This window comes from Syngnathoides biaculeatus, chromosome 5, assembly GCF_019802595.1.
Source record: "Syngnathoides biaculeatus isolate LvHL_M chromosome 5, ASM1980259v1, whole genome shotgun sequence".
NCBI lineage: Eukaryota > Metazoa > Chordata > Actinopteri > Syngnathiformes > Syngnathidae > Syngnathoides > Syngnathoides biaculeatus.
Window position 1 is genome coordinate 17,078,576 of NC_084644.1, and position 1,153,433 is coordinate 18,232,008.

General features: G+C 41.6%; 15 protein-coding genes, 4 long non-coding RNA genes, 3 other non-coding genes and 2 pseudogenes across 55 annotated transcripts in view; 12 read left to right on the forward strand and 12 right to left on the reverse strand.

Annotated features, from left to right (window-relative positions):
• Positions 1 to 29,467: 29,467 nt before the first annotated feature.
• trnat-ggu (transfer RNA threonine (anticodon GGU)) lies at positions 29,468 to 29,540 on the reverse strand. Its single transcript has one exon. It is a non-coding gene; the product is annotated as a tRNA-Thr (tRNA).
• A 53,651-nt stretch (positions 29,541 to 83,191) lies between these two features.
• LOC133500553 (uncharacterized) lies at positions 83,192 to 100,789 on the reverse strand. 5 transcript variants are annotated; one of them, XM_061819369.1, is made up of 3 exons: positions 85,552 to 88,741; positions 84,503 to 84,663; positions 83,192 to 84,273 (listed from the first exon to the last, which is right to left on the reverse strand). In XM_061819369.1, the coding sequence occupies exons 1-3, from the start codon at positions 85,745 to 85,747 to the stop codon at positions 83,929 to 83,931; spliced, it is 702 nt and encodes a 233-aa protein (XP_061675353.1). In that variant the 5' UTR covers positions 85,748 to 88,741; the 3' UTR covers positions 83,192 to 83,928. The 5 variants fall into 5 exon arrangements, 3 of the variants coding, with proteins under 3 accessions (XP_061675353.1, XP_061675352.1, XP_061675351.1); XM_061819368.1 differs by having other exon boundaries at positions 83,192 to 83,825; positions 83,904 to 84,273; positions 84,503 to 88,741; XR_009794941.1 differs by lacking the exon at positions 85,552 to 88,741 and adding an exon at positions 90,309 to 90,671 and having other exon boundaries at positions 83,192 to 84,663.
• Positions 99,502 to 220,776, forward strand: LOC133500554 (neurocalcin-delta). Of its 5 annotated transcripts, XM_061819374.1 has the most exons (8): positions 132,527 to 132,799; positions 185,099 to 185,217; positions 185,405 to 185,498; positions 192,835 to 193,244; positions 208,604 to 208,699; positions 210,326 to 210,431; positions 218,355 to 218,478; positions 219,354 to 220,776. In XM_061819374.1, exons 4-7 carry the CDS (start codon positions 192,867 to 192,869, stop codon positions 218,450 to 218,452), a joined length of 678 nt encoding a protein of 225 aa, XP_061675358.1. In that variant the 5' UTR covers positions 132,527 to 132,799; positions 185,099 to 185,217; positions 185,405 to 185,498; positions 192,835 to 192,866; the 3' UTR covers positions 218,453 to 218,478; positions 219,354 to 220,776. The 5 variants fall into 5 exon arrangements, with proteins under 5 accessions (XP_061675354.1, XP_061675358.1, XP_061675359.1 ...); XM_061819375.1 differs by lacking the exon at positions 185,405 to 185,498; XM_061819371.1 differs by lacking the exons at positions 185,099 to 185,217; positions 185,405 to 185,498 and adding an exon at positions 192,543 to 192,726.
• Positions 220,777 to 239,783: 19,007 nt separating this feature from the next.
• Positions 239,784 to 259,144, forward strand: LOC133500244 (14-3-3 protein zeta-like). Its single transcript, XM_061818681.1, has 6 exons — positions 239,784 to 239,948; positions 242,834 to 243,145; positions 250,283 to 250,406; positions 250,909 to 251,072; positions 257,758 to 257,853; positions 258,551 to 259,144. Exons 2-6 carry the CDS (start codon positions 242,843 to 242,845, stop codon positions 258,584 to 258,586), a joined length of 723 nt encoding a protein of 240 aa, XP_061674665.1. The 5' UTR covers positions 239,784 to 239,948; positions 242,834 to 242,842; the 3' UTR covers positions 258,587 to 259,144.
• Positions 259,145 to 264,324: 5,180 nt separating this feature from the next.
• On the forward strand, positions 264,325 to 280,160 carry LOC133500243 (polyadenylate-binding protein 1A). Its single transcript, XM_061818680.1, has 15 exons — positions 264,325 to 265,139; positions 267,592 to 267,785; positions 267,956 to 268,071; positions 271,225 to 271,364; positions 277,549 to 277,643; positions 277,716 to 277,853; positions 277,931 to 278,026; positions 278,123 to 278,395; positions 278,500 to 278,590; positions 278,659 to 278,781; positions 278,884 to 279,026; positions 279,188 to 279,272; positions 279,359 to 279,489; positions 279,605 to 279,695; positions 279,793 to 280,160. The coding sequence occupies exons 1-14, from the start codon at positions 264,947 to 264,949 to the stop codon at positions 279,692 to 279,694; spliced, it is 1,908 nt and encodes a 635-aa protein (XP_061674664.1). The 5' UTR covers positions 264,325 to 264,946; the 3' UTR covers position 279,695; positions 279,793 to 280,160.
• A 1,565-nt stretch (positions 280,161 to 281,725) lies between these two features.
• On the forward strand, positions 281,726 to 288,826 carry LOC133501488 (histone-lysine N-methyltransferase 2D-like). 2 transcript variants are annotated; one of them, XM_061821300.1, is made up of 3 exons: positions 286,116 to 286,128; positions 286,292 to 286,446; positions 286,532 to 288,826. In XM_061821300.1, the coding sequence occupies exons 2-3, from the start codon at positions 286,417 to 286,419 to the stop codon at positions 287,213 to 287,215; spliced, it is 714 nt and encodes a 237-aa protein (XP_061677284.1). In that variant the 5' UTR covers positions 286,116 to 286,128; positions 286,292 to 286,416; the 3' UTR covers positions 287,216 to 288,826. The 2 variants fall into 2 exon arrangements, with proteins under 2 accessions (XP_061677283.1, XP_061677284.1); XM_061821299.1 differs by having other exon boundaries at positions 281,726 to 286,128; positions 286,288 to 288,826.
• Positions 288,827 to 288,974: 148 nt separating this feature from the next.
• On the reverse strand, positions 288,975 to 290,964 carry LOC133501489 (uncharacterized). The gene is made up of 3 exons (XR_009795197.1): positions 290,497 to 290,964; positions 290,112 to 290,224; positions 288,975 to 289,090 (listed from the first exon to the last, which is right to left on the reverse strand). It is a non-coding gene; the product is annotated as an uncharacterized LOC133501489 (long non-coding RNA).
• Positions 290,965 to 301,914: 10,950 nt separating this feature from the next.
• Positions 301,915 to 334,695, forward strand: LOC133500354 (E3 ubiquitin-protein ligase RNF19A-like; annotated as a pseudogene).
• A 1,036-nt stretch (positions 334,696 to 335,731) lies between these two features.
• LOC133500317 (sperm-associated antigen 1-like) lies at positions 335,732 to 366,814 on the reverse strand. 2 transcript variants are annotated; one of them, XM_061818857.1, is made up of 18 exons: positions 365,796 to 366,080; positions 363,872 to 364,031; positions 363,671 to 363,793; positions 363,507 to 363,562; positions 363,297 to 363,400; positions 363,073 to 363,178; positions 362,871 to 363,001; positions 360,657 to 360,763; positions 357,275 to 357,398; positions 355,858 to 356,319; positions 352,424 to 352,523; positions 351,728 to 351,880; positions 351,314 to 351,471; positions 349,722 to 349,863; positions 349,077 to 349,203; positions 348,703 to 348,861; positions 338,495 to 338,815; positions 335,732 to 337,186 (listed from the first exon to the last, which is right to left on the reverse strand). In XM_061818857.1, exons 1-18 carry the CDS (start codon positions 365,936 to 365,938, stop codon positions 337,058 to 337,060), a joined length of 2,805 nt encoding a protein of 934 aa, XP_061674841.1. In that variant the 5' UTR covers positions 365,939 to 366,080; the 3' UTR covers positions 335,732 to 337,057. The 2 variants fall into 2 exon arrangements, with proteins under 2 accessions (XP_061674841.1, XP_061674842.1); XM_061818858.1 differs by lacking the exon at positions 365,796 to 366,080 and adding an exon at positions 366,669 to 366,814 and having other exon boundaries at positions 335,733 to 337,186.
• Positions 366,815 to 366,907: 93 nt separating this feature from the next.
• On the forward strand, positions 366,908 to 373,827 carry fbxo43 (F-box protein 43). 3 transcript variants are annotated; one of them, XR_009794862.1, is made up of 9 exons: positions 366,908 to 367,057; positions 367,401 to 367,532; positions 368,982 to 369,786; positions 369,883 to 370,373; positions 370,491 to 370,611; positions 370,954 to 371,056; positions 371,441 to 371,632; positions 371,764 to 373,264; positions 373,685 to 373,827. XR_009794862.1 is itself a non-coding variant. In XM_061818859.1 (7 exons), the coding sequence occupies exons 3-7, from the start codon at positions 369,026 to 369,028 to the stop codon at positions 372,010 to 372,012; spliced, it is 2,034 nt and encodes a 677-aa protein (XP_061674843.1). In that variant the 5' UTR covers positions 366,908 to 367,057; positions 367,401 to 367,532; positions 368,982 to 369,025; the 3' UTR covers positions 372,013 to 373,480. The 3 variants fall into 3 exon arrangements, 2 of the variants coding, with proteins under 2 accessions (XP_061674843.1, XP_061674844.1); XM_061818859.1 differs by lacking the exon at positions 373,685 to 373,827 and having other exon boundaries at positions 369,883 to 370,611; positions 371,764 to 373,480; XM_061818860.1 differs by lacking the exon at positions 373,685 to 373,827 and having other exon boundaries at positions 367,401 to 367,507; positions 369,883 to 370,611.
• Positions 373,828 to 382,916: 9,089 nt separating this feature from the next.
• On the forward strand, positions 382,917 to 388,586 carry LOC133500319 (regulator of G-protein signaling 22). Its single transcript, XM_061818861.1, has 4 exons — positions 382,917 to 383,378; positions 385,958 to 386,130; positions 386,510 to 386,657; positions 387,832 to 388,586. The coding sequence occupies exons 1-4, from the start codon at positions 383,190 to 383,192 to the stop codon at positions 388,060 to 388,062; spliced, it is 741 nt and encodes a 246-aa protein (XP_061674845.1). The 5' UTR covers positions 382,917 to 383,189; the 3' UTR covers positions 388,063 to 388,586.
• Positions 388,587 to 388,663: 77 nt separating this feature from the next.
• Positions 388,664 to 403,119, forward strand: LOC133500320 (uncharacterized). Its single transcript, XR_009794863.1, has 6 exons — positions 388,664 to 390,256; positions 391,929 to 392,101; positions 398,678 to 398,827; positions 398,911 to 399,046; positions 399,173 to 399,250; positions 399,576 to 403,119. It is a non-coding gene; the product is annotated as an uncharacterized LOC133500320 (long non-coding RNA).
• Positions 403,120 to 404,932: 1,813 nt separating this feature from the next.
• LOC133500420 (intermembrane lipid transfer protein VPS13B-like) lies at positions 404,933 to 910,991 on the reverse strand. 12 transcript variants are annotated; one of them, XM_061819054.1, is made up of 68 exons: positions 910,733 to 910,991; positions 909,929 to 910,098; positions 901,706 to 901,849; positions 879,521 to 879,638; positions 869,044 to 869,211; positions 864,871 to 865,052; positions 859,503 to 859,674; positions 848,736 to 849,007; positions 840,262 to 840,357; positions 839,381 to 839,503; positions 836,038 to 836,175; positions 831,826 to 831,913; positions 828,903 to 829,088; positions 823,845 to 824,014; positions 822,587 to 822,781; positions 818,106 to 818,230; positions 794,156 to 794,340; positions 767,956 to 768,090; positions 767,250 to 767,429; positions 713,908 to 714,017; positions 712,521 to 712,653; positions 696,380 to 696,513; positions 670,286 to 670,520; positions 668,639 to 668,856; positions 663,056 to 663,259; positions 650,646 to 650,817; positions 645,199 to 645,313; positions 641,591 to 641,726; positions 638,917 to 639,186; positions 638,671 to 638,824; positions 638,478 to 638,589; positions 614,130 to 614,333; positions 598,339 to 598,465; positions 597,595 to 597,738; positions 567,115 to 567,447; positions 565,753 to 566,161; positions 565,502 to 565,639; positions 555,213 to 555,575; positions 533,799 to 534,001; positions 530,822 to 531,038; positions 523,817 to 524,001; positions 498,418 to 498,614; positions 493,404 to 493,585; positions 493,091 to 493,311; positions 492,856 to 492,987; positions 481,736 to 481,897; positions 442,490 to 442,645; positions 440,887 to 441,153; positions 439,024 to 439,107; positions 436,831 to 437,006; positions 434,963 to 435,133; positions 428,745 to 428,994; positions 428,467 to 428,655; positions 427,565 to 427,711; positions 426,452 to 426,738; positions 425,982 to 426,109; positions 425,687 to 425,883; positions 424,837 to 424,955; positions 423,947 to 424,397; positions 421,218 to 421,376; positions 420,901 to 421,129; positions 413,818 to 413,994; positions 413,570 to 413,740; positions 411,282 to 411,458; positions 408,614 to 408,716; positions 406,861 to 407,029; positions 406,715 to 406,795; positions 404,933 to 405,555 (listed from the first exon to the last, which is right to left on the reverse strand). In XM_061819054.1, exons 2-68 carry the CDS (start codon positions 910,073 to 910,075, stop codon positions 405,307 to 405,309), a joined length of 12,171 nt encoding a protein of 4,056 aa, XP_061675038.1. In that variant the 5' UTR covers positions 910,076 to 910,098; positions 910,733 to 910,991; the 3' UTR covers positions 404,933 to 405,306. The 12 variants fall into 12 exon arrangements, 10 of the variants coding, with proteins under 10 accessions (XP_061675038.1, XP_061675039.1, XP_061675040.1 ...); XM_061819055.1 differs by having other exon boundaries at positions 404,934 to 405,555; positions 428,745 to 428,952; XM_061819056.1 differs by lacking the exons at positions 404,933 to 405,555; positions 406,715 to 406,795; positions 406,861 to 407,029; ... (17 more) ...; positions 440,887 to 441,153; positions 442,490 to 442,645 and adding an exon at positions 449,708 to 450,064.
• Positions 447,597 to 447,669, forward strand: trnan-guu (transfer RNA asparagine (anticodon GUU)). The gene has a single exon. It is a non-coding gene; the product is annotated as a tRNA-Asn (tRNA).
• On the forward strand, positions 771,841 to 771,959 carry LOC133501534 (5S ribosomal RNA; annotated as a pseudogene).
• Positions 910,992 to 914,117: 3,126 nt separating the features above from the next.
• osr2 (odd-skipped related transciption factor 2) lies at positions 914,118 to 917,439 on the reverse strand. 2 transcript variants are annotated; one of them, XM_061820103.1, is made up of 4 exons: positions 917,236 to 917,439; positions 915,083 to 915,776; positions 914,764 to 914,863; positions 914,118 to 914,540 (listed from the first exon to the last, which is right to left on the reverse strand). In XM_061820103.1, the coding sequence occupies exons 2-4, from the start codon at positions 915,736 to 915,738 to the stop codon at positions 914,358 to 914,360; spliced, it is 939 nt and encodes a 312-aa protein (XP_061676087.1). In that variant the 5' UTR covers positions 915,739 to 915,776; positions 917,236 to 917,439; the 3' UTR covers positions 914,118 to 914,357. The 2 variants fall into 2 exon arrangements, with proteins under 2 accessions (XP_061676087.1, XP_061676089.1); XM_061820105.1 differs by having other exon boundaries at positions 914,120 to 914,458.
• Positions 917,440 to 1,038,932: 121,493 nt separating this feature from the next.
• Positions 1,038,933 to 1,041,907, reverse strand: LOC133500996 (potassium voltage-gated channel subfamily S member 2-like). Its single transcript, XM_061820342.1, has 2 exons — positions 1,041,653 to 1,041,907; positions 1,038,933 to 1,041,408 (listed from the first exon to the last, which is right to left on the reverse strand). The coding sequence occupies exon 2, from the start codon at positions 1,041,404 to 1,041,406 to the stop codon at positions 1,039,967 to 1,039,969; it is 1,440 nt and encodes a 479-aa protein (XP_061676326.1). The 5' UTR covers positions 1,041,407 to 1,041,408; positions 1,041,653 to 1,041,907; the 3' UTR covers positions 1,038,933 to 1,039,966.
• A 12,581-nt stretch (positions 1,041,908 to 1,054,488) lies between these two features.
• Positions 1,054,489 to 1,056,783, reverse strand: LOC133500621 (uncharacterized). Its single transcript, XR_009794987.1, has 4 exons — positions 1,056,593 to 1,056,783; positions 1,055,325 to 1,055,396; positions 1,054,951 to 1,055,049; positions 1,054,489 to 1,054,875 (listed from the first exon to the last, which is right to left on the reverse strand). It is a non-coding gene; the product is annotated as an uncharacterized LOC133500621 (long non-coding RNA).
• A 664-nt stretch (positions 1,056,784 to 1,057,447) lies between these two features.
• Positions 1,057,448 to 1,092,907, forward strand: LOC133500620 (NIPA-like protein 2). 6 transcript variants are annotated; one of them, XM_061819544.1, is made up of 11 exons: positions 1,057,448 to 1,057,637; positions 1,065,155 to 1,065,223; positions 1,066,171 to 1,066,339; positions 1,084,931 to 1,084,990; positions 1,085,695 to 1,085,816; positions 1,087,043 to 1,087,139; positions 1,087,386 to 1,087,521; positions 1,087,609 to 1,087,697; positions 1,090,555 to 1,090,618; positions 1,090,703 to 1,090,797; positions 1,090,961 to 1,092,907. In XM_061819544.1, exons 1-11 carry the CDS (start codon positions 1,057,551 to 1,057,553, stop codon positions 1,091,203 to 1,091,205), a joined length of 1,233 nt encoding a protein of 410 aa, XP_061675528.1. In that variant the 5' UTR covers positions 1,057,448 to 1,057,550; the 3' UTR covers positions 1,091,206 to 1,092,907. The 6 variants fall into 6 exon arrangements, with proteins under 6 accessions (XP_061675528.1, XP_061675531.1, XP_061675533.1 ...); XM_061819547.1 differs by having other exon boundaries at positions 1,090,703 to 1,090,816; positions 1,090,961 to 1,091,140; XM_061819549.1 differs by having other exon boundaries at positions 1,090,703 to 1,090,827; positions 1,090,961 to 1,091,053.
• Positions 1,083,190 to 1,085,378, reverse strand: LOC133500622 (uncharacterized). The gene is made up of 3 exons (XR_009794988.1): positions 1,085,337 to 1,085,378; positions 1,084,381 to 1,084,567; positions 1,083,190 to 1,084,250 (listed from the first exon to the last, which is right to left on the reverse strand). It is a non-coding gene; the product is annotated as an uncharacterized LOC133500622 (long non-coding RNA).
• Positions 1,092,908 to 1,093,221: 314 nt separating the features above from the next.
• Positions 1,093,222 to 1,124,120, reverse strand: pop1 (POP1 homolog, ribonuclease P/MRP subunit). Of its 3 annotated transcripts, none has more exons than XM_061819543.1 (16): positions 1,123,769 to 1,124,120; positions 1,123,473 to 1,123,584; positions 1,117,077 to 1,117,208; positions 1,115,638 to 1,115,813; positions 1,115,346 to 1,115,510; positions 1,111,493 to 1,111,580; positions 1,111,222 to 1,111,400; positions 1,110,901 to 1,111,157; positions 1,110,730 to 1,110,823; positions 1,110,545 to 1,110,653; positions 1,110,350 to 1,110,469; positions 1,104,941 to 1,105,062; positions 1,104,668 to 1,104,859; positions 1,104,324 to 1,104,478; positions 1,098,329 to 1,098,562; positions 1,093,222 to 1,094,108 (listed from the first exon to the last, which is right to left on the reverse strand). In XM_061819543.1, the coding sequence occupies exons 2-16, from the start codon at positions 1,123,579 to 1,123,581 to the stop codon at positions 1,093,466 to 1,093,468; spliced, it is 2,775 nt and encodes a 924-aa protein (XP_061675527.1). In that variant the 5' UTR covers positions 1,123,582 to 1,123,584; positions 1,123,769 to 1,124,120; the 3' UTR covers positions 1,093,222 to 1,093,465. The 3 variants fall into 3 exon arrangements, with proteins under 3 accessions (XP_061675527.1, XP_061675526.1, XP_061675523.1); XM_061819542.1 differs by having other exon boundaries at positions 1,093,224 to 1,094,102; positions 1,115,253 to 1,115,510; positions 1,123,769 to 1,124,116; XM_061819539.1 differs by having other exon boundaries at positions 1,093,226 to 1,094,108; positions 1,115,253 to 1,115,510; positions 1,123,769 to 1,124,113.
• Positions 1,124,121 to 1,127,033: 2,913 nt separating this feature from the next.
• Positions 1,127,034 to 1,127,106, forward strand: trnat-cgu (transfer RNA threonine (anticodon CGU)). Its single transcript has one exon. It is a non-coding gene; the product is annotated as a tRNA-Thr (tRNA).
• Positions 1,127,107 to 1,138,067: 10,961 nt separating this feature from the next.
• Positions 1,138,068 to 1,151,399, reverse strand: LOC133500998 (uncharacterized). Of its 2 annotated transcripts, none has more exons than XM_061820345.1 (6): positions 1,151,302 to 1,151,399; positions 1,150,577 to 1,150,637; positions 1,144,523 to 1,144,669; positions 1,143,464 to 1,144,402; positions 1,139,120 to 1,139,185; positions 1,138,068 to 1,138,492 (listed from the first exon to the last, which is right to left on the reverse strand). In XM_061820345.1, the coding sequence occupies exons 2-5, from the start codon at positions 1,150,635 to 1,150,637 to the stop codon at positions 1,139,124 to 1,139,126; spliced, it is 1,209 nt and encodes a 402-aa protein (XP_061676329.1). In that variant the 5' UTR covers positions 1,151,302 to 1,151,399; the 3' UTR covers positions 1,138,068 to 1,138,492; positions 1,139,120 to 1,139,123. The 2 variants fall into 2 exon arrangements, with proteins under 2 accessions (XP_061676329.1, XP_061676328.1); XM_061820344.1 differs by having other exon boundaries at positions 1,150,577 to 1,150,644; positions 1,151,302 to 1,151,393.
• A 1,523-nt stretch (positions 1,151,400 to 1,152,922) lies between these two features.
• LOC133500808 (lysosomal-associated transmembrane protein 4B-like) overlaps positions 1,152,923 to 1,153,433 on the reverse strand; it is a 15,142-nt gene continuing 14,631 nt past the window's right edge. For both annotated transcript variants that reach the window (XM_061819957.1, XM_061819956.1), the window contains exon 7: positions 1,152,923 to 1,153,433. This exon is cut by the window's right edge and continues 1,708 nt beyond it. The gene's annotated coding sequence lies outside the window, so the exon portion shown is untranslated.

Genomic DNA, 1,153,433 nt, shown 5'->3' on the forward strand with positions numbered 1-1,153,433 from the left:
TTGAAATGTTTTGTATGTTTTTGTGTAATGTACAAATATGAGACCAAGAGCGTTCCGCAGAGCAGGTGCTGTGACGCTGAAGGCTCTGTCCCCAAAGGTTAGTCGGAGCATGTCAGGGACAATGAGGACATTTCTGGCTCACCTCTAGCTGAGTGGATGCTTACCTTACATGTCACAACTGTGAACCTACGTGGTATGTTAACATAACATATTAAGAGTTATTCTGATACCTATAGCATAAATAACATACTAAGAAGTTTATCAAAACCATCAGTGTCACTCCAAATACCCGGTAACTACAATCCAATGAAATCTTCATCCTCTGTGTCACTTTTAAACAAGTCCGCTAACTCCAGAGGTAGACGACGTGCCGCTTCCTCTTCTACGTCGTTTACGTCAGACTCATCGTCTGTTGCAGTTACAACAAGCCTATTCCAGCCTTTCTGAATTCCGACAGGATGATTTTGGTTGACATGGAAGCCTATACGTTGTCAAGGCATGCAATGACTTCCCAGAAAGTTGCACTGTGGATTCACCCAGAAGCTCTCCATCTGTCATCCACTGCACATCCACTGTAGGGGTCGGGAACCTATGGCTCGCAAGCCATACCTGGCTCTTTTGATGGTTGCATAATGGCTCGCTGAGCCCTCATAACGACATACAGTACATGTGATTTCTGTCGTGCGGGCAACACAAAGGACACAGACAAGGTTTGTCCTCGTGAGGTTGCCGTAGTTTGGGCCGGCAGGCAACGCAAGTGACGCAGAGACAGTTTGTCCTGGTGGTTCACAGATTTCGGGTCACACGCACATTGTGTCAGAACAACAACGTAATTATGGAAATGGTTTTGACAAAGGTCGCTCAAAGAAAAAAATATGAGGAGTACTGAAGTTTTCAACAAGACTCTTTTCACCTCCAAGACATTCTTACTCAGCTCTTCCTTTAAAATCACCCCTACTCCATTTCTCTTCCCATCTACTCCGTGGTAGAATAATTTCAACCCTGCTCCTAAACTTCTAGCCTTACTACCTTTCCCCCTGCTCTCTTGGATGCACAGAATATCAACCTTTCTCCTAATCACCATGTCAACCAACTCCTGAGCTTTTCCTGTCATAATCTCAACATTCAAAGGCCCTACACTCAGTTGTAGGCTCTGTGCATTCCTCTTTTTCTTCTGACGATGGATCCGGTTTCCTCCTCTTCTTTGTCTTCGACCCACAGTAGCTGAATTTCCACCGACGCCCTGCAGGGCGGGCGTTGTTAACCCGGGCCACGACCGATCCAGTATGGGATTGTTTAGATGAACGCTCATATTTGTTTGGCACAGTTTTTACGCCGGATGCCCTTCCTGACGCAACCCTCTGCATTTATCAGGGCTTGGGACCGGCCTACAAATTGCACTGGTTTGTGCCCCCATAGGGCTGCATTTGTGGAAACTACAGAGGAATAAAGATTATGAACCACACAATGAAGTTTTGGGAAAGAGTAGTGGAGTGTAGACTCAGGATGGAAGTATCTGCGAGCAACAGTATGGTTTTATGCCTAGAAAGAGCACCACAGATGCATTATTTGCCTTGAGGATGCTCGTGGAAAAGTACAGAGAAGGTCAGAAGGAGCTACATTCTATCTTTGTAGACTTTGAGAAAGCCTATGACAGAGTACCAAGAGAGGAACTGTAGTACTGCGTGCGCAAATCTGGTGTGGCGGAGAAATATGTTGGAATAGTACAGGACATGTATGTCAGTAAAACATAATATATGTGCATGAATGAGATGGGCGGAGGAGGAAAAGAGATAGCAAAGGTGGACGACTTAAAATACTTGTGGTCAACAATACAGAGCAATGGTAAGTGTGGTAAGGAAATGAAGAAACGGGTCCAAGCGGGATGGAACAGTTGGCGGAAGGTGTCTGGTTTTCTATGTGACAGAAGAGTATCCACTGGGATGAAGGGCAAAGTTAATAAAACAGTGGTGAGGCCAGCCATGATATACGGATGAGAGATGGTAGCTCTGAAGAAACAATAAGAAGCAGAACTTGAGGTAGCAGAAATGAAGATGCTGAGGTTCTTGTGAACAGGTTGGATAGGATTAGAAATGAGCTCATTAGAGGGACAGCCAAAGTTGGATGTTTTGGACACAAGGTTAGACAGAGCAAACTTTGATGGTTTGGACATGTTCAGAGACGAGACAGTGAGTATAGAAGGGTGCTGAGGATGGAGCTGCCAGACAAAAGACCGAGAGGAAGACCAAAGAAAAGGTTGATGGGTGTCATGATTGAGGATATGAGGACAGTGGGTGTTAGAGAGGAGGATGCACCAGACAGGCTTAGATGGAAAAAGATGACACGCTGTGGTGACCCCTAATTGGACAAGCCGAAAGAAAAAGAAGAACAAAGTCAGTCTATATTAATCAGTCAAATTCATTTTTCCCGTTATTATTTGTTTTCATTGGAGCACACACATTGCTGAGGTGCAACAGAAAATAACTGAAAAGAAATTGGATCCAAATGAAATGGAACAAACTGTGCGTCTGATCCCTCCATATGCTTCCATATAGATTTCAAGCCATTGATTATGAGACTGTTGTCATGTAGTTGGCACCTATTAGACTGCTGGCTTTGACACACATTCAACAACTAATTTACATGCTAATCTTTTCCAGATTTGGTCTCATTTGAAGTGCCAGAATCCCATTCCTCCCAAAATGGGTCATTTTATTGGATTGATTTTCTGATTGGACAGATGGCCACTTCTCAATATCACATATGTCCGTTTGTCTGAGGCTCAGGGTACTCTTGGCAAGGCCGCGTTTGAGGAAGGGTGGAGGATTTCCTGAGTTTATGAAGACACAAAAATAATTATCAAGATAAACAACACCATTATCTAGTTTCTGAACGTTGACGACGATCAATTATCGTCATTACTTTCACATCATATGCTACAGTTTGCTTTTAATTTCTGTTGGAGGCTGTTGAGAAAGGGCAAAAGTTTAGACACAGGATCAGTCACTGGTTTTAATTGTTTTGTTCTTGCGCTTGCCAAGATAGCAATCATTACAGACAAATGGGCTGAAATCTATCAACTGAAGCAAAGACTGATGCAGAAACATATACAACTGGAGAGAAAAAGCCCAATAAGAGAGCATTTCCCTTTTTGACTCCCTCTTTTCCTTCGACCATAAATCACTCCCTCACCTATTTCTCGGCTCTTAATTCCTTCTTTCTGCTCGTTCTATTAGCTTGAAGCAGTTTTTCTCAGGAGGATTTCCCCTGCTTTTCTGTGAATGTAGTGTTAATTAGTACTTTTGTTGCAAGTGTGCATGTCTACATGCTGTAAATGTCCACAGCAAAACATTAATTTAACTGGTTAGCACAGGTCATTATTTTAGGTCTACTGTATGTTTTCTCACACGAAGGGCCTGCAGTGTTTTTTTTTTTTTTTGTGTGTGTGTGTTTTGTTTTTACCTTAAAATTGTTATAACAAAGAAACTAACTTTTTCTCATTCCCATAGGTTTGCCACATTATTTCTGTCCTTTTTCTTAATACATTCCATAATGTTGGAAAGCCTATTTCCCCTTTCACTTCTCCAAAATTCAATGGAATGAAGCATTGTTAGAACAGAGAAATAATCTATAAAACACAAATTTACAAACTCTATTTTACGTTTATGTGCTGATATATAAGTAACTGGCGGGGTAGTGTACACTTAGATGTGAATATGAGTGAGAATGTTCTATCTGACTTGCCCTGTGGTTACAGTGACTTGTGAAAGTATTCATCCCTCTTGAACTTTTCAACCTTTCGCCATATTCCAGGCTTTAAACATAAAGATATATATATATATGTATATATATAATTTTTTTTTTTTCTTTGTCAAAAATCAACAACAAGTGGGACACAATCGTGAAGTGGAACAAAATTTAGAGGATATTTTAAACTTTTTTTAACAAATAAAAACCTGAAAAGTGGGGCATCCAATATTACTCGGCCCTCTTGCATTAAAACTTTGTAGCTTTTCCTTTTGCTGCAATTACAGCTGCAAGTTGCTTGGTGTATGTCTCTTTCAGTTTTGGACATTGAGAGACTAAAATTCTTTCCCATTCTTCCTTGCAAAACAGCTCGAGCTCAATGAGTTTAGATGGAGAGCGTTTGTGAACAGCAGTCTCATCACGGACATCATCACTTGGACTGTAAATACCACTGCCGTGGTGAAAAAGGCCCAGCAGCGACTCCACTTCCCGAGAGTGCTCAGGAAGAATAACTTAGAAGCTAAGCTGCTGCAGGCCTTCCACAGAACCACCGTGGAGAACATCCTACATACTGCATCACAGTGTGGTATGCTGGATGCACACCTTCGGACAGGAAAGCTCTGCAAAGAGTGGTCAACAGTGCCCAGAAGATCACTGGCTGCTCTCTGCCCTCCCTAGAGGACATTGCCAACTCCTGCTATCACAGCAGAGCGACTAGTATTGTAAAGGGCTCTTCACATCCTGGTCATCACCTGTTTAACCTGTTGCCCTCTGGCAGGCGGTACAGGTCCCACAAAACATGGACAACCAGATTCAAGGACAGATTTTCCCCAGAGCCATCAACTACTTGAACTCAAACCTCTGAAATAACAGTACTGTAATGGAATATTATGCAACGGCACTTTTGTGCATCCATTTATTTATTTATTTATTTATTTATTTATTTTACAGTAATTGTGCCTTGATGTTTAATCTATTGTTTTTTTTTTTTTTTTTTACCTAAGATGTTCTTTGATTTTTATTCTATCTTATTGCACCTTGCACCTTGTGGAGAAGCACTCATTATTACGTTGTATGCACAGCATATAATGACATTAAAGGCTTTTGATTGATTTTGATTGTTGTTCTATGGTGAAACTCTCCCACCTCAGCTGTAGATCTCTGCACTTCATCCAGAGTGATCATGGGCCTCTTGGCTGCATCTTTGGTCAGTCTTCTCCTTGTTCGAGGTGAAAGTTTAGAGGGACAGCAGGGTCTTGGTAGAGTTGGAGTGGTCTGATACTCCTTCCATTTCAATATGCTTGCTTGCACAGTGCTCCTTGAGATGTTTAAAGCTTGGGAAATCTTCTTGTATCCAGGTTTAAACTTCTCCACAGCAGTATCTCGGACCTGCCTGGTGTGTACTTTGGTCTTCATGATGCTCTCTCTACTTTATACAGAACCCTGAGACTATCACAGAGCAGGTACATTTATAACATATATTTTTTAATGATTTATTTGTGTAATACAGCTGCAAATAAGTATTTGAAGACCTGAGAAAACCAATGTTAATATTTGGTACAGAAGCCTTTGTATGCAATTACAAGGGTCAAACGTTTCCTGTAGTTGTTCACCAGGTTTGCACACACTGTAGAAGGGATCTTGGCCCACTACTCCACACAGATCTTCTCTAGATCAGAGAGGTTTCTGGGCTGTCGCTGAGAAACACAAAGTTTCAGTTCCCTCCAAAGATTTTCTATTTAGTTTAGGTCTGGAGACTGGCTAGACCACGGCAGAAACTTGATATGCTTCTTACGGAGCCATTCCTTGGTTTTCCGGGCTGTGTGCTTTGGGTCATTGTCATGTTGAAAGACCTAGCCACAACCCATCTTCAATGCTCTCAATGAGGAAAAGAGGTTTTTCCCCAAAATCTCACAAATACATGGCCGCAGTCATCCTCTCCTTAATACAGTGCAATCGTCCTGTCCCATGTGCAGAAAAACAACCCCAAAGCATGATGCTACCACCCCCATGCTTCACAGTAGGGATGGTGTTCTTGGGATGGAACTCATCATTCGTCTTCCTCCGAACACGGTTAGTGTAATTATGACCAAAGAGTTCCATTTTGGTCTCATCTGACCACAAAACCTTCTCCCATGACTCTTATGAATCATCCAAATGGTCATTGGCAAACTTAAGACAGTCCTTGACATGTGCTGGTTTAAGCAGGGAACCTTCCGTGCCATGCATGATTTCAAACCATGACGTCTGAGTGTATGACCAACAGTCACCTTGGAAACAGTAGTCCCAGCTCTTTTCAGGTCATTGACCAAGTCCTGTCGTGTAGTTCTGGGCTGATTCCTCACCTTTCAAAGGGTCATTGAGACTCACGAGGTGATATCTTGCATGGGGCTCCACTCCGATTGAGATTGACCGTCATGTTAACTTCTTCCATTTTCTAATGATTGCTCCAAGAGTGGACCTTTTTTCACCAAACTGCTTGGCAATTTCTCTGTCGCCCTTTCCAGCCATGTGAAGTTGTACAATTTTGTCTCTGTCTTTGGACAGCTCTTTGGTCTTGGCCATGTTACAAGTTTGAGTTTTACTGATTGTATAAGGTGGAGAGGTGTCTTTATGGAGCTAACGACCTCACACCGGTCATCTGAATCAGGATAATACATGGAATGGAGGTGGACTTTTCAAGACAGAGTAACAGGTCTTTGAGGGTCAGAATTCTAGCTGATAGACAGGTGTTCAGATACTTATTTGCAGCTACCCTGGTTCTTTTTAGTTTTTGTCGGTCAATTGTTCATGTCAGTGTCCACGTCAATGACATTGTCCATGTCTCTGCCGTTGTCTCTATGTGCCACTTCTTAATCTCCAGTCATGTTTTGTTTCTAGTTTTATATTTAGCTTAATCTTTCTTGGTTACTTTGGTTAGCTTGCTTTTTTCCATGCCTTGTTTGCCCTGTTTGGACGTAAAATATTTTTTGAGACTCCCGGACTCCTTCCCTGCTTCTCTGCACTTGTGCCTTCCATGTATTTGCCCAAACCCAAACTTTGACAGAATGGACCGACCAAAACAGGACCCAACAGGCCCGTTACCTGGCATACCACCAGTCTGCCTCCCAGCACCCTCAGGCTGCCAATCATACATACTTTCATCCAATAAGTGTACTTTGTCCTTTTCACCTGTTACCCCCACCTTTTTTAGTTACAGTATTTACCATGTCCTAACTTTTTACCTCCATATTTGTTGAGATTCAGATCTTTCCAATTTTTCCACCGCATGGTGGCCAATGGAGTTGCCCAAGTATAGGTCAAATTTTGTCCTCATGTTCTACTCCCTCTGTTTCCAAGTCACTTAATTTCTCTCCAGTTTCCACACCTTTTTCCACGCATGAGTCAGGTCTATCCAAATTAGCCCTCGAGTCTCCTCGTTCTGTGTCATTTTTGTCACCTCATTCCGTAGCTCCTGCTGCCTGGTAGATGTGGCAGCAACATTGAGGTAGCGTGAGCCTCCTCTCACCACAAGGCCAAGTCAATGAGCCCGTCCAGCAGGGAACCCAAGGAAGGAGACGCCACAGCCCAGGGAGGTCCCAAGCCTGACCAAAGCACCCCACCAGTCCCAAAGGGAGGCACATGGGAAACACCACTGCTCCCACACTGGCGCACCCAGCAAGGTCTTGGGCTAAAGGGCTCTTTATACTTGTACAAGTGGCAACTTGTGCTGACATCACTGTGGCTATCCTGTCTATAGTTTGCTTTTATCGTCAAACACAACTCATGCACGCAGTTTTGAATATTTGCTGCAGTTCTTGAGGACAGAGGTGTCACGAGGGAGGGTTTTGGCTAGGACGCCACAGGCTGGAGTTTCCTCAGCAGGTTTTGTCATTTCCAGTATCAGTTTTTAACAACAATGGCGACCATGGAGCAGTATCTGCTTGAAGAAATGGGCTTAAATTAACAGATGACACATTTAATTATGCTGAAAAATCAAACAAGTAGGCGGCGACATAGGTGATATGTGTAGCATGGATGAACTGTGCATGCATCATCACGGCATGTGAGTGAAATGGACCAATCACGAGAGATAATCTTCATCGCTTTCTCTGCGCAACTGTTTTTCACGTGTGCTTGACAAGTTTACGCAGAGGTCCTGCACGGAGCAATACTTAGGTCAAGTGATGCAATGTGGTCGTTGTCAACAGCCTGACAGCGGGAGCATGAAGAGGCCTTAAGACGAAGGGAAACGGATAAAGGGGAGAATAAGAATTGGTCTCAAGTCTTAACTTTCAGATTTCAAGCAGGTCCTACAGTACTGTGGCAAAAATCAAAACAACTCAAAACTCGTCCCCCTTTGGGTTCAGTAAATCATAAGTTGAGTCATACAGTATTCTTTTCTCACATTATAAATTGTATTGGAGTGATAATTAAATGTTTCTTCAATGATCATAACATAAACAAAGTCCATATTGGGAACTACACCTCATAAAATTCAATCAAAAAAGAAATAAGAGCATGAAATATTATTTGTGAACAGTGGAAATGAAAAAAACTCTACACACAAATGCCTGTTTTATGTGAATAAAAAACATAAGCAAATCATTTCAATATTTTTGTAAACATCATTGTGAACTATGACCTATGTAAGATGCTTTGTTTTTTTACATTATTTTTTTTTAGGAAAAAATAAAAAATTAAATTAAATAACCTCCTGGCTGTGGCTCAGTTGCTAGAGCGAGTCCACCATTGATCGAAGGGATGGTGGTTATTGTCTTTGGACAGGACAGTGAACTTGAAATTGCTTCCAGTGGGCTTGGCCACACCTTGCAAGGCAGCAGCCACCCATTAGTGTCGAAATGTGTGTCTGAATGGGCGAATGTGAGCCTCTGTAGAGCACTCTGGGCATCATCATGGTATAGTAAAAGAACTCAATTTACCATTGAATACTTCCATCCATCCATCTATACATTTTCTGAGCCGCCTAACCCTCACAAGGGTCACGGGAGTGCTGGACCCTATCGCACCTGTCATCAGACGAGAGGCGGGGTACATCCTGGACTGGTTGCCAGAAAAATCGCAGGCCACATAGAGACAGACAACAGTCACACTCACATTTACACCAAGGTGCAATTTAGAGACTCCAATTAATGCATGTTGTTGGGGATGTGGGTGGAAACCCAAGAGACCGGAGAAAACCCACACAGGCACGGGGAAAACATGCAAACTCCAAACAGGTGGGGCTGTGATTTAAATCCCGGTCCTCAGAAATGTGAGAGTGGCTCTCAAACTAGTCCACCATCCCCCTGAATACATACAGTATATTCTCATACTAATACTAATACTAATACTAATACTAATACTAATACTAATACTAATACTAGCAGTCAGTTTCATTTAGTGGGTGTATAACCGTATGACACATCTTGATGTGGTAAAAATTGCCCAATCTTTGTTGCAATAATGCTTCAAATTGATTCTGCATTGTGAGGGTGTCTCTTGTGCACAGCTGTCTTATAATAACACCGTAGTTGTTCATTGGAACTGTTCATAACTCCCTTCATCTTGACTGAGGCCCCAGTTCCAGCTCAGGAAAAACATCCCAATGATGATGTTACCACCACCATGCTTCTCTGCGGGGATGGTTTTGTGAGTCCAACCTTGGGTTCATTCAACGTGTGTTTTCGTGATTTCATGTGGGGTTTTATTCTTTGGAAGATAAGGATTGCATCCACTTCATAGCATACACACGAAGATGTATTAATCAGCCAGTATATGCGAGAAATTCTGGCATCTGCTTCAGTGATGCTGTCTGCCATTTGGCAACCTCCCTGGTCAGTTTTCTTACCATCTTTCTGAGAGTAAGAGAGATAGAGAAAGAGAGAAACCGAAAGCAACCAATAATATAGCTGATCAAAAGTAATCAGCACATGGCCACAAACACTGCAATATATGTGGTAAACTGAGTAGAACAGGTGCATAGGTGAACAAAGATAAATATAGCTTGGCTTGATTAAGTATTTTTTCTCCCTGTCCTGGATGATAACTCAATATCTTTAATTCCAAGCCTTATTAACCACTTTCTCATTTGAGGTGTCAAGAAATGATTGTTATTTGAGAAGTTTGGCCGTGGGAAGCAATGAGAAAAGTTTGGCCTTTTGCCAGTCATCGAAGCGGGGAAAAAAATTCATGCATTGGAATTAAAGTCATCAAGCTTAACACTGGATATTTATGCAGCACAATAACAAAAGGCAAGCAATAATAATTGAAATATCAATTAAAGCACTAAAATTGGAGGGGAAAAAATGACACATCCATATCTTGTAACATTATCTTGATGGTACTATAATACTATATAATACAAAACTATAAGAGTACCTAAAGAGTCGAGACCAACACCTATAACACATTTGATGAATGACGTCATTATGCAATGTTGAAAGCTGAGAAAAAGAGTCAGAATTTCTCTTGTATCTAAAGCGGGCAAGTCCAAAGTCTTGCCCACTGCCCCTTTGTGTTTGTGTGTGTTTGTGTTTGTGTGTGTGTGTGTGCGTGCGTGTGTGTGTGTGTGTGTGTGTGTGTGTGTGTGTGTGTGATAATACAACAAAATCAACATTGATCTGACTAAAGTATATTTTAATCATTTTGATTTTTACTCCATCATTTGTAACGCAAGATGGCATTATTATTATTTTTATTTATTTATTTTTTGTCTGTGGGACTTTAATGTAATTTTTTGCACTAGGGGAAAAATGACTGATCTGTGTCATCTGAACAAAAACAGTGGATGAGTTTTTATTTAGGTGTACAGGTAATCAATTTTTAGCATTTAACAATTGTTGACCATCTAAGATCATTGTTATTGTTTTTTATTTTAAACCCATTTACAAGAAATAATGCCCTGTTGAATGAATACAAATAAAGCAGCAAATAGTGTGAATCACACCCGCCCCCATTTGCCTTATCACTTGTCAATGTCAATGTCAAAGATGTACTGTACACTTAAAGGGCCATTGACAGCCCAATATACATTTTTAAATAGATATTGTTATGAAAACTATACATAATATTATTCATTTCAATGTCTATAAAAAAAACAAACAAAAAAAAAAGAGCGGAGAGCATGTCATTGATGTGGAAAGTTGTGGAAGTCTCACTGGACATCCTAGTGGCAGCCAAATTGCCTGCAACGTCATTTGCAGATGTTACACTGGGACAGTCCTCATAGAAAACACGTAGTGGCACCTGCTAAGGGAGAGGAACAACAGAGATTTTTGGATTTTTCCAACACCCCTTCTGACATGGAAGCTCTTTTTGAAGAAGAGAATATCTCACAATTGAGTGAAGTGAACGGGGCAATATTACCCTATCATTTCAAGCCATATTTAGATGATATGCGGATCACTTCTACTTAACAACAGACTCCCCGACAGTATGTATGGCAGCATGTAGCGTACTCAGGAGGACCCATGCCGGGTAACTACTTCAGGGGTTCCCAGAAATTGGTGGCCGGTGGGGGGTAGAGCACCTTTCTTCTCCCGCACGTGGCCAAAACACCTCCCCGCCTGATCCACCTCTGCAGCAGCGACCGACGCCATGCCCGGCTGCGATGAATGATGCCCGGGCCGCCAGTGATGAACGACGCCGGCCCGCACACATCGACACATTTAGCACCCCTGACTTACGTACGCAGATCTTTTGTTATGATCTGAGAGAAGGATTACGTCCCCCCCCCACTATCATTTTTTTAATAGCTCTATACACACCTACCTGTCATTTAGAACACACATCTCTCGTCCTTTGCACCTGTGCAATCCATCTTTTACGACGAACCAGGTCTTTTGGAGACGTATGAAGAGTGAATCCATCCTCTCGAGTGTTCGAGCAAAACCCAGCAATACAACGAGGCGGCATTTTGGCTAACGCAGAAAAATCAGATAATCTCTCGCAGGTACAATATGTGAAAATATGCGACCCCGTCACTGAAGGCATCTACAAAATATGTCACTTCCTGGTTTTTCTTCAACACAAAGTCCGAGAGAGATTTTCCCTGGCAGGAGATTAAAAAAAAACCCCGATATACACCAACATTCAGACTTGCCGTGAAAAAACGGATTGGACCATTTCGGATGATTTTTTTCGGTTAAAAACATACAATTTTTTATGTTTTAGGTGTCAGTGGTTGTTTAAATAGCTTAGCATATATTGGGTAATTTACGAATTTATTCGTTGACCGAGCTTGTAACTCAATTTAGTAATCTTTTCCCCATTTAAATGTATTTAAAATCCCAATCAATTCCAGCAGAAAGAAACGCCATGATTTTTTTTTGTTTGTTTTTGTTTTTTTAAACATTTTAATTAAGAGAAATAGCACTGAGGTGGAACAGTGGGGACAGTTTTGAGGAACGGGGTTCAAATCCCAGCCCCACCTGTGTGAAGTTTGTCTCGACAATGAACCTTCTTCCTCTTCAACTGCTTCTACATCCTCCTCTTGTCTCTTGTCAGCTTGTCCATTGCTTGTAACATTATCTTGATGGTACTCTAATACAGCACAATAGATAACCAATAAGAGTCGGCACAATCCTCGCAGTGTCTCATTCTTTTCTACGCAAGCCTGTCTCCTGCATGCGCCCCTCAAACACCAACTGTCCTCATGTCTTCCCTCATGACATCCATTAATCTTCTTTTTGGTCTTCCTCTCGCTCTCTTGGCTGGGTGCTCCCTCCTCATCACCCTTCTCCCACTATGCTCACTCTCATCTGGACATGTCCAAACCATCGAATTGTACTTTCTCTAACTTTCTCTAAAACATCTAACCTTGGCCATCCTTCTGGTGATCTGATTTCTAATCCTATCCATTCTGCTCAACGCAGTGCTGCCACCTCCAGCACTGCTTCTTGTTGTCTCTTCAGTGCCACCGTCTCTCATCTGTACATCCTGGCTGGCCTCACCACTGTTTTATAAACATTGCCCTTCATCCTAGCAGAGACTCTTTGGTCACAAAACACACCAGACACCTTCCACCAGCTGTTCTAACCTGCTTGGACCTGTTTCTTCACTTCACTTCAACCACACCCTCAAGGCAAATAATGCATTGTGGTACTCTTTTTCTAGGCATGAACTATACTGCTGTTCAGAAATACTCCCATCTCTCCCAAGTCTAGCCTCCACTACTCTTTCCCATAACCTGTCTTTGTAGCTCACCAGAATTAGTCCTCTATAGTTCTCACAGCTCTGCACATCACTCTTGTTCTTAAAAATAGGCACAAGCTGTCACGAGCTTGCGACAAGGATTTGGACCCAAATGCAAGACTCAGAGGCAGTGACATAATTAGGGTGTTTTTATTCCAGCCAAAGGTCAGCAGTCTTCAAAGGCAGTGGCACAAAAACACGTGGCAACAAGCAAGGTCCCAAAAATATGAAAACAAGGTCAGATTGCTTCAAGGCAAAATACAAGACTTGACTTAGTTGTGGTGACACAGGAACACTGGCTGCGACAACGAGGGGAATCCATAACAAGAGGCTCGTATACTCATGCAGACTAATGCAGTGTCAAGCGCAACAAACTAGCAACTGAGAATGAAAAACACTAGGCTTATATGCCTGGCCTAATTAGCATCAATAAGGTACAGGTGTGGAGCTGGTAGGGGCAATAACACCAAGATACAGGATGTGCGTCATCGTTAAAGATTGATATCCCTCCTTGCCAATCTGATACCAGGAAGATGCTCTAGTGGTAGTCAAATCGGAGAGCAGCTCTATCGCGCCACTTTCAAACCACGATTTAGTACAGGATGTCTAGATTCGGTAGAATCCAGCGCCTTTTTTTTTCCTTTTGTATCCTGAATTGCTTTCGGAACTAAAGACAAAAATTTTCTGGGTAGGCTTTTCGTAACCTGAATCTTTCATTAGTAGAGACTTTTGTTAGTAGAGGTATAACTGTATTTATAAAATAAAACAAAAAACAAAAAAATAACATTTCACAAATTCTTCCAGGTTATGTGAACTGATGAGCATAACTATACGTAAATGCAGCCATATGTACCCCTGTCATGTTGGCTTAAAAGTGGAGGGTCCACCTCTCTCATAACATCAGCTTTTATATAACCTCTAGATGGCGGCATACTGTTATAAAATGTTAAAGTTTGTTTTAATTTTACCCTATATCTATGTATAATGCATACTATTGACTTTTGATCATTTTTGAGATGTAAAAAAAATGCAATATTCATGAGAAATTAAAGTAATTGCATTTCCATTCATTTCAAAGGGAAACATTACCTCACTTTTAATTACTGGTTACAAATAGGATCATAGAACAAATTAAATCTTGAACACAAGGATCTACTGTATATTCTGTGCAAAAGTTGGACCCCAATGAGTGAGGGAACACTGTGTACTGTATATCAAAACTGTGTCTTGGAAAGCTGTTGTGGTGCAAAATTACAGTTTTAATTAGCAGCAGACACACAGTACTACTTCCACAGAAACACCGGCATACCACACATGTTGTACCCTTGCAAAACCAGACTCGCACATCATGTAATGGAAAATGGCCAAAGGACACTCACACAACCATATGTCCACAGTCACACATCTGATACAAAGATACAAAGAACAGCAACGGCAGGCTGGTGGAGACGCTATCGTTCCATATCTGTGCTTGGAGCCACACAAGTCTCCAAGGCTCCTATCAGCTCCCCCATTATCTCTGAGAGAGTGGTGGAGAAAAGAACTCACAGAACCCACCCCCACCCTGCCACCATCCTTCCTCATCTCTTTCTCCCATTCCTCCACCATACACACATACAGTAGCAACTTGTTAAAAGTGTGAAAATGAAATGCCTGTCCCTCTGGATAGCCCAAGTTACAGAGCTTTTCAGCTGAAGCAGGTTTTGTGCCGGCACCAGAACTCTAATAAGAAACAAAGCTGCTACCCCCCCCCCCCCAAAAAAAAAGAGAAACTGAAGAGCCACAATGATAAAGAAAAGCAAGCATTAGAAACAAAAGGCTAGGGTTATTTCTTATGAATATAATGAACACTGTCCATTCATCCATTTTCTTAGCCGCCTATCGTCACAAGGGTCGCAGGAGTGCTGGAGCCAATCCCAGCTGTTAACAGGCAGGAAATGGAGTACATCCTGAACTGGTCGCCAGCCAATTGCAGGTAATGAACAATGTGGATCAGTTAAAAAAAAAATAACACCGGAGAACATTTTTTGAGTTAGGTCTGACAGGTGTTTCTAACACCTGATCTGTTTGTCTCTATCACATTAAATTTTCCTCCTTTTCAATTTTTTTTAAATACTGTAGCAATAGGTGCTTGTTTAATAAAACTTGACACAATGAAATATGAAATTAGAATATGGGACAAATCCTCTTAATTCCTACTATGTTAGCTTTGTGTTTGCAGATATTGATAATACTAACCCATTGGGAGCTGGACAAACCTTTGACCGCACCACCTCAATTGCGACTGTACAAGTTGCCACATAGCTGGAGATGAGTCTAATCAGATGCCAAGTCTTACTACAGCTATTCAATGGAATTTTGGAGGGCAAGTTGTGAGAAAAAAAATGGAGGTGCTCGAAAAATTTTTTTTAGAATAAGCATACAAATTTTAGTTTTAATCAGTGAAAAGATCTAACTGAACAGAATTTATTTTTTCAAATTGTTCCCCATTGTAATCTAGTCTTATCTAATCAAAATTTCTGGTTAACTTTTGAAACTATCTAGCTTGCGTGTAACATATTTCCTTAGCCATGAATGTCTTTATTTATTTTACTGCAGTGATGAGCAGATGTCTATTTTGGGAAAGCTATATAGTTATGGCAGGCGGACTTTTAGCTGTACAACAAAAAAGGGAACTATAAATTAAAATAAAATACCACAATTATAAAGAAAATGCAAATAAGTTGCAAGAAGAAGTGAAACAAACTCCAAAACACTGCACTGACTGATATTTTGTAAACTTCCGGCCATTCTGAAACATCCCCATCCATGCTTCAACATGTGCCATTCGACAACTTGTTGCCAGGTGTTCACGTTCGCTATGGACGTCTCAGAAAGACGAACACAGCAAACGTACATGTATAGGTATATCTTTTATCAACTTTTGTTTTAAGGTTAGGTTAGGGTTAGAGTCGGGATATAACAAATTTTAGCTCCCTCTATGTAGAAGAAGGGGAACTATGAGACCAGGGGATTTCCCAGTAACCGTCTGCTACATACCCAGAGTTCCCCTGTTAGTAACGCATGTGCATTAATCAAAAAGGAGACTTTTCAGCACGGGGGAGCGTTCAGACCAGCCCCGCCTGTATGGAGTTTGCATGTTTGCACCGTGACTGCTTGCCTTTTCTCTGGACAGTCCAGTGTCTTCCCGCATCACGCCCGCCCCCAAAAAACATGCACTAATTGGGGACTCTAAATTGCCCTTAAGTGTGGTTGTGAGTGTGGCTGTCTTCATGTGCCCTGTGATTGGCTGGCAACCAGTTGAGGGTATTCCCTGCCTCCTGCCCATTGATAAGTGCGATTGGCTCCAGCACTCCTGTGACCCTCGTGAGGAAAGTGGCTCAGAAAATCGATAGATGGATAAATTTGGTCGTGCAAATAAAGTGTAAACTATAATTGGTTCTCTTTCTTAACTTTTGGCTCTCTGTTAGCAAAGCCCTTCAAGGAAGAATCCTTTGAAGTGCCGTTTTGGCTCTGTTCCCATATTGACAATAGAATTATTGATTTCTGTTTCAGGAAAAGTAACATGGTTACATTCTTCACTTTTATTATACTTCTCTCAGTTACAAACGGTTCGACCTTGGAAAAAAAAAAAAAACTTTTTGGAGGTACTGATTTTGCCAGCTGTTTCTTTGCAATCTTGCCCGGACAGGGAATTGTTAGGTCATTCAATTTCCACAGGAAATGTGAGTAAATTCCTGGTGGACAGAAGAGAAACTGCAGTACCAATCTCATCCAACTGGTATCGATCCGATTCCAATACTTACCTGAGTATTGATAGTTGTTATATTTAGCTCGATACGCCCACCCCTAGGTATCACATGACCATCCACACGGCTGCTCGCAACCAGGAGCTCCTTCCTTCATTTACGTTACTTTTAATCGTTGTTTGCATTTACACAGCAATTATTGTGTGAGAAACGCAAAATAGTTTTTGCCACCATTTTACAATTAGGTGGAACGGTGGAACGACTGGTCAGGGCGCCTGCCTCACAGTTCTGAGGACCAGGGTTAAGTTCCCAGCCCTTCCTGTGTGGAGTTTGAATGTTCTCGCTGTGGCTGCGCGGGTTGTCTCCGGGCACTCTTAATTCCTCCCACAGCCCAAAAACATGCATTAATTGAAAGTCTAAATTGCCCTTAGGTGTAAATGTGATTGCGGATGGTTGTTTGTTACTATATGCCCTGCGACTGACTGGCAACCAGTTCAGGGTCTACCCTGCCTTCTGCCCGAAGACAGCTGGGATAGGCTAGTGTAGTCCTGGGCTGATTCCGGTTTCAGCAGGGGACCCTTCCATTCCATGCATGATTTCAAACCATGACATCTGAGTGTATTACCAACAGTCACCTTGGAAACAGTAGTCCCAGCTCTTTTCAGGTCATTGACCATGTCCTGTCGTGTAGTCCTGGGCTGATTCCTCACCTTTCTAAGGATCATGGAGACCCCATGAGGCGATATCTTGCATGGGGCTCTAGTCCGATTGAGATTGACCATAATGTATAACTTCTTCCATTTTCCATTGATTGCTCCAACAGTGGACCTTTTTTCACCAAGCTGCTTGGCAATTTCTCTGTAGCCATTTTCAGCCGTGTAGAATTGTACAATTTTGTCTCGGGTGTCTTTGGACACCTCTTTGATCTTGGCAATGTTCCAACTTTTAGTCTTCCTGATTGTATGAGGTGTACAGGTGTCTTTATGTAGCGAACAACCTCACACAGGTGCATCTGATTCAGGATACTACATGGAGTGGAGGTGGACTTTTGAAGGCGGACTAACAGGTCTTTGAGGGTCAGAGTTCAAGCTGATAGACAGGTGTTCAAATACTTATTTGCAGCTGTATCACACAAATACATCATTAAAAAATCATACATTGTGATTTCTGGATTTTTCTTCTTAGATTATCTCTCTCACAGTGGACATGCACCCTTTGAGGAAAATTTCAAACCCCTCCATGATTCCTAAGTGGGAGAACTTGCAATATAGCAGGGTGTTTAAATACTTATTTTCTTCAATGCATTTTCAAGCGAGAGGTGAGGTACATCCTGAACTGATCATGAGCCAGTCACAAGGCACATTTGAACAATCATATTGGCTCTCAGAGTAAAACCTACAGGCAATTTAGAGTCTTCAATTGACCTACAATGCATATTTTGGGGAAGAAGCAGAGGACTTGTCACAACCTGGCCGGGTGCCAGAACCTCTCCCCACCTTAGTAAACTGAATTCTTCCAAGCGACCCTGCTGTGAGATTACCACTCTTCTTTTTCTTTTGGCTTGTCCCGTTAGGGGTCGCCACAGCGTGTCATGTCTTTAAACCTATCTCCTGCATCTTCCTCTCGAACACCAACTGCCTCATGTGTTCCCTCACAACATCCATCAATCTTCTCTTTGGTCTTCCTCTCGCTCTTTTGCCTGGCAGCTCCATCCTCAGCACCCTTCTACGAATATACACACTCTCTCGCCTATGTCCAAACCATTGAACTCCTGTCTCGAACCTGGTCTCCAAATCATCCAACGTTGGCTATCCCTCGAAGGAGCTCATTTTGAATCCTATCAAACCTGCTTACTCCGAGCGAGAACCTCAACATCTTTATTTCTGCCACCTCCACCTCTGCTTCCTGTTGTCTCTTCAGTCCCACCATCTCAAACCCGTACATCATGGCCAGCTGCACCACTGATTTATAAACTTTTCCCTTCATTCTAGCAGAAACTCTTCTGTCACATAACACACCAGACACCCTCCGCCAGCTATTCCAACCTGCTTGGACCTGTTTCTTCACTTCTTTACCACACCACCATTGCTCTGTATTGTTGACCCCAAGTATTTGAAGTCGTCCACCCTCGCTATCTCTTCTCCCTGTAGCCTCACTCTTCCCCCTCCACTTTTGTCATTCACGCACAGATATTCTGTTTTACTTCGGCTAATCTTCATTCCTCTCCTTTCCAGTGCATGTCTTCATCTTTCTAATTGTTCCTCCGCATGCTCCCTGCTTTCACTGTATATCTCAATATCATCTGCGAACATCATGGTCCAAGGGGATTCCAGTCTAACTTCATCTGTCAGCCTATCCATTCCCACTGCAAACAGGAAAGGGCTCAGAGCTGATCCCTGATGCAGTCCCACCTCCACCTTAAATGCTTCTGACACACCTACGGCACGTCACCACTGTTCTGCTGGCCTCATATATGTCCTGTACTATTCTAATATATTTCTCCGCCACACCAGACTTGTGCATGCAGTACCACAGTTGCTCTCTTGATACTCTGTCATAGGCTTTTTCTCGATCCACAAAGACCCAATGTCGCGTCTTCTGACCTTCTCTGTACTTTTTAATTGGCATCCTCAAGGCAAATAATGTATCTGTGGTTTTCTTTCTAGGCATGAAACCATACTGTTGCTCACAGATGCTGACTTCTAACCTGTGTCTACCCTCCACTACTTTTTCCCATAATTTCATTGTGTGGCTCATCTACTTTATTCCTCTATAGTTCCCACAGCTCTGCAAATCGCCTTTGATCTTAAAAATTGGAACTAGAACACTTTTCCTCCATTCTTCAGGCATCTTTTCGCCCGCTAGTATTCTGTTGAATAAGTTGGTCAAAAACTTCACAGCCATCTCTCCAAATTGCTTCCATACCTCTACCGGTATGTCATCAGGACCAACTGCCTTTCCATTTTTCATCCTTTGTAGTGCCTTTCTGACTTCCCCCTTAGTAATCATTGCCACTTCCTGGTCCTTCACTCTTGCCTCTTCAACTCTTCCTTCTCTCTCATTTTCTTCATTCATCAACTTCTCAAAGTATTCGTTCCATCTATTTAGCACACTACTGGCACCAGTCAACACATTTCCATCTCTATCCTTAATCACCCTTACCTGCTGCACATCCTTCCCATCTCTATCCCTCTGTCTGGTCAACCTGTAGACCATTTCTCCTTCTTTCATGTGCAACCTTGTGTAGATATCATCACATGCCTCATTTAGCCTTCACCACCTTTACCTTTGTCCTACGTCACATCCCAATGTATTCCTTTCGCCTCTCCTCAGTCCTCTCAGTGTCCCACTTGTTTTTCGCGAACCTCTTTCCTTGAATGATTTCCTTTAATTTGGGATTCCACCACCAAGTCTCCTTCTCTCCTTTCCTTCCAGAAGACACACCAAGTACTCTCCTGCCTGTCTCTCTGATCACCTTGGCTGTAGTAGTCCAGTCTTCCGGGAGTTCCTCCTGTCTATCGAGAGCCTGTCTCACCTCTTACCAAAAGGCCCCACAACATTCTTCCTTTTTCAGCTTCCATCACCTGATTCTCTGCTCTACCTGTGTCTTCTTAATCTTCCTACCCGCTATCAGTCATCCTAAAGCCCACCATCCTATGCTGTCAAGCTACACTTTCACCTTCCACTAGCATACAGTCCGTCACTTGCCTCATCTGCACAAAACATAATCCACCTGTGTGCTTATACCTCCACTCTTCTAGGTCACTCTTCTTCTGGAAAAAAAAAGTGTTCACTCCTGCCATTTCCATCCTGTTTGCAAAGTCCACCACCATCTGTCCCTCAAAGTTCCTTTAGTGAATGCCATACTCACCCATCACTTCTTCTTCGCCCCTGTTTCCTTCACCAACATGTCCATTACAATCTGCACCAACCACAACTCTCTCTCTCTGGTTTAGATGCTAGGAACCACTTCATCTAGTTCCTTCCAGAATTTATCTTTCAACTCTAGGTCACATCCTACCTGTGAGTCATTGATGCTAATCACATTATACATAACACAATCAATTTCAAATTTCAGTCTCATCACTCGATCTGATACTCTTTTCATCTCCAAGACATTCTTAGCCAGTGATTCCTTGGATGCACAATATATCAACTTTTGTCCTAATCATGTCAACCAACTCCTGAGCTTTTTCCTGTCATAGTCCCAACAAAGTCCATATACTCAGTTGGAGGCTCTGTGCATTCCTCTTCTTCTGCCGACAAATCCAGTTTCCTCCTCTTCTTTATCTTTGACCCACAGTAGCTCAATTTCCACTGAATTTGGCCATTATTAACCCGAGCCACAAACAATCCGGAATGGTATTGTTTAGATAAACGCTCATATTTGTTTTACGTCGGATGCCCTTCCTTCTGCAACCCTTGACATTTAGTGGCTTGGGACTGGCCTACAGATCGCACTGGCTTGTGCCCCCATAGGGCTGCATTAACAAGAGTACTGCTACCGGACCCTGAAGTAATTAGGAGGCCCCTCGAAATTTTGGTTAATAGTCATTAAAGAGTCCATTCTTCTTTCGAACTGGCAGGAGGCCAAGGTGTTCGCTACGTTCTCCAGAAGACGAAATGTGCACACAAGCCGCCACTCACTGGAATTTGAGAGTACTGCAACCCATGGACCTCCAATCTGTTATTTGCTCACCACGGATAAATGTCAAGCACCATGCAGTGTGATTTGAAACATGAACAGTTAATTTGTGAAGAGTAAAGTATAAACAGACATCAAATATGCTTCGCCTAGGTGTAAAGAGAGCACAAAGTCAGAGATATTGTTTATTACTGTATGATTTTTAAACCCATTTCATGGGTCTAAATTGTTGATTAGAATGAAGCTGATGGGTGTGGCTTCTGCGTCCCTCTTGCACCCTAACCCACATGGGTCTTGAGGATGGAGAGCATGCTCCCTACCTGCCCGCAAGCCTCCGGAACAGTCACTAATGAGCTACACAGATACACTCCAAGTCAAACGTGAGTTTTCTGAGGACGATACCAGACCCCAGACCAAGACACAGAAATAGATGGTCATATTCTCCTGAGGAGGTGTGATGAACATCAATTTTTCATCGTACACCTCTTTTGTTTTTGTTCACCTTTTTGACAATTTTTCCTCTGTGACCAAACTCTCCGTGCTTGAGACGCGCCCAGAGAAAGAACACTCCCAGAGACCAGTTGATCTACCTTTTTGAGTAGTACTGCAAATGTTTCCTAGACTGTACAATATTAGTAGTGAATGCTCTTTCCTCAAATGTTCGTTCTTGAAAAAATTGGTTTTTGAATGAAAATTTTGCGATTTTTTTTTTTTACTTCTGTTTTTGAACGAATATCCAGAACTCGAACGCCCCCAAAAAAAACAGAGATAACATAATGCGCGCGGTCAGACAAGCTGACCCATCACACTCTTTGTTATTGTGAATTGGAACGCACAGGAAAAAACACAGAAATAGAATAACGCGCGGCCCAATCAGCTGACCCACAACGCCCTTTCTTATTGTGAATTCCAATGCCCCGGAAATAACATAACACGCACGACCTGACCAACTGACCCATGACGCGCTTTGCTAATATGAATTGGACTGCCCCGAAAAAACCCAGATATAACATAACACGCACGCCGCAACCAGATGAACAATGACGCGCTTCATCACGCGCATGGTCCGACCAGCTAACCCATGACACGCTTTGTTATTGTGTAAAATGCAGCCTCTGTACGATAGCTACATTTCCTGACTGTTGATTTCTTCCTATTGAGGACTATTAACCTCCAATCATGGCTCCATAAGATCTTTAGTAAAAGAAAAAAACTTGCAGGGGGCGAGTCACCCCCGCCGAAGAGATTTGCCAGTTAATAGTTTTGCATTGCTTTTTTCTTGTGAACTTTAATAATGCTCTGTTCCATTAGCATTTCTGTATTTTTTTTTTAGTTTCAAATATTTTGTTAACTCGGGTTATGAGTTAATGTTTTTATGTTACTTTTTGTAAAGAAAAAAAATTTAAAATTCCTTGCTTTTTACCCCCATCATTATTGCTTGTTTAAAGTTATTCTGCATTTTTCTTAATAAAAAAACAAAAATTCCAAGCTGGGGGCCGAGTCGCTACAGATACGGCACTGCACTCCGAACCTCGGCTACTCTACTACTAAAGCATACATTTTAAGCAAAAAATAAATACATTTCTTAATTTATTTCATTATATAAAGTATTGAAACTGTACATGTATTTCTGCTATAGAGTTTATTATCAGAAAAGCTAATCATTTCTTTTTCCATTATTTGTAATGGGAAATAGTGATTCAGATTTCAAACAAATCCCTTCTCAAACTGCCTTCTGTAATGGATCGTCATCGAGAACCGAGGTTGTATCCACCTATCCATTTTCTGAGCTGCTAATTCACACAACGGTCGCAGGATTGCTGGAGCCTATCCCAGCTGTCAACGGGCAGGAGGCAGGGTACACCCTGAACTGGTTGCCAGCCAATCGCAGGGCACATGGCGACAGACAACAATCGCACTGACAATCATACCTAGGGGCAATTTAGACTCTCCAATTAATGCATGTTTTTAGGCTGTGGGAGGAAACCAGAGTACTCGGAGGACATCTACACAGGCACAAGGAGAACACACAAACTCTACACAGGTGGGGCTGGGATTTGAACCCCAGTCCTCAGACCTGTAAGGCTCACACTTTAACGAGTTGCTCCACCGTCCAGTCTCGGATCTAATAATTTTGGGTAAATTAGTAGCTCCAGACAAAATCTCAACTTTGTTCTCTCTCACCCGTCCACACTGGACATATTAAATGCTTACATTTTCCATTTTAGTCTAACAAACAATGTTCTATTTCCCTTTGTATGCATATTTTTTGTGTTTTACTATTATTTGTGTTATTTTCTTTTAGTTAAACAACTTTTTGTATTTCTTCTAGATCCCATGTAGATGTAATTAAATATTCTATAAAATTCCACTCTTGGTTGTATTTTGTGTGTGTTCTGATTTTAGGTGTGCTGCTGTCATCTGGAGCTCAAAATTTAAAAAAAAATGCAGCTAGCAACCTTCAGGTGATGAGGCAGATAAAAAGGTTTCTCATTACTTTCTCTAGATTTTGAAAAGTGATATGGTGCCCCTTTAAAAAGTTAGTTTAACAATGGGTTGGGTTTAACAATTGAAGTGTAAATCGGCCTGCACTCGGGAGTGAACTCGGGTATTTACCTTCCTTCGTACCTTTTCCCAATTTAATTAAATTTTTAGTTCGCACTAACATGCACGAGAGCACTATACTCTCCTATATGTTTGTCATAAAAGGAATACCCTATGGAGCTTTTTTTTCTCTGTGCCCATTCTTTCATTCACTTACTTCGATCACTCACATGTCTTCTGACTGTGAGCACTTTGAGTGGAGTAACCTGAAAGTGTGGGAGTCCCCTCCCATATCTGGCCTTGCACGCTTTCTGCCAAAGACTTAAACACATTTCCTCTAGGACGCTCCAGAAGCTGCGGTAGGGGTCGTGCTCGAATAAGGGGAATTGAACTTTTTTGATTCACTCCCGTGCTCTGAGCACCCAACAGCTGGTGGCGGCCGAGCAACTCACACAGCTCGTGGACCAATCCTTAGCTGGCCCATTACCGCTGCTCAACAGGCGTTATGTGTCCTGAACATATTACGTCAATCAAAAGTGGAACGTCAACATATGTCATGATTAATTATTTTTCATGTATTTTCCTTTCAAATATGCTGCATGGTGGCTTGGGAGTGCTGCACAAGTGCAGTCATCCTCATGGCAGTGCGTCCAGAATTAATGTCATTGACGGTCATAAAATCCGTTTAAGTAACATGCTGGCTGTTATAGTATCTAGGAAATGCTTAACAACAACAGACAACTCACTATATTAATGTCCTTCTAAAACTGGATAAATTACATACTGTAAACAGTACAGCATTTATCTAATAGACAATAGCGCGAGTATATAAAAACTGTAAGATGTCTCCTTTCAGACCCCTTGTTTAAGTGCCTTTCTAAACTACTAAAGAGCACTTTATTTTTGTATTGTGTTTTACTTATTTCTCACTTTTAGATTTTTTCATTATTCTTTTGTACTGATGGACTATATCGTTGCCACTTTAGTCTTCTTCTTCTTCTTCTTCTTTTCCTTTCGGCTTGTCCCGTTAGGGGTCGCCACAGCGTGTCATCTTTTGCCATCTTAGCCTATCTCCTGCATCTTCCTCTCTAACCCCAACTGCCCTCATGTCTTCCCTCACCACATCCATAAACCTTCTCTTTGGTCTTCCTCTCGCTCTTTTGCCTGGGAGCTCCATCCTCAGCATCCTTCTACCAATATACTCACTCTCTCGCCTCTGAACATGTCCAAACCATCGAAGTCTGCTCTCTCGAATCTTGTCTCCAAAACATCCAGCTTTGGCCGTCCCTCGAATGAGATCATTTCTAATCCTATCCAACCTGGTCACTCCGAGCGAGAACCTCAACATCTTCATTTCTGCCACCTCCAGTTCAGCTTCCTGTTGTTTCTTCAGTGCCACCGTCTCAAATCCGTACATCATGGCCGGCCTCACCACTGTTTTGTAAACTTTGCCCTTCATCCTAGCAGACACTCTTCTGTCACATAACACACCAGACACCTTTCGCCAGCTGTTCCAACCTGCTTGGACCCGTTTCTTCACTTCCTGACCACACTCTCCATTGCTCTGTATTGTTGACCCCAAGTATTTGAAGTCGTCCACCCTCGCTATCTCTTCTCCCTGTAGCCTCACTCTTCCCCCTCTACTTTTCTCATTCACGCACATATATTCTGTTTTACTTCTGCTAATCTTCATTCCTCTCCTTTCCAGTGCATGTCTCCATCTTTCCAATTGTTCCTCTGCATGCTCCCTGCTTTCACTGCATATGACAATATCATCTGCGAACATCATGGTCCAAGGGGATTCCAGTCTAACCTCATCTGTCAGCCTATCCATTACCACTGCAAACAGGAAGGGGCTCAGAGCTGATCCCTGATGCAGTCCCACCTCCACCTTAAATTCCTCTGTCACACCTAAGGCACACCTCACCATTGTTCTGCTACCATCATACATGTCCTGTACTATTTTAACATACTTCTCTGCCACACCAGACTTACGCATGCAGTACCACAGTTCCTCTCTTGGTACTCTGTCATAGGCTTTCTCTAGATCCACAAAGACACAATGTAGCTCCTTCTGACTTCTCTGTACTTTTCCACGAGCATCCTCAAGGCAAATAATGCATCTGTGGTACTCTTTCTAGGCATGAAACCATACTGTTGCTCGCAGATACTTACTTCTGTCCTGAGTCTAGCCTCCACTACTCTTTCCCATAACTTCATTGTGTGGCTCATCAACTTTATTCCTCTATAGTTCCCACAGCTCTGAACATCCCCTTGTTCTTAAAAATGGGAACTAGAACACTTTTCCTCCATTCTTCAGGCATCTTTTCGCCCGCTAGTACTCTGTTGAATAAGTTGGTCAAAAACTCCACAGCCATCTCTCCAAATTGCTTCCATACCTCTACCGGTATGTCATCAGGACCAACTGCCTTTCCATTTTTCATCCTTTGTAGTGCCTTTCTGACTTCCCCCTTAGTAATCATTTCCACTTCCTGGTCCTTCACTCTTGCCTCTTCAACTCTTCCTTCTCTCTCATTTTCTTCATTCATCAACTTCTCAAAGTATTCTTTCCATCTATTTAGTACACTACCGGCACCAGTCAACACATTTCCATCTCTATCCTTAATCACCCTTACCTTACCTGCTGCACATCCTTCCCATCTCTATCCCTCTGTCTGGCCAACCTGTAGAGATCCTTTTCTCCTTCTTTCGTGTCCAACCTGGTGTACATGTCTTCATATGCCTCTTGTTTAGCCTTTGCCACCTCTACCTTTGCCCTACGTCGCATCTCGATGTACTCCTTTCGCCTCTCCTCAGTCCTCTCAGTATCCCACTTCTTCTTCGCTAATCTCTTTCCTTGTATGGCTCCCTGTATTTTGGGGTTCCACCACCAAGTCTCCTTCTCCCCTTTCCTACCAGATGACACACCAAGTACTCTCCTGCCTGTCTCTCTGATCACCTTGGCTGTCGTCGTCCAGTCTTCCGGGAGCTTCGGTTGTCCATCGAGAGCCTGTCTCACCTCTTTCCGGAAGGACGCACAACATTCTTCCTTTCTCAGCTTCCACCACATGGTTCTCTGCTCTACCTTTGTCTTCTTAATCTTCCTACCCACCACCAGAATCATCCTACATACTACCATCCTATGCTGTCGAGCTACACTCTCCCCTACCACTACTTTACAGTCAGTAACCTCCTTCAGATTACATCGTCTGCACAAAAATAATCTACCTGCGTGGTTCTACCTCCGCTCTTGTAGGTCACTATATGTTCCTCCCTCTTCTGGAAATAAGTGTTCACTACAGCCATCTCCATCCTTTTTGCAAAGTCCACCACCATCTGCCCTTCAAAGTTCCTTTCATGGATGCCGTACTTACCCATCACTTCTTCATCGCCCCTGTTTCCTTTACCAATATGTCCATTACAATCTGCACCAATCACAACTCTCTCGCTGTCTGGGATGCTCAGAACTACTTCATCTAGTTCCTTCCAGAATTTCTCTTTCAACTCTAGGTCACATCCTACCTGTGGTGCATAGCCGCTAACCACATTATACATAACACCCTCAATTTCAAATTTTAGTCTCATCACTCGATCTGATACTCTTTTCACCTCCAAGACATTCTTAGCCAGTGATTCCTTGGATGCACAATATATCAACTTTTGTCCTAATCATGTCAACCAACTCCTGAGCTTTTTCCTGTCATAGTCCCAACAAAGTCCATATACTCAGTTGGAGGCTCTGTGCATTCCTCTTCTTCTGCCGACAAATCCAGTTTCCTCCTCTTCTTTATCTTTGACCCACAGTAGCTCAATTTCCACTGAATTTGGCCATTATTAACCCGAGCCACAAACAATCCGGAATGGTATTGTTTAGATAAACGCTCATATTTGTTTTACGTCGGATGCCCTTCCTTCTAACCCTAACCCTATGTCCATTACAATCTGCACCAATCACAACTCTCTCGCTGTCTGGGATGCTCAGAACTACTTCATCTAGTTCCTTCCAGAATTTCTCTTTCAACTCTAGGTCACATCCTACCTGTGGTGCATAGCCGCTAACCACATTATACATAACACCCTCAATTTCAAATTTTAGTCTCATCACTCGATCTGATACTCTTTTCACCTCCAAGACATTCTTAGCCAGCTCTTCCTTTAAAATAACCCCTACTCCATTTCTCTTCCCATCTACTCCGTGGTAGAATAATTTAAACCCTGCTCCCAAACTTCTAGCCTTACTACCTTTCCACCTGCTCTCTTGGATGCACAGAATATCAACCTTTCTCCTAATCATCATGTCAACCAACTCCTGTGCTTTTCCTGTCATAGTCCCAACATTCAAAGTCCCTACACTCAGTTGTAGGCTCTGTGCATTCCTCTTTTTCTTCTGACGCTGGATCCGGTTTCCTCCTCTTCTTTGTCTTTGACCCACAGTAGCTGAATTTCCACCGACGCCCTGCAGGTTAGCAGTGCCGGGGGCGGGCGTTGTTAACCCGGGCCATGACCGATCCGGTATGGGATTCTTTAGATGAACGCTCATATTTGTTTGGCACAGTTTTTACGCCGGATGCCCTTCCTGACGCAACCCTCTGCATTTATCCGGGCTTGGGACCGGCCTACAGATTGCACTGGTTTGTGCCCCCATAGGGCTGCATTTCGTTGCCACTTTAGTGGACCCCTCATATTCAGTCTGTATATGCTCACCTTGAGTCAAATTTCTCAAAACTTGAATTTTGACTGCCATAGCTATGCAGAGGAAACACAGTTATATTTAGCAGTGTCTCCAGATGACTACAGCTCAATTGAGGTGTTGTGCCACTGTCTGAAGTAGATAAATAACTGGGTGAGCTGAAATGTCTTTCAGCTAAGCCACAACAAAACTGAGACAATTGGTTTCGGCAATAAAGAAAGGAAAATTGCTCTTAGTAAACACCTGGACTCTCTATCTTTAAAATCCAAAGACCAAGTCCAAAACCTTGGTGTTGAATGATTGATTCTGACCTCACTTTCAACAGTCATATCATTCAATCATAAAAACTGCCTTTTACCATCTGAATAACATATATAAAGTGAAGGCTTGTGTGTGTGTCATGCAGACCAGGCAAAGCTTATCCATGCTTTTATCTCAAGTAGAGTTGACTACTCTAATGGTCTTCGGACTGGACTCCCCAAAAAATAGCATTAAACAGCTGCATCTTATCCAGAATACTGCAGCTCGGGTTCTGACCAGAACAAAGAGGTTAAAGCATATAACTCCAATTCTAAAGTCCTTGCACTGGCTTTCAGTCAGCTTTAGAATAGCTTTTAAAGTTATGCTACTGGTCTATAAATCACGAAATGGTTTAGGCCCTGAATACATGAAAGAAATGCTCATGTAATACAAATCCATCAGAGCTCTGATATCGACAGACTCAGATAAAATAGTGGATGGAGTGCAGAGTCCAAAGCAAACATTCTGAAGCAGCATTAAGCTATCGTGTGTGTGTTTCTTTCGGCTTGTCCCTTTCGGGGTCGCCACAGCGTGTCATCTCAGATGAACTGCACATATATGTTTGGCACAATTTTTACACCGGATGCCCTTCCTGACGCAACCCTTCTCAGGGAGTGGAGGCCCCAGTGGGATACGAACCCACAACCTCTGGTTTACCAAACCAGTGCTCTAACCACTGAGCTACGGGGCCTCCCAGCATTAAGCTATCGTGCTGCACAATAATTGATTTAGTTGCCAACACTTTGTTTCTTTAGAGTACAGTATTTACAATTTTAATGATATTTCTTGCACTGTACATTTTTTTTAATTGTACTTTTATTTTTCTTGTTTATATGTAATATAAACAACTATAATATAATATATGTAGATTTTAGAGAATCACGGAAAAAGCTTAATTTCATTGACTGTATCAAAAAGATTATTCTAAGTTCAAGGTTAAGATAAGGGCGGCACGGTGCTTCAGCTGGTAAAGCGTTGGCCTCACAGTTCTGAAGTCCCGGGTTCAATGCTGGAACCGCCTGTGTGGAGTTTGCATGTTCTCCCTGTGCCTGCGTGGGTTTTCTCCGGGCACTCCAGTTTCCTCCCAATTCCAAAAACATACAACATTAATTGGCCAATCTAAAATTGCCCCTAGGTGTGATTGTCAGTGCGGCTGTTTGTCTCGATGTGCCCTGCAATTGGCTGGCAACCAGTTCCGGCTGTACCCCGCCTCCTGCCCGTTGACAGCTGGGATAGGCTCCAGCACTCCCCATGACCCTCGTGAGGAAAACCGGCCAAGAAAATGGATGGATGTAGATTTTTTTTTGTCATTTTGGTTTTTTCCCATTTCAAATGTTTTATCTCTTTGTATTCAAATGATTTTAATCATGTAAAGCACATTGAGTTACCTTGTGTATTAAATGCATTAAATAATTAAATTAAAAGGAAACCGGTCCACCGAGGACGCTATCACACTAGCTCTCCACACTGCACTGAGCCACCTGGAATGCCAAGGGAACTACGCCAGGATGCTTTTCATAGACTTTAGTTCAGCCTTTAATACCATCATCCCAGGTATTTTGGTTGACAAACTCTCCCTCCTTGGACTATCTCCTTCCATCTGTTGCTGGATTAAAGACTTCCTCACAAACTCTCCACAGTCTGTCAGATTTGGCCCACACCTCTCTTCCTCAATCGCCGTCAGTACCAGGTCCCCACAAGGCTGTGTACTGAGCCCTCTGCTATACTCTCTGTACATATGTGAGTGCATACCAGCCCATCCCAGCAACTCCATTATCAAGTTTGCTGATGACAACACTGTGATCGGGCTCATCTCAGAAGGAGATGAGTTTGCCAACAGAGACAAGATTGGTAAATTGTCAAAATGGTACACCGGCGTCGACCTGGTCCCACTGTTCAGCAATAGGGAGTGTGTGTAGAGGGTCCACTCCTTGAAATTTCTGGAAGTCTACATCACGGACAAACTCACTTGGACTGTAAATACCCCTGCAGTGGTGAAAAAGGCCCAGCAGCGACTCCACTTCCTGAGAGTGCTCAGGAAGAACAACTTGGAAGCTAAGCTGCTGCAGGCCTTCCACAGAACCACCGTGGAGAGCATCCTACATACTGCATCACAGTGTGGTATGCTGGATGCACAGCTTCGGATTGGAAAGCTCTGCAAAGAGTGGTCAACAGTGCCCAGAAGATCATTGACTGCTCTCTGCCCGCCCTAGAGGACATTGCCAACTCCCGCTATCACAGCAAAGCCACTAATATTGTAAAGGACTCTTCACATCCTGGTCATCACCTGTTTAACCTGTTGCCCTCTGGCTGGTGGTACAGGTTCCACAAAACACGGACAACCAGATTCAAGGACAGCTTTTCCCCAGAGCCATCAAGTCCTTGAACTCAAACCACTGAATTAACAGTACTGTATTGGAATATTATGCAATGGCACTTTATTGCATTTATTTATTTATTTATTTATTTATTTTAGCAATAACTGTGCCTTGATGTTTTATCTATTGTTTTTTTTTTTTTTTACCTAAGATGTTCTTTGATTTTTATTCTATTTTATTGCACCTTGCACCTTGTGGAGCAGCGCTCATCATTTCATTGGATGCACAGCATATAATGACATTAAAGGCTTTTGATTTGGTTTGATGATTAAATTTGCCCTGCTTTACTTTGCTTTGGTGTGATGCAGCTGCCTTGGGGTTTCCATTCCGCTGGTGACAAGTCTATTTGTGTGGAATGGGTATCAGCCACTAAAGTCCCACATAGGCAACAATGTGGGACTACACAGATTTGGCTCTGCTTCGTGTGATAATACGGAGCCATTTAGACACACAAGAAAGATCTGGCAGTGGAATGTACAAACCAAATTCCAATGAAGTTGGGACATTTCATTAAAAACATAAAAAAACATAAAAATAAAAACAGAATACAATGTTTTACACATAAAAAAAACACTAAAAACACCAGATATTAAATGCTCAAACTGAAAAACTTAATGTTTTTAGCAAATAATCAGTGACTTAGAATTTAATGAAAAGGTGAATCTCATTCCAACTTTGCTTGTGAATGACTGAGCAATTCAGGCAAGGTCCTTTTATTCACAGTCATGGCAGCCACCTCTTCTCAATTAACCAATTACCAGCTGTGGGATGTTCCAAACAGGTGTTTGAAGAGTATTCCTCAAATGACTCAGTCTTTTTTGCCACCTGTCCCAGCTCTTTTGTAATGTGTTGCTCCCATAAAATTATATTTTAATGATATGTTAAGTCTCATGAGAGTCAGTGGCTCAGAAAATGAATGGATGGATGGATATGTTAAGTTCCTTTTGGGATTCAATGTCAGTAGTCATTATGTGTCTCAAATCAGTTGTGCAAAGACCACCACAATCCTTTCCAGGCTTTCAAGAAGGCTTTACATTCCTTACCACTGCGCAAAATGCAAAAATCTGAAAATAATTGACGCTGTATTAAATCACCTATGTATGATATTGTTAGGTTTATCACCTAACTTGCTGGAGTAATTGCACAAATAACGTTCAAGAAGTCGTCTTTCTTCTAATCACGAGTACATGAGAGACAGGCCAGTTACAGTCTCCAAACATGTTCTGAACCAGCTTCTCATGTACTCTTTTTTTTTTTTTTTTTTTTTGTGAGACACAAGGTCAAAAGGAGGGCTGAGCAGATGAAATGAACAAAGGTAATTTTTTTGACGATGATGTGGCACATCCTTTGGTTATGATGGAGTTTCCATTGGCCACTTCTAGGAAGATACTGTTGCATCTGTGTGTAGGAGCTCATCTTGTGAATAAGACGCTTCGAAGCAAGGATGACACTTTGCTTTGTTGCAAGTCCATAATAAATATATTAATGATAATTCTAACATTTCCCTCCTGTTTATTATGTATTTGCACAAATTCTTACATCGTCTAGCAACTTCTTCAAGCGAATAAATTTTTATGAAAACAAATACACGCACACAGACGATAGAAAATCTTTGTGGTCCTCAATGTCATTCTTCATCATAAAAGGATACTTATCCGCCACCTGTTCATTGGTGGGTGACATAACAGTGTTAACAAGTTTCACGATGAGAGCACGCAGACAAGGAATCCAACATCCACACAAGGTCAAAATTGCTGGAAAAAACAGCAATTAATACAAAATTTGAGGACAACAGGGCTGCGCATCTTCCAAAGACATTCATCCAGGTCTCTCACACGGAGGTATCCATACCGGAATGAGCCGTTCAGGGTTCGGAGCCCCTCAGTGGCATGACTCTGTAGCTGTGTGTTGGCTTCACTGTGCTGCATTGTTCTCCGGACCAAGCACAGATTTCTCCTCTCTCGGCCAACCTGTCAACAGCAACTCCGCTTCGGAATGCCATAAATGAGCAGATAACAGTCCACACACAGTTACAAACCCTCTCTGTGTCCAATTGCCCAATTCTTGTACGTTGTGATGAATGGAGTTGATTCTGTCTATGTTTTTGATGGTTGTACGCCAACAACCTGAGGACTCAAATCCTGCTGCCAAATTGATCAGCCAATTTATACTTATTGGAACATCAGTGGCGTCAATGTACGTTAAAACACTTGTCGTTCCCATACCGCTTCTCTTTCGACCGAGGGTAAAACTGCATGTACATTAGATGTTAATTCATAAACAGATATAGGATGAACAGACAAATGGCAATAATCAAGTTATTGAAGCACATTAACCTGTTACATTTTTTTTTTATCAAAGACTGTTATCTCCGCATCACCATCAGATGTCAGTATGTAACAATAACTTAAATAAATTATCAATCACAAAAATTGTTTTACACATCAATGCTTATAAATTTCCCAATTTGTTTGCGGTCCTAATAAATTTGATGTACATCATTAGAAAACAATGTTTTTTGTTTTTCAAAAGAAGTTAGTATATACACAGAAACCCATTTTTTTTTCTTCATTATTAGGTATCGTTCCTCTCAAAAATCCAATTTTCTTAGCTGCTTATCCTCACAAGGGCCGTGGGAGTCTGTCATCAGGCAGAAGGCAGGCCACATCCTGAAATGGCCGCCAGAACAATCGCAGGGCACATTGTGACGGACGACAGTCGCACTCACAATCACACGTAGGGAGACTTCAGAGTCTCCAATCAATGTTGCACGATCCTGGGACAAGGGAGGGAACTGGAGCGCTCGAAGGAAACCTACACAGGCATTGGGGGAACATGCAATTCCATACAGGAGGAGCTGAGAGTAAATCCCAGTGCTCAGAACTGTGAGGCCAAAGCCCTACAGCTGTGCCACTGTGACGCCCCTTCTCTACCATGAGAACCCAATTATTATCTTGATATGCCTGTTGCAATTTGACACCAATTTTCTACATCTAATTTAGTGTTTAAACAAACAGTCACTTGCTTTTAACCTCAAAACTGTAACAAAGGCAGGTTATGGTAGTTTGGGACCGACACAAATATACACAAGGAATTGAGGATTGTTTGGAAAACACGTAAGCCCTAGTCCATTCGCAAGCACACATTTTGTAACACTGGCAACTCTCATGGCATGATTATTGTCACAAGAATGTGGTTTTACATTTTCAGATCTACCATGTTATTTTAATGAACTCATTTTTTTTTTCTTTTCTATGCAGTTATCCAATTTGTTTTCTAGGATCTTGGGTGGGTTCCCACATGTACCACTCGAGCAGAAAAAATAAAATCCAACACCCAACAGCAAATTTTAACTGTTTAGTTGCCATCATGAAAGCAGACTCACTCCCCTAAATGCCTTGGTCAGGGTGTTTTCTTCACCGGAGTGAGACGGAAGGGTTCTAAATACCACTACCCTCTGTGTAACCGGACTACAGCGACCTTGGCAGTTGGAATGAGAACAGCTATCTTACAAATAGCCAATAAAACAGATTAGTATTAACAATGGTTTCAAAATCAATAACCTTTATTATTTTATTCTTTCTCTCTGCTCTCTGCTAAGCTGTTGGCATGTATGGTTGGAAAGAGTTCTATCCTTTTTGAAAAGGCATCTATAATGACCAAACCTTTTTTTTTCCTTCACTTTGCTGTCCTCTACATTGGCTGAAATTACCTTGTGGATTATGTCTTGCAGATGCCAAACATGTCCTACAATTTTTTTTAATAAAAATTGAAGCCATAAATTGTGTAATGTTGATTGTAGAGACTCATATACCTCCTATTTGAGAAATGTGACAAAATCATGGCTCAAAATGGCCACCTATTTATAGGATAGGTTTGTTGTTTGGTCATATATACATCTAAATTTGTCATTTATCATATATTTTTTTCTCAATGCAGCTTCCTTTAATATTCTATCAGTGAAAGCAAATTTTCCATATCGTCTACATATTAATTCATGTCGGCTTTGTGTGAAGTGCTATCTTCCACAACAACAACCATAGTCCAAGTTCTTTACACTAAAATAGTCAGGTCGGTGCCATTTTGTGTGTCAGGGTTGATTACATGGATCCTTGGTTACAAGTCGCCTAACTTGGTGATAAGTTAGTCATTTGTGCAGCAGTCTGTGTGGGAGATAGTAGTCCTCCCAGTCTTTTGTACCATTTCAAATCAGTTCCGTCTGATCAAGTCATTCTGTGTGGTGGTCTAAGTCAGGGTCGGGGGTGTGGTTGGTTTTCTTTATTCATTATCTTGTTCTTTCCTTTTTCTGACTCCTTCCTTTCTTCTAACCACCGTTCGCTATTGTCATACCCATCTTAGGCCATTATCTTAAGGTCACGTTTACTTCTACAATCTATGTAAATTTTCAGCTGAATTATTTTTTGCGAATTAAGGTGGACAGTGTAGATGTATTTTTTTTATTCCATTTATCTAAATATTTTTAGCTTATCTGGGCTTTGTGTTTCAGCAATTTTCCAAACCTTGCAAGTTAAGTTGTCCCTTTCCTTTTGTTTAGTAATATTTTTCCCCATTTTGCGAATTTGGAGCCAACACACACACCTAGTGTGTACTACGGTTGGCGTTTACGTATTAGACAGGGTGACTGTTAAATTCTCTTGCTTGCTTATTCCTCAGGCTTCTACCCAGAAGGGTGGAGGAATCTTGCCTTTGCTTCCAAACAAGTCGTCACTTCACATCCTGTCTCTCAAACACTCATTTACACACTCACACACAGTTTATACTGCAGATTTATTAGATGTTATTTTATACAGACTGTATTTTATTTTAAATACCTACGCGAGTCCAACCTCGTTTATTTCCACGGAATTTAAGTGGGCAACACGAGTCCATCCTCGTTACTTTTCACGGAATTTAACTTTACAGACGAGTCCGGCCTCGTTACGGTCCACGGAATTTAAATGCACATGAGTCTTCCCTCGTTTATTACCTTTTAAAGTACAGACAAGTCCGGCCTCGTTACCTTCCATGGAATTTAACTGTAACCTATACAGACGAGTCCGCCCTCGTTACACTTATAACTGACAATAGACTCCCCAACAGACAGATGAGGAGGACGAGGAACCTGATAAAATATTCAAAATGACTGGCCCATAATTGTTTGATTTCCTAACCCTTTTACAAATCTTCTGGATGGAGCGTACTCAGAAGAACCCATGCCGGGCAAAGTAAGTTCATCAGGGGTGTCCAGACACTGGTGGTCAGTGGTGGGGAGAGCTCCTCCCTCCTCCCCACACGTGGCCGCCCACCTTCCTATCGACCCATCTCCACGCCAGGCCCACCAGCTAACGGCCGCACTGCCTTCCTGGAACATTCACTGGAAATAGCATTTGTTTGAGTTTGGTGACTATACGTTGTTTGGCTAGTTAGCTTGTGTTACACGCTACTAAACTGTATTTGTACTTCTATTTTCTTATTGTTTTGTCTTGTATTGTATTGACCTTCCATCCATTTTCTTAACCACTTATCCTCACAAGAGTGCTGCAGCCTATCTCAGCTGTCACATGTGTATGATTAAATTATCTTAAACGCAATACAAGCGCTTTGTTATATTTTGCTGGTTTGACCAAGGGGATTTATTCTAAATTCACATCTAATATATGCTATAAACTGTGGGACAAATTAGTTCCCCCCAACTGTTATTTTTTTTAATAGCTCTATTCACACCTACCTGTAATTTTGAAAAACACAAAGCTCTTGTCCTTTCCACCTGCGTAATCCATTTTTCACGATGAACCGAGTCTTTTAGAAACATATGAAGAGTCAATCCATCCTCCTGAGCGTCCGAGCAAAATCCAGCAATACAACGAACCGGCATTTTGGCTAACATGCAGAAAAAAACAGCTAATTTCTCACCATAAAACAGGCATAAATGCTTGAACACGCCACTGTAGGGATCTTCAAAACATGTCACTTCCTGGTTCTTCTACAACACAAATGCCTTTAAAGAATTTTCTCAGCAGAAAATTAAAAAATCCTTATACGGCAACATTCTGAGGTGCTGTGAACAAACGGATGGGTCCATTCTGGCTGATTTTTTTGGGGGGTTAACAACAAACTAAAAATTATGTTTTAGGTGTCAGTGGCCCTTTAAGTGCATCTTATGGCTGTGAAAATGTGGTACATTATGAAAAAAAACTGAGCAAAATCTATGAAAGTGCATGACCCCGAATGGTGAACCGTGAATGTGCAAGGGCCCACTGTACTCTAAATCTATGTTAATGCCAATAATAATCAATGTGATGGTATTATCTTCCATTATTCCTTTCTGCAGTGGTCTAAAAATAATAACTGCTGATTATGAGCATCACAAGACACAGAGCACTGCCATAAAGAGAGCCCAAGAGAGAAAGAAAGAAAGAGAGAGGGGGGGGAGAAAGAGAGAGGGTGAAAGTCAAGGAGAGAGGATGAAAGTCAAGGAGAGAGAGAGAGAGAGAGAGACAGAGAGAGAGAGAGAGCGAGAGAGACAGAGATGCTGAATAGTAAAGATGGCATAAGTTACGATTGTCCTTAGAGATAAAAAGGAGTTCAACACTTCACATTGTGGGCTCAAATGTAGTGAGAAAAAAAATAATTAACGGGAAATGAAATGTGGAATAATTTGTCACTTCTGGTAGAAGCAGATTTGCAGCTGTGTTTGTCTTCAGGGACACGGATCTTCTGGGAACTGGTGTTCTGTTTTGCAATCTGCAGCAATGGTGTGTCAAGACGGCTGGAAGTTTGTTTTTTTTGGGGGGTTTGCAGTCTTGACATTATAGAATTTTGTTTCAACACCTTCGGTCTGATGGTGGTAGCATGGTGGATCAACTGGTTAGAGGGTTGGCCTCACAGTTCTGAGGTCTAGGGTTCAATTCCAACCCCGCCTGTGTGGAGTTTGTATGTTCTACCCCATTTTCTCCGGGCACTCCGGTTTCCTCTCACATACCAAAAACATGCATTGAAGATTATAAATTGCCCTTAAGTGTGAATCTGACTGCGACTTTTGCCTCCTGCCAGAAGATAACTGGGATAGGCTCCAGCACTCCCACAACCATTGTAAGGATAAGCAGATAGAAATTGAAGGGGTAGAGGGTCTGATGATTGTTTATGTGTGTGAGCATGAGCTTTGTTTTACACTACCAGAATTACAATTATTAAACGATTATGGCATTGGTCATGTAGTTATTTTGTTGTGAAACTCGAGTCATCTTTGTCTGACATTTACATTTGTTTGATGAGTCTCAGGTGGGGAAACTATACAAAAAACAACAACAACAAAAATAATATGATGGAAAAAAATGACTGAAAAGTTTTTATGTTTTATGTATTTTAAGCACATGGACTTACTGTAATTTCTGTGAAAAATGGAGGGGACACGTTACATTTTCTTTTGTTTTGTTGTGTTTGTCACAGAGTGCTTTGAATCTGAAAGTGCAATCATTGAATACTAAGGCTATCAGAATCAGAATCCTCTTTATTTGTCATGTATGTCAAAAACACACAAGGAATCTGTCTCTGGTTGATTGAACAGTGCTAGTATGACAATAGCCATTTTGACATGAAATACTTTTGAGACATTAAAAAAAATAAAAACACACGATGGAGAGTCACTTTGCCTCAAGTAATTTAATGGCAAGAGGAAAGAAGCTGTTGGAATGACTGGTTTTCTCCAGGCACTCCAGTTTCCTCCCACATTCCAAAAACATGCAACATTAATTGGACACTCTAAATTGCCCCAAGGTGTGATCGTGAGTGTGGCTGTTTGTCTCGATGTGCCCTGCGATTGGCTGGCAACCAGTTCAGAGTGTACCCTGCCTCCTGCCCCTTGACAGCTGGGATAGGCTCGAGTATCCTTGTGAGGATAAGCGGCAAAAGAAAATGGATGGATGGATGGTTAAGTTAAGTCACGTTAAGTTAAAGGTTAAAGTTAAGTTAAAGGTACCATTATTTTCAAATACAGTGAAAACTTGATAAAACGGACACTGATATAATAGATATCAAATAAAACGGACAGTAGGGAGTGAACAATGTATACAAATCAGATTTCTATTTGTCACTCATAATGCTGCTGACAAAGTCTTGTAGTTCCACAAATGCCTGCTCTTTTTAACTGGCCATGTGGTGCAATGTAGGCAGAGAAATTGACTGAACTGTGTCCATCCATCCATTATCCAAGCCGCTTATCCTCACAAGGGTCACGGGACAGCTGGAGCGTGTCCCAGCTGGCTTCGGGCGAAAGGCGGACTACACCCTGAACTGGTCGCCAGTCAGTTGTAGGGCAGATATCGACACCACCTGAGTGGGAATCGATCCCACGCTGCCCGCACCAATGGAAGGCGTGAGTACCACTTCACCATTAGTGACTCGGACTCCTGAGTGGTAGTTAGAAATGCAGTATATTTACTCAGATTTACTCAAAATTTTGGAACAGTTGCACTCGTCAGGGTACATGTAATGAAGCATACGTTTTACTTTTACTTGAGTATTTATGTTAAAAAGAAACTATATGTATTCTCCATTACAGTAATCTCCATGCCTTCGCTAGTTTCATTTATCAATAGTTGCATATGTAGTGTCACTGATGGTGTTGTGTTACAAACACCTGACTTTCGTGTGGGAACCGTGGCATCAATTTCCGCTCAGGTGTGGTGTCGATTTGTGCCCTGCGACTGACTGACGACCAGTTCAAGGAGTATTCAACCTTTCGCCTGAAGGTGGCTGGGATAGTCCCCAGCACTCCCGCCACTCTTGTGAGAATAAGCAGGTTGGAAAATGGATGCACAGATGCATGTGTCGTGATTATGAGCCAGTTATCAATGCAAATTTCCTCCCCCCAACAACTCTATCCTCCCAAGCTGCCCCGCTGCACAAGACAGCCACCAAAGGACTCCTCATGTATGTCACTTGGTGTTATAACCAGAACTCTAGTGTGGACCCAAATGCACGACTCGGTATGGAGGGAGGCAGTCAAAAGATGGTCTTTATTTGTTCCAAGGTCGTAAGCCGGGAGGTCAGTCAGAGGGAGCAGCAGCATCAAAGACGTTACGCTTACTGGGTTCGTCGGACGACAGGCAACAGAAGCAAGGAAGTGCTGGAAAGAGGCATGGATGGCAACAATTTAGGAAAGCCAGATCGTCCGTTGGGTCCTATAAGTACTGCAGGTATTTACTGGGGACAGCAGGTGTGTCAGGGGACCTCCACAGCCAGAGCTGTGACAGTCCCCCCCATACCCCCTAAACAGCCAGGGCTGTGACATCCAAACGGCTGTATGGACGAGTTGGCCGGAGCCAGCTCACATGGAACGTGGGATGAACCCTCATCGATCTGGGAAGCTTCAAAGATACAGTGACAGGGTTAATGATCGTGGTGATGGGAAAAAGACCCATGAAACTGTGAACTATGTTGCATCACTCCATGCGCAGCGGAAGATACTTTGTGGACAACCATACAGATTGTCCCACCTTGAACGTTGGTGCCCTTCTTCTCTTGAGATCTGCCGCGGACTATCGGAGTGTGGAGTAGCGTCTTTAGTTACACTCGGAGGAAAATATAGTACTAATTACTTGTAATCTTCTGGATCAGAGAACAGGTCTGTAAGAGAAGTCGTAACATCATCATCGTGGTCAACAACATCACTGTCATTACCCTGTTGTGCCAATAGTCGTGCGGTTTTGAGTGCAGACAGCATGGCATTGATTCCCTCTCAGTGATGTTGTCTGCACTGTGACTGGCTGGTTACCAGTACGGGGTGTTTCATGGTTCTGCCGGTCCAGCTCGGGGTGTGTGGGTTCCTGTCCGGTATACATAGGACCCAAGGGACGGGGAGAGAGAAGAGGTACTGTCTCGTGGAATTCATCACTGCACTCTCTGATTATCCTCTCCTCAGCACCTATATTTATTTAGTTTTAAGATGCCCCTTATTTACATGGATGTTACAAAAAGGAGACAGCAAGCAAAACAGTTGGACCTCTTTATCTTATGTGTAGTAGGCATAGTTGTAGGCATAATTATTGGTTCTGTGTTTTTGTCAGCTGTACCTGTGCCCAAAGGTACCATATGAAGAAAAATATCATAATTGATGTCGCAGTTGCAGCGCAACATGCGATGATTTTATTTAGTCATCTTGAAGTCATGTCGACCAAGTCACCCCTAAATGAATCAGGTGTTCTTTTAAATCTTCACCAGCCTTTGGGTATTTTCAGATACTATAAATCTGCACCCACCTTATCCTTGACTTTGCTCACCTTTCCCTTCGGGTGACTCAGCTGTGATGACCTTTTTACAGTGTGTAAGATGTATCCACATGTTTCTTTCTGCTATTTTCACTGCTGTCGGTGTAGTCAGCAATACTTGGAACGGGCCTTCCCACGTTGGATTGTGCCAGTGCTTCTTCTTTATGCTGCGTGTCAGGACCTAGTCGCCTGGCACCACCTGTTGTTGATCCTGTTGTGAAGTAATATCACATTCTGGTGATTTAAGTTCACTTCTTAATCTAATGTTTTTCTCATGTCGTCTGCTAAATTTGCCTCATCATCTATCTCCCATTGTGTCGAAAATATCAGTAATTTGTATGGTTTCCCAAACAGTGTTTCAAATTGAGTGAGACCTGTTATGTTTGTTATGTTGATGTATAGTTTGACTAGATCTATACATTGTGTCCATGGTCTGTGTGTTTCTTCCATGCATTTCTTCAGTCTATTCTTAATTGTGCCGTTCATTCTTTCTCCCAATCCTGCACTTTGTGGATGATAAGAACAGTAGTGTTTCAAGTTAATGTGGAACAAGTGTCCGATTATGTCGAGCACTTTGTTTACAAAGTGTGTTCCATTATCACTCTATATGGTCTCTGGGATACCATATCGTGGTATGATATCTTTCTATAATGCTTTAGCTACTGCTAGCGCATCAGGTTGTTTAGCCGGGAATACTTCTACCCATTTTTAAAAAGCATCAATGATGACTAAACAGTATTGTTTTCCCTCACTTTTGTTTAGTTCAATGAAATCCATGTGTATTCTCTGAAATGGATATGTAGCCTGAGGAAACTGACCACGTTTTGGACGCACATTCCCTTGTGGATTATGCCGAGCACAGGTCAACCAAGCCCTGCAAAAAAAAAAATTTTGCATACAAGTTAAATCCATAGGTCGTATAATGCCTTTGGACCAAGGCTACCATTCCCCCTGTTGAGACATGAGAGTTCCCATGGCTCAATATTGCTCCCCACTTAAAAAGATTTTTTGGTAGAATGGGTTTTGTATCTGGGCTGACATAAATCCCATTTTGTAATGTGGCACCTTTATTTTTCCACATTTTTAGTTCTGCTGGTAAGCTTTGTTGTTGCATTTTGTTTAACATTTGAAAGTATGTCTTCATTTGTTGCATGGTCAGCTAATCCCATAGAGGTTTTGGCTGCTACTTCTTTTGCTGTTTTATCTTCAAGTGCATTTCCTAATGATACTTTGTCTGTATTTGATGTGTGTGCTTCACATTTACATATGTCTATTTCTTTTGGTAATTGAACTGCTATGAGCAAATTTTGTAGTAGCTCTGCGTGTGTCACTGGTTTTCCTGTAGATGTCAACATTCCTCTGTTTTTCCAGTACTTTGCAAATATATGACATGTAGCAAAAGCATATTGGCTGTCTGTGTAGATTGTAACACATTTTTCTTTCATTAATTTACATGCCTCAGTTTGTGCCACTAATTCTGCAGCTTGTGATGAATAGTGTGATGGTAACGGTTCAGCTTTTAAGATAGGTGTTTTTGTTACTACAGCATATCCCGTTTGTGTTTTTCCAAAATTATTCTTTTTTGATTATCCATCTACAAAAAGGATTTCTCCTGTTTCTAATGGTTGGTCTTTTAAATCTGGTCTGCATTTAGTAGTTCAGATAATTCTTGGCAGTCATGTTGTTCCCCTCGTCAGGGAGTGGTAGAAGGGTAGCTGGGTTTAAGACAGTACATCTTTCCAGTGTGAGGTGTGGCTGAGAGAGCAATATGGCCATGCATGATAGATGTCTAGCTGGGGACAAAAGGGTCATATTGGTCTGTAGCAGTAGGGCTGACACGGCATGTGGCACCCTTAGTGTTAGTGGGTGAAAAAGCACGATGGAGGAACTACTCTCAACAGCCATTGAGGCTGCAACCACAGCCCTGACACAATGAGAAAGTGCACTTGCTTCTTCTTCTTTTCCTTTCAGCTTGTCCCGCTAGGGGTCGCCACAGCGTGTCATCTTTTTCCATCTTAGCCTATCTCCTGCATCTTCCTCTCTAACCCCAACTGCCCTCGTGTCTTCCCTCAACACATCCATAAACCTTCTCTTTGGTCTTCCTCTCGGTCTTTTGCCTGGAAGCTCCATCCTCAGCACCCTTCCACCAATATACTCACTCTCTCGCCTCTGAACATGTCCCAACCAAGTCTGCTGTCTCGAATCTTATCTCCAAAACATCCAACTTTGGCTGTCCCTCTAATGAGCTCATTTCTAATCCTATCCAACCTGCTCACTCTGAGCGAGAACCTCAACATCTTCATTTCTGCTACCTCCACACTTTCCAATTTGGATGAGAAATATGCCACTAATCACATTTTTTATCCAAAGGTTTGAGTCAGTAGTGATGTCATATATTCTCCTTTGCAATCTACCATTTGAACAAAAGGTTTTGAATAGTCAGGCAATGCTAAGGCTGTACTTGACACCAAAACTTGCTTTATCTCACAAAAGGCCCGCTCTGCCCCAGCTGTCCATTTTATTTGGAATGTCATTAAATTTTCCCCATGCATTATTTTTGATAACGGTGCCGTTATTTCAGCAAAATTCGGTATCCGGGCTCAGCAGTAATTTGTAAGGCCTAAAAATGACATCATTTGCTTTTTTATAAATGGTCTGGGAGCTTGTAGAATGGTTGTCTTCCTATCTTCCAAAATTGTTCATCCCCCCTTACTCAAACTGTGACAAAGATACTTAACTTGTTCCCTACACATTTGCAGTTTCCTCTTGTTTATTTTGTGATCTTCTTCTGCCAAATGCTTGAGTAATGCTATCGTATCATGTCTACAGGTTTCCAGATCAGGTGAAGCTACAAGCACATCATTCACGTAGACTATAATTTTAGTGCCCCCTGGGGGTTGAAACTTGGAAATGCTTGCTGTCATTACTTGCGAATAGATTGTCGGACTTTCACAATATCTTTGGGACAATCTTGTGAATGTATATTTTTTTCCCTCCGAACGTGAATGCAAACCAAAACTGGCTGTCTTTGTCTACTGGGACTGATAAAATGCATTACTTCAGAATACATACACCACTGTGAATACAGCACCGTCTGGTCTCGAATTGTTTAATAATGTGTGTGGGTTAGGGACACAAAGAGCTCTTTGTATTAGTGCTGAATTTATTGCTTATAAATCCTAGACCATCCTCCATCCCACTGAAGGAGGGGCCTTTTTTACAGGAAATATGGGTGTGTTGCATGGTGAATCATTACACTCCAATATCATTCATCCCTTCAGCAAGTCATCGAGTACTGGTTTTACTCCCTCTAGTGCATCTGGTTTCAATGGGTATTGTCGCACACAGGGCCTGTACTCAGTGTTGGGTCTGATTTGTATCGGTAATGCTCCTTTTATGAGTCCTACATCTGATGGTCCTTGTGACCATAATTTATCAGGCACACCTTTTAACAAATCCTCCTCATCCTCAGTGAGGCCTTAAAGGGTTAAATTTGTCTCATCTCGTCAGTATGAGTGTATCCCCATTTGTATTTGTACTATCGAATGAAGTGGTTTTCTGTACAGTTCAGTCTCCTCACTATTATCCAAGCCTGGTTCTATTTCTGTCCAATCAGAAACATTTCGTGCTACCTGTTCAAATTGTCCCAAAATCTTCCATTCCTGCATAGTTTGTTTGTATAATGATATATGTTGGGGTGTCAATTCCTTGTATAATGCAATTATTTTGTCAGTCAGTCTTGCTCCTGCCACCACTACTGAGATACCATCTGAGTACAGATAATCAATTATGATTTTGTCTGGTGTGGGCTTTTATAAGTCACGATCAGTTTCACGTCAGGTCTAGCCACGTCTAGTGCAAGAATTCCCTGTAAATTTGACTCAATATTTGCTTCTTGAGCATCGGTGGTGACATTTTGATGGGAAGATGGCTGCTCTAGTCATGTGGTGGTGGGCATTTTGTTTTTAGGGCAGTCACGTGAAATGTGACCTTTTTCCCCACTACACCAGCAAATAATTTCTTTTTGATCAAATCCGCACCTCCTCCCCATTACTCCTCCCCTGCCTCTTCCTCGTCTGTAGCCACAATTATTAATGTTCCGCATAAAGCTCCAAAAATGTTTCCTTCTTCTGTCAGAAAGGTGTCAACTTTTTTTTTTAAATTTTGTAGCACTCTTTTTGCGTGTAGTGCTTGGTTAATGTATTGTTCCAGGGTTCCAGTTGGTTTGTCAAGCCCATGTTTTTCAATCCATTATTTTATAGAATTATTTGAATTAGCATGGAGAGCATTTTTTAATTGCTCTTGATACACACTCACTGAAGTGTGATCTTCAGGAATGCCGCTGTTTGCTTTAAAACATGCAGTCATTCTGATTCTATATTCTTCAAATGTTTCATTACATACATGTGTCTTTTTGTTTTGATCTTTGCCTAAATCTAGCAGAAGTGCATTCTATTAACCCTTTAATGCAATGATTAAGTTCCCTGCTGTGGTGAGAAAGTAATTTGTAAATCTTTTGGGTTCCAATCTCCTCTGATACTGTGCCAATCTCCCTTCATTGCTGTCATCCAAATTTGTTGTACTGCCACACCATTTAAGTGGTAAGACTTTCTTAAGTCTTCCATTCCCTGGTCGAATTCTGTTACATCAACTTTATGAGATGTGATACCTTCTATGGCCTTTTTCACATCATCTTGAGTCCAGGTTCTATGTACCAAAATGGTGGGTAGTTGATCGTCTTGAATATTAGGATTTGCCACTTCTATCATAGGATATGTTTCTTCAATGCTTTCATCGGACTGACCTATTTCTGGCATGGAGGAGAAAGTCTTTCCCCATGTTTTTGACCATTCCATTTCTGCTCCTCCTGATCTAGTTACTCTTTTATTTGTTCCTCCATAGTGTGGGGGAGGTGAAGGGGGTAAAGGCGGATACGGCACTGGATACCCGGGAGCAGTTGGCGTTATAACTGGGGTGGTGGTGTGTGGGTGTGTAACTCCCTGCCTCTCTTCCTGTCTTACTCCTACTGGTCCTGTCTCATCATCTTCCTTTCTATGAAACATAATTGATTCCTCTTTCTTACCATCTTTGCCTGTTCCTGCTTTTCTATCCTTTTAAATTTCCCCTCTTTTCTTTTTATGGCTATTAACATCCAAAACTTTGTATCATCATAGCCATCTTTATTCTTTTTTATTATTATTTTTGTGTGTGTTTCTTATTTTATCCTGCAGGTTAACTATTTTTTACGTATTGAGCTGGCCAGCAAAGCCATATTTTATTATCCAAAAATTTAGAAGGACATTGGCTTTCTACAAACTTCCAGTCTTTACATGATAATTTTTGTCTAAGATCCTCTGTGTCAACGATTTTGCTGGATGATTTTCCCATGTTGAAGTCAGTGGTTCACCTAGGGTGACTAAACTGACTTCCCCTGAACAGGGTGACAATTACGTTCCGTTTGAGGTAATTCTCAAGCTTCTACCACAAGTGGAGGAGAATTCTTACCTCTCTATCCTCAAACAGTTGCCACTCAATTTCCTGTTCAAATGAGGTAGGGAACCTCCACTCACACCTTTACACATGCACACATTTCACGGAGCTCACCAGAGATGTTTTCACTTCCTTCAGCTTCTCGTCAACCCTCTCAGCCAAAGTTAGTTTACCTCTTTTTAATTACTTTGATGTTCTCATGCTTATCACCAATCATTCTGACAATTACCCTCCCATCTTATTTATGTTATAAAGCATTCTCTCACATATCACCTGTTTTAACAACTGCAGTACAATTAAGGAACCCTTATCTGCTGTGTGTTATCTTTAAGCCAGGCCCCTAAGGCTTGAATATTGACCAAACAAGGCTTCTCGGAGGGGCCTTTCAAAGTTCAACCTGTTCCAAAAGCGGGCTATATACTGGGCATTTAGATATTAAGAACACCATTAAAGAATAGTTTCTAATAATTGGTTACATTATTTATTGACTACGAGATTGTTCTTCCAAACAAGCCATCCTCATCTTACCTCATCTGGCTCTGTCTCACCACCAGTGGGTCCAACAATACCCATAGAAGTGGGAGTGATGAAGATCTCTCAAAAAGGATGTCTATGGAGACAAAACGATGGCCACCATTTCTTTTGAGGTCAAGTGGACCACCAAGTATCCTGCTGCGATGTCAGTGGTTTTAAGTAAGGTAACAACAAGACAAGGAAGGTGAGAAAAAGCATAATTTTCAATAACCCTGCCCATTTCAAACACTGTACTACGTTTAAAACAGACACGACTTTACTTACCCCTGTACTCATTTACTTTGGCTCTGAAGCTAATTTAATCAATGTCTCGTTTGCTAGGAGCTTAGTCCTGAGACAGTATTATCTTACCTGGTCTCTGGAAGTTAATGATGTCAATGGTAGCTCTTTGGACAGTATTACATACTGCACCCAGTCTGTTTCAGTTATTTTCACAGATAACCATACTGAATGGGTTAGTATTCCATTTTTTCCTTACATGAGTCACCAAGCCATCTTGGGTCATCCCGAGTTAAAGAAACATCACCCTCATATTGATTGTGTGTCCAGGAAGATCCTTGCTTGGATTTGAGGAAAAATAGTGATCAAAAATTATTTGCTATTAAACTGGGACTGGAAGAATGGATGTATTGGTTGGAGGGAGCTCCACACATGTTTCAGGTGTGGGCAGACCTTAAGAACCATAAATATTTCAATCAGCCAATAGGTTAAACTCTCATCAAGTCTTTATTCAAAGCAAGATGGCCCTTATTCTTCAACATTGTCCTCTCCTATCTCCCAGTCTCAAAGAATGGTAAACCTGACGCGTTATATCATGTTTAACACTGATAATTCGAACCATGATCCCAAATTCATGTTGCTGGATTCATGTTTTCTTTCTGCCTTACATGGGCAATAGAGGACAAGGTGACGGCTGCCATGAAAGGGGCTAAGTTTCCACACCGATGACCTGACAACCCGCTATTGCAAGACTAGAGGAGAGAGAGAGAGAGTGAGAGAGAGAGAGAGAGAGATGAGAGAGAGAGAGAGACGAGGACGAGAGAGAGAGAAGAGAGAGAGAGACTGAGCAGATAGAGAGAGATAGAGAGACGAGAGAGAGAGATGAGAGAGAGAGAGAGTAGAGAGAGAGGCCATGAGATGAGATGAGAGGAGAGAGAGAGAAGACGACGAGAGTAGAGAGAGATGAGAGACCGAGAGAGAGAGAGAGAGAGACTGAGAGAGAGAGAGAGAAGAGAGAGAGAGAGAGAGAGAGAGAGACGAGGAGAGATGAGAGTGAGAGAGAGAGAGAGAGAGAGAGAGAGAGAGAGAGAGGAGAGAGAGAGAGAGAGAGGAGAGAGAGAGAGAGAGAGAGAGAGAGAGAGAGAGAGAGGAGAGAGAGGAGAGACGAGAGAGAGAGAGAGAGAGGACAGAGGACAGAGATGCATTAGATGAGGATTGTATCATGGGAGGATTTAGATGAACGCTCATATTGGTTTAGCACGGTTTTACGCCGGATGCCTTGGGACCGGCCTACAGACTGTACTGGCTTGTGCCCCCATAGGACTGCATTAAAAATTCACTTTATACAGCTTTTTATTTCATGCAAACAATACTATATAGTCAAGATATAAACCACAGGTAGCTGCTTTCAATGATTTCATTGATACGAGGAGTCCTAGTACATTGAAGAATATCCAACCAAACAAGGGAATGGTGGTATGTGTTTTCCATTTAATAACTAACTCCTGCTCTCCTTTTCCCCCAAACACACACAGACACACACGCACGTATGCACGTGTTTGGTGAAAGACAGAATTTGAAGAAAAATGCTGGGATGCAATAAATTTCCCATTGTAAGTACCCAAGTTAAAGATTAATAGGGACACTCCCTGTAATTTATCTTTTCTTAACAATGAAAGCCAAAAGAAATCTAACAGTTAAGACAGCCCTGAAACAAACAGGAGACTCATATTTGTTTTTACTTCTACAGTATTTTATTTAAATTGGTGCCTGTGTGTCATCTGAATTACTTTGCAATATCAATGACACTAAATATAATGTATTCAGTCTACCAAGACACAAGGCTACATTGACATCAGGTTATCAACAACTTTAAAGTGAATGTGTAAATGTCTATTGGGCTCAGATTGCTGCATAACTTAACAGTTTCATTTTTTACATAGTTAATTCTTCTAACAGAGTGACCTTTGTCCACATATTTATAATTTAATGCCTTTATTCTTCTTCAGTGATTGTGTAGTGGGAGCATGGGTGTCATCTTTTCTTTCAACAATGAAACGAATGGCATACTATGTATCTACATTCTATTGAGATTTTGAAATATAAACAGACAAGAATTGTCAAGGGGCTGGGCTTCCTGCCCAGACCTGCCCACCCCCTGAGCTCACTGGCCCTTCATATTTTCAATGCACCACACTACCCAGGTGTGTGTTAGGTGTGGGTGGTGTCACTTATACACACGGTAGGGCCAACGACAGCCAGGCAGCAACCTGGCAGTCACAGTAACAGAGGAACTTAATCGCATCGCGGTGCTCCTGAGCCCTGGTGACGGGGCCCAGGCTCAGGAGCACCGCTTGATCATTTCTTGACACTGGGACTCCCCTCTTGGGGCCTGCGGCTGCTCCCTGGTCCCCCCCCCCCTTATCATTCTCCTATCATTTGCCCAAATGTCCTCTCCTTTCCAGCAAATAATCAATGAGGGTGGGGTTTGGGGGGTGCTATGCCTTGCAGACCCCACTGAGTGGCCAGTTGGATGTGCGCTTCGGTGGGGCCAGCAGCCCCCCCTTTGTCCATCAGTGTGGGATGTGGCCGTCCATGGGTTGCTTTCGGGGAGACCCCAAAGCCCAATGCTGTCCTCCATTGATTGAGTGGGGTCCTCGCCCTCCATGGTGTAGGACCCCAATTACAGGACACCTCTGTCAGTCCTTGTGCATGTAAAAGGATGTCAGTTCATTTGCATGTGCCCGTAGGCACAGACCCCTGGGACTATTTCACTGGGTCTGGAGCCACTCAATGATTGTGAAAAATAGCCTATCCCAGCTGACTTTGGGCCAAAGCCAAACTGCATTTTGAACTGGTCACCAGCCAGTCGAAGAGTACATCTAGACATGGAGAACAATTCATACTTACAGTGAAGAAAATACTGTATTTGAACACCCTGCTATATTGCATGTTCTCCCACTTAGAAGTCATGGAGGGGTCTGAAATTTTCGTCGTAGGTACATGTCCACTGTGAGAGAGATCATCTGAAAAGAAAAATCCAGAAATCACGATGTATGATTTTTTTAACGATATATTTACATGATACAGCTGCAAATAAGTATTTGAATGCCTGAGAAAACCAGTGTTAATATTTGGTACAGTAGCCTTTATTTGCAATTACAGAGGTCAAACGTTTACTGTAGTTGTTCACCAGGTTTGCACACACTGCAGGAGGGATTTTGGCCCACTCCTCCACACAGATCTTCTCTAGATCAGACAGGTTTCTGGGCTGTCACTGAAAAACACAGAGTTTAAGCTCCCTCCAAAGATTTTATATTGGGTTTAGGTCTGGAGACTGGCTAGGCCACGGCAAAACTTTGATATGCTTCTTACGGAGCCATTCCTTGGTTTTCCGGGCTGTGTGCTTCGGGTCATTGTCATGTTGAAAGACATAGCCACAACCCATCTTCAATGCTCTGACTGAGGAAAAGAGGTTTTCCCCAAAATATCACGATACATGACCGTGGTCATCCTCTCCTTAATACAGTGCAGTCATCCTGTTCCATGTGAAGAAAAACACCCCCAAAGCATGACGCTACCACCCCCATGCTTTGCAGTAGGGATGGTGTTCTTGGGATGGAACTTATCATTCGTCTTCCTCCGAACACGGTTAGTGGAGTTATGACCAAAAAGTTCCATTTTGGTCTCATCTGACATCATCCAAATGGTCATTGGCAAATTTAAGATGGGCCTTGACATGTGCTGGATTAAGCAGGGGAACCTACCGTCCCATGCTTGATTTCAAACCGTGACGTTTGAGTGTATTACCAACAGTCATCTTGGAAATGGTGGTCACAGCTCTATTCAGGTCATTGACCAAGTCCTGTCGTGTTGTCCTGGGCTGATTCCTCACCTTTCTAAGGATCATTGAGACCGCACGAGGTGATATCTTGCACGGGGCTCCACTCTGATTGAGATTGACCGTCATGTCTAGCTTCTTCCATTTTCTAATGATTGCTCCAACAGTGGACCTTGTTTTACCAAGCTGCTTGGCAATTTCCCCATAGCCTTTTCCAGCTGAGTGGAATTGTACTAATTTTGTCTCTGGTGTCTTTAGACAGCTCTTTGGTCTTGGCCATGTTACAAGTTTGAGTCCTACTGATTGTATGGGATGGACAGGTGTCTTTATGCAGCTAACTACTTCACACAGGTGCATCTGATTCAGGATAATACATGGAGTGGAGGTGGACTTTTAAAGGCGGACTTACACGTCTTTGAGGGTCAGAATTCTAGCTGATAGACAAGTGTTCAAATACTTATTTGTAGCTGTATCACACAAACAAATCATTAAAAAAAGCATGCATTGAGATTTCGTTGATTTTTCTTTTTAGATTATCTCTCTCACAGTGGACATGCACCTATGATGAAAATTTCAGACCCCTCCATGATTTCTAAGTGGGAGAACTTGCAATATAGCAGGGTGTTCAAATACTTATTTTCTTCACTGTACATGCATATGGCCTTCCTCATTGTTAATGGGCATGTCAACCAATTGAAGCTAACAGCTGTCGAAAAAAAGCTTCAGAATACAAGATAAATGGAGGTTCTGTGTGTTTGCAAAAAAAAAAAGATGCATATTTCAGTACATCTAGGCATGGGTCACGGAGTACATGTGTTTGTGTGCTGTTGTGTTTTCACATGCGAGCATGCTGTGTATGCGTGTGTGGATGTGCAAGAGAAAGTGTGCTGCAACAAGACAAAAGTTAATGAGCTTTGAAGGCTGCGGTGGCAGCGGCAGCCTCATCTTTTTTATCCCCCCCTCTGTCCTTTACCTCTCTGCTTCCTGCCTGGGCTTTTATTATAAGGATAATACAGCAAGGGTCTTTAAGTGTGCAGCTGCAACGTGAAAGACAAGGGTAAGGGAGGAGTCGAGGGAGGAAGAAGAAATTTTTTATGATGAGAAAAAAGCAGCAACAAGGATGGCATGAGTATATTGTCAGAAAAAAGATAGATAGATAGATAGATAGATAGATAGATAGATAGATAGATAGATAGATAGATAGATAGATAGATAGATAGATAGATAGATAGATAGATAGATAGATAGATAGATAGATAGATAGATAGATAGATAGATATAGATAGATAGATAGATATAGATAGATAGATAGATAGATAGATAGATAGATAGATAGATAGATAGATAGATAGATAGATAGTTTGTTTTGATTTTTTGTGTGATACAGCTTTAAATAACAACTTGAATACTTGAGAAAACCAATGTTAATATTTAGTATAGTAGCCTTTGTTTGCCGTTACAGAGGTCAAACCTTTCCTGTAGTTGTTCGCAAGGTTTGCACACACTGCAGGAGGGATTTTGGCCCACTCCTCCACACAGATCTTCTCTAGATCAGACAGGTTTCTAGGCTGTCGCCGAGAAACACGGAGTTTCAGCTCCCTTCAAAGATTTTCTATTGTGTTTAGGTCTGGAGACTGGCTACACCACGCCAGAACCTTGATATGCTTCTTACAGAGCCACTCCTTGGTTTTCCTGGCTGTGTGCTTTGGGGCATTGTCATGTTGAAAGACCCAGCCATGATATATCTCCACTGCTATGTTTGAGAGAAAGAAGTTGTTCCCCAAAATCTCACAATTCTATCCATATTACAGTGTAGTCATCCTGTCCCATTTTCAGAAAAACACCCCCAAAGCATGATGCTACCACCCCCATGCTTCACAGTAGAGATGGTGTTCTTGGGATGGAACTCATCATTTGTCTTCCTCCAAACATGGTGAGTGGAATTATGACCAAAAACTTCCATTTTGGTCTCATCTGACTACAAAACCTTCTCCCATGACTCCTCTGTATCATCCAAATGGTCTTTGGCAAACTCAAGATGGGCCTTGACATGTGCTAGTTTAAGCAGGGGAACTTTCCGTACCATGGATGATTTCAAACCATTACATCTGAGTATATTACCAACAGTCACCTTGGGTGTTCCAAGCTCTTTTTAGGTCATTGACCAAGTCCTGTCGTGTAGTCCTGGGCTGATTCCTTACCTTTCTGACAATCATTGAGACCCCACGAGGTGATATCTTGCATGGGTTCTAATGATTGCGCCAACAGTGGACCTTTTTTTCACCAAGCTGCTTGGCAAGTTCTCCATAGCCCTTTCAAGCCATGTGGGGTTGTAGAATTAAGTCAGGTGTTCAAATATTTATTTTCTTCACTGTACGTAGTAGATTCTGTCAATGTTTTTATTCGGGGTTATCCATAATAAGATGGATTCCCATCGTATAGCAATGTGGTTAGCCAACATATACTTATCTGGTCCACCTCTCGAGATTCCAATTGCCTCAATTCATTTCGGATCTCCATCTTTCCAAGAAGACCTTCACCCTCGGGAGAAACTGAGGGGAGGTCAAAAGATGGATGCGCCCAATTGTATATTCTCTGCTGTGGATGGAAACACAGTCACATGGGAGCAGTGGGGCATTTTGGCAATGAATATCATGACACCATGTTTTGTTAAGAATTCCCACCTTAACGCCTCTCCCTGTAAATATAAGAGGGGAGAAATTAGCCAATGCAATATTAGTAAACAGTATCAGTTTATCATTTACTGTCTTAGTTGTTGGATAAACACTATTCCATTCCTGACAAGTGGTGTTAGGAGTTGTTTTCGTCATTACTTCCAGTGTGCACTGTGGTGGCATTGCTGCTGGAATGACACATAGTAGTGGACTGGGGCCCATGCATGTAATATAACTATGTTTTACCCTGTGAGCTGCATTCTACATCAATAACAACCAGTTGTTTCCTATTTGTCAAAAAAAAAAAAAAAAAGTTCCTCACATTTTTACGGTTAAAATCCAACTCCCGCCATAATATACGGACTCTTTTGTATGGCATTCGGGTTTAAGGTAGCATTAAATTGGCAAATGATGAGAAGAAAATGGGGGTTTCCTTTCAGATAAGCCCATAGATGGAATCCCCAGCAATTAGACTCTGCCAAGGAATTGAAAAAGTCCTGAACTGATTCACTGGGAGGCACACATGGAGTCCTCCCCTCATGCCTCGGTGACTCCCGCATAGTTGTTTACCAATGTTATTTGAAATGAGGTTGCGCCTCTTTATCTTATGTGTGGTAGGCATAGTTGACTGAGTATCATTATTGATTCTGTTGTTATGTATTTTTGTCAGCTTTACATGTGTCCAAATGTAGCATATGAATAAAAATTTCATTATGGCTGTCAATGTTGCAGCCCAACATGCTATCATATTATTTCGCCATTTTGAAGTCATGTCAACCAAGTCACCCCTAAATGAGTCTAGTGTCTTTTAAATCTTCACCAATCTTCAGGTATTTTCAGATACTATAAATCTGCACCCACCGTATGCTGGACTTTGCTCACCTTTCCCTTGGGTGACTCAGCTGAGATGACCTTTGACAGTGTGTAAGGTGTATCCACGTGTTTCTTTCTGCTATTTTGTCCATGCCATTCAGCTCTTGCTCAGTCTTTGCCAGTGTTCGGGTATAACTGCATATCCAGTAGATGTTAATTCATAAACAGACATAGGATGAATAAACAAATGGCAGTAATAAGGTCATTAAAACAAAGTAACTTGTTACATTTTTTTTTTGTTTGTTTTTCTGATGGTGTAGTGCAGGGATGTCAAACTAATTTCTATTGCGGGCCACGTTGTAGTTTGGGTTTCCCTCAGAGGGACATTTTGAGTGAAGGCAGTGTGGGATCTATTCCCGCTCAGTGATAATGTCGACATCTGCACTGTGACTGGCTGGTGACCAGTTCGGGTGTAGTCTGCCACTGCCCAAAGTTAGCTAGGATTGGCTCCAGCTCTCTCTCCGAATAAATCCAGAAGGGTTACGTCAGGAAAGGCATCCGGCGTGAAAAAAAAAAATAAAAAAGACAGTTTCTGCCGCACCACCATGACAATGGCACAAAAATGGTTTTACAAATCAATGCTGATCAATTTCCCAATTTGTTTCCAGTTCTATCAAATTGATTTCCTAGTAACACGGCATTAGAAAACAATGTTTTTTGTTTTTCAAAAGAAGTTAATCGATACACAGAATGCCCGATTTATTTATTTATTTATTTATTTTGTATTCGTTTCAATTAATAGCACTGCTATTATCTCTGGATCCGTGCAAACAACACAATCCTTTGGACAGGTTTTTTTTTGCATGTAGTTATCCAATTTGTTTTGTTTTGTTTTTATTTTATTTTATTTATCTATTTATTTTGGGGTGGGACCTTGAGTGGTTCCCGCAGGTACCACTCAAACAAAAAAATCAAAATAACGGATGGTGTTTTCATCCAACACCCAACAGCAAAATTTAACTGTTTCGTCACCATTATGACAGCAGTCTCACTCCCATGCGTAACCGGACTACTACTGACCTCTGACCTTGGCAGTGAGAATGAGAACAGCTATCTTACAAGTGGCCAATAAAAACAAATTAGTTTTGTTTGTGTGGTTGTGTGGTTTCAAACCATCAACAAATGAACTCAAGTACCCCTTTTTCCAATTTTTTAAGCTGTCTGGGGTTGTTAATAATTCCTGAAAGGGACCCACTTGTGTGAGTTTTTTTATTCTTCATCATTCGTCTATCTCTCCTTGTGTGGAAAATATTGATAATTTGTATGGTCTCCCAAACAGTGTTTTGAATGGAATTAGACCCTTACGTGCTTGTAATGTATATATAGTTAGACTTAATCTATCATTGTGTCCAAATTGCCCCTATGTGTGATTGTGAGTGTGGCTGTTTATCTCAATGTGCCCTGTGATTGGATGGCAACCAGGTCAGGGTGTACCTTGCCTCCTGCCCGTTGACAGCTGGGATAGGCTCCACGACCCTTGTGAGGATAACCAGCTAATAAAATGGATGGAGAGATGGATGAATGTGTAGCTTGAGGAGACTGACCACGTTTTGGATGCACATTCCCTTGTGGATTATCTTGCGTACAGGTCAAACAAGCCCTACAATTTTTTATTTTTTTTTGCATACATGTTAAATCCATGGATCATGTAATGCCTTTGTACCAGGCCTACCATTCCCCCTGTTGAGAAGTGAGACTTCCCATGGCTCAAAATTGCCGCCCACTTAAGAAATGTTTTTGGTGGAATTTTTTTTTTTTTGTATCTGTGGTGATATAATTTTGTAATGTAGCACCTTTATTTTTCCACATTTTTAGTTCTGCTGGTAAGCTTTGTTGTTAAATTTTGTTTAACACATCATCTGAAAGTATGTCTTCATTTGTTGCATGGTCACTAATCCCATAAAGATTTTAGCTGGTACTTCTTTTGTTATTTTATCTGTAAATCCTTTTCCTAATGATACTTTGTCTGTATTTGATGTGTGCACTGCACATTTACATCAGGCTATTTCTTTTGGTAATTGAACTGCTATGAGCAAATTTAGTCATATCTCTGCATGTGTCACTGTGTTCCCTGTCGTTGTCTCTATTCCTCTATTTTTCCAGTATTGTTTGTGTAGATTGATATACCACCGTGAATACAGCAGCATCTGGTCTCAGATTGTTTAAGACTGTCCAACAAGATATTGTCTCTACAGTTAAATCATCCCAATCCAAATCTGGTTCTTTTTCTGTCCAATCCGGAACATTTCGTGCTACCAATACAAATTGTCCCAAACTCTTCCACTCCTGTTAAGTTTGTTTGTGCAATGACGCGTGTGGTGGTGTTGTGTAATGCATTTAGTTTGTCAGTATCGTATACTCCCAACTCACGTGCAATGAGTCACTTCCTACGTCATTTTGTGGTTGTTCAATCATGTCTCGAGCTTTTTGCAGCAAAAAATCTCCTGTTCTTGTGGGAGGTTTGTTTGGAATATCTCAGATGTAATAATAGAGTCCTCCCAGTAATTCGTTTTTTTCTTTTTACTTTTATCTTTCCTGTTAGAGAGGGAATCAAGCCAAGTCCTAGTTTCAGCAAGCCATCTCTTCCCAACAAACGTATGGGGCAAATTAAAAAGTTGCATTTTGGGAGCATTAGTTTTGTGTGTGTGTGTGTGTGTGTGTGTGTGTGTGTGTGTGTGTGTGTGTGTGTGTGTGTGTGTTTCTCTAATTTTATCCTGCATTTTCACAATGTATATTTTTTGTGTGTATGTTGAGCTGGCCAGCAAAGTCATCTTGTGTTATCCACAAATTTAGATGTTTTGTTTTAGTTGGACATTGCTTTCTACAAACTTCTAGACTTTACACAGTAATTTTTTTTCCAGATGTTGTGTTTCAACTATTTTGTTATTTATAAACTATTTTGGTATTTGTTTTTCCCCTGTTGGAGTCAGTGGTTCACTTAGGGTGACTATACTGACTTCCCCTGAACAGGGTGACAATTATATTCTGTTTGAGGTAATTCTCAAGGTTCTACCACAAGTGGCAGAGAATTCTTACCTCTGCATCCTTACTCTTTCCTGCATCTTCCTCATCTGCGACCACAATTATAAAATGTTTCGCATAAAGCTCCATAAATTTCTCCTTCCTCTATCAGAAAGGTGTCAACTTTCTATTTTTTTTTATTTTGTGGCACTCTTTCTGCGTGTAGTGCTTGGTTGACATATTGTTACAGGCTGCCAGTCGGTTTGTCATCCCAATGTTTTTCCAATCCATTGTTTTGTAGGATTATTGAATTTGCATGAAGAGCATTTATTATTTTCTCTTGATACACACTCCCTGGAGTGTGATCTTCAGGAATGCCACTGTTTGCTTTAAAATTTGCAGTCATTCCGAATCTATATTCTTCAAATGTTTCATTGTTGTTTTATTTTGCTTTTCCAATGGCAGAAAAATTTACTTTTTGTCTAAATCTAGCAGAAGTGTGCTATATTAACCCTTGAACTCCCTGTTGCTGTGAGAAAGTACTTTGCTTTCATCCATAATATGTTGTACTTCCACAACATTTTTGTGGTAAGATTTTCTCAAGTCTTCCATTCCCTGGACGAATTATGTTACATCAACTTCATGAGATGTGATACCTTTTTATGGCTGCTTTCACATCATCTTGAGTCTAGTTTTATTTTCTTTTTTAATCATTTTCGTGTGTTTCTTATTTTATTCTGCAGGTTAACTATATATATTTTTGTATGTGTGTTGAGCTGGCCAGCAAAGCCATATTGTGTTATCTACAAATTGAGATGTTTTATTTTAGTAGGACATTGGCTTTCTACAAACTTCTAGTCCTTACACATTAATATTTTTCAGATGTTCTGTTTCAACTATTTTGCTATTTGTTTTCCCCCTGTTGGAGTCAGTGATTCACCTATGGTGACTATACTGACTTTTTTCCCCTGAACAGGGTGACAATTACTTTCTGTTTGAGGTCATTCACAAGCTTCTACCACAAGTGGTGGAAAATTCTTACCTCTGTATCCTCAAAAAGTGGTCACTCAATTTCCTGTTCAAACGAGGTAGTGAACCTCCACTCACACATTTACACGTACACACATTTCACTAAGCTCAAGTACGTACAGGACACATGTAGCCCTTTTCTCAGTTGTATAGACTAATTTGTCTACTTGATAGGGACTAGTATTCTCGAGGTTTGGTTCTGCTGCAGTCACCCAGACGCACATTCACTCATTCCTCATGAGTGCGTGAGTTTCCTACTCATCAGAGATGCCTTTACTTCCTTCGGCTTCTCGTCAACCCTCAGCCTCCAGATGAAAAGTCGAGGCCTAGTCCTGGAAAGGGTCTCAAGTGTCGTGGCCACGGTCTTTGCCTGGACGTCGACTTGGCCTGGGGAAAACTCAGGTATCTGGAGATCCGGCTCGAAGGACCAAGTAAATGTGAGGTTCACCAGTGAGACATTCATTAAACTGGACAAAAAGGAAGAAAAGAAACCAGTTCAAGTTTGACAGCTCACAATGAGAGAGGAGAGGAACTGTCTTGTGCAATTCACCACTGCACTCTCTGATTTTCCTCTCCTCAGCACCTCTATTTATTTAGTTTCAAAACGCCCCTTATTTACATGAATGTTTCAAAAAGGAGACGGGCGAGCAAAACATACTTGACAACAAAGTGTACTTGTTTGTTTGTGTGTGTGTGTGTGTGTGTGTGTGTGTGTGTGTGTGTGTGTGTGTGTGTGTGCGTGTGTGTGTAAGATTGCTGGGTTCATGTGTGGTCATTATTTCTTTAACAGACAACAGATGCTCCTGGTTCTAACAGTTCTGATGATGAGATGTTTTTGTTCCTGTGCTATCTCTTGCTAGGCGGCTGCCACATTATCTCGAGCAGAGCATTTCACACGTTCACATTTCTTTATTGGAAGCAGATGTATGATAATTATATTCACAGTTCTTCCTACAGCAGACTTTAAAAAGTCCACCTCCACTCCATGTATTATCATGAATTATATACACCTGTGTGAGGTTGTTAGCTGCATAAAGACACCTGTCCACCCCATACAATCAGTAAGACTCAAACTTATAACATGGCCAAGACCAAATAACTGTCCAAAGACACCAGAGACAAAATTGTACAACTCCACATGGCTGGAAAGAGTTATGGAGAATTTGCCAAGCAGTTTGGTGAAAAAAGGTCCACTGTTGGAGCAATTATTAGAAAATAGAAGAAGCTAAACATGATGGTCAATCTCAATTGGAGTGGAGCCCCACGCAAGATATCACCTTGTGGGGTCTCAATGAGCCTCAGAAAGGTGAGGAATCAGCCCAGGACTACACGACAAGACTTGGTCAATGACCTGAAAAGAGCTGGGACCACCGTGTCCAAAGTGACTGTTGGTAATACACTAAGGCGTCATGGTTTGAAATCATGCAGGGCACGGAAATTGCCCTGCTTAAACCAGCACATGTCAAGGCCCGTCTTAAGTTTTCCAATGACCATTTTGATGATACAGAGGAGTCATGAGAGAAAGTTTTGCGGTCAGATGAGACCAAAATGGAACTTTTTGGTCATAACTCCAATAACCGTGTTCAGAGGAAGACGAATGATAAGTCCCATCCCAAGAACACCATCCCTATTGCGAAGCATGGGGGTGGTAGCGTCATGCTTTGCGGGTGTTTTTCTGCATATGGAACAGGACGACTGCACTGTATTAAGGAGAGGATGACCACGGTCATGTATCGTGAGATTTTGGGGGAAACCTCTTTCCCTCAGTCAGAGCATTGAAGATGGGTCATGGCTAGGTCTTTCAAGATGACAATCACCCGAAACACACAGCCAGGAAAACCAAGAAATGAAAAGAAGAAAAAAGAAAATATCAAGGTTCTGGCGTGGCCTTGCCAGTCTCCAGACCGAAACCAAATGGAAAATCTTTGGAGGGAGTTGAAACTCGGTGTTTCTCAGCAACAGCCCAGAAACTTGTCTGATCTAGAGAAGATATGTGTGGAGGAGTGGGCCAAAATCCCTCCTACAGTGTCTGCAAACCTGGTGAAGAACTACAGGAAACGTGTGACCCCTGTAATTGTAAACAAAGGCGACTGTACCAATTATTAACATTGTTTTTCTCAGGTGTTCAAATACTTATTTGCAGCTGTATCACACAAATAAATCATTAAAAAATTCATACATTGTGATTTCTGGGTTTTCCTTTTTAGATTATCACTCTCATACTGAACATGCATTTACGATGAAAATTTCAGACCCCTTTATGATTTCTAAGTGGGAGAACTTGCAATATAGCAGGGTGTTCAAATACTTATTTTCTTTTCTGTAGATAGATGGGAATGAGCAAAAAAATGCTGAAATGAGTAAGCAGGTCAATTAGTAACTTCTAATTGGAGCAGGAGCACATCTGAGACAAGGGGCATTGTTATGTATTAAATGATCCCTGCAGACCCCCCAGTGGTTCAAATTAGCCCACTTTTTTTAAATTTGCATGTCTGAGGTGTGGTTGTTGTGAGCAAGACATGCCTTTTCGTATTGTAGTGTTGTGATGTAGTGAGTGCATTGTAATTAGGATGTGGTAGCTATAAACCTTTCTGTGTCTGATTGGCCGCTCCCCCCTGCTGTCCCTCTGTCTGGATGCTTTACCCAACTGCCTTGTCCAGTTTTCTCACCTGTGCGCTCTCCATCTGGTTGAGATACTGTATATACAATGTAGTTTTAATAGTTCACTTTCATTTCTGCTTTGTCATTCTCCATTTAATCTGACTCAGACTATAATGTGCAATGTATCATTACACTCAAATATTCAATCCAAATGAGCTGGTTTCATTCATACTTGCCGTGCCAGTGTTTCCATCAACCCCACCAAGTAAACACATCCATATTTACTTCTCATTATTCTTGGGGACTTTATCAAAGTAAAACTAAGAAGGACATTGATGGTCCCACCACCATCCTGTACAGACTGAACAGGAGAGCATGATAAAATGTGCTGCTAACCCTACAAAAACAATTTATTGCCTATGCCATCATCACTTGGCACATGCCTGGGTCACATGTCCGCTGATGTCACCACTTGGGACGCGTGCCAGCTGATGTCACATTCGTTGACCGTAAAAGGAGTTGCATTCGCAGAAACAAAATGGTGTCATATCTGGTGAAAACAAAATGCCGCTGTTTCCATTGACCATAAAAGGAGTGACAGCCGGTGAAAAGAAAGCGTGCTCATGCTTGCTGGCTTTGTTTGGGGATGACGTCATGTTCGGGGATGTCTGTATGAACAAAGCAAATCATGGGGTTGTCTATAGTCAAGAAAAAAGGTCATTTGCGGTCATACCTGTGACCTGCTTTCCGGTGCTGTCCTTCGTCAATGGGGGTTATAAGGGTCTCCTGTGGGCTTCGCTGAGATGTTAGGAGGTCTTGTCCAGAGGTCACAAAGGAATGGCAGTGAATGAGCACACTTACGTGGTTTTGAGTATTTACAGCTGTAAATGAGGGTACGTACGTGATTTGTGCAGGTAAAGTCGATTGTTTGAGATGATAGAAGACCTGGAAAAAAAATGTATTCATCCAAAACAATATATTTTCTCTGATCATGGGTGTTGTGATAAAGGGGGCCAATCCATGAGTCTTGTTCTTGTTCTCAAGGCTTTGTTAGGGGAGTGGCCAGGCCAGCAGCAGCTCCTCACCCGCGCCTCATTGTCGGTAATTATGCTATGTATTTACGCCTTGTGTGTTGTATTGCTAGTGGCCAGTTTGTTGTTTGAGACTGCATTTGTCTGCGTGAGTATACAAGCTTCAAGCTCTTCTTGTGTATTTTCCTCCTTATCATGGCCACCGTTCCTGTGCCACAACAGCCAAGTTTAATTATGTCTTGTTTTTGCCTAGTAGTTATCTGTTAACAGTTATCTTATTTTCATGTTTTTGGACCTTGCCTTTTGTCACGTGATTTTGTGCCTCTGCCTTTCTTGGACTGCCTACTTGAATATGACCTATGGCTAGAATAAAACCACCCTCAAAACCATGTCACTGCCTCAGAGTCCTGCATTTGGGTCCAACCCCTTGTTCCATGCTCGTGACAGGCTTTTATCAAAACAAGTGCATGTGCACTGATATTTCCAACAAAATCCGAAATATATCAGTTTTACATTTCTTGAGCATTTCTGAAGGAAAGATGTCTTCTTTTTCAAACGTGTAGGTTACATTCCCAAGTATGAATTATAGTTTCTTCTCACTCCCCGTGACCCTTGTGATGATAAGCAGCTAAGAAAATGGATGGATGGATGTTATTACGTGGCACACGCGTTAGTATAGGTTGTCTCCCTTGTCGAAAATTTAAATCCAACGGCCAAGCTTTTCTTTTAACCCTGAACACAAAAGCCAGACATCTCAGTAATTTGCCCTACCAGGTTCTTCAGGTCAAATGCAGATGACTTGTAAGCTTGAAGAAAAATACAGTGATTCCTGTACTTACGAAATTAATCCGTTCCGAAAGTCGTTTCATAATTTCAATCTCTCTAAAGAGAAACACATTTTACATGTAAATAGCCTAATCGGTTCCAAACTCCCTGAACTTCGCCCACCCCTGCCACCAAAAATAAGTATTCAAAGTGTATATAACGTAAAGAAAAAAATTCCACAAACTATGAATTCGAAAAAAAACTTTTAAGTCCAAGTGATATGCCGATAAACATTCTAAAATAGATATTGTACAGAAAAATACATATAACATTATTCACTTCAATGTCTGTACGAAAAAATAAATATGAGCGGAGAGCGTGTCGTCCATGCTCAAAGTTGCAGAAGTCTCACTCGACATCGAAGTGGTAACCATATTGCCTGCAATGTCATCAGCAGATGTCACACTGGGACATTTGCCGTTGAAAACACATAGGGGCACCTTCTATGGGAGAGGAAAACAGAGATTTTCAGATTTTTCAAATGCCCCTTCTCACACAGAAGCTCTTTCCGAAGAAAAGGACATCTCACAATCGTGTGAAGTGTCCAGGGCAATATTACCCTATCGTTTGAAGCCATATTTAGGGAGGGGCCCCGTAGCTCAGTGGTGAGAGCACTGGTTTGGTAAACCAGGGGTTGTGGGTTCGTATCCCACTGGGGCCTCCACTCCCTGAGAAGGGTTGCGTCAGGAAGGGCATCCGGCGTAAAAATTGGGCCAAACATATATGTGCGTTCATCTGAGATGACACGCTGTGGCAACCCCGAAAGGGACAAGCCGAAAGTAACCTCCTCGTTTGAAGCCATATTTAGATTATATGGGGATCACTTCTAACAAAAGACTTCCCGACAGTATGAGCGACGACGATGCCGTAAACCCCACCCCAGCTCGGCACCGCGATAACCCACCTTGGTGCCGCCATGAGCCACACAGCCGAAGCCATGATCGGCGGACGCGGCGCCGAAGTCGTGATCGACAGACGCTGTGCCGACATGCACATCAACACATTTAGCACCCCTGACTTACATATGCAGATCTTTTCTTATGTTCTGAGAGGATTACAAACTATTGTTTTTTTACTAGCTCTATACCCACCTTACTGTCATTTGGAACCCATGAATCTCTCGTCCTTTGCACCTATGCAATCCATTTTTCACAACGAATCGGGTCTTTTGGAAACATATGAAGAGTAAATCCATTCTCCCGAGTGTTCGGACAATATCCAGCATTACAACGAGCCAGCATTTTGGCTAACATAAAGGAACAAAGAACTACCTTCCTCCTGGTAAAACCGGTATAAACACACGATGCCGCTTGACTGGTTTCCTGCCGATAACGTCACTTCCTGCTTCTTCTCCAAAACAAATCCCTGGAGAGGATTTTCATGGCGAGAGTTACAAAAAGCCATATACGTCAAAATCATGTTTAGTGGTGAATAAATGGATGGGTCCATTCTGGCTGGCTTTTTTTTTTTTAACTGAAAACATACTAAAAATAGTGTTTTTCATGTCAGTGGACATTTAACTTTCAATGTTTCGTGAAGTACCAATCCAAGGATATTTCCCTTTGACTTCTTTTAATAATCATGCTGAAATGTGCAAGGCAAATGTCATTGAAGTGAGCGATAGCCCGATTAGTTAACACATTTTCCAGATGATTCATTTGAATAAATTCGGAAATGTCATGGAAATTTGTCAACGCAGCTTTTATTCTGGTTGACAGAATAGTGGCTGCCTCCCCCTCTAAACCACAAACTGCTCCTGCATTGCCTTGCTGCATCGCCTCCAGCTCCTTTAGCTCCTGAACATCGAAAGATCCTCATTGGTGCTCTTGAACCAACTCATCGATGTCCTCCTTAGCCTTTCTGAGCGAAACAATTTCCTCAATTTCAGGTTGAACCTCCACTTCAGTCCTCTCAAAATCCCGTGTAGTAACAGCTTGAGGACACATGAAAGCAAGCCTTTTTCATATTTCTCAATGATTTCTTTTGTTTTGATGGACAAAACAACTCTCATCTTCTTTTCACTGGCACTGGTGGTCATGGTGAAAAAGGATAAAGAAATCCATGAAGAAATTGTACAGTAGGAGTGTGCGCGAGTATATGACAATGGACGACGAAGATCCAGGAATTTTATCACAGGTAAAGATTTACGTTGCTCCTAGCCAAGGGAGGGATAAGATGCCAGGAAGAGACTACATGATGGCCAATGGTAGAGCAGATCTATTGCGGTACTTTCAAACCAAGATACAGGATGTGCGTCATGGGTAAAGATTGACGTCCCTCCTAGCCAAAGTGATGCCAGGAAGATGCTCCGCTGATAGCCTATGGGAGAGCCGTTCTATTGTGCCACTTTAAAACCAAGATACAGTTCAGGATGTTAAAGTTAGGGTTTGTATCCTATTTTTCTAAGGAGGCTTTTCGTCACCTGAATTTTTTGTTAGTAGAGGTATGACTGTAAATAATTTTACCTTCCACTGGGATGTCTCTTGAGAGACATTTTGTGACATGTTCTTGAGAACGAAAATATAGATAGGGCAGATGATTATGAAGATTTTTTAGTTTTATGATAATATTCAAGACTTTTCCATGGTCTAACTTGCATGTTAAGAATATGGACAGTGCTGTTTCAACTGGTTTTCACGAAGGCCATATTTCAGCCTGCTCTGTTTAATTATGCTATATACAGTACTTACTGGATACCAATTTTCTACACCACTTACATTCGCAGAAGCACATTCTACCTTGAAAAATAAAGAGGAGGCAGATTAAAATTAAAAGTTCATCAAAAAACTATGAGGAATGCTTACATGTACAGTACTCACCTCACGCCATGCTCATGTCTTCCCTCACCAGATCTTTCAAACGTCTCTTCGGTCTTCCCCTACTTTTCTTGCTTCCTTCTCATCCTCTTTCTACCAGTATACTCACTGTCGCTCCTCCAGTTGTTCCCAAACCATCCAAGTCTCCTAACTAACGTTTGTCTCCAAAATTACTAATGTGAGACCCTGAATATGTTTGACCAAATTTGTTGCTCTTGAGAATTGCCAAAATGCTCTATGTGATAACATCAAATTTGTGAGTCACCAAGGCATATTTTGACCTCACATTTGATTAAAAGGTTATTCAATTGAACACAACAGTTGTACTATATTTACTTGCCATCACTTTTTTTAATCACTATATACAAGTAGATCACTGTTTTTTCTGTTTAAATTAGCTAGAACGAATGTTCTGTAATGCTAAGCACCGGTGATGTCAGGGGCGGAGTCAAGGATGTTTCTTCCGCGTTTGGCTCTGAAAGCTGGCACATATCCAGATTTTGCTTGGATTTCAAATACGTTCTTTATTTTCAATTTTTATTTTCAATTAATGTCCAAAATATATGTAATAATAATATTACTTCACATTGGAGGGTTATTGTACATATGAATTTTGGGGAGAGTCTTCCTTTAAACCTGGCCCAATTTGCGTCAATAAGATACAGGTATGGAGCTGCTGCTGGAGGCAACTGCTCCCAGGGCAGTGACCCGGCCACACCCCTGACAAAATAATGCCTGAATTCTTCTGAGGTAAATTCAGACAAAGGGACAATCGGAATCAGACTGACTTTGTGACCAAACCAGACTTTTTTTTCAATTTGTGTTTTCAGGATTTAACTTTCACGGTGTTGTATGATGAGACGGCTGCTGCCAGACAGTAAAAGTCTACCATTTGGATATTAAAGAAAAAAATGGAACTGTCTTAAGTTGACTTTTATCCTAGGCACCCTGTTTATTTTCAGGACAGAGTGGATGTGGAAAAATCCAGCCCTATGTGGGCACAAGCCAGTGCACTATGTAAGCCAGTCCCAAGCCTGGATAAATGGAGAGGGTTGCGTCAGGAAGTGCAACCGGCGTAAAACTGTGCTAAACAAATAGGAGCGTTCATCTGAAGAATACTATACCAGATTGGTCGTGGCCCAGGTTAGCAACGCCTTGTCCCCGGGACAGTTAACCTGTGGTGAACCGGTGGAAATTCACCGACCCTGGGTCGAAGAGAAAGAAAAGGAGGAAAGCGGATTCGTTGGCAGAAGAAGAAGAGAAATGCACAGAGCCTTCAACTGAGTGTGGGGACTTTGAATGTTGGGAGTATGAGAGGAAAATCTCAGGGGTTGGTTGTCATGATGATTAGGAGAAGGGTTGATGTATTGTGCATTTAAGGGAGCAGGTGGAAAGGTAGTAAGGCAAATAGTTTAGAGCTTGGTTTAAATTATTTTACCAGAAGAGAAACGGAGGAGGGGTTATTTTAAGAGAAGAGCTGGCTAAGAATGTCTTGGAGGTGAAAGGAGTATCAGATCGAGTGATGATGCTGAAATTTGAAATTGAGGGTATTTATAACGTGATCAGTGGCTTTGCCTCACAGGAAGGCTGTGACCTAGAGTTGAAAGAGAAATTTTGAAAGGAACTAGATGAAGTAGTTCTGAGCATCCCAGACAGCGAGAGAGTTGTGATTGGTGCAGATTGTAATGGACATATTGGTAAAGGAAACAGGGGCGATGAAGAAGTGATGGGTAAGTACGGCATCCATGAAAGGAACTTTGAAGGGCAGATGGTGGTGGACTTTGCAAAAAGGATGGAGATGGCTGTAGTGAACACTTATTTCCAGAAGAGGGAGGAACATATAGTGACCTACAAGAGCGGAGGTAGAACCACGCAGGTAGATTATATTTTGTGCAGACGATGTAATCTGAAGGAGGTTACTGACTGTAAAGTAGTGGTAGGGGAGAGTGTAGCTCGACAGCATAGGATGGTAGTATGTAGGATGATTCTGGTGGTGGGTAGGAAGATTAAGAAGACAAAGGTAGAGCAGAGAACCATGTGGTGGAAGCTGAGAAAGGAAGAATGTTGTGCGGCCTTCCGGAAAGAGGTGAGACAGGCTCTCGATGGACAACCGAAGCTCCCGGAAGACTGGACGACGACAGCCAAGGTGATCAGAGAGACAGCCAGGAGAGTACTTGGTGTGTCATCTGGTAGGAAAGGGGAGAAGGAGACTTGGTGGTGGAACCCCAAAATACAGGGAGCCATACAAGGAAAGAGGTTGAAATGGGACACTGAGAGGACTGAGGAGAGGCAAAAGGAATACATTGAGATTTGACGTAGGGCAAGGTAGAGGTGGCAAGGGCTAAACAAGAGTCATATGACAACATGTACACCAGGTTGGACACGAAAGAAGGAGAAAATTATGTTTATAGGTTGGCTTGACAGAGGGATAGAGATGGCAATGATGTGCAGCAGGTGATTAAGAACAGAGATGGAAATGTGTTGACTAGTGCCAGTAGTGTGCTAAATAGATGGAAAGAACACTTTGAAAATTTGATGAATGAAGAAAATGAAAAATCAGTAAATAATGCAACTAGCTTTTAGTATTCTTTTCTTTCTTGTAACACAATAATGTGGTTGTGACATCTAGGAGTTGTTCCAACACAGACTTTATTTCTGTTTTTTTTTTTCATTCATGTAGAATGTCAAATGTTCAAATGAAAAATGTAGTTCAGATAATGTGTTAAATTATTTCCGAAGTAGTAATGTGGTGAAAGAAGTGTTGAATGTTGGCCCCTAAAATGAATGTTATTATGTTGGCTGTGAACTTGTTTTGCACCAAACCAACAAAGTACGGTAGTCATGTATGTGCTACAAAACCAATATTGTTTGGACATGAATTGCATGTATGTAAAAGTTGGTTCTTTCTCAATAAACTTCAGTCAAAACTGTATGAGTGTACAAACAGATCTATCAGGGTATTGGTCTTCATGTTAATACATTACCAATATATGGCTTCGTGATATCCTTTGTAAACACCATCCTCTTCAGGGAACCTTTTTTGAATGCTATTCACCACACAAGATGGGATATACACTGTATATTTGCTACATCTAAACCAACTCCTCAGAAAAGCATCAAACACATCGGAACCTCATCAACATCAAATGTCATTAGCTTTAACTTCTTAGCCATTAGCTGTAGCGTCTTGATGGTTTGTCTTTGTGTGTTTTTCCTCCTAGTACGTCTTTCAGCCTTGTTTCACCTTTCTTTTGACATCACATACGATTTCATTTACTCCTCGTCACCAATGTAATGTTCATGTTCTAAGGAATTCAGACTGAGAGATGTTTAGCTGCTGATCCATAATCACTCACTGCCGAATGCTCCTCATACACATCAAACGTCATGTCATGATCATTACAATAAGAAAAGTGTCTTTCAAAACAAGCCCGTCTGGAAAATCTCCACGGTCCATATATTGCGACTGTCGTTATTGTTCGTCGGTAGCGCCATGCCCCATCTCTAACATGTCAAGTTCCGCCTATGTGTATTCTGGCTCAAACGCATAGAACATTGTCCATTATGTTATCTTTGTTTTGTTTTGTTTGTAATTATTTTTCACAAAAATCAGTCACAAAATGCCAGATGGTGGATGTTCTCTGTTCAATGAAACGTATCCACAAGCGGTGGGGGGTCAGAACAGGAAGCACTGCAGACATGGCAAACGCTGATTGGCTGTCAATTTTCCAGCTGGGCTCATTGGAATGTATGAGCGAGAGAAAGTAATTTCAATAATACTTTCCCAATTTAGAGATGTTTCTGGGTGAAATCTGTGGATATTTTTTGTAATAAAAGAAACACTGAATCCTCATTACAACAAATTGCTGTTTTGGTTTCACAATTATATTGAGCTAAGAACTACTGTGATGGGGGGCAGAGTCAATAGTTGACCGGGATTGGTCCGCGGCAATGCATAAAGGGGGCAGGAATCTTCCTTCTTACTCCAAAATATGCTTTCCAGAGAAGAGGTAACAACTAGCTCTCTCGTTCTCATCATTAGCTGCTGCATTCCAGGGTTCCAAGAGGAGAGGTAAGGGAGGTCAGTTCAAAGCAACAAAAAAATATTCAACTTTGTGACACCGGCCTCAAAACTTGAGGCCCGTAACAAATTGTGGGGCTCGTCTGGGATTTGAAGCTGGCTCTCCAATGTGGGCAGAGGAAATGTTCTCTGAACATCATCAGGTTGAAAGTTCAAAGAGAACATCTCAGAGTAGTCAGATTTTGCGCCGCTAGGGTTCTGGTTCATCTCCTTCATGTCAGAATCGCTGCCATCAAAACCCTCATCTCTACATAGAGATTTCCCAGGTGAGCAACTTGAGGAGAGTCCAGAGTCTAAGTCGGGCACTTCTGTGGATGCATTATGTCTGTCTCGTTCAAATGTATCAACGGGTGAGAGGTTGTACAGTTTCTGCACATCAGACATGATATTGCATTCTTCTTCCTCAAAGTCCTGCTAACTGCTGCTCTCCTCCAAAGTGGTCTCTGGGTAAAATGTGTTGCAAAAGCAATCAAGGTTGAAATGAGTGTTTAACTGGGGAACTTGTTGACTTCAATCGGTTCACGTTGTTATCTGATTTCACGCTGAGAACTGAGCTCTCAAAAGTGTTGAAAAAAAAAACTGTAGTAAAATGTCATACTCTTCTACTGGACTAGACATTGGGAAAGAGTAGTTTCCCAAACGTTAGATCTCACGTTCAATCAGATAGTAAGCCAATCCTGGCTGGTCTCTGGATAATAGACACGTAAGTTTCGCTAATCATGGTGGTTCTCAAAAATCTTGGTTGTGAAAGGCAGATTTGAGTTGGTTCTATAGCTAACTAGCATGGAAGTGTCCAATGTTCTAATTTTTGAAGAGGCTTGATGACAGCTAATTTAAGAGCTTTAGGAAAGTCACCTGACTGTCGTGAGCAATTGATCATTTGCTGCAAATCAGCTAGCATAGACTTCGCAATAGCTTTGAAATTTGTCAAATGTATCAAATTCTGACATGATAATTGAGTTTCTCCTGGGTGCCTTCAGATGTAGTATTATTTTATAATTTAGCTGATTTGTGCTGATATTTAACCTGATGGATTGTATTTTTTTGACCAATATGAGCAGATTCATTGCATTTATCAGTTAGGAGTTCTGGAGTTATCTGATTTGGGGCTAATTTTTCAACTACTGCAAACAGAGTGCTCATATTGTTGATCTGACTGATGATTCCAGAAAAACTATGCTGTCTCGCCCTGACTAACTCTTGGTTAAAATTACAAGGGCTTTGTCTGTCGAGGTCGTTGTCAATTTCAAGTTTAGTTTTTATCATCTTTCATTCTAGTTTTGTATACTTTGATCAAGAAATCTTTACCATCATAGTGATCCTCTACAGTGTTCTAGGTTGCCTCAATATTCTCTTATTTTTAATTGGAGTGACGAGATTCAAGACTTTTGAGATTTTACTGGTTAAATTATCCAAAGGTTAATGAATTATGTTATCATTCACAGTTTGTGATACAGCTATGTTCTCCATAAATTTAGTGGTGGTCCTCTCATTTTGTTCCTTTTCTTAGTAGACACGGATGTCTTAATTTTTGGAAAAATTTGTAATTCAAATGAATGAGAGAGTTTGGTGTGAATGAACTTGAGTGACCTCAGAGTTCTGACCTTAACCTAAGAGTACAACTTTGGGATGAATAAGAGCTGACACTGAGAACCAGTCCTTCTCACCCAACATTCCAAAAATGTTTCTGGAAAAATGGTAAAAAAAATTCTCATGAATACACAGCCTTCCCAGAAGAATTTGAGATGATTTAGTTGTAAAGGGTTTCTGATGTAATATTGAACCCTATGGATTGGGAATGGGTCTCTTAAATTCATATGAGTCCAGGCAGGTAAGTGAATACATTTCCAATATCGTGTATCGAATACATTTGCAATATAGGGTATCTACATATCCACATTAGTGATACACTTCAGTGCTCAATGGCTCTCTATCCTTTTCTATCCTATCCTATGTCCTACATGTACAGTATATTTTGTCATTGTGGATGTTTGTTGTCATGCTAGAGTGGTTCCAACTACTGACAAACACAAATTCCATGTGTCTCGTAACATCCATCCATCCATTTTCTGTACCTCACTAACGGCGCGGGGATACTAGAGCCTTTTCCAGCTATCTTTATGTGAGAGGCGGGGTACACCCTTAACTAGTTACCAGCCAATTCCTGGGGAGCTATAAACAAACAACCATTCACACTCACATTCAATTTCACAGGGCAATTTGCAATGATACATTTGATATTTTTAAGGATTATGGTTTTCCTTGCACAAAAGGTGTCCAACAATATGCTTTGAACACATGCACAAGGTTTAACTGTAACATATTGGTATGCTTTTGCGAGCTTGCTAAAAAAAAAAAAAATCACATTATGCAATAAGTATGAGGCCTAGTTAATTATGCTAGTAAGGTGAGTCATTTTATTAATTTGTTATCCTGGTTATGTTTGTATAGATATTGCTTGATGCATTTTACTCTACTTTACAGGAACAGCGTTGTTCCATGTGCGATGTCGTGGTGGTTGGTTAAGTACGTGTCCTCCTTTCTGCTGCACCCGCTATCACTAATGCAACAGATATTAACATGGTGTTTGATGTCGAGTTAGGACACATTTAGACGCTCTCTGTTTAACAACTGTGTCAAGTGTTTGCATTGTCAATTTACCTCTATAACAACATCAAACAATCCTCACATGTGCCCATTGACACACTGTGGGGGGTGCTGAGATGAGGGAAGGGACAGATGAAGGGTAAAAGATGCATTTGAGCAAGGAAGAAATGAGACAAGAGCCCTCACTCGTGTCAAAGTGGAAATGCTGAATTAGTGTTAAGTTGTAGGTCATTATAGCTCAACAATGATGGGAAATTCAATTTTGTAGAGTTTGGATCTTCTACTCCAGTTTCCTCTCCAAACTATAGACATTTGAGGTCAATATTTGTACTTATATTTATTTTGATTCATTTAAATCTTGAAAACTAATTTAATAATGGAGTTATACCAGGGCGGCATGGTGAAGCAGCTGTCACACGTTGGATTCACAGTTCTGAGGAATGGGGTTCAAATCCCTTTGTGGAGTTTGCATGTTCTCCCCGTGCCTGCGTGGGTTTTCTCCAGGCAAACATGCATTAATTGGAGACTCTACATTGCCCCTAGGTGTGATTGTGAGTATGACTGTTGTCTGTCTCCGTGTGCCCTGCAATTGGCTGGCAACCAGTTCAAGGTGTATCTTGCTCGTGCCTGACGACAACTGAGATAGGCCCCAGCATTGACGCGACTCTCGTGAGGATAAGTGGCTCAAGAAATATATCGATGAATGATTATTAACGGGTAATTTACTTATTCCTTTTCAGTATTGTTTGGTTTGACTGCTTTTGACTTCTCACATTCCTCCTGTGACTTTCAATTGTTGCTTATGCTGTTTTCACAGAGCCACAACGCTCTCAAACAGCAGACCCTTTTGCTCCTCTTAAATTAAGTGTTGTTAACTCAGGCCACGATCAATTCGGTTTGGAATTCTTTGAATGAACACTCACATTTGTTTGGTCAATTTTTAAAGCTGGATCCTCTTTCTGATGCATTGGGCCTGGGACCGGCTTACAGTTTGCACTGGGTTCTTCTCCCCTTTGAGTACCATCTGAAATTTATTGCATTAATCATTGAGAAATACTGCTGAGCTGTCTTTTGGTGAAACACAAGTATCTGTGAGGCTTAGTGAGGATAAAAAATCAATCAGAGATTCTTTTTGGCCATAGGCTAGCTAAATCAACCATTTTAAATGTTCTAAAGTAACAAATATATAAACCAGTAAGTTACTATCCAACAAATATAGAAACATCCAACCTTCTACTACATGTAGACGAATACACGCATCTGGGACTCAGTGTTGTGATATAGTCATGATTTAGTCTAGAATGGATTCCAGTGTGTCATGATCACGTGTCAGTTTCGACTGACTCTCTGCCGACTCTCGTTCACGTTGCCCTGTAAACGGATTCGCCACCGCGCCACGCCCACGTTGCTGTTTCATCGGATGCACTGCAACCTCACGTGGCAGTGGGGACCGACCCGATGCTGCCTCACGTTGCTGTCCAGGAGATGGCGAAGGCGATGGGGTCGCCGCCTTCTCACGTTGCTGTCCAGGAGGTGGCGATGGCGATGGGGTCGCCGCCTTCTCACGTTGCTGTCCAGGAGGTGGCGATGGCGATGGGGTCGCCGCCTTCTCACGTTGCTGTCCAGGAGGTGGCGATGGCGATGGGGTCGCCACCTTCTCACGTTGCTGTCCAGGAGGTGGCGATGGGGTCGCCGCCTTCTCACGTTGCTGTCCAGGAGGTGGCGATGGCGATGGGGTCGCCGCCTTCTCACGTTGCTGTCCAGGAGGTGGCGATGGGGTCGTCGCCTTCTCACATTGCTGTCCAGGAGGGGGCGGTACTGGCGCCGCCTTCTCACGTTGCTGTCCAGGAGGGGGCGGTACTGGTGCCGCCTTCTCACGTTGCTGTCCAGGAGGGGGCGGTACTGGCGCCGCCTTCTCACAATGCTGTCCAGGAGGGGGCGATGGTGTCGCCGCCTTCTCACGTTGCTGTCCAGGAGGTGGCGCTAGCGATGGCATCGCCGCCTTCTCACGTTCCTGTCCGACAAGAGCTGGGGAGTTCTGATGAGCCACCCCAGAGCTGGAGAGACTTCGGGATGGTAATGGTGGCGGTCATGGCTCTGGTCCTTCTCTCCATCATCCTATTCGCTCCAGATGGCTCCCAGCCGCTTCATGACTTGGCCTCATTGGTGACCAATCCACGGCTGCCTACTGACCAAGCCTCAGTGGCGACCAATCCCTGGTTGTTTGGCAACTACGGCGTGGGAGGTTCTCGTCCGGAGCAGTGGCCTGCCTCGTTCTGGTGCCTGCTTCTTCGTTTGGTTCCTCACAGAGGTCGTCCGCCCGAATCGCCCCTTGGGGACCCTGGTGCTTGGCGTCCGGGTCGTCCTCCTGACCTGTCCACCCAGACGCCTCGTGTTTGGTGGCCTGGATGGCCACCAGTCTGGGGTTCAGGGGGGTGCGTGCCCTCCTCCGGACCCCCTTCCGCCCACCCCTGCCTGTGTTAATTATTGTCTGTTTTTTCGTTTAGGCACGTCTGGGAGCCGTGCCTTTGGGGGGGGGTACTGTCATGATCCTGCCGCTTCAGCATGAACTGTGCGGGTGTCCGCGCAGGTGCGCTGATTGGAAGGTGCACACCTGCGCCTCATGCAGCCTGATTATGCTATGGATTTATATGACCGCGATGACAACTGGCCGGGGCCAGTTCGAATGATCTTCATGTCCCATTCGTGTGCTCCGGTATCCCTGATTGAACCTGTGTGTACCGACCTTCGTCCGTTCTCCCACCAACCTTGTAAGCCTGACTCCTTTGATACTTCTGCCTGCGTTGATTGTTCTCCCGTGTACCGACTCCTGCCTGTCCGCTCATCTGCTCTCTTCGCCCGACGTCCGAACTACCGCTGCTGCACCGGACTTCCTGCTCGATCCCCTCCCTCTGCATACAATAAACGTGTCTCTTCTTGAACTACCTTGCGTCTTCCGAGTTCCTCCATTTGGGTCCTACTCTCGTTCCGATGGGACGTGACACTGTGCTGCGGCCTCACTTACCTTGATTGATTAACATCTCCTATCTAATTGCAACAACTGTATCCGTTTCACACTAACTTTTTGCAGGCACAAAGAAGCTTTGGTATTCATATCCTTTGTTTCACTGACTCTAATGACTTGAATCGTTGACATAATTGTCCAACCTTCCATCCAGACCAAGCCTTATTGTCTTGTGTAACCATTTGTAAATTAGCACTGACCTTTACTGATTTCTGTACACAGAAAAGCTGATGGAACTTGTTGAATCATGTGCAAAACTAGCAAACTCAAATCATTGACATTATTGTCAAACTATTCAATCTAATGGAGGTGTGGGAGAGGGAAATCAGGAAACTTGCATCAGTTTATCCATAACAAACCTCATCGTATTGGCTTCAATATCTACAGATGGGTCAGTACCCCTGGAATCATCCATTACCTGCTACTCTACCAAGGAACCTTCACGTTCTTCAATGTCATGCTAAGTGAGGAAGAAGTGATGCTTCTGCTGGAGCCAAAGTGGTGCGGACCCTCTGCAAGACCATTCCTGAGCCAAGACTGTCTGTTGTCTTTTGTGACAACTTCTTCACCAGCTACAGCCTATTCAAGGATCCGGACTCAAGTCTTGCCATAAAATGTATTGGCACAGCTTGTGAAAACTGCACTGGTGGACCTCCCTTGATTGCAGAAAATGAGATGAACAAGAAAGGATGAGGAGCATTTGACTTCAAATTTTTCCAGGGGATTGTCACTGTCAAATTGAAAGACAATTGTGTGACCCTTCTGAGCAATGCAGTGGGAGTTCAACCTCTAATGATGGTCAAGTGCTGGGAAAAGGAGGCCAAGATATGCTTGTCCACCTCTACAAAACTCCTGCAAAATCAAAATGGTGGTACTGGGCACTCTCCGGATACACCTTCCACCTGTTTGTCTCAAACGCATGGCTGGTGTACAAGAGAGACTGCAGCCTGCTGAAAGAAAAGCCAATGTCTCTGAAAAAGTTCATGCTCCAGGATTGCTAACCGTTTCCTGTATGTTGGGAAAACAGTAAAGGTTGGATGATCTTCATCTCTCTCACAACCACCACTGAAGAGAAGATGTCTGAACACAGTTGCTCGTCCACTGCAGGATGTACGTTATGACAACACTGAACATTTGCAAGTTCACAGTGATGCCAGATGTTGGTGTATGCTCTGTGCAAAGGGTCAGAGCAGATGGAAGTGTGAGAAATGCAAGATGTTCTTGTCTGAAGGCAAACAATCAATGTGTTGCATTTTATCACAAGAAGGGCATCTGATGTTGTTACAAACCTGATGCAGTGTTCATATTTTTGATATTTCATGACAATTTTTTTCCTATTAATTATTTGAGACCAACTGAACATGCTTGCTGTGAAAATTCCTTTTGAAATTCCCAAGGGAGGTTTATAAAAGCAAATGTTTTTACATTATATATATATACATATATATATATATATATATATATATATATATATATATATGAATATATATGAGAAGGGTTGCGTCAGGAAGGGCATCCGGCGTAAAAATTGTGCCAAACATACATGTGCGTTCATCTGAGGTGACACGCTATGGCGACCCGGAAAGGGACAAGGCGAAAGAAAACATATTTATATATATATATATATATATATATATATATATATATATATTTTTTTTTTTTTTTTTTTCAAATCATGTGGGGTTTTTTTTGGGTTATAAGTGTCCCTAATAACCAGGAAATATATAAAAAGAAGATTTCAATTAGAAATAGGTGTCAATGTATATTTGTGGTTATGTAATAATTATTTGTAATGACCCAATTATCTCCCTTTCTGGAAAAACTGGAAGTGTGCACACAGTTGAAAACAAATCCTCAAAATGATGTTGTACATAGCAACCCAAACCGGGGTACTCAAAGCTAAATCTTAGTGACCTGTACCACTGATGTCTGTAGTCATGAAGTCTTTTGAGTGTTTGGTCCTGCCCTATCTCAGATGAATACCTCTCCCCTCCTGGACCCCTTAAAGTTCACCTACACAGCTAACAGGTCTTTAGACCACACAGTAAAGCCAGCCCTCCATTCTGCACCACTTAAGTAGGCTTTAACCTACGCCAGGATCCTGATTTTAGACATCAGCTCTGCCTTCAATTCCATCCTGTCAGCTGTACTCCAGGACAAGCTCAACCGGCTCAAATACTCAACTCCCTCTGAAGGAGGATGGAGTGGAATGTGCATAGCATAGCATAGCATGTGCGGCAAGGGATTACTGTTATGGAGATTCAGCTCATCGACACCTAATATCCTCATGACTATTTACCTCTTTCCTGTACACCAGGTGTTGCAACTCCACCCATCAATTTATAAAACTGATCAAGATTGCAGACATATAGTGTACTGTGCATGCTCCTGAGGAGGCATCCATCCATTCATCCATCCAGGATTTGTACATATGCAGGACATAGGGGCATGCTTCTTATACAGAGTGTTCTCGGGTTAAAACGGTCTCAACCTAAAACATTTCGATTTTACGACACCCGAGTCTTGTCCGCCATTATGGCCCCAGCACCATAGTGTTTCTGCTTAGTTCATGGATGTTGCTTATCTGTGTTTGTGGGCTGAGAGTTTATTTACCCTTTTCGCCCACCTTTTTACATATTATGCCCCAAAAGAAAAAAGCTGTTTTTTTTTTTTTTTTTTTTTTTAAGCAATGCTGGTTCAGCCGAAAGAAAAGCAATGACCATGGAGATGAAGCTTAATATATATATATTTTTTTTTTTTTAAATCGGAGAAAGGATTAACACCTACAGACATGACAGACATAAAGACTTGGGCTTCAGTTGGATGACCGTGGCGATTATTATTAAAGACAAAGCCCGTATTTTAGCGCAAGTGAAGGGTTTTACCGCATGAGGGATACAGTGATCACGGACCAACTTTGTTTGTGAAGAAAAAAAACAAAGCAATGTTCTTCGATCATTGAAGAGATGAAAAGAATACTTACGTTATGGATCGAGGATCAGAATCAATGTTGACTTAATATCAGCCTAATGTTCATTAAAGGAAAAGGCACAATGTATTTTCCTAACTTTGAAAGAGCAGAAAGGTGAGGATGCTGAGGAGGAATTTACCGCTAGCAAGGCCTACCTGCACTTGCTTCGTTCGCAATAGCTCAGTGCAGCCTACCTTCATTCTTCACTATCCCAGCCAATCTTCCCTAATGGTAAGGGAAGCATCTTGTATTTTGTATCTGAATGTATTTTAATATGAAGTACCAACACCCATTTTCTGAGCCACTTATCCTCACGAGGGTCACGGGAATGCTGAAGCCAATCCCAGCAGTCATCATAAATTTTGACTTTAACGGTGTTATCCGACTTAAGACGAAATTTGAGTTAAGTCGCTACTGAAGGAACGGATCTCATTCATAGACCAATGACTCCCTGTAAAGAGCTCATGCACCTACGTCACCAAAATCACGTGACTGGCCATATTGCCGGTCAAACAAAGCATTCTTCAATGCTATGTCCTTTGAGACAAAACGAAAATGTCTTATAGTACGAGGCCCAGAGTTTTGTCCGATACCGTTAAACATTTAGAAGGTGATAATAAATGAAGGTACGTTGAAAAATTTGAGACTTTTGGCAGAGAAGACCCATATTTAATGCCGAAGTCAACGTTTTCGCCGATAAGAAAGTGGACTGTTAACCCGCTTCCGCTTGTCTTGGACAACTGGATCTACACATGCATCTTGTGAGTAAGTCGTTGAGATCTACACAGAAGAATTTGAAAGCATAGAAAAGTCTGGACGCATAGAAATACTTGCTGGATCTGTTCTCAATGAAGAATAAATCCCACATAGTGATGGAGTTACTCGGATTTTTTCAATACAAATACCAACATTTAAATAAATGACCACAGGTTTTACACAAACTCACATTCATTCACTATGATTGGGAAAAAAAAACACAGCAAGTTGGCTCTCCATACATGGAAGCGTGTTGCGGCCACACATTAAACTTTGGTAAACCTCTCCAGGACGCACATTTTTTTTTAAATATGCATTGTTCTCAAATGAGTCCAATGCGTATTTAAATTTTTTCTGCCGTATAAACTGTACCAAACAAATATGAGCGTTCATCTGAGATGTTACGCTGTGCCGACCCCTAATGGGACAAGCTGAAAGAAACGTACTTACTTTTTTTAGTGTCCCTCACACTGTTGAGCAGCTCTTTTTCACCGGCAATATGGCATCGTGAAAATAGTGACGTCACGTGCACGAGCTCTATTACAGCTGACCCTACATACACTTTGGCAGAGGCTACAGTCCACCCAGACCAGAACCTCCCGCCACATGAACGGTTTCTTCCCCTCAGCCATCAGACTCTATATATCCATCCATCCATAAATCCATTCATACATCCATGCATATATACATACATACATTTCCATTTTGCTTATTGGAAATAGTCTCTTTATATTTGAATGAATATTTTTATCTTTTTTGTTCGTACCAGGGTCAAGCAATAATACTTATTGTGAAAGCACCTTCTGCTGACAATAAATCAATTCTGACTTTGATTGTGTCCATCACTTCAGTCATGCATTATTTCATGTTTATGTGAAAATGATCTCTTGTGTTTACCCAAAATCCACACCACAAAATGAGCACTGAGATGCTTAGATGCATAGCTGTGACAATAATCCCACTTGCAGCTGGATATGACTTCTTGTGATATGATTTGAGTTCTTACGTCAAAATTTTCTTGGAATGTCTTTTTTAAAAGTCCCGCGCTTTGTTCATCTGATAATCATCATAGTTATTTTCTCTCAGCATAGTAAACATGTCTTACTCTGGTTTGAAGGACAAAAAATGCATATTTTTCACATCATACTTTTTCATTATTCATTTTTGTTTTAACTGCAAACTTGAAACCTGACATTTTTGTAAAATACGGTTTGGGCTCTTGCAGTCAACAGTTGTCAACAGTATCTTTCAATAACATGCAGAGTTTGCACACTGCTTCAATCACGCGACATGCTGACCCAACCTAAACACATACAACATGTGGTTTTTGGCAGCTCCAAGGTCATGTGCTACCGTTCTCTTTGGCGTGGGGCTGCACTATTGTGCCATTACAGCACATACACAATGAGTGGCTTTGTCAACAGCACATTGTGCAGTGTTAATTGTGGTCGTCTAGCGTTTGGTGGTCCAAAAATAGGTGGCCCTCATTTGAGGCCAACTGGTTTAGTGGTTTACTCATCTGATTACGACGTGATTGAAATAAATAAACTTGACTTGACAGGCATATTGTCACCTATCTTCATCTTTATTCTTTATCATACGATCTTTGCCATGGGTAGAATTTTAAATGTGGGCTGTCAAGGACAAAGGGGGTTCAGTGGTGAGTGACAGGCAGCAATCAGGAAAGCTCGTCTGCTCAATTCAGCTCCAGCAACCACAGACCATGCAGCAGTAAGGCTTTTGAAGTATTGATGCATTTCATTTGGATTTGTCTATGCACATTACTACAGACAGTATTTAATTGTTAGCATTTCATAGTTTGTGTGTGTGTTTGCAGTGTTGCCATGTCATAATCCAGACAAGGATTTCTGTGACCAGGGGTCTCTTTTCATTTGATATGTAGAGACATCTAAAGCAGTGATTCCCAAACAGTGTGCCAGGGTACATTAGTGTGCCGTGAGCGCTCTTCAGGTGTGCCGTGGGAAGTTATCCAGTGATATGTAATTGCTAAAAAAACATTTATTCCAAGAAATAATATATATTTATTCATTTATTTATGCCAGTGAGGAACAATGACAGAACAAAAAAATCCTCTTCTAATAGATGGCAGGAAGTACATACAATAATTAATCGATCCATATTTGGTGACATTTACTTTTGTTGGTGTGCCGTGGGATTTTTCAATTGTAAAATATGTGCCTTGGCTCTGTAAAGGTTAGAAATCACTGATCTAAAGATCAATTGCTGGACATTGATATACATCAATCAGGGTTTTGGTTTTTTTTTCCACCCTGACACTGCAGCCTCAGCAAGAGCCATACTGTCCATCTTTCTCACCTACAGCAAATCCTTTCCCTGCACTGATAAAACTTCAAATATCAGGTGAGTGACTGCTGGCAGAAGAGAGATTGCCTGACCTTATTGTTTACTGTCGCTGCCTTTTTGTTCTTCACAAATAAAGGCTTTTTTTTTTAATAAACTCAAAGGTCCTCTACCGTGGCCCATGGAGAAAATGAAAGGGGGCAGTGAAGTATGGTACAATGTGACGGGGTGGAAAAAGAGCAGCTCATCAGAAAATAACAAAGGTGCAAGTTAAAGATAAGGTGCTTGTCAGAGATTAATCCAGTCCTGCTTGATTGTTTTCTTTAATACCAGACCTGCTACAGCAAGCGATAAGTTTGCTGAGTAATTTGGTTTTCTAGGGGACAGGCAGGGACCAGAGTGGCTGGCTCTGTGCTTGAAATAATATTCAGGTGTGCACCATAATTGATTTCTTTTTTTATCCTGTAGTTCTGAAAGAAAAGTGAGATGAAGCTCAAAACTGCTTTGACAGGCTGTTTTCAATCATTCGGCTACACTCCGCTTTTCTTTCTTGCTCACTTTCTCTCTCTGTTTCTTTTACCTCACTTTCCCATTTGGATTATAAACTGGCTTTGTTGAATACATAAAAGAGTGCTAGAAGAAACTTTTTTTCTTGTTACTAGCACCTCTTTGGGGTAGTTTCACAATTAAAGGATGACTATAGCCCGCATTGTGTGTGTATGTGTGTGTCACATTCTCATAAGTCTTGGGAAAATGAATGCAGAGAACAATAGATTAAAATCTATTACAGTAGACTTGTAATGAAATGCAGATACATCCACCCAGTGGTAATTGGGTTGCTGAAATAAATATGCAAATGTGGTATGTGAGAAAAAACTAGTTAAAAAGACATATTCAAAATGCATTATTTCCATTTTCTGTAGAAATTATGCGTTCCTCCCTTTTTTTTCAATTTTCTTGACTTCAATCAATCTCGTCCATGCTTTCTTGTAAAGTACATAATATGTTCAGTTGGCCCAATTATTTGATGCTACCAGAATCAGAATCAGAATCAGCTTTAATGGCCAAGTATGAAACAACACACTAGGAATTTATGATATGGATATTCAATTTTTAGGGAACTATTTCTGAAAAGAGTCACAGTTGTGCAAAGATGCAGTCTTCTGGCATTTAGAACAGTTAGAGTGCATCAATGCTCCGCATTATGTTAAGCTTATACAGAATGCACTTCACCCATTCTCAGTTTACCGTTATAGACCAGTACAATGACAAATGTGCAAAAGGAGCAGTTTAAAGTGACAAATCCTGAGGGGCAGCTGTGGTGAAGGATGCCTCCTGAAGTCCACATTCATTTCTACAATTTTTAGAGTGTTCAACACCAGGTTGTGTTACCCACATCAAAGCTCCAGGCTCCCCACATCCAGTGGATACATAGACTGGTCACCGTCTTTAATGAGGCCGATGACTGTAGTGTCATCTGCGAACTTCAGGAGTTTGACAGTCGGATGCCTTTAGATGCAGTCATTTGTGTAGAGCGAGAAGAGCAGAGGGGAGAGGACACAACTTTGGTGCTGATAATGCGGGTGGGTGATGGTGTCCCCCAGCTTCACCTGCTGTGTCCTGCCCGTCGGGAAGTTGTAGGTCCACTGACAGATGGCAGGCGAGACGCTGAGCTGGAGACGTTTAGAGGAGAGGAGTTCAGGCATGATGGTGTTATCGGCAGAGCTGAAGTTCACAAAGAAGATCCTCACATATGTTCCTTCGCTGTCAAGATGTTCAAGGATGAAGTACAAATCTGTTAGCTTGAAAGGCAAACTCCAGTGGGTCCAGTTGGGGAACCATGACGCTTTTGAGGTGGTCCAGCACAAGGCGTTCAAAGGACTTTATGACCACAAATGTTAAGGCAACAGGCCTGTAGTCATTAAGACCTGAGACTGCTGCCTTTTTTGGGATGGGTATGATGGTGGTGAGTTTGAAGCAGGTTGGTACTTCACTCAGTTCTAGAGATCTGTTGAAGATCTTTGTGAAGACAGGCACTAGTTGATCACCACAGACTTTGAGGCAGGATGGGGACACCAGGTCTGGGCCCAGTGGTTTCTTGATCTTTTGTTGTTTGAAGATCTGCCTCAGGCCCCGTTCATGGATGGTAAACAGTAGAATTGGAGACGGTGAAGTTGAAAGCCATAATAGATGTAGCCTTAAGTTGCTCATATACAGCTTCAAATCCTTCAAGGGTGAAATTGCCCAAACATTGGACATTATGTATGTAATTGATACGGTTGACATTTACGCTAGGAGTAACGGGGAAAAGAGTGGAAACTACAGGTATGTTTTCCAAACCAGCAACTACCTGATCAGCCAGTTTATACTCATCTAGGACACCACGGGGGACGCCAATAGCGTCAATGTAGGTGGGCTCGTCAGCACCGAGCCAGGTAGGCTTGGACCTACGTGAACAGTGTAATAGCCCAAGAGCGTCCTTGAAGTGTTCAGGAGCAACCGCCAGATCATCTAGGGTGACAGGAACAACGGAAATGGGGAAAAGTAAAGTTACTAATGCACATTTTCCCGTACTGTCGAAGATACGGTCCCCTCCACACCACCACCACACATCAGCACGGCTGACAGGTTGGAAGAAAGGTGCTTGTAGGGTCTCTGCACACTGACCATCAGAGATATTGCCAATTGGGGCATCATTACCTTTAAGGAAAATGCAGGTGAAGTTTTGGCGTGCCATAGCACGATTAAACACAGGTTTGTTCTTTTGAGCCGGTGTTACCGGGTGGGCAGTATCCCAAATTTTGCATTCATTTTTCATATAATTTTTCATAAGATCTAGAACACAGATGGAGTTGACTGAAGAAGAACCAACACGTAACAAAGGTCTAGATCCCATACATACAACACAGTCACTCGGGATTTTATTAGCCGCTTGTTCTGCCATTAGTATCCAATTATTGTTTATTGCGCTAACACCTGTCAAAACCGTAAACCACTCATCAACAGATAGGGCTTTGTTTATAATACGACTCTTCTCTGTAATAAATATTTTCCGGGTGGGTTGTGCTAACAGCTGGCACTGATTTGGGTGTGGGTATGGAGTATTTTTGAGCGATTTCCCAGATCAAAATAACCAAGAACAACAATAACACCAATAATAAAAATGCCATGGATTCCTGCTCTCCCTCTCTTGGTCCGAAAAGCAATTGGACCATCTGTAGGAGTCATAGTTAACAATAAAACAACAACAAACAATAAAATAAAAGTGCAATTAAAAGTCTGTAGAAGGGGGAAGCATAGAATAATGAAACCACTTAGTTCCTTTTCCCTCCAAGCCAACAGCTTTGGAGGTACAAGTCACCTTGTGTGGTCCAGACCAATGGGATTCTGACCACTTACGAGAGAGTCGTTTAAGGTAGACAGATGACCACTCAGGAAGATCAAGTGCAGGAGGTGGTGTTGGAAGAGTGTCCTGGATCTGTGAAGGGAAATTAGAAGCAAAAGAATGCAGTTGTGTCCAAAACAGTTTATGAGAAAACTTGGGGGACACAACGCCCTCCTCCAGTGGTTGGAGTGAGGAGGAAGGGCCAGGCATCAGACGACCTGAAAGAAGTTCGTAAGGAGAGAAACCAGTAGAGCGAGACAGTTTGTCTCACAGACATTAGAGCAAGAGGAAGAGCCTGAACCCAGTTTATGCCGGAAGAGGTACATATTTTAGCCAGTTTTTCTGTCAACGTGCAATTCATACGTTCAACTGAACCTTGACTGGCGGGGTGATAAACACAACCAAATTTATGAGTTAACCCTAACCACTTCTCTACAGTAGCTAGGTGTGTGGATGTGAAATGTGTACCGTTGTCTAGAGGATGAGAGCGGGAAAACCATGCGTTGGAATCCAGTGGTTCACCAAAGCTTTCATTACCAACATGACACTTTCGCGAGTGTAGGGGTAGGCTTCAGGCCAACCGGAAAAGGTGTCAACAAAAACAAGAAGGTAGTGCGTACCTTGAACAGGAGGGATCATGTCTGTGAAAACCATGACCAGTTCCGCACCAGGCCAGGTGGGTGGGTCAAATGAACCTGGTAACGGTCTAAGTGTGGGGCAAACATTGTGCAGCTGGCAAATATTGTCACGACAGTGGGTGTGACACAAGTCAGACATTTAAGGATGCCACCACATGGAAACTTCAGTTAGCATAGCTCTGGGGCCAATATGAGCCATACAGTGAGTTTTGGTCAGAGTAGTCACGTCCGTGTTCTAATATGATCATATTAGTTGTCAGAGGTGCGTCAATTACAACAATTATGCGGCATGGATCTGCAGATTTGGAGATTTGTACGTTTGGGAGTGGTGTGTCCTCCCAGTTAGTCATTTGAGTCAGTCGTTTCACCATTGGTCCCAGCTGTCGGGCCTCGTGTCCTGGAGACGGAGCGTGTGAAATGTGGGGTACTGACTCTTCCTCCATTTTGAACCGTGTCATTTGATCTGGTGCAAGAGAGCAGGATGCCGCTACACCCTCTCTTGCTGTATATATATGTGTGGCTGTAATGTCCCAAGCATCACCTTGTATGCATGCAAAGTTTTCCTCATATACTAGATCGTGGTTGCAGTCATAATATAGTGTGCAATGGTAAGGATCAAGTGGAGGCAGATAAGCCCTAAGAATGTTTAACCAGGGCTTCCACAACAGAAATTTATCTATGAGACCAGGTTTGAGTGGTGTTTCTGGTTCAAGTCGGGCCCAATAAATGTCCACAGTTGGAGTTGGTTCACTCACAGGTGTCATAGACCATTGTCCAGAGTGGCAGACGGTGTCAGCTGCCGGCATTATAAACGAATGGTGGAAGGTCTGTCCTGCCAAGATTGTCGGTAGGGGTTGAGTCCATTGCAGGGCTTGTTGAGTGACAAGCCCATCAATTGCACAGTGTGTTGTGAAAATTAAGTGTCCGGGAGCGAGATGTTGAGTGAGGAATGTGTTGCCTCTGTGTCAACAAGAGTGTTCACTTTTCGCAATGCAACAGAGTTGGGGATCATGGCACTGCATCGCTGGACCCCTGGCTTTCCGGGTACCCATAGTGGCACTGTCCAACCTGCTGTTGTCCATCCTGCTGCTAGGGTGGGCCGCCAAAGCTGTTAATTCTGCCTCTGTCTTGGCCTCCTCGGTTATTGGACCAGCCACCACGCCCTTGCATTGGACCTTGAGGTGGAGGAGCTATAAGATAGTCTTTAAGCCAGTGATCGAGAGAACCACAACCAAAACATCCTTGATCACGTTGATGTTGTTACACTCTCCCCCGGCTCCTCCACGCCTTCCTGCGTATCCATCCCAGCTATTACCTCGGAACCCACCTGCCTGTCTAGATGGTTGTGCCTGCCAAAAAATTACGTCTGGTGTGGTTTTGGACCTTAACGTCTTGCCTGTGCTACTTGTAATTTAATAAGTTGTTTTGGAGTTTAATAATTTCATTATCCTCACCCTGTTAGTGTCGTCTAAATCTAGGCTCATCACCGTACAGGTCAGGGTCAGCTTTAAGAGTGGTCTGTACTGATTCAGGGAGACCTGCCAGGATCGCAGTCCTGAACAAAGCCTAACCTAATCAGACTGTCCAGGGTGACGTCCAGTCGATTCAGTCCAAAGTTTAGTACAGTTAGTCAAGTGCTCAAGTGGGTCGTTTAACATAGGAGAAAGAAATGGGTGTGGCTGTAACAAGAGTGGGGTACCTCTCTCTGATAGCTGCGGCCAGATGCTTGAAGTGTGCTCTCAATAGGGTTAGGGTACATTAAGCATACCTGCAATTGTCTCGATTTCTGTTCAATACTAGTGCACGATCTAGATGCTGCTTGTCTCCAGTCTCCAATGCAGAGTGTATACCCCTGTAAAGTTTCCACAAAACTAGACAGCTATGCATTACCACCAGAAGAGAGACGAGACAAGTTATCAGCAAGACAATCAACATCTTTAAGATTAAACAGCTTGTATATTGGACCTGCCGGAGCCTCTATCATAGGCATCATTGGAAATCAAAGCAAAGCAAATTTATTTGTATAGCGCATTTCATATACGAGGTAACTTTACATGACTAAAGGCGTTTGAAAAGAAAGAGATAAAACATTTAAAACGGGATAAAAACAATAAAAACCAACCACAATATTGAAAAAAAAGCAATTAAAACCGCATACAGTCCAAGTAATATGATCAAAAAGTGGATATATTTTAAAAAGCATGAAAAAAAAAGAAGTTTTCAACCTTGGAGTGTTTCGTTTGCTTGTTATATAATATAATATCCATTCATTTTCTTTAATGCTTATCCTCACAAGGGTCACGGGGAGTGCTGGAGCCAATCCCAGCTGTCAATGAGCAGGAGGCGGGGTACACCCTGAACTGGTTGCGAGCCAATCGCAGTGCACATAGAGACAGACGACAGTCACACTCACAATCACACCTCAGCGCAACCTTGAGTGTCCAACTAATGTTGCGTGTTTTTGGGACGTGGGAGAAAACCCACGGAGGCACGTAGAGGACATGCAAACTCCACACAGGCAGGTCCGGGATTGAACCCGGGAACTGTGAGGCCAACGCTTTACCAGCTACACCAGAGTGCTGCCATGATATAAAATATAATAATAATAATAATAATTATTATTATTATTATTATTATTATATAGTCATTGCGCTATGCGAGAGGATGCTTCACGTCAAATCAACAAGACAGTTTTAACTAACCCCCCCTTCAGCGCCTCTCGCTTCCTCTGTGTGTGTGTGTTTGTGTGTGTGTGTGTGTGTGTGTGTGTGTGTGTGTGTGTGTGTGTGTGGTATACTTACGTGTGATTCAGGGCGCGTGCATGTGTGTGTGTTCGACGTGCCTCCTTCCTCATTTTTGCAGTCCTTCACTCGTGTCCACAAATCAAATACACCTTTTTTTTCCACTTACTTTACCTTCGTTCGATTTACCATTACCATTTTTCTTCAATGTTGGCTTCGCCGTCACCGACACCATTATTAAATGTGCAGTGCGCCTTTCTCTGTTCACCTCTTTAAAATCCATGAGCCCTTATCTAATGTGTCTCTTACATCTTTCATAGTCTTTTACAGTCATATTTTTATTTTATTTACATAGTCTCTGTCAATTTCCTATAACTTCATCGTCAGTTTGTCCCGTTTGCGAATTTTACCCAAGTTGTGCTCTTGCCATTATTTTAATGCACGCTTCCTTTCTTGTTTCTTTTTGTCAACATTAGCCTTCATTTGCCGCTCAGTTTCAATGTACATTTCATGTTTAATCCGATTATATTCAGCACATTCATGATCAAATTCACCATCCATGATTATTTATTTAATTTAGTGGTCAATCTTCTTCGATAGATCCCAACCGAATTCCTATCGCGCAACAAATTAGCCTATACTATTCGTTTTTTTTTTTTGTACGCCACCTAGCGATGTCCCAGATTCAAACCGACGGCAAACCCTCTGTTTTTAAGGGATGCCATCCCCCTGAGGTGTAACAGGTAAATCTCACAGTGCAATTGTACGTCTACAATATATGTCAGCTACAACAGGATACAAAACTTGTCTTATTCTCTTTATCTCTTATTCTTTTTATCTCTTACTCTCTGTAGGAATAATTGTGATCATAATTATCATACATTTGCTTCCAATAAAGAAATGCTTTGCTCTGCCCAAGATAACGTGGCAGTCTCCTAGCAGGAGATAGCAAGAACAAAAACATCTAATCATCAGAACTGTTAGAACTGCTGCCTGTTAAAGAAATGATGACCACACAGGTATTCAGCAATCTTCCAGACATGCACACGCACTTGAACATTTACACCTTGTTTCAAACTGTTTTGCTTGTCGTCTCCTTTTTGTAACATCCATGTAAATAAGGGGCGTCTCAAAACTAAATAAATAGAGGTGCCGAGGAGAGGATAATCAGAGAGTGCAGTGGTGAATTGTACGAGACAGTTCCTCTCCTCTCTCCTCGCGAGACTTGAACTGGTGTCTTTGCGTCCTTTTTTGTCCTGTTTAATGAATGTCTGATTGGTGAACCTGACACTCTCAATAACTCATATGAGGCATGAACAATTTGATGAGAATGACTTCTCAAATTTAAGCAGTTCAATATGCAGAATTCAACAGTAACAGGTTTCTGCTTACCTTTTGGTTTTGTTCACGACCTGGAGAAGTCAGAAGTACAGACAGCCATCCTCGACTTGTCCGTATAACACTCCTGTGTTTCTCATATGTCACTTCTTTATCTCATCTGCCGACAGCTAACGCTCGTCTACCTCCCTCGACTTACGGTCGGGGTCACCAAATTGTAGGGATTTGCGAGTTTGGACCCAACGCGTGTTTGCTGATCAAGGAACGGATGACCAGTGATCAGAAAAAGTTAACAGCAAATGTATTTATTACAAAGAAATGTGCAATACAGATGTCCGGGTCTTATCTAGGTATCTGCTGCACACGAGAGATGTGTCTTCTGGCAGGATCGCCAAAGAAGAAGACAAAAGCTTTTTATGTATGGGTCCATGGTAAAAGTGGCTCCCCCCCCCCCCCCCCCCACAGTCTGGTCCTGGGCTGGGATGGTAACTTTCCGCTCCTTATCTGGTGTCGTTCATCTCCACGGCAACGCCTGGGAGAGGAGGCTGCCACCAGCCGGTTTTCTGCGTACAAAGATCAAGGACAGCCACGGCGCTCCACAACACATCCTTGTCTGATTAGCAAATGACAACACTTTATCTGTTGATTAAATATATAAGGTCATACTTGAGCAAATAATGAAAGTACAATAAAAGTAAAATAGTCTTCACTCTTTTTTCCACTTTTAACTGATTTTAACAAAAGGCTTCGCGCGGTTAAGTAATTGCCTGTCTGTAGGAATGAAGTCGATTAGGCAGTGATCAGAGGAGCCTCAGGGAGTGTGGGGAATTGTGTGATATAGGTGTTTAATTGTGGTACAGCAGTGGCCTAAAGTGTTATTTGATGTGCTACATATATTTAAGGATTTCATGGTTAAATTTAGCTGTGTTTAAATCATCTAGGATAGGATGGTGATTCTGGGTGTTTTTTCCAAATCTCGTTTACCTGCCGCCCAGTGTTAGCAATGTTGTGTTCATGCTAGCTTGGTGATGAATTTAAACACCTATGAGAATGAAAGAGGCAAACTCATGCAGCGAGTAGAATAGCCTACACTTCAGGAACAATTACTTCAAAAGTGGGCTACAACGTTTGTCGAGTTGTGTAGCATCAGTGCAGCATTTCTCATTGATATTGAAGCACTGCCTTTTGATTTCTGTGCGAGCTCTGCAATGTGGTCCGCCCAAATGAAAGCCGGGTAGTGTAAGGTCTCTTTTGGCAACGCATCCACAAATCCAAGTCTCTGTGAAGCATAGGGCAGCACAACGTCAAAAGTCTTTGCAGGTCTTGATCAGAATCAAAGTTCATTCATTTTGTTTGCTAGGGAATGTAGATTCGCGAGAGGACTCAACAGAAGCATCAGTCTGTGTCCGCTCCTGCGGAGGTGAACTTGTGTAACGGATCGCAAGCCTCTGCGCCCTCTTCAACACGACGCTCAGTCAAAGCACGAATTAGTAACACCAGGAAAAGCTTCAGTGAACGTGAGAGATGTTGAAAAAAAGTCCCGAGAAGACTCTCTGATGGTGTGCAAGTCATTTCTTCTGTACTTGAGTCCCGAGATGACCGAAAAACACAAAAGCGTAAACAATAGAGGCCTGCGACATGACGTCACAATCAGGTGATTTTTAGGCTTTTTTTTCTCTCCCTCTCTCTCTCCAGCCTCTTCAACACATCACTTCCTGTCCTTCTTAAACAATGGTTACAACAATAAAATGACAAAAGTATTTCTTTTTCACAAATGCATCAAACACATTTAAATGCAAATCCCTCCAAAAGAAAATAAAGTCAGCACATACAATTGAACAGATATTCCACCACATTGCATAAAGAAAACCTATAACCTAAATGCTACTCTATTATACTGAACTTTTACCTGTACCAACTTTTAACCAGGTTACAGTAGGGATGTTTTTTTTTTATTTTGGATTTTTTTTTTTTTGTATTGACTACTTTTGAGGAGGTTTTGGCAGCTTCCAGTATGCTTCCTCTTGTGTAACAGTCTTTGAGTCCCGTATCTTGATGTTGGCTTCAACCCAAAACAGCTGCAACATGTGAACAAGCTTCTCCCAGGCCAGCCTTGCAGTCACAATTTGCAACGACAATTTTCCCTCTTTGTTTAGCAATAACCCAAGTCAAAGGGGCTTTTCTCACAATTCTTGGGAATGCAGAACCTGTTAAGGTAATTTTAGAGTTTTTAACACACATGCATACATGTATTAAGTATCATGAACATTTAAATAATATTACTGAATATTTTCACCCATTATTGTGGCAAATGAAATTTTCACAAAAGAATGTAGGCTAGAGAAATATATATATTGAATTGGAAAAAAAATTGTCTATTTCAAATATTTTGATTTTGAAAATAAATGGAGTACAATATGATGGAAACCTAACAAAAATAAATTTATTATACTCTTTCTTACATGGTGTTTCTTAACTGTCAAATGATAAGTTGCAAATGATCATTAAATTACTCCTGGCCTCACAAAAATTATACACATTTAAATGTACATGAATTAAATAATTGTATTTGCTGAAAAGCTGTAGTGGGAACATTTACATTGAACTGAGAAAAGTCACAGTGTAATGAAATATAGATCATATGAAATGTAAACACTGACCTTTCCACTGACTAGTTGGTATCCATTTCTGACAACAGCTCCCACATGGCGAACCCAGCTACACACAAACTGATTGTATGCATCCACACTCTTGTAAACTTTCAGGTCATGGTATAAACACTTGGCGTGAAGATAAAATAGTTCCCAATGTCATGGTCATGTCAGGATAGTATGTCACATCTGTTGTCCATTCCTATTTGGGTAACTCGAAATGGTCAACTCCATTAACCAGAGCAAGTTTTTCCTTGTAACGATTCCTTTCAACAGTTGTCAGGGTGTCACCATGTTTACACTTGGTTGAAGGGCCTGCCATGCCTTGCTAGATCATGGAGATCAAATTCCAAGCGAAGAAACAGAGACGAAACTATATAAAAACTGACTACACCAACAGCACTCGAACTTCCCGAGGGTTTGTTTGTCCTCCAATATGGCAAAATATTAATGCGCATGTTCGGTATGACGTCAGTCGCAGCCCTCTATACCAGGGATCACGTACTGAAGGAAGCCACACTGGTAGGTGCTATCTTCCGGACAGTATTGAGAAGAGTTGAGAAAGACAGGGAGGAGAGACTAACTCTTGATTGCTCAGGTGCGCTCGTTTGACAGTGTGGTTCAGGGGCCGCCGCGATCGCACAACCTAAGTATGGGGACCGCTGCCACGGTATATATACATATATCAATCCATCCATTTTCCTAGCCACTTATCCTCACGAGGGTTGCAGGCGTGCTGGAGCCTATCCTAGCTATCAACGGGCAGGAAGGAGGGTACACCCTGAATTGGTTGCCAGCCAATCCCGGGACACATAGAGACAAACAGCCGCACTCACAATCACACCCAGGTGCACTTTAGAGTGTCGAATAAATGCTGCATGATTTTAGGATGTGGAAGGAAACTGGAGTGCCCGGAGAAAACCCACACAGGCACGGGGAGAACATGCAAACAAAACCTGGGTCCTCAGAACTGTATATATACAGTGAAGAAAATAAGTATTTGAACAAGTTCTTGGAAGTTATTGCAAGTTCTCCCAATTAGAGGGGTCTGAAATTCTCATTGTGGGTGCATGTCCACTGTGAGAGAGATAGACTAAAAAGAAAAATCCAGAAATTACAATGTATGATTTTTTTAACAATTTATTTGCGTGATACAGCTGCAAATAACTCTTTGAACACCTGTCTATCAGCATGAATTCTGACCCTCAAAGACCTGTTAATCCACTTTTAAAAGTCCATCTCCACTCCAAGTATTATCCTGAATCCAATGCACTTGTGTGAGGTCGTTGGCTGCATAAAGACACCTGTCCACCCCATACAATCAGTAAGACTCAAAATTGTAACATGGCCAAGACCAAAGAGCTGTCCAAGGACACCAAAGACAAAATTGTACAGCTCCACACAGCTGGAAAGAGCGACGGAAAATTTGCCAACCAGCTTGGTGAAAAAAGGTCCTCTGTTGGAGCAGTCATTAGAAAATGGAAGAAGCTAAACATGACGGTCAATCTCAATCGGAGTGGAGCCCCACGCAAGATATCACCTTATAGGGTCTCAATGATCCTTAGAAAGGTGCGGAATCAGCCCAGGACTACACGACGGACTTGAAAAAGAGCTGGGGCCACCGTTTCCAAGGTGACTGTTGGTAATACACTAACTAAGACATCATTGTTTGAAATCATGCATGGTACGGAAGGTTCCCCTGCTTAAACCAGCACATATCAAGGCCTGTCTTAAGTTTGCCAGTGAGCATTTGGATGATGCAGAGAAGTCATGGGAGAAGGTTTTGTGGTCAGATGAGACCAAAATGTAACTTTTTGGTCATAATTCCACTAACCGTATTTGGAGGAAGACGAATGATGAGTTCCATCCCAAGAACACCAAGCATGGGGGTGGTAGCATCATGCTTTGGGGGTGTTTTTCTGCACATGAAACAGGACGACTGCACTGTATTAAGGAGAGGATGACCACGGCCATGTATTGTGAGATTTTGGGGAACAACCTCTTTCCCTCAGTCAGAGCATAGAAGATGGGTCGTGGCTGGGTCTTTCAACATGACAATGACCCCAAGCACACAGCCAGGAAAACAAAGCAGTGGCTCCGTAAGAACCATATCATGGTTCTGGCATGGTCTAGCCAGTCTCCAGACATAAACCCAATAGAAAATCTTTGGAGGGAGCTAAAACGCCGTGTTTCCCAGAAACACCCAGCCCAGAAACCTGATCTCGTCTGAAAGTCTGATCTAGAAAAGATCTGTGTGGAGGAGTGGGCCAAAATCCCTCCTGCAGTGTGTGCAAACCTGGTGAACAACTACAGGAAACGTTTCAACTCTGTAATTGCAAACAAAGGCCACTGTACCAAATATGAACATTGGTCTTCTCAGGTGTTCAAATAAATCATTAAAAAATCATACATTGTGATTTCTGGATTTTTCTTTTTAAATTATCTCTCTCACAGTGGACATGCACCTACAAGGAAAATTTCAGATCCCTCCATTCTTCACTGTGTGTGTGTGTGTGTGTGTGTGTGTGTGTGTGTGTGTGTGTGTGTGTGTGTGTGTGTGTGTGTGTGTGTGTGTGTGTGTGGTGTGTGTGTGTGGCACCGTGGATCAGCTGGTAAAGCGCTGGCCTCACAGTTCTGAGGACCCGACTTCAATCCCAGCACTACCAGTGTGGAGTTTTCATCTTCTCCTCATGCCTCTGTGGGTTTTCTCCGGGGACTCAGGTTTCCTTCCACGTGACAAAAACATGCAACATTAATTGGACACTCTAAATTGCCCCTTGGTGTGATTGCAAGTGCAACTGTTTGTCTCTATGTGCCCTGCCATTCAGGGTGTACCCCGCCTCCTGCCCGTTGACAGGGATAGGCTCCAACACACCCTGTGACCCTCGTGAGGATAAGTGGCAAAGAAAATTTATGGATATATATATATATATATATATATATATATATATATATATATATATATCCATCCATTTTCTTTCATTTCATATGACTGGAGATAATCACCCTAGTAGGGAAGAAACTAATTAATTGGTCTGAGGGAAATCAATATGGTCCCAGCAAACAAACTCTCCCTACCATTCAGAATCCATGTGTGTTGCTCTGCAATTACATTTATTGACCAGTGCTAAATGCAAGTGTGTTTACTACAGGTTTGAGCCTGTCACTCGCACTCTCGCTGAGTTCAGAGACAATCAGTGAGGATTATCCCTATGAATACAGACGATATAACAATTATCTAATCCATGGGAAATGGACTATAGTTAATTCTTATTCATGATAACCGTCCACAAAATGCACTTCTGATCTAAAATAAAAACGAGATCACCTTGGAAAATAGCTGGGTAGATGGATGGATACATATCTTATATGCTTTAAAGCAAAGGGAGTTCACAGATCAGGTAAGTCTAAAAACAAACACCCTTTACTCGTTATGGAATAAAACAATTTCCTTTCTAATTAGTCGTGCATGTAATTAAAAATGAATGATACATTGCAAGTGCAGATTACATTATTTCAGTCTTATGCATTAAAAAAATGGTAAAAATGGTCATCTTCCATCGTAGTACAAATAGAATGTACAGTATTACGTATTAGATAAATCCTGAAACAAAATACCCACTATTCACTTTCTTCTCCTTCTAAACAACTCAGTAAATTTAAATCAAATGAGCAATCACACTTTCTAGTGAAAGTATGGGTACCCTGTCTCAACACAACTAGACAATAAAACTCATTTATTCATAATGGTCTTAAGAAGCACAGAGAGTGCAGAGAAGTAGCATTGGCACACATGCACAGACACTAATATACACAAGCATGTGTACACACACACACTTCTCCTTGTCCTGTTTGCTCCCAAGGGTCTCTGTTAAAATTGACCTTCTCTGCCTTTCATCACGGGAAAATATCAGCCTCAAAGAATAATAAGTCTGCCAGACACATTAATTAGAGGGTGTCTATTTAGATAAATGCCCGAGGGGAAGAAAGAAAAGGAAAGAGAGGGGGGGTGAGATGTGTGTATTTTGGGAAATATGAAATATGAAAACAAATTCAATTCATCTATGAAATAAATGCCAGAGGTGTGGACTCAAGTCACATGACTTGGAATTGAGTCATGAATTGGATGACTTTAGACTTGATTTGACAGTATGTATATATATTTTTTTCCCTTCTAACAGGACAAACTTGTCTTTCTCCTTTTTAATGATCAATATCTTATATGCTTTTTGTACAAGAAATGCCAAGTTTAAATTGAAATGTTTTTATATGTGTTTGAAATTTGCTTGCTACAAATGTTTGCAGACAAAGAAAACACACTTTGCAGCTTATATGCACATGAATTTGTATCAATAGGAATTTAGGAAAAATACTATCGGTTATCTGAAAGAGGAAACTAATTGATCCTTCTTTCTTAAATGAAATGTTATTTTTTTTCTTGTGTATTCATAATTATTCATCTAACAAGCAAAAATATATTTTATTGTTATACTTGATTATTCCAGTACAATTGTCAGTAAAACACGAAATACTAATTTTATATACTATATGTAGAAGCTTTTTCACCAAAATTCTTCTTGACACAAGAAAAACAGTTTAAACTTTTGTACAATAATGTCCAGACTGGTTAGAGCATCTGCCTCACAGTTCTATGGACTTCAAATCCCCGCCTGTGTGGAGTTTGCATGTTCTCCCCGTGCCTCCATGGATTTTTTTCCGGGCAGTCCAGTGTCCTCCCACATCCCATGAACATGCGGTAATTGTATACTCGTAAAAGTTCAGGGTGTACCCATTCTCTCGCCCAGAGACAGCTGAGATAAGCTCCAGCACACCTGCAACCTGGGTGAGGATAAGCGGTGCAGAAAATGACTGGTTGGATAGGTATTTACATTCAATACTGTCAATTAATTAAATATTAGTTAGAACATGTATTTTCATGTTTTCCAGTTTAACCCATTCATGGGCAGGGTAGCAATTTTTTCCTTTATTGAGATAAAAGTCTCCTAACAGGCCACAATCAAGGAAATAACACTTATTTTTCGTTTATAGTCAAGTTATATGATAACTTTACTAATTGATAATCTTGTCCCAAAAATGGGACGCTGCCTGCGAGAGGGTACTTGGGTTGTTTTAGTAGATCATCCCAAAAACAAGAATCAGAATCAGAATAAAAGATTTAAATATTTTGATATACTGAATGAAGGATATAATGCATGAAAATCATGATGTCCCAAAAAAGGGATGCTGCCCATGAATGGTTATTAAAATGTGGCAACACAAGAATTAATCTTTTTTTTCCCACTTGTAACCGGCACACTAGGTTACATTGGAGGCCGAATCACCCCACAGCTCTCAGCTAGATTGTCACTGTTACAACTAGTGTACAGTAGAGTGTACACTTGCTCTCATCGCCTTTTCTTCGCCCTCTCTTCAATTTGAGAGTGTCCCTTCATTGTCTGTTTGCGAGTGTTTAATTCCATGCAGGTATGTAATAGAATACCTCAAGACGGAATTTCTCACAGCTGTTTTATTGGCTCCATTCACAGTTTGGTTGATCATAATGTGCACTTAGTGTATGTCATGTATGTCATTGCTGAATAAAAATGTTAAATATACCTAGATTTAGAAGCAAATATGACTTATGCTTGGGCCAGCGAATATGGGGGACCATTAAAATGGTGACCCAAATTAAAGTAGAAGAAAGAAAGAAGAAAGAAAGAAAGAAAGAAAGAAAGAAAGAAAGAAAGAAAAACTACTGACAGCTCCTCTGATAAAAACAGAGAAACACTCCCAAATCTGACAGAATGACCTGATGGATTTGTCTTGTTTATTTCAAGATCTTTCATACGGCAGCAGTATTCTGCTTTTCGGCCATCGCTTGATGAAATACGACAAGATGTGAGCTGTAAATGTCAGATCAGTTTGACAAACAGAAAGTGAAATTTGAGATATAATGGTTCAGTGGCCTGGGTTTATACTGTATGTATTAATTACACTGGTGCTCATAACGATCCATGAAAATGTAAAATGTGTTTTATTTCATTTTAATTCATGTGTGCTCACCGACTTCTTTTTTCAGAAATCAGCTTTTTGTCTTTTGGGTGCAATTTGATTTAGTGCAATACAAGCAGTGATTACTGTGATCGCCTAATTAATTAATTTTAAAAAAGCTTCATGCCATAAGAGCCTCCAGTAAACCTTTAGGAGCGATAACAATTTAGCAGACTCGCACTAGCATGTTCCAAAATAAAAATCCAGCTAAAACAATGTATTATTTCTGTATAATTAATTTTATTTAATGCATTTCTTTGTCACTGTTCAAAATCCATCCCACTTCACTAAGTGTGCTTTCTGCTAGTTATCCCTCTCTGATTGCTTGACTGTCTGGGCCTTGATAATTGTAACTCCACCCCACCCCGCACCCGCGGACACGTTCTTTGATTTTGAGACCATTTATAGGCTTTGCTTTCATCCCTAAGATTCACTTATTTTCACGACCCATCGGAACGGGAGTAGGATCCAAATGGAGGACTCGGACGATGCAAGGTAGTTCGGGGAGAAACGTTTATGATTTCGTGGTCGGGGATCGGGCAGGCTGTCAGGTTCAGCAGCGGAAGTTGGGACGTCGGGCGAAGAGAGCAGGCAGGAGTCGGTACACGGGAGAACGATCAAAGCAGGCAGAAGTGTCGAGGGAGTCAGGCTTACGGGGTGAGTCGGAGAACAGGCGAAGGTCAGTACACACAGGTTGTCGATCAGGTATACGAGAGTGCTGGAACGGGACATGAAGCTCAACGAACTGCCTGGGCCCAGTCGTAGTCGGGGTCATATAAATACACAGAATAATCAGCCCGCATGAGGCGCAGGTGTGCGCTTCCCAATCAGCGCAACCGCGCGGCTACCCGCACAGCCTGGGCTGGAGCGGCAGGATCATCACACTTATAATTATTTTCTTCATTCTATGCGTGTTTCTGAAGCTACAGTTGTTCATTCGGTCTTAAACTAAGCATTCAGAATTTTATTTTTTTTTTACTGGTCAGTTAATTTTTGTTTTCAGCAGATAAGATTTCTACCCAGAATTAGACTGATTATGGCTTTAGACAATACATTGTTCCCAACTGAAGTTAATCAAAACTATTCCCCAAACCAATAAGAAAAGGGTTGTTGTTGTGGTTGTCATTTAAAGGGCAAAGCTCTCTGGTTTGCAAATGGGTTTGTTCTTCTTGTAGTTGTTAATAAATGCTGATAAATGATGTACATATTTTGGTTAAAATATATACTTATTAAATAAGCGTGTTTTACGGTGATGGTTGGGAGGTCAGCATATACAGTATACGACAATTTTTTTCCATATGTTTTACATCAATTATTTTTGAAAGCCTCACGTAGATTTAAAGACACAAGAGAGTTGTGGTTCAGTTGTATAAACACACTCTATCATCTATCCCCACCTAGTGGTCTTTTGTCCATTATAGAACTCCTATGAATACCTCACTATAAACGCAAACAGAACATCGACAGATTTTTTTTTCAATTAAAACACTTAAAAATGCAAATGAGACTTACCTAGCACCTTCACGACCCCTGTGCGGAAAATCAGTACGGAACATGGTTTGATGATTAGATGGATTGGTAGGTGGGCGGATAAGCACATCTGCCTCACAGTTCTGAGTACCCTAGGTCGAAATGCGTCATTCCCTGTGTGGAGTTTGCACGTTCTCCCCGTGCCTGCGTGAGTTTTCTCTGGTGTTTCCTCCCCCATTCCCCAAAAAAATCCATTGAAGGTTATTTGAAGACTAACTGCTCCAAGTGTGAATGTGAGTCTGAATGATTGATTGTTTATATGTGCCTTGCGATTGGTTGGCGACCAGTTCAAGGTGTGCCCTTTCGGCCAGATTCAGATGGAATTACTACATTTTGAGGGATTGGATATAATGTTTGGAGACTGATCCTAAAAGTAGAAAAACGACTGGTTATTTGTTTTGTGTATTGAAAGAGAATAAAAAAAAAAAAACAATATTCATACAAAGATTGATTTTCTTCTTTGTTGTCTCGATCAAGTTTGATTTTCATTTCTAAAATGAAAATAGATACCACCCATTTTGTGACGGGATTTTTTATTTGTATTTATTTTATGAATATTTCCATGTTAGGTAATGGATAATTTCTGCTGCCTCTTAGCTTTTCAAAAAGAAATTGTATCTTTGATTAAGCTTTTACCTGTTTGATAACATGATAAATAAACTAAGACTCACACTGGAGATGTTTGACTGTGATGTGAGACATAGACATGCATACTTTGTACTTTTTCTTAACCAACTGGAAACTTCATACTAGTGTATATTGGCTGTTAAGGCATTAATGTGTGTAGTGTGTGAGTCCGTACAAAATATGGGGAAGTCCGGTCGTTTGGATTAACAATGTATCCAGGTCATGTCATATGTATTGTACCTTTAAAATTTGAGGTTAATCCTCTATCATTTTATGTTGTTTTGAGAAGATTTTTATCGGCAATTACGAATATTCGCGGGCGCCACCATTTTGGCATGTCACATGACCCACGTGCGCAGATGTGACGTATTACATCCGTAAACAAAGAAATAATCGCCAGTTTATAGTGTCTTCACATGCAGTCCCACTACAGTCGAATACGGTAAAATACCTTGCCGTATCGCAAAATTTTGCCATAATTCAGAGAGAAATAATCCACAGAATGTTCGGTGGGATGCTCTCCCCAGTAAGAAAAAGAATCATTTAAGGACTGGAAACCGGAGTGCCCGGAGAAAACCTGCGCAGGCACAGGGAGAACATGCAAACGCCACAATTCTACACACACACACCCCTCCACACACACACACACACAAAACACACACACAAAACACTCCACAAAAAAAAAAAAAACTAAAAACCTCTACAAAAATCAAACCAAGGATCTCAGAACTGTAAGGCCAACGCTTTACCAGCTGAGCTATTGTGCCGCTGTTGAGGAGGCAGTATTAACTTCCACCAAGCCAAAGATCATTTCATTATCACCTGGACCCCAGCCACCCTGTTGCCTAAGCAACCTTTCCCACAATATAAGGCCTACCTTTCACTGATGGGTTGTACCATCCTTCATGGACACAAGTGCTGTCCTCAATGCACTCCTCGGCTGGATGGCCTAAACGGACTCCAAAAATCGATAGGACGGATGAATGGTGTGTCTCGCGCGTCGGCCTCCGCGTAATCAGACTCACGTCATTCCCGTCCAAAGAACCATCAGAATATTCAACATTATCTACAACTTCTTCTTCTTCTTCTTCTTTTCCTTTCGGCTTGTCCCGTTAGGGGTCGCCACAGCGTGTCATCTTTTGCCATCTTAGCCTATCTCCTGCATCTTCCTCTCTAACCCCAACTGCCCTCATGTCTTCCCTCACCACATCCATAAACCTTCTCTTTGGTCTTCCTCTCGCTCTTTTGCCTGGGAGCTCCATCCTCAGCATCCTTCTACCAATATACTCACTCTCTCGCCTCTGAACATGTCCAAACTATCGAAGTCTGCTCTCTCGAACCTTGTCAGCAAAACATCCAACTTTGGCTGTCCCTCTAATGAGCTCATTTCTAATCCTATCCAACCTGCTCACTCCGAGCGAGAACCTCAACATCTTCATTTCTGCCACCTCCAGTTCAGCTTCCTGTTGTTTCTTCAGTGCCACCGTCTCTAATCCGTACATCATGGCCGGCCTCACCACTGAAGGTAAAAATCTGTATGGACGTATTCCTCCGTCTTCCCAAGCAACCGATACTGCTATTTCTTCATCAAATGAGGAGCAATCCAAGAAATCAGCGGTAGCCATAATGGACCTTTCCGACCTGTCAATCCCTCCTACAATAATAGCCAATCAGATAGCCGCATTCTCTTAACCCCTGGCTTGACACGCCCCTCTCGCCGTATTGTCCCACAAGCAATGCTGGTTGTCAGTAGCGTCCGCTTGGAAAAGTTAATGTTATGAAAAAAATGGTCCTCAGGTGCGCTTGGGGAACGTGCAATTCTGATGAAAGATATCCTGCTAGGTTACACGGGGCCCGGTTGATTCATTTTCCAAAGCCTAAAACACAGTTGACCAAGTGTCTACGATGGATTAAGGCTTGCAGAAGAGCGCATCTACAAATAATGGTGAACAATCTCAACAAACACAAGGCTGTATGTTCGAAGGTAAGTGAGGGAGAAGTATCTTCTCTGAGTTTGATTTCATTATTATCAGTGCTTCATACATTGCAGGAGAACAACTTTCACTTTTTGTTAGTGTATCACTGATCTGCTGAGTGAAGTGTGTATTGTTTTATGCCGAAGAGTCGGGTTAGCGATACGTAAATGTGCGATGTCGTGCAAGAGAAATGTCTATTTGCCTATTTGTATCACATCAGACTATAAAGACAGAGCACTGGGTTCGATTACGAGCCAAGTAAAATGAATACACCCACTCACTTATAAAGACTGCAATGATAATACTCGTTATCTTTCCAAGTAAAAAGTACTCACCCTGCTTTCGATGTGGAGTACGATTCCACTATTTTATCCTGTTGGCTTTCAATATGAAGGTTGTGAGGTGTCAAACTTTTTTGCATCAATCGCCAACATTTCGCTGCAACTCTGACATTGCGTCCTGCTCCGTCCAAAATCTTAATTCCGTGTACATATCATTGCGTGAAATAGTTGAGACCTGTCTGTAGAACTCTCTTGGACAAGTCTGACGCAGTTGGCAAAAAACATACCCCAATATTATCTGTGATACGCGATAGAGAATCGACTTCAAACATAAGCGAGCCTTTGTTGGGGCACGTAATACGTCACATCTTCGCATGTAGGTCATGTGACTCGCCCAAATGGCAGCGCCCTTGAAAATTCGTAATTGCCGATAAAAATATTCTCAAAACACCACTAAATGACATCGGAATAACCTCAAATTTTCAAGGTACAGTACATATAACATGACCTATCAGATACATTGTTCATTCAAACAACCGGATTTCTTTTTTAATATTAGTTCAAGTACATTTTTTTGTGAACAGAGCCTAAATATGTTTTACCTATAATTTTGTTTTCCATCCATCCTTTTTCTGAGCCACTTATCCTCACAGGGGTCACGGGAGTGCTGGAGACAATCCCAGCATTCATCAGGTAGGAGGCGCAGTGTACCCTCAACTGGTTTCCAGCCAAATCGCAGGGCACATGGAGACAGACAACAGTCGCACTCACAATCACACCTAGGGGCAATTTAGACTCTCCAATAATGCATGTTTTCATTTCAGTGACAACACCAAGGCATTTTTTAATAAATTGTCCTTCATGGTATGGCTTTTTGGCCCTTGCAATGCTGCAAGCCTGTTGATACGATGCAAGTGTTCCAATTAATGCATGGTTTTGGGATGTGGGAGAAAACCGCAGTGCCGGGAGAAAACCCAGGCAGGCACAGGGAGAACATGCAAACTACACACAGGAGGTGCCAGGATATGAGTCTTCAGAACTGTGAAGCCAATGCTCTACAGCTGCTCTACAGCTGTGCCACTGTGCTGCCTAATTTTGTTTTTATCCATTATTATCATTATATTTGTAATTGTTCTACTATACAGCAGCAAGGTTAGAGCATCTGCCTCACAGTTCTGACAATAGCGACGTTCAAGTTAATTATCCTTAAAAAGGATGTACAATGAAGAAAATAAGTATTTGAACACTCTGCTATATTGCAAGTTATCCCACTTCGAAATCACGGAGTGGTCTGAAATTTTCATCGTAGGTGCGTGTCCACTGTGACAGAGATGATCTAAAAAGAAAAATCCAGAAATCACAATGTATTTTAAAAATTTATTTTTGTGATACAGCTGCAAATAAGTATTTGAACATCTGTCTATCAGCTGGAATTCTGACCCTCAAAGACCTGTTAATCCGCCTTTAAGAGGCCACCTCCACTCCATGTGTTATCCTGAATCAGATGCACCTGTGTAAGGTCGTTAGCTGCATAAAGACACCTGTCCACTCCATACAATCAGTAAGACCCAAACTTGTACCATGGCCAAGACCAAAGAGCTGTCTGATGGCTGGAAAGGGCTACGGAGAATTGCCAAGCAGCTTGGTGAAAAAAGGTCCTCTGTTGGAGCAGTCATTACAAAATGGAAGAAGCTCAACGTGACGGTCAATCTCAATCGGTGTAGAGCCCCATGCAAGATATCACCTTGTGGGGTCTCAATGATCCTTAGAAAGGTGAGGAATCAGCCCAGGACTACACGACTGGACTTGGTCAATGACCTGAAAAGACCTGGGACCACCGTTTCCAAGGTGACTGTTGGTAATACATTAAGACGTCAGGACTTGAAATCATGCATGGCACGGAAGGTTCCCCTGCTTGCGAATGACCATTTGGAAGATACAGGGGAGTCATGGGAGAAAGTTTTGTGGTCGAATGAGACCAAAATGGAACTTTTCGGTCATAATTCCACTAACCGTGTTTGGAGGAAGACGAATGATGAGTTCCATCCCAAGAACAGCATCCCTAAGGTGAAACAGGACAACTGCACTGTATTAAGGAGAGGATGACCACAGCCATGTATTGTGAGATTTTGGGGAACAACCTCTTTCCTTCAGTCAGAACATTGAAGATGGGTTGTGGCTGGGTCTTTCAACATGACAATGACCCGAACCACTCAGCCAGGAAAACCAAGGAGTGGCTCCGTAAGAAGCATATCAAGGTTCTGACGTGGCCTAGCCAGTCTCTATACCTAAACCCACTCGAAAATTTTGGGAGGAAACTGAAATTCCATGTTACTCAGCGACAGCCCAGAATTATTATTATTTGCTCTAGAGAAGATCTGTGTGGAGGAGTGAGCCAAAATCCCTCCTGCAGTGTGTCCAAACCTGGTGAAAAACCACGGGAAACGTTTGACCTCTGTAATTACAAACAAAGGCTACTGTACCAAATATTAATATTGGTTTTCTCAGGCGTTCAAATACTTATTTGCAGCTGTATCACACAAATAAATAATTTAAAAAAAATCCTACATTGTGATTTTTGGATTTTTCTTTTTAGATTATCCCTCTCGCAGTGGACATGCACCTCCCATGATTTGTAAGTGGGAGAACTTGCAATATATCAGGGTTTTCAAATGCTTATTTTCTTCACTGTATTTGCATTACTGTACTCTATCATGATAGTGATATTGACGAGACTATTGTTTGTCGTAGAATGAAACAAACACGCACACACGCATAGTGTATATGCGCAGATGTATCTGTAGTAATGTGATCAATTATCAGTTTATTTAAACTTTCTAATAATTGGTGCTTGGCCCCAATCGTTCTGATCAACTTTTTTGCGTGTGAAGACGGGGCTTGTGTTGTGTTGTGTTGTGTTGTGTTGTCATTCACAAATCACTTGTGGTTCCGAGGTTAATAGTCGTCACTTTAAAATCTGTGCCAAATTAGCTGAAAGTGCATCCCATACTTCTTTTAAGTTCATCCAGTGAAGTTGGGGAAAAAATGAATACAAAGCAACAACCTCGGGTGCTCCTTTGACAACCAGACCAATTCTGTGCACCTCTTATTATGTGGCATATCATCTTTCTGTATACAGTACTTTAATCCACATTTGTTTTTTTAATCATCATCATCTTAAATTTGATCATCCTCACTTTGAGTATTTTTCCCTTCCTGCCCCAGTCAGCTGCACACTCCAGCTGGTTGATATGTTTCAGCTCTCGAATATGCTTGTGGAGATCTGTCTGTATCATTCTGTAACCATCTGCTTGATTGGAATGAATTCAGTTTCTAAAAACTTTCGTTGGGATTGTCCCATTAGGGGTCGCCAAAACTTGTCTTCTCAGATGAAGGCTCATATTTGTTTGGCACAGTTTTTACGCAGATGCCCTTCCTGACGCAACCCCTCTTGGGGAGTGGTGGCCCCAGTGAGAAACGACCTCACGACCCCAGATTTACCAAACCAATGCCCTAACCATTGAGCTAAAATTGCAACTTTGATGAGGTTTTTAAATTATTAGTTGTTTTTTTCAAGCAATTGGTGTGACTATAATTCCAGCGTGTCCCTGCATGCTAAAAACAAACAACAGGTGGCACCACAGACAGACTAGACCCAAAATTCAGCCCAGGAATTTAGACAGAGAGGCCCCAGCTTGCACAACCGCAGACTGAATGTACATATTTATTTAGAGTATTTATTTTTCCTCCTGCCATTCATTGAAGCCTTCAATACTAACCAATGAGCAGTGACCGTGATGTGAGGTCTCATCATTTTTCTGTACATACTGTATGCATAATACACACGACTACATACTACACAGTAAAGCAGCTTACACACGGCAATCTTTACCTGAGTGGTTGTTGCTGCTTCCTGTTCCATTCTCATCCTTCTCCCCCAATAAGACCACAACATATTCTCATCGTCCAAGACTAGCACTACCTCCTCACTCCCACTATGGGTTTACCCAGTGCCTCAATAATCCCTCAGCTAGTGACCTTCATTCTTGTTGCTGCAAATGTTGCTGCTCCTGCTGCTAATAATAATAATAAACAGAACAAGAGTTATGTTCTTCATACACAAAAAGCGATCCACTTAAGAAAATGCCATAAATCACATGCAATCATGTTCACACACAGACACACGCTGTTTTTTTTTTTTTTTTACATATATATATCAGTGTAATCCTGGTCTTTTGTCCACAAATGAAATGATATGTAAGTATCACTTCATTGCTTAAAGTGCAAATCATAAAGTCAGGTCACAGAGAATAATTTTTTGATCATGAGCAACACACCAACAAACAATGATTGCAATACATGAGGATTAAAGCAAGAGTGTCAAACTCACCTTGTTTGTTTGGTAACAACAAACAACATGGTTACAGTTTCCCTAAAGGGGGTGTTATGACTGAAACCACATAAATTGTTATTCTCCTCATCACATTAATACTTAATATAGACACAGAAAAGAACAAATCACAAGTCGAGCATAATACCTTGTATAATGTTCATCCACCCATTTTCTTTGCCACTTATCCTCACAAGGGTTGCGGGAGTGCTGGAGCTTATCCCAACTGTCATCGGGCAGGAGCCAGTGTACACCCTGAATTGGTTGCCAGTCAATCGCAGGGCGCATGGAGACAGACAGTCACCCTCATAGTCACACCTCGGGGCAATTTAGAGTGTCAAATTAATGAAGCATCTTTTTGGGATGTGGGAGGAAATCAGAATGCTCGGAGAAAACCCATGCAGGCACGGGGAGAACATGCAAAGTCCAGACAGGCGGGGCCAATTCATTAAATATGAAGATTTTTACAATTAATTTGTGCTTTTTTTTAACTAAAACAAAGGGAAAAGACTAATTTCTTGTTACTTCTATGTAATTAAGCTGTTAGTTGGTGGTCTGGCCCTTTTGAGATCAGATCAGGCCATATGCGGACCCCAGACAAAATGAGTTTGATACCCCTGACTTACAGCACAGTTTACATCCCAGGCCTGCCTCTGTGGAGTTTCATGTTCTCCCTGTGCCTGCCTGGGTTTTCTCTGTCACGACGCATCGAGACGGAGGGAGGACCCAAATGAAGGACTTGGGAGACGCAGAGGTAATTCGGGAAAAACGTTTATTGTTCCAAGGCTCGGGGATCAGGCAGACAGTCAGCTGCAGCAGCGGTAGTCAGGACCTCTGGCGTAGAGAGCAGGTCCGCGGGTCCAGAAGTCGGTACATGGGAGATCGATCAAAGAAGGCAGGAGTGTCAAAGGAGTCAGGCTTACGGGGTCGGTCGGAGAACAGGTGGAGGTCGGTACACACGGGTTCACGATCAGAGATACGGGAGTGCAGGGACGGGGCATGAGCCGCAACGATCTGGCGAAGGACCAGTTGTCCCCAGGGTCCTATATACACAGGGGCCAATCAGCAGGTGTGCGACTCCCAATCAGCGCGGCCGCACGGGAACCCGCACAGCCAGGGTTGGACCGGCCGAACCATGACAGAACCCCCCCTCTAAGGCACGGCTCCCAGACGTGCCTAAACGAAAGAAACACAGACAAAAATTAACAAATCCAGGGGCGGGTGGAAGAGGGTCCGGGGGGGGGGGGTCACGGACACAGACAAGAGGCGGCTGCAGCGCCGTCGCCACCTCCTGGACAGCAACGTGAGCCAGCTGCGGAGCCATCGCCACCTCCTGGACGGGAACGTGAGGCGGCGGCAGCGCCACCTCCTGGACGGGTATGTGAGGCGCTGCCATCGCCACCTCCTCAACAGCAACGTGAGGCGGCGGCGGCGCCATCGCCACCTCCTGGACAGGAACGTGAGGCAGCGGTGACGCGGTGACGGCATCACCACCTCCTGGACAGCAACGTGAGGCGGCGGCGACGGCACCATCACCACCTCCTGGACAGCAACGTGGGGCGACTGCGGAGCCATCGCCACCTCCCGGACAGGAACGTGAGACGGCGGCGCCACCACCTGGACAGCAACGTGAGGCGGCTGCGGAGCCATCGCCACCTCCTGGACGGCAACGTGGGGCTTGGAAAGTGGCTCCTGAACCCCCACAGGCGGCACAGCGCTGCATTGTTGCTCGTTCGGTGTCCGCCTTGGCACTACTGAACTGGGCGCTTGTTCACGAACGGGCATGTACAGATCATAATTGGGAACAGCTTGGAGCGACAGGGATGATAAGGTCCTCACCCTCTTAGCTGGAGGAAAATAGTTCATTTCATCTTGATCTGAATTCCCTCTATCATCAGAACTTAAGCCCTCTGCAACACGTTTCTGAATCCTGTTCTTTGGGAAAACACACGTTGCAGATGCTCTGGCAGGCCCATCTTCGATAGCAAATTCCATCCTTCTCCTACAACTGTCGCCCGGAAGCCTGTCACCACCGCGACATGGGTGTGACGCAGTAGTGAATCTGCTGCCCGCCGCGACGTGGGCTTGACTGGGGAAGGAGTCGATGGGTGCCGTGACGTGAGAATGGTGAGGTGGCGGATCTGTTTCCCCTGCCATGTGAGCTTGCAGTGAATTCGTTGATACAGCAATGTGGGAATGGCGCGGCAGTGGATCCATTGCCACAACGACATGCAACTTGCTCGGTAGTAGGTCCGTTGCCACTGCAGCGTGAACGAGAGTAAGCAGAGAGTCAGTTGAAACCGCAACATGGGCGTGTCTTCGGAGTGGGTCAGTTGCCACTGCCGCGTGAGCATGAGTCAGCAACAAGTCCGTTGAAACCATGACGTGGACCTTGCTCGGTAGCAGATCCCTAGCCACTGCAGCGTGAATTTGAGTCAGCAGCAAGTCTGCAGCAACCGCGACGTCAGCGTTGCTCGGCTGGTTCTCTAATCCTTGCCGGACCTGGGCCGTGAGGACCGCCAGTTCGGTGCTCTGCCGTTCTATTTCCGCCCGCACTTCACAATAGAAGACCTCGTGGTTAAGCGACCCCTCCTCTCCCTGTGCTGGAAGCTTCGCCACCAGCTGCGGGTCTGCTGGTTTAACCGTTGCCGGTGAGGAGTGGGTGGACTAGGATGGCGTCTTTGTTGCCGCGCAGCGGGAGGCACAAGGGAGCGCCCTGCCTGAGCATCTCCTCTGGCCGCCACGCGGAGGACCCGGGTAGAAGTCCAAGCGTGTTCCCACAAACGGATTGGAGGACTCGGACCTACCGGGTGAAGACACTCGGGAGCTGGAAATGCGTGAAGGTGAAACAAACTGACCAGGATTAAAGATCGGGCGAAGAGATTCATAGTCTAAATAATCTGGTCATATAAATCAAGGTCCTCACAGTCCGAAAAATCAAGAGTCCAAAAGAATATGAGGTGCTGGACGGGCCGTAGTCGGGACGTATTCATAGCTCGCAGAAGGTGAGGACATCCTGGAGCCTACCCAGATCGAACAGGCTTGGTCCTCTGACAGTCAGTCTACCTAGCATCGGTCCCGGCAACGCTTGTAAAGGCTTGTTAAACTCTGTAGTGTAATTTGTGTCATATGTGTGAAATGATTTTGGATTACTGCAAGCCTCAGCCTATGCATATTTTTAGAAAAGTGTGTGTGTGTGTGTGTGTGTGTGTGTGTGTGTGTGTGTGTGGTGTGTGTGTGTGTGTGTGTGTGTGTGTGTGTGTGTGCGTGTGTGCGTGCACGTGTGTGTGTGTGTGTGTCTGTCTCCAAAAGCGGTGAGGTGCAAAAAAAGTTTGGGAACAACTGAACTAAGTACTACAGATAGGTATCGTTAAAATGCCCAAAAATATAAATATTTTTTTGTTTCAAATTACATTAAATGTTTGAAGTATTGAAAACATGTGCAACGACTGAGAATAATGCAGTATTGAATTGTTAAGATTAAGAGTAGTTTACTCTTTTCACCTGCTATTTTTTTCTGATCTTGTGGTTAGGGCTAAAAACTATCCTTGTGATTTCAAGAAATGTGGGTTTATATTTTTCATTGCCCACTTTTTACAGTAAACACCAAGTGCCCTTATTGCACGCAGTGGCCACTTCCTCATTCATAATGGACCCACTTTTACCAGTAGGATGCAGTTCACCAAATATGCCCACGCCTAAAATAACGCATCTTCCCTGAACTGTAATGTCCATCCAGCCATCTCGGTGTGGCCATCGAAGGGTGCCTCTCAGTGGCCACAGGCCCACAGCATTGCACAACGGATAATTCACCCCCCACTGTCCTCCCCCTCTCCTCCTCGCGATGTGTCACAGTTTACAACAAACGGCCTGCTGAATTTCAATGGAAACAAAGGCTCAGAGTGATTCTTCTTGCAATGTGGAAGCGTGTGCTGTATATCTCTCCTCTCTTTCCACTACTTACAGGCAGAAGCATTAGCGGTTCAAGACGAGGCCAGCGCCCCCCTAACATTGGGCTTGGCACCCCTCTCAATCCCCCCTCCTATTAACAAAATGACATGATGTGACCCTAATAAAATAAGTTGTCTTACAAAAACAATGTCAAAGAAAGGAATACAAACAAATGATTTTCTGTAAAAGAAGTGAACAGATGAATAAATTAATTATTTAATGCAAATGAAAACAGTGATGTAAAATGCTGCATTTCTCCACTTGAATGTGCTACACTTTTGTTAAATGTTTTTTTTACGTTGCTTGCTTGGAAGCAATGTAGATTATATTTAAATGACTGAAATCCTTTTTGGCAATGTTCATTCTCACCGTCAACTTTTGTCTGATGCAACCACACTTTTGACTCCTCCATGATTGTCACTCAGATCACTGACTGTGTGGTCAGCCGTGGTTTGTTAAATGGAAGCTTTGCATGTGAGGTACAGTACTTGTTGATTCGTTGATACAATGAAAACTCTTGAGGTCGCTTTCTTTTGTGGCAAAAAGTGCCTGTCAGGCTGGGAGGTAAAACTCATAATGTCACGCACCCTTTGCTCTCCAGGCATGACCGGTCAAACCATCCATTTTCCATGCCGGTTATCCTCACAAGGGTCACGGGATTGTCATAGCCTATCCCAGCTCACTTTGGGTGGAATCATGGTTAACCAAACTTTTATATTACTTTAACATTTGGACTGAATGTAAATCGACTATGCATGCTTGGAGAGTGAGCATAGTGAATTTTGGGGATAAGCATAGTGAATTTTGGGATGCTATGTTAGCAACAGAGCTGGCAGGGACTTAAATTCTATGTCTTTATGTTTGAAATCTGAAAAGTGGTGAAAGGTTGAAACTTTCAAGGGGGCCAAATACTTTCACAAGGCACCGTATATGGCACAAAAGAAGTTTATATAACACCATGAGTCACATCTTAATATAAACACAGCACTACTCATCGACATGAACAACTTCCCATGCATGATTGGCACGGCTGGTTTGGACCAGTGAGCCCTTTCGTGGCTGTAGTGGGTGATGCTCCCAATGTTATGTTATTAATCTTATGTGATATATTATATTATAAATAAATATATATGTATATTTAAAATACAGAATTAGCTTTTTGTGCACTGTATTCTCTGTAATGCAGCCCTATGGGGGCACAAACCAGTGCAATCTGTAGGCCGGTCCCAAGCCCGGATAAATGCAGAGGGTTGCGTCAGGAAGGGCATCCGGCGTAAAAACTGTGCCAAACAAATATGACCGTTCATCTAAAGAATCCCATACCGGATCGGTCGTGGCCCGGGTTAACAACGCCCGGCCCCGGCACTGCTAACCTGCAGGGCGTCGGTGGAAATTCAGCTACTGTGGGTCGAAGACAAAGAAGAGGAGGAAACCGGATCCAGCGTCAGAAGAAAAAGAGGAATGCACAGAGCCTACAACTGAGTGTAGGGACTTTGAATGTTGGGACTATGACAGGAAAAGCTCAGGAGTTGGTTGACATGATGATTAGGAGAAAGGTTTATATTCTGTGCATCCAAGAGAGCAGGTGGAAAGGTAGTAAGGCTAGAAGTTTGGGAGCAGGGTTTAAATTATTCTACCACGGAGTAGATGGGAAGAGAAATGGAGTAGGGGTTATTTTAAAGGAAGAGCTGGCTAAGAATGTCTTGGAGGTGAAAAGAGTATCAGATCGAGTGATGAGACTAAAATTTGAAATTGAGGGTGTTATGTACAATGTGGTTAGCGGCTATGCACCACAGGTAGGATGTGACCTAGAGTTGAAAGAGAAATTCTGGAAGGAACTAGATGAAGTAGTTCTGAGCATCCCAGACAGCGAGAGAGTTGTGATTGGTGCAGATTGTAATGGACATATTGGTAAAGGAAACAGGGGCGATGAAGAAGTGATGGGTAAGTACGGCATCCAGGAAAGGAACTTTGAAGGGCAGATGGTGGTGGACTTTGCAAAAAGGATGGAGATGGCTGTAGTGAACACTTATTCCCAAAAGAGGGAGGAACATATAGTGACCTACAAGAGCGGCGGTAGAACCACGCAGGTAGATTATATTTTGTGCAGACGATGTAATCTGAAGGAGGTTACTGACTGTAAAGTAGTGGTAGGGGAGAGTGTAGCTCGACAGCATAGGATGGTAGTATGTAGGATGATTCTGGTGGTGGGTAGGAAGATTAAGAAGACAAAGGTAGAGCAGAGAACCAGGTGGTGGAAGCTGAGAAAGGAAGAATGTTGTGCGGCCTTCCGGAAAGAGGTGAGACAGGCTCTCGATGGACAACTGAAGCTCCCGGAAGACTGGACGACGACAGCCAAGGTGATCAGAGAGACAGGCAGGAGAGTACTTGGTGTGTCATCTGGTAGGAAAGGGGAGAAGGAGACTTGGTGGTGGAACCCCATAATACAGGGAGTCATACAAGGAAAGAGATTAGCGAAGAAGAAGTGGGATACTGAGAGGACTGAGGAGAGGCGAAAGGAGTACATCGAGATGCGACGTAGGGCAAAGGTAGAGGTGGCAAAGGCTAAACAAGAGGCATATGAAGACATGTACACCAGGTTGGACACAAAAGAAGGAGAAAAGGATCTCTACAGGTTGGCCAGACAGAGGGATAGAGATGGGAAGGATGTGCAGAAGGTTGGGGTGATTAAGGATAGAGATGGAAATGTGTTGACTGGTGCCGGTAGTGTGCTAAATAGATGGAAAGAATACTTTGAGAAGTTGATGAATGAAGAAAATGAGAGAGAAGGAAGAGTTGAAGAGGCAAGAGTGAAGGACCAGGAAGTGGAAATGATTACTAAGGGGGAAGTCAGAAAGGCATTACAAAGGATGAAAAATGGGAAGGCAGTTGGTCCTGATGACATACCGGTAGAGGTATGGAAGCAATTTGGAGAGATGGCTGTGGAGATTTTGACCAACTTATTCAACAGAATACTAGCGGGCGAAAAGATGCCTGAAGAATGAAGGAAAAGTGTTCTAGTTCCCATTTTTAAGAACAAAGGGGATGTTCAGAGGTGTGGGAACTATAGAGGAATAAAGTTGATGAGCCACACAATGAAGTTATGGGAAAGAGTAGTGGAGGCTAGACTCAGGACAGAAGTAAGTATCTGCGAGCAACAGTATGGTTTCATGCCTAGAAAGAGTACCACAGATGCATTATTTGCCTTGAGGATGCTCGTGGAAAAGTACAGAGAAGGTCAGAAGGAGCTACATTGTGTCTTTGTGGATCTAGAGAAAGCCTATGACAGAGTACCAAGAGAGGAACTGTGGTACTGCATGCGTAAGTCTGGTGTGGCAGAGAAGTATGTTAAAATAGTACAGGACATGTATGATGGCAGCAGAACAATGGTGAGGTGTGCCTTAGGTGTGACAGAGGAATTTAAGGTGGAGGTGGGACTGCATCAGGGATCAGCTCTGAGCCCTTTCCTGTTCGCAGTGGTAATGGATAGGCTGACAGATGAGGTTAGACTGGAATCCCCTTGGACCATGATGTTCGCAGATGATATTGTCATATGCAGTGAAAGCAGGGAGCATGCAGAGGAACAATTGGAAAGATGGAGACATGCACTGGAAAGGAGAGGAATGAAGATTAGCCGAAGTAAAACAGAATATATGTGCGTGAATGAGAAAAGTAGAGGGGGAAGAGTGAGGCTACAGGGAGAAGAGATAGCGAGGGTGGACGACTTCAAATACCTTGGGGTCAACAATACAGAGCAATGGAGAGTGTGGTCAGGAAGTGAAGAAACGGGTCCAAGCAGGTTGGAACAGCTGGCGAAAGGTGTCTGGTGTGTTATGTGACAGAAGAGTGTCTGCTAGGATGAAGGGCAAAGTTTACAAAACAGTGGTGAGGCCGGCCATGATGTACGGATTAGAGACGGTGGCACTGAAGAAACAACAGGAAGCTGAACTGGAGGTGGCAGAAATGAAGATGTTGAGGTTCTCGCTCGGAGTGACCAGGTTGGATAGGATTAGAAATGAGCTCATTAGAGGGACAGCCAAAGCTGGATGTTTTGGAGACAAGATTCGAGAGAACAGACTTCGATGGTTTGGACATGTTCAGAGGCGAGAGAGTGAGTATATTGGTAAAAGGATGCTGAAGATGGAGCTGCCAGGCAAAAGAGCGAGAGGAAGACCAAGAGAAGGTTTATGGATGTGGTGAGGAAGACATGAGGGCAGTTGGGGTTAGAGAGGAAGATGCAGGAGATAGGCTAAGATGGCAAAAGATGACACGCTGTGGCGACCCCTAACGGGACAAGCCGAAAGGAAAAGAAGAAGAAGAAGAAGATTCTCTGTGTTTTCATCCTGGATCAGGCTGTGCCAAGGTGGGATTTTAAAATTACACACCATCTCAACCTGCACTTTCTATTTTGGCTGGCTTCAGACCAGACCTTTCCCACACGAAAAGAGAACATCTCATCCAGTTTAACCACTTTTTCTTCAATTTTTCACATACTCCAACAGTTATTGCATCTTAAAACAACAGCATTTGTTTTTTAACTTACTCCACTAATGTCGAAAATAAGCATAACATACATAAGCAGCATGTCTAGCTCATCTTTGCTCTATGTTTCCCAGACTGTGTTGCGAACTAGAGCAGCGGTGGTGAACGCTGTCATTATAAAACACATTGATGGGCTGCGTAAGTACTGTAACGTTTGTAATTATGAGTGTACGTCTTTAAGAGTGGGGATGGGGGGGCAGGTGTAAGGTAAACTAGGAAAAAGAAAGTGTGGTGGAGCAGCGGTTGTTGTTAGGGAAAGCTCCGTGTGCTGCCTAAAAAAAACCAGTGGCTTCGTTTCATTTTTTTATGATGACGTATGTGAATTGTGCCATTGGATGTAACAACCAGTCATCCCTCAGTCATTGAATCACATTGCAAAATGCCACAAACTGAACAGCTGTATGTTATACTTTCAATTTACATTGGATTTTTTTTTTTTTTTTTGCTCGCAACGCAGAATATCTGCGAATAGACTGCATCAGTGGTGCACAATTGCACACACGCGCAGTTAAGAAGGAACATTGGCTGACGTTTTTTTGTCTTTTTTTTTTTTTTTTTTTTTTGGCACGCCGTCTCGCGATCGACCAAGAATGCCTCGCGATCAACCGGTCGATCGCGAATGAAGCATTGAGTACCCCTGATGTAAGACATCATCGGGTGAAATGACCTGATATGGGTCTTTTCCCATACAAAACATTCATCCATCCACTTTTTGTGACGCTTATCCTCACAAGGGTTGCAGGGAGTGCTGGAGCCTATCCCAGCTGTCAACGGGCAGTAGGTGGTGTACACCCTGAACTGGTTGCCAGCCAATCGCAGGGCACATGGAGACAAACAGCCGCACCCACAACCACACCTAGGGGCAATTTAGAGTGTCCAATTAATGTTGCATGTTTTTGGGATATGAGAGGAAACCAGAGTGCCCGGAGAAAACCCACATAGGCACAGGGAGAACATGCAAACTCCGCGCCGGGCCATACAAAACATTTTATATCAATAAATGTTGGAACCAATGAAGTTCTTTGTTTGATTGCATTGGGCCACGTAGACTTGGGTGGATGAACTTAAATACACGGGTCTTAATTTTGCGTCCCAAACTGAAGGTGCATGACAATAGTTGAAACCTACTAGAGCCAGTCAATGCTTTAAGAAACAGTACATAACTAGTGTCTATATTTTCTTGATCTAATATTTTGTTTTAGACCCAGATTGTATTATTGTATTGAGAGCTTGTTGGAGGTATGGTTTTTGAGGGAGAATCACAAATGAGTGGGAGGGTATAACTGATTATTATTTTGCTGCAAGTGAGTAAGCGAGTGACTAAGTGAAAGGAGTTATATGTGGGAGTATACCAATGTGGATATGGTAGCAAGACAAAACACTATAGCCGCTGTCTAGATTTATTTTGTGTATGAGCCAGTGAACTAGCAAGCATATTTGGTCCAAACACCCACACTGCATGGGCTAGTGTTGTAGAGATGAGCAAAATATTGTTTTGTCCTGATCTGCAGCACACTCTTGGCATTGTGTTCTTATATATGACTTATATTGTCTTGAGTAAAATCTCAAGTGCTGCTACGGGTTAAATTATAGGTTGCCTTAATTCCTTTAATTCAATAAATAAAAACAGAACAAAGTAAAATATCCACATTTTTTTCCACATCAACCATGAGCACTGTTAGAATTGTGATCAGATGATTGAGGATCTGAAGGCATTTCTTATGCTTAGAAATAGATTTCCACCTTACGCCGAAGAGCAGGCATCTAGTTTTGCATCAGAATCAGCTTTATTGGCCAAGTGTGTCACAACACACAAACAATATGTCTCCAGCAGTCCGTGCCACCCTGGTACGATATTCAGAACGAAGAAAAAACAAACTAACAAGAACAAGAGACCTTATAAGATTCACAGATGTCCAAGATGCAGAGTCTTCTTCATTTAGAGTTAAGAGTGCGTCAACGCCCCACATTAAGAAGCTTGTACAGAGTGCCTTTACTTGTTTGCAGTGCCCATTATAGACCAGTGCAATGACAATTGTGCAAAGGGAGCAGTGTAAAGTGACAAATTGTGCCATAGTCTATGGAATATACAACTAATATTTATACTAATTGGACCAGCAGGATATGAGGGTGTGTCCTAACAATGGCACAAGGCAGAAAAATAGTAGGTTCGCTGATCACGAATTTAATGACTTGATTTCCAGAGGGAAAAAAACAGTTTGAATGCCTGCTAGTTTTGACTTGCATTGATTGGTAGCACTTACGGAAGGAGCTGGAAGAGCTGGTGACCAGCATGTAGAAGATTAAAAAGGATCCTGTCTGCTCTGGGCCTACCGGTGTGCAAGTCTTCAAAAGTGGGTAGGGTAGTGTCGACAATCTGTTCAGTCAGCGGTTTTGATTGTCCGTTGTAGTTGGAGTTTGCCCTTTTTTGTGGCAGCCCAAAACTTTTTTGTGGCAGCCCAGACTGTGATTGAGGTACACAGTACTGATTGGATGACCACTCAGTAGAACTGTCTCAGCAACTCTTTTGACAGGCCGTGCTTCCTCAGAAGTCGCAAGGAGTTGATCCTTTGCTGGGGTTTTATGATGATAGAGTTGATGTTCATCTCCCACTTTAGGTCCTGTGAGACTGCAATTCCCAAGAACTTGAAGGTCTAGACAATTGACCACAGACGTCAAGGCAACAGGCCTGTAGTCATTAATTCCTGAGACTGCTGATTTTTTGGCGGATGATGGTGGAGCATTTGAAGCAGGTTGGTACTTCACACAGTTCTAGAGACTTGTTGAAGATCTTTGTGAAGACACGAGCAAGTTGGTCTGCACAGACTTTGAGGCAGGATGGGGACACAAGGTCTGGGGCCAGTGCTTTCTTGCTCTTTTGTTATTTGAAAATCTTCCTAACGTCCCAGTTCATGGATTTTTAATAGTGGAGTGGAAGGTGGTGCAGTTTGGGGTGTGTGTTGTGTAAAAGTGTCTTTTTTGAATCTGCAGTAAAAGCTATTGAGGTTGTCGGCTAGCCCGCTCTTGTTTTCTACTGGGGGGGAGTGTCGCTTGTAATTGGTGAGCGATTGTAATCCGTGCCAGATTGATTTGGAGTCATTAGCACCAAAATGTTTTACCAGTTTAGCTGCTTAGTCCCTCTTTGCAATGTTAATTTCTTTACTCAGCTGGTTTCTAGTGCGATTGTTGAGGGCCCTATCCCCACTGCGTTATGCAACCTCTTTAGCCTGGCAGAGTTGCCTAAGTCTGGCTGTAAACCACGGCTTGTTGTTATTGAACGTGCAAAAAGTTTTTACGGAACACACACCTCCTCACAGAAACTTACATACACAGTAACAATGTCCATGTATTCATCTTCTTTTCCTTTCGGCTTGCCCCGTTAGGGGTCGCCACCGCATGTCATCTTAGATGAACGCATATTTGTTTGGCACAATTTTACGCATCATAATAGCTAAATGCTGCTTCACCATGTCTGCTTTGGACTCTGTGATCTATCATTTGACCTGAGTCCATATGAAGATCTAAGACCCCAAATAGGTTTATTATATCCAATGACCATTCCTTTCATATACTTGGCTACTAAACCATTCAGTGACTTATAGACCAGTAGCAGAAGTTTAAAATCTTTTCTAAAGCTAGAACAAGTGTAAACTTTAATAGCATGTTTTCTATGTTTTGGGTTTTTTTTTTTTTTCTGGCCAGAACATGAATGTTTTAGCATTCTGAATGAGCTTCAGCTGTTTAATGCTCTTGTGAGAGAGTCCAGTCAGAAGGCCATTTATGTAGTTAAGTCAACTTGGGATAAAAACGTGAATGACCTTCTCCTGGTCTGCTTGGCACAGGGAAGCCGTCATCCTGGATATGATCCTCAGCTGGTAAGAGCTTGTTTTAGTTACTGATTAAACATGACTGTTGAAAGTCAAGTTGGGATTTATCAATATACCAAGGTTTTTGACTGGGTCTTTGGTTTTTATCGTGAGTGATCCCAGGCATCTACTAACAGCACTTCTCTTTTACCTTCTACCCTAAACAATTAGCTCAATTATTTTGTGGTTTAAGTGAAGAAAGTTTTGGCTCAACCAGGTGTTTATGTTGTGACAAATGTGTTTTAGACAGTAACACCACACTTCAATTGAACAGGAGTCATCTGGAGACAATGCTAGATATAACCGTGTGTCATCTACATAGCTATGATAGTCAACATATAGGGTCTGAAGAATACCGCCCAAGGGTAGCATATACAGGCTGTACAGGAGGGGTCCAACACCTGACCTTTTTAGGACACCTCGGGTCGATTGCCATTTTATAAGATGGAGGACTTCTAATGATTACAAACGAACTCCTTCCCTCCAGCTAGGATCTGAATCCTTTAGAGTGCCACTGACTGCCAAATATACATTTTAAAATTGATATTGTTATGAAAACTACATGTAATATTATTCATTTCAATGTCCATACGACAAAAAATGAGTGGAGAGTGTGTCATTATTGCACAAAGTTACTGAAACCTTGCCATACTGCCTGCAACGTCATTTGCAGATGTCACACTGGGACAGTCGCCATTGAAAACAAGCAGTGCCACCTGCTATGGGAGATGAACAAGAGAGATTTTCGGATTTTTCTGACGCCTCTTTTGAGACTGAAGCTCATTTCAAAGAAGAGAACATCTCAGAATTGAGTGAAATGACCAGGGCAATATTACCCTATTGTTTTGAGCCATCTTTAGATGATATGCGTATCACTTCTAACAAAAAACAGACTCCCCGACAGACGGACAAGGAGCCCAATGAAATATTCAAAGTGACTGGCCAATAAGTTTTCAATTTCCCAACTCTTTTACAAGTCTTGTGTATATACTACTCAGGAAGACCCATGCCCAGCAAAGTAACTACTTCAGGGGTGCCCAGACACCGGTGGCCGGTGGGGCGAGAGCTCCTTTCTTCTCCCCGTACGAGGGCATAACCATGTCCCCTGGCCAATCCACCTCCGCGTCGGAGCTAACAGTGGCCGCCGGCAAGCAACAATAATGCCGGGTGCCAGCGGGCGACAATAACGCGGCATATTTATCTCCTCCGACTCACGTAGCTCAGTGGTTAGAGCACTGGTTTGGTAAACCAGGCGTTGTGGGTTCTTATACCACTGGGGCTTCCACTCCCTGAGAAGGGTTGTGTCAGGAAGGGCATCCGGTGTAAAAAAATTGTGCCAAACATATATATGCGTTCATCTGAGATGATACGCTGTGGCGACCCTGAAAGGGACAAGCCGAAAGGAAAACAACAACTTACGTACTTTATGAAGTTATTATCATGTGGGTCTTTTGTTACGTTCTGAGAGAAGGATTACGTTGTCGGACGCGCACGGAGCTTTTGATTATTGCTGCTTTTGGACAGGTTGTTCAAGTGTGGTGACTAAACATTGTTTGGCTCGTTAGCTCGTGTTACATGCTACTAAACTGTCTTTGTACTTCTATTTTGTTTTTGTTTTGTGTTGCATTGTATTGTGTGTGATTAAATTGTCTTAAACCCAATCAAGTGCTTTGTCATATGTTGTCGGTTTGACCAAGGGGATCGGAGAAATATGTTAGAATAGTAGATGCATGAAGGCAGCAGAACAGTGGTGAGATGTGCCGTAGGCGTAACAGAAGAATTTAAGGTGAAGGTGGGATTGCATCAGGGATCAGCTCCGAGCCCCTTCCTTTTCGCTCTGGTAATGGATATGCTAACAGATGAGGTTAGACTGGAATCCCCTTGGACCATGATCTTCACATATGATATTGTGATATGCAGTGAAAGCAGGGAACAGGTGAAGGAACAATTAGAAAGATGGAGGCATGCACTGGAAAGGAGAGGAATGAAGATTAGCCGAAGTAAATCAGAATATATGTGCGTGAATGAGAGAGTTGGAGGGGGAAGAGCGAGGGTGGGCAACTTAAAATACTTGGGGTCAACAATCCAGAGCTCTGGTGAGTGTGGTAAGGAAGTGAAGAAACAGGTCCAAGCACACTGGAACAGCTGCTGGAAGCTGTACGGTGTGTTATGTGACTGAAGAGTCTCTGCTAGGGTGAAGGGCAAAATTTATAAAACAGTGGTGAGGCCGGCCATGATCTACGGATTAGAGACGGTGGCACTGAAGAAAAAACAGGAAGCAGAACTGGAGGAGGCAAAAATGAAGATGTTGACTTTCTTGCTCAGAGTGAGCAGCAGGATGGATAGGATTAGAATTGAGCTCATTAGTGTGTGTTTCTTTCAGGGTCACCACAGCGTATCATCTCAGATGAATGCATGAATATGCTTGGCACAGTTTTTTTTTTTTTTAAACACCAGATGCTCTTCCTGACACAACCCTTCTCAGGGAGTGGAGGCCCCAGTGGGATACAAACCCACAACCCCTGGTTTACCTAACCAGTGCTCTAACCACTGAGCTACGAGGTCTCAGAAATTAGCTCATTAGAAGGACAGCAAAACTTGGATGTTTTGAAGACAAGGTTTAAGAGAAGACTTTGATGGTTTTGACATGTTCAGATGCGAGAAAGTGAGTATATTGGTAGAAGGGTGCTGAGGATGGAGCTGCCAGGCAAAAGAGCGAGAGGAAGACCAGAGAAAAACTTGATGGATGTTGTGAGGGAGGACATGAGGACAGTGGGTGTTAGAGAGGAGGATGCACGAGATAGCCTTAGATGGATAAAGACGACACGCTGTGGCAACTCCTAACGGGACAAGCTGAAAGAAAAAGAAGAAGACGTATTGTGATAAAGTCATTTCTGAGACGTGACACAAGCTCCATGTTTTGACGTCCACCATGAGACATCTGGGGAAGCACCTCTCAGTCCTCATCCTCTGATCATGGATTGGTGTCTGTCATAACTGCAGACACATGTCAAAACTCATTGACACAATCTTGAACACGGTAGTTTTAGGCAGAGCCAGGCGAATTAAATCAGGCAGATGAAAAAGCAGTAAAACTACAAGTTTAGGGGCTGGGTTTAAATTACTTTGCCATGGTGTAGATGGGAAGAGAACTGGAGTCGGTATTATTTTGAGGGATGTATTAGCTAAGAATGCATTGGAGGTGAAAAGAGTTCCAGTTTGAGTTATGAGACCGAAACTTCAAATTGAGTGTATGTATTAAGTATGTGATTAATGGCTATCCTCCACAGGTAGGATGTGACTTAGAGGTGAAAATAATTCTGGAAGGAGTGAGATAAAGTAGTTCTGAGCATCCCACATAGAGAGAAAGTTGTGATTGGTGCAGATTGTAATGGACGTTGGTGATGAACATCAGGGGTGATAAAGAAGTGATGGGTAAATATGGGATCCAGTAAATGAACCTAGAGGGACAGGTGGTGGTAGACTTTGAAAAAAGGATGGAACTGGCTGCAGTGAACACATTCTTCCAGAAAATGTAGAAACTTAGGGTGACTGCGCAGATAGAAGCACACAAGTTGATTACATCTTGTAATCTGAAGGTTTCTGACTGAAAAGAATGGGAGAGGAGTGTGTGGATAGACAGCACAGGATGGTGGTGTGAAAAATGACTCTGTTGGTGGGAAGGAAGATTTATAAGACAAATGTAGAGCAGAGAACCATATAGTGAATTCTGAGAAATGAATCATGTGCATCTTTTAGAGAATTGGTGAGACGGGGTGTTGCTGGACAGGTGAAGTTTCAAAATACTGGATCACTACAAACAAGATCGTCAGATCAGGGAGACAGGCAAGGGAGTACTTGGTGTATCTTATGTTGGAAAGGAGGGAATGATACTAGGTGGAAAGAGGTTAGCTACGAAGAAGTGGGACACTGAGAAGACCAAACAGAGGAAACAGGTATACATTGAGATGTGATGTAGGGCAAAAGTAGAGGCCAAGCAAGAGAAACATGATGAAATGTATGCCAGCTTGTGTCGTGTACAGAGAGGAGCTGGACCCAAGAGCAGGTGGAAGCAGATGTAAGATGATGAAAAGTTTATTGAGGGAATGGTAATGGATGTAATCCTGGACATGTTGCAGCGAGGAGTTTCCAGGCTCTGATCACCGGACTGATCAGGTGGCTGGCTTGGTGGCAGAAATGATGTGGGACCAGAACACAGGCGAGTACTAGGAGGAAATAAGACACAAGGGTTACCAAGGGAATGAGGAGTGGTGAAACTTACAGAATGGAGTGTCACTGGAGTGTCTTTGAAAATTCAGCCTGCAGTCCATGAATATATGGACATTGTTACAGCATATGTTTCTGTGAGGAAGTGTGTGTTCCAACAAAATCCTTTCGTATATTCAATAAAAATAAGACCTGGTTTTCAGCCAGACTTGGGCAACTCCGTCAGGCTAAAGAGATTGCATATCGCAGAGGGGACAGGGCCCACTGCAATCACACTAGAAATCAGCTGACTAAAGAAATTAATATTGCAGTTAAACTGGAAAAACATCTCGGCGCTAATGACTCCAAATCAGTTTGGTATGGTCTACAACCACTCACTAACTATAAGCGACGTTCACCCGGTAGAAAACAAGAGCAGGCTAACCGACAACCTAAATAGCTTTTACTGCAGATTCGAAATAGACACTTCCACTCTACACACCCACCAAGTTGCATCACAAGCCGCACCACCTTCCACTCCACCATTTAGCATCCTTGAAGGTTACATTAGACAGATCTTCAAACAACAAAAGATCAACAAAGCACCGGGCACACACCTTGTGTCCCCATCCTGTCTCAAGTATTTTTTTATATTTTTATATTTTGTAGACCGCAGGATTTGTCACTTTATGTCATGATCCTGCCGCTTCAGCACGAGCTGTGCGGGTGTCCGCGCAGGTGCGCTGATTGGAAGGTGCACACCTGCGCCTCATGCAGCCTGATCATGCTATGGATTTGTATGACCGCGATGACAACTGGCCGGCGCCAGTTCGTATGATCTTCATGTCCCATTCGTGTGCTCCGGTGTCCCTGATTGAACCTGTGTGTACCGACCTTCGTCCGTTCTCCGACCAACCTTGTAAGCCTGACTCCTTTGATACATCTGCCTGCGTTGATTGTTCCCCCGTGTACCGACTCCTGCCTGTCCGCTCATCTGCTCTATTTGCCCGACGTCACAACTACCGCTGCTGCACCGGACTGCCTGCTCGATCCCCGACCTCTGCATACAATAAACGTGTCTCTTCTTGAACTACCTTGCGTCTTCCGAGTTCCTGCATTTGGGTCCTACTCTCGTTCCGATGGGACGTGACACTTTAAACTGTCTCTTTGCACAATTGACATTGTTAACACACTTATCTATGTAGGTTTTACATCTCGCACGTCTTATAAGGAATAGTTCCTATAAACACAAATGTCTCTTGTTCTTTGTTGTTGTTGCTATGTTGTTCCTTGTTCTTTGTTCTGAATGTCGTATCATGGCAGCACTGACTGCCTGAGAAAAATTCCTTGTGTGTTTTTACACACTTGACTGTTAGAGCTGTTTCTGATTCTGAATATCTTGGTACAGCTAGGAGGATCTGCAATACTTTGGGGAGCATCTCAGAAAACAGGGAGAGGTAATGAGGTAGTTGTGAACAGAGAAGGCCGAGGGGAGTGAGAGAGGACGCAGACGCACCCTCCAAGCATCACACGGGGTTCTTCATGGCAGAACATGAAAGGTTTGACACGAAAGAAGGAGAATAGTATCTACAGTTTGGCCAGTAGGAGGGATAGAGATGGATATGCTAGGGTCATTAAGGATATAGATGGAAATTTGTTTACTGGCGCCAGTAGTGTGCTGTATAGATGGAAAGAATCCTTGAGGACTTGATAAATAATGAAAATAAGAGAGAAGGAACAGCAGAACAGGCAAGTGTGATTTACCAGGAAGTGGCAATGATGAGTAAGGGGGAAATTATAAAAAAAGAAAGGTAGTTGGTTCTGATGACATTACTGTCCATTTAAGCATTTAAGAGAGGTGGCTGCGGAGTTTTGACTGTTATTCAACAGAATTCTAGCTTGTGAGAACATGTCCGATGAATGAAGTTTTAAGAACAATGATAATATCCAGAGGTGTGGGAAAAATAGTAGTTTTTCTACTTTATCCTTTGTTAACTTGGCCAGGCTCTGTAAACTCACTATATCCCAGCATACCTGTTTGCCATCAATGCCTGGGAAAGACTCTCTCTGAAAGTTCTGAACTTCTGTTTTCCTTTTTGTATTAAGCACCATAATGCTTCCCAGAGGAGTTCTGTCATAGCAGAGGGCTGTGTGAATCTTGCTCTAAAATGGCGTAATTTATGAATTGCCGGTGCCTCCACTGACGGCAGTCATGTAGTGTACTTCATTTTGTTCACAACGACCAATTCCAAACAATTAGTATTCTTAATGAGAATCTTTTTTTTTTTAATTGGTTGCCAGCCTCATCTCTAGTACACAGTAGGAAACACCCGTGGATGATAACTAACCCCTGATCATCCACACACTGAGCTCAATCATTAATGTTAACACTGTACAACCTGTTGAGCAATTTTCAAAACTTTTAGCCATTTACACAGTGTGCAGTTAGCAGTGCCTTCATGTAGGGATGCTACTCTTGTACATTTGTTTAAATTGTTCAACAGTTGAGAGCCTGGCAACCAAAATAACATTGTTGAAAACTTCATACAGTGGTCAGAGGCAACAGTGCAAGACAATACACACATCTCTAGTTTAAAAAAAATCACATTTGTGATATTCCAGGTTTTACTTTTGACTATGCAACTTTAAGTCAAGGTTTCACACTTGCTCAATTTTACTTAACTGATTTCAGTTGCATCCAGACGATGTTTTTAATTAGGCCTGTGTTTAAAAAAAAAAGAAACTGTGTGGGATTGTTTTGTTTTTCAAAGGAACCTTTGACTAATTTCATTTGGGAGTGAAGTTGTTTTCTCCTCCACCCAGGCTGTTGCGTCCTGCATCTTCAACAGGGAGGAATTCCATCTTGTGACTGTTGCCCACTCTCCTGCCACAGACACACACACACACCACACACACACACACACACACATGCACACACACACACGCGCGCACACACAGACAAACTCACACTACGCACACAAACACACACGCACACAGGTGGGGACACGTGAGTTCTATATTCCATTAATTATTGCCATGTTTATTGTCATGTTCTCAGTTTTGGTTGGGTGGGTTGGTTTTGTTTCTCCAGCATTCAATGTCTCCTGTGCTCCTTTTGTTGGTTGTTTTCACCTGTTCTCGTTTATCCTCCTCCCTTGTGTTGACCAATCAGCTCCCTCCAGCCACTCGTGTCGCATTTTACGTATTTCCTAGTTTACCTTCCCTTGTCCCTGTGCACTCTGCCCTTTTCGTATCCACTCCTATCAAGCATCACCGGTGGCAGGCTGAGGAGGCAGCTACATCAGGCCACCTCAAGCTCCTGTTCCGGCGACGCTCAACATGTGCGGCAGCTGCCGGTTTCTGTTCTGGCATCCCCCGATAACCAGCTTCCACCTGGCCCTTTTGCCTGGCTCCTGCTTTTCCATTGTCATCAAGGACGTCCACCAGAAAAACCATGTAAAGATACAGGTGCTTCGATCCTGGCCAACCTCCGGAACTGCCAAGCCAAGCATCTCCCTTTGAGTGGAAGGCCACCAGACTGACCCTGATGGGTGACTCCGTGCCCTTTTCCGTGCCCTCCTCTGGGCCGACTTCTGAAGGTGGTGGTGTGGGGCTGTGTGTATGTGTACTGTTATGTTCTCAGTTTTTGTTTGGGTTGTTTTTGTTTTTCCTGTGTTCCATATCTCGTGTGCTCATTTCGTTGGTTGTATCCACCTATTCACGTTTACCCTCCTTCTTTGTGTTGACCAATCAGCTCCTATCAGCCACTTTTCTTTCTTTTTGTTAAACTCCAGTGATCATTAAAGAGGGGTATGGTGAATAAATGTGTGGTGTTGCCATTGTCTGCCAGTGATATGGCAACATTTTATAGCATTAATCTGACATTGCCATGACCCAAATTGTCTTGTAGTCTGATTCTGTCACGGGCCATTGGAACGGAGGTAGGACCCAAATGCAGGACTCGGGAGATGCAAGGTAGTTTGAGGAAAAACGTTTATTATTAAATGGTCGGGGATCAGGCAGGCAGTCAGGTGCAGCAGTGGTAGTTGGGATGTCGGGCGTAGAGAGCAGGTCAGCGGGCAGGCAGGAGTCGGTGCACGGGAGAACAAGCAAAGTATGCAAGAGCGTCAAAGGAGTCAGGCTTACGGGGTTGGTCGGAGAACAGGCGAAGGTCGGTACACACGGGTGGTCGATCAGGGATACCGGAGTGCTGGAACGGGACATGAACCTCAATGATCTGGCGGAGAACCAGTCATCATCGGGGTCCTATATATACACGGGATAATCAGCCCGCATGAGGCGCAGCTGTGTGCCTCCCAATTACCGCGGCCGCACGGGCACCCACACAGCCCGGGCTGGAGCGGCAGGATCATGAGAGATTCAGGTATTAGATGAAGGCACACTGGAAACAGAGAGGTCAAAGGGTGCAAAGTACATTTATACCGAACTGCAAGCAAATCTCCAAGGGTGAACTTTGCCAAACAAATATGAACATTCATTCTAAGAATTTCATATCAGAGGGTTGTGGCTCGGGTTAACAATATACACCTTGTTCCATTATCTTGCATGCTTCTTCTGTTGTTGTCCCGGTTCTGTCTAGTCCTCTCCTATATTGTCCTCCCCATCCCTCAGAGGTTGTAGCATGACTGCTCCATACATTATTTGATGTAATAATATAGCATTTCTTGACATCAGAATCTATGTCTATAGTTTACACGTTAGGTGTCAAATTGATTCAGTGACAGAAGATTTCATCTGGATTTTACACAATGACCAAGCCAAATTTTCCCTTTTGTCCCATTTTACTTTACCATTCAGTTTGAGAAATCATCAAGAAGTTTCATTCCTTGCCTCTAGCGATGAGATGCTTTAAGGGATTTGGGATCTGCATTTGAATTGTATTTATGATTTTTAGAAATAGCTACAAAAATAACAAGAGAAAATATGTTATTCTTAATAAATGTAAATAAAGATGTACAACAAACATGTTATTTTTATAACATCAACCTCCAGGCTTAGATTGATTCATTTTTTTAAATTTTATCCACAACAAATAAGTCTGTCAAAGTCTCTTTAACTTTTTAGTTTGACATGAAATAATATATTGGTATGTTTTTATTCCTATTTAATATTCTGACAAATGTGTATTTACTGTCATGTGTCACTATTGGAAGGGTGATGAGAGCAAGAAGAGCACTTAACCGCAACATAAGGCAACATAATCTCTCAAAGTATTGTGATGTATGGAATCAGATCCATGATACCTGGTATGCGAGTTCAGTGTTTCCTGATCATCTGACAAACCAACTCTAGCCCTTGGAACCCAAAAAAAGATCTATTTTACTTTAATCAGTCTAGAAAATATTTCTGCATTTGTCTTTTGGCCAGTGGACATGTACTAAGGCACATTGTAACTTCTTCAGCATAACAAAGGGACTTTACAGGTGCTTTTTGTGGATTGATTAGCGTCACCTAAACGTCTTCTAATTGTCAAAGTATTCACCAGTAACTCCAGATCATTTTTGATCATAGGCTCGACTTTTGGCTGTTTTTAATTGCCTCACAAGGAGAAATGAATTGTTGAAAATCTGAATATTTGATCCATTCAAGGGGTTTCATTCTTTTACTCGTGTCGAGTTTTACTTTCCATTTTAATGCATTTGAGATTTTAGCCATACATCCCATCATTTTCTGCACTTCTCTAAATGTTTAAATCAAAGTATGCCATTCTTCTAAATGATGTCTAGAATGAATGACCATTATTCAGATTTTTTTTTTCAGAGCAAATTAGTATTTGTGAGTTTCAGCCACCTCATTGACACTTGTTTTTTTTTTTTTTTTTTTTTTCACAGAATGAATTACCACACTAATTGAGCCCCACTCTGCTTTACTTTCAACACGGCCCTTTCAAATATGTATTCAGTTAGACGCAGGGGCATGCAAATCATAAATGTTGGGTTTTTTTAGTTTTCGAGAATGTTTTGATTGTAGTAATGTCTTTTTTTTTGCAAAAACAATGACTGATCTGGTTAGTCATGGTAGCTATTATTTAATTAGTATTAGTATTTTGTACAAATCATAAAAAAGACTTTGCAGTCAATGACCAAAGAACTGTGGATGGAACACATTAGTATATCAAAAGAACTGTGGATGGAACACATTGGTAAATAGTTGCCTGTCACATTTTATAGTAACTTATTTGTACACATGTATAACTTGGGAATTTTATACAAATTTAAATTTAGCAGATTTTCCAATGCCAGAAATTTATGCTGTCAAAAATGTATTGAATTTTCCATGATTTGTTACAAAATACAAACATTTTAGAGGTCAATTTGAAATTTTCTGCTACTTATGATTATTATCTCTGCAAATTCCCACAGAAGTAGAATATCCTCACACGACATACGCTATCAGTCATTTTAGATCCCAGAATTTATTTGAAATAATTCAGCCACTTACTCTTCAGTCACAGAACCTGTTGTGCACTGTATCATGATGGCTTTAATTCTTGACTCTATTTTAGCTCTGGGCAGGACACATTTGATTCTCTCTGTTCTCCGTGGCATTCCATGGCATTCATGTCTCTTTGCATGACCCAAATTGTGACTGATTCTGTCACGGGCCATTGGAACGGAGGTAGGACCCAAATGCAAGGCTCGGAAGATGCAAGGTAGTTTGGGGAGAAACGTTTATTATTCAATGGTCGCAGATCGGGAAGGCAGTCAGGTGCAGCAGCGGTTTTTGGGACGTCGGGCGTAGAGAGCAGGTCAGCGGGCAGGCAGGAGTCGGTACACGGGAGAACAATCAAAGCAGGCAGATGTGTCAAAGGAGTCAGGCTTACGGGGTTGGTCGGAGAACTGTCGGAGGTCGGTACACACGATCAGGGATACAGGAGTACTCGAACAGGACATGAACCTCAAAGATCTGGCGTGGACCAGTCGTCATCGGGGTCATATAAATAGACAGGATAATCAGCCCGCATGAGGCGCAGGTGTGCGCCTACCAATCAGCGCAACCGCGCGGGCACCCGCACAGCCCACGCTGGAGCGGCAGGATCATGACAGAGGGTAGCAGAACAGCGGTGAGATGTGCCGTAGGTGTGGCAGAAGAATTTAAGGTGGAGGTGGAACTGCATCAGAGATCCGCATTGAGCCCCCTCCTGTTCTCTGTGGTAATGGATAGGCTGATTGATCAGGTTAGACTGGAATTCCCTTGGACCATAATGTTCGCAGATGATATTGTGATCTGCAGTGAAAGCAGGGAGCAGGTGGAGGAACAATTAAAAAGATGGAGGCACGCACTGGAAAGGAGAGGAATGAAGATTAACCGAAGTAAAACCGAATATATGTGCATGAATGTGAGGGACAGAAGAGGAAGAGTGAAGCTCCAGCGAGAAGAGATAACGAAGGTGGACAACTTCAAATACTTGGGGTCAACGATACAGAGCAATGGAGAGTGTGGTAAGGAAGTGAAGGAATTGGTCCAAGCGGGGTGGAACAGTTGGCAGAACGTGTCTGGTGTTCTATTTGACAGAAGAATCTCCGCTAGTCTGAAGGGCAAAATTTATAAAACAGTGGTGAGGCCGGCCAAGATGTACAGATGAGAGACAGTGGCACTGAAGAAATAACAGGAAGCAGAACTGGGGGTAGCAGAAATGAAGATGCTGAGGGTCTCGCTTGGAGTGAACAGATTGGATAGGATTAGAAATGAGCTCATTAGAGGGACAGCCAAAATTGGATGTTTTGGAGACAAGGTTAGAGAGAGCAGACTTAGATGGTTTGGACATGTTCAGAGGCGAGAAAGTGAGTATAGAAGGGTGCTGAGGATGGAGCTGCCAGGCAAAAGACCGAGAGGAAGACCAAAGAAAAGGTTGATGGATGCTGTGAGAGAGGACATGAAGACAGTGTGTGTTAGAGAGGAAGCGGCACAAGGTAGGCTTAGATGGAAAAAGATGACAAATGTGGCGACCCCGAACAGGACTACCCGAAATGAAAATAATTAGAACAGTTTTCCCTTAACAGGTTGTATAAAGGAGTCTGTCATTTTGCCAGCTCTCCTCAGTGTGTTCGTTTGTGTGTGTAAGTTGACCTATTGAAATAATTGAAGAGCAGTGTCCCTGTTGCTATGGTAATGCAGGCTTGTGTCATTTTTCTCTCAGCCTTTCCCCTCCCTTTTGCATTTCCCCTCCACTCCAGCGTGAGGTCACGTGACGGAGTGACGTCAAGCTGGAGAGGAAGGCAAGGGAGAGTTAGCTTGCGTATGTGTGTGTGAGTGTTTTTTTAACAGACCCTCTTGCTCAAACGAGGAGTCTCTGCAAGTCCGTGTCACTCAGTCTTTCTTTTTTTTTCCTCCCAATTTTCGTCCGCATTGTTTCCCCGTTATTATTGTTGCCTGTTGCGTCATCTTCTCCCTCACAAAACTTAGTTTTGCATGATGGACTTCTAAACAACTTATACACCGCCACAAGGGAGGTAAGATTCATGTGTTTTTGCTCGGAATCTATTTTTGTAGTGACTAGTGGTTGCATTGGGAAGCACAGCTGAACACTGAAAAGGTTTTTGCTTTTGGTAGCACAAGAAGAAGATTCCTATACTTATTCAAGGGGGGACATTCAATGTATGAGCCGACTGTACCCCTTCGTGCTAGTTTGCCTTTAGCAAATTGGAGTCAAGGATGTTATGAAACCTTGATGATTAAACATCGAAAACCGATCCATGATGAATGTCTTTCGACCTCAGCAAACACAGCCGACTCTTGTCTTTCATAGGCGCTGGAGGAAGTGATGTGTGTGTGTGTGTGGGGGGGGGGGGGGGGACGAGAGGGTGATGTGTGCGAAGGCGTGATCATTATGGGGGCTGAGAGTGTTATGTGCTCTTGCCACGAGTGATGAGCTGCACCACATGGCTTTTCCTCTCAAACCATTCTAATGTTCGTGACAGTCGTGGGCTGCTGCTTCTGCCTGCCAGAGATTAAGAAGACGGGTGGTGGGCTGAGAAGCTGCCACCGGCGCCCCCCCACCCAAAGAATGGGAAAACACGTGTGGCATGCAGTGCATATCTCAGTCGTCGTGTTAATTTGAATATTTATTGTTTCAGAAGTAATAGAGTTCCCCTGAATTTCTCTGGATGAGGGTCATGCTGAAGAATCCCTCCTCCCTCCTTTACACACCCGTCTTTCGCGCACCTCAGACAAAAGCTTGCTAGCCCAAATTCAGCCCGGAGAAGGTGGAAAGAAAGGGAAAAAGCTAAGCGTTTGTATATTAGTGTATAGGGTATATTAGTGTGCCGTGAGGGCTCTTCAGGTGTGCTGTGGGAAGTTATCCAATTTTATGTAATTGCTAAAAAAAATATTTATTCCAAGAAATAATATATCTTTATTAATGTATTTATGCCAGTGAGGCACAATGACAGATGTAACAAAAAAGTCTTCTATTAGATGGCAGGAAGTACATACAGTAATTAATTGATCCATTTTTGGTGACATTTACTTTTGTTGGTGTGCCGTGGGATTTTTCAATTGTAAAATATGTGCCTTGGCTCTATAAAGGTTGGAAATGCAACACTAGACTACTAACATGATTGGAGGTCTGAGTGCAACTGTGACTCAGTACTCATGCAAATGTCTGATATTCTCTGTTCAGTGTGGCGGGACAGTTGAAGCTCTGATACCATTTGTTTAGGATTTTTGTTTTCAGGACACAAGATTTCAGCGACGTCACCGAGGCATTTTATAATAACTTGCCCTGAATTGTATGGCTTTTTGGCCCGTGCAATGTTCCGAGCTAGTTGATATGATGCAAGCGTTCCAAATAATGCATGGTTTTGGGACGTGGGAGGAAACATGAGTTCCTGGAGAAAACCCACACAGGCATGGGGAGAACATGCAAACTCCACACAGGCGGGGCTGGGATTTGAACCCCGGACCTCAGAACTGTGATGGCACCGATCTAACCAGTTGCCCCACCGTGCCGCCAAATAAGTAATTAATTAATGAGTATTATATAGTCAGCCTGCGAGGAATGCAACATGAAGAGTGTCCTTTCACCATCGTTCCTGTCATACAGTGTTGTGATTTTTGCCTATCATGGACAAAAATCCTGTGTTTGTTTACATTTCTCATTTAAAATAATCAGATTCAGACATGTTTTTCCTGATGTTTTTTAGATTGTAAGGACAAAGCTGCAGCTAGCTTGTAGTGTAAACTGAATGGGTGACAGCAATGCCACTATTTGGAGGGTAATTGCCCATCAGCAACATCCATCTATTTTCTGAACTGCTTATCCTCACAAGGGTCGCATGAGTGCTGGAGCCGATCTCAGCTATCTTTGAGCAGGAGGCAGTGAACACCCTGAACCAGTTACTAGCCAATTTAGAATCTCCAATTAATACATGTTTTTGCGATGTGGGAGGAAACCGAAGTGCCTGGAGAAAACCCAAGCAGGCATGGGAGAACATGCAAACTCCGCACAGCGGAGGCCGGGATTTAAACCCTGGTCCTCAGAACTCTGAGGCAGATACTCTAACCAGTCACACCACTGTTTACAATTTTGGAATGAACTGAACTTTGATCTTGTTTGCAGAGAAAATGAACTTCCCCAACACTGATCCCATGTTATTTCACATGGAAATATACACTACATTGCCAAAAGTATTCACTCAATCATCCAAATAATCAGTCAGGTGTTTTAGACCCTTCCATGGGAGAATGAAAATGAATGAGAGAGCGAGAGGGAGAGAAAGAGAGGGAAAGGACATTCCTCTCTAAAAGTATTGGAATGACAAGAAGTTCAAAATTCCATCTTTTATTTCAGGGTATTTACATCTAGATGTATTAAACAACAAAGGACACCGCACTTTTTGTTTGAAGCCATCAACCTTTCAAGTGAGCAAAAATGCTAGAACACATGAGTGACAGGTGTTTCAAGTAGACTTTACACTACTCTGATTGAGTTGATCGGTATCAGATGATAATTGGTATTTTATTGCTGATCAGCTAATCGGCATTCATTGCATAATTTGCCAATCCAATCAATGACGTCATTGATCGGCTCCTCAAAAGACATTTACTCCGTGTCGCTGTGACATATTAATCCAACACCTGGCTTATTTTTTGCCTTGTCATGTGTCTTGTGGCGTAGTCCTGTAACTGATGACCAATGAAGGTTTTTTTCAAGCTTGTTAGTGAAAAAAAGATGTCATCAGCCTGGGACTATTTTTCGGTGTCACACAAAAAAAAACATGTAAGTTATTTACAATCTTTGCACAACTGAAGTACATCGTGGGGAACGTCATCTACATGTATTAACAACAAATTTGATTGAGCACCTGAAGAGTGTACACAAGGAGCACACCACGTTCAAGCATCACAATTTGGGGGGAAGGGAAAGGGAGGGAAAAAGCAAGAAAAGCCAAACCGATGCATACTCTGGACAACAATTATCCATACAGCAAGGACAGTGAAAAAGTGAGCGTAACCATGTCATTACCAGTATTTGGGAAAGTATTTTTTTGGACAATAAATTAGCACCCATTATTTATGTCAGGGTTATGTTTTAATGTTGATTTGACTGAAGCTTATGCTAGTAGCCAATCCTTGAATTTAGTCTAAAATGCGAGAGAATTTTTAAAGTGCCACTTTCATGAAATGGAGGATTTTTAGTATGTTATTAATGAAAAGACAGCAACTGGTATGGACCCATCCATATTTTCACCACAAAACATGATTTTGATGTATATGGCTTTTTCTAACTCCCGCCATGAAAATCCTCTTGAGGGATTTGTTTTTGACAAGAAGCAGGAAGTGATGTTAAGGGCAGAAGCGCACTCAAGCGTTCTCGTATGTTTATACCAGTTTTACCAGCTGGAAGGTAGCTCGTTGTTCCTTCGTGTTTGCCAAAATTCCGGCTCGTTGCATTGCTCGAACACTCGAGAAGATGGATTTACCCTTCATAAGTTTCCGAGAGACCCGGTTCGTCTTGAAAAATGGATTGCATGGGTGCAAAGGACGTGAGTTTTGTGGGTTCCAAATGACAGGTAGGTGTGTATAGAGGTACTAAAATAAACAATAGTTGGAGGGGAGGATGTAATCCTTTCAGAACGTAACAAAAGATCCACGTCTGTAAGTCATAAGTGCTAAATGTGTCGATGTGCCCGTCAGCGCCATGTCCGCTGATCACGGCTTTGGCCAAGCTTCTGTGTCCTTCAAGCCGCTTCGGCCGGGCTGGCTCATACATACTCTCTGGGTGTCTGTTGTTATTTAGAAGTGATCCGCATATCATCTAAATATAGCTCGAAACTATAGGGTAATATTGCCCCGGTCACTTCAGTCGGTTGTGAGATGTTCTCTTCTTCGAAAAGAGCTTGTGTATAAAGGGGCGTGTCCCATAGCAGGGGCGACAGCGTGTTTTCAATGGTGAATGTCCGGGGTGACGTCACGGGGAGTAGATGCAGCCATTATGGCGACCACTTGCATGTTGAATGACACTTCCGCAACGCGCATGGATGACACGCGCTCCGTTCATATTTATTTTTTCGTATAGACATTGAAGTGAATAATGTAAAATGTATTTTTCATTTCAATATCTATTTTAGAATGTTTATAGGGATGACACTTGGGCTCTAAGATACGTACTGATATACAGTAGAGAAGTATATAAAATAAATGAACACGTAATGTAAATAGACACGTCTATCTTTTAATCAGATCAGTGATTGGTTATGTGTTTTTGTTGTTGTTTTTTTTTTTTTTACTGTAAACATTTTTGGGCTTTGGGTTTCACAAGTGACAACTGCAATTGCTGTTAGGCATACATGAAGACCAGAGACCTGTCTATGGAAGAAAAGCAAACTATGTTGTAAGCTAAGTGAAGATGGAAAATTGATCAGAGCTGTTGCACAAACATTGGATATAGCCAAACGAACCATTTGGAATGACCTGAGTAAGAAAAACTAATAGTGTACTGAGCAACAGATCAAACAGGTCGACCAAGGCTATAAACAGCAGTTGATGACAGAAACATTGTGAGAGCCAAAGACAGCAGTCAGTGACATCACTGCCAACCTCCACAGGGCAGGGGTGAAAGTGTCACTCATCAGCAAAAAGAATCAAAAGGGCAGATTGGATTTTTTTAAAAGTATAGAGATGAGTCACAAAACGTTTTGCAAAAAATGTTTTTGGGCTCTTGAGACTAAGATTAACCTCTAGCAAAGTGCCGGAAAGGCCAAAGTATGGAGAAAGAAAGGATGTGCATATGATCTAATACACACAATGTCATCTCTGAAACACGGTATAAGTAACATAATGGGTTGGGCTTTTATGCCTGCTTGTGGCACAGGCTCACCAGTCTTTATTTATGATACAACTCATGATGGTAGCAGGTAAAAGAACCATGTTGTCTGGAGGAGGTTGTCAGGAGAGAGTTCATCATGTAAAAACATAATAACCCAGAACACTATGTCAACACAGGATTTAATAATGGCAGAAAAGTCACACCCTGCTGGACCAATCAATATTAGTATTATATTCGATGGACTCTCGCACGACTCGTCATTTTAAAATGCATACGCTCCTTGAAGTCTTGACGCCTTTTACACAATGGTCATTCCACTCGAATATCGCTCTAATGGGCCCTCTAACTGCTAGAAGACTGCATCCTTGCACAACTTTGCACAACTGTGATTTCTTATTGATCTTATTTTGTGTCGTATTAGGCCGGCTCCAACTACTAGAGACAAACTCCTTGTGTATTGTTACATACTTGGCCAATAAAGCTGAATCTGATTCTCATTATCTTACAAGACCCAGGGTCACACCAGCCAATATGTACAGTGAAAAAATTAAGTATTTGAACATCCTGCTATACTGCATGTTCTCCCACTTAGAAATCATGGAGGGGTCTGAAGTTTTCATTGTTAGTGCATGTCCGCTGTGAGAGAGATAATCTAAAAAGAAAAATCCAGAAATCACAATGTATGATTTTTTTTTTCAGCGATTTATTTGTGTGATCCAGCTGCAAAGTATTTGAACAACTGAGAAAACCAATGTTAATATTTAGTACAGTAGCCTTTGTTTGCAATTACAGAGGTCAAATGTTTCCTGTAGAGGTTCACCAGGTTTGCACACACTGCAGGAGGGATTTTGGCCCACTCCTCCACACATCTTCTCTAGATCAGACAGGTTTATGGGCTGTCTCTAAGAAACACGGAGTTTCAGCTCCCTCCAAAGATTTTCTATTGGGTTTAGGTCTGGAGATTGGCTGTGCCACTCCAGAACCTTGATATGCTTCTTACGTAGCCAACCCTTGGTTTTCCTGGCTATCTGCTTCAGGTCATTGTCACAGGAAGAGGGGGTATAAAAATAGTGACTTTTCCGTTATGGTTGAGTCATTTTACGGCTGTGTTATGGTCACTATTTGGAAACAAGGTATGAAAATAAACTTATACAAAGTGTTTCGGTGTGAATATCTAATTTCGGTACGTACGGTATATATCAGTGGAATTTGGTCAGGCATGCCAAGTGTATGGAACAAACGCTTCACAGAGTGGCCACGGCTTATTAACCGGTCTGCTTTGTCATCCCGAACATATGGTATCTGTGTGTCTATCTATATACAATATATGGTTTGGGTGGAAAATAAAACAATATATTGTGTCAAGAATATTGTATAAGAGCAGTTGGTCTCCTAAATGAACCACCACCAGTGCCACAGACAGATATACTAGTAGCTTTATCAGACATCCTCCAGCCTTCTCCAGTGTTTGTGTGTTGTGTGTGTGTGCGCGTGTGTGTTGTGTGTATGTGTGTGCACTTGGATGCGTGCAAATGTGATGTAGTTTGTGTTATTAATGTATGAAAATGCAAAATCCAGGTGCCTACTTCAGAAGAAAAAGTAAACCAAAGCAATGCCAATTTATTTGTATAGCGCATTTCAGACACAAGGTAACGCAATGTGCTTTACTTGATTAAAAGCATTTGAAAACAAAGAGATAAAACATTTTAAAATGGGATAAAAAGAATACAAATGACAACAAAATCTATAAAAAAAAATTACAACCGCATACAGTGCAAGTGATATGATGAAAAAGTTAAAATACTCTAAAAAGCATGACAAAAAAGAAGTTTTCAACCTGAATTTAAAAACATTTACACTTCAGGCTGACCTCACCTCTGTTGGCAACTTATTCCATTTGTGTGCAGCATAATTGCAGTCACTCACATTTGAAAAATGTACAGGTGTGGTCAGTCATGCTCGCAGATAAAGTTGCGGGTGTGATTAGGGATGGAATCTCAAGACCTTAAAATAACTTACAGGATTAATATAACAACTGTAAATTAAAAATAAAATGAACAAATACATAACTAACATAGAAAACAAAAATTTCAAACTCAGAAATGATAATTTCCAATTTCAACTGATATTAGTAGAACCTGATATAAAACGGTATTTAAAATTTTTCATCAATAAAAATTCTTGATGTGACAAACTTTATCTGAAGAAAAGTTAAATGCACTGGCCTGTCACGGAATAAACACGAACGGTCTATACGCGCAATGTTTTGAATATGCTGAAAGTTTAGTTCAACATAATCGGCATGAGTGGCAACAAGCTGGATACATTGTAACAAACATTCCTGTCAGCAATCGTGACGTATTGTTGTGGGGTGGGGGTTGGGGGGTACGCATTGCGGGACTGCCATGCTAGTGCGCGCCTTTATGTGCATGCACTCGACGTATTGGCCACACCTGACAGTGTGCCGGGGTACATTCGTGTGCCATTAGCACTCTTCAGGTGTGCCGTGGGAAGTTAACCAATTTTCTGTAATTGCTAAAAAAAATTATTCCAAGAAATAAAGTATCTTTATTCATCTATTTATGCCTGTGAGGCACATTGACAGACAACAAAAAAAATCCTGTTCTATTAGATGGCAGGAAGTACATTCAGTAATTAAGCGATCCGTTTTTGGTGACAATTATTTTTGTTTGTGTGGCGTTAGATTTTTCAATTGTAAAATATGTGCCTTGGCTCTATAAAGGTTGGAAATCACTGGTCTAACGTCAAACTGCCTCGTGATCGACGCGATGAACCCCCCCGGTGTAACTGAATTTCCTTTGACATGGCTCATTATGTCGATGACGTAAATGCGCTCACAGTACGTGAAGGAGCTCTGAACATGTGCTTTCGGCCTAACTTCCGGACATGCTCAGTACGGTAAACTTGCATTTCCTGTTTCCGGCTGAAAACTGGCTCTTTTGGAGCAACCTTGTTTCGTTAACAATGTTTATGAAATAAACACATAAATTAATGTCAAAACTACATAAAATAAGCGATGTCTTTCAGTATCTATTTTTTGTATTGGTAACAAATTTTATGCGCGTGATTTTTCGTGCTCGACTGTGCAGATTTGCGAGCACGGAGGCGCGTGGGCGCAGTCGCGCTCGTCAAATGTGAGTTACTGTAATAGTGTACCCTGCCTCCTGCCCGATGACAGCTGGGATAGGCTCCAGGACTCCTGCAACCCTTATGAGGTTAAGCGGCTAAGAAAATGGATGGATGGATAAATTAGTTTAATCTAGAGATTCCCAACCAGTGTGCTGATGTACACTAGTGTGCTGGGAGAGATCCTCAGCATTTGGAAATTATCCGTTGTTATCTAATTTGTTTGGAAATATGATTAATTACAAATACATCTTCGTTCGTTCATCTAATCTACAAACATAGTGACAGGTAGTATGTAATGAAATACACGTCTCTTCACCTGTTTTCCAACTAAGTCAGCTCTTCTGCAAGTGTGTCAGCTTTTGTTAAGGCTTTGAGTTTGTGGAGGACCCGTATTGCAGAAATAAAGTTGAAGTGGCAGATGTAACGATGGGTTTATTCATTGAAGGTAATGAAGATATGGTGGTGGTTACTGGTGAAAAGTGGTTTGCAAGTTAATCAAGTGCATGGTGCAAGGGAGGCATGCAGGGAGCAGAATTGTGGATTTGTAAATTTATAAAAACAGGTAACAAGACAGTCAATATCAGAATGATACAATAGTAAAGAAAGTGGCTGAATGTACTATTTAAGAATTGAGAATGAGAAAGAATGGAGTTATGGACCATATTAAATATGCTACTGATGAGATTACTTGCACATGGTCCATCACTGCTCATCTTGCTACTACTGCACAATGACAAACACAAACACACACACACGGACAGGATAAGACTCAAGTTGGTCCAAAGACCTGTATCTCGCCACCCATGGGTACCAACCAACGTTTCCTCTCTTTTTTTTACCTGTCTGAGCCAACACACTAAGCCCGTGAGCGCTCCCTTTGACCACTGTGAGCAACATCAGACGTATGCACTGTGGTCAGATCAGTGTCATCCATTGAAGTTACATGGCTCATTAAAAGATTCAGATTACAGCATTTACATTCCCATCAGAACATTTTTAAGAACAATTTTGTGTTTATGCAAACTTACAATGAAAATGTCAACAAACAAGAAAATACATTGCAAACCAAGCCACTTTGTTTCATTTATTTTTTTTAATCTACAATGATATCCCCGTCTGTTTTTGTTGGTGTAAAACCAAATTATTTCTTGCACAATATATTTAGCAATGCATGTTGAAATCTGAATGATGCTCCCAAACAGTTTTAAGGTTAATGTTATGTTGCCTCCAATATTAAAATAGAATAAATATAATAATATTAAAATAGAGAATTAGCTTTTTTTTGCACTGTATTGTCTGTGCTTTGATCCTCGATCAGGCTGTGCCATGGTGTAATTTTAACATTACACACCATTTCATCGTGCACTTTCCAATTTCACCTCTTTTTCTTCCATTATTCACATAGTCTGACATTCATGGCATCTTAAAGCAACAGTATTTCTTTTTTTTCCTTTTCCCATTATGATTGAGATTAAAAACAAGCATGTCTAGCTCATCTTTGCTCTATGTTGCCCAGATTGTGTTGCTATATAAAGCACCAGTGGTGCGCAGTGCATAAGGACGCTGTCATTATAAACCACATTGATAGGCTGCGTAAGTGTAACATTTGTAACTGTGAGTGTCCCCCTTTAAGAGCGGAGGGGGCCGGTGTAAGGTAAATTAGGCAGGAGAGTGTGTGGCTGAGCACCAGGTCGTTGTTAGAGAGAGTTCTATGTGCTGCCGAAATGTTCATTAAACATAAAAAAACGGGGGTCAGCAACCCGTGGCTCTAGAGCCGCATGCAGCTCTTTAGCGCTGTCCTCATGTTTGAAAATGGAAAAAGATGGTGAAGACAAATAGATTTTGCGTCATACCCTGTGACACACATTTTGATCAGCAGGACGGGATGCTAGGCAGGTGGCTGTTGTAAACAAACCGGCGGCTGTGTGATGGGCCATTGCTCCCAAGCGGAAAAAGAGAAAAATAACTGAGGAGAACACATTCAACGTTTCTTGGACCGAATCATTTGCATTCATTGCCAATGCGCAAGGATTGCCTGAATGTTCGTTTTGTAGTGAGAAGTTGTCATATAACAAAATGAGTAATGTGGAAAGACCTTTCCAGGGAAGCCATGCTACATTTACAGCTGAGTACCCAGTTGGAAAAGAGAGAAAAAGTGCGATTGCATTACTTCTGGAGAAATTAGAGGAGCGCAAAAATAAGTTGAAATAGTGGATTGCATCTCCAAATTTCACTTCTGCCACAAGTTTTGTAGCAACCCAGGAGATAACAAAGCATGGAAAACCATTCACAGATGGAAGGAGAGTGATCAGTGATGTCCGAAACAGAAGTCACATTAAACAGGTAAGAACACAATCCTGTCATAGGCATGTATTCAGTACCAAAGTAGCTGTTTTCAAAAGGCTGTACTTTTATTTCTATAAACGCAGGCTGTGTTTTATTGCACTCTGTTTAGTGCTCAGATAATGGGCACGTTATGCACATTCCATTCTGTTGTTGTTTTTTTGAATCCTCGAAATAAAAATGACACAAAAAATGGGATTTCTTTATTTCATTTCTGTAATTTCATCAAAGCAAGGAAACTTAATTTGTTAATTTTGTAATGAAGTTTAATATGAGGTGGCATCGTACAACAGCAGTACAACGTGGTGCATTGTTCTTTACAGATTGCACTGCAGGGAAAATAAACATTTAATCATGAATGCTCATTATGTATTTGTGGCCATCTTAACACGGCTCATTCAACCCATAACCTTAACCTGGAGACAACAGACTCGAAGAGAATGATTTAACTTGTGAAACATGGAAAGATGGATTAACCTGAAGACATCTGAGGAGTTTAAAGCCCAACTGAAGTATACATTTTAAAATAGATATTGTTCTGAAAACTACATATAATATTATTCACTTCAATGTCTACACGGAAAAAGAATGAGCGGAGAGCGTGTCATTCATCCGCAAATTTTCCCAGTGTTAGCTGTATTGCCTACTACGTCAATTACAGCTGTGACAGTGGGACAGTCTCCATAGAAACAGGTTGAGCCACCTGCTATGGCAGATGAACAAGAGAGATTTTCAGATTTTTCTGACGCCGCTTCTAAGACGGAAGCTCTTTTTGAAGAAGAGAACATCTCAGAAGCAAATGGAGTGACCGGGGCCATTTTACCTTATAATTTTGAGCCATATTAGACGATAGGCGGATCACTTCTAAATGACAACAGACTCCCCGACAGACGGACCAGGAGGATGAGGAACCCAATCAAATATTCAAAATGACTTGTGTATGTGGCGTACTCAGGAGGACCCATGCTGGGCGAAGTAACTAGTGCCCAGACACTGGTGGCCTATAAACTGTGAGAACCCACAAAGCTCTCGTCCTTTGCACACATGTAATCCATTTTTCACAATGAACCGGATGTTTTGGAAAAGTGTGAAGACTGAATCCATCCTCCCGAGTGTTTGAGAAAAATCCAGCAATACGACAAGCCGGCATTTTGGCTAAGATGATGAAAAAAACAATTTTTCGCTGGTACAATAGGTATAAACCAATATAAACACTCAACCCCACTACTGTAAAAAACTTCCTGGTTCTTCTCCAACACAAATGCCTCGAGAGGATTTTCATGGCGGGAGATGCAAAAATCTATATAAAACAACATCATGACATGTGGTGAAAAACCAGATGAGTCCATTCCAGCTGCCTTGTTTTTGTTGTTGTTGTTAAAAACATACTAAAAATCATGCTTTACATGTGGGTAGACCTTTCAGGCAGACTGTACAGTGCTTAACGACGGCTGTAATTTTGTAGGTTCTAATTAATCGGTTTGAAAGGTTCTTGGAAACCACCTTAAGCAGACTGTTCCATGTGCAAAGCCATACTTTTTGTCCAACTGTGTAGGGGGCAGCTGGAGTGTGATGACGATTAGACTGTACCTGAGATCTAGAAATGGCACAAAGCAGGTCAGAACGGGATGACCTCCAGACTTTGTGTCAGAGATGTTCCTAGAAAAACAGCTAAGACAAGCTTGAGGACTGTAGAACTCAAACCAACCAAGATTGTCTTTTCGTGCACGGGACAGACGGAGGACACACTGTGAGAGTGCGCTACCCCAGACTCCCAAAGTGGTAGTCCCGTTCTGCTCCCCCCTATTGCATTCTCAGGTCAAAGGGTTACATGGTTACACAGTGAAAATGCTGACACAGATGGCTACACCAACAGCACACAAACACTAAGGTACATGTTTCTTCAAGGTAGCAAGAGTGTCCTGATAAACCCACAAGAGAAAAAGCAGGGCATTGTTTAAAGACATGTTTATGGCATTTGGGGGGTATCCTCCTGCGGTAGAAGGGCGTTATCTCCTCCTAGTGTTGAGGAGTATCTGCTTAAGATCAGAAGGGAAACATGCTGAGGCCAGGATGGAGATATCGCTTCCCAGTGTTCAGGGGCATCGCCTCCCAGGTGTCACTGCGTCACACTTCAAGACATGCACGCAGCTCACAAAGAGAACAATTCAGACTAAGACTAACAGAAACAAACGCATGATAAAACAATCCTAACAGCAACTATAGTAGTAATGATATACTTTTATCATGATAACTAACATAGTAATAACTTCTTTATCACTTTGGCACACCACCGCATGTAGACCTCGAGAGAAGGAACGCCTCACTTCTTCTCCTGTGAAGGCACCAGTGGGGTCTGATAGCCCAAGGAGTATTGAAAAGGCGACATATCAAGCACTCAGCAGCATATTGTCTGCGTGTTTGACCCATGAGAGCTCAAGGTTTGAGTCAGTCATGCAGTGTAGTTTAGACTCCAGGTGCTGGTTGGTATGGTCAGTCTGCTCATTGACCCAGACCAGCATAAAAGAACTTCCAGACTTGTGAGGTGAACAGGGAAACTCTGTCGCACAGACGAAATACCAAGTACACAGAACAGGTGTACCATTGTAAGCATGACAGTATTACTTCTTAAGGGGGAGAGGCCATTGATAAAGGGTGACAGATTCCAGGATAACAAGTCACTGGTTAAGAGTGAGCTCACTCCAGCTCATGGGAATGGACTGAAACAGGAACAAGTCGACGGTTCCTGCGACATCTGGATCTGAGTTCTTTTCATGATACTTAATCTACCAGGTAAGAGACACAAGAAAACAATTAGGAGACAGAATATGTTCATGTTCTTCATTAAACTGACGAGATGTGGGTTGGACTAGTACTTTGAGAACCTGGGTGGTAGGACAGTGTAAAAATTAACCACTTGAAAAATAGTGCCTACCTTGGTCATCAGGAGTACTTGGCTGATCCAATACAGTATATTCCAGATTGTCTTGGTCAATCCAAAGGATGAAAGAACATTCCCCTCCTTCAAACACGTTTCACCATTCCTCCAGCTTTCACACACAATCCTCCATTCTAAGTTTTTGGTGCAGTCAAGTCAGATTTTATGACCTCAAACACAGGAAGAATCAGAATCATCTTTATTGACTAAGTATGTAACAACACAAAAGGAATTTGTCTCCAGTAGTTGATTCCGCCCTAGTACAAAGTGTTGAGTACAAAGAACAGACCAAATGAATGAACAGGAAGAATGAACAATAGTCAATTGACAGGGACCTTTTTCCCCTATAAGAACTCACAGTTTTGCAAAGTTGTGCAAGGATGCAGTTTCTCGCATGCCCATTAGAGTGATAGTCCAGTGCAATGGCAATTATTCAAAGCGTCTCAAAGTTTAAGGAGTGTATGCAGTTTAAAGTGACAAGTCGTGCAATAGTCTATCGTAGATAATATTAATCCAGATTGGCCCAGCAGTATGTGGCAACAACTCAAGGCAGAAAACTGACAGCATGTTGCAGTGGAATTGTAGATTGAAACATGGAGAGCAGGGGCCGCGGGGCTGGAAGGCCAGATTAGAGCCCACCTACATAACCAGACAAGGAGAAAATGTCCTCCAGGGAATGTTTGCTTGCTACAAATCCTTCCCATCTCTATCCCTGTCTTGCCAACCTGTAGAGATCCTTTTCTTCTTCTTTCATATCCAATCTGGTGTACAAGTCGTCATATGCCTCTTCTTTAGCTTTCGCCAACTCTACCTTTTCCCTACGACGCATTTCAATGTATTCCTTTCGCCTCTCCTCAGTCCTCTCCGTGTCCCACTTCTTCGCTAATCTCTTTCCTTGAAGGACTTCCTGTATTTTGGGGTTCCAACACCGAGTTTCCTTCTCCCCTTTCCTACCAGAAGACACCCCAAGTACTCTCCTGGCTGCCTCTCTGAATACCTTGGTAGTAGTAGTCCAGCCTTTTGGGAGCTCTTCCTGTCCAGCTCAAGTCTCTCTCACCTCTTTCTGAAAAGCCCCTCAACATTCTTCCTTTCTCAACTTCCACCACCTGATTCTCTGCTCTATCTTTGCCTGTTTCCTTCGCCAACATGTCCATTGAAATCTGCACCATTCACAACTCTCTCTCTGACTAGGATGCACAGGACTCCTTCGTCTAGTTCCTTCCAGAATTTCTCTTTCAACTCAAGGTCATATCCAACCTGTGGGGCATAGCAACTAATGACATTATACACAATCCCCTCGATTACAAATTTCATCCTCATCACTTGATCTGATACTCTTTTCACCGCCAATACATTCTTCGCCAGCTCTTCCTTTAGAATAACACCATTTCTCTTTCCACCTACTCCTTGGTAAAAAAATTTAAACCCTGCTACTAAACCTCTAGCATTTCCACTTGCTCCCTTGGATGCACAACATATCAACCTTTCTCCTAATCATCATGTCAACTAACTCCTGATCTTTTCCTGCCCCAACATTCAAAGTCCCTACACATAGCTGTATGGTCTGCGCATTTCTCTTCTTCTTCTGGTGGCTAAGTCGGTTTCCTCCTGTTTTTTGCCTTCGACCTAAGTTATCTAAATTTTTATCTACATCTTGCAGATTAACAGTGCGGGGGGCGGGTGTGCTTAGCCCGTGCCACGACCTATCCGTTATGGAGTTCGTTTGATGAACGTTCATATATGTTTGGCACAGTTTTACGCCGGATGCCCTTCCTGACGCAACCCTCTGCATTTATCCGGGCTTTTAACGGGAACCGCAAACAGGTAAAGGCACTCTGTACAAGCTTAACACAATGTGGGACGTTAACACACTTATCTCTTATCTATTCTAAATGAAGATTTTACGTCTTGCACGACTCTTATAAGGAATAGTTCAGAAATGTTTTGTTCTTTGTTCTTGTTGCTTTGTGGTTCTTTGTTTTGAATGTCCAACTGCAGGAGAAAAATTCCTTGTGTGTTTTTACACACTTGGCCAATAGTGCTGATTCTGATTCTGAGAATGTCATCCAGACAAACGCTCAATCATGTCTCAAAGGAAATCATTGACCAAGCCCCTGGAAGACAGCAGGCACATTCGTTAATCCAAATGACATGACCTGATACGCATAGTTTCTCTGGTGAATATTGAATGGTGTGTTCCATTTGTCCCCCTCCTGAAATCAGACCAGCATGGTGCAGGTCTAGTTTGGTGAAAACAGTGGGGGTTGAAAGTAGAATCAATGAGAGCTAATAGGCACCTGTTTATAACAGTTATGCTGTTAAGTCCTCTGTAGTCAACAAATGGTCTAAAAGCATTGTTTTTTTGTCCACAAAGAAGCCTGCACCCATAGGCAAAGATGAGAGTCAAATAATGCCTGCCGCCATTGAGATGTACTACTTCATGACCTACCACTCCCGACACAAGATGTTACAACTGCCAACCACTGGGGAGGGGTGCACATGGCTTTAGATCAGTGGCACAATCATATTGTCTTTGTAGCACCAAGGACATGGCATGGTGTTCTCTAAAAACAGGAGCAAAGACATGTAAACAAGCAGGGATGAGAGAACATGTGGCTGGTCTGGTTGGTGGAGGGCCCACTACCGATTTCAAGCAGGTCTCGTGGCTAAATTCGCTCCATGCAGTGAATTTGTCTTCCCCTCTTCCCGACAAGTCTCTGTCCCGATTATTAATCATTACCAAAGGTAAGCCCAGTACTAACAGAACTTGCAGTCAGGCAAAAAATGATTACCTCCTAGCTTCCTAACTGCAGATTGGATGGTTAAAGAGCTTCCTCATCTCATTCACAACTGACAAATTGGGGACTGCCTTTCCTATTCCACAGTGGGTCAAGACATTGCAAAGCCTGAGAAACAGCAAATGAGTTAGGATATTTTGGCTTGGTCAGTTGAATAAGACAGTGGCTGGAAAAATTTAAATTCTCTTTGCATAGCCAAGGCTTGGGAGAATTCACACATGTGACCCATCATCATGTTCACTGCCTGTTTAAGCTGGTCCAATAGCGATTCTTGTCCATTAAATCTCTGATGAACTGGGTCAATCTCAGTGGGGTTCATCCTATTCAGGCTCAGAGCATGTGGAAGACTCCAATTTCAGAAATAAAAGCAAAGCAGCAGATGCAATGAGGATGAGTTTATTTAACAAAGGTAATGGCGGTGGTGGTAGTCTTAGCTGCGAGGTTCTGGGAGGTGGGATGAGTCCGTGATAGGTTTGCGAGTTGATCAAGTGCTGCATGTAAGGCAGGCAAGAAAAGAGCAGAATCATGGATTTGTCTATAAAAACAGGTAATGAGACGGGATCAATATCAGAGTGATACTCCAGTAAACAAAATGGCTGGATGCATCAACTCAGGCTCACAAGTTGTTGATCTGGCATTGAGATGGAGTTGTGGGCTGGCTGAAGTATGTCACTGATGAGATTTCTTGCACCTGGTTCAGCACCACTTGTCTTATCAGGGCTGCTAACCAAAACACACACACACCAAAAATGGAGGGGCTCAAGGAGGAGAATCTGGAGACCTGACAGCTTTGTGCTTTAGTTAAACAGGCCAGCGTTCATCATGAGTAAGTCACTTAGTTTGTAAATTGAGACATGACCATTCTTATTTTAATAGATATACCTTTGTGACATTTTTATTTGTGAGGATGTGATCAGATTAATAAAAGTTCCTAAACACCGTTTCAATCAATCACTGTAAATATTTGAATGAGCCCTGGCCCTGACAGGAAAAGTTTAACCAAAAGGTCCAAAAGATTAAGAATCCCTCATGTAAACCAATGAGTCATTTTCAGGAAATGTCACTTGTGAAATCAAGATTTAAGTATCCAATGAGATGTTGCAAGAATAATGAAGATATTGCTAGACTCGATGCACTAGTTAAAAAAAAAAAATCCCTGGAAAAGGTATGGTACTGAAAACATACAGTGTGTGTTTCTTTCGGCATCGCCACATATATATATGTTTGACAACAATTTTTATGCCAGATGCCCTTCCTGACACAACCCTTCTCTGGGAGTGGAGGCCCTAGTGGGATACGAACCCACAACCCCTGGTTTACCAAACCAGTCCTCTAACCATTGAGCTACGGGGCTCTGAAAACATACAGTATTGAGCAAAATGCTATTCTTCTCGTGTATGACTATTTTCAGAATAATGCAGGAAATTTGGGTAACATACAAAACATTTTTACAAAATGTTTTCACTTGCCAACCTGTTGTAGTGCAGCTGGAATGTTTGTATTTTATTTATTTAGAGCAACAGAATAGTAAGCCTGTTTAGAATTTGTATGACATAGTTTACTGTAATTTATACAATATTGTCAAAGTTTGTGTTCTTCTTGCGGTCCTTTTACGCTATGAACTAAACCTATATTTTATTTACTTTCTTGAATTTAACTTAGCATCTTCCATTCATCCATTTTCTGAGCCGTTTATCCTAACAAGAGTCATGGATTGCTCTAACTCGTCATCCACTGTTCAACCCTGCCCAAACCAGCATGTCCCAAAAATGATACACATATCTCAGCAATTGTATTTAAAAAAATAATTCATCCATCCACTATCTGAGCCGCTTATCCTCACAAGGTTCGTGGGAGTGTTGAAGCGTAGCCCAGTTATCTTCAGGAAGTAGGCGGGGTACACCCTCCTGCCAGCAAATCGCAGGGCACATAAAAACAACTATTCACACACACATTCACATCGACAGGCAATTTAGAGTCTTCAATTGATGCATGTTTTTGGGATTAGGAAGGAAACCAGAGTGCCCAGACAAAACCCATGCAGGCACAGAGAGAATATGCAAACTCCACTCAGCATCTTATATTACTATAGTTTTGTGAAAAGTGTTGGAAATGGGCAGCACAGTCAAAGACTGGTTAGTCACAGTTCTGAGGACCTGGGTTCAAATTCGGCCTAACCTGTGTGGAGATTAAACCCATGCAGGGATGGACACCATTTTTTAAACCAAAATTTCTGGCTTCCAGTGCATTTTTGGGCATCTGTTCTTGAATTTAATGTCGCTAAATTAAACTGGATTCCAGGTTTACTTTGCAACAGATGCTATGAGTCAGTGTTTCATGTACATGACTGAAGAGTATGTAAATAGCATTTAAAGTGCATGTTTTGTGTCAATTATTCCCATCCATCCATCCATTGTCTGAGCCGCTTATCCTCACAAGGGTCGCGGGAATGCTGGAGACAATCCCAGCTCTCAACGGGTTAGGGTTACGTTGAACTTGTTGCCAGCCAATTGCAAGGAACAGAGACAAACAGCCGGACTCACAATCACACCTAGGGGTAAATTAGAGTGTCCCATTAATGTTGCAATGATTTTGGGATGTGGGAGGAAACCGAAGTGCCCGGGGAAAAGCCACCCAGGCATGTGGAGAACCTACAAACTCCACAAAAGCAGGTCCGGATTGAACACCCGTCCTCAGAACTGTGAAGCTAACGCTTTCCAGCTGTTCCACGGTGCCGTCAGTTTTTTGTTTATCATTACGAAAGAATTTAAGACTTCTAAGTGCACCATTATGGTCGTGAAAATACGGTACAAAAGGGAAAAAAACCTTCCTTCTTATTGTGGTGGAGGGGTTTGTGTGTCCCGATGAGCCTAGAAGCTAAGTTGTCTGGGGCTTCATGCCCCTGGTAGGGTCACCCACGGCAAACATGTCCTAGGTAAGGGTCCAGACAAAGTACGACTCCAAAACCCCTATGATGACTACAAAAATTGGTTTCCCTGCTCTGGCACCACTCCTCTTGAAAGGGGTTGGACTCTGTTCCACTCTGGAGTTGACCCCGGGGGAAAATGCCAAGCAGGTGTGGGTATACATATTGCTACCCGGCTCGGGGCCTGTACGTTGGATGAGAGGGTAGCTTCCCTCCGCCTGCAGGTAGGGGGACGGGCCCTAACAGTTGTTTGTGCTTATGCACCAAACCGCAGTGCAGAGTACCCACCCTTTCTGTAGTCCTTAGAAGGACTGCTGGTGACCGCCCCCTCTGGCGACTCCATCATTCTACTGGGGGACTTCAATACCCACGTGGGCAATGACAGTGAAACCTGGAAGGGCATGGTTGGGATGAACTGCCCCCCCGATTAGAACTCGAGTGGTGTTCTGTTACTGGACTTCTGTGCTCATCATGGATTGTCCATAACAAACACAATGTTCAGGGGTAAGGGTGTTCACATGTCCACCTGGCACCAGAACACCCTCTGCCGCAGTTCAATGATCTACTTTGTGGTCGTGTCAACGGACTTGTGACCGCATGTTTTGGACATTTGGGTGAAGAGAGGGGCGGAGCTGTGAACTGATCACCACCTGGTGGTGAGTTGACGCCGATACTGGGGGAAGATGCCAGTCCGACGTGGCAGGCCCAAACGTATTGTGAGGTTCTGCTGGGAATGGTTGGCAGATTCCCCTGATAGAAGAACTTTCAACTCCCACCTCTGAAAGAACTTTGCCCATGTTATGGGGAGGCGGGGGACATTGAGTCTGAGTGGACGATGTTTCACACCTCCATTGCTGAGGCCGCTGACCGGAGCTGTGGCTGTAAGGTGGTCAGTGCCTGTCATGACGGCAACCCCCGAACACGTTGGTGGACACCAACAGTGAGGGATAGTGTCAACCTGAACAAGTCCTATTGGGTATTTTTGGCCTGTAGGACTCCCAAGGCAACTGATGGGTACCGGCTGGCCAACCAGAATGCAGCTTCGGTGATTGCTGAGGCAAAAACCTGGCATGTGAGGAGTTCAGTGAGGCCATGGAGACCGACTTCAAGACTGCTTCGAGGAAATTCTGGTCCACTGTCCGGCGTCTCAGGAGAGGGAAGCAGTGGACGATCGACACTGAGGGATGAGGCGCTGCTGACCTCAACTCCGGATGTTGTGAATCGGTGGGGAGAATACTTCGAAGACCTCCTCACTTCCACCAGCATGCCTTCCCATGAGGGAGCTGAGTCTGGGTTCTCTGAGGCGGGCTCTTCAATCTCTGGGATTTAGGTCACTGAGGTGGTTAAAAGCTCCTTGGTGGTAGGGCCCAGGGGTGGATGAGATTCTAACAAAATTCCTAAAGCCTCTGTATGTTGTGGAGCTGTCCTGGTTGACACCCCTCTGCAACATTGCATGGACATCAGGGGCAGTGCCTCTGGATTGGCAGACTGGGGTGGCGGTCCCCCTTTTTAAGAAGGGGGACCGAAGGGTGTGTTCCAACTATAGGGGGATCACTGATTATTAATATCAGTCATAAAAAAGGTTATTTGTGCTTGTTTGCACTATTTTGTACCATACTGTGCTCCTTAGCCTTTCAGGCTATCTCCAAATGTTGCACGATACAGTTTCAGTTACTTGGGCTTTAAAAAAAAACAAAAACAAAAAAAAAAAAACCAAAAAATAATAATCCAATCTCTCGTAACTTTGGTCTTTGATATGGTGTTTCACCCATTTCCGTCCAAATTGCAAATGAATAGGAGTTATACTGTGCCACAACAGTGTTTTTTTTAACCATACACAGCCCCATCCCGTATTGCAAACCATTAAACTGTAGTCTTCAAAATGTATGTCAGGTTGATTATTGACTCAAGATTACTCTGAATATGGAGAAAATGGATTATGTGCTGTTCTGCATGTACCCTGTGGCCCACCTGATATATTATAATGCATCCAAAAAAATGAAATTAGGCAATATTGATTCACAGTACCACAATTTTAATGACTTTATTATTAATAATATTAGCACTAGTTGTAGTAGTCGTCGTAGTAGTAGTAATTTACGTCTAACTTTCCTGCTTCCATAAACCATTAAAATGTTAATCGTCAAGGGATTAGCATACTAAAGCTCAGAACGCTAAGTAAAGCTGTCCAGCAGTATGTATTTTTTTTAACTTTCAAACACATCCTAGTTCTCTGGAGTCTTCCTGTCTCCTGACCTCCCCTGATCTGACATCCGTTCTATTGGTTATTTTCCGTGATGCTATATCGGCTTTCTGTATTCTTCTGCACAGGAAGTAAACTAAGCTTCAGTCCATCCCTGGAGGCATACTCAATGAGAATCATCTCTAGGCTCAGACTTTGCCTCCAGACTGCTCTCTCTTTCTCCCATAATTCATACAGTACTGTTAGTCTGGACTGGCCTGGACAGCTTCAAGTCTATGTACTTCCTCTGGTAGTTGTAGTTAAAAGTTTAACTGTAACTTGGCACATTTTGGCATCACCGTTCCACTGCACACTACATAGTGATTGTTATCTGTATGAATAGGTATTATTAAGGGTACATTTAAACAACATAAAAATAACAAGGATTCTCAACATCTTAAATCATGTTCCTTTCACAAGCGCCTCCCTAACATCAACACAATTTGCATAGGCACCCAACATGTATGTGTTGTTGAATCAATGCAGTCATTCCTTCTACCACATATCAATGCAAACTGCACAATATAAATTAAGAATAAATAAAGGGTGGCATGGTGGGGCAGCTGGAAAGCATTAGCCTCACAGTCCAGAGGTCCTGGGTTCGATCTCACCCCTCCCTGTGTGGAGTTTGCATGTTCTCCCAGTGGCACTTCTCTGGGCACTCAAGTTTTCTCCCACATCCCAAAAATATCCAACATTAATTGGATAATCTAAATTGCCTCTAGATGTGATTGTGAGTACAGCTGTTTATCTCTATGTGCCCTGCAATTGGCTGGCAACCAGTTCAGCGTGTACCCTGCATCCTGCCCGTTGACAGCTGGGATAGGCTCCAGCACTCCCGCGACCCTTGTGAGGATAAGCAGCAAAGAAAATGGATGGATGCACCAAAATTCTCGACCACATCGCATTCAACATCGTAGTCTTATTGGGTCACCTTGGGGAAAAAAAATAAATAGTTGCATGTGTTCTTCGGCAGTATTTTGGCATTAGAGATGTTTTTTTCTTCGAAAAGAGCTTCCGTGTCAGAAGTGCCATCTGCAAAATCCAAAAATTTCTCTTGTTCCTCTCCTATAGCAGGTGTCACTGTGTTTTCTATGGCAACCTTTGTCACCTTTGTTCTTAAAAATGGGAACTAGCACACTTTTCCTCCATTTTTCAGGCATCTTCTCACTCAGTAGTATTCTGTTGAGTAAGTTGGTCAAAAACTCCACAGCCACCTCCAAATTGCTTCCATACCTCTACTGGTATGTCATCAGGACCAACTGCCTTTCCATTTTTCATCCTTTGTAGTGCCTTTTGACCTTCCCCCTTGCTAATCATTGCCACTTCCTGGTCCTTCACACTTGCCTCTTCTACTCTTCCTTCTTCCTCATTTTTCATCAACTTCTCAAAGTATTTTTTCCATCTATTCAGCACACTACTGGCACCGGTCAACACATTTCCATCACTATCCTTAATCACCCTCACCTGCTGCACATCCTTCCCATTTCTATTCCTCTGTCTGGTCAACCTGTAGAGATCCTTTTTGTCCTTCTTTCGTGTTCAACCTGGTGTACATGTTGTCGTATGCCTCTTGTTTAGCCTTCGCCACCTCTACGTTTGCCCGACGTCATATCTCAATGTATTCCTTTCGCCTCTCCTCTGTCCTATACTGTCCCACTACTTCTTCGCAAATCTCTTTCCTTGCATGACTGCCACCACCAGTTTTCCTTCACCCCTTTCCTACCAGAAGACACACCAAGTACTCTCCTGCCTGTCGCTCTGATCACCTTGGCTGTAGTCATCCAGTCTTTCGGGAGCTTCCCCTGTCTATCGAGAGCCTGTCTCACCCCTTTCCAGAAGGCCGCACAGCATTCTTCCTTTCTCAGCTTTCACTACCTGGTTCTCTGCTCTATTTTAGTCTTGATAATTTTCCTATCCACCAACAGTCGTCCTACACACCACCATCCTGTGTTGTCGAGCTACACTCTCCCCTACCACTACTTTACAGTCAGTAATCTCCTTCAGATTACATCATCTGCACAGAATATAATCCACCTGCGTGGTTTTACCTCCGCTCTTGTAGGTCACGATATGTTTCTGCCTCTTCTGGAAAAAATGTGTTCACTACTGCCATTTCCATCCTTTTTGCAAAGTCCACCACCATCTGTCCCTCAAAGTTCCTTTCCTGGATGGCATACTTACACATCACTTCCTCTCTCTGTCTGGGAAGCTCAGAACTACTTCATCTAGTTCCTTCCAGAATTTCTCTTTCAACTCTCGGTCACACCCTACCAGTTGGGCATAGTCGCTCATAACATTATACATAACACCCTCAATTCCAAATTTCAGCCTCATCACTTGATCTGATACTCTTTTCACCTCCAAGACGTTCATAGCCAGCTCTTCATTTAAAATGACCCGACTCCATTTCTCTTCCCATCTCCTCCATGGTAAAATTATTTAAACCCTGCTCCCAAACTTCGAGCCTTACTACCTTTCCACCTGGTCTCTTGGATGCAGAATATATTAACCTTTCTCCTAATTATCATGTCAACCAACTCCTGACCCTTTCCGGTCATAGTCCCAACATTCAAAGTCCCTATATTTAGTTATAGGCTCTGTGCCTTCCTCTTCTTCTGCCCAGTAAGCCTCTTCCCTACTTTTCTTTGTCTTTGACCCACAGTAGCTGAATTTCCACCAATGCCCTGCAGGTTAACGGTGCCGGAGGCGGGCGTTGTTAACTCGGGCCACCACCGATCCGGTATGGGATACGTATGATGGACACTCGTATGCGTTTGGCACAGTTTTACGCCGGATGCCCTTCCTTACACAACCCTCTGCATTTATCCGGGCTTGGGACCGGTTTACAGATTGCACTGGCTTGTGCCCCCGACAGACAGATAGCCAAATAAAGACAATCAAATAAACAAAGTCAACACACAAGGTACACGGTTCACATACTACCAGGGCTAAGTTAAAGTAAGGGGCCGAACACATACAGTATGTAAATAGAAGAAAAATATAGATTAAAAAGATTCAAACCACAATGTCCCTGTACTGTTTCACATGGCAGGAGTGAAGAAAGTTCAAGTTGAGGGTTGTGTCCACTTGGCCAGCATCCTCTGAGTCCTCACGGTCCTCGTTGTGGTCTTCCTCCTTGTGGTCCAATGTAGGCCTCGCTAGCGCTTGCTCGTCACTAGCCTGAGCTAGTCGTTGGTTATTAAATTTCACAAACTGAAGCGAAACAGTTTATGAAATAATGATCTATTTTCCATTTTCCAAGCTGCTTACCCTCACAAGAATTGCAGGATTCCTGGAGCACATAACACCTAACTTCAGACAAAAGAACGCATCAACTGGCCTCAAGAGAAATGGCGGAACATTTTGTGGACTGATGAGAATAAAATTGTTCTTTTTGGATCAAGGGGCCACATGCACTTTGTGAGATGACCCCAAAACTCTGAATTTAAGCCACAGTACACAGTGAAAATAGTGAATCATAGTGGTACAAGCATCTTGATATGGGTATGTTTCTCCTACTATGGTCTTGGTCCTATTTATCGCATACCAGGGACTATGGATCAGTTTGCATATTTCAAAATACTTGAAGAATTCATGCTGACCAATGCCGAAGAGGACATGCACTTGAAATGGGTGCTTCAACAATACAATGACCCCACACCCACGAGTAAACGTGCAAATTCTTGGTTCCAAACCAAGAAAGTTAATGTCATGGAGTGGCCAGACCAATCCTCGGACCTTAATCAGATCGAGAAGTTGTGGGGTGACAAAAAATGCTGTTTCTGAAGCAAAACCAAGAAATGTAAATGGATTGTGAAATGTCATTAAGGAATCTTGGAGTGGAACAACAGCTGAATGGACAGATGTGAAGCAATTATTTTAAAAAAACTGTGGTCATACAACTACGTTTAGTAATTCAAAGTATTGGTAAATCCGAGGAACAAAACAGTATATACAATACAGTTTTGAAAGTCAACAGCAGACTGCTATTTTTTTAACACTCCCCTTTAAAAAAAATTGTCCAATTGCACAGCCTTATGAGTGTGTATATCACGAATGCTTGGTCAACTGCACCTACTGGTAACTTGTTTGACATGTAGCAGTAAAAAATATCCAGAAAATGTGGATTAATCAGGATAGCAACATTGGACTGGTATTATTTTGAACACTTCTGTTAACCCAATTCCATCGAAGTCAGGATGTCGTGTTGAACATAAATAAAAGAATACAATGATTTTGTAATCATGCCCAAATGATCCTTTTTTTTTTGGAGGGGGGGGGAATAATCATGAACTTGGAGTTTTATGGTTGCAACATGTTCCAAAAATGCTGGGAAGCCGGGTTACCCTGTTTCGTTTAACAACATTCAAAAAATGTTTGGGAGGTGAGGACAGTAATCGTTGAACCTTTGTAGGTGGAATTCTTTGCCATTCCTGCTTGACGTACAGCTTCTGCTATTCAACAGTCTGGGGTCTCCGTTGAAGTATTTTACACCTCATTATGCGGCATGTATTTTAAATTTGAAACGGGTCTGGACTGCAGGCAGGCAAGTCGATAACCTAGTTTTCACACAAAAAAAGAGAATCTCATCTAGTTTCACCAGAACATCTCTAGAAGATGCTAGCACCACTCTGAAGTATGATTTTTCATGAGCAGTTATTAGTATATTCACACTCTTTTGCCCATTTTTCTGTAACACTTCAGCCCATGGGAATGTCAAACGTGAGGGGGACCTCGTCCATGTTAATAATATGATCCGGTGTCACGTTGTCCTAAATTACATGCTTTTCAAAGAACTCACGGAAAAATATCGACCTTGGCTTGAAAGTCAGCTGCAGTTTTTAGGACATCGTTATCCCTCTTCTGATAAAGAGGCAATTGCCTGACATGAAGTGGTAACAGCAAGACGACATTTATATCAATCTCCTTGGCAACTACCTGGGCGTAGAGATGCAACTGCACTGTTGGCAAGCCTCTCCCGGCAGCAGGTTGTTTGAGCACCCATGTACGAACTTGTTCCTCTAGCTGTAGCCCCCTGGCTTTTAGCCTGCGATTACCATTTTTTTTGTTTTCTTCATATCAGTTAGAGTGGGCTCCATTTTTTTGCCAGTCTCTTCCAAGTTTCTTGCTCACTCCAATGTTTTTTTCTGCCGCTCAATTACCATTTTCAGGAGCATATTTCACTACTTGCATCTTGTAATCTGTATATAATCTGTAAGCATTTTGGCATGAAGAACAAATTCGCACGGCACCAGTAAAAACTAATTTAAAAAGAATGGGGAGAAAAAGAAGAGAAGTGGATGGAACCAAATGCTTTGTAAAATGTTGATTCCATTGATGAGACGCAAGGTTAGTCTTTTTAATACTAGACATTTTGGTGAATTTTGTCTCAGTTCAATGTGATGTAAAGTTGCGAGTTTCACATTTCGTGAAGTTTTTGCTCTATGTTAAGATTGTAATCAGTCTTTCTACTTTCTGTCCAGTATAGTAAATCCTTCCATTTTCTTAACCGCTTATCCTCACAAGGGTTGCTGGGAGTGCTGAAGCCTATCCCAGCTTTCAACGGACAGGAGCCATGGTACACGATGAATTGGTTAGCAGCCAATCGCTGGTCACATCGAGACAAACAGACACACTCACAATCACACCTAGGAGCAATTTAGGTGTCCAATTAATGTTGCATGTTTTTGGGATCCGGGAGGAAACGGGAGTGCCCGGAGAAAACCCACACAGGCACGGGGAGAACATGCAAACTCCACACAGGTTGGTCCGGGATTGAACCCGGGACCTCAGAACTGTGAGAACGACGCTTTCCATCTGAACCACCATTCCACCAGTAAAGTAATTATTTTATTTTTGTGTCTGTCACCAGATCTCTGACTGGTCATTTATTGTAACATAGTCTACACTCTTATTCTACACTGCCATTTGGCACAAGCACGTCTTCCTGCGCATTATTTTTCATTAGGTTTCACCACTTGGTTGGTTTTTGCCACTTTCTGTTTAATTTTTAATGGTCATGGACGAAAGACATCAAAATTGGGGACTGAATTTTTTTAATTTGAACAATTCCAGGAGAACTGGCATGTTAGTCCCAGCTCTAATTACTTCTTGATTTTCAATGCCTTACCATAGCTGTTACTATTCTTGGCCATGTAAACTTCGGACCACTATTGTATAAATGATTTTAAATGGATGAAACAACTATACTTAAAGGTAGGCTCTCCCCAAAATTATAGCAATGGGAGCACACATTAAAAGTTACTAGATGAGGGTTCAGTGTTTCTTTTAATGCTAGTGTTATCCACAGATTTCACCAAGAAACATCATAATTCGGAAAGTATTAGCGAAATTCCTCTCTCGCTCAGACATTCCAATGAGCCCGGCTGGAAAACTGACAGCCAATCAGCGTTTGCCACGCCTGCAGTGCTTGCTGTTCTGACCCCCATTGCTCGTGGATACGTTTCACTGTACAGAGAACGTCCACTATCTGGAATTTTGTGGCCGATTTTTGTGAAAAATAATTACAAACAAACGAACAGGTATAACAGAGCATTCTTCAATCCTAAATCGGTTGGAGACGGCATGAAAATATGTCTTATAGCAGAACGAATTTTGTCCAATACCGTTAAACATTTAGAAGATGATAATAAACGCAGGGATGAGAATTTTCCGCCGATCTAACTTGCTTGGTAGTGTAAATATTTGCATTTTGCGACATAAACATTAAAATTCGTTTGCGGCAATTAGGGTTTTAATCATGTCCTCTGGTGTGTCTAAAGGTCAAACCCCTTGAAACATTCTGACAGATATCTGGTGACAAACCAGTAACTGGAAGGATGGTGAACATTCATTTACATTGTCTCCCTTCATCCTTAAATTGCCATAGTAACAGACCTCACAAAAGAAATGGGTGAAAAATCCTCATTGATTCAGGAAAACATAAGAAACCAACATTGGTCATTTTTACTAAAACATTTATAATACAAGTATTTTATCTGGGTTAAAGATGATAGAATATATACATGAAATAATACTCTAAAAGCTGTTTCCCCCCCGCCCCCCACATGATGTAATGTGGGAAAAAAAACTGGTGCGAAGGAAGCAGTGAACCAGTGAATTCAGCTCCTACTCAACTGAGTCACACTTGACAACTATTTTGGAATGTTACAGGAATTAGCTCAGTTTACTCGTTGGTTTATTCTCCCAATATTGGTAGTGGTGAGTTTACTGTCCATGTCTTTGTGTCACTGGCCAGCCAGACATGACAGGCCGGCCTGGAAAACACTTGTGGCATTGCTTGGAATGCATACTAGATTTACTGTGAAGATGAGTGTGAGCATTAGTTTGAACTGCTAAAATTCACAAAACAATCAATAATTTATAGTTTTCTTGATAGCAACGGGGAAAAACAAAAGTCGAAGTTGAACATCAACCAACGGTGAGGCATTCATTAAAGGAAGACTCTCCCCAAAATGTACAATAAACCTTCCAATGTGAAGTAATATTATGACATATATCATCAATGTTTTTGCGATGTGGGAGGGGACCGGAGTGCCCGCTGGAAACCCATGCAGGCACGGGGTGAACATGCAACCTCCACACAGGCGGGTCCAGGATTGAACCCGGTACCTCAGAACTGTGAGGCCAATGCTTTACCAGCTGCCCAACTGTGCCGCCCCTGGATCTTATCCCAAAAAGATGGCTGCGTTCTCTCCGGTCATTGTACCTGTAAGGCCGGTCTTGGAGAAGTGTGTTCACACATGGCTGCCCTTCTTTTTGCAGTCGAGGCTTTAGTAAAATTACGGGATAGCAAGACAGTTATAGAAGAGTGGTTACTGGTTAATGCCCTTTGCAGTTAAAAATGTAAGTTGATTTTTTTCTCTGAAAGATTTCTCTGTCATACCTTTGTGTAGAACACAATTTATTAATTCCTTGTTGCCTCAAGTATTTAATTGAAAACGTTACCTGTTACGAAATTATCCGAGCAAACTTTATCATGACTCTTTGTTGGATCAGAAAGAAATCCAGCTCGGTTGATCCTCGACAACCATACGTTCCGTCTTTCGGTCGACAGTCGCTTAGTTTTACTTCCCTCGTTAACAACGACCTTTGGAATATCAAAATACTACCTCTTTGCCCAGATTTAGCGCGGTTAGTACAGCCCCAAACTACGCATGTGTGGCGCAACGAGCTTGCTTGCTTTGTTGACATAGATGCTTCCCTTGCTTCAGACAAACAAAATGGCGGACAAGGGACTCCGGGACTATGGTGACGTCATCGGAAACCTATCCTTTGTCGAACTTGAAAAAATGTCAGCTGTTTATTTTTTGTTGGTCATGTTGGTGCTCAAGATGTCAAGGATGAAAATCCAGTTGATTGAGTGGTTTTCACAACCCGCATCTTTGAAACGATGGAATAATTGTTCAAATTCGTATTTGGTCAGATGTCTTCTCCTTGGTCTGTTTGGCCATTTGGTTGATATTGATTGAATGTTTGTGAACGTAGTGCCCTCTTCAACACACTGACAGCTGGTTTCCTATTTTTCAAGATGTCGGCTTTAGAATAGTGGCTTGTCTTACATGACTATTTTTCAAGTTGTCGGCTTTAGAATAGTGGCTTGTCTTACATGAACTTGCCTTATTTTGAAATCTTTTTATCTTTCCCAGTAAAAATGTGAATTGTGCCATTAGATGAAACAACCAATCATCCCTCACTCATTGAATCACATTGCAAAACGCCACAAACTGTATAGCTGTATGTTATACTTTCAATTTGCATTGGATTTTTTTTTTTTGCGCACAACGGAGAATATCTACAAGACTGCATCACCGGTGCACAATTGCGCCTGTGCGCGTTTTAGAGCGACCATTGGCTGACGTCTTTTTTTTTTTTCCGGCACGCCGTACCGCAATCAGCCAAGACTGCCGGTCGATCACAATCGACGCATTGAAGACCCTTGGTGTACTGGTACACTTGCCTGACTGCAGTGCAGTCAGCATGGGTTCAGTTTCCACTCCATGACGGTGTAAATCTGAGTCTGAATGGTTTTCCATGTCCATGTGTTCCCTGTGGCTGACTGGCAACCAGTTCAGGGTGTAGCCCGCCTTATCCTGGTTCCCTGCTGGATTGACTCCAGCGCCCCATGAACCTAACCAGGATAAGCGGTGTTGAAAACAGATGGATGGATTCTGTTATTTAATTCCTCCAAGAAGGTGTAAATATACTAGTCAATGCTTCTAATGTCTGAATATTGAATGGAACAAATGAACTATAGTCATAGGTCTGTGAGTTAGTCAGAATTTGCATGTTTCTTATATTAATTAATGGAAAGATTCTTTGTTCTTTAATTCTTGTCAAGAAATGGGAGATTATTGTGGAACATCCTTTTGAGGAAAAAGAAGACAGTCTCCAAACAAGAAGTACGGCGTGGTTCTTTCAGGCTATTTATTTGTCAATTCAGGTTGAATTTTCCTATAAAATGGACACAAAAACCAAAAGTGAATGAAGCATTGCAGATTTAAACACCAAGATCATCAACCCAACCATATAATTATGAAAATCTGTTTTTAATGCTTACATTTATTACATCTATTCATTTATTTTCTGAACCGCTTATCCTCACAAAGTTTGCAAGACTCACAATACAGACATTACCGGCAAGATTTTATGCAATGCACATGAACAGAAATTGACTTTGTGAACACTTGGAACACATACTTCTTCACATAAACTGCTTAAAGTGCTTGAATTTCCTCTTTTCTCTTCAAGATGCCAAATTTTGGCATAACACAGTAAAGTCTCGAAAATTTTACATTTTAATTTAACAAATCCTACAGTTGGCTGGCAACCAGTTCAGGGGTTACCCTGCCTTTTGCTCGAAGATAACTGAGATAGGTGCATAAAGGCACCTGTCTACCCCATACAATCAGCAAGACTCAAACCTGTAACATGGCCAAGACCAAAGAGCTATCCAAAGAGACCAGAGACAAAATTTTACAACTCCAGACAGCTGGAAAGGGCTACGGAGAAATTCCCAAGCAGCTTGGTGAAAAAAGGTCCACTGTTGGAGCAATCAATAGAAAATGGAAGAAGCTAAACATGACGGTCAATCTCAATCAGAGTGGATCCCCATGCAAGATATCACCTCGTGGGGTCTCAGTGATCCTTAGAAAGGTGAGGAATCAGTCCAGGACTACACCACAGGACCTGGTCAATGCCCCGAAAAGAGCTGGGACCACCGTTTCCAAGGTGGCTGTTGGAAATACACTAAGACGTCATGGTTTGAAATCATGCATGGGACGGACGGTTCCCCTGCTTAAACCAGCACATGTCAAGGCCCATCTTGAGTTTGCCAATGACCATTTGGATGATACAGAGGAGTCATGGGAGAAGGTTTTGTGGTCAGATGAGACCAAAATTGAACTTTTTGGTCATAATTCCACTAACCGTGTTTGGAGGAAGACGAATGATGAGTTCCATCCCAAGAACACCATCCCTACTGTGAAGCATGGGGGTGGTAGCATCATGCTTTGGGGGTGTTTTTCTGCACATGTGACAGGATGACTGCACTGTATTCAGGAGAGGATGACCGCGGCCATGTATTGTCAGATTTTGGGGAACAACCTCTTTCCCACAGTCAGAGAATTGAAGATGGGTTGTGGCTGGGTCTTTCAACAGGACAATGACCCAAAGCAGACAGCCAGGAAAACCAAGGAGTGGCTCTGTAAGAAGCATATAAAGGTCCTGGAGTGGCCTAGCCAGTTTCCTGACCTAAACCCAATAGAAAATCTTTGGAAGGAGCTGAAACTCCGTGTTTCTCAATGACAGCCCAGAAACCTGTCTGATCTAGAGAAGATCTGTGTGGAGGAGTGGCCCAAAATCCCTCCTGGAGTGTGTGCAAACCTGGTGAACAACTACAGGAAACGTGTGACCCCTGTAATTGCAAACAAAGGCATGTGTACCAAATATTAACTTTGGTTTTCTCAGGTGTTCAAATACTTATTTGCAGCTGTATCACACAAATATATTGTTTAAAAAAAAATCATACATTGGGATTTCTGGATTTTTGTTTTTAGATTATCTCTCTCAGAGTGAACATGCATCTACGATGAACATTTCAGACCCTTTCATGATTTCTAAGTGGGAGAACTTGCAATATAGCAGGGTGTTCAAATACTTGTTTTATTAACTTTATAACATCGTCCATTTCTTAATTGTTGTTAAAGTAGCTTTGTAAACAAAAAAAAAACAAATTATAAGGCATTATTTCAGCCTTATCTTGGCGAGCAAAAGATAGTAATGAAATACAACTTTGTGCTTAAAACAAACCAAATAACATTATTTTGGCTGATTAGATTTTTTTACCCAGGTGTAAATGTGGAAATTGCCAGCCAAAGCCTTCCCAGAGAGAATGCCGCTGCTGTCTGGAAATTACAGAAACCACCCAGAAGTTGGATGGAACCACGAAGGCTTTCACCCAGTTCGCCTAAACCCAATTGTTTTGGAGAGAGCCTGGGAATGGTGTTGGGGCCTCTCAGCAAGAGCAACAGGGTTGTTATACCATCATGTGCTGTGCAGAGAATCCGAGCAGAATTTCCACCCCAGGACTTGGAAGATGATCTGATGATCTAATCACGGGATTTATGCCCATCTGATGAACATTACCCTTTTCTTTGCATGCAAGTAAAAGCGTGGGTGTTGATCCTGGAATAAGAATTTACGGACATTGCTGGCATTATGGACACTTTCGACTCCAAAATGTCTTTTGTTGTTCTGGTGCAAAATTTGCCTTTCAAGTTGACTCTAATTAGAGTGAGCGAAATGGTTGAAGAATTTGTGATATCATCTGTAAGTATCACAGGACTGAAAAAGTTTCAAAACCAAGTTATTTTTTTACAAACCACTGAAGGTGAAACTATCATTTGTTCAGGACAATTTTGTCAAGACTGACTTAATACAGTAACATGTTAAACAATAAACATTTGTTTATGCACATGCAAAATATGATATTGTTTCATTCCATAAAATGTCATTAGGAGCTGGAGAGTTCAAAGTATGCCACTTCACCTTGCTTTCAACATGGAGGTCATATTTACAGAGGTTCACACAAGTTGAGAAAATGACTATTGAACAGACCAGACTAATGCATTACTTTTTTGCGTCGCGCAACATGACTGGTTAATCAGCATGCGTCAGAGGTTTGTAACATAAAACTTCTGCTGCTGAAGTTCCATCAGGATAGAGTTTAGTTTCACTTTAACAAACCGGACAAAGTTTTTAAATCAGCTTCTTCAAAGTCGTATTTTTTTTTTCCCACAACATTTCATTTAAACAGCTTTGATTTGAAAATCTTGAAAAATTATCCCGAATAGCTAAGTCTTTGCTTGGTTTTGTTTACGGGCTGCTGAGAGGTTGTGGTGCTTGGGGGTCAGCAGAGGAAGTTGTTAGGTCCGTATCCACAGTGGGTCCGGAGCTCTTTTAACAGCCGTTCCAAATACACTGAAACATGGAAATTACATTACTTCATACCTATGAAGATACTATTGTCCTGGTTTACTCCTTCATCCTGTAGGTTAAATGTGCAAGTGGCAAGCCTCATAGTGAAAGTCTTTCTGAAAACTAGGTTACCTCCCTTGTTGGCCTTAAAAGTTATTCTACTTCCGTGGACGAATCATTTGACAACGCCAAATTTTCATCATGTCATGCTCTTGGCTTCCTGCCCAGGCTGGGTGTGGCCAGCCAATTAGTCAGAGCACACCTGCACCTTGTTACAGCTGATGACGCCCAGTATATATAGGACTTGGGGGACGACTTGTCCTCCGCTAGATCGTCGTCCTTGATGCCTCGTTCCCGCACTCCTGTTTGCCTGACTTCTGCTCTCTGTGTACCGACCCACGCCTGTCTATTGACCACCCTCGTAAGCCTGCCGTACTATTACTTATGCCTGGTTTGGACTGCCTACCTGAACACTGACCTTGGACTGAATAAAGGTTTCCTCTGCACCGTCTGCGTGTCTCTGGAGTCGTGCATTTGGGTCCGCCCTCGTGCCCCGTTCATGACACATCAAGCTGTTCGAGTGGCCCTGCCATAAACTTTACGTCATAAATGTTTTTATTTTACATTTTGACTGTCTTTGTGACATCACCAACTGGGTTTTCGCCTGACTTTAACAGGTTTAATATTATTGCAGAGTAATTATACTTACAATATTATAATTTGATGGAGTTTTTCTTAGTGTCATTCTTTTTTTTTTTGTTTGTTTGTTTGTGGGGTGGGGGTTGCCTCATCAAATGTACAATCCTGCCTTGTCTTCTTCACTGTGTGATGCCCTTGTTTTGGCTTTGTAAAGGTTACGTTTGTTGAACATCAAACTGCCAAATTTGTCTTTTGCTTGAGCCTGTTGAGCATTCTCGGATATTTGGACATGACCATGGCAGTAAGCAAGTGAATTATACATAAACAGTTTTTTTATTCTGGAAAAACGAGCAAATAATCTAAACTTCAGGCAACTTGCTACTCCTAACATTTCAACATTTAGTTTTTCACAAGCTTTTCTTTTAGGTTTAGGGTTACAATTTTCATTGTCTGGTGAAAGGTACGAGTGGATAGTTGGACAGGCACACAGTAGTAACCTTGGCTTTCTGCAAGATAAAACAAAAAATTCATTTATTCATATTTTCAATTTTGAATATTTTATCAGATCAGAGTTATGTCCATTGTTTATAGCACATTCTTCGCGTTATTTACATGCATTTTGTCTGTATTATAATGCACTAAACACTTGAGAGCACACACTGCTGTTGTCCAATTTGAGGAAGATCTCAGCCTCAGCATCAACAGTACACTAACTTTATACAGTGTCCAAATTTTGTCACCTCCTAGACATCATATTGTACTTACATTTAAAATGAGATAGATACTTGTCAATACTAAACAGTTGAACACGGACCTAATTGAACACAGACATACTTACTTGCTAGTGAAGCCAAGCGAACGCTGTACAGGGTTTTCAAAGCAGTCCTCCATGAAATGCTTGGAACATAATACTGTCGGCTTTGACTTGTAATCCCAATGAGCCCGCTTTGTCTTCACAAACCTGGGTCCATATCTTGCCTATCCGTTAGTTTTTGGCCATTCATGTAAGATGATTGTCAGCGTTTGTCACAGAACAGCTGTATGCAACATACTTCCTCACCATCTTTGCTACCTTTTGCACTCTCTGACTATATCTTGCCTGTACGCGATGTTAGATTCCGGGAAGAACCGGAACTTGCTGAATCTAAGCAACATTTCGAAACAAAATCTTGAGACTGACTTTGATGCTGATTTATTTCATTTCTGTGGTGTTTTTAGAAATTTCAAAATATTTTTTTTAGGAAATTTTAGCCTAATTTGTATGATAGACAAATCAAATACATTTCATCTGAATTAGAACTTTAAATTTGGCTATAAATTCAGCAATGTGATAATTTGCTTTAAGGCTTTCCTGTTTATCTTTGTGTTTTTTCTTCTCAATGTTGCCTGTTCCTCCATGTGTGCCCAAAGGTGAGCAAAATAGTTTGTATTCTTGTTCTGAAGTGAAGGACGTTTGAAGATTCAATTTAAGCTTATTTGGAACCGTTGGACTGTTAGGTAGCTTTTCACCACACAACAAGCACAACAGAGTCATATTCGTTAGATCCCTGTTGAGAGTAAATCCAAATCAAAGCAAGACTTTGCTATATTGCCTCACACAAGAGATTTTCTGTAAATGAACTGTCTGGTTTCTTTTGACCTGCATTCATACTTGGACGTTCATCTGAGTCAGAGTTCAATTCTGAGTTAGTATCTTTATTTTTCAAAAACCTCTCCATCACGCTGTCACTGTATAGCTTTGGTAGCAACAATGCCACTGTCACCACCACCTGACGCATCACTCATCATATAGAAGCATTTTACATGATTACTCTGCCCATTGTTGGACAGCACGGAGAGTCAGCGACAGCACATTTTATGCAGATTAATTTTGAATCGGATGATTTCCCAGGGCACATGTGACACTATGCCATGGCACAGTAGTGTGCCACAAAACAGTGTTTGACAAACACTGCCCTAACCCACCCTAATCCTAATTGAAACCCATCCTAAATGACATTCAGCTCCAACCCTAGGCCTTAACTTAACCAGAACAAATTTCTTTATTTTTATTTCGTACAAATGTGATACATGTTTGGGATGGTCATGTCGTTCCATCTGCATCCCACCATGCTGCAGCCTATCATGTTGCAATAGAGCATGTCCTACCTTGAAACTGTCGCAAATTTGGAATCAGATTTGTGCCAAAAAGATTCACACGAAAATGTTCTTCATTTGTACATGTGAAAAAAAAGATTTATACAAAACGTTTTAATTCCGACACATGAAAAAAAAACATTCATGCAAAACTTTTTATATCATTGCGCTTATTTTTTTTTGTATGCCTTCCTGTTTTTTTCGATGACTTTTGATCCAAACCTCTCGGGTGGGTGGAGCTTCTTGATGATGTCTGAGTGCTATTTTTTTTTCATAAGCCCTCCTGTTTTTCCAATAGCCTTTTTTTACGATTACTTTTGGCACAAATCTCATGGGTGGGTGGGCTTTGAGATATTAAATATTTTCATGTGAATCTTTTTGGCACAAGCCTAATTCCATAGGGGATCTTCATAACACTTTGTTGAAGTGTTTTATTCTATTTTATTACACCTTGTGGAGAAGCATTCATCATTTCGTTGTATGCACAGCATATAATGATATTAAAGGCTTTTCGTTTGATTGATTGAAGCACTTTAGCAACGCAGACAAACGCATACACACACATACATACTACGCATCTCTATATCCAAATAAACCATCTTTTTGCATGGGTCCCTCATCATTTTTGCTCGTCTCAAATGCGGGCCACACATCAAAGGAGATCACTGAATCCTGTCTTTGTTCCTCCCTCTCTCTGTTGTCAAACAGGAGTTATGAGTTCTTAAGTTGCACCTTGGTTCTAATATCAAAACAATCACATGAGACAATAGCTTCCTTCTCTAATTCCAATTCAAACAGAGGACAATGACGACTTTCCGACCACTTGAATTTTTCCCAACTAGAAAAAAAGCATCAGCTAAAACCTACCTAACAGTGTAAACATTGAGCTATTATTATCCATCCATGCATTTTCTTAGTCGCTTATATTCACAAGGGTCGCAGGAGTGCTGGAGCCTATCCCAGCTATCAACGGGCAGGAGGCAGGGTACACCCTGAACTGGTTGCCAGCCAATCGCAGGGCACATGGAGACAGGCAACAGTTGCACTCACAATCAGACCTAGGGGCAATTTAGAATCTCCAATTAATGCATGTTTTTGGGATGCAGGAGGAAACCAGAGTACCCGGAGAAAACCCAAGCAGGCACGGGGAGAATATATAAATTACACTGAGGCGGGGCCGGGATTGAACCCCGGTCCTCAGAACTGTGAGGCCAACGCTTCACAGCTGATCCACCGAGCTATTAATAATTTATATATATATATATATATATATATATATATATATATATATAATATATATATATATAGAGAGAGAGAGAGAGAGAGAGAGAGAGAGAGAGAGAGAGAGAGAGAATTTTACGAGTGCTGATGCTAATACTGAACCTATATCCTATATTAAAGCATGTGTTACTTTTTTTCATTTAAACATTTTGTTTTGCTCTTTCTCACACTGTGGACTCTTCTTTCAATTCCGTTGTCACAAGGACTGCATTTATTACAATAGACTGTGTGCTACTCACCTCCCAAAACTTCACCCACACATAACCTACACACCCACACATGTAGGCACACAAACAACACAGTCCAAGTCTGTTTTAACTGAGAGAAAGCGTGTATCCATGTATAAGTGGATGCCAGAAATCTCAAAGCTTATGTGATGTGAACAGTATGTTGCCATGGTAACTGCTGTAAAAAAAAAATGCTCCAGAAGATAGTGTAGGTTGCAGCAAAGGGGCTGAAGTTTATGGAAATTGGGTATGAGAGAGACACAAGTGTAACAATTACATTTTGGAAAGAATAAACAATTCATGTTCAAGAGGCCTCAATATGCTCCTTTCAATTGTAAATTTGTAACTCAGGTTCTTATTAATCAATTTTTGTCATTGTATTACAATTGGGTTTTTAAGTCAACAAATTCTTTGAGATGGACTTTTTTTTCTTATGTCCACATTGTGGAAATACCATGATGCAGCACCCAATGGGGAATACTAAGGTTCCAATATAATCTTTGGTGGGATGCTGGTAGTCCAATACTCAAATTTCTTTGGAATTAAAACTATAAATAAAAGTCAGTGTTGAATATGTAATTCTACTTTGTGATTGAAACATCAGCAATCAACACTGCTGTCTGAACTTAAACATTTCTTCAACTTTTTGGTGCACTAAATGACACAGACACAGGAGTCAGTTCCCCTATTGATGCTATCATGCAGTCTGACATGAGCTTTAGTGAGGTGAAGTCTTTTATAACAATGCGCATGTTTAAAATTCAACTTCCATGTTTTTTTATTATTATTACTGTTCTGGGAATTGAACTACAATTTTCCAATTATGCATTGTGTTGTAATACTGAAACAATAAATAGAACTAAATTTTATCTGCCACCATAATTTGTTAATCCTCCAATTATAATCTGAGATAAATGTGCGAATCTAAATGGTTAGGTCATGTTATCATAAGAATATAAAACTGAGTCAATCTAGTTTTGAACGATAATCAATTTGTTGAAGTTTTGAAGCATCATGATTTATTTAGCAGATGTATTTGTCAAAGAAATAAAAGTGTCCTGTACTGATCTATTGCCCATACTTTATCAGCACTGCGATTACATTACATTTTCCCTTGTTACATAGAAAGCTACAGCACCAACAAAAACATTACCATGTTTGGCTGCTTAGCATGCACGTCTCCAAACACTAAATTTCACTTTTGATCTTGCTTTAGAGAAGGACTAACAGATCTGTTTGGCAACTATACAACTAAACCTCTGAGAGTATTGACTGGTATTTTACAGTTTTTCTAGATTAAGAGCACAACTGAGCTTCATGCAACTCTTTTAATGCAACTTGTTACGATTCAAGCCAAGGTGACACCTTGGGAGAAACGCAGTACAACAGTATTTATGAAAGTGAGAATCATATCGTACACTAGGTGGCAATATTGCTCATCTGAAAACGTTAACATTTCAATGTTCTTTGACAGGTCTTCTATCCACACATCTATCTATCTATCTATCTATCTATCTATCTATCTATCTATCTATCTATCTATCTATCTATCTATCTATCTATCTGTTATTGTCTGCTGATATTGGTGAACGCTCAGCCACCCCTTTTAACAAACAAGAAGACTGTCCAGCATTGTTCTTCAAACAATCTCCCATTGGCCTTCAACAAATGTGTGTCTCTTACTGTGAGTCAACGTCATGATCAGGGTAGCAACCACAAAGAGCCAGCTGAACTGCACAGGAATCCTAACTTTTCACATTTGTGATTACCCCTTGTAGTGGGTGATTATATGTGAAAAACGGGAAAATCGTGTGAAACTATTCTGCAGACTCGCACGAACTTTACACTGTCCTATTGCTTCCCCAAGACCGCAACTACTGAGTAGCCAAGAATTTGGTTCAACTCACTGCACTGTGACTTGGAAATTATATGACTCAAGTTATACTATAAGTAGGCTCACCAGGCAGAGATTACGTATTATATGTCACTTGTATTTCTAATTTAGATTTTGCGATGGGTATTTTTTGGTTTTGTTTTTACTTGTGCTGTGCATACATTGGAGATTGCTTTGTGTCTGCTCTTTTTGAATGCGACCCTTTGTATAGCAAGGGACAAAGCTCAAACACGTCACAGAGCAATACATTCAGCAAAATTCAACCGAGACAGCCTCTAGCATGATTTTCATGTTCCAAATGGAGGCTTGTAGGCTGAAATGGTGACATTTTTAGGCAGACACAAATGACAGCACATAACAGCGAACTGTACTTTTTCGTAGTCCATCCATTTTCCCATACCGCATATTCAGCACGTGAGTGAAATGCAGCCTATTGTATCTGTAAGGTTAAAAAATACACACCACTTCCATGAGCATGTATCTAAACTTTGCTCGACAAACTGAAAGATTTGGTCCACCATTGTTTTGGAGGTAGTAGAGCATGACCGTGGCATACCATAATTTTGTATGAAGATCCTGAATGTTTTACTCTGAACAAGCAGTAATAGGCATAAGTGGTTACATTTGAAAAACTCATAAAAAGCACAGTCTCTACATGTGTTTGATCATTTTTGAATGCACAGGGGACAGTTTTTATAGTGAGGCGTCCTGACCTTCTTGCCCTGCGAAAACCACTTAATTTTGACCATTGCCTCAACCATGTGATCTATGTACTGTATATTTACAAATGATTGGATAAGTGTATCACCACCATATAAAAATTGTGTCAATGATTATTTATACTCTTTTGCAAATTATTTATGAGAAAAACAAGCCCATCCATTCATCCATTTTCTGAGCTGCTTATCCTCACAAGAGTCACAGCTGTGTTGGAAACAATCCTAGCTGTCATCAGGCAAGAGGCAGGGTACACACTGAACTGGTTGCCAGCCAATCGCAAAACAAACCAATTTACTTATTTGAAATTAGTCTCAAACAGATCATTTAGAAATAATTACTACTGTGCCATTGCACTTTATTTTAAGGATTTTTTTTCCTTATACAATCCTCTTTAAAGGAGTTTGTACTTTTCAACTACACTTGAATAGCCTCATATAGAGCAAGTACGGTATAAACAGGGGTTAGATAGATTTTGTACCTTTTTGCTAGCTTCATAATAAAATTTTTTCAACCTTTGCACATGGCTGTGTAAGGTATATTGGTTTCTCGGTGTGCGTGCACTGCAGAGAGCAAATTTAAGCCATTAAAACATGCATTCGTGCAAGTGTAACATGATGAAGGTTTTAATCGCACAAACTGGAAAAAAAAGGTTGCTTTTGCAACCAATTTGCTTGCAGTCCTGAGCCCAGAACGAAGTTGGAACATTCTGTAAAAGGAAATACAATGATATTAAAAAACCTTTCAACCTATATTTAATTGAGTACAAATATAAGATGTTTAATGTTCAGACGAATAAACCCAGAGAAGCTGGCTGTTTCTGGGTGTTGTTGATCTAACTTTCATTTTGCATGGTAAAGTTTTAATGTAGATCTGTACATGTAGTGGTTTTCTGTTCCAGATCCCAAATGGCAATATATTTATGCAATGATGCCGGTTTTAAATGCAATGACCCATCAGCAATCGAATTTTCATGGGCATTTATAGTTGGCTTTCACCCTCTTATGTGTAAGGATTTCTCCAGATTTTATGAATATTTAAATAATACAGTCTTATGACTCAATCGTCCCCCTTACTCATCATTTACACTTGACTCTTCTACTCTTCATTCTCTCTTATTTTGCTCACTAATGAACTCCTTAAAGTATTCTTTTCATCTACCCAGCATACGTTTGGCACCAGTCAGCAAATTTCCATTTCTACCCTTGGTAACCCCAGGTTTCTGTACATCCTTCCAATTTCTATCCATCTGGCCAACCTGTACAGATCCATCCATCCATTTTCTTAGGTGCTTCTCCTCACAAGGGTCGCAGGAGTGCTGGAGACTATCCCAGCTGTCAGTGGGCAGGAGGCGAGGTACATTTGTACGTAGGTATGTTTTCTCTCAGCTATCAAAGTTGGCCTCCTCCTCCCTCCCCCATGATTTGTTTTGGTTGTCACTCACCCTTCTATTTACTTAGTCACCCAACGCCAAAGGTAAATAAACATTTTTTTTTTTTAGATTATGTATGTATGCCGGGGGAATGGATTACGCTAATTACATGTAAAATGAGCTTCCACTTACAAAAAATTCCCGTTACGAAACGACTTTCGGAACGAATAATTTTGTAACTAGAGGTACTGTACGGCCATTAGTTTGTGACATCAAGCTGAAGCCCCCTTGAATTGTGCAGGAGGACAATGGTTCCAGACACACCAGCCATTCATTCCACTATTAAGTGACCTAAAAAAAAAAAAAATTAAAGGTTTTGGAGTGGCCCGGTCAATGTCTGGAGTTGATTTTATTTGAAATGCTGTGACATGACCTTAAAAAGGATGTTCATCCTCAAAAAGTTAGCGTATTCAAACAATTCTGCAAGATGAGTTGGCCAAAATCTCTTTAGAGATGTGAAATGTTCATCATTTGCAGTTACAGAAATTAATTTTTCATACAGGACCAGATACCGTTGAAATGTTTCTGTTGCTTTAAATCACTATTTAAAAAATTAACTAAACATTGTGTTTATAGGCAGCATGGTGACGCAGCTGTAGAGAATTGGCCTGACAGTTTGGTGGTCCAGGGTCCCGGCCCTACCTGTGTACGGTTTGCATGTTCTCTCCATGCCTGCATGGGTTTTCTCCAAGCACTCCAGTTTCATCCCACATCCCAAAAACCTACATTAATTGGAGACTCTAAATTGCGTCTAGGTGTGATTGTGTGTGCGACTTTTTCCATGTACCCTGCAATTGGCTGGAAACCAGTTCAGGGTGTACCCTGCTTCCTGCCCGATGACAGCTGTGATTGACTCCAGCACTCCTGTGACCCTCGTGAGGATAAGCGGCTCAGAAAATGGATAGATGGATGGATGGATGGATGGATGGATGGATGAATAGATAGATGGTTGTTTTTTACCGTAATTTCTTGTGTATAATGCTTCCTGAAGTAAAAATGCACACCTCCAAGTTGACCCAAAAAACAGTAAACCCTTATACCAATGTACAACGCGCATCACCCATATGCTCAAAATATTGGGAATTATCAGTATTTATATTTTTTCTAGGTTTGTACTTGTATTGTTTTTCGAAAAATTGTCTGTACAACAATCAATAATTTTTGTGCATGTGCTGATGTAGCGGTAATGTATATTTCGGGAGAGGCCACAGGACACACTTGTCCTGGTGCCTGTAATTGTCAGAACAGAATCCCTCAACCAACTAAAATAAATGCATAACACCTAACCCTACTACTGTTGATGACACATATTACAGTCTTCAATAAATAAACTATTTTATAGTGTTTAATGTAAATGTTTTTTTGCATTAAATATTTGTGCATAAATCATTTGTGCATACTGCGGTTTATGCACTACATTACCCATCCTTGGCCAAGACTTCAAACAAAGCATCTGACTCGTCGCCAATCTGAAAAATATTCATCGTAGCTACCTTTGGTGCATCACTGTCGAACTTCTTGATGACTTGGTCCAACTCGGTGCTTGCTCCATTGAATCATAATAATAATAATATTTTGCTCCCATAGCATGAGCGTGACAAGATGGCAACCTGTGGTAACCCCTAACGGGACAAGCCGAAAGAAAGTACGAGCATGTCATCCTCTGTGCCATCCATGGCGTTTGTGAGGAAACATTTTTTTAATCCCAAGTGTTTTGGCTGCAGCACAGCCTCTCACCCTCCATTCAGCTGCAATCTGTACCATATTTCTTATGGCCTTAGGTCAGTATAAAAACCACGAGAGCTCAAATTACATAGAAACGAATGCAATGGGCACATTTAAAAAAAAAAAGCGAGCATTTCAATTGTGTGCGCCCTCTTATTTTTTTTAAATGCCACGGTGCTTCCTGGTTGGTTGTGTCATTGGCAGAAGTGATGACACATTTCTTTTACAAGGTGCTGCACAACTAGCCATTGTAGTTGACATTTTCTGTCTTAGTTTAAGTTGAAACAAACTCACAGACAGTCGTTTCTGATGTTTAGTGCGGTAGCAACAAATACGCTACGCTAACGATCGTAAAATGGCAAGCTCCCGTGAGGAGGTCAGAGTTCAGGTTGGTTGTGCACATTACCGTAACATATATGAAGGTTTAACATAGGGCATCGACTATCAAATCAAGTCTTTAATGTGATTATATGCTGTGCATACAATAAAATGGTGAGTGCTTCTCCACGAGGTGCAAGGTGCAATAAAATGGAATATAAATCGAAAAACATCTTAGTTACAAAAAAAAAACAATAGATTAAATATCAAGCCACAGTTATTGCTAAAACAAATAAATAAATGCACAAAAGTGCCCTTGTGTAATATTCCTTTACAGTACTGATATTTCTGTGTTTTGAGTTCAAGGAGTTTAGGTCTTTGGGTAAAAAGCTGTCCTTGAATCTGGTTGTCTGCGTTTTGTGGGACCTGTACCGCCTGCCAGTGGGCAACAGGTCAAACCGGTGATGACCAGGATGTGAAGAGTCCTTTACAATATTAGTGGCTCTGCTGTGATAGCGGGAGTTGGCAATGTCCTCAAGGGAGAGCAGAGATCAGTCACTGATCTTCTGGGAACTGTTGACCACTCTTTGCAGAGCTTTCCTGTCCAAAGCTGTGCATTCAGCACACCACACAGAGATGCAGTATGTGAGGATGCTCTCCATGGTGGTTCTGTTGAAGGCTTGCAGTAGCTTAGCTTCCAAGTTGTTCTTCCTGAGCACTCTCAGGAAGCGGAGTCACTGTTCGGCCTTTTTCACCATGGCAGTGGTATTTATAGTCCAAGTGAGTTTGTGTGTGATGTAGACTTCCAGAAATTTGAAGGATGATTTCCTTTCAGTTTGTGGTGTTCACTGTAAGGTTGCAGAACACCACTTTGACAATTTACCAATCTCGTCTCTGTAGGCAGACTCATCTCCTTCTGAGATGAGCCTGATCACAGTGTTGTCATCAGCAAACTTCATATTGGAGTTGCTGGGATGGACTGGTATGCAGTCATATGTGCACAGAGTATAGCAGAGGGCTCAGTACACAGCCTTGGGGAGACCCGGTACTGAGGGTGATTGAGGAAGAGAGGTGTGGGCCAAATCTGACAGTTTTTGAGGAAGTCTTTAATCCAGCAGCAAATGGAAGGAGATAGTCCTTGGAGGGAGAGTTTGTCAACCAAAATACCTGGGATGATGGTATTAAAGGCTGAACTAAAGTCTATGAAAAGCATCCTGTCATAGTTCCCTTGGCGTTCCAGGTGGCTCAGTGCAGTGTGGAGAGCTATTGTGATAGTATCCTCGGTGGACCGGTTTCCTCTGTAGGCAAACTGGTAGAGGTCAAGTGAGGGAGTAAGTGAGCCCCTTATGTGGCGTTTAACCAGCCTCTCAAAGCACTTCATGATCACAAGTGTGAGTACAACAGGCCTGTAATCATTTAGACTGTCAATGGCTTCTTTCTATGGGATGGGGATGATTGTTGCAGATTTCAGGCAGGAGGGAATGTCTGATTGTTGCAGGGATCTGTTGAATTTTTTTGTGAAAACACCCGTCAGCTGATCAGCACAGGCCTTAAGTACCTTCCCCGGCACTCCGTCTGGGCCAGCAGCCTGCTTGGTCTTGACAGTCCTGAGCACACCTCTCACTTCATGTTCTTTAAGTGTCAGTGAGCTGCTAATGTTGTGATGAGCAAAACAGGCAAAGAAATGGTTCAGTTTGTCTGCCAGCGAGGCGTCTGTGTTTCCGGCATACATCTTGTTCTGACTGTTGCAGTTTGTGATGCGTTGTAATTCCTTCCACGTTTTTTTTAAATGTTTTCTGTGAAGCACTCCTCTATATTTCTTTTGTAGGCCCCCTTGCCACTCTGATGCCCCTCTTTAGGTCGGCTCTAGCGGCACTGTACTGTGCCTTGTCACCTGACCTGGAGGCGGCCTTGCGGTGTCTCAGGAGTACCTTAGTCTCTCGGGTCATCCAAGGTTTTTGATTGGGAAAAACCCCGATCCGTCTATTTACAGTCACAATGTCTATACAGTTTTTGATGTAAGACAGAACAGTATCTGTGTGTTCCTGGAAGTTCTGGTGTTCAAATAATTCCCAAACAGTGCATGAAAAACAGTCCTGTAGTTGAGATTGTGCATTCTCAGGCCATGTTGTAATGGTCTTTATTTGAAGCCTTATTTAGTTTTGTAGGGGGATGTATGTGGGTGTGAGGGTGACACAGACATGGTCGGATCCAGCAAGATGGGGGAGGGGGGAAGCCCTGTATGCATGTTGAATGTTAGAGTAAACATGGTCCAGGATTTTGTCTCCTCTGGCGGGACACGTCACACACTGGACGAATTTGGGTAAGATTGGGTCTTTAAACACGCTTGGTTGAAGTCACTGGCAACAATCAATACTCCGTCGGTGTGGGCGAGCTTCTGTTTGTTTACAGTCATGAGCAGATGGTTAAGTTAGCGTCCGGTGGGATATAGACAGCTACCTCAATGACTAGCTTTAGCTCACTCAGTAGATAAAATGGTCTGCACGAGACTGAAAGGACCTCTAAATCAGCAGAACAGTGGGTGTTGATGATTCTGCTGTTAGAACACCATTCGTTGTTCACATAGACACACAGCCCCCCACGGTCTTACCAGAGTCTTTGGTTTTGTCTTGTTGATGCAGTGTGTGGCCTGCTAGGAAAACTGCAGCGTCGGGGATTCGTGGGTATCATCGATATCCACTCCCTGAGGAGGGTTGCGTCAGGAAGGGCATCCGGCGTAAAAATTGTGCCAAACATATATATGCGTTCATCTGAGATGATACGCTGTGGCGACCCCGAAAGGGACAAGCCGAAAGGAAAACAACAACAACATCGATATCATATCGAAATGTATATGTATACCTTTTTTTAACCACTCAGTTTTTTACCACCTGTATACGACTGTACAATGTCCATCCATCCATTTTCTTAGCCGCTTATCCTCACGAGGGTCTTGGGAGTGCTGGAGCCTATCCCAGCTGTCATCGGGCAGGAGGCAGGGTACACCTTGAACTAATTGCCTGCCAATCGCAGCGCACATCGAGATAAACAGCCGCACTGACAATTACACCTAGCGTTAATTTGGAGTGTCCAATTAATTCATGTTTTTGGGATGAGGGAGGAAAGCGGAGTGCCCGGAGAAAACCCACGCAGGCATGGGGACCACAGGCAGGTCCAACGCTTTCCAGCTGCTCCGCTGTGCCGCCCTATACAATGTGATTGTATTTTTTATTTTTCATCTATATCTAAATATTTGACTTTGACTTTTTTATTGGATTGATTTTTTTTTTTTTTTTACCATCTGTAGCCCGATGGGGAGCACAATATTATGCAACCTGTAGGCTGGTCCCAAGCCCGGATAAATGCATTGTTCCGTCAGGAAGGGCATCCGGGGTAAAACTGTGCCAAACATATATGAGCGTTCGTCAAACAAATTCCATTACGGATAGGTCATGGCTCAGGCTAAATATAAATATAATAGAAATAAGGAATACATTGAGATGTGTCATAGGGTAAATGTAGAGATGACGAAGGCTAAACAAGAGGCATGTGACAACATGTACTCCAGGTTGGATATGAAAGAAGGAGAAAAGGATCTCTCCAGGTTGGCCAGACAGAGGGATAGAGATGGGAAGGATGTGGAGCAAGTATAGGTCATTAAGGATAGAGATTGAAAATATGTTGACTGGTGCCAGTAGTGTACTAAGTAGATGGAAAGAGTACTTTGAGAAGTTGATGAATGAAGAAAATGGGAGAGAAGGAAGAGTAGAAGAGACAAGCATGAATGACCAGGTAGTGGCAATGATTTGTAAGGAGGAAGTTAGAAAGGCACTGAACAGGATGAAAAATGGAAAAACAGTTGGTCCTGATGACATACCTGTGGAGGTATGGAAGCAATTTGGAGAGGTGGCTGTGGAGTTTTTGACCAATTTATTCAGTGGAATACAAGCAGGAGTGAAGATGCCTGAAGAATGAAGGAAAAGTGTGCTAGTTCCCATTTTTAAGAACAAAGGCAATGTTCAGAACTGTGGAAACCACAGAAGAATAAAGATGTTGAGCCACACAATGAAGGTATGGGAAAGAGTAGTGGAGGCTAGACTCGGGACAGAAGTAAGTAAGTGTGAGCAACAGTATGGTTTCATGCCCAGAGAGAGTACCACAGATGTATTACTTGCCTTAAGGATGCTCGTGGAAAAGTAAAGAGAAGGTCAGAAAGAGCTACATTTTGTGTTTGTGGATCAAGCGAAAGCCTATGACAGAGTACCAAGAGAGGAACTGTGGTACTGCATGCATAAATCTGGTCTGGCGGAGAAATATGTTAGAATAGAACGGGCCTTGTATAAGGGCAGCAGAACAGTGGTGAGGTGTGCCATAGGTGTGACAGAAGAATTTAAGGTGGAGGTGGGACATCAGGAATCAGCTCCGAGCCCCTTCCTGTTTGCAGTGGTAATGGATAGGCTGACAGATGATGTTAGACTGGAATCCCCTTGGACCATGATGTTCGCAGATGATATTGTGATCTCCACTGAAAGCAGGGAGCAGGCGGAGGAACAATTAGAAAGATGGAGGTACGAATTGGAAAGAAAAGGAATGAAGATTAGCTGAAGTAAAATAGAGTATATGTGCGTGAATGAGAGAAGTTGAGGGGGAAGAGTAAGGCTACAGGGAGAAGTGATAGTGAGGGTGGATGACTTGAAATACTTGGGGTCAACAATCCAGAGCAATGGTGAGTGTGGTAAGGAAGTGAAGAAACGGGTCCAAGCATGGTGAAACAGTTGGCAGAAGGTGTCTGGTGTTCTCTGCTAGGATGAAGGACAACAGTGTAACAGTTATAAAACAGTGGTAAGGCTGGCCATGATGTACAGATTAGAGACAATGACACTGAAGAAACAACAGGAAGCAGAACTTGAGGGATCAGAAATGAAGATGTTGAGGTTCTCGCTCTGAGTGAGCAAGTTGGATAGGATTAGAAATGAGCTCATTAGAGGGTCAGTCAAAGTTGGATGTTTTGGACAAGGTTAGAGAGAGCAGACTTCGATGGTTTAAACATGTCCAGAGGCGAGAGAGTGGGTATATTGGTAGAAGAGTACTGAGGATGGAGCTGCCAGGCAAAAGAGCGAGAGGTAGAAGACCAAAGAAAAGTTTGATGGATGTTGTGAGGGAAGACAGGAAGACTGTGGGTGTTAGAGAGGAAGATGGACGAGATAGGCTTAGAAAGTAATAAGACGACACGCTGTGGCGACCCCTAACGGGATAAGCCGAAAGGAAAAGAAGAAGACCTAAATATAATGCGCTCTATTGACTTTTCGAAAATATTTTGGAAAAAATTTGCGCATCGAGAAATTACGGTATTTGGGTTATCTTTGTCTGATATTTCCATTTGTTTGATGATCTTAAAGTAGGGAAACTATCCAAAGAGAAAGAATAAGAATATGAGAAGGGGGCACATCCTAATTCAAGCCAGTGTATATAAATCTCTAAGTCGCTTGAGGCTTATCGAAAGCAGATGAAATCAACTGGACTGTCTTGCAGAGTGCCTTGTTTGGCAACTGTTTTGAAGGAATAACTGATAATTCTGCTACTGATTTTTGCGATCACCAACGTTGTTGATTACAGCCAATCAAAATGCACTTTTCCACTAATGCTGAAAATACAGTTTCACTTTCAAACAAGAAATCCCAAAGCTATCGAGCTCGTGCAGATACGTCACAAAATCACGTTATTTTTGTTTATGCCTCAATATTGCCAGTCAAACAAAGCATAGTTTTAAGTTAATTCCATTGAGACGAAACGAAAATATATAGCACGACACCGAGAGTTTTGTCCAATACCGTTAAACATTTAGAAGGTGATAATAAACGAAAGTATGTGGAAAAATTAGAGACACTTGGCATAGAGGATCCATATTTAATGCCGAAGTCGATGTTTTTGCCGATTAAAAAATTGGACTGTTAATTCACTTCCGCTTGTCCTGGACAACTGGATATACGCATGCATCTGGTGAATAAGTCGAGATTTACACAGAAGTGTTTGAAAGTGTATAAAAGTCTGAACGCATACAAATACTTTGTTACTGGATCTGTTCTCAATCAAGAATAAATCCCACATCGTGATGAACCCACCCAGATTTTTTCAATACAAATACCAATATTTAAATGACCTCTGGTTTTACACAAACTCTCATTCATTACCTATGATTGGGGAAAAAAAACTTAGGATAGGCAGTTATCTCCTCCGTACACAGAAGCGTTTTGCTGAGACAGGTTTACAGAGGTAAACCTCTCTGTGACAGACGTTTTTTTTTTTTTTTTTAAAATACGCATTGTTCTCAAATGAGTCAACTTGGCATTATAAATACTTCTTGATAATTTGAGATCGAGAAGAATAATTTATAACTGTAATGAAATGATCGCTACACAGGCGTGTGTATTTCGTGGTCACCATCCATCCGATGTAATTGCCAAAATCCAGCGATCTTTTCTCGTCTTTTCAGCTGGTATTCCATAGAATGATCTATTTGAAGAACTGTCTCGTCTGTTGTGACAACCAACAGCAAAACAAGTCTCGGTCATTGTGAATATTCTGCTCCGGTTCAACGACTCCTGTACTGCCAAACAGCTTTGTTTGACCGGCAATCCAACGATCTTTTCTCGTCTTTTCAACTGGTATTCTTAGAATTATATCTTTGAAGAACTGTCTCGTCTTTTGTGACAACCAACAGCACAAGAGGTCTCTGGCATTGTGAAAAATCTCCTACATTTCAACAATTCCCGCACTGCCGAGCAGCTTTGTTTGACTGGCAATATGGCGCAGTGAAAATGGTGAGGTTACTTGCATGATCTCTATATAAGTAGAGTATATAAAAGGCATCAATATTCATAATGACTCATGTGCCTGTGGATGAAAAAACAAATCTCGTGACCAGCGTATGCAAGCAATACGTACAAGCTGTGTATGTTTCAAAGAATGGAGTCAGCATCAGTAAATGTAATAAAGTACAATACACCATATACAAAGCATCAAATGACTATAAAGGCTCATTTTTCAGGCTGTCCATATTTCCAGTCGGACATCACACACTGTGTGGCAGGCCTTAGTAACCTGTCAATGAAGACAAGCACTTTACTCTCTGACTACTTAGACAGCAAAGGCTTTCTCAATAAATGCCAATGAACCTACTCTAAATAGCATGTCTGCCTGGCACTTTACAAAAGAAGTTGATCTATGTTTATTTATTTTGAGAAAATAAAAAGATAGCTTTTAATATCATCAAGTAAGATCATTGTCATTGGTCATCGCAAATGCATATACAGTACACTACAGTTGCTCTTTTGAGTATATTTAATATTCATCACAGATTATCCTGAGAACATCACTGCAAACTGCGTGACTAAATGTAAACTATTAATGAAGTTTGGCATGACAAGCACTTCTGTTGCATTTTCTGAAAGATTACAAGTTTGACCCACAAATTATTGTAAATTTGCCTTGTTGCATTTGAATACATCTACATTTTCTCTTCCTGTGTTGCTAATATAAGCTAAACTAAATTCTAAGACTGAGTTTAGTGTGTGACTGGATCTTTTATAGACTCCTTAAACTCATGTTGAGCATATGGTGTTTAGTGTACTCTGTACACAGAACTGTTTTCCATGTAATGTTCCATTGGTTTGTAAAAAAAGGGAGTGATTTTGTCTGCCATATGTAAACTATAAAAAAAAGCATGTGGTTTGAATCCTTGGATAGTACTTCAATAAAGCATTTTAAGGATACACGTTTGAATCCTTTGTGACTGAAAGACAGCGGTTGTGTAAGTTGCTAATAGCTCTTATTAGTTCTTATGACTTTCAGTCTGTTATTCTATTGAAAAATATCTTTTATACAGTAACTTTTATGCAGTCACAGTACATTTACCTTGTTAAAAAAAAATCAAATGGCATAAAACCCAGAACATTATTATATCATACCTGGAGTTACCACATTATTCATGTGATTTTGCTTGCATACAATGAATGTGATTGATTTAGTTCTTTTACATATACTTTACATATACTATAATTTTTTTATGTTGTAAAACAAATAGTGTAGCCTGTGGAAACTCACTTTATTTGTTTTCTATCAGTGTGTTGAGTTGCAATCCATATCTCTCTGAATATTCTGAACTCCTGTTTCCATGCTTGTGTCATATTCCATCCATCCATTTTCCTCTTCTTAGCCGAGGTCGAGTTGCGGGGACAGCACCTTGAGCAGCGAAGGCCAGGCTTCCCTCTCCCGAGTCACTTCGTCAACCTGTTCCAGGGGGATCCTGAAGTGTTTTCAGACCAGCCAAGAGAGGTAGTCTCTCCAGCATGTCCTGGTTCATCCCCGGGGGCTCTGCCTGAAACATCTCATCATGGAGGTGTCCAAAAGCCATCCTAACCAGATGCCCGACCCACCTCATCGCAATACTCTCAATGCGGAGGAGCACTGGCTCAACTTTTTGCCACTCTCAGATGACCAAACCTCTCATCCTTTCTCTAAGGGAGCGCCCACACACGCTGCAAAGGAAAGTTCTTTCGGCAGCTTGTAGCTGCGATCTCATTCTTTCAGTCACGACCCACATCTCGTAACCATAGGTGAGGATAGAAACATTAGAGCGATGATAGATATGAAAACTGATTGATGATATAGAGATGATAGAAAGGTGTGGCTTTTGGCTCAGCTCTTTCTGCACCACCACTGAGTCTGTATCACTTGAGACATTGCACTTATGTATTGCACTTAACTCACTTGTGAACCCAAGATACTCAAACTCCTCCACTTGGGGGAGGATCTCCCCCTAACCTGGAGAGTTTACTTTACCAATTTTGAACTGAGAAACATGGTCTCTGATTTGCAATTTCTGATTTTCGTCCCAGCCACTTCATACTGTGAAATGTTCCAGCGAGATTTGGAGATCATGGGTTGATAAAGCCATCAGATCCAGATCATCTGGAAAAAGCAGCAATGTAATACTGTTGTCACCAGACTGGACCCTAACCCTAACTGGAAACAAACCCAACTTTGCGGGCAGTGCAGACCAAACTCTGACACCGCTTACACTCGGACCGAACAGGTACTCCGTAGGGAGCCGTGTACCTCCACTGTCAGAGCACCCTCCACCACCACCACCACAAAACACATGCAGATTAATTGGGTAAACTCCCATGCACCCTTGAGAACCATGCTGAGGTTGTAGAGATGGTCCATTGTTCCACAGCCAGGACAAAAAGCACACTACTCCTCCTGAATCTGTGATTTGACATCCTGACAGAGCCACCCCTGAATAAACCTTACCAGGGAGGCTGAGGAGTGTGATTCCCCCTATAATTGGAACAAAACCCTCCAGTCCACTTTCTTAAAAAGGGGGGGTACCACTCCAGTCTGCCAATCCAGAGCCACTGTCAACGATGTCCAAGCGATATTGTAGAGGCGTGTCAAGTGGGATACACCCACAACATCCAGAGGAGCTCTTTGATGTATTAGTACTCACAACATCCTGAATTGAAATCAGAAGTGCACCATCCCCACTACACACAGTGTCGACAGTGCATGGTTTCCCTGATTTGAGACACGAAATTGTGGGCTAGAATTTCGTCGAAGCCATCTGGAATTCATTCTCCATGGCCTCACCAAACCTCCCCTTTGGCCAAGTTTTTAACCTCAGCAATCACCAAAGCTGCGCTTCGGTTAGCCAGCCTGTACCCATCAGCAGCCTCTCGAGTCCTATAGGCCAAAGGACTCCTTCTTCAGCTTGATGCCATCCCTTAATTTTTGATTTTGATTGGGAGGGTTGTTAGCTTGTCAACCACAGCAAACAGAGTGCAAGTATTGTTAAGGTTCTTCATGATGATTTTAGAAAAGTGTTGCTGTCTCTCCCTTACTAACTCTTGGTTAAAATTACAATGACACTGTCTGTAGAGGTCATTGACAATTTGGAGTTTAGTTTTTCATCACTTATGTTCTGCTTTCCTACACTTTGATTAGTTACAAGGGAATTTGAAAAGCACTAAAGAGGATGAAAAATGTAAAGCCAGTTGGTTCTGATGACATACCTGTGGAGGTATGGAAGCAATTTGGAGAGGTGGCTGTGGATTTTTTGACCATGTTCAAAAGAATACTAGCGGGCAAGAAGAATGGAGGAAAAGTATGCTGGGATGAAGGGCAAAGTTTATAAAACAGTGGTGAGGCCAGCCATGATTTGCAGACCTTGAGTGGAAGTTGGACTCTTAATATGTTGACAGAGGTCAAATGTGTCTAGTTTGGCAGAAAGTCTTTTGATGTTTTTTCCATGTTATTGTCAACATCAATGTTAGTTTCCCGTTATGACAAAATAGTTTTGGTCAGCACAAATAACTAACAACAGTTCTAAAAATCCTCCATAAATTTTCTATTGTATCTTGGAGGTCTTTAAATTATTAAAACAATAAATATAATATAATAACCTTTGAGTCAACTTTAACTTAAAAACACATATTCAAAAGAACTAAAATCAGCCAGTATAATGTACTTTACACTGAAATAATGACTTCAAAATAAGAGCAAGACCACTGCCTTTTTGCTGTTTGACATGTTCATAAAATTGAAATTTGCTCGTGTTGCCTTATTTAAAATGCTGTTACAGCTACTTTCTGTTAACCACGTTTCATTTAATAAGAAAAAATGCAGATCATAGGTTACAATGTTGTCATTGTCATAGTTATACTTTTTTTGTTGTCGGTTCGTATCCCACTGGAGCCTCCACTCCCTGAGAAGGGCATCTGGCGTAAAAATTGTGCCAAATGTATATATGCGTTCATCTGAGATGACACGCTGTGGCGACCCCGAAAGGGACAAGCCGAAAGAAACACACAATGGGTGGAGGAGGGCCTTTCGCATCTTAGTGGATGGTAGTTTCATGCGAGGGGTGATGGGTGGAAGATCTTAGTGTGGTATGAATTAGACTCCAACAATTATATTATATTCTTCACCTTATCCATCAGACCTAACATTCAGGCTAGTAGAGGGGGGGCAACATCTCCTGCAGATGGTTTGTTTGTCTTAGTTGTAGAGGGGGAATTCTGCATTATGGTTTGCTCCAAAGGTCCAGGAAGAGGTGTGGGAGATTTAAAGTACTGACTCATTCCACTAGTCATTTGCTCTTTTGATTGTTTGAATGACCCAAATGAGTGTCTGCACCTTGAGGCAGCCCGCAACGCAGGCCAGCCGAATTCCGTGGTAATCTGCTGGTGATGTCCCGTATGGTTGGGCTTTGCTCCCAATAAATTCCAGGGAGAACTGATGAAGAATACGTTATTTTTACCAGAGTCCACATCTGTCCTCGATGTTGAGTGAAGTGGTTGTATGTTAGCACAGTTTTGCTCGCCATTTTGAGACATCAGTAGAGTGGTTTAATTTCCCGACTGTCCATTTACATCCACATACACTTCAATACAGTGGATTTTCGATTTCAGATTTGACATCCTCTGCAGTAGTCCGTGATAGTCCTCAGTCGAGAAGGGAGGCATCTTGATGGATAGTCTTGTTGGTTATACCAGGGTTGTGCTAATTAGCAGGCCACACTCACGCAATGAAACAATTGATTATCCACAAAAAAGAAAATACAGTAGCACAGGTTTAAAAGTATGTAGGAGTTGCTACTTCAAAATTCTTTCAGAAGAAAAACAAGCTTACCAGCAAGAAAAAAGTCAGCAGAGGCAAAGCAAGCAGAGCAAGGAAAAAAAAACCTCTACGCTGTACGAGAAGCAAGAGGTAATCAGCCCATTTTTTTTTTTTTTAATATCACCACACTGGACAACACAGAGCTAAGGGGTGGATGGGGCATACATTAACAATCGTTCATAGGTGGGGATGGATTCATAAGGTTCACAGGGCATATTTAAGTCACCTGCGGTTATGATCAGCTCATACTGTTATATAATCACGTTATCTTTTGCCACACTGGCTAAGTGACAATGCTCTGTCGCAGCAGCCTGTGTGGCAAGGTGCGTTGAGGGACACTGCGTAAATGGGAAATAATGTGTTCTTTGGTTGTTTTGTAAAAATGGATTACTTATGATTACTAATTATTTTTTCTTTTAACTAATGCATTAGTTAAAACTGTGTCGCTGTCATAATATGGAATGGGTTTTGTTTTGTAATAATTACAAGAATAGATTAGATCAAACAAATCAAGATAGTCGGGCAGGTCTGCATGGAATGGAAAGTTATAGTCCTTTCACCTTCATTTCTATCAGACTGTGTTGCATGTTTTTGTTTGCACATTAAACATTTTTTTTTGTTTTAATCCCTCATTTCAAATAGACTATTAAACATTTCAAATAGACTATTAAAGCAACAATCTCGTGTTTTTGAGATTGCAGTGAAAGCTGCAGCTGTTTGTTAGTGTGATCTGAATGAGTGGCCCGTCAGCAACATTTTTTTTTAACTATGAATTAGTTCATTTTTGGACCCTGAACCTGAGTTCAAAATTTGCAATTATGTACTATGACCTGAAGTAGTTCATTATTGGAATAGTCAGTTGAACTTTGAACTAGTTTGTGTAGAAAATTAATTTACATCTGCTGGATTAATTTATTTTTTTTTCAAGGAAATTTAACATGAAAAAAAAAGTCATAATTTTCAGTAGTCAATCGCATTCGGCGTCCTGCAAGTACCCTGGTGCCTTCTTTATTGATTTTGCAGCATAATTAAATGTATTATCTGGTCTTTTAGGTCCATTGTTGTTGCTTTGTTCCTTGTTACGGAAAGGAAAGTAAAAACGGCTACCAGCAATGAACAAAATGTGCTGAGGAAACACCACCCTGTGGCGTCCTAGCCAATACCTGCCGTAGTGACTGTCATGCCTCTGTTCTCTGATATTACTTTTGTGGTTTCAGTACTTGGCTGACTGCTTGTGGGCGTATCCCCCTGTTGCACACCTGACAGCGATGATTATCAGATGGGCATTTAATGGGAACAGAAGCAGAAGGAAGAAGCCAGATTATTCCATAGCATAATCTTGCTCATGCTCATTGCTGTTCCGACTGTGTTTGGAGCTCATATTGTTGGCTTGAGTATGGTAATATTGTGAGTTTGATCCTCCAAGCTTTGGATTGACCCCCGGATGTCCTCCTTCCCCTGTAGCTTCTCCTGCGTAACATAGAAGGAAGAAAGAACCCAAAAAGGCAGACGTGTTCTTCTTTTCCTTTCGGCTTCTCCCATAAGGGGTCGCCACAGTGCATCATCTTTTCCATCTAAGCCTATCTCGTGCATTTTAGGCTGCAGGTCGCATACAAAGACAAAGGAAACAAAAGGCGCACATAAGTCTCGAGCAGAAGCCGTAACAGTACAAACAAATAGACACTGCTAAAATGGTCCACGTAAGAACAAGGACCAAAAAAAGGGAAACTCAAGGTGCGCTCAACACGTGAGTAGTAGACGTAACAGTTCAAACGAAAGTAGATGCGGAATAAGCGGTCCGCATAAAAATAAGCATTACTTAAATAGCTTATTAAACCGAAGGATGGACCCACAGCAGAAGGAGGGTGGCCGGGGGTAAGCACGAAGCTAGGAGGAGCAAACTCGGAATATTACCATACTCGAGCCAACAATATGATACACACAGAGTTGGAACCACAATGACCATGAGCAAGAGCAGGGTGACGCAATGCAATAATCAGGCGTCCTGCTTCTGTTCCCTTTAAATGCCCATCTGATCATCATCGCCGTCAAGTGTGCAACAGGGGGACCCACCCATCAGCACTCAGCCAAGTAGTGAAACCACAAAAGCGTTATCAGATAACAGAGGCATGACAATGACATTTCTGACTTGGAGAAGAACTGCATCTCATTTTCAAAATTTCACGCATGTTGTTGTGTCAACCTAGGTGCAGGATAGCCACAGGGACGTCAGTGTCGTTGCCAGACTCATGAATATAAAGCGGCTTTTAGTCACATGCTGTGACTCTGTATTCACCTTTCCTCCTGCTCCCTTTACCATGTACATTGCCGCCTTCTTGATCAATTTTGCTGCATAATTGGACGTATTATCTGGTCATTTAGGTAAATTTTTTCAAGCGAACACTTTTCCAGGGTCGCCATTGTTATTGCTTTGTTCCTTGTTCCGTAAAGGAAAGTAAACTTGGGTACAGGAAATAACCAAAAAGTGCTGAGGAAACTCCACCCTGTGGAGTAACATTTTAAAACTGCATGCGTGAATTGTGTTAGAGCAGGAGTCGGGAACCTATGGCTCGCGAGCCACACCTGGCTCTTTTGGTGGTTGCGTATGCTTGCAGAGCCCTCATAGCGACATACTGTATACAGCAGGGGTGCTTAATGTGTCCAAAGAAGTTCTGGTCGATCGCGTGACTGGGTGACTGCATGGCCAAAAAAAAAAAGACATCAGCTTTTCAGCTTGACGTCTTTTTTTATTTATTTTTTTTTACATTTTGGCAGCACACATAACTTTCTCTAACAACAACCTGCTGCACGGCCACCAATGACGGACCCACACTATTCTTCCGAGTTTACGTTGCATTGTCCCCCACTCCGCTCTTAAAGGGGTACACTCATAATTACAAATGTTACAGTCCTTACGCAGCCTATCAATGTGGTTTATAATGACAGAGTGCTTATGTGCTGCCCACCGCCGATTTTTTTTTTTTTTTTTTTTTTTTTTTTTTTTTTAACCACAAAGACATGCCTCTGTCGGCAAGCATTGTTGGCGAGGGCACATAATTTGGGACAAATGAAAAAAATTCAACCTGAATACCAGCTGATTATGAAAACTTGGAATGCACTTCCCGTCACATAGCACACACTGTGAATATTGCTGTGCTAACAATGTTTGGTTAAACCTATGCACATGAAAAGTCTTTCTCACATTTAAAAAAAACATTAAGATCAACCTACGTTCATGAATAACGGATGGAAGTCTCAAAGTCTGTATGAAGTTTAATGACGTATGAAACAGACGAGTAAGCCATCAGCAAAGAATGGTAAAAAGTACTTTTGTCATCATTGGTTAGCAACAGTAAAATGTTATTTAAATGAATTTAGAGACTTATTGTACTCTTAAAGTGTTGGTCTTTCATAAAATGCACAAATATACTTATGTACACGTATTTAGTTTGAAAAATGTTGGATGGCTTTTTTGGAATTACATTTTAAAATATTTGCCGTTTATGGCTCTCTCAGCCTAAAAGGATCCCGACTCTGGCATATAAAGGTAAACTACACAAAGGATAACCACAATGACATCAGCGCGGCCAACACATCCGCAACTATGAAGAGGCCTATAGACAGCCCCTATAAGAGAGTTGGATGCTTCTACAAGATTACAAACACCCGGCCTAACCTGACCACTCAGGGTTACGCCATGGGCCGTGCTGGATTTGCACTTATCATGAAAATATCGCCTCTTGTCTTTGAAAGATGTTCGTATTTGATTATGTGTATATATGATAATTTATTCAAAGTGACTCTTGTTGGCGGCATGGTGGCGCTCATAGTTCTGAGGTCCTGGGTTCAATCCCGGACCTGCCTGTGTGGAGTTTCCATGTTCTCCCCCGTGCCTGTATATAAAAATGAACTAATTCATAGTTTCTCTGGGCACTCCGGTATTCATACAATATTAATTGCACACTCTACATTGGCTCTAGGTGTCACTGTGAATGCGACTGTTTATCTTGATGTGTCCTGCGATTGGCTGGCAACAGTCCAGGGTGTAACCCCACCTCCTGCTCGTTGACAGCTGGGATAAGCTCCAGCACTCCCGCGACCCCCGTGATGATAAGCGGCTAAGAAAATTGATGGATGAATGGATGACGTCAATCTGCTTACATGGTTGTACAAAACAAGAATGCAAAATAACCTTTTGATTGACATTTCTAAACTCTTATTGATATCCTTTGCATCTGAAAGTCAAAGCTCTTCATTTTCTGTGTTCTACAGCAGTGAGCCTACAAATTAAAGGACTGTCAGACATGGGGAAGCAGAACAGCAAGCTCCGTCCGGAGGTGATGCAAGACCTGCTGGAGAGCACTGACTTCACTGAGCATGAGATCCAGGAATGGTACAAAGGCTTCTTGCGGGATTGCCCCAGTGGAAACTTGTCCATGGAGGAGTTTAAGAATATCTATGGCAATTTTTTCCCTTATGGAGATGCTTCGAAGTTTGCAGAGCATGTCTTTCGTACATTTGATGCAAATGGTGATGGGACAATAGACTTTCGGGAGTTCATTATTGCTCTAAGTGTGACATCACGTGGTAAGCTGGAGCAGAAGCTAAAATGGGCCTTTAGTATGTATGACCTGGATGGAAATGGGTACATCAGTAAATCTGAAATGCTGGAGATTGTACAGGTGAGTTAGTCATCTCTATGCTGTTTTCAAGGGCTAAAATACTGAATTTAGTGTTTCAATTTAATATCCAACTCCTATTTTATCATAATCACTAAGAGGTAATTCAGCTATTCACTAAATGCTGGATTAGCCACAGCAATGTTTGTAAGAACAGCAAACCACAATATTTATAATAAGCCCTTTATGAGTTCTTCTTTGTTTCCTTTCGGCTTGTCCCGTTAGGGGTTGCTACAGCGTGTCATCTTTTTCCATCTAAGAATATCTCATGCATCTTCCTCTCTAACACCCACAGTCGTCATGTCCTCCCTCAACACAACCTTTTCTTTGGTCTTCCTCTCGCTCTTTTCCCTGGCAGCCCCATCCTCAGCACCCTTTTACCAATATACTCATTCTCTCACCTCTGGACATGTCCAAACCATCGAAGTCTGCTCTCTCTAACCTTGTCTCCAAAACATCCAAATTTGTCTGTCCCTCTAATGAGCCCATCATCCAACCAGAGACTCTTTTGTCTCAGAACACACCAGACACCAGCTGTTCCAACCTGCTTGGACCCGTTTCTTCACTTCCTTACCACACTCACCATTGCTCTGGATTGTTGACCCCAAGTATTTCAAGTCATCCACCCTCACTATCACTTCTCCCTGTAGCCTTACTCTTCCCCCTCAACTTCTCTCATTCACGCACATATACTCTATTTTACTTCAGCTAATCTTCATTCCTTTTCTTTCCAATTCGTACCATGTATCACTGTAATCTTGAAAAATTTGGATGTGTTTTTTTCAAGTGATGGTATGTTTTCTGTGGATAAGAAGAATGAGCAAGTGGCATTTGCCTCTAAGGTGAAACAAAAAATTGCAGTTGTTCACAAACCTGTTTGTCCAGTTATACAAATCTAGTTCCAATGAGGTTGGGACTTTTTGTTAAACAAATAAAACCAGAATACATCCATCCATTTTCTGAGCTGCTTATCCTCACAAGGGTTGCGGGAGTGCTGGAGTCAATCCCAGATGTCATCGGGCAGGCGGCAGGGTACACCCTGAACTGGTTTCCAGCCAATTGCAAGGCACAAGGAGACAGACAACAGTCGCACTCACAACCACACCTATGGGCAATTTAGAGTCTCGAATTTCTGCATGTTTTTGGAATGTGTGAGGAAACTGGAGTATTCGAAGAAAACCCATGCAGGCATAGGGAGAACATGAAACCTCCACACAGATGGAACCGGGATTTGAACCCCGGTCCACAAAACAGTGAGGCCAACACTCTACAGCTGCCCCACCGTACTACCAAAAAGAGAATACAATAACTTGCAAATCAGGGCCAACCTATATTTATTCAGTACACTACAAAGACAAGATATTTAATGTTCAAACAGATAAATGTGATTGTTTTTAGCAAATAATCATCAACTTGGAATTTTATGGCTGCAACACATTCCAAAAAGCTGGGACTGTCATGATCCTGGATTCCAGCCAGGGCTGGGCGTGGCCGTCTAATCGGAAGGGTCACACCTGCGCCTCATGACCTCCGATTAGACCCAGTACATATAGGACCCGGGGGACGACAGAGACTCTGCTAGATCGTTGCCTCTCATGCCTCGTTCCCGCACTACCGTACTCCTGACGTCTACCTCCCGTGTACCGACCAACGCCTGTCTCCCGACCTACCCCGTAAGCCTGCCGTTACTGATCTTGCTGCTTGTTTGGACTGACTCCCTGGTAACCGACATTGGAACGAATAAAGGCTTATTCCGCACTGCTTACCTCTCACCTGAGTCGTGCACTTGGGTCCACCCCCGAGTCTCGTTCGTGACAGGGACAGCATCATGTTTACCACTGTGTTACATCACCTTTTTTTTTTTTTAACATTCAATAAACATTTGGAAACTGAGGAACTTTATTGTTGAAGCTTTTGTAACATGTACAGGTTGAATGAAAATAAAGGCAAAGTTCTCAGTAAACATCATGCATAAAAATAAAAAGAGAAAGCAAAAAAACAAAAGGAGAAACAAGTATGTATGATTTTTAGTGTTATTTATGAAAAAACGACAGTTGACATGGACCCATCCGTTTTTTCACCACAAAACATGATTTTGACGTAAACAGCTTTTTGTAACTCCCGCCATGAAAATCCTCTCAAGGGATTTGTTTTAAAAAAGAAACAGGAAGTAACGCACAGGACAGGACCGCCCTCAAGTGGACTTGTTTGTTTTTATTAGTTTTACCTCCGGGAAGGTAGCTCATTGTTCCTTCGTGTTAGCCAAAATGCCGGCTCGTTGCACTGGTGGACATTGCTTGAACACTCGGGAGGATGGATTTACCCTTCATAAGTTTGCAAGAGACCTGGTTCGTCGTGAAAAATGGATTGCACGGGTGCAGAGGACGAGAGGTTTGTGAGTTCCAAATGATAGATAGGTGTGTATACAGTTACTAAAAAAAATGGTAATTTGGGGTGGACCACGTAACCGGTCTCTCATAACGGAACAAAAGATCCGCGTATGTATGACAAGCGTGCTAAATGTGTCGATTTGCGCGTCGGACGGCGTTGGGCTGCTGCGTCGCTTCGCCAGTGAAGGCTGAGCGTCAGGCTCGTGCACGGCGGCGGCTCTGAACAATGCTGCAGACAATGCTGAACTCAGCCGCGTGCGACGACAACACCGTAAAGCGCCCTAGCTCGACGGTGTTGTTCATTGCGGACGGCGGCGACTATGAACAATGCCCTAAAGCAGCGCAGCTCAGCTCCATGATAAGCCACCTCGGCGCCAAAAATGAGCCACACTGGCTGAGGCGGTGCATTCGCCAGTCACGGCTTCGGCGAAGGCTGTGCGTCGGGCTTGCGGACGGCGGCAGCTCTGAAGAACGCAGCCGACAATGCCTCACTCAGCCGTGTGCGACGACAACGGAGTAAAGCGCCCTGGCTCGACAGTGTTGTTCGTTGCATACTGCGGCGGCTATGAACAACCCCCAAAAGCAGCATGGCTCGGCTCCGTGATAAGCCACCTCGTCGCCGAAAAAGAGCCACACCGGCCGGCTGCGATGAGTCGTGATGGCTCATCTCTGCCGCAGAAGGAGATCGGACGGGGAGGCGGTTTGCCCGTGATCACATGTCATCTGAATATGGCTCAAAACAATAGGGTAATATTGCCATGGTAACTTAACTCGGTTGTGTGATTTTCTCCTATTCGAAAAGCACTTCCGTGTCAGAAGGGGGTGTTCGTCTCCCATAGTAGGGTCCACCGTGTGTTTTCATTGGCGAATGTCCGGGTGACGTCACGGAAAGGGGATGCAGCCAATATGGCGACCACTTGGATGTCGTAGAATGACACTTCTGCAACTTTGCGCATGGATGACGCGCTCTCTGCTCACATTTATTTTTTCGTATAGACATTGAAGTGAATAATGTTATATGTATTTTTCATTACAATATCTATTTTAGATTGTTTATAGGGATGACACTTGACCTTTAAGGTGGTTTTTTTTTTACTGCAGACCGGAAGTGCAAGAGCAGGAGCTCGGGTATTCTGGCCTCAGTCCTGGTAGCGCATAGGATGTTGTCAACCTTGGTGATGTCAATTGCCTGAGTTCCTTCAAACTGAATCTGCTTAAGGATCTTGGGATTAACTACCGGTTTCCAGTGTCTGAAAAAATTAGAAGTCTCAATTTTTCTCATAATTTTCAGATGGCAGGTGGGAGAAGGTAATGTCCTTAATATGCAAACTGGCACCTTTGGTGAGGTTGGGCCTTATGGTTTGATTTGGGAGTGTGAGTTTTGTCATGGTGGTTGTAACTTACCGTTGCACTGTGGGCTACCGTGTTTACTAGCCATTTAGACCCAAAATGTGCCGCCTGAGTTGTAAATATTTAGCTGATTGGAAAGAATGGCCACCCCGATCAGGACCCGAGTCGTGTTCTGGTACTGGACTTCTGTGCTCATCATGGATTGTCCATAACGAACACCATGTTCTGGCATCAGGGTGTCCACAAGTGCACTTGGCACCAGAACACCCTAGGTCGCAGTTCGATGATCGACTTTGTGGTCGTGTCATCGGACATGCGACTGCATGTCTTGGACACTTGGGTGAAGAGAGGGACTGAACTGATCACCGTCTGGTGCTGGTGGTGAGTTGGCTCCGATGGTGGGGGAAGATGCCGGTCTGACGTGGCAGGCCCAGACATATTGTGAGGGTCTGCTGGGAACGGCTGGCAGATTCCCATGTTAGAAGGAATTTCAACTCCCACCTCCGAAAGAACTTTGCTCATGTTTCGGGGGAGGCGCGGTACATTGAGTTTGAGTGGACGATGTTCCGCGCCTCCAGTCCTGAGGCGGCTGAGCGGAGCTGTGGCTGTAGGGTGGCGGCAACCCCTGAATATGCTGGTTCACGCCAAGAGTGTGGGATGCTGTCAAGCTGAAAAGGAGTCCTATCGGGCATTTTGGGCCTGGGGGACTCCCAAAGCAGTTGATAGGTACTGGCTGGCCAGGGAGAATGCAGCTTCGGTGGTCACTGAGGGAAAAACCCGGGCATGAGAGGAGTTTGGTGAGGCCATGGAGGACAACCTCAAGATGGCTTAGAGAAACCCTGGTCAATCGTCCAGCATCTCAGGAGGTGTGAAGCAATGCACCGTCAACAACTGCTGAACTCAACTCGGGATATTGTGAGTCGGGGGGAGAATACTTCAAAGACCTCCTAAATTCCACCAATACCCTTCCCATGAGGAAGCTGAGTCTGGGTTCTCTGAGGTGGGCTCTGCTATCTCTGGGGTTGACACCACCGAGGTGGTTAAAAAGCTCCTTGGTGGCAGGGCCCTGGGGGTGGATAAGATTCACCCGGTGTTCCTAAAGGTTCTGGATGGTGTGGGGCTGTTCGAGTGGACATGCCTCTACAACATCGCATGGACATTGGGGACAGTGCCTGAGGATTGGCAGACTGGGGTGGTGGTCCCCTTTTTAAGAAGGGGTGTTCCAACTATCGGGGCATCACACTCCTCATCCTCCCTGTTAAGGTCTATGCAGGGGTGCTGGAGAGGAGGTTGCGCCGGGAAATCAAATCTCAGATTTAGGAGTAACAATGTGGTTTTCTTCCTGGCTGTGGAACAGTGAACCAGCTCTACACTCTCAGCAGGATCCTCGAGTGAGCATGGAAGTTCACCCAACCAGTCTAGGTGTTTTGTGGACTTGGAGAAATCTTTTGAGTTTGTTCCTCGGGGAGTCCTGTAGGGGTTCCTCTGGGAGTATGGGGTACCGAACCCCCTGATATACGCTGTTTGTCCCAATACGACAGATATCAGCGTTTGGTCCACATTGCCGGCAGTCAGTCGGACTCATTTCTGGTGAGAGTTGGTCTCTGCCAAGGGTGCCTTTTGTCACCGATTATGTTCATATCTTTTATGAACAGAGTCTCTAGGTGCAGTCAAGGCGTAGAGGGGGTCCAGTTAGGTGGCCTGAGTATTACCTCTCCACTTCCTGCAGATGATGTGGTTGTATTGGCTTCGTCAAGCCATGATTTCCAATGCTCACTGGAGTGGTTTACAGCTGAGTGTGAAGTGGCTTGGATGAAAATCAGCACCTCCAAATCTGAGTCCATCGTCCTCAATCAGAAAATGGTGGCATACCCTCTCCAGGTCGGGGATGAGATCCTGCCTCAAGTGGTGGTGTTCAAGGATCTTGGGTTTCCTCCACATGGTGTCCGGGCTCTCTCTTGGAGAAATGATGAGCAGCTCCTTTATCCGGGAGAGGATTCGTGTTGAGCCACTGGTCCCCCGCATTGAGAGGAACCAGATGAAGTGGCTGGGGCTTTTGATTCTGATATCCTGCACACCTCCCTCGTGAGGTGCTCTGGGCACGTCTTACCAGAAAGAGACCCTGGGAAAGCCCCAAGACACACTGGCCTGGAAATGCCTCAGGATCTCCCTGGAAGAGCTGGATGAAGTGGCTGGGGAGAGGAAAGCCAGGGTTGACATACCTGAGAGAAAATACCAAGTGTGTTTGGACAGGGCTAATGGTGTTTGGTAGCTCTTTAGAAAGGATGCTTTCAACCAAGCTCAGGGGTACTAATCATGGAGGAATTCTTGTGGCTAAATTGTCCATTGATGAAGAGATTTCGCGTTGCATGTCATTCATCACTGTGGTAACAATCTGTGTGTGAGCATAATCCATTAGGAACTGTCACAACAACTTATGATCTGCCTATTTTGGTTCAGGGTTGCACTGCAAATGTTGAATGAATGAATAAATGAATGATTTCATTATACAACTGTACTATGAAATTGGAGAGCTTCTCCTGAATCAGTGCATATATAAAATCAATATAAAAATAAGAATGAAAAATAAATACAAATACATGTATAAAAGGGAGTGTGTCTTTGCATTAATACCCTGGCTATAGGAAAGATGCGAGTTCATGGTGGAAATGACTCGGAAAAAACACTGTTCCTTAGTCTGTTGGTCCTTGCTTTTGCGCATCTGTTCCACCTTCCCGATGCCAGGAGCTCAAACAATTGATAACCTTGGTGTATAGTGTCCTTTATAATATTCTGAGCTCTGGTGTGGCATTGAGATAAGTAAATGGAGGGTTTAAATGCAAAAGCAGACATATCAATTTTCATGGAACAGAGTAAAATTTTAAAAAAAATGTGGTTTCCTGGTCAGACAAACTTTTTCTCAACTTAGGTATTCTGAATTAATGTCTTCTTTGTCTTTCAGTTTGTCCCGTTAGTGGTAGTCACAGCATGTCATCTTTTTCCATCCAGGGCTATCTCCTGCATCTTCCTCTCTAACACCCACTGCCCTCATGTCTTCCCTCACAACATCCATCAACATTCTCTTTGGTCTTCCTCTTGCTCTTTTGCCTGGCAGCTCCATCCTCAGCACCCTTCTACGAATATACTCACTCTCTTGCCTCTGGACATGTCCAAACCATTGGAGTCTGTTCTCTCAAACCTTGTCTCCAAAACATCCAATTTTGGCTCTCCCTCTAAAGAGGTCCTTTCTAATCTTATCCAACCGGCTCACTCCTAGAAAGAACCACAACATCTTGATTACTGCCACCTCCGGCTCTGGTTCCTATTGTTTCTTCGGAGCACCGTCTCTAATTGGTATATGCCTGGCCTCATCACTGTTTTATAAACTTTTCCCTTCATCCTAGCAGAGACTCTTCTGTCACACAACACACAAGACACCTTCCGCCAGCTGTTCCAACCTGCTTGGACCCGTTTCTCCAATTCCTTATCACACTCACCATTTCTCTGGCTTAATGACCCCAAGTATTTGAAGTTGTCCACCCTCGCTATCTATTCTCCCTGTAGCCTCACACTTCCCCCTCCAACCCTCTCATATATATATTCTGTTTTACTTCAGCTAATCTTCATTCCTTTTCTTTCCAATGCGTACCTCCATCTTTCTAATTGTTCCTCCGCCTGCTCCCTGCTTTCACTGCAGCTCACAATATCATCTGCGAACATCATGGTCCAAGGGGATTCCAGTCTAACATCATCTGTCAGCCTATCCATTATCACAGCAAACACGAAGGGGCTCAGAGCTGATCCCTGATGCAGTCCCACCTCCACCTTAAATTCTTCTGTCACATCTACGGCACATCTCACCACCGTTCTGCTACCCTCATACATGTCCTATATTATCCATCCATCCATCCATTTATCCTCACTAGGGTCGTGGGGAGTGCTGGAGCCTAACCCAGCTGTCAACGAGCAAGAGGCGGGGTACACCCTTAACTAGTTGGCAGCCAATCGCAGGGCACATCGTGAGAAACAGCTGCACTCACAATCACACCTAGGGGCAATTTAGAGTGTCCAATTAATGCTGCATGTTTTTGGAATGTGGAGAAGAAACTGGAGTCCACGAAGAAAACCGACGCAGGCACGGGAAGAACATGCAAACTTCACACAGGCGGGGCCGGGGTTGAACCCGGGACCTCAGAACTGTGAGGCCAACACTTTCTAGCTGATTCACCATGCCGCCCTGTCCTGTACTATTCTAATTATATTATATTACATAATTATATCATTTTTCTCTGCCACACCAGATTTACGCATGCAGTAAAACAGTTCTTATCTTGGTACTCTGTCATAGGCTTTCGCTTGATCCACAAACACAAAATGTAGCTCTTTCTGACCTTCTCTTTACTTTTCCACGAGCATCCTTAAGGCAAGTAATACATCTGTGGTACTCTCTCTGGGCATGAAACCATACTGTTGCTCACACATACTTACTTCTGTCCTTAGTCTAGCCTCCACTACTCTATCCCATACCTTCATTTTGTGGCTCATTATCTTTATTCTTCTGTACTTTCCACAATTCTGAAAATCACCTTTGTTCTTAAAAATGGGAACTAGCACACCTTTCCTCCATTCTTCTGGTATCTTCTCTCCCGCTAGTATTCTATTGAATAAGTTGCTCAAAAACTCCACAGCCACCTCCCCAAATTGCTTCCATACCTCCAAAGGTTTTTCATCAGGACCAAATGTCTTTCCATTTTTCATTCTTTTTAGTGCCTTTCTAACTTTCCCCTGACTAATCATTGCCACTTCCTGGTCATTCACACTTGCCTCTTCTACTCTTCCTTCTCTCCCGTTTTCTTCATTCATTAACTTCTCAAAGTACTCTTTCCATCTACTTAGCACACTACTGGCACCAGTCAACATGTTTCCATCGCTATCCGTAATCACATTTATTTGCTGCACATCCTTCCCATCTCCATCCCTCTGTTTGGCCAACCTGTAGAGATCCTTTTCTCCTTCTTTAGTATCCGACTTGGTGTACATGTCGTCATACACCTCTTGTTTAGCCTGCGCCACCTCTACCTTTGCTCTACGTCACATCTCAATGTATTCCTTTCGCCTCTCCTCAGTCCTCTCCATGTTCCACTTCTTCTTCACTCATCTCTTTCCTTGTATGACTTCATGTATTTTGGGGTTCCACTACCAAGTCTCCTTCTCCCTTTTTCTACCAGAAGACACCCCAAGTACTCTCCTACCTGCCTCTCTTAATACGTTGGCATTAGTATTCCAGTCTTCTGGGAGCTTTTCCTGTCCATCTGGAGTCCGTCTCATCTCTTTCCAAAAGGCCACACAACATTATTCCTTTCTCAACTTCGACCACCTGATACTCTGTTCTACCTTTTGTCTTCTTAATCTTCCAACCTGCTACCAGAATCATCCAACACACCACCATCCTATGCTGCCGAGTTCTCCCCCACCACTACCTTACAGTCAGTAACCTCCTTTAAATTACATTGTCGACACAAAATATAATCCGCCTGCATGCTTCTATCTCCGCTTTTCTAGGTCACTCTATGTTCCTGTCTCTTCTGGAAATAATTGTTCACCACTGCCAATTCCATCCTTTTTTCAAAGTCCACCACCATCTGACCCTCAAAGTGCCTTTGCTGGATGCCGTGCTTACCCATCATCTCTTCATCGCCCCTGTTTCCTTCACCAACATGTCCATTACAATCTGCACCAATCACAATTCTCTCTTTGTCTGGGATTCTCAGACTTGTCTACTTCCTTCCAGAATTTCTCTTTCAACTCGAGGTCACATCCTACCTGTGGAGCATAGCCGCTAATCACATTATACATAATACCCTCAATTTCAAATTTCATCCTCATCACTCAATCTGATACTCTTTTCACCTCCAAGACATTCTTAACCAGCTCTTCCTTTAAAATAAACCATACTGCATTTCTCTTACCATTTACTACATGGTAAAATAATATAAACCCTGCTCCTAAGCCTCGAGCCTTATTCCTTTTCCACTTGCTCTCTTGGATGCACAATATATCAACCTTTCTCCTAAGCATCATGTAAATTAACTCCTGAGCTTTTCCTGTCATAGTCGCAACATTCAAAGTCCCTACACACAGCTGTAGGGTCTGTGCATTCCTCTTCTTCTTCTGCTGCATAAGATGCTTTCCCCCTTTTTGTCTTCGACTTACATTATCTGAATTTCTCCCTACGCCTTGCAGATTAACAGTGCCGGGGGTGGGCGTAGTTAGCCCGGGCCACGATTTAGCCGTTATGGAATTCGTTTGATGAACACTCATTTACAGTGAAGAAAATAAGTATTTAAACACCGTGCTATATTGCAAGTTTTCCAACTTAGAAATCATGGAGGGGTCTCAAATTTTCATCGTAGGTGCATGTCCATTGTGAGTGAGATAACCCAAAAAGAAAAATCCAGAGATCACAATTTATGATTTTTTTAACGATTTGTGTGACACAGCTGCAAATAAGTATTTGAACACCTGTCTATCAGCTCGAATTCTGACCCTCAAAAACTGTTAGTCCACCTTTAAAAGTCCACCTCCACTCCATGTATTATCCTGAATCAGATGCACCTGTGTGAGGTAATTAGCTGCATGAAGACACCTGTCCACCCCATACAATCAGTAAGATTGTAACATGGCCAATACCAAAGAGTTGTCCAAAGACACCAGAGACAAAATTGTACAACTCCATATGGGTGGAAAGGGCTACAGAGAAATTGCTAACCAGCTTGGTGAAAAAAGGTCCACTGTTGGAGCAATCATTAGAAAATGGAAGAAGCTAAACATGACAGTCAATCACAATCGGAGTGAAGCCCCATGCAAGATATCACCTTGTGGGGTCTCATTGATCCTAAGAAAGGTGAGGAATCAGCCCAGGACTACACGACAAGACTTGGTTATTGACCTGAAAAGAGCTGGGACCACTATTTCAAAGGTGACTGTTGGTAATACACTAAGACTTCATGGTTTGAATTCATGCATGGCACGGAAGATTCCCCTGCTTAAACCAGCACATGTCAAGGACTGTCTTAAGTTTGCCAATGACTATTTGGATGATACAGAGGAGTCATGGGAGAAAGTTTTGTGGTCAGATGAGACTAAAATTGAACTTTTTCATCAAAATTCCACTAACCGTGTTTGGAAGGAGTTCTGCACCCACATTGGGGCCAAAGTAAGCCTTACGTGAGGCGAACACCCGGAGTCCAATGGTTAAACTGAAAGAATAAATTGGCATCTGGAGACAGGTCTACGCTGTCTGGCATCACATGATCACAGCACTTGGAGCCAGCTCGTCGGATGGGTGGAATATGCCCACAACTCACTGTCTTCCACTTCCAGAGGTATGGCTTCGTTCCACATCGTTCATGGGTACCCCCCCTCTCTGTTTCCATCAGTGGGTGCCGACTCTGCGGTGCCATCCACGTTGGCAGTAATAAGACGCTGCAAGCGGAGCTGGGAGCTAGCCAGGACGACGCTACTACGCATGGGCAGCTCCTACAAGTCCGCAGCAGATCTCAAGGGAAGAAGGGCACCAACGTTCAAAGTGGGACAACGTGTATGCTTGTCCACAAAGGATCTTCCGCTGTGGACGGAGTCATGCAAGCTAGATCCCAGGTTCATGGATCCTTTTCCTATCACCAAGATCATTAACAGTGTCGCTGTATCCTTGAAGCTTCCCAGATAGATGAGGGTTCATGCCACTTTCCATGTGAGCCGGCTCCGGCCAACTCGTCCATCACTATTAGTCCTTTTCCACCAAGCACCCACCACCCCTCTGCATGATCAATGGAGGTCCGGTGTTCTCGGTACATCGGCTTCTATCATCCCGCTGTAGAGGGAGAGGGGTCCAATACTTGGTGGACTGGGAGGGATATGGTCCAGAAGAATGTTCCTGGGTCCCGTCCCGTTTTAATGTGGACCCCGGACTTATCAGAGACTTCCACGCATCCCATCCTGGGGCTCCTGGGCTGCCTGGAGCCAGCCGTGGATGTGGGGGGTACTGTCATGATCCTGCTGGTACTAGCCCTGGCTGTGTAAGTCCCCCAACACACCGGCAGTCATCAGGAGGCGCACACCTGCGCCTCATCCCCAGTAATTACCGGCTGTACTTATAGGACCCAGCAGACGGTCTGGCTTTGCCAGATCGTTGCCATCCATGACTCGTCCCATTACTTCCTTGCTTCGGATCCCAATTCCCGGCGTATCGACCTCTGCCTGTCCTCCCACCAACCCAGTAAGCTTAACCTCCTTGATACTGCTGCTCTCTCTGACTAACCTCCCAGCTTACGACCTTGGAACAAATAAAGACCTTCTTTTAACTGCCTCCCTGCGTACCGAGTCGTGCATTTGGGTCCACACTGGAGTTCTGGTTATGACAAGGGCCATTTTAAAACTGCTGGACATGTGGAAAATGTTGTGAAAAGCAAATCACACGTCTTATTGACCAAGCACTTCGTCTCTACTGTTGATCCAGTGGCATCCCACAAAGTTACAAATTTAGAAATTCTCTTGAGCCATTTCCTTGCAGAGCACAATATCCCGTTTATGGGTGCTGACCACTTCTCTGACTTAGATATATCTATGTTCCTGGATTCACAGACAGCTAAGGTAAAGATTTTCATATGTATTCTAATTTCTCACCAACATTCATGGTGTAAAGTCAATAATGGCCTGATTGCCATTGCCATAACAATTATTTGAATTATTTTATTATTCAATTAAATTTTTTCTTATTTTATTTTATTAAAATTATTTTCTTTTCATTTAATGTAAATATTTGCTCCTAGTAATAAAAGAAAAATATTTTTGATTTCAAGTCCTGGATATTGCAGTCTGTTTAATTGTAAAAAAAAAAAAGGGAAAAAAATAGAATTGTTCACTGTGGTGATATATATATAGATAGATAAAATTTATAGATAGAATAATATATGACTATGCCAGTACTTATAATGTGGTTCAACTTATTGTTATTATTATCATAACAGTATGGTCTGTATTTTTTTCAGGAGTTTGCTTGTCAGAGCACAAAAGCAACGATGATCATAAAGCAGAGCCTAGCATACGACGACACACACCATGTCATTGAACACTGCAGAACTCAGCCCTTTACCCTCATGATTGACAAAAGCAATGACTGTAGCACCAAAAAGAGACTGGTTATATTGGCTCACTGTTTTGATGGGGATAACACGAAAACCCGACTCCTTGATTTACCGGAGTTGCTATCGTCAGCAATCTTTGCCGTTATTGATGGACTATTCCAAGATAAAGATGTCACAGGATTTGCTAGTGACAATTGTAACACTATGGTTGTAAAGAAAAACTGTTCTCTCAAGAATCACAGAAAACAATGAGGCTGTGTTTAGCATTGGATACATTTGCCACCTCAGCAATCTCTGTGTAAAAAGTGGACTGAAGACACTGACAGTGAATGTGGATGACTTGTTGGTGGATAACTTTTTTTTTTTTTTAAGAACAGCCCAAAACGAATGGAAGATTTTAAGGCATTTCAGGCCTTTACAAACATTGAGCATGAACAAATCCTATAGCATTGCCCAACACAATGGCTATCTCTTCAAAAAGTGGAAGAAAAAACTCTGACACAATTTGAGGCTCTCAACAGCCACTTTGCCAGTTACGCAGATGTTGAAAGGCCAGGAAAAGTCAAATCAATCAATGATAGGTTACAGGACCCTCTCACTCTCCTCACACGCCACTTCCTCAGCTTCATCTTACCTCACATCAATTTATTCAACGTACTTTTCCAAACAGAAGAATGCGTGATTGGTGATGTAATGCCAGAAATGGAATGGCTGCTAAAGAAATTGTTGGTAATATTTGTACACATGGAGCATGTAAAATCTGCTGACACCTTGACAGAAGTGGAATTTACCAACAGATGCCTACAGCATGAAGATAGCAGACCTGCAGTTGGCTTGAGTATTAAGGCTCTCTTCAAAGATGATGATGATGAAAGCAACCTAAGCATCACACCAGCAAAGGAAGTGATCTTCTTTTCTTCCGTGCGTTCTTTCTGTGAGGCTGTTGTGACCAAAAGGATCAGCAAATTCCCCTTTCAAAATGCTGTTCTCAGTGATTTATAGGTGTTGGACTCAAGAAAGGATGTAGATTACAGCCACATTGTGAGGTTGGCTTAGAGGTTTGCACCACGCCTGTATCAGGAGGAATTAAAGGATGAATGGGAAGATTACTAGCTGCTACCTGATACTCTCATCCCTCAGAAAAGCCTAGATGGAAGACCAATTAACCCAGAGTCTTTTTGGCCACACATATTGAAATTAAAAAGTGTATTTGGACTAGATCACTTTCCATTGATGAAAGAGATTTACAAAGTTCTGCTCTGCCTTTCTTACTCTAATGCCGACAGTGAGAGTTTTCAGCCATGTGAGGAAAATACATACAGAGTATAGGAAGACAATGGGAACTGATACTCTGACATCTTTGTTGCAAATTAAACTAAATAGTAACGGTTTCTGTTAGAGTAAAATCATCTTTAGAACAGATGAACTCTGCGAAATCCTGCACTGCTACTTATAATAAGCAACACTAAATTTACTGCAACTGGGGAAAGAACTAAGAAAGAAACTGAAAGAATTGTTTGTGTTGTTTATTTGATAAATAAAATAACATATTTACACAAATTATCTTTGTTCTTATTCTACGTAGTCAGTCTTGCTGTGAGTAAATATGTGGCGCATTGTGTTTATAAGGTTTATTATAGCTTAATAAGGGGAATTGCAATCATTAATAAGGGGAGCAATTGGCCGAGGTTGACAGGTATGAATTTTTGACATATCAGTCCACAGAATGTTTCTCCAAAAGTCTTGAGGATCATCAAGATGTTTATTGGCAAATGTAAGATGAGTCTTTGTATTCTTTGCTGACAGCAAGATTTTTCACTTCGGAACTCTCCCGTGGATGCCATTTTTGAAAAATGTCGTTCCTATGGTAGACTCTACCACCAGGGCTCCTGAGCCACATCCAGCTCTTTGCCGTCTTTTGTGGGGCTCTTGTGAAGGCACAAAATCTTATTAAAGTTCTGTTTATGTGTGTGCACATGCACCTATGCGCTTTGCTTGAGTTCATTGCGGTAGTTGCGAGTGGCAGTTAAAATCAGAAGGGGGCAAATACTTTTTATGTCTTACTAAATAAGATGCAAAATAATGGTTTATAACAGATGACGACAACTTGCTATCGATCAGCTTTTTTGTGACCTGATGATGAGCTGTCCTGACAGTTTGTAATAGGAAACATCATCATCAACTATTAAAAGGTTTGACTGCACTGGAATCACAATGGACCTTTCCGACCTGTCAATCACTCATACAATAATAGCCAATCAGATAGCCGCATTGTCTTAACCCCTGGCTTGACACACCCCTCTCGCCGTATTTTCCCACAAGCAATGCTGGCTGTCAGTAGCGTGCGCTTGGAAAAGTTAATGTTCCGAACAAAATGATCGTCAGATGCGCTTGGGGAACGTGCATTTCTGATGAAAGTTATCCTGCTAGGTTACACGGGGCCCGGTTGATTCATTTTCCAAATCCTAAAACACAGTTGACGACGTGTCTACGATGGATTGAGGCTCACGGGAGACCGCACGTACAACTAAATGTGGACAATATCAACAAACACAAGGCTGTATGTTCGAAGGTAAGTGAGGGAGAAGTATCTTCTCTGAGTTTGATTGAATTATTATCAGTGCTTTATACATTGCAGGAGAACAACTTTCACTTTGTTAGTGTATCACTGACCTGCTGAATGAAGTGTGTCATGTTTTATGCCGAAGAGTCAGATGAGGGATACATAAATGCACGATGTCATACAAGAGAAATGTCTATTTGCCTATTTGTATCACATCAGACTTTTAAGACAGAGCACTGGGTTTGATTACGAGCCAGGTCAAATGAATACACCCACTCACTTATAAAGACTATATTTACTATATCTGTATACTTATATTACTTGTAATCTTTCCAAGTAAAAAGTACTCACCCTGCTTTACATGCGCAGTACGATTCCACTATTTTATCCTGTTGGGTTTCAATCTGAAGTGTCTGAGGTGTGAAACGTTTTTGCAGCGATCGCAAACATTTCACTGTAACTCTGACATTGCATCTTAATTCTGTGTACATGTCCTTGTGATAAATAGTTGAAACCTCTCTGTAGAACTCTTTTGGACAAGTCTGACGCATTTGGCAAAAAAACATACCCCAATATTATTTGAAATATGCGACAGATAATCGTCTTCAAACATGTTCTGTTCAGTCGACATTTTCGAAGCGTGTGGGACATGGCTAAGGGGGCAGAGCTTAAGATCACCATCGGAAAGGTCCATTATCCCTCTTCTCTTCATTTCTGCTGACATTCTCCTCAAAGCCGCCTCCTTATTAGCTAGAGTGGGCTATGATGTGCGTTTACCATCGAGCCTGCAAAAACAGCTGATGATTCAGTGTTGGTGCACGTGTACATTGTGTGTGTGTCCGTGTTCTGTGTGTGTGTGTGCGCGGGTGAGAGAGAGAGAGAAAGAGAGAGAGAGAGACATAAGTGATGATCTCGGGGTAAAAGAAAACATATTTTGAGTATTCTGCGTACAAATTGTTTTCCAGACACAGAGTAGCAGTCAAAAAAAATCATGGTACTTCAATAACACCTCAGCCATTTTATGTAAGATACTTGCACTTATCATAAAAATACCCCCTCTTGTCTTTGGATGATGTGCATATTTGATATATGTGTAAATACAATATTTATCCAAAGTGACTCTTGTTGGCGGCATGGTGGAGAGCTGGAAAGCATTGGCCTCACATTTCTGAGGACCCGGGTTCAATCCCGGACCCGCCTGTGTGAAATTTGTTTGCTGCGGTTTCCTCCCACATTACACAAACATGCAACATTAATTGGACTATCTAAATTGCCCCTGGGTGGGATTGTGATTGTGAGTGCTACTGTTGCCTGTCTCTATGTGCCCTGCGATTGGCTGGCAACCAGTTCAGGGTATACCCTGCCCCCTGCCCGTTGACAGCTGGGAAAGGCTTAGCACTCTCCGCAACCCTTGTGAGGAGAAGCAGCTGAGAAAATAGATGGATGGATGAAAACCTTATTTATTTTAATAGTTATATTAAAAAAGATTATATCATCAAACTACAATTCCGTTCGTTTAAACAAGTTTCATTTGTGTTGTAAATTGCACATTTAAAAATAAATTACTACACTGACCACTAATATTGAAGTGATTTTGAAAGATTTGTGAGCAAACATTTATTTGTCTTCATGCAGGCTATTTATAAGATGGTGTCCTCTGTGATGAAGATGCCTGAGGATGAGTCAACGCCTGAGAAGAGGACAGAGAAGATTTTCAGGCAAATGGACACCAATAGAGACGGTAGACTCACTTTATTTCCTGCTTTTTTTAAAGGCGACTAAGTCCCAGGTGTATGTGATATGCCATAGAAAAACTACACTCCAGATCAACAATTTTAAAATACTTTACAAAGCCTATTTTTTGTCCTGCATCTTGTTTTTTTACAACACTACAGTAGGTAGCAAAAACAAACACACAAGCCAGAATTTATCATTCAAATGTAGTGTAAATCCAGCCAAAATGTTTAATTTAAGGTGCCATGACAAGCATTTCTTGAAGTGCATGTGTGTCAAAACGTGTCACTGTCTGACGGTTTTCTGGCCGTCAAATATTATCTTACAAAACTACCTGCATTTCAAAGCGGTACTTCAATTTGAAGCATTAAAAAAATAATTCACACAGACGAGATATTCATGTGGCGGCATGGTGACTAAGGTGGAAAGTGTTGGTCCCGGGTTCAATCCCAGACCCGCCTGTGTGGAGTTTGCATGTTCTCCCAGTGCCTGCGTGTTTTTTTTGTTCCGGCACTTCGGTTTCCTCCCACATCCCAAAACATGCATTAATTGGAGACTCTAGATTGCCCCAAGGTGTGATAGTGAGTGTGACTGTTGTCTGTCTTTCTGTGACCTGCGATTGGCTGGCAACCAGTTCAGGGTGTACCATGCCTCTGACAGCTGGGATAATCTCCAGCACACCTGCGACCCTCTTGAGGAGAAACTGCTAAGAAAATGGATGGATGGCTGGAGCTAAAATGCCAGATTTCTTAATGCAGTCGTCTTAACGGATGGTCCCCGACAAATTTTGTTGGGAACGACAAAACTCGGTTTTCATTGCCAGGTGCTGACACTTGTGTATTCATTATGATTGCCCTGTTGAGTGAATGTAAATAATCAAAAATGTATCATTTGAAATGTGCATATCAACGGGGGACAGGGGATTCTGCTATGTGTGAATTTAGACTAAAATCCCCTTGCTCAAACCAGCAAAATATGACAAAGCAGTTGTATTGCGTTGAAGACAATTTAATCACACATACAACAATACAACACAAAAAGGATAATACAACTAACACAAAAATAGAAGTTCAAAGACCAAGTAGTCGAGCCAAGCTATGAATAGTCACAAAAGTTGAACAACCAGGCAAATATTCTTTCCGGTGATTATTCCAAGTCAACAAATGTTCCAGAAATTTCCAAGGACGAAAGGCAGAATGCAGTGTGGCGTGTACTTGTCTAAAGCAGCAGTGGTAAGAAGCTCCATTAATGGTCCTTCTTGTCCTTATATAGCAGAGATAATCCTGGAGCAGTTTACCAATGAAAGAAAATCTTACTACGTTAAAAACCAATGGGAATGAGATTTTTATCGAGAACAATGAGATTACTTTTCATATATACTTTTTATTGCACTTATACATGTTGCAGTAAATTTATGCATGTGAAAAAGAAATAAAAAGGTAATACTTTAACTCTCACTGTGTTTGTCTTCCATGTGTTGAAATAATTTCACGGAGCAGTAACATTTTACTGAGACCTTTAGCCTTTGGGTCAGATGCACTGTTTGCTTTAAACAGTGTCAGAAGGGAATTGAGTGTAGAGATTCTCGGGGCTGATAGAAGCTCAGCCAACGGATTGGTGAACTTCTCTGCAGTTTAGAGTTGGCTCATCTAACAACTTTTGGACTTCTACTAAGTTGTCGTTCCTCTTGGGGGATGTTTTGAAGTAATACTACACAGGCTCTAGAACACATTGGTAATATTTCATGGCTGTGAAAAAAAAATAATACAAAAGGGATCAAATGGGACAGAAGATACAATTTCATAGGTTAAAATATTTATTTTTATCCTGATCAATCATCATTTTGATTAAAAGACTGTTGATTGCTTCATTGCCTATCTAGTTTTAACTTTATATAATTCTTTTTATTATAGTTATTTTGGATTCTCATCCATTTACGAAAACATATGAAAAACATTTAAATAAAGCAGAGCAAAATTATAAAAAGGTATGAATTACTTGGAAAATACTGACCTGGAATTTTTTTCTGCAGCCTGCTATGAACACTGAGCAACATGGTGGGCAGCACAGTTTTTATTTATAAGATATGGATTCTTTCGAAGGAACTGTGCAGTTAGACCCTCTTTTCTGCCCGTCATTTTAATTTCATTTTCATTGTTCTGTGGACTTGCGCTGCCTGTACCAGTGAAAAAACTGTTTGGAATGGTAGTGTCCACCTCCTACTCAATGAGTTGTTCCAGCAGCGTATGCGAAAGGGCGCCGTTGTTATGTGCAGAGCTGTGACCGAATACAAGCACTACTGAGCTTTCAAAGCTATCTCGCGCCGTTATTGTTGACACAAACAAAAACATTTAATGCCTTTGTCGTCCTGCTTAGGCGCGGGGGGGGTGGGTGGGGGGTGGATTTTGTAGGGTTAAAAGCGAGAGCACCACTAGCACTCAGTAGCAGACTGCACGCACGAATCACGAGATACCTTGCTGCCAAAAGTAGGTTGATCTATGGGTTTACGACATTGAGTCGGAAGTCACTTTGGGGGCGGGATTTCCGAGTGTTTGGACAAGCACACATGGCGGTTGTTATCAACTTTCCTGTCGCTCGGGCAGTCTATTTTTTTCAGATTATTTTAACTTCTCTATTAAATGTGATATGTCAATTACATAATTTATCATGTAAATCAAATTTTTAGGCGACTTTCTGAATTTTAATGCGCGACTATCGCGTAATCGCGCCCTGGGCTTATCCCTGTGTAGGCACTCCTCGGAACATTCCAGAATTCCCCATCATAAATTACCCGCATTATAATAACTTAAAAGTATGAAAGAAAAATAAAGAGAATAAAGAATAAAAATACACACGCATATAACACTTTCCCCCTTAAGGCAAAGAAAGTTCCAGAGAAAATTTCTGTTGAAATATCACTAAGCAACACTTAAAACACATTAAAACAGAAAATACAGAAACAAAAACAGAACATGAGTAAGTTTGACCTTCTGAAGGACTTCTCGCAGGTGCTGCTCACATCTGAGTTAGCTGTATATCTATCACACCTCAACCTTCTTGCCAGATGGTTCTGAGGAGAGCTTTGTTTCTGACAATGAACTTTCAGATTATGACGTTCCGGAGAAGCATTTCCTTTTATTCAGACTGGTTCGGTTTCACTTTTGGGAGATAATTCTACCCCCAGGCCTGTTACTATTCTGAGGGACACTGGAGCTCTTTAATCTCTGATTTTGAAGAATGTTTTGCCTTTTTCTGCAGAGTCTTCAGCTAACTCAGGTGTTATTCTTAACGGTATAAGTGGCAGTTCTCTTGCTCCTTTACATTTCGTGAAATTGACTTCAGATCTGGTTTCTGACACCATCGAGATTGGTGTTCGTGACTCTGTTCTACTTCTGGCAACAATCTTATGGAGGCTTGAGTTGGCGCTGATCCTATTGTCACTGTTCCTCTGCAGTGTTCACCCAGTACAAAGAAGTTGGATTGTGACTTTCCGGGTATTTTACCATCTTATGCAGTGACTCATTCGATGTCAAAAGACATTTCTTCCAAGACGTCTTTGCCAAATATTCCATTTGTGATTTTTCAGATACATTTATGGTTCCGTCTTTAGCCTCAGAGGCTGATGACTTATCTTCGAACTCTTCAGGTTCTACTGATAAGTCTGACAATTTGTTGAGGGGTGATCACATTTTGTCAAGAACACAATTTATTTGTGCACAGAGGGATTATGTTGAGAGGCAGAAGTTAGCAACCAATGCTGTTTATTTTGAAGAGGCTAGTAAGGTTCCAGTTTGTTATTACTTCAAGGATGGTGTTTTGATGAGGAAGTATAGGTCGCTGGAAATTCCTGCAGAGGATGAATGGAAATTACATCATCAAATTGTGGTTCCAAAACTTTTTCGAGAGCATGTACTTTCATTGGGACATCAAAGTCCCTTGGCATGTCATCTGGGGGTAAACAAAACTTGTGAGAAAATTTTTGCAGATTTCTTTTGGCCTAGCATAAGGAAAGATGTTGCTAAATTTTGTAAGACCTGTCATGCATTTCAAGTTGTTGGTAAACCAAATCAGAAAATTCCTCCTGCTCCTTTAAGACCTATACCAGCTTCCGAGAAACCTTTCAATCGCGTTATGATTGATTGTGTTGGAGCATTGCCAAACACCAGATCCAGTAATCAATATCTTCTCACTGTCATGTGTGCTTCCAGAGGCGATTTCTAGCCATGGGATTGTTGCTCCTGTGATCAGCAAGGCTTTGATCAAATATTTCACCTTAGATGGGTTCCCAAAAGTTGTTCAGTCTGATCAGGGCACAAAATTTATTTCCAAGGTGTTTCAACAAGCAATGTATCAGTTGACCATAGAACAGGTTAAGTCCAGTGCTTATTATCCAGAGTTGCAGGGAGCATTAGAAAGGTTTCATCAAACTTTGAAGAATATTTATTGTTTTGAGACAGAGAAGGATTGGGATGAAAGTGTGCATTTGTTGTTGTCTGCTGTCAGGGAATCAGTTCAGGAAAGTTTAGGGTTCAGTCCCTTTGAGCTTGTTTTTGGTCAGAATGTACACGGGCCACTACAGCATCTGGAAGAGCAATGGCTCAGTCGCAATCCTGACATAAACATTTCAGACTATGCTTCTACCTTTCGTAACAGGCATTTGAAAGCTTGTGATTTGGCCCGACAAAACCTAAAAACTTCTCAAGCCAAAATGAAACAAAATTATGAAAAAAAGTCAAAAGAAATAAGTTTCATTCCTGATGAAAAAGTGTTAGTCTTACTTTCCTTTCCTGGCTAACCACTAAGAGCTAGATATCAGGGTCCATATCTAATAAACCAAAAGGTTAGCGGCCGACGTGATTAATGCAATCCTCCATTCTCGGCAGAAGGAATGAGTCAGTTAGTGATTGTGCATTGACAGTTTTCATGTAAGCGCAGCAGCACCAACCACCACCACCACTTTTAGGTACAAGTACACTAGGTGAACTCCACGGACTGTCACTGGGTTCAATAATGTCATTGTCCAGCATGTACTGCACCTCCTTCCACAGAATCTCACTCCTAGCAGGATTCATTCAATATGGGTGTTTCACAGGCAAGGGCTAAATTTTTGTAATTGAGCTTTTTCCAAGCAGAAATTAAGCGAGCAGGCTTCTTACAATAACCACAGACAGGACCAGAGTCACAAGAGTCTAGAAGACTTGGGTTTGGAAGAAGAATGTGACTGCTAGAATTTGAAGAAGCCTTATCACCACTTGACCCTGTATAATAAGTAGTCTTTTGGCAAAAAAAAACTTGGAATTGCCAGAAGACTGAAAAGAACTCTTGTGAGTCAAAAAACAATTATCTGCCAACACCGCTGCATCATGTAAGGCTTTAACATTCTATTCATCCAAATAAGTCCTGAGGTCAGAATGAGCACACTGCTTAAATTTCTCCATCAAAACTAACTGCCTCAAACTCTACCAATCTGAAACCCCTTTTGAACTACACCCCCTATCAGACAAAGTTTCCTTTGCCCAAGCAAACGCCAGAAAGCTGTCAATGTCCCTATTTTGAGTATTTCTAAATTTCTGACGGTACACTTCAGGCATTAACTCATAAGTTTCCAGTAGGGTCTTTTTGACAAAATCATAATCAGAACTTTGCTCAACAGAAAGGGCCAAATGTGCATCCTGAGCTCTTCCCTTTAAGATTATTTGCAATAGCATAGTCCATGACTCTTTAGGCCACTTAAGGTTTTCAGCAACTTTCTCAAGGAAGAGGAAGCAATCATCTTCTTTCACATTGAAAGGAGGGACCACTTTGGCATACCATGTAATTACAAAAACACTGTAATTAGCAAATGCTTTTAAACAGATGTCTCAAATGTAAAATGAATTCATTCCAAGATGACCCCCACTTTTGTTACGTGTGAATTTAGATGAAAATCCCCTTGCTCAAACCAAAATACAGTATGACAAAGCAGTTGTATAGCATTTAAGACAATTTAATCACACACCCAACAATAAAACACAAAAACGATAAAACAACTTAACACAAAATAAAAGTTCAAAGACCGAGTAGTCTTGCCAAGCTACGAATAGTCACCAAAGTTGCACAATCAGGCAAATATTCTTTCCGGGGAATATTCCAAGTCAACAATCGTTCCAAAAATGTCTAAGGACGAAAGACAGAATGCAGTGTGGACTGTACTTGTGTAGGGCTCACAGTTCTGAGGTCTCAAGTTCAATTCCAGACCCACCTGTGTGGAGTTTGCATGTTCTCCCCGTGCCTGCGCTAGTTTTCTCCGGGCACACCACTTTCCTCCCACATCCCAAAAACATGCAACATTAATTGGACACTCGAAATTGCCCCTAGGTGTGATTGTGAGTGCGGCTGTTTGTCTTGGTGTGCCCTGCAATTGGCTGGCAACCAGTTCAGGGTGTACCCTGCCTCCTGCCCGTTGACAGCTGGGATAGGCTCCAGCACTCCCCACGATGGATGGATGGATGGATGATGGATGGATGGATGGATGGATGGATGGATGGATGATGGATGGATGGATGGATGGATTTTTCTGTACCCCCCATTTTCTTAACTCAACTGCTTTCTTTCTTCTTAACATTCTCACCTCGCTACCTTGCAATAGTTAATTACTGACAGTTGAAAAATCAGGCCAAAAATAAGCATTGAAAGTACAAAATGTAAAAAACAAAAATTATATTCATTTAACTTTGGCAATGGGTGACTATGCGAAGAGAAGGGTGAGTGTGAGAAGCGAAAGCCAAAGGTCTGACAGCTCATTGAAAACATACATACGTATTGTAGGGATTTGCGAGTTTGGACCCTACGCGTGTTCACGAGTCGAGGAAGATATGACCAATGATTAGAAAAAGTTAACAGCAAATGGATTTATTACAAAGGAATGTGCAGTACAGACGTCCAGGTCTTATCTAGGTATCTGCCGCACACGAGACTTGTGTCTTCTGGCAGGATAGCCAAAAAAGAAGACAAAAGCTGCCCAGTAACACAAGGTTTTTATATGTATGGGTCCATGTTAGAAGTGGCTGCAGGGCCGGGTTGGTAACTTTCTGTTCCTTAATCTGGTGTCGTTCGTCTCCACGGCAACGCCTGGGATAGGAGGATAGCGCCAGCCGGTTTTCTGCGTGCAAAGATCAAGGACAACCACCGGCTCCACAACACATCCTTGTCTGATTAGCAAATGGACAACACTTTATCCATTGATTAAATGTATAAGGTCATATTTAAGCAAATAATGAAAGTGCAATAAAAGTAAAATAGTCTTCAGTATGAACATACGCACACACGCACACAAATTAATTCCACTAAAGTGTCCTGGGGCACATACTGAAGAAAGACGAATAAACTTACAAAAACAACAAACAAACGAAAGACTCACCAAAAAGTTGAAAAAAAATTACCTATATGCACTAGAGTGTGACAGCATGTGCAAGCGCCAGCATGTGAGTTGGTGACAGAGTGTCCAAGGGAAACGAAAAGCATCATGGGTAAAGATTGAGCTCCCTCCTAGCCAATGGGGTCTCAGGAAGATGCTACGGCAATAGCCAATGGGAGAGCAGCTCTATTGCACTACACAAACCAAGATACCGGATGTTTACGTTCGGTGGAATTTGGGGACTGTGAATCCAGCGCCTATTTTTTCCTTACATATGTTGAATTTCCTTCGCAACTAGAAAATGTTTTTCCAAGCAGTCGTTTCGTAACCTGAATTTTTCATGATTAAAGACGTTTGTAAACAGAAGTAACACTGTATTTGAAGCTGAAATGTTTGTCTTCATCAAAAATTTTAAAAAAGAAACAGGAAGATCTAGCTAAGAATGTCCTGGAAGTGAAGAGTATTAGATCGAGTGATGAGGCTGAAACTTCAAGCTAGTCATGTGTTTACTGTTGCAACACTACTGTTTTTTAGGAAAGCTGTCTCTGGAGGAGTTCATCAGGGGGGCGAAGAGTGACCCCTCCATCGTACGCTTGTTGCAATGTGACCCCAGCAGTGCTGGACAGTTTTAAAGATCATCAAGGCATCGACTTGACTTGTAAGCATCAACATTAATATTGTAACACTGGGGAACAATTTGGAGGAAAAATTCCATTGATTCAGATTGTTATGATGATTAAAACTAAAATTGCCGTGTTGGTTCCAAAATTGTAATCGTTTATTTTTTCTAGCACGTCAAGATTTTTCTCCACAGCTTACCCTTCCACATATGCAAAATGCCACTGATTGGCTGTAGTAAGACTTTCCGGCTGATTACAATTGGACTTATCTCCAGCTACGTCCCAACTTGTTTGTACAGACACTATTGAGAATGCAGTGAGAAGTGTGGGCACCTCCCAACAAGCCAATTCTATCAAGAGCTGCAAACAGATAGTGAGCCAGTAGGAATTAAGAGGATTTATGCTGGCGTTTCTCGTTACCATGGGTATACTGTTGAACGTTCTAGTTCGTTCTATGGAGGTGTTTTGGGGGGCCGGGGTAGTTTTCAAAGCTTGTAACTATTCCATCTTAGTGTTTTATTTAAAGTACATTTCCTCTATTGCACTTTGTTTAAACAGACCTGATGGACAAAAAAAACATGGGATCAGTTTTGGATTCTGTATGGAAAAAAATTAAAAACAGCTGTCAGGCCTAACTCAACCAAAATTTTGTTCCCCGGTGTAATCAATAAATGACACCAGACTTTCAAATGGATTTCAATAGATAGTGATGTGCATTTGTGACCTTTTTTGCCTCCTGGTGGCAACTTACCTTGTAAAAATTCTAAAAAGACACCTCAATCTTAACAAATTTCTTTGAAAGCACTGTCCAACTAATGTATGTCCTGACTTTCAATTGTTGCATCTGATTAAAAAAAAAAAAAACAACTTTCCACTACCCATTCTGAGCAAGTATTTTTGTCTCTTTTTGAAGTTTTCTGGGTGATCCATAATGCCCTCCACCCTCCGCTTTGGAGAAGACTGATGATGAAGAATGTCAAGCATTTGACAATGAAGACAACAGGTTTCAGTATACACTGAAGACGTCACAGATGTGCACAACTCCTGACCCGCTAGCAGTTTTTCTAAATCCAGCCAAACTCCAACTGCCAGACGTTCTATCGGTTTTGATTGTCGTCAAGAGGCTCACGGAGAAGTTTCCACTAGGGTGTATGTACACTGTTGTTTCTGTATCAGTGTCCTTGCTTGGCTCTTTTCGCACCGTGCAGTGGCCCTAATGTGTATCGAGATGAATGAGAAGCAGGACAATAAAAATGATCTCATGTAAGCAAGAGAATTTCATACGCAGAGCAGACTTGACAGGAACTATTACATTTGATTTCTTCTTTGCTACATTTATGTGAGACTCTATACTAATGTTTTGTTTTCATTTACAGCACTTGCAAGGTCTCACAAAGTTAAAGATGGTTTGAATGTTAGTGAGTGTCTCTTGAGGATTGGCACGGGATTTCTTTTCTTTTTTTTTCAATTAAGTTTTTGAATTCTTTGTTGAGATGTATGACCAAAAAAAGCAATTTGTAAATCAGATCCAGCTTGGGATGATTTTACAGTCTTTGTATTCATGCTTCAGCAGGCTTTCCAAAAAAAAACAACAACAAAAAAAAAAAGCTTTGTATTAGAAGATAAAAGGCACCACTTTTAAATTTAGATGTTTTTGAATGCCGCATGTCCGTTGGGATCAGTACTACTCCTAACACATATGCATGGGCTAATGCTTATACGTTTACAGTGAGTGGCTGAATGGCTTGTCACACATGCAGCTCTGTTTGTTCTCTTCCCAAGTACTGTACTTCAAGGATCAGTACTACCAGTTGTCAGTATTATTGAGACCACTGTTGGATTTCTTTTTTAAAAAGTAGAAAGAATGTGACTCCGAGTAGCAGCTTGCCCACTTCGCAACGGAGGAGCCATTTCAGTTAAGCTTGGCTTTGAGTCTTATATTGAAATACTGCTGTTTTTTATTTTATACCAAAACACATAATCACTCCAGAAACTACTGCAATGATACCCTGAATGGGTTGCTTTTACTGTATTGTGGGATTTTTTTTTTTTTTTTATCTTTTGCAGAACTCTGTCAGGTGTTAACTCTGTAAAACGCAAAAAAAAAAAAAAAAAAAGCATATTGTGGTTAAATGCCAAATAAGCAACAGTATTGTATAAATGTATACTGTATATTTGTGGTTTGTTCGATGGAATGTTTGTAATTGTTGCATTTTTGTAAGGCTTGTATGGTATCCTGTTTGGTTACCCTTTAAGAAATAGAGAATAGAAATAGAGGATTCTGATTTTGGTCAGCCTTAAAAGTAAAAAAATTAAATTAAATGTAGTATTTCGTGTCTTGTGTTAATATCTTTTTATTTGCAGACTCATCTCAGTTTTCCAGTTTCAGTCCAGGAAAGCAGCTTAGATTAGAAAGACCCCACGCCACAAAAACATACAAATACTGAAATAATCCTGACCTCATCTCAGTATATTCAAATTGTGTTAAATCTTGTTCTGAAATGTGGTCCGTGCCCATCATGGCAGCAATCCCCGAACGTATTGGAGGAAACCAGGATAATGAGATGGCGTCAAACTGAAGAAGGAATCCAATTGAGGAATCCAATTCTGGTCTATCCTAAAGCATACTACCATCCTTTGTAATTGAGTCTTGTCTATCATGAGTGGTTCTTTTGGTGACTGATAATGCTTGACATCCAATCTGAGGCAATGGAACAAGGCTTATTTCACTGCTATCTAACTAAGGCATGGTACACGTACAGTGTATGTTTGTTTCTTTTTCTGTTCCACCACCTTAGTCCTCCAAGGACAAGAAATCTCACACAATCACGCACAATCCAACAAAACTGAAGAAAAAGAAGAACAAACAGTTCTGGGTCTGTCAATGTTAAAGTGTTTCTGAAGGTTGCCGGAAGCAGGACCATTGTTAAATTACAAGGATGTCTCAAAAAACTTGCTTTGGAAGAAGAAAAAATAATTCATCTGTTTCTCTTTTTTTTTTTTTTTTTTTTTAAATACAAGTCAACAAAGTCACAGATGGTGTATTGGTACACATGCCTGACTTTGGTGTGAGCAATGTGGGATTGATTCCCGCTCAGTGCCCTGCAACTGACTGGCAACCAGTTCAGGATGTAATCTGCCTTTCGTCCAAAGATGGTTGGGTTTGGGCTTGTGAGGATAAGTGGCTTGGATAATGGATGGATGCGTATAAGTCAACTTTTAATTGTAGGTCTTTTTAGAGCTTTATTGAGTGAGGCAAGGTACATGTCAGACGGTGGTTCCTGACAAGAATCAATTCTAAACCTGTGAGTTTTCGAGTGGTCAGTGCAGATTTAGTCTTCAACTATAATATTGTCTAGTTAATTTGACTACACATGGTGGACAACTCATTAGCACATCTGCCTCACAGTTCTGAGGACCAGGGTTCAAATCTGACCCGTTCCTGCATGGATTTTGCATGTTCTCCCTGTACATGTGTGGGGTTTCGCCAGACACCCCAGTTTCCTTCCACATCCCAAAAACATGCAGAGGAGGTTAATTGAAGACTCTAAATTGCTTGTAGGTGTGAATGGAAGTGTGAATGGTTCTTAGTTTATATGTGCCATGTGATTGGCTGGCGACCAGTACCCTGCCTTTATCAGGGAGCAAGAAGAAATCCGCAACTGCAGTGCAGATACACTATACTTTGAATGGTAATGAAGTAATGAATATCTCCACTCCCGATGATAAGATTACAGTAAAAATAACATTGTGATTATAATGAAGTTGTTGAACAGAATGCTGGAACCATGCTGCCCTTGTTACAGTTAAAACATTTGATCTGAAACAGGGAAGCAAAGTAGTTAATGAATTCTTTTGGACATGTCAGTCGAGATGGACGAAGGTGGCATAAAGCAGTCACTCACATTTGATGAGCACGACCACGCTCGCAAATCTGCAGTCGAGCACGACAAATCCCGCACGTAAAATTTGTTTCGAGTCGAATTACATAGACATTGTCATCGCCTGGGCTGGGGTAGGAACCTTGGCGGCCACCGTCGGCGTGGCGGTAGCGGCGCTAGCCTGGGAAGCTAGCCATGGCTCCAGTCGGGCACAGATCTCGTGAAGTCTCTGGTTAGTCACCTGAAAAGCAGTCTCCTGCTCGGCCAGGCATCTACCTTGGATCTGTAATAAGCGACGGATGGCTTCTGAGTCGGCTGGGACCATGTCTTAGCCAGATCGTTCTGTCATAACCAGAACACTAGGGCGGACCCAAATGCACGACTCGGTGGATAGGAAGGCAGTGGAAAGAGAGTCTTTATTCGTTCCGATGTCGAAAGCCGGGGAGTCAGTCAGAGCGAGCAGTAGAATCAGAAGCGACAGGGTTACGGGGTTGGTCAGGGATCAGGCAGAGGTCGGTACACAGGAGTTCGGAGTCAGGAATGCAGAAGTGCGGGAACAAAGCAGTCTGTGTCACCCTACAGAGAGAAGGTCCAGAAGCTCACAACCTGTTGCACAGACAACAATCTGGCATTGAACACTATAAAAACAAAGGAGATTATAGCGGACTTCTAGAGGAACAGACGTGAACCGGCTCCGTTTTTCATCATTGGTGAGTGTGTGGAGAGAGTCTGCACATTCAGGTTCCTGGGTGTCTTGATTTCTGAGGGACTCTCATGGGCAGACAAGATCACAGCGGCCATTAAAAAGGTTCAACAGCGTCTCCACTCCCTATGAGTGCTCAGGAAGAATAACCTGGACACAAGATTGCGGCTTGCCTTCCACCACTCATCTATTGAGAGCTTGGTGACATACTGTGTCTCCGTTTAGTACGGGGATCTGCTCTGAGGAAGACAGACCAAGGCTTCAGAGGAGAATTAAACCAGTCCAGAAGATCGTTGCCTGCCCTCTATCCTCCATGGCAGACATTAGAAGAGTTCAAGCGCAAAAGCCGACAAGTGCCATTCAGATATATACTGTATTGAACTATGCATACTGATACACAGGTTGCAGTGCCACCTATCAACTCTGCATATTCATTAATTTGTGAAAGCCAACAACTCCAAAGCAAATACAATCCCAAAAAATAGCTTTAGCGCAAAAAACAACAACTGCAGGTACCATTTTACTGCAGACAGCGGCAACTTCATTTCAGCCATTCACATGCCAGCTAGAGTGATCGCGTTATCACAACATGGCTGCACTCATGGTTGCTTGGTTCAAGTGACACAATCAAACAAAATTAACCCTGTTTTGTGTTGTACTGACAAAATAATTATGGAAACTTTTGATGAATTAGACCAGGGGTGCTCAATGCGTCGATTGAGTGACGGCGTGCCCCCCCCCCCCCCAAAAAAAAAAAAAGACGTTAGCCTATCATCCACCTCGTCGCTTGATTTAGGTGTGGCCAATATGTCGACCACACGCACAGAGAGGCACGTTCTAGCAAGCTGGCCTGCTATTTCCGGCAGTTGCGGCGACCCTATCCCCCCATCCGGCATAAAACTGTGCCAAACAAATATGAGCGCTCATCTAAAAAAATCCCATATTGGATCGGTCGTGGCCCGGGTTAACAAAGCCCGCCCCCAGGACCGCTAATCTGCAGGGTGTCGGTGGAAATTCAGCTACTGTGGGTCGAAGACAAAGTAGAGGAGGAAAGCAGATTCGTCAGCAGAAGAAGAAGAGGAATGCACAGAGCCTACAACTAAATGTAGGGAGTTTGAATGTTGGGACTATGACAGGAAAAGCTCAGGAGTCGGTTGACATGAAGGTGAGGAGAAAGGTTAATATATTGTGAATCAAAGAGAACAGGTGGAAAGGTAGTAAGGCTAGAGGTTTCGGAGCAGGGTTTAAATTGTTTTACCATGGCGGAGATGAGAAGAGAAATGAAATAGGGGTTATTTTAACGGAAGAGCTGGCTAAGAATGTCTTGGAGGTGAAAAGAGTATCAGATCGAGTGATGTGGCTGAAATTTGAAATTGAGGGTGTTATGTATAATGTGATTAGCAGCTGTGCCCCACAGGAAGGATGTGACCTAGAGATGAAAGAGAAATTCTGGAAGGAACTAGATGAAGTAGTTCTGAGCATCCCAGACAGTGAGAGAGTTGTGATTGGTGCAGATTGTAATGGACATATTGGTAAAGGAAACAGGGGCGATGAAGAGATGATGGGTAAGTACGGTATCCAGCAAAGGAACTTTGAGGGACAGATGGTGGTGGATTTTGCAAAAATGATTGAAATGGCTGTAGTGAACACATTTTTCCAGAAGAGGCAGGAACACAGAGTGACCCACAAGAGTGGAGGTAGAAGCACGCAGGTGGGTTATATTTTGTGCAGACGATGTAAAGAGGAAGAAGGTTATTGACTGTATGGTAGTGGTAGGGGAGAGTGTAGCTCGACAGCATAGGATGATGGTGTGTAGGATAACTCTGGTGGTGGAGAGGAAGATTAAGAAGACAAAGGTAGAGCAGAGAACAATGCGGTGGAAGCTGAGAAAGGAAGAATGTTGTGTGACCTTTTGGAAAGAGGTGAGATAGGCTGGAGGAACTCCTGGAATACTGGAATACTGCAGCCAAGCTGATCAGAGAGACAGGCAGGAGAGTACTTGGTGTGTCTTCTGGTAGAAAAGGGTAGAATGATTCTTGGTGCTGGAACGCCAAAATACAGGAAGTCATACAAGGAACGAGGTTAGCGAAGAAGTGGGACTTTATGAGGACTGAGGAGAGGTGAAACGAATACATTGAAATGTGACGTAGGGCAAAGATACAGCTGGCGAAGGCTAAACAAGAGGCAAATGATGACAAGTACATCCAAGTTTGACACGAAAGAAGGAAAAAAGGATCTCTACAGGTTGGCCAGACAGAGGGATAGAGATGGGGAGGATGTGCAGCAGGTAAGGTAAGGGTGATTAAGGATAGGGATGGAAATGTGTTAACTGGTGCCAGTAGTGTGCTAAATAGATGAAAAGAATACTTTGAGAAGTTGATGAATGAAAAAATGAGAGGGAAGGAAGAATAGAAGAGGCAAGTGTGAAGGAACAGTATGTGGCTATGACTAGTCTGGGGGACGTGAGAATGGCACTCCAAACGATGAAAAACGGAAAGGCAGTTGGTCCTAATGATATACCTGTGGGGTTATGGAAGCAATTTTGAGAGGTGGCTGTAGAGTTTCTGAGCAACTTATTCAATAGAATACTAGCGGGAGAGAAGATACCAGAAGAATGGAGGGAAGGTGTGCTAGTCCCCATTTTTAAGAACAAAGGTGATGTTCAAAACTGTGGAAAATACAGAAGAATAAAGATAATGGGCCACACAATGAAGGTATGGTAAAGAGTAGTGGAGGCTAGACTAAGGACAGAAGTAAGTATGTGTGAGCAACAGTATTTTTTCATACCAAGAAAGATACCACGGATGCATTATTTACTTTGAGGATGCTCATGGAAAAGTACAGAGTAGGTCAGAAGGAGCTACATTGTGTCTTGGTGGATCAAGAAAAAGCCCATGACAGAGTACCAAGATAAGAACTGTTTTACTGCATGCGTAAATCTGGTTTGGCAGAGAAATATGATATAATTATATAATTTCATATAATTAGAATAGTACAGGACAGGGCGGCATGGTGAATCAGCTAGAAAGTGTTGGCCTCACAGTTCTGAGGTCCCGGGTTCAACCCCGGCCCCGCCTGTGTGGAGTTTGCATGTTCTTCCCGTGCCTGCGTCGGTTTTCTTCGTGGACTCCAGTTTCTTCTCCACATTCCAAAAACATGCAGCATTTATTGCACACTCTAAATTGCCCCTAGGTGTGATTGTGAGTGCAGCTGTTTGTCACGATGTGCCCTGCGATTGGCTGCCAACTAGTTAAGGGTGTACCCCGCCTCTTGCTCGTTGACAGGTGGGTTAGGCTCCAGCACTCTCCACGACCCTAGTGAGGATGAATGGATGGATGGATGGATGGATGGATGGATGGATGGATGGATGGATGGATGGATGGATAATATAGGACATGTATGAGGGTAGCAGAACGGTGGTGAGATGTGCCGTTGTTTAATGTTTAAGGTGGAGGTGGGACTGCATCAGGGATCAGCTCTGAGCCCCTTCGTGTTTGCTGTGATAATGGATAGGCTGACAGATGATGTTAGACTGGAATCCCCTTGGACCATGATGTTCGCAGATGATATTGTGAGCTGCAGTGAAAGCAGGGAGCAGGCGGAGGAACAATTAGAAAGATGGAGGTACGCATTGGAAAGAAAAGGAATGAAGATTAGCTGAAGTAAAACAGAATATATATATGAGAGGGTTGGAGGGGGAAGTGTGAGGCTACAGGGAGAATAGATAGCGAGGGTGGACAACTTCAAATACTTGGGGTCATTAAGCCAGAGAAATGGTGAGTGTGATAAGGAATTGGAGAAACGGGTCCAAGCAGGTTGGAACAGCTGGCGGAAGGTGTCTTGTGTGTTGTGTGACAGAAGAGTCTCTGCTAGGATGAAGGGAAAAGTTTATAAAACAGTGATGAGGCCAGGCATATACCAATTAGAGACGGTGCTCCGAAGAAACAATAGGAACCAGAGCCGGAGGTGGCAGTAATCAAGATGTTGTGGTTCTTTCTAGGAGTGAGCCGGTTGGATAAGATTAGAAAGGACCTCTTTAGAGGGAGAGCCAAAATTGGATGTTTTGGAGACAAGGTTTGAGAGAACAGACTCCAATGGTTTGGACATGTCCAGAGGCAAGAGAGTGAGTATATTCGTAGAAGGGTGCTGAGGATGGAGCTGCCAGGCAAAAGAGCAAGAGGAAGACCAAAGAGAATGTTGATGGATGTTGTGAGGGAAGACATGAGGGCAGTGGGTGTTAGAGAGGAAGATGCAGGAGATAGCCCTGGATGGAAAAAGATGACATGCTGTGACTACCACTAACGGGACAAACTGAAAGACAAAGAAGACATTAATTCAGAATACCTAAGTTGAGAAAAAGTTTGTCTGACCAGGAAACCACATTTTTTTTTAAATTTTACTCTGTTCCATGAAAATTGATATGTCTGCTTTTGCATTTAAACCCTTCATTTACTTATCTCAATGCCACACCAGAGCTCAGAATATTATAAAGGACACTATACACCAAGGTTATCAATTGTTTGAGCTCCTGGCATCGGGAAGGTGGAACAGATGCGCAAAAGCAAGGACCAACAGACTAAGGAACAGTGTTTTTTCCGAGTCATTTCCACCATGAACTCGCATCTTTCCTATAGCCAGGGTATTAATGCAAAGACACACTCCCTTTTATACATGTATTTGTATTTATTTTTCATTCTTATTTTTATATTGATTTTATATATGCACTGATTCAGGAGAAGCTCTCCAATTTCATAGTACAGTTGTATAATGAAATCATTCATTTATTCATTCATTCAACATTTGCAGTGCAACCCTGAACCAAAATAGGCAGATCATAAGTTGTTGTGACAGTTCCTAATGGATTATGCTCACACACAGATTGTTACCACAGTGATGAATGACATGCAACGCGAAATCTCTTCATCAATGGACAATTTAGCCACAAGAATTCCTCCATGATTAGTACCCCTGAGCTTGGTTGAAAGCATCCTTTCTAAAGAGCTACCAAACACCATTAGCCCTGTCCAAACACACTTGGTATTTTCTCTCAGGTATGTCAACCCTGGCTTTCCTCTCCCCAGCCACTTCATCCAGCTCTTCCAGGGAGATCCTGAGGCATTTCCAGGCCAGTGTGTCTTGGGGCTTTCCCAGGGTCTCTTTCTGGTAAGACGTGCCCAGAGCACCTCACGAGGGAGGTGTGCAGGATATCAGAATCAAAAGCCCCAGCCACTTCATCTGGTTCCTCTCAATGCGGGGGACCAGTGGCTCAACACGAATCCTCTCCCGGATAAAGGAGCTGCTCATCATTTCTCCAAGAGAGAGCCCGGACACCATGTGGAGGAAACCCAAGATCCTTGAACACCACCACTTGAGGCAGGATCTCATCCCCGACCTGGAGAGGGTATGCCACCATTTTCTGATTGAGGACGATGGACTCAGATTTGGAGGTGCTGATTTTCATCCAAGCCACTTCACACTCAGCTGTAAACCACTCCAGTGAGCATTGGAAATCATGGCTTGACGAAGCCAATACAACCACATCATCTGCAGGAAGTGGAGAGGTAATACTCAGGCCACCTAACTGGACCCCCTCTACGCCTTGACTGCACCTAGAGACTCTGTTCATAAAAGATATGAACATAATCGGTGACAAAAGGCACCCTTGGCAGAGACCAACTCTCACCAGAAATGAGTCCGACTGACTGCCGGCAATGTGGACCAAACGCTGATATCTGTCGTATTGGGACAAACAGCGTATATCAGGGGGTTCGGTACCCCATACTCCCAGAGGAACCCCTACAGGACTCCCCGAGGAACAAACTCAAAAGATTTCTCCAAGTCCACAAAACACCTAGACTGGTTGGGTGAACTTCCATGCTCACTCGAGGATCCTGCTGAGAGTGTAGAGCTGGTTCACTGTTCCACAGCCAGGAAGAAAACCACATTGTTACTCCTAAATCTGAGATTTGATTTCCCGGCGCAACCTCCTCTCCAGCACCCCTGCATAGACCTTAACAGGGAGGATGAGGAGTGTGATGCCCCGATAGTTGGAACACCCCTTCTTAAAAAGGGGACCACCACCCCAGTCTGCCAATCCTCAGGCACTGTCCCCAATGTCCATGCGATGTTGTAGAGGCATGTCCACTCGAACAGCCCCACACCATCCAGAACCTTTAGGAACACCGGGTGAATCTTATCCACCCCCAGGGCCCTGCCACCAAGGAGCTTTTTAACCACCTCGGTGGTGTCAACCCCAGAGATAGCAGAGCCCACCTCAGAGAACCCAGACTCAGCTTCCTCATGGGAAGGGTATTGGTGGAATTTAGGAGGTCTTTGAAGTATTCTCCCCCCGACTCACAATATCCCGAGTTGAGTTCAGCAGTTGTTGACGGTGCATTGCTTCACACCTCCTGAGATGCTGGACGATTGACCAGGGTTTCTCTAAGCCATCTTGAGGTTGTCCTCCATGGCCTCACCAAACTCCTCTCATGCCCGGGTTTTTCCCTCAGTGACCACCGAAGCTGCATTCTCCCTGGCCAGCCAGTACCTATCAACTGCTTTGGGAGTCCCCCAGGCCCAAAATGCCCGATAGGACTCCTTTTCAGCTTGACAGCATCCCACACTCTTGGCGTGAACCAGCATATTCAGGGGTTGCCGCCACCCTACAGCCACAGCTCCGCTCAGCCGCCTCAGGACTGGAGGCGCGGAACATCGTCCACTCAAACTCAATGTACCGCGCCTCCCCCGAAACATGAGCAAAGTTCTTTCGGAGGTGGGAGTTGAAATTCCTTCTAACATGGGAATCTGCCAGCCGTTCCCAGCAGACCCTCACAATATGTCTGGGCCTGCCACGTCAGACCGGCATCTTCCCCCACCATCGGAGCCAACTCACCACCAGCACCAGACGGTGATCAGTTCAGTCCCTCTCTTCACCCAAGTGTCCAAGACATGCAGTCGCATGTCCGATGACACGACCACAAAGTCGATCATCGAACTGCGACCTAGGGTGTTCTGGTGCCAAGTGCACTTGTGGACACCCTGATGCCAGAACATGGTGTTCGTTATGGACAATCCATGATGAGCACAGAAGTCCAGTACCAGAACACGACTCGGGTCCTGATCGGGGTGGCCATTCTTTCCAATCAGCTAAATATTTACAACTCAGGCGGCACATTTTGGGTCTAAATGGCTAGTAAACACGGTAGCCCACAGTGCAACGGTAAGTTACAACCACCATGACAAAACTCACACTCCCAAATCAAACCATAAGGCCCAACCTCACCAAAGGTGCCAGTTTGCATATTAAGGACATTACCTTCTCCCACCTGCCATCTGAAAATTATGAGAAAAATTGAGACTTCTAATTTTTTCAGACACTGGAAACCGGTAGTTAATCCCAAGATCCTTAAGCAGATTCAGTTTGAAGGAACTCAGGCAATTGACATCACCAAGGTTGACAACATCCTATGCGCTACCAGGACTGAGGCCAGAATACCCGAGCTCCTGCTCTTGCACTTCCGGTCTGCAGTAAAAAAAAACCCACCTTAAAGGTCAAGTGTCATCCCTATAAACAATCTAAAATAGATATTGTAATGAAAAATACATATAACATTATTCACTTCAATGTCTATACGAAAAAATAAATGTGAGCAGAGAGCGCGTCATCCATGCGCAAAGTTGCAGAAGTGTCATTCTACGACATCCAAGTGGTCGCCATATTGGCTGCATCCCCTTTCCGTGACGTCACCCGGACATTCGCCAATGAAAACACACGGTGGACCCTACTATGGGAGACGAACACCCCCTTCTGACACGGAAGTGCTTTTCGAATAGGAGAAAATCACACAACCGAGTTAAGTTACCATGGCAATATTACCCTATTGTTTTGAGCCATATTCAGATGACATGTGATCACGGGCAAACCGCCTCCCCGTCCGATCTCCTTCTGCGGCAGAGATGAGCCATCACGACTCATCGCAGCCGGCCGGTGTGGCTCTTTTTCGGCGACGAGGTGGCTTATCACGGAGCCGAGCCATGCTGCTTTTGGGGGTTGTTCATAGCCGCCGCAGTATGCAACGAACAACACTGTCGAGCCAGGGCGCTTTACTCCGTTGTCGTCGCACACGGCTGAGTGAGGCATTGTCGGCTGCGTTCTTCAGAGCTGCCGCCGTCCGCAAGCCCGACGCACAGCCTTCGCCGAAGCCGTGACTGGCGAATGCACCGCCTCAGCCAGTGTGGCTCATTTTTGGCGCCGAGGTGGCTTATCATGGAGCTGAGCTGCGCTGCTTTAGGGCATTGTTCATAGTCGCCGCCGTCCGCAATGAACAACACCGTCGAGCTAGGGCGCTTTACGGTGTTGTCGTCGCACGCGGCTGAGTTCAGCATTGTCTGCAGCATTGTTCAGAGCCGCCGCCGTGCACGAGCCTGACGCTCAGCCTTCACTGGCGAAGCGACGCAGCAGCCCAACGCCGTCCGACGCGCAAATCGACACATTTAGCACGCTTGTCATACATACGCGGATCTTTTGTTCCGTTATGAGAGACCGGTTACGTGGTCCACCCCAAATTACCATTTTTTTTAGTAACTGTATACACACCTATCTATCATTTGGAACTCACAAACCTCTCGTCCTCTGCACCCGTGCAATCCATTTTTCACGACGAACCAGGTCTCTTGCAAACTTATGAAGGGTAAATCCATCCTCCCGAGTGTTCAAGCAATGTCCACCAGTGCAACGAGCCGGCATTTTGGCTAACACGAAGGAACAATGAGCTACCTTCCCGGAGGTAAAACTAATAAAAACAAACAAGTCCACTTGAGGGCGGTCCTGTCCTGTGCGTTACTTCCTGTTTCTTTTTTAAAACAAATCCCTTGAGAGGATTTTCATGGCGGGAGTTACAAAAAGCTGTTTACGTCAAAATCATGTTTTGTGGTGAAAAAACGGATGGGTCCATGTCAACTGTCGTTTTTTCATAAATAACACTAAAAATCATACATACTTGTTTCTCCTTTTGTTTTTTTGCTTTCTCTTTTTATTTTTATGCATGATGTTTACTGAGAACTTTGCCTTTATTTTCATTCAACCTGTACATGTTACAAAAGCTTCAACAATAAAGTTCCTCAGTTTCCAAATGTTTATTGAATGTTAAAAAAAAAAAAAGGTGATGTAACACAGTGGTAAACATGATGCTGTCCCTGTCACGAACGAGACTCGGGGGTGGACCCAAGTGCACGACTCAGGTGAGAGGTAAGCAGTGCGGAATAAGCCTTTATTCGTTCCAATGTCGGTTACCAGGGAGTCAGTCCAAACAAGCAGCAAGATCAGTAACGGCAGGCTTACGGGGTAGGTCGGGAGACAGGCGTTGGTCGGTACACGGGAGGTAGACGTCAGGAGTACGGTAGTGCGGGAACGAGGCATGAGAGGCAACGATCTAGCAGAGTCTCTGTCGTCCCCCGGGTCCTATATGTACTGGGTCTAATCGGAGGTCATGAGGCGCAGGTGTGACCCTTCCGATTAGACGGCCACGCCCAGCCCTGGCTGGAATCCAGGATCATGACAGTCCCAGCTTTTTGGAATGTGTTGCAGCCATAAAATTCCAAGTTGATGATTATTTGCTAAAAACAATCACATTTATCTGTTTGAACATTAAATATCTTGTCTTTGTAGTGTACTGAATAAATATAGGTTGGCCCTGATTTGCAAGTTATTGTATTCTCTTTTTGGTAGTACGGTGGGGCAGCTGTAGAGTGTTGGCCTCACTGTTTTGTGGACCGGGGTTCAAATCCCGGTTCCATCTGTGTGGAGGTTTCATGTTCTCCCTATGCCTGCATGGGTTTTCTTCGAATACTCCAGTTTCCTCACACATTCCAAAAACATGCAGAAATTCGAGACTCTAAATTGCCCATAGGTGTGGTTGTGAGTGCGACTGTTGTCTGTCTCCTTGTGCCTTGCAATTGGCTGGAAACCAGTTCAGGGTGTACCCTGCCGCCTGCCCGATGACATCTGGGATTGACTCCAGCACTCCCGCAACCCTTGTGAGGATAAGCAGCTCAGAAAATGGATGGATGTATTCTGGTTTTATTTGTTTAACAAAAAGTCCCAACCTCATTGGAACTAGATTTGTATAACTGGACAAACAGGTTTGTGAACAACTGCAATTTTTTGTTTCACCCTAGAGGCAAATGCCACTTGCTCATTCTTCTTATCCACAGAAAACATACCATCACTTGAAAAAAACACATCCAAATTTTTCAAGATTACAGTGATACATTACAGATCGTTGGCGTGTTCAATACTTTTTCCCTGTCTCAGTTCATAAAATGGTACCTAACTTAATTTCGGATCTTATTTATTCAACTTTTTTTGTATGCATGGATTACATTGGTTGTTGCCAACATCTGCTGCAATTTTCATGGCAATATGATTGGAAATATATTTACTGAGAAAAATTTTAATATTTTAACTAATTGTGAATTATTTCAGTTATGTGTGTGTGCATGTGTATTAACATACACTGTTTCCTGATAAAAAGGCTTGAGCTCATCTAGTGACTTTGGCATTGTTATTCCTGAGGTCAATCTACTTGCAGATTCATTACTGGACCAACAGGTTTGTGAGCAACTGCAATTTTCTGTTTCACCCTGAAGGCAAATGCCACTTGCTCACACCTCTTTACCACAGCAAACGGAACATAACTTGAAAAAAAACACAAGAGAATTTTCCAAGATTACCTATTTGCTGCTCGTAAACTCCATCTCTTTCCCTTTTTTCCCTGAGTCACCCTACAATATACGCATTACTTGTTAATACACTGCCACGTATCATAGCATGTGAGCAACATACAAGATACCAGGAAATAATGTATGAAGGTGCGTGAATATGTCCGTTTAACTTCCTAAAACAATGGGAAGACGGAGGAATACTTCCATACACAGACGTGAACGGCACGGCTCCAGGGATCGGGGGAGCCGTGAGCTCGCTCCACGGTGAGCGAGCTCCGGGGCTCAGGGAGCAAGCTCACGGCTCCGCCACTCGGTTGATGGGGAAGACGGAGGAATACTTCCATCCAAAGCCATGAGCGCATGCAACTGCTGTGCCACTCACGGCTGTGTATGGAAGTATTCCTCCATCTTCGCGATCAAACGATACTGCTATTTCTTCATCTGATGAGGATAAATCCGAAAAATCAGCGCTGCGCATAATGGTGTCCCATGGAATCGAGCGTTTGGAACCCCACGTAACAAGTCACATCCGCGCAAGTAGGTCATGTGACTCCCAAAAATGGCAGCGCCCCTGAAAATTCGTAATTGTCGGTAAAATCTTCTCAAAACACTATTGAATGAGAGGATTTAACATCACATTGTCAAAATAGACTAGACATTACATGACATTGGATACATTGTTAATGCAAACCAATTGAATTCCCCTTTAAAAATAATAGCCAGCAAACGTTTTCTCATTCTTCAGGCATCACCTCGCCTGCTAGTATTCTGTTTAATAAATTGGTCAAAAACTCCACAGCCACCTCTCCAAATTGCTTCCATACCTCCATAGGTATGTCATCGGGACTAACTCCATCCATCCATTATCTACCGCTTTTCCAGGTCTGGTCGCGGGGGAAGTAGCTTCAGCAGCGATACCCAGACTTCCCTTTCCCCAGCCACTTTTTCCAGCTCTTCTGGGGGGATCCCGGGGCATTCCCAAGCCAGCCGAGAGCCATAGTCTCTCCAGCGTGTCCTGGGTTGTCCTCGGGGTCTCTTTCCGGTGGGACGTGCCCGGAATACCTCACCAGGGAGGTGTCCGGGAGGCATCCAAATTAGATGCCCCATCCACCTCATCTAGCTCCTCTCAATGCAGAGAAGTAGCGGCTCGACACTGATTCCCTCCCGGATGACCGAGCTTCTCACCCTGTCTCTAAGGGAGAGCCCGGACACTCTGCGGCGGAAACTCATTTCGGCCGCTTGTAGCTGGAATGTTGTTCTTTTGGTCATGACCCAGAGCTCATGCCCATAGGTGAGGGTAGGAATGTAGACTGACGTAAATTGAGAGCTTTGTCTTTCGACTTAGCTCCCTCTTTACAAAGTCCGCATCACTGCAGATGCTGCACCAATCCGTCTGTCGAGCTCCTGCTCCATTCTTCCCTCACTCGTGAATAAGATACTTGAACTCCTCCACTTGGGGAAGGATCTCATCCCCAACCTGGTTGGGGCATGCCATCCCTTTCCGAATGAGGACCATAGTTTCAGATTTGGAGGTGCTGATTCTCATGCCAGCTGCTTCACACTCGGCTGCGAATCGCTCCGGTGAGAGCTGGAGATCACGGCTTGATGAAGCCAACAGAAGCACATCATCTGCAAAGAGCAGAGATGCGATGGTGAGGGCACCAAACCGGACACCCTCTACGCCTTGGCTACGCCTAGAAATTCTGTCCAATAAAAATTATGAAGAAAATCCGTGACAAAGGGCAGCCTTGGCGGAGTCCAACTCTCACCGTAAATGAGTCCGACTTAATGCCAGCAATGCGGACAAAACTCTGACAGCGGTCATACAGGGACCGAACAGATCGTATCAGGGCATTCGGTACCCCATACTCCTGAAGAACCCCCCACAGGAATCCCCGAGGAACATGGTCGAATGCCTTCTCCAAGGCCACAAAACACACGTAGACTGGTTGGGCGAACTCCCATGCACTCTCGAGGACCCTGCCGAGGGTGAAGAGCTGGTCCAGTGTTTCACGGCCAGGACAAAAACCACATTGCTCCTTCTGAATCTGAGACTCGACTTCCTGATGTATCCCCCTCTCCTGCACCCCTGAGTAGACCTTACCAGGGAGGCTGAGGAGTGTGATCCCTCTATAGTTGGAACACACCCTCTGGTCACCCTTCTTGAAAAGGGGGACCAACATCACAGTCTGCCAATCTAGAGGCACTGTACCCGATGTGCACGCAATGTTGCAGAGGTGTGTCAACCAGGACAGCCCCACAACATCCAGAGCCTTTAGGAACTCCAGGCGAATCTCATCCACCCCTGGGGCCCCGCCACCAAGGAGCTTTTTAACCACCTCCGTGACCTCAACCCCAGAGATAGAAGAGCCCGCCTCAGAGCACCCAGACTCAGTTTCCTCGTGGGAAGGCATGTTGGTGGAATTGAGGAGGTCTTCGAAGTATTCTCCCCACCGACTCACAACGTCCCAAGTTGAGGTCACTAGCGCCCCGTCCCTACTATACACAGTGTTGACGGTGCACTGCTTCCCCCTCCTGAGACGCCGGATGGTGGACCAGAATTTCCTCGAAGCTGTCCTGAAGTCATTCTCCACGGCCTCACCAAACTCCTCCCACGCTCGGGTTTTTGTCTCAGTGACCACCAAAGCTGCATTCCGCTTGGCTAGCCAATACCTATCAACTGCCTCTGCAGTCCCACAGGCCAGAAATGCCCGATACAACTCCTTCTTCAGCTTGACAGCATCATTCACTGTTGGTGTTCACCAACGTCTTCGTGGGTTGCCGCCACAACAGGCACTGACTACCTTACGGCCACAGCTCCGGTTGGCTGCCTCAGCAATGTAGGTGCGGAACATTGTCCACTCGTATTCAATGTCCCCCGCATCCTCTGGGACCTGAGCAAAATTCTTTCGGAGGTGGGAGTTGAAATTCATTCTGACAGGGGATTCTGCCAGCCGTTGTCATCAGACCCTCACAATACCTTTGGGCCTGCCACGACGGACTGGCATCTTCCCCCACCATCAGAGCCAACTCACCACCAGGTGCTGATCAGTTGACAGCTCCGCCCCTCTCTTCACCCGAGTGTCCAAGAGATGCTGTCGCAAGTCCGATGACACGACCACAAAGTTGATCATCGACCTGCGACTGAGGGTGTCCTGGTGCCAAGTGTTATGGACAATCCGTGATGAGCACAGAAGTCCAGTAACAGAACACCAATCGAGTTGTGATTGAGGGAGGACTGGGGGGGGGGGGGGCGTTCTTCGCAATCACGCCCTTCCAGGTTTCACTGTCATTGCCCACGTGCAGCAGAATAATGGAGTGGGTGGAGGGGGCGCTTTCCAGCACTCCCTCTAAGGACTCCAAAAAGGGTGGGTACTCTGCACTGGTGCTTGGTGCATAAGCACAAACAACAGTCAGGACCCGTCCCCCTACCTACAGGCGGAGGGAGGCTACCCTCTCATCAACTGGGGTAAACCCCAACATACAGGCCCCGAGCTAGTGGGCAAAAAGTATATTCACACCTGCTCGGCATCTCTCCCCGTGGGCAACTCCAGAGTTGAACAGAGATCAGGACCAACTGCCTTTCTATTTTTCAACCTCTTTAGTGACTTTCTAACTTCCCCCTTACTCATCATTACCAGTTCTTGGTCCTTCACACTTACCTCTTTTACTCTTCCTTCTCTCTCATTATCTTCATTCATCAACTTCTCAAAGTATTCTTTCCATCTATTTAGCACACCACTGGCACCAGTTAACACACATCCATCTCTATCCTTAATCACCCTTACCTGCTCCACATCTTTACCATCTCTTCCCCTATGTATGGCCAATCTGGAGAGATCCTTTTTGGCTTTGTTTGTGTCCAATCTCATGTACATGTTGTCATATGCCTCTTGTTTAGCCTTTGCCACCTCTACCTTTGCCCTACGTCACATTTCAATGTATTTGTTTCACCTCACCTCAGTACTCATAAAGTCCCACTTCTTCGCTAGCCTCGTTCCTTGTATGACTTCCTGTATTTTGGCGTTCCAGCACCAAGAATCATTCTACCCTTTTCTACCAGAAGACACACCAAGTACTCTCCTGCCTGTCTCTCTGATCAGCTTGGCTGCAGTATTCCAGTATTCCAGGAGTTCCTCCAGTCCATTGAGAGCCTATCTCACCTCTTTCCAAAAGGTCACACAACATTCTTCCTTTCTCAGCATCCACCACACAGTTCTCTGTTCTACCTTTGTCTTCTTAATCTTCCTCTCCACCACCAGAGTCATCCTACACACCATCATCCTATGCTGTGGGACTACACTCTCCCCTACCACTACCTTACAGTCAGTAACCACCTTCAGATTACATCGTCTGCACAAAATATAATCCACCTGCGTGCTTCTACCTCCACTCTTGTAGGTCACCCTAAGTTCCTGCCTCTTCTGGAAAAAAAGTGTTCACTACTGCCATCTCCATCCTTTTTGCAAAGTCCACATCATTTGTCCCTCAAAGTTCCTTTCCTGGATGCCGTACATACCCATCACTTCTTCTTTCACCTGCATGTCCATTACAATCTGCACCAGTCACAACTCTCTGTGTGTCTGGGATGCTAAGAAGTATTTTATTTCGTTCCTTCCAGAGTTTCTCTTTCAAGTCTAGGTACATCCCATCTGTGGAGCATAGCCACTAATCACATTATACATGAATTTTCAATTTCGAGTTTCAGCCTCATCACTCAATCTGATATTCTTTTCACCTCCAAGACATTCTTAGCCAGCTCTTCCTTTGAAATAACCTCTACTCCATTTTCTTTCCATCTACTCCATGGTAAAATAATTTAAACCCTGCTCCTAAACTTCTCGCCTGACTATCTTTTTACCTGGTCTCTTGGATGTACAATATATCAACCTTTCTCTGAATCATCAGGTCAACCAAGTTCTGATCTTTTCCTGTCATAGTCCCAACATCCAAAGTCCCTACATTCAATTGTAGGCTCTGTGCATTCCTCTTCTTCTTCTGCCGATGAATCTGCTTTCCTCATCTTCTTTGTCTTCGACCCACAGTAGCTGAAATTCCAGCGACGCCCTGCAGGTTAACCGTACCAGGGGGTGAGCGTTCTTAACCTGGGCCACGACCAATCCGGTATGGTATTCTTTAGATGAACGCTCATATTAGTTTGGCACAGTTTTACGCCGGATGGCGTTCTTGACGCAACCCTCTGCATGTGTCCCGGCTTAGAATCGGCCTCAAGATTGCACCGCCTTGTGCCCCCATAGGCATGCATTAAATAATATCAACTTGAGAATGGCAAAACGACCCTTGGAGAAAAATTTGTTCCCCTCTCATTGAACATGTTTCCATCCATTCAAGTAAAGTCCAAAGTCTCCCCCGAGGGACATTTGTCGTCGACTGCACATTTTTTAATGGTCATCCACATTTGTCACTAAATGAACACAGTCCGCATGAAAAGCTAGTGAAAAAGTTTTTTTTTTGAAGATTAGAATGTAGGCGGCATGGTGGATCAGCTGGTAAAGCGTTGTCCTCACAGATCTGAGGCCCTGGGTTCAATCCTGGACCCACCTGTGTGGAGTTTGCATGTTCTCCCTGTGCCTGCGTGGGTTTTCTCTGAGCACTCCGGTTTCTTCCCACATCCCAAAAACATCCAACATTAATTAGACATTCTAAATTTCCCCTTGGTGTGATTGTGAGTGTGGCTGTTTGTCTCGATGTGCCCTGCAATTGGCTGGCAACCAGTTGAAGGTGTACTCCGCCTCCTGCCCGTTGATAGCTGGGATAGGCTCCAGCACTCCCCGCGACCCTCGTGAGGATAAGCGGCAAGAAAATTGATGTAATGTAACAAAAGGTAAGAAATTTTATGTTTTTATTATTTTTCTAAATTCAAAAAAGGTTCAATTGGAGTCTTTCAAAAAAGTTTATCTTGAATTGTGAATATGCTTAAATGTCTCAAAGTACCACACTTTGTTCATTCACAAATATTTCATCAAAAAATTCAAGCGGGAGCCCCTTGATGATATTGCTATTGAAGCTTCAACTCCCAAGATGCTTGGTTGACTTGGCAATGTGACGTCACCCACCCTTGTACCGCAGCGCCTTTCGCTAGTGGAATTGAAAGGAAAAGGAAACCCCGTCGACGATTCGCACTGTCAGAGAAGAAGCTGCAAGTTGAAAGGCAAATCTCCTCCTAACCAACATTACACAGGTAGGAATAGACAGAAAACCTACTGCAATTGAATTGTTGCCTGAGAACAGGCGACTGCTTGACTTTTGCCGTGTAACAAGCAGTGCGGCAAAATTGTCCTCGCTTTTCGTCACTGACCTTTGGTTTACTGGAACAAACCGGGGAAAATGGGTCCGATACTATTGAGATGACGATTACCCCCTTGCAGAGAGAATCTAGGACCCGAGAAAGGTGTATCATGGCGAAGCGTTTCGCTGATAGTGTCCATACTAACACTGGAAACCTGTTGGGCTGTGTATGCTAACTCAAAAGCAGTTAGCCACACTACGAAGAAAACAAATTTGGGTTTGGTGGGCATCTGTTGCTGTTCATTTGCAACTCCTTATATTGACCTCTTCGATAGTCTATGTTTTGAGATCTTGAACTTTTCTGCAAAGATTCTAACGTCATTTTGAAGAAGATAGTACAACGCTTTGAGAGAACAGACAATAACGCTTCGATCAACCCTTGCAAGGCTTTGCTTCGGCGATAATTTAGTTGTGTGTGAGTTTGCTTCCGATTCATGTGTAAGAAAAGCCATTTATAGTATCTGCAACCTTACGGCCCAATGTTAAACGTTGTCAACTTGGTGATGTATCTTTCAGGAAATAGCTGATACCAATCTGGTAAAGGGTTAAGAGGTCTCATGCTCTCGCTTACATGAAACTGTTGTCGATGATTATTTCCTTTCATAGATTGCTTTAGAATGGGAGGTATTTTGTGTCATTAGAATCGTTGGTTGGCATTCCAGCCTAGTCCTCAAACTTTTTATTATTGCACGTAGCTCGTTGGGGGCAGGTGTGGGAATGGGTGTGGTGTCTGGAAAAATGTGGGGTGTGTGTGTGTGTGTGTGTGGGGGGGGGGTGTTAGTAAGTATGTGAATAAATTTCCAGTACCTCATTGATCTAAACAGCCACGTTACATACTTTATATTTTACATGTGATAGCCTTTAGTGTAACTCAGGGGTCGGGAACCTTTTCGACTGAGAGTAGGGACTGCCAAGGTTTTTTTAAAAACATTGTTCAAATAATGTATTTTAGGTACCACATTCCTTGGACTGCGGGTAATGAGAAAATGACACTTTTTTTTTAGTACCTATTAATGTTGTTGGTCTACATGTTCAAAAGAGAAAACCACATGGGAAAAATGATTTTTGCAAAAATATGAAAAAATTGGTCCCAGCTTGTTTAATGCTATAAAGTAAATATTCCGTCAGTTTCTGTGTTTTAACTTTTCATTTAGGTTATATATTAATACATCAGATGATAAATTATCCCATCCTTTTATGAAATATCCAAAACCCAACAAGAAATGGGTTACATCCGTAATTTCCCCTAAAGGAAGACTCTCCCCAAAATTATAGGAATGGGAGCACACAAAAGTTAGTAGATGAGGCTTTAGTGTTTCTTTTAATGCTAGAGTTATCCACAGATTTCACCAAGAAACATCTCTAAATTGGGAAAGTATTATCAAAATTCCTCTCTCACTCCGACATTCCAATGACCGTCAAGAAAACTGACAGCCAATAAGCGTTTGCCACACCTGCTGTGCTTGCTATTCCAACCCCCCCATTGCTTGTGGATACGTTTCACCGAACAGAGAACCTCCACTATCTGGCAGTTTGTTTGTCCGATTTTTGTGAAAAATAATTCCAAACAAACAAAACAAATAGAGCATAATGTACAATGTTCAAGCTTGTTTGAGCCAGAATACACACAGGCGGAACGTAACGTGTTGGAGAGGGGGCGTGGCACTGACAACATATAATCTCCTTATATGGACCGCTGAGATTTGTTTGATGCCTTTCTGAGGAGTTGGTTTACATGTAGAGAATGTATACAAGGGATGGCCAGACGTTTTTACCCCAAGATCTACTTTTCAAGCAGCCAGCCTCTCACGATCACCAGCGGCGGGGGGTGGACATGCGCATCGCAGGAAATATGAACCAGGAAGTGTTGTGTGCTAAGAGGCAATAAAGCGAGTATAACAGTGAGTCGAGTGTTATTACTACTCCCGCCATTGAGCATACAAAACAAAAATAACAAAGTAAAATATTCAAGCGTTTGAGCCAGAATGCACACAGGCGGAACTTGGCGTGTTGGAGAGGGGGCGTGACGCTGACGGAGCGCATAACATGGACCTCGGAGATGTTCCAGACAGGCTCGTTTCGAAAGACTGGTGTTTGTGTTCGCTTTGTGACCTAATGCCAACTGTGGCGGAATGACAGTGTCATCATGAGTTTGAAAAGGTTGAACAAAAAATGGAGCATACCGGAATGAACTTGGAACATGATCAACTTGTCTGCATAACATAGATACTAGATACAAAGTTGTTTGTTTGGATGAAGACGTGTAACATATCAATTTACTTATGATCCATGACAGTTTGATGAAAGGTCTTGTACATCCAGTGGAAAATGAGTGAGTACACATTTTTAACGGTCTTGCAATCAATCCTATGTGATTGCTACGTGAATGCTATGTGACCTATATGAATGCTCTGGTCTATGCCCTAAGTTTATCAAAAGTGCGATCTTATTTTCAGAGTACGGCGTAGGACAATCTAATGGTTTATATTTATATCTGGAATATAAAATGATGCAGATGTTATAACCAGTTGTCCACTACGCCACTCCCTACACTTTGATACAAAAACAAAATAACACGCACAACAAAATAAAATCCGGTAACTGGCCCACGCATTGTTCAGCACAGATAATTCCATCTATAGTTACTGGGAATATGAAGTGTGAAAGTAGGGGCTGGAATTTTGGCATACATTACCTTTCATAGGTGTTTGTATTCTGGTTCAATATTTCCTCGAGTGGTTTTTGATGTCCTGTTTCCTTTTGCATTTGTTTTTACAGTGAGCCATCATGAGTGGGGAATCCAGTGAGAACTATATCCACAAGGCCAAAGTGGCCGAGCAAGCGGAGCGATATGATGACATGGCTGCGGTGATGAAGTCTGCAACAGAAAATGCTGATGTAGAACTGACCAGCGAGCAGCGCAACCTGCTTTCTGTGGCCTACAAAAATGTAGTTGGGGCCCGTCGTTCGTCTTGGCGTGTTTTGGCCAGCATTGAGGGGAAGGCAGAGAACGACAGAAGAAAGGAATTGGCCAAAGAGTACCGGGAGAAAATTGAGGCTGAGCTCAAGGGAATCTGCCAGGAGGTTCTGGTGAGTGTTTTTTTTTTTTCTCCCCCCCATGTAAATCATTAAGTTTCTTTGAGACCTGTGAAACTAGTCATGGGTCACTTTGTTAGCCAGGACTCTTTTTAAACCAGGAAAAAAAAAAATCAAGGTTATAAATACTACACTAGTGATGACAATCTTTCTTTGGTTGATTTGAAAATGGAGCTTTGTCCCACCTCTCGCCATCATGCCAAGCACGAACTATACATTAACAATGATTTAAAAAAAAAAAAAAAAAAAAAAAAAAACGTGGTCAGGAGTGAAGTACTGTATATTCATTAGAGCAGTGGTCCCCAACCTTTATCACTGTGGACCAGTCAAAGCTTGACAATTTTTACCGCGGACTGGTTGGGCATGGGGTGTGGTCATTATGTGCATTGTTTGTATAGAATATTGTTAGTTTTGAATATTGAATATAATAAACATGATGATGATAATAATAATTATGAAATAAAATAATAAAAAAAATACACGTGGAAGAATAAAACAAGAACCAGCAATTCCACATTTATTTCTCCTATCTAAATATACCTACACAACAGTTCCATTTAAACACTCCATGAATGTTATTTTTCAACAGCTGAAATAAATTTGTCAGTTTGAACAATCTCCTCACCTCTGCCTCATCTCCCTCTGTTGGTGATGCTAAACCTCTCTGACTCTGGTGCGCTATAGTAAAGTTTAAACATGCCTTCAAAATAAGATGGATACGGCACAAAAATGAATTTTAAATGCATGAGAATGTATCTCACCATAACGATAACGCCTGAGCTTGGTTTTCTGCAACGAGATCGTCCCATCTACAGGTAGTGCCAGATAATGACACCCGAAGTGTGTTGCTTATGTCCAGTCTATTCTGTTGTTTTGTTTTTTGTTTGCTGTCACAGCAGAAAACCCCGCTTCACATAGATAGGATGTTGGAAATGGCAACAAGGTTTTCAGTGCTTTGGTGGGTATCTCCGGGTACTCTGTCATGACTTTAATCCAAAACATCGGCAGGGTTGTTGTCTCAAAAATGCTTTTAAAGGCAAGGCACTGTTGCTTGCGATCTCCAGCAGTTGACCTTCTTGCAAAGACATTCTGAAATTCACCTGGTTTGTTGATAAATGTGTCACGGATCCATCCCTTGGCAGTTCGTGGGTCCTTTTTGGTAGGGATGTAGCGTTGGAACTCTTAATAGCATAGACAGGTGAATGAAGGCTCAGTCTCACACAAAATCCCCACTAATTTTTAAACATGTCAAATATGCCTCTGTTTACGCGCCATCCCCAATAATTCAGTTTGGCTTTAAATCCAGCTACTTTATCTGCCAACTTGAAGACCATTGTCATCTTGCCCTGAAGTGACAGATTTTAATTCATTGAGTGGGCTGAATATGTCGCACAAGTAAGCCAGGTTTGCAACTCATTTCTCTTCGCTGAAATGTGTGCCAGTATCGACTTATTTTTGGAGATAAATCTTTGCAGAGGCTCTCGGAATGCAAACACACTTGTGAGCGATTTCCCTCTGGATAACCGTCTTATTTCCATGTACAAGAGAACCAGTGTGTGCTCCGCGTCCATCTCTTCGCAAAGCATTAAGTTAAGTTAAGGCCCTGCGCTTTGATGTGGTTACTTTCTTTTTCTTGGGAACTGTAGCTTATTCTTCTGTCTCATCACTGGCCTTTTTCCCCTTCAAAAAGAAACTTTCCAAAGACGTCAGTTTTTTTACTTATTTTGCTAGCTTGTGGGCGTAAATTTTTCGCTCAAGTGATCGAGATGAAACCAAAAGAATCCGGTCATTTTTCAAAATAAAAGATTGTTCAGACACTAATGAATACAACGGAAGTAATTATTCGACGTCGGCCGCAGTGATCTTTGGGTCTTGGATCTTTCCCTCTTTCACCAAGGTGCTTCTCCCCAATTACTCAGTTTGGCCAGATGGACAGCTCTAGGAAAGGTTCTAGTCATCCCCAAAGTCTTCCATTTAAAGCCCAAGTGACATGCCTATAAACATTCTAACATAGATATTGTAATGAAAGATACATATATAATTTTTCACTTCAATATCTATATGAAAAAAAATATATAAGCGGAGAGAGTGTCATCCTTGTGCAAAGTTGGGAAGTCTCACTCGACAACGAAGTGGTCGCCATAATGCCTGCAACGTCATCAGCAGATGTCACATTGGGACATTAGCCATTGAAAACACCTAGTGGCACCTGCTGTAGGAGAGGAACAACAGAGCTTTTCGGATTTTTCGGACGCCCCTTATGATACGGAAGCTCTTTTCGAAGAAGAGAACATCTCACAATTGAATGAAGTGACCGCGTAAATCTTACCCTATCGTTTCGAGCCATATTTAGATGATATGTGGATCACTTCTAACTAACAACAGACACCCCGACAGTATGACAGTATGCCACGTACTCTGCTGCGAGCGACGACAGCGCCGCGATGAGCCACTGTGGCCCGGCCGCGATGAGCCGGGGCGCTTTACAGCATTCTTGTTGCTTGCGGCTGAGTGCGCCATCATGGTGCTACCGTCGGTGACGACCAACGCGGCTGACGATGGCACACTTAGCTGTGAGCGACGACAACCCCATAAAGCAGCCCGGCTCGGCGCCGCGATGAGCCACCCCAGCCATAGCCGTGATCAGTGGACGCGGTGTCGACGCGCACATTCACATATTTAGCACCCCTGACTTGCGTACGTGGATATTTTGTTACGTTCTGAGATTATGTGCACCCACCTCACTTATTTTTTTTTTAGTAGCTCTATACACACACCTACCTGTCATTTGGAAGCCACAAAGCTCTTGTCCTTTGCACCTATGCAATCCCTTTTTCACGATGAACCTGGTCGTTTGGAAACATATGAAGAGTAAATCCATCCTCCCAAGTGTTCAAACAATATCCAGCAATACAACAAGCCGGCATTTTAGCTATCACGAAGGAACAAAGAGATCAGAAATATTGTAAATTTAAATTGAGCAAAAAGACAAAAATAGCAATTTTTTTAATTCAGTTGGCGTCAATAACGAGCAACATCACCCTCATTTATCTAAGATACCCTTAATTGATAAGTGCATTGGAAATAAACATCATGGGCCACATTGCCCTTTTACTACCAGGTACTCCAGCTATCAGAAAATCAAAGTTTCTGAGCTGGTTGGTAGGAAATCCCCTCTTTGGGGGGTGGGGTGGGGGTGTCACAAAAATAATTTCCATTTTCAAAACCACTTGTCCTTTTAAGGGTCGCCGGGTGCTGGGGCCTATTCCAGCTGACTTTGGTTGAAAGCCGGACTAAACTGGTCGGCAGTCTGTCACACAATGACAGTCAAAGGGCAACTATAGACATGGACAATCATTTGTACTCACAATCACATCATCACTGAGTGGGAACTGAATCCACGCTGGCAGCACCAAAGTCAGGCGAGTGTACCACAACACCATCAGTGACTTCAGAAATACTGTAACTTTAAATTGGAAAAACTAATAAAACAGACGTGTGCAATATTGATGGTACCCTTAAAAAGAATGCAAATAATTTCATCATACGGATATGTTACGTGAAAGTGTGTTTGAGTTCATTTGACTATACGGACAAGTTAAACTCAGGTGTGTCTCCAAATTAACATTGCAGATGTCTTCCAACTTTGAGTATGTCTACCTATTTAACCCCTAGAAAACCCATGGGGTCAGTTAGTAGATAGAATTTTAAGAGGATTTGGATGTCTTGGGTTCTCTAGGGTTAAGGTAGATACAGGTAGTCATTATGCTGTTTGGTGGCATGGTGTGTAACACACTGTACATGGACCACAGAAATCGGAGAGTGGTTTTAGGAGATTAGAAAGAAAATTCTAAACAAGCATGTTAAAGGTAAAGTCCAACTCCAAGCAGCCTGATATTCCTGTGATTTGAGTCACAAATTATTCAAAGGTTTAGCCTTGGGACTGTACCAAACCTACCTGGACATGGCCAAAAAAGGAAACCTGATGACAAATTGAAGAGATGATAACCAAAGATCCTAAAACAATGTTCAAAGTAATTAAAGGTGAAATTAACTGTCAAAGTGTCAGATTGCACCATCTTTTGTGTTTTGAACCAAACTGGACTTTATGGATCATGACATATCTACATAAAAACAATGTGAAAAAGACGGCACTGGTATTTGCTAAAATTTAAATTGAAAAACCAACAAAACTTCTCTTAGAAAATGTCCTTTGGAAAGATGAGACAAAATGTGCTTTTTAGGAAAGCATGTCAACTTGTGTTCTTGGATGCAAAAATGAAGCATACAAAGAAAGGAACACACTCCTGTTCAACATGTAGGAGGCTCAGTTATGTTCGAGGGCTGTTTTTCCACATCTGGCATAGGGTTTCTTGAATGTGCTGGATACAATAAAATCGCAAGACTCTCAAGGTATTATGCTGCCTAGTTTCAGAAGGCTTGGTCTTGATGGCAGGTTCATAATGTAATGATTCAAATAAAAAAAGGTAGGAACAACATCGGTCAGTGCAAATCTGGACTGTTTTGATTTAGGTGTTGCATAAGTACTGCAGGCAACCAATATGCTCTCACATGTACAGCATACGCATACAGTAGTCTTCAAAATAATGTGACTAACCAGATTAATCCACAGTATATTTTTTTATCGCGACATGTCAAAAAAGTTACCAGTAGTGCAGAAGATTCAGAAAACCAACAAGACCCAGCATTCATGATATACATACTCTTCAGGTTTTGGTAATTTGTTGATAGGGTGGGTTAAAAAAAATAACAGTCTGCCATCGATTTTCCAAACTCAAAACTATTTCGTACCAACTTTTTGTTTCTAGTTTTTACCAATCCTTTGAATCATCCATCCATCCATTTTCTTCACCGCTTAGACTCACGAGGGTCGCGCGGAGTGCTGGAGCCTATCCCAGCTGTCAACGGGCAGGAGGCCGGGTACACCCTGAACTGGTTGCCAACCAATCACAGGGCACATAGAGACCAACAGCTGCACTCACAATCACACCTAAGGGAAATTCAGAGTGTCGAATTAATGTTGCATGTTTTTTTTTTTTTTTTGGAATGCGGGAGGAAACCGGAGTGCCGGGAGAAAACCCACGCCGGCACGGGGAGAACATGCAAACTCAACACAGGCAAGTCCGGGATTGAAATCAGGACCTCAGAACTTTGAGGCCACCGCTTTTTACCAGCTGATCCACCGTGCCGCCCCTTTGAATCACTAAACTAATATTTAGTTGTATGACCACAGTATTTTGTAACTGCTTCACATCTGTGTGAGGTAGTCAACCAACTTGAGGCACATTTCAGCTGTTATTCCACTCCAATATTCCTTAATAACATTCCACAATTCATTTACGTTTTTTGGTTTTGCTTCAGAAACAACAATTTTTGTGTCACCTCACAACATCTCGATCTGATTTAGGTCCGGGTATTGATCTGGCCACTCCATGACATTAACTTTCTTGGTTTGGAACCAAAACTTTGTATGTTTACTAGGCTGTTTTGGGTTATTGTCTTGTTAAAACACCCATTTCAAGGGCATGTCAACATCTCCAACTCCACCATTTAACATCCATGAAAGGGACGTGAGGCAGAGGTTCAAACACAAAAGATCAACAAAGCGTCGGGCCCAGACCTTGTGTCAACCTTTTAATCAATCAATCTTCTGAACAATATGATGAATGACCTATTATCGTTAGGCTTTAAAGAGGAAATGCATGTTCAACAGGTGCTGGCTTCATCCTTAAATAGGGGCCATCATATTCACACCTGTTTTTCACGATATTGATGACCTCACTGATTGAATGCCACACTGCTATTTTTTCAACACACCCCTTTCAACAACCGTAATTTATGGACTATGGAGAGCACCTGATTATAAGCCTCACCCAGTACATTTTCAAAGGAAAAAAACATTTTGTACTACATTAGCTGCACCTATCTATAAGATGCATGTGCCCACATTGAAACGAGATATTTGCAAAGAAAGACTGTATACAGAGTTTTCAAAGTTTTAATAATATACCTTAGCTTTTTTTTCCAAACAGTGCCTGTGATGTGGCAGTAACAGAATAGCAATACGGTAGTAACACAGCATTAACAGGGCTGATTAAAATAAAAAACATACCAGTAAAAGTCACTGAGATGCAGCAATAACACAGCAGCAACACGGTAGCACAGCACTAACAGGGCTGGTAAAAAAAAAACATACTGGTAAAAGTCACGAGAGCCGTCTTCATCTTCTTCCTGTGCACTGAAACCATGGACGTCTTCTTTCTCAGTGTCTGATTGGAATAGCGCCAGATAGTCTTGTCCACACACTCTCTGTCTCTCTTTCGTTGTCGCTGTCAGTGTCACTCTCATCCTGATGCAAATTCACTCCTGAGCTTGTGCTGTCCTCTCAGTCACGCAGCAGACCGGCTTTTCGAAACCCGTTGGTGGTGATTGATTTTTTTTCACACTGCTCCACGCTGCCAGGATCCACTTCATTAGCCAGCTTGATTGCTTTTAACTTGAAAGCTGCGTCATTCACAATTTTTGCATTTCCCATAATGAGGGTCTGTTCATACTAATTTTATGCATGCACAAAGCATGAATGTACATTAAACTTGCGTCTTCTCGACACATATATTCCACCTGTCTCCCTTACCCTTTTTGCTTGAGCGCCCCTGCCGGCCGTTAGAAAAAAATGCATACATTAACCACATCATTGGATAAGCCGCAGGGTTTATAGCGTGTGGAAAAAGTTGTTTTATAGTCCAGAAATTACGGAAATTGCGCAAATGCACAGCTTTAAGAGTGTGTTTATCATGAATTCTGAGTCTTGTTGGTTTTCTGAGAACCTGCTGCACCTACTGGTAACTTGAAATGTAGCAATAAATACTCAAAACGTGGATTAATTTGGTTAGTCACATTGGACTGCCATTATTTTGAACACTACTGCACGATACTGGACATGGCTGGCCTTTTTGGCAATGCACTATCAAACTAGGAATGATTCTTTTGGATATAAAAGCACCACAGTATTCATTTTGTACAAAGAATTTTTTTTTGGTGTTCATTGCTGAAATGTATAGACCCTTTTTTATTTAAAAAATTGTTTTTCTACATTTTTACTCTGTGCAGGATCTCTTGAAAAATTACCTCATTCCAAAAGCCACTTCGCCGGAGAGCAAAGTCTTTTATTTGAAAATGAAAGGTGACTACCATCGCTACCAGGCCGAAGTGGCAACAGGGGATGACAAGCAGAGTATGTGACATTTAAACAATATGTGGATGTGGTTGTTTCAATGTTCATATTTCTTATTTGTGTCACTCAATGTGAAAACTAGGTTGTGTACAATGATGCACTAGTTAAAATATTTCAGGGGCACTCAACAGTTTACTGTGCTCAAGCAACTAACCAATGTTCAAGTTTTTATTTGTTTAGGTTGGTACTGGATACAGTAGTTATTGATGGAGGGTTATAGTTTGATATAGTTTTTAGTTTGTATTTCACATTGTTGTTTCCATTACCACATTTCAGTGCATATCAATGGTTGAAAGGAAAATCAACATTATCTCCTTTCTCACTGTTCGCCTATTTCGCAGCAAGTGACTGTAGACATTAAAAGCCAAACACTTCTTGTACGCCGCTTACTGACTTATTTCGTGTAATGTGTTCATGATAAACGGAATATTGTAGCTGATGATATGATATATTTGGGTTCTTCAATGTTTCATAATGTATGTCGTGTTTATTTCAACTCCAGTAATCATCAACGACTCCGAAAAAGCCTACAATGAAGCTTTTGACACCAGCACAAAACACATGAAGCCCACAAACCCAATCCGGCTTGGTCTAGCACTCAATTTCTCTGTGTTTTACTATGAGATTCACAATTCGCCTGAAGAGGCCTGCAAACTCGCTAAAAAGGTAAGAATTCGTGTTAAATGTTTTCTTGGCGGTTCACTGTTTTGTTGTATATAATTCAACAGGCATGAGGATTTCGGCAAGTATGGTAACCGATTTTTTGGTTCCGTTGATTTTTGTCCTGGGAAACGGTGGGAAACGATTTTTCGGTTCCCATTGATAATGCTCATGGGAACCGGTTTTTACATGTACTTCAGAATAAAGCCTTAGCAGGCATGAGCATTTTGTCTTTTACGCTTAGCAACCGACATGTTTGACTAGCGTTTGAGTGACCCGGATAGGAATAACGCGACCTTGCGCATGCGTAGCGCAGAAGCGGAAACCGGTGCTGTTTGTAAACCACACTGACAAAGCTGGGCGTTTTAATCATTAAAAATAAAGGGGTTCATGTAGGTTCGTTTTATACAGATTGTTGTATTTCGTTGAGAAATTGTTTTACATTCCACACATGGGCGAATTTTATTAAAAGTAAGCCCTGAGATCTGGGAAACGGACTTTCAGTTCTATGTTTTCTCAGGCTGGGTAACAACACGGTAACGGAACGATCGTTTCCGTGAAATGCTCATGATTCAAGGTGGCATGGTGGACCACTGGTTATAGAGTCTGTGTCACAGTCCGAAGGGTTGGGTTTCCGCCTATGTGGAGTTTGCATGGTCTCCCTGTGCTTGAGTGGGTTTTCTCATGGGCATTCTGATTTCTACTCACATCCCCAAAACACCCATGGTGTAGGTTAATTGAAGACTCTAAATTGCCTGTAGGTATGAATGTGAGTGTGAATATATGTTTATTTGCATTGTAATTGGCTGGCAATCCCGTTCAGGGTGGACCCCGCCTTCTGCCCGAAGATAGCTGGGATCAGCTCTTGCACTCACACGACCCTTTTGAGGATATGCGGCTATGAAAATGGATGGATGGATGTACAGTGAAGAAAATAAGTATTTGAGCACCCTGCTATATTGAAAGTTCTCTCAAGAAATCATGGAGGGGTCTGAAATTTTCATCGTAGGTGCGTGTCCACTGTGAGAGAGATACCATAATTTGTCCAGTGTAATGCGTCCTGAAGTATAATGCGCACCCCCAAATGTGAACTAAAAAAAATCATGAAAACCCTGTTTGCTGCAATCCATATGCTCATATTATTGGGAATTATCTGTATTTCTATTTTGCTAGGTTTGTACTTTTATTGTTTGTACTTGTATTTTTTTTTTCAAAAAATTATCTGTACATCAATCATTGATAATAATCTTTGTGCAAGTACTGATGCAGTGGTAATATATACTGTATCTCGGGACAGGCCACAGGACATGTTTGTCCTGGTCCCTGCAATTGTTAGAACGGAAACCCTCAACCAACTAAAAAAAATGCTGAACGATGGCATAACATTTTATTAATACTGTTAACACAATAAAATAAATAATTAAGCTATTTTACACTTTTTAACTTGGAAAAATAATTCCATTACACATTTGTGCATAAAACATTTGTGCATAGTGAAGTTATCCCACAACATTACACATCCTTGGCCAAGACTTCAAAAGTAGTATCTGACTCATCTCCAACCTGAAAAATAGCCATTGTAGCTAACTTTGTGCATCACTCTAACACTCATGATTGATGTCTTCGTCCAGTTCTGATGCCTCCTCCACTCATGAACAGTGATCCCATCTTCCTGCCACAGCATGTCATCCTATGTGCCATCCATGGCGTTTGTGAGGAAACATGTTTTGAATCCCAAGAGTCTCGGTTCCCTTTATTCCTCATTATTGTCAACGCAATGAGAGGAAGGTCCACCCGTGCTAACAGTGCAGCCCTCTTGCCCCCGTTCGGCTACAATCTTCATAGTATCAGGTTGCTATCAAAATGAGAGGTCTAACTACGTAGAAATGAGTGTAAAGGGCACTTTTAAAAACACGAGCACTTCAATTGTGTGTGCTATTTTTTTAAATGGACGTACTATGTAGTTTCAGCTCACGTTGTTTTGCTTCCGTTTTGATCGTGTCATCGGCCGCAGTAATGGCACATTTCTTTTAAAAGCAGCTGCACAACTATCCCTTGTAGTCGACATTTTTTTTGTCTTCCTTTAAGTTAAAATAAACTCACTGGGAGTCGTTTCTGATGTTTGGTGCAGTAGCAAGAAATATGCTACGCTAATGATCATAAATTGCAATGCCCCCCCCCCACCTGCGGATGTCAGTTCAGGTCGGTGGCGCACAATACCGTAATATATAAAAATGTGTAACATAAGACATTGAATATCATATCGTACCTGTATGCGACTATACAATGCGATTGTATTTTAATCCATACCCATCTATCATCTATGCCTTACATAATGCGTGCTCTTGAATTTTTTAAAATATTTTGTGGAAAAAATTTCACATCATTTTCAAGAAATTGCGGTAATCTAAAAAGAAAAATCCAGAAATCACATCATGTATGTATGTATCATGTATGATTTTTTTTTTTTTTCCAACATTTTATTTGAGTGATAATGCTGCAAATAAGTATCAGCTCGAATTCTGACCCTCAAAGACCTTTAGTCCGCTTTTTAAAGTCCACCTCCACTCCATGTATTATCCTGAATCAGATGCACCTCTGTGAGGTCATTAGCTGCATAAAGATACCTGTCCACCCCATACAATCAGTAAGACTCAAACTTGTAACATGGCATGACCAAAGAGCTGTCCAAAGACACCACAGACAAAATTGTACAACTCCACACAGCTGGAAAGGGCTATGGAGAAATTGCAAAGGTCGGTGAAAAAAGTCCACTGTTGGAGCAATCATTAGAAAATTGACGAAGCTAAAGATATGACTGTCAATCTCAATTGGAGTGGAGCCCCATGCAAGATAGCACCTCGTGGGGTCTCAATGATCCTTAGAAAGGTGAGGAATCAGCCCTGGACTACATGACAGGACTTGGTCAATGACCTGAAAAGAGCTGGGACCACCGTTTCCAAGGTGACTGTTGGTAATACACTAAGACATCATGGTTTGAAATCATGCATGGCACGGAAGGTTCCTCTCCTTAAACCAGCACATGTCAAGGCCCGTCTTAAGTTTGCCAATGACCATTTGGATGATACAGAGGAGTCATGGGAGAAGGTTTTGTGGTCAGATGAGCCCAAAATTTAACTTTTTGGTCGTAATTCCACTAACCGTGTTTGGAGGAAGATGAATGATGAGTTCCATCCCAAGAACACCATCCCTACTGTGAAGCATGAGGGTGGTAGCATCATGCAGGGTTCGCACGCAGCCCTAAAAGTCCCTAAAAAACCCTAAATTTCCGAGGGTGCATTTAGGGCCCCCTAAAAGTCCTTAAAATTCACCGAAAACTGGTCAAGCCCTTAAAAAAGCCTTAAATAAAAAAAAATTAAAGGGAGGACCTCTTCCGCCAAAATTCTCCCTGGAAAAAAAAGTAATCTTTTATTTAAAAAAAAAAAATAGCCATCTGTCTGGAGTCCAAAACAGCCGGAAATTGTCAACGGAAGTCACTCTGTGTTCACAACTAGTTGCCATCTTGTCATTGACATTCCATTGTTCGTTTCCTTGAGCAGGCATTTCACTTCGTCTTCGTTACAATGTAGCGTAGTTCTTTGATCGAACCAACTTGTATCATGGGGAAGCGCATTTTGCAAGATGCTCGCATCGAAAGTAAGGAGTTTCGGAGCTGGGTTCGTCGAGATCCAAAAGATCGGCACATGTTCTACTGTTATTCTTTGCAAACAGAGTTACCACCTTGGAAAGATGGGCATCAAAGCACTGGAGTTGCACTGGAAAAACAGGAGACACGCTGATTTGGCGAAGACTGTCTCATCTTCCGTTAGTATGAATCTGTTTCTGTCAAAATATCAAGATAGGGAAGCATCAACTTCAGGCAGTGGTACTGGCAGTGCACGCGCACCTACAGTTGTCCAGTCATCAACGACTTCAACCAGCCAGAAGTCAGGCTTTATGAACGTAGTTTAATACACGAAAACGGACTCGTTAAAGGCAGAGATCGTGCAGACTTTAAAAGTGATCTGCAGCCATTACAGTTACAAATCTTGTGAAAATAATTTGAAAGTGTTTGCAGTCATGTTTCCAGTCAGTGACATTGCTAAAAACTACCACTGTGGGGAAAGGAAGACTTCGTACCTGGCTACATTTGGCATCACTGCCCATTTTTTATCTCTACTGAGGCAGAAAGTGAAGGCTGAATCAAGAGTATGTCCTAGAAGAGGAAGGCAGCTAAGGCAGAGATAGACAGCCTCAAAGCCAAAAAAGCCAGAATAGAGACTGACATATCTACGCTTATTGAGAAGGCTGACAGGCTGTGTGAAGAGGCAGAAGAACAGAGGAATCTGAGGTTTATCACAAGAGGCCAATGCACTCAGAGGCAGAGCAAAGTACAGGAGAGCCACTTTGGCACCTCTGAAGCAACAAATAGAGGAGGCACTGGGTAGGCTCAAGGAGTTCGAGTAGGGGTGCTGAGACAGACATCAGTAGAAGACATTTGTAAATATGTGTATATAGTTGCAATTGTAGTTAGAATCATTTTTCTGTAGACTGTGTAAAGCCATTGAAAATGGTCATATCAGTGAGAACTACCACAAGGGGTGACAGGTGATCACTGTCACAGGTACTTAGGTACTGGAACCTTTGATGAACCAAGAACAGTTGATGGCACCATTGGGTGAGTCTTTTTTTCCTTACTCCTGATTTCCCAAGATGGCCTTAAATTGTTCGTGTCGGCCCCTAAGAATCTCCTTCAAAAGGCCTTAAATTTTTTGCATCAGACTGAGTATGAACCCTGGGGTGTTTTTCTGCACATGGGACAGGACGACTGCAATGTATTAAGGAGAGGATTACCGTGGCCATGTATTGTGAGATTTGGGGGAACAACCTCTTTCCCTCAGTCAGAGCATTGAAGATGGGTTGTGGCTGGGTCTTTCAACATGACAATGACCTGAAGCACACAGCTGGGAAAACCAAGGAGTGGCTCCGTAAGAAGCATATCAAGGTTCTGACGTGGCCTAGCCAGTCTCCAGACCTAAACTTAATACAAAATCTTTGCAGGGGGCTGAAACTCCATGTTTCTCAGTGACAGCCCAGAAACCTGTCTGATCTATAGAACATCTATGCGCAGGAGTGGGCCAATATCTCTCCTGCAATGTGTGCAAACCTGATGAACTACAGGAAATCTCTCTGTAGTTGCAAACAAAGGCTACTGTACCAAATATTAACATTGGTTTTCTCAGGTGTTCAAATACTTAATTGCAGCTGTATCACACAAATAAATTGTTAAAAAAAATCATACATTGTGATTCATGGATTTTTCTTTTTAGATTATCTCTCTCTCACAGTAGACATGGACCTATGATGAAAATATCTGAACTTGCAATATAGCCGGGTGATCAAATACTTATTTTCTTCTTTTTTCTTCTTCTTTTCCTTTCGGCTTGTCCCGGTAGGGGTTGCCACAGCGTGTCATTTTTTGCCATCTTAGCCTATCTCCTGCATCTTCCTCTCTAACCCCAACTGCCCTCATGTCTTCCCTCACCACATCCATAAACCTTCTCTTTGGTCTTCCTCTCGCCCTTTTGCCTGGCAGCTCCATGCTCAGCACCCTACCACCAATATACACTCTCTCGCCTCTGAACATGTCCAAACCATCGAAGTCTGCTCTCTCGAACCTTGTCAGCAAAACATCCAACTTTGGCTGTCCCTCGAATGAGCTCATTTCTAATCCTATCCAACCTGATCACTCCTAGAGTGAACCTTAACATCTTCATTTCTGCCACTTCTAGCTCTGCTTCCTGTTGTCTCTTCAGTGCCACCGTCTCTAATTCGTACATCATGGCCGGCCTCACCACTGTTTTGTAAACTTTGCCCTTCATCCTAGCAGAGACTCTTCTGTCACATGACACACCAGACACCTTTCGCCAGCTGTTCCAACCTGCTTGGACCCGTTTCTGCACTTCTTTACCACAGTCACCATTGCTCTGGATTGTTGACCCTAAATATTTGAAGTCGTCCACCCTCGCTATCTCTTCTCCCTGAAGCTTCACTCCTCCTGCTCCTCCCCTCACATTCATACACATATATTCTGTTTTACTTCAGCTAATCTTCATTCCTCTCCTTTCCAGTGCATGTCTCCATCTTTTTAATTGTTCCTCTGCATGCTCCCTGCTTTCACTGCATATCACAATATCATCTGCGAACATCATGGTCCAAGGGGATTCCAGTATCACCTCATCTGTCAGCCGTCTTATTTTCTTCACTGTGTAATTCAAACTAAGGCTAAAACTCATGATTATTTTAAGTTTGTAAATATGTTGATTTTTGTTCAATGAATTATTCAATTGGACAAAGAACTTAATTTCCCCTTTTTTTTTAAAAAAAAAAAAAAAGATAAATAATTAAAAAAAAAGAACAGAAAACACAAAAACGATTGTTTGGTTTGGAATGTCAAAAAATAAGGATAAATGTTGATCCTTTTCTAAAATGCAGCTATTTGCATTTCTTTTAATTAAACAATGATAATCACTTTGCTTTCATGGAGGACTGCATAAATCTTACTATGATGTAATGTTATGATAATTCACACAATGCATGCATGTGCAAAATTCTGGCCTTAAATAGACGGGTAGTCTACTGTTGAATGACAGAGGAAGCCAACCTTTAAAACTTTCATTCAATCTTGCAGGCTTTTGATGATGCTATTGCAGAGCTGGAAACACTGAGTGAAGATTCATACAAAGACAGTACACTTATCATGCAGCTACTCAGAGACAACTTGACAGTAAGTTGAATTTGCTATGTTGACCCACATGCATTTCTTATTTATTAAATCCATGTTATTGTGTTCCATTAACACTAAACATGTTTGCTGTGGATTGTATTGGTTTCAGTGTTTTGTTTTATATTTACCGAGTTACAATAATGCAAGGCTAAAAAAGTGACTGTTTTGGCTATTTTTCTCTGGCGTTGTATTACCATTGTGGTCACTGAGGAAAACTCCAAATGTGAGGTTCTAAGACATACGGCAGTAAATCCAATTACATGACCACAAAGTTGATTATCAAGCTGGAATAGGATGCTCAGTGCACATGTGGGATACCCTTATGCTTGAACATGTTTATGGACAGACGATGGCAATCACAGTCCAATAAGTAAGAACTACTCAAGTCAAGATGGGGGGTCCTCATCTCCCCTCCCAGTCATACCCTGTCTGGTCCAATCCTCTCAACTTTGTGCACCAGCTCCGGCATTCTACTGCCCTCGAGCCGGCTTCTGTAACTATGAATGAGATACCCAAGGTCCCCCCCTTCAGGTCCTTCCCGTCTAACAATGTACTTGAATCACTTCCACAGTTGCATGGAAAGGGTGACTAAAAATAAATTAATAAATAGAAATGCTTTGCAATTAATTTTCTCTGTCTCCCTCTCCCCCCGTCTTTGCCCTCTCCTCTTTTCTATTTTCTGCACCTCTTTTCTCAGTTGTGGAATTCTGACAACCAATCTGAGGATGTATAGAAGCACAGAGCCCAAAACCTTTTCTCCTTTGTCCACTGGCGATAACCCTGACTCATCTTCAAGACCTTAAAACACTGAGACCACCATAATGTCATTGTTGTTCAGATCTCTCCAAAATTATTTTTTCTGTTAAAACTTGTTACTCATATGGGTTTACTTTTTTTATTTCATAGAATGATGGGGGTACATTATAGAGTATGTTTGGAATTTAATGGGTGTGTATTTTTGGCTGGTAATCTGACTTTTTTTTTTTTTTTTTTTCGTCTGATGCAAGTAAGTTTTATACTTTAATGGTGGTGGGTTAGATGGCAAGCTTTCGATCCATAAAAGTAAGAGTGCAGTAATACAATCTATAGAGAATCTCATTCATGTCATGGATCTTAGTTTGCTTATCTTGTGATTAAGTTGAATATCACAATTCTATCTTCATGAGAGGAGGCATAAGGTACTCTAATAAGAGGAATGACAGCAGTCAACAAAAGACAAAAAGGACGGCCAGGTCGGAACTCACAGGTTACATTCCATCACGGTCAAATGCTTGAATTTCCACTATTTGAATGACTTGTTTTTTAATTGATTTTCTATATTTTATTGTATATGTTGAAAATTTTGGAGTCCACGCCTTTATACAGGTTTGCTTTTAGGCACAGAGGAAAAAAATGCTTGTTCCTGTTTTCTACTTTCCTTCTGACTATCCTTTTGTCAATATAAACTGCATATATTGGTCAAATAGATTGTGTTGTGTGATATGTTTTCCTCAGGTTGGATACCTTTCTCCGCTTGATTTGGAATCATTCAGAAATTTTTTTTTTTTTTTTTTTTTTTTGTTAACTTGAATAAAGATTTGTGTCCCCAAAGTTACCAATTTTGGCTGACTGGAGCATTGTGTTTAATTGCACAGTATTCAGTCCATGTGACTAATTAATTGTATTCAAAGCGATAGAGTATTTTCAATTTTACATGGCATCTTTAGTCTATATTTGTAGAGTTACTGGTATGATTAAAGATACTGAGAAAACAACAAAACTTAATATCACATCAGTGGAATGTAGAACACTGCTTCGCTGTTGAAAGACTGTTTGTGCAAAATGTAGATGGCAACTACCGAAACTGCGACAAGCCTAAAAACTTGTGCATGGGTTTCATGTTTTTCAAATTGGGACAAAAAGCTACGAAAGGTAAATGTCCTTTGGGTGGATGTTAGTTCTCATCTCTGTAAAGTGAACATAAATATGCACCCATCAATTTTCTGTACAGCTTTAGCTTCACTAGGGATGTGGGTATGCTGGAGCTTATCCCAGCTGTCTTTTGGGTGAGAGGCGGGGTACGCCCTGAATTGGTCTGAATCGGAGGGCACTAAAAGGCAACTGCATTCACGTTGTCATTTACGGGCAATTTAGTCTTCAATTAAGATCCCTGGGATGTTTTGGGATGTGGGAAGAACCCGAACTAAATGGAAGAAAAAAAACACCCAGGCAAGAGAACATACAATTTCTCCACAGAGGAGGTCAGATTTTAACCCAGGTTGCAAGAACTGTAAGGCAGATCTGCTAACCACTCCATAACATGCCACCCGTCAACAGAAATACACTCCCCCAAAAGTATTGGAATGGCACGGCTCTCAGTTGTCGTATTTTACATTCCATAATGCACCACACATTTTCAATGGGATACAGGTGTGGACTACAGGCAGGCTACTCTAGTACCCACACTCTTACAATATGAAGCCATGCTGTTGTAACACGTGGGGAATGTGGAATGTCTTGCTGAAAATAAGGAGGGTACGTAACATGAAATCCACAGTTTCCAAAAACAATTTGAAATGGGGACTTGTTGGCCTACAAAACACTTCTACACTTTGCATCAGTCCATTTTAGAGGAGCTCAGACTCAGAGAAGCTGGTAGCATTTGTGTTGTCGATAAATGGCTTTTGCTTTGCATTGTAGAGTTTTAGGTTGGACTTATGGATGTAGCCCTGAACTGTATTTACTAACATTGATTTTTCTGAAGTGTTCCTGAGCACATTTGCTGATATTATTTACACATTGTCAGTTTTTGATGCAGTGCCCCTATGGGATCTAAGGTCACCAGGCATTCAGTGTTAGTTTTAGGCCTTGCCGCTTTCATGTAATGATTTCTCCAGATTCTGTGAACCTTTTGATATTATGGACCGCAGCTTTGGAAATCCCAAAACTCTTTGCAATTCTATGTTAAGGAACATTGTCCTTAAATTGTTCAAATATTTTTCTCATGTGGATGTTCACAAAAGGTGAACCTTGCTCCAGTTTTGTTGTGAATGACATCAGTTCAGGGAAGCTCCTTTTATACCTAATCATGGCACCCACCTGTTCACTTGTGGGATTTTCCAAACGTGTTTGATGAGCATTCCTCAACTTTCTTACTTTTTGCCACCTATCCCATCTTTTTTAAAACCTAAAATTCCAATTTAATGATTTGCTAAAAACAGTAAACTGAACATTAAATAGCTTGTTTTTGTAGTGTATTCAATTAAATATAGGTTGAACTCTGACATTGCGTCTTGCTCTGTCCAAAATCCTAATTCTGTGTACATATCCATCCATTTTCTTTGCTGCTTATACTCACGAGGGTCGCAGGGGAGTGCTGGAGCCTATCCTAGCTGTCAACCGTCAGGAAGTGGGGTACACCCTTAACTGGTTGCCAGCCAAATGCAGGACACAGACACAAACAACCGTACTCACACTGACACTTAGGGGCAATTTAGAGTGTCCAATTAATCTTGCATGTTTTTTGCGGGGGGTTTGTGGGAGGAAACCGAAGTACCCGGAGGAAACCCCGCAGGCACAGGGAGAACATTCAAACTCCACACAGGCGGATGCGGGATTGAACCTGGGACCTCAGAACTGTGAGGGCAATGCTTTACCAGCTGATTCACCGTGCCGCCCCATGTACATATCATTGCGTGAAATAGTTGAGACCTCTCCATAGAACTCTCTTGGAGAAGTCTGACGCATTTGGCAAAATAGATACCCCAATCTTATTTGGGATACGCGATAGAGAATCGGCTTCAAACATGTTATGTTCAATCACCATTTTGGAAGCTTGTGGGACATCGCTAAGGAGGCGGAGCTTAAGGGCGCCATCGGAAAGGAACATTGGGCTGCCTTACGCTGATTCAGAACCCCTGGAAACCTCATAAATTCTCCCGAAATGGAGACTTTTGGACATTGAAAGTATTGTGAAAACAGTAGATCACAATCATATTCTACATACAAACCAGGGAGGAGGAGGAATATATACATGACAACCACATTTGTAGTTATACAGGCAGTAAGATGATGGTGTAGCGCCGGAGAAAAGGAGTCTGAGGCGGAGTGGCGGACACAGGAACAGAACTTGCTTTATTGTTCGACATCAAAACACTACTCGCATAACGGCGGGAACTCTGTTAACCTTTTACGGTTTTATGAGACGTCAGAGTCGCTTTGCAACATTTCCCTTCTGAAGAACACGATGATAATGATTGGCAACTATGTATTGATTCAAAACGGAAACTGAATTTTTACTGAGTGATTTAATTTGTTCAGTGGATCCCTTAAAATACAATACGTTGGTTTTAGCCAGCAGATGACGCTATTTTTCAAGTGTGCCAAATGTTTTGACAAAATGTCAAGGGATTTATTGTGTCAGAAAGCTTCGGTTCCTGGAGTCCTCGTTTCCAGTGGGATTAGGGTAATCGTCGTCTTTTTTTGCATCAAAACTCATCTTTGAAATACCCAAGAACAACATTTATTAGGGATTAGGGACTTTGATTACCCAATTAGATCCCTCAGGATCACATATTAAGTTTCTTTCGGCTTGTCCCGTTAGTGGTTGCCACAGCGTGACATCTCAGATGAATGCTCATATTTCTTTGGCACAGTTTTTACACCGGATGCCCTTCCTGACGCAAACCTTCTTGAGGACGAGAGGTTCCAGAGAGATACAAACTCATGACTCCTGGTTTACCAAACCAATGTTATAACCACTGAGCTATGAGGGCTCTCTCAGGATCACATATCATGGTGTGAAATTTTGGGAATGTGGAAGGCAAACCCACTCAGACACGGGGAGAACATGCAAACTCCACACACCCGAGGCTAGATTTGAACCTGGGTCTTCAGAACTGTGTGCCAGATGTGCTAACCAGTCACCACTGTTCCACCTTAAAACGCTGTGTAGTAACAAAATGCTTTCAATATGCCGAGGTTATTTTTACATAATTTGAAATCCATGGTTCTTGCTCATGATTTGCTTTCACGAGCCACAAAAAATTATGTGGTGGACCACGTGTACCCACAGGCACTGTTGAACACTTGTGGAACAAGTCATCCATCCATTTTCTTCACCGCTTATCCTCACAAGGGTCGTGGGGAGTGCTGGAGCCTATCCCAGCAGTCAACGGGCAGGAGGCAGGGTACACCCTAAACTGGTTGCTAGCCAATCGTAGGGCACATCGAGACAAACAGCCCCACTCACAATCACACCTAGGGGCAATTTAGAGTGTCCAATTAATGTTGCATGTTTTTGGGATGTGGGAGGAAACCGGAGTGCCCGGAGGAAACCCACACAGGCACGGGGAGAACATGCAAACTCCACACAGGCGGGTCTGGGATTAACCCAGGACCTCAGAACTGTGAGGCCAACGCTTTACCAGCTGATCCACCGTGCTGCATGTAAAAGTGCTACTGTCGATAGTGTACAGCAGTTGAACTGAAAGTAACTATATACCCACCGCTATTGCGACTCACAATTTCAAAATATATATTTTTTTAAACATTTCTTGCCTCAACCACCTTGGAATCATCCTTCCATCCATTTTCTGAGGCTATTATCCTCGCAAGAGCCGCAGGAGTGCTGGAGCCAATCCCACCAGTCATCGGGCAGGAGGCAGGGTTCACTCTGAAATGATTGACAGGGCACATGAAGACAACAGTTGGACTCACAATCACACCTCAGGGCAATTTAGTGTCCAATTTAATCTTGCATGTTTTTGGGATGTGGGTGGAAACCAGAGTGCCTGGAGACAACCCACGCAGGCACAGGGAGAACATGCAAATTCACACAGATGGGCTGGGATTTGAAACCCGGTCTTCAGAAGTGTGAGGTCAATACTCTAAACCTGCGCCACCATGCCACCCACTTTGGAATCAGAATCAGCTTTCTAAGCCAAGTATGTAAAAAAAAAAAAAAAAAAAAAGAGAGAAATGTGTCTCTGGTAGTTGGAGCTTCCCTTGTACGACATACATGTTGAGTACGAAGAACCATAGACAAAGTAAATTGATGGAACATTTTTTTTTAACTTCTAGGATTTGCAGCAGTTTAAATTCCCATTAGAGAAATAGTCCAGTGCAATGAGCATTGCGCAAAGAGTGCCAAGACTTCAAGAAGTGTATGTAGTTGGTCACTTGATTGTCGTGCGATAGTCTACCGCCTCTGCCATGAAATCGGTCAAAATTATTTTATATAAATTAGAAGACATTAAATTAACATCATTCCAAATTGTGATATTTTTGCCATCTATTTCTTATTTGCAAAGATAAAAATAACCAGAAACCATGACAGATAGTGAAAGTATTAGCCGCAACCAATTTTGGCAAAAAGTAACTGAATTGAGGTGGGTTCGAACGGATGGACTTCCCTTGAAGCAGCTGGAAATTATGAAAACTCCGAAAAATATCGCGAGATTTGTGACGCCACTGCCGGTGTTGGATTGGTATTGAGAAACAACCTCCACCGACCTTCCTTTCATGCCTGTAATCTGTCTGCGTTGGGTGTGCTCCGTAGCTAGCCACGGCACACATTTTATTATTATGAAACAAACCAAAAGCTAGAGCGCACACGCAGACATATTTTTATAAGAAAAAAAATCGGTGAAGCAGGATTTGATTTGCAACTCAAGCAACGCGAAGAGGAAGAAGAAACAAGACGTAGCGAGACGGATGCTAGAGTGCTAACGAAGATAAAACCGCCATTACTGAAAGCGTGGGTGGTAATTTCATCGCGGTGCCAAGCACGTTTCTGCAACGGTGTTTTTCCTTTTTTTTGTTAATTGTAACAAATAGCTTAGCGCGTTCACCAATCGTTTTGTTCTGCCTGTGAACGGTACAGACGGGCATTTGTTCCACGAGCCGCATCGTTAGGCCACGCTCGCTACGATAGCTTGCTAATCAGGGAAGCTAGCCCACGTTGCCACCTTTGGAGGTAACGCAAGGAACAAGTCATCTGGGCGCCCTGTCGTTTACGACGGGACAAAGAACATCACCGCTTCACATTGAAGACTGGTGTATTTCAACATTAGTTGTTATTACGTCTCCTTTTGTCTGAACACACGTCGTCATCATGAACCCCAGCGCTCCGAGCTACCCCATGGCCTCCCTCTATGTGGGGGACCTACATCCAGACGTAACTGAGGCCATGCTCTACGAAAAATTTAGCCCGGCTGGGCCTATCTTGTCTATCAGGGTATGCAGGGACATGATCACCCGTCGCTCCCTCGGTTACGCCTATGTTAACTTCCAGCAGCCCGCTGATGGTAAGTCTTGTGGTTGTCGGAGAGTTCTGCTTGACTCCAATAAGAAATGTTGAACTCAGCTGCACTTCATTGTTCTGTTCGTTTCACAGTCACCAATATGAGTCAGTTTCATTTAATTTCAATAATTGTAAAGACAATGGCCCACTCAACGTTTTATTACGATTACTGTATTTGAATTATTTGTAGTTTGGCTTAACCGCAAACTTTTAATGCCATCACATACTTAGCTATAATTTAAAGTTTTTAAGAGTTGCAGTCTGATATATGAAGTTATGTTTTTCCCCAATGGTATTTGTTTTATAGTACTAAATGGGTATTCCATGGAAAGTAAGTTGCATATTAGTGTCTTCAGACTTTTTTTTTTCCACAAACTGTCCTTAGGGCTCCACACATTTGCACTAGTAGTACTGGTGTGACAGCCTGAAAAGGTTAGGACATATTTGCACGCTGTACTGTGAACAAAAAGTTTGTTCGCAACAAGCAGTAACAAAACAAGTGCATGCGTTTCCAGTGATGGGTGGCGTGAATTTCAATCATTAAAACATGCCCTTGTGTAAGTGTGACAAGATGAAAAATAGACAACCTAAAAAGTTTCATATGACCGATATGGTGCACTCTTGAGTCCTGGTGTTCCTTTCACTAAATCTGTCTTTACCATTAATTTCACTTGAGAGAGCCTCGTTGTTGTTACAATAGTAACCCAGTTTGCATTTACACAATATCAGATGGCAAAATTAATGTAATTTCTGAGATTTGAATTTATCTGTGTGTTTTTGTGAAGGTTCCAAAACCTGAATTTCTTAACCTTTATTGCAATAGTGTCATGGGTTTGGGTTTGCGTGAGATGTACCCACAGCGTTTTAAAGGGCAAGATGGGTTGTGCATCTCAGGATTTTTATGAAGCTGTTTTTCTTGACTGCTTACTGCACCTTTATGGACATCTGTTTGTGGCATTATAAAACGGAGTGTATTTCAATAGGCCACTACCATTTGCTCTGTTAGTGAGGATTGTCTTTATTATGGACACTTAAGGTTTGAAATCTTTTTGAAAAATGTCTTTTCGCTTTGTAACAATGGGAGATGTTCACTCATGTATAACCAAGTGGGCATCAAAAAAGACAAAAGTGGAATTAAAGTGGTGCCTCTGTTCTCGAACTCAATCCGTTCCAGAAGGCTGGTTGAGAACCGAAGCGTGTTTTCTCATTACAATGAATGGAAAATGAAATACTGCGTTCCAAGTCTAAAAAAGATTTCATGTTTTTTTTTTTTAAGCATTTCCTCATAGTAAACTGTATAGTAGAAATGCATGTATAGTTTAAATACTTTTTATTATTAAATCATTTAAGAAATATTTATTTTTTGCTTAAAACATTTTTTTAACAAAAATGCAGAATTACAAACAAATAATAATGAGCACACAAAGTACGTGATGTACAAAATATTTAACTTTCAATTAGAGGTCGGGTTAATGGAACAAAAGAAAAAAAGCAATGCAAAACAATTGTTTCAAATGTCTTGGGGGGGGTGAATGGCCCCTTTTTGACAAAGAAAGAATCTAATATAGACTTTTTCTGCTGTCTTGAGCACCTTCCTGAAGTGGCTCATAACGTCATTGAAATTTTGCAGTGCTCTGCAACATTCTATTTTCTTAGGGTGATGGAGTTGTACAAAATTATGAATGTCGTTCCACTTGGCACAGATAGCTTTTAAATCGGCACTTGAGACATCCTTCCTCCCTTCAGCCTCATCACACCACATCTCCCTTCTTTGCCAACACTACACCCAGCTAACTGCTGCTCGTTTACGAAAATAAGAAGCAACTTTTCTTTTTATCTGTGGCCTCTGCTTGGTCAACATGGTTGCTCCTTTAGCAACATCACTCACTTTGAGGGCGTCCTTGTGTTTAAGAATGATGCTGATCGTCAATTTTGCCATGCCATACTTCTTCGATAGCTCAGAATTACTGACACCAGATTTGTATTCAGCTATCAAATCCTTCTTGAAGTCGGCAGTTTTACGCACACGTTTCCTTTTTTTCCAGAACCAGCAGTTCCACTTGCCTTCTTTGAAGTTATGATCGGGGTTTAATATTGCTCAATTGAAAGAAAAAAAGTCACTACCAAACACATCCGCTTGCAGAGGAGTGTGTGTGGGTCAAGTGGTTGCGTCACGTGTATTATGTCATTCCCGGGTTTTTCGGGGTGCGTCCGAAAGCGCAATAAAACATCGTTGTGGGTCAGCTGGTCGGGGTGTTAGAATACTGATTTTTGTTCAAAAACCAAAGCAAAAAAAATCTCTGAATTTTCATTCGAAAACCGATTTGTACGAAAACAGACGTTCGTTATTTTCTTTCCAAGTGTATTTACCATCATTGATAAAAATTTGAAAATGACCCTTGTACTGCCGCGTGCCTTGTATCATGATTGTACTCGTCACTGTGCTATATTTTCAGCTGAGAGAGCCCTGGATACCATGAATTTTGATGTGATCAAAGGCAGGCCACTTCGCATCATGTGGTCTCAGCGGGACCCCTCGCTGAGGAAGAGTGGAGTGGGCAACATTTTCATCAAGAACCTGGACAAGTCCATAGATAACAAGGCCCTCTATGATACATTTTCAGCATTTGGAAATATCCTGTCCTGTAAGGTAGGCGGAGCACCGCTTGCCTCATGAGCCTTTTGGCCTGTCTCTTGAGGGTTTTGCATACTCACCACTACTTAGCATGACAGAATGTCAACGGAATCTCATTGTTTGTCAAATTGCAATGCATGGTGTTTGTGAATTTTACTGAAGTGCGCAAATGTTCCCTTTTCAAGGTGGTTTGTGATGAAAATGGCTCAAAGGGTTACGGCTTTGTGCACTTTGAGACCCACGAGGCTGCTGAGCGGGCCATTGAGAAAATGAATGGCATGTTGCTCAATGACAGAAAAGTGTAAGTGGGATTATGCTACCTCAAAAAGTCTAATGCAGTTTGAGTGTATTTAATAGAAATTGTAATGACATTTATTTTGTGTGCATTTCATGGGTTAAAATGGCTAAAGCAAAAGATCCATTATACAAAACTTGAAACAGCAAAAACCTTTGGACATACATAAGATATATAAAAACTTATTCATCTTTGTATTCTCTTACTACGTAATTATTAATAATTTAGCTATCAGGGAATTGTTCAAAAAAGTACAGTAAATAATGGTGGTTGTTGCCTGTTCTAAAACTAGAATTAGAGCCAAATAGTAATTACAATAAAGTAGTTGGAATTTTCACATATAGACCAGTTTCGACTATGTGACAAAATCCGGGGCACCTGGCCGTGTTGGATGGGTTCACTCTATGCTTTTGCATATAGACCAGAGTTACTCAAATGTTCGTACGACTGTTAAAAGTAACAGACACATGATGGCTAAAAAGACTTTGGAAAGTTATCGGTGCTCATTAGATGTTTCAAGAATTGTGCTTTGATTGACAATATCGACCCATATGCCTTGGAGCAACACAAATAGAGCACACAACTGTGGGCATCGGTAACCTATCCAGACATCATCCACTATCTCCTCTTCTCGGCAAGCGCTTATACCGTGGACCAACTAAAGAATTACAAATGTCTGGAGGCCTACAACCAATTCATCAATGGCTGGATTCATCATGCAACGCTATCCATTGTCTCTCCATACTGCTAAGATTAGTGTACCGCGCAATGCAATCTGAATATATACAATGTGATTATAGTCAGCGTGGTTGAATTATGTTGATTATACCAACGAAAGAGGTGTAACTTATTTCAGTTTGTTACCGGGAGAGTAAGAGGTTCGACCGGAACAATTGGAGCCCGCGCCATTTTTCCACTTCCACAGCAACATTTTAAACTCAACGCACAAAACAGCTAGCAGTGCGGTAACTCGTTTTTGCAAAATAAAACAGAAAATACAGATTTTGGAGCACTATAATTTCACATATGTGCTTCCTCCCCATTTTTTTCCAGTGGTGTACATTATTTGTAGGAATAGAAGGAAATGGTAAAAACTAACATTTTATAAATATACGGTGGCATCTAGATGTTATAAAGAAGCTGCACACTTTAATTCCAATATTGCACTGCCACATAGAGGTTATGAAAAACGTATTTCCTACACTTTTATTAGAATATGACAAGGGTAAGTATAACTGCATGTATGTTCAATTGTGGCCGTAAATTTACCTACCGTGGCAGGATTTGTTGAATGCTGTTTTTAAATATGACTGGCTGAACAACAAGTACTAATTTTTTTTTAATGATAAAATGCTTGAGAATTTCTGAATCCCATGAAATTAAAACGTCTTGCCTGGCTTACGTTTTCTTGAAAGAACTACCTATCTTGGAAATTCTTCCGAGGTAACGGAACCGATGAATGAATGATTCATTGTCAAAATTTACTACACACAAGGGGTTTTTCAGAATTTATATAGATGAGAAATTACGGTGTTTGAACCCTTTGTTAGCCGGTCCTGGTATGTGATATTTCTTGTTGTTGATTATCAGGTTTGCATACACGGGGCAGAATTATAGGCCATACGTCTCCAGATTGTTCATGTTTCAAAGGCTGTGCCTTGGCAACTCAAAGCTTCAGTACCTTCACAGGTTTTCCTCGAGGATTCAGCTCTGAGGACTGGCTACACAACTCCATTAATTACCTAAATCTGCTTCTTTAGCAGTCTTTCATTTCATTGCCTGTGTGCTTTGGGTCATTGTCATGCTGTTAGACTCATCCACTACCAATTTTAAATTATCGGGCTAAGAAGAAGTTGTCATCCACGACTTCACAGTACATGCATATATTTCCTTGAATTCGGTAATATTGACCTGTCCCCTTTGAGGAGAACCCCCCAAACCATAATGCTTCCACCTCCATGCCTGACAGTGGTGATGGTGTTCTAGGGTCCATCCATTTTCCAAGCCACATATCTTCACAAGGGTGCTGCAGCCTATCCAAGCTATTGTCTGAATTTCTCTTTCTCCGAACACTTTGAGTCAAGTTAATTCAAAACGGCTCGATTTTGCTCTCATCTGACCACATCACCTTCTCCAAATCATTCGGGTGTTCATTGGCAAGCTTCGGACATATGCCTTCTTGAGCAAAGGGACTTTACAGGCGCTGCAAGATTTTAATCCATTGTGGCGTCGTGTTGCCAATGTTTTTCTTAGTGAGTGTAGTCCCTTCTGCCTTGATTGTTTACAACCTCTCCCCATGTAGTTGTGGGCTGGTGCCCAATTTTTCTAATTACCATTGAGACACCCTACGAGGTCAAGTCTTTCAGGGAGCCACAGACTGGCAGTTTGTCATTTTATGTTTGTTTCATTTTCCAACTATTGCCTCAACAGTTAACACCTCCTCACCCAGACTCGTGCCATTGGTCTTTAAATTCATTCCCGCCCTCTGCAAGTCGACGATCTAGTCCTTGATGTCATTACAAAACTCTTGGGTCTTGCCCATGATGGAGTCTGTTGGTTTATTCTTTTGACAGTTGTCTTTACTGGTAACAAATTGAGATGAAAGCTGAGTTGTTGTTTTTTTTTTTTTTTTTTTATTTCTTCACCATGGGCCCCAAGAAACTTTAGTGGAATTAAGTTGTGCGTGCGTACATTCGTACGTATGTTTTCTCTGAGCTGTCAAATGTTTGCCGCCTCCTCCGTCCCCCCACACTCACCCTTCTCTTTGCATAGTCGTCCAGTGCCAAAGGTAAATGGACATAATTTTTATTATTCTTTACGTTATATACTTTGCATTTTTTTTTGGGGGGGGGGGTAGTACAGATTAGGCAATTTACATGTGAAAAGCGCTTCTACTTATGAAAAATTCATGTTGGGAAAGGACTTCCGGGACAAATTAATTTCGTAACTAGAGGTACCAGTGTATATATATCTAAACTGCTGAACCTATGTTAAGCTACATTTTCTGAGTTTTGTCCTGCCTCTTTCAAATTTTCGATATCCAACTAACCCTCTGTGTCATGGTATCGCAGTTCTGAGCGGGAAATTTGAACATAAAATTATTTTTTGATTTAGGTCAACCTATAATCTGGATGCTTGATTTTATTTATTTTCTGATAGATTTGTTGGGCGATTCAAGTCTCGGAAAGAGAGGGAAGCTGAGCTCGGAGCCCGTGCAAGAGAATTCACCAATGTTTATATTAAGAACTTTGGGGAGGATATGGATGATGAAAAGCTCAAGGAGTTGTTTGGAAAATATGGTAAGTATACAATATTGGATTAGCATGTTTAATAAGGTTCCATGCTTCTCTTCCACGCATCTTCCTTGAGGGTTTTGTGTCCAATTAGCAGATGATCATTCATGACTGGGGCCATGCCTTTAACTCGGAGAATGTTTTTATTTTTGATGGTGGGGACACAGTGACACTCAAGGTAGCTAGGTACATAGGACGGTCATTGCAGTATATTATGTAGAATTTACACAGATCTGATCTGTATTGGTGTCACTTTATACTGATAAGCTTTGTAATAATTCGCCAATCTGATAATTACATCATTGTCCGGCTCTCCAAAAGACAAGTCTGTTGCTGTTGTGTACCAATCCAGTTTATTTTTAGCCTTGTCATGTCATGTAATGCTGAAATTATCCCTATGGCAAATACTTTAATTTCAGTGAGAAAGCATTGCGGTGGGACTTCAGTGGTGTCTCAGACTGACAACAGGTAATGCCTGGATGAGACTAAACAAACAAACGAACAAATTTGGGCTTTCGCTATTGCGAAGAAGTACTTTTGTCATCATTGGTGCGCAACAGTGAAACAATGTTATTTAAAATAATGGACTTATTATACTCTAAAAGTCTTGGTCTTACATAAATACGCCTGTACTTAATTTTTAAACTACTGTATGGCTCTTTTGAAATTATATTTTAAAATCCATCCATTTTCTCTGCCCCTCATCTTCATGAGGGACGCGGGGAGTGCTGGAGCTTATCCCAGCTATGAACAGGCAGGAGTCGCGGTACACTGGTTGCCGGGCGATTGCAGGGGACATGGAGACAAACAGTCACAATCACACCTACGGGCAATTTAGGGTGTCCAATTAATGTTGCATGTTTGGGGATGTGGAAGAAAACCGTAGTACCCGGAGGAAACCCATGCAACCACAGGGAGAACATGTAAACTCCACACAGGTGGGTCCGGGATTGAACCCGGGACCTTAAAACTGTAAGGCCAATGCTTTAGCACCTGAGCGACTGTGGCGCATTTTAAAATATTTGGCCTTTGTCTCGTTCTGTCTTCTTTTTCTTCTTCCTTTCCTTTCGGCTTGTCTCGTTAGAGGTCGCCACACCGTGCCATCTTTTTCCATCTTAGCCTATCTCCTGCATCTTCCTCTCTAACCCCAACTGCCCTCATGTCTTCCCTCACCACATCCATAAACCTTCTCTTTGGTCTTCCTCTCGCCCTTTTGCCTGGCAGTTCCATCCTCAGCACCCTACCACCAATATACTCTCTTTCGCCTCTGAACATATCCAAACCACTGAAGTCTGCTCTCTCGAATCTTGTCTCAAAGACATCCAACTTTGGCTGTCCCTCTCATGAGCTCATTTCTAATCCTATCCAACCTGTTCACTCTGAGCAAGAACCTCAACATCCTCATTTTTGCAACCTCTAGTTCTGCTTCCTGTCGTTTCTTCAGTGCCACTGTCTCTAATCCGTACATCATGGCTGGCCTCACCACTGTTTTGTAAACTTTGCTCTTTATCCTAGCAGAGACTCTTCTGTCACATAATACACCAGACACCTTCCGACAGCTGTTCCACCCTGCTTGGACCAGTTTCTTCTCTTCTCCCTGTAGCCTCACTCTTCCCCCTCCACCTTTCTCTTTCACGCGCATATATTCTGTTTTACTTTGGCTAATCTTCATTCCTCTGCTTTCCAGTGCATGTCTCCATCTTTCTAATTGTTCCTCTGCATGCTCCCTGCTTTCACTGCATATCACAATATCATCTGCGAACATCATGGTCCAAGGGGATTCCAGTCTAACCTCATCTGTCAGCCTATCCATTAGTACTGCAAACGGGAAGGGGCTCAGAGTTGATCCCTGATGCAGACTCACCTCCACCTTAAATTCTTCTGTCACACCAAAGGCACACCTCACCATTGTTCTGCTACCATCATACATGTCCTATACTATTTTAACATACTTCTCTGTCACACCAGACTTACGCATGCAGTACCACAGTTCCTCTCTTGGTACTCTGTCATAGGCTTTCTCGAAATCCACAAAGACACAATGTAGCTCCTTCTGACCTTCTCTCTACTTTTCCACTAGCATCCTCAAGGCAAATAATGCATCTGTGGTACTCTTTCTAGGCATGAAACCATACTGTTGCTCGCAGATACTTCTGTCCCGAGTCGAGCCTCCACTACTCTTTCCCATAACTTCATTGTGGTTCTCATCAACTTTATTCCTCTATAATTCCCACAGCTCTGAACATCGCCTTTGTTCTTAAAAATGGGAACTAGAATACTTTTCCTCCATTCTTCAGGCGTCTTCACTCGCTAGTATTCTGTTGAGTAAGTTGGTCAAAAACTCAACAGCCACCTCCAAATTGCCTCCATACCTCCACCGGTATGTCATCAAGACCAACTGCCTTTCCATTTTTCATCCTTTGTAGTGCCTTTCTGACATCTCCCTTACTAATCATTGCCACTTCCTGGTCCTTCACACTTGCCTCTTCAACTCTTCCTTCTCTCATTTTCTTCATTCATCAACTTCTCAATGTATTCTTTCCATCTATTTAGCACACTACTGGCAACAGTCATCACATTTGCATCTCTATCCTTAATCACCCTTACCTTCTGCACATCCTTCCCATCTCAGGGATGAGAATTTTCCGTCGATCGGCAGATTTCCGACTTTTTCAGACCAAAATGACCATTCTCGAGATAAGCGCAAATCCGTTGAGAAAATTTCAGGGGGGAGGGGGTATCGTGCGCCTGCTTCTCGGTGGTGGGGCCCGAGCTGCAAGTTCAGCTTACTGCTAGCACAAGCACAACTATCATATGCCGTTCTAACTTGCTCGGTAGTGTAAATATTTGCATTTTGCGACATAAACATTAAAACTTTGCGGCAGATTACTCGATTGGACAACAAAGTTATACAGTATAACGATCCAATCGTGGGAGAACTTGCAATATGGCAACGTATTCAAATACTTATTTTCTTCGCTGTTCGTGAAAGTGATTGCAGCCACACTTCGCCGTAAACCTCTACGACGGTTTTCTTTAAATACACATTGTTCTTAAATGAGCCAACTTGGCATTACAAATACTTTTTGGTAATTTGAGATTGAGAAGAATAATTCCTACCTGAAATTAAGCGATCGCTGCACAGGTGTGTGTATATTTTGGTTGGACACCATTCATCGTGTTTAATTGCCAAAATCCATTACTTTCTGGTCTTTTCAGCTGGTATTCCATAGAATTATCTCTTGGACTATCTGTCTCATCTGTTGTGACAACCAACAGCACAACAGGTCTTGGGTATTGTACATATTCTCCCAGGGTTCGCACGCGGCCCTTAAAATCCGCGAAAAACGGTCAAGCCCCTAAAAAGGCCTTAACTTAAAAAAAATCAAAGGGGGGACCTCTACTGCCAAAATTCTCCCTAAAAAATAAATTAATCTTTTATTTAAAAAAAAATAGCAATCCGTCTGGCGTCCAAATCAGCCGGAAATTGTCAACGGAAGTCAACGTGTTGACTAGTCGCCATCTTGTCGATATTCCATTGTTTCCGTGAGTAGGCATTTCACTTCGTCTTCGTTACGACGTAGCGTAGTTCTTTCATCGATCCAACTTGTATCACGGGGAAGTGCATTTTTCAAGAAGCTTGGGTTGAAAGTAAGGAGTTTGGGAGCTTTGTTCGTTGAGATCCAAAAGATCGGCACATGTTTTACTGCCATCTGTGCAAGGACAGTTACCAGCTTGAAAAGATGGGCGTCAAAGCGCTGGAGTCGCACTGGAAAAACAGAAGACACGCTGATTTAGCAAAGACTCTCTCATCTTCGTTGGTATGAATCTGTTTCTAAAATATCAAGATAGTGAAGCATCAACTTCAGGCAGTGATACTAGCAGTGCATGCGCACTAGGATCGCAAAAAAACGCTTACTTTCATAACCGGTTTTAACCGATCAGCTGTAGCAAAAAAACCGTATCATAGTGGTGTTTACATAATTCACCCGCGGGACCTCGAGTTGGGGTGTGGGGTTCCGCACAGACTGTTTTTGTTGTTGCTCTTCCGGAGTGACGTGTTCACAGAGCCCCCCCCCCATGCGAGTAGTATTTTGATGTCTGCCAATAAAACAAGTTTACTCCCATACTTTGGAGCGTTTCCTCGATGCCATGTTTGATGCTTCTTTGATTTAACTGAATGTTCTTTTGAGTCCAACTTTACTCTAACAGCGAAACTTGAAAAAAGTGGAAATGATGTTGAAAAAAATAGCGCAATGTGGAGTACCGGAACCGGAAGAAATGATTGGACATTTTAACCAATCTCGAAAGCCCGATTACGGTTTCGGTTTAAAAAAAAAAAAAAAAAAACTATAACCGGTTGCGATCCTTAATGCGCACCTACAGTTGTCCAGCCAGAAGTCAGGCTTTATGAACGTAGTTCAATACACGAAGATGGACTCGTTAAAGGCAGAGATCGTGTGGACTTTAAAAGTGATCTGCAGCCATTACAGTTACAAATCTTGTGAAAATAATTCGAAAGTGTTTGCAGTCATGTTCCCAGACAGTGACATTGCTAAAAACTACCACTGTGGGGAAAGGAAGACTTCGTACCTGGCTACATTTGGCATCGCTGCCCACTTTTCATCTCTACTGCCTCAAAGCCAAAAAAGGCAGAATAGAGACTGACATATCTACGCTTATTGAGAAGGCTGACAGGCTGTGTGAGGAGGCAGAAGAAAAGAGGAATCTGAGGTTTATCACCAAGGCCAATGCACTCAGAGGCAGAGCAAAGGACAAGAGAGCCACTTTGGCACATCTGCAGCAACAAATAGAGGAGGCACTGGGTAGGCTCAAGGAGCTAGAGTAGGGGTGCTGAAACAGACATCAATAGAAGACATTTGTGTATATAGTTGCAATTGTAGTTAGAATTTGTTTTTCTGTATACTGTTATGTGAAGATGTTGAAATTGGTCATATCAATGAGAACTACCAAAAGGTGCGACAGGTGATCACTGTCACAGGTACTGAGGAACAGGAATATTTGATGAACCAAGAACGGTTGATGGCACCATTGGTTGAGTCTTTTTTCCTTACTCTTGATTTCCCACGATGGCCCTAAATTTTCCGTGTCGGCCCTAAATTTTTTCCGTGTCAGCCCTAAATTTTTCGTGTCAGCCCCTAAGAATGCCCCTAAAAAGCCCTAAAATTTTTTTGGTCAGACCGAGTGTGAACCCTGTCTCCTCCTTTTCAATGCCTCCCACAGTGTCGAGCATCTCTGTTTGACCGGCAATATGGCGCGGTGAAAATGGTGACGTCACATGCATTTGATTGATACTTATACTTAGCTGGGATTGTTGCCCCCACCAACATGGTTGCTATGTAGGCATGCTATTTACCTGAGCTGGTACAATGTACTGACATCTATTTTTCTCTTCATGTCCATGTATTATTGTTTGTAATCTAAAATCACACAACCACTTTCCAGTTGATGTCACAGTGATGCTGATCAAGCTAATTGATTTGTTGACAGATTATTGAATAGGTGTACCTCTACTTAGGAAGTTAATTTGTTGTGGAAGTTTTTTCATCATGTTATTTATTTTTATTCCCCCACCCCCACCCGTAAATAAATTTACTTAGATCAGGCAGTGATGAAATTCCTCTGGATCGTGTTTATTCCTTGATAGGCCAGTGCATTTAACTTTTGTTCAGCTAGTTTGTCAGATCAAAAATTTTTATTGATGAAAAATTTTGAATACCATCTTATATCATGTTCTACTTATATCAGTTGAAATTGGAAATTATCATTTCTGAGTTTGAAATTTTTGTTTTCTATTTATGTATTTAATTTTAAATTTATGTTCATGTTATTAATCCAGTAAGTTATTTTAAGGCCACCTCTATAATCACGCCCGCAACTTTATCTGCGTTGCGCCGCAACTACCATGGAGAAAGCGAAAGGGAGACCTTAAATAGGAGACCAGGTTGCTAGAAAGCACTTTTGTGTGCGTGCAATCGACGTATTGGCCACACCTGAAACGAATGACAAGATGGATGATGGGCGGTGTTTTCTTTTTATTTTGTCACAGCGGTCGAGATTGACACATTGAGCACCCCTGACCTCGATGAATGAAAATATTGACTGGCATATGTCACGTTGGCTGGTTGGGTAAAAGGTCTTTAATTTGGGCTATTTTCATTTTATGTAGGGCCTGCACTAAGTATCCGCGTTATGACTGACGAGAGTGGCAAATCTAAAGGATTTGGTTTCGTCAGTTTTGAAAGACATGAAGATGCTCAAAAGGTAGGTAATTTGGCAGTGTTGTTGAATGCCATTATGGGTAACTTTAAGTGATTTTCATTTATATCTTTGTAGGCTGTAGATGATATGAATGGTAAGGAATTGAATGGCAGACAAGTTTACGTGGGTCGTGCCCAGAAAAAGGGTGAGCGTCAGAATGAGCTGAAGCGCAAATTTGAGCAGATGAAACAGGATCGCATGACTAGATACCAGGTTTGTTTAAAAGGAAAATGTTCATGTTTCTTTCCCCTCAAATGTGTGACTCAAGAGCAATTTATCTTGCATTCTAGGGTGTCAATCTGTATGTGAAAAATCTGGATGATGGCCTTGATGATGAGCGACTGCGGAAGGAATTTTCTCCTTTTGGGACAATAACAAGTGCTAAGGTAAGGATTTCCAGGGCTTTTTTTTTTTTTTTTTTTTTTTTTTTTTAAATGAATTGATGCTTTGGCAGCACTCATCTTGAGTTTCTCCCTCTGCAGGTTATGATGGAGGGTGGCCGCAGCAAAGGCTTTGGCTTTGTGTGTTTTTCTTCTCCAGAAGAGGCCACTAAAGCAGTAACGGAGATGAATGGGCGTATCGTTGCCACCAAGCCATTGTACGTGGCCCTTGCTCAGCGCAAAGAAGAGCGTCAGGCCCATCTAACCAATCAGTACATGCAGAGGATGGCCACTGTCAGAGCTGTTCCTAACCCTGTCCTCAACCCTTATCAACCAGCTCCACCTTCTGGCTACTTTATGGCAGCTATACCTCAGGTGAGTACCCTAAAAACAAGTGTATTAGGATGATAATGTCTCTATTTCTGGTAATCTCTTCAATAGTTGAGAATTTAAATATCAATATTGGTGTTTGTTCTTAGGCCCAAAACCGTGCTGCATATTACTCTGCCAACCAACTGGCTCAGCTGCGTCCCAGCCCACGATGGGCCACTCAGGCAGTGCGTCCACAGCGTAAGTCGAAACATTTTTGCTGATACATTTTGATTGGTGTTAAAATCTAAAATATATTCTTCCTCTAGACTTCCAGAACATGCCCAATGCAATGCGGCCTTCAGCTCCCAGGCCCCAGACTTTCAGCACCATCCGTCCCGCCACCACCACCAACACCCAGGTCCCACGCATGATGGCCTCTCAACGTATGCGTGAGTAAATCTATCATTCTCATTTTAGTGTTTGCTTTTATGATAGTAACATTAAGAGGTTCTACCTTTTGTTTTTTTCTCTCATTTTTTTCTGCACCACAGCCACCCAGGCCCTCAGCCAGCGTCCTGCCAGTGCTTCAGCCACTGCCGCCCCAGTGCGTGCAATGCCTCACTACAAATATGCCGCAGGTGTCCGCAATCCTCAGCAGCACATGGCCTCCCAGCCACAAGTCACCATGCAGCAGGTTAGGTTTTTGTTTTTAAATCTTTTTACATAAATACAGCTTTAGGCTTTACATGAAAAGGGTATTTTTTCCCCTCTCATGATGGTTAGTTTGACATGACGAATAAATCTTCTTTCTATAAAGTTTGGATAACAGGTTGTTTTTTTTTTTTTTTTTTTAAGCCTGCTGTCCATGTCCAAGGACAGGAGCCTCTGACTGCTTCCATGCTGGCTGCTGCCCCTCCTCAGGAACAGAAGCAGATGCTGGGTCTGTAATGTATCTACTTGTTTTGGGATAAACTAACATTCTGAGTGGCTCCACTGACTCAAGATAACACTTGGATTTTTCCTCAGGTGAGCGACTGTTCCCCCTGATTCAGAACATGCACCCAAGTCTGGCGGGCAAGATCACCGGCATGCTGCTGGAAATCGACAATTCTGAGCTTCTTCACATGCTTGAATCACCTGAATCCCTGCGCTCAAAGGTCAGTAAAAGGCTGTCAAACAAAAGTGATTTTCTCTTTTCCTCCCACGTACGTGCGTCTTTGTCTTACTGTACGTACACCACTTCGCGTGAAGTTCATTTAGCAATGTTTTTAGGTGGATGAGGCAGTTGCTGTGCTCCAGGCCCACCAGGCCAAAGAGGCTGCTCAGAAGTCCACTACTCCTGCTGGTGTTCCCAGTGTCTAAGGTGTGTAAGGAGTCTTACTTTGTTTAATCACAATATCCAAGTGTTACGTCTTATTACAATGAATTTGTAACCATCAATTTATTATTCCTATCTACAGATTGAGCATTTTGAAACCTGCTTCACCGATGGAAAAAGAGAAAAAAAATTAAACATTGAAAAACCTAAAACACTGAAAACATTGCAAAATGATAAATTCTTTCTTAAAAAAAAAAAGAAAACCATTTACTCTGCCAGGTCTAGGGTTGGTTTGACTAGACCTTGATCATATACAAAAAAAAAACGTTTGTGGAAAAAAAAAAAAGCAAAATGGGTAAAATCTAATTAAATTTGAATGCATTCCTCTGTTTTATGGCATTTTACTGTGTTCTATGCTCATAGCCATGGTGTGGAATGGAGGTACCAGAGCATTTTTGAAAGTTTATAGTTAACTACTGGCTGGCTAATAAAATCTCATTCAAATCCTTGTATTTTTGTCCAAACTTATGCACTGATATGTTCACATTTAAGACAGCTTAAACATAATTGCGTTTCATGTAAAGCAGGGGTCTCAAACTCAATTTTACCTTGGGACCGCTGGAGGCGAAGTCTTGGCTGTGGGTGGGCTGCGGCCTCGGCGCACATGTACGTATTTCGAGTTTAAATTAGAAATTAAAAACAATCATCTTCTCAAACATCTTTTTTGTAACATTATAGATGAAGGAAAACGCCAGTGTTTAGAACTTCTGTGCAAAACTACTTAAAAAAAAAAAAAAACTCCTTGGCAACAATGCTGCTGTAACTTTGTCTCATTGAAAATGTGTTTCTCTGCTTGCAACAAGTCCGGTTAATGTCACACACTCGATAGCCATCTACCCCACTGTGATTGGTCGACTCGTCAGCTTCACACTCTAGGCTTGAGAGCTCCATATGAAGAAAAGATCTGGTGTGAAGCCAAAGTAGAAGGGATAATGTTAAAATTCCACCTTGGCACAGCCTGATCAAGGATGAAAGCACAATACAGTGCATAGAAGCTAATTCTCTATTTTAAATAAAGGAGGTAACAACATTAACCTTAGAACTGTTTGGGATTATCATTCAGCTTTCAACATGCACTGCTAAAGATATTCTGCAAGCATCCATCCATCCATTTGAGGTGGGGTTTACCCTGAACTGGTTGCCAGCCACTCGCATGTCACATGGAGACAAACAGCCGCACTCAGAATCACCTCGGGGCAATTTAGAGTGTCCAATTAGTGTTGCGTGTTTTCAGGATGTGGTGGGGAAACTAGAGTGCCTGGAGAAAACTCATGCAGGCACAGGGAGAACATGAAAACTCCACACAGGCAGGGCCGGGATCTAACCAAGGTCCTCAGAACTGTTAGGCCATTGCTTTACCAGCTGAGACACCGTGCTGCCATTCTGCAAGCAATAATTCAGTTTTACGCCAAGAAAAACAGACTGGGATATCATGGGTTAAAAAAAAGTAAATGAATGAAACAAAGTTGGAAGCAACCTTTCAAACTTATAGTTCATAGTTTGCTTGGTTTGGTTAGCTATGTATTTCTTTGACATTTGACAAGTTTTCAAAAACACAAAATAGTTCTTTAAAACATTCTGATGGGAATGGAAATAGATGTAATCTGAATATTTGAGCCATGAAGCTTCAATGGATGACACTGATCTGACCACAGTGCATACCTCTTGCTCAAAGTGGTCAAAGGGAGCGCTCGCGGGCGTAGTGTTTGCTCAGACATGAGGTGAGAGTTCAGAAGCAATTACTAAGCATTTATTTATAGATGTACTAGATATATTTCATTCATAATACAACTTTTAAAACTTTGTGTACATTAAAAATGATCATCTTTTGATCATGCTTCCAGCCCGCAGATCCCTGACTATTTTTCAGTCTTTTTTCATTCAGTCAAATCACATGCCTAACGTATCCACAGCATTGAAGCAGGTAAAAGAAAGGAAGTCATACTGTACTTGTACTGATTTTTCGAAGGCTGTAAATGGAACACTTTGGATTTCAAACTCAAATGACCATTTTCTATTCCTTTCAGCTTGTCCCGTGAGAGGTTGCCACAGTGTGTCATCTTTTTTCCATCTAAACTTATCTCGTGCACCTTCCTCTTAACGCCCACTGTCCTCATGTCCTCCCTCACAACATCCGTCAACCTTTTCTGTGGTCTTCCTCTCGCTCTTTTGTCTGGCAGATCTATCCTCAGCACCCTTCTACCAATATACTTCCACCACCTGATTCTCTGCTCTACCTCTGTCTTCTTAATCTTCCTACCCAGTACCAGAGTCATTTTACACATGCTATGCTGTCGAGCCACACTCTCCCCCACTACTACTGTACAGTCTGTAACCTTCAGATTACATCGTCTGCGCAAAATATAATCCAACTGCATGCTTCTACCTCCACTCTTAAATCACTCCATGTTCCTGTCTCTTCTGGAATTAAGTGTTCACCACTGCCAATTTCATCCTTTTTGTGAAGTCCACCACCATCTCGCCCTCAAAGTTCTTTTGCTGAATGCCGTACTTACCCATTTCTTCTTCATTGCCCCTGTTTCCTTCGCCAACATGTCCATTGAAAACTGCGGCAATCACAACTCTCTCTCTGGGGTGGTCAGGACTACTACCTCTAGTTCCTTGCAGAATTTCTCTTTCAACTCGAGGTCACATCCTACCTGTGGGGCATAGCTGCTAATCACAATTTATACAATACCCTCAATTTCAAATTTCAGCCTCATCACTCTGACTCTTTTAACCTCCAAGACATTCCTAGCCAGTTATACCTTTAAAATAACCCCTACTCCATTTCTCTTCCCATCTACTCCATGGTAAAATAATTTAAACCCTCCTCTTAAGTTTCTAGACTTACTCCCTTTCACTTGCTCTCTTGGATGCACAACATATTAACCTCTGAATTATCATGTCAACAGACTCCTGAGCTTTTCCTGTCATAGTCCCAACATTCAAAGTCCCTAACACAGCTGTAGGGTCTTTGCATGCCTCTTCTTTGTCTGCCAACTAAGCTGCTTTCCTTCTCTTTTTTGTCTTTGACCTACATTATCAGAATTTCTCCCTACGCCTTTCAGATTAACAGTGCCGGGGGCGTGCGTAGTTAGCCTGGCCCACTACCTATCCATTATGGAATTCGTTTGATGAACGCTCCTATATGTTTGGTATAGAATTACGCCAGATGCCCTTCCTGTCGCAACCCCTCCACATTTATCCGGACTTTGGACAGGCCTACAGGACGCCCAGGAATTGTGGCCCCCTGCGGGCTGCAGATAGTCAAAACAAGCAATCAAATAAAGCCAGCACAAGATACACAATTCACATATTACCATATCTATGTTAAAGTTAAAGACAGATAAAAGCAATCAAACACAGTCAGCACATAAGATACACAAATCACACCTGCGTAAAAATATAAAGGATATGGTGATTTAAAGCATATGTGGATGGAAGGGATTCAAACCACAATGGCCCTCACTCTAGTAGTTGAAGGTTGAGTCCTGTAGGGATTTGCGAGTTTGGACCTAACGCGTGTTCACGAATCAAGGAAGATATGACCAATGATTAGGAAAAGTTAACAGCAAATGGATTTATTACAAAGGACTGTTCAGTAGAGACATCCGAGTCTTATCTAGGTATCTGCCGCACACAAGACCTGTGTCTTCTGGCAGGGTAGCCACAGAAGAAGAGCTGCCCAGTAACACAAGGTTTTTATATGTATGGGTACATAGTAAGAGGCTGATCCCCCGCCCCCCCAAAGCATGTCTGGTCCTGGCACCAGCCAGTTTTCTGTGTACAAAGATCAAGGACAACCACCGGCTCCACAACACATCCTTGTCTGATTAGCAAATGGGCAACACTTTATCCGTTGATTAAATGTATAAGGTCATAATTAAGCAAATAATGAAAGTGCAATAAAAGTAAAATAGTCTTCAGTCCGCGTTCGATATTTGGTCCTAGTTGTATATTCCCTGTAGGTAATGTTGTTAGCGCGCTAGGCTAACTTGGGCCAAGCAGCTTCCAACACGAACGATACAGCAGCAATTTGTGTCCTAAGATGTACTAAGATAAGACTTGTTAAATTTCCTATAAGACCTCACGGCTCTTATTGAACAAGTGATGAAGTTACTTACTTTTGATGTTTCTTCAACAGCACGGTTTGATCACAAATGCGTGTCGTTAGTCAGTTAAGCTAAGGTGGTCTGGGCCTATAAGCAAGTTTAAGTTGTTTCTACTTGCCCAACTTCCCTTGCCCTACATACATAAGTACTCACGATCCTTGTAAACGAAACATGTTTTGCCGCTCGTGTAAGTACTAACATTTGATGATTACTTCCTCAGCAAATAATGATTACATACATTTTTTGATATAGAGCTAGGCTAGGCTGGGCCGCTCAGCTTCAACGTGAATAAATAGGCCTCTAATTTGGGTACTAAGAGTACACAGATGATGGTTTTAGTCCACTGAAGCCGCCACCAGGGGCATCCCACGTTGGGTATTAACAACTTTCAGTCCAAATTCAGCAGGATTTATTTTTTGTATGGTCTTGCAGGTCGGAGCCTCCTCAATTTCTTGTCACCAGTTCGGGAATAATGTGTTACATTTGTGCAGAGAAATAAACAGAAATGGGCAACCAACCTCAGAATGCATTTGAAATGTAACCATCCCACTCTGCTCCTTCAGTCAAGAGTAAAGGACATGGAAGGACATGCGTGGCCTTCCTAACAACTTCCAATTAGCCTGACTTTGTGCAAAAGTGCATGGGACAAAAATGGGAAACGGGACAGAGTTTTTGTTGTAAATTTACTGTTTGTAATTTTTGTGGCTGCTTTATAAACCAACTGGAAACTTGATTGGCAGTTAAGGTATTAGGACTCACATTTTTGTCAAATGTGATTGAAATCATTCAAGACTCCATATTAACAATTTGAATTTAAACTGCATACAGTGCAAGTAATATTTAAAAGGGAAAGTGCTCTAATAGCACAACAGTTTTTAACCTGGACCTAAAAACATTCACACTTTGGGCTGACATCACTTCTGTTTGTAATTTATTGTTTGTGCAGCATAATAGCAAAATGCACCTGCACCATGTTTGCTTCTGCAGTCCACTATTTGGCCTGAGTCAATTGATCTCAGAGTGACTGGGTTTATATCCCATTAGCATTTATTTCATGTAGTGAGCACCGAAACTATTTAGTGATTATATAGATAAGGAGCAGAACTTTGAAATCTATTCTAAAGCTCATGGAAGCCGGTGAAAAGACTAAAGTGGAGTTTAAACTAGAATAGAAGTTCTGAATGCGCTTTACAAATAAATTTGCTTTGCTTTGGAGTACTATGCTCTGACCACTTCTAGTCAGAACCTGAACCAAAGCATGCTGAGGAAGCTGCAGCTGATAAAATGCTCTTTCGGGAGTCCAGACAGAAGGGAATTTGAGTAGTAAAATCTACTTGAAATAGAAGCATGGATGTGGTTCTCCTGGTCTCCTTGACACAAGCTTTCACTGTGGAGATCTTCTTCAAATGATAGAAGGCAGTTTTAGTAATTTGAGATGGCTGTTAAAAGTCGGGTGGGAATCTATCGGAATAACGAGGTTTTGGACTTGGTCTTTGGTTCTTAAAGGGAAAATATAATGTAATAGCTGGCATATTGGTTAGAAAGTTCACGACCATAGTGTCAAAAACTTAATTTAGTTAATTCGGTTGAGAGTCAAATGTACCATTTTTTTTTTTTTAATAATTTTGAGGATGGTAGTTTTAATGAAAAGCCCAGGTGGACCATCTTTACAAACGAGAATATTACATAATCAATCTCATGATCCTGCCGCTCCAGCCCGGGCGGTGCGGGTGCCCGCGCGGTTCCGCTGATTAGGAGGCGCACACCTGCGCCTCATGCGGGCTGATTATCCTGTGTATTTATATGACTCCGGTGACGACTGGTCCCCGGCAGATCGTTGAGCTTCATGTCCCGTTTGAGTACTCCTGTGTCCCTGATCGACAACCCGTGTGTACTGACCTTTCCCTGTTCTCCAACCAACCCCGTAAGCCTGACTCCTTTGATACTTCTGCTTGCTTTGATCGTTCTGCCATGTACCGACTCCTGCCTGCCCGCTCACCTGCTCTCTTCGCCCGACGTCCCAACTACCGCTGCTGCACCTGACTGCCTGCCCAATCCCCGACCACGAAATAATAAACGTTTCTCCCCGAACTACCTTGCATCGTCCGAGTCCTGCATTTGGGTCCTACTCCCGTTCCGATGGGTTGTGACAGAACGAACTGGCCAAAACAGGACCGAGCAGGAAAGACCCGGCGTCGCCGGGACCGAAGCAAGGTAGACCGTTTGTGGGAGGACCAAGCCTGTCCGATCCGGGTAGGCTCCTTGACGTCCTCCGCTTCCGTGTCTTACGCTCCCCCACCGAGGTATGAATACGTCCCGAACACGACCTGTCCGGCTCCTCATATTCTTCGAGACTCTGACTTTTCGGAATATGAGGAGAACCTTGATTTGTATGACCGGCTGCCTGAGTATGACTCCGATGATTTTGATTACGAATCTCTTTGGCCGGTCTTTCATCCCAGTCAGTTTGTTCCACTTCCCCGCGTTTCCAGCACCCGAGCGTCTTCGCCCGGTAGGTCCAAGTACACCAATCCGTATGAGGGAACCCGCTTGGCCATCTACTCGGGACCTCCGCGTGGCAGCCAGAGAAGATGCCTTCTCGCGTTCCTGTCCAGGAGGAGGTGGGCGATGTCGCCGCCACCTTCTCGCGTTCCTGTCCAGGAGGAGGTGGCGATGTCGCCGCCGCCTTCTTGTGTTCCTGTCCAGGAGGAGATGGCGGTGTCCCCGCCGCCTTCTCGCGTTCCTGTCCAGGAGGAGGAGGCGATTCCGCCGCCGCCTTCTCGCGTTCCTGTCCAGGAGGAGGTGGCAATGTCGCCGCCGCCTTCTTGCGTTCCTGTCCAGGAGTACCAGCAGCGACCGGTCCGTGGCCGTCCCACGCCCTTGTCTCAACAGCGACAGGAGCTGGGGAGTTCTGTGGAGCCACCCCGGAGCTGGAGAGACTTCGGGATGGCTGTGATGGTGGCGGTCATGGCTCTGGTCCTTCTCTCCATCATCCTCTTCGCTCCTGAGGGCTCCCAGCCGCTTCAGGACTTGGCCTCGTTGGAGCAGTTGCCTGCCTCGGCCTGGTTCCTGCTTCAGCATTTGGTTCCTCACAGAGGTCGTCTGCCCAAATCGCCCCGTGTGGACCCTGGTGCTTGGCGTCCGGGTCGTCCTCCTGACCTGTCCACCCGGACGCCTTGCGTTTGGTGGCCTGGATGGGGTTTGGGGGATTACCGACTCCTGCCTGCCCGCTCGCTCACCTGCTCTCTTCGCCCGATGTCCCAACTACCGCTGCTGCACCTGACTGCCTGCCCGATCCCCAACCACGAAATAATAAACGTTTCTCCCCGAACTACCTTGCATCGTCTGAGCCCTGCATTTGGGTCCTACCCCCGTTCCGATGGGACGTGACAATCAATAAACTTTTTGATGTAGAAATTTGGGAGGAATTTGCCCACAAAGTATTTACCCAAGTATTTAATGAACGTATGAGTATTGAAATATTTGAACATTTATGTCTATAATTTCTTGAGCTGTATCTGTATGTGGGGCCCGCGCAGTATCCTGGGAGTGCCCGATCCTGGAAGTAAAGGAGGGTTAGTCCTGCTTAGTGGTTGGATCAGAGACCAGGTAGCAATTAGCATCTAGGTGCTTAGATTAGGCAGTGGGTTAATCACCTTCTATAAAAGTTTAAAGATTACAGAAATTGGAATTGCAGCCTGTGTGTGCCTCATGTCACTGGCACTGAGCCCACTAATTTACTGACCTGTATATAGTCAGTGACGCAGTTGCTGTTCAACCACAGTCACTGGGTCAGCACGAGCGGTAACAATGCACACTCATACAGTAGCTGCTTTTGGCTACAAAGGGGAAGTGACAACTACACAGACTGAGTTACTTGAGCCAATGTTCAACTTTAAATATTTCTTCACCTGTCTCTATTTAAAAATGTCCCGCTGCCAATCGCCAGGCAAGTCCACACTTTGAAGTTTGTGACAGATATTATTGTATGTTTGCAGTATTCAGTTGTGCAATGGGTCAAACCAAAAATAACAGATTTTGGGAATATGGATGTAGAGCGCAGTGAACAGGTTTTTGCCCCCTCCCATCCCTGTTCTTATTTTTTTGCGTACCTATCACATGCAAAGGTTTCATATCATCTAGCCAGTTTTAATATCCCTCAGAGACAATGCAAGGAAACACAAAATTGAGTTTTCAGTGGACAATTTCATTTATCAAGGCACACACACAAATAAAATCAAAATCTTTCTGACACTCTGTGAAAAAGTAATTACCCCGATAACCTAATTGGTTTTGCCACCCTTGGCAGCAATAACTAAAATCAAGCATTTGCTATAACTGATGAGTCTTTTACATTGCTCTGGAGGAATTTTGTCCCACTCTTTGTATAATTGTTTCAATGCCACTATATTGGCATGACGGTTTAGAGCAATGTTTTCCAACCTTTACAGAGTCAAGGCACATATTTTACAATTGAAAAATCCCACGGCACACCACCAAAAGTAAATGTCACCAAAAATGGATCGATTAATTACTGTATTTCCTGCCATCTAATAGAAGAGGATTTTTTGTTCGGTCTGTCTATGTGCCTCACTGACATAAATAGATGAATAAAGATACATTATTTCTTGGAATAATTTTTTTTTTTTTTTAGCAATTACATAAAATTGGATAACTTCCCATGGCACACCTAAAGAGCCCTCAAGGCACACTAATGTACCCCAGCACACTGTTTGGGAATCACTGGTTTAGAGCGTTGGCCTGACATGTGCTCCTCGTACCTGCGTGGGTTTTCTCCGGACACTCCGATTACCTCCCACATCACATAAACATGTATTAACTGGATTTTTAAAAATCACCTTAGGTGTGATTTTGAGTGTGACTGGTTGTCTGTCTGTATGTGCCCTGCGATTGGCTGGCAAGTAGTTCAGGGTGTACCCTCCCTCCTGCCCGATGACAGCTGGGATTGGCTCCAGCACTCCCGTGACCATTGTGAGGATAAACTGGATGGATGTTATTTTTAGGTCAAAACAAATAAGATAAATCCTGATCAAATATAGGTAAATACATCACAAAAATAAAGACTTTATTACAACTAGAATCGTTATTGCTCAAAATTTTCAATTGCTTTACTTTTGCAATGCAGGTGGCCCTGGGTAATAAGGTCCATTCATTCATTTTCTGAGCTGCTTATCCTCACTAGGATCGCGGGAGTGATGGAGCCTGACGGGATGTCATCAAGCAGGAGGCAGGGTACACTCTGAACTAGTTGCCAGCCAATCACAGGGCACACAGAGAGAGACAACATTCACACTCACAATCAACCCAAGGACAATTTAAAGAATCCAATGAATACATGTTTTTGCAATGTGGGAGAAAATCGGAATGCCTGGGGAAAATCCACGAGAACATGTAAACACCACAAAGGTGGGGCCAGGATTTGAACCCCGGTCCTCAAAATTGCAAGGCCAATGCTTTAACTGGTTGCCTCAACATGCTGCCAGGGAAATATGGTGTTCTCTATAAATACTGCATTTTTTATTTTTAAAAAAATATCTTATAGTGTTGCTTCTACTATTCTGTCGTCACAATCTAGTGAAGTCACAAACTATAGTTTTATCAAAAACTCTTGTCTTTACATAGAGCATATAGACAGCTTTAATGCACACAAATGTGATTTTTCGCGTCATTCTCATTTGGGGCATTAAGGTATGCAAGATGCAGTGCGGTTCTCCAACTCCAAATAGGTCTCTCCGTGTTCGATATTATAGTCTGAGCATATTATTAGTGTTCATTTTACAAAGATCACTTGTTTTGCATTCACTGGATCATGCTGGTTACTGTACTTTCCAAGAAATTCCTGGGTGGCCCATGCTTTTATCTGTACTTCACTCAAGATGTCGCGATATGATTTGTGTTAGTGAGTTTGAGGCCCAACAGTGTGTTACTGCTCGGTCCCCATCGGTGATGTGAGGCAATTCTGCGACAGGGTTATGGGTTTTGGAAATTTATTTTTCATTGCTTTCAGAAGAATGGTTTATATCTAGTCGTCAATGTCCTGAAGAAAAGCAAATGGCAAGAGCACAAGACGGTATGTTCTCTAAGATAACTTGCTAGCTTGATGCTTGATGTATCCAGTTGTATGAGTTAACAGAGGTAAAATTTAATCTGTGTATAAAACCCTGCAGCAGTGTGTTTTGTTCATCAGCTGCGCCCATTAAAACTATTGCCAGATTGGTGACAAATCATGAAATCGGAGACACGTTTAGATTTCTGGTAGTAATACCTCAATGGCTGGGTTTCACGTGACGTCACGGCTGTTCATCCGGGTACTTGACCGCCATTGTTGCAGACAAGCAGTCAGCTGTTCATCATCATCAGGCCAGATTTTTGTTGCGTCTACGGTTGAAGAAATCCGTGGAAACAGAGACATTGGGAAGCGATTTTTCTGTGTTTCAAAGATTAGATTGCATGAAGGAGAAGGTACAATGGAGTTCATTTCTAGTGTATATTCTACTTCAGGGAAGTCTTTCAGATCCTTTGAAAGAACATCGTTGTGGAGAGTATACGGATTGATATCTTAACAGAGTTTGATTCTGTACATATCTGGCTTTGGTGACATGATCGAGTGAATTAAAGCAGGCAGAAAACATCTGCCGCTCGCCGCTTACACATGGGTCTGTGGATATTGCCATGGGGATGTTGTCTGCAACTCCTAGCTTGTGTCACGTCCCATCGGAACGAGAGTAGGACCCAAATGCAGGACTCGGACGATGCCAGGTAGTTCAAGGAGAAGCGTTTATTATATGCCGAGGTCAGGGATCGAGCAGGCAGTCCGGTGCAGCAGCGGTAGTTGGGACGTCGGGCGAAGAGAGCATGTGAGCGGGTAGGCAGGAGTCGGTACACAGGAGAACAATCAAATCAGGCAGAAGTATCAAAGGAGTCAGGCTTACAAGGTTGGTCGGAGAACAGGCGAAGGTCGGTACACATGGGTTGTCGATCAGGGATACGAGAGTGCTGGAACGGGACATGAAGCTCAACGAACTGCTGGGACCAAACGTCATCGGGGTGATATAAATACACAGACTAATCAGCCCGCATGAGACGCAGGTGTGCGCCTCAATCAGCGCACCCGCGCAGCTCGTGCTGGAGCGGCAGGATCATGACAGTACCCCTCCTCAAAGGCACGGCTCCCAGACGTGCCTAAATGAAAAAACACAGACAATAATTAACACAGGCAGGGGTGGGCCGAAGGGGGGTCCGGAGGAGGGCAACCCCCCCCCTCGAACCCCAGTCTGGTGGCCATCCAGGCCACCAAACGCAATGCATCCGGGTGGACAGGTCAGGAGGATGACCTAAACGCCAAGCACCAGGGTCCCCATGGAGTGATTCGGGCGGACGACCTCTGTGAGGAACCAAACGACAAAGCAGAAACCAGGCTGAGGCAGGCCACTGCTCTGGACGAGAACCTCCCACGCCGTGGTTGCGAGACGACCAGGGACTGGTCGCCACCGAGGCTTGGTCAGGAGGCAGCCGTGGATTGGTCACCAACGAGGCCAGGTCCTGAAGCGGCTGGGCGGCCTCAGTAGCAAAGAGGATGATGGAGCGCAGGACCAGAGCCATGACCGCCACCATCACAGCCATCCCGAAGTCTCTCCAGCTCCAGGGTGGCTCCACAGAACTCCCCAGCTCCTCTTGGACAGGAACGTGAGAAGGCGGCGACACCATCGCCATTGCCACCTCCTGGACAGCAACGTGAGAAGGCGGCGACACCATCGCCATCGCCACCTCCTGGACAGCAACGTGAGAAGGCGGCGACACCATCGCCACCTCCTGGATAGCAACGTGAGAAGGCGGCGACACCATCGCCATCGCTACCTCCTGGACAGCAACGTGAGAAGGCGGCATCGGGTCGGTCCCCACTGCCACGTGAACTTGCAGTGCATTCGTTGAAACAGCAACGTGGGCGTGGGGCGGTGGCGAATCAGTTTCCAGGGCAACGTTAACGAGAGTCAGTCGAAACTGACACGTGGGCGTGTCTCGGGAGCGCGTCAGTTCCAACTGCCGTGTGAACTCTGCTCGGATCAGCCAAAACCTCGACGTGGGAATGGCGAGGAGGCGGGTCAGTTTCCATTGCGACGTGCACTTGGCAAGGTGGCGAGTCCGTTCCCACTGCAGCGTGCGCTTGGCGAGGGGGCGGGTCGGTTTCCAGGGCAACGTGAACGAGAGTAGGCAGAGAGTCAGTCGAAACTGACGCGTGGGCGTGTCTCGGGAGCGGGTCAGTTCCAACTGCCACGTGAACCTGCGTCAGCAGCGAGTCCGTCGCCGTTGCGACGTCAGCAAAGCTCGGCTGGTTCGCCAATCCATGCCGGACTTGGGCCGTGGCGGCTCCTCCTCCTTCTGGGCTGGAAGCTTCGCCACCAGCGGCGGGTCTGCCGGTTTCGCCGTTGCCGGTAAAGAGTGGGAGGACGATGTCTTCGTTGCCGCGCAGCGAGAGACACCAGGGAGCGCCCGCCCGGGGCGTCTCCTCTGGCCGCCACGCGGAGGTCCCGGGTAGATGGCCAAGCGGGTTCCCTCAAACGGATTGGCGTATTTGTATCCACCGGGCAAAGACGTTCGGGTGCTGGGAATGCGGGGAGGTGGAGCAAACTGACTGGGATGAAAAGCTGGGCAAAGAGATTCAAAATCAAAGTCATCGAAGTCGTACTCAGGCAGCCGGTCATACAAATCACGGTCCTCCTCATATTCCGAAAAGTCAGAGTCCAGAAGAATATGAAGAGCCGGACGGGTCGTGGTCGGGACGTATTCATACCTCGCTGGCGGAGCGTAAGACACGGAAGCGGGGGACGTCAAGGCGCCTACCCGGATCGGACAGGCTTGATCCTCCGGCAGACGGTCTACCTTGCGTCGGTCCCGGCTACGCTGGGACTTTCCTTTTGGGTCCTGTGTTGGCCAGTTCGTTCTGTCACGTAGCATCGGAACGAGAGTAGGACCCAAATGCAGGACTCGGACGATGCAGGTAGTTCAAGGAGAAACGTTTATTATATGCCGACGTCGGGGTTCGAGCAGGCAGTCTGGTCCAGCAGCGGTAGTTGGGACGTCGGGCGAAGAGAGCAGGTGAGCGGGCAGGCAGGAGTCGGTACACAGGGGAACAATCAAAGCAGGCAGAAGTATCAAAGGAGTCAGGCTTACAAGGTTGGTCGGAGAACAGGCGAAGGTCGGTACACACGGGTTGTCGATCAGGGATACGAGAGTGCTGGAACGGGACATGAAGCGCAACGAACTGCCGGGGACCAATCGTCATTGGGGTGATATAAATACACAGACTAATCAGCCCGCATGAGACGCAGGTGTGCGCCTCAATCAGCGCACCCGCGCAGCTTGTGCTGGAGCGGCAGGATCATGACAGCTTGTCTATAGAAATGGCGGCGATTATCACGAAATTGCAACCCAAGTATAAGTATTTGCCCCTTGAGGATTATAGGGTAACATGGCCTATTGTAACCCATGATTATGTCCTGCCTCCTCACAGACCAGAAAACTGGAAAAGTTGCAGTAACAATATCCATTTGCATACTATGTTGAAAGGAAAACTGTAAGCAACCAAGTGACTCCTTGTTCAACAATTATGAGCTGAAATATATGCAACCATGAATTGAATTTAAAACATTTTTGTTTGAATTTCTACACTTTATTTATCCTCTTCTGATGAAGAAATAGCAGTATCGGTTGATCAGGAAGACGGAGGAATACTTCCATAAAGATTTGAACCTGTGCCTGTAAATAATGCCGCCGAGTGGCGGACCCGTGAGCTGAGCGAGCTTGTCAGATTCCGGATCATTCCACCCGAAGAACTATCCAAATATTCAACATTATTTACAGCCAAGCGGCATTATTTACAGCCACAGGTAGAAGCAAAAAAAAAAAAACCCCAAACAAACAAACAAAAACCAACACCACCAGCATACATTAGTACAGTACTGTAGTAGGAAGCCACATTGATTGGGTATAATGCGGCATCACCAGTAAGACGACATGGACCAATGAAGCAAAAACAAACAAACAAACAGAAAGTAAAATAAAGGCGGCAAGCTGGATCAGCTGGAAAGCGTTGACCTCACAGTTTTGAGATCCCGGGTTCAATCAAGGACCCGCCTGTGTGGACTTTGCATGTTCTCCCTGTGCCTGCATGGGTTTTCTCTGGGCACTCCAGTTTCTTCCCACATCCCAAAAACATGCAACATTAATTGGACACTCTAAATTGTCCCTAGGTGTGATTGTGAGTGCGGCTGTTTGTCTCGATGTGCCCTGTTGATTGGCTGGCAACCAGTTCAGGGTGTACCCCGCCTCCTGCCCGTTGACAGCTGGGATAGGCTCCACGACATCCCGCGACCCTTGTGAGGATAACCGGCTAAGGAAATGGAGGATGGAAGGAAATAATAAAAAAAAAACCAACACCAGCATACATTAGTACAGTACTGTACTGTACATTATGGGGGAAGGCAATGTGCCATCCCCAGCGCGATGACATGGACCAATGAAGCAAAAAAAATAAATAAATAATGCCAGCATACATTAGTACAGTACTGTAGCGGGAAGCTGCATTGAAAGGGTATAATGCGGCATCCCCAGCAAGACGACAAGGACAAAAAAAAAAAAAATGCCATTTACCCCTACTTTGCAGTTTTTCACTTTTCGTAGGTGGGTCTAGTACCAATTAACCGCGAAAAACGAGGCATTACTGTAATCGGGATCGTGATTTTGGCTTCTCACAATCATAAAATTGTTATAATCAAAGAAAAATGATTCATGTGCTGCAGTGTCAGTTGTGTATGCAAGTTCCTGTGTTGGAAACGCACTCTGAATGCACCATGTGTTGCTTGCCTCAAGCGTGACACATGTTATTCAGCCTTCCTGGAGCATGGTTTAAGCTGTTGAAATCCCTATTGAAGTTTACTGTAAAACAAAATGCACAACAAAAAGAATTACATTAAATATTTAAATACAAGACACATCATTTTAGAAATTGCTAGTTTCTGCTATCTGTCAACGGAAAACCCAACTGAAGGGCTAGCAAACATTAGCACTAGAACACGGAAGAAATTTACTTTCAAATAAATATTTACACACAAACACCAAAGTTACTCACGCGAATATATTCTTGCTATCTGTTAAAACATAGGTTTAGTTGTTTTATTGTTACTTTCTTCTATTATTATTATTATTTTTTGCTGTAATATGTAGCTCCATGCATGCGTCTACCTATCGTGCGCCAAGAGCCCAAGGCCCATATAACGGGTACAGCACATACAGTCATGGCTTTACATAAAGAGACACAAATGCTTTTTCCCGACCGTCCGGTATGAAATCAGACTGAAATTTTCTGTTTTTCGTATAATTAGGATCACCAACATTATTTCCATTTGCTAAATGCCAGGGGCAGCACGGTGGAACAACTGGTTAGAACATTGGCATCACAGTTGTCTTTGTCAGTGGTTGTCTGGTTTGATGGGCCTGAGCTGCAGGAGCCATCCCCCACAATCACTCACCTAGCACACACTTATCCTATTCACTGTACATACTTTCTCACTTATCACGTCTGGGAACACATCCATGTCAAATGGTTCCTGGGTGCTGACGCGGGTTTGGGGGGTGCGGTGTCGACCTGGGTTCCAGCATGTAGGTGCAATTTTAAATGCACGACACACACTCCTCCCCTTTCCCTTTTCATGCACCACATACATCCATCTCTGGCGGTACATTGTGGGTGGCGGGGTTTGGCTGATAGGTAGTTGTGCCTGGCTGCCCTGCCTTCCCCACCTCTTGGCTCACTGGTCCTCCAGATTTTAAATGCACCACACCACTCGGGGGAAGGGCCAATGACTTCCAATTGGGGACTGGGCAGTCATAGTAACAGGGAGTAGGTGGGTTTTTACTTAGCTACATGGCGGTGCTCTTGAGCCTGGGCCCCCTGTTTTGGCTGCTTGGCATGGAGGTTCCCCTCTCATGGCCCGTGGCTGCTCCCTGGGTTCCCACCCTCATTGTTCTTTTATCAGGTGCCCCTATCCGTCCCCCTTTCCCAACAAATAAGGGAATTTCTCCTGTCCTTGGGCTAGGTGGGTTGTGGAGCACAGTGCCGATTGTAGTGGTGGTGGTGGGTCGGGGAGGCCTAGGGCCCTACAGCCTCTCCTGAGTGGCCAGTTGACGTAGTGCTACAGAGGGCAGAGTACCCTGTGTCCCTCTGTGTGGGACATGTCCTTATCATCGGGTTGCTGGTGGATCTTTGCTCTTACTTGTGTCCATCCAAATTCATAATAATCGTCTAGAAAAACTGAAAAGTGTAGTTAAGGTTTTCTGAAAAGTCTAGATCCAGGCGAGGCCAATGTGTCGATCGCCAAGGCAGTTTTGGTTGATTTATTTTTATTTTTTGGTTTGTTTTGTGTCCCCAAAAAAAAGACATTCACCTATCATCCATCTCGTCGCTTAATTCAGGTGTGGCCAATACATTGATTGCGCGGGTGAAGTGATTAATATTAGGTTTGACCAATCCTGGTCTCTTCTGATGTGTTGTGCTTAAGTACATAAAGGCGGGTTCAAGCATGCTGACTTCCTATTTAGGCAGTTGCTGTAGAAGAAGAAGTAGAACTTGGGGCAAAAAAGTGTGCACACCCCTGGTCTAAATCAAGAGCCCTTTGATTGTGTTGATCCCCATGACTGTGATAGCAGTCACTCACATTTGAAAAATGTACGGGTTAGTCAAGCCTGCAGATATAACGTTGGCGGTGTGGTCCACTAGTCATGCCTGCAGATATACATTTGCGGGTGTGTGTTCTGTTTGTAATTATAAGTGTTCCCCAGTCACTCACATTTGAAAAATGTACAGGTGTTGTCAATCATGCCATATAAAGTTACGGGTGTGGTCCACCAGTCATACCTGCAGATATAAAGTTGTGGGTGTGTGTTGTTTGTAATTATGAGCGTACCCCTTTAAAAGCGGAGAGGAGCGGTGTCAGGTAAACTAGGAGGTAGTAATAGGCTGAGGAGCAGACATTATGTGCTTCTGTGTTTAAAAAAAAAAAAAAAATGTCAAGCTGTGGTTCACTGCGCTGTGCGCTGAGAGTGTGCAACAAGTGTACAGTGAAGCTTAGAGAGAACACTGGTCAAGACTACACAAAATGAGCGACGTCTTTCAATATCTATGTATTTCGACACAAATTTTACGCGCGTGATTTTTCGTGCTCGACTGTGCAGATTTGCAAGTGTGATGGTGTGCGGGCATATACGTGCCTGTCAAATCACAGTGACTGTGATAGTGATGTCCATTTCTGCTTCCTCAGTTAAATTGTGAAAGAAACAAAACAAATACATTTAATAAATACTTTTAAATAAATAAATACTGAAATACGTCCCCCGCGAACCGACTTGGAAAAGCAGTAGAAAATAGAGGGATGGATGGAAATAAAAGGAGACATAAACAGAAAATCATGTGCAAAACTACATACAGCAGTTTAGAGCAACAGCTTGTCAGTTGTATTGGTCAATAAACAGGTGCCATTTGTAAGATGGCTATAGCCTTCAACACTTAGATCAATGGATGGTGATGGTGGTTTGTCAGGTTTTCATATAATCCTGTGATATACATCAATGTTGCTTCCTTGTTTCATAAATTTTCACATTTAGTCAATCTCAGCCATCCAACCATCCATTTTCTTCCATTTCCTCACAAGGGTCGCAGGGAGTGCTGGAAGCTATCCCAGCTGTCAACAGGCAGAAAGTGGGGTACACCCTGAACTGGTTGCCAGCCAATCGCAGGGCACATAGAGACTAACAGCCACACTCAGAATCACAACTAGAGGCCATTTAGTGTCCAATTGATGTTGCACGTTTTTAGGATATAGGAGGAAACCGGAGTGTCCGGAGAAAACCCACGCAGGCACGGGGAGAACATGCAAACTCCACACACGGAGGGCTGGGATTGAACCCGGGTCCTCAGAACTGTGAGGCCAACACTTTCCAGGTGATCCACCGTACCGGCCAATCTCAGCCACTTTTCAAAAAAGAACCTCCTCATGCTCAGCCATTTTAGATTATTTTGACCCATCTTCCAAGGCACAAATAATATTGTGTTCTATTGTTACATCAACATGGCACACACCAAATGAAAGTTTAGACTTAGATTAGACTACATCTTTGCAACGACAAAAAAGTGTTTCTACCTTTTTCCGTTCTGGAGTAATTGGTAGTAGAACAGAGGGACGTTTTACTAAAATTCATCTCTGGTGACAAGACGTTGGAGAAAATTACCTTTTTGTGAAAAGATGCATTTCATGTATAACTTGAACTGTGACACGGGTAATTTTTGTTTTGTGACAGCTCAAATGTCTAAACTTCTTTACCACAACGTAACCAACAAAAAAAGGGGGGTTTTGGACATCAAAATCACAGTTTATTTCAAATACAACATGCACTACAGTATTTAATATTTGAAGAGTTTGTTTTCAAAACGCGACATAGGCATTTTTTCCAGATTTACGAAACTCGCGCCAAAATTATCCAGCTCCGAATGGTAGTTATCGGGATACTCTGATTTTTGTTAAAGGTGCGACATATCGTTCTATATCAGCCAAGGAAGATCGCGTTTTATTTCAAAATGCGACATATCTTATTTAGAGCAAAATGCGACATAATTTCATTCAATCAGCGTGCGCTGCTGAAGCAAGCAGAATCCAATCAGAATTCGTCTAGAGGGAAGTTCCGGTATCTTCCACATCATCATCCAAAATGGCTGCGCCCACGTTTGAGAGAGATGCTAATGCTGAGTTTGATTTTACAGCTATAAATAAAATCAAAAGAAAGCAGACTCAATGAGTCAGATTTCAAACAGTGAATTTGTGAGTTTGAAACTGATTTCATTTTGGAGATGTGTGTATGAGATCGACTACCTATTTTTTTCTGCTGGTATCCCTCGCAACCCATATTAACCTTGGTAGACTGGTATGAAGCAGTTTACTTTCTTAATGATCTCACATCAACTTATAAACAAAATTAATCAACTGAGTGACACAATGCCTGCAGATGTCGGATTGCAGAATCGCATACAGATACACAAAATTACAATGATGTAAACTTAGCCTTTCCAAGACCTCATACTGAACAAACAAACAGTTTCTAAATAACTAAAAAACACATTTTTAAAAGAAATTCCCATTTTTTTCATCTCCTTTTTCAACATCTGACATTAGTGAGCTACTTGTGAAAATTGTGACTGGTGACTGACCCTTATTTCTGATACCTAACTCTCTAAATGTGGTGGTCATGGTCTTAAATATTATTTTAAAATGCTTGAAATGTTGAAAGGCAAATAGTTTTCATGATTGCATATCAAAAGCAACTGATTTTTTAAAAAAAATACAGCTGCTCCTGAAGGTTTAAGTCGAAATTTGGATATGTCTCACTTTGCCAAGAATAGAATGTTTGGATATGTCTCAATTTGGAGAAAAAAATGAAATTTGTCATCAAAAAAACTCGGTGAATATTAAAGCCAATATTTTTTTGTAGTATGGTGTTTAGTTACTTTTTAGCATCGCTTTCCATCCCCCAATAGTTAGAAACATTAATTGAGTTTATTGTTTTCACTTCAATACCAAGCCCTTTTCTCAAAATGAAAAAAAACAGATATGTCTCATTTTGAAAACAAACTCTTAATTTTCACAAGTGGAACTCAAATCTGCAATCGGAACTAACCTAGAAGAAAACAACCCAACCCAACCAAAACTGAGACAAGACAGCTCCTCTTTTCTTTTGTCAATCAGTTGATCATGTAAGAGGAGGTAATATGTGTTCTTTTGGTTTTGATTCATTCATGAACAAAAGCGTACTGTACAACCTGTTTTAATAGGGGGCAGTCTAAATAAAGGAGACTATATAGGGCCCTGGCGGTGATAAAACAACGCCACCCCTGAGCGACGACGACGCCGCAACCAAACCGCCTCCCCGTCCGATCCACTTTCACGGCGGAGATGAGCCACCGCGGCCCAGCGCTGCAACTCACCACCCCGGCCGAAGCCGTGTTGACAAGGCCGGAGGCCGGTTCGGCCGTGTCGACAAGACAAGAGACATGTGCCCTGTGATTGGCTCCCAACCAGTTCAGGCTGTACATCACTTCCTGCCAGATGACAGCTCAGATAGGCTCCAGAAACTCCTGTGACCCTTGTGAGGATAAGTGGCTAAGAAAATGGACGGATGAATGGGATTAGGTCCTTAATACATGAAAGAAATGCTAATGGAATACAAACTGATCAACTGACTCAGATCAAATAGTGGATTGTCCAAAGCAAACATAGTCAAGCAGAATTTAGCTTTGATGCTGCTCAAAAATGTAATAAATTACCAACAGAGGTGACATCAGTCATAAGTGTGAATGTTTTCAAATCCAGGTTAAAAACTTCTGTTTTCCTATGTGTTTTAGTACTTCCACGTTTCAATATTTCTGTCACTGTAAGCTTGTTTTAATTGCACTTTTTACTTTTAAATGTTTTTAGTTCCTTGTATTTTAATGCAAGGAAATAAACACTTTTAGGTCTAGGGACATGGAATATTACCTCTCTGGCAAGGAAGAAGCCTGAGCTGGTGCGTGAGGTCGAGAAGTTCCGACTAGATATAGTTGAACTCTCCTCAACGCACCGCTTGGGGTCTGGTACCAGTCCTCTTGAGAGGGGTTGGACTCTGTTCCACTCTGAATTTGCCCACGATGAGAAGCGCCAAGCAGGGGTGGATAGACTTATACGCCCCGGCTCGGCACCTCTATGTTAGGGTTCACCCTGGTGGATGAGAAGGTAGCCTGCCTCCGCTTTTGGGTTGGGGGAAGGGTCCTGACTGTTGTTTGTCTATGCACCAAACAACAGTTCAGATTACCCACACTTTTTGGAGTCCTTAGAGGGAGTGCTGGAGTGTGCTCTGGGGAATTCACCATTCTGCTGGGGGACTTCAATTCCCACGTGGGCAATGACAGTGAGACCTGGAAAGGCGTGATTTGGAAGAACGCGCACCCCCCTGCCGATCAAAACCCGACGAGAGTTCTGTTACTGGACTTCTGCGCTCATCACGGATTGTCCATAATGAACACCATGTCCAGGCAAAGGGTGTCAACATGTGCACTAAGCACCAGGACACCCTAGGTCGCAGTTCGATGATTGACATTTTGTTCGCGTCATTGGACTTGTATTCACTTGTCTTGGACACTCTGATGAAGAGAGGACCAGAGCTGTCAACTGATCACCACCTTGTCAGAGGCGTGGCCAGGCCATTGCCCTGGACACAGTTGCCTCTGACACCAGCTTCACACCTGAACCTTGTTGACGCCAATTAAGACAGGTCAAGCCAGTTGGTTGTGCTCGAGACTGCATTAGTCTGTGGAGTATACAAGCCTCTTTTGTATTCACCTTGTTGTCACGCCCAGGGTTCCTATGTCACCACAGCTAAGTTAAGTCTTGTTTTTGCCTAGAAGCAATCCTCCTTTTCATGTTTTTGGACCTTCCCTGCTGCCCCGTGTTTTTGCTTACAGGTGTATGACCTCTGCCCGGAATAAATACCCCCTCAACATCATGTCACTGCCTCTGAGTCCAACCCCTTGTCGCATGCCCATGACACACCTGGTGGTGAGTTGGCTCCGATAGATCCCGCTTCATCCTGGCAGGCCCAAACTTATTGTGATGGTCTGCTGGGAAAGGCTGGCAGATTCCCCTGTCAGAGGGAATTTCAACTTGCATCTCCAAAACAACGTTGCTAATGTTCCGGGGAGGTGGGGGGCATTGAGTCCGAGTGGACAACGTTCCGTGCCTTCATTGCTGAGGCGGCCGACCGGTGCTGTGGCCGTAAAGTGGTCAGTGCCTTTCAGCACCCTTCAAACACATTGGCTGCCACCAACAGTGAAGGATTCTGTCAAGACGAAGAAGGAGTCATCTTAGGAATATCTGGCCTGTGGGACTCCCAAGGCAGCTGATTGGTACTGGCTTGGCTGGCCAAGCGGAAAGCAGCTTCGGTGGTTGCTGAGTCAAAAACCCCGGGCATGCGAGGAGTTCAGTGAGACCATGGAAACCGTCCAGCGTCTCAGGAGGGGGAAGCAGCACACCGTCAACACTGAGTATACTGAGGATATGGCACTGCTGACCTCAACTCGGGACGTTGTGAGTCACTTGGAAGAATACTACGAAGCCCTCCTTAAATCCACTGACACGCCTTCCCATGAGGAAGTAGAGTTTGGGTTCTCTGAGCTGGGCTCTTGTATCTCTGGGGTTTAGGTCACTGAGGTGGTTAAAAGCTCAGTGTCGGGGCCCTGGTGGTGGACAATCTATCCTGGTTGATACACCTCTGCAACATCGCATGGACATCGGGGACAGTGCCTCTGGATTGGTAGACTAAGGTGGTGGTCCCCCTTTTTAAGAAGGGGGACCGGAGGGTGTGTTTCAACTAGAAGGGGATCACACTCCCTGGTAAGGTCTATTCAGGGGTGCTGGAAAGCAGGGTCTGTCAGTAAATCGAATCTCAGATTCAGGAGGAGCAATGTGGTTTTCATCCTGGCCGTCGAATAGTGGACCACCTCAACACGCTGCCAGGATCCTTGAGGGTGCATGGGAGTTCGCCCAATCAATCTACATGTGTTTTGTGGACTTGGAGAAAGCATTCAACTGTGTCTCTCGGGGGAGTCCTGTGGAGGGTTCTTTGGGAGTATGGGGTACTGAACCCCGTGATACTGGCTCTACGGTCCCTGTACGACTGGTTTCAGTGTCTGTATTGCCGTCAATAAGTCTGACTCGTTTCCGGTTAGAGTTGGACACTGTCAAGGCTGTCCTTGCACACCGATTTTGTTCATAACTCTTATGGACAGAATTTCTAGACGTAGCCGAGGCATAGAGTATGTCCAGTTTGGTTTCCTTCGCATTCCATCTCTGCTCTTTGCAGATGATGTCGTTCTCTCGGTTTCACCAAGCCGCGCTCTCCAATGCTCTCTGGAGCGGTTCACAGCCGAGTGTGAAGCGGCTGGGTGAGAATCAGCATCTCCAAAACATGAGACCATGGTCCTCAGTCGGAAAAGAGTAGCCTGCCCTCTCCAGGTCACGGATGATATCCTGCCCCAAATGGAGGAGTTCCAGTATCTTGGGGTCTTGTTCATGAGTGAGGGAAGAATGGAGCGGGAGTTAGGAGGATTGGTGCAGCGTCTGCAGTGATGGGGACTTTGTATTGGTCCGCTGTGGTCAAGAGGGTACTATGTCGAAAGGCAAAGCTCTCAATTTACCAGTCGATCTACATTCCTACCCTCACCCATGGTCACGAGCTGTGGGTGGTGACCGAAAGAACAAGATCCGGGATACAAGTGGCCGAAATGAGTTTCTTCTGCAGGGAGACCGGGCTTTCCCTTAGAGATAGGGTGAGAAGCTCGGTCATCTGGGAGGGTTTCAGTGTCGATCTTTTGAGCCTGGAGAACATTCTTCAACTGCTGTTGAAAAGGCCCATTTGCATCTTTATCTTCCTGCCACCTGCTGTTAGCCTTGAGTATAGTTGTAATTTTCACTCTGTATTCCTCAAAAGGCTCATCATCTTTTTGTTTTACACTTCTTGTTTTATTTGCTTAGTTTGCTCTGTCTAAAACGTTTGGTTGCTCTCTGAATTTTCAAATTTACTACGCATTGATTTATGTCAGCTTTGTGTGAAGTAATAAGTTCCACACCTTTTTAAACATCATCCATAGTCCAAGTCCTACACACTAAAATAGTCCAGTTGGCGCCGTTTCAAGTCAGTCCCGTCTGATCTAGTTATTCTGTGTGGCGTTGTCTCATAATATGAATGTAGTAGTAAGTCAATGTAAAGGGGTGTCGTTTATTTGTATGCCCTTTTTATTCTTATTATTTTTCTTTTTCTTCTGCCTCTTGTCTCTTTGTGTCTATTGTCCTTTATACTGGTCCTGTCTCATCATATTCCTTTCTATGGAACAACAGATCTTTCTGCCTAACTGTTTGTTCTTACTGTCCACTTTCTTGCTCTTTCTTTTTTCTGACTCCTTCATAAACATTTTGTTATCTCGCTGGTCTGTACTGCTACGTGGCTCAAGTCTCTCCTGAGGTCAAAAGGAGTGTTTGCGAGGGCAGCAGCCCCTGCCCCACATGCTGAGAGAGCTTTTTGTCGTTTATATTTCCCTAGTATCCTCTCTCCCCTGGACACTTTTTTTCCAATTCAAATTATTAATGTTCTTTTCACCAATCACATTTTATCCCTTTAACACATTACGTGTTTGGGAACCTTTTTAATCCATTTGCCAAGTTCAAGACCACAGTGAACCACATACAATACTACTTTAAAATCTCTCTCTTTTTTTCTCGCTTTTGTAACCACCACTGGGTATCGTCATGCACATTTTAGGCCATTTTATTAAGTTCACCTTTATTTCTACAAGTTATGTCATCTCTCAACTGGATTATTATTATTATCATATGTTATGTCTTTTATTTATTTGATTATTTATATATATTTATTTTCAAAATTAGGCTGCCCAGCAAAATTGTATTTTTCTAATCCATTTATCTAAATATTTTGTCTTATCTGGGATTTGTGCCCAATCCTTGCAAGTTAAATTGTTTCTTTCCTTTTGTTTTCCTAATACATTTCCCCATTTTGTCAATTTGGAGCCAACACACCGCATATATAGGGTGTACTAAGGTTGGCGTTTTTTATTACACAGGGTGACTGCTCAATATTTTTGTTTGGTATTTCTCAAGCTTCTACCCAGCAGGGTGGATAAGTCTTGCCTGTGCTTCCAAACAAGCTGTCACTTGCGATCCTGTTTCTCACTTTTGTCTGCACGTTTGCACAGACACACACGCACCTCCCTTTTTTTTTAATTATACGGCAGTTTTATTTGATGTTATCATATTGTATCGATTTGTGATTAACGTATTGAAATATTGTTTAACACGGAATTTAAGTGCACAAGACGAGCCCGCCTTCGTCTATTTCCACGGAATTTGTCAGACTTCGCCATCCCTCAGCTTGCCATTAACTAGTATTCACAAGGCTTCTCCTACACAGTACCTTCATGTAGACTGCAACAGTACCTTTGCGCAGATTTTATGTTGACATTCACTCATTCATACCCCGTAAGAAAAATTATTCTTACCAAGACGTCTTCTTGTCCCTCGGATTTCCGTCAACCTTCAGATCCCAGTTTGAGAGACCAGTTCCTTAATGGGTCTGTGTTGCCGTAACCACGGTCTTTTCTGGAGGTCGACTCTGTAGCTGGGATCCTCAGGTATGTTGGAATCCGGCTTATAGGACCAAATAAATGTCAGCCTGGATAAATGCAGAGGGTTGCGTCAGGAAGGGCATCCGGCATAAAAACTGTGCCAAACAAATATGAGCGTTCATCTAAAGAATCCCATACCGGATCCGTCGTGGCCCGGGTTAACAACGCCCGCCCCCGGCACTGCTAACCTGCAGGGCGTCGGTGGAAATTGAGCTACTGTGGGTCGAAGACAAAGAAGAGGAGGAAACCGGATCCAGCGTGAGAAGAAAAAGAGGAATGCACAGAGCCTATAACTGAGTGTAGGGACTTTGAATGTTGGGACTATGACAGGAAAAACTCAGGAGTTGGTTGACATGATGATTAGGAGAAAGGTTGATATTCTGTGCATCCAAGAGAGCAGGTGGAAAGGTAGTAAGGCTAGAGGTTTCGGAGCAGGGTTTAAATTATTCTACCACGGAGTAGATGGGAAGAGAAATGGAGTAGGGGTTATTTTAAAGGAAGAGCTGGCTAAGAATGTCTTGGAGGTGAAAAGAGTTTCAGATCGAGTGATGAGACTAAAATTTGAAATTGAGGGTGTTCTGTTTATTGTGGTTAGCGGCTATGCACCACAGGTAGGATGTGACCTAGAGTTGAAAGAGAAATTCTGGAAGGAACTAGATGAAGTAGTTCTGAGCATCCCAGACAGCGAGAGAGTTGTGATTGGTGCAGATTGTAATGGACATATTGGTAAAGGAAACAGGGGCGATGAAGAAGTGATGGGTAAGTACGGCATCCAGGAAAGGAACTTTGAAGGGCAGATGGTGGTGGACTTTGCAAAAAGGATGGAGATGGCTGTAGTGAACACTTATTTCTAGAAGAGGGAGGAACATATAGTGACCTACAAGAGCGGAGGTAGAACCACGCAGGTAGATTATATTTTGTGCAGACGATGTAATCTGAAGGAGGTTACTGACTGTAAAGTAGTGGTAGGGGAGAGTGTAGCTCGACAGCATAGGATGGTAGTATGTAGGATGATTCTGGTGGTGGGTAGGAAGATTAAGAAGACAAAGGTAGAGCAGAGAACCATGTGGTGGAAGGTGAGAAAGGAAGAATGTTGTGCGGCCTTCCGGAAAGAGGTGAGACAGGCTCTCGATGGACAACCGAAGCTCCCGGAAGACTGGACGACGACAGCCAAGGTGATCAGAGAGACAGGCAGGAGAGTACTTGGTGTGTCATCTGGTAGGAAAGGGGAGAAGGAGACTTGGTGGTGGAACCCCAAAATACAGGGAGTCATACAAGGAAAGAGATTAGCGAAGAAGAAGTGGGATACTGAGAGGACTGAGGAGAGGCGAAAGGAGTACATTGAGATGCGACGTAGGGCAAAGGTAGAGGTGGCAAAGGCTAAACAAGAGGCATATGAAGACATGTACACCAGGTTGGACACGAAAGAAGGAGAAAAGGATCTCTACAGGTTGGCCAGACAGAGGGAAAGAGATGGGAAGGATGTCCAGAAGGTAAGGGTGATTAAGGATAGAGATGGAAATGTGTTGACTGGTGCCGGTAGTGTGCTAAATAGATGGAAAGAATACTTTGAGAAGTTGATGAATGAAGAAAATGAGAGAGAAGGAAGAGTTGAAGAGGCAAGAGTGAAGGACCAGGAAGTGGGAATGATTACTAAGGGGGAAGTCAGAAAGGCACTACAAAGGATGAAAAATGGAAAGGCAGTTGGTCCTGATGACATACTGGTAGAGGTATGGAAGCAATTTGGAGAGATGGCTGTGGAGTTTTTGACCAACTTATTCAACAGAATACTAGCGGGCGAAAAGATGCCTGAAGAATGGAGGAAAAGTGTTCTAGTTCCCATTTTTAAGAACAAAGGGGATGTTCAGAGCTGTGGGAACTACCGAGGAATAAAGTTGATGAGCCACACAATGAAGTTATGGGAAAGAGTAGTGGAGGCTAGACTCAGGACAGAAGTAAGTATCTGCGAGCAACAGTATGGTTTCATGCCTAGAAAGAGTACCACAGATGCATTGTTTGCCTTGAGGATGCTCGTGGAAAAGTACAGAGAAGGTCAGAAGGAGCTACATTGTGTCTTTGTGGATCTAGAAAAAGCCTATGACAGAGTACCAAGAGAGGAACTGTGGTACTGCATGCGTAAGTCTGGTGTGGCAGAGAAGTATGTTAAAATAGTACAGGACATGTATGATGGCAGCAGAACAATGGTGAGGTGTGCCTTAGGTGTGACAGAGGAATTTAAGGTGGAGGTGGGACTGCATCAGGGATCAGCTCTGAGCCCCTTCCTGTTTGCAGTGGTAATGGATAGGCTGACAGATGAGGTTAGACTGGAATCCCCTTGGACCATGATGTTCGCAGATGATATTGTGATATGCAGTGAAAGCAGGGAGCATGCAGAGGAACAATTAGAAAGATGGAGACATGCACTGGAAAGGAGAGGAATGAAGATTAGCCGAAGTAAAACAGAATATCTGTGCGTGAATGACAAAAGTGGAGGGGGAAGAGTGAGGCTACAGGGAGAAGAGATAGCGAGGGTGGACAACTTCAAATACTTGGGGTCAACAATACAGAGCAATGGAGAGTGTGGTCAGGAAGTGAAGAAACGGGTCCAAGCAGGTTGGAACAGCTGGCGAAAGGTGTCTGGTGTGTTATGTGACAGAAGAGTCTCTGCTAGGATGAAGGGCAAAGTTTACAAAACAGTGGTGAGGCCGGCCATGATGTACGGATTAGAGATGGTGGCCCCGAAGAAACAACAGGAAGCTGAACTGGAGGTGGCAGAAATGAAGATGTTGAGGTTCTCGCTCGGAGTGACCAGGTTGGATAGGATTAGAAATGAGCTCATTAGAGGGACAGCCAAAGATGGATGTTTTGGAGACAAGATTCGAGAGAGCAGACTTCGATGGTTTGGACATGTTCAGAGGCGAGAGAGTGAGTATATTGGTAGAAGGATGCTGAGGATGGAGCTCCCAGGCAAAAGAGCGAGAGGAAGACCAAAGATAAGGTTTATGGATGTGGTGAGGGAAGACATGAGGGCAGTTGGGGTTAGAGAGGAAGATGCAGGAGATAGGCTAAGATGGCAAAAGATGACACGCTGTGCCGACCCCTAACGGGACAAGCCGAAAGGAAAAGAAGAAGAAGAGAAATGTCAGATACATCACCTAACCGCTGGACGAATATGCACATAATTAGGGACAAGAGAGATGTTTAATTTTCTCATGAAGAGGACGGGTTCGACTGGATGCGGGCATCGCCGTAAATACTAACCGGGAAGTGTTGTGTGCTTACACGTATATATCCATCCATCCATTTTCTTAGCTGCACGATTGTCGCAAGAATGCTGGAGCCTATCCCAGCTGTCAATAGGCAGGAGGCACGTTTACACACATCCAGACACGGGGAGAACATGCAAACCCCACACTCGGAAGTCCGGGACTGAACAGCTGCGCCACTGTGCCGCCTCATAAAATATGTTGTTGTTTACACAGTATTAGCACAAGAGGCTATAACTAAGCAGCTAATAACTAGTAATGATTAGAAGTGTCCAAATTTCCCCTGCTGGTGAACGAGTCTCAACTGTGACAGCCACAGCTTTATCCCGTCAGGTTAACTTCATGGGAGGTTAAAGAAGGAGAAATTTGAGTGCGTTTTCTCAGTTTTGTTGCACAACACGTCAGCATCTTGGCTTAGCTAGAATGAATGCTCTGTAATGCTAAGCACCGGCGACGTCAGGGGCGAAGTCAAGGATGTTTCTTCCGTGTTTGGCTGTGAAAGCTGGCACATATCCAGATTTAGATTGGATTTCAAAAATATTCTTTATTTTCAATGTTTTTTTTCAATTAATGTCCACAATATATGTAATAATAATATTACTTCACATTGGAGATTTTATTGTACATATGAATTTTGGGGAGAGTCTTCCTTTAAGACACGTTTATGGTGTTCAGGTGTAGCCACTTGAGGTTAGAAGGGAGACATCGCCTCCCAGTGTTCGGGAGTATCTGCTTGAGGTCAGCAGTGGGCATAGTCTTCCAGGCGTTGCTGGGTCACACTCTGGGTCAACTCACCACTCGCAAAGAGAATAATTCAGAGCAAGTCTAATAGAAATAAATCCATGATAAAACAATAATTCTACTACAACAGGTTTGCTCATGCTCAAACTGGTGCCAACCGTATTAGTCACGCCAAACAGATGTGAAAACGGATCTACTAATGGAGTCCACTGAGGATTCCAGCTGCCAACCAGGCAATATTGCCGCCCGTGTTCTGGCAGTAGTATATGCAAATATATACCACTGATATATATGTACCAATACATTGTGAAATTAGAGATACACAGAGAATGACTGTAAATGCGTATTTACATACCTTGTTTCCAAGGGTGACTAACATGGCAGTAAAAAGGCTCAAACACATCAGAAAAGTCATTGTTTTTATTTATTCTGCTCCTGTTCACTAAAACCACTAAAGTCATCGTCAATATCGGAGTTGAAGAGCCTCAGAAAGTCTGCCACACAGCATTTCAGTCTCTCTGTTGCTGTCAGTCATTTCCATCTCGAGTTACCGCTGAAGTTGCGCTGTTCTCCTCATGTAGCAGTCCAGAAATATGAAATCCGTTGGTGATAGTAGATTCTTTCAAACTGCTTCACTCAATCCACTGGCAGACCTTGGAAAAGGATGATCTTCCCATGCACCAGTTTTTTTGAAAGCTGTATCATCGGTGCTCAACCAAGCCTCAAACTCACCTCGGTGTGGCGATTTCAAAATCTGTTATATGAGCCCTCATACTGTCCAAAACAAGGTGAAATTGTACAGGTGAAAAAAATCCTCCCGGACGCCTACTTTGACTAGTGTTATCTTCTTGTATGCTGGACGTAGCTTTGTTTTCTTCTTTTTCTGTGTGTTTTAGGTAGCGTCTTCTTCTACACGCGGGAGGGATCTGCACATGCCCAAACCCTAGGGTATTATAAGGAATGGTCATGTTCTATAAAGGATTTAACCCATATCACCTATTACAAAATATTGTTTCATTTTAACCTTACATTTAGATTACTTCAGCATCTAATCACACTGGCCTCTTCCAGAGCAGATTTTTGGGTTTGCCTTCCCACTTTTGAATGGAATCTTCCACAACATCAGCACATGCATCTTATTGCCACCCTTTGGATAATTTAAATCAAACACAATATGGCTTTTATGTGGTTAGTGGGTTCCTCAAAAGTATTGGAAAGGTAGATTTCTCTTCTGTATCTCAATGTCAACTTTTTGAGTGAACATTTCCAATTACATTATTTCAAAATTTATTTTGAGATTCTGTTGCTCTTTCAAATTTTCCATGATGAATACCATCAGAACTCAGTAAAATTTGAAAACATTTTTAAATACTGCGGTCTCCAACCACTTTTTCACCTGTTTCCAACCATGCATACAGAGTGCACAACCAATGCATCCAGATTTTTCCGTGACTACGTGGGTGAATGTCCTTTAAAGTTCATGGTTGCCTGTTACTTGTTTCCTCATTAGAGATACTTGTGCAGAGCTACATTTTGTTGCTTTTTCTTTGTGTCTTTGTGGGTCTTACGGCTTTTGCTTTTGTCTTACGTTGCTGAAAAAGTGTGCTCAATTGCACTGAAAATGGGTCAATGACTTAACCATTATCAATTACCCGTGTAACTCTTTTTTTGCCTTGGTACATAATCACACTGTGACAATCTATGAAACACATTTCAATATCAATATAAATTACAGCCTTCAAAATATTTGCATGAGAAAGACTAAGCATAATAATTCTCAGTAAGGTGTCATGCACCACCAAGTCAAGTATTTTTCCAATAGTGATCTTCCATATCTCCCGAGCTTCTCTGTTTGCTTTGCCTCTTAATATTTTTTTCTCCCATCATCTCATGATGAACTTTTCATAGAGTGCACATGAAAAAAAAAAAAAAACAGCTACTGTGACCACCTTCCGATATAACCTTTGTTAAGTTCTATTAATTCTATCATGTCCCAAATGTGTTCTTTTTGTTTTCCGCTAGGTATGCAGTTATTGCCTTTGGTTGTGCTAGCTGCCCCAAAATCACTTGTGGGAGGGAGATTTGTGGTACCGAGTTCTGTTGCCTTTGTAAGCAGCTGTGGCGCCCCATCCAAACCTGTGATGCAGCACGGCAGCAGAGATCCCAAAGCCTTCGTCTGATGACAGTTTGCTCATCATCCTTCAGCTCCAGCCAAGAGAGTGGAGTAACAGGTTAACTCACTCAATCAACACACAAACACAAAACCTTACAAAATCATTACGAGCTGAATGGCATCATGTTACGACGATAATGTCAGCATCCCAAACCCAAACCTAAATTCTTGGACAAATATCAAAGAGTGGGAGGTCTGAACCCTCTGGAATGTATTATATTTCTCCATTGATTTGGTCATAATACATGGTCTTATAATAAATCACAAAAATAATTCTTAAACTAATACCACACAAACTATTATGTTTTCATATTTTTTATTGAAAATAAACATTCAGCAGGATAGAGAGGAAACAGTACATTTAAGTGAACCTCTGAGTTACAGATTTCTGTAGAGCTAATCAGTCATGTGTGAGCCAATCTGGAGTCAAATCAATGAGTCAAGACTGGAGGTGACTTTAAGATGCTCTGGCCACAAGAAAACATACACCAGTTTAGAATTGTCTCTTGTCAAAAGGCATTGCCAGATGTGTATTTCAGTATGTCTCATTCAACAAAGCTCTCAGAAGACCTGCGATTAAGAATTTTTGACTTTTATAAAGCTTGAAAAGGTTACGAATGAATCTCTAAAAGTCTTGTTGTTCATCAATACAGAGTTAGAGCCATTGTCTATTGCAGCATACCTACCGGATGCATTTTGGTTGCTTGATGCAGGCTGATTTCATAGGAAGTCAATGCAGTTCGCGCAGATGGATGCGAAACTGTGCGGGGCAGTGTGAATGATGCAGATGACGTGACAGAGACTCAAGCGAAGGACACGCGACGACGTGATCATTTGCTTTCGGTGGGTATGTAGCATAAAAATGGAGAAAGTTCAGCACAGTTACTTCTCTTCCAAGAGTGGCCATCTGACAAAAACGACTGCAAGAGCACAGCACAGAATGCTCAGTAGGGTAAAAAAAGAACTTTCTTGGAGTGTCAACTGAAGACTTTTAAAAAATCATTTGGTATTTAACAAAACATGCTGTACATTTGGCATTTATTAAAGAGCACTTGGATGTTCCACAGCACAACTGGCAAAATATTCTGTAGACTGATGAAACTAAAGTTGTATTGTTTGAGGTTGGTGTTTTGTGTGCAGTGCTATTGCCTTGCAACCAATTCAGGGACTACCCTGCCTCCTGCCTAAAGATAGCTGGGATAGGCTCCAGCACTCCCTTGACCCTTATGGGGATAAGAAGCTCAGCTAATGGATGAATAGTGGACACAATTCCATGTGTTTAGGAAAAATGATAGCACCCCAACATCAAAACCTTACCCCAAGTGAAGCATTTGGGTATGGGCGTGCTTTGCTACCTCAGGGCCGAAGAACTTATTTGCATTCATCCACGCAACCGTTTTCTTCCACTCATCCAAGGTCGGGTCACGGGAGCAGAAGCTTTTGCATGGAAGCCAAGACTCCTCTCCACAGCCATTTCTTCCAGGTCTTCCGTGAAGATCCTGAGGCTTTCCATGGCAAGCTGAGAGATGTAGTCGCTCCAATGTACCCTGGGTCATTCCCGGGGCTTTCCTCCCAGTGGTACATGCCCTGAACACCTCACCAGGGAGGCATCCTGGAGACAGATACCTGAGTCACCTAATCAGACTCCTCTCAATGCAGAGGAACAGCGGCTCTGCTTTGAGCCCCTCCCGGATGACTGAGTTTCTCACCCTATCTCTAAGGGAGAGCCCGGTCCGCCTGCAGACGAAACTCATTTTGTTCACTTGTATCAGGGATCTTGTTCTTTCCATCACGACCCACAGCTCATGACCGTAGGTGAGGGTAACAATCTAGATCGCCTGGTAAAGAGAGAGCTTTGCCTTTTGGCTTAGCTCCTTCTTCACCACAACTATCTGATTCAAATTCTGCATTACTGCAGACGCTGCACTGATTCACTTGTGTCCCATGCTTCCCTCACTCGTAAACCAGACCCCAGGATAATTGAACTCCTCCACTTTGGGAAGGATCTCATCCCAGACCCGAAGAGGCCACGCTGCCTTTTTCTGACTGAGGACCATGGTCTCAGATTTAGAGGTGTTGATTCTCATCCCAGCCGCTTCACGCTCTGCTGCGAACTGCTCCCGTGAGAGTTGGAGATCACGATCTGATGAACCCAATAGAACCAAGTCATCTGCAAAAAGAAAACATGCAATACTGAGATCACCAAACTAGACATCCTCTACGCCTTGGCTGCGCCTAGAAATTCTGACCATAAAAGTTATGTACAGAATTGATAATGAAGGGCAGCTTTGACAGAGTCCAACCCTTACTGGAAATGAGTCTGATTTACTTCCGGCACAGCGGACCAAACTCTAACACTGGTCGTACACCATACTCCCAAAACACCCCTCAAAAGATTCCAAGGTTGATGGGTCTAACGACTTCTTCAAGTCCACAAAACACATATGGACTGGTTGAGCAAACTCCCATGCACCCTCGAGAACTGTGCCAAGCATGACAAGCTGGTCCACTGTTGCATGGCCAGGGGGAAAACCACACTGCTCCTCCTGAATCTCAGATGCTCTACGAACCTTCTTCTCCACGATCCCTGAGTCGACCTTACCGAGGAGGCTTCGGAGTGTGATCCTCCTGTAGTTGGACCCTCCAGGTCCCTCTTCTTAAAAAGGGGGGACTACCACCCCTGTCTGGCAATCCAGTGGCACTGTCCCTGTTGTCCACACGATGTTGCAGAGGTGTGTCAACCAGGACAACCCTGCAAGATCCAGAGACTTTAGGAACTCCGCGTGACTCTCAACCACCCCCTTTCCAACGAGAAGCTTCGGTGACCTCAAAGATAGAAGATAGAAGAAGAAGATAGAAGAGCCTGTCTCAGAGACTTCGGACACTTCATGGGAAGATGTGTCCGTGGAATTGAGTTTTTTGAAGTATTCTCTCCACCGATTCATAACGGCAGTCACTGTGATTTGACGGGTGCGATTGAACCTGCTTGCCATCGCACTCGCAAATCTGCACAATCAAGCACGAAAAGTCACACGCGTAAAATTTGTTACGAGTAGAAATACATAGATTTACAGGCTGATTGAGGATGAAAGCACAGACAATACAGTCCACAAAAAGCTAATTCAGTATTTTGAATATAGGAGGCAACATAACATTAACCTTAAAACTGTTTGGGAGCATCATTCACCTTTCAAGATGCATTGCTAAGGATATTCTGCAAGCAAAAATTCAGTTTTACACCAAAAAAAAAAAAAAAAAAACAGACAAGGATATCATTGTGGGTTGAAAAAAAATGACACAAAGTTGCAAGCGACCTTTCAAATTTATAGTTCATAGTTGGCTTGGTTTAGTTAGTTTGGTTTAGACTCTGATGTGACCACAGTGCATAAGTTTAATGTTGCTCAAAGGGGGTGCTCACGGGATTAGTGTGTTTGCTCAGACACAAAACACAAAATTAGAGGGAATGTTGGTCTTGACATTAATTTACGTGTTTATTTCATAAACGTTGGTAACAAAAGAAGCTTGATCCTAAACTATTAGTATTCACCCGGGAACAGGGAATGCAAGTGAACAGCACTGAGCATGTTCTGAATTGATGCCAAAAGCACATGTTCCGAGCAGCTTCATGTACTGTGACTGCATTTACGTCGAGAGTCTTCAACATCATGTGCCTTGTCAAAGGAAATTCAGTTACACTTAAAACATTTCTGGGATATAATGCAGGTAATGTTTCAGTATCTAACTGTAATAAATATGAAATTGTGATTTACTTTGACTTGATCTAAGTTCTAACAGACTAGTCTATCCATATATCTAAATGCGAACGGTCATTTTCTCCCGTGGTACCGCGTGTATTCCACTTATTGCCAGCAATGCGACCCAAACTCTGACACCGGTCATATCGGGACCAAACTGCCCTTATTCTGGAGTCCAGGTACCCCATATTCATGGAGCACACTTCCACAGTATTCCCTGAGAGACATGGTCAAACACCTTCTCTAAGTTAAAAAAAACACACGCAGACTGGTTGGGTGAACTCCCATGACCTCACATTGTACAGGGTAACTCTAAAGGTCAGTCCTCATCCGTTTGGGATGCTGGTTCACTTTTGGGAGATTTTCACAAGTCTTTTCTTACAAGACATCACACATTTACAGGTTTGACTGCATTTTCTTTCTTTCTGTCCTGTTTGGCTGTTAGGTCAATCAGAAAGGAGGATCTCTATCCCATTTACGCCACAACAGTTTTATTATGTCACAGTGGAGTTTTTAGCTTACGCTGCGGTTTCCTTGTATTATAATTGAAGTTGATTGCGAATCAGAATCGTCGAACATGACAAAGCACCATTTGTAAACTGGATAAGACAAGTAAATAATTTTATATATCCATAGCCATGGAACATTGAATATGAGTGTTGCATGGGATTGTAGCACTACACCCTGTGAGGGAAGGACAGGACAAAATAGGACAGGAGAAGAAGAATGCTGGACAAGGGTCATGAACAATGCTGCACAACTGAATTGACTGAGTGAATTATCAGTCTATTGGACGAAAGTATAGGTGAGGGGAAACACAACCAGTTTGCATATTCATTAATTGTTTGGCGCCATACATTTCACCAAGTGAAAGAGTCCCAGGAAAGTGTGCCTGTAGACACATCTAATGAATTGACACCGTTTAAATGCACAAAGACTGACAGAAATGTCCTGTAATTGCTGTGCCTGTAACACGAAGGCTAACCCACCCAACCTATCGAAGTGTGGGATAGGGCCCAGGGGTCCACAGGAGCGCAACCTAGTGTACATGACACGTCCCACACTGAGGAACCCAAGGTGGTCTGCCGGGCCCACCAAGGCTCCCCGAAACTAGCAACCTAGCAGAGGCCACAGAAATCCAATGCCAACCCCCTGCCACTGCCACACCCCCAGGAGAACCTTTTCAGATCTGCCCACAAACTTTCGATGGGATTCAGATCAGGGCTTTGTGATGGCCACTCCAAGACATTGGCTTTATCTTCAAGCCACTTATGTCATACAAATTCTCCCCTAGTAATATAACATATGAGCACATCCACCCATCTATCCAGCCATTATTTTCTTAGCCGCTTATCCTCACAAGGGTTGCAGCGAGTGCTGGAGCTGAACTGGTTGCCAGCCAATCACAGGGCACATTGAGACAAACAGCCGCACACACAATCACACCTAGAGACAATTTAGAGTGTCCAATTAATATTGCATATTTTTGGAATGTGGGAGAAAACCAGAGTACCCAGAGAAAACCCACGCAGGCACGGGGAGAACATGCAAACTCCACACAGGCGGGTCCGGGATTGAACCCGGGACCTCAGAACTGTGAGGCCAAGGCTTTCCAGCTGATTCACCGTGCTGCCCTATATGAGCACAATTCTTACTAAATAAAATTAGAGATGCATTTCACAATAAGCGCAAATAAATAAAGTTATACATTCACATAAAGTCTTGAACTTCAGAAAAATTAAGTTTGAGTTTCCCCTTTTCTGTTGGGAATGTTGACATAATGACATCTCGAGCAATTTTAACTTTTTAACTAAGTATGCTAGTTATGTTCGTTCAAACCTATAGCTGGGTTTGTTTCATAAAAGTCTTTCAAATATTGTATGGACTATTAATCAGAGTTCTCAGTGGGAATTTCCCTTGACCTTTAATCTATGTTGCAACAATCGAGCACACCAGCTTGTGACCTCACGGGATACCAAACAGTAAATAGTTAACTTTCTTTAAAATATCAGTTGTTTGGATCAAAGTCATTCGACCTATGGCTTGGGGAGTCACAAGTGGCACATGGGGTGTTATTACAACAATGAAAATGTCGAGAATTTGGGAAAAGTCTCGTGTCCATTGTATTAAAGAAACCATAACCCACCCGACTCTTCTTCTGATTCGCGAGCACCAAGACAGAACTCATACATTTCGTGGAGAATGATTTGCCGCAGTACTTCAGCAACAGATGCACACATGCAGAGCTCAACATTTTTTTCTTTGAGGAACACTTTTGCAAATCATGAAATATCAGAATATATAAAAAGTTTTAGGTATGCATTGTACATGGAAGACTTCTTTATTTCTTGCATTAAATTTCTGGTTGCACATTTAATTCGAGAGTGTTTTGTACACAAGAAATTGGGGTTGTACTTGTCGTCTAGATATTTCTTATTTTTACATTTTTCAGTTTTTGTTTTCTATTTAAAATATCCATCCACTTTCCGAGCTGCTTATCCTCACAAAGGCCGCAAGTGCTTGAGCCTATCTGAGCTGAGTCTAGGCGAGATTGCCCCAGACAATCATTCATTCACACACCTGAGAGTAATTTAGTCTTCTTTTGACCTGTTGAAAACCCACACAGGCATGGGGAGAACATGCAAACGCCACACTGGGAGGGCTGTATTTGAACATGGGTTCTCAAAACTGTAAGGCATTTGTGCTAAGCACTCGCTTACTGTGCCGTCTATATAAAATGTTCGAAAATACATGGGGTGCAAGTTGGATTGTTACCTTTTTTCCTTGGCGTTTTTTTATTCTTTTGAAAACATTTGCAAAACAAAAAAAAAAACACCCAACGGGGGTGGCCATTAGGATGGCCGACTTTGTCTTGCGTGGTCACAGCCACCCCAGCCACCTCTGGCTCCTCCCCTGGATGCTTATACGTTATCTGTTTGTTTTCAACTTCCCCTTTCTATTTTTTAAAATTGAGTTTCAAATATCATTGGCCAAATTAGGTAGAAAGGTTCTTTCACGACTCCTCTAGCATAACGAGAGCTTTTTCTCGTATTTGACCTTCACAAGTGAAGAACAAAAAGAAATGCATTTTCAGTTGGATACAATGTTAGCAAAATGGAACAATTTCATCCAAATTAAAGAACCAGATACAATTTTTTGGTCCATGTTGAAATTCCAAGTCTGGCTTTTACACTAAATAATACCCAAGACCCACCTGTTTCTGACTGACAGTGAAAGAGTAATTCCCCCCCCCCCTCCTCATCTACCGTTTTCCCAGTCCGTCAGGCTGTATCTTTTGGGGGAAGAAGCCATGGAGTAGGAAAAAGAAGATTCTTTGGCAATTGGGAACACTTGTCGGTGCGCCTCTTGGCATTGCACTGATCACTGGCATCGCTATCCCTGCAATGGTTATTGGCATCCCTGTATATGTGGGAAGAAAGGTGAGATTGTAAAAACTCATATTAACCAATTCTAAACACACCAAAATTTCAGTGATAATGTGCCTCTGCAGGACAGGTGTCAAACTCATGGCCCGGAGGCCAGACCTGGCGCACCATATACTGTAACATTATGTGGCTACTAATGCAAATCATGTGGATCTACTTCTGTTTCTTGCAAAAATCTAGACCAAAATTAAAAATTGTCTTCATTTTTAATAATGTTGAAATATTGAGTGTTAGCCCTTTTTATCACATCAATTGACCAATAGCTGAACACACATTTGTCCTTTACCTTTATCTGTGTTACACCACTATATTGTAGATCGCGGTTTCATCGTTTGCGCCCTCCTCCCATGTGATATCACAGATATCTGTGTTGATCATTGGGAAGTGTTTAAGTGTTTATCGTGCAAGTCCTTGCTATATAGTGGAAATCTGTGATTGGTTTTATGGGTTTTTAGTACAGCTCAGACTCAATCTAAATCTCCAATTACAATTTCTGTTGCCCCCTGGTTAAGTCCTGGTCACAATTTTTTGTGGGGGTTACAGATTTTGTCACACCACCAAAAAGACAGCATGCTGAAGCATTTTGGCTGCCATTTTTTTGCAACTACTTTTCCCTCTGGAAAAAAAGCAGTTAGTAAAATGACCATTTACTTTAAAACTGTTTACTTCAAGATCTTCCGCCCCATTATGGCCGTGGTTGGTTTTACGTCATCTCTGTGCTAGAAAATCTGTCAATCCAGTCTGGCAACATTCTGCTTCTACTATGCCCGCTCGCTAATGGTAGCTGGCTCGCTCTGTCAGTCATCTTCCACAATGTGTTGCCAATTCATCTACTGGAGCTGTCTTGTGTGTTTGTCTGTGGAACTTCTCACGGCATAGCATGCCTGCTGTTGTGGAATTTCTCACAACATAGCACGCCTACTGTTATTGTCTTGGGGGCGCGAGAAGTAGTCTATGTGAGATGCTGTTTAACGTGAACCGTTTCTAAAACTGCGCATATGTGCATGCTGAGTAAGTCAAAATGGAGGCACATGTGAGCATTGTAGGTCTTGTCAGAATGAAATATGCAGTTTGATTCATTTTCATTTGAATTCAAAAAATATGATTTCAGGTTTGTTTTTTCAAGACAACTAAGTCAATCCAACTCATTCATTCGTAGCATTAGTTTTAACAGTAAACCAACTTACTGTAAAACCAGTGTGGAATATTTGCAGATGCCCTTGTCAGTTGGTTTTTGACTGCTGCAAAACAGTGGCGACGCAATCAACCGTACCCAATCAATTTGTCCTCAAATTTATTTTAAATTTTTTAAAAAAAATATTTATAACAAGATGTGGTGATAGCACATTCTTTGGCATTAACAAAAAGCAAACGTTGTGAAAATTGGAGAATTGAGCAGGTTATGACTTAATTTCAATGTCCATGCATTGGCTTTGAATGGAACATTGACCTTCACAACATGAATGCCACGTAGGAACGTCGGATAGCCGGGCTGCAACAGCGTAGACGGCGTATAGTCAGTGGTCTGAACCGTTACACACACTTCCACTTGCGTTAATGCTCATGACCTGGTAATGCTTGATTTTACAACCCTAACAATCTATGACATGACAGTTGACCACACGACGATGCTTTAGTACCCCATTATTAATTGCTGAAACAAACCATCTTCTAAATTGATTACAGTGGACTCCTCCATATTTACGCTTCCCCAGTTTCAAATGAACATATCTGCAGATATTTTGGGATTCGGGTAGGGGGGATCTTTTCGCATTTTTGGGACATGTCAATTTTATTTCATCGCACAATACTGTCCAAATACTGTGTTTGAAAAACTGTAAGCCTTTCCCCAGTTGTTTGGGTAGAGTGGATTTTGGCACAATCCATTCCAGAAGATGGTTCGAGAAGTGATTTGTCCGAAATCCGAATCGATATTTTCCATTACAATTAATGGAAAAGAAATAAAGCATTCCAGACTTAAAAGATTGGCTTTTTAAAGCCTCTTTTTTTTAAGTTTTATTCTTATTCTATAAACTGCATAAAACGAATACATGTATAGTTTACAGTGAAGAAAATAAGTATTTGAACATCCTGCTATATTGCAAGTTCTCCCACTTAGAAATTATGGAGGGATCTGAAATTTTCATCGTAGGTGCATGTCCACTGTAAGAGAAATAATCTAAAAAGAAAACTCCATGAATCACAATGTATGTTTTTTTAACGATTTATTAGTGTGATACAGTTGGAGATAAGTATTTGAACACCTGAGAAAACCAATGTCAATATATGGTACAGTCGCCTTTGTTGGCAATTACAGAGGTCAAACGTTTCCTGTAGTTGTTCACCAGGTTTGTACACACTCCAGGAGGGATTTTGGCCTACTCTTCCACACAGATCTTCTCGAGATCAGACAGGTTTCTGGGCTGTCACTGAGAAACAGGGAGTTTCAGCTCTCGCCAAAGATTTTCTATTGGGTTTGGGTCTGGAGACAGCCTAGGCCATGCCAGAACTTTGACATGCTTCTCACGGAGCCACCACTTTGTTTTCCTGGCTGTGTGCTTCGGGTCATTGTCATGTTGAAAGACCCAGCCACGACCCATCTTCAATCCTCTGACTGAGGGAAAGAGGTTGTTCCCCAAAATTTCACAATACATGGCCGCGGTCATCCTCTGCTTAATACAGTGCAGTCGTCCTGTCCCATGTGCAGAAAAACACCCCCAAAGCATGATGCTACCACCCCCACGCTTCACAGTAGGGATGGTGTTCTTGGGATGAAACTCATCATTCGTCTTCCTCCAACCATGTTTAGTGGAATTATGACTGAAAAGTTCAATTTTGGTCTCATCTGATCGCAAAACATTCTCCAATGACTCCTCTGTATCATCCAAATGGTCATTGGCAAACTAAAGACGGCCCTTGACATGTGCTGGTTTAAGCAGGGGAACCTTCCGTGCCATGCATGATTTCAAACCATGATGTCTCAGAGAGTCACCTTGGAAATGGTGGTCCCAGCTCTTTTCAGATCATTGACCAAGTCCTGTCGTGTAGTCCTGAGCTGATTCCTCACCATTCTAACGATCATTGAGACCCCACGAGGTGATATCTTGCATGGGGCTCCACTCCGATTGAGATTGACCGTCATGTTTAGCTTCTTTCATTTTCTAATGATTGCTCCAACAGTGGACCTTTTTTCACCAAGCTGCTTGGCAATTTCTCCGTAGGCCTTTCCAGCCGTGTGGAGTTGTACAATTTTGTCTCTGGTGTCTTTGGACAGCTCTTTGGTCTTGGCTATGTTACAAATTTTGAGTCTTACTGATTGTACCGGGTGGACAGGTGTCTTTATGCAGCTAACGACCTCACACAGATGCATCTGATTCAGGATAATACATGGAGTGGAGGTGGACTTTTAAAGGTGGACTAACAGGTCTTTGAGGGTCAGAATTCTAGCTGATAGACAGGTGTTCAAATACTTATTTGCAGCTGTGTCACACAAATAAATCCTTAAAAAAATCATACATTGTGATTTCCAGATTTTTCTTTTTAGATTGTCTCTCTCACAGTGGACATGCACCTACGATGGAAATTTCATTTTTTCCTTCATTCCTCCATGATTTCTAAGTGGGAGAACTTGCAATATAGCAGGGTGTTCAAATACTAATTTTCTTCACTATAAATACTTTATATGAAAAAATAATTTAAGAAATGTATTTATTTTTTGCTTAAAATGTATGCTTTAGTAGTAGAGTAGACGAGGCTGGGAGTGCATTGCCGTATCTGTAGCGAGTCGGCCCCAGCCCAAGGTTTTTTTTTAAATTAAAAAAAAGTGCAGAATAACTTTAAACAAGCAATATTGACGGAAAAAAAGTTAAGAAAATAGTTTTACATTTTTACAAAATGTAACATACAAAAACATTAATTTGTAACTCAAGTTAACAAAATCTTTGAAACAAAGCAAAAATGCAGAAATGGTAACGGAACAGAGCATCATTAAAGTTCACAAGAAAGAAGCAATGCAAAACTGTCATTTATCAAATCTCTTCGGTGGGGGTGACTTGCCCCCTGGAAGTTCTTTTCTTTTCCAAAAGAACTTATATAGCGTCACTTTTTTGGATCCATGATTGGAAGATGGAAGAGGAAGAAAAAACAGTCCGTAAATGTAGCTACCGGGACACGTCTGCATAGAGAGGCTGCGTTATACACAATAACAAAGCGCATTGTGGGTCAGCTGGTCAGCCCGCGCGCGTTATGTTATTTCCGGGTTTTTTCAGGGGCGATGGAATTCACAATAACAAAGCATGTCGTGGGTCAGCTGGTCAAGCCACGTGCGTTATGTTGGTTCTGTTTTTTTCGGGGCGTTTGAGTATTGGATTTTTGTTTGAAAACAAGCAAAAAAAATCTTGAAATTTTAGTTCGAAAACTGATTTGATCGAGAATGGGGATCTTCCAGAACCAAATATTCACTGTATATGGTTTTAACCAGGGATGTCAAACTTGTTCTAACCCAGGAGCCACATGGACAAGATAGAAAATGTATTACCAAGTAGGCCAGACTGGTGAAATCATGGTCTACATTTACCAAGTTATCTATTTTATAAGTTAAAAACAACAACTTTGCGATTGTATTTTTTGTTGTTTTTGTTAATACAGTCCAAAATAGTAAGAGCCCATCACCACTATTAATCATCAAACATTTCAATTTTTTTTCAATTCTGAGAAAAGAGAAGACACAAAAACACGAGACCTCTGTTATTTACTGAAGTATATCGCAGAACACAACTACATCAGGGTGTCATTTCTCAGGCAAAATAGAGATATAAAAAAAATAACAATGGTCTGTCCCCCAAACAAGTGCAAGAAGAGCTTATACACTGTGGTGTCATAATGCTAAATAACTTTTTTGCACCCCTGCAGCTATTTGTTCAAGTTATTCAGGTGCTCTGTAACATGCACCATAAATGTAAAGTTTTGCATCAATTCTACGGAATGGAATTTCAACACTGGTTTGCCCTTTTCTTCCTTAAACTGTCCTATTCCTTCTCGTAAATCAAAGAAATTCCTCCGCACAGCACCTTGGCTTAACCACCTTACCTCAGTGTGATCTTGCACCATAAACGTGATCTTTCTCTATGTGAAGGCTGTCAAACATCACGGTGATTCAGGCTTCTGGATCAGATAAAATTAATAGTTTTGACGACCACCTTCATAACTTTATCCATCTTTAATGACTTGCAACACAAAGCCTCCTTTTGTAAAATGCAGTGAAAAATCCAAAAATCACATACTACATTTGCAGATTACACTTTCTCTCTGAACTTTGTCACAACACCTGCTTTTTTCCCGATCATTGAGGGTGCACCATCTGTAGCCAAGCTGACAGCGCGGGACCAGTCCACTTCATCCCTTTCCAGCACTACGACGACTGTGGTGAAAATATCAACTGCTGTAATTGTAGCTTTCATTGAAACCATCTCCACGAACTCTTCGATGACGCTCAATGTGTTTTCAACTCTGTGGATGAAAATGGCCAGTTGTGATTCTTCTTTGCCATTCAGCTTGTCCTGTTAGGGGTCGCCACAGCGCGTCATTTCAGATGAATGCATATTTGTCTGTCATGTCTGTGCTCTCCTCAATTGCAACTGAAAACATGATAAATGACTACTTTGTCTTCTAACTAGCTCTGCAAATCCACTGATAGATGGGAAATCCTGTCTGCAACCGTGTTTCTTCTCAGGCCGATATGTGCAAAAGCCTGGCGCTTTTCATAACACACAATCTCCACTGTCTTCATGATTCATGTTTTTACAAAATCACCCTCATTAATTCGTTTTGAAGCCACTCCCATTTCATTGACAATGAGGTAACTGGCCTTCACAACAGCATCACTGATGTCTGTGCTGTGAGTAAACGTGGACTACTTCAGATGCGGCAACAGTTCATTCACCTTCTCTCTTCGCCACTGTCCTTGAAAGTTGTCATATTTGTTGGTATGAAGACTCAAAATAGTGGTGACGGTTATATTTTTTCAGCACTCCAACATGCCGTGAACACACTAAACATACAGCTTTCCCATTCACGTCTGTGAATAAATAGGAGGATAACCATTTTCTGTGAACACCCTGTGTCCACTTTTCTGTTTTCTGAGACATATTGGGGAAATGGGGGCTGCCAAAGCACACGTTAAAAGTAGAAGCCATAATAAATACCACTGGCAGAACACAAAGCAGCTCATCCAGACTTGCTGTGCCCGGTATAAACGGTTTGTTTGCTTAACACAATTGTTACTGCACAATCTAATGGACGCAATCACAATATCAGTTTCTTTTATTGAAAAATACAGCTCCTTTTTATGTCCATGCCATCGTTTTATACTTTGCAAAATTATCTCACGACCCGTACGATGGACAACCCTTGTTTAAACTATTCCCGTCTCCCCACCACCACAACCCTCTTTCCTGGATTTCTGGACATAAGTTGGGAAATTTACCTGGGAAGAGCCTTTCAGTTTTAAATTTAACTAGCCTTCAGTGTTGTGTCATTTTCATAGACTTGTTCTATATAATCGTCAGTCCCTTCATAGTAGCCAGGAACCTCTGAGATTTCAACCCATTTGCCAAGTACCCATTACCCAGCCTTTTATGGGTTGTGAAAATGGATTCTGTTCAAGAATGACCACATAACTAAGTGTAGATACTGTAAATATATATCCTCCACTCATGATTCAGTCCTGTTTTTTTTTTACCTGCAGTTCCCAGATCTCTTTATGCACACAATATTCTCATATTGCATTCTCTATGAGAAATTGATGGTCTCTTAATTTCCCCCAGAAGAGCATGAATAGTAGATAGTAGATCACCCCCCTGAAGCCAGGCTCAGAGGTGTGGGGCTTTAAGACGAGTGCCCGGTGGCTGTATTTTTACCCCACAGGCCTGGCTGGGCACATCCCAAAAGGGTAATGGGGGTCTCCCTTCTCATGAGCTCACCACAGGACAGACTGCACACAAGGGTTAAGTGAAGTCGGGGTGTGAGCAGTGACCAAAGTCAGGGATCTTGGAGTCACATCCCTAATTACAGAAGCTAGCAATAGGGATGTGGAAAGTCACTTTTCTGGCAGGGAAGGAGCCTGAGCTGGTGTGGGAGATTTAGGAGTTCAGAATAGATATAGTTGGGCTGGCCTCCACACACAGCTTGGCTCTGGTACCCATCCTCTTGAGAGGGGTTGAACTCTCTTCCACTCTTGAGTTGAAGGTGAGAGGGTGCTGAGCAGATGGTGGGTATGCTTATTGCTCCCCGGCTCGGTGCCCGTACATTGAGGTTGACCCTGGTGAATGAGAAGGTAGCCTCCCTTTGTCTTCAGGTGGGGGGGAAGGGGCCTGATTTTTTTTGTGCCTATAGACTAAATAGCAGTTCAGATTACACACCCTTTTTTGAGTCCATGGTGCGGGAGCTGGAGAGCCTTTCTACTCCATTTTTCTGCTGGGGGACTTCAATGGTCACTTGGCCAATGACAGTGAGACCTGGAAGGGTATGATTGGGAGGAACTTTCCCCCTGATCAGAACAAGAGAAGTGTTCTGTTATTGGACCTCTATGCTCATCACTGATTTTCCATAACGAACACCATGTTCAGGCATAAAGGTGTCCACGCGTGTACTTAGCACCAGCCCACCCTAGGTCGCAGTTTGATGATTGAATTTGTGGTTGTCTCATTGGACTTGCAACCACATGTCTGAGACACTCAGATGAAGAGAGGGTCAGAGCTGTCCACATATCACTACCTGGTGGTGAGTTGGCTCAGATGGAGTGGGCAGATGCCTGTCCCGACCTGGCAGATCCAAACATATAGTGATTGTCTGTAGGGAATATCTGTCCGAAGGAGTTTCAACTCTTGCCTCCAGCAGAACTTCTGCCTCATCCCGAGTCAGACATTGAGTCTGGGTGAACCTACACCCCATTGCTGAGGCGGCCCACCAAAAGCTTTGTGTGCATGTTGTCGCGCCAACCACCAAACGCATTGGTAAACACCAGCAGTGAGGGATGCCATCAAGCTGAAGTAGGAGGCCTTTTTGGCCTGTGATCCTCTCGAGGCAGCTAATGGGTACAGGCTGGCCAAGCACAATGAAGCTTGCACAGTTGCTGAGCCACCAGCTTGGGAGGAGTTCGTCGAGATTTTGGACTTTGTGAGTCGGTATGGCAAATACTTTGAAGACCTCCAAAATTCCACCAACAAACCTTCCCATTAGTAAGCATTCCTGTGTCTCTGTGGCCAGCTCACCTATCAATGAGGTTGAGGTCACCTAGGTGGTTAAAAAGGTCCTCGATGGCAAGGAGCTTGGGCTGGATGAGATTCACCTGGAGTTCCTAAAAACTTTGAATCAGGGGTGCTCACACTTTTTTGCCCCAAGATCTATTTTTTCAAGCAGCCAGCCTTTCACAATCCACTGGATTGGGTGGGGAGCTATTGCCACAACTGCCATGGAAGAAGCAAGAGACAGACAGTGAATAGGAGGCAAGCTTGCTAAAACGCACCTTTATTTGCACATGCGCAGTCACATGACTGAAGAGGCCAGGATTGGTCAAACCGACCGTCAGTCAATCGACACACGTGATGTACGTGTTCGGCTCCTTTGGACGCTGTCTGGCTGTCTGTGTTCACACTTTTCTACAACATCTCATGGACATCAGGGACATTGCCTCTGGATTGGCAGACTGGGGTGGTGGTCACCCCTTTTAAGAAGGGGGACTGGAGGGTGTGTTCCAACTATAGGGACATCTCACTCCTCAGCCTCCCTGGTAAGGTCTATTCAGGAGTGTTGGAGAAGAGGGTCTGTCGAGAAGTCGAGTCTCAGATTCAGAAGGAGCACAGTGGTTTTCATTGTAGCCCTGTAACAGTGGATCAGCTGTACACTTTTGACAGGGTCGTTGAGGGTGCTTGGAAGTTTGCCCAACCAGTCCAGCTGTGTTATTTGGATTTGGAGAAGGCGTTTAACCAAGTCCTTCTGGGAGTTGTGTGTGTGGGTGCTTCGGGAGCCCTTTGTATCAGATCCTGTTCATTGCTTACACTGACAGAATTACTTGGTACAGCCAACGCATACTGTTGGCTTCATGAAGCCGTGATCAGCAACAATCATTAGAGCACTTTGTAGCAGAGTGTGAAGAGGTTGGGATAAAAATCAGCACCTCCAAATCTGCTACCATGGTCTTCAATTGGAAAAGGGTGGAGTGTCCATGCTGTGTCGGCAATGAGATCCTCCCCCAAGTGCAGGAGTATCTTGTCCTGTTGTGCATGAATGAAGGAAGAATGGAAAGGGAAATCAACAGGTGGATCGGTGCAGCGTCTGCAGGGATGCTGACTTTTTATTGCTCTTATGTGCTGAAGAAGTAGCCAAGATGAAATGAGAAGCTCTCAATTTACTAGTTGATCTACAGTATATTCCGACCCCCACCTATGGTCATGAGCTGTCTGTCATCAAAAGAACAAGATCCCTGATCCAAGTGGCTGAAAAGAGTTTTGTCTGCAGGGTGTCCGGGGTCTCCGTAAGAGATAGGGTGAGAAGCTCAGTCATCTTTGAGGGGCTCAGAGGGGAGCCACTCCTCCTGTGCATTGAGAGGAGCTTGATGGCTCAGGCATCTGATGTCATGATCCTGCCGCTTCAGCACCAGCTGTGCGGGTGTCCGCGCAGGTGCGCTGATTGGAAGGTGCACACCCGTGCCTCATGCAGCCTGATTATGCTGTGGATTTATATGACCGCGATGACAACTGGCCGGCGCCAGTTCGTATGATCTTCATGTCCCATTCGTGTGCTCCGGTATCCCTGATTGAAACTGTGTGTACCGACCTTCGTCCGTTCTCCGACCAACCTTGTAAGCCTGACTCCTTTGATACTTCTGCCTGCGTTGATTGTTCTCCCGTGTACCGACTCCTGCTGCACCGGACTGCCTGCTCGATCCCCTACCTCTGCATATAATAAACGTGTCTCTTCTTGAACTACCTTGCGTCTTGGGACGTGACAGAACGAACTGGCCAATGCAGGACCCAGCAGGAAAGACCCGGCGTCGCCGGGACCGACGCAAGGTAGACCGTCTGCCGGAGGACCAAGCCTGTCCAATCCGGGTAGGCTCCCTGACGTCCTCCGCTCCCATGTCTTACGCTCCGCCAGCGAGGTATGAATACGTCCCGAACACGACCCGTCCGGCTCCTCATATTCTTCTGGACTCTGACTTTTCGGAATATGAGGAGGACCGCGATTTGTATGACCGGCTGCCTGAGTACAACTCCGACGACTTTGATTTTGAATCTCTTTGCCCGGCTTTTCATCCCAGTCAGTTTACTCCGCCTCCCCGCGTTTCCAGCACACAAGCGACTTCGCCCTGTAGATCCAAGTACACCAATCTCTACGAGGGAACCCGCTTGGCCATCTACCCGGGACCTCCGCGTGGCGGCCAGAGGAGACGCCCCGGGCGGGCCCTCCCTGGTGTCTCTCGCTGCGCGGCAACGAAGACACCGTCCTCCCACTCCTCGCCGGCAACGGTGAGACCGGCAGACCCGCAGCTGGTGGCCAAGCTGAGCCGCCAAACCACGAGGCGTTCTGTCGCGAAATGCGGGCGCAGATAGAGAGGCAGAGCGCGGAATTGGCGGCTCTCACGGCCCAGGTCCGGCAAGGATTAGCGAACCAGCCGAGCTACGCTGACGTCGCGACTGCTACTCCCCGTCTGGGAGCCGTGCCTTGGGGGCCGGGGGGGGGGGGGGGGGGGGGGGTTGGGGGGTTGGGATGGGGGTGGGGGAGGAGGAGGTACTGTCATGATCCGCCCGACGTCCCGAATACCACTGCTGTACCTGACTGCCTGCCTGATCCTCGACCTTGGAATAATAAACGTTTTTCCCGAATTACCTCTGCGTCTCCCGTGTAGTCCTGCATTTGGGTCCTACCTCCGTCTCGATGGGTCGTGACAGTTTGCTTAATAGGTGGAAATATTGTCAGCTGAGATGAGTGGATTGGTACCAACAACTAAGTGGTTTGGTACTTGAATGTTAATTGACAAAACTATGACACAATGACAGATTTTAAGTCCTTCCATTTTGTAAACCATGTGTTGTTGATTGCCTTTTGCATTTAATTGACAAACTGCATGGACGTCAAATTTAAAACACGTCACAGACTTTTGACCTATGTTATGCATAAAAGCTGTAGGGAAAAAAAGGATTTTGATGACATGGGAGACAAAACTTGTACTATTTTCGTTACCATGATCCAGGTACAAATTCATGAATATTTGAATATTTGGCCCCTTATCAGTTTGAGTGTTGTTATTAATGCCCCATTAAACACAAATTTGTATCATTTGTAGCTTTAATTTCTGTGGTAAACACTAGAAACAATCCTCTTGTCAATGAAGGGAATGATGCTGGTTTGACAGGCAGTTTGAGCACCAGTGGTAGCCAAACAGACAGACTTGGGGCCATCGGGGACAACCTGAGTGAGGCAGCATCCACCACAGCCCTTGTTGGAGCCAGCATCACTGGGAGCCTTTCTGGCTGCGCCATGGTCCACTACCTAAACAGGTACAGAGGTGGCGACACATGCTGTAGACATTCGATGTAGATCTTAATGCTTTTTCAAAACAACTCTCTTACACAAATGATAGGTTAGAAGTCCAAGCTGGTGTGAAAATGACCATTGTAGTCTCAGGGGTGAATCTAGGGCTGTCAGCCGCGGAACAATCAGCGACAATGCAAGCACTAGAGTGATGGTTGGATCCATTCTTAATGATTACATTCCCCTTGACAGGTAAGAAGCATGTTTTTTCATTTTTTGTTTTGTAGAATGTCTCATCAGACATTTCTTTGTTTGAAATGTTTAACTCTTTGTGGTCCTTTGTGAAAGTCATGCCCAACCACTAATTATTTGTAGCACACTTTGAAATTATTCCTAGGTCTCTTAATGGTGTTTCATTCTTTTGTCAGAATACCCAAGGCAGTATTACAATACTTTATCCATTCTATTTTTATGTCTTAATGAAATTAGCCCATTAGTCTCATGCAAGTGAGCCAGCCCACATCTCACACACACACTGCTGATACAATGGTAACTTATAAGGTCCCGCTAGTATGTGCTTTGGACCCTGATTCTGTTTTTTTAAAAAATAATAAAAAAATGACTGTAAAGTACTTGTGAACCAGAATGACAGTATGCCCACATGGTCGCATCACCAAGCTGCAGAATGACACTGGTCAATTACTGTGTGCAGGTGTGATATGGTGCTGGGACACATCGTCCAAAAATTAATTTGTATATTCAACTGTACTGTATTGTACAACTCTTTACACTTTCGCTTCGATATACTGAAGTGTTCTGCCCCCACCACGTCAAGGCTGCAAAAGAATTGCACTCATGCAAAACTGGCTAATCCACAAGCATAGAATTGTTGTACATCAGTTACAGTCCAACCATGATCTAAAATTTTGTTTGATTGACTATCAAATGCTCTGTCGGCCAATTTTTGGTGCACAAAACATTCACTCAGGATCTGGTGCACATTCATTTTTGACTGCACTCATCTACTACATCCGTGCCCACCACTTACCGTGCCGTGTAAAAGTATTTGCCTCCACCTGATTTCTGTTTATTATTATTAATATTGTTATTTGCATATCTATCACACACACAGATTTCAAATTATCAGTCCAATTTTAATATCACTCAGAGACAACCCAAGGATATACAAAATGGATTTTTCAAATGGCAATTCAATTTATTAAGGCACAAAAAAAAAAATCCAAACCTCTTTGACTCTCTGTGGAAAAAGTAATTGCCCCCTGAACCTAATAACGAGTTGTGCGTCCCTTGGCAGCAATAACTGAAATCAAGCATTTGCGGTAATTGAGTCTTTCATGTTGTTCTGGAGTAATTTTGTCCCACTCTTCTTTGCAGAAGTTCCATCAATCACAGCAATTGGTCCTGAGGTAGAAAAGTAGCCCCAGACCATCACACTGCCACCACCATTCAGTATTTTTTACCAAATGCGGAGACATTTTTACACCAGATGTAACAGGCCACACCCCTTCAAAAAAGTTCAGTTTTTGACTCGTGAGTACACAGAATGCTTCTCCAAAAGTCTTGAAGATCATGAAGATATTTTTAGGAAAATGTGAGACGAGCCTTTGTATTCTTTAATGACAGCACGGTTTTTCACCTGGGAACTGTCCCGTGGTTGAAATTTTTGCCCAGAGTTGTTCTTATGGTAAACTCATGAACCTTACCTGAGGCCACCGATGCCTGCAGGTCTTTGGATGTTGTTTGAAGTTCTTTTGTGACATCCTATGGCTTATGAGGAAACACGGCCTGTCACAAGAGCTGCTGTGACAGTTCTACACAGCGGTCATCGAATCAGTACTGTGTACCTCCATCACAGTCTGGTTTGGGGCTGCCAAAAAATGGGACAAACTCCGACTGCAATGGACAATCAAAACCGCTGAAGGGATTGTCGGCACCACCCTACCCACCCATGAAGATTTTCACGGCATTCAAACTAGGACCAGAACGGGCCAGATCCTTTCAGACCCTGCACATCCTGGCCACTAGCTCTTCCAGCTCCTTCCGTCAGGTAGGCCTTACAGATCAATGAAAATCAAAACTAGCAGGCATTTAAACAGTTTTTCGCCTATTGCAATTAAGTCATGAAATTCTTGATCAGTGAACCTACTATTTTCTGCTCTGCGCAGTTGTTGGGACACACCCTCGTATCCTGCTGGTCCAATCAGTATTAGTATTAGTACGATGTTCTGTAGACTATCGCACGATTCGTCACTTTTAACTGCTCCCTTTGCACAACGGTCATTCAACTGGTCTATAACGGTGAACCGTCAACAGGTAAGGACACTCTGTTTAAACTTAACACAATGTGAGGGGTTGACACACTCTTAATTCCTCTAATTGTTAAATGCATCTGTGACTCTTACAAGGAATAGTTCCCAATAACTGAATGCCTTTTCTACTTTGTTCTTGTTAGTTAGTTTGTCCTTCTTCTAAACATGAATGTCGTACCAGGGCGGCACCAGCTGCCAGAGACAAATTCCTTGTGTGTTGTTACATACTTAGCCATAAAATCTGATTCTGGTTCTGGATGAGTCGTCATCATCCTCTTGGATCAATTTTAGTTGGTTGTTTACTTGATTTGCCACTGTTCACAATTTTCTCATTTATGGACAATGGCTCTGACAGCCCCAAAACATTCGAAATGGCTTTGTAACCTTTTCCAGACTCATCTATCTCAAATTTGTGGTCGGTCACAGTGACTTTGTGATTTAACAAAGTGGGGAAATCACATTTTCACAGAGGTTCAGAAGGGTTTTGATTTTTTTTGTCCATCCATTCTTCCATTTCCAACCCACTTTTCTTAGTGAGGGTTATGGGAGTACTGGAGCCAATCCCAGCTGTCATCGGCAGGGTACAGCCTTGACTGGTTGCCAGCCAATTGCAGTGGATTTTTTTTGTGCATAAATAAATTTCATTGTCATTTGAAACCAGATTTTGTATTTCCTTGGGTTGTCTCTGAGTGATATTAGAATTGTTTTGATGATATAAAACCTTTGTTTGTGATGGATATGCAAAAAAAAAAAAAGAAAAAAAAATCAGGACCGGGGGAATACTTTTTCACGGACTTTATCTGTCCTATGTAATGGTAGCATATGACTTTTGGACATTCCCGCTTGTGACTTTGTAGTACAAACCAAACAAAGCTGCAAATAAAGATGAACTCAAACCCAGAACATCTAGGTTTGATGAGGCACTCTGCACAGATATTATGTAGTGAAAAACTAATGTCTCCTCCTGTGTTTGATACACAGTCACCCCATTTTGTGTCAGTAGGTGAAACTTGTGTCTGGGTGCTGTTTTTTTTAATTTACTTATCCGAGTTCATTCATTTATTTTACTTTCCTTTTTTACCAGGATGCATGTGCTTCCAGTAACAGTCGTTTCATTTGAGCCCAAAATGCTTATTGGTGGTATAGCGGGTAAAAAAGTATTCAAACCCCATTACATTTTTCAGTTTTGTCACGTTGCATCCATTTGCTAAAATCATTTTGTTTTTTCCCCACAATAATGTACACACAGGACTCCATCTTGACAGAAAAAAACAAAGTTGTTGAAATTTTTGATTTATTAATAAAGACAAACAGGCAGGGCATGTTTTTGTGGTTAAGAAATATAGTTCTATACAGTACGTTTTGTGCGGGGTCTCAAAACTCAAAACATTGTCACAGCTTTTTTGTTGTAATACAAAGACAGGTTGTGTGCAGGGAAGAGTCTACGACTGTAGTGTTGTTGCAAAGGTAGACTTCAGTCTTTTGTCCGTGTCATTCGATGTGCAGCCCACTTTTAGTACATTTTAGAAATAACAGTTCGAAGTCCGCAATGCCTGGTGTTTGGGTCTTAAGAAAATATGCAAGACCATTTTTAAAAATATCTTATATTTATGTACAGTAGCACCTTTCATAGGACCCAAGGACTCTACAACCAATAAAAATACCTGTTTGGGGAGGGGATGGAACATGTTTAATGATCATCACCGATCCTCCTTGAGCTTCTTGTCTGGCCTTATTTCACCCCTTAGAGATGGAAACAGTATGAAAGTCCAGGTGGACGTTGAATCCAAACCTGCCAAACTATGGAACCACAGCGGCAACATGGATGACTGCAGCCACATGCGCCGCTGTGGTTGGACCTGCCCCTCGAACAACTGTGGGACCTTGGAAGGCCAAGGAACATCCACCAAGTGCCTGTCATCGAGCATCTCAGGAGGCAAAAAGTGCAAAGGCAAAGGCACAAAGCTCAACAATATGAGGGAGGACATCAGTGCTCAGCTTTTGGAGCAGTATTCCACCAACTGGTTGGAGTTTGACTGTCCTTCTCTGAGTGGCACCCTGCCCACTGTTTCAGACTCCCACCCCAGCCACTTCTCGGAGTTTAGCCTCTCATATATGGAGAGCATGAAAACGTAGCCACAGCAGCACCAGAGGCAACTACCATTCATGCTTCGCCACCATCGGCCCCTTCCCCGAGGTGGAGAACGACCGGCTGGAGACCTGCCCCACTTCATGAAACACATCCCTGTTTCCCCGGTCACGTACCTCCTCCCTCGCTCACATTGCAGAGCTATCCACTCTCAGCCTCATCACAGAGGAAAATGTCAGTTTGGTGTGCCAAGTTGACTGGGACTCTCAGAAATGCACTGCAAAGGCATTAAAAGAAACCACGACCACAACATAGCAGTCAAACCCAGCACGAGAACTCACGTATACAAATTGATACATGAAATATCATAAACAAGTCCGGCATACAGTTGATGCTCAATTTTGTCCATCATCGGTCTTATCGAAAGTGTAGTTCATTAAAAAAACAATAACTTTGACGATAACTAGCCTTGCATGTCATCGTTGGTGGGTGGAGATAGATCATTTATTTTGCTCTGTGGAGGTTTTACGATGAAACCACTCTGCCAGTTCGGATAATATTTGTTTTGTAGTCTCTGTGTGAGGTGGTGGTGTTTGAAAGAATTTTTCAGGTTTCTCTTGAAAAGCAGTTTGTGTTCCATGAATATGTGGCAAATCTCTACCAAAGACAGCACTCAGGCATTTGTTTAACATATTTGACTGGTCACCAGTAGACTCTCTGGTGCGTTTTTGTTTTTACAGCATTGTACTATCCAGAAATATTGCAATTTCATAAACTGTTTTATCTGAGGACACCCAACAGCCGCTTTCCTGTAATAGCATTCACGTGCGTTCAAGTTTCACATAATGGAAAAAAGTTGTCTTCCGTGTTAAGTTTTCCTTTCACCGTCGGGTGAGCGTTGCTGGGTTTTTTTTCTCCAGGCACTCCAGTTTCCTCCCACATCCCAAAAATATGCAACATTAATTGGACAGTCTAAATTGCCCCTGTGTGATTGTGAGTGTGACTGTTGTCTGTCTTCATGTGCCCTGGGATTGGCTGAAAACCCTGTCTGTGTAACCTGCCTCCAGACAGGTGTGATTGGCTCCAGCACTTCCGCGACCCTCGTGAGGATAAGCGGCTCAGAAAATGGATAGATGGGTATTTATGTCCAATAAATGCACAACTGGTCAGAATAATTTTTCCAATAAATGTCATTTGACAAGCGCAGTGTCAAGATTTTTACTTGAACCAGGCATTGCCTACTACTAATTTTTGTTAATCATTTAAAACCAAATCAAATGTGAAAGTAGAGTGCAGAGAATAGGGGTAGGTACGTTTGCTTTTGTGGACATTTGTAGTAAAGCTGTTGGTAATACATTTTTAAACATCCATCTTCCAAGCTGCTCAAATGTAACTAATGTGTGGAAAAACTTGGAAATAGATTTTTAGATGTTTTTTAGCACGTATTTATTCTGACAAGTTTTTTTTTTTTTAATCCTTTTCAGTGTTAAAAAAAATGATGTCCGTTCCTTTCTGTGGCAATTATTCCATTCAGGTACACAGTAGGAACTTGAGCCATCACAACCAACAAAGAACTACATATCCATCACTGCAAACTACGTTGACTGCTCGCCAGTCCAACACAGGCTAATTGTGAAAAGCAGACTATATAAACCACTTCACTATCAAAGGCTACTTTAAAAAAAAAAAGACCATCAGATCATGGTTTGAAATTTCAAGTTGTATTTTCAGTAGCTCCACTGGTATTCTTACATTGCTGGGCTAAACATTGCTAAGAGATCTTGTAGATGTCTTCAAAACTACTGTATCCATCCATCCATCTTGGTCGCTTATCCTCACAAGGGTCGTGGGGAGTGCTGGACCCGATAGCAGCTGTCATCACACGAGGCGGGGTAAACCCTGAACTGGTTGCCAGCCAATCACAGGGCAGAGAGACAGCCACAATCACACCTACGGGCAATTAAGAGTGTCCTATTAATGTTGCATCTTTTTGGGATGTGGGAGGAAACTGGAGTGCCTGGAGAAAACCCACAAAGACACGGGGAGAACATGCAAACTCCACAGCGGCGGGGTCCGGGATTGAACCCGGGACCACAGAACTGTTAGGCCAACGTTTTTCAGCTGAGCCACGGGGCTGCAGAGTAGAAATTTATTCTCCCAAAAGCAAGGAAAGTCTTAAATAGCTCAAAATTCCCTGAAATGAAAGTCCCCATGCACTGAATATCAGCAGCTCATTCATCAACATTCTGATATTAAAGTATTGGGCTACGATGTGGTACTAAGAAAATTTGGCTCATCTTGGGTCCAATTGACCAGTACACACAAGGTCCATAGTACTGTGCCTTTTGTACATAAATAGTGAAGAGTAATACAAAAGTAATTCTCCATAGCAAAATTGTTTCCAAAGAAAATATATATTCCTTGTACAATCACTTTAAAAATACTATCTAATGTCAGATCATTTACAGCACAGAACATTTACAGTCAGGGACACATTGTACAACAGCCTGCATCTTTTGAGTTTTGCATAGATCCAAGAAGAAGAAGAACAAGAGTTGCTCGTGCGGTTCGAGGTGAGCAGGGGATGATGCCGATCGCAGGCGGCTTAGATGTAGTTGTTGGCCAGGTTCTGAACGTCAGTCTTGGTGAACTCTGTGCTGTCAGCAGATGACAGGTGCTCAAACAATTGGCTCACATGGTGACGCTCATCCTTCTCCAACAGCATGAGTACCACCTGAGGAAATGGAGACACGTACATATGTACGTACCTAAGCAGTTAAGTGACCAGATTCACAGTATGGCAAGACAATAAAGACATTACTGCATTTGAGTTTCTTTATATCCAGCTGTCCATATACCTGAAGACTTTTGTCCTCACTTTTAAGACAATTCCATACACTAGTAGAAGTATTTCTTACTAGATAGGAGGAATGTTTTATTCCCCACTACTATTGGCAATTTTGGCCTACCCGTATTCAGATAAATGTCTCTACTATAAACTACTGTGATGCACTAGTAACACTATTAGGCCCACTCATAGGCCCCTGGAGAAACCAAAATGCTTGCTAGGAGCTTTTCCGCACTAGTAATATGTTGTCCCACTAGTATGTCAAAGATGTTCTCCTAGCGTGTTCAGAATGTCACATTGTGGACGGCAATAATTATTTTTTAGTAAGACATTTAGTTGGGCATTCTACTACTCTGCACTAGTCATTCCAGTAGTGTTCTGAATTGTCTTACTAGTGAGAACAAAGAGTACTAGTACATGGACTCACAAGTAAGACAACTTTGTCATACTAGTAGCACTAGCTGACAAATGGATGCTACAAAACGATACTACTAGATATCTAGTATTTACTAGTACTACTAGTATCATGTAGATGTCAGTAAGTGCAGTTTTGCCTCACGAGTAACATCTACTTCTGCTACTAGCATGACAAAGATGCCTGACCAGTGTACTAAAATGTCATGCAGTAGATGAACAAAACGTTACTTGTCAAACAGTCATTCTACTAGTGTGTACTAGTGCTTTACTATTGTGCAGAATTGTGGTACCAGTGAAATGTGAACTGAACTACTGCTCTGTATTCAATAAACTCACTGTGAGCCGTTCTTAAGAAACCTGTGCCAATTTCTGAAATCATTCATGTTACAGCAACTCCAAAAAACATGTTGAGGTCAGAGTGGAACCTGTACTGTTAAACCCCCAAACAGTCTGGGCCACCATCTGTTGTGCAGTTCTAGCTCAGGCCAAGGCCATCTTTACACTGAACTTCCAGTAAACCGTTAAGAAAGTATGTGAGAGCAAAAACAGAATTACACTTTTTTCCGCATTCACACCTGAAACTTTTTTTTTGTTGTAGAAATGGCTAATTGGGCCCAATTTGGACATTTTCACAGATTTACTCAACTTTCATTGCCAGCAGGTTAGACATTACTGATTGCATCTTCAGTTGTTTTAAATAAAGTATTAACAAAAATGTGACCTACTTTTGCAGTATGATCTACTGTCTTTTGAAACAGTCTGTAAAGCTCCTCTTACCGAGAACCTGTCAGCAGTATGAAGATGACTGAGATGTCTGTAAACTAGGTTTGGGTCCTTCTCCAGGAGGTGCGAGTCCAGCACTTTCGCAATGAAGCTAATTGTCTGCCCGTTGAGCTGAGTGCTCAAAAACTGCGGAAGCATCTCCGGAGCCGTTGAAGCTAACATGTCGGCACAAGCTGCCATGTCTCCACTGCTGCAGGCGTTGTTTAAAGCTTGGCCAAACTCGTATGCATTGTTTGGTTGGGATTTGCTGCTCAGCTCTTCTCTGAAGCAGCTGTCATAGTTCGCAGCAGTTGACGTTTCCTGATCACTATCCACCTATGGAGGTCAAAGAAGCAAAGACACATTTTACATAGTTTATTCAATATCTGATTTGATGTCAGTCTGTGTCATGGAGCTGCAGCATGTGTTATTTACGCTCCAGAATTTTTACAAACCAACTTTTCCTAGTGTTTGAGATGTAACACCGTCTCTATGGTGCCTCAATAAACATGAAATATGAATTAAAATCATCCACATTCCTGAGGTGCAGATGTTTTTTCTGCCAAGAGGCCTGAAATCAGGACATTCATATTTCTCTAGCGATGATCTCCACCTACCTTACCGCTCCCCAATTAAGCGCTGTCAACATTAATAAACACATGGTGTCACAAGTGGGTCTTCTAAACAGAGGCAACCAATCAGAGAGAAGAGGGTGGCATTCTGAGCCAAACATGGACAAAGCTGATACAAAACTGGGCCAAACAGAGGTAGATGTCAGAGGGCCTTTTCTGGACACTCGCATGACAAAATCGACGGGATTATTTTACTACGTTCAGGGCGGCACAGTGGAGCAGCTGGAAAGCATTGGCCTCACCGTTCTGAGGGCCCAGGTTCAATCCCCGCCCTCCCTGTGTTGAGTTTGTATGTTCTTCCCGTGCCTGCGTGGGTTTCCGCCGGGTACTCCGGTTTCCTCCCACATCCCAAAAACATGCAACATCAATTGGACACACTAAATTGCCCCTAGGTGTGATTGTGAGTGCGGCTGTTTGTCTCGATGTGCCCTGGGATTGGCTGGCAACCAATTTAGGTTGCACACCGCCTCCTTTTCGTTGACAGCTGAGATAAGCTCCAACACTCCCGGGAGTCCGTGAGGATAAGCGGCAAAGAAAATGGATGGACAGATACCAAGTCCTTGTCAAAGAGTCATTCTATGGAGATCTAAATATAGCCAAAATATGTGACTTTTAAAGTTCTTTCTTCCATCCATTTTCAATTCACTTGTACTCATGATCGTCACATTATCTGACACATTTAAGGGTGGCCAATCCCAGGGGACGTATGAGGTTTGATTTTTAGTGGCCACTGGAAAAAAGAACGTTTATTTTGTTAAAATGTATTAAAATTGAATTGAAAATGAAAACTTTTCATCCATCCATTTTCCGTAACACTTATCCTCATTGGATTCAAGGGCATGCTGGAGACACCATTATCCTCAGAGATTTTAACGCAGCTAAACTTAACCACAAACTCCCTAAATAAAAGCACCATGCGAAATGTCAAACGAGGGCAAATAAGACTCTAGATCACTGTTACACATTCATCAAAAACGCATATCGTGCAACCCCCCGCACACCCACTGGCTCCTCTGATCACTGCTTGCTGTATTTAATACGTACATACAGGCAAGCATTTAAATGTGCGAAGGCTTTAGTAAAATCAGTTAAAAGGTGGACCAACAAGGCAAAATTAGAACTTCAAAACTGCTTTTACTGCACAGATTGGTTTGTGTTTGAAAATTCGGCACACAGCCTAGATGAATTCACGGATACTGTTACCGTGTATGTCAGTTTCTGTGAGGTGTGTGTACCAACAAAAAATGTTTGCACATTGAAAAATATAATAAGCCAGACTGAGACAACTTCGCCAGGCTAAAGAGATTGCATATCGCAGTGGGATCTCTACAATCGTACAAGAAATCAGATGACTAAAGAAATTAACATTCCAAAGAGGGACTATACAATTACTGAAAAAAATATCTCATCCCTAATGACTCCAAATCAGTTTGGCACAGATTACAATCGCTCACTAACTACAAGTGATGTTCTCTCCCGGAAGAAAACAAGAGCGAGCTAGCCGATCACCTAAATAGGTTTTACTGCGGATTTGAAATAGACCCTTCCAGACTGCGCACCCACCAAGCCGCACCACCTTCCACTACACCGTTTAACATCCATGAAAGCGACGTTACACAGATCTTCAAACAACAAAAGATCAATAGAGCGCCGGGCCCAGACCTTGTGTCCCCATGCTGCCCCAAAGTCTGCGCAGACCAACTTGTTCCTGTCTTCACAAAGATCTTCAACAGGGCTCTACAACTGTGTGAGCTACCAACCTGCTTCAAAAGCTCCTCCATTATACCGGTCCCCCAAAAAGCAGCAGTCTCAGGTCTTAATGACTATAGGCCTGTTGCCTTGACATCTGTGGTCGTGAAGTCCTTGAACGCCTTGTGCTGGACCACCAAAAGAGCGTCACAGGTCCCCAACTGGACCCACTGCAGTTTGCCTATCGAGTTAACAGATCTGCGGATGATGCCTTCAACATGGATCTGCACTTCATCGTTGAACATCTTGAGAGCGAGGGTACCTATGCGAGGATGTTGTTCGTGGACTTTAGCTCTGCAATTAACACAATCAGCCATGAACTCCTCTCCTCCAAACTTCTCCAGCTCACCGTCTCGCCTGCTATCTCCCAGTGGATCTACAACTTGCTGACGGGCAGGATACAGCAAATGAGGAAGGGGACACCACTTCATCCACGTGCACTATCAGCACCGGGGCACCCCAAGGTCGTGTCCGCTCCCCTCTGCTCTTCTTGCTCTGCAGTAACGACTGCACCTCGTGGCATCAGACTGTCAAACTTCTGAAGTTCGCGGATGACACCACGGTCATTGACCTGATCAAAGACGGCAACAAGTCTGCGTATGGACAGTAAGTGGCGAGACTGGAGCTTTGGTGTGGTCAACACAAGCTGGCGTTGAACACTCTAAAGACTGTGGAGATGATTGTGGACTTCATCCTTCACCACAGCTGCCCCTGATGCTGTCCAACTGTCTTGTGTCAACCGTTGTGACCTTCAAGTTCGTGGGAATTACAGTCTCAGAGGACCTGAAGTGGGGAACGAACATCAACTCCATCCACAAAAAATCCCACCAAAGGATTTACTTCTTGTGGCTTCTGAGGAAACACGGCCCATCACAAGAGCTGCTAAGACAGTTCTAAACAGCGGTTATCCAATTAGTACTGTGATGCAACGGACAATCAAAACTGCTGAACAGATTGTCGGGACCACGCGACCCTCTATTGAGGACTTGCATGCAACGCAAACTAGGTCCAGAGCAGGCACGATCCTTTCAGATCCTCGACATCCTGGCCACCAGCTCTTCCACTGCCTTCTGCCGGGAAAGCGGTACAGATCAATGCAAGTCAAAAGTAGCAGGCATTTGAACAGTTTTTTCCCTCTGGCAATTAAGTCATTAAATTTTTGATCTGCGAACCTACTATTTTTCTGCCTTGTGACATGTTGGATCACTCTGGTCAATCTCAATCGGACTGGAGCCCCATGCAAGATATCACCACACTGTATTAAGGAGAGGATGACTGCGGCCATGTATTGTGATTTTGGGGAACAACCTTTTTCCGTCAGTCAAAGCATTGAAGATGGGTCATGGCTAGGTCTTTCAGATGACAATCACCCGAAGCACACAGCCAGGAAAACTAAGGAATGGCTCCGTAAGAAGCATATCAAGGTTCTGGCATGGCCTAGCCAGTCTCCAGACCTAAACCAAATAAAAAATCTATGGAGGGAGCTGAAACTCCAAGTTTCTCAGCGACAGCCCAGAAACCTCTCTGATCTAGAGAAGATCTGTGGGGAGGAGTGGGCCAAAATCCCTCCTGCAGTGTGTGCAAACCTGCTAAACAACTACAGGAAACGTTTGACCTCTGTAATTGCCAACAAAGGCGACTGTACCATATATTGACATTGGTTTTCTCAGGTGTTCAAATACTTATCTCCAGCTGTATCACACTAATACATCGTTAAAAAAACATACATTGTGATTCATGGAGTTTTCTTTTTAGATTATTTCTCTTACAGTGGACATGCACCTACGATGAAAATTTCAGATCCCTCCATAATTTCTAAGTGGGAGAACTTGCAATATAGCAGGGTGTTCAAATACTTATTTTCTTCACTGTAAAGCAGACAGCCAGGAAAACTAAGGAATGGCTCCGTAAGAAGCATATCAAGGTTCTGGCATGGCCTAGCCAGTCTCCAGACCTAAACCAAATAAAAAATCTTTGGAGGGAGCTGAAACTCCAAGTTTCTCAGCGACAGCCCAGAAACCTGTCTGATCTAGAGATCTGTGGGGAGGAGTGGGCCAAAATCCCTCCTGCAGTGTGCAAACCTGGTGAACAACTACAGGAAACGTTTGACCCCTGCAATTGCAAACAAAGGCTACTGTACCAAATATTAACATTGTTTTTCTCAGGTGTTGAAATACTTATTTGCAGCTGTATCACACAAATCGTGAAAAAAATCATAGATCGTGATTTCTGCAGTTTTCTTCTTGGATTATCTCTCTCACAGTGGACATGCACCTACGATGATAATTTCAGACCCCTCCATGTTTTCAAATGGGAGAACTTGCAATATAGCAGGGTGTTCAAATACTTATTTTCTTCACTGTACTCACACACACACACACACACATATAATGTGTGTCTGTGTCTGTGTGTGGGGGGCTGGTTGGTGCCTATCGTCACAGCAATCCCCGAACCCATTGGTGTACATCAACAGTGAAGGATGCAGTCACGAAGGAGGAGTCCTATTGGGCCTTTTTGGCCAGTGGGACTCCTGAGGCAGTTGAAGGGTATTGATAAGCCAACCAGAATGCAGCTTTGGTGGTCGTTGAAGCAAAAAATCGGCAATAGGAGGAGATCGCTGAACCCATCGAGAAATACTTCAAGATGGCTTTGAGGAAATTCTGGTCCACCATCTGGCATCTCAGGAGGGGGAAAAATAGCACTGTCAACACTGTTTATAGTGAGGATGGGGCGCTGCTGACCTCGACTCGGGACGGTGGGAAGAATACATAGAAAACCTCAGATGTTTTGTGGAGTTGGAGAAGGTGTGTTTGACTGTGTTTCTTGGAGAGCCCTGTGGGGGATGCTTTGGGAGTTTAGAGTATGGGCATGGAGGGGTTCCGGTTTGGTGACTTCAGTTTTGCATTTCTGTTTTTTATCGATGATGTTGATCAATTGCAGTGATTCCCAAACAGTGTGCCGGGGTACATTAGTGTGCTGTGCACGCACTTCAGGAGTGCTGTGGGAAGTTATCTAATTTTATGTAATTTCTAAAAAAAACATTTATTTCCAAGAAATAATGTATCGTTATTCATCTATTTATGCCAGTGAGGCACAATGACAGACAGAACAAAAAAAATCCTCTTCTATTAGATGGCAGGAAGTCCATACAGTAATTAATCTATCCATTTTTGGTGACATTTACTTTTGTTGGTGTGCCGTGGGATTTTTCAATTGTAAAATATGTGCCTTGGCTCTATAAAGGTTGGAAATCACTGATCTATTGGTTTCATCAAGCCATGATCTCCAACTCTCACTGGAGCGGTTAACAGCTGAGTGTGAAGCAGATGGAATGAGTATCAGGACCTCCAAATCTGACCTCTACTCAGTCGTAAAAGAGGACGAGATCCTTCCCCAACTGGAGGCGTTCACGTATCTTGGGGACTTGTTCACAAGAGAGGGAGGAATAGAATAAGAGATTGACAGGCGAATCCGTGCAGGGTCTTTGTAACGGTCCGCTGTGGTGGAAAAGGAGCTAAGCCAAAAGGTGGAGCTCTCAATTTACTGGTCGAACTATGTTCCTCCGCTAAGCTATGATCACAAGCTGTTGGTCGTGACCAAAATACAAGATGCCGGATTCCTCCAGAGGGTGTGTGGGCTCTCCCTTAGATATAGGGTGAGAAGCTCAGTCAACTGGGAAGATCTAAGGGATCAGCCGCTGCTCCTCCACATTGAGAGGAGCTAGATTAGGTGGTTGGGGCATCTGATTCAGATGCCTCCTGCACGCCTCCCTGCTGATGTGTTCAGGGCATGTCCCACCAGGACGAGATCCCAGGGATGACCCAGAACATGTAGGAGGAATTAGGTCTTTCTTGGCTAGCCTGGGAATGCCTGGAGACCCCCCTGTAAGAGCTGTTCATTTTTTCCATCATTAATAAACACAGCACCCCATATTGACAGGAAGGGAAAGATGAATTAGTGAAACTTTTGCAGATGTATTAAAAATGAAAAATGAAAATATCACACATCCATAAGTATTCAGAGTCATTGCTCTGACCCTAATATATTTAACTTGAGCGCTGTCCATTTCTTATCATTCTTAAGATGGATCTTCACCTTCATTGGACTCCAGCTGTTTGATTATACTGACTGGCCTTGATTAGGAAAGCCACATACCCGTCTATTTAAGACTTTACAGCTCACAGTGATTGTCTGAGAAAATGCGGATCATATGACGTCAAAGAAACAAGCGAGACATATCGGCTCAAGGTTACAAAAAAAAAAAATCTGCCGCATTTAAGGTTTCTTAAGCGCAGAGTGGCTTCTTTTATCCTGTAATGGAAAATGTTTGAGGTGACCAGAACCCTTCCCAGAGCTGTCCATCTCGCCAAATTGAGCAATCGTGGAGAAGAGCCTTGGTGAAAGAGGTACAGAAGAACCCAAAGCTCACTGTGACTGAGGTCCAGAGATGCAGTCGGGAGATGGGAGTAAATTCTAGAAAGTCAACTATCGCTGCTGCCCTCCACCAGTCGGAGCTCTATGGCACAGTGGCCCAATGGAAGCCTGCATGGAGTTGCCTTAATAAAAAAAAAAAAAAAAAACAAAAAAAAAAAAAAACACCTGAACGACCCCAAGTGGTGAGAAATAAGATTCTCTGGTCAAGTGAGACCACGATAGACCCTTTTGACCTGAATTCTAAGTGATATGTGTAGAAAAAACAGGCACTGCTTGTCACCTCTCCAGTACAGTCCAACAGTTGAAGCATGGTGGTGGCAGCATCATGCTGGTGGAGTGTTTGTCAGCTGCAGTGACAGGAATACGGCGGATGTCTTTTTTTCTTTTTCTTGGCACACCGTCGCGATCGACCGAAACTACCTCGCAATCGACCAGTCGATGCATTGATCACCCCTGGTCAAGAGCCTCGCAACTTCCTTCTCATTCCATTCAGCTCATCAAAGTCCGACATCAGTTGGTAAAAAAATGTTAACAACTGGAACAATGGCAGCTCAGTCGAATAATTCATGCCCTGGCACCGTAATGTGTCATGAGATACAGTGCCCCCTGGCACCCCTGGTTAAAATGTGTTTTTTCTAATATTTTTTTTTTCTCAATAATATGGGACCTTAATGGAAAAAAAGAGAAAAATCCAACCTTCAATCCAAAGGCATTTACTCAAAGAGAAAAATCCAACCTTCAATCCAAAGGCATTTACTCAGTGGGGAAAAAAATCCCATATAAAGAAATAGTTATTTGACATCAAATACTGTGTCACAATTATTAGCATCCCTGGTGTTAATACTTTGTACAACCCCCTTTTGCCAACAAAACAGCACCTAATCTTCTCCTATAATGTTTCACAAGATGGGAAAAGACAGAAAGAGGGATCTTCAGCCATTCCTCTTTGCAGAATCTCTCTAAATCATCCAGAGACCTGGGTCCTCTCCTATTAAGCTCACCCCACATGTTTTCAATGGGGTTGAGCACTGGGGACTGAGATGGCCATGGGAGGAGCTTGATTTTGTCTGGTGAAGCATTTCTGTGTAGATTTGGCCATATGTTTAGGGTCATTGTCTTGCTGAAAGACCCAGTGACGACCCATCTTCAGCTTTCGGTCAGAGGGCAACGGATTTTGATTTAAAATGTCCTGGTATTTCAAAGCATTCATGATGCCATGCACCATAACAAGGTTACCAGGGCCTTTGGAACGAAACAGTCCCACAGCATCACTGACCCACCCCCATACTTCAGTGGATATGAGGTGCTTTTCAGCATGCGCATCTTTCGTGGCACGCCAGACCCACTTAGTGTTTCTTGCCAAAAAGCTCTATCTTGGTCTCATCTGACCAAAGCACACGGTCCCAGTTGAAGCCCCAATACCGCTTGGTGAACTCCAGATCTTTGCGTTTATGATGAGTTTGGAAAAGTTTTCTCCGTGCATGCCTCCCAAAGAGCTTGTTGGCTTGTAGACAGCGCCTGATGGTTGATTTGGAGACTTTGTGACCCCAGGATGCTACTATTTGTTGTAATTCTGTAACAGTGAGCTTTGGAGATCTTTTGATTTCTCTTATCATCCTCCTTACTGTGCGTGGTGGCAAAATAAACATGGGTCCTCGTCCAAGCTTTTTTACCACTGTTCCAGTTGTTTTGAATTTCTTAATTATTCCTCTCACAGTGGATATGGGCAGCTGCAGTTGAGTGGCAATCTTCTTGTAGCCTCTGCCTGACCTGTGAAGGTCGACGCACATCTGCCTCACTTGTATGCTGTGTTCCTTTGTCTTTCCCATGTTTAAGAGTGGATAAGAGAAATGGCCTCAGTGTCATGTCATATTTATACCCCAGGGAAACAGGAAGTGATGAATTATTAATTAAATGTTCCTACATACTTTCCTCATACTTCTTTAACAAATAAAAAACTGCAAAGTGGGGCGTGCAATATTATTCAGCCCCTTTACTTTGAGTGTAGCAAACGCACTCCAAAAAAATAGTGAGGATCTCTGAATGATTCAATGTTGACTGATGATGATAAATAAAATCCACCAGTGTGTAATTAAGTCCCTGGAAAATGCATCTGCTCTGTGATAGTCTCAGGGTTCTGTTTAAAGTGCAGAGAGTATCATGAAGACCAAGGAACACACCAGGCAGGTCCGAGATACTGTTGTGGACAAGTTTAAAGCTGGATTTGGATACAAAAAAATTTCATAAGTTTTAAACATCTCAAGGAGTACTGTGCAAGCAACCATATTGAATTGGAATGAGTATCAGACCACTGCAAAGGGTCCCTCTAAACTTTCATTCTGAACAAGAAGACTGATCAGAGATGCAGCCAAGAGGCCCATGATCACTCTGGATGAACTGTAGACATCTACAGGTGAGGTAGGAGAGTCTGTCCATAGAACAACAATCAGTCGTACACTGCACAAATATGGCCTTAATGGAAGAGTGGCAACAATAAAGTATTTTCTCAAAGATATCCATAAAAAGTCTTGTTTAAAGTTTGCCACAAGCCACCTGGGAGACACACTAAACATGTGGACGAAGGTGCTCTGGTCATATGAAACCAAAATCGAACTTTTTGGCCACAATGCCAAACGATATATTTGGCGTAAAAGTAACGCAGCTCATCACCCTGAACACACCATCCCCATTGTCAAACATGGTGGTGGCAGGCACATGGTTTGGGCCTGCTTTTCCTCAGCAGAGACAGGGAAGATGGTTAAAATTGATGGGAAGATGAATGGAGCCAAATACAGGAGCCAAATACAGGACCATTCTGGAAAAAAAACCTGTTGGGAGTCTGCAAAAGACCTGAGACTGGGATTTACCTTCCAACAGGACAATGACCCAAAACATAAAGCCAACTCTACAGTGAAATGGTTCACAAATAAACCTATCCAGGTGTTAGAATGGCCAAGTCAAAGTCAAGACCTGAATCCAATCGAGAATCTGTGGGCAGAGCTGAAGACTGCTGTTCACAAACGCTCTCCATCCAATCTCACTCAGCTCAAGCTGTTTTGCATGGAACAATGGGCAAGAATTTCAGTCTCTCGATGTGCAAAACTGATAGAGACATACCCAAGCGACTTGCAGCTGTAATTGCAACAAAAGGTAGTGCTACAAAATATTAATCCAAGGGTGCTGAATAATATTGCACGGCCCACTTTTCAGGTTTTTATTTGTTTAATTATTAGTTTAATTTTGTTCCATTTCACAATTGTGTCCCACTTGTTGTTGATTGACAAAAAAAATGTAATTTTATATCTTTGTTTGAAGCCTGAAATGTGGCAAAATGTTGATTGAAAAGTTCAAGGGGGCCGAATGCTTTCACAAGGCACATAGATACATATCTTCTAAATGTGTGTCTACCTCTGTAATGGGGATGATCTTCCTGGATTTAGCTTGTGATTCGTGGACGAGACTTTGCTTGAGTAGAATTGTTACCTCCTCCAACTCCTTCTCTGCCTCTTGGACAGTGGGATCCTGCCGCAGCACCTCCTGGAGATCTGTGCTGCATCTCAGGTAGTCCTGGGCCACAGAACAACAAACCATATGGATTCTCACAAAAAAAAAAAAAAAAACAAGATTCAACACAAAAAAAATTAACATTGAAAATTTCACTACTAATATGCGAAATGTGGCTGGAGATGATTTCCAAAAGGAAATCATTACATGAGGGTAATTGACAGCAAAACATCTGTTGGAAGAGCAGTAGCAAAAGCCTGCATGACTTTTGCCCTCACCTTAAGCCCTTTATTGGCCATCGCCCGTCTGTAGAAGGCCTTCTTATTGCTTGGCTCCAGTTTAAGTGCTGCGTCACAGTCTTCCTTGGCCTCAGTAAACCTCTCAAGCTTCAAGTAGCACAGTGCTCTGTCAGTAGGAATACACACACGCACGCACACATAAATAACTTGTGACACTTGTCTTTCACTGGCATCTCATCTGAATCATTCATTTGATATCATTCTGTTAATGGAACCTTGAACAAAAGAAAAAAGGAAGGGGCCATTTATGTTTTAACAACAATGGCCTATAACACGCTTGTCTAAGCACATTTTAGCAGAAGTGTGAGTATATGTTTGCTCAGGTGTGGCTCCAAAGTCGAAGATGATCTACAGCAGTGTCACGAACAAAAACAAGCGCAATCGACAAATAGGGAGTTACTGCAGCTTGCTGAATCGCAGTTTTCACCGTTATTCTAACAGTGAATGCGGAAAACATGGGAGGAGCAATGAAGAACACAAGCAAAAAAACTGTCTTCAACATTTAATACAACGTTTAATCAGAACTAATCAGGATTTGCTACACAAAAGAATTGACATATTTGTCCATGACATTGATTGAAATTTGAAGAAAATATATATGAAATGAGGCAAATTGTGTCTAACCTGTTGGTGTAGATAGCGCATTCGTCTGGGTTTATCTTAAGGCAGTCTGAATACTTTCCCAGGGCATCCTGGTATTGGCCCTTTTTCACAAACTCATTCCCATCTTGCTTCAACTCTGCAAAACGAACTCCTGCTTTCCTTTCTAGAAAGAAAAAAAAACTGAACAATGATGCCAAGAATGTGCTGGATTAAGAAGTAAAATCAACTAATGAAGCTTTTGTTACATCCCATCCTATTAAACCCCACAGACATTCACATATTTACAGTGAACCATCCATATTCTATACCGCTTATCCTCATTTCTGCCCATTTATTCTTTGGGTCGCTGTCTGGCTATTGTCCCCATGTGCGCTTCAGAATTATCGATCACAGCAAGTTGTCCAAGCTCTGGAGAAGCAAAGCAGTCCCAAACCATCACAATACCACATTTGACTGTTGGTGTTATGTTCTTCTGAAATGCTACATTTATGCCAAATTTAACGAAGCACACCTTCCAAAATTTTCAACTTTTGTCTGGTCAATCAATACAATATTGTCCCAAAAGTTTTTTCTTCTCTTCTGTTCTTTTTTTCCCTCAGCAGCATTTTTTTGCTGTGGAAATCTGCCGTTGGGATTTTTGCACAGTCTCTTCCCTATTTTGGTGTCATGAACACTGACCTTAACTGCGGGACTCTTAGTCCCGCAGCGCATGCTGGGAGCATGTAAATAGCGTTTAAGTGCATGTTTTGTGTCAATGATTTCTCGAGTCATTCTTTTATTTGTGTTACTATTTGCAAGTTATGCTGTTCTGTTTGCTGTGGTAAGATTATTTTTGTGTCGTTGTGACACCGAGTGTGCAACATCGTCAGCAATGACCTGCCAACTCAGGTAGTGTGTGGGGCAATGTAAGCTTCTTCTGCATACAGATGTGAAATGTAGTTGTTCCTCACTGCCTTGTGAGCACCATCATATGGTGGCTTACAGACACTGTGAGAAATCTGCTGGCATGCCATTGTGGTTAAGCGTACTTTATTGGACAAGTCACACAACATTTGCAATTGTTGGAAATCACCATGTACATAAAGTGTGGCACATTGTAAGGCGCCATGTCTAACGTGGCACCTAGGTTCAGAAGAGAATTTAAGACCTTTACAGTCGTAAAAATATGAAAATAAAAACAAAAACATTTGGAGACCAAAATCCGCCAATATGCGGTGCCATGTACGGTGAACCGTGATTGGGCAAGGGTTCACTGTATCATTAAAAAGTGCTTTTATGTTTACCTGGTCATCTTTGTGTGATTTTTACACTTTTTTTATGATAAACAATAAAGAGTATATATTAACTTGGCTAACACTGTGGGTTTCAGAATATTTAGAAAATGGCAATGACTCGAAGCAAAATTATTTTAAAGTTCATTCAAACAGAGTTTTTCTGCAGTCAGTATGTGAATGAGTCAATCTGACGTCAGGGAAGTGGCTTTCTGATTGTGGTGACATAACAGCAGAGAGACCAATTATAGCCCCCTTTCACACCGAAGCGTGTAATCCCCCAGTGTGTCTGTGGACAGACTAAAACCAGCAAGGGTAAGTCGCTTTATTTTAATCACAAACCTGCATTCTTGGCAGCCTTCTCAGTCCGAGCCCTGAGGACCTCAGCGCTGGGTGGCTCCTCTCTGCGGTGCTGCTGAGCAGAAAGAGGAACCAAAGGAATATCTGGGAGTTTCTCTCTCCAGTCCGCACCGTCCTGCTCAATCAGCAAGCGGGTGATTCTGAAAGAGAACAGGTAGTAATTGATGGGATGGGCTGAAAAATTAACTTCTACTATAAGTATAAAAAATGTGAAAAAAAATCATCTTAAAAGTAAAGAAAAAAGTATTCATTAGACCAACTAAGTTGAAGAAGGGTCTATTCAGTGGAACTAAAAGTACAACCCGAAAAAAGAAAGATGATGGAATTATTAGAATTAGAGTGCTTTAGTCAGTCAGTTAACAGTTTGGCTTTGAAATGTGACGTAAAGTCTAATACCTGTTGACACTGTCATGTGCTGCCTGCACGCTGACGTCGATCTGCAGAACAGTCTTGTAATCCACATAGGCCTTGCGGTAGCGCTCTAGGGACTCATAAGCCATGGCCCGGCGCAGGAGGGGCTTGAGGGAGAATGGCTGGAGCTCCAGGGCTCTGGTGCGTATAAATAAAAGTGAGGGGACAGGAAGGAGGAAAGTATCACGACTGCTCACAAATGCTGCTGTGAGAGAGCTGTCCATCTTGGTATGCCTGCTTAGAAAAACATTTTATTCACGGCAACCCTTGACCTAAGCCTGTCTCTGTCCCAGAGGTGCTTAATGGAAAAAGTTTATATCATAAACATTGTTTACAGGCCCACATCACTGCAAACTGTACTAAGTGCAAAAACATACATGGTGTGGTGTCTGCATGCTGCTGAGTTTGTATTTATTTTATTCCAGTTATCTCATTTAGCATTATAAGAGCAGCAAAACCGAATCACCTCCCAGAATCATCCTGCAATATGATTGCTTATGCTTACAGACATACATCTATAGAGATGAATTATTACATTAAGGTGGTGAGTTTCAACATTACATTATTCATCATTTCTGGAGGTCAGGGATTTGTCACACCTACCGTAGACTATTAAACATTCATTCTCACTCAATGTTTACACACACAAGCGTAGCATTACAAGGTCAAGGTATAACTAACCGCGTGCAGTCCTGTATGCAGTCTTGACTGTTACCATCCTTCAGGTAGCAAGCTGCTCTGTTCGCGTACAGAATACACAGATCATCTGGACTATCGATACCTGCAAGAAAAACAGAATCCACATATAAATGCAGTAAATTTAACACATAGGATTTGAGAATTGTCTACCTATTAACAATAAGTTATTAAAAGTCTTTATAAAGTTCGACTTTTTGCATACTATTTGTGGTTACATCCATCTATTTCTGTACCACTTTTCCTCATTTGGGTGCGGCTGAGCTGGAATCTATCCCACCTGACTTCCATTGAAAAGCAGCAAATACCCTGCACTGGTCACCAGTCAATTCCACAGCACAAACTTGATAACCTGAGAACCATTCTCGCTTATGGGAAATGAAGATTGTTGAATCAAAAACATGCAAGTTATTCAAATGTGGTAGAAAGCCAGGGTACACGAAAAAAAACACACTCAAGAAGACTCCACACAGGAGGGCAAAACTTGAGATTCAAACCCTGAACCTCAGAACTGTGAGGTAGACCTGCTAACCACTATTTCATTCAGCTACCATAGATATATGTATAAAAAATCTATTTATTAAACTTACTTGTAACATTCACAATAAAACAAAATCAAATGTTTCCATTCATTAACATGAAATCAGAAAAACGTTTTCCTCTTTTAGCTCAATTACAATTACTGAAATTATGACAATTTGCTAAATGGCTGAATAATGAGAGAAGGATTTTAAAGGCAATTATTCATTACTTTCTTTTCAAAGTCAGAAGTTTCTATGCAGTAAGATGATGATGCATTTAAAAAAATACGGGAAAACTAAGATTTTATTTCTTTGGATCTTGTCATAGGCTTATTTTACTCAGTTACTTTTATTGCTTCTGATACAACATTTCAGTTCATTAAGAGACACAGCTGAAGACGTATTTGAACTACAAGGCATGGGAAAGTCTAAATAAATCTGCCAAGATACCAGGAAGAGAATTGTTAACTTGCACAAGTCTGATTCATCCATGAATGCAATTTCCAGATGCCTGAAAGTGACAAGTTCATCTGTCCAGAGAGAATCTTTGAGCAAATATTGGTGGAAAATAAGTAGTTGGTCACCTACAAACAACCAAGATTTCTAGCTCTCACGGGCCTTCTTTAAGAGGCGCCTTTGTCCTCCACTCATTACCTGTACTTATGGAACCTGCAATAAGTACTGGTTAGTGGCTTGGTTGGAATAAATCCAGTGTGGGAGCAATTATTGGAAAATGGAAGACATACAGGGCCACTGATAATCTCCCTCCATCTGGGGCTCCACACAAGATCTCAACCTATGGGGTTAAAATGATCACAAAAACGGTGAGCAAAAAGTTGGACCTAGTGAATGACATGGAGAGAGCTGGGGCCAAAGTAACAATTCAGTCTCCAGGGACTAAAGTCACAAAATCTACCATCAGTAACACGCTATGCCACCAGGGACTCAAATCCTGCAATGCCGGACGTGTCCAGGCCCGTCTGAAGTCTGCTAGAGCACATTTGGATGGTCCACAAGAGAATTGGGGGAAAACCACATGGTCAGAAACAGCCAATATACAACTTTTTTCTTGCTTTGGTGCTGTTTTTCTGCTAAGAGACCAGGAGGACTGATTCGTGTGTAGAACTCAAAGAATAAATATGGGCCAGAATCATGAGATTTTGAGTGAAAAGCTTCCACCAGCGAGGGCATTGAAGATTAAACATGACATGACAATGATCCCAAACGCACCGCCCAGGCAATGAAGGAGTGACTTCGTAAGAAGCATATCAATGTCCTGTAGTGGCCTAGGCAGTCTCCAGACCTCAACCTCCAAGAAAATCTTTGGAAGGAGTTGAAAGTCTGTTATGCCCAGTCAGAGCCCCAAAACATTACTGCTCAAAAGAAGATCTGGATGGAGGAATAGGCCAAAATATCAGCAACAGTGTGTGAAAACCTTGTCAAGACGTACAGATATGTGATATAAAAAAATGAATAAAGTATTGAAATGAAGTTCTGTTACTGACCAAATCCTGTACTCATTTTCCACCATGATTTGCTTTCTTTAAAAAAAATCTCATTATTTTGTGTCTCATCACAGCCCTATAGTGAAAATTACAGGCCTTTCCAAACTTTTTCAGCGAGAGAACTCGCACAACTGGTAGCTGACTAAATACTTTTTATCCACTATACATTCACTATCTTTAGGTACATTGGCAACTAAAATACCATAAAGGACTGTACAAAAGGTTCATCCATTTTTGATTGACACGGTCAAGAGTGTTTTCGTATAAAAATATGCTGATTATTAGGGTAAAAACTTGAAGTGGTAAAGAATTGTGCTGCATTACAGTGAAACAGGTTTATGATATTTTGGTTACTGTATTCAACTACATATGAAAGTCAAAATATTAGACAGTTAGACCGGGATAGAGTTTTATACAAATACATTTTTGGCAATTTGAGATTTCCATCAAAATAGACACTTCATTCAGGTTTTACGGTGCCCAACAACAAAAACTGCAATGAAAAGGGATAGAACAGAAGACAAGAAAATGTGACATCATTAAACCTTGTTAAAATAGTTTGAACAAAGTTAAATAAATGCCAATTACTTCAGTGAGTGCCCTGTTCATCCATCCATTTTCAGAACTTTTTATCTTCACTACTGTCTCAGGTGAGGTGGATGTTATCCCAGCTGACTTGTTCAAGCTAGATGGAACGTTATTATTATTGACAATGTTTTCGGATTTCCTTATACGCATTTTCCCAATGGTGTGTTCAGTGAGTGCATTTATTATTATTATTATTGTGACAACAAAGTAGGTGACAGTCATGTCTAGAATGTTGCAGGGACACAAATGAAACAAACAGGACTTTCAAATGGAAACCGTCAGACTTCCAGTGGTACTGACTACGTTAAGGCGGTGAAACAATGAGGAAGCATCAGTTTCATTTATTCTATCTATCAGTCTTCTTCATTCATTCTCTTGCTTCCGTGTGAATTAGTGCTGTTGCATTTCACAGGGACTAACCGGCAGTTGTGTGACCTAACAGACTTGAGCGGACTGACTGAGTGCCAGACTGAGGGGTGCATTACAAGCAACCTCAAAGTGTCCCCTCACTCTTCTTTGAGGGGGAGTCGCTACTCCCATCAGCTTGTGTAGATCGAAGGGTTACTACTACTACTACTACTCATATGGCCTGCTAGGGCACATAATGACTTTGCTCGAACAGATGGAAACCCAGAGATTACCCTGGCAAGGTCACGCTGGTTGAATGACAGCGTCAATAACTTGAAGCTATTAACGTCTGGCCGGAAGTGTCAGTTTAAGCGAGGGGAGAGTAACAAGCTAATCAGCATTAATTAATATAATGTCCTCTGTGAGCGTAAGTAAGCAGTAATGTGCTCAGACTTACCTGCATCACTATAGCCTTGAATGGCTTCGGAGTATTTTTCCAGCGCATCACCAAACTGTCCATTCTTAAACAGCAGGTTTCCTTCATTCTTTAAGTGGGCTAGAGGTAAGGGGAGGGCTCCAGATGGTGCATCAAGATTGACAACTTCTCCAACATTTGTGGCCGCTGTCGTCTCCTTGCCACTGCTACGGCCCCCATCGGCGAGAGCTGACACCGTCGAGCCCCTCTTGACTGTTCCGTTCGCCACCTTTTCCTTGCCGTCTTGCGGGACTTTGTACTTGTCTGAGCTGCCGCCTTTGCCCTTCCAGTTTCCGTGATAGGAATTGGAGGACTCGTTGTGCGGGACCCCGTCCCCTTTGCCGTGGGGCCTCTTTTGCGCGTTACCCATGTCTCCCCTCTCCGCAGCAGCCGCAGCCGAGCACCCGTCCCCTCCCACAAGCTGGCTGGGTTCAATCGGACAATCTAGAGTGGAGAACGACAGAGAGGCAAAAGGAGCGTGTGCAGGGAGGGAGGATGAAGCTGTCACTGGTTACATCACAGTTGGGGGAGGGTTGGCGTTCACATGACAGAGCTACATAAGAGGAGTTTCAGGAAGTGGCAGGAGGCATTACAGCAGCACTGGTTGGGGGTAGGGTGGAAAACACATGCGTGTATACAGTCCTGTGTCACGTGGCCCTGCGAATGACTTATGGTATTTATCCAAGAACATTGCAGCTTGCTAGAAGATCCAATCAGAAGCTGGATCTAAAATACTCAAAAAATAAAAGATGTTTAGCACCTGAGCTTATTATGAAATTTACAGTTAAAGGCACAATCATGTCAGTCTATAACAGCAAAAACTAGATGTCCCAAAAGTATAAATACCAAGTATGTTCTTCAAGGAGTATGTTTGAGCAATAATGCTGTAAACTGTGGCCAACAGGATTTGATGTCCTATGGAGAGTAATCAAATACGGTATTATATGACATCTACAGGTAAAGTCAGATTAGTGAAACACGATGGAGGTATTATATGACATCTACAGGTAAAGTCATATTAGTGAAACATGATGGAGGTTACTTTCGGCTTGTCCCTTTCGGGGTCGCCACAGCGTGCGCACATATATGTTTGGCACAATTTCTACGCCCTTCCTGACGCAACCCTTCTCAGGGAGTGGAGGCCCCAGTGGGATATGAACCCAGAACCCCTTTTTACCAAACCAGTGCTCTAACCACTGAGATACGGGGCCTCTCATTCGTGAAACATGTTGGCAAGTGGAATTATGTAAATAAGACGGGCTGGAAGAGGGGGGGATTGTTGTAATTACCCTGTGTGGTCTGCTCCTCCGTTGATAAGACCTGCTGAACTGTATTTGCGTGTGTAAATAAATTAATGATACCTTTTTTTTTCTTTCTTGTTTTGGTTTGCCAATCTTACCAGCGTGCTCCGATTTTGCGTCTTGGAAATCCCCCTCCTTCTCCTGGATGATGATTTTGCGGCCTTTTCTCGCTTTCCCCTGTCGCACATCTGTCATCTTCTTTGTCGTTCCAGACAGAAGTTGCTACATCACAAATCGGGCCACACATCAGAATGTGACGACGCACTATAAGAGGCTGTGACGTCACCACAGCTTCTGACCACACCGCCACTTGCTGAGGTCATGTTTGGATCTAACGCCGGGCAGACAGCGACACCTGGGGGGCATACTGTGCAACTGTGACGTCTCCGAGCCACAGAGCTCCTCAGGTTACGACGGTTTCCCGATCTTGCGATGGTCACGTAACTCGAAATAGCACTGACGTGCGCTAACCCAGTAAGAAAGGGTTAGTACAGTATTTACTGAAAAAAATACTTCTGGGCCATGATTAGTCATCATCAACTTAAAACAGTACTACGTTTTAGCAAGCCTCCTTCCGCCGTGTGACGATGGACATAACTTTGAAATACTATATTACATTAAATACGGCTGTTTTTGAGTGTGCCTTCTTCAAGCCAATGTGTGGCCAAGCTTTTCTGGGCTTGGGAGGATGAGGGAGGCAGGGGGGTTCCCCAACAGTTCAATGGTGTGCATTCAAGGCCTTTTAAGCCTTCTCTGTTATTGTAATATATGTATCATATAATACAAAATACATAATAATGTATATTAATTCATGTCCGACATTTTGCCTTCATTTATCCTTTCATCCAATCAGATTTCATGTTCTGTGTGTTGCCTGATAATGTAATCTGCCCTGGGGCTTGTAAATTCAGATCCTTGGTTTGGGTGCATGATGAACAATGGCTGTCTTTCTGAAGCAGTAAATGCCATATTCTCATCACTCTAACACCTTTGCTGTACAGTTTGTTCCACAGGTCTTCAGACGTTCTAGCTGCTAGCGAAATTGGATTTATTGGGGTCCACACAGGACGTAATTAAAAATTCATTTTCAAAGTGGACTTTTCAGGAAAACCTGGAAACCTTGAGGGCAGGAAGGAAAATATTTGTGACTGCAAGCTACATGTAGCTTGGGCGACTCAACATAACACTGAGCATTAGATTACCAGGAGTAAAATTTTAAAAATACCATTATATCAAAATACACAACATAATTAGATAGAAGAGTGTTACAAGAGTAACATACTTGTAGTAAGAATTACTTTGTAAGAATGGGGTAAGGAAAAACATTTTATGTAAAAAAAAAAAAAGTGCCAACATTTTCTGCCTACAAATCAGTTTCATCATTAGGAAACTTGTGAGTGAAACTTTGACTCTAAAATGTCCAAAATGTTTCTTCATAGTTGAGATGGAAATGTGATGTCCATCCATTCATTTGCTGAGGCGCTTATCCTCACAAAGGTCACGGGAGTGCTGGAGCCAATCGCAGCTATCATCAAGCACAAGGCAGGGTACACCCTGAACTGGTTACCAGCCAAATATGATGTTTATGTTGTAGTTGAATTTTATACATTTGTTATATTATTTTAAGTTAGAACTGATAATGTAGCGTAGAGGTTTGTAATTTTTAGGGAGATGACTTGAGACAAAAGTTTAAAAATGTTTCTTGCTTTAATAATCACAATGGTGTTTACCTGGGGTCGTTAATGGAACTAAGAGCTACGTTTTGGGTACTGATGAATAAGAAACGGTACGAGTTTGATACACACTTCTGAAAAAAATGTTCAAATTGCCTATAATAATGAGGTTATTTGTTATCATTAATATTTCATGATTTTCATTTATGTAAATGCTGATAAGGTAAATGATTTCTCGTATAATTAGCAGAGAGATAAATATCAATTTCCTCACAGGTCTGAGGTCCCAGGTTCAATCCCCCGGCCCTGCCTGTGTGGAGTTTGCATGTTCTCCCTGTGCCTGCGTAAGTTTTCTCCAGGCACTCCGGTTTCCTCCCACATCCCCAAAACATGGATCGATTGGAGACTCTAAATTGCCCCTAGGTGGGATTGTGAGTGCGACTGTTTGTCTCTATGTGCCCTGCGATTGGCTGACAACCAGTTCAGGGTGTACCCCGCCTCCTCCCCGTTGACAGCTGAGATAGGCTCCAGCACTCACCACAACCCTTGTGAGGACAAGCGGCTAAGAAAATGGATATATATATATATATATATATATATATATATACTTTTTTGTTTCTGTAGATTCTTTGATTTATATACATCAAAAAACTGTCTTAACTCTTCATATATTCTCAGGGACTAGGGACTGAGCCAACCAAAAAAAGCAATTTTTCTGAGAAGCGGGGGGGTCCCCTGTATGTGATGCGGGCCAGTCAAACGGGGGGTCCCCTGTATGTGGGCTATTTTTGGGGTGGTGTGCCAAGACGTTTTTCTCAAGTAAAATTAGATGCCTTGGCTCAATAATTTATGGGAAACGCTGAATTAGAGTGAGTGAACACATAATTAAGCTTCTGCTATTTGAGATCTTGGGAAAATATTGCAGTTAGTAAATCACATGCAACACCCCCACCATCTCTTAGAGCAAACATGCAATTTAGCACCTCTGAGCCTCGCTATTGAGATGCTCTACCTTTGCTTTTGCCTCTGGCTGTCTCAAAATAGCTAATCACACACTGTTCTTACTCTTCATAATCAATCAAATTTCATAATTACGGTAAAAAACAATGATGTTCTGTGCTCTTTTTATTGGAGAGCCTTCAGGTCAGAGAGAATATAGAAAAAAAAGGAATCTTTGGTTGAAATCAGGGTGACACGTTGGATCAGCTGGAAAAGCATTAGCCTCACAGTTCTGAGGTCCCGGCTTCAATCCCGGCCCCGCCTGTGTGGAGTTTGCATATTCTCCCTGTGCATGCGTGGGTTTCCTCCGGGCACTCCGGTTTCCTCCCACATCCCGAAAAATATGCAATATTAATTGAACACTCTAAATTGCCCCTAGGTGTGATTGTGAGTGCGGCTGTTGACTGTCTCCATGTGCTGTGCAATTGGCTGGCAACCAGTTCAGGGTGTACCCTGCCTCCTGCCTGATGACAGCTGGGATAGGCTCCAGCACTCCCTGCGAACCCGTGTGAGGATAAGCAGCTAAGAAAATGGATGGATGGATGGATGGATGGTTGAAAACAAATATACTGTGCATAAATTTGTATTGAAAATTGTACCTAAATAGTGTTTTGAAAATACATTCCTAAATGATTGTAAACTGTAAAAAAAAAAATAATAATTAAAAAAAGCTAAACCCGCTGTCCGTGTGACCGTCACAGTACACTAATTATTGCATTTAAAATTGTGCTCAATTTGATTAATTGCCCAAAGTTCAGATGTCGTATGTTTGGAGTGTAAAATAAGAACATCGTGCTCTGTAACTTACAATGGCCGGAACATTCTCTGGCTCTTGTTTCAGCACCATTGTCAGGTCTTCAACAGCCATTTTGAAGTTCCCCATTTCATTGTGAACAGCAGCACGACGTAGCAAAGCTGAAAAGCAAAGCAAAACAAAGCTAGTTTATTTGTGCAGTGTAGCGTAATTCACGCACACTCAATGTACTTTACATGATTAAAAACATTTACCTATGAAGAAATAAAACATTTAAAATGGAAAAAAACAGGAGAAAATGAGATACATTAAAAATGACTACTAATCTTATTGTTTTAGTTCTATAGTCATGTTATTGAGTCCCGTTGAGGGCCCACAGAAATCCTCAACAAAAAATTTACACGATTTGTATCTCAAATACGTTACAATATTGAAAACTCAATTTATTGTTCAAGTCAAAAAGGGAACATTTAACAGATAAATGAAATATATCAGAAATATTTTGCCTTCAGTTTTTTGAGGTCAATGATTATGGCTTATAGCACATAAAAAAACAAAATTCTGTATCTTCATCCCTCCATCTATTTTCTTAGCCGTTTATGCTCACAAGTGTCGCAGGGAGTGCTGGAGCCTATCCCTGCTGTCAACAGGCAGGAGGCAGGGCACACCTTGAACTGGTCGCCAGACAATCGCAGGGCACAAGGAGACAGACAACAATCGCACTCGCAATCACCTCGGGGCAATTTAGATTACCCAATTAATGTTGCATGTTTTGAGGATGTGGAAAGAAACCGGTGTGTCCGTTGAAAACCCACGCAGGCACGGAGAGAACATGCAAACTCCACACGTGGGTGGAGGAGGTGGGGGGGATGGGGTGTTTAAACTCCGGTCCTCAGAACTGTGAGGCCAATGCTCTACAGCTGCCCCACAATGCTGCCATTCAGTATGTCATGAACTCTAAATAATGTAAAAAGTTTGGATTGCACTCAAATAAACTCAGATCAACAAATTAACATTGGTAATTCTTAAGGGTAGGAGAAACTCCAACAACCTCAGGTTAAAAATAGAATAAGGTACTACAAAAGAGATATGAAGGTAGACATGGGAGAAAGGCTTCAGTTCCCCCAGGTTGTCTAGACAACCCTGAAGCCAGATGTGGTCCTGTTGTCTGAAGATGTCAAGAAAATTCTCTTCATTGAGCTTATTGTCCAATGAGAGGACCAATTGAGTGATTACAGGGAGATAGAATGGCAAGCTGGCTGTTTCCAGTCAAATTTGTTTGTCGAGGATTCCCTACCCAATCTATTTGGAGAATGCTTACAGCTCTCAGGGTAACAAACAAAAAGCACCTCTTTCTGGCTATGGAACAGAAGAGAGGAATTTAGAAGATGGAGATGGGTAGTGATTTGGACACCACTGTTGACCCACCATTGGGAGGATGATGTGTTTCAGGCTTGAATCATCCAATGAACTGTGAATAGCACCCGATGACATCAATCCCTCTTAGCCAAAGCTAATCTTCCTGAAGGGAATGAAGGTCGAAGCATCGCTGCTGTGTTGAAATGACTACGGGCTCTTCTCTAGCCTTTAAGTCATCTCTAAATCAGTTTCAGTAGCCTTCACAAACAGAAGGAAGACTGCCGACTTAAATGTTGTCCAGTAGACAGTCAATGACACACTCAAAATGTTATTGCACAAGAACCTAACTGGTGTCAGAGTTCAGTGTCCGAGCATTTTGATACAAAGTTAAATCGACTGACAAGCAAGAGGTAACTGCAACTTTGAGAGTATGATGTAGCAAAACCCATTCAAGAACTTCACAAGGGGTGAACTGAGGCATACTGTAGACGTATCAAGGAATTTAGCACATTCCTGATGTGACATCACATACTAAGAGAGCATAATTGGAGTGGCTGGGTGTTGGGTTCTGACCTGAGCTAACCCTGCCTTCTTAACGCTGAATTTAGTTGGAGAATTTCAGGCAGCGAATTTTAGCTAGTTAAATCTCTGGAGATTTATATGGTGAGTTTGTTAACATTGAAAAATTGAAACATTAAACTGAAATACAGCTATTGAAAATGTGATCACTTTGAAATAACAATGTGAATTTTACAACATAAACTTTTCAGTGGCATTCTTAATTCAAATCCTGGTGGCACATATTTACTTCCATACTGTATGGGTTTTACTTTGGTAACTGTTGTACTGAAAATAAATCATGTTTCCAAAACATTACATTATTTTGTGACGCATCTACAGATAAAATACCTTTCACGTTGCAGGGCTCTAGGTCCAATACGCTGTGGCAGTCATTCATTGCCCTGTCCCATTGCTTCAGCTTGATTCCTGCCTGGGCTCTGTTATTGTATGCACCCACTGTGGGCATGATGGACAGGCTTCTGCGATTAGGTGGTACAACTACATTAGAGCTTCCGACAGCACAAAAAAAAAGGAGTTTTTCAAGTCTGACCTGGTGTAGTAAACAACTGCCTCTTCATAATCATTTGCTCTGAATGCTTCATTTCCTTTGTCTTTTTCACGCTTAGCCAGAAGGTTTCTCACCTCTGTTGTTAGCGCTGCATGCATTGAGATGGAGAACTTTTATGTTATAGGCAGCGAAAGACCCCAAAGCGGGCCCGAGCAGCAGAACTCCTGTGTATTTGACGTTAGATCGAAAAAAACGACTTGACTTACTTGAAGGGACCACTTTTGTTGTGGGGTGTGCATTTGTAATGGAAGGCTGATCACTTTTAGTAACATTGCCATCAATTTTCTGACATTCCTCCTCAACATCAAATCTGGAAGAAGATGCTCAAGGTAAGGCAAAATACAAAGATTGATGGATTTGATTTCTTTTTCCATTTTTAATCCAATGTTGTTCAATTTTAAGACAGAATCACTCACTTGTCCCATTCTCGATAATCTCGTGGCTGGATACGCTTTTGTTTACGAGTTGACTTCTGTGGAGGAAAACATTTATTTTCTCTACATTTATTTTAATTACTTTTGTTATCTACTCAACTACTGATTATTGACACAATAGTGTGAACAAAAGGAGTCATTTTTACCCCACTGTGTGGCACAGAGTTATTGGACCCTCTCACAGGTGGCATATTTTGCCCAATAACATCCTCAAACATGAACTCCCTTTTAAGGCAAGTCTCCATCATTTTGGTTTCATCTTGCCAAATCTGTAATACAAAACTTTTTCAGTAATGTTTTCATGATATATCCACAACATCAATAAGTGGATGAGTAAAATGGCGCACCCTTAACTCATCCTCAATGTGACTCCACTCATCTGCTGGGAGGTGAGAGGATGTGGCCACGGGGGTTTCCTTCCGAAGGGCTTGGCTCCGAGGGTTCAGCTTCTCCAGTTGGCTCTCACAGAAGTCAATCAGGTGGGGATAAATGCCCTCTTTGCCAGACCTGTACGGAGTAACACGTGTTTAGTAGAGACTACATTTGTTTATTATTACAAAGAAATGTCTGCATGTATACTATATGCTTTATTCTTTTTAAAAATTCTGAATTCTGCACACAGAATGACAACAGAATTAGCTGTACGCACATGATTTTCATTAGTTTTATCTTCTTTTCCTTTCAGCTTGTCCCGTTAGGGGTTGCCACAGGGTGTCATCTTCGATGAACACATTTGTTTGGCACAGTTTTTTTTTTTTTTTTTTACACCGGATGCCCTTCCTGACGCAACCCCTCTGCATTTAGCCAGGGAGAGAGGCTTACAGCACCTGGTATTCCCAAGCCGTCTCCCACCCAAGCACTAACCAGGGCCAAACCCACTTAGCTTCCGAGATCTGACATTCTCAGGGTAGCATGGCCGTAAGCTTTCTCATTAGTTTTATCAATTAATGGGTTTTAAAAAAATTGACAACCAGGTATCTATCTATCTATCTATCTATCTATCTATCTATCGATCTATCTATCTATCTATCTATCTATCTATCTATCGATCTATCTATCTATCTATCTATCTATCTATCTATATCTATCTATCTACCTATCTATCTACCTACCTACCTATCTATCTATCTACCTACCTACCTACCTACTACCTACCTACCTACCTACCTACTACCTACCTACCTACCTACCTACCTACCTACCTACCTACCTACCTACCTACCTATCTATCTATCTATCTATCTATCTATCTATCTATCTATCTATCTATCTATCTATCTATCTATCTATCTATCTATCTATCTATCTATATCTATCTATCTATCTATCTATCTATCTATCTATCTACCTATCTATCTATCTATCTATATCTATCTATCTACCTACCTACCTACCTACCTACCTACCTACCTACCTACCTACCTACCTACCTACCTACCTACCTACCTACCTACCTACCTATCTATCTATCTATCTACCTATCTATCTATCTATCTATCTATCTATCTATCTATCTATCTATCTATCTATCTATCTATCTATCTATCTATCTATCTATCTATCCATTTTCTTTGCTGTGTATCCTCACAAGTACAGAATCTGCTCTTATTAAAGTGCTAAATTATATAAGGTTGACTATTGAGTCAGGAAAGGTGTAAATTTTGGTCTTGTTGGATCTCATTGCGGTTTTGATAATATACTGCTGAATAGGTTGGAAGATGGATACGACTAAACTGAACGGTCATTAAATGGTTCTGGTCTGAGCTGGAAGAAAGGGGCCACTTCGAAGTGCTCAATCTCAACAAATGGGTTAGGGTTTAAGTTTTAACCTTTGGGTCATTAATTAATACACTTATTTGGTTGTCATTTTCTTTGTTTTTTTTCCCCCCATTTCATCTTTGTGTACTCAAGTCCTTTTAATCATGTAAAGCTCATTGATTTCCCTTGTGTATGAAATGGGTTACATAAATTAGTTTGCTTTGCTTTGCTATTACTCGGGTTGAATTATGCAGTGAAGTAGACCTGCAGGCCATCAGGGTGTCCACTACTCGATTCATATAGGTCACAAGTAACCAAAATATTACAAATTGCTCAAATAAACACCTCTCTAATTAATGAAACATACTTATATCATTTTTATGTTTTTTGAACCTTTATAACTACATAAGATAAAATATCACACGATAAACTTTGTTAAATGAACACCCCCTGAAAGTTTAATGAAAGCTGATGATTGTCATAATTGTAGATACAAAATAACTTCATTTTTACCTGAGGAATATGAGAATTTTCTCCAGGTATTTGGCATCTTTGCACCTATCTATGTAATCATATTCCAGGTGCTCCACTGGGATCTTCAGGGACCCGCAGTCAGAAGAACCAAATGAGTTTTGGAAAAAAGAAGCTGAACTCATTGGTATAAAACAATTTAGTCCGACCAACTCTAATTAATGAAAAGGGGGAGGGGACTTTTAGAAGCTACAGCTACTTGTCTCGTTGTTGTCTCTAGTTCTTGATGTTCAGCACTACACTTAAAGACCCCGAAAAGGCGTGATAAAGGACAATGTTTGAAGCGTTGCTAGTGGAGACGGGACACACTGGACACGTCATTCGATGGCGAGAACGTGTCCTTTACGAAGGCGCGGTCTTTGTCTGTCATATTTTTATTAAATTTAAGAAATAAATACACACAATACGACGTAAAATTCTTAAACTTCATCACGCTTCATTTATCCATTCATTCCATGGATCAATCGAAAACCAGCTGTGAATTACATATGCAATAATCACAACCACACGAGTACAAAACATGATTATACAAGTATGTCATGAAAAGAAAAATAAAGATACCGCTTTCCAAACCCTGCAAAACCGGCTGCATTTCAGAAAAAATAGTGTGTGCATTCTATTGAAATATTTTTTAATTGTCCAACCCGCTTATCCTCGAAAGGGTCGCGGGAGTGTCGCAGCCGATCTCAGGTGAAATTGGGCGAAAGGCGGACTACACGCGGAAGGGGTCACTAGGCAGTCAGCGGAATGAATACTTTTTATCTCATGTTTAAATAACTGATTGATCGCTACTTAGATATTACAGTTTTAACTTTGATAATTCTCTTTTTTGTTTCAAAATTGAATTAAACATACATTTCAACAAACAGCATTGTCAAAGTAACATCCGTCCATCCATTTTCCAAGCTGCATATCCTCACAAGGGTTGCGGGAGCGCTGGAGCCTATCCCCGGTAAAATGTAGGTACAGTGCTTTCATTGATCTCAGCATGTCACTCAGGCTGTTTCTGTGGCAACGGTAGCCACCGGCCCATCTGACCCGAAAGGGGCCTCAGCGTGTTAACCTGACTGTTTCCATGGTAACGATAGGCATCAACCCAGCTAACCCGGAAGCGGAAATGCATAAGGTGCAACACGGTGGGCTCCAAATTTGAAAACGTGGCAAGGTGCAATTTAAGTTGCAAATGTTGCCAAAATGGACCGTTGCAACTGAGGTCCCAACCAGCCCGGACCCGGTACCTTGGAGTAAGTTTCCATCCATTTTCCAAGCCGTTTTTTTTTTTATTACGGTCGTAAACTTGCGACTGTTTAACGCCAATGCTGGCGTGTTTAGGTTGACTTCAAATTCTTCTGTAGTTAACCTGAAGAATAATGTTGACCTACACATAGAACATTTATCTTTTCGGGGTCATATGACTAACTGCAATTTAAAAAAATTACAAAATGGTTGAACGCAGAAGGGAAAACAATAATAATGGTAATGTCGCTGTGTTCATTCACTTCATTTTGTAGTTGCAGAAAACGTCGTGACACCAACTGCTTAAGTCTTTGAGTTCATTCCGAATAAACGTGAATTGTCATCTGGCAGGTTTGGGGCCAACAACAGCACGGCGCCGCTGGGTCTAATTGATTGACAGATGTTGCCATGGTGACGCCAATCAAGCAGCAGAAAATGCTTGGTGTTTAACCAGCACGGTTGGTTCCACATTCATTAATAACTGTAAGTTTGAAATTTCTGGATAAAATTTCAATGCACCTACTGTTCTCCAATGAGGAGGTGAAGAGCAAAATTCACTTTTGATTCATGAAACAACAGTACACACCTTAGTTCAAATAGATTTGATTATTTAAATACTTCTTTATCGTGCAGTTCTGTTTTTGTCACACCTATTAGTTGATCAATAGAACTTTGGTGTTGCAAAGCTTCAAATAGCCCTGCTCGGAAGAAAGTCACCACTGAGCTTAGTGTATTGAAGACGATCATTGTCAGGTTGCAACAAAAATAGAGATGGGAAGGATCACCGATATAGAAGTGACTGTTCTTGGAATGGAGGACTTCTTGTGTTTATAGAACAGCAAATAGAGGCCAAAAATGACGGAAACAGATGTGGATTCAAGTTTGGAAAATGTCCAATTAAGTGCATTTTAGGTTAATCTTGAAATCTCACCCAGAAACCAAACAATCCAAACTTTGTGAATAGTTTTGTAAAATGACAAATGCATGTCTGTCTTTGTCACCTTAATCTTAATGTACAGTAGAGGACAGTATGTGACACGTGAGTCAATCACACTACTGATAATCTTGGACTGTTGAGTATCTTTGTTTGTGCAGCTGGATACTATTGAATCTTTCTCAGTCCACATTCTTATTGGATCTAAAATATTGGGTGTTTTTTCTGACGTTTACCAAGATCTTAGATGCAATTAATCGTGTCATGTGGCACTGATGTAATAAAACTGAAGTGTCCAATACATCATTGCTCCAGTTCTAGGTGGTCCATAGGAAATGAAACAAACCACATTTGAGTTCTTAGAACGTTTTACCTCCTTGACACTAGCATGCCAATGCAATTATGTTCCTTGGTCAAACAAACATGTGCACATCCAATGTCATGACATCACTGCCTTGAGAATGCTGCATCCCAAACTGGGAAGTCAGAAATCTCTGACCAGGAAAAGTAGATTTGAACACTGAAAATTCAGGCCACATTGATTTACCCAAATTGGCTAAAATAGGGAAATCTGATTGACTGAGAGATAAAATGTCAAAGAAAACCACTAACCTGAACTGTATATTATTTAGCAGTAATTCCAAACATGGATATTTATTCCCAAACTGATCTGTATGAATACTGGTGTTAAGGTTTTTGTGAAATTCTAATGTATAACTGGGCAACGTTCTGTAATAAGAGATTTGTGGTACAGCTGTTTTTTTTTTTCAGAAAATTTGCTTGAATGTACCTTCAATATGCTCGTTGAGGTTGTCATCCTTGTTTTTTTGCTTCTTAATTTATTGGACCCCTGTGTAATTTCCCAACCGTCTGGAATCCGAGAAGATCACCTTTCCGTAGCGATTTAAAGGATTAAAATTCTCTTGACTGTCAAGCCATGGCTATGTTTGTATGCCTCACGTGGTTCTGATGTTTTTGTTTTTGTTTTTCCTCTGCAGACCTCTGTGGGAGTGCTGCTGTTTGGGGAAAAGGGAGCTTGAAAATGCAGTGTACTCCTGACTCCAATGTCTACCATGATGGTTGCAAAGGTCGACAGTGTGATGAGTGTTTTGACAGTGGCTACTCTGGTTTATTCCACAGTCCACTGAGTATCTGTGAAGTTGACTCCTCTACGTCTGTGGATTCAGTAGACTTCATTGACACAGCCAAAGGGTATCTCAGAGTTCCTGCCACACCCAAGGAGAATAGCAGGGCCAGATTTTTGCACAAAGACACCAGGGGGGTACCGCGTTGCTCCACGGTGAACTTGTGTGAAACTCCCAAAGTGTGCAAAAGATGTGTCTTGCTGCAACATAGACCTGCCCTGTGTGATGCCACAAAAGGAAACGGAATGTCCCCATGCACCGCAAGGACCCAGTTGTCAATTGTGTCTGAACATTTGCCCAATGCTTCATTTGAATCCTTGGTTGTAAGCACTTTAAAACCGGAGCAGGATTTCCCGTTATCTGGTAGGAAACGTCGTCTGCTCTTCTCTCAGGTACGGACCTCCACTCGTGTGGACGGTACCATCGGCTTGAGTGACAACAACAGTTCGGAGAGACGAATTTTCCTCTTGGATGATTTTAGTCAGCACTTTGGTGCCTCTGATCAACTTAATGTTGAAGCACCATGCTTAAGCCAATTCCTCCCGGCCTCATCCAAGGAAAACTCTCCATCACCAGTCAGGAAGCTGACAAATGACCTATACGACTCCTCCATTGTCTTGTCCACGCCCTCATCTACACAAACCCCCAAGTATATCAGGTATGCATTCTCTTTAAACTGGTTGTCTGAGGTTGTCAGCCATGCTTTGTTTACCCCCTCAGTCAAGTAATTTAGAATATCTGAACCCCACTGCAGGTCTCTGTGTGAGGACAGTGGCTTCAGCTCCCTTGCCCTCGATAAATCCCATGGCTCTTCTGTCGACCATGATGGCTCATTCCAGGAGTTGCGGCTTTCTGCTTCCAAAGGAAACGTCGAAACCCCCAATCTGACAGATACAAAACGGCGTTCCCGTTTGCAACGTCAGCAAAGACTTTCCACTCTAAAGGAAGGAGGCTCATTGTCTGATGAAGAAGTGTCGGACAGAAAGCATCAGCTCATTCACTGCCACAGTAGCGCTTCCAAAGAGGAGGTTTTTCTCAGGGAAACCCCACGCAGGGTGCTTGCAACATCTGATGGGCCGTCATCGACGAAAGTAGGTTGTACAACTCCTCTCAGCCGAACAACAGCCCAGCGTGACTGCATCCCACCTTCTGGTACCACATCTGTCAGTTCCAACGTGACACCCTTCAAGACTACTGTATCCAACCTCTCTTTGACACCTGCGTTACAGCTGATACATATTTTGTGTGAGCGGCGGCCCAAAATGTTTGCTGGCCAAAGTCCAAGTTTGAAAGAGCAGCTGAGGACAGCAGCAGCTCTAACTGACACCGCTGTAATATTAAGCACAATTATGCCGTTGACAGGGCTGATTGGCCGGAAGATGGGGCTGGGGAAGGTGGATATATTAACAGAGCTCAGGAAAAGGAATCTCAGGCACATCCTGGCTGTCATCCTCAGCCACCTGTCTGCTGACTCTCTCTACAGGTCAGAACTTGATGTTCTCAGATGCTATTAACAGGTTCTTCGTATTGTTTGCATTTCAGAATTGTTTTCATAAACCCTGAAAGTTCCATTTCTGAATACAGTTCTGTTGCTGGTCCACTATATGTATAGATGTTTCTGGTCACTGACACACTTGTCACCATTATCAGTGTTTTGTAGATGTTAGGGATTTGTGTACTGTGTTAGAGCACGAATCCCATCGATTTTGAATTGGACTAGGGTAGCAGTGGGCAAACTTTCCACTCTATTTCATTATGTATGTTATTAAGTATGGTAGTGTCAGGTTTGGTAGAAATGGGGGTTATTCATGATTTGTTTTTGCAGGTGTTGTCAGGTGTGCAAGGACTGGAAAGAAATAATCCAACAGGACAAGCAAGCACATCTGAAAAAAGAAATTCACCGGAGTGAAGTAGAAGCTGCTTTAGAGGTAGTGGAGTAATGAAAGAAGTATCAGATGAGTAGTTTACTTTCACCATTTTTTTTAATTGAGGATTTCACAAAATTCAATCATTAAAAACATTTGGTTCAATAAAGAGTGGGAAAATGAATCAGTTTCTTTTTTGAGAGAGGAAATCTTTGAGTATTTTCTCAGTTTCTCAGTCAATAATTAATGACTCTTAAGGACAAAATACATCTATGAGCTGTCAAATGTCTGTATTTTCCCCTTGCAAATCTGTGTGGTGCTAAGTACCATTCTATGCATCAAGTGAAAACCTTCCACAATTAAGAGCCTCCGCCCAAAACTGTTGTAACTAGTCTCATGGAACTCTCGTATATATATGATCTTTAACTCTTATCTGTTAATTTTTAGCTTGGTGGAACTGTCCATGTTTGTGAAGCCAAGACCAGGTTGGCTCTGATTGAAAGGTCAGCCCTCAAGACAGTCCAGGCCCAGTCTCAAAGCTCCAGTTACTGCACGCCGCAATCTGGGACACGCGCCGTCACCCCTTTACAAAATAGCACTCTGTCTTTAGGCAGCAGCAAAAGGGACAGGTTCTTAGAGGTGGGTTTTTTTTTTTTTTGTTTGTTTGTTTTTTTTTTAAGCGCACGCTTGCATAAACAAAACTCATGTGCCTGCTCGTACGAGATGAAATTGACTTCAAAAGAAATATTATAATGATGTATGCCTTTCAGGTTGCCAAAACCCTCTTCAACGATGAATGCCTGAGACATTGTCCTCACTGTCAGCATCCTGCAAAGTGTCACTCTGTGAAACGCGAAGGTGTTTGCACCAAAGCTGACTGTGCGTTCCAGTTTTGCACAGCATGCTTGTGTGCTTTCCATGGCTCCAGAGAATGCGGCAGCCAGTCTGCGGGCCATCGCAAGAAATACTCATTACTTCCAGGAAGTGCCCAAAGCAAGCGAAACGTTAGGAGACTGTGAACAGACAATGACGTGGATCACTCACTACGGTTCTGAGGTTATTTTAAAATCTTTTTTGCAACTGATTAATGAAGATGAGATTTAAACAAAGTCCCATGTTGCTAGGAGTGTAATAGCAACTTCTGTATTGAAAACTGTCTTTGTGAATGTTTGTGTGTGCACACCATTTTTTTCTAAAAACTTGTATATTTTTTTCTTTTTTATATACCAACCTTTGTGAACCTGTGCTTTTGTATTTTTAGTGACAAATTTGAAAGTCTTATCCTATGACCTTTTTCTGCTTATCCATAAATATTGAAATATGCTTTGAGGCGGCTTTAGTATGTTTTCAGACTTTTAAAAATAAATTCCATCTTTTTATTAGAAAAAAAAAAAAATCTCGTCCATTGTAACATACTTTTTATCCCCTACTTTGGTGACATCTAGTGGTCAGATACCTCCAAAGTCATTTCTCATTTGCTCCTATAATCAGTAATGCAGTACTTCTGGGGAGAGGGATTGCTTCACAAGCAGATACTAAAAATCCCTCCTCCAAAGTATTATGGTGCTCACAAGCGTTCTGTGAGTAAATGCCTTCTGTCACACTCCCCTGATCTTCCATTAAATCTCTATAAGCAGCCACCCCCACTCATGTTTTGAAAGTGAGTCCATTTCCATAGCAACCTGCCGGGGGTAATTACGAAAAACTTTGTGCCCTGATTCCCAGAAGTATTGCATGAGGATTTTGTTTTTTAGGCACAAGCCATGTATGGTGAAATTCCAACTTGTAAAACTTGTTTTTCAAAACTTTTGGATTGTCATAGTTTAACCCCCCGCCCCCCAACATTTTACATACCTACCAGTGTATATATTTTAGCAGTCTTCACAACTCAGTGTTCACAATTTGGTGAGTATAATGCACGTTTTATGATGAACAAATCAGGTTTTTTTTTTTTTTAATCTGCATGCAGGAGGACTTAATGACTTCTGATCATCTATTTGATCACACGTTTAATAAATTAAGTCTACCAGTAAATTACTATTCATCAGTATATTGAAGTGCATTTTTAGCATTTGTATCTTTTGACAGTATTTCCCACAGCCATTGTTATAAAATCAGGAGACGCATCAGTTTTAGATGCCGAGCAACGCAGCAGAGTTGACCAACAAAATCAGATCAGCTCTCGAACAAAAAAACAAATCAGAGCTCCATTATAAGGATGTCATAGGACTGGCCAAAACTGCTTTATTGGACAACCATTACACTGTCTCTGTAAGTAAAGTATGTTTCCTATTTGCACAGCAAAAGAGAAGATGATGAACTTGCTTTTTTGATGCAGGCATGTCTTTTTTACTCTTACATTGTATTGTCTAGACAGAGAACAGGGAATTCAGTGGATTCTTAAAGAAAGATTGGTGTTTTTTTCCTCAAATTAGTACCTACCACTAACTATTAGTACTACACACGATATGAACTAATTTGCACAAATGTATGTCTACACAGTGAAAAGTATGCCTTGAATAAAACAACTTCACAAACTGTACAATTTCTGCCATTGTACTTTTGTCTTAAAATGTTTTATTTCACTTTTGCCTTAAAATGCATCCCGTCGAGATTGTCTAACAAGATGTATTATTCTCTGTAATGTGCACTTGTTTTTGAGTGTATCCTGTTTAATTTTGTCTTTTGCAGACTATCCAAGTTGTTGTTTCAGCGGACACCAAATTTAAATGTCCACAAGAGGAGATGCAGCTCTCATCAGTCCACTACTACTACGCTCGGTGACAACAAAAATGGCAATGCCTCGTATGTTAAAACCGGATTCTGTGCTCACAAGAGCAAATAATTCAAATGAGGTTTACACTTATACAGTTCACATTTGCCAGTCAATTTATGGTCATCAGCTGGAAAAATTAAGAATTGTATCCTGTATAAGTAGGAATTGTCAGGATAATGGTGTAGTTTTAAATCACTGAAAAAGATAAAAAAATATATACCTTTCCAACCATCTTAATCAAAACTGGCTGTGCTAATCTTTGCAAAGGCAGCATTTCTGATCCAGCTGTCATTAGACTTTCCAGAGCCAGTCAAGTCTAGATTTGTGTACTGTCATGTTGCTACTGATGCTTCATCACTGTAAAGGTGGTGCAAGAGTACATCAGCCAATGTGTACATCCGCTGTTCACGGTGGACATATCCACAGAGATCTCAGTGAATCATACAGCTGTCCTTCCTACTTTTCCAAACTGTCCACCACTTCTTCCATGTCTTCCACTTCCTTAAACCCAAACCTGAACAGTGCTGATGTCAACGTCCAAGAAACATAAAGTACATCGCAAATGAAATAACTACACCAAGAGGCCTCGGAACTATATTTGTCTGATTTGGCTACTCAAGTGGTTCAACAGTTGCTTGAAGATGCTGTATTGGTCTTGACTGTACAGAGCTGGGGAAAGAACTTACAGATTTCACCAACTTAGATAAAAAATTACGAGTGTAGAGTTTGGCAATGTTCAGTTGATGAAAACACGGACGAATGCCAGCACTGCAGTTGGGGGAAAGAAGTACATATTGGGGATAAAACAAATATTTGAGGGGAGCTGGAGCACAGACTTAGAAACTGTATGACATAATTGCTGTCAAGGTCACCGAGGCAGCCAACCAAGGATGGATAACTTCAAGGTTTTTGAATGGCACATCAGGAGGCAGGTTGTAAAATCTCTGGAGCGACATAGAGACACTGAAAACTCTAAACAGTGAGCGGATGAACAGGTGATTCTAACACTATTCCTTTGTCTCAGTATCTCAGTTGAAACTAAATGTTTACATACATTATATAAAAAGATGTTTTTTTTTCTCTGTATGAAATCACACTAAACTTGTTTAAGGTCAGTTAGGAATACCAAAAATGTTTCTATTTGTTAAATGCATAACATGAGGAGGAATATTGGCTGATTGCTTCAAACAGAGGAACTGTAACTGAGCCAAGTTTGCTAAAACATGCCTTGTTCTATTTTAAAATATTTAATAAGGAGGGCTTTTTGATGTCCAGTAAAAACAGACTTGGGGTTTCCTTCAGCCACTTTATAAGCAGTTTGGCACTATGCTTGGGGTCTTTGTCCATTAGGAAGAATCACTGGTGCCCAAGCTTAATTTTTTCTGTCTGTCTGCACAATTACCATCTGCAACAAAACAACCCTACAACATGACGCTGCCACGGCCATATTTTAAAGTAGGGATGGTGTTCCCAGGTTTGCAAGCTTTCCCCTTTTCCCTCGAAACATGACAATGCTCATTAGGGCCAAACTGTTCCATTTTAGTTTCTTCGGACCACAGGACATCTCCTACAAAGAAGGTGTCTATCCATCTGTGCATTTTCAAATTCATCTTTTTTTTGTTTGTTTTGCAGTAAGTAATGTCTTTTCTTGGCAAAGCAGGGTTTCAGGCCATGTGGGTACAATACTTGTTTCAATGTGGGTAATGACACACTCATGCCACATTCAGCCAGAATCTACACAAAATCTGTTGCTTTTGTTCTTGGGTTGATATGCAAATTTCAGACCAAAGCACATTTGTGTGTGGTGTGATAGCTGGACATTCTCATGGTATTTGTAATTGCATGTAATTGTTTGAGTAACTGAACGTGGCCCCTTCAGGTATCTGAAAATTGCACCCAAAAGTGAACCGCTTTTGTCAACATTTCTCTTTCTGATCTCTCTGCAGATATTTGCTGACTTTCATACAGTGTTACACAAAGAAGTGCGTTTTAGGTGTACCCACTTCAAATATGTCCACAGGTCTCTCTCCAATTAATTAAATGATGTCAATGAACCAATCAAAGAAATGACATAATTTAGGTTTTCCAAATTGTTCAAAGGAGTAAGTCTTACTATATGTAAACTTCAGATTTAGAGGGAAATCATGTCAAGTTGTCCCCCGAGTATTTATTCTCTCATTATTCTTGTATCGAGCAAATATAAATATTAACTCATACAAATTCAACTGAAGCAGGTAAAGTTTAGCATGATTTCATTTCAGAGTGAGGAGGAGTAGTGCCTTTTACATAGTGCATGTAAACACCTGGTTTCTGCTGTGTCTTTGTGTCTTCTTCTTTTCTTTTGGCTTGTCCCGATTAGGGGTCGCCACAGCGTGTCATCTTTTTCCAACTAAGCCTATCTCATGCATCTTCCTCTCTAACACTCACAGTCTTCATGTCCTCCTTCACAACATCTATTAATCTTTTCTTTGGTCTTCCTCTCGCTCTTTCGCCTGGCAGCTCCATCCTCAGTACTCTTCTACCACTATACTCACTCTCTCGCCTCTGGACATGTCCAAACCAATGAAGTCTGCTTTCTCGAAGCTTGTCTCTGAAACTTTGGCTGTCCGTCTAATGAGCTCATTTCTAATCCTACCCAACCTGCTCACTCCAAGTGAGAACCTCAATATCTTCATTTCTGATACCTCAAGTGTTTCTTCCTGTTGTTTCTTCAGTGCCACCGTCTTTAATCCATACATCATGGCCGGCCTCACCACTGTTTTATAAACTTTGCCCTTCATCCTAACAGAGACTCTTCTATCACATAACACACCAGACACCTTCCACCAGCTGTTCCAACCTGCTTGGACCCGTTTCTTCACTTCCTTACCACACTCTCCGTTGCTCTGTATTGTTGACCCCAAGTATTGAAAGTCATCCACCCTTGCTATCTCTTCTCCCCGGAGCTTCACTCTTCCCCCACGGCCCCTCTCATTCATGCACATATACTCTGTTTTACTTCAGCTAATCTTAATTCCTCTCCTTTCCAGTGCGTGCCTCCATCTTTTTAATTGTTCCTCTGCCTGCTTCCTGCTATCACTGCAGATCACAATATCATTTGCAAACATCATGCTCCAAAGGGATTCCTCTCGAACCTCATCTGTCAGACTATCCTTGACTACCGCAAACAGGAAGGCGCTCAGAACGTATCCCTGATGCATTCCCACTTCCACCTTAAATTTGTCTGACACACCTACGGCACATCTCACCGCTGTTCTGCCGCTCTCATACATGTCCTGTACTATTCTAACATATTCCTCCGCCACACCGGACGTGCACATGAAGTACCACAGTTCTTCTCTTTCTCTTTGTACTCTGTCATAGGAATTCTCTAGGTCGACAAGGACACAATGTAGCTCCTTCTGCCCTTCTCTGTACTTTTCCACGAGCATCCTCAAGGCAATTAATGCATCTATGATACTCTTTCTAGGGATGAAACCATACTGGCTCTCTCAGATACTTACTTCTGTCCTGAGTCTAGCCTCCACAACTCTGCCGTATCTTTGTGTACCTCCATCCATCCATTTTCTTTAGCTGCTTATCCTTACAAGGGTCGCAGGAAGTGCTGGAGCCTATCCCAGCTGTCAATGTGCAGGAGGCGGGGTGCACCCTGAACTGCTTGCCAGCCAATTGCAGGGCACATAGAGACAAACAGCTGCACTCACAATCACACCTAGGGGCACAAACTCCGCACAGGCGAGGCCGGGATCGAACCCGGGTCCTCAGAACTGTGAGGGTGCCACCCTCTTTGTGTACCAAAAAAAAAAAAAAAAAGAAGGAAAATGTGCCACTGTGTTTTGCTTTAAATGTAACATGCAGTGTTATTTCTCAGCTTTTTGGCTTTAATGGGGAGCAGCTACCTGCTGAGGAGCAGTCAGAACAGTCTAAAATTTAGACTCTAAACATGGAGCTGCTCTGCAGGTTGGGGCTGACGACCTCCCCCTCCTGGACAAAAGAGAGGGTGTGCTCAATACAACCCGACTTTATGGAGTCAATCATCTCGTACTGGTGATGTTTTTTTGTGATGCCAAGTTTCTGTTTTTGCATGCATTTCTGAGTTCTGAATATATTTTACTTATACAGTATTTCAACCCGAGCCCCACAGGGTTCCTTGTTACTTGAAATCCCAGCGTGTCCAAGTAAACCTTGATTATTCTGACACGAAGCTGTGGGAGGAGAGGCGTGTGTGACCTCATTCAGCCTTGGTGACCCCTTGTTCCCTTAGCCCTGAACCCTGGTTGTCCGAATCAATTTATAAAAACTATCCTGGGGTAAGTGAACAAGGATATGATACGACTGGCTGCGGTTGTGCAATTTGATGTTCTGCACATACAGAAAACTTGACATTTACTGACTTTTATGAGCAGTCTCACCAAGAAGAAGTCAATCATTAGGCTGCGCAGGACGAGTAAAATTTTTGCAAGCAGTATTTGTCGACCCTGATGCTGGCTGGTACTGGCGGTGCTGCACACAAATGGAATAAGTTGCCAACAGAGGTGAGGTCAGCCCCATGTGTAAATGTTTTTAAATCTAGGTTGAAAGGTCTTTTTTGTCATGCTTTATGGAATAAATCCACTTTTTGATCACATTACTTCCACCATATGCGGTTTTAACTTTTTTTTTAAACATTTTGTTTGTCATTTATTTGGTTTTATCCCGTTTTAAATGTTTTATCTCATTTTCAAATGCCTTTAATCATATAAAGCACATTGAGTTACCTCGTGTATGAAATGCGCTATACAAATAAATTTGCTTTGCTTTGCTTCACTCTGTTCTGTGAACAACCTAAGAACCAGGTAAAAAATTACATAATGTGGCATTACAGCTTTATATTTCTGAAACTGATATTCCAAGTGTTTAATAATTATGGTTAAAGCTTGCCTATTAAGATTTTTAAAATGTAGCTCCTTTTGCTTTTTTCACTCATTAGTTATGGGAGAATGCGGTTTATTTTTGGCATGACCTCCAGCTTTATAATGAGCTCTTCTGACAAAATGGACTGGATCCCTACAGAGTGTAGAGAGTGGCTTAGGTACGAATACACACATTTAAATGGACAGAATTGTGCTAAAACTGGCTCACCAAATTACACTCTCTGACAAAGAAGTGAAAAGAAATTGCAAAACACTCTATGTGACTACCTTAATGTACTCTATTTACCTCTTATGCCCTCCTGAAATGTATTTGTAGTAAAATGTGCTGTAAAATTATCATCCTTCAACAGTTCTTTCTTGCCTGCCCCTCCACATAAATCACTTAAACAACTTCAAGCTTGCGCAAAACTTCTAACTACTAAATCATTTTGTGAAATGTAACCATTTAAATGCCATGATTATGATTTCCATTGTTGTTTTAATGTTAGAAATGGCACAAAACTGAATTATTTTCTATATATTGTGTAGTAGGCTTTGAAATGTCAAACATAAGACTGGGATACAGTACTTCCCTCAATGACCACGACTAAATCTCTCTGCCCCTACAGTAAAAACAAACAAAAAAAAAAACATGCATTTTGTAATGTCAGAATTTTATTTGAAAGAAAAGTAATTACAGTATTTGGCATTTTTTAGTTGTTTCCACAAATTTCCCTGACTCGTCAGACTTTCAGATTCTTTTTATTGCTGCACATGCGTGTGTGTTTGTGTGAGAGATTTCAGGGCTAAAAATGTAATCTTTTGGGTGATGTTTTCTTGTATTTGTCAGGATGCAGGAGTAAAAACACAGCCCCTTGCCTTTGCTTTATAAAAACAACTGTTAGTGTGTTTATGCGCCTGGCTGCTTTCAGAGCCAAAGATAAACATGTAGCTTGGCTAAGGTGTAATTTTAACTGTAACTAGACAAGTACAACAACAATAAGAGGAAGAAGCTCACTGAGTGGGAAAATGAGAAAAACCCGGAAGAAAAATAGAGACATTTCAGTGCAGAAGAAAATATACAAATGGGAAGAAGTGGGGAATGAACTTGCAGTATGATGAAAGTTGGAGACCTCTCTTCAGGGCCACTACGTACCACAAATGATTTCAAATGATAACTAGCAGCATAGTGCCAATCTTGACAATGAATGGCACCCTGTGTGAGACCCCCTTTAGTGCACACCAACACCAGCATGCACACGCACGCACGCACGCGCACACACGCACGCACACACACACACTCTCACACGGGAGTGGACCTTATACTTTCTTTAAAATTATTACTATTACTATTACTATATAACTATGACAAAATAAGAACACAGCAAAGGAAAACAATATAGTAACACATTTTTTTAAAAAAGTCAAGTCTTGAATAATTAAAAAAAAAAAAAAATCAGCATAATGAGACCTTGTAAAAATGTTGGCAGTGTTTTCAAACCATTTCACAAATCAATTTTCCTTTTTTTGGGGAAAGATGCTGTCCTCCAGCGATGCTGCCCTATGCGACCCCACATAATGTATATTGCCAGAAACCTTCACCAAGTGTGCCAGAAACCTACACCAAGTGCCCTTCTCCGATTAGATGATTGACTTAGGAGGCCTTCTCAACACAAGGAGTACAAGTGTACTTTCCAGAATATGTGGGACACGCTTTTTTTCCTTCTTCTTGGTTGTAAGCAATAAGCATTTCCAGCTGTGAGAGGCGGATCCATCAGCGGCTTCTTGTCCTATTCGTCAATTGAATCATTGTCTCAGCCTTCAATACACACCAGCCTGCTGCTCCTGTAGTGGTGGTGAGGTCACAGACCATTGCTCTTGCACTCACAGAAACCACCAACACTTCCATTAATGCCACCATCTTGACAAGAACGAGATATGTGTGATGCTTGTACACAGGCCTAAAAAAAAAAACAAAAACAAACAAAAAAAAAACAACAGGGCTCAGGGTAACAGGTGAATTTGAAGAGAGCGCAGGCTCGTATCCCTCAGGACCTGCTAACCTGTGGTTGGAAATGAACTACAGTATTCTAAGATGCTCGCTCACTGACATATTCAAAGCCTGAACATTTCTATTCATGCTATTTGTCAATGATATGTTTAATATGTATATTTTTGGCCATAAAATATTTCTTCCCAGAGTAAATATTTGGAACTCCAGTACACATAACAAATAGTAATGCAGTCAAGCCAACTTTTTTTGAAAATCTTTGATTTATTCAGTATTCTAATTACCACCAACTATTATCATAATTTCAAAAATTGTTAATTTATGTGTTTATTTCATAAATGTTGTTAACTAAACAAGCCTGCTCCTAAACAATCAGTATTCACCCAGAAACAGGAAATGCAAGTTAACTGTACTAAGCATGTTCGGAAGTTACTGGGCCCTCGCCATGTGCGAACATATACTGAGTCTGGCGAGTAAAGTTTAAAAATGGTGAAAAAAATTGGCGAACGTGTAAATTGGCTGTTTATCCTAGCGTACGATTCTGTAATGTTGTAGACTTTTATATATATTACAAGAATTCGCATTTGATTCCTGGCTTTAGCATGAGGTAACTTTGGTTGGAAGCTATACTGGAAGTTGAGCGAATAATTCTTTACATCGGAGACAACTGCATCCGGGTTCCGCATCAAACCCATCCTTTCTCGCCATCGGTTCATGCTACCAGTGGATGCGACGGAAATTCATAGGCGTTTTGGATTATTTTCCGAAAAACAAAGGATAGCAGTGGTATAAGTGCAGCTGCCAACTTTGACGGATGCACCTTATGCGGGAAAGACACCTAACACAACTTTGTCTGCTGTCGGAAAATCTACTCCCCGTGCAAGGCAGAGACAAAAGATTTGCCAGGAATGGTTTTCTAAATTTAAGTGGCTCAAATTGAGGGACTCAAATATTTTCTGCCAATGGTGTATTGACAGTGGAAGAAAACATTTTCTGTCATGCTGAAAATCATCGATGGCGCCAAAGTTGGATGACTTTGTGAAGCATCAGCACACACACACAGGCTTGGGCCACAGCCGAATGAAGCTGCGGTTCCGATACCTGCTGCACCTGGAGCTCCTTTGTGTGTGTAATGACAAAAGGTGTTTCAATACGCGTCCCCGGAACGTGAGGCAGTGGCTACTTGGATTTCGCTAAGGCGGGGGCACAGTAGCGTTGCTATCGAGTTCCGCATTTGAGTGGCGGAGAGCGGGTGGAACGATGCATTCTTTCAGGGGCTCCCACCGGGATTCAAAATTACCTCGTCGCAGTGGAGCTGGGGGGACGTCCAACGGAGCTTCGCATCAAAGACTGCACGTCAACCGGTTCAGGCTGTTGAAATGGAGCCCATGTAAGTTGAGGGGGTTCACGGATCCCCGGAGGAACGACAACAACGCCGGCGAGAGGGTCGCTGTTACTACTGTGGATGGCTGGGCCACCTCGTGGCTCGCTGCCCAGTCTAACTCGTACGACTCGCACTCAAGGTATCCACGATGGTGAGTCTGCTTCAGGTGAGGTTTAGCGCAGGAGAACGTTCATACATGGCTGCGGCGTTCATTGACTCCTGGTCTGACTCCAATCTCCTGAACCCGGGAGTAATTGACTTATTGATCTTGGAGACTTTTACAACGCAGCGTCTCCAACATGTTTATGCAGCCAATGGCAAGTTTTTGTGCCAGATTACTCACCGCACTTGGGGAGTCCCTGGCTCAGGCAACATAACCCTCTCATTGACTGGCCATCTGAACAAATCAAGTCGTGGTGTTAAAAATGCGGAGGCACGTGCTTCGTATCCCCTGATAAGGAGGGCTCGCAGGTCACTTCGGAACCTCTGCGGGACTCTCCGCAGGAGCCGGATTTAACATTGGTCACTGACTGCTACTCGGATCTGAAGGAGGTGTTTTCTGAAGCTAAGGCTAAGTCGATTCCCCCTCACCAACCATATGATTGTGCTATTGATTTATTGCCTGGGACCTCACCCCCGTGGGGGAGACTCTTCTTTCTTACAGGCCCTGAACACCAAGCCATGAGGGACTATGTGGAGGAGTCGCTGGTGGCGGGTCTCATCAGACTCTCATCCTCACCTGCCGGAGCGGGTTTTTTCTTCGTAAAGAAAAAGGATAAATCTCTGCGTCGCTGCATTGACTACCAGGGGCTGAATCACATCACCATAAAAAACAGGTACCTTCTTCCCCTAATCGCCACGGCCTTCGAGCTGCTGAAAGGAGCCAGGATATTTACTAAGCTGGACCTGAGGAATGCGTACCACCTGGTGCGCATTAGTGAGGGAGACGAATGGAAAACTGCCTTAAACGCCCATGGGGCATAATGAGTACCTGGTGATGCCTTTTGGACTGACGAATGCACCACAGGTGTTCCAGAACTTCGTCAATGACGTCCTGCGCGAGATACTCAATAGGCATGTTTTCGTATATCTTGGCAACATACTGATTTTCTTCCCCGGACAAAGATTCCCATATGAGGCACATCCGGTCCATGCTGCAGCAGCTATTGCGGCACAATCTGTACATGAAGGCAGAGAAGTGCGAATTCCACCGACCCTCCATCTTGTTCCTGGGTTTTATCGTGGCGGAGGGGGAAAGCCGCATGGATCTCGGCAAGGTTGAGGCCGTCTTTCAGTGGCCCACTCCCACGAATCGCAAGGAGGTACAGAGATTCATTGGATTTGCCAACTTTTATCGCAAATTTATTTGGAATTTTAGCACCACACCTGCTCCGTCGCATGCACTCACCTTTCCCTGCAGTGCCTTCGACTGGGATCCGGCCTGTTAGGCGGCTTTCAGCAAGCTCAAGGCCTCATCGTGCCTGACCCCTAGAGGCAGTTTGTCGAGGTGGGCGCATCAGATTCCGGGATAGGGGTGGTCCTCTCTCAGAAGAGTTCCAGGGATGGGAAACCACACCCCTGTGCTTTCCTCTTCAAAAGGCTGACTCCGGCAGAACGAAACTATGATATCCGAGACCGGGAGGTGCTCGCTGTCAAAATGGCCATGGGCGAGTGGAGACACTGGTTGGAGGGGACTCAGGTCTCGTTCCTAGTGCTGACGGACCATAAAAACCTTGAATATTTAAAAACCACCAAGATTCTGAACACCCTGCAAGTTAGGTGGGCCTTCTTTTTCACTAGGTTCCACTTCACTATGTCGTACCGGCTGGGGTCCAAAAACGGGAAACCCGATGTGCTGTCGTGCGTATATGAGGGGGAGAGGTGCGAACCTGATCATGCCCTTATTCCTCCGGACACCTGCTTCCTGTCAACCTTCACTTGGGCAATCGAGCTCCAAGTGAAAGAAACACTTAGATTCCCCCAGTCTAGCAGGTTGCCCTGCCAACAGACTGTATGTCGTGCCTCCTCTGAGGGGTAAGGTGATTGATTGGGCCCACATGAATCACATCATCTGTCACCTGGGCATGGCCAAGATGCGGTCGATGATTGAACAGCGCTTTTGGTGGCCGAACATCAAAAAAGACGTACGAGAATGTTAATGCGTGCCCAAGTTGCACTGCCAACAAATCCTCCCGGCAACGAAGCCACAGGAGAGCTTCGTCCGCTGCCCGTTCCTCGACATCCATTGTCCTGCGTCTCCCTAGATTGCGTGACCGGTCTTGCACCTTCACAAGGTCACACCGCTGTGCTTTTAATAGTGGATTGGTTCTCAAAAATGGTTCACTTCATCCTGCTGCCGAAAATCCCCTCTGCCAAGCAGAGTGCTGAGCTTCTGTTGGACAAAGTGTTCCGGTACCACGACTTGCCTACCGATGTGGTGTTGGACAGGGGACCCTAATATCTTTCACGATTTTGGAGGGAGTTTTGTTCGCTAATTGGGGCCACAGCGAGTCTGTCCTCTGGTCAGCACCCAGAGTTCAATGGCCAGACCGAACGGATCAATCAGGACATGGAAACCGGTCTCTGTTGCCTGGCCTCCTGCGACCCCGCCTCATGGAGTTGGCAGCACGGCTGGGTGGAATACTCCCACAACTCCCTTCCCTTGCCTTTGACATGTATGTCGCCCTTCCATGTGGTGCATGGTTATACTCCCTCTCTTTTCCTGTCCCTAGGCACTGACTCATCTGTGCCGTCGGCATTGGCCGTGGTAAGGGGCTGTAAGCAGACCTGGGAGCGAGCCAGATGAATGCTCCTACGTATGGGGCGCACCTACAAGGCTGCAGGGGACCACAAGAGGTTGTAGGGCACCGACCAATAAAGTTGGAAAGCACGTCTGGTTGTCGGCGAGAGCCCTTCCGCTACGGATGGAATCTCGCAAGCTGGCCCCCAGGTTCGTCTGTCCTTTCCCTGTCACTTAGGTTGTCAAGCCAGTTGCAGTATCATTGAAACTCCCGAGATCGATGCGGGTCCACCCTACCTTTCATGTCAGTTTGCTCAAGCCAGCTCGGCCGTCTCCGCTGGTCCCACCTGCCAACCCCTTTCTTCCCCCCGCGTATGGTTGATGGGGGTCCGGTCTACACTGTGTGCTGGCTCCTGTCGTCTCGCTGTTGGGGAAGGGGTGTCTGGCACCTGGTGGGCTGGGAGGGCACCGGTCCAGGAGAACAATCATGGATCCCGTTCCGGTTCGTAGTTGACCCCTCCCTCATCAGTAACTTTCATGCCTTTCACCCCGAGGCGCCTGGGCCATCTGTGAAGTGCGGAGTACTGTCCTCCCGGTCCCTGTCCTTGCCATACCGGTCCCCGAGGCGGCACGCAACTGCCGCAATCGGCGGGAGCGCACACCTGAGCATCGTCTCTAGTAATTACATCCCAGTTATATAGAACAAAACGTGCGGTCTCGCCTTTGCCAGATCGTTGCTTTATGCCTCGTTCCCGCACTCTCGTAATCCCGTTCCTGATCTCCCGTGTACCGACTCCTGCCTGGCCACTGACCTGCCGCCTATGCCTGACATTCTTGTTACTGCTGCTTCCCTTGACTGCCTGCCTGATCCCTTACACTGGACTGAATAAATACGTTTCCCAAACTGCCTCTACATCTCCCGAGTCGTGCATTTGGGTCCAATCCCGTGTTCTGGTCATGACAAGGTGTGAGTATGAAGTTATGGTGGGTGATACCGACGTACGTATTCAGTGGAGGTTCTGGTCCGAATAGACCGTAGCCTCGTACTTGAGGGGCGAAGGTCGAACAAGGTGTGACCAGCGTGGGTAGGGTCAGTTGTAATCTGCCCCTCCAATGCTGCTTATAACACAATGTTGTTTGTCTTCTAAATACGTATGACAGGCTATGACATCTCTATCGAATACTTCATCTGGCACCTTCTTTGAGGGCCCCCGGGTCCTTGACTCTTGGTCCAATGTGCCTCCACAGTACCAAGGTTACCGCTTAGGCTCCTTATTTCACCAACATCATGAGATCTGGCACTTTATGTCGTTTCTCCAGAATAAAGATGCCTGGTGAGTTACTGTTTGCAACACACTGTTGGGCTCCATGGGACTGGTGTTGGGTCCTTTATGAAGCTAAAAAGTGTCATTGTTCAGTTAACCATCGTCCTGCAATCTGGAATAAGTATTTGACAATTATGAGTCAATGAACTATATTTAATGGGTGTACCGTTACATACAAGCACACACAATCATACATATGCATTAATATGTTACAATCTTATCCATTCTTTTTTCTATTTTTCAAGCTCATGTGTTTTTGTACAGTTATTGAGATAAAGAATATTCTTTGTCTTGGTGCACAAATATGTTTTAAATAAACTTGACAATGCTGTGTGTGGGTTTTTTTTTTTTTTTTTAATGAAAGTGTACTTGAAATATGTCTTGTCAGCATCCTCCTGGAATGCTGGCAGGACCTGGAGGACTACAGGAGGACTCCTGAGAGGAACAAGGCAGTGAGAAGGGACCGATTTTCTCACATTCCAAAGAAATATCTCAACAGAACCAACTTCTTCAGCTCCCACAGTCCTGCCACAAAAGTAAGGCAGAATAATGTCAGTTGATGAACAAAGATATTGAATTGTAGTGATGTGAACTACATTGTACCAGAATTTGAATAATTTTCAAGTTTGTGGCAAAGTAGTATCGACAAAGGGGTATGAACAGTCTGCCTGTGACATGAAATTTCAGATTTGGTGTAAAAGCTCCTGCTGAGACATTAAATAAGCTTAAATAAACAGAGACCTCTGTAGCTCTCATAAAATGTTGTACTGCTTCTGCTACTGACAGTTCTGAAAGGGTGTCACTGGAGGATCTAAGAACAAAGGACATGGTTAGAATTAAATGAATGTGGGTTATAAGTTTGTGGTTTGGATCCACAAGACAAGAACAGCCATATAGTAGGAGGAAAATCTCCTCTAAAGTTATTTTTTTCGATTGAAGTTAAACTGCAGGGGGGCATACTGTGCGAGGGGATTGACCACTTGGATTTTGTAGATCAAGGCAGGAAATATTTAAGTCACTGGGTAAAACATTATACAGCTACACAATTCAGTGAAGTGTGGTACAAGAGCTGCCTCAAGCAATACAGTAAGCCTTAAAGATTGCTCACAGACACCCTGCACTTCCAGACCTTTTAGATGAGCAACTGCTATATTTAACATATTGTTAAATTTGTACATATCTACTGTATATGTTAACAATTGTTTTCTGTGCCACACCTATTCCACAAATGTCAGTCAATTACTCAATGGAAAGTCCTTGAATAATCCATCCATCCATCCATCCATCCATCCATCCATCCATCCATTCATCCATCCATCTTCTTCTAGTGAATCCTAATGCAGTTCCTTCACTGGTTAGCTGTTACTCATGTGAAGGTTTGAATGCAAGTGCTAGTATGAGAAATTATATATTATAAAAAGTCTTCGCACGTGGATCTCAAATTTCCGAAACATTTTTTTCAATTTCTGTTATGGAAATGAGGAATGAAAGCTGACAAAGGAGGTGTAGAGAAAAGGTGGATTGTGGGAATTATGTTGACAACAGCATGAATCAAACATTGTAAATTTCCAACGGTGGGAAGGTTTAATCTGACTAGATCCGTTGCCTATTATTTCTAATGTGTAATGACATATACAATATCCACCTACTACGTGGCTTTCATGTGTCCGACTGTGTTTTTATAAATCGTGTCTGTGCGTGTGTGTGTAGATATTGCACCTGGCAGGTGGACTGGAGTTTCTGAAACTTGAGTCTCTCTCAAAGCGAGTTGCTGTGGAGATCCAGAACATCATCAGATGTCACATTGAGAAAACATGGCTGCCTCAGTTTCTGATCACAGCAGAGTTCACAGAAGGACAGAAATACAAAGTAATGATAAAGAACAAAACACCAGTCCTAAAACGACTAATTTACTCATCCTTGATGATGCCAAAACAGTAAATTCCATAATACGTAGCACTTTTTTTTTTTCTAAACTGGTGGTCTGATGCAGACCTAGTGATGTCATTTGAAATACATCAGAGGTGTGCTAGCTGACACATTGAAGCTGACATCTCAAATCCAAACTATGCACTAATTTGAAACAGAATGTGGTATGGGTTAGCATGTGTGGTCATTCTGGCAAGAGGTTTTGTAAAATGAGAGATTCTCATAGACAACGTCTACAATTGAATAGAATGAATAAAAACCTAAAACCCTACTGGTACAAGGTTGTGTAATGTTTTAACAGACGTTGTCTCAAAGCAATATTACTGACAGACTGCAACAACAATCACACCTGTGCAATAAAATATAGAACAAGAAAGAAATGTAAAATATTCCCAGTCAATCAATCCCAATCAACTACTCTTCATGTACGTATTTAAGGAATAATGGGGTCTCAATTACACTTTCAATGTTTACATCAGATTGACGTGTAAATGCATTGCGATAATATGGGAAATTTGTTAAAACTCGAATCTGAGGTGACGGCGAAATAGCAGCTCCAGAGGAGCTATATGTGTGTGTGTCTGTGTGTATTTATTCAAGAACAGATTTTTAAAATTTATTTCTGTGTCAAATGGCATAGTTTGTAACCTTTTAATTGTGGCAACTGTTATGCCATCTGATCTTTCCATCAGAAATGCTCAAAGTGTTGTCTTGCCTAGGAGCCATTGGACTCCTCCAAAAGGTGGGTTTTTTGTATTTTAAAATGTAATTTATTCTGCGGTTGTACAGTACATGGAGAACAGTAATCGACAAACTGATGAAGTTGAAGTTGAACTCGGCATACAGCATATTTTTCTCCAAGACTCAATCCTGTTCAGGGTTATGAGTTGGAGCCTATCTCAGCTGACTTTAGGGGAGAGGCTGACATGACCATGGACTGGCTGCCACAATTTATCTGACGAACAGCTAAAGAAAGACATCTTACCCCTTACTGGTTCAAATTATCTAACCCTTCCCACAGAGGGTACAAGGTTTTTCAAAAGAATGTTGATTGATTCAATAAATTCAAGTAGAAATAAATGAAGGCTAGTGTAGAGCACGATACATGATCATGTCACTGTCAATACTCCTCTGTCTCCCAGGTTGCCTCATCAGAAAACACACTGACCACAGATTGTGTTGCTCTGACTCATTGTGTTATCAAGATGACACAGTTCGGCCACATATTTGGCTCTCATGAGGTAGAAGGTAGGATGGTATTTACGCATTGGATGCAGGAGGAGATAGAGTAGAAGGTGAAGAGAAATGCCAGTTAAAAAGAGTGCTTTTCTGCAAGAAAATACAGTAAGAGCAAAACTGTAAAAAAGTCTGTGGATGTCCTTTCTACAACATGATTCCAAAGAGTTCATCTCTGTGTGTTCAGCATTTTATACTTGGTTTCTCACCCATGTGTTTGTGTGACACAGGACGGATCTCAATGACAAAAGACAAGAGATGAAGGGTGGAAGGTGAGGCGACAGCCACAGTTTTAGTTCGAATGGAGGGGAGGCATTTCCTGGCCTGTAAACATTGTTTTTGATTTTCTTCACCTCTTGGCTTCGAGCACTGTCTTTGTCAAACTCCATTTTGGCCCAGCGTTTTATTTTCCCAAATGGGATCCAGGATAAATAAGATTAAAGCATCAGCATAAGTAACCTTGCTTTAATGGTCTTTGGAGTGTTTTCATGCAGCGCTGTTGTCATCCTTACTGCCCAGCGGCATGTCAGATATAAAACATGAACATTTGAAGCAGCGTGATTACAGGACACAGTTTGATTGACTTTGATCTTCGTGATCATGATGTCATCACCAGAAAACAGCAGCTTCCCCAAGGAAGGAGTATCATTATTTCACTTTCGTGTGAGGTCACCGCTCCTATAACATTGTTACTGTTGTTGCTTATGTTCCACGGCACGACAACACGATGCCATTTATTGACCTCTGTCCACATTTCTGCAGTGTCCTTAATGGCTGCTTACGCTTCCCCGCAGACTCGGTGTTTGTTAAAGAGTTCCTCCAAGGAGAGCCTTCTTTTTCGACAGTTGCTCCTCAACCCTGCCTCCTGCTTGAATTTCAGCACTTTGTGTCTCTGATGGATGACTTCCTGGAGAACAATGTGCTGTTTTGGGTTGAGGTGCAGAGGTACAAGGTACAACACCATACACAGGTATGTGTAAGGGCAACAACCCAGACAGACAATCGGCTAAAAGTACAACAGTAGTTTTGTTCCATTAATGAATAGCAAGTCATTTTGATGAAGTAAAAGAGTAAATAGTAGGACTGAGCCTGCCTTTATCATCCCAGTTTCTATTTCATCCAATGTGAAATGCAGCAACATGTCATCAGTAAAACAATACATCAAAGATTGTCACTTAGAAAGGTCCAAAGTAACAGGATTGGCACATTATTTCAGATCTTATATTTGCAAAAATGTGTGCATAATAATAATAATAATAATAATAAACCCGCGGTATGGTGGGTCAGCTGGTAAGCGTTGGCCTCACAGTTCTGAGGTCCCGGGTTTAATTCCAGCCCTCCCTGTGTGGAGCTTACATGTTCTCCCTGTGCCTGCGTGGGTTTCCTCTGGGCATTCCGGTTTCCTCCCACATCCCCAAAACATGCAACATTAATTGGACACTCTAAATTGCTGTTAGGTGTGATTGTGAGTGCAGCTGTTTGTCTCTGTGTTCTGCAATTGGCTGGCAACCAGTTTAGGGTGTACTCTGGCTCCTGCCCAATGACAGTTGGGATAAACTCCAGCACTCCCGCGACCCTTGTGAGGATAACCGGCTAAGAAAATGGATGGATAATAATAAAACAACATACTTTGTCATGTCATTAACCAAGCCGCTTATCATCAAAAGGGTTGCGGGAAAGCTGGAGCCCATCCCAGCTAGCTTTGGGCGAAATGCGGACTATACCCTGAACTGGTCACCAGTCAGTCACAGGGCAGATATCGACACCATCACTGTGTCGGAATGGATCCCATGCTGGCTGTCTGCTGTCATGTCTACCGCTACACCATCAGTGACTTACAACATACTTTGTACAGATGTAAAATACAAAATATAAACATTTCAGTAATGCAGGCAAGCCAATGTAGCTGTTTTGCGTGATTCAAAATGATCTTAGTTTTCATCCTTTTAAATGTTATATTGAAGCTAAGTGGCACGGAGGCGCAGCTGCAAAGCATTGACCTCACAGTTCTGAGGGTCGGGCTTCAAATACCGGCCCCTCCTGGGTTGATTTTCCATGTTCTCCCCGTGCCTGTGTGGGTTTTCGGCAGGCACACCGGTTTACTCCCACATCCCCAAAAACATGGATTAATTGATTGGACACTCTAAATTGCCCCTAGGTATGATTGTGACTGGGACTGGTGTCTGTCTCTATGTGCCCTGCGATTGGCTGGCAACCAGTTCAGCGTGTACCATACCTCCTGTCCGATGACAGGTGGGATTGGCTACAGCACTCCTGCGACCCTCGTTAGGATAAGCGGCTCATAAAATAGATGGATGGATGGATGGATATTGTAGCTACACAATAATAGAAATCGTGGTATATCTTGGATTACAAGGAACAATCTGATTTGATGTTAAAGCTACTATTTAAGATGCAAGAAGCCAACTATGACTTATCACAAAAAAAGTTACAGTAGTCAAGCACATCTGATATGTTAAAAAACACAGACAACATATTTCAATCACAATTCATCATAAAATAAAATGTTTTATTGCGTGGCAAAATTTGTGAGCAGACGTCCCCGAATTACTCTAGAAACATCACTTGAGGATTATGAGACACGTTTTATATTTATGCATGGTTTTGTTCCTTCCTTATAGGACCTGTGTCATTCTAACAGTGATGAGGTCACAATTCAGCAAAAGATCTCCACAAGTGTTTCACCAACTCATCCACACCACCAGTCCTGCAGATAGGTATCCCTCTGGAACAGGCGCAGCACATTATGGAGAAACGCCACAAAATGGCCCCTTACATCTTCAGAGAAGCACAGGTTACATGGCAATTGTGTGTACAGTGCTATGAAAGAGTATTTGCTGCCTCTCTGATTTTTGATATTTTTTGCCATATATGTCACATGCCAGGGATCTTCTCAGTTCTTAGGAATGGGGTTCAATTTCCTTCCCCGTGTATGTGGAGTTTGCATGTTCTCCCCATGCCTGTGTTTTTTTCTGGGTAATCTAGTTTTCTCCCACATCCCAAAAACATGTGTGGTAGATTGGTTGAAGTTTCTAAATTACCCATAGTTGTGAATGTGAGCGCAAATGGTTGTTTGTTTACATATGCCCTATGATTGGCTAGAATCCAGTTCAGGGTGTATGACCCCTCCTGCCCAAAGATAGCTGGGACAGGCGCCAGCACTCCAGTTACACTTGTGAGGATAAGCGCCTCAGAAAATGGATGGATGGATTCATCACATTATCTTATTATGAAAATATAGAAAGCAGTTTCAAAACGGTGATTCTATTTGTTATGGTAGAAACCAATTTGACTCACTCTGAAAAGGCATCGCTAGTTTAGGCATTGTGAAGAACCTCACAATTGGATTCAATTTTGATTCTTTAGGTAGGGATTTGATACAGATTCTTTAGGTTTGCAGTTCAATTGTTGATATTTTGACAATATGAAATATTGTATTTCATTTTACCCTGTACTGATGTCATGTAAATTAAAGTGTATTTAAATCTAATTAATTTGTATTTCCTCCTGGGAACTGATCATGGATTCAAACATCCCTCCCTCCGGTTTCCATACTGCTTATTCTCACTAGGGCCTCAGTTCTGCTGGAGCTTATCCCAGCTATCTTCGGGTGAGAGGCGGGGTACACCCTGAACTGGTCCATTCTTCCAACTGCGAAGATTACTGCCGTACACTGTTTTTCTGTGGGTGTCCCGCTGGGCCTTCTTGCGGACTCCCTCTCCCGTCAGTCCACTGCCAAGAGAGTGGTGACTCCACGTGTTGCTCACAATTTGGGTCTTTTAAGCAGGGCAGCGGTCGACCTTTTTCCAGTAATATTGATGGCTCACTGCACTCTTTAGTTTTCCTTGAGCGAAGCCACTACAGCTCTAGGCCACGATGTGCTGGTACACCCTTGGCCAAAGTGCCTGCTTAAATCCTTTCAAGCACTGCCTATTGTTTGGCTGACACTTCAGAATCATCTTTATTGGCCAAGTATGTAAACAACACAAGGAATTTGTCTCTGGTAGTTGGAGCCGCCCTAGTATGACAGTACACTGTCAATTGAAAGAACAAACAACAACTCACAGTTGTGAAAAGGATGCAGAGTCTTTTAGCATTTAAAACAGTGAGAATGCCCATTAGAGTTATAGTCCAGTGCAATGAGCATTGTGCAAAGGGTGCCAAGAATTTAAGGAATCTATGCAGTTTAAAGTTGGTATAAAGTTTTAAAGTCAAGACAGTTGGTTAGCGTGAAGTACAGCTGTGGAGAAGGATGCCTCCTGAAGTCCACAATCTCTACAGTCTTTAGCGCATTCAGCTCCAGGTTGTGTCACCCACACCAAAGCTCCAACCTTTCTACTTCCTGTCAAAACACAAACTTCCCACTGTCTTTGATGCGCCCGATGACTGTGGTGCAGTCTGCAAACTTCTAGAATTTGACAGCTGAGTGTGTTGAGGGTTGCTCAATGCATTGTCACAAGACATTTTCTGACCCTTTCATAGTCAACATAAGCAAAAGCTGGACATTTTGAGGTTGAGGTGATAAAGCGGAATTTAAAAATAAGTGGGGGAGCTAGACCAAGTAAAAATACTGAAATGTACTGAACGAGCTATCCAGAACTACCGTTACATAAACCAGTGAAGCCATGGCTAAGTGAAGCCACTGCGAGTGCTTCTTACTGCAGTTGGATGAGTCTAAAGATGTGAGTGACACAGCCCAATTGTGCAATTTTTATTTGGTTGGTGCTTTCTGATATGATCACAAAAGAGGAACTGTTAACATTCCTGCCCATGAAAGAACACACGCATGGAGAGGACATATTTCAGTCCAAAAGGCTTATTTTTTCCAATAAGATTGCCTCATAACAGGCTTTTTGAAAATGTACAACTTAAAGCCATTGAATTCTGATCTTGGTTCTTGACAAATTCATATTACCGTTCATGTATCGCTGCTTCCCCCTGGATGGTGGTGTTGTGAGCCCCTACTTGATGGAGAATGTCACAATCAGCTCTTTGTTCTTGTTAGAGTTCAACTGAAGACAGGCTCTTTCACACCAAAAGCTGACGTCTTGAAGTACAGAGCCATGGTGTGGGTTAGAGGTAGAAAGCAGAGAGAGCAGGACTGTGTCGTCTGCATAATTCATCAGATGACAGTCTGGGTGAGAGGATCTGCAGTCGTCTGTGTAAAGAATGTAGAGCAGGGGGCGATAGGACACAACCCTGTGGGGAGCCGGTGGAGGTGTGAAGGATGTCAGTGTAGGATCCGTTAACAAACATCCTCCGTGGCCGGTTATCAATCACCCACCTAATAACCGAGTGGTCCAGGTCAAAATGGGTCAATAACTTCTTGGAGTGGATGCGTTGTTGCATGGTGTTAAAGGCAAACAAGAAGTCTGCATTCAGGAACCTGGCAATGGTGTTAGGGGTCTCAAGATGTAAGTGGAGGGTTTCCAGGATTAATGTCTTGGTATCATTCCCTTCCCTGCTGACCCTGTATGTATGCCAACTGTAATGTATTCATCAGAGACTCAACAGACCTGGTGATGTAGTTTTTGATCATTCTTTCCATCATCTTCATCACCATGGAAGTCAGAGCCACTGGGCTCAAATCATTCAACACCTTAGTGGGCTCTTCTTGGGCATGGAGTGATTGTGGATTGCTTCCACTTCCGGGGCACTGTGCTGCAGATCATGGAGATCTGGAAGAGCTGGAGAAGATTGGAGGGGATTAGTTGAAGAACGATGGTGTTGAAAGCAGAGCTGAAGTCCACAAACAGAATGAGGGATGATGATGGAACGTTTGAAGCAGGTTGGTACTTTGCACAGTTGCAGAGACTGCTGAACATCTTTGTGAAGACAGGAGCAAGTTGGTGTGCGCAAACTTTGAGGAAGGATGGGTACACGAGGTCTGGGCCTTCTTCTTCTTCTTTTCCTTTCGGCTTGTCCCGTTAGGGGTCACCACAGCGTGTTATCTTTTTCCATCTTAACCTATCTCCTGCATCTTCCTCTCTAACCCCAACTGCCCTCATGTCTTCCCTCACCACATCCATCAACCTTCTCTTTGATCTTCCTCTCGCTCTTTTGCCTGGCAGCTCCATTCTCAGCACCCTTCTACCAATATACTCCCTCTCTTGCCTCTGAACATGTCCAAACCATCGAAGTCTGTTCTCTCGAATCTTGTCCCCAAAACATCCAATTTTGGCTGTCCCTCTAATGAGCTCATTTCTAATCCTACCCAACCTGCTCACTCCAAGCGAGAACCTCAGCATCTTCATTTCTGCTACCTCCAGTTCTGCTTCATGGTGTTTCTTCAGTGCCACCGTCTCTAATCCGTACATCATGGCCGACCTCACCACTGTTTTATAAACTTTGCCCTTCATCGAAGCAGAGATTCTTCTGTCACATAACACACCAGACACCTTCCGCCAGCTGTTCCAACCTGCTTGGACCATTTTTTTCACTTCCTTACCACACTCACCATTGCAGTGGATTGTTCACCCTAAATATTTGAAGTCGTCCACCCGTGCTATCTCTTCTCCCTGGAGCATCACTCTTCCCCCTCCACCTATCTCATTCACGGACATATATTCTGTTTTACTTTGGCTAATCTTCATTCCTCTCCTTTCATGAGAGGGAGACATGATATTGCTATTATATTGCTATTGATATGAGACATGCACTCATGCCTCTTCTTTCTAATTGTTACTCTACCTGCTCACTACTTTCACTGCATATCACAACATCATCTGCAAACATCATGGTCCAAGGGGATTCCAGTTTAACCTCATCTGTCAGCCTATCCATTACCACTGCAAACAGGAAGGGGCTCAGAGCTGATCCCTGATGCAGTCCCACCTCCACCTTAAATTCCTCTGTCACACCTAAGGCACACCTCACCATTGTTCTGCTGCCATCATACATGTCCTGTACTATTCTAACATACTTCTCTGCCACACCAGACTTACGCATGCAGTACCACAGTTCCTCTCTCGGTACTCTGTCATAAGCTTTCTCTAGATCCACAATGACACAATGTAGCTCCTTCTGACCTTCTCTGTATTTTTCCACTAGCATCTTCAAGCCAAATAATGCATCTGTGGTACTCTTTCTAGGCATGAAACCATACTGTTGCTCGCAGATACTTACTTCTGTCCTGAGTATAGCCTCCACTACTCTTTCCCATAACTTCATTGTGTGGCTCATCAACTTTATTCCTCTATAATTCCCACAGCTCTGATCATCGCCTTTGTTCTTAAAAATGGGAACTAGTACACTTTTCCTCCATTCTTCAGGCATCTTTTCGCCCGCTAGTATTCTGTAATAAGTTGGTCAAAAACTCGACAGCCATCTCTCCAAATTGCTTCCATACCTCCACAGGTATGTCATCAGGACCAACTGGCTTTCCATTTTTCATCCTTTGTAGTGCCTTTCTAACTTCCCCTTTACTAATCATTGCCACTTCTTGGTCCTTCACAGTTTCCTCTTCAACTCTTCCTTCTCTCTCATTTTCTTCATTCATCAACTTCTCAAAGTATTCTTTTCATCTATTTAGCACACTACTGGCACCAGTTAACACATTTCCATCTCTATCCTTAATCACCCTTACCTTACCTGCTGCACATCCTTCCCATCTCTGTCCCTCAGTCTGGCCAACCTGTGGAGATCCTTTTCTCCTTCTTTCGTGTCCAACCTGGTGTTTGTCTTCATATGCCTCTTGTTTAGCCTTTGCCACCTCTACCTTTGCCCTATGTCGCATCTCGATGTACTCCTTTCGCTTCCCCTCAGTCTTCTCAGTGTCCCACTTGTTCTTCGCTAATCTCTTTCCTTGTATGACTCCCTGTATTTTGGGGTTCCACCACCAAGTCTCCTTCTCCCTTTCCTAGCAGAAGACACACCAAGTACTCTCCTGCCTGTCTCTTTGATCACCTTGGCTGCAGTAGTGCAGTCTTCCGGGAGATTCTGCTGTCCATTGAGAGCCTGTCTCACCTCTTTCCAAAAGGGCACACAACATTCTTCCTTTCTCAGCTTCCACCACATGGTTCTCTGTTCAACCTTTGTCTTCTTAATCTTCCTACTTACCACCAGAGTCATCCTACACACCACCATCCTATGCTGTCGAGTTACACTCTCCCCTACCACTACTTTACAGTTAGTAACCTCCTTCAGATTACATCGTCTGCACAAAATATAATCTACCTGCGTGGTTCTACCTCCGCTTTTGTAGATCACTATATGTTCCTCCCTCTTCTGGAAATAAGTGTTCACTACAGCCATCTCCATCCTTTTTGCAAAGTCCACCACCATCTGTCCCTCAATGTTCCTCTCTTGGATCCCGTACTTACCCATCACTTCTTCATCGCCCCTGTTTCCTTCACCAACATGTCCATGTCCAATCTGCATCAACCACAACTCTCTCTGTGGCTTTGATGCTAGGAACCACTTCATCGACTTCCTTCCAGAATTTATCTTTCAACTCTAGGTCACATCCTACCTGTGAGGCATTGACGCTAACCACATTATACACAACATCCTCAATTTCAAATTTTAGTCTCATCACTCAATCTGATACTCTTTTCACCTCCAAGACATTCTTAGCTAGCACTTCCTTTAAAATAACCCCTACTCCATTTCTCTTCCCATCTACTCCGTGGTAGAATTATTAAAACAAAACGAAGTCTGGGCCTGCCACTTTGTTAATCTTTTGTTGTTTGAAGATGCATCTCAAGTCCTGTGAATGGTCAATGCAAAACGTCTGAGGTGTTGAAAAGCTCGATGGTGGGACTTAGTGCGTTAGTGGAATGAAAGTGTCCGTTTCAAATCTGCAGTAAAAGTTTTTCAGGTTGTCTGCTAGCTGACTATAGTTGTCCACTAGGGGGATCATCACTTGGTTAGTGAATGTAATCTGTGCTGGACAGATTTTGAATCATTGGTGCTCAACTGTTTTTCATCTTTGCTGCATAATCCTTCTTTCCAATGTTAATTTCTTTTGTCAGATGGTTTCTACTGTGATGGTACATGATGGCTTACAGTTAAAAAACAATGACTCTAAGAGTGGGCTGCAGAGTCTGCTGAGTTGCTTCAGAGGATTCTTAAGGACATGCTTTTGCTTGTAGCCTGCCTTATGTGGTTGTCCCCGTTGAACAGACTGCTTTACCAAGCCTTGGTGTCTCCCCATCAGGACTAATCTGTAGTTTGATCAATTGTCTCAAGTTGATACAAGTGTTTTTGTCTGGTGTGGGAGTCCTTGCAGGTTATGCTATGCTGTTTGCTGTGGTGTGATAATTATAGTTTCACTGTGGCACTGTTAGTTTGAACATATTGAGTAAAGGGTTGCCTGCACTGTCAATGTGTGGGGCAATTTAATCAACTGTGTGCTCTTCTGTGCTTATAGATCTTGGTGTTCAACAAATTGCTCTTGGCCAAAGTTTCAGAAGCATCGGAGCAGTGTACATGAAGGTCAGTTACTAGAAATCCTTCAGGATGAAGGAGTCAAACACAAAGCTACAGTGCATAAATAAAGGAGGAAGAGGACGAGAGGAAAGTTCACGCATGCTAGGTGATGATACGTTTGTGCATTAATACTTTTTAAATCAAAGTTCTTCCTCCTCCTCTTTCTATAGGAAGATGTAAAATGGCTTGATTTCAGTTCTTTTGAGGATAAAGAAATGCAAAATGATGACAACAGGTTAGAGAAAAGAGAAGAGGCGAAAATACATCATTAAAGACACAGAGTGGCCTGATAGTGTTTTCCACAGAACAGGTACGATCATTTCCTCAGATCTTTCCCGCAGGGGAAAATGAATAAAGCCTTTGAAATAAATTCATTTCAAACCACAGAAGTCATGGACTCCACTAGTTTTTTGACAGCAGTGTCATGTTTCCTCAGTTGTCATGGTTCTACTCCAAATACATGGCAGCACTGAAGAGGAAGGATGTGCTACATTCTCATCCTCCCCATACTCAGGTGCAGTAAACTCCCACCTCTCATATTTTGAGCTCGTCTCTGCCACTGGACAGACAAAAGCAAACAATAATATTGACATCTCATGTAAATCCACCTCAAGTTTCCAATGGTCTTATTTATTCAAGCAGTTAAAACCTGTTTGGCACTCAAGCGACCCCCCTCCACGTCATGATATAGAATGCGAAATAAACACCTGCCTCACTCCATTGCCATTTAAGTGTTTTTACCTGATAAAAGTGAATGTATTGCTGAGAAATCATCATTATTATAAAACAAGGTAGAAGCTAGGGCTTTACACCACTACTCACCTTCTCTCTCTCCTCAGGGTCTTCAGATGGCAGCGTCGGTTCAACAGGAAGTAAAAGCCACCGAAAGACCTCACAACACATCTCCAGGTCACACGTGAAACAATGTCATTTATGTGAAAGGAAGTAAACAAATACCATTTACAAATGAGGGGTGGTCTCTACCAATATGCAAACTGAAGTAAAGATGGAGTGGAAGATGTACGACAACACTTAGACAGATGAAATGCCGCGGTGCAGTCGTCCGATGTAGCAGATTTTCTGTTGAATTGAACCCCCTTATTTTTGAGACCATATGCACCCATATGACTGTACAGTGCATATTTTTTGTGGCCTAAAAAACGCAGTACAGTACAAAACAACTGTAAGTGTATTTAAAAAAAATAGAAACTTGTTTGAAAGTTTCCCATTTTTTTCCCAAAATTATCATGCTGGTTTCCTTGGTCATGGTGACATTGTTGATATACAGCACTCATCATAGGCGAGTCACTTTTCATGAGCCAAAGGGACTTTTGTGTGCGGCCCAGGTTCAAATCTGTTGCCAAAGGCGAATGACTCAACCCCAAAAAATGTTAGTTCCAAAAATAGCGTGTTCCATACTCTAAAGAGTCCTCAAGAGTTAACACAACAGCCATGATGCTCTGCTGCGTACAACAAACAAAAGATACACCATTGCCACATAGGGTCGGGAGGATCAAGTATTATTGGATATCTTTGCCCTGGGAATAAGTCAGTCCCCTTCTCTGCCTGCATTGCACCACAGTGGCAGCACCCAATAAGAACTAATGGACTTAAGCAACGGCATTGTTAGTGACAAGTGGAAAATGTTTGGGCACATTGTTCAAACCTGATGGTCTATTTTATCCGATATCCATTATTTCAGGGTTCAGGATCATTTTATCGATGGTCCAATGTATTACTAAAGCAAAAAAAACCCCACATAATTAACCCTTTACTCTCCCTCAAACCTCTACATCATTTGGAGCAATTCACAATCATCATTTATCTAATAAGACTATAACTTCACATAAAATCCATCATACTCAACAGAGATGCTCATTATTTATGGATCCTAAAAGCTATCCTGCTTTGCACTTCTGAGCTAGTTGGTTAACTAATTGTGTAGTCAAAGGTAGCTAGTTGTTGTGCTCATTGGCGTAAAGTGTCGTATATGTCTTTTCCATGAAAAACAAAAACATTCACAATCACTGCTAAAACTGTGAATGTGTCTGGGGCCACCATTCATGATTCTGAAGATTTTTGTACATATTCATGGCAACACAAAGAAACTGATATCTGATTGGAGCCCCAGCTAAAAAAAAAAAAAAAAAAAGTCCCATAAACACACCTAGAGGCAAGCGAGCTCACGGCTACACCCGAGCGGCGGAGCGAGCTCGTCAGACTCCACGTCATTCCACCCGAAGAACCATCCGAATATTCAACATTATTTACAGCCACAGGTTCAATTCTGTATAGAAGTATACCTCTGTCTTCCCGATCAACCGATACTGCTATTTCTTCATTAGATGAGGATAAATCCGAGAAATCTGCGCTGGGCATAATGGTGTCCCATGTAATTGAGCGTTTGGAATGGCAGGTAACACGTCACATCCACGCACGTAGGTCATGTGACTCGCGAAAATGGCAGCACAGCTGAAAATTCATAATTGTCGATAAAAATCTCTAAACAATATTAAATGAGAGATGATTTAACATCCCATTATCAAGATAGAGTACATATTACATCACCTATTGGATACATTGTTTCTCCAAACCACCGGAACTTTCCTTTAAAGGGGTGGCATAACCCTTACTTGAAATAATTGCAAGGTTGCAACTCATTGACTTTGCATTCTTAATTTAAAATGCTTTTCCTGGCGTTCACTGCAGCTTCTTTTAGTTCGTTTGTTTCTGTGTGTTTCTCCTTTTGGACTTCTCTTCAGGAGGTAAAAAGCATGTTCTATTGGGTAACTTGGTTAACTGACTTGATCAGTCTAAGATCTCCCGCTTGGTCCAAATTGGTAGCGGTTAATCCTGGTTTCATCAGTCCAATAACACTTTCTTCCAAAATGTTTGTGGCAAAATAATTTCGTCAATTTACAAAAAAAAAGAATTCATCCAAACTAATCAAGAGAAGCTTGTCAATCACAGTCCAGTCCATCACTGGATCTTCACCCAATAATGCATACATTTTACCTCCTGAAGACTCCAGGAGAAACACCAGGAAAAAAAATATATATATATATATTCTGCAGCAAAGGCATGAAAAAATATTTCAAATGATGAATGCAACAGTCTGGTGAAGTCAATGGGTTGCAAGCTTGATGCAGTTATTTCAAGTAAGCCATCTGCCATCAAACATTTTGATTCACTTTAAATTAATCTGGTCCAATAATTTTGCTCACTTGAAAAGCTCTGTCCTGAGTTTTTTTTTAATTATATGAAGATATAAAGACTATGAAATAGAAGATCATCATCTAAACTTTTGTCGTATTCATCTTTTGATCTGAAAACCAAATTTCTTCAATATACAAGAAAAAAGGAATTTGCCTTGCCCTTCCAATATTTTTGGAGGAGACTGTTTTTATAGATTCTTGATTGTATGTTTTACATAGTGGCTCAGTGGATAACTAGTTAAAGCAGGCAGGTCCAATCCGTCACTCGCCAATCGCCAAGGCTGTATTGGTTGATCGCGTGCCAAAAAAAAAAAAAGTCAGCCATCATCCCTCTCGTCGCTTTATTCAGGTATGTCGAGTGACTGACAGTCGGTTTGATCAATCCTGGCTTTTTTGAGGTGTCACGATGCATGTGCATTTCCTATTTCCTGTCTGTCTGTTCCTCTCCCCACTGCAATAACGGCAATGCCCCTCCCCCACCTTTGGTGGATTGTGAGAGGTCGGCTGCTTGAAAAGTAGATCTCGGGACAAAAAAGTGTTGGCACCCCAGGGTTAGAGCAGACCTCACAAGTCTGAGGAATGCTGGTGTAGTTTGCATGTTCTCCCCATGACTGCATGGGTTTCCTCTGGAGATTCAGGTTTCATCCCACATCTCAAAAACTTGCATCGTAGGTTAATTGGAGAACCTAAATTGCCCCTAGGTGTGATTGTGAGTGCGACTCTTGTCTGTCTCCACATGCCCTGTGATTGGCTTGCAACCAATTCAGGGTGTACCCTGCCTCCTGCCCGAAGATAGCTAGGATAGGTTCCTGCACTCCTGCAATGCTTGTGAGGATAAATGGCTCAGAAAATGGATCGATGGTTGTTTTACATACACACAATGACACACAAATATTTTTTTCATTATAAATTATTTCTAAATATAATTGAAGGCCTAGTAGTGAAGACAGATAGATCCCCGATGTGCAATGACACTATAAAAGCCAAAAACATAAGGGTTGTGCTACAATGTACAGTGTTGCTGTGAAACATGGTACATCATATCCTGTGATCACAATTTGGTTGGCAGCTGGTGTTTCTGGCTTCATTCAACATTATCGCTATGTACTGTATATACCATGTACTGTTGTGTGCAGTCACAAGTTCAACTGTTTTGCACCTATGAATAAAAATTGATTCTGAGCTCTGTCTATTGTTTGTAGACATGAACTGAACTTTAAGTTTGTGAGATAGTGCACACAGTTTTCATTGTTGAAAATGATCTGGTGTCTTAGTTCTGCGCGATCCAGTTTTTGTCAGTATCATGTTGAAGTGTGATATTTACAGTAAATCCGTAGAGGTCTCCGAGAGTAAAAGAGTGAGGGGGAAGGGATTGGGATAGATCATGTGTCCCCATGAATATGTTGTGGCTCATGGTGGTAACACAGTAAAAACTGTGGCTTTTAGCCTCTGACTTGGTTGGCAACTCCTGCTCTAGATCCTGTAGATATTAAATAGACTACTAAATTCCATTTTAGGTCGTATTATGTGTGTGTTCTGAGTTTAAGCAAACCCGTTTTCAAGAACTCAAAATTTCATAAAGCCTCGCAACCATCGGATTAGAAGACTGATTGAAAAGGTTTCTTGTCGTGTTTCATAAATTTCATCTAAGTAAAAAGTGACATGGTACCCCCCTAGTAGATAAAATTTGTTTGATCTCAACAAACTTGAAATTAATAATAACCGGAAGTAACTGCTTATTCTTTTCTCCTAAATTATTTCCATTTTTATTTAACCCATTGACATTACCCAAGGCCATGCACCTGTGCCCATAAAGGAATGGATTAGAGGGTTCAGTGTGAATGTATGTGACTGAGCTGAACAGAATCCTGACCTTAACCCTATAGAACATGTTTGGCATGAATTAGACCATAATTATCCCTATAAACATTCTAAAATAGATATCGTAATGAAAAATACACAACATTATTCACTTCAATGTTTATACGAAAAAATGTGAGCAGAGAGCGCGTCATCCATGCGCAAAGTTGCAGAAGTGTCATTCTACGATATCCAAGTGGTCGCCATATTGGCTGCGTCCTCCGTCCGTGACGTCACCCGGACATTCACGAATGAAAACACGTGGTGCACCCTAACTATGGGAGACAAACGCGCCCGTCTGACACGGAAGCTCTTTTTTCGAAGTTACCAGGGCAATGTTAAACTATTGTTTCGAGCCCTCGGGGCAATATTACACTATTGTTTCGAGCCATATTCAGATGATATGTGATCATGGCCAAACCGCATCCCCGTCGGATCCACTTCCGCGGCGGAGATGAGCCATCGTGGCTCATCGCAGTCAGCCGGTGTGGCTTATGACGAAGCCGAGCCGGCCTGCTTTAGGGGGGTGTTTACAGACGCCGCAGTACTGAGCAACACAGTAGAGCTGGGGCGCTTTATGCGCACACGTGGCTGAGTGACGCATTCTCGGCTAGGTTCTTCAGAGCAGCCCCCGTCCTGAAAGCCCGACGCGCAGCCTTCGCAGAAGCAGTGACCGCTGAACGCAGCGCCTCAGTCGGTGTGGCTGATTTTCTGCGCCGTGGTGGCATATAATGAAGCCCAGCCCTGCTGCTTTTAGGGGTATGTTCCAAGCCGCCGCAGTACTTGTTGAACACCGTCGAGCCGTGTCGCATTTCTGCCTACCTGTTATTTGGAACACACGAAGCTCTCGTCCTCTGCATCCGTGCAATCCATTTTTCACAACGAACCGGGTCTCTTGCAAACTTATGAAGGCTAAATCTAGAGTGTTCAAGCAATGTCCAGCAATGGAATGAGCCGGCATTTTGGCTAACACAAAGGAACAACGAGCTACCTTCCCGGAGGTAAAACTAACTTACAGTTCACTCGGGGGGCGCCTCTGTCCTGTACATCACTTCTGCTTCTTCTCGAAAACAAATCCCTGAGAGGATTTTCATGGCGGGAGTTACAAAAAGCTGTATATGTCAAAATCATGTTTCACATGGGACCATATTGGCTGTGGGTTTTTCCATTAATAATATACCAAAAATAATCCATTTCATGACAGTTGTTGCACTTTAATGTCAGTGTGTGACCTCATAAGTACTCTTCTGAAAGCATTATTTAAAAAAAAAATCTGATGAACACAATCCCAAACAGCCTTATCTGAAGAATTAAAGATGTTACAGTGTTAAAGAGTGGACCGATATCATATATGACGTGACTGATTAAGGAGGAGATGCCACTTCGGATCATTAATGATTCAAGGCATGTGAGTCAATACCTTTGATAATATAGTCTATTTGCAATGAATGGGTAGATTGGAAAGCGCAGTTGATCAATGTCAGCAACACAGATGTCAGTGGAATCCAATGCTTAAGGCTTTGTCCTTCACCATAGTGAACTTGCTGACGAACACTTTGGCGAAAGCGGGATCAACCAGATAGCGGTAGGACTTGGTGACAGAGGGCGCCGGTTCAGTGAAGATCACTAGAGGCTGCAGCTGCAGTGATGAACCAGAGGGAGGGAAATACTGGGAGGCCCGCTTCACATACTGCACCAGGCGCTGATACTGATGCTCGGATAGACGCTCTCGCACAGCTTCACTCTGAGGGATGAGGACACATGATGACTGCCATGAAGAACCACAATATGGAATGACATTTATTTTGAGACTTAACACTTTGAGTGGGAGAAATTATGATTAAATCCAGATTGGTAAGTGAATCCAAACATACGATAAATATCAATAATCAAAAGAGTACACGTCACGATATTAAGAATATTTCTATTAGCAGTACTTACTCAGTTCACATAACTTCCTATATCACACTGTTATTGTTAAAAGACAAAAGAGTAGCAGATGTAATTTACTTAAACGATAAGGGTAAATCTGACTAATAAACATGATGTAGGACACTGCAACAACGCATTCTGGTAATATTAAACATGGCGCTGCCACAGCTTTTGTTTTGAACGCTCACAGTCAAAGGAAATATACAGTAGTGTTCAATACAGTCCAATATGAAGAACCACATTAATCCATGTTTTGAGTACATTTCTTATCGCTACTTATCAAACAAGTAATCAGTAGGTGCACAAGATTCTAAGAAAACTAACAAGACCCAAAATTCATGGTATACACACTCTTAAGACTGTGCAATTGGGAAATTTGTTGAATTTGTTAAAAAAAAATAGCAGCGTGGCATTAAAACAATAAGGTCATCAGTTTTGTGGATAACAGGTGTGAATCAGGTGGCCCCTAGTTAAGGATGAAGCCAGCATCTATTGAACATCAATTTCTCCTTGAAAGCCTGAGGAAAACGCGTCGTTCAGCACATTGTTCAGAACAACAGCATACTTTCATTAAAACTTTGATTGAATGGGTGAAACCTTATGAGGACGTGCAAAACGTTATAGGCTGTTCAACTACAACTATCTCTAATGCCTTAAAATGGAGAGGATAGGTTGTGTGGAGTTTGCATGTTCCCTGGGTGCCTGTGTAGATACTCCAGTTTCATTCTCCGTTCGCTAAAACATGGATACTAAGGCTGATTGAAGAGTATAAGTTGGCTGTAGGTGTGAATGTGAAGGCAAAAGTTGTTTGTTTTTATGTGCCCTATGATTGGGTGTTGACCAGTTCAAGGGAAAGGTGCCATGCCTGTGACCCAAGTGAGGATAGTTCCAAAAAAGTGGATGGATGGTGTTTTTAGGAGACCCAATTTTGTCACATTACCAATGAGGCCAAAATTTCTTGCTCGACTCACCTCTGTGTCAGTGGCTAATGTCTGCTGCTGCAGCGTGAGAGTGAGCTGACCCTGCTGTCCCGCCTCTTGCTGACACTCGACCTGCAGACAACACAGTTGCCACATTTAGTGTGCACACAGAAATAGACCTTGTACTGCTTCTTTACCTCTGTGATGGGGAAGGCTTGCTGCTGTGTGTCCTCACTGAGGCTGACCACAAAGAGGACCTCCGAGGTAAGCAGCAGACACCCGGCATGCTCCTGGCCGGACCCACTCACAATAGTCACCTCTAAGGCCATGTGCAACTCCGGTCGCCCTAACGACTGGAGCATTTTCCTATGGACAGAGAGAAAGGTAAATAGTTAGGATTAGTCATTTCATGCGCTATCAACAGGTTTCATTCAGTGATAGAATGTAATTACAGGTTTTCTGATAACTTTTTAAACAAGGCAGGATACTCATCAAGCAAGGCTTCTTGACAGTCAAATTCTAAACTGGTGTGTTTTTAGTGGCCAGAGCAGCTTTAAGCCACATCTCCTATCTTGTCTCATTGTTTGGACTCCAGGTTGCCTCAGACTTTACTCTGATTAGCTATTATATAATCCCCATAGCTGAGTGGTTCTATTATATTTTTCTCCCTGTCCTCTGAATGTGTGATGTTGTTATTTATACTATGGTCATTGGTCATTTTATGACCAATTTATGTAGAAATTTAAGACATTCCAAAGTGTTCACATACTTTTGCCTCCAACTGTTTATATACATTTTTCATAAGGACCACACAAAGTGCTCCAATATATTCAATACGCGAACAAGTGACAACATATGTTTGCATACAACCTGCAATTGACATGTCTACAGAACGTGTGGCTCCTATTACACACATGGTCGCTGAACTACGTGTGAAGGAATCCGAGTTTTCAGGCATGTTTCTCGGACACTGTGTTTACTTTGGTCGACAGGTGCTCCAATTGTGCAGCAAATGTGAGAAGCAGCAGAAGGGGACAGTTTGTTTCTGTTCAGTATAACTGGGCTCAAACCGTCTGACCCTTCAAGTGTCTGTGCTACCTGCAGTAGTAAAAATAATTGATGGACACCTGATGGAAACCAAATGCAAAAACAATGACGCCACAGGGGAGAATTTTCTTGGCATTCCTCTATTATCACTTCTCCCCTCTCTACTAATGTTACATACCAGTAACCCCTCTGGTGTCGACATCCAAAGGAATATTGAATTTAAGATTTGCCATTTCCATCGGCAGCTGCTATTAAAAATACTTGTTTCATAACTATGGAAACCCAACTGCATTGCAGAAAGCCCATTATAAAATACAATTCTCTCTTACTCTCAGGAGACTTGGCCCTCTAATAAATCTTGTTAATATTATAAGCATTCCGCTGAGAGGAAATACTGGAATGAAGGCCAAAATGTGACGCAGTGCTGCATCTCTGATCAGATTGCAATCATGCAGAAGCTGAAGGTGAGCACGTCTGCTCTGTATAACATGTACAACCTCGGTGATCAAGCTCCAAAGCATCTGGCACAAAGAAGAACGTGTCCCTCCTCCACGTGAAGGCATCTCTCTGGATCCACTCACAGCTCACGACTTTGAGCTGGAGGCTTTGGCAGAGCGCTTACAAAAACCTTTTAACATGGTTTGATGAGAACAAGCGAGAGCAGCCTGGCTACCATGTGTGGAATCAAGGTCAAACAGACTTTTTGGGGAGTGGGGTGGTGTTAATGAACCCTTCACGACAGCCAAAATGATGAGAGGTAAGTGGGAGAAAAGGAACACCGGATTTTGGAGAGAATCCAAGAAAAGCACAGCCCCACACGTTTGACTTTAAATACACAGTTTCAAGACAGTCAAGGAACAAGGGATGTTATTTCTATTTTTTTGGCGTGGTGGTGAATCATACCAAACATATTTAAGATGGCTGTTGGGGGCTTCAGCAGATTTCTCCTCTGTTGGCAGGTAAAGTTGTTTAGGAAGCTGCCATAGTCCTGCTCCATGGAGGATCCCTGTTAGAAGACACAGCACAAACTTGAAAAAGCATGGCACATATCCTTGAGGTCAATTAAACACTGAGGGGAGCCTCTAATGTGGAGGTAAACCTACATTCTTGGGAAAAATATGCCTTGGACAAAAACACGCATGGCACACTAGACCGCATCAAATCTCGAGATCAAGTGAGGATCTATAGCACGGCTCACCGACCTTTTTCATACTGAGACCTACTACTTTATACATTCGGTTTCAGGCAAAAGGCCAACTGTTTGAGACACACTTCTCAAATTACATTTATGTCATGAGTAATTGGCGACATTCATCTATGTAAAATCAGTAATCACCTTAGCAATTTAGCACTGTAAATATCAACTGTGTGTTTCTTTCGGCTTGTCCCTTTCGGGGTCGCCACAGCGCATCATCTCAGATGAACGCATATATATGTTTGGCACAATTTTTACGCCGGATGCCCTTCCTGACGCAACCCTTCTCAGGGAGTGGAGGCCCCAGTGGGATACGAACCCACAACCCCTGGTTTACCAAACCAGTCCTCTAACCACTGAGCTAAGGGGCCTCCCTGCACTGTAACTATCAACAATGGTTTAATAAGGTTGTAAAGACATAATCTGCAACACTTTATTTCCATGAATCTCTGCAAGTGTACATTTTTCAAAGGATTACTTCAGCAACATTGCGAGGAGGTCACAATTTTCCCCTCATCACTGGTGAGTTAGTTTTGGAACAGGCCTCTGAGCTACTTTTGTGGTTGCTTGGGGCTGCTGCCACCATGTTGGTGACCCATGAGCTAGAGGATTAACTTCACACGTGTGTTGTAGAGAAAAGTGATGAGTACAACCAAAAAATGAATGAATGAATTGTAAGGAAGCAGCACACATCTCGTCTGGCTCAGTGAATTATGGCCAAGTGAAAATAAGAACACGAATGCAATGTAAACCAGAAAATAATCAACTTTCTTTGTGTACCGTAAACCCCAGAATCACAAGCCGTCATCTTCTTCAGCATGGTCACCATAGTTTTTTTTTTTTTTTTTTTGGATTCGCAATCCCTGACCTATTTCACATGTATGACAGTTTAGGATGTTGAAATGCTATTAAAACCAGCCTGTACAGTGAATATTTTATAATGGTGACACCTGGACTCTGGAGCAGATTACTTCTCTTTCTATTATATTCAATGGGAGAAAATGCTTGTATTCGAGGGCTCTGCTGTAATTCAGAGGAATATGATGTCCTCTTCCAGAGTCTGGTCTATACATGAGCTAGAAAACAAGACGTGCTTGGCATGTATATGTCCGAATTAGTTCATGTACGTGTGGCTGGTTTCCCTTCACCCCGCTCTCAGTCAGCAGTGAAGTCATTGAGTGAATTGGAGCCATAAAGAACACAGAGCGCACCATTAATGATGTCACTTCAGCGGTACTCTGCAAAGCTGAGTGGATGTTTATACAAAGCACTTTCATAAGACACAATGAAGTGACAAAATTATGTCACAAATCAAGGCAGACGATTTCCAGCTAATGCCAGCATTGAGAGCACAATACGATAATGTTTGTGTTAGCGAGAAGAGTGCCAGGCCAGCTCTGTGAGCCATCACTCTGATTGGGAGTGGTTCACCACATTGGTAATGTGCAGCGGCAATAACTTGTTAGTTGCCAAAACACACCACCGGCTGATTTATTCCTCAACTCCATCTTCTACTAAGATAACTCCACAAGCTCGAGACAGCGCACCCCCGTGTCCTACATGGTTTTATGACCACATTTGATCTACATTTTGTGTAGAATGAGTGCTATTACTGCCGTATTGAAGAACTCAGAGAGGAGATAAGATGTCATTATGAATCTTGAGTTCTAGGCATGACGCCATGCTGCAATATGACTGGCTGCTGCAAAGAGGCCCCGACTGTCTAAAGCTCAGGTGGGATTCACAATAATGCCTTAATGATGCATCTGTCTTACACTGCCCACAGGTGGCCAAGGGAGGAACACCAGAAGATCAGCATTTAATTGATGCAGAGTTAAAAAAAAAATCTTTGTAATTCCATTTAATTACATCAATACCGTGTATTTTGATACAACACACATTTTTCTTCATTAAAATACACAATACAACAATCTTTGCTGTTTTGGCGAAACCTGCATCAATGGCATTTCGATTTATTTCAAATGGCAAAGATGATTTGAGATACCAACTTGGTCAGTGAACGAATTCAACGTATCTCAAGGAACCACTGCATTTATTCCACTTTGTGCAAGTGTAAGAATGTAGAAAGGGTTGACGTAAACAAAACAAAATACTTTGCCTTGTTTTTGATTGTGAATCCTTTGACTTTTAATATAAGTCCTTGAGTCAAGTTTCTTTTTGGAATAAATGTGACAAAGCGGTCACAAAAAGTCTGTTTGCGTGTGTGAAATTCAACCTTTGATGCATGCTGAATTAAGCTCATATACGCCAGTCTTTCATGTAATATCCTCCTTGACAATTACATTTCCTATGACCGTGGTGGCTGTGACTGTGAAACAACATGACAAACACCAGTAAGATCAAATTTGAACGCACCATATCCAGTCTGGGATACCAGTTCAGCTGCTCCTCCAATGGGCTTTGTGAAAACCCCCACAATTCCTTTCCCCATGCCAGAGATGACGCCTTTGGCTTTGCTACCAGCTGTGCTCTGCATCTCCCAGTTCCTTTGGAAATTCTGCATGGGCTGGTCCACGATGCCCGCTATTGCTCCTAGAACAAAAACAAACAGGCTTGCCTTTTAACATTCATCCAATTTCCATTGAACTGCAGTATTCGCTGAGCGTTGAATAAGGTGTCGTGTGAATCCTTAGGCTTGTAACCTAAACTGTGATAGTATAACCATTCTTCACGTCATCCTACTGTCTGCTGGAATTAATAGAATTAAATTTCAAAGTTATACGTATGATGCAATTCCGTATACGTCATCTTCTTGAAATATTGTGGTATAAAATGTCACGATGCGGGGCTCAAGGGTGGACCCAAATGCACGACTCCAGAGACAGCAGACAGAACAGAGGAAACCTTTATTCGGTCCGAGGTCTGAGATCAGGTAGACAGTCCAAACAATTCGTAGTACCAGTACGAATGGGCTTACGAGGGTGGTCAATGAACAGGCGTGGGTCGGTGCACGGAGGTCAGAAGTCGAGAAAGCAGGAGTGCGGGAACGAGGCATGAAGAGCAACGATCTAGCAGCGTAATAGTCGTCCCCCGGGTCCTATATGTACTGGGTCTAATCAAAGGTCATGAGGCGCAGGTGTGCACCTTCAGATTAGCTGGCCACACCCAGCCCTGGCTGGAATCCAGGAGCATGACATAAAACACCTATCATACAGTATACAGTGAAGAAACTAAGTATTTGAACACCCTGCTATATTGCAAGTTCTCCCAATTAGAAATCATGGAGGGTTCAGAAATTTTCATCGTAGGTGCATGCTTTGGGGGTGGTTTTCTGCACGGGGGACAGGACGACTGCACTGGATTAAGGAGAGGATGACCGTGGCCATGTATTGTGAGATTTTGGAGAACAACCGATTTCCCTCAGTCAGAGCATTGAAGATGGGTCGTGGCTGGGTCTTTCAACAATGACAATGACCTGAAGAACACAGCCAGGAAAACCAAGGAGTGGCTCCGTAAGAAGCACATCAAGGTTCTGATATGGCCTAGCCAGTCTCCAGATCTAAACACAATAGAAAATCTTTGGAGGGAGCTGAAACTCCGTGTTTCTCAGTGACAGCCCAGAAACCTTTCTGATCTGGAGAAGATATGTGTGGAGGAGTGGGCCAAAATCCCTCCTTCAGTGTGTACAAACCTGGTGAACAACTACAGAAAACGTTTGACCTCTGTAATTGCAAACAAAGACTACTGTACATAATATTAACATTGGTTTTCTCAGGTGTTCAAATACTTATTTGCAGCTGTATAACACAAATAAATCGTTTAAAAAAAAATCATACATTGTGATTTCTCGATTTTTCTTTTTAGATTATCTCTCTCACAGTGGACATGCACCTATGATGAAATTTTCAGACCCCTCCATGATTTCTAAGTGGGAGAACTTGCAATAGAGCTCAATGTTTCAATGTCCCCCAAACTGTCGAGCATTTCTTTTTGACTGGCAATATGGCGCAGTAAAAATAGTGACGTCATGTGCACGAGCTCTATATAGCAGGGTGTTCAAATACTTATTTTCTTCACTGCAGTGTGTCCTTAATATTGAATAAGATCATGATATAGTGGACCCCTGCTATTTGCAGATGATGGGGACTGAACCCAAAACCAGAATAGTGAATTTCTGCAAATAATTGATGCTTCCCATGAAAGTGATTATTCGCAATTCAAAATTCTGTCAGGGGCATGGCCAAGCCTCTGGCAGCAGTCCCACACCTGCGCTGCATGGAGACTAATTAGACCAGGATTTTAAACCTTGAGTGTGTCTTGTGCATTTGCCAGTTTGTTGAGCTACTATGTACTGGATACTCCACTATCGTGCGTGAGTACGTAAGTGTCGTGTAGTGCTTCCCTTTGTCATAGAGTTCCTGTGCCACCACAGTCTTGTTACGTCTTGTTCACGTTTCCAAATTTTGCCTCATAGTCCTGCCTTCTCGGACTGCTTACCCGCTTAGGACCTCAGTTTTGAATAAAACCACTCTCAATATCATGCCCTTGGCTCTGAGTCCTGAGTCCTGCAGTTGGGTCCAGTCCCTTGCCTCGTGCTTTTGACAAATTTGCAAATGCCAAAATATAAATATGTGCGGGTACACTGTAGTTCACATTTTTGCACCACTTTGACGTGTGTATGGTGTACGTACATTCTTGCATACCTAACAAACTAATGCCAAGTCGCGAAAGCCCCTGCCTGAGTCCGTCCCCTAGACTCTCTGGTAGCTGCCGTCTCCACTCCTCCTGTCTGGTGTAGTGCTCCTCATCCAGACTCAGTCGGTCCATATTTCGGGCTAGGCTGGTAGCTAAGTTTGTGATGGACGTCAGGGTGCCTGGTCACATGTGGAAACGTTTTAATCTCAAGAAATTTCTCAAAAAAAAAAAAAATCCTCTTGAACATTTGTGTTACCTTTTGAGATGTGCTTCACAAAGGAAGTGGTTCCTCTGGAGACGCCACTGACAAAGGCACCAGGTCCACGTGTCAGACCTTCATATGGCAAGCGGAAGAAATCGGACACGCCATTACCGATGCTGCGCACCAGACTGGCAGGACTGCCCAGGATCTCCAAAGATCCCACAACCCATCCTAAAGCACACAGGAACAAAGACAGACAAAAGGAAAAAGTATGAAGGGAAATATGATTTGAATTTTGTTACATTGTTACAATGGCTGGTATCCCGATATTTACATGATAGGAGAAGTGTAAAATGGGATCTTAAAGCAAGCCACAGTTGTTTTAAGAGTGAGAAAATAAAACAGCAGTACATGCTCATAAACAAGCCTCCTGAATGTTTTAACTTTGTGGCTAAAAGCACTTAGTATCCAGATTATTTGAAGGCCTTCATCACAGGAGAATCAAAGGGCTTTACAGTCCCACACTAAACAATGATTGATGACATCCTTTAATCTGTATCACGTGTAATGCGTGAGGCGCTTGCTGCACAAAAATTTTACATCGTGGTTTGAATTCAACATTGTTGGCTCACTGTTGAATCATTACATTCTCAAAGTTGCACAATTGCACACGCACGTTAATGATGACGAATCCCAGATGTATTGACCGCCTCATACTGTCTCCCCCCTAATGTGTTCATTCAAGGACTTCTCTCCTTTATTCATGGCTCATAGACAACCCACACAGTTCCTAATGTGTTGTAAAAATCAAATTGGCTTCTTTTTCGCTTCCATGTTCTTCTTAGAGGTCTTGAAGTCCCAAATTGTTTTAAATTGTCTCCCACAGTGGTTTTAGTGACCCACTAAGAGCAGACAGGGACCACAATTTACAGTGGTCTTTTACACCATTAATATGACTTACAGCTTCTACAACTGTCACGAACCCTCCAACCCCCTAAATAAATAAATAAATAAATAAATAAATATTAATCCTTTGGGATGGAAAAGTAAAACTAAACATTTGAGCTTGGGCCATTGCACAAGTTTGCACACCCACTTATAAATGAGGATGTGGCTGTGTTCAGAATTAACTGATCTCATTCAGACATACTTTATGCTTCACCTCAAGTTTATCTTTCTTTATGCAATCACTGCCTATTGTCTGTAACCATTCTATTGGAGATGTGAAGAGAGACACACCAACAGGAACTTGCCAATCACAATCCTCAACCCAGTTAATGACGAATTGTGCAATCTGAGGTGAAGCTTTGATCCATGTATATTCACCATCAGTATGCAAACTCAGCTATTTTGAGCATAAATTAATTTCATTGGATTCAAAATCAATATCACTTAAAGATCTTTTTAGTCTTCATGATGCCTGGGTTTCTGCCTCCCCTGACCACTTACAGAGCACCATGTTTAAAGTAAGGCAGGGTGTTTTTTTCTTTGATGAAGGACAGTGTTGTATTAGTGGCAAACATAACTTTTGGAATTATGGCCAAAAAGTTCATCCTTGGTGTTTTATCTTTTGGTGAAAGACAGTGTTGTATTAGCAGGAAACCTACCTTTTGGAATTATGTATGGCCAAAACATTCAACCTTGATTTCATCAGACGATAAAACATTTTTCCCACATGCGTCCCAAGTGTGTTTGCAGAATGTAACTGCCGTCCCAACAGATGAAGGAGACAGAAGTTTTTTGTTGTACATTGCCTTGTGAAAGTATTTGGTCCCCTTGAACTTTTCAACCTTTCACCACATTTCAGGCCTCAAACATAAAGATATAAAATATTTTTTTTTGTCAAGAATCAACAACTGGGACACAATCGTGTCACACGCCCCACTTTTCAGTTTTTTTTATTTTTTAAAAAAGCATATATTATCCAATAAATTCCGGTCCACTTCACGATTGTGTCCCACTTGTTGTTGATTCTTGACAAAAAACAAAAATTTTATTAATCCTGAAATGTGGTGAAAAGTTGAAAAGTCAAGGGGGCCAAATACTTTCACAAGGCACTATATGTACTAAACAGCCAGTACTTGCGACATATTTCTGCAGCTCCTTCAGTTTTACTGTCAGCCTCATGGCAGGCTCCTTGACCTGTTTTCTTCTCATTTTTTCATCAATTTGGGTTGCCCTGACTGATAACTTTCCACAACAAAAACAAAACTCTGATGCTGTGCAAGCTCTCTGTCGACAACAGCTTAAGCTTAAAAAATGTGACAACAAAAATGCCAGGAAAAGCCTTCAAGAACATATAAAAATAATTTGGGACTAAACAGGGAAAAATACAGGCAGGTGTGTAGTCACTTCCATTGAGCATGAATTTGAATGTGATTGGTTAGTTCTGAACACAGCCTCTACTTCTGTATAGGAGGGTGTGCACACTTGTGCAACCACATTATCTTAGTTGTTTATTTTTACTTCTCCTTATGCAAATATTTCTTTATTGTTATTCAGGTAACATGAACTATTAATAGTGTAAAATGTTTTGAAAAGATTTTTTTGGGGTGATTTTTTTTTTTTTTTTAAATCGCAGCATGCGCACGCACGCACGCACGGACGCACGCACGCACACACACACACACACACACACACACACACACACACACACGTACACACACTGGACATATGGAGAAGCATGTGCATGATATCCATATGCCTACATTGTGTGTGTGTTTAAATGTAGTATTGTACATCCTGAAGCTAATCAGTCCCAGAATGCAATGGTTGCCCAAGCTAATGATGACTCAGGAAGCAGACAACATGGAGAGGTGTTGAAATACAAGCACAAATGAGGACTGTGATGAAACACAGCGGAAAAGTAAGAACCCAGCCAGAACAACCATTTCTGATGTGGAAATGATGGGTTAAATCGGACCACATGTGGAGGTTTCGACTAGACAGGACGAGCACAGGCCAAAGGCTTTATACAGTAAGGCCTGATAGCCAGACTTCTCCATGGTGACTGCTTGGATTAACCATAATGCATCACAAGTAATCTGTCAAACATTAGGAAACCTTTGCCAGGCATAAGGGGATTTAGATTTTGCTTCTTTTCTTTTCCTCATGAGAAAACATTTCAAACTCAAGGCCCACACTCCACATCCGGCCCAACTTCCATTTATTTATGTCCTGCGAACTCATTTTAAATGTTTATTATCAGAACTGAAATTGTGATGCAATTCTATCCATTCATTTTCAATGCTGCTTGTCCTCATTTGGGTCACGAGTGAGCTGGACGCTATCCCATCCAGCTGACTCCGGCTATCAGGTGGGGTCTATCTTGTAGTGGCAGCTGGTCAATTGGAGGGCAGATACTGTATAACCTAATAACCGTTCACACTCAAATTTAGACAATTAAGTCTTTAAAAAACCTAAAATTTAAATATTTGGAATGTGGAAGGAAGCTGACAGAAACTCCACAAAGAAACACAGAGGCCCTGAATAACCTTAGAATTCTCAGTTTTCACTTTCATCCTGTCAGATGTTCTGCATTGTAATGTTGGAGCACCCTAAGGGACTGTTCTGTTTCCATTTCTGTTCACCTTGTATGCTCTCAATACAACTTTGGATTTTGCCATCTGCAGAGGTTCTTGGATGACTCTGCAGTGGTGGGATGCATTAAGGACGGACAGGAGATAAGGTCCAGAGAGCAAGTGCACAACTTTGTGGACTGGTGCAGCAGGGATGATCCATTTCTCTACACTAAGGAGCTAGTTGTGGACTTTAAGAGGTCCAGAACAACCACTCAGCCTATCTCAGTATACTGCAGGAACAAATAAGCTCTTTTTCCAACATGTTTACTCAGACCTTCTCCTCGAAACAATGGTTCAGCTCATCTTTAATACTGTTCACCATTCACTGGGTGTGAGGAGAACACTCCTGGACACTGCAATACAGTATATATATTTCACTTGTACAATCATTAGAATGGCTATGCATGTTCACATACACATTATAAACTGTTAACATCATTTATGTCTATGGCTCTTTGACTTCAGTGGAGGGGTGGGCAAACTACGGCCCGCGGGCCACATCCTGCCCATTGATCATTTCAACCCGTTCTGCCAAAGTGGTGCAGAATCACTTCACTCATACAAGAAATCATGGCTACATTCATTTGACCTTGTCCTGTAATTTCCAGTGGTTCCATCAGGTTGTGCTGTAATGCTCAGTGGTTCCATGAGGTAGCACAGTTGGTACAGTAATGCATTAACTTGACTTGGCGGTTCTGTTTTTACTCTGCTACTGCTCTGAACCCTTTTTCAAGCATGGGTGGCCTTCCCAAGAAAGAAAAGTTGACAGTGAGTGCTGTGGTGCTTAACATAAGATGTACTACTAAATACTTTATCATTAAAGACCGGTCAAAGTCTGCACGTCTAATTAGTTAAGAAGCCTTTGTGGTTTTAGAAGAATATAACATCAGCTGTTACTTTTCTACAAAGCATGTTGATTATGCTAACAGCTAATCAATGCAGGAACTGTTGGCTACGGCTCAGCGGTTAAAATCAAGCTTGCTGGCTAAGCAAAACACCTTTATTAGACAAACTGCCATTCAGGATTCAGTCACACTAGACCCCGAAACAGCGTCACGGGAGCTGCAGATGGAATTGATTGATCTCCAATGTGATACTGTCTTTCAAGAGAAGTTCTACTCTCCCACTGGATGAGTTTTATGCTTCATTAACGGCAGATAAATTTCCCTAAATTTGGAAGATGGCACAGGAAGATGCTGGTGTTTGGCTCTTCATGCATGTGAACAGAATTTTAGTGTGATAAACATCAACAAAACATCCTACAGATCCCTGATTAACACCACACCACAGACATGTTCTGAGAATTGCCACAAAAAAACAAAACAAAAAAAAAAAACACTAGACTTTGATGCATAAAAATGTGATCAACAAAACAACACAGCTACCATTAAAACTAACTACAATATTTTCCGGATAACAAGCTGATACTTTTTTGGGGGGCGACATGAACCCTATGGCCAGTTTTCTGATGTGATAAAAATGTTTTTTTTTCGCTAGCAGCTATGAGTTATAAAGTACAAGAAAAACTTGTTCAAACGAAAAGGTTCAAACATGGCCATCCCGACAATGCACCGGGTCTGAGCAGGTGCACAGGCTAAAAATGTGTAGAAGAAGGAGAGTTTACTTTCAGTGGGCGTAGAAAAAGAAAAGAAAGAAAAAGAATTAACCTAAATTGGAAAAAGAGAACTCTCCCTCGATTGGCCCTATCCCTGAAAACACTCACAGATGAAAAATTCATATTTTTAATTTCATTAATTTGAAAATATTTCACAAAAGGTAGCCGCATGCAAAGTTCTTCCGGCGGATTTTAAATGCATGGAGCGTGAAAGACTATTATCACCACTACACAGACTGGGCGCGGCCTATTAACGGTGCACATTATCATCCGGAAAATACGGTATTAACTCAGCAATGCCTTTTTTGTGTGTTTATTTTTTAGATGTAACCATCTGGTATGGGTTGGTGTGCCTGTCAAATTTTAAAAGTGAGTCCAATGGGTATTTTAAAAAAGAAAATAAACCGTCTGTCGCATAGAGGATTATGAAGGATAACGTGTGGCCGCAACACGGTTCTGTCTACAGGGGCTGAAGCCTATCTCAGCAGTTTATTTTCTTTTTTTAAATACGCATTAGACTCATTTGAGAACAATGCATATTGAAAAAAAAAAAAAACGGAGAGGTTTACTGAGGTAGGTTACGTTAAACTGAACGTGTGCCCGCAACACGCTTCTGTGTATGGAGTAGCCACTGTCTTATTTTTTTTTTCCCAATCCATCCATTTTCTTTGCCACTTATCCTCACAAGGGTCGCGGGGAGTGCTGGAGCCTATCCCAGCTGTCAATGGGCAGGAGGTGTGGTACACCCTGAACTGGTTGGCAGCCAATCGGAGGACACATGGAGACAGACAAACAACTGCACTCACAATCATACCTAAGGGCAATTTCGAGTGTCCAATTAATGTTGCAGGTTTTTGGGATGTGGGAGGAAACTGGAGTGCCTGGAGAAAAAAACCCACAGAGGCGGGACCGGAATCAAACCCGGGTCTTCAGCTGATCCACCGTGCTGCCAAAACATTGGGTCGTTTGTTTAAATATTGGTATTTGTATTGAAAAAATCTGAGTGGCTACATCACTATGTGGGATTTATTCTTGATTGAGAACAGATCCAGCAACGAAGTATTTGTATGTGTCCAGACTTTTATACACTTTCAAACTTTTCTGTGTAAATCTCGACGACTTACTCACCAGATATATATCCAGTTGTCCACGCCAAGCGGAAGCGGGTTAACAGTTAACACAGTCCATTTCTTATTGCCGAAAACATCGACTTCAGCTGGGTTAAATATGGGTCCTCTATGTCAAGTGTCTCTCATTTTTCCACCTTCTAAATGTTTCACAGTATCGGACAGATGTATTTTCGTGTCATCTCCAACTGACTTAGCATTGAACAATGCTTTGCTTGACCGGCAATATGGCCATTCACGTGATTTCCATGACATAGGTGCACAAGCCCTATAAAAGATCTCCCCCCACCTCTCCGCTCCTGAGCCAAGGCTGTCAACATAACAAACACGTGTGCTCTCACATGTGGGTCTTCTACACAGACCCAACCAATCAGAGGTCAGGGAGGCGGTCTTAATCAAATATGAACAAAGTGGTTACAAAGCTGATCAGCAGCTGTAAGAATTATAGCTGCTAGTTACAGCTACAGCCAATAGCTATAATAGTTGCCTTTTCTGGACACTCCTGTGACAAAACTCAGGTGTTTATTTTTATAAAATACACTTTTAAACAGCACCCACGTCACTCTATAGAGGTTTAAATAGCCAAAATAGGGGACTTACAAAAAATAAAAATAAAATAAAATACACAGTAGTTTAATGTTTCACTCTTGTCCTGTAGATCACCATCATGAAAATCCCCAAACACTGCAAGTGTAGCTCATTTGTCTCCCAAATTTATGCATGGCAGTTGTAAAGATAAAGATCTAACCTTAACCCAATCATCTCGAGTCAGGTGTCAGTACACTTTGCACAACACAACTACAATACTACATACCGGCTCTGAAGAGGGCCCCAGCTGCATAATGCATAGCCAGAGCGTGGACCAGCTGTCTGGGTGTAGTGCAGAGAGGGCCCCTCTCAAACAGGGAGAATGCGAGGGGCGTGTGGTCTGAAGCAATGTAGAGCTTGAGGGATGCATGGATGCTGACCAGCAGGTTTATTGGCTGTATAGTTAGCCTCTGCAGACGCACAGGGCGGACCAGTGCCTGTATTGATTGAAGTACCTACAGGACATTTACACAATACAACATTACTTCATCTTGGCCTAGATTGTCCCAGTTAATTCCATCACTATTGTTAAGAATTTTTCACCTGTTCAGGGAGGGTGGAAACCGATCCAGACACTTTACACTTTTCAGAGTTCACTGAGGCAAAAGTGGAGCCAGGGACAAAAGTGTGGAACAAGGTTTTGACATAGTAAACAAATGTGTCTTCAAGATATATTCGAGCAGGCTGGACCTGGAAGTTAACCTGTGGAGGACACAACCAAAGTTGTTAAGGTATTATAAATTGCAAACAGGGTGATGAAAGCAGGCAAAACACACTAAAGGGGAAGAAATAGTAGTAGTCAAAATATAGAAGAAACTAAGATAAATGTTAGCTTAACTGCTAAGTACAGAGCGGTTGCAGACTCTTATTATTTTAATTCTTATTGCGCTGAATGACTTAGGTGACACTACACAAACACTCAACACAACCAGTTGTTCCTTTCTTTGTGTCAGGCAACAATGAGAGCTTAAGGTCACTTCCTTTTTGGCTCACAGTTTGTTTCATGTCAAACTGATTAGGTCTGTGGCTCAGCCTTGCTGTAAACCACACAGGTAAGGATTTGCAATTGCAAATTTGAACAGGTTTAACATTGTCGGCTGGCCCGATTTTTTTCCCAGAAGCTCAATAAGGAAAAATCATCCTTAACCACACCACACACAACAAATAAGGGCTCAGGGTCATCGTTCTGAGACATCTGACAATAGGCCTTTTGCTGAACAAGTTCAATCATGGGGAGAAGCTTTGGTACTGTTTGTGTGTTCAAATGAGTCCAGCTGTTTGCAGAGGATAGTGGCTGCGCCTTGCTGCGAACAGCAAAAATTTGCATGGAGTTGACAGCCATCTAAAAAGTTTATAATTGCCAATAGATGCCAAGACATGGCAGCAAAGCACTTTTTTCCAAGTAGACTAAGCTATGGCTTGAGTAAATAAAGAGTTCAGAAGTTGCTTGGCACCAAGATGCTGCAACATGGTGCCAGAGCAAACCTGTTACACTAGAGATACAGTACTGTTCAAAATAATAGCAGTCCAATGTGAATAACCAGATTAATCCTTATTTTTGGTTTATTTTGTATTGCTACATGTAAAACAAGTTACCAGTAGATGCAGTACAGTCTCCGAAAACCAACAAGACGCAGCATTCATGAAGGCTGTGCAATTGGGCAATTTGTTGAAAGGGCTGTGCTAAAATAAAATAGCAGTCTGCCGTTGACTTTATGAACACAAAATTATTTCATACAAACTTTTAAGTTTCTAGAGTTTTACTCATCCTTGGAATCATTAAACTAATATTTCGTTGTATGACCACAGTTTTTTATAATTGCTTCAGTTAGAAAATTTCAGCTATTGTTCCACATAAAGATTCCTTAATGACATTCTGCAATTCATCTACATTTCTTGGTTGTGGTTCGGAAACAGCATTTTTGATGTCATCCCAGAAGTTCTCAACTGGATTAAAGTCTGAGGATTGGGCAGCCCATTCCATGAAATTAACTTTCTTGGTTTGGAACCAAGAATTTGCATGTTTACTAGTCTGTTTCAGGTCACTGTTTTTTTTGAAAGGCCCATTTCAAGGGCATGTCCTCTTCAGCATAAGGCAACTTGACCTCTTCAAGTATCGTGACATATGCAAACCGATCTATGATTATTGGTATGCGATAAATAGGCACAACACCATCGTAGGCGAAACATGCCCATATCATGATGCTTGCACCACCATGCTTCACCGTCTTCATTGTGTACTGTAGCTTGAATTTAGAGTTTGGTCTGTGGCCTCTGGAACCAAAAAGAACAATTTTACTCTCATCAGTCCACAAAATGTCCATTTCTATTTAGGCCAGTAGATGTGTTCTTTGGAAAATTGTAGCCTCTTCTGCACACGCCTTTTTTTAACAGGGGGATTTTGCGGGGGTTTCTTGTAGAAAGATTAGCTTCACAGACGTCTTCTCACTGTCACAGTACTTACAGGTAACTCCAGACTGTTTTAGATCATTCTGGAGCTGATTATTGGCCGAGCCTTTGCCATTCTAGTTATTCTGCCATCCATTTTAATGGGTGTCTTCCATTTTTACTGCCACATCTCTGGTTTTGCTCTCCAATTTAAGGCATTAGAGATCATTTTAGCTGAACAGCCTATACTTTTTTGCACCTCTTTATAAGGTTTCCCTATCTCTAATCAACCTTTTAATCAAAGTACGCTGTTCTTCTCAACAATGTCCTGAACGACCCGTTTTCCTCAGGGTTTCAACGAGAAATCCTTGTTGCACAGGTGCTGATTTCATCCTTAAATACGGACCACCTGACTCACACCCGTTTTTCACAAAATTGACGACCTCATTGTTGGAATTATGATTTTTTTTTTTAAACCAACCCCTTCCAACAAATTGCCCGATTGCACAGCCTTAAGCGTGTGTATATCATGAATGCTGGGCCTTGTTTTTCTGAGAATCAACTGCACCTACTGGTAATTTGACTGACATGTAGCAATAAAAAATATACTGAAAACGTGGATTAATCAGGTTAGTCACATTGGATTGCTATTATTTCAAACACTACTGTCGCTTGGGTCTGAGCACAAAAACAGCCGACAGGTTAACTTTTAGGTTTGTTCCTACCCCGCCCACAACAAACCTGAAACAAAACAAAACAAAACGAAAAAAAAAATAAAATCAACAAATGTCAAAAGTTGTAAATGTCGAAGTGCAAATATGTGGGGAATGACTATAGCCTGCATTAGAATACACAATAACCAGGTTTGGAGAACTGAATCCAACCTCCTCCATGGTCCACCCATCCGCAGCCATGATTAGCCTCAGCTGGAGGAAACAAGAACGTTTAAACTCCTCCAACATTTCAGGAGTCTCAGTGGGAACATTGTGGTTACTCCACTGATTGCCAAGCTCGGCCCCTCCTTTCTGCTCCTGGCACAGCAGCACGGGGAAGTGGAAGCTTGCACGGTTATACAGCTGGTTGTCCACTTGCAGACACAGGCAGTAAACCTCGATCAAAAAGGTGTCAGGCATCAGAGTATAAATGGACGCAGTAGCTACTCCAGGCTCGAGGGTGACCTTGGGGGTCAGGGAGGTGGATGTTGGGGCCAGTTTGAGGAAGAGGTTGGTCAGTGTGAGTCTTAGCAGCTCCACAGGACCTGAGGGGTTGGTGATGTCATCACTCAACACTATGCTGGCCTCACTCAGAAGGACAGTTAGCGACAGTTTAGTAGACCTGAAATAAGGAGTGCAAAAAAAATTCACATTCTCCATCTCAAACACAGTTTAATTAAAGCATTCAAATTGTTTATAGAGCATAATAGAAGTGAGTTTCCTACCAACAGAGCATAATAAGAAACACAGTCTGATGTCATTTGCTTACATTAACCTGATATTTAATCACATACAGTAGATCTCCTGCTACTCAAACGTTAATGATGTTTGGTGTTGATGTAATGGAATAAAGTAGTAAGAGTCATGTTCTGAAACACGTCATGGGAACGCAGCAGGCTTTTATTCCCCTCGTGTGGTGGAAAAGATGGCACTTTGCATGTTGCGTCTATTAATGATTTCTGCATAGGTACTGTAAATCGAGGTCACCTGGGTTCTTTTATTCAGAAAAGTACACTAGTTAAAAGAAACACCAGCAAGCAAGCATCTATATGCACACCTACCTGCTGTGTTGGTTAATTATGCAATCTGCAACGCCCTCTGGCGACAGAGACAGAACCAGGGTTCCTTTCTCGTACCCCACATCAATGTAGAGACAACCAAAACCTGGCAGGAATACCACCTGGACAACAATAACAACAGAAAATAGTTAAGAGTAAAACTATTCATACTCAGCATTCACAAAGTAAAGAACTATCAAATTCAGAGCTTCATCCCAGATTATTTTCACAGATGTGAGCTCAAACATTCATGTGTCACGTTTGAACGTCCATCACTCCCAGATTAACTCCTCATGTGACAAAACCAACCAGAGCCTACTGAAAACCTCACCCAGCAGTCATAACAAGCCAGATCTTTGACCTCTCACCCGTACCACAGAGGTCAGATGAGGACCCAACAGTAACTAGAGATGTGCGGCCTCAGCCTCAACCCCAACCTGTGGCTGGCTAGACACAACACTCAACATTACACTCCCTCCAGGTTACTCTAATCCCTGACCATCTGATAAAACATTTGCATTGTCATTGCATGTAACATCCTCTTGTACTGTATGATCTGAGAGTGTCTAATATTTCGGTAATTCTAGTGTAAAAACTACAAAGCTCGCAGTGTAATGCATCATAGCAAACTGACAATGCAATAATGAACATCTGTACAAATCTCTTTCTAACAATGTGAATCACAACTAAAATCAGGACTTCCGAAAATATTTATGTATGTGCATGTTATCAGAAGCATCACATCCTAAGATGACATTACAACACAATTTCATAAATGTACTAGAAAATCAAATTTGTAATTTTATGCGAGGGACGATACATGAGAACTCCCCTTCCAAAGGAACATTTTTACCTGAGTACCAGGGCTATTGATATCAATAGGTTCGGTCCAGTCTGTGTTGCCAACGTTTTCTCCGTTTTTTAACATCATTGTGGGCAGTGCCTCTTTCTGCCTGCAGTCAGGGAAACTGGAAAAGTGATAGTAGAGCTCATGGTGCACTGAGCAATTTGCAGGAAGAGGACAACAGTACACCTCGCTCCTTGGAGTTTCTGTCAAAGATGATTTTAAGATATTAAACAATTTCAGAGCAATTCAAAAAGGAGACGTGCGGAGGGGGGAAAAGTCATGTATTGTCTTTCCTTCTCACCGTTTACATTCTCTTTAAGCAGAAGCTGGACAGGACATTTATTGTGCACCAGCATGGGAGGGCAAGGATCCTCATTTAGTGTAATATATGTCACTCCAAGATGCTCCTGGTATGTCAAGACTATGGCTCTAGCAAATACAAATACCAATAAACAAATCTATGACAAACGTTACTAAGTCTCTTACTAGCCACACAAAATTAATCTGAGAAGCATTCAGTGATAGAGCTTGAACAGACTGAAAATGAACAAGTCTGAAGAAAAGTCATGGGAAACAGGGAAAACTGAGATGGCTCAAGACAAGCTCAGGAACTGATAGTGAGAATAATGAATGAGGGAGTTTTGTTATAGTTGCTTAGCATGCTACAGGTTAACTAGCATCTCCTTTCTTTGAGTCCTGTGCCAGCTTGGCCCAAGACCCTGCTCTAAATGGACTGTTGCTGCCACAGATTCCATGCTCCAGTTAACCCACCTGCTGCTCATGCCACCACCAGTGTTTGTTTCACGAGGAACCGACACACTCTGCCTGAGCAAGTCTGGTCGAATGAGAGTGGGGAGGCTCCATGCTGTAGACCCAAATCTGGCATCAGGCCTTGATAATGAGCTGAAAAGCAAGCATTTCACTGGCAAGGGGAACTCCACTTTTTCCTGATCGCTGGTTTGAAGACGATCCCAGCATGGCAAAGCGCAGCTTTTGCTCTGAGACACTCCTTCAGACGGAGTCAGGATGAATACTGTGGTCTCTGGTATGTCACAGGCCTGTGCAAAGGACATACCAGATACAAACTTGTATTGTATTTGTCTTTTAAAATGAAATCAACACAACAGAAGTTATTTCAAAAAGTTGAGAAACATGGAAATAAAAATGATATAGGAGGCACAGATGGGGCAAGGCATTGCAGGAATGCACATGCTGAAACCATATTATTATTATTCCATTTACTTTTCCCAACTGTGATTTGTGCTAATTTGGTTTCTTAGAAGTGATGGGCTGCATTAAAGCCCCTGGGATTTGCTTTTAAGAGATGAGGAACAGAGAATATCGACTGGTATTTAATGCTTTCAAGATTTGGTTTTAGGACTTCAGTCCGCACTTTAGTGGCAACTGGCACGGTTTGGCATTTTTCTCTAGGGAGATCTGAACACTTGTGAGATGACATCATTACATTGTTGGTCTCTTGGGGGGGTCAAGCAGCAAATGAAAGAAAAGGGAAACCTGCATCCAATTCTGGATGTTAGTTTAATATCCCCAAGAAGTGCCATTGAGTCATGGTGAGAACAGTGGAGCAAAATGATCTGATGGAAAATGGCTTGCTGTGTCCTTCTAATCCATTTGTGTGGTCGTTACGGGGTGTGTATATGAGTCACGTGTACAGTACATTTACTGTACGCATGAAGCTGGAGTAGGACAGGAGCCACAACACAGTGACATACACAAGCAAAAACATTTTGGCCTTGTGGGAACATTGCTCTAACATTAAAACAGTGTGTATTCTGTGGTCATTTTTGAATGTTCTCTTTCTACTTTGAAAGAGTAATTCACAGTATTGATATAGAAATGCTCATGAACATTTACGGTTATTACCTGGTTATCACTTCCCAGCTTGTGTTCAGTCACCAGAGGTCTGTAGTGTATTGTGTAAGGAGTGCTGTTGACAAGGACTGTTCTGTCTGCTATCTGGAGAATCTGGATGCCATGTTGTACCGTAGACGACACACAGAACTGACACAGCTATGGACGAAATGACAGAGAGAGACGGCAATATTAGCCATGAAATACTTCATAACTCAACAACAACTTGCTTAATCTTTTTACTATGGCATCAGTATCAGACTGACGTTTTAGGCTGAAACAGCACTGATTAATCTCAACATTAAGTACAAAGTCACGAAGGCTGAACGGTCTTAAAAAATGTCAAACTTGATGATGATGTACTCCAGACCTATAGGTGGCAACCCACTAACTGTGAAGGGAACAATCGTTTTGATTGTCAGATATGAATTTAATATGTTCATCGGAGGAGGAACTTCCATTTCAAATGAAAAGTTCTAATATTTCCATTTTGCTTACCCGATCAAACTACATATTAAAAGTGCCAGTTGCATAGGATTGCAAATTGGAAGTTATTTTGAATACCTTAATTTTGCTCACCCCGATCAAACTCCTTTGTAACACATTTAGTATGATGCAAGGCAGTTCAACATACTGCATATGCAAGTTTCAGCTGTTTCAATACGAAACAACACTAAACACACACACACACACAAAAGCACCCCCCCACACACACACACACAATTATTTTATCCAGACAGGATTTTAAAGACATTTTCCAAGTCCTCAATAAATTGTGGAATTGTACCAATTAAGGGTCTTTCCATTTATCCTTTCAGGTTTATCAACGAGCCATCGACTTTCAACATTGCATATAAACAGTTACAGATCATATTGGTAAAATAGCCAATATCGTTGAATCTTGTTCCTTTCACCTTCTGTCTGCCAGGGAAGGCTCCCAGGGTAATGTTTGCCTCTACATATCCTTCCTCATCCAAGGTTACCACCTCAGAATTGGTGCCCTCTTTCCATCGAGGTGAGGTGAGATCATGAACAAGCTTCATGGCTCTAGACTTGTGGACAGTGTTTGTTTGAGCCCAATAGATTCCAATTTGGAAAGCTTCCTACATTGGAGGCACAAAGGACAGTGTGTAGGAAAGCGCAATAATAACTTATTGACACTAATAACTGAATGAAATAGATGCTTCTCTACCTTGAGGGTGGGTGGGACGATGACCTTGCCAACTGGAATCTGCAGCACAATGGTCTCTCCCTCAAAAAGCCACAGATCCCACTGGGAGTGATTTGCTAACAGGGCCCAGGGCAGCAGCTCCACCAGCAGGGTGCTGAGGCCCACTTTCCAGCAAGATAACTTTACCTGCATGGGACTGTCCCACTGGGCAAGGGGCTCCAGCACCGACCTAGTTGAAGCAGTAGTTGAAGCACTGCATTTGAATTCACTCCTGTCACATCAAATTTATTTTACTAGTGTGGTTAATGACTAGTCAGAGATAATTATATGAAAAGAAGCAGACATAAAAATTGTCATGATTATTGTTATACAGTCCATAGTAATAAATGGATATGCATAGTGTGACCATTAGTCCAGTTTAGGGAACCTCTAATAAGTGCAATATTAATGGCTTGTTGTCTGCAATGATCATACCAATACAGTACAAATGTAAACCACAACACCATGACTCTGACTGTAAATGTCTCTCCACAGAAACATAAACACCAAGGAGATGTATATATGTAGACAAAGTGACAAACACACAGCTACCTGTAATTTAGCTATGATAAACAAAGGTCATAGACAGTTTAGTTTGAGAACTAAATATAGTGTAGTAAATATAGTTGCCAAAAATCAGGAGCACATTTCTCCTGTCCACTTGCTGCAGTAGGTTTTACACTTCTTATGTAAGCCTTTCGCACATGTGATACACAAACATGGAAACGTAGTAAGCAAGGTCTGCAATGCAAACGTGGCCAGGATCATACATGCTGTAGAATATTGAAATAGTGTAGTAAAATATTCCTCATTTGAGAGAAGTCATTTAACAGTAATAGGAGTTGTAAATCCTATAAAGAGTCCTGAGACCAGCAGAAAGTCCTCTCTGTTCAAGCTCAAACACATTAAATGTGACCTGGGATCAACTCTGCTCTATAACCGCCAGTGGTCTGCTTGAGTCACCTACTTCCGCTCCGGTTAACCTTTATTATATAGAGTACTGGTGCTTTTGTTAAGTTGGTACACTGGTCCTGTAGTAGGAGTTAACCAAATATTTGGCTCAGGGATCACTTTGCAGAGCCTCTTAAGGAAAGAGAAAACGTTCAAAGGATTTAATGCATCTGATGCCATCATGAAGCTGAATTTGACTTTGTGAGGCACGCTGTTTTAAAAAGTATACGACCACAGCACGCCACGAGTGTGAGTCCTTACTACGGGGGTTTTGTCCGGGCACTCCAGTTTCCTCCCACATCCCAAAAACATGCATTCATTGGACACGCTAAATTGCCCCTACATGTGATTGTAAGTGCAACTGTTGTCTGTCTTCATGTGCCGTGCGATTGGCTGGCAAAAAGTTCAGGATGTATCCCACCTCCTGCCCAATGACAGCTCGTCTCTCACTGTCTGAAGTCAAGTCAGACTAAACCTCTGCTGTTTCAGGTCAGTCACAATCACCAAAATTATTTAATTTTGTTAAATGCCAGAATAATGAGAGATAGGATTTCTTTGCGAATTTTATTTTATTTCCTTTGAGGTCAAATGTTTTCATACATTTCATTAGGATTGTGTAACGTTTCCGTTGGACTGAATGATTTGGGCCAAACGTTTTTGGTGACCTTCCACAAATTTCTGTCAGTCTTGAATCTTGGCCCGTTCCTCCTGACAGAACTGGTGTGACCGAGTCAGGTTTGTCAGTTGCCTTGCTCGCAAACACCTTTTCAGATCTGCCCACAAATTTTCGATGGGATTCAGATCAGGTCTTTGTGATGGCCACTCAAAGACATTTATTTTGTTATCCTCAAGCCACTTTTTTTTAAAAAACCATTTTGGCACAATGCTAAGGCTTATTGTCTATTTGGAAGACCCATTTGCGCTTAAGTTTTAGCTTCCTGGCTGGCGTCTTGAGATGTTGCTTTAATTATCTATTATCTTTGTAATGTTCTTTCTACATGATGCTGTCTATTTTATGAAGACCTCCAGTTCCTGCTGCAGCAATACACCCCACAACATGCTGCTGCCCATGCCGACATTGTGTGTTCTCATGTCTCCAAGCTCCCCGCTTTTTCCTCCAGAAGTAACGTTGGTCATAATGGCGAAACAAGTCCACTTTAGTTTCATCAGACCACAGAAAAAGTTTCCAGAAGTTAAAATCTTTGTCTTGGTGTCTTTTTGCAAATAATAATGTCTTTTTTTTTGTTTCTTTAGGAGTGATGGTTAATGCAGCCCTATGGGGAAACAAGCCAGTGCAGTTTGGAGGCTGCTCCCAAGCCTGGATACATGCAGAGGGTTACATCAGGAAGGGGATCTAGTGTAAAACTGTGCCAAAGAAATATGAGCGTTCATCAAGAGAATACCATACCGGATCAGTCGTGGCCCAGGTTAACAACGCCTACCCCTGCACCGTTAACCTGCTTGGCGTCGGTGGAAATTCAGCTACTGTGAGTCGAAAACAAAGAAAATGAGGAAAGTGGATTTGTTGGCAGAAAAAGAGGAGGAATGCACACAGCCTACAACTGAATGTAGGGAAATTGAATGTTGGGACGATGACAGGAAAAGCTCAGGAGTTGGTTGACATGATGATTAGGAGAAAGGTCGATATATTGTGCATCCAAGAGAGCAGGTGGAAAGGTAGTAAGGCTAGAAGTTTAGGGGCAGGGTTTAAATTATTTTGCCATGGGGTAGATGGGAAAAGAAATCGAGTAGGCGTTATTTTAACGAAAGAGTTGGCGAAGAATGTTTTGGAGGTGAAAAGCGTATCAGATCGCGTAATCAGGCAGAAATTCTGAAATTGAAGGTGTTATGTATAATGTGGTTAGCGTCAATGCCTAACAAGTAGGATGTGACCTAGAGTTGAAAGATAAATTCTGGAAGGAACTAGATGAAGTAGTTCTGAGCATCCAAGACAGAGAGAGAGTTGTGATTGATGCAAATTGTAATGGAAACGTTGGTGAAGGAAAGAGGAGCGACGAAGAAGGGTAAGTACGGCATCCAGGAAACTTTGAGGGACAGATGGTGGTAGGAGATGGTCGTGGTGAGCACTTTTTTCCAGAGGAGGCAGGAACATAAAGTGACCTACAAAAATAGAGAAAAAGATGAGCGAAGAAGTGGGACAATGAGAGCACGGAGAAGAGGCGAAAGGAATTCATTCAGATGCGACCTAGGGCAAAGGTAGAGGTGGCGAAGGCTAAACAAGAGGCATATAATGACATGAATACCAGTTTATACACGAAAGAAGGAGAAAAAGATCTCTACAGGTTGGCCAGACAGAGGGATAGAGATGGGAAGGATGTGCAGCAATTAAGAGTGATTAAGGATAGAGATGGAAATGTGTTGACGGGTGCCAGTAGTATGCTAAATAGATGGAAAGAATACTTTAAGAAGTTGATGAACAAAAACATGAGAGAGAAGGAAGAGTAGAAGAGGCAAGTGTGAAGGACCAGGGAGTGCCAAAGATTAGTAAAGGGGGAAGTTAGAAAGGCACTTGAAGAGGATGAAAAATGGAAAGCCAGTTGGTCCTGATGACATACCGGTGGAGGTATGGAAACAATTTGGAGAGATGGCTGTGGAGTTTCTGACCAACTTATTCAACTGAATACTCGTGGGTGAGAAGACGACGGAAGAATGGAGGAAAAGTGCATTCCCATTTTTAAAAACAAGGTGATGTGCAGAGCTGTGGGAACTATAGAGGAATAAAGTTGATGAGCCACACAATTAAGTTATGGGAAAGAGTAGTGGAGGCTAGACTCAGGACAGAAGTAAGTATCTGTGATGGTTTCATGTCGAGAAAGACTACCACAGATGCAGTATTTGCCTTGAGGATGTTAGTGGAACAGTACTGAGAAGGTCAGAAGGAGCTTCATTCTGTCTTTGTAGTTCTCGAGAAAGCCCTTGACAGAGTACCAAGGTAGGAACTCTGGTACTGCACGCGTAAGCATGGTGTGGCGGAGAAATATGTTGGAATAGTTCAGGACATGTTTGAGGGATGCAGAACAGTGGTGAGAGGTGTGCCATGGGTGTGACAGAAGAATTTAAGGTGGAGGTGGGACTGGATCAGGGATCAGCTCTGAGCTCCTTCCTGTTTGCTTTGGTAATGGATAGGCTTCCAGATGAGGTTAGAATAGAATCCCCTTGGACCATGATGTTCGCAGATTATATCGTGATATGCAGTGAAAGCAGGGAGCAGGTGTAGGAACAATTAGAAAGATAGAGGCATGCACTGGACAGGAATGAAGATTAGCCAAAGTCAAACAGAATATATGTGCGTGAATGAGAGGGGTGAGTGAGGCTCCAGGAAGAAGAGATAGCGAGGGTGGATTACTTCAAATACCTGGGGTCAACAATCCAGAGCAATAGTGAGTGTGGTAAGGAAGTGAAGAAACAGGTCTAAGCAGTTTGGAACAGCTGGCGGAAGGTGTCTGGTGTATTATGTGACAGAAGAGTCTCTGCTAGGATGAAGGGCAAAGTTTATAAAACAGTGGTGAGACTGGCCATGCTGTATGGATTAGAGACGGTGGTACTGAAGAGACAACAGGAAGCAGAACTTGAGGTGGCAGAAATGAAGATGTTGAGGTTCTTTCTAGGAGTGACCAGGATGGGTAAGATTAGAAATGAGCTCATTAGAGGGACAGCCAAAGTTGGATGTTTTGGAGACAAGGTTGAAGAGAGCAGAGTTCGATGGTTTGGACATGTGCAGAGGCGAGAGAGTGTATATTGGTGGTAGGGTGCTGAGGATGGAGCTGCCAGGCAAAAGGGCGAGAGGAAGACCAAAGAGAAGCATGATGGATGTTGTGAGGGAAGACACTTGGTGTTAGAGAGAGGAAGATGCAGGAGAAAGGCTTAGATGGAAAGAGATGACACACTGGTGACCCCTAACGGGACAAGCTGAAAGGAAAAGAAGAGAAGAGGAGTGATGGCTTCATTCTTGGTGAGTGGCCTTTCAGCCCATGTCGGTACAGGACAGATTTCACTCTGGATAATGACACTTTCTTACTGGGTTTTGTCCTGGGGTTGATTGGCACCTTTCGTACCAAAACATGTTGATCTCTTGGACACAGAGCCAGTTTCCTTCCTGAGTGGTGTTAATGGCTGGACATTCCCATGATGTTTATACTTGGGTATAATTGTTTGAAACAGATGAGTGCAGGATCTGGAAATTTGACCCAAGGATGAAGCAGACTCGTGGACCTCCACGAATCTTTCTCTGATTTCCTGGCCCATTTCATTCAATATTCCCATGAGTACAAACAAGGAAGCAGTGCTTGAGGCGTGGCCTTAAATACATCAGCAAGTGTGGGTAGCCCTGACCTGACCTCATCATCTGGGGCTTCCTCGTGTTCTTTAAAGACATAGTACTTTTCGTGTATGTAAACTTTTGACCTCAAAGAAAATAATATAAAAATATGTAAGGAAAAAAATTAAATAATTTTAGTGATCCTGACTGACCGGAAACAGGAGAGGTTTAGTTTGATTTGACTTCAGAGAGTGAGACAAAAAAAAATAAATGTGTGTTTTTGCATGGTGTATCTAAACTTCTGGCTTCAACTATATGTGTGTGTGTAAATAAGATACAAACATTTTTCACATTGATTACTCTGCAGATTTACCCCATCAGAAATTTTTGCACAGTGTGACTTGTATGAAAGATCTTTGCACCATTTGGTGTACTCAGAGGAGTTTAATTTATGGATCTGAAGCAGATGAGAAAAAAAATTAAAAGAAAACAGAAGCAGATCTTTAAACAGTTTGTGTCGTCAAATGCAAATGTCATGAAGGCTTACTATATTGTATTAACTCTGCAAGCGTAAACTTCTAGGGTCGGTTATTCTGCGTCTGACCGTCTTGGTTGGATTTTAGTGTTTGTAGCTCCAGTTGAGTATTCTCGTTTTGTATTTAACTGTTTTCCTTTTCAATAAACGACAAAGTGCATCCGCTTGTGTGGCTCTTTTTTTATCTTATGTTTTGTCACTTCACCTGAGTGACAGTGTATCTTAATTGCAACACCAAAAGCAAAACAAGCAAAAATAATAATTTGACAAAGTGATGGCTTGTAACTTGAAAAACCTGTAAACTGACGCACTAAAAAGTCGTACCACAGCACCATATAATACAGTGTTGCATCACCATATAAGTCATTAGTAACAATGCTTCACTTGCTCTCATGGCTACAGGATACAGAGAAGGGAGCTACTATATTGACATACCTGGCAACAACTTTGGAGCTATAAGGCCATGGAGGCTCAGTGGAGGCCTTTTCGCCATAGAAATAATCCAGGATGTTTTCCAGGTTGTCCTCAACTCCATTCTTGTCCAGGATCTGTTTGATGAGGCTTGTGGAAATGGGCACAGCACATTGAGAAGCGTCCTTATCCTCACTGAAAAAGACAAAGATGTAGCCGAGTGTAGAGGTCAAAACATACATACAAGAGTTTCGCAAAAAAAGCATACATTTAAAATAGACTAAACTCAAACAGCAAATGCATGATAAAGGTTGAAAGTGCTCACGGAGAAATCTGAATGTGAATGCATACGCTACAAAAGCTTACAACAGGGCAGTAAAGAGTGAATTGAAGAGGCTTCTGATCGTAAACCTCTGTTTTCTACTGTGGTTGCCATGATGACCTGATCAGGACATGGTGGTTCTGCTTGAGACCTGTCTGTCTCTCTTGTGCTGCACCCGCAGTTCTGTCTATTAAACCCCACAACTATGTGTAATTACAAGAAGGAAAGATGAGTGACCAGTGAAAACTGAATCCTTCCTTGAGGTTTACGTGTGTGCATACGTGCACGCGTAAAGATAAATTCCCACTTGTGGGTTCTGTCGAGTGTATTTGTGAGTACAGAAGTGGATAAGGCATGGATCGAGCTGGGGTACAAGGCAAGGGATAATGGAAGTTTGTGGTGAGACGTGGTTTATTCAGGGGACTCTGTGTAAATACAAGGATCATTGCGGTTCCAACCCAGGACGACAAGACACCGAAACGTTCTCTGTTCAAACTTTTTTCAGATACATCTGAAACTACGAGCGCTAAATATATAGTCCAGTCACTAACCCATCTCACAAGAGTCAATTACATTCAATCAGTAGTTGCTACCAAAAGGATGAATTTCTCTCCATTTGTTCTCATAACGCGACAGTTTATTCATGCACAGAAGACAAGTACGGTAGGAGTAGCTACCATGTACTGTGTACATCTGGTAGTCATTTCCCAAGGGCCCACACACACCGATGCATAAACACCAACGTTAGTGCAAGTCAAAGAATCTGACATTTCTACATGTGTGACATGACACGAGTTATCATGGTGATGGTATCCAGTGATGTTATTACACTATGTTTCCTTTAGATTAATTACAGATGCGTGTATATTATTTTAGGGCAAATATTGATGCAAATGACATTTTATCTTAGAAGAACCCTCAACGATAAACTTTAAACAGTCTCTTTCGGGATGTTTTGAACAAATGGACACACATGGACATGCACGCAGTGGTGATTGCCTGTGCTGAAGTGATAACAGTTTCACATAAAATGCCACGTTGTAGCTAACCAATTTATGCACATGGATATTAGATACATGTACACTTGAACACGAGTGGATACATGCATCGTATCTTCACTAAAACACACACAGACCCAAGGTGGGAAAAGAAAACTGCTCTCTGTTAAGAGTCGCGATATAAATTAGGGTAATTATGGTCAGACCTGACATGTTGGAATTAAGGTTGCCTTTCTGCTGCCAAGCTCACTTCCTGCTCCCCTAAAATGGGGCTTGGATCTCCCTGGATTGTCAGATAATATTGGCTAACAGAAACCAAAATAGGGTGGAACTCTTACGTGTCTCCCCCACTACACTCGATTGAACCATAACAAGCCAGAAAAAAGGAATCAGACTGTCCTATTTCACTATAGTTAAAGGAAGACTAAAACACTTCATGATCTGCCACAACACTGTAATAACAAACATGACATTTGATTATGTAGCATTGTTACTACTGTATACATTTAGAAAACATGAAGGGCGATGCCGATTTTAATCATTACTATTTCTAAGACTTAGTTACTAGTTACCTGGCCTGAAAAGTGAGGTGATGCGTAAGGTTTGCTTCAGTGTTGAACAGCGGCTCTTGGTGGCCCCGCCCTGGAACCAGCTGGCTTTCCCTCAGTCCAAGGCTTCTCTTGTCGATGTGGATGATTACTGGGTCTGGCAAGTGGCTCCTCATGACAAACAGTGGACTAAAAACAACCTGGAGAAAGGAATTTATATTATGGAGACAGTATTGGAAGTCATTCCTTCAATGTTTTATTTAAAAAAAAAAGTCATCCAACTAGTATAAGGCTGATTGAAACTTCGGTAACTTCAGGCAAAATTGGAAGGATTCCAAATGTATTGAATCTCAAGATTCAAGCTGTACAGTTATGTTGACAGTACAAACAAAATAGTTATGCACCGAAAGTCTTACTTTGCTTATTTGCCTTCATACAGGGGTACCAATAAGATAAAAAATAAAACAAATGTGAAATGAAACTGTGGCCTGCAACTGACTGGCAACCAGTTCAGAGTGTAGTCTGCTTGGGATAGGCTCCGACACTCCTGTAACCCATGTGAGGTTAAGCAGCGTGGAAAAATGAAATGAAACTTAGCTTTAAGCAAATGAAAATGTGTCTAATTAACAGCATGTAGTTTAACATGCACATTATTGATTAGAAATGCAGTCTTCAGTATTTGGTAGAATGTGCAGATATTGACAACATGCAAATGGTATAAATCTGTGCAAATATGTTGTGAAAGGTGCTGTTATAAAGTATTTTCAATCTTGTACTCTATTGTATTGTATTCCATAATTATTATTCAAACTATTTCTACAAATGTTTGATCCTACATAATTCCTAATTTGTAAATGAATTTTTTTTTTAATGCCAACAATAATATGCTTATAATAATATGATATATCCATCCATACATTTTCTGAGCTACTTATCCTCACGAGGGTCACAGGAGTGCGGGAGCCTATCCCAGCTGTCATTGGGCAGCAAGTGGTTGCCAGCCAATCGCAGGGCACATGGAGACAGACAACAGGCACATTCACAATCACATTTAGGAGCAATTTAGAGTGAATGCATGTTTTTGGGATGTGGGAGGAAAACGGAGAAAAGGCATGGGGAGAACATGCAAACTCCATACAGGCTGGGCCGGGATCGAATCCGGGACCTCCAAACTCTGAGGCCAATGCTTTCCAGCTGAGCCACCGTGCCACTTTATGTATTTCCATGTCACAAAAATACAATACAACAGATACAATTCTAAAAGACGTGGCTACTGTGGATTGGTTCAGGCTAGCAATGTGAGTGAGAGAGAGAGAGAGAGAGAGAGAGAGAGAGAGAGAGAGAGAGAGAGAGAGAGAGAGGAGAGAGAGAGAGAGAGAGAGAGAGAGAGAGAGAGTGAGAGAGAGAGAGAGAGAGAGAGAGACAGACCGACAGACCGACAGACATAGTAGCATTGTTAACAGGAATCCCTGGAATCTGGGACCTGCTTTTTTAAAAGCTGTTTGCCTTTGGTAACAGGTTGGAACTAAGATCCACACTAATTCCCCGCGGCTCATGAAAGCGAACAGCTTCTGATGAGTACTGTATGATGACTGCCACCCTGAACAAGCACACCAGCAAGGTAAGTTTGGATTAGCTGGTAAAGCGTTGGCCTCAGAGCTCTGAGGTCCCGGGTTCAATCCCGGACTCACCTGTCCAGAGTTTGCATGTTCTCCCCGTGCGTGCGCGGGTTTCCTCCAGGCACTCCGGTTTCCTCCCACATCCCAAAAATATGCAACATTAATTGGATACTCAAAATTGCCCCTAGGTGTAATTGTGAGTGCGGCTGTTTGTCTCTATGTGCCCTGCGATTGGCTGGCAACCAGTTCAGGGTGTACCCTGCCTCCTGCCCGTTGACAGCTGGGATAGGCTCCAGTACTCCCTGCAACCCTTGTGAGGATAAGCGGCAAAGAAAATGGATGGATAGAAAATTTCAAACATCTTCAAGCCTTTTCTATATTTATTTACAATAGGTCTATACTACACTGGTATTGGCCGTTATAGGTCATGATTTTTTTTTTTTTTTTGGTACAGTAAAATTGGTGCATATATGCTAAAAAAAAGTGCTTCAATGTAACAGACAATCGGCTATATTGGATCACCCCCAGCCCCTATTAGCAAATTCTATTTAGGTTCAACTGTACTAAAAAATTATAAGTATGAATCAAGGACACTCACCACTCGTTGCTTCCTATAGGAATCTGGCGCTATAGTGATAAGATTACACCACACAAAGAGCAAAGAACCACTAGAACACGGCACCTGAAATAAGATAAAGTCCTTGTTAGTGGATCAAAATCCATACTTGTCTCAAGTGGGCTTTAGGATACAGTAATTTCATCCAGGACTCAGTTAATGTCAGTAATATATAGTATTATTGGTTTCTTGGAATAACGTAAAGTGAACTAGATTTTAAAGAGTGAGAATAAGGATTGTCATACTTTTTTTGTGTCCTTATCCCATTTACTGTATCAAAACACTAGGATACCAATCCACACTTCCAATAGTAATCAAGTAGGTGATATTTTCTGAATGGAAATTATAAGACAGCAACTGTAGAAAAGGAGTGCAATCCTGTTTGGATAAAGGATTCCAACCTATGGGAAAGATGAAAATAACCTCCGGTGCTTTATAGCCAAAAATTCGACAGTAGACATGAAAAGTATGTTTGTAGGAAGGACGGAAATGCACCATGAGAAGGTTGCCAGAAGATTAAATAAGAAAATAATGCAGGTAACTCAATGATTGTCAAGGTAGCCAGAATGTGGGCAAGAGAGCAAATGAAACAGAGGGAAAATGTTACAGGAGACAAAAGAGCAAACGTTCGGATACAGTCCTACATAATAAAATAAAACGCCTGATGTGTACAGAAGTCATACTGTAAAAGTAGAGGTCGGAGTGTAGTCAGCTGGGGTGACAGAAAGACAAGAGGCTCATAAAGTATCAAAACAAAAGAAGGACAAACAAACAGACAAGTAAACTGAAGAAGAACAGAAATAACATCAGTGAGGAAGAGATCATCCGGTGATTAGAACTCAGTGGTGTGATGTCTTCAAAGTATCTGCTTGTGCACACATATCAGCTAGTGTTTCCTGTTTATGGAGAGTGATGTTATGAGTGAGCACATACTGTATTTTCTGCCTCTCAACATCTTTGGGTAACAGACAACAAAAATTAAACGCATTTATAAGGGAGCGATCATGGTTAGTTCCCAAGCGATGTGCCACAGTGGCCACCCAGGAGAAGTCGTTCTCACAGCTGGTGGTCCAGGCAACAGCAACAAACTGGTGAAAGGATGAACATTTGATTGTGCAATGTGTATTTATGTTTGCCTGCCGTGGACATTCTACAATTGTAATGAATGCAGCCCCAAACTATGTATGCACTCTGTGTATATATACAATGTCAGAAAGAGGGCTAAAGTAGGAGTCTATTTCTTGCTCTCATTGTCCAATCAAACATTAAATTTGCCTTACTGGAAGTTGATACGTTCTTCAAGGCTGAAAGAGTTCTGGTGTGTCTGCAAGCTATTAAAAAAAGGGTAAACGAGGGTACCACCATATTGACAAGCCATTGTAAAGCCGAGTAAAATTGGACTGAAAGTCAATTAATTACTGCTGGATTTGTGTGAATGTAAAGAAAGTCAACAGAGAGGATCATTGGCAACCTTTGTTTTTCCATTAAAAATCCAATTACAAATTGTATTAATAGCACCAAAAAAGACTTCATATACATGTAGCATATATGTAGACGGCACCATTTTTTTTTTACCGAGGCTTTTTGGGACACAAATCTAAAAGCAAAAAAAAGAAAAAAGACTAATCCATGTATATTTTTTCAGGGAATAATAATGCAAGGAGAAGGTCGCGTTACCATTACAGCTAGCTGGTTAAAACGATGGAAATAATTTGACCCAGCAAAAAATTTTTTTCTTCTACTTTATTTTCTACGGTGTTGACATTTGTTTTCAAATCTAAACAAATCAGAGGTTTGACGACTGTTTCTGTTTCTTCTCTGATTGGACCATTTTAACCAGATTACCTGGACAACAGAGCTGCTGGTGCCTCTGTCCTTCCGGTCTAGCTGGACATCCTGAGACCAGTCATCATCTCCTCTGGCCCGTACACACAACTCTGTCAGCTCAGCATCTTCCAGAATATAGGAAGGCAATTTGGACCCTGCCTCCAGGCAGTCACAATGCTCTCTGACCACAGTTTGAGCATCAGGGCCAACATAGTGTTGGACCAAACGTAATTCAATATCCTCAGTCAGATAACTGCACATGACCTGGCGCCCACAGATTATCACCTGCAAAGGCAAAAAGACACATTAAGTAAATACTTGAATGTTTATGGTTGTTTGTTTGTAGGGTTGTTTATTATAAAAATTGTGAAGAGAGTTATCACAAAATTAAGAAGGGCTTGCATTATTAAGTTGCACAAAATTCAAATAAAAGCTCATTTTTTCCTTATTTTATTTTGACATCACAAGATTTGGTCAGAGACTGTGGACGAGACCCCAGACATGGGTCCAAAACCACATAATACAAAGATCTGATTTAAATAGTGTTTAAACACGTAAGGGGAAGATTCGTTGATACAACTGATAGAACGTTGGGTAAAAATAGATGCAACAGAGTAGTTAACATTCTCAGCAGTCACCCACTGTTCAGTCCACTGTTCAGTCTGAGGTTGAGTGTTCTGGACCAACAGCCTTACCCTATCATTTGAAGCATTGGAAAAAAGATGGAAAATTTATGGGATATTGGGAAGACGTGTGAGAGACTTAGTTTATTCTGTCTGGAGGACAATTGGGAAACATGCTGCGACATTGATGTCATCAATTATATGTGTCATTGCTATAATTCAATGGCATGGTGGATTTTTAAAAATACAGTGATTGTTTTGCATTTTGTAAAAATTACAACATGACTGCTGGTTAAAAATATAAATACAGATGCTTAATGGTTTGTGATTGGTTGTGATGTGAACTGAATGGGCACACTAACACAATATTTCATATTGCTTCTATTGGTATAAAGCAAAATAAAAAGGTCACCTCAGGAACACAAACACCCAAGACCACTGTTGAAAAATAAAAAGCTTTCGTGACAGTGATATGAGGAGTTGTAAATGTAAAACAAAACACAGATGAAGGAAAGGTCCAGTCTGCCACAGTAACATTAAAAATATAATTGCTAAATATAAATCTTTTTGGGTTTATCATAAGGACTTTCAGTGCCAAATCGTGGACATGACCTGATTTAGTATTTAAACACAGATGCAATTTAACTTTAACAATTATTAAACTATTTAAATCTCGAAGTAAAGCTCAAATATGCCTGTACATGTTTCAGCTGGTCTTTTCTAAGAAGGTGCAACAATATACTGCTAACTGCTGCAAAGATTTATGGAGTTGTATTCGTGAAGTTAAAGATCGAATTAAGTTTTTCCAGACTGGTGAGTATTTGTCATCTTGCTTTCATTCAAAACTTCATAAAAGATTCACTAAAAGATAGATGTGACAATTAAGATTCAACATGATCAAACATTATTTTGTAAGAATGTGAGAATTTTCAACATTGAAAAGTCGTAGGTCTTTTTCTTGCTGGTCATCGTCAAGATATCTTGACAAGTAATGTTACCTGTTTCTGGACCCCGTTAAGCTGCATCACCTTGATGATGAGTGAGGCTGTGCGGCCTTTGTACTCAATTGTCCTGAGCAGTGTCCCAACATTGTCCACGCTGAAAGCCTCAGACCAGCGCCAGTTACCCCAACCTTCAATGCAGATGTGGAGCAGCTGCCACACAGAACACAGACGAAAACACACAAAACAAAGACAGAGGCACATTTAACATCAGAGGGCAGTTGCCTTGCTCTTTATTTATTGCTAGGCAAATGGCACATAAACAACAGGATTCTTTGTTTAAAAGATTTTGGTAGGGGGACAAACACAAAGTTCCTGTTTACTGGTGCAGAACAGGCCTGCTGCTGTACAAAAATAGGAGGCACACACAATAAACTGGCTGGTGGAAAACAGCTGATGTGGGAGCTAATTGTGGCTGCATGTGTGATGGATGTGGACGAGTCTGTTCTGCACACGTTTAAATGGGAGACTAATAGTTTGGCCCTCAACCATTTCAGCCTCATATCCATCACTTCAATATGGAGCTCGCCCACGTGTCTGCTTGACTGTAAACACACAGCGTCAGGAGGACAATAAACAGATGGTGAATGGACTTAGATTGGATAACATTTTCCAACTGTGTTTCTTATAAATCCTTGAACCACGGGTCACATTATTGTAATATTGATGAGGATGACAACTCAATTCTGTGTCTGCAGACACACAGTGCGCGCATCAGAACCCTCTTTGTATCATCTAGTGCTGTCCTACACCACAATTTAAAGATATTCAAGCAAAACAAAACAGAGGACTATTCTCTTTGTAAATTTTGAATGGGGCCAAATTGTAAAGATGTACGTATCTACCCAACATGTGGGCAGGCATTCATCAATTTGATGAAGTCTTTCAAATCGAGTCTCAGTATATTTAGCAAAAAGTAATTCTGACCTTAAGCAACCACTCCAAGTGAAATTGCTGAGGCCTGGCGGAACTACAGCTGTATGCATGACTGCAAGCCTTTGGAGGATCCTGCGTCTAGAGGTACTTGGGATCCCACAGTTATCAGCAGTTTCAGATACCTGTTTGCTGCTAATCAGTTGCTTTTGACCAGCTGCTGTTTCAAAGGTCCCGTATTTTACCAAGACAACTTTTAATACTACTTGAGATGTAATATTATCTCTGTGGTACCTCAGTAAACATCTGAAATATGAATTAAAAACGGCCACGCATTCTGGAGTTCAGGATGTCTATTTATCTCTCTCTCTATATATATATATTTAATTTATTTATTTATTGCTGTGAGGCCTGAAATCGGCTTATCCAAATTTTACAAACTTATCTCTGCCACTAGTGAAGCTCTATGCCTTCCCTTTCCACTTCCAAGCAGAACATAACAAGCACGTGCGCTCGCACAAGTGGGGCTTCTCCAGGGAGGGACCAAATCAGACGAAAGGGGGCAGTTAAATATGGACAAAGCTGATACAAAACTGCGTCAAACAGAGTTAGCTGTCCAAGGGATCTTTTCTGGACACTTGTTTGAAAAAAACGAGATCTTTTTTATGACTTTTTTTTTTTTTTAAACTAAGACCATGTTAGAGATTCACTCTATGGAGGTCTAAAGAGCTAAAATGATTTTAAAACAAAGTATTGGTTGAGAGTAGGTTTTTAATCAGTTTTATGGAAAACAAGTCAACTTGCTCTATATTCAGTTTAGTGATTTTCTTAAAACCCTATATACACCGTACTGTTGACAATAAATTGTGCATGATTTTGAATGGAATTGTATGTTTACAGTGTCCCCTTGCCCATTCGCAGTTTACCGTTTGTGGCCCTGCATATTTGTGAATTTTGCTATTAATGTACTGCATTTTCATGACCATAAGTCTTAAATTATCTCCTGAATAGAAGGGGCGCCTTATAATGTGGTATGCCTTATGTGCAGGCTATGTTCCAAAAACTGTAAATGTTGCTCTGATTGTCCAATGAAGTACACCTGAACACACTGGTTAATTTGTTACCATGCATGCTCGCATGTGTTTTATCATGTGGGTAAGGTACCATATGATAGCACAAGACAGTGAAGACCAATTGCAATTTTACATTTGAAGCAGAAAAGACTTACATAGCTCCACGCACTCGCAAGTGTCGGCAAGTAATTTCTCAAGATGTTGTTCACACTAACGCTGTCACATTGAAAGTAAAATGATCAAACCACAGTAAAAGTAATTACATAACTAGCAAATAATAAAACAAATACAAGAATTAGTGAAGAAATAATTGACACAAAAAGTGTACTTAAAACGTTAAATACATTGTTCCAGCAAAGCAATTCACATGTGACACTAACGCTTTGACAAAATACGAAATGTTTAAGCTACTCTCAAAAGTGGATGTATGTGATTGTTACCAGGCAGTGACATTTTGCTTTAATCGTAGAAAACAAAGAACATACTGCACTACTGTACATTGTTTATCACCAGTTCATGGATGCACAAAGCAAATTTCTTCTATAGTTAGGTCATTCAGTGACTGTCCACATTTTTATTCTGAGCGTGACATGACGAGAGCTCATCTGTCAAACAAGGCAGCGTTGTCATGAAATGATAGTCACAATACAGGAGCCAAATCATAAATACGCAGGCAAGATCTAAAGTCCTTTCCCAACTGGAGGGAAAAAGGTTGACATTCCACCTTAGTGAACCCTGTGTTGGTATTGCCGCAAACACAACTTGCAACTTGCCTGAGTCACTGAACAAGAGGGAGGATGTCAGAAAGGTAACGAAAGAGTGCATAGGATTGAGAGAGAGAGGGGGAAACATGGGGCCAGTGGCTGGCTTCAATATGCTCCGATAAGAGAAGCAACCAGACTAAAACACAGAGGAGTGGTTTTGAACAATTTTGAAAGATTAACACATCACTTTAAAGTTCTGAACTTTTAGGCATTTTTTTTTTCTTAAAAAAAACACATTTCTCCTCAGGTCAGAGGGCATAGGGGAGCCCTGGTCAAGAGCTTCTACGTTTCCCTCCACTGAATCGTTCCTCTGTGTTTGAAGGCAGATTTCTTTACAATAACATTCTTAATCGAAGCCTGAATTCACTTCATTGGAGACTGTCGCTACTTCTTTTTGGGTGAATGGAAGTGACATAATTTCTAGGATCTCTTTCCCTGTGGGCTTGATCACAGGGAACGTGGCAAAATAGTATAAACAACCAGGTGGTGGAAGTTATGGTCAAGCCTTGGGGTTGAGAACTACTATATAATCCCCAAAAGCAACACCAGCATTACATTAAAGTACATTCAATTTTGAGCTGCTTGATATGAAATGGAAATATTTTCAGTTTTAGTCAATTTAATAGCCACCTTTACATTCTTAGAATTAATTTAAGTCTCAGTGAGTAGTTAAGAAGCACTGGACTGAGGTTAATTTTTTGTCAAAATTATTTTGTAGGTGGCGCAGTGGTGTGACTGGTTAGAGCGTCGGCCTCACAGTTCTGAAGACTGGAGTTCAAATCCCAGCCCCGCTTGTGTGCATTCTGTGTGTTCTCTCTGCTTGCGTGGGTCACTCCGGTTTCCACCCACATCTCAAAAACATGCATTCAATAGAGACTCTAAATTGCCCCTAGGTGTGATTGTGAGTGCGACCGGTTGTTTGTTTCCATGTGCCCCACGATTGGCTGGCAACCAGTTAAGGGTGTACCCTGCCTCTGCCCAAACCTCGTGAGGATAAGCGCCTCAGAAAATGAATGGATGGAATATTTTGTAGTGCACTTACTGGAAGTCTGTGTTGTGGCTCAGCACCAACTGTGACGACTGTTTTGTTATTTCAACACTTTTCTCTCTTTAACCTCGTCAATCCGCCCTCCTCTTTGTACACGTTATCACGCCTGTGGCTCAACTTGACCTTTAAGGCAGATGTCATAACAGTGTCTCTCCTCAAACTTCAAACGCCGACTACGTCTAAGTCATCACATCTCTGACTCAAGTAAAGAAAAACACGAAAACATCAGTAACACAAACTGAGCACGTACGACAACAAGAATGAAAAATACGAAATTGTTTTGCCTCTGACTTATCCAACTTCTGTGACACATAAAAAAAGCTAGACTGCCACATGTGGTGGCTCTTCACCCAGAAATTAAGCCAGACCTTGCACACACATTGTAAAAAGGGAGAACCCAGCCATTTATTTTGATTTCTTTGTTTAAACAGAATATCAATGTGTGCTGTGAATAACATCTGGTGGATAGCATTTTTTTTTTCTTTGTATTGGATAAGAAATGATGCCAACACGGGTGTAATGATCAGGCTGTGGACCAAGAGCGTCGTGACTAAAATAAATTGGAGCCAAAAAGTGTACAATTAAGCCTTAAATTTTTTTCTCAAGAGACTCTTATGAGAGTCAAGAAGTGCAGAAATAGTGCTACACCCCTTAACTGACCTGAGTGAGTTTGATGCCTTCCTCAAGGGCGCCTCAACCATAAAGGACACCAAGTTGAACCTTTCAGTCCTCAAGTCCAAGTTGTAACGAATGATCAACTGGCTTTCCCAATAAACTCCAGCACCTGTGCACAGCTGAGCTGGATGGTTTGTCAAAAGCTAATCTTGAACGTTAGAACTTATTCGAGTTTCCAATGTTTTCTATTGAGAGAGAAATAGGTCTGAACGGAAAATCTTAAACCGTTCCTCTTTTGCACAAATCCAGGGTTAAATGTAGTGATTATGGTTAAATGTTGATAGTGATAATATAATTGTAATAATACATTGAGGAATTATGATACTAATTGTTGGATGCAATCATACGTATCATGTTCACTCTGTGAGTGAACCCAACTGTATTCTGTCTGTCATTTGGACACTGAGTTTGAATCATGTTTGTTTGAAATTACCTGGCTTTGTAACACATGTAACACGACAAAATCATGCAAGTGACTTGCTGACTAGAGCTATTATTCCCTTCTTCAAGATATGACAAAGTGAAAGATGAGCAATCATCAACATAAAGGTTAACCACTGAAAATGATAAAGATGAACATCAGGAGGTTGCCTCTCAGATCCATGAGTACGTCTGATAAATTTGCATTCAACACAAACTCACAGACTTAGATCAGCATACCATACCACTGAGGCCCCGTAGCTCAGTGGTTAGAGCAATGGTTTGTTAAACCAGGGGTTGTGGGTTCGTATCCCACTGGCGCCTCCACTCCCTGAGAAGGGTTGCGTCAGGAAGGGCATCCAGTGTAAAAATTGTGCTTAACATATATATGCGTTCATCTGAGATGACACGCTGTGGCGACCCCGAAATGGACAAGCTGAAAGAAACACACACACCATACCAATGAATTTATTTATTTATCTGATATGCACAAATGCCACAGTGCTTACACATTCATTTCAATGATTAATAAATGACAACTTTTTGATGTTTTTCTTCTCAACCACAATGATCCAGTTGGGACCACGTATGGCCTCATAAGATTGGTACCACATGACACAGGTCTTTGTGGTTACTATGAATAGTATATGCACAAAAAACATGGGACTGGCATTCAGAAATGGTGCTGATGTCTGTGAAGCACTGCCTTTACATGCTAATAAGAACTGGTGAGTCAATCAAACCAGAAGAAATTTTCCTAGTTGCTTAGACGTGATTGTCAGTGCGAATGGTTATTTGTTACCACTAAAATGGATGGACAGATATTAGATTTACATCCATCCAGTATTCTAGCTGCTTATCCTCACAAGTGTCTTGGGAGTGTTGGAGCCTATCCCAGGGCACATGAAGAAAGACAACAATCGCACTCAAAATCACACCTAGGGGTAATTTAGAGTTTCCAATTAACGCATGTTTTTGGGATGTTGGAGGAAACCAGAGTGCCAGGAGAAAACCCACACAGGCACGGACGGGGAGAACATTCAAACTCCACACAGACAAGGCAGGGATTTGAACCCCGGTTCTCAGAACTGCGAGGCTAATGTGCTACAGCTGCCTGCATCTAATATATAAAATGAAAATGATTCATTTTTAAAGAGTCCTCTGTAACGCACTTATAACCAAAGCAATGATGGAGTAAACAGTTGCTCCCTCACTTGGTTTGCACATGCTCGCAAAAAATGTAGCTGAGCAGGTGAGAGCACAAACAGGAAACGAAACAATAGATCTTTTCTATACATTTTTCTCTGCCTTTCCCACCCAAAATAATTTTGTCTCATTTACTCTCTTTACAAACTATTTGAACAGTGGGGCCAATTCATCAATTTTTCCTATCGCCCAAAAATATTTTGGTTTCACATCACATAATAAATATTAGACAAGAGAACAACATTTCATTTTTAATTTTGGATATTCAGATCTAAATATGATAAAGAACTTGTAGATGGCATTATTTCGCTTTACAGCATGAACTAACAATCGAGGAGGAAAACAACTGTCACAGACTTAAAATTTATTAGCCTATTTTCGCGACCACAAGGCGCATCATATTAAAAGGCGCAATCTCAGTTGCGGGTGCAATTTCAGTATTTAACACATATAGAAGCCGCACCACATAATTGGGCGCAGGCATGGTGGCAATCACGAGAAAGTGAGGCACAATTGTACCTTTATTTTTGTAAGCAGAAGAACAAACTTATACTCCACCACCCCCACTATGACTGGTGCAAACTAGTCACCAGTCAAAACCTGACCCTCATCCTCACCTAGTGTCACACCAGACTAAAACCATAACACCATAGCAAACAGAACAGTACAACCAGCAGACAACAAAACAACAAAAACGACGAGGGAAGAAACAATTGAAACACTATTTCATATGTTTAGCGCTGCAAATCATGCTGGGATTGCCTCCAGCAACGCGATATGGCGACACTAGCTGATAACATACAGTACCGTGTATGCATGCAATTTGAAAAGACAGCGGGGACAAAATTGTAAGACTTCATTGAAGTGTTTAACTCTGTAAACAGTGACTTCGGTTGTACTTTATTGAAGTACTCGTTATTTTTTTATTCATTCTCATCCACAAATCCATCTTTTTTATTAAAAATGAACAGCTGGGCAATTTCTGAACTGAACACGGCAGGTTCCCACTCGTTATTGTTATTGTCATTGTCAGTCTCGTTGCTGTGTGGCTCCTCAGATATGACGCTGACTTTTTGGACAACAATGGAAGTAGACATGTTTGCCCAAGCATCCACAATGCATTAAAAAATTGTCTTAAAAGACAATTTAGACAGTCTTAATACAGCTATGTTCACCATTTGTCGTCCATCGTTCTAACGCCACTTGCAACTTCACTTTGTACACCGTGTTGACACCGATGTCCAGCGAATGAAGTTGCTTCGTCAAGCCTCCCGGAGTCATAGCAAGCTCCGAATTCATTTGCTGCATTTTTTTTTTTACCGGTGTTGTTTGTTCTTTGATGATTAGTCCATTCCTCGAGTTGCACTTCCAACTCGGGCCACCTTGCCTTGTTTTGGCGTAAACTCAGTTTCATCTTCTTGACCTGGCGAAGCCCCTTTTCCTGCTTCCTCCACTTTAGCACCATGGATCCATTGATCTTGAATTGTCTCGCAGCTGCTTGAATCTCATGTTCCTGCCCGTAACCGATAGCTTGCAGTTTAAACTGAAGTAAGTTTGTGGTCTCTTCATTGTTCCCATTTTTGGGGGTCATTAGACAAAACTTTTGAACTTTTGTTATTGACCAAATACTCATTTACCACCATAATTTGATAATAAATTCTTATCAGAATCAGAGTCAGCTTTATTGGCCAAGTTTGTAAAAACACGCAAGGAATTTTCCTCCGGCTGTCGGTGCTGCCCTGGTATACGACATTCATAACAAACAACAAAGAACCACAAAGCACCAAGAACAATGAACAAGACGTCTGTTTATAGGGACTATTTCGAATAATAGTTGTGTATGATGTAAAATCATAAGTAAGTCAGACATGATTTTTTTTCCTCGTTTTGTCTATCATAGGTGACGTATACCTCTGATGAAAATTACACACTTCTCTCATCTTCTTAAAGGTCAAGTGTCATCCCTATAAACATTCTAAAATAGAAAGATAAATAAATAAAAAATGACAAATACATGTAACATTATTCACTTCAATGTCTGCGAAAAAATAAATATGAGCGGAGAGCGCGTCATCCATGCGCAAAGTTACGGAAGTGTCATTCGACATCCAAGAAATCGCCATATTGGCTGCATCTCCTGCCCGTGACGTCATCCCGGACATTCGCCATTGAAAACACCCTGTGGCCCCGACTGTGGGAGGCAAACACGCCCCTTCTGACACGGAAGTTCTTCTCAAAGAAGAGAACATCTCATAACCGAATGAACTTACTGGGGCAATATTACCCTATTGTTTGGAGCCATATTTAGATGATATGTGGGTCACAGCCAAACCACCTCCCCGCGGCGGTGATAAAAACAACGGCACCCGCGAGCGGTCACGGCCAAACCGCCTTCCGGTCCAATCCACTTCTGCAGCGAAGAAGAGCCACCGTGGGCTGGCGCCGCGACGAGCCACCCCGGCCTTGTCACGAGCTCTGCAGAGGGCATCCTTCAGCGGCTACTGCACGGAACCCTTCCGATGCACACATCGACACATTTAGCACCTCTGACTCACAAATTACGCCCCACCCCACTACTGTTTTTTTTTAGTAGCCATATACACACCTACCTGTCATTTGGAACCCACAAAGCTCTCGTTCTTTGCACCTATGCAATCCATTTTTCACGACGAACTGGATCTTTTGGAAAAGTATAAAGACTGAATCCATCCTCCCGAGTGTTCGAGCAATATCCAGCAATGCAACATTCCGGCATTTTGGCTAACACGAAGGAACAACAAGCTATCTTCCCGCAGGTAAAACTCATAGAAAGAAATGAGTCCACTTGAGCACGCGACTGCCTCCAATGTCACTTACTGCTTCTTGTCAAAAACAAATACCTTGAGAGGATTTTCATGGCAGGAGTTACAAAAAGCCATATACGTCAAAATCATCTTTTGTGGTGAAAACACGGGTAGCTCCATACCGGCTGCCATTTTTTCATTCATAACATACTAAAAATCATCCATTTCATGACACCTGACCTTTAAGTAGGAAAACTTTCACAGTCGGTGGTTTAGTGGCAGAGTATTTATTTTTGACCAATTTTGTGTGTGTGTGCGTGTATATATATATATCTATATATATATATATATAATGTATGTACACACACACGCGCGGTTAAAGCCAGAAGTTTACATAGGCTGCAAAAATAAGTTTTTTGTCTCACTGTCTGAAGCCAAATCAGACTAAACCTCACGTTTCAGGTCAGTCAGGATGACCAAAATTATTTTATTTTGTTAAGTTCAACAATAATGAGAGAATTTATTGAGACTTTATATTATTTCCTTCGAGGTCGAATGTTTTCATACATTTAATTTGTACTGAGTATCATTTCCTTTGGACTGTATGATTTGGGCGTTTTGGGTAACCTTCCACAATCTTCTGACAGTACTCTGCTGGAATCCCGGCCCATTCCTCCTGACAAAACTGGTGTAACTGAGTAAGTTTTGTCGGTTGCCTTACTCGCACACACCTTTTCAGGTCTGCCCACAAATTTCCGATGGAATTCAGATCAGGGCTTTGTGATGGCTACTCCAAGACATTGATTTTGTTATTCTCAAGCCACTTTTTTAACAATTTTGGCAGTATGTTTACGGTCATTGTCCATTTAGAAGACCCATTTGCACCAATGTTTTAGCTTCCTGGCTGATGTCTTTGAGATGTTGCTTTAATATTAAAATTTAATGTTCTTTCTAAATGACGCTGTCTATTTTATGAATACCTCAAGTTCCCACGGCAGCAAAACACCCCCACAACATGATGCTGCCCATGCTGCCATGGTGTTCTCATGTCTACAAGCTTGCCCCTTTTTCCACCAGATGTAACGTTGGTCATCATAGGCCAACCACTTTAGATTCATCAGACTGCAGGACATGTCTCCAAAAGTTAAGATATTTGTTTTGGTGTCTTTTTGCAAATTATAATCTGTCTGTTTTTGTTTCTTTAGGAGTAATAGCTTCATTCTTAGTGAGTGGCCTTTCAGCCCATGTTGTTGCAGGACTCGTTTCAATGCGAATAATAACACTATCTTACCAGCTTCATCCAGCATCTTCACAAGGTTTTTAGCTTTTGTTGTAGGGTTGATTTGCATATTTCGGAACCAAACACGTTCATCTCTGGGACACAGAACCCATCTCCTTCCTGAGCAGTGTGATGGCTGGACATTCCCATGATGTTCATACTCACATACAATTGTTTGAACAGATGAATGTGGCACCTTCAAGCATCTGGAAATTGCACCCAGGGATGAGCCAGACTTGTGGCGCTCCATGATTGTTTCTCTGATTTCTTTTGATTTTTCCCATTTTTTTCAAACAAGGAAGCAGTGTTTGAGGTGTGACCTTAAATACATCCAGCTGCGCCATCAATTAACTTACGTGTTGTCAGTTAACTCAACAGGAGCTTCCAAAGCCATGAGCTCCTCATCTGGGCTTCCCCATGTTCTTTAAAGACATAGAATTTTTTTGTGTATGTAATTTTTTGCCCTCAAATAAAATAATGTAAAATTCTCTTAAGCTATTCAGTTTGCTCACTATTGTGGCATTTAACAAAATTAAATGATTTTGGTGATCCCAACTGACCTGAAACCTGAGGTTTAGTCTGATTTGAGTTCAGACAGTGAGACAAAAAATGAAATGTCTGTTTTTGCACAGTGTATGTAAACTTTTGGCTTCAACTGTGTGTATGTATAGGGAGTCCCAAAAAATGTAAACACACTTTAAATAACTGTAAATCTGATGTTTATTATAATTCTCATAATTTTCAACATGAAGTTTTTTTTTTTTTTTTACAAACATTATTTAAAGTGTGTATACATTTTTAGGACACTCTGTATATCAATCCATCATTTTCTGAGCTGCTTATCCTCACAAGGGTCGCTGGAGTGCTTGAGTTTATCCCAGATATTTAATCCAGAAGGCAGGGAACACCCTGAACCGGTTCCCAGCCAACCGCAGGGCACATGGAGACAACAGTCGCACTCACAATCACACCTAGGGGCAATTTAGTGCCCCCAATTAATGTATGCTTTTGGGATGTGGGAAGAAACCAGAGTGCCTGGAGAAAACCCACACAGGCACAGGGCGAACATGCAGGTGCCGAGATTTGAACCTGTACTTAGAACTGTGAGGCCAATGCTCTAACCAGTTTCCCCACAGTGCCTAGTGAAAATATTCGGCCCCCTTGAACTTTACAACCTTTTGCCACACTTCAGGCTTCAAACATGAAGATATAAGATTAATATTTTTTGTCAAGAATTAACAAAAAGTGTAACATGATCATGAAGTGGAATGAAATTTATTGGATATTTTTAAATTTTTTAACAAATAAAAACCTGAAAAGTACGTTGTGCAATATTATTCGGTCCCCTTGCATTCATACTTTATAGGGCCACCTTTTGCTGCAATTACAGCTGCAAGTCGCTTGGGGTATGTCTCTATCAGTTTTGCACACCGAGAGACTGAAATTCTTGCCCATTCTTCCTTGGAAAACAGCTCAAGCTCAGTGAGGTTGGATGGAGAGCGTTTGTGAACAGCAGTCTTCAGCTCTGCCCACAGATTTTCGATTGGATTCAGGTCTGGACTTTGACTTGGCCATTCTAACACCTGGATATGTTTATTTGTGAACCATTCCATTTTAGATTTCGCTTTATGTCTTGATCATTGTCCTGTTGGAAGATAAAGTTCCGTCCCAATCTCAGATCTTTTGCAGACTCCACAGGTTTTCTTCCAGAATGGTCCTATATTTGGCTCTATTCATCTTCCCATCAATTTTAACCATCTTCCCTGTGCCTGCTGAAGAAAAGCTGGGCCAAACCATGAGGCTGCCACCACCATGTTTGACAGTGAGGATGGTGTATTCAGGGTGATGAGCATTGTGGCCAAAAAGTTCGATTTTGGTTCCATCTGACCAGAGCACTTTCTTCCACATGATTGGTGTGTCTCCCAGGTGCAGCCCTATGGGGGCACAAACCAGTGCAATCTGTAGGCCGGTCCCAAGCCCGGATAAATGCAGAGGGTTGCGTCAGGAAGGGCATCCGGCGTAAAAACTGTGCCAAACAAATATGAGCGTTCATCTAAAGAATCCCATACCGGATCGGTCGTGGCCGGGTTAACAACGCCCGCCCCCGGCACTGCTAACCTGCAGGGCGTCGGTGGAAATTCAGCTACTGTGGGTCGAAGACATAGAAGAGGAGGAAACCGGATCCATCGTCAGAAGAAAAAGAGGAATGCACAGAGCCTACAGCTGAGTGTAGGGACTTTGAATGTTGGGACTATGACAGGAAAAGCTCAGGAGTTGGTTGACATGATGATTAGGAGAAAGGTTGATATTCTGTGCATCCAAGAGAGCAGGTGGAAAGGTAGTCAGGCTAGAAGTTTGGGAGCAGGGTTTAAATTATTCTACCACGGAGTAGATGGGAAGAGAAATGGAGTAGGGGTTATTTTAAAGGAAGAGCTGGCTAAGAATGTCTTGGAGGTGAAAAGAGTATCAGATCGAGTGATGAGACTAAAATTTGAAATTGAGGGTGTTATGTATAATGTGGTTAGCAGCTATGCACCACAGGTAGGATGTGACCTAGAGTTGAAAGAGAAATTCTGGAAGGAACTAGATGAAGTAGTTCTGAGCATCCCAGACAGGGAGAGAGTTGTGATTGGTGCAGATTGTAATGGACATATTGGTAAAGGAAACAGGGGCGATGAAGAAGTGATGGGTAAGTACGGCATCCAGGAAAGGAACTTTGAAGGGCAGATGGTGGTGGACTTTGCAAAAAGGATGGAGATGGCTGTAGTGAACACTTATTTCCAGAAGAGGGAGGAACATATAGTGACCTACAAGAGCGGCGGTAGAACCACGCAGGTAGATTATATTTTGTGCAGACGATGTAATCTGAAGGAGGTTACTGACTGTAAAGTAGTGGTAGGGGAGAGTGTAGCTCGACAGCATAGGATGGTAGTATGTAGGATGATTCTGGTGATGGGTAGGAAGATTAAGAAGACAAAGGTAGAGCAGAGAACCATGTGGTGGAAGCTGAGAAAGGAAGAATGTTGTGCGGCCTTCCGGAAAGAGGTGAGACAGGCTCTCGATGGACAACCGAAGCTCCCGGAAGACTGGACGACGACAGCCAAGGTGATCAGAGAGACAGGCAGGAGAGTACTTGGTGTGTCATCTGGTAGGAAAGGGGAGAAGGAGACTTGGTGGTGGAACCCCAAAATACAGGGAGTCATACAAGGAAGAGATTAGCGAAGAAGAAGTGGGATACTGAGAGGACTGAGGAGAGGCGAAAGGAGTACATCGAGATGCGACGTAGGGCAAAGGTAGAGGTGGCAAAGGCTAAACAAGAGGCATATGAAGACATGTACACCAGGTTGGACACGAAAGAAGGAGAAAAGGATCTCTACAGGTTGGCCAGACAGAGGGATAGAGATGGGAAGGATGTGCAGAAGGTTAGGGTGATTAAGGATAGAGATGGAAATGTGTTGACTGGTGCCGGTAGTGTGCTAAATAGATGGAAAGAATACTTTGAGAAGTTGATGAATGAAGAAAATGAGAGAGAAGGAAGAGTTGAAGAGGCAAGAGTGAAGGACCAGGAAGTGGAAATGATTACTAAGGGGGAAGTCAGAAAGGCACTACAAAGGATGAAAAATGGAAAGGCAGTTGGTCCTGATGACATACCGGTAGAGGTATGGAAGCAATTTGGAGAGATGGCTGTGGAGTTTTTGACCAACTTATTCAACAGAATACTAGCGGGCGAAAAGATGCCTGAAGAATGGAGGAAAAGTGTTCTAGTTCCCATTTTTAAGAACAAAGGGGATGTTCAGAGCTGTGGGAACTATAGAGGAATAAAGTTGATGAGCCACACAATGAAGTTATGGGAAAGAGTAGTGGAGGCTAGACTCAGGACAGAAGTAAGTATCTGCGAGCAACAGTATGGTTTCATGCCTAGAAAGAGTACCACAGATGCATTATTTGCCTTGAGGATGCTCGTGGAAAAGTACAGAGAAGGTCAGAAGGAGCTACATTGTGTCTTTGTGGATCTAGAGAAAGCCTATGACAGAGTACCAAGAGAGGAACTGTGGTACTGCATGCGTAAGTCTGGTGTGGGAGAGAAGTATGTTAAAATAGTACAGGACATGTATGATGGCAGCAGAACAATGGTGAGGTGTGCCTTAGGTGTGACAGAGGAATTTAAGGTGGAGGTGGGACTGCATCAGGGATCAGCTCTGAGCCCCTTCCTGTTTGCAGTGGTAATGGATAGGCTGACAGATGAGGTTAGACTGGAATCCCCTTGGACCATGATGTTCGCAGATGATATTGTCATATGCAGTGAAAGCAGGGAGCACGCAGAGGAACAATTGGAAGATGGAGACATGCACTGGAAAGGAGAGGAATGAAGATTAGCCGAAGTAAAACAGAATATATGTGCGTGAATGAGAAAAGTGAGGGGGAAGAGTGAGGCTACAGGGAGAAGAGATAGCGAGGGTGGACGACTTCAAATACTTGGGGTCAACAATACAGAGCAACGGAGAGTGTGGTCAGGAAGTGAAGAAACGGGTCCAAGCAGGTTGGAACAGCTGGCGAAAGGTGTCTGGTGTGTTATGTGACAGAAGAGTGTCTGCTAGGATGAAGGGCAAAGTTTACAAAACAGTGGTGAGGCCGGCCATGATGTACGGATTAGAGACGGCGGCACTGAAGAGACAACAGGAAGCTGAACTGGAGGTGGCAGAAATGAAGATGTTGAGGTTCTCGCTCGGAGTGACCAAGTTGGATAGGATTAGAAATGAGCTCATTAGAGGGACAGCCAAAGCTGGATGTTTTGGAGACAAGATTCGGGAGAGCAGACTTCGATGGTTTGGACATGTTCAGAGGCGAGAGAGTGAGTATATTGGTAGAAGGATGCTGAGGATGGAGCTCCAGGCAAAAGAGCGAGAGGAAGACCAAAGAGAAGGTTATGGATGTGGTGAGGGAAGACATGAGGGCAGTTGGGGTTAGAGAGGAAGATGCAGGAGATAGGCTAAGATGGCAAAAGATGACACGCTGTGGCGACCCCTAACGGGACAAGCCGAAAGGAAAAGAAGATTGGTGTGTCTCCCAGGTGGCTTGTGGCAAACTTTAAACGAGACTTTTTATGGATATCTTTGAGAATATACTTTATTGTTGTCACTCTTCCATAAAGGCCAGATTTGTGCAGTGTATGAATGATTGTTGTCCTATGGACAGACTCTCTCACCTCAGATGTAGGTCTCTGCAATTCATCCAGCGTGATCATTGGCCTCTTGGCTGCATCTCTGATCAGTTTTCTCCTTATGAAGTTTGTTTTCAAAACGAGACAGGGATTTTTTTCAGATTTACGAAACCCGCAAGTTTCAAGTTTCGTAAATCTGAAAAAAATGCCCAAGTCTCGTTTTGAAAACAAACTCTTCTTATTCAGATGAGAGTTCAAAGGGACGGCCAGGTCTTGGTAGATTTGCAGTGGTCTGATACTCTTTCCATTTCAATGCGATTGCTTGTACAGTGCTCCTTGAGCTTTTTAAAGCTTGGGAAAACTTTTTGTATCCAAATCCGGCTTTAAACTTCTCCAGAACAGTATCTTGGACCTGCCTGGTGTGATCCTTGGTCTTCATGATGCTCTCTGCACTTTAAACAGAACCCTGAGTCTATCACAGAACAGGTGCATTTATAAGGAAACACACAGTTCAATTCTATTTACCATCATCATCAGTCAACATTGGATCATTCAGAAATCCTCACTAAACCTCTAGAGTGAGTTTACTGCACTGCAAGTAAAGGGGCCGAATAATATTGCACAACCCACTTTTCATTTTTTTATTTGCTAAAAAAGCATAAAATATCCAATGAATTCCGTTCCACGTTTCCTACTTGTTGTTGATTCTTGACAAAAAATGCTAATTTTATATCTTTATGTTTGAATCCTGAAAGGTTACGTTGAAAAGTTCAAGGGGGCCGAATACTTTCAAAATGCACTGTATGAGTTTTTCTTTCGGCTTGTCCCATTAGGGGTGTGAATGTTGGGGAATTAAAAAAATGGTATTCCAGTATTTCACTGAAAGATGTGAAAAATCTTAAAAAATGGAAACGCAGTACCGGTGTTGGTCCTGGCTTGAAAGGTGCTCTGTGCGAGACTACCCTAATATTGGGGATAAAACAGCTAATTATCAACCTCTTTTTTTACAAATGCAACTAGGCATGTTGGGAAGTTGACCATCAACTTCTTCAACACTACAGCACGAGATGATAGTCCACTTTGCATCATCTCTTTTGGCATTTTGCCAAGTTTTAGTTTTGGGAAGTACTGTACATGATAGTCACCTGTTTTTTCCTCATAGTTGTGATAGTAGTTGTATGTGGGCTTTGTTTCCCGATGGAGTAGTCCCCTCCAAAAGTATTGGAATTGCAAGGTCAACTCCTTTGTATTGTATAATGAAAACATTTGAGTTAGAGACAAGTCATGTTCTAATACGTTTGCCCACTTGAAAAGTGGGTGAGTTAAAAAAAAAAGGGTGCTCTTTCCAGAGTTGATGAACACATTTAGATTTAATTATCCGCGCCCCCCAAACAAACAAACAAAAACAAACAAACAAACAAACGGCAATCCATTTATCCATTACATAAGAATTAACAGGGTAGAAAAACAATTAAGGCTTCTTTTTCTAATATTATATTTTCTTGGGGTGGGGTGTATTTGGACATAAAATAATAAATATAAATAAACATAAACAATAAAGACTGGTAAAGAAATATTCCAATGAGTTAGACAGAGAGAAACCCAAGTGGGCTCATTTTCTAATTTTAATTTTTGTGTATATATATGTCCTAACTTGGTCACAATAAAATTTTTTGAACTGTAGAAATGTTATCATATTTTGGTCTCTAAATGCTATTATGGACCAAATATGAAAAAAAGGCAAGGAAACAGTGGCGTGTGTTTTCTGGTGAAATGACTGGGAGACCACTTATCTGGCCTAGCTACCTAACAAATTAGAAACAGGTTGACACAAAGATGAAAGGATTTGGATGATTGTGCTCTGGAAGAGAAACACAGTGTTGAATGGCAGGAGGAGGGGAAAAGACAGTAATTGAAAAGCGAGAGCCAGCATTATCCTTGCCAAGACAGTCAGGGCTCACCAGTGTAACACTATGGAATTATAGTGGCACTAATATCTGTCTGTAATGCTTCGACTCTCCATGGCTCCCTCTCTAAAAGAAGCAAGGCAGTACATCATCAAAGGCCAGAACTGCCAGTCTAAGAGGGTTTTATTCATGAGAGATGCAGAGCGAAAACATTGTCTGACCTTGTGGTTGACAGAATATTAAGAAGTACAGTATGTGCCTAACTAATATACAGTACTACCTCTACTTACGAACATCCCTGGTAACAAAAAATTCAGGTTATGAAACGACTCCTTAGAACAATATCGTTGTTAGTTACGAAGGAGATTCAGGATACGAAAGGAGAAAACAGGCACTAGATTCCCCAAATTCAACTGAACGTAAACATCCTGTATCTTGGTTTGTGTGGCGCAATAGAGCTGCTCTTGCATTGACTATTGCCATAGCATCTCCATCCCATTGGCTAGGAGGGACATCAGTCTTTACCCATGAGGCGTTTAGATTCCCTTGGACACTCGACTGTCCCAAATCACGCTAGCGCTGTCACACGCTGTCACAAACTAACGCACATTGGAGAAGTACAACTTTTTCGTTTGTGTTTTTTACAAGTTTCTTCATCTTTCTTCACCAAGGGCCCCAAGAAACGTGTTTGGAATTCTGTGCTTATTTTTGGAGGGAGCCTTTGAACGGATCACGTTATTTAAAAATAAAATTCCCTTCTACTTATGAAAAACTCATGTTACAGAATAATTTCTGGAATGGATTAATTTCGTAAGGCTAACCCTAACTCTAACATGATGGAGGTACCACTGTAGTTCAGTGCTTTCCTTCTCATTTCAACGTAAGCATCACAAATCTTGTCTCTCAGCTTCAAAGGTTCTAAGATATGCAGATGCAAGGTGTTTGCACCAAATAAGGACAATTTAGTAAAGAGGGGTTGGAAAAACTGGCAGTGTTTCACCAACATTCTTATAATCAATTAATGTACTGACTCAATGCCAAACACAAAAATTCTCAATAACAACTTCACCGAGGCATCAAACAAGCGGTACATTTTAGAAGATAATACTGCTTTCTAAATCAGACTACGAACCCCTGAAAACTCTTGTTCTCTATGCTAATCACAAAGCTACCTCTAGCTAATAAAATTGTATACCCCAATCATACAGACTGATGATAATAATAATAGTAATCATCATTATCAAATTCATACAGTGAAGAAAAGTATTTGAACACTCTGCTATATTGCAAGTTCTCCCATTTAGAAATCATGGAGGGGTCTGAAATTTTCATCGTACAAAACTGAGAAAATGCACCCACATTTGTCCTTGTTTAATCTCCCATGGGGTCAACCTGACAGGATACAGCTGTGGCTGTCACAGTTGAGGCTCATTCATCAGCTGGGGAAATTTGCACGTATCTAACCATTACTGGTTATTAGCCGCTCAGCAAGAGCCTCTCATGCCGGTACTGTATAAGCAACAACATACTTTATGAGGCGGCATGGTGTCGCAAATGTAAAGTGTTGGCTTCATAGTTACGAGGACCTGGGTCCAATCCTAGACCTCTGTGTGTGGAGTTTGCATGTTCTCCCCGTGTCTGCGTGTGTGTAACCTGCCTCCTGCCCTTTGACAGCTGGGATAGGGTCCAGCACTCCCCCGACCCTCGTGCGGCTAGGAGGTGAAGAAAATGGATGGATCGATATATACGTGTAATCACTTTAGGGAAGTCCCATTTTTTTTTTGCATTTTATATTCCAGATATAAATAAACCATTAGGTATTCCTACACCATACTCAGAAAATAAGGTTGCATTTTTATAAACTTTGGACACAGCCCTTAGCATTCATATAGCTCACATAGCATTCACATAGGAATGCTGACTCACTGATTTTCCCCTGGATGTACAAGTGGTGCTTTCATCAAACTGTCATGGATCACAAGTAACACGTCTTCATCCAACCATCAACTTCGTATCCAATTATCCAGTATCTATGCTATGCAGACATGTTGATTGTAATCCAAGTTCATTCCGATAAGATCCATTTTTTATCCGACCTTTTCAAACTCACGACAATGCTGGCATTCTGCCACAGTTGGCACTGGGTCATAAAGGCAACATGGACACCAGTCTTTCCAAAGAAGCCTGTCTGGAACATGTCCGAGGTCCATATTACGCCCTCCGCCAGTGCCCTACGCCCCTCCAACACGTCAAGTTCCGCCTGTGTGTATTCTGGCTCAAACGCATAGGTTTGAACATTGTACATTATTTTTGTTTTTTTTGCTCAATGGCAGTAGTAGTATTAACAGGGAGCATCGACTTGCTGTTATAATCGCTTTATTGGCTCTTAGCACACAACACTTCCTGGTCGCTGTTAATCAAACTTTCTTTTTCTGTCACCAAAACGCACACGGACTCCGTCTCACCCACACATAACCCCCTGGTCAATTGTGAGAGGCTGGCTGCTTGAAAAGTAGATCTTGGGGTAAAAAAAAGTCTGTCCACCTCTGCGGTATATTCTCTACATCTAAACCAACTCCTTAGAAAAGCATCAAACAAATCACCGCGTCCATTTAATGGGATTATTGTTCGTTGTTGGTGCCAGACCCCATCTCCAACACGTCAAATTCTGCCCGTGTGTATTCTGGCTCAAACGCACAGGCATGAACATTGTACATTATGCTATTTTTGTTTTGTTTGTAATTATTTTTCACAAAACTCGGCCACAAAATGGCAGATTGTGGACGTTCTCTGTTCCGTGAAACTTATCCACGAGCAATGGAGGGTCAGAACAGGAAGGACTGCAGGCGTGGCAAACGCTGATTGGCTGTCAGTTTTCCAGCTGGGCTCATTGGAATGTCTGAGCGAGAGAGGAATTTCGATAATACTTTTCCAATTTAGAGATGTTTCTTAGGGAAATCTGGAGATAACTCTGGCATTAAAAGAAAAAAAAGTCTTAAACACTCACACAACAGAGAAAAGTGTTTTTAACAAACCTGCTAAATTTGAATGAATAAAAATATCCCCAAGTTTATGAAACCGGCTTCGAATTGGTTAAAAATGGAAATGTTCGCTTAGCTCTTAGGCACTGCTGAATGTGCTGAAAACACCCCCTGCTAAATTTTCAAATTGTCACCTGTCAATCAAATATATTTGGACTTCTCATGAGGGTGAATCTGGTCCCCCGACATCTTTCAAAATCAGCAAAATTTTTTCTGGAGGTGAGGTTCACCATGTAAGAGCGTGTTTAGGGGTTCCTCATGGAGATCAAATTTTTCAAAATTAGTCGGATTTTGGAAAAGAATAGTCGATCAGCAATGCGGCCATTTTCCAGCAAAAAATTTCCAAGTTATCGTCGAGCGGTGTCGAGAACGTCAGGAGATTGCCCGGAACGTTCAGAAGCAATCATGAAATCCTTCAGCAGGTTGACCTCACAGCCCTAGTTGGTGTTTACCTCTCAGTTAACACGAAGTCATTGAACTGTCAACATGGCTGCTGCGAAACAGAAAGACCCGCGGTATTTTTTGCTTGGGACTGTCCCAACCGCGGATGATAAAGCCATCAAAGTAGCCAAACTTCCTTCCAGAAAACAGATTCTTCTGTCATTCAATGCTGCAAAAGAGGAAAGACGAGACGTCGCCAAGTCTATCAGGGAAGGCACAAAATCTGACATTCAGGAAGTTGTGATTTTTTTTTTTTACCAGAAAGCGATGATACCAACAGTTGCGGAAAACAAGATGTCGGAGAAGGTTGAATCGTTATACGCTGATATGCAAGAGCTGATGAAAGTTCCGAAAGATCGACGATTGTCAGGAAGACCGCTTAAACGCATCGAAGATTTCAAATCCGGGTTGGAGGAGACGTTTCCATTCTGGCCACGTGATGTCTTCGATCGTATTTTGAATGAGGAATACCGCTTGTTCCTGAAAAACATGATGGAGACCAGGACGCACGTGATGGGAGGCATTGATTCAAACTTGGCCATAACCGAGAAGAAAGTCACGGAGCGTATCAAACAAAACACCATGCGCATTGAGAGAGAACAGCCACGACAGCTTGAGACAGAAGTGAATAAGGAACTGATCGAAGAAAGAAATGATTCCACTCAGTCTCTTCAGTGACAGTCTCGACAAGACAGAGAAACGTGAAATAGCGGAAACAATTATCTCATTACCAAAGAAACCACATAACGAGAGTCTGCACGGACTGGTTACGGGAAACCAATTTTCCCCCGTTTTGACCCTGAACATACAAAGTTGAAAGATTTGTGTTCCTGCAATTTGTGGAAATTCTTTGAATTACTTGATATAGACACTGATTTTCTTCATGAAGATCCTGAACAATGGCAGTCAATGGAAAACTACTGAAAACATCAATCTGTCGTCCAAAACCTGAGGGTGACTAACGACAGCGCCGATAGAGGTGTAAAACTAGCTGCCGAATTTCTAAAATCCACTAAAATAGAAAAAAACTACCAAAATATTTTGCAAGTTATGGAAAATGACAGGAAAGCTGAACCAAACCAACGGAAGAAAATGAAAACCGAAATTGAAAATTGGTATTTGCATTTGTAGACTGTAGACAAACTGAGAAAAATGTAACATTTTACTATTGCAGCGTTCTGTAGGTACATTTCAGGATGTATGTTTTGAATGATGGATGTTCATTTGAATGAATATTTTACGAATACATCTTTCCTTTTGGCTATTTTTTTTATGAAATCACAGAAATTTTATTGCTTGCAGTCCACTGATGCAAGTAGAAATGTAGGCTTTAATGTGTCAATTTGACTGATGCAATGTTGAGATTTCCATCGCGATGAGGAACCCCCAAACATTGAAATATTTCATCCGAATTTCACCATTTTACTTTTAATATCAAGCCTCATGCTAGAAAAAAAGTTCAGTTCAAAAGACTCAAGTTTTCAAAATCAAGGGGGACTACTTCTCATATATGCCTTCCACATATACACAGTCCTGTTAACCATTATTTCCACATCTTCATTTTTGGCACAACCTGTGTAATATCTTCAGAAAGAAACCTAAATGGACCAAACATATGAAATTTAAAGAAAAAAAAAAAGAAAACACATGCGCAGGTATCGTGCCCCCCCCCCTTAATATTTGCACTCCCTTTGGCAGTGAAGACAGCCTCCAAAAGTTTCTTGTATCTATCCATAAGCTTTTTGCACTTCCCAGATGGTGTTTTCTCCCACTCTTCCTTTGCAATGGACCTTTCCAACCTGTCAATCACTTGTACAACAATAGCCAATCAGATAGCCGCATTGTCTTAACTCTTGGCTTGACACGCCCCTCGCACGATATTGTCCCACAATCAATGCTGGTTGTCAGTAGCATGCGCTTGGGAAAGTTAATGTTACGAAGAAAATTGTCCTCAGATGCACTTGGGTAACGTGCAATTCTGATGAAAGATATCCTGCTAGGTTGCAAGGCGTCCGATTGATTCATTTTCCAAAGCCTAAAACACAGTTAACGAAGTGTCTACGATAGATTAAGGGTTGGGGAAGACCGCAAGTTCAACTAAATGTGGACAATATCAACAAACACAATGCTGTATGTTCGAAGGTAAGTGAGGGAGAAATATCTTCTGAGTTTCATTTTATTATTATCAGTGCTTTATACATATCAGGAAAACAACTTATTTTGTTAGTGTATCACTGACCTGCTGAATGTAGTGTGTAATGTTTTATGTCGAACAGCTGGATTAGTGATACATAAATGCGCGATGTCATGCAAGAGAAATGTCTATTTGCCCTTTTGTATCACATCAGTCTATTTAGACAGAGCACTGGGTTTGATTATGAGCTAAGTCAAATGAATACACCCACTCACGTATAAAGACTACAATGATATTACTCGTTATCTTTCCAAGTAAGTATGTACTCTCCCTGCTTTACATGTGGAGTACGATTCCACTATTTTATCTCGTTGGATTTCAATATGAAGTTTGCGAGGCGTCAAACGTTTTTTCATTAATTGCCAACATTTCCCTGTAACTCTGACATTGCATCCTGCTCCGTCCAAAATTTTAATCCCGTGTACATATCCTTGCGCGAAATAGTTGAGACCTCTCTGTAGAACTCTCTTGGACAAGTCTGATGCAGTTGGCAAAAAAACATACCGCAATATTATCTGTAATACGCAATAGAGAATCGACTCCAAACATGTTCTGTTCAATCGCCATTTTGAATTTCTAAAGAAGTACAGAACTTCAAGACCAAAGTCCTACAGAATTTCTATAGAAACATTTTGTTCTGTAGAAATTCTATAGGAAATCACAGCCAAAGTTCTATAGAACAAGTTGTTCTGTACAAATTCAATAGAATTCTATAGATTTCTATAGAAATTTTTTAGCAGGGGAAGCTTGTGGGACATGGCTCAGAGGGCGGAGCTTAAGAGCACCACCGGAAAGGTCCATTAGTTCAACCTCTTGAACATTTACAAGGTTCTTTTCCCCAATGACAGATTTCAGCTCCACGCCAGAGATATTTAATTTAATTGAGAGCAGCACTCATTGCTAGCCATTTCAAAAGTCTTTTTTATTTTATTTTTTTCTATTCCAAACATTCTTGTGTTATTTTGGATGTGTGCTTTAGATCTTTGTCTTGCTGTAGGATCTATGATCTTCACCTCAAACCAAGTTTTCTTACACTGGGAAAGACATTTTCCTCTAAAATCTCTTGATAATTTTCTAATTTCATGATAGCCGTGATGCAGTCAAGACCTTCAATACCAGCTAAAGAAAAGCAGCCCTGCAGCATAATGGATCATCCACCATGGTTGACTGTTGGCAGGGTATTCTTTTCCTTAAAGGCTTTATTGCACCATCTGTAAACATATTGTTTGAGCGCGGTGCCAAAAAGCTCTTTTGATCTGTCCATAAAATGTTGTCATTTGCTCTTTTGCGTGAAACACATGTTCTCTATAGTAACATTTTGTTTCACTATATTAATTTTCTTCAAGAGAAATTGCAGGTTTAGTTTTTAAACTTCATGGGTCCCAGTAAGGGTGAGCAGGACTCTATGTTCACGACACAAAAAAATACCCGCTTTAAGCCACCGAGTCATTGTGGGGCTATAGCATACCACGACAAGAAACGCTAGCCTTCTGCTAAAGATGAATGAACATAGCTATTGTACAGAGGTCACAAACTCAAGGCCTGGGGACCAGATCGCGCCAACCACGCTGATTTATGTGGCTCGCAAAAGCAAATCATGTGTGTCAACTTCATGTTCCTGGAATACCAAAACTGCTATTTGTTTTCACTTTTAAAGTGGCTCCTGATTTCAAAATGGGATAGTCATAAATTAGTTCTGTGTAATAATATAAGGTAATCATATATGTACAGGTTCAAAGTCAGAACAGCCCTCCGTGGGAAACCTTAATTCTGATGTGGCCTGGGAAAAAACAAATTTGATACCTCTGCATACCATTATCACGAGAAGCTAATGCTGGTTACACTGTTAGCTATTAGATATTCTGTGATAACACGGAAACTCTTGCTTAACTTTTGGCTTTGACATGATAATAGGCATCCATCCATTTTCTTTGTCGCTTGTCCTCACAAGGGTCGTGGGGGTGCTGGAGCCTATCCCAGCTGTCAATGGGTAGGAGGCAGGGTACACCCTGAACTGGTGGCCAGCCAATCGCAGGGCACATGGAGACAGACAACAGTTGCACTCACAATCACAGTTAGGGGCAATTTAGAGTGTTTAATTAAAGTTGCATGTTTATGGGATGTGGGAGGAAACTGGAGTACCCGGAGAAATCCCACGCAAGGATGGGGAGGACATGCAAACTCCACACAGGCGGGGGCCGGCATTGAACGCGGGTCTTCAGAACTGAGAGGCCAACGCATTACAGCTGCACCACCATGCTGCCCTGATATTAAGCAATTGTTTATTTTTTTTTTTTTAGCTCTAAAAATTCTGTCCAGCCTAGCTCCCATATCAGTGTCTGAGAAACTCATTATGGGGAGGTTATGATATTAATTAGGCCCAGTCTTGTCTCACAGCAGGTCAGAAGTGATGAACAGCTTACCGATAAACACATTTTCAGAACGAAGCAATTAACAAAAGATTTACTTGGTTGCTTAGTTTTGCAGTTGAGTATGGGAAGCCACCACAGACACCCAACTATTTGTAGATGAACATTAAAAAGTTAATTCTCCATATTATGGCTCCTTTGTTATGAACCAGAATTTAAGTATTTATCTGTATGGCTTGTTTGAGTCACAGTCACCCAGTGAGAGAACTTCTTCCTGTCTAATTTCTAGATTTTCATTGAAAGTCAACCAAAAAAAAAATCAGTCAACCAAAAAGAAAAATCAGATCACAACAAAAATAATCTCAATCAAAAAACACTTTAAAAAGCAATGACAAGTTTGTCCCCAAAAAAGATAAAAGTTAAAAGAAAACACCAGTCACAGTAGGAGACCGATTGTGTGGGTGACATCATAGCCCAATTTGATTCGAGGAACTTGTTGGAAGATGGATCTCAATTGCTTAAATCTGGAGTCACAATGCGGCAGAATCATTAACAGGACTTTTGTCATGTGGAGTTTGACCAGAAATGTTTTTTCTGCCCAAACACAGTTACAGCCCTTTGTTGTCGATTCAAGGCCAGAGACTTGGCAGAGAACAGCAAATATTTTCATCCTTTCATTTTTAAAATGCTAACAGATTGACATGTTTAAAAAATTACGAAGGAAAGGAATGATTCTCAAAGTTCAACTCTCATCAACATAATAATCGAATTAATTCCCCATGTCAGAAAAAGAGAACTTCCTGTGGGAAAACTACACAGGGAGTTGAATTACTTCAACGCACACACACAAGGAGCTATGACATGGATCATCTGATAGACACCATGGAGACATAATACTATCTCACAGAAAATCAGAGAGAGAAAAACAACCTTCCTAAGTAAATATTGGCCTGGTAGAATTTAGAGTGATGATAGGGATTTAAGAATACCAAGATAAAACAGTAAAAAGGGGCGGTGAAGAAAGAGACTGACACTCCTCATTGTATTTCTCATAAAATTTTGGCTATAGAACTTGTGGTAAGGAGCTAGAGAATGAAATTGTTTTTAAAAAGGTTGGATGGTGAACAAATGTTCAGAACAGATAATCAATGATTAATTCCTATTGGTGGACATTTTAGGGAAAACCAATTCATCACTAATAAGCTCTCAACAAATACAGATGGGAAAAATAGTGTAACCCTGTGGTCTTGAGAGTAAGGATGAAATTAAAGTTTTGCTTGGCTTTCATTACCCCGAAGACCAGAGCGTGAACTAGGTGCTCTCCCCAAGGCGAGGGCTACCATGACCCACAAGATTGGAAAAGAAGTAAAGAAAAGCAAGCACCGATGTGAACATCTATTTTATTCCCACATGTGCAGGCAGGACTTCACTATAAAGTTGCCTACCTCTGCGTAGCCTGCTGCGCACACCTCCAAAAAAGTTGCTGTGTGGGGAAAGCTGCGGAGCTCATCTCTCGTGATTGGCCTATTTAGTCACATGCTGTGACGACGTACTCACTATTCCTCCTGGCTCCCCACACCACCAACGTTGCCACCTTCCCGATCGATTTTGCACCATAATGAAATATTATCATCTAATCATTTAAGTCATTTTGTTGAAGCAGACACGCTTCCACGTTCGGAACTGATGTTGCCTTGTTCCTTGTTACGGAAAGGGAAGTAAAAACTGGTATCAGAAATGGCCAAAATGTGCTGAGGAAACCCCACCCAGTGGGGTCCTAGACATGACCAGCCATAGCTACACCTCTGACGTGGAGAAGAATTGCAGTACATTTTCAAAAACTAAACACGTCGGGTGCACTAGGGCAAACTAGGCGCAGTAGACGTGACGAGTGACGTCAGTGGAGTCGCCGCATGCGTGAGTATAAAGAAGCCGTAACTGTGGCTTTGCAGTAAAGGTGATCTCTGTTCACAGCCATGTTCGGAGTGGAAGAAATGACAGTTAGCAACCGTTAATAAATGCTGACTCTAATTCATTTCAATGTGGACAAGTTCCTTTCTATTAAACAGGTCATGCACATTTAGGTTGAAACATAAAAATGCAATTACCATTACATTTAGTGAGGCACAAGGTCTTGAATTGGAATTAGGATTATGAGAGGGTCTTTGGAAAAAAATGTCTCCTGTGACAAAGACAAAGGTGAATTCACCAAGAATAACAAATAAAACCGAAAATGGCCGCAGTGATAATCTGTCAAAGCATATCAAAGGTGGGAAAGACATTTTTTATGGGCTCCAGAAAAGGAAGTATCTGATGCTCAAAATTGCATTCTTAAAGGGTAAATGCAGTATAAAAAAACTCAAATTAAAGTGAAGTCCCACTTTATGACTGACTAATTTCAAACCAAATATTGGGGCGTATCAAGGCTAAAGAAATGATTGTCCGAATACAATAATTCTGAAATTAACTCGATGCAACATGCATTGTTTCCCTAGTCACATTCTATATCCACTGTACTGTACATTCACAAGTGTTTGTATAGGTTTTGTGCCCAATATTTCTTTTGGGCACTAACTGTCTAACTGTTAGTATCACATCCACACACTTAAGCCCATCTGCAAGCTGCCCACTAAAACCACAGTCTGATATTTGGGTCAAGTAGCAGCTTCACTTGAGCAGTTTGGGAACAAAGAATTTTACTCAAAGAACCTGCAAGCACTCACTTTTCGCTGAATGGTTTATAATCTCAGTCTGGGGATTGAACCAATGACCACGATTGCTCAAATTCTGTAACTATTGGATTTGAGGGGAACAGCACTCAGTACAAAGAGTCAACTTTAGAAGCCTGCCGCTGGAGTAAATCACTATTTATTCAAATTCTGATAATTCCTTGTAGGCACTTAAAAGTCTAAAATCCTTGGGTCTTTTTACGCCCCTCTCCCATCTTAACCACAATGACCACAAGGATTTGCATCAGCTAGTCTGCTTCCTGTACCGAATAGCCAGATATTTCAACTATCCACACCACACGCCAGAGTACTGAAAAACAACAGGGTGGAGTGTGAGAGGAATAGGTCTTATATGCTTCTAAATATAAACGTATGTGTAGCACAATGCGGTGATGACTTTTTAATGAATGTTGTTAATCACTAGATGGCTTGTAGTCTACAATACAGTCTAAATATACATTGCTTTGGCTGGGTGTGAAGGCATGCAGGGGTTTGACCCGCAAAACTAGACTTGGAGCCCGACCATAGGAAACATTTGATCACGTTCTAAAGGTGTATGAGAGGATTTGATTCAGGGTCAGGTAACAGCTAACTTGCCTCATTTATCCTTTTTAATGCAACTTATGTTTATGATTTGCAGAAGAAATGGAATGAGGAAAAAAAAAAACACAGGAGCACTGGGAGAGAGTGTGACCTGAGTCATGGGTTGAGTTTCACTAAGAAAACATTCTGCTGGAGCATTTCTTGGGAGAGAAGTGACAGATATCCAGAGGTATGTCAACATCATTGCAAGTTTATCGGGTTTGACTGCTCAGAATTAGATGCATTTCACACTTTTCCTTTAGATGTTAATGCTATACGCGCCTCAAACACAAGCAGTATAAGGGATTGTTCCATTCATTTCAAGGATTCTCCTTTTCTTACGCTTTACAAGTACATCAATTAGGTAATAATGATAATGCTGCATTTCAACTCCTACTACACTCGTCCAAGCTCTCCATTGGAACTGCAATTTACGAACGCTTCACTGGTTGAACTTTTCTATTTATAAACCACCGAGCAATGAAAAAAAAATGCCTGATGGTCGAACCTTATTGCAGTCTGAGAACGTTTCACTCATCCATTTTGTGCCAGGGGCTGTGCACACTGGGGGGACGTGGCTCATTATGAGCATCACATTTGGCCACTACTTCCCTGAGTGTACTATTGTGTGGCTTTTCAGGATTTTCCCCTTTCATCTTCACATTTTGGTTGCTCAAAACGGGTCGAAGAAACAGAGACGCATGGCAAGAATGAGGGAGTACCTGTGCAATTAAAATAAAACGTTCTTTTTCTCGTGCGTTCAGAGTATTTCCACTTTTCAATTATAATTTTTGCACTAAACGCTGTTTTAAATGTATTTTTATTTTAAAACATTTTTATTTCTTTGTATTTGAATGAGAGGCAAGGTGGCTAGGCTGGTAAAGCATTGGCCTCACAGTTCTGAGGACCAGGGTTCAATCCCAGCCCTCCCTGTGTGGAGTTTGCATGTTCTCCCCGTGCCTGCATCAGCGTCCTCCCACATCCCAAAAACATGCAACATTAATTGGACACTCTAAATTGCCTCTAGGTGTGATTGTGAGTGGGGCTGTTTGTCACTATCTGCCCTGCGATTGGCTGGCAAACAGTTCAGGGTGTACCCTCCCTCCTGCCCGTTGACGGTTGGGATAGGCTCCAGCATTCCCGTGACCCTTGTAAGGATAAGCGGCTAAGAAAATGAATGGATGGATATTTGTCAGGAGTATATCAACGGCCCACACATTGTAAAGCTTGCTTGCAAGTACAGCACAGTATGGAATAAAGAAGTCAGCAAATGCTGCTAAAAAGGACATTTTGTTGCTACTGACAGGGCAAAGGGAGTGAGGTAATTTTCAAAGGACAAAGAAACCTCTAGAACAAGTTGTTGGTGCTCGTTTGGATAAGAAAACAAAACAGCTAGCGTGAAGGCGAGACACTGGTTATGTGGATTTTATTTTTTAGTCTTCATTATTGTAACGACCTGGTTAATGGGTTTTGTGATTTCTTACTGACTGTGGCTGTACCAGAAGCAAACTGGGCGCTTGTCTCCAGGGCAGCTGGATTTGAATGAGTACAGTCCCGCTTGTTTTTGGTAACTTGGTTAATCAAGATTTTTCATCGATTGATTTATTGCACTGTATATCATGTTCAATTTGTACAAACATGTATTAAAATAGGGACTTTTGTTAAGACTGGAACCAATTATTCATGTGGGAAAATTATGTTCAATTGACAAAACTTTTGAATTTACAAACCCTGTTGTAAACCGAGGTCCCACAGTACTTGCCTTGTAGTGGTGATAGGTATTTTGTTAAAGAACTAAATTGTACGGTTGGAAACTGCAGAAACTGATGGGATTATTTATGCATCAATCACAATTAGACATATGAAGTAAACAACACCAATGGAGTTCAGGTGTCCTGTAATTACTGTTAGGAATGTGGCCAATCAAAATGGACATACTGTACGCTGCACAGTGGAGACTGTGGAAAGTTATTTTGTTGCAATTGGGCCCTGCTTGTACCTGAAATTTAGGCTCACAACACAAAGTCTACAAAAGAAAAAAAAAAAAAAAAAAAAAAAAATCAACTGACTGTCATGGTCCCTGTCCAGGCTGTGCCGGTCCCCGACATGGCACGTACCTGCAGCAATCAGTGGAGGCACAGACCTGCGCCTTGTTTTACGTAATTACGGCGTATACAAACAGGACCACACGTACGGCCTGGCCTTTGCCAGATCGTTCCCTCATGCCTCGTTCCCGTACTCTCCTGATCCTGTTCTTGCTCTCATGTGTACCGACTCCTGCCTGCCTACTAACCTGCCTTTCATGCCTGTCGATTTCATTACTGCTGCTTCCGTGGACTGCCTGTTGGGTTCTCGACACTGGACTGAATAAAGACGTTTCCCAAACCCCCTCCTGAGTTGTGCATTTGTGTCAGATCACGTGTTCTGGTCGTGACACCAACCAAGAGCTTGTAACTTGGAAAACCCAAAACTAAGTACAGCTGTACTGAGTTTCACTGTGTTGTGATAGTAGGCTCATTTGACCACTGAGCATGGATTATTATCTGCCCTTTTGCTTTTGGTCACTTCCCAGCAAGTTTTACAACTACTACAATTTGTTTAATATATTATTTTTAAATAATAAATCCAATCCATTTCTCTTCAAACCCTCCTCAATCTCCCCTTCCCGTTTTGTGAGTTCTCAGGGAATCTGCAGGGAGAGAAATAGAATTCAAGAGAAGCCACTCACCACTGTTGTTTGCTCTTTTTATCGAGCCACTGAGTCAGTGGATCAAACAGAATAAGAAGATTAAGGGCATCAAGGTGACGGATGAAGAACATAAAATTGCTCTACTTGCAGACGATATTCTGATATATTTGTGACACCCCTCCAAATCCCTCTCAGAATTACTTAGAACTCTCAGAGAATAGGGCTTGGTATCAGGTTATAAATTGAAGACACACAAAACTCAAATTTTGTCATTTAATTATTCCCCTATCCAGCCCATCAAGGAAGAACTCAACGTAAATTGGAATTTAAAAACAATTAAATATTTAGGGGTGAATATTCCTATAAATCTGTAGACTATTATATCAGAGAACTACGACCCCTTAATCGCTAAAATTAAATCCAATTTAACCAGGTAGAACCTGGTTCCTTTTTTAGGATTAGGATAGAGGGTGGAAACAATAAAAATGAACGTGCTACCTAGACTACTGTTCCAAAATATACCAGTAAAGCTCCCAAAAGGGACATTTTGAGAATTAGACAAATTAATATCAATATTTATTTGGCAAAGCAAGAGATCAAGAATTCGTTTTAAGACTCTGCAGTTATCAGAAGACAAGGGAGGCCTTGCTCTCCCACATATAAAAAATTACTATCAAGCGGTGCAAATAAAAACTTTAGTCGACATTTGTAACCCTTCCTACAAAGCAAAATGGAAAACTATAGAATGTATGATATCAAGTGATATTCCATTACAAGCAATCATAGGGGACACAGGCCTGGTTCATTTTTTAAAAGACACCAACCCATTAATAAAAGTGCCCATCAAAATTTGGCATAGAATAATTAATGAAAACAAGCATAAGGAACCGTACTGGATAATAAAATGGATCGGATATGATTCAATTTTTCCACCCAACGGGGTTGACATAAGATTCAAACAATGGGCAGAAAAGGGGCTCATCATACACAGTGATCTTTATGAAGGGGGTGAACTTTGACAATTCCAGGAATTAAAGAGTCAGTTTAGATTAACCAATCAAGACTTTTATAGAATTTTGCAATTGAGACATTACCGAGAGAAAATAATGAAAAAAGAAAAATCACAAACTAATCTGTGTATGGTTAAGATATTCCTTCTTGCTTATAAATCAGACCCAATGGGTGGAAACATATCTAAGATTTAAATAATATTACAGGAGTTAGACGGTGATGAGTCCATATATACAGTATAAAAGAGAAACGGGAAAAGGAAAGTAACGTTAAACTGCAAGTGGAAACTTGTAAAAAGATAATCTCCAACCAGTGGAAAAGTACTTCTGAGAATTTGGGTAGAAAAATGTAATTAGATTTTTTTAAAGTTCCAGCTCAGAGGATCTCGCTGGATGCAAGTACCTCCTGCTGGAGAGCTTGTGGAGAGAATAAGGCGAAATATTTTGATTTGGTCTGGGAATGTCCGATTTTAAAATACTGGAAAGACATCAAAACATGGAGATAATTATGAAAGTCGGGATTCCTTTAAAATTCGAAACGTTATGCTTGGGATTAATACCGGACACTGTCACGGGTCCAGAAAAGGAATACATATACAGTATTTTGGCACTAGCAAGTAAAAAAACTATTACATGGAAATGGTTGAATACTCCCATAGTTGAGGATTGGATTTAAGTGGGGAAGTTAACTTTCATCTTGAGGCAAGAACAAGACAAGTTGGAGAGACATTGGGAAAACTGAACAAAATATGCCATAACATCAAAAGATGTTACTACATAATGTGAAACGGAGTTTATCTTAATTTTATTCATTGGTACGCACCACTTATTGCCTTTGTTGTTGTCATTATTATTATTATATTTCCATTTTCTTAGCATGTTGTGCATTGCATTTTTTTTAACTCATAAGTATTACATCTTGTCTTGTTGTCATAACAGGTATCACCCAATACCAATAAAATATGAAACGTAAAAAATGTTTAACTTGAAGCGAATATGGAAATCATCGTACTTAGTTTTTGGAACATTTGTTGTTAGGTGCTTTGAGGTTGTATAATTTTTTTCTTTTTTTTGACTACTATGATTATTGTTATTGTTTTCCCTTTAAGGTTAATTTCTTTGGTCACTTACGCGTATGAACTTGGTTGAGAATGACCTACTAGATCAGATAATTGGAGATGAGAGAAACCCTCCTATTCTGTCATTTCTAAAGGAAGTATTATCCCACTGTTAATGAATGTAAATTAATTGTATTTTTTTCTTTTTTTCTCCCATTTTCCCCTCTTTTTTCTTTCTTTCTTTCTCTGTACATATAAGTGTGGAAAAAATAAGGATAAAAAAAGAGAAGGGAACCGATAATTTTACAGTAAAAAAAAAAAAAAAAAAGTTCTGGATAATGTGTGCCCAGGGGACATTTCAGCTGGGACACAGACATCATACCAGAGCTATGAGAACAGTTTGAATGCCCCCATCCTCATACAGAGTGAAAATAACTTTGAACAAGAGGGGTGAAGAGCATCTATTATGGCTTCAAAGAAAAGAAGCTTGGTCAAAAAGAGGCCAATGGCAATATGCTCAGTATATACTGTATGTTTGACACCAGTTGGGAAACTGGGAAAATCCCACTACCAGGAATTCTAGTTGTTTTATTGTTACTGCGAAATCCAAATGAAGTTCCAAAATAGTTAATAAACCAGCGGTGCCTCAGGATTACTGATTTTAGTGAGCCAGTCAGTGAATCTTTGACAGCGGTTGGGTTCTTGCAATGTACAAAATACATATACATATAACTATGATATAAGAAAAGAACATGATAGCCATTGGTTTACAAGTTCTTGTTTTAGTTCCAAGGATTTTTATCCTCAATTTTGCCATTCAACACCAGTTATGTAGAATGCGCATCATTATTTTGCTCCTGTCAATGTGTACACCATCCCTATTCAAAAAAATCATTTAAAATATTACTATTAAAGGAAGACTTTGTCGAAACTAATAGGAATGGGAGCACACATTAAAAGTTAGTAGATGAGGGTTCAGTGTTTCTTTTAATGGCAGAGTTATCCCCATATATCACCAAGAAACATCTCTGAATTTGAAAAGTATTATCGAAATTCTTCTCTCGCTTAGACATTTCAATGAGCCCGGCTGGAAAACTGACAGCCAATCAGCATTTGCCACGCCTGCAGTGCTTCCTGTTCTGACCCCCCATTGCTCGCGGATACGTTTCACCGAACAGAGAACGCTCACTATCTGGCATTTTATGGCCGATTTTTGTGACAAATAATTACAAACAAAAAACAAAACAAACATAACATGATTTACAATGTTCAAGCTTGTGCGCTTGAGCCAGAATACACACATCCAGCACTTCAGTGTTATAGAGGGGGCGTGGCACTAACTACGAACCATAACAGTCTTATTATAAGGACTGCGGAGATTTGATGCTTTTCTGAGGAGTTGTTTTTTTATATACATATTATTTTATAGGCCATTGTTTTTGGTAATGTCTAGGGTCCACTTTGTGATTAGATGGGAGATGTAAAAATAACATCATTTTTGCCTCTGATTCACCCAGCAGAGTCTTTATAATGTTGAATAGATTTTTCTCTATTATATTATTGTAGTTTAAAGTGCAAAATGTGAAAATAATTAAACTCAGGAACCCATGCTATAATGTCTTTTCCTGCATTCTGGTGGTGACATCAGAAAAACAGGGAAATGAATCTGCAATTGGAAGGGAAGGAGAAGTGCAAACCAGCTGTTAAAATTAATTCATAATTAAAATAACTTAACATTGTACTGCAGTGCACAAGTAACTGCACTGTAATGAGAAAGTGTATGTCTGCAGGGATTCGCGGCTCATCTTGTTCACTTGCTTGAGAGACTCTCCGAAGGAGCATAAGGATGTACGCAAAACAGTGCAACCAATTAGGACTGTTGGGAAATGATTTGCAAAAGAAACAAAAACAGACCTCTGAACAACCATTTAAGAAATACAACCCTTTCTCTTATCAGTTTGATTATTTGTATAACCCTGAAAAGTAATTAAGTGTGTGTCCTAAGGCGGACATCTGGGCACACATTTATCATCGGGCTTAATAAGTTAGCTGGTTGTTTTGGCAGAGATGCACTTACGTATTTATCTGCTTTCACAAATCATGCTCATCTTGAGAACACAGATTTATTATATTGTATCATAAACACATGATAAAATAACATATGACAAAAGCATCTTGGAATCACTATCATTTGGACAATGTTTCTTCAGAGACATCTTGAAGATACAGAGGTCATTTTGACTCACTTCAAACACGAGATGTGATGTTTGCTGTGCCAATATGGCGGATAGAAAGTTTCCCAGTGGGTGTTTGTAATGATGTAAGAGCACATCTTAACCATAGTGAATGATTAATACAATTTGACTCACTGAATGACTTACTGTGAGTAATTATAGAATGTTTTTTCTCAAGGTGGATTTTCTCACACTTGTCGTAGAGTACATGTGTTCAACGCGCCCACACGTTTATGATCTCAACAGCCAAGCCCACCCTCCATTCAACCTCAAAACCACAAAGGGTTAAATATCATCAATCTTCTTTACCAACACTGTCTGTGCACGGACAGAAACACTGAAGAAACACCCTGTCGACCACGCAGTCCTCATCTGTTTGGAAAAGTATTTATGTTTTTGAGATTCTTCTGTCAGAATGTATTATAGCACATCAACAGATCTGAATCACCTGGAGAAAGCCCATGACAGAGTACCAAGAGAGGAACTGTGGTACTACATGCGCAAGTCTGGTGTGGTGGAGAAATATGTTAGAATAGTACAGGACATGTATGAGGGCAGGAGAACAGCGGTGAGATGTGAGAGGCATCTCACAAGAATTTAAGGTGGAGATGAGACTGCATCGGGGATCCGCGCTGATTACACATCCCTGGGTGAAATTTCCAAATGTTCCAAACAACTGTATGCAAATATAAAGATCATGGGAATGTTCATCCATGATACTGTTCAGGAAGGTGATGGGCTCTGTGTCCCAGAGAAGATGGGTGTTAGTCCCAAGTATCCAAATAATCCCCAGAACAAAAGCTAAAGACCTTGCGAAGATGCTAGATGAAGCTGGTAAGAAAGTATCGTTAGTCACAGTTAAACGGGTCCTGCACCGACATAGGCTGAAAGCCCACATACCGAGAATGAAGCTATTGCTCCGAAAGTAACAAAAAATATATAGATATTATTGCAATATTTACATTATAATTTGAAAAAGACCCAAGACAAAATAACTTCTTGTGACATATTGGCAATAGATACTCTGTGTGTGTGTGTGTGTGTGTGTGAGTGTGTGTATATATACACATATATACACATATACACACACATACACACACACACATATATATAAAAATAACCAGTCTGCCAATAAACTACCAATTGTGCAAGTTCTCCAACTTAAGATGAGACAGGTGTGTAATTTCATTAGAGGTATACCACACTTGAGAGAGACAAAATGATAAATTAAAAATTAAAAATACTATACCCAAGTATAAACATCATGGGAAAGTCCAGGCATTAACACCACTCAGGAAGGAAACAGGCTATGTACTAAAACTGCCTTTTACAATATGAAGAACATATCTCGAGAGAAGGTTTGCATGTGTCCAGCAGATCTGGAGAAGCTCATCCTTGCTTTTATCTGAAGCAGACTTTACTCTTGTAATGGTCTTCTGACTGGACTCCCCAAAAAGAGCATTAAACAGCTGCAGCTCATTCAGAATGCTGCAGCTTGACTTCTGACCAGAACAAAGAGGTCATATCATGTAACTCCAACTCTTTAAGTCTTCAGACCGTCTTCCAGCTCAGCTTTAGAATTGATTCTAAATTTTGCTACTGGTCTAGATATCATTTAATGGTTTAGGTCATGAATACATGAAAGAAATGCATATGGAATACAAATCCAGTAGGGTTTTGAGATTGACTTACTCAGATAAAAAAGTGGAGTCCAAAGCAAATATGGTGAAGCAGTATTTAGCTACAATGCTGCACACAATGGAAAGGGTCGCCAACAGAGATGACATCGGGCGCAAGTGTGAATGTTTTCAAATCCAGGTTGAAAACCTTTTTACTCGTGCGTTCAGAGTATTTCCACTTTTCAATGATAATTCTGCGCACTAAACGCTGTTTTAAATGTATTTTTATTTTAAAACATTTTTATTTCTTTGTATTTGAATGAGAGGCACAGTGGCTCGGCTGGTAAAGCATTGGCCTCACAGTTCTGAGGTCCCAGGCTCAATCCTGGACCCGCCTGTGTGGAGTTTGCATTTTCTTCCGGTGCCTGCGTGGGTTTCCTCCGGGCACTCCGGTTTCCTCTCACGTTCCAAAAACATGCAACATTAATTGGACACTATAAATTGCCCCCAGGTGTGATTGTGAGTGCGGCTGTTTGTCTCAATGAGCCCTGCGATTGGCTGGCAACCACTTCAGGGTGTACCTCGCCTCCTGGCCGTTTAAAGCTGGGAGAGGCTCCAGCACTCCCCGCAACCCTCGTGAGGATAAGCGGCGAAGAAAATGGATTGATGTATTTGAATGCTTTTAATCATGTAAAGCACATTGAGTTGTCTTGTGTATAAAATGTGCTAAAAAATAAATAAGCTTTTATTTTCAGAGTGTATGTAAACTAATGGCTCCCTATCTCTGAATCTCTAGCAAACAGAATCTGTCCCAACAAAATCGAGTCAGTTAAAAGAGCTAAAGAAGCTGAAAGAAAACGACACGACCCAGATAAATTCCAGAGCAGTCAAGAAACAAAGCAATTCTCAGTTTGAAACTATGTACAAAATTATAAACCAAATATCCTCACATGGAGAAAAGATGGTACAGTGGTGAAACCTCTGAGGAGTGGTTGGCCTACAAAGATTACCTGAAGAAAACAACAATCAGTCATCCAGGAGGCCACAAAGGAATGCAGGACAATTTTTAATGAACTGCGGGCCTCTCTTACGTCAGCTAAGGTAAGTGTTCATGACAACATTAAGGAAGCGACTGGGCAAAAATGGCATGCACGGCAGAATTGCAAGACAAAAACCACTGCTAACCAAAACCAACGTAAAGGTTCATCTTTTGACAAAATAGAAAAGATATCTGAATAATTCCCAAGACTTTTGAAGGTGTGTGTCTCGGCACATGCAGTGTAAATGCAGCACAACATTTCAGAAAAAGACCATACCAACAGTCAAACATCGTGGTGACAGTGTGATGGTCTTGGGGAGCATTCTAGCTTTAGGACCTGGACAACTGACTGATGGAACCATGAATTCTCCTCTTTAACAAAAAGTCCTGAAGGAGAATGTTCAGCAGTCAGTTTGTGAACTCCAGATGAAGCGAATTTGGGGTCTGCAGCAGGATAATGATCCAAAACACACCAGAAAGTCAAGATGTCTTAAAAAAAACCGAAAGGGTTTCTGAGAGGCCAAGTCCAGACTTTAATCTGATTAAAATGCAGTGGCAAGACCCTAAAAAGTCATTCATGCTCAAAAACCCTCCATTTTTTCCAATAATTATACAAGGAAGAGTGGGTCAAAATACCTCCGCAGAGATGTGAAAAACTCGTTGTCAGTTCTGGAAAACACTTGATTTCAGTTGTTGCTGCTGATGTTATCCCAACCAATTTTTAGGTGAGGGGGCCATTACTTTTTCAGGTAACTGAATAGTTATTTATTTTTGTTGTTGTTGAAACCAGTTTCCAAGTCGCCGTTAATAAATGAAATCACCATTTTAAAAAATCATTTTAAGTTCACTTGGGTTGTATTTGTCTTTTTACATTTGTTTGATGATCCTAAACTGGGGAAAATATACAAAGATACAATGATCGGAGAAAGAGGCCAACACTTTTTCATGCCACTAAACATCGTATGAAACATGTTGAAATTGTAAAAACGAGCAAACCCAAAGAGCTCTGAGATGTCAGGTACTTCCCAGCCTTTGTATGTTTGCGTTACCTGGGGAGATTTGTGGGATCTCCAGCTGTACTGGTGGCTGTGGAGGCTTGCCAACAGCACATTCTCATCAGTGTCCACCTGGCCAAAGCGTAGAGTCTCGTGGGTATCATTGCAGATGACATAATGGCTGTAAACTAGTTCCTCAGCCCCTGGGTTTCCATTCTGTGAATGAACAACATAATGGTGGTTAGCGGGAGGATTTAAGACTGGATAGAATAATTAAAAATGTGATATAAGAGAGAAAGCTCTTGGACCTGCAATTATCTACTGTGACCTGCTTACGAGGGCATTTACAACATCAAGTTAGTAGTGCTTGGATTCTTGATCCAAAAAAAATCTGAACTTGCCAGGTCAGCTGTGAGTCAGTAGGAAATTGTGGTGATTTCATCTGTGGGAGCAACACAATCTCAATAGGGGAGTAAAACAAATCACAGACTGACAGCTAACTAGGATACTGCCTGGAATGAATTTGAGCGCCAAATATATATCTTGGTTTCTCTGCTTCTGAAACACTTGACTTTCTCACATCCTAGATGTTAAAGTAGAAGAAAGCAACAATAGTTTTGGTAATTCCACTAGTTAATGAGGATAATAATAAGAATTACACCTTTGCCAAGTATACAGTGTTGTGCACAAGTCTGATGGCAGCATCTTATTTGTTGCTTTGGAAATGGTATAATGACTGTATATAATTACTTCAAATTCCTAATCAGACAAAGTCAGGTGATTGCAAACAGCAGTTCTATTATGTGCTTATGACTATAGTAATGCATATCAAAAAAAGGATTCCACAAAGCCCACATTAGTTGGGGAGTCATTGTGTTATTGAGTTCCTAATCTGACCTAAATCCATGGATCAATGAGAAACCCAAGATGCGTCATGGAAGCATTGATGCCTTGGTACTCATACATCACTTTAATGAAATTAAAGAGAGTTTATGGGCAACATACCATTTACAATTTACAATTTTATTTGAACTCCATTCAAACCATTTCGGCCCAAAGGGGATCTCTCATGCACACCCCTCCCAGCATTTAGTTAAGATGGACCATTTACTGCTACCCAGCTGCTAAAAAAAAAATGACAGACTTTCAAATGGCAAAAGGGTTCGTGGTTATATGAGGTTGGCAGTAAAAGCTTGCAGTTTGACTGCCAAGCACGTTTAAGTTCCTGAGGTTGTTGAGGCTATTGAAAACGGATGGGAAAGTTTAAAATAGTGAAAAAGCACTTGATGATGGATGTGTACGAGACAGACAGAACACTAGAATAAGGTAGTGAGGAAGTGGGGGAGGGTAAAGTGTGTGAGAGAGAGAGAGAGAGAGAGAGAGAGAGAGAGAGAGAGAGAGAGAGTGAAAGGTAAGGGTGACCAAAGTAGAAATGGGACAGCTGCACTGGGTTTGTATACACTTCCAGTTTTACAGTGGAACACTATCTGTGTTCCCTACCAAATCTGACACTGCACATTTACAAACTTCCTGGTGACATTTTGCTAATCCCACTCTTTGATGGTATTGTGTTTCTGCTCCAGTTCGCAACACATGATGGACACGTCAAAAGTTTCCTACTGTGATTGCAGTCACCTCTTTTCTAACCAGGAATTTTAAGTCTATACATACAAGGAGAAATTAAAAAAGAAAAGGAATCTTCCTCATTAAATGCAAGAGAAAATGACTTGTCAGTTTCTGCATGTGGAATCAGCACATCAATTTCACTCATCAACCCAGACACAATTACCTTAGTATCCAGACGAGGGTTGGGAAACTACAGCCTGCAGGCTAATTAGCTCCCCCGATGTTCGTACAGAATAACTCGAATCATACCAAAATCATGATTACATTAATTGGATCTTGTCTGTAATGCCTACTGGTTCCACCAGGTTGTGCTGTAATGGGCAATAGTTCCACCAGGGAGTAGCACCAGTGATACATTAAGCAGACTGTTCATCAGTTAGTTGTCTGTCCATCCATTAAGAGTTTTTAGAGAAGTGTACTGGGAAGTGAGCTTGTTCATGTTCAAAGTACCACTGTCATGAAATGCATGATTTTTAGTATGTTATGAATGAAAAAACGGCAGGCAACATGGATCCATGCGATTTTTCACCACAAAACATGATTTTGACGTATCCAGCTTTTTGTAACTCCCGCCATGAAAATCCTCTCGAGGGATTTGTTTTTGACAAGAAGCAGGAAGTGATGTACATGGCAGGACTGCCCTCAAGTGGATTCGTTTGTTTCTATTAGTTTTACCTCGGGAAGGTAGCTCGTTGTTCCTTGCATTGGACGGGTTCAAAGGGCGGGAGCTTTGGGTTCCAAATGACAGGTAGGGGTGTATACGGCTACTAAAAAAAAACAGTAGCTAGGGGGGGGCATAATTCGTGAGTCAGGGTTGCTAAATGTGTCGATGTGTGCATCGGAAGGCTTCCGCGCAGCAGCCGCTGAAGGACGGCCTCCGCAGGCCTTGTGGATCGCTACTGGCCTTGTCAACAAGGCCGAGCCTGCCACCGGCCTTGTTGGCCGGGGTGGCTCGTCGCCCCGGTGGCTCATGTCCGCCGTGGAATTGGGCGTTTATCACCGCCACGCGGAGGTAGATAGGGCGGGGAGGTGGTTTGGCCGTGATCCGCATGTTATCTAAATATGGCTCGAAACAATAGGGTAATATTGCCCCGGACACTTCACTCGGTTGTGGGATGTTTTCTCCGAAAAGAGCTTCCGTGTCTGAAGGGGTGTATTCTATCGATGGGGCCACAGTGTGTTTTCAATGGCGAATGTCCGGCGTGACGTCACGGACAGTAAATGCAGCCAATATGGCGACCACTTGGATGTCGAATGAGACTCCCGCAACTTTGCGCATGGATTACGCGCTCTCCGCTTATATTTATTTTTTCGTGTAGACATAGAAGTGATATGATGTATTTTTCATTTCAATATCTATTTTAGAATGTTTATCGGGATGGCACCCAGACCTTTAAGTACTTACTGTAGTGTGTTGTCATGTCAATGCTGCAGTAAGTTGCTGCTTTAACACAAATATTAACATTATTGGTTCATTTAATGTAACTTATATATATTACCAAGTAATGGGTACAGTTAAGCTAATGTTTTTTTTTTCATGGATACATGATTTTCCTGCCACTTGGGCAGCTGCTATTATGAGAATTGCCAAAACAAAACTAACACCAGACTGATGCACTGGCAAAAAAAAAAAAGTGATCAATAAAACAACACAGTTCCCATAAATTAGTAAATTTAACTAATAACATTGCAATACCTTTTTTGTTTGTTTTTCACATGCAAGCATCTGCTTATGACTTGGCCCACCTGTCAAATGTTAAAAGTCAATCCAGCCCCTGAGCCAAAATGTTTGGCCACCCTTGATCTAGAGACTATGCATGTGGCACATACATGCTAATAATATGTCGGGAATATAAATTGTAAATAATGACACCCACGCTCAGTAAGAACACATAAAATTTGAAACTAGAGATTGACACCCGTAAATTGGACATAAGGAAACAATTGTCAGAGCTACAACCACCAACATTAGGAGTAGCCAACCAAAGGAAAACAGAGGGAAAACAAGCGTACTGCATTGCAAAGAGTTTGTTCTTCACATTTGGAAGACCTTTCAATTAAATGTAGGCAGTAATCGTTTCCCCGTGCCCTCGTCAATTCTTGCTTTTTACTTTCGTATACAAAACACTCTGGGCTGCTTTGTGTGTATTTAGAAGAGTTATAATTTACTGCAACACCGGTAATCTTATTAGCAAATCAACTAATTCCCTTGGTCAGTCCCTTTTTAATATTACAATAATTCACTTCAATAATTAATTCAATGCATACCAGTACAGTAAGTACACTAACATTGCATGAACCTGCAATGTGACTATTTTGTACACATACTTTAGATCGCAACCACGATGGTCAAACAATACGTTGTGCAACCCTACTCCTGTGTTTTATTGTATCCTTTATTCTATTTATGTACTGTCACGTCACACATAATTTTCACGAGTTCTGTTCTTTTTTTTTTCTCTATTTTGATGTTTGTAATACATGTTGTTTCAATTTGCAAAATAAGATACACAGTATGAACACATGGTGGCACGGTAGCGTGACTGGTTCGAGCATAGGCAGTTCTGAGGACAAACGCTTCAAATCCCGGCCTGCCTGTGTAGAATGTGCATGTTCTCCCTGTGCTTGCGTGGGTTGTCTCCAGGCACTACGGTTTTCTTCCACATCCCAAAAACATGCATTAATTGGAGACTCTAAATTGCCCCTAGGTGTGCATGTGAGTGCGACTTTTGTCTGTTTCCATGTGCCCTGTGATTGGTTGGCAACCAGTTTAGGGTGTACCCAGCCTCCTGCCCGAAGATAGTTGGCACTCCTACGACCCTTGTGAGGATAATCGACTCAGATAACAAATGGATGGATGCACACAGAGAGTGTGTGTGTGTGTGTATGTCCCCGGACATACATCTATGCAATAGACATAAGATAATAACTTTGCAGTCTTACTACCATATCCATACAGTACAAAGGCCTTTGAAGATTCTGTGAGAAAATACGTAGTGCCAGGCTATTGAGTGGTTTTCCCCCAAAGCCACTTCCCTGAGGTTTAGTGGATCAGAGGGAGCAAAGATGAGAGTGGAGAAATGAAAATGGAGGGATGATGAAGGTTGAGGTTAAAATACAAGGAGGCTGAGGTCAAGGCCATATGGGGGAGCTGAGCTCAAGGATGTCAACGAGAAAAGATGAAGCTGAAAAATACAATGACTGCATATTTTTTCAAAAAACACTCAAATATGGTCTGAACTTAACCACAATCCTTGCATGTCATCAGACCACCTTAATTATTCACAAATTATTCACGGACAGAACTGATAGAAAGCACAAAGTTGATGAGCTGATGAAAGAACACAGGTAAGGATTATTCTAATTGAGAAACCATTTGGCATGCATCTTTTACACCAGAAATGCTCTTGATGGTAACAACAGCAACCCAAGTTACCATGACAGGGACTAATAGCATTAACTTGTGCGGTAGCTGAGGAATTTTCTCTTTGGTTCAATGGTAACCTTTAAGGCCACATCACAACAACAGACGTGCCTGGTAGCCTTGAAACCATGAACCATGAAAATCACAAAATGTTTACAACAAGTGAGGATACATCCTTTTGTTGTGGCTGTTAACATGTCCGACGAAGTAGGTTTTAAATATGGATCATGTTTTATGATGTCACATTTAAAGCTTCTATAGCACAGTGCCATTTTTTAACAAGATCTGTGTATTGTGATTGACCTCTCTCTACCCCTGTCTCCAAAACGACCATACCCACATGCAGCACATTTACCTCATAATTATAGCGTTTTTCCCATGTGTTAAGCTAAGTGGTTAAGTGGTTAAAGTAGTTCTGTAGAAGTTCCAAAGTTGCTGCTGTTTAGTCCAATCAAAACAATACATAAACTCAACAACTCCATGAACCAACCCCTCGTCAATATTAGAAAATCCCTGTGGGATATGAAATGACCAAGAAGTCATGCTTGGCAAGTTTAGCAAAGACATCAACAAGTCCAAAACACCACTTCAGTGCTGCACTATGAGTTTTCATTACAGTGCAAAGTCAAGTATTATTTATGGCTAAATTAATGGATATAAATAAGGAAAGAGCGTTAGTGTGCATGAATAAAATAATGAGGCCGATGGTCAAATATCGAGCTAAATCTAATTAGAACTTTGATGATGGACTAAAAACCAATTCCAAGCTGAACAATTAATTGAAGACAGATTTGTATGTATTTGATAGATTTTATTTTCCATAGGTAGAGTCCACAGCTGTTTTTCTATATAAAACTTCCAAACAGTATTTCTCACAAGTAAAACCATGAGGATATTTCACGTCTCCAGAGGCCAGTATAATGAGTCAGCGCAGCTGAGAAGAGCCACGCAAAGCCAGATCGTCCCAAGTGCGTGAGCATGTTTGTGTGGTAGAAAGGTGGGTGTAGGACCTGGGCCAGATGAAGTCTTGACAGGTGTCATCACTCAAATGTTACAGTATTATCTTGGGCATTACTTCAAACACTGTGCAGTGCTGGCTACCACAGGCAGTGCTGAGAGTTGAGAAAGGAGGGAGGACGAGGACCAATGTGCTAAAGTCCTACAACAGACACATTGCAGTCATCTCTGTCATGATTTACAACTAACGAAAAAGGAAGCCCCCTTTCTGCAGATTACACCTACTGTATACTGGATATACATGAGTTGCATAAATTCATTCACTTTGAATTAATTGTCTGAGTCAAGTAAATTATTTGAATTTAAAGTAGTGAATGCATCAGTCTTTTGAGCTGCTCATCCTCACAAGGGTCACACAAGTGTTGGAGCCTATTTGAGCTATCTCTGGGTAGTAGGTTGTTGTTTCGTGTTTGTATAATTTTCAGTCTTTATCTACCAAACTCATTACATCAAACAATTGAAATTGGGATTGAGACAGAACAGATGTGAAGGAAAGTTTGTTACTTCTGAAACTTAATTTATGAGAAATAAACACAAAATAGTATGCATGATATTTGGCTCCCTGTGATTAAATATGGCGCCCTAAAAGGGACAGGCCAAAAAAACAAAAACATAATTTCTCATTCTAACTAAAAAGTTTCTCATTCAAATGAGAAATGTTCTAATTTGAATGAGATGTGTATCTGTGAGTGGTAGCTTATTTACCTGCTAGTGGTAGCTTCCTGGGCTCAAGTAGCCATACAGTAGCTTATACACTTACTACCAGCACATGTCAGCTGAGAGAATGGCATCAGAAGAGGACTTTCCAAGATGGCACCTACCAGTGTGGCTGCTGTCGGCACGTACTGTCTTGTACTCTTTGTGTGTTTTTCGGGCATCTCGGGACTCAAGTACACAAAAGAGGAATTGCTAACCATCAGAGAGTCTTCTCCGGACTTTTTTTCGACAACTCTCACCAATTCGCCGAATCTTTTTCTGGAGTTACTCGTTGGCGTACTCTTCAAGGCTACGCGTCGGCGAAGAAGGGAGAACGAGCCGGTTCACAAGTTAAGTTGCGTAAAAAAGGACGTTTACTAGCGCTCCCGTCAATTCATCTCGCGAACCTACACTCCATAACCAACAAAATTGACGAACTTTTGCTTCGGATCAGGACCTGCAAAGACACTTTACAGTTTACAGACACTTGGCTTTGTGAAAGGACCACGGACTACCGGGCTTTCAACTCCAGCATGCAGCCCGCGTCCAGCGGCTAACACAGAAATCGAAAGGTGGTGGAATATGCTTTTACATCGATGAGAAATGGTGCACGGATGTTAAACAGCTAAACTGTAAGCCGTTTTATTCACTGCGTGAGTTCACATCCTTTATTCTAGTCTGTGTGTACATTTCGCCTCAAGCTAGCATGAACGCCATACTGCTCACACTCGCCGAGCAGGTAAATGAGATAGAGAAAAAACACTCACATTTACCACTCATTTTCCTGGGAGATTTCAATACAGCTAAACTTAATTATGAACTCCGTAAATATAATCAGCACGTCAAATATCCGACATGGGCAAAAAACACCCTAGACCATTGCTACACTTCCATAAAACTCGCATATCGTGCAATTCCTCGCGCACCCATTGGCTCCTCTGATCACTGCTTGTACTTAATACCGACAAATGTGGGAGCCTTGAGGCAAAAAGTGGACCAACGAGGCCAAATTAAAACTTCAAAGCTGCTTTGACTGTACAGACTAGAGTGTCTTTGGAAATTCAGCGTGCAGCCTAGATAAATACACGGATATTGTTATGTCAGTTTGTTTCTGTGAGGAGGTCTGTGTTCCAACAAAATGCTTTCAGACGTTTAATAACAACAAGCCGTGGTTCTCAGCCAGACTTAGGCAACTCCGCCAGGCTAAAGAGATTGAATATCACAGTGGGGACAGGGCCCTCTACAACCGCACTAGAAATCAGATGACTAAAGAAATTAACATTGCTAAGAGAGACTACGCAGTGAAACTGGAAAAATATCTTGGTGCTAATGACTCCAAATCAGTTTCTCATGGTCGACAATCGCTCACCAACTACAAGCAACATTCACCCCCGGTAGAAAACAAGAGCGAACTAGCTGACGACCTAAAAAGCTTTTACTCCAGATTCGATATAAACACTTCCACACTACACACCCACCAAGCCGCACCACATGTCGCACCACCTTCGACTCCACCTTCCGCTCCACAGTTTAGCATCCATGAAGGCGACATTAGACTGATCTTCAAACAGCAAATGATCAACTAAGCACCGGGCCCAAACCTTGTGTCCCCATCCTGCCTCAAAGTCTGCACAGACCAACTTGCTCCTGTCTTCGCAAAGATCTTTAACGGGTCTCTAGAACTGCGTGAAGTACCAGCCTGCTTCAAACGCTCCACCATTTTACCAGTCCCCCCAAAAGAAGCAGTCTCGGGTCTGCATGACAACATGTCTGTTTGCCCTGACATCTGTGGTCATGAAGTCCTTTGAAATCCTTGTGCTGGATCACTTCAAGAGCGTCAGAGGTCCTCAGCTGGTCCCACTGCAGTTTTCCTATTGAGCTAACAGGTCTGCGGATGATTCAGTCAACATGGGTCTGCACTTCATCCTTCAACATCTTGACAGCGAGGGTACCTATGTGAGGATCCTGTTCGTGGACTTCAGCTCTGCGTTCAGCACCATCATCCCTGAACTCCTCTCATCCAAACTTCTTCACCTCGGCGTCTCGCCTGCCATCTAACGGTGGATCTACAACTTCCAGATGGGCAGGACACAACAGGTGAGGCTGGGGGACACCACCTCATCCACACTCACCAACAGCACTGGAGCACCCCAAGGTCATGTCCTCTCACGTCTACTCTTCTCACTCTGCAATAACGACTGCACCTTGTGGCATCCGACTGTCAAACTCCTGAATATGGCAGATGACACCACAGTCATCAGCCTCATCAAAGACAGCGACGAGTCTGCATATTGACATGAAATGGTGAGATTGGAGCTTTGGTGTGGTCAATACAACCTGGCGTTAAACACTCTAAAGACTGTAGAGATGATTCTGGACTTCAGGAGGCAACCTTCACCACAGATGCCCCCGACGCTGTCCAGCTGTCTTGTGGTAACTGTTTAGACCTTCGAGTTCTTGGGAATTACAGTCTCAAAGGACCTGAGGTGGGAGATGAACATCATCTTCACCCTCAAAAAAGTCCAGCAAAGGATATACTTCTTGCTGCTTCTGAAGAAGCACGGGCTATAACGCGAGCTGCTGCACAGCAGTCATCCAATCAGTACTGTGTACCTCCATCACAGTCTAGTTTGGGGCCACCACAAAAAAGGACAAATACTGACTACAACGGACAATCAAGACGGCTGAACTGATTATCAGCACCACTCTACCCACTATTGAGGACTTGTACGCAATGCAAACTAGGTCCAGAGCTGGCAGGATTCTTTCGGATCCTCCACATCCTGACCACCAGCTCTTCCAGCTCTTTCCATTGGGAAAGCGCGACAGAGAAATGAAAGTCAAAAGTAGCACCCATTCAAATATTTTTTTCCCTCTGGCAATTAATTCATTGAATTCTTGATCAGCAAACCTACTGTTTTTTCTGCCTTGTGCCATGTTAGGACACTCACTCACATCCTGCTGGTCCTATATATGTTTTTTTTCCCAATATTTTGTAGAGTGCACGATTTGTCGCTTTAAACTGCTCCCTTTGCACAATTGACATTGTTAAACTTATTTTTATAGATTTTACATCTTGCACATCTTATAAGGAACAGTACCTATAAACGGAAATGTCTCTTGTTCTTTGGTCTTGTTGCTACGTTGTTCCTTGTTCTGCACGTCGTACCAGGGCAGCACCGACTGCTGGAAAAAAATTCCTTGTGTTTTTACACACTTGGCCATTAAATCTGACTTTGATTACTCTCTTTCCTCAAAACAAGGAATATACCTGATAGTGTCAATGACCAGCTACATAAAAGAAGATTAGGTGAGTATAAATGTTAACTTTCATCATGAATATAGCGGTATAGGCTATAGAATAACTGAGCCATATTTTTGTGTGTGTGTGAGTGTGTGTGTAAATACGCTAACACTCACAGGTAGACGTTTATCATTGAGATGAAGTTTCTTAATAGAATAAGTTTTTCATTTTTTTTTTTCACAAGTCCCGTTAGGGGCTCCATAACTGAATGAAGAACAGAAAACGTTTTGTTGTTGCTATGTTCGTACTAAACAATTAAAAATGCAAAAGCTCATTTTATATAGCATTCTTTCTTGATGCTTGTTGGTATTAAAAAATGAAAGAAACTTAATGGGCAAGTTTAAACATTACCTAAAGAACAATTTGAGGTCAACTGTTGTTTCACTTATTGTTTTTTTTAAACAACTTGAAAGACCAGAACATTTTTGACAGATGCAAACATTATCCAGTCGCACTAAAAAGAGAGTAGGTATTCATACACTTTCTCAACATTGTAAATACTGAGGGCCTGATTCTGCCACAAGAAGGAGTCATGTCAAATCTCTTCTGACAAAACTCTTTTCAACTCTGCATTTCATTAGATTTGGGTCATTTACTTTCAGCACATTGCAACAATTGTTACAAAATTCTCCTGAGGCAGTTTTTCAGGAGTATCATCCTAAGTTTTAAATGCAATGTTTTGCAGCATGGGCCGATGTATCTAATTCAAACACACTTAGGTGAGTTAAATCAAACAATACTTGGCTTTTATGTGGCTGCTGGTTTTGTTTTTGAAGACTTATTTTCTATAATCATATGATTTTATTCCACTAACCTTTCTAATTTCTTCACTTCCAACTTAATTTTGCATTACAAAATCTTATTTTGAAATATGGCATTCTCGACCACTTTTACACCGGCAGCCAACAGCACACAATCTACAGTGACTGAACATACAATGTAACGTCTGCTTTTTGGGATCTGAATAAATCAGACCCTTACAGGTACTGTTTTAAAAACAGATTTTCTATTAAAAGTGAAATTTCGGGGAAAAGCTTCTGGATTACTAATATATCAGATGTGATTTAATAACAATGTATATTCAATATATATTGTTGTCTGTATTACCTGTTGCCAGCTTTGCAGGGCAGTGTCCAATGTGTGGATGGCATACTGACTGACTGTGGCAAACATTGGTTCCATAAAGAAGTTTGCATGCAACACACTGCTCTGTGGACAATACGTGGCTGTAGCCTGACCCTGAAACAGCACATAAAAGTAAAGCAGATCACTTAATCAACGGACATGCAATGCAGTTCTATACCACTGCACACACATATTCTTTAACTGTATTAATATCTACCTGTACTACACAGGGCTGCAGAACCTGCAGGAGTGTTAAGTTTCGATACTCCAAAAGCTTGCAGTCTAGCTGGGTGGAAAAGTTGAACTCCTGACAAAGCCTTGGTCCATTGGTCCACTGACGCAAGAAGATCTGTGGTTCCGAAGTACCGACAATCATGAAATCTTGTTTCTGAGGCATCTTCCTGTCTGGCAGGAAGGGTCGAAGTTTTTGAGCTGGAACTGTGAAAAGAGGGAGTATTAAACAAAACTAAACTGATTCCAACTTTATATGTTAGCTAAGTTTGGTATGAAACAGTTTTCTGAACCCTGACCTGTTTCCAGTTGTTCTAGATGGTGGCTGAGGTGAACTTGAATCTGTGCTATCTGGAGGGACACACCCAAGGAAGGGACAAACCAAGGTGCAAAGCAGGAGTCCACGCGGGTGCATGCTGCCAGGGCCATGGGAGATACCAACTGATCGCATGGTAGTTGGGATCCAGTCTCACTATCTGAACTGAAGGCAATAAAGAGAAACAGATTTGAGACTTCAGAGAGATTCAGAATTCATATGGGAGGAAAAGCGATGCCACTTCAAAAAAAATTTCTGAGAAAAACAAACATGGGGAAAATTTGCATCTTAAAAGGCTGCAACTTTACCATCTAACAACTTTTACTACTGATGACTGAAAATGAAGTGATAAGACATTTGACAAATTTAAGGAAAAGCCTCATTCAATGAACAAGCCCAAATGTCCAGAGAGACAAAGCCACCGATCAAGCTATCTGCCTTTTTACATATAGTAAACATGTATGTATATACAGGATGATCAATATTTATATTAATTTATAAGTATCTTCTACAGTATATATAAGTAACATTATGTTCATCTTCTTCTTTTCCTTTCGGCTTGTTCTGTTAGGAGTCTCCACAACGTGTCATCTTTTTCCATCTAAGCCTATCTCATGCATCTTCTTCTCTAACACTCACTGTCCTCATGTCCTCCCTCATAACATCCATCAACCCTTTCTTTGGTCTTCCTCTCGCTCTTTTGCCTGGCAGCTCCATCCTCAGCAGCCTTTACCAATATACTCACACTCTCGCCTCTGAACATGTCCCAACCATTGAAGTATGCTCTCTCTAACCTTGTCTCCAAAACATCAGACTTTGGCTGTCCTTCGGCATCTTCATTTCTGTTACTTCCAGTTCTGCTTCCTGTTGTTTCTTCAGTGCCACCGTATCTAATCCTGAATTGAACCCTGGTCCTCAGAACTGGTTGGTGCCTGTCGTGGCAGTAACCCCAGGTGGACGTAGACTGAAACCAACAGTGAGGGATGTTGTCAAGCTGAAGGAGGAGTTCTACCGGGCATTTTTAGCCTGCGGGACTCTCGAAGCAGCAGATAGGTACCGGCTGGCCAAGCGGAATGTAACTTTGGTGGTCACTGAGGCAAAAACCAGAGTGTGGGAGGGGTTCAGTGAAGCCAGGAAAAACGACTTCAGGACGGCTACAAGGAAATTCTGGTCCACCATCCACCGTCTCAGGAGGGGGAAGCAGTGCACTGTCAATACTGTGTGTAGTGGGGATGGGGCACTGCTGACCTCAACTCGGGATGTTGTGAGTCAGTGGGGAGAATAGTTTGAAGACCTCCTCGGTTCCACCAACACGCCTTCTCATGAGGAACCTGAGTCTGGGTTATCTGAGGCGGGATCTTCTATCTCTGGGGTTGAGGTCACCGAGGTGGGTAAAAAGCTCCTTGGTGGCAGGGCCCTGGGGGTGAGTGAAATTCGCCCAGAGTTCCTAAAGGGTCTGGATGTTGTGGGGCTGTCCTGGTTAACACACCTCTGCAACACTATGTGGAGATCGGAGACAGTGTCTCTGGATTGGCATACTGGGGTGGTGGTCCCCCTTTTCAGGAAGGAGGAACCGGAGGGTGTGTTCCAACTATAGGGGGAATCACACTCCTCAGCCTCAATGGTAAGGTCTATTCAGGGGTGCTGGAGAGGAGGGTCCATCGGGAAGTGGAATCTCAGATCCAGGAGGAGTAATGTGTTTTTTGTCTAGGCCGTGGAACAGTGGACCAGCTCTACACCCTTGGCAGGATACTCGAGGGTGCATGGGAGTTTGCCCAACCAGTCTACATGTGTTTTGTGGACTTGGAGAAGGCGTTCGACCATGTCCCTCAGGGAGTAGTGTGGGGGGTTCTTCGGGAGTATGGGGTACCGAAACCCCTGGTATGGGCTGTTTGGTCCCTGTGAGACCGCTGTCAGAGTTTGGTCCGCATTGCCAGCAATAACTCGGACTCGTTTCCGGTGAGAGTTGGACTCCCCCAAGGCTGCCCGTTGTCATCTATTTTGTTCACAATTTTTATGGACAAAATTTCTAGGCATGGCTGAGGCGTAGAGGGTGTCCGGCTTGGTGGCCTCAGCATTGCATCTCTGGTCTTTTCAGAGGATGTGGTTCTGTTGGCTTCATGTTGTTGGTCTCCAAAGGTCCTTGGAGTGGTTTGCAGCCGAGTGTGAAGCGGCTGGAAAGAGAATCAGCACCTCCAAATCAGAGGCCATGGTCCTCAGCCGGAAAAGGCTGGCGTTCCCCCTCCGGGTTTGGGATGAGATCATCCCTCAAGTGGAGCTCAAGTATCTTGGGGTCTTGTTCACGAGTGAGGGAAGAATGCAGCGGGAGAACAACAGACCGATCGGTGTAGTGTCTGCAGTGATGCGAACTTTGTATCGGTCTGTTGTGGTAAAGAGAGAGCCAAGTAGAAAGGCGAAGTTCTCAATTTAGTCAGTCAATCTACGTTCCTACCCTCTCCTATGGGCATAAGCTGTGGGTCATGACCGAAAGAACAAGATCCTGGATCCAAGTGGCCGAACTGAGTTTCCTCTGTAGGGTGTCCGAGTTCTACCTTTAAGATAGGGTGAGAAGATCGGTCATCCGGGAGGGGCTCGGTGTTGAGCTGCTGCTCCTCTGCATGGAAAGGAACCAGATGAGGTGGCTGGGGCATCTGATTCGGATGCCTCACTGTTGAGGTGTTCCGGGCATGTCCCACTGGAAAGAGACCACGGGGACGACCCGGGACACGCTGGGGAGACTATGTCTCTCGGCTGGCCTGGGAACGCCTTGGGATCCCACTGGAAGAGCAGGAAGAAGTGGCTGGGGAAAGGGAAGTCTGGGTATCCCTACTGAAGCTACTTCCCCGCAACCCGACCCGGAGAAGTGGTAGAAAGTGGATGGATGGATTGATGGATGGATATACCTCTTGTGGCAGAAGGCATTAAAATGAACACAAAATTGAAGAAAAAAGGGTTGTCAATTTTTTTTTCAAAGACTGTATAGGCATTAAAACCTTATCAAAATTGATACATTTTAATCTGAAATATATATTTTTAAAAAGGCACATCTTATCGGAAAAATAGTAATTATTTACAATGAAGTGGCCCGCAACCCTCGTAGTGGCATGACAAGATTCATTAAACAATTACTGCTGCTGCTGCTGTTTCCTCTCTTGGACATTAGATATACAATGTTTGATAGTGCTGAATAGGAGGTAACTCAATTAAAGCAAATACCATTTGCTCAGTAATTTGCTGGTCCACCATATTGACTCTAGCAGGAAATACTGTGCTGGAGACCTAAAGGTATAGCATGGCATACCTTAAAAGAGAAAAGCATTGAACGGTGATGTTTTCTAATATAATTTGTATGTTGAAGTATTTTTTTTCTCCTTAAAATTAAAGAACGGCAGTTGAAATGAGTGAGTTGGGGGAGTGGTTGATCAAAAAAGACAATTTAAACAATGAACATCTACTATTTGTTGGATGATTATAATGAAAGTCAGATGTACATTTAGTTTTACAGTCTTTCTGGAATGTTTTTCACTGTTTTCGTGCCTTTTTTCGATCCTTCCTTTTCTGCTCGTGTAGCTCTGTAATCCTCACAGAATGTGGGCTTGGCAAATTCTATTCCACTTAAAGTTCCCTAAATCTCAGGAGGAAACAGGGAAGAGGGGAAATAAGTGAATTAAGATGGGAAGACATTGGAAAAAAAAAAAAGAGCGCGTGAAGCCCATAAGAAGTCAGAAGGTGTTCGCTGACATATTGAAGAAGAGAAGCAGTGGTAGTAAGACTGGATGACCAAACACATTCTTTCTGAGGTGTTACAAGTTGACCCAACCCTTCTGGCAAGTTGTGAGCCAAACCAAAGGGGGCTTTTGCTGCTTGTGCTTCCCGTGAGCTTTCCCTCGATTAGATACACTCAAGGTAAGCAGGAAGGAATCCGGATGGGGCCTGACAGGCACTTGGTGTGCTGGGAAATCTCATTAGGCCGATCTGAACGCGTTCCAAACCCACATCCAGCTCCTGCTCACTATATGTGGGACAAGGGACACATTGGTAACTCTTTCCACTTAGTTGCCTAGATGTGGCTTTCCCCTTACTTTCACTTGTACCCATTCTAGATTTATATGCAAACAGTACAGCAGAAATAGCTCAATATATCACCTCAACACACAAGAACGTAAGCTCCAGTCAGTCTACAGACAGGCAAGTTACACATGGATATTAAATGTGAGGACACCAAGTCATTGGACAAAAAAACCCTTACAATCTTCTGGAGGACTTTCTATAACATTTTAGAATGTGTCTTTTGGATTTTTTTGTCCATTCAACCAGATGAGCATTTGCGAGGTAAGAAGTTACTGATGCTGGATGAGAAGGGTAACGGTTAGGCTCACTACTTGTCTTCTCATTCATCACCAATGTCTTTAGGATGGAACCCACTCGCATATTTGATGGGGTTGAAATCAGGTCTGTGCAGGCCAGTCAAGTTCTTCCACACCACATTCTTCCAACACAGGTTTTTACGGTCCTTGCTGTGTGCTGTGGCACAGTCATGCTAGAACAAAGTATTTTGTTTAAGCTTCCTCAAAGTATGAAGCAGAATTTAGAAAAAATGTTTATGAGCGCTGTAGCATTACAGTTCAGGAGGAACTTAAACCCGGTTTTCCGTTCAGTTTGGATTGGGAAAACTTGATCTCGCTTGACGAACAGCTTTAAATGTTTTTGTCTGTCGTATTCCAACACTACATTTCTAAAGGAATCTTTGAATTTCCTTCCCATTCCATTCTTTTTTCCAGTTGTGAGACATATGTGATAACTGTCTGTCGATCAGACATTGGGCACCAGTACGAGTTTGACATTTTGCAACCTTTTACAATGGAAACACAAAACTTGTACTGAAACAGATCATGCTGTTAGCAGAAAAGGGATGGTCTGGAGTAATCTATGCTAGCTCCTTAATTGATTGAGTAGTGGGTCTCCACAATACAACAATAATAACATAATCTTTTTACCTCTGCTCATCTCCTGCCTCATTGTTATTATTGAGGACAATCCTCCAAACATCTGAGGCCACCAACTCCTTCTGGTGATCGGTGAGGCTCAGGCTGGGAAGCTGCAGCTGGCAGGTGTGGCTCTCTGACAGACTGAAGTCCTGATATGGAACAAAGGTCTGCTGGAGCTCATCCCAGTATTCGAGGCTGCACGGTACCTGGAAAAAAGGCACAAAATAACATGCTTTTTATTCATACAGGATATACAACCATGTGAATGTGCACAAGACAGTGGTGATCTCAGATTTGAGGCCACACTGGTGACTTAAATAACTCAGTCGGAATGTCTGCTAGTTTTAGTTTGCATGGTGACCAGGATATGGAGGGTCCAAGAGGATTTTGGATCCTAATGTTTTAGTTCTGGCAGCATCCACCTGAATCCTTTCCAGTACCCCCCCAGTCCCACGCAAAAAAAAAAGAAAAAAAAGAATTTTTTTTTTTTAATGACAAAACTATCATTCTAGTATTGTACTTTATAAAAACATACAGTCAGGGTCAGACTTTCTTAAACATGAATGCCCATGTACAAGGTACAATATAGACATCTCTCTGGTCCTTGTAGAGGATGAAGACTAGATGACTCTGAATACTGTCATATTCAATGTCTGTGTTGCAGAACCATTTGTGGCCAGCCATAAGAAAAATAGCAACAATTACACAATTTGCGTAAAACATAAAAGCTTTTTTTCCCCAAAGTTCTTTTTTTCATGGAGAAGCCACTCACTCCAAGTTCCAATTAAAAACAAGGGGGGTTAGGAAACCTTAAACTTTGTTTTAGAATGTGTGTTGTTTGTGGTGAAAATATCTGCAACAGCTCGGGGGGTGTGGGAATAAAACAGTAAATTACCATCATGGCTTTCATTGACTATTCAAGTGTTTTTGTTTCTTTTTTTTTTGGCCAATAAAATCCCTGTTTCAAAGCAACCACAATGCTACCTAATCATCTGCATTATACTAGAGAACATATCAAACATAGATGTGAACAATAAATACTCTAGGGTGCTGGACCAGCCCGAGTAACGGACATGCCTATCATTCTCATTGAAGGAAATTAAATTTATCTCATACAATTTTCATGAAGTTATTTTTCCCCCACAATGACAAAGCATATGCTATCAATCGACAACATTTGGTAAAAGATATTAGTACATGTGAAAAGTTACACTCATAATTGTACAGCGTTGTGTGGAACATTATGCAGTACAATGTGCCGGCCTCCTTGTCCTTTTGGCTTTCTTACTCTCCACATACACAACTTTGACCTCCCGAGCTCAGTGTTTCTACCAGCACAGATCAGCATTTGACCTATGTAATGCATAAAACACAAGGACAAAATATTGTATTCTGACGGAAGGGGACCTGTAAGCACTTGGGCTTCGATGGATCATTTATTTGTATCTCTATTCATTCACCATTTATATTTATTCATTTAGTTAGTTGGTTTCCCAAATTAATCTCTCTTGTTCAGGACAATACATTATTTTAACTTGAGGTTCAAAACCCTGCAAACACACTAATACAGCCTTGACTGACAGAATAGCGGCATTGCAATCATTTTCAATTGAATGAAAAATACTTTCCAGTATGCCCCTACACAAATTAAGCTTTTTTTGGAGGGTGGTGGGGGGTCCTGTTCGGCTGTTAGCCCAAGCTGAATGGAGGGTCTTTATTCCTTTTGTGTTGAAATAATTTTGTTGCATCAGAGTGGAGTTTTTCAGCTGTTGCTGTGTTTTCTTAGTACATGTATTATAATTGCTGTTTATTGAGAATCAGACTCAATCAGTTGAACAGAAAGTTTCTAGAGGGGGAAGTGAAATAATGACAAAGCACTAGTTGTAAACAGGATGAGAAAAGTAAACCAATACATATCTACAACAATGAAACATTAGGTATGAGCGTTGCATGGGGGTCTCGTGGTACTCAATGTGAGGGACGGACAGGACAAGATGAACAGGACAAGGACAGTAGAAGAAGCATACAGGACAAGAGTCGTAAACCCGGCTGTATAACTAAGTGTAGTTTGATTGACTATGTTAATTATAAAAGTCTATAAGATGAGAGTGTGAGTGAGGGGATATCAAATGCTCATGAGTGATTTGTTGTGATGAGCGGCTCCACATCCAGCAAATGAGTTAGATTAAGCTACTTTTGTTGTCAACTAAACACAAAGCTTTTGATACGTTACTGCCCTATTATGGCAATGTTGTTATTCATTTAAAAAACAAGTTCATTTCTCATCAAGTCATAAAAGCTGTCATGCTCCTGGCTTCCTGCCCAGGCTGGGCGTGACCAGGCAATTAGTCAGCGCACACCTGCACATTGTCCCGGCTGATTACACCCGGTACATATAGGACCCGGGGGATGACTAGTCCTTCGCCAGATCGTTGCCATTCATGCCTCGTTCCTGCGCTCCCGTTTGTCTGACTTCTGCCTTCTGTGTGCAGACCCACACCTGTCCCCTGACCACCCTCGTAAGCCTGCCGTTACTATTAGCTCTGCTTGTTTGGACTGTCTGCCTGATTCCTGACCTTGGACCCAATAAAGGTTTCCTCTGTACGGCCTGCTTGTCTCTGGAGTCGTGCATTTGGGTCCGCCCTCGAGCTTCGTTCGTGACAAAAGCCAAATAATTTCATCCACAAAACATTAATAAAGCATGAGATGACAATTCATATCCATAAAAACACTGTATGACTGCAGCATAAGTTAACTGCAGGCGCAGCATAAGTTAACTGCAGGCTACAAGACATCCATTTGCATGTAAGTCCTCGAGCTGCTAACACACTGAATTTCAATCAGGTTATGTGAACATTTTCACAGTCCGATGGCTGGCAGGGTGCCATTCATTTCTGTGACAGTGAGGCAAAATTAGCACATATGTGGTGGGTGGGTGCTCCTGTATGAACGAAACCCAGTTCTCAGGTTTCATTGACCACCTGCAGAACCCTGCTACTGATGGATCAGTAGTGGCAGGGAGCTCTCAGCAGCCCACCTGATAAATCCCAGACACCAAGACATGAATGTATGTGTGGAGTGAATTGGTCTATATAAATCAAATTGTTTACTAATGCTATGGTGCTCCCAAGACAATTTGGAACTGTCGAGAGGGCAAGTATGCATATGTGCAGTGTGAACTCCCTTTACTTTGTATGTGGGGGTATGAACCTTGATCAAATGAGGTAACCATTGTTTACATTGTGTTTGAAATGCCACATAGGGCTTCCTGGAATCAACTTTTCATAATTGTAGCCGACAGAGTTGTGCACCTGCAACCTTAGCACTTGCCACTGGAGCGGAAATTTATAGTCTCTAAAGAGAATTCCAGGAACTTTTTTTTCCCCACTTCATTCTATCCACAAACATCAGATATGATTACATAATGTTTATACAAAAGAACAGAAAGTGTTGCATTTTATCAAGTTCTTAACACTAGACCATTTATTCACTTTTTTTTTTGCCTGGGCTAAATTGCGTTTTTATTATTTATCATGTTTACAACAACATAACAGACTTGACATTATACATTGCCAATGAAATTGAAATATTTTTCCTTGAATTAAAAAGCTTCGACAAAAGTATGGGCATTACTATTGAGAAACCATAGCCATTTGATGCAGAATAACAAAATTTCTAGTGGCTTCAAAATGGTTTAAACATGAAAAAAAAAACCCCACACAATTGTCCAAATATTTCTTGATTTGACTTTAGGTGGAAAATAGAGCTTTGTATTTGTTACCCGTTTGTGTTCAGGAGAAGATAATAATGAATATTATGTATGTATATTACATAAGAACTGTATATACAGCGGTTCCTACGAAGGGTAAGTAAATACGGTCTGTGTATTGTCAGTTTCAACGTGATTGTGTGTGTATCTTATCTGATGAACAAACTAACTATAAGTAAGTCACACACGCTCTGCCGCAAGTCTTTAACGACTTGATGATGTAAGACTGCCAGGTTACCCTATTTCTTTAGATAAAGTTACAATTTGAAAGCTGCTCAAATGCCAAGAAAATGTACATATGATGAGGGAAAGTACAGTAAATATTCAAACTATTATTTATATATTTCTTTACATCAAGTACGGCTGGCTGATCTGACTTCCATCACTGTCAAGCATTTCAGTTTCTGCCAAACCTCAAACTATTATTTTGCATGGAGTTACTTGTCTTGGACTGATTGACACATTACAGTCCCTCTAAAGGATAATTAAAGACAGGCGACCTAAAGCAAACACACAGCATGAAGAAATGATTTAAATTTCCACAATGAACCTAGGTGTGATCTCTGAATCAAAGTTCAAGTATGCCTGTGCAACTGAAGACTCCCCTAGCTTGCTCTGAGGCTCTGACTGCTAACATACCCTGCACTGTTTTCCATGACTTTTATTAAAAAGATCAACACTAATTAGGTCCTCAATTCTGTGACTGCTGTCTATAAATGTAAAAAATTCCACAGCTCACTATGTCAACATCAGCTTGAGCAAATGTTTACTCAGAAGATGCAATGTTTTTTTCTGAATATGACTCCCGTGACCCCAGGTGGGCTAATAAAACCCATTGCAAAAAAGTAATGGAAAAGATTATTTCCTTAGCTCCATTCAAAACTTTAAACTCGCATAGATTATAGATTCAGAATCCAAATTTTAATTTTATAAAATTTAAATTTATTTTTACTTACTTTGGGCTTCCAGGTCATAAAAGTCATGAAACTAGGAATTCAAAAAAATTTGAATAATGTGAAGAAATATGCATAAATTTTGCAGAGTATAAATGTTTTAAACTGTCACACACCAAGCATCTTTTAAAGCCCAACTGACATCCCTGTAAACATTCTAAAATAGATATGTATGTTGTAATGAAAAATACATATAAGATTATTCACTTCAATGTCCATACGAAAAAATAAACGTGAGCGGAGAGCGCATCATCCATATGCAAAGTTGCAGAAGTGTCATTCTACGATATCCAAGTGGTCGCCATATTGGCTGCATCTTCGCAACGAAAACACGCGGTGCACCTTAACTATGGGAGACGAACACGTCCCTTCTGACACGGAAGCTCTTTTCGAAAAGGACAACACCACACAACCGAGTGAAGTTACCGGGGGCAATATTACACGATTGTTTCAAGCCCAAACCGCATCCCCATCCGATCCACTTCCGCGGTGGAGATGAGCCATCGTGTCGCGGCTCATCACAGCCGGCCGGTGTGACTTATGACGGAGGCGAGCGGTACTGCTTTAGGGGGTGTTCATAGACGCCGCAGTACGATGATCAACACAGTCAGCCGGGGTGCTTTACTGCGCGCACGCAGGTGAGTGACGCATTATCAGCTGGGTTATTCAGAGCCGCCCCCGTCCGCAAAGTCCGATGCGCAGCCTTCGCAGAAGCTGTGACCGCCGAATGTGGCGCCTCAGTCAGTGTGGATGATTTTCGGCGCCATGGTGGCATATAATGGAGCCGAAGCGTGCTGCTTTTAGAGGGTTGTTCACAGCCACCGCGGTACGCGATGAACACTATCGAGCCGGGGCACATTACTGCGCACACAAGCCTGAGTGAGACAATGTTGGCTGGGTTCTTCAGCAGCCCGACGCCGTCCGACGCGCACATCGACATATTTCATATGCGGATCTTTTGTTACGTTATGAGAGACTGATTACGTGGTCCGCCACAAACTATTATTTTTTTTAGTAGCTGAAAACACACCTACCTGTGATTTGGAACCCATGAAGGTCTCGTCCTCTGCACCCACTTTTCACAACGAACCGGCTCTCTTTCAAACTTATGAAGGGTAATTCCATTCTCCCAAGTGTTAAAGCAATGTCCAGCAATGCAATGAGCCGGCATTTTGGCTAACACGAAGTAACAACAACCTACCTTCCCGGAGGTAAAACTAAAGGAAACAAACGAGTCCACTAGGGGGTGCCTCTGTCTTGTACGTCACTTCCTGCTTCTTCTCGAAAACAAATCCCTCGAGAGGATTTTCATGGCGGGAGTTACAAAAAGCTGTATATATATAAAATTTTGTGGTGGAAAAACGCATGGGCCCATATCGGCTGTCGTTTTTTCATTAATAACATACTAAAAATTACCCATGTCATAACACTTGACCTTTAAGATCAAAGAGCCTGCATAGGTTTTCCCGGCTGTCATTATATTGATTCAGTTTGGTTCAATTGTCTCAGTTGGGCTCAATTTGGGGAAGATTGCAGACTTGACTGGGCAGCCAACTCATTGGATCTAAAGGCCACTGAGAATCTACGGGGTATTATCAACAAGAAAATGAGGGCCACCAGACCCAAAAACAAAGAACATTGATAGCAAGCATCAAGGGAATCTGGGCTTCCAAAATGCCCAGGCAATGCCACAGGCCAATTTCCTCATTGACACAGCACAATGACGTATTGATTAAAGTAGAGGGATTCCCAACCAAGTATTGATAATTAAGATTAATTCATTCATTTCCATGCCGCTCATCCTCACTAAGGCTGTGGGCGTTCTGGAGCCTAGCCCAGCTATCTTCGGGTGAGAGGCGGGGTACACCCTGAACTGGTTGCCAGCTAACCCCAGGGCACATAGAAACAAACATCCATTGACATTCCCATTCGCACCTACGGACAACTTAAAGTCTTCATTTACTGCATGTTTTTGGGATGTGGGAGGATCCCGGAGTAGCCAGAGAAAACCCATGCAGGCACGGATAGGACATGCAAATTCTATCCAGGCGAGGCCAGGATATGAACCCTGGTTATAAGAACTGTGAGACTGATATGCTAACCAGTCGAGCACAATGCCGCCCAAACATGTACATATAATTTTAAAAGTACAAAATTTTGATTGATTTAATGTAAACTTAATGCTGCTCCTTTTTTATAGTATTCACAGTTTTTGAATTCCATGTTTTGTGGGTTTTATTAGCTGGAAATCAGAAATAAATTACTAGTTGAATTTTTTTGCCCAGAATCTATAATCAATGATTGTTTATTTTTTGAATGGAATTATGGAAACAAGTACATTTTTCCATTATTTTTCTTAAAGGGTCTGTATATGTTCAAGGTACTCTTTGGAAAATCAGGGTTAAGTTATTGTGGCAAAGTTGCAAAGAGAGACACTGGCATTTTTGGTAGATGAGGTATAAAATCTCAAAATCAAATTAAACTACATGAACAACAGTTTCTTTTTAAAGTGCCTTAGTGCTGTCCTGTAAAACAATAATTATCTTGGCTGAAACACATTTGAGCTATTTTTATGCCAATGTTGCGCCTAAAGAGAAACAGCTCACAGACTTTCCTTAAGGTTTTTTTGATTGGAGTCTGATAGCTCTATCGTCCTCACAGTTGTGTCAGACAGCAAAGTACATTATCCTTCAGTAATGGAATGCTAGTCACAGAAGTTATGCTTCAAATTTTTGTCAATCCATTCCAGCCGTAGAACAAAGTTACCTTTGTGAGTGGCTAGCATAGATGGCTAACAAAGAGCGAAAAGCGCGGCCAATGGGTTAAAACGTCAACCCGGAAGCCTCCCGCTGAGGGATCACACCCCTTAGACAATCCCCTTGCACGGCCACTATGGCGGTGGAGAGGGCCATCTCTGGGGCGGATTACGTTCCAAAAACACACTGTTCCGTAAATGCACAACCGTTAACTGATCATAAGAACAGAATTCCAAATGTATTCCAAAACTGATTACTCACAGAATATTCAGGGAAAATAAATGAATAAAAACAATACATGGTGGCAAAAACCCAGCCCCTCGAGGGAGAGCTCACCAGACACCACTGATACTGCAACACGTTAAAGGGCTTGAGGCATGATCAATTGCACTTTTGACTTTCTTGTGAGAAAACAATGTTTTTGTTGTGTGAGAGAACACCCAACTGGATGCTGTGACCATTGGTGAACTGAAATAATATTCGTCCATCCATTTTCTTAGCCATTTATTGTCACAAGGGACGTGGGCATTGTTGGAGCCAAGCCCAACTCTCTTCAGGCAGGAGGTAGGGTACACCCCAAACAGGAATATTTTTTTGTAAACCAGTTTCTTTGTGAGCCCGGGGGTTCAGGAACCGAGGTTTCACTGTGCAGTAGTGATGTGTTGGTAAATGGTGGGAGAGGTGAGAATTCTGAGTGTTATGCACCAAGTGTTGTGTACCATGAGTGAGGTTGTCTCTGGTGATAGAACTCCTATGATTGGCATACTAAATCAATTCAAGTCAGGAGAAATAATCCTGGACTTGACCAAGATAGCTATCAGAGAACATAATAGGACTACTCATAAACTGATGTCCAACCCCAAACTAAAAAAAACTCGAGGATAACCTTGACTATAAACTGTAACATACAGTACAGTGTAGTATTGAGAAAAGGCAAATGTATTTCATTTATTTACTTATTTCTGACGGTCACATTTACAGTAGAGCTTTGTTTCATCTCTCAAGGAGTTTAAAGAAGTGCTTGTAAATTGACAGCCTGTGATAAAAGCCCCTATAACCTTCTCCTATCTGGACTTTCCCACCAATTTTATCATTTAGTGTTCATTTTTTTTTTTTTTTGGGGGGGGGGGGGGGCACAGTGACCGACTGCTTAGCACATCGGCCTCAGACTTCTGAAGATTGGGTTCAAATCTCGGCTCCGTCTGCATGGCATTTTCTTGTTCTTCTCATGCCTGCGTGGGTTTTCTATGGGTACTCAAGTTTCCTTCAGATCCCAAAAACATGCATGATAAGTAGGTTGAAGACTCTAAATTGCCCATAGGTGTCAACGTTGTTTGTTTCTATGTGACTTCCGACTGGCTGGCGACAAGTTCAAGGCACACCCTCCTCTCGCTCAAAGAAAGCTGGGATAGGCTTGGGAACCCCCGTGGCCTAACTGAGGATAGTTGGTACAGAACATGGCTGGGTGAATGGATGCTATGTTTGCATTATGCTAACCCGTTTTGAAACATTCACTGCCTTAGCCTTGAATAGCGTTTAAATCTCGCACACCTCTTCCTGCGCCACTGGAGCCAACCACAATGCAGAATTTCCCCACTACAATGAAGACAAGGAAACAATCTGCAGTATAGGTTGGCTTCCCCTCTTCTAGCCTGAATGCAATGTTAGGTCTGATGGATAAGGGGAAGAATATTGTCAATGTTGGAGTCCAGCCCATAAAATGCCAAGATCTTCCTAACATCCTCCCTGGCCTGAAAATCTGACTGTTATTTGCCAAGACTTTTACAGAATTACTCAGACCCCCATGGAGATCAGGCATTCTACATCCCGGTAATTACAAGGGACAGAAAGTTTGTCAAAGAGATATGGCACAAAAAAGTAAAACTACTAACTTAGTGAGGATAACGTGAATTCATCAAACCACTGTCTCCAGAGAGACTAGCGCTTTTTAATATCAGGTCACTGGGTAACAAATCAATGTTAAAAACATCATTACAACCTATATTCTGAATATTTTTTGTTATTTAATGAAACATGGTTAACAGAAAGCAGCTGTAATAGAATTTTAAACAAGGCAACACCAGCAAATTTTCATTTTATGAACATAATATATATAGCTATAGAATCGTGTTGTTCTGTCATCTACTAACAACTTCATGCAAAATGTTGGATTGAAAAACAAGAGGAAATCAAATTCCGGACCTCCTGTATGCCAAATGCCCATGTTTAGGGAGTGCTTATCTATTGTATATAGAGACCAATATTTATTTATTGATGTATTTATTTTACCATTAGTTTTATATTATTTTATTTTATGTATGGTGATTTGTGTTTTATGTTTGATCTATGTATAGCCCTTTACTGTTATAGTTGTAGTTGTTGTGAAAGTGCTCTATAAATCCAGGAATTGAGTTGAGAGTTGCTTTCACATACTGTATCCTCCCTTCTTGCACTCCCGATTGGAAGTGACAAAAATGAACTCTCTTTGTCAGACTACATAATGCCACAAAGCGACATGGGGAGGGATTGGACACCTGTCTACGAATCAGTATGCTAGTCCACAGTGCACGGAAAATGTATCAATGATTCACTTCTCTTTTTTTCTGTCCCGTCATCACTTCAGACCTCTACTGGTGGAAACTTGGAGAAGTTCTTTCAGAGGTCCGTCAATTTCTAGATCCAATTTCCTTAATCCTACAACTTTCGTTTGAGTGTGTGAAAATATTATGAGCAGTACTATGACTGACTTGTTGTTTGGGGTTCCCATTGGAGGTCACTGGAATTAGCTGGGAAACCACAGCTATGTAAATGCAGGGAAACCTGATTTTCTATAATGTAGATTATCACCAGTTCTGGAGACAAGCAAGAGATAAGGCTTAGGACTACAACCCCGCAACTCCTACCTTTATCTATTCAGCAAAGTTGACTGGGAGAACAGCAGCGGCAAATAGGATTTGTGGGGTGATGGTAAGAGGATGAAAGAAGACTGGACTGAAAATATGGATCACATCTTCTCCACTTGCAAACAATACTAAAGAGCCGTTTTCAGAGAACCTTTACATGACATTTAGGAATTACAAGACATCTCTCTTTGCTCCCTATTTCCATTTCTTTTCCTACGCCTCTCACTTTACATTTCTCAAAATCTATCAGCCTCCATCTCTATGTGGCTCCATGGTAATTCTAGAGGCCTGAGAAATAAATGACTGGCTTGGCCCCCCCACCCCCTGACTCTTTAGTGTCTTGATGTGAAGTAAGTTAAATTCTTTTTGGAACTGAAACCAAATCATTACTGTTTTTTATGGCTGCATTTCCGGCCTTTGACTCTTTCCATTTTTTTTCAGGTCTTGGGAGGAAGTGAAATAATTAAAACATCTGCAGTTCTGCAAAAAGTAAGGCTAGCTCCTTGTTGGCCAGAGGCTTGAATCTATTACATCTGGGATCACAATGACTTTTGGCTGATGACTGAGGGGTCCAGTTCAAATAACCCCCTTGAACCTAACCCTTGCGCAAACACACAACTGACAGACTGATGTGAGCATTTGGACACAAGTCTAAGGCATGCTTGGCTGTGGAACCCCGTAAGCAATGGGGCCAATAAATTATGATTACTTCACAATCACAGTTTTCAAAAGGTCAGGCATTTTTCAAATGGAATAACATGCATCAAGGCCATTCACCCATGGCCTCCTAAATGTTTGCTGCCCCCTACACCTACAGTAAGTTTAGCTAACTCACTGCTAAACCCCCGACTGTTTTCTGTAACTATGCTGCCTTCTTCCTTGTACAGACAATCTGATACATTTAAAACTTTCTCGTATCTCACTAAAAAGTGGGCTGTATCATATAAAACATGCATTATGTAGAGACGAATCACCTCACCAGTTCACATTGTGCAAATTTGGTTTCCGTAATAAAAGGGGGTTCAGAACCCTCTCCTTTCAACACTTGAATGAAAAACTCATCATTTATCCCAAAAAAGTATTTTCGGTAGGAACAAGCCAGATGACAAGTGGATTAGAAGATGTAGAAAACACATGTTCAACACAGGTTGCATTTTGCATTTCTTGCCGTGAATCTCATTTTAACACATGATTTGAATGCATGCTAATACTTTGATCAATGTGGTATTTGGGGTACTGGTATCTGATGTAGCCTACTCACCTTCACAAAGATGTGTAGGTTGATTCTTCTCTAATGGGTTATATGTTTGGATTTTTCATTTTGATGAAACTCTAGGTGCACTAAATCAAGATTGTGTAGAAAATTCCAAGATGTTTTAACTTGACAAGGCCAGGGCCTCTGTCTCCAACTGCCTGTTAATGATTGTAATGATCACAAGTCCAATTAGGTCGGTATGGATCTGAGAAAGATCCTTGATTTGCGTAAAATATGAATGTCTTCCACATGCCACGTTTATCAGCCCAAACATTGTTTGAGTAGTATATGTGATACCTCAGGAATTAACAAGGTCTGCCATAAACTGAACAGTGATGGAATAAGTCTCAACATTGGTTAGGTAGCTATACTTTATTTATGCCAAAGAACATTTTGAGGTGAGGTTGTTGTCCAGGAAAGACAGACAGGTGCTGACCCAACCTCCTCAGTCCCATTAAATATTTACAACAGACCATGTGTACAAAGGAAATTCCTTCTGGGGTGTTAAAACAAGTCACTTAGTTATTTGGCGAGTCCCAACTAGTGATGGGAGCTTTCCTCTGTGGGACAATTCATTGATAAACTAAACTGGCATATTGCTTTGGGTAGAATATCGAAGAAGTATGACTACTTCAGAGTATTCCAGCACAAGTCTTATGGTTGGGCCACAAATAGACTGCACATTCAAAATCACTATAGTTCAATGGCTTGCAAAAGTACTCAATGCCATGCCACCACAACTGAAATCAATAATTATTAATTAACTATACACGGCAATGAATATTACCCACCTGAGGGAATATTTTGGCCCGGACTCTTTCTTGCAAAATTGTTGTAATTCTGCCAAAATGAGGTTTTTCTTTTAGCATGAATAGAGATTTTTTTTTTTTTTAGCATTAATGTCCTTTTAGGCAGCATGGTGGCTCAGCTGGTAAAGCATTGGTCCTCACAGTTCTGAGGACCCGGGTTCATTCCCCGACCCGCATGTGTGGAGTTTGCATGTTCTCCCTGTTCCTGCGTGGGTTTCCTCCGAGCACTCCGGTTTTCTCCCACATCCGCAAAACATGCAACATTAATTGGACACTCCTTAACTGCCCCTAGGTGTGATTGTGAGTATGGCCGTTTGTTTCTATGTGCCCTGCGATTGGCTGGCAGCCAGTTCAGGGTGTACCCTGCCTCCTGCCCTTTGACAGCTGAGATAGGCTCCAGCACTCCGGACGACGCTCGTGAGGATAAGCGGCAAAGAAAATGGATGTCCTTTTTAAGATCAGCCCACTGCGTTTCAATCCGATTCAAGTTTGGATTTTGCAGCGACTACTCCAAAATCGTATTTTTTTTTTTTTCCAGCCATTCAGAAGTTGTTGGTTTGTTATGGATCATTTTCCTGCTGCAGAACCCAAGTGCATGTCAGCTTGAGGTCACATAGTGATGGCTAAACATTCTCCTTCAGGCTTTTCTCGTGAAGAGCAAAAATTCACAGTTCCATCAATCACAGCAAGACATCAGCTCCTGAAGGACCAACCATCCTTAAGACAAGCCTGATGTTTCACTGTTAGTATGATCTATTTCTGAAATGCTGTTCTATATTTACGCCAGATGTTAGGAGACACACACCTTCCAACAAGTACAATTTTCACCTCGTCAGTAAATATAAGTCTGTTGGAAATCATTCGAGCTTTTGTTCTTTTTGGTCATACAGTAGTTTTCTTCTTGGAACTCTGCAATGGAAGCTAATTTTGCCCAGTCTTTTTCTTATTTTTCCGTGTTCTCCAGGGCCGAGGTAGTCGTCCTTGGGGTTAACTCCTTTCTCTCAATGCACAGCTGAGCTGGGTGGCAGGAACAATGAAGCTACTCATTTGCGGAAGCCGTTGCGCTTTGTTTTTCTCACTTACCCGCTGAACACACCTGCGCAGTCCCGTCTCACTCAGCCATCGACGCATATGGCTACACACACTGAGCTTGTTGTCACAATACCCGTAACAACCACAATAAACTCAATATGGCACAACATTTTGATGACTTGCATAATCGAATGAGATGGAGTTGTATAAAAAATTCTGCTCTTACAAAGATAATTGTTGCTGTAATTCATTGGTGTACAATCACATTATAGTGAGAAGTGCTTGTAACATTCAGACACCCTCCTGTCAATAATTTCTGTAACAAAAAGTTATACGTATTTCTTACTACTACAGCCGTATTCCCATTGACCATTTATCTCACTTGAAGTTCACCCAATTATTTTTTCCATCTATTCTAATCGCTGAAGATTTTAATACACTACATGAGTGGAGGAGTGGGGGGTGGGCATTGTGTCCCTGTGGCCTCTTCTGGGTGTCTTGTTGTTGGGGTGCTTTGGTTCGGGCCAGCAGAGCACCCTGAGCCTGATTCAGCCTCGCGACTGATCAGGTGGGATCCTCAGCCACTGTGGTGTGGGCACAGCAATTACAGGACACTTGCATGCAAAATCATGGCAATTATCTTACATGTGTGTGCAGGCACATACCTCTGGGACTTATTCGCTGGGGGTGGGGCCCCTCATTGTGACAAATAAGTCATGAATATGTGAATTGCTTGGGTATTGCCTCACTCTCATCCTATAGACTACTTGGAATTTACCTAGTCTCGACTACCACACTTCAGTTGTACAGCCTTGTTCTGCATGCTTCATCTCCTGAACTTGTCCTGTTCATCTTGTCCCGTCCTTCCCTCATATGGTCTACCACTACAGTCCTAGGTAATTCTCATAGCGAATATTTCATTGTCATAGATATGTAGATACCTGTCTTTACCTTTTTCAGCCTGTTTACAATTTATACTGTACTATCTTGTCTGTCTTTCCCACACAGGGTGTAAGCACTACTGCCCCATACAACATTCATATCCAATGTTCCCACTATTTTTTTTTTAAGGTATCTGAGCAAACACACTAAGCCCCTGAGTGGTCCCTTTGACCACTATGAGCAACATCCGACGTGTCATCAATTGAAGTTACATGGGTTGTTAAAATAATCTGATTACAGCATTTACAATTTTTGCAGACTTACAATTACAATGTCAACACTTTTAACTACACAAAAATACATCACTAACCAAATCAAGACAACTATAAATGATGAATTTAAAAGCCCACTTCCAAATTTCAGTTATTTATGTATTTGATTCACAATCATATTCTCATCTGTTTTTCTTGGTGTAAAACTGAATGGACCTTTCCGACAGGTGATCTTAAGCTCTACCCCCTTAACTACAGTTGCCATGTCCCACAAACCTCCAAAGTGGAGACTGAACAGAACAGGTGTGAAGTTGATTCTCTATCGTGTATTCCAGATAATATTGCGATATGTTTTCTGCCAAATGCGTCACACTTTTCCAAGAGAGTTCTACAGAGAGGTCTCAACTATTTTATGTAAGGACATGTACATGGAATTAAGATTTTGGACCGAGCAGGACGCAATGTCAGAGTTACAACGAAATGTTGGCGATCGATGCAAAATAAGTTTGACGCCTAACAAACTTCATATCGAAACCCAACAGGATAAAATAGTGGAATTGTAAAGCAGGGTGAGTACTTTTTACTTGGAAAAAAAAACATGAATAATATCATTGTAGTCTTTATACAGTGTAGAAAATAAGTATTTGAACACCCTGCTACATTGCAAGTTCCCGCACTTACAAATCATGGAGGGGTCTGAAATTTACCCCTCCCTACAGGGCACATAACCACACCTCCTGAAGTGACGTCACGCCATCTGCGATGACGTCAGACAAAGAATTAGGAAAAATATCGGCGCAGCAAGAAAGGAATAGAGAGAAACTGTCTGATTTACCGGCTGATTTCCCACTCGCATTCTTAGCTAACTGTGAAATATCGTTGAAAAGCAGACAGCAGGGTTCAAGTATTTCAGCGAGGGGTATTTCAATGGTATTTACATGCATATCGACGGAGAAACCATTGATATTAGCGCGAAATCTTTCCAGAGTCGGAGGAAGACCGAGAAGCCACATAATATAATATATTATAACCCAAAGACGAATTCATCATTGAAAGTTTCCCATTTTCGTGTTACATATCACACTTGTGTGCACAATCTGTATATGTATCTGTGTAGCCGTTTGTGAACCACCGTATGAAGGAAAAGAAGGCGAGGCTTGATTTACGAGTTGTTTCTCTCGTTTTCTTTGTGTAACATCACGCGCTCCCCTCGATAATTATTCTTGAATTAGTGCCGAACCTACGTAAGTTCTGACCGAGTACGACAATCACTACTTTAGTGTCCTCAAACATCCTTCCTTCAGTCTTGGTGTCTCGGTGCACGTCGAAGGCTTTTAGGACTGCTAGTCCGGTGTAGCCTAGCTCACCGCCGAACAGAGACACGTTTGTGCAGTCAGATCATAGCAAAATATCGCTCAACACAGATCAAGTGTGTCAATCATTCACACGTAGCTATATTATGCAAGCGAAGAACTGCTAATTCATTTTTATGAGACATGTATTGAAAATCAAATATAGGACTTACCTTCGTGCAAACATATCTGTTCCGGTTGATGGATTCAGTTGATCATGCGGTCTTCCTCAAAGTTTTATCCATCAAACACATTTTTCGTACTCGGTCTTCTGTTCCGGTTGATTTTAGATGGATTCAGTTGATGATGCGGTCTTACACAAAGTTTGATCCATCAAAGAGATTTTTCGTACTGGGTCTTCGGTTTTGGAAAGGGTACGAATTGAACTCCACCAACTAGCCTTTCAGGATACCTGTCGTCACTATTATAAAGTCTGTGACTACACCTCTTAACCATATCTATTGTTAAAGAACCCAAATACGCGATAAAACGACAACAGAAGCTATACTGGACCATACAGCCAGCGTTGTCTGAGATTTGAGTCAGAGATTATGCAGATCTCTGGCCTCTGATTGGTCAGTGACGCGGATTGCGCAACATCCACGCAGGGGTCAATTGGTGCATGTCCACTGTGAGAGAGATAATGTAAAAAGAAAAATTCAGAAATCAAAATGTATGATTTTTTAACGATTTATTTGTGCGATACAGCTGCAAATAAGTATTTCAACACCTGAGGAAACCAATGTTATTTGGTACAGTAGCCTTGTTTGCAATTACAGAGGTCAAACGTTTCCTGTAGTTGTTCACCATTTTTGCACACACTGCAGGAGGGATTTTGGCCCACTCCTCCATCTAGATCCCTCCAAAGATTTTCTATTGGGTTTAGGTCTGGAGACTGGCTAGGCTACACCACAAACTTGATATGTTTCTTACGGAGCCACTCCTTGGTTTTCCTGGCTGTGTACTTTGGTCATTGTCATGTTGAAAGACCCAGCCACGACCCATCTTCAATACTCTGACCGAGGGAAAGAGGTTGTTCCCCAGCTCTTTCCAGCCGTGGGGAGTTGTACAATTTTGTCTCTGGTGTCTTTGGACACCTCTTTGGTCTTTGCCATGTTACAAGTTTGAGTGACATGTGTCTTTATGCAGTTAACAACCTCACACAGGTGCATCCGATTCAAGATAGTACATGGAGTGGAGGTGGACTTTTAAAGGCGGACTAACAGGTCTTTGAGGGTCAGAATTCTAGCTGATAGACAGGGATTCAAATACTTATTTGCAGCTGTACCACACAAATAAATCGTGCATGCGTGCGTTTTCTCCAGGCACACCGGTTTCTTCCCACATCTCAAAAACATGCAACATTAACTGGACATTCTAAATTGCCCCGAGGTGTGATTGTGAGTGCGGGTGTTTGTCTCGATGTGCCCTGCGATTGGCTGGCAACCAGTTCAGGGTGTGCCCCGCCTCCTGCCCCTTGACAGCTCCGGCATGTCCCACGACCCTTGTGAGGATAAGCGGCAAAGAAAATGGATGGATGGATTATAAATTTATAATACCGTAAATACATTTATAAGGTTTTAGAATTAAAAATAATCCAAATACCTATTTTTCTCTCGAATATGCAAAGCAAAAATACTGTTTACACATTTGAAATGCTCTGGTAACCACAAAAACATACATCCCCCGCTATTTGCAGTTTTTCACTTTTCGCGGGTGGTTCTGGTCCCAATTAACTTCGAAAAACAAGGGATATACTAAAAACTACAGCTACTACAACTTAAAAAGTTCACTGAGGCAAAATCTTCGAGCATAAAAGGGATATAGATCCTGGTTTCTGTTTGACCTCACAGCTAAATAGGATTAAAAAAAAAAAGTCTCATAACTTTGCCCATTAACATATTTTACAACTGTGGGCCCCCCCTCGTTACACACCAACTCTTGGTAGAATTGCTGGTACATTTTTCATACATACATACATACAGTAGAATAACATTTGTAGTTTAGAGGAAATTATGAGATGGAGTAAAAAAAAAATTAAAAATACATGCGAAAAGTGGCAATAGGTTCCTACACCTGACACAAAGGAAAGGATCGGAATAGATATTCAAGAAAGTGGGACATGACATTCAAATAAATACGCTGGAAAGGGATGTGGTGCATTGAAATGTGTCAGACAAGTAATCGAAGAAAAGATGGGATACCTCATCCCCACCAAGCCTGAGAAGACTCAGTAGCAGAAACAGCCTGCCAAAAACATAACCTCATCTTCGTATGAAGGGACCTGGCTCTTTGAACCATGGCATGTAAAATGACTTTCACAGCTGTCTCACCGTACATTACATGTTTTCGGGGAGAGCACGGCTCTATGTCATTGAATAACATATAAGGTGTGGTTCTCACTTGACTCAGAATCATATGGGCCCACATCCCAGCTTGGAGAATGTATTTGGAGTTTACAATGAGTGATGTTGATGTTCGCAGATGATATTGTCATATGCAGTGAAAGCAGGGAGCATGCAGAGGAACAATTGGAAAGATGGAGACATGCACTGGAAAGGAGAGGAATGAAGATTAGCCGAAGTAAAACAGAATATATGTGCGTGAATGAGAAAAGTAGAGGGGGAAGAGTGAGGCTACAGGGAGAAGAGATAGCGAGGGTGGACGACTTCAAATACTTGGGGTCAACAATCCAGAGCAATGGTGAGTGTGGTCAGGAAGTGAAGAAACGGGTCCAAGCAGGTTGGAACAGCTGGCGAAAGGTGTCTGGTGTGTTATGTGACAGAAGAGTGTCTGCTAGGATGAAGGGCAAAGTTTACAAAACAGTGGTGAGGCCGGCCATGATGTACGGATTAGAGACGGTGGCACTGAAGAAACAACAGGAAGCTGAACTGGAGGTGGCAGAAATGAAGATGTTGAGGTTCTCGCTCGGAGTGAGCAGGTTGGATAGGATAAGAAATGAGCTCATTAGAGGGACAGCCAAAGCTGGATGTTTTGGAGACAAGATTCGAGAGAGCAGACTTCGATGGTTTGGACATGTTCAGAGGCGAGAGAGTGAGTATATTGGTAGAAGGATGCTGAGGATGGCGCTCCCAGGCAAAAGAGCGAGAGGAAGACCAAAGAGAAGGTTTATGGATGTGGTGAGGGAAGACATGAGGGCAGTTGGGGTTAGAGAGGAAGATGCAGGAGATAGGCTAAGATGGCAAAAGATGACACGCTGTGGCGACCCCTAACGGGACAAGCCGAAAGGAAAAGAAGAAGAAGAAGAATGAGTGATGTTGATGATCGAGTAGTGAAAGAATCTTGTAGATTGTTTTGCTCTATAGGCCCCTAGCAACTTCATCTGAGCAGCACGACTCCAAGATAACTAACATCCTGAGTGGATTCATAACGGGTCCCCGCTACCTGCATCCTCCAGATGTGTCGTCGTTTGTTTTTGTGTGTGTCCTGTTCGGCTTTTAGATGAAGCAGAACGGAGAATCCACATCCCATTCATGGTGGAAGAGTTTTACTGGGTCACATGGGAGTTTTTGAACTTCCCCTGTGATTTCTTCATATTTCAATTGAAGTTTTAGTGAGGATCAGAGTTGATCAGAAGGACAGAATAGAATTTCTAGAGGAGTGGAAAAAAAGACAGATAAAGCGCTAACTGTAAACAGAATGAGAGAAGTAACTCCGTATCTACACCAAAAGAAAATTGTTCAATACCGATGTTGCATGAGAATGTAGCGCTACACCCTTTGAGTAAAGATCAGCACAAGTAAGGACAGGACAAGGACAGAAGAAGAGCAAGTCTAGGATCATGTACCCGGCTATACAACTGGAATGTGGTGGGACGGACTAAGTGAATTGAAGTCTGTAGAATGAGAATATAAGTTGGCAGATACATAACCACTTTGTGCATATTTATTATTTGTTGCAATAAATGAGTATTCCCACACCCAGAGAAAGAATTCCAAGGGTTTGTACATACGGACACATGCACGGGAATTCACACTATTGTGCATGCAAAACCAATGACAGAAATGTCCTATAATTGCTGTGTCCACAATGCGGAGGCGAAGGACCGCACCCAATCAAGGACAGAACTGGGACCAAGGGTCCACCTGAGAACAACCCTGTCGACCAGACATGTCCCATGCTGAGGGACCATGGGTCGTCTGCCGGTCCCTCCGAGGCGCCCCGACAACTAGCCAATGGATGGTGGGTGCAGGGACCTAATGCCCCATTCCCCCAGCAACCCCTACACCACCAACGCCCCATACGTCCCACCACCCCCACCTCCTGGTGAACAGTAAGGATCCCATGATCCGCAGGGCATGTGATGCAGCCAGCTTTAGTCCAGCCCGAGGACAGAATATCCCTTACTTGTTGGGGAAGTGGGGGGTTGGGGGAGATAGGGGACCTGATGAGAACAATGAGGGTGGGAATCCAGGGAGCAGCAACGGGCCATGAGAGGTGAACCGCCATGGCAAGCAGTCATCCAGCCTGGTGGGTCAGGAGCATCGCTAAGCAGCTAAGCTTAAAACGTACCCACCCCCATGTTACTATGATTGCCAGGTCCCTGACTGGCAGTCATTGGCCCTTCCAAGTGAATAAGTGTCCCCCCCACCGTTACCCACAAGTAGGGGCCTTAATTTAAAATCTGGAGGGCCAGTGAGCCGAGAGGAAGGCAAGGAATCCAGGCACTACTGCCTAACAACATAACCTCCCCACCCACGACGCACTATGCCCCAGAGTGATTGAGTGTGTTTGTGTATGTATGTATGTGAGTACGTATGTATGTATTTTGTTCTTGTCAGTTTGTTTGTTCTTTGTCCTGAATGTTGTACCAGAGCAGCACTGACTGCCAGAGACAAATCAAATTCCTTCTGTGTTGTTACATACTTGGGCATGAAAGCTGATTATGATTCTGCTGTGGTGCAATAAAAGGGAAAGGAGATGAGTGTGTCTAGTGCATTTAAAATTCAGAGGGACAGGCAGAGCAGAGGGGTAGGGCACTTGGAATAGGAAACAGCACCGATGAGTTGGAACCAAGCCCGACACTCGCAACCCCCCAACCATGCATCAGCGCCGAAGGAACCCTTTGACATGGATATGTGTCAAGATGTGATCAGGTAGACAGTATGTACAGTAAATAGTGTATGTGCTAAGTGAGTGATTAAGAGGTGTAGCGCTCCTGAAGGTCTGGCCCATCAGGACAGACAACCACTGACGAAGAGGGCTGTTCCAGCCAGATCTTGAGCACAACCCCCAGGACCGCCCCACCCACTCCAGCTGGCAACCACCACTGGCCCCCGACTGAGAGGTGGAACCCCCACACCCCTACACCCCAATCTCGAGACACCACAGAATGATGTAAACACGTAATAGTGTAGTTGAGGGGTGTCAAACTTACTGGCATCGCTGAGCACATCATTCTCATGGCTTCTCCTCAGAGGGCCGTCATGACTGTTGTAATGATATAAATAAATGATCACCTCATTATCTAATGTAAATATGCCTGCCCCTGCAATTGTGTGGGTGTGTGAATGTGTTTGTATCTGTATACCATAAAGAAACCCGATTCCAATGTTGGAACGTTGGGTTAAACGTGAACAAAAACAGAATACAATGATTTAAAAATCATCTTAAACCTATACTTAATTCAATGATTACAAAGAGAAGATATTTAATGTTAAGCCTGATTGTTTTTAGAAAACAATCATTAACTTTTAACTTTGATTTTATGACTGGAACAAGTTTCAAAAAAGCTGGGACAGGTGGCAACAAAGACTGGGAAAGTTGAGGAATGCTCATCAAAAAACATATTTTTGAACAACCCAGAAGCGAACAGGCTAATTGGGAACAGGTGGGTGCCATGAATAGGTATGAAAAGAGCGTCCCTGAAATGTTGAGTCATTCAAAAGCAAAGACGGGGCAAGAATCACTTCTGTGAACAGGTGCATGAGAAAAAATTATCGAAAAGTTCAAGGACAATGTTCCTCAACGCACAACTAAGGAATTTAGGGATTTCATCATCTAAGGTCCATAATGCAGCCCTATTGGGGAACAAGCCAGTAAAATTTGTAGGCCGGTCCCAACCCTGGATAAATGCAGAGGGTTGCCTCAGGAAGGGCATTCGGCGTAACACTGTGCCTAACAAACATGAGCGTTCATCTAAAGAATACCATACTCCAGGGTTCGTACAGTTTCAGAGAATAAAAATACCATGTATTTTCCATGACTTTCCCGATACTCAATTCAAAATTCCATGACTAATATTGGATTGACTGATTGTGCTAGACACCAATATTTCAGCTATAGGATGTTGTGTTTCCACTTAAATCAGTGCCAAAGCTTACCAATGTAGTAGGCGCATCATAATGACTGAAATTTATGGTTATTAAAAATATAAACTAGAATTGTATAAAACCATTGTTGATAAGAAATTTGGGTGTAATCAGCAGGGACATGGGCATGCTTTCACAAAGCCATTCACCTTTGAGTTTGCTTATCCTAGGCAGTAAAGCGCGCTCGTAAGTGGATTCTTATCTGCTGTGTTGTAAGGTAAGAGAACTCTTCAGTTACGAAGGCTTCATGCAAGCAGGCCATAGGCTTCAAACATGCGTAGAACGCAGACTAATAGACACTGCACATGTAGACGTCGGCAATAATTATACAGTATAGTGAAGTCGTGTCGGAATTGATTAGAGGGTGATCAAGCTCATGGCAGCAAGATAACACTTGAGAGCAGGATTTTAATTTGATCGGATTTTCATTGTTGCTTTGTTTTGCTGTTGATTTTATGCTGAATTTGAATCTGAAGTCCGTGATGAAGGAATATATATATATGGAAGCAATTTGGAGAGGTGGCTGTGGAGTTTTTGACCAACTTCTTCAACAGAATACTAGTAGGCTAGAGGATGCCTGAAGATTGGAGGAAAAGTGTGCTAGTTCCCATTTTTAAGAACAAGGGCAATTTGTGTGGGAACTATAGAGGAATGAAGGCGATGAGCCACACAATGAAGTTAATCGAAAGAATAGTGGAGGTTAGACTCAGGACAGAAGTATCTGCGAACAACTTTATGGCTTCATGCCTCGAAAGTGTACCACAGATGCACAATTTGCCTTAAGGATGCCCGTGGAAAAGTACAGAGAAGGTCAAAAGGAGCTTGATTCTGTCTAGAGAAATCCCATGACAGAGTACCAAGAGAGAAACTGTGGTACTGCGTGCGTAAGGCTGGTGTGGCGGAGAAATATGTTAGAATAGAAGAGAACATGGATGACGGGAGCAGAACAATGGTGAGGTTTGCTGTAGGTGTAACAGAAGAGTTTATGGTGGAGATGGGACTGCATCAGGGAGTAGCTCTAAGCCCCTTTCTGTTTGCTGTGGTAACGGATAGGCTGACAGATGCGGTTAGACTGGAATCCCCTTGGACCATGATATTCGCAGATGATAGTGTGATATGCAGGGAGCAGATGGAGGAACAATTAGTAAGATGGAGGCATGCATTGGACAGGAGAGGAATGAAGATTAGCCAAAGTAAAACAGAATATGTGCGTTGTTGTTGTAGCCAGGAAATCGCATTGTTCAGTCGACTTCTAGTTCCAGGAAGGCAGCCACTCCCTTCAGACGTTTCCACAGGTCCATTGCGGTTAGCGTAGTGGGCGCCGCTACGCAGTTGAAGATATGCTGTGTGTCGTGAGGGCCCCGTCCGCATTTTGGGCAGAGGTTGACAATAGTATTGTCAACACGGGCCATATAGTCATTGGGCATGCGGCTTCGTCCGGAGCGGAGCTGTGATAGTTTGGATCTTGTGGCCTGCAGAAGATCAATTTTGGTTTTGTCCACCTCAGGGGTAGTGTAGCCACGAAGGATGACTACCGATTTGTAGCCGGCAACCAACCGCCGTTCGATGGAGCCTAAATAGCCCATCTCGGTAGGTTTGTTCGTCAAACACCGTGTCGGTGGGAATCTCTTCGTCGATGTCTTAACGGGATTTAAGGACGTCATGGTGAAGTAAGCGTTGTTGAGGTGGTTCGTTTGACACCTGATGGCACAGATGCGCGGGTAGCTGACAGCGTAGCAGATCCTGCTGGGCGAGTAGTCCGTTGTGTTGCTTCATCGGTAGGATTTTGGTCTCACGATGCAGGAATATATGTGCGTGAATGAGAGGGGTGGATGGGGAAGTGTGATGCTCCAGGGAGAAGCGATAGCGAGGGTGGACATCTTCAAATACTTGGGGTCAACAATACAGAGCAATGGAAAGTGTGATAAGGAAGTGAAGAAATGGGTCCAAGCAGCTTGGAACAGCAGGCGGAAGGTGTCTTGTGTGTTGTGTGACAGAAGAGTCTCTGCTAGGATGAAGGGCAAAGTGTATAAAACAGTGATGAGGCCGGCCATGATGTACGGATTAGAGACAGTGGCACTGAAGAGACAACAGGAAGTAGAACTGGAGGGAGCTGAAATGAAGATGTTGAGGTTCTTGCTAGGAGTGAGCAGGTTGGATAGGATTAGAAATGAGCTCATTAAAGGGACAGCCAAAGTTGGATGTTTTGGAGACAAGGTTCGAGAGAGCAGACTTTGATAGTTTGGACATGTCCAGAGGCGAGAGAGTGAATATATTAGTAGAAGGATCAAGAGGATGGAACTGCCAGGCAAAGAGCGAGAGGAAGACCAAAAAGAAGGTTGATAGAGAGGGAGTTGTGAGGGAAGACATGAGGGCAGTTAGTGTTAGAGAGGAAGATGCAGGAGATATTCTTGGAAAAAGATGACACGCTGTGGCGACCCATAATGGGACAAGCCGAAAGGAAAAGAAGAAGATCATTTAAGCTCCATATCATCAAAAGATTCAGAGAATCTGGAGAAATCATTGCATATCAAATGCAATTTAACCCATTCATGGGCAAGGTGGCAATTTTTTGCCTTATTGAGATAAAAGTCTCCTAACAGGCCATAATCAAAGAAATAACACTGATTTTCCCGTCAAGATCTTAAGTTATATGATAACTTTACTAACGTTATATGATAACTTTACTAATTTATAATCTTGTCGCAAAAATGGGACGCTGCCCGCGAGAGGGTGAGTTATCCTCACCTGGTACCAAATTATGGCTTCATATTAAAACATTTAAATATTTTGATATACTGAAGGATGTAATGGGTGAAAATCATGATGTCCTAAAAATGGGACGCTGCCAACGAATGGGTTAAACCTCTTCTATGCAAAGCAAAAGCAAATCATCAACAACACTCAGAAATACCACAGGCTTTTCTGGGCCCGGGCTCATCTAAGATGGACTGATGCAATGTGGGAAAACTGTTCTGTGATCTGATGAGTCAACATTTTAAATTGTTTTGGGAAATTGTGGACGATGTGTCTTCCAATCGTATCATGTCTGGGAAGTTCTTGGGTGCAATGAAGTCAAACACTTGTTTTTACCTTTAAGGCATCTCCTAGGTCTGCCATACAGATTTCTGGGTCCTCTATGGTGTTGAAAGGGACTGGAGTTATCCTGATGAAGGTGAGGACACGAGGTTCAGGATACCTCCAGAGCATTTGTCCTGAGCTATCCTCTGTCTCACCGTAGAACACAACCTCATGTGGTCTTGGCCATCTTAGGGAAGCTGTCAAAAAGTAAACCAATAGTAATACCTGGTACACATTACATGTGGAGGGAATACAGTGCGGTGAGAAAGTATTCAGCCCCTTCCTGATTTCTGTTTTTCTTTTTTTTGCATATATATTGCATACAAAGGTTTCAAATCATCAAACCCATTTTAGTATCACCCGGACAACCCAAGGAAATACAAAATCCAGTTTTCAAATAATTAAATTTAATAGGGCACAAAAAAAAAAAAAAATCCGAACCTTTCTGAACCTCTGTGAAAAGGTAACTGCTCCTTGAACCTAATAACAGGTTTTGCCACCCTTGGTAGCAATACCTGAAATCAAGCGTTTGATTAGAGGAATTTTGTCCCACTCTTCTTGGCAGAATTGTTTCAACTCTACCAAATTGGAAGGTTTTCTAGCATGAACTGACCATTTAAAGTCACGTCATAGCATCTCAACTAGATTTAAATCTGGACTTTAACTGGGGCACTGCAAAATATTTTTTTCATCTATTCAGAAGTGGACTTTCTGGGGCATTTCGGATCGTTCTCCTGCTTCATGATCCAAGAGTGCTTGAGTTTGAGGTCACGAACTGATAGCAGGATGTTCTCTCAGGATTTTTTGGTACACCATCAATCACAGCAAGTGGTTCTGGTCATCACACTGCAAGCACCAATGCTTCACTGTTGGCATAATGTTTTTTTAATGAAATGCTGTGCCATTCCTATGGGTGATGTAACGGGTGTACACCTTCCAAAAAGGTCAGTTTTTTAATTGTCAGTCTACAGAATGTTTCTCACAAAGGCTTGAGCATCGTCAAGATGTTCTTTGGCAAATGTGAGACGAGGCTTTTTATTGACAGAAGGGGTTTTAACCTGGGAATTCTCCCATGGATCCCAAATGAGGCTAGCGAGGTCTGCAGGTCTTTAGATGTTGTTCGAGGTTATTTTGTGACATTCTGGAAGAGTCGTTGTTGCATCCTTGGAATAATTTTAGTTCGTCATCCACACCTGGGAAGGTTTGCCATTGTTCCCGGTTTTCGCTACTTGTGGATAATGGCTCTGACAGTGGTTTGCTGTATCCCCAAAGCCTAGGAAATGCCTTTGTCATTTTTTCCAGTCTGATGGATTTCAATCACTTTTTTTTTCATTTCTTTGGATCTTGGCATGGTGCATTGAGATCTTGTAGCATACGTAACATTCTCTGACAGATTATACTGAAGTGATGTCATGTCACGGCCCATCTTAAGTTTGCTGATGATCATTTGGATGATACAGAGGAATCATGGGAGAAAGTTTTGTGGTCAGTTGAGACCAAAACGAACCTTTTTAGTCATAATTCCACGAACCGTGTTTGGAGGAAGACGAATGATGAGTTCCATCCCAAGAACATCATCCCTACTGTGAAGCATGGAGATGGTAGCATCATGCTTTGGGGGCGTTTTTCTGGACATGGGACAGGACAACTGCACTGTACATAGGAGAGGATAACCGCGGCCATGTATTGTGAGATTTTGGGGAACAACCTCTTTCCCTCAGTCAGAACATTAAAGATGGGTTGTGGCTGGGTCTTTCAACATGACAATGACCCGAAGCACACAGCCAGGAAAACCAAGGAGTGGCTCCTTAAGAAACATATCAAGGTTCTGGCATGGCCTGGCCTGTCTTCACTCTGTATTTCTCAGCGACAGCCCAGAAACCTGTCTGATCTAGAGAAGATATGTGTGGAGGAGTGGGCCAAAATCCCTCCTGCAGTGTGTGCAAACCTGGTGAACAACTACAGGAAACATTTGACCTCTGTAATTGCAAACAAAGGCTACTGTACCAAATATTAACATTGGTTTTCTCAGGTCTTCAAACACTTATTTGCAGCTGTATCACACAAATAAATCGTTAAAAAATAAATCATACATTGCGATTTCTGGATTTTTCATTTTTAGATTATCTCTCTCACAGTGAACATGCACCTACGATGAAATTTTCAGACCCCTCCATGATTTCGAAGTGGGAGAACTTGCAATACAGCAGGGTGTTAACTTATTTTCTTCACTGTAGATCTGCATTAATTGATTTTAAAATGTGATCAGATTTTCAAGTTACAAAAACAGACAAGAAAACAACCTAACATAATAACAAAAACAGCATTATGATTCCTTGTGTTTTTTTTAATGAACATATTACAGTGCAGAGTAGAAAAAATTGTGAAAATTTTAAATTAATAATTATTTGAGCCTGCTTTGGCGGCAACAACTTCAACCAAATGCTTCCTTTAATAGAAGATCAGACACACATAATGATCAGTTTCAATTTTGGGCTATTCCTCTTCACAAGTGTTTCACTTCAACATTATTCTTGGGATTCCTGGTGTGACTCCCAGCGGTGATGATGTGCCACAGCGTTTCAATTGGGTTGAGATAAGGACACTGCAGAAGACATTTTATTCCGTTGAAACCATTCAGTTTTTGATTTACTTCTCTCCATTTTTCCTCATTAAATGCATTTCCAAAGGTGTCATTAATTTGATGTTGGGGCCAACCAACACAATCCATACATACCAAGAAAGTAGAGGAAAAAGGCTCAAAGAATTAGTTGTGTGTAAAATCTGATGGGACAGGGAAAAAGTATTGAATACTTGAAGAAGGGTGAGAATATTTATGTAGTAATTTAAATAGTAAGTATTTAAACACCTGAGAAAACCAATGTTAATATTTGGTACAGTAGCCTTTGTTTGCAATTACAGAGGTCAAACGTTTCCTGTAGTTGTTGACCAGGTTTGCACACACTGCAGGAGGGATTTTCGCACTCCTCCACACAGATCTTCTCTAGATCAGACAGGTTTCAAAATCTCACAATACATGGCCGCGGTCATCCTCTCCTTAATACAGTGCAATCGTCCTCTTCCGTGTGCAGAAAAACACCCCTGAACCATGATGCTAGCACCCCCATGCTTCACAGTAGGAATGGTGTTCTTGGGATGGAACTCATTATTCGTCCTCCTCCAAACACGGTTAGTGGAATTATGACCAAAAAGTTCAATTTTGGTCTCATTTAACCACAAAACCTCCTCTGTATCATCCAAATGGTCATTGGCAAACTTAAGACGGGTCTTGACATGTGTTGGTTTAAGCAGGGGAACCTTCCGTGCCATGCATGATTTCAACCCATGACGTCTTAGTGTATTACCAACAGTCACCTTGGAAACGGTGGTCCGAGCTCTTATCAGGTCATTGACCAAGTCCTGTTGTGTAGTCCTGGGCTGATTCCTCACCTTTCTAAGGACCATTAAGACCCCATGAGGTGATATTTTGCATGGGGCTCCACTCTGATTGAGATTGACCATAATGTTTAGCTTCTTCCATTTTCTAATGATTGCTCCAAAAGTGGATCTTTTTTCACCAACCTGCTTGGGAATTTCTCCGTAGCCCTTTGCAGCCGTGTGGAGTTGTACAATTTTGTCTCTGGTGTCTTTGGAGAGCTGTTTACTCTTGGCCATGTTACAAGTTTGAGTCTAATCGTATGGGGTGGACAGTTGTCTTTATGCAGCTAACCACCTCACACAGGTGCATCTGATTCAGGATAATACATGGAGTGGAGGTGGATTTTTAATGGTGGACTAACAGGTGTTTGAGGGTCAGAATTCTAGTTGTCACTGTGTCACAAACGCTTGATTTCAGTTACTGCTGCCAAGGGTGGTGCAAATGTTTTGTTTTGTTTTACATGGGACCAGATAGGATTGAATAAAATAATTTGGAATTTGATTTCATGTTAACAGTTTTTGTGACATTAAAAATGGCTTGATGATATGAAACATTAAAGTGCAAGAAATATAACCTCCCCCGGTACCCAAACAACAACAACAAGAACAAAATCATAAATCAGGACAGGGAAAACTCCTGTGCCTTCTTTTTCTCATTTGCTATTAGAAAAAGTATTTTTTGTGTGTTGGTCAGTCCCTGTAATCTCATTTAGACATTCAGAATAAAAGTCAGAACTGTAGTTTGACCAGAGATTGCAAAATGTGAAGTGACATATTTATAGGTATTTCAATGGAAACTAAAACAAAATGTAGATAAGAACACATTTCAGAGACTAGTATGTTACTTTCATGTTAAGAGGCCAATGTACTACTCTGTTACAAACAGAGGATGAAACAAAGGCAAGTCGCATTAGCAGAGACCCTTTTGTTTTTAATCTCCTTCTATTTTATATTTCTCTCTGAGTTCCTTCCATCCCGTTTCAAGCCCTTGGGGAGTACTTGCACTACTCTGCACTTTGTTGATTGCTTTCCTCTCCCTGCTTACGTGTGGCAAACATTGTCCCATGTTCTTGTTTCAAGTAATATAATGTATTACACTTATGTACAGCTTTCCTCAGGACTTAAAGAGGCTTTATAATACCATGCATTATTCATACCGTCTTCAGTTACACCTGGGGCGGTAAGCTACTTATGCAGCCACAGCTATCCGAGGGCAGTCTGATAGAAGCATCAGACTGTGGTTACTTTGCGTTTGCTGACTCTCCAACCACCACCAAATACATACATCCGTAGCTTACAGAGTTGTGAAAAAGTATTTGCTCTCCTCCGTATTTCTTTTTAGGTTTTTTTTTGCGGATCTATCACTCACACACAAGAGTTTCAAATCATCAAACCAATTTTAATATCACTCAGACACAACCCAATATAAAATGCTTTTTTTCCCAAATGACAATTCAATTTATTAAGGCAAAAAAAAAAATCTAAATCTTTCAGACACTCTGTGAAAAAGTAATTTCCCTCCCCTTTTTTTTTTTTAGTTAAAAAAACACAGCGAATAACTCCAAATTTGGGAAAGATAAATTAAATTTCACAAGCCACACCCAAACCATACTACATACCGGGATTCAAAGAAATTAAAGAAATGACAAAAAAAAGTAATTGAAATCCATCAGTCTGGTAAAGGTTACAGAGCCATTTCCAAGGCTTTGGGACTCCAGTGAACCACTGTCAGAGCCATTGTTCACAAATCGAGAAACGTGGGAACCGTGGCAAACTTTCCCAGGAGTAGATTACCAACTAAAAGTACTCCGAGACTGTGAAAAAGACTCATCCAGGATGTCACAAAAAGAACCTCAAACTCCATCTAAAGACCTGCAGGCTTCGCCGGCCTCGGTTAAGGTCAGTGATTATGACTCAACCATAAGAAAGACACTGGCCAAAAATGGCAACCCTTTATAGTCAGCAAATAATACAAAGCTACAGTTGCCCAAAAAAATATCTTGAGGATACTCGAGACTTTTGGTGAAACATTCCGTGGACTGAAGAGTCAAAAATTGAATTTTTTGGAAGGTTAGTGGCCCATTACATCTGCCGCAAAAAGGCCACAGCATTTGATAAAAAGACCATTATGCCAACAAGGAAGCATGGTGGTGCCAGTGTGATGGTCTGGGGCTGCTTTGCTAATTCAGGACCAGGACAACTTAGTGTGATCGATGGAACAATGAATTCTGCTGTGTAGCAGAAAATCTTGAAGGAGAACCTCTGACCATCAGTTTGTGCCATCAAACTCAAGCACTCTGGAATCATGAAGCAGTACAACAATCTGAATTACAGAAGCAAGTCCATCTCTGATTGGCTCAAAAAAAAAAAAGGGATATATATATTAAGGTCTTGGCGTGCCCAAGTCAGAGTTCAGATTTAAATCCGATTGAGATGCTGTGATGTGACCTTAAACGGGCAGTTCATGCTCAGAAACCCCCCAATATGGCGGAGTTTAGACAATTCTGTAAAGAAGAGTGAAATTCTTCCAGAGCAATGTCAAAGATTCGTCACCAAGTATCGCAATCGCTTGATTTCGGTTATAGCTCCCAAGAGTGGCACAAGACACATTTAGGTTCGGGGGGCAATTACTTTTGCACAGATGATCGGAAAGGTTTGGATTTTTTTGCGCCATAATGAATCGAAATTTCATTTCCATAGGTTGTCTCTGAGTAATATTAAAATTGATTTGAAACCTTTGAGTGTGATAAATACGTAAAAAAAACAAATAAACTCAGAAACCAGGAAGGGGGCGGATACTTTTTCATAGCACTGCATGTGGGTGTGGTGTTTTGGCCAGGAACACAACGACGACAGGTCCCTCGGGAGGGGACACAAACCAGTGAACCTGGGGGTGTAGGGACTTAATCTCTGTCCCACAGTGTCCGAAGTTTGCATTTTCTTTAAAATCAAAGATGCAAGAGTGAAACTGAAAACAAAAACAAAAGGTCAACTACAGTGATTGACTAGTCTGAGGTTATTAAGTACTTTGATCCTCTTTGTATAATGTTACTATGTGTGCTTACAAAGAGCAGCTCACACAAAAATGAAAAAAAGTTAATTGACAGTATGTTACGAAAAGTAGAACCAGGCAGGTACGTCGGATCAAACTCCTCTATATAAAGGTCTTTTGATTGATATCATCAATATGTCAGTTGAAGGCTTATCGGCAGAGCCATAGCAAACATAGGCAGTTTGTAAAGTTGCATTTGAATCACACTGAATCTGTGATAAAACAAAATTACAGTTGACCATGGTCCAAATAAAACGAAAACCAGTTGAACATGGTCCAAATTAACCTGTGACCTACAGTATGCTCCACAGACACACACACACGCATACAAGCACACACACACACACACACACACACACACACACACACACACACACACCACACACACACACACACACACACACACAGAGCTGTCAGATAACTATGAATCAAATGTGTCACCCGGTTTTCCCCACTAAACATATCTAAGTTTGTAATTTTGCAACAATTTTGTGACTCACTGAAATACAAATAAAACTATTATTCACCTGAGTCCTGGATGTACTGAAAATGCCCTGTTCGCAGGTCATCAGAGCTGTGTTCTGAGCCAGAACACGGATAATCTGAGGAGGGCAATGGCTGGGCCTGGAAAGTCTTGGCTTGAGATGAGTTTTCTACAGAGTCCCCTTTCTGTGCAGAGTGATATTGTTGTAGGTGCTCCTCTACTAGCTTCAGGCAATTAAGATGTTCTTGTCCCCAGAACACCTATAAAGCAAGCAGGAGAGCAGCTCGACTTCAGGTGGGTGGAGAGAAAAGAAACATTTACAGAAGTAATTAAACTGAAATTGACTCCCGGAAAAAAAAAGTTTTGAAGTACAAGCAAACACTTGATAAATTACTTTTCTGCAAAAAGGTTGAATATATCTGCCACCCCCCATCAAAAAAAAAAAACAAAAACATTACACAACAACTGTAATCACAATGACAATTATTTTACAAATAAAAAATTACTGAATACTTATGTACATGTGTTTTCTCTGTTTTTTTGCAATTTAGCTCAAAATTGATCCTTGGATACGTCCACTGATCATACTTGAGAGCTTAATTTGAGTCCACCTGGGGTAACACAACTTTTCTATGGCAGCTCTTGAAGTTGACAGCTCCTCTCAAAGGAGAAACCAAGCATGTCAAAGAAACTGTCCCTGGACACTATTGTCTTGAGGTACAGAAAGGTATAGAAAATAAAACTCGCTCTGCAGGTCCTATTGGGAACCGTAGCTTCCATTGTGGACAAATGGAAGGAGGATTCTTCCTAGAGCTGGCCACCTTTTTGAAGGGAATGACAAGCGCATTAGGGCCTTCGTCAAGATGCTCCAGGGTTCCTCTCTTTAAGGAAGCGAACTGTCCAGGACCACAATCTCTGGAGCAATAAACCAATTTGGCACATATTGTAGTGCCCAGATGAAAGCCACCCCTCAGTAAAAGGAACATGGCAGCACACCTGGAGTTTTCCAAAATGCACCGGGAGTCTTAGAGCGTGAGACAGAATTCTGTGGTTTGATGAGACAAAAATTTAAACACTTAAGGGTGAATGCGACTTCTCACATTTTAGAGGAATAGATCCAATGCTCATTACCTTACAAATAGCATCCCTGTAGTGATGTAAGGGGGTGCCAGCGTCACAGAGATGTTTTCAACTGGGCAACTAGTCTGGAGTGAGGGAAAGGTGAATGCAGCAATGTGCTGAGACAACCTGAATGAAAACCTATTCAAGAGCTTTTTTTTACCAAAGACGGGCAACAGTCACTTCTGTCAGCTGCAGGAGTCTTAACACACAGCCAAGATATTAGAGAAGACACTTCAGGACAACTATGTGAGTGTCCTTGAGTGGTCCAGCTAGAACCCAGACATGAATCTGATTGAATCTTGGAAAATTAAATCTGAAAATGTTGGTTTATCAACATTTCCTTGCCAAAATGATGGAACTTGAGAGGTGCTACAACAAAAACTGAACGAAACTGTGTAAAGAAATTCCAAACATCATATTCTGAATTACTGTGGTTGCTGCAAAAAGACACTATTGACCACATGTATCCACCCATCCATCCATTTTCTAAGCCGCTTATCCTCACAAGGCCCATGGGAGTACAGGAGCCTATCTATGGACAGTAGCCGGTGTACAACCTGGACTGGTTGCCAGCCAATCATGGGGACATACAAAAAAAAAAAAAAAAAAACAACAACAACCATTTGCTCTCACATTCACACCTACGGACAATTTAGTCTTCAATTAATGCATGTTTTTGAGGTGTCACACATGTGGGACTGGGATTTGAACCCCAGGCCTCAGAATCATGAGGCAGGTGCTCTAACCAGTCACTCTACCATTCTACTTGACCAAAGGGAGTTTATACTTGTGTTTATGGGATTTGTCCGTATTTTTTTTTAGAATTTGTCATGTATTTGCAACTTAGAAGAAAAGTCATCCAGTCATTTGGGTGTTGTGTGTTTAATTTTGAATATCTTGTTTAATTACATCTTGGAATAAGGCTGAGACATGCAGAAAACTGCACTGAATACTTTCAGGATGCATGGTGTCAGCACATACAGTAGATATCTGGCCAGCGACATGACTCAAAGGTGACGTTTATCCAGATGTTGTGTCATTTTTCAATATTATCTTCCAAAACAAGATGTGAATCAGTCACATAAGTCACAACTTTACAGTACATCATCAATAACTACCCAAAAAACCCCAAGTTTCCTTCTTACATGGTGTACCCCCCTTCCCACGCACCATCAATGTGAGTCTGCGGGGTTTTTGGACAAAGGACCAGGAATCTCTGAGTCAAAAGCATTTCACACATGGTGTGTGTGCGCCTGCCTGCTACTAACTAATGACTAAACTCTGAAAACAGGAAAATTGTGGGAGTTTCTGAGAGGCATTTGGAGAGAAAAAAATAAGATGAAGAAATGGGAAGGAATTCCAGTGGTTTTTGCACAGCACTTGATTAAAACAGCACGAACACCAATATTTTCAAAAGGAAATGAATAATTACGTATTAAGGGAAACCACTGAAAAAGATAGAGAGCAGGGTCACTCAGAAGTAGTAATGTGGAACAATAGATTAGTAATAATAGTTAGTCATATTGAAAAGGGGATTTTTTCAGCTGGGACATTATGTAAGATTGAGGAAAAAAAAACGCAGCTTAGAAATAGCCAAATAATGTTCAAGTACTTAACCGGCAGATGAGACCCCAAGTGACACACATACTGGTCACAATGGATTTGAAGTGGTCAATGCCTCTTCTCACAGTAAAACTACAGCCAGTAACACAGAATTCAAGACGAACAGGAGAATAAACCATCAAAGTATGTTACTGTATTAATGTGAAACCGAAAAGCACTAAAATCAAATTGGAATTGCATATAACGACAGCAAAAATATTTAACCCACAAATCTCAGAGAGGTGCTTGACCTCTAACAAATTTTCTCTAATTATTACATATGGAGGTATTTAGACCTGCAGCAGGCCTCCTTTCCCGTCCAGCAGCAGTTTAGGGGGACCAGGCTCATGTCCAGGACTACCACTGTGCCGACACCACCTTGCCTCCAGTGAGCTGCTACAAGAAAATGGGCCCAGTAGGAGATGGCTTCTGTCTTTCAGGCCAGTTCTCATCATCACATCTTGTAGCTCCAGCTGCACAGAAGCAGATTGTACTGCATCTGGGAGAACAGAAAAAGTGACGAGAAATGATGAGGGGTTACACAACCATGTAAAAATATTGGGCCAGGACAATGGAAAATATTAGACCAGTCATAGAACACCATACAGTATCCACAGACATATTGCATTATCTTTTGAAAGAGTTGTGATAAAAAAAAAAAACAAGAAAAACCAATCAAATCGAGTTAAGGTTTGTTCTTTTGATAACTATCATGGGACATACAAATCTAAATGCCCTCAAGTATGAACAGTTTATAGTTCAACTTTTTTTGTAAACAAATGTCTTAAAAGAAATGCCACCCGTAATTGTGGAGAGGAGTAAAAAGATGGAAAATATATAATTTGAAATTGAGCCACAATAGCAACCTCAGGCATTTGACACAACTGGTACGTGCGCCACTAGCCCATGTCGACATGATCTATTATGCATCTTATACAGGGTCATGTCACTTGTTGAGTTCTCTTATATCTGTCCAGACTGGTCACCATATAGCCATTTCAACAATAAGTGAAAAATAATAATATAAAACTACACTTTGTACACCCGACACCATTTGTCACACATTAAAGATGTTGATAAGTACACATTATTAGTGTGGTTAACATATATTTACCGTATATATATATATATGTATATATATATGTATATATATATATATATATATACATATATATATATATATATATATATGTATATATATATATATATACTTGTATGACACCAAAAACAAAATGTTACCGATCAAAAATTGCCTTAGCAGTTAATAAAGTTAAGATTTTATTGAGTGCTTTACTCTGGAAGAGAGTTTTTCAATTATAACTGATCAGTATGGGAAAAATTACAATAAGAATCCAGGAATCGGGCCGCTCCTACTTTTCTTTAAGTGTGCTGTTAACCAATATGTTAAACAAAGACAGTGAGACTGAAAAAAACATGGTCAGATCCACATGAAGAAGCCAAACACCCACTCATCCTGAAAGAACCAAACATCGCAGGAGCCACCACAATAAGACAGCACTCTCTGTCCTTTCCATTTAATCACAGATGGGTCATTAACTGTGGTCACAGGCTGTCCAGAAGTTGGCCTATAAGTCCCCATAAATCAGTAGACTCCAACCTCATCTAGTAGTTGTTAACATGGCAGCGCAAGAGCTGGTCAGTCAAAGCAACAGCAGCAGCCCATTTGGAAACCTCAAACCAGAATGACTAATAATGCCCTGTGAAGTGGCCCTTTGCCTTTTGGCGGCAGTAATGTTCCCTCTACTGTGGTTGGCTCTGGGAAGCAGAAAATTAGAGCGTGCACATGCAACTACACTCCCTATTAGGGCACATTTACACAAATCATTAGCCTAATTGCCCAACTCAACTTGAACTTGTCACAATTTCAATAAAAACACAAATTTGCTTCCTAAAAAAACGTTTGTATCATCCAGGTCACGGTAATTCCCAAAGGTTGAAGCAAAGCAACTGGACTTTGTGTTTATTAAATTTGTGTCCTCCGAAAATGCTCCAATATGATTTTGGCAACTTAGCTATTGAGTAAACGATATTTCATCTTCAACAACAATGATTGATTTATCTTAGCTACACTGAGAGTATGTAACTGACATAAATGTCATTGCATTTTTTTTTTAATTGACTCTGACAAAGAAGAGTGGGGGAATTCTATCCATCAGCCTTCAACAACAAAATACAGCTGCACACAGGTAAGGTTGTTGCCATGGTTCCACTTGGAATACGATACACAGTGGACTACATATTTGGCATATGATTCCTTTACCAATTCCTGTATCCAATCAGTAACGACACAAAACATTTCACATTTAAACATACCTGCTTGTAGAAATTCCAATGGGTTCTTCTAGTGTGATGTAGGCTAGGTGAATTTTTATGCAGAAAATGGAAAACCATGCAGTGTGAGAGGAACAGGCGCTATCAGCTGACAAGACAAATGAATGTAGACTTGGGGGTGGTGGGGTGAATGACACTAAATGATCTACATGGCACGTATCTTTCCAGACCTGCTATGTCTTATTCAATATTCAGGCCCGACACCACAACAGGAGTGTTTCCATGAAAGAAGGCTTTTCTTGTATAAATCATTCTGAAATATTACACTGGGGTGAGTCATTTGCCCAGGACAGATGATACATGTTGGCAGTTTACCTGCTAACGTCTTCTGGTGTTGTGGTGCTCTAAGACCTATTTATTGAACAGGTTTATTTTCATGGTGAATATTTACTTAACATGCAAGGAAACTCCCGAACAGGGTGGTTTAAATTGTGAACAGTGTTCTTTTATTCCCATTTAAGTGGGAGACACAAATACACATTCAGAATGTTGAACTATGTACAAGCTAGTGCGCCTAAAAACATTCAACTGGCTATAAGATCACACATGCTTATAATATAATATAATGGGCAATCAACTCTCTCACTATGTGTCATTTACAGCCTAGTTGACCTCAGCATCCTGCAGTTGCAACCAGAAGCAACAGCAACAGCTCATAATAATTAGGGAAATTTCGATTTATTTTAACGAGGGGGAATCACAGTTTTTCCTCATCCCATTTTTCCATCCAGTTAAGTCAGACTCTTATTTGTCAACCTCTTCCCGGGCCACCCCTAGGCTCTTTGTGGGACAATATTACCATTATGTAGGTCCCAGAAGATGCATCAGCAGATGGCTAAACACATTATGTAGTGCATCAGAAATGTGTGAGCAGAAGGAGTGTACAATAAAAATACTTGGATAGACAGTAGGATGAGCCAGGTCTCATGAATATCCTGTAGAATTCATCAAATACTATAAAGAGACCCGAATGCAAATGCTGTAACACCTTGAACTTACGAGTTCCTAGTAAATATGTAAAAAATATTTAGATGAATTTAGCACGAAATCTTCTGACACACGCAGAAAACGTAGGCCATGAGGAGGTTTTGGCTTTGACATAGAAAAATAATCCTAAAAAAGATGGACTGAAAATTGCACACTGCAGACTTTGACCTTTGACTTTTGCTACTTCGGTCATCTCGGGAATGCTGACCTTTGACTTCTAGAATTCTTGAAAGTTTAAAGAAATATTGCGAGGCTCCCTGTCTCAAAACAGACAACAAGCTCTCTGTGATTAGGCTGGCTACCAATATCCATGTAAATTTTATAATCAGTCACACTAAAACAAAATTATTATTATTTTTTTTTTGAGCAAGGGAAGTACAGACAAAATGGTCTAAAAAAAAAATTCGCATCACAATAAAAATGACCAAAATTGTCACTGTTATCGCGATATTCCTAAAAGAAAGGTATACCAAAAAATTACAGACTTGCGTCCACCTAAAGTATTAGTTTTATTTTAAATGCACTTTCTGACCATCTAAGCAGCAGCGGCTGCAATTCGTTGATGAGTTTGTAAATAATTGTTTCTTTAATAAAAATGGCAACTACAGTAAGAAAATATGGTACAACATAACATGTGATACCACTTTTCATCTCCAATTGGTCACTCACAAGAATATAAAAAAAGGTCAGCTGTACAGATTGGTGACTGGGAAGCAAATAAAACAGCATAAATTTGTTTAGATTCAAATTTCTCATTGTACAGCATAACAGTATTGACCCAGTTTAGCATCTAACCAGTGAGTGCTAACACAGCAGGAGGTGATGAGTCTGTATATATGAATCGTATAAAGGTGGCCAACAGGGCAGAGATGAAGAGCCACATTTTTTTACTGTTACGGGAAAAAGCCACATAATACACATGCAAGAACCAAAGAGTCACATCATACACATAAACATCATTCCCTCCTCACATACATACCTTTTCTCAGCCAGTTTTATAGTAAATATCACACATTAACATGATGACAAAAACTGACTCCTACAAAGTAGCAAGACCACAGGCCAGTAGTTAAAAAAAAAAAAAAATACATTTGTGTGGTTTCTCACACACAGGCAAACTACCAGTTCAACCAAACCTTGTCTTGTATGCCAGAACTCATGTAATGCAACAATAAAATACTCACATGATTAGAGGTCTGAGTGCAACTGTGAATCAGTAGCAATGCAAATGTCCAATATTCTCTGTTCAGTGTGGGGGACAGTTGAAAGGCTGATAACATTTATTCAAGATTTTTGTTTTCAGACACGAGATTTCAGCAATGTCATTGTGGCAGTTTTTAATAAATTCCACTGTCATTGTATGGCTTTTTTGGCCTTTGAAATATTTAAAGCTAGTTGACACGGTGCAAGCATTCATCTCTGGATGCTTCATATTTTTTTAAAGTTCTTCTTTTCTGTCTTGTTTTTCAAAGTGACTAACTTGTGACTGCAAAGTTCACCCACTTTTGGAAATTCTATGTTGATGTTAGGATAAAATGAGGTGATGTTTTTGGGAATGACAACAACTCAGCTACAATGTGGTAGGCCACGTATACCAACGGAGCGGGTCAGCAGATTCTGAGGCACATAGTGCAACTTTCTACCGAGTCAATTGCTACAGACTTGCAAACTTCATGTGGCAATCAGATTAGCTCAAGAACAGTACGCACAGAGCTTCATAGAATAGGTTTCCATAGCCAAGCATCTGCATCCAAGCTAAATATAAGTGCAATGCAAAGCATTGGATGCGGTGGTGTATGTAACTTACCCCGCTACTGGACCCTAAAGCAGTGGAGATGTTCTTTGAAGTGAGAAATCTTGCTTCTCTGGCTGGAAATCTGATTCATAAATCTGGGTTTGGTGGTTGCCAGGGAATGGTATTTGTACGACGGCATTGGGCCAAGTGCAAAGCTTGATGGAGGGGGAATCATGGTGTGTGGTTGGTTTTTAGAAACTTGGCTGGGCCCCTGAGTTCCGGTGAAAGGAACGCTGAATGATTAAGCAAACTAAGAGATTTTGGACAAGTCAATGCTCCCCACTTTGTGGGAATAGCTTGAAGTTGGCCCCTTCCTTTTCCAAAATGACTAGTGTGGAAAGCAAGGTCCACAAAGATGTATGACAAAGTCTGGTCTGGATGATCTTGACTGGCCTGCATAGAGTCCTGACTTCAACCTAATAAAACACCTTTGGGATGAATTGGAAGAGACCGAGAGCCAGGCCTTGACATCCAACATTTCTCATCAAGAGCTTCTGGAAAAATGGTCTTAATTTCCCAAAAGTAAACACCTAAACCTTGTGGAAAGCCTTATCAGAAGAGCTGAAGCGGTTAAAGCTGCAAAAGGTGGAGCAACCTTACATTCGATTATAAATGGGATGTCTTTTGGGAACACAGTGGTGTCTTGGTTCTTGAACACAATCCGTTCCAGAAACGTTCAAAAACAGACACGTTTTCCCATTACAATGAATGGAAAATGAAACAATAGGTTCCAAGCCTAAACAATAGTTTTTTTTCAAGCATTTTTTTTTTTTTAGCTTTTCCTGATAATAAACTGCATAGTATAAATACAGGTATAGTTTAAGTACCTTATATAATTAAATAATTTAAGAAATATATTTCTTTTTTACTTAAAATGTATGCATTAGCCTAGTAGAGCATGCGAGCCTGGGAGTGCATTGCCATATCTGTAGCGACTCGGCCCCCAGCCTTGTAAACCTTTTTTTTATTAACAAAAGTGCAAAATAACTTTAAACAAGCAATAATGAGGGGGGGGGGTTGTTTTTTATTTGCACAGAAAGTACATAACGTAAAAAAAAACAAAACAAAATACTTGCAACTAGAGGTAGGGTGAATGGAACAAAAGAAAAAAGCAATGCAAAACAACAGCTTCAGATGTCTTTGGTGGGGGTGACTCACAAAGAATTAATCTGTTTCTGCCGTCTTTTAAGCACTTTTCCGAAGGGGCTCATAACAACGTCATTAAAACTTTGCAGTGCTCTGCAACATTCAGCTTTATTTGGGTGATGAATTCTGCAAAATTATGAATGTCGTTCCATTTAGTGTCTTTAATATCACTTGAGACATCCTTCCTGCCTTCAATCTCATCAGACGACATCTCCTCCCTTCCTCACCAACACTAACCAGCTAACTGCTGGTCGTTTACGAAAATAAGAGGCAACTTTTTGACTTCCTCCAAGCTCTGTGGCCCCTGCTTTGTCAACACAGTTTAACCTTTAGCAACATCACTTGCTTTGAGGGCATCCTTGTGTTTCAGAATGGTGCTCATTGTCGTTTTCGCCATCCCATACTTCTTCGATAGCTCAGAAACACGCACACCAGATTCGTGGTCGGCTATCAAATCCTTCTTGAAGTTGATAGTTTTACGAACTACTTTCCTTTTTTCAACACCAGCAGTTCCACTTGCCTTCTTTGGAGCCATGATCGGGGGTTAATGTTGCTCAAATTGAAGAAAAAAAGTCACTACAGTACTGGGAAATGTCCGTGAGCAGAGGAGTGTCTTGAATCAACTGGTTGCACCGCGTGCGTTACGTCTTTTCGATGTTTTTCGGGGGTGTGTTCGAAAGCACAATAACAAATCGTCGTGGGTCAGCTCGTCGGGGTGTTCAAATACCGATTTTCGTTTGAAAACCAAAGCAAAAAAAATCTCTACATTTTCATTAGAAAAACGATTTGTACGAAAACCAAGATGTTCAAAAATGTGGTAGTAACACTTGCGTAAAACTTCAGTGGCTGGAAGAAGTTCTAGGAGAAAAAAAGGGGAGCACAACGATTTGAGGAAGGTGTGTGTGTTGTATCGTGTTCGAGAGGGGGCCATCACCATGGTGTAGAGCAGGGGTTCCCAGACTTTTTTTTACCCCAAGATCTACTTCTCAAGCCTCCAGCCGCTCACGTTTTTTTTTTTTTTTTTCCGGAATGACCAATGATGAAATAGAATGACCAAGTCACAAAGATCTACCACTACAAAAATGCAAAACATATTTATATTTATGAGTATAAGTATTTATTGGGATTCTTTCGGTGTAAATGTATGGTTGTGTGCCTTGCATGACTGCATGATGCAATATTACACAACATAATTAACATTTTTTGTAACGATCTGAGTTCACGTTGATGATCACTAAACACCATACGAATGAAAATGCACACCTGGGCTGTGTCACTCACGTCAGTGGATTCATCCAACTGCAGTGAGAAACACAATCTCCGATGGCCTTCCACACATCAGCCATGGCTTCACAGCCCCATATAACTACTCCTTTACAACTGTAGAGATTTTATTGAAGATAATATTTCCGCCTTATTTTTCAAAAATCGGAACAACAAGTGAGCTATGCCTCTTTATGTGTGATGTGAAAAACCCGTAAACGATGCTTCGATGACTGCTGTGCGGCCAATTCGTATTTAAGTTCATTCACTTTTTTCATTTTCAGCTTGGTTTTTGGCGGAATGTCGGTGTTGTATTTTCCAAAACAGTTCGAAAATGGCGTTCCACATTTTACTACAGTGGCAGATATTGCAAACGCACTCCGAAAATGGCATTGTGTCGGCCTCCCATTCCGTATGAAAGTGATACGTTTTTGTTTTCTTGACTGCAGCATCCATACTCATGTTTGTTAAGATTTCTTAAGCGAGAGGTTAAAATGGGGGAGGGGGGGCAACTAACTGACAGGGCGTTTTCCTGTACTGTGGTTGTTTGCACATGCGCGGTGAGCTAAAGTTAAAAAAAAAATAGAGCTGATGTCTTTTCTTTTCTTCTTTTTCTTGGCAAGCCGTTGCGATCGACCAGACAGTTTTGGTCGATCGCGATGCATTGAGCACACCTGGTGTAGAATTTAGCAAAGAAGCTGTTATTGAACGTGAGGCTCTGCGAAAGAACCCTGCAGCGCCTTCTCGAGGCGATGGGGCAAAGAATCGAGGCTGCTTTGAGGGCTGTCCTGAACCCTTCTGCGCACACATCCTTTGTGTAGGATGGTCTTAATGTGCCGAGTGAAGAACCAGTGTAATGCGTATGGCAGTTTTCATCAGTCTACAGAGAGATTTATAGTCTACAAAAGAGCAAAGGCACACTGAGATCCAGCTGGCGAGGATGTTCTTATGGTGCAGTGGGGTAGAAGCTCAAATAACCCCAAGTGGACCAAAAGCACTGTTTGCTTCTGAATTTAATAATTATCTTCATAAGTGAGTTAGCAACAACGTGAGGAAATAGCACAATCACTTTAAAAGCATGATGTCAATATATTTTCTCATGAGGTGAAAAAAATGGGAGCATACTAAGTCAAAGATATACAGTGAAGAAAATAAGTATTTGAACACCTGCTATATTGCAAGTTCTCCCACTTAGAAATCATGGAGGGGTCTGAAATTTTCATCATAGGTGCATGTCCACTGTGAGAGAGATAATCTAAACAGAAAAATCCAGAAATCACAATGTATGAGTTTTTTTAAATTATTTATTTGTGTGATACAGCTGCAAAAAAATATTTGAACACCTGAGAAAACCAATGTTAATATTTGGTACAGTAGCCTTTGTTTGCAATTACAGAGGTCAAACGTTTTCTGTAGTTGTTCACTAAGTTTGTACCAAGTTTGCAGACACTCCAGGAGGGATTTTGACCCACTCCTCCACACAAATCTTCTCTAGATCAGACAGGTTTCTGGCTGTCGCTGAGAAACACGGAGTTTCAGCTCCCTCCAAAGATTTTCTATTGGGTTTAGGTGTGGAGACTGGCTAGGGCACGCCAGAATCTTGATATGCTTTTTACGGAGCTACTCCTTGGTTTTCCTTGGTGTGTGCTTCAGGTCATTGTGCTGTTAAAAGACCCAGCCACGACCCATCTTCAATGCTCTGACTGAGGGAAAGAGGTTGTTCCCCAAAATCTCACAATACATGGCCTTGGTCATCCTTTCCTTAATACAGTGCAGTCATCCTGTCCCATGTGCAGAAAACACCCCCAAAGCATGATGCTACCACCCCTATGCTTCACAGTAGGAATGATGTTCTTGGGATGGAACTCATCATTCCTCTTCCTCTAAACACGGTTAGTGGAATTATGACCAAAAAGTTCCATTTGTGTCTCATCTGACCACAAAATTTTCTCCCATGACTCCTCTGTATCATCCAAATGGTCATTGGCAAACTTAAGGCGGGCCTTGACATGTGCTGGTTTAAGCAGGGGAACCTTCCATGCATGATTTCAAACCATGATGTGTATTACCAACAGTCACCTTGGAAACGGTGGTCCCAGCTCTTTTCAGGTCATTGACCAAGTCCTGTCATGTTGTCCTGAGCTGATTTCTCACCTTTCTAAGCATAATTAAGACCCCACAAGGTGATATCATGCATGGGGCTCCACTCCGATTGAGATTGACCAAGATGTTTAGCTTCTTCCATTTTCTTATGATTGCTCCAACAGTGGACCTTTTGTCACCAAGCTGCTTGGCAATTTCTCCATAGCCCTTTCCAGCCGTGTGGAGTTGTACAATTTTGTCTCTGATGTCTTTGGACAGCTCTTTGGTCTTGGCCATGTTACAAGTTTTAGTCTTACTGATTGTATGGGGTGCACAGGTGTCTTTATGCAATTAACGACCTCACACAGGTGCATCTGATTCAGGATAATACACGGAGTGGAGGTGGACTTTTAAAGGCGGACTTACAGGTCTTTGATGGTCAGAATTCTAGCTGATAGACAGGTGTTCAAATTCTCATTTGCAGATGTATCACACAAATAAATCATTAAAAAAATTATACATTGTGATTTTTGGAATTTTCTTTTTGGATTATCTCTCACAGTGGACATGCACCTACAATGAAAATTTCAGACCACGCCATGATTTCTAAGAGGGAGAACTTGCAATATAGCAGGGTGTTCAAATACTTACTTTCTTCATTGTACCTTACCATCTTAGTAAGTATTTACAAAACTTGCACTACTAATCTAGGGGCATCAGAAGTAAGTAAATAAAAGCAGCCCTATGGGTGATTGGATAGGGTTGGGGGTTAATAGCATATTCCAGGAAACTTGGTCCATGCATAGCTGACTGACTGATGTAAAATCCTGGAACGATGTCAAAATCCAGAGAATATTCATATATGTGCATATGCTAACCTTCACCTGCGCAGTACTACATTATACAGACTGGACAGTAATCCAGTGCAATCTAACCTTTCTCTGCAGAATAACATATAATTTATGTCACTTGAGCAACTTGGTGGGTGGTGTGGGTGGAAGATTTCATAGAGTGTAACACATCTCTGGCAAACACTTGGGTAAGATTAGATAGGATCGCAACTGATTTACTGTCTCAGTTTCTTCCTGGCAGCTCTTATCTGACTACTGCCTGGCTGATTTATACTTCAGGGTGAACTGGTATCAATTAGACAAAACCTAAAGGAGTCATTACCTAAGTAGCAGAACCCTCCATAGACGATCTGAGGTGCTTAGAGTAATAGAAATAATATATTGTCACTCGCCACAGGAATACTATTTCCACTTACCACCAAACCACTATAGCAAACTGGTTCCATAGGGCCAGACATTACAGCCTTAATACAAGTGTTGAATGTCATCTAAGTCATTAGACACCTCTTATTTGATAAAGGATGTTCTGTAACATATGTGCCAATTTATTACTCAAAAGAAAAGGAAAGTAAGGCTGGGTAGATTTTAGGAAAGTTCTAGAATGGCAAACAGAACAAACACTGCAGATTAATTAATCTTGTATCACCAAGATTCTCTCACATCCCACCCGCAGCAAAAAGGCCATCTATCAAATGTTCTTTATAAAGCAACTGCACATACAAGTAAATGAAGAAAAAAGAAAAAAACAGTGTTGTAAAAAGTATTGGCCCCTTCTCAGTTTCTTACATTTTTTTCTGTTTCCACACTTTATGTGGAAAAAAAAAAACAATTATAACCCAAGTGAACTTTAATAGCTATTATTAAATGTTGACTTATTTATGATATAAAAACCATTCAGTTACCTGGTCCTGTTTGGAAAAAAGTTATTACTTCCTTTGTTAAATCATGAATTAATTATGGCTAATTACGTTTTTGATTTTAATTTTCACTGATCAAAACCAAGCCCGATTACCTCCAGATCTGTTTTTGCAAGAAATGAATCAAAGAGAATATGTCCTGACAAAATAAAGTGTGAAAAAAGATCTAATAAAAGCTAAAACAAAATGACATGATCCCAAGAAATTCCCAAACACTCAAGAATAGTAATTGACATCTTGATCTGTTTGGAAAGGGTTACAAAACTCATTTCTAAAGATTCCAGCAACCCATAGGGACAGCCATTATTCTCACATGGAGAAAACACCGAACAACTGGTAAAAATTTTCAGGAAGAAGATCATAGCAACAGTCAAACGTGGTGGTAGTTTGATGGTATGGGGCTGCGTACCTCCTTCAGGACATGGACAACCTGCTCTGATTGATGGAACCACAAATTTTGCTCTTTAACAGAAAATCTGGAAAGAAGATTACTCTGTGACCTCAAGTTGAAGTGCACCTGAGTTCTGGAGAATGATCCAAAACACACCAGCAAGTCAACGTCTGAATGGCTTAGAAAAAATCAATTTGAAAGTTTTGAAATTGACCAAAGAGGGTCACTGTCATGAAATGCATGATTTTTAGTATATTATTCATAAAAAAAAAACGGCAGACGGTATGGATCCATGCGTTTTTTTCCACCACAAAATTATGATTTTGACGCGTATCAATTTTTTAAACTCTCGCCATGAAAATTCTCTCGAAGGATTTGTTTTCGAGAAGAGGCAGGAAGTGATGTTAAGGGCAGTAGCGCACTCGAGTGTTCTCGTATGTTTATGCTAGTTTTACCTGCGGGAATGTAGCTCGTTGTTCCTTTGTGTTAGCCAAAATGCTGGCTCGTTGGATTGCTGGATATTGCTCGAACACTTGGGAGGATGGATTTACCCTTCATATGTTTCCAAGAGACCCGGTTTGTTGTGAAAAATGGATTGCATGGGTGCAAAGGACGAGAGCATCCTGGGTTCCAAATGACAGGTAGGTGTGTACAGAGCTACTAAAAAAAACAATAGTTGGGTGGACGACGTAATCCTTTCAGAACATAAGAACAAAAGATCCGTGTCCGTAAGTCAGAAGTGCTAAATGTGTCAATGAGCCCGTCCGCGCTGTGTCCGCCGATCACGGCTTCGGCCAGGGTGGCTCATTTACACCGCGCAGAGCTGGATCAGAGGGGAGGTGGTTTGGCTGCATGCGGTTTGAAAATGATCTCCATATCATCTAAATATGGCTTAAAACAATAAGGTAATATTTCACTCGATTGTGAGATGTTCTCTTCTTTGAAAAGAGCTTCCGTGTCCCATACTAGGTGGGCGGACGAGCTGCCGCCGAAGTCGTGCCTCGTGGACTAGCATGGCTTCGGCCGGGCTGGCTCATACATACTGTCTGGGAGTCTGTTGTTAGTTAGAAGTGATCTGCATATCATCTAAATATGGCTCGAAAAGATACGGTAATATTGCCCTGGTCACTTCACACGGTTGTGAGATGTTCTCTTGTTCGAAAAGAGCTTCCGTGTCTGAAAGGGCGTGTCCCATAGTAGGGGCCACAGCGTGTTTTCAATGGCGAATGTCCGGGGTGACGTCATGAGCAGTAGATGCAGCCAATATGGCGACCACTTGGATGTCGAATAACACTTCCGCAACTTTGCGCATGGATGACGTGCTCTCCGCTCATGTTTCTTTTTTCATATAGACATTGAAGTGAATAATGTTATATGTGCGCTGTCCTCACAACATGTTCTATGTGAAGCTAGACAGCTAGCAAACTTATAAAGAAACTCCGTACACAAGGCGTTCTTTTCTTGCTTTTATGGAGGTCTCTTGTGGTAAATGAATTAATAAATGTAACTGAAAGATACAGAAAAATATACATTAAACTGTGCACTGAGTGCCATTGTGTAAAGTACTGGTAGCTAGCTTATTTATGCTAAACACAACAATAGCTGTATCAACGATCACTCGTTTACATCGAGCTTTGAAATAAAATGTAATTGTGACCTCAACCTAATGTCTGTGAACATACAATACTTACAAAGACAAAAGTTTCCCAAGGTTTAAACATTTAGAACACATTCAGCGTAGTTATGAGTTGTTCTCAGACTTAATGTTCACCATGCTCATGCCAGGTCAAGAGGTATCATTCTGACGCTTTTTCTTTTAAAACAGTTTAACACATCGGATAATGAAATAACCTTCTTTTTTTTAAACTTTTTAACTAACATTTATCTTATGACATGGACAAATCTTTTAGCTAAAGACATTACAATATGTATTGTTCATTTCAATATCTATTTTAGAATGATTATAGGGTTGACACTTGGGCTTTAAAAAGGTTGCCAATGCAAACAATTCTGCAAGGAACAGTGGGCAAACATACCTCCACAGTGGTGTCAAAGACTCATTGCCATTATAAAAAAAAAAAGAAAAAAAAAAGAAAAAAACCCACTTGCTTTCCATTGTTGCTGCTGCGGATGTCCCAGTCAGTTGTTAAGTTTAAAGGGCCAATACTTTTCACTTAGGTCAAGGATACTTTCGATTTTTTTTCTTTTTTGTAAATGACATCATTTAAAACCCATTTTAAATTCACTAGGGTTGTTATTGTCTGGTATTTAGATTTGTTTTATGATCTTAACCATTAAAGTGGTGGAAAACATGAAAAAATAAGAATTTGAGAAGGGGGCAATACTTATTCACGGCACTGTATTATTTGTCATCTTTGTCTTCTTCACTTAGTCGCATATACAATTGCCTGATAAAGAACATCTTATAGATTCCATTTTTCTGTGAGTAATATGTGAGAAAATGCAAAATGGATAATAGAAAATACAATGTAGTTGTATTCGAATTAGATTACCTTATCATGGCAGGTTCATCTTCTATATCATTGTATATGTGGGGAGAAAGACAGGTGCATTTTTTGGTGTGGGGTTCATGAATTTGGATGAACAGATTTTTGTTAATTTTCTCAAGTTACATGTACATAGAAATACTGTTATGTTTTAAATAGCAATATATTCGTATGCATTGGGCAGCACGGTGACGCAGCGGTAGAGCGTTGGCCTCACAGTTCTGAGGACCGGAGTTAAAATCACGGCCCCACATGTGTGGCTGATGTGGGAGGAAACCGGAGTGCCTGGAGAAAACCCAGGCAGGCACAGGGAGAACATGCAAACTCCACACTGGCAGGGCCAAATTGAACCCTGGTCCTCAGAACTGTTAGGCCAACTCTTTCCAGCTGCCCCACCGTGCTGACCAGGCAGAGCAATATTTGATTTAATTTCTCATGATGTAAATATAAGCCATAAATGGATATTTATACAATTCAAAGAGTACCCATATGTTGATAAATGGTCTAGACTCTCGATGGATTTAGGATCTTGGGCTTCAATGAGTGAGATCTACATTATCGCAGATGTTACACTACTTTCACTATTTTTATATGAAGGTTAAAAGGTTACTTAAAGAGGCATGTCAATGGATGTAAAATGTGTGGGGTTGTTATTGTAATGAGCCACACTGCTTCATTTCTTACATTTTCAGAAATAAGTTGATTAGTAAGCGATTTACTTGGTTATTAAATTTCACAAATGATGGGGTGGGTGTATACAAACTAAAAGTATAGATTTAAACAAACACTGGATAGCCTTCACGTTCTTCCTACGAGCAGACATTTCCCTTTGCAAGCGTGTTAAGAGTAAAACCAGCCTGAAGAGGTGGAATGGTAGAGTACAAGGGTGGGGTGTCATGAGGGTTGGGAGGGGTCCAAAGAGTGATAGGACCAAGGTTAGAGCATTGTATGTCAGACTACATATTGTTGCATGTGCATGAAGAAGAAGGCGTGCGTGTGTGTGTTTGTTCATAGGAAGTCGGGGGCACTCTTTGGGCAGTCTGATGGAGAGTTGAGAGATTAGGGAAGGTCTTGTTTCATGGATCTTTAGACATCTGTTCTCTCTGTTTTTGCCCACCTCCCTCCTTTCTTCCAATGAACTATGAATGCCCCTCTACCTTGGGGAGTGGTGAGCCGTGGACAGCGGGAAGAATGTGGGGCTTCCACTTGCTTTTCATTAACACGGGATCTGGTAACACACCTCACTGTCAACCTAATCCCCTCTCTCTCCATCTTGTTGCTTGGCAGAGCACGTTAGCTATGACCAGGTACAGACCCCCAGATGTTAGAGCAGCTAGTGTGTGTCATGAAGACAGGACAGGGTGGGGTCAGTGCATTGACATATACAGGGAAGACCTCTGTTATGCCTGCTTTCTCTTTTTACTTCATGACCTATCACATCTCATTCTTTCCCTTTTTGCCATTCTCTTTCATTGACGTCTTTTTTCAGTCTTTCTTGACTGACCTCCACAACATCTGCTCTTTGCACACTAATTAATTTAGTCTGTATCCTTGTTCTATTCAAGCAACTTTTCTTCTGCAATAATTTTGAAATTATTTTCCTTCTTCCGTCATTCTTTTCCCCGTTTGTATGGGGGTCACAATTGACTGATTGTGGCTTAAATCTTAACTTTCATTTGAGTAAATTGCTATAATTTCTTTTTTTTTTCCAGAGGTTCGGATTATAAAGCAGTCTGGATTGGTGAGAGATTGAATAGGCGCAGCTGAGTAAAATCCGGAGATAGACCTATTGCAACAAACCAAAAGTCGTAATTAAAAACATCTATCTCTTTTTGATGGCGAAAAAAAATCAGGATTCACTATGAGAAGGCAGGCTTGCGGAACAGAGACCATTTTTCATATGTGAGAGCCCAATAAGAATCACAAAGTTATCAAGAGATTAAAAAAGGTGAGGCAAACAGTTCAGCAAGCAGCAAGGTTTGAGACATTTTCTATAAAAAATACTGTTTCCCACACATAAGCGTACTCTGGTTTTCTTCTCTTCCACTGGTAACATGAACTTTTCAACATTCTTTCAAAGAAAGGGCCAACGCATGAAATATTTCCAACTTTAATGAGGTAGACATAAAAAGACTCACAGGTTTTCACCAAGTGCTCAATTAGAAATTACGAGGAAGAAAATGAAAGTTTTGGAGCATATGGTGACAGTGTTATATTTATAGCTATTCTACTCAGAACAGACATGCTTCTCTCCATAATCCTGTTGGGGCACACTTGCAACCATTTTCCAAGCAAAATTGCAGTAATAGTCAACACGCGCGCTCGAAACTGAATATCTGTAACGATTCTCCAGTCAACCCATAATTCAATGAGGGCACATGTTTTTATATGTTCATATTTATAAGGAAAGCAGGATCCATCCAATGATTAACTCTGGGTGTGTGTGCGTTTTTTTTTTTTTTTTTTGCCCTAAAAGTTGTCAAGTCGGAATTCCCGTGAGAGGTCCGTGTTTGTAAAGAGCTCCATTCACCAAGCACCAAAGGATGAATACTGCATGTGTTTTGATTGCTTTGTTAGACTTCTCCCCCTTTTTTTACGAGACATAAAAGAAAACTCTGACACAACAAGGAGTAAAAGAAGAAGAATGCAAGAAGAGAACAAAAATAATACACACATTTAGGAAGTTGCGTGACAGAGACTTATTGTAAAATTCCACATCAACATGTGATAACTGGAAAGTTCAGGGAGAGTGTTCTATTTTTTAAGTTTTATTTTTAAAATTTTTTCACTTAAAACATTAAATAAATCTAAATACAATGGAAATTTATTGAGATTCATTACCCTCGAAAAGCATCAGGGCTTCATCAATTGCCATTAAAGTGAAGACTAAAACTGTTCTTCTTATTCTGTTTACATTTTGCAAATGTCAGAGGTCAACATCTTTCCTTATTAATAATAATGCATACAATTTATACTGTATAGCACTTTTCAAGTCACTCAAAGAAACTTTACGGTTGCCCATAATATTCATTCACTGTACAATCACACCCCAAGGGTGGGAAGGTACTTGTGCAACCACAGCTTCTCTAGGGCAGTCTAGTGGAGCCTACAGGCCCAGCGACCGCCACCAAATATGCAATCATTCTTTTGTAGGCAAGGTGGTTTGAATCTCTTCCACAGGGACACAACGATGACATGCACTTGGGCATGGATGTAAATAAGACACCATCCGGTTGTAGGGTGTGCACTTAACCTCTGCGCCACGCCACCCCGATGATTACACTGCACTACCCGTTTATTAGTCCTTATGGAAATTGTATTTATATCTGTCAATCTGATTAAATCGGAGGTTGACTGGCATCCTGTAACAAATTGTGTTCACCCTTAAGAGGTTCCAGTGTATGTTTTTATCAGTCAACACATCCATGATGGAAAAAGCTGATGAAAAGTGGGACAGCATGTAGTATTGTTTCATTGTGCAGCTCAGTAGACTAAAGTAAACAAAATACAAGTTGTTTGAGGTTTTAATTAGATGCTTTGACATAGATATATCTTAGTATAATGTAACCCTATATCACCATCTGTAGAACAGATGCAGCCACTTATGTACCCTTGCTCCAATTTTGTCTTTGTCCCTCAGCAACCGTAGTGCGAGGTTCCACAGAACTCTACCACATAAAAAAAATCCACTAAGGGATGAAACCTCTACCTTTTGCATGGGAAAGATCATAAATCTAAGTTTCTTTTGCTATCATTTAAGTTGGACACATTTGATTTTTTTGTAACTACGTAAATTTGAAACTCACATTACACAGCGATGACGGTGGAACAGTGAAGACAGTCTTTGGAATCAAACATGACAGAGGCATTATTCAAGAAGTGATTAAAAGACACTGAAAATGATCAAGGAAGCTTTCAAAAAAGGCCTACAACATCAACATTAAAGGAGCTGCAGAAATTTACAAAAAGAATAGGCTGTATCCTCTAGGTGACAACAATTCACCATACTATTCATGTCTGGGCTTTGGGGTAACCTGGTAAAATAGGTGAAAAAGATTAGACACTGGTTCAACCTAGCAAAAACAAACTCTTACAAAAGCACATTGGAGAATGATTTATTGTCTGAAGAAACCAAGGTTGAACTTATTACTTACTAGCCATAACTCTAAAAGGTATGTTTGGTGCAAAATAACACTGTATATCAAAGGAACACCACACCCACAGTGAAATATAATGGTGGCTTTGGGGCTGTTTATCTTCAGATGGAAATCAGGCCTTAGTCAATGAAGGGAACTGTGAACACTTCCAAATATCAGTCATTTCGACCACAAAACCTGCAGGGTAAGTAATATTGATTTATTGCTTTTTGATTCGTGAGAAATGTGTCGCTCACATGAAATTTGATCAGTACACTCCCAGTTCATGAGGTAACGCACTGGTTATGTGATCCTTGAACTCTGACATCTCAAATGCTCACATGTGTTACTTTGGTTCGGTATGTGTGGTGTCACATAAAATACAAAACATAGCTGGGGTGCTAAATGAGTCAATCACGATCGACCAGTCGATTAGCGAGGCTTGGGTTGGTCGCATGAATGTAAAAAAAAAAAAAAAAAAAAAAAAATTGACTCCCTTTGCTGTATGTTATTCCTCACTGTGTAACGCTAAATTCATATTATTACACGGATCTCATTTGATCCCATGTCTTAAATGCACAAAAATGATCAGGGATGCAAAAACCATGAAGAATCAATCTGCATCCGCTGACGCACAACATTGCTTACCTACGTATGTGTGCCAGGCTCGAATTGAGACGTCTCGCATCTCATTTTGAGGGTCAAAATTGTCATTTTGCACATCAAAAAAACTATGAAAAGCAAAACTGCATATCATGTTTATGAAAGAGATAGTCGCGAATACGGGACCAGGCAGAGACATGACACTTACATCACCGAACTGCGGATGCGGAAGTGAAGCGTTCGGTTCACAGAGCAAGTAAAAGGACGAAAGGTGGAGGTGTGGTACCATTTCAAAGTGAAATGAAAGGCGAGCACCTTTTCGTTGTAATACGGACCTCTCCCTCAGCAGAGTACGTCACCGCGTCGCAGGCCTCGAAAGAAGCAGGTGAAGTTAACATAGCATAAATCAGTGAGATTAATGTTAGTGTATTTTACGAACATAACATTAGCCCTGTGGGCTGTGGAGGGCCTCTTTTAATTATGAGTACTGGAGAATGTTTGCCTTGTTTTATTATTATTGTGATTTTTTTTTTGTTGTTGAGCAAAATGGCTCTCCCTATCAGTGCTTGTAGCTGTACTTTGTCTGTCAAGGACTTTTGGACTTTGATACCAAAACAAAGTACCAGTTTCGAGGCCCGAACGGGCGCACACCGTGGCAAAAAAAAATGGTAAGCAGTGCAACATATTTCAGGGTTTATGGGAGTGATGAACTGTATCGCCCATCACATGCGAGTTGCGCCACCCTTTCAGCCAAGGTTATTTATCGACATCAATGACTGCGCACAGACCAGAGACAATGAGAGAGAGAGAGAGAGAGAGAGAGAGAAAGAGCGACAGATAAAGAGCAAGAGAGAGAGAGGGAGAGAGAGCTATTACGTTAAATTAAAGACGGCTAAAGACCATAAAATAATAAAGCAAGAGAAAAATTGAAACAAATGGCGCTTACAATGGAACAGTAATTTTTGCTTGGGAAGTGCATATACTGTAATATGTGAAACTCCATTGTGAACCAAAATAAAGGTTTCGAGGAAACAATTTTTAAATCTTCAAATTTAAGATATATATATAAAACGTGTAAAATTGTTTGAGAAGTCACTGTTATGTCAAGGGGTCAAACAGTAGAGGAAGTTCAATCTTTATTTTTGTCTGTTGTTCAACATTATTTGTTGTACTGATAGTTTTGCTTCAGAATTCGTAAGATTGTAAGACAGTAATGCTATTGTTTATCTTGAAAGTTTTTGGGAAAATATGTTGTTCTAAAAAAATACATCTATTGAGAGCGAGCATGAGCAATGGATAACAGAAAAATATTGGAAAAATAATATACAAGATTAAAGAGGAACAACTGTAATTAAAATGTGCCATATAGTGGGACCGTGAAACAAGAAGCACTATGTAGCAGAGTATCATCTGTATTCCATGATGATTAATTCCAGGGACTAATTGTCCCATGTTTATCCCTGGACCCACGTGATCTCAAGTATAAAATAAGCTCCGCATCATTATTCCTCCTTGAGGGATTATAAGCAACATAATCAATTATTGTATGCAAAAAAAAAAAAATGAAGCTGTGATTTATATATAGGTGTAGAAGTTTACCAAATTAGTTAGCCTTAAACTGTTTAAAAAAAAAAAAAAAAAACAATGCTTCTGTCTTAGACGCTTACCAGTACTGATAGGGTCCTCTGACTACAATGGATGTGGTGTCTTAGCTCACTTGATGGCAGAAATGCTCACTCGTAAATTTGTAATATACAGTACCTTGCACACACATTTAATTATAATTCCTAGACTAACATAGATTAATTGGGTTAAGAACAGTGGTACTTCTATTTACGAACATCTTTAGTAACAGAAAAATTCAGGTTATGAAACGCCTCCTCAGAGAAATATTATCTCGAGTTACGAAGGAAAATTCAGGATATTTAAGAAAAAAATGGCCACTGGATTCATAGCCCCCAAATTCCACCAAACATTAACATCCTGTATCTTGATTTGCGTGGTGGGATAGAGCGGATCTACAATTGGCTATCACAGTTGCATCCCATTTGTTAGGAGGGATGTCAATCTTTACCCATGATACACATCTTGTATCTTGGTTTGTGTGCCGAGATAGAGCCGGTCTTCCACTGGCTATCGGCGTAACATCTTCCTAGCATCCCATTGGATAGGAGGGATGTCAATTTTTACCCATGATGTTTTTCTTTTTCCTTGGACACTTGTCACCGAGCGATTTCACATGCTGTCACAAGCTAGTGCACATTGGAAAAGTCGAACTTTATCTTGAGTTTTTTTTTTTTTTGTGTGTGTGTGTGTTTTGGAAGTTTATTCATTGGAATAGATTAGGCTATTTCATGTTACGAAATTACTTCTGGAACAAATTAATTCCGTAAGTAGAGCTGCCACTGCAACTGCTTCCATAGACTTTAGTGTGAGTGTCATCAGCGCATGAGTACGGAGCTAGGCAACCATTTTCCACAATAGTTTTGTTTGCCGCATGCACAGAAGTACCTAAACAACTTAAAAGAAGCAATGTCAGTCAGTTGGGACTTATTTCAAATGCATTTATAATTTTCCTGATCAGTTGTTAACTCGATTTTTGTAAAGTGTGATCCTTTATCTTTAAAATAATGTTTTTCCATTCCTGTCAAACCATATAACATAGTTCTGTATTACTCACCCTCGATGCTTGATCCTGGCTTCAAGTTGAGACTTCCCATCAGAGAACACATAGACACAGTCACACTAGGCGTCAATGGATGGGCCTCTGCCTCCAGGACAACTACAATCTGTGTAGCGTGAAGAACAACTTTGTGCAACGACAAAGCCAAAGCACTGATACTGCTGGCTTTCCACAGGCCTTGACTTTGATGAGGTGGAGAAAAGGCCCTGGCTGGCATCTTTGCAGGGGATGAATGAGGGGAAGAGGAGGTATTCCAAGTGTGGTTTGGCATAATTTTCTTCAGGTAGGCTTTGGCCTGCTCTAGCTTAACCACCGTTGGGTTGACTTTCAAGGGGCGAGAGAACTGTAAATTCAGTTCAGCTGTGGAGGGAAGTGGAAAGATGGAATTAGATACAATTAAATGAAAACACACAGTGCTATTGACATTTCACTTCAAGTTTACTGGAATAGATTCAGGGCTGTCCTTAAAAAACAGAAGATCTGTGCTTGAATGTGTAATATTTATGACGTGACAAGTGAAAAAGCAGATATCAAGGGAGCAAAAAGGAGCAATGCTTTCAGGTAGCCAGTGACAAATATATTGTCATCATGATCACACACATTAACTGGTCTTGGGACTTTGCAGGTCTTCCAATTTCTATGGTTTTGCAACACTGGACGGGAAATTGAATTTTCTAGTACATTCATTTTATGGCAGGCAATTTCATGATGGGTTATTTAGTATTTTCAAATGCCAAAAGAAGGCTCCTCGATCATAGTGTTAACCCAGGATAAAACATTAAATACAGTAGTAAGGTGCGGCCTTGTTCGTAATTTGAAAAGCCGCCATAATTGAACTTATTTAATTTCGTTCCATGAAAAAATACTAACTTCATCAGTGTTCTATGGGGCAAAATATGCTGCTACCAAACCCACAGAACCCTGGAATTTATCACGTCTCCTAAATCAAACTTCAAATCTCTCTTCTCTGATCGCTCAGATTTTCTTACAAGAATGTGTTAGAGAACAGATGGTCTCGGCCGCACTCTCCTGTTCTTATAATCAAACATATACATAACATAAATGAATGTGGAAGAGCATGAAAGGGAATCTTTTGTTCATGAGAAACATAAATTCAAGACCTCTTTTAATTGTGCCTTTGTGTACTGCAGTCTTCAAACACTTGACTGGAATTCGCCGAGACACATGAATTAACTCCATGCCGTGTTACACCACTTCCATTATCCAATTTTTCCACTTGGTCATGATGATGGGCTAGGGAAGCAGCTGAAAACAAGACCAGCTGCTTTTCGTGGTATCCCTAAGGCACTAGTGCTTTTAAGGGGAATTAGGCCTTCCGTATGTCTCGTTCCCAGGTACAACAACTAGCTGCAGCACTGCCAGGAGAGGCAATGTATACACGCACGCACGCACGCGCGCACGCACGCACGCACGCACGCGCGCACGCATACACACACACACACACACACACACACACACACACACACACACACAAATCACTGCAACCAAGATTATTCTGTTTAATCCAGTTGAAGCAAGGCAGATGGTAAAAAGGAAGGCTGGAACTGGAGGGCAGATAGGTGCAATTTGCTGTGCAATGTACCTTATCATTTCCACCTGACTTAGAACAGGAAATTTTCCGGAGATGGAATAAAACCATTGGATGCAGCTGTTCATTTAGAACACCTCTAACTTTCTTCACTCATCTATCCTCCCCTCTCTGCTTCATGGAGCTCATCTTCTTGCCTCTTTCCTCTTTTACTCAATCAGATTTTTTTCATTTTCCACCAAGCCCCAGCCTAATCAAGTCCACTGTGGTTCTAATCACGTCAAGTTGCCTTTTGTCACAGTCAGGGCTGTGCCCGGTTCTGTGTTCTTTGCCCGACTGTCAACATCAAGTGTCCCTTTCTGTAGCCACTCAGACCCTTCTCCCAACTAAATACCAACATGTTTGTGACCTCTGCAGAAAATGTGCTTTGTTGGATCCCTTTCTCACTGGGAGCAGCACTGCTTTCCCAGTTCACATATAGTGCTACTCCACTAAACCGTGGTTCATTGTTATTATGCCATCACTACAGTCAGTATCCGAGTGACGACTAAGATTGGTTCCGACAAACCAGTTGTAAGTCAGATCGCAAATTGGAGCATATACAAAATGGTCGACCTGAAGGTAAATTAAAAGTGTGTTCTGCCAAATATCCGTCATCCTTAATTAGTTCATCAAATTCTTCAACAAATGCTTTAGCCGCACGCGCATCACTGCTAACAGCTTCACCTTTCGATAACATGTGGTGAACCTGATAACACTGTCGAAACCGACGAAACCACCCAGCACTCCCTGTGAATCCACGTGAAGTGTATTCTTCACCTGTACCTTCTTTCAACATGCAAAATAAACAGTAAATGAAAATAAAATTGTACTGTATAGTAAGAGATATTACTGTGACGGTATCTAGTCACTGAGTGTAGTGATACAATGCTGCTGTGAGTGAGAGATGCTGCACTGCGATATCTGACATACACGATGCTGGGCTGCCACAACTATCTTGCGAACTGCGCTGCCAGTAAAATCACACCTAATGGGCATTTGCTGGATGGGGTTGTTAAGTACGGGTTGTCATAACTCAGATCCTAATTGTATTTCACAATTTCTTCATAGGTTTTTACAGTATTGTATTATCATTGCATGTGGGAAAAGGAGAGCCGCAGTTTGTGATAATACAAACTAGCTTCTGGTCTACTCGATGTAATTTTAAGGTTTTTTTACTTAAAATATTCCAAATATTGCTTTGCTCCACAGTATTCTGAATTCTTAATAATACTATAAATTCAACACTGGCTTTTGGTGACTACTACTTTTTCTTTCGGCTTGTTCCGTTATGGGGTCACTACAACATGTCATCTTTTTCCATGTAAGCCTTAACCTATCTCCTGAATCTTCCTCTCTCACACCAATTGTCCCCATGTCTTCCCTCACAATCTCCATCAACCTTTTCTTTAGTCTTCCTCTTGCTCGTTTGCCTGGCAGGTCCATCCTCAGCACCCTTCCATCAATACACTCACTCTCTCACCTCTGGAAATGTCCAAACCATTGAAGTCTGCTCTCTTGCATGTTGTCTCCAAAACATCCAATTTTGGCTGTCGCTCTAATGAACTAATTTCTAATCTGACCCAACCTGCTCACACAACATCATCATTTCTGCCACCTACAGTTCTGCTTCCTGTTGTCTCTTCAGTGCCACCACATCATGGCCGGCCTAATCACAGTTTTATACACTTTGCCCTTCATCCTAGCAGAGACTCTTCTGTGACATAACACACCAGATACCTTCATCCAGCTGTTCCAACCTGCTTGGACCTGTTTCTTCACTTCCTTACCACACTCACCATTGCTCTGGATTGTTGACCCCAAGTATAGTAAGTTGTCCCCCCTTGCTATCACTTCTCCCTGGAGCTTTACTCTTCCCCCTCCACCCCTCTCATTTACGCACATACAGTATATTATGTTTTACTTTGGCTAATCTTCGTTTCTTTAGATGAATGGTCATATTTGTTTGGCACAGTTTTACAATGGATGTCCTTCCTGACGCAACCCTCTGCATTTATCTGGGTTTGGGACCGGACTACAGATTGCACTGGCTTGTGCCTCCATAGGGCTGCATTGGCTTTTGGTGACTCAGAGAGCTAAAAAAGAAGACAACAGATTGTACAGGATTCTCTATTTGGCTTTCGGTACCCTGAAATCCCCGACTTGTGCAAATTAGAGCAACTTAATACTCATTTCTACACTCGCATATGGTTAAAACATACCTAATATACAACTATTCTCTCACCTGACATCTGGACTTTTGGCCCATTTTACACTTTGCTTTCACCCGACCCTGCTCAGACAGTGGGCTAGGTGGCAATGAGTGAATTTAGGCTGTTGTAGTGGAGGATTCTGCATCCATCGACCGGAGGATCACTCCTCCAGGGATGCTGCAGTGGAGGATTCAACACTGACTAACCGGGGCAGGTCCCAAGGAGAACAACTTTTCTGTAGGTATTATTCATTGAATTAAATGCACTCCAGTACTGTTTAAGCTAACATAATATAGCAGCATCTTACGTGATTTATGTCACCCATGGAGCATCCATTTCAGCCCTGTTGTGCTAGAAGCAGGATAGCTCCATGTCTCATCACTTCCCAAGGTTTCCTTTTCTTCACTAATTGGGGGAGAATTGTTTATTTTTGTGACCTTGGGGCTTATGCCCTTCAAAACTATTGTGATGAAAAACTGCAAAAATAATTTATGGATTTAGCTGTCATACAGCACAAATTTTAACTTGCAATAAGTTCTTACAATTCATACATTCTTACACTTATCAGAACAAATATGCCTCTAAATTTGCATGAAACTTTGCAATTGGAAGTTCTGTCATGCATTAAATCTTGTGCGACCTCTGTGAACCTTGCGAAATGTCAGCAAACCTCAAAGTTTCAAATGTACCTGTTGGGCCTCAGATAATTTTAAATACAATTCCTGGCTTTTTCCAGCATCGTCCTCAATGTGTTTATTCACAAGATAAGATTCAGACACCCCAACAGGTATTTCAAGATTGTTGCCGTAAAAAGGAAGGCCTAACAGAGGAGAGGGCATCAGTTCTGTAGTAAAAAACAAAAAACCAAAAAACTCTTGTTTCAAAATTTTAAAGAACACTCCTTGACATGCACATGCTGTGGGAGTGCTTACGAACTGTGAGAACATGGGAATTGGATAAAATATGATTATGAAACAAGTTACCTTGCATTTTTAGCAAGATCAAGCGTGACAACGTTGCCCCTTTGAACCTGCTGTGTGTGTGTGCAACACCCACAAAGTTCGTTTTCATCTCTTCCCTCCTTTGATTCTGACATTGACATTTTATGCTTGAGTTTTGACAGCAGAGAGGCTATGTAAGACAGGTGGTGATGTGTCCAATTACACGCTGCCTGTGTGCAATCTATGTGTGTGAACACAAATGCTTGAAGGGTATTTCCAGAATCCCAAATTCACACAAAGAAACTTGTATATTTAAGGCTAGCGACACATAACTCAGATTCCATCTGAATTGAATTACAATAGTTCTAGATGGTTTGGAGGTGCACAAGCTTGTATAAAGAAACTGACAATAATTCTTAGAAGCCGTACTTTGACGGAAACCAGGAATATAGGAGAGTAATGGTTCCAATTTGTTGTAGCTAATCTATCACCTCCTGCCTCATTGGAGAGAAGGTTGATCTCTTGCTTCCAAATGGTAGCAGTTACATCTTTGAACTTACCGACTGACCTGCTACGAGACTGGAACTGTTTAGAGAAGATGGCAAAGGGGAAAAAAAAGATAGTGTCTGAGGGTGATTAATTAGATTAGAAAACAAAAGACTGACCTAGCATTTAATGATCACTGAAGATCCAAGAACTCGCACATCTGAAAAATCAGTTTGTATCTGCATTAGTTATGTTAGCTGCATTGAGTGACGACTGTGCTGAGACACCATACAGTCTAAAGTAAGGAGACTTTCACACTATGCATCATTCAGCGGGTAGGTTGGATTGGTCAGATGAAATAAACATTACAAAAATTGCTAGCACATTGATTTCATTAAGCAGCAAAAAGTAGCCTCATATTGGTATGTACTCCCATTGACATTTCATTCAAATGAATAAAATTTTACTAAAGAAAAACCCTTAAATGATGTGACATGAAAATGATGAAAGTATAAAATAAAAAAATAAAAAAATCACTGAAAATGAAATACTGAAGATGAAGCATTATTTTATGTATGCAATAAATGTGGTCTAACAAAAAAAAAAGATCCCTTAAAATATCTAAAACAATATCAACAACACTCAATATGACTTTGGCACCTGTCAACAGGTATTTTGGCTTACTCCTGAAATAGATTCTCCAGCAACCTCGGGATGGTGCCTTCTTGAGACTGCATTTCACAGATTCAACAGGACTTAGATTAAGTTCTGTATCCTGTTAAAGTACCCATTACCTAAAGATGAGACCAACCTTTGACAATGGGGAGTAGATTTTGGCTTATAATACCATTATAGTTTCAAAATTTCATGATACAATGCAAAAATGGACCAAAGCAGCCCAGATGGTACATGCGTCTCCTCAAGTGTTTTACAGTAAGAACAGTGTTATGTGTAAAGACAGTACAGACACATTGGAAATTAACTCCCTCTGTTAAAGAAAGAAAAGCCCACAACAGTTAATGAACTGATGAAACCGGAATTTACCAAAATGTATGTTGATGTCCCACAAAGCTTCTGTAAGTCTTTCAGAACAGTGGAATAAAATCCTTTGGACAGATGAGACTACACTTGAGAGATTTATGGCAGGTCAAAATTAATGCAAAATAATGTTTATAAAGAAAAGAACTGATCAATTAAGTTCTGGGGGCTTTGTTCCATCAGGCACAAGCAAAGCCTCTAGTATTTGTGGTGGGTAGAGTGCACTCTCAAAACTATTGAGCCATTCTGAAGTGAAATGTATTGCCCAATGTCAGAAAGGCCAGGTAATTGGTAGCTTGATGAGGAAAAAGCTCCAAAACACAACTAGAAAACACCAAAGTATGGCCAGGTACAAAATTTTAGACTATTCTGAAATGGCATTCCAGGAGCCCTGATCTAAAACCCAGCGAACAACTGTTGAAGGAGTTGAAACACATAATATGAGGAAGGCATACTTTAAACCTGAGACGGATGAAGTGGTTTACCCAAGAGTCACGGGCCACGATAACTAGCAAGAGTTGCATACATTGTTTATATGTAGTGACGGCCTCAAAAGGTTGTGCCACAAAATCAAATTGTTGAACAATTGTAGTGTACCATCACAAAAGTTTTTTTAACAAATATTTTGTTTCTTGTTAGTTGTTTTATTGATGATATTTTAATTTTGTTTTTCTCTGATGTTTTTTTAGAAATGTGTCTATAAAGGTTGATGTGAGTGAAGAGAAACCAGTAGCACACGTGGTCAATTCCTCATATTTCCAGCATACGGTGATCCACGGGCTCTGAGGGTGGCAGTGGCAAACTCACACTATGCCTGGATCCTGTCTATGTCATTTGCCAGAATGCTCTTTGTCTGTGTGTGTGATTACAAGTAAAGTTATATTGTAGCTATTGTAATGCGTGTGGTCATTCCCCTGTCTTGTGCGCACTTTCTCCTGGGAACAGCCTCATCTACCCTGATTACTCCATGTATATATTCCCCCGCCTCTTACGATGTTGTTTGCCAGTTGCACCTCGCCGTCACGTTCCAGAATTTCCTTGTTCCATGCCAATGGACTCTTTGCAAGCTTGAGCCTGCTTTGATTTTGACCTCGCCTTTTTGGACTGTCTGCCTCTGTGGATTGATTAAATGCTCTTCTCAAACTCCATCTTGTCCCTGGAGTTGTGCATTTTAGTTCCAATCGTGTGTTCTGCCCATGGCAGAATAAACTGGCCAAGACATGGACCCAGTGAACTCAGACCTTGTGTGCAAAACCCTCCAGCCTCCGGGACAATGCAACTCAGAGAAAGAGGAACAACTTGCTTCCCTCCGGCTTCATCTGAAGGAGCTCTTAGAGCAGCAGGTCACCATGATGAGGCAAGTAGCCTCACACTTCGATGTCCTTGTAAACATGATCCAGAAGAATTACTCAGAAATGAGAGTTCCACCAGGCATCTGTGTCCTTTCTGGGATTTGTGATAGCTCAAAGGGAGAGCTAAATGGATCTCAGCAAAGTCAAATTGGCCCACTCCAAAGTCATGCAAGAAGTTTCACAGGTTCCTAGTTTTCACGAACTTCTACCACGAGTTCATTAGGAACTTCAGCACACCAGCCTCACCGTAACATGATCTTAGCTCTCCACACGGAGCCTTTGTGTGGGATCTGTTGTGTCAGACCACCTTTAAAAAAGTGAAATCAAGTTTTAGCTCTGCTCCTATTCTCACCTTGCCGGATCCCAGTCAGCAATTTATAGTATAGGTTGATGCTTCTGACGCTGGTATAGGTTAAGTCCTCTCTCAGAAATATCAAGGACGGCAGATTGCATTCTTCTACAAATCTCTGCGTAAAACTGTGCCAAACTAATGTGCGTTCATCTGAGATGATACGCTGTGGTGACCCCTAACGGGACAAGGCAGAAGGCAAAGAAGAACCCATCTCTCTAAGAAAATTACGTGCGCAGAAAGAAATTATGACTCCTGTCACTCTGTCTTCGGGTTTTCATCCAGAAACCAACAGGCCGACCGATAGGCTAAACCAAGACCTGGAGATGACCATGTCTCACCTCACAAGACTCACACTCCTGGAGTCAGAAGCTGGTTTGGGTCGAGTTCTTGCACAATTCTCTCCCCTCTGCATCCACTGGTCTGTCTCCTTTTCATATCGTGGAAGCTTATCAACCAATTCTGTTTACTGCCATTTGCCCTGAGTCTTTGGTCCCTTCTGCCTTGGTGAGAGGCTGCAGGAGGACCTGGGAGCGAACCCGGCAAATACCACTACACCGAGGGTGGTCCGAAAAGACAGCGGCTGACCGTAAAAGGACACTGGCCCTCAAGTATAGAGTGGGTTAACAAGTATGCCCCTCTACAAAGCATTCCCCACTGTGAGTAGAGTCCTGGATGCTCGCTCCCAGGTTCATTGGGTCCTTTCCTATCAGTAAGGTCGTCAACATTGTCACCAGGAAGCTGAAGCTGACGAGATCCAAGCAAGTCCACCCGACATTCCATGTCAGCCTGCTCGACCCTGCCCAGATGTTCCCGCTGGTTTCACCTCTCACCTCCCGCCTGGGTTGTGGACAGGGGTCTTGTCTTCTCGGTGAGGTGGCTGTTGTCTTCCCGTAATGGGGGGCCGGGGATGCAGTATTTAGTGGACTGGTAGGGTTGCTGCCCTGTACGCTTGGATCCCGTTGAGGTTCATTTTCAAGGGTCCTGGCTGTTAGGGGGTGGGGTACTGTCATGGGTGAGGCTCCCCAACTGTGCTTCATCTACACTGATTACTCCATGTATATATTACTTCGTATCTCACTCTGTCCTTTGCCAGTTCATTGCATCTGGTCGTCACCTTCCAGCATTTCCTCGTTCCACGTCAATGACCCTTTGTAAGCTAAACACTACCTTGTTTTGGACCTTACCTTTTTGCCTCATAATTGCAAAACTGCTGCCTTTTTGGACTGCCTGTGTACTGACCACAGGTTTATTATATCCACTTCTTGAACTGCACCTTGTCTCCGGAGTCATGAATTTTGGGTCCAATCCTGTGCTCTACCCATGAGTGTATGTCATCTTGCTATGTTCAAAGGAAATACCTGTAATTAATGTACTGTGCATGATGATTGATTATGTGTGTGTGTGCGTATATATATATATATATCTATCCCCATCCATTTTCTGAGCCGCTTATCCTCACTAAGGTCGCGGGAGTGCCGGAGCCTATCCCAGCTGTCAACGGGGTACAGCCTGAACTGGTAGACAGCCAATCGCAGGTTACATGAAGACAGACAACAGTTGCACTCACAGTCACACCTAAGGGCAATTTAGAGTCTCCACTTAATGCATATTTTAGTAGAGTCTCCACTTATATAAAATCGTGAGTGAATTTGAAATGCACCATATGGGAAGTATACTTTTTTCCCCCACTTCCGGTGTCCTTTGAAAGAAGCAGATGGGTAGATGGAAATCTGTGTGTGGCTGTGTAGTGTTTTTGCTGTTTTGTACAGAGCAGCATTGTACTGTGCTGAATGATCCTTATTGGACAGATAGGCTAAGGGCTTTCTGTGAATAGCACGAAAGGATGTGCGTGGCTGAGGGGGCAAAATTCTTCCTCGAACCTTCATCAATCACAACTAAAGTGTGGTGGGTCTACTGGGATCAGGGAGCTAAACTGTGAAGGATTTCCTGCGCCTACACACACTGTTCATGGATTCATGAAATCCTCAAAGGGATGAGGAAGTTCTACTCATTCATCCACTCAGAAGCCCACTCATACAGTTGTTTATTGCAGATCAATTTGGAGAAAATGTAAGACAAACCCATGGGTCAAGATATTTAGCTTCAAGGTACTCATTTGGATGTAATTGTAAAAATAGATGGCCAAACCCTGTGAGAAAGCAAATCCATGATAAACACACACACAGACATACACAATGTAGTCCTAGAGAGCTTTAACACATAAGTTCTGAAACACATTTAAAAAATATGTCGAACAACATCATTTTAAGTTTTATCTTTGAAGAAAACTTTTGGTGAAAAGTGAATTAGTCCTACCAGGTCCATTGAGGAAGTCTTTAATTTGAAGGCATAGCAAAGGCGGAGGAATGCCTGTCTCACTGTCCACCTCACCTGCTGCTGTCTGGAGCCAAAACACATTATAATCTAGAGACTCAGGCAAGGTCTTCCCTTGGTCTGAACAGAAGTCCACGAGTGGAAACAAAGAACAAAAAAAAAAAAAAACATTTCAGCAGGAAAATATATTATGAGAAGCCATACATTACAACCATTGTTTGTCTTTCTCATACCTTGGGACTTGTAGCCTGATGTCACTCCTCTTAAGGCCACATCAAAAACAGAGACCTCAATTCTCTGTTTGCGGTGGTGGCAGCTGAGAAGAGCGGAAGGTTGGATCACCTGCAGGTAGAGCAGCGGTTCCAGTACCTGCTCAGCAGCACCCCTTCTTCCAGGCTGTCTTACAATTGTCACCCCCAGCGCTTGGCGTGCTGAGGAGCGGTGGGGGGTTGACAAGGAGTTGAGGGAGAGCACACTTCCCCTCAGCATGGGGGACACAGGGTTGGAGATATTGCTGTTGAGGATGTCTTCAGCAGTCAAGTCTGTCAGAGTAACCTGGCCAGAAGTGTCCGGAGACGCAGAGGTCGAGCCTGGAGGAGACTCAGACAGGATTTCAGGGTGGTTGAGAGTACTCTTTCCTACCTGAAGGTATACATAGATTCCCAAGTTAATTATAATATAATAATGCATACCACATTTTCATTCATAGAATCATTCATTCACTCCACAGTCACATCACAGTGGTAATAAGTTTCTTGTGTAGTCACAGCTGCCCGGGGGAAGCAGGAGTGCCATTCTGCACCTGAGGCCACGATGATGGGCGCGAGGGTGGGGATACGAAACGGCAACCCTCTAGCTGAACGGTATACTTACCCTCTGCACCACACAAACCCCAATTTAACTATGAAAAAATGAATATTCCTTTTCACCAGTTAACTCTCTGTAAACTGTTCAATGGCCAATTGCCATTTTTTGTCTGATCGTGGCATGCAACATTGACAGCCAATGTTTCTCCATTGTCCACGATTGGTTTTGAACTGTTTAAAGAGGAAAAAAAAACCCTGAATGAACATTCTCCAATGTTGTGTCTTGGGAATTTCAGCATGTTCAGTGCATGATTTTAAATGCATGAATGGACACCATTAAGAGTGTGAAGGCCCAGTGGCAGCAGTGGATTGCAATAACATGAGTTGTTAAGATTTTTAAAAAAAATAAATAAATAAACAAAATGAGATCCTCCATCATGGGTACAGGACCCTAGAATAATTTAAGGACAGGACCAAATTATTTCCAGTGATATGTATCATTTGGAAACAAAGTATTCTTGGACTGGACTGAATTGGTACCTGGATACCAAACACAAAACAATTTTCATGACTTAAAGAAGTGTTCTAGGTCTTATAAGTTTGACATTACATTCACCTGCTTCGATAAGTGATTTTCACTTGTTGTTACACAGACACAAAGGGCCACACACACACACACACGCGCGCGCGCACACGCACGCACACACACACACACACACACACACACATTCGGGCCAGTTATGACCACTGACTCCAGTGGGAGCTTTCAAGTCATACTTTTTTGTATACCTTTTCAATGAGGTCTATCCTATCTTGCGTGATGTCTAATGAAGTGCTGGCCTGTGGGGGATTAGAACATTCATAGGCCATGACAGACAGCCTACTAGCAGTCAGAAAGATGTCGAAGGGGATAAAGCTGAGGTTTTTGGTAATGGTGGATTTATGCGAGGGCCTGGCTATGCAGTGGTGACTGGTTCCACTCTGCTGTTCAATCTGGACAATTCGGATGCGAGCACTATCGCTGCCGAATCCGCTGTCCTGCCCGTTCCCACTGTGACGAGATGAACTGTCGATGCTTGCCAAGGAGCCTCGACTGCTCTGCTTCTGCTCATGTTTACGCATCTGCATTCAGGCACACAGAGAAGAAAACAAAGGCCACATTTGATTCTCAAGTTTCTAGTTACTGCTTATATTGTACGTCTGGAATTGTCACAAACCCTAACCCTAACCTAACCACCACAACCCCAATGGCTGATTAAATATCATTACAAAGAGAACAACAGTGCAGTTACTGATACGTACAGGGGGTAGGGAAAATTTTAAGAACCACCTCACATTTTTCAATCTATTAAATTGGATTCAAAATCATTTAAGTTCATTTTTCCCCATTAATGTACACATAGCACACTGGATTGGTAGAAAAGATTGAATTGTTGAAATTTATACTGATTTCTTAAAAGGGAAACACAAATCTCAAAGCCACAGTATTCAGACCCTTTACCGTAACACATGTTTAACTCAAGTGCTGTCTATTTCTTCTGATCATCCTTGAGATAATTATACAGCCTCATTGGAGTCCAGCTGTGTTTGATTATACTGATTGGACTTGTTTAGGAAAGCCACACCTGTCTATATAAGACCTTACAGCTCACAGTGCATGTGAGAGCAAATGAGAATGATGAGATAAAAGGAACTGCCTGAAGAGCTCAGAGACACAATTGTGGCAAGGCACAGATCTGGCCAAGGTTACAAAAAATGCTACATTTAAGGTTCCTGACAGTACAGTGGCCTCCATAATCCTTAAATGGAAGATGTTTGGGACAACTAGAATCCTTCCTAAAGCTGGCTGTCCAGCCAAACTGAGCAATCGGGAGGAGAGCCTTGGTGAGAGAGGTAAAGAAGAACCCAAAGATCACTGTGGGTGAGGTCCAGAGATGCAGTCGAGAGATGGGAGAAAGTTCTAGAAAGTCAACTATAACTATAGCCATCCACCAGATGGGGCTTTGTAGCAGTGCAGCCTGATGAAAGACTCTCCGTATTGCAAGACACATAATAGCCTGCATGGAGTTTGCTTAACAAAAAAAAAAAACAACAACACCTGAAGGATCAAAGATAATGAGAAATTAGATTCTCTGGTCTGATTAGACCAAGAGAGAACTTTGTGGCCATAATTCTTAAACAGTATGTGTGGAGAAAACCAGGCACTGCTCATCACCTGTGCAATGGAGTGCCTACAGCGAAACATGGTGGTGGCAGCATCATAATGTGGGGATGTTTTTCACCTGATGAAACAGGACGACTGTTTGTAATACAAGAAAAGATGAATGACCAAATACAAGGGTATCCTGGACAAAAACCTTCTCCGGAGTACTCAGACATGTGACATACTTGTTGCAAAATTCCCAAAAAGAACCATGGCTATATTAGCTCAAAAGGGTGCTTTTACGAAATACTGAGTAAAAGGTCTGAATATTTATGGGTGTCTGATATTTCAGTTTTTATTTTTTAATAAATCTGCAAACATTTCTACAATTAATTTTTTTTCTGTCAATATCATTGATGTGTGTACATTAAAGGGGAAAAATGAACTTAAATGATTTTAGCAAATGACTGCAAAATAAAAAAAGAGAGAGAGAGCCTGAAGACTTTCCGTCGTGTATGAAATATTTTTTGGTTAATCTAACCACAGCAGACACCTAAACTACAATAACTAAAAACAAATCTTGGGGAAAAAAGATGACAATGATCAAAATGAACAATGTGAAGAAAAAGTTTTAACACTCAAAAACAAAATGACCCAGACCAAACCCATTCATTGGAATTAATGAAAAGAACATCGCTGAGTATCAAAAAAACATGAGAGCATTTTTGTCTTTGTAGAGAGTTCTTGTGTCCTTTTCCTTTACAAGACATAAACCAAATAGCTGAGTTGATTGAAACCATGGACCAATTGACCAATGAAAGGGAGCATCGTATAGCCACAAAAAACATTAAAGGCATGCTGTGGGAGCTTTTTTGTGGTCACTAACATAATTAAGCAATTCTGAAATATTGACGATATCTTGAAAGACGGGCTTCACTCCAGTAAAATCCAATTGCTTTTTGCAGTGGCTGTGGTATCACGCATAAGGCAGCCCAAATTGTATGCTGGGCTCCAGATGCAGAGCGTTCCAACTATTGTGGTCATAAATGAGACTTTATGGCCACAAATCATGTTTCGAGATTAGAATGCAGTGATTCAAACAACAAAGCAAAAAAACAATGTTCAATCTGCAAAACATGGCATCCTCATGACCACGAAATTGCTGTAATTGTCTATCAATGGAAAGAAAATGACACGTAATAACTTGACAGCAGTAGAAATCGTACCAAAAGATATGGTACGGAGGGCAAATGAAACAAACTCAAAATGATGACTCTGTTCATATGTCTATAATAATTAAACACTCGGATTATAAAGGCCTGCATAATTTAGGTGCCTTATGGTCAACCATGTTTGCAGACCACATTAGTCGCTGTACGTTCGGTTAGCTACTGCTTTTTTGAGTGTTTATATTAGTTTGGAAAAGGGAGCTTCCAATAGACGCAAGGTGTGGTGAATGTTATTCTATCCTGATCAACATGCACATGGTTGCTATTACAGCATGCACGCTCAGCTGCCCTGTTGCACTCTGCATCACTCCCTCCCACCCACTCCATGGGAATTTTAAATGTATATTATTGCCGTGGCAGAGATAGTGTTTCAAGACCTCTGAGCAAATAGTAAACCCACTGGCAGCACATTAGACAGAATACTTGACTTATTAGATATTTCCTAAACTAAACAGTGTCATCAAAGGCTAAGAACAAGAGCCATATAAAACGCTGCGGCACGCCTGCCTGTTCTGTTCTTTTAGGCCTGGATTTCACAGGAGAGGCCCTGCCAGATCCTTCTTGTTTTCTCTGGCTGATTGTGGATAGGATGTGTGGACTCCTATTTCTGTACAAAACTACGATTTTCCCCAAAAATAAAAGGGGAAGGATTCTGTGCTGTTCTCCAAGAGTGTTGTGTAAAGCAGGTGACGGTTCTGTGGAGGAAAAGAGGTGTTTGAAATGCGCATCAGGGCAATAGAAATGGCCGCTTGATGTGTGCCCCTTGTTGGAGGGGACGAACAGCTGGCAAAGAACCGCAAAATACTTTTTTTGCTGCCCTGTCTCTCTTCATGAGCTTGTGCTATACACATGCATGTGCATGCATACAATTATGGTAAATACTCATTCTTCTTTTTTTACCACCACTGCAAAGACAATGCCTCCTTAGCAAATTCTTGATCTATATTTAGACATACTTTCAAATGGAATATGGGATAATGGGGCACAAAATTGTGGGGTAGAGGAAAAGAAACAATGGGGAAACAAGTTGTTCGAACTGCAGTTTGATGCAAAGCTTGCAATTAGCACATTCACAAACCCAGGATTTAATATGAAATTTCACTTTTAAAAATTAAAGTTGATGACTGGATTTCTTCCAGCATTGCTGGACTTAGTTCTACACCTTTATGATTACTCACAGGCAAGGCGAACAGGTATTAACAACGTATGGATCTGCAGTCTGTAGACTTTAACGTTACGGCAATTTATTCACTGACAGAAGGTAATAAATCCTGAATGCAAACATGCACCAGAGCTACATGCCTGCTCCCAGCTGAAATCCCCTTTCCAACCATTACTTTCTATTACATTATATAATAGCTGCACTGAAACACAGTTTCCACATCCCAGAGTAATCTTTCTCTGGACTTGGGAGATGATCGTGATCGTGCGATGACACACACACACACACGCAACCCACAACCTTCATTGGCCAATCATGATGTCATGCTTCTCACAGTCTCTAGGCATAACCTCCTGGAAAATGGAGGATAATCCCCAAAGTGTGAAACCATGAGTCTCCCAGGTGCCAATCATACCAGTGCGCATCTGTGTGACCCCAATTTCTGTCAGTGGAACTCAGAACAGCTTGGCTAGAGTAAGGCTAATAAGCGGAAGCAAGTGTCACATCATCCAAATGCCACCCGTTTACAGTGTTGGCTTGCTAGTCCAACATGACAAAATACGTTTTACATCTGAATAGCACATATGCACTTGAGTGTTTCCAGATGAATCAAAAGTAGGTTGCAATTCAGGTTGAGAGATCACGGAATAAGAAAAACTGGAGGTTTACACTTGTAGGAAAGTCCATATGGTCTCAAAGGAATATGGTAAATTTAGCATAAGTCACATTCTGGAGGTGAATCTCATGAGTCTATTTAGAAAACACACATCCACAGTGAAGTCCAACTCCTTTTTAATCAGAAGGGATTCACTGGTGAACTGATTTTTTTCAGACGAGCACCAAACAATAAAATACAAGTAAGGACAAGAATGAAACAAAAAGTATACAAAATAAATCTTGTAACACCTTAGTGGTACGCTATATATTGTATTTGCTCCAGGAAGTGAATTTTGGCGATAATGACGAGACATTTTGCTATCTAATATAGCTAAGTACCATTGTAAACCACAACATGTATGCAAATTTCCAAGCTTTTTAGAATGAAAATGACAATAGTACATAGTAACGGCAACGGAGCTACAAATTGAGTTGGTCACAAAATTATTTGTTCCCCAAACTACAGTCAATATGTTTAGTTGCAATCTTTTCCAATATAAAAACATCACTCCATAAATATTACCCTCCCATGATATTAATTTATTCCTTAAGCATATAAAAGTCACCATAATATCAAATGATTAACCCGCAAGTATGAGTGAGTGGGGTTAGTCAAAGAGTGTTGAGCTATCTTTCAGTATTCAATGCTGATTCAGTGTTTGACACAGGTTTCGCGTGTTCTCTGGTGACTGCAGCGGAATTCCCATTAAAATCATAGGAAGCCATATTAGTAAATCTTTGTGACAGAACAATAGAGTTGAACTACTTGCTTGCAGGACGTCTGCTTGGGATTAACTTCTGTTGCTTGACTACATCAGCGATTACAAGTTCACCCCCTATTGCGATTGCGCTACCCGCTATTGTTTAGGAGAAACATAAAGCTGATAGCAGGCCTCTGTTCTTTTGTGCCCAAAGTAGAAAACACTCAAATAGGCTCCACCTTCATCACAAAATAACAACAATAATTCTATACTAAATGCCAAAAAGACTTCAATTGAAGCTTTCATTTTCTTGTGCAAAACAGTGGGTGGAAGGCATTTATAATTTGAAGTCAGCTCTCTCTGTGGGCATTAATGGCAGTCACTAAGTAAAGAAAGGCATCAAAGACAGCCATTTAATACGCTCAACGTTGTATCACTAACAAAGGCAACCTGCAATGCACTTAAACTGAACCACAACAAAGTAGCAATGGCAGGTCGTGACCTCGCAGCTTGGAAATGGAAGCTGAGTGCTTCAGAGTGACTGTCAACTGTATTTTAAACATGGCATTCTCCAAAGCTCAGGGCGCCAAGAGGGGCCATTTTAACAAGCTTCCTGCTCTCTGTAATGCTGGTGGGTGGTTTTACTTCTTCGGGCCTTAACGGCAAGCACATCTTTAAGCCTCTAGGAGGAAGAGGGACAACGTCACACTTTATACTTTTCATCTACATTTCCCAGACAACCAGCATCTCTTCTATCTTGACTTCAGGAAGGCTTAGAGAGCTAATAATAGGGAGGGAAAAAAAGTTGCACGTGACATACCTAATGAATGACGGGGCAATTTATGCATCTGGACATTCCTAAAACACTCGGTCAGATGGTACACTTTTCAAGTGCAAGAAACGTGTGTGTGTGTGTGTGTGTGTGTGTGTGTGTGGTGTGTGTGTGTGGAGGGAGTTTGATAAGGTTATTGTACTGGACTCAACAAAAATAAGTACACACCCTTGAAAAAATGTGTTCTATGTATTTCTCAGTGAATACAGCAAAAATATTATTTATATTTTTGATAGCTGTGGTTGAATTGGTATAAATTTGAATTTGATCAAAAATTTTGCTTTAGCTTTGCTTACCCAGTATTCACACATTTTGTAAGATTGCAACATTTAAATAATTTGGAGGAAGAATTATATTTGTGTTTTCCCATAAGGATAAATAGTATGAAAACAGAAAATATTCAGAAAGAAACTAGGTTTTCTTAAAAAAAAAAAGTAATTCCTGCTCACAGTGCATTCAGGGATGCCTGCTGGACCCTCTAAATATATTAAGAGGAAAAAAAAATCAACAATGATTTTGATCAGTTTTCAAATGCCTTAAGGTTGGGAAAGCCCTGGCTCATGCACAGAGATACAGTATTATAAAACCTTGATGATGAAAAGAATAATTGGCAAAAGAGTTAATGCACTCCAAATGAGGACCAACAGTAAGCTACTTCACAAAAGTGGTTCTGGGACACATGGCAGCCAAAGCCTTGGTTTTATAATTGTTTAAACTTCAAAAATGGGTTCTCTCCTGTGCCTTTGTGCAGCATTAGTTTACTTACAAATATGCAGCCACAAACACAACCCAGATTTCTGTTGCTGAAAAAATCTAAGATGCATTCTGAGTCATGCCATTTAGCAGCCTAAAGCAGGTTGACTGAGTGCAACTTGCAAACTTCCCACCCAGAGTGCACCTCTCTCAAACTTGAGGAATCAAGAATGATTTAATAGCTCTGTAAGCGTAGAAGGAGATGGATTGCTTCAGCATCCCGAACAACATCGACAAATATAAACCCAATACCTGATTCAGATGAACAAATCACATTTGACAGCTGGGCAGGCAGGAATTAACCCAGATAAGTGCAGTGTGACGGTAATTGTATAACTCTGTGCAAGAATTTATTCAAAGGCTTTGTTGTAATTCTATGAGTAACTGTATAGCCCAATTCGTTTGAGCATCATGACGTTGTAGATACCCAAAAGACCTCTTCACATTCACAATAAGAGCTCCCCTGCATGAATTAAGTTGTTGCAGAACAGTCCTTATCATCAAACCATGAACCTATGGCAGCAATCCAAATGGAAACTTACACTTGGGAGATTCATTTATCAAGCGAAAGGTGGTGGGAGTATTTGTGTGACATGTGTATATCAATATGTTTCTCCTACATCTTAATATATTTAAATCTATCCTCCAATATCATCGAAAATTATAGACATGTAGTATCTGGAATCAAACAAGACACAGCAAAATAATGCTTTGTCTCTATGTTGTGTCAATTTGAAAGACAATGTGCTATAAATGCATAATAACAGCTCCCATAGAGCTTTATTTTCTTGTTGGCAGATCTGTAAATACAAGGGTGAACAAATTGGATCATGGGGAAAGATCATAACAGATGTGTTTTTGATTCAGACATCAATTACAGCAGCTCAGTATAAAATGAACGTGCCATTTCCTCCTTCAATAGCACTTTTGAAGGTAGCTGCCCTCACTGCTATCAGTAAAATGAATGGTGCCCATTAGTGAATCAGAGGAAGAATCATCCTCTTCTGCTTCTTTTTTCACTAAAGGAGAGAACCACTCACAGCTATCAGTCCATCCATTTTCTATAGTGCTCTTACTCATCATGGAGACAGATAACCGAGAGCCTATCCCAGCTAACATTGAGCATGGTACACCGTGGATTGGTCACCAGTCAATCACAGGACACACTGATTGACAATCATCCACGCTCACATTCACAGCTATGGAGACCCATGACGTTTTAAATACGATTAACATACATGTACGCTTTTGGAACGTGGGAGAAAACCAGAGAAAACCCACACAGGCACAGTGAGAGCATGAAAAGTCCACGCTGAAAGGATGAAGCCGACAGTCGAACCACGAACCTCCGAGCCAAATGTGCTAACCTCTTATTTGCTGTGCTACACCCCCACTAACATCTAAAAAGAACGTGTCATCTGGGTAACACAACATTTGACGAGTACATTTTGTAATAGCAAGATATTGGCCCCCCCTTTCATCTATCAACGAAAAATGAATTGAAAAAAAATCTGATTGCAGACATCTGGATTACGGCCACACAAGAATAAAGGTATGTAATAGAATCCTTTAGTTTGGAGAACTGTGTAGGGTTAATTGTCTAATCTGAGAATCGGGCTGCAGTGTTTACACATCTACATCCCTAAAATAAGATTTTCCAAAGGTGCGTATGCACAAATCTGTAATTTATCAACATTTTTGCGCTTGAATTTATGAACAAATTTAGAACCTAAAAATATAACAAATTTACTGTATTGAAACTACAATCATTTATAAAAGCAATAATAACTAAGTACAATAACCGAAAACAGAAATTTGCAAATAAGTTGATATATCTAAAAAAAAATAAAAATAACGGGACACTTCTCCGTTTAAGTGCTTGTAAATGCATTTACGCTATGTGGGATTCCGCGGATGTAGTTGTCTCGGTGCAATGAGCAGGTTGGACAACTGCAATAGCGATTGGACCTAAGTCTGATCGGTTTATTTTAGCTATGTCGTGTGCCTTTTGATGTCGTACTGTAAATATTCTAACACCAAAAAAGTTATTTTTTAAAAAAGCAAACATGTCGGCAGTGTGGGACAGATAATATGTCTGAGACAGACAACACGTAACGTACGGATCAGACTACAAGACAAATTTGCTCTTTCACAATTTAGTTCCATCAACTGGCTCTTTATTGTACTACTACTGTACTGTATGTATGTTAACAACTCATGTAGTGTTTGTTCAACATTCCGAGCTCTTAACCTGTTTTAATATATGCATGTTTTGTGCTATACGGTATTCTCAAATTAACTTCAGAATTAGTAAAATCCTGATTAACATGAGTATTATATGTTGTCGTTTAGCAAACTTAACTCAGATGCAATCATGTAGATGTCTCTCAAGCATGAGATACTAATTTTGGTAGCATATACTGTTGTTTTTTGTTTTGTTTTTTCTTCTCTATGGCATCCAATTGGAATGGATGTGGGCTAACTAGGCGGCTCATGTAAGCGACCTTCAACTCGCCACCACAACAACTTTGTCTAAGCATCTGCAGGCCATTATCACGCCGCCCAAGCACAACGGAACATGGGACTCGCAGAACAGTATTAGACAATAACAGCAATGTTTAAAGGTAAATTAACTCAACATTAAAGTTTTTCAAACATTTTCGAATGTTTTATTCACAATAATTTATTACCAAAACCATTGTTTACAGGCCATTAAAATAAAGTTGCTTCCAATTAACGGACAATTCCTAAACCCCAATTAGTTTTTTAAATTGAGGTTCCACTATATGCTTAACTTGTCCCTAGAGCAACAGCGGTGATATGCATTTATTAGTGAAGGAGGCCCACTCCGTCTATGGGTGGAACACCAGGAGATAAGTTGTGGACATTTAACATCTTTTGTGTCATTGCAAAATAAAAATAAACTAAAAAAAAAAAATATATATATATATATATATATATATATATATATATATATATATATATATATATATATATATATATATTAAGGCCTAATGAATCAATGTAATTCTTCTAATTTCTGTTTGTATTTGGGGGAGAAAGCAAAGTGTGGTATTGCAACAGAAAAGACATTCTTAGGTTACAAAACTGGCCCCTAAGATAAGTCATTGAAGATTCAGTAATGCTTTTAACTTTACATCTTTAGCTTTGGCATCAAGTTCTCAACAAACAAACAAAGAATACTTCAGCATGTATTATCTTCAGCAATGGGTTGCGGTTCACAAAAGCAAAGGCTCAAGAGACTTCAAAAACAGTAGATGCTTTTCATTAGTTCAATAAGGGTTCTTCTGAAATTCCTGTAAGTGCTGCAAGTGAATGTCTGCATCAGCATGGAAAACAGCAACCACGTGAGGCGGAATCAGGCCGTTTTGAGTGGGCCCCTGTGGTTTAGTCTAGCTAAGATGACAAGTGATACAAGTAATGCAGAAATGAGTGTTCTAAAAACCCATCCATTTTCTGGACTGCTTATTCTCACTAGGGCTGTGGGTGTTCTGGTGCCAATTCCAGCTGAGAGGCACTGGATGCTGTGAATTGGTCAGCCGCCAATGGCAAGGCATGTGCAATATAGACCATGGGTTGGCAACCTGCGGCTCCAGACCTGCATGCGGGTCTTTCATCCTTATGTTGTGGCTCTGCGAGCCTTGCTAAAATAAGTATCTCCCTGAAGTGTATGTTATTTGTCTAAAAAAAATTGCATCATATCTTCTTATGAAGTCAAAGTTTTTAGCTTCTTTCTTCAAACACGATTCAGTTTCGGAGTTCATCATTCGCCTTCTTCAGAGACATTCGACAGCACTTGACGTGCGCGGAGAGCGCTGCGACACCAAAACTGCATAATATCTGAACATTTTAATTCTGTTTTATGCATTTATTTCATTGTAGTTGTAAATTGTAACATTATTGTGATCTTGAAATATAATACATATATATACACACACACACACGTATATATAACATTTCTCGTTGCTCAAAATATACCTCACACTCTCCGAGCTGACATGCTTCCCAGGAGGCAGTTTGCAGTCCTGCGTGAAGATGAAATTGACTTATTACAGTAATTTGCAGATGCTGTGCAGTGGAGGTTCAGGAGCAGGTAAATTAATATTCAGGCAGTTATTTTGCAAATATTTATTTTCATTGTTCAGTGAAATAATACTCTTTTTTTTGCCACTGTATTGTAATACCCTCGGCAATGGGCAATGAGGAACAGGAGTCACCGCTGGGTTTGTTAGTTGCTTTTTTTCATTTACACAGCACATCGAACTCTCCAACAACAACAAGCTACTTGGTTACACTCACTCTCCCCTCGTCTACCTTACTCCCACCCCTCTGCGGTCTTAGAGTGGGACACTCATAATTACAGATCTTACAATATTTTGAAATTCATGTTCATATTTGAACAATGAGGCATGCTAACCAGTTATTCACTGAGCGTGCCACTACAAATAGTCTAAAATGTGGGATGAATCAAAGAAAATATGACTTCAGGAATGCCATTTATGTGCTGAGGTGTAGAAAGTGTAGAAGAAAATTATTATTAGTATTTATTCATTGCTGTCTGGATATCTTCCAAAGACTCAGGGAGGAAACTGCTCAGATTTGGTTTTATGTTAAGTTCGCAACGGACAATAATGTAAGAGAAACATCATCCCCTCGTGTACAATAGCAGTGGGTTTTTTTCTTACTTTGGTGATAAATACACCAAAAAGATCAGCAAGCAACAAGTAGGAAAAAAAACCCCCAACATTCTGGTTTTGTAGCATTCTGGCTGAACTAACAGGATGTTGAAAAAGCGAGAACTCTAAACTCATGAGCACTGGACTGCATTTGGATGTTTCTAAGAAAGGGTTAAACGGTACGAACCCTCGAGCATGCGTGTTTAAATTTGTCTTGTCGAGCCTCAAATGTTCCAATGTTGTGGGGACGACAAAATGTGAACATTGGTGTAGCATGTTTGGCACATTGGGTGACCAGATAGTCTAAATGGTACCTCATAGAACCTGGAAGTACCTGTGCAACCAATTGAAAGTGTCATGATCCTGGATTCCAGCCAGGGCTGGGCGTGGCCGTCTAATCGGAAGGGTCACACCTGCGCCTCATGACCTCCGATTAGACCCAGTACATATAGGACCCGGGGGACGACAGAGACTCTGCTAGATCGTTGCCTCTCATGCCTCGTTCCCGCACTACCGTACTCCTGACGTCTACCTCCCGTGTACCGACCAACGCCTGTCTCCCGACCTACCCCGTAAGCCTGCCGTTACTGATCTTGCTGCTTGTTTGGACTGACTCCCTGGTAACCGACATTGGAACGAATAAAGGCTTATCCCGCCCTGCTTACCTCTCACCTGAGTCGTGCATTTGGGTCCACCCCCGAGTCTCGTCCGTGACAGAACGATCTAGCCAAGAACATGGACCCAGCCGACTCTGAAGCCATTCGCCGTGCGCTGCAAGTGCAGGGCAAACGCCTGGGTGAGCAAGAGGCTGCTCTCCAGGGTATGACTCACCAGATCCAGGAGCTCTGCAGCCAGCTGCAACCGTGGCTAGCCTCCCAAGCTAGCGCGGCCGCTCCTGTGCCTCCCCGTGCCACCATCACTCCGCTTTCTCGACCAGAGCGGTTCTCAGGCGACTCCGGTAACTTCAAGCCCTTCCTGGCGCAGTGCGATCTCCACTTTGAGCTGCAAGCTCCCGCTTTTCCCACGGACCGCTCCCGGATCGCCTTCGTCATTTCCCACATGACAGGGAGGGCGGAGGCATGGGCCACCGCCGAGTGGAGCCGTAACTCGGAGACCTGCCGCTCATGGGCGAGCTTCGTCTGCGCGCTCACCCAGGTGTTCCAGTATGCGGCTCCGGAACCCCAGGCGGCGTCGTCACTCATGACAATTCGCCAAGGGCGTCGCCGCATGTCCGACTACGCCATTGAGTTCCGGATTCGGGCTGCCGAGAGCCGCTGGAATGAGGAAGCCCTCCATGACGCGTTTTACGAGGGACTGTCCCCACAGATCCGTGGTCACCTCGTGGCCATGGATCTTCCGCCTTCGCTTAACTCCCTCATCGCATTGGCCCTCAAGGTGGACCAGCGCCTCACCGTGCAGAGACAGATAGAGGGCCTGAGGGAGGAGGAGAGGGAGAGTCGCAGTCCGGTTGTTTCCGCTTCCCGGCCACCCGTGTTGTCAGCTTCACCGGAAGCCATGCAAGTGGAGGGGCTTGGCAGCTCAGCGGAGGAGCGCTTATGTCGGCGACGAGAGGGACGCTGTTTTTACTGCGGGCGTTTGGGACACTTGATCGCCCGTTGCCCACTCGACCAGGGCATTCTGACATCAGGATTGCTACTCCGGTGAGTGTGCGGTACACCGCGACGGGGTCAGGGAGGTCCCTTCTTCACCTCACCTTGGGAACGGACTCCCGTTCATGCTCTGTGACGGCTTTCATAGATTCTGGGTCGGAAGCAAACCTGATAAATCCCCGCGTGGTCGAGGAGCTGGTGGCGGCAACCTTCCCCACGCAACGGTTTCGTCACGCCTATGCCGCCAACGGCAAGTTCCTTTGTCGGGTTACACATCGTACTCAGACGCTACATATGAGCTTTCCGGACGCTCACTCGGAGCGTATTAGCTTTCATGTCTTCGACGCACGTAGTAGCGACATCATTTTGGGCAGTCCGTGGCTCAAAGAACATAATCCGCACATAGATTGGACCACGGGTCAGATCAAGACTTGGGGTGAGGACTGTCTCAGTCGTTGTTTCGCTGTCCGGAGAGACAGGGGTATTCAAGTCACGCCGGTTCGGCTAACAGAACCTGGTACCGCTCTGGACCTGACCGCAGTGCCCTCCTGCTATCATGACCTACGGGAGGTCTTCTCTGAATCTAAGGCAAAGTCTCTACCGCCACATCGGTCATACGACTGCGCGATTGAACTCCTGCCAGGCACCTTTCCTGCCAGAGGGAAACTGTTCTCTTTAACAGGACCAGAGCATCAAGCCATGAGGGACTACATCGAGGACTCGCTGGCAGCCGGACTCATTCGCCCCTCATCTTCACCAGCCGGTGCGGGGGTTTTTTTTGTCAAGAAGAAGGACTCCACGATGCGACCCTGCATCGACTACCGAGGACTGAACGATATTACAGTCAAGAACAGGTACCCTTTGCCGCTTATCTCTACAGCATTCTCCTCCAGGGGGCCCGGATCTTCACCAAGCTCGACTTGCGCAGCGCTTACCATCTGGTGCGGATTCGGGAAGGGGATGAGTGGAAGACGGCGTTCAACACCCCCACAGAGCACTATGAGTATCTTGTGATGCCCTTTGGACTGACAAACGCTCCGGCCGTCTTTCAGAACTTCATTAACGACGTGCTCCGGGAGTTCCTGAACAGATCTGTCTTTGTTTACCTGGATGACATTCTCATCTTTTCAGCAGACCTAGCCTCTCACATTCAACAAGTCCGAGAGGTGCTCCGGCGTCTGCAGCAGCACCAATTATACGTGAATATGGATAAGTGTGAGTTCCACCAGGCATCCGTGTCCTTCCTGGGCTTCGTCCTGGCTGAGGGAGAGATACGGATGGATCCCGGGAAGGTCGACGCGGTGCTGCGGTGGCCTACCCCCACCAACAGGAGGGAGGTGCAGAGGTTCTTGGGATTTGCCAATTTCTATAGGAAATTCATAAGGAACTTCAGTTCCGTGGCCGCTCCTCTGCATTCGCTCACTTCGCCAAATACCACCTTCGACTGGTCCGGGACCTGCCAGGAGGCTTTCGGCAGGCTCAAGGCAAGCTTCACTACTGCGCCCGTTCTCATTATTCCGGATCCCGATAACCAGTTTGTGGTGGAGGTGGATGCATCGAATTCAGGAATCGGAGCAGTCTTGTCGCAGAGGAGTCCCAGGGATGGAAGGATTCACCCGTGCGCGTTCCTGTCTAGAAAGTTGACCCCGGCAGAGAGGAACTACGACGTGGGAGATAAGGAACTGCTGGCGGTCAAGAGCGCGTTGGAGGAGTGGCGGCACTGGCTGGAGGGCTCGCAAGTACCGTTCATTGTCTTCACGGACCATAAGAACCTTGAATACCTGAAGTCCGCGAAGAGGTTGAACGCCCGTCAGGCAAGGTGGGCTCTATTTTTCACCCGGTTCCACTTTAAGGTGTTTTACCGCCCAGGCTCCAAAAACGGCAAGCCGGATGCACTCTCGCGGATCCACGAGGGAGGGCGCACTGATTCAGACGCCGCTACTATCCTGCCAGCGGGGTGCTTCATTTCCGGGTTCACCTGGTCGATCGAGTCGCGGGTGAAGGAGGCCCTGGAAGAGACACCGCCACCCGCGGATTGTCCGTCGGGCCGTCTTTTCGTCATCCCATCTCTGCGGGGAGACGTCATCAACTGGGCCCATACCAACAAGACGGTCTGCCACCCGGGTATGGCGAAGACACGGTCAGTGGTCGAACAAAGGTTCTGGTGGCCTAACCTCAGCAAGGATGTAAGGGAGTTCGTCAACGCCTGCCCGGTGTGTAATGCCAATAAAACTTCCCGCCTACGGCCCGTTGGTGAGTTGCAACCCCTGTCCATCCCCTTTCGTCCGTGGTCACACATCGCGATGGACTTCGTTACCGGCCTGCCGCCTTCACAAGGGAACACAGTGGTGCTGTCCATAGTGGACCGTTTCTCCAAGATGGTCCACTTCGTGCCGCTCCCGAAGATCCCGTCGGCCAAGCAGACAGCCCAGTTGGTATTAGACGAGGTCGTCCGTTACCACGGTCTACCCCAGGACATCGTTTCGGACAGGGGTCCGCAATTCAGCGCCCGTTTCTGGAAGGAGTTCTGCAACCTCATCGGCGCTTCAGCAAGTCAGACATCGGGTCATCACCCAGAGTCTAATGGCCAGACTGAGAGGATTAACCAGGAATTAGAGACCGGTCTTCGATGTCTAGTATCCAGGGACCAGCACGTGGAGCCAGCACATCAAGTGGGTGGAGTATGCCCACAATTCCCTACCCTCCGCTTCAACAGGTATGGCTCCACTCCATGTCGTGCATGGGTATCCTCCGTCCCTGTTTCCTCCACTGGTCACAGAATCCACAGTTCCGTCGGCCCTGGCCGTGGTGCGACGCTGCAAACGGACCTGGGAAGCAGCTCGGAGGACACTGCTGCGCATGAGCAGCGCCTACAAGGCCGCAGCAGACCGCAAGAGGAGGGCCGCACCAGAGCTCAGAGTGGGACAGCGAGTGTGGCTCTCCACCAAAGATCTCCCGCTGCGGACGGAATCCCGCAAACTTGCTCCCAGGTTTGTTGGCCCGTTCCCTGTTTCCAAGGTTATTAACCCGGTCGCCGTCTCGTTGAAACTGCCCAGGTCGATGAGGGTGCACCCTACGTTCCACGTCAGCAGACTTCGCCCGAATCGCACGTCGTCGCTGGCTCCTCCGCTCAAGTCCCCCCCGCCCCCCCGCATGGTCGACGGTGGGTTGGTGTACACCGTGCGCCGGTTGCTGTCTTCCCGCCGCAGAGGGAGTGGGGTCCAGTACCTGGTGGACTGGGAGGGATATGGCCCGGAGGAGCGCTCTTGGATCCCCTCCCACTTCGTCGTGTACCGCTCCCTCATCAGGGACTTTCACGCGGCTCACCCTGATGCACCTGGGCCGTCCAGAGCCGGCCGTTGAGGGGGGGGGGTACTGTCATGATAATGGATTCCAGCCAGGGCTGGGCGTGGCCGTCTAATCGGAAGGGTCACACCTGCGCCTCATGACCTCCGATTAGACCCAGTACATATAGGACCCGGGGGACGATAGAGACTCTGCTAGATCGTTGCCTCTCATGCCTCGTTCCTGCACTACCGTACTCCTGACGTCTACCTCCCGTGTACCGACCAACGCCTGTCTCCCGACCTACCCCGTAAGCCTGCCGTTACTGATCTTGCTGCTTGTTTGGACTGACTCCCTGGTAACCGACATTGGAACGAATAAAGGCTTATCCCGCCCTGCTTACCTCTCACCTGAGTCGTGCATTTGGGTCCACCCCCGAGTCTCGTCCGTGACAGAAAGTAAGGAATGGTGAACTGAGCTGATGTAAGTATTGCGCAAAGTAAAAGGGATAACATACCGGTACCTCCATATTTTTGGAGTGAACTTTTTGGGGGTTAATCACAGGCACTTAAAATGGTGCAATCACTTGTGCAATTACATTATCTATCTTTTCGATCTTGTTGTGCAGGATATACAGTAGGTCACAGTAAGGGCATAAAATAGATTTAGCTTGACATTTAAACTGGGGTGTGTAGTCTTTGTAGAATTTAGATTCTCCAAACAGACAGACAGAGACAGAGGGAGAGAGACAGAGACAGAGAGTGTGGAATAAAAGTAGTTGCCTGGATTGGATTATTTAATTTAGTGATGATGATGCCATGATCCCACTCTGGCTCTGTGTACACATTTATGCATCTATTATTTTTCATGAAACCTTAAATCTGTGTCTATTTCACATGACGTTGCCACGATTTCAGGACTAGCAGATACATTGAGGAACATACAATCAAATACAAGCATGTCAACATGCAAACAGCTTTGCATCACATTGTTGCTTTTACAGGAGGGAAAGAAAATCTTGGCTTTTTTTTCACCCCCTCGCTGCTTGTTTTTGTACTGAACAAAGTTTATCGCGATATGTGTACACGAGTCTGCACTGGTTGGCCTGATGTTCCATGCTTTTAGTTGTCCCCTGAGTCGCTGGCTCAATTTCCTTTGCACAGACAGAAACAGAAGGTACTCCTCACTCTGTTCACCTGAGTCGATACCCGATCTCACATCTGACCTCCCATATAAGACATTGTCTGGCCTAACACAATTCCAACCTTCATGATTTAATCTGGAGTTTTCGCGCCAATTTTGCCAAAAATGATTGAAGGGGTTGCAAATTCAGCTGCTACTGATCTCAAAAGATTACGTTTCCAAAAGGCCGTCTTTAGACTGCCACAGTTATGCTTTGAGAAGTTGGACAGTGAGGGTGCATGGACTGAAGAGGCAAGGTGAATTGTTATGACTGAATGTCAATTAGCAGTTGATTCAAACAGGAGGTTCAGCCAGTCAGGGATGGGAAAAGGGGTAGGGGCTATAGTTTCATAACAAAAGAAGGGCAGCGAGATGTACACTTGCTTAGAAACTGTGCTGAAGATGAGATGAGACATCAGTGTTTCTAAACAGATACAAGGCTGCCAAAACAGAAAATGAGATGGCTACACAGAGATGGTTATTTATTATTGTACTCTCGAGCAAAAAGGGCAAATGAGAAGAGAGCTAAGCAGGATGGGAAAATGTTGGAGGGGAAAAGCAATCTCATCCTCAGAGAGTGTTAATAGCCAGGTTAACTGGTTAAGAGCAGACCTCTGAGGAACGACAGCTCCCAAATTTACAGAAAATAGTTAGGAATGAGGCAGAAATCAAAGCAAACATCAGCTTCAGCTTCTCTTATTCTCACCATGTCATGTCTGGGTTTTTTTTTCCCCTTCAGCTATATTCTCCACCCGTGTGTGCTCAAGCTTCCAGCGAGTTACCGGCTGCACTCATTATTTTTGTTGGCCATAAAAGGCGGCTGCGACACATCACTGTCTTTGAAGGTTTTGAGTGAGACATTTTACCTCTCAGAGACAATAATGAAACACTCATCACAAGGAGAAGCACTTTTGGAGACAGCTCACTCGAAACAATGTACACAGAAAATGATCCGGATTCAGGTCCAAATCTTATATGTGCTTCTGATATTTAGCAGACACTGTGACAAAAAAAGATCAACTGAAACGGTATATGAGACCAACTGAGTTTCCAAGCTTTGACAGTAACATTTTCTAGCAGTGCATGAAGAGGCAAGGACAAGAAGACAATATTGCAATATTTAACTAGATGTGACCTCTTAGAGGTTCGTTCCTGATACGCTGGACATACAGTACTTTTACATACTTGTACAACAGATGATGTATACTATTTACGTGTGGTTCCATGGGCAATGTGCACACACACACACAAAAAAAAGCTTCACAGAAGTGCTGGCTGCTTCTAATTGCTCTCCTCACCCACTGACAAACCAAAGCAGCTACCGACCAATGTGTTTCGTGTCCACTGTAAATCCACGTCTCACCGCAGTTCGTGCTGGCTGGCAATGCACTCTGCTTTATAATGGGCTCCTATAATAGTGATGCTGTGCGTGACTGCAGCCTCTGTGCATATTTGAGCATTTAAACAAAGACATGCATATAGAGATTTAGAACAACACACTAACTTCACTATTTTCATTAAGGAAAAACGTGAAAGGTCCCCTTGCATCAGAATAATTTTTTTTCCCTACTTTTTATCCATAACATGCCTGCATGGGTTTTCTCCAGTCACTCCAGTTTCCTCCCGCATTCCAAAAACATGCGTGCTAGGTTGACTGAAGAATTTCAATTGAATGTGAATGGTTGTTTGTTCATATGTGCCCTGTGTTTGGCTAGCAACCAGTTTAGGGTGTAGCCCGGCTCCAGCCCGTAGATAGCTGGGATAGGCTCCAGCATGGCTGCAAGCCTGGTGAGGATAGAAAATGCATAGAAAAATGACTGGATAGATTATTTACAATGATACATCCATCCATCCATTTTCTGAGCCGCTTATCCTCACAAGGGTCAAGGAGTGCTGAAACCCATCCCACGTGTTATCCAGCAGGAGGCGGGGTATACCCTGAACTGGTTTGCTAGCCAATGTCAGGGTACATGGAGATAGACAACAGTTGCACTCACAATCACCCCTAGACACAATATCGAGTCTCCAATTAATGCATGTTATTGGGAAGTGGGAGGAAACAAGAGTGCCCGAAGAAAACCCATGCAGGCACAGGGAGAACAAGCAAACTCCACACAGGCGGGATATGAACCCCAGTCCTCAGAACTTGGAGGTCAATGCTCTCCAGTTATGCCACAGTGCTGCCACAATGATACTTATTTACTTAGATACTTTATTTGTAATTTTTTAATTAAACTGTGGTGCATAAAACACAACTCCAGCCCACTAGGGAGGATTGAGATAGTTGAGGTCCGGCACCAAAAAGCACTCTACTACAGTGACACCTGTCCACTGTGGGTTGTCAAAGCATGGTGAGAGTGATGAGCACTGTGGTGGCATGCCAGTATGGCATGGGTGAGACGAGTGGCTCTTCAGCGTGTATAAATCATTGTGAACCACAACTCACCAATGTTGGATGGATGGCTCGCTAAAAGAGACCGTGATCTGGCTGAGATTGGAGGTAAGGGTGATTTTGAAGTCATGTTTCAGTCACATTCACGTGACTGGAATTGGCCGAGATAATGATTTCTGGCGGCAAAGAATGCAAACTTTGCTATTTATACACCAGTTACGTAAAAACATTGCAAATATAGCCAAGCATTCTCATAAAACACAACATAATTATATACACTTAGTGGAACATGTGTTCCACGTGTATAAACAACTCTCATGATCAAACTCAGGAAGGGTTTTGAATCTGAACTAGGAAATCAAAGACCACAATATATGTCTACGAAATACAATGATTTGGACTAAGCGGGACCCAAGGATTTAGACCATTCAAAGCCAAGCTATTTTCCTTTTTTAAATTAGGGAAGGTGAACAATCCAATTAGAGTAAATTTTATTTACATGTTGGAAGATAATGCAAGCACTGAAATGTCAGGTGTAGAAAAGACCACCTACAATTGCTTAAAAAAAAAGGACATTTTGGGCATTTCCAATCAAAATGATCATGCAAACCAGAAAAAAGGGCACCAAAGATTATCAAATTTAAACACAAAAAACAATGGTGAAAGGGGACCTTTAAGCAAGTGAAGATGAAAAGTATGAAACGAGGTTGTATACAAATAAAAAGGCTCAGAAGAGATAACAAATGAGTTGTGTGAAATGTGACACGGGCAATTGTGACTGTGTTATGACCGACGAAAGGTTTTTGTCATACAGGTTGACTGCAATCAAGTGGTACATCAGATGCAGGGTACCTTTTACCCAAAACCTGTGTACAGCCTTGGTGTGTCCACTTTGAAACGTGTGCTTGTGTGAGTGCTGAATGAAGTCTAAAACCCAGTTTCCCATGTGTGTAATCATCTCAGGATGAGGTGGATGATGAAGCCGTGTGGGACTTCCCCCACACCAGACGGTATTTTCCTCTTGTACTGTGATACAGGCTGACCTTGGTTGCATCCGTGTGTGAGGGAAGACTCAAAGGGACATGCACTGTTCATTACTTGAAGTCAGGTCTTTGGCAACTTTTAGCAAATGGCCGAGTGACAATGTTAATGACAAATTACATTATACGAGCTGCACACAGGTGGTTAGAATTAGTTGACAATTGGATGTGATGGACAAATGTCAAAATAAAATGTACAGCTGAACGTTTAGCAGACACTTCATCATTTAGACCTGAACAATCTAACAATCAAAAACAAAAGCTGTACCAAATCTTTAGGAAACAGAAATTGTATAGTCGAAGACACTGCATGTAGAACATTGTGATTGCTGAGACAAGAATTCTTCACCTTAATTCTTAATGGTCCCACACCATAACTATTCTCATAATTTCTTTAAAATAATCTTTTAAATCTTTTTATAGGGTTGCAAGATAATTTGTGTTGGAAATGCCCAGGATGCCTTTTGTAAAGCTATTCTAGTTGGTCTAAAAGTTCTGCCAGGTCAGATGGTGGATTTCTCATTAATATTCCATAAAGTATTTCAATAAAGCTTTGCTCTGACTGGATCGCTGTTCTCCTTAACTTTAATATAGAAAGTACTTTTCCTCTGTTTGTTAGTACTCTATATATTGGTCATAATCATTATTAAAAAATTTTTTAAAGCAGTAGATGTCAAAACGTTAACAGAGGATAAATAGGTTCTGGTGGCCAAGACTTTGTAGCAATGTCGCTTTTTGATCAGTTGATGTTGGCTCTGCCTATGATCGTGATGCAGAATTTAGCAATCGTTGGACTGTTTGGCCATCGATAGGGAATGTGAGCTAGGTTTAGACAGTCACAAGTTTTACCCTACTGATGATATGTTGTCACAGTTGTGACCATGACAGATGCAAAGATAAAGCCCAAATCTGACTGGATACTGAGTCTAGGTCGATATAGCTGCAAATGTTACATTGACTGTTGAAGGTGGTCTCGGTCAACCATTTTCCAAAGTAGAGTGGAACGGGTAGGTACTTGAATACTAAGTAGCGTAAGTATTTCATTACCACGCCTTAAACTGTTCAGATCAGTTTCCTGCCTTTTGGCTTTCATCAGTGATTCCGTACAATCGACAAACTGTATAAATGTCAGACTTAAACCAGGTCACAGACTTATTGTGATCCACGGAATGTTAGGTGGATTTTAAGATCATGGGACCTTCAATTTACTCTGCTTTTTAAAACCTAAGTTAATCAAGCAATATCAACAAAAATAACACATTTTAGTATGATAAAGCTGCAAACCACTGCAGAGTATCACCACAATAAGAATTATCTGACTGTGTCAAGAAAAAATGATCATTAATATCTTTTGTCTTGTATATTATTGTGCTGGTGTGATAAACCAATCACTCAATTTGTCCCACGTTGTAAGTATCTCTCCTTGTCTTTCAGTAAAAGAGCAAAGCAGACACACAAAATATACACTTTAGCAGCATTTCAGTACTGTCCCTCACACTGTGATAATGTTAGCATGTAGAGAACGTGGGAACCATATGTATGTATATGTGCAAGAGTGAGGACAGACACTTCTGTGTTGTGACACAGTTTAAGTCGAAGAAATCACTCTATCATCTATTCACAGCCGCCTCATTGACTCATCTCCTGCTGCTGAAAGCTCCCTGACAAAAAGCCGAGCTTCACTTCTACAAGATTAACATAAACCATCTTATGTGGCAAGTCCTGCAGGAAGAACAACCAAAAGAATGTACAACAATCTGCCCAAAATGTTGAGTTCATCCTTAAACAATGCTATACCATGGAGCGAAAGGTGTGGGGGCTCTATAATGCTATAGCTAGAGAAACAATAACAAATCAAATAAATATAGTGGCTAATAAGAAACTAGTAAATTGGATGTGTCTATATTTTATTTCAATCAGTCTGGATAAATCTTGACTGTGATTTCAGTATCCATTGGGGCAAACAGAAGAAACTCTGGAAAAAAAGGCCTTAATATACAATAGCATAAAATGCAACAGATTATGGAAAATAAAATCAAAGCAGATGACAATATGTTAACTCTCACACACACATCTCAATGAATTGAAAAGCCAAGTCCCACATGAGGCTTCCATGGACGGCATGTGTGCGCATATTGCCCACATGCCTGCTTCGCCTCAACACTGCCAGGGAACCCAAAAGCCTCGACAAAACAAATTCATTAACCCGGACAATAAAACACAGCTGTGAGGGATGATGGGAACTGTTTGAAATCAGTGCGCGGGATTGGGGAGGGAGTGGGGTGGGGTCTGTTCAAGTCAAAGAGCATGTTCTCAAAAATAAGTGAGAAAGAAAAGGAAAGGAAAAAAAGACTTACAGTGAACAAAATAAGTACTTGAACACCCGGCTATATAGCCAGTTCTCCCACTTAGAAATCATGGAGGGATCTGAACTTTTCATCGTAGGTGCATGTCCACTGTGAGAGAGATGATCTAAAAAGAAAAATCCGGAAATCACAATGTATGATTTTTTTAATGATGTATTTGTGTGATACAGCGGCAAATAAGTATTTCAACACCTGTCTGTCAGCTAGAATTCTGACCCTCAAAGACCTGTTAGTCCGCCTTTAAAAGTCCACCTCAACCCCATGTATTATCCTCAATCAGATGCACCTGTGTGAGGCCATTAGCTGCATAAAGACACCTGTCCACCCAATACAATCAGTAAGACTCAAACTTATAACATGGCCAAGACTAAAGAGCTGTCCAAAGACACCACAGACAAAATTGGACAAGTTACCAGGGCTGGAAAGTGCTACGGATTGCCAAGCTGCTTGGTGAAAAAAGGTCCACTGTTGGAGCAATCATTAGAAAATGGAAGAAGCTAAAAATGACAGTCAATCTCAATCGCAGTGGAGTCCCATGCAAGTTATCACTTTGTGGGGTCTCAATGATTCTTAGAAAGGTGAGGAATCAGCCCAGGACTACACGACAGGTAGTCCTGAAAAGAGCTGGGACCACCGTTTCCAAGGTGACTGTTGGTAATACACTAAGACGTCATGGTTGGAAATCATGCAAGGCACGGAAGGTTCCCCTGCTTGAATCAACACATGTCAAGGCCCGTTTTAAGTTTGCCAATGACCATTTGGATGATACAGATGAATCATGGGAGAATGTTTTGTGGTCACATGAGACCAAAATGGAACTTTTTAGTCATAAATGAGGAGTTCCATCCCAAGAAGACCATCCCTACTGTGAAGCATGGGGGTGGTAGCATCATGCTTTGGGTGTGTTTTTCTGCATATGGGACAGGACGACTGCACTGTGCTGAGGAGAGGATAACTGCGGCCATGTATTGTGAGATTTTGGGGAACAACCTCTTTCCCTCAGTCAGAACATTAAAGATGGATCGTAAGTGAGTCTTTCAACATGACAATGACCCAAAGCACACAGCCAGGAAAACCAAGGAGTGGCTCCGTAAGAAACATATCAAGGTTCTGGCGTGGCCTAGCCAGTCTCCAGACCGAAACCCAATAGAAAATCTTTGGAGGGAGCTGAAAATATATGTTTCTGAACGACAGCCCAGAAACCTGTTCGATCTCGATAAGGTCTGTGTGGAGGAATCCCTCCTGCAGTGTGTCCAAAACTGGTGAACAATTACAGGAAACATTTGACCTCCGTAATTGCAAACAAAGGCTACTGTACCAAATTACATTGGTTTTCTCAGGTGTTCAAATACTTATTTGCAGCTGTATCACACAAATAAATCGTTAAAAAAAAAAAATCAGACATTATTTCTGGATCTTTCTTTTTAGATTATGTCTCTCGCAGTGAATATGCACCGAGAATGAAAATTTCAGACCCATCCATGATTTCTAAGTGGAAGAACCTGCAATAGAGCAGGGTGTTCAAATACTTATTGTCTTCACTGTAGAAGTAGAGGACACTGAGAAAGGAGCAGTGTAAACTAAACTGCTGACTGAGAGTGGAGTTGTGTTTTAGGCTTTGCTAATTTGCAGATTGGTAGTGAGAAGACACAACCTTTGAGTTGGGGGGTACTGTACTAAAACACACCACTAGAGGGCCTCGCAGCTTGCACAATGAGCTCCTGATTAATGACCAACCAAACCCATGCTTGAAGATAATGGAATTTTCTGCTACTAGCCTGGGCCATGAAGCAGGAAGAGGCAGTTAACAAAGAACTCACATCCCTGACACAGATGGAAATACAGATACTTAAAACAAGATGGGCCAGACCATATTTATTGGGATTAACCTCCATGCATGCAAGATTATTTTTTGAAAAATAACTACAAGGCGATAAAAGTTGACAGCAATAGAAGCATTTACTAACATAGGTGGAAACACAGCAACTTTTAAAGGAGGCATATTATGCATTTCCCTCAACGTAAACGAGTTCCTATGTGTCTTAATAATATGTATGTGACATGCGGTGATTAAAACACACCAAAATAAATAATTCCATCATACTTTAGAACCCCCCTTCATTCTTTTGGTGAAATTGGTCTGATTAAGGGGGTAATCCTGTCGCATGCAAATGAATCCCAGGTCAATCTGCCTCCCAATACTGTTGGGGCAATGCACAGTACACCTTTCATTATGATGATGACTGCAGCAGTAAAGGCCTCTTTCTACTCCTGCCCTCCTGAGGCTGACCACACCCGCATTGCATCATGTGACCGATGCATTGGGGAGTGTGTGCAGCACCTCTGCGTCACTTGACGCACAATAATTGTTGCTGCGTGTAGAATGTCATGGAAATACTGTAATCTGTTGTGATTGGTCCGATTTAGTCACAGGCTGTGGTGATGTACTCACCTGCTCCTGGGTTCTACATATCACCGCCACCACCCCTGATTTGCGACATAATTTAATGTAAAATCTTGTCATCTTTGGGCCATTCGCTCTCCTAGACACTCTTCCACAGTTGTCTTTATTCCTTATTACAGAAAGGAAACTAAAAACAGCTCCCAGAAATGGTTATAAAATTCGGAGGAAACTCCACCCGAGATTGTCCAAGCCAATAACAGCCATAGCGACACCCCCAACTTGGAGGGGAACTGCAGTACATTTTAAGACTGCACGTGGTGGTTGTGCTTGAGTATAAAGGCAAACTGCACATGGGCTGGCCGCAGTGATGTCAGCGTGGTTGCTGCCGTGCGAATACAAAAAAGCCTTAAGGGCTGCGACAAGGAAAGGGGCTCCCAAACGAGAATGCCCATAAAGATACAGCTCTTCAATCACCGTTGCTGTGAGGTACCACAAATCTATGATAACACTGCAGCTCTGCTTCCTTTTTGACAGTGACATGACACTCTGGCTACCAAGTCATAAATGGAGAACAGGCTGAACAATGTTAAGTAGCCGCCCTGTTATAATAACTTGTTAATTGACACCTTTTCGGAAACTAATCATTTATGTATAAAATTATTTACTTTTTGTGTAATTTTGCATGTGATCGGTGAGGAGGAAATCAATATATACAACTTTTTGTATGCTAGCAGGTAAAAAGCCAATTTCCCATACAACATGGAACCATGCGTTATGGACATAATTGTTTCCATGACCGTTTGTCAGCCAAACTATTTTTAAACCTAGATAGTGTTTCCCATTAAAATAATGGAAATGCAATTTTCTGCTCCAGCCCCCAAATTTGATTACGCTTACCTTTGTTTCATCAGGCTGTGGTTAAAAATAAATAGTGCATTGTAGCAATAAAGTAAAAACACATAAAGAACTAAAAAAAAATAATTAAATATGATTCCAATTTATTGCTCATTAATGTTAACTAAAGATGGGAAATGGCAGAAGAAATACAGCTCCTCATCGAAGAAGAGCTTTTATTCCATCATAACACGGGGAGTGTTTTTTTATTTTGTCTGTTTCTTTTGGTCCATTGGTTAAGTTTAGCACAACAAATTGATCCTGAGAAACTTTTACTTTTATGTTGAGGAAAAAAAAAATCGTAAAGAAGGGCATCAGAGTCATTGTGCACATTTCTTTTGATTTTTATTTATTTATTGCCTAACGCTATCACCAGCCTGTAGTTTCTTATTTTGCTCAGTTTAATAAAGAGCAAACACTACCAACACAACAACAGAGAGTGCGTATGTTTTAAACTGCACGGCGTGACGCACAGTAAATGACGGTTGCACAATGTGCACATCTTTCTGCTCATTTCCATTTCTATCCTTGGTGGCATTCTGACTGTTAAGATCTTTGTTTACCTTTTTAGAAAAAGTTTCACATCCTTCGTTCTTTACTTGTAATATGGTGGCTGCCGTTTGCATTTGGTTTAGCTGAATGTGTAGCAGCAGAACATTTGCTAAACTAACACCTAAGTGAAGGGGTATAGTGACATGATTACATTAACCATTTGTTGTTTTAATTACGGAGAAGGAATAATTCAAATAACACTGTGCATACTGTAAATAGTATTTTTTATTTTTATTTTGCTATATCAAATCCCAAAAGATGATTGATGATGTTCAGGCGCAACCTTTGCCTAGAACACATTTCTGCCTTACGCTGCAGAGCAGACAACTGATTTTCACGTTACAGCCAAGCTTTATGCAGTTATCGTCATGCAGTGCAAGTAGAAGTACAAACGATCCTTCCGTTTGTTCATATAACCATTTGCAAACTGAAAATAATACGTAACTTGAGGTCAGTTATCTGTGAAATTTGGTACGTATCCCAAATTGCTTGTTGACAAGTGTCATTCGTAACCTGCGGTTCCACTGCATATCATATCATAATTTTCTTCTATAGTTCCAGATTAACACCAAATGCTGACAAAAAGAATTGCTTTTGTGTTCAGATTCTGCTTACATATTGGGTAATGGATAAACAACTAATTTTTTTTGTAGACTTCCCAGAGGAGTTGCTGTTCTTTCCCATCTTGCCTTGAACTTGGATGAACCCTCTTACAGCCATTAGCTACCCCTCAGCAGAATCAAGCCATGAATCATTACCAGTCAAAGGTGAGGCCTTCAAGACCAAATCAAGAGCAGATGTAAAACTAGTACTTACGTACATAGGTCTAGCTGTCTCAATAATAAAAGGAATTCACAATTGACAAATCAAGAATTGTTTTAACACAGTATTGTAAAATATACTACATATGTTAATTACCTTTATGTTTTCCAGGGAAACTAATACCATTTGTCTTTGATAGAATTCATGCTACTTGGTTAAACAAGTAGAAAAGAACTACAGGTGGAGAAGCAGAACTACTCCATGACTGTCAAGTCACTTCTTTTTTTCATTGCACCATTGCATCTTTTCCCTGCACATTGCTAGTCGCTATGACTCTCATCCTCACAACAGCTGGTAAATATTTTTATATTGTGTTCCATTAGCAAGTTTTATTGAGTGGTCAGACTGGGCAAATGGCGCCTGGGAGCTCCCTGTCCTGTAAACAATAGGAAAAGGCCCTGGAAGCTGCAGCTGAGGACAGTGCAGTAAACTAAAGCCACATTAAAGAACCACTGTGTGTTGAGTAAATATTTAAATGTGTTGGATGCACACCAGTATAGGCATTAGTTTGGGGAATGTATATCAAGAAAATATTTGCAATATCATTTTTGACCAAAGTGGACAGAGGTAAGTTGATAACTTTAACTAACTTATATATATATATATATATATATATATATATATATATATATATATATATATATATATATATATATATATATATAAAACATCCAGTGGTGTGAAAGTCTTTGCCGCCTTCCTGTTTTTTTTTTGTTTTTTCTTTTGCATCTTTGTCACACAAACATTTTTATCATTAAACAAATTTAAACATTTGTACAAGAAAATACAAAATTGCGACATCCACTCACTCCCACCCGTTACAGCATAACTATGGTCACATAGCTTAGTTCAATTCCTCTAGCCACACCCAGACCTCATAAAGCCCCACCTGTCAAGAAATCACTTAAATAGGACCTGCCTTACAAAGTGAAGTCGACCAAAAGATCTCAAGAGCTGACATCTTAGCTGGAACAACCAAGAAAGATAGCAGTTGAGATCTATCAGTGTGGAAAATATTAATCAATTTCTAAAGCTTTGGGGCTCCATCGGACCACGGTCAGAACCATTATTCATAAATGGTGAAAACACAAGACAGTGTGAAAGCACCCCAGGAATGCCCAGCAAACTAAAAATAGCCCAAGACTACTGCCGTGATTCATCCAAGATGTCACAAAACACCCCACAATAACATCCAAAGAACTGGAGACTGAACTTTCTTCAATTAAGGACAGTCTTCACGATTCCATCATGGAAAAGATAATGGGCAAAAATGGCCTGCTTGACTGAGTTACAAAATGAAAATCACTGCTGAGCAAAGTGAACATTCAGGCTCATTTCAATTTTGGCCAGATGACATTTTGAAGACTCCCAAGACTTCAAGGTAAATATTCTGCGGTCGGGGCAAATTTGACCTTGTGGGAAGGCGTGTAGTTTATTAAATTTGGGGTAAAAGTAACACCGCATTTCATTAAATGAACATTATAGATAGATAGAAAAATACCGCTTAGTGCTTCATGACCTAAAAGATCTGCTGAATTTTGCAGAACCATAAATTCTATTGTCTACCAAAAAATTCTGAAGCAGAATGTCCATCCATCTGTTTATGACCTCAAGCTGAAACGAACTTGGGTTCTGCAACAATCCAATAAATACAAGCGAGTCCACCACTGAATGGCTGAAGAAAAACAAAATGAAGACTTTGGAGAGGCCCAGTCAAAGTCCTATTCTGAATCCTATTAAAATGCTGTGGAATGACCTTAATAAGGCAGTTTACGTTAGAAAATCCTCAAATGTGGCGGAATTCTCAAAAGATGAGTGGGGTTTAGGTTATTAGGTTTAGGGGACAATCACTTTTTCACACAGGGCCATGTAGGTTGGGATTTTTTTTTCATCCATCGATCCATCCATTTTCTTTGCCGCTTATCCTCACGTGGGTCACGGGAGTGCTGGATCCTATCCCAGCTGTCAATGGCTAGGAGGCAGGGTACACCCTGAAATGGTTGCCAGCCAATCGCAGGGAACATCAAGACAAAAGCCACACACACAACCACACATAGGGGCAGTTTAGAGTGTCCAATTAATGTTGCATGTTTTTGAGCTGTGGGAAGAAACCGCAGTGCCTGGAGAAAACCCACAGAGGCAGGGGGAGAACATGCAAACTCCACACAGGTGGGTCTGGGATTGAACCCGGGACCTCAGAACTGTGAGGCCAATGCTTTACAGCTCCTCCATCATGCTGCCAGATTTTTTTTTCCTTCCTTCATAATGAAAACACTTTAAAAACTGCATTTTTTTCCTGTAGTTTCTGACTAATTAAATCTGCTTGATGATGGGAAAGATTTATGTGTCAAACACGCAAAACACACCACTGTATATGAATAACATATATAAAAAGTACTGTATATGGATGTATTATGTTGCACCTCAATCTTCATGTTAAGAAATTAAAGATAACAACAGTCAACTAAACAAAAGTTTCCGTTCTGTTACCAGTGAATGTGAGTGCCGAGTTAGGATGGGTACATGCAATTACTGTACAGGGCATTACCTCAGCGCCTTGCACAGGAGTGTCCATGGCCCCCATGTTGTCTCTGAGAAGCTGTTGAAGGAGGTGCACCTGCGCAATGCTGAGGAAAACATCCAGAATGCTGGTCACATTCACTTCAAGAGAATGGCCACACACCACTAAATCCTAAAAAGGAAGCGCAGTTCAAATAGCAAATCAATCACTGAAGCAGAGTTGGTGAAAATTCATTAAAAATGTACTGTGATAGTGTTTTATGTATTCCAATATTTGAGCAATATCAAACATATTATTATACTCTCTACGAGTTCGCTATGTTTTACAAATCCTTGGGAGCTGCACATACCGTATTTTGCATGCCCTGTGTATACATGTCAGTTCAGGTTATGAATTAGTTGTTATACATTGTCAAGGGGAATGTTAGTGTAGAGAGAGTAGGCATCAAAGAGGCAGGAAGTTGGAGGGAGCTGTGCCAGAAAACATCAGCTGTACAAGCAATGGTTTGAACTCTGCAGGTCAAAAGCCTCCATTTTCTGTCTGTGGGATTCCAAACGAGAGACTTAGTGTCTAGAGGCAAATGTTTAATACATTTGGCATCACCCAAAATCGAGAACAGTGAACTGGTTCTGCAGTGGAAACTCCAAGAGGATTAAGGTTACGAGACGGGATAATAAGGTGACACTAGTGATGAAACGTTTGCTCAATTTTGAATCAAACTTTCTATGATAGAAACTTAAAAAAAAATAAATCTGTGCTGAGTCCACTGACCTCTACTTGTCCGGTATCAAGGGAGAGATTCTTGCTGAAGATGATGGCGGGGGCAGCAGTCACTCGGACAGAGAAGTCAGTCACAATGGGTGTCAGGATGGCCCGACGCTCCTGGTGCCTCCTGATACTACACGAATACATATAAAATCAAACTATGGTCATGCACATGTTTTTTTTGGGGGGGAAGGTTCTAGAAATAACTAACATTCACTTCATCTGAAGGATCAAAGTTTGATGGTCATTTTTGGAAATAAGGTTCACTGTTTCTGCCTCCCTGTCATTATTCTCATTCAACATTGAATTGATTGCAACTGGAGTGTTCTGATCAGACATTTCACCTCTCATCTGAGCCATCATCTTCACAACCTCTTTGTGTTGTTATTTTACCATTGAGCTTCAACAAGGCCTAGGCTCAATCAACTGAAGAGTCATGCTAATAAAAGCGGGAAAAAAACTATTAGATCACAATTTTATAGACATGCAAATATCAAAGGCATGACAAAGGTGACAAAAAGTATATAGTTTGTTATTTATTGTATGTGGGGGGGTGGGGGTGTCTGAGAGATCCCCCAGGCCGTGCAGTGATATGTTTTATTTTAACAGACTGACTCTGACAAAACAATAAGGCAAACATCTTTCACAATTCAAATCACATTTTCCTCACGCAGAAAAACTCATTTACAGGGTTCAAGTAGATGATATAGAAATGTAACATTAAAATGAAATTTCCCCAATTTGTTTGCTTTTTTTTGGTTGTTCTGGCCTCCAAGTTCAACCAGGCCCGTCTGCACCTGCACTTGGCACCTGCTTCAAGCTGTGCCACATGAGTACCATCCTCCTCTTTAAGTACATTCTCATTCTGGGAAAGAAACTAAAATCACTGCTTGTCCCACTTCATTTTTCACTATTACATACATCAATGTCTCATCCCAAATGCATCCTCCAGGAAAATATTAAGTACAATACTTTTTCTGTTTATGTTGGCCATTTATGAATTTGAAGTTAGATCATTCTGTGTTGTGACATAATCCCTAATGTCGTTCCATCGGTTAATACATTTAGTATTAACATTCGTAAATTAATTATATAATTGCAGGCACGTCACCTAATTAATACAAGATGTACTAGCGGGTCAGTTCTTGTCATTGATGGTACATGTGCTTTGCAGTTCTGCTGGGACCACAACTAAGGCCACGACTTGCACCGCCTCAATGTGAAAATACAAACGACCAGTGTAACAAATACCACAATGGCTGGTATGATGAGCAAATATATTGCTTAAACCTAAGAGTAGCAATACAGGATATAGATGTATTGAGGGGCTTGAGTAGCCAAACATTCTTCTTGAGTAAGAGTACAGTTACTTGAGAATAATGTGAGTCAAGTAAACGTCAATAGTAGTCCTCCCAAAAATTGAGTAAGAGTAAAAAGTACACAGTGAAATAATTACTCAGTTATTGAGCAAATAGCATGAAAGATACTACAATACATGAAAGTTGTTGTTTTTGGTCATTTAAATAATAAACAAGAGTATTGCCCCGTTGCCTTCATGGGAATAACAACCTTCCCACCGTGGTGGCCATTTAGGCAAGTTGATCGCCCAGGCAGGTTTAACTAGTGTAATACCGATGCCCAGGACACCCAACAGAAGATATTGTGTGGCGTCATGTGACTCTCTTGTCATTTGGTTGGTGAACCAGACTTAAACATAACTACACTTAAATTGTCGCAAACAGCACCCAATGCAGAAGTTGAAGCCGACAGTCTCACACACAAAATAGTTGATAAATCAGAAATAACCGAAAGCAAGCAACATTTGGATTATTGTAATGGACTAGCCGCCAGCATCATGAAGTACAAAGCAGCGTATGACATCAGCGTCTGCTTATTTGGTCTAATGGCAGACATGAGTGTTAACAGTTCCATACTTTTGCTAAGTTTGCAAAGTTGTAAATTGCATAATGGTAAAATGTTCAAATACCCTCTCTAAAACCTGCTTGACAAACGTGCTCTCAGTCTCTGCACACGTGGGCCACCGGTGTTTGCTTGTGCACCCATGCATGAGTGTGGACTTAATGAATGAAACAGTGGAGTAGAGTTGGAGGATTTACATATACTGCGTGCAGTATAAAAATGAATGCAATTCAACCCATGAAAGTGGCTGGTGGGAGTCCCTGCGGTCCCCGCCATGGTGGAAACTGACCTGCAAATTGCGACATGGCAGGTCAGTTCACCTAAAGCCCTGCTGCTTTGAAATACATTCAAATGAGAATGAGAAAATATTAGAAAGGGCTCCAAGTACCAACAGTGCAGTCCTACATGTTTGCAAACCAAAATAACAGGTCAATCAAATTTGTAAAGGCTAATTTCATTGGCGTTTGTTCGACCAACTAAGATAAAATCTTGTGATACACTCGGAAAAAAAGGATTCATATTTGAATCATTATTTAAAGTTCCTGGCTATATCACATTTTAGCTGGAAGCCCAAACAAAGTTAGAGACATAGTGAGACATTATTTGACAAGTCCCATTTGGAAACAACCTTAATTGTTTACACAAGATCAAACGGAGACCTTCTCACATCAGCTTTCTTCATTTCACTAATGTGCATTCCCACAATCAAGTCATATTTGTGGGAACATTTGTTAGCAGTAAAGCAAATATACAAGGCAGCTTTATAACTTGGTGTTAATTGCCACATCTGCTGCTATTAAAACAATCATGCTGTATGGCTTACAATATTTATAGTTGGCTGAGATTATAAAAAGCCCTGTTTCTAGGTGGCCCGGTGTACAGTACTCAGCCAGAACCACTATCATTTTCACGTCTCCTACACAAATGTGCATTACTGCTGCCCTTGGGCTATTATTTCCTGACACATTTCTTTGAATAGCCAGCAAAAGAGGTTTAATTTAGAGGTGAAATGATGTATGAGTGCAATTGCTGTTAGCTAATCTCTCCTCAGACAGGGATTGAAACAGTAAGTGTCTTGTTGCAGTGGACAGGTGCTATCATTCACCAGAAAGGCAAAAACGCATAGTGCTCAGTTTACTGGTAATATATGGGGGGCTCTGACATCGAGCTGTGTGTGTGTGTCTCTACACACCTTTGAGTAGTTGGGGAAAAAAAACAATACATGGAAAGTGTGTCTTTTATTTTGTGCAAAACTAAACAACAGCAATATCAGTGGCTTTTGCAAACTGAGAGAGGCTTGAAAAGCCCAGAGATGGAGTAGGTTCACAGAGCCCTGACAAAGGGTCTGTCCTATCCAGCACCTACACATTGGGATGAGGACAGATCCTGTCGGTGGATCCATGGTGTTGGAATTTTCTCACAAAACCTCAGGAAACTGACTGAGGTCACTGCTGACCCAAAACTACAGGAATTGAAGTAAACCCAATAAAACTGTAGCGAGAACATGCGTTGTGTCTCCAAAACAGGAGAGAGTCTGAGTGTATCGATGTAGAAAACAAGTGGAAGGTGTGAACTCTGGAAGTGGTGTGGGTCAAATCCCGTTACATTGGAGGGCATGCATTTTTGTAGGATTACAGGAGACAATAAAAGCCGTGAACTCAACTCTCTATTTTAAGTAATGTTTTTTTTCTTTTTACATTCAGTATCAAAAATAACATGGAGGGACAGCCGCACTGACAATCATACTTAAGTGTCCAATTAATGTTGCATGTTTTTGGGATGTGGGAGGAAAGTGGAGTGCCCGGAGACAACCCAGACAGGCACGGGGAGAACATGCAAAGTCCATACAGTTGGGTCCGGGATTGAAGCCGAGACCTCAGAACTGTCAGGCCAACTCTTTCCAGCTGAGTCATCGTGCCGCCTTATGCATTCATTTTAAAAGCAATTCTTATGAACAAAGGAAAGGGTACTGGCACGCAGCAATACAGCTCATTTTATAAATAGATAAGCAGATACAAAAGTGCATAAAAATTGTGTGAGTTGTACAATTTCCATGTTTTGGCCTAAGAACACAGCGGATACAAGTCCAAAAATGATCCCAACTCAGTAACATACTTGTTTTTATACAACTATAATTACAGTGGACATACAATAGTTCCGCCAATTTGACAAATTCATACATATTTATTCATATTTCACAAATATCTGTTTTAATGTCTGATGTTGTGAGAATGCAAAATCGCTCCCTCATCCTGGCATTTCAGCTCACAGATCCCTCTGGTGTACCACAAAAAAATAATGACTCTCACTTGAGTGGCCTTAACGGGAAACACAGCTGGAGTGACAAAGGACCATTTGTAAAAAAAACAAAGTACAGTTAGGACCGCTGAAGACAATAACAGTCACTCACATTTGAAAAATGTACGGGAGTGGTCAGTCAAGCCCGCAGATATAAAGTTATAGGTGTGGTCCACCAGTCATGCCCGCAGATATAAAGTTGCGAGTGTGATTAGGGATGGAAGCTCAAGACCTTAAAATAACTTACTGAGTTGTTATACCCAAGTATGTAATTGTTACCTAATACCACAATCATAATTTTTGACACTGCACGGACTGAGGACAGACATTTTTAAAAAGATCAATACGCATTAAATTTCAAAACTAAATATTCATATAATCAAATCATTTTATTTCATCATGATGGATTGTTATAATCTTGTGTAATTTACGGTGCTATCTATTGTCAATCCATTGATGAAAGCTAGCAGTAGATGATCTATAGCTTCCTAAAGCTTGTAGAGGGGAAAAGTTTTCATCTTCAAGATGAGACGTACCGCGGGAGAAAATGGCCATTCGCATTTAGATATTTGGATAGAGTAGTCTAATGTTAGATCAAGTGAAAGTAAATCACAATCTCATAGTTGTTATAGTTAGATCATAGATGTCAAACTCTGGCCTGCGGGCCAAATATAATTACAAATTTGGCAATTTCAAATTAATATTAGAGCTGGCGTGCTGGTATTACAAGTATTACGCATTTGTTTGGTTGCATATTAAAAGGTTCATTTGTTGAACCTTGGGCCGCGGCTTTGCTCAATTTAAAATTATGGCCCATTGTGAATTTGAGTTTGACGCCCGTAAGTTAGATACTGAAAAATTACCTGTGTTATATCCCAGAAATTTTTTCAGTGTAAGTGAATTTCCTTTGACATGGCTCATGACGTTGATAACTTTCCACATAAATGTGCTCGCAGTAAGTGAAGAAGCTCAGTCAAGCTTTTGTCATAACTTCCGAACATGCTCAGTATGGTTAACGCATTTCCTCTTTCTGTGTGAATACTGATTGTTTAGGATCAGGCTTGTTTTGTTACCAAGTTTTATGAAACAAATTAAATTAATGTCAAGACCAACGTTCCCTCTAATTTTCTATGTGTCTGAACAAACACACCAATGCCATGAGTGCCCCCTTTGACCACTGTGAGCAGCATCATACATATGTACTGTGTCAGTGTCATCCATTGAAGCTCCATGTCTCATTCAAAGATTCAGAACACAGCATTTACATTCCCATCATAACATTTTTAAGAACATTTGTGTTTTTGCAAACTTACAATGAAAATGTCAACAAACGAAAAATACATTGCAAACTAAACCAAGCCAACTATGAACTATACATTTGAAAGGTCGCTTGCAACTTTGTTTCATTTTTTAAACCCACAATGATATCCCCGTCAGTTTTTTTTTGTGTGTAAAACTGAATTATTGCTTGCAGAATATCTTTAGCAATGCATGTTGAAAGCTGAATGATGCTCACAAACCGTTTTAAGGTTAATGTTATGTTGCCTCCTACATTTAAAATACAGAATTAGCTTTTTGTGGACTGTATTGTCTGTGCTTTCATCCTCGATCACACTGTGCCAAGGTGGTATTTTACCATGATACACCATCTCATCCTGTACTTTCTACTTTGGCTTCAGACCAGACTTTTTTTTACTCAAAAAGAGAAAATCTAATTCAGTTTCACCACTTTTTCTTCTATTATTCACATACCCCAACGTTCATTAAAGCAACAGCACTTCTGTTTTTTACTTTTACCATAATTATCGAGAGTAAATACAAGCAGCATGCAGGGATGAGAATGACCAATTTGAAAAAACACTGAAAATGTCTGCCTTTAGGTGGGGCACAAACATTTTTTATAAAACTCACTGTTAAATGGTGACCTCTGGTTACTTCTAACATTCTAAATACAGGGCAATTATAATATTTTAAAAATTTAAAATATGAGTCCAAAAAAACAAAATAACTTGGCCAAACTTAAGACATAAAAATGTAGACTGAGAGAAATGTATATCAAATAGGCTACTGCACTTACACGTTATACTTTAGAAATAAGCACACAAGTAATTTTTTCATATATATATATATATATATATATATATAAATGAGGGGGAGAGAGAGAGAGAGAGATCATGAAATATAAAAGTGAGCGATAAAATGCGTGATCTACAGGGCTAGTGCGAAGGATAGGCCTGATGGCATTAATAGTTGTCAATTATATAATATTTAAGAAATTTACGTCCAACTTACCTTTGTGTTTTGGTGTTTGGATATGCTCCTGGATAAGTGCAAAGAACTTTGTCGGGAACGTCCACTTTTTGAATGTGATCGGTTAGGCATATTGATACCCTTTTTGTTCCTATCTGCAAGGTTACACTTTTTTCAAGCCATGCCCATCTGAAAGTTTTTCACCCCGTGGATTTTATCAATTTCCGTGGTATAATCATCTTTTCGCTGAAAGATTTTCGCCATACTGCAAAACGTGCAGACCGCTCGATATGTATGTTTATAAATGATATGTATGCTGTAGTAAACAGAATTCTTCTCTATGAAATGTTAACATCAGAGTGAAAATACAGATGAAAATGGTGCCGGAAATCAGAATGTTGTCATTATAAACACCAAATTGAATGCAAACAGATAGCAATACCGTAAAAAAGTAGCAGTTTTCCGCTATCACAGGTGTGACTAATTTCACGACGAGCCTTGTCGATAGATGCTGGTGGCTGGACTTGATTACAGCCTCGCCCTGCATCAAGGCGTAGCCCCCCCAAAATGTTCTCCACGAATTTACACGTTCTACAACAATGATTTTTTTCAGCTGAAAAAACTCAGAATTCCACGACTCCGTGGAAAATTCTCATCCCCCGAGCATGTCTAACTCTCTTTGGTCTACGTTGCCCAGGCTGTGTTGCTAACTGGTGGTGTTTGTAATTATGAGTGTACCCCTTTAAGAGCCAGAAGGGGGGCAGATTCAGGTAAACTAGCAGGAGACCTGCTTCCGTGTTGAAAAAAATAAAATAAATAAGAGTCGGGCTGTTCATTGGGCTGGATCATTTTTCATGTGCGCTGAGAATGTGCAACAAGTGCACAACTGCATTGGTCAAGACCACACAAAATAAGCGATGTCTTTCAATCTCTATTTCTACTCGTAACAAATTTTACGTGCGGAATTTTTCATGCTCGACTGTCCAGATTTGCGAGTGCGATGACATGCGCGCACGATCGCGCTCGTCAAATCACAGTGACTGCAATGATATGCGTTGATGTTAATTTTCATGGAAAAAGTGTATGAAGTAGTAACAGGGAAAATATTGACTGATTTAAAAATAATTACTATCCACAGAAAATGCTACAAACCCTGAAACTTCATTTTGAACATTGAATAGTAAAGATGTTTGGAATTAAAAATTGCGAAAAAATATTGCTTTAGAATGAGTTTTGTCTTAGAAACAATTGCAACTTTTTTATAAAATAAAAACTCTCAATGGTTCAGATACATACATTCTGTTGATTTCAAAGTGTTTCCCGCAACTAATCATATCTAAAACCAGTAACGAAAATATTTTAGAGCATATATGTAAAAATAAACAAAAGAGATGATGTGGTTGCACAAGTGTGCACACCCTCATACAGTAACTGTGGATGTGTCTGTTGTCAGAAGAACACTGACCTTTATTGAGAATTAGTCTGGCACTTTAAATGTTGCCAGGAGTGTTGTTTGTTAACAGCCACGTTGTCATTCATATTTGTGATTAGTATTATTTATTTGTGTGTATTAAAGTGTTTCTCCGGGCCATATTTAGTCATGACTGCATAACTTCCTCATGCCTTCAGTGGAGCTCTGCTCTGGAGCCAGATGACCTTGAGTGATATTGCGGATCTTTGCACGTAGGCTAACCTTGCTGAATTGCATACTAGAAAATTTGAAATAATCCATTGGTAGCTAGAACCGACTGAGACAGGAACCTTTGTATAAGTAGAAAGCCCCGATGTCATGCCACAGGTTTGATATTGCTTATGGTCCCCCCTTTTGACAAGATAAAGCATGTTTGCTTTCTCTGTACCTTCGCACTTGTGATCTGCTCTCTACAGCCATTGTCTGTAACTCATAAGTGCCCGGAATATTCTGTAAGTAAAAAAAACTTTGAAGAAACTTTTCATCGTCTCCAGCCTTTATTTGGATAACCAACATTCTCTCTACCCGAAATTAAACGAGCATGCGGAGGAAAAAAGCATCCTCCAACAATTGGTGACCCCGACGTGATTTCGGACTGAGGTGTTGGTTGACAGAAAAAACATCAGCCGGCCAACAATTGATAAGGGAAGAGGATATTTATCCTCCAGATGTGATCTTCTGTGTGTTAACTGGGGTCTGTGACACTGTGAAATTACAGTTTCTGGCTGGTTGAAAAGTAGGGGAAACTTTGGGTGGTCTCGTCCTGAGTGGAGGTTGAAAAGCTCTAGAGTGTGTGGGTGTACCACCCTAAAAAGGGTTTGGACAAGCCCTGTGCCGGAGGATGTCCCAACACAAAAATTCCTCATTCGAAATCAAAGGACTGTTTCATTAAAATAAGGAGAAGTGTCCTTCTGCATCTGCTGGCTCGCGGGTGAGTGTCTTGCACACATGCACACACACGATTGTAGTGTGGTGAGGCAAGCTTGCGTGTGTGTGTGTGTCAGTGCGAGGCCAACAGAGGCGGCACGACTTGTATGTTTGCTGTTCTAATTCCTGTTTTTTATACATTTGCATTTTTTTAAGGCCGAGTTCTTTGAGTTGTTGGCCGCGTGAGTGTGCGAGGAGGTCCACACTCTAAAAGAAAAAAAAAAGAGAGAGGGGGGAGTCGATTTAAAACAAAATGGAGGATGCCTTTTCAATGGATCGAATTCTTTCCAGCCAAACATCCTAACAGCTTTACAAATACCAGAATTAAAGTCAACTGTCCATAATCTTTCAGTTGCCCACCCTGACTCTGTTTTTGAACGAACCAGAGGTCCTGAAGACCTAGAGGAATCTTCCAAAGGTCAGAGCTTTTCCTCCTCATCGGGCTGTCACACGTTCGCAAATCTCGCAGGCACCCATTTTAGCTAAAGTTGACCCGGCTACAGGTAACTCTGCTATGTTTTACAAACCTTTTTCTCCCACTGATGTGAGTGTGTTGATGCAGAAACTTCCGCCTATGCAATCTGGTGGACCCAATTGGCTTCAAGCAGTGCAGAGAGCGGTTACGGGACAAATGAATACTTTGATGCAAAGTTCTGTTTTTTTTTTCTCTCCCCGATCATCAGGCTCTTACATGAGAAATTTATTTGACCTTGTCTACAGCTTTAAACGCTTTGTTTCCCCTCCCTGAGTGTGTCATTTCAGATCTGGTATTTGCTCCCAAAGCAGATGAGGAGGCCGCAGCTATTGTAGACCGACCCCTCAACTGATTACACTCTGAAAGCAGGACACACCCCAACGGTCTCCGCTTTGCATTCGAGCTGCCATTTTGAAGGCCATTCCCAAGTCTCAGACACAGGCCATAGAGGCCAATCTGAACCTTCCTGGTGCTGAGGTTGACCGGTGGTTGTCAGAATTCAAGCATCACTTGAGAAGACATTCTAAAGAAAAAGAGTCTAAGGTAGACAAACACAAAACTACAGAAATACAACTTGCCATGTTGCAGTTGCAAACTCCAAAAAAGCAGGAAGAAGACGCTCTTGCTCTGATCTCATTTCCCGATGTCGTTTCCGAGTGCATGATGTATCAAGCAGGTTCATTCATGGGTCGAGTTGCGCCACTTGGTGGCCGTAATATGTGCATCAATTGGGGACGGCCTGGTCATTGGGCCCGTGAGTGCAGACAGTGAACACAAGCGTCTGGATGGAGAGTCAGAGCACATAGCTATAATCGAGGAGGTTACAACCAACCCCAAGAGAGACAAACCAGCAGTCACGGACTCTTTTGCATTGCACCTAACTCTCCAGTCAATCTTTTGGGCAGAGATCTTCTCTCTTCTTGCCACATGCCCTCTCATCAAATGCAGCCCTGATGGACTTCTCCTGGAATTTCCGGATGGTAGCACCTACTGCTGCTCGCCCGCTTCTGCCTCCAGTGCCACCTCCCAGTTCCCACTTGTTGAACAACGCCCTGTGGCATGCGCCACTGCTAACATCTACTGGGCAAGAGTGGATATTGACTCCAGTGGTTGGCTCAAAGCTGAACACTTTTGGACTTTCTGGTCATCTTGGGTTCGTAACCTCAGATCTTATGATATGGTAACTGATTGTATGCATTGCACTCTGTACTATGACAGATCAGGGGATGAGCTCTATAGCGAGGCATTTCATGAAATTGAAATCAACATGTAGGAATTGAACATGGGTGATTTGTTTACAGGAAAATCAGATGTCGTCTTTTTGGTGTTCCTGACTCCTGAACAACTCAAATGGTAGATGATGGTGGATTATCCGGATCCTTCTATGCTTCTTTGTCACCCACATGTCTCCTCGATGGGCTCGGCTCAGCACATAGCGAAGGATCTCGTCCGTCTATCCTGGCATTCACACAGACCACTGATTGGCAAAATTTATTTTAATTTCTATTGCTCTATTCCCCATCACTTGATGCTTATTGGATTCTAACACATTTTTAACTACTTCCGTTTTGGAGCACCAGCTTCTTGATAGGCACCATGGGTGTGAAACAACCGAAAGCGATTTTGCTGTTCAACTTCTTGATTCCCTTCCCACATTGCTATGGTACATGGATCCCACTGATCTTGGCCTCTGCAACGTCTCACCGATTGTGTTTCAGATGATTGCATGGTCAATGACGTGCGAGCAATTAATGCAGCCGCTTTAACCTCCACTTTGCCCATCCCGAACCCGCACTCGACATTGCCCCAAATAACATCAACCCACACTCATTTCACTTGTATTGACTTGACTAATGCTTTCTTTTGCTTCATCCTTCAATGAAGCACTTTTTTGCTTTCACTTGGAATGGTGTTTGCTACTCATACCTACCTTGCCTCAAGGCTTTGTCCTTTCACCTGGACTGTTCAATGACTGTCTTTATCAGTTGCTATCGCCGCTTGAATTGCCTTATGGGCTTCTCCTGGTGCAGTATGTGGATGACCTCTTGCTGGCGGCTCCATTGGAAACTTCTTGTCTTGTAGGAACTAGGTATTTGCTTTCTCATTTGGTCTCTGTTGGACTGAAGTGTTCCAAGTCCAAACTCCAGATTGCCCGACCACAGGTTTCCTTTCTTGGACGTCTGATCTCACGCTATGGCACAGAATGTCTCCCTTTCACAAAGACGATATCCTCCATCACCCAAAATCAACAAATGTCAAAACCATGCCGGCCTTTCTCGGTCTTTGGAACTACTCGAGGCATCATGTTCTAAACTTTGCTGAACTCACTCACCCACTCCGACGGATGGTCAATGAACAAGGTCTGCACAATCTTTCTAACACTCTTTGTTGGACAACAGAAGCAGACACTTCCTTCATCTCCTTGAAACAACATCTTTCCACTGCTGCAGCTCTTGCGATTCCTGATTACAGTCACATGTTCTATCTGAAAAGGTCATGAAGGAGTAAACATGGCTGAAGGACTGCTTGGAGGAGAACCGGATTGTTGTGTACAAAAAACTACGGAAGAAAACTCATTCCGCACTGAACTCTATGAGACACCTCTTGACAACCCGAACTTGATTCTTTTCACAGACGGATGTTGCTTCAAAGGCAACGATGCCCTACAATCTGGATTTGTAGTAACCCAACCTACAGAAACAGGTTTTGAAGAAGTGCAAGTAGAAAGAATTCCAGGCTCCCAGTCAGCACAAAGAGCAGAAAAACACCAGCTCTCAAATTGGGAAAAAAATCAGTCATTTAACATTTACACAGATTCGGCGTATGCACACATAACAGTTCATGTTGCATTAAAAGAATGGCAGCGAAACGATTTCCAAACAGAAACCAGTACACCCAATAAACATCAGGACAACATTCTTGAATTGCAAGATGCTTTAATGCTCCCAAAAGCAGTGGCAGTAATAAAATGCAAAGGTCACTCTTGAACTAATGATTTTGTATCACCAGGAAACGACTCAGCAGAACAAGCAGCAAAAAGGTTGTGGGGTACTGACCAACACTCAACCTAACACTGAGTCTGAATGTGACAACTAATAGGAGGTGACAGTAGAAACGGTTAAAGGGGAAATCCAGTGCTTTGCATGAACAGTGTATCAATAGGCCATGTAATATGTACCATATTTTGACAATGTGATGTTAAATCCTCTCTCATTTAATAGTGTTTTGAGAATATTTTTATTGACAATGACAAATTTTCAGGGACGCTGCCATTATCGCGAGTTACATGGGCATATGTGACGTGTACCGTGCCGTTCCAAACACTGGATTACATGGGACACCATTATGCCCAGCGCTGATTTCTTCCATTCATCCTCATCTGATGAAGAAAAAGCAGTATTGGTTGATAGGGAAGACGGAGGAATACTTTCATACAGATTTGAACCTGTGGCTGTAATTAATGTTGAATATTCGGATGGTTCTTCGGGCGGAATGACTCGGAGTGTGACTACTCGGAGGCCTACGCGCGACATAAGTGGAAGTCGAAAGGGGCTGTCAAAGATGAGGATGGCATATGGGGAAAAGAGGGTAAGTGAATTCCATCTCCATCTGAAAAATATAACTTCTGAAGCCTATGGAACATGCCATCTAGGTGTGAATGAAACACTGAGACGACTCCACCCTTGGTGGCATCCTTTCGTAAGACAAATTGTTTAAGGTGAACTGCAGTACTGCAGCATTTGCAGTAGGTATAACAGTATGCCTACAACGAAACCACCACAGGGAGTACACGATCCGGACGTGGATGCACCTGGTCAGGTGATTTCAATAGGATTTCATCGACATGATTAAAACAATGTCAGGTTACCGGTATTTGCTAGTCATAGTAGTTTCCTTTTCACAATGGCCAGAGGCATATATCCCTGGAAATCTGAAACAGCAAACATAGTGATAAAATATTTGGTTAATCACTACATTCACAACCAGATGCTCCCCTCGAAATGAATACTTGTGAATTTGTGGTTAAAAGCAATTAAATGTAAATGGTCTGAACCTATGTGGACAGGTCCCTTTCAGGTCAGGACAGCCACATCAGTACGGCTTGCAGGAAAGGGAGACACGTGACTCCACATCTCGTCTAGACGCCAGAGCCGCCCCAGGCTTAGTGATCCCTCCACCTGACGACAACCGGAAAACCAGTGTCGGCTTGCACCTCTTGATGACATCATTCGACAAGGAAGATGACTGCGTCCCAGCCCAACTCATCCCAGAGGAAAAGGCCCCATGCCCGATGCACCACCCACTCCGGTTGATGACGCCGCTGGCACCTTTCTTTAATTTTGTTCATTTCAGGTGTCGGAATCTTTCGAGTCCGAAAGGGGGATTGAAGTGTGACCCCTGGCCATATTTAGTCATGACTGCATAACTTCCTCATGTCCTCAGTGGAGCTCTGCTCTGTAGCCAAATGTGTCCTTGAGTGATATCGCTCATCTCTGCACACAGGCTAACCTTGCTGAAATGTATACTAGAAACTTTCTAATAATCCTTTCCCAAGTAGAAGCAGTTGAGACAGAAACCCTTTGTCTAAGTGGAAAGTCCCGACATCATGCCACAGGTTTGATAGCGCCTATAGTCCGCCCTTCTGACAAGATAAAGGATGTGTGCTTTCTCTGTACCTTCGCACTTGTGATCTGCTCTCTACAGCCATTGTCTACAACTCATAAGTGCCCGGAATATTCAATTCAATTAAATTAATTAATTGTAAGTAAAAAACTTCGAAGAAACTGTTCATCGTCTCCATACCTTATTTGGATAACCAGCATTCTCACAACACGAAATTAAACGAACACATGGAGAAAAAAGCGTCCTCCAACAGTATGAACACTTGAACCACAATATCACAGTTGTTTTGTACCCTCTAAAAAAGGATTTTATTTTGTGTTTGGTTGGGCTGCAAAGGATATAATGTAGGTTACAAAGTTGGCAGAATATGTTTTTAAGTTATTTATTTTTGTGTCATTTATTTACATCACCAAATCCTGTCATTTGAACATGGGCGCTTGTATCCACTTTGCAAACAAAACTCCTTTCAAGTGTGACTATTGGTGCTGGCCTCTCTGCTGTTACAAATTTGAAATGGTATTGGAGAGAAGCTTGGCACAAACATCCAATTGCCATGCACTCAGGGCGAGTTAAATCAAACAAAACAGCTTTATTGGATTATCTGAGCAATATATTTATTTTCTGTAACTCGGAAATCTTTGTTTGCCTCCTCCACTAACACTTCCATGCTATCATGTGAAACTTTGCTCTTGTAATACTCTCCCAAATTTTCAATGGGGAAAACCATCAGTTACCTAAGGAGCTCTCTTTGATGGACACCGTCTACAGTACAACGTGAAGATCAGAGAGAAATCAGGCCCATGTTGAGTGTGCGCTGCACTTTGGCATGCTGGTTTTTAGTTAACAAAGAACAAGCCTGAATTCTTAACATATGAGTCTGTGAATTTTGGGTCTAATTCCTCACAAAACATGAGTGGAAAAATGGATGTGAGTCCAAACAGGCTGTAACAGTCGTGCTTGTTTAAGCACCCGAGTCCTTTATTTAAAAAAAAAAAAAAAAAAAAAAAAAGCATAAAAAGTGTGAAATTACGTTTTCAAAGAGGCTCCATTAAATGAAACTACCTCAGTGACTATGTACATCACTCAAATCAATACTTTGGAGATAATTTACACATTTATTCAAGGCATATCAGCTAAAAAAAAATACTGTAAATATTTGAATAAATCAATATAAAGCATAATTAAAAATGAATGAAATTGTTCATACATTTGCAGATATCGTTATCAATAGGTTTCAGATTTCTGCATTGCTCTATAGTGTGTAAAAATGTAAACACCTGTTGGTAAAACAATACCTAGACTTAACGATCGTAACTTTAAGTGCACCTGTATTATCTCATAAAAAGTGGTGTAGAGGGAGGATTTCCTCACCATCAAAACATCTTGAAACTACCAGTTAAGCCTTTCGCCAGACTAAATGTCACAACACCATCAGCCTAATCTGTGACTCACAATTAACAAGAGCCTCAAGTATATTTCATCCATTCAAGGTCAAACAAGGTTGCCCCACTGACAAGCAAACAGATTTACTGACCAGTAAGTCCAAGATAACTTGGGTTTTCAGTACTGGTTGGAGTTGCCAAGTCATAAAATGATCTGGCTCCTTTTGGTGCGTTTGGTGTGTTAAATGTTCAATTTCACCTCTCACTCGGTTTGCTTGGCTCACACATACTCTGTGCATCTTACATATGTGTTTGTGAGAGCCACCATTACAAATGAGTCCAGCAGATGTTATTTTGATGAAAAAGGTGGGGTGAAGTGTGACGACTTCCTTACAAATGATGATGGAGTTAAGCTGTCTGTACACAAGAAAGGAATAATAATTCTCCTGACCTGCTGGCCATGTTCCATTCCAGGGCTGGGTTCTGGGAGTTCCTCTCAATGTCCGAGGATACACCTTCTTTTATTCCCTCCTTCTCTGGTTTGAGTTGGTCCCATTGAGCGGTGCCAATGTTGATGGACTGAAGGTCGACCTGATACTGGCGATCCTCAACCTCTGAACCTGGGTCACGCAAGATACCAAGGTTTAATGCACGTCTAAAAGGAAAAAAAAAAGAACAAGATGGATTCGTTACCTTGCTGCACAATGGGACAGAAACATATTATACTAGCGAATAAGTATATATCACATTGAATGACTTTTTTGAATTCCACGTGGTAGGGGTACCACGGTAGGCCTTGGATTTAAGTTCCCAATTGGGCTCTAGTTTGATATAGCATAGGAACAAAATAAATAAATAAATAAAAATACAGGAGAAATTTAAAGACCTCGGGACAAAACAAAATGAAATCTGAAAAAAAATACTAACATCCTCTAATTAAATAAAAGTATGTGTCCACTAAAAAAACTAAATGAATACAATACAGTCTGTTACAACATAAAATAACTTTTTTCAGAGAGTAGAATATCAATTGTCTTTTTTTCAGGAGAATGAACAATGCAACAATCATTGCTGGGAGTTGTGTTTGCACTGCGGTCCTATGATGAATGAGAATATGAATATCTCAAAATATTTTCCTTTGTCCAACATGTTCAGAATTTTTACATGCCAATTAAGAAGGGGAAGAAAAATAAATTGTAGTACTAGTAGGACATCCCTGCCATCTTATCATTGGCAGGAAACATCACAAATGTTCGTTCACTGCCTATCTGGCAAGACTGTGCCTTGTGAAAGTATTTTGCCCCCTTGAACTTTTCAACTTTTCGCCAGATTTCAGGCTTCAAAATAAAGATATAAAATTAAATGTTTTTGTCAAGAATCAACAACAAGTGGGACACAATCGTGAAGTGGAATGAAATGCATTGGATATTTTATATTTTTTTAACAAATAAAAAACTGAAAAATGAGGTATGGAATATGATTTGGCCCCTTTACTTTCAGTGCAGCAAACTCATTCCAGAGGTTCAGTGAGGATCTCTAAATGATCAAATGTTGACTGATGATGAATAATAGAATCCACCTGTGTGTAATCAAATCTCCGTATAAATGCACCTACTCTGTGATAGTCTCAGGGTTCTGTTTAGAGTGCAGAGAGCATTATGAAGACCAAGGAACACACCAGGCAGGTCCGAGATACTGTTGGAGAGAAGTTTAAAGCCGGATTTGGATACAAAAAATTTCCCAAGCTTTAAACATCTCAAGGAGCACTGTGCAAGCAATCATGTTGAAACGGAAGGAGTACCAGACCATTGCAAATCTACGTAAGACAGGCTGTCCCTCAAAACTTTCACCTCGAACAAGGAGAAGACTGATCAAAGATACAACCAAGAGGCCCGTGATCACTCTGAATAAACTGCAGAGATCTACAGCTGAGGTGGGAGAGTCTGTCCATAGGACAACAATCGGTCGTACACTGCACAAATCTTGCCTTTATGGAAGAGTGGCAAGAACAAAGCCATTTCTCAAAGATATCCATAAAATGTTTTGTTTAAAATTTGCCACAAGCCACCTGGGAGACACACCAAACATGTGGAAGAAGGTTCTCTGGTCAGATGAAACCAAAATCGAACATTTTGGCCACAATGCAAAACAATATGTTTGACGGAAAAGCAACACAGCTCATCAGCCTGAACAAACCTCCACACTGTCAAACATGGTGGTGGCAGCCTCATGGTTTGGGCCTGCTTTTCTTCAGCAGGGACATGGAACATGGTTAAAATTGACGAGAAGATGAATGGAGCTAAATACAGGACCATTCTGGAAGAAAACCTGTTGGAGTCTGCAAAAGACTCGAGACTGGGATGGAGGACAACAGGACAATGATCCAAACCATAAAGCGAAATCTATAATAGAATGGTTCCCAAATAAACATATCCAGGTGTTAGAATGGCCAAGTCAAAGTCCAGGCCTGAATCCAATCGAAAAACTGTGGGCAGAGCTGAAGACTGCTGTTCACAAACCCTCCCCATCTAACCTGACTGAGCTCAAGCTCCTTAGCAAGGAAGAGTGGGCAAGAATTTCAGTCTCTCAATGTGCAAAACTGATAGAGACATACCCCAAGCAACTTGCAGCTCTAATTGCAGCAAAAAGTAGTGCTACAAAGTATGAATGCAAGGGGGTCGAAAAATATTGCATGCCCACTTTCCAGGTTTTTATTTGTTAAAAAAGTTTAAAATATCCAATAAATTTCATTCCACTTCACAATGTTGTCCAACTTGTTGATTCTTGACTGAAATGCCTGAAATGTGGCAAAAGGTTGAAAAACTCAAGGGGGCCGAATACGTTCACAAGGCACTGTAGTTTTCACATAGTAACCCAAGTACCGCATGCTTTGTCAAACAGATGGAAAGATACATCAGGCGTGGGTACGGCTGGTTTCATGAGTTGAACTGCGACAAACACTATTTCATCAGTGCCAAGAAAAGATGATGCATTCCAAAGACAAGATACGCATGAATTGGTAAAGCAAAAAGGAACAATCACAATCGAGCATCTGCTTATGACATCAGAGACTTTGGGTTTGTTATGATATGTTTATTTGTGCGGGTGAATTCAAATGAGTGCTTAAATGAAATAAATAAGAGCTTAAAATGAGTACAGATGTAGAGGGAGGCTGAGCAGTTTAATTTAGTTCGGCAACGTCAATGCTAATTTTCATTCAGACTTTTCCTCGCTTAGTCTTACTAGAAAAAAAAACTCCACAAGGTCGTTATGTTATGACATAAGCATCAAATACAAAAAGAACAGCGATGGGAGATCAAAAGTGCATAACCAGAGTTAGCTGGATTTGTTGACACACAAACAAGTGAAACTGATCCTTAATCAACATTTGGAACTACATTTATCAACATAGTTAAATTTGAATCAAGCCAAAAGGCCAACTATGATTTGGGTGGGATAGGTCAGTCGTGATGCATTAGGTTTTTTTTTTTTTGTTTGTTTTTTGTCACACCACCTCCATTTCTTGCCCATCCCTAAACTCTATCTTTCACATTAAAGAAACCTAGGTTAGCTCATATGCTTTCCAAATGATCTCTCCAATTGAGCCCATTTAGCAGAGTCTCTTACTCATAATCAACATAACATGACAGTCTGCAGCTCCGTTTCTGCATTGTTGAGCTGCAGAGTTATCCCCCCCAGTGATAGAGTCTCAATGATAAACATTTTTCTTGGTCATGCAGCCAATGGAAACCTGTGTGATTTCATATCAAACAGCATTATTTCCGCCAATCAGAGGAAACAAGAGAGCTTCGTTTCTGACAAATAAGGAGCGGAGGAATTTTGGGAGCTTCCCTTGGGGTGCAATAATAATTGAAGCCAGAGCTCTTGCTGTACATGTGTGTTTAGAGGTGGGGGCACTGGCGGTTTGACATTTTTGATTGGTCATGTGAGGACCACACTCCGCGGCCAAAAGAAGACGGAGAAGGCCTTGGGAAAGAAAGTGTAGTACTCTACCTACTCATGTGCACGTGTATGAGCTAAAACATATAAGGCAGGTGGAACACACCATTTATTCTCACAAGCTTTTAATCACACATCTGTGAGCCACTACCACGTGAGGAAAATGAAAACAACTAATAATTGACACCCCTTTCCAAATGAGGAAGGCATGACGGGAGAGAGAGTATTTGCGAATTAGGGGGCATATACTACCTTAATTTGCCCTTGTTCCTGAGCCAAACTTATTTAATAGCTGGGAAATATCAGTGAAATGCGTTTTGTGTGTGTGTGTGTGTGTGTGTTAATGGCAAAATGCTGCAATTTATGGATGGGGAAAAAAAGATCAAAAGCACCATAAATGCTGTAAGTGCACTGTATCCTGCATTCATGGTCATTATTTCACGAGGCAGTTCGAGTTATTTCAACACACGATTTATGTCTGAGGAGCCACAAATCTTTTGGTTTAGAGTTCAAATAAGTCCGCTTGCTCAAAATTATTTTGGCAGAAAAGTCAAACACTACCAGTTTGAGCACTGGCAATATACGGAATGTAGACCTGCAAATTCACAAGTGTGTCATCACAGGAACATACTGTACATACTGTATATTGCTAGCCCCAATTCCCTTGAAAATTAGACATGAAAAAAAAAGTAAATGTAAAAATGCAAAATTAGTTTCACTGTACATTCCAGTATTTGAAATTTGTGTTTTTGACAGAACAATAATCTTGATTTGGTTCATTGGAAAGACTTCTGGGAGTATTGGTGATTGAGCTGGTGCAGATTAGGGATCACGTGGTGACAGAATTAAAGGAGGGGCCTTATTGATAGATGCAGGCAAACTCCACCGTTTCATGATGTAGCAAATCAAAGTCAAAGCCTAAAATGTGGTGAACAAAATGTAAAAATGAATCCAGAGATGGAGAATATATTTGCGTGGAGAAATCATTGCAATAATAATTAATTTCAATACCTTGAGAATGCTACAGTGAATTGTATTATATGTACACCAAATTCTATTCCAAATAAGTTAAAGAGCTTGTTAAAAGTAGAACCTTGGGACAGATTACCATGATTACCATGGTGAGTGCTTGAAGGCTAACTGAAGTTCAAGGTTGTAAAATAAACCACGGTGGAATCTGGTTGAGGCCGCTGGCCTGATTGTTGGAGTGTGGGAGCAGGGAGCTGTGTTAAAATGCTCCAACCGGGGTGATCCGACAGGGCAACATACACTAAAAGCACACAAACACTTCTCCTGCAACTTCCATCCAGACCCCTTTCGCAAACTCTTGCCCCCGGCTAGCGGTACAGGAAGCACCAGTGTAATACTAAGCCTTGCCAGCTTCTGGGTCTTGTCACTGCAAAACCCACAACCCCAGACTTGTTTTTCACTCTATTTCCTTAAAAATCACTTGCAATACATTTCTCCTTGCACTTCTTCATTGGGAGAAGACAATGAACAAATATATATATGCATTTATGGGAGATTATGTCCTCTTGTTTTTGCGTTAGAATAGAAGGCTTAGAATGACCTTTTCACAAGTCATACAGCAAAGTGAAGTTCAAATAGAGATGTATTGATTCAAGAGTGTGCCATATATGTACGTCAGAACTTCTAAAGTTCAATGGCCCCAATTTCATGGAATTATTAGTTATACTGCAATGCTCGGGAAAACATGCCTCTTAAGACTGTTACATACCTCATTTAACCATGCATTAAAGGAATAATGCTTGATGTGTTTTTTGCTTTTGTTGGGCTTTTTGTGGCTGTTGAAAACATTTTATGAAAGGAGCCAAGGATTGTTTAAGAAAGTGAGAAGAAAAAAATATACCTATTTAGATAAGGTCAACTGATGTCAGTTGTTATCACATTTAAGGTAGTGTGGTTTTGCATATCCATGGATAATGTCTTTTTACACTTGCTTGGCAAGTGAAAAAAATGGAATAGACTGTGTTTGACGTGAGATGTTCCTCCAGCTTTTGTTCTCAGTGATTTGAGGCTCCACTTTCAAGTTCTGGTGTTGTTCCCTCACAGTGCCGTGTGTTGCGAGCAAGTCCTTATTTGCATTTAGCAGTCCGGTAAAAGCATTACACTGCACAGTGGCTTCTCCATCAGTTTCCTTGACTCCCACTTGGCAAGTGGGAATGTTGAGAGGGAATTCATAAGCAGTATGATTCATTAACATTGCAATTACGAAGTAGGTTAATACCCCTCCCTTTCTATAGTGGTCTGGTCTGACTAGCCAGACATTCTCCAACTTATGATTGGTGGATTTATGGCGCCCGTCAAGAGCTGGTAATCTACAGCCACTGATTATTGTAACTAAATCATTGAAATGACAATGCTTTCCAAGCCTCAGAATGAGGTGGCAAAATAATGTTGTGGAATATATACCGTAAGCAAAATATAAAACCCTGTTGTTAATTGTTAGTATTCCAAGTTAAGTGTATTTTCCTTGAAATGGGGTGACACATGATAAAGAGAAAGTGCAGCTTTCTTGCGTTGTGATTTAAAATTCATACATTGGCTCATGTTCATGACAATCATGCTCAGCATAACTCATCTCAAATGCGGTGCACAAAATTAAAATTTACGCCACCCTCACGAAAATCATACGTGATACCAACCAAACCATGAGGCCCTCCATTTACAATGCAACTATATAAAAAAAAAAAAAATTCAGTGTTTGCAGATTCATTTCAACCTAAGTAATCTATCGACCTCGCAATTTACATGTCAGAGGAGTGTTATTTTTCTATATACGGTTAGTATTGAATGTGTTATACTAAACCAATGGTTCTCAACTGGGGGGCGCGGCATCATCACGGATGGTGGTGGTGGGGTTGTTTTAGCCACCCCCTCCCCTTGTAAAAACGGAAAAAGTTAATCTACCCCCTCCCCCCCAAAAAAAGGAGGGGGGAGCTAAAAAAAAATTTTTAAATCACTGCCCTAAACACTGGCAAAAGTGTTTGATGATGATGATAATGGCCTGTTTAATATGTCTGAGCCATCTTGCACATTTTCGTGACAGAAAATGCTCCTACAGTGAACACACATTTAATTTGGCCTCTGGTATGGCATGGTTTAGGTAAATCAAACTTAGAGCCGAATTTAAAAGTTGTACAGTTTGAAAACCAAACATTTCCTGGAAAATTTCCTTAGAAAGCCACATGTTGAGGATGTGTTTTGAGGATCCACATAAAATATATTGTCCTGCTTTATTCTTTATTGAACCATGAAAAAAATTAGCAATTATCAAGAATGAAGCAGGTGGCCACAAAGAAGGGGAAACTGGGAAGAATAAGGAGAAAGTGGGGATATCTTGACAGACTGTTGGCAATGAATGAATCTCCCCATTTAAAACGTGCTCTACTTTCCAGCCACAGGTACTATGTCTGTGTGTGTCTATACTGTATATATGAAGACTTTAGACGCAAAAGCAGATATATCAATTTTTGTTGTTTATGTAGATTCTTTGATTTTTATTTAATTTATGTAGTATGTAAATTTATATACTATATAAATCAAATACAATGTTTTGCAACAGTTAGTGATGATCTTGAGCTTTTTCACAGTGTCTCTTGACATTTTGACACACAATTGCCGAGTTTTCTTGACCTGTCCCACTTTCTTTGTGTCAATGGATTTTTTGGGTTGTTCTGAATATCTGGTGAAAATTTCACGGCAATAGCATCTTTTTGTACATTTATTGAGTGAGATAAATAGTGATGTGTTAAATAGTTATTGTATATACAGGGTGTCCCAAAAAATGTAGAAGAAGAAGAGGAATATAAAAATAAATAAACCCAAATAAGAGAGACTTTAGGGATTAATGTGACCACATCGAAATGTGAAAAATAAAAATACGGTCAGCAGTACTCCCACACCCTTCAAAAACAGACAAACGAACAAACGAAAAAAGCGGGCACGTAAAGAAAAAGCTTTTAGTTTGTTCAAATGGACTATTAAAAATTAAAAATACAGAATACATTAAATGAAAATGAAGGGGGCCCTAACGACTTAAATCACCATGTAGTGTACTGGGAACTTTTAATGGACAAAATACTGTATTTCAGAGAAATATCAGTCATGATACATCTGACACTGCAGTCTTTATTTTGACACATATAAATTACACTGTAAGCATTGAATGCCGCACAACGGCTAGAAACTTACGGTAACATTATCTTAAATGGCACTAACCATGAGTGGAGATTGCACAGCAAGAGACTGCAGTTCCAGCAACGACAACTTTGGATGAGTGCGTGGGAAGGGAGGGTGTAATGTAAGCGCTTCTGTTGAGCATAAAATGTGTGGAGAGCACATTCCAGGTGGAAAGCATTAGGGGAGATGGCACATCAAACGGGGCCATTTTTTTTTTTTTTTGCCTCTTTCCTGCAGTCATGGTGGCAGGAAATGTTCAACAGCATCCTGTGATCTGACCAAAAAGTGACAGCATATAGGAGTCCAAATAAAACGGGAGGTTAAGAACATGTAGAAAATGTTCAAGAGCATCCTGTGGAGAAGTGGGGGTAGGGGGTGGTCATATAAGATACATAATAATGACTGCGCCCCATACAGTAATACAAAGCAGGCATCTGAAGGTGAACTTGGCTTGCTTTAGTTGGAGAGAGAATAAAATAAATTAATTGAGGAAGAAGAGGGACAAAAGGTGTATTGGTTTAAAATAACATTTGGACAGGTTTTAGATTAAAAAGTGTTCCAAGATGTTCTGAGAATATCTGTGTGTTCATATGTAGAATGCAGTACTGTGACATAAGAGTCTGGTGACCAGTCTCAACTTTATGGTAATAAAAATGTTTCCATTTGGTTGGCACCATTACATTCATTCTGAGCCTCACAAAAATGTGCATTCCTCACACCCTTACTCCGTTTAATGGAAACTAATTTACAATAATCACAAAACTGTTGCTAATACTGCACAGCTAACTCACACACGTGCACACACTGTATTGTATATAAAGGGATATTATTTCACTGTCAGTTTTCATGATGATATCCTGGTCTAGGCAGCACAACTACTAGTACTACTACTTGGGGCCCACTGTGACTGTAAAAATGTGTGCTATTTTGTGTTTGAGGTGGATGTCTGTACCTTAATAGAACTGGTCAGACAATGTCTGAGCCTGTGCTCCTCGTCACCTGCTCTCTCTCTCTCATACTTCAAACCAGGCATCCGAAATGTATAATAGCGTTTATAGTTACCAATAATCTCACAACCAGCCATACATATGGAGAGACGTTCTCTCCGCTGTCCCCCAAAAACTGCCTTGACAGTTGTTCAATGATGAGATGAAAGTAGTAAAATGAAAAGCATGATACATGAAACCTTGCATTCATCATTACTGAGGACGGATAGAAATTGAGCCAACAACCTGACATTTTATCATAACATGAATATACCGTATGTAGCAAAGCTCGAGATAATAATATTTCTCCTGATTACATGTCTGAAACTGCAGCTGGGCAATAATAAATTGTGGGGGGTGGGGGGGTTGGTTGGGTGCCAACTGGTGGACTGCTGCGTATGGGTGCATGTGTGTACTGTATGTGCGCCGGGTATGCGACGGAGAGAAGAAAGAGGACCACCACTGTAGAGCTGTCCATGTGGTGGCTTCACATTTCCCTCTGTGGTTAATTCAATTCTACATTTGGCACACGAGCGCACACACACACGCACACACAAACAAACCGATACATGATCGTACAGCCACACACTGAAAATAAAAGATTACCACACCGATTTGAATGCCAGGATTTTGTGACATTTAATAAAATAAAAATACACCAAGCAAAATGATTTCAAAAAACTTATCCTACCCTTAATGAACTGAAAAATGTAAATATTTTCATGTGGGTAACTAAAAATAAACAACATCAATGTGGGTGCAAAAGTGTTCAGACACTCTTATGACTGGGAATGTGGCACCCAATTACACTGTAACTCACGTTAAATGGGGGTCACCACACACCTGCCATCATTTAAACCAGGGGTGCTCAATGTGTCGATCGCGATCTTTGGGTCTATCGCGATGGCAACTCGGAAAAAAAAAAAAAGACAGCGGTATTTTTCTGACACTTAGGTCACCCTGGATGGATGTGCAAATAGTGACAGTACAGGAAAACACGCTACTCAGCGAGTTCCCCCGTTTTAAGCTCTCAGTTAAGAAATCTTAACAAACATGAGTATGGAATGCTGGAGTAAAGAAAAAGACAAAAACATAACACTTTCATACAGAAAGGGAGGTGGACTTATTTTTCACGATGTGATTTTCGAAGTGAGTTTGCCTCATCTGCCAGTGTACTACTGTAATACCAAAAAAGGGAAATGTGGAGCGGCATCTTCGAACTGTTTATGGAAAATACGACACCGACCTTCGCCGAAAAGCAAGCTGATAATGAGAAAAGTGAACAAGCTAAAATCCCAGTTACGCGGCACAGTGAAGCCATGGTTGATGTGTGGAAGGACATCGGAGATTGTGAGTGTTTCTCACTGCAGTTGGACGAATCCATTAATGTGAGTGACACAGCCCAGCTGTGCATTTTCATTTGCTTGGTGTTTAGTGATAATCAACGTGAACTTAGATAGTTACAAATAATGTTTATAGTTCATTATATTGTGTTGTGCAATATTGGGTCATATGGTTATGCAAGGCACACAACCATACATTTACACCGAAAGAATCCCAATAAATACTTATAGTCATAAATATAAATATGTTTTGCATTTTTGTAGTGGGTAGATCTTTGTGAGTTGGTCATTCTGTTTCATCATTGGTCATTCTAAAACAAAAACAAACAAAAAAAAAAGACCCCCCGTTGATTGCGAGAGGCTGGCTGCTTGTAAAGTAGATCTTGGGGTAAAAAAGTCTTGGCACCCCTGATTTAAACTGTCTCCAATTACACTCAGATCAAGTTCAGATGTTCTAATTATCTTTTACTCACATTGTGTAGTCACATTTTCGAGTACAAGACATGGTCCACAGAGCACTGCCACAGCATGACAGGTATCACATTGTTCGAAGAGAAGATTATAAAAGACTTTCTAAGGTATTCATGATACAATGGAACACACTAAAGACAGGTAAAAAAAATATGGCACAACAATGACATTACCAAGAACAGGACATCCCTCCAAAATGAATGAAAAGATGGGAAGAAAATTGGTCAGTGATGCAGTCAATGATGACACCAACAGTGAAGTAGCTACAGGAATTTCTGACAAGTACCGGCAATGACATGTGACAAACATCTCGCATCTTCATGTGTCCAGATGTAAGGGCGTTTTACAAAGAAATACATCCAAGTACAGCTACATTCTACACTCAAAACATTCTAAACTCATGTGGCAAAATGTGTTATTGCCTGGAAACTAAGGTTGAAATGTTGGTGATAATTCATAAAAGTATATTGGACCCCAAAACAACATGGCTCATTAATTAAACAACACCATAGCAAGAATGAAGTGTGGTAGTGGCAGCATAATGTGTTGGCGCTGTTTGTGTTGGAAATGTTGCCTTAGTCGAGGAGCAAGGAATTGTGAACGCTGACAGATCCAGAAGTCAGTAAGTTTTAGCACAAAAGTTTAATTTATTCTATGAGAAACGGGGGGGGGTGAAGAAAACAAAAATTAGGAAAGGCCTACCAGAGCATCTAAACTTTATTTTGCGTTAATCCAAAGCACTTTAAAATGGGTGCAGGAGTGTGCTGATTCACATTTCGCATGAGTTTTAATGTGATGGTTAACTTTGAAAGCAACCACATTCCGATCAGAGAGGTGCACATTATGAAAACACATTACCTCAGTTGTGCTTTTTTTCGCTTTCCCAATTGAAAAGATTGCATTTTATTATATCAAGTTGCGCATGGGGCGGCATGGTGGATCAGTTGGAAAGCATTGGCCTCACAGTTCTGAGGTTCCGGGTTCAATCCCGGACCCACCTGTGTGGAGTTTGCATGTTCTCCCCATGCCTGCGTGGGTTTTGTCCGGGCAGACTGGTTTACTCCCACATCCCAAAAACATGCATTATTCATTGGACACTCTAAATTGTCCCTAGGTGTGATTGTGAGTGCGGCTGTTTATATCTATGTGGCCTGCGATTGCCTGGCGATCAGTTAAGGGTGTACCCTGCCTCCTGCCCGTTGACAGTTAGGATAGGCTCCAGCACTCCCCGTGATCCTTGTGAGGATAAGTCGCTATGAAAATGGATGTACGGATGGAGTTGCGCACGTCAGAGATCGGTGGTGAGACTGGTTAGAGCATCTGCCTGACAGTTCTGTGTGGAGTGTGCATGTTTTCCCCGTGCCTGAGTGGGCTTTCTCAGGGCACTCTGGTTTCCTCTCACATCCCAAAAAAAAGCATGGATTGGTAACTCTAGATTGTCCATAGGCGTGATTGTGAGTGCGACTGTTGTCTGTCTTCATGGGCCCTGTGATTGGCTGGCAACCAGTTCAGGGCTTACCCTGCCTCCTGCCCGATGAAAGCTGGGATCGGCTCCAGTACTCCCGCAACCCTTGTAAGGATAAGCAGCTTAGATGATGGATGGAGGTAACAGCTCTTTTCACACTTGACTATTTGACTCCCAGGATACACATCTAGTAACAATGAGTCCCAGCCCTGGAATGCATATACAATAATCCTCGGCTATACCACAGTTATTGCTTTGCAGTCTTGCTTTATTGCAGATTCTTACTTGTACAATTTGTACTTTATTTTTGTGTTATGCATGCCATCCAGCCTGCTATGTTAGCAATTTTTTTAGGATGATATATTTCATAAATATGCTAATCAATAATATATTTTTTAATGACTATATTATAATAATTCTAGTACAGGATTTTTAAAAACAATTAACTTTCTTTCTACAATGCATTTTAAAATTCTGCTACTGGTCTATAAATCACTAAATGGTTTAGGTCCTAAATACATGGAGGAAATGCTAATGAAATACAAACCCAGTAGGGCTCTGCGATCGGCTGAATCAGGTCTTATAATGGAGTGCAGAGTCCAAAGCAAACATGGTGAAGCAGCATTTAGTTATTATCTGCACACAAATGGAATAAGTTGACGTCAGCCCCAAGTGTGAATGTACAGAGAGTCCTCTCGGGTTACGACATCCTCAACCTACGACATTTTGACTTTAAGGCGCCCATGTCTCGTCTGCCATTTTGTCCCCAGCACCAGAGTGTTTCTGCGTAGCTAATGCATATTGGTTATTTGTGTTTTTGATCAAGTAAAATCTTTGCCTTTTTCTCCCACTTTTTTACATATTATTGCCCAAAAGTAGAAAGCTGGGCTTTTTTTCACCAATGCTGGTCCAGCCAAAAGAACAGCAATTACCATAAAATGAAGCTTACCATCATAAAAAGATCATAGAAAGGAGTAACACCGACGAACATCGGTAAAGACTTGGGTTTTCAGTCGGTCGACCGTGGCGACTACAGTGGGTCATTCCTGAGATAGAAAGATTATTTACATTTTGGATCGAGGATCAGAATCAACATTGTCTTAATGTCAGCCTAATGTTCATTCAGGGAAAAGGCACAGCATATTTTCCGAACTTGAAAAGAGCAGAAAAGCATGGACGCTGAGGAATTTACCGCCACCATGGACTACCTGCACATGCAATACTAAGCACAGCCTCCCCTGCTTTTTCGCCTTTCAGTTTATTTATACAAAGTACCTACCATCACCCACTTTTTGACCCGCTTATCATCAAAAGGGTTCTGGGTGTGCTGCAACCATCATAAATTTTTACTTTAATGGTGAAATCCGTCGCCAGTGTAGGAATGGATCTTGTTCGAAGATCAAGGATTCCCTGTGTTTCCAATTTTAATAATATTTCTTGCACTCTACGGTGTGTTTAATTGTATCATTCTCTCTTTTTGATCTATATAATTTTTCCTCACCACCATTTTTAGTTTTGTAAGGTGAATCTGCTAGTGGGAGTTGAAGATTAAGAAGGAAAAGGCAGAGCAGAGAACCATGTGGTGGAAGCTGAGAAAGATGAAGGAAGAGCATTGTGCAGCTTTTCAAGAAGAGGTGAGACAAGCTCTTAGTGGAGAGGAGGAGCTTCCAGAAGACTGGAAAACTGCAACCAATGTGATTATAGAAACAGGCAGGAGTGTACTTGGTATATCTTTTGGTAAGAAAATGGAGGAGACATACAGACATGTATGACAAGACATACAGGGAAAGAGGTTATCTTATAAGAAATGGAACACTGAGAAGAGCGAGGAGAAGAGAATGGAATATGTGGAGATGGGATGTAGGGCGAAGGTGGAAATGGCCAAACAAGAGGTATGTGATGACATGGATACCAGGTTGGACACTAAAGAAGGAGAAAAATATCTATACCAGTTGGCGATAATTTTCTAAGTGGGAGAACTTCCAATGTAGCAGGGTGTTCAAATACTTATTTTCTTCACTGTACTACTGTACAATGAAAGTGAGACACAGATAGTGTAAACATCCAATACCCCACACAAGGACTTGGAGCTCCCTAAAAGTTCTGAGCACAGCTTCTGGTTCTTTAGAGTTTGGTACGACCTCCTGGGCTTGTAATATGCCTCTCATTACACAAGCATTAGACAATTACCACTGGATTCTCATGGGTTTCCCAGAGCTATGCTTGTGGCTTCACACATGGGCATTTAAAAGCATCTGCACATTCCTTCTTTCTTGAGGTTGAAGTTTTTTTTTTCTCCCTACTTCAGGCCTCCAATTGTCTTTTCTTTGATGCAATGTTCCAGGGAGTTGATGGCAGGTAACTACTGACCACGCGCACACTTTCAAGCTTAAACAAGAATGTTTCTATGTGAACACTTCTGAACTGTAAATTCAAAGTGATTGCTTTGTATATTGATGAATTGCTCGGCTTCTGATATTTCAAGGTAAATCTTCCGAAAAATAAATTAGCGATGACATAATGCCGACCACCTGGTGTGTGATATGCTGTGTGGTTGACCAGTCAGAGGCTCCCTGACAAGCTTCAAACCAACCACAGGATGCCAGAATATCAACATGTCATGCGCAGCATGAAAAAGAACGAAAACACCAGCATAATGTGCAAGGCTGGATTTTGACAACACACACTGACACACAAGCACAAAAAAAATATGCACATGCTATTTCCGCTGTGTGCACACATCACACACTGACAGGAGAATGTGTATATCACAGTTTGCAGTTGGGTTTCCTAGTTTGTGATAGGGTGTATTCTTAGAGCCTCATATCCTGCTTCAGGATGACGTTGATACACATGCACATACAGCTGAGGCCACTGAGGTCACAGTCCAGTGGCCAAGCATTCAATCCCAGGATCAGATCCTTTTATGAGAACAGCATAGCCGAGTAGTCAACCCACTGACATCTGTCAACAATGCGCCCCGACCTGAATGACAGCAGCATGCCAAAACACAAGAGTGGTTTCCGGGAAACTCACAGAAAAGGTCTGTCACCTTGCACGTGCCCTAAACAAGAATTAGCGGAGGCTTCCTTTAATATAACAGTGAGGTGGACAAAAAAAAAATCTCACAAAGATTCCAGAAGAGCTGAGAAAAAATGAATACAATTTAAAATAACTTGTGGTACAACCAGTTTTCAAGAAATAGTAAATTAAAAAAAATACAGTCATAAAGCGCTTCAACTCACATACAAGTCTGCCTACAATTTAACCAGTAAAAAAGCTAATGGGGTTTATGAAAGGGAATTTTTATTTTAAGGACTAATCATGGTTGGGTTCCTATGATCCTTCAATCTGACAAAATGACTACATTCTTCACAAGATCACTCAAAATGTTTTTGTTTTTTTGTTTGTGTGATGAACAACGTGAATCATATTGAAGCAAATTGATCCACAGCAATATCTGTGTTCAATATGGACCAATAGCCTAATATGAACCTTTACTGTTAGTTCATTGACTGGTTCATTGACTCCACGTTTTTGTCAAAACTACACTATTACATATTATTTATATGTGACTAACATCTTTACGCAAAGAAAACTAGATCTTTACGCAAATAAAACTACATCAGCACAAAGTTGTATTTTTTTTGGTCTCTTCTCATGGTGACTTGAGTAGGGATACCAAGGAGGACCACAGTGCGGCTTGGCAGGCTTGCTGTCCACATGGTTTTGGACATTTAAAATCGAGGGGCTGTCTACATGAGTGGACTCCTCAGTAACACACACTCTTCTAGTATTCATGTTTTTATAGTTTTCATTCGTCACAACATGATAAAACATTCATTACGGAAGACTTGAAGACATGAGGGTGTCTACTGCGCACTTTCACCAAATTTCATAAATCCTTTTTTTTCTTAGAATTGCTAAATACCAACTAAAATCTATGGCACATGAAGGAGGCAAAGACGGCATCACAGAGAAGTGTGGTGGAGTACAACTTGAGCTCCAACAGCAAGGATTTTGGATGTTACTTCCACCAAGTCACCTTGTAAACCTTTGCAGTCTACCCAACAAAATGTATAAGCTTCACAGAGACTCGCCTTATGATCCGCAACAGTGCCGTACTGCTGCCCAGGTTCAAACAACACCAAGCTGATCGTGACACAGAGCTATCAGTGAAAACAAAATGTGGCGGAATTTGTTTCTTCATTAATGTAAAATGATGTACTGTATTGATGTCACAAAGCTCAGCATACACTGCAGCCCAGAATTGTAATCCCTTTTGTTGAACTATAAGCCATGCTACTCACTGCATGAGTTTTCACCATTTATCACTGGTGTACAATATACTGTGCAACTGATTACCATGACACCAGATAGACAACACATATGCTGAGTCGGGCCTAACTACATTTTGGTGCACATCTAAACATAAACGGCAGATCAAGCAATGTATTCTGCTCACAAATATTCTGCATAAAGAAACTAACAACATAGGGCACTGGATCCTGTATCCCCAGCCAAGAATTTGAAATCAAATAAATAAATAAAAAATGTGCTGCATACTAAATGTTACAATTTGTGTGACTGAGATTGATTTTAGATTCTTGTCTCACCTGTGTTTTTGTTAATTATAAACACACTTGTTAATACCCCTGTTAATTAATCATAAAAAACAAATGATAACTGAAATAACTTGAAAGGCAAAGTAAAAAGTGTGTTATCCATGTCTTAAATTTGACAACCAAGTTGCCCTTTCAGCCACATACCGGAAGGCTGATTCTAATCCCGTGCACTTTAAATTTGTGAATAATATGCACGCTGTACTGTAGTTAAAGAAACATCAAGATGCTTAGAGAAGGTCTCTCAGACTTTAACTTTAACATGGACTGTCTAATTCCCGGATACAACATTCTCCTTCACTTCCTGTGGTCCATGTTTAGTACACTCTATGTTACCAAAGAGCATGGTGATTACTCGTCACTCTTTAAATAGAGAGGCAGAGAAACGTTTGAAGGAAACTAAGGTTCTAATTAGAGGACAAACCTTGGTTTACCCAGTCCCTAAAATAATTAAAAAAAAAAAAATAAATTCTCAAGGTGCAATAATTTTTGTCTAGGACTATTTCACGATTCTTTAAAAAATGATTCTACTGAATCAAAATTCAAAAGCCATGTCTGATTTTCGTTGGTTAATTTTCAGGATACATATTTTTAATTATCAGTTTTGTAAGTTTCAAGTTACTTCAGTGTCCATTGTGGCTTTTATTAATTTAAATACCTGCCTGTTTTCAGGACAGAAACCTTGTTGGTTTGCTTTTTTTGTGTGTGGGTTCACAATAATGAACGTTGCTATCGTTATTGTGAGCGCACACTTCACTGACGACACAAACTGTATCGTCCCACAATGTGATTGGGCAAATAAACAAATATAGGGCTCTATAATGTTTGTCTTTTGTTATAGTTCAACCTCGACAGAAGGCTGCTCTACTGACTGTTATTGTAGCTTTAAATGTTTAAAAACATTTTCAGTCGAATGATTATCTCAATAAAACTTCTTGGAACCTCCAGTGTGATTACAGAAAATATCAGCATGTTATCGGGATGACAAGAATCAATCATTTTTGGTCGGTAGAAAATTACATAAATACCCAGTCTGACAAAGGTAATTAAGAGACCACAGGCTGGGGAAAATGTTGAACCAAGCTCCAAAACCAAATGCTCCTACAAAAAGAATGAAAATAAATGTACTAGTTTAATGTGGTTTATTTGTTGGATTCGCCTGTGGTGAGCTCCAACATCCAAGCGTTCCCTGTTTGTTCACAGAATCCATCAAAATTCTTCGAATAATATAACTGTAATATGTGAAGTGGGACCCGGACAAGGAAGGTTCTTCTTGCCTAATCCCCCCGAATATCTAAACTCCAGTGGGGAAATACAAGTGTTGTGTTGCAACCATCTCATTGAGCTAAGGAGCCTGAGAATAACATCAGAGAGGCCACAGATATTTAAGGAATGAACCACAAGCTGTACACAGAAGTCAGCAGACACCACAACACAAGACCTGGTATACTGCTCCCTGCTTGCGTAGAGACTGCTGGTTAAACACAATGAGGAGCTGCGTGACAACTTTAGGATGACTATTAAGTGGATTTAGAGGAATTACTAAAGATGATTACGGCACAGTATGATACATAAGTCTCAGCTTGTTTGCAAACAATGGACTTCCAATTTTTTTTGGTCCTCATTATTCTTTGTATCATATCTCTTTTAGAGCATCAAGTTAAACAGAAAGAGGGATGACTGGTGGTCAGTCTAGACAATGTGGAGTACACCCTTAAAAGAATCATAGCCTCATTCTGAGTGGTTGACTTAATTCGATTAAGTGGAAAGATACTGTAGTTCACAGATCAAAAGTCAAAACCACTAACATTTTTTTATGGTTTTCTCTGTTCTTCTCTCATAGAATTAGCTCCACAAACAAAGTTCTCGGAAAGCACTCGTAGGGAAAGCCATTGTTGCCATTCGCTGAGATCAACTTACATAGTATATAACATGTTTGCTATTATCTTCTTTGAAATTGGGACATCCATCAATCAAACTCCCAGTTCTTAAAGGGAAGAATAACAGATATTAATCTACTAAAACTGGAAAAAAAAAGTAAAGACAAAAACCTGTATCAAAGACATCTGAATTATGAGTTGACTCTTCCTCTTGTAGTCGCTAACTCTCTAAAGTCCCTGATACGCATCCCCTTCACTCCTTCCTGGCTCGCTGTGTTGTGTGCATGGTACTAGAGCAGTATGGAAGGTTGACGTTGACCCAGAAATTTACTATCAGAGGTGGCGCTCTATGAGCTGCGACCACAGTTTGAAGATTAACACCCGAGATTCACCGCCCATGCCCCTTTATATTCAAATCAGTTTTATTCATTACGGGAATCCATGACCCCAGGCAACATTTGTAAGATGTGTACCATTCTTTAAGGAAAACTTGGGATACAAATTGAACGATAAGACATTTTGCAGCTGCACAATCATAAAACAAACAAAACAGCCATGAAGAAAATAATGAGATGGTCCCATTTAAGGCATTAGTCATATTTTCCACTGAACTAAGCAGTGACATATAAATCTTCAATTACATGACAATTAAAATTATCAAAAGGTTGGTATTTAATTAATAAGGTTAGACTGACGTATCAACTGCACACAGATGTGGATACAACTATGAGGCCACTTTAATATATATAAGACTAAATTGTGAGACATTATGATGTGCTGGACCTTTGCTTCAAGAAATCTTCTGGACTGAACCTCTTTCAAGTATAGATGAATACACTGGATATACAGCATGCACATACAGCATTGCACTGTGTCAATGCAAAAATCCTCAACCGATGAAAGAGCTTACAGTAATCATTGGGTTTCTCAGCAGCACGGAAAAATGTAAAACTCCAAAAGCAATGTATATAATAAGTGCAGGTCCAACTTGTCACTGTGTGTGGCCAGAAATGTGCTTTTCCACTGCAGCAGTGTAGCAGAGTTGACACACTTATAGCTGGTGTAAACAAACGGGGAAATTTGGACCTGGCAACAGACTAAAGTGATGAAGCAAGTGTGCACTGAAGCATCTAATGAATCATTTTCTGGGAATTTTGGGTTTTATTAGGAAAAGAAAAATGAAGAGTGCGGACATGCCTAGCACACTGTAATGAGTGGAACACCACAAATTAAAGCAGTAAGCCACAAAAAGGACCATGTTGAGAACTAATTATATGGTCAGTATTGATTAATTATCTTAGAGGGTACGTGTTGTAAAAGGTTTGAGAACCACTGACCTTGGGAACTGCAATTCAAGGCGACGCCACCCACAATTTCATGCCCTGCTTGAACATGTACAACCATTAAATCAATCCATTATCTGAGCAGCTTATCCTCACGAGGATCACATGAGTGCTGGAGCCTATGCCAGATATCTCAGGACAGGAGGCAAAAGACACCCTGAACCCGTTGCAAGCGAATCGTAGGGCACATAGAAACAAATAAGCAGTTGCACTCACAATCACACCTTTAGGCAATTCAGAGTCTCCAATTAATGAACAGAGTGCCTGGAAAAAACCCACATAGGCGCGGAGAGAACATGCAAACTCCACTCAGGCAGGCCCGGGATTTGAACCGCAGTCCTCAGAACTGTGAGGCCAATGCTCGAACCAGTCGTTCCACCTGTATAACCATTCCATTTGTTTGAATTAACCAAATCATACAAATGTAGGTTATAAGGGAGTCTACACCTCCCACCTTTTAAAAAGCCTCAGATTAACTCTCTGAAAAATTCAGCACTTCTAGTGTCCTTTTCCTGGCATTTTCGTCATCACATATACAGCAAAACCCATTGTCCACAGAGAGCTTCCACAGTATCAGTGGGGATGCATTCTTCAAAAGAATTCCCAAGGCAGTAAAATCTACCTTGGAACACAGTCATCATGCAGAGGAGAAAATTTGGCACAATAGTGACATTACCAAGAACTGAAAGGCCCTCCAAAATTTATGAAAATATGAATAGGAAACTGGTCAGGGAGACTGCCAAGAGGCTGACAGCAATATTGAAGGAGCTTCAGAAATTTTTAGCATTTACTGGCAGTTTAGTAAATGTGACAATCAAACATCTTCTTCATATGCCCGGGCTATGGGGTAAGTTGGCAGGAAAATAGATAAAATAATGTTTTGTTTTGTTTTCCTACATGTTATAGGTGTTACAATGTCAGAAAATGTTTTCAAATGACTAATCTTGGGATCTTTTTTTTTGGCACATGTATATTAACATCAACAGGGATGTGCTTGCTTTTTATATTTACCATATATGCGACTTAACCAGGATGCCTTTCAACAAGCAGACTGACTTATTGACCGTAGTATGCTGGGATGTAGACCATTCTAGCCTACATTGGAAAAATAGGGAAAAGGTAAACAGAAATTCACATAAAGACATAGAGAGAAAACGTCAGTAAGATCATTAAGAGTGACTGGGTATGGAAAAATAGACAAGTGAAATGGAGTATAATGTAGATAAGACTGGATTTTTTTTTTTTGGGGGGGGGGCATGTGCAAAAAAAGGCCAATAATAATGCAAATGATGCGGAACAGTGAGCAAATTACAAAAAGCGAAAATGAAATTTACAAAGAGCTAAAAATCAAGCTAAATGAAGGAATGACAAAAGAAGAAAAAATAATGTTAAGGAGACCAATGTCGTAAAATAGAATTAATAAACAAATAAAATAATCACATTTGGTTAGAGTGCCATAAACCTCAAGAAAGCAATATAGAATGGGAAAATAAAGTAAGGAGGGAAAAGGTCAAAACTTAAACCAATGAATAAAATATGGAAGACACAGAAAGATACTCTACACCATTTTAGCTTTGCTCTCTCTCTCTTTTACCACTGACACAGCAAAATGAGCCTTCCCTTCTGTTACCATAGACACGTAGATGTGCACCAATGAAAACAAAATAACAAAACATATTTTGTGGCACTGCGGGATGCTCCCTTGGTCTCAGACAGACCATGAGGTAACGGGTATGTGATGGAATCTAGGGATGTGTCATCTAGGAGTTGTCGGGAAACGTGCAGGTCGCTAAAGACAGAAATACATACATAAATCCAGTACTCAACAAATGAGTACAGCTAGACCGTTTTGTTAGAAAACTTGTCTTTCCTTTGAAAATCAATGTATATCATGAAATATAGTACCAAATAAACTTCCCACTGATGTATGAATGTTAAAATGTTACACGGAACACTGCTTCGACTGGTTATAAAAGATTTCATAGTAGTTACAGTTTGTACATCGAACAGGTTGAATTTCACAATACTTTTTTTTTCCAAAAGTAAAACAAATTGTCAGTTGTCCAGCTTCTCAGAACAAGTATTGCTCAGAATTAAATATTCTAGTGAATGATCAAAGATCACTGTCTAGAAAATAGAAACACAAACTGGGTTGAAACACCCTCACAGTGTATTTTATGTGGTTCTACATGGTGTCCCTGAAAAGGTGCAGCCATCTTTGGGCTACTTGTAATCCTGTCAAACAAATTTATGGGTGTTCCATAAGGAGCAAAAAAAAAAAAAAAAAAAAATGCACATAAGTGGTGAGTAAAAGATCTGTACAGTTTTAGAAAGGGGCCAAACCACAAGAAAGCCAGGGTTGAATGCATGCTGGACGTTCCTCTGACCAGCACTCATGCACACGATTTTTCAAGACAGGAAAATGATTTCAGCTGTGTAAATTGACAGCGGCCTTGTAAGCTCAAAATGGAGAGGGAAGAAAAGGGGAAGCCTTGAGGCCTGTGTAATAATTCCTGTTTAGCAGAGAGGCCGCTGGGGACCTCCTCTTTTATGGAAACTAAATTCAATGTCACATGATCAAATGAAACTGTAAACTGCTACCAAATGAACCTTGTAGTGGATATCAACTTGTGTCTGATGTCTTACAGGAACTGGTTTATTTAGCCTTCTTTGAAGAGGCAAAGTGATAACCATACACACAGTACACTAAAAAGGGAAGTTGAAGATAGCGTTAGTGGAACCTCATCTAGATATGCTCCGTCAGAATGTTTATGCCGGCTCACTCCTTAGACTTGGCCGGCCTCTGGTCTCCCAGGGTGGCATTAAAATCAAACTTCGTGTTAGTCATTTTAAGCAATTCCATGTACAGGAGACAATAACACCATAGCTGTAGCTCAGATTAGTCATTCAGTTTGGTCCACGGATGTAATTAGAGGTGGACTTTATACAAAGTTACAGCAAATGGCTACTGGCACATATTGCGCTTGCAGCCACATATGGTTATAGTTTGTAAACACATATGTGTACAGGATCACAGCCCATCGACTGTGACTTACTTTATATGACTAGGGGGATCAAATACAGCATGATTAAGCGCAGATAAAAACACATGCATTCTAAGGAATAAAATGTCAACGATCGTATTTAATTTATGTTCAGACGTGATCTAAGAAGGTAGTGAGGAAGATAATGCCTTTGCACACATGCTTACTGGTCATGGCATTGGTAAGAGGGAGTGCAAACATGCATCTTGAATATGCACTGTATGTGGTGTATGTATTTCAAAGATGCGGAACTTTCTAATTGTTATGTGCACTTTACCAAGTTCATCGTATATAAGTGGATAAAGTTTTGAGTCAATATAGTGTGTTTAGGTCAGAGTGGAGCTTTCTATGAGCCCATCATTGTTGAGGAGATGTGGCACCGCACCCACAGCACCTCAAACTCCCAGAGGCAGACCTTTTCAGGCCATTTGTAGGGTGAAATTGAACATTTCGAGGGAAGGAACTCTTATTTTCTCAAAGATTACTTCCATGTTTACAACATTTTTAGTCATCATCTGACAAGATAACAACATTCTGTGGAACCGAAGTAAACTGTATATGCCAACCTAGCACGCACCATAAACAAACATAAAACATAATCGTGCCCTTTGTGAAACTGGGTTGAATTTAAAAAAAAAAAAAAGAAGCAACATGACAAGATGCAGTAAAACAGTAGCTATGGTAACTGATTAATAGCACACGTGCTGTTTTCTGTATCTGTTTCAGGTTGGCGGGCATACCCCTGTGCATAGACCATCTCTGCCTGCCTGCTGCTAGCATTTTCCCCTTTTAAGACATTCCCACTGGCTGAAGCAAGTGTTGTCATCCATCCTTTTTTTCTTCCACATTACGTCGTGTGTCAGCACACATCTTACTTCCAGCTGCACAAAGCATTAGGCATCACTTTTATCCCCCCATTACATATGTTTGCCAGCAACATATCTGCCCATTCAAACAAATGCTTTCTCACAGTTACAATGTGAGGCTGTGGTTTCCAGGCAGCTGTGACACAATCCAGAACCTCAGTGCTGCCTATAGCAGGGAAATATGTTTTGTGCCGAGATATTCCCCTTAGAAGTACAGATTTTCCCGGCCTAGCAGCTTTCAACCATATGACTCTTTTGTTTGAGCTGGCAGAAGTTGTAGACCCTAAAGATGTCATTTATTGTGCTTTGTCATTGCTGATGCAGCTTGACTGTGATATGAAGCAGCCACTAACTGTATTCATAAATATATAACACACAAATTAGTAATCTTAAGGTACCGTGAAAAATATTTCCCTAACAACAGTTTCTATTCTATGTTACGATACTTTTCAATCAAATAGCCAAGCCAAGCCAAGTCTGTTGGACTCTTAAATCAATTAAAAGAGGGTATCAGTGTTTACGCTGCACATTGTAATAATAAATCAAGAAGCAACTGATAGAAGACGTTTCTGAAATGACTTAAGACTTATTAGTGGGGAAAAAAGGCAAATCTTACTGGTAGAGGTCTTTGCGTAGCACTGTGCGGCTAAGGGGGTTATCAGCTTGAGGTGCCATGCTAAGGGAACCCAACTTAAGTACTAACGTATCTTCTTGATTTGCATGGAGATCTGTCGACACACACAATTGACAGCTGTATAAGTCTTATGGAACGTCCAAAAGTAGAGTGTCTTCAAATGACTGTTTAGTACCTGATATACTTTTGTCAGCTGCTCGAGGGCAGAAAACCCTGATCAGATTAGTGTTGATGTAGATGAGAGGCAAACATCGAGAGGTCAAGGTGTAGCTCCTCATTGGCTGGCCTGCTGACTTTCCACGGTCTTTGTATCGCCTTGGTACTGTTGTCTAGCAATACAATCAAAATCGAGATAATTCAAAAGTCCAAACCATTTTCCAGGAACAACATTTATAAATGTGTACTTTCAGTTAGCTCCTACCTGAAATATTGTAGCTACAGTAGTTAACAAAGGACAGGACAGCACAACATCAAAGGGCTGAGCTGTCAGTAGGATTTCTCTCAGGTACTGAGGTGAACCATCTGCTAGTGGATCAGCAGTAACACGCTGACCGGCTGTTGCAGCAATGTGCGCTGGCCGCTCAGGCCGTGTGGTGAGTTTATGACGAACATTTTTGGTGACAGCCTGTGTGTAGGTAATGGACAAAAACCCATGTTGCTGGTGAGAACCTTCCAAGACCTTGGCTGCCGTCTGGCCAGTGGAGAGAGAGGGGGAAAAAAATAATTACTGCAACAGGCTCTGTCACCTGAAATCATGTTGAACTCATTCCAGTACAACCAATAGAAACTTAATACATTGACTAATGGGCTAAAATTAGAGTTTAATATTCAACTGAAAATAAATGTGCATTCATAATGAGACTTCCAGGAGGCTTAATATATATATATAAATATATATATATATATATGTGAAGAAAATAAGTATTTCAACACCCTGCTACATTGCAAGTTCTCCAACTTAGAAATCATGGAGGGGTCTGAAATGTTCATCGCAGATGCATGTCCACTGTGAGAGAGATAATTGAAATAGAGAAATGCAGAAACCACAATGTATGATTTTTGTAATGATTTATTTCTGTGATAATTGCAAATAAATATTTGAACACCTAAGAAAACCAATGTTAATATTTGGTAAAGTAGCCTTTGTTTGCAATTACAGAGGTCAAACGTTTCTTGTAGTTGTTCACCAGGTTTGCACACACTGCAGGAGGGATTTTAGCAGAATCCTCCACACAGATCTTCTCTAGATCAGACAGGTTTCTGGGCTGTCGCTGAGAAACATGGAGTTTCAGCTCCCTCCAAAGATTTTTTATTGGGTTTGTGTCTGTAGACTGGCTAGGCCACACCAGAACCTTGATATGCTTCTTACAGAGCGCACTCCTTGGTTTTCCTGTCTGTGTGGTTCGGGTCATTGTCATGTTGAAAGACCCAGCCACAACCCATCTTAAATGCTCTGACTGAGGTAAAGAGGTTGTTCCCCAAAATCTCACAATACATGGCCGCGGTCATCCTCTCCTGAATACAGTGCAGTCGTCCTGTCACATGTGCAGAAAAACACCCCCAAAGCATGATGCTACCACCCCCATGCTTCACAGTAGGGATGGTGTTCTTGGGATGGAACTCATCATTCATCTTCCTCCAAACACGGTTAGTGGAATTATGACATGTCATTGGTGAACTGAAGACGGGCCTTGACATGTGCTGGTTTAAGCAGGGGAACCTTGAGTCCCATGCATGATTTCAAACCATGATGTCTAGTACCAACAGTCACCATGTAAACGGGGGTCCCAGCTCTTTTCAGGTCATTGACCAAGTCCTGCCGTGTAGTCCTGGCCTGATTCCTCACCTTTCTAAGGATCATTGAGAGCCCACAAGGTGATATCTTGCATGAGGCTCCACTCTGATTGAGATTGACCGTAATGTTTAGCTTCTTCTATTTTCTAATGATTGCTCCAACAGTGGATCTTTTTTCAACAAGCTGCTTGACAATTTTTCCGTAGCCCTTTCCATGTGGAGTTGTACAATTTTGTTTCTGGTGTCTTTGGACAGCTCTTTGGCCTTGGCCATGTTACAAGTTTGAGTCTTACTGATTGTATGGGGTGGACAGCTGTCTTTATGCCACTAACGACCTCACACAGGCGCATCTGATTCAGGATAATACTTGGAGTGGAGGTGGACTTTTAAAGGCGGACTAACAGGTCTTTGAGGGTCAGAATTCTAGCTGATAGACAGGTGTTCAAATGCTTATTTGCAGCTGTATCAGACAAATCAATCATTAAAAAACCCTACATCGTGATTTCTGGACTTTTCTTTTTAAATTATCTCTCTCACAGTGGACATGCACCTATGATGAAAATTTCAGACCCCTCCGTGATTTCTAAGTGGGAGAACTTGCAATGTAGCAGGGTGTTATTATACTTATTTTCTTCACTGTGTGTGTGTGTGTGTGTGTGTGTGTATATATATATATATATATATATATATATATATATATATATATATATATATATATATATATATATATATGCCTATTAAGACAGGAACCTGGGCTAATATGCTACATGGTTTAGGTAGGAATAAATACAATAAAAGATACTTTGAGAAGACAATGAAATCAGAAAAGGTACGTTTTTGTAGTTAAATTGTATAATTATACAGTAAATGTTTAATTATACAATTAATATAGTTATTATATAAATATACTTATTTAGGTGAGTAAAAGTTAAAGCAAAAATTTGCCTGAAACACTCCAGTATAGGTCTTCAAAAACAAACAATGACAGTTGATTGATTATGTATAGTGTGAAAACACAATTCTGTGCTATTTGTGAGATCATTCTGAAAAAACTGAAGCAAACAAACGTATGATACATTCCGCAAAGTGTAATAGCTACACAGTTACATCCCTTAAGAATCATATGAGACTGATTTAAATTGATTGGAAGTGCTTGGAATATACTTTATAGCTGGTTCATTTCAAAGTAAAGTTCTCAAAGAACTGGCTGCCAAAACATCTCTGAGGAATGCACTGAATATAAACCACTACAGATGAAGCATAGCAGAGAGAGCTACAAAGCAGAAGTGCCATATTCTTACAGGAGGGAAAAAGCCAGAGAATTGGCTGAGAGAATCTTGTTTGCTGACTGGTCGAACCAACACAGTGCGTCTGTTCAGCTTGTCAGTGCAAGAGAGGACCACTCCTCCACAGTTGTGCTGAACACCCTCCTCCGTACTGGAGGAAAGGAAAGACACAGTAGGTGCACAAGAGCACAGAGAGACCAGGAGAAGGAGGAAAAATGTAAGTGTGCGTAAACAGAAAGAAACATAGTAAACAACATTACAGAGATGATTGAAGTTCATTGAATTTCAAAGAATTGTGTCCCTTAAATAATTGGGGGAAACATGTTTGGAATTAATCAGTCAAACAGAAGGAAACTGTGCCATCTTCAACCAGCAGAAATACTGTGTAATGGTCATATACAACAACACATATGAGCATAATGTAATCACAATAGGAATGTAATCGTTAAAGCATTATTTTTATGCAATAAAGTACATTCAGTCCATGATAAACATGACTGGATAATGGCTGATTATTATGAAAATAATTTTACATACAACTTATGTTACAAGTATAAGACCATCTACAGTATCCGCTTGAATCAAAAAGAGAATGGAGGCCCATGTCACCAAATTCCATCCACTTGCTTATGAAGGCAATCAGAACCACTGGAGAGACAGGGAATGTCGGAGTGTTCATATAATGTCAATCTGTTGTCATATTATTTTGATTATTTTTAGGGTGTATCTCAATCTAACATGTCATGGCACTCTGAGTCACAGCCAGAATCATGAAGTCTTTTCCTGTCTGTCGAGCACGAAGCGGTATTGAGAACCCTAATTCAGAGCAGCAGAATGACAGAGATGCATTATAAGGAGGCCTAATGCTGGCTGTACTGAGACAGGCAGAGGCCTCACCACAGCGTTCTCCTTGCACTGCAGAAGGACTCCTTCATATTGCCCAGAGTGCCAGCCTTGACCTGGTCTGAAGACACACACATGGCCAAGTCTCAATGGGGAATCTGGAATTAATTACATGACTGTGATACAGTTTGATAATATCTCTTTAATGGCCGGAGTTTTGAGATAAACAAAGCCATGGGGTTGGCCGTGTATGGTCAAGTATGTATACACACATATGTAATTGCAACATGAATATCATTTCACAGCAACAGTCCTCAAAGGTATTAATGGAGACAAGATAAACATAATATGAAGCCCAGATATTCCTTCCGGTATCCAATTAAGCTTGTGGCACACAGAAACAGAGAGCGGCTGTTAAGAAAAAAAGCAAAATGAAGCTATTAAGATTAAGATAAACACAGCATTCATCTCATTGGTTTCCATTTGGTATAGTGATCAGGATTTCTCTTTCCAAACCCTGTGGCCTGGCTTTGAATCTGAATATGTGAACTCATTTGCTTGGGGGGGGGCAAAGACACATGAATCCCTTCTGTGACTTTTTGGTTGTAATATTTGTGTGACTCACTAATTAACAAACACCTCACAACTCTCCGGAGGAGCATATCTGCATTTTTTTCAGTAATACCTTTTGAAAGTTAACAGATGCTGTCTATGGGTCAAAATGCCAAAAAAAGAAATATCGTAATTACAATAGACAGGTGCTTGAAGAAGATAGACTAGACATCTTTAATACGTCGTTCCTTTTCTCCCACATATAGAAATAATTAAATGGCAAAGGCACTACTATTAATCAAACAAAAGTTCACTAAAGGGACAGTATGAATTCCTTTTAAATGCAGCTTTACTGTCTCCTCACAAGTGCCTTTCTTGCCTTATAATGAAAGCATCTGAAAATTATACCTGAATATTATTCTGAGTTTCCTCTGTCATTCTCAATCCCTCCTCTACTTTTTTAGTCATAACTTTTGATTAAATTTAGTTTTCAGTGAAAGTAGGCACTTCTAATACTAGACTGACCTTAACCATTTTACTACTTTCCAGCAGTGAGACATAATTAGCCAGATGAGACATTTTCTGTGTCAGGCTTGATTTAACCCAACTCACTCCACACAAATAAACTGGGCTGGGGAAGAAATACCAAACAATTATGTGTTCAGAATAATGAATATAGACTCCAATCCCAGTGGCCTTTCTTGTATATGCGGATGATGGCGATTACAGTGGCCAAGGAGCCCATGGAACCTTCACTATTGTCCTGAACCGACAAGGATCTTACCTGGCTTGGATTGTGGAGAGCCTCATCGTGCCAAAACTCTGGTCAGTTTAAAGGGTGTTTATTAATGTGTATTAAACAGAAATAACTGGAACAGACCCATTATGTTTATTGGGAAAGCATGGAGGTCTACTAAAAAGATTGAGTTTGGCCCAGTCCTAGTAACAATTGGGCATACACCTGTAGGGAGAGGTAAGAAGATTACATAATCACCAATGACACCTTTACACTGGAAAACTACTTCTCACCACTGACATTGTACTGGCTTGCTATGGTGGAGCAAACTTAATGGAACACATTTTGCCCGGTGGAATCAAATTCAAATAACTCGAAAAAAAAAAAAAAAAAAACAGGGACATCTCCACATATCTGATGTTTACTTTTAAAGCCAAGTCAGTTGTTTGAATCACTATCTTGCCAGTAATTAACACATACAACGATTGCAAACTGAATTGGAAGCAGCTAAGCTGATTTCAAAACCTGGCAAATCAGAATGCTTTTCTGCTATCTGCCAATGACAGGATTCAGTGTAGACTCAGGGTAAGAAGGTTCCATCCCCACTTCACTTTCTGGCATGATGAGAGAAAGAGGCACTTAAAGCCAAGAACATATTTATAGAGACATGTAAGCACTCGGAACTAGAAACACACACATAAACAGATTACTGTACGGTCTATGGGATCCAAGGAGCTGGGTTTGTTATTTTCTTAAACTAAGGCGGGGGAACTGATTCCTGCTAAGTGGACTTCAGGTAGAAAATACTGGCCACTCTTGAATTAGTAAATCCAACAATGAAATATGTGTTACAGGATGATCAGGAAAAATTCAAGGAGAGACTGAGAACATGCATACAGTATGTGGAAAAAAAACAATTACAAATACTGAAATATAGTCACACACTTTGTGTGCTTTGATAATTTCTGTGGAGAAGGTAAATCATAGCATTCCAAATTCAACTTGACTTGGAGAAGGATTACAATATATTAGGATGTCATGGAACAGCGCCAAGTGGTTTTCCTCCAGTGTGTTAATGTTTCTATGAATCAATTCAGACATCAGAGGCGCAAATAAAATGACTGATGGCCTAACTGAACTCATCTGCTCTGTGAGTCAGACTTGGGCCAGCCGATAGCAGAGTCAAATCGTCCATCCAATTTTTTGGTCTCAAGCTGTCTGGAAAGAAGATGACGCTGGGGTGATAATCCAAAAAAATCACCCTCACGAAGGTGGAATGGGAAGAGAAAAGTGTTATTGGCATTGGTAAAGTATGTGTGTGAGAGGGGGATAGAGGGTGTCTGTTGTGGGGGTGTTTGTGTTATTACTTGGGTTTTAAGTGGTGATCATTACTTTCCCAATGAATATACATGAAGAGAGTGAGATGCAATTTGTGTAGGTCTGTCCGCATACATGTGTTTGTGCGTGCGATTGCGAGTTAGCAATACACCACCTGCATCTGTAGTGGTCAATGTTGAAACTGCCAACTTTACATTTGATCTTAGTGTATACATCCTGGATATCTACTGAGGCACTCAGGTCTTCCAGTTCACTGACCACGCAGACTTCTGTTGGAGAACAACAAAGAAAAAGGTATTGTGTTTCACATTTTGAAATGACATTTGTAAGTGTGACATACAAGCATTACCAATGTTTGGCTCAACTTAAGCTGGAACCCTGGTAATGATAGGAGCGGCTCTCCTAGTTTTAGTTTCAATGGTCATATGTTCACACTGGCAAAAAAAAAAAAAAAAACATACTGGAAAATGAGAGCATGAGTAAGAAGGTGAAATGACTTGAGAATACAGTCCAGTCTCATCTTGCCAAAATGAAGGATGTGCATGTCACCAAACACTGATTGTTCATAAAGACAGCCATTCTGTGCACATACTATGTCCATTCCTCACTGTACCTTCACAACCGGAACAATGAGTTTCACAACTAATGAAAATTGTTGTGAAGCAATCCTGTGAGCTGAGATAAGTTGTCATCGTTTCCACTGAAAAAGTCCCTCACTCAAGGAAAGAGTGGCATGGGAAAATGGACTTTAAGCAACGCAGAGGTTCCGAGGGGGTTTTTACATTGCATGGCAGCTTTATTGTGGGTGGATATTGTGTAGAAAAAACCCATGCAAGTTGGTACAATTAATCGTTAGCAACTCATAGTCTCCAAACAAGCTTTAATATTGATGTAGGGCTTTGTTCAGCTTATGGTGAATTTCACTTCTCCAAAGAAAGAATTTGGATAGTTTATTTGGGCTTTAAAGTGCTCCAAAACCTGAATGCTCGTTTTGTTTCTAAATATAGGGAGTTCTCGGGTTAAAACAGTCTCGACCTAAAACGTTTCGACCTTTGGATGCCCCTGTCTCGTCCGGCATTTTGGTTCCAGCATCATAGTGTTTCTGGTTAGCTCATGCAAATTGCTTATCGGTGTTTGTGTGCTGGGAGTATATTTGGCTTTTTCGTCCACTTTTTTACACATTATGGCTCAAAAGAAGAAAGCTGTTTTGTTTTTGTTTTTTTAGCAATGCTAATCCAGCCGAAAGAAAAGCAATGACCATGGAAATGAAGCCTAAAATCATTAAAAAAAAGAAAAAAATTAAAAATCGGAGAAAGGCTTAATACTGACGGACATGATGGACATAAAGACTTGGGTTTCATTCAGACACAATGGGGATTATTATTAAGGACAAAGCCCGTATCTTAGCGCACATGAAGGGTTTCGCTCCTATGAAGGATCCAGTGATCACGGATCAACTTTTTTTGTGAAGAAAAAAAAAAACAAAAACAAAGCAGCATTCTTCGATCGTTGCCGAGATGGAGGGTTACATTATGGATCGAGTATCCAAATCAACGTAGGCTTAATATCAGCCTAATGTTCATTAAGGGAAAAGTCCAAAGTATTTTCCTAACTTTGAAAGAGCAGAAAGGCGAGGACGCCAAAGAGGAATTTACCGCTGGAAAGCGCTACCTCCACTTGCTTTTTTAGCAATAGCTAAGCGCAGCCTCCCTTCAATTGTCGCTATCCCAGCCTCCCTTCCCTAATGGTAAGTGAAGCATCTTGTGTTTTTTATTGTTATGTATTTTAGTTTTTTTATATGTTTTACCGACACCCATTTTCTGAGCCGCTTACCCACACGAGGGTTACAGGAATGCAGAAGCCAATCCCAGCGGTCATCGTAAATTTTGACTTTCATGGTGAAATCTGACTTAAGTTGAAATTCGAATTAAGTCGCTACTGTAGGAACGGATCTCAGTCGTAGACCGAGGACTCCCTGTACATTAAAGTAAAAAAAAAAAACAAACACCTTCATCTTCTAAATCTTCCCGATTCTACTAGCAAGGCTAAAAAGTATCCTTGTGAGGTCAAGAATCATCCCCCAATGTATAAATACTTAACATCCTTTTTTCCCCAATCAGTGGCCATCTAGCATAATTGTCATTTCCTCCTTCCAATTCTGCCAGTATAGCGTGCAGTTAGCCATCAAAGTATGTCCACAACTCAAAAAAACATTTCTTCCCTGAAGTACGATGTATTTGGTGCTATTTGGGCTAACTTGTTTTTGCTGTCTGGCGTCATGCGCAATGTGTTGTGAGGCACCCCGCAGCCGCATGCCAGCTTGACAGCGGCGAGAGTACAATACAAAATACTTCCAGCGAAGGGCTTTCAGCTACTCGCGGTATGGGCAAGGAAGAACTGGGGGGAATCAAATCTTCCGGCTCCTGCAATGCATGAACCACAAAATCCTGCCCGCACCCCCACCCTCCGCCTTCTCCTCGCAACGTGTCACAGTTGGCAAGTCCCTCCATTGATTTATGGCCTGCTGAATTTCAACAGAAAGAGAGGGGCAGACTGACTCTCTGCGGCCCGTGAAAGCATGTGCTATATGCATCGTTCCTCTCCTCACGAATAGATAGGGGCTGCAAAAGAATAATATTTGATTGACAGCTGGAGGCAGGATTTTCAGAGCGCTCGGCGACAGACCCACAGCATCTGGAAACTCAAAGAATGTCTTAATTGTCGAACATTTATTTAAGCCTTATTTGAGATCATTTGGATTTTTTTTTATATATCCATTTATTCATTGTCCAGCTTGTTAAAATTATTCTGTGTGTCGAATTTACAGGACATTTTTTAGCATGTTTTCACTATAGGCTGAGACAGTGGAGAATAGTTTGTGGGAGATCTAGAAAGTTTTTTTTGTTTTTTTTTTATGCACAGTGGATGCTCAAATTTGTGGTTCACCATTTGTATATTCAAATATTATATAAGATTTTTTTGAAAAAAATTATTCTCTGTTATTCACGGAAAAACTGCCATTTGCATTTCTTGTAAATGCAAAAAAAAAAAAAGCTTTAAACTGTTGATAAAGGTAATCATGATTATTTATAGATCAGGGGAGAGTCAATAACTTGTGGACCTTTGATATTCCCTGATGGGCTCAGTCTCAATCCCACATGAATAGCTGATGAGGTGGTGACTATCAGCACCCCATTAGCTTTTGGAAATGTTGAGTGAACCCAGTACTTGAACCTGAATTGCCAATTGCAGGGTGAAAACTATGAGCCAGTACATTTCCATAAGGTATCCCATGAAATGTTACAAGTGGGTGTTTTTAACCTCATCCAATTAGATCGAGAACTGTTTATTTTGCTTGAATCCAAAATTTAGAGATGCTTTTCATTCACGGCAGGAAATACTGCAAATGTTACCCCTTTAAAACAAATCTTTAGCTAGTTGACAGGAGCACATATTAAACATGTACTTCCTCTATGTAACGCTCCTTCCCCATTCATTTGAATCGGGAAAAAACTTCAAACGTAGTGCAATCAAGGGCAAAGCACTTTCTTCCAATACACAAAATTCAACTAACCTTGCACATTGAACAGAATATTTACAGCTATTAATTGACCAAGGTGTAATTTCCCTGATCTAAGACTGATGTACTCATGACAAAATTTGTTGGGAAAAAACTACCCAAGATGATTTCATTGTAAAATTATCATAGTAGAAAATTAGCAAGCAATTTGTCGGTAACAAGGTGTGAAATATAGTCATTTTTCTTAGAAAGTTACGCACAATCATTGTTGGCCACTTAAGTACTTCAAAAAAAAATAAATACATGATGTATAATGACACAAAAAAGACTGAGCTACTATTTTTTGTACTAACCTTACTGCCAGATTTTTTTTTTTAAATTTGCATTCGGCATCTGGGCGAACTTAAGTTTGACGTTCTCCAATCTTATCAAGCTGTTAAATTTTCTGTATGTTTTGCACAAGTTGCTATTGTCTAACAGCAGCACTTGATCCAAGAAAATCTTCAAGGACATCCATTTCTCTGTATTTCTCGAACTCCTCCAGTCTCTGTATCTTAGTTGGAACCTGCTGATAACATTCCAAGCTCAGTGGCCCCTTCCCTCTGAGAACATAATGTTTGAAGCCCTGTAATGGTGAGGTACTGATGATCAATTTTTGCGTGTCACCTTGGGCTCATGATGTCAAATGTGAACAGTATGAGGAAAATGATTAAAAAAAAAAAAAAAAAATTCCAATTGAACCATGAAATGTATCGGTTGATTTAAGGGTGGAAGACCTGTTGCAAATTTTGTCTTTCAGCTCCTTGTTAGAGAACAGCAACTTGTGAGAAATGTGCTGAAACATTGAACAGTTGGACGTGCACTTGGAAAAGTTATAAAATTAAATTTCACCTGAAACAGCATATGCCTTAAATAACGTTTTTGTATGTTCAATTAAAAAATACAAATATTTCTTGTATTTCTTTTTTTAATAACGATGAATAATGAAATCTGATATACAGTACATTGATGTCATTGGACAACAACTACATCGAGCCGACATTAGCCAGCTCATCCATCAGTGGATTTGGCTTCTTTCAGTGAATTTGGCTCCTTTCATTGTGAACCAAATGATACATAATTGCAATCTCTTTTGTTTTTCAAAACATCTTCCTCTCTTGAAATGCTCCCAAAAAATTAAATGTCCACAATTAAAGACTGGCCATTTCTAAATCTGGAGGGCAGATGCTCAATATTGGGAGCACCCATTCAAAGTAAATTAAGTTTTAAATGTATTTTCCATCAATGCTCTTCCACCCTAGTTAATCCCCGTCTTTTACCCTTCACCAGTTAAAATGCTAAGACAGCGACACACCACAGTTCACATCTCTGTTCCACTATAAAAAATTACAGGTAATTGACGTTCTCTAATCTTATCAAGCTGTTAAATTTTCTGTATGTTTTGCACAAGTTGCTATTGTCTAACAGCAGCACTTGATCCAAAATTACAGGTAATTTTTATTAATTCATTCATCATTGTTGCAGAAGCAAAGAAGTAATCAAAGCAACAAAATATGAAGAGGGTTTACACGTCTTTTAACTATCCCTCCATCCGTCCATCCATCCATCCATCCATCCATCCATCCATACATCTTATGAGCTGCTTATCCTCACGAGGGTCAGGGGAGTGGTGGAGCCTATTGCAGCTGTCATCGGGCAGGAGGCAGGGTGCACCCTGAACTGGTTGCCAGCCAATCAAGGGCACATGGAGACAGACAACAGTCACACTCTCAATCACACTCAGGGGCAATTTTGAGTCTCCAATGAATGCCTGTTTTTGGGATGTGAGAGGAAACTGACCTGCTTGGAGAAAACCCACGCAGGCACGGGGAGAACATGCAAACACCACACAGGGGGAGCTGGGATTTGAACCCCGTTCCTCAAAACTGTGAAGCCAACACTCTACAGCTGCACCCCCGTGCCACCCCTTTTAACTATATTTTATTTTCTAAAGGAGTATGAAAAAAGTGACGATTGTGAACAATATTGTCTTTGGGATAATATCAAGTGTAACTGTGAATATTAGATAGCGGGGCACATACCTGTTTTTATGACTGCTGGGTCAGGAGCAAAAAGTTTTACAATAACCTTAGGTAACATCCACTGCATCCAAAGGCTGACTTTTCCAGTAGTTCCACCAATGTTGCTAGTTTTCTGCTCGAGGGTCACTGTGTCAGCAAAGGGACCATCATCACCTCCTAGTATTGAATCAGCCTAGGGAGGGAAAGCAAGGTTAAGTTAAGAAGGTGCCCCCATGTTTATTTTAAAATGTGCAATTACTGTGAGCAAGTGAGTAACAAGATCCAAATGATCATTTCGATTGCAGGGCAAGGAGAAAATATTATTAAATTTCACTGGGAAACTTATACGTAATGACTCATATTTTAAAATGTTGCATTTTATTTTTTCTAATCAACGATCAGGATTTTCATCTCTCACTAAGGTTGGTGAGGTTCTGAGGAGCATGGCAATGGGGATATTTTTGTGCCTATGTCTTTCTTCTGACTAAATCTGTTTTCCAAACATATATTTGCATGACTGGAAAGTGAGAGACTTGCAAATAAACAATGTGGTAATTTGAAGCTCAAGAAATGTGGGATTTTCTCTTTTTCCACAGCTTCTTCCATCGCTGCCTTGTAATGACAGATTATGTCATGGTTATTGAGCCTGGCTGTGGCTGGTGGGGGAGGTTATCAACCATCTCAATTAGAAACACCACAGCTGCTGGGATGATTACAGCGTTGTTAAGAGGATCCAGATGAGGAAACTATGTCCCCATTCCAATGTTTGGGAAGGATAAGAGCACAACACTAATTTGCAAATTCAATTTAATCGCACAGTTTGGAGTGGCTGACAACAAGGGCTCAGTGACAATCGTATTAAAAATATATATGGATCGCGCTGATTTCAAAACAAATTCAGCATTATGGTGTATGGAGACCACAAGACTGATGAGAAACATGTGCCCCCATTAAATATATTTGCTTTTTAAGCAAGGGAAAAAAAAACGTTTTAGGCAGGCTCTCAGAGTATAAAGTTTTCAAACTGATTAAAGCTGATTTTCAAACTGATTGAAATTAAGGAAGGCTTTAGACAAAAATGTGATCACATGTGACAGTGAAGAAGAAATATGGTACAGAGAGGCATATCATTATATTTATTATTATTATTCATCTATTTTCAAGTCTGCTTAGTTTCACTAGGGTCACTGACATTCTGGAGCCTATCCCTGAAGGCATGCACACCCTGAACCAGTCGCCAGTCAATCGCAAAGCACTTATACACAACCATTCACATTCTACTTTTTGTTATTATTATACCATAGCACAAGTTACACATGACATAATGCATCCTCATCATTAGTACGTTCAATAGAATGAACTTAAAGCTGTTAATGAATAATATTCTTAGTCAAATAATTATTCTGTTATCTTTTAAGTGAGACTTGTTCCAAAAAACAGCCAAAGCGCTGTAACAGGGTTCCATGGAACCAAACAAGGTTGTTGTGTGTGTCAGTCAACCTATGTAACGACTGGCAGCAAGTAACATGAGCCCAGTGGTAATGGTGGTCAGTCTCCTAAGATATAATTTCAACTGCCATTTGGGGACTAATTATTCCTGAGCTTGAGTCAAAACATATCCCTTGGTGAGTATGTGTGTGTAGTGAGTGTGCATGCGTACTTGAATGTGTGCGGTTACGAGTGTTTAGTTTACAGTTCTAGCCAGTCAGTGGGATTACACTCTGTAATGTCAAGAGTCCAAGTAGGAGCTGGCCGCTGGCACTGTGGGATTGACCACAGTGTACTGAATAGTTGTTATGCTGTAACATTGGACACCCAACCACCTCTACTTCCCAACCAGAAAAGCCCTTTGAAACAGCTTTCACTGCAATATAAAAAAGACCCAGTGTTTTTACAAATTATGATGACGATTTAAATGCCTTGAAATTAGGGGTCTAAAGGTAGATTTTTCATATCTGCACATTGATTTTAAAGGCTATAGTTCGGTTCACATTTGGTACAGTAAGGGAAAAAAATGAAAACTATAGAACTGCTTATCTTTTAAGTAAACAAAAAACAAAGGAAATAAAAGACATGACAATACATTTTCAAAAACGTGGAATATTTTCAAATGTTTACAACTATATGATTATAATTGTAATAAATATTGAATAATTTATAACTTTGTTTTCTCCTTTTAGGGAAATGTGCATTGCATACATATGTGAAAGTACTAGTTTGTGATGGTTTCAAATGAGTTAAGTTTAACACACAGGCATGAGCTAGAGTCTGAGCTTCACCGTGTTTGTTAACAAAGCACAGTGTGACAGGAGGATGAGGTAATTACGCTCCCTTTTCTTTACCTATGTTCTGTGTGCAAAATTTGAATATGAATACACCCCACTTGAAATGAAATTGAACTGAGCTGTGAACTAAACAAATTTTTGCAACATGAATCACATTTTTATCATCCATAACACTCAAGATTAAGTAGCTTTATAACACAAGGGTTACCAATGTGGTGCAGTGATTCTCAACCTTTGGCCATATAGTGCAAGATAATAATAACACTGGTTGACTACAACTCATTTGACACATTATCAACCTCTACCACCCGCATGAATCAGGGGGAGGACACTGACAGCGCAAGGCTCTCCCTCTCCATGACCATCACCAGACATCAAGTCAGCAGTGAATGAGCAGTCTCCACCCTGGCAAGGCAGCAGTCCCAAACAAAAAGTGGCCAAGAATGCTTAAGGCGTGCACCGGTTTAGCTTGGGGGAGCCCTTCCAGCATGTTTTCAACATGAGTCTGAACCTGGGGAAGGTTACAGCACTGTTGAAGGCTTCATGTTTCATCCAAGTCCCCAAGAGCGCTCAGGCAGACGACTTCAGACCTGTGGCCCTGAACGGAAACCTTCTTGCCATTCACCTAAACTATGGAGCCCATTGCAATCATTTCCTCGATACCAGCCGGCTGACATGTCGGCATGCACTGCCAGAATGGTGCGCCCTATTTCCACCTTCGTGCACAGAGAAGAGAAGAATCGTGACAAAAAGGAATAATAGCTTTCAATAAAGATGGATGGATGGTTTTAAATCTAAATACACAGTGAAAAATAGCTGGTATCGCATTGCCCAATGAGATATAAATGAGGTCTTTAGCAATGTATTCCTCAATTTCCATTGCTGCAATATGCAATGCATGTTTTGAATTTTTATTTCTCGTCACTCGGCGAAGACGGCGTTGATTAATAATAGAAATGAAGACAGCTTAGGAGCCAATGATCAACAGCTGTGTGATTGCTGATTGGTCAAATGTCTGTAGCGGACATGCTCGCCGACACGAGGTGACAGTGATTGCCCACCTACAGCTTTAGAAACTGTTTTCTTCCAAGTGGATGATTTATATTAACACTCATATTGAATGAGTAAGCAAACACCTGCCACCGTTGGCATTTGATTATCTAATTAACCCCAAGCAAAATTCAGAAATTATAGTTGACTTTTCCCGACATATTTTTTTAAACCGTAACCTTGAAAGAGTACACCAAACTTTCTATTGTGGAGAGATACTAGATTAAATAAATATAATGGTTAAATAACTATAAAAAAATAATGGAAAACTGAAATAAAGTGCAGAAAATTTGGACATTAAACCTGAAGAATGACCAATGAACGTAAGAAAAGAAAAAAGTCTTCCTAAAAACATGGAGAAAGGAAAATACTGTAAAGCCCTCCTGTTTGTGTGGGGTATGTACTGAAGCTGCTGCGAATAACAGAAGAACACGACAAATGGACGGCGCCGCTAAATTGTTTTCATGCCGATATGGTATAAAGTGTAAATATACCACAAACTGATCCTAAAACATAAACATTTCAAATATGATTGGAAAAGACCACAAAATGTGTTGAGAACTGTGAATATTTGAATTTTTCAGCTAATAGCTGAGTTTGGTTCCAAAGGAAAAAAAACAAAAAAACAATGAATGTGTCAATAAACCATGACTAGGGAGCAATTTGATGTAATTTACCACCTGCTGTTAATATGTTTTTAGAATTAAGGTGAATAATACATGTTTTTCATTCTTGACTCGGTGCACAAATCTAACAGCATCTTTGCAACCAAAAGTTGACAGTGGCAACAGAGCTGGATATGTATTCAGTAGATGCCATGCTGGTGAATCAAAATGTAAAAGCCCTGCTTGTAAAAGTTAAAAAGTCTCGTGTGAAGCTGCGAACGGTGTTAAAGGTTTAGTTTTTCCCTCACTGTAAAATAGTTAGATCCCCACCCAACTGATGCTGGCTATAAGCAGTCAGACTCACAGGCATTCTAAGCTGCAGGGAGTGGCACGATGCCGCTTGCCGCTGAACTTAAGCATACAAATTTAATACTGCTACACAAGTTTGAAGTGTTGGTTAATGTGTCCTGCAAGATCCAGATGGTTCAGTCCTACTCCTGATAAATGACTACATAGATTTTATTGGGCTCACATCATTAAGGCTTCCCTCCCAGTGACGAAGAATGGCTAAGTGTGGTTGAAGATTTAGACATAATCACACGTGATGTTGTGGCTAACTTCATGTGTGGCTCTGAGATTTTTACGACATTTACCCACATTGGCTAAGAGCTTTTGTGACCTGGTGCCTACCATGGAAATGCAAAAGAAATTCAACCTAAAATCAGTGAATCTCCTTTTTAACACAGATTATGTAGTGAGCTGGAGGGAATTCACATTCTGACTCAGCTGAATTCTGAATCAACTGGAGTTGATGGAGGGATTTGTGAGTGAGACGAAACTGAAGTAAATTGCACAGTCGAGCCAGGATGTAAAGGCGTAGTGAACATTTTTTATTGCTGATATTTAAGTGTGCGAACTGTGTTATATTATCTCCCAGTTATGCGCTTAAGATTAAAAACTGCTGTCAAGATGGCACTCACTCTCAGGGCAGAAGGAAAACAAGAGCTTGCACTGAATCAGGACTTCAGTTCAGTCAGACAGGGTGTGAGAAGAATGAGGTTTTCTAGAGCTGTAGAGCTGGGTGCCAACCATGGAACAGTGTAAGTAGATGTTTCACTTGCTGAAGATATTGCAGGTGAGAGTAAGATGTGAGGAAGAGGAGGCGCCACCTGTGGAATGTTTTGTTAAATATCTTATGTCAAATAAGTGAGTAGAGTTAGAGAGCTAGAATTTAAACTGGTTTCAGGGGATTTTGGAGATGCCAGTCGAGACTAGTAGACTGAGGAGGATAGTGTAGGATATTGTGTAAAAGCCCGCACACAGATCAATGATAAGATGGATGCTGGATAAACCAGAGTCACTTGCCAGGAGGAGGTTGTCAGTGATTTTTGTTGAGGCTGTTTCAGTGCTGTGGAAGGGGCAAAAAGCAGGCTGGAATTACTCTTAACAGGTTGTTATGGGTGAGGTAAACTATAGAAGAGCGGATGAAAAAAGTGAACAATAGATGAGATGGTAGTAAGAATGAATGTCACTGACACTAACTGAATAACCTCAATGTAACTTATTGCATCTTCAAAATATAAGCTAAATCAGCAAATTTAAACAAAATACGGCATGCTAGTGTGTTGTAATAGGTGGGTGGAAGCCAGTGCTTTGCATTTGGCAAAGTGAGATGTGGCGTGGGTGTGGCGGATTGGGAGTTTTGCACCAATGTGTGACATTGTGAAATGGAATATTACTCTTATGTGGTCAAGAATTATTCAATCTCTGTGGAAAAAACACATAAATGGAAAATATGACTGAACTTTATGACAGAATATAAAGTCATTTCTTATAGCATGAGTAATTAATCCGAGAAAATATATACAAAGAAGAAGTTTATTGGTTTAATTGAAAAACAGCATTCATTCTGTTCATAGGACTGTATAAAATTGTCATTTATTATTGTGATGGGTAATGGTCTGGATGTGTTGTGGTTAAGGTGCAGTTAAAAAAAGGGAATGGGGGAGGTCATGGTGTGTGGTTCTTGGGGGGAATGTCCTGCCACTACTGCTGAGACTTATCAAAACAGCTCCTACATTCTTGCCTAATCATCAACCTTCCACAGGACTAAACACTTCTTCCAGTGTTTGTACTTAAGTAAACAGTGACAAGTGGGTTGTCAGGGGACTCTAAAGCTGTGTTATAGACACACAAAATCCTTCCCTGACTAACTAAACTGCTGCCTTGCCACCGATTCCATAAATGATGCAAGAATAAACACATTGATGGCTCTAAAATGAATGCCGACACAGATGTACATAGGCATATGGTATGAAAATACCATGAATACTGACTTATTGCCTCTCAGATGTCATACGTTGTTTCTGCGATCCCGGAGTGCCACACATTTCCGACAGGTCCAATGTGGTCAAAGAGTTGTCATTAAATTACTGGCTGGTTGCCAGAGTTTAACAACACAAACATTCATCTAGACCATCATTTTAATGGAGCTTGCTTTTCAACCTCACAAAAATCATACAATGCATTGGGGACGGGGAGGGACTTGGGCAGTTAGTGTTAATGTTGTGGTCTATACATACATCAAATCTTTTATACCATCTGTGTGATCACCTTAGCCATTAACAATGTAAATACCTTAATACTGGTCACAAAACCTTCTCCAGAGTGCTCATGACGTCAGACTAGGCCTGTCAAAATAATGTTTTTTTTAAATAGATATTTCCCAAAAACTATCACAATTAATGATTCTTCTTCTTTTCCTTTCGGCTTGTCCCGTTAGGGGTCGCCACAGCGTGTCATCTTTTGCCATCTTAGCCTATCTCCTGCATCTTCCTCTCTAACCCCAACTGCCCTCATGTCTTCCCTCACCACATCCATAAACCTTCTCTTTGGTCTTCCTCTCTCTTTTGCCTGGGAGCTCCATCCTCAGCATCCTTCTACCAATATACTCACTCTCTCGCCTCTGAACATGTCCAACCATCGAAGTCTGCTCTCTCGAATCTTGTCTCCAAAACATCCAGCTTTGGCTGTCCCTCTAATGAGCTCATTTCTAATCCTATCCAACCTGCTCACTCCGAGCGAGAACCTCAACATCTTCATTTCTGCCACCTCCAGTTCAGATTCCTGTTGTTTCTTCAGTGCCACTGTCTCTAATCCGTACATCATGGCCGGCCTCACCACTGTTTTGTAAACTTTGCCCTTCATCCAAGCAGACACTCTTCTGTCACATAACACACCAGACACCTTTCGCCAGCTGTTCCAACCTGCTTGGACCCGTTTCTTCACTTCCTGACCACACTCTCCATTGCTCTGTATTGTTGACCCCAAGTATTTGAAGTCGTCGACCCTCGCTATCTCTTCTCCCTGTAGCCTCACTCTTCCCCCTCCATTTTTCTAATTCACGCACATATATTCTGTTTTACTTCGGCTAATCTTCATTCCTCTCCTTTCCAGTGCATGTCTCCATCTTTCCAATTGTTCCTCTGCGTGCTCCCTGCTTTCACTGCATATGACAATATCATCTGCGAACATCATGGTCCAAGGGGATTCCAGTCTAACCTCATCTGTCAGCCTATCCATTACCACTGCAAACAGGAAGGGGCTCAGAGCTGATCCCTGATGCAGTCCCACCTCCACCTTAAATTCCTCTGTCACACCTAAGGCACACCTCACCATTGTTCTGCTGCCATCATACATGTCCTGTACTATTTTAACATACTTCTCTGCCACACCAGACTTACGCATGCAGTACCACAGTTCCTCTCTTGGTACTCTGTCATAGGCTTTCTCTAGATCCACAAAGACGCAATGTAGCTCCTTCTGACCTTCTCTGTACTTTTCCACGAGCATCCTCAAGGCAAATAATGCATCTGTGGTACTCTTTCTAGGCATGAAACCATACTGTTGCTCGCAGATACTTACTTCTGTCCTGAGTCTAGCCTCCACTACTCTTTCCCATAACTTCATTGTGTGGCTCATCAACTTTATTCCTCTATAGTTCCCACAGCTCTGAACATCCCCTTTGTTCTTAAAAATGGGAACTAGAACACTTTTCCTCCATTCTTCAGGCATCTTTTCGCCCGCTAGTATTCTGTTGAATAAGTTGGTCAAAAACTCCACAGCCATCTCTCCAAATTGCTTCCATACCTCTACCGGTATGTCATCAGGACCAACTGCCTTTCCAGTTTTCATCCTTGTGTAGTGCCTTTCTGACTTCCCCCTTAGTAATCATTTCCACTTCCTGGTCCTTCACTCTTGCCTCTTCAACTCTTCCTTCTCTCTCATTTTCTTCATTCATCAACTTCTCAAAGTATTCTTTCCATCTATTTAGTACACTACCGGCACCAGTCAACACATTTCCATCTCTATCCTTAATCACCCTGACCTGCTGCACATCCTTCCCATCTCTATCCCTCTGTCTGGCCAACCTGTAGAGATCCTTTTCTCCTTCTTTCGTGTCCAACCTGGTGTACATGTCTTCATATGCCTCTTGTTTAGCCTTTGCCACCTCTACCTTTGCCCTACGTCGCATCTCGATGTACTCCTTTCGCCTCTCCTCAGTCCTCTCAGTATCCCACTTCTTCTTCGCTAATCTCTTTCCTTGTATGACTCCCTGTATTTTGGGGTTCCACCACCAAGTCTCCTTCTCCCCTTTCCTACCAGATGACACACCAAGTACTCTCCTGCCTGTCTCTCTGATCACCTTGGCTGTTGTCGTCCAGTCTTCCGGGAGCTTCGGTTGTCCATCGAGAGCCTGTCTCACCTCTTTCCGGAAGACTGCACAACATTCTTCCTTTTTCAGCTTCCACCACATGGTTCTCTGCTCTACCTTTGTCTTCTTAATCTTCCTACCCACCACCAGAATCATCCTACATACTACAATCCTATGCTGTCGAGCTACACTCTCCCCTACCACTACTTTACAGTCAGTAACCTCCTTCAGATTACATCGTCTGCACAAAATATAATCTACCTGCGTGGTTCTACCGCCGCTCTTGTAGGTCACTATATGTTCCTCCCTCTTCTGGAAATAAGTGTTCACTACAGCCATCTCCATCCTTTTTGCAAAGTCCACCACCATCTGCCCTTCAAAGTTCCTTTCCTGGATGCCGTACTTACCCATCACTTCTTCATCGCCCCTGTTTCCTTTACCAATATGTCCATTACAATCTGCACCAATCACAACTCTCTCGCTGTCTGGGATGCTCAGAACTACTTCATCTAGTTCCTTCCAGAATTTCTCTTTCAACTCTTGGTCACATCCTACCTGTGGTGCATAGCCGCTAACCACATTATACATAACACCCTCAATTTCAAATTTTAGTCTCATGACTCGATCTGATACTCTTTTCACCTCCAAGACATTCTTAGCCAGCTCTTCCTTTAAAATAACCCCTACTCCATTTCTCTTCCCATCTACTCCGTGGTAGAATAATTTAAACCCTGCTCCCAAACTTCTAGCCTTACTACCTTTCCACCTGCTCTCTTGGATGCACAGAATATCAACCTTTCTCCTAATCATCATGTCAACCAACTCCTGTGCTTTTCCTGTCATAGTCCCAACATTCAAAGTCCCTACACTCAGTTGTAGGCTCTGTGCATTCCTCTTTTTCTTCTGACGCTGGATCCGGTTTCCTCCTCTTCTTTGTCTTCGACCCACAGTAGCTGAATTTCCACCGACGCCCTGCAGGTTAGCAGTGCCGGGGGCGGGCGTTGTTAACCCGGGCCACGACCGATCCGGTATGGGATTCTTTAGATGAACGCTCATATTTGTTTGGCACAGTTTTTACGCCGGATGCCCTTCCTGACGCAACCCTCTGCATTTATCCGGGCTTGGGACCGGCCTACAGATTGCACTGGTTTGTGCCCCCATAGGGCTGCATTTATCACAATTAATGATATTGTTTTTTTAATGTTTCTGAAATCACACTATTTTTGATTATTTTAGTCATTGAATCCAATATTATTATTATTTATTTTAGTCATTGAATCCAATATTATTATTATTTATTTTCTGCTTATTATTTTCTTTACTCCATGGGATTGATCCCATGGGTCTGACAAAGAATAAATAATTATAACGTGGGGTGAAAAAAAATCTAAACAACTCTCTGCTATACTAGACACATTGGACCTCTTTCAACATATTAAGAGTCACATCTTACACCTGGTCATCTCTGAGGATGTTGAAATTATATCAAATAACAATAAGGATATGGCTACTTCTGATCATTTTTGTGTATTCTTTGAAATACAGATTCTTCCAAAAGTTCAGACTACTACTATGTCTGCTAAGAAAAGGTACAAGGCCTTTTCCCGTTTCGATTGAACCACAACAAAACTGAGATTACCTGGACTCACTATCTTTAAAAACCAAAGACCAAGTCTGAAACCTTGGTGTTCTGATATATTTCGACAAAATTTTCAAGTCATATCAAATCAATCACAAAAACTGCTTTTTACCATCTGACGAATATATTTAGACTGAAGGCTTGCGTGTGTCAAGTAGACAAGGAAACACTCATCCATGATTTCATCCCAAGTAAACATCACGATTGTAATGGTCTTCTGACTGGACTCCAAAAAGAGCATTAAACAGCTGCAGCTCCTTCAGAATGCTGCAGTTCGGGTTCTGACCAGAACAAAGAGGTGGGGGAATATCACTGTAATTCTCAAGCCTTGACACAGGGTTGTCAGTTGTAAACGTCAGCCCCAGGTGCAAATGGTTTTAAATACAGGTTAAAAACCCTTCTTTATTTTTAATTGCATGCTTTTTAGAGTATTTCCATTTTCAAATATTCCTTGCACTGTCCACTGTTTTAATTGCACTTTAATTTTTTGTATTTTTTAAAATTTTTTCTTGGCTCTAAATGTTTTTTTTAATTTTTAAATGTTTTTGTTCATATAAAGCACATTGAGTTACCTTGCGTATGAATTGCATTAGAAATCAATTTGCTTTGCCTTGGTAAAGAGCTGCAAGACTTTTACATGAAGCCTTCTATTCCAATTATAATCGCTTTAAAAGTCCAAACCAAATAAAAATGCTCTATATAAATACAATAGTCATAATAAACTGACTAAATCTGAATAGCATGTCATTCCATTTCACATAGATACTTCATCTCTACGTAATTGCATGGTAACATCATTAAGGCCGAGGTAAATATGGCAGTTCCCGACAGAGCATGTATACGACGGAGATGTTGTTTTTTTACTACTCATAGGTTGTTCTTATCAAACATTTTTTTTGCAATCACAATCCCAAATTATGTACTTAATAGACGACATAAAGCAGACTTCCATCATGATAAATGACATGTTCACGACAAAGTGCACATCTCACACGCCTGTTCGATTAAATGTAGTGCGCATCATGTATACACTTCCGTTTGGAATGTATCACATCACACGTAAACAGTTCAATAGAGACCTTCAATCTAAATGACTTCAACAGAATGGCAAAAAAGTCTCCATGTAACCCAGCTACTGTGTGGTTGGTCAACTGAAAATGAGCCCTTCACCTGTCATCCAAATTAGTTGCCGTCAACTACTAGCCAAAAATCTGTGAGCCACTGACGTTATGCTGTTAATTGGGTACACACAGAGACACACACAGCAACTAGGAGAGATGCTGTCAATTCAAACGACTTCACCATGGTTGCTTGTTAGGTTGCAGGCTAGCAAAAACAACAATCTGTTTATGTTCCCTACCATGCTTTTTATATGAATCTATCCACTGCAAAAGGTCCAAGGCTGTGAAGTATTGGATGACCGGTGTGCTGGCATTTTAAAAACCCACTAGTTGGTAATAACTCATCCGTCCAAATCTGTCGACTCACTGTGTGATCTGCATGGCGGCCACCACAACAATGACAATTTATCAAATCCGTAAAAACAATAGTGTATATTTTATTGATTGAACAATTACTTGATATCGTAATTATCATGACACACCTAAGTACCCCAAAATGAGAAATAACACGCATTTAGCTGTTGTCTGTTTAATACATACCACTCAATCTAACACCAGTGCTGTATCAGAATTTTACCAACACAAAGAGAATAATGTCATGTGCAACAGGTTAGGTTTGCAAAAGAATGCTTGGGTGTTCCACAACCGTATTGGTCAACTACTGCGTGAAGATGTGAACCCAAACTGAAGTTGTAATTCACACAAGACATGCAAGGAATATTGCTTTCCTGAAATAGCTTTGTGAAAAGGTATTGTTGATTGTTGTACAGGTCTGATATCTAAGTACAAGAAATGATTGGTTGAGGTTATTGCTCACAAAGGAGCCTAAACCTATGATCAAATCCAAAAACATATTCAGACCCTGCACTTTGATGTATAACTGTAGTGTTCAGTAAAAAAAAAAAATAAAAAAAAGGAAACATAATTGTGTGGCATTAATTGAAAAGTTGTATTTCACAGGTACAAAACATCCACCCTTATAAAACACTTTAGCTGTACAGTAGAATTAAAACAAACCTCAGTAGGCGATCCCACATCTGCAGAGGGGCTATAGGTGCTGGTATCTGGCAAAGCTGTTCCGGCGCTGCTGTGTACTGAAGAGGATGGAGCAGCACCAGCAGGATGCTCGAGGTTACTGGCAGACTGAGGTAAGATGCCATGCTTCTGGAGACGAGCCCATGTAGACAACCAACTGAGAAGGAGCTTGTACAACAGCTGCACCTGAAGAATGACCCCAAGCAAAATTCAGAAATTCTACTTGACTTTTCCCGACATATTTTTTTAACCGTAACCTTGAAAGCGTACAGCAAAGTTTCTATTGTGGAGAGATACTAGATTAAATAAATACAATGATTAAAAAACTACAAAAAAATAATGGAAAAGTGAAATAAAGTACAGAAAATTTGCACATTAAACCTGAAGAATGACCAATGAACGTAAGAAAAAACAAGCCTTCCCAAAGACATGGAGAAAGATCAAAGACTGTAAAGCCCTGCTATTGGTGTGGTCAAAGTACTGAAGCTGCTGCAAATAGTACAAAAACACAACGAATGGACACTGCCACTAAATTGTTTTCATGCCAATATAAATGAAGTGCAAATATACCACAAACTATGGTCCTACAGTATCTAAAAATTTCAAACATGATGGGAAAAGAGCACAAAATGTGTTGAGAGGTGAAAATATTTCAAAGGAAAAAAATAATAATGAATTTTTCAATAGTAAACTGTGACTAGGTAGGAGTTTGCTGTAATTTACCACCTGCTATTGATATATTTTTACGTTTACGGTGAATAATACATGTTTTTCATTATTGACTCGGTGCACAAATCTAACAGCATCTTTGCAACCAAAAGTTGACAGCGGCAACAGAGCTGGATATGTCTTCAGTACATGCAGAACACTGTTCCAGTCGAGTAAATTCAAACACAAATACACAAAACATACCACAAGTCTTAATATTTGAAAACTGATTCAATTGTATTTTGGCAAAAATCTTACTCCAACAGCTGGTTTGGGGAGTTCTCATGTAGTTTGAGGCCATTACCACTGATTTGGCTTGACAGTTGGGTAGTTGTGTGACACTAAATCTTGTCACAGCGTGAAGATACAGACTAAAGAGACAAGCAGCCAAAGATGGAGCACAATCCATCCCTACACTCTCTTCAGCACTGATTGTTTTTCTTCTGACGTGAAGCGCAAAAACATCAATGAAAAATGTGATTTTCTCAATGTACACTCATTTGAAAAGCACCAGATGCTAACTGACTCATGATTCAGATTTTATTTATTTTTTATCTTTAAACAACAAAAATCCCAAAGAATTAACCACAGGGGAAACTTCTGTTGTCTCATCAATTTTCGGTTAAAAAAACTCACCACACTAAGGAAAAACTGAAGCCTTTGCGTCAAAAAGTTCAGAGCAATTTACCATGTGCTCACTTGAGGGCCTCACTTTAAACAACAAAGCCAAACAGATGAGTGGAAATCATGACAGGGGAAAAGCAGGGGGACGTGATGTGATGCTTTTAGTTATTCATTCATTCAGCTAAGACTTATTTAGAGAAGACGGCACTCTAAAAAAGCAACACTCTTTCACTATGAGCTCAATTGTGGATTTCAAATGTTTAGCTTCCGAAGCCTACCAAACTTCTCGATAACTCCACCCTACTCCTACGACTACTGGTCCTTCGAAAGTAGAAGGTGCACAGATATATGAGAACACACAAAATAACTTTAAATAACGTCAATCACAAATTTATTTTTCTCAGCTGTTTATTTGCACACACATCCTGGCCTGTTAGCACATACATTAGAGGGATTTTTTTCTATAAATAAATGAAAATCAGCACAATTCATTACAGCTGGGCTATTTCAAACATGTCTAGGAAGACCTGCTAACGTGAGTCCAGCTGCCATACAAGGAAAGAGCCAACAGCTGTCAGCCATACCCAACCAAGTGGACTGTGCCTCGGGCAGCAGAGACTTTATACCATGCTCCCATATAAGGGGACCTGAATACTTTCAATATTCCATTGTGTGTGACTCTCTCTCTCTCTCTCTCTCTCTCTCTCTGTCTCTTCATATATATATATATATATATATATAATATATATATATATATATATATATATATATATATACACACACACACACACACACACACACACCACACACACACATAATAAAAAATGGTTTCACTCTTCCAGTACTTTGAGGGAAATGGGAGGTCTGTCTTGTTTTGAAAGGGTGGGATTACACTGGCAGCAGTTATAAAGCTGTTACATGGTTTGACTCATCATTATGAGCAGACAAAAGAAGTAGGAAAGAACTTCATTTGGTCTTAGATTTATTAATGACTCAACATATTATCAAAATAGCCAAACCCAGCCCTGCTGGATTTAGACACACCATTTCAAAAGGAATTACACATTAAAAGGGCAAAAAGGATGTTTCCCAGACCAGCTCTTCAAATATCTGGGGAAGTTTTACACCACCAACAACACATGACGTACTATCATTTACTTCTGGTACCAATTTCCCCCAATATCACTATCTCATCACTGCGGTCTGAAAAATTGTGACCACTCAAAAGGTTGGCCCAAAAAAGTGTTTACAGAAAGACTCATTTCATACAGCTAAAACAATGTGTACATTTAAATCTGATGAATATGACCATAAACAACACAGTCAACTAACTGGGAGGTACAATAAAAGTCATCCTTTAAAAAAATACATCTGTATTCAAAATGGCCTCACCAAAAGGACAGTATATCATCATCATATTCAATAATAAACATCATATCTAATTTATAATTGGTCACACTAAATTGTCCCTAGATGTGATTATGAGTGTGGCTGTTTGTCTCTACGTGCCCTGCGATTGGCTGGCAACCTGTTCACGGTGTACCCCGCCTCCTTCCCGTTGACAGCTGGGATAGGCTCCAGCACTCCCCGTGACCCTCGTGAGGATAAGCGACAAAGACAATGGATGGCTGGATATATAATTTAATGTATTATAAAGGATGTTCATTATTGAGGCAAAGTAATTTTATTTCATAACGCAAGGGATGAAAAAAAATTTGATGAAAAATAAGAGAAGCAGAGATCAAGTTCACATCAACATTATTAGTAATACACTTTATGGCAAATAAAAATGCAGACATACAAAGAAATGCCAGATACAAGCACCAAAAGCAATGCAACACTTACTTTCATCATAAAAAATAATACCATACTTTTGGACATCAGAAATTGTAGACAACAAAAACCATACAAGACCCCCACAATAAAAAAGGGCTTAAAAGACGGTAAAATATTTAATGGTGATGGGTTTGTTTTAAGACAATCGAATTAGAAACTTTGGAATTAATTCTACTTTATTTTGATCATATAAACAATGAAAAGAAACTTAGGGGTGCATCAAACTTACTGTATTTGAGAACAAGTACCCTCATGTGAGTACTAAGTGACACTGAAAACCAATACTTGATCATGTCATTAGAGCTTGCAATTGTGATATAAAAATAGTTTTATAATCAATCAAATATTGTTCATAGACACAGTACAGCGGTAGATAGATCTTCTATCTCTGGGGTTGAGGTCACCGAGGTGGTTAAAAAGCTCCTTGGTGACAGGGCGCCGGGGGTGGATGAGATTCGCCCGGAGTTCCTAAAGGCTCTGGATGTTGTGGGGCTGTCCTTGTTGACACGCCTCTGCAACATCGTGTGCACATCGGGGACAGTGCATCTTGGATTGACAGAATGGGGTGGTGATCCCCCTTTTCAAGAAGGTGTTCCAACTATCGAGGTATCACACTTTTCAGCCTCCCTGGTTAGGTCTACTCAGGGGTACTAGAGAGGAGGATCGGTCAGGAAGTCGAGTCTCGGATTCAGGAGGATCAATGGGGTTTTCGTCCTGAAACAGCAGACCATCTCTACACTCTCGGCACAGTCACCGAGGGTGCATGGGAGTTCACCCAACCAGTCTACATGTGTTTTTTGGACTTGGAGAAGGCGTTTGACCGTGTCCCTCGAGGAGTCCATTGGGGGTTCTTTGGGGGTATGAGGCACCGAACCCCATGAACAAGCTGTTCGATCCCTGTACGACCGACATATTTTGGTCCGCATTGAATGCAATAAGTTGGACTCGTTTCGTTCGACCACAGAGATTTGTTTGATGCCTTTGTGAGGATTTGTCTTAGATGAAGAGAATATACAGCCAGCGTGGCCTGATTTTTCTTTTTTTTTTACACCCCAAGCAGCAATCCTCTCTCAAGCGACCGGCAGCGGCGGGGCAGGGGTGCATGCGCGGATCGCTGTAAATAGTAACCGGAAAGTGTTGTGTTCTGAGTGCCAGCAAAGCGAGTTGATGCTGCTCCGTGTTATTACTATACCGACCATTGAGCAAACAAAATAAAAACAACAACCTACAATCTTCAAGTGTTTGAGCCAGAACACACAAGTGGAATTTGACGTGTTAGGAGGGATGTGGCGCTGACAACGAACAATAACAGTCCCCTGAAATGGACCGCAGAGATTTGATGCTTTTCTGAGGAGTTGGTTTAGATGTAGAGATAATATAGCAGGTGGGCAGACTTTTTTTTTTTTAAACCAAGTTTGACTTTTCAAGCTGCAAAGCTTTTCGCGATTTACCGGCGGCGGGGGTGGGGAGTGGGCTGTTGCATCAAGTCAGCATCTTGGCTTACCTAGAATGAATGGTCTGTAATGCTAAACACTGGTGATGTCAGGGTCAGAGTCAAGTATGTTTCATCCGCATTTGGCTGTGAAAGCTGGCACACATTCAGATTTTGCATGGATTTCAAAAATGTTCTTTATTTTCAATTTTTATTTTCAATTAATGTCCAAAATATATGTAATAATAATATTACTTCACAGTGGAAGGTTTATTGTACATATGAATTTTGGGGAGAGTCTTCCTTTAAGTACATAATTACAATGTGCCTTTACAGTATATCTGATATAATAGTCACTTAGTTTAACCTTGTGAATTTCCAATTAGATAAATATTGCACTGCAGGATTGAGTTGCTGGTTGTGGCTTTCTCCCGAGATGAACCTTCTAATTTTTTAGATTCAATATGGTAATATTGGGGCGGCATGGTGAGGCAACTGGTTAGGGCGTTGGCTCACAGTTCTGAGGATCGGGGTTCAAATACTGTGTGGAGTTTGCATGTTCTCCCCATGCTTGCGTGAGTTTTCTCAAGGCACTCTGGTTTCCTCGCACATCACAAAAACATGCATTCATTGGAGACTCTAAATTGCCTCTAGGTGTGATTGTGACTGTGAATGGTTGTTTTCAATGTGCCCTGCGATTGGTTGACACCCAGTCCAGGGTGTATCCTGCCTCCTGCTTAATGATAGGTGTGATACTCCCACAACCCTTGTGAGGAGAAGCAGCTCAGAAAAGGGATAGATGTTAATAATGGTAATTAAAACTTGTAAAGATGTGATTTGTTCAACAAAACGCAAACTGTTTCATCCCTCATCAGGAAGCAGGCTCAATTTTTCAGGTAAGGTGCACAAGTACATACTCAATGAAAATAGAACAAACGCTGTAGCTTGGATAATTCATGATTCACCTGAGGGTTGGAGCACGTGACTCGGACGGGCTGCAGATCAACATGGAGGCAGACAACAAAAGACTGCCTTGCTTCTGAAAAGTTTGGTGGTTTATGTGATGTGACTGCCAGCGTGGAGGTACACCCCATGGGTTTGAGAAGGCTCAGACTGCGCTGCCGCCCCAGCAGAGTGTACACACTAAACTGACTGAGGCTAATTGTCCATGGAAAAGCATCACCTGGTAGGGGTACAAATCAAAAAAAATGGGGGTGGGGGGGTGAACATTTTTACAAACAAACTTAAAACCAGAGATAACCAGGTGAAACGTGTGTGTGCATTTCTTTTTGTTTTTAAATCAGATGCAATTAACAGTTAAAGCCAATTTCTCTGTCGTCCTTGGTCACCTCCCATGAAGTCCACTTTGGACTCAAGCTGCTTGTAGATCAGTATCTCAGTAGCTTAGTAGCTGTAGCCTTACAGCCTTTAGCTTTAATATGCTTGTCTAGAAGTTTCTTTCTAATTTCCCACCGACGCTCTCTCCTTCACTTCTAATGGCCCACTTTTGCTGTGCTGCACACCAAGTCACCAAAGAGCAGCGGATTACTTCTCACCCTTCAAATAGGCCGACTGATAAATTTGAAGACGTGACATTACCCAGGTGACGTCCCTAGGATCAAATTATTTACCTGTAAATACTCATATTTACTATGAGTGCCACCATTTTTGTCCAGGCCAGTTTTCTGGTTTTATTTTTTTTTATAATTGTTTTGATTGTCATTTGTTTGACTTTCAACTGTTTACAATTTATTAATACCTTACTCAGATTAAAGTTAGACTGATTTTTTTTTCCATGCAGAGAGTGATGCCAACAGTTTCATGCATGTTTATATTTCTTTGCTATGGGAAAAAAAGAAAAGCAAAACAATTGTGTAAATTTTAAGCACGCAGTTCTAATTAACTTTTGCTGAGATAATCTATTAGCATTCAATGGCAAAAGATTGTTCACAAATACATTTAATGGTAAGAATATAATGCTAAAACTGTCCTTTCACCAGCAATATTGCTAAGACTACTGATGTCACTGTTTTTCTTGTTATTTTTTTCTCCTGGATTTTTAAAATGTGTATGCCCAATTTTGAACCAAGAAAAAAAAAGTGGCTTTTACCAGGTTTGGTTATTTACAGACAAAATCACTGCTGGAGTGTCAGGGGTTGTGTCAATTTTTCCAGGTGTTCAGACCACATGTGCAAGGATCTACGTATCTTGATCTCTCAAAGACGGTCTAATTTAAGTTTGTTTGTCTTTTCTCATGGTAAATGAGTATTATTATTCAGCCAAAGGTTTGCTTAGTGATAAAATGCCAGTAATGATGAAGAAATTCCCTCAATCTCATTGCTATTATTATCACCAGCTTTTAAAATTACAAATTATTATTATCTGTAATTGTCTCGTGACTACTTTGTGATTTATTTATTTTTTTAAATACCACTACACTTAATTCCTAATCATTTCAAACATATACATGGTTTCGGATTCACATCTCAAAATCTCTCTTAATAGTTATATTGGATTTTTAAAAGTCTGATGTTAATGAAACAAAACATTTACGGTTTTGACAAACTCGATTGTTCTGAAATGCATTTTATAGCATAGTTGCGAGAACTTACCTTCTTCCAGGATGGGCTTGGAGAATACAATTGGGAGCTCCTGCACCGGTTCAATGTATTTGTGCCCAGCACTGAGGACACTGATCTGGGGCAGGCAGACTACAAGGGTTCCTGGCATAGATGCTTGGTTGTGGTACCAACTACGCACTGTACCAGGAATGTCACCAAAAATAATAGTGCTTGGGGATGGAAGGCTGTCATTGGGCAGGAACACACAACATGATTGCAGCTCCAACTGGAGAGAGAACACAGTGGAATACATAGTTCACGATGATCAAAACAGTAACAATCAATTAGATACATGAGAAAAATCAATTACAGCAGTAGCGTAAAATACATATCTAAGGGATCTTATAATTATGTTTTTGAAAGGTATCAACCAAGTACAGATTACAAAAAAAAATTCAAGACGTAAAAATAAAATTGTTAAAAGTTCAGATGACTGACTCACTTTCCTCACCTTTCAATGTACTGAAAGCAAGACATTATCAACTTTTTATGTATATTTCAGACACATGTAACTATCGACAGCAATGACAAATTAATTTCAACTCACAGTGTTCTGCCCTGCAAGATGTCATGAAGTATTCTTCTGTTTTGCATATTTTATTATTATTTTCACGTTAATCAGTTACACTTGTACACAGTCTTAATTCAATGCTTTACTATAATTCCACATTTAACCTCTGGGTGGCAGTACTCATTCGTTGGTGCCTAGTACAGTTACAGAGAAGATCGAACTTCCTTTGTGTACAAAGCAACAACAGAACGCACATTAAGTTCATTGTTGTGTTGTCCATCATTTCGTGTATGCTAGCCTCCAGAAAGCATTGGCTGTAAATTTGTTGTGATGCACTAGCCTAATCTTTGATGTTTATGTTGGTGTGTGTTGTATGGGAATGCAAATATGTTCTCTTTGATTTTGTGCATAGCCTAGCTAACTAGCTACTCTTTGACCATTGTATGTCAGATGCCAGATCAGTGGCTGTTTAGCTATTAGTGTGGATTTTTATGTTAACCTACCTATTGTAATATCTGTTCATAAGTGGATAGAATTTTCAATAGTTTAACACTGTTAATATAGGTTGTCATTTTCAGACATTTTATTGATGGACAATACAGGCTGAATGGACAACTCACCAAGTGTTGTGTATTTCTTGTCACTGTTTACCGTTTTACTCTGCATCAATTGTCCAATAAAGGTGCTATAGAACACTCATCTCCTGGTTCTTGAACAGAGTTTGGGTGGCTGTTAATTTTGCGTTTTACACTGAGCATGTTAACACGTAAAAAGAACAGTACATTGATAAGCCACAAATCAGTGGGCACAGCAATTCATCATGGATGGAAATAATGAACTGATGACAGCAGACACCCAGAGATATGAAGATGAGATGTTACTGCAAGATAAAAGCTCCCAGTCATCAGCCTCAAAGTCATTTCTCAACAGTGCAGCTGCCAAAGCCAGAGCCTTAGCTGAGGCTGCTTTGGCTAAGGTAGCGTTTGTTAAGAAGGAACTTCAAATCAAAAAAGGGAAAGAAAGACTGGACATGGACAAGGCTATGCTGCAGGCCGACCTCGAAGCCTTAGAGATGGAAAAGGAGGCTGATGTGGCTCTTGCGGAGGCTACATCTTTATAGGCCGCAGAGAATAGCTCTCATTCCTCAGGATCTTCTGTCTCACCACACACAGTCAGAGACAGAAAAGGAGAGTATGTGAAAGAAAGAATCAGTTAATCACCCATTCCACCTCCCCTTTTCTGAATAGCACTCCAGTTCATGTCACGTTAAATGTTACGGGACAGCCATCACCAACAAAATTTGACATCCCGGAGTGGAGCCATTCACAGAACAATGATCAGGCTATTCCAACTACAACATATGGACAGACATGACAGCTATCACCCAGCAGCAACGGAGCACACTGTTAGCCCAGCCTCAGGTAAGACTATCAATCCCAAAGCAGTCCCCCAAGGAGCAAATATTCTCCTCAGTCAGACAGTTCATCCTCCTGAGCAGAGCTTAGAGTATCCGTATCAGACTCATACTAGCAACTTGATAGACTTTGCCAAATATGTAGCCCGGAGAGAGGTAGTAACCACTGGGCTTACCAAATTTGACGACCAAACGGAAAACTTCAGCGCATGGGAGTCCTCCTTCATTTACGCCATTCAGCGCCTAGATCTAACAGCCAGTGAACAGCTAGATCTGCTAGTAAAATGGCTCCACAAACAATCGGCGGAAAGAATTTGTGCTGTCTATCCCTTCAACCCTCATCCTGCTCTACAGATGACTTGGACTAGACTCGGAGAGTGTTACGCCACCCCAGGGGTCATAGAGAACGCCCTCTTCCAATGGCCAGACAACTTTCCAAAACTGTCTTCAAGAGAAAACTATAAGCTCAGACAACTTGGCTGACTGTTAACTGCGTTCTAAACTGAGCACATTAACACGTAGAAATAACAGTACACACAGATTGTTAACATGTACAGAATGTCAAGTTTGGACACGAACAAGATGGCGATTAATAAATTTCTCATTTTTATGAGAAAGTTTTCATCAGTTTAAAATTGATGCAGCAATAATATTTCTTACCTGACTAGTAGTAATTGTTATATTGTCGTTTCCTCAATTTACAACAGACTTTGATTCCTATGGCAGTGACAAAACAACTTTGTACGGAGTCTCACAAGTGCTTACAGTGCAAAGTCATAATTACAGTAAAGACTTGTATTCAAATCAATTACAGGCAATAAATATAAAACTGGCATGTTGCTGTTTGTTTGTTTGGTGGGCGGAGCCAGCTGGGACGCACCTGCAATACTATTGCAATCTGTAGGTTTTATAGCCCACCAGGAGTGGAAAGGAGTTGTCAGATTATTCACTCCTGGATACTGCCATTGGATAGTTTGTATTCCTAGTATTCTGAGTCTGGAGTTCCCTGCCCACTGTTCAGTGGTACATCCTACTTATGCTGGTTTTATTATTGTTTTCAACTGGTTTTGCTTACATCCTTGTGTATGATTCATTGTTGTTAGATACTCCTTTTCATCGCAGCTCCATCCACCAGCGCACCCGTAGTTCTTGTTTTGAGTAACTCAGCTCACGATGGCCTTTTTTCGCCATTGCTTTTGGTCTTACTTAGTGTCCAGATTTATCGTGCACATTTTATCTGTTAAAGTACTGCATTTATTCCTTTGACAGCTCATTGTCTAACTTGGGGTCCTTTTCCATTTACCACAGTTGCCTGACAAAAACAATTATATAGATAACAGCAAGTATGGCGTGAATGTGCCTTCTTGTGTGAACTCGCTCGTTGCCTCCCATTCTTAACTTCGGAATGTTGTAGAGACCACATGCAAGGTCTATATTACGGCAAATTGCATGTCCATAATATTAATATAAACAATACTCAGCATAAATATCATAATTACAAACATATACACCAACAAATGATAAGGCAATACTGCCTCGGGCTGTTATTGTGGTGAGTGTTTATTCATGTGTCAGAAGAACAAAACCATTATGTTATAGTTCCTGCACACAAAGGCCAGATTAAGACGTAAAAATTCCACAAGAACAGACAAAAGGAATGAAATGGTGTAAACAACAAAGCAAAGGATAATGATGGGAACGATGAACTTTAATGCAGTTTCGTATTCCATTTTTTTTTTCAAACGTGGTTTTCGGAACACAAAGGATCTGCATTAATATTTTAATTTAATTCATTTAAACCACTGAGACAACTGTCAAATGTTTGCAGGGTTACTGGAAATCTTCAATGCAAGCTTATGAAAACTGCAAGGCTTAATATATTCTTCATTATGCTGGTTCCTTCAATCTACCAGTGGTAAATACACATCTGACAAAGAGTGTAGATTGGGTGACAAAGTACATATTTGTAACACAGGCAAATATGGATTCATATTACATATTTGTAATTGATTTTACTCCAACAAGGACTTTTTGATTGCACGCAATAAAGGTCGTAGTTCCAGTTTGTTCATGCGCTCATGTTGTGTGTCTATAATGGATCACAATAAAGGTAAAAAAAATAATTTCACCGCTCCAATATTCATTTTTTAAATTATTAAATGGATGCTTAAACTATAATTAACATTCCACATTCAACAATATACACATTCAAAATGTACTTCCATCCAGATATGAGTTATACTTGTTGAGAAAAGTAAGTGAAATTAACAGAATTGACAGGTAAGAACAACAGTCAATTACACATATGCTGAGGATCATAACAAGCAGCTACTGAAGATTTTGAAGTGTGGAAATAAGGAAATATTGTTCAACAAATCAGAATTGAATGACTGAAATGAAAGCTTGCCAGTGGTTTGATTAGTTCAAGCTTATTTAAAACTGTAGATTCCTCAGCAAAACGTAATGTAACCCATACCAAATGCAAAGGGCAAATGTGAGTGGCTAAAATTGAATCAAGACAAATACTGCTAAGAAATATGATGAAAATAAAATGACTAAGTCATTTGAGGCTTCTGTAATGGTTGTTTCAATTCCAACTGTATCTGGTATCAAACAACACGTTTCTTTGCATAATGTAAATATTCAGCATTCCTTACCCCAGCAATCCAAGTGGAATTTAGGGACAGTATAAGCTAAAATGTCAACTGAACAGTCATGAACCTAAATTTGGAAGCCCACATAGCTGGCTGGCTATCATTAACCCCATTTTCCAGGCTACTGTTAACAACGGGTCACTGTGGTTTACCTCAAAAAATTGTCCATGAATCCACTGTGGTCTCATGTTTGACTTGTGTCTCACTCATAAGCACAGAGAAGGAAACATGCACTTTCCGAACAAACTTGAAAGACCTGACAGAGCTGACAGATCCAACGACAGAAATAGTCTGAGGTCAAAATGTTGCAAATAAATCATTAATTTGAGAATAGCCAAACCACTGACAGCATCCCTTTCCCTGACTGACTCTATATCTATCTTATCCCATCACCCAACCCAAACATGCATCGGTACTTTGGTCAAGGGCAAAGGCCTGGCATATAGATTTCGCTCCATGACCAGGCATTGATTCCAGATGGAAAGTCCATATAGACATGTTGTGAGTAAAGACTACAGACAAAAATCCTCGCAGCGATAGAAAAGAAAAGAATGGAATTTGGAAGAGTTGTAGGGAATCCAGTGTTTGTGTTATGGGTAATTATGTAGTGGCATGCACAATGGAAATACAATGACTGTGGCTTGCACTTAGTACAGTGAGCAGAGAATGGGTATGTGGGCTTTGTATCTCAACTAAAGGTATAACAGTTCAGTTGAGGTGGTTTCAGGTCGAGTATGGTATTCCTCACAATTATGTTTATCAGCTTTGTAACAAGTAAATAAAAGATTGGTGGACGTTTGCCTGCATGACTATGTCTCTTTAGAATGAGCTGATGGGTATGTCAGGTTTGTGTATGTTTTTTGAGAGAGAGAGCGTGAACAACGTCCGGACAGGAAACGAACGATGCTAGGATGACCAAAGTTTTGTTCCATCAGCTGCCACATGAAACTAGACTCATGAGGCACAAATTTGTGTCCATAATAGAATAGTGGAAAATAAATAATCATTTGAGTGCCAACACATGGAAGAGCAAGATTTCCAAGTGATGCTAAAGGAAGATTCTAAAATTAGAAATGGCCACTGGCACAAAGAATTGCTTCAAGCCAAGAGTGTAATTGCTGTGTGGAATTTCTGTTAGCCAACTCTGTCCTCAGTGGTTCAGGGTGATATGGAACTATAACTGCATATATTATAGAAATACATTGCCTCTGAAAATAACTTGGGTACAAGGACTAATTGGAATTGTAGTCTTCATTCTAATCTTCTGTTGTAAAGGGGTTTGGAATGAAACTGTACATGTAACAGGCTACACTTGTGGATCAAATAGAATGTGATTTCTAATTAAATTTACCCCATGACATAATGTAAAGTTGAAATTGAATAAAAACTGAGCCTGGAATTGCTTTTGTTAATTAGTAGGTCTAATGATAGAATAATTTAGGAAAAACATGGCACAACATCAGAGTCAGTGAGTGTGCACACGTATCCAATACTGTCAAAACAATTCCAATTGACAGAATTACTTCCTTTTTTATCAGGAACTCTATATTAAGTAAGCTTTGAACCAATCAATTCCATATGAAGTCACACATGCCACAGCTTAACTGTCTAAATATTACTTCAGAGGACATGAACTTATTTTAATTTCCTGGAGACCTAAACTTTAAACCCAGCTTTCTAATAAATAATAAATTGCGTCAAAATCACTTACTTTTTGCCTTCAAAATGGAGTACCCTGAGACTAAATAAAGCACAACACCTCAATAGGTCCTATATCGGTAACATAAAATGGTGTTAGATATAAAAATAATTTGAATGATTGAACTGCCACTACATTATGGAACAAATTTAAATGAAGAACTGGTTGGTAGTTAAAACAGTAATCTCTGTAATAAAAGTGTAACAGCTACCTGATAACAACAGCGGTATGATGATAAGATCACATTTAGAAAAATTACACTTCTGTAGAGATAACACATACATTAAGAATATCTTGCTAAACACACAACTGACATATTTGCACTCCGTCTTACGAAAGCTATTTAGAATATCAGAATCAGACCGACCTTTATTGGACAAATCTAGTTCAACATAAAGCAAGTAATTTTTCTCTGGTAGTTGGAGGCAGTCGAGTATGGCAAAAAACAGCAACTATGAAAAAACATATTTTGGACATAAAAAAACAACATGGAGAGTCACTGAGCAATAAAAGTGGAGCATTATTGTGATAATGCTGAAAAATGGCAATTGTACAAATATTCTCCTCCTGGAAGTCGTCACCTTATCGTGGGTGGAGGTGTTTGTGGGTAATGACAGTGGCACCTGGAAGGTAGTGATTTGAAGGGACGCGATTAGAACCCAAGTGGTGTTCTGTTATTGGACTTCTGTGCTCATCACGGATTGTCCATAACAAACACCATCTTCAAGCATAACAATGGACACACGTGTGCTTGGCACCAGGACACCCTAGGTTGCAGTTACATGATTGACTTTGTGGTCATGTCATCGGATTGGGGCTGCATTTCTTTGACACTAAGGTGAAGAGAGGGGCGGAGCTGTCAACTGATGCGTTGGAGCCGATGGTGGGGGGAAATGGTGGCTTGACGTGGCTGGCCCAAACATATTGTGAGGGCCTGCTGGGAATGGCTGGCAAAATCATGTGTCAAAAAAGTTTCAACTCCCACCTCCAAAAGAACTTTGCTCATGTTTCAGAGGAGGCGGGAGACATTGAGTCTGAGTGGACGATGTTCTGTGCATCCATTTATGAGGTGGCCAACCGGAGCTGTGACCATAAGGTGGTCGATGCCGGTCATAGCGACAAGGCCCGAACACTTTTGTGGACACCACTGGTGAGGGATTACTGTCAAGCTGAAGAAGGAGTCTTATTGTGCCTTATTGGCCTGTGGGACTCCCAAAAGACATGATGGGTACCGGTTGGCCAACCGGAAAGCAGCTTTGGTGGTCGCTGAAGCAAAAACTCGGGCACGGAAGGTGTTTGGTGAAGCCATGGAGAAAGACTTACCGACTGCTTCGAAGAAATTCTGGTACACCATTCGGCGTCTCAGGAGGGGGAAGCAGTGCACCATCAACACTGAGTATAGTGAGAATGGGGGGTTGCTAACCTCAAATCTGGATGTTGTGAATCGGTGGGGAATACTTTAGAGACTTCAATTCTACCGACACAGCTTCCCATGTGAAAGCAGAGTGTGGGTTCTCTGAGACAGTCTCTTCTATTTTTGGGGTTGAGGTCATCGAGGTGTTTAAAAAGTTCCTTGGTGGTAAGGCCCCAGGAGTGGATGAGATTCACCCAGAGACCTAAAGGCTCTGGATGTTGTGGGACTGTTCTGGTTGACCCTCCTCTGCAACATCACATAGACATCAGGGACAGTGCCTCTGGATTGGTAGACTGGGGTGGTGGTCCCTCTTTTTAAGGAGGGGAACCACAGGGTGTGTTCCAAATACGGAGGGATGGCACTACTCAGCCTCCCCACTCAGGTTTATTCAGGGGTAATGGAGTGGAGGGTCCATCAGAAAGTTGCATCCCAGATTCAGGAGGAGCATTGTGGTTTTGGTCCTTACCATAGAACGGTGGACCAGCTCTACATCCTCGGCAGGATCCTCGAGGGCGCATAGAAGTTTTCCCAACCAGTCTACATGTGTTTTGTGGACTGGAAAAGACGTTTATGGATGCTTTTTACCAATGATGTGGTTCTGTTGGTTTCACTAAGTCGTGATCGCTCAAGCTAAGTCAAAAGGCAAAATTCCTATTTACCAGTTAATCTACGTTCTTACCCCTTCGTATGGTCACTCGCTGTGGGGTCATAACCGAAAGAACAAGATCCAGGATACAAGCGAAATATGTTTCCTCTGCAGGGTGACCAGGCTCTCCTGTTAAGAGTTAGGGTGAGAAGCTCTGTCATCTGGGACAGGCTCAGAGTAGAGTCGTGCTCCTTAGCATTGAGAGGAGCCAGATGACGTGGGTGGGACATTTGATCCAGATGCCTCATGGACACCTCCCTGGTGAGGTGTTCCAGGTATGTCTCACCATAAGGGGACGCAGGGTCACGACCCAGGACATGCTGGAGAGATGTTTCTCGACTGGACTGGGAACACCTTGAGATCCCCCTGGAAGAGATAGATAAAGTGGCTGGGCAATGGGAAGTCGGAGCGTCCCTGCTAAAGCTACTGCGCCCACGACCTGACCTCAAATAAGCGGTCGAAGATCAATGGTTGGATGGATCCAAATGATACAGTCCTCAAGAAAAGTAGAGCAATTCAAATGGACTAATAGTGCAATGATCTATTTCAGTGACAATTGTGCAAATGATACAGTGTTCTCAAACAAATAAGTGGCAAGTCCTAATCAAGTGTATGAAAACTGTGAAGTGTGATCAAACAGTGAGTTTACGAATAATGTAGAAGCTGCGACAGATATGTGCAAAATTGGAACCATGTTACAATCAAATTGCAAGTCAACTTTTTAAGAAGTTAACAAGAAGGAAGAAGTTGGAATATCTGATGGTTTAACTTGTATTGTTCGTTCGGGCCTACCTAAGGGAAGGATCTCTGGTGACCAAGATCTGTAAAGTTCCAGGAAGATTTTATATACCCTTAGTCTTAGTCCTGACAGTGTGAAAGTCCTCAAGAGTTGGTCAATGCGTACTGATAAGTTTTTATGAAATCCGACTGTCTGTTGATTTCTTTCCTTCTTTGTCGCAGCACCAAATTAGACTGTGATGGATGAACACAGAACCAATTCAATGGCTGGTCCATAGAACTAGCTCAAACAGCTCATGTGGCAGGCTATGCTTCCTCAGACGCCACAGGAAGTACCATCTTCTACTGGGCCTTTTGGAGGATGGAGTTGAGATTGGTTTCCCACTTTTGGTCCTGAGACTGTAATTCCCGGGAACCTGAAGATCTTGACAGTTGACATAATGCAGGTGGACAGCATGGGGGACAGCTGTGGCAAAGGATATTTCCTGAAATCCACAATCATCTCTACCATGTGCAGTGTGTTCAGCTCCCAAGTTGCGTTGGCTGCACCAAGGCTCCAGCTTCTCCATTTCCTGTTGATGCAAAGAGTTGTCATCAGCTGATGACTCTGGTGTAAACTTAAGGAGGTTGACAGCCGGGTGCATTGAGGTGAAGTCATTCGTGTAGAAAGAGAAGAGTAACAGAGATAAGACAAATCCTTGTGAAGCCACAGCTCTGATGGTCCATGTGGATGAGGTGGTGAATCCCAGCCTCACCTGCTGTATCCTACTTGTCAGAGACATTTAAATCCACCAGCAGACAGCAGGTGGGACACTGACCTGGAGAAGCTTGGAGGAGAGGAGTTAGGGTATGATGGTGTTGAACGCAGCTCACAAAGAGGATTATCAAGTTGGTCCATGTGCTGTCGAGGTGTTCCAGGATCAAGTGCAGTAGCACATTGTCTGTGTCATCTACAGAGCTCTTTGCTTAATTAACTAATGATAGATTTTCAAAGAAAAAGTTAGTGCTTGCAACCTAATGTTATTGCCTTCTTTCCATTAACTGTATTTGCTTGTATTATGTTGCAATTAGTGACTCCAGTTTGTAGCAGCACATTTATTCAGTTAGCCATTGCCTAAATTGAGTTTTTTTAGTACATTGTTAAATTATTCATCATTCTTATTTCAAGAGTCATTTCAAGTTATAAACAGTTACCTATTGTTTGTTAAAAAGTAATGCAATAAAAAAAGATGTTTTCCCTTATGAAGAATAATTGTGATTAAAGAAAGAATAGTGAATCAAAAAAAAAATCAAAAAATAATCTGATTAAAATATTTATTGAATTTGTGATTATTTCAGTCAAAATCGTGCAGCCCTATAAATAAACAAAGCTGACAATCAGATATTTAAATTAAACAATTGACACAAACAAACTGTTCAAATTAGAACTGCCCCTTAAGAGTTAAAAGGAATGTCACGTTTGAGTGATGGTCTGGACTCTATTTCAGAGGTAATATTGCTTATCCTCACGCTTAGGCCCTAATCCCTTCATTTTAAGTCTTCAAATGAAGTAGTGTAAGAAGGTCTTCTTATACTATGATCTGTAATAATTCAGGCACTAATTCAGTCTGGATTCTGGATCACAAACATCATCATCTGCTGGTCTGTAATGTATAAATACAGATGCTAATAGAAAAGAGACAGGAAGAAAACTGAAGTATATCCAGTTGTTGGATATATTAATTAAATTGTATTTTTTTCCCCATTTTAGTATGGTATCTCCCCCTTCCCTTAAGGCTGGCACAAACATCAAAGAGCTCACACCGGTTAAGGGTTTAGTGGCACTGCTCACATTTATTCCTAATCTGTTCTCTGTTCCATCAGATAGTGTTGCAATTCCGACCACGTGTGAACTGCTTTAAATCCCTACTCTCCCCTTTCACAACCACTTCCACCTACAAATGTCCCTTACTTCCTCTGTCAATGAGCAGCAGTGAGAGCATATCCTCTGACTTATGTATCATTTTTCTCTTGAGTCTTTGTGAAGATAGTTATCGAGTTCCAACAGAGCACCTTCCACCAGAAAGGAAGCCGAGGCACAAACAAACATACGTTTAAAGGCTATGACCATCCTTACAACCACATCAGGCATATGAGGTCGGTCACCAATGCTTTAAAGTGAGACATAATTGGGAAAAAAAGTATTATTACCTTATACTCATATGTTGTATGCTTACCCATTTTCACCAGCAATTTGTGAGCCATCTAATCTTTCTGTCTTGTGCTTTTGGTTCCTTTTACCACAGCAGAAGTAGACTGGCACATACATTCTGATCGTTAGGATTTACATGGGTTTTAAATGAGAAATATCATCTATGCAATCATATATGTATTGGTTTAGCTCCTCAACCACCCACTTTTTCAAAATAATTTCTGTCGTAGCCCTGGCATAAAATGAAGTCACACATTTAACCTGCGTTATTATTAGTGGATACATGGTCAGATCAATTGCTGATGCTTTCATATAGTGGCCATTTGAAAACCTCTGCCCCCCCCCCCCCCCCCCCCCCCCCCAATAAAAAACAAACAAAAAAAAAAAAAACTCATTGGACAGTATCCACACAGAGACAAAATAAATGAAACACAGTTCCACATTCACTGACTTATCTGGCATTCATGTCTAATTATTTCCCAACACTCACAATCTCACACATATTGTATACACACACATTGTATACACACGCAAAACGGCATTCACCACCACTGACATAGAGCTGTACAAAAGGAAATTAGAAACACCCTCCTTGCATCCCCGGTGAAAACATTTGAAACTTAGGAGGACAAAAATCTCACTCGGAGGATTTGACAGTGAATGGAAAAACACATTGCTTTGTTTTTGAAAACCTGAAACCTCTCCAAATGTAATCTTCCTGTGCCTGGAATAGAAATGACAATGATTCCGAAGTGGCTGGTCGGATGAACAGAAGGATCCCCCAAATATCTCTCTGGGCACCACCCCACTGTTCTCCTTCTGCTCCCCCTTTTTCAGGACAGCCTGCATTTCCAGCTGTATCCAAAAACATATTTGGAATACTGGTTAAACTTGTGTAAATAGTGTCTTCTAGAAATGTAGATGATTAATGTGTGTATTTAAAGATGAAACTGTGCAGATGTGCATTGTGGTGTGTGGATGTATACACATGCATTTGTTGCCACCTCAATAAACGGCTTTGCTTCTAAAGTACTGTGAGAAAGACATGTAGGCATGATGCCCTTTGACAAGAGATAGGCGAGCTCTCGACCACATGCCATCACCAGCAATAAAATTGTGGCCTGGCACAGGAGCACAGCAAAGCCGTCAGCTATCCCTGAAGCCCCACATTCCTCTGTTCTAACAGTGCTTACAGAAGCTGACAAGCACTGGAGGTCTCCTTGGCTGAGGTGGAAATCTGCAAAAATAAACGCTTTAGGTGACATGAAGGCTTTGTTTGTTTCTGCTGGCCTAGATGTTTGTGTTAGCGCAGTGGGTTAATTGCAACTTTGATCGCTAGGTTTATTGATCCAACAGTGGCCTTAGAGTGCGGCTGGCCTGGGCTGCAACGACTGATCTCACCCTTTGAGCTCAAACAATCAACGTTCAACCATTTTTGGCATACTGAGCCAGTACAGATGCATTCAAAGCCGTGACTTCAGCCAAATTAGGCCAGAGGATGCGCTAAAAGGCTTCAAGTTTAAGACAAAAGCTGGGCCCGGACTGACACATTTTCCTTTTTCAAAAAATATAGTGAACTGGGGTAGAACTCAGTAAAATGTCTGCCTCGCACGTTCTCTCTTTGAATCTCAGCTTGGGTGGAGTTTGCATGCTGAAAGATGTCATGTTCAGTTAAATATAGAGTAAATTGTCCTAATGTGTGAATCTGCGTGTGAATGGTTGGTTGTCCATATGTGCCCTATGAGTCAGTGGCGACCAATGCAGGATGGACCTCGCCTCTTGCCCAGTGAGCTGGGATATGACCCTAATGAGGACAAGAGGTACTGAAAATGGATGGGATGATTTGGGTTGAAGTGTACATCGCTGATTTATGAAGTGTGATGGAATACAGCAAGCCAAACGGAATCCTCAGTTGAGCTGACCAGACCTGTGTTTGGCAAGGGTTCATCTTCTTACACCCTAAGACAAAGTGTGGATGCATGCCACAAATCTCGTCCAGATTAACTCCCACACAAGGATTCCAAAAGACACATTTAAATATTTTTTTTGTTTCATTGAGTGATACATTTGTGTCAGTACTGTACTTTACGTGAAAAAGTTTCCTTAATTTAAACCAGATTAGAGGTCTAAAGGGGCAGCATGGTGGCGCAGCTGTAAAGCATTGGCCTCACTGTTGTGAACACCCGGGTTCAATCCTGTGTGGCATTTGCATGTTCTCCTGTGCCTGCATGGGTTTCCTCCCACATCCCAAAAACATGCACCATTATTTGGCCACTATAAATTACCCCTAGGTGTGATTGTGAGTATGACTGTTGTCTGTCTCCATGTGCCCTGTGACTGGCTTACAACCAGTTCAGGTTGTACCCCGCCTCCTGCCCGTTGACAGCTGGGATAGGCTCCAGCACTCCTGCGACCCTTGTAAGGATAAGCGGCTAAGAAAATGGATGGATGGATTGAACTCTAAAGTGTATCTTATATAGGTATATAGGTATTTATCACCCTCAATTCAGAGACCTACATATAGATATTTTTTTAACAGCTGCGTCTACAAATTTACATATATGTATTTGTAATATGGAGTTTAATTTGATTTATTGGCAGGAACAGTGCCTTGTGAAAGTATTCGGCCTCCTTGAACTTTCGCCACATTTCAGGCTTAAAACAAAAGATAAAATTTTCATTTTTTGTCAAGAATCAACAACAAGTGGGATGCAAGCGTGAAGTGGAACGAAATTTATTGGATATTTTATACTTTCTGTAGCCGGGGATCGGATCACCAAGGTTCCTGCCTTTGGCCACCGCCCACCTCACATTGCACCCGACCCCTATTGCGCCTCTCACAGGTGGTGAGCCCATGGGAAGGGGGACCCATGTTACCTTTAGGGTGCATGGGAGTTCGCGCAACCAGTCTACATGTGTTTTGTGGAAAGGAGAAGGCGTTCGACTGTGTCCCTTGGGGAGTCCTGTGTGGGGTTCTTCGGGAGTATGGGGTACTGAACCCCCTGATACAAGCTGTCCGGTCCCTGTATGACCGCTGTCAGAGTTTGGTCCACATTGGTGGCAATAATTCAGACTCGTTTCTGGTGAGAGTTGGACTCCCCCAAGGCTGCCCTTTGTCACCGATATTGTTCATAACTTTTATGGAGAGAATCTCTAGGCGCAGCCGAGGTGTAGAGTGTGTTCGGTTTGGTGGCCTCAGCATCGCATCTCTGCTCTCTGCAGATATGGTTCTGTTGGCTTCATCAAGCCATGATCTCCAGCTCTCACTGGAGCGCTTCGCAGCTCAGTGTGACGCGTCTGAGATGAGAATCAGCGCCTCCAAATCTGAGACCATGGTCCTCAGTCAGAAAAGGGTGGCGTCCCCTCTGCGGGTCAGGGATGTCATCCTGTCCCACGTGGAGAAGTTCAAGTATCTTGAGGTCTTGTTCACGAGTGAGGGAAGAATGCAGCAGGAGATCGACAGACGGATTGGTGCAGTGTCTGCAGTGATGCGGACTTTGTATCAGTCCATTGTGGTAAAGAGGGAGCTAAGTCAAAAGATGAGGCTCTCAATTTACGAGTTGATCTACGTTCCTACCCTCACCTATGGGCACGAGCTATGGGTCGTGACCGAAAGAACAAGATCCCGGATACAAGCGGTCGAAATTAGTTTCCTCTGAAGGGTGTCCGGGATCTCCCTTGGGATAGGGTGAGAAGCTGGGTCATCCAGGAGGGGCTCAGTGTTGAGCCGCTGCTCCTCCGCATAGAGAGGAGCCAGATGAGGTGTCTGGGGCATCTGATTCAGATGCTTCCCGGACGCGTCCCTGGTGAGGTGTTCCACGCATGTCCCACAGGAAAGAGACCCCGGACACGCTAGAGGGACTATGTCTCTCAGCTGGCTTGGGAACGCCTTGGGATTGCTCCGGAAGTGCTGGAAGAAGTGGCTGGGGAAAGGGAAGTCAGGGTATCCCTCCTAAAGCTACTTCCCCCATGACCCAACCCATGCAAGTGGTAGAAGATGGATGGATGGATGAATTTTATACTTGAATAAAAAACTGAAAAGTGGAGCGTGCAGTATTATACGCCCCCCTTTACTTGCAGTGCAGCAAACTCACTCTAGAGGTTCAGTGAGGATCTTTAAATGATCCAATGTTGATTGATGATGATAAATAGAATCCACCTGTGTGTAATCAAGTCTCGGAAAAATGCACCTGCTCTGTGATAGTCTCAGGGTTCTGTTTACAGAGCAGAGACCATCATGAAGCCCAAGGAACAAACCAGGCAGGTCCGAGATACTGTTGTGGAGAGGTTTAAAGACGGATTTGGATACAAAAAGATTCCCCAAGCTTTAAACATCTCAAGGAGCACTGCACAAGCAATCACATTGAAATGGAAGGAGTATCAGACCATCGACCAAGACCCAACCGTCCCTGGAAACGTTCACCTTGAACAAGGAGAAGACTGATCAGAGATGCAGCCAAGAGGCCCATGATCCCTCTGGATGAACTGCAGAGATCTACAGCTGAAGTGAGAGTATGTCCATAGGATAACAATGAGTCGTACACTGCACAAATCTGGCCTTCATGGAAGAGTAGCAAGAAGAAAGCCATTTCTCAAAGATATCCATGTCTCGTTTAAAATTTGCCACAAGCAACACCAAAAAGGAGACACACCAAACATGTAGAAGTAGGTGCTCTGGTCGAATATTTTGGGCACAATGCAAAACAATATGTTTGACGGAAAAGCAACACAGCTCATCACCCTGAACCCACCATTCCTGCTGTCAAACATGGTGTGTCAGCCTCATGGTTTGGACCTGCTTCTCTTCAGCAGCGACAGGGAAGATGGTTAAAATTGATGTGAAGATGAATGGAGCAAAATACAGGACCATTCTGGAAGAAAACCTGTTGGAGTCTGCAAAAGACCTGAGACTGGGCTGGAGATTTATCTTCCAACAGGACAATGATCCAAAACATAAAGCCAACTCTACAATGGAATGGTTCACAAATAAACATATCCAGGGGGCCAAGTCAAATTCTAGACCTGAAACCAATCGAAAATCTGTGGGCAGAGCTGAAGACTGCTGTTCACAAACACTCTCCAACGAACCTCACTGAGTGAGCTCAAGTTGTTTTGCAAGGAAGATTGGGTAAGAATTTCAGTGTCTTGGTGCGCAAAACTTATAGAGATAAAACCCAAGTGACTTGCAGCTGTAATTGCAGCAAAAGGTGGTGCTGCAAAGTATCAATGTAAGGGTGCCGAATAATATTGCACACCCCACTTTTCAGGTCTTATTTTTTAAAAAAGTTTAAAATACCGAAGAATTTTTCATTCCACTGCACGATTGTGTCCCACTCGCTGTTGATCTGAATGGAGCAAAATACAGGACCATTCTGGAAGAAAACCTGTTGGAGTCTGCAAAAGACCTGAGACTGGGCTGGAGTTTTATCTTCCGACAGGACAATGATCCAAAACATAAAGCCAACTCTACAATGGAATGGTTCACAAATAAACATATCCAGGGGGCCAAGTCAAATTCTAGACCTGAAACCAATCGAAAATCTGTGGGCAGAGCTGAAGACTGCTGTTCACAAACACTCTCCAACGAACCTCACTGAGTGAGCTCAAGTTGTTTTGCAAGGAAGATTGGGTAAGAATTCAGTGTCTTGGTGCGCAAAACTTATAGAGATAAAACCCAAGTGACTTGCAGCTGTAATTGCAGCAAAAGGTGGTGCTGCAAAGTATCAATGTAAGGGTGCCGAATAATATTGCACACCCCACTTTTCAGGTCTTATTTTTTAAAAAAGTTTAAAATACCGAAGAATTTTTCATTCCACTGCACGATTGTGTCCCACTCGCTGTTGATCTGAATGGAGCAAAATACAGGACCATTCTGGAAGAAAACCTGTTGGAGTCTGCAAAAGACCTGAGACTGGGCTGGAGTTTTATCTTCCAACAGGACAATGATCCAAAACATAAAGCCAACTCTACAATGGAATGGTTCACAAATATAAGTACCTGCAGGGCGTCGGTGGAAATTCAGCTACTGTGGGTCGAAGACAAAGAAGAGGAGGAAACCCGATCCATCGTCAGAAGAAAAAAAGCAATGCACAGAGCCTACAACTAAGTGTAGGGACTTTGAATGTTGGGACTATGACAGGAAAAGCTCAGGAGTTGGTTGACATGATGATTAGGAGAAAGGTTGATATTCTGTGCATCCAAGAGAGCAAAGAGAGTAAGGCTAGAAGTTCCGGAGCAGGGTTTAAATTTTTCTTACCACGGAGTAGATGGGAAGAGAAATGGAGTACGGGTTATTTTAAAGGAAGAGCTGGCTAAGAATGTCTTGGAGGTGAAAAGAGTATCAGATCGAGTGATGAGACTAAAATTTGGAATTGAGGGTGTTATGTATAATGTGGTTAGCGGCTATGCCCCACAGGTAGGATGTTACCTAGAGTTGAAAGAGAAATTCTGGAAGGAACTAGATGAAGTAGTTCTGAGCATCCCAGACAGTGAGAGAGTTGTGATTGGTGCAGATTTCAATGGACATATTGGTAAAGGAAACAGGGGCGATGAAGAAGTGATGGGTAAGTACGGCATCCAGGAAAGGAACTTTGAGGAACAGATGGTGGTGGACTTTGCAAAAAGGATGGAGATGGCTGTAGTGAACACTTATTTCCAGAAGAGGGAGGAACATATAGTGACCTACAAGAGCGGAGGCAGAAGCACGCAGGTGGATTATATTTTGTGCATACGATGTATTCTGAAGGAGATTACTGAGTGTAAAGTAGTGGTATGGGAGAGTGTAGCTCAACATCATAGGAATGTTGGTGTGTAGGATGACTCTGGTGGTGGGTAGGAAGATTAAGAAGACAAAGGTAGAGCAGAGAACCATGCGGTGGAAGCTGAGAAAGGAAGAATGTTGTGCGGCCTTTCGGAAAGAGGTGAGACAGGCTCTCGATGGACAGCAGAAGCTCCCGGAAGACTGGACTACGACAGTCAAGGCAATCAGAGAGACAGGCAGGAGAGTACTTGGTGTGTATTTTGGTAGGAAAGCGGAGAATGAGACTTGGTGGTGGAACCCCAAAATACAGGGAGTCATGCAAGGAAAGAGATTAGCGAAGAAGAAGTGGGATACTGAGAGGACTGAGGAGAGGCGAAAGGACTACATCGAGATGCGGCGTAGGGGAAAGGTAGAGGTGGCAAAGGCTAAACAAGAGGAGGCATATGAAGACATGTACACCAGGTTGGACACGAAAGAAGGAGAAAAGGATCTCTACAGGTTGGCAAGACAGAGGCATAGAGATGGGAAGGATGTGCAGCAGGTAAGGGTGATTAAGAATAGAGATGGAAATGTGTTGACTGGTGCCAGTAGTGTGCTAAATAGATGGAAAGAATACTTTGAGAAGTTGAGGAATGAAGAAAATGAGAGAGAAGGAAGAGTTGAAGAGGCAAGTGTGAAGGACCAGGAAATGACAATGGTTAATAAGGGGGAAGTCAGAAAGGCACTACAAAGGATGAAAAATGGAAAGGCAGTTGGTCCTGATGGCATACAAGTGGAGGTATGGAAGCAATTTGGAGAGATAGCTGTGGAGTTTTTGACCAACTTATTCAACAGAATACTAGTGGGCAAAAAGATGCCTGAAGAAAGGAGGAAAAGTTTTAAGAACAAAGGTGATGTTAAGAGCTGTGGGAATTATAGATGAATAAAGTTGATGAGCCACACAATGAAGTTATGGGAAAGAGTAGTGGAGGCTCAACTCAGGACAGAAGTAAGTATCTGCGAGCAACAGTATGGTTTCATGCCTAGAAAGAGTACCAAAGATGCATTATTTGCCTTGAGGATACTAGTGGAAAAGTACAGAAAAGGTCAGAAGGAGCTACATTGTGTCTTTGTGGATCTAGAGAAAGCTTATGACAGAGTACCAAGAGAGGAACTGTGGTACTGCATGCGTAAGTCTGGTGTGGCAGAAAAGTATGTTAAAATAGTACAGGACATGTATGAGGGCAGCAGAACAATGGTGAGATATGCCGTAGGTGTGTCAGAATAATTTGAGGTGGAACTGCATCAGGGATCAGCTCTGAGCCCCTTCCTGTTTGCAGTGGTAATGGATAGGCTGACAGATGAGGTTAGACTGGAATCCCCTTGGACCATGATGTTCGCAGATGATATTGTCATATGCAGTGAAAGCAGGGAGCATGCAGAGGAACAATTGGAAAGATGGAGACATGCACTGGAAAGGAGAGGAATGAAGATTAGCCGAAGTAAAACAGAATATATGTGCGTGAATGAGAAAAGTAGAGGGGGAAGAGTGAGGCTACAGGGAGAAGAGATAGCGAGGGTGGAGGACTTCAAATATTTAGGGTCACCAATCCAGAGCAATGGTGACTATGGTAAGGAAGTGAAGAAACGGGTCAAAGCAGGTTGGAACAGCTAGCGGAAGGTATCTGGTGTGTTATGTAACAGAAGAGTCTGTGCTAGGATGAAGGAAAAAGTTTACAAAACAATGGTGAGGCCGGCCATGATGTATGGATTAGAGACTGTGGCACTGAAGAAACAACACGAAGCAGAACTCAAGGTAGCAGAAATGAAGATGTTGAGGTTCTCGCTTGGAGTGAGTAGGTTGGATAGGATTAGAAATGAGCCCATTAGAGGGACAGCCAAAGTTAGATGTTTTGGAGACACGATTCGAGAGAGCAGACTTCAATGGTTTGGACATGTTCAGAGGCGAGAGAGTGAGCATATTGGTAGAAGGGTGCTGAGGATGGAGCTGCCAGGCAAAAGAGCAAGAGGAAGACCAAAGAGAAGGTTTATGGATGTGGTGAGGGAAGAGATGAAGGCAGTTGGGGTTAGAGAGGAAGATGCAGAAGATAGGCTAAGATGGAAAAAAATTACACGCTGTGGCGACCCCTAATGGGACAAGCCAAAAGGAAAAGAAGAAGATGTTTGAAGCCTGAAATGTGGCGAAAGGTTGAAAAGTTCAAGTGGGCCAAATACTTTCACAAGGCACTGTACATATGCACTGGTTATAATTTTGTTATTGCACTTGTTTTAATTAATAAAATGTGTGTAAATTAAAATGATAAATTCAAAAGCAAATATCCTCGTCGTTTAAGACCATCTGATTCTGCAATCATTCAAATGTTTCAAAGTGCTATTTATTATGATTACAAATCTTTTAGAAACTAAGATTTTCTTGATGATGACGATGAGATGTTGAATTCAGGGATGATAAAATGGAGGGATGTTGTAGAAGATGAAGTAATGGGCCTGCAGAAAATGTTCCAGCTGAGGGTCAAATCCTGTTCATGGAAAACATCCGACTTGCTCAATCGGAGCAACACCAAAAACACAGTACAGTCCACTTCTATCTCTCCATCGACTTCATCCTTAAAAGTCACCACAGTGTATGTTAATCCTTCCTATCATCTCAACTTCCTTCTCATTTTCATTACTTTACCTTTGATGCCTCTGCATTTTGTCCATAAATAAAAATCCTACTCATTAATGAATACCAGCTGCAAGGAGCACAGTTACTACATTTTTCTATGGCAACAGTCTTTTGTTGAAGTAAATCCCATTTTAGTTTTGGGTTCAACATGCTGCTTTGCCAACATTGAACACATTCATGTGTTATATAGAAGGAATTATTGGTAAATTCCCAAGATGAATTAACAGTCCTGATCACAAGCAACTATTATCATGGGTGGGAACATCGGTGTCCTCTGTGAGCAAACATGAAAAAGTATAAGAGATGAAAGGAAAGAAACCAAGGGAGGAATAGGCAGGCATGAGATGAACATTTGGGAAATTCTCAAGTAAACATCGTTTAAAAAAAAAAAAAAAAAGAAAGCCTCTCTCTTGAGAATAAAAATTAATTCCACAATGTTGACATCTACAGGCTCAAAATGTGTAGGCAGTTTTATGTAAAAATACAGAACTGGTCATCAAAAATATACTGTAATTGCATTTAGGCATAATTTAACACAAGACAGACTCCAAAAATCTGGTGATATAATAGATAAACTGTAAAGTCCCAGTTGCGAAACAAACAAAGGAAAGATATTTTTATCTTGCTTTGCAAAGGTAAACAGTTTGGCTAAAGATTGAATTTCACAAACTGGATATGGAAACTGTAACGAGGCGAGAATTCTTATCTAATCTATGAAGACAAACCCTTGTGGTAATTCAACTAATGTGTACATGTCAACAGAATGTATCAGTCATGTCATTAAAAGGTCCGTCAAGGGAGTAACTTGCTTCTCTAACTGTAAAGCCTATTTTAACTATAAAGTCAATTTTTTTTTGTGATTCTACTCATGCCAAACATATATGTGCATTCATCTGAGATGACACGCTGTGGTGACCCCGAAAGGGACAAGCCGAAAGAAACTTACTTACTTACTTACTACTCACAGTCCATTCATCTATCAAAACATCCAGCCATACCATTTATCTGGTTCAGGCTTATACAGAAGCTGGAGATGTAAAAAATTGGTGCATCAGAGACATAACTGTATAGCCAAAATACTGTATAGTCTCCTGTGATATACACACACAACTAAATGAGGTGTGTGCTTGTTCACTCAGCAACATACTTTTCCACAAATAATTCGGTGTGGTTATGCGTGTGCCAGTGCCTGGTGTGGCAGAGTATGGAAATGCTTGTCAAACACACAAAATTTTCCCCAACACTATAGATCAGTTGTGTACTTTTTTCTCCCAACATGTGGAACATATAGACAATTAGATTCAAATGTATAATTTAACTGATTAAAAGAAAATGCACTTAAATACTGTACATTGGAATGGCCTGTAAAATAAATCTAGGCTAAAAACGTATTCTTGGATTTGGCTGAATGTCTCATCCACTACGCATAATGAGAGACATCACCAGTAATCGAATTAAGGTTGTGCAGTGGCATTCAAGCAGAAATATATCCATACAGTTTAGTAGGAAACTGGGCCTGTCAGAGTTGCAATAAATCAATCAATAAATAAGGAATTGACATCCCTGTCACAGTTTTTTTTTTTATAGGGATTGCCAAATCATGTTTTTTTTTGCACCCGTGTTTGAGTCCGAGTCACTTGTTTTTTTTCATTTATCTTCTGATGGTGAGTTCCAATCCGATACCTTGCCAATGCTTTAAGAAGGAAAAAAAATGCATTCCCAAAATGAGTATAAGTATTCCAACATGGTATCTGTTCATATGAATATAAATCTCATCCAGCAGTGGTCCAAACCAACTAAAGTAATAACATCGTCTTATGGTGTATCAGTGCTGAAGCAAAAAATAATGATGCAAACAACCTACATTTAGTTAATCTTGACTGAATAAAATAAAAGTGAAATTAGCATTGCACTTTGAAGAAGAAGCTTCACATTCAGTCACAAATAAAAACAAAATCCTATTCCAGGGTACTACAGAATATAGACCAACAGTCTATTATTGAAAGGAACAAGATAAATCTCAGTTTTATGTGAAATGTTTAATTTACAGACTAGTTATTGGTGCAACTTTCCAAATTAAAAAAAAAATTCCAAACTGCATCCATTATCCCTTCCGAGATATCAGCTAGTTACAGCAGAACAGGATGGACAAGAGGGGAAAAAAGGAGGACAAAGATCGCTGACCTGGAGTGTGGTGGAAGTAGCTATGTGCATTTTAAAAATCTGTAGAAATGGAGTGCAAGTGAGGGGACATCAAGTCAGAAGAGTTGATTACAGCATCGCAGTTGTAGGGAGTGGCCTCACAAGAAGCAACTGAGGCCCATTAGTATGTCTGTGGAGACATGTAAGTGAATTTAAACTGTCTTGGATGCACAATAAATGTCAAAGATGTCCTGGAATTGAGGTGCCAGTACCATGGGGATGGATAACCACAGTCCATCTAGCCAAAAGGAGATGATGGGCGCAGTGGCCCACATGAGAAGGGTCTCGCTAACAGAATACTTACCTCCAAGGGATTCCGTGGTGTCCCCCAGCTCAACTGCACTGCTCAAAATCAGAGGACAACCCAGGGAGCCATGGCTGAACCATCACCTTTTATATGTAAACCCACTCACCACATAAGGCAAGGTAACGTGTAGTTTTTTTTTTTTTTTTTTTTTTAAATGGTACATGTAAGGACCGTACACAAACACACTCACGCAGACACACACAAACACGCCCGCGCGCACACACACGCACGCGCATTCACACACAAACAAACCGAAAACACAACATTGTGTAGTATTACATGCCCATGTATTACATGCCCTGTAAAGCTGGTCCACTCCCACCATTTCACAGCTAGAAGAAAAGATACTGTTGCAAAAGCTCTTAGCTCAACCAGAGGAAATAAACTCAAACCTCTCCCAATTGACACAATCAGTTGGCGAAAAGGGGTTATGTGTAACGAACTTCCACATTCAGAAATACTGATTCAAGTACTATCTTAGGTGACGAATAAGAGAGCTCGCAGGAGACCAGGACAAAGCTAATCTAAAAATATTACAAATGTACAATTTACACATTTTGTCATCATTTTGTTATAAAAATGACAATAACCGGTGTTGAGGCTTCGACAACATTTCACGGTGCAAAATGGAAAATGACATGAAGCATAGTGCAAGAATGGATTTCACTTGCAGTAGATAAAAATCATGAGAAAATGCACCAAGAACAAGAAGGAACTGAAGGAAGTTGCATCACCAGAGATGAAATCCAACGTCTGGCAGTGATTATGCATTGCAATCTTTAGCTTGAAATTCATTTCAAAGGATTTGCCATCAAGTATTAAACAGTGAAACTTTGATTTTTGATTATTAATCGGTCCCATTACCTTCTGTCCCTTAAAAAAAGGGGAAGCACATTGAAACCAACTGTTGTAGTTCCTACATTCTTCGTCTGATTTGATAATCAAATTATAGTTGAAAATTTGCTGTTAAAGCATATTGTGTTCCTTTCATTTAAAATCTATTGTGGTGATGTCTACAGCGATATAGATGACCATTGTGCCAATATTTATAGCCGTCTGTACATCATAACCAGCTGTCAAATGCCCTTATATTTAACAAAATTAATGGTTCTCAAAAGCTGCAGTGAAAAAAAACCAAACACTTTTTCAAATAGATAAACACAATTTTCTTTTCAAGGTATTTTTTTGGTACTCTCTTGTAAAAGATGCAACAAACCAATTGCTGCATGCACTAATCCAAAAGGTATTCTATTTTTGTCTTTTGAGATAATGGTGGCTTAGGGTACAAGCTGTCAAGGTTGTCGGTTTGGTTCAGTTCTACCTCCATGTTAACGATGTAGGCTGTTTTCCAATAACTCCTGTGCTCGGTGTGGTCCCAGTTGTACAGCCAAAGGGGACAGAGGAAAGTGAAGGTAATGATGGGCTCGGCAAACTATTAGAAGGTTGAGTTAACTTTTGAGGATGTACTGTAAACAGCTTAATGGCTTGACATGAGACCTGCGTAATTGTAGGGTTTTTTTCCCTCCAAATTTACAGACGTCATTCACTCTTTCATGTTTGTTTGGTCCCAGTAATGAGAATTAAATGGAATTGGTAAATCCTGTTGGATTTGCATCATTGGCTCTTTCTATACATTTAACATTAACTTGCAATTACATTGTTTAGACTCACCTAAAAAGCCATTTTAATACTAAAAGTCTTCTCACATCTTTTCTATAAATCGGATGAGAAATTGCTTCTATCTTTTATAAACTCATTCAAAATTGAATAAAAACACTATATTCTCCACCACTGCAAGGCATTCCGACCCCAAAAAAAAAGCACCAAAAAAACGGATCTGGCAACACATCAGAACGAACGCAATGAATCTGGCAACCACAGGTAAAATACATTCAGTTATTTAGGTTACATTCATATTACATGCCTGGGACCAAAGGAGCTCTGTTTGCCCAAAATGTAGTCCATGGTGCAATTTTGCCATTTTTTTTTTCTAAGAGTCTATCCCAGTAGCCGTGACGGTCTGTGGATATAATGGGCCGATAACTTCCTGAGATGCAGTTGAGTTTGGTCCACATTTCACCACGGATGACAGTATGTTTCCTACCGGTCCATCACATTTTGACGAATTAAGTTTACAGGCAGGGTTGGCGTCAGCATAGCGTGGCACATCAAATAAAATGAAAATTCAAATAAGCCCACCCGAAGACACTGTCAATACAGAAAAAAAACTGAGCAAACTGAAAGTGAAACTCCAAGTGGATCTTTAACAGAAGATGATAGTCTTCCTCATAAACTGAAAACGCTTACGTTGCTTGCAGGTAAAATGGGCTAAAGTTTTTTTCAAGGTAAGGATAATCATAAGGTAACATTTTATTAGAATTGGTTCAGTATGTTTTTGTCTTCAACACAGCAATTTAAGTCTTTACAACTTTTACTTTTTTTTTTTTTTAAACTATATTTAAGGTGAGGCTGACCATTCAAATCTCAGCTTCCTGTAAGGAAGATGTCCTTCCCGTGCTTGTGTGGGTTCTATCCCGATAAAGCAGTCTCTCCCCTCTCAACCCCCCTCTGAACACAAACCACAATGTCAACTTGTCATCCAGCAGAAGCCAGACAATTGTGATTGTTTCTTCTAGATAATGTGAGGCGCTGCAGCTGCAGAACAACATATCTAGTTTTAAACAATGCAAGACAGGCAAAATAAATCACTTTCGATTGAGTGACTTGTTTACACTGTGCGTGTGCTGGTTTTTCCCTAAAACTGATGGAATCCTGTGAAAATTTTGTGTCATGCACCCAAAACTGTGAAATCACGATTTTATACCATCACTGGTCATAATGCTACAAACGTACAGTAGAATAGCAGAGTGTGGTTTGTTACCTGTAGAGTTAGGCGTTTAAGAGAATCCCATGCCTGGCCAATGAGCTCTTTCATTTGTTCCTCTGACGTTCCCGATGACTCTACTGCTTTGGTGTCAGGCATTACCTTCATAGGAATGGAAAGGGGACGGGATTCTGGAGAAGAGGAAGAAAAATGCAAATTACACTGGATTCAAACAACAGTTTGAGAGTTTTCAATTCATTCATCAGCAAGTTTGTTGTCGTAACAAAGTATATATACATGTATACTGTTCACTTATATTGTTAACTTTTCCAAGCCACTTACCCTGACAGCGGTTGTGGGAGTGCTGGAGCCTATCCCAGTCCACTTCGGTGCGAAAGGTGGACTACACCCTGAACGAGTAGCCAGTAAGTCGCAGGGCACATAAGCTAGTAATTGTAAATTAAATAAAACCAATAGACTACATATGACGTAGGCCGTGGTTAGCCTTGCAACCTCAGAAAAGTTTTGGTTTTAAAATGCTGTTTCCCAAATCTAGCACAAAAGACTACCGCAAAGATAAAGACAAAGATGAAGAAAAATGCAACAGAAGGGAGTGAAAAGTCAGTATCCAAACAAATGTGTCAAGTTACGATGTGTTTTAGTGCTATAACAGTCAAAGACCAAGTTTACAATATGGACAAGTAAAAAGTTTTATTTAGCAATCTTTAGAAATATTACTAGTTATAGTTTGATTTCATATGTTGTAACTTCAGGCAGCATGGTGGAGCAGCTGTAGAGCGTTGGCCTCACAGTTCTGAGGACCCGGGATCAATCCCGGCCTCCCCTGTGCGGAGTTTGCATGTTCTCGCTGTGCCCGTGTAGGTTTTCTCCGGGCACTCTGGTTTCCTTAGACATCCCAAAAACATGCAACATTAATTGGACACTCTAAATTGCACCTAGTTGTGATCGTGAGTGCGACTGTTGTCTGTCTCCATGCGCCCTGTGATTGGCTGGCAACCAATTCAGGGTGTACACTGCCTTCTGCCCGATGACAGGTGGAGTAGGCCTCAGCACTCCCGCGATCCCGTGTAACGTGAGGATAAGCGGCTAAGAAAATGGATGAATGGATGGTGTTATTCCTAATTTATTACAGTCACATTACCTTGACTGTATCACAGAAAGACTATTTAGCAACCTTTTGCAAAAACTGTGCAGCCATTTACTGTGATTGACTGTTTCTTACAGAGTATTATTGGCGTGTTTAACACCTGCTGATATTTGTATGACACAAACATTAAATTGTCTCTTAAAACATATATTGTAGAGGAAATAAATGTTTTACGACGACAATATTTTGGACTCAGTAAGAAATGATTCCCAATGGTTTTTTTTTTATTTCAAAGTTGAACAAATTCAGTCTGTCCATGGCTAGTGATCAGAGTTTGAGATATGACTGCATATAAAATGGTTGAATGGATGGATGCAATTAATGAGAAAATGTAAGATCTTTGAGTACAAACCCATTTAACTGGACAGTATTGTCTACTTCTTCAACTGGGAAAGTGTACACATATATCATGGACACACACACACGCGCATAGTCAAAAAAAGACAGTAATAGCTAGAAATGACACATCCTGGTTCGGCTGCTGTGGTCCAGACGAAAGCAGATTGTGCAGACATTTATGCTGAACAGCAGCGACAACCCCTCATATTTCACAGGTCGAAAGAATCTTAGAATACATCATAAGAGTTTAAGGCGCACTCACTGTGGGAAAAATGTGAGAGGAGAAACAAGGGATGAGAAAGGTTTAGTAAAGAGTCAGAAACCGAGTTGATGAGAGGGACATACAGAGGCAGAACACCCTTTTTACCAGACTACCCTGACATCTTTGCATGTTAAAGTCATCAGGGTGTCAGAGATCAACAAGAGTTTTCTTTGAAGACACATTGAGACATTCCATGATTTAGGCATGCCTTACTCAGCAGCTTTAGCCCACATTCGTCAATAAACAGTGTTGATGTCACAGAAATCCCTGCGTCCTAAAATACCACTTATCTATACATCAATAAAACAGCCAAATGGATCAGCCACGCAAAATATGTATATATCATTTAGGCACTGAACAATTTTGCAGGAACTTAACCTGTAAAGTCACTTGCTTATAACAGGGCAGGGTCTGAAATTAACATTTGCCAGGAGCCAAATGCAACTAAAATGTTTGGTCAGAGAATCTCAGAGCGAGACTCAACATGGCGAGTAAATGTTGGCACTCATGTACACAAACATGTATGCGCCAATCAGTATGCAGTGGCTTGTTTCTTGGAGCCAGTGATACTGGAGCAGAGCTCGCTCTAACATGACATGACATGAATGTGCTTTATAATAGCATATACATCCTTTTTCCTGCTCCCCTTGCGTTTGCAAGTAGCGGGAGTAAAACGAAACTGCGGCTACTCAGCTTGCATCCCTTGTAGACTCTGCTGTCCTGGGACCCTGCTGGGTCCTCAGCACCCTGCCATCACCTCAGTGACAGAGGTCCGAAAGTACACATTTGTTGGATGGCGGCGTCTCCAAAGCAACCTGAAACAATGCAATAACTACCCAATGTGCCATATGTGTAGGTGCCATCAAAATCGGACAACAATTTTGCATCTTGTACCTCAAAAAACACTTGGGCCTTCAAATTTGTGTTATATTTTTCAACACTGGCTGCACTGTATAATCCCACGGAGGGCGCAATGCTGTGACACAAGGACTGTGTCAGCAAAAGGTATGCCAGATTTTATGGCTCTTAAGTAAAACGATTTTGTCTCTTTTATCTTATTGCTGCTCTTTAATGGTGTTCTGAGAGCCCGTTTGCATAAAAATAATACCATAATCATAGAAATATGTGGGGCTGTTCACATACTGTGTACACATGCCATGATCACAATGATATTTTTTGACATATTGTACAATCCTATGTAAAATGATTGAACAATTTGGTCAGTACAAATATGCTTGGCCAGATGATTTTTTTTTTCCATCAACTAGACAACTTGATTCAAAAACATAAATTTTTTGGACCCTGGTAATGACTATGCAAGTGATGCTAAATTCACAGGTGTGGGGGTCTAAACTGGGTGCCAAAATCATCATGTCTTGAATAACTGCCTATTACAAGGGAATCATGAGCAACTATGTCATTTGAATGCATGATAAGTTTTAATTTATGTTGTGTTTTCTGAGATGAAATGTACGCATACAAGTTAAAAAAAAAGTGTACCTCTTCAGCGGTGAAAGAATAAAATGTCATCGCGAAACCTTAGCCTCTCAAGTTTCACTGAAAGTTCATGGCTGATAGCGGCTGGCAGGTTCTCTTTGCCAATATAAAAAAAAGGGTTTTGTTTTACATACTGTAAAGGATTGACAAACATAGGTGGTCTTAGGAGCTCAACGTCTCAGAAAATCAGTGCGTGTAGGACTACACTAAGTTTACAGGGTGTCACCATCAAAGGATAAACAAAGTAATGCCAATAACTGCACATTTCTCATTAATTCTCATTCCCCACGTTTACATGTGATGTCTGCGTGCACTGGTTGCATATATCAAACTATGTTTGTCCCTGCAACACAAGAATTCATTGAGGCTTTTTTCAGTTTGTTTACCATATTTTCTACAAATAGTTCAATGATGACAAAAAGTAATGACTGGTGGGATGTACTGTTTCAAATACATTCAAAATGACAAATTTGATTTAGTTAAAAAGATGTTTTAAAATGTAAATGTCATTAACTGTATTCAACAATTATTTTTTGTGACATCTACATTGCTGATCTGAGGATAGAGATTTAATTAAACAAAATAAAAACAAACAATTATATAACCTTAGTTCTTGTGCACAGATTTCCATTCTTTTCATGTGTTTACTATTTTAAGCCAATTTGCATTGGGGTAACATTTGTTTTGTTTTGTTTTTTAGTCTTGTTTGGGTTTTCGGTCAAGGAGTATCTGTATTCCTTTTATGCCGGAACAGTTTTACTGTGTCACAGTGGAGATTTTAGGCTTTTGCTGTGGTTTCTTAGTATTATAATTTAACTTTATTGAGAATCAGACTTTATCAGTCCAACAGTAGAATGTTTTTAGAGGGGAAAAGTAAATAATTACATAACATTCATCATCCATTTTCTACCGCTTTTCCAGGTCGGGTCGTGGTAGAAGTAGCTGCAGTAGGGATCCCCAGATTTCCCTTTCCCCAGCCACTTATTCCAGCTCTTCTGGAGGGATCCCGAGGCATTCCCAAGCCAGCCAAGAGACATAGTATCTCCAGCATGTCCTGGGTCGTCCCCGGGGTCTCTTTCCGGTGAGATGTTCCCAGAACACCTCACCAGGGAAGCGTCCGGGAGGCATCAGAATCAGATGTCCCTGATGACCATTTATTACAGCACAATCACCACTGACATGAAAATGTGATTCTAGTCTGGCGGACTGGAGCCCAATGGAATGTACATGATGTCGTGAAGGTTTACTCTTGTTACGATTAAACATATGGCTCTTACTACCATAACTGGTCAGGCTCTTAGTGCTATGGTCAATTTTCAATCAGTTATACCTGCTGGATTTGGATTCAAGGGTGTTGCTAAAAGAAGGGCTAAGAATGCAGCCCTATGGGGGCACAAACCAGTGCAAAAATGTTACAGACTTGTTCATGGGAAGAAGTGGAGCAGCACCACGGTTTAAGGAGTTGTGGGGAGAAGAGGAAAGTGGAATGCACACCACAGTGATAATCCATTTAGAGTTGATAATCCATCTATCACTCCACATTTCACAATGCAGTCCTATGGGGGCACAAACCAGTGCAATCTGTCGGCCGGTCCCAAGCCCGGATAAATGCAGAGGGTTGCGTCAGGAAGGGCATCCGGCGTAAAAACTGTGCCAAACAAATATGAGCGTTCATCTAAAGAATCCCATACCGGATCGGTCGTGGCCCGGGTTAACAACGCCCGCCCCCGGCACTGCTAACCTGCAGGGCGTCGGTGGAAATTCAGCTACTGTGGGTCGAAGACAAAGAAGAGGAGGAAACCGGATCCAGCGTCAGAAGAAAAAGAGGAATGCACAGAGCCTACAACTGAGTGTAGGGACTTTGAATGTTGGGACTATGACAGGAAAAGCTCAGGAGTTGGTTGACATGATGATTAGGAGAAAGGTTGATATTCTGTGCATCCAAGAGAGCAGGTGGAAAGGTAGTAAGGCTAGAAGTTTGGGAGCAGGGTTTAAATTATTCTACCACGGAGTATATGGGAAGAGAAATGGAGTAGGGGTTATTTTAAAGGAAGAGCTGGCTAAGAATGTCTTGGAGGTGAAAAGCGTATCAGATCGAGTGATGAGACTAAAATTTGAAATTGAGGGTGTTATGTATAATGTGGTTAGCGGCTATGCACCACAGGTAGGATGTGACCTAGAGTTGAAAGAGAAATTCTGGAAGGAACTAGATGAAGTAGTTCTGAGCATCCCAGACAGCGAGAGAGTTGTGATTGGTGCAGATTGTAATGGACATATTGGTAAAGGAAACAGGGGCGATGAAGAAGTGATGGGTAAGTACGGCATCCAGGAAAGGAACTTTGAAGGGCAGATGGTGGTGGACTTTGCAAAAAGGATGGAGATGGCTGTAGTGAACACTTATTTCCAAAAGAGGGAGGAACATATAGTGACCTACAAGAGCGGCGGTAGAACCACGCAGGTAGATTATATTTTGTGCAGACGATGTAATCTGAAGGAGGTTACTGACTGTAAAGTAGTGGTAGGGGAGAGTGTAGCTCGACAGCATAGGATGGTAGTATGTAGGATGATTCTGGTGGTGGGTAGGAAGATTAAGAAGACAAAGGTAGAGCAGAGAACCATGTGGTGGAAGCTGAGAAAGGAAGAATGTTGTGCGGCCTTCCGGAAAGATGTGAGACAGGCTCTCGATGGACAACCGAAGCTCCCGGAAGACTGGACGACGACAGCCAAGGTGATCAGAGAGACAGGCAGGAGAGTACTTGGTGTGTCATCTGGTAGGAAAGGGGAGAAGGAGACTTGGTGGTGGAACCCCATAATACAGGGAGTCATACAAGGAAAGAGATTAGCGAAGAAGAAGTGGGATACTGAGAGGACTGAGGAGAGGCGAAAGGAGTACATCGAGATGCGACGTAGGGCAAAGGTAGAGGTGGCAAAGGCTAAACAAGAGGCATATGAAGACATGTACACCAGGTTGGACACGAAAGAAGGAGAAAAGGATCTCTACAGGTTGGCCAGACAGAGGGATAGAGATGGAAGGATGTGCAGAAGGTTAGGGTGATTAAGGATAGAGATGGAAAGTGTTGACTGGTGCCGGTAGTGTGTGCTAAATAGATGGAAAGAATACTTTGAGAAGTTGATGAATGAAGAAAATGAGAGAGAAGGAAGAGTTGAAGAGGCAAGAGTGAAGGACCAGGAAGTGGAAATGATTACTACGGGGGAAGTCAGAAAGTCATTACAAAGGATGAAAAATGGGAAGGCAGTTGGTCCTGATGACATACCGGTAGAGGTATAGGATGGAAGCAATTTGGAGAGATGGCTATGGAGTTTTTGAACAACTTATTCAACAGAATACTAGCGGGCGAAAAGATGCCTGAAGAATGGAGGAAAAGTGTTCTAGTTCCCATTTTTAAGAACAAAGGGGATGTTCAGAGCTGTGGGAACTATAGAGGAATAAAGTTGATGAGCCACACAATGAAGTTATGGGAAAGAGTAGTGGAGGCTAGACTCAGGACAGAAGTAAGTATCTGCGAGCAACAGTATGGTTTCATGCCTAGAAAGAGTACCAAAGATGCATTATTTGCCTTGAGGATACTAGAGGAAAAGTACAGAAAAGGTCAGAAGGAGCTACATTGTGTCTTTGTGGATCTAGAGAAAGCTCATGACAGAGTACCAAGAGAGGAACTGTGGTACTGCATGCGTAAGTCTGGTGTGGCAGAAAAGTATGTTAAAATAGTACAGGACATGTATGATGGCAGCAGAACAATGGTGAGGTGTGCCTTAGGTGTGACAGAGGAATTTAAGGTGGAGGTGGGACTGCATCAGGGATCAGCTCTGAGCCCCTTCCTGTTTGCAGTGGTAATGGATAGGCTGACAGATGAGGTTAGACTGGAATCCCCTTGGACCATGATGTTCGCAGATGATATTGTCATATGCAGTGAAAGCAGGGAGCATGCAGAGGAACAATTGGAAAGATGGAGACATGCACTGGAAAGGAGAGGAATGAAGATTAGCCGAAGTAAAACAGAATATATGTGCGTGAATGAGAAAAGTAGAGGGGGAAGAGTGAGGCTACAGGGAGAAGAGATAGCGAGGGTGGATGACTTCAAATACTTGGGGTCAACAATACAGAGCAATGGAGAGTGTGGTCAGGAAGTGAAGAAACGGGTCCAAGCAGGTTGGAACAGCTGGCAAAGGTGTCTGGTGTGTTATGTGACAGAAGAGTGTCTGCTAGGATGAAGGGCAAAGTTTACAAAACAGTGGTGAGGCCGGCCATGATGTACGGATTAGAGACAGTGGCACTGAAGAAACAACAGGAATCTGAACTGGAGGTGGCAGAAAAGAAATGAAGATGTTGAGGTTCTCGCTCGGAGTGACCAGGTTGGATAGGATTAGAAATGAGATCATTAGAGGGACAGCCAAAGCTGGATGTTTTGGAGACAAGATTCGAGAGAGCAGACTTCGATGGTTTGGACATGTTCAGAGGCGAGAGAGTGAGTATATTGGTAGAAGGGTGCTGAGGATGGAGCTCCCAGGCAAAAGAGCGAGAGGAAGACCAAAGAGAAGGTTTATGGATGTGGTGAGGGAAGACATGAGGGCAGTTGGGGTTAGAGAGGAAGATGCAGGAGATAGGCTAAGATGGCAAAAGATGACACGCTGTGGCGACCCCTAACGGGACAAGCCGAAAGGAAAAGAAGAAGAAGAAGCTAAAAGAAGGGCTAAGAATGGGTAGGTTGTTATGAGGTCATCTAGGGTGGACCTTGGCGGAGTGAAAGAAGCACCAAAAAGAATGAAGCAATACAGGCCACTTGGCATTTGATGCCAAGTCAACATTGCAAATATGAATAAAAATGTATAAACGCATAAAATGTGCACGGTAATGCATGAACCATTTGAGTGTGCAGTGTATGTTACGGAGGGCATACGCCAGCAAAACCATGACACAAGAGGGAAATAATAGGCAACACAACATAATTTCAAACATCTTTGTGAAATTGAGAGAACCTACTTTAGAATCGCTGCATATTCTATTTTCAGAACTCCAACTTCCCTTTTTGTTCACTTTACTTTGACCCAAAAGCATGCAGCCAAGATCCACAAGAATAATACCATTATCATTCATTCATTCTGCAGAAAGGAAACGCAAACCAAAAATGTATTTCCCCTTAAGTGAATGAGAGTTTGAATGGGCTAATCAGTTGACGCATAAAAATACATTCAAATTTAGCAGGAGGAGTAGCTTGGAGACTAAGCAGTCTTCTCAAGAAGGGGCCTCATATCTCATTATTTATAATTTGTCTTGTTTCCTTTACCAAGCCAACCATTCTTACCTTCATTATTTATTGGCTGTACTATAAACAGTTTTTTTTTTTTTTGCATATCTGTCTAACACACAGAAGGTTTCAAATCATGAGACCAATTTTATTATCACTCAGAGACAATCCAAGGAAATACAAAGTGCATTTTTCAAATAACGGTTCCATTTAGTAAGACCAAAAAAAAAAAAAAAAAAAAAAAAAAAAAAATCAAAACATTTGTGACCCTTTGTGAAAATGTAATTGCACCCCACCCTTGTTTAATTACAATGTCACTCTGACTAACAATACATTTGGAAAAGGTGAGTCTGGAAAAGGTTACAGAGCCATTTCCAAGGCTTTGGGGCTCCAGTGAACCACAGTCAGAGCAATTTTCCACAAATGGAGAAAACTGGAAACAGTGGCAAACCATCCCAGGAGTGGACGACCAACTAAAATTACTCCAACAGTTCGCTAATGACTCATCCAGGAGGTCACAAAATAACCTCCAACAACATCTACAGACCAGCAGGCTTTGCTGGCCTCAGTTAAGGTTAGTGTTCATGACTCTACTATAAGAAAGATATTGGCCAAAAATTGCATTCATGGGAGGGTTCCCAGGCGAAAACCCCTGCTGTCAGGAAAGAACACAAAGGCTCGTCTCACATTTACCATAAAGCATCTTGATGATCCTCAAGAATTTTGGAGAAAAATTCTGTCAACTGACAAGTCAAAATTTGAATTTTTTGGAAGGTGCTTGGCCTGTTACATCGAGCATAAGAATAGCACAGCATTTGATAAAAAGAACATTATGCCAACAGTGAAGCATGGTGGTTGCAGTGTGAAGGTCTGGGGCTGTTTTGCTACCTAAGGACCAGGACCACTTGTTGTGATTGATGTGTACCAGAAAATCCTGGAGGAGAATATCTGGCCATCAGTTTGTGGCTTCAAACTCAAGCAGTGTTGGATCATGCAGTAAGACAACGATCCGAAACACACCAGCACGTCCACTTCTGAATGGCAAAAAAAAAAAAAAAAAAAAAAAGTTTTGGAGTGGCCAAGTCAAAGCCCTGATTTAAATCCAATTGAGATGCTGTGGTGTGACCTTAAACAGGCAGTTAATGCTCAATAACTCTTCAATTTGGCTGCAATGAAACAATTCTGCAAAGAAGAGCGGGACAAAATTCCTCCAGAGGAATGTGAAAGACTCACTTATTGCAAATACTTGATTTCAGTTATTGCTGCCAAGGGTGGCAGAATCCGTTTTTAGGTTCAGTGGGTAATTACTTTTTCAGAGGGATTTTTTCTGTGCCTTAATAAATTTAATTGGCATTTGAAAACTGCAATTTGTATTTCATTGGGTTGTCTCTAAGTGATTAAAATTGGTTTGATGATTTGAAACTTTTCTGTGTGAGACGCAAGAAAAGACCAAATACTTTTTCACAGCACTGTTGTTCTACCTGCATCTCCTCCCCTCAGTTTCCTCTATCATTTATCTATACACGAATGCATCTGCTGTTTTTGTGTATTCATACCAAATATATAGTAAGTGTGGGCTATCTGTAGTGTTTCTTACCTGTTTCCATCATACCATAGTTTTTCTTATATGGCTGAGATCGACATTTTTTTTTTCCTGAGGAGGGCAGGTCTTACCACCAAACTATATTTTTTGACAACCTCACAGATTAATGGCATGAACAAAACAAATGTTTCCATTTCACGCAATCGTTTGCTAGTCCCCCCAGTAAACAGAAAAATTACACATAATCCCATCATCCAGACCACTAGCAGACAGGAAGAAAGGCAGCTCTTCTTGTTCCAAACTTTGGGAAGCAGAGCCAGATTGGAGGATAGGCTTCTCGGCAAAGCAGAATTCTCTCAGGGTGCCAACGGCTAATTGAAAGATTGAAAAGCAAGGCCAGTGAGATCATTTCTCTGGTAGATGTTAGCGAACAATGAGAAGGTTGGGACTTGGAACATAATCTTGTATTTAATAAGAACATTCATCAGGGAGAAGTTCAAAAATATATTTAGGCTTAACTTTTAGGTGGACGAAAGTAATTGGCTACGTACATGTGCACCGATTTAAAACTACAGTAAAAAACAATCACTTTGATACAGTGCCGTGAAAAAGTGCACGCCCCCTTCCTGATTTCTGTTTTTTTTGGGGAATATCTATCACAAACAAAGGTTTCAAATGAATGAACCAATTTCCATATCACTCAGAGACCCAGGGAAATACAAAATGTAGTTTTCCAATGACAATTCAAATTATTAATGCACAAAAACAATTCCAAACCTTTCAGACCCTGTGTGAAAATCACACACACACACACCACACACACACACACACACACACACACACACACACACACAACACACACACACACACCACACACACACACACACACACAACACACACACACACACACACACACAACACAAATCACAGAGTCACTGTGACTAACCAGAAAATTGGGAAAGGTGAGTTCAGTTTCATAAGCCACACCCAAACCTGATTACCACCATACTTGTCGAATCAAGAAATCACTTAAAATGGCACAGAACGTGACGTAGGCTATAAGATCTCAAGAACCAATGCATCCTGCCACAATCCCAAAAAAGTTCAAGAATCATCATCAGTCTGGAAAAGGTTACAAAGCCATTTCCAAGGCTTTTTAGTTCCAGCAAACCACCATCAGAGCCATTTTCCACAAATGGAGAAAACTGGGAACAATGGGAAAACTTCCCAGGAGAGGACAACCAACTAGAATATAGAATATAGAATAGAATAGAAGACTGTAACAACGACTAATCTAGGAGGTCACAAAAGAATCTCGAACACCATCTACAGACCTGCAGGCAGGTCAGTGTTCATGACTCTACCATAAGAAAGACACTACCCAAAAATGACATCAATGGGAAGAGTTCACAGGTGAAAACTCCTGCTGTAAGCAAAGAATACAAAGACTTGTCTCATATTTGCCAAAAAACATTCTGATGATCCTCAAGACTTTTGGAGAAACCTTTTGTGGACTGACGAGTCAACATTTGAACTTTTTGGAAGGTGTGCCTGTTGCATCTCTCTTAAAAATGGCACAGCATTAGGTAAAAAGAACATTATGCCACCAGTGAAGTATGGTGGTGGCAGAGTGATAGTCTTGTAAAGTGCTCATGGATCCTGCTGCAGGATAATGAGCCGAAACATACCAGCAAGTTCAACTCTGAATGGCTCAAAAAAAACAAAAAAAAAAGTGGCCAAGTCAGAGTCGGGATTTAAATTCAATTGAGATGTTGTGGTGTGACCTTAAAGGGCCACTGTCATGAAATGCATGATTTTTAGTATGTTATTAATGAAAAAAAACGGCAGCCAGTATTGTCCCATGCCTTTTTTCACCACAAAACATGATTTTGACGTATATGGCTTTTTGAAACTCCCGCCATGAAAATCCTCTCGAGGGATTTGTTTTCGACAAGAAGCAGGAAGTGATGTTAAGGGCAATAGCGCACTCAAGTGCTCTCGTATGTTTAGACGAGTTTTACCTGCTGGAATGTAGCTCGTTGTTCCTTCGTGTTAGCCAAAATGCCGGCTCGTTGCATTGCTGGATATTGCTCCAACACTCGGGAGGATGGATTTACCCTTCATAAGTTTCCAAGAGACACAGTTCATCATGAAAAATGGATTGCACAGGCGCAAAGGACGAGCGCTTCATGGGTTCGAAATGACAGGTAGGTGTGTATACAGCAAGTAAAAAAAAAAAACAATAGTTGGGGCGGGGGCGTAATCCGTAAATCGGGGGTGCGAAACATGTCGATGTGTGCATCGGAAGGCTTCTGTGCAGCAGCCAAGGACTGCCTCCGCAGGTCTTGAAGATCGCTACCGGCCTTGTCGGACGGGTTGGCTCGTCACGGCGCCGGACTGCGGTGGCTCACCTCTGCCGCGGAAGTGGTTCAGATGGGGAGGCGGTTTGGCTGTGATCTGCATATCATTTAAATATGGCTCGAAACAATAGTGTAATATCGCCCCGGTAACTTCACTTGGTTGTGAGATGTTCTCTTCTTCGAAAAGAGCTTCTATGTCAGAAAGGGCGTTTTCGTCTCCCACAGTAGGGGCCACAGCGTGTTTTCAATGGCAAATGTCCCGGGTGACGTCACGGGCAGGAGATGCAGCCAATATGGCAACCACTTGGATGTTGAATGACACTTCTGGAACTTTGGGCATGGACGACGCGCTCTCCCCTCATATTTATTTTTTTGTATAGACATTGAAGTGAATAATGTTATATGTATTTATCATAACAATATCTATTTTAGAATGTTTATAGGGATGACACTTGACCTTTAAATGGGCAGTTCATGCTAGAAAACCCTCCAATATGGCGGAGTTGAAAACAGTTCTGCCTTGAAGAGTGGGACTCAATTCCTCCAGAGGAATGTGAAAGACTCACTTATTGCAAATACTTGATTTCAGTTATTGCTGCCAAGGGTGGCATAATCCGTTATTAGGTTCAGGGGGCAATGACCTTTTCAGAGGGTCAGAAAGGTTTAGATTTTTTGGTGTGCCTTAATAAATTGAATTGTCATTTGAAAAGTGCATTTTGTATTTCCTTGGGTTGTCTCTGAGTGATATTACAATTGCTTTTATGATTTGAAACCTTTGTATGAGATAGATACGCAAGAAAAAAAAATCATGATGGGGCAAATACTTTTTCCCACCAATGTTGTGAAGCGATTAAAAAAAAAATTATTGTGACTAACATAATAGCACTGTGGTGAATATAACTAAGGGGATGATGTCTTGATTTGTATTTTTTTTTTTAAAAGTACTAGACAGAAATGTAAACTGATCATGTGAGGGTAATAATAAACTATCTTTTCCTGTTTACAAATCACACGTGACACTTTGTGTATAGGGGCCTCAATTCAATTCAGCTATGCTTGTTCTACAAATCAGTGGCATTTTGAACATACAGTATATCCATCCAGTTTCTGTAAGGCTGATACACACAAGGGTTGCAGGCAAGCTCGACCTTAACCCTAACTATCTTTTGAAAAGAGATAGGCTCCACCCTGACCTAGTTCCCAGCTAAGTACAGGCCACATGTAAACAACTATTCACACTCACATTCACATTTACGGGAAATTAAGTCTTCAATCAAAATATCACACATTTTTGTGATGTGGGAGGAAACCGAAGTACCTGGAGAAAACTTATGCAAGCACGGGGAGAACATGCAAAGTCCACACAGATGAGGTTGGGCTATTAACCCCAGTCCTCATAAATGTAAGGCAAATTTGCTTACCAGTCATCCACCATGCCGCCACATTTTGTGTACATGTACATGTATAATCGAAAAACAACCACTAAAAGATGAGATGAAGAAAGACAGAGTAACTTATTTGCTTTCCAAATCCAGAGATTTTTGGTTCTGAGATTTGAGCTGGGGAGCAGCAACACTGCAGCATGATATCACCATGCCCTTAGCCCTTTCTGGGGAAATGATCTGCAGTGAGCTGCTTAAGTGTGTCTGTGTACATTTGCTTGCACATTACAGAAACCCACAAAAAGCCTGGAGGAAAGTCCCGTAGATTACAATGTAGCTTTGTTAAATGTGTTAACGAAACAGCATCATACTCTCATTACAGTCGAAGTTCCAGGCATTATAAGTTGAGAGCAAAGTTTCTCAGAACTATAGTCCTGCTCACCAGTCTTGGCACCCATTAGTTTTTTTGTCCTAACCTATATAATATTTTAGAAAAAAAATGGAAAATGCACCAAAGGGCACAGTGGCATAGCTGGAGAGCGTAGGCCTCACAGTTAACTACATGGGTGGCAAAAATGGTTTGCAGGGGTGTAAAAAGGTTGTGAGTGGCTGGATCTTTTTTTTTTTTTTTTTTTTTGCAATTGACTGTTAATTCCAAGGGCGGCACGGCAGCACAGCTGTAAGGTGTTAGCCAGGTTTCAAATATTGGCCCCGTCTGTGTGGACTTTACATGTTCTTCCTGTACCTGCTTGGGTTTTCTCCGGACACTCCCACATCCCAAAAACATGCATTCATTGGCGACTCTAAATTGCCTCAAGGTGTGATTGTGAGTGTGAATGTTGTCTGTCTCCATGTGCCCTGCGATTGGCTGGCAACCAGTTCAAGGCAGTGTGGTATCCGTGAACTTGTTTGAAAGCACCAGTATTAATAAAAAGCTCCGTCAATAGCCATCCTTGTCCTTGTAGGAACATTCTAGAAATCTGTGTATAACGATGTAATCCTTCTCTCACAACGTAACAAAAGATCCACGTCATAATAAATTAATAAAGTACGTAAGTCAGGGGTGCTAAATATGTCGATGTGCAGGGCCCGCCGTTAGCGGTGGCGCTGGCCGCTGTTTACCCCGACACATTGGTAGGTCAGGGGGGGAAGCGGGCGGTCGTGTGCAGTTGCACAGGGGGCGGGTTGGAGAAAGGAGCTCTCCCGTCCACCAGCCACTGGTGTCTGGGTACTCCTGACGTATTTACTGCGCCCGGCATGGGTCCTCCTGAGTACGCTACATAGAGAGGACTTGTAAAAGGGTTAGGAAATCGAACAATTATGGGCCAGTCACTTTGAATATTTCCCGTCCTCCTCGTCTGTGTTTTTGTGGAGTCTGTTGTTAGTTAGAAGTGATCTGCATATCATCTAAATATGGCTCGAAACAATATGATAAAATGGCCCTAGTTGCTTCACTCGCTTCTGAAATGTTCTCTTCCTCAAAAAGAGATTCAGTCTCAGAAAGGGCGTCAGAAAAATCCAAAAATCGCGCTTGTTCATCTACCATTGGATTTGGCACAGCATGTTTGTCAATGGCGACTGCCCCATTGTGATGCCTGCATGAGACGTCACATCACAGATAAAATGGATGTCGAGTCATACTATCGCAACTTTCCGGTTTTATAAAATGCTCCCAGCTCACTTTTTCCAACTCGTATCATCAAGGTGATTAATACTATAAGTAGTCTTGATAACAATACCTATATTAAAAAGTATATTTTGGTGTCAGTGGCACTTTAAATAACAACAACTTGGCCTGGAAGTGTATATATGTGTGCAGAAACCTAAAAGTTCCCTACACACATTTATGAGGCATTGGGAATGGGTAACCTGTGATTAAATTTCACTTCATTAGAACCATAAATCATCCAACGACAACTGTTATGTGTGCTGTACTACATTCAGTTTCAGATACAAATACCCCCAATAAGCTCCTAAGTGCTGAAAATCTGAGGGGGTTCTCCAAGTCAAGTCAACGTGTCAAATTTACTGATGTCTCAAACGGAGTCACTTTCATCAAAAACTTGACTTAAACATTAGAAATGGGACATTATTTGTGAGAATAGCAGTGTGGCGAGTAGAATAGGTCAAGCTTCAAATATTTTTCTGGGAATGTATTTGCCATGGAGCAATGGATTTTATGCATTTGAAGTGCTGGGTCCATGTTTTTTGTATTTTTTTTAATTCCACCAAGAAGACAGATACGCTACGTTGATAGTGTTACGGTTTCGAAAACTGGAAAATTAACTGCAAGGGGACAGGTCTAATCGTAAAAAAAATACAATTGTAAATGCAGATATGCAGTTGTTACTTGAGTACATTTGGTTGTTAGTAAGCTCACCTGTGACAGTCTTGGTTTTGACGGGGCTGCTTGCATAGTCGGAAGCTTGATTGGAGGGCTGCTGCACCAATGGCGTGCTGCCCACAGAAACCTCATCCTCTCTCCTCTTTGCCAAGGAAACTGGACCTGCATTCTGTCATGATATATTTAAGATGCCTTCTCATAATCTTCATCTGAATTTACCAAGTAGGCAAAAAACACAGAGGGAAAGTGTAACTCAAGTTACATGAATTAGCAAGAAACTGTACATAATACATGTACATTTAGGATGTACACAAAAATGTTTTTACAATGTTGCTGTAAGAATAATCAAAAACAAGTTTGCAAGCTTCTGTCAAAGTGCAGATGCTGCAGTGACAAATGTAGCGCTGTTTTCACTTTGATCTGACAAGTCCCTTGTTTAAAAAGTTAGTGACAAGGGGAAAGAACAAAGCTGTTGGACTGTTTGGTGGTTTTGGTATGCAGTATTGCTACAGTGGGAAAGAACTAGAAAAAGTGGTGTACAGGGTGGAATGAGTACGTGAGGGTTTTGCCTGCCACTTAAGTTCTTGCAGCATGCAAGCCTTTAAGCATGGACAGACACTCATAATTCTTTCTGCAATCATTTCTGTTTACTGGAGTTTGATGCCACACTTGTGCAATTTACAAGAAGTAACGGTCCTCATTGATACTTTAAAGATGCAAAAGCTAGGCAAGAATTAGAGCAACAGAAGCTGTAGGAGAGTGTCATGAAATGATCATTTATGCTGTCAGTGTCAAAATAATCATGCTGCATAATAAATACATAATCATAATAACAATCAAATAAAATGGAAATTGGGAAATAAGCGATGCAAAGGTAAACTATGCTCAGAAAAAAACTCCCATATTTCACTCTCCTTACAAAGTATCCAACCAGCGTCATCTAGTTACTAGCATAATCCAAAGCTAAAATACATGTATTAGCCTGTATTTTTTCATTAATATTTTTACATTGACTAGCGTACCAGATGCAGGATCTGATCCCAGATGAGGGTGCAGCTTTTAGTTAACAAAGATGAGGAGAAAGATGAAATGCCTCACCAATGTTGATTTGCATTTTACTTTTCATTCCATGCATCAGTGTGACCAAAATTGAAAGGTATATGTCCTGTCAGTGGTATTAAAAGACAAAACAAAACAAAAGGATAATTGAAAAGAAAAATGCTAAGCCTGGACAAGGTGTTGTGTCCATGCCATTTACATGAAAAATAATACATTGCCTTAAAACTGTCACATCCATACACACCATACACGTGTACACTCACGCTAAAGGGTTTGCAACATAAGAGAGTTGGTGAATTTTATCCACGATTGAAGATGGAGAATGTGTTTTGTTCCAAACATAAGTGAAGAAAGACTTTTACACCTGTTGCTGTTGCCTGGTGTTCCCTCTATGAGGCTGATGCAGCAGCCATGTGCAGAAGATCGGGTCCACATTGATAGATATACCCTGGACACTTGCCAACAAAACTCCACCTGAACATATGGAAATCATGAGAAAATTAATTTCAATAGTGTTAGCCTAACAAAACTGCTCAACTTATGACAATTTGATTAGCATACAAGGAATATTAATACTGTGCCTTGAAGAACATTGTGGAACTTTTTTAGTTTTTTTACATTTTGTGACTCAAAGATTTCAAAGTTGAAATTGCGCTATAGTGACAGACCAACAAAAAGTAGAATATGATTGTGAACTGTAACTAAATGTTATTTATGGTTCCCAAAGTTTGAGCAAATATTAATCTAAATGTGGTGTGCATATTTATATAGTTGTGGTGCTCCGATCGATTGTCCGGCAATCACAAAACATGATCATCTGCAGCACTGTCTCTTAAGATTATTATAACAGAATGGCCAAAGAGGGATTACTCTTGTTCTACTCTTACAGGTCTCCGTGTGACCTACATATCTTGAGTATATAAAGCTGTTTATTGGAGAATTGCAAGGAATTTTCTCCGCCAACTGCAGTGTTCAAAGAGGTATCTCTCTAAGCCAGTAATAACAATTTCTTCTGATAACTTTCTATGAAACTTGAGACTTTCGCAATGTTTTGGTTTACTCTTAAATAATAATCTTTACCAACAATAAGCGAACCCTGAGGTAATGCGTTAGGAACCTATCAATAATGATTCCCATGCCGGCAGGATTAGTGCAAGGTCTCTGGCGTGCCGTGGTCTGTCCATGCATGACGACAGGAGGATGTTTTAGATCTAACAGCAGGTCTTTCAAGAGGTTTAATGATACTTTGGACAAGTCCCCAATCTGCTTTTACAGGCCCCAAGGCAAAGGAGAACCAGTGTGTGTGTGTGTGTGTGGTGTGTGTGTGTGTGTGTGTGTGTGTGTGTGTGTGCGTGTGTGTGTGAGTGTGTATAGTGCACATCTGCAAGTATGTGTGTGTGTGTGCGTGTGTGTGTGAGTGTGTATAGTGCACATCTGCAAGTATGTGTGTGTCCGTGTGTATGTGTGAGACAGAGAGAGAGAGAGAGAGAGAGAGAGAGAGAGAGTGCGCAAGAGAGAGGCACGTTTGCTTGCTGTCTTGCAGATGTGACAATCATGGACACAAACTTACACATGCAGAAACAGAGTGCACGCAAAAGAACCATTCACTATGATAAAGACATTTGCCAGCTCGGCAGGCATTCCTCAATATCATATTATTCTTAAACAATAAAAATACTCAAATTTAGGGGAAAGTGATTTGTGATGCTATTTGTGTGTTTGCAGTGTGAGATGGTTGACTGTATTTGTGTGCAATGTTGAAATGTGTGCATTATATTGGATGGCCAATAAACATGGTCAAAGGTTTTTGTTGTGTGTGTGTCTAGTAATTGTTTACTAGGTATCCTTTAATGGTGTGCAATTGATACATAATTACCAAAAAAATTGGCAAATGTTTGCCTTGGATCAAGTCGCACTAACAATCCCTTCTCATTTGTTTAATGAATCTTCTGTTGTTTACTTTCTGTCAGTCCTGTCACAATTTCTCCACTTGTACCTCCTAAATGGCTTGTGTCCTGAACAACAGCTTTTCTGGCATCTGTCCCTAAATCAAATCTATTCCATAACCCACCATTGTGTTCTCCCATTCATCTTCCACCCCTCATTCCCTTGTACCAAAACCTCCACACCAAATTACCATTGCAATCTCTCACTTCTCTGTCCAAATTGCTGTCATCCTCCATTTTACACAAGTTTTTCCACTTCCAGTCTTCTTTTGTCACCATGCATCCACTCACGCCTTTTCCTAAATAGGAATCATAATCTCAGGCCTGTGGCTTGAACTCCTATCCCACAATGTGGCTGCCTAATTGGACTTGGCTTTCGCTATACTTCTGGAAGCCAATTTCATCTAGTTTCATCATAGACCAGAAAAGCATGAGCAAGATAGAACAAATAACGTGATGAATGAGCTGTATAGTGAATTAGGTATTTGATAACACACTTTAAATTTAAGGCTTGGGAGAAAAGTATACATGATACAGCACTATGAGTGGCAGCACAAGTACGGAATCTATTTGGATATTAGAAATATAAATGAGCACAGATAAAATGTATTGTGAGTAACTTAATAAAAGAGAATGGACCCCCGCATACTAGCAGTTGAACAACAATGGATTCACATAGTTGTTTTTCAGTTTTCTTTTGTCAATTTTAACCCTTTTTTTTTTCTTTTTTCTACACGAATGACCTCCTCAACGCACCCAACTGTGAAACTCCTTAAGCTTTAGTTCGGCCAACACAACCTGGAGCTGAACACTCTCAAGACTAAAGATGGTCGTGGACTTCAAGAAAAAAATCCTTCACCTCAGATGGCCCTCTTCCTGTCCAACTGCCTTGTGTCAACTGTCAAGATCTTCAAATTCTTAGGAATTACAGTCTCTCAGGACCTGAAGTGGTAACCTCCATCCTAAAAATGACAAAGCTGAGGACGTACTTCCAGTGGCTTCTGAGAAAGCATGGCCAGCTGTTGAGGCAGTTCTACAGAGGAGTTATTAATTTGGTTCTGTGTTCGTCCATCAGTCTTGTTTGGTGTTGCCACAAAGAATGACAAAATCAAAGTGTAACCAACAGCCAAGACTGCCCAAAAAAATTACTGCTACCCACCTACCTACTCTTGATGACTTGCACGCTGCTGCAATTACTGCCATTGTCTAATAAACAGTTCTTCCACGCCATTTCAATGAGCCGGTCTACTGAGGAATGACGTGGTTTGACTTGGCTTCCTTTCATTACGCGAGATAGGGTTTAACTTTAACTCCATTTAAGGTTAATTGATTCGGGCAATGGAATTTGATGCCCAATCTCAGCAACATTTTTATTATTATACATGACCCCAGCCTGCATGTGACAATTTAATGAGATTAACGGCAAAGGTCTGAGAACTCAAAACTTGAAGTTGCATCAAAGAATGAGACTATGGCGAAAAAAAATCTAAGCTAATTAAAGCTCATTTTCATCTTTTTTTTCCATTTCATTCACTTCTGTTCTCATCAATCTGAGTCAGCGATTAAGGAGCAGCACCCTAGTGCCCAGTGTTGACCAGCTGCCATTGCTGCCACAATCAGCATATTCAATGACGTTTGACATTTTCACATCTCTATTTTTAATTGATTGTGAATTCCCCCCAAAATCACATAAAACCACAAGCAATGATCAGCATGTTTCCAGTGCACATTCATAAAATGTGCATTTTATGAATCTTGTGCACGTTTACGTATGTGAGGTGTGTGGCTTTGGTCAGAGACGTGATAGGAGAAGAGAGGACACGTTCAAATCTCTGCCTTTTACAATTCTTGATTGTAGATTTTGTCAGGTATGGGTCAATGAACAATGTACCATGACAATTCAAAACTCAAAAAATGTTACTTTATAGGACTCCACAACTCTGAATACCACCACCCGTCACACTGACTACACTCTAGGTTGACGCCTGGCTCCCACAAACTCTTGGAGAAGTTATTCACCAAGGTATTCCAATACTTTTTTCACTTTGCGCCGCAAATGCTTACGTAATGTGTCCGTAGATGAACAAACAATTAATTGTGTGGTATATTACAGATTAGATTGTCTGTTGTTGTGACTTAAGTGATCAGATAACATTTTATGAAAAATTAATGCAAAAATTTAATTCCAAAGGAATCACATACTTTTTCTTTGAACTGTATTTTACTGTCATGTCATAAGGTGGCCATCTAACTTATTTAACGTCACATATCTAAAGCTGTTTGCAGACATGGAAAGCAGTTGCAAATGCATAATGAATTCTGTTCTACAATCTGAGGTAATTTCACTTATGTGAATGGGATTTCCCCATCATTAAGTTTTAATTACAATAGATGAAATTGAAGTGAGTGGTGCTTGCCAGACATTTGGTTGCCTGGTTGTAAAATGTGGCACATAATCGGCTGAGCATGTTTCAGGTTGAATAGCACACTGTTAATTGATGGAAGTGAAGCAACTGATGTGGCAAAAGGTTTTTTTTTTTCTTTATTGTTACAAAGCAATTGGTGATTCGGTACTGTGAGGAAAAGTTGTTCCATTCCTACCATTTTGCAATTACCCAAAAAATTCTAAAACATGTTCAGCAGTTAACGCAGTCCTTGCAATGAATAACAAGGATTGTAGATGAATCTCGAGCATATGTAAAACATGATTTCAACCAATGTACTGAAATATGCAAGGTGCATTACTTGCTAGAGTTTCTTAAATATTTCACCATCAGTACATTATATTTTGACAATTGAAAATATGTCTACACATTTATTGGCATGGCATTTTATCTCCTAAAGATCAAACATCGCTAAAGTAAGCTCTCAACAACACAGACAGAATACATGTTGACCTGCCTTTTTAGGTTTTGAAGACTAAACCTAATAACACAACTGTGTTCTTGTTCCAATTATTGTGTTGGCACAAAAGCCACTGAGTGACATCTCCTTTGAAGCATTCAGCATTATGCAAAAGCCTGACATGCTTAAGGGGGACCTCAGCGGGACGCTAACTGTTGTTTTCTCTGCTCTAATAGGGTGACACATGGGTAATTACAGAAAGTGATGACAATGATAACATTTTTCTTACTTCATAAATTATTCCTTAAAAAAAACCCTGGTGAACCGTGCCGTGTATGTGTAGACATATGAGGACACACTTACCTTGACTCACCCACAATGGACTTATTAATGTCAAAGGTGTTTTTTTTTTTCACTCCAAATAGTTAAGAGAGGTAGAATTAAAAGAGAGCGTGGGGCTGCTGGTGTTGTTTTACAGCTCTCTGACAACAGGCTGCTCCCAGGGTGAGGGCATGTTGAATCATGAGACTAGCTAATCAAGGCCTTGAAAATGTTAGCCATTTTTTTGACTTTTTTTTTTAAACTTCACAAATACCTCTAATTCTTTCATATCTCTCTGAGGTCATATTCTTTTTTTATGTCTTCTTCAATAAACAACATTATGTTACAATTCAAAGTCTGTGTACAGCAACATGTTCCCCAGAGGGAATGGGTTATAACATGGGTTAAAGAGTACGCAACCTTAAAAAGTGCACAACCTCAAAACTACAGGGCCATGACACAAAAATCAGAGATTCAGACAGGCAAAAAAAGATCCATCAAGAGGAAAGGGGAGTATATGAGTTTTAGCCAGCTAATCGGCCCCACAGAATTGGTTCATTATTGGACATGAGGCAGTGCTGGGACTGTGTGTCCAGTTTCTCCAACAGAAAATAAATAAATATAGCCCGGCTCACGTCAGCCAGATGACTTCTGACAGGTTTAGTTAATTTCGAAGCCAAGTAGCAAAACAAAACATTACGCAACCATACAGGGCCTATGCTGCCTTTAATTGCTTTTCCGATGAGCTCATAAGTTGAAGGTGTCCTGGAGCGAGGCATGCATTACGACAGGTGTTCTGCTGATTTTTTTTTAATCGGTGTGAGTGTCAGTTACGATAAATGTATGTGTGCGTTTATGTCAATCTATGCACGTGACAGGCCAGGAGCTGCTGGCACAACACAAAAATGACTCAGTGGTGTGTGGGTGGGTGTAATAAACATTACGTTCAATTTTTTTTTAAAAAAGTGAATGTGGATATTTGTCAAGATACGGGAGTGTTTCTATTTTCATCCACCGACAGAGAATGAAGAGACAAGAGCCAAATGCTGAACTCCCTGTTTTGCTGTTTCTATGTGGGGCTGCAACCTGAGGGCAATGCTGCCGAAGGAGCCAGGGGCTCAGGAAGGACACAGAACTGGAAGGACTGGAAACAGACTCCTGGCATACAAAAAGCCTGATCAGTGGTTTTGTGTGTGTATGTGTGTGTGTGTGTGTGTGTGTGTGCTTCACACTTGGTTGTTTGGTCAGGGTAGTTGCAGCAATGATTAATAATTAGGGAAAGAGGCATATAACCCTCAGCTAGTAAGGGTGTGAGTGTACAGAAAATACAAAATGAGCTCTAGAGGACATAAAGGATAGACATCCATCCATCCATGCATTATCTGAGCCGCTTATTCTCAGAGGGGATAAAAGAAGCAAAAATAGAGATACTGAAAAAAAAAACATGGAATATCTAAAACAGGGAACATAGGGAAGTTAATGGGCCCATGCCGGTATGAGTTATGGGATTACGATAATCAGTACATGTTATCTCATGTAAATTGAACAGGGTACATTACATACTTCTAGACTAGACAATACAACAAACTTTGTGTGCATACATTTGTGCATCAGTGTGTGCGGGCATGCATGTGGACAATATAAACTTTTTAGAGTGTGTCTCAAGTGTTGAAAATGGAAATGTGATCCTAAGCATATTATTTGATGGAGAAAATAGTAAACTTTTGCAAAATGTACGACTACAGCTATAAGCAATACTTACAAGGAGAAACACTTAACACATAGGACACAACAGAAATCCATAACTACAGCGACACTTTCAACAAAAAACAAAAAATAGATGGGAATAAATGCAATTCAGTTTTTTTTTTTATATAACAAATACATTTGCAAAAATGTTTGAAATGATTCAAAACACATTATATAAAATACATGGGAAAAATAATTTTCACATGAACTGCGGACCAGTAGTGAGGCCAGATTAGGGTCTGAAGAGGTAGTACAGCAGCTCGGTTGAGCCCCAGTCGTTGATAAGTAGCTCCATAGTTATAAAATATCTCCTTTTATAGCCAACTCTGAGCCTTCATAAATTAACAATGACTCTCATTGTTAGGGAAAAAAAAGTTCTTGCCTGTACCCCTAAAAAAAGAAGCTGCTTGGATTTGGAGTATATATACTAGTATACCAGCTTTAAATGCAGCCCTATGGGGGCACAAACCAGTGCAATCTGTAGGCCGGTCCCAAGCCCGGATAAATGCAGAGGGTTGCGTCAGGAAGGGCATCCGGCGTAAAAACTGTGCCAAACAAATATGAGCGTTCATCTAAAGAATCCCATACCGGATCGGTCGTGGCCCGGGTTAACAACGCCCGACCCCGGCACTGCTAACCTGCAGGGCGTCGGTGGAAATTCAGCTACTGTGGGTCGAAGACAAAGAAGAGGAGGAAACCGGATCCAGCGTCAGAAGAAAAAGAGGAATGCACAGAGCCTACAACTGAGTGTAGGGACTTTGAATGTTGGGACTATGACAGGAAAAGCACAGGAGTTGGTTGACATGATGATTAGGAGAAGGTTGATATTCTGTGCATCCAAGAGAGCAGGTGGAAAGGTAGTAAGGCTAGAAGTTTGGGAGCAGGGTTTAAATTATTCTACCACGGAGTAGATGGGAAGAGAAATGGAGTAGGGGTTATTTTAAAGGAAGAGCTGGCTAAGAATGTCTTGGAGGTGAAAAGAGTATCAGATCGAGTGATGAGACTAAAATTTGAAATTGAGGGTGTTATGTAATGTGGTTAGCGGCTATGCACCACAGGTAGGATTGACCAAGAGTTGAAAGAGAATTCTGGAAGGAACTAGATAAGTAGTCTGAGCATCCCAGACAGCGAGAGAGTTGTGATTGGTGCAGATTGTAATGGACATATTGGTAAAGGAAACGGGGCGATGAGAAGTGATGTGTAAGTACGGCATCCAGAAAGGAACTTTGAAGGGCAGATGGTGGTGGACTTTGCAAAAGGTGGAGATGGCTGTAGTGAACACTTATTTCCAGAAGAGGGAGAACATATAGTGACCTACAAGAGCGGAGGTAGAACCACGCAGGTAGATTATATTTTGTGCAGACGATGTAATCTGAAGGAGGTTACTGACTGTAAAGTAGTGGTAGGGGAGAGTGTAGCTCGACAGCATAGATGGTAGTATGTAGGATGATTCTGGTGGTGGGTAGGAAGATTAAGAAGACAAAGGTAGAGCAGAGAACCATGTGGTGGAAGCTGAAAAAGGAAGAATGTTGTGCAGCCTTCCGGAAAGAGGTGAGACAGGCTCTCGATGGACAACCGAAGCTCCCGGAAGACTGGACGACGACAGCCAAGGTGATCAGAGAGACAGGCAGAGAGTACTTGGTGTGTCATCTGGTAGGAAAGGGGAGAAGGAGACTTGGTGGTGGAACCCCAAAATACAGGGAGTCATACAAGGAAGAGATTAGCGAAGAAGAAGTGGGATACTGAGAGGACTGAGGAGAGGCGAAAGGAGTACATCGAGATGCGACGTAGGGCAAAGGTAGAGGTGGCAAAGGCTAAACAAGAGCATATGAAGACATGTACACCAGGTTGGACACGAAGAGGAGAAAAGGATCTCTACAGGTTGGCCAGACAGAGGGATAGTGATGGGAAGGATGTGCAGCAGGTCAGGGTGATTAAGGATAGAGATGGAAATGTGTTGACTGGTGCCGGTATGTACTAAATAGATGGAAAGAATACTTTGAGAAGTTGATGAATGAAGAAAATGAGAGAGAAGGAAGAGTTGAAGAGGCAAGAGTGAAGGACCAGGAAGTGGAAATGATTACTAAGGGGGAAGTCAGAGGCACTACAAAGGATGAAAACTGGAAAGGCAGTTGGTCCTGATGACATACCGGTAGAGGTATGGAAGCAATTTGGAGAGATGGCTGTGGAGTTTTTGACCAACTTATTCAACAGAATACTAGCGGGCGAAAAGATGCCTGAAGAATGGCGGAAAAGTTTTCTAGTTCCCATTTTTAAGAACAAAGGGGATGTTCAGAGCTGTGGGAACTATAGAGGAATAAAGTTGATGAGCCACACAATGAAGTTATGGGAAAGAGTAGTGGAGGCTAGACTCAGGACAGAAGTAAGTATCTGCGAGCAACAGTATGGTTTCATGCCTAGAAAGAGTACCACAGATGCATTATTTGCCTTGAGGATGCTCGTGGAAAAGTACAGAGAAGGTCAGAAGGAGCTACATTGCGTCTTTGTGGATCTAGAGAAAGCCTATGACAGAGTACCAAGAGAGGAACTGTGGTACTGCATGCGTAAGTCTGGTGTGGCAGAGAAGTATGTTAAAATAGTACAGGACATGTATGATGGCAGCAGAACAATGGTGAGGTGTGCCTTAGGTGTGACAGAGGAATTTAAGGTGGAGGTGGGACTGCATCAGGGATCAGCTCTGAGCCCCTTCCTGTTTGCAGTGGTAATGGATAGGCTGACAGATGAGGTTAGACTGGAATCCCCTTGGACCATGATGTTCGCAGATGATATTGTCATATGCAGTGAAAGCAGGGAGCATGCAGAGGAAATATTAGAAAGATGGAGACATGCACTGGAAAGGAGAGGAATGAAGATTAGCCGAAGTAAAACAGAATATTTGTGCGTGAATGAGAAAAGTGGAGGGGAAAGAGTGAGGCTACAGGGAGAAGAGATAGCGAGGGTGGACGACTTCAAATATTTAGGGTCAACAATACAGAGCAATGGTGAGTGTGGTCAGGAAGTGAAGAAACGGGTCCAAGCAGGTTGGAACAGCTGGCGAAAGGTGTCTGGTGTGTTATGTGATAGAAGAGTGTCTGCTAGGATGAAGGGCAAAGTTTACAAAACAGTGGTGAGGCCGGCCATGATGTACGGATTAGAGACAGTGGCACTGAAGAAACAACAGGAAGCTGAACTGGAGGTGGCAGAAATGAAGATGTTGAGGTTCTCGCTCGGAGTGACCAGGTTGGATAGGATTAGAAATGAGCTCATTAGAGGGACAGCCAAAGCTGGATGTTTTGGAGACAAGATTCGAGAGAGCAGACTTCGATGGTTTGGACATGTTCAGAGGCGTGAGAGTGAGTATATTGGTAGAAGGATGCTGAGGATGGAGCTCCCAGGCAAAAGAGCGAGAGGAAGACCAAAGAGAAGGTTTATGGATGTGGTGAGGGAAGACATGAGGGCAGTTGGGGTTAGAGAGGAAGATGCAGGAGATAGGCTAAGATGGCAAAAGATGACACGCTGTGGCGACCCCTAACGGGACAAGCCGAAAGGAAAAGAAGATACTAGTATACCAGCTTTCTACCTTTATGGCATTTTTTTTTTTTTTAATGACCACTAAAATCCTCAGTTTTTCTCTCATCTACTGTCATACTAAAGCCAGGTCATGACTTACATGCCTCTTTTATGAAAGACAGCTTGTGTTCTTTATGAGAAAAAAAAAAAAAAACAAGGACCTGCTTGCATTAGTGTACTCGTGTCTTTACCATATTCATCATGAATATACAGTGCTGTGAAAAAGTATTCACCCACTTCCTCATTTCTGTTTTCTTTTCATATCTATCCAACACAAAGGTTTCAAATCATCAAAACAAATTTAATATCACTCAGAGACAACCCAAAGAAATACAAAATGCACTTTTCAAATGACAATTCAATGTATTAAGGCACCAAAAAAATAAAAACTACTTGACCCTCTGTGAAAAAGTAAAAAGTCAGTGACTAACCACAAATTTTTGAAAGGTGACATTAATTTCACAAGCCACACCCAAACCTGATTACCAGCATACTTGTTGAAACAAAAAAACATTTAACTAGAATCAGTGAGCAAAAGTGAAGTAGGCTACAAGATCTCGGGAAAAATGCATCATGCTGTGATCCAAAGAAATGAGAAAAAAAATTATTGAAATCCATCAGTCTGGAAAGATTACAAAGCCATTTCCAAGGCATTGGACCTCCAACAAACCACTGTAAGAGTCATTATCGACAAATGGAGAAAACTGGGAACATTGGGAAAACTTCCCAAGCGTGGAGGACCAACTAAAATTACTCCAAGAGTGTGACGATGAATCAACCAGGAGGTCACAAAAGAACCTTCAAAAACATCTAAAGACTTGCAGGCTTAAGGTCAGTGTTCATGACTCTACCACAAGAAAGACACTCACTAAAAATGGCATCCATAGTAGGATTCCCATGTGAAAAAACCCTACTGTCAGCAGAGAAGAAAAGGCTTGTCTCACATTTGCCAAAAAACATCTTGACGATGCTCAAGACTTTTGGAAAAATATTTTGTGCACTGACCAGTGAAAAATTGAACTTTAGAAAGCTGTGCAGCCCGTAACTTCTGGTTTAAAAATGGTGTAAAAAAAGATGAATGAATGATATTAAAATTGCTTTGATTTCATAAAAAGAAAATTATGCAAACAGTGACGCTTGGTGATGGCAGTGTGATCATCTGGGGTTGCTTTTCTGCCTATTGTCCAGGACAACTTGCTCTGATTGATGAAACAATGAATTCTGTTGTGTATCAGAAAATCCTGAACGAAAATGTCCGGCCATCTGTTTGTGCCCTCAAACTCAAGCGCACTTGGATAATGCGGCAGGACAATAATCTGAAACACAACAGCAAGTCCACCTCTGAGTGGCCAAGTCAAAGTCCAGATTTAAATCCAATTGAGATGCTGTGATGTGACCTTAAATGGGCAGTTCATGCTAGAAAACCTTCAAATGTGGTGGAGTTGAAACAATTCTGCAATGAAGACTTGACAAAATTCCTACCGAGCAATGTGAAATAATTAATTATTTTCTTTGAGGTCAAACTTTATATACATTTCCTTAGTATCGAGTAGCATTTCCTTTCAATTGCATGACTTGGGTCAAATGTTTTGGCTAACCTACCAGAAGCTTCTGTCAGAACTCTGCTGGAATCCTGGCCCATTCCTCCAAACAGAACTGGTGTAATCAAGTCAGGTTTGTCGGTTGCCTTACTCGTAAACACCTTTTCAGATCAGCCCAGAAATTTTTGATGGAATTCAGATCACGGCTTTGTGATGTCCACTCCAAGGCATTGACTTTGTTATACTCAGGGTAGTTTTTAAGCATTTTGCTAGTATGCTTAGGGTCATTGTCTACTTGAAAGACAACATTCTTCCTTTCTCAACTTCCACCACCTGATTCTCTGCTCTACCTTTGTGTTTTTAATCTTCCTACCCGCTACCAGAGTCATCCTACACACCACCATCCTATGCTGTCAAGCCACACTCTCGCCCACCACTACTTTACAGTCGGTAACCTCCTTCAGATTACATTGTTGGCAGAAAATATAATCCACCTGTGTGCTTCGACCTCCACTCTTGTAGGTCACTCTATGTTCCTGTCTGTTCTGGAAATACGTATTCACCACTGCCAATTTCATCCTTCTTGCGAAGTCCACCACCATCTGACCCTCAAAGTTCCCCCTGCTGAATGCCGTACTTCCCCATCATTTCTTCATCACCCCTGTTTCCTTCGCAAACATGTCCATTGAAATCTGCACCAATCACAACTCTCTCTCTCTATCTAGGATGCTCAGGACTACTTCGTCTAGTTCCTTCCATAATTTCTCTTTCAACTTCCGGTCGCATCCTTCCTGTGGGGGACAGCCGCTAAATACATTATACATAACACCCTCAATTTCGAATTTCATCATCATCAGTCGATCTGATACTCTTTTCACTTTCAAGACATTCTTAGCCAGGTCTCCCTTTAAAATAACCCCTACTCCAATTATCTTCCCATCTACTCAATGATAAAATCATTTAAACCTTGCACCTAAACTTCCAGCCTTACTCGCTTTCCACTTGCTCTCTTGGATGCACAATATATCAATCTTTCTTCTAATCATCATGTCAACTAACTCCTGAGCTTTTCCTATCATAGTACCAACATTCAAAATCCCTACACACAGTTGTAGGGTCTGTGCAATTTTCTTCTTCTTCTGCCAACTAAGATGCTTTCATCCTCTTTTTGTCTTCGACCTACACCATTTGAATTTCTACCTATGCCCTGCAGATTAACATTTCCGGGTGCGGGCGTAGGGAGCCCAGGCCACTATCTAACCGTTATGGATTTTATATGATGAACACTCATATATGTTTTGCACAGTTTTACACCGGATGGCCTACCTGACGCAACCCTCTACATTTATCCGGGCTTGGGACCGGCCGACAGATAGCACAATATTGTGCTGCCCAATCGGGTGCAGATAATCAAAAACAAGAAGCAATCAAATAAGCAAAGTCAGCACATAAGATACACAATTAACATACTAACTAATCTACATTAAAGTTTAGGTCAAATGAAAGCAATCACATAAACACAGCACATAAGGTACACAAATCACATACTACCTGTGTGAAAATATAAAGGATATGACGACTTAAAGAATATGTGGATGGAAGGGATTCAAACCACAATGGCCCTAACTCTATTAGTTGAAGGTCGGGTTGGGTCCACGTTTGATGTTTGGTCCTCGTTGTATACGTAACGAAGGTAATGTTGTTAGCGTGCTAATATGGGCTAACTTGGGCCGAGCAGCTTCAATGCGAACAATACAGCTCCAATTTGGGGACTAAGATGAACTAAGATAAGACTTGTTAAATTTCTATAAGTCCTCACGGCCCTCGTTGTACAAGTTATGAAGTTACTCACGTTCGATGTTTATTCCACACCATGGATTGATCACAAATTTGTCTCATTGTGAGGCTGGTAATGTATGTCTGGGCCTATAAGCAAGTTTAAGTTTATGTTTCCACTCGCCCAACTTTCTAAAAAGTACTAACAGTCCTCGTTTACAATACGTAGGTTTTGTAGGTCGTTGTAAGTACTAGCGTTTGATGTTTACCTCCTCAGCAAATATTTGATTACGTACACGACTTGATGTTCAGGAGCTAGTCTAGGTTAGGCCGCGCAGCTTCAAGGTGAATGAATACGGCTCCAATTTGCAGACTAAGATTACACAGATGATGATTTTAGTCCACTGAAGTCATCACTAGGGGCATCCCACGTCGAGTATTCATCACATTCAGTCCAAATTCAGTAGGATTTATTTATTGTACGGTCGTGCAGGTCGGAGCCTCCTTGATTTGTTGTTACCAGTATGGGGACCGTATCAATGTGCTTGCAAACTGTAATCTGTCTTTATTTACATTTCTTTGGGAGTACTGACTTCATTCTCTGTGAGTGGCCTTTCAGCCCATATGAGTGCAGAACTCATTCCACTGTGGATAATGACACTTTCTTACCATCTTCATCCAGCATCTTCACAATGTCTTTAGCTTTTCTTCTGTGGTTAATTTGCACATTTCAAAGCAAAACAAATTAATCTCAGAGCCCGAGTCTCATTTGAATGGTGTGATAGTTGGACATTCCCATGATGTTTATACTTTTGTATAATTGATTGAACAGATGAACAAAAATCATACATTGTGATTTCTGTTTTTTTTCTTTTTAGATTATCTCTCTCACAGTGGACATGCACCTACGATGAAAATTTCAGACCCCTTCATAATTTCTAAGTAGGATCACTTGCAAGCAGAGAGCATATAACAGGGTGTTCAAATACTTATTTTCTTCATTGTGTATATATATAAATGTATTATATTATATTTTTATACCTTGTAGAGCGCACGATTCATCACTTTAAACTGCTCCCTTTGCACAATTGACATTAACACACTTCTCTACTGTATATAGATTTCATAAATCTTGCACGTCTTATAAGTTCCTATATACAGAAATGTCTCTTGTTCTTTGTTATTGTTGCAAAGTTGTTCCTCGTTCTTTGTACTGACTGCTGTACCAGGGCAGAATCAACTGCTTGAGAAAAATTCCTTGTGTGTTTTAACACACTTGGCCATTAAAGCTCATTCTGATTCTGATTTTGATTAAAGCATGAGGAAATTGCACCCAAAGATGAAGCAGAGGAGCTCCATGAATCTTGCTCTGATTTCCTGGCTGATTTCTTTTGATTTTCTTATGATTTTAAACAAGGAAGTAGGGTGTTTGAGGTGCAGCCTTAAAAACAACCCCAGATGTCTGTCAATTAAATTACATGTCACTTAACCTAACAAGAGCTTCCAAAGCCGTAACCTCATTATCTGGCTTCCCCCTGTTCTTTGAAGAAATTGTACTTTTTGAGTATGTATACGTTGTAGAAAATAATATAAAATTCTCTAATAAAATGTCATTGTTGTACCATTTAACAATATGACATATTTTTGTTGATCCTGACAGGAGAGGTTTATTCTGATTTGACTTCAGACAGTGAGACTAAAAAAAAAATAAATAAAATCAAACGTGTTTTCCCACAATGTATATAAACTTCTAGCTTCAACTGTATATTCTCTGTGAAAACTTATTGTGGATTAAAATGATTTGCACCAGTGAAAATACAGACTGCAACATATTTTAATCAATATGGTCAACAGGGCTTCTGTTGTACCAGGACTGACTTAACCTACATTTAATGAGGAAAAAAAAACAAGACCCAATTGGTCAATCTTGAGACTATGACCTCACAAAAAAACTGGTTGGGATATCAGAAACCATAATATTATCCTAACAATAAGGTCCTCATTGCACGTATCAAATTAAGCTTGTTTTAAGATAACCAAGACCATGATAAGCAAATAAAAACCTCCCCCAGTTTCGGTTGTTAAATTTCTCAGGCCTGATTAAGATCACTGTGTCTTGGATCATCATACTAATTTCAAGAAGATCCACTTCCTTATATGACCTATATTTAAACATGCTGGGATTGAACATTTTAGTTTTTTGTACAGATGCTAGGGAGAACAGGATTCAAAGTAAAGCTAGTGCATGGAAGCTGTGAGTCTGTGAGCAGAAACCTCTACTATTATTAGAAGGTTCATGAGCATGCTGGCAGGACTCTTAATTGAGGCCGGGGTTAGAAAAAAGGTAATAATGTCGGGAACCCGCCCCTTCATCTACCAAGTTTGTATATGCTGTTAGCAGAATAGAGAGAGGTGCTTGAACTGCCAGTGTTTACTGCCTGTTTATCTAAGTGGGCATGTGGGGCCTGGCAGGCCACAGCAGGTCAAACCACACACAGTGAGAGGACTCCAGGACCCCTGAAGGACTACTCATAGTGATGAAGTTTTATAACTACTGCTTGGTCTATACACATTCTTGACTCAGTGTTGAGAGTTTATTAGTACTGAGGTGAGACTAGATGCCCCTGGGAAAGGGAGTTGTGTTGAGGAGGACTTTAAGACAAAGAAAGAAGGCCAGCTTTAAGAAGGCCAAGCATGTGTAACACATTATCAAATAATTTCAATATTAGCAGGGCACTTTCAGATTCTGAATGACAATAGTTTTTTTTATTTGCAAAGTATGCCAAAAGCACACAAGGAATTGGTCTAGAGCAGTTGGAGCACCAGCATGACAACATTTCCCCCCCCCCCCCTTCCGCCCATCCCCAAAAAGTACTTTTCAGACAAAAATCAAACAGTACGGATAATCACTGACTGAGCAATGAAAGGTTACCTGTTACGTGGTAATGTTAAAACTTTTTTTTTGGGTGGTGGTGGGGAGGAGGTTGAAAATGACAGTCCTTTAAACCAATGTGGTAGTTTCATTTCATTGCTTGAATTTTTCAATAAAATAAAGGTGTATTTGTGAATTTGCAAATGTCAAAGCACCAATATGCGGAGGTTTAGTTGAGTTTAGTTTAGTTGTTAGAAGTTTAAGTCTTACTGATTGTATGAGGTGCACAGGTGTCTTTATGCAGCTAACGACCCCACACAGGTGCATCAGGTTCAGGATAATACATGGAGTGGAGGTGGATTTTTAATGGCGGACTAACAGGTGTTTAAGGGTAAGAATTCTAGCTGATAGGTGTTCAAATTTTTCTTTTGAGTCAGGCTCGTCTCTACCGGCACCTAATGCCTGGTTCAAGCTGTGCTGCATGAATAGCATTCTCCTCTTTAATCACGCTCGTTCTGAAAGACTGAATAATCGACGTGGGACACAATTGGTGGAAAGGGAGTAAGGCTACAATCGTAGGAGCACAGTTTGAATTATGTTACCATGGAGTAGATGGGAAGATAAATGCAGTAGGGGTTATTTTAAAGTAAGAGCTGGCTAAGAATATCTTGGAGGTGAAAAGAGTATCAGATCGAGTGATGAGGCTGAAGTTTGATATTGACGGTATTGTATATAACACGATTAGCGGCTATGGCCCACAGGTAGGATGTGACCCAGAGTTGAAAGAGAAATTCTGGAAGGAACTAGATGAAGTAGCCCTGAGCATCCCAGAGAGAGAGAGAGAGTTGTGATTGGTGCAGATTTCAATGTATATATTTGCAAAGGAAACAGGGGCGATGAAGAAGTAATGGGTAAGTACAGCATTCAGCAAAGGAACTTTGAGGGTCAGATGGTGGTGGACTTCGCAAAAAGGATGGAATTGGCAGTGGTGAACACGTGTTTCCAGAAAAGACAGGAACATAGAGTGACCTACAAGAGCGGAGGTAGGAGCACGGAGGTGGATTATATATTGTGCAGACGGTGAAATCTGAAGGAGGTTACTGATTGTAAGGTAGTGGTGGGGGAGAGTGTAGCTCGACAGCATAGGATAATGGGTTGTAGGATGACTCTGGTAGCAGTTAGGAAGATTAAGAAGACAAAGGTAGAGTAGAGAATCAGGTGGTGGAAGTTGATAAAGGAAGAATGTTGTGTGGCCTTTCAGAAAGAGGTGAGACAGGCTCTAGATGGACAAGAAGAGTTTCCGGAAGACTGGAATACGACTGCCATGGTACTCAGAGAGGCAGGCAGGAGAGTACTTGGGGTGTTTTCTGGTAGGAAAAGGGAGGAGACTTGGTAGTGGAACCCTAAAATACAGGAACTCATCCAAGGAAAGAGATTAGCGAAGAAGTGGGACACGGAGAAGACTGAGGAGAGGTGTAAGGAATATATTGAAATGTGACGTAAGGGCAAAGGGTAGAGGTGGCGAACTCTAAACAAGAGGCATGACGACATGTACACCAGGTTGGATACAGAAGAAGGAGAAAAGGATCTCTGCAGGTTGGCCAGACAGAGGGATAGAGATGGGAAAGATGTGCAGCATGTAAAGCTGATTAAGGATCATGACGGAAATATGTTGAGTGGTGCCAGTAGTGTGCTAAGCAGATGGAAAGAGTACTTTTAGAAGTTAATGAATGAAGAAAATGGGAGCGAAAACAGAGTAGAAGACACAAGTGTGAATGACCAGGAAGTGGCAATGATGAGTAAGGGGGAAATTAGAAAGGCACTGAATAGAATGAAAATGGAAAGACAGCTGGTCCTGATGACATACCAGTGGCGGTATGGAAGCAATATGGAGAGGTGCCTGTGGAGTGGACTGCAACGCTACTTCCAGGTTGGCGGTGTCATCAGCACGATTGATGACATCTCTTTTAAAAGCAGCGGTACAACTAGCCATTGTACTCGACATTTTGTCTTGGTTTAAGTTAAAATAAACTCACGGGCAGTCATTTCTGATCTTTGGTGCATAAGCAACAAACATGCTATGCTAATGATCGTAAAATCCAAGCTCCCCGAGGAGGTTATAGAGTTCAGGTTAGGGGACTGCATTACCGTAATAATTCTAAATCTGTAACATAAGACATCAACTATGATATCAAAATGTATATACAATGGTTCCTTGGTTCTCGAACACAATCCGTTCCTGAAGGCTGGTTGGAAACCAAAACGTTAGAAAACCAAAACACGTTTTCCCATTCCAATGAATGGAAAATGAAATAATGCGTTCCAAGCCAATTTTTTTAAGTGATTTTTTTTTTTAGCTTTTCCTGATAATAAACTGCATACTGGGAATACTTGTATAGTTTTAATACTATATACTGTATAATTAAATCATTTAAGAAATATATTTGTTTTTTACTTAAAATATATGCTTGAGCTTAGTAGATTCCGCTTGGCTGGGAGTGTATTGCCGTATCTGTAGCGACTCAGCCCTTGTCAGCCTTGTAATCCTTTTTTTATTACAAAAAAGCAAAATAATTTTAATCAATAATGAGGGGGGAAAAACAAATTGTTTTTTATTTGCAGAGAAAGTATGTAACGTAAAAAAATAAAACTTGCAACTAGAGGTGAGGTTAATGGAACAAAAGAAAAAAAGGAACGAAAGTCAACAGTTTCTGCCATCTGTTAAGCATAACAACGTCATTAAAATTTTGCAGTGCTCTGGAACATTTAGCATTATTCGGGTGATGAAATTCTACAACATTATGGATGTCGTTCGAATTAGCGCAGGTGGTTTTAATATTGGCACTTGAAACATCCTTCCTTCAGCCTCATGACACGACGTCTCCTCTCTTCCTCACAAACACTATCAGTTAACTGGTGCTCGTTCACGAAAATAAAAAGCAACTTTTCGACTCCCTCCAAGATCTGTGGCCTCTGATTGGTCAACAGGGTTGCTCCTTTGGCAACATCACTTGCTTTGAGGGCATCCTTGTGTTTTAGGATGGTGCTGATCGTCGTTTTCGTCAGGCCATACGTCTTCGATGACTCAAAAACACACACACCAGATTCAAGCTCGGCTATCAAATCCTTCTTGAAGTCGACAGTTTTACGCACCACTTTCCTTTTTTCAGCACCAGCAGTTCGACTTGCCTTCTTTGGAGCCATGATCGGGGGTTAATGTTGCTCAATTTGAAGAAAAAAAGTCACTACAGTACTGTAGAAGATCTGTGTGGAGGAGTAGGCCAAAATCCCTCCTGTAATGTGTGCAAACCTGGTGAACAACTACAGGAAACAATTGACCTTTGCAATTGCAAACAAACGCTACTGTACCAAATACATGTTTTAATATTGGTTTTCTCAGGTGTTCAAATACTTATTTGCAGCCGTATCATACAAATAAATTATTAAAAAAATCATACATTGCGATTTCTGGATTTTTCTTTTTAGATTATCTCACAGTGGACATGCACCAACAATGAAAATTTCAGACCCCTCAATGATTTTTAAGGGGATAACTTGCAATACAGCAGGGTGTTCAAATACTTATTTTGTTCACTGTATGTGATTTATTGGCTTGTGAAGAAAGAATTGCAAACTTCTCAATGTGATAGGACTGCTTACCAAAAAAGTAAAACAGAATTTTCTCTCCTAGCATGCAGTCATACCACTACCACCTTTGCGATATTCAAGTGCTGTTAAAAAGCTGCACAGAGGACCACTTTGTGTGGACCAAGAAAAAACATAGGGCAGCCACTGGCAACCAGCAAATTGAAGGCAAGCAGCTGAGTTTGTTTTCTTGTACGCGAGGGTTTGAATGGGGTGTGGGGAGGAGAAATAGCTAAATAAAATAAACCTTTAATTTGACTGAAATTGCAGGCAACAAGGGCTGCTGTAAAAAAGGCTGTGAAGTGTGATTTCTTGTGGTTTGGGTTAATCCTGATTGAGGAGCCCCTGAGTCGAGATGTCAGCAATGTGAGACTAAAACAAAAATAATTACGATTTGGGTAAATGAAGACAACTGCCCGAGGCATGGGGGCTAGTCAGGAAAAGGTGAGAGAGAGAGAGAGAGAGAGAGAGAGAGAGAGAGAGAGAGAGAGAGAGAGAGAGAGAGAAGAGAGAGAGAGAGAGAGAGAGAGAGAGAGAGAGAGAGTAAAACAAAGTGTGTTGTCAAAAAGGGAATGTTTTTGGGGAAGGCATCAAAGCAATAAAAATCATAGCTCATTATGGTGTGAGAATATAAACATCACATGGTGTAAGGCCGGCATTATAAATAGGGGCCATCCAGCTGTGTCTTTACAGAGTCTTAGGTATGCTATATCTGAACTACTTCTGTGTTGTATAAATGTACACTATCTCTTTGCAACTACCTTTCATGTTTGTTGTTATGTCTACACGTGGTATCTCAGTTGTGTAGGGAGCTGCCCATCCCAAGAAAACAGTGATATGAGGCACCTGCACCTTCAAAATTCCTGGACTCCCTCATGTGTTGGTGACGATTTAATTAATGTTAAAAATATATACAGATAGAACATCTAAACTGAAACAAATCTAATGCAGTATGTCCCAAACTTGTACAAATACACCACTAGTATTAATTGCTGGATTACATAAGTAAATAAAGGTTTGTGACAAATCTGTGGCACAGGTGGTTGTCATCTATTTGATTGAGAGCCAAGGTAAAGGTAGGTCAAGGAAGCCAAGTCGGAGAAAGATGGGAGGCGACAAGGAAGCGAAAAACACAAAGCCAACTGGGAAAGCTCTACAGGAGCAGGAAAGTTTATAACATTTAGATCTTGACGAATAATGAATTTTAACCCTCCTCGGTGTTATATTTTGGTTTCTGTATTTTATCCAGTACTAACTCAGACCAGTTCTACTGCCTAACACAGCTCAGGGCAATAAATACTGAAAGAGACCAGTCGGACTAACTTAAGCTCAGCTACGTTTTTTTTTTTCTTTCTAAGGTTAGAGTCAGATGGTATCTGTCATTCTCTTGTTTCCCATGTCCAATACTTTTATGCATAGCCAATCAAAAAGAGAACGCTAATTAAATTTTATTACATTTTCTTGAAAATAATATTTATTTGTGATTCAGGCCAGTTGGAAGATCTGTTTAGCATAGCAAAAAAGAACACTCAGAACAGCTCACCGTCAGTGCTCACTAACCAGCGAACATCTGCTGTAGTGATGACTCCAAGCAGAAAGCCTCAAAGAAAGAAAAACAACCCACTTCAAAGAAGTTCCAATGAAGGAACATGATTATCAACCTTATTTCACTTTACACATCCTCCCTCTACCCAGGCATCACTCACTTGCAAGGGGAGGGGAAACAATGATAAGCTAAATATAAGATGACCACAGACAAATGTCTTAATCATCTCTTCCTTTAGTACTTGTTTTTTTGCTTTTCTGTATCACCTTTGTAGTCTCCTAAAGGGGAAATATGAAATGTACTACAGTGCGGTTCACTTTACGTAGCCTCGCTATTACATGAATTTTTTTATGTGTTGTGTGTAATTTTTTTTACAGTCTAGCAGGTTTCTTTTAACACTAGAAGTGTATCCTGGTTTGCTAAGGGAACCCCTGTATCGTGTGCTGCATCCCTAATTGCAAAGGGGACTGTAGACCCTTGTCAACCGCCCTAAGTACAGAATCAACACGCGGGACGGTAGTGGGCCTTGCCAGCCCTGCGTTGTTGAGGCGTATCCCCTCATTATGCCCACGTTGTGCCACGGCACAGTCCCAATACTTAGGGATGGCGATCACGACAAAAAAAGAGGATGCGTACAGGTGCTAAGAGATAGTGAAGGGCAGGGACTTTTTGTCTGATTCTCCGATAGCAACAAAAATACAGAGTGCATTCCGGGTGCCCGGGTGCCCTTTAGATTAAAAAAAAAAAACATGCGGGACATGAAAGAGTGTGCTTACAGTGAAGAAAATAAATATTTGAACACCCAGCTTTATTACAATTTCTCCCACTTAGAAATCATGGAGGGGCCTGAAATTTTCACCAAAGGTGCATGTCCACTGTGAGAGAGGTAATCCAAAATGATTAAGAAATCCCAATTTGTTTTTTTAATGATTTATTTGTGTGATGCAGCTGCAAATAAGTATTTGAACATCTGAGAAAACCGATGTTAATATTGCAATTAGAGAGGTCAAACGTTTCCTGTAGTTGTTGACCATGTTTGGGATTTTGGCCCACTCCTCCACACAGATCTTCTCTAGATCAGACAGGTTTCTGGGCTGTCGCTGAGAAACAATGAATTTCAGCTCCCTCCAAAGGTTTTCTATTGGGTTTAGGTCTGGAGACTGGTTAGGTCACACCAGAACCTTGATATGCTTCTTACGAAGCTACTCCTTGGTTTCCTGGCGATGTGCTTCGGGTCATTGCCATGTTCAAAGACCCAGCTATGAGTTATCTTCGATGCTCTAACTGAGGGAAAGAGGTTGTTCCCAAAAATCTCACAATACATGGCTGCGGTCAGCCTCTCCTTAATACAGTGCAGTCGTCCTGTTCCATGTGCAGAAAAACACCCCCAAGGCACGATACTATCACCTCCATGCTTCACAGTAGGGGTGGTGTTCTTGGGATGGAACTCATTATTCGTCTTCCTCCAAACACGGTTAGTGGAATTATGACCAAAAAGTTCCATTTTGGTCTCATCTGACCACAAAAATTTCTCCCATGATTCCTCTGTATCATCCAAATTGTCATTAGCAAACTTAAGACAGGCCTTGATGCCCTGGTTTAACCAGGGGAACCTTCCGTGCCATGCATGATTTCGAACCATGATGTCTTAGTGTATTATCAACAGTCACCTTGGAAACAGTGGTCCCAACTCCTTTGATTGACCAAGTGCTGTCGTGTAGTCCTGGGCTGATTCCTTATCTTTCTAAGAATCATCGAGACCCCATGAGGTAATATCGTGCACGGGGCTCCACTTCGATTGAGATTGACTGTCATTTTTAGCTTCTTCCATTTTGATTAATGATTAATGATTGCTCCAACAGTGGACCTTTTTGCTTGGCAATTTCTCCGTAGCCCTTTCCAACCATGTGGAGTTGTACATTTTTGTCTCTGGTGTCTTTGGACAGCTCTTTGGTCTTGGCCATGTTACAAGATTGAGTCTAACTGATTGTATGGGGCGGACAGGGGTCTTATCCAGCTAATGACCTCAAACAGGTGCATGTGATTCACGATAATACATGGAGTGGAGGTGGACTTTTAAAGGCGGACTAACAAGTCTTTGAGGATCAGAATTCTAACTGATTTACAGCTGTACCACACAAATAAATTATTACAAAATCATACATTGTGATTTCTGGATTTTTCTCTTTATATTATCTGTCTCACAGTTCGGGTTAATAGCACCTATGATGAAAATTTCAGACCCCTCCATGATTTCTAAGTGGGAGAACTTGAAATATAGGAGGGTGTTAAAACACTAATTTTCTTCATTGTATGTGTACATGAGCGTCTGCGCTTTTGAAATATGGGCGCTCATTTGGACGAAGCTAGGTTTTCTAACGATGATCCAGTACCTTCGCAGTCACAAAATAAATGAGTGACATTAATGGCATTAGTTCCAAAGCCTAATGCCACCACGATGATGGAACATTTTGGATTTAAGACCAAAGAATGCACCCACCCTGCTCACACCAGTAAGCTGTTAGTCAAATGCAACAATGGAAATACAAATGTGACAGCGTACAGTACATGATGCATGTGTGTTTACATTGCAAAAACTATAATGTTACTTACTAGAGAAATGTAGCCATTGAACAAAGCTCCAAACTTATGAAAATGCAATCGCCTGCCTTAAGCACCGGGGCCTGCTAGTGGGCCCTGCGGCATTTCGTCATGGCTTCAGTTCTCAAACATAATCAAAGATGGCATGTCTGTTTATGAGAATATTCTCACCCAGAAGTTTAAAAAAAAAAAAAAAAAGAGCGCCAACAACGATCCGTAGCTATGTTTTTCCACATCTGCACCAAGGACGCTACAGCAGAGCGGCAAACTGTAAAATATGCCTGAGGCACAATTTATAATTTCTTGCATATCCAACCTCATAGTATTTATAATTAAAACAACAATTATTTGTAAAAACGATTACATTTTCTTTCTATAGGAGAACGCTTATGAAAAGTAAAAAAACGGACAGAACAACATTTATTTTCACAAATAAATTTTGGTTAAATTTTATTTTTATTTTATTCATCTTCCCTTTCTTTCGTTTTCAAATACAGTCGTGTATTTTTCTTTGTTTAATCGACAAAGGTTTGAACTTTGAGTGTTTAAATGAGAAAAATATGAGAAAATGTGTATGCCTGTCTAAGAAAAGTGTGGGGTTAAGGGTTTCACAGCCTTAAAACATAAATCACAAATGGAAAAAAAAAACAATACTGTAAATAAAAAAAAAACTGTGGATAAAAAATTTATGCACTGTAAATGGAAAATAAACACCTTATGAATGAAAAAAAAACATCCTGTAAACACACACACACACACACACACATACACATGTATATTATATAAAATGAACAAACAAATAAAAAAAAATACACAATACACATTAACTTGGCCATTTTTTTGGAACGTAACCCCCGTGTTAAATGTGGGAACACTGTACATCCATTTATCCATCCATTTTCTGTACTGCTTATCCTCATTTATGTCACTGGTGTCCTAAAGCTATCTTCGGGCAAGGAGGGGGGGTACACACTCACATTCACTCCTACTCTAAAATTTAGTCTTCAATCAACTTTTTCTCGTGTCTTTTAATAAAAATGGTCAGTTCCTTGCAGTGCCCCCAAATCAAATATATTAATGTATAAGATAAATACATAATAGGTTTTCATTTGCCCAATTGTAAAAAAATGTGCCTGTAGGCTAGCCATTCTGCAGTTAAGCAATTTAACATATTGTCCACCTCAAATAGAGTTTTTCATCTAATGACATAATCAGCAAGCCTGTCTGAAAATCCAAAGAAAAAAAATCACTTCGATGCATAAGCCCAAGAAAAAATGTAAGGAGCGCTGTAGTGTCAGCAAAGATTAGCATGACTTCATGGATAACTTTCGAATTATGATGTAATCATGTTTGGCTAACTTCATGGGAGTAGAGAGTATTTGTGTTGGCAGACGCTATGCACCACACCACTACACCGGTTGACGTAACAAATACAATATGGTGGCTGAGTTATGAAATGGTGCCTGTGAGAGTGCCAATGAGCACTCTGCGGGCACACTCTCTGTGTGTGTGTGTGTGTGTGTGTGTGTGTGTGTGTCTGTACATGTGCGCAGTAAAACTCTGAGTTCCCTACTGTAAGTAGAAAAGAACTATACAAGTGAATGCGTAAGCCCATGCTGGAATTTTATCAATTGTGTTGAAATTCCCCCTGAAATTTCACTCTGAGTGTTGAAATTCTCACTTCAACTCACTAGTTTAATAGGATCTTTGTGGTCACTTTTGGGAAGACATACAGACCCAGTGCTGGGTGGAGCCACTCATCTCAAACAGCTCTAGAGGAGCTAAGTAATAAGGACCAGACAACAGGATAAAATGAACTGACCCCAAGCCCAAGGGATGGTCAACATGGGTCCATGGTGCATTACCTAACTTTGAAGGATTGTGTTCAGTTCATGTTTTGGTTGCAGTGAGGTCAGGCCCCAGAAAATGTTGGATAAAGCAGGAGATAGTGTTGCAAAATACTGGGCTTTATGCAGCAAACTATCCAAGACACGAATTGGACTCACATGATGTCGCATACAGGTCAGTCTTCGTGTTCATAATAAGAAAAACGAGGAATGCAATAAAACAGAGATCTTAACTGCTCATTTTACAAAGTTCATCTATAACTCAAACAACATATTACAGAGCACATTTGTTTTATCACTTTGTAATGTACTTTTAATGTTGTATACCACCACTCTGTGTGACTAGTCATTAGTTTGTGTCCTCCCAACATGTTCATTTTAACATCCATTTTTCTTTATGACACTTTATACTCATTTCACACTTACAAAGAGAAATTCCAACAGATGCCCAATTAATTGCCTCATACTTTTACTGTTGAAGAGAACGAGCATTTAACAATCACATCGCTACTTCATCAATTAAAAGTAGGAAGAGCTCAAAAACAATACAAATAGCAGATGTATATAAATATGAATTCACTGCAGGGGATGCGGGGACTGACCTAAGACAGACCCATAAACCTAGTTCAGGTGCATGAAAATGTTTCTTGGACCCGTCCAATAAGTCTTGAAATAAGAATGTCACTGATGAACACAGCTACACAATAAATCCCTTCTCACACTTTGAAAACATTAAGTAGACCTGCTGTTCAAACAACCTTGGCATGTATGCAGGATACTGTGCCATCTAACACATCTGCAGCGTGATCTTATGGAGTTGAGGATCATTTTAATAATAATACCTAAAAAAAAAATCACACAGAGAAGGAAACCGCAAACATGCAGTCAAACAAACAGACATGTCACAGTGATGAGGAATTATGGTGTACCCCTGATCTGACGTTGGGGGAGGGGGGTCAGTACCATACTGAAGCCTCCTCAGCAATCAAGGTGTAAAGTAGAATCGCTCGAACAAACCACGCTTTTCACAGTGGGATTCAAACCCAATCCTCTAGTTCTCAAGACCTTGAGAGATAAGTAAATTACCTCACTTTTAAATACAAACAATTAAATACGCCTCTGTGGATCGGTTTAATTTTAATAATGCATTGGATTTTGTTTTATGATAAGAGATAACCAGCTTCAAAAGTAGAAGTCAGAATAACAAAGAGAAGCAGACAAATAAACGGAAAAACACTCCTCTGCTGCCCAGTCCCAGCGCATTTCACTACTTCATCTGCTAGCGATGTCGTGAAGCTGTCCCAGGAGGCATTGAAAAATGAATGAACACTGGAGATTGTGATGAAGACGTGTTAAATGAAGAAATTGGAGTTCACTGCTGAGTGCTAACAAGAGCCACTAGCTGTGCACATGTTTCAATGAGGCTAATGAGTATTTGTAGAGTATTCTCACAGGTTTATTATGTTGAATGAATTTGATTTTTATTGACAGAAGATAAATGGAACATTAAATTATGTTTTAATTAAATGGCATGCTTTTCTCTGCTGGCCCTTTATGTTTACGAAACTCACTTTCGCAGAACTTTTCATATATGTGTAAAACCCAAAAAATGTAAAACTGACGCTGTCCTGCCTCTGACCTCTTTGTTTTGCTGTCATCCCAGCCCACCATAAAGTTTAAGGAGGGTGGACAAAGTCTGTGGCGCTTCTGGCTCACCCAGCTTTGACCTGCCTCATATGCTTTACTAAGGCTGATTACATCTCTTTATGTCAACCACAGAAGAGAACTCAGAGAGAGGTTACCTCCTTGGAGTACACTGTACATCAGAAATATCTACTGAGCATCAGTAATATCTTACAGAGGTGTGCTGAATTGATAGAAAAGCTTAAAGGCCACATATGAATTAAAACTGACTTGTTGATGGTCTCTATGCATTCAGCTAGTCTGCATTTGTGTAAAATAAAATGTTATCATACCGTCATCATGAAAACACATTCGGCAATAATAAGGGAAACTGTAAAAACTGAAAAACAGAGTTGATGGTGAACATAGTGACACACCATTCTGATGAGCTGGATAAGTGTATTGCCTAATCATGAAAAGCAAAAACATTTGATGAAATTGCATCAAACCTCAAAAGGTACCAGCATCTAATTACTGTACTGAATATAGCTGTTACTCAATCCCTTGATGTCACACATTTGATGACAGAGATTATTCTTTCAGTAAGATGGCATCCCAGTCGCTTATAACATACTGGTATTGAGTTATGCCATCTGACCTTTCCACCAGAAATGCTGAATGTGTTCCCATGTGTAAGGCCAATAGCTTGAATAAAAAAAAAATTAATTACCAAAAATTTAGTAAACCGTTCTGAATTTTGCTGACAAATGTTACCTTCACACAAAGTTTCTTGCGCAGAAATTAGTAGCTAGGCTTTGCAAAGATCTGCCCTTTTCAAGTGTACTTTACACAAGCACTCTCCAATCCAAGCCAAACGGTAAGCAAAGCTGCACAGTGAGAAGATATTACAATGCTCTTTCAGCAACATCAGCAGCATCTGATAACTGGAAAGCATTTAAATATTTAATGAAAATTCATTCTGAATGACAATATTAATAAACTATATTACTGTACTATATTGCAAAAGTATTCACTCACCTGGTTTGAGTCACAGATTTTAAATGATATACAATTTGAAATCCACATGGTTTAACATGCTGTTCTACCCTACGCAGCTGCAAGAACAACTCTTGAGGAAAGGATTTCAACAAGTTTTAGAAGTGAGTCATTGGAATTATTCCCCCTTCTTTCAGGAGAATATTTACGTAGTCACACATTCATGTTGGATGAGAATGCCTGGCTCATTGTCAACTTGAAATCAACCCAAATATATTCTTTTGGGTTGAGGAGAAAGCTCTTTGCAGGCCAGTCGATTTGATCCATACCAAATTCTCTCATCCATATCTTGGTAAACCTTGATTTGTGCACCGTTGCACAGACATGTTGGAACAGAAAGGGGTAATTTCCAGACTGTGTGACTGTACAAAATCTCTTTGTATGCTGAAGCATTAAGGTTCCTTGTACTGTAGCTCAGGAGCTAATATTGTGGACATTTGGAACTTTGTGGGAACAGTTTCGAGATGCTCCCTTCCTGTTCCAACATGATTGTGCACCAGTGTACACATCAAGGTTCATAAAGACATGTGTGAGAGTTTGATGTAGATGAACTTGACTGGATTGGACGAATCTTACTTCAACCTTATTGAACAATTTTGGATAGATTAGAGATGACACTGACAGTGAGGCCTTCTCGGATGACGTCACAAATACACTTCTGGACAAATGTTGTAAATTTCCATAAAAGCACGCATAAATTTAATGGAAAGCCTTTCCAGAAGAGTTTAATTTGCTATAATTGCATAGGGGCAATCAATGTCATATTAAATTTGATGGCTTTTAAGAATGAGATTTCACTTATATTCATAAATTAATCAAGCAGGTTAGTGAATACTTTTGGGAACAGTGTATGTCAACTTTATAAAATAATATTTTAAAGCCTAAAGGTATGCAGAGCTTTACAGATTTTTGTTGGATGCACAGATTATGATTATCTTCTCATCAGCATTACAAGTGTACAATGAACATGAAAATATGATTTGAAAGTGAAACGTTAATTGTTGTTTTGGGCTTCTTCCTTGTTCCTTAGTCAGTCTTCTTGATGAGCTACATTCAGTTTCAACTCAGAATTCACAACGTCATTACTGAGAATGCACTGGACGTTCGCAACACACTAAGATTTGTGGTCCTAAATATTGAACGTTCAATCTTAGTAACTGTCGGCCCCACCAGTTTGAGACCTTATTGGGAGAACAAATTCATTTTTAACCCACCAAAGAACCAAGGATAATTTTATGGGATGATTTTTATAAGGCATAAATTAGTTAGCCTGATTGCTTTGTTGTGTGTTCTGGGGCCAAGACACGTGCGATTGTTTTAACTTGTGGGGGAAAATGCAAAATTGTGTCCCCTTTAAATAATTCCCTGAAGTGAAAGCACAGTTGGCCTATATGACTTATTATCTGTATAATGGGCTATGGCTTTTTAAACCACTGGATAAACATATTTAACCAGATCGTAACAAAAGAGAACTTGGTATGGATAATACAAACACAATATTCAAAGAGGGGGTCACTGATCTGAATGAATTGCAAAAATACCATACCTAAAATAGTGTGGTATTAACAAATAAACCTATCCCTGGAATAACCACATAAGAATGGAGGTGTCCAAATAAATACATATTTTAAGAACTTTGGTATATGTCACTGTTATATACAGTCTTAGTTTTATTGTAAAAAAAAAATGAAAATTACACAGTCAATGGAACAAAAAACTGAGAAAGCAGTAAGATACAGTCTCTTAAAAATTAAGTGAGGACAGCACCTAATTAAAGTTAAAGGTCCTTTATTGTCAAATATGTCATACATTGATGGCATACAACATACCTGATAGAACATTCCTCTTAGACCTGCAGTGCAATAATAGACTAGAGTTAAAAATGAATAAGTAAAATATAAACTGCTCTATCTAAAATATGTACATAGTGCCTTATGCACTGTAAAAATTTATGAACATGTAGTGAAATTGAGAGAGTTTACAGGTTTACAATAAAGAAGAATCTAACTCAGATATACATTAAAGGGCCATTGCACACATTTACTCCATAATTTAATGGACAACACCCTGCCTAATCTTCACAATCTATCTAATATTTATAGGCAGGACTAGAAGGGAAAGATCTTAATCAACTCGCAATGCTCATGTGCTGGAAAAAGAGATTGCAAAGTTATCTTCTGAGATGTGTTAGATATTGTATTGGCAAAGTTACTCTAGCTTGGCAAAGCTAAAATAATCAATGGAAAAGTAAAGGGAGACCATACACAATAAATGCACTATGATTGATGCCTGCAAAATCTTGAATCAGATGATGCAATAAAAATCAATATGGTTCTTGCATTTAACAAACCGTAGGTGAATCGTTTCAGAAAACTTGAACATGGGATGAAAATTGCAGCAGGGTTACAATGACAAAAAGGTAAAGGACCAACTGGATTCTTTCCTCCCCTTTAGCCTTATTATGAATTACCAAGCTAAAACATGATAGATTCCTCCTGTAATAAATACCAAAAAAACCCTGACCCTTAAAGGAAAAGTATTGGATGGAAGAACTGGACCACATAAAATGCATTTTCTATTTATTTCATACAACAGCGCTTAATTGACTATAGAGTACAATTGCATTTTTGAAAGTGTAATACAATTTTATTCCCAATAAAAATAAACACCAAAAAATTATTAATTGCTAATAACTGTGTTTTGATCCAATGTCCTTTGAAAAGAAACAGAGCGTATGTCAATCAAAATAAATTACAATGAATAAAATAGTCATTGGCACTTCAGTCATTGTGACTATTTTTAAAGTTAAAAGCCATTTTAACTTAAAACTTTAATTTGCTCAATAAATGTGGGTGCAACAGGATAACTGTCATGAAGGACGTTATGAAATCATTTGAATTGGTTTAAATTAAAGCGTTTGAAAATCAGTGAACTGGGACTTAAAGTATAGCATGAGATTTTGTAAGGGAGAATAAGGTTAAAATTACTTGGTTTTAATTTGCCTCAATTTAAAGTTCTTTTTAATCTGCACCTCTTTTTTTGTGGTCATCACTGTAGGGGAGGGCACAGTTCACACACAGGCGCAGCCCAGCCAAAGGAGCACAGAGCCCAGGCACAAGTGTGTCCATATTTGCAACGGGTTGCTCAGTTACCTCACAGGTCTTTTCCCTCATTTGGACGTAAAGTAGTTAAAAATTGCAAGCCCTGCCATTGCTTATAATGAGGAGAAGATTTGATTCGTGTGAAGTATTTGTGGCTATGCTATATTTTATCTTGAAATAAGATTTTGGAAGGTATGGTGGATGAATCGATACAGCGCCTGCCTCACAGTTCTGAGGACCAGGGTTCAATTGTGGTGCCGCCTGTGTGGAGTTTGCCTGTTCTCCTCGTGCCTGCATGGTTTGTCTCCGGGCACTCCGATTTAATCACACATTCCAAAAACATGCATGGTAAGTTAACTGAAGACTCCAAATTGCCCGTATGTGTGAATGTGAGTGATAATGGTTGTATCCTACGATTAGCTGGGATAAGTTAAGGGTTTACTCCTACCCGAAGATAGGTGGGATAGGTTTCAGGACTCCCGTGACCCTTGTGATGGTAAATGAATGGATGGATAACATTTCTATTGTTGAAAATGCTAGAATCACACGTTTCCATCCCTTTCAAACAACTTTGTACATTCAACAAGGTGGAGAACTCTGATTTACCACATCACATTACGTCATTTTCATGTTGAGGCTGAGCACACCGTTTTATTGGCTCAATTTTCTTCTTTCACAATTTGTAAAGGAATTATTGCCATTTTTAATGAGATCAACACCTTTCACCAATACGACCAAACACATATTTGATTTTTCATTACCATAGATAATAAAGTCCACTCTAACAATACCATCAAGTGGTTAGCATTGACTGACCATATGTTTAGTTATCGCTCTGTCTCCAACATTCCTTCCTTCATATGAGCACAACTGAAATACAGACACATATGCGCCCCCATCACCAACACCACACCGTAGGTTTATTTGAATAGACAATGACCCCGCTTATGTTTAACATATCTTCAATACTGTCATCACCAAATATTTATTTGGAGAGGAGAAGCCTTCTGAATGGCCACATTCCTTTTGGCTCACAACATTTACACAACTTTGTACACACACACACACACCACACACACACACACACACACACACACGCATGCACACAGTGCCAAGACTAGATACATAGATAGAATATTTCACACAACCAAATCGGCGATTCATGTAAAGGCCTGGGTTAATTTGACATTTTGAAAAGTGACTCAAGTTATTTTGTGGCGAAAAAATTTGCATCGGACAGTCTTTGTGTTGTTGACCTTGCATAAAGGACGAAAGACATTGGTGTGCCTTTTATATTTCTCCAAAATGAAAAACAAATGAATGTATACGTAGCAATACATACAACAGTTTAACATAATAGTGCATTTCATCTACAGTAAATGGGAAAATAGTAACTTCCCACTGTCAGCAAATCATTGTTGTTTATAACAGAAATCACTGTGTCCACATTGACAAGACACCAGTGCTTTCATGTTTCCCAGCAAAGAGACAATCTCGCATGCTTATATAACTAGCCACAAATCCCAAGATACCACACTTGATGCACAATATTGTAATTGTACCATGGGGGTAGTCTGCCATCAGCTATAGGTGGATGGCTTCACATTATTCATAGCAAACCACAAGGGGGCAGTGATGGAACAAAGACCTACCAAAGGTCAATGAGGCGATTTCTTACAGACATGGGACAGTGAGGGAATAGAAAGTGTACAAAAGGCACAACAAGATGTGCAAAAGGAATTTTGTGTCTCAGAGAGTTGAAAACAAAGTGCACAATGAATACGAAAATATTCTTCTCACATAATATCCTTGGAATAATTTAGTAATAAAATCATCTCACAGAGATGTTGGACTTGCTTTAAAATTGAGAAAATGTATATCTCCTTTAAGATGTGTTTTTGTGCATTTTTTTCCATAAAACAGTTTGTACTTTCTCACATACACATGTGAACGGCACTATGAGTAACAAACTCAATCACTTGTTTGGAAAAGGAAAAATATCTCCGGTGCATAACCAGTCGGTGCCTGACCAACGTCTCCAGCACCCTGCTGTTCTTTCCCTCCCCTGTCACTGGCGACCCCAAGTTAACACTTTGATCGCAGTAAGAACAATCTGAAATGTTCCTCAACAGTACATTTCTGATCGGCGTGTGGCACTATATCCAAATAGTCTGACTGCAACCTAATGTGTGGCCACCAACTGAGAGCATGTGAAAGTCATGATCTCTTTTTCCTTTAAAAGTGAAGTTAGATGAGAATTTAGGAATGGTTAACACTGGATTACAGTGGATTTTATCCGACAGGGATTGACCACGATCACATTTAAAATTCTAAATGAAACATTGTACTGAACATCTAATTTTACATCACCAGTTTTATTTATCATCTACATCTCCCCTTTGACAAACATGCCACTCCTTCAAGAGCAAGGCCTTAATTCATTAGTGCTATGGTCAGTCTAGCTTCCCTGTGGGCTAGAGGAAGCTCGTGTGAAGCTTGGTGATAGCAGAGAAGGACTGCTGCTTGATAAGCAAGGTGTGAACAGCAGGGTAAACTTGTCACTGCGGAGTCTGCAATGACAGAGCAGAGGTTAAAGGTTTACAGGCCTCACAGCATGTCACTAGGTGGAGCTACCAATCATCACAGTTGTAATTTATCAGGACTTTTGAATGAACCTTGACTAAATATGAGCTTCATTCACTTTCAATTAAGATGACATAGATTACTTATTTACTCAGATCTGAATGCTGCAATAAAAGTAAGTAGTTGGCTTTATTTGGCCAAAATCACTTGGTGAGTATAAAAACATCTTTGGCCCCACACAACAAAAATTCCAAGTGAACCAAATGCGTCCCAGCAAACCACATGACGTTCCTCTTTTTTCTTATATATCGCAAAACTCAAAATAGAAGTATGTTTGTTATATTGTACAAGTGAATATACCAGCAGAAAGAAATTCAACATGGAGCAAATTGGACAATATTCATAACCTTAACAATTATCTAACAGGCTATACTAGAAAATATTAATGTACGAGTATTTTAAAAGCACAAGTTGCCCATATCATTTTTTCTTGCTGTGAAAAGAAGGCCGCTGGTCACTGGAAACATGATAAACCAAACATGTCTGTCAAACTAAGTTTAATCAGCTTAAATGTCACATGTAGTTACGTCACTAAGATGATTTTCAAGAGTGATAGGAGCGGATCAATCTCAACTTCTTTCATCCTTTTGCACCCATACCACATCATAAGGTCGTAGATTGAGGTCGGATGGCTTCACATTATAAGTGAGTAGCACTTTTGTGTGTGTCAATTTATTTGCTATGTTCACACTTATCTAACTGAAGCACACCAAGGTGGCACACAAACTAATGTTTGATTCAAGCTAACTGAAGGACCCCAATGTGAAAATACCATTGGTTCTACAGTCAAATCTATCATTTGACTTAGTGATATACTGTGGGGCCAAAAAGTATTTAGTCAGCCACAGATTCTGCAAATTGTTACACTTACAAAGAATTAGAGAGACCTGTAATTTTCATCACTGTTATACCTCACCCACAAGAGACAAAATAAGGGGGTGGAACAATCCATAAAATCAACGTTGTTTGATTTTTAAAGAATTTATGAGCAAATTATGGTGGAAAAATGAGTATCTGGTCAATAACAAAAGTTCATTTCAATACTTTGTTATATACCCCTCGTTGGCAATGACGGAGGTCAAATGTTTTCCGTAAGTCTTCCCAAGGTTTTCACGTATTGTTGCTAGTATTTTGGCTCACTCCAGAACCTTGAAAAGCTTCTTACCAAGCCAGTCCTTTGTTGCCCAGGTGGTGTGTTAGGGATAATTGTCATGCTGAATGACCCAGCCACGTTTCATCTTCAATGCTCTTGCTCATGGGAGGAGGTTTTCCCTCAAAATCACAAGATACATGCCTCCATTCATTATTTCCTGTACGCACATCAGTCGTCCTGGTCCTTTTGTGAAGAAAAGCTCAAAGCATGATGTTTCCACCTCCATGCGTCACAGTGGGTATGGTGTTCTTTGGATGCAACCCATCATTCTTTTCCCTCCAAACAAGTTGAGTTTCAAACAAAAAGTTAAAATTGGTTTCACCTAACCATATGACATCCTCACAATCCTGTTCTATATCATCCAAATGTTCTCAAGCAAACTTCATTTGGAACGGGACATGAACTGGCTTAAACAGGGGGACACGTCTGGCACTGCAGGATTTCACTCCCTGGAGGCAAAGGCATTTGTTAATTTAGTTTCAGCTCTCTGTCGGTTATTCACCAAGTCCCCCTGTGTGGTTCTGGGATGTTTTCATCACTGTTCTTGTGATGATTTTGACCCCACAGGCTGAGATCTTGTGTGGAGCCCCAGATCACGGGGATTATCAGTGGTCTTATTTATCTCCCATTTTTTAATAATTGCTCGCACAGTTGATTTCTTCACACAAAGTTGCTTACGTATTACAGATTCAGTCTTCCCAGGCTGGTTGACAGCTCTTTGGTTTTGGTCAAATTGCAATTTGGAGTGTGACTGTCTGAGGTTATGGAGAGGTGGAAGACAGAAGACATCTTAAAGAAGAAGTTACAGGTCTGAGAGAGACAGAAATCTTGCATGTTTGTTGGTGACCTAATACTTGTTTTCTAACATAATTAGTGAATAAAAAAAGACAATGTGATTTTCTGGATTACCTATGATGAAAATTACAGGCCTCTCATCTTTTTAGCAGGGAGAAGTTACACAATTGGTGGCTGACTAAATACTTTTTTGCCTCACTATTCTCTTGGCTGAGCTTCCCCCATCTGCTTTATATCACACCATAGCACACGCCCTCTACTCCACCATCCCATCTTCCATCCTTCTACTTATTATGGAAAAGCACGACGGTGTGACCTTTGACACCTTAATCAAGAGTATTAAAAGCCTCTTAAATGAAACTGATGGACTGGGCATATTGGACTGACAGGGCGACTGACTGACTCGCCCAGAGGCTAAGACTGATCCAGAAGCAATGGTGCTGAAATGCTTTTGCCAACACATTGGACATGGCAGAGGTGGTGGGAGAGTGTTGGCCATCATAGGGCTTACAGATTAGCCAGATTTATTAGTTCACTAAAGGGGCCTTTCACCCACTCAGGATTGTCACACATCTACAGTATTTACCACTTAGCCGTCTAGTACCTGTCTCAGAGGGGCTGGTTGTCTGTCTGTCAAAGGCAGATGGAGGTTAAAGGTTGAGAGTGATTCTATGAGGCGATAGTGTTAGATAACTTCACAAGAGCCACCCAGCACAACAATATTAGACAAACATACAACCAGAAAACTTACATACATAGAGGATATACAAAGAAAACTCTCTGTACTAACTACTATAATTCCACATTTTATACCAAAAGACCAAAAAAATATGTTGAATTACAATGATTTACAATTTAACAGGAAAGTAATCGTATGTGGGGGAAAATGCAAAGTGCATCAAGAGGACAGTGACTCAGTCACAAAACATGGCAGATTAATCAGTAAGAAAATGAGAATTAGAGCAATCTGTTGATATAAAAAGGAGAAAGGCCAGAAAGGCCTATAATTTACTGTGGAACAGGATATATTTTCCTTGTCCTGGACATCTAGGTATTACAATTATTATTTAATCACTGGCAGCACGGTGGCACAGCTGTAGAGTAAACAAAACCTACCAAGTCAACCTCTGAATGGCCTAAAAACAGAATTAATTCCAATTGAAATGCAGAGCCATAATGTTAAAATAAAAAACTTGCCATTTTTGGTGAATTCGAAAATTTTGCAAGGAATAGGAGGCCAAAATATCTTGAGGGATGTGAAAGACTCATTGGCAGGTATAGAAAGTACTTGATTTCAGTTGTTGCTGCTGAGGATTGTTAGATTAGGTTTAGGGGACCATTACCTTTTCATAAAAGGCCAGGTAACATTGAATGGTTTTTCGGTTATATATGTCTGATATTTGCATTTGTTTATCTTAAACAATAACATAGGGAAACTGTGCAATAATATGAGAAGGGGGCCAAAACATCCTCGAGTAAAACGAGGAAAAAGTACATTTCAGTGAAATCCGGGCAACGTCTGTGCACGTTACTAAAACTCAATACAGTGTGTCCGAATGATTATGAGTAAAACTATCTAGACTTCATGTATAGGGGTTTTCACACCACACTTGTTTTGCATCGCATTAACTGTGGGGTGGGACACAAGGGAGGATGGTGGCCTGCTTCAAACTGCTACACCACTGAATAGGAATTAGTCCCGCACCTTTTATCCCTGGTTTAGACATGAAGTAGGTTGTAAGTCTGCAATATGTATACCTCACCTTTAATTAAAAGTCCTAGGTTTACTTTTCATAATAATAATAAGAGAGAAGAAAGAAAAGAAAAAAAAGCAGAAGAAAGAAAAAAGAAGGCGAGTGGCAGCAAAAAAAAGGCAATGAGTTCACCATATTGGAAAAGCACGGCAAGATCTAGGGGAGTCCAGGCTCCTCTGTGAACTACATATATTTACAGACTGCCTTGAGATGTACTTCTTGCTTCTTTAAGTTTCTCCATGCTGTAGCCTACAACACCGCCAAAAGTGCCGTTACCTGTGATTCCCTGTGAATTTTTACCATCCAAACATGGGGTCAACATAAAAAAAAAAAAAGACATTTCTTCTACCAAGATGTCTTCCACAACAGCAGACAAACACTCCAGAAAGACAAGCCCATTTCCAAAATGACAAAGGGACACAAAAAGCAAGTCTCAAACTATTTTTTTAGAGGAATATCAAGACAAACAAGACTGAACCTAACCACACACTTTATAAACTTTTTGCAGACAGTCATTAAAATTTTCTCACGTCTCTTGTTTAAACACTCTCCAAGTTTAAAGCTTTGTAGATTTTTTTTTTTTAAGAACACTACTTACTGTATTCTAGAATGTAACCATAGATTAAAACCTGTTTTAGGACCAAAAATCTATTCGAAAAATAAATACATACGTTCTTCATCCATTTTCTTCCACTTCATTCAGGACCAGGTATAAATGTTTTCTGATAAAAAGAAAAACATTATAGCTTTTAGAAAATAATGTAATTTTAATGGTCATTCTATGAGGTTGGACACACAAGAAATTATTAATAGTGACTCGCGTATTTCACAGTTCCTCTGGCCGTGCCTCTTTGCGGCTCTGCTGTAGCCTCGTTTTCCACTGAAGCCCCGGCAAGTGAAGAACACAATTATGGGTCGTTGCTGGGGTTCGTTTTTCTTCTGGGCGAGAATTTTCAAATAAACCGGCATCCCACCTCCAATTATCCTTGAGAACTGTAAAATGAACAAAACAAGAAAGGGTCCCATTCTTGTGCAGGTCGCTGAAGATCACTCAGTGGCCATTGTTGTCAAGCGATCAAGTGTTAGTCCATTGTCTTCATCTTTCTCAACACCTATGTCCTCTTCTTCCTCATCCTCATTTGCTGGCTTTTTCATTTCTGCCAGGTCTTCATTCGTCAGCAACATTCTGAGATTTTCTGGGAGAAAACTTTTAAACATACAGAACTAAAGAGCCGCACTGCTACGGTCGAGCAATTATGTAAATTTGGCAAGCTGAGCGCATTCTGTACATCACAGGAGACTTAATTGATTGACAATAGTCTACAGTCCTTTAGCCAATTTGGATGCAAAACACAATGCGGGTTTTCCCTTGGCAAATCAGGATCCAAAGCACAAAGTACAATCATCTAGCTGTAAAAAAATTGCAACACTGTAAAATATAACACAGCCAAAAAAATAAATCGGTGTAACAGTGAGGGCGTTAACAGTGAACTGCATTGTAGCGATGGAACAAGGTACTTGGAGTATTATGTGCTATAATAATACAACGATACTATCAGTTATAATGACAACGATACTATCATTTATCATGATAGTTGTTTTATTGTAGTGACAGAATATGAGTGGAATTGACTCTCAGGTTTAGAGAATCTGTGCCAAATGGTACTGTCAACCATTGAGTTGATAGGGAGATGCTGCGGTCCAAGTCCCCAGTTAGTGTACACAGAAGCAAGGATGTAGCCCCAGGCCTGGTGGTAGACCTCTCAGTCCTGACAATTTGCGCTGTCTGGAAATTGATTAAATTGATACACAGCATGGGCACAGAGACATATTAGACACAGCTTTCAAAACACATGATTATACTTCATGCTCAAAAATGTTTTCCTTATTCATTTCTTCAACGAGGATGTGGTGAAGTCACCCCATGTAATTCATCAAATGTGTGATTGCACAGTGATGTCAAAATTATTTTTGTCTTGTTTTTTTGATAAATAGTAATGTAACAGGTCAGGTTTTCATCCTAATCTGCATTTGTAATAGCAGTCAGTACGTCTGTGACATAAAAGAAAATACTACAAAGAAAACAATGCATAACAATCGTACTTAAAGGTCAAGTGTCATGAAATTGATGATTTTTGGTATATTATTAATGAAAAACCCACAGGTCCCATGTGTTTTTTCACCACAAAACATGATTTTGACTTATACAGCTTTTTGTAACTCCCACCATGAAAATTCTCTCGAGGGATTTGTTTTCGAGAAGAAGCAGGAAGTGACGTACAGGACAGAGGCGCCCCCAAGTGGACTCGTTTGTTTCCATTAGTTTTACCTCCGGGAAGGTAGCTCGTTGTTCCTTCGTGTTCGCCAAAATGCCGGCTCATTGCATTGCTGGACATTGCTTGAACACTCTGCATTTAGCCTTCAAAAGTTTGCAAGAGACCGGGTTCGTTGTGAAAAATGGATTCCACGGGTGCGGAGGACGAGAGCTTCATGGGTTCCAAATAACAGGTAGGCAGTAATGCGCCCCAGCTCGATGGTGTTCAAAGAGTACTGCAGCTGCTTTTAACATACCCTAAAAGCATCATGCCTCGGCTCCACCTCCTCCTTATATGCCACCACGGCGCAGAAAATTAGCCACACCGGCTGAGGCACCGCGTTCGGTGGTCATTGCTTCTGCGAAGGCTGCGCGTCGCCGCAATGGTTCATCTCCGCCGCGGAAGTGGATCGCACGGGGATGAGGTTTTGCTGTGATTGCATATCATCTGAATATGGTTCGAAAATATAGTCTAATTGTAGGAATAATTGTGATCATAATTATCATACATTTGCTTCCAATAAAGAAATGCCTTGCTCTGCCCTAGATAATGTGACAGCCTCCGAGCAGGAGATAGCAAGAACAAAAACATCTAATCATCAGAACTGTTAGAAATGCTGCCTGTTAAAGAAATGATGACCACACATGTATTCAGCAATCTTCCACACATCCACACACACATGAACAAACATGTACACCTTGTTTCAAACTGTTTTGCTTGTCGTCTACTTTTTGTAACATCCATGTAAATAAGGGGCGTCTTAAAACTAAATAAATAGAGGTGCTGAGGAGAGGATAATCAGAGAGTGCAGTGGTGAATTGTACGACACAGTTCCTCTCCTCTCTCCTCACGAGACTTTAACTGGTGTCTTTGCTTCCTTTTTTGTCCCGTTTAATGAATGTCTGATTGGTGAACCTGACACTAATATTGCCCCGAGGGCTCGAAACAATAGTGTAATATTGACCGGGTAACTTCACTTGGGTTGTGTGGTGTTCTCCTTTTCGAAAAGAGCTTCCGTGTCAGAGTTAGTTAGGGTGCAACGCGTGTTTACATTTGCGAATGTCCGGGTGACGTCACGAACGGTGGACGCAGCCAATATGGCGATAACTTGGATATCATACAATGACACTTCTGCAACTTTGCGCATGGATGACGCAGTCTCCGCTCACATTTATTTTTTCGTATAGACATTGAAGTGAATAATGTCATATGTATTTTTCTTTACAATATATATTTTAGAATGTTTATAGAGATGACACCCGGGCTTTAAACAGCAATAGAGAGTTGATACCGGACATGTAACCTTTATTTTTGGACAATTCTGTTTTGTCCACCTACATAGTACAAAAATTAAGACATGTACACAAAAAGTAAATTTAAACTTTGGCCTTTTCTATGTAAACCACACCATGTTGGTTATAAAAGAGCAAACAGGGGAAGGGCGAGGAGAAACAGAGGCACAGAATAAATAAATGAGTGTTCACAATCAGAAAATGAAAAGTGGTCATAAAAGTTCAGCAGAAGTGAAGATGACCAGTCGAAAGGTTTTTTTCTGGCCTTCAAAAAAAATGAAGCTCAGGATTCCACAAGAGGCTGAAGACCAAAGGGAGCTGAATTCTCCCCTCACCTAAGAAACCATAACTTTTGCTTGACCAGTACCTCTTGGACGAAAGCTTGCCCTGTAAGGAGATCTCATTCATTCACCTTCCAAATCTAGTTTCCCTGACAGGTGCCATGAACATTCCTGCCTAACCTGGCAGAGGAGTGCATAAAAGTCAAGTGGGTTGAAAGACTAGAAGGGCATATAGTGTTTTTACACAAACACATGAGCTAGACACCTTGAAAATTTAAAAAAAGAATGAGTGTTACAAAAGCTTGCCTAAGGAAGAATCATATCAGCTACTGTCCATCAAAAGATTTGAAATACATGGGAATAAAACTTTACATGTCCAAAAGTTCTTGTTCTTTTCCCCAAATCCTAATGCCATGCGTAATGGCAGGAAGAAATATCTTAAGGCTTTGAACCCTGCAGTCAGCAATGGACAGCTGAGAGGTTGACATAAACCAGGATGTTAAGCTCCGACTTCCTTTAGCAATTGCTTGGGCCTGAGTTAACAGACTTCCAATTGTGAGACCATGAAGTAAATACAAAGGTATGGACATTAACACAAAATTAATGGGAAACTAAGAGATTTAATTTGAGAGGTGACTGTGAATCCTGTGGACACACATTTGTACACTATAAAAAATGTGAGTAACCTAAGCTTCCCTAATTTACGAAAGCCTAAAACCCACAGACTGAAACTGTTGGCTTTATTTTAGTCATTTTATTTCTTTTTAGGCCAGTCTATATTTTACGACATTTAGTGCCCCAAGCACACCGATTTTCCTGAAATTGCTGTTTATTACTCATGCGACAACACAAGTGGGTAAAACTAACCTCTAAACACAGCTGATGTTCCCTTTTAATGAGTAAACAATCAAATATGGCAAAGTGCTGCTCATTCGTTTCCAACTACCGGAGAAAAAAATCTTTGAGTGTTCTTGACATATTGGGCAAATAAAGGTGATTAAAAATGTGATTCCGAATCTCATTTCATCTTTAGTCTAAAACATTGGTTCACCCTGGGACTCAAATTTGTTTTTATGAGTGCTAAAGTGTGACCCACTTTCGGCAACAGTAAAGCTTGGGAAAGTGTGGGTAACGGAGAAGATTGAGATGGAGCTAAGAATTAGTGTGGGAGGAATGGGCTAAGAGAGACAGGAAAGGCATAGAGCATGGAAGGAGGCCTGGTACAACAGCTGAGCTGTGAAAAGGCTAATGGGCTCTCATCCCCTTCACTTTCCCACGGCAACACTATGTTTTCTGATGGCCAGTGGAGCGGTCAACCCCATATTGGTTTGGATAGTGGCACAGAACGCCAGTCGACATGGTTCAACAGCACTTTGCAAGGTGCCTGAACACTGGTTAGTCTGTATGTGATTTAAGTACTGGCCGTATGAGTTTATGAATCAGTAACCCAATTCTAAAAATATCAGGAGGTGGGAAGGAAATTACTTCAAGCTGGAACACTGCAATACTGGGAGATGGAAAAAAGAAAATTATGATCATTGTTATTTAAGTAACAGACAGGGATACACCACTCAGCCTTTGTCATTGTAAGCTACGGTAGTAAAAAGAATGTGTTTTACAAGCTAACAAACAATTGGTTGCTTTGATATTTAAGTTCAGAAAACGCTATCCAGTGACAAATGATGGGTTTTAAAGTACTTGGAATTTTATGCCGATTTTAGCAAAGCCCAAAGTTACATTAATAATTATGTAAACATGCATATCACATTGACAAGGTATTTGGAGTAAGGAGAAATAGTGTATGTAACGTGAGTTCTGTCCTGCAGAGAGGCAAGACAAATTAAAATGAATCCAAGCAAAGATAGTGTGATATCCTGCCACAGTTAGCCTGGACATTATCACCTCTACTGTGTGAAAATAAAACCCCAAATTCCTGATTAGGCGATTCAGGGATGGCACTTGTTTTGACTGCGTTGTATATTGTTTGATCTGCTGTGTGGAATGTGGTGACCTTTGATCTGGTGACAACACTAAATTAGATAAGGTTAACTAAATTGACCTCCCCCACCTTTGCCACACAGCCAAGTAGCGGATTGGCTCTCGGCCCTGGATAGCAAGCGGCTTATTTAGTACACGGTGAGCCAGGGATTACCACTGTGCAAATGTCCACATTAGACAATCAAGATCAATCCGCCGGTCATTCCTTCTTTTCCATTGGCAATCTGAATAATTCTCAATATGAATAACTAATAAAAAAGAGGAAAGACAAATAGTAATGTCAAAAAATCTTGGGCTATGTTAACATAGCAGGGCAAGTCAGATTTTTTTTTTTCCCCCAATGTGGGATGTATCTGATTTTTTCATTTCAATGTCAATGTCAATAATTCAGATTTTTTTAAAGGCCTCTTTTGTATGTGTGTATCAGTCTTATACAAGTGTAATCTGGATGTCTATGACATGTTCAATTGATTGCCCCTGATGCTGTCCAACTGTCTTGTGTCCATCGAGACCATCAAGTTCTTGGGAATTACAGTCTCAGAAGACCTGGAGTGAGAGACGAACATCAAATCCTTCCTCAAAAAAGCCCAGCAAAGGATGTACTTCTTGCCACTTCTAAGGAAGCACGGCCTGTCACAAGAGCTGCTCAGACAGTTCCACACAGCCTTCCATCTAATCAGTACTATGTAGCTTCATCACAGTCTGGTTTGGGGCCACCACAAAAAAGGACAAAGTCAGACTGCAACGGACAATCAAAAACCGCTGAACGGATTGTCGGCACCAAATTACCTACTATTGAGGACTTGCCCGGAACGCGAATTAGGTCCAGAGAAGGCAGGATCCTTTTGGATCCTCTACATCCTGGCCACCAGCTCTTCCAGCAGTTTTTTTTTCCCCTCTGGAAATTAAGTCATTAAATTCTTGACCAGTGAACCTACTATTTTCTGGCTTGTGCCATGTTAGGACACTCACTCACGTTCTGCTGGTCCAATCAGTAATAGTATTAGTAATATATGTTTTTATATTTTGCAGTATGTTCTGTGCTGTAGTTGATTCGTCACTTTAAACTGCTCCCTTTGCACAACTGTTATTGCACTGGGCTAGAGCAGGAATTGCAAACTGTGTACAAGCTTAAAACAATGTGGGACATTAACACACCTATCTCTTACCTGTTCTAAATGAAGAAAATTTTACATTTTGCACGACTTAAAAGGAGTAGTTCGTATAAACAGAAATGTCTCTTGCTCTTTGTTGTTGTTGCTACGTGGTTCTTTGTTCTGAATGTTGTACCAGGGCAGCACCAACTGCCAAAGAAAAATTCCTTGTTTTTATACACTTGGCCAATAAAGCTGATTCTGATACTGATAAGACATCAAATGGCAACAAACGACACAATTGTTTGGCAAAACAGCTTTAGAAGTGATGAATACAATAAAATATTGGCTCTGGTTGCAGAAAAACCTTGAAATGACAACAAAACCTACATGAGGGACTTTATTTACTCCTGTCAAAAAGGCACCTTGTGTTTATGTGGATGACGAATGTAACATCCTGTTTTGTGAACATGCGTGAGACATCAAGGATGTATTTCGTCTCCACGAGAAGTCGTATTTCTTTTTGTAATGTGAACAACAACATACAAATATCCAATTTAATAAAAATAATGTGAATTGGGCATCCTGACCTACAGTGTGAACATTTCTTCCAGGACTGACCACATTTTTGAGAACAAAGGCAATGTTCAAAACTGTGGAAACTACAGAGGAATAAAGATGATGAGCCAGACAATGAAGATATGGGAAAGAGAAGTGGAGGCTCAGGACAGATGTAAGTATCTTCGAGCAACAGTATGGTTTCATGCCTAGAAAGAGTACCACAGATGCACTATTTGCCTTGAGGATGCACATGGAAAAGTACAGAGAAGGTCAAAAGGAGCTACATTGTGTCTTTGTAGACCTAGAGAAAGCTTATGACAGAGCAGAGGAACTGTGGTACTGCATCTGCAAGTTTGGAGTAGCGGAGAAATATGTTAGAATAGTACAGGTGCGATGTGCCGTTGGTGTGTCAGAAGAATTTAAGGTGGAGGAGGGACCGCATCAGGGTTCTGCGCTGAGCCCCTTCCTGTTTGCAGTAGTAAAGGATAGGCTGACAGACGAGGTTAGACTGGATTCTCCTTGGACCATGGACCATGATGTTCGCAGATCATATTATGATCTGCAGTGAAAGCAGAGAACATGTGGAGGAACAGTTAGAAAGATGGAGGTACACACTGGAAAGGAGAGGAATGAAGATTAGCCGAAGAAAAACAGAATATATGTGCATGAATGAGATGGGCAGTGGAGGAAGTGTGAAGCTCCAGGGAGAAGAGATAGTGAAGGTGGACGACTTTAAATACTTGGGGTCAACAATACAGAGCAATGGAGAGTGTGGTAAGGAAGTGAAGAAACTGGTCCAAGCGGAGTGGAACAATTGACGAAAGGTGTCTGGTGTTCTATGTGACACAAGAGTATCCGCCAGGATGAAAGGCAAAGTTTATAAAACAGTGGTGAGGCCGGCCATGATGTACGGTTTAGAGACGGTAGCTCTCAAGAAACAACAGGAGGCAGAACTGGAGGTACCAAAAATGAAGATGCTGAGGTTCTCGCTTGGTGTGAACAGATTGGATAGGATTAGAAATGAGCTCATTAGAGGGACAGCCAATGTTGGGTGTTTTGGAAACAAGGTTCGAGAGAGCAGACTTTGATGGTTTGGACATGTTCAGAGGCGAGAGAGTGAGTATGTTGGTAGAAGGGTGCTGAGGATGGAGGTGCCAGGCAAAAGAGTGAGAGGAAAACCAAAGAAAAGGTTGATGGATGTTGTGAGGGAGGACGTGAGGACAGTGGGTGTTTGAGAGGAGGATGCACGAGATAGGCTAAAATGGAAAAAGATGACATGTCGTGGCGACCCCTAGTTGTGAGGGAGGACGTGAGGACAGTGGGTGTTTGAGAGGAGGATGCACGAGATAGGCTAAAATGGAAAAAGATGACATGTCGTGGCGACCCCTAGTGGGGCAAGCCGAAAGAAAAAGAAGAAAGAAAAGAAAAAACGCATTTCAAAAAAATTCTGATGGAAATTGTTGGTCGTGTGATGGTCTGGGGCTGTTTTGTACTTCAGGTATTTTACCTGGAAGACTATTTGTGATAAATGGAACCATTAATTCTGCTGTCTACCCAAAAATGCTGAAGGAAAATGGCCAGCCATCTGTTCATGACCTCATGTTGAAATGAATGTGGATTCTGCAGCAGGACAATGATTCAAAAGCACACCAGGACATTCACCTCTTAACATCTGAAGAAAAACAAAATGAAAAGTTCGGAGTGGCCTAGTCCTAACCTGAATCCTATTGGGATGCTGTGGCATGACCTTAAAAAGATGGATCATGTTTGAAAAACCTCCAATGTGGCTAAACTACTCCAATTCTTCAAAGGTGAGTGGACCCAAGATCCTCCACACCGCTGTAAGAGACATTTCTGCAAGACAACACAAACACTTGATTGCAGTTCTTGCTGCTAACGTTGAACCAAACAGTCTTTGGTTTAAGGGGGCAATTACCTTTTCACACAGCACCGCAGGTTTATTTCTTTTTTCTCCCATAAGAATAAACAAAACATTCAAAACTGCATTTTGTGTTTACTTGTGTTGTCTTTGACTATTTTGTAAATGTCTTGCTGGCAAACATTTAGGTGTGACAAGCGTACAAAAAATAATAAATCAGGAAGGAGGCAGGCACTTTTTCACGTGACTGTTTTCAAAGAACAAAACCAACATTACGAATTTCACTCGAAAATGAAACTATAACTAAAGAATACGGAATGCTCATCATCACCATGGCATGTGCCACACTTGTATCATTTTCACAAAAAAGCCTGTTCCTTTTCTTTGTTTTAATGTCAACCATCCCCATACTCATACTGTCTGTTACAAGGTATCTCAAAGGCTTTCTATGATTTATTTACGCCAAATCCCTGAGATCCTCATTGGTCTGAAGAGTTTTTAAGAGTCATGTGAGTGAGATGGATGGAATGATAGATGTATGCAAAAGAAGGTAGTGGCAGCACTGACCTTTGAATAATAATAGGGGCACCATGGTAATGTCTGGTTAGCACATCTGCCTCACAGTTCCGAGTACTGAGGTTCAGATCCTAGCCTCACTTGTGTGGAGTTTGCGTGTTTTCCTCATGTCTGCGTGGGTTTTCTCCAGATACTCTGTTTTCCTCCCAAATCACAGAACTACAGGTGGTAGTTTAACTGAAGATCCTAAAATTCCTGTAGAGGTGAATGAGTGTGAATGGCTTTTTTTGTTTTGTTTTTTGTACCCTTCAACTAGCTGGTGACCAATTCAGCGTGTGCTCAATCTTTTGCCCAGAGATAGCTGAGATAGGCTCGAGCACACCTGTGACCTTGTGAGGATGAGCGGTACAGAAAATGGATGGATGATAATAGGCCCAACTGGTCTAATTTTTCACTGACTTATTCACTAGATTCATATATATACAATTTAGGTTTAGTTTAGGTTTGTCTACTGTGGATTTATCATCCAGCCAAAGTTCATGACAGCAGCTTAAAATCATCAAGCTGATGCCTGAAACAAAGCCAGCCTGTTGATTTACCATTCGATGGAGTGAATGAACACATGCACAGAAGTGAAAGGGAGTATGATAGATGGACATATGAAAGTACAGCAGGTCTTTGAAATATTGTAATGGAGGAGACTACCAAGGGATATCCCAAAATTCACACCTCATCTACAGTGCAACTCATTGAAGGGTTCCAGTTTCAGCAAAAGGAGCATGTGCCTTTCAATGCATTCAGCCACAACACTTGCTAGAGTGTGTCTGTGGTTTAAATATTCGGATCAAAGGATGATGGTGCTTCTTTTCCATCTGCTCTCATTAGTATTTGGTCTAAGACCTTACGGAGTACAAGATGCGACTTTTTATAATGCTATGGGGAGGTTCCCCAGTTAGGACATTCAAAGTGCCATCAAGGGGGCTCAATAAATCTAAAAATGTCACAAACTATTATGCCAAAATATTTCATGAATATGATTTTTTTCCCCCTTTCGATTGAACAACTGAACTCAAACTGAACATCAAAAGTTTCCAAATCTATTAGGAAACTCCATACATATGTTCAAATAGTAGTCCCAGACCACTGTCCAAGAATACATTTCATGGAGGTCTCAAATTGTTTAAGATAAGATTAAAGATCACTTTTGTACCTTTATTTTCACAAACTCCATGGTGTGGTAAAGGGATCAAAACTGGTGGGGTTTTATAGGGAACATCTTTAACATTTGCCCTATTTTCAGTGTGCTTGATTAAATGTAACATTTTCAGAGCACTAAGAGTTCTAAGAAAAGCATAAATCACTGTCTTGCAGCTGCTGGCGTGCTTAGGGAGAACACATGCTATCCCTCACTCAAGTCTTTCGTTTTGTCTTCACTATGATCATAAAGCACACCCGACCCAACAATCCCTCCTCCTCTTTTGCAAGTGAATGTGGTGGAGGGTGGCGGGAAACACCTGCAGGGCGCTGCTCGCCCTGAAGTTGAGCATAAAGCCAAGCTCCTCACACGCCCTCTGGCCCTCTGCTCCCACTGGTCCCTCACATTTGGCTCGTCTAAGGCCCCAAAAGTCTCTCTCATCAATCAGCAGTGACAGGCCAAGATCAAGCCAAAGAGGACTGCAAATGTCAATGGACCAAAATGATAAGTCACAAGAGTATTGCTGGAGGTTAATATGAATGATGTGGTCAAAAACCTCTTATAAGGAGGCTCAAAAATCTCAATTTATATGATTAAGTTAATACAGAAGTGGCTGTCTCAGGTACTCCACTGATGGCAAATGTAAGACAAAACTACTTTTACTTTATTAATTTTATGTTGCTGAAGAATAACTGTACTTTTTTAAAATTAATAAAAGATGTTCATTAATAAGCCTGATTTGTCATTATGACATGCATGTTGTAACTGTGTAAGTCATGCATGGATATTCTAAAATGTAAGCATGTATGTATGAGTTTATGCTTTACTGCAGCAGGTGACCATGGCTGTTTGAATCTGGGGAAAGAACCAAGTGGTGCAACCCAGACGTTCTACATTTAAACTAAAGTAATTAATTGTACTCAATCCAGGTTGTGTGAATAGGGGAGCTGTCCAAAGCACAACACATCACCCAATAAATCAGAAATAAAAAGTAAATAAAACTGACAAGGTATCCCTATTAAAAAGTTGAAAAATGATTCAATATGACAAATGTTGCCTACACAAGGAGTTTCAGAAAAACTCCAAAAATGGTGTCACAAAAGACAAGTTTCAAATCCACAACAATGTTTCCCCCTTCAAAGCAATCCTTCTGGAGTGTAACACACTTTTCTAGGCTTCTGTGCCACACCAGCACAATTAGAACTTTCCAGGATGTTCAAAGCCCTGTCAGAGTCATCTTGATGTTATCCAAGTCTTCAAAACACTGCCCCTTGAAACTCCCATGATCTTGGAAAAGAAGTTACTCCATTAGGGGAATGTCATGCACCAAAAATACTGTGATCACACTATAGGAATATTAAGAATGCATTCCATGAATGGTTAGCACGTCTGCCTCACGTTTTTGAGGACCAGGGCTCAAGTCCTGGCTCCGCCTATGTGGAGTTTGCATGTTCTCCATATGCCTACATGGGTTTTCTCCAGGTACTTTAGTTTCCTCCCATATCCCAAAAACATGCAATGATAGGTTGATAGAAAACTCAAAATTGCCCATAGATGTGAATGTGAGTGGGAATGGTTGTTTGTATGTGCCCTGTGATTTGCTGATGAGCAATTCAGGGTGGACCCCACCTCTCGCTCACAGATAGCTAAGAGAGGCTCTAGCACACCCACCAACCTAGTGAGGATAAGCAGTACAGAAAATGAATGAAATGTATGAATCGACAGACAGATGGATGGATGGATGGACGAATTCCATAGAACCACATGGAACTAACCAACTGTGCTTAATGAAAGGCTAAATGGCTAACAGCCAGTTAAAGGTGTACCCTGCCTCTTGCCTACAGTTAGCTGGGATAGGTTCCCTTATACCTGTGAACTTAGTGAGGATCAGAAGTGTAGAAAATGGATTGATGGATTTTCATAATCATAAAATGTTGGGAGATGAGTCAGTCCAACCAAAATTTGCAGCTCACACTGGTGCTCCTCCTCCTCCGTCAAACCTCGGAACTGGAAATAAAGCATTACATCCATCTATCCATCCACCCATCCATCCATTTTCTGAGCCGCTTAACCTCACGATGGTCGCGAGAGTACTGGAACCCATCCCAGTTGTCAACAAGCAGGAGGCAGGGTAAACTCCGAACTGGTTCCCAGCCAATCACAGGGCACATGGAGACAGACAAAAGTCGCACTCACAATCACACCGAGGGGCAATTTAGAATCTCCATTAAATGCATGTTTTTGGGATGTGGGCAGAAACCGGAGAACCCAGAGTAAACCCACGCAGGCACGGGTAAAACATGCAAACTCCACAAATGTGGGGCTGGGATTTGAACACCAGTCCTCAGAACTGTGAGCCAACGCTCGACAGCTCTGTCACGGTTCCGCTGCACTACATTCATCATTCCATTGTCACTGTTCTAAGAGGCTTCACATAACCCTCTGGACGATGACAGGAATACTGAATATGCGATCGCCTTTGTTGTAAGCCTGACCACCATCAAAAAATGGGCTTCAAATCTGAGACCCCAAAAAAATGTCTGTGGCATACAAACATTAGTACACAAGCGCATGAACACGGGAAACACTCTTTTCAAACTTGTCTCTAAGATAGCCTGGTCAAATTGTCAAACATTAAGGTGCTTTTTAATTCATTTTATTTATTAACTGATGGAAATATTTTTGACATATACATTATAAACTTTGGGTATGTTTGTACGAGCATGCCACAAGTACTGTGTGTGTGTTTGTACCAAATATTCTGCTGAGGCTTTTGTGCAGTTAATATTTGAATAAATGTTATTGCGCATGTGATGTTGTTCTTTTGACGTAAGGACGTAAGAATGCATATGACAGGAAGGGGCAAAGTAAACTATTTGTGATAGAAATGGTAATCAGGACATCTATGACTAAATCAGAATGTGTCTTAATCCCCTTTTCACTTTCTGGAGAAGACACTGATCTTTAACTTTGAAAAAAATAGTATGTTTTTGAAATTCCACACACAGAAATTGTCAAGGTGTGGTTTGGGAATACAAGGAAGACAAGGCAAGGCGTGGAAGACCCAAGTGCAGGGAAGCGGAGGGGGGCAAAGTAGGAATCCAGGAATCTAAAAAAAAAACGTTTCATTTGAAAAACGACAAACTAAACAACATTCCAACAGCCAAATAAGTAAAGTATATCTGAAATAATGCTAAACTAGAAACTAGACAAGACTTGGCACAGAGAGATAATGGCATGGCCATGGACAGACATGACTTCAAAAACGCAACAACGCAACGTGTCAACAAGAACTAAGTAAACTACATGGTGATTGACAAGACACGTGTGCCTGGAGGGAGCTGATTGGTAACCCAAGGGAGGATGATAAACATGGAGAGGTGGACACAGTTAAAAAAAAATGAGCACACATGACATTGAATATTTGGAACAAAGGGAACAGGAAACAAAACTGAGACCATAAAATTGCCAGCGATCTCAAGATTATTGTTGTACCAACATTCCTAAAAATGTATCCCATGCCTTTCCTTACCAATACCAATATATACAGTGCATCACCATCTTGGGAATCGACTACCAATGACACTGTGATTTATTCGATAAATCAGATAAATTTCAATTTCTTTATTGCACCTGAGCAGACAACTGCATTTTCTGGGCTTTTCGATCCTTTATGGCATTTCCATGTCTAGGTTGGTCAATACTGTGTATAGCGGGCTCTTTCAATTTAGTGTGTCCTTTCCCTCAACAATGATCACCTTTTAATATCCAAATCTGAGTCAGCTCACTGAGGTTCTTAGAGAAGTCTAACAATAATCAAGCAAAAAACTCAACATCTAAAACTCATTTTCAATTAAGGAATGCCACAATATGTAAATAAATTAATTAGATCTATAAATAAATTCAACTTTATTAGTAAATGATAATTTCCTGTTCATTCTTTTGTAAACTTGTGAATGTGAAGGTTCACTTATGACTATTGTAATATTTTAGAATTAAAAATGTAATTTTGAGCACAAGAGCTTCTTTATGGCGGTGTATTAATAACAGGGTGGAAAAAAGGTAATTACTAATGTTGTCAGTTTAAAACAGGAGCAGGGTGGTATTCCCATAAAAACGTGCTTATTTGGTGATAAACTGTCTTCTGAAAATGAAGTTTCAAAGAAGGCTTACAATAGCTGAAGCATTTTACCTGAGTTCCTGCAATTATCTCCTTGCCGTGGCACCTGCATAGAAAATGCCAGGAGGTCAGGAGCCAAAAGTGATTCAGGCTTGCGGCTTTCATTTAGCCATTGTCTCATATGAAGTTCCTTGGTGTCAGATGGGCCTTGGATCAAAGGAATCAGCCTCTCCTTTACGCCTTCTTGTGAGCCTATGGGATTTAACAAAATTTCCCTAAGCATTATTAGAATCATTATGATACAATATAAAAGTGTAACGTCAATTATAGTTTGACACTACTCCAGTTAAAATGTAGAAGTTACCTCGTTTCTAATAGATTTGAGGCAGTTTAAAGTCTTGTAACATAATCATACTATATATGGCAGCTGAATATTAAATTATGACCAAGTGTGTGCACGTATTTCTTTATCAACATCTGCACTAAATCTTGAGCTTCTGACATCATATGTTCAGGTTGACCTGTTGGACTGCGTCTCCAATAACATCCTTGCGTCAAACACATGACCAAGGCTCAATGACAACACCACAGAGAAAACAGCAACTTAATCACATAGTTGGAAGTGAATCAACATAAAGAAGGAAAGGCAGGAGACAGTGCAGGTTTGAGAAAAGTGTATTTTTGAGAACGCAAAAGACAGTCAAGTGCAGTCCAGTCGGCCTCATTCTCTCCCTCCTACACAGGCAGTAAAGTTGTAACAGGGCACAGCTGCACACACCTGGGGTCCTGGCACACACTTTTACAGCTCCCACGGTTCCTGAAGCGCATTTCACCGTTGCACGGCTGCAGAACTTCACCTCAAGATTTTGGAGCGAGCCCTCAAGAGTTGGTGACGAGGCTCGAGATTTCACACCTAATAAAAAAAGGGGAGGTGGGGAGAACAAGAAAAAAGCAGAAAACAGTGAACATGGAGTGACTTTTGACAGAATTAAATACAGTTGCTATGGCTTCATTAAACACTTGATTGCCCTTTATTTGATCTGAACCCCTTTCTTTGTGAAAGTTCTGAGCAAAACCCAAAACATGAGCAGCAACAAGAACAATAAACCAGAGTCTAGAATTATACCAAAATTAAAATCCCAACCACTTGTTTGTTGTGCTACTCAAGCGTCCTAATTGACATCAACACATATGTATACTGTACATTGAAAAATATATTTAAATTAAAATCTAATAATCTGCTGGCACTCTGGTTTCCTCCCACATCCCCAAAAAATGCATTTATTAAATTAAATTCAAAAGACTCTAAATTGCCTTTAGGTGTGATTGTGTGTGGGAATGGTTGTTTATTTCTGTGTGCCCTGCGACAACCAGTTCAGGGTGTAGCCCACCTCCTGCCCAGAAGACCCCGCGACCCTTGTGAGGATAATGGATCAGAAAATGGATGGATGGATAATCTCTCCCCACAAAAAAAGCACATCTGTCACCTCTCAATTAAAACTGATCAACATCAGCATCAAATGTCTTGATTGAGCATTCCGATGTCCTACCTGCAAAATGTACGTTTTGTAAACAATGAGGACTGTAAGGAAGTACTAAGTACTCACTACTTAGTACTTCCTTACTTACTTATACCAATTTAAACTTGCTTATAGGCCCCGATCACCTGAGCTTATCTGGCTAACAACGAGTAGTGTTTGTGATGAAATCGCGTTGTTGAAGAAAAATCTAACGTGCGTAACTCCATGTGTACGACATAAACAACGGGTACAACGAGGGACGTGAGGACTTATAGGAAATTTAACAAGTCTTATGATGTTAGTACCCAATACGAGCCATTTCATTCACATTGAAGCTGGTCAGCCCAAGTTAGGCCTGGTGCGCGAACAACCTGACCTAATCCTAACATCCACATATGCTTTGTATCGTCATATTCATTATATTTTCACAGAGGTAGTATGTGAATTGTGTACCTTATGTGTTGACTTTTTATATTTGATTGCTTTTATGGGACTTTAACTTTAACATAGACTAGGTAGTGTGTGAATTGTGTATCTTATCTGCTGAATTTGTCTATTTGATTGCCTATTTTCTATTCTGCAGTCCAAAGGGGTGCACAATTCCTGTGCATCCTGTAGGCCGGTCCCGAGCCCGGATAAATGCAGAGGGTTGCAGCAGTAAGGGCATCCGGCATAAAACTGTGCCAAACATATATGAGCGTTCATCAAATGACTTCCATAACGGATAGGTCATGGCCTGGGCTAACTACCCCCACCCCTGGCACTGTTAATCTGCAAGGCGTGGGTAAAAATTCATGTAATGTAGGTCGAAGACAAAAAAAGAGGAGGAAAGCGACTTATTCAGCAGAAGAAGAGGCATTCAGAGTCCCTACAACTGTGTGTAGGGACTTTGAACGTTGGGGCTATGATGGGAAAAGCTCAGGAGTTAGTTGACATGATGATTAGGAGAAACGATGTATTGTGCATCCAAGAGAGCAAGTGGAAAGGGAGTAAGGCTAGAAGCTTAGGAGCAGGGTTTAAATTCTTTTACCATGGAGTAGATGGGAAGAGAAATGGAGTAGGGGTTATTTTAAAGAAAGAGCTGGCTAAGAATGTCTTGAAGAGTATCCGATCGAGTAATGAGGCTGAAATTTGAAATTGAGGGTATTGTGTATAATGTGATGAGCGGCTATGCCCCACAGGTAGGATCTGACCTCGAGTTGAAAGAGAAATTTCGGAAGGAACGAGACAAAGTAGTCCTGAGCATCCCAGAGAGAGAGAGAGAGTTGTGATTGGTGCAGATTTCAATGGACATGTTGGCGAAGGAAACGGGCAATGAATAAGAGGAAAGGGTCAGTACAACATTCAGCAAAGGAACTTTGAGCTCGCAAAAAGGATGGAATTGTCAGTGGTGAAAACTTAGTTCCAGAAGACAGGAACATATAGTGACCTACAAGAGCGGAGGTAGAAGCACGCAGGTGGATTATATTTTGTGCAGACGATGTAATCTGAAGGAGGCTATTGATTGTAAGGTTGTGGTGGGAGAGAGTGTAGCTCGACAGCATAGGATGGTGGTGTGTAGGATGATTCTGGTAGCAAAAATTAAGCTTTTGAGGTTCTCGCTCGGAGTGAGCAGGTTGGATAGGATTAGAAATGAGCTCATTAGAGGGACAGCCAAAGTTGGATGTTTTGGAGACAAGGTTAGCGAGAGCATACTTCGATGGTTTGGACATGTGCAGAGGCGAGAGAGTGAGAATATTTATAGAAGGGAAGGAAGGGAAGACCAAAGAAAAGGTTGATGGATGTTTTTAGGGAGGACATGAGGACTGTAGGTGTTTGAGAAGAAGCTGCACAAGATAGGCTGAGATGGAAAAAGATGGCACGCTGTAGCGACCCCTAACAGGACAAGTCGCAAGAAAAAGAATAAGTTATTTTTTACAGTTTCAATGTTTTAGTCGCGGGAGTTTATTTTTACTCAAAAAAAAAATTAAAAAAAATTACACCATACACTAAATCGTGCATTATGGTGAACGATGTGCCATATGAATATGAAAAGAAATGTGCAAGTAGTAGAAGTAGTTCAGTCAGTTTTGGCAAAATTGTTCACTGACCAGTGGACTTAATGTAACATAATATACTTCCTGTAAAATGTAACATTGGCGTGACGTGAAAAAAAAACAAATTTTTAAATATTATGAAACTGATTCTGCAACAAACTTTGCACTGGGAATAAAAATATTTGTGATGTATTAATCTAATTACAAATAATTTCCTTCTAATTCCTTGTGACGATACGGTGATTGCACATATTCACACATAGAACCCCACAGAGCTTGTGCAAAAAGTCCCTAAAACATGCAATGAAGGCTGTTGCAGGAAAGCTTTGACAGAACATTTCAAGGGGAGAAACATATCTGATGGGTTCCAGATTCCAGGCAGTCATTAGCCACTTTTACACTGCCGTTTAAGGCCAGGAATTTTACGCCGCTGTTACGCAGAGCTATTACCTCTCTGCATGAGAAAGAAAGTAAAACAAATTAGCTGGCTATTGAGGTTTTAACACAAATTGATTGGAACGAAAGTTTGTTTCATTATAAAACATTAAAAACCATAATTCAATGGGATTTACCGTATCGCTTGCTGCTGTGTACATGACAAATAGAAAACATTAATAATACCTTATTTTTTAGTCATAACATTAAACAATATGGTTAAAGGCCTCTTTATACTCCCACGCTCACAGAGCCAACAGCACTCGCATTGCATCACTTGATCCCAACACTGCAGCCACTATGCTCCATTTGATGCGCCCACAGCAAAAACAGTAAAATGCAGAATGCCGCGGAGATCATCTCTCGTGATTGGTCCATTTTAGTCACATGCTGTTATGACATACTCAGTGTTCCCCACATACCACCTACACCACCACCTTCTTGACAGATTCTGTAATAAAATTAAATGAATCATGTGATCATCAAGTCCATTTGTTCTCGCAGAGACTGTTCCACAGTCACCATTATTGTTGCTTTGTTCCTTGTTCTGGAAAGAAAAGTAAAACAGCTCTCAGAAATGGAAAACAAATGCAGAGGAAACTCCAAAACAGCACGTGGGGTTTCCATTCGAGTATAAAGGTAAATTGCATGCGGGATAGTTGCAGTACTGCTGCTTATGGGCATGCTACCCTGGGAACGCCCGACCTCGTCAGATCTCGGAACCTAAGCGGGTTTGACCCTGGTTAGTACTTAGATGGGAGACCACATGAGAATACCATGTGCTGTAAGCTTCTCTCCCCGGCTAAAATACAGAGGGGTTGCATCAAGAAGGGCATCCGGCGTAAAACTGTGCCGAACAAATATGCCTTCTTCTGAGATGACACGCTGTGGCGACCTCTAACGGGACAAGGCGAAAGGAAAAGAAGAAGAAAGAAGCGGTTATGCTAGCATGGTCGCCACCCACATGAGTGTAAAAAAAGCCTCATCCGCTTTGCAACGAAATAGAGGGATTGAACGCAATAGATGAATTCGATCAAGAGTGGGTAATTATTTTTCAAATGGGCTTTTTGATAAACTGGAATGGTTGTCGAGGGCCACACCAACATCCATTCATCCTTTTTCTAAGTCGCTTGTCCTCACAAGCATTGCAGGAGTGCTGAAGCCTATACCAGCTAACTTTGGGCAAAAGGCGGACTTCATACTGAACACACACACAGTTAGTTGCAGGGCAAATATCGACATGCTAATCTCAATTGTGTAATGTGTGTGTGTATTTGTCCATCCATCCATTTTCTTTGCCGCTTATCCTCACAAAGGTCGCAGGGAGTGCTGGAGCCTATCCCAGCTATCAACGGGCAGGAGGCGGGGTACACCATGAACTGGTTGTCAGCCAATCGCAGGGCACATTGAGACAAACACCCACACTCACAATTACAATCACACCCAGGGGCAATTTAGAGTGTCCAATAAATGTTGTATTTTTTGGAATATGGGAGGAAACCGGAGTGCCCAGAGGAAACCCATGCAGGCACGGGAGAACATGCAAACTCCACACAGGTGGGTCTGGGATTGAACCCGACCTCAGAACTGTGAGGCCAACGCTTTACCAGTTTATCCACCGTGCCGCCCTGTGTTTATTTTTATTCTTTTTATTTTCCTTTCATACTTTTAAGTTATTATGATGCAGGTCTTTTGTGATGCGGATCCCTTTCATACTTTTAAGTTCTTGTGATCTAGATCTTTTGTGATGCGGAATTCTATTGGAAGGCCGTGAGTTCACGGCATATGTGGGCCATAAACCCCTCACTTTCGCCATGTCCAAGGTGGCCGAGCCGTGGTCCGCTCGCCAGCAACGCCAACTGTCGTTCATCTCGGAGTACACTACGAACATCCAACACATCACCGGCAAATCCAATATGGTCGCGGACTGCCTCTCCAGGGCGATCGTCGGCACTGTGCATCTAGGTCTCGACTACTCCCGCATGAGCGCAGACCAGGCCTCGGACCACGGGGTGCAGGCCTTCAAGACTTCTGACACGGGTTTGCGCCCGGAGGAAGTCTCGGTTGGTGACTCGGGCGTCAGGTTGCTGTGCGACCTCTCGGCTGACCAGCCTTGGCCGCTGGTCCCTGCAAACTGGCCGCGAGCTGTTTTCGAGGTGGTCCACAACCTCTCCCACCCCGGAAGGAAACCGTCCGTGAGGCTGGTGGCCCAGAAGTTCATGTGGCGCAGTCTCAAGAACGATGTGCAGGCCTGGGTCGACTCGTGCGTGGCCTGTCAGCAGGCTAAGGTGCATCGCCACACAAAAGCCCCCTTGGAGCCCTTCGCTGTCCCCGAGAAGGTTTGACCACGTCAACGTCGACTTGGTAGGTCCACTTTTTTTCTCGCACGGTTTCACCTACTTGCTCACCATGGTGGACAGGATGACCCGCTGGCCTGAAGCCGTTCCCCTCTCCTCGACGTCGTCGTCAGACGTGGCCCGGGCGTTCATCGGCACATGGGTTGCGCGCTTCGGGACCCCGTGCGATCTTTCCTCAGATCGTGGCCCTCAGTTTACCTCTGAACTCCGGAACGCAGTCGCTGAGAGTTTGGGGGTCAAGCTGCACCGCACTACCGCCTATCACCCCCAGGCGAACGATCTTTGTGAGCGTTTCCACCGCTCCATGAACGCAGCCCTGCGTGCCGGCTTGATGGACGGCAACTGGTTGGATAAGCTACCGTAGGACATGCTCGGCGTCAGGTGCGCCCCCAAGGAGGACCTGTTGTCCTCATCCGCCGAACTCGTCTACAGCCAGCCAATGCGGGTCCCCAGCAAATTCATCCCGGACGCCACAGCACCCTGGTCCGCAGCCAGGCAACGGTCCTCCCTGCTGGAGGCCGCAAAAGGGTTTGCGCCGGTTCCCACGTCGCAACATGGCACCCCAGCTGCCCGGATGCCCCGTCACCTGCGCTCTGCGGATTTTGCGTTTGTTCGTCATGACGCCCACCGTGGACCTCTCCGCCCCCCATACGACGGGCCGTTCAGGGTCCTGGAGCACGGGCATAAGAGCCTGCTCGTGGACATTGGCGGCAGACCCGAGACTGTTTCCGTGGACAGGGTCAAACCCGCGCACCTGGACATTGCCCAGCCTTTGGGGTTGGCCCTCCCCCCGCGCCGGGGTCGTCCCCCTTTGCCCTGTGCCCCTGCGCCTGCCAGGGTGCCCTTGACCCCACCTGGGCCCTTGTCCCGTGACTCAATGGACAGTGTGGCCCCGCCCCCCTCGGCCCCTACACCACCGGGGTCGGGTCGTCATCCCTCCACGGCACAAGGATTTTGACTTGAATTCTGGGGGGGCTTGTGTGGTGTTTACATAATTCACCCACGGGACCTCCAGTTGGGGTGCGAGGTTCCGCACGGACTGTTTTTGTTGTTGCGCTTCCGGAGTAGAGGTTAACAGAGTTCCCGCCGTTAAGCGAGTAGGTTTTTGATGTCGAACAATAAAGCAAGTTCTGTTCCTGTGTCCGACACTCCGCCTCCGACTCCTTTTCTCCGGCGCTACAAGTCCCTTTGATACCATGCACTGCCACCAAAAGGGTAAATGATACATATTTAAGTTGCTTTAAGTTTAAGACCTTTTTGTATTGTTTAAATGCAGGGTGTATGTAATGACTTTAGTCAAAAATTTGTATATTTCATAAGATAAATGTTAGTTAAAAAGTTAAACATTTGATGCAATGTGTTAAAATGTTTTAAAAGAAAAAGCGTCAGAGTGACACCTCTTGACCTATGAGGATCATTAAGTTTCTATGCGGAGTGAGTTCTCTTTATACCTAAAGAGGATCATTGACGTATCTCCGGGAAAATATGAGCATGGTGAACATTAAGTCCGAGAACAACTCAACTATGCTGGATGTATTCTCAACATTTGAACTTTGGCAAACGTTCGTCTTTGTAAGTATTGTATGTTCACAGACATTAAGTTGAGGTCACAATTATATTTTATTTGAAAGCTCTATGTAAACAAGTGATCGTTGATACAGGTATTGTTCTGTTTAGCATAAATAAGCTACTTGTACTTTGCACAATGGCACACGGTGTACAGTTTAATGTATATTTTTCCTGTATCTTTCAGTTATATTAATTTATTTACCACAAAAGACCTCAATAAAAGCAAGAAAAGAACGCCTTGTGTACGGATTTTCTTTATAAGTTCGCCGGCTGTCTAGCTTCACACAATAACATGTCGTGAGGACATCACAGTGTAAGTTTTCATATAAATGGGACTAGAAATGGGAATTTCCTATTCGGAGGTTGGGAACAGATAAAACTCATTTACATTATATGCTATGGGAAAAAAAATGTTTCGCAGGTTGACCAAATCAGTAATTGAACACTTCACAAGAACGAATTATGCTAAAACTCAGAGGTTCCACTGTAAAAGAAAAACTGTTGTACAACCAGATTGGAAAAGTTGCAGCTTGATTTTACGACAAACATTTTTGTGGATGTAGATTTTTTTCTGCCCCATTTTCACCCCTTAAACTCAAAATGGTTAAGTGTTTAATATAACTACAACTATTTTGTACCATAGATTTTTTTGTTTTTGTTTTTCATCTCATAGAGATAAGTTTAAAGTTACATTATGGGATCACAAAAGCTGTAATGTCTATTGTCAATATTACTTCTATGCTGCAACTGAATTTCAATGTGCAGTCTGAGAACGAAAGAGCTGGTTGATGGCAAAAATCAAGATATGCAATGAGCGATTTGTCAACGTAAGACGAGTGTGTTGAGCGTGTGACCAATGGGTGAATAACGACAGAAAAGCGTTTTGCTCGCGTGAAATTTTTACAGTGGAACCGGCACCAAAACATTGGAAAGTTCGTAGTCACTTCAGTTGTTGTCGTTAGTTAGAACAGTGAGCATCATGCCGCCGAGAAGAAAAAAAGTTAGGGCACGGACTTCAGCAACTAGCGCTGCTAGTAAGAAAACTAAGCCTCTTTCATCACGAGAAATGTGTTTGGAGGAAAAACAAGAGCAGGAGAAAGAGCACTTCTGCGAAATCACGCACCATGTGACACCCCCTGGGGACCCTAAACACCTTGCAAATCCCAGTGAGGACGGTCCGACAAAGAGACAAAAGAAGCAGAGAAAGGATTGCAGGATCCTGGACCGGGCTGTTAAGGATAGTCTGGTGGAGTTTTTCCGTGAAAACGAACTGCTGCTTTCTGGATTTTCCATAGTAGGTGCTCTCTACTGTAGCTTAATATTAAATGGACCTTGCTTTTACAAAGGATCGGTTTAGCATGGAAGTTTGGGAAACGCTCGAATGACGCTCAATGGACACCAAACAACGTTCGTTTCACTTTGGTTACACACTGTGTGTGCTAGGGGATTGTTCAGTGGGCGTTGACAGGTTGCCAGTGAGTCGTTCACTGCAAAGCAAACAATTAACTAACAACCGAGTAAAGCTAAAGTTACGACTGACTAACGATAGGCAAACGCATGCAACGCTCGGGGAACCTTAGTAAAACGTTCCATGGATGTTCTTGAACGTTCTGCAGCGTTTAAAATTAAACGTTGATGAACGCTGGTCTCGGTGAGAACTTTTGTGCATGTTCAAAACTTTTTTTCCGGACCGGCATTCTCCGCCCATTCCCAGCGATCATTGACGTTCACTAGCGTGGAAACAACGCTACTCTGGAGCTATCTCGGCGACCATGGGCGACTACCAACGTTTCCTCAAACGCTATAGGACGCTGGCCAGAACGTCATGGTGTGACGGGGCCATTAGGGAATTACGTGCTAGGTCACCTGATGAGTGAAACGAGGAGGATTCACTCATCACATGAAAATTCTTCCAAGAAGCTAAAAGTGTCAGAGCCCATCATAGCCATTCTTGCATGATCTGTTTTGATAGGACAGACTGGTTAAAATAACCCCCTCTTTATTTGATTCCCTACTAGCATTTTTTTTTAATTCAACTTTCAACGGGAAGATCTGCGGGAAGAACTACTCCACTGGTACAGTTGGGACTGGTCCATTATCTAGTTTCATTAGCCTAGAAAAATCTAAAATACCAAACAGCTGGCAAGGCAAAAATGGAAGTTGAGGGGTAGACAAATCTATAGACATTTAACCAAAAGAATTTGAGGCACTTTTCTAAAAGCTGAACACCAACTTCGCTCCACTCAATAAATTGCCTCATGACTTCTTCCTTCACTGTATGAGTGGCTCTGTGTCTTCCCATGTGGAAGATTGGGACATTAATAACTCTCTCTCTGTCTCCTTGCCTGCCACTTGTATTGTTCAACAGGATTTTTGTAAATAGATTCCTCTGCCTGTAGCATGTCATATCCCACTTGAAAGTCCTTGAAAATACCAGTAGTATGTCATACTTACAAATGCCACAATGCCTGGTCATTTTTATCCTCAATGTATGAAAATTAATATTTTAAAAATTTTACTTCATATTTACACCACTATCAGCACAAAGTTGCCAACAATACATTTTTAGGGTAGTGCTTGGCTGAAAGAAAAATACAATGCAATCTTTTGAAATTTTTCTTACATGCCACTTTTTATTACAGATCCATCAGGTCTGATTAATGGGTTTTTGGTGTAAATAAATGATTAATGTGTGGTTGTTTTTATAAGCCTTTTTTTTTTTTCCCAAAAAGTTACATTACTTTATGCCGGTTATTTTTTATGGAAACGTGAATGACAACAATTATGAAATAGAGAGGTATTACTCCACCCCATACCCACATAGATGTCCTAAAGGGCACAGTGCACCTGCCGGGGTGGTAGTAGTAGCAGCATTGGGGGACTAAGAATAATGTTTTGTCCAGCTGTTAAGTCTATAAAAAGTGGGGTACCCAGGAAGAGAAACACACAGGTTTGTAGTTTGTTGCCATGAACTGTGGTATCCCATATGAACTATATGTGTGAAAAGCATTAGTGCGTATATTACAGCCACACGTGTGTTTCTGTGTGTGGCAAAGAGAATTGAATGTGTGTGGTGCTGTTATTTGTCAAAAGAGAGCAGGTGCAAGGAGTACATAAACACACAGCCAGGGGCCAGAGGCTATAGCACACCATCAAACACCATGAGGGTAAATATGGGCAGCTGGATTTGTCATCCTAAACTTAAGTAATGAGTCTGGGAAAAATGAAGAGTGTGTGTATGTGTGTGTATATATATATATATATATATATATATATATATATATATATATATATATGGCAGGGTTTTTTTGTTTGTTTTTCATTTTTGCTAGTTTGTGCTAGTCTGTTAGTTTTAGTGTGTGTCCATGTGTGTGTATTTATGTATCGCTGTCATAACATTTCCTAGGTATACTGTGTAAAATACTTGTGCCAATGTCAATCAAGATACTAGTATTAAGTTAGTGATACCAAGAAAATGATCACGGTTGTTAATGTTGGTGGTGCGAGAGCCTTGAGTGTAATTTGTCATTATTTCCATCCTCCCCATATGCTGCAGGTTTTTCTGTCTGCTCACTTAAAGCAATGACACATGTTCCTAGCTATTCAGAGCATGATTTTCTCTGCCACCAAATTACTTAAATTAAGGCTTCTTGCGGAAGCCATTTGGTCAAAACTAATAGATCTTGGCACAATGCTTGGAAGACAGTGAAAGTTGGGCCACAGCAGCAAGGGATAAAAGAGAGCCAGTGCAACAATTACAGAACCAGTAATAATGTGTGAAGAGTAGGAAAAGCATTTGCAGAGGGTTACAGGATTCCTTTATTGGCACTTGTAAGGAGAAAATTTGTTGTTTTGCTACATTTAACAATAGTGGTATACTGAAATAACTCTAGTTCAACTTCAACTTCCTCCATGTTCAAAACTTTATTTCACAGTGAAAACGCACATTTGTAACAACTACTCCGAACCACCTTCCATTTTTTTCAGTAAAATATTGTCAAACGTCCAAATGTTTTTGGCCATTCAAACTTCAAGTTTGTTCCCCTTTTATCGAATTGAAATCTTCACATGGAAGATTACATGCAGAATATCAAGACAAAGGACTGCTAGAGAGCTAAGTGAGTGTGTCTCTGAGTTGGTGTAACTGCGGTTGCTTGGTGATAGTTGATCAGAGATGTTATTTAAATGTTTAACAAATGTGCTTTGTTTTGCTTTGATCTCATAAAAAGTAGCAGTCCAATCCATTGAATGAGAATGGGAAAATACAGCTCAAAAACACCTGTTTTGAATTAATTTCCTTAGTTTTATATACAAACTCAAGACAGAAGTGAATGACATAAAAAGGAACAGAGATGCAGGAGGACAAAAGAAGGAGATGAAGGCCCTGTGTCTGGACTAACTTAAAACATCATCATGCTCCGCCAGGAAAGGAAGGAGGCCGTATGTGGCCCATTGAAGTTTGCATTGACAAGTACCGTCTCAAGTTCCATCCAAGATTTATTTATCAGTTCTCTGATGCTGACACAATGTGTTTTTAATGTCAGAAATAAGGTTGTGTGTGGATGAAAAGGCCTCTTTCTCTCATACTCATCCTGATTTCTCGCTACCATTTAAGGCACAGTAGGAGACCTATTCAAAAAAAGTTTGAGTGATTGGGTCAGGCCAAAGTGAAACAGACTTTGTCTCAATGGCGAACCAGTATTTATGATTTCTTTTTTATAATTTATTTTGCTTTCATTGAACAACAATGTAAAGAAGCTATTTTTCTCTCAGAGTTTGAAGCTATTATAAGATAGGTGTAACGGATATACAGTGGTGCCTCTACTTGCAAATGCTTCTAGTAATGAAAAATCCAGGTTATGAAACGCCTTTCTCGGAAACTATTGTCTCTAGTTACAAAGGAAAATTCAAATACGAAATACGATAGGATACGAAAGGAACAAATATGTGCTGGATTCACACACACCCCAAAACCCACTGAACATAAACAGCCTGTGTCTTGGTTTGTGTGATGCGATAGAGCTACTCTTTCATTGGCTATCGCCGTTGCATCTTCCTGGCATCCCATTGGCTAGGAAATATGTCAATCTTTACTCATGATGTTTTTAATTTCCCTTGAACACTCATCTCTGAGCGCTTTCACATGCTGTCACAAGTAGCACATGTTGGAAAAGTCTAACTTTTTTTCAAGTTTATTCATCTTTCTTCACCGTGGTCCCCAAGACGCTTTTGTGCACATAAGTTGTGTGTGTGAGTACGTTTGTACATATGTTTTCTTTTTGTTGTCAAACATTTTCCTACTCCTCCGTCTCCCACGATGCCTTTTGCTTGTCATTCACCCTTTCCAGTCAACTAACTCCAAAGGTAAAATATTTTTTTTTTGTTCTTCTTTACATTAAGTACTTTGAATGCTTATTTTTACTGTGCGTGTGTGTGTGTGTGTGTGTGTGTAGGGGGAAGGCGGGCGGGTGGGGGGTTTGGGTGGGCTCTGAACAGATTTGGCTATTTACATGTAAAAAGTGCTTCTACCTACAAAAAAATTATTGTTACGAAACAACTTCCAGAATGAATTCATTTCATAAGTAGAGGTACAACTGTTTTTTGTCATATTTTGAATAATATGTGGGAAACTAACGATGAGTAAGAACAATATTTCGCCCAAACTCAGCATAAAAAGAAACAACCAGCAACAATGGGCAGTGGTGGTGAATAGCAGCAACACGGACCAAGGTGAAATGAAATAGGGAAAAAATAGGTCATGATGCAAGACCAAACAACATTATTTGCATCGTAGTAACTAAATCGCTGGTGTCAAACTCGAGGGCCGAGAGCCAGATCCAGCCTGCCGCATGATTTTATGTGGCTTGCAAAGGCATTTGCTAGTGTGTCAACTTCCATTATTTTTGTGAAAATTTTTTACTGAAATTCAAATTGTCATACCATAAATGATAACGTTGAGATATTACAAGCATTTTTGTGAGACAAAACATGAACTGAAAAAAACATTACCCTTGATTTCTGATTCCAAAACGAGTTCATAAATTGATGTAAATAAGATGAGGCAATATAAGATTTTTTACGGTTTTACAGTCATAACGGCGCTCTGAGGATAACCGTCTTCACAATGTGGCCCGTGACATAAATTTGTTTGGCACCCCTGAACTAAATGTATAGATCCGTTGTGGTAAAGAGTGAGGCATGTCGAAAGGTGAAGCTCTCAATTTACTAGTCAATCTACATTCGTACCGTCACCTATGGTCACAAGCTGTGAGTCATGACAGAAAGAATAAGATCCTGGATACAAGCAGCCGAAATGAGTTTCTTCCGCAGGGTGTTCGGGCTCTCCCTTAGAGATAGGGGCAGACCCTCAGCCATTCAGAAGGGGCTCAGAGTTGAGCCACTGCTCCTCCGCATTGAGATGAGCCAGATGTGGTGGCTGGGCATCTGCTCCGGATGTCTCCCAGGTTTTTCTGAATTTGAAGATCAGTTCATTGTGTGTTGTGTTCTGGGTGAATAGTAATATAGGATGTCTGCTCCAGAGGTGGGTAGAGTAGCCAAATATTGTACTCATTTCTTTTTTTAAACCTGTCGTGTTGAGATGTGTGGATTTGCAGAATGATGGGTTCTGTATACTTTTTTTTGCTTGAACAGTATTGCTGTGCAACAGGGAGATTGAAATACATGGGTGCTTTAAATTATAAGATTTTTGCGATACAAGACGCGACTTGACCATTTTTTTGTCTAGAGATACAAGCAAAATTTTAGATACAAGTGTGCTCTAGAACCCCAGCCACCACTTCACAATATCCTGCCATAATCTACTAGCAGTGACTTTCTTGCAATGAAAGGACAATGTCAGTCAGTGGGGTTCATATGCCATTGGTTTGACAACTACAGATTAAGACCACAGAAGTAAAACAACGACTCTCAATCCGTTAAGTACATTCGTGTTTTGTGATTACATTTTCCATGTTTATTGGTTATGTGGAGAGCTAATCTCTGGCATCGGATGGATTCTCACATTTCCAAAACAATAGCATTTCAGGCAGCCAAAAAAGGTGGCTTGTTTGTTAAGCCATTTATATTTCATCATCCAAGAGAGCAAGCAATTTTCACTGCTGTCAATGTGAGCAAGTAATTTTTGTGAATAATCAATAATTTAAAAATTAAGACCCTGTGTGGGAACTGACCAATAGAATATGTTTGTGAAAAAATATGAAATGGTAAAAAAGCTGACTAAGTTGTACATCACTGACTAATAAGGTTTTTCCATGAAAAACGGGCATAGCTTCCTCACAAAAAAGTTGTTTTTTTAACTTCTTTTTCTTTCGACTTGTCGCTTTAGGGGTTGCCACAGCGTCACAACTGTACTTTGGAGAGTGCATCAGTGCATGCAATAGCCTCCACCTAAGCACCAATTGGTTGTACCCGGCCGTGCCCTACAACATGCCCCAAGAATTCAACCTGTGCCTTTCCTAACTCACACTTTGCAAGATGGTCAGTTTCCCAACTGACAGTCTCTTGAAGAACTCCTGAATCTTCTTCCGTGGCATAAACGATGACATCGTCCATGTAGACTTTGACACCTCCCAGGCGCAATGTCACGTTGAGATGATCAATGCAATCATCCACTCTTGACAGAGGGTAGGAATCAGTTCGTGACTGTGCATTGACAGTTTTCATGTTAGCGCAGCCGCTCCAACCACCACAACATTATACACAAGTACACTAAGTGAACTCCATTGACTGTCACTGGGTTCAATTATGTCATTGTCCAGCATAGCATCACCCACATCTATATCATGACTAACTAGGCATGTGCGGCCAGGCACATCTGGAAACAGGTGAGAAAACTCAAAAGGCAATTGTGACATTTCAGCCTTCTGGTCAGCTGACAAATGTCTCAATTTTTCATCAAGGTGAGCTAACACAGAATTGCACAATTTTGGTGAAGCATTATCACTCACATCCTCAAACTTGGCATCGCTAACAACATCATCAATATTGTATTTGACGCTTGCATAATTATCAACTGTACAATCAGTAACTGGGGAGGAGAGTGTTGTTGCAATACAACTGACCTGTTTTTTCTTTAACATATTTTCAGACTTATCAGTCGGACCTGAGGAGTTTGTAGATAAGTCATCAGCCTCTGAGGCTAAAGAATGAACCATGTATGCATCTGATAAATCACAAATGGGATCATTCGGCAAAAAAAGTCTTGGAAAAATTGTTTTTTGACATCAAAAGAGTCACTTGATAAGACGGAAAAATACCCAGAAAGTCACACACTAATTTCTCTGTACTGGTCTTAACACTCCGTAAAAACAGTAACAGTAGGATCAGAGCCAACTTGTGCCCCCATAAGATTGTTACGGATCAACAAATCAACACCTGGAACTGGAAGAGAGTCAAGAACACCAACCTGAATGGTGTCAGAAACCAGATCTTATGTCAAATTCACAAAATTCAAAGGAGCAAGAGAACAGCCACTTATACCCTTAATAATAATAATATCTGAGTTAGCTGAAGACTCTGCAGAAAAAGGCAAAACATCTTTCAAAATCAGAGAATGCAGAGCTCCTGTGTCCCTCAGAATAGTCATGGGCCTTAGGAGAGAATTATCTCTTATAAGTGAAACTGAACCATTGTGAATAAAAGGCAAAAACTTCACTGGAACTTCAGAATCTGAAAGTTCATCATCAGAACCAAAACTGTCTTCAGAACCACATGGCAGGGAAGGCTGAGGCACGATATATGCACAGGCATTTGGGGAAATAGTGGACAGAATTTTGTATTTGAGCTTTTTGAAAACAGAAATCAAGTGACCAGGCTTCTTACAATTGGCACAGAAAGGTCCTTGAATCTGAGAATGTGAATTTGGACCTGTCTTATCATCATTTGACTCTGTATGAGAGACAGTCTTTTGGCGAAAAAACTTTGAATTGTCAGTTGACTGAAAAGAACTCTTGTGGGTCAAAAAAATTATTATCTGCTAACACCGCTGCATCATGTAAGGTTTTAACATTCTGTTCATCCAAATAACTCTTGAGATCAGAATGAACACACTGCTTAAACTCCACAATCAACACTAACTGCCTCAAAATCTGACAATCTGAAATCCTCTTTGAACTTCACCACCAATCAAACAAAGTTTCCTTTTCCCTAGCAAATTCTACAAAGCTCTCATTGTCCCTCTAATGAGTACTTCTAAATTTCTTACGGTACGCTTCAGGCACTAACTCATAAGCTTCAAGTAGGGTCTTTTTTACAAAATCATATTCAGAACTTTGGCCGACAGAAAGGGGCAAATACGCATCGTGAGCTTTTCCCTTTAAGACGATTTGCAATAGCATAGTCCATGACTGTTGAGGCCACTTGAGGTTTTGAGCAATTTTCTCAAACAAGAGGACGTATTCATCAGCTTCTTTTTCATTGAAAGTAGGGACCATATTGGCATACCATGTAATATCAAAAGAAGTACTAACTGAATCAAAGGATCTTTGAAGTTTCTCAAATTCAATCTCTTCTCTCCTTTGTCTCTCTTTTTCAATCTGAAGTTGTAATTCCAGTTTCCTTACTTCCAAAACATCTGAAGTTTACTCAACCAAGGCCAACACATCAGGAATAAAAATTCTCTCATCAACGTAATGATTCAGAACAATTTTCAAAATTTGGAATTTCCTCATAGCAGATTTGATATCAAGTCGGAAATAACTACCAAGTTCTAAGATATCGGACCTCCGCAAATCACAGACTGATTCTGGGGTAGGGGACCAAATGAAGTGCTCAAGACTAAATTCCATTTTGCCGGCTTCACAATTTAAGTTGCAAATATGTCAAAAAATTTTACGTTTTTAAACTGATGTCTCGAATTTCAAATGAATTCGATCCCGGACGAGCCCCCAATTTTGTTATGTGTGAATTTAGACTGTCTGCTTTGTTCAAACCAGCAAAATGCAACAAGGCAGTTGTATTGGATTTCTGACAATTTAATCGCACACACATAAAGACAACACAAAAACGATAAAATAGTTGACACAAAATAGGCGTTCAAGAACAGAGAAGTTGAGCCACAATTGCAAATAGTCACCAATGTTGAACGAGTGTTTCCAAACAAGCAAATGTTCGTCCCAGCGGGTATTTCCTAGTTAGTGAAAGTTCCAGCCGGTCCAAAAATGAAAGGCGGCAGGCGTCCGTGCAGTTAGTGTTCCATGCAGCGTAGTTTCCCAGAGCAGCAGTGAGGCCGTGAGAAGAAGCCACATTGTCCATCTTTCTCGTCCTTATATAGGTAATCCTTGAAACATTTCAGACTTCCGCATCACAAAGAACTCAAAGAGTTCGAGTCACACGGACCCAAGAGCACTAGAGGAAACCGTGTCACATCACACACCAAGTCTCCTCCCCTTTCCTACCAGAAGACACCCGAAGTACTCTCCTGCCTGCTTCTCTGAATACCTTGGCAGGAGTATTCCAGTCTTCTGGGAGCTCGTCCTGACCATCTTGAGCCTGTCTTATATCTTTTCAAAAGGCCACACAATGTTCTTCCTTTCTCAACTTCCATCACCTGATTCTCTGCTCTACCTTTGTCTTCTTAATCTTCCTACCCGCGACTAGAGTCATCGTACACACCACCATCCTATGCGGTCGAGCCACACTCTCCCCTCCTTCAGATTACATCGTCTGCACAAAATATAATCCACCTGTGTTCTTCTACCTGCTCTTGTTGCTCTCTCTTCTGAAAATAGGTGTTCACCACTGCTAATTCCATCCTTTTTGCAAAGTCCACCACCATCTGCCCCTCAAAATTGCTTTAGTGAATGCCGTACTTACCCATCACTTCTTCATCGCACTTGTTTCCTTCACCAACATGTCCATTGAAATCTGCACCGATCACAACTCTCTCTCTGCCTGGGATGCTCAGGACTACTTCGTCTAGTTCCTTCTAGAATTTGTCTTTCAATTCGCGGTCACATCCTACCTGTGGGGCATAGCCGCTAACCACATTTTACATAACACCCTCAATTTCAAGTTTCATCATCATCACTCGATCTGATACTCATTTCACCTCTAAGACATTCTTAAACATTTCTATTCTTTTTGTTTTTTAACTACTTTATAAAATTGACGCAAATCCATGGATGCTGAACCACGATGTTGGGGTCCATCGTCATTGCATTTTCATTCAGTTTTACTGGGACAGATCATTTAAGATAGTGTTTTGAGAATGAAACAAATTAAACGTGTTGCAAGGGACGAATGTGTTTACATTCTGTAAAAAAAAGGAACACAGTTTGGAATACCATTTATTTATATCACTAATATTCCCATCACTGGTAAGTAAATTTGGATGAAGACAAAACCACTGGAAATCTGTGTTGTGTGGCAAAACCCCAATTTTACACTTTTTTAAAATCAGTTTTCATTGGCAAATGAGGGGCTGATGTGCCTACTGCCGGTTGAATTAAAATTGCTGCAATTACAGAAATAATTAACCCTTAACATTTCTTTCGGTTGTGTTGGTCTTTTTACTTTTTTTTTTTAATCTTTGACAGATCACTTTAATCAGAGGTTAAAATTATTCCATGGAAGCCTTACCTGCCTGTCAGTACCCTAAGATAAAAATGTAAGATTTCATGAGGGGGAGACCTTGCTTTTGATTTTTTTTTTCTTTGGAGAAGGATAGAAACGGACACTGACAATATGTATTATCACCTGGAGTCAATATGAAACACCTCTCACTATTGAGAAACCCTGTAACATCAAAAGGAAGGAGGGGAAATTCTTTAAATAAAAGAAAAAAATTACCAAAGCAAAGAGCTTTAGCTTATTCAGCTTCAGCCTCTGTGTGTATATTTGAGCATGTCAGTCAATGCTATATGTGTCACAGTCCCTTGCCGGATGTATTTGCATTCAATGCCGGAAGTGGCCAAAAGAATCTTTTGATAAATACCGTGGAATTTATCCCCAGTACGGATGTAAATTAAGCCGTAAAAATATGGTGATTTTACTCTTCACAGCAAGAATTACTTTGTATTTGAGAGTGCCACAGATATGGTCCAATAATTCCGCAAGACACCAGTTTATCATTCATCCCACTCACCTTGTAATTCAGAGTACCAGACTGGCCAACAGCAAAGGTAGTAATCATTAAATTAGACATTGCTACAAATTACCCCACTTTAACTATTACAAAATGTCTGTGCAAAATAACACAATAAAGAGGCGTGATAACAGCCAGCAAAACACACCTTCTCCTCAGATCCCCTAACACACCACAACATATTTTTTTGCGAGTGAGGTGTGAAGTACTGATAAGATACAAACTATGAATGCAGTAATATGGGGCCATTACACTACACTACATCACACTTTACAGAATGGTCTTTTTTTTTTTTGTTTATCTACACAACACCCAAATCTATGCTGTGAGGCTTGACCACAAAAACTGTATTAATAATGACAGATATAGGGTTATTCAGTAAGATTTTTTTTAACTGTGACTGTTAAGATTATTTATTATGATAATATTGGACAATTGTAGAGTTAACCCCTTCCGAATTGCCATTTGTGATTTTTTTTTTCTTTTCTTGCAACTATTGACTGAAATAATCCATCTATTGACACCTATCCACATAGTATTTTTGAACTTGTTCATTAATGGCATAAAATGCAGCCCAGGTGACCACAATCAATGGTTCTGAAACGATTTACACCAAGTCCACCTCAAAAAACAGCCTCACATACCACCATAATGACCCACATTAAAATGCAGCAGCGTAATAGGCTCAAGTGTTCATCAAAAAGTTTACCAAATTCAAGAGTGTCATTCCGCATTTTTCATTTTTTTTTTTTTTTTGGAAGCAGCATGGTAGAATGGGCTCGATGAGTGTTGTGTCATTCACAAACAACTCATTGACATAAACAAATATTTTAAATCAATATAGCGAATGGAATCACTCCGGCTATGCTCGTGTGAAACACAACAAACTCCCCAACAATACCACGGGCTTTGTGGGTGTCTTAGTATGTCTTCTGTGATATTCGATATTTAGAGAACTGCAACAAAAAGCTGATTGTGTGGTCCCATCTGACCCATGGTGGGTCAGGAAAAAACATAATGCAACAAGCTTGGATGATACTTTAAGAACCAGACCAAATGTGTTTGTGTATACCTGATTACAACTATTTTAGGATAGGCCTCAATTATATGCAAATTTTCAAAATTCGTGTGAAGGCTTGATCGCTAACCATGAAAAACAGCAATGGTTCAGTTGTAATGAAATTAAAAGTTGTAAAAAGCTACAAAACATCTCACATTCACATGCAGTTTCTAACATTTATTGTACACCTTCACATTTAAATTACAAACCTCCAGAGAACTGACACTTTTTCAACACTGCCTTCCTTCAAAAAAACTCCCCCACCACCTTTTTATCTGACCTGCAACTAAATGTCCAGATGTTAAAATGCTTCTCATCAAACCATGTTCCAAGACAGGCAGAGTGAGAGAAGATGAATATTTGAATTTACTTCACAGGAGACCCGTTTCATACATATTTGGCAGCCACACAACAGTAAAAAAGGAAGCTTTACTGGTTTGGCAGCCAGAGATCGATGGCTCACCAGACAACACAATCCTAATGAGTTGGAAAACCCCAAACCCTCCAGAGAACTGTCCAGATATTCCCATCAAGAGAAGTGCTACTGTTTTAATTTGACTAACAAAAAGGCAAACCTCTCAAATTGAAGTTCAATATGGCAAACAATCTGAAGCATAAAGGAGTTTGAGTTAATTTCACCGAGTCTCCAGAAACACTTCCAACTTTTAGCGCCCTACCAGGCAGAAGACAAGCTGATACACATTTGTGTGACTGAAAGTGTGAATGTATCCATTAATCTATTTTATATGACTATACAAAGGAACATTTTTTTCATGCATCTGTGGCCATGATTAATGATGAAAATACAAAATACCAGACTCCATTTACTTTGGATTTACTTTAGGCTTTATGGACAATTTAATTTCATTGCTCAGCTGTCTGTCACACAAGTACACTGCTGTAGTTTCCTGATGTCAGAGTGCCACATTCTGGCACAGTAGAAGGTTTGGGGGTTCAGCTTTAAAAAGAAAACATGTAGTAGATGAACGTAACGTTTTTCTTGTTCAAGGCTCTGACGTACTGTGTCACAAGGTTTTATGGTGAAGTAGTTTAGTACGCATGTAACATGAAGACATATAGTCCACTCCAAAAGTATTAGAAAGGCAAGGTCAATTCCTGTTATCGTTGTATTTGAAAACATTTGGTTTTCAGATCAAAAGATGAATGAGACGAAAGTTCAGAGTTCCAGTTTTTATTTTAGAATTCAATACAAAAGAATGGCACTTATTGTCCTTATACATTGTAAAATGAAATCGGAGAGTTTCAACGGTTTCAGAGCTAACAAAGGTGCAAGGTAAAAAAATACATTTAAAAAAATAGACATGTAAAATCTAGGCGGCTCGATGGAGCAGCTGTAGAGCGTTGGCCCAACAGTTCTGAGGACTGGGGGATCATATCCCGCCTCCATGTGTGGAGTTTGCATGTTCTCCCTGTGTCTGCTTGGGTTTTCTATGGACACTCCGGTGTCCTCCCACATCCCAAAAACATGAATCAACTGGAGACTCTAAATCGCCCTGAAGTATGATTATGAGTGCAACTGTTGTCTGCCTCCATGTGGCCTGCAATTGGCTGATAACCAGTTCAGGGTGTACCCTGCCTCCTGCCAGATGACAGCTGGGATTGACTCCGGCACTCCAGCGACCCTTGTGAGGATAAGGGGCTCAAAAAACGGATGGATGGATGGATGGATGTAAAATGTAATGCATAAAATGTATTGCACACAATGTTGAAATTAGTGTGCCTTCACATATTGACTAATTGAACAGCTTGAGGAAAAATGAGAGTTCAGGGTGGTGATGCTCGGGAAAAAAAAATGTTTCATTATGTTGCTCCTTGCTTTTGTACATCAGTACCGCCTTCCAGATGGCAGGAGCTCAAACAGTTGCGAAGCAGGTTGTGTAGTGTCCTTAATAATGGTCTGAGCTCTGCTAAGTCACCTAGCGGAGGAATTGTCTGCCACAGAGGGAAAAGGGCAGCCAACGATTTTCTGTACTGCTTTGTCTTCTGAGGCCTTGCTCTGTCGGCCCCAGCGTAGCTCCCGTACCAATTAGAGACAATACGTCAGCAGCCTTTCCATGGATGAGCAGTAGAAGGCCAGCCGCATCTTTGTGTCCAGGTTATTTTTCCTCACAGTCAGTGGAGATGCTGTTGAACCTTCTTGGTAATCGGTGAGATGTTATCTGTCCAGGAGAGGTCCTCAGAGATCAGAACTCCCAGGAACATGAATGTGTGGACTCTCTCCACAAATACACCATTAATGAGGACTGGAGGTCTTTCAGTTCTGTTCCTCTTGAAGTCCACAATGACCTACTTTGTTTGTGTAGCATTTAGTCCCAAATTGTCATCTGAACACCAGCTGGTAAGCTTCTGGACCTCTTCTCTGTCTATAAGCTGCCTCATCTCCCTTTGAGATTGGCATGACAACTGTTGTGTAATCAGCAAATTTGACGACAATGTCATTAATGTGGACTGGGCTGACATCGAATGTGGAGAAACAATACAGGAGGGCGCTCATCAAGGAGCCTTGTTGTGGGCTCATGCTCAGTGTGTGGGTGGAAGGAATGTGGGAACCGATTCTCACAGTGTGGGTTCTGTTGGTCAAAAAGTCTTTGATCCAGGTGCGTGTGAGAGGAGGCAGGCCCAGGATGTCTAGTTTAGTCAACAGAATGTCCGGTATGATTGTACTAAAGGCCGAGCTGTTATCCAGAGAGAGCATCCAAGCAAAGCAAAACCGTTGTTCTGGGTGCCTCAACACAGCATGCAGAGCTATGGTAATGGCGTTCTCTGTTGATGTATTTGCCCGCTATGGGAACTGGTGGGAGTCAAAGTTAGGGGAAGACATTGTTTGATGTACTTGAGAAGGCTGGTTAAGGGATTCTTTTTGGATCCAGGAACGATTGTTGAAGATTTCATACAGGTGGGGATAACTGCTTATTCCAATGAGAGTTTGAAGATCTTGCGGAAGACACTGGACAGGTGGCGGGCACATGCTCTGCGCAGCTTGTCTGGTACATCATCCTGGCCAACAGCTTTAGTGGAGTTCACGGCTTGGAGCACACGTCTCACATCGTGGTTCTATAGAATGACTGGAGCGTTATTGGTGCTTGGTCGGGATGGAGGCAGGGCTGAAGAAGCTGACTGTCACTGTGATGATTCAAAGCAAGCAAAGAAGCTGTTGCGTTCCTCTTACAATGACTCGCTTGTATCTCCTAGTGTCCCATCACAGCCTCTGAAGATTGTGAGGCTTTGTAAATCCTGCCAGATCTCCCGAGATCTGTAGCTGCATGGTGAGACTCTATTCTCCTCCTGCAGTCCATATTGGCATTTTTAATGGCTTTTTTCAGTTTAGCTGGAGCTGTGCTATGAAGAGCACCTCGCCTGACATCCCCTGACCTGAAGTCAGTCTTGCGGGTCCTGAGGAGTGAACAAATCTTGCTGGTCATCCAGGGTGTCTTGTTTGCAAAAACCCTTATGTTTCACACAGTTTCCATAGACAAGTTGATATAGTCCTCTACAGCCCCTGTGTATGTGTCCAGGTCTTAGTGTTCAAATAGATCCCAGTCTGTGTGTTGGAGCCAGACCTGAAGTCCACTGAGTGCAGTGTCTGACTAGGTTTTACAGTCTTTGTAGTGGACATGGATCTGTGTCAGAGGGGTGTGTATGAAGGGATGAGCAGCAGTGAAACACAGTGAAGAAAATAAGTATTTGAACACCCTGCTATATTGCAAATTCTCCCACTTAGAAATCATGGAGGGGTCTGAAATTTTCATCGTAGGTGCATGTCCACTGTGAGAGAGATAATTGAAGAAAAGAAAGAAAGATCAAAAAATCACAATGATGAAGACCAAAGAGCTGTCCAAAGACACCAGAGACAAAATTGTATAACTCCACACGGCTGGAAAGGGCCACGGAGAAATTGCCAAGCAGCTTGGTCAAAAAAGGGCCACTGTTGGAGCAATCATTAAAAAATGTAAGAGCCTAAACATGACTGTCAATTTCAATCGGAGTGGAGTCCCATGCAAGAGATCACCTTGTCGGATCTCAATGATCTTGAGAAAGGTGATGAATCAGCCCAGGACTACACGACAGGACTTGGGTCAATGACCTGAAAAGAGCTGGGACCACCGTTTCGAAGATGATTGCTGGTAATACACACAGACGTCATGCTTTGAAATCATGCATTCCACGGAAGGTTCCCCTGCTTAAATCAGCACGTCAAGGGCCATCTTAAGTTTGCCAATGACCATTTGGATGATACAGAGGAGTCATGAGAGAAAGTTTTGTGGTCAGATGAGACCAAAATGGAACGTTTTGGTCATAAATGATGAGTTCCATCCCAAGAACACCATCCCTCTCTCAATAATCACACTATAGATGCACCAGTCATCATGCACAAAAACATAAAGCCCCGGAGCTCTGTTTTTACCTAAGTCCTCAGTCTGATCCCAGCGGTACAGTCTGCTAGCTGCACACTAGCATTGGGAATGTTTGTCTGAAACCAGGTCTCAGTTATGATGAAGACGTGAAACCAGGTCTCAGTTATGATGAAGAAGCAGCAGTCACCAACACAGTGATTGTAATTCCAGATCGTCCATTTTGTTGGCAATGGCTCTGACGATGGTGAGGTACAGGCTTGAAAAAGATGGCTTGTGTGGATTGTTCTTTATTTCAAGCGGGAAGCAAGACCCAGGGCCCCACTTTTGCTTCCTTTCCCACTTCCGCCACTTTGACAGGCCAACAACAATCCACGGTGAGCCCGCCGGTCACGCTATCTTGTCTGGAATGTTATGTTTGTGCTGAAAGTCGCTTGAAACTGTTATTTCGTGTTGGTATACAAAATCTAAAAGTTCTTGGCGGGTGTAGTACCATAGTGCCAAGGTGTAAGTGAGGAAAGTGCCCAGAAAAACAGACAAAATACAAGTAAAAGCAATGATAAGGAGAGCCATAAGCCACTGCATCAGTGTGTGTCGACATTGCGTTGGCATCATTGGAAAAGACTATTGACTTAAAGTAAATAACATTTTAATATTTGGTGACATCAGCCTTACTTGCAATAACTGTGTCAAGGCTGTGAGCCATTGACTTCACCAGACTGTTGGATCCTTCATTTGAAATTCTTATCCAGCTCTTTACTGCAGCCACTTTTGATTCTTGCTTTTTTGAGGGGGTTTCTCCCTTCTGTCTCCTCTTCAAGAGGTAAAATGCATGCATGCTCTACTGGGTCTGGTGATTGACTGGCTTGATTGACCTTGCCAGTCTAAGACCCCCCCCCCACCTTCCCGCTGAAGTCCTTTGTTGTGTTGGGTCATTGTCTTGTAAAATTTTGAAGCTTCTCCCAATTAGTTCAAATAAATGTTTTTGTAAACTGACAGACAAAATAGATTTTTAGACTTCAGAATTTTTTCTGCTCCCACCATCGTGAGCTATATCAGTCCATAAAACTTTATTCCTCAATTTTGTGGCTCATCTTTGTAGTTTGCTAAATCCAATCTGCCTTTCCAATTCTTTTTGCTGATGAGTGGTTTGCATCTTGGAATATGGCCTATATATTTCTTCTCTCAAAGTCTTCAAACAGTGGCTCGCAATACCTTCATCCCGAGGTCAGCAGTGATGTCACTCATCCTCACTGAGGCCATTGGGTGTTTCTTTGCAGTTCACAATGTTTCTGTTATTAACTGCTGTTGATAACCTTGCTTGACCTGTTTTATATTAATCTTTGATCTGAAATTCAAATGTCTTCACTATACAGCTTAAGCAAATAAATTGATCTTGCCCAATGCTTTTGGAGGGCACTGTACCTACTTCACAAAGGTAGCACTTTATAGCAGTATTAAGCCAATTAAACATGAGCACTATTGAGCAGTTATGAGGTGATGAGGACTTAATACTTTATTTTACCTGGAGCTTTATAAACCTCATTGATAAGGTTTTCATTGAGTATCGAGGGTGCAGAAATCAACATGCCATATGTCCAGCTTTGCCATATTGCTTGGAGCAGATGTGTCTGTGCTCTTGTGGCCTGTATAGTGAAGTAAGGAAGCTCCACAATACACTCTGTGGTTGGGACAGAAAAGCTGTTACTCCTGGAAGATAATGTAGAGAAACATAGAAAGGTGGTTAGGTGAAGGGATAGTACAGGTGCAAGGCATGCTACTTTCACAATAATGTTGGTGGAAATTTCTGTTTAACTCTAAATCATATTAAGATGAATAAAATACCATTGCCTTGATAGCATAGCAAAAGACGCTAAACGGGAGGAATTGGATTCAGAGATCAAGCTTTACTTATTTGTCATTGACTAGGTAAAGGCCACTTCTTTATCACAAAAACCTCTCTCATATCAGCCAAAACAGAAATGATGTTTTATGTGAATGAATGGCAGTCTCAGAAACCAAAAACTGAAAAGACTCTAGGGATATTTATCACTTCATTTGTCAATTGAGAGTGAGGTGAGGCCACTCTTGTTAAAAATAATAGCAGTCCAATGTGACTAACCAGATTAATCCGTGTTTTCAGTATATTTTTTATTGCTACATCTCAAACAAGTTACCAGTAGGTGCACTAGATTCTCAGAAACACAAAACTATTTTGTAGAAAGTATTTTGTTTGTTTCTAGAATTTACCAATCCCTTACATTACTAAACTAATATTTTTAGTACGTCATGCCACCAAGCAGAATATATACAACAAAAACAACTTGTGAAGTACTCTAGAAATACTTAACTGGAGAGGTTGTTTCAGAGCTATACATGTACCTGTATATAAACATTTAAGTATGCGTGCACACAAATGTGTATTGTGTGTCTCAACAGCAGAGCCACCTGTGGTCTGCAACCCCCCCTCTCTCCCAAAAATAGAAAAGAGGAAGACCTGCATCTTGCCATGATTGGAAGAACACTGCCAAGAGCAGCTGATCCAAATGGTTTATACAATGTCCCAGAATACAAGCTTGGAATCAGTACACATTTTTCCACAGTTTATTTTTGTTATTACTCATACGGTACAGAAGACCAAAAATTGTTTCCCCTCACTCTTTGGAAAACACAGTGACAAAGACAGCTGTGGGGCTTGGGAGGTTGACAGGAGATGAGGAGCTTGGTGCCTGTCAATGGATCGGGAAGGAATAGACTATATTTACAGAATTGTATTTTACCTGGCATGAGTGGAGTCTGTAATGAGATCTTGATGCGAAAATTCAATTTGAACTATAACAATACTTTTGAATATAGCGTACATAAAACTATACACACCCCGATTGAAATGAAAGGTTTTTGTGAATGCAAAAAATGAGAATTTTTCTTTTTTGCACATGATCATTTAACACCTCATCTGTAGCCCAGACATTTGGTGGGTTTGGAAAGTATTCAGACCACCTTAAATTATTCAATTTGTTACATTTCAGCCATTTGCTAAAATCGGTTAAGTTAATTTCTTTCCTAAATGTACACACCCCACCCCATATTTACAGAAAAAAATATAAATTGTTGAAATGTTTGCAATTTATTTAAAAAAACAAAATCTCACACAGCCATAAGTATTCAGACCCTTTCCGATGACACTCATATTTAACTTGGGTGCTGTCAATTTCTTCTGATCATCACTGAGATGATAATCTTGAGCTCCTTTTTAGACCAAGAAACCTAGCAGCACAACAGTGATGGTGTAGACTTTGTAAATTCACTCTAGGTGAAAATTTATGGTAAATAAATTCAGGGAACCAAAGGACCACGCCAATGAAGTTTGCTGCAGTCCTCAGGGCTCAGCATTAACTTTTGCAGCTAGTTGCCCTATCGGGCAAGTGAATCAAAAACTCACTTGCTGCATCCAAAAGCCCACTTGCCATAGCTTTCAACAAATATTACATGTTTTTACAACAACTGTTGATAATCCCTACATCATATAAAATATATTATAGGTTTTGTTATTGTTTATTGCATTCATGTGACAAAAATTAAATAAAATAATAAAAACACAAAAACATTTTAAAATATATGGTAAAAGTTTGGCACAATAAAAAAAATGACTAAATAACTTAAATGACTAGTGAATTACAAAAATATGGCTAAAGGTTGGCACAATAACAAATGACTACCAAATAAAATGACTAAATAATGACTTTTAGCAAATGACGAGCAAATAAAATACTAAATAATATTTTTATTGATCTGGAAATCTAGCAAGTCATCTTCCTCAGCACAACTCAATAGGAACTATGAATTGCCAATCAATAATTAGTCATTACAAACACATGGATTTGTTTCCAACACTAATATGTCAGCCGGTTTTCCCTTAGTGTGGAGCTGTCTCATCACAATATATACTAATGACTAATTGTGTCATGTCAAAATAGTCATCAATGACAGCCTTTATTTGCATAAAAAAATATATAACAACTACATCAGACTTTCCTTGATTGTATTTTGATGTTCAACTATTACTATTCTATACTAGTATCTATCTAGTACAGGGGTGCCCAGACTTTTCGCGATCGACAGGGAAGGCTGAGGTTTTTTTTGTTTTTTTTAGAATGACCAATGATGAAATAGAATGACCAAATGAAAAGTCATAAAGATCTATCCACTACAAAAATGCAAAACATATTTTAAAGTATTTTGAAGATTATTTATGTGAAAATGTATGTTTGTGTGCCTTGCATAATCGCATGAGACAATATTGCACAACACAACATACTTAAATGATAATTTTTTTGTTTTCTGAGTTCACATTGATGATCACTTAACACCATGCGAATGAAAATACACACGTGGGCTGTGTCACTCACGTCAGTGGATTCGTCCAACTGCAGTGAGAAACAATCCTTCCACACATCAGCCACGGCTTCACAGCACCATGTGACTGTACTCCTTTACAGCTGCAGAGATTTTATTGAAGATAATATTCCCGCCTTATTTTTAAAAGACCGGAACAATGAGTCAGCTATGCTTCTTTCTATCCATCTTGGAAGGACTTCTTGATATTAACAGTGATGTGACGAACCTGGAACGATGCTTCTGTGACTGCTATGCAGTCAGTTGGGATTTTACTTTGTTCACTTTTCTCATTCTCAGGTTGCTTTCGGCGGAATGTCAGTGTCGTATTTTCCATAAACAGTTTGAAAATGCCGCTACACATTTCACTTCACTGGCATGTGAGGCAAACACGCTTCGAAAATGACATTGTGAAAAAAAAACAAGTCCGCCTCCCTCTCAGAGTGAAAGTGATTCGTTTTTGTCTTCTTCTTTGCTCCAGCATCAATACTGATGTTTGATAAGATTTAATTACTTAGTAACTCGTTGACTTGCGTAAATATGGCTGACGTCTATTTTTTCGGCACGCTGTCGGAATCGACCAGAGTTGCCCAATTGTGTTGTTAGCACTGTGGACCTTCACTTCAAAGCGCTAACAATAATGAAGAATAAAGGGAACTAAGATTCTTGGGATTCAAAAAAATCTTTCCCCACAAACACAAGGATAGCACAGAGGATGACATGCTGTGGGAGGAAGATGGGATCACTTTTCATGATGCAATGCAGGAGGCATTGGAACTGGACCCATATTAATGATGAGTTCCACAACGATGCACCAAAGGTAGCTACTATGTATATTTTTCTGATTGAAAATGAGTAAGCCCCTCTTTGAGCCGTTACCTTATTGTGGTGGAGGGGTTTGTCTGTCCTGATGATCTTAGAAACTAAGTTGTATGGGGCTTCATGCCCCTGGTAGGGTCACCCATGTCAAAAAGGTCCAAGGTGATGGACCAGAAAAAGTACGACTCCAAAACCCCTATGACGAGTACAAAAATTGGATATTGGTTTCCCTTGCCCGGAAGTGGGTCACCGGGGCCCCCCTCTGGAACCAGGCCTGGAGTTGGGGCTCGAAGGCAAGCACATAGTGGCCAGGCCTGCACCCATGGGACACAGCCAGGCACAGCCCGAAAGGGTAACATGGGTCCCCCTTCCAATAGGCTCACCACCTGTGAGAGGGGCCATACAGGTCAGGTGCGATGTGAGCTGGGCGGTGGCCAAAGGCGGGGACCGATCCCCGGCTATAGAAACTAGTTGTAGGGACATCAAATGTCACATCTTTGACAGGGAAGGAGCATAAGTTGGTGCGTGAGGTCCAGAAGTTTCGACGAGATATAGTCGGACTCACCTCTACACACTGCTTGGGCTCTGGCACCAATCCTTTAGAGAGGGGTTGGACTCTGTTCCACTCTGGAGTTTCCCAAGGTAAGATACGCCGAGCAGGTGTGGGTATATTATTGGCCCCCGGCTCGGGGCCTGTACATTGGGTTTTACCCAGGTGAATGAGAGGATACCTTCCCTCCGCCTTCAGGTAGGAGGACGAGTCATGACTGTTTTTTGTGCTTATGCACCAAACAGCAGTTCAGAGAACCCGAACTCCATCATTCTGCTGGGGGACTTCAATACCCACGTGGGAAATGACAGTGAGATCTGGAATGGCGTGATTGGGAAGAACGGTCCCCCTGATCAGAAACCGAGTGGTGTTCTGTTACTGGACTTCTGTACTCATCACGGATTGTCCATAATGAACACCATGTTCAGGTGTAAGGGTGTCCACATGTCCAATTGGCACCAGGACACCCTAAGCCGCAGTTTGATGATAGACTTTGTGATCGTGACATCAGACATGCAACCGCATGTCTTGGACACTCGGGTTGAAAGAGGGACGGAGCTGTCAACTGATCACCACCTGGTGGTGAGTTGGCTCCGATGGTTGGGGAAGATGCCGGTCCGACGTGAAAAGCCCAAACGTATTGTGAGGGTCTGCTGGGAAAGGGTGGCATATTCCCCTGTGAGAAAGAATTTCAACTCCCACCTCCGAAAGAACTTTGCTCACATCCCATAGGAAGCGGGGGACATTGAGCCTGAGTGGACGATGTTCGGCGCCTCCATTGCTGAGGTTGCCGACCAGAGCTGTGGCCAGAAGGTGGTCGTTGCCTGTTGAGGCGGCAACCCGCGAACACGTTGGTGGACACCAACAGTGAGGTATGCTGTCAAGCTGAAGAAGGAGTGTTATCAGGCATTTTTGCCCTGTGGGACTCCCGAGGCAGCTTATAGGTACAGGCTGGCGAAGCGGAATTCAGCTTCGATGGTCACTGAGGCAAAAACCCGGGCATGGGAGGAGTTCGGTGAGGCCAAGGACAACGACTTCAAGATAGCTTCGAAAAAATCATCCAGGAGGGGCTCAGTGTCGAGCCGCTGCTCCTTTGCATTGAGAGGAGCCAGATGAGGTGGCTGGGGCATCTAATTCGGATGCCTCCCTGGTGAGGTGTTCCAGGCATGTCTACCGGAAAGGGACCCAGGGGACGACCCAGGACACGCTGGAGAGAATATGATCCCTCCAGGACAGCTGGAAGAAGTGGCTGGGGAAAAAGAAGTCTGGGTATCCCTGCTGAAGCTACGTGTAATGTAGTGGATAAACTGCACTATGCACAAACGTTTAATGCAAAAAATGGTTATCATAAAGTTGAAGTTAAATAGCTTTTATTTCAGACTGTCAACAGTATTAATACAATGTTATGCCATCATTGAGCCTTTATTTTAGTTGGTTGAGGGATACTGTTTTGACAATTACAAGGACAAGGACAAGCATGTCTTGTGGCCTGTCCCAAGATACAGGGAGTCCTCCTTCTGCGACTGAGATTTGTTCGAATTTCGACTGAAGTCGGATTTTACCGTTAAAGTCAAAATTTACGATGACCGTTGGGGATTTGCTTCAGCATTCCCGTGACCCTCGTGAGGATAACAGGCCCAGAAAATGTATGGGCGTTGATACTCAATGTAAAAAACCTAAAATAAATTCAAATAAAAAATATAAAATGCTTCACTTAACATTACTGCGAGAAGTGGATGGTGAAGAATGAAGGGAAGGTGGGATGGCGAAGAAAGAAAGGAGCCTGAATTCAGCTATTGCTAAGGAAGCAAGTGCAGGTAGCCCTTGCTAGCGGTAAATTCCTCCTCAGCCTCCTTCCCTTTTCTGTTCTTTCAAAGTTAGGAAAATACACCGTGTCTTTTCCCTTAATGAACATTAGTCTGATATTAAGCCTACGTTGATTCGGATCCTGGATCCATGACGTAAGCAATCTTTCCATCTCGGCAACAGTCGAAGAACTTTTCTTTGTTTTTTTTTTCCTTCACAAAAAAAATTGCTCCATGATCACTGTCTCCTCATAGGGCTGAAACCCTTCATGTGCGCTAAAATATGGGCTTTTCTCCTTAATAATAATCGCCACGCTCGTCCAACTGAAGCCCATTTCTTTATGTCCATAAATTACACAGCATACATTACTGAAGGAAAACAGCATCTGTTCTTGTTTTCCAATTGTTAAAAAAATCAAATGAAATTAAATTAGCACACGTAGTGTATTTTATATATATCTATCTATCTATAAATATATATCACACACACACAGTGCCTTGTGGAAGTGTTCACCCCCCCTGGAACGTTTTGACCTTTTGCCACATTTCAGGCTTCAAAGATAAAGTGGAATGTGAAGTGGAATGAAATTTATTGGATATTTTATACGATATAAAATATATATAAACTGGGGCATGCAGTATTATTCGGCCCCCTTGCATTAATACTTTGTTGCCCTACCTTTTGTCGCTTGAGGTAAGTCTATCAGTTTTGCACACCAAGAGACGGAAATTCTTGGCCGTTCTTCCTTGCAAAACAGCTTGAGCTCAGTGAGGTTGGATGGAGAGCGTTTGTGAACAGTAGTCTTCAGCTCTGCCAACAGATTCTCGATTGGATTCAGGTCTGGACTTTGACTTCGCCATTCTAACACCTGGATACGTTTATTTGTGAACCATTCCATTGTAGATTTGGCTTTATGTTTTGGATCATTGTCCTGTTAAAAGATAAATATTCATTCCACTCTCAGGTTTTTTGCACACTCCAGGTTTTCTTCCAGAATGGTCCTATATTTGGCTCCATTCATCTTCCCAACAATTGTAACCATCTTCCCTGTCCCTTGCTGAAGAAAAGCAGGCCCAAACCATCAGGCTGCCACCACCATGTTTGACAGTGGGGATAGTGTGTTCAGGGTGATGAGCTGTGTTGCTTTTATGCCAAACATCATTTTGCATTGTGGCTAAAAAGTTAGATTTTGGTTTATCTGACCAGAGCACCTTCTTCCACATGTTTGGTGTGTCTCCCAGGTGGCTTGTGGCAGACTTTAAACAAGACTTTTTTTGGATATCTTTGAGAAATGTCTTTCTTCTTGCCACTCTTCTATAAAGGCCCGATTTGTGCAGTGTACAGCTGATTGTTGTCCCATGGACACACTCTCCCACCTCAGCTGTAGATCTCTGCAGTTCATCCAGAGCGATCATGGTCCTCTTGGTGACATCACTGATCAGTCTTCTCCTTGTTTGAGGTGAACATGTTTGGTGTTTCTCCCAGGTGGCTTGTAGAAAACTTTAAATTTGACTTTTTATGGCTATTGTTGAGAAATGGCTTTCTTCTTGCAACTCTTCCATGAAGGCCAGATTTGTGCAGTGTATGGCTGATTGCTGTCCTATGGACAGACTTTCCCACCTCAGCTGTAGATCTCTGCAGTTCATCCAGAGTGATCGTGGGCCTCTTGGCTGCATCTCTGATGAGTCTTCTCCTTGTTTCAGGTGAAAGTTTAGAGGTACGGCCGGGTCTTGGTAGATTCGCAGCAGTCTGATCCTCCCGCCATTTCAATGTGATTTCTTGCACAGAGCTCCTTGAGATGTTTAAAGCTTGGGAAATCTTTTTGTATCCAAATCTGGCTTTAAACTTCTCCAGAACAGTATCTCTGCCTGGTGTGTTCCTTGGTCTTCATGATGCTCTCACTTTAAACAGAACCCTGAGACTATCACAGAGCAGGTGCATTTATACAGAGACTTGATTACACACAGGTGGATTCTATTTATCATCATCAGTCAACATTGGATCATTTAGAGATCCTCACTGAACTTCTGGAGTAAGTTTGCTGCAGTGAAAGCAAAGGGGCGAAATAATATTTCACGCCCCACTTTTCAGTTTTTTACTCGTTAAAAAAGTATAAAATACCCAATAAATTTTGTTCTACTTCACGACTGTGTCCCAATTGTTGTTAATTCTTGACAAAAAAAGGAAAATTTTATATCTTTATGTTTGAAGCCTGAAATGTGGCAAAAGGTTGAAAAATTCAAGGGGACCGAATACTTTCATAAAGCACTGTATATATACACACACATACACACATTATATATATATGTGTGTGTGTGTGCGTGTTTAATTTATTTCTTAAATATCTTAAACCAATTGTGCAAAATGAAATTTTAATTGCTGCAGAAACCTGGGTTAGGTAATCAAATTTGGGCTTATTTATAACCTTTTGTTTGTATATTTACACATATACTGTACAAATGTCTAAAAAAATATTTTTCACCTTCATCCGAGAACATTTTAGTAGAGGAAGTGAGAATGTGATAAGTTTTCTCAGGTATAGGGTGAAAACCGGTTCCAAACCAGTGACACTGATCAAAAGTGTTCGATTAAAAACTGTTATGTATTACTTCTTTTTTTTCTTGCGGCTTGTCCCATTCCATCCAAGCCTACCTCGTGCATCCTCCTCTCTAACACCCACTGTCCTCATGTCCTCCTTCACAACATCCATCAACCTTTTCTTTGGTCTTCCTCTCACTCTTTTGCCTGGCAGCTCCATCCTCAGCACCCTTCTATTCAACAATCTCACTCTCTCGCCTCTGAACATGTCCAAACCATCGAAGTCTACTCTCTCTCACCTTGTCTCCAAAACATGCAACTTTGGCTGTCCATCTAATGAGCTCAATTTCTAATCCTGGTCACACCAAGCGAGAACCTAAGCATCTTCATTTCTGCTACCTCAAGTTCTGCTTCCTGTTGTTTCTTCATGGCCAACGTCTCTAATCCGTACATCATGGCCGGCCTCACCACTGGCGGATACTCTTCTGTCACATAGAACACCAGACTGCCAACTGTTCCATCCTGCTTGGACCCATTTCTTCGCTTCCTTACCACACTTTCCATTGCTCTGTATTGTTGACACCAAGTATTTAAAGTCATCCACCTTCGCTATCTCTTCTCCCTGGAGCTTCACTCTTCCTCCTCTGCCCCTCTCATTCATGCAGATATATTTTGTTTTACTACTACTAATATTCATTCCTCTACTTTCCAGTGCATACCTCCATCTTTCTAACTGTTCCTCCGCCAGTTCTCTGCTTTCAGTGCACATCATAATATCATCTCCAATCCAGTCTAACCTCGTCTGTCAGCCTATCCATTACTACCAGAAACAGGAAGGGGCTCAGCGCGGAACCCTGATGCAGTCCCACCTCCACTGTAAATTCTTCTGACACACCTGATACCCTCATACATGTCCTGTACTATTCTAACATATTTCTCCGCCACACCAGACTTGTGCATGTAGTACCACAGTTCCCGTCTTGGTACTCTATCATAGGGTTTCTCTAGGTCTACAAAGATACAATGTAGCTCCTTCTGACATTCTCTGTACTTTTCCATGAGCATCCTCAAGGCAAATAGTGCATTTGTGGTACTCTTTCTACGCATGAAACCATACTGTTGCTCATAGATACTTACGTCACTTACCTCCACTACTCTTTCCTATATCGTCATTGTGTGGCTCATCATCTTGATTCCTCTGTCGTTTCCACAGTTCTGAACATCGCCTTTTTTCTTAAAAATGGGGACTAGCACGCTTTTACTCCATTCTTCTGGCATCTTCTCTCCTGCTAATATTTTATTGAATAAGTTGGTCAAAAACTCCACAGCCACCTCACCAAATTGCTTCCATACCTCCACTGGCATGTCATCGGGACCAACTGTCTTTCCATTTTTCATTATGTTCGGTGCCTTTCTAACTTCTCCCTTACTAATCAAAGCCACTTCCTGGTCATTTATCCTTGCCTCTTCTACTCTACCTTCTCTCCCATTTTCTTCATTCATTAACTTCTCAAAGTACTCTTTCTATCTACTTAGTACACTACTGGCACCAGTCAACATATTTCCATCACTATCCTTATTCACCTTTACTTGCTACACATCCTTCCCATCTCTATCCCTCTGTCTGGCCAACTTGTAGAGCTCTTTTCTCCTACTTTCGTATAAAACATGGAGTGCATGTTATCATATGCCTCTTGTTTAGCCTTTCCCACCTCTACCTTTGCCCTACAACGCATCTCAATATATTCCCATCACCTCTACTTAGTCCCCTCTGTGTCCCACGTCTCCTTCTCCCGTTTCCAACTAGAATACACCCCAATACCTAGGCAGTAGTATTCCAGTATTCTGGGAGCTCTTCCTGTCCATCTAGAGCCTGTCTCACCTATCTCCGGAAGGCCATACAACATTCTTCCTTTCTCAATTTCCACCATCTGATTCTCTGCTCTACCTTTGTGTTCATAGATTTCCTACCCACTACCAGAGTCATCCTACACACCACCATCCTATGTTGTCGAGCTACACTCTCCCCCACCACAACCTTCCAGTCGGTAACCTCCTTCAGATTACACCGTCTGCACAAAATATAATCCACCTGCGTGCTTCTACCTCCGCTCGTGTAGGTCACTCTATGTTCCATTCTTCTTGACCACTGCCAATTCCATCCTTTATGCGAAGTCCACCACCATCTGCCCCACAAAGTTCCTTTGCTGAATGCCGTACTTACCAATCACTTCTTCATCGCCTCTGTTTTGTTATGTAATACATGTATTTAAAAAAGGTAAACCATTGCATATTGTATATTTAATTAAAACAAATACTGTTTCAGGTTCAGAACGTAATTACAAAGGCTGTCAATTGCGCTACTTTTGCTGTAAAATAACTGTGATAAAATGAAGCCAATCATGACTTTTAGCCAACAAACCAAATAAACACTTCTCGATATGAGTGAGTGGGAATTGAGATGATGCAGTGGCTAGATTGCTGGTCACTTTTACAAGTTTTGCTGTTACTCGGTGTCAAACGTGTTCCATGTGTCTATTTCTCAGTCATCTGTTCTGTAATACCCAAACTAAGAAACAGTAGAGTGAAACTTACTCCCCACAACTCCCTGTCTCTCTCACACAAGGCCACACACACAGGAACACACACACACATGCACACACACGCGCACGAACCCGCACACACACCATCTGGAGGACCCTTGACCTAACACACATGCACACACACATTCTCAAGAGAAAGCTTCATTACACAGGGATTACTAAAAGAAATGTTTTAATCAAGTTGTGCAGACAGCTGCAAATCGCAAGGCGAGAAAATGGCAATGACGTGGTTCATCGGACATTAAAGGAAAACATATCAAGAAGCCTGTGTATGCAAATAGTGTGTATAACAGTATATGTGGCTTCCTGCAATTGTCTAACATGTCCAACTCTGGAGGAAATCGGTCATTATTAGGCTATGAAAATAATTATTCGTTTTATTTTAAAATTGTACTCACAGAGGTTGTAAATCATGTCACGGTGAAATGACAAATAGAACAAAGTAGTTTATTCAGTGTTATTCCAGCCCAGAAGACAGAAAATAATAATGGAGACTATAAAGTTGCAAAAATGTTACAGACTTGTTCATGGGAAGAAGTGGAGCAGCACCACGGTTTAAGGAGTTGTGGGGAGAAGAGGAAAGTGGAATGCACACCACAGTGATAATCCATTTAGAGTTGATAATCCATCTATCACTCCACATTTCACAATGCAGTCCTATGGGGGCACAAACCAGTGCAATCTGTCGGCCGGTCCCAAGCCCGGATAAATGCAGAGGGTTGCGTCAGGAAGGGCATCCGGCGTAAAAACTGTGCCAAAAAAATATGAGCGTTCATCTAAAGAATCCCATACCGGATCGGTCGTGGCCTGGGTTAACAACGCCCGCCCCCGGCACTGCTAACCTGCAGGACGTCGGTGGAAATTAAGCGACTGTGGGTCGAAGAAAAAGAAGAGGAGGAAACCCCATCCATCGTCAGAAGAAAAAGAGGAATGAACAGAGCCTACAACTGAGCGTAGGGACTTTGAATGTTGGGACTATGACAGGAAAAGCTCAGGAGTTGGTTGACATGATGATTAGGAGAAAGGTTGATATTCTGTGCATCCAAGAGAGCAGGTGGAAAGGTAGTAAGGCTAGAAGTTTAGGAGCAGGGTTTAAATTATTCTACCACGGAGTAGATGGGAAGAGAAATGGAGTAGGGGTTATTTTAAAGGAAGAGGTGGCGAAGAATGTCTTGGATGTGAAAAAAGTATCAGATCGAGTGATGAGACTAAAATTTGAAATTGAGGGTGTTATGTATAATGTGGTTAGCGGCTATGCCTCACAGGGAGGATGTGACCTAGAGTTGAAAGAGAAATTCTGGAAGGAACTAGATGAAGTAGTTCTCAGCATCCCAGACAGCGAGAGAGTTGTGATTGGTGCAGATTGTAATGGACATATTGGTAAAGGAAACAGGGACGATGAAGAAGTGATGGGTAAGTACGGCATCCAGGAAAGGAACTTTGAGGGACAGATGGTGGTGGACTTTGCAAAAAAGATGGAGATGGCTGTAGTGAAACTTATTTCCAGAAGAGGGAGGAACATATAGTGACCTACAAGAGTGGAGGTAGAAGCATGCAGCTGGATTATATTTTGTGCAGCCGATGTAATCTGAAGGAGGTTACTGACTGTAAAGTAGTGGTAGAGGAGAGTGTAGCTCGACAGCATAGGATGGTAGTGTGTAGGATGACTCTGGTGGTGGGTAGGAAGATTAAGAAGACAAAGGCAGAACAGAGAACCATGTGGTGGAAGCTGAGAAAGAAAGAATGTTGTGCGGCCTTTCGGAAAGAGGTAAAACAGGCTCTCGATGGACAGCAGAAGCTCCCGGAAGACTGGACAGCCACGGTAATCAGAGAGACAGGCAGGAGAGTACTTGGTGTGTCTTTTGGTAGGAAAGCGGAGAAGGAGACTTGGTGGTGGAACCCCAAAATACAGGGCGTCATACAAGGAAAGAGATTAGCGAAGAAGAAGTGGGATACTGAGAGGACTGAGGAGAGGCGAAAGGAATACATCGAGATGCGACGTAGGGCAAAGGTAGAGGTGGCAAAGGCTAAACAAGAGGCATATGAAGACATGTACACCAGGTTGGAAACGAAAGAAGGACAAAATGATCTCTACAGGTTGGCCAGACAGGGGGATAGAGATGGGAAGGATGTGCAGCAGGTAAGGGTGATTAAGGATAGAGATGGAAATGTGTTGACTGGTGCCAGTAGTGTGCTAAATAGATGGAATGAATACTTTGAGAAGTTGATGAATGAAGAAAATGAGAGAGAAGGAAGAGTTGAAGAGGCAAGTGTGAAGGACCAGGAAGTGGCAATGATTACTAAGGGGGAAGTCAGAAACGCACTACAAAGGATGAAAAATGGAAGGGCAGTTGGTCCTGATGACATACCGGTAGAGGTCTGGAAGCAATTTGGAGAGATGGCTGTGGAGTTTTTGACCAACTTATTCAACAGAATACTAGCGGGCGAAAAGATGCCTGAAGAATGGAGGAAAAGTGTTCTAGTTCCCATTTTTAAGAACAAAGGGGATGTTCAGAGCTGTGGGAACCCTAGAGGAATAAAGCTGATGAGCCACACAATGACGTTATGGGAAAGAGTAGTGGAGGCTAGACTCAGGACAGAAGGAAGTATCTGCGAGCAACAGTATGGTTTCATGCCTAGAAAGAGTACCACAGATTATTTTCCTTGAGGATGCTAGTGGAAAAGTACAGAGAAGGTCAGAAGGAGCTACATTGTGTCTTTGTGGATCTAGAGAAACCCTATGACAGAGTACCAAGAGAGGAACTGTGGTACTGCATGCGTAAGTCTGGTGTGGCAGAGAATTATTTTAAAATAGTATAGGACATGTATGATGGCAGCAGAACAATGGTGAGGTGTGCCTTAGGTGTGACAGAGGAATTTAAGGTGGAGGTGGGACTGCATCAGGGATCAGCTCTGAGCCCCTTCCCGTTTGCAGTGGTAATGGATGGGCTGACAGATGAGGTTAGACTGGAATCCCCTTGGACCATGATGTTCGCAGATGATATTGTGATATGCAGTGAAAGCAGGGAGCATGCAGAAGAAATATTAGAAAGATGGAGACATGCACTGGAAAGGAGAGGAATGAAGATTAGCCGAAGTAAAACAGAATATTTGTGCGTGAATGAGAAAAGTGGAGGGGAAAGAGTGAGGCTACAGGGAGAAGAGATAGCGAGGGTGGACGACTTCAAATATTTAGGGTCAACAATACAGAGCAATGGTGAGTGTGGTAAGGAAGTGAAGAAACGGGTCCAAGCAGGTTGGAACAGCTGGCGAAAGTTGTCTGGTGTATTATGTGACAGAAGAGTCTCTGCTACGATGAAGGGCAAAGTTTACAAAACAGTGGTGAGGCCGGCCATGATGTACGAATTAGAGACGGTGGCACTGAAGAAACAACAGGAAGCAGAACTGGAGGTGACAGAAATGAAGATGTTGAGGTTCTCGCTCGGAGTGACCAGGTTGGATAGGATTAGAAATGAGCTCATTAGAGGGACAGCCAAAGTTGGATGTTTTGGAGACAAGATTCGAGAGAGCAGACTTCGGTGGTTTGGACATGTTCAGAGGCGAGAGAGTGAGTATATTGGTAGAAGGATGCTGAGGATGGAGCTCCCAGGCAAAAGAGCGAGAGGAAGACCAAAGAGGTTTATAGATGTGGTGAGGGAAGACATGAGGGCAGTTGGGGTTAGAGAGGAAGATGCAGGAGATAGGCTAAGATGGCAAAAGATGACACGCTGTGGCAACCCCTACCGGGACAAGCCGAAAGGAAAAGAAGAAGAAGAAGATTACACATTTCCCACTTTTTTCTCTCCTTCAAGCTTCAGTTCTTCAGTTGAGGGTTCAGGCATTAATGACGTTTTACTCAACTGAAAACATAAACACCTGTTTTTTCTTGTATCATATCATTTGCAGTCTTAACAAAAACATCTTACTGTGGTAGTGAATATTAATACAACTTAAAAAGGAAAAACACTGCCTTTTAAATATCTGTTCATCTCAATAGGTTTACTTTAGTACTGTATAGTGATGTGAGTCAGAACAAGGACTTAGAATTATCTCATTGCCTTGTTACAGCGTTTAACATACCGAATATAAAACTGCACACCAGATGTGAAAAACCAAATACACTACAAAATGGGACAAAATAATTGAGCCATGGCCCATGTATTGCCTGATGTTTTACCTTGACGTTTACAATGCATAGCAGTCCTTTGTGTTGGAGCCTGTGGCGTTGGTCAATATTACATCAAATGCTATTGTATGCTAAACACCTGTTAAAACAAAGTGCCAATTTATTGGACCTTAATCATGGGCAAATAAACTATCTATTCATTAATTTTCTCTACAGCATATCTTGTTAAGTTGCTGGGAGCTAAATTCTATTTTGGCAAACTCCGAGGGAAAGGCAAACTACACCCGACCCTGCCAGCCAGTCAGTTACAAGGCAGAAAACTTATAGAGAGGGACAACCAATACACATTAATACTGTCGCTGAGTGGGAACAGAACCAACGCTGCCTAAACCAAAGAAAGGTGAATATATGCACCACTACATCAACTGTGACTGCGTAATATTATTTTTCTAAAATAGTGACAAGAATGGAAAAAAAATGTAGAATCTTGGTATTGCCTTGTTGTACTATAGAGCTCATGCACGTGACGTCACCATTTTCACTGCGCCATATTGCCAGTCAAAAAGAGCTGTTCAACAGTGTGGGGGACATTGAACCGGAACAGAATATTCACAATGCCCTTGACTTGTTGTGCTGTTGGTTGTTACAACAGACAAGACAGATATTCAAGGACGTCATTCTATAGAATACCAGCTGAAAAGACCAGAAAAGATTGATGGATTTCAGCCATTAAACGTGATGGATGGTTCCTAACTAAATACACACAACTGTGTAGCAATCACTTCATTTCAGCCAGGAATTATTCTTCTCAAATTCCCAAGAAGTATTTATAATGCCAAGTTGGCCCATTTGAGAATAATGCGTTTAAAAAAAAAAATGAAATGGAGTCGTCTCCAACGTACACGAAAGTGTGTTGCGGCAATACGTTAAACTTCAGTAAACCTCTCACTGACAGACTTTTTTTTTTTTTTTAAATATGCATTGTTCTGAAATGAGTCCAATTTAAGAAAGAAAATAAACCGTCGGTCACACAGAGGTTTACGTGTTAACGTGGCCGCAACATGCTTCCGTCTACGGGGGCTGAAGCCTATCCCAGCAGTTTATTTCCTTTTTTTTAAATACGCATTACACTCATTTGAAAAAAATGCACATTAAAGAAAAAAAAATGTCTGTCACGGAGCAGTTTACCAAAGTTTAACGTGTGGCCGCAACAAGCTTTGTGTACGGAGGAGCCGACTCAGTCTTATTTTTTTTTTTAATGCATTGTTCTCAAATGAGCCAACTTGCCATTATAAATACTTCTTGGGAAACGCTACGGAGGAGCCAACTCGCTTGTCCTCTTTTTTTTCCCTCAATTATAGTTAATGAAAGCGAGTTTGTCTAAAACCCTGGGTCGTTTATTTAAATATTGGTATTTGTATTCAATACTAGCTGAAAAGATGGAAGAATTTTGGAAAAGGTTAATGTGTAGCCGAACACATTTCCGTGTGTCTCCCCGTTAAGAACAGATACAGCAACCAAGTATTTGTATGCGTCTGGACTTTTCTACGCTTTCAAACTCTTCTGTGTAAATCTCGACAACTTACTTACCAGATACATGTGTAGCTCTAGTTGTCCAAGACAAGCGGAAGTGGGTAAACAGTCCAATTTCTTATAGATGAAAACATCGACTTCAGCATTAAAGCGTCCTCTATGCCAAGTGTCTCTCATTCTTCCATGTACCTTTGTTTATTATCACCTTCTAAATGTTTAACGGTATCGGGCAAAACTCTGGGCATCGTGCTATAAGACACATTATAGCGTCGTCTCCAACCGACTTAGCATTGAACCATGCTTTGCTTGCCCGGCAGTATGGCCAGTCACGTGACTTCGGTGACGAAGGTACACAAGCTCTATAGGAGTTATTCCTTAGAGGTACAATATGGCTTCAGAAAAAGCTTAACAAAGCCACAACATTTGATTCCAAAGGAAGGTCATTGTTTGATCATTAGACATGAAATAAACTTTAAGACTACTTGACATGAGAAATTCCAGTAAATATGAACAACCAACCAATTACATTGTAACAATCAGATAAAGTATCCGTGTATATATCTGTATGCCATGTCTATCAACCAACCATCTTCAGTTGGGTTGTGAAATACTGAAAGTGAAGTTGAGGTACATATTGTTTGATGGCAGTGACATCATTCCGCAATACTATACAAGCATAAACTGATTTCGCCACACATTTGATGTGCTTCTGCTCTTACTAATGAATTACCCCTTAGGGACAATAGAGTCTTCCAAAACCAATTTGCCTGTTTCTAATACAAATGTATTGTGCTTTCTTTATGATCATTCCCATTTGCAGTATGGTTGCTTACCATGACTTAACTTACTGCGACATAATGTCCCTCCACTCTTAGTTGTGCTTGGAGACAGAGCAGAAGCTGCTTGCCTTTACTAACTATGAACAGAAGTAATGGGGCATTACAATCACACCACAAGGCTCATGCCTCAGATACCTCAAGCAGCCTTCATAAATTACAACATGAGCTAATCTACAGTCTCGACTAGTGGTCCAGACAGAGTAATGGACTTTTCAACGTCACATAAAACAATACCTCAAGTTGTTTTTTTTTTTTTTTAAAAAAAAGAATAAACATTTGACAATATACTAGCATTATATCACGTGAGATACCAAGGGAAATAAAACATTCAGTATTCGTTCAGAAACATACATGGGGCAAATTAGGTATTTGTGGTTATATAACATGCACCTGTAATGCCACATGGTCTAAGAAATTATCCCCTCTGAAATAGCTAAGCGAGAAACAGAGGCCATTAAAAGTGCCACATAAAAGCTGACATGGGTATGAATTATAGTCTGTAAAAGTGACCAGCCACGCTAAGCAGGTGTGGGTTTTTTGGTTGGTTGGCAAGCCCCAGTCTTGGCCTGCCTCCATATGCTGATGCTTTCAGGTGGCCCTGCATATTGCATGGCATGAGTGTGAGGGGCGGCAGTTATTGGGTAGCTCAATACAGGTGGCACATCTAACATCCCTTCCAAGTGCCATATCCCTCAATTATCCTACTTTTTATAGCACTGATCTTTTTTAGGATGAAGGGCTTCACAGTCAAAACAGTTGAAATTGAGCACAGGTAAAGTTGGAAGCATGGGACATTGCAATCGTGGAGAAGTGCGGGTCAATGTAAGTGTGAAAGGATCCACACAACAAATCAGTTCATGATCACAGAGGACTACATGTGTGCCCCTTTAAATACATCAAATTGAGTTTTTCAAGTGTTGATAATCCTAAGGATATAAAGTGGGTATGGAAAGTATTCAGACCCCTTTAAATTTTTCACTCTTATTTTCTGGCCATTTGCTGGAATAATTTATTGAAAGTTCTTTTTTTTCCCTCATTCGTGTACACACTGCACGGCATATTGACAGTAAAAAAAACTGAATTGCTGACATTTTTACAGTTTATTAAAAAAGAAAAACTGAAATACCACAAAGCCATAAGTATTCAGACACTGTCAGCATTTAGTAGAAACACCCTTTTGAGTTAATACACCAATGAGTCTTTGGAATGATCCAACACGTTTTTCCCACCTGGATTTTGGGATTCTTTGCCATTGCTCCTTGCAGATCCACTATAGTTCTGTCAGGTTGGATGGTGAATTTCAGTGGATAGCCATCAGTCACCGTGAGTCAGGGCTCTTGGTACTGCATTCAAGAACAGTCACAGAGCTGTTTCTGAAGCCACATCATTTTTTTTTTAATTTTAGGTACAGTATGTTCTTAAGGTCATTATCTTGGAAGTTGATCATTTGGCCCAGTCTGAGGTTCTGATCACTATGGAGGTTTTTGTCCAGGATATCTCTGTATTTTGCCCCATTCATCATTCCTTCGATTGCAACCAGTCATCCTGTCCCTGCAACTGAAAATCACCCCGCACCATGATGCTGCCACAACCATGCTTCACTATTCGGAATGTTTTGAAGAGGTGATGAGGAGTGACAGTTTTTCTCCACAAATACCACTTAGAATAGGGGTGCCCAGACTTTTTTACCCCAATATCTACTTTTCAGCCAGCCTCGCGCAATTGACCGGTGGGTGGGGGGTTCGGGAGAGGAATGTCTTTTTTTTTTTAGAATGACCCATAACGAAATATAATGGCCAAGTCATAAAGAGCTACCCACTACAAAAATGCAAAACATATTTATTTTTAGGTATTTTCAGGATTCTTATGTAAATGTAAGTTTGTGTACCTTGGATATCCGCATGAGCCAATATTCCACAACACAACATAATTAACTATAAACATTTTTTGTAACTATCTGAGTTCAAGTTGATGATCACTGAACACCATATGGATGAAAATGCACACCTGGGCTGTGTCACTTACATCTGTGGATTTGTCCGACTGCAGTGAGAAACAAACAAAATCTAACCCTAACCCTTTCCTTCCGCATATCAGCCATGGCTTCACAGCGCCGTGTAACTGTACACCTTTACAGCTGAAGTGATTTTATTGAAGATAATATTTCTGCCTTATTTTTAAAAGATTTGAGCAATGAGTCAGTTATGCCCCTTTCACCATCTCTCCATCTTTGAAGGACTTCTTGTTATGAACAATGATGTGACGAACCCGTAATGATGCTTCAATGGCAACTTTCACTGTTGAACTACATTGTGTGTAATGTGCGGCCAATTACGATTTTAGTACGTTCACTTTTCTCATTCTCAGCTTGCTTTTCGGCGGAATGTCAGCGTCGTATTTTCAATAAACAGTTTGAAAATGCCGCTACACATTTCACTCCACTGGCAGATGAGGCAAACACACTTAAAAAATGACAGTGAAAAATAAGTCCGCCTCCCATTCTGTATGAAAGTTATGTGTTTTTGTTTTCTTCTTTACGCCAGCATCCACTCATGTTTGATGAAATTTCTTAAGCGAGGGCTTAAAATGGGGGGAAACTCACTGACTAGCGTGTATACCTGTACTAACTGTTGTTTGCACATGCACGGTGAGCTAAAGGTCAGAAACATACAGCCGCCTTTTTATTTTCGGCACACCGTTGCGATTTACCCAAACTGCCTCACAATCGACTGGTTGATCATGATCGACGCATTGAACAACCCTGGCTTAGAATAAGGACCAAAAAGTTCTATCTTGGGCTCATTAGAGACCAGAGAATCTTATTTCTCACCATCTTGGAGTCCTTTCATGTGTGTTTTTCTTTCTTTTTTTTTTTTTTACAAACTCCATGCGGGCTTTCATGTGTCACGCAGGAAAGGCTTCCGTCAGGCCACTCTGCCATAAAGCCCCAGCTGGTGGAGGGGTGCAGTGGTGGTTGACTAAAACTTTTTCCCTTCTACCGACTGCATTTTTGGAGCTCAGCCACAATGGTCTTTGTTTTCTTCTTTACCTCTTTCACCAAAGCTCTTCTCCCCAGTTTCTCAGTTTGGCCAGATGCTCACCTCAAGGAAAGGTTCACATCTTCCATTTCAGGATTATGGTCATGGTGCTCTTACAAACCTTAAGTGCAGCAGTTTTTTTTTTTTTTTTTTTTTTTTTTTTTTTTTGGAACCTTGGCCAGATCTGTGCCTTGTCAAAATTCTGTCCCAAAGCACGTCAGGCAGTTCCTTTGACCTCATGATTCTCATTTGCTCTGACATGCAAAGTGAGCTGTCTTATATAGAGGTGTGGCTTTCATAATTAAATCCAGTTAATATAATCAAACAAAGCTGGAGTCCAATGAAGGTGTAGAACTATCTTAAGCATGATCAGAAGAAATGAACAGCACCCGAATACTTGGCTGTGTGATCTGCTTTTAATATTTAATAAATTTGCAAAAATTTCAACAAATCGTTTTTTCTGTCAATATGGGTTGCCATATGTACATTAAAGAGAAAAAAAATAATTTAAATTATTTTATGAAATGGTTGCAATATAAGAAAGCGGGTCTGAATACTTTCCATACACACTCTAAACAAGCAAACAACTAAATAAGTACATTGCTGTACTTCGATTAAAGAAAGTTCACAATTATTACAGAAATAGTTTGCAAATGACAAGACTAGAGTTTGTAAAAATGCATATTCACATTTTAAAACATTTCTGGGAAAATTACCTTTGGAAAGAATGATAAATGAAAACTGTGAAATATGGAGAAATTATATTCTGGAGTTTTTGCTATGTACGCCACAAATAGTCTTGAATTTGTGGGTACATTGAACTCAAGACTATCAACGCCAAAGTGCTGGGTCGTCTCAGAGAGCTTGGTTTGAACTGCAGGCCACATTTCCAGATGTCCAGGATGATTTCCTCCATTATTGTGGTGTTTAGTGTTTTTGGTGGTCGTTTACCAAACACTTTTGACAGTTTTTCAACCTCATCTCTATTGGCAGACTCCTCTCATTGTGAGATGAGTCCAACCACAGTGGTATCATCAGAAAACTTAATGACGGAATTGCTGGGATGGGTTAGTGTGCAGTCATGTGTGTACAGAAAGTACAGAAAAGGACCCAGTACATAACCTTGAGGGGAGCCAGTGCTGAAGGTGATGGAGGAAGAGAAGTAGGGGTTAAGTGTGACAGACTATGGAAAGTTTTGAGAATGTCCTTAATCCAGCAGTACATAGAAGGGGGCAGTCCAAGGAGGGACAGTCTGTCAAACAAAATACCTGGGATGATGGTATTAAATCTTGGGATAGTTTATGAATAGCATCCTCACATTTTTCATTTAAAAACCACTCATCTTGTTCTCAGTGAACCCACATTGCAAAAAACTATGTAATGTTCATCTCTGCTCATTAACTCTGTCAGAAAATTGGACAGTAGTAGATTCACTATTAAAAAACTGCTAATGCTATCTGCTAATTATTAGCAGACATATTACACATTGTTCCACTATGTGTTTACGTTTTTAAAATTTAGATATTTAATGAGGTTGTAACAATTTAAATTTACAATAGTGAGGAAAATGCATCTTGGTTAAGGTGTCCAATCTTTAGTCGATCAGTAAGGTTAAAGCCAAAAAAATATATGATTTTAAAAAAACACAAAAAAAAAGATGTCACGTGTTTTTTCTCAAATCTCCAAATTCCTCTAAAATGTACAATGTCAGTCTGCAATCGCTAACCGGCAGTTATCTGAGAAACATTTCGGGTCATTAGAAGAGATCCAAAGTCTGACAATCCCATTCAGTTATGGCCACGGTTGGCACACAAATTATGTCAGCGTGATCTTCTTTCCCTACTGAAAATCCCAGGCTGCCTACTCTGCGAGTCAAGAGTCTGGTGGTGAGACCAAAACAAACAAACTAAGGACTCAAGAAAAGATCAGGAGCTGGATTTTAAAGATGCCCAGTGTTCACCCAGGCCCAAAAAAAAGATGTGGTTTAAGTATGCCAAATGTGTGTACTTGCTTGTCTGTTCAAGTGAAGGATTGAACAGATCTCACTAAACCACATGCTTGCTCTCTCAAATTCTACAATACTATTCATAATCACAATTGTTTCTAATGGAAAGACCAGAAGGAAACATCTGATATTTCCAAAATTGTAATCTAATCCAAAAAATTATTACCATGTAACAGATTAGCATAGACATAAAAAATAACTTGCTAATTTAATTAATTAAAATAAGAAAATAACTGATCAGCATTTCTCTTACTAAATATTTTCAGAGTTGCGACTGAAAAACTTTCACCAGATGTTTGGAACAAGGTGGCACGGGGGTGCAACTGGCTAGAGCGTTGCCTCACAGTTGTCAGGACTGGGGTTCAAATCCCGGCCCCACCTGTGTGGAGTTTGCATGTTTTCCCAGTCCCGTAGTGGTTTTTTTCTGTGCACTCCAGTTTCCTCCCACATCCCAAGAATATGTGTTAATTGGAGACTCTAAAGTTCCCTTAGGTGTGACTGTGAGTGCGACTCTTATCTGTCTCTGTGTGTCCTGCGATTGTCTAACAACCAGTTCAGAGTGATCCCTGCCTCCTATTTGATGACAGCTGGGACAAGCGCCAGCAATCTTGCAACGCTTGTCCTTGTCCTGTCCTATCTTGTCCTGTTCTTCCTTCACAGCATGTAACGCTACAATATCAAGTAACATCCATTGTTTTTCTTTGTTGTAGATATGGAATGGAATCTTTTAGTTTTCTCATTCTGTTTACAGTTGGTGCTTTGTCTTTGAATTTTTTGTCTCTCTCACCACTCTCGACATTCTGTTCTGTTTGACTAAATGACTGATTTTCAATAAAAATTAAATTAAATCCCAGAAATCCTAGAGGAAGCTAAAAACAAAAAAAAAACTCCACTGTGACACGGTTCCGGGAAAAGGAGATACAGAATCTCCATTTTGCTTTATCAAACACTTGAACAGGGCACAAAAATAAGGAAGAATGAATTGGGAAATGTACATTCTTGACAAAAATCTGTTGCAGGGATGATGAAAATGAAACAAAGGTTGACATTTCAGCAGGATAATGATCCAAAACATTGTGCCAGGGAAACTCACTAGTGGTTTCAAAGGAAAAAAATAAAGCTTGTCGAATGGCCCAGCAAATCAGCGAACTTGAACCCAATCGAAAATCTTTAGAAACACAAGGTCCATAAAAAAAAGTCCACGGAAACCGGTGAATACTCACCAGTATGCAGGCATTTGGATCCTCTTCCCATGAACTGCTGTGCTAAAGGTGGGAATAACAGGGATAAGAGGAAGGAATCCGCCTGTACTCTCTTGGCATGTCAGGCCTGCCTGGAACCCAAAAACCTAGAGAAAGGGATACATATATTAGTAGATGTACTTTAGCTTGTTTGGACAGCACATCTACATTGCTGCCACGATTGTTCTCTCTATCAGGTTTTTTAAAAGAATAATTATATGGCAGAAATCCCTTGTGCTTTACATTGCACTTTTACTCATTCACTAATAGTTTTACACACAGATTAAAAATTATTGTATTTTTCTCTATTGATTTTGAGACCCAACTCCACAGACAAACATTATAAATCCAATCTCTTTACGACATATCCTCACTAGGGTCGGAGGTGTGCTGAAGCATATTAGCTGATTTAGGATGGGAACTGGGGTACACTCAGAACTGGTCCCCAGCCAATCGCAGGGCACTTATAGACAAACAACAATTCTCACATATTGACAATCTAAAGTCCTTAAATAACCCCAAATGCATGTTTTGGAACGAGAGAGGGAATACAAGAACTCCCCTCACCACTACACCCACCCCCCACCCCTGCAAAAATAAACAAATAAATAAACACACACACATGCAGGCATACATTTAAACCCCACACAGGAAGGTTGTGGGTTCTGTGGGTTCTCGCGTGTCTTCCCGGGCCTGTGGCAAGCAGAATGCAAGTAACATTTAATTTGAATATCTTGGGATGGATATTGTTTAAAACTGATTTCAAACTCATTGCCGACTTGGAGATGCAAGTTGAAAATTGGCACACTAAAAAAGGAATCTGGTGTTTTCAGTTTTAGTCATATTGTGTCAGATATCCTATCCTCAACAATGTCATCCAAACTTCCAACATCCTCCACACAGTATTCTTTGAGAGATCTTATAACCTATGTCTCAATAATTTACACTGCCATACACATTATGCTGTTGGGACCAACAAACCACAATGGAAAAAAAAATCTGTATAATGTATAAGGGGAAGTTATTGACTAAGTTCACATTCAGAAATTAATCAGGTAACTGATGTGGTTCATTCTCTCCAGTTTTTCAAAATTCCCTCTCATTGTGGAGTCGCAGTTTATATATATATAATCTGATGTTTAGCCAAAGTATGTCTAACTCCACAATGCTAGGGGCGCGTTTTTGCTTGTTTAATGTTTTGGGTTCAACATAGAAGAGCAGCTTGTTGCTACGTACTCACTGACACAAGCCAAGTGGCATACTGTTGTTGGAATTTTTGTAAGAGATCTCCCATGACTCTTGTGGTTATTTTGGCACTCGTAAATTTTAATCAAATCCAAACAGAATCACCAAATGCTTTTGGGTGTGTTAACTTATGACATTAGTATGAAGGTTCTCTCATTATTGTGATGTTAAACGAAAGTCAAGAAAGGTATGATGAGTGAAGGAAATAAATCTGATGGCTTAGAGTATTTGAAAACAATAGCTCCGCTGTACAGGCCATCATTTAAAATGGATGCTTCAACAACAATGTTTATGATAATGTCTACATTTTTGCTTATTGGTATTCTGGCTCGTATGGTCAATCAATGAAAATGTAAATGTGAGAAGAATTTGGTGTCTACTCAAACAGTCTGTGTTAATTCAGTTTTTAAAATTCAAACACAGTCAATGGAGTTTATTTTTTTTTAAAGTCTCATTTCTACATCAGTACTTTCCAATGTTGCAATAAGATGCTTTTGGTCTTGTGAGGAGGACATCATATAGCTGTGCAAAACTAAAACAATGAATGATAATCAAATAACGCATTAAAGTTTATTCACCTTGGTTTTTTTTTTTTTGGTTTTGTTTTTAACATTGACTCCAATTTTGGAAATACAGTACTTTGTCAGAAAATGCTTGCTATTCGCTCAAGTCTCCCTTGCAGGCTTATTTTAGTCATTTTCAAGATCAACACAAACACCTAAACTCTGACAACCATTCTCCATAAAACAAACATTACAATAAGTCTATAGTAAGTTGATTTATATTCATTTAAAGTAATTTCCTGAAATGGGTGAGTTGTGGCCACAGTGACCTCCACTAAGTAACAATCCCACTCTCAAATACAGAAGAGGTATTTGACTGCTTGACAGCAGATCGTCAGATGTTCATTGGCCAGTTGGTTAAACTGATCCTCATCGACTGACCAGTTGATTGTTAACCCTTCACTGACCTTGTGATAAGGCCTAACAGCATGACATCCAGCAAACATCCTGCCTTTAAAAAAGTAGTTCCAGGCAATTTGGGGCCAGAGTAGAGTACCTAATATTAACAAAGATATACAGTATGTCTCAGCTTTCCAAATGTTTTGAGTATTACCATTTGCCAAAGCTATTTAAAGCTATAATGGGATTTACAAATATGTGTGTAGAAAACCAAGATCAAATCAGTAACAAAAAGAGAAAAAGAAAAAAAAACGTCATTTTGCAATGGTTTGTTGAACACTTTAAATGAGTCATATTAGGACTACAGATAGATCATCCTAGTAAAATTAATTAAATGATAGTCTACACATTTCTTAAACCATACGCCATTAATCATTATAAGTCCATTTAATGACAATTAATTTGCTGTTATGTGTCTACTGTATGTGTTCATGTGATGTCATAGTAAGCGCGAAAGACATAACTTTCACTTGCTGGCTACTGCTTTAAAGGTAACAGTAAGTGCCATGTCCCATTTCCCAGTGCTTGTATATTAAATTTCTGCCTCTGCATCCAACTATAAGTGTAAGCCGAGTGAAAGTAACATTCAAAATAGTTTCACCAATGGATTCACAGATTGTGCTTGTCAATGTATGACATACATCTGCGTTTGAGATATTTTATTAATTTGTGGAATAAAGATCATGATTCACAGATTGTGACAAAAATGATTGGTAAGGGGGAAGTTAGAAAGGCACTGAACAGAATGACAAATGGAAAGACGGGTGGTCCTGATGACATACCAATGGAGGTATTGAAGCAATTTGGAGAGGTGGCTGTGGAGTTTTTGACCAACTTATTTAATAGAATACTTGCAGGAGAGAAGATGCCAGAAGAATTGAGGAAAAGTGTGCTAGTCCCCATTTTTAAGAACAAAGATGATGTTCAGAGCTATGAAAACTATAGAGGAATAAAGATGAGCCACACAATGAAGCTATGGGAAAGAGCAGTGGAGGCTAGATTCAGGACATAAGTAAGTATCTGCGAGCAACAATATGTTTTCATGCCTAGAAAGAGTACCACTGATGCATTATTTGTCTTGAAAATGGTCGCTGAAAAGTACAGAGAAGGTCAGAAGGAGCTACGTTGTGTCTTTGTAGACCTAGAGAAAGCCTATGACAGAGTACCAAGAGAGGAACTGTGGTACTGCATGCGCAAGTCTGGTATGGCGCTAGGATGAAGGGAAAAGTTTATTAAACAGTGGTGAGGCCGGCCATGATGTACAGATTAGAGACGGTGGCATTGAAGAAACAACAGGAAGCAGAAGTGGAGGTAGCAGAAATGAAGATGCTGAGGTTCTTGCTTGAAGTAAACAGGTTGGATAGGATTAGAAATGAGCTCATTAGAGGGACAGCCAAAGTTGAATGTTTTGGAGACAAGGTTCGAGAGAGCAGACTTCAATGGTTTGGACATGTCCAGAGGCGAGAGAGTGAGTATAGAAGGGTGCTGAGGATGGAGCTGCCAGTCAAAAGAGCGAGAGGAAGACTGAAGAGAAGGTTGATGAATGTTGTGAGGGAAGACATGAAGTCAGTTGGTGTTAGAGAGGAAGATGCACGAGATATGTGTGGCTTAGATGGAAAAACATGACACGCTGTGGCGACCCCTAACGGGACAAGCAGAAAGGAAAAGATTCACAGAGTGTGACACCCTGCGAAGTTGATCACTAAGTGACAACTGGACAGTAATACAAATATCAATTAAAACAAACATGTCATTGAACATATACTTTATGATGAACTAACTAAAGTCTAAAACCGACACAACAACAGGGTAAGGTCATAGTGCAAGCAGCAATAGCGGCTCATAGCATCCCAATGAATGCTGTGAAGGACCAGAGCAAGACTGGTACTCCTCACGAAGCTCACAGCGCTAAGATTTTTATGACCAGGTCAAAGGTCATCAAGGTCACTAAAGGGTCATTTGCACCATTGGAGGGTGGAATTACAAGTGTGGCTATTTAGTTGTTTGACTACAGAGACAAGAGGACAAGGGACTCGAAAAAAAAAAGTGCTCAAGCAACATCTGGTGAACCTTTAATCTTTTGAAATGTAACTTGAAAATAACTGTTTTGTAGTTCGAAAGATCAAAATGTTTCAACTGTAGTGCATTTACCAGTAACTAATTCTTGTATGATTAATAAAGACAGCCGACTTTTACTACTGTGAATTAGTGAAATTTATCAGAACGAATAATACAATTTAAAATTGTCCCATCTACCTTCAGGTAAAATTGTCCATAGCACTGATGTAGGAGGTTGTCAGGAGGCTGGCTGAGAGCACTAACAGTGCTGACCAATTCCAGAGCATACATCGGCACAGAATGCTCAGCATTCACCTTCTCCACCTGGAACTGTACTGATGGTAGGGGGCGGAGTGGCTGAAATGCTGGTATATTGACCAGTCCTGGCGTAGCCTAAGAGATTAAATATATTTGAAAGCACAACATAAAAGTAAGAATGCTATTCATATTTCAAACATTGGTTGTTCATAATTTTTTTCAGTTCACTTTGTGTTAAAGGGGAAGTCCAGTCATTGAAAATAACAATGTATCAGATAGGTCATGTCATTGGTATTGTAATTTTAAAACAAAGATTTTCATCAGATATCATTTAAGGTTGTTTATATCGGCAATTTTGAATGTTCCTGGTCGCTGACATTTTGGTGAGTCACATGACCTATATGCGCGGATGTGATGTGTCATGTGCTCAACCTGAGGCTTGGTTATTTCCTATACAGTTATGGCCAGAGCTGATTTCTCGGATTTATCCTCATCTGATGAAGAAAAAGAAGTATCGGTTGATCAGAAGACGGAGAGATACGTCCATACAGATTTGAACCTGTGGCTGTCAATGTTTTTTATTCGGATGGTTCTTTGGAAGGGAATGACGCAGAGTCTGACTACTCGGAGGCCTACGCGCGGGACATAAGTGCGTAAACGAAGGCTGCCAGAGCTCGCTCACAGCCAGCTGCCAGAGCTCGCCCTCGGGCCGATGACATGACCCATCTGATACATTGTTATTTTCAATGAGTGGACCTCCCCTTTAACCCAGATGGCTATATTTTTGAGTAATAAAGGAGACAGGTTAGTCTTCTAGAGTTTGTCGTCTTTTTAGCATTTTTAATTTATTTAATTATTTTCACAGACTAGATGGCTTCACTGAGTTCAGAGCTTCAACCAGTCATTGCCAGCAAAAGGTATCCAGGGATTATCTTTAATTTCTTTTTATAGTTACTTTTTAGCCCCAGAAATGTTCTTTCTGCAGATTTTTTTCAACCCACTGAATTGAAGCTCAAATTCTACACATCCAACTGCATCTGAATATTATAATTTGGAATTAATTGTGGTCCTGTACGGAAGTACAGAACCAAAAGAGTAAAAATAAATAAAAACACTTCATTCCTGTCCAAATATGTATGGACCCAAGTGTCTAAAATGTAACATGAAAAACAAAGGTCATGTAAATTTTTGCACTCACCTTGCATCCAATGATCACGGGCATGAGCAAATGAAGAAGATTGAATTCAGCCATAGAAACTGTGACTGAAACTTGGAGGAGTGTGATACAAGTGAGTCTGGTGGGAATAAATTCCTCTAATCTTGATATCTCTTCTGGAGTGACTGGACAACAACTCTCCTCAACCATTTCTGCAGACATGATGAAGTCATTACCAGTAATAATTAAAAAAACAATTTTTCTCCTGGTATCATGCTCAAGTACAATAAAGCATATGGTCAAATGTTCAAGTGTGAAAGTTCTGTTTTCATGTATACGTTCATGTACAGTATCTCATAAATGAGAGTACCTCCCTCACATTTAAAAAAAAAATTGATTCTAATTTTTTCATGGGACAAAAATTGAAGAAATTACACTTTGCCACAAAGGAGTCATCTTGTACAACAGTGCAAATTTACTGTTCCGTCAAAATAACTTAGCGCTTAATGTTGAAACAAATGGCAACAAAAGTGAGTACACCACTCAGTGAAATTGCCCAGATTCGGCATGTTCCCTGGCCACCTGATCGATGTACTGTCTCCTGCGTGTTCTAGGTTGTCCCCAGGGGCCTCCTCCCTCTTTGGACATATCCTGAACATCTGATCAGGGAGGTGTGCAACGGGCACCCAAACCAGATTCCCCAAGCCACCTCATCTGGTTCCTCATGATGCAGTGGAACAGCGACTCTGAGCCCCTCCAGGATGACCGAGCTTTTCTCACTCTAAGGTAGAGACATGACACTGCAGAAGCAAGTCATTTTGGCAGATTGTAGCTGCAATCTTGTTTGTACGGTCATGAGCAATGGGAAGTAGGTGAGGGTAAGAATGGAGATTAACTGGGAAATTGAGAGTTTCATCTTCTCTTGCACCTTTGCTTTGCTCCTTCTCCACCACAACAGACTAATAGAGTCCACGTCACAGAAGACGCTGCACTGATCTGGCTATCAATCTCCCTCTCCATTCTTCCCTCACATGAGAACAACACCCAAAAAAACTTTATCTTCACTTTGGGCAGACCTAGAGAGAGCAATCCACCCTATTCTAACTGCAGGGTTTCTCACATATATATTTGTGGCAGCAACCCATAGCCCCAAGTGCAGTTTACTGAAAACTAAACACACAACAAAGATTTATACATACAATACATTTTAATCCAAGAAATTGCAAAATAACATTCATTGGGAACACTCAATATTGGGCTGGCTAGAATTACCATTAAATGACAGGGGGATTTACCTTCAAATAAGGAATATTTATACACACACTCCATGGTAACATATACAAACAATATAACAATATTCAGAAGAAAAAAATATCTTCCTAATGGGTGAAAAACAAGGTGGTTAGTAATGCGATTTGGTCAGGAAACATTTTTGGTAAACATACTTGTCAGGGTACTTTAAATGCAGCATACTTTTTACTTGTACTTGATTATTCATGTGAACAATAAGCAAGACTTTTACTCCACTACAATGATGAAAATGCCAGTTGCAACTTTGATTTATCCATGTTTGCATGTACGCATCTATTATAGACGTCATCTTCAACTTTTGCAAAGGGCACCTGTTGCCTTGTCCAACATAATTACTAATGTCATTTGACTCCAGTTCAATCGGATAACACAAGGCAGTCGCATGACAAAGCATATGTCATTCATGAGTCAATCTGTTTTTTTTTTCGTTTTTTTTTGGGGGGGGTGACAGCTCCACGTGAGTGTGTTTCGTTCATAGTCTCAAAAACCACAACCTTCTCGTGAGCTCTAAAATTGTGACTGCCCAGACTTAGATATTTCAGCCCACTTCTAACTTCGGAAAACACCTTGTGGTAAGTTACAGATGTTTCTACTGTTGTTTTAGGCGTGGATATGGCAACATTAGCCCTAACCTATGGTGTCTCACATGCATACACACACAGAATCACTCTATTAGGCCAGCAAAAAAAGCATCTTCATGAATTCATTTAAGTGACTAAAGCAAACATTGTTTCTGTAGGCCCCCAAAGAATGTGGTCTTGGTCTTTGCACAGTCAAAATTTGACATGGTGTGTGTTGATGCCCATATACTATACTTTACTTTTGCTCAGATTTATTATTATTTTTTTTTTTAAATCAGAAGTTACTCAACTTAATTTTTACTTGAGTTATTTCTTTCAGAGTACATTCTTACTCTCACTCAAGTAAATATTTGGTTCATTACTTTTAACTTTTACTTGAGTCATATTATTTTAAAGTAACAGTACTTTTGAGTGCAATATTTCACAACTCTACCCACCTCTGCTTATTTGCTCTAAATGATGTCAAGCAAATGTGGAGATAGTAAGAAAGATTTTCAGCTACTTTAATGTTCTAATGAGCACAGTGGCCCCTTCAATTATCCATAAATTGATGACAGGCAGGATTATTCCTAAAACACGCTGCCCATCTAAATTGAGTGATCGGGAGAAGAAGGGCCTTATTCAGGGAGGTGACCAAGATGCTGTTTACTTGGTCAGAGTTGTGGCACTCCTCTGTGGAAAGAGGAAATAATATCCCAAAAGACAATCATCTCTGAAGCAATAAACCAATCTTGCCAATGTGGTAATGTGGCCAAACAGAAGTCACAGCAAAAAGCATATGGTAGGCTACCGAGAGGTTGCCCAAAGGGACGTAAAGGACTCTCAATGAGACACAAAACTATGTTGTCTTATGAGACAATGACTGAAATCTTTGTCATGAATGGGAAATGGAAGATGTTTTGATGGAAGCAGGCACCGGTCATCACCTGGACTTATGCTGGGAGCATCATGGTGTTCAAAAGGTTTTCTCTGGGACAAACTGTGAGAGAAATCAAGACTGTAGAAAAAAAAAATCCTGCAATGTACTTGACATCCTAGAAGAAAACTTTCTCCAGAGCACTCTTGATCTCAGATTGTGATGATGATTGATCTTTCAGCAGAGCAACAGCTCTAAGCACAGAGCCAAGTGGGTGAAATATCCTTGACTGACCAAGCCAGAGTCCATACTTGAATCCGATTGAACATCCCTGGAGACATCTAGAAATGACTATGCACTGACACTCCTCAGCCATCTTGATGGAGCTCCAGTGGTGCTGGATAGAAGCGTGAAACCGCACAAAGATGTATGTGCCAATATTTGTCATCATATTCAAATTAATGAATTAATTGCGCACAAAGGTACAACTAATTCATTCAGCAAATGGTGGATATACTTGCATACCTGTGGTAATGTATACACTATATAGAGCGAGAATGATAGAGAGATTGGCTGGTTTGGATGGATGGATGCATGGGACGGACAGACTTTTTTTTAAAACCTTTAACGTCATTATAGGGTGCTGTTTGTAAAAATGTAACAATTGCAAGGAAAAAGTGAAGCGCTTTATATTTTCAGAGTCTACAGTTATAAAACATTTGCTCAAGTCCAACTGTCAACAGGAGATAAAGAAAAAAAACTGCGTATTCGTGTTTACATTTGTGTTTATCTATCATTTAGCGTTCCATGGAGAATGGTGTAGAATACAGTGTAGAAAATAAGTATTTGAACACCCTGCTATATTACAAGTTCTCCCATTTAGAAGTCATGGAGTGGTCTGAAATTTTCATCATAGGTGTTCGCCAAAATCTCACAATACATGGCCACGGTCATCCTCTCCTTCATACAGTGCAGTCACCCTGTCCCATATTCAGAAAAACGCCCCCAAAGCATGATGCTACCACCCTCATGCTTTACAGTAGGGATGCTATTCTTGGGGTGGAACTCATCATTCATCTTCCTCCAAACACGGTTAGTGGAATTATGACCAAAACGTTCTATTTTGGTCTCACCTGACCACACAACTTTCTCCCATGACTCCTCTATCATTCAAATGGTCACTGGCAAACTTAAGACGGGTCTTGACGTGCCGGTTTAAGCAGGGGAACCTTCCGTACCATGCATGATTTCAAACCATGACGTCTTAGTGTATTGCTCCAACAGTGGACATTTTTTCACCAAGCTGCTTGCCAATTCTCCGTAGCCCTTTCCAGCCGTGTGGAGTTGTACAATTTTGTCTCTGGTGTCTTTGGACAGCTCTTTGGTCTTGGCCATGTTATAAGTTTAAGTCTTACTGATTGTATGGGGTGGACAGATGTTTTATGCAGCTAAAAACCAAACACAGGTGCATCTGATTCATGATAATACATGGAGTGGAGGTGGACTTTTAAAGGCAGATTAACAGGTATTTGAGGGTCAAAATTCTAGCAGATAGACAGGTGTTCAAATACTTTGCTGTATCACACAAATAAATCTTTAAAAAAAAAAAAATCATACATTGTGATTTCTGGAGTTTTCTTTTTAGATTATCTCTCCCACAGTGGACATGCACCTATGATGAAAATTTCAGACCCCTCCATGATTTCTAAGTAGGAGAACTTGCAATTTAGCAGGGTGTTCAAATACTTGTTTTCTTCACTGTATAATAAGAAGTGACATGAAGTAACGTGGAAAGTCTATACTCAATATTAATTATTAAGACTAAGGAATTACCTAAGGAAATGAGAGCATGCGCTTACATCACTGAGATCAGAGAGAGACACTGTATGAAGAAAAGAGAGAATACACTAACAGTATATGGCATTGGGCCTAAGATTCAGTAATGATACATTTCTGTATTACCAATTACAGAATGTTATTATTTCACTGTTATGAGAAGTACAGAGTTAGATATTACACACAAAATGCACATTCTTTCACAACTGCCAGGGATGAATTCAAAAGAATTGCAGAGCTGATTATTATTGAGGTTTTTGGCTCAACCTCCCTTATTTTCCAAAAGGTCTCTACTTTCATGTACAACTACACTGGTGAAAGATGTGTTGCGCAAGGAAATAACATAATGAAGATATTATAAAGTTCAAGTTTGTGTAGTTTCTGATAGAATGGAGGAGAGATAGTACTGTATAATTTCAATGCAAGGAGCGAAATGATCTTCTTTGCTACGAACTGTCGAGGGTGCTTTGCAACTCCAGAAAAACAAAAATGAAAGTGTTGATAGGGATATCTCACCTTGCTGTGATTTGCAATAAGGCTCATATTCGTGGTCCATAGCACAGATGACCATTTTCAGTATACGATGGACTGCACCACTGTGCAACTTGATGTCTAAAGGTCCAACCACAAGTCTCTTGATGGATGCTTCTTGACTTGTACGGATGACCTCTTCCGCATCCAACACGGAGAAGTCCTGAGAATCTACCAAGAGAAATAAGTATTAAATACACTAAATAATTCAAGGTTTATTGGCACATTTGGCAAAGCCTATGCTACCAATTTGCATGAAGCAATTTCAAGAAGTTCACTGAACGTGTGACTGTGGTACAGTGTAAAGAAAAAAAAATCAATGCCTGAAATCTGGAGATGTGCTAATTTGAAAGGCCCACGGGCCATATCTTATCTCAGATTTTATCCAGGGCACAAAAGCATGGTACACATTTTTTATTTTTTTCAAATTCACCTCAACTAGAACAAAAAAAAAACACCTTTAGCAAAAAAAAGTAACAATAATAATAAGAATAATGATAATAATAATAACAAAAGTTTAGAAAAGCATTGAATGCATGAGTTATTTAAATGAAGTTATTTTTAGAGAGATAGAAAATAATATTTCCTGGCAGCAGATCCACTGTGTCATAGACCAAACAATTACTGTCCTTTGCTTAGGAAAAAGTCATAAAAATGATTATCGATAAATACATGGGTCTAGTCTGTAAACAAAGTGCAACTCAGCATTTGGTAGCAGCTATTATGGGTAGTGGTATGGTTTTGGCTGAACTTAGTCAATCATTTGAAATGACATAGCTTGGATATAAAGTGCAGCACAAAAAAATAAAGTGGCAGAGCTGTGCAAATTTATTCACCTTACAGCAGCATTTCAACACCCTTTTCTGGGCACTGCAGCTGGAGTAAAAGCAAAGAATATGTGAATGCTCTTATTGCTATTTTTCATAGAATGATTCAGACTGTTCAAAATGTTACTGTTGGACTTGTCTGCATCATTCATTTCCTATAATGAGGACAAATGATTGATTTTGAACTCTCCTAAAAAGGAAAAAAAAAAGTCATTTTAAGCGTCATTAAATCTGTCCCTATTAACACAAAATACATATTGTTCCTTTGCTGTATTAAATGTTTATTGAACTGTGATCTCAACACAAAGGTACATACCAAAGTTTGACTTTTGGCATACTGCCAAGCACTCAAACTATTTAATGGTAAATTAATTCCGCCTACATAAACAAATCTAAAGGAATCGAACTGCGGAGTAGGTCTTCTGCACAGCCTACATTAAGGTCACATGAGATAAGGTTTTTCCAATATTCATCAATGGAATAAAACATGATTTAAGTTTAAAAAAAAAAAAAGACTTTACTTTGGCAAAATTTGCTGCAAAATTAAGAAATTATACTTTGGCAAAATTTGCTGCAAAATTAAGAAATTATAACTGCTGAGTGGTTTTACTCAAGAATTTGAAACACCCCAAAGGAATCAGCTCACACAGCATTAAACTCTTGAATGAGTATACCAAATGTACACTATCCTCACACAGCTGTCCCTCCGGCCTTAGCAGGCCTCTGTTCCAGAGGTTCACTTTAAAGACTGCACTCCGCAGCAATAAAAGTAGACAAATTAAAAATAAAAGAAGGGGGTGGATGAATGAAAGACACAGGGAGTGGAAGGACAGAAGGTCACAACTTGCTTTAAGTTCCACCAACACACAGAGCATTGTTTTAGTTTAACAAGACAAAGTAAGTAGAAACTACTTTCTAAGAAAAATGATTCCACGACCGATAAGAAATTTTAGAGATTAAAAAACAGCAACTGGCAATGCCACTTCCTTTTCCTTTCTTCAGTTAGCTTTCAATGGGAAGGATTAGTCTTGATATCAACATATGGCTACAGTTGAATGGTCAGTGTGACATGATGCAAGGCAGACTATAGTAAGGACTTAAACAATTTAAAGGGTGTCTCCATTCCTAAACATTAAAAAGAAAGTTCCCTTTAATTTGAAGTCAGTGGTAAGTGTGACCTGAGTGGGTAAGTGTTTCAGTTGACTCAGACTTTGTTAGTCTTGTGGCAATAGAGACCAATTTGTATGGATGACATTGGATCTCATCCGTGTGCAGGAAGGATGAAAATACTGACAGAAGAGAAGTATTGTATGACAAGGTAACCACAGTAGTCATCCCACAGGAGTACTGACACTATTCCTACTGTAAAATACAGTGAAAAAAGTATCAATGGTCCTTTTAAAACTTTATCATTAATATATTTGCTCAAACAGCAATGAAATAGAACAAATTTTGCTACATTTGCAATGATATATAATATTGCTTTCTGACCAAACTGATTAGATTTGATAAAAAAAGGTTCATAATTAATTGAAGATAATGGATTAATTCAGTAAATTTTTTTCCACAGAGATAAAATTGCTGTACAGTACATTGCTATGACTTGTAATTCAACTTCATTAAACTGAATTTTTACCAAAAAAACAAAAGAAAACAAATACAATTCTCCAGAAACTGGATAGTTTATTATGAAGGTATTGAATCGCGCACAATAAGCCTCTGCAAACTGCAGTGGAAAGAATGAAAATCAAATGTGTCAGCAGATTAAACACTTTTGACAGTTGCCCTCCAGGTAAGTTGGAGGTGAGAGAGAGGACAAGAAGGGTCAAGGACCAGGTGGCTGCAACTCAAATAAGACAATCTCTTTATTCAAATCTCCAGGGGGGTTGTTTGATGGAGAAAAATGAAAGCGAGAAAAAGAAGGATGAAGAAACAGAATGCAATAGAAAGCACAACACTGATAGGAAGAAAGGCAGGGCAAGCCAGAGCAAAAGAGAACATGACAAGGATCAAGAAAAAGAGAAAAGAGGTGGCAAGGTTAGCAAACAAGCTCTATGAGGAGGAACGAGTTAAGACAATACCTTTGCTGCTGCTGCTCTCCATTGTGTAGAGGTAATCCAAGTAGAAAGCACCAAAGCGTTGCATGCCTGCTATCGCTGTGTAGGTCTCCTGTCAAACAAAAGTAGAGTTAGATAAACATGGCGGGGAGGGGGCAAACAAACTTATAGCCTTGAAGAGTGGCAATGACTGGGGTCACCTTGGATATGACAAAAAGGGATTAAAAATCTATGATTAAAATGAAAAAAAAAATATGGGTTGACCATTACATTTTTAGACACATTCACTAGCAAGTACACAATGAACCAGAAAAATCTGATGGGTTTTGGCACTCTGCTACAATTGCAAATAAAAGTTTAAAACAGCTGAGCCCTAATTTCTAACTTCTCCTCTCCTCCTCCACTTTGGTGCACTTTTTGTATGCAATTTCCTTGCTTGTTTTTGCAGTTCTATGAACATTCGGTACCCCTGCCAAGACCTCAAAAAAAACTGGAAACCAGCACTAGATACTTGCTTCATGTGCCTTTCAAAACTTGCATAACATTCCAGATGATCACCAAATCGGTGTACCCACTCTGCATCTCTCCAATGGAACAGCTCTGTTCCATAAGACAGACTTCTAAGTCACTGATTTCATGCACAAGAGATCTTGCATTGGAGAACTTACAACTCACTGGCAATCATTATGTTTGTACAAACATCAGTTAGTGTGCATCATATAAGGATGTTAAAGAACTTTAGCTTTTATCTAGAACAGTAATAATCAGTGCTTTCCAACTTGGCAGCATGGTGGAGGACTTATGGGTTCTGAGGGCCCAGGTTCAAATCTGGCCTCGCCGCTGTGGAGTTTGCATGTTGAATCTGCATGTTCTCCTTGGGCCTGCATGGATTTACTCAAGGTTTACTCAGTTTCCACACAAAACACGTTTTGGTAGGTTGACTCTAAATTGCCCGGAGGTGTGAATGTGAGTGTGAAAGGTTGTTTATATGTGCCTTGCGATTGACTGGCGAGGGTGTACCTCGGCTCTCGCCTAGTATCAGCTGTGATAGAATCCAGCACACCCGTGACACAAGTGAGGATAATCACTAATGAAAATGAATGAATGAATATTTTCCAACCTTTCTTGAGTCAAGGTGTCTACTATGTTTGAAATTAGAAAAATCACACGGTAATGAAAAGTATGAATACGGAATTAATGATGTCTCAATTTAGTCACAAATGTACAGTACCTACTCAGTGTGAAATCTGGGCTTGTATAGTTGAACACAAAATTCATATATTTGCAAGGAGCCATGATTTATTCTGTGTTAGTTTAGTTTAGTTCTTTCTTCCTGTCACTAAACACCACTGGCAGGGTGAGAAAAACAAATATATATTTTTGATTTAGAAAAATAATGTACAGAATGCAAAACAAAGACTGATTTTCTTGAGAATTAATATATACCAAACTGAACCAAAATTCCTCACCACAAAGCCAAGATATGAAAGCCATTGTATTTTTTTTAACAGATACACCCCTGTTCCCCATATGTAAAAAGAAAGGTAAATGCTCCAAGTGGTATAAAATATATTTGTTTTACTCATTCAACTAACAAAATGAGTGTATGAAACAAGTCATACATAGAATTCATACGCATAGTACATACGTGCACATACTTAATCCCAAACTAAATATCCCGATCTCCAAACAGAGATTTCAATGGAGTCTTATCAGAAAAGCAGGTTAATGAGTAATATTTATAAGGGGTACTCGAACAGCCGGCCATGCTTTTGGATCAAAGCTGATTTCAAAACTGCTAATGAATTAACACAAAAACCTTTGACTCTTTGACTTTTGAGCCTGAATAGATGGATAAATGGATATACAAACAAATGCTTCACTGATGGTCATGGGCACTTGTGAACAAAGTCAAGACTCAAGTTGTGACAGTGGATGAAGTGTCAGACAGTCTTTGGTGATAGTTACTAGTTCAACAGGAAGAAAATTCCTACACTGGCGCAAGCATCTCGGTGGCTTAAATTAGAAGTGTGGATTTCATAGTTTAAAAAAACAATTAATTTTTGTCTTATTGATTGGTTGAGAGGAAATGCTACACAAATACATGTTTATAAACTATAAATACATATTTAGGTCCACTTAGGATGAGTGAATATAGTTAACAGCTGTCACTGCGTCATTAAAAAAAGATATACATGTAATTACGGTGTATCACTAGCCCAGGCTAAACACTATTATGGCTAGATGCTGAATAAAAAGTGGAGCATTCTCAAATGACTGTGCTATTTCTTTGATCATTAAGATCGTTTTGGGATCACTGACGCATAATTTGACAGTTTTTTTTCTCCACGCTTAAAACCCATTCATGGGCAGCATCCCATTTTTGGGACATCATGATTTTCACGCATTATATCCTTCAGCATATCAAAATATTTAAGTGTTTTAATCTGAAGCCAGAATTTGGTATCAGGAGAGGATAACTTATCGGTCAAAGTTTGCATGGCGTTATTTCCCTTTCCTTCCTGACCCAACATGGCTGCCTCAAGTACACACGGAGCGTTTTCCAAGAGACGAAAGGGACAAAGGTCAGTATGTAACCAAGTTTGTCTTCAAAATGCTAATCCATCAGTACTATTAATACGTAAGTGTCATTCTAGAATAAGAATTAATAAACATATCTCTAGTATGTACCACTTCACAGAACTGATAACATTCCCGTCCCAGTTTTGGGATGCTGCCTGCGAGAGGGTACATCTTTTTTGCCCTTTGTTTTATGCGTTAAACAAAAAAGAAGTATTTCCTTGATTGTGGCCTGTTAGGAGACTTTTATCTCAATAGGGGAAAAAAACTGCCACCCTTCCCATAAATGGTTTTAATGCTTTGTGACAAAATGCTACTTTGGAGACAAAACATGTTTATAAATCAGCAGTGAGTCTTGTGAATTGATGAAGACCGGGTTAAAATGTGTACTTTCGGAGGACTGCTTGGCTGATGAGCAAGTGTGAAGTGTAATGAACGGGTCAAGTATTTTCAACACTAGAAGTAGGAATTAAATGGAATGAAAAAAGTTACTACAAGTACTTAAAGCGCAAGTGACATACCTATAAACACATACCTACAAACATTCACTTCAATGTCTATATGAAAAAAATAGACGTGAGCGGAGAGCGTGTCATCCATGCCCAAAGTTGCGGAAGTCTCACTCGACATCGAAATGGTAGCCATATTGGCTGCAACATCATCAGCAGATGTCACACTGGGACCCTTGCCATTGAAAACATGTAGTCACACCTGCTATGGGAGAGGAACAACAGAGATTTTCGAATTTTTCCAACGCCCCTTCTGAAACGGAAGCTTTTTTCGAAGAAGAGAACATCTCACAATCAAGTGAAGTGACCAGGACAATAATACTCTATCGTTTTGAGCCAGATTTAGATGATATGCGGAGTACTTCTAACTAACAGACTCCCCGACAGTATGACAGTATGTAGCGTACTCAGCTGCAAGCGACGACAACGCCGCGGCCCGGGTGCGACAGGCCGGCCAGGCTGCTTTACTATGATGTCGTCGCCCGCAGTTGAGTGCACCACCATCGCCGAGATTGTTTATTGCCGCATTGTGCCACCCCGGCCGAAGCCGTGATCGGCGGACGCAGCGCCAAAGCCGTGATCGGTGGACGTGGCGCCGACGCACACATCGACACATTTAGCACCCCTGACTTATGTACACAGATCTTTTGTTACTTTGTTAGAGGATTATGTTCCCGCCGCCCCAACTATTATTTTTTTTTTTTGTAGCTCTAGACACACCTACCTGTCATTTGGAACTCACAAAGCTCTCATCCTTTGCACCTGTGCAATCCATTTTTCCCGACGAACCGGGGCTTTTGGAAACATATGAAGAGTAAATCCATCCTCCCGAGTGTTCGAACAATATCCAGCAATACAACAAACCGGCATTTTGGTTAACACCTTCCAGCTACCTTCCAGCAGGTAAAACTAGAATAAACACACGAGGGCGCCTTAGTGTGCTCCTGCTGATAACATCACTTCCTGCTTCTTCTCCAAAACAAATCTCTCGAGAGGATTTTCATGGCGGGAATTACAAAAAGCCACATACATCAAAATGATATTTTGTCGAGAAAAAACGGATGGGTCCATTCCGGCTGCCTTTTTTAATTAAAACCATACTAAAAATCATGCATTTCATGTCAGTGGAGCTTTAAAGTATAAAGACCTTGTGAGTTACAGAATCCAAGATGAACTCAGCCCTGACACCATTGTTCTCTGGACTGCGGTAGTCAAACAGAGAGTTGGTAAGGTAGGTCATTCCTTTGCTGCTTAGGCTGTCACCACAGCTGAAGAACACTGCATCCTGAAGGACCACAAAGACAAAATGATTTAACAAACAAAGCGTGTCATTGGAGAACATACAAGGGCAATGTAAGAAAAAAAAATTTCATGGAAGTATGGACTCTATTAGGGTCAATAGATAAATGTTTAACAACTTAAAAAGCCATACATTGGAGCGGAGAAAAAAAAATCTCAGCTTCATTCTTTAATCAGAACGGTTTGCAGTGGAGCAAAAAAGTATTTAGTCAGCCACCAATTGTGTAAATTCTCTCACTTAAAAAGACGAGAGGCCTGTAATTTTCATCGTAAGTATACTTTACTTATGAGAGAAAAAAATGAAGGGAAAATGTTTTTACATTGTCCGATTTTTGGAGAATTAGGGTGGAAAACCATCAAATTTTCACATCTTTTTACATCACAGACCATAAACATCTGAAGAGGCTCCTCTGTGCTCCAAGCGTTACCTGTATTAATGATACCTGTTTGAAGTTATCAGTATAAAACACACCTGTCCACAACCTCAAACATTCATACTCCAAATTCCACTATGGACAAGACCAAAGAATTATAAAAAGACACCAGAAACAAAATTGTAAAGCTGCATTAGGCTGGGAAGACTGAATCGCCATTAAGTAAGAACCTCGGTGTGAAGAAATCAAGTGTGGGAGCAATTATTAGAAAATGGAAGACATACAAAATTACTGGTAATCTCCATCAATCTGGGAAACCTGATGAGATCTCATCTCATGGGGTCAAAATGAACACAAGATTAGTGAAGAAAAATCCCAGAACAATTAAACTAACGAAGGCTACGATCAGTAGTCTAGTTCCCTGCCAGGGACTAAAATTGCGCATTGGCAGATGTGTCCCCCTGCTAAAGTCGGTACATGCCTAAGCCTGTCTGAAATTTGTGAGAGAGCATTTGGACAATCAGAAGACAATTGTGAGACTGTCATGTGGTCAGATTAATCCAAAATATTTTTGAGGGGAAAAACAATTGATTGTTTCTGGAAGAGAAAGAATCCTGAGTTACATCAAAAGAACACCAAATCTACTGTGAAGCATGGAGGTGGAAACATGCTTTGTGGTGTTTTTCTGCAAAGAGATCAGGACAACGGAGCCGTGTAAAAAAAAAAAAAAAAAAAATTAATGAGGCCATGTGTCATGCCATTTTGACAGAAAAATTCCTTCCATTAACAAGAGCTTTGAAGATGAAACATGGCTGCGTCTTTCAGCGTGACAATAATTCCAAATGCACCACCCAGTACTATACTACATATACGATTCTAACATACTTCTCTGCCACTCCAGATTTCCACAAACAAAACCACAGTTCCTCCTTTGGGGAACAGGAAGGGGCTCAGAGCTGATCCCTGATGCAATTCCACCTCCAACTTAAATTCTTCTGTTATGCCTTCGGCACACCTCACCGCTGTTCTGCTACCCTCAAACATGTCCTGTACTATTTTAACATATTTCTCCGCCACACCAGACTTGCGTATGTAGTACCACAGTTCCTCTCTTGGTACTCTGTCATCGGCTTTTTCTTGATCCACAAAGACACAATGTAGCAACGCCTACTGACCACCTCTTTACTTTTCCACTAGCATCATCAAGGCAAATAATGCATCTGTGGTACTCTTTCTAGGCATGAAACCATACAGTTGCTCGCAGATATTTACTTCTGTCCTGAGTCTAGCCTCCACTACTCTTTTCCAGAACTTCATTCTGCGGCTCATCAACTTTATTCCTCTATAGTTCATACCTTTATTCTTAAAAATGGGAACTAGCATACTTTTCCTCCATTCTTCAGGCATCTTCTCACCCGCGAGTATTCTGTTGAATAAATTGGTCAAAAATTCCACAATCTCTCCCCAAATTGCTTCCATACCTCCACAGATATGTCATCAGGACCAACTGCCTTTACATTTTTCATACTTTTGTTGTGCCTTTCGAACTTCCCCCTTGCTAATCATTGCCACTTTCTGGTCCTTCACACTTGCCTCTTCCACTCTTCCTTCTCATTTCCTTTATGCATCAACTTCTCAAAGTATTCTTTCCATCTATTTAGCACACTACTGGCACCAGTCAACACATTTCCATCTCTATCCTTAATCACCCTTACCTGCTGTATATCCTTCCCATCTCTATCCCTCTGCCTGGCCAACCTGGAGAGTTCCTTTTCTCCCACTTCCGTGTCCAACCTAGTGTACATGTCGTCATATGCCTCTTGTTTAGCCTTGGCCACCTCTACCTTTGCCCTACGTGGCATCTCAATGTATTACTTTCGGCTCTCCTCAGTCCTTTCAGTGTCCCACTTTTTCTGCGCTAACCTCTTTCCTTGTATGACTTCCTGTATTTTGGTGTTCCACCACCAAGTCTCCTTCTCCCCTTTCCTACCAGTAGACACACCAAGTACTCTCCTGCCTGTCTCTCTGATCACTTTGGCTGTCGTAGTCCAGTCTTCTGGAAGCTTCTCATATCCATCATGGTTCTCTGCTCTACCTTTTTCTTCTTAATCTTCTGACCTGCCACCAGAGTCACCCTACATACACCATCCTATGCTGTCGAGCTACACTCTCCCCTACCACTACCTTACAGTCAGTAACCTTCATATTATACCGTCTGCACACAAAAAATCCAACTGCGTGCTTCTACCTCCGCTCTTGTAGGTCACTCTATGTTCCTGCCTTTTCTGGAAGAAAATGTTCACTACAGGCATTTCTATCCTTTTTATTAAAGTCCACCACCATGTGTCCTTCAATGTTCCTTTCCTGGATGCTATACTTACCCATCATTTCTTCATCGCCCCTGTTTCCTTCTCCAACATGTCCATTGAAATCTGAACCAATCACAACTCTCTCTCTGTCTGGGATGCTCAGAACTACTTCATCTAGTTCCTTCCAGAAATTCTCTTTCATCTCTTGGTCACATCCTACCTGTGGGGCATAGCCGCTAATCACATTATATATAAACATCCTTGATTTCAACCTCATCACTCAATCTGATATTCTTTTCACCTCCAAGACATTCTTAACCAGCTTCTTAAAACTACCCCTATTCCATTTCTCTTCCCATCTACTCCAAAGTAAAATAATTTAAACCCTGCTCCTACACTTCTAGCCTTACTACCTTTCTCTTGGATGCACAATATATCAACCAAGTTTACTTATTTTTCCACACCAAATCTTATTGGTCCTCATTTGTGGTTTTGAAGGTTGTCGTACCTCTTCAGGTCGGTTCATGTTGTCTTCAAAATCCCGTACTCCCATGATGCCTTTCAGACAGAGAGCCCGGCAGCCCACAAAGCCAATCTGACAGTCAAAGAAGGGCTCTCCTTTCATAAGCACCTAAAAATAAAATAAAAACATGAAAAAGGTTTGACCAACGCATTCACCTTTTCATAACATCTTGAAACAACTCATTAAACCTGGAACTTAACACAAAATGAAAACTACCTGACTTTTTTTTTTTTTAAGGAAACAAGAATGCTATTAAGAGAGAAAAGTCATGACTAAAATTAAAATAAAATATTCCTTATGATAACCTAACAGAAAATTATAGTAAGCACAGTATACACTGAATTTACCGTCTTACTAGACATAATTAGGAGGCCTAGTTTTCTGAATTGCTTGGGATTTTGTTTTGGGTTCAGACTACTCAGTCCCCACCCCACCCCAACCCCCCAAAAAAAGCATAATAATTACAAAAATTGTCTTTGGAAATATTGAAGAATTGTTACATCTGGTAGAAAGCTTAATGAAAACAATTCTATTCAAACCGGGTAATCACAGAAAAAAATGTCAACCCCAAGGGAGATGTGCAGAAATTATCAGGCATAGACTTCACTCTATTAACAACTGGCAAGAAATGACCAGGGAGGCTTTATACAGTATATACAACGAGAGATGGGAGAATTCCAAAATAAATATGAATAATTTAAAATAAAACACTAGAGGCTTAAAAGGGAAGAAAATACAGTAATACAGTAACACAATCAGTAGGTATGTATGTATTTATGGGGTTGTAATTTCAATATCAATAAAGATGATTTTTAATTTAACATATCAATAGATTAATATATAAACAAATAATAATTTATTTTTACCTCAATACTGATTCCCTCTTGCTCCAGGCCCAAGACATCTCTTGACTTAACCTTCTGAGGACTGTAGTAGCTGCTTTCTGCCTGGGATTCTGTAAGCTGACACAATGGAGAGAGTCCATTTTCAAACGGTCATGTTTCTCTAACTAAGAAGGGTTGACTATACTATCAAGAACAAACTAAAATAATGATAAACTGAATACTGATTTCATAAAAGTGACAATGCAGTCAAAGAATATAGAACCCCATACTTGCAAGTTTCATTGTTCTTAGCATTTTGTAATTTAAGAATAAACAAAAGAGGTTGATAACCAATAATCCAAATTACTCTGCTTTAATGTTAGATGTCATTTAAAAAATTCAAATCTAGTAATTTGAATGTTGTGGTCTAATTTAAAATGTATTAGATAATCTATCTAAGAGAGTACAACGTCATATTGACTCCTGAAAATTACATGTGATTATAAAAAAATAAACTATGCCATCTAAGTCTGAAGGCCAATGAAGCCCAACAAAATGTTATTTAAAACCAAATGATCCTTTTGGTCATTTCCTTTACCAAGTTTTGACTTAAGACAAATACTTTCATCAAGTCATATTGTACCAAATCCTATCGAGTTTTCTGGGCGGTCCTGATATTCTGTTTGGGGAATAACAATCAGAACACTACTACGGGTTGAAAAATTCCAAGGTTGATGTAAAATGGGGATTGTTCTGCAAAACCTTTAACCCTCTGAGTGAAGTTTAAACAAAGAAAGAGCCCAAGAGAGCATCTGGTCAAAGCTCGCTGGCTGCAACAAGAAGTCAGTGATGCTTAGAGTTTAGCTGGTGTAACAACTGTGGGTGTAGAGTAGGACTATGCAGGCCTAAACCCATTCAAGTTTAGCACAGGAAGCAGGTGCAGAACAAGAAGCAGCTGTGACTTATTATCCCTATTGATGGAGCTGATTCTCTTTACGTCACTGCCTTCCACTCCCATTTTCAATCACATGTGAGGAATAACCTGCAAATTCCTAACTGCAATATTAACGAAGGAGGTTACTTAAAACATGAATGAAAATATGTTTTACTCTCTGACAAGAGAATGAGTGAAGAAGCATTCATAAAATATCAAGAATATACAACTTAGTGAGTGATTAATTAAAACAAGCAAGACACTGTATATGCAATGAAAGGTCACACAACCACCCTTCTACTGCACTTCCATGGTATTTTGAGTCATTTTAAAAGTTCATTTTATAGGGCTTCAATTTTCGACTAAATTGCTGAACTTATTGTTCATTAGTAAGAGAAAATGCATATAAAGGTCTAAACATCCATCCAGTTGCCAACACCACTTAATTTTTCCAACAAAACAAAACTTTACAGTATAGACTGTTTTTGACTGACGTCACACACCTTCAGGTTTAGAACGCGGTCACCATTTTGGTTTGGTGAATTCGAGTAAATAAACTGTATCCAAGCAGGAATCATTTCAAAAAGGCGTAAGAATGGGGATGCACTGCTGTGTTATCAGTTGCTCAAACGAAAGTGGGCCTTGTAAAAAGTCTTTCTTTCGACTGCCAGCTGTGATCAAGCACCAGTGCGATAAAACGGAGCAGTTATCAAACAAACGGCGACAACTGTGGCTGTCTCATATTAGCAAAACCAATCTAGCAGCCAAGTCATTCCCTTATGTCAGAGTTTGCTCGTAGCATTTTATTCTTGGCAAGTATTGGATACCTTTTAGAATTTCACACCTACTTAGCAATAACTAGGTTTTGTGAAAGAGAAGTATTCTTTCGGGCCAAGGGCCTACATAATACTCGTGTGTGAATGCAATGCATGTCTCCAAAATCTGTATTTTTTGTTTTCTTATCAAACGTTTGCAAAAACCAGTTACCGCACCGCTAGCTGTTTCATGAGTTGAGTTAAAAACGTAACCATGGAAGTGGAGAAAGAGGTGCGGCCTCCACTTGGGACTTGTCCCGGTCGAACCTCCCTCTCTCCCCCACTCGGTAACAAAAACGAAGATAATAATCTACAACTCTTTTGTTGGTATAATCAACATAATTTAACACAACGCTGACTGGAATCACGCGATACATGTTTAAATTGTATTGTGCAGTACAGTAACCTGAGAAGTGTGGAGACACAGGTTGTTTACAATGGATACCATTGCATCACGAACCCAGCCATTGATGAATTGGTTGTAGGCCTCCAGACAATTGTAATTCTTTAGTTGGTCCATGATATAAGCGCTTGTTGAGAAGAGGAGACAGTTGACGATGTCTGTATAGGTTACCGACGCCCACATTTATGTGCTCCATTTGTGTTTCTCCAAGGCATATGGGTCGATATTGTCGATCAAAGCACACTTCTTGTCGTAACGGTTTCTTGAAACAACATCTAATGAGCCCCGATAACTTTCCAAAGTCGTTTTAGCCATCATGCGTCACTTTTAACAGCCGTACGAACATTTGTGTAACTCCGGTCTGTATGCAAAAGCAATAGTGAACGGCGTCAGTAGAATGAACCCATTCAACATGTCCAGGTGCCACAGATGTAGTCACGTGTTTGAAAACAGTCTATGGAGTCAGAAATTAAAGTAAATCCTGTGCTTTCGAGCCCATATATTTCAAACAGGATTTTAGGAATATAATATTCAACCAGGCGGCACAGTGGGGCAGCTGTAAAGAATTGGTCTCACAGTTCTGAGGACCCAGGTTCAATCCCGGCTACGCCTGTGTGGAGTTTGCATGTTCTCCCTGTTCCTGCGTGGGTTTTTTTCGGGCACTCTTCCCACATCCCAAAAACAAGCAACATTAATTGGACACTCTAAACTGCCCCTAGGTCTGATTGTTAGTGCAGCTGTTTGCATCTGTGTGCCGTGCTATTGGCTGGCAAGCAGTTCAGTGTGTACAATGACAGCTGGGATTGGCTCTAGCACTCCCGCGACCCTTGTGAGGATACACGGCTAAGAAAATTGATGGATGGATGGATGGATGGATGGATGGATGGATGGATGGATGGATGGATGGATGGATGGAATGGATGGATGGATGGAATTTTCAACCATTCGCTTGAGCGAAATAGGTATTAAAAGGAAAGCAATGTGAATGCCTTTTCAGCTGTCAGCAATTATTCTCGATAAGTAATTGATGGATGATTAAAAGAAAAACAAGAAAAGCATGTGATATGAGACCCTGTACATAGATGATTTCTAACAATTTTGACTAAACTGGCAGGTTTAAACATTGTGATGTTTCTGAACAGTCATCATTTCACCGAATGAAGACAATGTTTAAACATTACCTGGACCCATGACACTGGTTAGCAGGTTCCCTTCCCTTGCCTGCACCACACACAGACAAAGAGAAGGAAAGCTTCCTGAGGACCAATATATTTTCAAGACTTAAATGCAAAATGACCACACACATTAGGGTTGGGTGCACAGAAGGAATGCGCGAGACAACAGAGATGTGCTAAAAGGGCAGAGGATTTACAGTGGGTACAAAAAGTATTCACACCCAGTTAAATTTTTCCATTATGTTATATAGACCATATTTAGGGGAAAAAAACAATTGCTGATTTATTCAAAAGGGAAAAACTCAATATATCAATATATAATCCTCAGAACTGTGAGGCCAATGCTTTCCAGCTGTGCCACCATGCCACCCTATCATAAACACATAAATTGTAACTATAGTACATACAGTGAAGAAAATAAGTATTTGAAGGCCCTGCTATATTGTAAGTTCTTCCACTTAGACATCATGGCGGGGCCTAAAATTTTCATCATAGGTGCATGTCCACTGTGAGAGAGATAATCTAAAAAGAAAAATCCAGAAATCACAATGTTTGATTTTTTTAACAATTTATTTGTGTGATAATGGCTGCAAATGAGTATTTGAACACCTGAGAAAATCAACGTTAGGTCAAACGTTTCCTGTAGTTGTTCACCAGTTTTGGTCACACTGCAGGAGGGATTTGGGCCCACTTCTCCACACAGATCTTCTCTAGATCAGACAGGTTTCGGGGCTGTCACTGAGAAACACGGAGTTTCAGCTCCCTCCAAATATTTTCTATTGGGTTGAGGTCTGGAGACTGGAGAGGCCGCGCCAGAACTTTGATATGCTTCTCACGGAGCCACTCCTTGGTTTTCCTGGCTGTGTGCTTCGGATCATTGTTATGTTGAAAGACACAGCAACGACCCATCTTCAATACTAGGTTGTTCCCCAAAATCTCAAAATACATGGCCGGGGTCATCCTCTCCTTAATACAGTGCAGTTGTTTTGTCGCATGTGGAGAAAAACTCCCCCAAAGCACGATGCTACCACCCCCATGCTTCACATTAGGAATGGTGTTCTTGGGATGGAATTCATCATTTATGACCAAAAAGATCCATTTAGGTCTCATCTGACCACAAAACCTTCTCCCATTTCTCCTCTGGATCATCCAAATGGTCACTGGCAAATTTAAGACGGACCTTTGACGTGCTGATTTAAGCAGGGGAACCTTCCGTGCCATGCATGATGTCTAACCATGACATCTGAGTGTATTACCAAAAGTCACCTTGGAAACGGTGGTCATACATCTTTTCAGGTCATTGACCAAGTTCTGTCGTGTAGTCCTGAGTGATTCCTCACCATTCTCAGGATCAGTGAGACCCCACAAGGTAATATCTTGCATGGGGCTCCACTCCGACTGAGATTGACCATCATGTTTATCTTATTCCATTTTCTAATGATTGGTCCAAAAGTGGACCTTTTTTCACGAAGCTGCTTGGCAATTTTTCCGTACCCCTTTACAGCCTTGTGGAGTTGTACAATTTTGTCTCTGGTGTCTTTGGACAGCTCTTTGGTCTTGGCCATGTTACAAGTTTGAGTCTTACTGATTGTATGGGATTGACAGTTGTCTTTATGGCGCTAACGACCTCACACAGGTGCATCTGATTCAGGACAATACATGGAGTGGAGGTGGACTTTACAAAGGTGGACTAACAGATCTTTGAGGGTCAGAATCCTAGCTGATTGACAGGTGTTCAAATAATTATTTGCAGCTGTGTCACACAAATCGTTAAAAAAAAATACATTGTGATTTTTGGATTTTTCTTTTTAGATTAAAATGAAAAAAAAAATAAAGCATTTAAATGGCTAAAAACTGGCTTTTCCATTGGTAGCACTCGACCATGCATGATGTAGTCTCGTCAGCCTTGTGTATGAAATGCCCCATACAAATTGCTTTGCTTTAACTCACAAGTAATTGGTTTGTACATTTTGTCATCCACTAAACCACTCCTATAAAGCCAACAATTGGAGTACCACTTATAATAGAAGGACCTCATCACGTTTAGATAAAAATCCTGCATTTTTGGCTTTAGGTTTGGGTCTGTTTGCGACAGCGTCTACGCCCAGAACTGGACCAGAGCCTGCTAGTTAGTGACCTATCGCCTAGATTAAAAAGAAGATTAACAACACAGTGAAACTGTGCTGGAGCACATTGTTTTCACTCAGAACTGGCCTGACCATGTTCAGTGTATAGAGAGGTTATCTTTGGAAAATACTGTATATGTGTTGTACACTGTAAAGTGCTGCTAGCATTGCTGCAAATGTTGAAGAAGTGAGGGGTCAGTCTGTCAGTGTCCAGACCACATGTTGCAGACTGTATCAACTTAATCTGATATGGTGTTTTCCCAGTTGGAAGGCTCTTCCAAAGATGATGCACAACAAAGCTCTGACACAGTTTGGGTAAGATAAGAAGACTAAAAAATAATAACTCTATAAGCCCGATTTGGATATTTTCACATGGGAATATACTCACTTTTGCTTCCAGCATCTTACACATTAATGGCTTTGTGAAGACAGTAAATACTTTTTATGAATGTGTTGTATTTTCTGTGTTTTCCCATGAAAATAGAATAAAATATTTATCAAGCTGTGATGGCGGTGCTCACTTTTGTGAGGTAGCGTAGACCCCTACAATTCGTGAAGGACAGGGATAGAGTCCTACCACAAATGGCAAATTTCTTAGAATAACTGATCCTCCCCTGCCAGTGATTTTAAATGTGTATAATAATTACCAGTACTTACTAACAAAACACTCATTCATTCATTTGTTCATCTTCCGCTCGTCTTATCCTCACTAGGGTCACAGGCATGTTGAAGCCTATACCAACTATCTTCGGTAGAGAGGCGGGATATACCCTGAAATGGTCGCCAGCTAAACACAGAACAAATATAAACAAAACTATTTGGACATTCAGATCTATGGGCAATTTTAGAGTATTCAATTAACAAACCCCACATGTTTTTGGGGATGTGGGAGAAAACCAAAATATCTGTAGAAATTTTAGCCAGACATGGGGAGAATATGCAAAGTCCACACAGGCGGGACCAGGACTCAAACCACAGTCCTCAGAACTGTGACGTGGATGTGCCAGTCAGTCATCCACCATGCCTACTGACGAAACAAACAAAAATAAATAATGGAAAACTGGTCCACTCACAAATAACATTATCATTTCATACGGATTTGTATAGTTTTTGGAAAACAAGCTACAAAATGATGGGTGTCTCTCTTTCTATCTCTCTCACACACACACAATATTCTTTCAATAGATCAGGATGGACAATGTTAGAAATGAACCACTGTCGAGGGCCACACCAAACTCAATTGCGTTCAGTATTAATTTGATGTATTTATTCAACACAAATTGTATTGTTTTATAAGGGTGCTGTGAGTATATATGTTGTTATAAAGCGGAAATAAACAATGGTAAACAATTATAAGCAGATAAGTCTCCAGAAGAGACGGGAAAATACAGTGACCTAGAAGAGCAGAGGTAAAAGCACACAACTGGATTACATTTTGTGCAGACGATGTAATCTGAAGGTGGTTAGTGATTGTAAGGTAGTGAGTGGTGGAGGAGAGTGTAGCTCGACACCATAGGATGGTGGTGTGTAGAATGACTCTGGTAGCGGGTAGAGCGATTAAGAAGACAAAGGTAGAGCAGAGAATCAGGTGGTGGAAGTTGAGAAAGGAAGAATGTTGTATGGCCTTTCTGAAAGAGGTAAGACAGTCTCTAGATGGACAGGAAGAGCTCCCAGAAAACCGGAATACTACTTCCAAGGTACTCGCGAAGGCGGGCAGGAGAGTACTTGGGGTTCCTTCTGGTAGGAAAGGAGAGAAGGAGACTTGGTGGTGGAACCCCAAAATACAAGTAGTCATCCAAGATAAGAGATGAGTGAAGAAGAAGTGGGACAAGGAGAGGACTGAGGAGAGGCGAAAGGAATACATTGAGATGCGTTGTCGGGCAAAGGTAGAGGTGGCAAAGGCTAAACAAGAGGCATATGACGACATGTACTCCATGTTTGATACGAAAGAAGGAGAAAAGGAGCTCTACAAGTTGGCCAGACAGAGGGATATAGATGGGAAGGATGTGCAGCAACGAAAGGTGATCAAGTATAACGATGGAAATATGTTGACTGGTCCCAGTTGTGTACCAAGTAGATGGAAAGAGTACTTTGAGAAGTTAATGAATGAAGAAAATGGGAGAGAAGGAAGAGTACAAGAGGCAAGTGTGAAGGATCAAGAAGTGGCAATTATTATTAAGGGGGAAGTTAGAAAGGCACTACAAAGGACGAAAAATGGAAAGGCAGTTGGTCCTGATGACATACCGGTGGAAGTATGGAAGCAATTTGAAGAGGTGACAGTGAAGGTTTTGACCTATTTGTCCAATAGAATACTAGCAGGAGAGAAGATACCAGAAGAAAGGAGGAAAGTGTGCTGTTCCCCAATTTTAAGAACAAAGGCGATGTTCAGAGCTGTGGAAACTATAGAGGAATAAAGATGATGAGCCACACAATGAAGTTATGGGAAAGAGTAGTGGAGGAATGAAATGAGCTCATTTGAAGGACAACCAAAGTTGGATGTTTTGGAGACAAGGTTAGAGAGACCAGACTTCGATGGTTTGGACATGTTTAGAGGCGAGGGAGTGAGTATATTGGCAGAAGGGTGCTGAGGATGGTGCTGCCAGGCAAAAGAGCACGAGGAAGACCAAGGAAAAGGTTGATGGATGTTATGAGAGAAAACATGAGGGCACTTGGTGTTAGAGAGGAAGATGCACGAGATAGGCTTAGATGGAAAAAGATGATACGCTGTGGCGACCCCTAATGGGACAAACCGAAAGGAAAAGAAGAAGAAGAAACAATTATAAGTGTGTCTGTTTCTTTCGGCTTTTCCCTTTCTCAGATGAACGCATATATATGTTTGGCACAATTTTTACGCCGGATGCCCTTCCTGACGCAACCCTTCTCAGGGAGTGGAGGCCCCAGTGGGATACGATCCCACAACCCCTGGTTTACCAAACCAGTGCTCTAACCACTGAGCTACGGGGCTTCTAGAAACAATTATAAGTAATAAATAAAATAACTAACAAGTTATAGCTTTTTTAATCAACATTTATTACAAAGCCCAGTCTGAAATAGAGGAATTACCTTAAATGTTACAGCAGCCTTGGTGCAGTAGAAACCGATTGAAACAACAGGCTCCTTGAGTGTGTGCTGTTGAGGATTATTTGGGATGCTCCCTGTCTCTCTTTGCTGATAGACACCTTCCTCATATTCATCTGAGTTCACAATGGCTGGGACAAAGGACCAAGCCCAAGACACCCAGCCCTGGTTATTATCTGCAGAAAGACCCGGATTCATGCAGAACTCTTGACTGGAGTAATGGGTTGGACTGTGATTCTCCATGCCCATATCTAGCCCTGAAACAAAAATATGCAAATCGTAAAAAGCATACAGTCATTAAACTGTACAGTGCTACCTTGCTAGTGGTGAAACAAAACTTGACAGCTTGGTATTAGTAAGCACATAAGTCCATAATAAATACCGTACCTATAACCCTAAAAGCAGTGAACTAGTGGAGTCAGGAAATACAATATTGACATATATATTTATATCCGCTATATATGTGCGTGTGTATTTTTATTTATGTATTTATTTTTAAACATTGACAGGTATCCATCCAAATTCAGCAACAGTGCAGTGTCTTATATAGCCCATGTAATTTGACTACAAAACTGTGTTCCGGTTTTAAGAGAAAATGGCAAAGAAGCAAAGTGTGAATCTAAACCAGGGTATAATACAGTGAAGAAAAGTATTTGAACACCCTGCTATATTACATTATTTTGTTCACTGTACTTAGATGTGGCTCTTGTTCATTGAAAAGTGACCCTTTGACATTAACATACAAAAACATTGTTGCCAATCAGATTGGAATTAAAATGTTCTTAGAATTACAGTCAAATGGTGTCTAAGATTAAGAAAATACATGCTGAACTGTTTCAGAGATTCAGAGATTTAATCTATATTAATATTACACTGAAGAAAATAATAACATAGTGCAACTTCTCCCACTTGGAAATCATGGAGGGGTCTGAAATTTTCATCGTAGATGTCCACTGTGAGAGAGATAATCTAAAAAGAAAAATCCAGATGTGACAATATATGATTTTTTAACAATTTATTTGTGTGATACAGCCGCAAATAAGTATCTGAACACCTGTGTATCAGCTAGAAATCTGACCCTCAAAGACCTGTTAGTCCGTCTTTAAAAGTCCACCACCACTCCATGTATTATCCTGAATCAGATGCACCTGTGTGAGGTCGTTAGCGGCATAAAGACACCTGTCAACCACATACAATCAGTAAGACTCAAACTTTAACATGGCCAAGACCAAAGAGCTGGCCAAAGACACCAGAGACAAAATTGTACAACTCCACAAGGCTGGAAAGGGCTACGGAGAAATTGCCAAGCAGCTTGGTGGAAAAAGGTCCACTGTTGGAGCAATCATTAGAAAATGGAGTAAGATAAGCATGATGGTCAATCGCAATCGGAGTGGAGCCCCATGCAAGGTATTATCTCGTGGGGTCTCACTAATCCTTAGAAAGGTAAGGAATGCCCAGGACTACAGGACAGGACTTGGTCAATGACCTGAAAAGAGCTGGGACCAACGATTCCAAGGTGACTGTTGGTAATACACTAAGACGTCATGGTTTGAAATCATACATGGCACGGAAGGTTCCCCTGGTTAAACCAGCACATGTTGATGATACAGAGGAGTCATAGGAGAAAGTTTTATGGTCAGATGACACCAAAATGGAACTTTTTGGTCATAATTTCACTAACCCTGTTTGGATGAAGACAAATGATAAGTTCCATCCAAAGAACACCATCCCTATTGTGAAGCATGAGGGTGGTACCATGATGCTTTGGGGTGTTTTTCTGCACATGGGACAGGACGACTGCACTGTATTAAGGAGAGGATGACCGCGGCCATGTATTGTGAGATTTTGGGGAACAACCCCTTCCTTCAGTCCGAGTATTGAAGATGGGTCGTAGCTGGGTCTTTTAACATAGCAATGACCCAAAGCACACAGCCAGGAAAACCAAGGATTTGCTCCGTAAGAAGCATATCAAGGTTCTGGCGTGAGCTAGCCAAACTCCAGACTTAACCCCAATAGAAAATCTTTGGAGGGAGCTGAAACTCCATGTTTCTCAGTGACAGCCCAGAAACCTGTCTGATCTAGAGAAGATCTGTGTGGAGGAGTGGGCCAAAATCCCTCCTGCAGTGTGTGCAAACCTGGTCAACAACTACAGGAAACGTTTGACCTCTGTAATTGCACACAAAGGCTACTGTACCAAATATTAACATTAGTTTTCTCAGGTGTTAAAATACTTATTTGCAGCTGTCATCATTAAATCATTAAAAAAAAAATCATACATTGTGAGTGTATGGGGTGGACAGGTGTCTTTATGCCGCTAACAACCCCACACATGTGCATCTGAGTCGCGGTAATAAATGGAGTGAAGGTGGACTAACAGACAGACTAACAGGTCTTTTGAGGGTCAGAATTCTATCTGATACACAGGTGTTCAAATACTTATTTGCAGCTGTATCACACAAATCGTTAAAAAAAAAAAATCATACATTGTGATTTCTGGATTTGTCTTTTTAGATTATCTCTCAGAGTGGATATGCAACTACAATGAAAATTACAGACCCCTCCATGATTTCTAAGTGGGAGAACTTGCAATATAGCAGGGTGTTCAAATACTTATTTTCTTCACTGTATCTCTGCTTTTATTTGTTTTACACAACATTCCAACTTAGTTGAAATTGGGGTTTCTACACAAATATCTTGTAATGAGCATCTTATGTGACTAGACAAATGTGCAACAAAGTAAGCGAGAATATAGATACAATCTTGGACAGAAAAATGAGCTGGTAAATCATGGGAACAAGACAAGAGTGATGATTAAAAAAAACAATGACAATTTTGTTTGTATCATTCAACCATGATTGAATAATGCAAACAAAGTTGTCCTCAATTATTATTTCAGTGAACCTAGAAGTAATGTATACAGACTGGCATGTTGGTCATTTTTTTGTATAAAAAAAAAAAAAAAAAAAACGCCTCTGAATGTACTCATCCTTCACAGGTTTGAACTACACCACTCTTCATTTTCTGATCTCGAACCTTCATCTCATGCCTGTTAGCATAATGATGGAGAAAGAGGAAGCTGATGTCAACACACAAGAATGTGTAATCCCATTCCTTGCAGGCTCATGTCCTCTGCAGGAAAACAATCCAGTCTGTGAGGTCATTGCTTAGGAATCCCAAAGGCTAAAGAGGAGGTGAAAATATGACATTTTAATTAAATGTTTCACTTGGTGAAATGGCAGTTGGAAGGCCAATGTTATGGTAAAATTATCTCTCTTCTTCAGTGTTCCAGTCATATTTGGTCTCCCCACTGCCCTACCTCCCCCTCCTGTGGTAGCTTTTGAGGTGTCACTTCAACAAGTTAAGCTGTTCTGCTTCATGTCACATGCTGACAAAGCCTACATTTGAATTTTGAGAAAATCTGAATAAAAGAGCAATTATGAACGGAATGATCAAAACACAGCCGCTTAAGTAGACTTTGAAGTATTAATCCAAAGAAGTGAGTGAAAAATTCCCAGAGATGTGGCTGATTCACTGCATCTGCAGAAATAAAATGACCATGGTTTCTCACATTAGTTCAGCCTAAGCTTTCGTGGCTGAATCTAAAATAACTAAAATCGGAGTATCAATGTCCAAAGTAGGGCTCCAGGGGCAGCATTTAACACCTGTCGCTTTGCCCCACATCTTAAATAACAAGTGGCTATGTAAGTGAGTGACCATTTGATTGACACTGAGAAAGACCAAGGAGGACAAATGGGAGAAAGGCTGTGCCTTCAGAGGCCAGCAGATGTCTCTCCATGTTTATGCAAGGGAAAGGTGGACTGATCACCTGCTGCATTAGGAAACCCTGAAATATTAGTACTCTCATTTGTTCTCTGTCATATTATATCAGTGCATTTTATTTTCAGAGCCTAGATGAATACAAAATGTACTTATATGACAGGATTGGGCAGCTCTGAATAAAGCCAAGTATACATTTATTAAAAATATATTCATAATCCAGCAAACGAGCATGTTCTGTGAGGCAAAGATCCATGGGAAAATTTTGAGGGAAAAAAGTTCACACAATTCTAAAAAGATCATGGTAAATTAATATACAAGATTCAAATCACCTATTTAATGAAAGTATTTAATTGTTCAGGCTGTCAGTATACATCACTGGCATACTGTAAATAGACGACAAAGGAATACAGTAGTGCCATGAGATATGATTTGTATGATTCATTCCGTGACCACAAAGGTAATTCAAATCACTCGTATTACAAATCATCTTTCCCCATTGAAATAAATGAAAATTACATTCACTTGTTTCAACCAATTTGGAAAAACTCCCACAGTAAAATTTTACTGTATTATTATTATTTTTTTATGTAAAGCGTTAAACAATTTGTGCATAATGATCTATTGCCGCAATACTATTCAGTGTGCTGCTACATCTGGTGTTCCCGCCTTGGCCACTGGAAAGCAATACTGTACGATTCAGTCATGCAGACAAAGAATAAACGACTACTCTGTAAGTTTCTACAACATTAGTCATTTTTCATAGAGGATAAATGATAAACCTACGTGTATCATGATACAATCGGTCTACGTTCTACTCCACCATATGTTCAAATATCTGTTGGTTAAAGTGTTGTATCACCATGATCATTGAGTTTAATGTCAAATGTATTAATGCTGCTTATTGTAAAGTAATTTCAATTGAGTTTAGTTTGGATAGATTCCTGTGGTATCCAAGATGTTCTCTCATGGCACACTTGTGTGTCACGCCACATTGGTTGGGAATTACTGAGGTCAATAATGTATTTTATTCTTCTGGTGTTATGATTGGGGAGAGGATGCAAGGATAGTCGAATGTTCATGCACAATGCAGAATTGCTACCAGTCCTATCCCAGCAAACACACAGCCAGTTCCTTTACTCTTGATTATTTCCAGCAATATAAGCTCTGCATGTACTTGGGTTCCAAGAGCTTTTCCCCTCTTGTATATATTTTGTGAAAGGATACCAATTCATTCTCAGAGCCTCCAAACACTGTAGCAGTCGCATGACACCAATTTTTGCATCTGGCACTGAAAACCATATAATTAAATACTCCCGAAGTACCCCCCACTTGATCCCAAAGGGGAAGAGTCACACACCTTCTCCAAGTCCAAAATACACATGTAGACTGCGTGGGCGAACTCCGACGCACCCTTGAGGATCGTGCCAAGGGTGGAGAGCTGGTTCTACTGTTCCACAGCGAGGACAAAAACCACATTGCTCCTCCTGGATTTGACTTCTCAATGGACCCTCATCCTCAGCACTCCTGAATAGACCTTACCAGGGAGGCTGAGGAGTGTGGTGCCCCTGTAGTTGGAACAGACCATCCGGTCCTCCTTCTTAAAAAGGGAGACCACCAACCCCGTCAGGCAATCCAGAGACACTGTCCCCGATGTCCACGTGATGTTGCATAGGTGTGTCACACAGCAAAGCCCCACAACATTCAGAGTTTTGAGAGAACTCCGGGTGAATCACATCTACCCCCGGGGCCCTGCTACCGAGGAGTTTTTTAAAGGAATACTCCGCTGAACAATGAAAAGCCTTAATCTGATAGGTCATGGCATATGTACTGTACCTTGAAAATTTGATCTGATATCATTTAATTGTGTTTTGAAAGGATTTTATCAGCAATTACAAATTTTAATGGGCGCCGGCATTTTGGAGTGTCACATGACAGGAAGTGACATCTCCTGTGCGCATGCAAAGGAATACACAATCACGGACAGCGCTGATTTCTAGGATTTATTCTCACCTGATGAAGAAATAGCAGTATCAGTTGATTGGGAAGACGGAGGAATACGTCCATAAAGATTTGAACCTGTGGCTATAAATGATGGTGAATATTTGGATGGATTTTCGGACGGGAATGACGCAGAGTCTGACTAGCTAACTAACCACAGGCACAGAACGGTCGAACGCTGATCGTGTCGGAACAATAATTCTGGAAACTTTTGACAAAGGTCGCTCAAAGAAAAAATATGAGGAGTACCGAAGTTTTCAACAAGAATGGACAGCCTTTGTGGAGAGGGAGGGTTCTGCTGGGAGTTTAAATTCACAGATGGGGAGTATGTCAAAGCAATCGTACTCGACGTTGACAATTAACATTTTGCCAACTTTGCATAAAGACAAGATAATCAAACAAATAAAAGACATGCCTTTGTTGGCAAGAACTGTTCACCATCATGATGGCAAATCAAATTGAATTACAGTCACAATGAATGGATGGAAGTCTCAACGCCAGCATGACGTATGAAAGCACAAGAAGTAGCATTAATGGTAGGAAGTACTTTTGTCATCATTGGGTAGCAACGTCAAAACAATTTTATTTAAGACTTATTGAACTCATGTCGCCCACACTTCGCTAGCCACTGGGTCCTTAAATGTTTCTTTTTCTAACTGGGCAGAATATGCCACCAAGCATTCCTCGAATTATTTCTACCCGAATTATGGCAAAACTTCGCGATACAGTTTCGTGTGCCCAATGGTGGTGGTACTGCATGTGATTAAGCTACAAATCGGTCATAATTTCTTTGTTTACACCCAGAATACGTCACATCCACGCAAGGTCATGTGACTCTCTGAAATCGCAGTGCCCATGAAAATTCGTAAACGCCGATAAAAGTCCTCTCAAAACACCATTAAATGATATCGCATTGACCAAAAATTTTCAAGGTTCAGTACATATGACATGACCTACCTGATTAAGGCTTTTCATTGTTCAGCATAATTTTCCTTTAAAATCCAGAAATCACAATGTATCATTTATTAACGGTTTATTTGTGTGATACAGCTGCAAATAATTTTTTGAACACCTGTCTATGAGCTAGAATTCTGACCCTCAAAGACCTGTTAGTCCGCCTTTAAAAGTCCACCTCCACTCCATGTATTATTCTGAATCATATGCACCTGTGTGAGGTCTTTAGCTGCATAAAGACACCTGTCCACCCCATACAATCAGTAAGACTCAAACTTGTAACATGGCCAAGACCAAAGGGCTGCCCAAAGACACCAGAGACAAAATTGTATAACCCCACACGGCTGGAAAGGGCCACGGAGAAATTGCCAAGCAGCTTGGTCAAAAAAGGGCCACTGTTGGAGCAATCATTAAAAAATGTAAGAACCTAAACATGACTGTCAATCTCAATCGGAGTGGAGCCCCATGCAAGATATTACCTGATGTAGTCTCAATGATCCTTCGAAAGGTGAGGAATCAGCCCAGGACTACAGGACAGGACTTGGTCAATGACCTGAAAAGAGCTGGGACCACTATTTCAAAGGTGACTGTTGGTAATACACTAAGACTTCATGGTTTGAATTCATGCATGGCACGGAAGATTCCCCTGCTTAAACCAGCACATGTCAAGGGCCGTCTTTAGTTTGCCAATGACCATTTGGATGATACAGAGGAGTCATTGGAGAATGTTTTGCGATCAGATGAGACCAAAATTGAACTTTTCGGTCATAATTCCACTAAACATGGTTGGAGGAAGACGAATGATGAGTTCCATCCCAAGAACACCATCCCTACTGTGAAGCATTAGGGTAATAGAATCATGCTTTTGGGGTGTTTTTCTGCACATGGGAATGGACGATTGCACTGTATTAACACAATCATGGGCAGGTTGGCAATTTTTTGCCTTATTGAGATAAAAGTCTCCGAACAGGCCACAATCAAGGAAATAACCCTTTTTTTTTCCATTTAACGCATATAACAAAGGGCAAAAAAGATGTACCCTCCCAAAACTGGGACAGGTATGTTATGTCTGTGAAGTGGTACATAGTAGAGATATGTTTTATTAATCAATTCTTATTCTAGAATGACACCTAAGCATTAATAATACTGATTGATTAGCATTTTGAAGACAAACTAGGTTGCTTACCGACCTTTCTCCCCTTCTTCTCTTGGAAAACGCTCCATGTGTACTTGAGGCAGCCACGTTGGGTCAGTAAGAAAAGGGAAATAACTCCATGCTAACTTTGACGGATGAGTTATCCTCTCTTGATACCAAATTATGGCTTCAGGTTAAAACGCTTAAATATTTTGATATCCTGAAGGATATAATGCATGAAAATAATGATGAAAAATGGGACGCTGCCCACGAATGTGTTCAGGAGAGGATGACCACGGCCATGTATTGTGAGATTTTGGGGAACAATCTCTTTCCCTCAGTCAGAGCATTGAAGATGGGTCGTGGCTGGGTCTTTCAACATGACAACGACCCAAAGCACACAAACAGGAAAACCAAGGAGTGGCTACGTAAGAAGCATATCAAGGTTCTGGCGTGGCCTGGCCAGTCTCCAGGCCTCTAAACCCAATAGAAAATATTTGGAGGGAGCTGAAACTCCGTGTTCCTGACCAACAGCTCAGAAACCTGTCTGATCTAGAGAAGATCTGTGTGGAGGAGTGGGCCAAAATCCCTTTTGCAGTGTGTGCAAACCTGGTCAACAACTAAAGGAAACGTTTGACCTCTGTAATTCCAAACAAAGGCTACTGTACTAATTATTAACATTGGTTTTCTCAGGTGTTCAAATACTTATTTGCAGCTGTATCACACAAATGAATCGTTAAAAAAAAAAAACAATCATATATCGTGATTTCTGGATTTTTCTTTTTAAGATTATCTCTCTCACAGTGGACATGCACCTGCGATGAAAATTTCAGACCCCTCCATGATTTCTAAGTGGGAGAACTTTTAATTTAGCACGTTGTTCAAATACTAATTTTCTTGACTGTATTGTGACCTATATAAATGTTTTGTGATCGATGGAACTCTACTGGGAATGTAGACTTTGGCGATAAAAAGTATATTTTTTTTAATTGGAAATGACTGCTGGTTTTATTTTCTCGAGCGAACTATACAGTGCCTCGTGAAAGTATTTGGCCCCCTTGAACTTTTCAACCTTTCGCCACATTTCAGACTTCAAACATAAAGATGTAAAATTTAAGTTTTTTGTCAAGAATCACGGGGACTGGGACGCAGTTGTGAAGTGGAAGGACATTTATTGGATATTTTAAACTTTTTTAACAAATAAAAACCTGAAAAGTTGGGTGTGGAATAGTATTCGGCCCCTTTGCATAAATACTTTGTAGCGCCACCTTTTGCTGCTATTACAGCTGCAAGTCGCTTGGGGTATGTCTCTATCAGTTTTGCACATTCAGAGACTCAAATTCTCGCCCATTCTTCCTTGCAAAACAAACAGCACAAGCTCATTGAGGTTGGATGGAGAGCGTTTGTGAACAGCAGTCTTCAGCTATGTCCACAGATTGTTGAATGGATTAAGGTCTGGACTTTCACTTGGCCATTCTAACACCTGTGTATGTTTATTAGTGAACCATTCCATTGTCGATTTGGCTTGATGTTTTAGATCATTGTCCTGTCGGAAGATAAATCTCAGTCACAGTCTCAGGTCTTTTGCAGACGAACAGGTTTTCTTCCAGACTGGTCTTGTATTTGGCTCCATTCATCTTCCCATCAATTTTAACCATCTTACCTGTCCCTGCTGAAGAAAAGCAGGCCCAAACCATGAGGCTGCCATCACCATGTTTGACAGTGGGGATGGTGTGTTCAGGGTGATGAGCTGTGTTGCTTTTAAGCCAAACATATCGTTTTGTATTGTGGCCAAAAGTTTGATTTTGGTTTCATCTTACCAGAGCACCTTCTTCCACATGTTTGGTGTGTCTCCCAAGTGGCTTGTGGCAGACTTTAAACAAGACTTTTTTTGGATATCTTTGAGAAATGTCTTTCTTCTTGCCACTCTTCTATAAAGGCCCGATTTGTGCAGTGTACAGCTGATTGTTGTCCCATGGACACACTCTCCCACCTCAGCTGTAGATCTCTGCAGTTCATCCAGAGCGATCATGGTCCTCTTGGTGACATCACTGATCAGTCTTCTCCTTGTTTGAGGTGAAAGTTTGGAGGGACGGCCGGAACTTGGTCGATTTGCAGTGGTCTGATAATCTTTCCATTTCAATATGATTGCTTGCACAGTGCTCCTTGAGCTGTTTAAAGCTTGGGAAATCTATTTGTATCCAAAACCGGCTTCAAAATTCTCCACAACAGTATCTCGGACCTGCCTGGTGTGTTCCTTGGTCTTCATGATGCTCTGTGCACTTTAAACAGAATTGATTTAACATGAACAAAGGCTCCAGGTATGATTGTGTATAATGCAGTGTGGACACGTTTGCGAGGGAAGTCAGGAACATGTGTGTTTAAGTTGGCTCCAGGATGTGAGGAGTGTGATTTCCTATGAGGTTCAAATCAGAAACTAAAAGATGGGGCTGTGTTTGATTTACCCTTTTTTTTCTTCACTTGATCTTTCTACACACATGGAGGGCTCAAGCTTGATGACAATAGTCTGTGTTCATTTAAATATGCTCAGATTGATTTGCTGAAAAAGCAGAAGATACACTATGATAAAAGTGATGTATTTTGTCCCATTTGTAAGGAAAGAGAAAAAAAATACAGTACATTTCTAGAAAAGCACTGCTATGTTACAGCACTTACATGAGGGTCCTCGACATTAACTATTTTCATAAACTCCAGCACAATTACCACAATAACTGTGAAATTAACTTAAGTCTTGCTTTTTTTTTTTCCATGGCACACTCAGACTGCTTTTTTAAACATAAAAAATAGAGACCATTGAAAACAAACATTTGAAAAGCATAATATTTGATATTAGATTGAAATGATGTAGAGGAAAAGTCACTGACCAGGTAAATTTGTTCCAGCTTCTCTGGCATGACAGCTGGGCTCTCGTTCTCCTTCTTTGTGCCCTCCTATTTCCCCATAGTAGAGTGCAATAATGAGTTGCAAAATGCGGATAAACATGGGAAGCTGCTGATCTGTAATTGACAATTTCAAGCTATCAACCATGGTTTGTATCTGAGGAGACAGAAGAAATTACAAATTAATTTAATAGAGAAATCAATTCATAAAACCACATTTTTTTTTCATTTAATATCCTAACACAAACTAATCTAGGTAGTTATTCAAAACTGATCAATTACCAGCAGATAGAAAACCAAAAATCAGTTGTCTGCATGCGAGTGGAATGAGAGGAAGACATTACAGTGAAGAAAATAAGTATTTGAACACCCTGCTATATTGCACTTAGAAATCATGGAGGGGTCTGAAATGTTCATCATAAGTGCATGTCCACTTTGAGAGAGATAATCTAAAAAAAAAAATCCAGAAATCACAAAATATGATTTTTTAACGATTTTATTTGTGTGATACTGCTGCAAATACATATTTGAACATCTATCTGCTAGACCTGATAGTCCGCCTTTAAAAGTCCACCTCCACTCCATGTATTATCCTGAATCAAATGTGCCTCTGTGAGGTCATCAGCTGCATATAGACACCTGTCCACCCCATACAATCAGTAAGAGTCAAAATTGTAACATGGCCAAGACCAAAGAGCTGTAAACTAGAAAAAAAAATGTGCAACCCTCCATGGCTCAAAAGGGCTACGGAGAAATTGCCAAGCAGCTTGGTGAAAAAAGGTCAACTATTGGACCAATCATTGGAAAATGGAAGAAGCTGAACATGATGGTCAATCTCAATCGAGTGGTGCCCCATGCAAGATGTAACCTCGTGGGGTCTCAATGATTCTTAGAAAGGTGAGGAATCAGCCCAGGACTACACGACAGGACTTGGTCAATGACCTGAAAAGAGCTGGGACTACCAATTCCAAGGTGACTGTTGGTAATAAACTAAGATATCATGGTTTAAAATCATGGTTCCCCTCCTTGAACCAGCACATGTCAAGGCCCATCTTGAGTTTGCCAATGATCATTTGGATGATACAGAGGAGTCATGGGAGAAGGTTTTGTGGTCAAATGAGACCAAAATGGAACTTTTTGGTCATAATTCCACTCAGCATCTTTGGAGGAAAACGAATGATGAGTTCCATCTCAAGAATAACCATCCCTACTGTGAAGCATGGGGGTTAGTTGCCTCATGCTTTGTGGATGTTTTTCTGCACATGGGACAGGACAACTGCACTGTATCAAGGAGAGGATGACCGCGGTCATGTATTTTGGGGAAGAACCTCTTTCCTTCAGTCGGAGCATTGAAGATGGGTCGTGGCTGGGTCTTTCAACATGACAATGACCCGAAGCACACAGCCCGGAAAACCATGGAGTGGCTCCGTAAGAAGCATATCAAGGTTCTGGCGTGGCCTAGCCAGTCTCCAGACCTAAACCCAATAGAACATCTTTGGAGGGAGCTGCAACTCCGTGTTTCTCAACAACAGCCCAGAGACCTTTCAGACCTTGAGAAGATCTGTGTGGAGGAGTGGGCCAAAATCCCTCCTGCTTTGTGTGCAAACCTGGTGAACAACTACAGGAAACATTTGACCTCTGTAATTGCAAACAAAGGCAACTGTACAAAATATTGACAATGGTTTTTTCAGGTGTTTAAATACTTATGTGCAGCTGTATCACACAAATAAATCATTAAAAAAAATCAAACATTGTGATTCATGGATTTTTCTTTTTAGATTGTCTGAATCATAGTGGACATGCACCTACGATGAAAATTTCAGACCCCTCCATGATTTCTTAGTGGGAGAACTTGCAATATAGGAGGGTGTTGAAATACTTATTTTCTTCACTGTATAAGCTTAAAGAACTAAGTACACAAGGAAGGGCTAAATGAAAATCAATTTAACTTGCTCATGTTATTTCTTACCAAGTAATACAACAAGCAACAATGTATTAATTGGTGGGTCATGAATAAATGTCTGCTTCAAGGATTTGTTAAACCTGTATGTACACCCAGTGATGATGACGAAGAAATTGCACTATCGGTTGATCGGGAAGACGGAGGAATACATTCATACAGATTTGAACCTGTGGCTGTAATTAATGTTGAATATTCGGATGGTTCTTCGGGCGGAATGACGTGGAATCTGACTACTTGAAGGGCTACGCGCAACATTAGTGCGTAAACAAAGGCCCCCGGGAGCTCCGGGCTGGCAGCCGCGGATTGTTCTTCGGATGGCAATGACGCGGAGTCTGACGAGCGAGCTCTGGCGGAGGCCATTAGGCCCGGATGCCAAAGCTAGGTTAAAGGCCTCTGCCACCACCGGAGCTCTGCCCCGCCTTCCCGACCTTCAACGTTCGGGGAGGCCTTTAGCCGAGCTTCGGTGGGGGCGGAGGCCTTTTGTCTAGCTTCGGTGTCCGGGGCTAGCGAAGCGGGCGGCAGCGGGCCATGAGCCGAGCTCCCAGGCGGCAGAGGCCGTTAGTCCCGGACGCCGAAGCTAGGCTAAAGGCCTCCGCCACCATCAAAGCTTGGCTAAAAGGCTCCACCGCCTGAAAGCTCGACTCGCGGCCCACCGCCAGAGCTCACTCGTCAGGCTCCGCATCATTCCCGTCCGACGAACCATCCACGGCTGCTGGCCCGGAGCTCCCGGGGGCCTTTGTTTACACATGTTATGTTGCGCGAAGCCCTCCAAGTAGTCAGATTCCACATCATTCCGCCCGAAGAACCATCCGAATATTCAACATTAATTACGGCCACAGGTTCAAATCTGTATGTATGTATTCCTCCGTCTTCCCGATCAACCGATAGTGCTATTTCTTCATCAGATGAGGATAAATCAGAGAAATCAGAACTGGGCATAATGGTGTCCCATGTAATAGAGTGTTTGGAACGCCACCGTACACGTCACATATGCCCACGTACATCATGTGACTCGCGAAAATGGCAGCGCCGCTGAAAATTTGGAATTGTCGACAAATATCTTCTTAAAACACTATTAAATGAGAGAGGATTTAGCATCACATTGTCAAAATAGGGTACATATTACGTGACATATCGGATACACTGTTCATGCAAAGCACTGGTTTTCTCCTTTAATGTGGAAACTGATAAACTTCATTGTTTTTTGAAAATAATTAACTTGGAATTTTATGGCTGCAACTGATTCCAAAAGAAAGACAGGACAGGTGGCAAAAAAATGAAAGCTGAGGAATGCTCATCAGACACCTGTTTCGAACATCTCACGGGTGAACAGGTTAATTGGGAACAAGTGGGTGCCATGATTTCGTACAAACAGAGCTTCCCTGACCCTGAATTGCTCAGTCATTGACAAGCAAACATGAGGTGAAGTTTACCTCTTTGTGAACAAGTGAATGAGAAAATAGTTTAATAACAATGTTCCTTAATGTAAAAGTGCAAGGACTTTGGGGATTTCATCATCTACGGTCCATAATATCATCAAAGTTAGGAAAATCAGGAGAAATCACTCCATGTTAATGGGACGGCCGAAAACCAACAATGAATGCCCGTTAACTTTGATCCCTCAGGCACCACTACATCACAAACCAACGTCAATGTGTAAAGGAGATTCCCACATGAGCTCAGGAACACACAGAGAATTAATGTCAGTAAATAAAGTAAGGCACTCCATCACTAAGTGCAACTTAAAACTCTACTATGCAAAGCAAAAGCCATTTATCAAAAACACCCAGAAATGCCGCCACCTTCTCTGGGTCTGAGCTTATTTAATATGGACTGATGCAAAGTGGAAAAAAGTTCTATGGTCCAACGAGTCCAGATTTCAAATTGTTTTTGGATCATAAGGACGTCATGTTCTCTGAGCCAAAGAGGAAAAGAACCATCCGGACAGTTAAAGTTGAAAAGCCAGCATCTGTGATAGTAGGGGGCTGTGTTAGTGCCAATGGCATGGGTAACTTACATATCTCTGAAGGCATTATTGCTGAAATGTATGAACAAGCTTTGGAGAAATATGCGCTGCCATCCAGGCAACGTCTTTTCCATGGACACCCGTGCAAATTTCAGAAAGACAATGCCGAATCACATTGTACATGTTAACAACAGCATGGCTTGGTTGTAAACGAGTGCAGATACTAGACTGGCCTGCGATGTGTCTCCCACTGAAAATGTACGCCACATTATGAAACGCAAAATGCAACAGAGACCCCAGACTGTTGAACAGCTGAAGCTGTACATCAAGTAACAATGGGAAAGAATTCCACCTACAAAGCTTCAGCAACTGTCATCAGTTCCCAATGGTTTATTGAATGTTGTGAAAAAAAAATGTGATCTTACAGTGATTAACATTACCCTGCCCCAGCTTTTTTGGAAAGTGTTGCAGCCATAAAATTCTAAGTCAATGATTATTTGCCAAAACTAAAAGTTCATCAGTTTGAACATTAAATATTGTCTTTGTAGTGTATTTGATTAAGTATAGGTTGAGCATGATTTGTTCAGTCAATATGTTGATTCACAAACTTACTGGGATTCAGTGTAGAGTTTAAAATTGGAATAATATGCTCTGACCTCTTTGTTCCAGTCAGAACAAAGCATGCAGAACTCTAAATGAGCTGCAGCTGTTTAATGCTCTTTTGGGGGAATCCAGTTAGAACGCCATTACAGTGGTCATGTCTAAGAAAAAAAGCATTTAGTACTAACATTTAAAAGTGGCCTAATTAACCAATCCAACCTTTTCCAGTATTTGGGATGTAATATTGGCCCTAGTGTCCCTCAGCAAATGTGAAATATGAATTAAAATTGTCCATGCATTCCTGCATGAGATTTTTGTCTGGCTAGAGGCCTGAAATCAAGTAATTTGAATATCTTGAACTTCTCTACGTCACAAGCAAAGATCTTCACGTACCTCTCCGCTTCAAAGCTAGCACCATTAACATAAGGACATGTACTCAACTTGAAGGCAAAAATATCTGAGGAAAGGGGCACTCTTAACCAAATATGCACAAATCAGATACAAAACTGGGTCAAACAGAAGTAGCTGTCAGATGGGCCTTTTTCAGATACAGATTACAACACCTAGCTGTTTTGTTTTAATATGAAATTGACGCTTTCATACCGTATCCATGGAAGATAGTCCCACAAAAGAGGTCTAACTCGCCAAAATATGGGACCTTTAACCTAACATTATAGGACCTAACATGAGACCCCTTTATTTCAAATTTTTGTTTCACATTTCATTAACTGCCACTAAAGCATTTGGCACAATTTAAAGTCAAGTTAACTCGTAGTTTTGAGCACTGGTGCTACTTATTATGTTGTTGCTATTTATTTACTTACTTTGATGACGGAGGGGATCTTGGAATTGATGTTGTCATAACTAAAATAAAGACGTGTTCGGAAGGAGCATTTGTACAACAGCGGGTCTTGGTAAAACTCAATCTTCCCACTTGCATTTCGTTTGTCCAAGCACACAGTACAATCAGAAAAGTTGATCAGTCTCCGAAGAACAAGTTCTGGAGCTGGAAAAAAGCCAGAAATAGGTGTTAATCTTTGGCCTCTACTTCAGAATCCCATCTCTCTCCTTATTTGAAATTGTAAATCCCGAAATTTGCCTGTATCTTACTTGACAATGCAATAATTGCCTGCTGTCCATACTCATACTTTTTTTTTTTTTCTCAATGGACGGTCAAGACAACTTAACTTCTAGGATCAATGGGAAACAAAAACTCTTCCTCCACGATTATTTGACAAATCAAGGAGGGTTTTTTAATCCATGAGGTTTAATAAGACATCGGTCTACCCTCTGCAGTTATAACATCTTCAACTGTTCGGGAAAGGCCTTTTACCAAGGTAAGGAGTGAATGGTTTATGACCATTTTTCCATAAGCGCATTTGTGAGATTACACAGATGTTGGACGAAAAGGCCTGGCTCTCAGTCTCTCCTCTAATTCATCGAAATGTGTTTGAAAGGGTTGGTGTCAGGAGTGTGCAGGCCAGTCAATTTCAACCACATCAAACTATTTCATCCGTCTTTTTAAACCTTGATTTGTGCGCTGATGCCTATTGTCATGTTGGAACAGTAAGGAAGCATTATTTTTACAAACGTCCAAAACACAGTGTTATCAGAATGCAAAGTTGTTTTCAAATTCATTAAGGCACAAAAAAAAAATCTCAAACTTCTTATCCTCTGTGAAAAAATAATTTCCCCTGGAAACTATTAAGGGTTTGTGCCACCCTTGGCATCAACAACTGAAATCAGTCGTTTGTGATAATTGGTGATGAGTCTTTCACATTGCTCTAAAGGAATTTTGTCCCACTCTTCTTTGCAGAATTGTTTCAACTCCACCATGAACTGCCCGTTTAAGGTTGCATCACACCATCACAATTGGATTTAACTTTGACTTGTGTTATGTGTGAATTTAGACTAAAATCCCCTTGCTCAAAGCAGAAAAATATGACAAAGCAGTTCTATTACGTTTAAGACAATTTAATCACACACACAACAATACAACACAAAAACGATAAAACAACTAACACAAAATACAACTTCAAAGACCGAGTAGTTGAGCCAAGCTACGAATAGTTATCAAAGTTGAACAACCAGGAAAATCTTACTTCCAGCGAATAGTTAATCCAAGTCAACAAAATGAACAACAGAAATGTCCAGGGACTAAAGGCAGAATGCAGTGTGGCGTGTACTTGTCTACTTGTCCAAAGAGTGGTGGTAAGAAGCTTCGTTGACGGTCCTTCTTGTCCTTATATAGGCACTCCTCGGAAAATTCCGAAATTCCGGATCACAAAAGAGCCGCATCATTATAACATGAAAGTATGAAAGGAAAAAAAAAAAGAATAAAAATACATTCAGAGATGGACTTTCTGGTATGTTCTGGGTCGTTGTCCTGCTCCATGATCCAAGAGCGCTTGAGTTTGAGGCCACAAAAAGATGGCTGGACGTTCTCCTTCAGGATTTTCTTGATCACAGCAAGTTGTCCTAGTCCCGAAGCAGCAAAGGAGCCCCAGACCATCACACTTCTACCACCATGCTTCACTGTTGGCATGTTTCTTTTATTCAAATCCTGTGCCATTTTTATGCCTGTTGTAACGGGCTGTACACCTTCCAAAAAGTCATTCCACAGATTTTTTTCACCAAGAGTCTTATTATTAATTAAGATTATTAGGATTATCAAGATGTTTTTTGCCAAATGTGAGACAAGCTTTTGTATTCTTACAGTAGGGTTTGTGCCTGGGAACGCTACCCTGAATGCCATTTTTGCCCTGTGTCTTTTTTTATGGTAAAATTATGAACTGTACTTAACTGAGGCCAGCGAGGCTTGTAGCTCTGTAGATGTTGTTCAAGTTTTTTTTTTTTTTTTTTGTGACATCCTGGATGAGTCGTTGTTGCACTCTTGGAGTATTTTGAGTCGTCCACACCTGGGAAGCTTCCCAGCTTTCTCAATTTTCTCAAATGGATAATGACTCTGAAAGTTGGTTGCTGGACACCCAAAGCCCGGAAATGGCTTTGTAAAGTTATCCAGATTCAATTACTTTTTTTCTCATTTCTTCTTCAATTTATTTGAATCGTGGCATGATGCATTGGTTATTGAGATCTTGTACCCTACTTCACGTTCTCAGACAGATTCTATTTGTGCTTTCTTGATTCAACAATTATGGTGGCAATTAGGTTTGGGTGAGACTTGTGAAATTTAACTCACCTTTGCAAAATTTGTGGTGACTCACAGTGACTTTGTGATTTAACAAATTACAATTACTTTCTCACAAAATGTGTGAAAGTTTTGAATGGTTTTTTTTTGTGCCTTAATAAATTGTATTGTCATTTTAAACTGCATTTTGTATTTCCTTGGATTGTCTCAGAATTATGTTAAAATTGGTTTGATGATTGAAATCTGTGTGATAGATAAGCAACAAAAAAACGGAAATAAGGAGGAGGGGAAATACCTTTTCAAGGCACAATACAGTGGTACCTCTACTTACAAATGTCTCTAATAATGAAATATTTAGGTTACTAAACACCTTGGAAAAATATTGTCTCTTGTTACGAAGGAAATTCAGGGTATGAAAGGAAAAAATAGGCACTGGATTTTCAGGCCTCAAATCCCATTGAACGTAAACATCCTGTATCTTGGTTTGTGTGGAGCGATAGGCCTGCTCTACCAATGACTATCACAGTAGCATCTTCCTGGCAACCCGTTAGCCAGGAGGGACGTCAACGTTTACCTATGATGCACATCCTGTATCTTGGTTTGTGTGCCGTGATGGAGCTGCTCTCCCATTGGCTATCGCCCTAGCATCTTCGTGGCACCTCATTGGATGGAAGGGATGTCAATCTTTACTCGTGATGCTTTGCATTTCCGTTCGACACTCGACTGTAACCGAATCACGCTAGCACACATTGGAAGAGTACAACTTTTTTGTGAGTTCTTTGTTTGTTTTTTTTTTGCAAGTTTATTGATCTTTATTCACCATGGTCCCCATGAAACTTTAGCAGAATTAAGTGGTGTGCTTGCGTACATTCGTACATATGAATTCTCTCAGCTGTCAAATGTTTACCTCCTCCTCTGTTCCCCACAATGCCGTTTTCTTGTCACTCATCCTTCTCTTCATATAGTCACTCAACGGCAAAGGTAAATGAACCTAATTTTTATTATTATTTACATTATATACGTTGAATGTTTATTTTTGGCAGGGTGGAGGGCAGGGCTCAGGGGGCTTGGAACAGATTAGTCTATTTACATGTAAAATGCGCTTCTACTTACGAAAAATTCATGTTGTGAAACAACTTCCGGAACGGATTAATTTCTTACGTAGAAGTACCACTCTATTAGCCCCTCAACTCCAGTTAAAGGAACTCTGATTGTTTCACCATACCAAGAGATTTTGGACCGTTAAACAGTTTAGGGATTACCCTTTCCTTTTCCAACATGCATGAGTGTACAAAGGAAGGTAAAATAAGCCATTGACAATTTAGGATGGATGAACTTGACTGGTCTGCACAGAGTCCTGCCCTCAAAAGACTGAACACCTTTGGGTTGATGTCAAGTGGACAATGAGCCAAGCCTTCACATTCAAAATCAGTGTGGTCCCTCACAAATATGCTCAGGGAGGAAAAGCGAAATATTCCCATAAATTCACTCTTGCACCTTGTTGAAAGCCTTTCCACACAAGTTGAAGGTGTTACAGCTGGTTAAACCAGTACTTCTCAATTATTTGTTGTCGCCCCCCCACTAGTGAGAAGAAAATTCAGAAACCGGAGTGCCTGGAAAAAACCAACGCAGGTACAGGGAGAACACGCAAACTCCACACAGGAGGGGGAGAGACTTGAAGCCCGGTCCTCAGAACTGTGAGGCCAATGGTCTAACCAGTTGCCCCACCATGCCACCGACATTTGCAAATATTTATCTTAAATCCTAAGAACAATTATTTTGAACAATTTAGTTTCTCTTCAGATTCTTGTGTCAACCACTACAATGTAATGTGAATAGCCTTTCTTACCAGTGACGTCCATAAAGGCCCTTTCCCACACATCATCCACAGTGTAGCACTCTGCTGAAGTAATGTTGACCGACAACACAATGTCATCCTCAACGTACTTCAATATCAAGTTGTTCACCAAAACGTTCACATTATTCACCACACGTCTGATAAGGCTCTGCACATAACCTATAAGAAAAACAAGCATACATTTTAGAAACACATGACATTGTATACTGTACTACAGTGAAGAAAATATGTATTTGAACACCCTGCTATATTGCAAGTTCTCCCACTTAGAAATCATGGAGGGGTCTGAAATTTTCATCATAGATGCATGTCCACTGTGAGAGAGATAATCTAAAAAAAAAAATAAAATCCAGAAATCACAGTGTATGATATTTTATTGATTTGTGTGATACATCTGCAAATAGGTTTTTGAACACCTGAGAAAACAACTGGTAATATTTGGTAGTCTGAAATTTTCATTGTAGGTGCATGTCCACTGTGAGAGACAAAATCTAAAAAGAAAAATCCAGAAATCACAATGTATGATATTTTATTGATTTATTTGTGTGATACAGCTATAAATGAGTATTTGAACACCTTGAGAAGACAACTGTTAATATTTGGCACAGTAGCCTTTGATTGCAATTACAGAGGTCAAACGTTTCCTGTAGTTGTTCACCAGGTTTCCACACACTGCAGGAGGGACTTTGGCCCACTCCTCCACACAGATCTTCTCGAGATCAGACAGGTTTCTGGGCTGTCTCTGAGAAACAGAGTTTTCTATTGGGTTTAGGACTAGAGACAGGCGAGGTCACGCACAGAGCCACTCCTTGGTTTCCCTGGCTGTGTGCTTTCGGGTCATTGTCATGTTAAAAGACCCAGCCACGACTCATCTTTAATGCTCTGACTGAGGGAAAAGAGGTTGTTCCCCAAAATCTCACAATACATGGCCGCAGTCATCCTCTCCTTAAAACTGCAGTCGGCATGTCCCATGTGCAGAAAAACACAGAGATTGACCGTCATGTTTAGCTTCTTCCATTTTCTAATGATTGCTCAAACAGCCTTTAATGATCAAGCTGCTTGGCAATTTCTCCGTCGCTCTTTCCAGCCGTGTAGAGTTGTACTATTTTGTCTCTGGTGTCTTTGGACAGCTCTTTGGTCTTGGCCATGTTACACCTTAGAGTTTTGCTGATTGTATGGGGTGGACAGGTGTCTTTATGCAGCTAACGACCTCACACAGGGGCATCTGATTCACGATAATACATGAAGTGGAGGTGGACTTTTACAGGGGGACTGACAGGTCTTTGAGGGTCAGAATTATAGCTGATTGACAGGTGTTCAAATACTTATTTGCAGCTGTATCACACAAATAAATCTTTGAAAAAATCATACATTGTGATTTCTGTATTTTTCTTTTTAGATTATCTCTCTCACAGTGGACATGCACCTACGATGAAAATTTCAGACCACTCCATGATTTCTAAGTGGGAGATGTTGCAATATAGCAGGGTGTTCAAATACTTTTTTCGTCACTGTATGCATAATTAAACAGAGAAGTAAAACGTATGTTGTCAAACAAGACATTCTCAGTTATAATTTCTAGTGCAGTTTGTCCATAAAAAAAAACATCGAAAAATACTCTATGTATTTGCTGCAACTTTGCGCAGGCCTTCCCCAAACTGTGTCCACAAAGATGAAAGAATAGAATTGTCCAGTATTTATGGCCCAACTGGTTTCATGCAACTGTTTGTGTCCAATCCCCTTAGGTTGGATAGAAAGTGTCGGTCTCTTTGCAAATTCTCATTTAGAGGACATATGAGAATTTTTTTGGAAGGCCTATTGACATGGAGATTTCAACTAATTTAAATACAACATCACTGGTTTTATTTTTACCAAACACCTGAAACAACTTGCATGTGCAGTGCGCCTATAATGCAATAGCTATAAACAGTTTCAAAGTGTAAAACACTGGACAGGAACAATAAGGAAATAAACAATAATGAATAAACAGAAATATTAAATTTTGCATATAAACTTCCCTCAATAGTATGGCTTCAAAAGTGAAATCATGATCGGGATTTTGCCTCTTATGATTAAATTAGCCTGTATACAATTTTTCATATGAAAAGTGTTTCAATTAAAGCGGTGGCAGCTACCCACTTGTTTACCCAAAGATGTACTTTTCAAGCAGCCAGCCTCTCGCCAACTACCGACGGGGGTAGGCATCGCCGCGGCTGCCGAGAAGAAAGCAAAAGAGAGACCATAAATGGGAGGCCAGCTTGCTAGAACACCCCTTTATGTGCCTGCGATTTATGTATTGGCCACACCTGAATCAAGCAACGAAATGGATGTTAGGCTGATGTCACGTCTGATAGGCACACCGTCACGCAATCGACCAAAACTGCCTCGTGATCAATCGACACATTGACACATTGTTTTAAGGCTTCATTTAAGGCCTCTACTGCGCTCTGTGGCCTACTTCAAAATAAAACCTTAACATTGATGTCCAATTTAGTAATTAATGAAGCTTTTATTTTGAGGTTGGCCCTTTCACCCTGTTGGTGGAAAGGCAGCGTGACCCTAACCCTATTATCATAAACAGCAGCTGCCTTGACTTCAACTTTGAGTGGCTAAACAGCAGTTAAAAAAGACAAATAGAATAAATAGTAAATAGTAAAAGTAAATACAGGGAAATCATAATTGTCAAGTTCTTTGCAGTTCATAGAGAGGAAAATCATAATGGTCAAGTCCTTTGCAGATTTTCTTCTTTTTTGATTTGAGTGTTTGAGTTTTGATTCCGCTCTTGGATCAGAGGCCCCAGCCACCTCATCTGGAACCTCTGAATGTGGAGGGGCGGTGTCTTGACACTGTGGCCATCCCGGAGGACCGAACCTCTCACCCTATCTCTAAGGGAGAGCCCGGACACCAGGCAGAATAAACTCCTTTCAGCCGCTTGTATCCGGGATCTTGTTCTTTCGGTCATGAGCTGTGGCCATAACCCATAGGTGAGGGGTAGGAATGTAGATAGACTGGTAAATTGAGAGCTTTGCTTTTTAGCTTAGCTCAATCGTCACCACAACAAACCGATACAAAGTCTGCATCACTGGAGACGCTGACAAGAACATGGGGAAAAAAATGTAAAGAATTTTCCGTTACACTAGACACGTTTGACCTCTTTCGGCATATTCGTCCAACCCACACTCAAAGTCACATCCTGATTCTATCAATGTGACTATTTCTGACCATTTTTGAGTATTGTTTGTTTTACAGAGTCTTCCGAAAGTTCAGAAAACCCTGATGTCTATTAAGAAGAGATATATAAATGAGAGTACTGCCACTATGTTTATGGAGACCATAGCTGTGCTACAAACTGTGACTGCTGAGACAGTTCATTAACTTTTGGATTATTTCACGTTTAAAATCTCAAATGTCATGAATGCTGTTGCTCGTATTAAAACAAAGATTTTGAGCGACCTAGAACACCATGGAGGAGAACACTAATGGTCAAGACCTCCCAATCGAAGTGTAGGAAAGCAGAATTTAAGTGGAGAAAAACAAAATTCCAAATTGACAATGAACGCTACAGATAATGTCTCTGTCATCTTAGAGTTATTCTGGGCGAGACAGCAATACTTTTCTGAAATCATCAGTAAGAACTGAATTATTGTAAGAACAACAATATGTGCACTGTTTGCTGCGGTTGACGAGTTCATAACACCCCAAATCAGATACCTCGAGGATTCCTCACAGCAGTCAAATGCAATTAATTTGTTTGTTACTTTAGTGTATTGATATGTACAATCTATCAAGTTAAATAGAACAATTCAGAAAAATGCTAAAATCAAACAACATCTAAAGCCACATGGGAAAAACTCTTACCATGTCAGAATATGATAGTTCACCCCGCCCCCCCCAAAAAAGTAAAGAGAATTTTGGGAAAAAGAGAGCTAGACAGTTCAAGGATCTTGAAACATTTCTGTCGCAGATCTGTGCCAGGAGTAAGTGAATAAATATCTTGTCGAGACAGTGGCATTGCTTTCAATATCATCCCATACAAACCGCTTGTTTGGGTCCAGTAGGAAATGCTGAAAGTTCTTTGTGATAATACTCATAATTTATTTACTTATTAGTGTTTACACTCTGATAATAATGTACGAGTGTCTCCGTAGTTGAATGCAATAGTTTTGAGTTAGATGTCAGAGTACTAGACTGTATATCTTTGCTTACGAGATTACTGAGAGAAAAGAACAAATCTGTCTTTCAACGTAAATGTTGTGATAAAGTTAAGTGACTTCCCCATTTCTTTCCAGTTGTGTGATGAAGAAACCAAAACATCATCGGTCATCTTCTGCCACCACATGAAAGCGTTGTGCCAAAAGTTCTCGATCTACTTTTAAGGCAAAACCCATTTGGCCAAATGGACAATGAAGCAAGTGAAGAGATTCTACCAGAGGATAAACCAGGTACTAGCATTTTTGGTAGCCGAAATTGAATAGTCCATCCATCCATTATCTGAGCCACTTATCCTCACAAGGGTTGCAGGAGTGCTGGATCCTATTCCAGCTATCTTTGGGCAAGAAATGGGGTACACCCTGAATGCATTGCCAGCCAATCGCAGGATATTAAAATATAATTAGAAGTAAGTAACACTGTAAAAACAATAGGTTGTCATTTGATCTGCATTAAGACATTGTGGTCACTTACCCTAATCATTGTGAGCACACTGAGGACAATTTATCCATCTATCAATCATTTTTTTGTACTTAACCTCATTAGTGTCGGTAAGGTGGAACTTATCTCAGGTAACTGCAGGCACCAGTACACCCTGAACTGGTTGCTGGTCAACTGCAGGTCAGATATAAAAAATATTTATATTTTTTTTTAAAAGATTTGCTCTCACATAAAGACAATAAAGGCATGATTGGATTTTGATTTGATTCACACAAAAGGACAATTTATTCTTTAATTAATCTAGCGTGCTTGTTTTTATGATCTGGGAGGATACGAGCGTACCTGGAGAAAACCCCTGCAGCTACAGGGAGAGCATCCAAACCCCACACAGGTGAGGCCTGATTTGAACCCAGGTACTCAGAACTGTGAGGGATAAGTGCTAACTACTCGTCCAACGTTCTGCCATAATTTCTCCTGTTTATCCAAATCTGACTTGGTTGTGGAAGCTATCAACCACTGAACCAGAGCTTTGCGGGGATTCAAAGATTGATGATTTTTGTTTATTCATTTTATCATAGATGCTGACTTCTCTGCTACTATGGCCTTATTGCCCCACATCATGAAAGAGAAGACTAACTTCATCACATTGGGAGAGGTATGGAAGCTTTCTGGTTTGGAGAATTGCACACAAACTATATTTGTTGACTTGTGTGGGAACTTTCATGGTAACTCCATCCCTTTCCATACACAGTGTCAATCACCACACCTCAAATTAGTTCAGGATAAACGTGTTGGCAATTAATCTGTTAATAACTGCTAGTATGTAAAATCTTTTTCCTGGGTGTGGAAAAGCATCCCCCCCCAATTCTTCAGAGTGATGCTGAGACTCCTGATTCTATTGTACAGTGAGTGGACAATGACTGGAAAATGACTTTTACAAGAAAGTTTCCAGTTTTAGCTTAACCCTAAACCAGCAGTTGTGCATTTGTAAGAGCTCATTTTTCATGTATTTATTTATTGTCAAATGAAACCTTGGGACCCAAACACTGAACTTTATTACTTTTTATTCCTCTGCCTTTTTCTCACTTTGTAAAGTAAAACATTTAACGTTTCACAGTTATTGTCTGATGTTTAAAGTGTTTATTGGTGACAACGTGTTTGGCAAAGGGAATGTCTCATGTTTATAAAGTAAAATGTTTTCAAAATCTTTAATAAAAGGTATTTCTTTAAATAAACTACATTTTCTTGGAGATCATATTTCACCTCATGAAGACAGGTATATCATAATTTGTACCTTTGAGGGTCCAATGGTTTGTCACTGGGGCAGTACCCTCCAGGATACACCTATTATTCCCCTAATCAGGGTACATTTTGGGACCCTTACAATTTTTACCCTATGGAGGCAAATATGTACTCTGAGAGTACAAATTGTAAGGCTCCTAATATGTACCTTTTTAATTTGTACCCTTTGTAGACGAATATGTACCCTGAGAGTACAAATTGTAAGGCTCCCATTATGTACCTTTTTAATTTGTACCCTCTGTAGATAAATATGTACCCTAACGGTCCAAAATCAAAGGGTCCCTATAAGTACCGTGGTTAAGGCATACCCTTGAGGGTACTGCCCAAGTGAGAAGTCATTGAACCTTCAAAGGTAGAAATTTAGAACCTTTATCCTGACAGTGTAGTGTGATGATCTGGGGGTGATTCACAACTTCAGGACCTGGATTACTGATCGTGATTGATGGAACCATGAATTGCTCTTTTACGGAAAATCCTAAAGGAAAATGTTCACCCATCAGTTTCTGAGCTGAAGCTGAAGGGGTTCCGTAGCAGGACAATAATCTAAAACACGTGACCAAGTCAACATCTGGATGGGTTAAGAGAAAAAAAAATGAGGTTTTGATAGTGTTGAACAACTCATTGCATCCACAAATCATCACATGATAAAATGCAAAGAATACAGAACTAGAATTGTGTTTAAGCCAAATGACAACCATAAGGCTTTGTGCTGAGAAAGTAAATGCGCACAAGAAGAAGAGAATAAGCAATCGAAAAGAATATGAGTCAGTTTTGGGTAGCCACAGAACTAAGTATAACTTGGGAAAAGCTTCAGTACAAAATATTACTGAACAAAGTGAGAATTAACTCCAGACAGAATCTTTTAAACCAGTGCCGTCATTTATTTCTCCAGTATCCCGTTTAACACAGTTTCAGGATCGTAAAACACACTGTATAAACATCTTGAATTTTCCCTTTATTTTCAAAACCAAATGTTTTTCTTCCTGTATTTTAATGAATGAGTAACAGAACCAATAACGAATAAATAAATGCTACTCTTGATGAAATTTTGAAATGAATTAGCAAGGTGTTCAGCTGTGCATGACTAGACGTGACAAAATTATTGCGAGTTTGCTGACTGACTAATTAGAGGTAAGAGGTGAGGTTGATATAAATTTAGCTACAAATGCAATGTGTTTGTCACATATGTGCGTAGCTTTACATGCAAACGTGTGCCAAAGTTTGAGTGTGTTCTGGCTTCTGCAGCAGGTATGAGTGTGGTTATGTTTCTGAGGTCAGCTTGAAAGCTGCTGTTGCATCAGCAGCCTGGTCATTAAACTAGCAATGTTATTTCCCTTTCTGGATGTAATTAGCCCAGTGCTGGGATGTTTTTCTCTCATATTTCACTTGTCCTTATTTTTGCCTCACACAAAGTCCCTCTATGAACTGTCACACTCATCTGGCCTTCTGTAAACAACTGACACAGCCAGCACCTCTCCTAATGCCAAAAATCTACGCCATTCAAAACTATTCACCCCAGTCAGAAAAGTTAAAGAGGAAAAACAGTTTGTGTGTGTGTGTGGGGGGGGGGGGGGTTGTGGCCTTAAAGCAAGGGGGCACTTTGTTAACTTTGTTCTACTGAACAAGTCTACCAACTTCACCAAAACATTAAATTGGTTTTAGTTGTTTGCCTAAAAAGCTATTTTTGACTGGATATTGTGTATTTGAAATGATCTACACTTTGGCAAAATGAGAAAACAACAGTGATCAATTGGGTAATAGTAATCACAGTATGACTTTTATAATCAAACTAATTTCATTTTTTTTTATTGCCAGCCTTTGGTTCTAAGACAATGAAACAGATTGGCAAAACCCTGAAGTACTTACGCGTACTACACTACTTGTCTTGTGTGAAGTATGCTGTACAAGCAAAAAGCTCAAGGGTGGGATATTCAGTATTCTTAAGTAGCATTTCCCAGTAATACCAGAACAGCTGCTGTATTTGTTCTCTTTGGAGAGGCACCAGTGCCACGACAGCAGTAGCACTGGACCATGGATTTATCTCAGGAGTGTGTTTACTCTGCAGCACAGGCAAATCTCAATCTCCTCCAATCACGCACATAATTACACAATCATGCGTGCACAATTCTTGACACACTCAAGAGCAGTGGAAGCAGAACAAATGTGGAACATTTTTGCATTTAAGAACTGCACTCAGTCTTTCGTAAGTAGTATAGTAAACACAGTATATTAAATAGCAATTCATAAGAACTTGGTAAGCAATACTAAAGGGGTGAACAATCATTCCTGCCAGTATCTTAATTATGCCAGTCAAATCTTCATCACACCACAACAATAAAATGGTTGCAACATTGTTCAAAAATGTGCTTTTTTTCACGTTTTCATTCTTAATGCACATAAAGGACTATTATTTAATTCAGTTGAAAAATAACAATCAATCATAAACAGTGAAGAAAATGAGCGTTTGAACACCCTGCAATACTGCAAGTTCTCTCACTTAAAAATCATGGAGGAGTCTGAAATTTTCATTGTAGGTGCATGTCCACTGTGAGAGAGATAATCTAAAAAGAAAAATCCAGAAATCACAATGTATGATATTTTATTGATTTATTTGTGTGATACAGCTATAAATGAGTATTTGAACACCTTGAGAAGACAACTGTTAATATTTGGCACAGTAGCCTTTGTTTGCAATTACAGAGGTCAAATGTTTCCTGTAGTTGTTCATTAGGTTTGCGCACACCGCAGGAGGTATTTTGACCCAGTCCTACACACAGATCTTCTCAAGATCAGACAGGTTTCTGGGCTGTCGCTGAGAAACACAGAGTTTCAGCTCCTTCCAAAGATTTTCTATTGGGTTTAGGACTGGAGATTGGCAAGGCCACGCCAGAACATTGATACATTTCTTACGGAGCCACTCCTTGGTTTTCCTGGCTGTGTTCTTCGGGTCATTGTTGTGTTAAAAGACCCAGCCATGACTCATCTTCAATGCTCTGACTGAGGGAAAGAGGTTGTTCCCCAAAATCTCACAATATCTCACAAAGCCGCAGTCATCCTCTCCTTAATACAGTGCATCCTGTGCCATGTGCAGAAAAACACCCCCATGGCATGATGCTACCACCCCCATGCTTCACAGTGCGGATGGTGTTCTTGGGATGGAACTCACCATTCATCGTCCTCCAAACACGGAATTATGACCAAATAGTTCCATTTTGGTCTCATCTGACCACAAAACCTTCTCCCATGACTCCTCTGTATCATCCAAATGGTCATTGGCAAATTTAAGATGGGCCTTAAGAAAAGTCCTGCGATGATTCCTCACCTTTCTAAGGATCATTGAGAGCCCAAGAGGTAATATCTTGCATGGGGCTCCACTCCGATTGAGATTGACCGCCATGTATAGCTTCTTCCATTTTCTAATGATTGCTCCAACAGTGGACCCTTTTTTACATAGCTGCTTGGCAATTTCTCTGTAGCCCTTTCCAGCCGTGTGTAGTTGTACACTTTTGTCTCTGGTGTCTTTGGACAGCGCTTTGGTCTTGGCCATGTTGCAAGTTTGAGTCTTACTGATTGTATGGGGTGGACAGGTGTCTTTATGCAGCTAACAACCTCACACAGGTGCATCTGATTCAGGATAATAGATGGAGTGAAGGTGGAATTTTAAAGGCGGAATAACAAGTCTTTGAGGGTCAGAATTCTAGCGGATAGACAGGTGTTCAAATACTTTTTTTGCAGCTGTATCACACATATAGATCGTTAAAACATCATACATTGTGATTTCTGATAGAGATCAGGCCAAAAAGATCGGTGTAAATTCTACATAATATTAATCAGTATGCTGTTTAGACGAGTGGACAGCAAACAACAAATTCTGGCACCCTAAAATTGTCTTTCCTTCCCCTTTAATGTTTGTCCACTTTGTAGGTCACAGAAACCAACCACTGGCTGATCAACACCTAATTACACTGGTGATCTTCCTTAACCCATTCATGGGCAGGGTGGCATTTTTTGCCTTATTGAGCTAAAAGTCTCCGAACAGGCCACAATCAAGGAAATAACATTTCTTTTTCGTTTATGGTTAAGTTACAGTATTTGATAACTTGAGGCAGCCATGTTGGGTCAGGAAGGTTAAGGGAAATAACTCCAAGCTAACTTTGACCGATGAGTTATCCTCTCCTGATACCAAATTATGGCTTCAGACTAAAACACTTAAATATTTTGATATATTGAAGGATATAATGCGTGAAAATCATGATGTCCCAAAAACGAATGGGTTTTAATATGTGGCAGTGTGAGTATTTTTCTCATAAACAGGTAAGACATTATTTAATAGCAAACCTAGAGGCATTGGTCCATTAAATTATTTAAAAGCCAAACATATTCTCAACATTCTTAGAGGCTATCTTAACCCCTTGATTGTGTAAACCTGCTCTAAGATGGGTCTCAGTCTCTGCCCCTGTCCCTTAAAGGTTTCATTGGCAGAATTCAAAAGGAAGGTAGGTAGCATAGCATTCACCTGGGGGCAGGTCTGGGTCACTAGGGGCTGCTTGCTGGAGTCGGCGAGGCTTGCCAACAGCCTTGGAACTCTCAGAGACGCTCCGACTCGTGGAGCTAGAACCACTCTCATGGTCATCCTGATGAAAAAACAAACAAAAACAACATGTAAAGATGGACACTTAAACAATACTTTTAATCACAGAAAAATGGCAGACTCAACTATGTTGTGATAAAAGAACAATTTAGTTCTGACCAATTCATTATTTTATTATTTTGTCCATTGTGTGTAGGCTAGATGCAAAGTAACAACAACGGTACTTAGAGCAGATGCATGTAATATGAGGTGCATTTGGGCTGGCAGCAAACATGCAGCACCGTTTTTGGGTATTTCTTCAGGTTTAAATTTAGACTTTAGACTTTAGAAATAAATAGCGGTCTTTGAATGAGACTGGCTCTTTCCTCCGCAACACTATCAATCACCTCTGATTAATGGCAGCTAAGGAATGTCCATGTATAAGTAATAATAATAATGATAATAAGAATAATAATGTAGTTTATGTGCTTAGAAAATCTCCATCCTAAGTACATGGGATTTGCCTTGAAGAATCCCCAAGGTAGTTTACTTTTATAGATCATTTGTTTATTTATGTATCCATCCATCCATTTTCTTTGCCCCTTATCTTCACGAGGGTCGCGGGGAGTGCTGGAGGCTATCCCAGCTGTCAATGGACAGGAGGCAGGGTACACCCTGAACAGGTTGCCAGCCAATTGCAAGGCACATGAAGACAGACAAATCGCACTCATAATCACACCAAGGGGCAATTTAGAGTGTCCAATTAATGTTGCATGTTTTGGGGATGTGGGAGGAAACAAGAGTACCCAGAAAGGACCCACACAGGCATGGGGAGAACATGCAAACTCCACACAGGCGGGTCTGGGATTGAACCCAGGACATCAGAACTGTGAGGAGAACGCTTTACCAGCTAAGCCACCGTGCCGCCCTTATTTATTTATTTGTTTGTTTATTTCATTTATGTATAAATTTGTAGCCCTAACCCATCGGGTGTCAAACTCATTTTTGTCACAGGCCACATTGTGGTTACGGTTTCCCGCAGAGGGCCATTTTGACTGTGAAACCATATATTTAAATGCGTCATCATATGTTTACATATACATAAAAATTGATGGATATTTAGTGTTGAAATAAGAAGTCAAAGATAACTATTGTTTAAAGCGCCACTGACACCTAAAAAGTAAAATTTAACCAAAGTTTTGAATCAAAATTAATAATCATGAATGTACCCATCCGTTTTTTTCATAGCAAGTCATAATGTTGCCGTACATCGATTTTTTCATCTGCCAGGGAAAGTCTCTAGGATTTTGTGTTGAGGAAGACCAGGAAGCGACGTTTTTTGCAAGAGTGGGGTCGAGCGCTTGTATTGGTTTATACCTATGGTACAGGAGAAAAATTACCTGTTTATTTTCGTGTTAGCAAAAATGCCAGCTCGTTGTATTGCTGGATTTTGCTCGAACACTCGAGAGGATGGGTACACTCTTGACACATTTCCAAAAAACCCGGTTCGTCGTGAAAAACTCATTGCACAGGTGCAAAGGACATGAGCTTTGTGGATTCTAAATGACAGGTAGGTGTGTGTATAGAGCTATGAAAAAAAATAGTTGGGAGGGACTAATTTGTCTCACGGTTTATAGCATACAGTGAAGAAAATTTGTATTTGAATGCCCTGCTATATTGCAAGATCTCCCACTTAGAAATCATGGAGGGGTCTGAAATTTTCATCGTAGGTGCATGTCCACTGTGAGAGAGATAATCGAAAAAGAAAAATCCAGAAATCAAAATGTATGATTTTTTTTTAAAGTATTTATTTGTCTGATAAAATTGCAAATAAGTATTTGAACACCTGAGAAAACCAATGTTAATATTTTGTACAGGAGCCTTTGTTTGCAATTACAGAGGTCAAACATGTCCTGTACTTGTTCACCAGGTTTGCACACACTGTTGGCGGGATTTTGGCCCACTCCTCAACACAGATCTCTAGATCAGACACGTTTCTTGGCTGTCACTGAGAAACACAGAGTTTCAGCTCTGTCCAAAGATTTTCGATTGGGCTTAGGTCTGGAGACTGGCTAGGCCACGCCAGAACCTTGATATGCTTCTTACGGAGATACTCCTTGGTTTTTGTTGCTGTGTGCTTCGGATCATTGTCATGTTGAAAGACACAGCAACGAACCATCTTCAATACTAGGTTGTTCCCCAAAATCTCACAATACATGGCCGCGGTCATCCTCTCCTTAATACACTGCAGTTGTTTTGTCCCATGTGGAGAAAAAGACCCCCAAAGCATGATGCTACCACCCCCATGCTTCACAGGAGGAATGGTGTTCTTGGGATGGAATTCATCATTTATGACCAAAAAGATACATTTAGGTCTCATCTGACCACAAAACCTTCTCCCATCTCTCCTCTGGATCATCCAAATGGTCATTGGCAAACTTAAAACGGGCCTTGACATGTGCTGATTCAAGCAGGGGAACCTTCCATGCCATGCATGATTTCAAACCATGACATGTATTACCAACAGTCACCTTGGAAACGGTGGTCCCGGCTCTTTTCAGGTCAGTGACCAAGTCCTGTCGTGTAGTCCTGGGATGATTCCTCACCTTTTTTAGGATCATTGAGACCCCACGAGGTGATATCTTGCATGGGGCTCCACTCCGATTGAGATTGACCGCCATGTATAGCTTCTTCCATTTTCTAATGATTGCTCCAACAGTGGACCTTTTTTTACATAGCTGCTTGGCAATTTCTCTGTAGCCCTTTCCAGCCGTGTGTAGTTGTACACTTTTGTCTCTGGTGTCTTTGGACAGCGCTTTGGTCTTGGCCATGTTGCAAGTTTGAGTTTTACTGATTGAATGGGATGGACAGGTGTCTTTATGCAGCTAACGACCTCACACAGGTGCATTTGATTCAGGATAATACATGGCGTGGAGGTGGACTTTTAAAGGCGGACTAACAGGTCTTTGAGGGAAATAATTCTACCTGATAGACAGGTGTTCAAATACTTTTTTGCAGCTATATCACACAAATAAATCGTTGAAAAAAAATCCTATATTGTGATTTCTGGATTTTTCTTTTTAGATTATCTCTCTCACAGTGGACATGCACCCACGATGAAAATTTCAGACCCCTCCATGATTTCTAAGTGGGAGAACTTGAAATTTTCGCCAAGTGTTTAAATACTTATTTTATTCACTATGTTACATGATAATTTTGAATAAATCACCTTGGTCAAACTAGCAAAATATAACATAGCACTTGTACTGCATTTAAGACAATTTAATGGCACACAATACAATACAACACAAAACAAAAACAAAATAGAAGTACAAAGAAATTTTTGTAGCGTGTAACAAGAGCTAACTAGCCAAACAACGTATAGTCAACACTCAAACTCGAACAACTTGTCCGGAAGCACCAATAATAAAAAGCTCCATCCACGTCCAATGACGCAATCCTTCTCTCAGAACGTAACAAAAGATCCACATCATATCACTGTTAGCCGCCGTTAGCCGACATCAGCCCCAACACGAAGGTGGGTCGGGCCGGGAGGCTGGCTGGCCCATGCTGTCGCAAAGCTGGCAGGGAGGAGAAAGGAGCTCTCTCCCCCCCATCAGCCACCAGTGTCTGGGCACCCCTGAAGTAGTTACTTCGCCCGGCATGGGTAATCCTTAGTATGCTACATACACATCTTTACTGATCACACACAAGGCTGATTGCCTCCAGACCTGTTCAATAAAGAAATCACTAAAAAAAGAATCTGTTAATTAAGGACAAAATCTTGAAAAAAAAACTGCAACAAAATGACAGAATCGAAAGAAATTTCAGAAAGTCGGGAATTAAATAATTAACATCTATCAGTCTGGAAAGTCTTATGAAAGCCATTTCTAAAGCTTAAGAATTTCCAGCAAACCATAGAGAGAGCCGCTATCCTTACATGGTAAAAAAATAAAAGTGGTAAGCCTTCCCAGGAGTGGCCGCGGGACAAATATTAGCCCAAAAAGAACAGCAATGACTCATCCCGTAGTCCACAAAGGAACTGAGGACAACTAATGAATTACATGGCTCCCTTGCCTCAGCTAAGGGCAGTGTTCATGACACAACAATCAGAAAGAGACTGGCTAATAATATCATCCAAGTTCGAGTTGCAAGGCTAAACCACTGGTTGAAAAAAAAACAAAAAAAAGGCTTCTCTTTCTTTTTGAGGGTGGAAAAAAAACACCTGAATGATTACCAATATTTTGGGCAGAATAGTATATGGACTGACGGGAAGATGTGTGACCATTAATGTTACACAGCATTTCAGAACATACCAACAGTCAAACACGGTGGTGGTAGTGTGACCGGTTTTGGCTTTATTCAGGACCTGGACAACTTGTTGTGATTGATTCAACCATGAATTCTGCTCTTTACCAGAAAAATCTGAAGAAGAATGTTCACCGATCAGTTTGTGGCCTAAAGCTGACACGCATTTGGGTTCTGCAAGGAAACGATGCAAAACACACCAGCAAGTTAACTTCTGAATAGCTTAAACAAATAAATGAAAGTTATGGAGTGGCCTAGTCAAAGTCTACACTTGAATCTGACCAAAATGGTGTGGCATGACTGTATAAAAGCTGTTCATGCTTGAAAACCCTCCATTTTTGCTGAATCCAAACAATTTTGTAAGGAAGAGTGGGCCAAAATATCGCGACAGAGATGAGAAACATGGTTGAATTCTGATAATGACTTGTTTGGTAATCCCAAACAAAGTTGGGAAGTTGTCCAAAAAAAATTTTTTTGAGAATGGGGTGACAACGTTTTCAGGAATAAATAAATAATGAGATAGAAGAAATGTAACATAAAAAAAGCCCATTTCTCAACCAACAAGTGTTTGAAGAGTTGGAGAATAGCCCTTCATTTTGTGCAACGCAAACACTCTCACTGTTACAATTGTTTATCCACTGAGTCACCAGCAGACTCATGCTGACATCAAAGTGACAGGCCTGGTGATTGGAGGCCATGCAGTGAAGGGTGAATGCCAATAGGGTGATAAAATAAATGAATGATAGGATACCCTGTAGGTTTTTATCAAAGACAATCTCGCCTTACAGCCCCCTCCCCGGGGACTTGAAGAGCCCCTCTCTTTCAGGTCAGGACCTACCAATTTCTATTTCTATCAGCTATATACAATACACTTGCTACACCATATTCTGCCAATATTTTTCAGACTTGTAGCTGTTAGGACCAAGGTAATCTTGTGAACTTTGTCACTTATTTAATAGTTATGTACTTCCAGATAATGTCTACAGAAAAAAGATCCCCCCAAAATACTGTCCCCGACAAAAGTATTGGAACAGTAAGGTTTATTCCTTTGACTTTGTTGTATACTGAAGACATCTGGGTTTCAGACCAAAAGATAGATATGAGACCAAAAGTCAGAATACCAGCTTTTATTTCATGGTATTTACATCTAGATGCATGAAATAACTTGGGACAGAGTACCTTTTATATGAACCCACCCACTTTCAACTTGTGATCTGAAAACACAAAGTCTTTGGTATAGAGTGTTCCCCCATTATTTTCGGGTTTTACGTTACTTACAACCCCCCCGCGAAAAACAAAACTCTGCAAATAATGAACGCAGTATTAATATACCCATGTATGATATGTGGCAGCAAAGTGGAACAGCTTCAAAACATTGGCCTCACAATTCTGAGGTCCAGAGTTCAATCACAGCCCCTGCTGTGAGGAGTTAGCATGTTCTCCCCGTGCCTACGTGGGTTTTCTCCGGGCACTCCGGTTTCCTCCTAGATCTCAAAAATATGCAACATTAATTGGAAATCTAAATTGCCCCGAGGTGTGATTGTGAGTGGAACTATCTGTGCCCTGCGATTGGCTGGCAACCAGTTCAGGGTGTACCCCGCCTTCTGCCCAATGACACTTGGGATAGGCTCCAGCACTCCCACGACCCTTGTGAGGATACGCGGCTCAGAAAATGAATGGATGGATGGATGATATGTACCATATTTTTCAAACCATAAGATGCAGTCAAAAGTCTTACATTTTCTCCAAAAGAGACAGCATACTTTGTGTACGTTTGTTGTTATTTGTTCAAGGAAGTTCACTTGAATACACTGCTTATACTGTAACCATGCATGCCAGGACATGCTTTAGCGTGTATGTAAGATAGCATATGATGGGGCTCATGAGAAAGTAGGGAACAATTGCATTTCCCATCTGCAAGTAGAAGAAGTTTACATTGGCCCATACAATGCCTTTTAACGATTTATTTGTGTGATACAACCGCAAATAAGTATTTGAACACCTGAGAAAACCAATGTTAATATTTAGTACAGTAACCTTTGTATGCAATTACAGAGGTCAAAAGTTTCCTGTGGTTTTTCACCAGGGTTGCACACACTGCAGGAGGGATTTTGGCCCAATCCTCCACACAGATCTTCTCTAGATCAGACAGGTTTCTGGGCTGTCGCTGAGAAACATGGAGTTTCAGTTCCCTCCAAAAATATTAGATTGGGTTTAGGTATAGAGACTGGCTAGGCCATGCCAGAACCTTGATATCCTTCTTACGGAGCCAATACTTGGTTTTCCTGGCTGTGTGCTTTGAGTCATTGTCATTTTGAAATACCCAGCCATAACCCATCTTCAATGCTCTTACTGAGGGAAAGTGGTTGTTCCCCAAAACACAATACATACGCGGTCATCCTCTCCTTAATACAATGCAGTCGTCATGTCCCATGTGCAGAAAAACACCCCCAAAGTATGATGCTACCACCCCCAGGCTTCACAGTAAGGATGGTGTTCTTGGGATGGAACTCATCATTCATCTTCCTCCAAACACAGAATTATGACCAAAAAGTTTAATTTTGGTCTCATTTGACCACAAAACCTTCTCCCATGACTCCTCCGTATCATCCAAATTGTCAGTGGCAAACTTAAAATGGAGCTTGACGTGCTGGTTTAAGCAGTGGAACCTTCCATACCATGCATGATTTCAAACCATAACATCTTAGTGTATTACCAACAGTCACCTTGGAAACGGTGGTCCCAGCTCTTTTCAGCTCACTGATCAAGTCTTGTCGTGTAGTCCTGGGATGATTCCTCACCTTTCTAAGGATCATTGAGACGCCACAAAGTGATATCTTACATGGGGGTCCACTCCGATTGAGATTGACCGTCATGTTTAGCTTCTTCCATTTTCTAATGACTGCTCCAACAGTGGACCTTTTTTCACCAAGCTGCTTGGCAATTTCTCCACAGGCCTTTCCAGCCGTGTGGAGTTGTATAATATTGTTTGTACAGCTCTTTGGTCTTGGCCATGTTACAAGTTTGAGTCTGACTGATTGTATGGGGTGGACAGGTGTCTTTATGCAGCTAACGAGCTCACGGTACATCTGATTCAGGATAATACATGGAGTGGAGGTGGACTTTTAAAGGCGGACTAACAGCTCCTTGAGGGTCAGAATTATAGCTGATAGACAGGTATTCAAATACTTATTTGCAGTTGTATCACACAAATGAATGGTTAAAAAAAAAATCATACATTGTGATTTCTGGATTTTTCTTTTGAGATTATCTCTCTCACAGTGGACATGCACCTACGATGAAAATTTCAGATTCTTCCATGATTTCTAAGTGGGAGAAGTTGCAATATAGCAGGGTGTTCAAATACTTATTTTCTTAACTGTAATTGCAAGACTGAGAAAACTGTTTGAATCCCTGCTCGTTATTATTTGCATTGATCGGTAGCGCCTACCCGATTGAAGGACCTAGAAGAGCTGGTGGCCAGGATGTGGAGCGCCAGAAATGATCCTCCCCACTCCGGTGCTAGTTCGAGTGGTGTGCAAGTGTTCAAGGGAGGCTCGGGTGGTGCCGACAATCTGTTCAGCGGTTTTGACAGCCTGTTGCCATCTGAGTTTTTCTTTTTTTGTGGCAGCCCCAAACCAAACTGTAATGAATCATTCCTGATTCGATGACCGCTGTACAAAACGGTCTCAGCAACTCTTGTGACAGGCCATGTTTCTTCAGAAGCTTCAAGAAGTCCATCCTTTGCTGGACTTTTTTTGAAGATGGAGTTGATGCTCATCTCCCACTTCAGGTCCTGTGAGACTGTACTTCCACATAAGACAGTTGGACAGCATGGGGGCGGCTGTGGTGATGGATGCCTCCTGGAGTCCAAAATCATTTCTACAGTCTTTAGTGTTCAACACCAGTTTTGTTGACGACACCAAAGCTCCACTCTTGCCACTTCCTGTCGATAAACAGAATAGCCGCTGTCTTGGATGAGGCCAATGACTGTGGTGTCGTCTGCAAATTTCAGGAGTTTGACAGCTGGGCACCTTGAGATGCAGTCGTTTGTGTAGAGTGAGAAGAGTAGAGGGGAGTGGACACAACCTTGGGGTGCCCCGGTGCTGATAGTGCACATGGAGGAGGTAGTATCCCCCAGCCTCACCTGCTATGTCCTGCCCATCAGGAAGTTGAAATCCACTGACAGATGTCAGGTGAGACGCTGAGCTGGAGAAGCTTGGAGGAGAAGAGTTTAGGGATGATGGTGTTCAACGAAGAGCTGAAGTCCACGGACTGGATCCTCGCATAGGTTCCCTCACTGCTCTTCTTATAAATAATTTGCATGGTTTAGGTCATGTTTTTAATGCAATTGATGCAGTCTGAAATGTCATGGTATTTTTAACCCATCAGCATAGAGAACCCCTTGGAATTTCGGGCTAGACAAGATTATTCATGGATATTTTTAATTGACTGAAATTTGTCAGCTCTAAGAAAAGGGCTGAGTAGCCAACGAAACGAAAGGGAAAAGGAGATATGTTGAGAAATATAGTTGCTCCATGGATTTAATCAAATTCAAAACTGTTTTTAAACAGATTTTCAGTCAGCGACGTCACACAAAAACTCAGCGAAAAAGGCTTCCCGTCACAGTGATTACTGCAATGTGTTATATACAGTAGTATAACAGTCCATACAGACCATAGATATATACACAAACACATACATGTTTGTCAAATCAACGACAACCTACCCGCAATGGGAAATTCTAACATCTAGGGAATCTTTATTTCTAATCCAAATTCCAACAAATTTCCTTAGCACGTGTAAATGAAATACATACTTCTAACCAATCAAAGGAAATTCTAAATATTTAAAAATAAATGATATATATATATATATATATATATATATATATATAGACAAACACACATGAACACATCCACAAAACAGTGGTGGTCCATCTCTTTTACATTGAGTCATTTTGTTTACATTGCTTCAAGCACATAATAAAAGGCATAAGCATCCCTTGTACAACATATCAACTGCCAAGAACAGTACAGGCAGTGGCCGAGGCTACTTTGACAACTTAATTGCACATGTGAGGCACAGCTGGAAGGCGGGCATGGCAAAGTCCTCAGTGTTCTCAGAGAGTATTAATGTTCAAAAAACAGCAAATCAAATGGGAGAAATGGAAGAAGACTTTTCATGTATGATAATACCAAACTGCTGGAGGATTGAGCATGTGAGATGGATGAAACTTATTATTCCCCTTGCTTTTACATGCCAGGTTTTAATACAACTGAAGTACCGATAGTATACCGTTCGAATCAAACTCACTTTAATAAAGGAAAACTGTCATACTCATACAAAAAAAATCAAGTGTCCTTGAAAGCCTCTAAACAAATCTAATTCCAGTGTGTGTTAGTGTCTTCATACTAACTCCACATAATTTTTTTTACAGGGCCCTATAAGCATTTCAGCATATTAGACAAAAACATTATGGATCCCAAAAAGGCAACAAAGTCAAAACAAAGTCAACATAGTTAAAACAAAGTTAAAATCTTGTATATGCAATTTTTCAGTGCATTTTTTGTCCAAAACACTTTATGTTCATAATGCATGCCAAATAATAGGCATATAGTTCTTACTCCAATCGCTTGGAAGGGAGTCCAAATCTGTTGCATCGAATGCAGCAAACTCCCAAATTTTCTTGTAGAATAGGAAATTTCTCCATAGAATCCATTGCTTCTGAGAGTTTTGTCATTGCTGCATGGCTACATTCACATAAACATGCAGTGTCAAACTTTTCATGGTAACATTTTCACTTGGGACAAATATGTGTATATACGCCACAATAACTTCAAAAATCCAGTCAGTTTGTCTCCGGTAACATATTAATAAAGCAACATCAGCTATAATTATGAACGCAAGACTGCAGTATCACCAACAAGGCCTGCCAACAAAGTGCTAGACTCCAAAGAGGTATTGCTACAGTCCGGAAGGGCTGAAAGCAAGGATTAAGCTGAGCAGTGGCAGCATCCTGTGCAGTGTATTGATCACCACTTGACTCAATGAGTAGAGGAAGCCGCAGGGCTTAATTTTTTTTCCCCGGCTCCTTTCCTGTCTCTGAGGAGCAACAGTAACATCATCCTACTAGGAACCAAAACTTCATTAAACTTCAAAGACAAAGCAGTGTTACACTAGAATTACCCGACTCAAATACAAGGCAGCTAAGCACGCTGTTTTCTGGTAGAATGACATGCTGGTTTGCATTCAAGTCTGCATATGCTTTAAATCAGTCAGGAATGCCAACCTGCTCAGAGCAATGGGTGATTCTGGAACTGTTACAATTTAAATAAGGGATAAACTGATAAAGTACAATTGATTGTTTTTTTAAGCATGCCAGAAAACATTTGACTTATTCACTTTCCAACTAAAATAATAACGTACTGATGTACGAGCATCATTACAAGATCAAATCCAAGGTTTTCCAATTGGTAATATTATTTTCAAACGCAGTCATGAAAACGGCACTTTTTTTTTTTATTCAGTACAAAAATGTGTTTTTCTGTGTCTATCCAGCTAATTAATCACAAAAGGTTGAATCATAGGAATAGGAATACTTCAAAGCTCCAAGTTCTCAGCTTCTGACTCCTCTTCCCTAAAGACAAACCCGATCTTAACTGATAGTCAAATGGATTTATAGTACAATCTCTGTGAGCCATTTGTTGCCTGAAAGCAGGAAAATCAAAGACTAGATTTCCGGATGGTAACAGGACAGAGATTAACCAGTTTTTGCTCTCTGATTGCAAACTCCCACAGGCTGTTTTCTTCTACTTGTTTCATTTGTCCTTTGTCTTTTATGCCCCTTGTAAGTGGAGATTTACAACCACAAATGGACTTGGTCTGGATCTGTCTCGGGAGACTAGGACGAGAGTGGTTGACGGGAAAAAGTTTGAATATGCGGTTCTCCCACTGGTATTTTGGAGATGGTACATCCACAAACAAAGGATTAAATATAAATAAGGGACAAAAAATATATATAATGAAAGAGGGGCTTGGAAGAGGGCATTGAAATAAAAAGACTAATACAGTGCCTTGTAAAAGTATTCGGCCCCCTTTTTTAACAAATAGAAACCTGAAAAGTGGGCCGTGCAATATTATTCGGCGCCGTTGCATTAATACTTTTTAGTGCCACCTTTTGCTGCAATTACAGCTGCAACTCGCTTGGGGTATGTCTCTATCACTTTTGCACATCGAGAGACTGAAATTCTTGGCCATTGTTCCTTGCAAAACAGCTCGAGCTGAGTGATATTGGATGGAGAGTGTTTGTGAACAGCAGTCTTCAGCTCTGCCCACAGATTCTCGATTGGATTCAGGTCTTGACTTTGACTTGGCCATTCTAAGACCTGGATACGTTTATTTGTGAACCATTCCACTGTAGAGTTGGCTTTATGTTTTGGATCGTTGTCCTGTCGGAAGATAAATCTCCGTCAGAGTCTTAAGTCTTTTGCAGACTCCAACAGGTTTTCTTCCAGAATGGTCCTGTATTTGGCTCCATTCATCTTCCCATGAATTTTAACCATATTCCCTGTCCCTGCTGAAGAAAAGCAGGCCCAAACCATGAGGCCGCCACCACCATGTTTGACAGTGGGGATGGTGTGTTCAGGGTGATGAGCTCTGTTGCTTTTACGCCAAACATATCGTTTTGCATTGTGGCCAAAAAGTTCAATTTCAGTTTTATCTGACCAGAGCACCTTCTTCCACGTTTGGTTTGTCTCCCAGGTGGCTTGTGGCAAACTTTAAACAAGACTTTTTATGTATATCTTTGGGAAATGGCTTTCTTCTTGCCACTCTTGCATAAAGGCCAGATTTGTGCAGTGTACGACTGATTGTTGTCCTATGGACAGACTCTCTCACCTCAGCTGTAGATCTCTCGTTCATCCAGAGTGATCATGGGCCTCTCGGTTGCATCTCTGATCAGTCTTCTCCTTGTTCGAGGTGAAAGTTTAGAGGGACGGCCGGGTCTTGGTAGATTTGCAGTGGTCTGAAACTCCTGCCATTTCAATGTGATTGCTTGCACAGTGCTCCTTGAGATGTTTAAAGCTTGGGAAATCTCTTTGTATCCAAATCCGGCTTTAAACGTCTCCACAACACTATCTCAGACCTGCTTGGTGTGTTCCTTGGTCTTTATGATGCTCTTTGCACTTTAAACAGAACCCTGAGATTATCACAGAGGAGGTGCATTTATACGGATACTTGATTACACACAGGTGGATTCTATTTATCATCATCAGTCAACATTGGATAGTTCAGAGATCCTCACTGAACTTCTGGAGTGAGCTTGCTGCAATGAAAGTAAAGGGGTTGAATAATATTGCATGCCCCACTTTTCAGTTTTTTTATTTGTTAAGAAAGTATGAAATAGCCAATAAATTTCACTCAACTTCACAATTGTGTCCCACTTGTTGTTGATTTTGACAAAAAAATTAATTTTATATCTTTATGTATGAAGCCTGCAATGTGGCAAAAGGTTGAAAAGTTCAAGAGGGCCGAATACTTTCACATGGCACTGTAATTCCCTCAAAAACCCCAGAGCAGTTCTTGAGTTCAGAGTCTTAGCTCACGGGCACCTCGACTGCGCTCGGGAAACAGACCAGCACCTCTACAAAAGTCCCATTCAAATTTTATATTTTAGGTCTGCAGAATCTCTGATTTTATTTTGCTCTATTTTGATTTGATGAAATTTAAGGAGCTGAATGCCAGTATCACATTATTAGCAAACACATTAGATGGATACTATCTAGTGTTTATAGAGTTTACAACACATTGGAAGGAATTCAACCAAAGAAAAGGCTCCATAACACCAAGAGCATGTTTAGAGGCACCTCCCTAAATCGTCTTGAAGCAATACATCAATCAGAGGATACACAGCAGTGGGAAATGTACTCTGCAGGGCTAAAACTCCCACAAGGCAAACACAGAACCAAAAACCAGAAAAACGTTACTCAGCAAAACCTTATCTTTTTCTTCTTCTAAAATATATATATATATATATATATATATATATATATTATATATATATATATATATAAATTGCTAGGGAGTGTTATCATCCTCTGTAACTGCTGTCTGCTGATAACACGTCATCTTCCAACATCTGGAGAGGTTTCCCAAGACGTCAAGAATAACTATAGTGAAAAGAGTAAAATCAATATGTCTCCTGTCAGTATGGCCATTTATATATATATACATATATATATATATATATATATATATATATATATATACATATACATATATATATATATATATCTATATATATATATATATACATATACATATATATATATATATAATATATATATATATATATATATATATATATATATACATATATATATATATATATATATACATATACATATATATATATATATATATATATATATATACATATATATATATATATATACACAACTCAAAATAAGTGTCTTACAGATTATTTGATTTTGAAAAGTACAACTGTGACAACTCTCAATTTTTTCCGCTTCCTTGGCTAAAATTAACTCCTCAATGACGTTCTTTGTGAGTCAAGATGTGTCAATCCAACTTACTTCCTCGCCACCAGGATGAAATAAGATGGCACCAAAATAGGACTATGTTTCAGAAAGACAACACAACCAGCATTTAGGCAAACTCCTCAGCGAATGTCGACAAACATATGCGCTCTCACAAGTGGGGTTTATAGACGGAGGCAACAAATCAAACCAGTAGGAGCAAAAAAAGGACAAAGATGCAAAATTAGGTCTAACAGAATAAGCTGTGAGAGGGTCCTTTTCTAGACACTTGTCTGACAAAATGAAGATATTTGGGGGGAAATGAAACACTTTGAACTAAGTCCATGTTAGAGAGTCACTCTATAGAGGTCTTCTTCTTCTTTTCCTTTCGGCTTGTCCCGTTAGGGGTCGCCACAGCGTGTCATCTTTTGCCATCTTAGCCTATCTCCTGCATCTTCCTCTCTAACCCCAACTGCCCTCATGTCTTCCCTCACCACATCCATAAACCTTCTCTTTGGTCTTCCTCTCGCTCTTTTGCCTGGGAGCTCCATCCTCAGCATCCTCCTACCAATATACTCACTCTCTCTCCTCTGAACATGTCCAAACCATCGAAGTCTGCTCTCTCGAATCTTGTCTCCAAAACATCCAGCTTTGGCTGTCCCTCTAATGAGCTCATTTCTAATCCTATCCAACCTGGTCACTCCGAGCGAGAACCTCAACATCTTCATTTCTGCCACCTCCAGTTCAGCTCTAATCCGTACATCATGGCCGGCCTCACCACTGTTTTGTAAACTTTGCCCTTCATCCTAGCAGACACTCTTCTATCACATAACACACCAGACACCTTTCGCCAGCTGTTCCAACCTGCTTGGACCCGTTTCTTCACTTCCTGACCACACTCTCCATTGCTCTGTATTGTTGACCCCAAGTATTTGAAGTCGTCCACCATCGCTATCTCTTCTCCCTGTAGCCTCACTCTTCCCCCTCCACTTTTCTCATTCACGCACATATATTCTGTTTTACTTCGGCTAATCTTCATTCCTCTCCTTTCCAGTGCATGTCTCCATCTTTCTAATTGTTCCTCTGCATGCTCCCTGCTTTCACTGCATATCACAATATCATCTGCGAACATCATGGTCCAAGGGGATTCCAGTCTAACCTCATCTGTCAGCCTATCCATTACCACTGCAAACAGGAAGGGGCTCAGAGCTGATCCCTGATGGAGTCCCACCTCCACCTTAAATTCCTCTGTCACACCTAAGGCACACCTCACCATTGTTCTGCTGCCATCATACATGTCCTGTACTATTTTAACATACTTCTCTGCCACACCAGACTTACGCATGCAGTACCACAGTTCCTCTCTTGGTACTCTGTCATAGGCTTTCTCTAGATCCACAAAGACACAATGTAGCTCCTTCTGACCTTCTCTGTACTTTTCCACTAGCATCCTCAAGGCAAATAATGCATCTGTGGTACTCTTTCTAGGCATGAAACCATACTGTTGCTCGCAGATACTTACTTCTGTCCTGAGTCTAGCCTCCACTACTCTTTCCCATAACTTCATTGTGTGGCTCATCAACTTTATTCCTCTATAGTTCCCACAGCTCTGAACATCCCCTTTGTTCTTAAAAATGGGAACTAGAACACTTTTCCTCCATTCTTCATCAGGCATCTTTTCGCCCGCTAGTATTCTGTTGAATAAGTTGGTCAAAAACTCCACAGCCATCTCTCCAAATTGCTTCCATACCTCTACCGGTATGTCATCAGGACCAACTGCCTTTCCATTTTTCATCCTTTGAAGTGCCTTTCTGACTTCCCCTTAGTAATCATTTCCACTTCCTGGTCCTTCACTCTTGCCTCTTCAACTCTTCATTCTCTCTCATTTTCTTCATTCATCAACTTCTCAAAGTATTCTTTCCATCTATTTAGCACACTACCGGCACCAGTCAACACATTTCCATCTCTATCCTTAATCACCCTAACCTTCTACACATCCTTCCCATCTCTATCCCTCTGTCTGGCCAACCTGTAGAGATCCTTTTCTCCTTCTTTCGTGTCCAACCTGGTGTACATGTCTTCATATGCCTCTTGTTTAGCCTTTGCCACCTCTACCTTTGCCCTACGTCGCATCTCGATGTACTCCTTTCGCCTCTCCTCAGTCCTCTCAGTATCCCACTTCTTCTTCGCTAATCTCTTTCCTTGTATGACTCCCTGTATTATGGGGTTCCACCACCAAGTCTCCTTCTCCCCTTTCCTACCAGATGACACACCAAGTACTCTCCTGCCTGTCTCTCTGATCACCTTGGCTGTCGTCATCCAGTCTTCCGAGAGCTTCGGTTGTCCATCGAGAGCCTGTCTCACCTCTTTCCGGAAGGCCGCACAACATTCTTCCTTTCTCAGCTTCCACCACATGGTTCTCTGCTCTACCTTTGTCTTCTTAATCTTCCTACCCACCACCAGAATCATCCTACATACTACCATCCTATGCTGTCGAGCTACACTCTCCCCTACCACTACTTTACAGTCAGTAACCTCCTTCAGATTACATCGTCTGCACAAAATATAATCTACCTGCGTGGTTCTACCTCCGCTCTTGTAGGTCACTATATGTTCCTCCCTCTTCTGGAAATAAGTGTTCACTACAGCCATCTCCATCTTTTTTGCAAAGTCCACCACCATCTGCCCTTCAAAGTTCCTTTCCTGGATGCCGTACTTACCCATCACTTCTTCATCGCCCCTGTTTCCTTTACCAATATGTCCATTACAATCTGCACCAATCACAACTCTCTCTCTGTCTGGGATGCTCAGAACTACTTCATCTAGTTCCTTCCAGAATTTCTCTTTCAACTCTAGGTCACATCCTACCTGTGGTGCATAGCCGCTAACCACATTATACATAACACCCTCAATTTCAAATTTTAGTCTCATCACTCGATCTGATACTCTTTTCACCTCCAAGACATTCTTAGCCAGCTCTTCCTTTAAAATAACCCCTACTCCATTTCTCTTCCCATCTACTCCGTGGTAGAATAATTTAAACCCTGCTCCCAAACTTCTAGCCTTACTACCTTTCCACCTGCTCTCTTGGATGCACAGAATATCAACCTTTCGCCTAATCATCATGTCAACCAACTCCTGAGCTTTATAGTCATAGTCCCAACATTCAAAGTCCTTACACTCAGTTGTAGGCTCTGTGCATTCCTCTTTTTCTTCTGACGCTGGATCCGGTTTCCTCCTCTTCTTTGTCTTCGACCCACAGTAGCTGAATTTCCACCGACGCCCTGCAGGTTAGCAGTGCCGGGGGCGGGCGTTGTTAACCCGGGCCACTACCGATCCGGTATGGGATTCTTTAGATGAACGCTCATATTTGTTTGGCACAGTTTTTACGCCGGATGCCCTTCCTGACGCAACCCTCTGCATTCATCCGGGCTTGGGACCGGCCTACAGATTGCACTGGTTTGTGCCCCCATAGGGCTGCATTCTATAGAGGTCTAAGTAGCCAAAATACATGACCCTCAAACAATACCACCACCAACAATAATAATAATAATAACAGCAGTTACAATAAAAAAAAGTTATGGTGAAACTGGACAAAAATACATCCCTGAAAAGATGGACAGAAAAATAACTAAAATATACCAATCATTATATTTCACAAGGCTTCCACTGTTACATGAGTATTTTAAAAGGCAACACAATTATTGTGGAATTCATTTATTTGATCATATATTCACTGGCTATTTCATATTTAGTCACACAGTTCGCCAAAATAGTAATTTTCACTCAATTATTCAGCTGTCTTGTATTCCTTATAAAACTAAGATTTTAAATACCGATTTGACTTTTACCTGTTTACGAGTATCAGATCAGAAAGAAAATTGGCAGTATCAAACAACAGTAGTTAAAACTACTTAGCTGCATTCTATTTGATGTAACTTCGTTGTCACTCCTCTTGCGCGCCTTAGCACATTTATATACAGTATATGCTCGAAATTAGTATGACTGTGTGATGATTACATTGTTTTGTCGATAGACACAACACAACTTTTGAAAAATCAATTCCCGCTCAGTGATTGTGTTGATATGTGCCATGCGACTGACTGGCGACCAGTTCAGGGTGTAATCAGCCTTTCACCCAAAGCTACCTGGGATAGGCCCCAGTGCTCCAGCAACCTTTGTGAGGATAAGTGGCTTGGAAAAATTGATGCATGGACCTACACTAAATTGCCCAATTCCTCTGAAGTAGGCCATATTTTCAAAGATGAATGGATGTTTTTATCAGTTTTTGGTCAGAATTTACATTCACTAACTGTGAGAGCAAACCCACATACAATATATAACTGACTTGTTCCATACTTCTGCTGTCTCTGTATCCACTAGGACTAGGCAAAAACTACAAGGACAATAAATACATTGAAATAAAATGTGATTTCAAAATTAAAAGGACATATAGAATCCCTCACCAACTCATTGTGTAATCTAGATAAACAGTAAAGCAAATACAACATGGACAGTTAAAAAGTCTGGTTAATAAGAATTTAGTTTTTGGCTTGACCATTGTTGAAGAGTTAAGTATTTGAACACCCTGCTAAATTGCAAGTTCTCCCACTTAGAAATCATGGAGGGGTCTGAAATTTTCATCGTAGGTGCATGTCCACTGTGACAGAGATAATCTAAAAAGAAAAATCCAGAAATCACAAATGTAGGATTTTTTTAATGATTTATTTGTGTGATACAGCTGCAAATAAATATTGGAATACCTGTCTGTCAGCTAGAATTCTGACACTCAAAGACCTGTTAGTCTGCCTTTAAAAGTCCACCTCCACTCCATTTATTATCCTGAATCAGATGCACATGTGTGAGGTCGTTAGCTGCATAAAGACACCTGTCCACCCCATACAATCAGTAAGACTCAAGCTTGTAACATGGCCAAGACTGAAAAGCTGTCCAAAGATACCAGAGACATAATTGTACAACTCCAGACGGCTGGAAAGGCCTACGGAGAAATTGCCGAGCAGCTTGGTGAAAAAAGGTGCACTGTTGGAGCAATCATTAGAAAATGGAACAAGCTAAACATGACAGTCAATCTCAATCGGAGTGAAGCCCGTGCAAGATATCATCTCAAGGGGTCTCAACAATCTTTAGAAAGGTGAGGAATCAGACCAGGACTACATGACACGAATTGGTCAATGACCTTAAAAGAGCTGGGACCACCCTTTCCAAGGTGACTCTTGGTAATACACTAAGACGTCATGGTTTGAAATCATGATTGGCACGGAGGGTTCCCCTGCCTAAACCAGCACATGTCATGGCCCATCTTAAGTTTGCCAATGACAATTTGGATGATACAGAGGAGTCATGGGAGAACGTTCTGTGGTCAGACCGAAATTAAACTTTTTGGTCATAATTCCACTCACCCTGTTTGGAGGAAAACGAATGATGAGTTCCATCACAAGAACACCATCCCTACTGCAGCATGGGGGTGGAAGCATCATGCTTTGGGGGTGTTTTTCTGCATATGGGACAGGACGACTGCATTGTATTAAGGAGAGGATGACCGTGGCTATGTATCGTGAGATTTTGGGGAACAACCTCTTTCCCTCAGTAAGAGCAATGAAGATGGGTCGTGGCTGGGTCTTTCAACATGACAATGACCTGAAGCACACAGCCCGGAAAACCAAAGAGTGGCTCCGTAAGAAGCATATCAAGATTCTGGCGAGGCCTAGCCAGTCTCCAGACCTAAACCCAATAGAAAACCTTTGGAGGGAGCTGAAACTCCATGTTTCTCAGCCACAGCCCAGAAAAGTGTCTGATCTAGAGAAGATCTGTGTGGAGGAATGAGCCAAAATCCCTCCTGCAGTGTGTGCAAACCTGGTGGACTACAGGAAACGTTTGACTTCTGTAATTGCAAACAAAGGCTATTGTACCAACTATTAACATTAGTTTTCGCAGGTGTTCAAATACTTATATGCACCTGTATCACGAAAAGTAGATATTGGGGTAAAAAAGTCTGGGCACCCCTGCTGTATGGAAACAAAAAGCAAGTTTCAACTTGCTTCTTTCTAGAAACCTGATTCAACGAGCAGTAGCCAACGGCACTATTTGATATTTACCGTTAATTATGAGCAGCTCAAGCTCATGTGTTACAAATCTTTTTGCCACAGTCTATGTAATTACCTGAAATTGACTTCCCAATAAATGCATTTCTTCTTGTACCATTGGGCCTTAAAACGGCAACTTTCCAAAAAGACGTTACAGGCCTCCAATTGCATCTTTCTAATTTGCTTGAATGGCGAAGGTATGACATTCCAGCAAAAATAAAAAAAAACACAAAAGTCAACATTCTTAAAACTTACAATGAAATGCTTCTCTTCTGACACAAAAGCACATAATTTCGTCAAACAAATTTTTCTTTTGATATTTCAGAGGACTGATTTTATGAATTGAATATGGATAACTAAAAGTTTAAGGAAGCCATATTTCAGAATTGTTACCATTTTACATTTTGTAAATGTCCCCAATAGGAGTGGATTTTTTAAAATGGAGGATACAACTTCTTTTCCTTTCGGCTTGTCCCGTTTGGGGTCGACACAACGTGTCAACTTTTTCCATCGTAGCCTTATTCCTGCATTCTCCTCTCTAACACCCACTGTCCTCATGTCCTCCTTCACAACATCCATCAACCTTCTCTTTGGTATTCCTCTCGCTCTTTTCCCTGGCAGCTCCATTCTCAGAACCCTTCTACCAATATACTCACTCTCTCGCCTCTGAACATGTCCAAACCATCGAAGTCTGCTCTCTCTCACCTTGTCTCCAAAACATCCAACTTTGACTGTCCCTCGAATGAGTTCATTTTCAATCCTATCCAACCTGCTCACTCCGAACGAGAACTTCCTTTCTGCTACCTCCAGTTCTGCTTCCTGTTGTTTCTTCAGTGCCACCGTCTCTAATCTGTACATCACGGCCAGCCTCACCACTGTTTTATAAACTTTGCCCTTCATCCTACAGAGACTCTTCTGTCACATAACACACCAGACACCTTCCGCCAGCTGTTCCAACCTGCTTGGACACATTTTTTTCACTTCCTTACCACACTCACCATTGCTCTGGATTGTTGACCCTAAATATTCAAAGTTGTCCACCCGTGCTATCTCTTCTCCCTGTAGCCCCACGCTTCCTCCTCTGCCCCTCTCATTCACGCAAATATATTCAGTTTTATTTCGGCTAATCATTCTCTCCTTACCAGAAGACATTTAACATTTAATAATAATTGCAAATATAGCATTTCCTCGCTACAAGGCGGTTGACTTTATGTGGCCTTGCTGTTACATATTTTTTGGGGTGTGTCTAAATTTTTAGTGTAGTAGGCTTTATTTATTTATTTTTTTTTTTATTTTTTTTTTACAGAGTATGGATGGGCATTGTATTCTGTATTCTGATTCGCTAAAGGAAAATCTTCATTGTGTTCTGTTTCCCGATTGGCTAAGGGACTTTAGAAGGTAAAGAATGTGTTCTGCTTTATTTGAATAATTGTTTGATGCTAGCAGTGTGGCGGTTTAGTGGTTTAAAAGTTTTCTCCCAGACAATCTCAAAATGTCACTGACTGATGAAAACCTGGCAGCGATGAAAAAGCCAGTAAGCAATAATGAAGAAGAAGAAGAGGACACGAGTGTTGAAAACGATGAGGAGGATGGGTTGACACTTGATCACTCGACAACAATGGCCAATGAACTTCAGCAAGAACTGCACAAGAATGGGACACTTTGTTGTTTCGCCATCATTAAAATTACAATTTTTTATTTCTAAAAGCTACCATATTTTTTCTTTTTATAGGAAAATGTCTACACTAAGTCCTGGATAAAGCAGAAAAAAATGGACAGAGGGACATTTAGATATTTATTTCTAAAATAAATCTTTCAGCCCAAAATAGGTTTTGATCTTTGGTTTCATTCTAGAATACAGTAGTGTACTTTTTTTAATCTACAAAGACATGAACTTTGAGAGTGTTTAAATGAGAGATGTGAGAAAATGTTAATGCCCGTCTGCGAAAAGTTTATGAAGTGCATGGTTGGGGGTTTTTCAGCCTTAAAACATATAAAAGAAATGGGAAAAAAAACATGAATGTTCTTGGAATGTGGGACGAGGAGAGAGTACCCACAGAAAACTCATACAAAGACATGGAAAATGACTTGTATGTGAACTACACACAAGAAGGCAGGAGTCAAGACTTGAACCTTCAGATCTCAGAGGTAGACGTGTGAACCACAAATTGTGAACAAACCTGGTCTCCATCCCTCAACTTTAGGATGCACTCCATGGTGTTGATGGTGATGACGACAGGCTCAGAACCCAGCTTAGTCCAGGGTACGTGAATACGCAGCTCATGGATATGACCACTCAGGAATGTAAAAGGAAGCTTCAATTCCTACACAGGAAAAATAAAATAAAACAGAAACAATGGTTCGTAAAAACAAAAACATCTACTTTGAAAAGGTTTTTGTAAAGGTTGAATAACACACTAATTGAAGGGAAATTCCGGTGGTTTGGATCAACAATGTGTCCAATAGGTCATATACCGTATCTCGACAATGTAATGATAATCCTCTCTCATTTAATGGTGTTTATCGACAATTATAAATTTTCAGGGGCGCCGCCATTTTGGCGAGTCACATGACCTATGTGCGCGGATGTGACGTATGAGGTGCCGCACTAAAGGCTCGATAACATGGGACACCATTATGCCCAGCACTGATTTCTCAGATTTATCCTCATCTGATAAAGAAATAGCACTATTGCTTGATCGGGAAGACGGACGAATACTTCCATACAGATTTCAACCTGTGGCTGTAAATAATGTTGAATATTCGGATGGTTCTTCGGGCAGAATGACGCCGTGAGCTCACTTCTCAGTGAGCCAGCTAAGCTGGAACGGTGGAGCCGTGAGCTCGGTCACCAGCGTATTATATATAATATTGGCACATTATTATATTGAGTACACATTTTTAATTTTATTTCTATCATTTTGCTGCAACACATCAATGATCATGTGGGCAATGACAGTGAGAACTGGAAGGATGTGGTTGGGAAGAACACTCCCCACCCTTTCAGAGCGTCAGAACCCGAACCATGTTCTGTTACTGGACTTCTGTGCTCATGACAGATTCTCCATAACAAACACATATTCAAGCATATGGGAGCATATTCATTCAAGCATACATGCACTTGGCACCACAACACCTGTGGTTGCAGTTATGATGATTGACTTTGTGGTTGTGTCATCAGACTTACAGCCATGTCTTGGGACACTCGGATGAAAAGAGGAGTGAAGCTTTCAACTGATCAACACCTGGGGGTGAGTTGGGTCTGACGTGGGGAAGATGCCGGTCCAGTCTACCAGGCCAAAATCCATTGTAGGGTTAGGTTCTGCTGGCAATGTCTGACAAAATTCCCTATAAGAAGGAGTTTCAACTCCTTGGGCACCTGATGGGTAGTGGCTGGCTAAGCAGAACACAGCTTTGGTGGACACTGAGGCAAAAACTACGGCATAGGAGGAGTTCGATGAGGCCATGGAAAACATCTTCTGGATGGCTTTGAGGAAATTATAGTCAACCATCCCATGTGTAGGAGGAGGAAGGAGCGCACCATCCATACTGTGTATAGTGGGGATGCAGCGCTGCTGACCTCGATTCGGTGGAAAGAATACTGTCAATTCCACCAACATCTCCAAGAGGAAGCAAAGTCTGGGATCTAGGAGGTGGGCTCTCCTATCTCTGGAATTGAAATCACTGAGGTAGTTAAAAAGCACTTTGTTGGCAAGGCCCAAGTGGTGGATGAGATTCGATAACCCTAACTCCCTAAAATCTCTGGATGTTGTGTTCCTGTCCTAGTTGATATACTTCTTCAAAATCGGGTGGACATTGGGGACAGTGCGTATAGATTGAAAGACTGGGATGGTGGTCTACCTTTTTAAGAAGGGAGATTGAAGGATGTGTTATAACTACAGGGGGATCAGGGTCCATCCGGAAATTAAATCTCAGATTCAAGAGGAGCAGAGTGGTTTCCATCCTGACCGTGGAATGGTGGACCAAGACTACACCCCCGGCAGGGTTCTGGAGGCTGAACGGGAGTTTGCCCAACCAGTCTACGTGTGTTTTCTGGACATGGAAAAGGCCTTTGACTGTTTCCCTTAGGGAGTTCTGTGGGTGAGTGGTTCAGGAGTATGGGGTACCCTGTGGAACTGGTCTCAGAGTTTGGTCCGCATCACTGGCAAAAATGGCAGTAAGTCAGACTTGTTTCCGGTGAGGGGTGGAGTCCGCCAAGGGTATCCTTTGTAGTGACTCTGACCTAGTTGCCAGAACCTTCCCTACCTTGATAAACTGCATTCTTCCAAGCGGCCCTGATGTGAGACAAGCACTTAGAGAATGATGATGAGACATCAAATAGACATTAACCTAAATAGTAGCTACGCTCGAACACTGAATTCCCAAGTATTAAAGGTCCCCAGAGGTGCTAGCGGACCACTTGGCAAGAAATAGGAATCATTTCCAGGACAAGGGCGACACACGGGCGTTGAGAGGAACTGCAAATGCAAACTCGCCTGTGATATTTATTAAGTGAAAATGAAATCTGTTTTAATGTGTCATAAACTCTGCAGAAATATCCAAAATGTATGCCTTGATGTCTGTGTCAGTGTCTCAAGTTTGAGCTTTTTCAACTTTTCTCGAGCAACCATGAGAGTTACGGAATTGATTGGCTTACTTTTTACTTAAAGCAGCACGAAATGTGATTTTGAACAGTAATCAACCGATCTGCTATGACCAAAGTTTTTTAAAAAATTATTCTGTGAGAGAAACAACACTTGAATATTTTCCTTTATGATTATTTTAAAATCTTCGTAGTTTAAATTCTATCCAGCCAGATGAATATGGTCTTTTCCCAAGTTGCTCGGTCCTCCTTTTGGAGACGCCCTTGGGGTATTTAAACTTCATTCCTCTCTTTTCTCACGCTTGCTTTTTGGGGAAGTGTTTCTTTCTCTTTTCCTGTCCTGCTGGCAGCTCACCAGCCAGGCTGGCCTCGGCCATCCTCCTCTACCCCAATCCTCTTTCCCTTATTGTCTTTGGTCCGTTAAAATGTATTAGGCATAAAAGTTTAATAAACATTGTACTGAAAGAAATGTCTTTTAAAACAGTTATAAAAAAAATCTTATGCAAGTATATTGTGCCTAAAAGTTAAACAACTGTACTTAAAAAGTTCAAGACACTGTAACAAATGGCACAATCTAAACCAGGGGTGTCAAATGTATGGCAGCATCCGGCCCGCCAGATTATTTTGAAAAGTATAAATTGACGGAATGGACATGGGACACAAAAATGAGCTGGAATTTTTCAATAGAAGCAACTGCTGTTCTGATTACGTCCACTGGATGGCACAGTAACAATTGTGTTCAGCAAGTAAACCATTTATAGAGCTCACGTCACTGGTCCGAAGTGCCGGTCAAACCATTCTTCACTGATAAATCAGTTGGAGACGACACGAAAATACATCTTATAGCACAATGCCCAGAGTTTTGTCCGATACCGTTAAACATTTACAAGATGATAATAAATGAAGGTACGTGGAAAAATCAGAGACACTTGGCATAGAGGACCCATATTTAATGCCGAAGTCAATGTTTTCACCGATAAGTAAATTAGACTGTTAACCTGCTTTGCGCATGTATTGGACAACTGGATAGACACATGTATCTGGTGAGTAAGTCATCGAGATTTACACGGAAGAGTTTGAAAGCGTAGAAATGTCTGGAGGCATACAAATACTCTGTTGCTGGATCTGTCCTCAATCAAGAATAAATGTCATATAGTGATGGAGCCACTCAGTTTTTTTCAATACAAATACCAATATTTAAATAAATGACTCCTGGTTTTACAGCGAGTTGGCTCCTCAGTACACGAAGCGTGTTGCGGCCACACGTTAAACTTCGGTAAACCTCTCCGTGACAGACATTTTTTTTTAAATATGCATTGTTCTCAAATGAGTCCAATGCGTATTTAAAAAAAGAAATTAAACCGCTGGGATATGCTTCAGCACCCATACACGAAAGTGTATTGCAGCCACACGTTAACCTACGTAAACATCACTGTGACCAACGGTTTATTTTCTTTGTTTTTTTAAATACGCATTTGACATATTTGAGAACAATGAATAGTAAAAAAAAAAAAAAGTTTATCGAATTTCAATGTGTGGCCGTAACGCGCTCCCATGTACGTTGGAGACGTCTCCCTGTCTTTTCTGGTCTTTTCAGCTGGTATTCTATAGAATGACCTGTTTGAATAGCTGTCTTGTCTGTTTTAACAACCAACAGCACAACAAGTCTCGGGCATTGTGAATATTCTGCTACGATTCAATGTCCCACACACTGTCAAGCACCTCTTTTTGACCGGCAATATGGCGCCGTGAAAATGGTAACATCACGTGCACAAGTTCTATACCAGGGCAAAGTAAGTAGGTCAAGCACACAGTGTGGATGAGCTGCTTTGTATACGGCACGGGCTATTTATTACAATATTTTATGGTACTTTTAACGTGTACTTTGGCACCCTCATTACCCCAATATATCCATCAAAAAAAAAAAAGTGGACGCAGAGTAAAGCGTGTTCAATGAAAAATGGTTATGCTCCGATTTATTCAGAGCATTTTGCAGTCCTGAAAATAATCTAATCTTCGTCGCCGCTATTTGAATCTTCATGCCGACAAATATGACAACTTTCAAGGACAACGGAGAAGAAAGAAGGTGAATGAACTTTTGGCAGGTCTGAGATACAGCAGTCGGTGTTTACTCACGGCAGAGACATCAGTGACAATGCTGCGAAGGCTCGCTACCTCATTGCTAATGAAATCGCAGTGGCTTCACAACCACAACCATTAAATGAGGCTGAATTTGTAAAAACCTGCATGTTGAGGGCAGCGGAGATAGTGTGCCCTGAAAGACGCCAGGCTTTTGCAAATATGGGCTTGAGGAGAAACACATTTGGAGACAGGACAATTTTTCAGTGGATTTGGAGGGGTAGTTACACCAAAAAGTAAAATCATTTCTTGCATTATCAGTTGCAAATGATGAAAGCACGAACATTACAGATGTTGCACGATTGGCCATTTTAATCGACGGAGTTGATGACACATTGATCGTAACCGGAGAGTTCTTGGAGAGGGTACCAAAGAAAGCTACAACGACAGCATCTCGTAATTTCACCGTACTGATCATAGCGCTGGTCCTGCGCTGTCAGGCTGGCTACAGATGATGCACTCTCAATAAACTAAGTTTTCTTTCGGCTTGTCCCTTTCGGGGTCGCCACAGCGTGTCATCTCAGATGAACGCACATATGTTTGGCACAATTTTTACGCCGGATGCCCTTCCTGACGCAACCCTTCTCAGGGAGTGGAGGCCCCAGTGGGATACGAACCCACAACCCCTGGTTTATAGTGCTCTAACCACTGAGCTACAGCACTCTCAATGATCGGGAAAAAAAGCAGGTGTTTTGACAAACTTCAAAGAAAAAGGGCAATCTGCAAATGGAGTATGTGACTTTTGGACTTTTCATTGTATTTTGCATCAGGAGGCTTTGCATTGCAAGTCATTAAAGATGGAAAACGTCATGAAGGTCATCATCATAACTGGTAATCTAATCCAATCCAGAAGCATGAATCACCGTCAGTTTGATAGCATTCTCAGAGAGAAAGAACACATCCATGGGCTGCCATACCACACTGAGGTAACGAGGTTAACCCGAGGTGCTGTGCTTAGGAGTTTCTTTGATTTACAAGAATAAATTGGACAAGTCAAGGAAGAAAAGAGCAAACCACTGTTATCTTTCATTCCGCAGGATGGATGCAGGACCTTACATTTATGGTGGATGGTGTTGAACAAACACCTGCTCGGGCGCAACCAAGTTGTTATCCAGTATTATGACAGAATACGCTCTTCCTGCACTTGTTTAGGGAACAGGATTACATTCTTTTTAATAAGTATTTCTGCCAGAGAAATGAAACCCTGATTTTGTTCTGTGTTCTATGATATACTTATGTGAATAATTGAGGCATTGTGTGGTCTTTTTCCAAAGAATTAAAAACAAATGTTTTGTGATTAGGCGGCATGGTGGATCAGCTGGTAAAGCGTTCGCCTCACAGTTCTGAGGTCCCGGGTTCAATCTCGGACCCACCTACGTGGCGTTTGCATATTCTTTCTATGCCTGCGTGGGTTTTCTCCGGCCACTCCGTTTTTCTCCCACATCGCAAAAACATGCAACATTAATTGGACATTCTAAATTGCCCCTAGGTGTGATTGTGAGTGCAGCTATTTGTCTCAATGTGCCCTGCGATTGCCTGGGAACCAGTTCAGGGTGTACCCCGCCTCCTGCCCTTTGACAGTTGGGATAGGCTCCAGCACTCCCCGTGACCCTTGTGAGGATAAGCAACTAAGAAAATATATGGATGTTTTGTGATTAATCATGATGTTGGGCTGGTACTATTTTAGACTGTACGAAAACATAGAAAGCAATAATGAAGGTTTTGTTTACAAGTCATAAAGTATATAAGCCATCATTTAGTTTGACACCCTTGGTCTAAGCATTTAATTTAGTCATTGTTGCATGTCACGAGAGTGAGCACACGTATCACTAGAAATACATGTATTACACTTTGTGAACCACTGTTGTCGAGTGCGAGTCACTGATGCCGTCTGACTTTGGTGTAGAAAGCGTGTGATCGATCCTGCTCAGTGACGGTGTCGATGTGTCCCCTGGGATTCACTGGCAACCAGTTCAGGGTGTAGTCTGCCTTTCGCCCGAAATTAGCTGAGATAGGCTCCAGCACTCCCACGACCCTTGTGAGGATAAGCGACTTGGAAAATGGATAAATCAATGCTGTCAGGTGTTACACTCATGACAAACAATAAGTTGAACATCACGAGCTTCTCAGAGCGATGGAAGTACACACATTGTAACTAGTGAGTGGGTAGTAAAAAATATAATTAGAACATTTGAGCGTTATGTGTTCAATTACAATAAAAAATGTTTATTTATATGTTGAAAAACATCAGAAGTAGCAGATAAACCTACTGTTAATCCAAACTGAACAGATGCTAGTTGTATTTTATTCAAATTAAGTGAAAATTAATTTCCCATTATTATCACCATAACGATTGGTGGAGGCACGGTGGAACAGCTGTAAAGCATTGGCCTCACTCTTCTGAGGACCTGGGTTCGATCCCGGCCCCGCATGTTTGGCGTTTGCATGTCGCCCCATGCCTGCTTAGGTTTTCTCCGGGCACTCAGCTTTGCTCCCGCATACCAAAAACAGGCAATATTTATTGGACACTCAAAATTGCCATTAAGTGTGATTGTTAGTGCAACTGTTGTCTGTCTCTGTGTGCGCTGCGATTGTCTGGCAACCGGTTCAGGGTATATCCCACCTTCTGCCCATTAACAGCTGGCATAGGCTCCAAGATTCCCATGACCCTTGTGAGGATAAGCGACTCAGAAAATGGATGGATGGATAATGATTGGTTATGGTGTCTTCAATTTTTCCGATCATTTTAGCTGATGCCCTTACAAGGAACAAAAGGAATTTTGAAAATTTCACCTGCACTGTCCAGTATCCTGGTATTTATTTCATATAATGGTTGAATTTTTGGCAAAAAAAAAATACTGAATCAATTTCTAAAAGCTGAATTGTTACAGATCGGATCCTTTTAGATGAACAAGTATTGCCCTTGAATAGAATCCACAACCATAAATTGTGATGTGAATCAGTTTGTTGCCAAAATGAATCATTACACCCATACTAAATAACTAGGTCTACAACACAAAAATGCAGTTTACCTTTGGATATTCCACTGGCGTGGCTACTGTATTGAGCCTTGTTGTTTACCGTGGGTGTACGCCTATCACCCAGAGAAAGTTGGGAAAAAAAAAAATCTGCCATGAAACCCAGCATGTGGACCAGGTCTTCACACTAACATGACTTCTTTTCAGCTATGAGCACACCCATGTCACAGTGAAAAATGTGGAAGGGCAAGGAAGGGGGTAAAATACAAAAAAATGAAGCGGATATAGTTTCCCAGTTCACACATGTAGTGATGCGTCAGCAAAAGAAAGACTTGACATTTTTGAGGTCATAGTAGTTTAGTATTTGCCAGACGTATTTGATTGAGAGTTAAATGGGTCATGATTTCAGCGCATTCAGCAACCATACCCACAACATCTGAGACCAGAGACAAGAGCTTGGCTTTTCATCATTTTGAAGCCTTGTTTTATATTCTTGGCAATTGTTTTTTTAATTATTCAAATTTAACATGATTGTGTTTACACTCTTTTGAGTGGTGTGCCAAATTTACAAGACGTATTTTCACTTTACAAGGATCCCAATAAAACACCAACCATGGCAATAAATCTAGCCTTTAAATAACAAAAACCTCAAGACAGTTCAGGTTACATACTACAGAAAGTACCTGTTCTAGGACATCCAGCTTCAGGTCCAACTTGCTGAGCACGACATCCCCTCCCCAGAGAGACAGCTGCAAGTCAGTTGGCTTCAGATTCTTGATGTACTTGTTCACATAGCTCATCAGGAGCGGAGTGACATAGGACTCCAACATTGTGTCCCACTTCTGTAAGCCAGCTGTTTAAAAAAAATGCACTCCGATTGAAGGTCACGTTTTGTTTTGGTTTTGTTTTGTTTTGTTTTTCCCCAAAAGTTTTGTCTGGCCAGATCCTAATTACTCACAATTTAATCCCAAAGGCAGAGTTGTGTATTCAACATATAGGTTCTTAAGTAACTACAGTATTATCGTCAGTAATGATGACTGAAAAAAGGTACTTATGCATGATTAAAATCTACCGAGGTAAATACAAAATTTTGTTCAATGTCACTGTACTCTATCAAGGGTCTATAAGCATTCATGGTAAAGAACACTTAAGTACAGGACATTCACAAGATGAACTAAAGCTTCATCAATCTTTATACATTAGTCCAGTGGCTAGGGCTGCGTGTATGTTAGGAAGGATATTTAGACAAAAGAGAGGCTTAAGTTCTAATTTGCGTATGAGGGAGTCAAGACATAATTTGATCTTTTCTTTTTTAATGACGGAATTATCAGTTAGCCTGCTTGCTAACGCTTGCTGACCTACCTTCACTTTTTGTACATACGTCTATCGTGAATGACCTACACAAAATTTGCTAGTGCTTGACTAGTGCACACACGTGTAATGGGACATTTTGTTTTAAAATGCTACGTAGAGTAGAGAAAACTTACTTAGTTGTATTTAGCCTGGCTACGAGCTGTCATCGTTGAAAACATCCAACGCCGCTAAGCTAACTCCTTCAAAGAAGTCCTCCTAAGTTTGTTTCATTGAATCCAAAAGGTTAAATATGCGTTACAATAAAAAAAAATCTCTCTCGCGACTCTATCGTGGATTATCGAGTGATTTAACTTGCATTTAAAGTGACGATTTCATTGCATTTTCAAACGCCTCGCCACAGTCCCCACCGGTCCACAGGCAACGTCATCAGTAAACAAGCTTACGACTTCCGCCACGTCTGGTGTTGCCTTTATGTACACTGGTAAATGTGAGCGTCAATGTTCACGGCAGGTGCTAAATCGGAATGGTTTCTCGTAATACGTACTGTACTTTCCCTACGCCAAATAGTGAGTTACCATTTAGAAACGAATGGCGTCTAATCTACCAAGCAAATTATTGGGGAACCAGACGCCATTTAGACCAAACTATACTTTGTCTCAGCAACGGGTCTGCATCCGGTATTGTGTATTTACTAATAATTTACTATTCGAGAAGGGAGGCGTAATCGTACCTTATAGATTCAGATTGGTATTTTACAATCTGACTATATTACAACCATATACATCTAACGACCCAGGGTGGGGAGTAAGGAGGTCACGCACAGAATATGCGCACCTCTGTCCAGTCTGCAGGCATTTTTCTTGACTCAATATTATTTTACACTCAGTTGTTGTGTGCAACATCTGTGGGTCAACCTCATCTTAAACGTCAATGTGTACTTTCTTTCTTATTGTATACCAAAGACCACCATACAGTTTCTGTCGGTGTATGGATTCTGGTTTTAATAATGCTAATTAATATGCGTGTGTCTATGTAGGTTATAGCTACGTATTCTCATGGAAGATGGTTTTAATCTATTTATTATTTATGTATTTATTGCTGTCAGAATGTTGTCAAACTTAACGCAGCGAAGAATTTTACGGCCTTTGTGAATATTTCACTTTTTCCCATTTTAAACCAGCCGAAAAGTGAATTTGGAAGAAGAGTCGGTTTTTCACAATTGCGTATATGACTCGTTCAGCAATTATTATCTTTGCTTGATTGATCACTATTTGTACAAACAATGATCCGGCACCGACTGTATTATTTTAGAGATATGTGAAAGGACTTTTTGAGTCACTTTATAGAAATTACTTTATCAGCGTATGAATTGAACTGGTGTGTTGTGCATGTGTGTGTAGCATACACGACGTTGAAACCCTTTTTAAAGCTACATCATTTTAATTTGGAGCCATGGAAAAAAAATCGAAAATTTAGAAAAAAAAAAGCTTTCTAACTGACGATGTAAACAGGTCTCGAATCATTTGTTAATATAGTCTATAGCTGTTGACATATGGTTTATTAAGTTGTAGCTATTATTGTTCACATGGGTGAGCCGTCCCTTCTTGTATATGCAATATTTAATTCTAATTTGAGAGCATGATCTATCAAAAGCATGAACGGCACAAACATATAGCAGTAGAGTTTTGCGACTGTTGGCAGTTCCATGCCTGACCAAACTGTCTTTGCCTAGGAAAGGTTAAAAAAAAATGAGCAAAATAAAAAGGGTGAAAGTCACCACCATATGTTATCATTAAATTATTCACATATTTTAAAATTAAACATTTACATTTTTCTTCATGTATTTGTGTACCTTGACCAACGCGTAGAGGACTATTGTGAAGTCACATTGAGACAAACGTGTCGGACACAATGTGGTTCAGCAAAAAAATAATAATAATAATAATAATAACAATAACAATCATCATAATAACCTTCAGTAAACATTAAAATAATTACTTTCTACAAATAGCGTTTAAATGATGAATCCGAACACGAAAGACAGACTGTAAGCCCTTGTGAGCATTTGCTTTGTAAGATGTCCAGCCAGAAAAACATGACGAAATGTTGAATAATGCCTTCTAAATTATTTCATCCATTTGAAGATTCTTTATTTACAAGACAGAAGTCCTTTTCTGTCATTTCAAGAATATATAATATTAACAATAACTTTATCTTTTTTATTTTTTAGATATAATTCTCATTATTATTTTAAAAAGCACATCTATTAACGCATCTCTACGACATTGTTGGAGATTCTACCCATGCCGGCATGAATAGATAGATAGATAGATAGATAGATAGATAGATAGATAGATAGATAGATAGATAGATAGATAGATAGATAGATAGATAGATAGATAGATAGATAGATAGATAGATAGATAGATAGATAGATAGATAGATAGATAGATAGATAGATAGATAGATAGATAGATAGATAGATAGATAGATAGATAGATAGATAGATAGATAGATAGATAGATAGATAGATAGATAGGAGCAGTTAACTCGGTGGTTTCCCATTTAAGGGACCCTTATTTAAAAAAAAAACATCCGTTGTTTCTTTTTTCCAGTCTTTAAAACCTCTAAGTGTAAATGTGGTATGATTCAAGCACCTGTTTCCAATGTGCGTTGAAAAGCAGCTTTTGATCATTTTTTTCTGTGGTTCTTGGAGTTATGAAGCAACACACAGGCCTCGAAGCCAACTAAAGAAAGATGCATAGGGGGATATTATAAAAATGTTGACGTGTTGATGATGATGATGATGATGATGATGATGATCCTCTGTCCGACAATGTTGTGGGTTAATATTCAAGATGCTGCTAGTCAAAGGTTAGTTGTATCAATCAAAACATTCTGCACACAGCCCGAATACGATCTTTAATCGAAATCCCAAATGTTCTTTCTTCTCATAGCTATATACAAAATATATAAAATGACGTATTTTCTTTTCTTGTATTTTAAATCAATCTAACTGCAGCCTAACTGCAACCATGTGTTTCCACAAGAAAACGACTGCACCTTTTGTCGTGTTTGAATTCCCGTTCTTGTTCTGTGTCGTTCGACATCTCGAAATTGTATTTGCCATCACGATACCGTCGTGATGAAGTGACTAACAAATGTTTTTAATGATCCACGAGTGCCCCGCGTCTTCAATTTCCCTGCTTGATAGGTCAATGAAAATGTCATACGGCTGATATTGTAGTGATCAATTACATCATGTCAATGAAAATAAATGTTGAGATGCTTGTGTGATTTTAATATGAGAATTAATTAGTAAATACCGTCTGGCTTCGTACATGATCCAAGTTCTTTAAGTGTTTTTTTTTTTTTTTATTTAGCATAAATGTTTGACTACTTTACAGGTCCACCTGGTCCGCCGCACTGTTGCAGTTGGAAAGTATAAACTATAAAATTGATGAGCACGTTAGGTTCATGTGAATATTGAGGTTATATACAAATAAAAGCACACAAGTTAATGTAATGGCAATATTTATTTCTAAAATACAATTCAAAACATTTTTTTTTACAACAACTTTATCATGAATGCCAGAAAATACAGTTTTTCTTTTGTACACGATCTTGATATTTACATGGTGTCCCACATGCTGTGCAATCAAGTAATGTGTTTTGTAGTGTCCACGTTTGGATACTGTCCATGCACAAAATTTGCTGACTTCTTGTCTCGTTTCCATTTCTTTCATTGTTTATTTGTATTTGGGGTTCCTGTTTGTTTTTGCTTATTTCTGTCCAGACCTAGAAGTCCTGATGTGGGCTGTGCGTCAAACTGTGCCGTCGCAAGTCACAGTTGCGCCGAAACACCTTTCCGCAGCGGCCACAGCTGTAGGGCTTGATGTCTGTATGGGTGAGAAGGTGAGTTTTCAGGTTACTTCTTTGATTAAAGGTTCTTCCGCATGTGGAGCATTTGTGGGGAGACTCCTGTTTAGATTTAAAGCAAGCAAAGGATTATTCCTCTCAATGATACAGAACTTTGATCATGAATATCTTTCCAAAATGAGAACTCATGCGAATTTTGCAAGGCTAGATTTCCATGACATCCCCACAAATGCATGGAGTTGACTGTGCATCATATGTGAATTAATGCTCGTAAGCTAAGAAAGCGACATATACATGACATATGTTCGTGATATTGGCATCTCACCTGCATGTGCAAGGTTTTATGGACCGCTAGAGTTCGAGACTGGCAAAATCCCTTGCCACACTCTTGACATTTGAATGGCTTTTCCTTTGAGTGGATGTATCTGCAAAACAGAAACGACAATTATAGGTGCGCCGTGAGGCAAAAATGCGTGGGTGCAACGAAGCGAATATCCGTTAAAAAAAAAAAAAAAAAACAATCGTCCTATCACAAAAGTGGCTATTTGTAATCTGTAAAAAGCGAGGCGCGCAGAAAGAGACAGCTGCGATCTTAAAGCGACTTCATGCCGTTGTTATTACGGCATAAGTAATGTGGTAAGTACCTGTGGTCTCTGAGGTGGTCCTGTCTTCTGAAGGCCTTGTGGCAAATATCACAGGTATAGGGCCGCTCGTCCGTGTGGGTCCTTTCGTGGATGAGGAGATTGTAGGACTTGGTGAAATGCCTGCCGCAGAACTTGCAAATAAATTCCTTTTTAGTCTTGGACGGGAGCCTGCCCCTCGTGGGTTTTCTGTCCGGGGACAGCTTGTTCAGCTCAGTTATGGTTCCCCCAAGTCCTGACGCCAGCTTGGCCAAATCCGCAGCCTTCGGCGGGTCCTCCTGCGTCGCGGCCAGGGCCAGATTGGCGAAGTCGAACCTCGGCCTGTCCTTGTGCATAAGAGAGGGCACGCCATGCGTGACTGAAGCTTGTTTTGGGTGGAAAAGCTGCGCGGCGGCGGTGAAGGGTAGAGCCGGGAATGGAATCCTGGGGTCCATCAAGCCCTGGGCGGCTGCCATTTCTGTGATAGTCGATCTCAGTCCTTGGATGTGCGGGTAGCCAAGAGTCCAGTGGTTCATGTGCATGGTGTGCACCGCGCTCAGGCCGTACAGTCCCTGCAGTTGGTCAGCTGGGAACGTGTTGACGGCTTGCAGGAAGGAGTAGTTAGTGAGCTGCAGGGGCGGGTGCAAGGGGATCGGAGCGTGCAGAGCTTTGCTCCCCATCGCGGTTCACACTTGTGCACAGGACGCGCCGACAACCCCTTGGAAAAAAACAAAACATTGTCTGTCGTTAGTCGTGTGCCTGGGTTAAAACAGAATTCATGGGTTAAAAGAGAATTCATGATATATTGCAGCAAATGCATGCTTGTTGGATGTTGGACTCGAACCTGGCAATGGGAATAATTCTACATAGGCCCATTATATCTACTTTGTTCTCACTCACTACTAGCGAAGAGGTCATCTGTGTATAGAGCGGACACAAAACTGTGCGAACAAGCGCCATTAAAATAAAGACAAATACAACATTTTAGAATTAATGGAACAAGCTCGCCAAAAGTTGTCATTATATACAGCAATTATTTGAAGTGATGGCGACAAACGTAAATTACATTTAGGGCCTATCTGTTAATTTCTTTGAGTAACGCAATACGCTCCATCCAATATGAGAAAACACGAACTGCATTTGACATCATGTTTTCCAGTCCAATTTCTGTGGGGGCGATTTGGAAAATTGGAGAATATATATATAAACATTATTTTACAAGTCATGGGTCATGTTAAAATACATCAAGCCTTTGTGCATTGTTGCTTGTTAATTGTAAGGATGATATTAGGTTTGCTAAAAAGGCGTTTAGTATTTGTCTGAATTGTTTAACAATTTTCGGGAGCAACTTAGTTTTTTTCTCCGTTTCCACTTCAAGATTTAAAAGCGACCTTTACAATAATTTGAAAGGAAATAAGACAAAACAGGTGAGCTGCAAGCAGTGAAGGAACTAGCTATATTAAATTATTATGGCTGACCGCAAGAATGACTATTGAAGGCAGAGAAGAAAATGACTCCCTCTTTTTTGCTTTTAGGAATTTATGTTTTATTCTGTTCTATCATTTTATAAATCTATGCAAATCAAACCCAAACTAAATTTAATATTGCCCCTACACGAAAGTGCTTCCAACTGCAAACTTGCAAACAGTATGTACAAGATGACTAAAGGCCCGAATTATTCCACCCATGTTTTTGAAAGTGTAGGTCTTTGAATTTGCCCCCCCACCCCCCACCACCAGACAGGATGGGGTTAAATATGAAGTTGCACAGGTGCAATTTAAGTCACCGTACAGCCGCTCCCCCCCACCACTGGCATACTCACTACTTCGATCAACATGTTCTCCCTAACCTTTGGACTTAATTTACACTTTGACAGCTTGTGCAAGTCCGTGTTCCTGGCGTTCTGTAGCAACAGCATGTTCACAATGCGCGTGTTTTTTGTTGGGGCACGAACTATCAGCAACAAGTGAGCGAAGTCTTGCCCGCACATTGCTCAGCAAGAAGCAGCCATCACCCTTGTGGATCGATTAATTTGGGTTATGCGAAGATGACGAGCGCTGCTTGTATGCGCATTTGCAGCACAAGTAGTCTACTCGGACTGACAACGCAGTAACAAAACAAGTCAAGTTGGAGTGACGTACGTACGTCAGATTGTGCCCTTCCAAACACACTCTTACCCCAATAAATAGCTGTCAAAATCCTGCGATATGCCAGTAATCCACAGTAACTACTGAAACGAGCGGCTCCACTATAAGTTTTCCAAGTTCGAAGTCCATGAAAGTTTCACAGCCATGCAGTCAAGTGCGGTGCCTCGGACCTGTGCACACTCGTGGAGTGTGACCGAGCTGCAGTGGGTCTTTGAAGGCAGGCAATGCAGCAGCACTGGGGGAGTGGAAGTGTGCGTCATGCGCACCGATTCTTCACTTTTTAGGGTTCCCTCTCTCCGCCTCCGACACGCCTCCTCTTTCTCTACCATTAATTCCAATGTTCCTCGTCTGTTTATTTGTGTTTGGCTAGCAACTGGAACTCCAGAGCCAGTCAAGCACCCCGTTCAACTCAATAGTGTACCCCATGCGAGACACTATCCACAAGGCCGAGGAGCCCTGCATTTTATGTACACATGAGGTGCACATGACCAAAGTTGGATCCCTCCATCCCATAATCAACCTTCTTGAATACGGGACATGCTTCTGGATGGTTGACGACCTCACGAGATTTTCCTTAAAACCACAAACCGTTGTAAACCCGGCATGATGCAAAATGACCACATTAAATCGCTCGTGTCATTTCGGACAAAGAAGACGGAGTCACACATATTAACAGAAAACGAACACACACACACACACACACACACACACACACACACACACACACACACACACACACACACACACACACACACACACACACACACACACACACACACACACATATGCATTAGTAATAAATGGTTTTTTTTTTAACTGCAAACTTTCATCCCGCATTACACAAAATGCAATTAGTTGGGAAATTTGAATTGGTGTTATTTTCAACGAATAACGCATTCTAGATGTTTCGCGCAGCTTTATCAAAATTAAAATTCACGAGCAAAGCACACATTAAATACTATAATTAATGTAGGCCTACTAAGAAAATATTTATTTTCTCCGAGTCCATGTTCAAATCTGTCTACTGCATGCCGCATTATTTAACATTAATGAATTCCCCTTATTTTGTTTTTGGATACAATTCGAATACATTTATAAAGACGTGTGAGGGTATCGCGTCAAAAGTTGGTTCGCATTCACAGAAAATGGCATCACGCATATCTTCTTTTAAACTGCGTCAACCGTTAAAAAAACGCCGGATTTTCCTTTTTTCCCCGAGTCAGTTTAGATACTCAAAATACATTAAATAATATAAAGTAAACATTTAAAATAAACAAATAAGTGTTTAAAAAACATGCAAATACAACATACACAATAGGCTATGATTAATTCAGAAAATTTGCATTATTATTTATTTGTTTATTTATTTTAATTACTTTCAATCTAAGAAAAGCGTTGGAATTGCTGTGGTTGTGGAACGATGAACGTTTTAAATGCAGAGCCACTGGCCGAAGGTCCGCAGCAGCTGCCATTGGCGCGCTAGAACTATACTAAAATCCATGAGTCTGCAGCGCCCTCTATCAATGTTTTGTCAGAACTACAAGGCGTTTTCCACTCAGGCATTTGAAAGTAAGGGGGGTGTTCTATTGCAGCACAGCCAAAAAACGGACATTTCGAGCAGAAATTAGCCAACCGAATGACATTTAAAAAAAACGATTTGTCCAACCATTTCAGATGTCAGTCAAGGACAATACTAAACCGACCATTATCATTTCTAAATATTTCTTGCATTTATATCAAATTGAGTTACACGTGAAACAAAATATGACTGAACTCTGTTTTGTGAACAAACTGAATTTCCAATTTCCATGGCACAAGTGAAATACTAAAATACTGCAAAGCTTCAGAGCATGTGCAACACATTTCTGCACACAACATGCTTGTGGTTTCCATTCTACTGAGTATCAAATAGCCCATTCTATTAATTGTACATAAATTATTTGTTAATATACTTGTTTCGCGTTAAACAGATTAAACATGTTTGAATGGGTGAAAGATATTTAATTTGTCATTCAGTTCCTTGAAAAAATATTTCAGATTTAAATTTGATTCTTTGAAATATGAAACCCTTTAAAAGCAGGACAATATACATTAATTAGCTTTAAGATATATTCTAAAACTCAGATATGACAATTTTTAATTTGACTGTTTCTCATAAACTTGGGTTAATGGTAACAATTTACATTCATTTCAATTATGAAATAATTAAATATGAATTATAAAATGCCAGCACTGACCGTGCTAGTGTTTGTGTGGTGTCTTTATTTCCCTTCATGAAACAGTAGTAATCAATAATGTAAGACGGGGAAAGTATTTTGCTCCCACTCTTGAAATGAAACAACTCAGATGGGAAATAGTTAAGTTTCAGTGTTGAGTTTTATGTCTGCATGATTATTAATAATGAGATGATCATCTTGATATTTTGTGGCTTCTCCAATTTCTTTCTTTTTTTTTTTTTTTTTTGTTGGACATGCATACATTGTTTTCGCTAGGGTTTACCTCAACACCATGACTTTTGACCCTGACTTGGGTCCCAGCAGCTCCCCTCATTCTCTGTGATCATTTGGACTACTAGCGAGCCTTAGTGTTAGAGCCCCATACAGATGACACGCCTGTGAGGCCCTGTAGCTCAGTGGTTAGAGCACTGGTTTGGTAAACCAGGGGTTGTGGGTTCGTACGTATCCCACTGGGGCCTCCACTCCCTGAGAAGGGTTGCGTCAGGAAGGGCATCCGGCGTAAAAATTGTGCCAAATATATATGTGCGTTCATCTGAGATGACACGCTGTGGCGACCCCGAAAGGGACAAGCCGAAAGAAAGAAGAAGAAGAAGAACAGATGACACGCCTGTAATGGCCCATACTTTTTTTTTTCTAATTCTGACTGTCAAAAGAAAAGGGATACACTAGATTATCGGCAGAGACTATAAAATCGCTCACAGGTTTACACAAAAGATTTATGTACCCGCCATTTAAATATGCCCCCCCTCTTTTTTTAAACACTTTATGACATCTAATTATTCCTCAGTTTCCATCCAGAATACAGATATGTGAATATATTCAAGTCTACAATGGATTTTTTGTTTAGTTTCATGAAAGGGCTACTGTTCTGTACTCACTTGTGTTTTTTTTGACAGAAGGTGCAGTTCCTGGTTTTGTTTCTGCTTGTGAGTGTGTGGGATCTCGGTTTTTAAGCATATTGCCTGACAGGATGTCAGGTCCGTACTACAAGTGCATGCGGAGGCAAAGCTGTCACTCTTACCTACCTGGTGTGGTTTCAAGGCCCCCGCATCCTCACCTACACATTCACGCATTCAGTACACACCGCTGGTTCACTCAAAGACCCCTGCTTGCTGTCACAGTTTCTCTCATCATTTTACTTAACATTTAAAAGTTTCTATCTATCTATCTATCTATCTATCTATCTATCTATCTATCTATCTATCTATCTATCTATCTATCTATCTCTATCTATCTATCTATCTATCTATCTATCTATCTATCTATCTATCTATCTATCTATCTATCTATCTATCTATCTATCTATCTATCTATCTATCTATCTATCTATCTATCTATCTATCTATCTATCTATCTATCTATCTATCTATCTATCTATCTATCTATCTATCTATCTATCTATCTATCTATCTATCTATCTATCTATCTATCTATCTAATTTTGAAAACGTTCATTATTTGTACTGAATTGTACTGAAATGCGGTTGCGTTTGCGGTTTGTAAATCTTGCCGTTGCGGACGGGCCACTTGTCACAGTGTTTTTTACCGCATTATACAAGATTGCCTCCTGTTGGTTAACAACCCAACTACAAGCCCACAATTTCACTGGTAGCAGCTACAAAGAAGCGAGTGAACCACAATTCAAGAGCTCTGTTAAAACGCATGCCTTTAAAAAGGGAATATTGCCGTGTTTTGAATGATGCTTAAAGAGAGACATTAATGTAACAATATGTTTGTTACATGAGTGGCAATGTGCAGTCTTGGGTGTTCTGTTGATCTCTTCTGCATCTGCTGTCCATTGCCACTTTCTTCACTGGTCTCCTGCCATGTGTTAAACAGCACCCACCATCTTTGCGTGACCAAATGCCTTTACTCCTAGCCATGTCATCCGTGCTGCCAGACAGGCATAGCAAAGAAACCCATCATATCGTGCTTGTTCAACCAATAAAACCCACCACTTAATGCTGTTGAAGTTCAGCACTGAATCCCATTTGTCAGCAAATAGCTCCCCTTAGGCTGTTTGTTCTGGCCGGACGCTTCTGTAGAGCTGCCTGGCATTAAGATGACATACTTTCCTTTTTTTGTTGTTGTTGTTGTTTTCTGGTCCATCTGGTGGCAAGTTCAGTGAGTATGCAGTAAACAGATGAAACAAAGGGAGATTTTATATATAATGAGTTCAGACGCAAAAGCAGATATATCCATTTTTGTTGTTTCTGTAGATTCTTTGATAAATCTACAAAGACTCTACAGAAACAACAAAAAAAATATCAAAGAATATACAGATAATATTTAACAAAGAATATACAGACACAACAAAAATTGATACATCAACTTTTGCGTCTGAACGCTTCTCATAATCATCACTGTTGATCGTGATTAAAAGAGATGTTTCTAAAAGTCTGTATGCAGTGATGTTGGAAGTTCTATATTTTGTAAAAATTCACCCAGAATGGAATGTACAGTAATGTAATGAAGGTGACAGCACTTTCTTTCCTTTCATAATATAGGTATTAACCTATTTTAGTACATTTTTGTGTGCCTATAATAAAACAATTTGCCTTGCTTCAGTTCCGTTTATGTATATCACTAAGTACAGAAATGTCATTATCCAAGCTGCTTATCTTCACAAGGGTTGCGGTAAAGCTGGAACATATCCCAGATAGCTTTGAGCGAAAGGCAGACGACACCCTGAACAGGACGCCAGTCAGTCGCAGGGCAGATATCGATTCCACACTGCCCACAACAAAGGCAGGCGTGTGTACCACTACACCATCAGTGACTGCAAGTATAGAAATGTGTTTCCTAAAATATTGCAACAACCCCGAGGGGCCATTATGAACAAATTCATATTAACATCAATGTCAAATACACTTGCCATGTCTCTTATATTGTACACGTCTCTGTTTTGTCTTTTTAACCCACGGTATCAAATCCTCTGGCCCAACTGTTCTCCATATATTCCCCATATAAATCAACAGAGAGCAAATGTGTGTCATCCAGTCTGCCAAAAATGAGATTTTTAAAAGGTCCCAATGCCCATTGCATTCAGTGTTTACCTGGGGGGTGGGTGGTGGTGGTGGAGGAAATACAGTCACAATGGAGAGATGAAAGCAGAGATGGAAAGCTTTTACAGTTTATTTGTGGGGAGGAAAGGAGGTGGAGAATGAGATGAAGAAATGGAAGAAGTGTAGAATGGAAGAAGGGAAAGATGTTTGCGGAAGCAGTGGAAATATCGAGAGATACAGCGTGAGCTGGAAACGAGCTAATGTGAGGACTGCAGAGATGAAGGAAGTGGAATCCAGACTAATTGTCATGATTTTGTGTAATCAGTCCCCTTTGAACACCTTGAAAACATTCGTTGATTAAGTTGGATGTTGACTGAATATTGCAATAGCCCTGCCCTGCACAAACAGTCCTGTTTGAGTTCATATAATTTATTCTTCTCTTGCCTTATTTTCACTTTGTGATCTGTCACATGTAAGTCCATTACAAAGAGAGTTAGGAAATGGTTTTCCATCAAAAAGTGGATGCAGATCTTGACACTGTAACAAGAACGTTCTTTGGCTGTGATTGACCTGTGGGAAAACCGCTCTGCAGGCAAGTAGCCTTTTCTCATGTTTTTATATAAGTATAGAAGTAACAATTGAAGGCATCCACAATATTTGTTCCATATGCTATTGCTGTGCGAATCACTCACTCATAAATTACTGTAATAAAAACTGAAAAGGCAATTGTGTGTCTCTAAGCTAAAAATATCCCTTCAGCATTGTAGAACTTCTTTTTCTCATTATTCTCCATCACTTTGAACTCAGAACATTTTTTAACAGCATCTCTTGCTGATGGATTACTGATCCTCTCTTGTTTGAATTATTAGTGTGCATGTCTCTATGGTTGAATTAGAATCACACGTAAACAAGGGGTGGGGGCGGGGAGTTTAACACACTCCAACACGCACTGACTCAGTCGCACACTAAATAAATGTTAATGTACAGGTGCAGTCTTTAGGGAGGTTGTGTTTCACTCTCATCAGTCACTCGTAATCACTTCCCCTCCAGCCCACTAAATCACCGTTCTCACTAATGCATTTATAGAATACATGCTCACAACTTATAGCCAGGGGAAACTTTGGCTACCACTACGAAAACATTATAGGCTTCTGCATCTATACAGTCACACAGTCAATACAGTCAACTCACAGACAGGAAATATATATTTTTTTAATGTGTACTTGTCTCTGAAATGTATTTGTGCTTTTAATAGGGTTTTAAGTTGTTTATGACATATAAGTGAGAATGGAGTTATCGGTCCCTCAGGGACTTCTGGGCAGCTGTAGATATTGGCAGGTTGCACAACTCCACAAAACTGGTCCTGGGGAGGTCCAAATGACCTGTTTTATGCTAACACAGCCGCTTTGTCATAAAACTAAGGGGAAGTGGTGTCACAACTTGAGTATTTGTTTGAAGTGGGTGGAAAAGGCCCCCCTGTGGTTGTGGGCTGCTGTGTCTGCTGAGAGTTGAAGTACAGGTACTCTAGGCAAAAATATAGGTACTTTTGTATCTACATTAATCTTACATCGATGCTCTTCTTCAGCAAACTTCCTTTCTTTTTAGATGCAAACCAATACCCATCACTAGACTTTGAAACTAGTGTTGAAGGACTTGCATATCAAGGTGTGATGTATGCTTTATGCTGCATACCAACCTAATGAGACTGTGCGATCCTTGTTGTGTCACCATTCTATTTTACTGTCCTGGTTTCCACAGCCCATTCCTATCTTGACTGGTTGGTTTCTTTCGGCGTCGCCACAGCGTGTCATCTCAGATGAACGCACATATATATGTTTGGCACAATTTTTACGCAACCCTTCTGAGGGAGTGGAGGCCGCAGTGGGATACGAACCCACAACCCCTGGTTTACCAAACCAGTGCTCTAACCACTGAGCTATGGGGCCTCCCATTCCCATCTTGACTGGGACAGATTAAATGAAAATGGAAATAATAGGAATGGAACATGCAGACTTACCTGTCACGGTGACAAAAAAACTTTCTCTGTATGAGTGGTGTGCGTCACATGAATGATGGAAGTCTGTTCCAGGGTTATGTTTTATGAACATTTAAGAGACCCCAGGGTTGATCTGCAAAGCGCATATTCTTATTAAAAGTGTTCGTGCTAGATGAACAATATAGCTGTATTATTAAACACCTAAAAGTGGGTCTTGAGATAATTGAGGTCCCTGCAAATCCAACGAAACATTCCCTGATTCTAGCTCTTCAACCTTGCCATTTGGATATCAAGTTAGGATATCTATCAGGAATCACTTAACTACAAAGGAAAAGTAGGAACTACGTAATTCAAAATGATACATTTAGAAAGAAAATTGTTAAACACCCTTTAAATGTGCAAGTGTGTGTCATATGATTTAATTGCACCAGCTTTCCAATATTCTGGGTTCTTCTCGTACATTGAAGTTGGTCTCTATTATGAGTATATAAAAAGGAAATCCTTTTGGCAATGTATTTCAGATTTGACAGCACAAATAAAAATTCAGTATGAACAATGTAACACTAATTTCACACACTGTATGTAGGAAACGTGTTAGGACATGAAAGGGATTCAACGCATCAGATGTTTAAACGAAACACTCCAGGGGTCTGTTTCCATTGCTGTGGGAGCTGTTAAAAATACTATGAAAGTCTACATTTTTTCTGCAATCATTGTTGCTTTTCGGATTCACTTAATAACAGTTTACACAGCAACTATAAATGAGCAGAGAAGGGTTTTTTTTTTTCAATATAATTTGATATATTAGATTAGGGTGGCATGGTGGCGCAGCTGAAAAGCGTTGACCTCACAGTTCGGAGGATCCAGGTTAAATCCCGGCCCATCCTGTGTGGAGTTTGCATGTTCACCTTTTGCCTGTGTGGGTTTTCTCCAGGCACTCCGGTTTCCTCACACAGTCCCTAAATATGCAACATTAATTGGACGCTCTAAATTGCCCCTAGGTGTGATTGTGAGTGCAGCTCTTTGTCTGGAAACCAGTTCAAGGTGGACCCTGCCTCCTGCCTGTTGACTGCACGGATAGGCTCCAGCACTCCCGCAACCGTTGTGAGGAAAAGCGGTTAAGAAAATGGATGGGTGGAGGGATGTTGGATTTGTCACAGGAATCCATTCTTTGCCACAGAAAAATTCCCACTACCCTATAGGTTATTAATCCCTTCCATTTTAACATATCGAACCTGAAACATTTGGACCGAGTGTTTTGGTTATTGGTTCGGATTGTAAATGAATTTACAGATGAATAAATTGAAGAAATTGTCAATTGTACATTTTTCAAAAGTGGTCACTCACAGTGCAGTGGTTCTCTTGCCTGATTTCCATGGACGCAGAATTGATTCCGTTCACAGTCAGTGTGTGAATGTGAGTCTAAGTGGTTCTCTGTGTCTATACAGTACGTGACCTGTGATAAACTGGCAACCAGTGCATAATGTTGTTTACATTTTGCCAAAGGTCAGCTGGGATAGGCTGCAACACAGGAGAAGTAGTATAGAAAATGTGTTGATGAATTGTCAAAAGTGAGTAAAAAGCAGATTGAACTATGGAAACAAGTGTACAGTGGTGCCTTGACATAAGAGTGAACTGATGATTTTTTTTTAGATATGAGCTGTTGTTCAGAAGATCTTTGCTTTGCTTTGTGAGTAAAGATTTGAGCTACAAGTGCTCTATGGTGATAGTGATCTCATCTCCCTTGAAAATAAATAGCTGTTTGGCAGATATTGAATAATTCTTCAGAAAAGATGCTTCAAAAGGTTTATTGGCACCCACAGTTGAAGTTTATGGTGAAGCTAAACACAAAACAAAGAGAATTAGAACAACCACAGCTGTGGTGTATGAGAGTTGTCACAAACATGGGACAAAGGGTAATACCCTAATGCAAGACTCTGAGGCAATGACAGGATTTTTAGGGTGGTTTTACTCCAGCCAGAGGTCATACACAGGTGCACAGTCCAAAAAGGGAAAGGCACAAAAACAAGTGGCAAAAGGCAAGTTCCAAAAACATGAAACCGTGGTCGGAAAAATACCAGGCAAAAACACAACTTAACTAGACTTGACTGTGGTGGCACAGAAACACTGGGCTGTGGCAATTAAGCAAATAAACTACAAGAGGCTTGTATACTCATGCAGACTCATGCAGTCTCATACAGTAAACTGGCAACAAGTAACACAACACATGAGGCTTAAATACATGGCATAATTTGTGCCAATGAGGCGCAGTTGAGGAGCTGCTGCTAGAGACGGACGCATACAGAGCAGTTGCCTGCCCACACCCCTGACAACAGTCCATTCAGCTTAATGCTATCACTATTAATAATAAAATGATAGTAATAATAATAACAATAAAAAGAAGAAGAAGAGCCATATTTATTGTCATGAATTTGCATGCGGACGGCACGGTGGAGCAGCTGGAAAGTGTAGGCCTCACAGTTCTGAGAACCTGGGTTCAATCCCAGCCCTCCCTGTGTAGAGTTTGCATGTTCTACCCATGCCTGCGTGGGCTTCCTGTGGGCACTTCGGTTTCCTCACACATTCCCAAAATATGCAACATTAATTGGACACTCTAAATTGCCCCTTGGTGTGATTGTGAGCGCAGCTGTTTGTCTCGATGTGCCCTGTGATTGGCTGGAAACCAATCAATGTACCCTGCCTCCTGCCTGTTGACTGCAGTGATAGGCTCCAGCACTCCCCATGACCCTTGTGAGCATAAGCGGCTAAGAAAATAAATGGCTGGATATGCATCCATGCACATGAAATTTGTTCTTTTCGTTTTGCAAGCACTGCCAAATAGCATAGACAGGCTAATTAATAGAATAGGTGTTGTGATGTTCTGTATCTTTTTGTACCTCACTGAAACAAAATAGATCACAATAATCACCAGCGGATATTCTTTATCCATTGTGAGGAATGGTTAATATTAGTGTGGCTTACTTGGAAGAGACCACCTCCTTGTACAAACCCCAAATCCGACAAAGGTGGGACATTGTGTAAAATATAAATGATAAAAAGAACACGATGATTTGCAAATCCTTTACAAACAATGTTCAATTTCATTTTACCGTTGATTTATAGGTGGCGTGGTGGTTCCGCTGGAAAGCGTTGGCCTCACAGTTCTTAGGACTGGGGTTCAAGTCCTGGCCCTGCCTGTGTGGAGTTTGCATGTTCTCTCCGTGCCTGCGTGGGTTTTTCTCCGGGCACTCCAGTTTCCTCCCACATCCCAAAAACATGCAACATTAATTGGACAGTCTAAATTGCCCGTGGGTGTGATTGTGAGTGTGACTGATGTCTGTTTCTATGTGCCCTATGATTGGCTCGCAACCAGTTCAGGGTGTACCCTGCCTCCTGCCTGTTGACAGCTGGGATAGGCTCCAGCACTCCCACAACCCTCGTGTAGATAAGCGGCTAAGAAAATTGATGGATGGATGTTGATTTATAGCTTTTTCTTTTCTTGGTAAATTCTTAACTTTCATTTGTAAATATAGCAACAAACTGACAACTGTTTTCTGAAATTTGCCCAAATGGCCATATCCTTAACACAATGATGCGATATTTTAAAACCCTGTCCTATGCAGCTGCATGGCCTTGTAGAATGGTGGAGCTATATCCCTTTGTCCTGGAGCAATTTTACTGTGGAACAGGGAAGTTTGAGATACTGCTTCTGCTTATCCATCCATCCATTTTCTGAGCCACTTATCCTCACCAGGGTCACGTGAGTGCTGGAACCTATCCCAGCTGTCAACACGTATGAAGCAGGGTACACCCTGAACTGGTGGCCAGCCAATCGCAGGGAGCATGGAGACAGACAACAGTTGCACTCACAATCACACTCACGGGAAATTTAGAATGTCCAATGAATGCACGTTTTTGGGATATGGGAGGAAACTGAGGTGCCCTGAGAAAACCCACGCAGGCACGGGGAGAACATGCAAACTCCACACAGGCAGGGCCAGGCCTTGAACCCCAGTCCTAAGAACTGTGAGGCCAAGCACTACAGCCGCGCCCCCATGGCCTGCTTATTTTACTAACCCTAGTTTTAAATTATTGAGATGTAATAAACATTTGAATAGTAGTTGGATAGGAAAGGGGTTTAGAGGATAGAAAGAGGGATGCAGTGGACATTGGACTTGGAATGAAAACCGCAGCATAACGATAGTGAGACAATCTACTTATTTGCACACAAATAACATTACAAGTCTTTTGCAAATTGGGGGTTGGAGCCTTGGGACACCCAGTGAGGACATGCAATAACAAACCAAGAGAACAAGCCAGGACAGAAAGATGAGATGTGATAAAATGAGGAAGGCAGTGCTACTGTCAAGTGGTGCTGTGTGATTCTTTTTTAGTGTCGAAACACCTCTAGAACATATGAGTTGATATGTTTTTATAACCTGTGCTTTTATCAGTGATTCCAACACAAGTAATTCAAGCAAGTGGCAAGCAAAACAAGCGGGTGTGGGAGCGGATTCAGTGAGCTTGTCCAGCAGGGGGCCCATCCAGAGGGATTTCAATGACCCCTCATGACCCAGGGAGACTCCCGAGTTCGACTGAAGCGCCCTTACCATTCCCAAGGGGAGGGCCATGGGCACTGGGCCAGGTGTGTTGGGGTGTCAGCATTAAAGTTGGAGAAACTGGTGGGTGTGAGACAAGACAGTCACAGGGCAGTTAATACCTGCCACTGTCACCCCAACCCAGTTTGACCAGTTCCCTATAGGATATGCGAATGTACATTTATGTAGTTCATTAAAAATCAGCTGGAGAGAAGCAAGGTGTGCCAGAGAACAACTGAGCCTTTCATGGATGTTCCTTATATACTAGTTATGTCACTCAGCGGTTTCCAATTAACTTGTTCACCTGTGGAATGGAATGGAAATTTCCCAGTCCTTTGTTGCTCATATTCCAGCTTTTTAGGAATATGTTTCTGCCATCAAATTCAAAATAAAAGAATAGTGGGGAAAAAAAACAAAAACAAATGTTCATTAGTTTGATCATGAGAAATTTTGTCTTTTTTGTGTATGCAATTGAATATAGGTTTGAAAGGATTTAAAAAATCTTGTTTTCTTTTATGCATCCATCCATTTTCTTAGCCACTTATCCTCACGAGGGTCGTGGGAGTGCTGGAGCCTATATTTTCTTTTATTTAACTATTTTACACAACGCTATTTTTGTCATTCAGAAACAAGCTTAAAAATTATATTTTTTCATTTTTTGGGACAGACTAAGAGCATTTCCATTCATTTCTAAAGGCAAAGATGACTTGAGATATGAGTATTGATTGTTACCAGTGTGGTCACAGAACAAATTAATTTTTTATCTCAAGACACAACTGTAAGATGTATGACTATAGTGTGTTAGGTGAAGTGTATATCTTTGGTATGTATCCTAGAAGATTCTGGTATCCAGAAACAGCATTCTTAAAAACAAATACCACTGCAAATTACATTACAGTGCAGTAATACAAAACCAAAACAAAATGAATGCTACCTACTAAAAATACTCCCAAAACATTAGTACACTGATAATATTTGTCCTGAAAGGTTCTTATTATCAATTTGAGCAAAGTTCTGAAAAACATAATTAGTTATTTGGTAATGTGGATGGCCTGAGAGGTTGGTCTAAGTGGAATCGGGATATAGTGATATGCATGTACATTATGTTTGGGAATTTTACACACAAATATGAGAGCAGAGAGAGAGGACCAATAAAAAATAAACATAAAAAGGGATTCATGGCAAGCAAGCTCAGTTTTCAGTGGTTAGATGATCCTCACACTTTAGTTTTTATTTAGTTATTGTCTTGGGATTCTCAGTTAATGGAGTTTGGGTACAGCACGGGAAGCATACTATATGCTGTCATATAAGTACTGCAAGGAGGAAGCAGATCCAAATGCTCCTTATTAGTGCCCCAACCGCAGCCCTGCAACCCAAAGGGACTAGCTTTTTATTTATGATTGCAATGCTGGAAATCTGTTGATCTTTGTCATTTTTACCATCTGGAGTCTTTCATTTAAACTCTACAACATAAAAGGGTTGTATTGTTGCAAGGCTTGTACACACGACAGAATTCGATTTCAAGATGTGATACTGCATCGGACCACCGAAATTGCAGCCGTTTTTCCATGCTGACTTGACTAAAGTAATTTTTATGATTTTTTTTACATCAATTGTTCTTCATTACCCTGTCATATAATAAGTTTTAACATTCCAAAGTTGGCTTTGGCCTTGAGTGTAGCACTGCATTGGTAGGGGTCTAATTTCAATGTTATTTGGCTACTGTCCAGTGACATTGTTCATGCGAATAATGAAAAAATGTTGGAAATATGAAGAGAATCAATTTAACATTAAGATGAGGTGTATGTAGAGTACAATACGAGTATATGGAGACATGTGAAAATTCTGGCTAAAATCAAATTCCCTCAAGCTCAAAATTCATATTTAATTACAAGGTTGCTTTTTCCTGCCCTGAATCCACTACCAACAAGATTAAAAAAAAAAAAAACAAAAAACGTATGTATCTATACATCCATCCATCCATCCATTATCTGAGCTGTTTATTCTCATAAGGGTTGTGGGAGTGCTGGAGCCTATCTCAGGTATCTTGGGGGAGGAGGCATGGTGCACTCTCAACTGGTTGCCAGCCAATCGCAGGGCACATGGAGTTAGACAACAGTCGCACTCACAAACGCACCTAGGGGCTATTTAAAGTCTCCGATCAATGCATGTTTTGGGGATGTGGGAGGAAACTGGAGTGCCCAAAGAAAATGTTGGGAAAAAAGTTAGGAGAACATGCAAATTCCACACAGGCGGGGCTGGGATTTGGACCCCAGTCCTCAGAACTGTGAGCAGACACTCTAACCTGTCGGTCACGGTGACGCCCGTTTTATATATCTCATTATCATTTCAAATTCGGTTTAACTAAATGTTAGACACCTTAGCTATAAGCGAATTAAGTCATTGACATTCGCTCCGTGACACTTCAGCTCACTCTTATTGACAGGCTTTTACATTTTCATTTTTCACAATTCACTGTCATTATACATCAAATTAATACTCACTTCAACATAAAATAAACAGAAATAATGCACTTACAAAGAGTAACAGTGGTTGTGCTCATTATTTAACACAGTACCGTTAATGAGACCATCCAATATTCTAAATCTATTCATCATGAAATAACTCCCTGCTTCTTTGTGAGTACTTTAAATAACTATGCAGTATTGCATGCTGTAAGTAGGTTTAATTGGGCTGTGAACTACTGCAAGTTGTTCCTGACTCTAGTATGAAGGCAGACAAGATTACATGAGTCACAAGAGATTCCACAGTACAAACAGCTAGGAAAGCTGGAAACCTGAACGGCTAGAGCTTTGTGTGTTTATTTCACTGTTCCTATAAGCGATGGAATTACAAATATTACAGTTCTCGACGGCCACACCCTCTCATTATTAAGAAAGTATATAAATAAGGGTTACAGGAATTACATGGTGAGGGATGTTATGTGTCACCAGAAAGTATTAGGAATTTGATGAGTCCAAGAAAAAAAATTTGGCTGTGGGGATCTCGAATTCCCCCCGTCACTGAGGCCCCATAATGGTCAGGTTGGGACAGAAGGACAAAGTCTCAGTAGTCATATTTGTAACAATAGTATTAGATGTGAAAACTTTCCAAACGGCTGGCAATCACAGAACATGGGTGTCAGAGCCAGATACAGGATACAGTACTACTATGGATGTCCCAATATTTTAATGTCCAACTAGTGGATATTGGCACCTCCGTGAGGTCTGGTACACACATTGGAATCTCTCAGATATTTTTCAATTTTATTTTATGTATTAACCTGTTCAGTTCAACTTCATATGGCCATCCAGAATGGTGGATCTACATGCCTCTTATGCTGGAACAGTTTTGTTGTGGCGCATGGCAGTTTTTATAATAGAATCAAATTAAAAATCGTAAAATAATTTTTCATCTGTTACAAACCCCACACACAAAACAAAATCTGGCATTTAACAGTTTAGATTATATTATGTGTGTTGTGGTCTGAAAATATGAACAGAGAGCTTCACATATGTAAAGATTTTCTGCCATCACTCTCGAAATCTTGCATGACCACACTTGACCTGACAAAAATTAAGATGAGAAGACACTTCCGGGAATGTGCCGATGTTACCTGAGTGTTTTTTAAGATTACTGTGTGCGGGACCGTTGTTAAATGGCAACAACGTCTCAAAAAGACTCGCTTTGAAAAATACTTCACATGTCCGGGAAACCAACTTATGGTCAGTATGCCCACACCTGCTGGGCACTTCTCACCATGTGCAACTCCAGAGTAGAAGAGAGTCCAACTCCTCTTGCGAAACCTGGTAGGCAGGAAGAACCCTGTGTGTTGAAGTGATCCTGACTATATACCAGTAAAAATTTCTCAACCTCACACACCAGCTGGGGCTCTTTTCCTGCCAGAGAGGTGATGTTCCATATCCCTAGAGCCAGCTTCAGTAGCCGGGGGTTCAAACTGCCAAAGTCTCCACTTTCGATCGCTGCCCAGCTCACACAGCACCAGACCCCCTTGGCCCTTTTCACGTGTTTTGAGCTCATGTGACATGGAACCCATGTTGCCTTTTTGAGCTTTACTTGGCTGGGCTCTGTGAGTGCAGGCCTGGCTACCAGGTGCTTGCCATCGAGCCTCACCTCCGAACCTAGCTCCAGAGGGGGGCTCTTGTCACCTGCGTCAAGGGAAAGGAGAACATGATTTCTCTTCATATGTAGTTTTTGAACCATACCTTGTCTGCTCCCTCACCTAGGACCTGTTTGCCTTGGATGACGCGAGCAAGGGGATAAAGATCCAAATGACTGATCTCCTAGGATAATTGGGACACACAGTATAACCCTCCATCAAGATAAGACGACGGCTTCAGGAGGCACGCATAGATTTTTGGTCGTAAATATTGAACGTGTTTAATATTTTATATTATGGGCACCGTTCCATTTCCAACACTATCAACAGTCCGAATCCACGCTTCACACATATCAAACCAAGGAAAATCTTTTGTGAAACACAAAATAGTCTGCCGCGTGACGTCCTTGGTTGGGAAGGGGCAAGATCAGGTCAAAAACAGCCTAGTTGTCTTTATGTGTGTTCCAGGTTTTAGGTTCTCTCGCGACACAAATAACATCCGGTGGGCCAGGACAGTGGCTAGTCATGCCCTCTCAGATCTCTGGTCTGTAGTTACAAATGATTACCTGGTACATTAGTATAGATAATCTGAAGTTTGTTGACACTTCTGTTGGTCTTGCTTGAACTCAAGAGATTGCTCACAAATGAGTTTACCTCATATCTCATAAATTGTACAAAAAATCTCTTGGGATTTCCCCCTTGCCAAGATACTAAAGCAAAGCAAGCAAAGCAAATTTATTTGTATAACAAATTTCATATACAAGGTAACTCAATGCGCCTTACATGATTAAAAGCATTCAAATACATAAATCAAAACATTTGAATAAGTACAATTAAAACAGGCTTCAGTGCAAGTAATATCACTGAAAAGCAGATGTACTCTAAAACCCATCAGAAGAAATTTTTAATCTGGATTAGAAAACACTCACAATTGGGGCTGACGTCACCCCTGTTGGGTACTTATTCCATTTTTTGGAGCATAATAGCTAAATTCTGCTTCACCATGTTTGCTTTGGACTCTGCACTCGATTATTAGACCTGACCACACATATCCCCATTGCCTGCTGCCATTCAATGGCATATATTCCTCAATAATCAAGGTAATTTTTACCATTTCCAACCTGTCACTTTTTCATGTTCCATTTCCTCTATGTCTATGTATCATTTTGTTACAATACAGCGGTGGATGTATAGGTATAAGTATTAAGAGCCATGAACATATATTATATGGTCAATACTGCCAAGTTTCATTATCTGTCCATTTGTTTTTTGAATTGCTCTGGGACTGGCTGAATAGCTTCTTGATGTCTTTTTTCAGGCTGATAGGCTGCAGCTTTGGGGACTCCCTTGTGGACTGCCCTTCTAGTTCCCCTGATTTGGCCATGCGATGTATCCTTCTGGGTCAGAAGAGCACAGTTAAGTTTGCTTGCAATTGATTCATTTCACCACTGCGTGTTTGATGTTTTGGTTTCAGTTTATTTAAGGATAGGTCAAGTTTCCAAAAGTTATTTTGTGTATAATGTTTCCTCAAAAAGTAATCTCTTCCTGCTATTCATACAGAACCACATTATTTGGGTCACACTATCATTTCTTCTCCTTAAGGTTGTTTTCTAAGTTCAGTCTTTGTAAGATGACAACTTGAAATTCACTCTACTTAAGTCAGTAAGTACGTATACTGTAAATAGTATGCATTTGTATAGGGATTGTTTAATGTGCACTCCCCCATCTGAAACAGCTGGGTGGCTGTTGAAGTTGTGTTGACCTGCTGCCCTTTGGGTCCCACCCTGCAGTGTTGCGGTGTAAGTCAAACAGAGCAGTTCCAGCCCAGCTGCAAATGCTGGGATCTGGATATTCAGACATTGTGGTGTCAAGAGACTTCTCAGGCTCTGAGGACCTTTTTGTAGAAAATTTATTCTTATGCTGGGGGACCTTTAAAATCGTTCAGCAGCACTGCACTCCCCCACCTGTCCCAACCGCTACCCCTCAGTCCCAAACCCCTGGACCCTAAAAAAAAAAAAAATACTGTACATTCAACTTTTATTTTGACATACATAATAAAGCATGAAAATCTGAGTATTGGAATATTATTTCACCCTTTCAAATACCTCTAGTCATTTTTCTGATCAGACCTCTGTTGCCTCGCTCACTCAGTGGTGGTAGTTCAAGTGTATTTGTATGTCTCTTGGCTTGTTATTTTATTAGCTGTTCCAGAGCCCCAGAGTGCTTGGCCCAACATGGTTCTCCCCAGCCTTTTCCCCACTAATGAGGTGCACATTCTGAGTGAAGCACTTGGCAAGCTCGATACCTTGCTCATCTTTTAATGGGGATATCCCCAGTCTTCATTGCGTCTTCGTTTACCTCACACGCTGTATTGTCACTGTGGTGTGTGAGACAAATCTTATGCAACATCAGCTACTAGCCAAAGAAAATTTGATTTATGAATCTTCACCAAATGGTTTGCGACTGTTGGACTGGTTGGCTGAGCAACCTCCCTCGCTGTTAAATGGTTTGGGTCTGGGTGTTTCTTTGGAGAATGTGCCTCTTACAGGCTCTGTGATTTGGACAGGCAGGTACTTAGCATGCTCAACACTGTATATTGTCATTAATCATCTGAGCTATGTATCATGCTCCACAATGCTGGGAAATCCATTTAAAAATGTTTTTAACTTGATGGAAGAACCTATGTCAGACCGGAGAACTTGCATACTTGAATATTAAACGACTGTAGACGTGTAACTTGACAATTGACAGTACCGTATCAGTTTATCTCGCAATACCTACAATTTGTGTAACCAGTGCATCTTCTAATATTTCACAATGTCTCAAAAATGAGAATGGAATGAGTGTTTTACTGTTGACATCAAATTAATATTTAGGAGCCTGTGCTATCTGCATTTTATGAGACAAATCACAAGGGAGATGGAAGCTGGGAATATACTTTGTGACAAGGGAGGTCATGCGAAACTGGCTAAATCTGGTCTGGCTGGCCATTTGACGGTGAGTTTGATTCCTCTGGGCCTTCGACTATTGAAAAGTCAACATAATAAAAAAAGATCTTCCTTGGGGATAATGACAAATGATCATTTTGACGAGTGGTTTTACTGTGACTGAATTAACCTTTGAGATGCAAAACAAAAGGCAGAATACATTGATTTTAAAAAATTATTCCAGTTTTCACTTACATTATGCATCCAAACAATATAGTCAGGCTGGTGGTCACGCGAGCCTATGTCGAACCCAAGAAAATACTGCTAAAAAACGCTCCAATGTTTTGCCAACTATGGGTCGAATTTCTTCACATTTCTAATAGATTTGCAAGTCACTGAGAACGTTATACTTTTCACTCTTGGTTTTGTCTTTGCAGCCCTTGTCTCTGCAGGAGCCCAAAGCGATACTTCAGCTCCCTGTGGACACAAGTAGCCAACCATAGCAGTTCTCCATCTTAAGGCTGGGAATATCCCTGTACTATAAAAAAATATTGAATTATGCTAAAGGTGGAAAATTAGGTTCATAGATAATCATTAAATGTACATGCAAAGCGCCCATTAGATCAACAAGCTGTAAAGTTTCATCTCATGTTGAAGTCAGTGACCACAGTGTTTGACCACGCTATAGATAATTTCGAGATTTAACCTCCCCAGTGAGAAAGTCACAACACAAAATACCTTTGGGAGACCACATACTGTAATGATATCTTTTGTAATATTATTCAGTATTATTATTAGTCGCTAAAAATGAAAGGGCCAAATAGATCCAAATTTACTCAGACTGTGGCTGCTGTTGCTGACTGGGTGGTCCATGGTCTAAAGAGCATAAGCGACCCATTACTCACCTGGTCACACCCTTTTACTTTCTGGAAGCATCGATTTTTGCAAATAACTTAGTGATTTAAAGAGATCCGTAAAGAATGTGACCTGCTAGAGCCCAACCTGGGCGAGACTGAGCTTGACTGAACCACTGGGAGCAAGCTCGAGCTACAGGAATGATGTTAAGGCTCTAATACATTGCTGTATGTATGTACTGTATGTAGTTCAATAAACCATCAAACCTCTGGGTTTCACATAGTATAAGAAATGTTTCCAAAAGAAAAAACGTTAGTCCCGAGACAAAAATATACTCCTTTTTTGGTGCCACTTTTTGTATGACATGTAAGAAGTACTCATTTTAAATTTTTTTCTCAAGGCTTCAAGGGATAAGAGAAAGACCTGATAATATTTTATTATGGTCTATTTGTCATGAAATTCAATGTGACTAATACTTCTGTCGTGCGGAGTTCCATGCAGAAAAAATGTGACTCCATCATATTACATTAAAGTGCCAAAATTGTTGTGTTGCAGAACAAAGTACTAAGGATCTATGATTGAAAGACTTCATGCTTTATTGAAACACTTAATACTTCACACCCTGTTGCATAGCAAAACTGTTGCAGCACAAAGGCATACAGATGCACCATTCTGCAAGGCCATGCAGCTGAACAGGACAGAAAAAAAAAGGAAATACTTTATAGCCATCAACTCACATGAATTATTTTCATGTTACTTAGAGATAGTTTCTCCCTAATCCAACTCATGTGCTGTATGACTTTAACAAACATATTGTACTTGACTTTGAACATGACATAAGCCGTTTTTTTTCTCACCATCCAGCCTCAGAAGTTCGAGTTCCTGGTAGCAGAAGGTTCCTGTGGTCCATGTGGTTTGTGTCTCCACCGCACCTATTAATTCACAATATCTTATCTAAACGAGAGTTGCTCATTAATGACACTTGCGGGTTTTAATAAAAATAATTGCAGGCGACTTAAGTTTTCAAGTTAGTGTCTTATTTTACAACTTAATCTAAGTTTACGGCGGCATGGTGGAGTACGGTGGCACGGTGGAGTAGCTGTAAAGCGTTGGCCTCACAGTTCTGAGGACCTGAGTTCAATCCCGATCTAACAGTGTGGAGTTTGCATGTTCTCCCTTGCCTGTGTGGGTTTTCTCGAGGCACTCCGGTTTCCTCCCACATCCCAAAAACATGCATTCATTGGGACTCTAAATTGTATCTAGGTATGATTGTGAGTGTGACTGTTGTCTGTCTCCATGTGGCCTGCGATTGGCTGGCAACCAGTTCAGGGTGTACTCTGCCTCCTGCCCATAGACAGCTGGGATTGGCTCCAGCACTCCTGCGACACCTGTGAGGATAAGCGGCTAAGAAAATGGATGGATCTAGGTTTATAATTTATTGGACACCTTTCAATTAAGTTAATTAACAACTGATTCTCATTTGCAATGCCAACCTAGCTGCTGACCACATCCGTCGGTATTGGCAGGCCATAGAGCGCAGTGCCCGGCCATCTTCTGCCCTACACTTGAGAAATCCCCAAATGTTCTGGCTCGCAACAGTCCCGCACAATTTTTATAGTGACTCAGCAAGGATTTTTGAAAATGATTAATTATTGATAAACAGAAGTGGTTGAAAACTCTTCCACCTCTTGTCGAATTAGATGTGATGTGGTTGAATTGGAAAACCCTGTGGCTCATTGTTTGTTCCTGGTAAATGGCTGCACCCTGGTGGAAAATGGACAATAACTACCATACTACAATCTGTTCTGACTGTTGCCACAGCCTGCAACCTTGCCTCAACTTTAGGAGCTTCCATGATCATAGGGGGCGGAACAGGGTTCACTCGGGGCACATCGCTCCGCACTCGCATGTGCCCCTCTGTGTGTGATGTGTCCCTTTACTCGGTCCCTTTCTTGGGAAGACAAAATTTCAAACGAGCAAGCATTAAGTGATAAACAAATGGCCATGATGAGGATCAAATGTGTATGCTCTTGTATGCTTTATTGTGGTCTTTTATTCTCATGAACTCACTGAAACACTCTTAGCATGAGCTTTTTTTTTTTTTTATTAGATCACTCAAAGTAAACAGCTCCAGTGAATGTTTTTGATAAAAGCAATTTGCTGCAATGCTCCTTTCCAAGTTACATCTTGTGTTCAGCCTGTTGTAAGTTAATTTGCCAGAGCAACAGAAAAAAAGAGAGAAATCTAATGAAAAACACTACCCTGGCATTCACACTGCATACCAGCGGTTGTCGAAAGAATGGGAACCCTTTAATGTGGTGATTGGACGGCTTCGGTTTGAAAGTTAGTTTCCGTAAAAAGAACACAATCTTCTGTTGTCCTTTGCTCTCATTTGTTACTGAAATTCTCTGTTTTTCCAAGGTACTGAATAAGGATTGTCATTGAGCTCTGAACTCTTCACAAACTTGTATTTTCATCACATTTGAGAGTAGTAAGTCCTGTGGCTGGAGTTGGCATCATTGCTCTGTCATCACTGGATAAGTGTGGCTGAAGTACAAGACATAAATGTCCATGAATAGTAGGAGGAAATTGTGGAATTTTAAAAGTAAGAATTAAAAAGTCTTAGGAAAATCAAAGACCGTATGGCACCTGAGGGAGGTGTTTTCATAACCATGGGTTTCATTTATGGCTAGCCACAGCTGGTTCAGAACTGGATGTGAGGTGAATACGCCAGTTGTCTTTTGTGTTTTCCCTTCAGGATGACTGAGGCAACAGCTTCCTTCCTACAATAAAGCCCATGACCACGTTTTGAAGAAAAGTGGGTAGGTGTGATACAATACAATGAATGTCATGTTGGTCCATTCAAAAACAAGGTTCTCATTTTTGGAGTGTATTCAGGCTATGCGCAGTCTCTTGGCTGGTCGATGTACCTCTTAACATCCACCTTTGCCAAGTATGAGTTCACAAGGGCAACATATAAGTGCAAGTGACGTACTTGGGTCAGGTGGCCAGGAAAGGGAGCTTGGTCTGGGGCTTCTAAGACTTCCATCTTTAGGATGATGACATAGTCCTTCCATGAAAAATTACTGAGTTGTTGAATGGAAAAAGCATTTGGTGGCTACTTCAATGCATCCGTTCTCAATACCGCTTTTCCTGTTCAGGGTGACAGAGTGTTGGAGCCTGTCCCAGCTGACTATGAATGAAAGACGGAATAGAGATTTAACTGGTTACCAGTTAGTCGCAGGGCACATTTAGACACAGAGAATCATTGTCACTCACATTCGCACCATCAGTGAGTGGGAATTGAATCCCCACTGCCTGCCCCGGATTAGGCAAATGCACCACTACACCATCAGGGTTTTTTATACATGTCATGAGAATTTCAAATGGCTCCGTTGTGAACATTCCAAATTTTAGAACCTTGTTGTTTATTTTTACTTCATGTAGATACAAGGTGAGGGGATGGTGGCTTGGGCTGGGTTGATATGAACCTTGGTCTTAGGATCATGTTTCAAATGAAGGAGCTGTGATGACCCTCAAACTAGGTCTGCTCAATGTTTTCCCTTGTCTGTTTGTGTTCTCTTGCATGCCCTTGATGGAAAGAGATCATTACAGCCAGTGGTGTTTTTACAAGGAAAATGGTGTGGTATCAACTACTGTGTCTTGGTGTGATTTAGAGGGAAGAAACAGACATATTTTACTAGATATCCGTTGCGGAAAAAGTGATGTACCATGTTATGATGTGGCAGTAAGTAGTCCTAATTATTAATTTTCTCTAAAATAACTATAAAAGACACTGGACAGCCGGTGTGGACAGAGGAATGTACTGTACTATCCTCAAAAGTGGCAGTATTAACTTATTTTATATACATTGAAGTAAAAAGTATTTGAACACCCTGCTATATTTCAAGTTCTCCCAATTAAAAATCATGGAGGGGTCTGAAATTTTCATCGTAGATGCATGTCCACTGTGAGAAAGATAACCTAAAAAGAAAAATCCAGAAATCACAATGTATGTTTTTTTTTAGCGATTTGTGTGATACAGCTGCAAATAAGTATTTGAACACCTGTCTATCAGCTAGAATTCTTACCCTCAAAGACCTGCTAGCCCACCTCAACTCCATGTATTATCCTGAATCAGATGCACCCCATGAGTGCATAAAGACACCTCTCCACTCCATACAATCAGTAAGACTCAAACTTGTAACATGGCCAAGACCAAAGAGCTGTACAAACAATATTATACAACTCCACATGTCTGGAAAGTGCTATGAGAAATTGCCAAGCAGCTTGGTGAAAAAAGGTCCACTGTTGGAGCAATCATTAGAAAATGGAAGGAGCTAAACATGACGGTCAATCTCAATCGGAGTGGAGCCCCATGCAAGATATCACCTCGTGGGGTCTCAATGATCGTTAGAAAGTCGAGGAATCAGCCCAGAACTATGTGACAGGACTTGGTCAATGACCTGAAAAGAGTTGGGACCACCCTTTCCAAGGTGACTGTTGGGAATACACTAAGACGTCATGGTTTGAAATCATGCATGGCACAGAAGGTTTCCGTTGTTAAACCACCATATGTCAAGGCCCGTCTTAAGTTTGCCAATGACCATTTGGATGATACAGAGGAGTCATGGGAGATGGTTTAGTGGTCAGATGAGACCAAAATGGAACTTTTTGGTCATAATTCCACTAACCGTGTTTGGATGAAGACGAATGATGAGTTCCATCCCAAGAACACCATCCCTACTGTGAAGCCTGGGGTGCATCATGCTTTCGGGGTGTTTTTCTGTACATGGGACGGGACGATTGCACTGTATTAAGGAGAGGATGACCACGACCGTGTATTGTGGGATTTTGTTGAACAGCCTCTTTCCTCCAGTCAGAGCATTGAAGATGGGTCGTGGCTGGGCCTTTCAACATGACAAGGACTGGAAGCACACAGCCAGGAAAACCAAGGAGTGGCTCCGTAAGAAGCATATCAAGGTTCTGGCGTGGCCGAGCCAGTCTCATGACCTAAACCCAATACAAAATCTTTGGAGGGAGCTGAAACTCCGTGTTTCTCAGCGTCAAACCGGAAATCTTTCTGATCTAGAGAAGATCTGAATGCAGGAGTGGGCCAAAATCCATCCTGCAGTGTGTGCAAACCTGGTGAACAACAACAGAAAATGTTTGACCTCTGTAATTGCAAACAAAGGCTACTGTACCAAATATTAACATTGTTTTTTTTTCAGGTGTTCAAATACTTATTTGCAGCTTTATCACACAAACAAGTCGTTAAAAAAATCTTACATATTGATTTCTGGATTTTTCTTTTTCAATTATCTCTCTCCCAGTGGACATGCGCGGTGAAAATTTCAGACCCCTTCATGATTTCTAAGTGGGACAACTTGCAATATAGCTGGGTGTTCAAATACTTATTTTCTTCACTGTATATTGATCTGAAACAACTGTCCACCTTACATGTGGAGCAAAGCAATCAGCGATTGTGTGCGTATGCATGTGCATGAATCAAACAATCTGTCAACATAACTTAAAAGTAGTTACTTATTGTTGCAGAAGGCTCTAGTTTACCAACACAAGAGAGGACAGGGAAGGTCAATGATAACATGCAGATTTTCATGAACTGTAGGACTGGTGCCCTTGGGACTCTAATGATTACAGGTTGTCTCAATAACGTGACATAAAAGTCAGACACAGAACTTACTAGAAAAACAAAATATTAGGGATGAAGTACTCGTAAAAAGTTGAACAGAAGGCTTGTCAAAATGAGTTGCAATTAAGAGCTCGTTTGTCATTGAGAAAGAGTGTCCAAATTTTAGAGAACTTAGAACTTTAGGTAATGTTACCATAGTTAAATCATTACTCCGTATCAAATCTAAGATACTAACAGCAAAAAACGAAAACACCTTCCCAAAACAGTTCTTGATATGGTAGGGCATGGACACCATAATGCAAAATTGCAGCTGATAAGTATTACCCAATACGATGCCTTAGTTGAGATTTTATTCGACGACCCCTTCAAATGACGAATTACACACGCTTACAAAAAGTTGAATAAAATCCTTCCAAACATTGCCTTTAATTTATAAGATAGTTTCATACAATTTAAAATGCAAAATAGAACACTTTCTCCATTTTATTCCTGTATTGTTCCTGCCAAACAAATCATGTGTGTGTAACTTGCTGCAACTACTGCCATCATAAATGTAGAAATATACACCAACTAACCCGGAAACTCAAGAGTTAATTCTATGCTGTTGACGCACAGTGTGGAAGCACTCATTTTGGAAGTGGTCACTGTTGAGCCTGAAGGATTTTGATGAACGAAAGTTCATAAACTATACTTTGTGCAAATGTAAAGTAAACATAGTTAATTTCTGCCAGAAGAACATAATCGTGAGTGTGCTGATTCTGACATGAATGAAATTTCAATTTCTATTCAAGTGCCAGGATTTTATAGACCTGGACAAACCTGTCAAAAGCACTATCTATATCTTGTATGCCTTCATGTTGTCAGAAAAATGTTTTTGGGAAACAATTCAGTGCTGGGTGAGAATGCAAGGTGTGCTCAGTGGCCCTCCATAAATGGGAGTGAATGTCTTCTTCACTGGTTCTTTTGTAATCGATAATTGTAAAACTTGATTACTCGGGTAATGATTATTTCTATCAGAAGGCTTTAGTTAAATTTCTGTACACACTGTCATGATGTGGAAGTTATTTTGTTTCATAATAAAAGAATAGGGCGGCACAGTGCATGACTGGTTAGCACATCTGCCTCACAATTCTGAGTAACGGCGTTCAAATCCAAGCCTTGCTTGTGTGGAGTTTGCGTGTTCTCTAAGAGCCTGTGCAGCTTTTCTCTGGATACTCCGGTTTCCTCCCAAATTTTTACAACATGCATGGTAGGTTGTTTGGAGACTAAGTTGCCCGTAGGTGTGAAAGTGAGTTTGAATGGTTGATTGCTTATAAGTTCCTATAAGTGCTTATGACCAGTTCAGGGTGTACCCCACTTCTTGCCCAAAGTTAGCACACCCGCGACCCTAGTGAAGCTAAGTGGTACCAAAAATTAATGAACGAATATAAAACGGCAGCACGGTGAGGCGACTGGTTGGATCGTCTGCCTCACAGTTCTGAGGATAAGGTAAAATCCCTAATCCGCCTGTGTGGAGTTTGCATATTCTCCCTGTGTTTGTGTGAATTTTCTCCAGGCATTCTAGTTTCCTCCCATATCCCCAAAACACCCATGGTAGGTTAACTGACGACTCTAAATTGCCCATAGGTGCGAATGTGAGTATGAATGGTTGTTTATAATTGTCGTGAATTGACTGGCAACCAGTTCAGTGTGAACCCCACCTCCTCCCCGAAGATCGCTGGCCTAGCCTCCAGCAGTCCCGTGACCCTCGTGAGGTTAAGTGTATCTGATAATCGATGGATGGAAATATTTTGTTAATATAGTCAGCGAATCAGTTGCGAGGAATGGAAAGCTATCTATATCCTTTAACCCAAAAAAATTTAATTAAAAAGCAATACTTTTTCCGTCAAGTTTTTTACATTGTACGGCTACAAAAAAAGCTACACCTGGTTGCTAGTTCTCAGTGAACGAGTGTCAACAATAGGAAAATGGAATGCCAGTATTTTAAGGAGTATAGCAATTGAGAAAAAAGACAAACAAGTATGAACTACAATTTATGAATGGTGAAAATGGTTCAAAATGTTGAATTATGAAATGTAAACTGAACAAGCTCATTTGCAGAATGATGACTAGAACTATGAACTACAAAGTGAACTTTCCCAACACTGGAAATGCTTTTCTGCTAGCGTCTTAACTTAGTGTTTTGCTTGGGGTTTGTGTAGATTATTCTTGCACAGTGGTTCCTTTCCAGAGGTACCTTGAGAAATAATTTTTGTCCCAGTTGCTCATCGTAGCGTTGTCTGTACACATCCCGTTGGCTTTCAGCTGTTGCTGGGTATGTCATTTTTTTAGGCTCCAGGCAACATTGATTTTAAAGTACCTAATTCATCTTACTCTTACACTTCTTTTATTTGTTTAGATTCATTACAATTCGCTCCTGTTTCCTTTTCTTAAATTGGAAACATTTATACTCTAAATGAATAGTGAGTAGTAATTATTCATTTTAACATTCATCCACCTATTTTCTGAGCTGCTTATCTTCACGACGGTCGCAGGAGTGCTGGAGCGCATCCCAGCTGTCATCCGGCAGAAGGCGGGGTACACCCTGAACCGGTTGCCAGCAATCGCAGGGCACTCACATGTAGAAATACAACAGTCGCACTCACAATCACACTCTGTATTTACCTTTAACGAATCCAAGGCCAAGGCAGAGCTATTTCTAGGGTTAACTTTTTAAAAGCGGCCCATGATTGACAAAAAGCACAAGTTTCAATGTTTGTTTCAGACCAGGTTTGATTGCAGCCATCATGCTTCCCAGCATCATCTGTAGCAAATCGTCATGACACAAAAATAACAATGTTTTTTAACCATTAGGTATGGATGTGATGGATCTGTTAAATGTTTAGCTGTAACTGTGCAAAAGATTATGGGGTTCCATTTTCTTTACCTTGAATCTTGATTAAAACGCAGACTTTGACAAGCACACAAGTAAATGTTACATTTCATCCTCTTCAACACATGTCTGAATCAAGATGGACAGGGAACGTAAACTTCCTTGGTTTCTCTTGGAGTTTGCGGTTTAGAGTTATTGGTACTTGAGAAGACTGCATGTTCAAAATATTGAATGTACGGTATCTATTGCATTTTGCTACAGGCAGTCTTGGCCAGGCCACAAAACCCTTTTGCTGCATGCTGCCAGTAGGCCCATTTCTGGAACAATTTCAATGAAGTATTATACGACTTTGCTCTTTCAAGGCTTCAGAGGGAAGGAAATAGCAGATTGTATGTAAACAAGATTAGCCTCCCTCCCGTGTTGCACAGCCAGCTGCTGCTTGAGTGTTGGGCCGTAAATCTGCTGGACAAGCTGTGCTGCGTACAGATAGATGCTCTGGAAAGTGAGATGTTACTGTCCCTTTTGTCACTTTTTGGCAAAACTCCTTCGGATGGAATATGAATGATAAATTTGACCACAGTCATTCTTTATATAAATAAGTATTTCTGACACCAAACCCCAGAGTGGTGAAACATTATAATTAATTCACAAGAGCCTTACTCCAAGCATATGGTTTGCATCCCTTGCATCACCTTTGCAAGCTGGAGGTACTTTGTCCTTCCTACCTACTGACACCGGCCTTGGTTATTGCTGCTCCCTCAGCTATCAAAACCTAAATATAGCAGATTTGTTGCTGCTGCAGAATATTTTCCAACTGCCAAAATACACAAGCCCTGCTTTCTTAACCTTGGGCAGTGATCTGTGTATTTGTAGTGGAAATGCAGTGAAAAGGGAAGCTGTGGTGTTCAACAAGGCTGTCTTAAACTGTGGTAATGACACTGTCTGCTTGTGTTTTTGGAAGCTGTGAAACCACAGTAGGGAAATTGCCGTAACTACTCCAATGTAACTCCATGTTATAATTGACATCAGAGAGATCAGGATTCGTGTTGGAATTTGCTCCCTCCATTGAGGCAGCCTTCATATTTTGTAGTCTTTACGTATACTGTTCTCAGGATGTTTATGGTTTCACTCCATGGAAAGAGTACAGAAAAACAGCAAAACAGAAAAAAAGAAAAATGTATTAAAATGTTCCTTCAGAGATAGAAATGGAATAATAACAACATAATCTACCTGATATTTTTCTTCACAATTATAATACAAATCTCCTTGTGGAAAAACTCTATTATTATGTCACATTCTAATATCCATCCATTTTCTGAACTGCTTATCCTCACAAGGGTCTCTGGAGTGATGTAGTCTATCTTCAGGCAGGAGGCGGGGTATACCCTAAACTGGTTGCCAGCCAATCGCAGGGTACACATAAACAAACAACCATTCACACTCACATTAACACCTATGGACAATTTAGATTTGACATTCTATTAAAAATGTAAACACTTGTACTCAAACATAAAAACTAGAAGACAGTCTTAACTTCAGCAAGTGTTGATAGTGTCATGTGAGCAGAATTGCATTCAGATCTTGAGGCGGATTGTTTTTTTTAAATAGGCGCCACAAAAACAGTGATTATTGACAGAAGAAAAAGCAAAACACATGCAGTATTAATCATCAGGGTTTGCTGAACCGAGGTCTTGTGTATAGTGACCACATTGGTTGAAATCAATGTCTGCAGAAATTTGTGTGACTCGATGCATACAGTACTGTATATTTTCCCAAAATGTTGACTTCATTTTAAATTGTACAGCAGTTGGAATTTGGAATTTCTTTTGTATATTTTATTTTCATAGATTAAATTGATTTGAAGACATATCTTCCTTTATATCATCTAATTATTTATTTTTCCTTAACAACTACAACTATAGTTTATCACTAAAAGGAGAAATCAAATAGCATCTCTTACTTGGACTGTAATCAAATGATTATGTCCAATACGATCAGCTTTTTATTTTTATTTTATGGAAAAAAGAAAGAAAATCACAGCATGTTTCCTTTCCAGATTCAGCATCTTGCTTTGATATCTAATCAGCAGTCCTCATGCGCTTTTTCTCTGGATGTATTCCAGTATCATTAAACAGAAATTCAATTGTTTCATATACATACTCCTTGTACGCATTTCTGTTTGCACCCTTTTGTCTGATTACGTTGACCCACCATTTGTGTCCAATCAATTATATCTTTGTGTGTCATACTTGTGCCTTATTTTAGTGTATTTTTTTCTTCAACCACTTTTATTTTCTTTCTTTGCACTTTGCAACAAAGAATGGTGGCCCTGTGGAGCAGCTGTAGAGTGTTGGTCTCACAGTTCTGAGGACCGGGTACAAATCCCGGCCCTGCCTGTGAGGTATTTGCATGTTCTCCCCGTGACTGCGATTCAAATCCTGGCCCCGCCAATGTAGAGTTTGCATGTTCTCACTGTGCCCCCATGGGTTTTCTCCAGGCACTCCGGTTTCTTACCACATCCCAAAATCATGCATTCATTGGAAGACTCTAAATTGCCCTTGGGTTTGATTTTGAGTGCGACTGTTGACTGTCTCCATGTGCCCTGTGATGGGCTGGCAACCAGTTCAGGGTGTACCCCACTTCCTGCCTGTTGACAGCTGGGATAGGCTCCAGCACTCCAACAACCCTTGTAAGGATGACAGGCTCAGAATGAATAGATGGATAAACAAAGAATGTAGACCAGCCCAGTGTGTACCTCGCCTCATACTAAAAGTCCGTCGGGATAGCCTCCAACTCAGTCATGACACGCGTGATAGAAAATGGACAAATAGAAAGAAAAGACAAAAAAAGACAACTTTTTGCGTCAAAGGTTCAAGAGCCACTAAAGGCAAAATACTGAAATTGGGATTGCTTTCAAGACAGATTTTATGCAATATTGCAGTGGTGACACTTTGAGATAATGGCTAAATATATCTCTTAAGAGATGAGAATAATTCACCACTTCCCATCTTGAGCACATGCCCCCCTCCTCATTATGTTCTGTCATTCCCAGGCTCTGGATGTGGGTGTCCCACAGGGAATTCAAGTAGCTCTTTGGGTCAGCACACTCCAAACCCCGTATTCATTGCAAGGGTAATAAGGATAACATTGCTGGAAAGGTTGAACTTGGCATTTCTAAACAAGGTTTCAGTTAACTTGTAAAAAGTGTAGGTGGCCATTTGGAGCCAATGAGAAACATGACTCACTTGATGCTTCCTTTTTCTTTGACAGATCTGTCATTGTGCATGCAATTATGCGCAGAAGTATAAATAGTTGACAAGCTGCTGAACCAAAAAGTGGAAGAATGGGATGCGTTTCTTTGTTATTGAAAAAAGACATTCTTCCTATGAAGAGGCATTTGTTTTCCACAAGTTTTGGATATTTGCATAGTGATGTCTACTTTGCTCAATTCTCAAAAAATCTGTAATATTTATCCAACCCTTTAGTTAGGCCTCATCTTTTGGTAACCGAAATCAAACCTATCCATTCATCCATTTTCAATACCTCTAATCCTGTGAGCTGAAGTTTATCCCAAATGAGTTGGGTGAGAGGCGGTTAAACCCCGAACTGGTCAAAAGTAAATCGCTGGGAAGAGAAAAACAACCAATTATGCAAATACACTTCTATTCATGTACATGGGCACGAGTATCCAATGAAACTCATGTGCATGTTTTTGCAATATCTGAGAAAGCCAGAAGATCTGGAGAAATCCAACGCAAGCAAATGTAGGAGGGAGAACATAAATTCCACACAGGAGCCTGCAGCTAAGATTCAAACCAATGACTTCTCAACTGTGGCCACTCTGCCTTCATTTTACTTTTATTTAAATTATTGTGTTCATTTATCCATCCATCCATCCATCCATCCATCCATCCATCCATTCAATGTCTTAGCTGCTTTTCCTCACAAGGGTAGCGGGAGTGCTGGAGGCTATCCCAGCTGTCAGCAGGAGGCAGGGTACACCCTGAACTGGTTGCCAGCCAATCGCAGGGCACATAGAGACAAACAGCCGCACTCACAATCACACCTATGAGAAATTTAGAATGCATGTTTTTGGGATGTGGGAAGAAACCAGAGTGCCTGGAGAAAACCCATGCAGGCACGGTGAGAACATGCAAACTCTACCAAGGTGGGGCCGGGATTTGAATCCCAGTCCTCAGAACTGTGAGGCTAATGCTCTACAGCTGTGCCACTGTGCCACCGTGCCACCTGTGTTCATTTAAATTCCATATTTTTTCTTCTAGGATACAATATACTGTAGCATTTATGAAAATAAAAAAAGTTTAAAAATTATTGCCACTTCAATGTATTATGATACAATGAGGAAAAAGTACAGTGAAGTGGACAGAATATCTGTTTTTAAGTTGGTGTGCCCCAATCTGTCATTAATTTAATGAGAAAAGCCCCCTTAACCCACATGATTGGCTCTCACTTTCTTTTGGGAAGTTTATTATTTCGTATTATATTGTGTACAAACCCTTAGATGTTGGTGCCAGTACCTCTGATCTAGCAGGCCTGAAACACACTGCCAGAGGTTTCAGTAAGTGGACTAAGCCACCTGATGAGATGAGTGGAGTTCTGGCAGAGGATGGACCATTTTAGCAGCTACGTCAGCACATGTACCTCATGTTTTGGGTCATTCAGAGCCAAATGATACCAGAGACTTAGACTGGATTATTTTCATTTCAAACGGCAACAGTACATGTATGTCTGGGCTTCTTATGGGGACAGGACAAAACCAGGAAGACTGGGTGAGAGCATCGACCCTGTGGAATAAACTCAAATTCATGTTATGTTATCACACTGGAGCATTTTCAGTTTGAAAGGAAATAAAATAAAAGTCAACATGAGCAATTGCACGTGAGACGTTTTAAAAGGCCATATATTTTACGAGCTCGCTCTGATCTAACGCTTGACTGTTTCGAATGTTGGGCTCCTCGTTCTTCATCTTTGGATTCATTCTCCTCAACTTCCTCCTTAATTCCTCTTTTCCCCTTATTTCAAATGACTGTGAATCCAAAGAATTTCTTTCTGCAAGTGTTTAACACGCTGCTCTTTGAAGCCTGATCCAAGAGACTGCAATGGCTGTACTTTGTTGTTGTAAAATCACCCCGCCTGTGCGCTCTCCATTCTCCGAACCTTCATTTCGCAAGGAGGAAGTCGTGTTTTGCACCTATGGTGCCGTGTAGGGATATTTTATTACAATTGTAATAGTCTTGGGCCACAGTAATGTTGTTTCAATGCTATAATATATGCACATTTATGTTGCTCTTGGAGATGCTTCTCTCTGAGACGGGAGCTGACTAAAAAGAGAGCGGACTGCCTTTTTGTCACGGCCAATAACTGGTGACTCACTTTCTCTCCTTTGTAAAATTGAAGCCAAAGCACATATCAAGTCAGAGACGTGGAGATGCTGGAAAAGTTCTTCAGAAGAATATTTGCTGAAAGATTCCAATGATAGTGTCAGGGGGACATTAAAGTTATGAAGTTTTGTTTCATTTGAGGAGTTTTATGTTGTAAATGTAAGATATACGCCTAGACCTCCAGAGAAACCAATGTTTTAAGGGTTTTTCATGATGGCCGATACAGGGTAATGTCAGTAACTGGAAACATTCTCTACTTCATTTTAACAGCACAAATAACAAAGTCTGTGGAGAGCGCAGTGGCTGATGTTTGCCTTTTTTTCCTCAAACAGTTGCTGTTGTCTCCCCCCCCCCCCCCACACACACACACAGATAGCCCTACAAAGATGTAAAGACTACAGAGGAGCTTCAGTAAACCAGGCAGAGGAAACACACCTTTCTTTTACAGCCACGGAATTAACAGTCATTTATGGCCAGTGTCTTACTGTCATATTGCATAAGTAGGCAGGGCCATTTTCATAAACAGTCCAAGTAGATGTTCTCATAATACTTTTCATTGAAAATGTTTTCTTCCTCACAACAGCAGCATAAAAAATGTAGGCCCTTATCTGCATGGATCAAGCCACAGACTAACTCCCTTAAATTATGTTTTATGCGCTATCAAAGAAAATTTGTTGGACCGGATTTGTCCGCTTCACTTCCCCCAAATACTGTACCTTCACATTTGTTACACAGCTTTTTACAGGTTGTAAAAATATCCTCCAACTCGGTGTATGACTTGAATCTGTTATCATAGCTATACTACGACATTACCTCTGCAATGACTTCATTATGGATGTAAAAAAACATCACCAAAAGTCACCAATCTGCAAAAGATGAGCTCGTCTTATCAGCTCCCTCAGTGCACAGCCTTCACCTCTACTTCGTTGCGGCCTGTCAAATAGCTACCCTAATTTTATGGCTTTACCACCCTTTGTGTGCGTCTCTTCACTGGTGATAGCGTTCAAAGGTGCATCCATCCAAAGATAACAGTTTACAGTAGTTAATTGGTGATTAAACGACAAGATGTCCTTGTAAAATGTCGCTACCTGTGTTGTGGTGTTTTGAAAGACTTTTATTTTAGGATGTAGAACTTTTCATTGGGTTTCTAAAATAAACGTTTGGTTTAAATGGATTTAGTGGCTCATTTTGCAATGAACAATCTGAAAGCTGATGTGGTGTTGTGGGCCTCCTTGGAGTGTAATTAATTTGTACAGTGCATGCAGTTGTAATGCTGTATTCTGAGATTAGACGTGAGAAAGTTTTAGACAAAAAAAATTCTTATACTCTCACAAAACTAAAAAATGAAAAGAAGAAAGTATCAAGCGTAAACTGCTAAAATCTCCAACAGTCCGTTATCTAACGGAGGCAGTGTTGTTATTATATATATATTTTCCCTTGTAAAATTATAAGACCTGTTTTGCAGAGTGACAACATCATTCTCTGAACGTATTCTTGTAATAATTTGACTTCACTCTAACAGTACTTCTATATTCAACAAGGCACATTCTCAATAGAAAAAATGATTTTGTTGTTGTTTGCAAATATAATCATGTGTAGACCATGTGGTCTCTGCCTTAGAGTCATCTTCCACATCAGTCAGAAGGTACTGCGGGAACTGGTCAGCCAGTCTGAGATTTGCAGTCACCCAAGCCTGAGCCAGTGCTCTAAACCCATGTAATTACATTTTAAGCAGCATTGGCTTGTTGAAATACCTCCAGTAATTAGTTTTGTTTTTCCACCCTTCATATAATCTTCTCCTTTTGCGAGTGGGTTGGACCACACGCTGGAAAAAAAAAGGGGGAACAGAACAAGTCAGTCAAGTAATATGGAATAAATTAAAATAAAATCTGACGTAGTTGGATGCAAGAATAGAATAGCACCCCCCTCCCCCAATCCCCACCCCCGTCATCCGCCCACACAAACACATTAACAGAGACCACCTGTAATGTGTTTTGGGGGTTGTTTCCTTTGATTAGGATTGTTGTGGGAGTACTGCATAAATAGAAACACTGTCCAGACTGTTTTATTTTATTTATTTGTGGATCCACCTGTGTTTCCAACCAGAAGAATGAACTTGTGATAGTGATGAGAAACATATTGTGCAAAGCGAGTTAAGTGGGTCTTTAAATGCCCGTTTTCTAAAACTGCGATCAATTCAGTTGTAATCGGCAGCTTGGAAGTCATTTAGAGTGGCCATCTGACCCTTGTCGCTCCTCATAGCTCGCTCTATCCCTTGTCTCTGTCAAATATTTATCACTTGTGGGAGATAAGATTATTTCAGCTTGGGACCTCTCTGTGCCAGCTGCTGCTGACCTTTGCTCACAATAAAGACGAAGATGTGTCCTGGCCAGGCGAAAGATTGTTTTATTTGAAGCTCATCTTCGTGCTCTGTTGATATCAACGTAGAAGAGCTAAAAGGTTGTGTTCTTTAGCTCAAATCAGCAAGCTGATCTCACGTTGAAAATGCGCTTTAAACTCAGCATGCAAGGTTTTCAGTTTTGACAAAGACTACATTTTCTGTGTTAGACTGATGCATCCATACTGTCTTTCAGAGATTCGATTAGACATTGTGTGAGGATTTGTGATGAGTTTAAATATCACCATAGAAATAAACCTAGGACAGGCCAGTACATCAACATCATCATCATCATCAATCATCAGAATACTTTGATCAGATTATAAACATCAGTAAAAGGGAGACATATATTTGGGGGGATTAATAAAATACATATTTTAGTGTCTCTTTATACAATCAGAGACATGAAATGGTACAGCGAACAAGTTTGAACACATTACAACCTGTCATAGTTGGACCACTGCCAGGCATGGTCATGAGTGGAAAAACTTGTTTCATAAAAAGGAACACCATCTGGTCTTTTCAGATTGTTGGAATATGTGCTGTTTTTCTAAAATTTTATTTTTGCCAACCTCGAGCAACCCCCATTTTTTGCAGCTTCACAAATGCTTGAGAACACTCAAGCAGATGCACATCCACAAGATAATGACAGTGGCATAAAAATTCACTTCAGTCCGACTTGTTTGTGCTGCACAGTCAGCACAGTCATTTCTATTCATATCTTACAGTTTTGTCAACCATCTTCTTTGGCTGTCCACAGCCAGAGTTCAGTCAGATAATGTGAAAGTACAGAATTTACAAGCAAACAGAAGCAATATTGGGCACAAATGTGGCACTTAGGCACTCAAAAGTGTAAAGAAAATTGAACTTTGCTTTTTTTTAAAACACAAGGAAATGGAAGGAGGAAGCAGGATTGTAAGTAGATAGAGTAGAAAGTCCTACGTTTTCAGTGGACTGTCCTGAATTTAGAGACGTAACAACAGCAGTAGTGCCACCTAATGGCAAATCAACCGAAAAAGCAAAAGCAAAACATTGAACGGTCTTATCATGGCTACTGTCTATTGATTACAACTACAGTGACTTTGAACCTTCACACCAATTCCCTGATTAAGAACTCCTTCACTCACACATATCTGCAAAATAAAGTCTCTGCTCAGTCGACTGTTTAAACCCATCAATGTCTCAAATGGCAAGACATTGTAGCAAAGAAATATCTAAAGTTTTTATTCAGTAGCCTTGCAATTAGTTCTATTTATGTGAGCGGTTCTATATTAAAGGCACAATACAGTACCCACTAATACAGATATTTCACCTTTTAGCACTTCATTTGGCAAGGAACTGCCTTTGGTAACCTAAACAAAAGACACATATGCCACATACAGTAGACTACATATCTCACTATAAAACAATAGAAACCCGTGATTTCCCAGAGTGAAACAAAAAGGAACTGATAATAAAATTTCTAATGGAATGCAAATGATAAAATATTTGATTATTAAAAATATTTAAAATGCCAAATAGGCTAATATTTTTTAAATAATAAATACCCCAACTATAATGGTAACAATAGAAGCAATGTAAATGTTAGTACAGTATTCTCTTGTTGTATAGTATCTCCAACATGTTACAACAACATAGAAGCGAAAGATCAAATTGCAGGACACATAGAAAAAAAAAAAGCATTTCCACTCACACTTCTGGATAATTTTGAGCCTTGTCAAGAAATATGTTTTTGGAATGTGGAAAGAAGCTGAAGTAAACCCCAAAACAAAACAAATCAAAACGGAATAAAAAGAAGAAAACAACACAAGCGTGGGGGGAACATACAAACTCCACACACCAAGGATTCAAACTCCCACCCTCAAAACTCTGAGCCTCGTGTGTTTCTTTTCTTCTTCTCTTATTGTTATTGTTATTCTTATTATATTACTGTACTTCATGAATTTCAAACATTTGTACGAGTGCCCTACAAAGTATTCTTAAAACGTAATCATTCTTAAACAATGTGCTATTCCATTAGTCTTAACAATTACTCATTATCATTTTCTAATGTGCTTTTAAACATTGGACTCTTGCACTTTTTTTTTTAAATGTTGCTCACAAAACACCTGCCCATCAACACGTGCAAAAGTCATCAGCACGCACATGGGTTAACATGCAAGTTATTTGCTGTTGCAAAAAGTCCCTGTATTTGAATGCTTTTATAATGGTAACTGACGAACAGCCATTTGCCTTCCCGTTCTTCTGTCTGTTGACTTCCTAGCCCATAATTCTGTACTCACCCAAAATATACATATGTGCATGTTCTTGTCCAGCAACTTGTCCAGATGCATATATGCATTTTAGTGGCAACACAATACTTGTACAAATGCATGTGTGCGTGTGTAAAAGAGTTGAGAACTCTCATCTGCAAATGGTAGGAAGGCTGCCATTACGACCTTTCAAACGGCACTGTTGAGGAGCATAAAAATGAGCTGATTGCGAGCATAGCAGGGCACCAGTTCCTCACCGCAAGCAGATGCCTTTGATAAGATAATGATACGACTGTTATCAGGCGTCCACATCGATGTGTTGACCGTGGGATTACATTGTCGCCAGCACCCTAAGATGATGACAGAGCAGCAAACAGGCCCATTAGAGCAATGAGGACTGGAGGCAAGCAAAGTGGAGTTCAGAATATAAAGTGCACTTAACTACTCAGGGATGTTGATGAAGCTATATAATATTGACTGTGATATGATAACCATGGGTTTGTTTTGTCTATAAACAGTCCCGCCCTTATCTTTTGCATGTCATCGTCAATGACTGTCGGCCAAAAGGATTTCTTTTCCACATGTACTAGTGAAATACTTCACATATGATGAAACTAAATGATTTTTTTTTAATCTTGGTTTACTCCGTTGCCGTTATTAATATTGTTCGCTGTTAAAGGTTGGTGTTATCCTCCACTCATCTTTGCTCTTGTCATCACTGATACTCACTTTGATTGCCCAGTACAAAGGTGAAGTGTTTATTAGTGCCATTCTCAGTCTTCAAGAAGCTCTGGGCAGCAAACTGAAGAAGATATCACTTGGAATATTTTCAGCCCTCTGATAACCAGCAACCAAATTTCCACGGAAATGGCATATTCGCTTAGAAAGATAAGCATTAGAGTGAGTGTCTTAAAGCTCAAAAATCAGTTGAATTGAAATGATCTTTTTGTTTCAGTGTTGTTTTCTTCCTTGTTCGTTGTGTTGGAGGTGCAACTCCGATAATGTTTGTCTTTGCCTTAATGGTAAATGACATGTGTGACGCTGGACTTTGGGCTTGATACTAGTGAAGAGGGCAGTCAAAATGTTGATATACATTATAGAACTTAACTTCTATTTCTTAACTTTATACACACAATGGTCTTAAACTAGTGGTAATGAAGATTATAACGATGATAATGCTGGATTTTATTACCACTTGACAAAAAGGTATGAATATAATTTTAGTATAAATAGAGACAAACTAATATTTTGATGCCTTAATTTCAACTTAATGTGAAAAGCTAATCTGCCACTTTACACTTTAATATTATTAACATCATTTCTAGTCTTTGTAAAGGGGCCAGACTGGTGGACCAGTGGTGACCATGTCCTCCTCACAGTTCTTACGTCCGGAGTTTGAATCTCAGCTCTGTGCTTGCATGGGTTCCCCCTGTATTCCACAAAGATGCATGTCAGGCTGACATGAAGATTTTAATGTCCTTATTGGTGAGAATGTGAGCATAAATGACTAGTTGTCTATCTGTGCATTGCGAGACTGGCTCTTGACCAAGTCCAGGGTGTAACCTGGCTCTTGCCCAATGTCTGCTGCGATAGGCCCAACCCCAAATTCCAGTGGTATACTAAACAGAATAACAGATATTCTTTTCAAAATACATATATTTTAATACAGGTTGCATTAAATCTTATCTACGTAGACCTTTCATGAGCACAGGTTGCTTGTTCTGACTAGTCTTTACAGTTTTAATATATAGCATGGCGGGAGATCCACTTGGGAAATATTGACGGTTCAAAAGGTTTGTTTCACAGTTCCTCAAGATGAGGTGGAGTGGATGTTGAATTTGTAATATATGTAGCTCTCTCACATACACAGCATCTGTGTATGTGTTATAGGTTGGTTCAGTATATGTGGATTATTTACGTAATACAAATGCGCCTTCAAAAATTGGGAGTTAATATATTGAGCAATCAATTGCAGTATTTCAAATGGGAAAGAACGTAAGAATAAAAGTTAAATATTACTGGAATGAAGACTTAGTTTTTAGATCATGTTACGAGAATTCTGTTGTAATTTTATGATGAATATGTGATAATTCTAATTACAACCATTTTCTCGTGATACACCTACAGTATGTGATTGTAATATTATCACAAACTGGTAATGAAACATCCATCCATTATCTATTAGCCACTTATCCTCACAAGGGTCATGGGAGTGCTTGGAGCCTATCCCAGCTATCTTGGGGCAGGACGCAGGGTACACCCTGGATTGGTTGCCAGCCAATCGCAGGGCACATAGACAAAAAAAAAGTTGCATTTACAATTATTCAAAGGTCCATTTAGTCTCCAATGAATGCATGTTTTTGGGATATGAGAGGAAACCAGAGTGCCCAGAAAAAATCCACATAGGCACAAGGAGAACATGCAAACTCCAAAATGGTGGGGCCGGGATTTGAACCCCCAGTCCTCATAACTGTGAGGCTGATGCTCTAATCATTGCTGCACCATGCCGGTGGTAAAGAAATATTGCAAGATAATTACTGGGAAGAAAGATATTGTCTACTGTCAATGTCATTATTAGGACAGCATAAACTTAAATTATCTCTTTGTTGGGTCTTCTTGATCATGGATTCATTGATTTGTAAACATTAAAATAATCATGATGATAATAATAATAATAATAATAATAATAGTGTTAATAATGAGTTCTTGTGAGAGTTTATTTTGTCATCCATTGAAGGTCGGACTTAATTCTCGTGAGGAAGCACTTTTGTTAACTAAATACAATATTATTTTTGCAACATTGCAACTTTTATTCAGGCTAAAACTATATTATGACTACAAATTTAATATTTAATGCTCATCTACTGTATGTTAGTGCAGTGGTACATGCTGCTGCCTTTGGTGCATTTTTATAATATCCCCCTATGCATCTTTCTTTAGTTGGCTTCGAGGCCTGTGTGTTGTTTCATAACTCCAAGAACCACAGAAAAAAATGATCAAAAGCTGCTTTTCAACGCACATGGGAAACAGGTGCTTGAATCATACCACATTTACACTTAGAGGTTTTAAAGACTGGAAAAAAGAAACAACGGATGTTTTTTTTTTAAATAAGGGTCCCTTAAATGGGAAACCACCGAGTTAACTGCTCCTATCTATCTATCTATCTATCTATCTATCTATCTATCTCTATCTATCTATCTATCTATCTATCTATCTATCTATCTATCTATCTATCTATCTATCTATCTATCTATCTATCTATCTATCTATCTATCTATCTATCTATCTATCTATCTATCTATCTATCTATCTATCTCCGTGGACCAGGATGTTGTTCTCCTGAATTCTCAGACCACTGACCTCTAGTAACCCACCTTGAACCTCAGCTGCCGCTTGAACATTTTCAGAATCTCAAGATTAATATTATTTATACATATTTAATATTTATATAAATGTATATATATGTATATAATGATTCACAGAATTTCCCTTTACTGCTGTTGGAATAGAAATTGTATTTTTCAGAAGTATATCAGACAGTGACAGTGAATACTATAGTTTTAATGGTATATAACATCCCGGTTATCTAGAGTACAGCCCCTGGTTTAATGGAAATTATTTTTTTTCTTTTTTATTTGTACTGGCTGGAACAAGAGCGAATCTTAGCCAACAACATCAGTTGCTTAATTGTCACGGTGTCAGTTCACCCTGAGCCTCTGTTGAGCCTCTGTTTGTGTTCTGCCGAGACATGATCTATAATGAGCACTGATTAGTTAACTCATGTAGAAGCCTCTTACTATTTTGGTCCCTGCTGCTCAGCCATCCGTCAAGGCCCATCCTCATCAACCTCACCGCCCTTCTGTACATGTGGCATTCTTCAGAGGTGTCTGAGCCACAGTATAAGACGACTACTCAGTTAAAGTTCAAGTTCATCTGTAAGAAACATGGAACACAAAGGGTTTGATGTCCTGAACACAGTTTTACTCCATTGCCTACTGTCAGTTCTCATCCGCACATCAGTAATTACAGCAATACACAGGTTACTACATGAAGCATGAGGTTACTCTGTCTGTCTGTCTCTCCTTGCCGTCATCATATTTCCTTCATATTCCCTTTCAATTTTAACATTGCACAGATGTGAGGAGGTGGTGTCAGTCTTGACAGCCTCTGTGGGGCTTAGCCCTTCCACATCCACCTACACCAAGTGGACCTCACCCTCAGTCTGTTTTTCTTTCCACTGGGGAGTTGAATAAATGTTAGAAGGTCACAGAAGAGGAGTTTGCCTTTCTCGCCCTTGAGTCTGGTTCTGTGATGTCAGCCCATGTTTATTTGTCATACTGTCCAGCAGTGCAAAATCAAACATTTTTACATCGGAGTGGTAAAACAAGAACTGAGAAATGGGCTATGTGTCTGGGTGTAACATGAATTCTTTCAAAACAGAACACACAAAACAACTGTTAACCACTTTTTTTAAACTAAAAATTCTGCTCTGATTGCATTTTTTTAAACCTCACAGTTCAAATTCACAGTGTCAAGTAAGACTTCAAACATCTAGCAAACATTAGGTTTCTGTGTGTGTGTGTTGGTGTTATCACTTCACCAAGAGGTGTTAAAAGTAAAGAAGTATTGTATGAGAATAGAATTTGCACTACTAAGTGATGTGAAGGAGGTATAATCACATTCAAAACTGTAAAACAGCAAAGTCACTTTGCACATGGCCACTTTAAGGCAAAGTGTGTTAGATTTCCAATGGTTAACTTCATTTCACACTTATTTGACAGGTAAGGGTTACCGTATTAAGGTTTTAATGTAGGAATGTTATACTGTTAGGTGAGATGTGTGTGGCACATCTGTGACATGAATCATCTTCACATGATGCTTAAATAAGAGAATAAGAAATGCTTCCTAAAAATGTAGAACATTTCTTCCTGGAATAGATTGTTTCTTTCCCATAGTTTCAAGAGACCCATGGATATTAGCTATTAAATAAGTGGACTAGCGTCATCTGTACGCCTGCAGTATGGCGGTCCCTAAATTCACTGGTCAGAACTGACAGAATAGTGCATGTGAAACAGCATCTTTCAGGTTCTGAGGTCAAAATGATGGTCATATTAGTAGTAAATAAACTGCAACGATCTCCAGGCTTCGATGAACCTCACCAATTGAGTAAGGAAAATCATCACCTGTTTTTGTGTGTCTGTCCAGAAAGCGTGGCGGACGTAGTGGTGGTTGTACCAAGAATCAACTGTCTTTTATCAGATGCACTGAGGTACACATCGGTCAGTACAGCCTCCAGGGAGTCGTTAAGAAGGCCAAAGATAAAGACTAAGAAGTGATGGTCTCTGTGTGATGCCCTTTCGAGGGAGGAAATTTAATGAAAGTGACTACATTGGTAGCAGATGGAGCAGTTTCCTGGACCTGTCATAGTGGAAATATTAGACTGTGCCACACACACACACACACACACGCGCGCACACACACACACACCACACACACACACATGCATACACAGACACGCAGACACACTTGAACATTCACACATCCTAGCCCTCTATAGTTAATGTGTTCACCAGATTTACAGCATGATAGCAACAAAGAGATGAAATTGGAAAATTTTATTATTATTATTATTTTGCCCGGTACATCAGCCGTGGTTAATATCTTTGTAGAGATTTTCCAGCCCCATTTTCGTTCTGTGTCACTGTTTGCTTCTACTCTGTTCTTCTACTTTTTGACATCTTCTTTTCAGAATTCCCACAACAAACTCTCACAGGATCCATTCAATGCTCAAGCTTCAGGCTGACAAATTTAGTCACTTGCTGAAGAAAGGCTGCAATGAAAAAAGAGTTCAGTTTGGACTTTTACAAGTGGCGTGAGTTTATGTGTGTGTGTGCATGCATGTGTAGTAGTGCACACGTACAAATGAGAGCAAGTGAGAGTTGTAATTTGTCTTGTACGTGCATACGTGAGTGGGGCCAGAGTGTGTTAGGATAATTCCACTGAGGGTTGAGTGTTTGAGTGACGGTAATAAATGCTTCCACTATAGGACCTGTTGATTACATCATTAGTCACATTTATTGATAACTTGTTACCTTGAATACCCCAGAGTCAGTGTTACTCCAACCTACAGAACACCATATATTACAGATTTGTGGATACACGCAATTTGTGATGTATTATGTTACGTATTATATTAAGATAGCAACGGGTTACATGTTGGAATGGATGGCCAACATCCAGCAAGAGACTTTTGACCTAAAACTATAAACTGGTGGGAAGTAGTTGGATATCAATTAGATCTGGAAAAAAAAGACCTTAAAGTAGTCTGACTTGACTTTAGAGTGATACTATGATACATGCAGCTGTAGCTGGACAGCTAAACATCTCAATTCTAGTGTAGATTTACTCCTGTCATGTAAATACTCAACATTGTATTTAGTGCAGCAATGCAAGCCCAGTTGGATTCTATTCAAACAAGTGATTAGATTTCACTTAATTGTGAGATCGCGTAAGCCAAATCTTAAATGTTGGGTCTGTCCACCAAACACAGCTTTGGTATGTTTGATGGATATCAGCAATACACTATATATATATATATATATATATATATATATATATATATAATATATATATATATATATATATATATATATTATATATATATATATAATTTTCCAGGGATGTAAATGTCTTTTCAAACATGCTTATTGTTCTGATCTATAGAGCACACTTAGAGAACACATCTTATCACATTTCTCGGGTGGGCCTCAATTTTATTGACTGGTGCTTTGAGGCATTTGACCTCCTGCCATCAGCACTTCTCTCCCTCTCCTTATCTCTCTTCTTGCTCCTGCTCCCCATTCGTCCTCACTCCCCTCACTACATCCTTCATTACAACTCACTGCTTTCCTTTCACAGGACCACCCCCCTCTCATTCCATCGCCTTCTTTACTGTTGGGAATGTGTAAGTCTTTTGATCACCTCGCTGCAGGTCATAAATTTAGTGATGAGTAATAGTCCAAGCGACAGACAGATAGAGGTGAAATGAAGAGATTGCAGCCAGGTCATCCATCTCGTACTGTATAAATTGTAGAGCTGGTAAATCCTTCCAAAACTTAATATTAATGTTAACCGCTTTTCATAGATGAATAATTTATCTTCTGCAAAGACTGCATGATCTCCAGTATTTGTGACCCACATTTAATATCAGGTAAGACTTTTACAATACAGTAAATATATTATTCACTATGTCTATTGCATGCAAGACTTCCACCACTAATTGGCAAGTTCAGACTATACCACAACATTATGCACCAGAGAGTACCAGGCATCTATTAGAAGTTTATCCCCCCGCCACAAAAAATAATTATAACTGAAAATGATGTTGAATAAAATATTAATGATGATAAATTAAAAAAAATTCTGTCTGATGGGTGTATCTCTGTTTTCCAAACATTCCCTGTATAATAGTCGCCACAAAATAATACCAACTCTTTATAACGAACAGAGCGGTAAGGTAGTAGTGCAAAATGTGGGCTGATTATTTCCCAAGCAGGAGATCACACCTGTAATTGTGGTTTAATACAGTACTTAAGGGACAGTCCTAACAAAGTTATTTGAGCTGTACAATATGAATGGTGTAAACCCTTGGTAAGGTTACTCTTATTACAAAGTGGGTACAATTTCATTAAGATATTTTATCAAACAATTTCTGTAATAATGGCTGATAGCCGGTGTATATTTGGCATGTGTTACTGGCTCATGATGTAAAGGCAAGGGCACCTTCAAACCTTATTAGATTTTTGCTTTCCTCTCCTTGGGAACAGATGGGTCTATTACTGAACAGAACAGATGAACCCACTGGGCCAAGCACATTCTATGAATTACTTGACGGCTTGTTGTGTATGAGCGGGTGTGACTTTAGCTCTGGAGAGAGTCTGAAAATGCAGACAGGCCTGTACGTAACACAGTGGCCGGCCCGCTGCACACCACGGTTCAATCTTTCCACCCCATATAGATCACAACTCAGCGGGATCGCTGTTTGCTCCCAGATAATGCTATCAGACCTGATAACTGCCCCTGATCCCCTCCTCGCTGACTTCACCCAACTGGCATCTCCCCCGCCGACTCCACACATGCTGAGCCACTGGTTTTCATGCATTGGCTTGGACTCTGTGGGCTGGGCGAGGAGAGATAGAGAGAAAGAGGCCTCTCGTTTGATTGCCATTCTGGCATCCTTGAACCCTTGTGTCTGTCTGCACGTCTTGAGCATACAGTGGATAGATCACAACATGAAAGCCCACCACCACCACCACAATCTGACTCTGTCTGCCACCGCCGGGCAGCAAGAATCCCAAAGACAAGTTGCATTATCCTTCCCCCCTTCACAGTGTTTTTATAGCTGCTTATGTCATTCCATACTTTTTTTCACAAATCAAGGGTTGAAATTACGTCCCATCAGAAGGGAGCTTAATCCTTAATATCAAAGCGGGCCGGGTGGCTTGAGTATTTGGGGATAGGGCACTTATTGCGGGGAGTATGGGAGGAGAGGGGTCATTACAAATCATCGCATGATTGAGGAGAGTTTTGGGAGAGCAAGTTAAGGGTAAGGGAGGGTCAGGCGTGATAGTTCTGGCTGATGGCTTTTGTTTTGTGGGGAGAAGGGTGTAATGATGGGAGATGATAAGATTACCAGGGTTAGGGTTGGTAGCTGTGCAAGAATGTTTGGAGGGGGTGTATATGGAAGCTCGGGGTGCAGAAAAAGGGTATCCCCTGGGTTGCCTGGAAACTAGTCTGGAGCAGTTGTAAATATAGCCTCCTTGCATGCCTGACAGCAACCTATTTATGTAAATGGTATTCACTCTGGCTGCAAACTTCAAATTGAATGATGTAGAAAAGCAGGAGACAAAATGACAACAACTGTAAATATATCGTGAAGAAGAATGCCACAGAAAGATAACAATCCTGTACATTTGGAGGCCTGCTTTTCCCAGAAAGGCCAACTAACTCCCTCAAGTGCCTGTAATTGTAGTCATCTCTGATATTGACTTTGTCATTTTTACAGCTTCTCTAGATGGTTCTCATGAGTGCCCTGCCAAGAAAGCCTCAATGCAGTTAATAGTTTCAGACATAGTGTATAGTCTCCATGCCTTGGTACAATGTCATTGCCAGAATTGCTTGTATGTATCGCCTGTATTCTGGAAATGACTGGCTCAGTTATTATCGTGCTAATCCTGAAATTGGAGACAATATTAGAGTTGGGCATGTCATTCAAAGGAGGGATCCTGCCTGTGTATTGACTACCGTCGCTTCCAATTAGACAAAACGTTTCCTCAAAGCCTTCAAGATTGAAAGGACTATCACATTCCTTTGTGCATTTTCACCTCAGACATAAAGGCCGTTACTGGCTAAATTGGACGATTCCAAGAATACAACTTTGTCCTCTCTAACCTTTCTACTTTTCCCAGCTCTCCACGTCTCGCTCCGCTCTGATCCTCACCTTTGGCCTTGTGGTTGTTTTCCCATGAATCCTTGTGTAATAGGTGTGGATATTAGCTCGGTCGGCCCAGTGTCGGGTGACAGCGGGCTCGGCTTTGGGCTCTAAACTGAAGGCCTGTCACTGCAGGCCCTCTAGACATTGCTGATGGAGTCATTTGTTTTTGCACATTAATTCAATTCTGTCCCCAGACTAGAGTCGGACACCTGCTTTCCATTGCAGTGGAGAGGACGGGGGGAGCAAAAGGGCTGGGGTGGGGTGGGCCACCTGCCAATGTTATTACAGTACTGGAGCACCCAGATGAAAGCACACACATAAATTCACAAGCCTTTTTTTGCCTCATGTTTCTGATAAATCACACTTAACATACCTGGAAGGGCCATGTTGTGTGCTCATAATGTACTTAAAAATAAATAGCACTATTTCTAAAGAAGCTGTTTATTCTCAAGCATATTGGTTGAAGCATGTAATTCGATTTAAAGTGCTTTAACTGTGTGAGGTAGATTGATTGTAGTGATCACTCACCATTCTGACAGTCGTAGAAATTTTCTAAGTGATTTCCATGGGTGGAGGTGAGTGGAGGACTGACCCCAGCACTGTACAACAATGCGTCTATTGTTAGATGTGCTCAACCGTGTGGAGGGTGGTGGGTGAGGGTGTTAAACATGACAGTACACTGCCCCCCAGTGCTCAATACATCCCCATACTGTAAAAAATGGGAAAATTACATCACGGACCTACTGTTCACCGATGCTCTGAATATTCAACAAGCATCCCTAATATAGCATAGACACTTCCAATCACTTACAAGTCCATGAGAATTTTAAGAACCCTTCTTGGTGGTAAATACAAATTTCCATGAAGCCACACATGCGCACTCATCATCACACTTAAATTGCAGAGTAGATAAGGATCTGCTCATCAAGAGTAACTTGGAGCTAGAAACCCAATAGCCACTTAAAGCTCCATTGACATGAAATGCATGATTTTTTAGTATGTTTTTAACTTAAAAAAAAAAAAGGCAGCCGGAATGGACCCAGATATTTTTTTTTCCACCACAAAACATGATTTTGACGTATATGGCTTTTGTAACTCCCGCCATGAAAATCCTCTCGAGGGATTTGTTTTGGAGAAGAAGCACGAAGTGACATTAGCAGCATGAGTGCACTGGCGGTCTTGTTTTACCTGCTGGAAGGTAGCTCTTTGTTCCTTCGTGTTAGTCAAAATGCCAGCTCGTTGTATTGCTGGATATTGGTCGAACACTCGGGAGGATGGATTTACTCTTTACTCTCAAAACACCCAGTTTGTCGTGAAAAATTGATTGCACGGGTGCAAAGGATGAGAGCTTCGTTGGTTCCAAATGACAGGTAGGTGTGTATAGAGCTACTAAAAAAAAAAAAAGAATCGTGAGGGGGGTGTAATCCTCTCAGAATGTAACAAAAGATCCACACACTTAAGTGAGGGGTGCTAAAGGTATCAATGTGTGCATCGTCGCCGGTAACGGCTTCAGGGTGGCAGTGGATCATCGTGGCGCCAAGCTTGGGTGGCTCATCACAGCGCCGAGCCAGACCGCTTTATAGCGTTGTCGTCGCTCGCGGCTTATTATGCCATCATTGGCGGCGTTGTTCATTCGTCTGTGTTGTTCATTACTGATAGCAGCGGCGTTGTTCATTGCTGATCGCGGCGGAGGGGATAAACAATATGCCGCCAACGATGGCGCACTCAGCCCCGAGGAATGACAACGTCGTAAAGAGGCCCGGTTCGGTGCCGCGATGAGCCAGCCCAGCCGAAGATGATCGGCTCGTCGTGGCCGGGCCGTGGTGAGATTGTGAGATGTTTTCTTTTTCGAAAAGAGCATCCGTGTCAAGAGGGGCATTGGAAAAATCCGAAAATCTCTGTTGTTCCTCTCCCACAGCAGGTGCCACTATGTGTTTTCAATAGTGAATGTCCCAGTGTGACATCAGCTGATGATGTTGCAGGCAATATGGCTACCACTTCAATGTCGAGTGAGAGTTCCACAACTTTGCACATGTATGACACGCTCTCTGCTCATATTTAAACATTATAATATGTTTTGACATAATTTTTGTATTGACATTGAAGTGAATAATTTTATCTGTTTTTTTTCAAAACATCAGTCTTTCCGCACATCAAAAAACCCAGTTTTGAGAAATATTAATTCAACAATATGTATGTTATTTGTGGCTGAAGAACTGCGCTGCATCATATTGAGAGGCAATTCTAGTAATCGGTCCCTTCCATGTAGCCAAATGAGGTAAAAATACAGTTCTCATAACACAGTTCAGGTCTATACCACTGAATTCTCTCTGTGAATTAAGTAATACCAGGTGCCTCCACATGATGGATCTGGACAGGCATGCCTTAATGTTTATACTGTAAAAAGCAGCAATCAGTGCAGACAAAAAAGAAAAAAAAAACAGAAGCTGAGCCAACAGTTGTCCTCAGTTTTTCGCCATGACCAAATAGGAGCCCGCAATGCTGAGATATACAGTCCAGACACTATACTAGGAGGCCCAGGCAATACAATCAGTAGCATCAGCGAAATGTGTAGATACACAGTCAAGGACATTGTAGGTTCCTGACACAGTCTTCATTCACTTTGAAGCAACTACAGTACCTGGACAGTGTTTTTCGTGTGACTTAAGGTAAATAGGAAACCAAAAGCTGATGTAACGTGTTGCCTAGTCTGTAATCAGCCCAATTAAGTGCTGGGATGGACCAAATCACTGCCTGCCTGTCAGCCAGCCGCCACCCAGATGTAGCCCCCGTCTTAAGCCCATGCTTGTTTAAGAAATCCCTGTCCTGGAAGTAGGGTTTTGGAAACGAAGGCATTCCCTGGAAATGACCAATTAGGAGGTAATATGGACCTAGTTTCCTCCATGCCAACTTGAATTGCTACACCACCGCTATTATGAGATCTGATCTGAGAGATACATGGGTGGAAGTGGTTAGGAGTAGCATCAAATGGCTCTCTTACCTTCAACCCTGTCCTGCCTTCCTTTCCCTACACCATCCAGAACTAAATTGGAGTACATAATTCCTGCAGAACCGTGTGTAAACAATTGATTACTCTTTCCCCTCAGCCACTGACAGGGGATTGTGTGTTTGAACAAATGTTCATTGACCACACTTTATTCAGTCTTTCCTCTTAAATTCCATTAGATTTCCTCGAATGAAATTGGTGTCATTTTAAAAAACCATTCAAAATGTGAATGAAATCTAAAGGTGCGTTTGAACATGTACAGGAAGCTAGTACACAAGCAAACTGTTGCAGAAGATGATGTGGCGTCTTAGTAGAAGGAAGGGAAATTTTCTAAAAACTAACATTGACAAACACTGCACAAATATTCCTGTGTATTTTACTCTGGCTCTCGGCAGCATGTGGACTTAATTATCACAGAAAAATAATGTCATGCCATGTAAACCTCAGTTTGCTGATCGCAACGTCAAGAGCATTGTAAATTATAACCTGAATAATATTTGTTTTGAGACCGCATAACGTGTTAATAAGGTTTAGTCATTTGTCATCCGACTTTGACTCCTTGATTGTTTCTATGATTTTTTTTAATGTTGATTTTTAATTGAGGTTAACAATTTTTTCTCCCCGTGATTGCAAAATGTCACGATAGAAAATAACGTCAGAAGTGAATGAAAAAGACATGTAATATCAAAGCATTTTGGTTTTTTTTTGTATGATCCATCATTATCCAAATGACAAAAAGAGAAAGCAAGGAAAAAAAAAAGGTGCAAAATCATAGGGTGCTGTAATTCTTTGTTTTTTTTTTTGTTAATTTGTGTGCTAAAGAGCAGGCTAATTTTTGGTTACTGGACATTGACTTTAGTACTGTATTATGGAATAGGACTCTACCATTAGCATGCTGGCAGAGAAGATGACATTTCTCTCACCACATTTTGGGCAAATGCCTCATCTCTCCACTAAAAATGATTGCTCTTTGGGCTATACCACACCCCTCTACAACGATTTGAGTGAATTTGTTGAGAGATTAGGGGCTTATGTTGGTAAAATGGGATAGAATTTAGTATAAAGGAGTCCATCCATTTTCTGAGCTACCTATCCTTACATGGGTCGTGGGGGTGCTGGTGCCTATCCCAGCTGTCATCGAACAGGAGGCAGGGTACACCCTGAACTGGTTGTCAGCCAATTGTAGGGCACATGGAGACAGACAACAGTCGCACTCACAATCACACCTAGAGGTAATTTAGAGTCCCAATTAATTCATGCTTTTTGTGATGTGGGAGGAAACTGGAGTGACCGGAGTGCAAACTCCATACAGATGGGGCCGAGATTTTAATCTTGGTCTTCATAACTGTGAAGCCAACTCTCTACCGCTGCTCTACCTGGCCTACAATATTTATCTAAAAATATTTTGATGATATGGGAAGAAACTGTAGTAGCCAGGAGAATATCCACACAGGCATCAAGAGAACATGCAAATTCCACACAGGGGAGCCCTGACAAAGGGATAGAGGTGGGAAGCATGTCTAGCAGGGTAGCGGGATTAAGGATAGAGATGGAAATATCTTGACTGGTGCCAGTAGTGTGGTAATTATATAGAATGAAAACTTGTAAAAGTTGATGAATGAAGAAAAAAAGAAAAACTAGAAGAGGCAAGTGTGAACAGGAAGTGACAATGATTAGTAAGCGGGGAAGTTAAAAAGACACAACAAAGGATGAAAAATGTCCCGATGACATACCGATGGAGGTATGGAAGCATTTTGGAGAGGTGGTTGTAGAGTGTTTGACCAACTTGTTCAACAGGATTTTAGCGGCTGAAAAGATGCCTGAGGAATGGAGGGAAAGTGTGCTAGTTCCCATTTTAAGAACAAAGGCGATGTGTAGATTTCTGGGAACTATAGAGGAATAAACTTGGTGAATCACACAATGAAATAATGGGAAAGAGTAGCGGAGGTTGAAACACCTGGCGGGAAGTATCAGGTTTTTTTATTCAACAGAAGATTCTGCTAGGATAAATGGCAAACTTTATAAGACAGCGGAGAGGCCAGCCATGATGTACAGATTAGAGACAGTGGCAGTAAAGAAATAACAGGAAGCAGGGCTCGAGCTGGCAGAAATGAAGATGTTGAGGTTTTCTTTCAGAAAGAGCAGCATGGATCGGATTAGAAATGAGCTCACTAGAAGGATAGCCAAAGTGTTGGACAAAGTTAGAGAAAACAGACTTGGATGGTTTGGACATGTCCTGAGGAATAACAGTGAGTATATGGTAGAAGGGTGATAAGGATGGACCTGCCAGGCAAAAGAATGAGAGGAAGAATAAAGAGAGGGTTGATGGATGTTGTGAGGGAACACATGAGGGCTGTTGGTGTTCGAGCACAAGATGTAGGAGATAGGCTTACATGGAAAAAGATAATGCGCTGTGGCGACCCCTAATGGAACAAGCAAAAGGAGATGAAGAAGTAATCCTTTCAGTACTTTTTACTTAATGGAGCCCTGTGGGGGCACAAGCCTGTGCAAACTGTTGGCAGAAAATAAGCACAGATACTGTAGGCCGAAAACCGAGCTTGGATGAATGAAGAGGGTTGGATCAGGAAGGGGATCCAGCTCAAAAGTTTGCCAAAAAATATGAGGATTCATCTAAAGAATCCCATACCAGAACAGTAATGGTGGTGGTTAACGCCAACCATCCCTGGCACTGTTAACCTGCAGGGCGCTGGTGTAAATCCAGCAATTGTGTGTCGAAGAGGAAGGAGAGGTGGAACACTGGTTCTTTGGCAGAAGAAGAAGAGGAAAGCAAAGAGCCCTAAAACTGAGTGTGGGGACTTTAATTCTTGGGACTGTGACAGGAAAAACTCAAGAGTTGGTTGACATGATGATAAGGAGAAAGGTTTATATAATGTACATCCAAGACTGCAGGTGGAAAGGCAGTAAGACTCGAGGTTTAGGGGCAGGGTTTAAATTATTTTACCATGGTTTTGGTGAGAAGAAAAAAGAAGTAAGGGTTGTTTAAAAAAAACAGTTAACTAAGAATATCTTGCAAGTGAAAAGAGTATCAGAGCAAGTGATGAGGCTAAAACTTGAAATTGAGGTTATGTACAATGTGATTAGTGGCTATACCCCACAGGTAGGATATGATCTAGAGGTGCAAGAGAAATTCTGTAGGCAACAAGATGAAGACATTCTGAGCATCCTAGACACAGAGGGAGTTGTTATCTATGCAAACTGTAATGGACATGGTGGTGAAGGTAACGGATGATAAAGAAGTTATGTACTTTACATACAGCATCCAGGAAAGGAACTAGGGAGGGACTTTGCAAAAAGAATGGAAATGGCTGTAGTGAACACTTTTGTTCCCGCAGAGGCAGGAACATAGGGTGTCCTATAAGAGCAGAGGTAAAAGCATTCGGTTGGATTTCAGTTTGTGCTGGTGTGGTGTATGATGGTGGTGTGTAGGATGAGGCGGCACAGCGGCGCAGCTGAAGAGCATTGGCTTCACAGTTCTGAGGACCAGGGTTCAAATCCTGGCCCCACCTGTGTGGAATTTGCCTGTTCTCCCCGTCATTAGGAGGCATTTCTATGGGCAATCTGTCTTCCTCCCACTTCCCAAAAACATGCATTAATTGGACACTCTAAATTGCCCCAAGGAGTGATTGTGAGTGCAACTGTTGTCTGTCTCCATGTACCCTGCAATTGGCTGTCAACCAGTTCACTGAAGAAGTGGGACACAAAGGATCAAGGAGAAGAGAAAGGAATGCATTGAGATGTGACGTAGGGCAAAGGTAGAGGTGGCGAAGGCTCAAAGACAGGCATATGAGGACATGTACACCAGGTTGGACACTAAAGGAAAAAAGGATCTCTTCAGGTTGGCCAAACAGAGTGATAAAGATGTGTATGATGTGCAGCAGGTAAGGGTGGTTAAGGATAGAGATGGAAATGTGTTGACGAGTACCAGTTGTGTGCTAGATAGATGGAAAGAATTGAGGCATTGATGAATGGAGAAAATTAGTGAAAATGAAGAGTAGACAAGGCACGTGTGGTGAACCAGGAAGTGGCAAAGACTAGTAAGGGCGAAGTTAGAAAGACGAAAGTGGGTGAAAAACTAAAGGGTAGTTGGTCCACATGACATACCTATGGAGTTATCGAAGCATTATGGAAAGGTAGCTGTGGAATTTTTGACCAAGTTGTTCAAGGGAATTCTAGCAGGTGAGAAAAAGACTCCGGAATGTGCCAGTGCCCTTTTTTTTTTTTTTTTTTTAAAGAACCAAGCCGATGTGATGAGCTGTGGGAACTATAGAGGAATGAAGTTGATGAACCACACAATACATTTATGGTAAAGACTAGTTGAGGGCAGAGTCAGGACAAATGTATTTACGAACAGCAGTACAGTTTTATGCCAAGAAAGAGTACCACAGATGCATTATTTGGCTTGAGGATGTTAATGGAAAAGTAGAGAGAAGGTCAGAAGGAACATTGTGTCTGTGGAGCTCGAGAAAGCCTGACAGAGTACCATGAGAGCTACTCTCGTACTACATGTGGAAGTCAAGAGTGGCATAGAAGTATGTTAGAATTGTACAGGACATGTATGGTGCAGGAGAACAGTGGAGAAGTTTGCTGTAGGTCTGAAGAAATTACCGTGGAGGTGGGACTGAATCAGGGATCAGCTCTGAGCCCCTTCCTGATTGCTATGCTAATGGATAGGCTGTCAGATGAGGTTAGAATGGAATCTTCTTGGACCATGATGTTCGCTCATGACACTGATCTGCGTTGAAAGCAGGGAGCAGGTGGAGGAACAGTTATAAACATGGAGGCATGCACTCTGAAGGAGATAAATGTAGATTATCTGAAGTACAACAACAACAGAATATATCTGCATGAATTGGAGGGGCACGGGTGATCGCTAAACTGGTGTGGCGGGGGAATTGAAAAATTGTCAAGCAGGTCTGAAACAATCTATGAACCCCCCCATCATGACGCCCCACCCCCGGTTGGAAAAACCACTGACATGCATATTTATGGAATGTTGGAGGAGGCCAGAGTAACCAGAGAAAACAAATACAAATATGGAAGGAGCGTAAAAACTCCACACAAGGACTGAGCTGGAATTCTAACCATGAATATTTCAACTGAGGCAGAAATTTTTAGTCCTCATATACTATACAAAGCAATTAATTTATACCGGTTTTAATACTTTTATTAAAATTCTTTGTGGTCAATGACACACAAAAATCCAAATTGAAAGGTAACATTCCAACAATTATGAAGATCAGTTATAACTATAACTTCCAAAGAGCAGTGATGAGAAACCATTACAATGTCGGACAAGGGCCAAACCCATCAAGAGGCCCATCGCTTTGCTGTGGCTTCAATTCACAAGAAATCTGCAAAGAATTAAACCCAATTACTGATGTCTATTGTGAGATTGTGAGGAAAGAAATGTGGCATACATTTCTCTTCCTTCCATAGTTTCTTAATAACATTTCAGGCTTCTGTTCAGACAGCATTCCGAACCCCTGGCCTCCAGCACCCGGCTTTGAGCCCATCACAAGGGGAGTCCAGTTGGGAGCAAATGCAATGAGGCGAGTCTCCCCCTCGATCTCTCTTACACTTAAATACACAGTCATGACATGCACAGAGATGCATGCTTGATTTCACTTTCAGTCGTCTGCACACACCTCAGTCAGTGTAGAATTACAGTACCATTCCCGAAACAATTATCAGAATGATTTTTTTTTTTAGTTGAGATGGATTGTAACAAATTTGTCGTTAAAGTTACCATGAAGATTGTATAATCATGCCGCCCTCCTCCCTGAAGAGGTGAAAAACAACCCTCTACTTTATGAATCTTATCAACACGGCTGCACACAGCTGTTATTACCCTTTCCAATTTTGTTGGACCAGATTATTGCCTCACATTTTAGTCAGCTCAGACCAGAACAATTCTACTTCTGAAGAAATATGCCCCCCCCACCAAATTCTCTGTTCTTAAATTCAAACCAAGACCTAATTCAACATATTTGTCATATTTGACACTTGAAAATCTAACAGTAAACTCAATCAGCTCACCACATCCACCCACCACTTATTTACAGCGGGGGGTCCTCATTTCTTAAAAGCTTTTCACTGTCTGTTCTTTTAAAATAGAACCAGACACTCAGCAACAGCAAATTGTTTGAGCTGCTGCACAGGCAAACCCTTTCACACCCTCAATGAGTTTCCATTTGAAGTCAGATCTAAGCCGCCTAATGTTTTTTAAACGTTTTTTCCGAAAGACAGCAGCAGTAGTCTTCGATTCAAGAACAACATCAAAAAGCTGTCGCTAGAAGCTTCATCTTGGGTAAAAATCCTATTGCCTCTGGAAAATAATCTACTTGGGCAAGACGGAGGAGCATTCTTGTAGCACAGGTGCTGATGTAACCAGTCTTTCTTTAAATGTGGTTGGTCTCAAGACTGTGTGAAAAACAAGAAACAACAAACATACATTAATTGGAGACTCTAAATTGACCTTTGGTGCGATTTTGAGTGCAACTGTTGTCTGTCGCGATGTGCCCTGTGATTGGCTGGCAACCAGTTCAGGGTGTACCCCCCTCCTGCCTGGAGATAGCTGGGATTGGCTCCAGCACTCCCACGACCCTTGTGAGGGGTGTTCCCTCATTATTCGCGGGGGTTACATTCCCTCCCCACCCCACGAATCCTGAAAATCCACAAATAATTGACGCAGTCTTAAAATGCCTATGTATGATATGTGGTGTATTTTCAAGACCATAGGGCACACATTAAAGTCTTAGATGGATGGGGCCCCTTCTGACATGCCATATTTTATATGTGCACCCAGGTCCAAAATCTTTAAATGCTTTTTAGTGACAATTTCAATTGACTACAACCAACCACACTGCTTACAATATATGACATTCATTCAAACTACTGTATGTCTTAAGATGCATGCTACCACATGGTGGTGCTCACAAAGTAGTCAGGAACAAGTGCATTTTTCCATATGTAAGTAGAAGAAGCTTAAATTGCCCCACTTGTCCCCATTTGTCAACATATTGTTCACACACACAGTGTCATAGCAAAACTAAAATTATCACACCACAGCCAACAGTATAGCATAACTCGCAAATAATAAACCAAATTAAACAATGACAGAAGAAATAGTAGACACATAAAATGCACTTGAAAATGCTATTTACATCCCTAGTGCCGCAAAGCATGCTGGGAGCGCCTCATGAGGCGAACATTATAAGGTACCCTGTCTATTTAGGAGAAAATGTAAGACTTTTAAATGCACCTTATGGTTGTGCTGGTGTGCGAAATTGAGAGATTCCAAGTACAGTGAAGAAAATAAGTATTTGAACACCCTGCTATATTGCAAGTTCTCCCACTTACAAATCATGGAGGGGTCTGAAATCTTCATTGTAGGTGCATGTCCAGTGTGAGAGAGATAATCTAAAAAGAAAAATCTAGAAATCGCAATGTATGATTTTTTACCCATTTAATTGTGTGATACAGCTGCAAATAAGTATTTGAACACCTGAGAAACCCAAGAGGAACAAAGGTGATGTTCAGAACTGTGGAAACTACAAAGGAATAAAGATGATGAGCTACACAATGAAGTTATGGGAGAGAGTAGTGGAGGGTAAACTCAGGACGGAAGTAAGTACCTGCGAGAAAAAGTATGTTTTCATACCTAGAAAGGGCACCACGGATGCACTATTGGCCTTCAGGATGCTCGTGGAAAAGTACAGAGAAGGTCAGAAGGAGCTACATTGTGTCTTTGTGGATCTAGAGAAAGCCTATGACAGAGTACCAAGAGAGGAACTGTGGTACTACATGCGTAAGTCTGGTGTGGCGGAGAAATATGTTAGAATAGTACAGGACATGTATGAGGGCAACAGAACCATGGTGGGGTGTGCCGTTGGTGTGTCAGAAGAATTTAAAGTGGAAGTGGGACTGCATTAGGGATCCGCGCTGAGCCTATTCCTGTTTGCGGTTGTAATGGATAGGCTGACACATGAGGTTAGACTGGAATCCCCTTGGACCATGATGTTCGCAGATGATATTGTGATCTGCAGTGAAAGTAGGCAACAAGCGGAAGAACAGTTAGAAAGATGGAGGTACGCACTGGAAAGGAGAGGAATGAAGATTAACCGAAGTAACACAGAATATATGTGCGTGAATGAAAGGTGCGGAGGAAGAAGAGTGAAGCTCCAGGGAGAAGAGATAGCGAAGGCGGATGACTTCAAATACTTGGGGTCAACAATACACAGCAATGGAGAGTGTAGTAAGGAAGTGAAGAAACTGGTCCAAGGGGGGTGGAACAGTTGGCAGAAAGTGTCTGGTGTTCTATGTGACAGAAGAGTACCCACCAGGATGAAGGGCAAAGTTTATAAAACAGTGGTGAGGCCTGCCATGATGTATGGATTAAAGAAGTGAAGAAAAAAAAGAAAGCAGAACTTGAGGTAGCAGACATGAAGATGCTGAGGTTTTTGCTTAGTGTGAACAGGTTGGATAGAATTAGAAATGAGTTAATCAGAAGGACAACCAAAGTTGGATGTTTTGGAGACAAGGTGAGAGAGGACATATTCAGAGGCGAGAGAGTGAGTATGTTGGTAGAAGGGTGCTGAGGATGGAGCCACCAGGGAAAAGAGCAAGAGGAATAGCCAAGAATAGATTGATGGATGTTGTCAGGGAGGACATGAGGACAGTGGGTGTTAGAGAGGAGGATGCACGAGATAGGCTTGGATGGAAAAATATGACACGCTGTGGCGACCCCTAACGAGACAAGCTGAAAGAAAAAGAAGAAGAAAACCAATGTTAATATTTGGTACAGTAGTCTTTGTTTGCAAACACAGAGGTCAAACGTTTCCTGAAGTTGTTCACGAGGTTTGCACACACTTGCAGGAGGGAATTTGGCCCACTCTTTCACACAGATCTTCTCTAGATCAGACAGTTTTCTGGGCTCTCGGTGAGAAACACAGAGTTTCAGGTCCCTCCAAAGATTTTCTATTGGGTTTAGGTCTGGAGACTGGCTAGGCCACGCCAGAACCGAGATATGCTTTTTTTTTGCTATCCCACTCCTTGGTTTTCCAGGGTGTGTGCACTGTAATTTGTTTGTAATTAAACCGGGACAAGATTACCCTTATTTCAGTATACACTAAAGTTTGGTGACATTTTTTGAGTGGTGGAAACACAATTTTAGAGAAAAATGACCTGTATCATCTTTAGAACATGTCTCGATAAATCAGCAGCATTTGAGAGGCTGCAACGCAAGTATCCACCAGCAGATGCAAGTGTTGCTCCACATGATTTATATTGCTTGTCCAGCGATTGACAGCAATTTCATTGCAATCTCTCCTTGGCTGCGTTGCCCTGGCATCTTTGCGTCAGTGAGTCACAGTTGATGACGAAATTATGTTGAGAGTTAGAAAAACACACAACTAAAACTGAGCACACACATATGATTATGAATATATTATCGTAAGACCAACTTTTAGGGAAATCTCAAATTGGAAAGACTTAAGGAATTGTTTGTTAAGCCTGGCGGAAAAAGAATACGTAGTTGTATCAATTTGTAAAAAATGCACCAATTGGACCGCTGCATGTTGTAGCACTTTCAAAACCCGACAGGAGGGTCATGGTCTATGTTTTGCTTTGTGTTTGCTTTTGTTTCATGTTTTCCCATGTTCAATGACATGTCTTGTGTGCTCATTCACTTAGTTCTGTCCACCTCTTCTCCTTAACCTTTTACTTTGTGTCCCCTCCCACCAGCTATTGATGTCTTGTCCAAGTTTGCCTCATTCGCCCGTCAATCTGTATTTGTTTCCCTGGTTTCTTTCAATTCTTGTCAGTCCATTGTTCATGTCAATGTTCAATGTCTTGTTTCCGCATTAGGTTTATTTAAGGTGCTCTTTGTTATTTTGGTGTTTGGTTGTAGGACTTTGTTTAGTTTGCATTTGTCGTCGTACATTAAACATAATTTGTTGACATTTCTGCCTTGCCTCCCTGCAATTGGGTTCTCCACATTTTGTCTAGCCTTCACAATCCCTAACTGTCACAATGAGCTTACATTTCTCATTCATTATATACTGTAATAGCCACCCTGTATATATCTACCCTCAGACCTGAGCAACAAAACAGAATAACCCTCCGTGTCATTCCAAATATCCATCCATCCATCAATTTTCTGGCCACTTGTCCTCACGAGGATCGCAGGACTACTGGAGCCTATCCCAACTGTTATTGGGCAGGAGGTGGGGTACACCCTGAACTGGTAGCCAGCCGATCGCAGGGCACATGGAGACAGACAATATTCGTTCTCAGAATCAAACCTCGGGGCAATTTGGAGTCTCCAATTAATACATGTTTTGGGGATGTGGGAGGAAACCGGAGTGCCTGGAGAAAACCCACGCAGTCACGGTTAGAACATGCAAACTCTGCACAAGCAGGGCTGGGATTTGAACACCAGTCCTCAGAACTCTGAGCCCAATGCTCAACAGCTGCGCCAGCGTATCGCCAATGTACATATTTATAATATATCATTTTATACCCTGCTAATGCTACTGCCCTCGCAACCCAAATTGGAAAAGTGGTTTTTCAAAGGAGATTTATTTTGGTTTAATAGGTTTCATATTAGACATGCTCATAGCTGACTCTTTTAATAACTTGATTCATTTATTTCAAGAAATGTGGGCCCTATTTACAAAGAGATGTTCTCGAGTCCACCTAAGATTTGATCACGAGCATATTTCTTAGTCCTGTCTCATTTACCCAAAATTTTAAATGTGCTTAGATGAATATAGCTGTAATGAAATGCATAATGATATGGCTAAATTCTGACTTTTTGCAGTGAAATAAACCATGTTTAGAAAGCACCCTGAGAACAGATCTGAACCTTTTGCCACTGTTCTGGTGTATTTTGCAAGCATGACTAAGCAGGAAAAACAGATTGAATTAAAGAAGAACAGTCATCACCATCTCTGCTCTCTTCTGTCATGCAGTCTTTGGATCCTCAATCTTTGTTTGTTTTCCTTCATAATTTTTCCAAGATTTGTAATAAAGTAAATAAAATAAAGTTTTGATTTGCAATAAAGAGGTTCACAAAAAGTGGATTATTTACCATTTACTCAATCATTGTCCAAATACTTCTGGACTTAACTGTTTATCCCATGACTTACTAATGGATATACACATACTGTAAAGTTATCTCCACAGTGTCATGTGTTCCTTCAAAACTCTGGTGTCCACAGTCTGCAAGCCTACCTTCTCTGTTCATTTCGGTCCTGGTAATAAACACATCTAATGCACCAATTTAATTTATCCATAGACTTAACCAGTTTTTGATCGCACTGAACATCAAATGGCAGCCATGTAATACAATATGACATTTGGTTGATGCTGCATTCACGTCATTATTCAATATGAGTACAATACTTGACCCACACTTGACAGTCAGTCACTGGCCAATTTTCTGTCACAGTATGTATGTATTTCTTAAGGCTTGTCCCATTAGGGGTCGGCACAGCGTGCCATCTCAGATGAACACTCATATATACAGTGAAGAAAAAAAGTATTTGAACACCCTGCTATTTTGCAAGTTCTCCCACTTAGAAATCATGGAGGGGTCTGAAATTTCCATCGTAGGTGCATGTCCACAGTGAGAGAGAGAATCTTCTTCTCCTTCTTTTTTCTTTTGGCTTGTCCCGTTAGGGGTCACCACAGCGTTTCATCTTTTTCCATTTAAGCCTATCTCATGCATCCTCCTCTCTAACACCCACCGTCCTTCCTCTCTTGGTACTCTGTCATAGGCTTTCTCTAGGTATACAAAGATACAATGTAGCTCCTTCTGACCTTCTCTGTACTTTTCCACAAGCATTCTCAGGGCAAATAGTGCTGTTGTCTGTCGTTCGGCTTCCATAGTAGCAGGCACTGCGCGTTTTCAACGGTGGAAGTGACAATGACGTCAAGGACAGAGGAGGCGACTAATATGGCGATAACTTGGGTGTCGAGGGACACTCAATTGCGCAACTTTGCGCATGGATGAAGCACGATCCGCTCACATTTATTTTTTCGTATAGACATTGAAGTGAGTACTGTTATATGTATTTTTCATTACAATATCTATTTTAGAATGTTTATAGGGATGACAGTCCCACTTTAATCACCTTTACTTGCTGCACATCCTTCCCATCTCTATCTCTCTGTCTGGCCAACCTGTAGAGCTCCTTTTCTCCTTCTTTTGTATCCAACAATGAGTACATGTCGACATATGCCTCTTGTTTAGCCTTCGCCACCTCTACCTTTGCCTTATGACACATCTCAATGTATTCTTTACACCTCTCCTCAGTCCTCTCCGTGTCCCACTTCTTCTTTGCTAAACTCTTACCTTGGATGACTTATTGTATTTTGGGGTTCCACCACCAAATCTCCTCCTCTTTCCTACCAGAAGACACCCCAAGTTCTCTCCTCCCTGCCTCCCTGAATACCTTGGCAGTAGTATTCCAGTCTTCTGGGAGCTCTTCCTGTCCATCTAGAGCCCGTATCACCTCTTTCCGGAAGGCCACGCAACATTCTTCCTTTCTCAACTTCAACCACCTGATTCTCTGCTCTACCTTTCTTTTCTTAGTCTTCCTACACACTACGAGAGTCATCCTACACACCACCATCTTATGCTGTCGAGGTACACTCTCCCTCACCACAACCTTAGTCGGTAACCTCCTTCAGATTACACTGTCTGCACAAAAAATAATCCATCTGCGTGCGTCTACCTCTGCTCTTGTAAGTCACTCTATGGTCCACTCTCTTCTTGAAATAAGAGTTCATCACTGCCAATTCCATCCTTTTTGCGAAATCCACCACCATCTGGCCCTCAAAGGTCCTTTGCTGAATGCCATACTTACCCATCACTTCTTCATCGCCCCTGTTTCTTTCGCTCAGATGTCCATTGAAATCTGCACCAATCACAACTTTCTCTCTCACTGGGATGCTCAGGACTACTTCGTCTAGTTCCTTCCATAATTTCTCTTTCAACTCAAGGTCACATCCTACCTGTGGGGCATAGCCGCTAATCACATTATACACAATACCCTCAATTTTTAAAATTTCACCCTCATCACTCTATCTGATACTCTTTTCATCTCCAAGACATTCCTAGCCAGCTCTTCCTTTAAAATAACCCCTACTCCATTTCTCTTCCCATCTACTCCATGGTAAAATAATTTAAACCCTGCTCCTAAGCTTCTAGCCTTACTCCCTTTCCACTTGCTCTCTTGGATGCACAATATATCAACCTTTCTCCTAATCATCATGTCCACTAACTCCTGAGCTTTTCCTGTCATAGTCCCAACATTCAAAGTCCCTACATACAACTGTCGGTTTTGTGCATTCCTCTTCTTCTTCTTCTGACTAAGCCTCTTTCCTCCTCTTTTTTGTCTTTGACCTACATTACCTGAATTTAGTAGATTGAGATTTCCAGGTGCGGGTGTAGGAAGCCCAGGCCACGACCTTACTGCTGTAGAATTTGTATGATGAACGCTCATATGTGTTTGGCACAGTTTTATGCCGGATGCCCTTCCTGACGCAACCCTCTGCATTTATCTGGGCTTGAGACCGCCTGACAGGTAGCACAATAATGTGCTGCCCAACGAGCTGCAGATAATCAAAAAGAAGCAATCAAATAAACAAAGTCAGCACAAAAGATACACAATTTACCTACTACCTCCTCTATGTTAAAGTTAAGCTCAAATGAACGCAATCACAATAAACAGTCAGCACATAAGGTACACAAATCACATACTACCTGTGTTAAAAATATAAAGGATATGGCGATTTAAAGGATACGTGGATGGAGGGGATTCAAACCACAATGGCCCTCACTAGTAGTTCAATTTCAGTCGACGATTGATGTTTGGTCCTCGTTGTATACTCTACGTATCGAGAGATAATCTAAAAATCTAATCGAAAAAGAAAAATCCAGAAATCACAATGTATGATTTTTAACAATTTATTTGTATGATACAGCTACAAATAAGTATTTGAACACCTATCTATCAGCTAGAATTCTGACCCTCAAAGACTGCCTTTAAGAGGCCACCTCCACTCCATGTATTATCCTGAATCAGATGCACCTGTGTAAGGTCGTTAGCTCCATAAAGACACCTGTCCACTCCATACAATTAGTAAGACTCAAACTTGTACCATGGCCAAGACCAAAGAGCTGTCCAAAGACACCAGAGACAAAATTGTACAACTCCACACACGTGGAAACGGCTACAGAGAAATTGCCAAGCAGCTTGGTGAAAAAAAGGTCCACTGTTGGAGCAATCATTAGAAAATGGAAGAAGCTAAACATGTCGGTCAATCTCCATCAGAGTGGAGCCCCATGCAAGATATCACCTCGTGGGGTCTCAATGATCCTTAGAAAGGTGAGGAATCACCTCAGGACTACATGACAGGACTTGGTCAATCAAAAGAGCTGGGACCACTGATTCCAAGGTGATTGTTGATAATACACTAAGACATCATAGTTTGAAATCATGCATGGCACGGAAGGTTCCCCTGCTTAAACCAGCACATGTCAAGGCCCGTCTTAAGTTTGCTAATGACCATTTGAATGAAATAGAGGAGTCATGGGAGAAAGTTCTGTGGTCAGATGAGACCAAAATGGAACTTTTTGGTCATAATTCCACTCAACGTGTTTGGAGGAAGACATATAATGAGTTCCATCCCAAGAACACCATCCCTACTGTGAAGCATGGGGGTGGTAGTATCATGCTTTGGGGGTGTTTTTCTGCACATGGGACAGGTTGACTGAACTGTATTAAGGAGAGGTTGACCGCGGCCGTGTATTGTGAGATTTTGGGGAACAACCTCTTTCCGTCAGTCGGAGCATTGAAAATGAGTCGTGGCTGGGTCTTTCAACATGACACTGACCCGAAGCACACAGCCAGGAAAACCAAAGAATGGCTCCATAAGAAGCATATCAAGTGTGTACATCAAGTCGGCATTGTGTGCAAACCTGGTGAAGAACTACAGAAAAGTTTGACCTCTGTAATGGCAAACAAAGGCTACTGTACCAAATGTTAACATTGGTTTTCTCAGGTGTTCAAATACTTATTTGCAGTTGTATCACACAAATCATTAAAAAAAAAAAATCATACATTGTGATTTCTGGATTTTTCTTTTTAGATTATCTCTCTCACAGGGGACATGCACTTACGATGAAAAGTTAAGATCCTTCCATGATTTTTAAGTGGGAGGATTCATCCTGGGAGGAATGATAAAGCCTTTCTGAAAATGAGGCATATTATGTCCGGGTGAGGAATTTTGGAGCCTTCATAAGATTTCCAGGACCTGTTAAAACCTCTCTGAACTGTGCCAGCTCTGTAACACTTTGGGTCGCTTTCCAGCTAGAGCTGTTATACTTCTGCTTTTTTTTTTAACAAATACATGGTCATGTGATAAAGTTATGCAATTGGAAGATAAACTTTTTATCCAATTACACCATTTGACTACACCAAAATGTAAAATCCATATTGCACAAAATGTGCAAATTTGTTGTAAGATATATCCTTTGTATATACCAAATATTAGTTCTATTAAAGGAATAGTCCGCTGAACAATGAAAAGCCTTAATCCGATCATGTCATATGTACTTTACCTTGAAAATTTGAGGTTAATCCGATATCATTTCATTGTTTTTATCGGCAATTAGGAATTTTCGTGGGCCCTGCCATTTTGCCGAGTCACATGACTTAAAAAACAGGAAGTGATGTCTCATGTGCACCTCCTCTGCACAAACGCAATCACGGACAGTGCGGATTTCTCGGGTTTGTCCTCATCTGCTGAAGAAATAGCAGCATCGGTTGATTGGGAAGACGGAGGAATACATCCATACAGATTTGAACCTATGGCTGTAAATACTGGTGAATATTTGGATGGATTTTCGGACGGGAATGATGCGGAGTCTGACTCGCTAACTAACCATAGGTGCAGAACGGTCGAACACCGATTGTGTGGAACAATAATTATGGAAACTTTTGACAAAGGTTGCTCAAAGAAAAAATAAGTACCAAAGTTTTCAACAACAATGGAAAGACTTTGTGGAGAGGGAGGGGTCATCTTGGCAGAAACGGTGTTTGATGAACAAGTTGACCAAGACGGGCTACGTAAGGTCTATCTAACTGTGGGTGAAGATGCGGTGGCTGGCTACAACCAAGGTGGACAAAACCAAAACTGATCTTCCACGGGCCATAAGACCCAAATTGTCACAACTCCGGTCCGGACGAAGTCGCATCCTCAATAACTATATGGCTCGTATTGACAATAGATAGTTTTTGACTGATGTCACACACCTTCTGGTTTAAAGAAAAGGTGCCATTTTGGATGGGTGAATTCGAGTCAACAAACCGTAACTAAGCCGAAATAATTTCAAAAAGGCATATGAATGGGGGTGCACTGCTATGTTATTGGTTCCTCAAATGAAAGTGGGCGTTGTAAAGCGTCTTTCTTTCGACTGCCAGCTGTGATCAAGAACCTGTGCGGGATAAATGAGTTAGTTATCAACGTTATCAAAGTTATCAACCAAAGAGCGACAACTGTGGCTGTCTCGAAGATCTAACAGCCAAATTATTCCCTATGTCAGAGTTTGCTAAGAGCATTTTGTTGTTGGTAAGTATTGGATACCTTTTAGAATTTCACACCGACTTAGCGCTATAATCACTGATGGTGTAGTGGTACACACACCTGCTTTTGATGTGGGCAACGCGGGATAGATTACCGTTCAGTGATGGTGTCGATATCTGCCCTGTGACTGACTGGCGACCAATTCAAGGTGTAGTCCACCTTTCGCCCAAAGTTAGCTGGGATAGGCTCCAGCTTTCCCGCAACCCTTATGAGGATAAGCGGCTTGGATAATGACATGACACCTACTTAGCAATAACTAGGTTCTGTGAAGGAGAAGTATTCTTGAGGGCCAAGGGCCTACATAATACTCTTGTGTGAATGCAATGCATGTCTCTCAAAATCTGTATTTTATGTCAGCCCCTGAAAGCAACTAAAACTGAACTGAATCCCCACCCCCTACTCTATAATGAATCCGTCTTAATCTTTATTTTTCACATATTCGATTTGCACTTGTTTTTCACATCCCCTCAAAGTGATTGTTATGTGCACGTTTGCAAAAATGAAAATAATATCAATCTACACCTCTTTTGTTGGTATAATCAGCATATTTTAACACAACACTGACTGTAATCACGCAAATGAATATTTTCGACAGCATTCACTCGGAAATTAAGTAGCCTCACCCTACATATTTATATTGCATTGTGCGGTACACTAACCTTAGCAGTGTGGAGACAGGTTGCTTAATTCAACTGCGCAGCGGCTCCTACAACGCTGACCGTAATGGACCTGTGGAAACGTCTGAAGAAAGTGGCTACCTTCCTGGAATTAAAAGTCAACTGATCAATGCGATTGCCTGGCTACAACAACAAAAGGGAGGGTTCTGCTGTGTGTTTAAATTCACAGATGGGGAGTATGCCAAAGCATTCGTACTCTACGTTGCCAATCAACATTTTGCCAACTTCGCGTAAAGACGAGATAATAAAACGAATAAAAGACATGCCTTTGTCAACTTTCAGAGGTTTTGTTTTATTGTGTCTTGTAGCTCTCCCAGTCATGCTGTTCATAACAGTTATCCCTTATATTATATTGTTCCTACTGGCTCCATATGTGTTAGAAAACTGTCTTGCTTTGACTTTCTCTGTCTCTCTCACACTTCAATATAATGAAAGGACTTTTAGTCTGAACTTCAGTCCGATGTGACAACTTGTAAGACTTGTATCTTTTCCTCTCTGTGCAAAGACTTTTCTTTCTTTGTAGAACAAAAATCCACAACGGCAAGATTGCGTCCTTACTGTACAAAAAAAGAAACGTACTTATAAGAAGTCAACATTATGAGCGTGTTGACAGCGGATAGATATCCATCCATCCATTATCCAAGCCACTTATACTCACAAGGGTCACGGGAGAGCTTTAGCCTATCACAGCTATTTTCAGGCAAAAGGTGGAGTACACCCTAAATTGGTTGCCAGTTAGTTGCAGGGCACACATTTACAACATCACTGAGGGGGAGTCGATCCCACACATCAAAGTCTGGCGTGTGTACCACAACACCATCAGTAACTCGTTGTGGATAAATATATTGGCAGTAAATTAAGTGGCAATATGTGGTTTTGCATCCATGCGTTGGTGTGAGTTTTTCTGGTACTACACATTGTTTCTTTTCCTATGAAATGTGTAGTTTTAATGCAGCCATGTCTTGATCTGTTCCTAGGAACATAGTGGCTCTGCTCCTGTGTGAGTCATTGTTAGAGGAGCCTGTTCTAAATGGCTGTGGAAATAAATTTGGGATAGTTTTTGACGGTCCAATTCAGTGGCCTGCAGAGCAAACAATTTTGGAACAATGTTGATCTCCAACCTCTAGCAACTCCTTAACCACCAAGAGAAAACACAATACAGCAGTCACTACAGATTTACCTCAATCTCGTGAGTCTAGGAACATGACTCAGAGAGCAAAGAGGGGTAGCGTGATGGCAGAAAAGTGCTGAGAAATGAGACAGATTGGACAGAAAGAGACAGAACTAGAGCATCCACATTTTGGAGTCTTTGCAATTAGCTTTAAACCCATTGGGCCTGTAAATGAACTGATCACAACATGCATGCTGGTGCTCATTTAGCAAATATCCTCATTTTAACAATAATCTATGTATTAAGATTTTACCTTCTCACAATAATGTGACCAGTCAATTACATAAATGACAGTATGTACTGTAAGTAGACAAATTAGGAGGCACACCTATGGACATCTGTGTCTTGAGTCTTCAGTTGATCTATTTGATGGACTCCTTCCAATTATAGCCCCATTTTTTGGCTGCGCTCATGCATTTTGACGGCAGAAACTGAACATGTTGCTTGTCTGCAGACAACATTTTGAAGATCCCGCAGCAAGACATGTCCGCTAAGTGAACAATAATTAAATCTGGCTTCCTCATTACAAAAACGTCAGCTGTAAGACCCCTATCTGAGATTCCGTGATATTTACTGGAGTCAACTGCAAACGAGCCGGGTCACCAAAGAATTGTGATTAAATTGAACACGTTCAATTTCATTGCTGACCTTTTCGCAACTTCTATCTATGCTCACTTTCAAGAAAAACCTGAACATACCTTAATGTTACATAATTTCAATCAATCAACACTAAAATTTATGTTGACATTTGTACTTATGCCCACTTCAACCTCTGAAAATAGAACAATCACCTTAGTATTCTGCATCTTATAGATGTTAAAACATTTTCCACAGATGGACACAGAGAGCCAGACAGAGGGATAGAGTTGGAAAGGATGTGCAGCAAGTAAAGGTGATTAAGGGTAGCGATGGAAATATGTTGACTGGTGCCAGTAATGTGCTAAGTAAATGGAAAGAGTACTTTGAGAAGTTAATGAATGAAGAAAATGGGAGAGAGGGTAGAGTAGCAGAGGTAAGTGTGAATGACCGGGAAGTAGCAATGATTAGTAAGGGGAAGTAAGAAAGGCACTGAACAGAATGAAACATGGAAAGACAGTTGGTCCTGATGACATACCAGTGGAGGTACTGAAGTGGGAGAGAAGATGCCAGAAGAATGGAGGAAAAGTTTGCTAGTCCCCATTTTTAAGAACAAAGGCAATGTTCAGAACTGTGGAAAATACAGAGGAATAAAGATGATGAGCCACACAATTAATTTATGGGAAAGACTAGTGGAGGCTAGACTATGGACAGAAGTACCAGTGCCCTCCATAATTACTACCACCCCTGGTTAAGATGTGTTTTGTAGCTTCTAATGTTTTTTTTTCCCTCAATAATATGGGACCTTAATGGAAAAAAAGAGAAAATCCAACCTTCAGTACAAGTGCATTTATTCATTGGGGAAAAAAAATCCCACATAAAGAAATAATTATTTGACATCAAATAATGTGTGTCACAATTATTAGCAACCCTGGTGTTAATACTTTGTACAACCCCCTTTTGCCAACAAAACAGCACCTAATTTTTTCCTATAATGTTTCACAAGATGGGAAAAGACAGAAAGAGGGATCTTCAGCCATTCCTCTTTGCAGAATCTCTCTAAATCATCCAGAGACCTGGGTCCTCTCCTCTTCAGCTCACCCCACTGGTTTTCAATGGGGTTGAGGTCCGGGGACTGAGATGGCCATGGGAGGAGCTTTTGTGTCTAGTGAACCATTATTTCTGTGTAGATTTGGCCATATTTTTAGGGTCATTCTCTTGCTGAAAGACCCAGTGATGACCCATCTTCAGCTTTTGAGCAGAGGGCAAAAGATTTTGATTTAAAATGTCCTGGTATTTCAAAGCATTCATGATGCCATGCACCCTAACAAGGTTCCCAGGGCCTTTGGAAGAGAAACAGACCCACAGCATCACTGATCCACCCCAATACTTCACAGTGGGTATGAGGTGCTTTTCAGCATGCGCATCTTTCATGGCACGCCAGACCCAGTTAGTGTTTGTTGCCAAAAAGCTCAATCTTGGTCTCATCTGACCAAAGCACACGGTCCCAGTTGAAGCCCCAATACCGCTTGGCGAACTCCAGATGTTTGCGTTTATGATTGTGAGTGAGGAAAGGTTTTCTCTGTGCATGCCTCCCAAACAGCTTGTTGGCGTGTAGACAGCGCCTGATGGTTGATTTGGAGACTTTGTGACCCCAGGATGCTACTATTTGTTGTAATTCTGTAACAGTGAGCTTTGGAGATCTTTTGATTTCTCTTATCATCCTCCTTACTGTGCGTGGTGGCAAAATAAACATGGGTCCTCGTCCAAGCTTTTTTACCACTGTTCCAGTTGTTTTGAATTTCTTAATTATTCCTCTCACAGTGGATATGGGCAGCTGCAGTTGAGTGGCAATCTTCTTGTAGCCTCTGCCTGACCTGTGAAGGTTGACGCACATCTGCCTCACTTGTATGCTGTGTTCCTTTGTTTTTCCCATGTTTAAGAGTGGATTAGAGAAATGGCCTCTGTGTTACATCATATTTATACCCCAGGGAAACAGGAAGTGATGAATTACTAATTAAATGTTCCTACATACTCTGGTAAACTATGTAAACTACTGCAGAAATGACAGAAATGCTTCAATTAGATTGATTTTTTTTTTGATTGGAATTGTTAAGGGTGCCAATAATTGTGGAACAGGTGATTTAAGGAAAAATAATAATTTTTTTAGTCGGGGATTTTTTTTATTTTCTTACAATTCATTTGAGTTGAAGGTTACATTTTCCTAAAATTTTCAGAGCGACACTATTCTTCTGCAATAAACATCGACTTTATTTTAAGACTTTTAACACATTTTAATGGGGGGTGCCAATAATTATGGAGGGCACTTGTAAGTATCTGCGAGCAACAGGATGGTTTCATGCCGAGAAAGAGTACCACAGATGCATTATTTGCCTTGAGCATGCTCGTGGAAAAGTACAGAGAAGATCAGAAGGAGCTACATTGTGTCTTTGTAGACCGAGAGAAAGCCTATGACAGAGTACAAAGAGAGGAACTGTGGTACTGCATCCACAAGCGTGGTGTGGCCGAGGAATATGTTAGAATAGTACAGGACATGTATGAGGGCAGCAGAAACGTGGTGAGATGTGTCGTAGATGTGTCAGAAGAATTTAAGGTGGAGGTAGGACTGCATCAGGGATCCGTGCTGAGCCTACAACGTGACCTAAAATAAATGAATGAATCAATAATAGTAATAACAATAATAATAATAACAACCCATCCATCTATTTTCTTGGCCGCCTATCCTCACAAGGGTCACAGGAGTGCTGGAGCCCTTCCCAGCTGTCAATGGGCAGGAGGCAGGGTACACCCTGAACTGGTTTCCAGCCAATTGCAGGGCACATAGATAAAGTAAAGAAAATAAACACCCACCAGGTTCTCCCACTTAGAACTCATGGAGGGGTCTGAAATGTTCATCGTCGGTGCATGTCCACTGTGAGAGAGATAATCTACAAAGAAAAATCCAGAAATCACAATGTATGATTTTTTAATTATTCATTTGTGTGATACAGCTGCAAATAAGTATTTGAACACCTGAGAAAACCAATGTTAATATTTGGTACAGTAGCCTTTGTTTGCAATTACAGAGGTCAAACGTTTCCTGTAGTTGTTCATCAGGTTTGCACACACTTCTTTTTCTTTCAGGTTGTCCCGTGAGGGGTCGCCACAACGTGTCATCTTTTTCCATCTAAGCCTATCTCTTGCACCATCTTCTAGAACATCCACTGTCCTCATGTTCTCCCTCACAACATTCATCAACCTTTTTTTTTGTTCTTCCTCTCGCTCTTTTGCCTGGCAGCTCCATCCTCAGCACCCTTTTACCAATATACTCACTCTCTCACCTGTGAACATATCCAAACCATCTAAGTCTGCTGTCTTTAACCTTGTCTCCAAAACATCCAACTCTGGCTGTCACTCTAATGAGCTAATTTCTAATCCTATCAAACCTCCTCACTCTGAGTGAGAACCTCAACATCTTGATTTCTGCTACCTCTAGTTCTTCTTCCTGTCCACCGTCTCTAATCTGTACATCATGGCTGGCCTCACCACTGTTTTATAAACTTTGCCCTTCATCCTAGAGGAGACTCTTCTGTCACATAGAACACCAGACACCTTCTGCCAACTGCTCCATCCCGCTTGTACCCGTTTCTTCACTTCCTTACCTCACTCAACATTGATCTGTATTGTTGACCCCAAGTATTTGAAGTCATCCACCTTCGCTATCTCTTCTCCGTGGAACTTCACTCTGCTTCCTCCGCACCTTTCATTCACGCACATATATTCTGTGTTACTTCGGTTAATCTTCATTCCTCTCCTTTCCAGTGCGTACCTCCATCTTTCTAATTGTTCCTCTGCCTGCTCCTGCTTTCATTGCAGATCACAATATCATCTGCAAACATCATAGTCCAAGGGGATTCCAGTCTAACCTCATGTGTCAGCCTATCCATTACAACTGCAAACAGGAATAGGCTCAGCGCGGATCCCTAATGCAGTCCCACTTCCACTTTAAATTCTTCTGACACACCAACGGCACACCCCACCATTGTTCTGTTGCCCTCATACATGTCCTGTACTATTCCAACATATTTCTCCGCCACACCAGACTTGCGCATGGAGTACCACAGTTCCTCTCTTGGTACTCTGTCATAGGCGTTCTCTAGGTCTACAAAGGCGCAATGTAGCTTCTTCTGACCTTCTCTGTACTTTTCCATGAGCATCCTCAAGGTAAATAATGCATCTATGATACTCTTTCTAGGCATGAAACCATACTGTTGCTTGCAGATACTTACTTCTGTCCTGAGTCTAGCCTCCACTATTTCCCATAACTTCATTGTGTGGCTCATCAACTTTATTCCTCTATAGTTCCCACAGCTCTGAACATCCCCTTTGTTCTTAAAAACTAGAACACTTTTCCTCCATTCTTCAGGCATCTTTTCGCCTGCTAGTATTCTGTTGAATAAGTTGGTCAAAAACTCGACAGCCATCTCTCCAAATTGCTTCCATACCTCCACAGGTATGTCATCAGGACCAACTGGCTTTCCATTTTTCATCCTTTGTAGTGCCTTTCTAACTTCCCCTTTACTAATCATTGCCACTTCTTGGTCCTTCACAGTTTCCTCTTCAACTCTTCCTTCTCTCTCATTTTCTTCATTCATCAACTTCTCAAAGTATTCGTTCCATCTATTTAGCACACTACTGGCACCAGTCAACACATTTCCATCTCTATCCTTAATCACCCTTACCTGCTGCACATCCTTCCCATCTCTATCCCTCTGTCTGGCCAACCTGTAGAGCTCCTTTTCTCCTTCTTTTGTATCCAACCTGGAGTACATGTCATCATATACCTCTTGTTTAGCCTTCGCCACCTCTACTTTTTCCCTACATCACATCTCAGTGTTTTCCTTTCTCCTCTCGTCGGTTATCTCAGTGTCCCACTTCTTCGATAATCTCTTTCCTTGTGTGACTTCCTGTAGTTTGAGGTTTCACTACCTGGTCTCCTTTTCCCCTTTCCTACCAGAAGATACATCAAGTACTCTCCTACCTGTCTCTCTAATCACCTTGGCTGTAGTTGTCCTGTCTTCCAGGAGCTCTTACTGTCCACCAAGAGACTGTCTCACTTCTTTGCCTTCATGTCTGCTTTGCAATGATAAGTTGTCCAACAAAAAGAGTAAGGTGGATAAATATTTCCAGGGAAGGCATGCTATATCTGCAGCCGAGTTACCAGTTGGGAGTGAAAAGGTCACTCAACAGAAAGCCCAGCTTGCCCAAAGCCACAAATGGAGTGAAACTGAAAACATTGCAATACCCGAGAACCTTTTTTGGAACATGTAAAGCTCTTCCTGACAGTTTTAGGAAGATGAAGAAATATACATTTGGAGTACTGTATTCACCATCTTTGGATCAACATACGTATGTGAGCAGATATTATCAAATATGAACTACCGGTACATTAAATCCAAATCCCGCAACTGATTCACGGATGAGAGCTTGCAGTCATGTTTCAAGATCAAAGTTACATCTTACATGCCCAATGTTGAGATGCTGTACAGTGACGCCCGAAAACACGGATAGAAATACAATTCTGTCATAGGCACATATTTAGCAACAAAGTGTCTGCATTTATAATGTAGTTTCTATTGTCAGTATATACGGTACTTGGAATGACCCAGAAGGATATTATGTTTTACTGCTCAAGGTCTGAGGATGGCTAGGTTGTATTCTGCGTACAAAAGAGAAGACGATGGTGCATTTTACCTTGCACCAGATTACTTAGCACTTGTGGAAAACTAAAGAGAATCCATCCAGCCATCCATCCATTTTCTGAGCCGCTTATTCTCACGAGGGTTGCTGTAGTGCTGGAGTCAACACCAGCTGTCATTGGGCAGTAGGTGGGGTAGACCCTGAACTGGTAGCCACCCAATCGCAGGGCACATGGAGACAGACAACAGTCACACTCACAATCACACCTGGGGCCAATTTAGAGTCTCCAATTAATGCATGTTTTCGGGATGTGAGAGGAAACCATCGTGCAGGAGAAAGCCCACACAGCCACGAGGAAAACATGCAAACTCCACACAGGCAGGGCTGGGATTTGAACTCCTTAAGGGGTGAGACCAACACTCTACAACTCTTGCCGCCTCACTTAGAATTTCCTTTGTCAAATGTAATCATTTTTTAGAAATGACTTGTTAGGTTTTATGAGCTTTTGTTTTTTCAAAACTGCTCAGTTTGACCTTACAGTGACACATAATGAAGTGCAAAATATGACAAGGGACCCAGGAAAGTTGAGCAACTGAATTTGAACAAGTGAGGATGGAAAAGAATTCCATTGACAAAGCTTCAACAATTTGTGTCCTCAGTTCCAAAACAGTTACTGAGTGTTTTTCAAAGGAAAAGAGATTTAAGAAAGTGGTAAATATGCTGCTGTCCCAGGTTTTTTTTAATATGTTGCAGGCATTGACCTAACCCTAACCCTCTATTTCCCTCCCACCAAAAAAACCCTAAAAAACTGTGTAGTGTATTCAATTGAATATCAGTTGAAAGGGATTTGGAAATCATTGTATTGTGTTTCTATTTACATTTACACAATGTCCCAACTTCATTGGAATTGGGTTTTGAATAATTATTACAAAAAATAATAACACCACACAATTAAATACAGAGAAATACAGAAGTTTTCAACCATGTTACTGTTTTAGGAACCATGTTCCGTCATTTTAAAATTGTAAAACAAAAAACAACAACAATATTGAGGCAGATATAGTTACAAATAAATAAATATACAGAACCCTGTGAACCAGTGAGGAAAGTTCTTACTAATGGACAAATACCAAATGTGCCACTTTGAGAAGCAGGCAACCTTGGCGAAGGTCTGCACCCTATTGGTGACATTCCAAACAACTAGTTAATCCTACTTCATTTAAACAGTGTTTCAAGGGTAAACAATTATACAAGGATGCAAAGAATTCATTTTTCTTACCAACACACATTTCACACATGGTATGGTATGAAGTACATGGTTGGTGACAAAGGACGATACGACACCCACCATCCCAGATTAGCCTTCTCAATCCAGACTTGGGAAATATAATCAGACAATGAAAATAAGATAAAATATGATGTAAAAGGTAAAATACTTGCCTATAGATTTGTGTCTGGCAAAGATGCAAATGCACACATCTGTAGAAAAGTATTTTAAGGAGAGTCATACCTCTACTTACGAACATGTTTACTAACGAAAAATTCAGGTTACAAAAAGCCTCCCTGGAAAAATTTTGTCTTTAGTTACGAAGGAAATTCAGGATTCAAGTGGAAAAAAATGGTGCTGGATTCCAACCGAGCGTAAACAGTAGTGTGTCTTGGTTTGAAAGTGTTGTGTGAAAGTATTTACCAGACAATACTGTATGTCTTGTGGTTTTTAAAATGCTGAAGCGAGCAGGGAGTTTGTGGGCAGTATCTAAATGCTGAGCTTCTATATAATAATGCAAGTTTCTGCTCTTTCACTTTCAAAACCTTGCAGCTTCCTATTTCTATCTTCTGTCTGCCACGTTGTCCACATCCTGTCATAGAGGGTTGCTGATTTTCAGAAAACCTTTAATGGAGGATACCTAACCAGTTAGTCCTGGCCAAATAGACTATATTCATCGCAAAAATCTACATAATGACTTCTCTTGTTCAAACACTGGAAGCCACCACCGGTTCTGTGGTATGACAATGCCTCGTTTGTCCTGAACATTGTCCTCCTGTTGTTTAGTAGTGAGTAGGTGGTTGTGGAGACAGGAGAGTCAGTGTGGGTTTGCTGGGCAATCATACCGTTGATGCTTCTCTGTCTGTGGGCACTCACTGGGCACAGTCGCTGCAGCCTCCTCATTAATGCTGCTGTTGAGCATGACTAATTCATCTCCACTCAGGAATGTTTATCAAAATAAAACAACTACAGTATTGTATACTGACAACTATATTCAGTACATGTCATCAGAGGAAAACCGACACCTGTAAATCTTCTTTCTGTAATTCTTATTTTATCAAATAAAATATGATATGATATGGTATTAATCACAATTCCCAATTGATTAGGTCTGTACACAGCAAATCCTCATTTATCCCTAGGGTTCCATTCCTGAGAACAACAACAAAATAAACAAAATCTGCTTCGCGATTAATTGTTGAATATTTATCTTTCATACGTGCAATTCAATGCTCATATGTGATACATTAGATAGATGCAGGTACAGTACATTATTTACCCACTTGAAGTCACCATCGACACAGACCCAGAATGGAAACGGGCAATTTCCAGTGTTTATCATTGGCACCGTTGCTCACATTGACAATTCTGGCAATCTCGCCAGTTAAACGCATTATGGGAACCCAGAATTCACTTCAGTGTTGTTTTAACTAAAGTTCTGTAGCTGTTGAAAATATTAAATGTTCATCTTAATTTTGCCCTTTAATTGTGTTTGTTGCAGTCCATATTGTTATGAGTGTTTGCATTTGAATTTGTTTCCTAAAATTCTGACTGGCTTGTGTTTTAAACAGCGACATTTCAGTCTTGTTTGTTGTATCCTCAACCAATTTTGTGACTTACCAAGTGTATGAATCGGAATAATTCAATGCTGTCTTTTTGTGTTAAGAATAAGATATCCGCTTGCATTATGTGGGTCATTTTACGAATCATATAGCAGATAAAGCTAACTGTATCAGCATTCTGCAGGCAACTACACTGCACTGACATACAAAAGAAAAATCTGCAGTGCATTGAATCCACATGAGGTATGCTGCGAGGGATTACTGTACTGTATACATACTGTAATTATCTACTTAATGGCTTATATTATGGTAACACATTGTATCGTTTTTCTAGCTCATGTTGTGTTGTTGTCTCTTTTCCAATCCTTGTACTGTATTTATACTGTACCATTAAATGCCTTCATTAACACATTTGTATTTGTGAACATCATCATATAATATATCGCCAGAATGGGTTCAACCTCAGACTATGCACCACTCCTCCACATAGTTTCATGGAAATTTGTATTGCTGTGTCAAACATGCAATATCTGTGAAAATGACTGAAGTTGAAAGTCATTAAAACAACAAAGCTAGAACTGGCCTTGGACTTTTGGACTGTTCTGTCAATGCTTCATATTGTTTTCTTCATATGTGCATCGCATACTGTTGCTTGGTAGGCTCTCTGGAACGTCTGGTTTTCATTCCATCCATCCATTTTCTGAGCTGCTTATCCTCCCAAGGGTCATGGGAGTGCTGGAGCCCATAGGATACCCATCATCAAAGTTTGTTTTGTTCCTGTAAAAGATGAATTAAAATGAATTGAAAGATAAATTGATAGAATAACAGACAGCAATTATGTTATCAAGTTCAAGCTGTCAATGACCTTTTCCAGTCAGCAAACTCACATCGCAGGTGTCGGTCCGTCATCAAAAGTTTTACCACCATGACATTCCAGGGAGAGTGTTTCCTCATTAGCAATATTTTGCAGAAAAGGCGACGTTTCATCACATATTACCATATGACATCTGAACGATTAAAGATCGAGCACCAGCCAGTGTTGCGCTGCTCCATTCACTCCATTATATTTGGTTGAATTGGTTGTATTCTGTGATGAAGCATATACACTGTCGCGCAACAAGATTGCTACTGACATGCTCCAACCAGTCTTGAGAATCATGATGGTGACTAAACTAGTGGTGGCATGTAAACCTTTGAGATCTTTGTAATGTCAAATGATAGCTAACAATAACTGTGTTACTACTTTTACTATATTTCTCAGTAGCCTGTAGCTTTCAACATCATACAGCTTTCGATCACAAAGCTACTTTTCTGACCACATAGCACCATGTCCACAGAAGCTACATTTCCCAAGGCAGTTCTCAACCTTAAATGTGTCTCTTCTATTGGATGTCACTTACTTTTCGCTCCCAAAAGTGTATTAAAAATGCCCTCAAAGTGTAATGGAGCACAGCCGGACGGAAAATGCACATTGGCAGACAATGGCAAAGGGGTGCGTGGGGCAGAGCTGTACAAAGCAAATAAATGTATTTATATAGTGCATTTCATACATAAGGTAACTCAATCAGCTTTACATGTTTCCAATAATTTGAACGCAAAGAAATAAAACGTTTAATAACATTTTATCAATGTTTATTAACATTTTTTTTAAATGGGAAAAAAGATAAAAATGACAACTGTGTGTGTGTATATATATATATATATATATATATATATATATATATATATATATATATATATATATATATATAGCCTCAGAAGAAGACTGATTTTCATTAACAATTGTGAATTTCAACTACACTAACACAGCGGAGGATTTTTTTTTTTTTTTTTTTTTTTAAATACAGTAATCCCTTGTTGGCGGCATGGTGGGTCAGCTGGAAAGCGTCGGTCTCACAGTTCTGAGGTCCCTGGTTCAATCCCTGACCCGCCTGTGTGGAGTTTGAATGTTCTCTCTATGCCTGCGTGGGTTTTCTCCCTGGGCACTCTGGTTTCCTCCCACATCCCAAAAACTTGCAACATTAATTGGAAACTCTAAATTGTCCCTAGGTATGATTGTGAGTGTGGCTGTTTGTCTCCATTTACCATGCGATTGCAACCAGTTCAGGGTGTACCCCGATTCTGCCCATTGACAGCTGGGATAGCATCCAGCACTTGTGAACATAGGCAGCTAAGAAAATGGATGCATGGATGGATAATCCCATGATTTTCACGGTTAATGGGGACCAAAACTGAAAAACTGCAAAGTAGGACTTCCCTCCCAGAACCTCGCCCAAAATGTTAAAACTGCAAAGTAGGACTCCCGCCCCAACCCACACCCCTAAAACCACACACACACACACACACACATGCACACACACACACACACACACACACACACACACACCACACACACAAATACCAGGAATTTTCATGTATGTTATCTGGGTACCAGAATGATGAAAATATGTAAACACTATTTATACTTTACATATTTGAAACAAAGAGTAAAACAGTTTGTGGATTCACTTAAATCTTTAATTATAAACCTTTGTTAATCTTTCCTGCAACAGTCACCTGACCGTGGTCAGGAAACGCAGGCGAGACGCCTTAGTGGGAGGAACAGTAATGGTACGAAGTATTGGTTGGCTGCTCGGAAGGCTTTATTAGGTCTTGTAGGGATTTGTGAGTTTGGACCCTATGCGTGTTCATGAGTCGAGGAAGATATGACCAATGATTAGAAAAAGTTAACAGCAAATGGATTTATTACAAAGGAATGTGCAGTACATGTCACGTCCCATCGGATCGGGGGTAGGACCCAAATGCAGGAACTCGGAAGACGCAAGGTAGTTCAAGAAGAGACACGTTTATTATATGCAGAGGTAGGGGATCGAGCAGGCATCCGGTGCAGCAGCGGTAGTTGGGACGTCGGGCGAAGAGAATAGATGAGCGGACAGGCAGAAGTCGGTACACAGGGGAACAATCAACGCAGGCAGAAGTATCAAAGGAGTCAGGCTTACAAGGTTGGTCGGAGAACGGACGAAGGTCGGTACACACAGGTTCAATCAGGGATACCGGAGCACACGAACGGGACATGAAGATCATACGAACTGGCGCCGGCCAGTTGTCATTGCGGTCATATCAATCCACAGCATAATCAGGCTGCATGAGGCGCAGGTGTGCACCTTCCAATCAGCGCACCTGCGCGGACACCCGCACAGCTTGTGCTGAAGCGGCAGGATCATGACAGTACAGACGTTCGGGTCTTATCTAAGTATCTGCCGCACATGAGACGTGCGTCTTCTGACAAGATGACCCAAGAAGAAGACAAGGGCTGCCCGGTAACACGGGTTTTTATAAGTATGGGTCCATGGTGAAAGTGCCTCCCCCCCACCACCACCACACACGTTTGTCTCCACGCGAACGCCTGGGATAGGAGGATGGCGCCAGCCGGTTTTCTGCGTACAAAGATCAAGGACAACCACCGGCTCCACAACACATCCTTGTCTGATTAGCAAATGGGCAACACTTTATCCGTTGATTAAATGTATAAGGTCATAAGCAAATAATGAAAGTGCAATAAAAGTAAAATAGTCTTCAGTACTTTCAGCACTCAGAATCAACGTGTGCTCTCTTAAACATTACTTCTCCCTGGTCGCAGTCGCTACACTTGTAAACTGTATACAACTACTTTTGCTGCATTTCGATCCTTTCTCACTCTCACTGTTCCAGACGCCTGTAGAGTCCTGTCTCACTCTCTTTCTCTCTCTCTCTCTCTCTCTCTCTCTCTCTCTCTCTCTCACACACACACACACACACACACACACACACACGCACGCACACACACATATGTGGACACATGGGGAGAGGCTCGTCGAGGCTTTGAGTTCAATCACCTGCAGCATTAAGACATGATGATCGTAAACACGGTCCTTGAAGTAGTACGCGTAGGTGTCGTCTTCCAAAACAGGCCTATTTCATCCATTTAAAAAAAATTGCTGACGGCATCCCTCAGTGATGAAGTTAGGAAACTCTTCTTCCATGTAATTGCGTGGAACACCATATAGAGGCATGTTTCTGAGGCCGTATCTTTATTGAAATTTTTCGAACCAGCCTTTGCTGGCCAAAAAGCCTCGTCCTCAAGGGGGCAAATCAAAATGTAGGGTCCAACAAGGAGAAATGTGTCCTGCAGATCCCTGGAGGACATCCCAGTAGGTACCACAGTGCATACACACAGTATAGTCTGTTAGCACCATTTACTGGTAGAAAGTAAATACAGTAGCCAAACAAAAGATTACATGTATAGCTTGCACAGTGACATTTTTAGAAGCATTTTTGGGGCTGGAAGTGGGGATTTAATAACATTGTGTGAGTGATGCTAGCCAGATGTAAAAATAGAGGCACTATAGAAAATTTACAAAATGGTGGCATGACACATGAGTTCTTTCTGATGTTTGTGAAGGGCAACAAATGATTAAAGTACTGTGCTCTGACATCAACACTCATGACAGCTTTCGGGAGAAGCAATATAAGGCAGACCACAATTCCTCAACACCAGGTCAGAGAATCTACAGAAGCATTCACATTGCTTACTTATTTTGAATTGTTGGTTACTGATTATGTACGCACTTTCTTAAAATGGTGATTGTATACATTCATCCATTTTCTTTGGCGCTTATCCTCACAAGGGTTGCGGGGAGTGCTGGAGCCTATCCCAGCTGTCAACGGGCAGGAGACGGGGTACACTCTGAACTGGTTGCCAGCCAATCGCAGGGTACATAGAGACAAAAAGCCACACTCACAATCACACCTAGGGGCAATTTAGAGTGTCCAATTAATGTTGCATATTTTTGGGATGTGAAGAAACCGGAGTGCCCGGAGAAAACCCAAGCAGGCACGGGGAAAACATACAAACTTCACACAGTCGGCTCCAGGATCGAACCCGGGTTCTCGGAACTGTGAGAGCAACGCTTTATCAGCTGACCCACCGTGCCGCCAAAATTTTGATTGTAATTTTATTCAAATTGAAGTAATGAGTTTGTGCAATGTACGCCCGTCAAGGAAGAACACAGAGACCTCTGTTTTTGATAATGATGAAGAGGTGGTAAAGTAGACCAGCTGAAACCAGCACTGCTTTGATTGATCTTCCAATAGGACCCATTGGTTTGTGTACAGTCTGTGTGCATCACAATATTTTATGGATGTTGGTAGAGGCACAGGATATGACTGAACATACAGCTAAAAATAATATAAACTAAATAAATAATATAAATTGCTGTTTTCTCCGGGCACTCTGGTTTTCTCCCACATCCCAAAAACATGTAACATTAATTGGACACTCGAAAGTGTTCCTAGGTGTGATGGTGAGTGTGACTGTTGTCTGTCTCCCTGTGCCCTATGATTGGCTGGCAACCAGTTAAGGGTGTACCCTGCCTCCTGCCCATTGACAGCTGGGATAGGCTCCAACATTTCCCCGACCCTTGTGAGGATAAGCGGATAAGAAATTGGATGGATGGATGGATGGATGGATGGGTGGATGGAATATAAATTGTTTTTCAGTAAATTTACCCGAATGGCACCATGGTGCAGCTGCCCTGCGATTGGCTGGCAACCGGTTCAGGGTGTACCCTGCCTCCTGCCTGATGATGGCTGGAATTGGCTCCCGTGGCCCTCGTGAGGATAAGTGGCTCATAAAATGTATGGATGAATTTAACAAAGTTATAATACTAGTACCATGTTAAAGATTTAGGTCACTGTTAAATTGATGAATGCATCTATTCTCCATACTGCTTGTCCTCCTGACAGGATGTGGTTGTGCTGGTGTCTATCCCAGCAGACTTCAGGCAGGAGGTGGGGTACACCCTGACCTGGTGACCAACCAACTGCATGGCACATATGCCATAGAACATTAGTGCTCACTGCGTCGATTCACAATGGCCTTGTTAATCTCCACTCCATTGGCCCTCCAGGTAGTGTTGCCCGATTGCATGACCGCGTGACAAAAAAAAACGTCAGCCTATCATCCATCCCCTCGCTTGATAGGTATACAAATATAATAGATGATTTCAGAATTTCTCTCGCTCTTAGGTCACACACATGCGCAGACAACAACACTAAAAGGTAACTGCAGCTGCGCAAACAGCACTAAGTATGTTCGAAGTTACAATCTAGTGAGTAATTTACCTCAGATTGTTGTGTTATCTCCAAAAGTGCAACTGCCACCAAAATATACATTTTAAATTAGGTATTGTTATCAAAACTCATATAACAGTAATCACTTTGATGATAATACAAGTCTGAAAAAGTGAGCAGAAAGTCTTTTATTAAAGCACAAAATTGCGAAAGTCTCACTCGACATCCCTGTGGTGGTCATATTGCCTGTGACGTCATTTGCAGATGTCACATTGGGACAGTCGCCATAGAAAACACGCTGTGCCACCTGCTATGCCAGATGAACAAGAGAGATTTTCTGATTTTTCTGACGACCCTTCTGAGAATGAAGGTCTTTTTGAAGAAGAGAACATCTCAGAATGGGAGTGAAGTGACCGGGGCCATATTACCCTATCGTTTTGAGCCATATTAGACGATATGCGATACTTCTAACTTTTAACTGACAACAGACTCCCCGACAGACAGATGATGAGGACGAAGGACCCCATGAAATATTCAAAGTGACTGGCTCATAATTGTTCATTTTCCTAACCCTTTTACAAGTCTTGTGTATGTAGCGTACTCAGGAGGACCCATGCCGGGCAAAGTATGTTCGTCAAGAGTGCCCAGACACTGGTGGCCGGGGGAGATGGGGGGTAGGTGGAGGAAAGCTCCCCGCACGAACAGAAATTACATTTAGGCTCTTACAGTGTGTGATTAAATTGTCTGAAATGCAATACAAGTGTTTTATTATATTTTTCTGGTTTGACTCCAAGGGGATTTATTCTAAATTATCACGTAACATATGCTATAAACTGTGAGACAAATGAGTCCGCCCCAACTTTTTTTTTTCTAATAGCTCTATACACATCTACCTGTCATTTGGAACACACAAAGCTCTTGTCCTTTGCACCTGTGCAATCATTTTTCACAACGGATCGAGTCTTTTGGAAATGTGTGAAGAGTGAATCCATCCTCCCGAGTGTTCGAGCAAAATCCAGCAATACAAAGAGCCGGCATTTTGGCTAACACGCAGAAAAAATAGGTAATTTGTCGCCGGTACAATAGGTATAAACACTCGACCCTGCTACTGCAAAAAAAAAAAAAAAAAATGGCACTTCCAGGTTTTTCATCAACTCAAAACAGTAGAAAGAATTTTCATGGCAGGAGATGAAAAAATCAAAATACGGCAACATTCTGACGTGCTGTGAACAAATGGATGAGTCCATTCCAGCTGATTTTTTTATGGTTAACAAATACTAAATTTTATGTTTTAGGTGTCAGTGGCACTTTAAACTTGAGAAAGGGTATAACAATGAGTGGGGAAGCTGGAGCAAGTTAGAAGAGAAAAACTTAACACTTTCATAGAGAATGCAAGGAGGAATATTTTACCATTCCACCAGTACACTGTACGGATTATATGCATCCCTGTCTGATTCACTTCGGTGCAAGTCATTTGGGGAAAGTCAGGTAATGACAAAAAATTGACATTAATTATGTAGTGTTGCAGACGATAGGGTCATTCGGTGGTGCAAGGTACATAAATGTCTACTGGTAATTAGCTGTGTCTGCACCCCAGAATTTTCCCTCAATGGTATTTCTCTGCACCCCCCACTGTCAAACAAGAGACATGGTCATGACATCTCCACTCTCAAACTCGAGACATGATAACATTGGTAAGTGACCAAACCCCACCGCTTTAATTCCTTGCCTCTTACTAGAACTCTGTTTATAGAAGTTATGCACACAATCGATGACAAAAGACCCCACTGTGCCATGGTTAGGCGAGAAAACAGACACTCTCTCGGGCATCCCCAGGAGAAGTAAATGCACAGTCCTTTTAGTATGGTAGTGTGGAAATTGAGGACTCAAAATTTACGTTTTTAATTTAAATTCACTTCCCTATAAAATTTAGAATTTAGAAGTATTCAATTGGCCTAATTTATGCCTACCTCCTTCCTTTTTAGAAGCCAATTGATACCGTCCATCCTCCAAATGTAGAAAATAATACTAATTAAAAAATAATTAACATCAATCCTCCCTGAGTAAGCCCTGAATTGTGAGCCGTTTCGGCCAGGACTGGCCTTCTTCAGGTGCTGCCTACTCAACATGTCAGTCAGTCAGTCAGTCAGTCAGTCAGTCAGTCAGTTAGGTCCTTTTTGGACGTCATGTCTTCTCCTCAACTTGTCACGTCCCATCGGAAACGAGAGTAGGCTCTAAATGCAGGAACTCGGAAGACGCAAGGTAGTTCAAGAAGAGACGCGTTTATTATATGCCGAGGTCGGGGATCGAGCAGGCAGTCCGGTGCAGCAGTGGTAGTTGGGACGTCAGGCGAAGAGAGAAGATGAGCGGACAGGCAGGAGTCGGTACACGGGGGAACAATCAACGCAGGCAGATGTATCAAAGGAGTCAGGCTTACAAGGTTGGTCGGAGAACGGACGAAGGTCGGTACACACAGGTTCAATCAGGGATACCGGAGCACACGAATGGGACATGAAGATCATACGAACTGGCCCCGGCCAGTTGTCATCGTGGTCATATAAATCCATAGCATAATCAGCCTGCATGAGGCGCAGGTGTGCACCTTCCAATCAGCGCACCTGCGCGGACACCCGCACAGCTCGTGCTGAAGCGGCAGGATCATGACACAACTCGGTCATATAATAACATATAATGTTTTTTTTTTAATCTAATTTATTTGTTTTTTATCTATGCTTTTAGGATTTAGATATGGCCCAATTAGCCAAATTGTTGTTCCTGCCTAATTCCAGAATTAAACATATTACCACCATCCTCCATATTAGTATTAGAAAATAATGATGAAGTACTTGAAAGCATGCAATACAGTTCTACAGTATATTGCTTCCTATAGTCTGTGGACACAATGCTAAAACATAGTTAGTCGCAGTGACAGAGACAAAAAAGTTAATGGAAGGAAAAACTGAGTGGCTGAATCCAAAATGACTAATTGGTTAACAAGTGCCTACTTGCAATGTTCAAAAGGTGTTTTGGTGTTAAAAATGCTATTAAATCAACAAATTACTGTATATATGATTGGAGGACGAGAGAAGCTTTGGTTTGGTGAGGAGTTTGCTTTTTGATCCTAATAACAGACGTATTTTTTAAGTTATATTGCTTTATATGGAAAATCACCTGGTGGCACGGTGGCCACGGTTAGCACAGTTGTGAAGACTGGGGTTCAGATTACGGCCCTGCCTGTGTGGAGTTTTTCTTCCTGTGGCTGCATGGGTTTTCTCCAGATACTCTGGCTTCCTTCCACATCTCAAAAACAGACGTGATAGCTTGATTGAAGAATCCGAATTGCCTGTTGGTGTGAATCTGAGTGAAAATCTTTTTATTTTTTGGTTTATACTCTAGGTGCCCTGCAATTTGCTGGCAATCATTTCAGGGTGTTCCCTGCCTCTTGCCCAAAGATAGCTGGGGTAGGCTCCAGCACGCCCTTGACCAATGATCCCTCTAATTTTTTGTGTCTGAGCCAACTAATGACGTGGAATTAGTACTGGACTGCGCACTCTGCACCTATCATTGGTTCAGCCATGGTCAATAGGCTCTGACCTCTGGTCAGGGCAAAAAGTATGGTAAACATACACACATTGTTATGGAAAACAATGTGATAAATATATAATTAATTATGAAGGTGAATCTAAAACACACTTACCAGTGAAAAGTTACTTCTTTGCGACAGCCTGCACGGTTTTGACAGCCAACAGAGCAACAAAAAAGCTCAACCTAACGTATTCCAATTAGATTCAATGTTATTATGTTTCACAATGTACATTTGTAAGGATGTCAAAGGATGTTAACTTTCACATGAAATAGTACTAATGCAATGTTTTGCCCTGACTGGGAGTTGACCACGTGAAAGGGGCCTGTGCACAGTCCAATTTGTATTTTACGTCATTGGAGCGAACACGCTTGATTCCTTTGACCACTATGAGCACCATCAGACGTGTCATCCACTGAAGTTACATGGCTCATTAAAAGAATCAGATTACAGCATTTACATTCCCATCAGAACAGTACGAGAGACGTTGGACCGGAGCAGATTTTTCAATTTGCCCAAGACATGTTGTGCTGTTGGTTGTCACAATAGACAACACAGTTCTTGAAAGATATCATTCTATACAATACCACCTGAAGAGACCAGAAAATATTGATAGGTTGCCGGTCAAACAAAGCTGCTCGGGAGTCGCTGAACCAGAGCAGATTTTACCTAATGCCCGAGACCTATTGTGCTGTTGGTTGTCACAATAGATGCTTTGCACGTAACGTCATGAGTCACATGACCTTTGTTTACGATGCCATACTGGACGACAAAACTACAATACAAGAGATTCTTCAGAAGTCTAGTCTTTCTTGCAGTGGAGACACCTGATCTCAATGAGCACGATCGCAAGATGTGTAGCCATCCGGAGCATCCAGGCGCTTCTGACCAAGAACCAGAGTAGCATCGCCAACGTAGAAACCCTGGTGCTTGCTTGTCATAATGCGCTCATTCTTGCCTCGCGTAATTTTTTCATGCTCACATGCCCACCTAACAAAGAATGTTAATACTTTGAAGTTCACAATAAGGCAATGAAAAGAGTATCTTCCACAGAGAGAGATAGTTATAACAATCAACCTGAAATAACAGGAACCTTTTTATTTTGATTGAACATCAATAACCGTAATAGTATGAAGGTTGCATAATATTTCAAAGTTTGCAACACGTTTGTATTAGTGATGGTAAAAGACGTTTTGTAGTTTTATAGACGAGAGAGCATGCATTTTTATATGAATTATAGAAGAGGAAGGGATTAGATAACCAGAGATAAAGTCCTTAAAGCCTTTGCATTAACAAAGCAACTAAAGCAGTGACACCAACACCATAGTCAGTCATACGAGACACAGAAAACGACCGCTAAAAACTATGATGGATTTGTTAGCAGTGATTTATACATATCCATGTATTATTCAGTTTATCTCCGGTATACATGGAATGTTTATAAGGTGAGATAAGGTGAATATCATGGTGCATCCATGAACATACTTTGTGCAAATAAAATGCAAAAATTTACTTTTTTTTAATCATATCAACTGTAATGGATAATTACACATAAATGTAGTAAGATTTGCACTTTCTTTTTAGTTACTGTATATTCAGTGATTTATGTCCAAATAAATGACATTTTCATATCACCTTGTGGCCTTGGTGGAAAGGTCTTTAGCCTGCGGATGACCAATACAGTCCACCAGGCTCTTCGAGGTTTTATCTACAGCAGTTCGACAACAATCCCAGAACAGTGAGGCGGTGTTTCGAACCGTTCTCTGTTGGTGCCACATGGAGCATTTGCTCTGCTCTCTTGTGGACTGCTCAACATGTTTCACCTTAAGAGAGAACACAATACTATATTTAATAAATAAAATATTAAATTATCATCTTAAAATGAATTTTAAAAATTCTAAATACTAGAATTTAGACAGGTTAAAACAGACCTGGCTGGGAGCTGTATTCGCTCGCATTCTTGAAGCAAGCTGTCAAAATCCAGAGTCAGGAAGTTCCCATTGAAGCAGGAGGTCAGAGGCTTGGGGCAATGATTGTGTCCAACCTAATAGAAAATAAAAATAACCATTTTGTTATAATATATAAATCATTTGATTAATTTTTCCATTGATCTGTAAATACTTCTGATTGATAAATTTTAATACAGGGTAGATATACTGCCCAACAACAACTCGAGAGTGAAATCAATATATGTATATTTTTATCCACCTCACTGCTATTCATTTACCAAATAATAATTATTAATTAATAATTATTACCTGAGGAATGTATTCCTTATCCAAACCAATGACAAAATGACAGGTTTTTGTCCAGTGAGGTGCAGTGTTTCATACAGTGACTGTCAATGAGTGTCTGTTAGCAGGTTGATGATAGCACTCTGTCTGGTGTCAAACATGCGCCTTGTTTTCAACAGCCATCTGTTTTTTCTTGGGATCAGTGAAATCGATATCATTTAGGTCAGCTGATGGTACTGATGATCCTGATAGTGATGGTCAGGTCCACGCACAGGCAACATCTGTACATGTTTTGCCCTCAGCGATCCGGACACCACACTCGACAGCAAACTGCAGCGCTGAGAATGCGTTACCCGAAATCAAAAAAACTAGTAAAATTATGTAAAGGTATCCAATAAGGATCGACCCGATTTCTTGTGTCTTTTCTATCGTTGTTTGTGATAACTATCCAACTGTTGTGGAATATCTGATAAAACTGTAGAGTTTAGGTCCGACGATGACGAGTCCGCCATGGTATGTAGACATAATCTTGCCGTCCAAGAAAAACACGTTAGGCGTGACATCCCTGCAAACCATCTTAGACGAGACAGTTCTTCAAAAATATCATTCTATGGAATACCAGGTGAAAAGATGAGAAACGATCGATGGATTTCGGCAATTAAATGGGATGGATGGTGACCAACGAAATGCATACGCCTGTGTAGCGATCATTTCATTTCAGGGAGGAATTATTCTTCTCAAATAATAAACCGTCTGTCACAAAGAGGTTTACAAAGGTAAGCGTGTGGCAATAACACACTTCTGTGAGACGTCTGCCTGTCCAAAAAAAAATTTCCAGCCATAGTTAATGAATGCAAGTTTGTGTAAAACCAGTGGTCATTTATTTAAATATTGGTATTTGTATTGAAATCTAAGAGGGTCCATCACTATGTGGGATTTATTCTTGATTGAGAACAGATCCAGCAACCAAGTATTTGTATGCGTCCAGACTTTTATACGCTGTCAAACTCTTCTGTGTAAATCTCAACGACTTATTCACCAGTCCAAGACAAGAGGAAGTGAATTAAGAGTCAAATTTCTTATCTGCGAAAAACATTGACTTCTGCATTAAATATGGAGCCTCTATGCCAAGTCTCTAATTTTTCCACGTACCTCCGTTTATTCTCACCTTCTCAATGTTTAACGGTATCAGACAAAACTGGGTGTCGTGCTATAAGAAATATTTTAGGTTTTTTTCAACGAAATTAACTTTCAACAATGCTTTGTTTGACCGGCAATATGGCGATGTAAACAAATATCACATGACGTTATGACGTAGGTGCACAAGCTCTATTGGTCCACAGAGATGCATAAAGGGTGCAGGACTCTTCGTTCTTACCCCAGACTTTCCGGGGAAGAAGTAACAACTGCCTCTTTCCTTGTGCTTTTCAGGTTGTTTGTGTGTGTGTGTGTGTGTGTGTGTGTGTGGTGTGTGTGTGTGTGTGTGTGTGTGTGTGTGTGTGTGTGTGTGTGTGTGTGTGTGAGAAACACTGTCCCAAACTGTTGTCTTTGAATTATATGTTTGTGTACTGTATTTATGAATGGCCAATTTGTGTCGCCGGGTTGGGAACCAAGTGTGAATAAAAGAAAAAAAAAACAGTTTGATGGTGAACATTATTTTACTCCCTGTATTTAAAGTACAAGAACTAGCTTTTCCTTCCCCGTATTCTGTGCTTTCTGCAATTATGAAGATGTGCATTCTATCCACACATTTCTTTCCTTAAAGGGTATGTAAAGTCTTCACAGCACCTCTTGCTTATATTATACATTTTTTATGCTGAATTCGAATCTGAAATCCGCTATGAAGGAAACGTTTGTAGTTTTCATTTATCTGCAAAAATTGATCACACATTGCTAAATTCGCCGGAAATACATGATCGCACAGCGGAAAATCCCAGGAAGAGATGTGACATCAGGACAAGACATAAATATGGCTGCTCTTCGACTCCAATGTGAGAACGACGATGAACTTCCCGGTAATTTGAGCGATGAACATGATTCTGAAGGGTCCATGAGGTGAAGAATGTGAATGGTGAAGAATCCGAATTATATAAAGTCGTTAAACGTTATCAATTTGAACCAGTTACACAAAATACACTTTCAAATACAGAGGAAATAGCTACCGATGAAGGTGCCGAGCCTGCAGTCAGACCCAGGGAGGAGTAGTATTTGGTTTGGGTTCCAGGTTTAGATACAACATTATCCTGTTTTTGACTTTGAGAATGGTCAAACGATTTAGTGTAATAAAACAAAATTTTCACCAAGAATGACAGATGCTAGTTTCATTCAACCATGTCAACAGTGTTCGAAATTTTCAGAAAATAAAAGATGATCAACATACCATTGCACATTGTCTTTTAATAAAGCTCTTCACAGTTTTGATACTTTCTGTAGTGGGGTGGGGACTTCTGAGCTTGTCGGACCGTGCCCAGGTTCAGCGGCTGATCCAAGTTCACGTTTGGTCCCCTTAGCAACATCGCGATCTTTTCAGGTATCGGAACTGGCTACGTGGTAAGCAGTGATCCAGGTTGTAACATTTAAAACCCATCTCAGACATGAGTCCACCAGTAAAAGAGTCAGGGGTGAAATGTTCACTGCAGATGACAGACTGCTGGCTGGGTTTGGAAAAATTAGCTCTCGTTTGCATAAACCTGACAGTCTTCTGAGGTTGGGATCTTTGGGAAAATAATGTAAACTGTGACCAGAATGCGACAAAACTGAACCACACACTTCTTCACCATTGTTACAGATTGATTTTAGCTTACAATCACTGAGTAATTCTCAAAACGGATGTTTTTTTCTTCGGTGTCAACAAGCTAACCCTCAAGTGATAAAGCCCTTACAGAAACAAGTCCTCGTTGTGACGTCAGAGGCGAGCCACACAAAAAGGGGTGTTTGTCAGATACAGGAAACTAGGTCAAAGTAGGCAGACTTTAATTCATAAATAATTAGGTTATACATTGAACAAGATATGCATTTTATGATACAGTTGAACATATATTTTCATCTAGATGAGATAACCTGCGCTTGAAAATTTACGTTCCACAAACTTGCTTTCTACTTTCCCAACATTTTTCAGGCCATTTCTCGCTCTAAATGTATAAATTCTTGTCCGATTTCACCTCTTTTTCTTCTATTTGCACATAAGCTGACAGTCATTGCATCTTAAAATTATAGAATTTCTTTGTTTATTTTTTTACTTTCACCAAGAGGGTTAAGATAAGTAGCGTGTCTCGCTTGTCTTCACTCTACGATGCCCAGACCACTTTGCTAACAGCATAAGGGCGCTGTCATTGTAAACGTTGGTTGACGGGCTGCGTAAGTACATAGACGAATCAGATCCAGCCATTCACCACTCACTTATTGATTAACTTTGTAAAATAGCACAAACTGAATAGCTGTATGTTTAATTGTACTTTCAATTTGGGTTGTATTTTTATTTTTGTTTTTGGGGGGGCAACGCAGAATGTCTGTGCGCAGAGACCACATAAGCAATGCGCATCTTCAGAATCAGAATCAGGGGAAAAGTTGGCCTAGTGAGGATATGCAGTACAGAAAATGGATGGATGGATGGATGGATGGATGGATGGATGGATGGATGGATGGATGGATGGATGGATGGATGGATGGAAAGCACCTTTGAAGTAAATGTGAGCACAAAATGTGGCTCTTGAAAATCAAAGGTGTCCTCTCCATAGTGCAAGCAATGAGTTTAGAAGACTTGCACACAGCAGTTCTTACCTCTGATCTGTTCATTATCTTTGGCCCGCTGTCAAATACACTCTCCCTCTTGAAGGTCTTGTTGAACCTCTCGCACATCTTAAGCTATCATTACGAGCACTATCATCTGATCTTCACAAGAGGAGCCATGGAGGAAAACAAGTTTGCAGCGGAAATTGGCAGAGAAGCAAGGTAACAATTGGAATTGAGAAACAATGAGTAAACAAAGGATTGTTGGCAATATAGGAAGCCGAATAGGACAGAGCCATGCATTAATTCAGACAAAACAATTCTTGGAAACAAGTTTGAATTGACAGAGAAAATGTAAGCAACACAAGACTGTGAATGATACAGATAACTAAAGAGCTGTCTGTACGAAATGAGTACATTAAGATGTGACATAGGGCAAAGGTAGAGCTGCCAAAGGCTAAACAAGAGGCATATGATGACATCTACACCAGGTTGGACACGAAAAAAGGAGAAAAGGATATCTACAGGTTGGCCAGACAGAGGGATAGAGATGGGAAGGATGTGCAGCAGGTAAGGGTGATTCAGGATAGAGATGGAAATGTGTTGGCTAGTGCCAGTAGTGTGCTAAATAGATGCAGCGAATACTTCGAGAAGTTGATGAATGTAGAAAATGAGAGAGAAGGAAGAGTACAAGAGGCAAGTGTGAAGGACCAAGAAGTGGCAATTATTATTAAGGGGGAAGTTAGAAAGGCACTACAAAGGACGAAAAATGGAAAGGCAGTCGGTCCTGATGACATACCGGTGGAAGTATGGAAGCAATTTGAAGAGATGGCTGAACTTTTTGACCAATTTATTCAACAGAATACTAGCGGGCGAAAAGATGCATGGAGAATGAAGGAAAAGTGTACTAGTTCCAATTTTTAAGAACAAAGGGGATTCGGAGAGCTGTGGAATAATAGAGGAATAAAGTTGATGAGCCACACAGTGAAGTTATGGGAAAGAGTAGTGGAGGCTAGACTCAGGACAAAAGTAAGTATCTGGGAGCAACAGTATGGTTTCATGCCTAGAAAGAGTACCACAGATGCATTATTCGCCTTGAGGATGCTCATGGAAAAGTACAGAGAAGGTCAGAAGGAGCTACATTGTGTCTTTGTGGACCTAGAGAAAGCCTATGACAGTGTACCAAGAGAGGAACTGTGGTACTGCATGCGCAAATCTGGTGTGGCGGAGAAATATGTTGGAATTGTACAGGACATGTATGATGGCAGCAGAACAATGGTGAGGTGTGCCGTTGGTGTATCAAAAGAATTTAAGTTGGAGGTGGGACTGGATCAGAGATCAGCTCTAAGCCCCTTCCTGTTTGCAGTAAAAATGGATAGGCTGACAGACAAGGTTAACTGGAATCCCCTTGGACCATGATGTTCACAGATATTGTGATATGCAGTGAAAGCAGGGAGCAGGGGTAGGAACAATTAGAAAGATGGAGACATGCACTGGAAAGGAGAGGAATCAAGATTAGCTGAAGTAAAACAGAATATATGTGCGTGAATGAGAGGGGTGGAAGGGGAAGAGTGAGGCTACAGGAAGAAGAGATAGCATGGGTGGACAACTTCAAATATTTAGGGTCAACAATCCAGAGCAATGGTGAGTGTGGTAAGGAAGTGAAGAAACGGGTCCAAGCAGGTTGGAACAGCCGGCAGAAGGTGTCTGGTGTGTTATGTGACAGAAGAGTCTCTTCTCGGATGAAGGGCAAAGTTTATAAAACAGTGGTGAGGCCAGCCATGATGTATGGATTAGAGACGGTGGCACTGAAGAAACACCATGAAGCAGAACTGGAGGTAGCAGAAATGAAGATGCTGAGGTTCTCGCTCGGAGTGAGCAGGTTGGATAGGATTAGAAATGAGCTCATTAGAGGGACAGCCAAAGTTGGATGTTTTGGAGCCAAGATTCCAGCGAGCAGACTTAGATGGTTTGGACATGTTCAGAGGTGAGAGAGTGAGTATATTGGTAGAAGGGTGCTGAGGATGGAGCTGCCAGGGAAAAGAGCGAGAGGAAGACCAAAGAGAAGGTTGATGGATGTTGTGAGGGAAGACATGATGGCAGACGGGTTAGAGAGGAGGAGAGAGGAGCAGGAGATAGGCTACAATTGAAAAAGATAATACGGAGTAGCGACCCCTAATGAGACAAGCCGAAAGGAAAAGAAGAAGAAGATTGGTTTTCAGGGTGTCCAGAGGCATATCCCTGCAGGTCTGAAACAGCAAGCATAGTGATAAAATATTTTGTTAATCATTACATTCCAACGCATGGGTTTCTTAGAAAAATCATACCAGACAATGGAACTTATTTCAAAAACCAACATCTCCAGGCTGTAGAAAGAATGTTAGGGTTGAAACATCATTTTGGGTCTGTGTATCATCCACAATCACAAGGACAGGTTGAGCGTATGAACAGGAACATCAAGGAAAAGATAGCTAAGGCTTCAGCTTCATACAGACTAAGTTGGTTGCAAGCTCTTCCATTGCCAATAATGAATGTTCAAATGTTAAATTCTTCTAAAGGTTGGACTCCATTCGAGTGCCACACTAACAGACCGTTTCCTGCACCCACGGCTTCATTGGCTGTGACTATAGGTCCAGCCAACCTAGGCTCAAACAACTAACCATCAATTTTTTGTCATTTAACTGAGAGACAACAAAACACTCCCCTTGAAATGAATACTTGTGAATATGTGTGGTTAAAAGTAATTAAACGAAAATGGTCTGAACCTAGGTGGACGGGTCCCTTCCAGGTCATGGAGTGGATGGCCACAGCAGTACGTCTTGTAGTAAAGGGGGACACGTGGTTCCACATCTTGTCCACATGACCCACCAGATCCGCCTCAGACTCAGCGATCCCTCCACTTGACGACAACCGGAAAACCACGTCTTCTCGAGTCCGAAAGGGGGATTGAAGTATGTCTAACAAGAAGTTTCAGATGGAGCCGTCAGCAAGAGGTCATCCACATACTGCACCAGGAGAACCCCATGAGGCAATTCAAGTGGAGACAGTGAAGTATGTCTTATGCCCATATTTAATCATGACTGCAGAATTTCCTCATGTCCTGAATTGGGGTCTGCTCTGTACCCAGATGTGTCCTTGAGTGATATCCGCATCCCTGCATGTAGGCTAACCTTGCTGAACTGTATACTGGACACTTTATAATAATCCATTGCCAGCTCGAACCGGTCAAGGCAGAAACCCTTTGTCTAAGTGGAAAGCCCCGATGTCATGCCAGAGGTTTGATACCGCTCATGGTCCGCCCTTCTGACAAGATAAAGCCTGTGTGCTTTCTCTGTACCTTTGCACTTGTGATCTGCTCTCTACAGGCATTGTCTGTAACTCATAAGTGCCCAGAATATTCTGTAAGTAAATTATTCAGAGAAACTGTTCATTGTCTCCAGCCTTTATTTGGATAACCAACATTCTCACTACCCAAAATTAAACAAACACGCGGAGGGAAAAAAAGCATCCTCCAACAGTATCAAACTTAGAGCCTTAATCGTTGATACAATGGGGGCGTAGCGATTTGTTTTTTAAAAATATTATAAAAATAACTTGTCATATTCACACTTATAATTATAAGAGCAGTGCTGTGCCTGATCTTCTTTCACCTCCTTTTAAATGTCCTCGCATCATTTAAGAGGTTTTAAATTGGAAATCAGCTGACTGATAGTTGACGAAAAGGATGCAGAGGTATGTGATTTTCATCATTTTTCGATGATCTGGCCCACTTTAAGTCTAGTATTTTCTGTCTGTCTCATTATTTTCTGTTCATGGCTCTCTTCCAAACTCCCAAAGTGTTATGCAGTATCCCTTTAGAAATGCAGGAAAATGGAAGATGATGAAAGTAAACTGACTTTCTCTTATATAACAAAAGAGCAAAAAATAAAACAAAAATCCCATAATTGTTGGGAAGTGGGAAGTTGTTTCCTTGGGAACCATGACCATCGCAAGGATGTCTCATCTTGCATATTCAGGTTCAAGTATGCAATTCCACTTATGGACTATGGAAACTTTAATGATGAAGAATTTTTGGTTTTGGTGGACTGAATGGTCCCTAAAATCAATATCGTCAAAAGACTGTAGCAGGTAAATGCTGCTACTGCCTCTGTGTAATCACAGAGAAATCTAAGGCAATTGATGTGACATTCAAATCGCCTGTAGCAATTTGTTTTTTCAGAGCTATTTTTGAAAAATTTGTCATGAGTCAGTCACATACAAAGCTTTTTTTCTTCATTTAACTATTTTTTACTATAACTACAAAGCTCACTTTGTAACGCAAACTTGATTTGTTCAATCTAGACTATTGTTTTTTTGTTTGTTTTGTTTTTCAGAAGACAGTAGAATATTGGGCGGTACAATGCCACAGCTGTAGAGCTTTGGCTTCACTGTTTTGAGGTCGGGGTTTCAAATCCCTGTGTGGAGTTTGTTCTCCCCGTCCTTGCATGGGTTTCCTCCGGGATGTCCGGTTTCATCCCACATCCCAAAAAACATCCATTAATTGGAGACTCTAAATTGCCCCTAGGTGTGATGGAGTGTGACTGTTGTCTGTCTCCATATGTCCTGCGAGGGCCTGGCAACCAGTTCAGGATGTACCCCCCCTCCTGCCTGATGACAGCTGGGATAGACTACAGCACTCCCGCGACCCTCATAAGGATAAGTGGCTGAGAAAATGGAAGGAAAAAAAGTAAAAATTGAAGAAACAGAGGTAAAGAACATTCATTTCATTTACCAATTCTAATAGATGATATTTGTGTGTATTTATGTATTTTAAAGGGCCACTAACACCGAAGACAAAATTTTGTATTCTTCCAACCGAAAATAATCATCAGTCTGAATGTTGGCGAATGTTGTTTTTTTTCATCTCCTGCCAGGGAAAGTCTCTCTCGGACTTTGTGTTTGACTTCATACATTTACAAAAGACCCGGTTTGTCATGAAAAATGGATTGCACAGGTGCAAAGGACGAGAGCTTTGTGGGTTCTAAATGACAGGTAGGTGTGTATAGAGTTATTAAAAAAGATAATAGTTGGGGGGGTGACGACGTAATCCTTCGCTCACAAAACAAAAGATAACAAAAGATGCGCATCATAATAACTTAATAAAGTACGTAAATCAGGGGTGCTAAATCTGTCAATGCGCGCGAGCCGTCGTTGTTCATTGCCGCCGGGGCTGGAGTTGGTCGCTGCCGCCGGGGCTGGCGTTAGTTCCGATGCGGGGGCGGATCGGGCGTTGAAGTGGTTTGGCCGCGTGCAGGAGGAGAAAGGAGCTCTGACCCCACCGGCCACCAGAGTCTGGGCACCCCTGAAGTAGATACTTTGCCCGGTATGGGTCCTCATGAGTACGTTACATACTGTCATAAATACTGTCAGTGAGTCTGTTGTTAGTTAAAAGTGATCCACATATCATTGAAATATGACTCGAAATGGTAGGGTAATATTGCCCCGGTCACTTCACTCGCTTGTGAGATATTCTCTTCTTCAAAAGATTTTCTGTGTCAAAAGGGGCGTCGGAAAAATCCAAAAATCTCTCTTGTTCCTCTCCCATACCAGGTCCCACTATGTGTTTTCTATGGCAACTGTCCCGGTGTGACATCTGCAAATGATGTTGCAGGCAGTCCGGCTGCTAATGCAAAAAGTCACAAGAGTAAGTGCTCACTGCTTTAGTACTGTGCGTCCTACTTGCAGTATTCAGTTAACATAACAAACAGTGGGTCAACCAGAGGGCACGGTTGGCCAGTGAGAAGTCAAGACAGGATTTAATAGCATATTGATTCCCCAGAACTGATTAAGCTCAGTCTTGTTTTTGCTTCCATTTGTTTTCAAACCAGAGATCATAAAGTGGGTGGCACAGTGGTTACTGGTTAGAGCATCAGCCTCACAGTTATGATGACTGAGGTTCAAATCTTGGCCTCGCCTGTGTGTACTTTGCATGTTCTCCTGTACCTGTGTGGGTTTTCTACAGGCACTCTGGTTTTCTCCCAAATCCCAAAGTATGATTGTGTTTGCGAGTGGTTGTTTGTTTATATGTGCCCTGCAATTGGCTGGCAACCAGTCCAGGGTGTACCCTGCCTCCTACCCAAAGATAACTGGGATAGGCTCTCGCACTCCCACAACCTTTGTGAGCATAAGCGGCTCAGATATTGGATCATTGAGTGACTTATTTGGGCAGACAGCACTCTCCAGATAAAGTGTTGATGCAACATCACTTGTTTCTTTAGTAGGACAACACCAATTCCAATGAATTTTGGACATTGTGTTAAACATATATAAAAACAGATTACAGTGGTACTTTTATCTATGAAATTACTAATACTACTACTGATTGGACCAGCAGGATGTGAGTGTCTTAACATGGCACAAGGCAGAAAATAGTGGGTTCGCTGATTAAGAATTTAATGACTTAATTACAGACAGAAATAAGAGTGCGAATGTCTGCTTGTTTTGACTGTCATTGATCTGTAGCACTTTCCCGATGGAAGAAGCTGGAAAAGCTGGTGGCCAGGATGTGGAAGATCCCAAAGGATCCTGCTTGCTCTAGACCTAGTTTGCATTGTGTGCAAGTCCTCAAAAATGGGTAGCGTGGTGCCAACAATCCGTTCAGCAGTTTTGATTGTCCATTGAGGTACAGAGTACTGATTGGATGGCATGGCACCCAATGGCATGACCATGCCCCTGTCGCTTACCAATCTTGACATAAACCATAAACTACATAAACATGCAGACCCCAAAAAAATTTGCTCTTTATAAAAGAGAGGAGCTGATACAGTATAATAACTGTGATTTCACAATACTGCACAACATTTGAACATACTTCATAAAGATAAATATCCATCTCATCCTCCCTTACAGCAAACAGTTCGATTCTTGGAACTTCTACTTGATCCAAAGCACAATCTGAGGGTCCGCTACAAGGACTTTTTAATGGTCCATAATGCTGCATAATTTATTTTGTGAGTCAGTAATATACCAATTGTTTCTATGCATTTTTAAATTCTTTAGTCTACATGCTCGGACAGTGTCATGTGACGAGGTACATGGCTGGTAAAGCATGACATTAGAATACATTCGTACATTACCCAAGTTGCTTATCCTCACAAGGGTCATGGGAGAGCTGGAGCCTATCCAAGCTAGCTTCAGGTAAAAGGCGGACTACACCCTGACCTGGTCATCAGTCAGTCACAGGGCATATATCAACACCATCACTGAGCGCAAATCGATCCCACACTGCTCCCACCAAAGTCATGTGTGTGTACCACTACGCAGTCTTGACATTGGAATCAGATATACAAATTCATGATCCACAAAGAGTGGTGTTACAGCATGGATAAAAAAGTTTCAATATAAATAAAACATTTGTCCATAAGGAGCAATACAATTCCAGTGGATTAGACTAGAAAAGAAAATTGGCCATTGCAATTTCTCACTTGTTCAGTAGTTGTAATGCCAAACTGCGTCACAGCCAAGCCATCTTAACAACAAAAGCAAAGCAGTGAAAAATAGCAGCGTGAAAATAAATAAATCACGATGACAATGACACAGAGATGCTCTCCTGCGGTGCAGTGTCATATTGGAATGATTTGATTAAACTCAGGATTTGATCTGGGAACATTTTTGTGTAACATTAATTGCAAATGATTTTAATCTGGAAAGAATGCATTTTTCTGACTGTAAAAAGTACATTTAAGCATGACATAAATGAACACGTATTTGGTAGTTATCCTGAATGGTGCAAGTAACATGACTCACCATAATGCACATTTCTCACATCTCTGTGTGTGCTTGGCATAGAATGGCTCCTCGCACCAAAGTTAACCCATCAATTGTTTGTACGCTCATACCACCTACGGATACAAGGCTTTGTCCATTACCCAGAAAGTCATCCGATGTCTGGTTTTTGGTCTTTTAGGGCAGTCTAAGGCACTCAGAGAGATAGAATATCCAGTGTCACAACAAGCATTGCCGTGTCAAGGTGATTAAATCTCTTCATCAATGCATCCTTCCATTTCAGTCATACCACCCAACATCCAGTCAATACAGGTGTTAAATTTGATGGGATGGGGAGAACAAAAGCATCCCCCAAAATGGAACGACGCCACCAATAACTTGAATACATACAATAACAGCTGCCCCTGACCTTGTCCAACTGTCTTGTGTCAACTGTCAAGATCTTCAAGTTCTTGGGAATTACAGTCTCAGAGGACCTGAAGTAGGAGACGAACATCAATTTCATCCTCAAAAAAGCCCACCAAAGGATATACTTCTTGTGACTTCTGAGGAAGCATGGCTTGTCACAAGAGCTGCTGAGACAGTTTTACACAGCGGTCATCTAAACAGTACTGTGTACCTCCATCACAGTCTGCTTTGGGGCCGCCACATAAAAAAGGACAAACTCCAGCTGCAACAGAAGACAAAGAAGAGGAGGAAACCGGATCCATCGTAAGAAGAAAAAGAGGAATGCACAGAGCCTACAACTGAGTGTAGGGACTTTGAATGTTGGGACTATGACAGGAAAAACTCAGGAGTTGGTTGACACGATGATTAGGAGAAAGGTTGATATTCTGTGCATCCAAGAGAGCAGGTGGAAAGGTAGTAAGGCTAGAAGTTTAGGAGCAGGGTTTAAATTATTCTACCACGGAGTAGATGGGAAGAGAAATGGAGTAGGGGTTATTTTAAAGGAAGAGCTGGCTAAGAATGTCTTGGAGGTGAAAAGAGTATCAGATCGAGTGATGAGACTAAAATTTGAAATTGAGGGTGTTATGTAAAATGTGGTTAGCGGCTATGCCCCACATGTAGGATGTGACGTAGAGTTGAAAGAGAAATTCTGGAAGGAACTAGATGAAGTAGTTCTGAGCATCCAAGACAGAGAGAGAGTTGTGATTGATGCAAATTGTAATGGAAATGTTGGTGAAGGAAAAAGGACCGACAAAGAAGGGTAACTACGGGATCCAGGAAACTTTGAGGGACAGATGGTGGTAGGAGATGGTCGTGGTGAGCACTTTTTTCCAGAGGAGGCAGGAACATAAAGTGACCTACAAGAGCGGAGGCAGAAGCACGCAGGTGGATTATATTTTGTGCAGACGATGTAATCTGAAGGAGGTTACTGACTGTAAAGTAGTGGTAGGGGAGAGTGTAGCTCAACAGCATAGGATGGTAGTGTGTAGGATGATTCGGGTGGTGGGTAGGAAGATTAAGAAGACAAAGGTAGAGCAGAGAACCAGGTAGTGGAAGCTGAGAAAGGAAGAATGTTGTGCGGCCTTTCGGAAAGAGGTAAGACAGGCTCTCGATGGACAGCAGAAGCTCCCGGAAGACTGGACAACGACAGCCAAGGTAATCAGAGAGACAGACAGGAGAGTACTTGGTGTGTCTTTTGGTAGGGAAGGGGAGAAGGAGACTTGGTGGTGGAACCCCAAAATACAGGGAGTCAGACAAGGAAAGAGATATGCGAAGAAGAAGTGGGATACTGAGAGGACTGAGGAGAGGCGAAAGGAATACATCGAGATGCGACGTAGGGCAAAGGTAGAGGTGGCAAAGGCTAAACAAGAGGTATATGAAGACATGTACACCAGGTTGGACACGAAAGAAGGAGAAAAGGATCTCTACAGGTTGGCCAGACAGGGGGATAGAGATGGGAAGGATGTGCAGCAGGTAAGGGTGATTAAGGATAGAGATGGAAATGTGTTGACTGGTGCCACTAGTGTGCTAAATAGATGGAAAGAATACTTTGACAAGTTGATGAATGAAGAAAATGAGAGAGAAGGAAGAGTTGAAGAGGAAAGTCTGAAGGACCAGGAAGTGGCAATGATTACTAACGGGGTAGTCAGAAAGACACTACAAAGGATGAACAATGGAAAGGCAGTTGGTCCTGATAACATACTGGTAGAGGTATGGAAGCAATATGGAGAGATGGCTGTGGAGTTTTTGACCAACTTATTCAACAGAATACTAGCGGGCGAAAAGAAAAGTGTTCTGGTTCCCATTTTTAAGAACAAAGGGGATGTTCAGAGCTGTGGGAACTATAGAGGAATAAACATGATGAGCCACACAATTTATGGGAAAGAGCAACAGTATGGCTTCATGCCTAGAAAGAGTACCACAGATGCATTATTTGCACTGAGGATGCTAGTGGAAAAGTCCAGAGAAGGTCAGAAGGAGTTACATTGTGTCTTTGTGGATCCAGAGAAAGCCTATGACAGAGTACCAAGAGAGGAACTGTGGTACTGCATGCGTAAGTCTAGTGTGGCAGAGAAGTATGTTAAAATAGTACAGGACATGTATGATGGCAGCAGAACAATGGTGAGGTGTGCCTTAGGTGTGACAGAGGAATTTAAGGTGGAGGTGGGACTGCATCAGGGATCAGCTCTGAGCCCTTCCTGTTTGCAGTGATAATGGATAGGCTGACAGATGAGGTTAGACTGGAATCCCCTTGGACCATGATGTTCGCAGATGATATTGTGATATGCAGTGAAAGCAGGGAGCATGCAGAGGAACAATTAGAAAGATGGAGACATGCACTGGAAAGGAGAGGAATGAAGATTAGCCAAAGTAAAACAGAATATATATGCGTAAATGAGAAAAGTGGAGGGGGAAGAGTGAGGCTACAGGGAGAAGAGATAGCGAGGGTGGGCGACTTCAAATATTTAGGGTCAACAATCCAGAGCAATGGTGAGTGAGGTAAGGAAGTGAAGAAACGGGTCCAAGCAGGTTGGAACAGCTGGCGAAAGGTGTCTGGTGTGTTATGTGACAGAAGAGTCTCTTCTAGGATGAAGGGCAAAGTTTACTAAACAGTGGTGAGGCCGGCCGTGTTGTACGGATTAGAGACGGTGGCACTGAAGAAAAAACAGGAAGCAGAACTGGAGGTGGCAGAAATGAAGATGTTGAGGTTCTCGCTCGGAGTGAGCAGGTTGGATAGGATTAGAAATGAGCTCATTAGAGGGACAGCCAAAGTTGGATGTTTTGCTGACAAGGTTCGAGAGAGCAGACTTCGATAGTTTGGACATGTTCAGAGGCGAGAGAGTGAGTATATTGGTAGAAGGATGCTGAGGATGGAGCTCCCAGGCAAAAGAGCGAGAGGAAGACCAAAGAGAAGGTTTATGGATGTGGTGAGGGAAGACATGAGGGCAGATGGGGTTAGAGAGGAAGATGCAGGAGATAGGCTAAGATGGCAAAAGATGACACGCTGTGGCGACCCCTAACGGGACAAGCCGAAAGGAAAAGAAGAAGAAGAAGAAGAAGAAACTCCAGTTGCAACAGACAAAACCATTGTATGGATTGCCGGCACTACTTTACCCACTATTGAAGATAGCACGAACTAGGTCCAGAGCGGGGAGGATCCTTTTGGACCATCCACATCCTGGCCACCAGCTCTTCGAGCTCTTTCCGTCGGGAAACCGCTACAGAGCAATGCAAGTCAAAATTAGCAGGCATGCGAACAGTTTTTTCCCTCTGGCAATTAAGTCATTAAATTCTTGATCAGCGAATCTACTATTTTCTGCCTTGTGCCATTGTTGGGACACATACTCATTTCCTGCTGGTCCAATCAGTATTAGTATTAGTAATATATTTTGTAGACTATCACATGATTTGTCACTTTAAAATCCACCCTTTCCACAGATGTGTCATGGCTGCGCCGGTCCCTGTCATGGCTGTGCCGGTCCCCGATGCCTTGCGCACCTGTGCCTTGTCTCAGTAATTATGGCTCACACATTTATGGCCATGCGTGCGGTCTGGTCTTTGCCAGATCGTTTACTCATGTCACGTTCCCACAACCCTTCATCTACGTCCTTGCTATGCCATGTATCAAACCCTACCTCGTTCTCGACCTTCCTCTATGCCCGCTGGTTCTGTTACTGCTGCCTCGCTGGAATGCCTACCTGTGTACCCACTGTGGGTTGAATAAAGACACCTCCCGCGCAGTATCCAGTCTTGTCAGTCGTGCATTTTGGGTTCAGCCTCTTGTTCTGGCCTTGACAAATTGTCATTGCACTGGTCTATAAAGGGGACCCGGAACGGGTAAAGGCACTCTGTACAAGCTCAAGACAATGTGGTACGTTGACACACTTATCTCTTACCTGATCTAAATGAAGAAGACTTTATATTTTAAACATCTGTGACTCTTATAAGGACAAGTTCCTAAAAACAGAAATGGCTCTTTTTCTTGTTACTTTGTTGTTCTTTTTTTCTTAATGTCGTACCAGGGCAGCACCAACTGCCGGAGAAAAATTCCTCATGTGTTTTTACACACTTGGAGGGTAAAGCCGATTCTGATTCCGATTCTGAATAGCAACAACAGACATTCCATACTTGGGAGGTACTATGAGGTCCAGTCTCTTCTATGGAAAAATTCCTAATGACATCCTAAAAGCCTGTGCGACTACCTGAATTAAAGACTGAGAAAATTAACAAATCTGCAAAGAATCGTGTTTGGAATTTGTATTTGATACAAGCAGAAGGATGTGCAAAATGAAATTGATCATTGACTTCTTGAGAGTGAATGGGACTGCTCGGGTCGGCGATTAAAAAAAAAAGTAACTTCAACACCAGTGCAAAAAGTTCACCCAGAATAATCCAGGCCCTTGAACTTCCACAGGGAAACAATAAGACCAAACGTCCATATTGGCCTGATAGATTGTCCACATAAACTAGTTTTCCAAGTTCTAAACAAACAACAATTTTGTTTCATTTTGTGTTTGCATCAAGCCTGTCATGTCATTCTCGGTGGTCTACTGGTACCGTTACATTAACTTGCAAGAGAAAAACATCACAAAAAGTGGAGCCAAGGTGTCTGTCTATCTATCTATATCTATCTATCTATCTATCTATCTATCTATCTATCTATCTATCTATCTATCTATCTATCTATCTATCTATCTATCTATCTATCTATCTATCTATCTATCTAATTTCCATGCACCAGGATGTTCTTCTCCTGAATTCTCAGACCACTGACCTCTAGTAACCCAACTTGAACCTCTGCTACCCCTTGAACATTTTCAGAATCCAAAAATTAATGTGTTATGTAATTATAGTTCAATTGATTTATTTACAAAGTCAGCAAATGATTCAGACTACAGAAAGAGAACTCTCCAATTGATGTGTAAAAATGAAGGATGCACTGTGCATGTAAATAGACACGTGGATTACCATAAAGTCATGCATGCAACTCTGAGAATGAGTGGGGATTTCTTTTACATCTTTTATAAGATCACAGTTTGTGGAGAAGGTGTTAGATGTACAGCTATGCTTGACTTCCAATGACGTTCGTAGTGATGAAAATGGATGGAATACAGCTGAATGCAGTGACCAATCAATTTCCAGAAGCCTTTTCTCTGTAAATATGAGCAGAACCATTAAAGTTAGGATAGGCAGACATCGATCTAGCGCGAGATAGGATGTTGATTGCCACAGCACAACAATGACAGACTGTGCCATTTTAAAGTCAATAATTCTTTACAACTGCCTGGATGCTGTGCAGGCAACTGTACAATGCTTCTTCCGTAATGAGCTTCAATGTGAGTTGTGTCTGTTGTTTATTCAATGTTCCAGTAGCACTTTATTCAACGACACATGTAATGGAAATTTGGAATCTTGCTCGAGTTCCAAACTTCAGATATCCCTCCTTTCCCTTATTCCTGTGGACTACATCATCCATTTGTGGTGAAGTCTTTCTGCATGTGTGTGTTCTTGCACACTCACCTGCAGATTTCTGACGAACCCACTGTGCAGAAGTTAGGTATTTGTGCCCAACCATCAAGAGGCTCGATTCATTCAAGTCTTAGACTGGCTGCGAATCAGGGAAAATTGAGTTTTCCCGACAATTTTGAATGTCATTCAAATCCATTTGAAATTATGGCACACGTTATTTGTTAAAATAGATTATGCAGGAGATGTGATATCACCAGTCTTGATGTTGATGCTTTATCCAAAGCGCTAAAAAATATGTAGAAAATAAATTCATCCAGCCATTTATTTTCTAAGCCACTTATCTTCACAAGGGTCGCGGGAGTGCTGGAGCCTATCCCAGCTGTCCTTGGGCAAGAGGTGTGTTACACCCTGAACTGGTTGCCAGCCAATCGCAGGGCACATAGAGACAGACACCAGTCCCAGTCACAATCATACCTAGGGGCAATTTAGAGTGTCCAATTAATGTTGCATGTTTTTGGGGTGTGGGAGGAAACCAGAGTGCCCGGAGAAAACCCACGAAGGCACAGGGAGAACATGCAAAATCCACACACGTGGGGCCAGGATTTGATCACTGGTCCTCAGAACTGTGAGGTCAACGCTCTAACAATTTGCCCCGCCATGCTGCCATAGCTAATTCAGTGAATTGCTATTTTTTTCGGATTCATTTGACACAATTCACTATATAGTGGGATATTAAGAGTACACAGTCTTTTTTTTTTTTCTATTTATTTATTTTATTTTTTTTTTTTGGTTTGATTTAGGAATAAATTCTTTCTCCAGGGTTAGGGATTGTGTTTTGGTCTTGTAATTGTTTTAACTTGTTTTGTGACTCCTGTGTGCTCTTCTTCTCTTTGTCACCAACTGATATTTCACTTCTGCCCCCTTGTATCAGCCAATCAGCTCTCTCCGCCATGCCTATGTCTTGTCCAGGTTGTCTCTGGTCATTTCAGCATGTTATGTTCCATAGGTCCTGTTTCCTGTCGTTGAGTCTGATTCCAGTATTCTTTGTTCCCTTAGTTTCTCCATGTTTTGTTCTTGGACTTCTAATCAAGATTTTTTTTTGTCTTGACTGGACTATGCGGTACTTCTGTTTGACAAATTTAAATCTAAAAATATTTTTAGGAGACTACTACATTGCTTTGCATGCCTCCCAGCATGTTCTCAGTTATCCTCCCACATTTCCAAAAACAAGCAGGTTAGGGTTAGGGTTAATTGAAGACGAAATTGGTGAAAAGTGTGAATGTTTGTGTGAACACTAATGCTCCAGCTCACCCATGACCCTAATGAGGACATTTCCTATATCAAATGGCTGGATAAAAATCTTTATTCTGCTCTTATTAGAGACATAAGTATCCCTACTGCCACCGATGTTGACCTTAAATGCTGCCCCCTGCTCCAGTCTAAAGTTTCGGTTCCTAGTTAAATATATTAAAACACACACACATCTTCAACCCCCACACATGCAGCATGGATTCTTTGTGTGGTAACCCAGCATAATGCGGACAATTGCATTGACTCTCCACACAGACACTGTGTAAAAACAATAGAATTGGATTTTTTTAGTAACCTGACAAGGTTAACATAGAGACAAACTGTCAGAATAATTAATTGTAGCACAAATAATAATTCCTTCATACCCTTAAGCAGCATCTCCCTGACAAGAACTCAACATGACCCTGTAAATACATAGTGACACTGACATTATTACTATATTTAAATTAAAGTCTGCTGCTTTACTTGACAGTTAGCAAATTGCTATTTGAAATTAACATCTGTCGAGCATATTTATGGTTTGTAACATATAATGCCACTGGTGTCGACTTTTTCAGGCAGCTATTCGAAGTGTGTGCCTGGGTATCTTGTTCATGTAATGTGTGCTTGTGTTTTGCAATCTATGGTATTTCTAAGTTAACATATGATGGACTTGTAATTGTACACACACCTGACTTTGCTGCGGGCAGCGTGAGATTGATTCCTGCTCAGTGATGGTGTCGATATCTGCCCTGCGACTGACTGGCGACCAGTTCAGGGTGTACTTTGCCTTTCGCCCAAAGCTCGCTGGGATAGGCTCCAGCTTTCCCGTTACCGTTGTGAGGATGAGTGGTTTGGCTAATGGATAGATGGATGTATATGATGGACTACATAAAGTAACAAACTATGTTGCCGTATATGGGCATGAGGCAAGGGACAGGACCCAACTGCAGGACTCCAAGGCAAGGGCATGATGTTGAGCATGTCTTTATTCAAAATTGAGGTCACACATGGGTAAGCAGTCTGAGAAGGCAGAGGCACAAAAAACACAAGGCAAAAGGCAAGGTCCAAAAATGTGAAACAAGATCCGATGACTATCAGGCAAAACTTGGAAACTTGAACAAGACCTGACAAGACAAAAGTGGCACACGAACGCTGTGATGAAGAGAAGCACTACACATCGCTTGCGCACTCACGCACGATAGTGGAGTATCCAATACACTGTAGCACAACGAACTGGCAAATACAGAATGCAAATGCAAAGACAAATGCACTCAAGGCTTAAATGCCTGGTCTAAATAGTGTCCATGCAGCACAGGTGTGAGTCTGCTGCCAGAGGCAGGTCCGCCCAGGGCAGTGGCTTGGCCATGCCTCTGACAGTATATCTGTTGTGATTCCAGAAATGTAATTTATGTTTTTCTTTTGTACATTGAGTATCCTCTGGATAATAGTAATGACGAACAAGAGGCAGTAATAATTATGTAATCCGATGAGGTATGAGGAGATTACCTATATAATATATAGGTTATAGAAAAGAGAATGAATACCTTACTTGTAAATAAATTATTGGAAACTGTAACTGACCATAAAGGCAGCTACTGTATGGGCATGGTCTAGCCTCTGCCGGGGACAGCGCTTCCTGTGAGGCTCGAGGCCAGGCCACTGCTCTGGTGGTGCCACCTCGAACAGCTGTCACAGCTGTGTCACATTTGGGACACTCATGAACTAAGTAAGCACTTAAGTGGTAAATGTGTCATCAACATTTGCCAGATCGTTCCGCATGCTTCACTGCATTCCGGGATACTCCGCTCCGGTGTGTAAGTTAGTGTACAGCAATCCTTTGTCACAGCGAATCTATGCCCTTTTAGTTGGATGATGTCTTGTTATGCTTCTTAGTTTGCCTAGCGTTTTAGTGCCTCTGCCTCATTTTGGACTGCCTTTTGGTATTGATCTGTTCTTGGAATAAAACCACTCCAAACATTATGCCGTTGCCTGGGAGTCTTGCATTTGGGTCTGGCCCCGTGCCGCTGGATCATGACAGCTACAGTACCACAGACTGATTATTCCTGATAGTTCTGAGTGTACATTGTCTGTCTAATCAGGCGACTTAGAATGTGGCAATCTATTGTAGCCAGTACTACATTCTAGCACTGTTTAATGGCTTGACGTTGCAACACTGCCACTGATTACATTATAAGCTTTAGGCTAATTACATTTTAGTGTTCTGTTTGCATTGTAAAAGGACATTTTCAATCATTGATGGTGTAAAGGCTTGCCCTGGCATTCAATGAAAAGTGGACATTCTGAGGTTACCATGCATTTATCAGTATATGTACAACTGCAAAGACCTTCGGAACAAATGTGAGTGAAAGTGTATTTGTATTTGATTTAAGTGCTTAAATCGTAATGAGTTCCTCCCAATGATGTACTTGTCTCACATGGTTTATGAGATTACAAGTGTAAAACAGTCTTTCAAGAAATTAATATGGATGTTACATTTCTCACACATAAAAAGAAAGATTGACAGGGGCAGCGTCATCTCTTCATTCATGAGTGTAGGCAAGGGTGTCAGGGGAATGACCTGAAAGACGGGTTGCTGAGGGAAGCATAAAAGGTCGAAATCCAAACCTTAGAATAGAGTTGGATCTGACAAGCTGCACAGGCAAGGAGGATCAGTCGCCGCCAAAACAGGAGCTTGAGATGGCTGAGGATCGGTCGCCATCGAGGCGTGGTCGTCAGGTGGCATGGACGGGTCATTCCCGGGACAGGCAGCTATGGAGAGGTCGCCGCTGCCAGGACAGGCAACCAAGGAGGGGTCCCCACTGAGACAAGCTGCCGTGGTGGCGTTGTCGCCGAGAAGTGGACGTGGGTGGGCTGGGGCTCGGTCGCAACCTAGGCTTAGACGTGGGTCAGCTGCAGATCGGTCAGGGATCAGTCACCGCTGAAACAGGAGCAAGAGATGGCTGAGGATTGGTCGGCATCGAGGCGTGGTCGCCAGGTAGCGTGGACGGGTCGTCGTCGGGACAGGTGGCCATGGAGGGGTCGCCGCCGGGACAGGCAACCATGGAGGGGTCGCCACTGCCGGGACAGGCAACTGATGAGGGGTCCCCACCAAGACAGGCTGCCGTGGAGGGTTCGTCGTTGAGACGTGGAGGTGGGTCGGCTGGGGCTTGGTCACTACCTAGGCGTAGACGTGGGTCAGCTGCAGATTGGTCGACACCGAGGCGTGGACGTGGGCCGGTTGCGTATCGGTTGCCACTGAGGCATGGACGTGGGTCGGCTGGAGATCGGTCACCACCGAGGCATGGATGTTGGTCAGCCGTGGATCAGTCTCCGCGGAGGTGTGGACGTGGATCGGCTGCAGATCGGTCGCCACCGAGGAGCAGACGTGGGTCAGCTGCGGATCGGTCACCGCCGAGGCGTGGTCACTAGGCAGAGGGGTCACTCCCGGAACAGGAGCGGGAGGTGGCTGTGGACAGCTTGCCGCTGGAACAGGAAGCTGAGGACAGGTCACTGCCGGGACAGGCAGCCGTGGAGGGGTCATCGCCGGGACAGGCAGCCGTGGAGGGGTCCCCGCCAGGACAGGCGGCTGAGGAGGGGTCCCCACCAAGACAGGCTGCCGTGGAGGGGTCGCCGCCGAGACGTGGACATGGGTCGGCTAGGGCTCGGAAGCGGGATTCCACTGAGGCTTGGTCGTCGGCATGGCGTGAGCAATAGTCTGCGGAGGGTCGGTCGCCAGCAAGGCGTGTATGGTCTACTGTGGCTTGGTCGCCGCTGGGGCAGAAGAGATAGTTCGCTTTGGCCTGGTCACCAGCGAGGTGTGAACGGAAAACTGCTGTGGTGCCGTTGCCGGCAAGGTGTGGACGGATGTCTGCTGTGGCTTGGTCGCCGGCGAGGCATGAGCAAAAATATGCTGTTGTTAAGGTCATCGACGATGCGTGGACAGAAGAGGAAGAGGACTTGGATGCACAGGGCGAAGGCACTCGGGGCTGGAAGCAAGGGGCGGCAAAACAAACTAACTGGGACTGATCACCAGAAAAGGAAAATCAGTCATTGTCCAAGTCAGAATCAGGCAGCGGGTCATATAAATTTAGGTCTTCCTCGTCATCCGAAAAATCTGAGTCCTGCAAAAATGTGGTGGTGAGCAAGTCGTGGTCGGGAAATAATCAGGACACTCGGGTGGTGCAGATGGCGCAGTAGGCGGGAACAACAAGATGGAGCCCACCCATACAGAAGATGCTTGGTCCTCAGGCTAGGAGCGCTGGGAGGCAGACAAGCGGCGTGCCATCGATGCCGCATCTTCCCTTCTGCGTCATGTTCTGTCTTGAGCGGCAGGGATGCGGATCCAAATTCAGGACTCCAAGGCAAGGGCATGATATTAGAAGTGGTTTTATTCCAGAAGGAGATCGAACACAAAAAGGCAGTCCAAAACAGATGGAGGCACAAAAACACTAGGCAACAGGCAAGGTTCAAAAACGTGCACAAGGTCTGATGACTACGAGGCAAACTTAGAAACATGGACAAGACTTTAAACTAAGGAGGCACAGGCTCGCTGTGACAAAGGAATGCTCTACACTAAACTTGCGAATTTACGCACAGTAGCGGAATATCCCAGGATGCAGTAAAGCATACGCACCGAACTGGCAAATGCCAATGACACATTCACCACTTAAATGCCTGGTTAATTAGTGTCCAAAATCTAATGCAGCTGTGTGACAGCTGTCAGAAGTGGGATCGCCCACGGCAGTGGCTTGGCCATGCCCCTGACAGTGACCTCCTATGCCTTTTGGACACTTATAAAACGAACTTTGCCACATTTGTGAAATTTATCGACTGCAAAAAAAGATGTCATACGTTCCATATTTTCAATTTTCTCACTCACAGTCAAATGGAGAAAGGAGTCAATCTCTCCACGCTGTTTTAAGCAAGGGCATAGTAGCAGATGGTGATGTGAACCAACAATAACGCCTTCTTAAGAACAGCAGCAGAGTTAATTTTACCAGAACACAGCATACTGAAGAGGCTATCATTTCAAATGATTCTAATATGTATGCTTTCACACTGATAACGCAGCATTAATTAAAAATGCAATTTATACATTGATGCTTTTTCCTCAACTCAGGAGTCTTTGCATTGCCAAATTGATCACGGTCATAATGCTGTGAATTCCCTGCAAAAAAAGATACAAAAATTGAAAAGTACTATTAAGGATACACTACTCGTAAAAAGTTAGGAATATTCAGCTATTAAAATATTATTCGAAATACCTACCTCTTATCCCTCCCTCTTCATGACCAACTAACATATCAAACATAATAGCTCAAATGAGTATAAAATGACCTTTTAATATGATTTTATTTTTGTCTTTGTAATTTGACAACATTTAGTTTTATTGCAAAACGAAGTTGTAACCTATCCATTTTCTGAGGCGCTTATCCTAGCAATGGTCGGGGGAGTGCAAGAGCCTATTCCAGCTGTCAACGGGCAGGAAGCAGGGTACACCCTGAACTGGTTGCCAGCCAATTGCAGGGCAGACAGAGACAAACAGCCGCACTCAAAATCACACCTAGAGTTATTTTAGAATGCCCAATTAACAGGGAGGGCTGGGACCGAACCCGGGTCCTCAGAACTGTGAGGCCAACGATTTTCAGCTGATCCACTGTTACGCCATACACACAAAACTGTTACCTTTCCAGCTATATCGAATAAAAGAAGTAAAGTGAAATGCATGACTCAGCAGAAATGACATCCTCAAACTAATGCCATCTCTTCTGAGACAAAAAATTATTACAGAAACAAGAAAGTAAATTATAAAAATAACAAAAACAGCAATAGTAACAACACAGATTTAAAAGCAAAAAATAAACTATTATAGCAAAATATAATGAGGGTTATTATTTATTATCTTCCTCATATCAGCGGTATTGAAAAACATATTTTGGTTGCGTTGGGTTTGTTTCATGTTTCCTGTGTTTCATGTCTCGTGTGCTCCTTTCTCCTGTCTCGTGTCTTGTCCAGGATTTAATTACCTGGTTTCTTTTGGTTCTTGTCACTGCATTGCATTGTTCCAATGTTGACGTCATGTCTGTTTGTGCCCTTGCCATTGTCTCTCTGTGCCATGTCTTATCTTGTTTTTAGTCTAGGTTTATTGAAGCTTTTCTTTGTTAGAATGATTATTTGGTTGTTGGACAGTTACTTTGACATTTTTCAAATTCAATGTTATTTTTTGTGATTCCTGGACTCCTGCCTTGCGTCCTTGCTTCCCTGCACTTGGGTCCTTCGTGTCTTTGCCTTGCCTGTCTCGCCTTCACAAGGCCCAACTGTGACAGAATGGACTGACCTAGACAGAACCCACAAGGAAGAACATGCCGCGGACTGTCATGCTGGGAATCTGCCTCCCGGCACCTTCAGCTTGCCAACCAAACCTACCCTCCTCAAGTCAGCCCTGTCATTCTGTCCTTTTCAAATGTGTCACACACTTTTCGTAGTTATTCATCATATCAGTCCATTTTACTGCCACATTTTTGTAGATTCAGATTTTTCTTATTATGAAGATGACCTTGATTTAGTTAACCACTTGTCCAAATCTGACTCAGACACAATTTTGATACATTTATATATATATATATATATATATATATATATATATATATATATATATATATATATATATATATATATATATATATATATATATTTGGGGGGTGGAACAGTGGAAATCCTTGGCCTTACAGTTCTGAGGTCCTGGGTTCAATCCCGGACCTGCTGTGTGGAGTTTGCATGTTATCCCTGTGCCTGCGTGGGTTTTCTCCAGGCACTCCAGTTTCCTCTCACATCCCAAAAACTTGCAACATTAATTGAACACTCTAAATTGCTGTGATTGTGGATGTGGCTGTTTGTCTCGATGTGCTCTGCGATTGGCTGGCAACCAGTTTAGGGTGTCCACCGCCCCCTGCCTATTGAATGCTGGGATAGGCTCCAGCACTCCATACAACCCTTTTAAGGATAAGTGGCTCAGAAAATGGATGGATGGATGCATTGATATTTTTTTGTTTCTAGTTTTCAAATCCAAGTCAATTTCTGTGAGTCTAAGCCAAAGTTATTTCCCTCTGATCTTTACTTGGACAAAATGTTGTGACATCAATCTGTGACCTCTCCTTTGTGGCCAGCGGAGGCCCACATAAAGGTCAAATTTTATCCTCCAGTTTTATCCTCCCTGTTCCTATGTCACTCAATTTTTCTCCACTTACCTCACCTTGTTCCACATCTAAGTTACGTCCATCGAATCCAGCCCCCGAGTCACCAAATTCTATGCCATTTTTGTCACCTCTTTGCATAACACCTGTGTTTCCTAGTTCACCTTTGTGAGTGCCTGTGCACTCTGCCCCTTTCGTATCCACTACTTCCAAACCTTACTGGGGGCAGGCTGAGGAAGCATCTGCAGACCCCATTCATGCTCGCCGACAGCTCCAGCAGGCTTCTCTTCCTGCTCACCGGCAGCTCCAGCAGGCTCCTGTTCCTGCTCCCCACGTTCCTCCACCCCAGCAGCTCCAGCAGGCACCCGTTCCTGCTCCCAGGCAGCTCTGGCAGGGTCTTGTTCCTGCTGCGCCAATTATTCCACCCCAGAAGGCTCTCGTTCTGGCTGTGCTCGACCTACAACCGCCACTCCTTCCTGCTCCGGCGGCACTCGCCACTTGACCGGCATTTGCTTCCGCTCCGGTGGCGCTTGTCTGGTGCATGCTTCCATCTCAGCTCCACTGGCTATTGATCAGTAGCCACCGACTGCTTGGTCTATGGTTGGCACTCAACCAGCAGTCACCACCTCTCATTGCTCCAGCAACGCTCAACCAGCGGCCACCGCCTGCTGTGACAGCATTCAAGCAGTGGCCACCACCTCTCGCTACTCCTGCTCTGGAAATGCTCGACCACCGACTGCCACCTGTCTTTTGCCTGGCTCCTGCATTGTGTTTGGTTTTGTCAGCCCCGACGATGACACATATCTTCCATCCATCCAATTGCTTCAAGTCATCTGAGGTCAAGTTTGCAGAGTAGTACCCTAGTCTTCCAGGAGGATCCTGAGGCCTTCCGAAACCAGCCAGGAAACATAGTATCAACACTGTGTCCTGGGTTATCCCCTGTGTCTCCTCCCAGTGGCACAATGCTCGAACAGTTCACAAGGGAGGTGCCCAGAAGATATCCTCATTAGATTCCCGACCCACCTCGTGTGACTCCTTTCGATGCCGAGGAGAAATGGGTCTAATTTGATCTCCTCCCAGATGACTGCGCTTCTTACCCTATTTCTATCAGCCACCCAACAGAGGAAACTCATTTTGGCTGTGTCATGATCCAGCGGCACAGGGGCTGACCCAAATGCAGGAGTTCCAGGCAACGACATAATATTCAAAGTGACTTTATTCCAATAAAATGTTGAAACCAAACGGCACTCCAAAACAAGGCAGAGGTACAAAAACGCTAGGCTCGGAAGGATCTTAAAATATGAAACAAGGTCCGATGACTGTGAGGCAAACTAAGTAACGTGACAAGACGTAGTCAAACTAAAGGGCCCAGAATTGCTGTGACTAAGGATTAACGGCTCGCCATCGCTAGAGCGAAAGCGGGATGCCGCTGTGACTTGGTTGTCGGCGCAAAGTGGGCAATGTGGCTTGGTTGCCGCCAAGTTGTGGATAGAAATCAGCTGTGGTTCGGATGCTGGCGAAGCATGGGTGGATGTCGGCTGTGGATTGGTCGTAGAGCAGCGGGAGGCACAAGGCGACACCCTACTTGGGCATCTCCTCTGGCCGCCATGCGGAGAGCCCGGATAGATGGCCAAACGGGTCCCCCAGAAAGGATTAGAGGAAGAGGACTTGGACGCACAGGGCGAAGGCACTCAGGGGCTGAAAGCATGGGGCGGCAAAACAAACTGACTGAGACTTATAACCAGGAGAGGAAAATCACAGTCATCGCGCGAGTCAGAATCAGGCAGCCGGTCATATAAATTTAATTTTTAAATTTGCCTAGCTCACAGTACACGCAACCCCGACAGCCGCTCCCAGAGGTAGTGAGCCCATGGGAAGGAGGGACACACGTTACCCCTTCAGCCTGTGTCCAGTAGCACCCAATGGGAGCAGGTCTGGCCACAAGTCCACTCTGCCCTCGAGGCCCACCTCCAACTCTGGCTCCAGAGGGGAGCTCTGGTCACCCGCATCGAGGTAAGGGAATTCTAAATCGATTGATAATAGTCATCATAGGGGTCTTTTTGCCATGCTTTGTCTGGTCCCTCACCAAGGAACTGTTTGTCATGGGCGACCCTACTAGGGGCGTGAAGTTCCAGACAAGTTACTCTAAGCTCCTAGGTTCATTGGTGCACACAAATCCCTCCATTACAATAAGGTAGATAGTTTGCGGAAAATATCATCTGCGAAACATTGTCTTCTGTAGTCCCAAGAGTGACCTGTCGGACGCAGAATGTCAGAAAATGTAAAGAAGAGTGGTTGTAGAAAACATAATGGAACAGAGTAGGCTATCCATCCGTGTTGACTGGTCTTGCATCAACAACACTGTTGTTGCAAATTCCTCACTTCTCATTTTTATTGTGGTGAATGACTTAGGTGACACTTTATACAAACACTCAACACAAACACTTTCTCCTTGATTTGTGTGCGGTAGCAGCCTGAGTTTCTGGTAACTTCCTAATTGTATATCCCCAGGTTTCACGTCAAAATCTTGGTGTCCATAGTTCAGCCATCGCCAGTGTTGTCCACACACATACTCCTAAAAAATTAATGTATTATTAATCGTAATAATCCTTTCGAGACATTGGAACATCAGGTTTTTGCTGACACTGATCAGAAGCAAGGAATCATCTCAAATTAGGCCTGATTTTAGCAGCTGGTGTGTGTACCCTGCTTTTTCTGTGCGTCAACTGTCAAACCAAAGTAAAGGGTTAGAGTATACAGTCAGAACAATACGAGTCATTTAGAACAATACAGTCAGAGGATAAGTGTGTAGACAATCCAAAGGGGTTCCGGAAAAGAAGGACATTTCCATCTTGCTCCTCAGGAGACCAAGTGACATAAATACACTAAAATCTGTATGACATTCAACAGATACTGTTCTTTTTCTGAACCAATTACCCGTAGGTGAACCAAGGCGCTACTAACAACGATACTATGACCAAGCAACTCCCTTTAATATCATCTTCAAAATGTCAAATGGTATATTAATAATTATTAGAATTTGTGTTAATTCAAAAATTATGTGCTATTATTATAAAGGTACAATTAAACACTATATGTCTGTTCCAGGCGGCATGGTGGATCAGCTGGTAAAGCCTTGGCCTCACAGTTCTGAGGCCCCGGGTTCAATCCCGGACCAGTCTGTGTAGAGTTTGCATGTTCTCCCCGTGCTTGCGTGGGTTTCCTCCGGGCACTCCGGTTTCCTCCCACATTCCAAAAACAAACAACATTAATTGGACACTCCAAATTGCCCCGAGGTGTGATTGTGAGTGCGGCTGTTTGTCTCTATGTGCCCTGCAATTGGCTGGCAACCAGTTCCGGGTGTACCCCGCCTCCTGCCCGTTGACAGCTAGGATAGGCTCCAGCACTCCCTGCAACCCTCATGAGGATAAGCGGCAAAGAAAATGGATGGATGTCTGATCCAGCTGACTTTGGAACGTAACATGATTTTAGATTATAGGACGAGTCTGAAGGACCAGTGGACAATGCAAACAAGCAATTGTACAGTAGATATCAATGTTTGGATTGACATTAAAATCAAAGTTTTCATTATTTTGGAATACAGGATGAATTAGTTAGAACTAGTCCTGAGCAATTTATTCATTGAGCTAAATGAAAAACTAACGGTATATCCATCCATCCATTTTCTTAGCCTCTTATCCTCATAAGGGGCGCGAGGAGTATTGGAGCCTATCCCAGCTGTCAACGGGCAGGAGGCAGGGTACACCCTGAACTGGTTGCCAGGCAGTCGCAGGGTACATAGAGACAGACAGCCACACTCACCATCACACTTAGGGGCAATTTAGAGTGTCCAATTAACGTTGCATGCTTTTGGGATGTGGGAGGAAACTGGAGTGCCCAGGGAAAACCCACAGAGGCATGGGGAGAACATACAAACTCCACACTGGCAAAAGCCGGGATTGAACCCAGGACCTCCGAACTGTGAGGCTAACACTTTCCTGCTGAACCACCGTGCCGCCACCAAGGGTATATTTATTTCTTAATTATGATAATGATTATAATAATTAATATGAAACTATACATCCAGGCAGCAAATTAACTTTTGAGGCTCATCTTAATATCAGATCAGTTGTTTCAACCTTTAATATGGCACTTATGTTCTTCCCTACTTCTCTACATCCTCAGTTCATTAATGTTAATTGTGATGCTTGGTCGTAAACGAATGTGATTACTTTGGGCTTGAAACAGTTTATTGTACAGTATTTTAATCATACAGTCATTACAATGTTAGTTCTTTCTTCACAATTCAAGAGTCGCTCCTATTTTGCGTGGCTTAATTTGCAAGGACAACAATAGAATACACTGAAGTTGCACACCACTGCATACTATCAAAAAAGATGAATGTACTGTACTGTACTTTGAAAGAAAAATATCTGACAGTGTCACTCAAAACATTTTAACTTATTTATATGATCTTGAAATATTATTTGTATTGATTTAATATGACAAAGTATGTTGATTTAATTGAAATACGTTTTCATCATATAATTATATTATTACAACCATATTTAATAGAGCCTAGTAGATGTGGCCAATGTATGCAGTTTAAAGAGTACTGTAAATTAATAAATGCTCTTCCTGATTGCAAACCATCACAGTTAGACAGCTCATTAGAAAATAAACCAATTGTCTTATTTAAGAATTGTCAGTGGCATATCACTGCTGTTCCATGTCAAAATGTTTTAGATTTAATGTCATTCATTATTAATGTCAGATTGTCTCCTAATTTCTATGTACTATCTGAATGAGGATGAAAGGGAAAGGGTGGAACATGATCCTTCATGAATAAATGAAATACTCTTGAATGTATTTGTTGTTTAATTCACGTTGCATGACACACATTTGATGTAACGATGTTGCAAAATGACAATTTCACATTTGACTCTTACTGAAGTCAGATCTTCTACTTCTCTAAGACTTAAAATGACCACAGCTTTCTCACTTTTTTTTCTGTCAAATAGTGCACAGTGGGATGTTATAATCATACTCCACCACTTTTGCTGTTATTTCCAATAAGAACTGACATGAAGATTATTGCATACAGCTACAGAGGAGTAGGTAGGATTGCAAGACTCTAAATTAGAGACTGTCCATAGAAATACAGTTTATGGGAATTTAAAAAAAAAAAATAAATGGGAAATTAGCGTACCTCATTTGATTCAACATTGGGTTTTTTTGTTTTGTTTTTTTGGGTTGTGGTGTTCATTTCACCTCGTTTCAATGTCTTAAAACCACCTAGAAAGTATATTATTCTGCGCGGTTCTGAGAAAAAAAGCATGCACCTGTGAGAATGTCTGTCTTTATATGAACACAGTATCTACGTATTGATATTGTCATCTTCCTAAAATAAGGTAGTAACAAATTAAAAAAGTAAAAAAATAAAATCTTCTCCTCGTCATGTTGGCCACTTGTTTCATCCTTAGCTCAACAGATAATGCAATTCTACCCCCCAAAAGAAATTGTTAAAAAATAGAATGTATTTAGTGTTTGGTTCAACTTCCTTCATTTTCTGAGCAAAACAACCAAAAATAACTAAAAGGAAACGTGACTTACAGTATTTTAGGCCATTATTGTTGGAAGGTCACAATATGGACCTATGTTATACATGTCCCTACATTTTTGTTGATCATTGCACACTTGCACCCTGATCTGATGTTGCATAATTCCACACATTTTCACATCATTTAAATAATTTTACACAAAACACTGAAGCATTCTTTATTTTTCACTTGTACTTTTATCCCTACTGATGTGTGTGGCTGCTGCAACAAAGCAATTTGGTATAAAGGATTGATGAATAATAATAGATCAAAAACAAAATGTTCATCATCATGATCATATAAAATGTATTCATTTTTTATACCACTTGTCCTCATTAAGGTCACGGGTGAGCTGGAGGCTATCCCAGCTGGCTTTGGGATAGAAGTGGGGATAGACCGGGGAGTGGTTGCCAGCCAATCACAAGGCACATAATGTACACGGAAACAACCATTGATACTCACATTGACGTCTATGGACAATTTTCATTCTTCAATTAACCTGCCCTACATGTTTTAGGAACTTGGTGGGAGAGGCAAAATTCTGACCCAGAAGATCAGAACTCTAGGGCAGATGTGCTAACCACTAGGTCACTGTGCTGCCTTCTTTCTATATGAAATATTCAACATTTGGGCTACAGGAACAAAGCATTTTCCAATAAAGTACTGATAAAGCAAAGTTCTAAAGCACAATTTTCAATATTACAATTGCATGAAAATAATTATTTTTCAATTGCTGCACCTCACGTTTCTAATCCATTCCAACCAATTGCAAAACTTATCCAACTTCCCCTGGATAGTGTTTCTAATTTCCCACAAGCCTATATCCAGAATGATGGAAGTTCATCGGGCTTTGACACCAGATGCTTCAGTCTCTGCCCCACCTCCTCATGCAGCCCCTCAGTGTATTGACTCATTAAGACTGGGCTCACTGGGTGAACTCTGGCTCATGTTTGACAAGCTGGCCATGAGAGACTTGACTTTGTGTGCATAATAGTTCCTCAGGTTGACTGAGGGCACTTCTTTGATGCCCTCATCAAAATCGCAGCTTCGCATTGCGATCTCCAGTTGTTTTTGTCTCTTGTAGAACAGGGAAAATTTATTGAAAATAAGGGTGATTGGAAGCACTACTACTAAGATCCCCGCCAGAATGCAGGCCGAGGCTGTAAGCTTGCCTGCTATAGACAATGGCACCACATCACCATAGCCTACAGTGGTCATGCTGACTGTGGCCCACCACCAACATGCCGGAATTGTGGACAGGTCCTCGCTGTCTTCTTTCTCAACTGTGTATGCCACAACGGAAAAGAAAGACACTCCAACTGCGAGATATAGAAGCAGCAGGCCCACCTCCTTGTAGCTGTTTCTCAAGGTGGCTCCTAGGGAGCGCAGCCCGGTCGAGTGGCGCGCCAGTTTAAGGATGCGGAAAATCCTCATGAGCCTCAAAACCTGAGCAACGCGGCCCAGATTGGCCAGTGCCGGGGTACTCTCCACCACCAGGTTGATGACAAGTGTCAGGTAGAAGGGAAGTATGGACACCAAGTCAATCAGGTTCAGCGGGTGCTCAAAGAAGTGTACGAGTTCGGGGGCCACGGCAAATCTGGCCACCAACTCCAGCGTGAACCAAGCAATGCCCAAGTGCTCCACGATCTCAAAGCGGGGATCCTCCGTGGGCCGCCCTTCAGCATCAACGAAGCTGAACTCGCTCATGCTGTTCATGCACATAGCGACAATAGAACCTAGCACCACCAAGATGGAGAAGATGCTGATAAAGCGGCTGGCCACAGAGTAGCCTGGATTGTCCAGCATCAACCAAACGCGCCTGCGGGTGCTCCCCAGCAGTTGTTTGTCGAATTTAGAGGCATCATTGTAAAACTCCAACAGCTCTTCAAATGACGAAGTGGTGCTTCCTTCATCACTCCTGTCTTCCCACTCTACCCGGTCCTGGTCCATTTTCCTACAGTGGTAGGTGCCACTGCAGCAGGAGTCGAGAAAGAACTCATTAATGCCCCAGTACTCAATCTCCTGGCTGAAGGAGAAAATGCACAGTTCGGCCATGACGTGCAGCCGGCCCGTGTTATAGAAATTCAAGACATAGGGGAAAAGCATGGGATTCCTGTCAAAATAAAACTCTTTCTCTGCGTCATCATAGTCGTCGCACAGCTCCAGTATGGACTCCTTAGACTGGCAGTGGAGAAGACGCGCCAGTCGTGTCTCCGGGAACCGAGACAGAGTATCTGTGTGGAGATGCTTCTTGAAGCCGCCCACGTTGATGCGGATGGCGACATTGTCCTCTGTGGGAGCCCTGGCACCAGGTTCCCTCAGAACCTGACCCGTCATGGCTGAACACACGCACACACATGCATGCACACAAAAACACAGACACACAGAAAGAAAGAAAGAAAGAAAGAAAGAAAGAAAGAAAGAAAGAAAGAGAAACAAGCACCAATAGAAACACTGATGTTAGTAAAGTATTTGCGAGCCTGTGCTTTTAAATCAACTGGCAACTATTTACAGTACAACCACATGTTCCCCTCGAATATATTCCCAGGAATTTGGAAGCAAACAGGCAAACAAAGAACTTACTGCAAGTGGGTCAACAAATCCCTGCAGATTATCCCATTGATGTCATCCTGGCAATTTGTGGCCAAGTGCCTCCTCTAAAATGCACAAACTGACAAGTGTCTCCCAGAAAACCGCAGATGTGTTTTGGTCATGTTGATAGGGATGAACTCCTCCAAATGGGTCATGCCAAATTTAAAGACCTAGCTATACAAAAATAATTGAGATTCGTTCTCAAATATACAAGAGTATAGTCCGCTGTGTTTGCGGCATCAGAGCCACGGACAAGTCTGGGCTGTGAGTGCAAGCAGCAGACACACGCCCTGACAACTGCTTTTGTTTGAATAGGGGAATCCTCTCCTCAGCTTGCTGTCTCTCTCTCCCCCCCCCTCTCTCTCACCGGGTCTCTCTTTCTCTCTCTGTCTCTCTCTCTCTCTCTCTCTCTCTCTCCTCTCTCTCTCTCTCTCTCTCTCTCTCTCTCTCTCTCTCTCTCTCTCTCTCATCAGCTCTCTCTCTCTCTCCAACATTTCTCTTTTATCTGTTGCTCTGCAGCAACATGTAGCTTTCCCACTGCACCACCCACCTCCCTCTACTGATTTCAACATCACGGTGATACAGGGACTATGGCTCTTTAAGGAGTCACTGCAGACCAGGTGGTAAAAATATAGTATACAGGGAGACAAATAGGTATCAGTAAGAAAATCAGACCATCATCACAACAAAATAAAAGCCTAAAGAAAAGACATACAACCTCATTTGTTTTATGTAATCGCCACAGTCTATAGAAGAGGCCCATAAATGGCGTGCAAGAGCATTTGATGCAGCCATCCATGCGCAGTGAAGAAAATGAGTATTTGAACACCCTGCTAATTTTCATCGTAGGTGCATGTCCACTGTGCGAGAGATAATCTAAAAAAGAAATCCATAAATCACAATGTTTGATTTTTAACTATTTATTTGTGCGATACAGCTGCAAATGAGTATTTGAACACCTGAGAAAACCAATGTTAATATTTGGTACAGTAGCCTTTGTTTGCAGTTACAAAGGTCAAATGTTTCCTGTAGTTGTTCACCAGGTTTGCACACACTGCAGGAGGGATTTTTGCTCACTCCTCCACACAGATTTTCTCTAGATCATACAGATTTCTGGGCTGTCGCTGAGAAACACGGAGTTTCAGCCACCTCCAAAGATTTTCTCTTGGGTTTAGGTCTGGAGATTGGTTAGACCACGCCAGAACCTTGAGATGCTTCTTACAGGGCCACTCCTTGCTTTTCCTGGCTGTGTGCTTTGGGTCATTATCATGTTGAAAGACCCAGCCACGACCCATCTTCAATGCTCATGGTTTGAAATCATGCATAGCACAGAAGGTTCCCCTCCTGAAACCAGCACATGTCAAGGCCTGTCTTAAGTTTGCCAATGACCATCTGCATCATACAGAGGAGTCATGGGAGAAGATTTTGTGGTCAGATGAGACCAAAATTGAACTTTTTGGTCATAATTACACGAACCGTGTTTTGAGGAAGACGAATGAGAAGTTGCATCTCAAGAACACCATCCCTACTGTGAAGCATGCGGGTGGTAGCATCATGCTTTGGGGTGTTTTTCTGCACATGGGACAGGACGACTGCACTGTATTAAGGACAGTATGACCGCAGCCATGTATTATGAGATTTTGGGAAACAACCTCTTTCCCTCATTCCACATTAGAATAACCATTAGGTAGAGGTGCTGACCGTGTTTAGGCATATCGATAGCTCCATGACTTGACACCTTTACATACATTCAGGTTCCCACCAGTAGATGAAAGATTAGCCTCCCTCCACCATCTTGTAGGGCGACTAGTTGTTGCTAATATACCAAAAAGCAATTCAGAGTACCCACCCATATTGGAGTGCTTGGAGAGGGGCAGGATTGAGATTGCTTTTGTTGGGGATTCCCTCATTTTCCTCGAGGATTTAAATGCTCACATGGAGAATGACAGTGAGACTTGCAAGGGCATGATTGGGAGAAACTGCCATTGGTCTCCTTTGTTTTTGTAGTGTTCAGTGTCAGATTGTTGTCTGACCACCAGGTTGTGAGCTTCTGCCTCATTGGCCTTAAAGATCAGCTTCACCAGTGTTCTGTTGTCAGCGAACATGACCATGATGTATTGTAGATTGGGGTGCAGTCAAAGCTGTAGAGGCAGTACAGGAGGGGGATGAGGACACAACCCTGTCGTGAGCCAGTGCTCTGTGTGTGGATAAAGGAACGGTGGGAGCCGAAACACACACTCTGGGGTTTGTTGGTCAAAAATACCTGTTTTAAGCAGATGATGTTTCTCCACTGGCTTTATCAAGCACCGATCTGTAACTCTTCCTGCTGCAGTTTGGAACAGAATTTGGAGCACTTGGGATTAAAATAAATATAAGACTATAATGTGTGTCCCAGTCATAATCGGGTGGAGATCTCTCTTTAGGTCGGGGAAGTAATGTTGCCCTAAGTGGAGGAGTTTAAGTATATTGGAACCTTGGCCACAAGTGGGGGAAGAATGAAGTGTAAAACTGACAGGCAGGTTGGTGTGGCATTTCTGAAACTGCCTCATCATTGGTCTGTTGTAGATGGTGAGCTGAAGTTTTTAATTTACCAGTCATTCTATGTTCCCACCATCTCCTATGGTCATGTCCTCTGCAAATTTCCTCTGCGGGGTGTCTGAGTTTTCCCTTAGAGATAGGGTGAGAGGCTTGGTCATCCAGGAGCAGCTCAGAGCAGAGCCTCTGCACCTCCACATTAAGAAGAGCCAGATGAAGTTGCCTGGATGTCACGCTTGTGAAGTGTTCTGGGCATTTCCCACCCAATGGCGGTCTTGAGCACACTAGGGAGACTATGTCTCCTGACGGGCCTGGGAATGCTTTTGGATCCCCTTGGAAGAGTTAGATAAAGAAGGTGGGAGAAGGAAGTCTGGGCTTAGCTGCCTAAGTTTCTCTTTTTGAAAAGGACAACAAAACACAACCGAGTGAAGTTACCGAGGCAATATTACACTGTTTCGAGCCCTCAGGGCAATATTACACTATTTTTTCGAGCAATATTCAGATGATATCCGATCACGGCCACACTGCCTCCCATCCGATCCACTCCCGTGGCGGAGATGAGCCATCGCGGCTCATCGCAGCCGGCCGGTGTGGCTTATGACAGAGCTGAGCAGTGCTGCTTTAGTCACAGTCGAGCCGGAGCCCTTTATGCGGGCACGCATTCTCGGATGGGTTCTTCAGAGCCGCCCCCGTCGCAAAGCCCGTCGCGCAGCCTTCGCGGAAGATGTGACCGGCGAACGCGGTGCCTCAGCCGGTGTGGCTGAGTTTCTGCCCGCCATGCTATATAAGGAGGGGGTGGAGCCGAGCTATGTTGCAGGCTGAGTGAGACATTGTTGGCTGGGCGACGCACATATCGACACATTTCATACGCGGATCTTTTGTTACGTTATGAGAGAGTCCGATTACGTGCCCCCGCCCCAAACTATTTTTTTTTTTTTAGTACCTGTATACACTCCTACCTGTTATTTGGAACCCACGAAGCTCTCGTCCTCTGCACCCGTACAATCCATTTTTCACAATGAACAGGGTCTCTTTCAAACTTATTAAGGGAAATTCCATTCTGCCGAGTGTTCAAGCAATGTCCAGCAATGCAATGAGCCGGCATTTTGGCTAACACGAAGGAAAAACGAGCTACCTAAAACTAATGGAAACAAACAAGTCCACGAGGGGGCGCCACTGTCCTTTACGTCACTTCCTGCTTCTTCTCAACAACAAATTCCTGAGAGGATTTTCATGGCGAGAGTTACAAAAAGCTGTATACGTCAAAATCATGTTTTGTGGTGAAAAAACACATGGGACCGTATTGGCTGTGGGTTTTTCATTAATAATATACTAAAAATCATCCGTTTGACGACACTAGAGCTTTAAACTACAGGTTCAACATGACATACAATACACACAGGGAATTGCATACAAACAAACAATTGCACATTGCTGCGTGAATTATGACATAAATACACTCATGAAGGTAAACACTTTCATAGTGCCATGAAACACAAGCAACAGAAAGCTTAATGGGAATGTTATACAGGCGATTATAAAGCTATACTCTATTAAAGGTCACTGTAAAGGAGTCACAGCAAGCATTCTGGACTGAGCTCAGTGATCTGCCACTGCTAATAAGGAGTGGAGAGAAGAGGTTTTTACCCAGTTGAAAACACATACAGTGAAGAAAATAAGTATTTGAACACCCTGCTTTATTACAAGTTCTCCTACTTGGAAATCATGGAGGGGTCTGAAAATTTCATCATAGGTGCATGTCCACAATGAGAAAGATAATCTAAAAAGAAAAATCGAGACATTACAATGTATGATTTTTTTAAATCATCGTAGGTGCATGTCCACTGCGAGAGAGATAATTTAAAACGAAAAACCCACAAATCACAATGTATGATTTCTTAATTTATTTGTGTGATACAGCTGCAAATAAGTATTTGAACACCTGAGAAAACCAATGTTAATATTTGGTACAGTAGCCTTTGTTTGCAATTATAGAGGTCAAACGTTTGCCACTCCTTGGTTGTCCTGGCTGTGTGCTTCGGGTCATTGTCATGTTGAAAGACCCAGCCAAGACCCATCTTCAATGCTGTGACTGAGGGTAAGAGGTTGTTCCCCAAAATCTTACAATACATGGCTGCGGTCATCCTCTCCTTAATACAATGCAGTTGTCCTGTCCCGCCTGCAGAAAAACACCCCCAAAGCATGATGCTACTACCCCCATGCTTCACAGTAGGGATGATGTTGTTGAGATGGAACTCATCTTTCGTCAACCTCCAAACACGGTTAGTGGAATTATGACCAACAAGTTCCATTTTGGTCTCATCTGACCACAAAACTTTCTCCCATGACTCCTCATCCAAATGATCACTGGCAGACTTAAGACGGCCCTTCCGTGCCATGCATGATTTCAGACCATGACGTCTTTGTGCATTATCAACAGTCACCTTGGAAATGGTGTTCCCAGCTCTATTTAGGTCATTGACCAAGTCCTGTCATGGGCTGATTCCTCACCTTTCTAAGGATCACTGAAACCCCTCGAGAGGATATCTTGCATGGGGCTCCACTCCGATTGAGATTGACCATCATGTTTAGCCTCTTCCATTTTTTAATGATTGGTCCAACAGTGTTCCTTTTTTTGACCAAGCTGCTTGGCAATTTCTCCGTGGCCCTTTCCAGCCGTGTGGAGTTATACAATTTTGTCTCTGGTGTCTTTGGGCAGCCCTTTGGTCTTGGCCATGTTACAAGTTTGAGTCTTACTGACTGTATGGGGTGGACAGGTGTCTTTATGCAGCTAAGGACCTCACACAGGTGCATCTGAGTCAGGATAATACATGGAGTGGAGGTGGATTTTTAAAGGTGGACTAACAGGTCTTTGAGGGTCAGTATTGCAGCTGATAGACGGGTGTTCAAATACCTATTTGCAGCTGTATCATACAAATAATTAAATCATTTAAAAAAATCATACATCGTGATTTCTGGATTTTTCTTTTTATATTATCTCTTTCACAGTGGACATGCACCTAACAATGAAAATTTCAGACCCCTTCATGATTTCCAAGTTGGAGAACTTCCAATATAGCAGGGTGTTCAAATACTTATTTTCTTCACTGTATGCTTTATGCACTCACGGCGCACTCATTGTCAGATAACTTGAACCGTTGCAGGGCATGTAAAATATTATATTGAAATTCCCTACATGACAAAATTATGTGATTGACACATCAGAATTAGAATCAGAATCCTCTTTAATGGCCAAGTATGTAACAACATACAAGGAATTTGTCTCCGTCAGTCAGTGGTGCTACATTCAAGTTAAGTACGGAGAAGAACAAACTAACAAAAAAGAAGAACAATAGACATTCAATTAATAGGAAACTATTCCTTACAAGAGTCACAGTTGTGCAAAGATGCAGTCTTCTACTATTTAGAGCAGTTAGACTGCGTCCACACCCCACATTATGTGAAGCTTATACAAAGTGCCCTTACCCATTCGTGCTTCACTATCATAGACCAGTGGAATGACAGTTGTGCAAAGGGTGCAGTTTAAAGTGATGAATCATGCAATAGTCTACAGTATATTACTAATACCAATACTGACTGGACCAACAGGATGTGAGGGTGTGTCTCAAGTATGGCGGAAGGCACAAAATTGTAGGTTCGCTGATCAAGTGTTTAATGACTTAATTGCAAGAGGGGGGAAATGGTTTGAATGCCTGCTACCTGCTAGTTTTGATTTGCATTGATTGGTAGTGCCTACCTAACGGATGGAGCTGGAAAAGCTGGTGGCCAGGATGTGGAGTGTTCGAAAAGATCCTGCCCACTCTGGTCCTATTTTGAGTGGCGTGCAAGTCTTGAAGGGTGGGTAAGGCGGTGCCAACAATCCGTTCAGCAGTTTTGATTGTCTGTTGCAGTTGCAGTTTGTCCTTTTTTGTGGCAGCCCCAAACCAGACTGCGATGAAGCTACACGGTACTGATTTGATGACTGCTGCGGAGAAATGTGTCAGCAGCTCTTGTGACAGGTCATGCTCTCTCAGAAGCCACAAAAAACACATCCTTTGACGGACTTCTTTGAGAATGGAGTTGATGTTTGTCTTCCACCTCAGTTCCTGTGAGACAGTACATTCCAAGAACTTGAAGGTCTCGATGGTTGACACAAGACAGTTGGACAGCTTGACACACATGATGAAGACGTATGGTACGAAGGTATGTACAGGCAACACTGTGGTACATGTTATCACATCTGCCTCATTGCTGTGAGGACCTGGGTTCCACGCCTGCCTCACCTGTATGGAGTTTGCAGACTTTTCTCTGGGTCCTTCGGTTTCCGCCCACATCCCAAAAAACATACATGGTAGGTTTATTGAAGACCCCAAATTGCCCGTAGGTGTGAATATGAGTGTGAATGGTTGTTTGCTTATGTGCGCCCTGTGATTGGGACCGGTTTAGGGTGTACACCGCCTCTCGTCCAGAATTAGCTGGGATAGGCGCCAACACACCCACGACCCAGGTGGGAATAACCACTATCAATCTTCTAGATAATTGATTGAAGTAATTATATGTAATTGGAAAGCAGGGGTGGCATGGTGGAGCAACTATAGAGCGTTGGCCTCACAATTCTGAAATATCCATTAATAGGAGACTCCAAATTTTCCCTAGTTGGGATTGTGAGTGCGACTGTTATATGTTTCTATGTGCCCTGCGTTTTTCCATCACTTTTCTGCGTCGGGTCACGGGGGAAGTAGCTTCAGCAGGGATACCCAGACATCCCTTTCCCCATCCACTTCTTCCAGCTCTTCCAGAGGAATCCCGAGGCAATCCCAAGTGAGCCGAGAGACATAGTCTCTCCAGTGTGTCCTGGGTCGTCCCCAGGGTCTCTTTCCGATGGGACATGCCCGGAACACCTCACCAGGGAAGCATCTGGTAGGCATGCAAATCAGATGCCCCAGCCACCTCATCTGGCTCCTCTCAATGCAGAGGAGCAGCGGCCCGACACAGTGCCCCTCCCGGATGACCGAGCATCTCACCGTATCTCTAAGGGAGAGCCCGGACACCCTAGGGTGGAAACTCATTTCAGCCGCTTATATCCAGGATCTTGTTCTTTCGGTCATGAACCACAGCTCATGCCCATAGGTGAGGGTAGGAACGTAGATCGACTGGTAAATAGAGAGCCTCACCTTTCGAATTAGCTCCTCTTTTACAACAACGGACCGATACAAAGTCCGCATCACTGCAGACACTGCACCGATCCGTCTGTCGATCTCCTGGTCCATACTTCCCTCACTTGTGAACAAGACCCCAAGATACTTGAACTCCTCCACTTGGGGAAGGATCTCATCCCCGACCTGGACAGGGCACGCCACCCTTTTACGACTGAGGACCATAGTCTCGGATTTGGAGGTGCTGATTCTCATACCAGCCGCTCTACACTAGGCTGTGAATCGCTCCAGTGAGTGCTAGAGATCACAGCTTGATGAAGCCAACAGTACCACATCATCTGTAAAGAGCAGAGATGCGATGCTGAGGCCACCAAACCGGACACACTCTACGCCTCAGCTGTGCCTAGAAATTCTGTCCATAAAAGTTATGAACAAAATCAGTGACAAAGGGCAGCCTTGGCGGAGTCCAACCCTCATCGGAAACAAATCCGACTTATTGGCGGTAATGCAGACCAAACTTTGACAGCGGTCGTACAGGGACTGAACTGCTCGTATCAGGGGATTCGTACACCATACTCCCGAAGAACCCCCCACAGGACTCCCCGAGAGACACGGTCGAATCCCTTCTCCAAGTCCACAAAACACATCTAGACTGGTTGGGTGAACTCCCATGCACCCTGGAGGATCCTACCGAGGGTGTAGAACTGGTCCATTGTTCACGGCCAGGACGAAAACCACATTGCTCCTCCTGAATCCGAGACTCGACATCCCGACGGACCCTTCTCTCCTGTACCCCTGAGAAGACCTTACCAGGGAGGCTGAGTGTGATCCCTCTATAGTCACCCTTCCTGAAAAGGGGGACCACCACCCCAATCTGACAATCCACAGGCACTGTCTCTGATGTCCACGCAATGTTGCAGAGGCGTGTCAACCAAGAGAGCCCCACAACATTCAGAGCCTTTAGGAACTCCGGGCGAATGTCATCCACGCCCGGGGCCCTGTCACCAAGGAGCTTTTTAACCACCTCGGTGACCTCAACCCGAGAGATAGAAGAGCCCGCCTCAGAGCATGCAGACTCAGCTTCATCGTGAGAAGGAATGTTGGTGGAATTGAGGAGGTCTTCAAAGTATTCTCCCCACCGACTCACAACATCCCGAGTTGAGGTCTGCAGTGCCCTGTGCCCACTATACAGAGTGTTGATGGTGCACTGCTTCCCCCTCCTGAGACACCGGACAAATTTCCTCAAAGCAGTCCTGAAGTTGTTCTCCAGGGCCTCACCGAACTCCTCCCAGACCAGGGTTTTTGCCTCAGCGACCACCAAAGCTGCATTCCGCTTGGCCAGCCAATACCTATCAGCTGCCTCGGGAGTCCCACAGGCCAGAAATGGCCGATAGGACTAGTTCTTCAGCGTGACAGCATCCCTCACTGTTGATGTCCATCAACGTCTTCGTGGGTTGCTGCCACGATAGGCACCGACCACCTTGCGGCCACAGCTCCAGTCAGCTGCCTCAGTAATGGAAATACGGAACATCGTCCACTCGGACTCAATGTCCCCCGCCTCCTCTGGGACGTGAGAAAAGTTCTTTCGGGGGTGGGAGTTGAAATTCCTTTTGACTGGGAATCTGTCACCCGTTCCCAGCAGACCCTCACAATACATTTGGGCCTGCCACGTCGGACTGGCATCTTCGCCCACCATCGGAGCCAACTCACCACCAGGTGATGATCAGTTGACAGCTCCGCCCCTCTCTTCACCCGAGTGTCCAAGACATGCGGTCGCAACTCCGATGACATGACAACAAAGTCGATCATCGAACTGCACTCAGCCCACGTGGGCATTGAAGTCCCCCATCAGAATGATGGAGTCGCCAGAGGGGGCACTCTCCAGCACTCTCTCTAAGGACTCCAAAAAATGGTGGGTACTCTGCATTGCTGTTTGGTGCATAAGCACAAACAACAGTCAGGACCCGTCCCCCTATCTGCAGGAGTAGGGAGGCTACCCTCTGATCCACTGGGGTACAGGCCCCGACCGGGGGGCAATAAGTATACCCACACCTGCTCGGCGTCTCTCCCCTCGGGCAACTCCAGAGTGGAATAGAGTCCAACCCCTCTCAAGAGGAATGGTTCCAGAGCCCGAGTAGTGCGTAGAGGCGAGTCCGACTATCTTCAGTTGGACGTTCTCGACCTCACGCACCAACTCGGGCTCCTTCCCTGCCAAAGAGGTGGCATTCCATGTCCCTAGAGCTAGTTTCTGTAGCCAGGGATCGGATCGCCAAGCTCCTTGCCTTTGGCCACTGCCCAGCTCACATTGCACCCGACCCCTATGGCCCCTCTCACAGGTGGTGAGGCCATGGGATGAGGGACCCATGTCACCCTTTTGGGCTGTGCCTGGCCGAGCCCCATGGGTGCAGGCCCGGCCACCACGCGCTCGCCTTCGAGCCCCACCTCCAGGCCTCGCTCCAAAGTGGGGCCCCAGTGACCCGCATCCGGGCAAGGGAAACCAAAATCCAATTTTTGTCGTCATCAGGGGTTTTGGAGTCGTACTTTGTCTGGTCCCTCACCTAGGACCTGTTTGCTATGGGTGACCCTACCAGGGGCATGAAGCCCCAGACAACTTAGCTCCTAGGATAATCGACACACACAAACCCGTCCACGATAAACCATGATACCCCATGATAAGGTGATGGCTCGAGGAGGGGCCTTTAGGAAACAATGTGATTTAAAACTATTATGCAATTGAGATTCACCTTCTCCTCTCACTGACAGTTTGGAGGTATTTGCAAGCTCAACAACAGCCGCACACACACACAGACAAACCACAGACAACAGTATTGGACCGCAGCAGATTTTCTCTATTAATCCCTTTCACTCATGGGATTCATCTGTGGTTGTGTGGGAATGTTTCTTGTTGAGTGCGCAGGCATCATCATACTCTCACAGTGTTTACCCTTGGATCTGTTTGGTACCGATTACACATTGTGCATTGGAAATCCCATCACTGTGCATGATGCAGTCACATCATGTGTCGCCACCAGCACATCTTTACTGCTGCATTGTGGATGTTGTCAAAAGGTCAGAACATTTAGGCATTCCAAACACTTCTTCCCTCTTGTGATTACCTTCTTAAATAGCTAATTTACATTTATACTTGTGTTATTTCATTTATTTATTTATTTGGGATTTACTATTTGTTATTATCGTAATTACAGTCTTTGTCAAATTTTAAAAAAAATGTACCTTCATAGGTATATTACTAGCAACTTTTTTATTGCTCCGCAATGTGTTTATGTCTCAAATGTATTCTGTGTCAACTGACTGTCTGTTGTCGTACTAGAGGACCTCTAACTTCTACAAAAAAAATATTATTCTGCTTCAATTATGTGAAACGTACAAATTGTTGTGTCGAAAGTCTATCATACGATAAATTAAGTCCCATATTTCAATTCCTTCATGCTGTCATAGATGTTAATTGTATGGATCTGTGTGTTGTGTTTCAAAGAACTCTGACGGGCTTCCATCCATCCTCCCCAGCATAAATATAATTAAAAACAATATACAAACAACTTCAATGAGGAGGCATATCCCTGATTATGAATAAGAAATTGAAGTTTCTTTAATCATCTGGAGGGAAAATTCCCTTTTAATCAATCTAATTAATTGATTAGTTGATATCTTGAAAAAATATAATACTGGGATCACAACATTTCTCTCTAAATCAGAGGTCAGCAACTACCAGCCTGTGGACTGTTATTAGTCTGCCACCAATTATATCTGGCCTGCCAAATGATGTTTGTCAAGGCGGGACAATGAAGTGAGCTGCTACAGTGCAATAGCACTACAATTCCATGTTACAGTAATTAAGCACATCATTGGCCATGTAAATCCTGGGATGTCACAAGAAATACACTGATTGACTTCAGTTTGCCCATGTGTCGCTATTGAGTGCAGAAGTAATGCCAGCTGCAGCAGCTGTGATCGTTTGAGGGGTGTATGTTTATCCCTCGTTTAAAAAAATGACTAAAGTGAATTGCGGGACACATCGTCATTTTGAAGGCACCTCACCTACCTGGGGGTTGCTTTGGAATCTATCAGGAGGGAGATGCCCCTCGTGCAATGGGGGCAAGCGAGGCTTTCCAGATGTACGTTGAGAAACCTCACCCACAATCCTTAAAAATAGGGTACACACATCATATATGCAACCTTGTTAAAAATGAGACGAGTTAGCAGGTTGGATGAACACATGCTTTTCTTTCCGCTCGTCTTTCTACTCCCTACAAAGATCAAAATACCCCACTTTCCACCAATCACGAATACACAGAGAATGCCACCCTGAGCAACTCCTCATATCGCCCATATCAGAAAACACCCCTGCATCACAGGAATTAGAAGGCTCTAGCGGACGCCGCCACTGAAATTTGAAAATGGCCATCACGTTTGCATTTCAACTAATAAGAAATATACGGGCATCTTTCCACCAGAGAGTAAAATGCATACCTAAAAATGCATGGACCGTACTCAGAGAAGGTATTTATTATTTAAAATGGCAATTACTGAGCCATTAAGTCTTAGAAGACAATTTTTGTAAGTGATTAAAGTGGCTTTATTATCGCCAGGTTATTACTGGTGTTATGACACCGTAAGGAGTGGCAGAAGTAACATAGTCATAAAACCCTGGTGCAAATGAAATTCTTTTAAATTTAAAAGTTCATTTAGTTGTGTTTTTTTCCATTATATTACAATGTAAATTTGGGGATTTTTTTTTTTTTTTTTTTTTTTTTTTAGCATAAAAGGCAGGGGTTACCAGATGAAAATGTCATTTCAGACCACAACAGATTTGACAGGAAAAATGTTGCCAACCCCTGCTCTAAACTGAACTTTATGTAGCCAAGGCATAAGACTAGTTGATGTATGACCTCAGGCCACAAACTAGTTGAGACTGAGACAGACGGCACTGCTGATTGTTGAACCCAAGTAGTGGTCTCTATCTTGTCTCAGTTGCTACAAGAAGCATTTATTCATCAATTCTCAACAATCAATTAATGAAGTACCACAAGGTTACTACGGTTTGTCCATTCCTAAACCTTGACAGTTGAGCAATAGATAGCAATAGAAGAAAATAATGAAACAATTACTCACCTATACATTTTGTAATATTGCCACCAAATGGTATACATTTGAATGCACAGAATTCACAAAAATATTCAGCAGCACGAGCAACAGTTAGAAATGGTATTGATTTTTGGTATTCATTATCATGGCTGGCTGATGTCCTTCTCTTCTCTTTACTTGTATTGAGAAGAGCGAAAGTTTAATCAACTGAATTAGTTTCTTCAATGCACTCCACACCTGGGTCTTCATTATACAGTGGCAAAACAGCACCCAGGGTCTCGTCAGGAAATGGCAAGGGTGAGGTAGGAAAGAAAGGAGTAAAGAAAGGAGACAGTGAGCAGATTTCTCCCACTGTTACATGTGTGATGGTCTTGAGCATTTGAAGTCGAAAGCTATGAGTGTTCTTTGCTAGGTCATCTAAAGTGAAGAAAGAATCAGATCAACATAAGCAGAGTTTAGGTACCACATATTTTTGTATTTCTAGTAACATACTTTTTTTCTGAGATTTATTGGTCTCTTCCACCAGACGGTCACCTCAGGTGGGATCATGTTTTTCTGTTGACGTCTCAAAAGTTCTGTCAATAGTCCAATCTAAAGAAATCAAAACAAGCACATTTGTCATTTTAGTGAAGTAATGAAGATTTGTACAATATATCTATTTTATATTAGAATAGACGTGTTGGATGTGGGTTGTGATTGTGAGTGCGGCTATTTGTCTATGTGCCCTGCAATTGGCTGCCAACCAGTTCAGGGTGTCCTCCTGCTGTTGACAGCTGGAATAGGCTGCATGGATGGATGGATGGATGGATGGATGGATGGATGGATGGATGGATGGATGGATGGATGGATGGATTTGTGGGTCTTACCTGCATCATATAAGCGTGGGGCTTCCAGCTAGTCTCTAGAGCATTTTTACACGCGGGAGTGTCAGAGAACATCTATAAAGTAAGATTACAATTAAGTCATGTTTTTGTTGCTGTTTTTTAATTCATTTTCAACCTGGTTTGAAAATGGATTGGTGTAGGTTTTAATGTCAATCAGCAGTGGGCAGAATCAAAGCAACGACAAGAGTACCTTCTTGTGAATGTGGCTCGCCGAGAGACATGTTTTGACTACTTTGTGCCTATGCATCAGAGATTTGGAGTATCTGACTTTCTTAGAAATCATGGGTGATGTCCTGGAAAATAACTCGACTGTGCTGCCTGAGCACTTTCAATGCTCATGCGGCAATGACTGATGACTAGAGGTGATCTGGAGAAACTTTATTCCCAACAGATTTTGTACAGTCTTGGGGCATTATCATCACTTTTTGGGAACATTAGGGTTATGATAAAACACTGCACATGGACAAGATTTATCTTGAGATACTGAATGTTTTAAATTGTGTTGGATTATCTTGACAGACCTGTTTTTTCCACTGAGTAGCGGCAGTTGGGCATGTGGTTTGTCGTTGAAATTGATTCCAGTTTGCATACCGACGTGAAGGTGTGTTCCTACAATGGCATCTTGGATGAGTCTGACTATTCCTACGGAGGTGGCATCTGATTGTCAAACTGTGAAAATCTTCACTGCACTCAAATTTGAGTCCTTGGTGGGTTGTGGGAATTTTTATGTTCATGTCTTCTGTGGCCTCCACTCCCCAAGAGGGATTGCGTCAGGAAGGGCATCCGGCTTAAAAACCCTGCCAAACAAATATGAGCATTCATCTGAGAGGACACACTGTGGCGACCCCTAACGGGACAAGCCCAAAGAAAGATGACGATGTCGTCTGTGGACAAGGAGAGGGCCAGTCCAGGATGTTTTTAGCTAGTAGAGGGTGAGGATGCCAACTGCAAGAAACTACATGGGAAAAAAAAGTCCATAAGTTTACAAAACTGTACCCACATCACCTAGGAGTGTTGGAGGTGCACAGTAGATGGCATCATATCAAAATAGTTACGTTGTATCTTCCTCTCCATTCGTTCTGACTTTTAAACATTTCACGACTTCACAAAAGTTGCACGGAGTCACCAACTTCACCCAATAGCAGTTTAAAGGGGAGATCCACTGGTTTGCATTAACAATGTATCAAATAGGTCACATAATATGTACTCTATTTTGACAATGTGATGTTAAATCCTCTCTCATTTAATACCTCAGTTGATCGGGAAGACGGAAGAATACTTCCATACACAGCCGTGAGCTGCACAGCTCCGGGGCTCGGCAGCTCGGTTGATCGGGAAGACGGAGGTCTTCCCGATCAACCGATACTGCTATTTCTTCATCAGATGAGGATAAATCCGAAAAATCAGCGCTGTGCATAAATGGTGTCCCATGTAATCGAGCCTTTGCTGTGGCACGTAATGCGTCACATCCGAGTATGTAGGTCATGTGACTCGCAAAAATGCCAGGCCCCTGAAAAGCTTTTTTTTTTTTTTAAATCTTCTCAAAACACTATTAAATGAGAGGATTTAACATCACATTGTCAAAATAGAGTACATATTACCTGACCCATTGGATACATTCTTAATGCAAACCAGTGGATTTCCCCTTTAAAGTTGTATTGCGTGACACACAAAAACCCACTTGGAAATCTGAAAGAAGACACTGAAACAATTGTAGTTTTTCAAATTTTTTGTAATTATTTTTATTTTAACAGTGCTACCTTCAGTATATTTTTTTTCATGCTCATGTTTTATATTGTCTCAAAAAAGATGACTAAATCTGGCGATGTTTGGACCCCTAAAGTTGAAAAGTAGACGGTTGACGATGGTGCGTTCAGTGGCACTCGTAACTATGCAAATTATTTCAAAATCCACGTTTTCCCTAAAAAAGACCTAATTGAAACCTACTCATGAGACAAAAATTGTATTTTAAGTATATTAGTTGTGATTTTATTGAATGCTTGGATTATGTGGTAATTGTTTTGATGGAAAAATTATATTTTTCCTACGGTCTTTAAAGTGCTTGGAGTCGTCCTCGGAGACAGAAAAAAGTTTTCCCTGATTAGGTTCTGTGGATGCACGGGATGGAGATGCCAGAAAAGCGGCAGCCGAACTTGTGAAGCTGAAAGTTTTGGGAAGACAAAAATCTCTCTCCTCTAGTACAATATTATGGCCAATTTGAGTGCTCCTTGGGACGCTTTTAATTTGACTATTGCTCTTTCTCACCGCGCGGACGTCCTGCAAAATCCACTTCAGGTAACTTTATTTATCTATACATGTATCAATCATTATTAAGAAATGGATCACATTGAATATCATATCTACTATGTATATTGAATTGAATATCATATCTACTATGTATATTAAATGTAATTAAATACATGTGCATTACGTACGTATGTACCACGTTTTTTTTTTTTTTCGTGATGTGTGCACTTCGTTCAGTGTTTGTTGTTCAGAGGCGATCTTCGGAGCACATTTTGCTTTGGAATACTTGGCCACTCTATCTTTTAAATGTCCTTGAAATATGTCACATTGCAAGGAAATATTTTGTGCACAGCCCCCAAATATTCCACTGGGGATCCAAAAGTCATTCTTCATGTAATGTCTTATCTCATGGTTTGACGAATGCTTTGGGCTATCGTCATGCCTAAAGGCGCAAAACCTCTTTAACTTCCGAATAAAACCTGACGATTTTGTCTGAAAACGGAATATTAATTCCAACTGTTATAATTGTTGTAATGTTGTAATTCTGACAGTTCTAGATGGGGGAATTGATTGCTAAAAAACATGAAAAAACTGCAGTGCAATAACCACGATTCATTAATGGTATGGTGTTCTTTGGGTACTTGAACTGTTGCTTTTTCTGCCAAACATATGTTTGGGTATTATGCCAAAAACGTTCAACCCTTTTTTTCGGTTTTTAACAGGTCACACATAACATTTGGGAGCCGTTGTGCATGTTTGTTTTGTAAATCTTTTTTTTTTCTTTTTTTTGTAGGTGTGCTTTGCTCTGATTCTGTCCCCCCCCCCCAATTGTGTGTGTCTGTTTTTTTTTTCCAGCCCCTGCTTACTTTGAATGTACATTGATGGCAATTATGAAAATGATCCTTTAACTTCCCATGGACATGTTCAGATGTGGCCTTAGTGCAGTGTAAAAAAAAAAAAAAAAAAAAAAAAAGTCAAGTTTGGGAGACCTTTTTTATTTCTATGATGTGGTCTTCCCACAAATGCCTCCAAAAGAGATTAAGCTCATCTGTTTTGTCTTAGAAGCTTTTTGTCATGTCCCTGCCTTCCAGTCCTGGCTGGGCGTGGCCAGCTGATTAGGAGGCGCACACCTGCGCCTCATCCCGACTGATTGAACTTGGTATTTATAGGACCCTGGGGACAACTTGTCTTCGCCAGATCGCTGCCTCTCATGCCTCGTTCCCGCACTTCCACACTCCTGACATCTACCTCCCGTGTACCAACCAACGCCTGTCTCCCGACCTACCCCGTAAGCCTGCCGTTACTGATCCTCCTGCTTGTTTGGACTGACTCCCTGGTAGCCGAAATTGGAACGAATAAAGGCTTATTCCGCACTGCTTACCTGTCACCTGAGTCGTGCATTTGGGTCCGCCCTCGAGTCTCGTTCGTGACAGAACAATCTGGCCATAACATGGACCCAGCCGACTCTGAAGCCATCCACCGCTCGTTGCAAGTCCAGGGCAGACGCCTGGTCGAGCAGGAGGCTGCCCTCCAGGTGACGAATCAGAGGCTCCATGAGATTTGTGCCCGGCTGGAACCGCGGCTAGCCTCCCAAGCTAGCGCTGCTGCCACGCCGACGGCGGCCATTCCGGCTGCTGCTCCGGTTCAGCTCATTCCGACTGTTCCGCCCACTGCGGAGATCCAGCGTGCCAGGATAACACCGCTCTCCCGACCAGAACATTTCTCGGGCGACTCGGGGAACGTCAAGCTCTTCCGCGCCCAGTGCGACCTCCATTTCGTATTACAGTCGTCCGCCTTCCCCACAGACCACTCCCGGATCACCTTTGTATTATCTCAGATGACCGGCAGGGCGGAGGCATGGGCCACGGTGGAATGGAGCTGCAACTCTGAGACATGTCGCTCCTGGACGGCCTTCGTCTGTGCCCTGACATAGGCGTGGTTGAGGTGTTCCAGTATGTGGCGCCGGAACGCAAGGCGGCGGCTTCGCTCATGATGCTTCGCCAGGTTCGTGATAGAGTCAGATGATACGAGGATGCCCTCCACGATGCCTTCTTCCAGGGACTCTTCCCGTAGATCCGCAGTCTCCTCATTGCTGTGGATCTCCCTTCCTCGTTGGATGCCCTCATCACGTTGGCCCTCAAGGTCGTCCAGGGACAAAATGGACACGCTGGAGAGAAGGAGAGACGGGGGCGTCCATTCCGGCTGCTTCCCTGCCGCCTACTCTACCTTCCGCGGCGGAGCATATGCAGGACCGGAGCACCAGGCCATGAGGGAGTATGTCAAGGAGTCACTGGCAGCTGGCCTCATTCGCCCGTCATCCTCACCAGCCGGTGCAAGGGTTCTTTTTTGTAAAGAAGAAGGACGCTTCGCTACAACCCTACATCGACTACAGAGGACTCAACGACATCACAGTGAAGAACAGGTACCCTCTGCCCCTGATTGCAACGGCGTTCGAACTCCTTCAGGGAGCCTCGATCTTCACCAAGTTGGACCTGCGGAGTGTTTACCATCTGGTGCAGATCCAGGAGGGGGACGAATGGAAGACTGCATTCAACACCCCCACAGGACGTTATGAATATTTGGTGATGCCGTTTGGACTGACCCCCGCGCATGGTGGACGGCGGTCCGGTGTATTCTGTGCGCCGGCTGCTGTCTTCTCATCGCTGGGACAGAGGGGTCCAGTACTTGGTAGACTGGGAGGGGTACGGCTCGGAGGAGCGCCCCTGGATCCCCTCCCACTTCATTGTCGACCCCACCCTCATCAGGGACTTCCACGCGGCCCATCCTGATGCTCCTAGGTGTGGCCAGCTGATTAAGAGGCGCACACCTGCGCCTCATCCCAACTGATTGAACTCGGTATTTATAGGACCCTGGAGACAACTCATCGCCAGATTGCTGCCTCTCATGCCTCATTCCCACACTTCCGCACTCCTGACGTCTACCTCCCGTGAACCGACCAACGCCTGTCTCCCGACCGACCCTGTAACGCAGCCATTACTGATCCTGCTGCTTGTTTGGACTGACTCCCTGGTAACTGACATTGGAACGAATAAAGGCTTATTCTGCATTGCTTACCTGTCACCTGAGTCGTGCATTTCGGTCCGCCCTCGAGTCTCGTTGGTGACACTTTTTGTGTATTGAGGATGGTCCCAGGCCAGCACAGAACTATATTATTGATGCCATGTGTCACGACTACACCATGATGCAGAAAGTCCTTCTCTTTAGGCTGGGCTCGATAACGAAAGATTTGTGTATGATCGTGCCTTTCACAGTCAGTGCATACATGTGATTCATTGTCCTCCCACTCTTATGCTCACATTCTCCTCATGTTCATCTTCTCCTCTAATTGTGTGCTCCTCTGCCTTGTCTTGCGGGTGACATTTTCGGTCGGCAGAGACGAGAGCATAACAGAGGAGGCAAGAGAGGCACAAACACTGAGTACTGTAATGACTCACGGGTGGGTGTTAGAGAATGGATCTACTGTAAGAATACTGAAGCGCCGGATAATGGTCCCACCCTCCTTTGTCCCAAGCTACCCACGATGCCAGTGAGCATCATAACAATATTGTTCTGTCTCACACTTCAGCTGGCTTCTGCAGTTGGAATACTTTGCTGTCTGCCTGAAAAATAAGCAGCAGCACCCCGCAGCCAAAGAGCTTAATTAGTTGGTTTGATTACTTGAGTTGTTTGCATGTTCTCCCCATGCCTGCGTGGGTTTTCGCCGGGCACTCCGGTTTCCTCCCACATCTCGAAAAGATGCAACATTAATTGGACATTCTAAATTGCCCCTAGGTGTGTTAGTGAGTGCGAATGGTTTTTCGTCTATGTGCCCCGCGATTGGCTGGCAACCAGTTCAGGGTGTACCCTGCCTCCTGCCCGTTGACAGCTGGGATAGGTTCCATCACTTCCCGCAGCCCTCGTGAGGATAAGCGGCAAAGAAAAAGGATGGATGGATTACTTGAGTCTTACTGATCTACAGTATCCAGATCCCAAGGTGAATAATGCTTAGTATTTTTTGGGACTTCAGTGCTTTACTGGCCCACAGGTGATGGATTCCTGCAGGGCGACAAAAATATCCATCCATCTTCTGTTCCGCTTCTGTTCTGCTTATGCTGTGCAGAGAGACAGGAAGCAGGCTTGGAGCAAAATACAGACTACAAGGTGGACTGGTCACCAGTCAATCACAGGGAACATACAAATAGATCACCATTCACACTCACTTTCACGCCACCACTGGGTGAGAACTCAGCCATGCATGGAGGTCAGGCGAATGAACCACGACAGTAAACCACCACTTGCTACAAATAGGGGTATTGTGAATAGTATTAAGACAAACTCTCGTGACCCTTGTGAGGACAAGCGGCTGGGGTAATGGATGGATGGATGGATTTATTAAACTGTCAGGGGCATGGCTAAGCCACTGCTGTGGGCGGTGCTTCCCGTGAGGGACATGGCCAAACCACTGCCCAAGGCGGTACCACCTCCGACAGCTGTCACAGAGCTGTGTCACATTGGGACACTAATTAGACCAGGCATTTAAGTTGTAAACGGCATTTGCCAGTCAAACATTGTACATTCTGAGAAGATTCACACTACATGGTAAGACAATCATGAAAGAAAAAATCCAGTGCCTTTTCATTCAACCTTGGTCATTAATTTGAAGGTCGACTAGACAACAGAAGGAGTATACATTAAAGTTCTGAGGAAATATGCTATAATAATCATCCAACTGGGGAATATGTATTTATTTGCTGTAGTGATCTTCCAAAATCATTTACAGTGCATGTAAAAATTGAGCATGGTTAATATGACATCTTTTGATGCAAAACAAAAATATTGCCATCCATTCATCCATTTTCTACACTCCACACTGAACTGGTCGCCAGCAGGGCACATTTAAACAGGCAATTTAAAGTCTTCCATTCACCACCTGTGTGTGTTTTTGGGATGTGGGAGGAAATCGAGGTAATCCCACACAGGCACAGGGAGAACATACAAACTCCACACAGGCAATGATGGATTTGAACTCAGGCCCTCAGAACTGTGAGGCAGATGTGCTACCACCGTGCTATAGTTGAATTGCAACATGAACAATTATAACGTCGTCTATAAAGCGTACTTGGTACAATTTAGCTGTTAAAGAAGCACACAAAACAGTTGATGATTCCCCGGCTACCTCCACTGAAGTATTGTGTTTCAAGCATCATGCTTTGACTGGCTACGTTTTTATGGCTAAAACTAATAATTGGGAGATTGGTCTTCCATGATAAACACTGCTGTAATTGATGGCACCCTAGAAAGATTTATAATTACCTGCAGATATCCCAAGATGGTGGCAAAGCAGTACTTTAGTCTACATTTTTCACTATACAGTATTTCCTAGGGACCAAGATGACTAGATATTGTCCATCCATCCATCCATCCATCCATCCATCCATCCATCCATTTTCTGAGCCGCTTATCCTCACAAGGGTCGCGGGAATGCTGGAGCCGATCCCAGCTACCCTCAGACAGGAGGTGGGGTACACCCTGAAGTTGTTGCCAGCCAATCGCAGGGCACATATAAACACCCATTCTCATTCACATCTAAGCGCAATTTAGAGGCTCCAATGAATGCATGTTTTGGGATGTGAGAGGAAACTGGAGTGCCCGGAGAAAACCCATGCAGGCTCAGGGGGAACATCCAAACTCCACAGAGGCAGGGCTGGGACTTGAACATCCATCCTCAAAACTGCTGAAATTTCCAAATTAATATTTATATTGCATAAGGCTGGACATAAAAACAGCAAATAGGTGAGTTTTTCAGCAAACAAGAGATGATACACACCCCCCAAAAAGCCACAAATGGTTAAATATGAGGTTCACTGTACAATAATATGCTAACTTGTAATTGCATCCTAAAATACTGTAAAGGGCTTCTTCTGAGAGCATAACTTCAGTACACATCCTAAAGAACTCTGTGATATAAAACTGAATGTGATCATGTGTAGTCTGTTAAGCTGCAAATCAAAGGCACGCCCAGTCTGTCAGTGGTTTGTTTCATTTGCTTGGTTTGTGTTCTTTGGCAGGGACGGTCTGTCACACAATAGCTCTCAGGTTTCCTTGTGTGTGTAGTAGAACTGATCAGTGTCCTCCATCTTGATCCGAAAGAAACAAACTAAAGTGCACATTTACAGTAGCGGAGTGAGATTCACTTTGGAGCCAACACTGATAGCTTCAGGGCCTTTGTTTATCAACAATACCGCCATGGAACTGTGCATTACACCCTAAAAGCTGTTTATGTTGAAACATGTTTGGTCATTTTATGCAAAAATTGTACAAGAACTCAGTGTCATTGACAGAAAAATTGTCCACCCTGGTACACTAATTACCATATCAATAATAATAATGTTATTCTTTGTCATTGGTGTGTCTGTCCCCGATGCAGCGTGCAACTGCTCCAATCAGCAGATGCGCGCACCTGCATCTCGTCTTAATGATTACGGCTCTCATATATATATATAACCCTATATATATATATATATAGCCAAGTGTGGGGTCTGGTCTTTGCCAGATCGTTGGACTCATGTCACGTTCCTGCAACCCTTCGTCTATGTTCTTGGTATTCCGTGTACCGAACCCTGCCTCGTTCCTGACTTTTCTCTTACCCCCGCTGATTCTGTTACTGCTCCCTTGTTGGACTGCCTGCCCGTGTACCGACTGTGGATTCAATAAAGACCCTACCTGAACTGTCCCTGGTCTTGTGAGTCGTGCATTTTGGGTTTTTGTGTTCTGGTCATGACAATTCTCCTCATTAGATACCAGTGTACCATCATTTTAAGATGTGACTTGGTATGAGGTGCTACACAATGTTGCTTTTAAGCCAGATGTGCTCTTCTTATTTTCCTTTCAGCTTGACCCATAAGGGGGTCGCCACAGCGTGCCATTTTAGATATACATTCCACATAAAATTTCTTCTGTGCTCACTAAATTATGTCCTTAAGCTTTGCATCATATTATATTCTATACGCATAGACTTTAATTGAAATTTGTCCCAGAATCTCATTAACCAGCTGCCCATCTGCTTTCTACCTCCTCCTTCTCCCAAATCCTGTTATGCCAGTGATACACCGCGATCATCAAACATGTTCTCACTTCTAGACAAAGCCATTTACACAGTAAAGCATGATCGTGTTGACCTCTGGCATGGTCTCATTTTATGTCTTGCTTTATATGTGTCGTAAGTCAACAAATGTGAAGTTCGTAGTCAAGGTGAATGTAGACAAAGGAAAAAGACAAAGACAGAATGATTGGGAAAACACACATCGGATAAACATTTCATTTGGAGTTCAATAATTAGGCACAAGGGTACACTAGTGTTGACTTTGAATGTACTGTACTCTTATTTTTTTGGATACTCTGTTTTATTTTTTTTAATTTATTTTTTAATCTGTGAAGTTTAGCACACATGCAAACACTCTTGCTTTTGAACAGAATCCTCACAGCCTCTTTAATAAAAGTAACATCTAGTGAAGGACTAGTCAACCATCAGCTAATTTCCTGCCTGTTACTGCCTGCTTCCACAGATGTATCTCCTGGGAATTATCATCTCTATATGTGGGAACTTCCTCATCAGTGTTTCCCTCAACATACAAGTAGGACACTCTGCAATCCTGCTATATAGAACGTGAAATTACTAAAATTCATGTTTTTGCACACTCTGTTGCATATCTTCTGCAGTGTAACCTGGCTTTCACATATTTATGGAGAAAATCTGTGACCTACTTGCTACAAGTGCTAGGGTGGTTCAACAAGGCTTAACCATCATAGTTGAACTTTAGTTTAACACTGTCACTTAATACTTGCAATTTTACTGAAAACATACTTTTTGTTTGTTAAAGTCAAGTACCATTTATAATTATGATTATTTGACCAAAAAAAAGGCTCCTTCTGGGAGTAGACTATGGCAAAGTGTAGCTGTAAAAAGTAACTGCTGTTTGATTAGGTGAACTCATTTATAACTAATAACTAATTTATAAAGGGAAATCTGAAAGTAAGTTTTTTCAAATTATTATGAGTTTATTTGAAATGTATTTCCTTCGCATTGTGTCACTACTGTTGCTCACCAAAGTCTGCTTGAAGGTAAAAAATGCATGCATTATTGGCTTACAAAAATTCAAGTAAATCGATGAAAATTGAAAACTTTTAAACAGTTGTTAACTGACTGAGGTTGAGACATATTCCACATGTAATTAAAAACTGGGGGAAATTGGTGAGCAAATGTGGCCAACAATTGTTTAGTCGCTGTGAGTGTGTTTATGGAATATGGAATGGAATAGGAATAGGTCTGTAATAAACTTGAATGAGCTTCTCAACTCATTGACTTGGTTAATTGGTGTCAAGGCACCTCTCTGATTAAATGCTAAAGTGCTTAAAGTTTTATGTTAATATTAAGAGTTGTGCAGTAACCCTTATCATGATGTTGCAGAAAATGTTATGTATGATTAATCACTGTGAGTGTGATGTGCAAGTGTGTTTATGCAGGTCGTTACCGCACGGAGCTGGAGCTGCCACAAACTCTTCTTCTCTCTCCTCCAAACAGAAATATGCCCACGTCTGTCTGTCTCTGCAAGGCTCCAAGCCTTACTACACCTCTGTGCGGTGGTGGTGTGGTCTGGTTCTCATGGGGGTTGGGGAACTGGGGAATTTTGCTGCCTACGGCTTTGCCCCAGCATCCCTCATAGCCCCACTGGGCTGTGCGTCAGTTATAGGTACGTTTTGATTAAATTGAGAAAAAAAAACCGTGAGATATATATTATGTATCGTGTATATCTGTTAACACAATATATTCAGTCAGTTAACAAATGAGGTGAAGAGAAGCTACGGTGATATAAAAAGTCTACACACCCTTGTTCAAACTGCAAGTTTTTGTCAACAACAAAAATAAGACCAAGATAATTTATAAACCTTTCTTTAAACTACTCTTTGTTAACTGTAGAACACCACTGAAAAACAAATTTCAAGATTTTAGCAAGAGTAAATAAAAATCACTGGAATAATGTGCTTGTATAAGTGCACATGGCAAGCAATCACGTGTTAAATGGGACTCACCACACAACTGCCACTGTTTCGTGCATCTTGTTAACACGAAATAAATTACAACTATTCGAGTCGGCTATTCCTGTCATTTTTGTAGTCACATCTTACAACATAAGCCATGGTCCAAAGACAGCTTTCACAGCATCAGAGGGGTCTCAAGATTCAAAGGCATTAGTCAGAGAAAGGGCAAAAAAATGTCCATCCCGCTTTTCTGAGGTCAGGTTGTGCAGTAGTAGCTTCAGCAGAGACGGCCAGACTTCCCTTTCCCCAGCAACTTCATCCAGCTCTTGAAAGAGGTTCAAGATCAGAATCTGCTTTATTAGCCAAGTATGTGACAACACACAAGGAATTTGTCTGAGGTAGTTGGAGCTACCCTAGTACAACATACAGGTTGAGTACTAGAAACAATAGTCAACAATTGTCAAGAATATTTTTTAAAATAAAAATTCACAGTTGTGCAAGGGATGCAGGGACTTCTAGCATTTAAAGCAATTAGAATGCCCGTTAGAAGAGCGAGAGTCCAGTGCAATCCCAATTGTGCAAATAGTGTCAAGACTTCAAGGCTTGTATGCAGTTTGAACTGACAAGTCGTGCGATAGTCTATCATATGTAAAAGTAATGTGTTGAGACTAAGATGTGAATTTAATTAATCCCATGAATGAGGTTTTATCTCAAATTGCTCTTATGTCAAAGCAGATTTCCCCATTGAAATTCATATAAATGCCATTAATCCGTTCCACCCCCCAAAATGCCACCCCATTTTTTTACTTTCCACATCTTTGGAAGCGCAGCTGTCAAGCATTGGCCTCACATATCTGAGGTCCAGTTTTCAATCCCGGCCCCGTCTGTGTGGAGTTTGCATGTTCTCCCCGTTCCTGCGTGGGTTTGGCACTCTGGTTTCCTCCCACATCCCAAAAACATGTGCCATTAATTGGACACTAAATTGTCGACTGGTCCTGCTGCTGGGATAAATGTCACAAAGGAACACTGGGAAAAATCGAAACAAGGATAGTGAATCCTTTGATGTGCTTTTAACTTCACCTCAGTGCAGCTGGTTCATTCACTATTACACTGCTTTCACACTTCTTGTTACATGCAAAATGCAGTATATGACGTACCTTTAAAGTTGAATCTAAGATACAGATTTTGATTCATTTACAAATTGTACATCCTAACGTTTGATCTCCCATTGTATTTGGATGAGAATACTTTCTTTACGCAAAGGGAATTTTGAATGATTCCTTATCTGATGTAGGAGATCCTTTGTACAGTAAATCAGTAGACCTCGTGATTGCAACAAAATTGTAGGTGCAAGTGATGTTCGACAATCATTTCTTTCCTACCATGTTCTTTCCATCCTACATTTTTCTCCTCGTCCATGCTAACTCATTTGACTGTGACAGTGTGAACTAAGCTGTTATGAACTCAGCCAGACTCACAAGCCAATCAAAACAAAGCCTTTCTGCTCATTGCAGCTGCTCTGTGCACACATTCCAAACACAGTTTAAACATTAAATTTCTGCAACTCAGTCACCAAAACGGAGGTGACGGCTGCTCATGATTATTAATGATATCACTTACCCAAATGCTTTAAACAGTTTTCCTATTGGGATATGTTGCAGTGTTGCAAGTGGCTAATTGGTTTGAATAATACATTGAACTAAACCACAACCTTTTGGAGGGCAGAATAGAGTACCCTACTCAGTTTAGTTTTACCATATAACTGTCACGTCCCATCGGAACGAGAGGTAGGACCCAAATGCAGGAACTCGGAAGACGCAAGGTAGTTCAAGAAGAGACACGTTTATTGTATGGCGAGGTCGGGGATCGAGCAGGCAGTCCAGTGCAGCAGCGGTTGTATGGGCGTCGGGCGAAGAAAGCAGATGAGTGGGCAGGCAGTAGTCGGTACACACAGGTTCAAACAGGATACGAGAGTGCTGGAACGGGACATAAAGGTCAACGAACTGGCGGCTGACCAGTTGTCACTGGGTCCTAAATATACGGGGGATGATCAGCCCGCATGAGGCACAGGTGTGTGCCTCCCAATTAGCGCACCCGCACAGCTTGTGCTGGAGCGGCAGGATCATGACAATAACTTTGTACTTTAGTGTACAGTATATAATGAGGTTGACACACATTTTGATACTATAAGTCAGTAAGTCAAAAATCAAACCCACTGGCCAAATTCCCCCCACGATGCATTAATATTTGGCCCACAACATTTATATCAAATGCACATTCCAGCTGGCCCACCAGTATATAGCATAGCATACAAAAACTAATTCTAATAGACTGTTGACCCTAAGTATTTAAAGTCTTCCACCCTTGCGTTCTCTTCTACCTGTAGCCTCACTCTTCCCCCTCCGCCCTTCTCATTCATACACATACATACTGTTGCCTTAATCTGACTTGTTTTCATTTTTCTTCTTTCCACTGCATGTGTCCAACTTTCTGTTCCTCCATCTGCGGACATCATGGTCCAAGGGGATTCCAGTCTAACCTTGTCTGTCAGCCTATCCATTACCACATAAACAGGAAGGGGCTCAGTGCTGATCCCTGATGCAGTCCCACTGCCACCTTAAATTCTTCTCTCACACCGACAACACACCTCACGACTGTTCTGCTGCCCTTGTAGAACTCCTGTACTATTCTAACATACTTCTTCTGCCATACCAGACTTTCTCATGAAATACCTCAGTTCCTCTCTGGGAACGCTTGTTATGGGCTTTCTCTAGATTCACAAAGATACAATGTAGCTCCTTCTGACCTCTATACTTTTCCATCAACATCATCAAGACAAATTGCAGAATTTCTGTAATGCATCCTGAAGTGTAATGTGCACCCCCAAAGTTGACCCAAAAAAATCTACCAATGAACAATGCACACCACCAATTTTCTTCCATCCATATGCTCAAAATATTGGGAATTATCTGTATTTCTATTTTGCTAGGTTTTTACTTATGTTGTTTGTACTTGTTTTTTTTTTTTTAAATGTCCTTTCAACAATCATTGATAATAATCTCTTTGTATCAACTGTTGTAGTGGTAATATATATCTCGGGACATGCCACAGGACACGTTTGTCCCAGTCCCTATAATTGTCAGAAAAGAATTCCTCCACCAACTAAAATAAATGCTTAATGATGGTATAACGTTTTATTAATACTGTTGATAACATGTATGATAGTCTTAAATAAACAATTTGACACTATTTAACTTGAACATTTTTTGCATTAAATATTTGTGCATAAAACATTTGTGCATAGTGCAGTTTATGCACTACATTACACATCTTTGGCCAAGACTTCAAAAGAAGCATCTGACTCATCTCCAATCTGAAAAATATCCATCATAGCTACCTTTGGTGCATCATATCAAACTCATCATTGATGACTTGGTCCAGTTCTGGTGCCTCCTGCATTGCATCATGAACAGCGATCCTATCTTACTTCCACAGCATGTCATCCTTTGTGCCATCCATGGCATTTGTGAGGAAACTTTTTTGAATCCCAAGAGTCTTAGTTCTCTTTATTCCTCATTATTCTCAGTGCTTTGAGGAAAAGCTCCACAGTGTAAATAGCGCAGCCTCTTGCCCTCCATTCTGTTATAATCTGTAGCAGCTCTTCCTCCACTTCTGGGAACTGTGCAACTCTCCCACATCTCAAAATTCTTCCATATGCTTTTTGGTGGATTATATTTGTTTTACTCAATCTCACATTCGATTAACAACTTTGAACTGCCGCGGTGCTTCGCTGTTCCCCACTTCTTCAGCAGGATTGATGACACATTTCTTTCAAAAGCAGCTGGATGACTGGCCCTTGTAGTCGACATTTTTTGTCTTAGTTTAAGCTAAAACAAACTCACTGGCAGCTGTTTCTGATATATGGTGCAACAAATATGCAACGCTCATAACTGTAAAATGGCAAACTCCCGTGAGCAGGTCAGGAATCTCAGGTTGGTGTCTCAAATTACCGTAAAACTTATAAAATGTGTCATATAAAATGTCTAATATCATCATGAAATGTAAATGGATACCTGTTTTTTACCTTCATATATACCTGTATACAACTGCAGTGAAGAAAATAAGTATTTAAACACCCTGCTATATTGCAAGTTTTCCAACTTAGAAATCATGGAGGGGTCTGAAAATTTCATCATAGGTGCATGTCCACAATGAGAAAGATAATGTAAAAAGAAAAATCCAGAAATTACAATGTATGATTTTTTTTAAAATGATTTTATTTGTGTGATACAGCTGCAAATAAGTATTTGAACACCCGAGAGTCCGCTAGAATTCTGACCTTCGAAGACCTGTTAGTCCGCCTTTAAAATGCCACCTCCACTACATGTATTATCCTGAATCAGATGCACCTGTGTGAGGTCGTTACCAGCATAAATACACCTGTCCACCCTATACAATCAGTAAGACTCAAACTTGTAACATGGCCAAGACCAAAGAGCTGTCCAAACACACCAAAGACAAAATTGTACAACTCCACGCAGCTGGAAAGGCCTACGGAGAAATTGGCAAGCAGCTTGGCGCAAAAAGGTCCACTGTTGGAGCAATCATTAGAAAATGGAAGAAGCTAAACATGACTGTCAATCTTAATGGGAGTGGAGCCCCATGCAAGATATCACCTCGTGGGGTCTCAATGATCCTTAGAAAGTTGAGGAATCAGCCCAGAACTATGTGACAGGACTTGGTCAATGACCTGAAAAGAGTTGGGACCACCCTTTCCAAGGTGACTGTTGGTAATACACTAAGACGTCATGGTTTGAAATCATGCATGGCACAGAAGGTTTCCGTTCTTAAACCAGCACATGTCAAGGCCCGTCTCAAGTTTGCCAATGACCATTTAGATGATACAGAGGAGTCATGGGAGAAGGTTTTGTGGGCAGATGAGACCAAAATTGAACCTTTTGGTCATAATTCCACTAACAGTGTTTGGAGGAAGACGAATGATGAGCTCCATCCCAAGAACACCATTCCTACTGTGAAGCATGGGGGTGGTAGCATCATGCTTTGGGTGTGTTTTCTGCTCATGGGACAGGATGACTGCATTGTCGTGAGATTTTGCAGAACATCCTCTTTCCCTCAGTCAGAGCATTGAAGATGGGTTGTGGCTGGGTCTTTCAACATGACGATGACCTGATGCAAACAGCCAGGAAAACCAAGGTGTGGCTCCGTGAGAAGCACATCAAGGTTCTGGCGGGGCCTAGCCAGTCTCCAGACTTAAACCCAATAGAAAATCTTTAGAGGGAGCTGAAACTCCGTGTTTCTCAGCGACAGCCCGGAAACCTGTCTGACCTAGAGATCTGTGTGGAGGAGTGGGCCAACATTCTTCTTGCAGTGTGTGCAAACCTGGTGAACAACTACAGGAAACGTTTGACCTCTAATTGCAAACAAAGGCTACTGTACCAAATATTAACAGTGGTTTACTCAGGTGTTCAAATACTTATTTGGAGCTGTATAACACAAATAAATCATTAAAAATCATACATTGTGATTTCTGGATTTTTCTTTTTGGATTATCTCTCTTACAGTGGTCATGCACCGACGACGAAAATTTCAGACCCCTCCATGACTTCTAAGTGGCAGAACTTGAAATAAAGCAGGGTGTTCAAATACTAATTTTCTTCACTGTATAAAATGTGATTTTTTTTTTCATTTCTAATCAATACCTAAATATAGTGCGCTCTATTGACTTTTTGAAAATATTTTTTGAAAAATCTTCCCATTAAACACAAGAAATTACAGGAATGCATTTGTGGTGGTCTTCCTAGGGATGAATCTATACTGTTTACTTGTAAACACTCACTTTTGTCCTGAGTCTAGCGTCCAGTACTCTTTCCCATAACTTAATTGTGTAATTATCATGTTCCCACAGCTCTGTGCACATCACCCTTATTCTTAAAAATGGCAACCAGTACACTTTTCCTACATTCCTTGTGCATCTCCTCACCTATAATTTTGTTGAACAAGATGTTCAAAAACTCCTCAGCCACCTCGACTAGATGCTCCCATACCTCCACCGGAATGTCAAGAACAACTGTCTTTCCATTGTTCATCTTTAATGCCTTACTAAGTTCTCCCTTACGAATGTTTGCCACTTCATAGTGTGCCACACTGGCCTCATCTCCTGATCCTTTTGTCTTCTTCATCATTCATCAACTCCTTATTCTTATTTCTCTGTATTCTTTCCATCTGTCCACCACACTACTGGCACTATCAACATATTTATCGCTATCCTTAATTACCCAAACCTGATGCCCATACTTCACATCTTTATCGTTTTGTCTCACCAACATTTATAGATACTTTTCATCTTTAGTGTACAGCATGGCATAAATGTTATCATATGCATCTCGTTTGTCTTTTGCCACCTCTACCTTTACACTATGTCCCATCACATTGAATTCCTTTCTCATCTCCTTGCTTCTTTCACTATCCCACTTCTTAGCCAACGTATTTCTTTATAAGACTACCTATACTTTGAGGTTCCACCACCAACTCTTGTTCTCCTCTTTCAAGCCAGAAGATACACTAAGTATTCCTGCCTGTCTCTCTGATCACCTTGGCTGTTGTGGTTCGGTCTTCTAGAAGCTCCTCCTGGCCACCGAGAACCTGTGTCATCTCTTTCCAAATAGTCACACAACACTCTTCCTTTATCATCTTCCACAAAACGTTCTCTGCTCTGACTTTGTCTTCTTAATCTTCCTCCCCAGTGCCAGAGTCATCCTACAAACCACCATCCTACCAGTCATGTCTTCATCATGCTTGCTTCCTTCACAGAGATCTCTGTTACAATCGGCACCAATCACAACTCTCTCTCTTTCTGGGATGCTCAGAACTACTTCATCTAGTTTCTTCTACAATTTCTCTTTCACTTCGAGGTCACATCCTGCCTGTGGGGCAAAACCGCTAATCCCATTATACACTACACCATCATTTTCAAGTTTCAGCCTCATCACTCCATCTGATACTCTTTTCACCTCCAAGACATTCTTGGCTAAATTTACCTTTAAAATAACTCCTACTCCAGTTCTCTTCGTACCTACACCATGGTAAAAAAAAATTTAGGTGCACAATGTACCAACCTCCTAATCATCATGTCAACCAACTATGGAGCTTTTCCTGTCGTAGTCCTAACATTCAAAGTCCTCACACTCAATTGTAGGCTCTGTGCCTTTTCTCTTCTGTTTTTGCCTAAGAAACCACTTTCCGCCTCTCGCTCCTCTTCGACCGACAATAGTTGATTTTCCACCAGCAGCCTGCAGGTTAAAGGTGCCAGAGGTGGACATTGTCCACCTGGGCAACGACCAATTTGGTATGGAATTCTTTAGATCTTCTTCTTCTTCTTTTGCTTTCGGCTTGTCCCGTTAGGGGTCGCCACAGCGTGTCATCTTTTGCCATCTTAGCCAATCTCCTGCATCTTCCTCTCTAACCCCAACTGCCCTCATGTCTTCCCTCACCACATCCATAAACCTTCTCTTTGGTCTTCCTCTCGCTCTTTTGCCTGGGAGCTCCATCCTCAGCATCCTTCTACCAATATACTCACTCTCTCGCCTCTGAACATGTCCAAACCATCGAAGTCTGCTCTCTCGAATCCTGTCTCCAAAACATCCAGCTTTGGCTGTCCCTCTAATGAGCTCATTTCTAATCCTATCCAACCTGGTCACTCCGAGCGAGAACCTCAACATCTTCATTTCTGCCACCTCCAGTTCAGCTTCCTGTTGTTTCTTCAGTGCCACCGTCTCTAATCCGTACATCATGGCCGGCCTCACCACTGTTTTGTAAACTTTGCCCTTCATCCTAGCAGACACTCTTCTGTCACATAACACACCAGACACCTTTCGACCCGTTTCTTCACTTCCTGACCACACTCTCCATTGCTCTGTATTGTTGACCCCAAGTATTTGAAGTCGTCCACCCTCGCTATCTCTTCTCCCTGTAGCCTCACTCTTCCCAGTCCACTTTTCTCATTCACGCACATATATTCTGTTTTACTTCGGCTAATCTTCATTCCTCTCCTTTCCAGTGCATGTCTCCATCTTTCTAATTGTTCCTCTGCATGCTCCCTGCTTTCACTGCATATCACAATATCATCTGCGAACATCATGGTCCAAGGGGATTCCAGTCTAACCTCATCTGTCAGCCTATCCATTACCACTGCAAACAGGAAGGGGCTCAGAGCTGATCCCTGATGCAGTCCCACCTCTACCTTAAATTCCTCTGTCACACCTAAGGCACACCTCACCATTGTTTTGCTGCCATCATACATGTCCTGTACTATTTTAACATACTTCTCTGCCACACCAGACTTAAGCATGCAGTACCACAGTTCCTCTCTTGGTACTCTGTCATAGGCGTTCTCTAGGTCTACAAAGGCGCAATGTAGCTCCTTCTGACCTTCTCTGTACTTTTCCACGAGCATCCTCAAGGCAAATAATGCATCTGTGGTACTCTTTCTAGGCATGAAACCATACTGTTGCTCGCAGATACTTACTTCTGTCCTGAGTCTAGCCTCCACTACTCTTTCCCATAACTTCATTGTGTGGCTCATCAACTTTATTCCTCTATAGTTCCCACAGCTCTGATCATCCCCTTCTTTCTTAAAAATGGGAACTAGAACACTTTTCCTCCATTCTTCAGGCATCTTTTCGCCCGCTAGTATTCTGTTGAATAAGTTGGTCAAAAACTCCACAGCCATCTCTCCAAATTGCTTCCATACCTCTACCGGTATGTCATCAGGACCAACTGCCTTTCCATTTTTCATCCTTTGTAGTGCCTTTCTGACTTCCCCCTTAGTAATCATTTCCACTTCCTGGTCCTTCACTCTTGCCTCTTCCTTCAACTCTTCCTTCTCTCTCTCATTTCTTCATTCATCAACTTCTCAAGTATTCTTTCCATCTATTTAGCACACTACCGGCACCAGTCAACACATTTCCATCTCTATCCTTAATCTCCCTAACCTTCTGCACATCCTTCCCATCTCTATCCCTCTGTCTGGCCAACCTGTAGAGATCCTTTTCTCCTTCTTTCGTGTCCAACCTGGTGTACATGTCTTCATATGCCTCTTGTTTAGCCTTTGCCACCTCTACCTTTGCCCTACGTCGCATCTCGATGTACTCCTTTTGCCTCTCCTCACTCCTCTCAGTATCCAGTTCCCACTTCTTCTTCGCTAATCTCTTTCCTTGTATGACTCCCCGTATTATGGGGTTCCACCACCAAGTCTCCTTCTCCCCTTTCCTACCAGATGACACACCAAGTACTCTCCTGCTTGTCTCTCTGATCACCTTGGCTGTCGTCGTCCAGTCTTCCGGGAGCTTCGGTTGTCCATCGAGAGCCTGTCTCACCTCTTTCCGGAAGGCCGCACAACATTCTTCCTTTCTCAGCTTCCACCACATGGTTCTCTGCTAACTACCTTTGTCTTCTTAATCTTCCTACCCACCACCAGAATCATCCTACATACTACCATCCTATGCTGTCGAGCTACACTCTCCCCTACCACTACTTTACAGTCAGTAACCTCCTTCAGATTACATCGTCTGCACAAAATATAATCTACCTGCGTGGTTCTACCTCCTCTCTTGTAGGTCACTATATGTTCCTCCCTCTTCTGGAAATAAGTGTTCACTACAGCCATCTCCATCCTTTTTGCAAAGTCCACCACCATCTGCCCTTCAAAGTTCCTTTCCTGGATGCCGTACTTACCCATCACTTCTTCATCGCCCCTGTTTCCTTTACCAATATGTCCATTACAATCTGCACCAATCACAACTCTCTCGCGCTGTCTGGGATGCTCAGAACTACTTCATCTTCGTTCCTTCCAGAATTTCTCTTTCAACTCTAGGTCACATCCTACCTGTGGTGCATAGCCGCTAACCACATTATACATAACACCCTCAATTTCAAATTTTAGTATCATCACTCGATCTGATACTCTTTTCACCTCCAAGACGTTCATAGCCAGCTCTTCATTTAAAATGACCCGACTCCATTTCTCTTCCCATCTCCTCCATGGTAAAATTATTTAAACCCTGCTCCCAAACTTCGAGCCTTACTACCTTTCCACCTGGTCTCTTGGATGCAGAATATATTAACCTTTCTCCTAATCATCATGTCAACCAACTCCTGAGCTTTTCCTGTCATAGTCCCAACATTCAAAGTCCCTACACTCAGTTGTAGGCTCTGTGCATTCCTCTTTTTCTTCTGACGCTGGATCCGGTTTCCTCCTCTTCTTTGTCTTCGACCCACAGTAGCTGAATTTCCACCGACGCCCTGCAGGTTAACAGTGCCGGGGGCGGGCGTTGTTAACCCAGGCCACGACCGATCCGGTATGGGATTCTTTAGATGAACGCTCATATTTGTTTGGCACAGTTTTTACGCCGGATGCCCTTCCTGACGCAACCCTCTGCATTTATCTGGGCTTGGGACCGGCCTACAGATTGCACTGGTTTGTGCCCCCATAGGGCTGCATTGGTATGGAATTCTTTAGATGAATGCTCATATTTGTTTGGCAAAGTTTAAAGGCAATGCCCTTCCTGAAGCAACCCTCTACATTTATCCGGGCTTGGGACTAGCCTTCCAGGTTGTACTGGCTTGTGCCACCACCACCCCCACCTCCTATCCCCCAGGCCCAAAAGGGGTACATTAATACTAATACTACAAATCCCAGAATGCTTGGCTAGAATTGGCGTATCAGTTGAGACCAGCAAAAGCCCGCTCCTTTTCTGTTGCAGTCATTAACCACCAAGCAACCGGTCTCCTTGGGCAAATTTAGACCTTGTAAAATGGCCAAGTGAATGATTGAAAACAGCAGCTTTCAAGACAAAGTGGAAGGCATATTATCAGTCGACGTACCGTATTGACACAATGCAGCCCTATGGGGGCACAAACCAGTGCAATCTGTAGGCCGGTCCCAAGCCCGGATAAATGCAGAGGGTTGCGTCAGGAAGGGCATCCGGCGTAAAAACTGTGCCAAACAAATATGAGCGTTCATCTAAAGAATCCCATACCGGATCGGTCGTGGCCCGGGTTAACAACGCCCGCCCCCGGCACTGCTAACCTACAGGGCGTCGGTGGAAATTCAGCTACTGTGGGTCGAAGACAAAGAAGAGGAGGAAACCGGATCCAGCGTCAGAAGAAAAAGAGGAATGCACAGAGCCTACAACTGAGTGTAGGGACTTTGAATGTTGGGACTATGACAGGAAAAGCACAGGAGTTGGTTGACATGATGATTAGGAGAAAGGTTGATATTCTGTGCATCCAAGAGAGCAGGTGGAAAGGTAGTAAGGCTAGAAGTTTGGGAGCAGGGTTTTAAATTATTCTACCACGGAGTAGATGGGAAGAGAAATGGAGTAGGGGTTATTTTAAAGGAAGAGCTGGCTAAGAATGTCTTGGAGGTAAAAAGAGTATCAGATCGAGTGATGAGACTAAAATTTGAAATTGAGGGTGTTATGTATAATGTGGTTAGCGGCTATGCACCACAGGTAGGATGTGACCTAGAGTTGAAAGAGAAATTCTGGAAGGAACTAGATGAAGTAGTTCTGAGCATCCCAGACAGCGAGAGAGTTGTGATTGGTGCAGATTGTAATGGACATATTGGTAAAGGAAACAGGAACGATGAAGAAGTGATGGGTAAGTACGGCATCCAGGAAAGGAACTTTGAAGGGCAGATGGTGGTGGACTTTGCAAAAAGGATGGAGATGGCTGGAGTGAACACTTATTTCCAGAAGAGGGAGGAACATATAGTGACCTACAAGAGCGGAGGTAGAACCACGCAGGTAGATTATATTTTGTGCAGACGATGTAATCTGAAGGAGGTTACTGACTGTAAAGTAGTGGTAGGGGAGAGTGTAGCTCGACAGCATAGGATGGTAGTATGTAGGATGATTCTGGTGGTGGGTAGGAAGATTAAGAAGACAAAGGTAGAGCAGAGAACCATGTGGTGGAAGCTGAGAAAGGAAGAATGTCGTGCGGCCTTCCGGAAAGAGGTGAGACAGGCTCTCGATGGACAACCGAAGCTCCCGGAAGACTGGACGACGACAGCCAAGGTGATCAGAGAGACAGGCAGGAGAGTACTTGGGTGTCATCTGGTAGGAAAGGGGAGAAGGAGACTTGGTGGTGGAACCCCAAAATACAGGGAGTCATACAAGGAAAGAGATTAGCGAAGAAGAAGTGGGATACTGAGAGGACTGAGGAGAGGCGAAAGGAGTACATCGAGATGCGACGTAGGGCAAAGGTAGAGGTGGCAAAGGCTAAACAAGAGGCATATGAAGACATGTACACCAGGTTGGACACGAAAGAAGGAGAAAAGGATCTCTACAGGTTGGCCAGACAGAGGGATAGAGATGGAAGGATGTGCAGCAGGTAAGGGTGATTAAGGATAGAGATGGAAATGTGTTGACTGGTGCCGGTAGTGTACTAAATAGATGGAAGAATACTTTGAGAAGTTGATGAATGAAGAAAATGAGAGAGAAGGAAGAGTTGAAGAGGCAAGAGTGAAGGACCAGGAAGTGGAAATGATTACTAAGGGGGAAGTCAGAAGGCACTACAAAGGATGAAAAATGGAAAGGCAGTTGGTCCTGATGACATAGGTACCGGGAGTAGTATGGAAGCAATTTGGAGAGATGGCTGTGGGTGTTTTTGACCACCAACTTATTCAACAGAATACTAGCGGGCGAAAAGATGCCTGAAGAATGGAGGAAAAGTGTTCTAGTTCCCATTTTTAAGGAAAGAAGGGGATGATCAGAGCTGTGGGAACTATAGAGGAATAAAGTGATGAAGCAGCCAATACAATGAGAGTTATGGGAAAGAGTAGTGGAGGCTAGACTCAGGACAGAAGTAAGTATCTGCGAGCAACAGTATGGTTTCATGCCTAGAAAGAGTACCACAGATGCATTATTTGCCTTGAGGATGCTCGTGGAAAAGTACAGAGAAGGTCAGAAGGAGCTACATTGTGTCTTTGTGGATCTAGAGAAAGCCTATGACAGAGTACCAGAGAGGAACTGTGGTACTGCATGCGTAAGTCTGGTGTGGCAGAGAAGTATGTTAAAATAGTACAGGACATGTATGATGGCAGCAGAACAATGGTGAGGTGTGCCTTAGGTGTGACAGAGGAATTTAAGGTGGAGGTGGGACTGCATCAGGGATCAGCTCTGAGCCCCTTCCTGTTTGCAGTGGTAATGGATAGGCTGACAGATGAGTTTAGACTGGAATCCCCTTGGACCATGATGTTCGCAGATGATATTGTGATATGCAGTGAAAGCAGGGAGCACGCAGAGGAACAATTGGAAAGATGGAGACATGCACTGGAAAGGAGAGGAATGAAGATTAGCCGAAGTAAAACAGAATATTTGCGCGTGAATGAGAAAAGTGGAGGGGGAAGAGTGAGGCTACAGGGAGAAGAGATAGTGACAGTGGATGACTTCAAATATTTAGGGTCAACAATCCAGAGCAATGGTGAGTGTGGTAAGGAAGTGAAGAAACGGGTCCAAGCAGGTTGGAACAGCTGGCGAAAGGTGTCTGGTGTGTTATGTGACAGAAGAGTGTCTGCTAGGATGAAGGGCAAAGTTTACAAAACAGTGGTGAGGCCGGCCATGATGTACGGATTAGAGACGGTGGCACTGAAGAAACAGAAGCTGAACTGGAGGTGGCAGAAATGAAGATGTTGAGGTTCTCGCTCGGAGTGACCAGGTTGGATAGGATTAGAAATGAGCTCATTAGAGGGACAGCCAAAGCTGGATGTTTTGGAGACAAGATTCGAGAGAGCAGACTTCGATGGTTTGGACATGTTCAGAGGCGAGAGAGTGAGTATATTGGTAGAAGGATGCTGAGGATGGAGCTCCCAGGCAAAAGGGCGAGAGGAAGACCAAAGAGAAGGTTTATGGATGTGGTGAGGGAAGACATGAGGGCAGTTGGGGTTCGAGAGGAAGATGCAGGAGATAGGCTAAGATGGCAAAAGATGACACGCTGTGGCGACCCCTAACGGGACAAGCCGAAAGGAAAAGAAGAAGAAGAAGTACCGTATTGACACATTCTAGATTTTAGATCTTATCTGTTTAAATTAGAAACAAATACCACTGATAACATTACATATAAAGAGAGAAGGAAAACATACACAACTGTGGTAAAAAAGAAAAACTTGTTTTTTTAACAAGTATCCAGTTTTTCCCCATTACTTTGTCACCATTTTTAATTTCAGCCCATGGTGATTTTGAGCTTGACATCCCTGTGAAGTAAAAGCTAGCTCACTATGATTCCTCAAAGTACAGTTATCAACAATTATGGCACCCATTTATCTTAGAATCCCCATTCTTTGTCTGATACATGAATGCAGATGAATATGAATGAATATGCAGGTTAATTGAGTTTTGGTAAAGCACATTAGCACTGTAAAAATAACACAATGAAAGGGGGCGCCTTATTTAACGTTCTACACAAAAGAGCAGTGTGTTGTTATCAAGGGTGTGTGGCAGTGTTTTTTTTTTTTTTTGGTTTTTTTTTTTCCAGCTATGGTTTGCTAGCTAACACACTCCGATCCTCTGGTGCTGTTGGATGTGAGTGAAGGCTTCGAGGGGTGACAAAGATAGCAGGAGTCCTTGGCTGTGTAAAGAAAGGGATTGTGGGTGATAGATGAAAGATATTTTTTTAGGGGAGACTAAATAGAAGGACAAAGAACACAGCTGAGTACTGAAATATAATAATAATGGGTTATCATTCCAAGTGGGGAAAAATTGTAGACAATCCAAAACTGAGAGCATTGATGAGTCTGTTCTATTTGCCTGTCCAAACTCATGATATCCCAGTTCCTATCTTGTCCTTTTCCTGCGAGACTGCTTGTCAAAATTAAGTAAAGCATCATCCTTCTAAATAGTGTTGTGCACACCCACGTTTCACCTCTCCTTCCCCTAACGTAGAAGTCAATTTATCACTCAAAGAAAGGAGGCTGACATTCTCCACTGAAGGTCACCTTAAACAAATGGCAGCAGCACATAATATTGCAATAACAAAAATCCAATTTTTTACAGTTAACCCATTTGGAAATAAACCTATAAAGATGTGATTAAACTTTCAGCTAAATAAGATGTCCCATAAAAGTATGCCATTTAGCATTTACTGCTCAGCACTTACATTTTTAGAAGGGGGGGCAAAAAGTATTTGTGCTAAGGTTCCTGATTGTCAATAATACAACCATGGTTGTCCTGTCTCAATCTGTCCTGTGATTGGCTGGTGCCAGTCTGATCTGGATTTTTGTCACTGTCAGCTGGGAGAGGCTTTAGCTTCCTCTGGGACACTGAACATAAGAAGTGGGTAAAAACATGGAGCAATCGCCGGATGAATTGACAGAGTGTATCTTTCTACTGCTCATACAGTCAGCTGTCTTCACTCCTACCTGCCACAGAGAGCCACTTTTGTTAAATACAGTGGTTCCAAGATTACAACAACCTGTTCTAACCCGCCATGCGCCACGCCAAATTGGTGCTCATCACAGAAAGTCTTTTTGCTTGTGTTTTCAATGCTGTCATTGCACCAGGCATGTTTTACCACCTGAAAGTCAGTGAGATATACCAGGTCAAATTCATGACTATTTCAAGCGGCGAAGTGGGGGTCCGGAAAAAGTGAATCTCCCAAAATTCAATTCGCCCTAAAATTGGCTGTCAGCCCTGGATGTACCCTATCTCTCATCCATCTGGGACAGTAATAAAGATAAGCAGTTTCATAAGCGTCCAAATACTTGTGGACCTAACAGTAGTGTATAGTACCAAGTGAGCAACATTGAAAACATAGTACAGGATCGGCAATATTGTCGCATCGTTTATTTTTTATTCTTTTCCTTAATGGCATCTTGATTGCTGAGACAATGTGTGTTCTCCTTCAAGCAGACTCCCGAAAATACAACTGAGGGGTTGAGAAGAAGCTGTGTACTTAATGTGATGCGTGTTTAGTGCATACACACACACAGACGGCCTCAACTGCTTACCCCAAAGGTTCCCTTTGTCACATTTCTCATTTTATCAAGCTGTGTGAATCCTACTTTATACAGTGTTGCTATGGTGACTTGGCAAAAGCCAGCTGCTCCCAGAGGCACAGGCATCTTCCTTAATGTGTGTGTATTTCGATGGTATGAAATATTTAACAACTGACTTAAAGACTCTTTTTAATCCTCCAATTAGTCACTAATGTCCTTACAGCCTTGTGCACATAAGTGCCATGTTTTAGACTCAAACCGATACATAGCCAACATTCCAGTGGCATAGACATTATTGCTTTAACTTGAAAGTGTATATTGTTTTAAAAGTAGTTTGGTTTCACTTTCAGTGCCAGACAAATCATCTCTTGTGGCATTTAAGTAAAATGATTATTGTGCTTGCCAATCAATGTGTGAAGAAATTGTCATACCTTTTCAGCACATTTAATCTCACATATTTGTTTGTGTGTGTGTCTGTTATCTAGATAGTTTATGCACTGGCCGCCTGTCTTTTGGTTAACGTTTGTCACTATTTTCCATTACAGTACATCGTAACCCCGAGACCGAGTTGAGTGTTTTACTCTGTGATGACATTTACAAGATCTCCAGCATGACACTTTTCTCCTGCTATTTGCTCAAGATATTATTTGTATTTATGTGTGTCTATTTTGCTATACTTTCTGGCCCTTTCATCTGTATGCATCTTTCATTACTGACGTGTGTCTGTGGGCCTGGATCACAATCCATCTTTAGCATGCTCCAATAGTGTAATGGTTACCCATCAGTCCCAGTTTGCTGCACATTCCGGGGCAATACAAATATTTGTGAGGCTTGACTCGTGAGGAAATGATTGGTTTTCAGTATTTCATCTTTTGACACTGATTGTTGTAAATGTGTTCATGAAACGTGCTGCATCGAAGATCTTAATGAGTCCGGATGAGCTCCATCCATCTCAGGATTGTAACAGCTTTTATTGGCAGATCAAAGTGTCAACTTAGTGTGTACCATTGCCCTTAGGTATTACCTGGATTCATTCATAAATTGGTCATAAAATCTATATGTCATTGAGAAAAAACAAGTCTGCAAAGGTTACAACCACACAAACAATTGTGTTTTGATCTTGCTTTCTATTGGACACAATGTGTAAACAATGGAGTTGTCCAAGAGCTAACCAAAGTCCGGAGTCAGTCATCCCAGATCGTAATCAATTTGGTAAGACTGGAATTGTTGATTAAAATTGCCCTGCCTGATTAAAAAACACAATTTAGAGTTCAATCCTCAAGAAGCATCACCCAATGACAACCACGCCTAGCACAGAAGAGCTCTCAAATTCTCTACAATTCAGAATTGATAAGTTGCATGAAAATCTTGATGACCATCTGTCCATTCTCAGACACCGCTGGAGTGTCGGCTAAACGACGAATCTCTGGCACTTGCGAACACCACTGTTGACAAATCTACAAGAAGTAAAACCTTTTTTTTTAGTTTCAATATATATTATATAATATATAGGAGACGCCAGAGGAAGCCACTGCTGTCCAAGAAAGCATTGCAGCAAGTTCCAAGTTTCCAAAAGACCATGTTGATGGTCCACAGCACTACTTGCAAACCTGTGTGGACAGAGGAAATCACGAGTGAGGAACACACAATCCAGACTCTAACTTGCCCCTAGGTATGATTGAGTGCGACTGTTTGTCTCTATGTGGCCTGCGATTGGCTGAGAACCAGTTCAGGGTGTACCTTGCCTCCCGTCTGGTAACAGCTGAGATTGGCTCCAGCATTCGTGCGCCCCTCATGAGGATAAGTGGCTCAGAAAATGAATGGATGGAACACAGTTTTTTTTGGGGGGGGTCCTCTTCAACTGTTAGGCTAACCAGACTGGAGAACCTGCATCTCAGTTTTCTTGTGGCACAGTGTAGTTTTTATACTGTTTTAAGTGAAAGGGGGGATAAAAGAAGAGGCAGTTTAAAAAAAAAAATGCAAACATGAAATTATATCGAGAAGACAACAAAAGACAACATTACTAGTTGTAAGAATGATAAAGAAAAGTTATTATATGCATAACACAGATCCGAGTATTTTATGGGGCTGTAGTGCAACACCCTGTCGGGAAAGGACAGGACAAAACCTGTTTTATTGTGTCTAGACTTTTCTACTTTGAAGGCACACATTCAAAGGGTGAAAAAAAAGACGGCATTTAGAGCTAAGTGCCTCTATGACACTAACAAAGAATCAGAGGCCTAGATGGTTGTTAAACTAATGGGAACATGTTTTTTATTTCTCTTTCTAGCAAGCGCTCTAATTTCTGTGATTTTCCTCAAGGAGACTCTCTGCGTCTCCAACATTGTTGGTAAGCACACAATAACAGATGGCTCTGATGTCAGATTACTGGACAGGAGAAGAAATAACTTCCTAAAGTTAAATTCAATTAATATTGCTTTTAAACTATTTGTCAGCGACACAAAGAAATATGGAGCTTTACTGAGAAACCAATTACTATTGTTGAGGCAGAGCCATGAATGCTTTGCCGTTGTTACAAGTGCTACAAAGAAAAATGCAGTAATGTGCACTTTATGGATCAATATTCATTATATATATATATATATATATATATTATATATATATATATATATATATTCCGTGCCTCTAATCTTCATGTAATTCTCCATGAACTAGAAAGTAGGCTGCTTACTGACATGTGGAAAATAAAGCTCCAGGTTTTCACCATTTTGGTTTACTGTTAGGTCAGGAACTGTGCCAAACAAATATGAGCGTTCATCTGAGATGACACGCTCTGGCGCCCCCTAACGGGAAAAGCCGTAAGAAAGTTGTATGGAATCCTGTTGATAAAATGATAATCCAACCTCTTGCTAGATTGAATACTATTGTTTTGTTCATATTCTCTGGATTGAGAAATATATCAGTGTTAGGGTATCTTTGTTTTTTCTGTACAGTATTTTAAATACCATAGCCACGTACTCATGTGTGAGTGTTAATGTATACGGGCAATGAATGTTATCAAGCTGTCAACTCATCTCTCATCTGTGTCTTTAGGTGGCACCCTGGCAATAACAGGGACCTACGTATTGGTGACGTTTGCTCCCCACACGTCCACTCACATTACAGCCCATCTGGTCCAGTACTACGTGATCAGCTGGCACTTCCTGCTGTACCTCGTATGTGAACCCTTTCCAAACATGATATGTGTTGTATATACACAATCATGTAAGAGACAGAAGAGATATTTTCCTTGTGTCCAACATTTTGATGAGAACAACAACTCATGGGGGAGAAATCCAAGGAGTACAAGTGTATAAGAGCATGAATAAACAAACATCATTGTCTTTAAACATGTTATAGAAGCGATGCATAAGTTTGAGATTCTGACCTGGTATGAGTGTCATGGAGTATGTTTACAGTAGTTCATAGAAGCAAATCCTTTATCCTTGTCTTCCGAACAAATAGAGGAAAATAACTCATTTACTTGCAACACTAATGACGAGAACAAGTGGAACAGAAAATGGACATACACACAGTGGTCTTTCCACTTTCTCCTCAAGCACAGATTTTGTAAACTGACTGTGGTTGTTACCATAGGGATGAATGCGCTTCTGACAAAAGCTAGCATTTATTTCTGTCTAATGCTGTACCACACCTAGATCCATTCAACCCTGCCAAATCTCCATGTACTGTATATTGCAAATGTTCCCTGTATTGCTGTGGGCCAGTCGATTCCATGCACGTGCTGTCGTCCTTCCAGACCAAGAAAGATAGCAGCAAGCAGCTCTCCAAGTATTGGAGTCAGGGCTGAGTGTGTGCCCTGTGTAACAATATCAGCATTATTCACTCATCTCCAAGTTATTGTAATTCACATTCTCCACTTGAATTTGCTCTGCTTTGCTTAACTGATGCAAGAAATGTGCAATAGAAATGTTTCAGAAATTTGTGTAGAAATTACTGACAGGAGACGAGATCAACTGCGTTGAAAAAGTCCTGCGGTTAACACGCACACACAAACACACACGCATGTTACGCAAAGGCAGAGGGGGGATTTGGATTGATTTAAAGGTCAGTTTGCCCTTTTTCCACACTCTACGTTTGCATTCCCCTCTTATTCTCCATTTGTTCCCCCCTGTGGTGTTTGCTCAAGGTCCTTCAACAGCCGAATGCAATTGGACTCACAAGGACAGTGCTTCTCATTCGAAAAGACAGCAATTCATTTCTCACTCCCCACCCCTCCACCACCACCATAGCAATTTGTTTCAATTAAAGATAGAGCACTTTGTCATACAGATAAGATGGTCAGGAAAAGGGGAGAGAGCTAGTACAACTTGGATTTTCTTTGTGAAGTATGAGGAAATAGGATTTCCATAAATTAATTTCCCCGTCTCCTTTCCAATAGATGATTGAGGTCATCGCTTTTTGCATCCTGCTCTTTCTATACAAAAAGAAGAAAATGAAGCACATTGTTATTGTGATGCTGCTGGTGGCCCTGCTCGGTATGGACAAGTACACACTGCTTGATTGAGGGCGCGTGGGTCATGAATTATACCAATTAGGTGGTGTGTTGGTTGGTTGCATGGTTATCAAAACGGACCTGCGGTCACTCGGTATTTCTATAAAAAGGCAAAATAGTTAGCTAATTGACATACAGATGGGATCATTTATTTTGAATACTGTCTTACCTCAAACACCTGAAGTTGAAATTAGTCTTGCAACTGCATATTAGTGATGTGTTTCTGCAGCTTCTCTGACGGTCATCTCAGTCAAGGCTGTCTCAGGAATGATCGCAGAGACGATAAAAGGTCATCTGCAGCTCATATACCCCATCTTCTACGTCATGCTCGTCGTCATGGTGGCTTCCTGCGCCTTCCAGATCAAGTTAGTTCGACTTTTCTTTGTGGGCTTTCTATTCTCTGACTGACAGATCACATCCACATCAATATTAGTCTTACACTTCGTTCGCAGGTTTCTCAATCAGGCAATGAAAATGTTTGATGCCACAGAGGTGGTTCCAATCAACTTTGTGTTTTTCACTGCAAGTGCCATTGTTGCAGGTATGTTCACCACAACAGCATCACTCGGTGGCTCGTTGCAATCATACACCAACCTCCAAATTATGTTCGAGTTACACGATCTCATGAGATCCAGTATGATGGTTTATGGTATTATGATTGTAGGGGCCAGTCACATAGTGTTGTTTCTAATTTCTCATTTTAAGGCATTAAAAATAATACAAATAAAATGCAATGATTTAAATCCAAAAATTCTATTTTTGGTTTCCCCAAAAAAAATAAAAAGTCTTAAACAGCTAAGGAGACATGAACTGACTGGAATGGACATTGAGCTTACTTTCAAGGGGTTCAGGGTTCAAAAAACTGCTCAGGTCTTCCTATGAGGATTTGTATTCTCGCTCCTTGCGTGGGGTTCTTTCCTGGGTTCTATGCCTTCCACCCACATTCCAAAAGCATACATGTGAGGTTCATCCCTCTTTCCATCCATTTTGTGACCCGTTTATCCTCAAGGGTTGCGGGAGTGCCAGAGCCTATCCCAGCTATCATCGGGCAGGAGGTAGGATACACCCTGAACTGGTTGCCAGCCAATTCCAGGGCACAGGTCACACTCACAATCATACTTAGGGGCAATTAGTACATGTTTTTGGGATGTGGGAGGAAACCAGAGTACCCGGAAAAAACCCACACAGGCACGGAAAGAACATGCAAACTCCACACAGGCGGGGCTGGGATTTGAACCCCGGTCCTCAGAACCGTGAGCCCTACGCTCTAACCAGTTGTCCAATTTTTCCACAAAGTCAGGTTCAGTGAAGACTAAATGTAAACTGTCCATAGAGTTGGTGTATTTTTTTTTTTTTTTTTTATATACAGTACATGAGCCCTGTGATTGTTTGGCAAGCACTCAAGTCTCTACCACGCCTTTGAACCTACAGCTCACCCGCAACCACAATACAGACCAGTGCAACAGAAAATGGATGGCTTAACAGATTTTATGAGCAACGCATGAAATATCACATTTTAATCAAAAGCAATTCCAGTTTGCACCAGGATTTAAGTACTGTAGACTTAGTTGTGTGCACATTAGCATCTCTGTTGTTCTGAGCATCAATAATTGAAGTAGCACAAATATTTTCAGAACAATTACAGTGAAGAAGTATTTGAACACCGTGCTATATTGCAAGTTCTCCCACTGAGAAATCATGGAGGGGTCTGAAATTTTCATCGTAGGTGCATGTCCAGTGTGAGAGAGATTATCTAAAAAGAAAAATCCAGAAATCATAATGCATGATTTTTTTAACGATTTATGTGATACAGCTGCAAATAAGTATTTGAACACCTGTCTGTCAGCTAGAATTCTGACCCTCAAAGACCTGTTAGTCCACCTTTAAAAGTCCACCTCCACTCCATGTATTATCCTGTATCAGATGGACCTGTCCACCCCAAAAAATCAGTAAGACTCAAACTTGTAACACGGCCAAGACCAAAGAGCTCTCCAAAGACACCAGAGACAAAATTGTACAACTCCACACGACTGGAAAGACTACGGGGAAATTGCCAAGCAGTTTGGTGAAAAAAGGTCCACTGCTGGAGAAATCATTAGAAAAAGGAAGAAGCTAAACATGACGGTCAAGCTCAATCGGAGTGGAGCGCCACGCAAGATATCACCTCGTGGGGTCTCAATGATCCTTGGAAAGGTGAGGAATAAGCGCAACCACTACACGACAGGACTTGGTCAATGACCTGAAAAGACTTGAGACCACCGTTTACAGGGTGACTGTTGGTAATACACTAACACGTCATGGTTTGAAATCATGCATGGCACGGAAGGTTCCCCTGCTTAAACCAGCACATGTCAAGGCCCGTCTTAAGTTTGCCAATGACTATTTGGATGATACAGAAGAGTCATGGAAGAAGGTTTTGTGGTCAGATGAGACCAAAAATTGAACTTTTTGGTCATAATTCCACAAACCGTGTTTGGAGAAAGATGAATGAGGAGTTCCATCCCAAGAACACCATCCCGTGAAGCATGGGGGTGGTCACATCATGCTTTGGGGGTGTTTTTCTGCACATGGGACAGGACGACTGCACTGTATTAAGGAGAGGATGACCGCGGCCATGTATTGAGAGATTTTGGGTAACAACCCGTTTCCCTCAGTCAGAGCATTGAAGATGGGTAGTGGCTGGGTCTTTCAACATGACAATGACCTGAAGCACACAACCAGCAAAACCAAGGAGTAGCGCCGTAGGAAGCATATCAAGGTTCTAGCGTGGCCTAGCCAGTCTCCAGATCTAAACCCAATAGAAAATCTTTGGAGGGAGCTGAAACTCCGTGTTTCTCAGCGACAGCCCAGAAACCTGTCTGATCTAGAGAAGATCTGTGTGGAGGAGTGGGCCAAAATACCTCCTGCAGTGTCTGCAAACCTGGTGAAAAAAAAGTTACTGTACCAAATATTAACATTGGTTTTCTCAGGTGTTCAAATACTTATTTGCAGCTGTATCACACACAAAAAAAAAAAAAACACTTAAAATATCATACATCGTGATTTCTGGATTTACTTTTTAGATTTTGTCTCTCACAGTGGACATGCACCTACAATGAAAATTTCAGACCTCTCCATGATTTCTAAGTGGGAGAACTTGCAATATAGCAGGGTGTTCAAATACTTATTTTCTTCTCTGTAATAGTACTTAGTGAAGTAAAAGTGAAAATCACTGAAGTGGAAGAGGCCAGTCCATGGTGACAAGAAGTTTTAAAGATCATTTATAGTTTAATATTATGCATAGAAGGTGCAGAGTAGAACATTGAAAAATGAAAACAAGTGATCACAGACAACATTAGGTACAGTTCCACCTACTTATAAATGCATACACCTATATTGTTGTGACATCTGTCTTACAGGAATCATCTTTTACCAGGAATTTGAAGATTTGGCACTACTGAATATTTTCATGTTCCTTTTCGGGTGAGCTCTCACTAAAACCCACATTTTAGCTAGTGATTTCATTTTGTAGTTATAAGGAGTTAACGTTTTCCACATTGTTTGCAGATGTTTGCTATCCTTCCTAGGGGTTTTCCTGATTGCCAGAAACAGGCCAAAAGTAAAACAGGAATGCAACTTTATAGCCATGGATATTGTCCCTGGTACGCTATCAACATTTAAGTGAGCAGAGGGTACTTTCATCACTTATACAAGACAACAAAGATGTGCTAGCTAGATGTAACCCACAACTTCTGTGATGGATGACTGGTGCAGCGCTGGTATCTTTGGATTCATTTAAAGTGTTTTTCTTTTTGTGTTGGCAAGGAAAGAGACTTACAGACAGAGTGCAGCCTGAGACCAAAACTCAAACATACGGATCGTTGGCAGCCAAGTTTATGTGCAACAGAGGTGACCAAACTGAAGAGTCTTGGGATTTCTCCCATCTGCTGAGACTGAGGAAGTGTAAATGCCTCCTAAAAAGTAAATCTGCAGCCTATTTTAAGACATTCTCTGGACAACCCTCTTATCTGCAGTACCAGATAACAAAAATAGTGACAAGGAGGTATTAGCAACTCCCAAAAGTGGAACTTCATGTGACATGACTAGTTCTGTCTCTCTCACTCACACTCACACACACACACACACACACACACACACACACACTCACACACACACACACACACACACACACCTCAGATCTTATTTAAAAAGAAAAATGTTCCATCAGTGTAATGATTTGCACATTAAAGCAAAATGTAAAAAGGTGCGGTATGCTTTTGGTGTATATGTCAGTTACTGACGGTGGTTTGTGGGCCATGAAAAAAGATTGGACCCCTTCTTAAATTCTTATATTTTTGCAGTTTCCCCAGTTCCAGATCAAACTAATGGAAATAAAACGCCCAACTGATCTTAAAATGCTGTTTTTTTTTTTTTTTTTTTTAAATGATTTTATTTAAGGACAAAACGTTTCAAAGCTAACTGCCCCTGTGTGAAAAAGTAATGCCCCTCCCTAAACTGAAACACTGTTTGGGCCAACCTCAGCAACAACAACAAAAATCAAGTGTTTGAGAACTGGCAATGAATCTCTCACATCTCTCTGGACATCTTGTTGCCCACTCTTCTTTGCAGGATGGAATTCAGCAAAAAAATAGAGGGTTTTCAAATATCTACGGCCTTTTTAAGGTCATGCCACTGCATTTCAATTGGATTCAAGTCTGGACTTGAAATAAGCCATCCATAACTTTTTTTCTTCCAAAGGCCACTTGGTGTGTTTTGCATCGTATTGTGCTACAAAACCTAATTGAGCTTCAGATCGAAGTTACAAATTCATGGTGGAATATTCTTCAGAATTCATGCAGACTTCACGGTGCCCTCAATCATAGCAAGTCGACCAGGTCCTGAGCTGAGACAGGAGGCCTCGAGTTCTTTCACAGTTGTGGTGAGTACCTTTGTGGCCTCCTGGATCGGTCAGTTCTGTTCTCTTGCAGTCATCTTTTTCTCCATGTGAGATTAATGACCCTGCCTGTGGTTCTCTGGAAACCTAAAGCTTTACAAATGGCATTTGTAACCCTTTCGAGGCTGACAGATGAATACTTTTCCCCCACTCTTCTGGAGTTTTATTTTTTTTGCATGATGTAATTTTGTTTATTTTTAGCTTTTTCCACACAGGGCCAAGTCACTGAATTTTTTTCCCCTTGATGAAATCATTTAAAAATACCATTTCAAAGTTGACTTGGGTTATATTTGTACATTATTTACATTTGTTTGATGCTCTTACAATGGGGAAACTTTTCAAAAATATGCGCGGACAGGCCAATGCTTTTTCTTTCCATTTCACCTCAAATAATCCAAACCACATGAAGACTTAAATCTAAAATTGAGTTGCCAAGCAAACAAATCTTTAATTCCCTCTTAACACCCACAGATTATGGGATGTGTATACAAGACGAAACGTTTAGGGAGGAGTCTGCCCCTTCTCTCACATTGCCTCTGCTGTGTCATATAGTGTTGGTATTTTTGTTCCTGCTGGTGAATGTGATGCATGTAGGCTAAAGTGTTGGTTTTCTTCTGTTGAGGAAAAAGGAAATATGGTTGATGAAATACTGTTAACTTTGGGGTTAAAAAATGTAAATACAATTGTACTTGCTCATGGGGGAATATGCTTGGAACAGATAAGGAAACAAATGTTCATGCAAGCACATCAGCTTGATGTTGACAGATGTAAACATAGAAAGAAACATCGATGGTTGGTTTTGTTCTTACAGTGCTTGGCTCCATCCAGCACAGGGTCTCTTGAATGTGTGCAGGGTACAAGAAATCTCAACACAATTAAGGCATTCTTTGATAACCAGTGCCACAAAGGTTGATTTCGGTCACAGATGATGGGCTTGCCATGATTTTTTTTTCCCTTTAACAGAGTACAGTACAATTACATGTGTGTAGTAATGATTCAGACAGAGTGATATATGGGTATTTTATTAACTTCAATTAAAAAAATGCTATGGAATTTGGCTTCCAACATGTTTAAATCAAAATCTTAGTACTGACAGACTCCATATGCATGCAAAACAAGCATTTCAAAAAATGTAACTAAAATGGTAATAGATTAACTTGATGACCAGCACTCGAGTATTTCTAGCAAATGTGAAATTTAATATTACCAGGCACACTTTTACTGCCTTACACAAATTTCAGTATGCAGTGAGATCACTGTACAAGGACAGACAACAAACTTGCATGACCCTATCTATTATGAGAGGTTTTTGAGTTATCCATGAAGATAAAAATTATAATTGCCTCAAAATCAAGCAAGTTCAACATATGTTCCACTCAAACCTCTATGTTAATTTTAGCAAAGCGGTACTGAAGAGACTTGGTATTGCGTAGCAGCACTATTCCTCTGTGTTCCAGAGGTTGACTGATGAGTGTCTGGATGAGGCCAGTGACACTCACAAAGCCAAGAGCCTCCCCACTCCCTGCAGACAGGGAGAAGTCTGCCTGAGTCACCCAGCCTAGCGTCACTCTGGAGCAGTGAGAGGTGACACTTGGCAGGGGATTCGGCCACACTCCCAAAACAAAATCAGAAGCAGGAGAAGATGACTGGGGCTTTTCAAACATGGTGGTCGTCTGATCAGTGATTGAAGGAGTGTCTTTACTTTTACTCTTACTATGTTTGATGGTGCTTTTCAAGTGGTCCTTGTGGCGGGGCTCCTGAGGGCCGCGACTAACATGCCCTTCATTCAACAGTTTGAGGTCATCGGAAGTGGGAACACACACCATGGTATGGAGGTCTGGCTTACCCTTCAACAACAGTGACAGACGTACCCAAACCAGACTCATGCCATGTCTTGCTTGGAATGACATCTTTGCAGCATGGTCCAAAGGTGTCATTTCTCTTACACCGTACAACCTCTGACCTTTACATGAAGTGGGTCTGCACCAACTAGAGAGAAGCCTCAATGACTTCCTGTTCCTAGGAAAAAGTGGTATGGTTAAAATGTAAAAAGATACTTCAATGTATGCATAAATGAGAAGGACTGAGTAAAAACGTGAACTGGTTCTCTTGCTGCTTCAAGGACATACCATCATAAAAAAAAAAAAATTATGCCAGGATTTACAATGGTGTGAAAAAAATAAGTTTGCCCCCGATGTTTAATTTTTTGCATGTTTGTCACACTTAAATTTTTCCAAATTGTCAAAAATCCAAGGGAATACAAAGCAAACAGAAAATGCAGTTTTGAAAGTTAAGGGAGAAAATAAATGCAAACCGAGATGGCATTGTGTGAAAAAGTGATTTTCCTACCTCCCTTTAAAAAAATAACACGATATCAGAATTAAATTTCTTGAGCCACATCCAGGCCTGATACTGCCACAGGTGTTCTGAATCATGAAAACAGTGCCACATCCTGAATCAGTGAAATACAGCATTCCCTTATCTACTGGAGTTACATTCCTTATCCCACCCACCCATCTCCACAACTCACAAAAATCCACCAATAAGGGATGCTGTATTTAAATACAAATGTATGATATGTGCCTTATTTTTGCAACCATAAGGGGCACTTAAATGTCTTACATTTTCCTCAAAATGGACAGTGCACAATTAGTTCCAAAAATGAATGTTGTGACTACACTAATGAAGTACGCCGGAACACACAGTTACATTGCTAGCATGAATACTAGCATGTGTTTTAGCATGCAATCCACAAATTGGCAAGAGCACGCTGTAGACCAAAAGATCTCAAAAGACAGACAACATGCAGAAATCTAAATGAAGATGAAGATGTTGAGGTTCTCTCCAGGAGAGAGCAGGTTGGATTGGATTAGAAATGAGCTCATTAGAAGAACAGCCAAAGTTGGATGTTTTGGAGACAAAGTTCGAGAGAGCAGACTTCAATGGTTTGGACTTGTCCAGAGGCGAGACAGTGAGTATATATTGGTAGAAGGGTGTTGAGGATGGAGCTGGCAGTCAAAAGAGCGAGAGGAACACCGAAGAGAAGGTTGATGAATGTTGTGAGGGAAGACATGATGGCAGTTGGTGTTAGAGAGGAAGATGGAGGAGATAGGCCAAGATGGAAAAAGATGACACGCTGTGGCGACCCCTAATGGGACAAGCCGAAAGGAAAAGAAGAATTGTTAACTTTTTAAAATTTTGTGGCTGCAACACATTCCAAACAAAAAAAAAGAAAAAAAATGGGACCGTCATGTTTACCACTGTGTTACATCAAGTTTTCTTTTAACAAAATTCAATAAACATTTGGGAACTGAGGACAGTAATTGTTGAACCTTTGTAGGTGAAATTCTTTATTCAATGAAATCTAGTTTGAACATGATTTACAAATCTTTTTATTCAGTTTTTATTTATGCTTAACAATGTCCCAACTTCCTTGGAATTGGGGTTGGAGGTTTATGGGCAATCACTTCTCCCATACAGGCCCATAGAGGTTTAGATTTTTTTCCTCCCTTAATACAAAACATTTTAAAAAATGTATTTTGTGTTTAGTTGCGCTGTCTTTGACTAATATTTCCATTGGTTTGAAATGTGCACAAATGAAACCAGGAAGGGGGCAAACAATTACACCATTGTATGAGTAATTTATACTGTATATGATGTTCTGGCTTGCTGCAGTGTTCCAGACACAGAGTAGAATTTTTCAGTTTTGGAATAAAAAAAATGTTTATCAAGTTAATGTGTTCTAATCACTGAGACAGTTTCATATTGAAGGAAGGCCATGACAATACATACTGTATATTCTATAAAGATGGACGGACAAAGAGTTTAATGATTGTCTGCGATCTGAGTTGTTTGTGCAAATGAAAACACTTATTAATAAAGTTGAAGTTGAATTTATGACATAGCAGATTGATCATATGACTTGAAATAAGATTTACAATAAGATTTTTTTTTTTTAAATGGATATTCTCAAATAAAAATTATTTGCCACCCAAATAAATTGAAAAACATTTTTGTCATTATTTATATATTAGGGCACAAGTATACTGAAGCAGCCCACTTGGTCACGAATTGGGGTGAATGAGTGATCAAACAACTTTGACGCCACTGCAGTGTAGATCTCAGTCAAGCTTCTCACAACACTGCCCGACAGAACATCTTAATGAGATGGGATCATTTAATCAGCATTAAAGTCTTAAAGAGTTACATGGGTTAGTCGTGTTCATGAGGTTAAAGTGAGTCTCTGTCTAAATAACATCTTGTCACATGAAAAGTTAGGACTCCCTTAAGGCTCTATACGAAGGACAATATTAAATCAATGTAAAAGCCTCCTAAAGGTCATGTCATTGCAAGAGACTCCAGTTATTGATCAATGTAGATGAAATTCAGTCAAGCATATGGATGCCCTTTACTTTCAAATTAAACCTCAATAAAACAGAACTTGCACTTAGTAGTTTAGAAACCCACCAAATGACTTTGTTCTGACCTCTCCCGCAATAGTAAGCAAACTTTGCATCATTTTTTTTTTTTTTTTAAACAGATTTTTCCACATTTGAAACTATGTGTTGTGTTGCATCAATGACGATGTTAAGATTAAACAATGGCACACAAATTATTGACACACCAATCAGGCTAGGACACCAGTGGGTGGGGTTTCCTCAGCACATTTTGGTAATTTCCGAAAGCAATTTTTACTTTGCTTTCTAATGAAATGTCTAGAGTTTACACCTATCTTACTGGCTTTATGGGTATGAGACAATAATTAGAATTTTATAATGATCATCTGACTGGCTTTGATGTCACAATTTCGGCAATCCCATCAACGACCACAAAAAACATTTACTTACCATCGCCATTGTGCACAGTATATTTAAAATCTGAAAGCTAGTTTATTTTTAGCCTTTTCGCTTGTTTTTTGATGTAGTATTGTAAATATCTGTCAAATATATATTCACACACATACATGTATATAAAAAACACTTTTTTTTTTTAATAAACGTCACCGGTGTGGAACGGACGGGCAGACATCTGAGACAGACAACACGTAGTGCCCGGATCAGACAAGACAAATTTGCTCTTTCACAATTGCACTATGTCAGACTACTTGCAATAAAATCTTGTCTTTGGATACCACTGCATTCCGTCTTTTACAGTCACAAGGCTTTATCTTTTGAACTGAAACGCAACCAGATACACCTGTAACAACGGAGTTTGTGTGCAATGTAATTTAATTACAATAAAGTCATTTAATTACACTAAGCTAGCAACCATAATTTCTATCAGATGGTAACGGTTTGACCTGACTTAAAAAAAAAAAAAAAAAAAAACTATGTCAGGAGCCAATCCTTGAAAGTCCCTAGAAGTTATTAACATTTTACCATTTGTTCAAAATGCTAGCGAACACTTTTGAAAATACTTAGTATACAGTACACAAGTGTACCAGTAAATGAAGTCATTTAAATAGTTGGTTCAGGAGCACCACGAGGATCTTTCGACAGCGGAGCGAGAGGAGCTGGAGGCGATTCAACTTTTTCCCCCATGTATAAGGCGCACCGCATTATAAAGCGCACAGAATAGACAACCGTAGAGGCTGGGGTTTCGTTATGCATCCATTAGATGAAGTTGCACCAAAGGCTCAATATTCATCCATATATAAGGCGCACCGGATTACAAGGCGCACAGTGGGCTTTTGATAAAGTTAAAGGCTTTTAGGTGCACCTTATAGTGCAGAAAATATGGTAATTTTTGTGGAATTAAGTGTGTGCATGCCTCCGTCACGCACCCTTCTCTTTGCACCGAACGCCAAAGGTAAATGAACATTTTTTTAGTATTCTTTCCATTATGTACACTTTGAATGCTTATTTTTAGGGCTTTTAACAGATTATACTATTTACAAATAAATTGCATTTCTAGTTACAAAACTTTCACTTCACGAAAGGACTTCCAGAATGGATTATTTTTGTAGACAGAGCAGTTTTTGTTAGAGAGGAAGATGCAGGAGATAGGCTTACATGGAAAAAGATGAGGGGCTGTGGTGACCCCTAAAAGAAATGCTGCAACTTGAGAAACCTCGCATCGTTTTTTTAAACGAACCGATCAGCTCCAAAAATCCTGATCGCCTAAAGCCTAATAATGTCAGAAAAGACCCGAATGTTGCACATTTGAAGTAAAATTGATTTAGTTTATCCGGCACAGGAACCATCAAAAACATTACATTCAAACGTGTCATTAAAACATACCTCAGGACAGTGAAGTGGGTTTGTGGGTTTGTCGCAGGGACTTCGTGATGTGACATTATCTCTGACTGGATTGCTTTATTACCCTGCAATGTGCTTTTAGCCTGGATGTCTCCTTTTTTCTCCTCTCCATCACTTCCAATAACATCCCACTCCTCAGCCAGCTGTTGCCAAGGGCAACCGAATGGAGCCAGGCAGCCATGTTTAATGTAATTGATTCTTTTGGCAGGCGGACGTCTAGGAGTAGAGGGCAAATGGTCAGACGCAAATCCCTCAGTTTATGAGACAAACAGAGCTAAGCAGCAGCTAGCGTAGGATGACAAAATAGCTTTATTCCCTAATCTAAATCAGGGGAACTATCCATGTGATACAAATAATTTAGGGTCAGAGTAAAATAATCCAAAAATATTAGATTATTTTCAAGAAGTACATTAACTGAAAATTGTACTTCCTATTGATGAGTACTGTACAGTCTCATTTAATGTATTTCCAAAAGGTACTACTACTAAAAAAAAAAAAAAAGACACCAGGTATTGGAAACATCCCTAATAATCACTACATACAAAAGTACAGGGTTCCCTTGGTACTCCGCGCTTCACTTTTTGCGGCTTCAGTACTTCGCTGCCCCCCCCACCCAAAATCATCAAAAATAAACTTGGAAAAATAGTCATATTGGCTTATTGTAGGAAGACATTGATACAAGGCACGTGATTGGTCCACGGCGCGATATCGATCAATGAGAGCATGTTTTGATTTATCTCGTGAGCTGATTGGCTGTGCATCATCGAAGGTCACCAAGCAAGTTCTGTCCCACCCTTTCCACCATTTTTATCTATGCTCTAGAGCAGGGGTCACCAACGTGGTGGCCGTGGGCGAATGGTAGCCCGCGAGGACCATATATGGCGCCCGCGAGGTATGTTGTAAAAATACCATGGGCCACAAATTGTTACTATTATTTGTGCTTTAAATTCTGAATCTGACTTGCTTACGTGATTTAAAATTTTAAAATACCTGTAACGTCATTTATTACAATATATTAAAACAAAAATATTTTGTGTAAGTGTAATGAAAAAAAGAGTCTAAAATTTGCCGCAAACAGGTCACATAGCCCTTCATACGATCGGTGCTCACGACGTATCGCTCAGCCTCAAAAAGGTTGCTGAGCCCTGCTGTAGACTTTGTGCGATAACCTCTCGTGATCACAATGCTGCCAAAGTGCTGTGCCGATTCGAAAGTTTACTAAGCGCCCAAGAGGAAGAGAATGATCAGCGAAAAACTAAGATTTTAGGATATGATCATAAACACCAGAAGTTATGCTTTTGTGGCGCGCCATTATGGCTTAAATGAATCCACGAGGTGCTACTTAACCCATTCATGAGCAGCGTGGCAATTTTTGCCTTATTGAGATAAGTCTCTTAACAGGCCACAATCAAGGAAATAACACTTGTTTTTCCATTCATGGTTAAGTTATATAACTTTTCTAATTTATAATCTCATCCCAAAAATGGGATGCTGTCCATGAGACGGTACTTGGGTTTTCTTAGTAGATCGTCCCAAAAACTAGAATCAGAATAAAACACTTAAATATTTTGATATACTGAAGGATATAATGCGTGAAAATCATGATGTCCCAAAAATGGGACGCTGCCTACGAATGGGTTAATAATGTGGAAAACACCCGTAAAACTGCTTCAATAACTTTTAATAAGGAAGCGAAACATGTTAATAGTAGGTTTGTTCGAATGGAAGCCGCGTTAACTTTGTGGATCGCGGATTGGAGAAAAAAAGAAAGTGAGCTTGGACACAAACATGATAGGTACAAAAGCTAAAGCCCTTTAAAATCAAATCCTGCCCGGTGACAATGATGAAGTGGCTGAAGAAAGTGCTGCAAGGAGCGATTCACTCCATCGAGAATGAGGCTTTTCAGCACACAAAGGTTGGTTTGAAAAATTTCAAAAGAGTTACAGCCTCAGAGGCGTGCCTCTGTACGGTGAGGTTTCCTCTGCCGGCAACGATGCTGCCAGTTATGTGTAGGAAGAATTTGCACAAGACTGATGACAATATGATAAGGTGTTCAGTTTAGCAATCATGTTGATGGGGTTATGTCCTCGTAAGAGGGAATTTTGAAGCAGAAGAAATAGACAACTCCCCATCATCACCACATTTTTCCTCAAACAACAAAATCTCAGTTACAACACCAGCACCTCCACCATAAAATTCTCTGGGTGAGGAATGTTAATTACGTACATACTGCAATAAAAATTTAACTGTGCAGCACAAAGTTTTATAAAGATTTAACGAGACACTCGTACTGTTGAAAATGTTTGTCTCAAATATGTAAAGTATAAATACGTGCTGTAACGTTGACAGTCTAAAAGTTTTGGTTCCCACATACACAAAAAAAAAACTCAAAAGGTGTTTAAAAAAAAAAAAAAAAAAAAAAGTTATGTACACCACCAGCACCTCCAACAGAAAATTTTTTGAGTGAGGAATTTATACACACACACACACACACACACACCCCAACTCCATTCTCAAATAAATTAAAAAAAAAAAAAAAAAAAAAGCTTCTTCGGCAGCGCCTACAGTCGATGAGTCGCCGAGTGATAAATGTAATTATCGAGTAATATAATAGTGCGTTGTGTTTTGATAATGTATACTCTCTCTCTCTCGTTTTATAATCAAAGATTTTACTAAATACACCTCTGACTCACATATGCAAAGTACAAATATTGTTTACATAATTTAAACCCTGCAATTTTTCACTTTTCACAGGTGGTTCTGGTCCGAACTAACTGCGAAAAACGAGGGATTAGTGAACTGTATTTTCCAGATGACAAGCTGCTACTTTTTTACAGCAATGTGAACCCTGCGGCGTATTTAACGATGAGACGAGACTATCGTTTTATTTTTTTGTCACCAGCGACTGTAAATTTTAGAGTACAACAAAACGTAATGGTTAAAATATCCCGGTTCCCTATAAAGCACTTGGGTTTTGGCATGTCCAGATTCCTCCAATTTGTAGAAGATGACAACTTTACCTTCAGCGAGCGTAGAAGAAGAATCTACCTGAAGAGCATGTAGAAGAATAAGTTACGAGCTCACGTAGAAGAATCTACCTCTATTGCGCATAGAAGACAGCAGCGCTACTTTTTGGTGCACCGATAGCAAATGCAGCATGACACTCACAAATGCAAAATACACATTTTTTTTTAATTAATTTAAAGTCTTCCACAAGAAATGTCCGCATGCAAAGGTCATCCTTTTCTGAGGTCTACCAGTTGATCCCTAAAGAGTGAAGGAGTGAAAGAGTCAACCATGACCAATGCATTAAAAGGCTAGACTGGTATGTGAGGAGAACAGCATAACTTCAGCGGGAACTCCTGTCAAACATGACTGAAATGGTGTGTGACGGAGATTTTCTGAAACTCTTCAACTCTGATAATGAAGATGAGTGAACAAAAGTAGGAATAAAAACCGACTTTTCTGTTTTTGTTTTAAATAGTCTTTAAATTTCAGTTCTTTCAATAGAATTTTGATAAATTTCAAGTCAGGGGATTGGCTGCACCATTCAGCAGCTTTATTTTATTTTTTTTCCTTTGAAACTTCTACTATGAATCCAATTGAGTTTTCTTGGCATTTTTGGGGAATATCATCCTTCTAAAATGCCAGCCCTCATTTCATTTTCATCATCCTCATGGATGGCAGCAGGTTTTTGTCAAGGATGTCTCTGTACATTTACCCTTTCACGTATCCTTCAATAATGTGTAGTTTCCTAGTCCCACATGGTGAAAAGCAGCCCACCTCCAAACTTCATTGTTTTCATATTCATTTCAATTTCGGCCTCATTCAACCAGACTATATTCTCCCATCATTAAACTAGCATGTCCAAATGTTGTTCAGCAAACTTTAAATAAGCTTAAAATGCTTTTGTTACAGCAATTGGGTCTTGTGTGGTGAACTTGCTTTCATTGCGACAACGGTACCTGTAATTTCCAAATCTTTTTAAGTATTCCACAGGTTACACTTGGAGCACTTCTGATTTTTCTTAGCATTCTTGTCTGAAATTTTGTGTGGAGCACATGATCAAGGCAAATATATGGTGGGACCTACGTATTCTGGATAAGATTCGCCCCGAGTTCCTAAAGGCTGGTTGACACACCTTTGCAACACCGTTTGGACATCGGGGACAGTGCCTCTGGATGGGCAGACTGGGATGGCAGTTCCCTTTTTACAAAGGGGGACCAGAGGGTGTGTTCTAAATATCGGGGATCACATTCGTCAGCCTCCTTTGTAAGCTATATTCAGAGGTGCTGGAGAGGAGGGTTTGTCGGGAAGTTGAGTCTGAGATTCAGGAGGAGCAATGTGGTTTTCGTCCTGGTCTTGGAACAGTTGACCAGCTTCTCTTCCTCAGGAGGATACTCAAGGGTGCATGGTAGTTTGGCCAACCACTCTACATGTATTTTGTGGACTTTGAGAAGGGATCCGACCATGTCCCTTGTGGAATCCTGTGGGGGTTTCTTGGGTAGTAATGGGTACCGAACCCCCTGATATGGGCTGCTCGGTCCCTGTATGACCGGTGTCAGTTTGGTCCGCAGTGAGGCGGCATGTCGGACTGCGCCAAGACTAACTTTTATGGACAGAGTGTCTAGGCCCAGCAGAGGCGTAGAGGGGTTCCGGTTTGATGGCCTCAGCATTGCATCTCTGCTCTTTGCAGATAATGTGCTTCTGTTTGCTTCATCAAGCCGTGATTTCCAAGGCTCACTGGACCAGTTCGCAGCAGATTGGGAAGTGGCCGGGATGAGAGTCAACACCTCCAAATCTGAAATCATGGCCCTTAGTTGGAAAAGGGTGGTGTGTCCTCTCCAGGTTGGGGATGAGAGCCTGCCCCAAGTAGAGGAGTTCATGTATCTTGGAGTTTTGTTAACGAGTGAGGGAAGAATGGAGCGGGAGATCGACAGACTGATCGCTGCAGTGTTGCGGACTTTGTGTCGGTCCGTGGTGGTAATGAGGGAGCTAAGTCGAAAGGCGAAACTCTCTATTTACCAGTCGATCCACATTCCTACCCTCATCTATGGGTACAAGCTGTGGGTCGTGGCCGAAAGAACATAATCCTGGATACAAGCGGCCGAAATGAGTTTCCTCCGCGGGGTGTCCGGTCTCTCCCTTGGAGATAGGGTGAGAAGCTAAGTTATCCGGGAGGGGCTCAGTGTCGATCCTGGGCTCCTCTGCATTGAGGAGCCAGATGAGACGGCTGTGGCATCTGTTTCGGATGCCTCCCTAGTGAGGTGTTCTGGCCACACCCCACCTGAAAGAGAAGCCGGGGACAACCCAGGACTACGTCTCTCAACTGGCCTGGGAATGCCTCGGGATCTCCCTGGAAGAGCTGGATTAAGTGCCTGGGAAAAGGGAAGTCTCGGCATCCCTGCTAAAGCTACAGCTCTCATGACCAGACCTGGAAAAGCTGTAGAAGATGGATGGCTGGATGGATGGATAGTTTGAAATGCTCTTGAGACAATCCATCATGAGATCTGCTTTGGCTCACACCTTGGCAATGACACCATTTTGTAGGCCATCAATTAAGACTGAACCATCTGATATTTTTTTGCACTAATAAGGGGCTGGATTGCCGTTTGAATATAGATTTTAGAATTTGTCTTGGCTTTACATGGCTTTTTGCAGATTCTATTTTTCATGTTCATTACTTTTTCCCCCTGTGTTATTTTACACATTTACACAAAAAGTAATCTGAGTTTATTTTTTCTACTTATGTATGGATTACTTGAGTTATACCCTACACCTAGTGAAATTTTGAGGTCAATAACACCTTTGAAAGTACATTTAGTGAGAAAAATTGTGATGTGAGAAATATTTGAGACGCTGTGTGCGTGTTTGTAGAGGGTCCATGTAGAAAACAATTCGAGAACACGTTCTTTTCAAGAAAAACCTAGATGTATTTTTGATTAAACTCAAATTGTTACTTTATTCTTCAACTGACCTTTTGAACTTTTCAAGCAGTTCAGACTCTTGCTCCTCCTGAAAACAGGCTCCTCCAGGGCAGTCTGGGTAATCATGGGGGAAGTGAGGAACACCTTTATTCTGACTGTGTGTCAGACTCATTTTTAGTCCACCAATTCGAACACCTCTATACACCTAGAAGAGGGACAGAGGTGAGGCAAAGAGAGCGTAAACACTGAATTTTGAGCTTCGTCATTGGAAAAACAAAATAAACCCGGGGACTTCAGGTCTACCTTTCAGGGTGGATTTACTTTTTTTTTTTTTTTTTTTTTTTTTTTTACACGGCATATTTAAACACACACACACACACTTCCTAGTACTTACCAGGGGGATCCAAAAAGCCATTCCCCAGCCTTTAGGAAGCATCAGGTCCCATCCAGCACCCCACGAACTCATCTCATGTCCCTCCTGCTTGCCTGGCTGGTGAACCAGCAAGATGGGGACTCGACACTGTGGGGGAATAGGGCTAAGCCTGGACCCGGGCACCAGAACCTCGCTCCTCATACGGTTCAAATCCTGTGAGGTAAAGGAAGAAATAAAAGGCCTTGTAAATGAAGTGCTGTACACAAACAAAGTTCAAATCCCATTTTTTGATACCTGCTCTGACATTTTATTGTCTGTGACATTGTTGCGCACAGATTGTTGCCAGAGGAAACTCTGACAACAGTGTTCTGGTACACCGTGCAAAGACAGCTCCTTTCTCCTGTCATCATCCACCTCTGGAAAAACAATACACACGCATGCCCCTGTAATCCCACATTTGAATGGAAAAGGTATACCGTATTTTCTGGACAACAAGCCACTACTTTTTTTCCAGCACTGTGAACTCTGCAGCATATTTTACAATACAGCATATGGCTCCAATATGTAGAAGAAGACCTTCAGCGCGCATTGAAAAATCTACCTAAAGGACGTGTAGAAGAAGAATTTATCCTGAGCTTGTGTGTAAGAAGGATCCACCTCAATGGCACATAGAAGACGGCACTATTTTTGCTGCACTGATAGGAAAATGCAGTAAGACACGTACAAACGCAAAATATATATTTTGTTTATTTTATATATTTTAAGTGAATTTAAAAACCTTCAGAAAAATTGGCTGCATATGAAGGTCATCTTCTTCTAAGGTCTGCCAGTGGATCTTAAAAGCGTGGAAGAGTGTAAAAGAATCAACCATCATCAACAGATTAAATGTGAGGAGAACAGCACAACTTCAGCAGAAATTCAAGATGAAAAAGAAACTGAAATGGTGTGTGAAAGACTTTCTCAGGCTCTACAACTCAGATACTGAAGATGATGACTTAAGTGGTTTCAGCAAACAGGAGAGTTAATAAATAACTTGTTATGCTTGAGTCGTTTTACTGCGGTGTTACAGTTACTGTTTGGAAACAAGGCATGTAAAACATTTACAAAGTCTTTGTGTGAATATCTAATTTTACAACGTACCGATCTGCAGCATACGATCCGGGTTGTGTATGGAAATTACACTACACAAAGTGGGTACAGCTTATTAACCGCTGCACACTGTCATCCATATTGGGTCTTTATTCATTTTATATATATTACACACAAATACACTCCATATCCTGACATTTTTGGGAAATTTGTCAGTTCACTTGGTCGTTACCTAAATTTGCTCTACCTGTAGCTCAGTGGTTAGAGCACTGGTTTGGTAAACCAGGGGTTGTGGGTTCGTATCCCACTTGGGCCTCCACTCCCTGAGAAGGGTTGCGTCAGGAAGGGCATCCGGTGTAAAAATTGTGCCAAACATATATGTGCGTTCATTTGAGATGACACGCTGTGACGACCCCGAAAGGGACAAGCCGAAAGAAACTTACTTTTACTTGGTCGTTACCTAAATGAGCAGCAAGCTGCCATTTTATATTTTTAATGTCAATTCATCCATTTACCATTTTATATTCCATATAAAATTTTGAGAATGACCGGTATTGTTTTTAAATGAAAGGCATTTTATTTACCTTATTATATCTATTTTTGACCTACAGACAAGTAGAACATTTTTCCATTTCAGGGCTGTGATGAAAGCTAGAGAAAAAACTTGGGCACACTCTTCTTGCTGCTGAGCAATATTTCTATTATTTACATCACTAAAAATTGTGTCAATCCGTTTAAAGGAAGACATTTTACGAGCCAGACCATACACTGTCGTTTGTCACTGATGCTGTTTTTGGAGTACAGGGTCCTGCCAGGATTCGAACCTGGAGCATCTGCATGGCTGAGCAGAGGCCCCCCAGGAGCACAGGACCAGAGATGCACTCTGTAAAGCGGCCTCAGGACAGAGAACAACAGATTTATTTGGCCCTGCAATTATCAACCATCTTAGTATCACATGTGGATGAACTAACAAAAACAGTTAAAAAATAAGCTTAAGAGGAAATTATGAAAAAATTTCCTTTTTATTGGCTTGTATACAAACATTTGGGACAGCCCACCCATCTAGAGTGGAGGAGGGAAAAAAAATAATTACAATAATTTCTTGTATATAACGCGCAACAAAATTGGTCAAAAAGTCAATAGTGGACATTTTATATTGATACAATGTATAGGTGAATTTAAATCTGTATGTGCCATCTGAGAAATAACGAAAAAGCTGTACAATTTGATTCTAATATGTCTGCCACCTACAGGTTATGAAAAACATTTAGCCTCCAGTTTTATTCCAATATGACAGCAGACACAGTGAAGAAAATAAGCATTTGAACACCTTGCTATATTCAAAGTTCTCACACTTAGAAATCTGAGTTTTCCCACTTAGAAATCACGGACAGGTCTAAAATTTTCATCGTAGGTGCATATCCACTATGAGAGAGATAATCTTAAGAGAAAAATACAGAAATCCCAATGTATGATTTTTTTAACGATGTATTTGTGTGATACAGCAGCAAATAAGTATTTGAACACCTGTCTATCAGCTAGAATTCTGACCCTCAAAGACCTGTTAGTCCGCCTTTCAAAGTCCACCTCCATGTATTATCCTGAATCCGATACATCTGTGTGAGGTCCACCCCACACAATCAGTAAGACTCAAACCTGTAACATGGCCAAGACCAAAGAGCTGTCCAAAGACACCAGAGACAAAATTATACAACTCAACACGGCTGGAAAGGGCTCCGGAGAAATTGCCAAGCAGCTTGGTGAAAAAGGTCCACTGTTGGAGCAATCATTAGAAAATGGAAGGAGCTAAACATGACTGTCAATCTCGCCCCATGCAAGATATCCCTTTGTGGGGTCTCAATGATTCTTAGAATAGGTGGACTAGACGACAGGACTTGGTCAATGACCTGAAAAGAGCTGAGACCACCGTTTCCAAGGTGACTCTCGGTAATACACTAACACGTCATGGTTTGAAATCATGCATGGCGTGGAAGGTTCCCCTGCTAAAACCAGCACATGTTAAGTTTGCCAATGTGCATTTGGATGATACAGAGGAGTCATGGGAGAAGGTTTTGTGGTCAGATGAGACCAAAATTGAACTTTGTGGTCATAATTCCACAAACCGTGTATGGAGGAAGACAAATGAGTTCCATCCCAAGAACACTATCCCTACTGTGAAGCATTAGGGTAATAGAATCATGCTTTTGGGGTGTTTTTCTGCACATGGGAAAGGACGATTGCACTGTATTAACACAATCATGGGCAGGTTGGCAATTTTTTGCCTTATTGAGATAAAAGTCTCCGAACAGGCCACAATCAAGGAAATAACACTTTTTTTTCCCATTTAACGCATAAAACAAAGGGCAAAAAAGATGTAGCATGGGGGTGGTACCATCATGCTTTGGAGGTGTTTTTCTGCACATGGGACAGGACGACTGCACTGTATGAAGGAGAGGATGACCGCGGTCATGTATTGTGAGATTTTGGGGAACAACCTCTATCTGTCAGTCAGAGCATTGAAGATAGGTTGTGGCTGGGTCTTTCAACATGACAATGACCCGAAGCACACAGCCAGGAAATACAAGGAGTAGCTCTGCAAGAAGCATATCGAGGTTCTAGCGTGGCCTAGCCAGTCTCCAGACCTAAACTCAATAGAAAAATCTTTGGAGGGAGCTGAAACTCCATGTTTCTCAGCGAGAGCCCAGAAACCCGTCTGAGCTAGAGAAGATCTGTGTGGAGGAGTGGGCCAAAATCCCTCCTTTAGGGTGTACAAACCTGGTGAACAACTACAGGAAATGTTTGACCTCTATAATTGTAAACGAAGGCTACTGTACCAAATATTAACATTGGTTTTCTCAGGTGTTCAAAGACTTATTTGCAGCTGCATCACACAAAAAAAAAAAACCTTAAAATAACCATACATCGTGAAATCTAGATTTTTCTTTAGATTATCTCTCTCACAGTGGACATGCACATACGATGAAAATTTCAGACCCCTCCATGATTTCTAAGTAAGAGAACTTGCAATATAGCAGGGTGTTCAAATACTTATTTTCGTCACTGTATTACTGCATGTATGCACAGTTGTGCTCATAAGTTTACATATCCTGGCAGAATTTGATTTAACATTTAAATACAATATACAATTTAACTTTTTGGTTTGATGATAATGCTTTTCTGAAATGCTTGACAGTTTAATTTGAATCCCATTAAAATGAAATGTTTGACCAGGCCCCTTCATGTTTTCTTTAAAAAAAAAAAAAAAAAATTCTGCCTGGATAATCAAACTAAAACTGAAAGCGATACATTTTTATTAACCAAGTATAAGCATGGCTCTAAACTTTAGAAATAAGAGCAAGTGAATAAAAAGTATTCTATTAAAAAAAAAAAAAAAAAAATTCGGGTCATATGCGTCGAAGCAAAATCATGCATTGTAAATATGCATTATACATGGGTAGAAGGGTTTTCCAGTATTTTGAGGTCAACTCTAGGGGTGCTTATTAAACATGGGTGGGCATTATACACAAGAAATTATGGTTATTTTTCCATATTTGTTAAAATGAGTTTGTGATGAGCCATTCTGTACACCCTCTCCACCAATAGGCAACAGTGAGGTGAACTAACATCTGCTCATTGTTTAAATTTAAAAAGAGGCTACAATTCAACATGCAATATTACATGCTGTAAATTGTATTTTGTGATAGAATTCCTGACTTTTTTTTTTTTTTTTAAACGACCTCAATCCCAAGCACTATTAGATTTGTGATTGGATGTTTGAGGATGTTAAGGCGGAATTTCCACCAAAAATATACTTTCGCCTTACGTTACAGAGCAGACAACTAGTTTTCAGCATACATCTCAGCGTTAAGATGGGGGGAGTCAATGATCCTCTTGCAGTGCGAGTCGACGCACAACAAAGAACCATTCATTTGTCCGTACTAAGACTTTTGGAAAACCCCCTAAAAAAAATACATAGATGAATTTGCTCTACAAATACCGTACATAACCTGAATAACTTGTAAACAGACACCTTTCTAACATCACGTTCCAGTGTATTTCGATTGCTCAGTAAAGTTTAAGTGGTGAGGGAGGGGTATTCGAGTAATGTGTCCATACCCTATATCCACAGTGTATTTTATGAAGCGCTTCCTTCTCAAGTAAAAATGCTTTATTGTTTTAAAGGGCACTCTTTTATTCCCCCCAGACCCCACCGCAAGTAGAGATCATTGTAGTAAGGCCTGCGCCTTGGCGATGAAAGCCAGTAAGTAGTACATGAAGCGGGGTAAACAGTCCCACACTTGTGTAAGACAAAGCCAGCCCATAATTTCAAAGAATCAACAACTGTATGTACATACAGGAAACTTTTTTTTTTTTCATATGTGATTTTTTTTCCAAATGGCAGCAATAAAACAAGTACAAAATTCAAGGGTTTCTGAAAATCTTCCGTACACATTGTACATTTCCTTAGATTAGCCAAAATCTACAAAGCAAACGGAGGCTTAAATTTGAAAAGGAAGACTAAACGCACTAAATCGCGTGTGTGTAAACCCAATTTGCATCTATTGTAATTTACAGCCCGCACTTTTACAGTCACAGCAGTAGGACAGATTTTACCTTGTGCCTCCTTTACACAGGGCAACACTTTAACCTTCTTTGTTGGTATATTAAGCCTCGGGTCATCAACTGTCAGCCCGAGCACTGTGCCAGGTGGGAGCTCTGCAGTTGAGTAGATGCCTGGATATGTTACGCAACAATTAATGACAAAAACATTCAAACCAAGCCATTCATACAGAGACAGAAAAAGTAAACCTTTCAGTAAGTGAAAGATGTCAGTTTGTTGCTGATGGAGCTTCATCTTGAGCTCATCTTTACAGTGATCAGGCCACCAAAGGCAGGAGGGCTGGGATTTGCTCAATTCCTGATAAGAGACAATGTAACACTTGGTTGGTATACAAAAGACTTTCCTATTCAAATAGAAATTCATGGACACCTACATCACAGTTTGTAGCAGCTTCCAAAGCATCTGCCAACACTGAATGGGACTGCGGTCCTATCAGGCGGTATCGTACAATCTCCATTGTGAGATCACTGTATACAGATGAACAACATATGTCATGTCACCTTTTGCAGATTTTTCTAACGAATCCCATCAAGAAGCAACAAACTTGATTAATATTCCAGTTGAGCTGGATTTCCAGGTAGTAGGGGTGTTGGGTGATCTGGTGCCATCGCCCAGGATCTTCTTAGGAGGAGGTCCACTCCTATCCTTCTTGCTTTGCTTTCTTTTAGTTCCAAGTGCCTGGTTGATTTCAGACTTTGATTCTGAATCTGTGCTGAAGATTCCCTCTGCGCAATATGGCACGGACGGGGGGACCACAGCCTCATGACACTGACACACACTTAGAAACTCTGTGAGGATATCCTACAAGTAAAAATTCATTTAGTAAAAGAAAAACTGAAAATTAAACTTAACAAAAACACCCTACTTGTTTAAGAATGGGATGAACCCAGGTCCAGATTTGCCTGTAAACTGTGCCCAATGTACGGGGTCTCCAGAGGAATGTAGCTGGGCCCAAAGGCTTCAAGGGGAACTGCCCTGCCCTGTACAACACCACGCTACCTTGTCTTTGTCCCGACAGACACAACCGTTGAGCAAATGTAGGGCCTGACGAATTGGAAAAGCAGTACATGCAATGCAAATTGACTCCTCATGACAAATCTAAAGCTGCATTTGTAGTCAAGGAAGAGCACATTCACCAGTCTCTTTACTGGTCAGTTGTGACAGACAATCCAATAGCTTGTCTTCCTCTCCCTGAAGCTCTAGGCAGCAGTAGTACGACAGGTCCTGTTAAGTCACAAGCAGAAATCAATGCCTCAGAAAGGACTTTTTTTTTAAAGATTCTATTTAACTAAGTTAAGTCCCAATTATGTCAAGATAGATAGTTTGCACTATTGTATTATAGTGGCTTTTTAAGTGCTTAATTTTTTTCATGGGCTTTTACACAAACAGGCTTGTCCAAATTTTGAGTTGTACACCTTCAGTGTAGTAACACAATGTGCTACAACATCCTGGGCAGAGGGCTACATACAAAGATGCACCATTATTCAGAACAATGAGAGCCCTTCAGTATAATACAATCTTTTGACATTTTAATATTGGTAGTTTCCACATCACATAGAAACAATCCCTGCATTAGCTGTACTTATTCTCTCTATCTGAACGCATGAGTTTGATTTTTAGGCTACCCTCCCCCCATTTATTTATTCAAAAGAGTCAATGCATCATAATGAATGCGAGCAACATTCCCTCTAATTTTTGACGTGTCTGAGCAAACACGCTAAGCTTGTGAGCGCTCCTTTTGACCACTGTGAGCAACATCTGGCGTATGCACTGTCCTCAGATCGGTGTTATCCGTTAAAGTTACATGCCTCATTAAAAGATTCAGAATGCAGCATTTATATTCCCATCACAACATTTTTTAGAACAATTTTGTGGTTTTGCAAACTTACAATGAAAATGACAAACAAAAAAATGTATTGCTATCCAAACCAAGCCAACTATGAACTGTAAATTTGAAAGGTCACTTCAAACTTAGTTTCTTTTTTTTTTTTTTATGAAATCAGACTCAATGATATCCACGTCACTTTTTCTTGGTGTAAACCTGAATTATTACTTGCAGACTATCTTTAGCAATGCATGTTGAAAGCTGAATGATCTTCCCAAACCGTTTTCAGGTTAATGTTATGTTGCCTCGTATATTTAAAATACCGAATTAGCTTTTTGTGCACTGTATTGTTTGTGGTTTCATCCTCGATCAGGCTGTGCCAAGGTGGAATTTTAACATTATACACCATCTCATCCTGCACTTTCTACTTTGGCTCCAGACCAGACCTCTTTCACTCAAAAATAAAATAAAATAAAAATCCCGTCCAGTTCTTCGATTATACACATACTCAGACATTCATTAAAGCAACAGCATTTCATTTTTTTTTATTATTATTGAGAGTAAACATAAGCACATGTCTAGCTCATCTTTGCGCTACGATGCCCAGACTGTGTTGGTAACTAAAGCACACTGCTGGGCAGTGTTTGTAATTATGAGTGTACCCCTTTAAGGGCGGAGGGGGCGGTGTCAGGTAAACTAGGAGGTAGAGTGTGTGGCCGAGGAGCAGCTTGTTAGAGACTGCGTGCTGCCGTGTTTAAAATGTTTTTTTTTTTTTAAAGATTTTTTTTTTAAAAATGTTAAAATGAAAAATCCGCTGATCAGTTTTCATGTGCACTGAGCGTGCGCTACAAGTGCACAATTGCGTAGTTCAGAGGGAAGATTGAACGCCAGTAAGAAATTTATGCAAGTCTAAATTTACATTTGCAGTCCTGTGCTTTACATTATGTTAGCACTACGGTACCTGGCTTTCTCTGAACACAAATATATGGAGTGGTTGAAGCCTTGTTTAAATATGTCATTTCTTTTTCGTATTGTGGATTAATTTTACAGTAACCATCAACTGGGAGTCGGGATTTGAGTTAAAACTTTTCTGATTCAGATTCTATTTTGGATACTGCTAAATGATGTGATTATCAGTTCTCAAATGAAGTTTGGGGGAGAAAAACATCAAGGTGACTTTAAAAGGAAAAAAATGCATTGGTAAACTAACATAACGCCTGGCATATATTATATTCAGGGCTCTCAGATCATAGAAGTTATAAAGTAAAAAAAAAAAAAAAAAAAAGTCTGCATTGTAAATGCACCGTGAACGCAGATTCTTTTGCAGCAAGCGTGTGATGCATGTTCGACTGCCCTCCCTAAGCATGCTTTAGGCTGTTTAATGTCACTCCAGTTGAGGTTTACTGCAAAACTAAAAAAAAAAAATTACACACATTGTTAGGCCTATCACAATGACTTAAAGACAATATTTTCCCGATAGAGGATATTAACACCTGTAAAATCATAAAAAATAAGGCCCAACCCTACTTTTTTTAAACTATTTTTAATTAGTATTGTTATTCCAATTTCATTGTTTGTTAAATTGTTCTTCTTTACTCAGTGATATTAAACCCTGTGTTTGAATTGAGATTTTGGAGCCAGGCTTACATGGAGCATTCTATTCCAATTATCACTTCAGAAGCACAAACCAAATGAAAATGCCCTATATAAACAGCTCAATCAGAATCAGCAGGCCAAATCCAAATGGAATTCCATTTTGTTTCACAATCTTCCTTACGCCAAACTGATCTGAAGTAGTTTAAAAACAAGTTGGTTACAAACAGTATCTCCATTGCATATGTCAGTCGGAATGACAATGCAGGGAAAAGCTGCCTGCATATTCTTGTACGACGTAAATGCACAGTGATAGCGTTTACCACACCATAAATACGGCGGCTCCCAACAGTGCTCGTATGCAATGGAGATACTGTTTGTAACCAACTTGTTTTTAAACAGTATAAAAACAATCCTAAGTAGTGTGCTAAATTGACAATCGACCTCCATTTTTATATAGTACAAGACATTCACAACAATCCGTCTTTTTTTTTTTGGGGGGGGGGGGTCAGAAATCCTGACTATTACTGTACACCTGATCAAAATAAATCACGTCAGAGTTGACCTGAAATTTTTTACTCAAAATGATTTCAATCAGATAAACAAAATGGAAAAAAAAAAAAAAGTCTCCATGTCAACCATGATCATGGGGGGTGCAGCTACCTGAAGAAGAGACTTTCTGCTGTCAATCAAATATACTTTGAATTTAACTGTGGTACAAATGCCTGAATAATGTTCGCCACTGAGGTTATGCTTAAACTGTTAAAGTTTTTGTTTTGTGATCATTGAGAAGTAACTCACAAAAATTTGGACCAAATAGCTGATGTTTTAAACGAAATCACCCTCGATGTACACACAGCACCTCAGATTACCAGAAAAGAACAAAAATGTTGAATTTTATTGCAGATTTAATCAAAAAGAAAAAACTTAAATATCATAGCAATAAGTAGTCAGACCCTCCATCCATCCATTTTCTGAGCCGCTTATCCTCACGAGGGTCAGGGGAGTGCTGGAGCCTATCCCAGCTGTCATCGGGCAAGAGGCAAGGTACACGTTGAAATGGTTGCCAGCCAATCACAGGGCAACCAGACACAGTCACAGTCACACCTATGGGCAATTTAGAGTCTCCAATGAATCCATGTTGTTGGGAAGTGGGAGGAAACCGGAGTGCCAGGAGAAAACCCAAGCAGGCATGGGGAGAACATGCAAACTCCACACAGTGGAGGTCGGGATTTGAACCCCAGTCCTCAACTATGATGCCAACGCTCTACAGCTGCTCTATCGTTCCGCCCGAGATAAGCAATATTCAAGTTGAATACCTCTGAGAGGGGTAAACTGACATATCTACAATGTTTTTTTTATATTGGTTTCTATATTGTGCAGATTTTCACTCATCACTGGTGAGTCTGGAACATAGCTCCATGATAAACGGGTTCACTGTTTATAAAATAAAAAAATTCTTGTGTGAAAGTCCATACCTGGAGCAGACAATGAGTGCTCATGGCTCTGTAGCAGGGGCGGTAGCATTTTAAGGTGGGTCTGTCCCCAAGGGAATAGCCCCACTTTTTTACCATGTGAAAGCGCTTGGCATGCCAAATGTGCGTCTCCAACCACACATTCTTTCTCTGTCGCCGGTTGAACTCCAGCAGCAGGTTTCCATGATGGCGACGAGCTTTGCGGCTCTTGTTCTTAGAGTGTGCCTTTTTTTTAAAGCTGCCCTGCAGGCATTTCTCCCTCTGTGGTCGGCCATAAAAAAAAAAAAAAAAAAAAAAAAAAAAGAATTTAAGTGAGAGAGGAACATGTGTTTGCAAAATTAGGTATAACAGAAAACAACAATGGGAAAGAACCCCTTCTGAACATTACCATTTTGTTGGCCATCTCTCTCAGCCGGCAAGGAAGACGCTTGGTGTTGTGGCTCATTGCTCTTCTTCTCATATGCTTTGGCAGCGCTCCAAAGATCTGACAGCTGCCTGTGGTCTTGGTAACAGCTTTCAGCATGGCTCTTACCTCTGTTGCCCTGGCCCTGGCAAAAACTCCAGCTACAGATACAAATTGGCACACGTGAGAGGAACATTAATTGCCGTTCAAACAATGCAAAAACCTCTTCTTACAGTGTGTCGTTAACCCTTTATATCTCAAATTGTTTTCTCTTGTTTTAGAATTGATTTTTAAGCAATCATTTTTTATGGATTTTGAGAGTACACAGAAAAGTCCAAATTTACAGATGTGTGCCTGCAGGGTGCAAATTGAGCTGCAACATACCAGGGCAGACTGAGGTCGACTGGAAAAGCAAACAAGGATGAGGAGAATGCCCCTTCAATGTAATGTTGTAGCACATTTTGCCATTTGAATATGCATTCTTCCTATGGAGCACTAAGTATTGTTACATCATTGACCAAAACACAAAACCTCACAAATCTGATCTGATCAAGACAGCATGTGTTGTGACTAAAAATATTCCCACTGAACCAGATTGGAGGTTTTGGTCAGATGACTTTTCTCTCAAGATTATTTTGCAGATGGACTGAATAGGAGCATCCATTGGGTTTACTTTTACATTTAACTAAGTGGGAGTGATGGCTAAACAGCTTTAAAGCACAACTGGCCTTCTAACTTGGAGAACTGTGAAAGCTGCCATAAATTGAGGTTCACTGTAGTTCCCAAATCTTAGGATGAGTACATCCTTTCTGATTAAAAGCAACAGACTGAAAGAATACAAGTACGGTAGTACCTCTACTTACAAATTAATTTGTTCCGGAAGTTGTTTCATAACCTGATTTTTTTCATACATAGAAGCGCTTTTTACATGTACATAAAATAGCCTAATCCGTAAGGGTTTTGGGGCCCATGGTGAAGAAAGAAGATGAAATATGCACTAGCGTGTGACAGCATGTGAAAACGCTAGAGTGTGATTCAGTGACGCTCGGGTGTTGAAGCGAAATGAAGACCATCACAGGTAAAACTTGATGTCCCTCCAAGCCAAAGGGATGCCAGCAAGCTGCTAGGCAATTACCTATGAGGAGAGAAGCTCTACTGCACCACTTTCGAACAAAGATATAGGATGTTTACGTTTGGTGGAATTTTGGGGCTGCAAATAGCAGAACCTGTTTTTGCCTGTTTCCTGAATTTTCCTTCGTAACGAGAGACTGTTTTTCCCGAGGAGGCGTTTCGTAACCTGAATTTCATAGAGGTACCACTGAAGTACATTGATTACAGTGTTGTTTAGAGCAAGGTGTAAATCATAATTAAACCTTTGCACATTAACTGTTTACTCATGTAAAAGAGAGGCGACGTATATTTACCAGTAATATACTGCGGCATCTTGTCAGCATAGACTCCACCATCTTTCTGGTGTCCACGGACCCACCCAGTCTGTTGGTTGGAGCTCTTCTTTCTTACTGGAAGTTGATCAGATGGACCATCACCACCTCCACCTGAAGGGAAATGTTTACAAGTAAATAAGAATGTTGGTATGTTCATAAATCCATCATTTTCTTTCGATTTCAATAAGGTGGACATCCTGAACTTCGAATTAGCAGATGTGCACCAAAATCACGCATTTGATCGTTTAGTGTAAGGTAATCCTTCTCTACTGGCCAATGACATTCCTGGGGAATCATTTTACCAACTTGTTTTAGAGATTTTCATTTGAAATTAAATTTTTTTGTGATTCGGACAATGATGAAAATGTTCAACATCCAAAACTCATGTTCATAGGATTTGGACACATTTGAAAGTTGGCCTGTCACAATGATTTTTCAAAAAAGGTATATTTTCCCCAAATACGACCAGTATAACCATTGTATAGTTTTAAACACTGAAATCAAGTGAAATAAGGCCCTCACTTTAATAGACCACTTTATTATCCATTCATCCATATTTTTAACGCTTATCCTCACAATGGTCATTGGTACACTGGAGCCATCCCAGGTAATTTATTTTTTGCTTTTAAATCATTTTTGTGGTTATTGTTATTTTTAACGACTTATAAGCTGTTTTAAATGAAGTCTAAACCGGAGCAGCTGAGTGTTGCCGAGATGTTTCAACACGAACAATGAAGCTGTTGAGGTCCTCTGCCAATGACTCGCTTGTGTCTCCTAGTGTCACATAGCCTCTGAAGTTTGTGAAGCTTTGACATTTGCTGTAGTCACCTACTGGCAGAGTAACATATCCCAGTGAGGTTACCCTACACAACAAACTGAGCAATGCTTTAAGTGTCTCCTGTGTGAATCTACGAGCTGCACATGGAGTAAGGCTGTGGACTGAGCCAAAACCGGCAAGGGTCTACCGCTCCACCTGCATCCCCTGAGCCCACTAGTGACTAAAAACCTCCAACTCTGTCAGCTCAACGTGAGCCGTGTACTGGCTCACTACAACAATGACCGCATCCCGGATGTGGAAAAACATTGATCATTACATATAAATCAAAGGGGTCAATATACAGTGCTGTGAAAAAATATTTGCCTCATTCTCAAATTCTTATATATTTGCAAAGTTTCCTCATTTTAAGCTCAAACAAATGTAAACAGACAAATATAACAAGTGAATTTGTAAAACATGCTGTTTTGAAATGCCTTTGATTTATTAAGGAAAAAACTGTTACATGGGCTTCTGTGAAAAGTAAACACCTGTTAATTCAGGAATCAATTACAGCTAATCACAATTTTTGGTTGACTTTGACTGCTCACATGAGAGCCTGATTGCCTCTACCACTGTTCAATCGGATTAAAAAAAAAAAAAAGAAAAAAAAAAAAGATTGTCCCAACAAAATTATGTCAAGACAAAAGATAGATTTAAAAAAAAAAAAAAAAAAAAACCAGCAACAAAATATTTTCCAAACTGGAAACAGGGTATACTGACTCTCCCCCGTCTCAGTACCTGTAAGGTGAGTTCACCCCAGTGTACGACCCTCCACCTTCGGGTGGTCGGACAGGTCCTAACTGAGATCCACTTAAGAGTTTCTAAAGTCTCTCGATGTTGGCTAAAACACCTCTGCAATATCACATTGAGGTCAGTCAGTTCAGTATAATACAGTAGCAATTAGGTTATAGGTTAAACTGTGTGTGCTGACTTTATTTTCTTTTGGAGGGATTTGTATTTAAATGTGTTTGATTCATTTGTTAAAAGGAAATACTTTTGTTTGTTGATTTATTGTGGTAACCTGGGGGTGGGGTGAGAATAAGGACAAAGGACACAGAAAGTGAATGGTGGACATTTGTCAAAAGTTGATCAACGTGTTCGAAAAGGACTTGAAAGTTCAACTGGGATAGTGTGTCATTTGAGTGGACTACTCAAATCACGGCTCAATGTGGTGGAGTCAGCCACTACCACAGGGGCTAAACGCATGCATGGGACTTGGTTTGAGTGCTAGCAACCAGCTAATGCTAGCTAGCAAGGCCTGTGTGTTGGAGCACGAGAGAGAAGACAAGGGCGCTAGCAGGATTCATACTCAGTCTGACCCAAAAAATGTCAGGGCTTTTTAGGGGCATTCTTAGGGGCTGACATGAAAAATTTAGGGCCGACACAGAAACCCAATGGTGCCATCAACCGTTCTTGGTTCATCAAATGTTCCAGTACCTCAGTACCTGTGACAGTGATCACCTATCACCCCTTGTGGTAGTTCTCATTGATATGACCATTGTCAATGTCTTCACATAACAGTCTACAGAAAAAGAGATTCTAACTACAATTGCGACTATATACACAAATGTCTTCTACTGATGTCTGTCTCAGCACCCCTACTCTAGCTCCTTGAGCCTACCCAGTGCCTCCTCTATTTGTTGCTGCAGAGGTGCCAAAGTGGCTCTCATGTCCTTTGCTCTGCCTCTGAGTGCATTGGCCCCGGTGATAAACCTCAGATTCCTCTTTGCTTCTGCCTCCTCACACAGACTGTCAGCCTTCTCAATAAGCGTAGATATGTCAGTCTCTATTCTGGCTTTGAGGCAGTAGAGATGAAAAGTGGGCATCGATGCCAAATGGTGCCAGGTACGAAGTCTTCCTTTCCCCACAGTGGTAGTTGTTAGCAATGTCACTGTCTGGGAACATGACTGCAAACACTCTCGAATTATTTTCACAAGATTTGTAACTGTAATGGCTGCAGATCACTTTCTAAAGTCCACACGATCTCTGCCTTTAACGAGTACGTCTTCGTGTATTGAACTACGTTCATAAAGCCTGACTTCCGGCTGGCTGAAGTCGATGACTGGACAACTGTAGGTGCGCATTAGGGATCACAAAAAAACGCTTACTTTCATAACCGGTTTTAACTGAACAGCTCTAGCAAAAAAAACGATTAACCGGTTTTAAAACAGGTACCATTGTGGTGTTTACATAATTCACCCGCGGGACCTCGGGTTGGGGTGCGGTGTTCCGCACGGACTGTTTTTGTTGTTGCTCTTCCGGAGTGACGAGTTCAAAGAGTTCCGCCAGTTATGCGAGTAGTGTTTTGATGTCTGCCAATAAAACAAGTTTTGTTCCTGTGTCCGACACTCCGCCTCAGACTCCTTTTCTCCGGCGCTACACCATCGATCATTAATTTACTCCGCGGTAATGAGGTAGTTTGTATACAATATTGACAAACAAGCTTGTTGAATGTGGCTTTCAACAATGTACTTGTGTAAGTTAAATTTTTGTTATTTTTCTTGTAAAAATGTTTTAATGTTAACATTTTTCTTTCGGAGTTTCAGAAAGGGCATGAAAGTATCCCAAGAGTTTCCTCGATGCCATGTTTGATGTTTCTTTGATTTAACTGAATGTTCTTTTGAGTCCATCTTTACTCTAATAGCGAAACTTGAAAAAAATGGAAATGATGTTGAAAAAAAAAAAAAAAATAGCGCAATGTGGAGTACCGGAACCGGAAGAAATGATTGGAAATTTTAACCGATTTCGAAAGTCCGATTACGGTTTTTAAAAAAAAAACGAAAACTGGTTATTTGTAACCGGTTGCGATCCCTAGTGCGCATGCACTGCTCGTACCACTGCCTGAAGTTGATGCTTCACTATCTTGATATTTTAGAAACAGATTCATACCAACGGAAGATGAGAGAGAGTCTTCGCCAAATCAGCGTGTCTCCAGCGCTTTGACGCCCATCTTTTCAAGCTGGTAACTCTGCTTGCACAGATGGCAGTAAAACATGTGCCGATCTTTTGGATCTCGACGGACCCAGCTCCCGAACTCCTTACTTTCAACCCAAGCATATTGAAAAATGCACTTCCCCATGATACAAGTTGGATCGATGAAAGAACTACGCTACATCGTAACTAAGTGAAATGCCTACTCACGGAAACAAACAACGGAATATCGACAAGATGGCGACAAGTCGTCAACACGGTGACTTTCGTTGACAATTTCCAGCTGTTTTGGACGCCAGACGAATCACTATTTTTTTTAAATAAAATTAATTTAAGGCATTTTTAGGGGCTTGACCAGTTTTCGCGTATTTTTAAAGGACTTTGAGGAACCCCTAAATGTACCTTCAAAAATTTTGGGGTTTTTAGGGACTTTTAGGGCCGCGTGCGAACGCTGGCTAGTGTCAAGCTATTGCGGCTAGCGAGGCCTGTGTTTGGACTTCAAAAGTAAGAGAAAAAAAAGACGAGGACCGTGGAGACGCTGGACAGAGGAAAAAACATCTTCACCTGTCTTCACTCCTTCCTGGGGAAGCACCGCAGTGATATTGGGGTTGTATTTCATTTGCTTTGCCGGTTAGATTCATTTTTGTTTGGGCCCTTAGCTTAGGTTAGCCTAGCTCACGTGTGCAGTGTGTACCTGTTTTGTTCAATTTATTTACCAAATGACTGTTGAGTGAAGAGATTTGCTTTTCTAACCTTTGTTATTAAATGTTCACACTTTTTGTTACATAATCAGGTGTATTATTTGACTATCTGCAAGACAGCTAGAAGTGGGGAGTTTATGATAGGTGGGTTATCTACATTAGCTAACCTTTACTCATAAGGGAAACATTATTCCAGAGACTTTTGGTAGAGAATTGACCCCTCTGTACAGGGCACTTAACCACGCCTCCTGAAGTGACGTCACGCCACGTGCGCTGACGTCAGACAAACAATTGGGAAAAATATCGGCGCAGCAAGGAAGGAATAGAGCGAAACTGTCCGAATTACCGGCTGATTTCTCACTCGCATTCTTAGCTAACAGTGAAATATCGTTGAAAAGCAGACAGCAGGGTTCAAGTATCTCAGCGAGGGGTATTTCAATGGTATTTACATGCATAGACGGAGAAACCATTGATATTAGCGCGAGATCTTTCCAGAGTCAGAGGAAGACCGAGAAGCCACATAATATATTATAACCCAAAGACGAATTCGTCATTGACAGTTTCCTATTTTCGTGTTACATATCACACTTGTGCGCAGAATCTGTATATGTATCTGTGTAGCCGTTTGTGAACCACCGTATGAAGGAAAAGAAGGCGAGGCTTGATTTACGAGTTGTTTCTCTCGTTTTCTTGTGTAACGTCACGCGCTCCCCTCAATAATTATTCTTGAATTAGTGCCGAACCTACACAAGTCCCGACAGAGTACGACAATCACTACTTTAGTGTCCTCAAACATCCTTCCTTCAGTCTTGGTGTCTCTGTGCACGTCGAAGGCTTTTAGGACTGCCAGTCCCGTTTAGCTTAGCTAATTAGCCGCGAACAATGGGACACGTTTGTGCAGTCAGATCATCGCAAAATATCGCTCAACACAGATCAAGTGTGACAATCATTCACACGTAGCTATATTTTGCAAGCGAAGAACTGCTAATTCATTTATACGAGACATGTATTGAAAATCAAATTTAGGGTTTACCTTCGTGGAAACATATCTGTTCCGGTTGATGGATTCAGTTGATCATGCGGTCTTCCTCAAAGTTTTAGCCATCAAAGACATTTTTCGTACTCTGTCTTCTGTTCCGGTTGATTTTAGATGGATTCAGTTGATGATGCGGTCTTACACAAAGTTTGATCCATCAAAGACATTTTTCGTACTGGGTCTTCGGTTTTGGAAAGGGTACGAATTGAACTCCACCAACTAACCTTTCAGGATACCTGTCGTCACTATTATAAAGTCCGTGACTACACCTCTTAACCATATCTATTGTTAAAGAACCCAAATACGCGATAAAACGCCAACAGAAGCTATACTGGACCATCCAGCCAGCGTTGTCTGAGATTTGAGTCTGAGATTATGCAGCTCTCTGGCCTCTGATTGGTCAGTGACACGGATTGCTCAATATGCACAGAGGGGTCAATTAAATGCACAAGTAAAGAGTAAAATTGCAATAGACATTTAGAGTAGTTACCATTGAGTTAATTTATTAGTTTCCTACTTTGGAGTGATGAAAGTACTCAGGTGGCTACCTCGTCGAGGTATTTTATACAAAAGAGGTGCTACAATTGGCAGGCCAAGGTGATGGCCCACCTTCCAACTTCAGGGGATCACAATCCTCAGCCTCCTCACAAAAGTCAATTCAGGCTTTATGGAGAAAAGGGTGATTGTTATAGTTATTGGAACTGGTACAATGACAGCGAAGATGAAGTGAGAGAAAGGTGACAGAAATGAGACTAAATTGTAAAAAAAAAAAAAAAAAGCATGCGTTTAAATCTCAGTAACATGAAGAAATAACACAAAAACGTAGCGCGTAAGAGAAACAAAACCAGAAACTATTACATTAACTTGGTTCTCGAAATTTAAAGCGTTACCGTTGGGATGGGGAATGTCCTCCTCACCAACACGCTCGGACACGAACTGCACACTGGAGGGCTGGTTTCTCAGTTTCTTCTGTCGCATTTTGACTTTTGCGGCAGACATTTTCTGTTGAGCATGAAACAATTTAATTGCTAAATCACCAAGCGGGCGTTCTGATTCCTTACTACACAAACCAGCTAACCAAAAACAGACTTGTGCCAAACCGACAACGTTATTCCAGGTAGAGGCGGCAAAATAGCTTATTGTCGAACAAAAACGCAATGAAATAGCATTATGGAGCTACATTTACCTCAGTTGATGCCAGGGATGGTGTTTCAAACGTGGTTTTGTCCTGTTGACAAGCGAGATCGTCAGCATGCGAATCTCAGAGAAAACGTGCGAGTTTAGTTCCGGGTCTTTGGTGCGTGTGGGAGTTGTAGTTTATATGCGCAACCACATTTATCTTAGCGCCGTTGGCACCTTTGCATTCTTTTAATGTCCCTGTTTTTAAGTTTGTTTTTGCTATGTTTTATCACATAAATTATTGAGCCCACGCGTTTGCTTGTAAGAAAAATGAGATTACCACCAACACGTGCAAATTTAGTTTGTGCCGAAATAGTTCTGAGTTACGATTTATAATGCCTGACGAGGTGATGTTTTACGGTAGTGGAGCTGTGACTCGTGTGACATCAAATATCCTGAAAAAAATATACGTTATTCAATTATCCTTTCGTAGCCTACAACAAGATGTATGTTCAATATGAAGCACGCGAGTAACTCAACATTATTAAATCATAAAATAAATCTACAGAATTCAACGTCAGTAGAATTTGCACATGAAACTCGAAGAGCTGATCGATGCAAATCTGAAATGCTGCAGAATGAATTAAAATGTTGAAAAAGTATAAAGTGAGTAAAAGTGACAGCATCTGAATTATTTATGTGTTAATCATAAAAAGGCGACATGGTGGGGCAACTGTAAAGCGTTGGCTTCACAGTTCTAAGGACCGTGGTTCAAATCCCATCCCGCCTGTATGGAGTTTGCATGTACTCCCTGAGCCTGCTTGGGTTTTCTTGCGGCACTCCGGTTTCCACCCACATCCCAAAAACGTCCATTAATTGGAGACTCCAAACTGCCCCGAGGTGTGATTGTGAATGCAACTGTTGTCTGTCTCTATGTGCCCTGCGATTGGCTGGCAACCAGTTCAGGGTGTACCCTGCGGCCTGCCCGTTGACAGCTGGGATAGTCGCCAGTACTCCCATGACCTTTGTGAAGATAAGGGGCAAAGAAAATGGATGGATGGATGGACCATAACAATAACAGAAAAAAAAATTTGTTCAGATCACCAGTATATTTAATTAAAAAAAAATATGTTATTTGCAGAATTATAGAACCATGTGGTGGAAAATGAGAAAGCAGGAGTGTTGTGTGGTTTTTCCAGAAGAGGTGAAACTAGAGAAGCTTCCAGAAGACAGGACCACTCCAGTCAAGATGATCAGAGACACAGGCAGGAGAGTCTTTGGCCTATCTTCTACAAACCCAATTCCAATTAAGTTGAGACGTTGTATTGAAAAAAAAAAATGAAATGCAATGATTTTCAAATTGGAATTTCATGGCTGCAGAATGTTCTGAGCTGGAATAGGGTCATGTTTACCACTGTGTTACAGCATCTTTTCTTTTAACAACATTTAATAGATGTTTGGGGACTGAGGACACAAATTGTTGAAGCTTTGGAGGTGGAATTCTTTACCATTGTTTCTTGATGTAGAGCTTCAGGTGTTCGATACTCAGGAGTCTCTCGTCATATTTTACGCTTCATAATGCGCCGCATATTTTCATTGGGAGACAGGTCTGGACTACAGGGAGGCCACTCCAGGACCTACACTTTTTTTACTACAAAGCCACACAGTTGGAACATGTTCCTAATCTAGTTTGGCATTGTCTTTTTGAAATTAGCAGGGGCATCCATGAAAAAGACATTGCTTGAATGGCACCATTTATTTCTGTAGTCTATATGTAGTATCTTTCAGCATTAATGGTGTCTTCTCAGATGTGGGTATTATCCATCCCGTTGGCACTAACAGCCCCATACCAACACAGATCCTGGAATTTGAACTTTGTGTCCATAACAGTCCAGATGTATCTTTTCCTCTTTGATGAGGAGGACACGACATCCAAAATTTCCCAAAAAATTTGAAATGTGGACTCGTCAGACCACAGAACACTTTTCCACTTTTCATCAGTGCATCATAGATGAGCTCGGGTCCAGAAAACCCAGCTACCTTTCTGGGTATTGTTGAGAAATGGATTTGGCTTTGCACCGTAGAGCTTTAAATTGCACTTACGGATGTAGCGCTGGACTGTATTTACTGACATTTGTTTTCTGAAGTGCTCTTGAGTCGATCTTTTACACAGTGATGTTTGTTTTTTGATGCAGTGCCACCTAAGGGATTGAAGGTCCCGGGCATTCAATGTTGGTTTTCGGCCTTACATCCAGTGATGTCTTCAATGCAGACCAATGGGGGCACAAGCCAGTGCAATCTGTAGGCCGGTCCAAAGCCCCGATAAATGCAGAGGGTTGCGTTAGGAAGGGCATCCAGTGTAAAACTATGCCAAACAAATATGAGCGTTCATCTAAAGCAGTGGTCTCCAACTCAGTTCACCTCGGTGGCCGCTGCAGGCATATTCTAGCTGAGGCTGGGCCACAGCGTCGGTGCACATGCACGCAATTTAAATGAGAATATTTAAAAAACGTCTGTTTATTTATTTTATTTTTTTCAGCACAAAATAAGATAAGTGAGGAACCTGGTCTAAACAAGTTGTGTGCAAAACAACTCAAGAAACTCCATGGCAACACTACGAGAACTTTCACTCAATGAAAAATGTTTCTCTGGTCGCTCATCAAGTCTTGTCGCTATCACACCCCTGAGAGCCACAACCCTACCGTGATTGGTAGGTTCATCAGCTGCGCACATAACACTCTAAAAGTGCCATTCATACAACTTCAGGAACTCACTATCATTTAACTTTCATAGGACGGTGGGAGCCACAAAATATCATCCTGGGGACCGCAAATGGCCCGCGGGCCACCAGTTTGAGACTCCTGATCTCAAAGAATATCATACCGAATTGGTCGTGGCTCGGGTGAACAACGCCCGCCCGGCATCGTTAACCTGCAGGGCCTCGGTGGAAATTCAGCTACTGTGAAGACAAAGAAGAGGAGGAAAGCAGATTCGTTGGCAGAAGAAGAGAAATGCACAGAGCCTACAACTGAGTGTAGGGACTTTGAATGTTGGGAATATGATGGGAAAAGATCAGGAGTTGGTTGACATGATGATTAGGAGAAAGATTGATATATTGTGCATCCAAGAAAACAGGTGGAAAGGTAGTAAGGCGAGAAGTTTAGGAGCAGGGTTTAAATTATTTTACCATGGAGTAGATGGGAAGAGAACTGGAGTAGGCATTATTTTAAAAGAAGAGCTGGTTTAGAATGTCTTGGAGGTGGAAAAGAGTATCAGATCGAGTGATGGGGCTGAAATTTGAAATTAAGGGTGCTATGTATAATGTGATAAGAGGCCCCGCAGCTCAGTGGTTAAAGCAATGGTTTCGTAAACCAGGGGTTGTGGGTTCGCATCCCACTGGGGCCTCCACTCCCTGAGAAGGGTTGCATCAGGAAGGGCACCTGGCGTAAAAAAATTGTGCCAAACATATATGTGCGTTCATCTGAGATGACACGCTGTGGCGACCCCGAAAGGGACAAGCAGAAAGAAACTTACTTTATGTATAATGTGTTGAGCAGGTATGCCCAACAGGTAGAATGTCACCTAGAGTTGAAAGAGAAATGCTGGAAGGAACTAGATGAAATAGTTCTGAGCATACCAGATGGAGAGAGAGTTGTGATTGGTGCAGATTGTAATGGACATCTTGGTGAAGGAAAGAGGGGCGACAAAGAATTGATGGGTACATACTGCATCCAGGAAATGCAGTCCTATGGGGGCACAAACCAGTGCAATCTGTAGGCCGGTCCCAAGCCCGGATAAATGCAGAGGGTTGCGTCAGGAAGGGCATCCGGCGTAAAAACTGTGCCAAACAAATATGAGCGTTCATCTAAAGAATCCCATACCGGATCGGTCGTGGCCCGGGTTAACAACGCCCGCCCCCGGCACTGCTAACCTGCAGGGCGTCGGTGGAAATTCAGCTACTGTGGGTCGAAGACAAAGAAGAGGAGGAAACCGGATCCAGCGTCAGAAGAAAAAGAGGAATGCACAGAGCCTACAACTGAGTGTAAGGACTTTGAATGTTGGGACTATGACAGGAAAAGCACAGGAGTTGGTTGACATGATGATTAGGAGAAAGGTTGATATTCTGTGCATCCAAGAGAGCAGGTGGAAAGTAGTAAGGCTAGAAGTTTGGGAGCAGGGTTTAAATTATTCTACCACGGAGTAGATGGGAAGAGAAATGGAGTAGGGGTTATTTTAAAGGAAGAGCTGGCTAAGAATGTCTTGGAGGTGAAAAGAGTATCAGATCGAGTGATGATACTAAAATTTGAAATTGAGGGTGTTATGTATAATGTGGTTAGCGGCTATGCACCACAGGTAGGATGTGACCTAGAGTTGAAAGAGAAATTCTGGAAGGAACTAGATGAAGTAGTTCTGAGCATCCCAGACAGCGAGAGAGTTGTGATTGGTGCAGATTGTAATGGACATATTGGTAAAGGAAACAGGGGCGATGAAGAAGTGATGGGTAAGTACGGCATCCAGGAAAGGAACTTTGAAGGGCAGATGGTGGTGGACTTTGCAAAAAGGATGGAGATGGCTGTAGTGAACACTTATTTCCAGAAGAGGGAGGAACATATAGTGACCTACAAGAGCGGAGGTAGAACCACGCAGGTAAATTATATTTTGTGCAGACGATGTAATCTGAAGGAGGTTACTGACTGTAAAGTAGTGGTAGGGGAGAGTGTAGCTCGACAGCATAGGATGGTAGTATGTACGATGATTCGGGTGGTGGGTAGGAAGATTAAGAAGACAAAGGTAGAGCAGAGAACCATGTGGTGGAAGCTGAGAAAGGAAGAATGTTGTGGGGCCTTCCGGAAAGAGGTGAGACAGGCTCTCGATGGACAACCGAAGCTCCCGGAAGACTGGACGACGACAGCCAAGGTGATCAGAGAGACAGGCAGGAGAGTACTTGGTGTGTCATCTGGTAGGAAAGGGGAGAAGGAGACTTGGTGGTGGAACCCCATAATACGGGGAGTCATACAAGGAAAGAGATTAGCGAAGAAGAAGTGGGATACTGAGAGGAGTGAGGAGAGGCAAAAGGAGTACATCGAGATGCGACATAGGGCAAAGGTAGAGGTGGCAAAGGCTAAACAAGAGGCATATGAAGACATGTACACCAGGTTGGACACGAAAGAAGGAGAAAAGGATCTCTACAGGTTGGCCAGACAGAGGGATAGAGATGGGAAGGATGTGCAGAAGGTTAGGGTGATTAAGGATAGAGATGGAAATGTGTTGACTGGTGCCGGTAGTGTGCTAAATAGATGGAAAGAATACTTTGAGAAGTTGATGAATGAAGAAAATGAGAGAGAAGGAAGAGTTGAAGAGGCAAGAGTGAAGGACCAGGAAGTGGAAATGATTACTAAGGGGGAAGTCAGAAAGGCACTACAAAGGATGAAAAATGGAAAGGCAGTTGGTCCTGATGACATACCGGTAGAGGTATGGAAGCAATTTGGAGAGATGGCTGTGGAGTTTTTGACCAGCTTATTCAACAGAATACTAGCGGGTGAAAAGATGCCTGAAGAATGGAGGAAAAGTGTTGTAGTTCCCATTTTTAAGAACAAAGGGGATGTTCAGAGCTGTGGGAACTATAGAGGAATAAAGTTGATGAGCCACACAATGAAGTTATGGGAAAGAGTAGTGGAGGCTAGACTCAGGACAGAAGTAAGTATCTGCGAGCAACAGTATGGTTTCATGCCTAGAAAGAGTACCACAGATGCATTATTTGCCTTGAGGATGCTCGTGGAAAAGTACAGAGAAGGTCAGAAGGAGCTACATTGTGTCTTTGTGGATCTAGAGAAAGCCTATGACAGAGTACCAAGAGAGGAACTGTGGTACTGCATGCGTAAGTCTGGTGTGGCAGAGAAGTATGTTAAAATAGTACAGGACATGTATGATGGTAGCAGAACAATGGTGAGGTGTGCCTTAGGTGTGACAGAGGAATTTAAGGTGGAGGTGGGACTGCATCAGGATCAGCTCTGAGCCCCTTCCTGTTTGCAGTGGTAATGGATAGGCTGACAGATGAGGTTAGACTGGAATCCCCTTGGACCATGATGTTCGCAGATGATATTGTGATATGCAGTGAAAGCAGGGAGCATGCAGAGGAACAATTAGAAAGATGGAGACATGCACTGGAAAGGAGAGGAATGAAGATTAGCCAAAGTAAAACAGAATATATATGCGTAAATGAGAAAAGTGGAGGGGGAAGAGTGAGGCTACAGGGAGAAGAGATAGCGAGGGTGGACGACTTCAAATACTTGGGGTCAACAATACAGAGCAATGGAGAGTGTGGTCAGGAAGTGAAGAAACGGGTCCGAGCAGGTTGGAACAGCTGGCGAAAGGTGTCTGGTGTGTTATGTGACAGAAGAGTGTCTGCTAGGATGAAGGGCAAAGTTTACAAAACAGTGGTGAGGCCGGCCATGATGTACGGATTAGAGACGGTGGCACTGAAGAAACAACAGGAAGTTGAACTGGAGGTGGCAGAAATGAAGATGTTGAGGTTCTCGCTCGGAGTGACCAGGTTGGATAGGATTAGAAATGAGCTCATTAGAGGGACAGCCAAAGCTGGATGTTTTGGAGACAAGATTTGAGAGAGCAGACTTCGATGGTTTGGACATGTTCAGAGGCGAGAGAGTGAGTATATTGGTAGAAGGATGCTGAGGATGGAGCTCCCAGGCAAAAGAGCGAGAGGAAGACCAAAGAGAAGGTTTATGGATGTGGTGAGGGAAGACATGAGGGCAGTTGGGGTTAGAGAGGAAGATGCAGGAGATAGGCTAAGATGGTAAAAGATGACACGCTGTGGCGACCCCTAACGGGACAAGCCGAAAGGAAAAGAAGAAGATACTGCATCCAGGAAAGGAACTTTGAGGGACAGATGGTGGTGGACTTTGCAAAAAGCATGGAAATGGCAGGAGGGAACACTTCTTTCCCAGAAGAGGGAGGAACATAAAGTGACCTACAAGAGCGGAGGTGGAAGCATGCATGTGGATTATATTTTGTGCAGACGATGTAATCTGAAGGAAATTACAGACTGTAAGGAAGTGGTAGGGGAGAGTGTATCTTGACAGCATAGGATGGTGGTGTGTAGGATGACTCTGGTGGTGGGGAGAAAGATTAGGAAGACAAAGGTAGAGCAGAGAACCATGTGGTGGAAGCTGAGAAAGGAAGAATGTGTGCAGAAGTTCATGGAAGACTGGACTACTGCAATCAAGGTGATCAGAGAGACAGGCAGGAGAGTACTTGGTGTGTCTTCTGGAAGGAAAGGGGACAAGGAGACTTAGTGGTGGAACTTCAAAATACAGGAAGTCATACAAGGAATGAGATTAGCGAAGAAAAAGTGGGACACTGAGAGGACTGAGGAGAGGCAAAAGGAATACATTGAGATGCGACGTAGAGCAAAGGTAGAGGTGGTGAAGGCTAAACAAGAGGCATATGATGACATGTACATCAGGTTGGACACATAAGAAGGAGAAAAGGATCTCTATAAATTGGTCAGACAGAGGGATAGAGATGGAAATGTGTTGACTGGTGCCAATCGTGTGCTAAATATATGGAAATAATGCTTTGAGAAGTTGATAAATGAAGAAAATGAGAGAGAAGGAAGAGTACAAGAGGCAAGTGTAAAGGACCAGGAAATGGCAATGATTAGTAAGGGGGAGTTGGAATGGCAATAAAGAGGATGAAAATGGTAAGGCAGTTGGTCCTGATGACATACCCGAGGAAGTTTGGAAGCAATTTGGAAAGGTAGCTGTGGAGTTTTTGACCAACTTATTTAACAGAATACTAGCGGGCAAGAAGATGGCTGAAAAATGGAGGAAAAGTTTGGTAGTTCCCATTTCTAAGAACAAAGGCAACGTGCAGAGCTGTGGGAACTATAGAGCTCATGCACCTACGTCATAAAATCACGTGACATCGCCATATTGGCAGTCTAACAAAGCAATGTTGCAAGTTAATTCCATTGAGACGAAACAAAAATATCTCTTCTAGCACGACATTCAGAGTCTTGTCCGATACTGTTAAACATTTACAAGGTGAGAGGAAATGAAGGTAGTGGAAAAATTAGAGACACTTGGCATAGAGGACAGATATTTAATGATGAAGTCGATGTTTTCCCGATAAGAAATTGGACTGTTAATTCACTTCCGCTTGTCTTGGACAACTGGATATACACATGTATCTGGTGAATAAGTCATTGAGATTTACACAGAAAAGATTGAAAGTGTACTCTTACAAATACTTTGGTCCTGCATCTGTTCTCAATCAGTAATAAATCCCACATGGTGATGTACCCACTCATATTTTTCAATGCAAATACATAAATAAATGACCCCTAGTTTTACAAAAACTCGCATTCATTAACTATGATTGGAAAAAAAATTGGGGCAGGGAGTCGTCTCGTCCGTACACAGAAGCGTATAGTGGGCACATGTTAACCTCCGTAAACCTCTCTGCGAAATACTTTTTTTTTTATATGCATTGTTCTCAAATGAGTCAATTTGGCATTATAAATACTTGTTGGTAATTTGAGATTGGGAAGAATAATTCCTACCTGAAATGATGTGATCGGTACACAGGGGTGTCTGTTTGGTTGGGCACCATCCATCACATTTAATTGCCAAAATCCATTATTTTCTGGTCTTTTCAGCTGGTATTCCATAGAATGATCTCTTTGAAGATCTGTCTCATCTGTTGTGACAACCAACAGCTCAACAAGTCTCCGGCATTGTGTATATTCCACTCCGGTTCAATGTCTCCCAGCACTGTTTGACCGGCAATATGGCACTGTGAAAACGGTGACGTCACATGCACGAGCTCAATAGAAGAATAAAGTTGAGCCACACAATGAAGTTATGGAAAAGAGGAGTGGAGGGTAGACTCAGGACAGAAGTAAGTATCTGCGAGCAACAGTATGGTTTCATATTTACAGAGAGTATCACAGATGCATTATTCGCCTTGATCATGCTCGTGGAAAAGCAGAGAGAAGGTCGGAAGGAACTACATTGTGACTTTGTGGATCTAGAGAAAGCCTATGACAGAGTACCAAAGGAGGAACTGTGGTACTGCATGCATAAGTCTTGTGTGGTGGAGAAATATGTTAGAATCGTACAGGACATGTATGAGGGCTGCAAAACAGTGGTGAGGTGTGCCATAGGTGGGACATAAGAATTTAAAGTGGAGATGGGATTGCACCTGGGATCAGATCTGAAGCTCTTCCTGTTTGCTGTGGTAATGGATAGGCTGACAGATGAGGTTAGAATGGAATCGCCTTGTACCATGATGTTCGCAGATGATATTGTGATATGCAGTGAAAGCAGGGAGCAGGTGGAGGAACAATTAGAAAGATGGAGGCATGTACCGGAAAGAAGAGGAGTGACGATTATCCGAAGTAAAACAGAATATATGTGCATGATTGAGAGGTGTGGAGGGGGAAGAGTGAGGCTCCAGGGAGAAGAGATAACGAGGGTGGATGACCTCAAATACCTGGGGTCAACAATCCAGAGCAATGGTGAGTGTGGTAAGGAAGTGAAGAAATTGGTCCAAGCAGGTTGGAAAAGATGGCGGAAGGTGTCTGGTTTGTTATGTGACAGAAGAGTCTCTGCTCAGATGAAGAGCAAAGTTTATAAAACATTGGTGAGGCCGGCTATGATGTGCGGATTAGAGACGGTGGCACAGAAGAGACAACAGGAAGCAGAACTAGAGGTGGCAGAAATGACGATGTTGAGGTTCTCTCCAGGAGTAAGCAGGTTGGATGAGATCTGAAATGAGCTCATTAGAGGGTCAGCCAAAGTTAGATGTTTTGGATGCAAGGTTCAAGAGAGCAGACTTCGATGGTTTGGACATGTCCAGAGGTGAGAGAGTGCGTATATTGGTACAAGGGTGCTGAGGATGGAGCTGCCAGGCAGAAGAGTGAGAGGGAGACAAAAGAGAAGGTTCATGGATGTTGTGAGGGAAGACATGAGGGCAGTTGGTGTTCAAGAGGAAGATGCAGGAGATAAACCTAGATGGAAAAAGAGCTGAAAGGAAAAGATCCAGTGATGGCTCCACATCAGGGGTCCCCAATGCTTTGATCATGATCGACCAGTCGATCACCAAGGCAGTTTTGGTCAATCCCGTGGCCGCGTGCAATTTAAAAAAAAAAAAAAAAAAAGACGTCAGCCTATCATCCATCTCGTCGCCTGATTCAGGTGCAGCCAATTAGTTTATTGTCGAATTATTGACAGTCGGTTTGACCAATCCCGGCCTTATCTGACATGTCACTGCACAGCTGCACATAAAAGCGTGTTCTAGCAAGCAAGAACTGGCTTCCTATTTAAAGTGTGTCTGCATGGCAGCCGTGGCGACGTGCCCTGCAGCCCCCACCCAAACCCTAGAAGTAGATTGTGAGAGCCTGAATTTTTGAAAAGTAGATTTTGGGGCCAAAATCTGTGGACACCTCTGCTCTTGATTCTCTGAACATTTTGTTATTGTGGACCGTGGAGCAGGAATTGAGTGTTGGCCTCACAGTTCTGAGGACCTGGGTTCAAGCCCTGCCCCGCCTGTGTGGAGTTTGCATGTTCTTCCCGTGCCTGCATGGGATTTCTCTGGGCACTCCAGTTTCCTCCCACATCTCAAAAAATATAATATCAATTGGACACTCTAAATTGCCCCTAGATGTGATTGTGAGTGCGACTGGCCAATGGCTTGGTAACCATGAGCCTTATGGAAGATCTGGCTCCCTAGCATCTATGGATCATCGCAGGTAAGCATCCAGAACAGTTGCTGCTGAGTTACCAGATACGCTCCAAGCCAAATGTGAATTCTCTGAATTTGCTTGCGACTTCCAGAAATAGGTGGGGAGAGAGAGGGTTATATTCTCGCAAAGAGGTATGACAGATAACAATTTTTGTGCGTCCTTTATGTCATTTGCCCAACCTGTCTCTGTGTTTCCCAAGACGACTGAGACAGACCATCTCACCGACCAGCTGATCAACATTCGTGTGTCGACATTGCAACTGTAGCCAGGATGTAAAAGATTAGTGCCTTGTTTATTTGGGGGAAATTACGAGTTTCACACAAAATCCCAATTTAGCCCTCTCTCACTTTGCCTCAATGCATTAAACACTCACATTAACATTTTTAGTCCAGCAGCACACAATGTCTCATTTCCCTGTTTTTTATCTCTACTTTTCTCTTCTTTCCATCCATCCATTTTCTACTGCTTATCTGAGGTCAGGCTGCGGGGCAGTAGCTTTACCAGAAAGACCCAAGCTTCCCTTTTCCCAGCCACTTCATTCAGCTCTTCCGGGGGGAACCCGAGGTATTCCCATGCCAGCCAGCATGTCCTGAGTCATCCCCGGGTTCTCCTATTGGTGGGATGTGTCCGGAACACCTCACTTTTTTCATGCATTTAACATTAATTTTAAAGCCGATTGTCTTCATTTAATTTTGCTGTATATATTTGCCACACCTTGACAGCCAGTCCATGAAAAAAATGCCTACCCTAAACTGGTCAGTGTTCCAGATGATTGGTTGGCTCAAAAAAGGACCCAGCAGAGGATGTACTTCCTGTGACTTCTGAGGAAGCACGCCCTGCCACATGAGTTGTTGGGTGGTTCTACATAGCGGTCACTGAATCGCTTCATCCATCACAGTGACTTGGTTCTGCCACAAAGAATGACAAAAGGACTACAACGGAGATTCAAGACTGCTTGAAAAAATATCCATATCCACCTACCCACTCTTGAAGACTTGCATGGTCCAGGAAATAAGACAAGGGCATGCAAAATCTTCCCTCTTACTGTTAACTGCTAAAAAGCTTACTTCCAATTTCATTGCAACATGCTGCCAATTTTCCACATCTCTACAGGACACATCCATTACACACTGGACACTCAATTGTTTTATCATGCTGGACTGTTTGCATGCTATTGTTGATGCCAACTTATGTGTCTCAGAACTCTTTGCACTACTTGCACAATCGTCACTGGACCAGATCAATGCACAATTGGACAATTTAAATTGCTCGAAGACTGCATTATTTGCACAATTGCCATTATATCAGCATTACCAAACTAGCAGTGCACTTTCATTGCTCAATGACTCTCCGCTCTCTTGTAATCCATTTATTTATGTATTTATTTTTTCATTTATTTATTTATTTATTTATTTATTTTACAAAACGGTGAGGCCGGCCATGATGTACGGATTAGAGACGGTGGCACTGAAGAAACACAAACCAGAACTCGAGGTAGCAGAAATGAAGATGATGAGGTTCTCGCTCGGAGTGAGCAGGTTGGATAGGATTAGAAATTAGCTCATTAGAGGGACAGCCAAAGCTGGATGTTTTGGAGACAGGATTTGAGAGAGCAGACTTCGATGGTTTGGACATGTTCAGAGGCGAGAGAGTGAGTATATTGGTGGAAGGGTGCTGAGGATGGAGCTGCCAGGCAAAAGGACGAGAGGAAGACCAAAGAGAAGGTTTATGGATGTGGTGAGGGAAGATATGAGGGCAGTTGGGGTTAGAGAGGAAGATGCAGGAGATAGGCTAAGATGGAAAAAGATGACACGCTGTGGCGACCCCTAACGGGACAAGCCGAAAGGAAAACAAGATTTATTTATTTATTTATTTATTTATTTATTTATTTATTTATTTATTTGTGTATTTATTTATTTATTTATTTATTTATTTGTTTGTTTGTTTGTTTGTTTGTTTGTTTGTCCGTCCATCCATCCATCCATCCATCCATCCATCCATCCATTTTCTTAGATGCCTTTCCTCACAAGAGTCGTGGGAGTGCTGGAGCCTATCTCAGCTGTCAACGGGCACAAGGTGCACCCTGAACTGGTTACCAGCCAATCACAGGGCACATTGAGACAAAAAGCCACACTCACAATCACAACTAGGGGCAATTTAGATTGTCCAATTAATTTTGCCTGTTTGTTTGGGGATGTAAGAGGAAACCGGAGTGCCCGGAGAAAACCCACGCAGGCACGGGGAGAACATGCAAAGTCCACATAGGCGGGTCCAGGATTGAACGCGGGACCTCAGAACTGTGAGATTGTCCCTTTCCAGCTGCACCACTGTGCTGCTTACTCATTTTTTCCTTTATTTAGAGGAGCCCCATAGCTCAGTGTATAGAGCATTGGTTTGGTAAACCAGGGGTTATGAGTTCATTTCTCACTGGGGCCCCCACTGCCCCAGAGGGGTTGCGTCAGGAAGGGCTTCCGGTGTTAAAAACTGTGCCAAACAAATATATGAGTGTTCATCTGAGATATCATGCTGTGGTGACCCCTTACAGGACAACCAAAAGAAAGTTATTTATTTAAATTGTGTCTCTTTGTCATCATAGTATTGTAGCCTAAAGTACAAGAAACAAATTCCTTGTGTTCCTTGTTATGTGGCCCATAAAACTGATTCTGATTTTGATGCAATTTTGCAACTATTTCAAACATTTCTCATGAGAACAGAATAAAGACATAAACTTCCCCACATTATTTCTTTTCCACTGTTATTGTGGGCAATATAACAAAATATTCTTCCGTTTGTCTCCTTGCATTTCAGTGGGCTACAGGGGTTAGTGAAATAGTTGTAGTCGACTCAGACTAACATTAATAAACAGTAAATTAAATCAGACTCACACTTTTTTTACTAAACTGTTTAAAGACAGCACACTGGTCAAAATGATCCTCATCTCAATCAAAATGTAAATGTTAACTGTGTCAATTAACACGTCAATCTGGATTTGTCTTTTATTTTCCCACTCACTTAATAAAGTACTATATAATCTTTTAGTCCATATCATCTGTCATTCATATTTGTCTAATCAATGGTCTTTACATTATCCATTGAACACTTAATAATTTACCTTCCATGTTTGCACAAAAACAGAAGAACATTGTTCAGAAAATGACTTTTATATCCTTAAAAACACATACACATAGAGACACATAAAATGGGATTAGTGACTGAGACTTTATTCTGGACACTGTTAGCAGAATCGCATAAAGTAGAAGAAATGTTTGTCTTTCAGACAAAAGAGATCATGACAATAGAGAATAGTAATAAAAAAGGAATCATTCTGCACCTTCCATGCATCACATTTTTAAATGAGTCTTGTTAGATTTTTATTTTAAAACATCAGTCAAAACTAGGGGTAATACAACAAAAATAAACACAGATGGACTGCTTGGTGTTTTTGCTGCTATGGTCCCATCTCCATCCATCCATATTCTTAGCTGCTTATCCTCACAAGGGTCGGGGGAGTCCTGAAGCCTATCCCAGCTCTTAACGGGCAGGAGGCAGGGTACACACTGAACTTGTTGCTAGCCAATCACAGGGCACTGGTTCCATCTCATCTTGTTAAAAGCATTTAATGATGATCCTCTGTATTCATCCCGAAAAAATTATTTTGATACGCATTTCTTTCCACTAGCCTATTACAACATCAACCACATTAGTAGGAAAATGCCAAAGATATTACATACATGATTACAATTCTGAAATGTGACATAACTACAATGTTTATTGTACATTTAACTACAATTAGACCATGTTACCCATTTTTTTTAAATAGCATATCCAACACAAAGTAATGATAGAATCCGTTAAAAACCTTTTTAATAGGTGACAAATTAAGCTACATTGTGTATTCATATACCAGACATATACACAATTAAAAGAAACAAGACAATACAGACAACGGTAGGTCAGCTTTGTTGATGCATCATCTTTTTTCTTTGCTTGCAGCTTTGAGTTTTTTCCTTTTTTAGCAGTTTTTCTCTGTGTGAAAGATGATTAAAAAAACAGTTAAATAACACAACTACTGGTGTTCAATATTTTAACTAGTTGTGGCAGAGACCCAGTTTTCCATGCATTTATCCATTTTCTACACCACTTGTCCTAATTCAGATTATGGGTGAGCTGGAGCTTATCCCAGACTCTGCACAAGAGGCAGTGTACACCCCAGACTCGTCACGCCTCATTTGCACGCCACATGCATAAAAAAAAAAAAAAAAAGAATCGCACTCACTTCTATAGGCAATTTAAAGTCTTCACTTAACCTAACATGCACGTTTTTGAAATGTGGGAGGAAGCCAGAGTAACTTGAGCAATTTTGTGTGAGCAATTTCTTGTGTTGTATTAGACTCCGAAAAACACTAATGTGTACTACTGGTAAATGTGTGTGTATGTACGTGTGTGTTTTAATAAATCTCACATATTTATAGTGTTGGCCCTTCGTCAGATTTTCTGCAAGGTAAGGCAGGCATAACAATAGTTTTCTGGAAGAATAATTGTAGCTCCAACATTGCCAAAACATCTGTCCATTCCTGCATATGTGGCTAGAGTTTCTGAGTGATGTTCTTATAGTTAGATATTCTGGTTGAATAGTACAGATTGTTCTCTTACCAATTCAGTCTTGCTTTTTTGATTTCTCTTTCTCCATGTCGTGATGGCACTCTGCTTCAAACACTACTACACAAGCACAAACACACACACATGTGCAGATACGAATCCATTTAAATAATTGTTTAAACAGATGAACCATACATTTGAATTTTGATTTATTGTAATTAGTCACATGTGACAAATGTACCACACATATTCGCTCACCTGTGTTGACTCATATATAAGTTTAAGTGATATTCTATTCTAAATCCATATGGTTTAACCATATGGAACGAGGATCACCGTTGACACCACGGCGCGTGTATCTCAAATTGTCATATCTCTTAGTACACCATCGTTGGACACGTTCTTGTGCCACGTGATTCAACAAATGATGAAAGGATTATTTTGGGCTTTATTGTATAGGATGGTTATACTTGTATAACGTGTGTAGATAAACTAAACTCCAAACTTATCACGACCTGTACAGACAAAGCCTTTGTAATTTTAACCGTTAGTAAGGGTTAGGCAGCAACATTTTTCTGAAGCAATTTCTAGGAATCTCAACAATACTCACACTTTGTTTACTGCAGCTGACATGCTTGCAAACTCGCCTAATCTGGTACTGTACCTCCAGAACTGTACATACATTCAATGAGTTTGCTTGCTAGTTTAGTGAGAAAAAAATCTATCAACACAAATCAGCAAAATGATAAAACGATGCAAAACCCCCAAGAAACAATTAAAAATTTCATAGTTGAGCACCCAAAAGATGTAAAGAAAACAGTTCACCACCTGAAGCCATTAATTAGTTGTCTTAGGTCAATATCATCTGACTTTTTGAAAACTATTGCAAAGTCATTACTCGCTGGTTTGCAGCAACTATTCAATTGCTCACTTCAGTCCGGCAACTTTACTAAACCTTGAAAAAGTAGCTGCCGTGAAGCCACTTCCAAAAAGAGAATGCTGGAAGCCTCCATTTTAGCAAGCTATGGACCCTTCTCAAACCTCCCCTTCATAGCCAAGATTCTTGGGAAAGTGTTTTTAATCAACACTGCAATTTCTTGAACTCCAATTGACATTTTGACAACTTTCAATCAAGTTTTCGATCTCATCAAAGTGCAGAACCAGCTTTTCAAGTGTTAAATGTTACACTGACCCAGGAGAGGTATCAATTTCTGTCTTGTTGGATCTCAATGCAGTGTTTGCTACAATTGATTGAAGCATACTGTTGAACTCGTTGGAAATGTGTGTAGGATGAAATGGGACAGTCTTTACTTGGTTCAGGTCCTACCCAGAGGAAAGGTTTCATTTATTCATTCATTCATTATCCAAGCTGCTTATCTACACAAGGGTCACGGGAGAGCCGGAGCCTATCCCAGCCTGCTTCGGGCGAAAGGCAGAAAACACCCTGAACTGGTCGCGAGTCAGTTGCAGGGCAGATATCGACACTATCACTGAGCGGGAATCAATCCCACGTTGCTCGCACCAAAGTCAGACGTGTGTATCCCTACATTATCAGTGACTTCATTCATTCATTCTCCATACCACTAATCCTCACTTGGGTGACGGGCGGAGAGACAGAGTATACCAGCAGATTCTCTGTGAGAGGTGGGGTACACCCTGGACTAGTCGTCATCCAATCGCAGGGCACATACATAATAAACAATAAACCATTCGCACTCGCTTTCACACCTATGGGCAAGTTAGAGTCAAACATTAACCTAGGATGCATGTTTTTGGATTTTGAGAGGAAAGCGGAGTGTCCAAAAAAACCCCACAGAGGCACAGGGAAAACTCCACACAGGCAAGGCTGGATTTGAACCTGGTTTCTTAGAACTGTGAGGTAGGTGTGCTAACCAGTTGATCACCGTGCCAGAAATATGTTATTTTGTAACTATCGTAGGTTTTTCAATTTTATAGAAAGGCAGTGACACTTGGGCTCCCTTAAGGGTCAGTTGTTGGACTTTTTTTGTTCAGCCTCTACATGCTCTCTTTGGGTCAAATTCTTCAGAACTTCAATGATGATTACCTTAGTTATGGTATATAGAGAGTTATAGCAAGGAAATGACCAGAGATGAATTATGGTGTTGTGTCACTGTCCAAAACAACAGGATGAATCACAATTTCCTTAATTTAAACCACAACAAAATCAATGTAATTGATTTTGGCAGTAAAGAGCATTACCGTTACTGTGCCAGTCCAAAGCAAACATGGTGAAGCAACAGTTTAGCTTTTATGCTGCACGAAAATGGATAAAAGTTGCGAGCAGAAGTGAAATCAATTGCATTGTTTTTAAGTCTAGGTTCAAAGCGCTTTTTTTTTTTTGTGTGTGTTGCTTATGATTAAGCATTTTTGAGCATTTCCATTTTTAAATCACCTTTCTTGCACTGTATGTTTTTAATAATTTGACTAAACTGTCTTTTAAATGTCTTTCTGCTCTTTGTGGCAAAATGTTTTTAATCATGTAAAGCACATTGAGTTACCTTGCGTATGAAATGCCTTGTATAAATAAATTCACCTTGACTTACCTGAAATCGAGAAAGTACCAAGGGAGCATTTCTACGGTTGCATAATATTAATCTATTAATAGTAATAATCTATTCTAAAATCTAAAATGAGGCAAAAAGAAAAACGAAAAATGAAGAAGCAACATTTCTCTCTCAAACCCAAGTGTGAAAAAGGGTGTTTAAAGTTATTCAATGGTCACCCAAAATGTTTGCACAATGCTTTATCAAATTGGAAAATCAGCTAAATACACTGTAAATGTCTTTCCCCACTTGGACGACAATAATTCTCCTGGCTTGTTGGGATCTGGTTTGTCTTGCTCCAGATTTGTCTTCTGTAATGTGGAGAACAGGAACTACAGTAAACGGTGCACAGAGTTGGGTGATTAAGTCTGTTGTGTTGACAAAACTCAAGACAAGTACTACATTTTGTATGTGGCTATGTGTGTTTTTTTTTTTTTTTTTTTGCGTATGCATGTGAGTTCACAGACTAACAAGGTCTTGTTTGGTGCAAACAATGTAGTTCAGACAGGAGCGTGTGCAATGGATTGTTGAGCTGTTCACTTCAATGAGAGTTAAACAATTCATTGTGTGTTTTTGGTTGCTAGCCAGCTGTGTGTTGGATATCTGCATGGTAACAGTTATCAAAATTTTTACACAATGAATGCCAGTCTTACTCAATGTTTACATGTTTTTCCCATTAGTTGATTGTCTGGATATGAACAAGCTCTTATATGTTGGCCTTTATTCATTACCTCTCTGAATGTGTTTGGACAGGTCCAGTGCCCAACTTTGCGTACGATTATTTCAGCCAGTCATAATGTTGCACTGTTTGGAGCTCATTCCAAAAACATTGTCAGAATTTGTCAGGCATATATTATTTAACAGGTTGCGATATGGTATGACACCTTGACAACCAAATTAGCATGGTAGATTTAATAGAGAATACCTGTATAACACTGTGTTAAATGAAGCACTGTAAAATAATTGCTGTCATTAACAATGAAAAGTTTTACCACAGAAAACATAATAAAATACATTTAAAAACAACAGAAATAATCATGTCACCAACCACACACTTCAGTTATTGTTTGTCAAACCATTTTATAGGGGGATATCCACCCATCCATCCATTATATGAGCTGCTTGTCCTCCCAAAGGTTGTGGGAGTGGTGTCAGGTGTCATCGGGCAGGAGGGGGGGTACACCCTGAACTGGTTCCCAGCCAATCAAAGGGCACATAGAGACAAACAACAGTCGCACTCACAATCACACCTAGGGGCAATTTAGAGTCTTTAATGAATGCATGTTTTGGGGATGTGGGAGGAAACCGGAGTGCCTGGAGAAAACCCACACAGGCACAGGGGGAGAACATGTAAAAGCCACACAGGCTGGGCCGGGATTTGTACTAAGGTCCTCAGAACTGTGAGGCCAACACTCTAACGAGTTGCACCACCGTGCCGCCTAGAGGAATATGTCAGTAGTAATGTCATCAAAATTTAAGTTGTAGAGGCAAAAGTAAAAAGGTTTTGGCTGAGCTGTATATCAATTAGCAGGCTACTTTCTGTTTTTTGATGATTACCTACATTTGTAACTAAAGGACAGAATTCAGCCTTTGTATTCTAGGGAGGAATTCCATTGTTCCAAACAGCAAAAAATGAAATTCTCTCCATTTCTCCAAATTTTTTACCTACACTTATTGGGTTCATGCTTGGCACATGTGGCACCCCTCCATTTCATTGATATTGTTTTCTTGTAACCCATCAAACCAACAAGCAATCATCTAAAAATATTTATTGACTTTGTGTTTGGCAGCGTTAAATAAAAGTGCACCAGCAAGGTGTTCTGTCAGTTTTTACCTTCAGTTGAGGGTTCAGAGACTTGTTCAGTAGCAGGGACTGGTGAATTGGCTTCAATTTCTTTTTGTGTAGCCCTAACTACAGGAACTTCAACAGCACAATCAATCACCACTGAAGATGAAGAGTCTCCTAAAGATGGAGGAATTTCTGAAACCTCCTCAGATGAGGTTTTCAAAATAAATTTTGAAGATACTGGAACCTCTAGGAGTACTAAGGCAGGCTCCTGACAAGAGGTCAATTCTGCAGGACACGAGGGTTCAATTTGTTGAACAGTTTCTGAAGGCATCAGAAGAGATTCATTGGACTCTTCAACAGCAAATGTATACTCAGCTTGTGCCTCATATGTAACTGGAACTAAAGGAAACATCTCCGGAATCGTCGCCACTGCAATCCCTGCATCTATGATATTTTCTTTTTCCTCAGAGGATCTAGGAGTGATGTGATCTTCTACAGAAGCATCACATGGCATAGGTCCAGCCGGTGGTTCAACTTCATTGTTCGTAGCCTCAGTTGAAGCAGGAGATTTGGGCCTTACCAAAGGTGGAAGCAGGGGAGAATTTTCAGTGGCAGTCTCTAGAGAAGGGGGCACCTCATCAGGGACACCAGCTACTGTTTTCTGTGTATCTGCTACCACTGGTTCAACAACAGTATTGGCAAAATCAGGAGAGGCCCCAACTCGGAAAGCAGATGGCTGTTCTTCAACAGCAGGAACTTTAACATACACTGGTTCAATATCAACAGTAGGTCTATTAGCCTTCATTTCTTGGACAACTGGTCCCTCATCCTTAATCACATCATCATCTCCGAGGACAGGAACAACTGTTTTACAAGTTTCATTATCTTTTTCAGCGAGGACTTCTGCTTGCCTAATTTCACTATCCCCCACAGCAGGGATCTCCTCCTCGGAAAGGGGTTTGGCCATCAAAGATTCCAAGGCTTCTACAGCAAGAACAGGATAAGTCACATCATCGGAGGATTTTGCTGAACAACAAGCAGAACCAGGTTCTTCGACACTGACAGGAACTAGTTGTGGTTTAAGATGAGTAATACTGTATTCACCAGAGCCAAGATCCTTCTGGCCTGCCATGACCACCAACACTGCCTCTGCCCCATCATCAGCTTCCTGGTGAAGATCATTTGCCAAGACACTTACAGGGAACAGACTTTTGTCCTCAATGGTCTCTGCAATGATGCCATTCTGAACAGCTGCAAGCAGACAAGAAAATTCATAATGATTAGAGCAGTGGCAAATAGAGAATCATAGCTATAAGTCCAATGTAAACTCAGACATGCAAACACCAAAGACATGAAAAAGGTGACAAAAAAAAAACATTGAAGGGGGGACTGGGGATTTTTTTCATTTGATTTTAACATTAAATTAAGCAATCTGAAACACTGAAGAGTACAGTTAGGCAAAATCAACACATTTTCTTCACACAGAAAAACATTTAATTACCCTACTCAAGTACATGCTGATCTACAAATTTAAGATTGAAATTAAATTTGCCCATTTTCTTTCCTTTTTTTTGTATTGCCATCCAACTGGGGCTAAGATGATCTCAACCGGCACATGAATGGCATCCTCCTTTATAACCACTCTCATTCCGGAAAAGAATTGACATCAATCATTGTCTGTTTCACTTCATTTTTGACTGTTACCAACTTCAAATGCTATTCCCAAGGAGAGTTTGTAGCTGTAGCTACACTCATTGTGAGTCTGCGTTACCATGAGTGGCCTGCAGGAAAACATTAAGTACGCCATTTTTTGTTTGTTTGTTTATTTTATTGGCCATTTCTGAATTTGTAAATAACTCATTCTGTTGTGTCATAATTCCCAACATCGCTCTGTCGTTTAACATATTTAACATTAACATCCATAAACAAGTTAGATACAGTAATTGCAGGCACGTTCCCTAATAAATCCAAGCTGTTCTTGTGGATCAGCTCTTGTCGCGGATGGTAAGTGTGGTTAGCGGTTCCTTTGAGACCACGAATCAGGACCAGGGCCCGCAGCATATCAGTGCGAAAATACAAAAGACCATGGCAACAAATGCGACACTGGCTGATCTGATGAGGAAAAATATTGCTTAAACGTAAGAGTACCAATAGAGGATGTCCTCCCCAGAGCTGGGTACAGTAATGACATTTTGTAATTTAACAAGTCCTCTTACTTGACAATAATGTGACTCAAGTAAAAGTAAAAAGTAGTCCCCACCCAAAAAATACTTGAGCAAGGGTAATAAATACAGAGTGAAATAATTACTCAAGTACTGAGTAAATAGCACAAACAAAAATTTTAAAAAAAATTGCAAAACACCATGCAATAAGGTGTTTTCTCAAGTTATAAATGAGCTGAAACATCCACGTTTGGGCAGATAAATACTACAATACACGAAAACTGTTGTTTCCGTACGGCTAAATGTAAAGAAGAGTAGCGTGCCATTGCCTTCATGGTAATGATGACAAAATGGTAGCCACGTCGGCACGACGATCAGACGACCTGGCTTATCTAGTGTTAATACCTTTGTCTCGTAAGTCCAATAGAAGGTCCTGTGGGAGGTCATGTGAGTTTCTTTAGTCGTTTGATTGGTGAACTAGACTTAAACATCACTACCGCTTAAATTAGATCGGCGCAAAAAGAGGCCAATAAGATATATAAATAAAAAGAGGCCAAGCAATATTTATACATTGTAACAGAGTAAAAGTACCATTGCCGCTAGCTGCCAGCCTTCAAGGAGTATGACACAGCCTATGAAGACAGCAATTAACCCACGGAGAGGTAATTACTTTGTTTCATGGTCCAAACCTATTTAGCAACCAAAAACAAAATCCTGGGACCTGATCCTCAATTATTTTTTGTGACTCTTTACTCTTTGGGATTATGTTTGAATTTGGGTCTGTTGCATCTGAATTTTGAGAAGGGGGTATGATCCACACAGTACTAGTTAATTGCACATACTTACAAAACATTGAAAGTCACATTCCCACCGTTAGCTATGGACATTATAGAGATATTTTACCGTTAACCGAACATGAAAGATTTTCAAGTGTGGAAGGAAGGCCATACAAACACAAACAACATGCAAACTCTAGGCCTGAGCCGAGATTCGAACCCATCTCCTTTTACTATAAGGCAAATGGCTCATCTTTTTCATTTGGACACAGTTTTATTTAACACATACAAATTACAAAATATGCAGCGATTATGGTTAAAGGCTTAATTGACTTCAGGAAATTATAAGTAAACAATGATCCGCAAAGAATGTCTTTTTCATTTTTCATTTCCTTAGTTTAATGTGAGGCTTGAGAGACTTGAGACCGAGTTGAATAATGGATTCTCAGCAAGGCACGCTCAGAGGAAATAATTCACATCTGACAATAACTTCTCTGAGACACAACCCACTTTAACTCATATATACTGACTTGAGTTGTGTGTCAACCAAACGTTAGGCTTGGGGTAAAAGTACAGTACAAGAGCAAACACAGTGTGCATAGATTTTTCCAGTCAAATGTCTGGAGCAATAATGTAAAGTAAATTCATAAAGGTTTCATAAGAGCCTGGTCCGTTTGTCTATTTCGAAGATTGCCCTCAAACAGGACAAATCAGAATGCATCTGCTCAGTGAATGCCTGAAAGGTTTTGACTCAGCAGCTGCATGATTGTATTTGTCTGTCTGAAATGGTGTAAAGAGCCAAGAGTTGATAGGTGGAAAGGAATGTGTTAGCCTGCTTTCTCAAATCAGGTCACCTTCATATGAACACAAACGTTTCCAAAATGCATATTTTTCTATTCATCTTGGTCCATCCACAAACAAAATTTTATGCCAAATAAAATAAATGCTACAATCTTGATCAATTTTGAATTGGCATTTGTGTGCGTGCGTGTGCATGCGCACGTGTGTCTTTCCTTTTTGTCAGTTATTATTGTGCGTTATCTATGAATGGGTTTTATTGGCCAAAAACATTCACATGGTGAGGGTTTATAATCTAAATTATCTCCCAGTGGTCCGGACCCCCATGAATACTTTTTTAAACTTTAGTGAGTTCCGCTGACTTGAACCTGAAACAATGACAATGTTTGGGGTTGAGCCAACAGATACAGTATACCCTAAGAAGTTTAGGTTGGTGACAGACTGGCAACCAAACCTCCATCCTTGGGTTTGTAGAAGGCATTTTCTGTTGGGCATGTATAAAAGCTTTGGTTGGGTTGGTTTTTAAACCATTTTGTAAACTATAATGGTTAGCCTCTTAGGTTGTACATCTCAGCTGCAGTTAAGGCAGTGTTAATCCATTCAATCAATTTTTACAGTCAAACAAGCATGTCTGTGTCATCAATCTGAGCAACAGAAGAGTTAGTTAAGCTCAAGCGATCAACGTCTACCTAGATCGATCATCTCCCATTACCTAACCCATTGTAAGTAATACAGCATCAGTCACAAAAAGAATTACTCATAGGACACTAGGCTCATTCACAAATTAGGCTACATCTACCAAGACCAAGGATAAGGCATTTCATTTACTGCTATGTTCTGAATAAATTCTCCACTACCTCAAAACCCATGTCAACTATGTATATACCGCCATCCCGTCTACAGTATTTTTTAATCAATCTCCCTGTTGAAATTTAAATGTCAGCCGCCGTTGAGTCCCTCTTCCAAGCAATTCACTTCACATAACGTAATTTTTCAACTGATACTCTGCACATTCAAATCACGGCATTAAAGAAGACTTCCTGTGACACTCCACATGCCACTGACCATCTTTTCCCAATCACTCTGCTTTGGTCAACTCACATCGAAGGTTTTTTCTTTACAAGTGGTGGCATCAGAAAAACTTTGATTTTAACCACCTGAAAGAACATGTGATGGCAATGGTGACTTGGGAAGCCTCTGTGTGGCAGCCGCTCTGTGCCAGAACCTCTTTCCTTCTTCCTTCTTACGTGGACTCTTGGGTTTTTGTACAGTATTTGCTCTGCCTTTAGATACCGTAGTTTACAATTCCTTTGTATTGATCATAATGTTTAGTTAATTGTTTTGCACTTGGATACTTCTCTATATTTGCAATGGAGTCCTCCTTCCTTGCCACAAATTACAATAAAAAATGGAAGAACTCTAGCACACAATTCTAAAAGCTGAACTTTTGACCGGATGGTAAACTCTGTCATTTTCACATCGCATAAACATGGTCAGTGAGTAACAGAATGAAGTACACTATGCTTTGGAAGGTGCACCTGAAATAAACTGGCAAACCTAGGCTCAAATTAATTTTAGCTACAATAATGTACTCAGTATTAACGAGTAGAGCAACATTTTTAACAGGGGTTAAGAATGTAACAGTGTTTGTCTTTCAAGCAGATCTTTTTTTTCTGTTGGAAATTTTAAAATAACTCATTCTGTCCGTAGCACAAAACACTGAAACTCTGGATAAAACAGAGTTATGTATTGAGACGGGATGCCTGCATACATGGATGACTCGCATGTCAACATTATTTGTCTGCCAATGATGACAGCGGTGGTAGTCAAAACAGTTGACATGGTTGGGAGGAGGAAAACAGCCAATCCAGAGAGTAGATGGGACCACTGGCGACTGGGATTGCACAGTCACATGAAAAAAAGCCTTTTAAAGAAATGAGTAACAGGTGCCTGAAAAATGAATCCGTGAACATTGACATCAAAACGTGACCGAGTGGTAATGTTGGAACTTTAAATGTTGCTGTATATGCAGTATTATTGACTACGGTACTCAGAACAAGTTGGGGATATTTATCGTTTGGGTGAAATTTCAAGATGAATCTACAGTTAAATGCACTTGAACTTTTGAGGGACACTTCATTTGACCTTCTCTATACTTTTCAATGCTTAGTTTATGTCAAATTATTTAATGTTTCAGTCATTTCTGCAGAGCTATCTGTTCTCTAAAAAGGAGCTGTATGGCAAAATTCACAAAACAGGTGTTTCATCATGAATGGACCAATGAATTTCCTGGTTAAATGAGAATATGTACCATATTTAAACTGTCCTCTTTTACATGGAGACATCATGAGACCAAGATGACATCTAAAAATTGATCCACTGTACTTAAAAATTTAAAGCATTCAGGCAGAATGTTCTCAGAGGGAAGGACGTTGCCACTGAGTTTAAAGTGTCATCAACAAAGTGGTACAGAGAGACTGGAAGTGTCACAGAGAGGCACTGAAGTTGACATGGTTGGAAAAATTTATGGATTAAACACCTGCTGTATAGTTCATAGTATTACCTCCCTTTTTTTTAAAGAGATTGTTCAATCTTTCATTTACGGCAATATGAATTGAGCTTTTACACTGTCCAAACGTGATTTATGCATTCACAATAAAAAGGGAATATGGACTAACAATACACTTTCGTGAATGGACGTGTGGAGGTTTCGTGAGAGCAAAGCTGTGCTTCATATGACATTTATATAGCTATGTTACTGGAGGTTTGACCCATGAATGGACAATCATGGTTTTGTTGACACCCTTGATGGGCATAAGCACGGCCCTGCAAATGTGAAAAATGAAATCAACGGGCAGTTACTCTGCAATATTTTATTCCAGTAAAGAGTTGACCTAAAATAATAAAATAAAGAGTTGACCTAAAATAAAGAGTACCTAAATGTTGAGAAACAAAACTGAAAGCGCGATTCCATGCAGAGAGGAATGTATTGAAGTTCACATTCTTGCACAAGGAGCTATCCTAAACATAGCTTTCCTTAGGTTCATTAGAAACACATCTTGTTTTGATGCAGCACAATTTCTACACCACAGTAGTAAACAATTTGTTGTTTTAATGTACCGATATATGAAACTGTTAGATTATGCAGGTATACCTGATGTTTTGTCAAGCAAGCATAGTATTTAGACTTACATTGTAACAAATGCTCAATTACAATTATAACCAGGAGAACAAATAAATAAGTAACAGAAGAACGTCCATTTATTAACCATAAAATTATCAATAAGTCATCGTTTTCTGTATCATCACTGAGAAAGCACACAGTGTACCAGAGCAGTTGGGGAAAGACACCAAATGAAATTAGCTTCTGCACCTGTATGAATTATTGTTGATGTCTAAGTGAAAAGTAACTCCTAACTTACCCAGTGTGCCTTCCGTGCTCTCTTCTGGCTTGGTACCAGGTTTTTTTTCTTGATTTACCATCTGTGCACTGGATGAGGAGCAGCCCATGTTTTCGGGATAAAAACACACTTGAACTCAAAATGAGGAATCTGTGACTCAAGCAAATCACGCTTGACAAAGATGGAGAGTTTGTAGCTGTAGCTACACTCGTTGTGTGTCTGCGTGACCATGAGTGGCCTGCAGCCCTACAAACATCTGTTGTTCACTGTTCCCTGTCAACCTCCTGCACACGCTCACATTGTTCTCAAAAAAGGAGGAGTGATGGGTGGGGATTAGAGAGGGATAGGGTTGGGGGTGGGGGGGTTAAACTGGTATGGAGTGTGTCCTCCCATTCCACCACCATAAGGAATCACCACCTTGTGCTAATATGTGAGCAAAGAAAGTTTGTGGAAAGGGCTTCAGTACAGTTGTGACTTTTGCCACCGTGTGACATGTACAGAATTGAATTGTTATGGAAGGCTGGTGGAGACATTATTCAGGATTACCACTCACACTTACTATTCAAATGCTTTCATGCACACAAACTCCTGAAACACTCTCAAGAACATAGATAGATAGATAGATAGATAGATAGATAGATAGATAGATAGATAGATAGATAGATAGATAGATAGATAGATAGATAGATAGATAGATAGATATAGATAGATAGATAGATAGATAGATAGATAAAAAAAATAAGCACCTGTCAAATCCTTTCATACAAATACTCTCTGTCATGGTCCTACCGGTCCAGCCCTGGCTGTGCACATCCCCTGCACAGCTGCGTTGATTAGGAGGCGCACACCAGCGCCTCATCGCTGATAATTAACCCCAGTCTATATAAGACCCAACGGACGGTCTGGCTTTGCCAGATCGTTGCCATCCATGCCTCGTTACCGCACATCTGCATTCCTGATCCTGAACCCCTGTGTACCGACCTTCGCCAGTCGTCCAACCTACCCCGCAAGCTTGACGCTCCTGATACTTCTGCTCGCTCTGACTGACTCTCCGGCATAGGACATTGGAACGAATAAAGACCTTCCTCTAACTGCCTTCCTGTTCCTGTCGAGTCGTGCATTTGGGTACGCCCTAGCGTTCTGGTTATGACAGAACGATCTGGCCACAACATGGACCCAGCCAACTCAGAAGCCTTCCTCCAGTCATTGCAGATCCAAGGCAGATGCCTGGCCGAGCAGGAGACTTCTCTTCAGGTGACTAACCAGAGGCTTCATAAAATCTGTGCCCGATTGGAGCCATGGGTAGCTTCCAAGGCTAGCGCGGCTAACGCCGCGCTGACCGCCACGGTTCCTACCCCAGTCCAGGTTGGATCGACTACCCCGACAGTCGTGGAGCTTCAGCGGCTCTGAGCCACACCTCTCTCCCGGCCCGAACGCTTTTCCGGCGACTCAGGGAACGTCAAGCCCTTTCTCGCCCAGTGCGATCTTCACTTCGAGCTCCAGGCCTCCGCCTTCCCGACGGACCATGCACGGATCGCCTTCGTCATATCCCACATGGCGGGAAGAGCAGAGGCGTGGGCCACTGCGGAGTGGAGTCGCAACTCCAGAACATACCACTGCTGGACGTCCTTTGTATGCGCGATGATGCAGGTACTCCAATATGCCTCGCCGAAACGCGAAGCAGCGGCGACGATCACGTTACGACAGGGCTAGCGTTGCGTGGCCGATTACGCGATCAAGTTTTGCATCAGAGCAGCCGAAAGCCGATGGAATGAGGATGTGCTCCTCGACGCCTTCTTCCAAGGGCTTTCACAGCGATTACGCAGCAACCTCATCGCTGTGGACCTGCCTACCTCCCTGGATTCCCTCATTGCCCTAGCTCTCAAGATCGACCAGAGGCTAGCGATCCAGGGACAAGTGGATGCGCAGCTTGAAGGAAAGCAGAGTGCGTCCGCCCCGCCGGTTTCCCTGCTGTCGACGCCCATACCCGAGACAGAGCCGATGTAGGTTGAGGGACTCGATGGTCCGGCCAAAGAAGGACTGCGACGTCAGCGAGAGGGCCGATGCTTCTACTGCGGACGCCCGGATCACTTAGTACCCCACTGTCCAGTCAGGCCCAAGCGCTCCGCCCTCAAGATCACGACTCCGGTGAGTGTGAAGACCTGAATCCAATAGAGAATCTGTAGGCAGAGCTGAAGACTGCTGTTCACAAACTCTCTCCATACAACCTCACTTAGCTCGAGCTGTTTTGCAAGGAAGAATGGGCAAGAATTTCAGTCTCTCGATGTGCAAAACTGAGACATACCCCAAGCGACTTGCTGCTGTAATTGGTGCAAAAGGTGGAGCTACAAATTATTAATGCACGCCCACTTTTCATGTTTTTATTTGTTAAAAAAAGTTTAAAATATCCCAAAAAATTCACAATTGTGTCCCACTTGTTGATTCTTGACAAAAAATCTTCATGTTTGAAGCCAGAAATGTGGCGAAAGGTTGAAAAGTTCAAGGAGGCTAAATACTTTCACAAGGCACTGTACAGTGAAGAAAATAAGTATTTGAACACCCTGCCAGAGTGCATGTTCTCCCACTAAGAAATCATGGAGGGGTCTGAAATTTTCATCATGTCCAGTGTGAGAGAAATAATCTAAAATTAAAAATCCAGAAATCACAATGTATGATTTTTTTTAAACGATTTATTTGTGTGATACAGCTGCAAATAAGTATTTCAACACCTGAGAAAACCAATGTTAATATTTGGTACAGTAGCCTTGTTTTTCTGGAATTACAGAGGTTAAACGTTTCCTGTAGTTGTTCACCAGGTTTGCACACACTGCAGGAGGGATTTTGGCCCACACCTCCACACAGATCTTCTCGAGATCAG

Bases quoted from the DNA above. Each gene is read 5' to 3' on its own strand.
- LOC133500620 (XM_061819544.1), top strand. From the start codon at position 1,057,551: ATGGCCAATTTGAGTGCTCCTTGGGACGCTTTTAATTTGACTATTGCT. The intron at 1,066,340-1,084,930 runs GTACGTTTTGAT...TTCTCTTTCTAG, and splicing joins GGGCTGTGCGTCAGTTATAG to CAAGCGCTCTAATTTCTGTG. The intron at 1,085,817-1,087,042 runs GTATGTGAACCC...CCTTTCCAATAG, and splicing joins GGCACTTCCTGCTGTACCTC to ATGATTGAGGTCATCGCTTT.
- LOC133500554 (XM_061819371.1), top strand. From the start codon at position 192,693: ATGGATGAATGGATGACGTCAATCTGCTTACATG. The intron at 208,700-210,325 runs GTAAGTGAGGGA...GTCTTCATGCAG, and splicing joins ACAAGGCTGTATGTTCGAAG to GCTATTTATAAGATGGTGTC. The intron at 210,432-218,354 runs GTAGACTCACTT...ACTGTTTTTTAG, and splicing joins AATGGACACCAATAGAGACG to GAAAGCTGTCTCTGGAGGAG.
- LOC133500996 (XM_061820342.1), bottom strand. From the start codon at position 1,041,406: ATGACGGGTCAGGTTCTGAGGGAACCTGGTGCCAGGGCTCCCACAGAG.
- LOC133500998 (XM_061820344.1), bottom strand. From the start codon at position 1,151,336: ATGACAGAGAGTATTTGTATGAAAGGATTTGACAG. The intron at 1,150,645-1,151,301 runs GTGCTTATTTTT...CTCCTCATCCAG, and splicing joins TGTATGAAAGGATTTGACAG to TGCACAGATGGTAAATCAAG. The intron at 1,139,186-1,143,463 runs GTAAAAACTGAC...GTGCTTGTGTAG, and splicing joins CTCTGAACCCTCAACTGAAG to TAGTGTTTGAAGCAGAGTGC.
- LOC133500243 (XM_061818680.1), top strand. From the start codon at position 264,947: ATGAACCCCAGCGCTCCGAGCTACCCCATGGCCTCCCTCTATGTGGGG. The intron at 265,140-267,591 runs GTAAGTCTTGTG...CTATATTTTCAG, and splicing joins CTTCCAGCAGCCCGCTGATG to CTGAGAGAGCCCTGGATACC. The intron at 278,782-278,883 runs GTGAGTAAATCT...TCTGCACCACAG, and splicing joins GATGGCCTCTCAACGTATGC to CCACCCAGGCCCTCAGCCAG.
- osr2 (XM_061820103.1), bottom strand. From the start codon at position 915,738: ATGGGGAGCAAAGCTCTGCACGCTCCGATCCCCTTGCACCCGCCCCTG. The intron at 914,864-915,082 runs GTACTTACCACA...TCTGTTTTGCAG, and splicing joins GACCACCTCAGAGACCACAG to ATACATCCACTCAAAGGAAA. The intron at 914,541-914,763 runs GTGAGATGCCAA...AAATCTAAACAG, and splicing joins ATAAAACCTTGCACATGCAG to GAGTCTCCCCACAAATGCTC.
- LOC133500553 (XM_061819368.1), bottom strand. From the start codon at position 85,096: ATGGCAGAACAAGCGGCTAATAAAATCCCGAGTGACTGTGTTGTATGT. The intron at 84,274-84,502 runs GTAGTTGCTGGT...GGCCTGAGGCAG, and splicing joins AGTATAAACTGGCTGATCAG to ATCTTCAAACAACAAAAGAT.
- LOC133500420 (XM_061819054.1), bottom strand. From the start codon at position 910,075: ATGTTGGAGTCCTATGTCACTCCGCTCCTGATGAGCTATGTGAACAAG. The intron at 822,782-823,844 runs GTGAGTGCAAAA...TTAATCTCTTAG, and splicing joins CCGTGATCATTGGATGCAAG to GCTACGCCAGGACTGGTCAA. The intron at 411,459-413,569 runs GTATGCAAGAAT...TTTTTGTTCTAG, and splicing joins ACTTGGCATTAGTTTGTTAG to GAGCAATAGCGGGCATCGTG.
- LOC133500317 (XM_061818857.1), bottom strand. From the start codon at position 365,938: ATGAGTTCAGCTTCTTTTTTCCAAAACTCATTTGGTTCTTCTGACTGC. The intron at 363,794-363,871 runs GTGCGCCATTTT...TTTGTATTACAG, and splicing joins ACATTGAGGATGAGTTAAGG to ATTTGGCAAGATGAAACCAA. The intron at 360,764-362,870 runs GTATTTTATCTG...TTTGCTTTTCAG, and splicing joins AGAGCCCTGCAACGTGAAAG to CTTTGCTACGTCGTGCTGCT.
- fbxo43 (XM_061818859.1), top strand. From the start codon at position 369,026: ATGCAGTGTACTCCTGACTCCAATGTCTACCATGATGGTTGCAAAGGT. The intron at 369,787-369,882 runs GTATGCATTCTC...ACCCCACTGCAG, and splicing joins CAAACCCCCAAGTATATCAG to GTCTCTGTGTGAGGACAGTG. The intron at 370,612-370,953 runs GTCAGAACTTGA...TTGTTTTTGCAG, and splicing joins TCTGCTGACTCTCTCTACAG to GTGTTGTCAGGTGTGCAAGG.
- LOC133501488 (XM_061821299.1), top strand. From the start codon at position 285,965: ATGGGTTGTGACAGAACGAACTGGCCAAAACAGGACCGAGCAGGAAAG. The intron at 286,129-286,287 runs GTATGAATACGT...CTTTCATCCCAG, and splicing joins TCTTACGCTCCCCCACCGAG to TCAGTTTGTTCCACTTCCCC.
- LOC133500319 (XM_061818861.1), top strand. From the start codon at position 383,190: ATGAGGCACATCCGGTCCATGCTGCAGCAGCTATTGCGGCACAATCTG. The intron at 383,379-385,957 runs GTACAGAGATTC...TACGTATGACAG, and splicing joins CTCCCACGAATCGCAAGGAG to GCTATGACATCTCTATCGAA. The intron at 386,131-386,509 runs GTGAGTTACTGT...ATGTCTTGTCAG, and splicing joins CTCCAGAATAAAGATGCCTG to CATCCTCCTGGAATGCTGGC.
- LOC133500244 (XM_061818681.1), top strand. From the start codon at position 242,843: ATGAGTGGGGAATCCAGTGAGAACTATATCCACAAGGCCAAAGTGGCC. The intron at 251,073-257,757 runs GTAAGAATTCGT...TCAATCTTGCAG, and splicing joins CCTGCAAACTCGCTAAAAAG to GCTTTTGATGATGCTATTGC. The intron at 257,854-258,550 runs GTAAGTTGAATT...CTCTTTTCTCAG, and splicing joins TACTCAGAGACAACTTGACA to TTGTGGAATTCTGACAACCA.
- pop1 (XM_061819539.1), bottom strand. From the start codon at position 1,123,581: ATGTCTGCCGCAAAAGTCAAAATGCGACAGAAGAAACTGAGAAACCAG. The intron at 1,110,824-1,110,900 runs GTTTGTTGCTTC...ATCTGTATACAG, and splicing joins TCAACTGGAATATTAATCAA to TGATCTCACAATGGAGATTG. The intron at 1,104,860-1,104,940 runs GTATCAAAAAAT...TTTACCTCACAG, and splicing joins ACAATAAAATGTCAGAGCAG to GATTTGAACCGTATGAGGAG.